A 1,153,433-nucleotide genomic window follows, 5' to 3' on the forward strand; every position below is an offset into this window, starting at 1 on the left:
CTGCCCTCCGAATTCTGGGGGGGGGGGGCAATTTTGCGCTCGCCACTGTTCGGGGCAAGCGGAGCAGGCATCATAAGGCAACCGCTACCACCCACACTGTACACTTCTGCAACATAAGGGGACTCAACTCCAACTTCAACACCGTTCACTTTCACCTTGAGACGGCGAAGCCGGCCTTGCTCTTTCTTACCGAGACCCAGATATCCGCTCCTGCCGATACGACTTTTCTTTCTTACCCCGGGTACAGATTGGAACATTCCTTTGTACCACGAGCTGGGGTGTGCGTTTACGTCAGAGATGATATCTGCTCTCGACGCCTCGGCAGCCTTGAAGGGCAGGACCTATCGATTATCTGGCTGCGTGTAGACTGCGACGACCATCCACGAATCTACGCGTGCCTTTATAGGTCCCATAGCGGTAATGCCGAAACCGACCGACTGGTTGAGCACGTCCAAATGGCTACAGATTCCGTGCTGCAGGAGATCCCATCCGCAGAGATAATAACCCGCAGAGATAATTTTTGGCGATTTTAATGCCCAACATGCCGAATGGCTTGGATTACGCACTACCGATCATGCCGGTAGTTCTCGATTTCGCTTTAACATATGATTTGACACAACTGGTCACCTCGCCAACGCGAATACTGGACGTGGAGGATCATATACCTTCCCTGTTGGACCTTCTGCTGACTTCCCATCCGGATGGCTACCAGGTTATCGTCGATCCTCCTCTGGGCTCGTCGGACCACTATCTCGTCCGGAGTACAGTGCCGGTTGCGCGGTACTCACCACCTCGTTTCGTGGGCTGCCGCCGAGTGTGGCACTACAAGTCAGCAGACTGGGATGGGATGCGGTCCTTCTTTGCATCCTACTTAATAAATGTTAGAACTTGTAGTGCAATGAGTTTTCTGGATAATTTTCATAGATTTTTTTTACTATGCTTTAAGTTGAAAACACTTGTCCAAACAATTCGAAAAACAAAAAGTGAATTATGCACTTTTAACAGTTGCCTTAGAAAGCAACTGTTGTGGGTTGCGTAAGTCAACTTTAAAATGTGTGATTAAACATGTAAACTGCCTGATCTTAGTAATTATGAATTGTCTTATTTTTTAATTCTTACGAACGTTTTATAACCGTTTCGTTTTTTTTAAACACGTTAATTGTTACGCGTCACAACTATATTTATATTCTGTGGCACTTAGTGACGTGTTCGAATATTTTCGCTGAAAATTAATTAATCAAAAATAATACTCGTTCTATACAAAGGTGAATCAAACGCAAATATTTATAAAATACGTAAAGTAGCCAGTCCTAAATATATTTTAAAAGAAGAACTGATTGTTTTAAATTGTGGGTTTTATGTACCGAAAATTTAACTACATAATAAATATTTACAATAGTAGTATTATTAATTTAATTAAAAATATTTTAGTAAAATAAACTTAATTGATTATTTTTAGTCTTCCAAAATATTATATACTATATAATACTGATATGACAAACAAGTTGATAATAAATTTTACGATATTATTTGCCATAAAAACTGCAAGTTAAATTTAAAGTTAACTAGAGCTATTTTTTAAAATTTAATAATAATAAATAGCATATATCGATACTACATACCAATAATCGAATCGATAATCAACATATTACGTTGCCGCAATCACTAGTTGCAACTGTCAAAAAGTGAATAAGTGCTTGGACTGCGTAGGTATATTGAAAATTTCTAAATTCAAATACTTATCAGGTAGCCACTTTATACCTTTGGAAAGTATTACGAAATAATTAATCTATGATTTTTATAAACCGTCATGCTCTATATTTAAAAAGTATCAAAAAGGTTCCTTACCTAGAATACTAGGCCCTTCTTATAAAGTTGTAATTAGAACTGAAGTTTCTTTTTTTGTTTTGTAAACAGATAATCTTAACATAGCACATTATACGGTTAAAATCTTTCAGTAATAATAACGTACTTAAATATCTAGGTTTACTTCCCCTGTAATTCTGTATAAGTGTTACGTTAGAATTTGAATGCGTATTTAGGCGAATAACATATCTTTTATGTATGTGATGTTTAAAAAAATATTATAAATTGAAATTATAATTACAAAATGATTTGCTTATAAAGTAATTTTAATTAACAAAGTATTAAATCGCTTACTAAGTAAAAATCCTGTTTGTTCTATCTAAATATTTATAAGTATTAAATGAAAGTCGTTATTGCGTAAGTTAAAACATTCCAAGGAGAGTTTAAATGAATTCTAAATACCTAATGTATGTTTTTTTTTATGCAAAGGCAACTTTTACTATGAATAACATCACCGAAAATTACAGTTCAAATTTACGATTTCACGTTAAGGGATAAATATCTTTATTTCGATCAAATAAGATACAATATCGATAACTTGATAATATTATAGTGTTAACTAAAATAGAACAAATGTCGTTCATAAGAACTATACCATTTTTTCGCTTCCTCACATACTAGCCCGGATAGCTCAGTCGGTAGAGCATTGGACTTTTAATCCAAGGGTCCAGGGTTCAAGTCCCTGTTCGGGCGGCCATATAATTTTTGATTATATTTTTTATATTTATATATATGATACAAAGAAATAAATAAATATATTTTTTCTTAAATTTTAAATTATTTTTAAAAAACAAAATTATTCATCATGTAGAAAAATACAAGAAAATTCTCGTTATACAAAGTAAATATACAAATTGATAAATTCAGAGTAAAGTAACAATCCTTTTTCAAATAATAATACCGTATTATTTCACACCATTTCCCGTAACAGCCTGCCTTCTGCTACATTACAACTACACTCGCTCCACAACTCGACTCATTCGATCGCGACCACCCGCTGAAGCTACACAGCGAGCGCGACCGCGCTGACATTCTCCGTCTGTGATAGTAAAATGCCCACCAAACAATAAAAATTAAAACACAAACAGTGCCGTGTCTCTTTAAAATCGTTTACGTAAAATGTCTCGCGCGTCCGTATTCAAAACATACTTCTAAACATGACCAAATATAAGCTGAACAACACGGGCCGGTCCTCTTCGGAAGTCACTCTCACGTCCTACATGGGTAGCACGGACAGCGAGAGGAAGGACGACAGATATTACCAGATGCAGCTGGATTCCAATGAGAACGATAATATATCAGAAACGAATCGTAATATAGACGGGAAGTGCCATGACTGTCCCGATTCGTGCGAATTTCTCCAAGAACCGGGCAAGATAGCTGCGTCGTTGGAGAAACGGTACGATAAGTACAGTTTGAACGAGTTAAAAGTTGAGAACCTGGGTAGGGATGCGTGTCTATGCGAGAAGTACAATGGGGGTTGTAAACTGTGCCCTCGTCCTAGTCTCGCTCCAACGCTGACGCTCAGCTTGGACGGCAACCATGGAAAAGATTCCTGTCTCGCATGCCAAGGAGCATCTTGCGGATCTCCCAATCCTAGTGAGTATTCTAATCTACAATATTATTGCGATTAGTTTAAATGCTGATAGATCTGTCACCATTTACTCACACACTCACTCAAATAAATAATCAAAGGCATTTATAGCATACAACAAACGTATTAAATAATCAATTCGAAGTCTACTAAATTATGATTAATAGCTTCATTTAATGTTAACTGATTTATAAATGCTTTGAGAAAAAAAAATGAGGCATTTTATAAATACATAATATTTATGATAATGTTTTAAAAAAAAATACAATAACAATACGGAGCTAACTCGACTGTGTCTAATTAGTCATTTTGCACGTATGGCGATCATCAATTTAAAAACATCGCGTTCATTTATATACAATAAGTGAATTCCGATCTCGTCGAAATGTTATTATTGAAATATTTTTATAGACAAAAGTTAATCAATCGTATATTTCTTTTGATCTGATTGTAGCTTGCTAATCGTATATTAATCAAAAGAACAATGTCCGTTTAATATTGCAAAGATACTTCTAACTAGGTTTATTTATATAATTATTAATTTAATTTTGCTTTAGTATATGTATTAGTACCTAATATTAAAACCATTTTTTAAGCCTTTTATGTTAATTTAAAAATTTAAGTAAAATAGTTTTGAAGGAACCATTCTCAAATCAACATCAACATGTTATATTAATTTGTTTTTGTTAAATATATGTTAATGTTATGTTGTTTTAAAAATATTATTAATTTAACTTTGGTAATTGAAATTAACGTATCAATTTAATAATTTATTTATTCTTTTCACTTTTACGGAATTAAAAATTAATAACATTATTTTAATATGAGATACATATTAAATATTATTGTAAAATTTCATATAATGTTACTTCTTTCCGAATGAAATTAGATTGTTGATAATATGAACATTTTACACTTAAATACTGAATTTCAATACAATTAATTCAATCATTGTTCCCAGGTTTTTTGGTATTTTAATGACAGTTCCTGTGTTAAGAAACCGATACTATCAGAATCTTCTTTACCTTTTGGTACATTTATTAACTTCCTCTTGCAATGAATTGCGAACCGAAAAACTAAAATTACAATGCGTTTTTTGTAAGACCATTTGTCTAACATCTAAAATTATAATGGGCACAGAACAATACACTCACCAAGGATTTTGTTAGTTTTCGTTATCTATTATTTTTTAAAAATTTTACAACATCGGTCGTCGTAAAATGGAATTGTGATAAAATTTCGTTTCGTTTATTTTCTCAATCATTATTCGTATTTATAAATTGACTGGATGCAGTGGCGTAGCTATCGTAGGGCCAGGTGGTGCAGTGCACCCGGGCCCCGGAGCTCATGGGGCCCTCTAACCTAACCTAAACCTTTGAATAGAGATAATGTATGGATTTAGCCTACTAATGATAAGTTCAACTCGCTGTATCCTATTCTTATTCCTAGTTATAATTTTCAAGGGCAATATAAAGTTAAAGAGGGAGTGGAAAGGGGGGGTGAGGGTTATCACTTTTTTTTTAACTGGAAACGGAAGTAATAATATGGAAATTATAATAAAAGTAATGTCTGTGTGTATAGACGTCATTGTGTTATTAGGCTTTGATAGTATATCTTATGATGTCCTCCAATCCAATTGCGATGGCCAGGGTGACAGTTCCCAACGAAGACTAGCGAACTGTACTGCACTGTATATGCTCTGTCTAATCTTATTCACTTTCTTAATCCGATGGGCCACTAGACCGGCGGAGTACTTTGATGTCTATATAACTCTAACTAGTTGCCGCCCGCGGCTTCACTTGCGTTTTAGGGATTGGTCGTCAGGTGTTATGCATAAAAACATAGCCTATGGTCCTTTCTTAGAGTTCTAACTTCATAACAATTCTTCATTCTTCAGTTCAGTGGTTTGGCCGTGGGAGAGCAACAGACAGACATACAGAGTATTGGTATAGATAATCTAATGTTTGAAGAGAATGTAATATTTATCAATCTACGATCTTTCAATTTTATTTTTCATTCATCTAAGATAGTCATTTTTTTAATTTATATTTTCCATATCTTAAATAATGGTAGATAAATATACACTTAATATATTCGTAAGTTTATTTTTTATTTTTATTAAAATTTAAATAAAGTAAGTTTCTAATATTCTTAACCTTTAATTATGCAATTATTTTCAAACAAATTCAGATTCGGCCTCGCTGAGCTTCCGTGATGACAACTTGCCTTAGTATACAGTCATTCTACAATTACGTTTTATAATCAGTACTCAACCGTATATGAATAATAATTTAGACAAACGTCAAAAAGCTTAAAAAGTGGATTGTTGTGAAATTCTATAAAATGTACCCTATCTTTTATATAATTTCATATGACATTCAGAAAATCAAAAATGGATAAAGTATCGCATTCAAAGTCAAAGCCTATAAACTATAGTCAAGCAAAGTTGGTTTGGAAAGCGAACGTTTGTGTAAATGTGGTTTGGAACGCGTTATATATCTTTTCGTAGTAAACATATAACTATCTCTAATGTATATATTAATTTGTCCTATAATAAAAAAAAAAAAAAACTAACGAATTATGAAAAATCTACATCGATCGACTTTTTTTACGTGTACCCAAAGAAAACATAACAAAGAATAAAAAATAAATTTTTATAAAATTAGTAAAAATCTTATACCTGCTAAATATTTTCATCGAGTTACTTGAAAAGGTTGAGATAAGGCTTCAACTTAAATTATTTATATATCTATAGAGTGTCGCACTACAAAAGAATTAAAACAAACGAATCAACTTTGATATCTTGGTGTGCGTGACAGCTACGCTTGACACTCACACCAAACGTCATAATACTGTACTAGTGTGCGTGTACTATATTTTACGACGCGTATTCAGCTCTAAGAACAAGACATACAAATAAACAATCAGATATAAAGCTTGGTGATTATTGATTATATTATTGAAAAGACAATATGAAATAATTGTAATTTGTAAACAATATTGCACGAACAAATTTAAAATAAACATTGGTAAGTACGCTTAAAGAATAAATAATAGCCTCTTAAATTTCGTTAGTTTAAATTGACATTCAAATTTAAGCACCAATACAAATCCATTAACGTCGTGAAAAAATAAATAAAAGGTTAACTAGTATGATACGACAGTCTATCTATAGATCTAATCGAAGCCGAAGGTTGAGAACAAACTTCACAACAGGTAGTTTTTAAGTAGGTAATCGATGTCAAAGGTCAACAGTTACGTTCAGTCAGATAGTAATTATCATTAACATCCTAATTCATGGTCGCACTGAACCTGAAAATCCCAGTTTGTTCAAGAAAAACACAGAGCTGATTGTTTACATGTGCCTCGAAACAGTTGGGCAGGATTTCATAAAAGTATATCAATGAAGTTTAGTAACCCCTTCCTACGTGTTGTCCTTGTAAATGAAAATTTATAGAAAAATAAATAAATTATTTGTATTTAATAAATATATTTATAATTAATAATAGCGTGATTATAAAGTCTTGGTCATTGTATGTATTATATTGTATATTAAATAAAAGTTAAAACTCGTTATTAAAAAGAGATACCTACATAATTCGATAAAATTATAAATACTTTATTGATATTCCCTTGCCTTTATTTTGTTTTGTATTGATTCATTTCGGTATTCGAGTACTTGAATCGGCGATTTTTATTACCTACTGCCTGCCCAACCATCCTCGAAAATATTTTGTCGGGGTTGGTTAAAAGGGTTGTTCTATTTTAATGGAAAAAAATCAAACATTTTACGTAATCATTGTCTTAAAGGCTCAATAAATTAGATCTTGAATTGCTAGTCACCCCATACAAGCACTTTTTTTCGCAATACAACAATATTAAGACTCCGCTTGTGTTATTTTAGGTGGTACTTAGAATATAATTGCTAATAAAAGAAAAGTGCCTGACACGGAATGACGAAGATATGAAACATCTAAAATGTTTACAAATAAATTCACAATTAAATAAATGCCCATGGAACAACATAAATTAAAACAAAAAGATATATATTTTGTTATTATTATTATTATATAAAGCAACGAAGTGAAACGTGTCACAGATACACAAAGAAGTATGCTTTGGAGAAGAGCAAAGAGATGCCGGTATAAAAGACTGTCATTCCGTATGCAGTCACGGCATACTACGGTCTTACCGAGAATTGCGCGTCAATAAAGTTTCACTTTAAAACATAAAAAAAAAACGCAAAGCATGATTACTATAAACAAGACATTAACTTATAAATGTACAATGTACATGTATGTATGTAAAAATATACAGTTCAGACAAAGGTAGTAAATATCAGATTAATTCGCGGATAAAAAAGGGTATTGGTTTCAAGTTCATTAAAACTTGACAAGTACCTTCATAAAAATGTCGAAATATTTCGATTTAGATAACAAAACATTAAACAATTTTTATAATATTGTGACTATCTATCTACTATTTAGCTATCTATATTAGATATCTGGCAACTTCATATCACACGTAGGATTGAGATGCTTCAACGTTGGCAACGATACCTCATGTTAAAATCAATAGACACGTTTCAAAACGCAGGAACAAGCCGTATCAAAGTAAATGAAGTTTCGGATATGACAATTAATCTTAAAGACTTTTATTGTGCAGATCCTGGAGGATCCCGTTTGAGTGGAATTATCAAAAATTATATTCCTTTAAATTGGTAATATTGTTGTGTTGTAAATTGATATACTGTGCAAGTGTGTGCATAAGTTACACTTCTTTATCTTAACACTCTCATAGCCCAATCTACACACCAACTCGATCGTATTGGTGGATCAGGATCAATCCTTAAGTGCTTCGTAGCATGACAGGTTACATTACCAACTTCTTAACCAAAGTCATAAACAATTTAAGAAAATCTTTTGTATTCTCTTCCCGAGACTCGAAATTTTCAGCGTTATAAACTAGCTATAGACTAACGTGGGACTCTAAATGTTATAACATATAATATAACTACTAAGAGCATTATTGTAAATAAGCTCGACTTAACATAAGTAAACAAATTTTTTAATACATAGGACAATATAAGAAAACACATTTTAAATGTATGTAATGTAAACAAATTTCACATTAGCAGCCTGTAAATTTCCCACTGCTGGGCTAAGGCCTCCTCTCCCTTTGAGGAGAAGGTTTGGAGCATATTCCACCACGTTGCTCCAAAGCGGCTTGGTGGAACACACGTGGTAGAATTTCGTTGAAATAAGACACATGATTTCCTTACGATTTTCCTCACGATGTTTTCCTTCACCGTCGAGCACGAGATGAATTATAAACACAAGTTAAGCACATGAAAATTCAGTGGTGCCTGCCTGGGTTTGAACCCGAAATGATCGGTTAAAATGCACGCATTCTAACCACTGGGTCATCTCGGCTCTCTTAACAAATTTCACATACTCGTACATACATTGTCTCGTTGGTCTAGTGGATAGGCTTACAAGGTCGCAGATCTCATTCTCCTATGGTGAAGCCACAAAAAACCAATGGTTTTACATTTAGAAGTTGAAGCTAGTCTTGACATTGGTACTACATGTGCCTCGGAAAGTATCTAAGCGAGATAATCGCTTAAACACTAGTGTCGTGATGGACTTCTATCTCATCAAATGATAAGAATGAAGAAATAAGGAACTCACATGTGTTTACGCACACACTTCATCTATAAAACATGCCTATACGGTCGACTCTCCTTTAAGAAATCGCCAGAGTGGCCGAAATCGCTTAGAGGAACATCACAGTCAATTTATTGGACTTAAGTCTTTTCAATAGCAGGAAGCCTTTGGTCTATTCCAACCACAAGAAAAATAAAGAAAAATGTGCAACTTTAATATCGAATTGACGTGATATCACTGGTCGTGATCGAGAATTATCTATGATATTAATTACTGATTCGCGAAAAAAACGCGTTTTAAATTTCGTCGAAGATTTAATTTAATTTTAAATATACTTTAAGGTCATAATGACTTGAACGTTTCGCGAATAGGAAGTACATGTAGTTTATGGATAAAAGTCATTTCGTTCAATAATACGAAATTTATTTAAACGGAAATATTATTTTATATTCGTCACGTTTCACGCGCTTAACTTATATTTTGAGTTACATTAAAAAGTGCAGGTGATAGTTGTTCTATCTCTGTCTCTCTCTGATCTATGAATAACATTATGAGTTGCTATGTCGCCTTGGCGTTAGATATGGCGATTGATTATTTTATACCGGTAAAAATATTCTCCGGGATACAAAACCTATATGTCTAACCAAGGCTAAGGATATCCTTGTACCGAGTGTCAATTAAGCCTATCTAATGCTTTCTGATGTATGCACAGACGTCATTTCTAGCGAGGATCTCTGTACGTTTGGATCTTTTAAACTACACAACGGATTTTAATGCGGTTTTCGTCAATATACAGAGTGATTCGAGCGGAAGTGCATGCGTTTAATACATGTGTATTGTAGTAGAGAAAATCCGAGGAATTCAACTTTCTTGGCTGCAAAAAATAACATTTTTTTGTAGTGTTTATCCTTCAGTCTAAAAGTTGTATAGACCCCTTATAACTCTTATTGTACCCGTGTTAAGACGGATAGGTAGTAAGATAAATAAGTAAATGAAATCTTAATTTTAGTTTTTTTTCCTCACAAAATATTTATTCATATTAAATACTCAAATAAGTTTATATAAGTAAAAGTAAAAAAATATATCGGCAGTATAAACCATGACCGTGTGGAACGGAGGCTAGGTTAGCAACATTTCCCTGTTGCATCACAATTCCAATTCTCCGGGTGAAAAATGTACCTCCTGTCACCAGCGTAGACAATTAGAGTTAGGTTGTATGTTTTATAAAAGTTTTTGCACATTAATCCGAGAGATAATCTCTAATAAACAGTGTTGCAACTGTAAGCAGTATAAATATACAATTTAAACTTAATAATAGTAAATTGTTAAGTCATTCTTGAAATGTCAAAAAATGATATTTGACATTGACTGCGATAATATTAAAAATAATCTTTTATAAATACGCATACATACAAACACGATACTTATCCAATCGTTGAAACAGGTTAATTGTTAAGTTGCAACATATTACCAACACAAAGTAACAGATGTTATTAAATAAATAAAAATGAAATAGCCCGATACGAGGAGTAATTTAACGATATACGGGCAATTGCATTCGATTGTGTGAAGTGACTTTATCGTCCTTCAGTCTGAACCTTTCATCACGTCACAAATAAAATACCCAAGTACTTTCTATTCCAACCACAAGAGGACAAATGCCAAATAAACGACATTCGACATCGAATCGATTGATCTGTGATATTATCGATTTACGAAAAAATGGCGTTTTGCACGTCGACGAAACTGGAAATTTGGATGTAAACTTATAAATAGTTAACATAATGTAGCTGAGCTATTTGCAAATGAAATAAGTAAATCTCAGGTTTGTCGGAACGAAGTTCTTTTTCGCGGCTTACAGTGGAGTGAACTGGCAGAAATTGTCGCGTGAGGAAAAAGGCATGTACCCCCCCAGGCGACCTTTCCCACTCTTTCACTCTCCTTCTATTGTTGTAATTATTATTATCTAAATGTATATTTTGTTATTGCTTTAATTCACACGGAATTTTTAAAAATACTTTTATTTCTTGTCATTGAATTATTCTAATTTATTAAATTGTAAGATCCGAGATGCCACAGTGGTTAGAACGCGTGCATCTTAACCGGTGATTTCGGGTTCACACCCAGGCAGGCACCTTCATGTGTAATTTGTGTTTATAATTCATCTTGGTCTCGACTGTGAAGGAAAACATCGCGAAGAATCCTGCATGTCTCAATTTCAACGAAATTCTGCCACATGTGTATTCCACCAACCCGCATTGGAGCAGTGTGGTGGAATATGCTCCTAAGCTTATCCTTAGAGGAAGAGGAGCCCTTAGCCCAGCAGTGGGAACTTTACAGGCTGCTTATGATTATATATATTAAGTTGTATCAATCAATTAATACATACCTAATACCTAGCGAAAGCAGCTTTGTTTCTCTTCCTGGGTCTTTATTCCTTTTTTGATTGGAATAGGCTATAGTATAGCAAGAAGTATTCGTTAGGTCTTGATCAAAGATCAGGTAGAAAGGTAAAAGAAATTGCTTCGACTTAAATCACTAGTTTACGTTTGCCGACGAGCATCGTCTGTCAACTTTGTTGTGTAAGATAGTTTTGCTGAATTATATTTAATACAAACCGTTTATCTAAATAATTAAATAACGAAAATCGTAGAAATTAAGAAATGTTTTATCAAAAACCTACATACACAAAATTGAAACGGAAATTTTATCGTTTGTATGCTTCACTTACTTATGCGACCAATTTAATTTAAGCAATAAAAATGGATTTTAATTACGTAATATTATGGAAAACGTAATATATTTGGTATTGGTATTGTTCTTACCCACTAATACCACTGCGTGCACCCAATCTTCTGACGAGGCGGCAAACTTCGTATCTTAGTGCAGAAATATAAGTAATCTAACTTAATAACTGCTCCAAGATTCGGCTATTAGTATAAGATCCAGCTGTTATTAGTATAAATATAGTTAAATTAAAAACAGTCCAGTGGTACTCCGAGAATGCAAAAACGCAACGTATTTGTTCATGTCTTATCTCTCTAATTCAAGGAATGCTCGCAAGTATTCGAAATCTGTAAAATTATTCAACCACCAAGCGGACAGTGTTATAATAATAAAAATGTTATTTAATAATCATTATATATTAACATTTCTCTTAAAGAATAATATAAATCTCATAGGACTTGTTTTTGCGACGCTCAATTTCCTGAGCCTGATTAGAGAGGCTAATTAAGTTTTTACGAGCTAATTGCGACTTCAAGGCAGTCGTTCGAGTGAACCTTCCTTTTACACTTAAGACTTTTTTTATTTCTTATATTTATTATTTTATTTAATTCATTGAAAATTTAACAATAAAGTAATGTGTGTATTCATTTTTAATTAATGTTCGCGTTACGTTAAGTAGTAAATTAATAATCTTATTTTTTTTATTAATGACGTATAAAAAGTATTGTTTACAATAAAATCGAACCAAGAGATTTATCTACTTATAGTCACGTCTTTTTTAATTCAAATATCTAGTAATGTCTCTAAAACTACAGCACTACATACCAGGTCTTTATTGCAAAGCATAAACCGCATTTTTTTATAGCAAGTATTTATCCCGCTGGTGACGCTGTACAGGCCACTATAGTCAACAGCAACTGTCCATTCGAAAAAAAAAAAAAAGTATTTTTTTGCAGATAGCATTAAAATTTAATAATGATAAGTACTATGAGAGAAATAATTTTACCTAAGCGTTTCGTTTTTTTTTTGTTCCATATTTGAAATATAAAAATATTGTGACTTATCTTTTACAGATAAGTTACAGTAACTATTATGAGGCTCGTTAACTGCCATGGTTTTTGTAAACATGTTGAATATCTATACAACCAAATAAGGATTCGTGTTATAGTTTTTTTTTTATTATCATATTATGGTATTTTCTTATGATTAAAGTCTAACAACAATATTTTACCCGTTTACATAACGTGCTGTTATACAATCATCATCATTTATCACTTGGTGGTAGGGCTTTGTGCAAGCCCGTCTGGGTAGGTACCACCCACTCATCAGATATTCTACCGCCAAATAACAGTACTCTGTATTGTTGTGTTCCGGTTAGAAGGGTGAGTGAGCCAGTGTAATCACAGGCACAAGGGACATAACATCTTAGTTCCCATGGTTGGTTGCGAATAGGTGATGTAAGTAATGGTTAATATTTCTTATAACGCCTTTGTCTATAGGCGGTGTTGACCACTTACCATCGGGTGGCCCATACGCTCGTCCGCCAACCCATGACATAAAAAAAAATCTCCAAAAATAGTAACTGATATACAAATCCCGAAAAGCCTTTTCCATCCTTAATATAAGGTATCATTATAAAAAAAATCCATATTAATCGAATTAGAAAGTATTGCGTGACTTCGGATGAAAACAAACATACATAGTATACTCAATACTCACTGAACTTATTGTAATGTATTTTAATATAATTGCAAAAGTTATTTTTTACATAATCTGCCGTAATTCAGTGTCGTCCTCGTAGGACAGAGAAACGGTAAAATTTTAAACATAATTAAAAGGAAATGTTACTTACAACCTACATTTAATTTTAATTAAAAAAAATATATACATATTTATCGTTTTTTTTTTTAAACAATGACATTGAAAGCGTCTTTAAAAAAAATGGACTTTATATTGCTTTTTTTTATCTGTTAGTTATATCGAGTAACATGACTAGTACCCGTAGTGTATAGCTAGAGTGATTTCTATCAGTTAAAACCGGTAGCGCTCAGCTCCTATCAACGTCCCCTTAATCGCGTGTCGTGTTCTGACGAATACAAAGTGCGGTCAAAAGGAAGTCGTTAGTCTTAGAAGAATCACATTCTATTTTTGAAAAATAATATATATTAAGGATAACGTTTTCCTGTTAAAATAAAATGATATAAATACTTTTTGGAATGAACTTCTTTTACGCAGCTTACAGTAGAGTTAACTGGCGAACATCCTCATGAAAGGAAAAAGCGTTATCCAGGCGACTTTTGCCTCTCTTTCCTTCCTTTCTGTCCCTTTCTATTTTGTACCATCTTATAAAATATTATTTAAATTTAATTTTCGTTATTGTTTTAATTCACAGTTTTAGTTTAGTGAGTTTTAAATAAAAAAATAGTCATTGTCATTTATTATTGTCAGACGTTGTTAATTTATTTTATTGCGTATGTTATTTAATATATAATATTATATATAGCGAAAGGAACTGGGTGTCCCACGACTGCTCTTGATTATTTTTTTGTTAATGTACCTAATTTTAAAACCAGTCTTAATATTATGTATAGTTTTGAAATTTTTTTCTTTAAATATTTTTTTAATAAAAATATAAAATATTTAAATTTAAGATAAACCAAAATAATTTGATTAAATAGTACACTCGAGCGCCCTCAGAGCAAGAGTAAGTGGTATTCATTATAAATATTTTAAAGTGAGGTAAACTCAAATGTTACGAACGCGATCACAAACGTGATTACGCGAAGCGTTACGTTCCGGTCGACTGACGTCGTGTCATCACGGAGTATTGTACTTTTATGGTTGCTATTTGAGTATTGAGGATTTAAAATTTTGGTAACTAAAAACATAATATCTCAATATAATATAATATGCAAAATAGCGTAAGGAACAACATATTAAGTTGCATAGAGGTAAAAAATATATATTAATAAAAGTGTCAATTACTACTAAGACAGGTATTTATAGGTTTATTGGAGTCGCTTCTTAAATTAGCCCAGCGGGAGCCAACTTGTCTGGAAATAAAGGAAAATTAATATAAATGATCCCTTCAAAGCGATATTCTTTATCAACTGCTTTTCTATATACTGATATCATAAATGCAGTATCAATTACGCTTAGCGAATTCTAATATAATTAAAAAAAATAATTCGATAGGTTTCAAAATGTTATATAATAAAAATACTTTACTCTGCAGCCGTATAATATAATAGGTACTATTGTTCGCCTAGTGGTTACAATTCAATCATAATAATTAATTATTTATGAAATCATATATGAATTTCATTAGACCAAATTTTTTTTAGACTAATTATATCGCCAATATTGTCTCTTATTAGTAAAATTGCGCGACAAATAACCAAACATTTTTCTGTTTGCCTTTTTTTATATAGATAATAAGCGCAATCAATTGAATCCTCAAGGCCCAAGTGTTATATAAAATAAAAACTTACCACATTCGTCGGTATGACTACTAGTAAAAGCGGTCACGTACAGTGAGTCATGATCATACGACGCTTTATATAGAATTTCTTTATTTGTATAACAAACAACCCTCGACTTCTAAGCAAATGGTATAATTATACGGTGAGGTATACCGTTACTTCACCTGAGTGGCAATTTAGAACAGGTGTCAAATTCGTAAATTGTTTAATTTATAAACGCGTCTGTTTCGAAAATTTAACAATAAATGTATTATATTTGAATCGAAATAGCATTGAATGATTCATCACAAGATGTCCGAAATATAGGTAGGTCCGATCGACATATAGAAGAAATTGGGATGGAAATTGTACCCGTTCTATGTCGGACGGGCAGTTAATATAGACAATTAATATATTGCAAATTAATAAGATACCTAAAAAAAAATGTTATTTTGTAATTTTTTTATTTAATAATTATTCCACAAAACAAAACGGCGTGATAGTGCTTTGTTATTGTTATAAACGGTATTTATTAATTGTATGGTGTGTTTGTGTGTGTGGGGTCACATATGTATATGCCTATTAGGTGTCTCCCCATTGCAATGTTAGCCTTTTGACTTAACAAATTACGTACTTTCATTCAAATTTTTCTTCCCAATCACTACTTACTTATTCTTGTATGATGAATTTTCAAAAGTGCCGTAATACATATCTATCTATTACTCAATTTTGGTGACCTTATAGATATATACATAGCGATCTCTTCCAGGGTGGTGCTGTAATAATGAAATAACATGAATCTATTGTTACTAGCTTAACTGGCTTAACTATGTATTATGAATAGAATTAGTATGTTTTTCCGCATACACTTCTCAGAATTCGATTGCAACACACTTATTAATATGAAATATATATATTATCTTATTAAAATAAATGCGATCTACAAATATTTCCAATGCAATGTCAGATATATCCCTTATGGCGTAGGAACTATTTTTTAAATGTATTTGATGACTTGATACAGGTTGCATATTTCTAAACGAAATGGTATTTTTTTTAACATTGGGTTCACAAAAGAAATTAGCTGAAAACTTATTTTGACAGCATAATATCTTTTTCTCGGCCGTAAATCCACCAGCGAACTAAATCAAATATTATTATTGTTTGAATCGCAGAATTATGCAATTGGTATGGTTGGTATTGGTAAATATATATTAATTGTTTTATATATAATTATATTGACCAGCCTTAAAATTTATTACATGATAATATGTGATATTTGATCAAGTAAGTTATTTTTGCCATTTACCAAAAGCAGCTCGATTTGCTTTGAAAAATAAATTTTGGAGGTGACCAAAACCGCTTAAATTAGCTGACCGTTTAACACCATTAGCTGACCAATAACAGCCTTTCTAAATTATTAGCTTCCGTGCGCGAAATACAGGTCTTCTCACAACATTTTCTTTTACCGTCGATGACATTATCATTAACGGAAATAAGCTCAGATAAAGCAATTCAAAACTCAGTGTAACTTTTCTGGTTTTGAACCAGAAACTGCGTCACTACAAATATTATTTGTGTAATGGGGTTTTCTTTTATACAAAGTATTAGAATTAAAATAAAAACTATTTGTGATTTATTCAGACAGACAAATGAACTTGAATTCTTGAAAGGCAATATTCTACCGTCTACTACTCTGACATATTTACTGTAACTCGATACCGAGTCTTGCATTGATTTCAAGCCACGATTTTCTAGATTTAGCATGTTAATGAAAAGGCTAGTCTGACGAGACAAGTATGTCTGACGTAACATAGTTGGTATGTGGCTTTCACCGGATGACATGAAAACCTATCTCCTTATTCTTTACTAGAACACGCACTCGATTTTGTTCACGTTTCTCTGACGCAAATACATGTACTGTAATAATATATTTTTAAGGCAAATAATTATTGCGTTTTGGAGGGATTTTTTTGACATTTAACAGATTAAATATGCAACGCTAGCCCAAGAAAAAAACTTCGTTCAGGTTTAGTTAAATAATAATAATATTGTCCGGTTGCCGCGTTGCTTTTACGGTTGTTATGGCTGTTCATCCTCAGATCCCGAGTTCGAAAAGTTGCGAATAATCTTACCTTTATAGCCTGTCTTTTGTTTGAACACGAATCAACAATTCTTCTCATTGAAAAAAGTCCAAGAAACTAGTAATTATATCATTAAATTATTATAATTTTTATTTACAATTGTTTTCTAATGGCGTGCACAAAAAGTAAGTTAATTGGTTATTTATTTACAAAGCACAAAAACCAACGGACTTTGCTTTGAAGGCTTTATACAGTACTAGTTTGCACCTGCGGATTTTCTCGCATTTTAGGAGATAGTCCTCTGATATTAGATATAATATGAAAGTACCTTATGACCTTTCTTGGAATTCAAGCTTACTTCGTAACAAATTTCATCAAATTCGGATCAGTGTTTTGGCCGTGATAGAGCGACAAACAGACAAAGTTACATTACATATATATATATACAAAAAAATATATATTACGTATGTTTCTTGGGTCCGTAATTTATGAGTTCAATTTGAATATTTATATTGTAAATTATAAATAACTAGCTGAACCTGCGGCTTTACCCGCGCTAGCACACCAATCGTCAAATCACATTTTACCTCTCGGGGTAAACTAAAAAAGTAGTCTATATTATTTGGTTCAACGGCCTAGGCGTGACAAAATAACAGCAGAGTTACTATCGCATTCATAATATTGGGATAGATTTAGTACCTATACTAAACTTTAATAATGCAAGTTATATAATTACGCTTGTTAAAAATATGCACGTGATCTACATTACGGAGTACCTATTATATTTTCTTAATAGCTGTGCCCGCGACTTCGTGCGCGTTTGAATTGAACAAAAAAGTTATTGTTGTAGCCTTAGTTACTCCTTATTACATCAGCTATCTGTCAGTGGAAGTCCCATCAAAATCGGCCCAGCCGTTCCAGTGATTAGCCGGAACAAACAGACAGACAGACAAACAAAAATTGAAAAAAAATATATATTTATTTTAAATTACATTATAGATAATAAATTTGAATTAATAAATCATTTAAATCCATAAATTTATATCATACGAGACTCAATCTTTAACTTTTTTATGACAAAATACGCGACACATTGATTGGACGTTGATGTTATTGTGGTAGAAACCTTCACGCATATGGCCACAACAACTATACAATGTTTAACCTCAATCATTTAATTCCTCTACACAAATACATAGAATACTAACAATAAAACTTTACGCCAACTAATATATTATTTTATTATATCTATCTCAAAAAACTTTCCAAAACTGTTTATACACTAACATTTCGAACATAAGAAGTGAATTATTATTCCTTATTTTTTTGACATATTTTAAGTAATTCAAACAAAATAACCCAAATTAATCCAAAAATATTAATGAGCAATGAAAAATATAAACATTTATGTGGTCCTCACTAACACCCGAAGTCCGAATCTCTAATAAACCATCGAGACCTTCTCTGTCACTGGGGGAATCACGGGATGCAAATGCTACCATACTGATAGCCCCACAAATCGTACCTACTCGTTCCTTAACTTTTTTTATTTTTACTGGGCATATGACTCCACTCACCTGATGGTAAGTGGTAGTGGAGTCCAAAGCGAAGACGGCTAGTAGTCAGGGAGAATGAACTGCACTAGTCGCCCTCGCCATGCCGGTTATAAGAGGAGGGGAACACGTGTGCTGGTAGAGAATTCTATTTTTAACGGTGCGACAAAGAAGTCTTGCCAGATTTCTTAACTTAACTTGCGGCACCCAAAAAACTAGCGACAAAAATTAACCAAGTACAGTTAAACAATCATCCATAATTAATCTATAAAATATTAATAAATTTGTATAGAATTTAATCAATAACGAGAAGCCGTGGTGTAATATTTGCGTATTAAATCATTACAAAGACCAGTCCTTCGACTGAAGTATCGTGTCTCACGTCACTTAGACACGAAAACGTTATTTTAGAGTGAGGCTTTTATATTTTTGACATCGCTCGCATTTTAGGGATTGTTCGTCAGGTGTTAAGTATGAAAAAAATTGGCTTATGGTCCTTCCACTAGGTCATTAAGACCCTGACCCACTGGGTCAAAATTCACTGGTAACTATTGCTGCCGTTGAGGACAAGCCAAGGAGGAATTCCTCGAGGCCCGTACAAGACTTGACCTAGGCCAAGCAGGAGGAACCCACACTCTCCTAGGCTTCAAGCTTGCTTTAATGCCACATTCGGTTCAATTGTTTAGACTTGAAAGCGCAGCAGCTCAAATCTTTTTATCTACAATTATTAACAGCTTGCTGTTCTTAAAAAAATCTAAACCGAAAAACCTTTAATGTCTTGATCCGAGATTCAAACTCAGGGTCTCACGAACTGCACCCGACCAAGTTAACTACTAGACTATCGAAGTTATTAACAACATAAATAATAATTAAGCCGACCCTAAAATTTACTGTTTATAATATATTATTTGCTTTTTACTGAAGGTTAACAATATACACGTTAAATACACAACTCGTATACACAGGCACCTATATCGTATACACAGACACACACACACATATGCATACACATACACACTTATATACACACTTCAACTAACCGTGAACAATTGACAAGTTGGCTTAATAATTACATGTAATCATGACTCGAGTAATGATAGATTGATACAATCTAATAAAGATTTTTTTAACACTTTACAGTCTAACGCATTTCGTATTCCTACTAATCACATGCCTCGTTGGCTTAGCTAGCGTCTGGCTTATTTATACGGCTACATATTGCACAGGCATCAGGTTCGAAACGGTCAAGACAATTTAAATAATTTATAATTATATCCCGGTGCTATTTTCGTTAACCTAATTATTTTCAAAATAATATAAGCCCTTTTATTCAGTCTGATAACTTGAATAACTTATTGCAGAACAATTTTTTTTCTTATAATAAAATTAACTATGTTAAAGTTGTTCATTCATCAATATTGTGAGTTCTTTTTAATTATCAAACTCCATAGTCATCACATTATCTCTTAGACTAGGTTATAGCCCCGGATGAACTCGCCCCAGATCACTACGTATCGGATAAGGAGCACTGGCAATATAGCTATTGAACTGTATAGAATATTGCACGTAATAAAGTTTTATTTGGTTTTAACGCCCCACGCGTTACTTTACTTGGTGGTAAAACTTTGTGCAAGCCCGTCTGGGTAGGTACCACCCACTCATCAGATATTCTACCGCCAAACAACAGTACTCAGTATAGTTCCGGTTTGAAGGGTGAATGAGCCAATGTAACTACAGGCACAAGGAACATAACATCTTGGTTCCCAAGGTTCGTGGCGCATTGGCGATGAATGGTTAATATTTCTTAGAGTGCCATTGCCTATGAGCGGTGGTGACCACTTACCATCAGATGGCCTATATGCGCATTGTGCCAGCTTGTCTGAGTAGGTACCACCCACCCATCAAATATTGTACCGACAAGCAGCAATATCTAGTATTCTTATATTCCTGTTTGAAAAGTGAGTGAGCCAATGTAACTTCAGGCAAAAGGGATATAATCAACTTAGTTCCCAAGGTTGGTGGCGCATGGGAGATGTAAGGCATCATTAAAAATTCTTATGACGCCATTGTATATGGGTAGTGAACACATACCACCAGGTGATCCATTTGCCCGTCGAGCTACCTACTTCATAAAAATAAAAAATAAAACGTAAAGTTCATAAATAACACAATTATAAATAAATAGTCTCGTTTTGTCAAACTTCCTTCAAAGGTTTATGAATTATTAAAACAGTATGCCAAGTTTAGACTCTAGGTAAAATAGTTTTGTGCTTACGTAGGTTTCAAGTAATGTGGCCTACATATGTACGTTTACGGATGTAGTGCTCGCCGGCGCATGCGCAGGTTTCAGGTTATTCTAGCCAGCTGGTTCACGGGGTTCAAGGGCACGCGACAAGTTACACTCATACCATAGCTGCGATGTCGGACCTTGACTTTACTTTGACCTACATCTGGAATTCATATAATACGTATCACTAGGTTGTTTACTTACAAGTGTAGATTCAATTTTTAATTTTTTTCATTATTATAACTAGGTACTCGTGTATACATTCTTAGTTTTTTTATATACAATAAATAATAACCGGTAAAACTGTAATTAATATATAAATATCATTTCTGCTTTTATTATTTTGCAAAAATATTACAATTATTAACGGTAATTATTCAACAGAACCGATTAATTTCGCAGCTGTTTCGTTTGACGTCAAATATTGTCACATATTCGTTAGTTTGATAATGTTTGAACTGGGAAAACTTATTCAGGAAACAAGGCCTTTGTTAATACAACTGTCAAATAATTTAAGAGAGTTCAATAACAAAGACCATTATCGTCACCCTAATGAGTTCACTCACTCTACTTCATCTTATCTCGTATCGTTTAGAATACACATATATAATGTACGTGTATATATAATTAATAACATATCCTTTGGAATTGTATTATTATTAAGTATCTAAATTCCATATATCCCTATCCTTGTCCTGAAAATAAAATGTGATTCATGGTCACCGTTTAACTGTAAGCATTACAAAAGTATCTTATTTACAGTTGGAAATGGACCGTATCAACATTATTCACCCACACCGAAGAAGAGCACGTGGAAAAGCGATGCTGTCCGGCGCCTCCGAGCCTGTTGTTCCAAGAAAACTCTTCTTCGCAGGATACCCATTCTTGCCTGGTTACCACACTATTCCTTCAGAAGTGGTTTAGCGGATATTATTGCAGGTATGTCTCATAAGTAAGTTTATACATGTTGTATCTTCAAGTAACCAGTAGAGGAGTCCCGTTTTATCTCCCGCTGGAAAAATAATTTAGGGGCATGTGGGATAAAGCGGGGCCGATTGCACCGGAACTTTTTTTATTACTTTATTTGAGCAATACGACAAATTTGACATGAAATAAATTATATTTTACCTTTTCGGTATATATGTTTTGTTCGTAGTGTCTTTATGACCCAACAACGGTTTAAAATAAATACAATTCAGTACTTTCGATAAGGAAACACGTAACAAATTTCCGGTTTATGATTTGTCTGAAATATTTAAGTCGATAAAACCAGAAGCCGCTGCCTTTTTCTGGAGGACAGATGGGCGAGCGCATGCGCGACACGCTCCGGCGCACGCCTTTATCTGTTCACTCCGATCGGTTTCACTAAAGATTTGACATAGTTAAAATTTTATGTGTTTTTGCTGTAGATTGCTATATTTAAACTAACGTCATACGTGAAACTGATTTAATATCTATTTTTTAAATAATGTTTGTATTGTAATAATTATATTCCATTATATTTTTCGTATGTACGTATTTAATTATGAAAGAAGTGGGTTTTAATAAATATATTAAATACGATTATATGGTTTATTAAATTTTAATTCGTTTACTTTATCTAGGGCAACGGATTTTAAGGAAAAGATTTTCAGTCCAATCCGAATCTGTACTTCTGTACTTCCGTATCCGTATTCTTATACTCTAAATATATCTACAGTTTTTTCATTATTGCATTAATTTATTTAAATCGCATATCAAAATAGAAATAAAAAACATTGTCGTAGGCGGTAGACTAATTTCCGACGCAAATTGACAATTAACAGCATTGCAATGAATAAATTGAATGACTGCTCAAACATACATTGGTAAAAATGCTTCTAAATTGTGTTGAATTGAGGTTGAGCTAGCGATAAGGTTCGAATCCCGGGACGTCCCGTGATGTTTCCACATTGATAACGACGAAATTACGAAATCAATGAATATGATGCCGAAAAAAACAAAAGTGACTTATTTACAAAAAAAAACAAAATACTTTTTTACAGTGTATACGAGTAAAACATTTCTTAGCGGACTCTTACAAGTCTAACTTCATATAAAATTATATAGATTATGATGATATAAAATTATAATTATAATGAAAAAATATGAGTGATTAATTAATTTATTAATTAATTTTAATGTTTTAAAAGTTAAGATTTAATTGTTTAATAAATGTCGGTTGAAGGCTTTATTAAAATGATTATTTGTAAATTATTTGTAATTATTTAGAAAAGGATTTAAGAGACGTCCTGGGAGTTTGCCTCTAGGTTGTCTTGGGTCCTGAGATTTGATAATGAGAGAGAGGCTCTGCAAACTCTAGACGGTAGCGACCACCAGTCGAACATAATTATCCCATTTGTGAATTCGAACAATTTAACTTCAACAGGTCACCCGTTCAAATTTACCTCTGGGCACTTAACACAGAATTTTCATTTTCTTAATTTTTGTTTTTAACAATACAACTCGCACTCAGCGATAAAGGAAAACATACTGAGGAAATCTGTATGAATCGCGTGAAAATCTGTCATTTACCGACTGGCATTAAAGAATAGGAATGACAACGAAGCCTTAGCCTAGGTTTACGATTTTTTCAGACTTTTTTTCGTAAACGACCGTTGAAATTTTAGTTACTACTCCACACGTACGTGACCCGTGGAGCAACAACTAAAATATTTAATTAAGTACTATAAAGTATTTATATAGACTCTATGTAATTGTTAGAGCATTATATTTTATACCTAACGTCTGAGTTAGTGAAGCGTTAAATTAGTGAGATTTCTTGTGTGAATGGAGGCATTGTGGTGTTATTTTGCAAGCTTCGGCCTAGATCTAGGTTCAAGATTTCACTAGTAAAATTATTTTTAAGTCTGAATATAATAAATTTTGTAATGTATTTCTATTATGCTAATAATTTAATTATTTTATCAGTAATTAAATTTGAAAGGTATCAAAATTTTATATTAAGCTATTGCTTTTTAAATGTTAATATACCTAAAATTATATAGTTACGTATAGGTATTGAGTTAAGTCCTCTAAGGCCTGGAAGGTGTATTTCAACAACACCTTCTAGGCATTTAATTTAACATGTGATAAAATGAGAGTTATTATAGGGGGATATGTCAATATTATTTTATTAAAAAAGTAACTGATGTTTACAATGTCCCGGTGACAAAAAAAATACAAACTTCACAAGAATAGCTTTAAAAAACCGTTAATATTTAATCTAACCTAACTCATTGTTTTGTGACATAAAATCGATACGGGGCTCATTTATATTAGTCAGTTGGCTTTTCTTAAGTAAATAACAACGTTGTAGTGAGCCCCCTCTTGAATAAAGTATTTAAATAAAATCAATATGTACCAACTTTTTATATTTTGCAAACTCACTTATTACAACCATATACATTTCAATATATTTTTTTATGACATAGTTTGGCAGACGAGCATAAGGGCCACCTGATGCTAAATGGTCACCACCGCCCATAGACAATGGCGCTGTAAGAAATATCTCTTCAAACCGGAACACTACAATACTGAGTACTGTTATTTGGCAATAGAATATTTGAGGAGTGGGTGATACCTACCCACACGGGCTTACACAAAGCCCTACCACCAAGTAATCTTTAATAAAAAATATTATTTTTTCACAGGATTGACAGTAGGGCTGACAGTGATCCCACAAGCAATAGCCTATGCAGGAGTGGCCGGTCTTCCTCCCCAATACGGGCTATACTCCTCATTCATGGCTTGCTTCGTGTACACTGTGTTCGGTTCCGTAAAGGATTCAGCCATTGGTCCTACTGCCATAGCCGCCATACTGACGAGAGAAAACCTGCACGGACTTGGTCCAGAATTCGCGGTGCTGCTGGCATTTTTATCTGGTTGCGTTGAACTTATCATGGGTATACTTCAGCTAGGTAAGTTATAAACATTTAGTTTAATTTAAAAATAAAAATTAAACCATGACATAATTATTATAATAAAGTCATCAAAAACGGTTAATTGATGATCTTAAGACGCTATAGAAATAAACGACAGTCATTATATTCCAATTAATTGAAATACATTTTCGTCTAGCAGTTTTTTTTTATACAAAAGGTAGGTGGACATGCAAACAGGGGGCCTGATGGTAAGTGGTCACCACCGCCTATAGACATTGACGCTGTAAAAAATAATAACCATTCCTTACATCACACCAATGCGCCACCTTAGGAGCTAAGATGTTATATCCCTTGTCATGTAGTTACACTGGCTCACTCACCCTTCAAACCGGAATACATCAAAACTGAATATTGCTGCTCAGTGGTAGAATGTATGATGTTTGGCTGGTATCTACCCAAACGGGTTTGCAAAAAACCCTACCACAAAGAAAAGTTTATTATAAGTATGAAAGTATCTTTACATCGACTTGATGATCGCTCAATCTCATATCCTTAACCAAAAGTAAAGTACCATTAAAGTACCATTAATTTTACTTTACTTTTCCTTTTACTTGTTTAGTTTACTCTTACTCTCTGATGTACAATAAAGCATATTCTATTCTATTCCATCGACGCTCGTGATATAAGCACAAAACACAATCAATAGTTACTGTAAAGTCTGTATAATTATTGTGTAACGAAGACATGTACATACAAGTCTCAGTGTCATGTGGAGTGTATCAAAACAGGCGTTTATGAGAACAAACACATTGTTTATCGACAATGGTCTATTGGTGTCGAGCGTCGACGAGTGCTTCCAGCGTTCGATTTGTTTTGTTTCATTTAAATACTCTGAGGTCACGGTCGGCGCTTCCTCTTCATTCCAATCAAGTTTAAGGTCTAATGACTAATAATAATTAGCGTATTATATCGTCTTATGTTACTTTACTTATATTATAATTTATTTAATATATTAATTTATGAATCTCCAACAAAAGATACACACCAAATACATATTCTTAAAATTAAATAATATAAGGGTTACAAGTTGTGTGCTCCTTCCAATTAGAGAATACCACAATCATGCACTATAAAGCAAAAAATATTTAAATTATATTAAGATAAAAAGTGAAAAAATAATACATAGCAGTGAAAATCAAATAAAATTAGACACTTAAAATTAAGAATAAACTTATTAATTTAAAAAAAACATGTATTAGGTTAAAAGTTTAGTGAGACACTGAATTTGGACAGGCTAACGATGAATATCGAGGTCATTATTATTTCTAGAAAATGTGTTATATTGTCTACAGAGCAATGGAACAGCAATGTCTGGATAGATTTTTGTTATTCTATAACGCCAGAACGGCTGAAAGGATAGCAATTAAATTTGGTACAGAGACACCTTTTATCCCGGTTAGAAAGTAGCGACATAAATATGTAATTAAATTTTTTGAATTGTAATTCCAAACATATCGCTTTAACAGTACGATTTTCATAATATACGCGTCATTTCACGATAAAATGTTCGCTTGACGTAATAAATAATATTATGGTTTCTTCACGTTTTTCTAAAGAAAATTCTTGCGCGCGAACCGATCGTTGCAAAATATTTTTATAACGTCATTTTGCAATCAACGCAATGTTTGAAATATTGAATAATATTTCACGTACGTTGATTAATCACACACGGGTGACGCTGACTCGATCTAAAATTCTTTGATCGAGTCTTAAAATATTGTATTTTAAATGTTGCATTCACAATTGTTATTATAATTGATGCCTTTTATTTTCTTTAAAAAAATAAACGCTTGGATTTGGGTTCGGATTCCATCACAAAATTGGTTGAACAATAATATCATCATTGTAAGCCTGTTTATTTGAAATGAGCAACAATGCGAGTTTCTTGCTGTTTCTTTTCGCTAGAGGCTTTCCGAAATCGTGGTAGAGTTTAAATATTGACGATTCAAAAATGCTTTGTTGTAAAGTTTACTTAAATAAAATACATATTGATTTAATTTTATTCGAAGTTTATACAAATGGTTTAACTATGGTGCTGCTCTTTAGGATTTCTGATAGACTTCATCAGTGGACCGGTGTCAGTGGGTTTCACCTCGGCCGCCGCAATCATCATTGCCACAACTCAAGTCAAAGATATCTTGGGGCTCAGCTTTCCTGGTGGAAAATTCTTACAGGTATATATGTTATATAATATCAAAAAACCTGTACACAAACACGATTCATTTTATGAAGCCTTTAAAAAAATTATTAATGAAACTGTTAATTAAAAAAAAAGAAGTCTTTTTTAATTAACAGCGTACTGGAAATATATGATTGGCCATTATTAATAAAAAAAATGAGCTAATAATTAATTTAAAAGTTAATTATATTATTTTCTATTTTAAATAAGCCTTAAAAGAATTCAATATCTTCGCAATTATAGCACTAATAAGGTTTTTTAATAGACAATCTATTGATCCAGTTTGTGTACTATTACTTTTTGCTAAATGTAATCATCATTTTTTTGCAAGCGTCAGCCAATTTAATACTTTTTGTTGCTTTAAACGCTTTCTATCGACCTTCGTCAAATAATTTACTGCGAAACTTATCTTTAGGCTCTGAAACGCTGATCAAAAACAGATTATTTTATTTGACTTCAATCTGAGTAGTCATTGGTCATTGACGACTGATGACGCAATAGGCGACCAATGAGCGTACAGATATGAGCCAGATTAGTAAAACTGACTTTGATCAGCGTTTTAAAACAGAGCATTAACCCAAATTTAATATATACTGATATTATAAATGCGAAAGTAACTCTGTCCGTCTGTTCTTTGACGGCCGAACCAATGAACCGAATTTAATGAAATATGGTATGAAGCAAACTTGAACCCCAAGGAGGCACAGGCTTTTTTATGCCTCACACTTGACGTGGAGCCGCGAGCGACAACTAGTCTACTGTATGTTTACCGTTTTGGCATTCACCGGATGAAAAAGTTTTGAGAAAGTCTATATTATTTTCATTTGTAATATCAATGTTTTTCTAATTGTGTTATGCGTCAATGTACGTTGTAATAATATATTAATCTTTAACCGTTGGAAATACCCACACATTGACAGTTCGAATATTGAACTGGAATAACATAGGCTAATAAAACATACGGTTAGTGGAAGTTAATCGAAAAAAACTTTGACTTATTTTAATATTATTTTAAGATTAGTATGATGTATTATAACATTTTGCATGTTTAGGTATGGACCGGTATGTACGAGCATATAGGCGAAACCAGACTGTGGGACACCGTGCTGGGCGTTTCTTGCATCGTCGTGTTATTGCTTCTAAGAGTAAGCATATACTACTCATTAATAAGCCTGACTGACTTAAAGATTTTAGTTTAATGTGTGTGTGTTAGTTGTGATGGTCCGAAAATAAAAACAATCAGGCCCAAAAAAAATTACTTAATCAAATAATATACCAAAGGTCCGAACACAAAGTCTGAGGAGTTTTTTAATTAGAAAAACAAACTCATTACGTAGGTGATTGTTTTATAGAGGTGGTAATTTAAAACAAAACTAAACTATATATAATATAAGGTACTTTTTTATCTTTGCTATTGACGCATAATGTTTATCAAAATATAGTTATATTTCCTACGCAAATCATTCACATTATAAATCTTATTTTGTATCGCGATCTAAACAATATATCATCAAGACATCAGAATTCAAAAATAACAGGTGTCACTAGGAATTTACCTAAACTGTATTGTATCGCTGTATCACACGTAACGATCATCACCATTACTGTGCCCTCTGGGCTGTAACAGACGTCTATCAAGAGATAAACACTAACATTAACCTGAATACATCCTGTTACCGGTAAATTACCGCTATTTACTGATGTTACGCCTAAATGCATTAACAATTATTTTTTAATTGTCACTCGGCAATAAATCGAGTATTATTTTTTAATTACTTACTTGCTATGAATAAAAAGGTCGTCTCATCAAATTAGTCTGATTCGATGGTTATTACGTCCACTATACATACGTATATCACAAAGTTTTTATTGAAGTGATGTTATAATCAATTATAAATTGATTACCATAACAATTGATAACATTAAGTGCTATACAAATATGAATTAAAAATAGTTACTGTATAAATCTTGACCGCGTGGAATGGTGGCAAGAATGCTAGCAGCATTTCCCCGTTGAATCGCAGTTCCGATCCTCAGGGCTAAAAACGAACCAGCCCTCCTGTCACCAGTGGAGGCAATAAGGCGAGGTGTTATACTTTTGATTTTACTTTTGAAGTGATTAAATAGTAATTATATAAGTGTGTATTGCTCATAGTACTGCACTTACCCACTGTTTAAATTGGCCTCTGGATAGTTAGGGTAGGTGCGTTAGTGTAACTACAGGCGCACCGGAAATAACACCTTAACTCTCAAGGTTGGTGTCGCATTGGTGCGCCGTAAGAAATTTCTAATATATCTTACAATGCCGATCACTAACATGGTGGATTATTAACAATAAAAAATATTATTCAGCATTGTAATTTTCTAACAATTGGAAAAACGGAAAATGTATATTATTATAGATGTATGTAAATAATACGAGCGCTATGAATGCAATATGAATTCAACGAAAATGAATGCCGAGACAAAATCGTCACCGTGTCCAAAAGCTGGACTGATTGCTATCGACCTCTAATTAACTTTTTTAAACATATGTAATGAAAAAGTAATTTTATTTGAACCGGCGTACGCTCCGCGTTGGATTGTTAATTGGATTTTTATACACATATTGTTCCATGATATTTATAACGTTATATCGGTCTATCGTAGTTTTAATTAAATACCTTTTCTGGAATAAAATAAAAGAAATATTTTTACACTATGATGGTTCTACACTACGTTAGAACTACGCCGAACTTTTAACGATTGTCGATACCAATTATAGAAGAAAACAGCAATAGTCTATACTTGTCTCATTTCGGGGCAAAGATCTCCTCTCCTCTTAAGAAGACAATAATTATAACAATTACTTACTAGCCAATAATACGAACACCATATGGCTCTGCTACAGATTGAATAAACAAGCCATTTTTCATGCGACGCTGGTACTTTTTTACGATGTTCTTTTTCAATTCCTACAACACAAATTGAACACTCGAAACTCTTTGTGCTAAGACTTTCGGACGGTTAAAATTGAGGTTTTCTGAACGATCGATATTCGATATTCTCTATCATCGTCCAATTTTAAAACCAAATTTAAATTTCACAGAAAGTGAAAGATATAAAGATCGGCACAAAAGATATGTCAGAGAGTGAAGGCAAGGTATCGCGACTGAAGACAGCGCTCGCGCAGGCGCTGTGGTTCCTCTCCACAACTCGCAACATCCTCGTGGTGCTGGTGTGCGCCGCCCTCGCCTACTACTTCGACACGCAGAACAAGCAGCCTTTCGTTCTGACCGGTTAGTAGAAATATCTCAAACCCAATCGATAAGATCAGATCAGATGGATCGATCTACCAATTGAAATCCGTTTCTTCGATACACAAAATATAAACTGGGATTTGCGATTAAGCATATTTATTTATTTGTAAGAAAAGAGTGAGCTGATATGTAAGGTGACTTTTATATGATCTCTTTGTTTATTATCCTAAAGAAAATATTATTTGTGAATCTTTCAGGCGAAGTAAAGGCTGGCCTACCCCAGATATCTCCTCCGCCATTCTCTGCCACGGTGGGGAACCATACTTACTCTTTCACTGAAATGGCGTCCACACTCGGTTCCGCCATTTTTGTAGTGCCCTTGCTCTCTATACTAGAGAACATCGCACTTGCAAAAGTGTTCTGTGAGTATATTTATGAATATTTTTAGGAGACACCTTATTTATAGATATTTAAATTGTAAATTTGAAATAATTTGAAAATTTTTGAAATACTTTGATTGGTTATCACATCGTTCTGGTTCAAAGTTAGGTTTGGTTCTATAGTCTATTCCAATCGAAGAAGGAATGAAGACAAACATTCCTTAGATTTACGTAATCCTTGAGATTTGTTAATAGCTCGGCTATGTTGTGCACTACTATCAGTTCTTGATTAATGTATTTTTATTTATAATACAACACTATTTTACTTAATTACTTATATTATCTTTAATCTTATTTCCAAAGATACCATAACAGTTTAGTTAACGTTCAAAACGCCATTTTTTCGCAAATCCATAATGTACATCTTAGATAATTCAAGCTCTCGACCAATGATGTCGCTTCATTTTTTATGTCAAATGTTGTTTATTTGGATTTTGTCCTCTTATAGTTGGAATTGACTATATATGGATGTGTATAATTTGACGAGCGCGTGTGTAGCGGAGGGCAAGTACGTGGACGCGACGCAGGAGATGGTGGCGCTGGGCGTGTGCAACATCGCGTCGTCGCTGGTGGAGTCCATGCCGGTGTCGGGCGCGCTGTCGCGCGGCGCCGTCAACCACGCGTCCGGCGTCGCCTCGCCCGCCGGCGGCCTCTACACCGGCGCCCTTGTGCTGTTGGCACTTCAGGTAATGCAATTGAATTTTGGTCTACCAACTCGTATTTCTAATAATACATATATGTAATCGGATAAAAAGTGCTTGTCTGTAATGATGAAAATTCATGATTTGAAATGTCTCTCGGATGCTTTACAATTTTAATATTTGGTACATAGAGCATTTTTTAATTGTGTAATCATGTCACTGAGACGTCGTTTTAGGGCACCTTTTAGATCCCAAGTTATCTCTATATCAAATTTTAAAGAGGATCGGTCAGATTATATTTTGACGTCGTATTAAGTTAATAAGCAAATAGGCAGTTTATCTTGAATTTATTATTGAACTGACTATGTTTAGCTCATTATTTATCAATTATTTATGTATACAGCATAGATTTTTTGCATATTCACAGTATTTCACACCCTATTTCTACTACATTCCGAAGGCGTCGCTGGCGGCGGTGATAATAGCAGCCGTCGTCTTCATGATGGAATTACACGTCTTTAAGCCGATATGGCGAACTAAGAGTGAGTAAATACAAATATATTTTTTCTCTAACTAATAATGACTTATTTCAATGAAATGAGAATGTCGGCTTCTTTTCTAAATTCAATCTATTATAATTATAATAATATTTCAGAGGTAGACATAATACCTGCGGTAGTCACATTCGGGGCGTGTCTTGTGACGCGACTGGAGCTGGGCATCGTGCTGGGCATTGCCGTTAATCTTTTGTTCCTACTCTACGCGTCCGCACGACCCGCCGTGCGCGTCACCACCGCCGTTGTAATTAAACTCTATTTTATTCGTATACTTTAAACGTAGTCGCTGTATTCACTGTAGGTAGCCTAGATGAGCATATTTAATGATTGTAGTTAACATCGTGAGAAACACGATTATCTTTTAATAATAGTTGATCAAGCGTACCCGGTATGTAAACTGTAGTAAGCCTCACTCGTATCTCGTTTTGTTGTTATTTTATGTAAAACATCCTTGGAATCAATTTCTGTCTTTTTACTCCAGGAATAAATTAAAGTATTCCCTTTTACTTGTACATTTTTGTGTTTTCGTTAATTCTTTTAAAGGTGAAAATCACATCAACACAAGTTCTGAAAAATTGTTTAATTTTTTTTTTTATTTCAATAGAGGCTTCCATCGGCTATTGTCTTTAAACGTATTTCACAACTTCCAGTCGGAGGGCGGCGTGCGCTACGCGGTGGCGACCATCGACCGCGCGCTGGCGTTCCCCGCGGCGGAGTACGTGCGGCGCGCGCTGCGCAAGGCGGCCGGCGACGCGCCGCTCGTGCTGGACGCGCACCACGTGCAGGCCGCCGATTTCACCGCCGCCAAGGTACATAAGGCACTACATTATTTCCCAAATTTTCAAAAAATATGAAATCTTTACAATTATTTCAAAGTCATTTTTAAGTTAGACCATAATATGTGTCTTGCGATTTAGCTTTACTCGGTGATACATCATCAGTCACTCACTTAAACTTAACGACACATTTTTTTTTAAGGTAGCGTCACTGAGTTACCTTTTTTTTTAATCTAATTTTCATAACCTACTTACGACATATCATAATATTTCAGGGAATAAAATCTCTAATCGAGGACTTCCACGCTCGCGGTCAGACGATCATATTCTATAACGTGAAGCCGTCCATCGCGGAGGTGTTCCGGGGCGTGAAGCCGCGCGAGTTCGTGCATTGCTCGTGTCGCGCTGAGCTCGAGCGACTGCTCCTAGAGGCGCAGCGACGCGCGAGGCGAGCCACGTGGTACGACAACGATATATTACTCGGCCCACTCACATCATCATAATTTGTTTATCCTTATTCTGTACAAGCAGCATGATTTAAAAAACCGCACTAGAAGAAAATAATAGACATTTACGAAAATTTATTTTTTAAAACGAATAATGTTTTTGATGGAACATAAGTGAACTAAGACCGTTGAATATTTTTTATAAAAATAAAGTAACACCCCGTAAATGTCCCACAACTGGGCTAAGGTATTCTCTCCCTTTTAAGGAGAAAGTTAGAACTATACTGAACCACGTTTCTCCAAATATTTTTAAGGTTAACTTGATATAATTTTAATACGGTGAGTCAGTAAAACTAGATTATGATTATTAAACTTTAATTATGATATTCTTTATAATATTTATACTTTAAATAGGAGCCGGTGATAAATTTACAAAGCCAAACATTTCTAGATATTTAAAACACAAACTAATATTAATAAATTTCCTACCTATTAAGAATTGGAAGAAAATAAACCGACAAAAATGATGGAATCAACATCTTATTAAACATATGATCTTTATAACTATAAACTACTCCTCTTATTAGGAATTCGATGTATTGTTTTTATAATTCTATAAGTATCCGTAATTGTTTCTGTTTCAGAATGTTCGTGACGTGTTATCTCACCAGATCTCTAAACAGCACAAAGAGTAGAAGTGTAAAAATATAGTCAAAACAAAATTTTTATAAAGAGATAAGTATAAACTAATTAGATGTCATTGGTATTTTAAACTACCACTGCTAAGCCCGTGTGTCCAAGCGAGGCGATACTTTAGTAGTAACTTATATACATACAGTGTATTTATGTTAACTTAAGCTAGGTAAGATATTATATAGAGTATGATCGCGGGCGTGTTTTTAACAGTATTAGAATTTAATAAATTGTTGAAAATAAATAAATGTTCTCAGAATATTAATAGCAATTACTTTCATTTACCCATGAGTTTGTATATCATGAATCTATACAGCCAGAATATATACCTAAAGCCTATACCAATCGGAGTAGGAATATAGTTAAACAAACCTTAAATTTACGTATTTCATACGAATTGCTAGTAACTCGGCTATATTGTTCTCTACTAAGGGTTTTTGATTAATATATCTTTATTTATAATATAAAACTATTACACTTAAATAATTATATCCACTTTATTTTTACTTTCAAATTTCCGATACTAATTTCATTGACGTTCAAAACGCCATTTTTTCTCAAATCCATGGTGAATATCATAGATTAATCAAGCTCTCGACCTATGATGTTGCGTCAATTTGATGTCAAATTTTGTTTATTTGGTTTCTCCTCTTATGGTTGGAATAGATACTGTAATACATGCAATAATTTCCGGTATTAACTTTTTCTTAAAGAGGTCATAGTAATAAATTAATGAAAAGTATTTGATAGTTCATTATAGCGCTATAAGACATATCACAAGGTAAACACACTCAAAGTAGGTTAACTTGTGACTACCATGGTTTTTTTTAATCTAAGACATAATACATCCAAGGGCGTGCTGTCCGAGCCGTTATTATATCCCACTATTTATAATTTTAATGATGTTATTTAATGTACCTGCATTATATTGCCGGGCGTCATCCCAAACTTAAATTTAAGATTTCAAAATATCTATACATTTATAAAGCTAAAGAAATTCTAAGGATAAACGGACTTAGCTATGGAACTGTCAGTTCGTTTTAATTTTACGAAACCGGGTTACTGAGAATGGGTTACAGACCTAAAAGGCGAAACAGTAACTATAATTGTCAACTAATTTTGTAATCTGTATCAAAAGGAATAAGGATGTACATATTAAATAAGAGTCATATTGGAGATAATCAAATATTTATTTTATAATCCTTCATAAAGTCCAGATCTGCGGATTGCACAGCCACAGGTGACCATGAGACGTTAGTACAAAATTTCACCTCGTTACAAATCATTCGCTTCAAACTTGGAATTACATATACGTACATATGCTTGTACGTAAACGTATACGTACGCACACATCGAGCGATACTTATCGTGATGAATTAAATTCGTTTATGAATATCGCAAAAAACATTCGCTCCATGTGTGCCACTTTACAAGATCACCCTCATATAAACATTACATTGTACGATAAACATATAATTTCGCTATACACGAGAAATAATAAAAACGGCTCCTAAAAAATTCCAACTAATAATCCTATGTGGATGCCTCGCTAGCACCAAGTTTCATCTAAAAGAACGAATAATTATTGAGCACTGTGAGTCGATAAATTCGAAATTTGCCAACGATAAAGAGTGTTTTACAAAAAATGAGCCGAAGTTTCCCGTGAGACATAAGGAAGACAGAATTCACCGAGGGTACCTCAGAACAGAGAATTTGTAAACTAGAAATGCTATAAGACTGGTCTAGAATACACTTTTTTTTTTCAATTACAATTTCCAAAATGTTTTGCTACGTTTTCGTTTATCAATAATTGCCATTTCTATTTTGAGATCATCCCTGTACTGAGACCAAGTAAGGTGGCAAGTTAAAGCTTTCGCTATTGGAAAATAAATTCGTACGGATTTCTGTTCCTCTGTTATTTACCACACCTTGCTACATATCAGCGGACATTTCATTAGAAAGTCGCTAATTAACGATCGATCACCTCGCAGGCGATCGGATAAAATCGGTTATTTGGCATTTCGTAGACGAACCGTACAACCGCTATAAATAATACGATATGACACATCACTTGAACAAAGTCGCCAGTCAACGATTAAAAACCTAACATTAACTAGACGAATAATCACAATTAAACTAAAAACGTACCGTTAGTGTCACAGAGACTAGCACTAACTGGACGCACCGACGGTCGCGCGACGGTCGTGCGACGGTCGGTCTGTGAGTGGGGCCGCGTGCAGGCGACGGCCGCAGGAACTTACGCTAAATACATTTACTAATCTATAAGTTGGTATATCATTGTTAGCTATCGCATTAAACGTCGGAGTATCTCAAGTTTGGCGCGGCGTTTTCATCTTTCCTATACTTACTTACTTACAACTACAGACTACATAGTAAAGAGTAAATTTCATAATACTAGGTTCACAATAAATGCATTCAAATATCGCTTTAACAACGAGCGAGTTTTCCCCTTCCCACTCTCCTGAAATAATTCAGACTTTCTTATAAAGTCCAATCGGAGTGTCACATCAACATTTAACTAACAACGATTCCGCTCCTTCGCTGACGTACTCGCTCAGTGTACCACTACATCAGTTGCTACACTCCCTCCCATGAGGGTGCCCTCTCCTCATCCCTATATCACACTTGTGTATAAACGCTAAACGAATTTAATTACATAAATATGTGATCGAAGCTAACGTAATCTCTCGTAATCAGACATTGGTTTGTGCGGAGACTCCGCGACTTACGACGAAAATAAAGCATTCAGAAATCATTTAAAGCCAACGATATTCTGCTCGCAAAACACTTTAATAATAATCATTGAGCCAGAAATGTGCGTATCCTATCGAGACATAAAACAAACGACTATCGTTCGGATAAATCTTTGTCATTCTCATCTAATAAAATGCGGGTTATAATACAACCACTTCGACTTATTGAAACTAAATATATAAATTATATTGATAGTCGCGTTCGATAGGATACACCATGTATATAAAATAGCTAACGGAGTAAAACGTGAGACAGTCCAAATATGGCAGTTACTGTGATCGAGAACCGAACTCCAACATCTATAATATATTCTTACGATCAATATTACATTACAAGTTACAATAAACTTTAGAGAATACGAGGGCCGATGCTAGTGACATTAGTGTTTAGATTTAAGTTTAATTAGTCTAGAAAAATAGTTTTTTTTTTTCATTTTGTTTTTTTTGTTTTATTTATTTTGTGAATATCAAGACTCTTCATTGAAACGGCCCTCTTTGTATGGGAAATATAGTGTCGGTGTACATCGATGTCACTCTTCGATGCGAATCGGTTGTATCGCACGGTTTAATACTTCAGCAGGTCATCGTCGAGATCCGTGAGCGCGAGTTTACTGTCTATCACTGGAACATAGTAACGTATTATTATTACAAGTGAACAAAGAATGCCAATCTCAAGACTAGTCAATTGCGCAAACAAAGGTGCAGTCCCATATTCCGATAGGACGGCAATCTAACATAAAAAGAGATCAAGCGCAGGTTCAAAGTGGGATGTTCCTCCACCGCATTCAACGAGCATTACTTTAAACGGAATAAAAACATACAAAGCCCCTGGTCGCTTAATATTTGATTTTATGTATCTTGTGCGTGGTAGGTAACTATCACAGACCTACCAGTATCTGTTATCATTTAAATATTTTTTCTACATATTCCGGTAATCGCTTGTAATTATAATGATTAGCTACAAAAATGAACAAATTGATCATCCATGCAAAAGCTATGAGATTCAGCTCACTTTGGTCCGGGATAGTAGTATGGCGGAGGGCGCTCGTACTCAGTGGGTCCGTGGTAGCGAGGTGGGCCTTCTTCCCAGTGCCTGCACACAGCGAATGTAGGAATGAAAGTGTCGCGTTTAAACAAAACAATATTAAGCTACACATTAGCTTACACACATTTAGCACTTTTATATAGTGTTTTTATCTAAACATGTTTAAACAGGAACCCCCGACACCAATGATAGTTGCACTAAATATTTCATGTAAATAAAAATCATACAACCCCTTTGATGTAACCTTTGCCGTAATAGATATTTATTTAACTATTCAACCCATCAAAATGAATAATGATTGTGTTCTGAGTTTACTGGTGGTGTGCAGTGTGCAGTGTGCATACTAACTTTGGCGCCATATCATTATATCTGCGCGCGTGGTGTGCGTCGAGAGGCGGCGCCAGGGCGGCGTGCGACGCGCCGGCCGCCTCGCTCTCGCGCGCGCGCGTGCGCCCGCTTCGCTTCTCTGCGGCGTACGCGCTGCAACACAACACGCGCGTCGGCGCTACAGCACGACGTAGGACACGCCGCGTCACAACCGAAACCGACGTTACGATGCTTACATCACATGATGTTATACCAGCGTATTTGAATCCTTACAATTTCATTCAAACTTATCTTTTTGACTGTATCTTTCATGAAAAATGATCGAACCATCTGAAGGCTGAATGCTTTTATTTTGATCGATATACTTACTATAATTTATCATATTATATAAATAATAGAAAATTATTTACCGAAAGGATCGTTCCTTGACGTCGGCTCGGGTTGTGAACTTAAAGGAAAAAGAAATTACAAACAGAATTCAGATGAAATTATATATAAGTAATCGTGAAATAAGTTTACAACATCGAATAATATAAAAGAAATAACGAAGCGATTAATTAAATAAATCATCTGCATACTGCTTTCATTCAGAACAGCGAAGGAAACGTCAGCAAACCATGCAACATCCACAAAGTACCGAAGATTATTTATAAGAAAACACGACAAGCCAGCTGAGAGCTAAAATTCAAAACTTTTAACACACATAGGCCTGAAAGTCAGACGTTATTTTACACGAGACAAGCGAAACTAACTAACTAAAAGTTTTATTTAGACTAGTAAGAGAAGGACAACAAATTGAGGCCGAATTAAATAATATCACTCGTGATATCAATTGACGTTAATAGTGGGCCCCAAAGTGTGTGAAAATGCATGCATATTAATACACAAATAGAGCGTTTCATTAAGATTAAATTCAACGTAATTATTAATAAATATATTTATTTCGAATTACTTGCAAAGAAATCGCGACGCCATTTTGTCTTGCTATTTCGTTCAACAGATTAAAACAATAAAACGCTCGATTTTTGTAATGTTAGTAAAACCTTAGTTTGTAATACAAATGTTTGTAAATGAAATGATTAATGATTGTTAGTTACCGCACATGACAAGATGTGTAATCCTCCTCACGCTACATTCCGCTTCTAGTCGTGTACAATATACCTTATTCTATTACAACAACAGACAACTAAACGAAACTTATACAAAATCTCTTATAAATATGAATAAGTATAGACATTGAATTCATTATTACTATTATACGTTATGTTTGGATGAGAAATATTGAACTAAGAGATATTTTACAATAAAAGTACATTTGAATTCCATCAAATCCCTGCGTTAATTCTAAGTCAATTCGCTGCAGTGCACACATCTATACTATGATTATGATTGTGAGATATATGATTATAACGTATATTAAGATAAAATACCAAAGAATTATTTAGCCAACCCAATAATAGTGAAAGATTTTATGAAATGCTACAATAGTCGAACACGAATAATATTAGATCAAAGTCGTTAGTCGAAGGCGTTTGACATTCACGAGCAGGGTTACCAGGTATTACAGGTAAATTTTTATCGTTGCCAGATTGAAAAAATAAATAAGGGCTATATTTTTCTTATAAAAATTAAGATTCATATTATAATATCTTTAGACTAAGACACTAATGTTATTTAAAATTTACTTACTTAATAATATTACATTTGATTAATATTTTCATTGTTTAATTGTAATACTTTAATTTTACCTTGTATTATTTGCAACACAAGGGTGTCCCAACGTCTCTATTGTTTGTGACATCTTCAATCTTGTCCTGGTTTTTATTACATATCTATATGGTAATCCTACACAAAGCTGTACTATATATATCGAAGTTATGAATAACATGTGTCACCTTACGCACGATATTGGGTCAGCGGCTTTAATTGTAGTAAGTGAATATTATAATTGTGTATACATTGTTTTGAATTCATCATATTAGTTTGCAAATAAGAATTTATGATTACATTTCTAAACAGTCAAGATATTTATGTACTAAAGAGTAGTTGTATCGTAAACTTAATACAATTTAAATATCTTAATTATTTCGCAAACGTGATTACAATAATATTGATATTCACGTGTTTTTTTTACTTATTCTACATTTTGTGCTAATTCAGCTTTTTCGAGACCTCGTCAATAAACTAACAACAATATGCATACAAACCGCGTATCAAAACTATGCAAAAATCTCTCTAAAATTGCTATAATTTTGGTACCAACTACGATATGGATACAGTCAATAATTTGATCGAATATTGTACAAGCGTTTTTTTTTACACATTTTAAAAGCTTTAACGAGTTTGACTTGTTTAAAAAGTACTATTCGATCTACAATGTTTGTATATTTTGGTGAAGAACTGGAATGATTATAATAAATTCATATTTTATAATTCATAGGCGCAAGCGGTCGCTGAGGTTAGTATTGGACGAATATTTTAGTATACGAAGCATTATTACTAGCTTAACATCTCGTTCTTTTCTATTTACATTCAAAATTATCAATAGCGACTACTATGTACCGATGTACCTTTACTAGAATAATATTGTATTCAAGCAAATGCGAAGTGGAAGACGATCGAAGTGAAACTATGCCTCGATTAGTCGACTACAATAAATTGGTCACTCAATCAGTCGCAATAATTTCCAGGCAATATTTACGCTTAAATTTATGTTTTAAACACGTTTCATTATAAAAATTGCAAGATCAATACGAACTGTCACAATATATTACAAAATGTCAAAAATCTTACAAGAATATTTATTACCTTGTTAGGTCTTAAATATTTAATGATAAAAATACGAAAACGGACCACTCAAAATGGCACACTTCATTCACGAGATTAAAAAGGACATAATTAGAATCTAGATATCGAAAACATTCAAAAAATTTTACATGATTATATCATTAACCTACTAGAGAAAACAATATCGTAGCTGAATTAAAAAAAAATAACAAGTCACCATACGCGAGGTTAGACGCGAATTATGAGTATTTTTATAACTTTACGTAAACCGAACGGGTTCAACTTTAATTACTACGAGTAGAATGTCAAAAAGAAACTTAACAAAACTACGATTGGTAGTAAAAGTCGAAGTTCGATTCAGGAGTCTACTCGGACTCGTGTATGCCGGACTCGTTGTCCTCGTCCTTGGCGTCGAGGCGCGTCTTGAGGTCGTCGATGAGCGCGGCGGAGGGCGCGGGGGGCGCGGCGGGCAGCAGGCGGCACACGACGTCGCGGCCCTCGAGCACGACGCGCGTGCCGCCCGCGCCCGCGCCCTCGTCCGCCGCGTGGTTGCGGCCGCGCCACTCCGCGATCTTGCCCTCGATGTCGAGCGTGCTGCGCTTGGACCCTCTGCGCACGCACGTGTTACGATCGCGCATGCCCGCTACGACTGACTACGTCTCTAAAACTATGCTATGATCGACGGCTATCGTCTAGCGATGGGATGACACGAATGCGAAAACTGGCATGCGCGATTCGGACCACGTCGGCTAATCGATGGACTCGACAATATGGTCGAAATATTTTGTTTCAATATTGATAGTGTGTACGATTCCGTATTACTCGAGTCCCATAAACACTAAATTAATCCTAGAATGCGGTCCTATCACCTACCGAGAAAACGAAAGGAAAAAACTAAAAGTAAGAACTAAACATAATTTAAAAGTCTGTCGTTGGGTATCCTCGTGCGGGACTTGCATGCACATCACAGTACCATGCCAGTTCCTTAACGCATGCTTCTTATAACTAATATGGCACTGTTACAATTTATTTCATAGCTTATTATTACGGAATGTTAATAAATTATATTTTTATTACAATACTATTGAGAAAGATTACCAATTTCGATAGTAGCCCTAACCTTAACCCATGCATAGAAAGAACTCGTATGTGCACCCGGCTTTACGTCGTATTCTACTCGGAGTAGGAAGTTCTATGTCAATAGAAGTGAACGTTGCGCGTAAGGCCGCGTGCACGCGAGAAGCGAGTAGCGAATGCGTGAGAGCGCATGCGTGAGGGCACTTACTTGGCGAGGGGTACGTTATCGCGGTCCGCGTACGCGTCATACAAATACTCGCTGCAACAGACAACAGAGCCGGTTAGCGCCACGGACCGCGCCCGACCTCTAACACGCTACGAACTCTCGTGTGATCGACAACATCGACAACTGTACCGAGTTACCGATCTGATAGACGATCGAATGATTGACACATAAAATGCTCATTTCTCAATCAGTTCGTTGGCGAGTTTATGAGGTGTTGTAAATACACACACATAAGAGATTCGGACGTGGAATTATCGGGGATAACCAAAACAACATGAAGAATATAGTTTGTAAAATGCCTATATTTAAACTACTTTAACATAACTATGCTAATTAAAAATAAATATAAATTCAATTTATTATTGTTTTATTTTAACTCAAGTGAGAATAACCTTAAACGTTAAATGTAATATAGATAAACTATTTAAGATCGACTTCTACACACCTAAAGAGTCCTGTCCTAAACGACACCTTAATTAATTTATGACAACTAATGGCACTGAAGACGAATATATGCGTCATGGTGTTAATGTTTTATGAATAAAAGAAAAAAATATAAAAACTGTCAAACAAAAATGACCTCTATTACTGAACGCTTAGTATACGCTATTTATGTCTATTTACTATGTACATACATCATCTACATGTTCGTAATACATTGCGGGCTACGTTGGGTTTGTATATAACCGCGGGTAATGAAAGCAATACATGGTTATGGACTAGCGAGCAACAGCAAGCCCGTACTACAGGTTAGGGACCTACATACAACAACGACACGACGTCGAAACACTCAAAACTTGGCTCATTGAAATGCATGCATTTAAATATATTTCACTAACGTCATTCGCTCTAAAACAGAATGACGTCATAATAATTTATGTAATTGTCATCGAAAATAATTATTTTATTCGAAAACAAAAATATGAAGGAAATGTCTACCAAATGTATTTTTCCTATCAAACACAACGGAAAAAATAAGTATTTTTTTGAAAAAAATAATACTATATTATTACACTAGCAAAACTAAAAAAAAAAAAAATTATTGATGCTGTCCCAGTAAGTTTTGCTGTTTAAATACGTGAGTAATGATAAATTTTATAAAAAAAATTCGACTTTATATAATAACGCTATTAAGAATAAAATCCTACCTACTATACACAATATGCACTACCGTCCTGGGACATCATACAATGTCAAAAGTTTAAATGGCAAACGAAAACGACTAACAAACGTCTACTACTAGGGTTAGATTCCAACGAGCCAGGGACGGTAACGTTGCGGGATCGGTGCAAGCCGCTATGGGGTCGAAGAGCACACGTCTCGAGCTATAAACAGTGAGTGAACTATACCATACCGACGATATTTTTTTAAATTAGCTAATTTGAATACGCAAAATCAAACATACGGTCGAGTGCGAGTTCGCGTCAAATACCACGAGCATAATAACTAACGTCTGAACGCAAGCGCGCCCGCCGCCTGCGAGTTACCGCGCGCGCCGCGTCACCGCGCGCCGCGCCGCCGCCGCGCCCCGCCCGCGCTGTGACACAACACGCAGTGCCGGACTTAGGGCAATCCAAGAGAGGGGGCCCCACAAATGAAATTCCAACGAATTGATATATGTTTAGATATATATTAATAAATTAATGTAAACCCTTACTGGCAGAAATGAAATTGTTCAAACTAATTTGTAAAATAATAATTAGGGGCCTCCACTCCTCTGTTGCTTCAGGGCCTCCACTTCTTTATTAACCCCCCACCTTTAAATCCGGCCCTGACAACACGACATGCGACTCGGCACCGACCCGACCCGCCTGGCCGCACACGCTAGCTTTGCGACTCTAGAGTTCAGACCATCGTGTACGCGGCTATGTATGCATAAATTTATCGAGTGCGCGCCTTTAACAGGTCGTTTCGATAGTTTAAGATTAAATTCTAATCGAACATCAAGGTTTTCGACTACCTAACGTGTGCAGCCAGGCTAAGCAGGTTTACTGGGATATTGCGGTAATCCAACGAGATTGATTGCGACTCTTCGCCATAGATTATCTTAGGATGGTGGTGAGTGAAACCAAAGTAAAAATAATTTGAAGAAGTAAATAAAAACTATACTCTTTGAAGACAACTATCTAGATAAATATTTACCCACAAAAATGGTATTACATCACGTAGAAGACCGATAGGTTTCATATTATTGAATAGATGTCATCATTGAACCGAAGCCGATCTATCTGAACGGTCGAATAATAACGCGTTACTCGGCTCTTCAACCACACAGTGCTCGTCATTTTATCGAAACATAACATCGACTCTGCATAGACTTGTGCGTGTAATACGAGAGAGCGGGATCACCTTTTATTCCTTCTAACAACAAGTTCAATGTGAATAAAACGCAATTTATGTTTTATTTATTTTTTTCCCACTTCCTCGAATACAATCAGAGCCCGAACATAACACTAGGGCTAGACTGGTGCTTTCGGAAATTAATGGATTAAGGGGCGATTCCATTCACTACATTACAGGGATGAGGGTGCACAACAAACCCAAATCAGGTAACATCGACAAACTTAGTAACCAAGGGAACAGTAGAACAGACCTCAAATTATATAAAAAAAGAAAAAAAAACAAACTTAAAAACATAATAAATTAAAAGAACACAGAGACGGATCGTATGCAGCGTCACGATATAATTTTGTTTATTAACAAAATAGACACAATAGTTTCAAGTTTTAGAAAACTGCACACGATTCCAACAAAAACAATAAAAAATGGTAGATGAATGACTTACATCTAGGTAGCAAAAGATGGAGTTCGCATTACATCGTATAAGAAGTTGAACACACTGCGCGACCGAGCCAAGCCGAAGGTACTTCAGCAACGAGGGAATATTTGTAAAGCTACGGTTACATCTGCACGTAATAGCGTCAACAAAATAATGTTACAGTCACTCTCTACTATCTCAAACAAGTGTGGTTGTAGCTTTACATATGATTCAATAACGCGTTTAGTTCCGCCTTGACTTGATCGCTAAGTGTGTTAAATTCCTTAATGATTATGATAACGGGCTGCAAACACCATGTCATACAGAAACTATAGCATAGAATCAATAAAGACAAAGAATGTATTTCATTCAAGGATTTTATTAAATCGTATTAGTCACGTAAAGATTACTATTTCAATACGTTCAATATTAGCAGTAGGTTTTTTAAAGATTCTGTGCGAATTCCTTGTTATCGTTACAATGAAATAGAAATAACTTTACGCATAAATGTATTGAATCTGGAACACTTTAGTGTGATATCTGATCAACATTATTTCAGTAATTCAATATATTCATTGCGTCTCTCATATAAATTATATAATTATAAGTTTATTTGTTATTGTGTAATTTGTACTGAACTATTCGGAAAGCATAATTTTCTTCTATTTAAACATGAAATAATAATATTGACAATATTAAGACGTCATGTCAGATTTTAATTATCTGGTTAATAGAAAGTAATTATGTCATAATATTGTAATGTAGTATGTGGAGTGTATGATGAACCGATTTCATTATATCGACAACTTGTAATAGATCTTAAATTGGAATCTTTCAAATTTGGATTTTAATTAACATTATATTACGCGTAACGTCTTCGGTCCACCACAGTATCGTGTGATAGTAGCGAGGTGTTCGCTATGTTCGCTATGTAGTGTGTCACGAGAGTTACATAGGTACGTACGCCTCGACGAGCGGTCCGGGGTACGGGTCGGGATGGCGGTAGAGACGCGCCAACTTCTGCGCCACCACCAGCAGAGGCGCGAACAGCACCACGCACCACGCCAGCGAGATCCAGTAGCCGTTCTGTGGGAAGAGAGGAACACGGTTAGAGAGAGACGGAAGGCTCGGCGGGCCGAGCGCGGCGCGGGTACCGACCGCGGGCATGAGCACGGCGCGACACGCCGCGTCGCGCGTCGAGTTGAAGGCGTGCGACAGCGGCCCGCAGCGCCCCACGTCCGTCTGCACCGCGTCCATCACCATCGACAGGTACTCCTGCAGCCGCGCGCCCATGGTCTCCGCGAAGTCGCGCGTCAGCTGCGGAGACCGAACGTCGGTATACATTTATATACCTGCATGTAGTGACAGATTCCATCACGCGACGAGATGGGTGTCGCATACTCACGTTCTGTACGAGATCGGGTCCCTGTGTATTAAGGAAGAGTTCGACCTCAGTCGTGTCGCGAATCCGGTAGTGAATGGCCTCCTTCAGCGACGACTGGTTAAAGCGCAGCACGTCGCGCAGCTCCGACGCCGTAGCCTGGACAGAGATCGTCGGTCACGGAAGGAGTGGTGGGGTACGGGGCAGGGAAGCCACCCGAGGTCGACGGCGGTCTCACGTTGAGCTCCGCGGTGCGCTGCAGCATAGGCCGCACGACGTCGCGGTGCAGTCTCGCGAGATGCTCCGCAGCACTACGCAGGTCGCGCGCCACCTCGGCGAAACCGCCGCGCGGGGCCAACGCTCGCGCCGTACTCTCCAGCTGCGCCGAAAGTCCGTCCAGCGAGAGAGATGTCATGTTCGTTTCCAGCTGTAACGGTGATCATATCGAAATCATGAAGACGAAAGGAAAGACGGCGTCGCCCGTGGGACATAACTCGACAGGGTCTCACCGCGTAGAGGATGCGGTCGAAGTCGAAGTCGGAGAGGCCGGTGTCGGCGAGCAGGTCCAGCTTGCGGCGCGCGGCGGGCGACAGGATGCGCAGCGGGCGGCCGCGCGGCGGGTAGTCCGTGCGCAGCGCCGCCACGCTGGCCGCCACCTGCGCCGCCGTCTGCTCGCGCACGGCCTGCAGGTCGTAGCGCCGGTGCAGCTGCAGCGTGCGGTAGATGGTGCGGTTGCGGTGGCAGTCCACCAGCACCGACGTCAGGTTGAAGTCCGGGTCGAGGCGCTCGTCGTACAGCACGCGCTCGAACTGCACGAAGCGCTCCACGTCCGCAAATACGCGGTTATCGCGGGGCTCCCTGCGGGCGTAGTGACATTGTACAGATAAGCTCATTAGTCTAGATCTGACCATGGACTACCACCATATGATTAAATTTTATCTAGAGGTAAGATCTAAAATTGTAAAATATTTTAATGAAAAAAGGACACTACTAATAGGCTGACTTACGTTAGAGGATCGCAGACGAGTCGTTGAGCAGCTAGTCCGGCCGCAAAGTAGACCAGCAGCATGAGCGCTATGCCACCGCCGACGCCGAATGTCACGCACATACCGCTGTGGACACACAATCGTTAACTTGTAAATGACGATGAATAAAGGTAGTTGTAAGCACCGCATGGTAGAAAAAGCTCTTAACATTTTTATGAGTAGAGGAGTAGAGGAGGCCTTTACTATATTATTACAATAAATGACATAGAACTAAATGTGTATTTATTATTGTATATGTCTATTAATACGAAAGTATTGATGTTTATGGAAGGTAAAATTCCAAAGAAAATCATTCATATTTTTATACAATAAGTATCCACTGTACAGCATATCCGTCCGAATCTATAACGGTGACAATATCTATAAGCGTTTTTAGAAAATTATTAAAAACCATTTAAAGAAAAACAAACGACCGTGATATCTTATTTAGCATACTAATCTTCTCTTATAAACGAAACTTCCCCATACCAGAGCAGACAGGAGGAGCCGGCGCCCTTGTTGCAGCAGTCGCTAGCGCCGTACGCGTCGGGCCGCTTGCCGCACACGCCGCACACCAGCCCCCAAGACATGATGCACACCACCACCAGCAGAGCGGCTGCGCCGGCACGCGTCACGTGCTTGCGGTACGGCCCGTAGCGCCGCAACACGTCCTGCACCGCCTCGGGCGCGCCCGACCGTCCCAGCCGCTCACTGGCGTTGCCGGCCGCCCACGTGAGTTCATCAGCCACGCGCGCCAGGCGCTGACCCGTGGCCGTGATGGAGTCTCGCACCCGCGGGATGTGTTGGTCCACGGTGCGCTTGATCCCCGTGAACACCTCCAGCCCGGCCGCTATCTCGGTTCGCATGTCACCGTCCACCAGCTGCGTCACGTTGTGCAGCAGCTCCGATACATCCGGAATCTGTGGACGCGCACGCGAACGCATAGGTGTAACTACCGTCCCGTATATGTATGTCGATATGATGCAAGATATTTTGAAAAATATTACTACGTACCGTTGGGAAATATTTGTCCAGCATCTATCCATGTATGCGATGAATAATAACATAATATAGATTATATTAGCTTATCAATTTGGCACAGACATATAGGTATCGAGCCAAAACTTCACTACTCACCTTATTGTACTGTATGTCTGTATCGAGCTGTCCTATTTTGTACTTCTCTTGCAGTTGCACACATTGCCGCTCCTGACAGCGCGCCAAAGTACGTAGCAGCGAGGACTTCACTTGACGCAGACCTTTAACGAACACGCACGTTAAGCCAGATACGTAAAGAAAACACATATTATGCATGTAAAAGTGACGTTTAGTTCTTTCAAATGTTATCATCAAGTTGGACCTTCAGATTTTGATATCTTATTATTAGATAAATACAACTTTTTTCAAATGTACACTATTCGAAAGCGATAAAGCTTACCAGCGTTGAGCTCCTCAGCACGTGCGCGCAGGTCCGCAGTGGCGCGCTGCACGGCACGTAATTCAGCCGGCACGCGTTCCAGCTGAGCCGCCATATGGCTCAGCTTACGCACGGATGTGGCGCTCGTAAAGTCATCCAGCTTGCGTAGTACAGCGCGACCGCTGCCCGTCAACGTGGCCGCCAGTTGCTCCTCCAGCTCACGGTAATTGTCAACAAGCAAGTGACGCGCATGTGCTTGCGTCGCGTCTAAGAACGACCGCGCGTCGCGCAGACCACCACGCAAAACGTCAGGCGTGCCACTTGCGCCGCTCTCAATCTGAGAGTCCGTCGCGAACGCACACACGACACCAAACCTGGGTACATAAAAGTTATCGACGTTGTTCATTTACGGGTTCAGCGTTTCAATCTACACAATTTAGAGCATAGACAAATAACACTTACAGGAACAATGTAAGAAGTCCTATAAACACGATCGCTAAGATACCCTTAAAACAGGCGTCATATTTTCGATCAAAAGGTCTGCGACGTCGTCCCACTCTGCACCATTGACAGCAGCACCAGAACAGCCTAATAATACCAGATAAATGGTGAATCATAACAAAATGTAAATATGCGTTTATTAGGTATACAGTTATTGTCCAGTGAAAAACCGCTATACACATTAATATAACAAATAGTAATGCTCACCCAGTGAGTGGAAGCAGCACAACCAGTAGTAACACAACGACCGCCACCGCCACCGGGCCCGCGTAGTGCGCGAGCAGGGTGCGCCATTCTTCACGTGGTGATGCAAATTCCACGTTCCCGTCGGATACCGACACAATCCCTGCGAAAGAACAAATGTTGTTTGATTATATTTAGTAACAAAATTCAATTTACCTAAACCATGACTCCTGCCGTATATGTATATCTGTTAAAATTATTTTGTTTTAATTCAGTTTAAATTCGGAACGCTCCTGTTCAACCCCATAGCACAGCCTTCTTTCAGAAAATAGGCAGGGAGGGTCTAGTCTTCGACTGATAAAACTGTGTCTGTGCTCTGGAAGGTGCGAGTTCCCACCTGGGAATAACAGTTTTGTTAGACGCACTCGGCTCAGACATTCTTCTGATTCTTGGCCCATGAGTTGAAAGCCTTACATTTCTTTTAAATCATAGTGTTAGAGGAGGCATAGTACTGTTGTTTGCACCGCTCTAATGCGAGGAACACTGACAAACAGGTCGTAATTAAAACGAGTTTCTATCAGACTCTTTTCTCACCTGAGGAAGTTCTCTGAATGAATCTGAATGTGTGCAAAGCACGGACTTCGAGTTATAAACTTATGACTTATTAAAAACCGATCTTAAAAACTCTCCGATGCGAGCAGAGGATGGCTATCGCATCAAGAAAAGATTTTCAATTAAACACAGCCCCAATTAAGTTCTTAAGTCAAAGATTAAGTACTGATGTAATATCTTATAAATAAAATCATAACGAACGATAAAAAAAAGCTACTCAACATCATCATCTTTATAATACTTGAAGAACACCATTGATATTATGTAGCACACGAGCCGGTGACATTCAAGCGGCCCCCGGTCTCGCGACCAGACCGGTTCTTATTCTAGAGCGGAACATCGTCGTTAAGAAGCTAACCGAGTAACTTGTTCTACCTACATCTCGTCCACATGACGGACATCCTTTTATTGTTCTAACAAGATAAGATAACGATCGGTTTATATTAATAAATTCACCCTTAGGAGAAATCATCGCAAGACCCGTAATATTACAATAAAAAAAATATTTTTGAAGATAAAAAATCATTGTTATCAATGCAATAATTTTAGAATTAAGTGTAGAAAAAAAATCAATTCATGCAAATTAAAATATGTTTTCCTTAAATTAATTATCAGTTACGATTTTAGTCGATTTTTAACCACAGAGCGGACACTAGTATATGATTTTTTTAACGACTTTTATTTGTGTTAGGGCACAGATAAGTAATTTATGAAACTTGTTGACACAATCTTTGCAATAAAACTTTATTTTTAAATGTCAATATACAAATACTAAATGAGTACGTAAAAGGAAGTAGTAAAGCTGAAAGGAAGACCAAAATAAGATGACGGTCTGTGTGAGGGACGACATCTTGGGAGATTGAGGAAGCTGATTGACTAGAGACAGCTTGATGACTAGAGATGATCGGAAGAGAAAAACACACTTTTCCGATCTGAATTAAATGAGAGAAAAAGAATAATCAATCATAATCAACTGTATTTATTATTTAAAAAAAAAGGATTTTTAAGATTTTTTTTATTTTAATAAATTTCAAAGTAAATAAAATAATTATTGTAAGGCAAAAGTAAAGCGGTCACAGTTATTTTAATAAAGTATCGTAAATAAATTTTCGCGGATTTGCATTAAAACGAAATTCGAATAAAATACTCGAACATTTTTCAATATTCACTTATTAAACTACATACATAGATGAATAATCAAAGGCAGATCGGTCTAGTCTCGAGTGTCAGTTTTATTATACGAGTAGCATGTATGGTCTACAAACCGTAAAGCAACAAGTGTCGCTTGTTGATTAATTGATCGCAGCAGGCTCGGAGGCATTGCATCACGCTAATGAGCAGTTATTTAATAGCTAAGAGTTATCGCTCTATTCGACTCGACTCTTCAATTGCTCTCATCGTGTTTGCTCTAATAAAACAATACTATAGACTAACGAATTGAAAATACACTTTATATATCGGATGGTAGAGTTGATAATCGTACGTATTCAGATGTAGGACAGTGCGATAGCCTGTTAGGTCAATAAAATTTACTGTCTCTGCCGGACGCGGCCAACAGTTAATTTTAATTTGAACATGATTAGTGCTTTCAACGACGGAACGTAAAAACTTTGGAACTTCTATGAACCCATCGTACATTGCTTGTATTAAAATAAAAAAAAATTACGTGTTATGTTATTATAATAAATGAAATATAATCACGATATAAATATTATATAGTTCTTTATTATTGCATTCAAAGATAGTAAACAAGTATTTAGTAATACTATATTATAATAGTATACATAATATAAATAAAGAATACCACTACCAATATATCTCGGTAAAGCTAGAGGTGTATAATTTAAGACATATGTACAAGCGGCTCGTTGGTCTAGGGGTATGATTTTCGCTTAGGGTGCGAGAGGTCCCGGGTTCAAATCCCGGACGAGCCCAAATCTTTTTTTTTTTTTATTAATACGTTATTAGTTTTTCATTCTTAAATAAGTAATGATTAATTAAAAAATTCGTTATTACGATTATCTTCAAATACTATTATTAACTTGATAAAGTAGACACGTAAATGTATATATCTGTATATTGCCGAAACTTTAATGAATTCGTCTTATGCCTATTATTGAAAAAAAAAAATTAAATTTTTTTAATTTAATTTTTATTTATCGATTTTTTTTTAGTAGATTGACTTTTACATTGTATTTTATCTCTTAAGTTATATCGCCTGTATAAATTTAACGAATAAGATGCTTATTACTTATAAGATATTACAGTTACTAAATGTTAGGTGTGACTTTTACTTGGTGACAGGATTTTGAACCAGCTACCTACTCATCATACATTCTACCCTCAAAACAAAAACACTCAACACAAAGTCACGAGTGACATAACATCTTAGTTCCCAAAGTTGGTGGCACATTATTGATATGGGGAATTATTAATAATTCTTATACTACCAATGTCTATAGGCAGTGATCACCACTTACCATCAGGTGGCCCAGTAACCAGTCAACCTACATCATAATTTCCAAGCAGAGGTAATAAGTGACAACCAAAACTACGGATGCTGTTTCTTTGGATCATGGGTGTACAAGTTCCTTATATAACGTAGGTAAGAATTAAGAAAGTATTTAAAATAACCCCCTTAGACGGTTAGATATAAAATAAAAGTAAGTACGAATTACACATTTTTGAATATTCAAATGTGGTAATTGTTGAATAGGATTTATAAACAGTTCGTTGTAACTGTGTGTTTGGATTTTTATTCCCCGAGACATTTAATTATAATGTAAATTTGTATGAAAGTTCTCTGGTTAAAAAGATTCTCTGTCGAATTTTGTTGTTCCCACGCACAAATATTATAAGCTATGAACTCGGGAACGTTTAGAAAACAAGATAGTAGATAGAAGCGTGTGAATTTTTCTTTAGCCTACGATAGGTAAAATATGAATTTATAAAATATTTTAATATTGTAAGACAACAGACCAAAATTTGTGTACTAGTTTTTAGGAGAGATCTAAAATAAAACTGTCTTATGTGTAAAGTGACCAAACAATCGGACTTGAAAGCTGTTCACGTTACGTGTCTTAGTGCTTCCAAATGTCCCTGGTATTACATTTAACCATCACCGGATTTTCAGATTCACAAATAATGAAATAATGTTCACATTTCAAAATAAAAGATTACTGAAATTATCATAAAAATTTAGTCTCTTGAATAATTCTAACTTTAAAAAAATACACCATCATATATTGGGTGACATACATTTTATTTCAAAACGATATCGTTAAAAATTGTCCTGTTCCTGTGCCAAAAAATGTACGGCCAGCCTACTTACCTATACAGTGTTTACATCTAGTACTGTATTTAATTTAAATGACCCATCAAACTTTTAGAAAACAGGTTAGACATACGAATGTTAATTAATTGTAAGTAATGACGATTTCCAACGAAGTATAACTGCTATTCTAATAGGAATCTGATTATAATATTTTCATAATCTCACACGTAAACAATAAGTATGATCATCGCGGGAACCTTGGCCGTCGCGCTCTGCTTGCCGTCCTCTACCGTGTTACCTGGCTTATACGTTGTTACACAACACAGTACATAACGTATCTATCTACACACGTGATCTCAGTACAATACACCACTCGAGTCCAGGGACGTTTGATAATAATCGTATCTATAACGGAGGAGTAACTGAATCGTTTTGTATATTTTGTCATATTTATTTTTGTGTCAAGCTCAGCTAGAATCTAGAATTGTCCAGAATATAGCACATTCGATTTTTGAAAATATTTATTTCGGAAAAGTTTCCTAAGATAATATCGAACTTTATTTGTATTTACTACTGGATTATAAGTAACACAAGATTTTTTTTATTTTACTGAATTACAACTTAATATTTACTGCTCGATAGCATTAAATGAATATATGTAAACTATTACTACTACATGATTTCACCGCACATATATTTAGAAACAAAATTTTTATTAGCTCATTTTTACCGTTGACGTGTACATACATACATTATCATAATAATATTAGATAAAGATTTCCCGTACTGAAAGTCGTGCTCATTGTTAGCAAATTATTGTAAACTGCATGATTTAAAAGCATGCTACTTACAGCGCGGGTGAAGGGATTATGCTCTGAGTGCGACTTACCAGATGTCATTCATTTTTGTTTGATTATATTTAAGATGATGTTTAAAACAATCCTTTTATTAGAACTCTTCCATTTGGAGAAAAAAAAAACATACATATTTTAAACATGCAATAACCTACATACCTAGTCCTCACAAAATCACGTTTAAGTAAATTGTAGAATGTTTAAGCACAGATCAGTCCACTATCATATAAATGTATGTATCTTGGTCTCAATAATATTTATGGATGTATAATTTGAAAATCAGATTGAAACAACATCAACGTTCAGTTTACAACAAGCTGTAACGCATTTCCGATCGATTTTGTTCACGAATTGAGAACAAGGTGAGCCATAAGACCAGTTATTGAATAAATATATCGGTACATTATATTTTTCTGTTGAAAAATATTTTCAGTTAGTATTCGGTTGGAAATAATATTCGTCAAAACTCATATTGTGACGCCGTTTGTTCATAAAGTTGAATAATCTATACAAATACCATAAAATTTGTCTGTATGTAGTATGCGGAACTAAAGATCCAATTCTAAAAATGTTTCATCCATCTGTATTAAGTATATAATTTACTTTATTAATAGTACTAGCAAATTAATTTAGACAGTTTAACGGTAACCTACATACATATCTATGATAGTCTTTTTTTTTTCTTTAAACCAACGAAACTCCAGACTCATTTATTCATGGCTTTCGACCTTTTGATGTTGCCAGGCAGCATCGAAATCGATATTTCAGTGTTACGATTTTAATTGCCTTCCGTGGTTATTTTTTACTTCTTTATCGACGCTTGTTATTGGTCTTCGTGGGTCGGGATATCATTTAACGGTATCACAGTAATTCCAAATGCAAAAAAAATCATCTCAATCAAAATCAATTTTATGTAAACGAAAATATAAACAGGTAAACATCGAAATTAAAATTGTTTTAAAATTAAATTACAATTTTTCAATGAAATTATCTCTTGTAGGCAAGACTTGTTAGAATGTTTCACGAGTCGTGTTGCTGTTTCATTTTTTTTTGTTTTTTCTTAGTTGGAACGTTATTAACTTAAACATAAGGTATAATACGTCTTTCAGCAATGTGAGACGTACTTGAATACCTCACTGAGAACCCTTAACGACCTGTGAGGATTTCCATCGTCATTACGTTTGCCGCCCTAGGCCGTTGCCTCGTCTTGAAAACTTTGGTCTCGGGAGTACATACTCTTTAACAACACTCTCACAGCGACAAACTTAAGAAATATATATTTCAGAGTACTTACTCATTCATATGTTTGGAACGAAAGATAAAAAACATTCGTATTTATTTCGGGCGAGTATCGGTCGGTTTTGATTATTTAATATATTAAAAGCACGAATGCTTTTCATGCATCAAAAATTGGAAACAAAAAATTGTGAATTAAATTAATAAAAAAAAATTATATTAAAAAAATATTTGAAAAAGTAGATTTCCCGTACCGGGAATCGAACCCGAGCCTCCTGGGTGAAAGCCAGGTATCCTAGCCACTAGACCATACGGGAGATGTAATAATAAGTAAAATTTAGCAACAGTTTTAAAATAATTGAATGATATAATTTATTATTATTTGATTATGATACATAATCATAGTATTCTCTACCAAATAACAATGAGGCCTTGAAAACTTAATTTTGCAAAGAAAATAGACGGAGTCAAATTTATCCGTTCTATTATTTTAATCGCAATTATTCCAATAAGTACTAAAGACCTTGTAGTTACAGTTGCCGAGGTTGAAGGTCATTGAATTTTCTTGGTAATGCGAATGCTTTCATCTTACCGATTATATAACGTATTTTTGGCTCAGCATAAAAACACCGTAGATACAGCAGCCGACTTACAAGTACGGAAAAAACAAACAGCCTCTATTTGTTAAATGTTTTAAGACAAAAAATATAATAGATATAGCGGGTACAGAATTGTGGTCACACTTAGATTTGGACTAAATGAGAACAGGAATCATTACTTAAAAAAAAAATTCACATACTCTTCATGGAATATGGTACAAAGAGAAGCGTAAAGATTTCGATGTGGGCAAAGGCTCATTATATTTTTCTATTAGAAGCGAACCTTATACTTTAAATGACAGGAAACATTACGAAAAGTACAACTTAATCCTTGAAAATGAACATTACATAAGAGTATTTTTTGTATTTTTTTAACATCACTGCGTTGTTCGTCGTAATTGATAGGCATCGGCCGAGACTAATAATATCTTCGGATCATGATATAAAAATAAGTTGTTAAGATGTTGACATGCACCGCCATTAGATGCGCGGTGCTCGCGGGGCGGGGATTAGTCTATCGCCAGGAAGGATGAGAGGGGCGGGTGACGGGGGTGAGGTGGCGTGCGGATAGGAGGGGGTGAGCAGCAGCCCTTTGTGAGAGTGCAGCGGATCGATAGCCGCTCGCCGCCCGCCGCCGATCCTGTCTGCTGCCAGGACTCCCGGCTACCTAACTAGCGTTATTACCTCTACAGTTCAACACATGTGGGTAACGTGCGTGGGGAGCTGGTACTTCATTATAATGCCCACTCGTTTCGGGTCACTTCGTTGACGGACATCCTGATATACTATACGAAAGATTTACACTTTACGCATATATGTTACAAATTTAAAATTTAATTTTAAATGTGATTTGCTTAATTATAAATAGATTATCATAGATTTTATCGCATGTTATCACTATTTAAATAAAATATGATAATAAAATACACCCACAATCATATAAAAGCACTTCAACTTTATTTACTTTACTAAAATAATGAAAACTTTCTCCCGACCGTACTAAAAAATAAGTAATCGAAGTCTAATTATGAATGAATTAATTTAATAAATAGGCAAATGAAAAAAGATTACCTTTGTATAAATTAAAAGAACTCGCATTTACTGTCCGCAATTCTAGTAAATACATGGTAGAATGAACAAGCTCATATCGCTTCAGTTTTGGAAACCGCAGAGTGCAGTTGACCTCAGACTTTTCGTGGTTTTACCCTCACTCTATTTTGTACGAAATGTTCAATTTCCGTTTATTGCTGAAAAATTTTTTACTCAAACCAAGAATAAGGTTTTAATGACAATAATTTACATTCATTATTACGAGGTTACATAGTTTGACAAAAGGTTAGAATTTGAATATGAAATTATGCGAAATAAACTAATTATCCGTAGTTAAAGCTCCCACTCCAGCGAAACAAACAATATAAACTTAGTCGTTTATAAAATACAGTAACAAAGGCATACATTTTCATTTCTTAAATACTGAATTATTTAATCATTCTAGATGAACAAAGACTTTATTTCACTGTGCCAAGAGAGTAGTCTGAATTTGGATGATGTTCGAATGTCAGATTCATACGGTGAATTGAAAAAAAACTCAAAGACAAGTCCAAGCACAGTACATACGTATTTGAAAATTAAATTGCGATTCAAATGTATAATTATAGCATTTTTTCATTAGTGGTTTCGTCATGGACGTTGCCGGTATTATGGACCTTGCAGGCGTGACGCAAATATTTAAAAAACATAATAACTGATTACAATTTATTTCACTTTAACTTGTTAGTCTCAACGCTTACTTTTACTTGTATATCTCAAATGTCACAAAAAAACAACAAAATTCGACTACACGCAATACCTATATATTATACAATATGCCTAAATAACTTTGCAACTATATAGAATATTAATCTCTTTAACGCAAGGTCAATATAATGAAATGGGTTATGTGTAAAGCGAGTATATTATTGATATTAGATATGGGTGTTGAGGTGTTTTGTAGTTTTATTAACCACTAAAATATACATTTTAATACAATGGGTAGAATTATTAGACTATTTTCAGAAATAAGAGCAACTGCCCTATGTGCCGTTGTCCGCTGTCCACCTGGGAAGAACTTTGCTCCCCCTACATATTTTATAAGCTAGGCCGGCTACGGAACGTACCTAGCTCCGCGTGCCCTGTACTGTTATATAAATAACAGATATTTGATCAATTTGATATGTAAAAACAACAGATTGAAGTACTTTTTTCGAATAGTCGACAATAAATCAATGTTAGATTTAATGTCGACCGAATAGAATATACGCCTGTATTGTGATAAAAGCTTGGCCGTGATTTACAGGCGCTTCAAGGCTCTCGGATATTATACTGACCTCCACCTCCTTTGCACACTCTCTCCTCTTCTCCCCATCCCTCCACAGATACGTATTATAAGACTTAAAAAAAATTTGTCTAACAACTATAAAGTAAAAACTCATATATCATTTTTTTTATACTTGTATACTTAACCAATACTACTTAAAACTAACTCATATTATAATATAAAATATAAAATTTGACAAACCACACGTATTAACAATTAATTTTTTTTTCAATATTATCTACATTTTTTCAACTTTGCCTATTTTCAAGTTATAACGCGAATTCCAGGGGAAATGTTTTAATGAAACGAACTACGATAGTAACTTATATTTCATATAATTTATACATGAAATATAAAAGGGGATGGTCAAAACTAATGTCCAAAGTAACGCAAACAAAGTCGCGCTCGACCCTTCCCCGGTCGTAAAACATGAAAGTCTTTTAAAGCGAATGTGTACGCATGAGTGAGATGAATTTCCACTGAACTGATTATAACCTTATTTAGTTATATTTAAAATAACCTTTCGCTGCAAATATCAATAGACTTGTTCTAAATTTAAAAAAAAAAACATGTCACTTTTAGCAAACACGGCTTTTTCTTTAAATAACTTTAAACTACAGTAAAACGACCAGTCGCCCGCGTTATAAGGGTTACTCGTCAGGTGTTATGTATAAAAAGTAGACTATATACCTTCGTTGGAGTTCAAATTTCTTTCATACCAATTTCATCACATTACGTGATAATTGACGTGTAAAAGCAACAGATACAGACAGACAGACAGACAGACAGACATACACTTACTTTCGTATTTATATTATTAGTATAAATGAGACACAAAATAAAATTAAATATCGGGAAGCCCATATGCAAGGAAATTCGTATAAAATTTATATATAAAGAGGAAGGATACGTGTTAAATCAATTACTGTAAACATTAACACACAGACATGGAAAATCTGTGGTCAAATAGAGATAAGAGTTTATATGAACAACAAATTGCCTTTAAAAAAAAATCCGCTCATTAAAATCCAATAAAACATTGTAATATATTATGTTTACTGTAGTATCTTATTCTAACGCTGAAGACGAATGGAGGCAAGCAAAATTAAGAAGGTTAAGCTTTTGAACATCTCTTTATTTTTTAGTGTAATAATCATAATAAACATGTTTCTCCATTTTGTAAAATATATCATCATCAAAAATAACCTACTATCACACTTGAATGAATTCATATATCTGGCCAAACATTTAATAGTAGGTTAGTTTCCGAAATGACCCCAGCTACCCATATTATTTATACGATATGTGTAATTGATGGTAGTCTGCGTCGAGAGAAAATTACTCGTTCGAGAGCTTATGTGCCGAGCACTGACACACTACCATAGAAAAATTAATTTAAATAAAAACTGGTTAATGTCGGCATTCGTTGACTTAAAGTAAAATAAAGTTACAGACTCTGAACACAGATTGCTGGGCTAAGACCTCTTTGCGGAGAAGTTTTGGAGCTTACTCGCCCGCGGATACAAATGTGGCAGAATTTAATTGAAATTAAACACATGCAGGTTTTCTTACAATGTTTTCCTTTTCAAACACGAGATTAATTATAAACACAAATTAAGCATATGGAAATTCGATGGTGCTTGCCAGGGTTTGAACCCGCAATCATCGGTTAAGATGCATCGAAACATCTCGTTGACTAAAATTCTTTAAATTCGTTAGCGAACGATTATCCGTTACCACTCAAGGACCTAGTTTTTGTTAATAATAGCGTACCAGAAAAATTCGCACAAGTGCCAATAACGTCTTACAAATATTCATTTCATTATATTCAATCAGCTGAACAATGCATTGAATACGAATTCATTTTTATACTAAGATAGACAACAAAAATTTCTAGTGAAATGTCTGTTCGCCGATATTTTTTCTGAGTTACTTCAGTGGTCTGAGAGGTATTTATTTCTTATTAAACTGATGGTAATTTTTTCAAACGATCACTTGTACTCAAAATCAAAATTTTCCTTATTCAACTAGGCTCATAAAAGCACGTTTGAATCGTCAAGTGTTGAATTAAATGTAGTTTCCACCGGTTCGCAAAATAGATGAAACTCAGTAGAGTTACAGAGTATGTCAGTAAAGAACAATTTTTTTTTTATATATTTTAAATCAATAAATACTAAGTCCACTTACAGTAGTACTTATTTACAGATCACAATTTTCTTATCTCATTTTCCACCTGGTTTGTAATATTAGCCAGAAATTGTGTCAATTTCTAAATACATTCGGAATTTTCAAATGTATAACTTGAATCGTAAAATTTTACTAATGGCTATAATATATTCGTATATCAACTTGGTTATCAAATGTTTTAGTTTAATTTTTATTAGTAGCAACAAGCTACGTTAATAAACTACTACGGAATGCGAGTTACAATTATTTTATGTATAAATTTTAAATAACGATAAATTATTGAATACCATTGGAAAAAGTAAATTAAATAACACCTTGCCATCGAACAAAAGTTCTAATCTTCTATGACAAGTTTATACGAGGAAGATTATTTTATACTACCAAACTAAAAAAACTACTAAATCAATAAACATTAAACTTATACCACAACATGCAGCACATTACGAAGAAGGTTTTAGTATACTTATTTTATTATATAAATTTCTACGCTATGAAATATGCACAGTATAAAATTTAGGCTATATATAGACAAGCGTGAATTTCTTATTCTCATAGTACGTATACGGAACAGTTAGCTTTCTAGCGAGTAAATTGTAGCGGTCAATCAGGTGGCATGTGTTGACACATGTCGAAGGTTCTCTAAGTTTTACTTTCCCGTTACCTTCTGCGGCAACATCGTATCGTATTTAATAAACACAGCTCAGCTCAGTTGTCTATACTGGCTAGTCGACATGATATTTTTGATTTAATTAATAGATGATAATCGTTGAACGTATACCTTTTTTAATATGTGTTCGTTTATACCCATCGGTACTGTAATAAATATTTATCATCCCATAATTTGAATGGGTTGTTTTGAGACCAAAGCGGTCTTTTAAACAGCCGCGCTATAAAAACTACCCATAGTTGTATTTATTATTATAAATTGTTATGTCCTATAAAGCGCAACAATCATCACCAACATATTATATATTCCCGTAGTGAAATCAACAAATGTTTGACTTTAATCCGAACATTCGGAAAGTTTTAGGAAACGAATCGGCTACATAATTTTTAAAACACACCGATCAGTGGGGGGTCGTTATCGTCAATTACCGTTCACAAGATAATAATATCGTTTCACTTTCACATTGTCGACCGCTGACGAGTGAAGAGTGGGCAGCGAGTTCAAGGTCGTCACTCGTTTAGTTAATATTATTCAAAGTATCCTCGCTCTTTATTTTCCGTTATTGAATCATAATTAATTTATTTCTATACCTCAGTGCACTGAATCGAACGCGACATCTTGAGAATATTCTTAGTCGATATGATTTTATTCAAGTACTTTCTAAAGAGTAGATACTATTTGATTCAATGTAGTAAACAAACAGTGGTTTCAATAACAATGATTTTGAAATTATTGGTAAGATAATAAACAATTTACAAGACCAGGTCTTGAAAAGAAGAATACGTTTAAATAAATATTGACATATTTGTGAAACAAGTGATGATATAGAGAGTTCCTTAGGCTTTAATAGTAGGGATTAGGAGTTTAATAGTAGGGAAGTCCTTTGCCCAAAAATAGAATCAAAATCAAAATATACTTTATTCAAGTAGGCTTTTACAAGCATTTTTAATCGTCATTTAACAAACTATATTAAGTGAATATAAATTAATTTATATATCCAGTTTTTACTTTAAATAGTTCAAAGAGAAATACAGCAGCCGCTATTCATAAGAATCGTTAAGCTCAAGAAAAAGTTCAAAGTCATTGATCGCAGTGTAACAGTAAAGCGCGGCACATACGGCGCGAGCGCGATAGGACCAGATTGGAGACGGCAGACTGCTACTAACGGGATTCGCTCAATAAAACAACTTGCGGATGGAAATAATCGAGTCGCGAACACGGCCGGAAAATGCGACGTAGGGGACATCAGGAGACACCTACTGAGCACTTCACACGTTAGATAGCAGAAAACGTGCCATCGTAATATTTTAAATGCGAAAAATAGTTTGATCATTAATTATTTGTCTTTTGGTTAAGCACTCGTGAACAACACAACCGATCATACACGTTGCCAGGAGTAAAGACATAGGGTACCTGAGACAGTCACCTAACACAAACAAGTATCAAAATACCGACTTTACACTACGCCATTAAAATATTATAAGCTTTTAATTTAAAAAAAAATCATTGTATTGCTGTTGGAGTAAATGGAAACTATTTTTTTTCTTTTTTTGTCATGGGTATTAAGACTCTTCAAACCAGAACACAGCAATACTGAGTATTGCTGTTTGGCGGTAGAATATATGTATGAGTTGATGGTACCTACCTACCCCGGGCTTGCAGAAAACCCTAACACCACCGAATACCACACCACCAGAAAAACACCGAAGGTATAGTAAACTGAAAAATAAAAACTTCGAATCTTTTTGTTGACAATTTGTCCTGAAATAATGATTTATTTTAGACAAAATTTTGACTTAGTCCGTCTTTATCATAAGAGCACTTGGCACGTGCCCTCTTTATTAAATTGTTTTTTTTTTAATGTTACCGACTGTGCGTCGCACATTGGGGGCCCTGGGAAGTAAGGGTAGGCCCCAGACATAGCGACGTTGTTTCTATTGTCCACTTACGACAAAAAACAATAAAATAATTTTGAAAATGTAAGTAAAAGGCGACGAGAAAAATTGTTCATCTGCCAGGCCAAGGATAAATAGTTTGCTCAAAAATCCCCGGACTATGTACCTATAAAACGTGCGGTCTCCAGTTAATGTAATTTGTTCATCAACTCGTGTCACGAGGCAGGAAACGCATTAACATAAATGAATTATGCCGGAGAAACAACGCTCATCTACAGATAACATGATGTAGTAAAAAATAAGGCTTCTTTTAAATGAAAACATAAAAAAAAAATATTCCCGTACCGGGAATCGAACCCGAGCCTCCTGGGTGAAAGCCAGGTATCCTAGCCACTAGACCATACGGGAGATGAATGGTAATCAGAAATAACTGCCTACTTTCTAAACGTCTATATGTTATAGATGTTGCATGACATCATTAAAAATATTTATAGTTTTATGAATGAATAACAAACAAGTCAAACAACTATTACAAGGTGAACAGCAACGTACCAATTTAAATTTCCAACACCGATTCCAAATAATTGAAACGTGTCATAAAGTAAGTATATTCGAAGTAAGATATATTTCGAAAGGGAATTCAGCGCATTCACTTACTAGCAAATTGTACATATATGTTTAATTCATTTATTGTGTTACGAACTGAACAGGTACATATAAATCCGTAAGACACGCGTAGGGGACCGTTATTTGTGAGTTGTATGACTAATGTTAACGAGAATTCTATATGATGCGGACACAAAAGAGGAAAAGTCAACCGGTGGCCACTTCAACGTGACAATATTGTGCAAGCAAATATTAACTCTATCGTCAACAGCACAAGTTTTAAAGTCTTACACGAAGTGATTCGGTGTGTGAGTCATTATTGACATTAGGAGAGTGATAGTTGTGTCGTAATGTTCGCTTTGCTGTAACCCCGTGAACTAGATGCCTGCGGGAACAGATGGACGAACACTTTGATCAAACAGTTAGAGAAATTAAATGTTGTATTCTTCGTAACGCGACGTCATTTATTTATTTACATGTAACATTTCAGTACAGATAAAGATAGATACACGTATCTCAAAGTATCGATAAGACACCTACATGGCTTATTTGATATCTAAGAATATTGAATCATCTCTAGAAGTATTTATAAACATTATACGAAAAATACATAAATATATTCGGAATCGTTAATTGTAAATATCGGATGATAAGTAAGTTTAAGATTATCTAAAATAAATATGAGTAACATACAATGTAGAATATTATGTGTATTGTGTGCACCAATAATCAAACAACCAAGAAAACTTGGGACACTTTGATGTGAAAGTTTAGCTATATAATTACCCCCAAAGCAGAGCAGTGACAAAACACGTCACCCAATCCTACAAGCATCAGAATAACAGACAATTTGTGTAAAACAGTTTATAGCTCATAGCATTAGTTACACAAATAATTTCAACCAGTAAAGTTATATTCATAATAAAATTTTGTATTATAATAAGCTAAACTCCATCTCAAAAAATCAACGTTTCACACAAAATAAGACCAAAAATTCATATTAAAAATAGCATAGTTTAATTAAAAACAGTATGAAGTTGAGTAAAGCTAGCCGCCCGTTGAATATCCATTCAGATCTCCGAATGGAGGCTAGAGGCTTCAAGAGAACCACTGATCCACATTATAATGAGCCTCTTTATATAAAATCACAATGTTCGAGGAAAGCTTATTCGACCAAGTAGAAATCTTTCAATTTGAGGTAAGTAAAAATCTTATTATTATTTTTGCTTGACATGAAATATCTTCGTACCTTTCACTAACATTTTGTCGTTTGGTAAAGAACCGATTCGTGTCCCGATATCGTTGTATACGTGTAGTTAGAAATCTACTGGAATAATGTAATATTTCAAGCTGTTATGTATGAAAATAAAAATTACACATCAGATTCCTTTTTACAAGTTTTTATTTAACTAACAATGTAAGGGTAAAATCTTACAACTCAATTTAGAAGCATATCTTTAACCGATTGAGCTCAAATTTTGTATCGTTCAGTTCAGTTGTTTTCACGTTCAGTTTGCATGACAATGCATGGTTTAATTTACTTGTTTATATCATATAATACTGTGAAATGTAAAATAACGTTAAAAAGTTAACAGTAAAAGTTGATATTTTTCTTTTAGCGCATTTAAACAAAGCTAGTTTTAAATATAAATAAATAAGCTATACTGCTTTTTCCTTCTGCTGTCTCCATGGCTTACCAATAGGTAAATATACTAGCGAAACCCGCGGTTCGCTTACAACCCTTTATTACCAACATTATACCCTTATTCAAAGGGTGAAACAGTAGTCTATGTCCGTCCTGTGATAAAAGCTTGCTTCGTATCAAGTTTTTCTATAGAATTGATAGGCGAACCTAACTTCAAACATAGCTTGACTGGCTGGTGAAAAGCCCTACCACCGAGTGAACTCAATTAATTAAGATGTTTTAAACGAATTTCATCAACATACTCGTTATATGTACTATTAGTACAAATATTATATTGTAGTGACAGACTTGTTGACACGCATAACTATTCACTCGGATAGCGTTATTTTATATCACCAACGAAAAATTAAAATTTTAATGCACTAGAAACAAACATTAACAAATACTACTTAGTAAAAGTATTATATACATGCCATTTATGTACAGTGCAGATAGGATTATTATTCCGGAAAAAAAAATATTTCCGGAAGAATCTACAAAACAAATTAGCATTAAATTAAATCTTGTAAGATGACGATTCAAAAGCGCTTATAATATTTGAAGACAGGATATTGTGATTTTAATAAAACAATATAGTGACGGTTTACGAGTATATTGGAGAAATTAGAGTTGGTCATAGTACTTTTTGTAACTCCGTACCATATTCGGTATATTCATAATTTTTTCACTTCAAACTCGGCCGATTAACTTTGTTCCAGACGGCTGAGTATCCGAGTAATGATATTTTTAGTATCGTCATTCCCAAGTTTTTGTTTAATGTTTATTGAGCAGATGAATATTTTAAAATATAATTATTATGTGATGGATCTGTTAATAAATGCCGTTATCAAGTTCGATCGATTATCAACTACTCGGTACATCAAAAGTTAACAATTATTATCATTAAATTTGCACAGTATTTTACAAAACCGAACATAAAAGAGTATTAAATCAGTTAAGCCATTTAATAAATACTTATGATTAAGCAAAGATAACATTTTAATGATATCATTTCGTTGTAAGTTTTATTATGCGTTATCTTATTGTTTTGAAGCTTATCTTGTTCTCAGAATGTTTATACGATATAATAAAAAAAACCCTCAAACACGTATTTACTTTCTCATAAAATTATCTATACCTAAGACATAATAGGTATACTTTTTAGAACCATGAAACGCCATGATTTGTACAGTGGATAGTAGTAATATTAAGAAAAGTTTACATAAAATTATTATATAATAACTAGATGAAAAAACGGCTTCGGTCGGGTGAAATAAATAATACTAAACAAATACGTTTCATCATTTACTTTTCATATATATTTTTATAAACGTTGTGATTATCAAACATCTGTATTTTTTTTATTTAGGGTATTTATGTAAATTATTCTTTACACAACTTTCTGAACGCGCCCGTAAACGTCAAACATGGCCGCGCGTTGTTCTCGGTTTAATATCGAAATATCTCGATTATACGGATTTTGCGGATACATGTTGTCGACTAATAATAATTATTTTTGAACGATCTATAATTATTAATAGGTTTCGATCGGGTCTATCGTAGACCTGCACGAAATTATTAATATAGATGTATATAGTGCGTAAATACATATTATAGGCTGACTAACGGACACGTGTAATGGATAACATATTATATACCTAGACGGCATTGGCTCCCCTTCTAATGCAATTCGCACGCCCGATGTAGCGACAGCATCACTAATATGTAATATCAGAAATTTGATTTTTATTTAAAAAAAAAAAAATTGTAGGTTCTCGACTCGTTCATGTTATGAAGACGGAAAATGTATTATAACATCTATTATATTAAACGTGGCTTTCATATTGATTATTTTATACTTTACATCATTTTAGTTATGTTCTGATTACTTACTACTCAATTTATTTCAATTAAGTTAATTAAACAAAGAGTTTGTATATAAAATCCCAAAAAATGTGTGACCGATTTAAGACATTATAATGACATTTTTCTTATATTATTATTATTGAAAACTTTTCATATTCAACATCTTTGAGAGATATATTTTAAGAATGCTGTAACATTTTTTTAAGCAACACAATATGTCATATTTTGTTTCGTGTTTGTAATAAAAAATTTAAAGGACATAACTTAAAAAAACACCTGACATATCCATCACTAAAATGTAGGTAAACATCCCTAATGACGTTTATTTGATGAGTTAAACATTTCAATCCATGAATATCTATTTGGGCTAGGAAAATGAAATTTTAAACTAAAAATTACACCTTACCGTGCTTAGGGAATCTTTCCGGCTGTAGTAGTTTCGGTTCGTCGATGATATACGATAACATATAAAATTTTACATTTTTTATTATGGTCATCATAGTACTGCAGACGGTACTCTCGATAACCATAGATGCAATTGATTCGACCTCCGCGCTCCCCCCACAGAGCGAGTCGCCCGCGTCGGCAACGCAGCACTGTACGCAAATAAACGGCCATGACGATTTCATACTAACAATTCCATATTTTTTCTATTTACTCTTATTCATCTGTGCTTCTTCGGTTATTACAATACAAGATCGGTTCATTCTCAGTTTTCAATAAAATATAAAACGGGTTAATTCAAATAATTGGTTATATTCAATAAATTAAAATAAGTAGAAAACCCCAAGTAAAATAAATATCAAAGGAACCAATGACGTTGGATTATATAGATAGATTTCTACAAACGACTTCAGACAAGCAGCTCTGGCATGTTTACACATTTGGGTCGGGAATTTAAAACCGAGTCAAGTGCATACAAAGCGGCTGTCGCAGAAGCCTAACCACGACGCCGACGCACTGCAGATCCGACCTACATCTTTGGCCTACTTGATTTTTCGTTTTTTAATTGAAATTCTAGAAAGGTCCAAGTCATCGATGATATTTATCAAGTCGACTTGTAGGGTCGACGCAATGCAGGTGCGACCCAAATCCAAACGTGCCGGCCTCGCCTATGCTGGGTCATACTTTAGTTTTGGCAACCTCGTCTGCGCTTCTGCAGATATCATGAGAATGATACTCGGTATATAGATGAGGTTTTTCGAATAAGAATAATTTACAATGTTGTCTATCCCTCCTAAACAAAATATATTTTAATAGTAATCCACCACGACATTATGAAGCAGCTTAAAAACTATCAAACAACTGATGTTTTTGTGGTTTTAACGGGTATTGTTATCAGATGGAACGAATGACTAGCAATGTTAATTTGTGACGAAGGCAAACATTGAAACATTATATTTAACGTCATGACCTAGCTATATGTACGTTGAAAGTGAAAAACGAAACTAAAAATAGTTACACGATAAGTAAAGACGTATAAATTATGCATACAATAAATATAAAGTTTATTGTGACGTCGCTCTGGAAAATGCTTTTCACAACGCAACTCCTGAAAACGTACCAGGCGAACATAAGCAGTCAGTAGTCATTATTATCAGCAGACGAGAGGCGGGAGTCGGTGCGAGGGGCGAGGTGCTGTATGGGGCGTTAAACGCAGTCACACATAGGTATTACACATTGATAAGTTATCAGCGACACACTACACTAGAGATTGAAATAATATGGGCTGCAGACATTCATGTTTTCCTAATAAGTCTATCTTTGTAACTAATATTTTTGTCCTGCTCGGCTTGTTTATAAGAAATTAGTTATTAATTTAATTATTTAATTACATTAATATTTTCTTACAAACAATTTATTTTCTAATAGTTGGTACTTAAATATGCCTGCGTTACGAATACGATGTAACAGACGATGTGTAATTAACTCAACTACCACAACCGTTCGTATTGTTCGCTCTTCCCAGAATAGAACAACAACGCTCCCACTGCAATTATCTGCCTGATATCGAGTGCCATCTGACCTTTTAACTACTTGTAGACTTGATACAATTTAATATTTTTTTACTCTTAAATTTTACTGAGTATGAATGAAACAGAAAATTGTACAGATGTATGTAGCTTAATTTTTTTAGCGTGTTTAGTATTTGAAAAGACAATTATAGAATGAGTATATTTGACATAACTATTTTAAATAGTTCGCTTGATAACGGAGTGAATATGAAACAAAGAGTTAACGAATAAAAACGGCCACTGTTGCTGGTCATCGACCTCGATTCTTCAATACAACATCATTCGCTGTAACTAAGAATAATATGACTAACTACTGAATAACATGCACGCACCTAAAGGACTACGAAACGCAAAAGGATACCACATTTGCGTTCGAGACATCGCGTGCATAAAAAAATATGAGCGACAGATGACGCTCGTCGTATTATGACGTTTCACCGCGTGAAGCGCTTACGTTTACTCCGTGTACAAACAGTTAGCGCTCGTTTAGCACCTTTGCATCTAGCGTCTAGCGTCTGCGAGACCGACCGCCAGCTGTCCAAACAAACCGTTAATTGTTAATGACTTGCGCGTCTCTACACTACAAAATATGTTTAGATAACGATTGGTGTTCTCGACTGTTTGTTATCCTCTTTTTAAACATACATTCCTTAACAGCTAAGAAAGAGAATTATTTTTATGGTATTGGTAGAAACCTGGTATGGTAAGTGGTCACCACTACCCATACACATTGACATACTAAGAAATATTCAACTAGAGAATTAAAATGTAATCTGCCTTGTCTGCAGTTACGCTAATTCACTCACCCTTCAAAACGGAACACAATAATACTAAGTATTTATGTTAGGCAGTAGAATATCTGTGAGTTACTGGTACCTACCCGGACGGGCTTGCATAAAGCCTTACCACGAAGTAAAAGACACACATTTATTAAGCACATGAAAATTTAGTGGTGATTTCTCCGTGTTTGAATCCGTAATCTCCGTTTAAGATTCACCTATTATAACCACTAATGGCTTAGTTAGTCAGCTTGTGTTCATTGAAATCATTCGGTTCGAAATGACAAGAAATCAAAATTGTTCTAGCGAGTTCTAACAAGTCAGCTGTAGAGAGACGAACTAAATACTATAAAAACTGTATTCAAATCTAAATAAAAGTACAAAGCACAACAAACTTATAACGAAAACAAATCAAAATTGACTGCATCAACCACAATGTCTAGGTGAAACATGAACGCTATTGTTGTCCAAACATATTGAAGCCGCAGTGAGTGTTTACTGATCTGTGCAGAGCAATCAACTAAGAGACATGTGAATAACATCTAAACAATTTACAGTAAGTATCAAATAGTTTACACTTATATAAATAGCTGTGATAAACAAACATTCCCTATTTTAACCCCAAAAGGGGGTTAATTTCTGAAGATACGTTATTAGTTTAGCTCCATATCATCTTTCATTTCAATTTAAATTCTCTTACTTCAAAAACATGGGAATTTCATATAAAATTCCAATCGTTTTACATCCTTAGGGGTGAAGTTTCATAAAATTTCTAATTTGAAGGTGTTATAAATTCTGAGATTTCGTGATTAATCAGCGAGTGGCATTTCGCTTTTATACATATAGATATAGATAAGAAATCGGTCTAATAAGCTCCACTGTAATACCCATAAGCCAAGCTTTTATATGACGTCAGCTACGTAATATGGATATACAGTTATGAACGCAGATTTCATAAGCACTGCAGATGAAAAGAGCGCACTTCGACCATGACATCGTTTGCAAACGAAAGAGATTTCACGGTGGATTTATTTATCCATGATATTTTATTATTCATGAACGGATATTCGAAAAATATAAATGAAAGTAACTGTACAATCTATATAAATATATACAAAACATTAGGAGACGATTTTCTATAAGGCTTTACTAAAGAAACTACATCTAATATACAAGAGAATGTATACCAAAAGATTCAGCACATACATATAATAAATATAATAATATTATATAAGTTCCACTGCTTTATATTTAGACTATTGACGTCAAGTTTCATGATCTTGTTCATCATAAAAATGATAACAATTTAATTAATTAATTTAACACATTAAATATTATACTAACATTTAAGTTTAAAATGCTTAACAATAGAGCAAGACTCGCAGAAAAGTCTCACACGACCTAATCAAGCCTTTCACCTTTAATAGCTGTTATTCGCTCAGACTTGCCAAACTGTTCCACATACCCAATGACCTATTTTAAGAACTAGAATCAAGCTTTTAGCTTTTAGGTTAATAGCTTGTTTTGTATTTCGCCAGTTACGACCTTGTAAGAAATTATGTACTTCAATAAAAGATAGCACCAAGTCCCTCAGTCTTGCTGACCATTACAACCATACATGATCGACTGATTATAAATTAAACAATTTATTAAAAAGGTTTGATAACAGTAAACAAAATTCTATTTTTATTGTAAATAAATGTAATAGTAACAAACATTAAAAGTCCTACTAATCACTCCTCATCTCCTTTTCAGGAGTTGGGGCTTATTCCGATAAAAAATCAAAATATTTTATTCTGTAAGCACATAAAAGGATTTTCCAATCGACATATTACGGTGTATTAGTACGGTAAATTAAATGTAAACCGCAATTTCGGAAAGTAGATTCTACCGTGAATCTTCCTTCATTTAACCTCTTTTCCACCATTGTAATTACAGAGTGTGTCAGTGAAGTGCAATTAGATTTGTATATATCCTGTCGAGAAATCAACAAATGCTAATTCCACACTTAATTTTTTTAATAGGTCAAGTTAAAAATAAGTTATTGTAGAAGCGAATACTGTGCCCCAGGAAGGATGTAGTAACTTTGCGAAGTCAGCATATTCGGGATGACGGCGGATGTACATATATCATGCGACAAATGTTCCTAGAGATGTTTTCTTCGTCGCGGAAAACGGGACGAAATTATAAATACAAAATATTCACATGAAAATTCAGATGTTGCGGATTTGACTTCGAGCTTGGCAGTTAAATTCCAGTTTGTCTATCCACTGAGCGCTCTTAATATGTATTACACATGCATTATTTAATAAAAACCGGAAAAAGAAGATTGACCTTATGCAAACAGATAGTTTCAAGAGAAGGAAGCGCTTCTCGGTACTACATCTTCTTATTAGGTTTAACATCATAGAACGAACGCTAAACTATATTTTTTATTAAAGATAACAAGACTCAATACAGCGATCATATTCATATGTGTATTATACGTTATCATTATCATTATCTCCTCTACTATCAAAAACCCTACGTCATCAACAAAATAATAATTTGGGTTGTCGACACAAAAGCTCGCAAAAAACACTGAACTATATGAGACTGTTCCGCACCCGTCAGTCGTAGCTTGATGTTAAGCTGTAGTCTTTAACTAAGGCCAAAATACTCTTTAAAATTGGACTCTTAAGATTATCACGCTCAAACTATAAAAAAAACAAGCTCGTCAGATCTATATATTACTTCAGATTGATAAGAGACATGATTGGTAGAGTGATTTTGTTGTAAACCAGGGTTATAATTTAAAGAATGAAATGCCTCAAGTCTTTAGAAAGCTCATCTCGTGGCCAGCTAAAACTGGTCGAGACCAATGAGGCAGCGAATGAGTCAAACGGTGACGCAAGCCTGGCTGTATCGACACCAACGTCTTATGAAAACAGCGGTTTCGTATAATACTCCGAATCTACAAGTCATTCGAATGCTCTATACGAATGGAATAGAATGGAAATTTAATTATTATGTTCCTAGTTTTATTAAAACGTTTAAAATTAATTATTAGTTAAGGTTCAATGTAAAGCTGTGTTAAATAATGTTATAAATAACAGTGGATGCTAGTACCTATATTGTTTGAGATTTTTAGACTTCGGCACCGTTAGACCGATAACCCTAAAAGTTGACCCTTAATGTGTTTTATTTTTATGGAGAAGACTTGTTCTATTGACTTCATAGTAACTCGCCACAAATATCAATTTACAGTATTGAAATGCAATTATATTCTGTAATAATTCACTCCGTATCAAACGTGATATATTGACAACCGACTTACGATGATATTCCATTTTGATTCGTGTATCCTATACATTTTATAATTATTATAATCAATCTCGCTTATCACATTCTAACATTTCACGCTCGTGTTCTGCGGTGAGTTTCGAATTTATTCTTATAGTCCAGTCATTACGTCGGGAAAAACGGGTGAGAAATGCAAATGAACCGAGAAAGCTCAATTTTGGATATTGTGTGGGCTAGAATAGCTTAACTTCAAATTATCGCACAAAAAAACCTTGTGCATTTACGCCATCTTGAAAAATAACGGACTTTTCATAATAACTCGGTTCTCTGTTGAGAAACGTAAATTTTTTTTTAATACTTTTTTTGTTTCTTTTTTTACGATCTACAATTATGGTTCTTTGCATTTTCCACGTATCGTTCACCATTACTAAGATAACAGTAAAAAGCCAAAAATTTGGGGAGTGAAATTCCCAGACATATCTACTATAGGTACAAACTTAGCTCGGATTTTGAAAGATCCTCTGGAATAGGGTTGACGTCATACTAACTACGGACTTGAACTAATTTGCACTACAGTCGTACCCGCTCCACCAGAACTTTTAAAACTCATGTCGTACAAATTTAAAGGAAAGTGTGGGTCTGTTTGTGGGTGCAGAAAAGCAGGAATTAATTGTTTCGTTATTTGCCAGCACTGTAGTGGCCAAACAGGCAACAACGTCGCCGGAGCCGACATTATATTCAACAACAACCACGATGATGATGACGATTATGATATTTCGACCATCAAAGCATCATTTCCTGAGTCTCAAGAGTCTTCACGACTCGAAGAGTCTACCTAGGAGGAACTTCTCCAGGACAGGACCATCAAAACGACAAAGAATAGTTGAAAAAAATGACCGCCTTTAATTATTATTTATCACAACAACAAAAAATATGTGTTTTATTAATAATACCCTCTTTTTAAGCGCTTACAAGAGGGGATTTTTAGGTCAGTAAGGTCTATCTATAAATATCTATTCGTCTCTCTATAAAAGGAATTGACTACGGTGGTACAATTTGCGTGATGCCAATTTTGACGACAGGTTAAATTGAATAGGTACTGGAATTATACTAAAAAATAAGATTAAAATTAATAAATTCAAAGAGACTATTTCAAGCACTTTTGTATCGTCAATTTACAAGATTAATTTAAACTTAAAACTTATCAATAAGAAAATCATCATTTAGTATTGATCTTGATAATTTAACGTGACAATACTTAAACTCGAATATAAGAATTTCTGTAGATGTCCAGAACGCAATATTATTTAAAATCAGTCTAGTGCTCTTTTAATTTTTTTTTCACCAATAAAATAATCTAAACCAAATTTAGTACGTACGTGTCCATAAATCGTCCATTTTAAACAAACGAGGCAATCAATTAATAACCATAACCAATAATCATCTTAAATCTGAAAATCATTTTCCTTCCATCCTTGAGTTAATTATTATTTTTAACAATTTTACGTATTTCGAGAGATCAAGAGATTCACATTGTAAGTGCGACACAAAGTGCGAAAACACTAGAGTAGCTACTATTGTTTTCGAATAAATAGAGCAAAGCTTTGTTGCTTTTTCCGTTTACGCCTTTGCATTTGACTAAAAGATAAAAGGGCTCATTTGTTTGCGTATGAAATGTTAATATCAAAACGGGAGACGCTGCTGGGCGAGCAGCCTGTAGGTAGCATTACAATAAAGACGGAAATAATAAGCAAACGTGTCTCGGGAGCGAGGCGGGCGCAGCCAATAAGAAACTACCACTTACAGGGCTCGCGACCACTCAAGCGGAAATAATGTTTCAAATCAAGCACTCCCATCAAGAGAATCTCATTATTTTTTTACTTTTACAAACAATTTATTTGTTATGAATTGTATACCGGCTGTTTGAAATATTGTATCTATAGGAATGTATGGAAAAATATACATTCAACAACAACATCTGTGAATATATGCTAATACCTCAGTTTTACTACATTATCTGATGGTGATGATCCAGATATAATAAGTCTTTAATAAATATTTACTTATGGTGAATTTGTGACTTCTACCGTCTAGGTCGAAGTTTGACGATCAAGGACCAAATGTCATACATATTTTTATTGTCATTTTGATAATTTATTGGGTGTAAGTCGGAAAGTGAGTCGTAGCTCGTCAACCCTAGCTAGTAGCAGTTAGCATGCGCAACACGACAAGCAAGGTCGACGGCCGCGCCTGCGCTCGCACACAGCGCGACTCACACGCCGCAGTATTAGGCTTAGGCTTTTAAAAATCAAAACAAACTGAATTGTTAATTTCATGTTTTTGAAAGAGAGATTTGTCTTAATTAATATTTAATTGTACTCTTTGGAGTCTATAAATTAGAAGATACAACTAATGAATGTGTCTAATACTTAACTAATAAGAAATAATATAATGAAATTGGCAATTAAATTGTGAAAATTAAAACAATGGCACTCCATTACTTAATTTTTCTTGAAGTTGAGGCAGACTATTTTACAAATAATTAATTATTATCAGAGTTTCACACAGCAACAAATTCATTTTCCAATTTCTAATTTAAATTATTTTTCCAATTAAATAAATATGAATAATTATTATTAATATTTTTCGATATAGGAAAAAAAATTCTATTTCTTTGATATATTTGTTGTATAGAGGAAATAAAATGTAACTAGTAAACAATTCAACAGACAAAAATGTCTATTATGGTCATTTGTTGGGTCAGATCAAATTATCTGAGATTTGTTCTACAAAAATGTCATCATATCAAATCAAACATATTTTATTGAAGTAAACTTCACATTGAAGCATTTTATCACTCTATCCCTCATTCAACAATAGTTGCTAATTGTAAATAAAAAAACAATTTTAAAAATGTTTATGTTTTTGAGTCTGGTTCAATACTTTTGTACTGTTGTCTTAAACATAAAAGTAATTACTTAATATATTTACAACATCACTTTGAAAATAATGTTAATTTATTCTTACTTTGTAAACATTTATCATGAAGACTAATTAATATCTTAATGACTTCTCTGTAAAAAATAGATAAAAACACTCTTGTTGATTTTTATATTGAAATTTGGTCAATATAATTTTTGTTCTTATGCTTTCCAGTCTCTCAGGGTAAGATATGTCTATTTAGTTATGTTAACATCAAAATATACCATTAAATAAATGTATCGAGCATAATTAGCGATAAGGACAATTTAAATATAAATATTCTCAGTTCCTCCCCTTCAAAGTTTCTTAATTATATACATGTTGCATAAACATACATGGCTTAGGCACTATAATATAAAACATCAGCCGAATGTATGAGTATCTTATATTGTTAACAGATCTTGAAGTAGTAATGATAAGCTCAGGCAAGTACAAGCAATTGTGCTCTACTTGCTATGTGGACGAAAACACAAACTTTTCCAAATGTGACATTACTTTATGCACTTTTTTTCAAAATGTTTCTTTCATAACTATATGTTCTGTTGAAATGTAAAATAATGGTTTAACTTAAGGCTCATCGATATAAAATCTCATAATGTTGCCGTGGGAGCTGTGTTGTTTAATGAAACATCTATTGATCAAATTGCACTGCCATTGTGTGATCATTCTGAGTATGTGTGTATGTTTGTATTATCATTTGAAAAGATTAAATATATTTGACAGTTTAAAATGCATGCAATAATTGCTACAAGTGATTTAATATTCAAATTCGGTGAACCTTATCAATATTTCACATAGCTTGCAAGTTATTGCTCTGGCCTACTCGTTTACCTTGTAACTTACTTTCTAGCTGCTACACAGAAATTGTTTCACCTAATCGAGTACCATTGTAATATTATTGTTTTATTGTATACGTATTATTATTTAATATTGTTACATATGTAACAGGAGTTATCATATAAATTATTTTAATATTTGTATTTCTAATTAAAATTAAACCAAAAATAGCTCACCTTCAGGGTACGCCTGTTTGTTAGCAATAAAGTCGATGATCATATGAGTGGAGTTGTAGAGGTGTCCCATAGCTCGCATGTCGAATTCGAAATCAGCCATGTACGTTACATTGATCACCGGCTTCGAGTAGTTCACGACCGATGACTGCATCTCCTTTAACGTGCCTTCCAGCAGGTTGTCGGTTATGTTATCCAGCCATGACTGTCCCGTAGTCACGCCTCCACCCACCAGCACACAGAACACTACCACCTTCCACATCATGTCGCTGCCCTAGCGATCCTCACAGCAGCAACCACATTACTATCATTGCATTATGTACATTTTAATGCACAACCTTTTAAATTGTAGGGTATACTAACTGTTTGCAAAACAAACACACAAAGATACCCACTCACAAAACATAAATAAACACGATTGAGGTCGGACGCGATTTAAAATAGAATGGACGTATTTTAAAAACGTTTAAAAAAATCTTGTCACTTTATTTTAACATATTATATTCTCGTTTTCTGTTAGAATTTACATGTTTTTTTTAGTCTTTGTCATTTCACGAAGTAGAGTTCCGTCGAACAAATCGACTCGGTCGATGCACAACGTTGAATGAAGAGTGCGAGACTGGAAATAATAATTGAATGTTTCTCTCTTCATAACTCATTCATTAAAATGTCAAGAACTCGATGAAGTAACACTAGCTCCATCTATGTTTCATTCGTTCATTTTGTGTTGTATTGCTAGTGGTGAAAATACTAAATCATAATAAATAAGACAACAATTGGGCAGTCTGGAACTAAAGTGCTTTTTATTACAAATAAAATTTTAAAAATGTAACTTAACTACATATCTACATTTATTTCAATTAATAATTACATAATTAAGAAAAAAATGTGAATTTGTACATAGAACACAATACAAATAGATTAGAAAAAACGCAGTAAGTGAAATATTCAAATATATGCACATTGGAGTAAAATTTATAATTATTCAGCAAATCTAGAAATCATCTAAGTTTACGGTAGAGTTCGGGTTAGGGTTAGGTCGACTGAATTATATATATATATATATTTTTATTTTTTTTTCACCTTTTTGCAGTCTACTGCTGCAATCTCCATCGGCAATCAAGGCGCCTGGAGACCTGACCAGCCAACTTCCACTCCAGCGAGAAAATTCTACGCGCGTTGTTTGTGACTTAAGTTCTCTGGCGAATGTCCTCATTTCGGATTATATCTGCCAGAGAAACCTCAACACACGATGCGTCCCATTGCTTGCTGAACGACCTTAAATTTCTCAACGTATCGGCATCGTATTCGTACAGGTAGGACGAACTAATTAAAGACCTGTATTACCGATTATGGGATCGTCGATTCAAAAATATGACAGTTGTATAACTTGGCCCAGGCAGATATTCCTGCAGAACTTCGAGTGGAAAGCCATTAACGACTACTGGTCTCGGGATACATGTTGGTTGATCATAATTTTGGTCTTTTCAATGTTTATTCCGAATCCCACTTGTCTTAAAGAATCACTCAGGTTATTTAACCAAATCCTACCGAGTCTGCGCCATGATGATAATGTCGTCGGCAAATCGCAGATGTGTAATCATTACCGTCTTTACCATAGGCATATTAAGAAAAGGGTAAAATAAGATATTCTTAGGATAAGATTTTTTATTTTATTAGTTACTTAGCAAAGTAAAATCTTAAATCGAAGTAAATTGGGTGCCTATTTAAAACAATATTTTAACAATAAAAATAATAATTATAAACATTGAGAGTATTTTACAACTAGTGTGCAGAACATAATTACACATCATCAAAGGATTACAAAGATTAAATCTTTATTTTATCGTAGTAGCCAGATAAAAGTAAATAATTATTCTTTGGCTTGGTCATTTATAAGAAGGGAAAACGAGCAACATCGAAAGGGAGATTCGTCTACATTTATGTACACAGGAGTAAGGTAGATCATATATCGCACTGGTTGAATACTATCCCACATCTAAAGTACATTAATAACGAGTTTGTCAGTAGATCTTGATCGATATCCTCATAGACTGAGGCCGCATCAGACGTCTTCGTGCGATGGTTCATCTTTGAGCAGAAGCGCGGCGGCGTCCCCATCGGCCGTGGCGGGCTCGGCGCCGTGCCGCAGCGCGTCCCGCAGCGTGCGCTCGCGCAGCGTGTCTGCACGCAGGCCCGGCACGCGTCGCAACCAGCGCGCCGCCTCTTCGTTCGCACGGAAAAACACAACCTGCCGACCCTCACCCTCTAACTCCTTTATCAGCCGCCCGAGCACCTGGAAATGAGGTTATCGGCTTATCGGTTATCGCTTCTATCACCGAAAAGCGAGAGTTCGTTCGAGAGAAGTCAAGAACATCTTCCCTTGAACGCGTGAACATCGTGAGTTCTATGGAAATATCGCAGGTGGTCGTAGGGTACCTGCACAGCGGTGTAGTCGAGCAGTGTGAGTGCGGAGCAGTCGACGAACAGCTCGCGTTGCGAGTCTGTTTCATCGATAGCCCTGTGCACACGCGCCGCGAATCTCTCTGCGTTGATGTAGACGAGCGCACGCCGCGGCCGCACCAGCAGTACACTTCCACCGACAGTCTGTGAAATGTAATTTAAATGGGTAGGACTCATTATTTCGTGGTTACCGTTGCTAATTTTTTTATTTTAGTAGCTTTAAATATTTTTAGTCTTAGAGTGCATGTTACACTAATATAGTGTATACACGAACCGGTCGGTCCGGTCCGGACGATATTTCATTTCATTTATTATATTCGAATTACAAATATGATATATTATATTACACTAGCATAACCGAGTGTTGGAATTATTTTACGAATTGTCGAACCAAATGCCACCCATATATTTTCTGCCTTGTAACGAGTAAGTAACAAATCTATTCTACTATCCATATTTAATTCTTCTTTATTTTCTTCAGACAGTTCTCGATTAATCTTTAAAGTATTAACTTTTTCCGTTGTCACTAAGAACTTATCCTTAATCTATCACTCTATTCACCTTGTCGATGGCCATCAGAAGCGTGGGTCGACGCAATAGGTCAGCCAGTAGTGCTGCCAGCGAGGCAAGCGCGCCACACAGCACAGCGGCCTCCACGCCGGCGCACACTCCGACGCTGCACGTGAGCGCCGCTACCAACGCTTCGCGGCGCCGCTCGCGCCACAATCGCCGCGCTGTACCCACGTCCACCTGAGGATTTCCACGTTACCCTCACAATAATTATAGACAGCGGACCTATTGCATTACTGTTACGTACAGTGTAGGTAGTTATGTAGATACACATATCAAGTTATTATTCGCCTGACCGTCGAAAATTCTTCGTGAGACGTGGCAATCTATAATGAACAGTTTTTAAATAGGTTTATTTATTAAAACTTACGCCTGTTCACCATGTTTAGAATATTTTTGTGTATGTATTTACTCCAACTTTTAAGTAGGTTCGTAAAATAAACCTGAATGAAATATTATTTTATTCCTTATGTAAATAACAGAACTTACCATGAATATAACGGCGCAGATGAGAACGGACGATAAACAAGCCTTCGGTATGAAGAAGAAGTATTTAGTAAGGTAGTTGAGAGCCAGTAATGTTATTATACCTGAAACAAGATGGTGGTTTCTTAATGTTATGATTGTGATCGTTCGATATAACCGTTATGCAAAGGGATGTGGCAACAAACATCGTATATGTTTAAATCGATTTGCGAAAATGATCTGATGCTTATCGGCTCAGTATTTATTATTTTATTTATTTATTTATTTAACTCTTTATTGCACACCAAATATACAAAAAGATACAAAATATGTTTTCTTTAAAAGAAAATTGGCCAAGCAAAAGGCGGTCTTATGGCTTATAAGCCATTTCTTCCAGACAACCTTTGGGTTAGAAGGATAATGTGTATGGAAGACGGCAATATGGTGGTGCAGTAAAAACTTACATTATGAAATAATAACGAATACAACTCAATAAATATAGCAAATACATAAATACAAAAAATACTAATAAATAGAATATAAAGCAGATTATAGATATTTATAAATAAATCATATATACATACATATATCTATATAGTATATGTAATAAAAAAAAAAATAAGTATAATATTATTAATAAATATAATAGAAAGTATAATAGGATATTAAATAACTGTATCTCAAATGTCATCATTATTAGTGTCCAAATAGAATTTCTTCAGAGATTTTTTAAATATTTGTAACGATTTAGATTGTCTTATGCTTAGCGGTAAGTTGTTCCAAAGTGTTATTGCCTGCACAGTGAAGGACTGCTTATAATATTTACTGCTATAGGTAGGCAGTTTTAGGATGAGGCTTCGTGATGATCTAATACTTGACTGATCTCCAAGAAATTCGAATTTCTCCTTCAAATAACAAGGAGCGGTCGGATTAAACAACACACAGTACAGAAGAGAGAGAGTATGCAAGTTTCGGCGACGGCGTATAGGGAGCCACTTGAGCTTTGAACGAAACTCTGAAACATGGTCATACTTTCGGAGACCGAAAATAAACCGAATAGCTAGATTTAGTAATCGCTCAAGTTTATTAAGCTGGTCTTCGGTTAGATTAAGATAGCTTGCGTCCGCGTAATCGAGAATAGATAGTAGAAGGGAGTTTGCTAACATAGTTTTGGTAGGAATTGGTAATACTTTTTGTAGACGTCGCAAGGAGTTCAATGACGCGTATGTTTATTCATTTATGTGTTCATTTAATTCATTTACATCCCCGTACCCGAGTAGAGTCCGGCCGCCGGTGTGCGCACGCCAGACGAGTGCGACACGGCGGAGCGTGTGAAGGCACCGCACGTGGGCATCGCACGCACCAGCGCACCCACACAGTTGCACACGCCCAGCGTCAACATCTCCTGCGCCGCATCCACGCGACCGCCCGTGTCTGTGCCAAGCGATACGACTTTTCACGGTATTTTTTTTTATTATATAACTAGGCGCACTGGCAATTGGGCCAGCTGACTTTCTTACATCACCAACGCGCCACCTACCTTGGGAACTAATATGTTATGTCCCATGTACCTGTATCTAGGCTGGCTCACACACCTTTTTTTAAACACCAATAAGTAAGTATAAAGTAGGATTTGTGATGAGTGGACGGTACCTACCCAGATGAGCTTGCAGAAAGTCCTACTACCAAGTATGACTGTCTACTATTCGAGCGTAATGAACGTTATGAGCGTTATCAGTATGCTTTGCTCTATGTGAATCCACTCACTGAAGGCCTTGGCGATGGCGATGTTTGCGAGCACCATGACGAAAGGTAACAGCAATAAACTCGAGCCGAGCTGCGTCGTCATTTCCAGGAATCCGAGAGTGCGGTTGCCGACTACTGCGCTAAAAGGCGGCAAACCAAACTTTGGCAGACCGGGCTCCACTTTACCTGCCAAAGATCCACATACATTTATAGGACACTTGATAAAGTATTTTTTTAAATACTATACGAAAAATCGTTTTTAAATTGCCATAATTAAAAAAAGGATTTTCAAGGTATTATAATATATAAAATATAATCATTATCATACAGGAACGTGCTATTTTTGGCCATCGTATTAGACTTTTATTAGATCAATGGACGTATTATATTCAAGACGAAAACTTGAGAACAATAAAAATACTAAATGTGCGTCTTAGAACTCCCGGCAGAAGTGAGAACTTAAACTACTCTAAGTTGAACTATTTAATATTGAACTTTTTTAACTTGAGAAAAGGCTTAGGTTAATAATTAAATTTTATGTACATATACCTATGTATTAATAACATATTTTATTGATTATATTTTTATTTTATGTTACAATTCTTGAATATGTACATTATTAGTATCATTATTGCCTGTATAACGCTGTCGTATGCGTAAGAGAAAGGGAAGCCAGACAGGCTGACGCCGTAACGCGTTACGTAACAAAGCGGTTTGCCCTCCCATAAGAAATTATCACTTCAATAAGACCTAAAACTAGGACGTGCCAGCCGATCGATTATCCATACAATATACAGCCAATCCATAATATTATTTGTTTATATACTCATAGGTTTCCGAAAGTAATTGTTGCATTTTTAAAGATTTAAAGATAAATAATCAGTAAAGACACCGATCTAACTATTTTATCTCCACCGCTAAAAGACACATTGAGCCGTATCTTAAAAAACATAAATCAGATAAGCTTCATATAAAACTATGTCTGTTTAGAAACTTATTATAACAAAATTTGATTTAATCCGAACTTACCGGTTTTATGATAATTCGAAAGACAAACAGAAATATAGTGACATCTTTATCAATTTAATATGATAGTGAAAATTGTATAGGTATTAAGTTTTACCTGATAGTTTAAATAGTGGCATCTTGGCGTCGTAAGTGTAAAAAGCGAAGGCGGAAGCAGTGAAAACAACCAGCGCATTGCGACCGATAGAAATAAACCACAGTGTTTTTTTCAATTTGAACCGTTTTGGACTTAATGGAACATCCTTTAATTTCTGAAATTACAAAAAAACAATATCAAAAAATTCTCTTTTGAAGAAGTTGTTAGGTATTTTATATACCTTTTATTCATTTACAAGCTAAGGGAATTAGTTGTCAAAATCTAAACTTCAAAATAAATTTAAACGCCAACCCTAAGCAGCAGCAGCGTGGTGCAGCACACAAAAGCGAGTGCGCAGTCGGCCGCACGCACGTCGCGCCAGCGCATAGCGATTTGCCACAGGTTCTCCGCCGGAGATTCTGCCACGAAACTTAGGCCCAGTAGCCCCTTGAGTTGTGCAACCACGATGATTATGGCCGTAGCAGACGTAAAACCGCTCGTCACCGACGGTGAGATCAGATCAACCAGAAAATCTGCGCATCAAGTGTCAGCCAGTTCAGTAACGTGTGGATCAATGATAACGACTTCACACGAAAGCGAAGTCACAAGGTGGATATTATATACATATTATTATGTATATAGTATATATGTATAACAATATTGCAATAAAAATAAATGTAAATATGTCATGTCATGTTTATTGCAGCGAGGTCGCTGTCATTTTTAATTAAGAAGTCAAATATTAAGTTTCGCAAATATTTAGGAAATATTTTGTCATACGAAGATAGCTTATCATTTATTTGGTAACTGTCTGCTATAAAAGATAATATATTCGCGGTTGTAGTTATACCTCGCAGCTTTAAATAAGATGAAACAACAAAATATTTTTTTTTTGGAAATCACGAAGAAATGGGTTCTGAAATTCTGAATATAAACTACCTTTTATACCATAAATACGCTGTCAAGTATGCGAGGTCTAGGCCATATGATCCTTGTGTCTGCAATTACTCAGACTAGCCAGCTGCATACTGCACGTGACTGCACAGTTAAAGGCAAGCTTTTGCTCCATACGCGCTTCATTTTATAAGTTACTAAAGTAATTACAATGCTAACTATGGTAACACCACAATCCTCAAGAGAACCGACATTACAAAATTGAGTGTTCACTTTTCCTTTTGTAAATAATAAGATACAGTATAGATGAAACTAATTGCTACTTAAGACCTCGTGGTAGTTCATTGGAAGCCAAAAGTCAAGTGGGTTACAGTTTCATTTTTATTTGTAAAATATATATATCTAAGAATGTATGTATCATTTACCTAATCGCAGAAGGCCCATAAGAAGTACGATGCAGCCGGAGAGGAAGGTAAGAAGCACGACAAAATCGATAGGGAGGTCACGGCATGCCTGCAACGTGAGCAATGCCATGAGGCTCGTGGGCCCTATTGACACTTCCTTCACAGTACCCAGCAACACATATAGCATCGTACCTGCAATGATCATAATCCTTTTTACACGACTGGAAAAAAAAGCACTTATAATATCGTTATTTTTTTTATATAACTTCCATATATTTGAAATAACTATTTACTTTTACTATTTATTTTAAATACGAGCTTTGTATTAATGCCACTGGCAATAAATACATACTTATAGCAACAATTTTCACCTCCAACTAAATGAACCCAAAGCTTTGTATAATTATTTTGTAATGTACCTAAAACCTACCTACCTTGTAGTTGTAGTAGGTACCCTACTTGTAGTTGTTCCGAATACACAGATTTGAATGCGGAAACGACTACGAAACTATTGACAATTACTTTAACTATTGGCATGCAGTGGAATGAAATGAATGCATGTTTGAATTGTTCTACTAATATTATTTTTTAATTATCCGAAATTGAATGGCATCTATAAAAATATACACATCAGCGTATTCATACACACAAACATGCATTCAACTGAGTACTCTTGGGAATGGTATGTTTCTAATCCCTGTCACCATCGCGCCGGTGTATCGCATACATTTTGCATATTATTGGCACAAAATCTACGCTACGCTACTTCGGTGATCGTAAAATAAAACTTAATATATATAGACTAAGTAGTAAGTAAATACGACTGATTTTACTGTCGAACAGTAGAATCCATTGAATTTAATTCAAACAGAAAAAGTTAACATTTGCTATTTATGATTTTAACCATATTGCATTTTGAGAACCTAATATTTACCTTATTATACCTTAGTTCTTTACATTTTTAAACTCACAAACATCAAAGGCCTAGCCTTTGGTGTTTGTGTTTGTACTTTACTGATATAGGTACATAAGTATTTTATAGATTTAGGTAGTCATTTATATTACAACTATTCTTTCTTAAAATTATTAATATTTATTTTAAGACTTATGAACATTTCATACTATATACATAGATATATACATTGCTAGTAATATTTCAATCAATTAGGTATTATCCTAGATCTATAAATAGATATATATAAAATGCTACCGTACTTTACAACGAATAAAAGTAAATTTAATAAATCAAAACAAAAGGATACTTATAATAGGTAGTATTTGTGCAAAAACGGCCGTTTTAAATGCTATGCCTATGAGAAAATTTCTATATGATTTGCTCATTTGCTCATCTGACACTCGTGTTCATAATCCATCTAAAATGACTTAAGTCGAACAGGCAGAGATCCAGTGCCCAGACTTTTGTAGAAAACTATTTTTTAAGTTTATTTTGAGCCTTACAACCTTCTTACAATGTGTGCGATTATTGACATCGTGAAAGACATAGACAAAAGGGTCAGAAAAATCATTACTTAAGTTTGTAGTGAGCTCCCAGAGAGACCGCACGTATCTGACTTTGATTCATGCATGTATGTATGTACAATTGTACTTATATATCCTTACGTAGTAGCGGTATACTGAGAATAAATAAATCACAGCAGCCGTACCTCCATTGATAAATAATTAATATTAATATCTATATATTGGGTTGAACCGCAGCAAATTGAACCTTCCATTGGAATCTACCATCACCTGCCATCAAAAAATCTTGTTTAATATCTTTGCCGTAACATTGGCGAAGATATTATCGAACCTGAAGTGCCGGCTGGAGACGGATATAGACAAATAATTTAGTAACCCTTTTTTATTTTTACTAATCTTACCTGCTTACTTTAAACTATAACTCACAGCGATGTGGGACTTTAATTAACTGAATGTAATGTAAAATATGATCATCACACTGATGTATAGAATCTAGATTTGTGTCATTTTTTTTTTTGAATAAATCCCATCCCTATCGTATCCCATCTGTAAAAACTGCAATACGGATAATTCCTTGAATACAGTAAACATACTTCTGAAAGTCTTCTTAAACAGTATTTCGCTCAATTTGCAAAAAAAATATATACAACAGTTCTATCTAGAAATACTTGTTACGCTAAAAATACTAAGCAGGCTTGTAAGCCAATTGCTGTATAATATTGTGCCATTTCAACAGCTTTACGCTCATCTAGTCGGAAAAAAATACTATAATACGACTTGGGTAAGCTAACCAGCGAAACCCGTAAATTTGGTGATACCTAATTATGTGTTAATTAAACGAACATCGATATAATAAATACTTTTTACATGATGGAACTGTGTTTTCTTGGTCAAGACGTTTTTTAATCAGTAAATCAATATTTTAAACTAAGTACTTATTATACTCTAAAGTTTAGTTCCGGCGTACTGTCAAATATACTAATCAAAGTTAATTAATTTTTAGATTTATATATATATATATATATATTATTATTTAGACATAGACAATTTTACTATTTTTTACTATGATATATTCCTAACATAAATGTCATGCGAAACATTGAATTCATTAACATTAATATGATTTTATTTAGCATCTTAATTTTCCATGTTTCATGTGAGTATAAGTCCAATAGTATGTTACATAGATTGGGACTTTTCGTAATTTTGTTATAAAAAACTTTTCAAACGTCTTATTATTTATTTATCTATCTATATATATATATATAAAATATATCTATTGACATTATTACACCAATCATTACGATAACATTATAACATTTAAAGGTGGTTTCATGATATGCCATCTTTAATCAAGTAGTATGTCTCTTGATCAAATAATGCTTGATTACTGATAACAAATAAACTTATTTCATAAATATCAATAAACGCTTAAGTTATGTTCAGACAATATTGCAATATGTAAAAAAAGAGATATCAGACTCAAAAATTAAAATCATAATATCCTTTATTCAAATTAAATTGTCGTTAGAATCGTCATGTTAAAATGTTTTATACAGACAGCTATATTTTTCATGTCTAATTATATAAGGGCTGTTAAAGCAACAGCGTATCATTTACACGTATGCTTAAATCTTGCATTTCAATATAATCCTTAGCATTTTTCATGACATTCTATCACGCAGCTACTCACCTACAAATGCAGAATACAGGCCGTATTGCACGGGCAAATTTGCCAGCGAGGCGTAGGCGATGCTCTGCGGCACGAGCGTGAGGCCCAGCGTGACGCCGGCCACCGCGTCCGCCGCCGCGCTCGTGCGGTCGTACGCGCGCGCCCAGCGCAGCGCGGGCAGGCGGCGCTGCAGCCACGACGAGAAACCGCCGCCGCCAGCCGACACGCTCAGAGGAACAGTCTCGATCTCCTCCATTCTGCACTCTCACGCGAACGACTTTACACTACCCTGATGTTCGAAATAACGCGAAATATTTCTTGAATGAGTGACCCCTTGTAACTGGTACGCCGCGAGAGCGTACGCGCGCCGAGCGAATTGTAACAGGACTACCGATACTCTGCTAATTCATTATCTCTATGGCGTCAGAAACCTGTCCGAAGTAGTCGGGTAAACATCTTATAACAAATACTGTGTGATAGTGATAAAATTGTTACACTCTGTGCTGCGGCCGTCCTACCGGCGCGAGCTCGCGACCTTTAATCCTCATGTATAAATACGTGACGACTTCTTGTGTTTGTGGGATGATAAGCTCCATTCGGATCTTTCCTATCAGTGTTGCAAGTCGACGCAGCCACTACGCGAGCAGCTCATTTACATGGATGTCGACGTTCCAAGCACATCACATAATACACTAATGGGTTGGACTATTTTGTCATTTTATTAAAATTAATAAATATTGATGACTAGCGAAATATTAATTGAGCAATATTGATAACTAGGTTTAGTTCTAATTCGTTACCTTGATCGGACGAATACTCTAAAGTTTAAAGTATTACCAAGAATATATATTTTTTGCGTTAGCCTCGGTAACGATTCGAAAATAACCACACTGACGGAAAAAAATCTAAATTTCTTAAGACTGAATTACGAAAAATATTTAACAATATACCGATCATCGCTCTACCATCCAAAGTCAAAGAAGAATCCGCACTAATATATAAATAATGTATAATACCTATTCATGCAAATTAAACGATTTCTACATCTATAATGAAAAGCATACACGCGGCATTTGTCTACAAAGTTAATTTTATTCATCAATAAATATATACATAATAATAAAATTTATATTAATCGTATCGTGTGTATCGAAACATGATATGCAAACTAATGAAATTGGACTGTATTTGCACATCTATGGAACTTAAATTACATGTATGTTACCATTGCTGTACCTTACGAATGCCATTAGATATGACTCTACCTTTAAAAATAAACCTGGGAATCCAGGTTGAAATTAAATTGCTTCAGTTTTATTATTTTATGAATTTACAATGTTTGATAATAATTAAATGAAAAAAAAAATTGTTGTAAAAATCGCACGTGAATTTAAATAACAAGAAAGTATTTAAAATAGTGATATATAAAACCGTTTATAATAGAAATAAAAAAAGTAAAAGACAGGGAGAGGTCGCGTGGACCAGAGTGACGATTTCTGTCGGTTCAGTCTACTGTAGCCGCGTAAAAGACCTTCGTTCCAATAAAACAAAAATATACAATGTCTAAGGTTACGTATAAATTAAATACATAGACATTTATCTCGTGAGAACAAGCGCTGTATTGTGGAGAGAATTTTGTAGATCTTTAATAATAATATAAGTCGTATATATTTTGTAAGCATTATGTGCATTAGATTTGTATTTAAGCATTTTAAAATTTTCTTCGAAAAATTTAAAAATTGGTATTTATAAATAAACAAAACTTTTATAAATTGCGAATATAAAAGGAAAGTCGTGAAAAATAAAAAGACAAACTATGCTTTTTAAAACCGTAAATTTATTAAATTACAACCAATAAATTATATAATATGTTGTAAAACCATATCACGTGTAAATGCACAGTCGCGATGTAACAACAACCCCCCACCCCCACTCCATTAAATTAATAACGAATACATCGTTTATTCGAAATACGAATATTTTAAACCATTTTTTATAATTTATAAGCTCAGGTACTTACTATTAGACTTCGATATAACATAAACGATAACAATTGAAATAAATGAATGAAACCAGTGTTTCGAATTACATTTACAAAACAGTGCTCTCTGTACAAAGCTACGTACGATGTGCGTGCGAGCGTAGCTTTATGCTGACTACTAGACAAACTAGAAGCGCCATTAGAATCGGAGTTCGATTACCTAAAATAAATTTATTGACAATAATTAATAATAAAATTATACAAACAAAACGAAACCGATCAATGTAGTAACGTAATCGAAACGACACAGGTCAGTCGGCATGGGAAACAAGAAAATGAATTTATATACTCGACTTATAACTTTACACACGCAAAATGCGGAACATACGACGAGCGACAAACGGATCCGTAACGCGGGCCCGCGAGCGCCGCTAGCCGCTCACGCCCGACACCTTCTTCATGATGAGGTCGATCTGCTCGTCGATGCGCGGGCTCGTCCCTCTGCGGATAAATCGAGCATACAGTTCGCGTCATGTAACTTTGCCGCTTTGAAACCAGGGGCCAGGGAAAAGGCTGCGCGTGTGTCATAGTCTTGTACGTAGAAAAATAAATAATTGTACAAGTAGTTAACCGTATCGTAACTATTCGAAGTGATGAATCGAGGTTAATTTTCAACACTTTTTTTATTATGTAGTCAACAATCTCGGTAATACATATGACGGTATGTAGTGGAGCGTTACCGGAAGGCGGCGGGGTCGGGCCCCACGAGCGCCACGAGCTGCGGCACGTCGTGCGAGTGCGCGGCGAGGCGGGCGAGCGCCGCCAGCGCGCGCCACAGCGCCTCCTCGGGCGGCGCCCACGCGGCCAGCTGCAGCGCCGCCATGCACAGCTCCACGCACACCTCGTCGAACACCTGCGACGAAAACCGGACCCGCACACTATTACCGACGCGACTTTCCCGGGTGACATCAGATCGTATCCCAATCACGTTAATCAATTTATACATTTCAATCGGACTACAGCCGCGATCGTACCCCTTTTATATTCTTCGGCGTATCGCCGCCGACGATTCAGTCGGCTCGCAGTCACGACGATGAGTCTCTTGAAACATCGGGCAGAGCAAAAAAAAGTATGGTCGCGGTTCAAACCCATACAAATATATATACATATACTTTAGAGTAAAAATATCACGTAATAAATTACACTGAGAAATATTACCGATCGATCGAATTATAACTACGGATTAATTTGAAGCACCGAGGTGTAGCGGTGCCTTCTACGCAACTCTTCACCGAGCCCTCCTTTCCATCACATTTATTTTTAACTAGCAAATCGTCACAGCTTTGCACAGGTAGAATAAGGTTCAATATATAAGGTTTATATTGTAATATATGTAACCATATAGGTTTACTGGCATCTTTATATTTCAAACAATTTACACAAAACGTATTGAATCAGGTATAACTTCAGTCAACCGTCGTTGTGAATCACTGCGTATATTGTTGAAACCTGTATAAAAATCCGCTCGGTTCCAACGTAAAGGAGCGACTTTGCTTTATAAGATGTAGTGAAGCTAATTTTAGCGCATACGTTGCCATCGTATACACAAGGTTCTAAACGAGTTTTTTGGATCGACGACCTCTTTAAGAAATAACTGGACTAATTAAATATTACAAACGCTTTCTGTTTCCGATCTTATCGTGTATATTAAGAGACAATTTTTTTAAAGTGATCACAATAAAGCAACCGAAATGTACTTATATTCATATTTTCAAAGATTTATAAAAACGCTAACTTGTTAAGAATATACTTAACTAATTATCAACCCCGACTTCGTTCGCGTTATAGTGGTTGATGGTCAGATGTTGGCACCAAAAGCCTATGTGTGTCCTTTCTTGGAGTTCAAGCTTGCTTGTTTGCTTGCTTGCTTGCTTGGAGTTCATACTAAATATCATTAAATTCAGTTCAGTAGTTACTTTTGCATTTATAATAATTAATTAACAATAGATAATAATGAATTAACTTAATCGTATCAAATCGTTTGGGGTGGAGTTTCGTAAAATCCGTATATTCTTAGCGCATATCTACACCCTTTAAGGAACCTACCTTTTTTATGATATCGGTAGGCGGACGAGCAAATGGGCCACCTGATGGTAAGTGGTCACCACCGCCCATAGACAATGGCGTTGTAAAAAATATTAACCATTCCTTACGTCACCAATACGCCAACAACCTTGGGAACCAAGATGTTACGTCCCTTGTGCCTGTAGTTGCACTGGCTCACTCACCCTTCAAACCGGAACACGACAATACTGAGTACTGTTGTTTGGCGGTAGAATATCTGATGAGTGGGTGGTACCTGCCCAGACGGGCTTGCACAAAGCCCTACCACCAGGTTTCAAGTTTGTAGGTGTTATAGTTTCTGAGATTTCGTGATTAATCAGTGAGTGGTATTTCGCTTTTATACATATAGATTAGTTCAACATATAAGATTTTAAATTAACATGGTTATTTTACGAGACTCTCTCTCTTACGAATGTCTTGTTCTCGTGAACAAGACATTCGTAGATAATGTCGAAATATCGAGCTCCACCAAATAAAAATAAAAAACATGGTAAATATCCCGTTTTAAATACTGTTAGTTCAACATAGTTCAACGACTGCTATGATTTTATCAAAGCATTGACATTATAATTATTCGTTGATATAAATTTTGAATCCAATAATAATACAAAGCCACGAACTGCACTGTGTCCTATGGTGACGTTGATAGACGATGGGTCTCAGTTTCAAATATACCAGAAGAAAAAAAGATGAATATATTACATTGAATAGTATAAACAATACCGAAAACAATAATAATTTTATATTCCTTTTAAAATCAAATCGTCCATTTTTCGTACGGTGAGGTTCTAAAACAAATGGGCAACCTTCCGTCAAATCGGCCATTTGCTAGTATGGTTAAACTTTAAATCCATTGTAAATTGAGCTCGTTCAAGTTAATTAAATATCTCCAATATATATCATCGACCATTCTACAAATCTCGGTCTACAATATTGACAGCAAGATAGGACGGATGTAACAATAATTCATATTTGCACACGAATGTAATGAAGCGATAAAACTAATTCAATTAAATGGCGCCTTGAAGCACGAGAGTTACTTTGTGTTCTGATAACAAATCAAGGTCACGGAAAACCCCTGCAGTTATTGTGTTTATTGTAGCCTAGTGCTGTTAGCCATGACTTTGTAGTTTTAAGGATATCGAACACATTTGTTTACAGTACAATATGTTTTGATTACGAAATTATTATTAGTTTGGTAGTAGGGCTCTGTGCAAAGGAGTCTAGGTTAGTAGTAGGGTAGCCAAATATCACATATTCTACCGCCAAACAGTAATACTTATTATCGTTGTGTTCCAGTTTAAATGAGCCAGCGTAACTAGAGACACAAAGGACGTAACCCAAACTAGGTGGCGCATTGGCGATGTAAGGGATGGTTAATATTTCTTACGGCCCCTATGTCTATGGGCGGTGGTACTAATTTCCTTTAAGTGGCCCTCTTACCATGGTACCATGCAGACGGACCTACATACATTTAAAAAACAAAATATTTGACTTGAATTACTCTCTGCTATTGTATTTTTAAGTCTCTATGGATCGTTTGAACGCAATGAAACCGTAAAACTTTTCGAACCTTGGGAACTGAGCTGTTATGGCCCTTGTGCCCGTAGTTACACAAGGCAATCTACGACGCAGTCGTAAACTGCGCGTCAGAGCCTAGTAAATATTTACGGCGTATAACTAGCTGATGAGATTAATTCAAAAGGTATCGCGTTATAATACTATTATTATTTTTTCCTCAAAGCGATATCATATAACGGCATATCCTTCGGCTTTCAAGAAGAATCTTGTGTGTAGGACGAGATGACATACAATCAAGAGCAATTACTATATACTCCTTTACTACCAGATGGATCAATCAAATCAATGCAGAAATCAGGAAAACGCTCTGTTAATTTTAAGCTGACATCGAGAGTAAATGTAATTTGGCTATCTTCCAATAACAAAACTTTTAGGCCCTCGGGCATTGGAATTTAGCTAACAACGAGGCAGAGGTCCCGGTAGTCGTGGCCGTTAAGGTTGGGTGATAGGTGTTGGTGGTGAGTTGAGGGTGGTGGGTGGTGTAGGTACCTTGGAGCGCGCTCGTTTAGGCAGCTGAACGCGCAGCGCAGCCCCGAGCCCGAGTCGCTGCAACAACACATTTCTGCAGCGCGACCGAGTCGCATCTCAAAACTGATTGAAATCAAACTGAAGAAGACTTTTTGTATGTATAGATTTTAGAGGACTTGAACTTGTTAAAATTAAAAAGTAATTATACCAAAAAGATTTAGAGGATTTAAACAAATATATTTACAAATAAATGACAAAGTACTTACTTTACATTAATGAGTAGAAAAACTAATTAGCAAAGAACGAAGTTTTGAAGAAAGTAAAACATTATCATACAACCATGCCAAAATAAAAGAAAAGCTATATAGCTCGAATGACTGGCCGACTTAATTCGGGACATCCTAATAGAATTCAAATGTAGCAAGCGAGAACAACCTCATGAAGGACACATACTAAACACAGCAGTAATTGTTTGCAGCCATTCTTGTTAGTTCTTTTTTTTAAATATTTTTATTATAAATTTTATTAATGTTTCTACAAAATATCATCAGCGTGAAAGAGATCACTGCAACGTTAACCATTGTTGCACGCTTGTATATATGTTACAATGTATCGTGTTTGTGTGCCACAAATATTGTAAGTAATAAGTGGCGTTCAAATGTCAACAATTTTTTTAATAAAATTTTTGTTGAAACGATAACTCTTCAAAAGAATTAAAAGCATCTTGATTATAATAAATACAATTTTAGTTTAAGTTTAGGTTAGTGATTAAATATTATTTTCAAACAATAATTTTATTATTCACATAGAAGCGTAGGTAACGAGATGTTAAAATGATTGATAATATTCATTTTAAATTATTTGAAACATTTAAATAGTGCAAAATATCATATGTAAAGTTGCGGGTTTCACTAAAGATGCAAGAATTATTATTTCCTACTTAAATAAAAATTGCATACTCTTGGTTAGGGGAGGACAGGGCACCTAACAACTGCCGACACTCCCTCCACACCACCCAACGATCCCAACTAAGTCGAAAACTAGTATTCATGTAATCTACAATTTCATTACTATATGGCATTTTCAAATCATTAAAATGGAACTTAAATTTTTCACACGACCTTTAGATCTTAAAGCTGCAATATACCCTTCGACTTTTTGAAAACGATCGCTCGGTTTTTAAAGTCTTAAATTTGCTAAGAACTTTTGAACGAGTTAATATTGGAGCTATTTATTAAATGTAATAATGTTGTTGAACTAGCTTAATACGTTACGTCAAATATATCGATTACGAAGACGGTTTAAGGGTTTCTTCTGTCAATTGACATCCACAAAAATGTTATGAGTATGATTTGATTGAACCCAGATTCGTTTAAAGTCTACGTGTTTTTACATTTTGTTTGGTTAGCTAACATAACTAACCAATATAATAATATTATTTTAAGCCTAAGTATTCAAAATATATTTAAAAAATTATATCGTTTAAATATTTTACATTTTTTGCTTCCTTGTTTGTATAAAAAGGCGACCTGTCTTAAAAAAAATATGTCACGATAGAATTAAACTATCAAATGTGCAAATTAGCTCAAATGTTTATCGTGTCAAAGAAATCGTGTGATTCAGGAAGACGACAGCGTGTTCGTGAAACGTCAAATATGAGATAGTGCTGCATGGTAATCTCGTATGTTAAATTGCGATATCCGACAGTGCGAATTTTCGCGTTTAAGGCCTGAGATTATTTTTTATAAAATAATCAAAACCCGTTTATATCCCGATTGTTGAACGATTCCTCCGAGGAGACCATTTGGAGCCTAATACACTACGTATTAGGAAGTAGTAGAAGGCACCGTCATCGTCGTATAATTAATAATATCAATTGAAGTTCTCCTCCGTTGCACATAAAAGTAAAATCATGATACACGGAGAGTGCGAGCGTGAGTGAAAGTGAAAGAGCGGAGAGAGCGATACTGACCACAGTCTTTACCTCCTTGGTGGCCACGTTGTAGAGCAGCGCCGTGCCCGCGTCGCGCAGCGCCGGCGCCTCGCTCAGCACGCAGTGCACGCACACCTGCACACACACACACGGTCAGCTCCCCGCGCACACCCGCCCGCCGCACCTCGGTGGTGACGGCCGTGCTCACCTTAGTGGTGACGCGGATGTTCGACAGCGTGTGACCGTCGCTCTCCCACTCGCTGATGTACAGCAGCCACTCCGACGAGGACGTGTTCTCGAACAGGTTGCACATCTGTTTGCAAATGATCAAACATTAGCGGCAATTGTGGCTCGTCGCTCCATTATTATAGATATTTATGATACGATTATTTTAGGGCATAGTTAAATAACCAATTGAGAGAGAGGTGAAATTTGAAAAGTCATCACGTGAAATAATTCTAGTTGTAGAACTTACATACATTCTTCGGCAGTCTACCTTAGATACCTACATAGATTTAATCTACATGAACGCATGTTGGCTTTGTTAAATCGGTTGAAGTAAGTTATAGTTCAGAAATTCTTCGCTAGCACATTCTTGTCAACTGCAATTATCGTAAAACTTTGACAAACTCCAATCCCATTCTCATAATATGCGAATATGAATATATAGTCGAAACGCTATAACTCACGAAGACAGCGAGCGCAAGCTGCTCCGTCGGCGGCAGCTTGTCCACGGTGTGCGCGAAGGCGAGCAGCGCGTGCTGGCGCCGGTCCTGGTGCAGCAGCAGCGACACGTCGTCCCGCAGCGCCGCCGCCGCCAGGCAGCGCAGCGCACACACGCGCGCCTCGCTCGACACGCCGCCGTCCCGCAGCACGCGACCTGCGACACACCGGCGATGCACTGCCGCCCTCCACTCGCCCCGCCCGCCCTCGACCCCGCGCACTCACCGATGAAGGTGAGGAACTCGTCGCCGAGCACCCAGCTGCCCTCGCCCTGCACCAGGTACTGTTGCAGCTCGTCGAGGCTCTGTTTCTCGTCGGCCGACAACTCGACGCCCTCCAGCGCTTTGGTGAACGCTTCGAACTCCTGTGCGCCCTGTGATATTTTGTGCAGGGAATATTAATAACGAGTGGGAACATATTCTAAATAACTTGATTACGATATGGACATATAGCGATATCCGCTCATCTATAAAATCTAAACGTATATTAGTCTCAAAACAATAATTTAAATGTAAGCAATAATTATATCATATTTGGCTTTCAACGAAGTTAGCATCATTTCCGCCTACAGCTGGCGAGACATCAAGTCCAAAACATCTTATTACTCATACTCAAAGATGTGCTCACGTGGACTCTTCTGGAAAAAGTCCCAATCCAGCGATACATAGCTTCAACGCTCACGCGCTTTTTATGAAGCCATTAAATTATCTTACTCACGAGTACCGGTACACTGTACAACAAACTTGAATCATCATTTTGTAAATACCATAGGGAAGAGGTTAATGTAAGAAGACAATTGGCATAATTTAATTTAAATCTTTAACAGACATATAATATTATATATTATTAAAATTTGAATCCTTATTTATCTTAGTGCTCTACGAGTATGAGTTGTTTTTTTTTAAATATTTATTTAAGGTAACTCGAAAAAGCAGACGAGCAAATTGGTAACATAAAGGTAAATTTGTCCCTAAACATCAGAAGGATAAAATGCACTTTTTACATACACCACCCAGCACGGGATCAAAGGTGTTAAGTCCCTTGAGTCTATAATTACACTAGGTTACTCACGCTTCAATCCGGAACATAACAAAACAACACGTTAGTGTTTGACTGTAGAACAAAGTCACAATGGGTGATACCCAACTAGACAAGGCTACATAAAGTCCTAAACACCGATAAAAAAATTAGTGTTGTTTTATAATATATCAGTTTAGCGTTCCCTAGGCGCTCGCTATACAAGAATAAGTTTAAATTAAAACAATCGGCCTGGAATTTAAGTTTGGTCGGTTAAGGTCGGTACTCACGTCGATGTCCCTAAACACGATAGGCGGGTCGCGCTCGCGGCGTCGCTGCTCCTCCAGGCGACGCTCGTCGGCCTCCGCCTCGAGGTCACGCGAGCTGGGTCCGGCGCGAGCTATGCCTGCCTCCAGCGCCTCCACCGCCTCCACTGCCTCCGCCATGTCTACGGATGACACACTGTTTACTGCACTTAGGTGGATATAAAAACACCGCCAGACATTTTCGGAGATATTTTTTGTCAGTGTCATTGCACCTCTGTGAGTATTGTATCTAAATAATATGTTGTCTGCGCAGCTACATCACGTACCACTAGCAATATCAATGATAATAAATTAATTGAATAAGATGAGATTATAAATTTAATACCATATTATGCTGTCATGAGCATAAAACAGATGTACAGATACTCATGTATAAAGCACCATCCACAACCACAGTACGCGCTGAACACGCTACGTTCTGACAGATATTAATCGAAGGAGTAATGTCCATTCGAATGACATTAACCTAGAATTTGTGTTAATTATTGTCATTTAAAACTTTATATATTTCTATTCAGACACCATTTTCTAACTATATAAAGAAAATAAAACTAAGAAACTAATTATAGAGTATAAAAATTAACTATGTTATCTTTCTATGTATGTTAACTTTTAATTTAAACAACAAAAAATACTTGTGCCCTATCCTTCACTATCTTACGAGTAGCTATCTAAGTGAGAATATTTAGGTGTTGCAATGTAATGCATTTTGCAAAAAATCTTAAAGAGCACCTATATTTTTTATCCAAATGAGCTGTGATATTGATCTAACCGAGTCTAAGAAGTTTATATATAACGAGTTATGCAAAATTACTCATTTGTAAATGGAAGCAGTGTACCGAGCCGATAAAAAAAAATCGTTAAGTGCATCCATCAATCGTGGAAGAACATACCGACCACTTTTCCGAATTGTGTTTTTTCTTTTGCCCTACTGGATTTGGTAATGAGTTATGTAAAATAAAGCGGGTTAAGGGTGCATCTTCTTGGAATGTGTTAATGCACCTCCACCTAAATCAAATTATTTTTTATATGTAATAGGTAGGCGGACGTGCAAATGGGTAATCTGATGAAAAGTGGTCCCTAATACCCAAGCGGTGGCGCTGTAAGAAATATTAACCATTCCATACATCACACAAATACGCCTTCAACCTTGGGACCTAAGATGTGAGGTCCCTTATGCCTGTAACACTGACGCACTCTACTTTCATACCAGAACACACCAATACTAAGTACTTCAGTTTGGCGGCAGAACATCTAATGGTTTCCACAAAGCCAAACTATTAAGTAATATTTTACCATTTCAAAACATTTATTCAATGTGTATTATACTTATTAGAGGGTCAAAATTAAAATCCAATCAAGGTGAATCTGAGATGAAAAAAATTAAAAAAACCTCAGTGGTTTTTTTTGTTGGAAAATTTTGCAATTGTTTAAAATTTTCAATATAATAAATAAATAGCTATGAGGCGATGTTCCCTTCTAAAGAACGGCCGGTTCGGTGCGGTCCAAAAAAAAATTCCATCGATCCCAAATAAATAGGATATGAATTAGCGAATGTTTAAGATGAAGCTAATAAAATATTTACATTCCATAAATTGGCCACAGATATTATCTAAACTAAATCGATAGGCTCTAAAATATTTACCTGTCCTGTTATGTTCGTAAACAAAATTTTAATATGAACAATTATTTGTTTTAAATATTTATAAAAGTCCAAATATTTTAATGAACGATAAAATTATTACAAAAAAAACAAAAGCATAATATCAGACCCGGACCTAGAACAGAATTTTGCTTAAATTAATTTTCGAAATCATGCTCTTATCCATATAAAAAAAATCTCTATATCTCTTTTCCTCCGATAATGTTTATTTTATTATATAAAAAAAGCCCGAATACCATGCAACCAATATGTAAAATAACTAATCATGACAATAGAAGATTTTCTAAATTAGGTATAGCCCTTAGCATCACATATAAGGTTTATGTAAAATTTGTCAGTTATTGTTAGAGATTCTTTCTGATACCAAATTACTAAAGAGTTTAGTTCAAGGTCTATAAAACAGATTGCACTCCACTCGTCAACGGATATTACACAGATTTAGTTCACGCGCACGCTCAAAACACAATTATTGCTCGCCGGCACCGGCCGCTTTTACGGAGAGATATTTTAAGCGAAGCACATTTCGAAATGAATTTTTGTTTAAGCATTGTTTTCATGATTGTTTTAATTTTTGTTTTAGGTTAAAACCTTCGTATACATTTATGAGTTAATAGAAGAAAATTAAAGGTGTAGGAAAAATGAGGCATGAGGTTGACATATATACATACCGAACGAAACAAAAGGTTAACTATAACACTTGATCTATTTCCAGGCGATCAGAAATAGAACGCGAAACAGTAGACACAACTGGAGCCGCGACACGTAGTCACAGTATACCGGTGATTCCCGGCTTTTCTTCCAAAGCGCACGTGGCGTGTTCTCTATAAATACTGCTCGATCCTGCGCGCGAGTAGAGGAGCGCGTCGTTGGGTCCGGCCTGCACTACTGATCGCGGCCGGCGCTGGCGCCGCGCCAGGCCAGAACCGCCCGCCCCCCACGAGTCCCTCGACACCATATTTATAATACGTATTCATTCGTATACGACGCTCCATAAGCACGTTTGAATCAAAAGAAAACGAATCCGGGAGAGGAAATTTACGTTAACTTCATCATAGATCCGGGGAAATTGCAAGGGTGGCGCGGCGGCGCGTGAGTGATTTTGCCCGACCTATTTGAGGATCGTTCAACCGAAGTGGAAATAAATAGACGAGGTCGATCACACTGTCTAGTGTTACGAGAGCTCTAGGGGCTATTCACATTACCAAGATCGCATGATGTATGTAGTACGCGTATATATACGACCGTCCGAGCCAGCTAACACCTGCCTATCATGCAGCTTTACTTCTTTTCCTAACAAAGATTTATTCATTGACATATCGTTGCTATTGACGATAACGAACATCTAGTCAACATTAAATTTTAAGACGAGTATTTAGAACGGCAATTTTTTATCATTTAAAAATAATAAAGAATTTCGTGTAAACTTCGAAAACGTACAACCCTTCAAAGTGTGGATCGTATACATAGTATTAACGTGACGTAATTGAAGCCCAATAAAGTATATCCTTGCTCGGATTGTTCATTGCCATTAAATAAATTCATTACATTTACTTACTTTACATTATACGTTACAACTACTAAACTCAATAACTAACATTGTATGTACTTTATCATTGATGTAGTTAAAGTCAAATTTGGTGACCATAAGAATATAATATTAAGTCATTGATTTCACTTCTACCTACTATTAACTGGCTATTATATGGTAACACATGGAGTCCGAGTCCACTTCATGGAACCTACACTATGCCACATATACACCATAATAAAAATGCAATGGTGATTGGTTGATTCTGCTCCGGCCTACATACATTTTTTAAATGAAATATGTGGGCCGAAGAAAATGTTGGTAAGTGGTCACTACCGCCCAGACATTGGGGATATTAATATCGCCAATGTGTTCCTTGTGCCTGTAGTTATACCGTCTTACTTCGTACCGGAACACAACAATACTAGCTATGCTGTTTGGCGGAAGAATATCTTATCAGTTGGTGGTACCTACCCAGCCAGTTTGCATAAAACCTGTCCATTAATATTAGTAATTGTTACATTAACTGGTTATCTAGTTGACGTTTATATTTCCGAGCGCATGCGTTGTAATTAAAGCTACTTAACCTTGCCACTGACTCATACATTGTGCACATTGAAGTTCTATATCTTTAAAATTCCAATAGACGATTGTCTTAAACTCGCTGATGAGATATAACTCCAGTCTGATTTTTGAATTTCAATGTAGTCGTGTAGATGATGTGATTACCACGGACCGAGACATCATATCTTATGGGCAATACGATATTCTAGCCCATGGGAAATGAACTCAGTTATCACCCTTACAGTTATGGCTGTGAGCCAGAAACTTTTCGATACTATAATTCATTAATTCGATTCAGAAGTAATGGCAACATCAAACATGTTCTCTTTCGAAGTAGATTAATTACTGCATTGATTGTATTTGAATTGAATATATTACTATTTAATGTTCCGGTATTTATCGAAGAATTCTCGACATGATGATAGATGGATCATGGAACGGATGTGTGGAATGCTTGGCGACGTGATTAACAGTGAGTCTACCTGAGACATATCATGCATTCCTAACTGCGGTATAAATCTATCTCACTGTCATGACTTCTACGTCTAACGTTCCAATTGTCACATTTATTGTAAATCTAAACAATTTTTGTCACTAATACAATTTAGATATAAAACTAACAGTGTTTCTTATAACATATATTGTTATATTCAACATGCACAAGATGACCAACGTATGGTAGTTCATAACTGATAAAGGAAAATACCGTTAGCAAAACTACATTGTCTAACTCCTCGACTCAAGAGGAAAGAAGTAAGTACCAGCCTGCTTAAACATTCTATATTTACAGGCTACCATACAGAAAGTGTACACGCTTTGTGTTTTTATAACATAAAATAAAAAAATGAATATGTCACAGATGTCACCAGATCTATGTAACTAGAATGGGTCGATATTAATCGAAAAAATTGAAGTTCTTCATAAAATATCATCCCCAATGCAAATCCTTTAGATGATGTATTTTTAACACGTTGTAATAATTGTTTCGAAAATTGAAAAAACGTGAACATTTCTATAGAATACAAATTTTTAAACCGATCTTCACCCTCTTGGAAAATGAATTTAACAAATGCATTTTAGTTATCTTTTACTCATTAACAGAAGAAGAATAAAAGTTTGAATAGAAATAACAAATTTATATTCAAACTTTTATTCTCTATTTAAACACCTTAGGAGATTTTTTTGAAAAATCTTTCTATCAAGGAACCTACGCTACATAAGGAATTTATGTGCAAAATTTGATCTACAGCCGTTATGTTAATATCAAATATTAACTTACTTTAAAACCTTACTAAGTTAAAAGGACGGTAGTACAAGTTTTCTAATAACAGACATTTTGAATGTGTGGGAATCATATATATTACGGATCGGCATACGTTTTGTTACCTAGTTAAATTAATTTGGAAATAATTATCTGTCACAGCTTATGTGCCAGGAATCTCCACGCAAATGCCAACAACGACTTTAATAAATGTTTCTCAAACGAATTAACAATAAAAATGTATAACATAAGATAGAAGAAAACTTAAAATTGACGACCGATCTTGCGCCACCTTACGCACACGAATGGTACGGTTTCACGTACATTTTTTTGTTTTGCTAACTCTGCGCGATAGCTTCGGTGCGATGCGTCTCTACATTTAAAGATCCTTTGCCGAATAGATGTGGACGGTTAGAGTTGTCAAATTTATACTGTAACTTAAGCAATTAAAGTACACACTTATACCAACGATAGTGAATTAATGTTTTACTTGGTGGCAGGGCTTTGTGCAACCTCATCTGGGTGGTTACCACCCACTCTTCAGATATTCTACCGCCAAAGTGCAATACTCAGTATTGTTGTGTTTCGGTTTGAGTGAGCCAATGTAACTTGTCACAAGGGATATAACATCTTAAAAGTTGGTGTAATTGAAGGAATGTTGAAAATTATTTCCTACAGCGTCAATGTCTATGGGCGGTGGTCACCACCTACTGCCTACCTAATACATTAAAAAAAAAACAATTCTTTGCTGTGACAAAACAAGTTTGCGAATATAAACTAGTTATTGTCTTCGTTACTTATGTACGTGTAGACTTTTAATTTGTTTTTGTTTTAGCAATTATCATTTGTTTTTAAACGTAATGGTTATTGTTAAAATTACTCATAAGAATGGCAAAGTAATGCATAAAAAACTAAGATTAAAAATACTTTGAACAGAAGAAAAAGTTGCAGCATCACCATTTCTAAGAATGAATTAAACCATAATTTACCTATTTTATTTACTTAAATAAACTAAATTTAACAACGCCAAATAAGGACAAACGACTTTACTTTTTAAAACTAAGGCGAGATATATTTTTTTACATTGTCTCCTACTACAGAACAAAACAACGACGACATTCATCTTACATAAAACGTTGCATGGCAAACGAAACCGAAACACATTACTAGTTTTACTAAATTATTTTAAAAAATTGCTGTCTCTACTAACATAAGGTACTATCCGCCATTTATAAGTCTTTAATTTATGGGCAGATTATACAGACTACTCACTCTCATCTTCCTCTTCCAAGAGGTCCCCTCCGTTCTGCTCGCGTTGCTTCTTGCGTTTCTTCTCTTTGCGTCTCTCCTTCCGCGCAAGTTTCTCCGCTAATGTATTTCGCCGCGCCTCTAATTCTTGGGACACCACTCTTTACAAACGAAATTAGTTTATTCATATTAATATGTCTATTTATTTAGATGAAATTAATTTCTAGAGTAACCACTGTCTACTTGCCGACTCTTTGCTCTAGAACTCACATTCAATGTCCGACTCGCAAATCGCTCGCTTAACCGATCCTTTTCACTTCGTAACCGATTCATTTAATATATGAAATAAATAAATATGGATTTAATATATTATTTATTAACGTAACCTATGAATTACTTCAAACTAAAAAATGATAAAACTGTTTACACGTTTTCGTATTAGCAAAATTATAACCAGAAAGAAATAAAAAATAACTACTGTACAAATCCTAACCACGCCGAATGGTGGCTACAATTCTAGCAGCATTTCCGCGTTGAAATGCAATTCCGATTACCTGGACAAACATCAATCAAGTCCTCTGTCATCGGTACTCAAAATAACAAACGCATAAACTTTTCTTTTACTATATATAATAATGATATAATTTTCGTTGTTTCTAAAAGACAAACTACGCTATGCCAATCTACAAAAAAAGAGCACGCGATCAGTTTCACAACATTTATTGTGTCGGTCAGCGGGCGAGCGGCCGCCGTCAGAACGGCTTGTGCGGCGCGCGCAGCCACGCGCTCAGCCACGCGCACACGCCGCGCCGCGCGCCGCCCGCGCGCCCTCTGCGCGTTCCAATTACGGACGCATTACTGTGCTGAGTATCGACATTTAGACGTTCTACACCACTGCTGTCACGACTCGTCGAGTTCGACAAAAAAATCTGTATAATATGACCAGTCGCAAACGGGGGTGCAAATGTCGTCGTTCGCAGAGCAGAGTTCATTAGTTCCGTAAATCAATATCAACTGTACATTATAAGACTCAAAATTGTCATGACGTATCAGGAGGATCGACGTATCCTAGATGGGACATATCAGTCTTACGGTGAGACTTGCAATTAAGTTAAAACGAATTATTTGTATTATTACTATAAATTCAACCTGGATCGATATTAAAGTAACGTCTTTTTATACATTTTTATCGTTAACTAACTAAATAACCTATTTGTAATATTTGAATAATTTATAGTCATACACGTCTAAGGTAAATAAAAATGTAAATAGTGTGTGGAGCACTAACCGTGCTTCCTCGATTTGGTTATTGAGCGTGAGGTAGTCGGGGCTGTCCCGTCGGCTGTGTCGTACGCCGTTCGCGTACACCTTGGTATGGACAGAAAGACGAACGTAAATTATCACAATCTGTGTATTGTATCGCAAAATAGAATACAACCACCAAAACTCAACATGTGTGTGTTAAAATAGCTGACGAAGGATTTTTTGTTATAAGCGTCCCCTTCACCACCATTTTTAAAGCGGGTTAACGTTGTGCAAACATTTTAAAACAAAAAGCAATCGGACAAAGACAAAAAGAGCGGCACCTGGTCGCCGTCGGGCACGAGCGCGGCGAGCGCGGAGCCGAGCGCGGTGCGCAGCGGCGCGGGCAGGTCGCGCTGCGGCTGCGCCACGATGTGCTCGGGCACGCGCGCGCCGCACGCGAACTGGCTCACCTCGTCGCTGAAGTGGTTGCAGTTGTGCTCCAGCAGCCGGTACGCGCCCGCGCTGTCCTTGTGTATACTTGTACGTTACTATTACGGTTCATGTCGCCACGATATGTACGATGTACGTAGCGAGAGATCACACTTATCGACACAAAAAAAGCAGTAATTGAAATACCATACAAGTTAAAATTCTAGCAGATATATTAGACTATTTTTGGAACGAAGTTCTTTTACGCGGCTCACAGTAGTGTATACAAATCAAACGCCACTACTACAAAATAACACCCCCCCACACACACGCACACACACACAAACACAATTACCTCTCTTTCTCTTTTTAAATTTTTAATTTAATTTTTTTTTTTAATTCATAAAGAATTTTTTGTAACAATTCCATTTCTTGTCATTTAATTATTCTTTAACGTTATTAATTTATTTAATAATGTCTGTTATGTAAAACATACATAAAATGTAACGAAATGGACTTTGTTTCAAAAGGGGACACCACTTTTTAGAACAAAGTACCTCGACACCTCTTTTTTAAATAAAAATATAACTGATAGAATAAGGGCTCTCGTTTCTGGTGGCAATATTTGACGCCACTATCGTCTAACATTGTCGTTGAAAAAAATAATCGTTAGTGGACAGGACCAATGTTTTAGATAATTACAAGATACGTAAAATATTAATTATGAAACCTTTTTGTTTCGGAAAAGGAAGTAATTCGTTTTCGATAAAAAAACAAAAGAATCTCGCCTAAAACAGTGGTACCTGACCTAACCTCAAATCTTTACAACAATCGTGAATAGTGAAAAGACGGATAAATTTCCCATTTTCGGAGATCTCACTCTGCACTAGCGCCACTCGTGGCGAACACAAGCGCGATATCCTTCATTACGTATGTATTACGTTATTTCAACCTTTTATAATATACAATATAAATAATTTTAGCAATTAATACTTGAGATTGGTTAATATTTCTTTCAATATGTTTTTGTATGTTTGACTCGTAAGTAAATCGAAACTAAATTTTATCAATGATCATTGCGCTACCATCTAAACTAAAATGTTATGTCCCTTATGCTTGCCTACTCACTGATAAAACTGTTACACACAGCTGTTTGAAGCCAAGTGAGAGAGCCATCTTCCCTTCAAACTAAAACACAGCAATACAAAGTATTGATGCCGGTACAATAACTGACAACAGGTCACCCTTGCCTAATAAATGCATAAAATTAATGTGTAGTTAATTTTGCTGCATATTAACTTTAATCCAGCTGTGTAAATCAATATAAACTAAATTAACCTTATTTTTGTAATTTTGATTACAGAATTGAGTATATTACATTTTACATTACATTAGCAGCCTGTAAATTTCCCACTGCTGGGCTAAGGCCTCCTCTTCCTTTGAGGAGAAGGTTTGGAGCATATTCCACCACGCTGCTCCAATGCGGGTTGGTGGAATACACATGTGGCAGAATTTCGTTGAAATTAGACACATGCAGATTTCCTCATGATGTTTTTCTTCACCGCCGAGCACGAGATGAATTATAAAAACAAATTAAGCACATGAAAATTCAGTGATGCCTGCCTGGGTTTGAACCCGAAATCATCGGTTAAGATACACGCGTTCTAACAACTGGGCCATCTCGGCTCTTTTTGAGTATATATCTTGTTTTTATTTCATAAGATTTCGTTGATCATATTTCCAAGAAATCTAATGAAATAGGCATTAGTGTTTTATTTGAGTTATTATATATATATAATTCATTCCATAATTGTCATTTAAAAGTAAAATATCGATAACCAATTCCATTCGACTCAATGTTGTCAAGAATCGTAAAGATTTGGTTCCTATTAATGTCATACAGTGTATATGTAAGTACAAAAGCAAAACTTTGTATTCCTGAGTATCACATGAAAGTTGAATGAACCAATATAACAGACACAGTGGATAATATCTTAGTTCTCCAAAGTTGGCGTCATTTGGACTGTAAGGAATGTTTAATATTTTTTACAGTGCCAATTGTGTAAGGTGACTTACTATTTGATGGTCTATTTGGCTTTTACACTGTAAGAAAAATATACTAACGTGTAGGTTGTGGTGGCAAGCCCCTGTATGTACTCGTTGAAGACAGGGAAGGGCACGAACGTGGTCCCGAGACGCATCACCTGGTGCGGCGCGCCCAGCTGCGTGCTGCCCTGCAGTGAGGAGACATCGGAAATTTAAATTAACCGCACTTTTAGATCTTTAAATACAATACTGATTTTCTGTTTCGATAAACATTATTTTAAATTCAATGATTTCATCCTCTCCCATCGTGGATAATATTTAAAAAATGTCGTTTTAAAGTTCATTGGAATAGTTTCGTTTATAAAAATACGAATCTCGCCCACGGCCGGTTTTCTATGACATTTACAAGAAATTGAACATGAAGTCACCTTTACTATTTTAGTGCATTCTTGTTGAAAACGATCGTTCATGCGGCCACTAACTGTGAGCGAGCAAGAAACTATAGTCTAATGAAGTTTACACGAGTCGGAAAGGGACGGAGTATTTACACGAAGACAGAGGTTATTCCGGGTGAAGAATAAAGATCATATGTCTTAGAAAGGAACCCGAAAGTTTCACGTCGTTTGCCATTATCAAAATATAGATACAAGATACTTAGTTATTTCGGAGTGAGGTCCAAACAGACTTTCATATGTCGTTTTGTATATTTGATAGCACTATAAATCATGTTTACGATTTTATTACGATTGTTAAATACAAAATTCTCATCTCGGCTATAACTATAATATATTCATCGTTCATAAATCGTATTAACGAACCCACAGTTATTAATAAAATTGTAATGAAACCCACAAACCATTTAATCATCAAAGAATTTAATAACATTTAATTAGATTTTATTTCAAGAACTTGTCTTAAATCCATTATTTAATTGTTATGGAATGCGGTGTTTACAGCAATTATTACCTCATTGTCAGTTTGGCGAGACGCCCAATCTCGAATAGAATGTTTACGATTAGCGGATATAAAGATTTACCAATGTAATGTGAACTACATTACAACGCTGATCTTTCGAAGAACGGCTCATTCACTAGTGGCCGATTTGCAGAGGCGGTGTCCACGAGTCAGATATACAAAAATAGCTTAAGCGCGTGAAACTTGCGACGTTTGATGTGATTTTTTAATTATACGACTAATTTTAAACATAAATACATAATATGATGTCTGTATTCATAAAATCTATTTCTTTTAAAAAATACATCAATAAAATAGCATATTATTCAATACGTAAGGGTGAAGCTAATACTTGTTGACTTCCAGGCGGGATATATTATATACATATATAATAATATTTAACTAACATAACTTTATATTTTAAATGTTGGCATAGAGTAACTACTGAGTTTTTTGCCGTTTCTTCTCGGTACAATCTACATTCTGAACCGGTGGCTTCAATTAATATGGTTTTGAAAATGACGATTCAAAAGTGCTCGGAAAAGCCTACTTGAATAAAATATATTTTAATTTTGTAGTACTATACTTTTAAGATATAACTACATATCTGTCTTTAGAAGAAATCTGTATATAGAAATGAATATTGAAACCGCAATGTTTGTTTCAAAGTTCACGTTTAGCAATGCAGTATTGCTAAGCATTTGTGCATTTGTCCGTTTAAAAATAGAGTAGACGCGTATTTGTGCATCGGCTCCGGCCGCCTACTGCTGCTTACGGAAAAACTGCCTGACTGGCACATTAACCTCTGCTGGCGACTGCGAAACATTGCATTGCCAATTGCGTGGTCAGAAATACATAAAACATATCCTTTACAGTCGACGATAATTTCATCAGTTCGTTATGTCGAGGGAATTAAATGTTTTAATATAGTTTAAATTGTCCACGACAAACTTGCTTTATAAATTTATAACGGTTTATCAGCTGACAAACAATTATTGATATAATAAAACAAAATTTTGAAAATTTAAAAATTGATTGAATTTGAACATTCTTAGTTATAATATGTTGACATTATTTTTAAAGTATTCATGATGTTATCGGTCCAGTCTATTTATAGTTTTCACTACCAATAAAAACAGAATATTTCAATAAAATGATGCTTGCTCGCTCGGCCTAACGACTTTGATAAACAATACATTTCGTCTTGAACGTGTATTCAATCGATTTTTGCTGCATGCAAATTTATTGAAAGACTATCGTAACCGTTCAAGTCATATTCGATCGATTCAAAGGCAATTGTGTTCGACTATTTGATTCGCTAGACATCAATGAGCGGAGTCTTATCTTACGTCTGATTTAGATATGCAGTAAAATAATTGTGACGGATATAAAAACTGACGGGTAACATTTTATTAATAAATTTTATTTTATTAATTGTTTTTCATTTTTTAATGTGAATATAAATTGGGTTTCTTAAAATGATAACATTCCTACAATATTGGACCAATAAAATAAATAAAATAAAGTGTTTTGTTTATCATACCGGTGCACAGCTGGTAACACCCGCACCACCGTAGAAGTACTCCCGCTCGAACACCACCACAGACGTGTGCCAAACCCCCTCGATCTGACGCCCTGGAATAATAAAAAAAAAACGATTACAATCAACATATCCCTTCCTACCTTCTTACATATTTGACATTACTTTGATTGCATTTTAAAGATATGTAGAAACTTTAATACAAGTTTATAATCTGTGGCTTGCAACATCAACATCACGGTGATACAATACCGATGACGTAAGAGAAGCCGTAGTGCCGATTAAATGTAAGCCGTACGAATTACATTGGTATAATTAATTACTACAAAATGATTTATTCGCTACAATTATCAAAAAAAAAACTAAATAAAATTGAATTATGTTAAATATTTAAATAAAAAATTTATTATGCTCTGTGTGACACAAATGTTTAAAAGAATAAATAATAAATAATGACGTCAATAGCTTAGAAAACAACATTTAATTCATCCATGTACTAAACGTAGACCACAGAAAGTGCATTAAATTTTAGTTGAAACGGTTGGAACAGATTTGAATTTCAGTTGCAAAATTTAACCCAAACAAGCTGACTAGTGATGTGAAACTAAATCTGGCAATAAATAAATAAATAGTTAAGTAGATCACTAAAACCGTCCTTGGAATATGTAACAAATAGCAATGAGTGGGTCGCGACCCAGTAGTGATGAGAAAGTAGGTCACCTCAGACAACAATATAGTCTATTGAGAGTACTGTAATTGTTGTATGAGATAATCGTATCTAATATTATTAGATCTTCTGTTGTCTCGCTACGTACCCACCCAATCAATTTAAAAATTCAGCTCAAGTCATATCAACATGGTTATATCAAAATTACTAATTATTTCAGATGTATCAAAGCCTATAAATATATTTTTCAAATCGTCTCGTTTAAGCAAAATTAATTGAATATATATTTAATATAGTTTATTTATGCTGACCACACCAATTTCGTACAGGTAAACGTTTCCAAACTATGTGTATGCTAGCAAATTAATTTCGTTATAAAACAATTTAATTCACGGTGCGAATACGGGTGGGTTTTGTTCACGCTTCATTCACAGCCTATTAGCCTATAGACGAACATTTGCGCTGTTTTACGGATATGCTACGACAGTTAACTCTCAACTAATTCTCATGTGATCTTTAGTGAGGTCGCATCCAATTGTCAATGAAGAAAATCACATATATAGACACTGCGCCCAAGACACGGGCTTTCTCAGTTGGGGGGCCAGGATTCCAATGAATTTTGTAATATTTAATTTTACAAATAATGATTTCTTATTATTATTACTTCTTTACATATCTGAACCGCTCATTTTGAAAAGCTAATGTCACAAATGTTTGGTGTGCCTTAGCTAAGACGAACTTCGGTCCGAATGTATAAAAATATATACGTATGTAAATAAAAAAGTATGATTATTCGGACAGTGTACTCGTCTTTATTGCCCCTCCTTGTTATGATTCTTTACTAAATTATAATTCGCCAATCAAGTAACACTGGTATGCAGTTAGTTTGTTTATGTTGCCTAATACACACTGGTTCTAAAACTGTTGCAATAGCACAAATTAAGCGTATTAAATAAAGCAATACAGATTAAAATAACACAATATTAGATTGAGGAAGAAATTACATGCGTTTTTCTTGGATGTGCCATTAAATTAAAAATAATTTGATTGTTCTACCATTTCTGCGATTTTTAAGAAATTGATGGATAAGGTGTTTATTGTACATTTAATGCAACTATTAAACGATTAGCCCTCGTAATGAAACTATGCAAATAACGAGAACATCGCCCCCAAAAATATGCATCGTTTATAGAGCACATGAAAAACGGTTTCCAGTTCGGACAGCTGTTCAAAAATTTAAAAGACGAAAAACGTTTGAATTTATTGATGTGAGAGAGATAATTTATTGGCGCTTCCAGTCGAAAGTTGGCAAAAATATAACAGGTATTCCTAGCTGTAGGGGAAATTTAAAATGTCTTCAAGACAGTCCAAGACGGCGCTAATAGCATTCATCTATTTTTATAGACATGTCACAGTAACCACTATAATATCATAAAATATTTCGGTTTCTCTGACGATGACTTCGGCGATGTGATTACGACGCATCCACTCCAAGCGAAACATGTCGAGCATTCCTTGATAAATAACCCAAGTTAAACCGGTGTAAATAATATTACTTTAATGAACACAGTTTATCTAATAGTGACATAACTAAAAAAAATACAAAATCATTGATATTTTGAAATCATTTTCGTAATTACTAATATACATTTACAGTAACAATTTTAATCAAATAATTTACAGTTTTTTAAAAGTTATAATTTTAAAATTTTTTATAAAATCACATTCTATTTACTTATTTAATTCAATGGATACTTTTAACAATTTGTTATCCAGAAATACAGAGCATACAACACACTAACCATGTATAAAGTGAATATTACAACTGTTCCTAATGTACGCTTAGCGACCTAGTAGTTACTCTATGAGGATACAATTCCCGTATTCCAATAAGAGTAGACATGTTACATTTTGGATTATTATTTCATAAATTCTAAGTAGCTGCCTGGAGCTACAAAATTTAGCTGCAGCAGACTCACTTGCCTCAGACAGCACATAAAGTCATTTATTCTGTGCATATTTTTTCAGTTGAATTGATTGCGTTTCCATCAATTTTATGTTAGGATAGAATTTAATTATATATGGAATGAAGGATGTATAGATAAATTAAGGTTCATGTACAATACCTCCGGCACACTTGACTGGAACTTGGTCGTAATTCAGTGTGGGTAACATTATTAATAAGATATCAATACAGTATGTGATTAATAATAAAATTACCTAGTATAGCTGGAGACAACACTGAGGCAAGACCATTGGTGAGGTCATAGATGTAAAGGTCAACAGGCACTCCTTCTTCACCGGCCATAGTTCTGGATGTGATGATCCTCAGATTCAGATATTATCTATAAAACACATCACTGACTAAGTCACTTCTAGTCAAACAAATAAATTAACATAAAATTAATACTTTAACAACTTACACTTATATAAATCAACTACATCCACATATTACAATTCAAATACAGATTGTACAATATTTTTTTAATATACACAGTTGTTTTATTATTATATTATACTTTAATTATTTTCTAAATGGATATTGAACTTTTTGAAACCAATACAAGATAAACACAAGTATCTTTGTACAAAATGCAATTCGCGAGTTATTACGGTATTCGATGCGCACAGCGATGGCACGCGTCGGTGCAGCGCGACCGACACCTGTGCCTCGGCCCTATCCTACAGAACTATTCGCCGCCCACTTACTACACATTAACTATTTTTAAGTCACATGCCACGTGAAAGTTATCTCAGAACGCTCGTGTCTAGCGACAGAAGTTATCATTATAATCAATAGAAATTAAAAAAGAGACATTATTGAGGATATTTTTTTATAGTAATTATTATTGTATGAAATAAATTGTTACCTTATTATCAATTGTTGTTGCTCATTTGTAATGTATTAATCTGTCTTTTTTGCAAATAGCATTAGGTACGGATTTTTCAACTTTATTTATTTATATTATCCATTTTTCAATGTTATTTTTCGTTTTTATTTCAGAAAACATTATTTAAATAATGACAAAACAATTATGACTTTGACAATTTAAAAATTTGACATTCGATATAAGCGTTCTGAACCTATTTTCAAACATCTTGTGATGAAATTAGCAAAAAAAATACCTATAGCCTATTCCAATGAAAATAGGAAAAAAGATTAACAAACCTTAAATTAACATATTTCATGCAATTTGTTAATAAATCAGCTATCATGTGAACTACTACGAGTTTATGATTAATATATCTTTATTTATAATACAACACGATCACACTTAACCACTTATTTCCATGTTAATTTTATTTTCAAAACTCGATAACAGTTTCGTCAACGTCCAAAACGCCATTTTCTCTCAACCAGTATTGCTAATGCCATCAATTTGCTGTCAAATATTGTTTATTTGGCTTTTTTCCTATTATGGTTGGAATAAATTAAGATTTATTATATACTCTTAGCGTAAGTACTGTACTAGACGTACTTATTTTGATCATTACGGAATCAAAATTTATACTTTCTATTGACTATGACGGTATGTTTTAAATTTAAATAATACTATAGTAATACATGTAAGATTAAGAAAAAAATTGTTAATCTCTATTGTCTTCTTTTTAAGGCATCTCTGTGGAAAAATCTCAAAAAATTTTGAAATAATGTCGCTTTCCAGGTCGCTGTTTTAAATTTGGACCGATACTTGTTGTTTTAATATGAAGAAATAATCAGTGTTTAATCTTTTTTTATAAATCAGAAGAAAAATGACATTTAATTTCATCTTTTTTTTTAAATAAATGTGTTAAGTTGCATTTTGGCTTATAATGTTTTTTTTTCTACATCGCGTTAACTCAATAGTGGTTAACTTTTGCATGTTTGCACCCCTATCATCTCTTAACAGGAATACGTCGAAATAATAATGATAAAATATTGTTAATTAGATTTAAAGTTTTATTTTTTAAATAGGCCAGTAACCAACTTAATTGGTGTCTTATTTTTTTATAGATTATTTTTTTGTTACTTTAAAGGCTTTTAGTTTTGACAACCAACCATAAATTATTTTGCCAATGTCAGGTAGGAAGATTATTTTTTGCTCAAGCTACGAATATAATGTCATTAGCTCCGGTGTTGATTCACAACGTTTTAGAACGAAAGTTGTTATTATGTCATGTCATTGTCAGTCATTAAAATTGTCATGTCAGTGTAGTGCTGTGTAGTTATTTTATTATTTTATTAAAAAAATGTCTGGATCTAAGAAGATGGTAAATATTAACTATCCTTAAAGATCTATTGACTTAAAACTCATTAAACATATAAAACTATAATTCGATTAGGACCTATATAGATCTTTGAAACCTTCAAATAATTTGGTGTTACATGTCAACTTTTTAATTTTTCTCTACGTACCTACAACAACTCAATGTTTTTTTTGTTTCTGGTAAAAATATAAACATACGGTGAAGCCTGCATTGTTTGAATGTTCAATGTCTTACAAATACGATGACTTTGCATTTTTGTAAGTAAGGTTTATTGACACTTAGACACATCTGTGTTCGTTGTCTTGTTTAGACGCTGCGGGTGCAGTCGTCCGAGGGTACGACGCGTGTAGAGGCTCTGGACACTGATGTTACGTCGCGACTGTTTGAACGTGTTTATGAAACCTTGCGCCTCAATACTTTCGGATTCGCGTTGTATAAAGATCGCGCGAAGAAAGAAGAAATTACTTCGAGCAAGTCACGTCAGTTACGAGACTATGGTTTACAACACGGAGACATGCTTTACTTGAGTTCTGTTAATGGCACAGTGCTCTTTGATCAACCTTCTACAAGCAGTGCAGAAGTAAGTTTCTATGACCTGGCAAGTAACCAAACTACTTGCTTTACCTATGTATAGTTAAAGTCAATATTACTAATTGACAATCAAACTTTTATTTTTTTTTATTAGGTAAAAATTAAGCCACAAGAACAATCAGAAGCTGGTCCATCATCAGTAGAACCTTCAAGTTCAGCTACAAAGACTAATCTCCCTGTGGAGGATGAAGTGGACTTGGAGCTATATCGCCTTCCAGGAACTATTCAGCGACAAAGAGATGAAAAATTGTAAGAAATAATGATAATTAATATTTGCTTATTGTGTTTTTTTGCAATGATTATATTTAATTATATCAAGTTAAACAGTAATGTTAACAATGATTTTTTCTCATTTTCAGATGCCGTCACAATTCAAAGGGTTGCTGTGTTCACTGTTCTCCTCTGGAACCATGGGATGAGGGTTACCTCAAAGAACATAACATAAAGCACATGTCATTCCATTCGTACCTTCGTAAGATGACATCTGGCAAGTTCATCACATTAGATGAACTCTCATGCAAAATAAAACCAGGTAAATAATGTAACATTTTAGGCCTTACTTATTTGACTATGTTTTAAATGATTACTAACTGTCACACGCAACTTCGAATGCGCTTTATGGGTTTGTCTTCAGCTGCTAGGTATAAAAAGTAGCCTATAGCATATTTATATTCAAACTTCTTTCATACCAAATTTCATCAAATTCAGTTCAGTAGTATGGCCATAAAAGAGCAATAGACAGGCAGAGTATAAGGCTAGCCAAGCTAGCCAACAGGAAGAAAAAATAATGGTTAACCAACTTTTATATATGTTTTTTTTTTAATTAAAGTTATATAAACTGTACCTATTATTGAATGTATATTATTAAATATGCATGCCTGTACATGTAATATGTATGCTGCAGGCTGCAAGGAGCATCCTCCGTGGCCGCGCGGCATCTGCTCGTCGTGTCAGCCCGGCGCCGTGACGCTTAACCGCCAGCCCTACCGACACGTCGACAATGTGCTGCTGGAGCATGCTGCACCCGTAGACCGTTTTCTGGCCTACTGGCGTGCCACGGGCCACCAGCGCATCGGCCTGCTCTACGGACAGTATGAGCAACATCCGGACGTGCCACTGGGTGAGATATTCTGATTTAATAAATAAATTTTGTCCAACTAAACAAGTAATCAATATCCATTTGTTACCACAATTACTTTCGATCAATGCTTCACAAAGGTGTAACTTTTCTTTAATTTTTTAATTATTTCTCTGTCCTACATCATTTTATTGTTTAAATTTATTTCTAAATATTTTTCCTGATCAACTTTAGTGACAGCTTGTTGTTGATATTAACTTCATCAGATTGTTTATTTATATACAATATTTTTGCTGCAAAAAATGTTTATTATAAGTAGGTTAGATTAAAACTAAAGGTCTAAATCTATTTTAGCATCCATTGTGTTTGTAACAGTCTTATACATATAACAAAAGTACCAACTCATAAATTTATATATAGTATGAATATTGTTAATATGAATTAGGAAGAGTAATGAGCCTAATATGGATCCCTGAGGAACGCTGTATATACATTTTTATAGATCACTTTACATCTCTCAATATTTACTATCTAAAATTGATTAGTAAGGATTTTAACATTTTAGGTGCAGTAAAATTCCAATATCTTTCAGCCTTTTTAAAAGAATATTGTGGCTTACAGTATTACCAATATTAAATGTAATCATAGTAAAAGTCAACAATGTCTGTTCACTGACAGTGTTTGACTTTGGATGAAATCTATATTGTTAATCATAGAAGTTTTTCGCAAATTTATGTATAACTAAGTGGGTATACATAATTTTTTTTTTTTTTTGGTGTAATGTGGAGCATTATTGTGTAATAGTTTCCTAGACAGATTTTTTACCGGATTTATGAATGAGAATTACTTTAGCTATTTTCAAGGTATCAGGGAATGTTCCTTCATCCAAACATTTGTTGATGTAGTTAGTAAATTCATCTTATATTAGAAACTTTACAAACTTTATAAATTTTTCTTGCACACAATCAAAACTTATGCAACATTGCAAGTGCAAATTTATTTAGCATCTGTGTATTAGATCCCACTTTATTTTCATATTAAATTTCATATTTCTTTACATTCTGATAAAATGTATTCAAATTATTTTGTAAAATAATAATTAATCCCATCCAACACACCTCCACTACATCCACTCCTTTGTTGTCCCAGAGCCTCCAGATATCTAAATGTGGCTAAAAATTTTGTGTGTTCATTTTTATATATTTCTGTATAAAAAAATGAACGATCTAAAGTAGTTATGTTGTGGCGTACTATCTAGTGGCGAACCGCAACATAGTAGTAGTAGCCAGTAAAAAAATATCTATATTTTTATTTTTTTTTAGGAATTCCAAATTAGTATGAATAAGAATTAAAAATGTTTTTTCTTTCAATGACAGGAAATCACAGCTTGTATAAATAAGTTAGACTAAAATATGTATTATAAAAATAAAGACATAGTATACAAATCAATGTGAGGTAAAATAGAATACATATAAAAGAAATGTAAGTGTCATTTTTATGGTAATTGGTCAAGCAGTGTCGAAGTTTATAAATTTAAAACATATTATATACCAATACCCATTTTTATATAGACTTCTAAAGCCTGACTGACATATAGAAGTCGACTTCACTATAGCGCCATCTGGTGGCGTGTTACAACAAAGTGAAAAAATGCATACATATGTATTTGCCGACCTTCATGGTAATTGGTCAAACGGCTTCGACTATTAATTCCATTCGACTCTATGGGATTAGTGATATTTAAAATGAAAATAAATCAATAACATATGAATTAAAGAAAGTTATTATTTATTTATTAGTATTTAACCATGGTCTATCTCATGGTGATCACAAGCTAAAATAGTTTGTTTTTACTCTTATAAATTTGTGACAAAACTGTACGTTGCTAGGCAAGACATTGTCTTGCATGGATGACAAAAATATGATTATTTATACCAAATGTTTTTATAAACTTTCCTAATTTGTAAAGCATTAATAACCTCGCAGGGCCATATTACTAACATCATAAGTATTAGTCGTTATATTACATCGCATTACTTTGCATAATCCATGGTGATACTAACACGAGTCGAGTTCCGCAGGTGTCCGCGCCCGCGTGGCGGCCGTGTACGAGCCGGCGCAGGAGTGCTCGCGCGACGCCGTGCGGCTGTGTGCGGACGAGCGCGGCGCGCTGGCTGCGGCGCTGGCGGCGCGGCTGCGCCTGCGCCCGGTGGGCTGGCTCTTCACCGACCTGCTGCCGCTCGACCTGGCCGCGGCCACCGTCAAATCTCTGCGGTGAGTTTTTCATCCGTAGCCTCACTCTCGCCTGAACGGACGTCGTAAGATTTTACACCACGATTGATTTTGATGTACCTTTATTTTTGCAGCGGCGTGGATACACACTTTCTATCGGCGCAGGAGTGCATCATGGCGGGTCACTTTCAGAACGAACACCCTAACGCGTGCCGTCACGCCTCATCGGGCTACTTCGGTTCCAAGTTCGTCACCGTCTGCGTTACCGGTGAGCTTTTAATTTTACCTTCGTACAGTTTAATAAAAATCGAATAGTCTAAATATTTTTTGCCTGCGGCTTTTCGATATAAAATCGTCTCCCCCCTTTCCAGGCGATAGCAACAACCAGATCCATCTGGAAGGCTACCAGGTGTCCGGGCAGTGCCAGGCGCTGGTGCGCGACGGCATCCTACTGCCCACGCGTGACGCGCCCGACCTCGGCTACATTCGGGACTGCTCGCCACAGCAATACGTGCCCGACGTGTACTACAAGGTGAGTACGGAATGTTTGCCACACGTGTGACGAGGCGAGAGCTGGACAGGCGAGGCGCTGTTGAGACACGAGGTGTATGCGGAACAGGTGCAAGGTGCTTGTGGTACGGGCTGAATGCGGCGCAGGTGCGACGCGCTTATGTAACGCAAGGCTAATACGGAACCGATGCTGGCTGGGCCAGGCTGCGAGGCGACACAACATATGTGCTGTGCGGTCAATAGTGACACTTGAAATACTTTTTGATTTAATCTAAATTAATAATACAAAATCGCGCGACAAATATATTTATACAGTTCATATTTTACTCCATGCTTTTCTATGCGATCTTTAGAAGGATAATTTTAGAGTAAAAAAAAATATTAAAAGAACTGTAAAGATTAATAGTTTAATTTCAAAATCAATCAATGCAATGAAATTTGCTCAAATTTAAAGTAAATCGAAACTATTGGACTACAGAATAAAAATCTAAATTCCAAAATATCCAGCAAAGGGAAAATATCTTTGTCCAGGTACGCAGAACTCCTGTAAGATCAGCTCTACTTGACTTACTGAAACAAAATAAACATCATCCTATTTAAATACATGATTCTAAATTATTCAGTTGAATGTGCTATTTAATGTAGAAGTATAAGATACAAAATGTTACTGTAACTTACAGAAAAATCATAAAAAAATCATAAGTTTTTTTTTGTCTGATTTGACTTTAGCAGTGTTCCCTTGAAAAACTCTATATATTATATTAAAGGGGATTCCCGCAAACACGAACGATTTATTGTTGTTGGAGGAAGGCAGTCGAGCGATGATAAGTGATCACCGTTACACATAGACATTGTCGCATTTAGCCTATTCGAACAACAGGAGTAAGATGGACCTTTCCATAATAGCTTGCACAACTACTACGGAAAATATATTTGTTTAAAAAGCCACAAAAGTGCAAGACCGTACCGTGAACTATATGACGGTATACAATATATTACCTAATTAGTAAACTTCTTCTGCATGTGGTCTAGTTTAAGTGTGACCTCATCTGCCTTAGAGCCGAAGGTTTACATATATTTTTTCTTACTTTTTCTGGCAAAGTTAACGGGGTACTTGGAAGTATATCACAAACCTTGCGTTAAATAAAACGATTGAAGACGATTTAAAAATGATAGAACTATTTTAAAGAAATAGTCTTTTACTGCTAATCTTATTTCTTATCAGAAAAAAGGAGTGTTCCAAGAATTGGATTGTTTTGTAATATATTGTTTGAAATAACTTGACAGTACTTCACGTAAGCCTGGGTAGGTACCACCCACTCATCACATATACCGTCAAACAGCAATAAAGGCAAATAGGACATAACATCTTAGTTCCCGAGATTGGTGGTGCATTGGTCAACACCGATGGATATAATAAGGAATAGTTAATATTTGTCACGATGCCAATATCTATAAGGGCTAGTGACCACTTCTCCCATCAAGTGGCCTATTTGCTCGTTCGCCTACCTATTTTATTAAAAAATGGAGATATGTCAATGATTCCTCCCTTGTGTAATCAGTGACGGTGTTAATATTCCATGCGTTTACATGACTAATGTGTTAAAATCTGATTCTTTATATAAAATTAGCTATTTACTAGCAACTTCAGATTAGGTCCTAGTATGCTAGTTTTGATTTAGGTATATTTAAATTTCAATTACACAATATTAAATAAGTTTATAAAGAAAACAATTTTGAAAATCTAGCTTTGAGTTGAAGACAAATTTGAATGATATAAATTATTGAGTATTATTTATTGGTGGCTTTGTGCAAGCCTGTCTTGGTAGGTTTGCGATACAAGGTTGGTTACTGGTTGATACCTCAATAATAAAGTTGGTGGGCATGGTCCGTGGTCGTATTTAATATCTTATTACTGTTTTATGAACGTTCAAAAAAAATTATCAGTATCTTGTTATACATACCTATGTAAAGCACAGTATCTCACAAATTATTTAAATTCGTCCTTTTATATATATATCTATTATTTTCGTCTATGAATTCGGGATTTTCATGGAATAATACAAAGACTATATCAATATCAGTTCATAGAACACAACAATATTATGTCAAATATTGACAGAATTATATTTACATTAATCACGATATTCTGCTATTATTTGTGAAATAAAATATTCATCTTTGATTCAGTAATTATAAGACAAGATCATAGTAACAGTCCAGAGCTTGGAAGCTGGCTTTATTTATATTTCGATACTGTTCATAATACGTATATACTATATAACCATCGTTGATCGGTCTTGTGCCTGAAAGTTTTCCGATTGCCTCGATTTGCCATATTACATACTCTGATGGCAGAGTCAGATTATAAGAGTGAGATGGAGACTGCACTAGTGAGTGTAAAAATTGCGTGTAGCGCACTAACGTATGCCCTTGCGTTGTTGAAAAGTCTATGGGAGAAGACATTATCAGTTCTAGGAAAAAATTACGGTATTGTGTATTAAAAAATATGTTAGCTTAGAGTTCATTGATGTCAACCAGTTATTATAAAACCCGTGGTGTTATAACTTCATGTAGTTACTTTTTGTATATTGTTTTATTATAGAGAAACTGAGCGTTGAATATGTTGATGTATGACTTTAAGTAATAAGAACAGGCTAACAGACATACTACATATATTCGTGTTTAAATTGCTGTAATAAAAAAATCACATTGTTGTGGCAATGCATTTTAAGAAAGTCGGTGCTTGAGGAATCATTGTTAAAAATAACACTTTAGTCGAAATATATAAAGTTAAAGTTATTATTATTATTATTGTTAAGTATGTTATATGTAAAATAAAAATTTACAAGCCCGTCTGGCTAGGTGTCATCAGTTCGTTAGATATTTTACCGCCAAACGGCAATACGTAGTATTGTTTCGATATGTGAAGGGTCAGTGAGCCAGTGTAACAAAAAGCACAATGGACATAACATATTAATTCCTAAGATTGATAGCGCATTGGCAATTTAGAGAATGTTTAGAATTTCTTACAGCATCTTATCGGATAATATTTCATCAGGTGGCCCATTCCCCAGTCCAACTACAAATTTTTTTTTAATGGTCTGAACGCTATAATTTTTTATATCTCTTGCCGCCTAGAGAGCAACTCCACCAGGTTGGGAAGTCCTGCTTTTATCGATATATTCGGCAATAATCGTATGAGTGAATATGTTCGAGAAAACATTGCCCATTTGATGTTATTTATCTCTTATTGGCCAGTTCCAAATAATTTTCAAAATATGATTAAAATTAAATGTTATCTGTAACATATATAATTATGTCTTTATTTAAGTAATGTAAGTACAATATTCAATGATTTAATATATATTTTTTAATGTTTGTTATACATGAAAGTTATCAAAGTAGTGATGTGAAAATGTTGAAGGGATTTAAAAGGTGGAATGGTTAGTAAAACACTCTCAATGCTGCTCCATATATTTATTTATATATATATGTATATATTATATATCACGACTTCGCAATGGACAGTTCACATGCCAATCTGAATTATTAACAAAATAGACGACATTACCGTCACCTTCATTCACATTATAAACTATATCGAGAAATAAAACGTTTTCTACTATTTATTTAAACATATAATCTTAATATAGTCAACACGAATTACAATTTACAACACGTCAATAGAATACCAAGAGATGTCCAACGACCTACGTCTGTCATCGGTTCTCATATAAACATTGATAATATAGAAAAATAAACTTAACAAATAGGCGAGTCTTTACGACAAACAGGCTATGGATCACAAAGATCAATCAGTAATTCTCCCCCCCCCCCCCTATCTCCCCGCAATTTCCCGACCTGCTGCCGCTTCGCGAAAGAACGACACGACGACGATAAACAGTAAATACGATTTACCCAATAATAAGCAGGCACTCACCGGCAGGAGGCTTCGCGCCTCCTCATTCTGCCTTACCTACGGTATCATCACAGTCTTTATGCTTCCGGAGATTTAATTCGTGCTAGATCTATCATTAAATAGTAACGCTCCGAAGAATATCGCTTTTCGAGAGGTAACGATAGCTTGTAAATATATTTATCTATATGCTTATACTAACGTCGATACAAGAACGAACAATCTGCGCTCAATATACGTTACGCACAGACGACCGCGAGCGATAGCGCGACTCGCTCAAAATAATTATCTATCAATAATATTCATCTATAACATTTAACATTTATATTGACACACATATATGATCGAAAATTTATATTTAAACTCTTAAAGATTACAACGTGATGAGGTGCGACCAGAGGTAATTGAACTCTGATTGACGCTAAACAAACGCGTCTTGCGCCCCACATGCACCCTTATACTTATAACAAAAATATATTCATTTAAATCGGATATATATCTAGACTAGGCCAACTAGTCGCTAACGAGACGAGTCGTTGAAGCCCTGGCGCTCGGTGCGCTACGCTTTGAAACTCTAGGACGAAACGAAACGAACGGCCGACGTCGTACGCCGACCGCCGGACCCCTGTTGCCGGCATTACTTGCCTTCGCGATACGAGACACGAAAGCTACAATATAGCTCGACGCGATCACGACAACGTCACTCATTACCCCAACACTGACTTCACGCACGCAAAATACGCAAATAAAACTAGTATAGAAGCTCAAGCCGACGAACTTCACGTAAATACTTCAAAACGTTCTATACTTACAAAAATAGCTCACAGATTGAGTAAAATTTAAAGACAAAACTATAAGGGTTGGTCCAACGATTAGAAAATGTAAATAAGGTACAAGGTGGTGAGAGATCGGAGTTTTAAAAAGACGCGACTGATATGCTCGAAAACAAACGCGCTATTTAATTGAGCTTGCCGCAACTAGCGATGATGATAGAGCTGTGCGGCTTGCCGGCACTGTCGCCTGTGCGGCTCAAGCGGTCGACCACATCTAAGCCCTCCACTACGAAAGCAAAAATGGCGGTGAAGCCTCGTATCTCACGCAGCATGATGCGGAACTGTGACCCGACCATTCCTAAATTATCATGGCGTTTCTGTGAACGGCGCATGCCCACAGCGCCCCGCACCGCTACCATCTTAGTATCATCCGGCATGAAGAAACTTTCCTCGAATACCGAACGACCGCCGCGGCCGTTGTTCAACTCGAAATCACCCGTTATTATGCTTTCGTTTTCCCAGCACTGAAAAACGGAGCAACCGCGGTATCCTAAGCCCAGCTCACCCGTTGTGAGAATGGAGAAATTACGAGACATCCGCGGCGCAACGTCTTCGCGCACTTCTACCACCACGCGACCGAAAGGCGAGCCGTTTACTTCTATATTGAAATAAAATAGGGGGAATACGATAGGATTGCGCAGTATAGGAGATCCCACGGCGGCATTTGACACTGTCGTCCCACTCGTCGCCCCCGGAGAGGCGTCCACTGCATCCGATAAGATGTCCGGAGCCGCGTCTAGTTCGAGCGTTGCCGCCACGCTGTCTGTCGCGCCGTCCAAGAGCCGAGCACGTCGCGCTAGACAGTGTCGCGTGTACAACTGCGCTGTGCAATAGTTGGCCAGAAATAGAATGGGATCACGACACTCCACCACTGTTGAAGCAGTAAATTCGCCTGCTCCGAGTCCGGCGAGCGCCCGACGCATCAGCTCGAAGTCGAGCGGAACACTCGCGTTGCGGATGAGATCGTCAAGCCGGCATTGCAGAAGCGCCTCAGCGTGGCGGGCGCGTAGGCGATCTCGTTCTGAAGATGCTGTAGCGAGCGAACCGAAAGCGTAGTCTATCTCGATGAGAGCACGTTCGGTTGCTGACAGAAGACCGCCCGGCGCGGCAAGCTCTGCTTCAAGGCGCACTTTGAGCGCCGTGGCAGCATCAAGAGCGCGCAACAGGAACTCACGTTGGCGTACAGCCAGACGCTGCAGATCGGCTAACAGAAGTCGAGCGTCGCGTTGCAACTGAATGCGTGCTTCCCGCGGAGGACGCAACGAATGCGCGTGGTGTGAATGGTCACAGGCTCGGCAAGCGCGCACGCCGCACGCTGCGCACCAGAGAGCAGGCAGCGCGTGAGTAGCGCAAGGCGGCTCCGGTGCCAGTTTCCGTGCCAGAGCGAGCACCGCCGCGTATGTTGGTAGAGCTTCTGCGCGTCCTTCAGGGAGCTCGGTACGCTTCCAGCAGTGCACGCAGCGCACCTCACGGCTGCCGCCCAGCACGCCGCGTGTGCACGCCAAACAGAAGTGATGTTTGCACGCGAGGATCTTTGGTGCTCTCTCTGCGTCGTCAAAGACGCACTTGCAGCAGGAGCACAGCGCCAGCTCTTCGATGTCTTCGAGCGCGAAGCACGCCATCGTCCAGGTCGATGCGGCGTTGTTTTAAATATTTGGATCACATTTTATGATATTCGGTTGCCAAAACCCCGGGTTCGTTTTAAAACTATGAATAATTATTACTAAAATAATACTATTGATGTGGAGTGCCACATCATTTTACGTTTTGTGTACATACGCCATGTTGTTTTTCGCTTCTGCGCCGAGCTTCACGTCGCTCGATCAACAGATTACGGTGAGTCGCAATGACGTTGTACGGACGTTATTTGTTGTCAGTATTTTGTTTCATTTTCCAAAAGATTAACATGCATATGGCTAATAAAACATTCTTCAATTGTAAAAAAGTGTATAACTTTATTTTAGTATTCGATTTGTTATTTTATCGTATTAATTAAAATTTTAAATAATTGTAGCTAAATTAAACAACTGTTTATGTTCGTTTATAGATTGAGACAAATTTAAAATTCGATATAATACTCGGAAGTATATCAATATTGTTCAATTGTTTTTCCCTAATTTGAAATCATATTAAGTTTTTATAAAACGTACTTAAACGAACGTCGCTACAATGTTGTAGCGTACGACGACGTCAATTCGCGAATACTTCACACAGCTGAGCGTGACATTCTTTGATAAAGGCGGGCGGGTCACAGAGCGCCGCCGCGCGCTGGCCGCCCGCGTTATCACAGCCGGCTTATCGGTAACGCGCAACGCACAGGCACAATACGACACGGTAAGACACAGTGTCGTACACGGTGTCCGGCCCCGGGTATCGATCGCGCAGGTCGAGCGAGCCCTCTGCCCACCAATGCACAGCTACGTAACGCCACTTACGTAACGTCGCCTGGGATAGGTACCGGCCGACATATGATTACTACGCTTGCGTGCAATTGAATGTAGATCAATTTATAATACATATTGTTCGGCACGACCTTGTCACTTGCGACTGTAACGCAGGATTGAATTTTCTACATATCCTTCGTAATTAATAAAGGTGATTGAGGCATATTATGCGATTTTATATATTTCTGATGAATATTATTTTAAGTAAAAGCGATGCTAAATATAGCTACATAGTTAAATGATTTTTTGAAATATTAAACAAATGACTGATACATACTTATATATAAGTTAGATCAATGGTTATCGCATGAAATGTAAATGTTTTAAAACTGAAATCTAGCTGTTATCACAGATGTCCGATGTATATCATTACGATATCAGAAAACGAACATTCTAAATTATATTATACTTACATACTAACTACTTGACCCGACTTCCTACTTTAATTTAATTTAATATAACTAAAAATAGACATGGTGGTAGAGCTTTGCAAGCCCGTCTGGGTAGGTACCACCCACTCAGATATTCTACCGCCAAACAGTAGTATTTTTATATTGTTCTGTTCCGGTTTGAAGGTTGAGTGAACCAGTATAACTACAGGCACAGGAATATAACATCTTAGTTCCCAAGGTTGATGGCGCATTGGCAATGAAAAGAATGGTTAATATTGCATACAGTATCATTTTCTATGGGCGGTGGTCACCACTTACCATCAGGTGACCCACTTACCTGTACCATATATTTTTAAATAAACTTAGTAATACAATAAGTGGTTGTCCACTAGCCAAGCGATGCCTGCTACCGTGTTGAAGGTACTAATATTACATGTTATCGCTTGGCTTTATGCGTTTATTAAAATATCTGGTAATACCGGTGAAGCTAGCGATTTAAATTGCAGTGTTAACGACGATTTTTAATGTCAAAAAACTTGAAATTAATGTAAGTATTTATTTTGATGAAGATTGATACTATATGCCTCGTTGGTCTAATGGCTAGTTTATAAGGCTGCAGATCCGGAGATCGTGAGTTCAAACGTCACCTCGGGCTAATAATGAATTAGTAGAGTTTTTTGTGGTGACAATGTTAATAGCTACCTGTAAGCAGGAAGTTGCCAGTGTTTACTCGCCGGTGTTTTTACTCTTGGTAAGCAAGTTGATCCCGCGCCTGAACTCTTTCCAGTCGTATCAGATTCGAGATTATGAGAGTGAGGTAATAGTGACTTGTGTTTGAGAAGAAATTATGCACTACAATATGTCGAGCGCACCGCACAGCTGTAGGTGAAATCGGTCTGAAGGACTTCAATCTTCAATTCAAACAGGATTATAACATGGGCTATATTTACCCATTATTTAAATATATCGACGATAGCTTATCTATTAAAATATAATAATATGTAAATACCTTTTAAGCCTATACCCGTCCTTAAACAAGTCGTTTAAAAGACGGACAGTCGTTTGGTCTGATAAAAGAAGAAGGACGTCAAATAATCTCGGCGCTGAATTATTATTTAGCATCTTCAACACTAATCAAAGAAGAATTAATACAAAATTATATTTTAATTATTTATTATTTTTTTATTAGTAACTTATTTTACACGTCCCATTTGTTTTATTTATGATATTATAATTTATTTATTTTCTGTTGCAAAATATATTTGAAAATTATTATATATATTTTATTCGGTGTCATCAGGAGCGAGACGCGTACGGGAACGAGGTGGGCGTGTCGGCGAAGCGGCTACCGGTGGCGTACCTACTGGTGGACGTGCCGTGCGGCGTCGCACCCACAACGCAGCAGCCCACCTTTAGTCCGCGCGCCACTTTCCCGCCAGCAAATCGCCCGCTACAGCGGCACGTGCAGTCGCTGCGCGCGCTGCACCGCCAGCTGCAGGAGGCGCCCTCCTTCCTCGACGCCGTATCTGATTACCACGTCCTGCTGTATATGGCGAGCAACGAGGCGCTTCCGCTGACACTCGAGCAGCTGCAGCCGCTGCTTGACGCCGTGCTGGCGCGCGACGCGGCGGCGGCCGAGGCGTGGCGCGCCGCGCCGCACGCCGCCACGTTGCTGCGACTCGCGCGCGCCGCCGACGAGTCGGAGTCGGCGGGGGAGGCGCGCGCGGGAGCGGAGGCGGGCGGCGCGGAGGCGGGCGTGTGGACGTGTCCGCTGTGCACGTTCCACAACGCGGCGCCCATGGACGCCTGCGAGATGTGCGCGATGCCGAGGCGAGTGTGAAGCGAGGCAGCCAGCTTTATTGATTTGGATTTATTTTTACTACCTACGAAACCCTTTTTAATTTTTTTAAATTGTTATCTAACTTACAATGCGCCGTACTTCAGATTAGATACATAATCATCAACAATAAACTAGACATTCAAGGTTTGCAAATTTATAAATACATAAGCACTTTCGGTTTGTATATGACTCGAACTAAATAACTTTTAAAAAGATCGAAGGAGCCAGCTACTCCTGTACTTCGATGATATTGCTGATCCAAACAGTCAGAATTCCCTACGATTAATTTTATATATATAATTTATTTTTGTAATATGTTTTCAGAAACGCGATGTAAATAGAAGAATATCAGCGAGCGAGGGGAGTTCACTTTTATACTAAAGACAGCGCGCGGCGCCGGGAACTAGAAGTTGTTAGTCGCTAGTGTCGATTTGTTCTATTATTTACTTTAAGACATTGGAAATAAATGCTATTTTATTGTACCCTATTCTATTTGTATTCACTGAAGAACGTACTGCGTAGTTATTATATTTCAATATTTACAATTATGAGCTGTGTGTACATTGTGTTTGTTAATTTTGCTCTTATTATTATCTAAATTATTTATTCGTCATTTTTTTTTTTTAATATTCTTGTAATAAAAGTCTGTGATAGCGCTCTGGAGTTCCGTTATATCAACGAAGTTTAAAAAGACGTGAATGAACAATTATATAATTCTTAGTGTGTTCTTCCATTAAGTCCTAAACTCTGATTGATCTAAGTTTTGGTACAAGGCCTACAACATTTTTAGGAAACATTTTCCTCTAAAATTTTCTCATTTTTATTATTATAAATTTGAATAATATTTACATATTTTCTAGTTTTGACCTTGAAAATAAAGTTTGCGCGAGTTTTAATACATTATCAGCGCGTCGATATCCATGTTTATACCATAACTCAGATCAATCGGAGATGTGAGCCAAGCGGAAGTTTATCCAATTCCTACACGTAACGTAACTTAGTTTTATACAATTTCTACTTAAAAAGGTTGAAGCGATCTCAATCATTGGAGTTGCTAATCTCGAAACGCGCCCTGTGACATTTTTACTGACACACGACTAAGCCGTGCGTCAAATGAATATAAAAATGACTCAATTCAAGCAAATTCTAAGGAATGAACTCTATCTGTATTGCAATGCAATGCTTAAAAAATACAATTAAAATCAACACGCATAGAAGTAAATTGTATTTTAACGTCATGTTATTTTGCCGCTCTAAAATAGTAAGGCGTTCGAATATGGCTCGCGCGTAAATATGTAGAAAAAATATCTACTTTTACCATTAATGACCTTTTCGAATATAATAAAGTTGTATATCAGAAATGTATTTACTGTATTGAGCGATTGAGATTATTTTAATATTAAATACTACGCAGTGAACTGCTGCTAACGTCAAAAATGCAGATGTCGAATTGGACGTGTTTCAACGGAAAGGATCCCAACTCCAAAGATCCATAACCTATTTTCAAATAATTACTTCTTAACTTTAAACTGAAAGTATGTCTGTAGTTATTGGTTATAATTTAATTACACTCTTTATTTCTGATTTTATTGTTTTACTTTTTTCATATTTGATCTTCTTAATATAAAATATCGAGTTCATACAATTAAACACAATTCATATTTTAATGTTGATAAATATCAATGTCTTTGTATTTCGTTGGATTATTTTCAAAGGAGTATCACCACTGTTACTTATTATTAGTACCGGTACCTAAATTTGTACGAGCCTAACCTTTTCGTTCAATTGCTTCCAATTATACAATTATATATTAAAGTAAAGAACATCGTAATAACCTATTCACTGATTTTCAGAAATATTTAAACCTTTAATACTTGTACATTTATTTGGTAAAGCTTTGTACAAAATATTTGATAAAAAATTAAGGCTTTTCGTGTGATCAATGAATGTTCATTAAACGCTTTTGTCAAACATCACTGTAAATAACGTATTTTTTTCGATATTGCATATGTATTTGATTTATATTATAATGTAATCGGCACTCGATCCTTTCCATATATAATATATCCAGGAGTTGCATGTGTGAGTTTTAGTTATATTTTTTGCGACACTATCGAGAAAATATTGTTCTAATTTCCGATAAGATATTTGTGTAAATTACGTTTATTTATTATATTAATATGATTGTCTTCATAGTGGGTGTCGGTCGCAGTAAGTTTTATACAAAGAGCAGATAAATACAGTGTGCGCTGTACACAAAGCTGTTTCTTTCTCCAACAATAACCCCCCCCCCCCCATACATTAATGCAAATTTGTATAATAATTATGACGTCGATCTGACCGATGGCATGGCTACCATTTTCAACATAAAATAGCCCACTGGACAGGAAATATGTAATAGTGTCTGTGCAAAAATGGGCACTACCATCTCGTAATCCGATTAGATGACAATCCGACACAGCCATACAGATTTCAGGCGCTGCAGGACTAACGGCTTGATGTGCTTTGCGAGACACGATACAGAAAACATTGCCAACTTTAAGACTAAAAACGACCAGAGTAAGATCATATTTTGATTTACATTCAGCAGAAGTAAAGATGTACCTCAGCTATTGTACCATATTATTAAAGGTATGCGTAGGTGGTTGTTTATAACGACAAAAATATACAAGTTTAATTGGTTTCCTATCTTCTTCTAAAAATACTCACTATATATAACATGTACAGATAAGAACAAAAAACAATGGATTGGGTTTTGTAAAAATATTTATTACTATTCAATATTTACAATTTTGTTTTAAAACATCAGATGAGACAATAAGTAGCGGCACGGTTCGAAGACAGCGACAATAAAAATATAATTATCAATATACATATATTATAAATCATAGTGTAGTCTTGTACTTCACTGTGGTCACATACTACCGCGACGCACTCGCGCCGCTCCAACCGCCGTCCACGTCACGTGGGCGACCAAGGAGTTTCAGGTTAACAGTTAAACGTCAATTATTTCATATTCTGATATGTAAAGCAGCGTGAGCAATGTTTTTTTTAACTAAAATTATACGTGTCTTGTAGTCGCCGCAATATTTTTATCAACAAACTTTATTATATTTTTTTTATGCAGCGGACTTCATACAGTTTTAAATCGATAAAATCAGACATACATTCGAAACAATCACAGCATAAACAGCCATCGGAGGCTATCACATCGCAAAGTCTAAATTTAAAATAATATACGTTTATATTACAGGTGCCTCGTATAGTATACACGTAGAATGCTATGTACAGTTGACTGCACGCACTTGCACAGTGCGACGCAGAATACCTCGGTATGGCTCGTTGTCTTCGTCCACATCGAGTAAGTCAAATCAGGTGGTAAGACCACCTCTCGTCGAAATACGAAATTCTCGTCATCCCGCCATATATTAAAATTTTCTTATACAACCTTAAAATGTAAATATATTTTTTTACTCATACGTTATGGAGTCTACATCATCTCGTGCGGATAAAAACAACGATCCAATGGAGAACTCCGAAGTTTTTACAAACTCGGAGCGGATAGGGGAGAGAGGTCATCGATGCGTATCTATACGATTAAATTTTTCTAAAATTTTAAATACAATGTACACATTCTGAGATTGCAATATATCGTCCGCGCTACTGGTCGGCGGCGGGCGCGGGGGCGGCGGGGGTGGCGGGCGACGCGCGCATGGGCGGGAAGTGTCTGTGGTCGCGCAGGTCGAAGGCGCCGCGCGGCGGCGAGCCGGCCAGCGCCGCGCCCAGCTCCTGCGCGCGCTCCGACTCTGCACACGCGCGCACACTTAGCGGCGACCGAGCCGACGTCGGCCGAGGCGTCCGTGTGATCCCAGCGAGCTCTTCGCTGGCGTTACCACGAAATCAAGAGAAAAGAAGTGCGGGCGTAACGTAATTGAAACGTTACGTCAGAAATTCCACTTGGAGTTGAATATTTTATCAAACTAATATCATCAACTCTGATGATCATACTCATGCCTTCCTGTCTCTTCATTTCGTGGAAACGGTTTCCACAACCCCTATAATAATCAGCGTCAGCGAGATGGACTTAAGCTGACAAGGATCACACGAAGCCGGCGACGTCGAGCTGGATGTATGTATGTACAGAGTGCGTTGACAAATACCAACGATCACACCAACACCATTAACACGACATCGTTGCTAATCAACGATATTCAAATCATAGTTTATAAACATGCAAATAACAATATACATATTTTCTTTTGGTTATAAAATAAAATGTACACCAAAAATTTCAATTGAAAACAACGAAAAAAGCTTTTGATAATGTTAACTATGTGCACGAGGGAACCTTAAGGATTGAACACAGTAGAGCCAACAAACGAAGCAGAAACGATATCGATCGGTATAATAATGTTACAGTACTGTAAATTTTTTTTTCATCTTCAGTTATTCTGACCAATTCAATAGACGTCGTGTAACGAGGGCCAAAAGGTCAATCACCTGACTAGTTTACGAGCTAGCCCATAGAGAATTTAATTTGCAAATGAAATTAAACCTTAATACAATTGTATAAAGTTTTTATAGAGTTAAAAAAGTTGTATGAGTCTGAATTTTATTATATTTCTTTTATATTATTGCACTTTAAATGTTATCGAATAAAATATTTACCAGAAAGCATTTACTTATAATCCTTTAAAATTTTGTGAGAATATTTTACCATTGTACACAGACCAAAAATCTGGTTTGAGGCACCTGTTGTTATTATAAAACAAAAATACCTAAGAGTGATAAATTGATAGAAATAGATCTTATTCCAGTCATATGTTGAATATCAACCAGACGTGTATCGTAAATTATATGTTCTGAAGTAATATTACACAAAATTGCATATTTTAAATGAATAGTTTTTGGATTATGTAAAATTCTCGTAAATGCTCTTAACAAGACAGAAAGCACAATTGTAAACGTAGTTGTTCATGGTGCTATAACAGTTTTGGTGTTATTTGTTGAGCGTCAATATCATAAATAAGACACACTCAGGTCGACTTCTAAATTTAGACCTGTGCGAAGTCTATATTTAATGTGTTCGATTCTTAAGTCTCCTAAAACTATTCTTGTATTCGGCTAATAATTAAATTTAAAAAGCTCACTAGAGATAATCTTAGTTTCAGTAGTTCCGCAGTCAAACTCAAATACATGTAATTGCATCATGATTTGACCTTCTAGTTTGTCACATTGGATCAAGTGCCAAGAATATATATTTCTTAAAAAATAGTCAAAGCAAAACACATTTCATGACAAAAAAAATTATACGTGTATCGAAATTGTTCGACCATATTTGTTTTTAGATTCTTCATTCAAAAAGATGATCTAAGGTCAAAACAGATTTCATTTAAAATAGGCTTGATACCAAGCCATACCATCAGCATCAGTTTACGTTCCATTGAACAGTATTCGAGTAAAACTACAAATACATTTTAATATTTAAAATGATGTTATCAAATAAAGTCTCGCGTGATGTTATCGTAAATATGACACGCTCGTTTTTCATACTATTTATAAAAAATGTAGCAGCTGGGCAACACTCCAGTGACAATGATGATAATGAGATTTTCGAGGAGTTTACGAGAAACTCTTTGAAAAAAGTTAATATTATTTTCATATAATCATTTCTTTGCAGACATGTTTCGTGCATTTGACTCTTATCTGTTTTGATTTAAGTTATTTTTAAGTTCTTGCGTGTTTTTATATCTAGACAGCATCACAATCTAAATTTTAGGAAAAAAAAATTAAATATATTTCGTAGAATAAGTTTATCTTATGTTTGAGAATTAAGGTCAAACAATAATACGTTTAAGAATATATAGAAGAAATATATTTCGCGATATCTATGTGACTACGGAACCTACGAAACTTTAGTACACAAACAATAATTGTGGCGGCACTTCACTTTGTGTAGCGTGTTGGCTTTAATTATCTGTTAACGCCAATATGTCGAATACTAATAGCCTTTTTTTGTTGTTTACTTCATTGGGTCGGTTAGTTACATATAAAGTACGGTAAATAATCGCGCTGACCGAACACTTGATAAATAAATAGCTTTTTGCGTCCATTATTTTGTGAACATGCAAATACTTTGACATAATTGTTATTCTGTGCATACGCTAAACTAAGTGCGGTGGCGTTTCACATATAAGGCAAATAATTCAGAAAGCAAAAGCTATTTAAAATAACGAGTACATATGGGAAAGCTATGGCTGTTCCAATTCAAATTGCACCAATTTTTTTAAATCATAATTTGACACATGAAAATCGATCACGAATACTTTTCAATTCGCTCGATTCGATTGTTAGCAATTTGTATAAATTAACGTCACGTACAAACGAATTGGAAGAAGGTAACATATATGTAGGGACGGAACACGTTAGCGGTTAGCGAGCGACAGCGCGGAGGATCGGTCGACGCAGCACTTACCTGTGGCGGCCGGGCGTCAGTCTCGGTGTCGGCCGACGTGTCTATTGTGAATGAACTTTACTCATCGGAAATATTCGTACCTTGTAGAAATACATAATCTTGTTTAAAATTATCAATAGCAGAAATCAAATAGTGACGTCATTGCGGAAGATCGCGTCATCATTGTTTCGTATTCATTCAAAAAATATATAAACAAAATTGAATAAGTCATATAAAAATTTCAAATACTACGAAAACCCCCATTTATTAAATAATATTAACGCATTTGGGGCTTACAAAGGCGCAAAGCTTACAGCTTGTCGCGGTAATTATACGAAGATTAGGAAACTTTAAACGTGGAAATAGTTACTCTGAATGCGTTGAGGCTATAGTATTACAAATCAGCTTCCTTTGTTAATCGATAAGCTTTAATTATATACACAACCCCAAAACGACGTTCAACAATAACAATAAGGCTCTACGATTAAATAATTTTCTTTATATCGATATTTGTATAATAATAATTGATCGATACATTCGGTATCAATCGTAAGCACGAGCATTTCCGACAGGTAGTTTATTCACTTATTGTTAGAATATTTTGGTCGCAACGTATCGATTCGTTTGCGACGCGGTATAGATGGACCGACCGGTGAGAGACCGGCGGACCGATCCTCCTCGTGACGTACTTCGTCGGAAACGAGGCGCTCGGTCTTCGTATTAAAACGTATACTCACACATCTATGTATGGTCGTCTACTACTCTACAGTTAACGAAATATAGTTCGGCAAGCGGTGAGACGTCGTGGCCCTCGCCGGCGCAGGACCGGCGAGCGCGGACGTCGGCAGTGGTCGAGCAAGCGGAGGAAGGGCCGGCGAGCCCGATCGAAACGGAATAGTTTCGGAGGGGAGAGGAGAAGCGCAAGCGCGGATCCAGGGAACGAGGGTCGAAGGAAGCGAGCGAAGTAGACTTAAACGGGAGGCAAACGGAGCGCAAGAGAGAGGGCGGCGGCGGCGGCTAGCTACCTGTCATGGAGTCCGGCAGCCGGCCGCGCAGCGCGCCCGCGTAACTGCAGCCCGCCGCGGCTGCGGGAGTGGGGGAGTACATCACAATGTCAAATATACTTATATAATATAAAGGTGAGTCTACTACTGTATGTACATACGTTCAGATATATCGACAGGAGATGAAGGCAGGAAAGATGTTCATAATTTCATATATATGTATATATATTATTGATGGTACGAATTTAATGAATAAAGTTTAGAAGATGACTGTGAATGAGAAAATATGAGGTGTGTGTTAGAATATATTTAATGAAAATAAAGAGATCGTCCACCGAAGCCGTGAAAGGGCGGCGGCACGAGCCGGAGTGTGTCGTCGAGGTGAGGTAATTATTCGCAGAAGTTCGAGAGCGTAAAGGGAGTCGGCGAAGGCCCACTTGGTACTCAACACATACAGGTAGTAGGTCCCTTGCGCGTTTTGGTGAGCGGAGGAAGTGAAGCGTGCGGGTGAGCGGAACTAGGAAGAGGGCCGGAGACGAGAGAGAGGCTGAATGTAGGGCGGTGGCGGTTGGTCGCGGCCACGAGACCGCGCCGCGCGCCGCGCCCTGTACTGGCACTGCTAGATACTAATACAGGTAGCTCTCGCGTACTGACTAAACCGGTCATAAATGCTAGCGATCAACGCTTCGGTACTTTTAAATCGAGTAAACGAATCGATCGACGTCACTGCAAACGCTCAATGCATACCTTCTTGCGAGTGTATAGGCGCGGGCGTACCGGCATCCAGCAGGCGGTGAGTGCGCAGCAGGGCGCACTCGCCGCCCTCCTGCGCGTCCAGCGAGTACACGTACACGACGCCGTCCGACGTGGCCACGACCAGCCGCGCCGTCCGCGCCACGCTGCAACAAGCCGACCGTCTGACTGACCGCTCGCGCACACGAGCTCGCGCGCTCGCCAACTTACATGGTGACGGCGGCGACGGCGCGGCGCGCGGGGCGCGGCAGGCGGGCGGCGGCGAAGGCGCGACCCTGCGTGAGCACGTCGGCCACCTGCGCGGGCAGGTAGCCCGCGCCGGCCGACACCGCCTGCGACAGCCAGTCGATCCAGCCGGCCTCGGCGGCGCCCGCGGGCCCGGCGCCGGTGCTGCCCTCCTCCCCGGCGCCCACTACCGCACCCGCCCCGACGGCGCCCGTTGCGCCCTCCTGCAACCGGAACACGTGGACCGTCTCCGTGTTGGACGTGGCCGCGAGGTAAGCCCCACACGCACTGAAGGCGAGGCACGCTATGGATACGCAGCGCTTCACTCCGCGCCGGAATTCGTAGAGTCGCGTGCGCTCGGGCACGGCGAACACGCGGATGACGGTGCCCCGCTCGGAGGCGGTGGCCAGGCGTCGCCCGCACATGGACCACGCGAGCGCCGCCAATGGGCTGTCGTGCGCGCTGATTACGCACTTAGCGTTCTGAAAGGGTGATGGGAAGATTATACGTCTATTGCTTGTTTTTTGCTTGAGTAGCAGGTCACCGGTGGGAACTTTAGTGATGGGACGTACCAGATGCACGGCATCGAAAATCTGCACCTCCCCAACGGCGCTAGAGCCGGGGTAGGCCACGTAGCAGTGGTCGACGCAGGGAGAGAGCGCGCACAGTCCGCGCGGGTTCGGCGGCGTGTCGCGGATCGTGTGGAGAATTTTCATATCACGAATGTTATGAATGTGAAGCGACTCTTCTAAACATACAATCAGCCTCTGACAAAATAAAATAAGCTTTTCATTTCCTCTATTCATACCACATTTTATGAAAAAAGTTAATATATTAAAAATTGTCTCACGGATCGGTTCAGCTTAACGGCGAGAATCGTATTACTGTAACTGTAATTGCATATTTCAGTTCCTTTTTTATAGTGGCACACGATTAGCTTCCTGAAACAACAACGAAACCAATGTATAATTATGAGAACAAATTCTCTCGCGTTTTATGGGTTGGTCGTCAGGTGTTAAGCTGGCATAGAAATGCATATGTCCTACCAAGGCAGAGGAAAGCTCAAGCTTTCTTCACACCAAATTAATCAACAAATTCGGCGGAGTGCAACAGAAAGACAGAATAAGTTTAACCGAATTAGAAAATCCAAAACAATATTAGAAAAAGGAAGTGAAATAGATTATATACACTATATTAAGTAGTATATACACACGTGTATCGTATTATCGGTTTGTAAGGCTTTTAAAATCACAATAAATCATTTTATGTAATAATAAAATTTATTGCAACGAATGTAGGTAGCGATGTTTAGTAGAAATATTTAAATAAGAATTCAGAGCGAATTAAAAATCATTTCGTTATGTTTTTTGCTATTGATCAATACTATCCTATCTTTTAGATTATACTTATTATATTTTTAAATTAAATAAGTATAATATTTTTTAACTATTGTACATATCTGTGAATTAACTCTATATTTTGCGAAATGTCCTCCAATCAATTCCTTCTATATTATTATTATCAAATGTTTGCTATAAAAGTGTGGAGACGATTTAAAGCTAATGAAAAAGCCAGAAACCATAAAATTCTGTAAAGCACATCCAGGGTTTTCGTGATAAAGTTGTGGAAACATTTAAAGCAATTCACTAAGGGCCAAAACATTATTGCGTCGTGGTGATTTGATTTTTTATTTAAGCCTATTTAATTTTAATCGGCATATGAGCCATCTGTTGGTAAATGGACATGGACATATACTGCAAGAAATTTATCTTGGGAACTAAGATGCTATATCCATTGTGCTTGGAATTATACTAACTCACTTACTACACAAATCGTAACAATACAATACAAAGTGTTGCTGTTTGGTAGCAGAATATGTGATGTGGTTATACCAAACAAAACAAACCACCAAGTGAGTTCATTCACCCATATTACTCTTAACTTAACATTAAAAATAAATTGCATATAATTTTTCATATAAGCAACAAAAAAAATGCGTTAATTAAAATGTGGACACAGTTGAAAATAATGAATAAATTGAATATAACAATTGAGAGTCGTCGCGTTATACGCGTCAGCACGCTGTCGCGTGACACGCGCGTCACATACCGACGCGATGCGGCAACAACGGGTAAGGATAGCGCAAAAACATACGCAAATACAAGCGATTATCATATTTTTTATTGCGATTTCGTAACGAAATGTGTGCCACGCGCAATGACATCAAAACATCTTCTTGTATGATTAGAATAGCGCGTGTATACACACGCGTCCGTGTACATCTACAATTTTGAGAGCTGGTTAGCCGTTGGGTTCGGTTATCATAAACATCCAATAATAATAATTGTTAACTCCATGATAAACGGAATTTGGGTAGCAATTGCTCGAGTGATAAAGTAACATGTTATCTAGTATTCACCGAGATGTTCCAGTTTAGATGACGAAAACCTTAAACAATAATTGCGGATTAAAGCCCGAAAAAACACCACTAAATTTTCTCGTGTTTTCGTGTTTATAAATTGTCTCGTGCTCCTGGAAAGGAAACTTGCGTGCTTCGTAAGAAAATCTACCATACGTGTATCCTCCAACCCGCATTAGAGCAACATGTATACTCTAAACCTCGTAAAGAATGCATGTTTCTGTCCAGCAATGGGACACCGTTTTTTTTACTTCATCTGGTACGACTAAATTAAAGCGAAGAACGGAAAAAACGACAAAAAGAGAATGTGATATTGAAAACTATCAAACGTTCATTTCGCTCGTATACTTATCGCTTCCACGCAATAACAACATTTACGTCAATTTATCGAGTAAGTATTTACTCGACTCCGATACGTCACGTTTTCCTTGTTCAATTAATTCGATTGGATTACGATAAAGATATCTACGAATGTAGAAAAGTAACTTTATACTCTAAAAAAAATTTTATAAAATACATTTTACTTCAATTCAAACTCACGACATATGTCGAAATATACGTTGTTGGAGCAAGTATTTAACTATAGCGCGTGCCAACACCTAAGGCCACGCGTATCACTTATAGTTAGCATTTCGTATTATTATGAAATAGTTTCTACGTAATACCAACAATATTTAAACATAGACTGTGGGCGTTGCTAATAGAAATATATTGCTATACACAAGATGATCTTCTTTTAATATATCTGTACTCCTATATCGTCGATGGGTTCCTATTGATTTCCAAATATTATTTATGTTTGTGATAATTATAGGTTTTTAATGAGAACTATATAAACGAATATATTTTACATTCGTTTATATTTAGTTTATGGACGTTATTATAATTTAAAACTATATTAATTAATTTAAATTAGTTAAACCTTGATGTTCTTTTTTATGTCTAAAGAGGTTTTTATTTACCATAGAATTGAAGTAAACTTGAAGTAGCAAAAAAATAATATTTTTTTTCGAAATATACATAAGTTTACTCGAACGAGAACGTTTTTGGGAGATGTTTATCAAGAAGATATATGATATACCAATAAAAGTTTTCGGGGAAGACGGCACGGGTCGCGCAGGTGTGTCCGCGCTCCACAATAAGACGGCCAAGTTCACGACGAGCCCACGCGCCCTTCCACTTCACTTACAGCGTAACCCCAATTCGACAGATAAAAGGTAAAAGATAAAGGTCTACTAGTACTTGTAATCAAGTTTAAAACGTCATAAGGAGGCGTTGACATCAATTTGTCAGTAAATATATAAAACCGAACGCTGTTATTTTTTTTTAAGTCGGATTAATGTTTCTTTTTGGGTATTAAGGGTTTTAGGTATGACATTGAAACTGAATTCACTTAAAACGAAAACATTAGACGGCATTGCTATTCGCGATTTAGTACTAATACATAAGGAGCCACTATGACGTCATAACGAGATTTGAAATTATTAGGACAATAATAGTAAATACTATATTATGAGCTGGCTGAATTTGTTTTTTCTGTATGCCACATAATATTTTTCTTTACAATAAGACATACAGACAAAGGACATAATACGATCAGTATCAAGTCAGGCAATCTGTTGATATGTATACGGTCTTTTATTTTCTAATGTACCTAACTATTAATTCGAATGCCTGTAATATGGCTAAAATTACTAGTTTGCGTACCTGATCGCAAACGTATATACGTACTATCAATGTGACATATACGTATGTATTTTAAAATGACCAATGTCAACTAAACATGTGGATGTCTTCCGAGGTGTTCTTTTCGTCGTAATAGAATATATGAATAACATTCTACGGGTTTCAGATACGTTTACGAATAAAAAAATACTTTGCGAATTATCCAATTGTTTCGGATAGTTTCATTTACGAATAATAGATTATTTCGATATTGTAAAATAGTTGTTTTATTGTGCGTGTGACAACTGTGAGGGAAGACAACAAAAAATACAAATTATATTATATTTGTTAAGTTTAATTTATTATTAAACAATTAATTAACGTGTTACGCCTTCACGGGTTGGTAGTGAACAGATTTATACTCAATAAATCTAACTAATTTTGATATATATATTCGAAAAACCGATTCGAATGCCGTGACGACAAACGGCACTTTGTGTGTGCGTGACGCGTATACTATATACTTTGTTGCTTTAAATTAACTAATAATATATAATAATGAGAAAACTATATTAATTCTAGGCATTTTTGCAATCTGGAAAAAATTGTGTCAAATTATTCTTCTTTAATTGTAGATTAAGTTGATATCCCTATAATATAGGTAACGTTTAAATAACTATCCTATATAAATTTTACTCCTACAATTAAAATTATATACACATACTATAATCACTTTTTTTTGTGAAGATATGTAAAGTTAACATTAATTTTATTATGTATACAAAAACCATTGTTATTTCAACAGGTGCAAAGTTATGACTGTATTATTCGCAACTAACTACTATAAGGAAGTTAAAATGAAGATATGTTAACAATTATTTTAAGTAAAATTATTTTTTTTTGAAAAAGGTACATCCCAACACCTATTATACAGGTGTCCTGGATGATTCATATTTATAACATCGAAAGTGCCTGGAAAAATTACCCCTAATTGCCCCTAAAACACCAGACATTGTGTAGGGTCACCTATCAAAAACTGCTAAACTGCCTACATAAAAAACAAAAAAATATGAACAAATCTTTCATCTATATAAATGTAGTAAGCTGTTACAAACCTGGGAGCTGAAACTGTAACAATGGCGACCAAGGAACTGCTGAAGAGTCGATCCACCAGACAGGTGTCCTGGCCTGACCGGCTTGCATATATTTCTTCAATTCCATCATCAGGAGTCAGTGCAAACAAATGATAGCCACTACTACTGCCTGCTACTAGGGACCTACAAAATATACATTTCATGTAATCGCCTATAATTTCATCAGAATAAAACAAATATACTTATCTATAGCCCATTCCAATCAAAGCAGTAGATAAACAAATATTAAATTTACATATTCTATGTGATTTGTTAAAATCTCTACTAGATTATATACTACAAAGAGTGTTTGATTAAAACATTGTTATCATACAACACTGTTCCACTTAACTACTTATATCTGCTATAATTTTACTGCCAAAGTTCTGATAATAACTTTGCTGGCATTCAAATTTTTACAAATCCATATTGAATAGCATTGATTATTTAAGAACTCAATCAATTATATTATGTGAATCATTGAAGTTGTTTATTATTTACTACTCCTGTAGTTGGAATGGACTATACTGACCTTCAGGCATAGTAATTTAAAGGTACTATATAATTTTCAATGAAACTGTCCATAGCTTGATGAAACTGATATTAGTTCCTTTAATTAGATCATGTTGTGCAAAATGTTCCAACCCAAGAAAACATTAGTTATGTCTTTATTCAAGTTTTCTTGGGTTGATTAAATAAAAAAAAAAAATCACAAAAATAGTATGAGCAACATTGTGTAAGAGGGTTACAGTCACTATACAATGTTTAATTTTTTAAACTCAATAATGTATATTTGTATTATTGTGGCTTGGAACATTTCTGCACAAGATAAATTAAAAAGAATATTGTGATTGTTTTTCATGAAATTGGTTCTGTTTAACTCTGATTTACAGAAAAGATTCCTAGAAAGGAACTAAAACTTATAATATTAATAAATCTTAATAAAAATATGAATACAATCATTATATTATTCTTTAGATTTAAAGGACTGAATAATTTCATTCTTAATACACTGTCATTCCAATAATTTAGTGTTATTAATAAAATCAAAATTTAGGGTGTAAATTTTATTGAAAATTCATTAATATTGCCTAATAATAGAAAAAAAAGATTACATGATTTGACTAAACAAGATAAATGCTTTGTTATTTAGTCTGAAGATATTATAATTATTGTTAAGTTATTTTAACATCAAGTTAAATAAAGAAACTTTAAAATTATAAGATCTATTTAATGTGTTAGTTGTTAATTAACACACAAAATATTTTAGCTTGATAGCTCTAACTGAGAGCTGTTGGTCGTGAGTTTTTTGTTTGTATACAACATCTGATTTTTGCTCATTGTTACGAAAATATTGGCATTGACATATTGCATCATCGCACAATAACGCAAGCTGTGTTTGTTACCCAAGGCGCAATTGTACGCCCATGTATTAGTAATAGGCATCGGAGAGACTCTAGGATAGTAGCCTTGACGTTCGATGTCACAGCTGGACTTGATCGACTTTTAAAAGGGCGATAAATTCCCTTACGTCTTTGGTCAGCTTTCTCTTTCATTTTTAAAACACCAACACAAAATAAAGTACTTACGTGCAATCTTGATTAAACTGGACAAATATTCCTCCTGCATTTGTTCCCTCTGTACTGTGACCTCCTCCCAAACTCATTGGAACGTTCGAAATTACGAGTTTCTTTAAATATTGATTACTATTAACGACATACGCGCTCTACGACCTTTGTTACTGAGCACAAACAGTCACTCACTCCTTGTAAATAACAAAAACTAAGTATTCGTCACAAGTAGAATTTTTTGACACAAAGAACGACCTTGCTTGCTGCTAAAAACAAGCCCCCTCCTGCACAACTCAAATCATCCATTCGCTAATCGTAATCACTATCGTACGATGCACCCTTGACGTTTTGAAGTACCAAAGACAATACAATTTTTCAAGGTATATTTATATTATTTTATTATTTAAGTTTAGTGGGTACATTTACAATACATTATTTATTACATTAATAATTATATTACGTTTTTAAAAATAATAACATTGCCTATGTTTATTTATATTGTTACCAATTTGATTTATCTGTCAAATATGAAAAGTGTAAAATTATTTTAAGGAGAGGCAAGATTTCATATGAATTTCACTCAAAAAATAGTCTATTGCAAATGTATGAAATTAAGGTTCCATAAATTACCAACACTGCTTACCATAGCTAGAGAGTAATTAACGTGTATGCGTTAATTAATTGGTATTAATAAATATGATAAACCACCTAATGTATATACTTTGCCTTAACTTATACATCAAATAATTTTCATAGATTAAATAATCAAGAAAGACTTTTTTAAATCAATCAAATAAGTATTCATTTTTATTTATAGTTGATTTATAATCTATAAGCACCAAATTCTTTATAATTAAAATAAAATACCTAAGAATATGATAAGCTGCAACGGTTCTTTTTAAGTTTATAATATCTCTTAATTTTATAACCTGTGATTTAACCTAAAATAAAAATGATAAATGTCACAATGACATTGGCATATAACTAAGTGTACTGTGTACTTAACCAAAAAATCACACATTGTAAATAACAAAGTCTGTGTACATAATATTATAAATTAAAATCAAAATATCGAATGATCAGTTAAAATGGGTCGTAAAATACCCGCTAAAAAACATCGTGGTGTCAAAGATCCTTTAGTACAACAAGCAAAGCGCTTACAAAGGTAATTTCATTTTCTTGCATTTATATATACACAATCACATATTCCTGTGTTTAAATAAATTTACTGAATAAAGAATTTAATCTCTACTTAAATCTAAAGGATATTATTGTTTTTTTATTGTTTTAGTCTTAAGGGTAAAATAAATGCGCCACCTAAGGATCCAGACGAACAACCTATCCCAAAATCTGTAACGCAGCTCTTTGCCTTTCAAAATAAAGAACAGAATAAAAAGAAGAAAAATAAGAAAATATCATTAAAAGGTCTGTTTGAAAATTAATAGCAAATCGTTTAGGAATTGTGTTGGTCAACATTTATTTTAAAACAAACTTGTAATAATAGAAAAACATATATCTACTTAATAGCAGATTAATTAGTCATAATAAGCTCATGTATTTGTTTTCGTCATATGAAAACAAACTCACCTTTATTTTGGAATGACTTTTGCTTATGGCCCAAACAACCTAGACAACAAAACACTTTCAGAATTGCAGATAAATATGCACACTGCAGATAAATATTGAAGCTATAATTATTAAAATCTAATTTATGATCTAGTTTAGAAAATAAATGTGGGCATATACTGTTTATAAATATATAAATTAAAAATGTATAATTGTGTGTTTATCTTTCTTAGATGATGGGAGAGTTTCCAAAGCTGGTAAAAACCCCATAGCCCGTTTGAAGAAGTTACCAGGAGAGTCTGGTCGTGACTTCTCGCTACGTATCAATAGCACTATGAGAGCCCTGCATGATCCCATGGAACAACTTGATTATCCAGTACGTACATTCATTAGGAACAAAGTAACTAAGGAGGAATTAATAATGTTTACTATTATCTAAACAATTATTAAAATTGTATTAGTAACTCTTGTCTGTCTGTTTGTTACTTCATAGTGGCTAATTTACACTAAACCAATTGTAATATATTTGGACATTCAATCTATTCTTTCATAGGTTTACATTAATTCAGAATAAATATTGTGCAAGGCCTTTGTCATCATCTTCATGAATGAAGACATTGTATTCTTCTGCTGAGAAAAATACTAGATGCTTTAAATTACATTAAATATAAATAGTATTATCTCTACACTTGACACACTGGAAGTAGAGTCAACAGTCAAAAAGATTTAACATACTCTCTTATTGTCGTATAAATAATTTGTTTTAGGCATACACATCCAGGGGGAATGTTACAGATATGTAATTTTGGATCTCTATGTATGAATAATATTTTACCAGTGTGGTACACATATTTTTAGTTATTATTTGATATGAAGTGTATTCAGAAAAAAAATAGCCTCAAAAACAATTACCTACTTTAAGTATTTAAGAATGACACTGCTAAAATAAATATGCATGCATGGATATGGATAGATTTTTATTTTAGACATCCAAAAGTTATGGTTATGGATTTCCATAACATCCCAATCTGAGTTATAGTTTGTACAGAACTCTTTTTTTAAGTTTGAGGAGTATATACATTAAGATTAAAGTAAATAACATTTATGAATTTCTTTCAGCAAGATGTAGAAGCAGATGATATGAAGGGAGAACGTATGGCGGCACTACGTGAGCGGCGCCAACGTAAACACAAAGCTGCCATGAAAAAGGATCCTTCTCTTAAAGATGAACCAAAGATGACCCGGACACAGAAACAAAATTTAAAGAAGCAAGCCAAGAATATAAAAATTGCTGAGGTTATATCCATATCACTAATATTATAAATTAGCAAACTGTGCTTTGATAGCAACCATATTATAAGTTAAAAAAATATAATGAATAGGTTTACTTTTCATACTAATTTCGATTATGGGTTCGATCCTGGTATGGGATTGTGATAACAATATTACGATGTGGTCGGCGATGGGTCGGGCAAACCTATTAAATACTTATTCACTCGATTCTATTCTGATCCAAATTCGACTATCCCTAACAAAACTACACTTTAGCGTTAATGGCAGTAATTACGTTTAGATTCGATTGCGATAAAATGTCAATCTGTTAGTAGAATTTAACAAAAAAATATAGATGCCGTTAAAGACTTCCACAACCAAGCATTGCGCATATTTATTAGCAAAATTGTACTTCCTATGTCACAATTAAAAACGATAAGGTTATACTATGGGTAACAATACTTCAATACCGACTGTAGCTGTAAGAAATGTTAGCAAATAATAAAACAGCTACCGTTTGCGATTCCAGGAGACGGCGCGGCCGGACGTGCAGTACGAGCGCGTGCAGTTCGGCGACCTGGCGCACGCGCCGCCCGCGCTCAGCGCGCCGCGCCGCGCGCCGCCGCCCGACCGGGTCAATATTATTATTTTTAATATATAGGCTGTAAGATATATCAGCCATTCCTTACATTGCCCTTGTGGCTGTAGATACACCGGAACACAATAACTAATATATAATTTATATTATTGCTGATTACCTGGTATAATATCTGATGCGTGGGTGGTACCTACCCAGATGGGCGTATTAAAATCCCTATCACCAAATAATATAGATCGCTGCATATCTCGTAGGCCGATGGTATGGTAATTAGATATTACCGGTGCTCACTTGCTTTCGTAGACGTGGGAGTGTAATATCATCCCCTTCTATCTCTAAGTTGCAACTTAACTTAACTTTATTGGCCCAAGCCTGGCCTTGTACCAGAGTTGTCGGGATCTGCTACCATTAAGGCTGACGATTGGAACAATGAGTCAGCTCAGACATATAACACCACTGCGAGCTCATTTTAAATTTTCATTGGATTAGTATATATTATCCCATCCCTATAATACCGTTGAATCCTGTTTCTGTTTGATGCCTATCCGATTAACACGATCGAAGTCGTGGGCACTGGAGATATATAGGACAGGAATATAAATGAACATGTGTCCGTCAGGCGGGACGGCGCGACCTGCTGCTGACGTCGATGCTGGCGGGCGGCGCGGGCGGCGCGGCGGGCGCGGCCGAGCTGGCGCGCCGCGAGCGCGTGCGCGTGGACGTGGTGGCGGCGTACCGCGCGCTCAAGAAGCAGCGCCGCCTGGAGGAGGCCGCCGGCCGGAAGACGAGTCGACCCGACCGAGCGAGACGGACGTGACACTCGTATAAATAATACTTCACAGGGCTACTCGGAAGCTCTGTAGCTTCCGAGTAGTGCACAAAACTTATGTATGTCTGTTCAGGGTTATCAAAATACAGGGGATTACAATTTTTTTTTAATATCTGTGTTTCTTCCGAAACCTCAACGTGAGTCGTGATCCCTACATCTTCGAAAACTGACCGTACTCTGTCAGTTTTCTACTGAAAAACCGGTTTTTGTCAACGGCCAACGTGTATATCTCTCCTGAAAACATTTATACACAGTTGTATAAAGATTTTTTTAATAGTATGATTATTTTTTTAATTTGCAAAGATTTAACAACTGTGCCTTATCAACTTAATTGCTAGATTTATATGTTTTTTATTTTACTCATTATACTGTATTTTTTTTCTGTAAAGCTTTGTCTCTATGAAGTAACTCGGGTGCAGTACTGTCTAAGTGAAAAGTTGTGATGTTATCGAATGTTATTGTTGACAATGTACATAATATTGTAAGTTTTTTGAATAAATGATTAAAACATTAGTACCGTCTTTATAATTACAATATAATACTGACTCACTGGTTTATGTGTAACTAAAAAATAATAGTTATACATACTTTTAATTTATCTAGCGACGCGGTGATTCTGTAATTACAAAATGTCTTTATATACAAGCCACTGTTCAGGATATTTTAAATGTGTAATATTTTCGAAAGTTTTTATTTAAATGACATCCTGTAAAGGGCCATTTTGTTTTATATTATAGGATAAGGATTAGTTCTGTATTGCTTAAAATTGCTTCGTAAATAAGCCATTATTTCTCGTAAAAAGGTTATCCCTAAGAGATAGACATATAACATCGCAGACTTTTTTTAGATCTTTTTAATGAGTACAATACTGTAGTAAATTATCTTGATCTATTTCGTTGAGTGCAGCCAGCGTTTGCAATGTAAGCGCAAAAAAATGTGTTTATTTACGTCATCAGATAAAAAACCTCTAAAATTATCAGTATTTCTCTACTATATAATACATATGAAACTTCCTGTGGTGATCAATATCATTCTATCTATTAAAAAAACCGCATCAAAATCCGTTACTTAGTTTTAAAGATCTAAGCATACATACGGACAGATAGACGACGGGAAGCGATTTTATTTTATACTATGCAGTGTTATCAAAGAGAATGAGATTAAGGCATAGAGAATTTTAGTATTTTTTATTTGTTTGACATATACCGAACATAATTCGATATCCACGTGTTTTATATATTTAAAATACCGTTACTAAAAGCGTGAAGAATAATTTTTCTTGTATGTCAATGGATGGTGAATGTATGAGGTTATTGTACACAATTACGTTGTTTTTAGTTTCCCTTCACTATATTAATAACAAAGAAAGTATGTACCTAGGAAGTCGGTTTTAACCTACTTCATATTGTATTGATTTAAAACGAATGAATGTCTCTGTGAATATACCAATTGTCATGGCATGCGTCGGTTGAGTCGTTTATCCTGCATAACATATAATCTAAACAAGATTTATCTTACTATGTGAAGAGGAATCTATAGATAGTATAAGGAAAATTAGCTTTCTGCCTCTATTTCCGCTATCTCATAAACCATTCAGATTTTGATACTGTTTTCACAAATAGCTGAACTATGACAGGTTTTTAACTAGAAAAACTATTTTTGTACTTAAAAACAGTATATGAGAAAATTTATAGCCTGAAAAAGGCCCGAGAAGATATCACCGAATCAAAATACAAAACTACAAAAATCGTACGCTACCAAAGGGCTGTAACAACATTAACATTAAAGATCATCGGTGTTTGTGGAATTCAGTGTACCTACTTGTTTATTTTTTTCTTGCCAAGAACATTTCTCATTTTCTTTATTAATAAATCGCGCCCATCTGAAGCCGGGGCGGGTCACGAGTATAACTATAAAATATTGTTAGATGACCAAAAAAAGTTCAACATTTCTTTTAAATGAAACCTAACTAAATAAAAAAAATTGACGGTAGTGAAAGTTCGGATGTGCGAATTCATTTGAAATATAGTTTTTTATTTATCTTTTACTTGTTATGTTGTGGAATTTATAAAATGCATAGGTATCAATATTATAACTTAAATTGGTGGCCGGCAGTAGCCTACGCAAAATTACTATTGATTTAACATATATTATTTTTATGTTGTTTTTTTTTTAATAACTAAAAAAGTAAATGCAAATAAATATATGAGAATATACAGTTCGCAAAATGAAGACACTTCAATTATTGGTGATCGCTACATGAAAATGAAGACAACAAAAAGTTAAAGCACTAAAAGAACAAGAGAAAATACTTTTAAAATGAAAAGAGAAAGCAAACAAATAACACTATTTAAATAGGAAAAAAAAACTGCTCTGGCATTATAGTCATTCTAAGTTTGCATATAGCTTTGGTAAAAATGGCAATTCTTGTTTCTGTCAATAGAATTATGTTTTTTTATGATTCCATTGTCCGGTTAATTATGACCGAGATTCCATTTGGATGCATTTCATTTCAAAATATAACGCCTGTTTAAGCATTAATATTTGGTGAGTAGATAAATGCAAATAAGTAAATGCAAAACGCCAGTAATTAGCTTGTCCTTAAAATTTTAATTATAATAGCAGCGTCTGCCATCGTTGTAGCGTGGCAGACTCTGCTGCTGCAATTGTAGCGTAGTATAGTTAGAATTTGTTAAATAGGGGGCTATATTATGTTATGACTAATATTCTGAATTGTTAATTATATGTACCTATGAATATGAAAATTATAAAGTACTTTATTTTTCTCCTATAGAGAGCATGTTGATACAATTTTAATTGATGCAGCGTATAGCAATAGCTTATCCTTGAACTTACATTTCAATCGATTTACAACAATTTATAACGTCCACATAGGTTAAAATTAATAAAATAAAACGGTGTGGATTAGTTTATTTTAAATAAAATGATATGACACTTTATACCTACTTGAAATATTTAATATATGTATATATTCATCGTTTTTGTTGTTAATTGGCACAAAAAATGTAATTATACTTTATCTGTTACTTTATTTGCGATGCATTTTTTGTTGTTTAATTATTCTTTTTTATTTAATAACGGTGTGACTAACACAAATACATTAGTATTTGAAATAACATAATGTATTCATATTTAAAAAATATAGACCCAATCGCTTTTTTTATTATTCATAAAACAACTGAAATTATTTCCTTTTTATGATATGACTTATTGTGTATGCAATTGTGCATAGTATTATACTACTTTAGTACTTAGTATGATAATAGATGGCGCTGAACGTTATCAAATCGAACTTTAAGATCATTTTCCACCGGTAATAGCAAAGCACTAATTTATTTAGTCGTCTTTGCTATTGAGAAATGTGAACGTGTAATAACTTTCAAAACTGCCTACACTCAACAATTACTTGGTAGTATTGCTTTGTCAAGACTGTTGTTGGCGCGTTGGTGACCTAAAGAATGGATATCATTTCTTACAGCGCCAGTGTCTATTATTGTTGGTGACCAGTTACCATCATGTGGCGCATTTGTCCGCTTTTCTACCGATATCATAAAAATAAAACAAAAGAAAATAATTTAGCATTTAATAGTTATAGCTTTCTGAAGATTATGAAGCAGTTCTTTTCATTAGTATTTAGAATCAGAATTATGAACATGCATATCGATCAAGTTATCTTAAAATTAATACGTTTATAAAATAAAACGTAACGTATATGAGTAGGTACTTGAATCTAAGTGGATTTAAAAATAGGCTTAGGTTATTATTAGCACCCTGGTGACTGGAACTTAAGATTTAAACATATTAGGGAGTACTAAATATATAACACTATGCTTACTGTAAGCTGTTAAATTATTCACATTAGAATACATTATGTCACTTGAATAGTTTTTCTAGAAATCGTATGGAATTGAAATTTCATAAATAACTTGATGGTAGGACTTTGTGTAAGCTCGTCTGGGTAGGTACCACTTATCAGATATTCTACCGCCAAACAGAAACACTTACTTTGTTCTGATTTTAATCCTTAAAACAGTAAACAGAGTGAGCCAGTGTAACTGCAGGCACAAGGGCGTAATACTTGCGGATTGAAGGTGTGTAATATTGTAAATTCACTAGTTTTTAGAAAATTATCATATGTTCATTATTTAGCGCAGCACTGAACTAAGTAATTACTCAATTGAAACGTTGAATACCTACAATTAAATTGTTATTTAAAAATACCACGTATAAAAAAACAAGAATAAATTGAGTGTGTTTTTTGAAATTCTATGAAATCTTCTCTAATTCTTACAATTACATCTAGACTCGGTATGCCTATTTAACCTTAGGAGACTAAACTTTAATTATTTGTTTTTTTACACCATTATGTTCTTCAATTTTATACTAATTAAGCACATTAAGGATAATAATAAGCGTAAAAAAGTGTATTATGCATGCTTTAATAACATAATTGGAAGATTGTTAATTTCTCAAGTAATGATTTAAAATAATATTAAAACCAACGTGTAATCGATAAAGAATTATAAAAACCAAAACATTTATCGAAATCATTAACTTTCTACATGTTTAATAATTTAATGTAAAAATAATAACTGAACGTAACCATAATAGTATTTAATTTTTTATAGCGATAGTCACGGCTTATTTTTTCTATGGTACATTAGCAGCAACTTCGTATATATTTTTATTTGTTTATAAAAACAATTTCATGTGTATGAAAGAGTGTGTCGCAATTATCAAATTTCGCCGACTTTTACGACCTTATATAGGTACTTATATGTATGTCTCGCAAGCTGTCGGCCAAATCTTGGAGATGGTAGCGAAGCCTGGTCACCTACGTTGTGCATATCTTAAGTGGCGACAACGGCACATGCCGATACCGAAAACGAACAAGACCTTTCAAGCATCGTATAGCTTTTTAGATAATCGGAAGAAGATTAGGTACTATTTTGAGAGTATGATATTCAGCAGAAATTGGCGAAGCGAGAAAGCGTAATATCGATTAATAGAATTGACGTCTCACCGTATGATTAGTTCGAAGGAATAGGGAACACCTGTGTTGATGCATGTAATTGCACTTTAATGCCTTATTCGTAGTTGGCTAGTTTTTCAGATTAGTCACAACAGTCACCATTCGGTCAATTTTAATTGTTTTTTCTCGTACCTTGAATGGTAGATTGGGTGGGTTTATTTTATTTCTTTTTCTGTAGAAAAAGGAGCAAAAAATTTGACGTAGCCGATTAATTTACTCAATAAAAAGTTAAATCTCTTTGTTACAATTTGACATCTACAAAAACCCACCTACGACTTAATTCTAAAGCATTTTTATCTTCGCTTCTATTCTAACCTGTTTATATTTATCTCAATTTTTAATCTTAACTTTTTATTTCGTCGATTGTCTTCTAATTCGCGATGAAGATTTTATTTATATTTGAGAAGAGGTATCAAATTATAAGTTCCTAGATTTATTCGACTAGGTCTTCAGTATATTTTTTAATCAGCGAGTTTACAGTTAAAATTAAATGTACATATAAACTGATTGGCATCAAGTCTAAGCCGAATATAAATGTTTTATTGAGAAATAGATTTTTTCTTTGTAAAAGGGCTTTGTGCTATGGTTAGCATATGATACCTGCCCAGACTGGTGGTGGGCAGGTATCATCCACTCATCAGATATTTTACCACCGAACAGCAGTACGTAGTATTGTTGTGTTCCGATTTGAAGAGTGAGGGAGCCAGTGCAATTACAGGCACAAGAGACATAGTTCCCAAGATAGGTGGCGCATTGGCGATGTAAGGAATGGTTATATTTCTTATAACGCCATTGTCTATGGTGGTGACCACTTACCATAAGTTAAGCCATTTGCTCGCCCTCCTACCTAAACCATAAAAAAATATTATAATAATACTGATTGTTTTAAAAAATCTGATAAATTAATAGCAATGCTTATTTATTCGTCTTGATTTCTTTAGTGATGATTTCGTAAAGATTAATGAAAATTTATGTGTGCGATCCATGGCCATAATGTATATTTGAATATAGAGTCCATTGATTGTACAAACAATGAATAAAGAAATTACGCGCTAGCGTGACAGAAACGGTGTAATATAAAAAAATGCATTTACATTATTTTTTATTTAATTCACTCAAATCATAATTATACATTTTTTTTATTGTTTTCCATTCCAACCGAGTCTAATTTACTTTAAGAATTCAAATCGGTCTTATTGTTGCTGAATCATTTTATGAAAATAAATGTTAACTGTAGGTATCTATTGATATAAAAAAAAACGTTATAAGGGTTTTTCCACTCGAGAAAAGCATGACAAGTATTGAACGTCTCATTGCACATATTGCTATGCGATGAATTCTGGAATACCTATTAGTACTTGTATTTTACTTGTGCGTAGTTTGGTAAAACACGTCTATATAAAATTAAATAATTCATCATTTAAAAATAAATAGCACAAAACAATTTTATATACATAGATGAATCACGGATCTCTCAGTAAAAGTACTGTTTGGTATTGTTATCACCATTAAGTTATTGTATTGTTTTACTACTAATTGCATCAAAGTTCAGTTCAGTTCTGTCGAATTAATATTTTTGATAAGTTTGCAAAATTTTTAGATTAAACTAAATCTAAATATCGGTAATGTCCATAAATCTTTTTAATTTTTTTTAAGTTAGAAATTAATTTCTTTCTGTTGTTTTGTTTTTCATTTGCTTTTTAAAATATTGATACCAATAGTTTTGAAATGAGTTTTAAACTCAACAAAAGTTTCGTAACCATAAATATGGATATTTTGGCCGAATTAGCCGCTCAAATTGTCGCATTGCTGCGGATAAGCTTGGATCAAGAACAATTGCTAGAAATTTAAATCAAAACCAGTCTATGGTTTCTAGATTATATCGAAGGTTCGCAGAGACAGGTTCTTACAAAATGAGACTCGGTACCGGTACAACTCGAGCAACCACCCGTCGTGGCATCTGATCTATTGTTTCAACTTGCCAACGAAATCGTTTCCTCACGTCAATAAGCATCAAAAACATATTTGAATGAAGTATGTGGAGTAAACGTAAGTGCACGAACACTTAATACGAAAAACACGGCACTCACACATTTTAGACCAGTAAATGGTCGCGCCGCCTGAAAATGTTGAAGTGGCTATATATATTTTTAAAGAAGGTATTTATTTGCACCGTTCTAAACACTTGGATCTTTAAGTAACAGTGTTCTAAAATTTAGCAAGACGAGGTCTACTTATTTCCACAGTTGACAGTAGTTTTATGTTCAATTCATATCATGAAGTTATCACTCTACTGTATCAAATAAATGTATAACTCGTCTAATGTTGCGTACATATTCTGTGTTGTATTTGTCAATGTCGCAGATCACTTCCGAATGTTGCATGTTCGTATTTAATTGGTACTTCCAAGTGCGAATGCGAATGACCCTGATGGTAAATCACCTCTGCCCATAGAAATTGGCGCCGTAATTTTAACCATTCCTTATACCGCCATGAGTCACAATTCACAAACCATAATATGAAATAAGATGTTATACTCTATATTACTTGTGCATGTAGTAGTGCACACCAACAGATGGCACGCTTTATTAGAAGCTGTAAGGCTTAACAATTATTAATTTTAATCAGTTTATTACATCTAACTGGGTCTTTTGTCGCGTGTTAAAGTAATAAACAAACAAAATTAGTTCACTTCCTCAATATTTAAATATGTTTAAAAAAATTATAAGCATATCGTAAATGTTAATATAAGTTTTATGAGAATAGCTGTAAAATAACTCTAAGAATAGATATTGTAATTTTTATTCTAATATACAATACAAAAGATGTAAACATAAATAAATACTGAAAGGTAATGTTTGCTATTGTTACGGATATAATGCGTTCGTAAACAGTGACAGCCGTAACGAGATAACAGAGGGAACTGATAAGCGTACAGCTTGTCGAGTGTCGACTCACGGACTTACTATGCACGCTGCACTTCGTATAACGTAAGGTTCCGATATAAAATTATGTCGTGGTAACAAAGAATTAGCTGATTTATTTAGCATTTGGCTCTTTTTTTGTCTGCTTTATTTATTTCTGGGTAGGTACCACCCAAGCATCAGATATTCTAACGCCAAACAGCAATACTTAGTATTGTTGTTTTCCGGTTTGAAAGGAGAGTGAGCCAGTGTTACTACAGACACATGGGACATAACGTTAACATTAGCTCCCAAGGTTGGTGGCGCATTTACGATGTAAGGAATTTTTAATAGTTCTTACTGAACTAATGTCTATGGGCGACCACTTACCATAAAGTGGTCCATTTATTTGCGATGCTATCTGACCATAATACATTTTATTTTAGTTTGTGTCCATAAATATTCCCACGATCCTATATATACCTGTAATCCTTCAAGCATAACATTACTGTGTGCAAAAAAGACATTACTCACTTTTGGAAGTTGAAGTTTATTATCATTGTTGAATTTACGCTTGTATATTAAATTAGAGTAGAATTATAAACCTGGATAAGCATTTGTCATAATTTTATCCGACATAGTCAGGCTTTCTTACGATGTTTTCCTCTACCATTGATAATGAGAATCGTAAACACAAATTTCAGCTCAAGCCAGGCCTAGCCGCCGAGAAACCGAGCAGCCGAGCCGAGACAGGCCGAGATCGGCTCTTGGTTGTTATACATATACAAATCATCGACTAATATTAAATATTTTTATTTATTTATATAACTCTAGGAATTATTTGTAGTAAAACAATGTTTTAATTAATTTACTTAGCGCAATTTGTAATATTTTAACATGACATTTGAAATTAACCAGATCGACATTACCTGAAAGCGTACCTATATTTTAATGTAACCGCAAGAAACTAAACGCCACTATATAATAATCGACGGTCTATTAGGAAATCTTACGAAACGTAAATTTAAGGTTTGTTTATCCTTATTCCTTCTTCTATCGGAATAGACTATACACTAATTTCGTTTGACGCCATACTCTTGCGTATTGGTGTGTAATTTGCAATTTTAATTTTTTGAGAGATATTTATTAAGCTTAAATATGTCTTTATATAGCAGCGTTGAAGCCTATCTGGGTCAAATTAACTTTTAAGCTATTGTTAGCGATTAACCCTAGCAAACAAGTACACGTGTTTTTCAGTTCTTATAACATTCACAGTCGTTGTGCTAGAACATTAGACGAATATCAGATATATTTGTCGAGTATTTTGACTTTGTCACTTTCGTTACGTAAAACTTGGCTGAGAATATGCTTTGGATGTTTTGATTTGGAATTATAACTAGCTGAACCTACGGGTTTATCCGCACGAAATGTCCTTTCCAGAGACTGAAACAAACTGCAAATATCATCTAAATCTATCTATCGCTTCAGCGATTTGAACGTAAAGAAGTAATACAGAGAGTTATTTCACATTTATTATTTTAGTAAAGATATAGACATCGGGCTATAAAGATGTTGAGTTTAAGCCAAAGGCAGTATAAAATAACTATTCATTATTCTTCCCAAGCATATCTGAAACAGTCCTGATAAGTATGTATTTTATCTCTTATTATGAGATATGAATGACCTTTACGTAACGAATGGAAATGGAACTTGGACACCGATCCAGTATTGTACTCTTCGACCTACGCTTCATAAAAGAATCAGTGACCTGCGTCTCATTTATGATTTGGCTTCGTATTTATATACATTTTGGTTTATGAGTTTAGAGCTGACGAAAATTAATTTAGAAAAGAACGCAATCTCTTTAAGCTCATTTTTTAAACATATTCACTAATAAATAATTAATTCTGATATAATTTACTTGGTGGTAGGATTTTGTGCAAGTCCGTGTGGGGAGCCATGCTTTGTATTGTTGTGTTCGAATTTTAAGGGTGAGTGAGCCAGTGTCGCTACAGGCACAAGGGTCGTAACATCTTAGTTCCCATAGTTGTTGGTGTATTGGCTAGGTATGGAATGGTAAATATTCTTATATCGCTAATAGTTTTGAGCACTTGCCGTCAGGTGGCCCATTTGCCCGTCCGCCTACCAATACTATAAAAAATGATAATAATAATAATGATATTTGCTAAGATTGCAAAGTTCACGAATATTGTTATTACTTAACGCGTTTAGTATTCTGTTATCGAACTTTTCCTGGTAATATTCAATCATGTTGTGTTCATAATAAAATATTTTTGCTGGGTCAACTTAGCAATAATTAATCGTAGCCTGATATATCATAACTCCTAAGTTTCTTGACGACTGTTCTCTGTAGAATCTACATTCAGAGTCGGTGGCAGTTTTACTTTTAATTTTATCCACTCGACCATCCAAGAGTACTTATAACAGCCAGGAGGACTACTTGAAAAAAGAATATTTTTATTTTGATTATTATTTTCTAAAATTATGCTAAGTGTAGTCGAGTTTTACGAAATGTCTAAGCGAGGTCATAGCACGCTTTATGTTTATAGGCAATTTGCAATTTAAATATTACCCCAAGAATTTATAGATTTTACTCCACTCATACAATATTATTAGAATATTTAATAGGCAAGATTTTTATGTTATTTCATTTTGTAGAATATTGATGTAATTCTGTCCGATTTCAGACACGGTGTCATTCTCAAAAGAGAATAGTTAAATACGACATAATAGTGCACAAACAAAGATGGATTCTCCATTCAGATACTTTCGTAAACCGACTGGACTGCATATCTGATACAACTGGTAAGAGTTCCTTACGTCCTATTCGAAGCACGGAAGTATAAAACACAGTCAGAAAAACCCAGTAACTTTTCATAAAGCCCGATCCGTTACTAGACCCGGACCTAATTTTATAAAAACTATACGTAAAAATATTAAAGTAAGTCCATTATAAAATAAATTAATAGGCTAGACTAATAGAATAAGTTTTATAGGTTTTCCGAATTCCTACAAAAACTACTAATTCGTTTAACCTTCACGTTGTGTTACCTAACGTTAATTTATTGTTCATTATATTATAATGTTAAGTCATCTAAAACGAGAAATATCGAATAACGCTTCGAATATCGACAGATATAAAAACTACATAGAAGTTTATTTTATTGTTAAATTAGTTATTAGAAGGTAAATTTTGAAAGACAAATTATAAAATATAAAGGAAGTTAATATAATTGACTCTATTTTAACTTAATTTAATCGCGGCTCTAGCATAGATAATACATAACTGATAACACATGCCTTATACTGTAGTTGTACCGAAGATATTTTAGCTTAGTATGGCCGGGTGAGAGAATGTTTGTTGCGATATCAAGTTCAATCATTTATTTATAAAACTCAAATGTTCTATTTATTTATTAGCCGAAAACAGTCATAATTTTTTTTATTAAAACATTTATAATGAGCCGTGCAGTAAGCCTTCTATATTTATTTTTAGCAAAGGAAACAGAAGCGTTAGTTGTTTTAAATTCAAAATGTTAATAATTCGATAAACTCGAATTTCGGGTAATTTAATAACAGTAAACTATATTTTTGCTTCCGTCATTGCCCCTATTAGCATTTGATAAATGATCAGACAGAACTGTCGCGTTTTGCATTTTTCAATGTAAACACAACATTTAGCCTATTCAAATAGAAGTAGAAAAAAAGATAAAAAAAACCTTAGATTTACGTATTTCATGCGATTTTTTAATAACTCAACTATATTGTATACTCACTACTAAGAGTTTATGTTTAATATATATTTAATTATAACTTACAATTACTTATATTTACATTTTAATTTTACTTCCAAACTTCGTCGACGTTCAAAACGGCATTTTTTCGCAAATCCATAGTGAATATTATAGATTAATCAAGCTCTCGACTAAAGATATCGCGTCAATTTGCTGTCAAATGTTGTTTATTTGGTTTTTTCCTGTTATGGTTGGAATAGAGTATAGGTATAAACCGGCGCGTGCTACCAGTGAGAGCACGTGAGCACGTGGGTGTCAGTTTACGAATCGAGCTGCAATCTGCGGGGCAGGCGAGGTCGGTAATTCGTCACGGGAGTCCATTAAGGAAATCGACCTAGGATTTACGAACCTGTGATAACATTGGGGGTGATTAATGCATACACTTGCAAAGGAGCGAGGTCGGCTGGTCCCGTGACTCGATCGTAACACTTACTTAACTTTTATGTTATTTACATTGCAAAAGTTTTCCGTAAACGGAATCGGTCTCTTTATAACTTCAAGTTTACGGATTGACCAAAGATTGTATGTGAGAATTTAAATTGTGTCTTCCGTAGAGAACAGTCTTATCGAATCTGTAATCACTGAATGAAGATTAAAAAAAATCTTTCTTTGAACTGGATCTTTTAAACTGAAAATATTTCTATAAGCGTATCTACACGTTTGTTAGTAATAAAATTTACTTATATTTTTATTGCTGCCGTATATAATATTGTATCATGACGTAGTCGATATTAAAATGATAGGTAAATATTTCGTTTTATTCCATAAGATATTGAATAGCCAAGTGAATAAATAATGACAGTTTTGAACGTTTATCCTGAGTTCAAAACCGGTAAAGCACAAGTATCAATAAATTTTCATGTGTTTCGTTTGAGTTTATAATCCTCATTCTCAACAGTGAACAAATCTTTAATTATCGCATAACTTTCTGTCACATGTGTGTTCTTTACTTTATAGTATTATTGTCGCAACTAGTCTTTAGTCTTGTATAGCTCCTAATACCTACTCTATGTATACTTATTATTCACTAAGTAATAAAGTTAATAATCTATTAATACATTACCATCTAATCAAATACATTAAGATAGTCCTATAGACAATTATTACTTATTAATAATCAGACTTTTACCTATTATACTTAGGTATTAGAAATATTTGCAACATTTATAAGTATCCAACAATGATAAATACTTCTGAACGGGTCTGGGTTTTCTGAATGTATATCTTGAACGAGCGTTATCTTCCGTATCATATAAGTTGTATGAGCGCAGCATTGCAATGCGGTTTGCTATGACCTTTTCGAAAGTTTCAATATCACTTCCGAAATACCCAATGCTACGTAACATATTTATAAAAAGGAAGTCGTATCCGAATTATCATTAGTTTATTTATTAAATGTGTCGACTGCGATAGATAAGGACCGGAAGGTAAATAAACTTACCCGACGAGTTATACTGTATGGACCGTGAACTTGCACATTTGGAGCACATTAATTTTATTCTAAGTATGTTAATATCGATGTTTGAACTGCTTCCGTAGAAATGTTGTTGTAGTATATTGTATTTTATATCGTATTTACATGTGTGTGTAGCATGTGTTAATATTAAACATATGGTTTTATATTTTTTATACCTAATTTATCAATATTTACAGTTCAATTATGTGTTAAATTTATATGACGCACGAGCTCGGTATAAAATATTTATATGTAGTTTATACAAGAAAAATAATACCATACAAATTCGAGTATCAAGAGGTTATAGCATAAGTTTAGTAATTAAGTGAGATAGAGAGAAATAGAAAGAGAGCAGAGATGGCCTACTGAATACAAGGAATAAGTGAAGAACCTGGCTTCAAATACAAACAAATACTGTTTTTCTACCTCGTACTATTGTTAAGAAATGTGTACTCACTAACCTTTCTTAACAAGTTTTCTTTATTATTAACTTAGTTTTCTGTTCTTTGATAAACAATAGTTTACTCATCTTTTAGAGCCGAGATGGCCCAGTGGTTAGAACGCGTCCATCTTAACGGGTGATTGCGCGTTCAAGCCCAGGCAAGCACCACTGAATTTTCACGTGCGTAATTTGTGTTTATAATTAATCTTGCTCGGTGGTGAAGGAAAACATCTTGAATCCTGTGTGTGTCTAATATCAACGAAATTCTGTCACATGTAAAACCACCAACCCGCATTGAAGCAGCGTGGTGGAGTATTCTTGCCATCATACCGCTCATGATTTATACAGTAACTATTATTAATTTTTATTTGAATATAAGTAGTTAAGGTCTTAATGTTAATAACTTATATATAAATATAAAAGCGTGTTTGAAAGGCGTTTTTAATATTATTCTATCAATTTCAATTTGTTAGTTGTAATGTATGTAAATATTTTGCGCCTGCAATAGGTAATTAATTTATTTTAACTGTATTTCCCGTAATGCGAAATGCAGTGATATTCTGTAAGAACTTATTATTCGTTTCTCACTCGTGAACTTTGAATGCCGGCTCACACTGATACGGTATTATAATGCGTATATCTTTTAAATATTATAATTACTAGCCTCGTATATACAAAATTTCAAGATAATCGGTTGAGTAGAGTCAAGAGGTATAAAAATGAAACATCATTTTACACAACTGTAGCTTTCAACACTTTAGGATTGTATTAGTCAGTGTAGGCTGTGGAATATTCGTCAGGGCGTCACGGTAGCATGTAAAAGCAAGGCCGCGCCGTGGCGCCCGCCTAAAAGACGCAGACTGCTGGTTTTGAGTGGGTATTCCGATGTACAAGGGCTCACTTAGCCTCCTGGCCACCGACGAATCCATGTCGGACATGTGGGCCCCCGTGTGTCGTGTAGGGCTACTCCAGCATGAAAAAAAAAAACTGGAATATTACTTTTTGACATTTCACGATCGTATTCTGTATATCGAGTATGTTCTAGATTACAGAATAGCTCTAGCGGATTATGATTTATTAGCATAATCTTATAATTACCGATCTTATGTCAGTTTGATATAATAAAAAAGTCTGTCGGATTAATATAATCTTTTTTTAGATGTAATCGATGTCTACGAATGGTTCAAATGATTTCTCGTCGATGTCGAACAAAACAGGAAAATATACTTTTAGTACGAATGCAAATTAATATTATCATGTGATGGCGGTCGTTTGAATAAAAAACAGACACTTCGTTGTTAAAACTGGACACTAAATTTTTTTCAAGTTGTGTTTGTGAGTTATAAAAGATAATGTAACATTCAGTAAATGTTCCACCGCCGGGCGAAGGCGTAAAGAGTCAAGTTTTGGAGCTAAATCCACGACGCTACTTCAACATATTATATGTTTCCCTTAAAATGTTTTTCTATATCACCAAGCACGATATGAATTTAAAACACAAATTAGGTACATGAAGATTTTGATTTACCTTTCCTATGCACTAGGCTATTACGGCTCGGTAAAAAATAAATATCTAAGTATTGAATCATTTGCATTCCAGCATGTGTAGGTAATAATGAGATCATTATGAACCGTTTCGGGCACAAAAAAAGTGGGGTGATACTACAATTAATAAGTCTTATTATGTTACTTTATAGAATTAAATATAAATTTCGGTATGTAATCAATTGCAGTTTACTTTAATTTAAAAACAGTAATATAATAATAGTATACAATAGGCCAAATTTGGATTATTAAAAAAAAAAATGTTCTTTATTTAAAATGTTTGGTAACGAGTTTTTTATTGACGTACAGGGTTTTGTATCCAGATTTTTGTCTTAGAGTTTAATGTTATTATATAGGTATACTAGTTATCAGTGCCGTCTTCGCGCGGGTTCAATAAGGGTCTACATAAACGTCGCCATATTTATTTCTGATAAATTTAACAAATTTCAATCAATTTACATAAAACCTTATTGAATTATACACTTAAACCTTCGTCATGTATCACTTCGTCCATTAGTGAAAAGTTGAAAACCGTATAATATTAATTTTGACAGTTTTTGAATCAATCGTCAGCGCAGGGAGGTCTTTATTTTATATTAGCTGTTGCAACAGTATTGAGGTTCTGCCTAACTGATTTTACCTTACCTGACTAGTCCGGATTCGGACATCACGGCTTCTATTACACGGGCAATTCCTCACCGGCTTCTTTGATCGCCGCATCATTTGTGACCTGAATGACGTGTCTCAATCTTTACCCAGCGCTACAAATTTCGGCAATGTGTCTAATCGCAGTGGTGTGTCAACTCTTTGTAATCTAATCGTAGTTTTGCAGTTACGGGAAGGTTTTTAGTGTCCGACTTCATTAAGATTGGGGTCAAAATTGATCCAGGGATTAAGAAAGAGTTCAGTGACATACACACAGAAGAATTAAATAGACACAGATAATCAGCTGTATATAGCTGGACCAGAAACCGTCTCTCCACTTAAAAGGATGGCTTGGAAATTGTTTTATAGCATTTGTCAATAATGTTAATCCAAATATATGTGCTTCAGAATTTTATCATGCGGTTAACTATTTTTACCATTTTTCCTTGAGCAAGCGCTGTTTACAACAAATTAGGCAAACGGGAACTCAACAGTGCTTTAACCCCTTATCTTCGGTTGAGGTCCACGTGTTCCATACGCCGAGTCATCCCGATATTTTGTATATACATGAATACACTATACTTTATGTACTGAAAATATATACTTGTATTAAAGTACACCGTAAGGGAGATGTGCAACTTAGCCATACAAAATCCACTACAAATCGACACAATTAAAAACAATTCGTAGATAACATCAAAGTATAAAAGTCCATTTGTACTATAGGTATTTTTTATTTCTCGCTAAAAGTTTGATATTAGGAATTGAAAAACACTGAAAGCGAATATGTGAGTTATTAAAGTATAGCATACAAGTAAAGTTTATTATAAATCTATTTTAACTTTTTAATTCATTATGTACCTACATCAAGCGTCAATAGCGCAATGATTTAAGGGCCGCCTAACGATGTAAAAAGTCGCTGGATCGACGCTGACCCCTTGGGCTATTGTCGTCCTCACTCCTAACGCAAGTTTTAAGCCTAAATGCATTGCTACTGTTATTTTAAAAAAAATGTGACATCGGGGCCGAATTGGTGGAAAAATGTGTAGGCGGAATTAGTTGGAAAAATTAATTGAATTAGTCAATCGAATACATAAAGGACAGATATTATCAAACAGATAATACACGACCACACGAGTTAATGACAACCTGATGACATGACGGACGTAAAATTCCCGCCATTTAATTATTATTTATTATTATATGCATAACTAGTGTAATGGATATTATAATAAATTAATTTAGCTAATAGTTTAAATACTTTATATGCTAAATATTATTAATAATATGTACCAGTCAAATTATGTACATCGCTTTTAAGAATTACCAGAGTTACCGATTAGCGCACCAAACTATTACATAAACTAAGTAATATTTACGTTTTAAAAAATATAATAACATGTTTACAAATATACTTGTACATAGGTTTTTTTAAATACTACCGATTATTTTTTAATATTTAATTATTAAGGATCCCTCGTCAGCTATGCTGACGTCATGAATGTCAGGGTTTGGATTTCTATCCATCCTCGGTGGTATGAAATTAAACGCAGGAAATATTCTTCTTTGATTTATTCCAAGCTGAGGAGGTCCGATCACTTCGACGGTTCAAAAAGCCTCCCGATAAAGACGCGGCGTGCGCTCGGCCTTTTTTTAAAAAAAAATGAGTGGGGGAAATATTCACTCAATATAACACCTATTTATGGACAGTAAAATATTTCAGACTAATTTAACATCGCAGAATTCATTAAATATTATGTATTTAATAATCAAACAGTTTTCAATAATTAAAATAATAATTTCAGAGACATATAATATATAAACTTTCTAACAATAAAAGTAATCAATTTATTTTAATAGTAAAGAATGTATTGTATATGTATGTAAAAATATACGTGACGGATATTAGATGTTCACGTGTTTTGAAGTTTGATAAAAACATAATTTGCAAGATAGGTAGCCTACCTTGAAACGTGTCATAGTAATATCAATTCGTAACAGTAGTGCTATCTTGTAATACTGCGGCCACATTTTCGGACGAATATTCACGTCAGGTATTCTCAGGTAAAACTTCGTGTCGATCATCAACACGGTTCCTTGTTTGGAATGTAACAGTTAATGAAAAGTAATAAAATTGTCTATGTCTAAATCTTTTTGTCTTTGATTAGTATAAATATTATCTTTTTGTTGACTGTCTCGTTGGTCTAGTGCTAGACATGATGATGATGAAAAAATATTGTGGTCGTCTATATAATTTTTCGGTAACAGCTCGGAGTCTGGAAGTTAGAAGTGTGTATGTACACATCGTGCGCCTGAACTGTTTCTACTCGTGTCGATTTCGAGAGAGCACACATTTGTGCACTATAATACTCCTTCGTAATCTTCCTTTGGATTGATCTCTATTGATATAATCTTTGACAGTACACCAGAATACTATGTAAGAGTACTTATACGCCAGATTATACTCTGTAGTAATAATAATTAGTTTATAGTGAATAAACTGTTAAATAAAAAATTTATTAACATATGAATTGATAACATTAAGTGCTTAAATATGTACAAATATTAATTAATAATAGTTACTGTATCAATGTAATATAATGTAATATAAATCTTGACCGCGTGGAATGGTGGCAAGAATGCTAGCAGCATTTCCCCGTTGAATCGCAATTCCGATCCTCTGATCTAAAAACGAACCAGCCCTCCTGTCACCAATGGAGGCAATAAGGCGAGGTGTTATACTTTTGATGAAGCTATTTGCACCATTACTCCAAGGGCCAAGTGTTTAGACAGCAAATAGGACTAAAAAGTAATTTGACATAAGACACAAATATTTAGATCTTTTTTTTGCTTCAGCTTTTTCCGCAGCGGCACCGGCTCTTAACATCAAATAACTGTTAAATAAGACTAGTGATAATTATACTTTCCTGTCCACTTTTAGCCTCCAACCTTCGCATATGGTTCTCGATTGTTAAGTACGTAGCGTAAGCCCTTTCATATTCGCCTATTTACCGACACCCAGACAGATATTATATTGAATATATCAAACCTTCGTCGAATCCCGTTTGTGTAGCCGCAGGTTTAAAATTCATTTCGTATCTCCCCCGTGTAATGAAGGAAACCGACTTACGGTGATACGATATTCTGTTGCGTGTATACTTTGAACGTTATAACTATCATAGTCAATGTCACATACCACTTTCTGACATTTCACGACCGCGTTCTGTTGTGATTTCGAGTTCTGACATAGCACCACAAATGATTAAGGAAAACCGAGAGGTTTATGAACATATACAATGTTACAATTTATATAGCCTTGATGTGGTATATTTTCGCAATATGCACCATGTTTATATTACAGTGGAAAACTATTCATTACGTAGTCTGCGGTCGTCAGTTATGCTTTTAAATTACTAGTAAATCGTTTGATGTTAATAGGGGCGTCTCTATATTAATATTTTATATATAAATAAATGCTAGTTTTAGTTTTTTATGTGTCTTCATGCCTCGTTCATCCGAGTGCGTTGAAACTGTACTGTAGGTTGTCTCTCAGTAAGGTTTCTGATATAGAAACCTTCACCAAGTATATCAACGTATAGGCAATGCAACATATTATTAAATTGTGAAAAAAATATATATTGACATCACCATCACGAATATTTTCCAATGGAAAAAAATCTTCTCTTGAGGAAAAGGTTTGGAGTTGTTCACTATGTTAGCCCTGCGTGGGTTGTTGGAGGCACAGGTGATATAAATATATCCGTAACATGCAGGTTCCCTCACAATATTTTCCTTCACAACACGAAATGAATTATTAAACTCAAATTAAGCACATGAAAACTCAGTGGTGCTTGCCCGGGTTTTAACTCGAATTCTGTGGTTAAGACGCACGTGCTCTGCGTGCTGAGTCATTTCGGATGTAATAACAATTAACAAATATTCGTTTGACAAATTTCAATCTATATTTTGTACCACGTAGGTATGTTGCATATAAATACCTAATGGGATTGCTTATATCATTATTTAAGACTGCAAATAAAACGTGTATAGATAAGAAAACTCCGTTTTTCTTTTTTACTACAATGAAAGGAAGTGATGTCACAAAGTGTCAGAATCTGTAAGAGGCCGGATTAGGAATACAAAAACGGATAGTCGATATTATCAACAAGACTGACGTCTTGGAGCTAAGCCCTGATAGGTGTACCAAAATAGACAGTTTTTTTTAGTGATTATTTTATTATTGACAAAAGTAAAATTATCTTTTTCCGAAACTGTTCTCCATCAATCATCAATTGAAATCTCTGAATATAAACCATACTTAGGTATGTAAATAATTTAATTGCAAACAAATATTGTGCAAAACTCTTTAATCCACCTGAGAATCTTTCGCCGAATATTCTTCTTATAATGTTATTTTTTGTCAACGAACAAGTAACTAGTAATGCTTCTTATTATCAAATCATCTTACCCCTTGACGTGACATTAGCTACAAAAACAGCAAGACCAATATTACAGGTTTTTTTACGCTATTTTAGATGGATCAGAATAAATATTTTTTGTGGGCTTAAATTGTAATTTTTTAAATTCAGGAACTGGTTTCGGTTGTGTTGTTTATTAATATGACGTCACAGAAATAATGAGACTTATTATTTTATTATTTAATAAAAAAACATTAATTTATACCACTTATATAACTACAGATTAGTTTCATCATTAATGTTATATACATATTTTTATTTTGTTTGTTTAATCATACATTCTACTTAAACAAACCCGTCATTCGTGTTTAGCTTTTCGTGAACAATTTTGCAAAAAGGTTAACGTTATTACTGGACATGCAATGACTTTGACTTAATCATAATAATTATAATACAATAATTAATTAATTACGGTTTATGTCATAAATTAAAAATATAATATATTTTTAAATTGAACAGCTCTATATCATTATATAGATACGAGTTTGATTAGTTAATAGAACGCGTGAATTTTAACCGATGGTCATGGTTTTGAATCCGAGCAACCGGGGTAGGGAGACAACTCTACTTATATTGATAAGGTCATAACATAACTCCACTGAAAGTAAACTTTAGCTGAATCGTAAATGAACCGGAGGAATTTTTACCAATTTGTGACAGTTACGTTTGCCTGAATCTCATCTGATAAAATCTCAACATTCTCAACCAATTTGCAAAAATAGCTAAATGGTTACGATTACATTACGAATCTATTGCGATATCGTTTGATTAAAAGACATTAATAAATAAAGTATATCATTAAACACAAGATTATATAGATGTTAAAAAAGCGCGGAAGTAATACTTGTTGACTTACAGGCTGGATATATTATGTAAATTTAATTCTACATAATATAACTCAAATGTTGGAAAGAAATGTTGAAGAGGATATTGAGTCTCTTGCCAGTTCTTCTCGGTTGAGCCTACATCCGAACCGGTTGTTATACGTTTGTTACAATTCAGTAAAATAGACGATTCAAAAGTGCTTGTTAGACCCTACTTCGTTAAAGTATATTTATTATTTTAATTTTGCAAATTCATCCACCAACTCGTGACAACGTGGATTAAACCCCAATAATATCCTCAATAGACGAGGATACGTTACACGTCAATGGGACATTACCGGCTTTTATTTTATGACACTTATCGTTTCGGTAATTATAAATCTTTTACGCGGTTTACAGTAGAGTGGACTGACATCGAACTTTAGAAATCGTCAAGTAAGGTAAAAGCGTTTTGCTAGGGGAAAGAAAGGCGACCTCTCTCTTTCTTTCTCCTACTCTCTGTCTCTTTCTGTTTTAAGCGGTTTTTTATAATATTATATAAAAAAAATTGTTATTTTTTTATTTAAAAAAATATGTAAATATAATAAATATAAAAATGTAAGCTTTAAAATCCTATTTAGTTTATACTCCATGAACAATTATAGCTTTAAGACTAGCATTAAAATCAACATTTGTTTTGATACCGAAACGTAATATTAAACATCACAACAACATCATCATAACCACTGATTATTATACAGTCATTACAACGAACCGTTATAAAATACTTACTGACTTTTAAATAATGACAAGTTACAAGTGGGTTAATAAACTTATATGTAAATAAAGTAATATGCTTAAAAACATATTATTTCAAACACAATGGGACTAATTTAAAAAAAAAAAAAACATTATTGGCCCGTATTTTATTCGTGCCAAAAAGCAATTTAAATTCCAACGTTTTACATTTCAATTTATATTTAAGATTAACTTTTTTTTCCTGTGGAAAATTCCAAAAAGGGACTTCCCATATAATACTGTTGTGGAGGAGGTTGATTTATAGATTACTAACAACGCGGTTTTTTGTTGATTTGGATTTAATTTAGAAATAATTTAAAATATAAATAAATGATAATTAAATCTTAAGGTGCACTGCGGTTTTACCCGAGTTTTCGGCTTAAGCTAGTTGCCTAAATGGTATTGCGGAAATTAATAATGTCAGCTAACTTTAAATTGTTATAACTTTTGTTAGAGTCAACCAGTTTTTATTGTTCGGGCAACAATAAAAATGTTATATTTTATGGTTTTGGTAATTTACAACTAGTATACTTGTATAAGCGAATAAATAGGTTTTGGAGTCCTTGTATAAAATAAAATAATGGATAAAGAAGGCTATTGTGTGAACGAGTATATTATTTTATATATCTCGGAACGGAAGTTTCTAGAATACCACTTACCAAAATTACATTCGAGTAAGGTTCTAGATTAATTGAAATCTGCCGATAATTTGTTACAACCGAAGCACCTTCATGTAAATAAATAAGACATGCTGAGAATTTCATCACCGCACTTGAAGATACAGCCGACATGTGTCTCGATAACAAATCGATATCACGACATCTGTCTTTCGTAGACTTTAGTCAAAACAATGCGTGAGATAAAATAATCCTTCTGACACCTTCATCTTACGATCTGTGACGATTACTTTGCATTGGAAAGATTTCGAATTAAACGTTATACGCACTTTTAAATAATAAAAATAAATTTATAATTTATTTCCGTGTCATATGCAAGTACCTACGTGTACAAAAAATCGGCGTTTGATATTGACTTACTCTGATTGCCTTTGGTTTAGCTTGAAACCTGTATAGATTTAATAACAACAAATTGGTTTTCTTTTGTCGATAAATTCAATGGGCTATACTCGTTTAAGAATGGTCGCTGAGATCAAAATCGCTGTGAGGAACATAATTGACTTATTCTACATGTAATTAGTGAAAGTGTGTCGTTAATTTTATACAACTTCTCACCATTAAGCCGATCGATCGTCGAAACTATGTAAGGAATCACGTTATGTGATTACGAGGATCGTATGTTCCATTGTTAGCGCTTATTGTCTTTTGTTTCAAAGTCAAGCAATCGTTGAACATGAGTCTGAAATTTCAATTAAACAGTTGGTTTTTTATGGATCGTTTATAAATACCTAATATTTGTTTTTTGTCATTTAATATGATCATGTTCGGAGACAGTGATTTCTTAACTTAAATCCAAGTAACAACATTGTAGCCGCGTTCAGAATCTTAAGATGGGTCTACAAAGTTACAAACCAACATCAGTTATTTTACTGATAAATACCAACGCTTTATTTTGATATGAATGGTTTATCGAGCAAATTGCATAAACAAGTTATTCAGCAATTTCGGTTTCCACGACGACAATATAACATACAAAGCTTATTACAGTTCCAATGAACGTTCATGTAAAATTATATACACATAGATATGGCATCAACAAGCGATATAATTCACAAAAGATTGTTTAAAATAGTGTATTATAGTGTAGTAGCAAAGTGAAAGAGTTTAAATTAATGATTCCGTTTTTCTCGGTTATTGTTGTGCGAAAATTGCATTGAAAGTGAATAAGTAGTTTTATACGTACCTATAATGCTATCATCGGTCACGCAAAAAAACGTGATGTCAAGAAATGTGGTTATCTTCGTCATCGTCAAAGGTACGGTATAATACATACCTACCTATATTTCTGTATTTGTAATTTACATAGCATGGTTAAAAAAATAGATCATAAAATGAGTGCTAAATACCTTGAAACACTTTTCTTCTATCATCAAGATTATCAACGTGGCCAGCTCTCAGTTAGCGATACTGATTTTTTGCCACCATGAAATACGATAGAGCTGCATTTCTTAACGGCGACTGCCTAACTGTAGGCTATTCCAACCACATGACGACAAAAGCCAAATAAACAACATTTGACAATAAATTGACGCGATATGATTGGTCGAGAATTTGAATAGTTCCTTAGTAATTCCTCGATGGTAGGGCTTTGTGCAGACCTATCTGGGTAGGTACCCCCCACTCATCAGATATTCTACCGCGAAACAGTAGTAGTCAGTATTGATGTGTTCCGGTTTGAAGGATGAGTGAGTCAGTGTAACTACAGGCACAAGGGACGTAACACCTTAGTTCCCAAGGTTGGTGGCGCATTAGTGATGTAAAGAATGGTTAATATTTCTTACAACGCCATTGTCTATGGGCGGTGGTGACCACTTACCATCAGGTGGCCCATTTGCTCGTCCGCCTACAGATATCATAAAAAAAAATTGTCATGGTTTTTTGAAGCGCGAATTTTGAAAATTATTATTATTACGATATTACAAGATCGCGTTTGAGTTTAGAATTTGTTCTTACAGAATATCTCTAATACACAATAGCCGAATTAAAAAAAATAAAATAACGGATTCACAGTTGTTTACAGTTTAAATAAAAAAATCGACCTTTCAATGTTTGTTATCGTTGATGCTAGTCAAATTTATTTAACGTTATAAATATGCAAAAATAATAGCGGATGTCATTAGCACGAGGGATCGCTCACGTGCTATAATAGCGTTAATTGCGACTTGACAGTAATTATATTATCGCGGTGTTTACATGAGCGTGCCATGAATTAGCACGTTTTAAGTAAATTATTATGCTTGAGTAATAATGACCCTTGTACGTGGCTCCTCCCGCTCTTGCACACGACCTTGATGATAACATATCAAAACTTCACCACCTGTAACTTGGATTTTCCAAACACGACTTCTCATATTTTTTTCCCCTTATTCATTATTTTTATTAATATAAATTAGTTGCCTATTAAATATGATTTACCTTAACGGTTTCATTTCGATGATTTAAGTGTGGTCAATTTGATTACCCATTAGGGTATTCATCGGGAAAAAACGTCACGATACCAATCATGCTGTTATGACATACATAATCTATTAATATGACAAGTAAGGGATTCCCAGAGATTACCTCGAGTGGTCAAATGTTAACGGTGTCAACTTTTAATTTTGGTAACAAAATATAAAAATTAAGTGTATACTTGTTCTATAAAATAATCACAATTGTTTCCGCAGATCACATAGTAATAAAGGCTGTAAAAAATTGAGTATTTTTATCCGTGGAAGCGTGGAACCGGTCGTAAGCCCTAGCTCGGTCTGCAGCCATCGGGCGCCTGCCAGCTGACAGTTCACACGATAATAATAGGAAACCTTGAAAAAAGAAAGATTTTTAGAAAGTTACTCTTTCATTTAATTCTTATGCCTTTTTATAGCAAATTATACTGAAGAATTATTAACATTATGTTAAACTTAAATATAATTATGTATACAAATAAGAATTAAAAATAGTTACTGTATAAATCATGACCGCGTTAAATGGTGGCAAGAATGCTAGCAGCATTTCCCCGTTGAATCGCAATTCCGATCCTCTGGACAAACGCACCAGCCCTCCTGTCACCAGTGGATGCAATAAGGCGAGATGTCATACTTTTAATGAAGCTTTTTGCACTACTACTCCAAGGTCCAGGTGTTTCAACAGTAAATGGGACAAAAATATAATTAAGAATAAGACACGAATATTTTAATATTTCTTATGCTTATATTGTATAACAAGAAATATATTGCGATTTTCTCAACTGCTTCGAGGCTTTATCAGCGTAACGTCAAATCGACTGCGAGTGGCGTCGCCCCGGGTGTGAACCACGTCGATGCGGCTCTTTCAAGGTCAGCAGGCAGCAGAAGTAGGCCGATGTAGTTGCATATTATATAAAAAATATTGCGTTTCATAAAATGTCATTGTGATGTTCATTGAAACATATAAATGTAGAAATAAAGTTTAAATGGTACTCGTCGTTGACTCAAATCCATTTACAAGAATTTTCGCAAAACATAAAATTCATGAATTTACTTAAAATATTATTTTATAATTATCGAAATTGGACAAAAGTGTAATACAAAAACTCACAAGGAGAAATAATTGTTATTTACCTGGCATTCACATCTAAAACTATAACTTATATTTATAAATAATAACAAGAAAATCACTAAGACGGAAACTTAGTCCAGATCCAATACGGTACCTTCCGTAAGCCTTCTTCCTACTTCAGTTCCATCGATATATTTATATCGTGTTTCTATTTGATAAGCGATTCCGTAACGATACAATGAAACAAACAACAACAGTCACATCAGTATGTACAACTCTAAAATTTTACTATTATGAGTACTATCTCTTATCGGTCTCGGTAAAGTTGATTGATACTTAATCAATCAATCTAGAATTTCCAATAGTAGCAATTGCTTTGTTATTCATGTCAATATAATCGAGCATCATATCTAGAAATCGTTCGTTTACATTTTTTTTAAACAATACAATTCAAACAGTATGTTTTGTAAATACGCATCAGAAAAATGAGTAACTAGGTGGCATGTTTAAAAGTTGAGCTTGCTTGTATATAACACACTCAGGAGTCAGGATACATTGACAAGTAATGTTGCATGCAACTGGCATCCCGGTAAAATATATCCCGAAGCAAAGTATACAAGACTAAATATTACGAAAACAAACGAAACAAAATTGTCATTTCTGGTATGCAAAAAAACCTTATTGAATACGGTTAGCTGGTTCCATTTCTCCAATTTAAAAAAGTATTGTGGTTCAATTCTATGTAATTTATATTAAGATTAACAACAATTATTATTAAAAAAAAGTCATTGATATTTACTTATTCAAATATTTTATATTATTTTACCTACTTAATTTGATAAAAAGTAGGAAAGTGCTATATGATAAATCATGATAATCATTGATAGTAACGTCACACAATAGATATATCTGACATATATATTCGGTTGATGACCAGTTTAGGATATACAATAAAGTTTAGATATGTCAGAGACGTTAGAGGGTGAATAAAGTCAATACGATGACCGATGATTAATATTCAAAGAAATATCAATATAGTGTAATAACATATCTTGAAGTCTTTAGTTCCAAAATTAATGTTATTTCAACACGTAATACAGCCAACTTAGAAATTATTGGTAATATCAATCACATTTTGACATTATCAATAAAATCGTTGTCACTGGAAAATAACCTTAAAAAAAAATTCAATTTATCTCTCGACTAAATAGCCACGTAATATTTTTTGCTGTGGGCACTTTTATATAAAGGCAGTATACGCTATACGTCTATGGCTGGCAGCGACGCTGTGCTCTGCGTACTGATGCCCGTGTGTTAAGATTCTTTAAAATGACATAATAGTTTTAGTCTTATTTTAAGAGTTTCTTTAAATGTTGAGCTCCATCGCATTACTTATTAAGTGTTCTGAAATTAGTCATAATGTGTTATGAACAGGCGCTGAGATATTTAATCTAAGATCATTTGTAAGAAGCCACTACTGCTTCATACAGACCTCTATATAATTAAACTGTATATATGAAGTTAAGTGGAACAGTAGTGTATTATAGCGAATATATATTGATAATGAACTGTTGTAGTGAATAACATTATAATATTGTAACAGCAATGAGCAAATCGCACGGTTATGTATGCAAATCTAAGGTTTGTTTATTTTAACTCCTGCCATTGGCAGGGCCGGATTTAGAGGTTTAGAAACCGTAATAATTTACCGAATCAATTAAACATCATTTTTTACTCGGGTCTTTGAATAATTTTAAATCTTTTATCAAATAGACTAAACTTTGAGGTGTTTACTCGTCGTAATTGGATTTATTTAAATGTAGAAGTCTTTATTGTGGAGGCCCGAAATGTAGCTCCACATGCCTTCTCCTAAATTCGGCCATGGCCATTGGAATATACTTAGTATAGATATTTTTGTGTATACCCCCTTTAAGCTAAAGAAATAGCTAAAATAATGTTTTAAATATTATTGACATTTAGCTACATAAATCTATAAAATAAGTTCATAGGTACTGGCCTAATATTTAAAAATCAATTGCTTATTTTAATTCAGCGCAATTATATGAAAATTGATTTTATAATAATAATAATTTTTGCTATTATAATAAATACATATTTTATCTGTCACGTCACATATAAATCAATTATTATAATTTACACGTCTGAATAATTCCTTGATTAACTTCATTGTTAATTACAGCCGCTCCGCGTGATTTAAAACCATTGATTTTTTAAACAGTAGAAAAACTGCAATATCTTTAATTCAATGACTAGACCATTACAACTGTCAGAAATTATTATTGAAACTTGATGAGCCTGTGTTTATATTGTACTAGCAAATCTCTAAAGACGATATATAGAAACGAGTGAGTAATAAATAAAATTTCAACAAAAAAAAAACATTTCTTTAAATTTAAAAGCGACCAATATAGGGTGTATACCTACCCAAAAAAAGAATTCGGGTGTTCTGAGGTAACACAAATATTTAAAAAAAAAAGTACAATCGGATTGATAACCTACTTTTTCTGAAGTTGATATGTGGGTCAACTTTTATGGTAATCAGTCAAACGGTGTATTAATCGAAAACATATACATATGCCAACATCAATCTATACTTCTATGCTAATATAATAAATACGAAAGTAAATCTGCCAGTCTGTCTGTCTGTTGCTCTTTCAAGGCCAAACCAGTGGCACCGAATTTGCTAAATTTTGGTATATAGCAAGCTTGAATTCCAAGGAAGCCTACTTTTAACGTCTAATCCCTGATAACCAATCCCTAAAACGCGAGCGAGCTGGCGGACGACAACTATTATTTATATACAGATATATTACCAATATTTATAAACACAACTAATTTTTCTTCGAATTCAAGCTTAGTTCATACCAAAATTCATCTAATTCAGTGCAGTGTTTTGACAGTGAAAGAGCAACGGACGAACAAACAGAGTTACTTTCGCATTCATGATATTAATATAGATTAATCTTAGCTTGAAATGAAAGACTAAATATATTTTGAGAAGAAGAAAGACGTTTGTTGCAGTTGATTAAAACGAAACTATGAGAATATTGTTGATGAAAATACATAGGTATGTGCGAGTTTGTTAAGATGTTAGAAATGACTACTTAATGTATGTACAATGTACAGTCAGAGTAAGAAAACCTTCGTCAGTTTTCAAATTAATTCCTTTATCAAGTCGTAAACTCTTAGTACCTTTTGAATCTAAAGCACTAAACGGACAACTGCATATAAAATTAAACTAACATTGGACTACGTCTAGTGTCATATTAACATAAAAACTTTTTTATGGCCTAATTAGTCATTACAAGATTTAAATTAGATATGATATCCTCTACTGAATTGTCAAAGTCTATCAGTGTCATATATTTTCTTTTAATATCTTAAAATAAAAACGCTTGTAATATTATTTTTATATTCGGCCGTTATTTTAAGTGACGGTTAATGCAATGACCTGACGTGTGATGAATGGTTCCATCGGCACTGGGAAGTGGTGATGATTCCTCGACTTGCAAAAGCGGCGGATATACCCGATCGAAAATCTACGGGGTTTGATGGCGCAGCGGTGGATAAATAATAACGATAGAACCAAAACACCTGTCGTAGAACATTGCCGAAGTGTCTGGAAGGGCTTCAGAGGAACCGACATATGCTCTCGGCTTGTTGGATCAATGCGACAGCGACTACAAGCTGTGATTGATACGAATGGCGGATATACTCGTTTTTAATAAAATAAATAAGATTTGTTTAAATGAATAAATTTTACCATAATTACTATTTATTTTTACTATTTTATTTACTACTTCGTCCTGCGGTTTCACCCGCGTTCCCGAAGATTTTATTTTTTCCCGGCATAAAAAGTATCCAATATGTTATTCCAGTACATATTCTATCTGTGTGCAAAATTTTATCCAAATCCGTTTAGTAAATTTTACGTGAAAGAGTAACAAACATCCATCCATACCTTTCGTGTTTATAATATTAGTAGGAAGTAGGATTACTACTCTGCACTCTCTTTTATAAGAGACAAGACAATATCCTAATCTCCGATGTTACACGAGCATTCACGAGGGACTATGAGGTTTCGTGAAAAGTTGGTAATTATCATACCGATTGATGGCTTATTATTATTATTATTTTTAAACGCTATTATACTCTTTGCTAGATGTGACTTAAAATGACATTGCGACGCAATATGTCATACTCCATCGGTAAAGCAGGTTATCTCTCATACTGAGCACACGAAAATAGATCTTAAGGTGACGAACCTTTTCTTACCCTGACTGTACATATGTATTGCAGGAGTAACTCGTAATTAATTCATGTATAATTGACGGTATCAATATGTCGCAAACTATCGATAGTCAACAAGCCGTCGAATGTGGTGTAGTTCCAACTGTCCACTGCCTCGTGCTCACACACCTTCAAGGACACGACCGGATTGCTCAAGAAATAAATTAATCGCATGCTGATGTAATAACTAAATTAAGTCGCAAATCAGTTTATATAAATTTATTTATTAAGATCACTGTGAGATGATGTGGGGCGAGGTCGGTGATGGCACGCGACTCTCAACGGAAAGCATCTCGAACTGTTTTGTAAAAATACAATCGTAATAAACAAAGTCTTTAAATACTTTAACTAGTCTGAAAGCCGAGAGGAGCCGAGATGGCCAGTGGTTCGAACACGGGAATCTCAAACGAAGATTGCGAGTTCAAACGCGGGCCAGCACACTAATTTTGAAATTCGAATGTGTTTAATTTATGTTTATAAGTCATCTCGTACGCGGTGAAAGAAAACAAAATTCCGAGACAAATGCTTGTGTCGGAAGAAATTCCTCGCTTCCCGTTGGAGAAGCCTTGTGGAATTATCTTCAGTTTTTCTCAAAAGGCAAGTATGCCTTACTACTATAGCCAGTCCAGATTGACGTATGTTTTGAAAATATTTGTATAGATTATAATTAATTAATTTAAAGCCATATAAAAAAATCTTGTATAACAATCATAACAAAAATGAACGGTATTAAATCTCAAGTAAAAAAATCATTGATAAATAAGGCGTATTATTCGATAAAAGATTGTATAGATGATAAAAATGCGCGAAATTAGCATTCGTTGATTTTCATGCAGAATAAATAATAATGTTATTGTATTTTATTTACATATCAATGTAATTAATCGACGGAAAAGATTACCTACTGAGTTGCCGTTTCTTCTCGGTTGAATCTACATTCCAGACCGGTGGTAGTTTTGATTTTTTTAAAACGACTCAAAGAGTAAGAGCCTACTTGAATAAAGTATATTTTGATTTTTAATTTTTTAGAAGTCTCGCGCAGCCATATGACGTCACATGAGACTTCGTCGGGAACACGTGCATCGGGTGCGGGTCGCATTGTCCCGACCGCAGTCTACAGTGCGTTACCTTATCCTTTATTTTTTATTCCTGCGTCAGTCCTTTGTTCGAAAAGACTCATCGTTCTCTTCGTAAATTTCTTAGAAATTGTTGTCTTTGAAAGGGGTCTGACGTTTACCTGACGTCATTTATTATCTATTTTACCTGAGGGAATTATCCACGTACACAAAGCGGTACACAAAAAATATATAATAGAGCAGTTGAAAGTATAATTTCGTACAATACTTGTGTAAATAAAATAAAATAATCTAGTGTTTTAAATGTTTTGTATGCGCTTCACATACAATCGAATGGAGATGAATTATGTATCTTGGAAAGCATTTTATATCTATATAGTATTTTATTGCATTGAAAGGTTGGATTAAACTTTATAGCATTGCTGTTTAGCATTGTTTGTTTGCTGACATAGTTCGTATGACACAATTGTATTATGTAACTAAGTAATGCAAAATTAGTTGAGGTAAGCTTTGCCGGTTGATGCGCGGTACACCACACGCCAGCTGCCGCGGTGACTTGCACGATGTGCGCAGTTTGACACGTGATACATGAAATATGATATCGTGAGTGATAAACGAAGGTACATGCGTGCACCCCTCTTCTGTCTTCACAGCTTAAAAATCTCAACACGCATCAGCTATACAACTTTATACATGTATTTTGTAATAAAGTATTCTACGAGGATTTTTAAATTCTACTTTATGTTTCAGAATATAAGTAGAAAATTACATTTCATTGTGTTTCATTTGAACAAATCAATCGATATCCATCAGCAAAATAAGTCTCAATTACGAAGATGTTTCATTCGTACGATAAAGTATTATGTAATCGTAATCAATAAACCGTGGAAGCGAACAGCGAGCGATTCTTTATTATATTTAACAAAACACATTTGATGGAAAATTTCTCTGTCATTTTCTGTCATTTTCTGATATCATGATTAAAGTCAGATTTAGATTTCGATCATCGTTTCAGAAACTTCGGCAATGAAAACGTAGTCAAACTTTATAGCAAATTTAATAAAAATATAAAAATATTATTGAATTTCCAGCATAATATAACCGATATACTTACATAAAAAGTTTTATTAAATATTGTTCAACAGAATTAATGTTATTGAGCAACACATCAATAAAAACTTTCGCATTTATACTAATAGTGAGGCAAAACGATTTTTGTATTTCAGTATTGTGTACAACATGCCAAGATACGTTACGTGACCGGAGTTTTTTTTATAATGAGATATAAACACAATTTGCTACCGGAAAATAAAGCATAGATTGTACAATTTATTTTTTATTACAATCCAATAGTACTTTTTAAAATTAAACCTCTAATGACTCACTAATGACTAAGTTAATTTTGCGATTGCGTTATCTTACTTGTAATCTTATTACTTAAAAGTTTTGTTTTTTTTTAATTATAAAAATAAATGATAAATACCTTTGAAATATGTTGCAGTGTTATTGTGAATTCCGTAGTTTCATAATCTGACGAGTGCGTTTAATTTTTTTCTTGATTTTATTTATATACCAACGAGAGGGATTGGGCTTTACATAATCATACATACATAAACAGCCTGTAAATTTCCCACTGCTGGGCTAAGGCCTCCTCTCCCTTTGAGGAGAAGGTATGGAGCATATTCCACCACGCTGCTCCAATGCGGGTTGGCGGAATACACATGTGGCAGAATTTCGTTGAAATTAGACACATGCAGGTTTCCTCACGATGTTTTCCTTCACCGCCGAGCACGAGATGAATTATAAACACAAATTAAGCACATGAAAATTCAGTGGTGCCTGCCTGGGTTTGAACACGAAATCATCGGTTAAGATGCACGCGTTCTAACCACTGGGCCATCTCGGCTCTTTATTGGGCTTTATGCTTATTTTATTCAGATGGGTGATACACTTTATAATGTTACTGTATAACGAGGACAAAGACACGGAGTAGTTATTTTGATTATAAACTTGATATTTTATTTTATACGGAAATTCAATGCGTCCGTTGACAATTTTCGACAGTTTACAATTTCACTTTTATTTAAAGTCAAACGTCACATGAAAAACTCCATAACCAAAAAGTTACTAGTGGTTCGCCCGCGAAACTTCAAGCTAACGCTTTAAGCAATCGATTTAACATTCAAAAAAAAAAATTGGACACCTGTGACAGGTTTTGTTTTGATTTCATTTCATTGTAAATTGCAAGAGCTGAACGGTCCTATAATCACTGAGACAAAAATCGGCTTACGCTATTAATATATAAGATTAAAACTCAGATCAATTATTCGTTGACAAATGTTAAAATTATCAATTATATATTTGCATTCTGTACTCCTAGTAAATCTGTTAGTAATAGGATTATTCTATCTCAATAAATTATTACATGTTAATTTTGGGCAAAACGATCGCACATGTATATCAAATATTTTTAAAGTTTCTTCGTTTTCGTCCGTAGCAAGAGTTCACCCAAATCTGGTTATAGAAAACCTTGTAACGTTTGCACATTTCTATTATTATTAGATAATCATTTTTATTTTATTTTTTAATTTAATTTTCATAATGTCTTGCTTAAAAATATTCTATGATTTAGTCAGTTCATTAGATGTATAGGGAAAATCGTGATTCAAAAAATTTTAAACTATCCATTATTGTTCAGACTAACCTCGCCAGTAAAAAGTAATTGCTTTAATTTTATAACACCAATTAAATTAGTTACAAGTTATGCAAGTATTATTATATTTCAGATTTCCTTATGATTTAGCAATCGTTCTATGAAAAGGAAAACTAGTGTTAAAACTATGTTTCGCTCAGCACATTGTGGCGAACAACAAATCATGATCATGACGCAGAGAACATAAAATATCAAAACAAAAAAAATTAACATCAAGTCCTTATATATATATTAAATGATTATTATGTTAATAAATATTAAAAATATAATTTAAATATAGTTTAGTCTTCAAGTAGATTCTGGCACTTTTAAATTTCCTTGTAAATATACCATCGAAACGGAATGACGCTTTTAGCGAGAAAAACCATTAAAAAAATTAAGAGTTACTTTTTTAATCAATTCAGCGACTTATAACTTTTTATTTTAATACAATAATTTATATTCTTATACTTCTGTAATATATTTTTGAGTAATAAGTATGCCTTTTAAATATTCCTAAAAGAAAGCAATATGCTTTACTAACAAGATTATTTTTAAAAACGAACTAAAGCCTGCTTAGTCATAGGTTAATCTTTTATTGTTTATGACATTAATCTTTGCGGGATTTAAGTAAAGCAACAAAAACTTTGCTATAAGAATAAAGTACCAAATTTGCGGATTACGAGTCATCAAATGAGTCAAGTTTAAAATTAATCTATCAAAGTGTTTTATCTGAAATACTCCAAATGCACTGAAGGGTAAGAATAATAATATTGAAATGATGTAATAGACGGTAGTTATTATCTGAAATTGGCTGTTTTATTGTGAAGCAATAAGTTTGAATGCGTCAGATGAATTAAGCTTTGCCGTTGGACGTGTTCAACGAACAATGTAATCATTTCTTTCAGCTCGATGTAATTAATTGCGTTTTGTGCAGACCGTACATAACGCAATAAACGCTAATCGTTATACCGATGTCATAAATACATTGTTCTCGCATCTTTGACGTTTATTGTATTAGTGTGGTTCAACATTGTTACCGTTAAGTAGCTTTATCATCTATGACAGTAATGTCATTTAATTTCATAATTTGTAGCGAATGATATAATTAAGAGGTGGACAGACTCCGTTGCTTACCGTACAGCACAAATTCTCGATCCGTGATATATTAGTCGACAGAAATGCGCGATACATATCGAATCTGTAAAAAAAAAACCATGATAGATTGCTTAGGAATAAAAAGGGAGTAATAAGGAAAACATTTATTTAAATGTCAATTTTTAATTTAAATATGTTTATTTTTAAAGTGAAGAGGAAGTTATTTTATTTATGTTGATTTATACGATTTTTTTACATATGGATAACAATAAAATTTAAAAGAGGTTTTAATGTCACTTAAATAAGTCTATACATAATATACCCAAGCTAAAATAGCTCTGTGACTATAATACTTATAACATTTTTAATATATCATTGTAAATATTGTAGCATAAAAATAAAAAATAAAACTCGCTATTCCGCCAGTCTAATAACAAAACGATGTTTGCTTAGCAGTCCGTCGACTAGAGGCTGTGTATGTATAGGATCGGATTTAGGGCAGACAGCGGGAGGCTCGATCCTGGGTCTCAAATCACTTTTAAAAATATTATCAATATAATTGCAGTTCCCTCTAGGACTTAGACTAGTCATACCCCAAAAATTTTTCGTCTCATACTAGTAAACAACTAGAATACAAAACGGCGAACGGACGAAACGTGATTGAACTCGAATCTAAATCCAGACGTCTATCGTCGTCTTTTTAAAAAAGTATTCACTTAATTAATTATTTGATTTATTGATTAATTTTCATAAATTTGTTAAATATAACAATATCCTGAAATTGTTTCCTCGCATTGATATCTTTTGATATTATCCCTCAATCTTTACAAATAAGTCATTTAACTATTACAAATATACCAGATATTTCTATATTTAATTTTAAATTTGTGTCGAAAAAAATAGTGGCCAACGGTTGGTCACTAAGTACACGCACTCTAGTAAAGAAGTACTTCGTCAAGTATCAAACGAGGCTGTCACGCATTTGCATATAGAAATTTATTGCAAATTATTTATACAAGTGTTGCACTACAAAAGAACTTAAACAGACGGGTCAACCATGTTATCTTGATATGCGTGACAGCCTCGCTTGACATATACCCATATATGTCAATAATATTAAAAATAAATACAGTTTTACAAAAGTGAATCAATAAGGTTTTTGTTCAGTCCATTGTTATATATGTATAACTTAACTTTATATGAGCTTTTTTCAAACAGCCAAGATATGTGTATCAAAATATTTATTTCAAAAAGGATATTTTCTTGCACTAGTAACAGAACTCTAGAATACGACTTGGAGTGCATAATTTCTAGAAACTGTATAATACTAGATGTAAAACCAATTCATCGTACTCTCCGTAAATTGATAAAGACGATTTGTTTTTTACTTGTTATTACCGCCAAGCAGCAATACTTCGTATTGTTGTGTTCCAGTTTGAAGGGTGAGTGAGCCAGCTTAACTACAGGCACAGGGGACGTAACTCTTAATTCCCAAGGATGGTGGCGTTGTAGGAAATATTAACTATTCCTTACAGCGCCAATGTCTAGGAGCGGTGGTGACTTCTTACCATCAAATGGTCTGTTTGTCCGTTCCGTTGTATGTTTCCTATTACGCGTATATAGCATCTTATAGGCTAGTACAAGATGCTACTTTTAACAAATAGAGCCCGTACGTTTATCTAAACCGATCTGTATGTTATTTATACTATGAATTACTTTATTAGAAAAAATAATAAATTAAATTCCGCATAATCTTACTTAATACGAATGTTAAGTCTTCGTTATTATGTTTAATTAAAAATAAAACTGTTGGATTATTTGATAGCGAAATCATGTGTATATGGGATGTGAACTTATTCAGGTGAATCATAATATGTCGGATTTAGTTTATTATGACACTAAGTTCTAAGCCTTTCTTGTAACCCTCGCCGGGAGCTGACTATACGTCCTGAGTGACGCACGTAAAAGTCTGTACTGTTGCTTAGTTGGATCCCTTTATGTTCATGACGTCTGTAAGCGTTTATTATTAATTTTACCACAGCTAGTTATGATCATTCTTATGTGATCGGCTTACTTAATTACAATAGATTTTCATCAGCTCAAGACAATGACGCAATTTTATAGCATTGCATTAGTTTTGCTGAGTGACATAATATTACAAGCGTTGAATCCTCTATGACGAACTAGACATTAGTTTACTTTTAAAAATGGATGTATTTTCCGATTACTTTTTTCGATTTAATTATTTGTGACTTAGTATTATTTTTTTATTTGTTGTTCATTTATTTGAAACGTCAAGGTGATGTCCTTTTATAAATCTCGTGACTGCGTGAGATCATCCGCTGGACTAAGAGTATATATCTTTTCTGCTTCCTATTGGACGCTAATCTTACGATGACGCTCCTGATAAGACTGCAAATCATTTTTTAATTTGTTCTTAATAAATACCTGTTTGCATTGTTTTTCATTTTCCTCAAATCAAATTTTTAATTTGAGTAATAATTTGATTTAAGGATAACAATTAAAAAGTATAAGTAATTAAAGTAATTACAGTTTTTGTAACAACCATTTTATTTTAAGGATTTCTGAAAGAAATAAAATAAAATAGTTGTTGCATACATTTCAAAGCCGAGCTTATTTCTATTCAGTATAATAATTTGCTATGAAATAATTTTATTAATATTTTGATATGTCTTGTTCTTAAAATTGATGCAAACCTCGAACGCAGGCCCGCCTTCTTTGCATTCGCTCGTCGACATAGATCTATCACGTGCCTCGCAAGTCGCAAGACTTGTTTTACACTTTACGGGAGCACTTAGATTGCAGTACAAAACGAGTACTGTACTATTCTATCCATCCATCTGTCATCTTTATTCCGAAACATTTGAATGTATCGAGGTGTGAGAGAGGAGAGATTTGTCTTCTTTTGCCCTCACTGCTGACAATGATTACCGGAGGGGGGGGGGGTCTGTTCGTTTCTATAGTGTCTACCCTGCACCTTCTATTGTTAATTACATGACGCATATGTACACGCCCGGTCTGAATGAACGTGAAATCACGCACTTTTACTTTTATTTGTGAGTTAAGCCGTGATAAGCGTCGAGTATCTGAGATGATGAGACAGTGTTACCAGAAGTAATTGATATAAAACGGACAAGGGAAGGGATTCACATTGACAGAAATGATAGAAAAGTTCCAAAGAGGTTTGTTTAAATGAAATATTCAGTTTATTTATTTAATATACTAAATATAATTCACCATCAAGTTTCTTGGCTTAACACAAGACTAGTGGGAAACGTGCCATTAACTCTCGTTGTACAAGGAAATACTGCTCGGAGGCGTAAAAAAACATTAAAATCTAAGAAAATATTGAACTTAAGAAGATAGCCTTACAACTAAATGTCCCGGCGAATACCGAGTAAATGGTCACCCTCTGATATGTAACTTTCCTAATCGTTGTACAAACGCTCTGATCTTGTTAAATATGTGCGTTTTAATTAATGTATGAATTACAAAACTTCAATCCTTGAGATGAAGCGTTTTATTCTAAATTTTTGTTTTTTTCCTGTTTGAATAAAATTTATGGTAGTGTAACAACTGCAATAATAAAAATAGACTTAATAGATAAAAATATACATATACTTGTTTTTTTTTTATATAAAAATTAAAAATAGAACAATGCTAACATTTTTTTAGGATACTACGTAATTACAAATAGCATGTCAAATACATTTTACAGTTGTGGTTGTAAAAACGGAATTTATAGGCATAATTATTTACGGCTATTATTATTACACTGAAGTAGAATTTAAGGAAAAATAAATATAAAAATCGGTTAATCTTATTCAATGATATTTTAAGTGCCTACGTAATCTTAATACAAAATAAAGTATTTTTTTAATAGAATATATATTAAGATTTTGAATTGCGATTGTTACACGTACAGCTTTAGTTAAATATGCTAAGAGGAATAATAACCGAAGATTATATAAATCCATTATTATGTGTTTATCAAACTGCTCAGCCGCTGCGGCGCTGGGCTCACGCACATTTACACAATACACACTCACACTTCGACATGAAGCCCGTTGAAATCGTAAAGCGTCTGCGCTGCGAATTTAATCTACTAATCCTATGCAGCTAACAATACTAACTATAGCGAACGTATTGGATTAACTAAGTAAATAAAATATTACGTTAATTTAATTGTACGTATATACACAATATGTATAGAGCTGTTAGCGCTCGTCCACGTTTAATTATTTATTATCTGCGTGAATTGTAAAACGCGCATTGGTCCCAGATCTCGAGTTCGAATTTCGAATCAAGCGTATAAAAGTAATTGGATATTTTTGGCTATTATTTGTATCAGAGAGAATTAGATACTTCAAGTTCCTGCAACTGCTATCTCTAAAGTTGTTTAGGTTTACCAGCACAGAGAACTATGACTGTAAGACGAGAATAACCAGTCCACCCGTTTGCTTTGTGCATTTGTACGTTCATGAACATTTCTTTCGCTTCGGAAAACTAGAGAACAAATTTTGACAACGATACCGAGCTTATATTCAATTTCATACTAAAAAAACTACACAGAGGTACATGTATAAATATTATGACAATACGCACAAGATCTTTAAATTTTATTGTTAATAGTGCATGTAATCATTTTTGACAATAATAGAATACGAATATTCAACATTTGTATATGTAAATAAATTTAAAAAACATAATAAAAATAAATCTGTTACGTTTATGTTCATTAGTTTTTTATTTAAATATTAATATTTTTTACGGAAATAATACTGCGCAATTAGAAGTTCTAGTCAAACGTGACTAAAAATGGGAGGTACGTTAACTGTTTTTATGACGAATACTGTTACGGTTTCCAACTATGACGGCCCTACTCAAAGGATTCAAGGGATCTTTTGAGAATGGCAACACTGCACGAGATGTAGTAAGCTCACAGTCGTGAGCAATAGTTCACTCCCAATTTTTTCATACTCATTACCCGGTGAGGCGGCACGATCGGAAAAAGGTCATGCGTCGGAGCAACTGTTTTACTTGCTTCCATTAACACTGTCAACTTCTAAATTGTTTTAATGGAATAACTTTTTAATGAAATTTGAACCTAAGACCTTAGGATCTGCTGCCTCACAAGCAAGCAACTAGACCAACGAGGCATTTTTTTTTTGTCAATAAATATAAAGTTACGTGGTTTGGTTTTATGAGAGTCAATATAATTTACGATCTTATTGTTTCCTCAGTGTGCTGTTGGGCTTTAAACGATTAGCAGTTGTTATTCAGCGGTCACATGATATGAGAACAATGTCTACGTTATTGTAGAATCGCTCGAGTCTCCAAGTTTTACTTTACATTTAATTAACATATTATATGTATATCTACATACATAAATTACTTTAATGGTTTACAATATGTTGAGGTCATCGCTACAATCCTAACACAATAATCTTATAGTTGGAGTTTACGATTTTAGCCAATTTTAAAGTCGACATTTCTTTTCAAGTTCTTTCAAAGTTTTTTTGATAGTAAACCGATTTTAATTATCTTATTTGAACAAATAAAAATGTATTGTGTTACACTCGTAGAGCTATAGGTATAGACATACCAGTTATAGGAACCAAAACCTAGTGAGTTACTAGAGAGGATTAACTTGTGATTACTTGTGTCTTGTGATATTCGTTCGCACTAATACCTATCGAATGATAAATTCCACCAGAATGCAAAAATAGTAAAAATTAAGGGTTCGTCTGTTTTTGTACGTAACAAAACTCGATATCTCTGCACATTGTATATTGATTTTGATGAAACATTTTTTTATTAATAGTTTTCACTTTGAGCGTACAATTTAAATCACAACGAAAATGATATATAAAATCTTTAAGTGTTCCCTTGTTCGGCGTGCACTTAGTTGATGTCTTCTGTATATAAACCATCGTTAACTTATTAAGTGGTGTATTTACTTCAATTTTATTATTATGTTTTTGGTTTAAGTGTCTCTGCAATATTTTTTTATGTCGTCTTTGTTTATTTAAATTCTAATTTTCTACCGCAGTGCTGTTTGATGTTAATTGTTACTTGAAGATAAAGGACGTTTGTTTACATAACATTAATATAGAATTACGTTGGGACTCATTTAATACTACAATTCTATATATTTTTCCTTGTAACTCTTACATAAACATTACTAGTGGTGATAAATAATTAATTAATTCCTGTAAATGATATATACTAGGTGCACAGCTACTTAGTTAGTGATAGAGATGGCGTTGTACGCCTACCGCAAGGCATTAATGTTAATCAATTATATGAACTTCCATACGATGTACATATGTATGTGTTTAAGTAACGTCCACGGCGGCTACGTCTCAGTCACATGACTGGGGCGAGTCAGCAACCGGTTTTCGTCCTAGCTGTTCTCTGCCTTACCTACATACACAGCTGCGGAGCACCTCGCGCCTCTATCTCGCTCTTCGAACGCTTTATCTAGGGAAATCCTACGAGAGAAACGACCGAGTTACTTTCTAAAAGAGAACTGGTCCGCGAGGCGAGTTTGCGCCGGCGACGTAGCGGGGAGCCGGTGCACGTGCTCTGACGTCACGCAGCTGGTTTCTGACCATCAATGAACACGTCCCTCCTCCCTCGTGTAGTCACATGACGTCCCGCCTCCGGCAGCACTCGCCCCACTCGCCTGGCCGGTCCCGCCACTATCGCGGAACCGCCGACCGTTGGCGGCTTGCATGACTGCAGCTGGTGCACCAACAAAATTATATACTATAGCTACTATTTCTTTTGATGCGATAATCATTGTCGTTTTCGTAAAATTAGGTCAAGTTTGATTTGTAACCTTTATGGACACAAATATATGAAAGAAAAAGTCTTCGTATTAAAATTAATAATCATTCGAACTTCGATTTATATTTTAAATTTGATACTTTTATTTTATTTCTTTTGTTTTTGTTACCGTAGCAGTTCACTTAATCTGAGAAGTTAATTTAGCACTAAGGTTGGTAAAGCTTTTTTAGTTCCGTCTAGTAAAGCGCCTGAAAAACAATTTCGTAATATAATTAAAAACAAACTAAATTGGGCAATTTTAACGTAGTCATCGATTTTTTCTTACAGATATTTCATTATTCCTCTATCCAAATGTACTATATAAATATTGTCAATATGTAACTACGGTGTTTCGTAAACGGATAAAGCTTTACTGCAGGTGGCGTGTTCAATTAATATATTGCGTTTTAAGTTCTAGTTATAAATTACCGGGTTCAGTGAACGTAATTAAAAAATAATTTACCATTACACAATATAGCAAATCATGGACTGTAGCCACTGGCCTTGTACTTGGGTCTCGCGTCGCGGCGCCCGCGCGCTTGTCCCGCAGATCATTATAATATGCTACGAGTTACGCCACTCTATATGCCATGTTGATAAATTAAAATGTATCAGTTCATCGACGGTCCCAACATGTGTCCTGAAATAGAATGAATCAATCAATCAGTGATTGTTTCGCATCATGTGACGAGCGCAGATAGTTGCCGTCCCTCCCCGCGCTCCTCGCTCCCGCCGACCTCTGACTGTTCGTTGTCGCCCTCTGTTCCTATTACCTTACCGGATTAATCTCACATTTGAATCGTTACGTACTCTTATAACACTGGCAATATGAGAAACGATCCTTTAAAGTGATCTCATAAACAAATCTTTTACAATTTTTGTTAACAAGGTAACATTACAAATGAATAGAAATTGAACTTAAAACTTAAACTTAGAAGATACAAAAAGCTTGGTTTCTTTGAATTTCAGTAAGAAAAACTTAAATTGAATATTGTATTGAGTTTTTTAGTATTTAAACGAACTCTTATCAATTATATTGTTATAAAAATAGTATTATTATCATTATTATAGCCAATAACTAATCGTGTATCTCATATATAGATTTAATAGACAGACAATTATAATCATTCTCCGTCGATTGGTCTGGTGCATCAATACAGATACGTTGTAAACACTGAATCGAATTCTGCGCTGTATGTACGCCAATGTGAACATTATTATATGTACATATATTCTGGGTCGGATTTAAAGTTTTGAGGTCACCATTAACAACAATGACCAAGTATTTTTTACCTTTTTTTTTAATGTTTGATAATGTAGTTGTATTTTCAAGTCAAAAAAGTTCTTTATTCAATCATAGAAGCAGTTTTTAATCGTGTTACAGTATTAAATTAATTGTTAGAATACCACCGGATTTTACCGATTTCAAACGGCAAGAAACTCTTTACGTAACAAATCTTTGCTACCAATAAACATATTTAGAACCTTATTATAAGGTAAGTACATTAATTCATTATCCTGCATCAACGAACGACTGATAACGCTTGGCTTTTTTAAAATATCTCTTATATTGAGTAATAAGACCAAGTTTTAGCAAACGATCGATCTTACGAGTTGAACACGTCACGGGTATATTATTTTTTTTTACAAAACGTACCTCGTAAATGTGAGCTTATTTTATTGATAGGCTTTTATTTACCTTCACCTGTAACTATTAATAACAGGTGTAGATCAAAATCTAGCAACTGAACTTTAAACCAGTTTCCATCGACCGAATGAGCTGCACTTTGCAAACAATTAATACGGGTGACATTACAATAGATTATAGGAAATTTAAGTGTATAAACTTGTTCTACAAAAGTTTTTTTTATTCAATTAATTTCTCGAATTATTTTTTATGCAATGAATATAACGACTTATAATTGTAGTATTTTTCCTATGGAGGAGCAAGATCTTTTAAAGATCTTGTTATATATTTATATGTTCGCCGTATATATTGAGTTTGAGATAAATATATAACTACTTAAAATAACAATACTCCTGCCAACGAAAAGCATAATGACTTTAAATATAAATATAAATAATCATTGGCAATATAAATTATTATAATTATAATAAATAAAGCGTTAGTCTTAAAGAGTAAGTATTTCGTTATGAACGCGCTAATCTCTGAATCTACTAGTCCGATTTCTACGTGCTATGTATGCTACAACCCACGGAAGCATTAACGAATCGTCAATAGCGCACTGGTGTATGGGCCGCCTAGCGATGTAAACAGTCGCAGGATCAATCCTTACCCCTTGGACTATAGTCGTCACCATAACTAACCTAACCTAACACAAGTGATAAGCTTAAAAGGAGGGGTAAATAGGAATATATGTAATTCCTTAATATGGGGCATTGCTACAATTAATATATATATATTTCTTCATGACGTATTACAAAAACACAGAATAAGTAGAGAATAAAAATATCATAAGCAAAAGACGGTCTTATCACTTAATAAATAGATACTTTAGACGAATCCATAGAAAATGCGTTTAAAACACTTTGTTAAAGATAAATGTTTATAGATACAATAGTAATAATACAATACCTTTTATGTACACAATATAGACGATGTATACAAATTCGCAGTAGTACCATTTGTTGTCGTTTTCAAATTAGTAACGGTTTTGTGTTTGGCGACCTACCGTCCGTCGATTCACCCTTCGCGGTCGTATTTTGATCGAAGCATAACGCCGATCGCATATCGCGCGTTGAATTTCTGTGGTTAATATCCTTAATTTAAAAAAATCGGTGTTATTTTTACCTTAAAATCGAAATTATCTCGTGTAGTCAACAACATTTTTGACGTACCTATCTGATTTTCCAATGAACTTTATGGTATTACTATAATGACATATATATGTACCTAATATAGGTACAATAGAATTGTTCAATTACAATTAGGTTAAGTCAGAGACAAATTTCCTTACGGGGCCGTTAAGTAATTGTTTATTATAAATTGCGATACGAAGTACTCAATAATGTCGATTATTTATAGCCAGCGAATCGATATTACCTATCGTAGAGAGTTTCGTGAGATAGTTTTAATAAACTGAATATCGACAAATATTCAACATAGTAAATAATTAATGTATATAAGAAACGTTCACATTTCAATGTCTCCAGTGTATGTTAGGATATGTATATATATTACTAATATAAACCGAAGAAACCTCTTTAGATTTATTCTTAGAAATCCAGCACTTATAATACCGCTTCATCCAATGATATTAAAATTATTATGATGAATAATCAAAATTCAAAATTATTAATCGGTTAAAGTATATGGTCGAAGGAAAGAGTTCAACGCATTGTCCGGCGCGTACGCATATTGTGTTATTCGTCATATTGCGGTTGTTCTGGTGACTCATAAGATAAATCTCTTAAAATTTTTACAACTGACACACTAACTTTAAACTGTTAACGACTACGCAACACAAAAACGATATTATATGACATAGCGTCACTGGTTCGTTAAACTAAAAGGTCGTTAGTCTAAATAACTGTATTACATTTATGTTATACAATTTAAAAGTTTAAATACTTTTTTTATAAATTGAATATTTTAATTGCTAATCAAAGAGAAATATAAAATAAAAACTGTTTTTTTTCCTATTGACATTTTAATTTATATTTTTTATATATATAACTTTTTATGCATCGCTGTAAAATACGTAAACTTAATTTGAGATACGTCCTTTTGCGATGCGATATTTCAGGATTTAATAATGTACATATAAGATTGATATTTGCGATCAGACGTAACAAAATCAAACAGAGGCCTTATGCAAAGGAATGAGACGAGGTGACGAGGTGACGAGGACAGTGCGAGGAAGCGCAGTAGATAGTGAACGATAAGTTTTTGCAGCGGCGCGGTCAGCGACCCGGCGCCACCGCGTGCTGCGCGCGGCCTCAAAGTCATCGCTAAAACAATAATAGACTTACCCTCGTGCTATCATTTCATGCATAATTACCTTTTAAATGATATAAAGTCCTTACTTCATAAACCTGTGACTATATATATAGACTTTAAAAGGATTTGATGACTTATTATAAATAAAAATATGTTTTTCTAATAAATGTAAAAACCAACTTCATAAATCGGTTCTTATTAACGCTCCCAAATAAATAGAACAATTATTATTATGATTGCAATATTGAATCCAACGCAAAAAGAATAATCAAGATCAGTTCGTAATCAAACGGTAACAAAAATAAAAAAATGAGTAATAGAGACTATTTGAGAACTTCTTCCTTTCCTGAAGGTGGTTAAAAATTAATAGACATTATCTGTAATTCATATTTGACGTCATTAGATATTGTACATCAGCTTATTTATTATTCAGACGCAATCGATAGTGAGGTTTCCAGTAAGCGCCAATACTTCAAGGTCAGATTCAGATATTAAACATCAGCTCATTAATATGTTATTTTAAAGCTATTAAATTTATTTTTTATGTTGGAATTCCTAATAATTTGTGATGTTAGAAGGAAAATATATTAAACGCGATAACGGAACAATATAAAAAATTAACATATATGAAATTTTATGCCCACAAAATTATTATTGAATAGAGTTATCCTATCTAATATCGTAAATAGCAAACTGAGTGTGTTTGTTTGTTACGCTGAAATTTTGCATACACTTTAATAACAGAAACGGTCATCATATTAGGAACCCTAATATATACCCTCCCCCCAAACACGGGCGAACCCACCAGTGGAAACTAGTTTATAATAATTATATTAGTTAGAGTTTCAATATGTTTACTTCTCGGAGAAAGTAAAACAAAATTTTCCTCTAACTTCTGTTTACTGTTTTAGTTATGCAATAAGGTCGCCACTCGCCATGTGTAAGTTTACACACGACAACACAAAATCACCATCCGTGTGCTCATTAACGGTACCACGATTGAATGTTAAATCAATATATGTGCAACGCAGGGTTTGCCTATCTCGTCGTATTTAAATAAAAGAAAGTCATCAATTGTGAGTGGAGGTAGATTATTATTAGGTCTGGTTACAGTGATGTTTTGTATGTTGATTAATTCGGTCGACAATGTAATGTAATTATTGTTAAAGGTAAATCAATGATATGTTGATGTCGTCCTGATCGTTTTCGGTCACGGTATTATTATCTCAAGGGTCCAGCAAGCTATCCAGGATAGTACACAAATGTGTGGTGCATTACAGGTGATCCTCATTCATCATTATAATCCGATGGGACATCAAATCCGATACAAATGAAAAGAATTCAGGCGGAATTTTTGGTCAGGTAAACCCAATAAGTTTTCACTTGGGATCCGATGAGACCACACCATTTATATCGGGGCACTAAACCAGCGAGGCAGTCTAAAATGTAATACGCGTTACGTAATTCTAAATGAAGTCCTCCTAACCAGCTGCCTGCTATTCTCAAGAGAGATAAGACATCTGCGAGAAACATTATGGGGTAAGAGTATTTGCGTAAACATAAGACCACACTTAGTGCCCCTCCATGGGATCATTATCATAATGATGGGACGCGAAATCCGATAAGACCGAAAGAATTCAGATGTAGAATCAACTACATTGTTTTCTCTCGGAGGAGCAGGAGTTTAAACACAGCCAACTTCCAGACACCGGGCTACTGAGAATTTCTCAACGAAAAATCCCAACAACTTTTTTTATTTGCCTGATCCAGATCCATTCGATTTCAGCACCTCGGGTATTGCGACTTTATAAGCAAGCCAAAAAGACAATCCATTCTGAATCACTGTAGTCGCAAGATAATATAATAGCAAAGTGAAAAATGTGCTCCCGAAATTCCTTACATTGATAATTTCGCCTAACTTAACCTACTGATGTCGCCATCACAATCACTCAAGCTACGTTTCTCTCAATTTCGAACAGTAATTGTTTTTAGCATTATTGGAATAAATTCGTCTACATACTTTATTTATATATATACTATACTATCTGGCATAATTGTTGGTTTGATGATTGGTTTGTAAATTAAAAATGCTTGGCCATTCTAATACAATATAGGAATATATTACACTTCTTAAGCGGGTACTGTAATATTTGGAGTGATTGTGAAAAAAATAATCTGAAATATTTAACCTTGAATTACTATTTTCATTTGATCCAAATTCTTGTCGCTAATAATTAGTTATAGTAGGGCTGGTAGTTATCATCCAGGTAAACGAAATAACTAAACAACGGGGAAATGTTGCGAGCAATTCTGCCGCCATTTCAAATAATTTTTACAGTTTGTATTTTTTATTTTTCATTCGTATCTATATATTAATAAAATAACGCTGTATAGTATATTTGTTTTATTGGTCGAACTAATATCTAGAACTACCAGTCAGACTAGAAAATCCATTTGAATTTCATAGCCCGATTATTGAAGAAAGTCATAGGATTGATATGCCGCTACTCCTCATCCGGGTGGTGCATAATATTTAGCGCGGGGAAAATCGTGCGGAGCAGCTAGTGTATTATATATTAAAACAATCGCTGTAAGCAACTATTATCTAAGTAAAAAATTAAATTAAACATGCGATACTCATTAAAAATGTAATATTGTATGGAAATAATTAAATATTTGCGTTATAATGCTATACATTTAAGCATAACTGTTAACGCTTCTAAAATCTATAAAGTCGATGTTTGAAAATTCTAATCAAAAAATATATCTCTAAATACACTTTTCCAAGTAGGTTCTGATAGTCCTTTGATTAGTTATATTTATCATCATAATCAAACTTCATCCTGCTGGATATAAGCCTTTCGTCATGTCATGTTATTTAGAAGATTAAATTAAAAGTAAAGTTTGCTGACGTTTTAGAATCTAAAGAAGAATCTAGGATATAACCCTAAAAAAAATCAGTATTTATCTTTTCTTTTTATAAAAATTATGTAATAATCAGTAACACTTTACTTTTTCATTTTCTAAAACGAAAAAATTCCGCCAGGATTAGACAAATCTCGAAATACTTATGTCGCAGACAAAGGAACTTCGAGTTTTAATAGTCTTATTATATGTTTTACGACTGCTATTAAAATTAACGCAAATATTTCGGACATCACCGACATCGTTTTTGCAATTCACAACTACAAAGACGCGAACATATATTAGTTACTAATATAATTGTGAAATAGTAATGTAAAATAAAATACGATCAAATGATCTTCTTAAAGTAAAGTTCAATCATTATCATTATTAGAGTCGTTTCGTTTGAAGATACAATTAAATAAGTAGAAAATAATAAGAATGTGATCCTAAAAATTCACGGATGCATAATTTCGAAGAGACAGAAATAAATATTTAAAGAAAAAACATTGAACACAGCTGGGCTCTAATGCGATGAGAACTACAACCCGTAAATGTATGAAAGCACAAGTAACAAACCCCTTGAATAGATTCGCTTTGTATTATTATTATAACGGCTTTGGTTATACATCATTGCTTAAAAAAGTGACACGGGGTTAAACCCTTATCTTACCTGTGCTAAGTCGGAACGGATGGCTAAGGAGTACTCCCTTTCGCGTGAATAAAATGTAGAATTCTTAACAATTCAATCCTTGCGGAGATTATGTCATGAATTATTTTTAGTTTAATAGAATAGATACCCAGTCGGGATTTAACAAGGTTATCTTGACTTGAGATTCCCACAATTGTCATATATTTATTATTAAAGTGCTTGTTAAGAAAAACACTTTAAAACACTTATGGAACGGTTATTTATAACCGTTTTTTTGTCATTTATAACAAAAAAATATTAATCACATTGACATATATTGAAAATATAAATAATTATGTTGATTTAATATTTTTATTACCGGTATCAACAAATTAAAAAAGGGTATAAATAATTAAAAAATAAATAAAAGAACTAATATAAATTATGTTAGATATGATCATGAATTAACTCTTGCCTTTATTGCATTTTTAACCTAATAATTTTAATTGTCACGTTTCTTTTAATGGTTATAAAAGAGCACTGTCTTCTATTCCACATTGAAAGTAAGTATAAAACGAATGATTTATTTATTAAAAAAATAATATTAACAAATTTTTAAATGTAGTAATCGAGAGATTAAAAAAATCTATAAATATTTTTTTGAATTTCGTTGTATAACATTCAAACTAATATATACACTCTCAGTCATTTTTATTTTACACACATTTCGTATAAATTACTAAATGCCTTAATGTCTTTTCGTATTCGGCTGTCATTTACTATGTACAGTAATATATACTTGTCATTGCTAAATTGAAACTTAGTATGAATATTATCAAATATATTATCAAATATATTTTTTAAATGACAGATATATCTGACAGATATGTCTGTAAGTACATTTAGATAAACAACAAACAAATTATAATACATTTTGTTGAATTTTTTTTACAACTTTGAATATTAGTGTGGTAATGATTTTTATTAAAAGCTTTCGATTCATGTGTCAGGTACATTAAAAGTACAAAATAATCAAATCACACATTGAATTTCGATAGTTAATTCATGTTCAGGAGAAATTACACAAGCAGTAATTGGCTGATTTCACGTGCATTAAAATTTTCATAACCCCCGTATGTTATGTCATATAGTCAATAAATTTACTCAATAAATGGGCTATCTAACTCAAAAAGATTTATTCAAATCGGACTATTAGTGCATTCTTACAACTAGCTGAACTTTATATACATAATGGTAGGTACAGATATTATCGACTGCTACGTACGATTAATTCTAGTGGCTAGCTCAAATGGCTTGTTTCTTTTGACCTTTCTCAATCAATATGCGTTTAGCTCTGTCATTAAATTTTCAGTTCGTAGCTACGATATTAGCAGAGTTAAAACCTTCTCTCGAGTCTTAAATACGTTAAATATTTTGTCCTGACTGAAATAGTTTTCAAAACGTTGTCATTCTCTCTGAGTGAAGGAATAAAGAGTGAATATGTGCAGGACTCGTACACTATTTTATCCCATTATTACTCTTAAGGATAGCGGCCGACCCCGAATATCGGCCAATTAAAAAATTTATAATATCTATTTAATTGTATATCATTTATTGCACTCAATGTCCACACGATAAAAATATAAAAGTACAGTTGCATTAGATGCAACAGGCGGCGTTGTTATCAAAGCAGTGATCTCTTACAGGCGACCTTTGAGCGGGGAATTGTAACATTGCTAAAAATAAATGAATCACAGTGTACTCATGTATTTAGTTTGATTGTAAATATAATATTTAACGTATAAGTCGTCAGTGAAAAGGAAAAGATTTTTACTTTAAATCTCATTATCGAAAAGTAAAATTTAGGCTTAATTTTAAATTTTCAATCTACTTATATACCCAATAACAATATATATATATAAAGTAAAACTGTAAATATTCCACTTCTAGGTAGAGGTCTCCTCCCCATCTCAGAAAGTCTGCAGCTATTTCAGTACCGAGCCTTAATACGGGTTGGTGGATACATTTGTGGCGGTATTTCAAACCATGCAGACTACCTCACAATATTTTCCTTCACCGCCAAAAACGAGATTAATTAATAACACAAATTAAGCCACGAAATCTATGTCGTGCTTGCCCGAGTTTGAACCTGCACTTCGGTTAATATTCACGTTTCGCCATCCGTAACAATGGAATATCTCAGTAAACAATAATAGTTTTGATATTGTGTTTGTAAATGTATACAACATAGATACACGGAAATATATGAAATAGGTACTAACATTAGTTCTTATCTCAATAATTGTGATAAAGATATGTTCACTACTGATTTCTATCTAGGACACTACACGAGCTCTTTAAACCTCGTACTTTGCGGAAAACAGAAAAAGAATGGTACATTATTTATTAAGCTGCTGTTGGACAATACGGTTTGGACCTTTTTTACTTATGATACATATTTGAATAATTTAATGGTTTCAGAAAAAAAAATATATTTTAAATTATAAAAAAATGTCTGCAATTTCTTTACTGCATAGGTAGGGCGGTCTATTCGGCCAAGTAAGTAAGTAAGGTAAGTGATCACCAATTAGAAAAAAGCTCCGTAAAGAAGAACGTAGGTTCACCGAGTAAATTTTTAACAAAAAAAAATTGTAATATTTTTTAAAAAAAAATCTATATTTATGAACACATTCATTATCCTGTATGTTACGACTTACAACCGATTTTCAATAAAGCTCCGCTTTTGCACCCATTTTTTGTGTAGCTACTTACCTTTTCGTCTCCACACTTTGAAATTTGTTATATAATAAAATAACAAACAAAATATGAACGACATCGAACCAAGCGATCTATCCGATCGGACTGCAATAAAAATACAATACAAATATAATATGTATCCTACTGCACAGCTTGCCCCAGGTTTTTCATTCATGCGTAAACGCATCAAATAAATTTGATGAAAAGATCTTTTTATATCTCGAAAACTACCAGTTTTTTTTGCTTACTGCTTGATGTTTTGGAGATCCACAAATCTTACTTAAGCTTTTCTTATTGTGTGTGTTTCTCTCTTACTACGACTACTTTTATATTTATCAAAAACTATATTTGAAAAATTACATAATTCATAAATGTAGGTACTATGCGGCCTTCGCCGATCCTGAAACCTGTGATTATGTTAAAGTCAACAGTCATATTATATTTTATGTATCTGAAGTAAATAACATAAAAGTACATATTAAACACACTAACCCTATGTAAAAATAACTTGTCCAATAAAATTGTTATTAAACTGAATAGCTGAGCCGGCAGCCTCACCTGTGTGGAATTTGGTCTGTGTCAAACTTAACCATATCTCAACCTTAAAAATTGCGTTGTGTTATTTTTACTTAGATAGACGCTTTTAAAAAGTAAATCAACGTATTTCTGAGTACGTAAATAATGAATACCTAACATAATGAGTTTCATACAGTAACGTCGGGATACGTGTCACTAGAGCCGAATACTAAAGCCAATCATAGTTTGTTGTTTGTACCGAAAAGCCTACAAAACTACGTCACCTATACGGTATGAAGTTCTACTATTTTTATCCCTTAGAAGAAAAAACATTATAAATGGAAATTCAAAACAGCCGTTGTGATTATATTCTGTAACTTTTTCAAAATCCTCTATACTTTAATTTATTCGTATATTTGCATCTTCAAAAACTTGTTGTTGGAAAACTTTCACTCACACCGTCATCACTATTTTCGAATTATTAAAAATTATTATTATTATTGGGCGTTCGGTGAGTTAGCTTTGAAAGAGTAATAGATATACAGAGTAACTTTACCTTTAACATTTATGATAATATTAGTAATTAGTATGGATGATCTCGTAAAGGAAAAGTCTAAACTCTCAACTTAACGCTCAAGTCACAACCGATGTGACCTTTACCGCGACAGATGCCATTCTAAGAAAAATTATATATTAAATTGCAATAAATAATCAGTCTTAGCCGTTTGCAAAATTTCCACAGTCTTGGTACCTATGGCAATGTGTGTAACAAACACATAATATTATTACATGATACACATGAATAGAATGTTATTTTTTACATCGTCATCTGGGGTAAATATGTTTGACTGTATATACTATATATATAATTTTGTTGAATATAAGAAAAGAAAAAAATAACCAATTATAATATATAGTATTTAAAAATATAGACTTTAAATTCCTGCTTCAATTTAATTTTGCATACTAAATTGGTATAATAATTTGCCGCTAGAATTGGATTTGTGAAGTGCGATGCAACTGGGACTACAAAACACTATCTATACAGTGACGAGCTCAGTGCGGTAGCCGGTGCGATGTCACGATATGGCCTGTGGGTGCTGGACGAAGAGGGAAGGGGGCGGCGCGCAGCCTCCGCGGCGTGCGGCGCGCGGCGCATCTCCCAGCGCGGCCGACCGCCTCGTCCCTCCATCAGTCGCGCTCGGCTCGCGGTTGTGTTAGCACGTTTCCAACGTGCTTTTTGCCACCCGGTTCGCACACGCAGCCCCAACACGCCGCCACCGACGCAGTGTCCACAGTCACCCCGCGGCATGTGCACCTGACACCGGTCTCAATATCGTCTACATCACGATCCTCGCATCAAGCACAAGTGAGTGCCTCCCTGACTGCTGTAAACTCTTCTGGAGTCAAAAATTGGTTCCCCGATTTTTTGTGTGGTCAATTTATGTGGTTACTTCTGTGTGAGGATATTAACTGTCAATAGTGTTTGTATACTTTTTGTGCATTTATCTACGATTTCTCTTTGCAATAAACAAGTAAATTGAATATTAAATGAAGAATTAAATTAAATGAATAATATCTTGTTAATGTAAACAATAAATTAAGTCAATGAAACTAACTCTTCTAGACGTCTAGTCTTCGAGTGACTCATGATTTCCTAATATATTTCCTATTCATTATTGTTGAACTGACTGCGAAATAGAAATTGCTAAGAAATAGCGGACGATGAGCATAGTGTACGTTTGAAAGGTCCAAATAATTTATTAAATCGATATATCAGTAAATCAACAAAGTACAAAAATATCAATTCACTTGATTTAATAGGTAATTTGATTTTCGCACAGAACTACTCCCTTCATAATTTACGACGGAGGCAAAGGAAAAAATCATAATCATAATTTTTTTAATTATTTATTTTTGCAATACTTGTTTAGTTTTCTCTTAATTACTTTAAATCCTTTATAAGTAGATCACATTCATTTCATAGGATACTAAAATGTTAATCATAGATGTTGTAGTCGTTTTTTTTTTTTAATTTTACGCAGTCATGGTATTGATTGAAAAACGGTTAAATAACCAAAACTATATTTAACTTACATATGTCGCTATTTAAATAAAAAAAAACTGATTAATTTATTTACAAGGTAACACATGTATATAAAACATTATCGAAAGTTATCTATTTTACTTGTAAATTTACTCACATAATTATTCTTTCTATAAATAAAATAAGTTAATTGCTGTTTCGTTCTAGTAAGAGAAACTTATTGAGTAGATCGCTTCTAAGTTAATCCTATTTTTCGTAACCATGGACTGGTTTACAATTATAATTTTTCAAATAACTATCACTCGTTTCTTGATGCTAAATAAGAACATAGGAACGAGACAGAATTGTCGTTTTCAATCGGAGACTGAATTGAACACAAATAAAAATAATAACCATTAAAAATTGTGACCGCTCTAAAAGTTGATAAGAATACTAACGGACTGTACCGTAGAATCGCAATACCGATTAACTGACAAAAAAAATGAACCGGTATCCTGTTACCACTGACAAGAAGATGGGGTGATTCATTTTATAATATTACAAGGTCACACTGTTCAACTGCAAACGACAAATATAAATTATTGCTATAGAACAAGAATCGTCCCTTACACCTTTCCGCTGACGTGAGATGAGACCGTGTATGTGTCAACATTTGTGCTCCCACAATAGAACCAGTTACCATTCATTGAGAACTAGCGGCAGCCTATCAGCTCTTTGTCTTTAAAACATAATAGTACAATTACCATTCGTAATTATACCATCATACTTATTTCGTTTCGGTCGCCTCGTTTTACGTCTCAACTGAAGTGATAACAGCACCCGCATATCGACCTGTGGACTGTTCAATAAATATATTTTATTCAATGGTTTAAAACGAAACTTGAAGGTATTTACAACTATCAACCAGTGATATTGTAAAGTACGATAAAAAAATTATAATTGTGTGTTTTATTGTTCTAGGAGAAAAACTAGTCTCGCTAGTATTGTTTGTAAAACTTGTTACAACATTTTAAGGGTTCTAATGTATCGGAGAAAGTGGTTTGCGTTTTTTCTGCGAATGTTAGGCGATTTGAGATGTTTTCGCGACTGGTTGATCGTTTCCAAGTTTTTTCTTTTACTCAATATAATTATATTTACGATACTTGTTTTCGTTCATTTAATTAATAGTTTCACTTCAAGAAAAACGCTAGTTTCATGTGTAATGTATCGGGATAGTATATATTTGTTAACCCAAAGACAAAATTTTATTTTTAATTTATTACTTTTAGAATGATTCCACGGCGAAAGCACAATGCATCCTCCGGATCCTTGCCACCCCCTGACGACAAGCACGCCAGCAACGATTACATCCGTGAGTATACTGATATCGTGTATTACATCGCTTTGAAGCTGTCAATCAACACCGACGGATCGCTATTACGGCTACCGACACGCAAGTTGATATTTATGCATAACCTGTGTACGAACCTTTAGGTAATATGGACAGGCTGTACCTAAAAATATGCTTCAATGCAAAGTAAACTTACAATACAACTAAATAGGTTTTATTGTTAAAAAAAAAAAACACAACTGTCATTAAAATTCCTTTTGATAATGAACCAATATATAAACATTTAGACTATCGATATATGCAATGAAGTTGACACGAAAACGACTGCGCAATCGTAATATAAAGTATTTTAATCAAGCGACATACAATAATGCGAATGATTGGACAATTACGTTAAATGAAGTATGAAATTGATTTAAGATCGTTAAACAAACTAGAGTTGCGGAATAAATAGCTTGAGAGATAGAGGAGAGACGACGGCACTGCACGGCCCTGATCTTGACCGCCGCCACTTCAGCTCGTGACTAGAATCTACACGGACATATTGCACTACATATACGACCTGAGCTTCGCAATCTTTTACCTTTGTAACAATTAATTTAATGTTATATTTATTTCGATATGTCGAAATAAGCATTAAATAATTATAGCTTTTGTTAACGTAGTTCGATGTATTTTTAGTACGTCGTTCATATTCAGACATCCAAAGATATTGGGTATATTAAATTTAAAGAAAAAGATACTAAACGATTTACATAAACAGCCTGTAAATTTCCCACTGCTGTGCTAAGGCCTCCTCTCCCTTTGAGGAGAAGGTATGGAGCATATTCCACCACGCTGCTCCAATGCGGGTTGATGGAATACACATGTGGCAGAATTTCGTTGAAATTAGACACATGCAGGTTTCCTCACGATGTTTTCCTTCACCGCCGAGCACGAGATGAATTATAAACACAAATTAAGCACATGAAAATTCAGTTGTGTCTGCCTGGGTTTGAACCCGAAATCATCGGTTAAGGTGCACGCGTTCTAACCACTGGGCCATCTCGGCTTGTAAACTAGCCTAGCTAGCTAAACGACTTGCCTTTATTTATTTCACTCTTATTTACTTACGTACTTCTTTCACTTTAATTTTAGTTTCGGATGGCGGCGCACGAGACGGATGGCGCGCAGCGCTAAGGCGGCGTTTTAATCGCAAAACTCTTCATAAACGAATCCCCATCACCTCTTGGCTGCCACAGTAAGTTAATTAAATTAAACTTTAAAAATATAAATAGTAAAAACGGTAAAAGCTCATCGGGCATGACAACAATCGAAATCGTTAGATATATAATCTATGTCCGAAGAAAAAAGTTAAGAATTGTTAACGTTGACAGGTATAACGCGGAAAAAGCGATCGGAGACGTGATCGCCGGTATCACGGTGGGACTGACGGTGATACCCCAATCGCTCGCGTATTCAAACATCGCAGGCTTACCGCCGCAGTATGGGCTGTACGGCTCCTTCTTCGGTTGCTTCATCTACATTCTCCTGGGCGGCTGCCGCGCCGTGCCCGCCGGCCCGACCGCCATCGCGTCACTGCTCACATGGCAGGTGGCAGGCGGCGTGATCGAGAAGGCGATCTTACTCAACTTCCTCACCGGACTCGTTGAGCTGCTGATGGGCGTTCTGGGACTTGGATTTCTTATCAATTTCGTGTCGGGACCCGTCTCATCCGGATTCACCTCGGCCGTGGCCCTGATGATTGCCACTTCCCAAGTGAAGGACATGTTCGCAATATCAGTAACTGGCACGACTTTCCTGCAGCAATGGATTTCTATATTCCGAAACATTCACAATGCTTCTCTGTGGGATCCTGTGCTTGGTTTTGTGTGTATAGCGCTCTTGCTGTCTATGAGGGTAAGAATAATATTATAATTATATAAATATAAAAGTTACATCACAAAATAAATATACAAATGAATATATTTACTCCATATTTATTTTATCGAAAATGTGTTTATAACTTAACGCTTATTTAATATTTGGGCGTATAACACATATGTTCATCACCGAATCAGCCAGATGTTAAATTTTATAACTCAATACGTCACGAAATCCATATGGTTACTAATGTGAAATCAATTTTAGATTGCAAAAGCAAAACAATTATACTTTCTTTAGATTTCGAAAATTCATCAATTTGTTGTATTTTAGAAAATTGGAATGATTAAACTTGGTGAAAAATCGGCGGAAGGTCCGAGCACTCGACAGAAAGTTTTAACGAAATGTATGTGGCTCCTGGGAACTTGTCGTAATGCCATCGTCGTGGTCGTCACCGGCGTGCTCGGCTTCTGGTTCGTCGCCACACACGGGACATCGCCCGTGCGGCTCATGGGTGAGTAATAATTACGATTCTTCATGTATTAACATAATTCTATGGTCGACCTAATCTAGTAAACATATTTTTTTTTGTTTTGTGCTCTCTCTAGCCGATAATGCACCAGACGGTTAGTATACGTAATAGAATCGTTCTCCTACGTAGAACTTGGCACAAAACTCATTTCTTAGTAGTCGCCATGTCACACGAGTATCGTCCATTACTAGTTATGTAAATACATTAAACCAATGCATTCATAGCATTACAGTAAATATATAATTCATCTCAGAATTCCGATATATTCTCGACGTTAATCATTCGATATGATTACAGGAGCTATTCCTTCGGGAGTGCCGATACCGCAGCTGCCGCCATTCGGATACGTCCGTGCTGACAACTCCACCGCAGATTTCCTAGACATGGTGTCAGAGCTGGGCTCGGGTCTTCTCGTGATTCCACTCATCGTACTTCTCGAGGACATCGCCATCTGCAAAGCGTTCTCTGACGGCCGTACCATCGACGCTACGCAGGAGATGATCGCGTTGGGCGTCGCCAACGTCGGCAACTCCTTCATGCAGGCCTACCCCGGCGGCGGCTCGCTGGCGCGGTCTGTGGTGTCCAATGGCTCTGGTGTCAAAACCACTTTCAGTGGACTCTATACAGGTTTGTTTCTGATCGTTTATTATGTTCAATGTTGACATATACTTCTTTTTTGTCTTAAATATAAAACTATAAAACAATTAATCGTTTTTAGGAGTCATGGTCATCTTAGCGCTCCAGTTTTTCACACAGTATTTCGAGTTCATCCCGAAAGCTGCACTCGCGGCTGTAATTATTTCGGCTATATTATTTATGGTTGAATATGACGTAATTAAACCGATGTGGCGGGCGAAGAGTGAGTATTATTGAAATTTGTAAATAAAATTAATTTTATTAAATGTGGCACCCCATATATATTAATTTACATTGTTTTTCCGTAGAACTGGACTTGATCCCAGGAGTTGGAACCTTCGTGTTGTGTCTTACCCTACCTATTGAGTTAGGCATTCTCACTGGTGTAGTCGTCAATATAATATTCATTCTGTACCATGCAGCACGACCGAAGTTTTCCGTGGAAATGCTTAAGGTGAGTATTATTTTCACGAGTTATTACGCTCGGTCTCGTACAGGTTTTTCTAATAGACTGATGTGATTTCTCAGACGGAACAGGGCGTGGAATACCTGATGATCACCCCCGACCGCTGTCTGATGTTCCCGTCCGTAGACTACGTGCGGCGGCTAGTCACTAAGTGCGCGACCAGCAGTTCCGTGCCCGTAGTCATCGAGTGCACGCACATCTACAGCGCGGACTACACGGCCGCCAAGAGCATCGAGCAGCTGACTGCCGACTTCCACGCGCGTCAGCAACCGCTGTACTTCTACAACGTGAAGCCGTCCGTGTGCTCCATCTTCGAGGCGGTGGCCAAGCCAGAGCACTTCGTAGTCTTCTACGAGGATGACGAGCTGGATCGGCTTCTGGCCGCCGACGAGCGCCTGGCACCTCGCAAGCAACCGCCGCCGCTACAAGCATGACCACCACCATAGACGATTTGACGGAAAGTGTGATATTTTCGTATGGAGATAGTTTGTTAATCCTCACCCGACGACCCCCTGCGGTGATCATTCAGTCTCGATTTAATCGTTCCTCTGGGCGTCGACGTAGAATCCTTCTTTCGCAGTAAAGATATCCTTGCGTATATATTTTAGTAAAGATTTAGCGTTTCGGGGAGGCCTTTGCCTGTGCTGTGATCGAGGGCGAGTGCCCGCACTCTTCAGTATTAGGGCGTGATCGAGGAAGCTTTAGTCGACTATTGTCTACTTATGTTTCACATAGAGTTATTTTTGTATAAACTATATTAGTTTCAGAGCGGACCCTATGAGTCCCTATGTATCGTTGTGATTTAGAAATAAAGGTTAGATTTTATGGTGAATAATGCACGCAGACAGATTATAAAATATTTTATCATTAAAATTTGTTGTTGATGTTAAAAATATCTAATATGACTACTGTAAAAGTTGCAAAAGTGATAGTAGTAGGTTCTTAAAGGTCATTTTATTTATTTTTAGGTAAATGAGTACAAGTTAGATTGTAAAACCATACTATAAGCTTATAAGTGTATAAATACGCGTTGCGAGTCGTGCGCCCCTTGTGTACGGGCTTGTTCGTGCTCGTGCGTGCTTGTGCGTGCTCGAGCGCGCACGCGTGCGCATTGCGGATGAGAACGGGTGGTGTACGGCTCTAAATCCCTTTTCTTGTGATCTACGAATACAGTACCTATTCAAAATATTTTTATGTATTAATAAATAAATAGAGACTATTTTAAATAAAAATACTAAAGTGATTAACTATAAAATATAAAAATAAGAATACGGTGCGTTTAAATGAATTACAAATATGTCCCAGTTCCAAGAACGAAATAATTACACTCTTAAAGAGTTTAAAAGAAATACTTTTGTTTTATTTACCCTGCACTTAAATTATTATATACATAGAGAATATTACGATATACGTGTAGTTACAGACGTAGGGGACATGACATGTAAGTTCCCAAGATTGGTAACGCATATGCGACGTAAGTGATCATCCTTTAAATTGACGCAGACAGTGGTGATCATATACCATAACGTGGTCCAAACCTACTTCCATGAATGAAAATGGTGTTACCGTTTTCTTAGATCACAATTTGTTATTTAAATCATTTCTCTTGTTTAAAGTTGAGAGTCATGATATAAAATATCCTTCACATTATCTTAATACTACACTTATGAAATATAATTCGAAGAATTTCTACATCTTAAAAATAATTTTAAGTGAAGGCTTAAACAAAGTGAGATTTGGATGTGGTAAAAATTACAGAACCAGATATTTCATTAGACAATATGCAACTTGGCTTACAACAGAATAAAATATCAAAATTATACTGATTATTAGAATGACGTTATTATTCCTAGAAATAATTATGGGTTTATACAAATTATATCAGAATTTGCAAGTATTGCTGCCAAATTTATTGATGCCATGGATTTTATCCGGGTAGATTTTAAAATACTAACCTCGTAGTTTCAATGGCATCAATCAACAAGTGACAAATATACGCTTATACACTCGTTATAAAGAACCGTTTGACAATTGACATATATGTCACTTCACTGTTGGTGTTCTTCGTAAAAAGTTAAGAATATATCGATTTTTGGGTTTATTGTTAAGAGTTTATTCTCATATTTGAGAGAGATACTAAAGGATTTCCATGTAATGCTCGGTTCGTAAAACGATGATACATCAGAGCGGTTTGTTGTTCTGTTACAAGTATACTCACCTTTAGTGTCATTATTAATAGATTTTGTTCAGCTACGTACATATATGAACGCTAGGGGTTCCTCGAGGCTCGCATCTTGGTCCAATCTTATTTGATATTTAAAATTATGGTTTTAGTAGCTATATTAAAATTTTATACAGGTATTTTGAGTTACTTGTAGTAGAAGTAATCTTTGTATTAATCAATAATCCCATACTACTTACATACATTCAATACTAATTTTATATTTCACTAGGTCTCTTATTACAAAATCGGCTAATTTTGTTAATTAGTAGGAATCGAATGTATTCTATTTTTTAATTTATAATATATACATATAACCGATCGAAATCTGTACATAGAAGATATTTGAGAAAAAATAGTATTGGGGGTATTTATTAAGGTAAGATCACATTAATATGTTTTTAGAATTTTTCTTTGTTTGTTACCGCTAATCTCGGAATCAGCTTAACCGATTTGGATGCGGTTTTCACTGATTTATACTGTAGTAATCTTGGAGTAACATATAGCGTTTGTTTTATTAAAATCAAGATGTTACGGAACCAGGGCTGATGAGGTTAAAACCTTTTTAAAGAGTTCCACTGGTGTAACATCATCCCTTTGCATGTGAAAATAAATATACTACAAATATAAATGGGGACGGAGCAGATGATTTTATGTTTACATATTTCCCGGTTCGTTATCATTCCAAAAAAAGTTTAATTTACTTTTAAACGATTCCAGTGCACACGGTTAGCTTTAAGAGGATCTGTCGCGTCTTCGCAACTGCAAAAAAATCTATGCTTTAATCCCCGACGTTCGGTTGTTTATAGTTTGATTTTTATCGATGGCAAAGCACTCAAATAAGATATCTCTAAAGATAATCATAATTCATTTGGAAACCACACTGCCACGACAAACTCAAATATACACAGATATGTCAACCGTATAATTTTGAGTACCCCTACTTTTGAGGTTTAAAATCACACGAACGGAGTCGCGGGCACCAGCTAGTAGATAATAAAGAAAAATATTGGCTTAAGAAAGCTCAAATTCAACCAGAACAATTCAAGAAAACATTACTAACGAATTATTATTGTACACCAACGCTTAAGTAACCTCGGTTTTTTAGAATCGATTTTTGGATTTTCTATTATCGGATTGAAGTACAAGTCGATAAAATGCTACTAGCGTCTGTTCCGATTTATTACAAACAAATCAACCTAAAATTAGAGATTTCTAAAAATATTATGTAGGAGTTTGTTTTAAATTCGTATGAAACGAATTTAAATAGTATGAACGGGTATACGATCTTTAATACAGTAACAACATTCCATTTTATTGTTACCCCAAATCGAAGTTACTTGTGACGCCATGACGGTAGAAACGTAAACAAACATTTTGCCTCAGTTCATAAGCTCAGTCTCTGGAGGCATGTTAAAGAATAATTTCCCAATATAGCTATGTCTAGCTCACCCACCGTGGAGGTCCCACTGTGGACGTCCAAATGTAATCTATCAAATATCTATCCATCTTGTAATATTATTACAGATGACGTCAATGATTAATGTGAAAGTTATACTTCTCAACGGATTTTAGCCGAATAAACACGATACAAATTAGTGCCTAGTGCACTACTAAGTATACGAGCAAATATATTTTTCCATTTCCCTATAAATCATACAGGTGAGGTCATTATTATTGATTAGATATTTTTGAGGGCAGTGTTGGTATCTAAATAGATTTGTCATGTACATTAAAATCTAATGATATTCGAATCAAAGGAGTAAAGATAAACGAATCTGAGATGCGATTTGATAATAGCCCTGCTATATTATGCGCTACAAGCAATCCTTGGTTAACATATATTTATTAATAATACAATATTCCATTTAACGACTTAGATATATCTAATTTCACTATCAAAGTTCTGATAACAACTTCACGGACATTCAAAACTATATTTTTTCGCGGTTATGATATGAAAATCATAGTTTGTTCAAGATCTTAACAATGATATCCATCATTGGTTGACCAATGATGGATTGGTTAAGTCAATATCGAAGTTGTTTATTTAGTTTTATCCTGTAATTCGAATTGACAATGGTTGATAATATTATAATTCATTCCGTTTTATGAAAACGATATATTTTCAGATCTAAAAGGTTATTTAAAGCTAACGAAGAAGACTTCCAGGCAATCAGGCCAGGAAAAATATCAACTAAATATCTTTTTAAGATCACTTTTTTGTCCGTCTGTCTATCCTTCAAGACCCTTTCTCTTAGGAACGCGTAAATGTATAAAGTTGAAAAAGATCCCTTAGAGTTAAAAAAACAAACTTCTACATCGACGCAATCAAAAGATATGGCTGTTTATGTCGCATTTCCCATACATACGAACAGGGAATTAAAAGGGTACTTCCCGTTGACCGAATCATACAATTTGGCAAGAAGGAGTACCAGACAGACAAACAGACATTGTTGTACAATATGGTGGTACGGAACCCTAAGTGTGCGTGTCCCACTCGCACTAAAGTGGTTTGTTTGTGATGGGTTTTTTTCTAGCTACTTGCACCGGTTATTTTTCATGGATTGCTGGCATTACCATATAGATAATCATTATAATTTTTTTTAATTATTATTTTTATTGGTTATTTTTATTACCGAATATCCTTATTCGATAGCGCATACTTGGGAAACACTATTAAAAAGCAATACTAACTTTATCCTTTTCATTCGGATGACACAATTATGGAGCGCAGAGGTTTAAGGAGTAACTTTGTGTATTTTTTTAAAATGTCCACAAATTTGCCGCCTGATAGTAAGTCATCATCGCCCATAGTCATTGGCGTCGTAAGAAATTATAAATATTCCTTACATCACCAAGACGTCACCAACCTTAAAAACTAAGATATTATGATATCCCATGTGCCTGTATACTGGCTCACTCACCTGGTTGGGTGTAGAGGGTGCAGTCCCTACGGTGACGGTCTGGCACAGAGCCTTACCACCAAGTAAAATCTTTGTGTATAGGAATCGTCTAAAATTAATTTAGAGAGAGTAAGTTTGTCAGCCTTCAAAAGGTTCTATTTTTAAAATAGTACTAAAATTATAAATTTTAATTAATAAACGCACAAATGTTAATTTCAGATAATAAACCCTCCAGCTACAGTAGCGACTTTCTGGAATTTTTTTAACAAATTTTCGGGTAAAGATATAAATAAAATAATTATCCTTACATAGATAGACGATTTACATTCAATTTATATGTATTACAGAATGTAAATTTATATATTATTAGGATGACCCAATGAAAAAAAAAAATGTTTTTCTAAAAAAAAAAAACAAATAATACTATATTTTACTACTTGGGTTTTATATAATTTATTAATAATACAAATATAATTCCTACCTTTAGGCAGGCAAAAGTTTTCATAATTATGCTATAAATGTTTTTTATTACAAATCAGAAAATTCCTTGGAAATGTTTGATTAAAAAAACATGTTAACATGAGAACAAACAATGAATTTTTACCATATTCTCGCATTTAATAACTGCATATAAATTTAAAGGAACTTTATCGTAAATTTATGATTACTCGGAAATTTCACTTATGAAAGTTATAATTTAAAGTCTTATACTGATGAGGATTTGTTTTAATAAAAAAGTTTATTCTAATTGATAAAACTAAAACGGTCGTTCCGTTAACAGTGGTTTAGCTTTATGGTAGAACTGACAGTGAAATGTCTCAAAATGTACATTTTAGATTATAGATCTGTTCATTCCCGCTGGTGCGCCCCGCCCACGATAAATTATGTGTGTTAGTGCATCAGTATGGGTGACGATCGCGCTTACAGAATGTCTTAGTGTGCGTAAGACGATTCATATATGAGTAAAACCAGCACGTAAAATAATACAAATTAGATTATATAATTACTTTTGTTTTTAAGTGTTAATACTTTAACAAGAGTCGCGCATTCGTTTTTAAATAGATCGATATAACCCTACAACTTTAGCTTAGCTAATTGTGTTAGAGATTAGTAACCTAATCAACCAGATTTTAATTTAATTAGGTAATATTTCGAAAATTAATAAGGTTGACATTTTTTCTTCAGAAAGTTACAACTTTAAAAGCAGATTAAATAGATTTCTAATTATACATAATGATATTTTATTCTTTGTGCGTCAAAGACATGAAAACACTGAGAATATCGGAATAGTCCGATATGTTCAGATGCCACAACAAAGTCGGCTGTTAACAACTAATTTAAAGTATATGACTCTCACTTTCACGAAATTTAAGAAACTATGATACATGTTCAATTTAAAATATGCAGCGGCACATAATGATGGATTCCATTACCTAAGGCTGCTGCATAGCATAGAATTATTTAAGATTACTTCACTTAGTCCCAATGAGCCAAAACAATAATTTCTAACACATACCAATCTATTAATATGCTATTCATGAAAGAGTAAAAATAATGCTATGATATTGATAGTAATTATTTAAATGCCAAGATTTCCATGAAAATATAAACCACTGTTCCAGAACGTACATCTAAAATTCAGTTCATATGGCAGTAAAAGCAATAGGAAGATACAAGATTGTAGAGATAATTTGATAACCTAACTAAAATGATCACTCACGTTGCATCGTGACCACTACTGGAGCTAATATTTCTAGTCCGTTTACCACTTCCGGTAGCCGATTTGTTTTTATGTCGTTTCCGATCACTGTCTTCTTCACTAACACTATTATTACGCGGTTTAGGACTCATCATCGTGTCCGAACTCACTGAATCCCTCTGAGACTTCTTCCTCTGACGTTTGGGCACATTTTCACCAATCAGCATTTCGTTGAACTGACGTTGACGTGCTTCCCAATATAAGTTCTGCCGTTGAACAACGTCCGGATATTTCGCTTCGAAAGCTGTGTCCGGGGGCAGGAGAAGTTCCCACCCAGTCCTCGGGTTATATTTGGCGACAGAACGTAATATTTCTAAAACTTCTTGTGGAGGCAAACGAACAGCTGCTGTTATTTTACGTCGATCCACATATGCGTGCTGGGTGAAGAGGTAAAGCTGAAACAAAAAATAATTATTATCTATACGATTAAACATCAGAAAAAAAACAAGTGCTTATTTTATTTCACTACTGCTATTGGTACAATAAATATACATAATCTATTCATAGTACAATATTACTTTAATTTAATCTATACTAATATTATAAATGGGACAGTAACTCTGTCTGTCTGTTGCTCTTTCACGGCCAAACCACCGAAAGAATTTGATGAAAATTAGTATGAAGCAAGCTTGAACTACGAAGGACATAGGCTACTTTTTTATGCCTAACACGGAAGCCACGGTCGACAACTAGTAAACCAGTAATGACTCAGCGAGACTCACGACGTGGTCGCGCGCGGCGCACATGAGGCGCGGCGGCGCGGGCGCGGCGCGCACGTAGAGCTCCTGCGAGCGCGGCGCCCACACGCCGCGCACGCAGCACGCCGCGCCGCCCAGCGCCGTCAGCAGCGCCGCCTCGCTCACTTGCCCGTCCTCCGAGCGGGCGAGTTTCAGCAGCTCGTTGAAAGTCATCAGTTTTGCTGGAAAACGGCGTATTATTACTATTCTCCTTCTACTTGGTTCTTCTACATCTACTCGGTTGCAGGACTTTGTGCGAGCCCGTCTGGGTAGGTACCACCCACTCATCAGGTATGCTACCGCCAAACCACTGGTGACCACTTGACATCCGATTGCCAGGCTCCAGTCATGCCAGTCTGCCTATTTATTACATCGAAAAAAAATCTTGTTTTTCTTGCGACACTACTGAAAACAATCGATAATTAGGTATTACATATTTTGACTCACCATCGATCAGTATTTCTTTTATTTGATCCTGCAATGTCAATTTTTTCGGTGGAGCCATTTCTGCTTCGTCATTAAGCTGAGGAACCAATGTGCTTATGTACTCCGCTGGACCAAGAGTTAGAGAGGACCCATCTTGCACTGTTGCACTGAATAGCTTCATACGCTCTAGCTGAAAGAGGAGGATTCTGAACTAAATTTTTATTTCAAATTCATGCATGCTTACTTATAAGTTACATAGAAATAGTTTTCTGTACCAAAGTAGTGTACTACTGTGAAATAAAATACATACATCAGCATGGTCTGTATCTGAATGCTTCCACATGGCGTCATACCAGGGCTCATCTGCTATGCGCTGAGAGATGGACTCATAAGACTTTTCTCGTGCTTTTTTGGCCACATCTGTTTCTACTCTCGCAAATTTCACTGTCACCTGTACAGAATATCAGTTTTAATTTAAAAAAACATAAACGGTAAATTGTTTAACATTTAGTATTTAAATATTATATTCGGGTTTTCACCACGCTCATATAATTTTGCTTTTGTAGACTGTACATGTTTACTTTGTCAACTGCTATTAGACTTCTATAGCCTATAAAAATAGCAACTACCAATAATTATTGCTTATCTGCAGCTGAATGTATTTTGTAATAATTTAATGTTTAGGCAAATAAAGATTAGTTTATTTTATATTTATTATTTATGGATTTATAGTATTTTTATCCCCTGTATATATTTACCAATAATATGAATGTGAAAGTTACTCTATCATTTGCTCTTTCACTGCCTAACCACTGAAAGAATTTGATGACATTTGGGATAGCAAGCACTTGGGGTCACCCAAGGAAGGGCTATACTACTTTTTTACACTTAAACCTATGACTGAATCAGACCCCTATCAACCCCTAAAATGCAGGCGAAACCGCTATGTACCGATATGTTTAAGATTAACATAATTTAATAAACATGAACATAGTAATGCACATTATAATATATATATACACTCCACCCATGTTTGAAGGGGAGGGAAGGATAATGATACCCTATGTTTTCCTCTGTCAATGTATATGCAAAATGTCAGGATGATTGTTTGAGCTGTTAAAATGTAAAAATTTAACTCAAGAAATGAGTTTCTCATATTGATTTGTGTAATATAATTTTATATAAGTTTTAAGATCTCTTAATAAAATATAAAAAAATACCTACAATATAATGTATAATACAATATATGAAGTATATGTCATAAATACCTGTTGTGGTTCAGGTTCCTTCTCCTCATCATCAGAGTTTTCATCCTTACTCTTGTCAACTTTTCTCTTATCTTGTTTATCGTAATAAGAATAGGATGGCCTTAGTTGTAATATACCTAAAAAAATTTAACAACAAAATTATAAGCAATATGTATACTATTTTAAATGAAGACACTTTTTTTATTATACCTAAATGCAACAACTACTAAATAGATATTAATAATATCTATATTAAGAGAGGTGGCATTTTTCAGAGCAGGTTTAATATATTATGTTATTGTACAAGTAGCAATGATTCCGAACTTTACCAGCTCTATATTTAGACTTTTTAATGACAAGCATTAATTTTCTTATTAAAGAAATAAAGAAAAAATATAAAAAATATAAATACCTTTAATAGGTGTACAGTGTAATTCCTTGTCTTGTAATAACGCCACAGCATAGTGCTGAGTTTCAGTACAAGGTTTACTGCTCTCATAGACTATCTTATCCATAATACCATTCCTAAAGTATTGTGACCTTTCCCGTTCTTTGTCTTTAATGTATCTTGATTCCTAAAATGTATATATATAAACCACAGCAAAACAAACAATCCTAGTACTACTATACTAGAAAAATGATGCAATAAGTACATACCTGAGATCCATCGGTATTGAGAGCAATTTGTTCACCTTTAGAAGCACAATATTTATCACTATATGTGTTCAGCCCGATCTCCATTCGAACAAGTTGGTTTTTAGGTTTAACTGAAGCATTAGTAACTTTGACATCTCTCCAGTCCCTATTGGCTGGTCTCACGGGGTACTGGTATATATACAGGTGCTCCGATAAAGCTTGTGATAGAAAGACTGGTATCTATGCAAAAAATAAGTCAAAATTAACTCGGAATCGCTTGATTTTTCATGGTAAACATAACCTTATTTTAAAAACACGTTGTCAAGAGAAATTAGCGACATAATTACCTCTTGTACAACAGGATCGTCTTCTTCCATCTTGTGTGTATTTAAATTATACTAACTAACTTAATCATACCAGTATAAAACTTACAATAATAAGTTACTAGACTTCACACCACACAACTTATACCTTTGAAGTTTGACTGTCATAATTCAATTGACCATTTGACATTTGACGGCTAGGATAGTATTGTAATTTATAAAATCAAAAAACGACAATCATTACCAAACAAATCACACTAAGTCGACTATGGTAGCTTAAAAACCATGTGTTTCATCATAGATGAATATTTTTTATAACATACATTTTACCTTCAAAATTTTAAGAAAATTCCAACTTACGTTAAAAAAATTGCATTCAATTTCAATTAACTATATAGACCTCATTGTGCATAAAATATAGCAAAGAAGAATAAAATATGACATTTTGAAAGGCAAACTTCTTTACTTTCGTTTCACGTTCGTTCGCATATAGTATATTATTACATTGAATATCGGAGCATAATAACCTAAATAGTGTTTACTATTGCAATATTAAATAAGAAAAATAATTACCAAATGATAACAGTTATTCATAATGAATATAATGATTTAAATAAAATAATATTTATAAAATATTATTAAAACTTGATCAAAATGTCTGATATGATAATAAATGGTAAAGTTTGTTTCATAACAGTCAATAATATAATTCTTGTTATTAAGTTTTAACATTCACAATATTTGACTTAAAAAAGACATAAATTTACTGTAACGAAAATTATAATTGGTTTATCCCTTGAATAATAATTATATTATTCAAGTATTTGTACTTTATCTTACAGATTCCGTCCCTGTTGACAAAAAATGGAGTGAGTTAATCAGATACAATATATTTTTGATGAAACTTGTTGAGTTTGTAAGTATTTATCACACTGCAGATATTGAATGTATATGATTAAATGTCATATGAAAAATATTTAGATCAGGAATTATTTTTATAGGTTATTTCGCTAGTAATTACCTTATTACCTATGGTGATTCCTAAGCCTCAAGGTCACATGTACTGCATATCAACAGGCCCTACTTTAGTGATTTCATTTTTATTCATAATATTGTATTTGCGCAGGAAGGTGCCATTATTCATGGAGAAAATGTATTTATTCTTCCAAATTTTATTCACTTTTGGAGCGTTTATTCAATGTTTCCTCTTAAACCTTGTAAGAGTTTGGTTATGGTTAATATATGGTGTTTTTTATTTTGCATTATTAACAGCTCTATCCCTTGATCTATTTTTGATTGCAAATGAAAGAGGTTGCACATTTAGTTGTGCTTAATGGTTTATGTAAGATATTTTTTATAAATAGATATCTAAAATAATACAACACGTATTATTTTAGATATAATATCTGTTGTATTATTTTAGATATCTATTAGTCAAATAGATAATCTTTTTTATTCATTATTGTTTTATTTTCGTTCACTACGTTTATATTATTACAAAAAAATTACCACAATAAGGAAAAAAAACATCTCGTACGCCAAACATGACGAATAATCAATTAAAAAATCAAGTACTATTATTAATTTCAATAATTACTAAACGAACTATATGAAATAACTTTATTATCTATATTACTTATATTTGCTATATACTTATACAATATACCTCTTAACTTTTATTGACATTGACAGTTACAACTTACAAGTACACTACAAAAGTTATAAGAATATTAATAAGTTATGATTTAATTATGAATATATATATCGTTAAATCTGAATAGGTACTCATTCATTTTTTGTTAAGATGAACTGAGTATCTAAAAGATACTCAGTACATTGGAATAGTAAAACTATACCAATGTACAATTTTTTAAATTTGTTAAACAATTCGAGAACCGATCCCACTGTATATAGTTATTTCCATTACAAAATTATAGAATCTCGTTTACTTTTAGGTAATGTCATTGCTTCTCATGATAATTCCGTTTGTATTGAACGATGCTGGAATCATGCACTGTCTGGCTGTTGCCCCAACACTCATCATGTCTGTTATGTTTATAGTACTCTATTTAGTGGACCAAGTGCATAACTTGGCTGAGCAACTTTACTTAGTAACACAGATATTTTTAACTACTGCTGCTTTTCTCCTAGTATTTTTGCAAACCGAACCCGCAGGGAAATTGTATGGACTATTTTATTGCCACCTCTTAATAGCACTCTGTATAGACAATTATTTTGTTATTAGAGAAAGAGGATGCATATTGTTTGGTGATAATGATGACTGATTATGTTTAATAAATTAATTATGAACATTCTATTATTTTATTGTTCTAATTTAGTTGTTATTAAAAGGTGTAGGTTTTTAGGCAACAGATTTGTTAAAAAAACATAACTGGCAAAATTTATTCTTATACTACTTTTTAACTACAAGAGCCTCTTACTTTTAGGTAGTCGCACTTCTTCTGAATATAATTCCCCATATTGTGGAGCCGGTGGATATTTGGCAATGTGTGGTCGCTGCTCCGACCCTAATGCTGTCCATGTTTTTAATGGTGCTATATGTTGTTGATCAGGTTCAATATGAAGCTGAATTTTATTACATAATAATAGAACTTACTTTGACAATATTGGCATTAATAAACCTTTTAATTTCTGGCAAAATTGTTGGAGCAATTTATGGATTGTTTTATTTAGATTTGATAATAGCATTTTGTATGGATGGTTATTATATGTACAAAGAGAGAGGAATAACTCTATGATAGTTATTAAAATAATAATTCTGAGTGGTTTATCTTTTATTTTAATTTTTAATATTTATTTGTAACATGTTATTTAAACAGTAACAATGCTCTATCATAACTTCCTGTGATAAATGGTTATGTGATGTGTTCAATAATGTGGACTTATTCCTAATGAACAAAATAAACAAATGATAGAAAAGCAGTTTTTATATAAATATTATTACCTAAAAATGTGCCGTGTTTTTAAAATATGGACGAAAATATCTAAAAGGATATTTAAAGTGACATTGAACGAAGTTGCATGGATTAGTGCGATATCTTTGACAATCTTACTTATCTGGACTTGGATCAATGGAGAAACTAAAGTTATTAAATATGGTGATAACCCAGTGATAATGTGGTGGACTTCAGGATTTCCTGGAACCTCAGAAACAATACATTGTCCAAACAATATAAAGTGTGATTTTATAAAAGACAAAAATTATAATGAAATTTTCAATGTCAATGCGTATTTATTTTACGCGAGTAACATCAAGTTTGATGATCTACCATTACCAAGGAATCCAAATAAAATTTTATGGGGCCTGTATCATGAGGAATCACCAAGAAATGTTGAAGAGTTGTTGCACGAAAAAATACTAAGTCTATTCAATTATTCTGCAACATTTAGTCGGTACAGCGACATTCCATTTCCTTTGCAGTATTTAGAATCATTACAAGATATAACGAGTACAAAATATTTTAAGCCAACTAGAGTTAAAACAAAATTGTTGAACGAACTATCGCCCATTTTATATCTTCAATCTGACTGTGAAACGGCTACAGAAAGAGACACTTACGTAAAGGAACTAATGAAGTTTATCGAGATTGACTCTTATGGAGCTTGCCTGAATAATAAAGAAATGCCGATGAAATTCCAAGAAGATTATTTAAATAATTTAAATGATGATGATTTTCTTAATTATATTTCAAGATACAAATTTGTACTGGCTATAGAAAACGGTGTTTGCGAGGATTATGTAACAGAAAAGTTTTGGCGGGCTATCAAAATTGGTACCGTGCCGATTTATTTTGGATCAACAACAATAAGAGACTGGTTACCAAACAACAAATCAGCAATTTTATTAGAGGATTTTCCAACACCAAAAAGGATGAGTGATCACCTAAAAAAGCTTTTAAATAATGACAATTTGTACGAAGAATACTTAACACATAAGACCAAAGAAGAAATAACGAATAAAAGACTGATAGATGAATTTAAAACGAGACAATATCAAAGAGATGCTCTAGAAGTAGCTTCAAAGTTTGAATGTTTTATTTGTGAGAAACTTCACGACAATAATGTAGGGATGCAAGTTAAACGCGTAGTGAGTAAAAAACATTATAACTGCCCTAAGCCAATCTCGGCACTGACATTGCAAGTAAATCCTTCTAATGACTGGGTTTATTCATGGGAAATGGCTAAGAAAAGGGCAGATGATATTTACGACAAAGTTACGAATTTAAAATGAAAAAATATATATTTGTTACTTCATAGAAATATATTTTTATATTTGAATACATTTTTACCATATATATTGTTTTATTGACACACGGAACCCAATGGCGAAACCGGGTGAACTTGATAATGCAAGCCTCGTTTGATGATGTGAGGTATTTGTTTCGGCACCATCCTAAAACCGAAAAATAGTAACGATTAAAATATATTTGCCAAAAACTTGAAACCATTAATTATTTATAAATTAAATATCTATAATAACTTACGATATGCAATCAATGATAGGACAAACTGATAGGCACAAGGTACACCCCGTGCAGTCGTCCGTTACGTGTGGTATGTGCGTTTCTGGATCGAATCTAGAAAAACGATAATATTTCGTAAACGTAAAATTACCATACTTAATTGAAATTAATTATTTATACAGACATTTAGATATTACATTTTTAAATCATACTTTATTTTAAATGAAATTATTTCCATAAATGTTAATAAACCACTATAGTACTTTACTAAGATTCGAAACATTTATAATAATACTTACTCGATAGCTTGGTACCCTGAGTCTGCACAGGCCATATAGCATTTACCGCAATTTATACACATATCCTGAAAATACAAATATATAAAGAAATTCGAAATTACTCAATGAAAACAAAACATCACAAAAGTTTGTAAGAACTTGAGTTATATCGTAAAAAGATATGTTCTACATTTTTTTAAATGATTTAAATAGGCGGATGGGCCATCTGATGGTAAGTGGTCACCACCACTCATAAACGCGCAGTAAGAAATATTAAACATTCCTTACATCAACAATGCGCCGCCAACCTTGGGAGGTAAAGTGTTATGTCTCTTGTGCTTGTAGTTGCACTGACTCACTCACCCTTCAAACCGGAACACAACAATACTAATTGCTGCTTGACGGTAGTATTCTGTTCTATTTGACTATTGGCAATTCCGATGCACTTTTTACGGTTACAAAGCAATTTGTTTAAACTGTTTTCACGTAAAAACAAAACAATTTAGCTTAGTGACGCAAGATCAATTATTTAATGTTATAAAATATTTTTCAAAAGACAAAAAGTAGTTTAAGCCGTACAAATATATTATGAACGTAATTCTATTACATATTTATAAGTCATAAGACAAGTATTATCCGCCATTTTTAAATATTTTGTTTATGGACAAGCCTTATAAAAGAATTTGACTTACATCATCAATTAGAGCCACAACTTGCTTGGTGTTGTCCAAATGTTTATACGTGCCAATCCTTGGCAATGCTTCACCCACAACGTCCTGAATTCGAGGCACATTGACATTTCCATTGACAATAATATCCTTCTTAGCTAAAGGACAATCGATCTTATTTTCACTCAATATATCAGAACTGAGCCTAATATTATGAAGTAATTCTTCACGTTTTCTATTATATGGACCAAAATGTGCCAGCACCTAAAATGAAAATAGCATTATTTAATGTACCTGGCGTTTATTTTTGAATTGGAATCGAATGTAAAAAGTCCTTAATTACCTTGCCATTATCATCATACAGAGTCTGAACCGGTTTGCCTTTCTGATGTTTAGGGGTTGGAGGAGACTGACCGGTCCAACCGGTTAGGCCTTGAGAACGTAGATATAAAAGAGCTTTGAGACCTGTTATATAATCCTCTACCAATGTAAAGTCTTGATTTTGAACCGCGCTACAGATCTACAAAAATATATAACAATACAAATTAAATGTGCCTCTTTTTATTCGATTTATTAAAAACGAATATGCCCAAATAAATTAAATATACTAACAATATAAGAACTGTAAAAATCAAGTACGGCAATTCTTTTAAAATAAAATTATATTAAACTATAGTTAGGTTATATAATTAAAGGGAATTAAAATATTGTAATTTTTAAGATAAAATGAAATAAAGAAAAACATTATGTTTGATGTAACTGTAAACAAGTCTTTTAACGATTTGATTGTGGTTACATTTCACAATGTAACTGCCGAATATTTTAGATTTTTTTATTCTTTTATATATATATTTATATTTGTCGATAAAAACGACACCGACCTGAACAACAGGCGCTCCGCACATAATAAACTGCAAGGCGGAGTCTGCGGAGTCGATGCCACCGATGCCCAGTATGGGGAAGGCGGGCAGCTTGTTGGCGATGGCGGATACGGCGCGCAGGCCCATGGGGCGGGTGGCGTTACCGGACACGCCACCATAAGTCGTGTTCTTTTCGCGACCTATTAATAAAAACATATCGGTAACGTGTACCCTATACATATTTATAGACTATTTTTAGTATTACATTCTAAGACCTTTTCAAATTGCAGAATTAAAATACATATATCCTAACTATTGAAGCCAGCCTTAGTAATGATAATTTTTCTGTTATATTAGCGGTAAAAAAACTTTTTAATAACACATGAATTAATGTAATAACAGCGATTTATATATGAGCGTAGATTAATTATTTAGCACATCATTATATTTAATAAAAAGTATAAGCATTAGGTATATAATATACACTCCGTTTAAATAAAAAATGGCTTAGTTTGTAAAACATTGATTGATACAATAATCCATGTAGTTTTTTAATATTAATTATCTTACCAACTTTCGGCCATGGCGTCGCATCCGCTCTTATAGACATCAAACCCGAAACAGTGTTAATAGCTGACACGCCGCTCGCTCCACCTTTTTAATGAAATTTATACAGCTTATAATTACAATTTAAGTCTATTTGCACAAATATTCCGCAATATTTATATATATATTGAAATAAGAATTTTATTTCTTAATTAATCTAAGCCATCCTGAGACCCACTCGAATACACATGAAAAATTTAATCAAAATCGGGCCAGCCGTTTATGAGTTCAGTCAGTTCAGATGTGTGTGTACACGATATATTATCTTATCTTTGCTTTAATAATTCAACAAACCGTCTCGTTATACGAAAGTGAAAGATTTCACCCTGTGTTAAATTTAAACTCGTGAATTAAAAAAAGTAATATTCGTGAATATTTTCGAGGTATTTTGAAATATATAAATGAGTTTTTATTTCTATTATCTATGACTATTTAGTGTTCAATAATCATACCTTCATAAGCTGCCTTTGCAATTCCTACGATATCGGTGATATTTGGCGTTAGCTTTACGAAGAAGGGAATCTTTATTGCCTTCCGCACCCATTGAGATATTCCTTTGACTAACACTGGGTCCTATTAAAAATTAAAAATGAATCTTAAACTTAATACTAGTGAGACACTTATTTCAAGCAATTTTATAAACAATACTCAATAATGTAGTCTCATAAAAAATAATTATTACAAAAGTCTTATCATTGATATTTATATACGCAAATATTTTTCTTAATACCTATCTTTGAAATTTGTTAGAGAACTCTTTATTAATCTTAAGACGAAACTACAGACTATTTTATAGATAATAATTTATTATTTTAATATAAATTTCTAACAAATTCGCATTAGTTATAGAAACTATTTAATGATAACAAAGTCTCAATATCTTAAACACAACATATATTTCATTGAGTTTTCACGTGCTTGATTATAAAATTAATCTTGTGCTCAACGATGAATTTAAACGTTGCAAGTAACCTGTCTATACCCAGATGAAGTTCTGTACCACTTAGTCACTTTCTGTCCAAGGATTGGAGAGCTTAGTAGGGTATTTACAGACTATTACAATTAAACACGTTATTTATAGCTGTTCCGCTACATAAAATATATCTCCAATGTGAAATTATCTTAATAATACCTGCCCACAAGCGAGCCCCATCCCGGACTCTCCCATTCCGTGTGGACACGACAGATTGAGCTCCAACGCGTCTGCGCCCGACGCCTCCGCACTCTGAGACAGCTCCGTCCAGTCAGCTTCGTTATACGAGCACATTATTGATGCTATAACCACCTACAACAAGAGCAACATAAGTATATTCCATTAAGTTTGATGCATCAACATGCATTGCCCAACCTAAATGAGGTTCGTTGCATCCCTGCTATTGATTGTGTTCAATGTGCGCCGTAATTCCACATCCCAAAACTTATATAAACGTAAAGTATTTAGGTAAAAATTATAAATTTTTCGTAAAATAATATCTCAAAACTATTTAAGATAATCAAGTATTTACAGGAAATCAACTACTATTATGCATTTTTGATTATGCCAAGAGTAATAGAAAGTTACATATTTCGTACAAGTAACAATCGCCTACACACTAAGCGGCTCACCTTCGTCGGGAAATCTCGTTTCAGCTCCGTTATACTCTGGCACCAGTAGGCGGCGCACTTCTCCGAGATGAGCTCGATGTTGAGGAACGACCCCTGTCCCGGCCCGAAGCTCTCGCCCGACGTCACGCCGCGCACGATGCGCGGGGACACGTTGGTCACCAGATCCTGGAGATACATTTAAGAGATATATTTTAATTGATACGGGAATTCAGACCAAGTCAAGATGTTATTGCCTATTATCCGAGGCATTGATTTGGTAGGAGGATGAATAACTGTAGTTGTATGTATATATTTATATGGAAAAACATATTGCAATCTCGTTTTTAACTTCTGAATTTAAAAATATGTTCCTGTAACTACCCTACGTACCAGCCCACTCACTTTTACGTGTGTTTATGCGTATTTGACATTAGAAATACAATAAATTTTAATATACGATTCTTTATGTTTTTAACGTTAATAAACTTTCAAAATAAATATAAACCTTATCAAGTCCAAATGTCTTCGTAACAACGAAGCCCCAGCCCTGTTCGAAAGCTCGTCGGATCATGGCGGAGCTGGTGGTGGGAGGAGCACTCGCTAAACCGAACGGGTTCTCGAAGCGAATGCCGCACACCTCCACTGACAGATCTACCTCGTCTATGGGGCAGTGAAACTTTGGCAGTTCGACTGGAGAATCATATGGAATACCCTGAAATAGTTTAAAAATATAAAGTGAGTAAATAGTAATCTTCTTATATATTAATAGCGTAAGCCGATTTTTGTGCCAGTGATTATGTAACGATAGCTGCACGTAGAAGATCGGTTATGGTTTTATTTTGAAGAGCTCCAACCGTAGATGTGCAGAAAATTAAAGAGGATTCTTGATAGCAATTAACTATATAGTTAAGATTTAACAAATAATTAATGTAATTCATTTAATTTATTAGAATCGGAAAAAGTTACTGGCCGGGTAGAGAGCGGCGCTATGGCTGTGTAAAAACATGTGCGAACAGACGTCGTCAGTTTACAGTGAAATTAAATCAAAACAAAATTTGTCATAGGTTTCGAAATCTGTTGAATAAACGCGAAGTTTCGCGGGCTACCCACAAGTATCCTATTGATGTCTATCTTCTGGCTCAATAATACCTACTGATCTTCTATTGCGAGTTAGGTATATATTTCTCACGATCTCGTGAAGAGATACATTTTTATTCACTGATTTCCTTTCCAAGGAACGTTATATGAATTCCAAAGACATATCCAGCATTTGATTTAAAACGAGGTCCGTGAACCGTTTTACCTCCTACTAACCTTCGTACGGTACCATCCACTGACTAGTTATATTATCGACCTAAATACGTTGTATTTTTGTAGATCTGTATTTTGGTATGATGCAAATGTTATATATGACGTAAACGATGACTGAAACTGTTGCCGTTTTATCGTATCTGATCATAATAAATCCTCTTAATACTGACCTGTAAATAACAATGCATAAACCAAGCGGCAGTTTTTCCATCGTTAACAGATTCGACCGTGGTCTCCGCGACACCAGCGAGATCTCCGCCGACGAACACTTGAGGAATGCTAACACTCTGCATAGTTGTTTCGTGCGCTTCTGGTAGCCCCCAACGGTTTAGCTTCACACTCGCCATAGCTTCTTTTACTACAATATATAATATCTTAGTAAAAAAACGGTTCGAAGGATATATTTCGTTTGAAGAAAATATTGATCGGTGTGTAATATTTGTAGGAATATACATCATAGACGCAACACAACATATATGATTCATTATCACGCTGAAGTTATCATATTATAGAAGTTTTCGTTTTTTTTATGGTATCGGTAGGCGGACGAGCAAATGGGCCACCTGATGGTAAGTGGTCGCCACCGCCCATAGACAATGGCGTTGTAAGAAATATTAACCATTCCTTACATCATCAATGCGCCGCCAACCTTGGGAACTAAGATGTTATATCTCTTGTGCCTGTAGTTACACTGACTCACTCACCCTTCAAACCGGAACACAACAATATTGAGTACTGCTGCTTGGCGGTAGAATATCTGATGAGTGGGTAGTACCTACCCAGACGGACTTGCACAAAGCCCTACCACCAACTGAAGTAAGTTTTCTAGTGTTATATTTATGAAACGTAAATAGAAAAAATAATTTATATTTCCATCTCGAATTAATTTAGTGACATAATAATATACCTATAGTTACCTTCATTATCATAAAGGCCGGATCCGAAGGCTGATATTATGAAATTGGCTTTTAACTGCATAACTTGGTCCGGGTCCTCGATCCATTCACCGTCTTCTAATTGCTCCGTGCGACACATTTTAAGAGCAACAATCTGTAATAGATATGAAAATAATATATCAGAATTTAAAATACAAATATGAGATGACCCAGTGGTTAGAACGCGTCCATCTTGACCGATTATTTTGGGTTCAAACCCAGGCAAGCACCACTGAATTTTCATGTGCTTAATTTGTGTTTATAATTCATCTCGTGCTCGGCGGTGAAGGAAAACATCGTGAGGAAACCTGCATGTGTCTAATTTCAACGAAATTCTGCCACATGTGTATTCTACCAACCCGCATTGGAGCAGCGTGGTGGAATATGCTCAAACCTTCTCCTCAGAGGGAGAGGAGGCCTTAGCCCAGCAGTGGGAAATTTACAGGCTGCTTATGTTATGTATGTAAAATACAAATCCTATTATTACACCTATGTCATTTAACATCTATAAGTTTGGTATTTGTGTTAAACTGTTTCGTTTTACATCCCTGGAATTGAAAAATTGTTTTATTGTCAATTCAATGTTCTCAATAGCTGCCTTAAGTTTGGAGTTTTGCAGCTACTGTGCGGAACGGTACTTATGTACCGTCAGTATGTAGCTTTACATATGGAAAGCTCATGAAGCCGTTGTTAGATGGAACGCTAGTAACCATGGTTAGGAATCTGCCCATTTTGTAGTAAAATAGGTGGAAAAACATAATTCGCAACATGCTGCATGTTACTAGCCTACAACGTATAAAAATATAAAGCGTATAACACAATATTTAACTCTTAACAATTAAAATATTGGAAGACGTTCCACAAAATATTACAATTTGCCTCTCTACAATATGTTATATTACATATATATCTATAATAATTTAAAAAAAAAATTTTCTTCTGTCTGTACCTTTCCGTCCCGCACAATAACTTCCTGTGGAGACATGAACGGCACGAATTCACATTTTTCATCTTTAGCGAGGTCAACCTGTAATAATAATTATAATTATAATAGTTTAGATATTTAAGTGTAAAATTAATTTGTACGTTGAGAATAATTTAACTTCGTACCCAAAAAAATAAATAACATAAAAAAGTAAAAGAAAAAAGAAGCAAACTATCAAAAAGTATCAGTATAGTGAGGGTTCGTTACTTTATTATTATTGTTATTCCAATTATCTAATAACTGTTTCGGTTTCATTCACTCAACCGAAATCACGATGCCGACTGTTATGATAACGAGAATGGCAATCTTCTCGAATCGTGTCGACCACTCCTCGATTCATAGTAAGTGAAAACGGATTGGTAATATATTATTTTTCCTTTATTTAATTTAATAATTTATTTAAAGAAGGTATACCTCTTCCGGGACAGCCCTGATGTTAGTGAAGCCCTTCCGGAACACGACGAACACTCGCCTAGCGCCGCAGCGCAGGGCGGACGTCGCGCAGTCGAAGGCGGTGTCCCCCGCTCCCAGGACTATCACGTTGCCGTACAGCTCTGGCAGGGCGGACTTACAGACACACATTCCTACACACACGTTGGTATTTCAATATCAATAAAAAATGGGAAACCGCTTATATTAATAATGACCAATTGGATACAAACAGAAAAAAATGGCCGTCGATCGATTCATGGATTATTTATTTATGTAAAAATAAAATTGCAATTTTATTTTAAGTTTGAGCTATTATTGTGTATATGCACACATATATATTTAATATATGTATGCATAGACATATTACACATAAAATAAATTATATTAAAATACTGCAGTTCATATTATATTGTAGAAAAGAAATCGTACTAACATGAGTTCGTTTTAACAAACCTCTTTTGCTTCCTTTTGAAACGAGCGGTAAGAAATCTTTACTGGTATAAAATCCCATATCCGTTGTGAGATCTTTGAAAATTGGAATGCTTTTAGGTTCTGGTAGACCGATACCGAGAAAAACAGCGGAGTGACCATCTTTTAGTAGACCCTAAAAATTAAAACTATTTATAAATATTTCTATTTCAACTTAATAATAGTTTTTCGCTGTTAACATTAAGTTAAAGGTCTTTGAACATGTTTTCGAAATTATATTTATGAAGTTATAGTTATAAAGTTGCTAATTTTCTTTTTGTGAAGATATAACATACGAATGACGGAATACGTCGTCCGGTTTTAATATTATTAACATTTTTGAAACAATAGTCGATTATTTGTTTTTTTTTTTACTATAAGGTAGGCAAATGCGCAAATGGACTACCAAAATAAGAAAATAAGTGGTCAAATATACGGTGCCATCAGGGGAAGGCTCTATTTATGTTTCTTTAGCTTATAATTATATTGACATAACAAAGCAACGTTTGGGCTTATATTCATTAACTAATGAATGTTATTGACCTTTCACTGGTCACTAGTATTAACTAGATTTACTTTTTTTTTAAATTAATTTAGTAAAAGGTATGATGGACGTACATCAACCGTTATATCATTAGAAGAAAGGCTTCTACCAGTCACAAAATTAACCCCCAAGTTTTTTATAAGGTCAATCTCGAATTGTACCACATCGTATGGCAGGCGGTATTGAGGTATCTCGGACGAACTGAAAAAAATATATAAATTAGTTTTAGTCAAATCGGAGTGAAATTATAAATATGAAATATATCACGTTGCTAAGATCATTGTAATTTTATTCATTAGGTAGTAAGTATAGCTTATGCCTTTTTGTTTTTTTTTTTAAATTACCTTTTTAGTAAATTACCATATGACTCGCGGGTCATCTGTTTTCTACATTGTTCGTAGTACGCCGATTATGACCGATTATGTGTTTGCCAATAAACGCTTATTACCGTGCGGCAGCTATAAAGATTTATTTTTAAATATTATAGGTGGGCAGTTTCATACATTATAATTGAATAAGTAAGACAAAAATTCTTCTAACTTATAGTAATTAAAATTTAATAATTTACCTAAGTCCCCCTAAAAATTTCTCCTTTTCGTAGACTGTTATATTCTTATACCCAAGACGTGCCAAGAAGCACGCACAACTCAGACTGGCAGGTCCTCCGCCAATCAGCGCGATCTTTTGATCCCCACCCTTAGGTAACGGCTTCGTTTTAGGGTCGAGGGTTTGATGGATGCCCATCCTCATAAATATCTATAAATTCATAAAAAAATATCTCAGTATGTGTTTATACTATATCCTTACATACTTTTATAGGTAAATCAAAAGACACAAAAAAGATCGATTGTATCTAAGTATATACATATTTTTTAAATTCAAATATAATTATTTCGTAAGATTGTGATAATTTCTATAGTTAACTAATAATTATATTCTCTATAGAAAACTAGGTATTTCATAATTTTAAACTCATTAATTATATTCATAGGTTGACACTTGACTTCGAAGCCAAGATGGCTCCGTTTTTAAACACGGGGATCTTATTCTGAGTTCACATAATCAAAGAACCGAGTAAGCACCACCAAGTTTTCTTAAAACGTGGCTGTTTATTGCAATACAACTGTATTTTCCAATCGAACAATAACTTTCCAAAAAAAAAACTTACGTCAATAGCAAAATGTTGCAAACCGCCAATATTAATAGCTCCTTCCTCGCTAGCATGTAGGTTGCAACCACCTACGCAAAGGTCGCTCGTCGGACATACCATACCGCAGGTGAGGCCTAGAGGGTTGTCGGACAGGATTGCTTTGGCAGCTCCATAATAATTCTGTAAATAATGTAATGTGTCTTTGACTAAAAAATGGGACATTAATAATATAGCTTACGTTGTTATTATTTATCATAAATCAATTTTCGTGCTAAATATTTACGTATTGTATCTAAAATTTAATTACCACAAAAATTAGCTTTTAATGCGAAGCCGAGCGCCGCGCTTTGAAAAACGCCTCGTCGATGATTGAAAATCGGTGATGCGCCCCAAACTCTCTTAATTTTGTGTCTATGATTTTTATATTTTTCTAACCGTTAACCTTATACAAAGAATCTTTCGGGGGAGGGGAGATCACCAGAACACTTATTGCCCCTTGCCGCTTGCATTGCTTAAGACTGCTTTTAATACTGCTTACATAAACTCGTAGTATAATCAACGGATTAAAAAATTTAATAAAAAGGTACAACTATTATTTGTTTCTATTTTTTAACATGCTCTATAAATCTCTTAATTAAATTACTTCTACTTTGTGACTTACTTTATTTGCAATGCTAGTGATGAAGCTTTTGACGTCGATCTGAGTTGGGCAGGACTTCTGACACGGTGCGTCTGCGCATTTTAGGCATCTCGCCGCCTCCTTCAGCGCACCGCGTTCAGACAGTGTGGTATGCTTGATGTCGTCAAAGTTCTTTTCCAGTGTTGGGCAGCTCTAGTAATATAATTTACGTAAAAATTTAATGAATTTCTTAAATGATTTGTATTTTTTAGAGTTATAATCTCTAAACGAGTTATATACTCTCACGAGTAGTAATAAATATTTCATTCGAATTTTGTTAACAAAATGTGTAAAATTCGACCTTTCGCGATACTTGTTAGAAAAAAAGAACTAAAATAATACAATGTTACGATTACTAATACTTACGTTACACTTGCGGTCTTCATTCCTTTTCCAATGTTGTTTATTTTTCTTGGTTTGAACCGACGGCACCAAATTGCTGTATGGTTTGACCGTTGGGTTTAGTTTTAAAAGATTCTGAAATTCGAAATTTAAATTCATTTATTTAGGAAATATTGTGTTGCAGTTGTTAACGTCCCTATCGCATGAAATACCTTACGTAAGTCTAAGGTTTGTTTATCTTTTTTCTACTTCATTGGAATAGGCTATATGTGTTTGTGTTTCTGTTTTTTGCAAATGGAACTGAAGAACAGCATGGGTAAAATCGAAAGTGAAGGATTAACCAGAAAAATCACTTTTCCAATTTACAAAGCAGAACCATCCTTTCCGTCATCATCATTTTTTTGCGTACATTGATTGTGATCGCCTTGTATGTATACTTGTAAGTTTATAGTATTTCTTATCATATTCTTACACGCTTTCCAATCAAAGTTTTTATGGAAGGTCTATTAAGATTTATTTAGTAGGTATTAATTGATATTATATTCTACAACATAAGTGTTATCAAGCAGTTAGCACTTGACAGATAAAGGAGGTATAATTAAACAGTTAGGGAATGAAAAGGCTTAGGTATAACACAAACTCAATATGATAATAAGTCTTGATAGAATCAAACCGTAAACAGTTTAAAAGTACGGCAAGATAGATTGGGCTTACACATAATAAACAGTCTTCAAACATTTGAACAAATTCACATTTCGTAATAAAATTTCAAGTTACGTTGGATTCGTCTTTATTTTGGAAGTCATTACTTATTCAAAATAAGCATACAGTGAAATGTAATAATATACTTTAAAATCTTCACGGAAAGGATAAAAAAGCAATAATTTACATTAGCGTACATAAGCTATTATTTCATCATGTAATAAATAATAATGATATCCTTTTTTGTCTATGATATTGTGATCTGTGTCATATGCACGCTCGCGTAATATTATAGTCGCTCTTAAAAAACTAAATGTATTGTTTTAATTTTATATTTTTTTTCATGTTGGATCTTACAAGTGTCAAAGTTTTGAAAAATACAATATTTTTTTTATTTATAATCTATATGAAAAACAAAAAAAAAACAATACATTATGTGTTTTGAACGTCAAAAAGTGATGTGTCTTTTGTTCAGTATCTATTGTTTGAATCTTACAATAACAAAACAAAGAAAATACAATTACATAATATACATAATAATAAACGAATAATATTGTTTATATTTCATAAGAAATTAACTAAAATATTATTATACAATTCGCACTATCTAAACAGTGAATCTCTTAAATGTCAAAGGTCTTAGATAAGAGATATTAAATGTATCATTGTTAATGAAACAACAATAATGTATATCTCTATGAACATACTTTATTGTTGTCTTATTAAGTCGCATAAACATATGCGTTCTACTTATTTCATAAATCATATGAAAAATACCCTCTCAATTAGGAATATTCTTAAATAGTTAAAAAATAGTAATTGTCTATGGGCTCATATCGAGTTTGATCAGATCAGTACAACAAAATGGTATGTATGAGTAGAGTAGAGTCTGTGACAAATACCCTAAAAGTAATTAATACGTTCAAGGATTATTAGTCTTATAGACTCTTGTGTCCATCAAATAAGAGTTGGGTAAGGGTTTTTAATGGAGTCATCATAATATTAAGACTGTTGACTCGTTTTGTAAAGTTTATGGTTACCTTATTTTTTTCTGTAGCTTGTATCAACGCAAATTTATAATTTAGCGCAAAATATTCTGCTAATGTCCCGCGTATATAGGTACTTAATACAGAAGACAAATAGGAAATATCTAATAAATTTGATTCACAAATTTTGAATTTTTTAGTGATAACATTTGTAAACATAATGCAGCCCTATAATAAATATTTAAATTAACATGATAATGATAAATAACATATCATGAAATGATTTAATTATATTTTACGTCTTGTAAATAATACAATATTTTATTTTTTGAAATACATATAATATACAACTTATCAACTTAAATATCTAATCTTAATTTGAAGTGATGGGTAAATTTTAATACCGAAATGTTTTTATTTATAGGCTTATTCCAAGGTCTATTGCAACACACGCACTAAATGAATTATCTTTGAGATTCTATTTCATTTGTATCGTAAATATTCGCTTTTGACATATAAAATATACATACTGACCTCGATGTCCGGTAGTTCTCGACTTAAAAGTTTCGCCATATCGAAAATAAACTTTATAACTATTACAAAAAGTTCGAATAACGTTTGTCAATTTTTGCACGAAATACGTAGGCGCAGTGGACTGCTCACTGGCAGCGCTACACTCACGACTGACTCGAATTTCAACGTGTTCATATCTTTGTTCTAGCTCGACCATTCTCAATTGAGTGATTTATTTTACGTATTTATTACAACGTTACTATAGTTTTGTCTTATCGTAAGAAGGAATATTAATTTACTCAGCGTTTGAGAAATGTAAAAAAATACTTATATAGTACTACAAAGGTTCATATGACGATAAGTCATCATTTCTTCGACTTTGTTTATATATAATTGATAATCTATACCTAAAATTAAAAGTAAATTTGATTTGGGATTTATAACAAAAACATCATTTATAATTTGCCTTGGCTGCCAACTTGTCCAGAGTCATAGGGTAGGTATATCATATTTTCATACATGTTTTTACGTGATTAAGTAAAAGTGATATGTAAAAAAAATTTGAATCATCAGTCTAATTTTGAAAATTTTGTAACAAAATGTTGTTTTGACAAATATAAAAGAAAACTTTGTTAACGGTAATCCACTAAACTCCTCATTATCGGCTGTGTTTATTATATTCCAGGATATCAATTATATTTTATCAACAATGATGTTCGTAGTTAATTTTCATTAGTTGCCAGTTGGAACGAAAAATGAGAGGAGAGGAATATGTTGGAGGTTGTCGGTATGGCTAGACGAGACTTTCTGTTAAAGTGGTTAACACATCGTTTACACTGTCAATATGAGGACAAACATGTTACAGATGTATTACCTAAATGTATTACATATTTTTAAATGTGAAACCTGGTATATAATATATAAATATTACATAGAAATGTCAAGGGTTATATTTGAAATTACGATAAGCGATATTTTTATTTCGGTACGGAATATGTAATATTAAATAATTATGTAGTCAAAAAATAACTTCAATAAGAAAGAATATTTTATATAGGTATTATGCTTTGTCAACAACATTTTTTTTGCAACAGCGTAAAAGATAGATACATTCTGAAAAAAGGAACTCAATTTGATGAAATATTTTGCCGACCGATTTACGGCGATCATACCCACAACACACACACAACAACCGTGCTTGCACACAAGCACGGTTGCAATCTCAAATCTCGGTCTTTATTCGTATAATCCCATCAGTTTATAATTTGTCAGAGTCTGACGTATCTGTTTGATGCAATACTTACAAATACAGTGTTGTAGCTAAGCGGATAACGACCTCGGTGCAGCTATAAATTTATAAAAAAATCAGTCTCAGGCTCTGTATGTATTAACGTACTATTTATAAATAAATACCTTTACCATAAATGCTTTTTATAAGTTTTTCAATTTTATGTATTAAATGGTAATAAGTCTTAATAAAACAAACCGATAACTTATGTTTAGTTTTCTATACAAAAAACAAACTACTTACATATTATATAGTTTACACTTATTCAGACCACAAGGAAACAAAAGAAATTGTAGGAATTTATTAAACAATAGCATAACTTTCCTTTTTTTACGATAAAATTGTTGAATTATTATTGTCAAAGATAATAAAGACCTTGCTATTTATTTTATTCCGAATAAATTACTTTCAATTCAAAGATACTGCTGTTCAAGTAAGGTCATAGCATTGATAATGTGATTATTTATTACCATCTGATGATAACTGTAAATAAAAAACTACTAACAAAATGTCCCTATCAAGATGTTTTTAATTGATTTGTAAGTAAAATAAACTTGCTTTAGTTGGGTGTACTCTTTGGACTTAGTATATTTTATTTAATTCCTTATAATTCATATTTTACATACAGAATTGACGATGCGCTCCTGGTCAATTTCGGTCTCGACAACCAATTTTGCCGGAGAATATCGAACTGCACAGAAACAACACACGAACTCACAAGTGCGTACTCCATTATTGCTTCTCACTCTCATAATTCGTGAGGACTGTAATCGGGCAGAACCGGCGTGAGTGCAGGCGCAGGACCACCGGTCTTAAAGATGTATAAATACTGCCAACTCTCTAATTTTAAGCTACCAAAAAGAATATCTTGGCACCGTAACCCCTTGATTTTTTCCAAACCAGGTTTTGAACTCAGGTACTCTAAATCTGCAGTCTTCTAATCTAGCCACCAAACTAACGATCTTAATTACTATTCCTATGGCAACAGTAACTCATATCAATCATAAAATGTAAGATTAATTTGATTAGTAGATAAACGGGTTATAAGCTACTTGTTATCGGAAGATATCTTTCGATTTCTATCAGATATAATCTATTCAGAGCTTAAAGTGTGACCCACGTAATAACAACGTCGCACAATTCAGCTTCACGTGGACTATACTGCAAAATTATTTTTTTAATTGTGTAAAAAAAAAAAATGGCTTTATCTGGATGTACACTTGTCGATTTTGCTTGACATATAAAAGACTACGCATTCGTGAATATTTTAAAAATCCAATTGCAATCAGCAATTATATTGCGTATATAAATTAACAATGTAAAACAGCCAAATTAATAGCCACCCTATTTAAGTCAGCTGAACTGATAAACACGTGCGTTTTTAAATCAGACGGATAACCAGATATACAAACTAGACCTGTTTTCCAGTGAAATCAAACTCAAGAAAAAGTCATCTGACAAGACCTGTAGAGATATTCTGTAAGAATAAACTCGAAACTCACTCAGTAAACGATCACCAAATATCCGAAAATGATATGCGTTGTTAGGACTTTGTACAAACCTGTCTGGGTAGTTACCACCCATTCATAATAGATTTTACATGTATACTTAGTATCGTTGAGCTCCAGTATGAAGGGTAAGTGAGCCAGTGTGACTATAGGCACAAGGGATATGACATCTTAGTTCCCAAGTGGGGCTATTACTGTTAGAGCATTGCAACTGTTGTTATCCAATATTCGTGCGGATTGATATCAAATCAAATCAAATAAATATAAATCTATATTATGGACCTATGTACTTATGCACTCCATAATACTGATTTATCGACTGCAACATTTATCAATACGCAAAAAATATTTGTTGCTGTTGCTATGCTATGCCACTGGTCGATGGCGAATTCGTGTTATTGGAAATATTCCTTACGATACCAATGTATATAGGCAGTGGTACAACTTACAATCAGGTAATCAATTTGACAGTCGGCCTAGCTATTTGAAAAATGCAATTAATTGTAACAATTATTGGCCTTAATTAAATATTGCTTAGCGGATTTTTAGTTAAACACAGATTTCTTTATATATAAGCTTTGTTTAACAAATCATTCCGAAAGAACATTTTAACGCCGTTATTTAATTAACACATGATTATAGCGCATCACCAGTAAAGGTATTCTGTCAGATGAAACTCGAATCTCACCGCAGAATACGAGAATGAAATGCCATATTAAATATAATAATTGCCTATAATATATCAAAATATAAATATTTTATGAGATACGAAATTCTAAAAGAAATCAGTTATTACAGAACTCTTAGGCTCAAGGTTTGACCTAGGCAATTACTGTTAAGGAAACAAGGGAACACCAATTGATTTATTTTTAACTGTAATTGCAATCACGAAGTGACATCTTAATTATTCACAGTTATTCTTATGGACGTAGACAACACGCGGTGGAAATTTAAGCTATTACTTGATTTGTTTATAGAACAGTGATTTATTTTCTTTATCACTCAGCGACTATCGCGAATTGTAGGCGTAGAATTAAATAAAACCAGCATTTGAACAGTTAATATAAATATATTTCGAATTATTCAGAGGCTTCACAATATTTGGAAGAATTACTCGACAGCGTTCTCGTTTGGATGTATGACGGACATCGCATTCGTTTTTAGTTTGTATAAAATTAGTCATACAAGCTGTTACGAAAGAAAGCACACTTAATAAATTTGTGGTTACAATTTTATTAGTAACAATGACATAACAATAAAAGCTAACACCAATAATTATGTCCCATACAATAGACACTAGAGCAAAATTTCGACTAAAATCTTTATGCGCTAACATACCAAGCGTTTTCAATACTAAAAGTGACGTTCACAGGTAACGAAAGAAAAAAAATTGATCCATTAAAAAATTTACAAAATATTTTGTATATTTTTTTTTAAATAATTGAAACTATATTGGTCAATATTTTTATATGATGATCTACGATACAGTTTTACCATTTGTATAGATACAATTACATTACGAATAACATAAGAAGTTCATTGCATTTTGTCACTATTGACAGATTAAAGAAAGAAAAAAAAAAAAAAACAATATATGGAAAATTTTACATAATATTTTATGTTCGAATTATTATTATTGAATTGAAAACTGTTCACATATATCTTTATTTTAAATTCATAGAAAAATATGTTATCATTAATATCATATTGACAAACACTTAATCGAATACAGGTTACGATGTACAAGTTAGCGCACAGGTAGTGAAGAAAGTATTAACCAATTTAAAAGTAATAATCCCTTTATTTATGATAGCAAATACATTTTGTCTGATATAAAATGCGATCGAAGCGCCCTATTTAAATGTTTCTAGTTATATAAAAATGCAACGCCATAGTAAATGGCGCGTTAACTTACATTTTTAATTAATACTAATATTACCGTTATTTACATGCTGTTTCTTCTAAATATCTGCATCTGAACAATACATTAAAACCTTATAGCTATGTACCTATTTTGTGCAATTGTTGATGCTTTAAAAATAAAAAAAAAAAAGAACAACCTAAAATTATATTTTCAAATGGTTAAGTAAAAATTGTCTATGGCATCCATATATTTGATATTGAATTTCAAGCAATAACAATTGCACACACCTTAGATGCAACTTTTCATGTACTAACTTTTACATCTTACAATTTTAGGTGTGGATTTAGACGGTAATTAACTTAATATCTACTATTTAAAAGCAATAAAAAATCTTCAGTATATTTTGAGTGTCTACAGAAAAAAAAAAAAAACATTAGGCATAAAAAAGTTACAAGGCCGTGTCGTCAGTCAATTAAAGCCTAAATGGGTTTAGGCTTTAATTATCACATTTCTAGCGAAAAATGTCCTCTGAAGGTCTAAGTTTAAGCGACCAAATAGAAAAGTGCAAGATTTGCGAGATAAATCTAGAAAATATTGCCCGTTTCAACTTGATCGGTTAACAATCAATGCTTAATGTTATAATTGTGCGGCGTTTTAAAGTATACTCGAAACTTATCAAGATACGAGTTTATGACGACAATTTATTATATATAGGAAATAAAGGAAAATAATAAAATACTTAATAATTCATGTTTTTTGAACCTTTTATAAAGATGACATTTACAGACATTTTACAGACAAATTTAATAGTTTATTAATTGAATTAATAATAATAAAAAAATTATGTAACTTTCATTCATTAAAATGATAGTATTTTATTGCAAATTTTATCATTCTAACTAGCTTCGATATGTATTTAATAATAAACTCGCGCTCGTATTCCAAATGACGCAATTTTCTTTAAAATAACACTAAAAGGACAATGTTGACAACATTTACTCGATGGCTGGTTTGTGCCTACTCGTAAAGTGTAATTAAAACAAATCGAAACTAACTTTGGAATAACTGTTACATACATCTATATCGAAAACAACGAAGAAAGTAATCTTAACTTTTATGAATACACATTATCATTATGAATACAAATTATTTATATATACGTAAAGTTTTTTTAGGAATCTATACGAAAGTTAAATATTAATAACATTTTAGCGAATACTGCGTATGTACTTATAGACACCTATAATGAAATACAACAATCGGGAACAAAAATAAGTAATAATAAATCGAAAAATATAATCTCTGTTTAAACAAAAATTTCAACAATTCCACGTTTAAAATCACCGACGCGCGAAATAGAAAACATTTTTTTTTTAATTATATAGTCGATTATGAAATCAATGTGGCGTACGGTGTTCAAGCAAAAATGTAGGAATGTACTCATTAACATTAAGATCGCGTTTAAGAAAAGCACCCAAATATGAATACCCAATAAATGTACAAAACTGACATGTTCCCTTATCGTACAAATGATGTCACTTAGCCATAGACAACTGTCAACTGTCAGTGTCATTCCACATATAATACAAAAGCGTTTACATATACGGAACTCACTCACACCAACCCACGTTACATATAAATGATGCGTATTATCAGTAAAATTTAACATCTATTGTATGCATTTGTTTGCAGTCCATGTATAGTTTTATACAGCACTCTGGTAGTACGACTTGGAGACGGATCGTTTGGTGTGCTCTATGTTAGATAGCTATGCTGTTTACACTGGCTACGACACGCGTCTGCACTATCTGAAATATTAAAATTGTTGCTTTATCTCGACGACTTGGTTATTTCTTTATCTGCTTCCTCGTGTAACGCGATTTCAATGTACTGTCAATTGGTATACTTAAATGTCTTGTGTTATCTGTATTTATTTAATAGTCAACAGTTGTTTAACATATGTGAGATTAAACATTGGCAATTAACGATGATCCATGCAGATTTCAAAACGGTTTGGAATCATTTCCAATTAGAAGGATTTTAATCTGCTTTCTTTGCCTAATATTAAGATGATCTAATGATGTTAAGGAAATAATTTATTTATCATACACTAATACGCCACCGTCTCCAGTATACGGACGATGTTGAAATTATATATAACTGCTATGTTTTTACATTGAATTAACCTCTGACCTCACTTTCCAAAATTGTCCCAAAACCTTTTAGAAAGATCGTTTATATTTTGATATACGCCGAGATATATCTTACACTAATAGAGAAGTATTTTTAAATAAAACTATTAGTTTATTCGATTCTATAACATCAATAGACAAAATTTAGCCGAAGACTCAATGAGATGAAGAAGATTCTGTTAATAATATTATATTAATATCAAATAGTTTATGGTCTTATGGTCCATAAAAGCTTACTACAATTCCTCATACTAGGTTGTTTCTTATTAACAATATTATATTGTTGCGCAGATTTGAATTGTGTTTAGACATTAATGTACTAACCTCAGCGTCGCAATCCTTACAGTAGCACGCACTTCCGCTTCACCTTGATCGGCTGGACGGGGCAGAGGACAGCGCGGATCGCTTCGTCAAACACCGTCTTGAGACCTTTCTGCGTCAGCGCGGAACACTCCAGGTACTTCACGGCGCCGATCTCCTTCGACATGCTGAGACCCTGGTACATAACATGGCAGTCAGATTATAAAGAGTAACAGTCTATTCATTAAATTGGATTACCGTTCTATAGAACTGCTACTATAGAACAGTAATCCAATACAAACTAATTGTAAAAAATATATATTTTTCTGAATCGCATGAGCAAGTTACACTAGCGACAACGACTAGTGCAAGCACTACTAGTTGTCGCCCGCCTATGTCCTTCCTAGGAGTTCAAGTTTGCTTCATACTAAATTACGTCAAAAAGCGACAGAGAGACAAACAGGCAGACAGAAAGATTTACTTTCACATTTATAATATTATTAATATAGATTTGATTCTCTAATTACTGGTTACTGGTTTAGACTGTAAATATTGAGTAACAGTAGAATGACAAACTTCTGGGATAAGGCCATATTTTCTTTTGATGTTTATTCCAGCGTGTCGGTGGATACACTTGTGACTCAATTACATTCGACAAATGAGCGTTTACGAGGTTTCTTTTACTTCCCGAAATCCTGGCTTAAAACACCAGGTCCGGCCGATAAAAGTTATTAGGTTTTTTCAGTCAAAAAATCTCATTAAGGTTAAGATTAGCTTCTTCTTATGCATGTACATGTAAAGAAAAACTCATCGCGTGGATTCCGTTTTAAGGTATATTAATATATTTGTTTTATACTCTAAATTCTTCAAGAATACTGGAAACCGTTTCAATGTAAAATATCACATAAAATAATCGACTAGGAATTGACAATACAAGAATAACTGATACAATAATAACATTTTTATCGATGGCTAAGTGGAGTTCCACCAAAAATAATATGGAAACTTCAAAGTATAGTTTATTAAAGTAGACAAAACATTGTTGTGATCTATTCCGGTTGGAACCGGACAACATGATATTTTATATATATTAATTTCCAACTATCTGCGCCAGGCAAGTGGGCCACCTGGTGATAAGTGGGTATGAAATTTTAACCAACGCGCCACCAACCTAGGGATCTGAGAAGTTATGTCCCTTGTGCCTGTCATTTCTGTGGCTCACTGACCCATCAAATCGGATATCAATTTTCTCTTTACTCAATCTTCGTTTTTATTTTGCCTTTTCTCTTTTGTTTTTGTAGGAGTCAATAGTAATTAATGGTTTAATTAGCATGTAGTGTTTGCTTTTAAATGATTTTACATAATCTGTGGATATGTGTATTATAACTGTATGTTTGTAAGAACGAACAATGTAAAAATCGCTAACAAATAAATGAAATAAAAAGTAATATCTGACGGACTTGCACGAAGCCCTACCATCAAGTCATAAAATACATTATGAGTACATTTTGAGTGATATTACGTTGAAGTCCACACTGGCCATACTTGGTGGTAGGGTTTTGTGCGAGCCCGTCTGGGTAGGTACCACCCACTCATCAGATATTCTACAGCCGAATAACAGTACTCTGTGTTGTTGTGTTCCGGTTAGAAGGGTGAGTGAGCCAATGTAATCACAGGCACAAGGGACGTAACATCCTAGTTCCCAAGGCTGGTGGCGCATAGGTGATGTAAGGAATGGTTAATACCTTTTAACAGCACCTTTGTCTATGGGCGGTGGTGACCACTTACCATCAGGTGGCCCAAATGCTCGTCCGCCAACCAATGCCATAAACAAAAAAAAACTAGTGCTAATTGTGTCATTCAACTATTACACGCACATATTTATAGTTGGCGGATCTTTGACTGAACATATTGAGACATTAAAACATCTTCCAGGATCAGTTCTATCTTAATTCAATATGAATGAATGAATTTACCTGTGGATAAGTGATGGGTGCGAGTTTTTTGTCCTTAAGCTTCTCAATGGTGTCCTTGTCTTCGCGGAGATCGAGCTTCGTTCCCACGAGGATGATGGGCGTCGATGGGCAGTGATGCCGTACTTCTGGGTACCACTGGAGACGAAAACATAGGAATCGTATTTATACGTAGTAATCAATCGCAACAATCTTTATCAATTTAACCCATTCAAGTTCAATTCCTTGCATTTGTTAATTTTCGGTCTACCTATTCAAAATTTCTTCACTGTTTATTCTAATAAACAAGTTGCAGTTGTTAGCTTTGCACGCTGTTTCAACAGTTAAATGTCCGGTGCTAGATATAAAAATGTAGCTTAGGGTTCAAGAGTGCTTCATACCGAGCGGTTTGGCCGTGAAAAAAAAAAAAAAATAAATTATGATCTTCGAATGACGTTCACACTTAACTAACAACCTCTTAAAGTCCCAGAATTAAATAAAGGCTTTATATCCTCTTGAGGAGAATATTCGAAGCTTATTCGTTCACGAGAATTTATAAGAGTTATATTTTTAATAAGAAAATTGGCTATACATTAGCCTCAGTTCTTGTCAGTCAGTGATACTCGATCACTGATTGACAAGAACTGAGGACGTGATCGTATAAAAGGATCTGCAGTATACTGAGAGTGATATTAAATTAAAATATGATTCAAACGATCGAACATACATATTTATAGCTTGGAATATAATATATAATTACGTAATATCTCATAGTGAAAAGGCGGCTTAACATGCGAACGCTATCGTTAAGACATTAAAAATATAATTCTGACGTATCAATCTTAATGTAATCAACGGACAACGAGAAAGACTGGTTCGAGGTCTAGATACGCATGCAAATCGATGTTTCGCAATAGTAATGTACCTACACGTTAAACCAGCCAACCTTAGCTTAGCTTTGCTGCATTCAAAGGTCTCTTATTAAACGGCCAACATTATCTATTATGATGTAATAGAATTTCGTGCCTGTAACTTGTCCAATTTTGAAATGTATGACATTAAAGTTTGAACAATCGACGTAAAATTTAAATCTGTATATATAAATAATTATTGCACACACGTGTATCTAACTGAAGTCTCCTAGACTATTGGAAACATTTCGATGATTTTTTTAATGTGTAGTTGAATAGGAAAGGTTGAATCCGGTAGTGTTAGTAGTAGACTGCGGTATATAAGGAGCAGACGATCGAATTCTTATTGCCCAAGTTCATTATCAAGCAACAATCAAAATCGTCACATATTTATCTCCTACCTAAAAAGTCGAGTGAGCCTTTATAGTAGTCGCATATGATATGTTACATCTGACATTTAACATTTTTCATAAGCAATTATATCCTCTCGAAAAATAGGTAGTTGGTACCAACTTACAGGCAAATATCGCATCACGTTTGTTTATTGGCCAAATCAAATAGCGCGAAATTCCACGGCTTTCTGTTACACACTACCGTCTCTTTTCTCGAAATAATTTCCAAAAATTACAGCAGAACAAGAGGAAAGATGCTACACATCAATGAAGTTCGATTATTATTATTGTTCAAGCTGCAGCTTCTTCTTTGCAATTTGGTGAATTTACATGTCAAACAATACGAAACGTATAGTTTTCCCAACAATTTTCAAAATTTCTCCAACCAAACAAATGTTACATCTAACTATAATGTGTCTAAACAAAAATAAAAACAATTGTTACCTTTGCGCGAACGTTCTCGAAGGATGCCGGATTAACGAGGGAGAAGCATATGAGGAACACGTCAGTCTGTGGGTAAGAGAGAGGTCGCAGCCTGTCGTAGTCCTCCTGACCCGCCGTGTCCCAAAGGCCCAGGTTAATCGGCTTGCCGTCAACCATTACATTCGCCGAGTAATTGTCGAATCTGAAATATATGAGGATAAAAGTTATTTACGATTTATCTAAACAGTTGTTATAAATAAGTATTATTCCAAATGTTAACGTAATGATTATACATTTAATAACATTGATTTTAACATCAGATATTTTTTTTTGTGCCCGAACACATAACTTATACATTTAATAATTAATTTTATAGGTATCAAAGCTATTCCTTCAATATATGTATATAAACAAATTGTAGGTATTAATATACAGATATAATAAAGTTTTTTTTCCAAGTATTTTTACCCCTTTTTCCTGTGTACATCAAATGTTTTTTTTTGTGTTATTAATAAAAATGTTTAAAAATAAGATTAGCGAAAAAATTAGAAACATGCTATTCAAAATAAAATAATATATGTTACTTTAATTTTCAAACTATAGAGCGAACGGTAGTTATTATTAGAGAACAATTGTGTATATGAATACAAAATAACAATAAAAAAAAAGCACAATATGTCATAAGCGACAATGCCGTTAATTGATAATTGAACACGAATGCCTCGATCAAATTAATACTTCCGTCATGATTAAGGTTTCTCAGAGCAACAGGTGTTGCAGTTCACAGAAAAAATCGTCACACGTGATCGTCATTTTAAGGCAATTATGACTAAGATATTATATAAACATTCTCTATCATAAACCAGTATTGAGAATGTAAGTTATATTTTGTATAATACGATACAATGGAACTTATTGTTCCACTATATGTATATACAGGTAGGTATACAGATAAGTTTATATAAAGTTAAAGATTTTCATCCGATACACGCACTTGCCATGACACGCTATTTCGTTGCTATGTTTTTCACGAATTATAATAACGTATACTGTATTTATAAACGCGTGATAAAAGTAAATTCCAATTTTAGTAGTCTCTTGTGATATTATCAAATGTTAAACTTGCAGAAACGTTTTCAAATTAAATTATTTAACATAATTAGTTTTATTTGTACTAATTATTAAAATATAACGTGTTTTCTAATATTTAATTTAAAATACATAATACTTATATTTAATTCTTGTTTATTATATCGCTGTTACATAAGGCACACAATTATATAACAGCGATATAATAAACAAGAATTAAATATAAGTAATCAACAATAACTGCTTTATTTCAGGCTATTGCCTAGTCACTACACCCACATCTACAAACGGGGACTTTTAAGTAAAATTATAATTTTATATGAAAACATTTGAAACTTAGGAGGCAATTCAATTTGAAATTTAGAAAAAAATAATTGACTTTATGTTAATTAATAATATGCAGGTGATATTAATTTTATTATAATAAATATCAACTTAGAGACAGACATCAAATAAGGCTATATTTAGATGGTGATCATGCTCAGGCTCAGTTCAGATAGAAACTGCATCCACTTAAGATGATTCAACTTATACATAAATAGCTTCGTGTTCATTACAAAGTTTATGAGAACCACAATATAATTTCAATAAATTTTTATTCTTATTGATAATATGATTGATATTGATTATTTTTATTGTTTTCTGGAAATAAGAAAAATATTGCATATATGAGCCTGATCAATATAATAATACATTATTTCTTATTTATTTAATAACCACGTAACTGTTATATAACAAGTACGATCCTATCTATTTAAATTGTATTTCTGTTTAAGTTGGAACAAACAAGTTTTGGTTAATTTTAATAGCATACGTTGACCATTCTTATTCTAGTAAAAAAGCAGACGACCAGCTGGATTTACCGTATGGTAGGCGAGTGGTCGTCTCATTATTAACATTCCACCAGAATTGGGACAAAATGATTTTTTCGTCAGATTTTTTGGTGATTTTTTTATCATATTTAAAAAAAGGATGTCACTTCATATTATACATAGGTCACACTAACGACGTGGCCTTATAAGACATATAACATATTTAAAGCCTTAAAACGAGTGCCTTCTTTTTAATTGAACCTTTTTTTTAATCTTTAGCCTGACATACTTTCGAAGAAAAAGTGTAATGCAATTTGCAATGTAAACTTCTAACCTTAAATTACGTAAAAAAAATACTTACACTGTTGGTATGTACTCCCCGGGGAAGGCATTTGTCGTGTAACTGATGAGAAGACATGTTTTACCGACGGCACTGCGGACAAAAAAAAAATACATTGTAAATATTTCTAACACAAACAGATCAGAGCGAACAAGACAAAGCTCATACTCATTATATTTGTTTAATTAAAAACTCTTATTAAATTCATTTTAATTTTTCTACAATTATTGTTTAAATCTTTTAACCGTAACACCTTATAACGTAATTTACATATTCATGTAATTATATTTCACACCACCTAAATACAACAAATTAATATCAGAATGTGACTTCGCAAAATTGTGCTTAATTAAAGCGAAGAAGCTTGCTTATACGATTAACAAACATCGCTTATGCAATATCTGCTTCGGAGATTCTTAAAAGCTTAGTAAATCGATATTTGTTACTGAAAAATACTAAAATTGAATAGAAGTTATATGTAAAACAAATATTATCGATATCCAAATAGAAAAAATATAAGATATAATAATAAATGCTGCAAAAACGAATAACTGAAAAAATAATACAAAATAATTCTACTGTATTGAAATATTACAAGTATGAAAAAGTAAAAGCGTTTATTGCATATTAAAACATACTCATTAGTTAAAAATGAGGACTTTTCAATTATATCAACTTAAATTCAAACTCTGTATATACTCATAGCTCGATCATAGCTAAATCTCTACACGTCAACAGTAAATGCAGTATCGTAACACAATAATTGGATAAAACAGCCAGTATCACGAGACAGTCACGATACACATTCTAGTTAGTAACTAGGGCGACCTAAAAAAAATAAAACTTGAGCACGCTCGGGCATCCTTACGATGAAGGATGTTATCAACATAACCATAGTTAAATGAGTACCTACGCTTAAGTTTATGGGCCGCTACAAATTTTATAAATACTTCGTACTTAACTTTAGCTATTATGTTGGAAACTTAATCTTGTTAACTCTTTTATTAATTTTAAGTTTCTAAAGCTGTCGAGCCAGATTTTAGATTTAGAAAATAGTTTTCATCGTTATAATTAATCTTCATCTCGCCATGTTTTAGTTTGGCGAGCCGAGATGGCCCAGTGGTTAGAACGCGTGCATTTTAACCGATGATTTCGGGTTCAAACCCAGGCAGGCACCACTGAATTTACATGTGCTTAATTTGTTTATAATTCATCTCGTGCTCGGCGGTGAAGGAAAACATCGTGAGGAAACCTGCATGTGTCTAATTTCAACGAAATTCTGCCACATGTGTATTCCACCAACCCGCATTGGAGCAGCGTGGTGGAATATGCTCCATACCTTCTCCTCAACGGGAGAGGAGGCCTTAGCCCAGCAGTGGGAAATTTACAGGCTGATTATGTTATGTTATTATTATGTTTTAGTTTAATGAGACCGGTGTAGTACTCTTAAAACTTCAACTAAAATTTAAAGGATTCTATGTTATTTTTATTAGAATTTATTTATATATATATATATGGGCAATTCTCTGTAAGCTCGTACAGACCCCATACAAATGCTGTCCTTGCAATTATTTTCAATATTTGCCAAAAAACTATTTTCAATTTCGAAGAAAATAAACAATTATTTTAGTTAGATAAGGAGGCCCACTGAATTTATTCATATTTTCCGAGTTATTAGCGATTTTCCAAGAAATTATGACAGTGGACTGTTTGAAACATCAAGGGACTGTTTTGAACGTGTCAGGGTACTATTTAGTGAGACAGAGTACTGTTATACTTTAATCAAAGTCATTTTACAATAATCAATATATTTATTATTTTTATAACATGTTTTCTTATCAATAGTAACCATATTTGTTCATAAAAAAAAACAAAAGTAACAACTTTCTTTAAACATTCATATAAAAAAATAATACTGCTAGAACACTTGTCTGTTTTCACTGAGATCAACATAGTCATATTATTATACTTGCAACAATTAAATGCTTTATTTAGTCTTTCTCTTAAATATATGATATTTCAACTGAGATCTCCAATCTAAGGTTTTTTCTAATTCTAATAAGACACATAATAAAGTTTAATCACTTAAAAAAAATGAACTTAACATTTCAACAAATTAGCGCTCAAAAACGTCAACTTGACTAGAAAACTGATAAAATATTCTTTTTCCCTTTACAATCAAGTCAGGATTATCCAACTTTTGGATAACTTGATCAAATGACACGTCTGAAATGTCCTTATCATCTATTCTAAAAGTCTGCACTTTATGATCACAAATCTTGAGGAATGTAACACGTAAGTCGTTTTCATCATCATCAATCTCATTAATGACGGCAACATAACGATATTCTACACTTTTAGTTGGAAATTTCAGAAGAACATAATCTCCAGTATTGTAAACTGAATTCCGAGTGCCACTCGTTCCTGCTATATCGTCATCCAATCTGTGAGGGTTTATTGTAGGTGTCAATTCAGGTTTAGCAGATTCAAGATCTTCCGGTTCGGATTCTGTAAACACTTCTTCTACTGTCCAACTAGGTTTTAGAGCACAGTTGATATTTCCAATCTTATAATGCTCACAAGAGCCGCTGTTGCAAAAGCAACTGAGACTTTTCATTGTTAGTGTTTTACATTTCTTTAGAAAGCCGAGGATGGTGCTGGAGTAAACACCTGCAACCTGATGTACATTTAAAGTCCCCTTAAAACCCCTCTGATTGGCCGATTTCTCTTCAATTTCATCGACCATAGCCTGAAGGCTAGGGTCGATGAAATTGAAGAGACTCGGTATACGGTACAATATTCTTTCCACTTCTTTAAGGCAGCTCTGTGCTCACGGGGTGTCATATCCTTTACTAACTTCCGTGAACCTTTTTCTTTTTTCTTAAGATACTTCAACTTCTCCTTTTCTCTCATTTCTTCTCTCTTTTGAGGGTCATTTTTTCTACTTTGGTAACGTAATCGCTCTGCTTCTCTCTTATTGTGTAATAATTCTTCTCGGGATAATTTTTTTCTTTCTAGGAGCCATATCACGTACGTTCGATTAGCCTGTGTCAAATAATTTAAGTTAATTTATAAAGGAAAATAATAAAATAATGCGAAGCTATCAATTATACTTTGATGATCCTTACATTATTTTCATCATCATCCTCCTGCCCTTATCCCAATTTTACTTGGGGTCGGCGCAGCATGTCTTCTTCTTCCATACTTCTCTGTCGGACGTCATCTCAACCTTACATTATTTTATAAAACAGATTAATGGATAAATTTACACAAACAATACATAAAAGTAATAGCGTATACGCAGAATACACAGGCCCCTGTTATGTAAAACAGTCCCCTGTTGCTATTTCAGTCAGAGGACTGTTGCCAGGGTACTGTGTTTTTCGGTTAGATTTCACAATATTTACAAAAATTATGTAAAATAGTTTTTTAAGAATCTACCGATCAATTGACACATACATGATATAGCAATAAACTTTGTATAGAGATTATTAAAGGAATTAACATACATATTATGACTTACCAGAGGACTGTATGTTGTAACGATCCAAGCGCGTGTTCAGCTCACAAATGACGCTCTAGCACTACAAAAAATGGCGTCTCAACGCCGCATTCGGCAAGGCTGCCAACTTCACGGCAATTGCGTTTCGTTTTACTCAAAAAAGTGTTCGTAAATATTATAGTTTTTGTTTATTGTGGATTTAAATTTTTGGCAGGGTACTGTATGAAAATTCTGGGGACAAACTTTACAGGACTTTACTAAATAAATAAAATTCCTAATGAATCCATGTTTTACGAAAATAATATAATTCAATTATTTTTCTTTATGATATTAACTGCCCAATGTATGTAGTTTCAATAACTTCTTCGTAAATCTCATTTCTTGGTGGAAATGTAGTGATGGGGACAGCCAGGGAACTGTATTTTTAGAGCTTCTATCATGTCTAGAAAAAAACATAAAATCGCAATGGTTCTAAAAACAAAGGGCACGTAAAGTTTCAGGGTTAAAGTTTCATAAGGAGTGATCTTTATTATAACAATTTAATTACTTTTTGAGAAGATCGGTTAGGACAGCCAATTACGAGCTTACGGAGAATCACCCATATATATATATATATATATATTTATCGATATATCGTTTAGGTTATAATTTTTTAAGAGTAAAATTATAAAACAATAGAACATACACCCTTGGGCTTCACACGGGTTCATTTCATAAATAAAGAAAATTATATGATTTATTTCCATATATTTTTTTTTTAGAATTGGATCATTTTTCAAACAAACAAATTTTACCTCTTTATAATGTCAATTAATTCTGCCCGGTTGAAGCCGTTAAAGGCTTTGTTTTTTAGCGTTATATAGTTTATTCATTCAAACTTAGCTAAATAAAGACAACTTCACACTACTGTTATGAGTATCGGTGCTGTAACCACCAATGTGAACTGTATAATATGGTAAAAACTGAATGATAAAGGCGTTTATAAATGTATAATCATGTATCCATATCACGTTTATACAATAATGACAGCTGTGCCTTTCTGTTCCAAGATTTCACTTCGTATCTCACTCGTAAATTTGTTTATAGCTGACTTAGTGATACGTCATTTGATACGTGTATCCTATAAATTTTATAATTATTGTAGTCAATATCACTATCACATTCTGACATTTCACACTCGTGTTCTGCGGTGAGATTCGAGTTTCTTGTTACAGAATAGTCCTACTGTTCAATAAAAAGTAAAGAGAACTTCATTAATGGTTGTACTACACTGATTTATTAATGCTTGTTGATACTTTTACAGCAACATTTCCAATTAGTAAACGTCCCATTTTATAAGTCGAATTAATATAAAATTCCAAATCAATTAATTCGAAAATGTTGGAATTTATTAAAAGAAAAATAAAAATATATATTCGCTTCGTTTGCTGAAGTACGCAGTGGAAAATTATTATGTACGGAAAAAAATCAGGTTAACTGCATATGTTACGTGCGCTCAATGTTTCAAAAATGTGTTAAGCCTTCGGTTTGTTAAATAAAAGCGTTATGATATAAATAATATTTTAACGAATTGATAAAATACGATTGAGTGGTTAATTGTATAGGTAAAGAAAAGCATTGCATTTGAAACAAAAAGTCACGAATTTGATACCCTTTCGAAGATTCTTAAGCTATATAGATATTATTATCGGATCCAATTTTCCTCATCACGTAAATAATAAACCTTGTTGCAATAGCGAAAATATTTATTATATCTCTGATCTTATCTCATTTATTTGGAATGAACGCTGTGTATAGCTCGAAGAAGGTTTTGATAGACTTTTGTAGCAGTTAGACTTGGTTACGTTGATGAATTAATTTACCAAAGGGCTGTTCGAAGCTTTTTCGTCCGAATGATGAATGCGCTTACCAAGAAATCCCTTAGTTTAAATATATGTATTCTATATATATAAACATATACTTATATATAATAATAAAAGCTGTAACATATCAATTATATATTAGTATAGCGATATGCATCATGCATATCGCTATACTAATATATAATTGATCGTATGTAAGGTGTAATCTCTGGCACGAATAATCCAATTAGTTAATTAAATAAAAAAAAAATCTCAGGTAGAAAGCTACATTGTTCCTGAGTGTTATAGGTCAATGGGCATAAATTACATTAATTTCATATCATTTTCATTATTGATAAACTGCCGTGCGAATCTGGGACGGTTTGCTTGTTACTCAATAAAATACTACAACGATTAAAAAAGTGACGGGTTAGAGTTCGTTAATTTTTCATTCAGGATAAACAATATATTTATATTAATGGGAGAAATCAGCCAGTTTCTCGACGGCTCCGTAGAATCTACATTTCGTTAGTTTTACACCTAATTCCATGTCTGGTGGAGAAATTGGTTGTTTAAGCTTAAATACAAAAGTATTATAAAAATTCAAAATTTTAAGAGAGGAAAATTGCCGTGTTGAGTATTTTGTACAATTATTTTCGATAATAAACCATATACCTTTTAATTTACTTATTTAATAACTGTAACCTTATAAATATTCTCATTTCTATATTTAAATCTCTTAAAAATAAACAGCTTAAATTAATATAAAACTTTGGCTCAATGTCAAGAATAATAAAACAATTGCAAGCAGAACAATGAAAATAAATTCGTTGAAGCGAACGAAAAAATACTGCATTATGAGTACCTATGCATTTGAATAGTCGATTAACTTCTACGGTACTACTATAATCCTAATCAAATTATTATTAACTTTATCCATATGTAAGCACTGTAAAAGTAAATTTTAGATGAATACGTAAGATTGATAAATTAATTCATTTATTTATTTGTAATGATTAAAAAAAATTTTTTTTTATGGAACCGATATGAATCTGTAGACGGAAGACATGTATGTAGATACATTTCGTAGATATTAAAATGCTAACTCCTTTTATTCAATCTTTCGTGTAATAAAGACAAAGAAAACAGTAAGGTTTTAAAAGTTACCCTCATTATATACTCGTAAAACATTACTATTAATTTAGTTCCGTTCTTAATAATAATTAACATTCGTGAAACAAATCGCAACAATTACTTCTATTATATACATTATGTTCTGAAATAGCACTAACTTAAAATATATATAAATCTTTATCTCGAATATTTCAATAATCTTTTCAATGTCCGTAATCAGAACAAACGAATAAACGCACCGGTCATCGCATATCCAAACGTCTGGAGGTCATAGTGCAGTTTCAATCAGCCGCTTGATATTACCACTTACGGTGGGCAAAACGGTACACGTACTGCAATGCATTATAGCCCTTATACATTTAATAATAAAAGTGATGCGATTATTGGGTCTAGTGTACAATATTCAACCCTCGTATCGCGGCGAGTACGACATCCTGTCAGATATTCCAATTAGAGCTGGCTGGAGAGTGTTAAGCGCTTTCATATAGTAGTGTTTTAATAGACACGGTCGTGGTAAGAGTTAATGAGTTCCTCGTAGTATTATTAATAGTAATAAAATAATTTAAAAAAAAAGCATTATAAAAAAAGCCGAATCGAATACCTATAATTTTATTTGTATTAGAAAATTTAGTGAAATATGTGGAACTCGTTAAACGATACAAATGAGCCCAAATTCGAACCATTGAAGAGTTTTTCACAATCCGGTTTACGTAATTAAATCAGCTCTCCAATTGTATCGCCTTATTTTATTGTAACCAGAATTCAATATCCATACAAAGTAAATATTTCAGTTCAGCCAACAATAAAAATAATGCCACCCAAAATAAGTATGTAATAAACTTATTGAGTTTTGCTGATATGAAATACTCAGAAGCAATGAAGAAATAGTAAGGTGTCCACCCCTTTGGAAAATACGAAAAGTGAGTTATTATTTTGTTTGGTTTCTTATGATACAGCGTTTGATATTGTCGTGTCGAAATGACGTCCCGTCATATCATGGAAGTAAGGGATCACAGTGCACTTATCTAAGGGCCCATACTACACATTTGGAACTGCTCTATGACTTTAGTAAGTCCCAGTAAATAAAATTCAAATAATAAATTCGTGCGATACAGTTGGTGATAGAAGGACAGACGGGCGGACGGACGGACGGACGGACGGTTAGCGGAGTCTTAGTAATAGGGTCCGTTTTACCCTTTGGGTACGAATCCCTAAAAATACGTCACCACGTCACATTTAAGAATAAACTGGTGTATAAATTCAAAGTTTTGACAGGCAAAGTTGAATTCAATACCATTAATCATGCAACATTTGTGAGTTATGATGTTTTAATTTAAACTTTCCTTACAATAAATATATTTTTTTCTTGAAAAAGTATATTACCTTCAAAACTTTACACATCAGTTCTGAATTTAAAAAAAAAATCTTCTAATGCTACCACCAAATCATATAAAACTTATTTTCTATCACCGGTACTCACGAACGGAATGGACTTTTATATTTTATCGATAATACCATTTAATGATTATTTTCCATCGTATATTTTTATTGGCAACCCTAATAAACGTGTCGTAATAAAAGATAACCATTGACTCTTACCATACCATATCACAAATACTATTATTATTATTCTATGACTTTACGCAAATTATATTGATATAAAATTTATACTGTTTGAAAAAGTTAAACAAATAACTTAAATATTATATAATTGTCAATTTTAAAACTGTACAACAATAACAGTAATATAAACATACATATGACAAGAGTAATATAAGTAACTATAAATTGTTAGTACAGCAAAAAAAACGTTTATTTGAGTTTACGTAAGTGTCAAGCTATATGAGGCATATTTTTTTTTTTTTCGCGACCGGTTTCGTCACTTTTGGCGCAATTAGCATATTATACTAGATAATTTCAAAGGATCTTCAAATACAGGTTGACTAATAAAGAAACTACTTAGAATAACGAGTATTTGACGTTACTTTAAATCTTAGGTAAGACAAAGAAATACAGTAAGTCTAACCAACTTACTTAATACAATTAAACTTTACTATCTCATTATAACTACACACGAACTATTAACAAAAAAATATTTATGTTAACGCTCATTTGGACAGATAACGTAAAGTAACATTGTTATCAGTGACGCATAACACGTCCGTCGACAAGCCGCTTCAAATGACTAATAAACAATAATCGATCTGTAAAACTAAATAATACTTTGTGTCCACACATAACGATTACCGAACAGTAATGTCTAGAATTTCAAGCCGAGCGGAAAAAAAACATATTTTTTTAAACGAAAACGGCGTGTACCTTGTCAAGCTCTACTAAATTCATCATCATGATTCGCTCTTAACGAAAACATAGTGACAAAACGGCACGGGCTGGATGAAAATCACCAGTCATCAATCATATGTGTAGCACCTGCATTGGAATAAGCTCCAAAAGAAGCCTTAGCCTAGTGAAACATGAATACTGTTACTTAACTTTAAAAAATTGGAATGAAACGTACAGTCTAAATATATATTAAACTATTAATTTGTTATTCCAAACACACTTAGGTACACTTGATACGACTCAAATAATCCATAAATAATAATCAGTATAAGAGTCCTTTGTCAAAGTTTTTATTTTTCGAACATATGATTTTTAGAATGAGCAAGTAAGCAAGGATTTTGCAACTCTATATCATCTAGTCATAGATCACATTTTACCTCGACACTATCCTTCATTTCACACCGGAAATATCCAATGTGTCTAAAATTTCAATATGACCGGGGTTCTAAATTCGCAGTATTCGGAAATTGTAAAACAAACCAACTATTAATTTGGTAGTCTATTCGTTTGGTATGTTAATAACTTCCGACGTTTAAACCTTTTTTTAAAGTGATTTTGGCTTTATTATTGAATAACATTTTCGAAAGACTGGAATAATTCGGCTCCGCTCCGATACCTTGTCATAATAACAATTTAAAAAAAAAACAAATGTCAAAATAGCGGACTTGATCTTTAACTTTGACATTATATGTATTTTCATTGGTATAATTGACGTAAGTATGAATATTTATATTGTGTATGTATACAAACATATTAGTGTGCGTGTACGTATGGTTGAGAGTGTAATTTTATTTATTAATTTAATGTTATTATAATGCATGTCATATATAAATAATATTAGCCTTTGCTCTTCTTTTCCATGAGGCTTTAACTATGGACAATTTTATATGCTGTCTGCGGAATTTTCGTTATAAGGGATACAAATTTTTTGCTTATTATTATAGAGTTTATTGATAAAAAATTATTCCTCGCCTTATGGGTTGTGTACTCATACAGCTCATACAGCAGCAGATCAGATCTGAGGTGTTCGGTTTAACCACCAGATCAAAAAAATTACCAATAGCAGTTTGAAGTTTGGAGTTGCCTCTGTGGCCTGCACAGTTGGTTATAATCTGTTGAATAAGCCCGCCGTTATTGGTCAAAACATCTTTATCCAAATCACTCTATTCATTCCCTAACAGACAATACTTATCTAAACTATTATGGATTCATAGATATTTGAACTCTGGAAAAAAAACTTCTTTATAATGAGAACTCTGACCGCATTTATGAAATTTTATTTCGTGTGAGTTACTGCCGAGTATCTATAAGAGCAGTGTCATATTATGGAAAAATTTATTATTGGATTTACGTACACTGTTGATATGATTTTTTTCTAAAGCTATATATCTAGCATTCACACCATTACATAAGCATTACAAATATTCCTTCCAGCTAAAAGATTACATCGTGCTATGAGTGGTAACGAAAATAGCTCAAGCGGTCATTATTTTAGAACTCTGACACAGGTATCTCTGAGACAGATACACTGTTGAGCAATTAAGTCGTATAATAGTTGTCTTCAGTGCTTATAATTAAATAGGTACAATTAATCTTTATAACAGACTTCGTTACGAAGAAAAGGGAGTTGAGGTATTTTAATATTCAATCAAATTATTTTTTTAAAAAAAGCAATGTGGTTACGACCTTGCTGTAGGCAAATATAGCGTGGGGTACAGGTCAGTCACCTCCTCGTGGTGTACCCTGGGCAACGGGACCGGCTTGAGCTTGCTCGTCGGCCACGGCTAAGACTGGCGGGAGGGATGCCGCGGCGCTGCTCCTGGTACGTCCCTCATCGGCGTCAGGGCGGACCATGTGAGTTGCCTCGTTGGCTAGAAGGGAGTGGGAGGGCTCGCTACTCGAGCCTCCCAGGTGTTTTACACCGGTGGTCAGCTGCGGAGCCTACCATCTTATCCGCCGCAGCCGCCAGTGTCGGACTCGGGGGAGTTCGCCACATTCCCACGTGGAGGATGAGAGGGAAGGCGCGCACTAGGCGCGCTTCCCATTAATATTCAGCCGCCTTACGGCGGCTGCCGCTGGTGGGGTCGTGGTTACATGCCCTTGGCGATCCCGTGGCTTCACCACTCGGCGGCATGGTGGAAACCCGAGGATGGTTTTAGTGGGTAGGACAGGGCATTAGCATTAGCGTGCCCTGGCACGGGGCATTAGATCCCGGTTGAGTCCCACATACACGTCCCGGTCCCCCGACCGGGCGGCATGCGTAAATGCATTTCCTCCTCGTTAAACAAAAAAAAAAGGCAAATATTATAAGCATACTTATATTAAAAGCATAAAAAATTATGATAACTGTAAATAACTGTGTTATTTTTTACTGATATCATGATACAACTAATTAGTAAGAGAGTTCACACGATTCTATTTAAATTGAGCAATAAAATAATTTAAAAGAATGAAAATTATAAGTCGAAATTTGATCAACAAAAGCATAAAGCTAAGAGTCGATCAACTAAAACCGACACGCGTGGAACCGCTATGTTATAGTATATGTACATAGTATTTCAAGTATCAAATTCACCTACATTTACATATCACCTTTTTCTTCTGTAATAGCAGTAGCGAACAGATAGCATAACAATGTTACTGTTTATGAACCATGTGGATTATACGTTGTGTGAAGAGTTTATTTATAACGTTACATGGATCCATCATGGAACGAATGTAAAGTGATCCTTAATGGTTTCAAGGTGGTTCCGTGTCATAGTTCATGATCACATAAACTTCACACATATTAGTACCACTCAGTACTCCCCACACCAACATCCGCTGTTGAATTATTTAGTTAATATTATAAATTGCAAAAATATTACAATTGATATTTAAATTTAAAATAGGATTACTAATAATCTCTAACAATGTCCTAGTAGTTTAAATGTACTTTTATTTCCAGGTATTATATTATAGATATATATTCATTAAATGTTTGGACTTTCTTAAATTATACCATAATATTGACCCATAAAACATCAGAAATGTTGGAAAAAAAAAAAATTTAATCTCGTCACGAAATCGGTTTCCGTGAAATGAAACACTTAACCAATGTACGAAACATTGAGATATTGTGATAAGTAATTATTACAAGCTTACAAGAATAGGATCGTGCGAGTGAGATAAACAATATTGTTTAGAGCAAGACAAAAGGTTATTACAAAAGCCGTCGCGAAATCACCGCGGGAGAGTTACACGTTCGTTTAAAATAACCGAGGAGCGTAAAACTATTTCTGGCGAATGTGGTCATTCATCGTAACGTAACGGTGACACAAATACATCGAGCTTTGTTCAGGGTTCTTGTTTATTAACAAACATATCATATAATGATATTTGGGAATCTTTGAAATTTCCATATTAGTCTAAAATGTTATGGAATTAAGCGAATTGTAGAAAGTACCTAGGAAGCGCTTGTAAATACCCGCTTGTGAACCCCCACTGTCTGTTAAATACCTCCTCTCGCCTCGAGAAGAATTTGTTCCGATTCGAATTAATTAAAAATGTAACTTTAGTTACTAAAATTAAAATTATTGATTAAAGTTTTATTTAAACAAAATACATCTGCTTTAAAATCAATATACACCAGAAAATCAGGATAATATAGAATGAAAGAAAACTCAATAACACGCGAATTTAACGTCTTTAAAAATATTACCCGCGTCAAAAAGTTAAATATAAAATACCAAAGTTAAGCTAAGACTTTATTAGTTTTAGTGGTTTCAAGTTTTTGTATAGTGGACCGTTTTTACTCACAGATAAACGTAATCTTAGCTAGGAATCAGAATATTTCGTCTCTCTAACAATGTTTGTTTGATAACATCTCGTAACGGTTGGCTGACAATTTACTTCTTCAGCTGGATATACAGTTAGAAGTTTCGTTAGATTTTAGATTAGTTACGTATGAAATATTGAGTGGCGCATAAACTAGAACGATTTGCGAATAACAAGAAATAAAAAAAAACTATAAAATAATTGTACGTATATTATTATAGATATATGATCTATACTAATATTATAAATGCAAAAGTATCTCTACCTGTTACCTCTTCGCGCCTAAGCCGAAATAGGTTCAGCTATTTCGATGAAATTTGGTATGTTTGAGTAGGCTTTTTTTTAATCCACCTCTCGGTAGGATAAAATTGCGGATGACGGCTTGTGTGCAATCGGTAAAAGGTAGGTTTTGTAAATTACATATAGGTGCAACTTATACTGAATTATATTGTTAACTATAGTCTTACTAACCGAAATTTGGTCACGGGAACAAATCTCAAAGGTTAACTAAGACCGGAATCAAATGGCAAAGTATATACATAAGAATTCGTCTGTTCTTTCTAAGGTTTGAAGTTATTTTACCACGCTCCTATATGAGTAAGTGTATAAAGATGTCAGATTTTCATTCGACACATGTTAATCTCCACACGACATTTTCATACACCGCCGAGCACGAGATGATTTATAAACACATTCAGAAAATTCAGTGGTACTTCCAAGTGTTTCACTGTAGGCGCTCATGTGTTTCAACCTCTGGACCACCTCTGGCTTTTAATTGTTAATTAACTAAATAAAAAAGTCGACGAAAAAAACCTTTAATCATCTTACGATTAAGTTAACTACAGACATAACGAACGAAATACCTACTTTATAATATATAATATACAATTTCACAGATTATATAAAAACCGAAAAAGTGTCAATAAGGAATTATTAATTCTTCTAGAAATTCCAAATCGATGAGAAACCTTACTAATATAAATACAAATATTTTTATTATGAACAGGGAAAAAAGACAACTCAAGTGACGTCATAGCATACATATGTGAAATAACAATCTGTTTTGTTTGTTTCGAACAGTTAACTCTAAAAGGAAACATTAATATTATACATGTTAGAAACTATTACACTTGTTGAATAATAATAGCTGATAGTGTAAAAAAATTGTGACATTAAGTATCACACCATTTGAATGTCCAATAAACTCTTGACATTTCCGCTATTACATATGTCACTGCAAGATGTTTTCGTTTGTTTTTATAAAACTATATCTTAGTCTTCTTGTAGAGATAAAAATAAAAAAAAATACATAAATGAGAATCGCGTTCTAAATTTAAATACATGTTTCGCAATAATATATTGTTATTTTAAAAAGAAAACCGTTTTGATTAAAATAAAATTAGTTTATTGTCAGCAATAAATACTTTTCGTAATATACAAATAGGAATTTAGAAACTTTGAAGAAGTTAGATTGAATTTTTTAATTGCATTTCAATAAAATATTGCTTTTGCATACATTTACGTGGATTAAAAAAATATTGTTAAGCTGAAATAGTTAATAGTTAGTATAGTTCTCTTTTTAATTATACATATTCAAATTGTTTGTTTGCTGGATAGCATTTACAAGGCTTCACAAATTCATAGATCTTTATTGTTAGTTTAGTCGTCGACTAGGTAGTTAGGGTCATATCAATTAAATGTTTGTTTAGAATATTTTTTTCAATGAAAACTAAATTATTAATATACACCTGCTAAGTGGCTGTGAATCGCGCCGATCTCATTCCGATTCTATTTTTAAAGACTGTAAATTCAAGGTTAAAAAATTTTGCATTCATCCAATTATTGAACCGAAGTTAAAGTTTAGTTTCAAATTATTATAATATAAGTTATGTTCCCTTTATATATTTATATATATAATAAAGATATTTATTAATAAAGAATAATAAAGAATGCCATTATAGCGATACAAACTCTGCGGGTCACCCGAAAGCATTAATTAATCGGATAAAAATCGCTTAAGCATAAATAGCCGATTTTTCGTTGCGTCTTTTATAGTCTTAAAACGTTTATATGAATGAAATTTCAATAATAATGGACTAATTATGTTAATATATATAATATCCTTAAATATAATTTTTCAAAGTATATCATATCACAACTATTAAACAAAGTTTTTTAAATGAATCGTGAAATGTGGCACAGATATTTTTTTTTAACTGGACTGGTAATGGGATGGTCAGTAGTTACCATCGCCCATCGCATAGACGTTGGCATAAGAAATACTAACCATTCCTTATACCAGCAATGCATCACCAACCTTGGGAGTTCAGATGTGATGTGCCTTGTGCCTATAGTTACGCTGGCTCACTCAACCGGAACAAAACAATGACTGTTGATGTTTGGTGATGAGTGGCTGGTACCTACCAGAACAGGCAACCAGGCCCTACAACCATAACACCGCTAGCAAAATTGTATGTAAATATAAATTAAAATATGTAAATTTTAAAAGAAAACTAATTTCACACGAAATCTTTATAATATAATTCATAGATCATTTTTAAAACTGCAGCAATAATGACCAATAGTTATATACCAATGCTACTATTTGTAAAAATAAACTTCGATTTACATATTTCATGCGATTTGCTAACAGCTATGCTTTTCTATGCACCAAAAACAGTTATTAATTAATATATCTTTATTTATAATACAATTAATGTTGTTTACACTTTTAAAGAAGCACTTCGAGTGTTACCTGTATCAGATGTAATATGTTGATAGTGAAACTATTTCAATAAAAAAAAAAAAAACACAACATGCGAAATGTTGTCAACGACTTTATCTACTTTAATTGACTTTCAAATTTTCGTCCGACTTTCGAAGCGGCAAGTTTTCACGAATCTATAATGAATACTATAGAATATACAAGATCTCGATCCATTGGTCTAGGATGAGAGGTCCGAAATTATTTATTCTGTCAATTCAATGTCAAAGTTGTTTATTTATCTTTATGCCTCCTGCCATTGCAATATGTGCGTGAGCTCTAAATTTTGTTGTCGCCGACATAACCACAACTATTACGTAAACTGAAACAAAATTGACAGTTACCTACAAATATGTTTTACGCAAACAAGGAAAACTCTAGAAGCGCGTAACGTGTTTATTTAAAAGTCGTCATTAATGACAAATATTGTTTTTGAAAATATTTTAATTAATTATATTTAATTTAATAGCGGAATAAATTTAAGTATACGTATATATGTATATAACATTTACAAATGATTGTATGTATGTTATGTTACATCCAGAAAAGTGCATTTGAAATAATGGTATTTTATGTAGAATCTGTTTTTTTTTATATCTACAAACGTGCTTTCCTGCACGTCCCATTGTTAGCGTCTGGTAGACAATAATTTTAGCATTAAGATGCCTTTGTGTGTCTGAAGGAAACTGAAGGCAGAGGCAGACCAGTGAAATAATGGGAGGATGACGCAGAGGAGCCAACAAATGAAGAAGATTACATGCTTTAAATAGAAGAAAAAAAGGAAATGAAGCCAATTTCTAAGGAACACCTTGTCCTTATTCTGAAGTTGATTATACTAACTTATTATAACAATAGTAGTTGAATAATAAGTTAACTTTAAACACTATTTTGTAAACCACACAATTTCTGGTCAGTGAAAAATCTTCGTCGATTTTGAACCGTTTTTTGATGAGGGTTCATTAAATTGATAGATTAGGCCTTGAAATTTATTCTTGTCTAAATCAAATGTAATTATTTAAATAAGATTACATTATTTTAAGTATCACAATGTGCATAGTAATTTGCGAGGTAGACTTGCGAAACGAACTAACTTTAATCCTGTGGTTGAAAGCAAATTGGAAGCGATTGGTCATACTGTTTAGCTTATAACATATATATATATAATGTTTATAGATAATATGTATAATAACTTACGATGAAGATCACTTAATTATACTTACTGTTACAAAAATGGTAAATAATTAAAAATCCTATGTAAGATCTATCGAAACCTAATACAAAATATGATTTCAAATCGTAGAGCATAAGACGTTAAAGTAATAAAAAACGACTTTATAAAAATCTAAAAGATCATTTGACTCAGACCATATTTCACAGAGCGACACCCGTGTCTTTTGTCTTTTTTCCATGAAGTCTTTGTCGTACCACACGTTCCTATCGAAACGGATCGATTCACAAGAATCGAACTCGTGTTGTTTATTTTGTTGGTCGTTCGTTATTTTTATGTCAGCAAAACATGAACATTTCAACGTTCAAGTTACAAAAACGAACATTATATTTAATAATTATTTCTTACTTATATGCAATACTGACTGAATTATACGAAATAACCCTTAAGTGGCGATGAGAGTAAATTTTCCTAATCGGATTTTAATTCAACGTTTAAGTGTGGCGTTTCTAACGATAAGTAGCTGCTCTTTTGTCACGAGAACAGAAGTGCATGTACTTTATTTAATATAACAAAACGCAATTTAAAAATGTTTATTATAAATCTAAAGTGTAAAATAAATGCATATAAACGTACGTGTAATGTGATATCCTCTTATTATACCAAACAAATTACCGAACATATTTAATTCTTGTAAAACAATAAACCAGAAATTAATCATTTATTTTATTCCTTCATATAAAAGGTACGTAATCCGATCCAGAAGGAATGTCTTCCTATAGCAACCGCGTGTAATTGTAATGCCACTCAACTGTACTCGCATGAGTAATGAACGCATGCGTCATATGCGTTCCCATGAACATTGCTTAGTGATGGGATGACTCGATTGGTAACTATCGATTTTATTTGTTTTCTGATAACTCGATAAAACTAATCCAAATATTTATCAGTAGCTCTTTACTATGTACTATTTACGTGTATGTTAGTTCTTAAATGTAAAGTTAAATATAAGTATACAAAAAAGTCTTGATTAGAAAACAAAAACTTCAGGGATTTTAATATTTCTCTAAGCCTCTATTGAACTTCACCCGTCAGTGTGTTATTCTGTTGCTAGATTTATAGTAACAGAATAACTAAATTTAAAAATAACGCCACCAGTTGAGGTAAAATTATGGTTATGTTAGTGTTACTACGGTTACAGTGTCAATACTACTGACAAATGAAGAATGAAATTGTGTTTTCTTCGAGAAGTCTAATTAATACTAGTCCCATCACTATATATAGCCGACTCCAGACTTAATATATGTATCACAAGTCTTTCTTTTAACATGACTCAATAGGCAGTTTGATTTCATGTTTCAACTTTCGATAAGAAATATTGAATGTTATTTCTTAAACTTATATATGATATGAGATACATAAATTTGCTGGTGTATTCTATTTGCAATATAATGATCTTATGTTTCAACTTAAACATTTCTTAATCATATTGGAAGTATGAATAAATAATATGAAATGTATGTACGTTTCAAATGTTTAGAAAGGAGATACATTTGACGTGTGTTACGAAACAAACGAACAGTTATACTATTGCGATTACAATAAAATTTTGGGTCCGATTGCTGTTTTACGAGAACCTTCTCATTGTAGTTATTTCACGCCTTTGTTTCTAATCGAATAAAGAAAGAACAATAGAATCAATAGCGCTGATCGATTGTACTGAATTTTTAGGTGATAGTATTATTTAAAGTACGATAACGTTACAATGCGACTGTTACGTATTTGATAATTAAACGGAATATTAATTAATATTTCGAAATAGTCGATTTTCATTCTCATTCATTCTCTAAAAAAAAGTTTTTGAATTTATTTATGATATGCAAATTTTCTCAAAATAAATCATATAAAATATACATAACGGTTATAACATCACTCGATTTTAAAAATCCATAAAAGCATAAATAGTAGGAAATAGCCACTTTTATAATTTGATGTAATTTAATTTACTTAAACGTAGGTACAAGGGTTAAATGAAAAAATAACGACAGCATTTCTCATTAGCCAAATGGCACATAAAAGCTGCAATAAAATTAAAGTTTGTCGAGAACCTTTTCAGGGTTGTAATAAAATACATCTCTTAAGCGCAGCTGAGTGGACGCAAAAAGGGATAATACAACCATTGCCGTTCCTTCCTTACAATCTTGCAATGTAGTCTATTTTATAGAAACCGGATATCGGACTGCCTCGTTGATCTTGTTTGATTGCAAATGTTGAGGTTCTGGGTTTAATCCCTGGGTCATGAAAAAATAAAAAATCACAGCCCGAAGTTCAGAAGTTGGCAGCGAAGATACTGCATAGGTTTAGATAACACTTTAAGTCGTCGGTCGTGTGCCTGAACTCGTTTTGAAATTATTCGTGTGATTGCCGTTCCATCAGATTATGAAAGTTAAGGAATATTAAGTATACCTGCGTACAATTGAGCACTATGTAACATCACCAGCGCAGTTCTTCGTTCAGAAAGTTCGCCGTGATCGAAATCGGCCCGAAGAACGTCATCACCTATATTCCAAGTATTACGTTACATCTAAAGCAAGGACCACAAGTTTAATTATTAATATGTATTTGATTGTGATTCATATTTCATACTAGTGACGGTTTCTACGGTTATGGCATATTAAATCTGGGCGAATGACTCGTCATTACATCAAAACGCTGTTGTTTGAATTTCCTGCTAATGTGTATAGGAATTTTTGTATGAAAAGTATATTTCTATATGAATACTGCGGTATTAAATATACTCTTTTATTTTAGGAGGTTGCTATGAAGCACTATGTACTGAACTATGTAATACAAATTGGGAAAATGTCCTCTTTCAAATGGTCACCTCTTTCCAGACACAGCGATACCTTCAATGCATCGCTACGAGACCTAAACATTTCATATAGGCTGTAATTACACCGAGTCACTCATCCCTCAAACCAGAACACAGAATTTGTTAATGTGTGGTACGTTTGTTGATCATGGTTACATAGTTTGGCAATATAATAACTGTTAAGCACATTAACTGTTAATTTATTGCTTTATAATGAATGAAGCAATCATTTAAGATTTTAAAATTTTGTATTGGACTAAAATACTATGTTGTTATTATAAAGCACATTAAAAACCATCGTAATTTTTAGTATCCTTGACTAATACAGACAAACTACTGCTTCATATATATTACAATAACTCTGATTAAAAATGTTTAAAAGGAAGCTTAAATTTACGTAGATATAATTAAATACCTCGCCAAATGAAACAAAAACTTAAGATATAGAAGATATATGGACTTCGTACCTGTTTAATAGCAAACGACTAGCACGGTAGACTCATTCGCGAGTACCTGACATTGACAGTGCTCTTCCAAGCATGAACTTTTTGTATGTGTGTGTTAGGAGTATAATACATTAATTCATTAGTAATCTAATCCATAATCACAGTAGCTTGTCGATAATCGTTTGAATGAAAGGATTACTTGTCAATCTGTTCATGAATACTCGCGTGAGGCACACGGACAGTTGGCACTGTAGATTTACAAAACGCATAAATCTCAGAACGGTGATACATTATTGATCATTTAAATCCTAAAAATAAAATAAAAAAAATTAATCAATACGAGTTATAACTAACACCAGTGCTAACTAGTAAAAGAAGTTGAGTTGAAGTGTGGAGATACTATAATAACGCAAAAACATTATCATTTTACTTACTCGTATATTTACTAATAATATGCTAAAAAAACACCATTTAACCTCTAGAAGATAATCTATCCAATATAATAAACATATATATTAAATCACAATGTAGCTGTGTTTGTAATATTTACACGTGAGTTTATTAAACCAATATTTATTTATGAAATACTAATCCAAAAAAAACTCTTATTAAACAGTCGATATAACAGTCTCTCGACACAGGATTACAGGATATATCAATGGAGGAACATCGATTGGTCGAACGTAAGGTTTATTGTCAAAGCACGCATAAGAATTAAGAAAATATTTTTTTAACTCTATTCAAAGGTAATTTATACGTCACCAATTTGAAGAGGCACCTTTCAGTTTTATTATGTAACTAGTATCCGCCCGCGCCGCGGCTTCACCCACACAGTGGGTGTGTCAGGTGTTAGGTACATTTTTCAGGTATAAAAAAACCTATATGCGATTCCAGACTAAAATCTGTCTCCGTGCCAAATTTTATTCTGATCCGTTCAGCCGTGATTCGAGTAACAACCCATACTTTGTCATTTATAACATTAGTGAGACACAATGTAAGTACTCTCATAATTTGTAGTAAAGCTCGTGAAGTCGGCTCTTCTTAATTAATTTCCATTTTGAATAGCGGCCCTCCTTAGACTAATATTAGTTTTTTATCCCTATAAAAACATTATCAAAAATATTTTTATTTAAATCCTTTCCTTACCTTATTTTCAAAAAATACTTGCGCAGTGGACTAGTTTTGATGACCCTCGTTGCAAACATTTTAAAGCTCACTTATAATTCGCTGCAACGTGATAGCTGAGTCATTATTTACCCTCATTATGAGCCCCTCGTAAGATAACGCGGGAGGAAACACTTTATAGCATAATTATGGGGTAACTTTACCCTTTCATAGTCTACTATGAATCTCTAGAGTCAGCATAGTTTTAAATTTATATAATTCCAATTATACCAAAACCAACTAGGTATTTTGAATTCTAACAAAAACTTTTTTTAAAAACTTCATTATTATTTCATTTGATTTTCGTTGGTAATGAAACGAATAGTAGTGACTGAAAATGAACATCTTCGTTATCTCTATATAGCACAACTTTGGATTTTTCATCATAACGTCAATTTATTAGAACGTCCAATGGGCAAATAGTCTTATTCTCAATTTGATTTGATTACAATTGATTTTACTACCTTTGGGAAGCAAAGCTTGAGTTTAAATTCAGTTACGGTTCGTAATTGACCTACTATTCAATTATTTTAACATTGTATAGGATAGACGACTAAATGGGCGCCCTCTGATGGTCACCACACCCTTTTGCCACAATTTTAAACCTCAGGTTGGATGTTTATGGCACTAGTATGCAAGTGTCCTCAAGAGATAATCGAAGCGAAGATCTACGCAGTTACCTAAAGTCTATTACGACTCACCATGTTATAAAAGTAAGTATAATATTTTTTAACGTCACTACTATTTTAGAAATAATATACGTTTTTAATGTTAAGGAATATGTTGCAAAGGAAACGGATGTACTCAATTATCACCGTTTCTAAATGGAATGCAATACCAACCTTGCGAGGATTAACAGTTTCTTTAACTAGATATTTGCAAACCATACGTATGCTGTGAGCTATTGAACGGAATATTATTTTGTTTTTTAAATAAAATGACAAATAAAATTTGAGTTACCAATGGACTTGATACTGTTTAAGTTTAGCTCGAGACGATTTATTACTAGAATTAATAAAGTTTACTCGAAGCTGACGATTGTTACTTGAATTTCTACAAATATAACAATTAACAAGATAATATCGATAAATAATATTATTTGCTGATAAAGTTCAGATCGATTCATTATCCTGAAAATTGATCAATACAATATAACATTTTTTAAGGCTGCCTCGTTGATATAGAGGATGCTTAATAATATCGAATTGTAGATTCAAAATAAGAATATGACGTTTAGAGAAGAACGTTAAAGAAATTTATTAAAAATTCATGACGAATTAAAAATGACATAATAGAACAAAAATTGAAACAGCATACTTGGCATTAAGGATTTTTAGCGAGACGATTATCCAATTACCCAATAAGTCAGTTCCGCCACTAACTCAATTACCTCGGCAAAGAATTTTTCATACCAGCATTTTCGGTAGCGTGATTAATTTTCTTGTAAATTTTTCCCCGTTTCCACAAAAGCAAAGACAAAAATAGATCAATGCTATGAACATTTTTATAATTAAAGCGAAATCCGGTGGAAAGCAATCTTCGGAGCGGAAAAACTAATCTATACGGATTGACTCGCCCACGTAATTGTTATATCTTTTCTTATTTTCCAATAACCTGTAATACTAAATACGAAATATTTTTAAACCAAATCAACATAACAATGTCCTAGAAAATGGCTTGTTGATCAAGCAATTTTATGCAACTGTGCAGATATAATTAAATAATGTCGACGTAATTGATATTCTAAAAAATCTGATCAGATTTCAGATAAATTTACTGATAAGATAAAAACTGATAATATTACGTGTATCGATAAAATAAGCGTCTCAATGATCAATACTTTTGATTTAAATCGCAAAATCGAGTGTTACATAAAAGTGCAATAACGAAACTAGGTCTGATAAATTAAAAAGGGCAAATGCATGGAATATAGACTTTAAACCACAATTGCGCACAGTATTTTATGTATTGTAGAAACTTCGCACGGTATTGTAAGTCGAGAACGTAACCAGGTCAGTCGACTGACTAGACAGGATCACAGTACGGGAATTAGGCTAGTGGGGATGGTAGTGATTACTGGAGCTAGGGGTGCTCGTGTTAAAAGGGCTTTGTGCGGATAATGTACACGGTACGTTAAACAATGTTCCAGTTTCTTTTGTCGTCGTACCTTTCCGAGTACCGAGAGAAAAGTTGTGAATTATGAAACAAAGTTTATATGTGCGATAGAGAATAGGCTTTCATTTAGTTAACATATAAACATATTTAAATTTATAATTAAAACAACGTAATAACCATTTAAACAAGATCACGTCATAAATTGAATATAATCATGATATTTTCTCCAAATTAAAGAAACTCACAAATTTCTATAGAAAGTTTTTATTGGAATGTGGTTCCTCGCGTCTAATTATCATATCTTATGAACGTATTATGAATGTTTGTCCACAGTGATAGATGCAATCGAGCACAAACGGAAATACATGTCCATTCATTTCATTTGCCACACAGCATATGTAATTTTCTGGTTACAGCACATACATATCTTGAAGAACAATGGTTTATTTTATTTTCTTTATAAAAAATAGAAATTGTTCGCATCCTTTATTAAAGTATTTAATTTTGTAAAGCCATCAACATCATCATCCAGGATTACTAGAATAGATTTGCAATACTCGTTGCCGAATTGTAAACGATTTGATTCATTTGCAGGCTGAACAGAATCCGACGTTCAACTGTCGAAGTAAATACTACAGTGATATCAAGTGTGTTTGACGTTTGGTTTGCCGGTTTAATATTCGGACGGGTCGGAATTTCAGTGTCAGTAAGGTCAATCCCAACGACCGCAGAAACGGAAATTTAATTGCCAAAACTAGGTCAGATCCAGTTATTTTATTTTAAAATCGTATCAATTTTTTCTTGTCAGGGGGTAATAAATGCAATATTTTTTTCTTTTACGTCGCATTGGAATCTCTTTGAGATGACGAAAGTAGTATTCTAATTTTATCTTGCATAGAATTTTGTAGAGGGATTTTTTTTGGAAACTGCCGTTGACTTTCGTTTACCTATGTTAGAGGTGGCAAACGAGCAGGAGGCTCACCTGATGGAAAGTGACTACCACCGCCTATGGACATCTGCAACACCGGGGGGCTTGCAGGTGCGTTGCCGGCCTTTCAGGAAAGAGTACGCTCTTTTCCCAAGGTTCCCAAGTCGTATTTTTTCGGAAAAACCGCCGGCGAAAGCTGGTTCCACAGAGTGGTTGTGCGAGGCAGAAAATGTCTTAAAAATCGCGCTGTTGTGGATTTATAAGATTTATAATTTATTTTTTTACCTAGTACCAGCATAACTTCACGTCTCATACCTTTGTGCATTAAATGTCACGGAACATTGTCTAATTTATTATACTATCTGAGAAATATAGAATACCTTAGAGGGATTACGTTTATGCTGTCTTTTAAATACGATATTTAAAAAAATATAATATTTTATAAAATATCAAATATATTTTTATCTGTATTGACTAAGCATAAATTAGGCTTAATCGGTTTTACACTTGAGGAATCAATTTGACTTAGAAGTTGAAAAAGAATTCACAAAATTAATGAACTTATTAAATGGTATTATCTAGTTTATGCATAAACCAACCGACGTACAAATTCACGCTTACAAAATTGTATGAAATGAGTATTCAGCAGAAAATACTACAAATTTCAAACGTGTAACTGTTTATTCTCCGGTTAAATTCTCTCGATCCGCACTAAACGAAGTTTCCGTAGGAGGGGAGTGCAAGGTTATGAAATCGGCACATGTGACAGGACTACAGGAATGTTCGACTAATTTTGTCATATTTTGTACCCATTACATTCCTGAAGTTATTTGACTAACAATTTATACGATATATTCTATTCTATGAGTACGATATATGTATTTTATATTGTAATCTCTTTGGACAAATTTTGTAAGTCTTCAATTCAGTTTCAGCTCGAATGTTATAGATTTCAAAGAAAATTAGCGTACATCTTAAATAAGACAGATACATCATAAAAGTATACAATGTAAAAATGTTATTAAATAATGCCATAGAAACATAAATAAGTTACTCTACTAGGTATCTAACGCGGTGGATAATTTTTCGGTATTGGTAAGGCTCGATTCGAGATACCAACAGCAACACAAATATGCTAATACATAATTCGATGTAACGTCACGATAAAATGATTAAATTAATTTGAAATCGCCAACAATTTATATTTGACTAATTGTCGCTCGCGGCTACACTGCGTTTTTGGGCATAAAAAAACCTACGTATTTCCTTGGAGTTCAAGCTTGCTTTATACCAAATTACATCAAATTCGTATCAGTAGTTTGGCCATGAAAGAGAATGCTCTACAGGCAGACAGAATTACTTTCGCATTTATAATATTAGTACATATTATTATCGATCATTGTGATATGAGCACCTACATGAAACTTCACAATAAAGACTTCAATTATAAAATATTGTCATTTTTTATTCTATACTGACTAATTTACACTAAGTCCATTTTTTTCAATCGGTAGAAAAATTATTTATTTAAATTATTTATCATAAATTCGACTTGTAAATTTAAAAATTACTTATTCTCTAACTCATCTTGTAAACTTAACAATATGCCCACCATAGGCCATAGTAGATTACTGAACACATAGTCTGTTTAAGTGATAGAATTTAAATGAGACCCCGGATACGAGACAATGTGAAATGGATAAGTTATTGAACCTAATTCTGCTTTGCGCCGGCGTAATTGGTTAAAAAAAACTTTAAATAATCATCAATTAATCATCCATCACTGTTATACGAGTACATCAAACTTTAAACATAATAAAGACCCCATCTAAACCGTTCGTTACCCTCCTGGAATGACGACAAGTGCAATTGTTGCTCACTTAACTTACATAAGTACCGTCCAGTCTGCCTATTGAAAATATTATACAAACGCATTCATATCCATTTCAATAGAATTTGTATAAAGATTCATAAGTATAACCGCACACTGCACACTTGTGCATAACTGTAAAAGCCTCAAACGACATTAATAATCGAAATAGAGTTTGATAAACAAATAAAACAATACTTTTTTTCTTTTAGATGTATGTACCTAACTTTATTAGATGATTGAGGCTCATGATCCAATCACTGAAAATTGAGTCAATGAATATTCAAGAATTCCGTGTGAAATTTTTTTCGCACATAGTTATGTACGTTTTTATACATATTTTTGTGTTCAAACAACTGTATAAAACCATTTATTTACTTGTGAACGACATGATTAATTCAAATGACAATCTTAAAGAAAATTATCAATCTACCTTCAAAATATTATATAGACCGTGTATATCCATTTCTAGGAACTTTTTGATTTAACCTCGTATTTCATGTAAAGTAATTACGAGAGTATAAAAAAGTACCAACTCCACGTGACCCAATTAGCGACGAGAGTGTTGGTTATTAAGAAGGGGACGTAAGATGCAAGTGCCTACGCGATGGATAAATTGTTTAATCAGATCAAAGCACGAACAGATATTATAAGGAGATATGTAACTTTGAACTGAACGTTTGGAATGCAATAAAAATAAAATATATTATCTATTTGAACATCCGTTATATTGTATAATTCAGAGACCGATTAAAGTCTGCGATTCCAGTTTTGTTTAAACGAATTAATTATTTCTTTTAATGCACACAAAATGCATAATTGAAAAGTTTATTTTTATGTTTTACTTATTTTTCTCAAGGACTATATTAATCCATTGGAGCAGAAACGGCAACGGCATTAATAAAAAACGGCTCTTTCAGCCTGCATTTTTGAGACTATTTTATAGTTAAACTTAAAAATATACTTCAAAACTAAGCAATAACAATTCACGAGAATATATAATTAAACGAGTAAAAAAACAGACTTTAATTAATTATAAATTAAATCTGTATGTCGACAAAGCTATAAGGTTTCGATTCGACATAAAATTACTAGTAAGATGAAGTCAGCGACGATAATACACCAGCGAAGAGTAAAACGCATCACGACTAAGACCCGAGAGTACAGTTCGACGATGGGTTACTATACTCTAGTAAAACTAAACTATACAATTATAATAATAAGTCAGATTATACACCTAGATACGGATAGAAATACGTTTAAATTAACAACGGATTGCTTAGATATGTACCTATACATATTTATATAGGACATTCAGTATATCCGGATTAATCCAGTTTCGGACATCTAAACAATAACCAAATAGTACACAAAAAACTTTCTGGTACATACTCTGTACATATTTACGTTCATACATCACTCTTATTGATTACAAGGTATGTCTTAGGATCTACATAAAAAATATCAAATTTAATTCTGTGGAAATGAGGGTACTAAGCCAGCGATTTCTGGCTAATATATACGTAAAATAAAACAATAACTCTTCAAAGTATCAAACCCACATAATTTTCATTTTTGAGTATTTTGATAGTAATAATTCTTGATAAGGTAATCCTCAAAATCAGATTAAATGATAATAAGGACCACAAGCCAATTTTTTAAAATCTCTCACTACCCTAGTTGGAATACAAAATGCCACTTAATGCAGTGGGAAATGGAAATATACCATAAGCACTTAAAATGTCTGCGTTTCTATCTAAGGGCCTTGATGTGAATCGAGCTCGTTTAATAGGACTCTGTCGTTCCATGTCGAACGGTGAAAGGGTTCCATTCGTTGAGACCGCTAAAATGAACCTTTCCCTCGTTAGGTTCAATATCTACTACCTAGTACAGTGTAATGGAAATCATATATCGATCTTTGAACTTTGAGCATTATAGGGCTGATCAAATGTCTAACTTTGTAGTTCTTACTTACTTACTTCAAGAATATATTAACTGCAATATACATAATTTCTTTAAATAATTTATTTTAAGTATATAGTTTCTTCATTCCGAGCGGCGGTAGAGTAAGAATATATTTTGACGATTCAAAAACGTTTATTTGTAAAGTTTACTTGAATAAAATAGATTTGATTTAACAAGACAAGTCATCGTTACAAATTCAATTCAGACGAAGAAATCTGTTATTACCAGACAAGCTTATTAATAAGCCGGGTAAATGCAAAATGGTAGACATACCATTTCTATTGCGTTAAGGATGGTTACATAAATAATGAACGACGGATCCTCTCGGAATATTGGAGTACAAACCGAAAAGATAACATAAACCAGTAACCTAATTACAATTCGCTTAACTTGAATTGAAGATCAAAGATAAAGAAACCGCAACAAACAACTATCTTTGATCGTATCGAATTAAATAAACTATTTTGAATTGTCGGAAATACCGAATCTATCGTGACTTTATGGCAGTCGTAATTACTTTTGAACGAGAGAATAACTTTTAATACCTAGTTTACGAATGACGAAACCAAGATCCTAATATAATTTTCTTCCTTGCGTAAAACTAGAGCCTTCCCAAACGGAAACAACATCATCAGACGGTTAATCATTTAAAAATCCATAACCTCCATTGATTCTGCAATACGTATCGACACATCAATTAATAGATACAGATTATATAATAATGTACTTAATATCAACATATCTCTCTTAAATAACCAAATAAATAATTTCAACAATTGTTGCCGTTTAATCAATCACACTGGACGTGGGAAATCGGCTACGTCATGATACATGACATACGAGATTATGCGGGTACGTGATAATATCAATGAATACAGCCCCGCAAGATTCAATCAGTTGTATTCAAATTTCTTTCACTAGCATTTTTGAATCGGCATAATAATATATAGTCATGGTAGTTCTACGTGAAGCTACTTAATAAAGGAAACGAGGTTTTAAGATTTTACCAAGAAAGGACAAGAAAACCGGCGAGTTTCTAGTAGTTACTATTTTAGTGCAATTTTGTAATCCAAAGGGAGAACCCGAAACGACCAGAGATCAGGGCTAGGACGAACCACAGCGTCTTTTCCGTAACTTATATTTCGAGATTTTTAGGCAGGTAAAATATTACTTTTTTAAATCCTATATTAAATTACATTGCATATTAGTAAAAGTTGCAAATATTCTGTGACAAAATCAAGCTCCACTAATCTTCGACATACTAATAAATAAAAATTATAATAAAGGAGTCGCTTCGTCAGTATAATCCCATTTCCCAATCCCAACTTAAACTAGAAGCAATAAGTGAAATCCTCCGGAAACATAATGCTTTGAAAAATACGGAATATTACTAAAAACGATTGCGGATAAATAAACATGTGATTGAATATAGTCCTGACACAATTCTGTTAGAAGTTAGAACTTACTTCGTATCGCATACATGAAATGTTGAAAACCGACTCACGTCGGTACTCTGTTTCGATGCGTGTATTCTCTAAACGTTATAATTATAATAATAATCAATGACGCACATTACTTTCTGACATTTTACGATCGTGCTCGGAAGTGAGTTTTGAGTTTATACTCACAGAATAGCTCTACTGTTGTGAACAGAAGGCAACGTGGAATACTTGAATTTTAATTTAAAAAACGCTTAGTCATATTGAAAGTCTATTTTACAATGCAAAAACGTACCGAGAACAATATTTACATCATTGGAGCAAAAAGAGTCGCATATTTTTATAACGTAACAAAATAAATTAAATTATTTTGGTTGGTGTAATAAATTATATAATATTGATACGTTGAATTATTCCTAATATTCGTGTTTTAAGCAAAGTGGTACACTACTTAGTAACTAATTCGTTTCCTTATTTATTTTTAACCTAACGTTATGACGAATCGAAATTTAAGATTACTCATTGTATTATGGTTGATTTGAGATAGTTTACTATAATATCTATGCTTTTTATTTTATTTTTTCTTGTGCGCGCGGAAAGACAATTCAGCCGTGTTTTTAATATACTAGGAATTTGTTGTAGTATTCTAGTCGGCGAATATCCTCAAAAGGAGGATACTTGTTAATACTAGTAATAGTCGCAGCAAAACAAAATAATACTAACACGTTGAACGATGACGTCATGTCTTAAAACCATAATGGCCGAAAACGTGAGTTGATTTGATGATTATGAGTTTCGATCTTTTATTTTTATAGATAAAAATCTTTCATTTTAATGAAATTAATTACTACTTGTATAACTGCGATTCTAACTAAACTATTTACAAAATTTAGATGTCGCATTTTTTTAAACCAACATGGAAAAGCAAAGGAAAATAACAATCCAAAATAAATTGGAAGATATCAAATAAATCACATAATTATTCAGTTAAAAATTGGGGAAAAGACATTTCGTGTATATTTAAAATGCTTATGAAGATTATTTAAAAACTCTTATTTATCCAGATAAAATCTTAATTAAGATTTTCAAGTAGTTTTTTATTCATGATATTTTTTTGTTTGCCCTGACAAGCGCCTTTGACCACAAACCGGTTTAAAAATAAAGGTGTTGCGGTTATTGTTCACGGTACAATTACTTTTACATCCATTGAATATACATTTTTGTAGACATCTTAGATTATGAATGATAAATGTGTAAAATACTTAAACTTTCTGTGTGTTTATTTTGAACTTCCTACTCATCCTCATACCGAACAAATTCTGATAATTGTAGCATATGAAAAGTTAGCATTGACTTTAAATTAGTCTCTATTAATGCATTCAAATTGGAATCAAAAAAATAATTTGGCCATGGTATTACCATACTCAAAAGTGAAATGATTCAAACAGCTTTATTGATATGTCAATTGTCCGATTGCCAAACGCACAACCTTATTAGTGAGTTCACGGAATTTCGCAAGATGCATTGTTGGGCGTGTTGAAAATAATCGATGTGTTAATATTTAATTTTACACATGGCAACTCAGCCGCTACTAAACTCGCAGTACCAGGACACTTTCTTTCACGTACTTACCTACATCGACTTTCCAAGCACATGTCGTAGGTTTCTATATTTGGCCAACATTAACTTGAATGTTAGAAAGGTTGGATTTCTAAAGACGCTCGTTGTCAACGCGGAATACAACCATAGTTTGTAAGTATTAAAAAAAACAAAACCTATTAAACGAAAACACATAAAATAATATACGATTGTGTATAATTGCAATTTAGAAGTAACTTTGGTGTCTCATTGTGGTACGTGCACAAAGTTTTTTGGCATAGTACCATTAAACGCACAAGGTGGCATGCGAGTTGTGTCGAATAATTTTGCTTTGCTTTGCATGCCGAGCATTACCTAGTTGTTTACACATTGCAGAAGTTTTCAATTTGACATACGAGGCATTCATTGCGTAATCACGTTTTATATTTTAAATTTAATTGAAGAAAGCTATTAATAGTAATGCTAAATTATATCGTATCAGAGTACGTTACGTTAGTCTTCTCTTACATTGGAACTATCGTTCATATATATATTTTTTAGTACAGCCGACATTTAGACGTCATACAATCATAAATAATGAAGACTTTTATCAACGAGACACTTACATTATATGAATACATGTTATACTTTTTTTTCTCAAATTCCGTATATAATATAAACGTTCTTATCGGGTTACCAGATTACCTCTCATTGAATGAATCGAATTCCATTACAATAGGTTAGAGTTACGTCGTAATGAGGTAACAAACAGAAGAGCAAGAGTCACTTTCGCATTTATAATATTGCATCTATGCAAAACGATATGCAATATTTTATAAAAACAAGGATTCATATGGCAACATTTATTTAAAATGAACAAACTTAATATATATGTTAGAACAAATGTATTGGGATAGTAAAAAAAGTATAATATATTTGTTGATTAGACTCATTTGCGAGAAGTCACTGCTTATAAATGTTTTTTTTTTTTTACTGAACACCAGATTGAATAAACACAAGTCACTATACTAAATTACAAATGTCATAGAACGACCTTGCTGAAGCAAGGAGGATATATGCTACAAAAATAACATTTATTTGTGTATTCAATGCCGGTAACCTATTCATAAAGTTGAGGCCACCATTAAATCAATTATATAAATTTACCGTTCTATGATAGCTGTTTATTTTAAAACTCAGCAACCGCGAAATATTTGCAAAATAATAGTTTCCACATATCTCTTGCAAATTATTACACTAAGACCTTGGTCTATAAGTTTATAACTATTGAGGCATGAAGTAATTTTTATATCTTAGATTCTGAATATAAAAAACCTTAATGAATGTATTTTCTGAAACCTAAGTTCACAAACATAATTATTTTTCTAACTGGGTATTCATACTTCATTTTCATCCTATACCTTCTACCAATAAATTAGATGATGAGGATAGGGAGTCTTCATTTTTTATTTTATCTATCACTAGAATTGATTTTTAGTGATGTTTTGTGTTAGTCTAAGACTGAATCTGGATTTAAAAATATATTAATTTGTCAAAATCTGTTATATAATTTTTATAACAATGGATGCAACAGAACAGTGGCTGTTTTAAGATATGCCTTCATATTATCAAAATCAATATATTTTTATTAATAATTTGTTTAAATAAATTTACTACCAGAGAAGAGAATATCTTTTATAATGTAAAATTTTAGGTATAAAGTATTATAAAATAAAATAAGAGGAAAGAATTAAATTATAAGAAAAAATTAACATTGCAATTTTATTTAAATATTATAATTAATAGCCTTGGTTTAAACTTCAGTTCTACATAAGTACTTTAATTAATAATAGCACTTTAAATGTTATTGTTTACATGCATCCTTTGTTATAAGTAGTAAAAGTAATTGAAAAAAAAAGAGAATATTATTATTAAAGATACATCATGTTATTTGTATTCATAGACTTCATACAGATATGTTTTATTTTTCTAAAGATGACTCAAGGTGAGCTTAAAAGGCCAGTGACATGAAGACACCGGGGTGCATGCAAATTGTTCTATTTCCTCTCTTACACTACGGCAAAACATATGTAGATTTTTACTTATGATGAATAGCCCTTATAATATTATAGCCATTATTAATGTATATATAAAGGCTAATTTGTGTTTACAAGTTTGTCTAGTTTTTTTTTTTTAATATTCATCTAATTTGTAGTTTGTGAGAAAAGTAAAAAAAAATGTTAGTGTATCTGTTTATTACTGTTGATGTTAAGTTTATATACAGTATTGAAATAAATAATAATAAGATTTATACTCATTATTTTGAAACAAAATTTCATATTAACAGAAAAAAACCTTTGATGTGACTTATCAAAAAAGTTATAATTTTTGCATTATGGTTATTAGTTTTTACAACTTTATCAAAAGTGATAACATCAATTTGCAGTTTTAATAAATATAAAAGAGCTTATGTAAGATTGCGAGTACTGATAAGACAAGTTGTTTAATAAAAAACTATGGATTACCTAAAATATTTTCTAGATTTTTGTCATTTAACTGAGACATCATAAAAATATTTCATATTTCCATTTTTTAACGATAATGCTCAAGAGTTAGATAAACACATGTGTTATCGCGACCGTTCGGTTACAGCACTGGATGCGGCACAAATGACTGTTTCATAAAATGACGTCAGATAGTTTACGATAATAAGTGTATTACAAAGGTACATGAACTATATCTATTACAAATGAAATAAAATCAAACTCACCCGTCACCTACAACGACACACTTGATCGCTTGCATTTCTGTGGTTCAGTATTCCGTTCTCACTAAAACAACGGACGATTATCACAGCGAAGGCCTCCGATCCAATCTCGAATGGTTACCACTACACTTAAACCACCTCTAATTGCAATCAATACACTTCGGCATTACAATCAACACTCGCGTAAATGAACAGCACAGTTTTTAGATAACGAAATTAATTTCATATCTCACTTTCAGCGATTGAGAAACGATTTACAAATCAGAACACTGAACAGACGTTCTGCCGATAGCGATTACGTTACGTTCAGCGCTCAGCACTCAGCAGGCAGCAACTTACGTCTCATTTGGTAGTGGTAGAAATTAGTGTTGCCAGATTCAAAAATATATATTCCTTTCTAAAATCTACTACCGTACTAATATATTGTATTAAATTTTTTTTATTTTTCCTATTTGAGATATAAATTTGTGTCGGCAAAGCTTCAAGTTACAGTTAATATAAATATTAAAGAGTAAAGAAAAATGTCATATCTTATTTAAAATTACGATAATTATGTTATATTTAATTAAATGTTTAATTTCGTTTAATTAAGATGTAATGTGCTGTGTAAACGACGTTACGTAATTTTATTTTTCCTATAATAAACTTTACATGTCGAAATTTAAAAAAGTGTCATTAGTTCAAATAGAATTGAGTTCCCTAAAAATATTTGAATGATATACATGTAACACTAAAATTGAAATTTTTATGTGAATTTTTCATTTGATGATATATTTTAGTTTTTTCAATGTATTTTGTATTTTATATTAAATATTTTATAGATTTAAAATAAAACGAATACTAAAAAAACCGGTATCTAACGATTCTTCACTAAGGCACGTTTTTGCGCGTTATATTTTCTTTTATCTATGGATTAAATGGCATGGCTACTGCGATAGATTGTGTTGCGCGGTATTGCGTGATCCAATTAATGATTTTTTGTTTAATATGGCTAAAGGTGATAAAGAGTTAGAAAAACCAATTGTGAACAATGAGTTACCTAATCCTGAGTGTCGTAGTACCGATAATGAAGACTCGGAGTCTACACAGGATCAACCTTTGGATATCGGAGAGCATTATTTAGTGCGGCGTTCCGATGAGTCATGGCACCCGGCTGAGATTATACAGACGCGGTACAACGCTTCAGAATCTTGTTATGAATATTATGTTCATTATGTGGGCTACGATCGGCGACTCGATGAGTGGGTATCCCGCCATCGGGTTATGTCTGATAGATTTGACGTGTGTGAAAATTCTAATAACAACATAAACTCCGATCATTTACTCACCGACAAGTCCGGTCGAAAAATAACACGCAATCAGAAACGTAAACATGATGAGATTAATCATGTCCAAAAGTCCTACGCCGAAATGGATCCAACAACAGCGGCATTGGAAAAGGAACACGAAGCGATTACAAAAGTCAAATACATCGATAGGATACAGATCGGTAAATACGAAATAGACACTTGGTACTTCAGTCCTTACCCCGACGAGTATGGTAAACAATCCAAGTTATGGATATGCGAGTATTGTCTCAAATATATGCGAATGGAAAAAACATACAGATATCACTTAAGTGAATGTACTGCGAGGCAACCGCAAGGAGGCGAAATATATAGAAAAGGCACGATTGCTATATTTGAGGCCGACGGCAAGGAACACAAAACCTACTGTCAGAATCTGTGTTTATTGGCGAAACTGTTTCTTGACCATAAAACCCTTTATTTCGATATAGAACAGTTTTTGTTCTATATTCTATGTGAAGTTGACAAACATGGAGCACATCTTGTGGGCTATTTTTCTAAGGAAAAAGATTCACCAGAGGGCAACAATGTTGCTTGTATTTTAACACTTCCTCCCTACCAGAGGCAAGGGTATGGAAAATTGCTGATTGCATTTAGTTATGAACTTTCAAGGTTGGAGCAAGTTGTTGGTAGTCCAGAAAAACCTCTGTCAGACTTGGGTAAGCTCAGTTACAGATCATACTGGTCTTATGTACTTTTAGAGGTCCTAAGTGCGAGTCGTGGCACATTGAGCATCAAAGATCTAAGTCAGATGACTGGTATATCTCAGACGGATATTATATCAACCTTACAGTCAATGAATATGGTGAAATATTGGAAAGGGCAGCATGTTATCTGTGTGACACCTAAGATAGTTGCTGAACAATTGGCTAGTTCACATTTTAAGAAACCTCGTTTATCAGTTGACCCTTCAGCATTAAGATGGACACCTCCTAATAAGCAAGGGCACTCTGCAAAAGCTAAGAAATAGTATAGGCTCACGGGCAGGGCTTAGAGAGTGCTTACAACACCATTCACCAAAGGATTTTCTCTAAGTGTAGGCCTGTTCGGAACAGAATGGATTAGTTTGAATATTTTGTCTTTATGTGATCAGACCCTATGTATTTTATGAGTATACATTAAGTGTAACAGTAGGTTAAACAATGGCATTTGTTGTTAATATTATAATTAATCTTACCATATTAGATGCCCCAGCAAACAAAATGGTTTTCCAGTTGAATAGTATTACTTATAAATTAAATTTTATGTAAAGTTATAATTAAATACTTAATTCATATACTCATAACTCATAATTATAAAAAAAAATTGCTAAAGGAATAACATTATATAATAATACAAATGTTTTTTACAACTTCTGTCATAAAATAATGTTGAAGAATTAATTATTGTATCCTTTGTTATGAGTAATTGCTTGCTAGTAAAGAATAATCTTCATACAAAATGCTTAAAACAATACAAGGTTAAAATATGTTTATATTAAACGATCTAGTGTATTTTTAATGTTTGCTACCCTTCTAATTTATTCCCTATGGAATATAATTTGAAATTTTCAAAATAATTAACATTTTTGTCATTGTTATATATTCGACTTTAAGAAAATCTGTGTACATTTTGAGATCTGTTCTGTAGTCATTCAGTTCCTTTGTCTAATGTTGAAAGTGATATTATTTATAAGTTTGAAATTAGGTTTCTTATTTAAGGTTCTTAATTTTGTATGTTTTATGTAAAATAAATTTAGATCCTAAGTTTCAATTGTATATACTTATTTTGTAAGTTTATTTGATAAAAAATGTGTATGATCTTTGTTTTAAGCACAATACTGAAGTATTAACATGCTGACATTTTTGTATTGTTTGTGAACAAATATAAATTTGATTTCACAAATAAAATAGATATTTTAAAAGTAGCATTAAAAAAATAAGATGATCATACAATGTAATTTATATTTGTAGCTCAAGAAAATTTTATACATTATTCTGGCCACAGTCATTTAAAAAAATGCTATATCTATTTAGTTTATTTGCAGAATTGGTTTCATCGTTTTAAATAGTCATGTGTATAATTATTAAAATTATAAATAGCAGTTTTATGATTATTTTGTAAATGATCATCTTATTAACAATTTGACCCCTGTCAGATTGAGAAACGAAAGATCTTCCCATTGTAATATAAGATTCTGTGAATCATCCTGTTTTCACTATTTATTTGTGATTATCCATTAGGTTTAAGAGAAAAATGTCATTCGAAAATAAATCTGGAACAGAAAAAGAATCTTTATTTTTAATTAAGACCCCGGCCAATTTTCGTACTGATAAGATTATGTATTCCCCTTATTTTTTATGCACCTTTTATTTGTTGACGTTTTGGAAATTTGAGACAGGTTAGCAAGGCCGGCCACAATTTAGGCCTTGAATGAGTTAAATATTACAGTTACAGGAAAACGAACTTAAACGACCACGTATTTTGAAGATATTCGAGATAAATCCACTTTGTATCTAAGGACCTAATCTCAACGGGTCATCTGATGGTATAGAGGTCTCTAGAAATGTCAGAAATAAAAAAAACAGTTTCCATAAATTTTGAACTGATTCTACTGGAAAACAGCAATACTTAGTATTGTTGCGTTACGGTTTGATGCGTTAGTGAGCCAGTGTAACTCCAGGCACAAGGTACAGCTCAAGGGCATCTTAGCTCCCAAGGTTGGTGACTCATTGGTGTAATGTGAGGAATGGTTGATATTTCCTATAGTTCCTATATCTATGGGTGGTGGTGAATAATTACCATCAGGTGGCCCAATTGTCCGTCTGCCTATCTATTACATAAAAAAGTCCATCCTCTCACCACATATCTCTTATTCTAAAGAAACCGAAGTAAAGGTGCAAGCATAAAGTTGATTCTAAAGTGACGTCTTGTCTACGAACATGTGTACAAAGCTGGTTATATTTAGCTGTGTGCTTTTGGCTAACTCGGATAGAGAATTTACATAATAAGGGCTAGAGGGCGATAAGATCTACCCGATAGCGTAAAGAGCAACACGATAAAGCATCTTCGTATGATAAGCGCGAGTCAGTATGTCCCATTAGAATATTTAGTATTATTTTTGTACTATCCTCACTATAATAGAACATATTGTTCTATTTTTCAAGCAACAGAGCAAAATGAATATGTTTTCTTTAGTTGTTCATATAGCTGACCTATTGGAGCATAATAAAAATGATAGTGTAAATGAAGATTTTACATCAGAACAGTAATCACTATTCTAAATCCAAAATTGAGCTTGAAATAAATACCGATGATGATGTACCACAATTCTACACAGCTTTCATGTTATTTGGATAAGAATGTATTTAAGTGGTCAAACGCTTCCCCATCAGCATTCTAGAACATAAGCTTATATGTCATTGGTCAAGAACAGATGGATGGATTCATCATTATGTCAAGACATTGAAATAATTGAAAGGACAATCGAAATTATTTTAAAAGATGTAGGTATATCAATAGAGTTTTTTTAAGAAGCGTTCTGTCGATAAATCAAATTTTTTAGGAAATTTATACCTAAAAGATATCATATTATAAAACTAAATAATGTAGGGTAAATTGTTTGACAGTCTTTATTTTTAAAAAATAATTTCGAATAATGCGAATTTAGAATTAGGTACAAATTGTATAATTTTATAATACAATTCACTCACTTTGTAAAACCATACCATAACGTGCTAGCACGTTAGTTAGTTTGATCGAATTTCATACAATGAGCCAGTCTAACCGAAAGACTAAAAAAGTAATTATCCTAAACTCAGAGCATTTCTTAAATAAAACAAGTTATACACATATCTATCATTCAATTTATTTCATTATTTCCTCATTTACATGATAATACAATGCTATAAACAAATATTTATCATCTTATTGAATATAATTATAAAATACTCTCTACTTTTTAGTTGTGCGTGTGATATTTTTTGTATTTTTTTTTGTAAAACAAAAATATAATTCAAAAAATGACAACTGGCATCAGACGACCTTTAATTCCTTTACGGAACCAAAACAACATTCCAATAAAATTGCTTCAACTGAAATGAGAGAGTATAAATTATATTCAATCGATGTTACATTTAAAAATCTTTGGTAACTTTAAAAAATTGTCTATGTCAGTTACTACCACAAGGTAAACAAGTGATTGTATTTTAATGATTTAAATAATCAAATCAAGTCGGTTGTTCGAAAGATAAAATCATATCAAATATAATTTCCACGTTCGATTTACGAATCCCGAACTATAGGAAATGTGTGTATATTTTTTTACACTAATTCGTTTAATATAAACTATACAATATAATGATATGGTCTGTAATCAATTCCAACTGACATATGACAATTTAACATACCTAATATTTGGCGGTTAAAATAAAAAATAAATCTTAAATGTATTGCTGTTCTAAATTATGTTCTTAAAACTTATATAAAAAATTAATAATTATTTAAAATTTACTTTTTTTAAAACAATTAATCAATCGTCTAGTGACTTCAAAAGTTGCGATGGAACAAATACGATTAAACAAACAGTTCTCTTTACTTGAATAAATAAAAAACCTATTCTTCTATTATTCCGTTATCTACTGTAAGTAGCCTATATGTGGAAGATTACTAGGCTCACAACTTCACGACCAAGTTAAAAAAAAAAAACAAATGATATATGGCTTCAGTATTAGTCGTAAAGAACACAATTTATATCAGCCGTACAATGTTAACAAGATGAAATTGTTTTATATATACTACTATGCACAATAACATTTGATCACCAAACACTGAACTTTAGCATAATATTTAACACTTATTACAATTTTCTTTTTGTGTAATGATTAGTAAATATTCGTTATTATCAGAACAGATATCTAATACAGGTGTTATATCTACATCTAGATAGTACACATCTACGTTTAAGTGTCAAGAAAGAACATTTACACGACTCAGCGAGTTACAATCGATACAGTACTACCAAAATTTATATTCAAACAGGCATAATTATAATTATAAAAAAATAGAAGCTATTCCATCCATACAATTCTACTGATAATAAAGACATTATTATATTAAATAAATTTAGGCTTGAAAATATCTTTCATTTGTCACCCCATGTTGAAGTTTTCATCATAAAATTAAAACCGTACTATATACTTAATAATATGATATTGTTTACTATAAATTTTTCTATAATATTTAAATTAGGGTGATTCTAAAGAATTTCATAAGCTATATGATCCACGCGACTAATATGCTCATAATATTATACAAAGTTTCATTTATAATTATACATTTATTTAAATTATAAAATGTACACTGATTATATAACATTATAATATATTATTTGGATGAAACAGCATTATAAATTCAATGTTATTGCTAATACTTTATACAAATAACAGTGCAAGCTATGGAATAATATTGTATAATCATGGTTGTTATCAATACTGTTGAATTTATTTATTTAAAGTAAAATGTCTAGGACTAATATCTATGTCACTGAAATATATAGGGATACAAAGCGACCCCGTGGCGCCCGCCTAAGAAACGGCGAGGGTACCCCTGGTTTTTTAGTGGGTTTTTCGGTGCTCTAGGCGTCCTTGGCACCGGTGTGTCCCACATACCCCCCCCCCCCTCTTCACGTGAGTGAAATGCATAATACGTTTGTATAGCGAGAATAAAACGGGGATAAATTGAAAGTTAAATGACAATATGACAAAACAACAATAAAATGTATTGTTATATCTATGCGTCTTGCTTATTTAATATTGTATAATCATATAAGTTAGAGTAGGAAGGGAGGAATTCAGGGACTTTCTTATATCATTTGTATAAGAGAAAACATTGTGGGTTGGTTAGATTTGATCATCTTACGCGATACACAGTTTGTCCCTATCGTAAAAATCCCAAAAAAATATAAGCACTTTAAATATTCATTTACAATATTGATAACACTACGCTTTATAATACCTTATTCCGAAAATGTTTAATAATATATTTAAGGAAGTCGTCAAAATAGGAGGTTCGATAAAATTAAGTAATTATTAAATAAATAACACATAATACTTTCAGTAAACACATCAAATTAACAATAAAATAAAACGTCCTTCAGCTATCTTCATGGAATGAGGTACAGATAAAAAATACTACATATAATTATTCGATTTGTACTAAATTTTAGACCTTGGGTTATTTAAAATATTAGATTAGTTCGAAATACCGTTAGCAACAAAAAGTACGGTTATAATTTTAATTGTTATTTTTTTCTAAGAAACAAATTACGCTATCGGAATATAGATAGTTAATATTATATCTTTTATAATATAAAAAATACTATGTCTGAAATCAGCATTACAATGACTATTTATTTTATTATATTAACGTATAATAATACTGAAATGTCTTAATTGTTTATATCGCAAATACAAAGAAAACATTTGACTATTCTTGATATACACTTTTAATTTAATGTGGTTTTATTTGCATTATTTCGAACGGACAAAGGACTGCCAAAATACAGCCTTATTTTAAAAAATAAATGGTCTGTTTGTTTGATAAACATTGGCCACACAGTAGCAATTTATTAATAAAGTATCTTTATTTCAGGAATAGTCAAACGACACAGATCATTAACACGAATAACAGTTTATAATACACGATAACAGCGAAGCTATTTTAACAGTCGACATAAAATAAAAAAAAAATAAAAAAAACAATTGCACATTGACCTTATCTAATTTAAATATTTGATTTTCGAACGATACCTTTTTCGTCTTATATATTAAGGAAAAATTACATCGATATGCAAGTTAAAGATTACCTACATTCTATGCTTAAAAATAGCAAGCAACATAATACTTTTTTGTAAACACTCAGTTATAATGAAGTCGACTTTTAATAAATATTATTTTAAGTAAAAAAAATAAATTTACGAAGAATAGTATATCTTCTTTAAATACTCAAAATCTTTGTCGACTTCTTGCTAAAATACAACTGAGTTAAATATACAGTACGATCACTACTACTCACAGAATCAAATATATTGAAATATATAAATTTAAGAATAATTTCCATATTATTATTTTTTTCTTTAAAATAGATATATAAAGTTTTTTAATTTTTATATATTAAGTTGTAATATCTGTAACAGTTTGGGGCCTTTGCTATAATATTATTAAAAAAAGTTAAATATGGTGCTTCTTCTGTTATAACCAACATCTCAGCCAATTTGACAGGCATCTCCTAGCCATTCAACATTTTATCCCCACCCCATTGACCTTGACCCCTACAATCATGCATGTCTCTTCATTACTTTAGCTAGAAAAAATCAGAGCCATGCTGTTTTGTGTATTTCATAAGATCTCATCCTCATTTTAGATTGCGTACTCTATCACAGAGCCGGTGCTACCCACGCGTTAGAAAGAGATGGCATTATTCTTAGTCCTGTCATAATTGCGCAGCCTTTCGAATAAATAGTGACTTTTTATCTTCTGTGACTGTTCGAGTGATCATACCGTGATATATTGCTATCATATTTAAATATTGCATTCTTAAATACAATTTGATATTATTTCTAATCAATGTTATAACATCTACGCACATGGCACTATATGTATGTCAATGAATTAAAAAAAAAACAACATAAATAATGGAAAATATCACAATAACGACAAATCACATAAAGAATATAATATGTATTCATATATATTTGCTTTTATATTATTTACATAATATAGAGGTTATTATTATACAGTAATGGGGGTATATTGTCAACAACAAATATACATATACCTAAAAGCAGGTACTGTGAAGCGATATATATATATCTATATATATTGTAACAATCAAAATAAATAATTAAAATAAAGATTAATATAAAAACAAACACATCTTTGACAGATACAAATGTTTACATTTGTTAATATAATCTGTATCATCACCTAAAAAAAATGTTAAAAAAAAAAATCTCCAAAGTATATTTTAAGTTGAAACATGATTTAAAATTAATTAAAAATAACATATTTAACTTAACATGATCATATCACGAGACAAAGTAATAAGTCTTAACGTTTAAGATAAAATCATAAGTAACGAAACGGACAACAATATTTAAAGCTATAATTAACACATGTTTATTTTTCTAATCATTCGAACATGTACATCAAATATATAGTTAAAGAGTTCAGAGATAAAAGTAATATAGTGAATTTTTGGCAAAAACTTTTAATTATTTGAGATTATATAACATATCTTATTATAAGGGAGCTGGTGAGGAAAATTCCTCTATGATTCTATCATGGTGATGTTGCAGACATTATTATAATAATAATAAATATTGGACAACATCACATACATACAGCTAAAGCACTTGTGTTATTGAGAATCATAAGTAACGACGGTACCACAAATACCCAGACCCAAGACAACATAGAAAATTAATGAACTTTTTCTACATCGACTCGGCCGGGAATCGAACCCGGGACCTCAGCGTACCCACGAAAACCGGTGTACACACTACTCGACCACGGAGGTCGTCAATATTATTAGTGATATTTAGATGTCACGATAGAGTTGTATTGTTAATTGAAAGCGATTCGAATTAGTATTGTATTATTTTATTATTCCAATCACTAGAGGACAAAACCCAAATAAACGAGTACTAGCAAATTTCATGTACTACGTAAATCTAAGGTTTGTTTATCTTCATACGTAGGACGAAAGCGATTTGCATTGATCTGAATCGCAATCGATACGAAAAATGAGGTAATCACATACCGAAATGCTCGCCAGCTCCCCAACCATCGTCTTATTAAAGATAATATTGACTAGATATTAAAAAAAATTTATTTCGTTATTCTTTCGAATACTATTTTATAATAATTGAAGTTCCTAGTTGGTAGATCTATGGTATAACTTTATTTGTGGTGGTTATCATTGACAAATGAGTATTCCACAAGTATGTTACGTTGACATAAAAATGTATTAATTATAACTTACTTGCTTCGATAACATAATCATAGAAGCCGAATGCGTCTCACCAGAGAGCCAGCTTAATAAGTGGGAGCGGTGTAGTCCACATTGCCTGGAATAAAGAGAGATAATGCTGTTATTCTAAACATTAAACTTAACAACTTTAGATGTTTAATTTTTTTTTTCCTATAAATAAATAAATATTGGACAACATCACATACATTACTCTGATCCCAATGTAAGTAGCTAAAGCACTTGTGTTATGGAAAATCAGAAGTAACGACGGTACCACAAACACCCAGACCCGAAACAACATAGAAAACTAATGAACTTTTTCTACATCGACTCGGCCGTGAATCGAACCCGGAACGAACGAACCCTATAGAAATTCTTGTAGTTCCCTAAAGTGTGAAAAGAGTAGAAATAGCACAATATCGCTTTCGCAATAAAAATATATGTTAAACTACAACGCCTAGCAACATAGACACAATGCAATCTTAAATAAATAGACGAAGCTCAGGTCGGGGCATGAAGACGGAACTATGTGTGCATGTATAGTGGTACTGTACCGGTGTGGGGCTGCGAGAAGGGCGGGTCGCTGTAGGCGGGCTGCGGGTCGGGCGCGCCGGGGTAGGCGGGGAAGGCGCCGGGGCTGCCCGCGCCCTCCACCTCGTAGGCCGGCGCGAAAGCCGCGTCCGCGCCCATGCGGAACCGCTGGAATGCGAAGAACGCGCACGCAACCTGCAAAGTACGAGAATTGAAACATATTATTTATTCATCATTCTCTCAGGCTCCTATCCTATTTTATAGCAATTGAAACAAAAAGGATCAGGCAGACTTGGCAGGATTCGTCAATAGCCATCCTCTTTGTGAATGCTTTTGACTATAAGTTGGTTTTGTGCAATTATAGAGTTACGCAAACGCTATCTAGTAACTAAAAAGAACCTGTTATGTTTTTTGTAATACTAATTTATAAAACTTATCATAATAGTCTATAGAAAAAGACACAACATTTATGGCAATATTCCAATGAAGACGCAGTAAAGATAAAACAACTTAGAATTACATATTCAATTTGCTAATAGGTCTGCTATATATTATGCACTACAAACAGCTCTTGATTGAATTTAATTTTAATTCCAAGTAATTTACGTCATTATTCACGAATCTATTATGAACATCATGGATATAATTCTCGACAAAGATCTCGACCAATAACATGACGCCAATTGAATGGCAAAGTTGTTTATGTGTCTTTACCCCTACTTTAATATACACCAAGTAAGTTGGATTGTTTTAGGCTCCACATAGCCTTTACCAAATTTACTTATACATTTCACATGCCGAGTGGATGGAGCAGGTTTAAATAAAGCTGGTGTATATCCAATCAATCGCAAAAGAGATGATGTATATTAAATTGCGTTTACTTTTACGACCTTATTTAATTATGTATGCCCAGCTGTAAGTAAAAGGATCTTGTTAATAGAAACATTTTAAATTCACATCCACTTACCCAAGCAAATATAGAGAAGAAACAAAAGGCGATGGCGCCTTGCATGTTGTTAGCGGTGCCCACCGGTGGGGTCTCGGTCTTGCCCCAAGCGTTAGACAGATAGCAGAAGCCGACGAAGTACAGGAACGCCCAGAATGCTGTAATTAATAACAAGGGAATATATATAATTCATGTAAATATTTTCCCGATTCAGTTGAATTTTTTTATTTGTGGTCGAATTGATCTCCTCAGTATCGACCAAACATTAACGTAACGTAATATCTTTCGAATTTTAATACCCTAGGAAATATAATTTTAAGCAATATATTTTAGTAAAAGTTACTACTTATGTAGTATCTCAAACTATAAAAAAATATGAGATAGTATTCTACCGATAAAAAATATATTTCTCGTAATTAAATTTGTCCATTTTATTATAGTTCGAGTTTTTCTTATTATAACATATGTAGGCAAATGGGCTACCTGATGATAAGAAGACATATACACAGACATAGGCATTGACGCCATCACTTATGTACATCGCCTACGTCCTACCAACCTTGGAATCTAAGATGTTACGACCCATGTGGCTGTAGTTACACTGGCATTTAATCCCTTAATCCCGAACACAGCATTAAGTATTTTTGTGGTAGAATGTTTAACAAGTATCTAGCAAAAATGAGTTGCACTAAGACCGACCACCGAGTATTTTATATATAGAATAAAATAAAGTCGCTCCCCGTTATCTGTACGCTTAGAACTTTTAAACTACGAAACGGATTTTATTGCGGTTTTCATCAATAAACAGAGTGATTCAAGAGGAAGTTTTATATAAATATAATACAAGCATACTCTAATAGAGAAAAGCTGAAGATTTCAACAATTCTAGCCGGAAAAAAACAAGGATTTTTCTTTTTATGTTTGTTCTTCTATTTAAAAATGTATAGCATTTTCAGACCCTTATTGTACCGATGTTAAGCCGAGACGGGTAGCTAGTTCCTACATATTTTGATGTAAACTACAAACGAACTCATCAATCGATGTGTGGATGCTTCTAAACACTGGTTTTTGGAACACCCGATTGGAACGAAGTTGCTTTCGATATACATTATGTATTAAATAACAGACACAATGAAATAAACTAAGAACGTTAGAGAATAATTAAAAAAATAAAAATAATGAATTAAAACCATAACAAAAATGAATTTTAAATGAAACCGTATATAAAATTTTATTACAATAAAATATACCTTAAAAACCTTTTCTGGGATCCTGTTTGAAAACAGAAAAACATAAACATTGTCTCACGAAGGAGTTGCTAATCCTGTGTAATCGGGTTATATAAGTTTATGGTCGTTCAACGTGTACATACGTCTAATCTGTATCAGAAAATTCTTTTCAAGTCAAAAATATATTGAGAATCGACATTCAATCATTTGTTTCTGTATGTTTACATCTTACCGAATCTTCAGGAACCATTTTATAAATATGAGGAATAACCATCTTATGCAGAGAAAAAATCGTATGAGATAATAATCTAGAGTACATCTGTGGTTGCAGATACACTTGGGATAGAATGAGGGACCTGAGTGCGTTGTGTTTGCACTAGTGTCGATTACCAGTAGCCGCCGCCGTCGAAATGGGTCAGGCGGACATCATCATATTATTGGTGTACAATTTTAATTTTGTAGCGTAAATACAATTTTAGTCGGTTCGTAGGGCTTTGTAAAAGTCACTCTGGATAAGTACCATCCGCTATTTGGCGGTCGAATAGTCCGGTTCCGGTTTGAAGCACGAGTGATCCAGTGTAACTACAGGCACAAGATCCCAAGGTTAGTAGTTCATTGACTATATAAAGGATTATCAACGCCTGGTGGATTCTTTGTCAGAGTGTCTACCTCTTTAAAATACAAAGAACTACCACTAAAAACCTTTTTTGTAAGAAGTCTTAAAAAATCAGCCTAAAATATTAATAACATAATGTACAGACTCATACATGATCGCATACACTTGTTACTCGTCTCTATGTGTATAATAAAGCTTTGTATTTAATCGTAAAATAAACGCTGTAGGCAACCCAGATTTTCTAGTGGATAAAACGTTTTAAGTGGGTCACGGCCATGACACGGTATTAGTTTTCAATGATTTCAAAGGACTTATCAGCGCTGTTGTTGAGTATATAATCAGAAAAAAAACGGTAGATGTTAATAAAGGTACTTTGTGTTAAAATAGGCAATGGATAACATAGCATTCAAGTCAATTGTAAAAAATACATTGGTAAAGAAGGCATATTATTCGATACAAGATTATATTGATGATAAAAAAGCGTGGAATTAATGCTTGTAGACTTCCGGGCAGGAGACATAACATACATATATAATTGTATTTAACTAACATGACTGTATTTTTAGATATTGAAAAAGAGTAACGACTGAGTTTCTTGCCGGTTCTTCTCGGTAGAATCTACATTCCGAACCGGTGGTAGCTTTACTTTAAATAGTTTGTTAAATGACGATTCAAAAGTGCACTTGAATAAAGTATATTTTAATTTTGATAATATTGAAAGGTCAGTTCATTTTGGTTGATTTTGGTAACCGTAATATATTAGAACAATACTATTGTACCCATCGAAGTATTGACTCATTTATTATCTCATCTACACAATAACAATACAATACATTATATTATTATCATTTTGTCTGTATTCATGTGTGATTAGCGATTTCATTTTATTATTTTCTACGAGGAATCTTAATTTATTTTAACTTATTTATTAATTTTTTCTCGCATTTTTCCACCATATATATAAAAGGCGCGGGTCATGCCTTCACGTGCTTTTTGGGGTACGGCATCTTGCAAGGAACTTTTCTTAGTTGGATCATAGTAAATATCAAAATATATTAATTTTTATTGTTTGAAAGAAACAAAGCACCGGAATTTTATTTCGTCATAAATTTAATGTATTATTAATAGCTATATAGAAGGTTTAGAAAAATTACGAAATACACATTTATGTGGTGAGCACCGTGATAAAAACGTCGAACAAATTATTTGAAAAGCTTTATCGGTTTTTTTATGTTTTTTTTTCAGCCTCGTAATGGAAGCGTTCGTAATTATCGACACAAAGGCCGCTTTCAACGATCGCGTAATTTAAATAAACGATAGGAATTAAAATTATTTTGTTTCATTTTTAAAATAATGAGTTATGCTTATTTGCAGAGAATTAACCAACCTAACCTTCCCCTCCAGTTAAGTATAAAGCTTGTATTCATTTGTCAAGCGTCATTAATTTATCACTTAACACTTAATGTTTATAATATTTTTTGATTTAATAAAAGGTCTAGTCAGAAATATGAATAGTTTCCAATGATCGAGATGTCGTTTTAATAAAATCATTAGAAAATGCGTCGACTCATAGTTTAGGTAAGTTTCGGTCTAAACTAGGTTAAGTTAGTTATACTAACAACCCGACTTTATTAGGAGAATATTAAGGTAAAAAATCTTATTTCGAGAATACCAAGATATTTTTAGATCAGTACTTCAGTACCGTGTGAAAATTTAGGAAGCCGGTGAGCAATTTCGATCATTTTAGTCCAAATTGTAACAAAATGTGTTAAATATTACCGTCATATATAATGAAAAATCTTAGAAGATCTTGATAAATATATCCTATTATTTCTCTGTTTGAAATTAATATCTATTAAATATTACTAGTAGATAATCATCATTCGTCATCTTAATCGTATCAGCAGAATAGTCGTAAAAACGTAATTAAACGTATTTATACCGTTAAGATTAAACAACGGTGTAATATTTTTGTAACAATATAACAAAATAGGCAATTAAAGCCACGGAAAGCGGAGTACGTACGGACGTTAAAGATCCGTGACCCCCATAAAATCAATCGCTGTAGAACGAACGATCCAAGCTAATGTCAAATAATATGACCTGATACTTAATGGTTTTATTACATCGTAGCATTTTATACCAGCGTTTATCAATTCCTTGAACTCGAGAGAATGGAATACATACACGTATAATAAAATTGCAACGAGCCAATTTATATTTTAGATTAAATCTTTCAAAGATTAACGTTGGGAGATCTTTTGAGTACGAGAAAGAGGACTTCATTAATTGGACGCTAATGAGATTCGGAGCGTTTATTTCTTCCATTACCTTACGCACACGTTCGGCATAAGGCCCCGAGGCCTTATAGGGACCTCGTAATGGCAAAACCCAGTGTCGTTTGTAATTTCTTTGAGATTTATAAAAGGTTCATAAAAACCTGCATAGATTAATAGCTTTAAGGTCTGAAGCGCGGAATGTTATTTTTGGTAAAGCAAAATTCTTAATTAACTTCATTCGAATCTATACTAAAATTATAAATGCGAAAGTAACTGTCTGTCTGTCAGTGAATTTGACGGAATTTTGGATGAACTCCAAGGGAGGACATAGGTCTGTATGTTATGCGTGTAGACAGTCATACACACGTAACCCTATGTGTTACGTGTGTATGACTGTGGGCTATATGCCACTTTGGGCTATAGGCCTCATGGGCTGGTTCATGAGACAATTAGTATGTTATATATTTTGTTGACACGTAGCTTAGTATGTCTACGTAGTCGGAAATGAATTAATAAACATTTTTTTATGTGTACAGTCAGTGTAGTTCAAGTTTTAGTTTAAAATTACACTGGGTTTCGAATTACAAAGTCGGGATCTAATTAAATTTTCTTTTGAATTCGACTTCTCTTTGGAGTCTCATTGTCTAGTGTATAAACCATGTCTTTACGTCGCGCTTCCATTGAAACTTAAATCGAGCAAACGTTGTTTGTAGAAAATGTTATGTACTTTATTTGATTTACTATTTTGTACTTTATTCTTTTTTCAAACGTCAGAATAAAATCAAATTCCTTATTCGAGAAATTAGTAAACAAAGGTTTTCAATGGTTGTTACACTTCCAATGTATGGGCGAAAGTAAACATCTACCATAAGGCGATCTATTCTTACGATAAAAACAACTGAAACCTATATTTCAATTTAAAGTTTAAATATCTGCGAAAAATATGTATTGTTGTTTTTACGATAAAAGTGAATAAATGAATGCACGTAGTATCAAGAAATTCTTTTATTGCAGTCCGTTAAAAATATACAAAAAAATATCTACTATAAAGTCTGCTTTCATGAATTTCGTGAATATTTCCGAACTATTGATTATAATGACCGAGACGGGCCGGAAATAGGCCTACATCGCTAAAGATTAAAAGAATTAGTTCGGAGTTTAAATGTAAAGCAAAAATGAAAACTACAATGTTTTCTCATTTAATTGGTTTTACAGTTTCAAAATATTACAAAACGTTAAAATGGCGCCCATTCTGTTTTAGGGAATTGGAAATTAACTGCTTCGTTATCTTGTACATACCTAAAGCGCAAGTATCGGCGTCATTTTAAAGCTCGGATTTGACAAATTTTTTTTTTTTGCTTACCTAGCCGAACGTCCAGAAGAGCCACATAATTATAAGTGGTCACCACTGCCATTATTTTGTTTGCATAAGGTAACTACGCTTATTTTATTTCATCACATACTAAAAACAAACATTCCACTACACAATACGTCTTCAAATACCCATTATTGTTTAGGAATTAGCATCTACTAGAAATAAACGTATTTACGTAATATTATTCCGTATAATGTTACAACTAAGCGCGTGAAAACGAAATGAAATGAATAAATGAATAAAAACTACAACTATGTATCCTTATTCATTTCTATGGACAGTAAATACAATTTTATTTTATTAAAATCTATTTACCTAGGTACGAAAAAAAAATAGTCACAATTATATTAAAAAAAACTATCTTGGATTACTAGCAAGTATTTTCTGGAAATTAACGATGTCGCCTGAGATGTTATATAAATCATAGCATACAACAAACTAAAAGCGCGTTCATTTAACTACCTCAAGAATTCACTAAATCCACTAATACATTAGGAATACAAACAAATTTTGATCTCGGTGGTGACGGCTAGGTATTAAAGCCATAAATTTCAAAGTCCCAGTTTGAGTACCAGGTTGAGAAATTGTAATCTCGCTCAAGAGGAACCTAGAATTTGGAATTCAGCAGTGTTTACATTCCCGTACCTCCAAGAGGACGTAAAGCAGTTGCTCTGACGCCTGAAATCATCGCGGTCGTGTCAGATTGGCAGTCCTCTCGCATTATGAAAGTAAGCTATATAAAGAGTGCACAAGCTCTACAATATGTCCTGCGCAGTTGGCTAGTCTCTCTTGAGTACCACGGTGATCGAAATAGGTCAAGAGGAGATCAACATAATAGAAAAGAATTCCTGACCTTGAAATATTAATCTTATCGTGTCTAAAGATATCATAAACTCACCTGAGAATCCCATATCGGCTAAAACGTAATGCTTCCTAGTCTTCACAGACGACATCTGCTCGAAGAGATACTCCCCGGCGATGAAGGCGATTGACGCTACGAAAGCTATAACCGATATACCGACGCCGTAGTTACAGGCGTTCGTATCGTCATTGTACACGCAGTACTCGTAGCCGTCAGCCTTGCTCACATACCAGCCCTTTGCCGATATGCAACCCATTACAATGACGCTGAAGAGCTGCGAAAGAAATTCAAATATATGTACATTGTATACAAAGTTTCTCTCATAATTTGAATAAGACAAGAACTTTGAATAATCTTTTTAAGAAAATTATCAAGAACGAGAAAGGTTGTCGACAAATAATTTTTAATTCATTTTTGTTTTCATGTCATACTGAATCATAAATTTCACTCTTGAATATTGTTTCAATGAGATAAATTGTACCTTGTTTTGTTTTGTTTCTGGATTCTAACAAGAGTATTCTAAATTAAAATTGAGACTTTAATTATTACTAAAATTAGATGTTGATGAGTCCTATTCCGAAATATATCTATGAACACTCCTAAGAGATAAGCAATTTAAATGTGCAATTTCTGATCTACGTCTTTCTTTAAACATGCTGCTGCTATATAGTTCATTATTAAAGTTTTATTTAACACGTGGTTGTTTTTTTACTTAATAAGCACAAATTATGCATTTGAACATTCAGTAGTGCTTGTAATGTTTATTAATAGACATTGTCAGTAATTATATCATCGACATCATCATTTATTTTCATGTTCTTTTGGAAATATTTCAATCAAATACATGGGCAGTGCAGATAAGAATTACACAAAGCTATGTAAGTGTATATACTAGTATGATATAATGAATTAAAGTATCCAAAAATATAATACAAAGAGATTAAATAATTTTTTGTACTACAATGTGAGTATTTCAACTGAAATGGAATTTTGAAAATGTTAAAATAAAATCTTTAATATCAAAATTAATAAGCTGAATTCTATATATATTATAAGGTTTTTAAGTTTTGTTACATAATTTGGTAATATTATAAATTAAGTTGTACACATAAATTTATGCTTTTTTTTTAATTGGTGTAATTTTTTTTAACTGCAATATATCCCATTAAAGTTTTTATCAAAACTGCTCTCTTTTATCTATGAAAAATTTATGATAGTTAATCTATATATATATATATAACAAGGGAGTGGTACAAGTGAATCTGCTATAATAACTATATGTTAAGAAGTGATCCCCTGTTGACCTATTGATGGAATTGTATTGATTCTGTAATATATGTGGTTGGTATATCTAAATTGTTAGGAAAAACGTTATATGTACGTTTACAAGGTCAATCACATGATTGTTGTCAAAGGGTAATGTTAACATATCTGTTCATTTTTATGTACATCAACACGCAAAAAGAATATTTTTAATTTAAATTAGTAGGTTTTTTTTCGAAATAAATAAAGATGAGTCCGTTTAAGATAGCTCAAATTTAATTAAGATATATCTTTAAAGAACTATTCCTATGTCTTGTTACATGACATAATATCAAATGTTACATATATTACTTACCCAACAAACTGCTCGGACTATCACAGGAGGCCGCTGGATAAAAGCTTGAGGATCAAACGCTCCTCCAGCCTTTCCACCACCATAAGCTCCAGCCGTATCCATTTTATCACTTTTCAAAGATACTGTAAGTATTTTAGTGCTGAACCTTACAGCCCATCAATGTCTCTGACCTCACAAACTCCGAATATCTTCCAATATAAGTTATCGATCGCGCAGCTTACCCAGCTCAAATTTGCAAACAGTGACATATACCACAGATAAAATATTTTTTCTACTTATCAAAGAGCCAACATTACAGAGTAAATATAGTATGAAATTATTATTTTAAATAAAATGTAGTCAGTTGTTACCATTATTTTGTATATTATCCTGTTGAACGTATATCTATAAATAGCTGAATATGTATTTTCAGTATAACCAAGGTCGCATAGATTAATATTATCATAGGTGTCAAAGTATAGAACAATAAATAATAGTATCGTATAAATATATGTATGTTTATACATATAAAATAAGATCTAATTAATTCGTTTGAATATCAGTTTTATCAACCATGAGACAGGTTTTTGTAGCCGAAAGAAAAATCTGGCAAGTTTTTCTAGTATATATCTTAAACTGCGCCAGATTTGTACCATATATTTTATATTTTATATACCCTCTAAAAATATAGGCTGTCACACAGAAAGGCTTTGTCAAAACCCGTTAGAGTAAGGTAAATTACAGTATTTTAAAATACATATGAAATAATAAAAAAGGATTAAGGGGTTTTATTTTTAATTAGACATCGTCTATATTAAAAAATATAATATTTTTAGGAAATATACACATAATTGGTTTGAGACCAGATTTATCAGACATCACAGATTTATGTATTTACGCCAATAGGTACTGGGTAACTTGAAGATATGAAATATATTATAAAAGTTATTTTGTCCGGCGACGGCTATTATCATATTGTGCTTGTATTTATCCTCATTACCTTAAATATTTTCGTATTTAAAAAAAAGCGATATTCCACAAGAAACAATACTACTGTTTATTTCTTTTTATTGAATAATAAGTCTTGTCTATTTCATGTTTTAATAAAAGCTATAAACACATTAAGTGGTAAATGTTGCGAGACCAACCTACCAATGATTTAATGAATAATCTTTATTAATTAAATAATCATTATATTATTGCCAATATTTTTTTTATTTGCATTTGATTTTCTTTACCAAGCACTAGGGTGGAAATATTTTTATTTCGCCTTTAAACAATTGAAATCAAAATATATAATTACAGTCTAAAGACATATTTTATTTATTATATTCTGCAGAAACTTTTGCAGTTTTTAGGTTTTTTGAACTAGAAAAAATTAAAACACGGTGTGTAGTCAGCAGCGCAACGAGGTATATTTTAGAAGACAAAATAAAAACACAGAGTATTGGATATTACAAATATTTATTCAAATAAGAACTGAATTATAAAATAAGAGATTTATAAGCTGCTTCCAGTAATAGTTGATTACCATTTAACATTAATCATAAATAACCGTCACTCAACAAAATAATTTTGACTAGTTCATAGACCAAGGATAATGTTAATTTTAAATTAACGATAATAATGACGCAAAATATATGGCTTGATTCAGATTTCATATCTAGCACCGATCTATTCTAGCGACCCTAGCTCATAAAAAATTAAAAAAAAAACAAAAACATACGAGTGACGGTTTCAATAACAGGTAGGTATACAAAAGTTCTAAATATGACGTGTTAGGTATCAAAGGAGACTGTATAGAAACACTGATCTCTATAGATATTTACAATACAAAGCTAAAAATATTTTATAACTTGCTACCTTTAGTTACTAAAATTATTTATTGTTTACTTCATGTTAGCTTGAAAAATCTAGTCATGTGTATAAAAAGGAGTGTTTGCTATATGTTACACGGCTCTAGCAGCCACTTTTATTCTTTATTTAAACAAAATTGTTCACCAGTATTATAATATGGCCACTTCATATCACATTGTTAGTGGACAGTATTAAAATTACGTGTTAGAGATACAGTTATGATTTTTATTAAAATACAAAAGTTTGAGGATTGGTACATCAGTTTTCATATTTATATCTATTGTGGTTTAAGCCACATTTAAACTTTTGTAACAGGCATCAGTGTAAGCAGTTATAACTTTAATGATTCGCATTAAGCGCCAGCGTGGGCACAACAGTCGTTTAATCAACCGACTGTGCCTTAGAGATGTCAAGAAATGTTTGCATATCGCTAGTGACGACACCTTTGGCAAATTGTTGGTCCATTGCCATGCCAAATGCCCTTGGCAATTGCAATTAATGTGGATGAAAAAGAATCAAAGGTTATAAACATGTATGAAATCTATAACTACTTTATACGAAGGGCTATCATACATTCATCGTAATCCCTAAATTTTCACACTATCGCTAGAGCTATCATTTTGTATAAATTCTAACTATTCTATTCTACACAATATTATTAAAGTACTCTACAATTTTATTGTACATGGAAAACTAACTACTGGATATATTTATTCTATGACATAATTTAAGTAAAATGTTATTTACAAAAATAGCCATTCTCATCTGTTTTTGGATCCGACTAAATCTAATTTAAACTATCCCGAGGGAAACGAAAGCACAAGTATTGTAAATTTAAATAAGGAACTATTTATAAAAAGATCAACAGAAATGGAATTAATCGAAATACAAATATTTAAAAAAGTACTAGATAGTACAAATATTTGGAGGTATTTAAGATACTATGAATATTACTTTTTATTGCAATAAAAGAGCATTCTGGCTTGAGTTAAAGTACAATGTCGGCTAAAGTTATTTTGATACTTGGTAGGAATAAGAGAGCAAGGCGGCGGATCAAGGCAGTGTAAGCGCGCTAGTTGAAGACAAACAGCAAAAGGTCATATGTCATATGTCAAATGTCAAAATAACATTCGTTTTTTAAATACCTTATTGGATATTAACATAACCCCTATGTTAGACACATTGTATTACAGTGAGATAAAAGAAGCGAATTTTAAAAGATTTAATATTTAAATCTTCATTATCTCCATCTAAATAGCGATTCGGATATGACACACGAGGTCTTGTAGACTTTGTAAGAAGCATGCTTGGGCGGTTTAAGCTAATCATTAATTTATTTTATGACTGTCAAACCAGAATTATTGCTATTCAGAATTGTCTTACACATGAACAACGATAAAACAACTGTTACAATCGTTTAGTTTTCATAAATAATGTCCATTAATACCCAAAATACACTAGAAAAATTAACATTCACTTCCAATAGTTCGCATCAATGTTGTAGATAGATATCAAGATATTAATCTTTGGAATTTATTCAATCTATTTAAATTAATTTTGTATTCGAGTAGAATGTTTGTGTAGGGGGGATTTTAGGAATCGGCCAAGCCTTGACGTTTCTCTTCTTCTAACATAGCGTCCAACTCGTCCGTGAGGTTAGCGAGCATGTTGCCGATGTCGTTGAGGACGTCTACGGGTTCCGAACTTTTGTTCTCTTCCTTGTGCTCGGGAAGGGGGTTGGGCTTGTCCGGATTCCTCGGCAGGTTGGCGAGGGGGATCCCCGCCCGGCCGTAGTCGACGGTGTGAGGACGTCCCGCTATCTGGCCCCGATTCTGTTTTATAGTTCCTGCATTTTCATTTGCGAATGGAATGCTATCCGATTCTGTACTCGAACTTGACTGCGGAGGAAAATATTTTGTGAGATTTCTATGTTATGAACAATAGAGTATTGGCATATTGCCGTATTATAATTATTCATAAAATGAAAACTAATATATAATGTTTTTCAAAATATATAATGTTATATGATAAATAGGAAGAAGTCTATTGCCAGCAATATGCTGCTAGCGTCGCCTCACCTTGAAGCTGGCGTCGGAGCCCGTGCGCAGCTTGTCGTCGTCGTAGCGGCGCGGCGGCGAGGAGGGCGCGGGCGGCGGCGGCAGCAGCCCCGTGCTGTCCAGCGACACGCTCAGCGAGTCCGAGCTCGGGTACGCCGGCAGGCTGAGGGGCAGACTCTTTTCCGGATGTATCTCGACTGTGGTCTGCCCGAATCGAGTAAACGGAGCGTACTGTGAGCTCTGTCTCTTCGGGGGCTCCGGCGGTGGTTTCCTGGCGACGTGGGGGCTCGCTCCGTACGCGACGCGTTGCAGTCTCGCCGAGTACGCGATCTCGTCGTACGTGTAGTCTGGAGATTTATCCCTGTACGCCGGTGTCGCTTGGATTTTCGCTACCGGTCGTGGTCTTACTAACCCTCTAGGACGAGGTAGCGTACCACCGCCTTCGTAGGAGCTGTCATTTGTTGGAGTTATATCTCCGTCGTCGTAGGAACGCCGCCATTGACCTCCGTAGTAAAATCCAGCTTCTGGCGAAAATGTGGTATGCGATGCTCTCTCTGAAGGGTCCTCCAGACTCTCAAGTGATTTACCACGCGGATGACGTATCTGAGAAGTTGAGATCTATTAGTCTTTCTCTTGTATTTAAATCAATTTGACGGTTTTTATGTACAGCTTTCAACTTTTCACAATACAAATCACAATCATTAAAATATTATCGTTACATTATCAAACATGCATTAGCATGTACAAATACTATATATAAATACTTATATTTTAATAATAAATTATTATTATTATATTAATTTTATTATAATATCTGCGCTTGTTATTATTCATTATTGAAATATCATGCTCTATAATATTCTTGTTATAATATAAATATACTAATATCTACCGTGCAATCTAAGTAATTCAGCTCCTAAAAGATCAACCTAGGCATAGTAAACACGAAATAAGGGTAACACACATAGAACACGTTCAAAAAGTCAGGTGCACATAAAAGCCGGGTGCCGAGGTGCAATGTCAAACTGACAGCCGTCAGTGTCATACCTGGATGGGGACCAAGTCTGTGCCACATAGGGGCGTTGGTAGGGCGTCAAACTTTAGATCGGGAGGTTTATGGTAACTCCTCGCGTGTCTCTCCCAGGGCTGGTAATGCTCCCTCGGATATAAATCCTTCTAGGTCCAAGTGCGGTTTGTGTTTGGAAAAAGAAAAGAAAACAAAACATTCACATGCTGCTTCGGGCTAGTGGTATGAGGTGGATGCAGCGTTGACGGGTGAAGTGGACAGCTCTGCGACTCATTGTTATAAAATTCTTTGATATAAACAAATGTTAAGACAAAACTTAATGTCTTTGACATTTGTTTTTTTTTTTATACAAAGTCGCAAAGATGTTTGACAGCGACAGTGATGGCGATGGAAAAGAAACTTCTAAACGTCTAAGCGTAAATGAAAATCGAATTTCAGAACGTGTCGGGAAAATTGGAATTTCGATATGTGTCTGATGATCTGAAGCCAATTCGGTCCATATGGACTTTATTTTCCCATAAATAGTCCACGTCTGGCTTTGCAAAGAAAAAAAATTTAGTGCTGGGCTGTTTACACATGGAACTAACATCTAAAGCCCTATACGGCCTGAAGAACGCCTGGTTAACATAACTTTTACTAAAACGCCATATATGTTATTTTAAGCGTCGTTAGTAAAATATATAATTGTTAGATTTATTAATATTTGGTTCTGTTTATTAAAATATAACAAAAGACAATAAAAATTATTAGTGGAAACTTAATCATTGAAAAAGAAAACAGTTTAAAAGATATAAATTATGAATGAAATGAAATTATGAATGATAAAAATTAATATATATGAAAAGTAAATATTTAAATCATAATTTAAAACAGTTTTGTTTTGAAGTGATGCTTCATAGATAACATATTATAAAAAATCAACAAAAAAAAAACTAAACATTGCTCTATGGTCAGATATTTATAGATTAATAATTGTTATGGAAGTGGATGCGAAAACGCCATCGGTTTGAAAATTTATAAAATCCACTTCCATATTAAGAATCGTCTATGGGATTCTATCTAAAACATCACTACAAACAATTAGAAATAAATTGCTACTTGTCTATGCCGTACCTGTCCCGATATTCGAGTGAAGTCGATCGATCCCTGGCTACTTATACTCCTTTTTCCAGCTCTTATATCCTTCACTCTTTTTATAGCCAGCAGGATCTTTTTCTGGTGACCGAGGCGAACTATACCCATATCCTCTAAATCCTTGAAGACAAAATATGAATTTCTATGTTAATATCATATTTTATATATATAAAAAAGGCTTCATCAGTTCATTATGGCAAATTAAATACAAAGTAACTCGTTGTTCGTATAAAGTGAATTAAATTTTAAACTAATTACCTCCCAAGCTAATTGCGTAACGTCGTGGACTGTTCGGTAACCTTGAGCCACGAGGGCGGGACCGTATTCTTCCAACCTGAGCAGACGAAGCCATTCTTCTAGCGAACCCTGGAAATATAATATTATTAAATTACCAAAGTTATTTGAATCATCATTTTTTTTATCTAAATTTAATTTAATTTATAATCTTTTGAGATATATTAATTAAAGTGGTGTGATATGCGTATTATAATTATTGTTATTAATGTAACTCAATCTTTCTGAGAGACCCATTTTGCGATATTACGCAAAGGGAAATGAAATTTAATTGTCAATTATTATTAACAACTTGTGTTTCTTGTTTCTTACGAGGCTCAGAAAATATAGTTCTGTTTTATTTTTGCCAATCAGTACTTTTATATTAAAAAAGGGCTATCAAGAAAAAATATTTTATTACCTCATAAAAATATGTGCTGATACACCAAACTTACAGTTCAAAAGGAGTTATTTACGTGTCCATAAAATATGAATAATTGCATATCATGGTATAATGCATTTCGTTCCAACTTCTAAGAAAAACTTAAACATTGATTGATTTTAATGCCCTTATTATCTGTTTTATATATAACATGCCTCGTCAATAGTCGTTTATGTATTACGGTTTAGAAGTTATTCAGTCCGGCATTAAAAAAAAATGTTGTACATTATCTTTTGCTTTGGTGTTCATAATTTAATTTTTGGTTTATACTATTTGAATAATAATTAAAAAAAAGAACTAAAACTACATATTCTTTAAAAAAATCATGAAAACAAAATCGTAGACTTCAATACTAACCGGAATGTAGTCTGGTAAATTGTCCGGTACATTTAAATTAGCGAGTTCAGCCTTTAATCTCTTGCGATGATTTGGTTTCTTGATGCCAACTGCCGTTAGATCTTCAGGTGTCATTCTTGTAACAGTTGGAAGATCGTAGCCTGCTTCTATGAAGAGTCTAGCGTATTCCTCCATTTGTAAGTCGGCTAGCCAAGCGTGTATTATATCTTGGTCCTGTAAAAGTTAAAACAATAAATTAAAATATTATGAAAGTACAGTCTGGAAACGTCCCACTGCTAAGACCTGCTCTCTTTTGGACGAGGTTTAGAGGTTATTCTGGCACGTTCCATAAATGCGATATCATAAACACACATGTGGCACAAAGATGTGCACACAAATGACAGAGGATATTTCCGAGTAGTCTTCATTCTTCATTTTACATTGACTCTAGCAGAGGCACTGCTGAGGATTACACAAAGTGCATTTGACTAATGTATTATGGAAGTAATTAAGAACTTTGCTTCCGTCTAAACTATTAAAGTCAGCAGGTGAATTGTTGATCACGTGATCATTAAAATACATATGTCATTGTCATACGTTATGGCCTTTAGTTGATATTAACAATTGCTATATCTATCTTGCTAAGGCCCATTGGACCCTTATAATAAAGTAATCAAAACGAGTTACTCTAGCACCTAGAAGTCCTATTGATACACTTACAGGTAGTCCCTGTGCGATCATAGCACGAACTCTGTCTACGGTGTCTCCACAGTGACAAGCGGCGTGGTGATGATGTGGCATGCGACCCGATGCTCTCCCGCTGTCTAATGACGCTGAAGAGTGCCTAGATCCTGATCCCGCTGATCCTGACGATGAGCCTGGACTGTCCCGGCCGGGACTCTGAAGATTGAAAAATGAATTATGAGACATCTGTAAACGTCATTGTGTTTTTATTAAAAAAAAAATCTTAATTTAAAACATGCAATCAATCTTGTGCAATTTAAACCGCTTTGATTAAAAACAAAAGTAAACAACAGATTGACAGATGATTTATTTCTTGTCAGTAATTTACGGTATTCAGGTAGAACGTTCTTCGAATAATTTAGGCGACATTATTTAAAGTACTATTGGAGAGTTTCTCTATAGACTTTCTCTCATTATTTTAAATTACAAAAAAAACATTGATTCTCTCACCTGTGTCATATCTATTCCCTGATCATCGCTTAGCGCTAGCTGGTGGTGATAGTAAACAGCTGCTTTGTGTGTGAGAGGTTGTGTGGGTGGTGGGAAGGTAAAGGTTCCTCCACCTGCTGGACTCTTGCCCAAGCTTCCACTTGCTCCCGACACTCCTGACACGCCTGACACTGTGCTGCCATAGTCTGAATGATCATCTGGAAACGGAGGTAAAACGTATAAGCGTCCAATAATATGAATAGTCCAATAATATATAATGAGTAATAATATTAAATTTTATATCACAATATGTAACGCTGTGTTATTTAAAGAATTAAAAAAATGTGCATTTATCGCCTTCTAATACTCACCTCTGGTGTGTGAAGGTGTATCAGGCGGCTGTGGATACGCCTGTTCCTCGCAGGAAGCGTAACCTTGCGAACCAAAACTAGATCCAGAGTGTCTGTGCTGTGGTGTGCCGAACGCGTCTCCTGGCACAGCCGGCGGCGGCACGCGTTTCGCAGTCGCCGTCTTACCGGCGCCGCTACCACCGCGGGACATGCCGCCCACTGAAAAAGTAAACGACTTATTAAATTGGAATAATAAGAAAACAAAGATATAACAGCAATCTCCAATCGTTATTTTACATACTAGTCTCTAATAAGTATGATTTAGAATTGAGTCATATAAATTGATAAAGCCATTTTAAGGAGTTTGAACAGATATCGTTAAAATCCTTTTAAGTTATCTTCATCATAGCATCCCTTCAATAAACCGTTTAAACTTCATATCTATTTTCGTTCCCTTAATGCCGATGGAAAAATCATTCACGCCTACTTATTTTTATAATTCCATTATTATCCTTAATGGAACCCTTAAGTGAAGCCAAGAAAATCTCATTTACGTCAAAGTAGCTTCAAACACCGTTATCTGCTTTGTGCGAGACGTCAACCGCATTAACAAAATGAGTAACATTCATCCCCGTTCCACCCATAGCGATAAGCGAAAGGGGAGGTGCGGGAGTTTCGTAATAACCCAAAAACATCATCAATCATGATCGGCCACTTGCTGAGATCGGACGATCGGACGATCGGATCGGACACCTAATTGCTCGTGCCGAATCGATAAAGCTAACTAATGGCCGAAAAAAAGTCATTAAAATAATCGCGATGCAAACATAAATCGACAAAAAAAATCCCTGACTTTGTAGAGAGCCGTCTGGGAGTGTGAAACTTTCATGGTAACCGACGGAATTGCAAATGTTTTTGCAAGAGCCGAGGCAGTTTGTGACAAAAAATATTTTTCGTGAGATTGTTTTGCGTGGTAACAAGCTTGGAACAAGCGAAAAAATGTAATTTTTATGGAGATTATATTTTTTATACAACCTGACAAGATGAAATATCTTTAATAAAGTAATGATTAACATTATTTATGCCTTCGTGGTATTCGTATTTAATTGAATTTAGTCTTTATAATTTTAATATTTCAATGTTACTTTTGTACGTACACACGCGGAACGATTATTACTTAATGTGAATTTAAAATTAAATATCGCAAACATTTCGCCACATCCGAAAACATGGCACGGCACTCTTTTAAGAAAGAGAAATTATTTCTTCAATTACCCGCACGCAAGCTGTCTGAGTATTAAGGCGGTCATTACATTACAATATAATATTTGGTAATTATGAAGGCACGCGATACGCGAATTTATTGCTTGTATTAATTTAAGATTCATTATTAATAAAACCTAATTACAAAAAAAGAAAATAATATTTGATAATATGTATATGTAACGACTAATTTATTTTAAGTGTTTATAATCAAGTATATTTAATTAAATTAAACTAGTCTTATTTATCGATCTCGCTTAATCATTAAAAATATTCTAATTGATAATATTTGAGTTTTATGACTTGTTTTATTTCTAAATATGGTAAGAGAATTTATACAATTTTATATTTTCAGTTTGCTTTAATAGAAGTACGAAAAAATAAAAAATAGCAACGTTATCAGTGAGGTCGTTAAGTCTGTAATCAGTGCAGGTGTCACAGGCATTGGGTTTGCGCTTAGAGCTCATAATCTGGCAAACATTACCACCTACTTTCTTTTATCGCCATAAAGCTGACTCCACACGAAGCATAATATATATATCGAACAAGGAAAAATCTTTATTTATGATGCGTTGTGACATAATCCTTAAGCAACGTCGTTATAACAAGCGTTCTATATCTATAACATACATTCTATAGCAAAAACTTTGTAATGCGTTACAAAATACTAATGCTCATACATAGTGCATTCGTATTTTTATCTTTTATTGTTTGTTAAAACATCTTAAATTTACATCATAATAGATAAGCGGTACGTTAAATATTAGCCTAGAGGTTTGAGTATTGATAGTGTGAATCTAGCTTAAAATCTTCATTTCTTTAGCAGATCATTGGACTTTAGATTTGATGTATTTCTTCTGACGTTAGCTCCGCACGCTTTACGAGGGTGAAAGGTGTAATAAAGGCGGTATTTCACGGGGATTACGCTCAAATAACATCATTAATTTTTTACGTCCGAAAAGTTTCGAGTAGCCGTGAGTATCTTATTTATTTTCCGGATTCAAGAAGGCAGTAGTCTACATTTACAGCTGTTATAGAAGAAAGTAGGTACCCTAAAATGTATTTAATAACGCGTATTAAATTTGCCTTTCTTCTATTAATTGAAAAAAATCTATTGCTATTAAACGCATTGGAATTCAGCGATGAGATATATCCAATTAACTTCTTGGTTTTCCTTAACCAATAATAGTTGAAGTAGATTTTAGTGCTGTAACGAACTGTAAAACTGAATGTATTTATCAATATACTTTCCTTAAATAAATGTTTTGATTTTGTTTTCTGCATCTAATGACTTAATAATAGCATTTAACGAATAGTAGCAATTGTTGTTTAAATATTTGCCATATGAAATGGTGTTGCCAATGAAACTCCAATTAAAATAAAAAAAAACTTGGTGTCAATGATTAAAACATATTGTTAAACATAGCCGAGCCGAGATGGCCCAGTGGTTAGAACGCGTGCATCTTAACCGATGATTTCGGGTTCAAACCCAGGCAAGCACCACTGAATTTTCATGTGCTTAATTTGTGTTTATAATTCATCTCGTACTCGGCGGTGAAGGAAAACATCGTCAGGAAACCTGCATGTGTCTAATTTCAACGAAATTCTGCCACGTGTGTATTCCACCAACCCGCATTGGAGCAGCGTGGTGGAATATGCTCCATACCTTCTCCTCAACGGGAGAGGAGGCCTTAGCCCAGCAGTGGGAAATTTACAGGCTGATTATGTTATGTTATGTTTATGTTAAACATACATTGCTACGTGTAAATATCGATATATTTATTACTGTATTGTACTTTACTTAATTACTTTAACGAAGGTAAAAAAAACTTACTATGTTATCATAAATGGGCGTTATCTATATTATTTAAATTGCAAATCTGTCGTCTTATTGATTTAAGCGCCATCTAGACGCGACGTATTGAATCAATTAGGTACAAATCGGTGTGATACGGAGCTGATTCGATTCTAACAACATTCTTAACGTCGGCAGACTTTATTAAAATACAATTATGCGGCGCCAACGTTATTACGTGTTTATTTTTAGAAACGTCCTGTAATTTGCAGCTGTGGTTAAATATTACACGTATATGGTTATAACCGTTATAAGCTTGTAATAATCGTTAAATCCACCGATGATAAATTAATCATAAATTTACTCAGAGCTCAGGTAAGTAATGTTTAATAATAATAGATAGACTATTGTATATACATACGATGTTTGGGGAATGCATGTCCCACTGGGTCGACGCTACCCCCTAACTAGTTATAACCAGATATTCTACAGAATAGAAATGAATTGTATTATCGTATTCCATTCTTGGAAGCGCAAATACAATATAATCGGTAATTATTCTTATATTGGCACGTTATGGTAATAGAAGTGGCCAGTTTACGTTGGTCCTTTACTTAGCCAATAAATTTCCTACCTCCTATCAATTACATATAAGTCACCACTATCACACAGCTGGGCAAAGCCATCATCTCTTAAGGAAAAGGTTTATTTGAGCACGCTAACCCCAATGCGGATTGTTGGATAAACATGTGGCAGAATTTCATCCAAAATATGCAAGTTACTTGCTATTATACTTCACGTCGTTTCCTTTCACCGACAAACACGAATTGAATTATAAACTCAAGGCACTGAGTTATTGGTGATCTTTAGTGAAATCGTTTGTATCCACTGAGCCATCTCGGCTTAGTTTTTATTTCAAGCAATTAGGCATCTGGATTGTCAACGGTACTCAATACGTGGCAAATGCAGCGTAGGACGCTCTACATCCAGATGGACCGATACTTTGAAGTAGGCGGGATCCGACCGGATGCGGAAGGCAGAGAAACGGGTGCTTTGGCGCACTTTGGTAGAGTCCTATGTCCAGTATTGAATTACGATAGCCTGATGATGAAGATGATGACTCAATACGTGTTTATGCGGAAATTGAACATTTAATTGTAAGATTTATTTTATTCAAGTTACATTTAACAGGTATACTTATATAAGCAATAAAATAACCATTTAAAACTGCCATTTTACCTTATTCAAAGTAAATTTGTTAAGTCTATATCTTTTGAGGACAATGAAATTGAAAACACAATCAACTGAGCATTGATATATAGCTAGTGAAAGTAGACCGGCTAACGAGAGAGAATCAAATATGATTGATCGAAACAATCAAGTAATAGATACGCTTATCACGATATGACATGACAGACATTACCGTATAACCGTACTAAGCGCACTCGTTTTATATTCAACGATTACATTAACAAATATTAATTTGTATAATATAACAGGTGGAGTCTTTTAGAATCAATGAATTACATTTAAATATAATTAGATTAAAAATATAAAGTTAATTTAATAATAAATTATGGTCGCGGATTTAAGCCCAGCACTCAATTTCTATGTGCTTAATTTGTGTTTATAATTTATCTCTTGGTTGGCAGTGAAGATAAACATTGTGAGTGAACCTACATACATGTGTCTAATTTCAATGAAATTCGGTCACATATGTATTCAGTAAACCGCATTGGAGCAGCGTGGTAAAATAAGCTGCAAATCTTCTCCACAGAGGGAGAGAAGGCCTTAGCAGTGGGACATTAATAAAGTGTTACTTTAATAATAAAAAAGTGTATGTTTACTTATTACTGTATTGTCGTATTGGGGTAATGTAAATATTTTAGTAAAAGAAAATTAATATATATATATTTTAAATATATCCATTACTAACATTAAAATAACATACTCAATATTTTCCAATGTAACTTAAATTATAATGGCTGTTTAAAAAATATCTTCGTCTTTAATGAAAAAAAAAAAACCTAGTCAAATGTCTTTTTCTTTGTGAAATATAGTCGTCAAATCAATCGCGTTGAACATTGGATTAGTAAGTTCGCGCTAATCGTATTGGATGAACCTCAGGATTAGCGTGAAGCCGCAAAGTGCTTCAAACTGATTGATTGATCTGACCGGATTTCACTAATTGAGAACGACTTGTAGAACTCCAATATCAGCGCTGATAAATGAGATTCCATCGCAGCTGCGTAGTTTTTTTTTTTTAATAATAGTTGTGATTTCGTTTTTTAAAAGCATTTTTTATTACTTTTGATATAATTTTATAGTTTACCTACCATTCACACCTTATAGGTATACTTGTTTTAATACTGTTTTTTGTTTTTCTGTTGCTATACGAATCGTACGGCGAATTATGTTTTAAGTAATGTAATTTAGGGGTGAAGGTTAACTCAAGATACGTTTACATACATTAACAGCCTGTAAATGTCTAACTGCTGGGCTAAGGCCTCCTCTCCTTTTGAGGAGAAGGTCTTGGACCATATTCCGCCACGCTGCTCCAATGCGGATTGTTGGAATACACATGTGGCAGAATTTCGATGAAATTAGACACATGCAGGTTTCCTCACGAATATGACATATTACTTCATTTAATACTCAAATACAACTCCGCTTCGTGACCAAATATTAAAGTAAAAGAACCACAATACAATCCTCGTATTATTTTATTTTTGATTGTTACAAAACATGTTGTGTTATGTCTTCCACGTGGCGTGACACGTTTTTTTTTCCGTAATAACCTCAGAAGCCACAGCGATTTTCGGGTGATTTTTTACTCTGTTAATGTGGTTCTGTTTTTCGAACTTAACCACAATTAAGGTGCGTTTCCACTGAAATAGCTTGTAATATCTTTGCAATTCTTCAATCTGCTAAAGTAATCAATAAACACATCGTTGTGAAATGTATAATAAATTTATCATGTGAACATAAGTTATCGAATAAAATATATTGTTATCTTTGACCGAATCCGAAGCAGCATATCCTGGGTTACTTGGTATTGTAAATTTGTTTTTGAAAACAATTGAAAACTGTACTATATACCTAATATTTTACAACGGCTATTCTCAACTCCTATATCTGAATTTAGAACACGAAAGGCAAAGCAATTGATTGAATATAAAAACACGGACACATTACATAGTAGCCTATCAAAAACTATGTAACTAACTATTATGTTTGTAAACATATTATTAATTTTGTGTATTCATTGTATTTAAGATAAGATATAACTCGTTGAATTCGTGATCGTCGATTTTATGAAAGGTTCTAGAGGGAAACTGTTAGCGACTTGAGTTATTTATTGATTTAATTTCTATATTACTGTTAATATTTTACATATATATAGATACGATCACCCGGTTTTTATTGATTGGGAATCCAGAGAAGTGAAGGACCGTTGTATGACAATAAACATGATCAATTGAAGCAGATTTGAACAGAAATAAATGTCTAATAAAATCAATTAAAATAATAAATTAAACATCGTAATTAATAAGAATCGCCAAAGTTTCGTCAATATACACCGGCTTTCTTCAGAACGTCAACTTGGAGCTAACAACTAATACTAAAATTATTGATAAAAATCTAGATGACAAACTTTCTAATTAAAAATAAAATGAATTGTGATTCGAATATCGAGTGCTTAATTAATGTTATATTAGTAGTTACAGCTGAGTACAATAATTAGTTACAAGGGTAATTAAAAATAAAATTAATTTTACCGATAACAGATTAAACACGCGTGTTACGAAAACCAGATCAGACATTTCGAATTCATTTCTTCATTGTCTTGTTATTAGAATGCAACGCAATCGGCTTTTGTTCTGACCGAAATTTCCAGAAACACGAAAACGACGGTTTGTATTGCATACAAAAAAATATATTAGAAAGTTGTTTTTCTGCGCATTCATCTTATTGTACATGGAAGAATGGGTACTTATTTTTATTTTTTTTATTTTTAGAACACGTTCATCTTAACCAAAGATTACGGGCTTAAACACTGGCGAATACCGCTAAATTTTGTGTTTATAATTTCAGTGAAGGAAATTGTGACGAAACCCACATGTGTCGGATGAAAATCTACCACAAGTGTTTATGGAATAAAATCCAAACTTTCGCCTCAAAAGGAAAAAAATAGTAATATTTTTTTTTTACTATTATTACCTAACATTCGCTTTAATACAACATGATAATTTAAAATATTGCCTATGTGCTTTAATTGTTATCGTAATGAAGTTGTTATAGAAATATTTATTTATGCAGCTACATTAATATTAATAATATACATATATTTAATAAAAAACATATTTTGTTATTGCATACGATTTAACAAAAATAAGTGTAATCCATTTCAGAACGTTATTCGCTTAAAGGCAAAAAAAAATCCCGCGTAAAATTAAAAGAGAATTATGACTGTCACCGAATGAATACTTTAGAATTCGTTTTATTCCGACCTCAATCAATACGTTAATCACAATTGTAAGGTTACTAAAATGAAAAAAACGAATTAAAAAATATATATTTCATGTACTGTTCCCGTGTATTTATTACTATAATGATAAAATATTAAACTTTAATATAACAATGAACTAATAAATACCCTTACGTCATCAGGTGATGTCACAGTCGTTCAAAAGCTGAAGCGGTCTTACAGTGAAAGTTATCAATATATATTTCACAACAAATGCAAATCTGTTACAGTACTGGAGAGACATGTAGACTTGTATTCAATATATGCTAAGTACTACATAAATAAATAAATATTGGACAACATCACATACATTACTCTGATCTGAATGTAAGTAGTTAAAGCACTTGTGTTATGGAAAATCAGAAGTTACGACGGTACCACAAACACCCAGACCCAAGATAACATAAAATACGAATGAACTTTTTCTACATCGATTCGGCCGGGAATCGAACCCGGGACCTCGGAATGGCGTACCCATGAAAACCGGTGTACACACTACTCGACCACGCAGCTCGTCTTACTCTTGTCTTTTATAATTATGTATCAAATTGACTATCGAATTTCGCTCTTATATTAATTAATCTTTTATATTAGTTACCTATTTCAAAATAAAAATCGTCCATAACTATAAACATATAGATTAAATAAAGTCTTCAAAGTTATTAGTAGGGTGACCAAATTTAATATTCAATTTAAATTTGATTGTTTCGCTATTGGTAGCGTCTATTGTATCAAATCTTACTTTGACAGAACTACTAAGAAATGTGCGAATGAGATAGCTATACTTTAAGTCCTGTAATAGTAAGTATTTAGCTTCGTATAGAGATTGTTTACTAAACAATCCGAACCTTATTAATCCAAGAAAAACAACATTGTCGTTATCTATTATATCGTCAATTAAGGGCTTAGTTACAATACTAACAGATATATTTCCCAATAACAAAAAACAAGCGAACGCTAGAAGGTATTGGATTAGAAACTGATATGAAACGACAAATATATACAAAACACGAGTAATATAAAAATATCAAAGCCAAAATATATCTTATTCAAATAGTCCCCAAGAAGCATTTTAGAATAAACATTTTATTTAATGGGATTAAATAAAAGATTAGTTACCTACTACGATTGTTTTTAAAATCATCAATATGTTCGTCTTGTGTTTTATAAAATTGACTGGACTTTGCTGTTAGAAAATATCAACAAACTTAATTTCGGAGATAAAATATTTTTATCAATATTACCCGTGCAAACGGAATTGATATTTTATTTTATAAATATCATAAAGACCAATCGATTCATCACGATGATTTACATTACTGTAAACTACCCTTTTATTAAGCTAAATATGAGAGATGCAGAACCCATTCCATGTTCCTGAGTATTCGCATGACACAACTACTTAACCGATACATAAATTATTTTAATAATTTGATGTACATATACGAGCACTGTTACATAATAACATAATAATGTATTACAAACATATAATTATTCAAAAGTTAATTATATAAAATATGTTCAATTATTTCATACAATTTAATTACCGTACAAACAAACATACATCGGGGCTTATTATTTATTAAGCAACGTAATAGCTGTCTCGTTAAGACAAGATATACTCGTTAAAGACAAGTCAATCATCGAAGTTAACTAACCAAAGTCAACTGTTATTAAGCCTCTTAATTTTACTTTGGGAGTAGATCCGCCTTATGTCCAAGCTTTCCCGGAAATGAGCTATTTATATGAATTAATGTTATATAAAAGCTATTGTTTATTAAGCCGGTGATACTATGGAGTATATAATTCTATATATATATATTTATCTGACTAATATTATTGATGCCAATGTAACTCTCTGACTGTTACCAAATATCGCCTAAGAGTGTACCGATCTTAATGAAATTTGACACGAAAGTTATCTAAAATCTTTATAATGACATATCGCTATTAGATTAAAGGGAGTAAATATTAAATAAAATTTTGTAATGTTTTTTTATGGATATAGACGGCAGAGTACTTTTTTTTTAAACATACTTGAGGATTGTACTTTCGCCTACTGTTCTTTGATAGATTAAAAAAACTCTTTTGAAAATTAATTAATATGCTTAGGCTCTAAGTCGATTCACAAAAGGATACTTATTTATCATAAGAATACGAACAAAAAAAAAAACAATAATTGTAATGTTAATTAAAATGAAAATTCAGCATGTGTGTACTCATAAAGCCCAACCATTTTCCTGAACTATGGACACTTTCGCCGAACAGTAGGAAATTTACCAGATAATCTAGATCATAATGGGGTTGAGATTTATTACAATTTGCGTAAACAATTAAACACATAATGTAGAATGTTTTGTCTTATAACACATAACGTATTAATATAGTAATTATACATATGAACTCGTTGAGTGATTTATAACTGGGACACTAATGGAAAGCGCTTATAGTCGTTAGTTAGTTATTAAATTCTCTACGTCAGTACTTATTCAATTTAGGTGAAAAGATAGGGGACGTAATTGAGCTTCAGTGACCGTTTTATGAGTATTTTGGATGAAACAAGTTTATTGTATTCAGTTACAATAATACACATTTTATTACGAAATTTATCATTATAATGGAGTATTTGTCATATACATACGTCATCGAGGCATGTTTTGTGAAGCTTTTCGTCGATTGCTTGCGGTTCTCCCTTTGCGTGTGATTTTGACGTATCCACTGTCATCGATGTCGATACGATGGCCACAGCAGTCTCCCGAAACGTGTCCAACATTCCTCGATACGTAACGTGAGTCGATAAAATTCGAATTGATTATATAATCAAAACAAATAAAAAGAAAAAAGTACTATAGCTAGTTTTGAAACAATAAGCACGATATTTTATGGATTTTTTTTCGGAAATAACATGTTTATAAATTACATTTAAAAGTACAAATTAATATTTTACATCACGAATAAGTTATACACATTTAAATTTCATACAAACCGTACATTTGTATTATTATGGCAATAATTTAGTTTCCTATCATATAATTTTGTAACAAAGCTAAGCCATTTTTTCCAGCAATATATACGTATGCTATATTCATAACGTTAGATAAATAATTATAGCATAGCATTCTCATCGATCATTCCAGAACGTTCTGTAATATGTCGGTCAAACTAATTTAGTTGCGCAACTAATTATCGCCGGTTAAATCATTAGCGGGCGCAATTGTTATCATAATGACCGGTATGACAGAAGGCCTGATAACAATACCTCTTTGTTTTCACTCAACACCTCTAACTCTTTTAAAATTCTGAAATAGTATCGTTAAGAATTTATAACATTGGAGATTGTCTTTGAATTATGTGTATTTCGTCGTTTGTACAAAATATAGTACATTTTTAATCTGTAACGATTTTAATATTTGTTTCAAATTATCTCGTTTCGTAAAATGTATTATGTAGTATTTATTTGTCTTATATTAATAAGTACTTATATTTTGTGTTCATAAAGCACATGAAAACTCCGTGGTCACGAGCCCAGATTTCAATCTCCAATCTGCTGTTATGATTCACCAAAAGGTTATATATTTTGATTCTTATAAAAAAATGTTACCAAAATCAGATGTTACATTGCGTATCGCAACCATTATAAATTAATGATATAACACTGTAGGACAATTAAAGTTGTGACAAACATGTCATTTATCTTAAATAGATTGACATTATTATCACGAGTGTTTTCGTAGCCCTCGATCTTAAGATAAAATTTTATTACTTTACCATGTACGATGATATATTTACATTAAAAATGTATGCGACTATATACCTTTATTTGTTGTAATATAAAGCATATTTTTCGTTTTCGATACATATGTACAATAAAAGTGAAAGCATTTTACAATCATATTAATAATCTTAACATCTTAATATGCATTTTAATAAGTTCTCGATTGCCAGTTTAAAAAACGTTTTTATAATTATTATACGTTTTTAATCAAATTTGAATTACGTAAATTTTGATATTATTCTACTTGCAAAAAATTAGATTATTTTTTAACTTTTCTTACTTTCGAGAAATTCTATTTTTCTCCAGCTTTTGATGGAAATTGTCTCTTTTACGACAAGAAATTAACTTTTTCAACATTTTTGTGTAATTTACATAAAATATATTCCGACAATGAATACTATCACAAATTGTATATTGATTCAAATCTCAAGTTCAAAGTTACAAATAATGAAAATGCATCATGTAAATTAAATGAATTATTTAAAACTACATTCATTACAGTTATAATAATTTTATATTTAATTAAAACGTAAAATGTACGAGGGCTTAACAGAAGTGAACGTCGCGATGGACTATGGTCACTTGTTGCAGCACCGATTTGATATATCCCACGCATGCAAGGCATCGGAACAATGAAGTTTCCGGCACCTGAATATTATGGGAAGAATATTAACAGTACATCAGTAAAATTGTACCAGTGTACAATTATATTATAACAATATTTTGAAGTGAGAATCGAACTCGGAACGCAGGCGTTTGGAGTCAAATATGACACCACAAGACTAAATTGTTGTTAAAGAATGAAGTTAAAATAGGATACACTTTCAGAGGGTGCTATGAACGCCATCTGTTGGCAGCTTTATTGGTGGATTCGTAGTCACAAGTATTGGGTTTATAATACAAGATATTCATATAGGTGATTGTGTTATAAAAAAATTTAAAACATATTTTTTAATTTATATTATCACTTTGTTACACTCTGTGGGATTTTATAATAATAATATTTAATTAGTATTTTTTATATTTCATAAAACAAGAAAAATATAAAGTGTTTTAAATTTAAATAAAACATAGCGAATGGGTAATATTTCATTATTGAATGTCATTTCGCATTCCTTAGCCGTGAATGAGTAGCGACTTCTATGTACTATTATACCGTTGCTATCACACCGATCAGCTGATTACCGTGAGAGCTTGGAGGTTCAACGAATCTCCATCCGCCGGATTGCCGGACGCCGATGTCCGCCAAACAACACCCACTTTCCCTTGTTAAATTGACATTTAGAAAAGGCCACAATAATGCGCTTAAATCTAAGATCCTTAAGATAAAATTCGATAGACATCTTCATGCACAATTACACTAACCAAATAATATTTAATGCCGTTACGAAATCGATTTTATTCCGATAAAACGTTTAAGGTTTCATAATTTCAATGTGTTGTTACACCTCGAAGTAATGAGCTTCAAATGCATGGGAAACAGACAATTATGATTTCAATGTAGGCAGATTTCACTGGTACCAAGAGATAACCAACGTTATAGTCAAGAAAACAGTGAGAAATTTCTCTTTAATTTGCAAGGATGAACTAAGAAAGTATATGTTTCTCCTTTTAACAATTATGCTTTCATATTTTCTATCTCTTTTAGTATAATAAAAATTAAAACTAGATCAATAAAGAAAAAAAATCTTATTCTTATTTAATTTTATAATTTAAACAACATATAAGTACATATTATTTTAAATATTTAAAATTTGATTTTAAAAATAGGTCTATCCAATGAGATTTTATCCTTTGCGCTTAAAGCAAATGCTTCCTATTGATCACATATTTTATCTTGCTGACCTCAAAATGAGTAATTTGAGCGGCCATAGTAGCTATTCCATAAGCTACTACACATATTGGGAGCTGATAGATATCAGGTTATATCTTGCAATATTTAATGCTTGTAGTGGATAGCACTCGCTAGACTTTTTCAAAAAATAGTGCCAATAAAATGTAATACCTAACGTGTAATACCAAAAAAATTCGTGGGAAAAAGCCAAAGTTTCAGATAGTGCGATTATTATCAATTACTTCTGATAATTTTAAAATATGTTTGAGATCCCTCAAAGAATTCTATATTATATCATCGTAGCAGTACCGTCTCAATGCTTGTCTGCGTATTATTATTACTCATATAAACATGCTGTAGAGTCGTTTGGTTTTGTCGCGTAACACATTCCTTTGACGACGATATGACAAAAGGAGCCAATTACATACCCGAGCCACATCAGTCTAAGCATGGCAGAGACAAAGCGTAACGCAAAGGATTCAAAGCCAACTTCACTGCGTTGCTATCTTCCGTACTATATCCTTAGTATTATGTCAAAGATGACATTAATACGACGTATTTGTTTCTGTTATTTCAAACAATAATTATTTTAACTAGTACTTCGTTATTTATTTAAATCATTTATAATTTATTGTACACCACAAGAAGATAGTACATATGTAGTACATATTAATTAGTTCTAATGACTAATTAACAACTTCTTCCGGTCAACACAATCGTAAGAGACTTTAAAATGAAAACTATATATTCATCAAACTTATGAATTGAATTGTTAACTCGGTCTGTTAAATATTGTTTTTTTTTTCAAGTAGTGATAACCTATATCAATAAATAGGTAAATAATTACTTTAAAAAAATTAAACCTATATTATCTGTATTCCCACTGCTATGGGACAGACACATAAACACATTACGAACTCGTGACGTGTCACGTTGCGATGTCGTATAACATCGCGTCGTGTTTATGTGTGGTAGCCCTTAGTCTTATTATAAAGGTTTAAGTGTCACGACAGTGGCTAGTTTGCGTCAATCTCTAACATCTAATGGAGCGTAATTAATTAGTCTGTGTAACGGTAGAATGCTTTGTCACAGCAATTGATGGTTTACGCGATCATAAGCACATAATATTTATAACAATAATTGTGGCGCAGTTGCATTATAATTCAGTTTTCTAACAATTTTTTTTCTTTCAAATAGGTACCTAATTTACTTATTATCATTTTGGTTTCTTAATAAATTTCAAATAAGTTGTTTATTTGATGTTGTGTAATTATGATACCTTTTATTTAATTATATTTGTTTAAATTGAAGCGCTTGTAAAAATATTTTAATAAATATATATATTTTTTTATATTTCATATGATTTAATTATTTGTCAGTCGAAAAAAGAAAATAATATTTATATACCAAATTAATTCAATAGTTCAATTTCCTCGTGAAACAGTAGGTACTTATTCAGATAACCCGGATAGTTTAAAGTTTAAACGGGAGCGTCTCATTGTATCGTAGGAATGTCTTTTCATTCTTTAGCCGAATGCGAATTACATTTACAATAACATTACCTGGCTTTTATTACCTACATATAAGATCCATATTACTCTGGCTTTGATTTCGTGAGTAGTGCTTCGTATGATTGCGTAAGTAACAAGTTAATTTCGAAGCGGCAATGGAAGCCCCGCGTTTCATCTCTAATTGCCTCCGGGAAACGAACAATCGTACATAAAAATTTAATACCGAATATTTCCTTTATATCATTCGACGAGACGATATAGATGAGAATTTATTGAAGTTTGTTGTGAATAAATTAAGATATTAATTTTAATAAATACACGTTGGAGTTTTATTGGACAGGATGCAAAAACGGAATGTTCTCGCCACAGGCACCTCGTCCAATACGGTTTATGGTTTGTTATATTTTAACCAATAGTATTGTTTTAATTTTATGCATTTTCAACTATTAATATTAACAAGGCTTCGTTAGTGGAGTCAGTGCTTATGTAGATAATTTAGTAATATATCCTTCGAGAAATTGTATTGTCAAAGAATTACATAAAACTCATATATTGAATACAGAATTTATCAATAAATATTATTATAATTAGTAAGAGATATAAATATTATTTATGACTTAATAACATCGCCGCGCCAAAATTGTTGAATTTATAGAGCTTTATAGAGCGCCTAAGTATTTACTTTTTGGAAATTCTAAGAGTAGAATACGAGATTAAATCTTATATGAGATATCCGTTATATAACGGTAACGTTTGATAACAAAGAAATAATTTAATTTAATTTATTATTTTGTTAAAAATATAGAACAAGCAACCTTTATATTTTTAATTATATTTAAAGTGTACGTACCAATGTAACGTTTAAGTGTAAGTACAATTTGTAAACAAAAAAAGGTTAATTAATTTAATATATTTTTTTGTGATCTTGTTTATACATATAATATTTATTACATAACACAACATGTGTTTATAAAACAAACTAGATATAATACACCAATCAAATCTTGTTATCTTTATAAACAGTCAAGACGAGACTTGCTACGCGCGAAAATATTAAAAACGTCTATCAAAGCATGTAGAAATTAAAATAATCCATAGACACGAAACTACTTTTTAATGTATATTATTATGGATATATTAATACTTAATACAATATGTACGTGCGGCGATGATTAATTATTCATGATTATTACCTTACTTATAACTTAATTAAAGCTTCAAGATTTCCATTTCATAAGTAATTAACGTAAATTTAATGATAGCAAACCGATAAACACATAAAATCTAAATATAATGTACCAAATACTTAATGTAGAGCTTCAATCTTTTGAAAATCTTGATTCTACCGAGAAAAATCATCATAACATGACATTAATTAATTATTTAGAAAGTTTTGAACAAATAATCATATTGCTTCGACATTAAAGGATATTTATTCCAAATTATTATATCGTCATACATATGAGCCGAGATGGCCCAGTGGTTAGAACGCGTGCATCTTAACCGATGATTTCGGGTTCAAATCCAGGCAAGCACCACTGAATTTTCATGTGCTTAATTTGTGTTTATAATTCATCTCGTACTCGGCGGTGAAGGAAAACATCGTCAGGAAACCTGCATGTGTCTAATTTCAACGAAATTCTGCCACGTGTGTATTCCACCAACCCGCATTGGAGCAGCGTGGTGGAATATGCTCCAAACCTTCTCCTCAGAGGGAGAGGAGGCCTTAGCCCAGCAGGGAAATTTACAGGCTGCTTATGTATGTTATGTATGTATATATTATGTATGTATGTATTATATCATCTATATACGTTTTTTATCGAATAATACCAGTGTTAAATTTAATATATTTAATAAATGGCTAATCTGTTATTCCAGCGATCCACCCCGGCTTTGCACGGATGTAGTTTATTAATAAAGAAATGATATGATATTAATATAATTTATACCTTATAGTGTTCAGGAATAATGTAGTTTCAACAAATTAATTTTCTTTCGAATTATATACGAATTTTACATCTTTATACATAGATTAGTTTTGTTTTCATGATGTCATCTATAATGGTCCTCGTATTCACCTACGATTTTAAGAAGTTTAAGCATTGCTAAAAATATTTAACATGAGTTATGTTCACTAATGAGTTCATATAATTAGAATTTTGGCGAGGAAAAAAACTTCAAGCATAATTAAAACGAGTGTCAAATGTCACGAAATATTGTAATTAGTTGGACGAAACCCATGTTCAAAGGTTTCGTGTCAAAAATAGTCAAAACTAATTAAGGTTGTTCGGCGAGTAGTGTAATGTCAAAAGTAATTCTCAACGGCATCTATCATTACTCGAACGACAACGTAATCCTGTCAACTGAAAAAAGGTACATTTGTTTTTTTTGTCATTATTTATTTAAGAACGAGATCTTAATTTAAATCAGACAATATTAAAACCAAAACCAGTCATTCTGATAAAACGAAAGCTGAACACTTAATTGTACAAGCGGGCTTAAATCTGGGCAAGCATCATTGCGTTGATCAAGTATTAATAATTTAATTTAAAGAAAATCTTTGAGAGACATGCTTAATACGTCATATGTAATTCTAACAAATCAGTGTGGGCCAAAAGTGGCAGATATATATTATTAAATTTTATTTTACTACTCCTACATAAATATAAATTATTTCAAATTAAATTTATTAAAGAAATAACATCAACTTTTCTCACCAAAGCTCATTAATGTAATTTAGATAAAAAATAACGAGCGCAAGTAATACTTAATAAAAAAATATATTCGATAATGGCTTGTAATACCTTTTTAAGCAATAACTTCCTTAAGTAATAGACATTTGACCACTTTCACGCGAGTTTAGTTATGATTGCTAATAGAGAAAAAAAAAATCGACGCTGTTTGTGGCATTGCTTAATTCGTATTTCCTTTTTTACATCGTAAGTGGATCGATCTTCGATACAGACGCAATCTCATGGTAATAAAAAAAAACTAATCACGTCAAAATTGACATGTGAACTTTTATGCTTATTCGAATTTACATTATAAAAATATAATGTCTTGTTTTGACTTTTTTGACAAGTTAAATCGTTCACACATAAATAATATAATGGACAATTTAGTGAATAATTACTCTTTTGTTGTATTAATTATCCCTTTTCCACCCTCCCCGTCTAGACTTTACTGTAGTGTCTACTTTACGCACTCGGTAGTACTTTACAAATTAGCGTTAAAAATTACTCGACTTATTATAAAACTCGCCTTATACTCGACACTGTTTAATTTGCTTCGTAAATTAATGAAAGAGGCCGTTTATAAAATTGCTAATTATCTGACCGTTTAATGAGGTCACGCCGCCCTAGAGGCACGGGGCACTTTTAATTACAATTCTAATTTAGCCGCGTAATACCAGGTGAGTTATTTCCACACGAGTATCAAACGCTTCAATTGTAACGTTTTTTGTTAAAGATATACATTCATAATGCAAATTCATGATTCCTTTTAAGTAATCAAAAACTGGAGCTTGCAAATTGAGCACCTTATTTGCTTTATTTAAATTTATTCATACACATGATTGCAAATAGGCGACACCTGTGATTATCAGTTAATATATAATTTATCACGCACTTTGCGGTGAAGGAAAACTTCGTGAGGAAAGTAAACTGTACACATAAATTGCTAATTGAAAACACGCGTTAATTAGTTTGGTATAAATTTTCAATATGGTCAAAGCGAAATTGCCGAAATTTTTGACATTTATTTGTACCAATTAATAGTCCTGTGAACGCAGCGTTTGATTATTAATGAAATAATCGTGAGTTCGAATTTAAGCTTTTCATATAATTAATTGTTCCTCCCGTTTGTCTATAGGGCAAAGATCTCGAGAGCCCTGAGCAAGTAGATAAAGGCTAGTGAATTTATCTTTTAAAAAATATCAATAGCAACCGTGACGGAGGTTGTTAGTAGTGTTTCGTTCCATTAGTTTGGAGAACACGATTCTAGATCTTGTGCCTGATCGTCTTCGGAGTGCTGTCCCATTAGACTGTTATAGCGAAGACAGAGGTAACCTGCAACTGTCTGCGGATAAGCTTGCAGTATTATATCATATCATGTTCAGAATTTCGATCAGGAGGACTTAACAATGTTCATGTCGTGCATGCTTAAAATAGATGCTATTGGTATTCCAAATACTCCTCATCTAACCAACGAGTTCCTTGATGGATGACGCTGTGCGTGTCTTTCTGTTTAATTTGCCCAAATTCGCTCAGTTGTTGCACATGTACGCTGTCGCAAAGTAGCTTAATTTGTATTTAATGAGAATAAATTCGAAGAATACCGGCCTATATTTGCCGCCCCTTGTTAAAATCGCGCACTCGTGCGTTTCACGATGCAAACCCTGCACGTTGATTTAGTGTCGCTTAAGTTACAGCCGTTTGCAGTGAAACATTATAAACTTATGTTTATACTTGCTTCGTATAACTTAACATCAGATAGTAAATGGAGTTTCTAAGCTGATAAGACACGCGTTAAATATCAATACATTTGTAACAAGCAAATACTATTTAATGTACCAATGGATATAATACAAGCTGCTCGACCCGACTTCGCTCGGCTATATTATATATTAGAGAGTATACAATCTTCCTTCTAAAACTGAAATAATTTTGCAAATCGGACCAGTAGTTCCTGAGATTAACGCATTCAACCAAACCAACAAAGTAACTCTTCAGCTTTATAATGTTAGTATAGATATGTAATCAATTAAATATTCGTTTGTAATTACGTGTATAATATAAGAATAGACAATAACTTCTAACCACTAACTCATCCCATATTCTATCGACAAATACTTAGTGAGCCATTGTGACAACAGGCTCAAAAGATATCACATCTTAGTTCCCAAGGTTGGTGGTGCATTGGTAATTTTTTTTATTTGTACTACATGTACTACTTATCCGTTCAACGTAAATCCGATACCGAGTAGGAATGTCAACTGTATTAGAAAAAAGGTCAAAAACTTTACGTTGTTTTTAATTTAAATTTGGAATATTTACAAAAAAAAACGATACAATATTTTTTATAAATTTATAAATTATATAATTTTTTCTTCTGGTAACTTTTTAAGATTTAAAGCCTGACGTCACTGACATTGACATCACTTGTCACTTAAAAGTAGAAGATAACGAAGATGCGTTTTACAGATACCGTATTTATTAAGCGGCCAATGTAAATTGATCACTAACAACAATATATAAACACAACAGTAATTGCTGCCTATAAAATGTCGTTTCGAAATTATACCGCGACCAATTTAATCGAGCAAATAATTGCTAACGACTTATTATCAAACATTTATTAAATGGTAGAGTTATCATTAAAGCAATTAGTAATTGCAATAAAACAATTTTGATTTAAATAACGAATATTAATTTAAATAGTATAAGTTATTCGAATGAATTTCTCTTTTAACCAACAATACTATTAGGTGAGTGTTATAGCATATCTAGATGAGCCACAAACAACTTTGACTAATGAGGTTTTATTAGTTAGAAGCGCTTCCAGGCTCCAGCTTTAAAGACTATTTAACGTTAACAAAAGATGAAATTGCAAGTGTGCCTTGTAAACTTATTGAATTTGTTTGTTGAAATGTAGTTGTTTTTTGTTACTTTTGTCCAATACATTAGTTTATATTGTGTTTAAAAACGAATTTAGTTACTTTATATTCTGTTCCATTTAACAAATAACACAAGTAAATATAGTTAATTTTAATAGAAGTTGTACGACGTAAAATAATGAAATACAATACATTAGCGCAGTTTTTGTTTTAATAAAATTAATAACGTCATTTAACAGATCCAAAACAATAAATAAATATTGGACAACATCACTTACATTACTCTGACCCCAATGTAAGTAGCTAAAGTACTTGTGTTATGGAAAATCAGAAGTAACGACGGTACCACAAACACCCAGACTCAAGACAACATGGAAAACTAATGAACTTTTTCTACATCGACTCGGCCGGGAATCGAACTCGGGACCTAGGAGTAGCGTACCCATGAAATCCAGTGTACACACTACTCGACCACGGAGGTCGTCACACAAATAAAACTTTACTACATACTCATCTTTCTTTTCTTTCAGAATTTCAATAAGTATTTATAAAATGAATATATACTTTTTTTAAGGTTGGGCTTAAACGAACGTATACCGAACGTATTTACGAATGTCGATACATTCGTAAATACGTAGTATGTATAAAGCGTATATATAATGTAAAAAGCGGAGTTCCTTTTGCCGGTCCTTCTTTCCGAATCACTTGTAGAAAATCAATAAGTAAGTGTAATGCTAATATATTGAATACAAAGGTTATGACTAAGAGAACTAGCAATGTTATATACAATTATACAGCATATACTGAAATTAATTTCTGCCTTTTTTATTTTAGACCTTTTTTATTCGATACACTATGGAAAAAATAGATTTCACTTTACTTTATTTGACAACAATTTATGTATAATACATTAACTGTTGAGTCATCTATTTTTGGTATAAAGATGAAATACAAGGGTTATAGTAAATCAGGATGATGTTGGCAACGCAATGAGGCAACGCTATGAGCAAATATACCAATTTACAATAGACTTTGCTTGTCTCCTTTCCAGTTTTAAAAAATAACAAAAGTCGCCATACCATTAAACCATGAAAAAATATTTTAAATCCGATTATTGAAATTATTTAGTATAAGATATATTTTAAATTTCTACTATGGTTTACATACTCAATCCGACGACGTTGGCACGCATTCGAAATGACTTACCTGAAAGAAAATAAAAATACAATAAATATGTGTGTTTAAAATCATAAAAGTTCTCTATAAATTATACATAAGTCGATTATATTATCGTAAAAATGTATTAGTTTAGGAATTTTATAACTAACAAAAATATACTTGTATAAATTATTTGCATAAACGTGGCGCCGCAACGGTGATTCAAATGGAAAGTATCACTAAATGTCAAGATTATTATAATTTTTACGTTTATTTTAATAAATTATTTCACGGTTCAAATTTTAAAATACAGACCTCGTAATACAAATTTATCATTTAGGCTTCGTTTTATCGCGGCAATAAAAGTAAATCGATTTACAATACAGATTATTATCAAAGACTATTTCGGATAGTGATGTGTAAAACCGGTACAGAATAGTAAGAAAAAATCGAGTATATTTTATAATGTGTATGCTTGTGTGCCGCAAGTCGTGACTCGTCAGTGGGTCAAGATGTTAATAACTGATAATGATTTGCTCACTAAGCACGAACGTAAAATCGCCTAAGAACCAGAAGATCGAGAGATTAAACAAGTACTCGAAGCTTTGATGAATACAAATACAAAACATTTCAAGTAGGTACTATTAGTTCATTTAAAGTGTTTTAACATTAGTATTACTCTGCCAATCAGCACTTAGTCGTGAAAGGAGTGCTATCTAAAAAAAGGTATGTTTTGTTATCTGAGGCCATTGTCAAATCATAGGCTAGGAATTTTGGCGCCAAACATTGTCTAATGTTTGGAGAAAGCGAAACTTGTCGCCCGAGGCATTGACAGATCTATGTCGATGTTTATAATGAATAAAAAAAATATATGCTCTGGTAATAGCGTTTAGTTCCGCGAAGAAAATAAGATGTATCTAATTTTTGATTTTGTGGCCTTTTATTCTTATTATTATTTTTGATATTACCTTTCATTCACGTTTTTTTTTAAATATTCATTAAACGTTAATGTTTTTAATAATATTGGCTAAAATCCATAGCTAAAATTAAGATATTTTATTTTTACAAGTACCTATATTCTTAGAGGATATTCATTACAAGATTAAAATAGTGCCATACTATTGCGATTTTTATACAGCACATCCACAATAACATGAATATTGAATTTTAACAGTCGTGAACAAAGCGAGGTCATTCTTATTGTATCTGAAGTAATAAATCGTTCTGCTTATTCGTGAGTATTATTGTAAGCTAGATTTATTTCAATAAAGGGAGCCATTATTCTGAGATATAACGTTTCGAAGGCCTACATTATACTACTGGCTAAACTCGGTTTGCGTTCAATATTTTTTTATATATACGTCTCGCCTACAAAATATATTGCGTGGTGGCAGGAAGTTTCACGGGCGCACTAACAGCAACTATACAAAGTTTCAATTCAATCGATAAAATGACGCTTGAACTCGTGATTATAACGAAAACAAGCTTTAAACTTCGTTTATAAAATATGCACACAAATACCATTATAATAAGAACTGTCTTTATAACAAGACCTTTGTTGATTTAAAATAGGGCTATACATCAATTTTCCAAATATTCCTTATTAACGTTGTCCATAAAGTCACAAATGTCGAAGGATTACAGAGCTATATATTTATGTACATCAATCAGCCTTTATCTTCAAATAAGAATAGATCTTTGCTGAGCAGTGAGTGGTTCCATTGCTGCTTAATAATTTAAATGAATGATATAACTATTCATCAGAACTCTTAAGTTTAATATATGTGTTTTATTAGTTGAATAATAGCAAACGAAACGAATAAAAAATAGATCGATTCAATTATCGATATCCGTAAATCGCACCTCTTAAATACAGTGTTACAATATAATAAAGAGGCCTAATCACGACGATATTTCATGGAACTTGATAATAAATAAATCTTACATTAAATAAAGAGTAAGACGTGGCGATTTGTTTCTGGCAGATTTTGATCTGAGATAAATGTATCATTGTATGCACGACCTAACTTAGAAACTACAGGGAGCTTCCCCATTACGTATATATGATCCTTATTTGCAGGTCTATAAGAACTAAAATGCATAAGCACGAATATAAGCGAATCTCACCTAAGAATATAGACGGATTGTATACGTTCCTTAAGCTACCGAATACAATTTGTATAGAACTAGAAAGTGCTAAGTTACTGAGCTTGTATAGTTATAAATTATTACATTCACAATGGATACGACAAAATGATTTTGATTAAATTGTTTTACTTAATTGCATTGAGTATTAATTTTCTTTACGAAAAGTAATTGATGGATTATTTTTCATGGAAACATGATGGTTTCTTGTTTGGAATAATTGGTAACTTAAGGCTTTGTCAATTAATACATTAAAGTCTTTGCCTTGTTAAAAATACGTGATTAAAAAAGTATTACTAGAAGATTTATATTGAAAAAAAAAAGTATAGTAGTATTCGTTGATTTGAAAATAATAACTGAGTTACTTGCCGGTTCATCAAAATTCTGAGCCGGTGGTAACTTTAAATCGAATTTAATCTTGAACAAATTAAGTATATTTTGAATGATTTGATTCGAGAATTTATTAAATTTACTTACACAATTTTGACCTGTCCTGAATTTAACCATTTCATTTGAAATTCAAATACTTTATTTGACTAAAATAATTTTGGCCATTAAAATATTATTTTCATTTATTGTCAATTGGTTTGTGTGACAAACCTTAGAGTCGAAACCTTCGTGGTCTTGCAAGATATCTATGACAACAATCAGATATATACAATTCCCATCAATCTACACCGATGTATGTTGATTTACAACCAATACAAAGTAATCATTTATATATTCCTTCCAATAAATGCTGCATGCTCCGCGTCAACCATTAAGTGGACTTGAATGATACTGATGAATAATCGTTCCCAGTTGATGTGGTGAGTCAAGGGATTTTGTACCTTAATTTAATTGAATAGAGATTATTTGTGCATATCAATGTGGTTCGAGATTAGGAAAACTGGCACGGATTATAATTTTGCAGAGACAGCATCCACAGTGTGCTATTTAAATTTATTATAATAAGGATATTGTCCTTTTTCATTAATTCAAGGTTTTTTACACTTTGTTAGAGTGTGAAACAATATACATTCTTAAAAAAAGAAATAGGTATACTTTTTTATTCTGAAAGAATATTGAAAAAATAACAAATTAAATTTGGAATATTAACAAAATAAAAAAGATAGATTTTTTTTCGGTCACAAAGGTTTTAATAAAAGGTAACGTTTTACTCTCTTATCGTACCCTAAGTAGATAAAATCACTTCAAAATTTATCAAATTTATTGGAATTCGAGTCACGCTCCATGCTTAAATAATACTCGTTTTCTAACGGAATAATAAATACAATTGCTCCGACAAATACTAGAATACATATACTTTTATCTAGATAATTGATAATGCTAACAAAATGGTTTATTTTTCTCGCAAAATGGCAAAAGCTTAAAGGCTATCGGACTGAGCTTTGTTTTAATTGAGTATTACGTAATTAAACTTAAGACTTGAGACATTTATTGGTGCTTGTTAGCACGAATGTTTATGTATGGGTTTCTTATGGTATTTAAATTATGTTCCATGTACAAGTAACTAATTATCATTTAAATCAATCGAGAATGAAAAATGAACTGTCAAAATTCTGTGATAAGTAGAACTGTTCAGTAAGAATAAACTCGAAACTGAAAGCAGAAAACGATCGTCAAATGTCAGAATTCGATATGCGACATTCAATGCACTTATAATATTTAAATCATACGCGTATCAAAATCATATCACCGTGATTCGATTTTCAACATTTTACGATCAGGTATCGAATTTATGAATGAATATATGAAATATACTTTATTGTACACCACAAACAACACGAAACACACAGAAAAAAAAGTAAAATAAAATTAGTAAAATAAAAAACCGAAAATTTATGCAGTAAATTTAAATCAATCTAGTATTGTTATGACACTGTTTGATTTATTTTTGTTATTAATTCGTTACTCTATATGTTATGACTCATGTTATTAAAAGTTTATTAACTTATTCGATGATAGACATGTTAATAGACTTTGTTACTGACATCAATTAAAATTAAAAATTGATACCGAATACTGCAACTTAAAAGATTTAAAAATGGAAAACGATACGTTGTCAAACATATTTAAATTATTATTAATATTTTTTAGTAAATAATACGAATTAAAATTATTTTTTATTGCATGAAATTATAATATAGATTAAAAAAAATTAATAGTAAAAATATTTTTAACTTTAAATACAAGATTTTATATACAAAATTTCGTGTCTATGATTCTTACGGTGATAATATCATAAAAAATTATAACTTCATAGTATAAGGGGAAAGGATTGTAATTCAGCTTGCAAGATTCGACCATAACAAAGTAACAAACAAACATTGCAATTTAAGTAAACGCTTGTAAAAATAGCATTATCGTTTCTTATTATGATTACGTTTTAAGTTGACAGATATAAAATGTCATTGATGATTACCTGTCACGCGATTGGTCGCTTTTATTCAGTTAAAATGTATATTGAATGTAAATACACTATGTTGTTGGCAAATAATTATTCATAATTTCACATCTATTTACGGAATTTCATGACATACAAACAAGTTAAATTTCTACGAGCAGGTCTTAAACACGTGGGAGTCCCGGTCCGAAGGCTGGATTTATGTTATCTGTGGAACGTTATTTTATCTATGCAAGCGTCCGGAATGGCCCGTATTGAAATACAGCTATGTTAATATAAAATAAAAAAAACGGCATAAACAAAACAAAAAACTCGCTACATTGATATAGAAAAAAAAACCTCATGAAAGTAAAATCTTTAAATATAATGTTTAATTACCGTAAAAAGCTGAGTTGCTTAAAAACAATTAATGTTTTTATCGCTAGTTATTCGAAAAGTACAGTTACGTAAATAGAAAGATTTATTCGGGAGTCCGGAAGTGGGCGAAAACATAGCTGGAAAGAGTTAACATTCGACTTTTTTAATAAATAAATGTTGCAATTTAAACATAGAACTTACGCAAATTACGAAAGTAAAATCTTACAGGGTAATAATCTTGTCTACGAGTAAAATATACAGGGCGTAGCTTAATAAGCATTGATTGACCTTTCCATAATGTTAAATATTTAAGTGTGGCGGATTAAGTCGTCGAAATGTCGATTTCGTCATAATACCATGTAAGTTCCTTATTTCCGTGTCATTTAACCAATTACTGGTGTTAAAGTTTTTGAATTAGCATTTCAAAGCGTTTATTCATATAACGGTTACATATCTATCAAACAAGTCTTGTCGATTTAAAGCATAGATATTATATGAAAATGAAATTTGATGATGAAATTAATATTTTTGAAAGAAAATTATTTTTTTACTTTATACATTAAAAATAACAGTCATAATGGGTGATGTTAGAATTTTAACGATACCCCATACATCCAAATCTGTTAAGGCATTTAAAAGTTATCGTGGATTAGAGATGAAATCTGAAAATATTACTCTCCTTTTTTGAGCAATAGTGTAATGTCCTATTACCAAATTTATTTGCAGATTAATGAGAGATGTTTTCAATTACTGGTTAGTAGTATGCCAATATTGGCAATGTTATAGAACTACAAAACTTTTTCTATATTGTAAATAAGTTGCCAACTTATACTGCAATTAAATTGACCCCTTAAAACCGGACACAGCTATCCAAATTGACGTTCGGTGGGTTAAGGCGCTTATGTGTTTCATTGGAGGCGCTTAACAAAAAATCCTTTACTAGGCTTTTCTCTTTTAACAGGACGGCTGGTTGGAATTCATAAGATAAAGCTACAAATTGCATATACGTATATTCGACGTATTTTGATATTACAATAAATAGTATATTGAATATAAATAAATAAACGTTTCAATCGCGCTGTGCAATTTTGAGGCTAGTTAAACGAATTCGTGCATATTTTTCAAACATGGCGGACAAGTTACCTCTTGGCGCCGGCCCACTCAATATCCGATATAGAACCGATTTACGATTTGCCCTCAATTATGGTACACGGACTGGGCTTAACCGAAACACATATATTGGGATATGTTATATTTACACAGTGAAAGTATGTATAGTTTATTAAAATAATATCTTAGTATTCATATTTCCCAGTTGATTCATTTTGAATTCTACTAGTAAACTCCGAACTCATTTGTTGAAAATATTGTATATAAGATTTCATTGATCGGAACTTATAGATATAAAACAGTATCCACTTAGATTCTTGACGGTATTTAACGATAGAATGTAACTGACGTAAATGAAATTTCATCCTGAAAATGAATTCTATTTGAAGCGAGGCTACTTTCACAGAAGTATTTTATAATAATTTGTAATGTAACTATAACTTAATAAAGCATAAAAAAATCAACCATAATTGCAACTTTAAGTTGTTTGTATAAAGCAAAATGGGCGATAGAAGTAGTTTTGTTTGTCTCTCATTAATTTCGTACTTCTAGATACTGATTGGATGTTCAAGTTTTCAATATTCGTACTAAAAGATACTAATATACTACTACTATACTAAAAACTATACTAAAAGATACGAATATCATAGAAATAAACTTTAAATATTTTAATATTACATATGTTTTTTATTCCATAGCACATTTTTTCCTGTATTTTTATTTGAACTTTTTTAATTATGTTTCCCTAGTGATACTTTAGTTACTACAGCTAGAACAACAAAATTTTGTGTAGGTATACATAGTATTTTATTCTACAAAATTATTCTAAGGCATTTTTGACTGAAGACTGATCCAGAGTTATATTTTTATTTAAAGGCGTGTCACACTCTACGAATGATCAGAATATATAAAGACCACATTTAAAAAAACATGCCCGAAATAAACCGAAACTCACCTAAAAATACCATCAGTCAAACGTACTTTTAACCGTAAGAAGTAAATTTGACTAAAACAGATCTTGTAGCGTGTTATGTATATGCGAAGAAAGTTTAAACTGAATTGCTCGTTTGCTCGTTTTGCAAGTTTGCGTGGGTGTGTACAGATGTAGATAAGGCGGGTCTTTAAAAGCACAAATTGCATTTAACGTTAAGTAAACCTAAATATCCCACACCTTTAAATAAGTGCATTATGTTTAATGGGATCGATTTATGTATATACTTATACATTTAACTATGTACGATAAGTAAAATCGTTTGGCGATACCGAAATGCTTTTTAAGGAGAATAGTAAGGATATGTCAGTGTAACCTTTTTATAAGGTTACAGAATTAAACTTTTAACGTTTCATACCGAAGTATGTGTTAAAATATCGTTGTTTTTTATAAAACAAAAATCTATACTAAAATTATAAATGTGAATTTAACTACGTCTATCTGTCTGTTGCTCTTTCACGGCCAAACCGCTGAACCCTATTTGATGAAATTTGATACGAAGCAAGCTTGAAACACAAGGACGGAAAAACTAAAACGCGAAACCGCGAACGACAGCTAATAGTTAGATTAATTCTTTATTTAAAAAAACCACTTTTTACGATAAATTATTACTGATATATCTATCTGATATTTTTTGTATATATATTTTTATTATTTTCGTTTATTTTAACCAACAGCTGTACTATGTAGTTGGGAGAACAGGTAATAATTATATAATTAAACCAAGCTTTCTATCCGTTCCATTTTATCTAAATTAGATATTTCGACATATTCCACCACATCACGAAAGACTCAGACCTTTATTTCTCTGTCCCAATGACATTTTCTCCTATCAAGTTGACCTCTTTAATTTACAAATTGAATGGCGCTACGCCTCGCCCCGCCTCTACGATATTGCGGGCTCCTAATTAGCTTTCATTATGATCAGTTGTGTCTGGAACTTTGACACTTTTAATTCATTTGTACAGTTGTTTATAATTTAGTTCATATAGTTTAAATGGTCGGTCGTTATTATACGTTTAATAACATTGAAAGGATCATAATGTCTATTAGAATTATGTTATGTTCCTTACTAATATTATAAAGGCGAAAGTTTGTATGTATGGATGTTTGTTAATCTTTCAAAATGCAGTGATGAATGAATTTTAATGAAACATTACAATAATATAGCTTATACATACATAGGCTATAATTTATAAAGATATTGTGTGGCGAAAACTAGATTCTTCATATTTTACTAGTAAATATTTTATTTTATTTATATGGACAAAAATTTTTTTATATAGTCTGTTTATCTGGGAATGTTTGATGAGGAAGCAGCTAAATAGATTTCAATGAAATAGTAGTTTACATAATATATAGACTGCCTTATTGATCTAGTAGCCTCTAGTAGTCTCATGTGTGTTCGATCGCATGATGAGGCCAATAAAACTCATTATTCCAAAAAGTTTTTAGTTGCTCCCATGTAACGTAAAACCGTTGGCTCTGCGTCTGATCTCGCCGGTCGGGTCGGGACTATTAGAAATAATAGAGTAAATTTGTGTTTGCTAACACACTTGCACACTATGTTTATCCTCCTGCGCAGTCTTTTATCTTTTTTTTTTTTTGGACTATTCTCTAGAATAAGGCGCCGTGACTGTTTCGGTTTCTAACTCCGAGGTAATTATTATTAATATTCATATATTTTTTTTTATATAAATATATACAGTATAAATAATTAAAATTATTTAAGATCTTTGTGTATCGTAACTATAAATAGCCCCAATAAGTAAGAATAAGGATATAAATAAAGAATTATTTGTCTCTACTATCACGACAACCTTAACGCGTTACTGTGATAAATAAACGTCGCGTAACTTAAAGTCACATTGCAAATCATCAATAAACGAATGTGAGAGAATATGTTTTGCAGTTGATCAATCAATAGTGATTATCGCATTTTTTTGCTTTATTTAAATAAATGCATAAACATGTTGGACTACTTTTAAAGTAAAGGTGCGCCTTGGACCTTCGGATTGCGCAAGCCACGTAAGGCACAGCTAATTACAATCCTTGTAAAATCTAGATTTCGTTGTTGACCAATAAACATCACCCGTTACGGATATTCGAGAAATGCGCCTGAAACGTTCTATTTATAAAAAAATATGACACTTCGAACATTTATTAAAAAAAAACTGTCATTATCATTATTGTTCCCTAATTAATAACTATGTAGGTAAGGACGTACCCAGAGCACTTTGAAGAAGTACGGGCAACCTAGTTTTTCTATTAAATTCTTCCAGATCGATGATTCTAAAGTCCTCTTAAAATAATAATTAAACAACTTAAATAAAAAACTATAAATATTGATATTGACTCACTGGAAAATAAAAGTAAAATATGTAAAAAGAGCAAAAGTTAATATCTAGTTTACTTCAGATGTATTAACGTTTGCGCATTTAAAGAGCAAACAAAAATGACGTACACAAAAGTAAGTGCGATAATCGCTCAACGAGTGCATCGCATTCTCAGTCACGATGACGTGATACGACGCAATACAAGAGCGCCATTACCACAGACAGACGGAGCAATTTACAATCAACAGATGTTGAAAAAACATCGCATGACGGAGCTGAATTAACATTTAATAAATCTATTATTGATACGGCTGGAATGGTTCAATGGATATGACATAAAATCGTGGGTTCAAATACAGGTAAATGACATTGAGTTAACTGCATGTGTTTGATAAAATTTTGCTACATGTTCAAACAACAGTCAGCTCAAAAATGTTGTGATGAAGTAAGCTCACTTAACCAAATAAGTCACTTTAATTACTATTTTTTCTATTATTTATGCGGACGGCCCGATTGCCATTGTTGGAGAGTTGTCACAACTGTCCAAAGAATTTGGCAACGTATGAATCATCCTTATATATCGCCAATGTGCCACCAATCTGGGGAGAAATTAAATCAAATCTTATGTCTCTTAGCCTTTAGGTAGTTACACAAACCTTTCAAACCACACGATAGTACTAAGTATCGCTGCTTGGCGGTAGAATATATTATGATGAACGGGCTCAGACGATCTCGAATTAGACGGGCTGGCACATAACCCTAGTAAATAAGAGAATTGTGACCCAGCTATATAATAGCAATAAATATTATTGTCTTAATGTCTCGAAATATAAAATTAATAAAACATTATCTTCGGGTAAAGTAAAAGTAAAGTAATTGTCCACTGCTGGGCTGAGAACTTTTTTCCGTTGGAGAAAATGTGTCTGATATTCAGGTAATACAAAAAATGACATCTACGTTTCACGTTATTAGTTTTAAAAAATATATGTTTCAAAAACAAACACGACCCTCTAACAGTTTATTATAACTTCAGACGAATAGGTCGATTATTATAACAAACGCGATCATTATTGCAGGCTTTCTATCATTTCAAATGTCAATAATTCATTTTTATTGCGTTTGCAGTGAAAAAAATTTGATCGGAACAGCAGTCGAAAGGCAGTAAAACTGTTGCATGACAAGCTAATATTATCGTTTGAAAAATCTATTATATTATTGATTTCATTTATATTCGGTGCTGTACTGAAATAGTTTATTTGAATCGCTTAATCTTTCATCATTCTCGTTAACAAATAAAAAAGGATTTTTGAAATACATTCAAACGTAGGTATGTCTTCATTAAAATAAACTTCTCCTTTATTGGTATTCATTAAAACCGATGTAAATATGTTCTGTGGTATCGTAAAAGGTCACTACGTGCTCATTCACATGCCATTTATTTTACTTTTTTTTAAAAACATTGACATCGTGCGTAGAAATATATTTTTGTTGCCGTAATCTTTTAACCCATATTTAATTCGGTACAATCATATATATACATATAAAGTTTATTATTTAAACTGTGGATAGTTTAAAAATAAATTAAAATAAGACAGATTAAAAATATATACACCGTTTTTTATTTTTAATCTGTATCTATGGATTTATATTTCTTTTCAATCAGGGTATTTTTTGCAGCCAAATTTTATTTAACGTCTGGCCATCAAAAGCTCTTTCTTGCTATAGATCCTAAAATCATTCAAGTTTAAAGATGCCTCTCGAATTACACGTAATTTCGACTGACGAACGACCTCAAATAACCTCTTTTCATAGCCTGTTAAAAGTTTAAAGAAGTCGAAACCCGCAGCCCGCGGCATCGGTCGACAGCTTGATTTGCTCACTCGTGATTTGTAGTTCAAAACATGATGATTTAACTCATAAATATTTTTAACAATGGATAATACTTCGACAATTTATGTTACACAGTTTAATATACTAAAATAATTGACTACTAAAAGAATTGTTCTTTTTTTTTAATATGTATAGTATAAGTCACAACCAGAAACGCTCGACTTAAAAACAAAAACAACAGACTCTTATCTCTATTCAGGTTTAATTGAATTAACTAACAATAATAAAGAAGTAAATATTAAAAATAGTTACTGTACATAGCATGACCGCGTGGAATCGTGGCAAGAATGCTAGGAGTATTTCCCCGTTGAATCGAAATTCCGATCCCCTGGGCAAAAAATTAACCAGCCCTGTCACGAGTAGAGGCAATAAGACGAGGCGTTATACTTTTATTAAAGGATTTTACACTATTACTCCAAGGTTCAAGTGTTTCAACTGCAAAAGGAGCAAATAATAATGGAATGAATACATCATTTCGAATAAGAGGCGAGTATTTGCATCGTTTGCTTCATTCAGCATTTTCCGCTGCGGTTCTTAACACTGTATAATTATTTTTTAATAATTGTTACTTACGTGTAATAAAATAATTGTTAGTTACGTGTTACTTATAATTCATATGGTGTTAACGTTAATACACATATTTCAAAATTAAATAATTTTAACTCAACACTATTTTCAAAGTAGCTTCACTTTAATTTATAGATTTTTTTTTTATTTTATGAAATAATGATAATTATATATGTAGAATATACACTGAAAATATTGATAAGTAACATAAATTCTAAGTTGTCACTTTTAATTATACAAAATATAAAAATTATAAACACTTGTTATAAAAAAATATACTCGTAGTTATATTGACAAGTGTGTGCGCTATAAAAATTACAGCACTTTCTAATTTTAAAAACAAAACGTAACCTTCACGGTCGTTAACCTTCATGTAATGTTGCTAGGTCAACGATCGTGATAAAATAAAATAAGCAAAAACAAAAGCGTCATATTACTTATAACAAAACAACTTTAGCGAGATCTGCAAAACGGCGACAAATCGGCACATCACAAAAGGCTCACGTATCAAATGCATTGTGCAACAGGGATGCCTCGGCCCACGCTGAATTATAATGAACCAGCTAACGGCCCGTGACAGCTCACAAAATTATGTCTCTGATGTCGCGTCATATTTTTACAAGTTTATGTACGAACGTGTTTAAATTAATAGAAGCTCTTCCGAGTATTTTCGTCGTACTTTATATACAAAGCTGAAGAGACAGTTTGCGCTAATCTCTGGATGTACCAACTCGATTTGAAATACTTTTTGCATTAGGGAGCACATTTATGAAGAAAGGACATGTATGTATAAAATTAAGCTACGAATAGCGGAGCTTGCTCAACCAGTGTGGTGCAGGGCGGTCATTACCTCTGGATGCATTCTAGTCAAGGTCAGTGGGTACCCAGTAGGTACCCTTCTCAGTGTTTGCCGGTGGCCACATAATCCGGATTCCTCCTTAGAAGCTATCTTTAGAAGGTTTTCTTTACGCTATATTTATTTAAAAAGTTCATAGCACAAGTCAATGTTAGACAGCCATCACGGTTTTGAAATAGGCTTTGGGCGTGATTAGTGTGAAGTTAAAATTCCAGTACGACTAATATTGCTTTTGGCTGTTTTCCTAAACGCTGTCTAGACTGCATTGTTTTTCTGTAAATTGAAATAGGAAAGACCGATGAGTTCCGTCTATTCGTACTATGTTTAGAAAATATATTACCCAGAAATAACGACAGCGCTGCTGGCGACATGGGCGTACCAAATTTATGTCCCGGATCGAAATTTCGCCACGACTTTCAGGGGCATATTGCATGCATGCATATCCGGACATGCTAATTCGCACCGCATACTGCATTAGGTATGTTCAATTCTGTTCCAAAATTGTTTAGTAATGCTTAACGAAAAGTTTAAATTGTTTCTGCATTTACATGTACAGACACGATAGCAAGTCATTTTAAATTTCTCTACGATGGAGCTTTTAAAATAATAATTTAACTAATACTTTTTATTAGTCAGTATTCATTTTAAATTGCGATGCGTTGGAATGTAGATTATACATTTAATTTACGCAAATAACATGGTGTCGAATTTAAAAGTAAAATGAAAGCGCGAAATGTGCTAGTATAATGTTACTATTCACATTTGAACGGCATCGTATAATCAATCGGCCATTATTCTGTTCCCCTTAAATAGTCCACATCGAAATAATTGACTAAGTTCATGATGTGTAAATTTTTCGATTCGAATTTTAAAAATGTTGAACTATAATAAACGAATGAATGATTATACTTTAACAACACACACACTCGTACACACAACTAATGTATAACGGTATAAAGAATAACGAAATGTGAAACGTTCGTTGGTTCTTCTCGTTAATAATAGAAGTAGAGATGAGTTTACATATATAAATATACATAGCGATATAAAAAAGTATAAGTAAAGCAACAGCCTGCAAATGTCCCAAAGATGGGCTATGGCTTCCCCTCCCTTTTGTGGAGGAGGTTTGTAACTTATTGCTCCAATGCGAGTTGTTGGATACATGTGAGATGTTATGTATGTGACAGAACTTCATTGAAATTAGACACATGCAGATTTCCATAAGCACAAATTTCTTCCTTTCTTCGTTGTTTAGCTCGTTTGTATGTTGTGTTCCACTTTTGAAATGGGAGTGATCCAGTGTAAGAACAGGCACAAGGGACAGAGCATCGATGTAAGGAATCGTTAAAATTTCTTACGGTACCAATGTCCATGTTTTATTTTTGCTACGCATCGTTGTCACCGGTATGCAAATTGATATTTGCTTAACAAAACTGGGACATCACAAAACGATATTTTGATGTCTTAATAAAAAGCACAACTTGACATTTACGACGGAACATCTCGGTCGAAAATAATTCTGTGGGGTCTGTGAAGAATATTTCATTCATGGTAAAGTATAAAAATACGTGTCGTTTATTTGGCAAGACTCAAACATTTACAATGGCATAATATAATATATATTTATTATTATTACTTCCTTAATCGATATCTGTATATATAAACTCAACTTTTTTTAAGGTTATTTTTAAGTCTTGTACGTTTAACCTTTATTTTACCTTACTTATATCGATATGTACAAATTTTAAAGACTAAATATGTATACATGAATTTCTTAGCCGTTTTCGCTTAGCTACTGGAAGATGGTTTTAAAAGACTACAATTTTTTTACAATTTCTCGAAAGTTAAAAATTCTGATTGAAATATCTTAAGAAGTTTTCAGGGAGCGTTTTCACTATAGCAAATTATCCCATTCTGCTTCATATTTTTTTAATGATTTCGGTAGACGGACAAGCAAATGGGCCACCTGATGGTAAGTGGTCACCACCGCCCATAGACAGCGGCGCTGTAAGAAATATTAACCATTCCTTACATCAGTAATTAGCCACCAAGTAATGCGCCGCTTGGGAACTAAGATATTACATCTCTTGTGCCTGTAGTACACTGGCTCACTCACCCTTCAAACCGGAACACAACAATACTGAGTACTGCTGTTTGGCAGTAGAATATCTGATGACTGGGTGGTACCCAGACGGGCTTACATAAAGCCCTACCACCAATATATGTCCATAATATAATTTATTTACATTTTATCATCTATATATTAATATAAGAAATCCAATTGGCATAGCCACAAAATATATAAGAAAAGATGTATATTGGCATTTACAACAATACATTTATATTATACTAGTACACAATGTTTGGGGGATAATTACGTGAAAAAGGATTTAAAAAAATTATAGAACAGGTAGACGAACTGGCATGTGGGTACCCTGAGGATAAGTGGTCTCCACTGGCAATTGACATTGGTATAGTAAGAAACATTTTCTTCATATCACCAATGCGCCATAAACCGTGTGTCTGTAGTTACACTGACTCACTCAATCATTCCACCAGAACACAACAATTTTAAATATTGCTGTTTGGCATTGGTAGATATATGATTAGTGTTGGTACCCAGACAGGCTTATTCAAAGACCGAAAAGCAAGTAAAACCTTCTCTTCAAGAGACATTCACAGGTTGTTTATGTTTTTGAGAAATCAGATAACAATCAAATAAATGTTCGGCTTCATTTGAAAAAATTGTATACAGATTAGATTATTAGATATTTTTACGATATAAAAGCTCATGCAACGGCCTTTGAAGACCATAAAAAATACAATATCAATAAAAACGCCATCATATTAACAAACAAAGGATTCGAACATCTTCCATTTAGTCGTGAATTTTATTTTAAACCGAGACACGAGTGTTCAAGCCACGTGGAATATTAAAGAGCTGCCAAATTATCATAATGTCATATTTATTTTTAAATATGTGGAAAGTTATTATCTTTAGATATTTTTTGGTACTCGACGGATCATGTTCTTAGAAGTCATAATTTTACACGATTCTTACATATAATTCGAATTCATAATATAACGACTTACTCGAGTTTTTTTTTAAATTGCAATACAAAGAAATCTATATAAAATTGCTTAACACACCAAGCTTCTATTAATTTTTATTAATTAACGTCCATCACATAAATAAAGATATTTATGTGATGGACGTTTGTTAATTAATCTTAAAAGACTTAATAAATTTTAATGAAATTAAAGATAACATTCAATTCAATTCTTTAAATAGTTATTAAAATTACGTCAAGAGAAATGGACGTTGAGACTAATGACATAAATAAAATTATTTATTTTTTATTCTGGCAGTGAATATAAAATGTTTTTCTTATAACTCTTGGGAGTAGATGGTTTCTGTTTAATAATAATTATCTCGTTATAGTGGAATAAAATATTCAGACTAAATTAAATTAGCATATGTTTGAAACGAAACTTTTTATTAAACAAACGTTTACTAAGTAAGTCTTTGTATTAAGCGGATTTAATTTAAATATTAATTTATTGCTTCAGACTTCTGTGTACATACATTTTTGAGTTTATTTTTAATTTTATAAACGATATTGATATTAAATGACTCGGTTATATTGCTATTTTAGTTAATTTTTCATTAAAATCATCCATTTATGTCAATGTAAGTACACGACTGCAATCATTTTGAATAATAATCTTAATAACTATTATTTACTAGACTAAGTACTGTTATCAATTTCAAAATTTCAATTTATGTTACAAAAAAAAATACAACATGAGGTCAATTAAACGAACAAATTTAATTATTTGACATTTCTACAATTGAAATCTTTATTAATAAAGACAAAAATTTATTGTTCTGTTTTTGTTTATTATTCAATGACGTATTGTGTGGCAAGCTTGTATGATAGACATATATATACCTATATATATGTATGTTTGATTGATATAAATTCTTAAACTTTAATAACTGACACAATGTTTCTTTGATGTTACAGTCTTGTTTATGAAATTATTTCGTGATTAAGTTACTCAGTGAGAGCGAAGTCAGATCGCTTTGTCCACAGCCTATTTTAATACAATGGATAAAAATAGTGTTTGCAAGTATAGATTTCCATCGTTAGATAACAAACATATTGCAAATGATTATTATTACTAAGTGTTATATTACAGATATATATATATATATATTAGATAATGATAAAAACATGCATTTGACTGCGTATATACTTCAATAAAAAAAAACACGCTTTTGGTTAAGAATATCTTTGAGACATACAAAATTTTAAAGATAAAAAATGGTTGAAATTTAAACGTTACAGTGCAAAGGTCCCTTACAAAACGCCACAAACGAAGAATATTGATGAGGACGTACAATAGGACAAAATATCGTGAGGAGACACTTCCTTTTCGGCATTTGTTATGGATATTTAAATTTTCCTTCAGTCCTTTTGTACTTGAGCTCGGTTCAAATGACACCTATTTTGTCAATGTTAGTTACGAAGCTAAAAACGCTGGATTCGATATATCTTTATGGTTTAAAGACTTTTCGATATATATTGCCTTGACAAAAAGTGAAGTTGTCCTTTGGTAAAATTAAATAACATCAGGTCATTAAATAGTAATAACCTTTTCAAATTAAGTCTTTTTAAATAAGCGAAATCTAGTACATATTTCTGACTCACTAGACCAAATAATTAGAAATGTGATTTATTGCGAAAACGTTGCTAGCAATCTTGAGAGCATTCTCTTAAGTCATCACTTAGTAAAATCAAATTTATTTCTTGTAATCAAAGCCAGAGTCACTAGCATGTTAACAAAATAGTAATAACATGATCCATATTACTAAGCCCTTGTGAAGTGCGTTGTTGACCTAAAAAGCTAATACTATAAACACATTGAAGTATCAGCATTATTACATTTTAAAATATTGATTTTATTAAGGCCTCAATCAAATTTAAAAATTGCATTCTTTTTTCAAATATAAAGAACAATACTTTTTTTATTTAGTTTAAATAAAATCGCTTGAAAATGACGTATTTTTTAATACTAATAATATCGAAAAAGTATTCTATTCGCATTAAAGGCTATTAACCTCAAGCATTTGACGAATAAAATTACAAACTTGATATAAGAGTTGTCACGCCAATAAAACTACTTCCTTTTACCGTAAACAGTTGTGACCGTGCCATTAAATTTTTTAATGGCACAACACTAGTTAGGATTACAGCGACTAATTATTTAACCAATTATCTAAAAATAAGCAAGCGTTAAGATTTTTATTACGGTGTTTTATGGCGTTTCTTATAAAACACTAGTGTGGACAAGTTCGAAATTTAATGTTCGATAGTTTTCTTAAAATAACAACTCATTATTCACCACGGCTGTTAGCTAACATTTTTAGATAACTAAGGCGTTGTTTAGTATTTTTAGATACAGGGATTTAATAAATAAGATTCAACATATTTTGATCGGACATGGTATCCGTCAGTCAAGAAAATCACATTATAATAATAAATAGTATTTTTTATGGTTACACGGTTTTGGCAACACCCACGCTCGAATTAGCACTTCACGTCATGTCACGTTGTAGAGACAATGGGGTATAAATTACAATGTTACAACGGAGGTCCCATGGCAATTTCACCATAAGGTCGCGGCGTGTTTGTGCTATGTGCCATTCGATTTTATGAGAGAAAACAGGGACTAAATTAGACGACGGGCGTTATTACGCATGGATACCGAGAATACAGCTGTTTACAATATTAAATAATATACCTATATACTCGTTTTACATAATATGTGATTGTAATAATCATATATATCCCCGATCTAATGACGATTATTAATCCGATTAATATAAAATCCGTCAAGTAAATACTGAAAAAAAAAAAAAACTATATATACATATTTGTGTATGTAGTTGGCATAATTTATGCATATGGTATACATAAATTATGCATTTTATTTCTATATATTGTTATTATTACTCGTTTTGTGTATATATTATAAAATTTATTTTAAAAAATCACTAAGTATTGAACTAACTTGGTAATTTGTAGTCTTATAGTTGCCATAAAATAAATATACATAAATTATCTCTTAGGTGGTATTTATCCTACATAGTTATATAGTGTTTTAAGATAAAAAATGTAAAATAAGTAAAAAATATACCGCGTATGCAGAAAGCTTTGAAAAATGCGAGGCGTTGATTTATTTTCGTTTCCTTTTAAGTTTTTACGTTCGCCATTTTTGCGTTTTAAAACCGCAAGTGAGTTTTACACTGTGGATATGTTTATTAGATTCTTAATTCATTTTAAACATGTTGCGTTGAATTTGTTCAAGTCTTAATCTATGTAAGTGAAGACTAAACTTACCCTGTACCCCTTTTTAAGTATATTATGCGCAAGGAAGAGTGTAATATTCGCCATACTTAGTTTATCTGGCAAGAAGTGCAGATAGCTAAAATGTATATACATACATGTATGTATGTGTGTGTATGTATATAGTTTCCGTTAGTGTTAACAATATTCACATATGTTAAACTTACCAATACCAATAATTCTTTTTTTTATGACATTGGCAGAATATTTTGCATTCAGCTAGCTTATATACACGTCAGAAGAAGTATAACTTGACATTTATAGTTTTTTTTTATTGCAATAATACAAGGTTTTGTTGACATATTTGTTTTCTATTTGACAGATGTTTCGTCGAATTTTATACCCAAATATTCCAATATAAAACAATAAATTTTACACTTTTATGAATGATTTGATAAATTACGGTGGATTTTCGAGTAGTAGGGGACAGCTAGTATAATTTTAAATCACGACTGACTGAGATGCAAAACTTTGTTCAGAAATGGTCTAGCATCATACGAAACTCAGGTCTTCCTTTTATTGCGTAGGTGAGCTAAGTAACCGCTTATGAATTACATTTCCTAAGAACGCTAAATGGATGAAAGCTTGTTACTACATAAAATATTTAATCATAAATTATTTGTACTAGAGAAGTTTTTAATGGTGTGTCAATTTTAACGAATTATTTTAAGCGAGTTTACTTATTAGCTTTCAGTGTTCTATCCCTTTGTATTTCTTCTCGTATTATTCTAAATAATCATAAGAATGTCCTCCCCAGATTACATAAAAAATGTAAATGTTTGTTAAATTTATATTCTAAAAGTCGCTGAAAATCTTACGAATTTTGAATCATATTTTCAATTTTTCCGTCTGGTACAAGACGACTCCTCCACCCTTTATTCTACGCCATTTCTTAAGATGTTACGGCTCTTGGGACAGTAATTACTGAGTCACAGACGCACTCACACTGAAACACAACAACGCAACGTATTGTGGAAGATTGTAGAATGTCTAGTGAGCGGATTGTTGCTAAGCTAACGCACTTTTCAAGGGGACTGTAACTCCATAAAACCATACAGATTTTAGGAATATAAACCTACGACGAATAAATAAGAATATAATTAACAATTTGATAACCATAATATAAGATTTTTCTAGTATTTTTAGACATTTAATTTCGCGCTAAATTAAACAGATAAAAAATAGTACATTCAGAATTTTAAATTTACGCAACTACATGAATTAGACCTGAAGCTATAAATTATACATGTCCCGTTCAGAATATTGCCTTAATTATGTCTGAATTTCAAGACAGAGTTTGATTTCCCGGGGGAGCCCGTGAGCTCTATTCGATAACATGTGCGCCTCGGGTTCGGAGCTATCAAAGTTATAGCTATTAGTAATTTAACTAGCATGTTCAATAATAAATTGATGTTTACTTTCATTATCTGTTGTTTGTTGTTTAATCGAATTTTAGTTTGTAAATACAAATATGAACTACGAATAACCAAACATTTGCCTTGGACATTTGAATGGAAAATAATTTTTATTTTGATTATTATGTGTAATTTGAATATAAAAATAGCTTCATTAAGTGTCTGGTTTCTGAGATACCATCTAGCTATGAATTGAAACTAATCATTCACAAATTTCGGTCATAAGAGACAAGGACAGTGTACAAATGTTATGTATTTGTAAGTCATATTAATGATTGGCAGTTGATTCGATCGTATTCATTCGTTCGTATTTGACGACCTCCGTGGTCGAGTAGTGTGTACACCGGTTTTCATGGGTACGCTACTCTGAGGTCCCGGGCTTGATTCCTGGCCGAGAGGACGTAGAAAAAGTTCATTAGTTTTCTATGTTGGCTTGGGTCTGGGTGTTTGTAGTACCGTCGTTACTTCTGATTTTCCATAACACAAGTGCTTTAGTTACTTACATTGGGATCAGAGTAATGTATGTGATGTTGTCCAAAATTTATTAATTTATTTTGTATTGGCACCAAATTGATGTGCCTTTGACACAAATAATATGACTAATGAAGGAACGCAGGCTATTCTAACCTTTATTGCATGAACCATAAATACTAATTATTTTAGTGTTACTCATACACATAAACATTAAAAAGTATTCAAGGTTATATATAAAAATCGAAATAACATTTTTATAATCTGTTTTATATACATTAAATAGGTCAGAGAATGTATCAGGCGGCAACCGCTAAATAAAATGACCGCCAAAATCTGTGGCATCTGGTAGTGACAATCATAAAATAGTTAAACTTTGCACAACCCTGAACATTAATTTGATAAATTTTGCATATGTAATATTTCTTTATTACATAATAATCACAAAAGTTACTTTTGAAAATAACCATTTTAATATAAGTAACTTGATAAATAAAGTATTTTGATATTCAGAAATATTTTTAATTTAAATTTTAATACGAACTTCATAGTGAAACCTTTTTGAATATTTTTTTAAATCTTAATCTAAAAAGTGCTCTCGCGGTAATTATCATACATGATTATGACAGATGCGTTGACTAATTGCTACATAACGGGAAATTATGTTAATATCTGTATGTCGTCAAAAGAACAGTCCAATTTATCATCAGTCGTTAACATGTTAATAATTATTTCTTTAGTAGGTTATTTTTGTCACTACTGGTTATTTTTATAAATAATCTTTAAAGATAATTTTATCATTAAAGAATATGAAATATCCTATCAGTATTTATTATCAATTTACTATGATATACAATATATATGAAAATTTAGGTACATATGTATACATAATCAGAATAAAATAAGTATTAAAAATATACATCTGTGATGTTAGTTCGTGCATGCAATGACGTTGTGAAATCTTATAAGTATTTCCATTACCAATTTATTGTATATTTATATAAGTTCACTGACCTGACACGTATCTTAAAATCCATGATTCATAAAACTTGATAATATTAAAAAAAAAAGAATATCCAGCAAAAGCTCATTCCGAAGTAGATGTTACACGAGTTTTGTCGTTTGTCTAAGGAATGGAAGGGAATTCTTAAAGCTATTCGTCGAATTTTTCGCCTGATGAAGAACCGGGTTCGTCGTAGTCGGGCATTTTGGACTAAATTAACTTTCGGGCGCCTGAACCGGAGTATTATGGATTCCAATAAAGACGAGGAGTGATTGCGACAGACATTTTGAATTCTTATGGCCTTAACCCTCTCGCGCTTGTGAACTTTAGGCAGAAATTTAATTAAGGGACGCGGTAGCACCTGCCTAGAATCAGGTCAATTTTATCAAAGGGAATCTTGGTATAGTAACACTTAAATTAATACAATACGACATTAAAATATCTAATAAAGTTAACTCGAGGCTCTTCTCTTGGCTATTTATTAGTGAAAAGTTATTCCGAATAAGGCTTCCATTTTTTGAATTCCTAATATGTTTTTACCTTACACACTCTTCCGATAGATATTTTTCTACATTCTATATCTTTTAATCGCACGTTATAACTATAAAACCGACATTACAAAGCAATCAGGGAAACGAATTGCCTAAAACAATTCTCTCCTGAAAGGTTTCTACAATACGACTTCATCCCCCCTGAGTAATTTAAGCGATATCGCTTAGAAACGGCCTGGTGAATTCTCTTTGCTCCTATAACATTTTGTATGTGACACATATCTTTAAACTCGGGTGATGACAGAGAAATTGTATGGTGAAATGGTGTTTTTAAAACAACATTTATATCGTGTCGCGGTTATAATTTAGTGGTGAAAGATAATTTGCAAATTATATTATGTATTTCTGACTTAATTTGCTCGCCATGAGTATACACTTATTTAATATATTACACTAATATTATTAGTCGATCAAGCTTGGATGTGTATCCATTGGATGACTTAATGTAATTTAGAGCAGAACATACCAAAACACAGTTAACCTTATTGATGGGCTAACTCCGATAGAAGATAGCAAGAGAAGATCTTACGTAGACATTGTATTCAAAACGATTGTTTCAAATTTAGAAGACAACAAATGAAAGTACTTGTAGCAATTTTTTTTTTTTTTATACACCCATTATTCTCATTGTACCAGAGAGGTGCCAACCTTAGAATCCAAACTAATATGATACACACTAGCTGTATATGTGTGTATCTGCCAAATTCTTTACCGGAACAAATATATAACATATGCATATCATTGTTCGTTGGTAGATAGGTATGATCATCAAAAATATGAGCTCAAACAATTAAATTATTTCGTAACACATCGTGTCATACAGTCACGCTCTTGCTGTATTGTATCTTCGAACTTCGTTGGGATTTTCGATTTCGAAACCGTATCTTCAATTTGGATTTTCGGCATATAACATTCTGATTAATGTGGATTGAATAAATATTTTCGTTCAGTTTGTTCCACCAGTCTTGGAAGTTCAATGAAAGTATGTGTAATAAATTTGTTTTGACCGTTGTCATAAAGACAATACTGATATTACTGCTGTACTCTGTTGATTAATTACTCATTAAATAATAATATTAATAAACTTAAAAAAAAAAAACAAAAATAAAAATCAGCAACAGGTATTCCATTTTGGTATTGTTTTATATATCGCTGGTATAAATGAATATGTATGTACTGTTATTTTCCGCACCAAAATACGATAGATCGTAAAATTTTTAAACACCTCATTGAGAGATATCCGAAATACTTTAGATTAGACGTAAACAAGTGAAAATAAATCAAACGTTATCGGACGATCACATTTATATTCAAGTGAGTTCAGATAAAATAACGGGAAGAATTCGTGTTATGTCAGAAAACATTTAGCTTGTGCTAAAAAGAACAGAAGTTTTGGGGTTTTTGCATTTATATGTTTAAGTTATTTTAACGGAGATTATATTTGGAGACATGCCACAGAATAAATTATAGAGCAAATGTGTGCGCAAACACTCAATTTACCTGATAGGACGTCACAACTGGACCTTCTAGCGTAGGACAGGTTTACATACTCTCCGAAGCAAAGGAGTATAAATATTACCTTCCAAACGGCAGGCTGCCGTTTCAAATTTCTAAACAGTAAATCTTCATAACTTTTTATGGATCTGACCTGGGGGGAGACCGAGACCTCAGGATCTATCTATATTTAAAGCTATCTACGAAAAGAAGAGACAGAAACAATCTATCTAAAGTAAATACATCGCATGTATGTATCATTAACGAAAACATGAAATTTTTGTTTTCGATAGTCCAGATTTTTGAGATCATTTTCCACATTGATATTATGACAAATATTGAATTGAATCTATTGTATATTAAAGACTAAATAAGTAATAACGATTATATAACCAGTCTATTGTGTGCAATAAGTTTCAAATAAATAAATAAACTCGAACCTAACTCTGTTTGACAGAAATACGACAGAAGTTTATTCGTATAAAGCAACAAATTGCCTTTGAAAAGCTAATTTATTTTTAAGTGAATATGCTGCTATACTAAAACGAAATCTACGTCTAAACAAGTGGCTACGGCTCTGAATAATTTATTCTATAAAGAATTGCCTCCGTATACAGCTTTGTTGATTTTCCAGAGCACCGTTTTTATTACCGTTGAAAGGATAACCTCTCCTTTCAATGCATACAATTTGAAAGGGACAAAAATAATTTGATATCACCGGAATTAAAATTTTAATATTCAATGAATATAAAACTGTTTAAAATTGGAATGGATTGAATAATTCAAAACGTATTTTATGATTATTCATCATTTTTTTAAATATATGATATAAAATATTTGCGTTACATATAGTATTTTAATTGAAACATGTTTGCATCAGAAACTTGCCACTCCCCGTTTACATGCACTAAAGATCGATTTCGAACTTTCTTCAAAAAGTTATGCTTTAAAAATATTCTTAACAATTATTTATAAAATCGAAATTCGTGTAAATAAAAAAAAGACATGAGGATTTAGACTTAAGTTGTTATATTGCGTCGAAGTTGCAGTGAATGGGTTATACGTCTATCGAAGCGAAACGTGAAGTGCATGAAATTTTAAAATAGGAATATAGCTAAGCCCACGCGAGGCCGCGCTGGCGCTTCTCAGAATGCCGAGATGAAATATGGTCTTGTAAAAGGAAAAAGCGAAATAATAAAAAGGCAATATAGCGCGGTTGGAAATCTTGAACCTCTACGGGCTTATTAGTTCACACCTACACTCCAGTCGAGGGTTTAAGGATAACAGGTTGCAAATTATATATGACTTATACTAAACATCTGCTTTTTATTTACGTTCAATTGTTTTATTTATATTCAGATAGAAAACTATTTCTGATACAAAATTCAAGCTAAAGTGAGTCTACTATTTAAATAGTAAAATTGATAATGTTATAATTCGTTTTATGGTTACTAACACGTTACGTATTTAGGGAAGGTTCTCGCAAGGGTCCATTTTAAATCCGTTCATTTCCCTGCACCATTGTATCCAGGTTCCAATTTCCGCTCCGAAAATCGGGAAGACTTCTCCGAATGGCTTGTAAACATTTTTTCCCCGTTCCCTGCCGATTTTACGAGTCAACGGCTACTTTAGGAATTGCTTTTATGGGTTCAAGCATCGCCCTCGCATATTTGAATTATTAAACTTGATCCGAAGTCCCGACATCGCGAAAATGACACTGGCTTAATTTATTCAGACCTGTTTTATGATTTATCTTAAATCTTACCCATCTTAAGCAGCCTTAAATGAACCTTGGACTTACCTGTAAAAGAGCAAAACAAACATTAATATCATAAACGCCAATGGCAGAAAGGTACACAGATAAATTCAACACCCATCTCTAGCAAAGTTTTTTTTTTTTTTAAAGTAGTTTTTAGTATAGGGCAATGTAAAACTGTATAAGTATTTTTTATATTTGAATTAACATGTTACCTGAAATTTTAATTAGAAATAATTATATATATTTGCCTATGTTGTAAATAAACATAGCGAATAATTTTAATAGATACGCAAATTACAGACTTAATTATACGTTTTTGTCGTAAGAAACTCTAAAATACGGTGTCAAAATAAATTAAGAAACATGGAGGCAATAGGGCCTTAAGCGTAAGATTAATATAATTCAGATTTCGCCTAAGAGAAAAATGCAGTTCGATTTTATAAGCTCCGATTTAAATAGCTAAAAAAATATATCTAACTTCACACTATAAATTATACTTCTTTTTTATAATTGTGTGTATTTATTGCACCGCAACTACTATACAAAACTGTGAACCCACTTATCGCAAAAATATTTAAAAAATATAGATTTATTTGCTTAATTACGAAAATTGATATTTAAAATTAACTGGAAAGAATATTAATTTTAATGTTAATCGTAGTAAGCTGTATTAATTAATGTAAAAACAAAAATTACGCTGCGCTATCCAAACACCGTACCATTCATTTGATTACATAAACCGTCATGGATTAAAGCTTGATGTATAATTATCTGCCCACGCGCATTTAAAAAGGGTACCGATTTTCACAATCGGTGGGTACACCCACTCTTCTGTCTAGGCAAGAACAAGTGAAGTATTTGCTCGAAAACAGACTTTTCTAAGATTAAAATGCCGTCGGATTTGCATTGACGCGATAAGGTGGTTTATAATGAGAGGCGAATGCCGGCGCCTATAGATCACGATAGATGGCGCCAGTGTGACGCTCTTGCGCAACCTCCGCACGCAACTGCTTTGCGTTTGATCATAGATCGGTCAAATTATGCATTGTAGCAAAAGAAAAATACGACTAAATTACCATAATTTGCTAACTGCACATATAAATATTAGCAGTCGTGTTGTCATTGGCAATAAAATTTCGATAACTTAAATGAAAGTTATTTTTAAAATTGTTTATTTTTCTTCCGGTACTATAATAATAGTAAAACTTAATAATAATAAAACGTCTTTCACATATAAATACTATGTCCTGAGTTAAGAAAATTTAAGGAAAGAAAGTTACGTCATAGTGTGGTAGCCAGATAATTGAGCGCAGACCACTTTCTTGCACATTGATTATGCGATGTCAGAAGCACTTTAACGGTAGAACGATCGTAGCGAAATTACCACAAACCTTTCTTAAGCATGTTATTGATATATTACGTAAATATTTTACTTAAATAATATAACATTCTGTATAATAAATAACTTTAGTTTTAACTTCCTGTTCGGATTCTTTACAAACTGGGTCGATATTGTTTAGAAAGATCCTGTGTATCTGTGTATATAGCATGTCCGAAATTTTTTCAAGGGGCCTTTATTCAGGAGAAATTTTATTCATTCCGAATCTATTACGTTCGATGAATAATAATTAAAAACATGTACCATAAACTTGATTGTGTTTTATAAAATCTAGATTCAGAGACGTAGTTTTTAAATTGAACAAAATATAAATAATATTACTCTAATGAAGATTAAGAGAGCGTCAAATGCCTACATTTTCCTACCTACGTGTAGGTGACACATATTCAGTATACATAATATGTCTTTCTCCAAGCAAGGTTTAGTATTAGTAACTTTTGCAAGTAGTCTCATAGTAATTATTGATTGATGTTTCTTATAAATCAAAAAAAAATAGATTTTGATTCAGAATCACAAAAATACAATGACTATTGTAATATCAAACCTTGTCAAATTAACAAAGACAACTATGTGAATATTTAGATGAATATGTTCGATCGTGTGTAAACGAATTGCAATCATAAAATCAATAAGTTATACACATTGTTAAATCAATTTGAATTTTAAAGTAATGGAATAAGGTTTAAAATTTGTTATATATTTTACTTTTGAGATCCATTTGCTTTGGAAAAGGTTGTGTCGGAATATAACGAGCAAATATGAGACAGGTGTACTGATGTGAGGTAAAGTTTAAGCTCCTCGTTACATTGCAATACGTAAGCTACAATCTTACTACTAAAGAACCGTGAGGGTTCATAAGTGTTTATAAAGTGTTGTTAGCTATTCCGATTTCACTTATAGATTATTATTTGTCGAAGGATGTTCGATGTCTTAGACATCAATTGACGAATTCGTTTGTACTTTACATAAAAATATATAGAAACTAGCTACTCGCCTTGGCTTTACTCGGGTACAATAATGATACAATTTCTAGATTAAAGACCAAACATAAAAAGAAAAATTCCTGCTTTTTCTGGCTAGGAAAGTTGGAATTCTCGGTTAATCTCTAATATGTGTGTGTATTTATTGATGAAAATCGCATTAAAATCCGTTTCGTCGTTTAAGAGTTCTAAGTGTATAGATGGCGAGAAGCGACTGTATTTTATACTATGTAGATTACTTGGTAGTCGGTCTTAGTGCAACTTGTTTTTGTTAGGTAGGCTCCAATTATAAAACAATCTACCGCAAAACAGAAATACATAATATCCTCGTGTTACGCTTTGAGGGATTCATTGGCAGTGTAGCTGCAGCCACAAGGGTCGAAACGCCTTCGTTCCCAATGGTGGCAAGACGTGACTATGTAAGCGATGGCGTCAATGTCTATGGGCGGTGGTGACCACTTACCATCATACAGCCCATTTACCACCCTGCCTACTTATTTTTTATAAAATTAATTTAATTAAATCGTTTCAACTCTTCGCTTGTTTCTCAAAGCTATAAGGAAAATCATTGTCCACTTAACATAAAAAAATATTGACTTAGCCGAGTCTCGTCAAATATTAATTAAACGATGTATCTGTTACAACCAGTTTTTTTTTGCTTTTGACTGGAAAGAATGATACATTTACAAATATATTTTACTATAGACTTCCGTTGGGTTAAATTGCTTTATTATAAAAAATAGCATAAACAGCCTGTACATTTCCCACTGCTGGGCTAAGGCCTCCTCTCCCTTTGAGGAGAAGGTATGGAGCATATAAGCTGCTCTAATGCAGGTTTGTGGAATATACATGTGGCAGAATTTCGTTGAAATTTGACACAGGCTTCCTCACGATGTTTTCCTTCACCGCCGAGCACGAGATGAATTATAAACACAAATGAAGCACATCAAAATTCAGTGGTGCCTGCCTGGGTTTGAACCCGAAATCATCGGTTAAGATGCACGCGTTCTAACCACTAGGCCATTATTATAGTTTTATTTTAATACATTTTTTATAAGACAGTGTAACACCTGTGGTTGGAACCGTCACGACATTGATTCACTAAATGATTTTACACAAAAAAGTAAACCTAACCTAACTCAAGTCCTAAAATATTTCAAAGGTCTGTTTGTTTTTGCCCGTCAAACCATACGACATTATTTTTTCATAATACATTTGGATAATTTCCAAAAAAATAAAACAAGTATTGACCGGAAATTAGTTTGACTGTAATATGTCGATATAAGAATTCTGTCAGCGTTTGAATAGACGTTTTTCTTTTTAACTTCGTTGACGAAACAGACAGAATATCATAATACTAAATTTTCATGCTGTATAACGCATGTCTCTTATAACTAAGATAAGTCAAACGGATATACTTTTAGCGACTCTACGGTTCCCTTTTCCAATGACTAAATAAATCATCAACGATAATTTTGCTATTTGCAAAACGCTATTTGAATATTATGTAATATATCTTTAATTATAAGGTAAAAAAATATATTGTTTTCAATTTATTACGACTAATTACGGCTACGGGTATGATATACCTATACAATATTACAAAAAGACTAAAATTTTAACAAGACAGAATATAAACTACCTAAAGTTATGATACTTAATTGAATAAGCTGTTCACACAATTGTCTCTTCGATGACAAAAAACATAAATTAACATGAAAATTTTTCACCGTACAAGTCGAGGAATTGCCGACGTACAATAGCATACACCTCGATTCCATATAAAGAAATGCAATTGAAAATAAAATAGCTGGCAACTAAGGGGTCCATAAAACTCAGCCTCTCGATGCGCTGAAATAAAGTTAATTGCTCGTAAACTGCAGAATGTGTCCCAGCCGCCATCTTTAAACTTACGCCTGACGTTCTAAAACCTGAACTCGTTATTTTATCGGCCCCAGTTCAATTTCATTGTAGGCATCTGGCGTGGACATCGGAATGAAATTTCAAATAAAACTAGGAAAATGCAAAGTTTAAATTAACCTCTAGTGTGTTTACAACTTTAAATGTTGTTAAAACTTTGCTTTTAATATTAATTCTTCTGAAGAGCGGAGTCGGTTAGGACACGTGGATCTCAACTGAGCGTGTCGAAATTAAATCAGGGCAGAGAATATTTAGTTTTTCAAATGCTATGTTTTGGTTTCGAAGTCATCTCGTTAGAATAACAAAAGAGCTCCGATTTTTTTTTTTTCTTAACAGGAGAAAGAGCTCCTAAGCCGCGGGCTATGTGGGTCAACTTAACTATTACTTGTATGCTTCTGACGATATTTATATTTATATGTTATACGGGTTTTTGACTGAGATGCATCAGCAAAAATACCTTCATAAGTAAAGACTTAAAAGAAAGCATTTAAAGAAAATATTCACAAATATTTTTACATTACAAAACTGTATAGTTTTACTTAAAAGAATTAAGATCCAACACATTGTAGTGTAATTTAAAATATTCTCGTTGACGTCACAGATCTCTTGCTAATTTTTTTTCAAATAGAGCCAATGTGCTAAAACGCTTAGGTGATAATAGGCGGTATCCTTGACTTGCTCACTTGACTGTACCAAACACAATTATGTAAATTATGCGAGCGTTACAAAATTATGTATAATATAATCGAGGTTATTGAAAATTTATTGTTTTTAGACACAGATATCAGTCACAATAATATTTCGTTTGATACAATTTCTCTGATAATAAATTCTATATTAGTCTGTATATTGGCGTGTCTGTTTACAATTGACACTTCGACGCAGTTCCACCGATCACAACGAAAGTTGGTACATATTTATATTTTTTCGTGGAGAATGTTTAAATAATATCCTTTGTTGTAACTAGAGTTCAACCACGTTGTTGTAAAGATACGACGTTTTAATTTAACGCAAGTTAAAATTAAACTGAATAGCATACGAAGAAGTATACGAATTTGACGACAGAAAGGTGTATAACTTTTGGTATTGGTATTTTGGACTATTGAGTCGTAGATTATTGTTCATACTGCCTCATTAATGATGGTCAGCTTTTAGTAACGTGGATCATGAGATCATAGTCATGTTAATCGGGTTTTTGATCGAGATAGTCAGCTCGTAAACACGATCGATACATCATTTATTTATTATTTATTATTATTTATTATTATTTATTATTATTTATTATTTATATTAGTTATACTTGTATAGCTCAGCATAATGAAACGCACAAAACCCACTGTCTTGAAGTTTATGCGTGATCGCGGTTAGAACTAAAACATGAGTTAAGGATTACGTTGAGGATTGAGATTTCGTATTTCCAATGTGAAGTGCGAGATTGAGAGAGTAGTGTTTCGAAAGATTTCCTTCGAAATTGATCGCCGTTTTGGTAAACGGCTATTCGTTAAGGCATATTTGTTTATATTGTACAAGTCATTCCAAATCCCGACATTGGAGACCAAATATGGTTGTAAAACTGATTCAGTGGATAGGTGAACGTTATAAATAGTATTGACCAACAACAATATCATTCATTCGTTAGCGAGAAATAACTCTTTGTTCGTTCAATCCAAAACTCGGTACCAGTTCTCAGCGTGGACATTCTATTTCAATCAAGTCATTTGATGGAATAATGCATTCCGCGGCTTCGATTAATTTCGGCCATAGCGTTTAGACTGGACAGGTAGTCTATCTTCGTGACAAGCTACACTGGGTGGGTACGGAATGCAGCACCCACGGCAGCAGGCGCCGGTTCGTCGGTTCAATCCCGTGGGTGGCGGTGAAGGGTAAAAAGCATTCACCTGCTTTGGAAACTGTTTGTTTGTATATAATTGCATGTGCTGTTTATTAGCGGCGATCTGTGATTCATCTTTCATATTTGTATTATGTAACAATTTATATATAAGCCGTTATATATATTCACGACGAAGTTTCCAACACATTTAGCTATATGACGTTGATCCGGCATGGCCTACTGGCTAGAACACTAGGATCTTAAACGATAATCGTGGATTCAAATCAGAGGCAAGTATCGTCATATTTATGTTGCAGTTTTAAGTTCTGTCTCTGTCTAATTCAACTTAACAACAGGTTTAAATCCATCTTTTTTAACAATGCGAGAGGTCTTTGCCCAGCAGTGGGCAACAATAACAGAGTACGATAAGAAGTTACTTTTGATAATGTTGTATAATTTACGTAGCTCACTCAATATTAAGAAATAAATATAATTTAGTATGAAAAGTTTTATATTGTCTCGTGTCTGTTATGAATATTTGATAATAACGTTATTTGTATCGGAAATTATATGACATAATTAAACACCAATAGTTAATGTAACGCAAACTTGTTTACAATATAACAAATAAGATTACTGTATAATATATAGCGACGAGGCACTTTTATTGGGCTTATCTACTTTATTGGTTCAAATAAAGAAATAAAAGTCGTTAAACGTCATGTGTGTGACATTATGATTACTTGTAATGGAACAAATTGAATGTCACCTTTGCATACTTTACATATATAAAAAAAAAAAACAATTTGAAAAGGTATTCTTTAAGAAGAAACTCGAAACTTGCCCCAAGAAACGAGCGTGAAACACTAGTTTAATTATAAGATTTATAGAATACGCGTATCAAAATGGCATATTAGCGTAAGTCGGTTGTCAACATTTTGAGAGTGAGATACGAAGTGAGTTCCTATAGAATCGCACTACTTTTTTTCACTGTTAAGGCTATAATATGATGAACTAAAATTTCACTGACGACGTCATTATTCCAGCAATAGAAAGATGCTCTGATGTCCAATACGGAGGTTGGTAAAATATTTGTTGGATTTAAAGTTGAGATATAATAAAAACATCAGGAAGTCATTCATTTTTATTTTTTTATTTTTATTGACACAAAAAGAATAGTCGATTCAGAAAACACATATTCTGAATTGACTGTTTTATAATTAACCAGTGGTCGCTTGCGGTTCCGCTGCCGTTTTAAGGGTTGGTCTGGAGTTAGGCGTACAAAAATAGCCTATGTCCTTACTTGGAGTTCAAGCTTCCTTCATACTAAATTTCATCAAATTCGGCACAGTGGTTTGGCCGTAAAAGAGCAACAGACATACGTACAGAGTTACTTTCAAATTTATCATATCAGTATAGAGAAAACTATTTATTTATATCGTTACTTTTTTGGACTTATACTAGCTGCATTTTATTCATCAGATAAGTTGAAGAATCTTTCTCAAATAATCATAAAGTATCATATATCATTTAAGTCGGATAAGTATCTTTCATATCATATTTGTTCTAAATACATTTAAGGACGAAATCACATAAACATTAAATGGAGATATAACATTTAGATAACGTATGGATAACTGAAGATTTTATTTACGTAATAAACGATAAAATTTTACTTTTAATTAAACTAAAATGATTCTTATTGCTATTTTATTAAGCACTATTACGTTATATTACGTTTAGTCTAGAACATGGCGCCTCAAATTCGCTCTCACGAGACCTGCGCCCACACACTGGACGAGTCTAGAATTATGACCACGCTTATTAACTTGCTATTCTGATGATCAATAATTTAGACATATTGCATAATGAGCCTCGTAACCGTAAATGTATCTTCATTTTCCTATACGAAATATTTAAAATAGGAAACGGTCTCGGCCAAAAACGTAAAACGAAAGATAAGTTTTATTTAAACAAAAGTAATAAAATACAAAATTTTGATATGAGAAATCGTGAGAATATGTCTGAAAGATTATTACTCTACTCTTATTTCTCTTTCTATTTCTTTAATAATTGCTCCGGACAAACAACCGTTATTTAATGGCTAAAAGCTCTTAAGATTTAGTTTAATAGAGCTGCTCCCGAATATAGTGTTACTATTATAATTCAAATTATGTAAATATCGCCTAACATTAATTTTATAAGTCTGCTTTATTATACAAGACCATTTTTAAAATCGACAAAAGATTTAAATTTAAATATATATACAATAAACTAATATAAAAAGAAACACACGATCATTCGATCACCGTTTTTTCGTCGTTGAGTTGTATGCGTGTAAGTTTATTTTGTCAATGTCACATTAAAAAGTTTAATAATAATAGCAGACAGTGGCTTCACATGCGTCAATGAACGTCTGACATATTTGACGTCATACCTTCAGTGACAGTTGAAAGACTTCTACAAAATAATGTTTTACAAATCCAATAGGCCCGATTTTATTGTACGCAATATCGAACCTAATTTGACAAGACTATGTGATTAGGTTTACAAGGCTACTAATCTTGGGTTGAAATCACAAGGTAAGTCATTAATATACCATCAATATTTGTTTCATAAAATATTGTCAAGAAAATCTTATAACTATCCCGAAGGTAGGAATTTTTCAATACTATATCTTTGAGATCACTTAAAATATATTGGTCTGTCATCTGACCGCTGTCCGAAATGTCGCCTCATCGTATAAAGAGCATATTTGTTTGCATATACATATATTTAAGCTCTATAATAGCTTCTACTTAAAAAAAGCGCAATGTCGAAATTTAGTTAGGAGCACCAAAAAATACAAGTTATTTGTTAAACGATATAAAAAGAGAATTTCTTTCAATGTATGAAGTCTTGTAGCAAAAACTAGTCAGAAATACATACATGTAAATAAAAAATAAAACATTCATCTCACCTTGATCAAGATACTTTTTTCATAGTGTATCCGATGTATAAGTAGAGGAAACACATAATTGACTTTTAAGTGTATTTTAATTCATTGCTTTTATTTCAATTGTTATTTAAATTACGTTTGAAAAACGGCGTTTTAAAGTGGTTAATAAAAATTGAATTACATATTTTTATGTACTCGACTCACGTTTCATTGATTTTAAAGTAATATTTGCCAAAACTTGTTAAAATGTAGGTGTATTTAAGCAAAACGAATTCATTCGCAAATTAAAATAAAAAAAAGATTATTCCGACTAGTAAAAGCATTGGCAGGATGTAAATTTATAGATAAAGATTGGAAAAAGTTTTTTAATTTTTAAGCTGACAACCCTATCATAATGTCAAGGAGACGCTCAGCTGTGTAAGGATGGATTAAAAATAAACTAAAGGAACAAACAGAACACTTTAGTTGTTAAAGCTAAGATGTATGATTTAAAGTTTTACGCCTCATTACTTCAAGATATGTGACTAGTGAGTGCATTTTAAATTATATAAAAGTTTATTTACATTTGATTTTATCTTTTATTGTTATGAAAGAATTATTGTATATTAAAAATTACTTAAAAGACAATGAATAACCTATTTAGTATATTAAGCTGAAAATCCCGGATCAATAATAGATATTTATATATGTATATGCACATATGTATATTAAGGCATTCAGTAGCAGGTTTTGTACATAGGAAAGAACTCACTATTAAGAATGGTTCTTAGTACATAATTATTATGAAACAATTTTGGAAATTAAGACAAAACATTCGTCATAAATACTGCTATGCAGTAATTTAAAAATTGTATTTAAACCCACTGATACACAAGGATAGTTTTAAGTTTTGTTAATCTTTTAAAATAAAGTTTCCAGTGTTATTAAAATAAATTGTGTTATTTCGTGCAAATCATCACTCGAACGAGACCACGCGCTAAAGTCAGACGTACAAAATGATGTCAAAATCTTATATAGTACTAATATATATCGTTAACTTTCTACTCAGTCCGTATAAATGATGTGAAGTGTCTGAAACGATTGTCTCACAATTATGTGCCCTAGCATATTTATGACGAGTAATTTATAAAAGGCGAGGTTTGAAGTGCTGTAATATATTCAAAGTTGTAATTATGCGCTTACGAGTTGGTCGCGTCCTTTGAATAATGTATGCGTTCTTAGGGACTTTGATACAGGATTTTTATTTTCATCACAAATGACAATTTCTGTTTGATAACGGAAGACCTTTATTATGCATATTTAAATTAATTAAACATTAAATACGTTTTATAACAACATCCTAAGAATTTAAAGAGCTTACAAATGTATATAATAAACGCTAAACCATTATAGTTTTCCTACGCAGACCTATAAATAGAACACAAATACTCCAATAACAGGAGACCTAAAGAAAAACTAACAACTTTGACATTGAATTGCTGCGATATAATTGGTCGAGTTTTAAAAAAAAAAATGTATTCATTATGATTCGTGAAAAAATGCGTTTTAAATGCGAAGTTGTTATGAGAACTTGGGAGTTAATTTAAGTGGTGTATTGTAAGTAAACATTTGTTGTGCAATATAAAGTACGACCCTTTGAAAATTACACGGAATATGTAAATTCTAAGGTCTGTTTGTCTTTGCTCATTCTTCGATTGCAATGTATTATGTATTTTATTTTACGTGCAGTTTGAACCTTCATATTACAAAACTTCAAAAGTTTAACAGATATAATTGCACTTCTCTATAAACAGTAATCCAGTAAATAGGATAAAGTCATTATCTCGAATGGAAAATAATTATAATAAATGACAAAATGGTGGAGTTTTTGGTGTTATGTCGGTAGGTGGACAAGCAAATGGGCCACCTGATGGTAAGTGGTCACCACCGCACTTAGACATTGGCGCTGTAAGAAATATTAACCAATACTTACATCGCCAATGCACCATGCCAATGTGCCTACAGGCACTTACACTGACTCACTCACCCTCAAACCTCAAACATCAAACCGGAACACAACAATATTAAGTATTGCTGTTTGGCGGTAGAATATCTAAGGAGTTGGTGGTACCCACTCAGACGAGCTCGTCTGAGTGGGTACAATGTTTCACTGCACTGTTTACCTTGTGATAGCACAAGGTAAACAGTGCAGTGAAACATTGTCTGAATCTGACTTTTGTTAATTACGAAATTATATAAAAATATAATGATATCATAATAATCTTTGAATAATTTTATAAAAAAACATCATCACAAACGTATTTTGAAAGCTTGGTTAATATCGAATTATAAATTCAAGATGATTTCATCCATATTACTTCTTATATAATATTAATATGTTGACTTAACTGGGAAAAAATGTTAGATCCGTAAATGACTTCATACATAATAGTATCACGACCGATGAAAAGAAACAATATTTTGAATCATTGTATAGTTCGGCTTCAATAGACTTGAATCGAGTTAATATTGATTAGAGGAAAAAACTTGTGTCCTTTTATCGAATATATTTTTTCGTTTTGTCTCGCTTCATTGCAAATTTAAATGCTAATACAATTACACATAGAAAATATGTATAGATCTCGCAACGTGAAGTAAGTATATTCTTTTAATTCAACGCAATTGTCCTTTCGAATAAGGTTTTCGTATAAAAAAAATATGTCACTTTAATATGTAGTCATTTTGATGATTATATTGCATCAATGCATTATTGTTGATACTTAACATTTCAAATATAATTTAAAAAAAAGATCTCATACAAAATTAAATCCAATAAAACCATAGAAAGATACTGATAAAATGCTGGAATTTTCTTTCGAGTATTCCCCAAACTTTACAGAGGGATTGTAAAGTAATCTTAGCAAATTCCGTAATCTCATCGCTGAAGACATTAATCAAAAACTATTTAAACGAATCAGTAAAGCTGCGGAAAATATGCGGAACATTCAAAATATAATCTCTTTAGGACATCGGAAATTCGATACTTATAAATTTGTGGGATATAACCAAAATTCTAATCCGTAACATCATTCGATATCCACAAGTTGTACACATGACAATGGTATCAGAGTCATCCTTGTTAGAGTATAATCCTTGAAGATTAGTGATCCACGAAGCTTATGGTTACGTAACGTGAGTGTGGGAAACAAGGCTTAGAAGAACCTACTATACTTCATCCTTATGATATTTAAAGTATTAAACAAATTAGTATATTGCGAGCATATGGTCTTATAATTAAAAATGACAGATCATTAAATGCTTGTATTAGCGGTGGACGTTCAATTTCATTAAATATAATGTATATAATTCCAGCTTTACTTATGATCGATGTTGAACAATGTTTAGTTAAACACTAATTCCTCTCTTACTATCTTCATTGATTTCACATTCGAAAGAAGAGGACACTATATTGCTTACTAATCATCTTCTAAATATAAACCAGTAAAACCGTAGTTATCATTTTTTTAAATATACATCTATATTGCTACAGCATTTATCGCTGAAAAAAGCATCAATCAATTCTAATGGGAAGGTTTGGAGTATATCATAAACCATGTTTTCTCTGACCACCGATATAGAGATCATATGCTTGCATTTGCCATCTTCCATCTGCAATTAAGATCCACGTTTTCCACCCAGTCATCTTGTCTCTGTTTACATCTATTGGGAAATATTTCTGACATTCGTTTGGGACATCTGAAAAAACGTCGTCACAATACAAATCATTTGGGACAATATTCATTAGTGTCCTCACGCAATTGTGTAAACTATGCGTACTTTATAGGATTGGCTTAATTCAAATGAGACATTATGAGGTCATTATAGAATAATTATATGTGAAAGTTTTGTGTACATCGGATGACATACTCGTATCGTCGTTTAAATAGAAAGCGAGTTTAAATTCACGACCTTTACAGACACGCTATCCTTAAAGATTTTAAGTATATTGGAGCTGATTATTTTCTTAAAGCAAAATATTCGCTTAAAACAGAATTTTAATCAAATGATTTTCTTATAAACGTAGAAGACAAATACGAAGAAGTCAAGTATGTAACAGGTCATTTGGAAGTCACTACTTATTATCATGAAAATATTGCGTCGTTATTTGTAGTAAGTACATACATATCTAAGCCTGCAAGTAGACATACAAGTTTCAATTAAGATTCTTTACCTTCAATGGAAGTTAAAACGCTTATTGTAGTATTGTCTACCTTCCACGACATTGAATGCCTTGCAACCAACATTTTGCTTAGGATGTTCCATGTCAACTCGCAGACATGTTTACGTCAGATATCTGAGTAATGACCTAACGTTAAAAATAATACAATTGATAACACGATGAACCTTCAGGAGATAATTATTAATTAGAGGAAAAAGCTAGATTTCCATATAGGTAACCTTTGCTGCGTAGGAGAAAATAAATTTTCGCATTGCATTGTCAATAGTTAATCAATGAGAACTAAGTATTGATTGTTGACAATAAGTGTTTTGAACAGATTCAAATCTAAGATATCGTTGCGGTGCATTTTCAATTAGTAAAGATAATATTAATACAATCATGATTTTGTTTTAGAATCAATGTTAATAATGCCATTTTTGTAAAGTTGTAAAACACCAACTTAAATGGCAATAATAAGATTAAATTTGTTATTGCTTGACCACATTGGTCTATTGTAACGGAACATATATGGAAGGTAGACATGCCATTTGAAAGGCTAAACAGTTTCTAGAAGCCTTAAAACCTAGGTTTATGAGAGACAGACCACCCACGTGGACAGAAACAACTGATCCAATTTATGTGTGGAAATAATATTGGCTTATCTTATACGTGTATGTTTTAAATGTCAAATAGACCGAGAAACCGGCAGACACCGACTTTGTATCTTTATACACACGGAGTCATCGTTTATTGAGAATTTCTATTTATTTCATAGGTATGGTCATACCTTTATAAAAATAATGAGCATTTATTATACGATTAATTTCCTTTATCGTACGATTCCAAAGTATCGCTTACGTTTGACAGCTCACCGTATTCATTATTAAGAAAATTTTAATGTCTTAGTGAGCAAAGTATTTTCCAAGCCATTGAAATTCAAAGCGAGAGACTGTTTAAAGGCAAAAGTGGTAAAACAACTTGAAGCAAAGTCAACAGGGCAGGCTGTGTAAGCATACCCTTCTGACGGGGGACATTATTATCATCTATATCGGAATAGTTTCTCTAAAACTCGGCGTCAGTATCGACATCCTCGGTCTTTCATTTGCATAATCCAGCCGTGTGTATGCGTTGCAGCCACCGTGTTACGTTGTGTCGTTGATTATCCAATAATTTCAGCAAGCCGCATATTGCATTTAGGTGATGGCGAATGGTCGATTGGATTATATGAACTCACATCATTTCTTACGGTAACGTGAACATAACGTTAAAGATTCTCGTTCTAGACTATGGAAAAATTCTGCTGCTGAATGAGAAACACGTACGAGAAAACATAATTGAGGAATATAACAGTACTGGTATTGTTTCTTTCATTATATCAAAGGAGTTTTGTTAAGCAATTCTCTGTTGCGGCGGAAAATAACATTTAGAAATTATTTTCAATTAGATAAACCAGACGAAACTGGATATCTAAACTTTTTAATTTCAATATTAGTGGTAAGGAATCCTAGTTTTTTAGGTATAAAAAGTGCTTCTGATAACATAAAAAAACCCGTTCAATATCTAAATGCTGATTATGTAAGGACATTATAACAAGGGAAAACAAAACTTGTCACACTTGTGAAATGGCGTCATAACACTATTTCCCTATCTAAACATATCATAAACAACAGCGGTGCTTACCGCAACTAGGAGCACTTGTGGAGTACCACACACTTTAGTTTACTGCGCAGGGAAATATTACATAATATCTCACATATAAGAAAAAAATTGTATTGTCTTTTATTATAAAATAGAAGTATGACTGTGGTTGTTTGTGAATTATAATTTTACTGTTGGTAATCTAAATATACTCGTTTAATAAAACCGTTAAGAATATTAGAACAGTATCTTTTTTTTGTCTCCAATTTCTTACAATTCAGATCGAAATCATAAATAATATAATATCGTAGACCGTGGCGTAATTAAGTAGGGTGTAAATAATTAAAAAAATCATGAGTGACATTTGACATGTTACACCAAATAGAGCATAAAAGTACTTAATTGTAATTATATAGAGATTTATTAAGACAGAATTTCTCGTGGTGATAATTTATATTATTGATCTATTTACTTTTTACTACCTACAATACAACCGCACCACACCACATGTTTATGAGCGCTACATTTTGTATACAGCCAAACTTCATAATTTCGTAATTGCATTTATTAATAGCATAAAGGATAATGGTAACTTAGAACTGAGTCTATACCGTCTGTAAGAACTTATCAACTTATATTAGCTAATAAAGATACTACATAAAGCTGTTCCCCACATCTCCGTTGCGATTTGATGTGTCTAGAATTCCGTTAGCGCAGTCGATATTATCAGTGTCATTTGCATAATCGCAGAGTCGGCCAGACAGGCAAATTATACATTGAATTACGGGTTTCAGTGCAGCCACTTACGCGTAGTTTGTGACTATTATTCTTTTCGCAATAAGGGTTATATTCCTTTGACGAGTGAAGGTTTGACTGTGCTACGTATCTGCGTTATATGAACATCTGTTTCCACTTTTACTGACTGATTGATAAGTATGTTTAGATTTTGAAATAGCAGCATTAGTCTCAATCCTCTTATGTAGGTCTTAATTTAAAGGGTTTTTATTATAAATATATTTTATTTACTTTAACTGATATATAAACCTGTCGTAAGTGAATGATACTCATGTCAATTAGATATTTATAATGTACTACGTAGAATAAATCAACTTTACTAGAAAATAGCTTCAAGATATTCTATGGCGTCAGGTTTAGTTGCTACATTATAAGTTTTTTATTTGAATGATTTTTACAAGTAGCAACATGATCTCGGTATCTTAAACTTTTGCCCTGGGCATATCGTAGACCGTGGTGTAATTAAGTAGGGCGTAAATAAAAAAAAAAAAACATGAGTGACATTTGACATGTTACACCAAATAGAGCATAAAATAACTTAAATGTAATTTTATCACTAAATGTATACAGTTTATTTTTTCTATGATTTTCATTTGTTTTTCTCACAACATTTCTTACCTTTACTAGTATAGTAGCTTTTCACTTGATGTTGTGTTTTCAGAATTTTATATTTTCAATTACACAAGATGATGAATGTTACAAATAAGGAACTACAGAAAACGACTTATGTTTTCGTTAGATTAAAATATTATTTAAATGTATGCTAACGGTTTTATTGTTTAATATAATACGAAATATATGCATGTTTCGAGTGTAATTATTTAAATGATATACAAATTGATACCATAATAAGGGAAACAAGTAAATTACGTATTTAATAAGATATTTTGCAATTTATAATTGGTTTTAAGTACAATTTACATGCGAGCTGACTTTAGCGAAGGAGGAAGTGTACCTATTTAATGATATTCTTACTTAACTTGACAATTTAATTTGAAATTTGAAATAAATTATGTATAATATGAATGTTTGTAAAATCAGTCTTGTACCAATAAGATATATTGTAATATTTTATTTGTTTGTAAGATTTTTGATAAAAACTAGTCGACCGGTTTATACGAGCATTTAAACGAAACGTTCATTGTTAATCTGTGGTGAACAAGATTCTATGCAGGTGTCGCCATCGTACAAAAAGCATTAAGACACAATTGCCAACGATAAAAAAATACATTTTAATCAACTGCATTAAATGTTTTATACCTATTTTAATTCGAAATAATTTAACAAAATATTAACTTGGATTTTTATATCGCCACTACTGACTAAACTTAACTCTTGCCAATTTCAACATGAACTTAAATTAATAAATATAAGGTACAATATATTTTTAAGTTTTATAACAATGTTACCAGATTCATAAAATAATTCATGTTCCGTCCTTTCATCACCAAAGGCCCGCAAAGCCTTACATACCCAGCAGGTGACCTCTATAAGCTTCGTACCGCGATTTTGCGCGACGGGACGTCGGTTAACAAAACAACATAATATTTAAGATATATTATTAGGTTAATAATATTATCTTTTACAAAATTTTAAGGCATATGAAACTACGGTCCAAGATTGGTGAGTTGAAAATATATCTAATAAATGAAAGAAAATATTTTTATTTCAATATGTAGTAGGTACTTTATAGTGATATTTAAGCCCTAAGTCTTGGTTGATAAATATAAAAAAAAAATTAAAATAATGCCTTTGATAGTATTAATACGTGAATTTAAACTAATAGGAATGGGTAGTTTTTATTTGATTAAGGGGAAAGCAAATATTTTTTTTGTTTGTTTTCCCCTTACCAGTGATAATTTTTTTTTAGGATCGGATCATGATCATCAGTTCCATAGATTCCTTTACATATAAATAAATAAATTTTACCCCTTTATAATACCTATTATAATAAAGTTTATTAAAAAGAATATTTAAATTCTGTTTGATTTATGCATTACCTGTTAAATGATTTTGATACACATTCGAATGTTACTTTTAAAATAAACTCATATCGTAAAAATATATTCATATTTAAGCTTGATTTAAATAAACTAAATAGGAATTCAAATAGGACAATAATGCCGCAGGTCGTGGGCGTGGGACGAGTTTCATATTTTTATTTGTTAAGCGTTTCGCTAATAATACGGTGCGCGTGCACATCCGACGTGCTCAGGTACTTCACTGCATCATGAATATTGTTTGTTTATTTTCAATGTTATGTGGATAATGTCCAGTGTTCTTCGACTGAGGAAATAATATAAAGTTGTTATATCAAATAATACATAAAATTCACGCACGTCACTGTGTTCTCACTTCACTACTACTAATAAATAAGAACATGTCTTTTTTAAATACCTTTAAATGAACTAAAAAAACAGTCATAAAACTTATACCAGAAGATACAGGTCATATCGGAGAAGGTTTTGGCGTATAATATTAAAAGGATATGAAGTTCACGTCTGTCACGTCAATAGTCTAAGTTTAGTTCTGATACAAACTTATGTATATAATTGTAAATAGTTATTGTTGTATAAATATAGAAACTATGAAAATAAATGGCACGTCTGTTGGTTTATAGAATACTAGCTTTCGCCCGCGGATTCTCCCGCAATATTATTTGGGATTCAAGCTTGTTTCATACCAAATTTCGTGAAATTCGGACCAGAGTTACTTTCGGAATATAGGATAATCTTAGCATATAATTTTCTATAAAAAATATAATAAAGTTGTTTTTATTTACATTATCGTACCTCTTATTAATTACATTGCAATCGTTTACATTAATAATATTATTAAGATAAGGCAACACTTATTAAAATCGAAAGAAGCGTTCCACACGCGACAGATGTGCAGCTTAAGTTCAATATTCAAATTGTATCTCGAAATTAAAAGTACAGCCTATTAAAAGGGACTTGTATAAAAATGTGAATCTTTTAATAAAGCGTGTTAAATCGCGTCTATTTTATATAATTGAAAGTCAATGAATTACTGTAAGTCATAACTGTCAATTAAAAGTTGATTTTTTGAATAGCAATTCGCCGCGGGGTTTAAATTTGAAGTGTCAGCTCAGTGCCACAGTTGTTAGCTTTAATTGAAAATATATTGCCATAACGGTATACAATACTATAGAAATTGGTACATATAATGGAATTAATTTGATCATTTATATTTATGCGTCGTTAAAATTATCTACTAACAAAAGTTTCATGTGACATTTATTAGTTTAAATAAAACAGAAAGGCGTATTTTTTAAAAATCTCTGAACCTATAATTTGATTATATTTATATGTCTAGATAAAAAGAAAAATCTGAGAACGCGTCAAAAAAAAAACGTTGCCAAGTGTTAGAAGAAATGAATTACACGCACACTAGTAAAGTAGTACGGCGAGTGTCAAGCGTACGCACGCGTACGCTGCCACGCACACGAAGATATAAATCATAAAGTTGGGTTTATTCTAGTTATTTTGTGGTGCAAAACACTAACTAGATATATGTATAAATAAGGGGACATATATTTTGTATAAAATAATGATGTTCTAAATAGTTATGAAATTATGTATAAAAGTGCGGTGCAGATTTAAAACTTCCTTCCTCGAATGAGAAGACGAGACCGACGGAGAGATTTGAAATAATATTATTAATTTATTCGTCATTTCATACATATATACAATTAATACATATATAATATTCTCCTGAACGGATCCTGAGAATTTCTCGCTAATAAGCATTAAACCTCAATATGCACAAGGAATTCAACCGTATAGATACACAATTTGTATGTGATCAACGATCTCATGGTAAGTTGAATTCAGACTCACTCAATAAATACGTACATTATGTCATTGCCTTATATAGGGAAGACGTAATGGACAGAAAAATCAACATAATTTCGACCTTCAATGAAATTGAAGTCTTATTGTTATCCCACTAAAGTGTACATTCAAATCTACCTTAAATATATTGTAGCGTTTTATAAAGTCAGTAAGGTAATATAAAACGCATTTACAATTACATAAGATAATATTACATGATACAAAAAAAAAATTGTCATAACCGAAAGATAAGGCAATGATCTTAATTTACTTTGAGAAGTTCAATTTAAGGTGTTTTTATTGTTAACATACGCAATTTCAAAAATTGTGTCAACGTATAAATGTAATTTTGTCACGGGGCTAAATATTTTTAAGAAATATTTATAGGAATGTAATGTTCTTAATAATAAGAACATTATCATTATCAAAATGAATAAAATTAATATTTTACTAGTTTAAATTAAATTTAAAGCTACTTTACGGTTCGTAATGTATATTCAATTGAGAAGACGTGCCATCGAATTCATTAATTACCTTTAACATCAATCATTACGATGTTTATATACCGTGTATAAAGATGAATGGTAATTCCAAGTTCTTTTGTCGTCTATATAATATTATACATAATAATATGTATCACCCAAAATCACAATACACATTGTGTATATATTACAAGTTGGGTCACTAAAAGTCAAAAAATTCTAAAGGAGATGGAAAAAAACATGTTGAGAATGGTGATGATTGTTTTGCCTTCGTCGGTCAAATCAGGAACAAATGTGTGACTTACTATTTAAGAAGTTAGTCTGTATTTTTTTTTTTTTTTGGCATTAGCAGCCTGTAAATTTCCCACTGCTGGGCTAAAGGCCTCCTCTCCCTTTGAGGAGAAGGTTTGGAGCATATTCCACCACGCTGCTCCAATGCGGGTTGGCGGAATACACATGTGGCTGAATTTCGTTGAAATTAGACACATGCAGGTTTCCTCACGATGTTTTCCTTCACCGCCGAGCACGAGATGAATTATAAACACAAATTAAGCACATGAAAATTCAGTGGTGCCTGCCTGGGTTTGAACCCGAAATCATCGGTTAAGATGCACGCGTTCTAACCACTGGGCCATCTCGGCTCTGTCTAGTCGGCTAGTCTGTATACTAGTGCTTTAATATACATAATATATTAATTGTATAAACTATCTCTTACACTACAGTAACACCCCAGGAACCAATATAATGTTTCTGTTTGTATTTAATCAGTAATTATTTTTTTATATATATCATAGGTGGCAAACGAGCAGGTGGCTCACCTGATGGAAAGTGACTACCACCGCCCATGGACATCTGCAACGCCGGGGGCTTGCAGATGCGTTGGTGGCCTTTAAGGAAGGAGTACGATCTTTTCTTGAAGGTTCCCAAGTCGTATCGGTTCGGAAAAACCACCGGCGAAAGCTGGTTCCACAGAGTGGTTGTGCGAGGCAGAAAATTTCTCAAAAATCGCGCTGTTGTGTATTTTGTGTATAAATGTTAAATAATATTTAAAATAAAATCATTTAACCGAATTTCGGCGACAAGGATTAGCTAACTGGGCTATGGATGTTAAGGGGAGGGCTAACACTACAACTACTAATTTTTTTTTGATTTTACAAACAAAAACCTCCTTGATTATGACTAGCTAGTTTTGAACCTTAAGATCAAACCTCTAGACTTCAAAATCTGCAGTCGTATGAGGTAAGTAATAAAACAAATGGGGACTTAGACGTACTGTATGCGTTGAAGTGTCTTCTATAAAAATAAATATATGTCGTTACTTGTACAATAACCGAGATAATTGATGATGATGAAGCAAGCAACTTTCACCGTTCCAAGATAAAAGTATTACTTTATAAAAGAGGCACCGCTTAATAGTTTCTTATGAAATTAACACTTCTTATCTTAACGATGCAGTTTATGAGTTTTATCTACGAGGAAATTGTGGATGTTTGCTCGTTCTTTAGTCGCTGCCGCCCGCAGGATGGAGTTTTGGTGTATTTTTTATATTTCCTTGAGAAAGTTGAGAAATTTTATACAATTTATCGAAATCGTGTTATTTAAAGTCCTTTTCGCTTTTATTGCAGATCTTATAAGCGACTTATGCTGTAATATATTGATATTACTAAAACTGATATAATTTATATTTTTTTGTATAAAACAGCGATGCCTATAGAACTGTTACCAGATAAAACCGTTTCCGTTAAAAACGTATTAAATTATATCAACGTTTAAGCTTCGAACGATCAAGAGATACTTTCTTTATCATCTTTCATTTAAAATTCGGTATTACAGAGCGACGGGAGATGACCACGGGACGTCCCATTAACGTAGGTGTTAAAATGTGTTGCTTCAAATAAACTCTCAACGAAAACCTCGCCGGATATTACCAAAGCTATACAATTTATTATACTTTATCATCAAGTATGTCTGGTGTATTACGAACGGAATTGGTAACATCGTTGTTATTTTAATGGCTCAAAATATTTATTAGTATTTTCTATAAAATTGATGTATCCTCTTTGTGGAAACTGGTCACTAGATGGCGTTTCAGTGTATCAACTTTTATTCCTTTCCATCTTTCACCATTACAATTGGTACACAGGCAAATCAATGTCTGTTGAGTTTTGGAGGTCAAATATAAAACACAATTCTAAAAAATCAACTGTACCGTCATGATTACCTATTATTTCAATATAATTATTGCCACTATTAATGTTTTGCAATTTGCATCAAATTATAAAAAAAAAAACATCAGATAATGAATTTACAGCAAGCCGATTTTATAAATTGACATATAACAAAATGGAGCAAATTCTAAAGAATTGCCTGCCAAATATGATTATATTTCAATACACGGGGCGTGCTAGCACTAAAATTTCGATAACCGGAATGACTGTATACAGCTTACCTAACAATGGCTAATAAATGTCTTAATTGTCTAAATAAATTAGCTTAAACGAGTCGCTGAAATGCAGCCAGCAGATAGCGATTCAAATTTATATCGTCTAATTGTTCGTTTCACATTCAAAGTTTCAGCGTTCTTTGTAACTTGTTTGGGACAATGGAACTTAGTCGATTACAAGTTAAACTTCAATACATAAATTATAATACACTAATTTCAAATTGTTTATAATTTATTATCTTTAAATTTTGGTATCTTATTGTTTAAAATAGGTAGACACGGCAAATGGGCCAACTGAAGGAAGTGACCATTATCGCCCAAAGACATTGGCGCCGTAAGGAAATATTAACCATTCCTTATATCGCCAATGCATCACCAACATTGATGAACGATGTTACCTATCTCGTGCCTGTAGTTACAGTGGCATAAAGGGGGAGTCCCTTTAAACCGGATTTATTGTTGTGTAAAAATACTAAGTGTTGCTGTTTAGCGGTAGAATAAACTATGGTACAATAATATTTTCTTGCATAAAGCCCTATCTCCAAAGTAAGCGTAGTAACGTAAACGTATTCTAAATTTTAAAATTGTTGTTTTTTATATTTCCTGTTTCAAAATAAACTATGTTTGTGTATGAAAACTATGTGTGTGTACAAAATAAAAAATGTGTTTCAAATTAAAAAATACATAGACGACCTCCGTGGTCGAGTAGTGTGTACACCGGTTTTCATGGGTACGCCACTCCGAGGTCTCGGGTTCGATTCCCGACCGAGTCGATGTAGAAAAAGTTCAATAATTTTCTATGTTGTCTTGGGTCTGGGTGTTTGTGGTACCGTCGTTACTTCTGATTTGCCATAACACAAGTCCTTTAGCTACTTACATTGGGATCAGAGTAATGTATGTGATGTTGTCCAATATTTATATTTATTTATACATGCGTGCAGTTTCTTTGAAACCAATACTCAATTTAACTTTATTAATATGCAATAACTTTTCACCGTTTACGAGTTTATTTGAGTCATTCGAGTTTAGGAAGGTGCCGTCGTGTTTTTCTTTTTTCTCATTTCGCTGAGAACCGGACATGTTTTTAAAATGACTCATATGCATTTTTGTCTTCTTTTACCTGTTCGAAATAATCGGTAACAAATATTTACTTGAATATTGGATTTGTGTTATTCGGTAATACCATAAACCGTTTCATTATAAGAATATTTTCCGTAATCGTGAGTTAAACATCACGGTAATATTAGCAAGTAATATTAAATCTATTTATTTTCTAATAATATTTAGTATTTATTCCAACATTTATGACAGCTAATTCGTTCCCAACAGATAGACTGAATATCACGACTATTTTATCTTTGTTTAGGTAATAAAGATTTCGTTAATAATGAAAAGTTAAATGTACAATTTGGTTTAATTAGTTTGTAGCAAATAGTCTCAATAAAAATACATTGTAGTTTGTATGGCCTGGATAGGAAACAAATTAACAACATAAACTGCTACTTGTTTAATAAAAATAAAATAGATTGTCAAAATAATATAATATTTTATGTAAAACGAAAGTACGTTGACACTGAAAATTCAATTGAAGATGAGTTAGACGCATACGTCGAAAACAATGCCGAAGAAGCAAAAACAAAGGCTCTGATTTGAGAGCTGGTTCCGAGAAATGCGAATACCGGGTTTCGTGTCGGCAAGAAACTACGACGTGATTCGCAATCCAGTTGGAAGGCTTTTCAATTTCTAGTTGCAAAATACGACCAAGCACCTTTTACATGGATAATATTTTAATATTTATTTTTGTAAATTGTAAATAGAAATTCTAAGCTCAAAGTGAAATTAATTAAACGGCAAGACCTTACATCGCGTTGGATTACTAACTTAATTTAAAATAAGTTCAGCTCCGGTAACCTTCAAAGTATTAAAAATTTAAAGGCATAAAAAGAAACCAGAGTTTACAAGATAAAATAAAACTAGCTTTCTTTAATTCATAAGTAAATTATAAATTTTTCATTTGCAGATATTTCAAACATATAAATACCACATGTCAAGAATCTTCAAACATTTACATATTATAAATATATGTTATTTACCATATGTACTTGCTGATAATACGCTGACTGAATTTAAAAAACAGTATGAGTTCCATTTTACAATCTTCCAAATTACAACTTTGATAATATAAAAGATTTTAAAACAACAATAAAAGCAAATCAAGATAAACTGAAACAAATCGCACGTCATGTGCGCTCCATACACGGTTCAGAGTCGGACGTTTATAAGCACCGTTATGGATCTGCATAATCTTCGACGCAGTCGCAAAACAATTTCTCATGCAAATATCAACCTAGTTCCTATTTACATAAAGGTATAAATTGCTCGTGAATATACAGGAAATGTACGCGACGACAAATTAGCAATGCAACCCTATCCATATTTGTAAACCAACTGCGCCAATTTTTTGTCGCTGAATTTTTAAGGTAATTCCTATAATAATAACATCATTATACATGTTAATCTTATAAGGTACGACGATTTCTTTCATGCTACCGCTTTTATAAAAGACTATTAACCGTTGTAATTTTACCAATACGGTTTTCCGCTTAGCTCCGTCATTATCATTATGTCAGTTTCTGTTATAAATTAAAGGTTTAAGAAGTTCAAATTTGAAATACTAATTTTGGTATGTTTATTATTTGTATGTATTTGTTAAATAATTGATTGTTTCAATCTGCTTTTGGAGGTAACGATTAAATGGATCGCATTGAAATGGTCGTTCAAACTTGTCTAGACAGGATCGACGCCTCACGTACGCTTCTTGAAATACACTGACAGCAACGCTGGTATATATTATAATATTAAGCTCAACAGACACCAACATGATTGTTAAATGTAGCGTTATCATCAACAAATCCTACATTGCATGGTTTATTAATATCAGAATCAACTTCCTCGTATACATATTAATCAGTTTTATCATGTTTATGTTTGTATGAAATAGTAACAATATTTGATTATTTATAAATAAATTCCTTGTCACATGTCGACATTTTTTACTTAGCATTAGCAAAAACCGTTTATTGCCATATCCTGTCAAATCTAACCATATATTACGAGTACCACCTTGTGCTTGTATTTTCTGGTTACGTATTGATTTATGAGAAAACAGAGAGGCAGGAGAGGTCAGGTTAAATTGGTGATTGTAACAGATGGCATGGCGTCACGGGCCAGCACGGTCAGCGATAATATGTTAGAACAATCTACTGCAATTAGGTATGACGTGAGCGCAAACCGAAATGCCATAAGTGAAAAGCGACGCGGTGATTAATAATAATTATATTTGGTGCAAGAATACAGATGCAAACAAACTTTTGCACCACCAATAGGTTGAAAACCAAAACATAGATAGAAAATCCCGTCCAGTTCCCTTTGTTCTTTTCAGGCCATTTGATTTTTTAAATAGAAAGTATAATGTTTCTATGACATCTTTATTCGTATTCAAATATCGACTGTATCTTTTTTAAGTTAGTATCAACTAACCAGACGTTCTACTTCTATATATTTAAAAATGTTAGTGACATTTTTGAATGTTGTAGATTTTTGATAATATTTCCTTACACTATAGACAGAGGGGACTGTTATACGATGCAGTTGCTCATCAAAATTATAATTAAAATAAAGGAATATCAGAAATATATTTTGCCGTCAAAATTGGGATAGATTGAGGTTTTCATTAAAAAGGGAAAGACAGTACACACAAACAGTGTCAGTATGAAGTGATAAAGAGACATTCCGGTCGCCACTTGTTACCTTCCTCATAGGAACAACTGTAACGTAATTGCTATTTGTTTCGAAATTGAATAAAAAAGGATACCGTAACCGGATCTTGTCATTGTAAATAAAACTTCGTTAAGTATTAGTCTGTTAATCGCTTACGTAATTACTGGTGCATAAAAATACGGCGAGAACTTACCTGAAACAAAATAATATTATATGATTAATTAAAATTCATTATGCATAATATTCATTAGTCACCATCGACACGCAAGATATATGAAGCAGTGAATGCGACGTGAGCGGTATAATTAAAAAGGTTTTTTACAAAAGGCAACACTAAGTTTCAAATTTATAAGACAACACATTTTAAAATTAGCTTTTGGTTATGGTGTCTGTTGATAAATTTTAATATAGTTAGCAATACGGAAAGTAATGCAAACAATGAAGGCGGAGAACCGAAAGATTTGGTACACATTGAAGGAGGTCTAAGGCCAGCAGTGGATTGGGTTTGGCTGATGATCATGACGGAAAGTAATAGGTGTATTACTTTCTGTCATGACCATCAGCCTTGCCAATCCTTACCAAACAACCTTCCGTTTGCTATTTTTACTTTTAGCCTAATTTTTTACCTTTTTTTGTATGTGTGGACTTCTTAAGATTTCCAAAGAAGCTACATTCATAGGATATTTAAACAAATTGGGTCACCCACCTTACCTATAAAAACGCAACGTACAAATGTTGATTTTTGTTTTAAAGAGTAATGCGGATTTTCTTAACTAAGGCACTATAATGAGATTTATACGATTATATTAATATTATTCTTGAAAGTAGACAAAGCTAAATGTGCTATCGTGACTGCACTCAATGGAGCCGATTGCGTGGTAAACGGTAACTAGAGTCTAATCTAACAATTTGAGTTGCTGAAAGAATAAATTCGACAGCCAAGGTCGAGCTGCATCTATAAAAACTTTTGTTAATTGAATGGTAATTGTTATTCTCATTGGAATTTAAATTTATAGGCTTTAATTTTTTTTCGTATTCTGATAGTGTAAGCGTGTGTGTGTATTTAGTACATACATATTTGTGATGTGTATTACGTTCACAAAGAACTCCTGATTAAGTTTTGATAACGAAAACTTAATCAGGATTTTCGATTAAAAGTTTAATATATAGATCAATTTCATCTGTACGCCAATCCAATTCACTCGCAGACATATTAATTATATGCTTGACTTTACTTATGTACAAAGTGAGTTCGTAAATAAATGTAAATGTGTGTGGAGACGATTTTAATATACTTTTTAATCAATTTGAAACTTTGCATATATGTGTACTTAGGATAACAGTACCTACAATATATATACATATATAAATTTAATAACTACTAAATAATCTTCTTGACTTTAGATTTATAGATTTAACGAGTCGAGTACTCATAATCTCCACTAACGAAATTGGTTACATTAAAACCTCGATTGAAAATTAAATTCCCTTTGCATTGTTAGCATAAAAAACTTCACTGTGCATGCCCTTATCTTCTCTAAAATAAAACCGTGCAACAGCTTAGTGTGGGTAATTAGACGGAAATATTTGCGTGGTCCGGGCTTGAACCGGCTATCTGCCGACATCGCGGCGTCGGCCCTATCCAAGATCATTGTGTTCCAAACGAAACGTTGAACTCCCTGTTCTTTTTGTGGCTGGAATATTTTACTACATAAATAAAAATTAAGCACATGGATGCATTCAAAAGTTTCGACGTTATTATTGATGTGTGAATCTCAACATAAACAGTTTTGTATTTACTTTCATCTCCTTTTCAATTTATGACTAGCAAATCAAGTTTAAAATAATAAAAGCCAAATTTATTTACGAAGCAATCAAAATAAGTGAGTTACGTTTCACTTACACGAAATGTTATAATCATAAAACACTTTCGAAATCAGTTTAAGGAAGTATCGTCCAGGGCCAATAAATATCTTTCGACACGAAGAATTTACACAGATGTTATTTGGCCCACACAGAATGGAATGCACTACCTACGCCAGCCCATTCGACATAGGACATCAATCTTTGGGCTATTGTCATTGTGAGACAAGTACGACACAGCCAGTAAAACAAGTTGGTGTATTTATAACTCCAGTAACCGATATTTTATCAATCGAGTCGAGTCAACCCAATCGTGTCAAGGTGTTGATGGCAGGTAAACATTTGGAATTTAATAATTTTTAAATTTGATTTATTGTTTAAAAAGGTTTTTACTTTATTATAAATATATTAAGTATTGGCAGCGCATTGCATAAAAGAGTCACAAAATCATTTTATTTTTATTTTTTAAATGATTTATTATTGTATAAATATGGTACAATTTTAGCCTTGATTGATTATTTACAAATCATGAAATTAAGCTGTCGAATGCGATAATATGAACATTCTGATAATCCAGCTGTATTTCACATTAAAACATAGGTACCTTTTTTAATTATATTTTTAGCATTATGATATTTTTAGTTAATGAATGTGGTGTACCTGTAAGGTGGACACGAGGTATCCGGAAATAATTGCTTTCCGTTGGAGATGTTTATTAGCTGATATGATATTGTATCGTTAGTTCTATAATCAACTCCATTGCTCTCTTTATTTCATTACAAAAATGCTTTTTTCTTCGTTCACGCATCTTTCATCCGGTTGCGTTGAAACTTTAATCAGTTGCCACCGGTACTTTTGTGAAGGTAGTCGTTTAGTAGCATCACCGAACCGCGTTGCACGTTTTGGAAAATTCACAAATTGTACTCTAATTCTTTTAGCAAACGAAATTGTATTGATTTTATCAACATCTCGTGTAAACGACCTAATACAATCGAAATTTATATTAAAGTTAATCAAATATGTCGGTTGTTGTTTATTTATTGTAATATTTATAATATATTCCGCCTATTGTAATAACAGAATTACAATATGACTTTCTTGGAATATTATGTAAATCTGAAAATGACTAATATAACCGCGAACCTTGTACTTTTGTGTATTGCCAAACAAAATATATTCAGATTAACGACACTGTTCAAAATTTAATGCATATATTAAAAATTGAACTTGGCTTATTTATTTCCACAGTTATTGCGAACGCCTTATTTATGATGGAATGCGTGAGATATGCTGATAAAAAACAGGAAACATTAGTTGATATTAATAATGGTGGTCAAGATGGCGTTACCAGTATTTTAACATTTCCTATGCCCGCTAGTGCTAAAGTATCCAATAATATTAATGTAGACCTAAAAAGGAGATAGATTTTTGACTTAATCTAATTTATGTAAATATAACATAAAAATATATATTATATGGCTTCAAAAAGTTGATTGCACTGCCAAAATACCTTCCCGATCTGAATTTCCTCACGTGCAATCTATGTTGGCCGTTGACGGTTCTTTAAGACATTCGCGTATGTAATACCGTAAAAAAATATCTAAAGTCTTGCTTAAAAATTTATAGCTGCGTCATATGCAAATTCGCCTTTAAAGCTTAAACAAATGCCCGCACTTTGGTTCCTGAAAACTAGATCGGTGCAGCCATTCGTAACTAATTACTGACGCCAACTCATATACTGTAATTATTATTCAGTTTAATATTACCGTTAAATTAACACTAACTATAAGTCTTTGAACTTTTGTAAAAAGATTATAAATTGGCAAATAAAATAATCATATACCTACATACACAGTTCGTTATATGTTATCAAGTAGTAACTAAATAAGGCAAAGTTTTCCCTGTAATGTCCCCGTAACTATGACGACAGAAAAGATTGGCCACATTCGATTTTAGAACAACATTTTTTTCTTAATTAACAAAGGAAAAGGCATTACAACATGTCTATTGATAGCTTAACTTAAATGTTACGCCTTAAATTATTAAGTAAATCACTCCAGATTAGGTCAAAACAGATAAGAGTAAACAATGGTCAAAGAGAACAACGTTAAATTACAACAACTTTCATAAATGCAGAGCGTCATAATAAACTTTCAGAAGATTCGCCGATTTGGAAATTTTTCGCTAAATTCACTTTTAAAATATGCATTTTATGCTCAGGTGCCGTAAAAAACGCCAGACTATTTTATTGTAGGGACAGAAACGTTTTAGTGGTCCTCGTAAAATAAAAATGCTGTAAAATTCACGCATTGTACTGTCCTTCATGTTATATTTATGACTCCCGTGTCCGCTTGCGTGATGTTATCTATTTAGACTGTCGAAGCCTATTCAATGCACAAACGACACATAGGTATTGTGTGAACGAATCCTACCTGACGCACGTTTTATAAAACCGTGTTGGTACTTGTTGATTTTCATTCAGGAAGTATAAATTTTATTGTACATATATATATTTTGAATTCGAAAGTTGTTAACTATAGAACTTGCGATGTTGGGTTCAAGTCTTGAGATTTTCTGTCACGAATTTTTCAATATCAATCCGGAGTTACAAAGTGGGCATTGGCTTCAATCTGATAGCAGAAAGCAGGTAAAGCATGTGGCCCTGAATTTCCACTATGCGATCTTGTAGGATTATGAGCGTGACATTAGTAGACAATCCACCTTTGTGCACAATAGTACTTATCGCTATCGGATATCGCACAAATTGCTGTCGAGATCGATTAAATTTGATCATGGTTGACCTTGACCATAATTTGGTTTATCAGTTAATTATATCTAAAAACGTGCAAATAAAAAGATATCGAATAGCCTTAACGCCTCTAGACGTGAGATGCATTAAGCAAATACTGTGTAATTTCTTAAAGCGTCATTAAACCTACGTCGGTATCTTTTATAAAATCCGAATATGGTCTAACTAAGAATTTACATTTTTAATTACAAGAATCGGAGAGCTCGTTAAGGTGGTAATATTTATTATCGCGAACATCTGGTGGGAATCGTTAAAGCTGCTAATGTATTACCAGCTTGACCTTGATGTATCAGATTGTAGATCAGCAGTTAACGCTGCAGGTCTAGTTTTTACTCGTTACTGTCACAAGAACTATGCTCGAAATGAAAATGTCCAAGGACATCTGATTTAATATCGATAAAAAATCACTAAACTCTTCATTAGAGATATTTTTGTAGATCAAATTATATAAGCGTTTTGACTCAATTTTTTTTTGTATTAAAAACTTATTAGATATTATTAATCGATACCGGGAGATATATCGACAGTTTTTTGTGGCGCAACACTACAAAATGTGTAAAGTGGAATTTTATATCTTTTAAATTATTTCATAAAAAGGTAGAATGTAGGTTTTTCTATACTTAAGATTATTTAAATAAAACAGTAACAAGTCCGGTCAAGTACCACCGCTGGGAAAATGCCCCTTGTGAACCTAAATTAAGTACATCGTTATTGTACATAAGTAAACGATCGTTTTTAAATTATGAGATTTAGACGTTGTAAAGTTTTTCGTCACGTATAGGAACCCCTTTGAATTACGAAAATTGTATTATTCGTGAACAAAACGAATCGATTCTTGTCAACTCGGTTTTATACAACATCGACTCATGAGATGGATGGATAAGCAATGAAAGAATTAAAAAAATAATTAGAGAATCTTTGCACTTTTGAAACGAGAACGTGTTAAATGAAATGTTTTTATTGTAGAATAGTAATTTATGAACTTATTATATCTCGTATACGATCTCTGTATCTATTAAATGTTTGTCCATTAACACGATGTTATAGCTCTGGATGATATACGAGAGAGATTAGTAACACAATTGATAAATATATCAGAGCGTTAGTGTCATTCGAGTATAATTTACGATTCGCTATGTATATTATGACGTTAAATATACATATATTTATTTTATGTATGTATTTTATTTATTTATATACTTTATTGCATAACAATACAATTGCACAAAAGTAGCGCTTAACGATACTGCATTTTACACCAGCCAAGTTAAATATATATATCTCCGAAAGGTTTGTCAGTATAGGTACGTTAAATGTAAAAAAAAAAAATAAGAGAGAAATTATTAATAACACATTCAAAATACGTTGAAGAAATAGATTGAAACAATTTTGCTAAAGATATTTTTTTGCACCTGACGCTTAAAGAAATTCTCAGTTAGGTTTTTCTAAAAGCGTCAGACAGACATATCGTTCCACAGTCGAACGTCGTTCACGGCAAATTAATCAGTCATGAGAACGATGGAAAGGAAATGTTAGCAACAAGAGATTTGTTTTATATTTGAATATAAATCTGCAGTTTACAAGTGTCCTGTCTTGGGAACTCAAGATGTTATTTATCAAAATTAAGACAGCTAAACAAGCGGAAGAACTTTTCAATGTAATTATATAATACTTTAAACTTTGAAGGTTTTGATCGAGTGCGTATTATAATATAATTAAAAATATAAATTAAAAAAAATATTTCAGTGTTTACCAAAGATATATATAGTTAAATAAAGTCATACTGTTAATTTAATAAGCCTACGTATTATATGTAAGTAAATACTTTATTAAAAATTCTCTAACGTTAATAGTCTAGGTCGTATCGCGAATGCCAGGGTTATTAAATAAAAAGGAGCCAATTAAATGGCTCCGGTGCTCGATTAGGGACAACGTAGGCGACGCTTTATGATCGATGTCGTATTTATGCGGTGCGACAAAAACTTGGTATTAAAGGGATGGCGATTTTATGAATTTTATTTTTTTCGAACTGATTGTTTATTTTTATACATTTACTATAATGATTAAAACATATTATAGCTAATATAATTAATGTGACATCATATTATATCACATTACCGATAGAATGCTATGGCCAATAGACTACTACGAAGTGTGATTAGTTTTAACACACCGAGACAAATTAGCCTTTTTGGGATTACGCGTATAAAAGAACATTTTTTATTTATTATACGAAGCCTTGACGTGAGGAGTGTTGGTGATATTTTTTTATGCTTAACTTAAAAAAAAAAATAAACTATTAAACCTATATTCATAAATATTATACCAGAAGATGCAGCGCAGTCGTTTCGGGGAAGGTTTTGGTAATATTATAAGTAGCTGCACTCCGTAGTTACAACCGGTTCAAATTTATATTAGACTATTGACGTGACAAGCGTGAATTTCATATTCCCCTTCTATAATATAAATGTAAGTACCTATTCGATAAAATACAACAGAAATGTAATATTAAGTATGTTAGTATGACTCTACACTATGCCGTGAATTATCTTCGATCGCGTCACATGTTAACACGGAAATTATTATAACGACAAGTGCCCTTCGACTTTTATGGAAACTTGCTCTTGTTGAACATAAGGTCCTAATGGTATTTTTATCAATAATGTAAGAAAAATATAACGAATTGTGTGTTCATGTTTTGTGTACTTAGCTGTTTGAATTAACTTCATGGCACAATCTTTAAGATATATTGAGATTTATTTTATTATTATTTAAAACAGGAAAACATATGAAAATTACAGTTGATTGTTAAGGGTCACCAACCTACATAGACACTGCAGGAAGAATAAGTCAGTTTTAACAACATCGGTGTGCAGTCAACTAAGGATACTATCAGGCGTCACTGTACTGAGCGATTAATATCAACGCAAATAATTGCTATTTTACGTTATTGTTACTGATGCAAGGGCATTAGTGATACGTAACATTTTTTATATATTTTTGTAGAGCCAAGTGACTTTATGGTATCCAGACAGCCAGCCTTGTCTCCATGAGTTCATAAATTAATTAAAGTAAAAACCGTTTATATTACCATGTGCTACTCAGATATGATTCTTATGCTAACTGACACCTACTAATAAAACCTAACTAACTGGCTTTTGAACAGGTGCGGCTAAACACGGAAACACAAAAAAGGTGTCAACAATTTCAATGGCCAGTTCATCAACCAGCCTTGACCTTGAATGACCACTATCGGATGATTTCGTACACATTCCGATGTGATTTCGCCAATTACATTTCAATCATGAAATTAGTTCCAATAATTCGCGGATCACGTGTGACGAATTGATCGATTACAGCACGAATGTTACATCCGCTTAGGATTACCAAACTCCTTTTCTTGAGCTGTAAGCTCTATTCACAGCAATTACAAATTAAATTGACTAGGCGAATAGTTTTATTGAATTATCAAAATATTCAAATATTTAAGTCAAACTATCCATCCATGTGAATCATCTCATAGTACACACTCTGTATCCCTTCTTTTCAGTTCCTTCCCGTCCTTTCCTTCCCTAAAGGAATACGACACGACCAACGAGAGATCAGGTGCAAAATTAACGGCTTTACGTCCTTTTCCAAACACAAGAGAGAGTATCAGTTAGTTTTTTAACTTGTGGCAAGTTACTGTATAGTCATTGACAGTAAAACCCTATGTTTTTTATTTTCTTAATCTCGGATCTCTTCAATTGTATCCTTACAAGCTAACCACTAGATCGATACAACCATAACAATAATTAACAGACGCTGTAAAATATCAGACTGTAATTTAAAGAAAGATCACAACCAAATAGCTTTAAACACGCTATAAACATTTGTGAAACCAAGTAAAGTGTCAATAACGAAATGCATGAATCTTACAATATTGTATCATAAAATACATAAAGTACAAGTGTCACACAAATCCACTACCTCATTTTGACCAAAACAAATGTTGCCCGGTAACCTGTTACGCCTGCGCCATATAATAACATTATTAACTATAAAATCTGATTTATAGTTGCCAACTAGAAAGATTTATGTAAAGGCGATAATATTCTGAGTTATTAAGTTATCAATGTTCTTAAAATATTTCAGGCTATGTTCAAATCTATATCTAATGTCTAATTATCCGTTTAATCAATTAGAAAAATCGGACTAAAACTTTAGTCATTTTAAAAGGTGAAAAGTAACAGCGGGTAAATTTCATCGCTGGACTTAGGCCTTTACTTGAAGAGAGGTTCATTTAAACCGAGGGTTAGGGTATTTTCTTAATTTAATCTTACTCTGCAGCGCGGTTTATACGCTGCTTATACAAAAATGCGAAGAAGACGAAAATAATAATAATAACTGTTTAATATATATTAGATTGCGGCTTCATCCGGGAGGAATAAGAATTTTATTTACGTCCTGATCGAAGCGCCATCTACTGGGTCCAATTTTAACCAGGGACCCCACTCAAATACACATAATCAATTTCATCGAAATCAGTCCAAACCTTTAGGAGAAGTGCAGTGTGTGTAACATTCGTACGGAAGATGCAATTATTTGAATTTAAATTCGAAATGAACGTAGCGTACACTAGAAAAAACTAGATATTAGAAAGATACTTGGCTAATTCAATTACTTGATTTCACCAGTCTCTTCTTTATTTCGAGACTTTATCCCTATGCAATACAAATATCACTCAGAAAAGGTGGATGTTAATAAAAATATTATAATAATAATAAATATAACGCTAAATATTTTGTAACGTTAAAATGGGTAACGGAGTACTGGCGTATATTGAAGTTCGGCTATTGTCAAAAATCAGTATAAAAGGTGCCTTTAGAAAATATTTTCACATATATAATGGAGTTAAATATCTTGATATCACAAATCTTTTTGCAGTGAATAAAATATTCATTTCATTTGAAATTGTGTGGGAGTGAAATTCAATACACTTATGGCAGGAAATAAAAAAAAACTTCGGAATATCTTTGTGCGTCGTTTCGTTAAGGCTTGCAGTCTATTCATCTTAAATTTTATTTGTAATGAATAGATTTAAGCATCAAGATGTTTCTTAGTCTTCGTTCAAATTTCAAAGACAAATTCTTGATTAAGTTTAACAGAAAAACTGATTTCATCTTAAGATATTTCTTTTGGAAAACTTCATCTTAAGTTGGTAACTTTTAATTAAATTTCTTTATATTCCAAAAATGCGACAGCTTTAATATTTCAATTGAAAGCAGTCGCTCTCATTTACAGTTGCTTGAATGATGAAACAAAATGAAAAACCCCTGACCGCGTTTTGTTATTACCAGTCGAAATAATACAGTGATATTGAGGCGCTCAAAATTTTGGGCACGTCCCTCGTTTACACCAAGCTGTTTATTTTGAATAAGGTTTCGTTAAGTAAAAGTAAACTCGAGGGATTTGAAGACCCAAATGATCTGAATGAAAAATTAAGGTTCGTTTGATTATTTCTTGCCGAATATGATATAGAAAACTTGCCGATTGAATTCTGATATAAATAAAATATTTCAAATTCCTTTCACTTATAAAAAAAAATACGAATTTACGATAAACAATTTCATTAGAAGCCTCTGAAAGCTTAATTGAAATAAAATACCCCTAAACGAGGCAGGGATTTAATTAAAAGCAAGATGTTCATTTCGACCATGAAATAGATTTTCGTCAACAATTCGGAAACATTAGGAGATTACCCTAAAACCATTAATTATAAACGTCAATTCGGAAATCAGAGTCGGGTCGCCGTTGAAATAGAATTATGATACAAAAAGATATGGTAGCAGGAAACGTGATGAATCCAATGGAAACCATTAATCTTCAAACGAATTGTATAGCCAGGGTTACGAAAATATTTATTCATACATCATCTTACTTATTGCTTTGTTCATTTAGTAATTATTAATTCGTGAAATCATTTCTATAGATCATTGACCTTCTTATTATACTTAGTATAGTCGCGGAATAGATTTCTGATCTTCAACCGTCGGATCTCAATTAGTTTCATTGTCTCTTCCGAGAGTATCAACAAGTACCAAGTATCGATTGACGATTGATCTCATCCAGATTCACCTTGAATGTTCTTCACATTGAACTCTGTTTTGCGGTAATCGCGCAAGAAGCGTGATGAAGAGGCGATTTCCCAGGGGCACAAAAGAATCGATAGCTTTTGTGTTTCCCCCTACATTAAATTATATACGAGGGTGCGTTCTACGACATCTGCCAAGTTGATCGGCTTTGCCTTTTATCAATATTTACCGATTTGATTTTAGAAAAATGTGTATGTGAAAGTCAAATTGTGTTTGTTGTCGCGGATGAGTTGCATACTTGTTTTTTAAACGTTATTTATTTTCATAAGAAAACATAGCTCGGCTTTATTTGCTTGAATAATCATACATTTATACATTACCAGCTTTACTCATAAAGGCGTTGACTAGTTAAACATTGCTGTCTTCTCCTTTCCAATGTCAAATCATCGATGTCAGAAAGAGAAAACGGTGTTTAACTAAACATCGCTAAACAACATTAAAAGTGAGGCCGTTCATGTTTTTAAGTAAAATTCGTTGTACGTTAAATTTTTGTTTAAATTATATGGACCTGTCATTGTATGCTGTGTATATGTACAAAATTAAAAATTCCAGCGTAATTACTTCGACAAGGAAACGAAAATATTTTTTTTGGTATTTAAAAATATAATGCTGATGCTAAATATTAGATTAAATCGCACCAGAAAACAAATAAGAAACTTACCGGTACGGTTAGCTTATCGGTTAAATTTCTATTTTAAATCATTTTTATGTTCACGAGTGGTGGAATATGTACCGATATGGAAAATTTATGTCCCATAAAAATGAATGACTTTAAAATGATAATAAATAGTTCAATTGTAAAAGGATGATATCTGATAGACAATTTATTATATATCCGCAGTAATAATATTAAGATCTCTGAATGATATAAATTTTTACAAATAATTATGAACACCTAGAAAATATTTGACAAAAGTCTTTGATAAAAAAATAAAAAAGAAACAAACAACATCGTGTTGTTTTATTTCTTATACATCAGTTCTTTTTTCTTTTAAACGAATACTTTTTTTAAATCCTGTTTCGTTATTTTGATTTGATTTTTTATAAATATTGCTGCATTTTATGTTTTTTTGACATCATAATACGGACACACCAATAAAATGCACTCGAAATTTATGACGCTTGATAAAAACAATCCAAAGATAAGCGCCTTAAAGTTACGTACGTCTACTTAAATCTTAAAAGGAATTCAGTTTACAGACTACGTTATTTATAACAGCATCATCATATATCGTGGAAATAAAATGCGAATGAAATATAAAATTATGGAGGAGCTGTTTCCCGCTGCTCCATACACGTCAAATTTATTTATTCCGTAAATCCTGTAATTTATAGCTCTCTGTCCTTATCCAGGTCCTTCCTACCTTCAAGTCAAATTTAATTACGATCGTTTCAGTGGTTCAGTCGTGATGAACTTACGAACAAACAGTCACAGCTATTATCGCATATATTCATAATATTAGGTCATACTGGGTCATCGTTTTGTTGCTTTGAGCGGGAATTTTAAGTGCCAGGATCGTGACGTATGTTTTATTTCACACATTGCATTTCATCTCGATAGTTCAAGCCGTGTTTTATAATGAGGACAAACAGTGATATAAAAATCGTTTTTACTTATGTAAATAAGAATTCTTAAAAAAATTATGTTTAGAATAAAATATTTATAGCTTAATAATAAGTATCTTTTTATTGAAGATGTTGATATAATTACATAAATCTTATTAGAAATATCATAAATAATGGTCGTACTTCGAAGGTTTGCGAATACAGACTTCGAGTCAACAATAGCCCTAAAAAAGTAGGGTAAATCTAATATCACAGTTAACTTTAGTATATATTGCAACGATAAATTATCAGCAGACTTCTGTATTTATAAATGATATACTGGTAATTGAACGAATGAATTAATGAATGATGAATATTTGTCGAAAAAGTATATATAACAATAGCAACATAGCAATAACAATTCCTTACCTGCAATAATTAATAATTTATTGAAGATGTAATTCAAAGCACAATAACATATTTGGGGAATCCTCTTACGATATTTTTATATTTATTATTAATTGGTTACCGAATGGAGCAGTGTTTTTTTTATTAAGAGATTTGTAGGGATTACCGAGCATTAGTAGTATTCGTAAGTTGATACGGGGGTTCTTACGAGAAGTTTTTCGATGAGCATTATTCGAACAAGTTTCATCCACAATGCGAACAAATTATATTTTACTAAAAGCGAAATTAGAGTAAATCTGAAAAGTTAATTATTTCAATAAACCAAAGCTGATTAACAAACTATAGTTAAAATTATGATTGCGAAAGTGTCTATTGTTCTCTAATGGCCAAACCACTGAATCCAAAAAGATGAAATTTGTTGTTAGGCAATTTTTTTTTTTTTGCCTAACACCTGCCGACAACTACAGCGAGCGAAGGCACCAATTAGTATAATATATATGTACATATAAGAATCTTTAATAATGATCTCAAAATTAATTTATTATTTGGTACTAACATATTCTTACTTGCTTTATCTCATTGTTCAAAATTATAAATAGTAACACCTACCCAATCTTTGTTTACAAATATACAAAGTTTAGGTCTGGAAAAAATCTAGCTAGTAAGAGATAATGCCTCTTGCAGTTCATTTCTCTTTACTTTGTTTAAAATTATATTAAAATAAATCTAAATGTAACATAAAATACCCTAAATATTTTTTTCGAGACATTGTCAATAACAGTTTCCTCAGACACGTTTAAGATACACAGGTCGTTAGACTCAACGATTCAGCTATGAACCAGATATGTTAGAATGACGTATCTAATCTCGTCAAAGCAAACAGTTGGTGATGGCGTCGCTATCGAGAACATTATCTTCAGGCTTGAAGGGAAACGCTGTAAATACTTTCCATAAATATAATATAGAGAAAGGCGAAAGAGATCATATTTTCTATATTCTGATGCTATACCTACTTATGTATTTTTTATTTTTTTTATTATTATTATCTTTGATAATTAAGGAAATTCTAACATAATTTAATTACTAATAAAGATTTTTATAAAAGCGATATGATGATATAATAGAAAACTCTAAGAGGGAATTCTGATTAATTTACTGAATTATATTTTTTACATAATTTTTTAACTGAAGAATTTTGCTTAAATCCGATGTTTGAAAGTCATTCAACAAAAGATTTTAAATTAGCATGGTTATTTTTATTACTAACAGTATTTAAAACGGGATATTTACCATGTTTTTTATTTTTATTTGGTGGAGCTCGATATTTTTTATTTTTTATTATCTACGAATGTCTCGTGAACAAGACATTCGTAGATAATGTCGAAATATCGAGCTCCACCAAATAAAAATAAAAAACATGGTAAATATCCCGTTTTGAATACTGTTAGTAATTCAACAAAAACCGGTAAAACATTAAATAAAGGATTTAATAAAGGAACTAATTATGGTAAGGGGGTTGATGATTATTATCAGACTGATATTTGTAAAGATAAGAAGACCGGAGCCTTTACGTACCTTCCGAAGGACGTGAGGGAGGTCGAGACATTTAATAAGTTAGTAACGAAGTAGTTTGAGATTGAGATTACGAGATATGTATCTAAGAAATATTAAAATTAATGAACGACTGACTGCATTTATCTTTGCTTCTATTCATAAACAGTTTATATTTAAATATGGCAAACTAAATAAATCATATTGTGAAAATGTTGATGATCTTCATCATATTTTTAAAATGGGCTCTGTTTCTATAATCTTAAAAAATATTAATGATTCGTAAATTTAATTAAATAAAAATAATAAATTTATAAATTTTACACTACTTGAACATCTGAATACTATTGTAAAAGGTACACAACCAATAGAACTAGTTAACATTTATGGGCTTCCTGTATTACTACATAATCTTAAAAAAGTTAAGTGTCAACTAATATCCTGTAGAAATGTCTATAATATAATTGATTTCAATATAATTACAAAATATAAGAGGATACTTAGTAACTTAGATCTTATATCTGTCGTCATTGAAGCTATTCCACTTACCTGAAACAAAATAATGAATACTCATTAGATAGAAACAGAAACGGTCTTAATGACGAAGCGTAGAAATAATGATACGAGCTTAGCAACTTATAATGACACTTGTTTGGGTTAGTCGTGACCGCTGGATCAACATTACAGAAGAACTATGTTTAGTTACATGGTTATAAAAGAAAATAATACATTTTTGAATTGTTCATCTTTTAGTTTTGAAATAAAAAACTAGTATTAAAATCTTTCTACGAAAATAAAATTAAAACTATGCTTTTCTAATACACATATTAAAATAATCTTAACTAACTACAGTCTACAGCAATAGAATATCTAAATTCAATTAAAATAAAAAATGTAAGATAAGATTTATCATAATCACGACGTCTTGCAGAAGATTTTCTTGAATACTTCTGAACTTACTCTTAGGATTGCATAAGCTACACATTTCAATCGCGAGTTTTTTGTCCTCGACCTAGGTCATTTGCCAAAAAATGTCTCCCTAAATAACTGAGGCACATCAGGTCGAATTCTTCTGGCCATTATTTAAAGGTACCATGTGCCCTTTACAGAACTTTCAATACCCGTCATTGTTCCACCCTGCGTCCTGAGCCTTTGTGTCTACCCTCGGTCTGCAAATGTGCCCTTGGATAAACGATCTATAAACTTGCTTCGGAAATTTGTTTTGTAATTCGAAGTCATAAGGTTTATTTTATGAAAATGGTATAACATTAGTACACTACGGAGATTTCACGTTATTAAATAAGTTTTCGGTATAACTGAGATGTTTTAGTAAGACAACAATTAATTATTGGTTTGAAGTGATTTGTTTGCGAAATTATTCGAAATTATAAATATATTTTATTTGTTTAATAAAGCCGTAAGCTATATAGTATTTTTTCTTATTTAATTGAATACATATAGGTTATTATATTTTATACATTATACTTTCGCTACAGTTCTTGCGATCTTAATAAAAAAAGTCTTCATTTTTATATCCATTTATCACACAGAACATTTAACACTGCAAAAATACTTTAATTCCAAACAGACTCTCCGCAATTCGTGATAAAGTTTAAAATGGTTTAACGCCAACGTTCAACAGTTGCAGGGAATTAGTCGAAGTTTTGCGACACACGTGTGCGATTACAATGGATTCAGGCGACTATAGAAAATTTGATCTATTGATGTAGGATCATTACCCGCAGAACATTTTTTCAAGCAAATTCTTCAACAGCTATATCGTTTACTAGGATATTTTATTAAACAAAAAAAATCAGTTACAAGATTTGAACAAGGAAAATGACATTTTGTCATTTCATGTTTTTTATTTATGTTCACGAGATCCAGTTGACAGAAGTTGATCAGTAAAAAACTTTATACTTTTGACAAGTTATCTCAAGCGATTTCGTAATGACATAAAATAAATTAAATTAAAAACAAACAAAAACAAAATCAGTAATCACGGAAACGAAACAGCGGCGCAGTCGTTGGTATTCATAAGAGTAAAATCAATTTAACTATTACTACTGCATTCAAAGGCATACGAATAAATTCGGCTTAAACAATAGCTTAAATCAAATCAAAGTCACAACAAATATTACTAACGTTAAAGCGTAATTGCGTATCCTTTCCTTATGCAGCAAAACAATTCGCTATTAAAATCTTATACGCTTTATAATTTCTGCATATTACTACAACAGCTATTTGATGCAAATCAGTGGGTACATCCATCCCTAAATGGAAAGGGAATCTAAGAGAAAAAAGCGGAATGCTTAACTTTTTATAAATGTTTATGCGGATGCTTTGTCCCGAAGTCTAAATCACAAAAGGATTTTTTTAGGGCGACAAAAGCTGTTTGACTTTTATTAAATCATTGTCAACTTTTTGCCGAAATTCGTGGTCAGTTTAATTTTTGGGTGACGAATAACGAATTTGTTACGCCGGCTTTGTGATATTTATAAATAATTTAAATGGCTTATTACTAAAAATTTAATAGCACTTGCCTAGTCGATTAAAAAAGTTATATTTTTTTAATAATCTAAAAATACTGTGCAAAGACGAGATGCTTTAAAAAAAAATATACTTTTGAAACCCACGACATTCCTCAACCATCAACTAAATCCAGGTGTATTACACTAACGAGCTCTTGATTTACAGCTATTACATACGTTAAGGCAAATTACGCGTAATTGAAGTTTTCCGAGTCTAGTAATCGCTCGTATTATATTATAAAATTGATGTTATTAGGATAATCATGTAGGTGTCATATTTGTTACAGCTTCATCTAGAAAAGCGATCTTTTTAAAAGATTAGTACTATTTTCTATCATTGCCATCATATTATTATGCCGTCTTAGCTGTATCCAATGACATAATGACGTCTCGTACCATGATTGCTTGCTACCAAAGGAAACTTCTATTTCTCATTTATTTTAGTGATATCTTGGGTAGAGTTCATTTTTAACATTCACGTGAGCCTTTCAAGTCCAATAATAACAGTAACTTAATAATAGAAATAAGCAATATACATATTTGTACATATACGATCCAAGTCTAAGCAAACATTAGATCGACTTCCCTTACTGATCAATTCCTTTGTTTTCAAGTCTTATTTCATAGGGACGTGTACTCCGATGTCTTGACAAAGCAAACAAAACATCTACCACAGATTAAAATCATCCTGGCCTTAATATGGCATTAAGGATAAAGATATTTCTGAGATTCACGAAGATGGGACAAGCGCTATTGTGTCACGTTAATTGTTATTGTGCTGAATTAATTTGGTAGCAGATTTGACGGCTTTTGTCGTGAACGATCTCTATGAGATTATGTAAATATTTCATTCATATAATATTTGCATTCCCACCGAGAACAACACCAGCCGTTTGGAGCTACTGATTTAGAATTAAAATAATTAAAACAAAAGTAATCACGTTCTTGGGATTCGGTTCTGTTCGACGAGAAAAAGTAATGTTCTCAAACGTCTCAAAATCTACGTTTGACGAAAAGTTGAACCGTTAAGATTTACACCATTTCCATGGAGCACTAAGAAATTCACTTAGATCTTTTTAAGTACTACGAAGAATTTACGATAGAGAATACATAAAGTTTTTACAAACACGAATACAAAAACATTTCAGAGTACACTTTATCAAATACTATACTATATTACTAATAGGAACTGGAAAGATATTTGCAGTGAAAACGTTGATAAAGGACTTAATCTACTCTAACCATTTCCTTTACAATTTCAAACGTACGAACTGTAATAGCTAGATCAAGCTAGAAACCCTATTCTGCGAGATGGGATGGAGTGTAGTGCTTATGTCGAGTATTACGAGCCTATTTGTGGCGAGTGAAACCTAACAGCGCCACTCTAGGCGACCGAACTGACCTAATAATCTTTATGTTACATTTAGGTTGAAGATGAAAAATCGGTAATTTAGCTCCGGTACATTTTATTTGACTGCATTATTTAATAATGTATGTTCATTTGGATATGATGAATGATTTATGTAACATGTATAACTAGTTTTTGTATTGATAATGAAAATATATATTGAGGACAATTTTATATTAAAACTAGCTGTGCCTGCGACTTCGTGCGCGTTTTAATTCAACAAAAAAATTATTGTTGTAGCCTAAGTTACTCCTCATTACATCAGGTATATGCCAGTGAAAGTCCCGTCAAAATCGGTCCAGCCGTTCCGGGCATTAGCCGGAACAAGCACACAGAAACAAAAACTGAAAAATATGTTATTTTGGTATACGTATCATGTATACATATGCATTTAGTAAAAAGCGGTGATTTTAATATTACAACCAGACACTCCAATTTTATATGTATAGAAGATGATTTTAATGATAAAATTATCTGAAGATATTTTTCACCAAGTACATAATCTAAAGCCAAAAAAGAAAAACGAACCAATATTACGTTAAAAAATCTTGAAATTATTGCTAACTAAAAAAAAATTAACATGAATTCTGCGAAAAAAATGCGAAACGATTACTTGCGGTTAGTTTAATGACGTTTAATTTAGCGTTAAACAAAGGTTCGCTTGTCTTGTAACCAACGGCCAACCATTCTACAATTTCATTTCTATTGTTTGTAGTTTTACAATAAGTTTAATAATAAATGTTTTATAGAATGGGAGTGTCCAGAAGCTATTCGGATAATGAGTTAAACAGTCATTTTTTCTTCGAGATTTACGTATTAAAAACAAGTTTTTGCAGTATTACGGAATTTAGGTAATTTTAGCAAGTTATCATATTTTATCTATTTGCCTAACGACTTGTCCCGCAGCCTTGCTGGCGATACCGAGTCCGACATGGGTTGTACGTGACCCCAGCCAGATAACCCGTTCCTACGTGAGTCGGACGGAACGACCCCCGATAAACATAGCACACGAATTTAGAGATCTTAGAAAAAGGGTTACGTCGAAAAAGGGAATGACGCGTTGCGAATAATTGTTTTAAAAATATTTCTTTTCCTGAGCGAAAGGTAGATACATTTCCATATACGCTGTTTGAAATTCCTGTAGCTTAAAAATCACTAAGGAAAGAAACACCATTCCTTATACTTGTCTAACTTAAAAGACTTAAAGATCAAATTATATTATTAACCTAAACCAATTGAATCAAAATAATACAGACACATCGAAAATAAACTTATTCAAAATTAAAAACCTATCTGTGGAGATATGATAGACTAAAAAAAAAGTGGCTTAAGTTTGTTACGAAGAAGTTTCTAAAGAAGAAATACCAGCCGATAACTCGACAGCTGTCTCACTCTTCTTCTGGTAGAAGGAGCAAAATAATGTCTGTGTGAAATCTGACAAATAAATAAAACTTCTCCAACCAAATGTTTAATCAAATAGTATGATAAATTAATGTATGTGATCACTTAGCGAAAGCAATTTCTCTAAGAGAATCAACTGTCATCACGCTGTCGGCGATGAGAGCTGAATAAATGCTGACAACGGCTCGTCCCCTCTTATATTAGAGGTATCGTTTCCACTACACAAAGCGATTTACTAGAAATGACATTGTGGGTCGGATATTCAATTAGGCTTAATTTAATATAACTTGAAAGTAAGTAAAATTGCTTTGAATTTTTTATAGGAATATTATTAGGTTTATTCTTTGTCTGTGGTCTCTTAGCGAAATTCGGGGCATTTTCTTTCAATAAAAATGACGATTTATTTATAAATATTTTTTTTATCGGAATAGACTTAATTGTTTTAGCATGTCTATCCCAGACATAATCAATTATTTATATAATAATAATAAATATAAGCAATTATTTTATTAATGTTAATCAAAAATATAAAAAAAAACTTTATCTGTAAAAAAAATCAACAACGACAAACTTTTGACTCCAAATTAAGTAACCCAGGACAGTATTTAGAACAATTTTAAGCCTAGTACTACCAAGTAATACCTAGTAGGTGCTCTATCTATGTCCCACTGTTTGTTCAATATTACAAAAATGCTCCTTTCATCCCGATACATCACTCCTTCCCTCCACGTTCCTGACTGCTGCCTTTGTATACACGCTTTAACTACTATCAACGGAACTAGAACAGGCGACGACTTCCATTTGAACCCCGCCATTGTTCTGAAGGCTGTGAGCCCAGTGTGACGGAAAATTAAAAAGGCAATTTCCTAAATGAGACCACTCGCAATACAGGGTTAAACACGACGCAGATAAACCTCACATGTCGCCCGTCACCCTGCCGAATATGTAAACGTTTAATGAATTTTTGTGCTTGGACTGCGTAATGGACGGCGCTGCGTTTGTCAACAAGGTTTATTGGGAATATATTTCACAAAACAATGTCATAAGTATGAATGTCACGTAAAACATGTCGCGTCATTGGAGATATTACGATATAAATATAGATCTGAATTTGATGGAGAATAATTCTTTGAATTATGTTTTGGTATCTTTTTTTTTTAATAATTATTTTCGTTTCATTATCTTGTTCCATAGCACAATATATAACAAAACAGATATACATATGTAGTACATTTCGCTAGGATGAGTTTGAATAATGTACAAATAATCAGTCAAAACTGGTGACACGGCTTTGTGCAATGTTTGTACTGTGCTTTGTGAATTTCAAACCACTCATCGGTTATTTAACTGCAAAATTTGTTGTTTCGTTTGCAAAGGTAAGCCAGTGTAATGCGAATTTTTTACAGAACCATGATTTAACGGCGATAGCAATAACACTTAGGTACTATCAAGCAGCACATAGCTGCATGTAGAAGTATGTAAAAATGTTTCTTATTAAGTTCTATTTAGTTATTAGTATTAAATACCTGGACTCGAAAAGTAATCTTTTGAAATTTTATTAAATTAAACAAAAGTAATATTAGTTTCATTAGACAAACTAAAACATAATTACGCATACAAGAAAATTTTACCAACTCTGCGTTAGTTATTGTAAATATTATGTGTAAATGTGTATAAATGAATACCTTCGTGTATTCTTTACTTAAGAACATAAATACAACGAAATAGAAGCAAATAATTGTCAATAACACTATGAAGATATGATACCATATCGAATATATACGATGACTAAACCTTTATCATAATAAATTAGAAACACGAACGCACTACAAATAATTTACAGAAATCTACAATATCACTAAATTGATCATTTAATCATCGAACTGAAAAAACGAAACAAAAGATTTATTATTGTAAACATTTATATTTAAAAACGAGCTATGCCCGCGACTTCGTTCGCGTTTGAGTTTAACAAAAAAGTTATTGTTGTAGCCTAAGCTACTCCTTATTACATCAGCTATCTGCCAGTGAAAGTCCCATTAAAATCGGTTTAGCCGTTCCAGAGATTAGCCGGAACAAACAGACAGACAGACAAAAATTGAAAAAGATGTTATTTTGGTATATGTACCGTATATACATAAAAATGCATTTATTAAAAAGCGGTTATTTTAATATTACAAACAGACACTTCAATTTTATTATATGTATTAGAATAAGAATTATAATAAGAATTTAACTATTTGACGAGAAAAATGACACAACTTAAAATGAAAACTGACTTTATTGGAGCGCTAGTTTAATATAATTGCTATATTATCGCAACATTTATGAAATTATTAATATAATTAAGTAATTACATGGTACGCGGCTTAATTTACCAATTCACAGTTACCATTAAAGTTAAAACATTATATTTACATAAAATAAAACCGTTTAATCCGATTCGGCTTTGCGTTTAATCACAGAATTAAACTATCTAAGCTACGCCGTATCATTTGGACCCGTCTCACTATTAATTATCTCAGCCGCGCCGCGGTCAACGGTTAACTGCCTTTTAAATAAAAGAAAAGCGAGACGTGTAACCGGATTTAAAGGTTAACAGTGATGTTTACACATACGTTACGTTTTTAGACACGGTTAATTGAGGGGTTAATTTAAGCCCTACAATCGTAAAAATTTTAGCTCAATGTTTAGTTAATGAAAAAAGCTGAAGCTACATGTCTCGAGGACTCACGTAATAGAAGGTTCTTCCAACTCCCTCCGAGGGCCCGCAGACAGCGATGTAGTCTAGGAGTATGGTTGGCGGGCGGTGCGCGTGGGAGGGGTATCCTTACGTCACCTTCCGAAGAACTTCTACCCAGCAACGACGACCCTCTATCCCTCGATAATGACCTACGTCGACCAAAGGGGGCACCCCTAACAGTCGCGAAATTTTCTTCGCAGGTGACACTGTACGTATCTAACGGAATACCTTCCGGTTCCCTTCTGCTTCTTACAGAGAATGTTCTCCTAAATCCATTCGCCAAACCTTCGATAGTTTTCCTTTTCGGTTTAGGTATTTCCTCTGAGCTAATAACTGTTATATCATCTAAGTCGTGTGGATTATAGGATCTGGGGATTCGGGTTTGTTCAATTCCTGATAAATCTTCGACACCACCATGCCTGTATCTAAGAGGTCTTCCTCTATCTATAATACCGAGTTCATCATAGCTTCTGTATGTTGAGGTCCGACGTGGCGCAGGCGGACGGCCGGCTCTGTCGATCGTCATTTTAGTTTCTTTTGTCCTTACTGGTAACCTGATAAAGAAATGCTAATATTTAGCATTTAAATCCACAGACCAGCAGACTTCTGAAAATCTTGGCTTGCATCGACGATTCATGGCTTTGTCTTTATGCTTAAACTTCAAGTAATGTTTGTATTTAAATTGGTACATCACTATAATCATATGCGGTTGATTTGAATATACCCATATATAATTTATTCGTTACAAAATTAGACCACCTTGAACAGGTAGCTGACATTGAGCAGTATCTTTGGGGGGTCGCAACCATTACGTTTACTTAGTGTTAAATTTGCGTGTGGGTCGGTCGTTCAACATTATAATATCGTGACTTGTCCAACTTCTGTGGAAACAACATAATAAAATTTGATTCTCATAACCTAAACGACGATTAGGTTTAAGTCTTCGGTATGGTTTACGATGGAATCAATGAGAAATCCATTTATATTTCTAAAAATAGATCTACTATTATAGCTGACTCTTTGAGCAATATTAAGAATAATGCACAAATTAAATTAGTTCAGCGGTAAAGTTTATCTAACTTGCTGAAATATCATAAATTCGTTCGAATAATTTATCTTCTATTATATTTTCATTTTAAATATTAGGTTACATTAATAAATCGTGATTGCTGTCAATTATAAGAACTAATTGCTTTTATATCTATTCTTAGTACTATTGAAAATAATATCGTGAAATTGCGTTCATTGAATGCTTGTCTATCTCACTGTTGGAATCTTAATGTCAAGAATAGTATGCTAAATTAGAAACGATAACAAACCGCACCCATAAACCTCTTACCGACTAAACTATGTTTTCCAAACAATTATAGAATTAGGGCTTCCTGCCTGGGTCGTTAAAAACGGATTTGACCTGTTCTAGATCGTGGCGTACATCCTTATTCAGAGAAGCACCAATTCATATTTCATAAAGAGGTCGAGTAATTAGTGTTTTACGTACTTATAATTCCTTAATAACTTTCGTAAAGAAAAAGAAGTGGACGAATCCTGTTTAAATCTTATAGTAATATGATTGATTTCGTTTTAGATTACAATAATTTTAACCTTAAAAAACAACAAGAAATTTTTTTACAATTATATCAATAATACAATTTACTTTATCACAAAATATTTGTAATAATAATCAATCTACAGTGAAATGTAGCTAATTTCCTTTCAAGTGTTATATAAAGCGATCGGCGTGTCATCATTTCTATGAAATGGAAAGAACAAAGATATCACAATAATTCGTTCAATTGTTTTACCTACTTCTGTCAACCCTCCGTTTATCAGATAAAGTCGAGTTTACACAAGACGATATGTCACCTACAATTCAGTGAAAAGGGTAAACGATTGAACTAACCTGAGTGGTAAATTGTCGAGTGGATAAAGGCTTTTCTGTTTTATTCTCATAGATTATAGAATATATTTTCCTTCTCAAAATATATATGTTTTGTATTAGAAGATATGAATATCATCACAATAAAAAATAAACTACACGCCACTTTGGTCATGCGAAAAAAGTGTATGCGTCATTACATTCCAAATTTGAAATTTTTGAAATTTTATTTTGTCTACTTTAATACGTAATGGAAATTATGAACTCATTAGTCTCAATTATCACTATTCATAAATAAATTTAATTAAGTTACAAAATTTAACCCATATATTTTATTTTATAACATGGAATGGAATTAACATTAGCAAAAATACCCATATATTTACCAACATTGGGTATGTAATCTAGTTTACATTACACCGTAGATATATTTGGTAAGTAGAGTATTATCGATATTTACCCGTAAATTTAGCAAGGTGTTCTAAATTTAAACTGCACCAAATAGAGAACTAATGAAGATCGTGGGATCGACCGACTTTACTCGCGATTAGTCAACGTGGTGTATTCTGTTTCAAAATCTTCTCCTATAGAGACCAAAAACCTAGAAGTGGGATATTTAAAATCTGTACTTTAGAATTCATTATTCTAAATTGAACAAACAAAAAAGTCTTTAAGTAATGTAAAAAGTTCATATACAAACAAAGAACATTATGATGAGGTCAATTAACCCTAGTTTCAATTCAACATTGCGTGGTGGTATGTAACTGGCGTGTCTCGATAGTATTATACAGATGGTTTACGAGCCAGGAAGACCCTCGTGCAATATGAGCCGAACTGTGTCAACTTATGACATCGTAAAATGACTGAACTACGCAACGTGACGCCAACATGACTATTTTAGGCAATCTATTTCCCGTATAATTTTATTATTTCTAATTCAAATAAATTTGCCACTTAGTAATGAGTTTAAAGTTTAATACATTAAACATTATAACCTTATCACATCTATTAGATATGAACGTAAAATTTGAATATACGTAATAATCGATAAAAAATATATAGATTATAAAAAGGTAACGAATTATTACTCAATGATTTGCACGCTGGTCGTAGGTGCAACATTTAATGATTAATAATATATAGTACAAAGTTGAAGAGCTTGTTTATTTGAACGCTCTAACCTCAGGGTCTACCCATTTGATTCTAACGTAATAATATTTAATTTATAACATATTATTACCTTATTTTTAAATATTATTAGCCATAATACATACCAGAGAAAAGAGCTAATCTAGAGCTGATTTGTTTTTTTTTTTTTTTGGTGGCCTAGCGTGTTGATACTATTTGTGTATACATCAAAATTCATCAAGTATTTATCAGTTCGGAAGTTAGAGTTGATATTTAATTAAAATTGATATAATATCAATTTTTAATATACTTATGTTTCCATTTAATGGTTATAAAATTGTTCCAAGTTTAACAATAACAATAAAATAATACATGGAAACAGCTGGTTCGAGTGACTCAGACTGTATTGGGGCTTGGCTTTAATTAAACATAAAATCAGAACAAATAATGAATCTCAAATTGTGCAGAAAAATTATCAAATGCTATTAATATTGGAGTGTGCAGGTTACCTAATTATGATTAGTAAATTAACTAAAAATCGCCTCTAAAAACCGAATCGAATCGTTTTTGAGGAACTAAAACATTTAAATATTCCTAATTTAAAATTAAAGAATAAATAACTCAACTACGAACACAATTCGAAAGAAGCTAATATTAGTTACGTAAGAGCATTCGAATCAAGACTAAACAAATGTCTTGAAGGACGTGTTTGGAGTCGTTTAAGTAAGAAACAGGAAGCGTTATGTTCAGAACTCATTGAGCTAATTTGGTAACGCTTTTAACTTTGATTGAAATGACGGCTTGAGCCCTTTTGAAACTGATAAATAAAGTGTCATTTCGATGTTGAGGAAAAGAGGTTGGATTTCTATGTTTTCTGTTTTTTATAAATTATATAATTACATTAAGAAAACTAAATTTACAACTTTGTTATTATTCTTTTATAGTACGGACATTTCCAAATTTAAATGTTAGTTTATAGGGCGTATAATTAAACTAATAACAGAGGAGTGTACGTGAGAAATGATCACAATAATATTTATTTAATTTAATTTCTCGCCATTGATATAAAATTTGTCATTTGTCTTACTCTTCACATCAACTCGTAAATTAATATTTTATATAAAAATATATAACAAATGATAAATTATTTCCCGAAGAGACCTAACCTTCATATATTTTATAAATCAAAATTAACGAGAACGGAAGCCGATCTAAATAATCAGCAAAAATATAAGATATATTCTGCAAGACGGTCACGGCAAGGGAACGGTAAGTATTGCCACACGAAGCGAGAGATCAAAGAACGAAGCTAGAAACAAATCGTTACTTGAGAAACGTCGAGGTGCACATTAAATGTTATGAAACATGCCATGATGCCACATTCAAACTGGACTTTAGGAATCATGATGATATTCAAAGAAAACATGCAGGTCATCGGATTCGGATCAGATCAACAACTATGATATTTAAAATAACAAATATTTAATTAATCTTTATTAAAATAAGGAGGAGCCAAGTCAATTTTAACTTTGAAGATCGATTTTTGAAGCCGTAATCGCTGAAGTGTCATGTGTTTAATTTTTGTTTATAATTCTTTTAGACATTCTATGACATTCATTTTCGAAGTGAAGGTAACCTACATATGTCGCCAAGCAATGGAACAACTTTAAATCTTCTGTTTAAGAGGGAAAAAGGTCTTTGTCCATAAGTAGAGTATTCACGGGCTGTCATTTTATGACAAAATTGATATTGTTTTGTTTTTGTTATCAAATTAAAAATATGTTTAAGTTTTATACAATTCCAAACTATCCAATGATTTTCATGCAATGAGTGAACATCAACAAATGATTTTTAATTATACTAATCTTTGCATCTGAGGGTTAACTGATCTATATCAGATATATTTATTTCATGGACTTGCCACATAAGTATTTACTGTGCTACTGTGCGTTTTAATAATATGTTTCAACCTTAACATCGTGATGCAGGCGAGCGTGTGTGGTCCGTATATGGTAGGTTTATCGCCTCCATCGCGCTACTCCATACGAGTAAACTTTAACCATTGACAATGCGATTTCCATGAACATTTGGTTTGAACTGCGACTTTTGTTATGTTAAGTTTGCTTTATGTTAAGATAAAATATTTAATGTAATATTATATCAAAAATTATATATTAATAAATAACCATTGTACTATATGTAAAACAAATAAAGAAAACAAATTATGAAAAATAGTCATTGGCAACATATAAAATAGTATGTGTATGCGCTGTGATGCATTTTTCCGGGATAAAAAGTCTATGCCACTCTCCAGGCCATAAAACTATCTGTACGCATGAATCGATAAAACGCTCCGTTGTTAAGTGAAAGAAAAACAAAGCGACAACACTATGGCATTCAATAAAATATTTGTATTATTCCTTAAAATATAATTGAACTATTAATCAAACAAATGACATACACATGAATAATAACAGTATTTCTCGTCTGTTAACACAACCAGCCCGCCGTATATATCTCAAGACCTAGGGTCAAACGCCGTGCTGGAATCAATGTGTCCGTTAGTACGACTAAGGAACAAAGACATTTATTTACCGACATTTATCTATAACAATACACAATTATAAACAAGAAAGATTATGTCGCAACGTATTGGTCATATTTAAATTGTTAATTTATATGTTTTACGTAAATATAAATAATAGTATTGGCGGCAAACGTTTAATAGTTTTTATTATCAGGCAAAATGTAAGACAACATCAAATGAGAACATAAATCCATAATCTTAACTAATTTAATAGACAGCACCAATAAAAACTATCTCTTCCAACCACAGTGGGAGTCGTTAATCTCGATCCGCGATCGCTGTTTTCGATTAACAGATTGCGACGCGAGCAGCGAGCGCCAATAATGTTAAACGCAAGCTGTAATCAAATAACGACAAAAACCAAGAATCGATTACAAACGCTAACGAGACAGGGGGACTGGCGCAGGCTATCCATCAGTAGAGAAATCCGCACAGTGATGACGCTGAATTACGGGCACTCCATTAGCGTGACCATACGCCTAACAATGTCTGACCCCAGAGAAAGCGCCTACTCAATTCATTAATAAATCCAATTCAACCTCGGGCAATGTAATAACAAAGGAGCCGTAATAACATATATCGATACGTAATTGCTAAATTGATAATTCACAAATTCATCTGTCGACAGAAATGCCGACCGGAATGAAGTATCGAATTTGCCGAGAGACGACACAGGCAGTAAATTCTCGAGCATCGTGATCGCCATTACACTGACACTTTAACGAGAGGGTTTTAAAATGAAATTTCATGTAAACAACGCGGAGAGAGCGATGAAAGAGAAAAGCTTTGTAAGGTCGATAGCAAGTCACAAGGATGGGGGCTCGAGTTATTCATCAGAGGTGAAAGTGAGGTCTGATAATCCTAAATACCCTCAGGGTTCGGAGGGAGTGCGCTTGTCTTGTTCTCGACAAAGGCCACATCAACAAAATCGTAAATCATTCAGCAATAATATATGAAGTCATCAAGCGATTCATTTAAACAAAAGAGCTCAGTCTAAGTTGATACAGTCGAAGTGAGAAAATGGTGACTCCAAATAATAGATTTTATGATACTGTAGTTTGTTACGTTAATGTAATATTTAGTTCACATTTCTTCGATGATCCAAGTAGAAATTATTACCCATTTCAGTTTCTACCCTAGATAGCTGCTAGTTTATTGATAGTACCTACTCTCAAATATGCAAGCTTAAAACGATTTCAATTAGTAATGATCTTTTTTGCGCTTCTGAGATATCGATACATGTCTGATGCCACAATATTTTCAATTCCATTTGGAGAAAAGGAAAAATTTTACCGTATCGTCCGTGCGGCGTCGTTTGCCAGAATTTTGCCAATTTCACTCAACTCGTTTGCATTTCGAGTGCGCAATTTCAATGGGGCCTTTATTTATCTCCATCGGACATCTGTTTTAATGAAATACCAATTCGTTCTTTTTTATTTTATTTTTTTTAATTTCAACGGGAATCCGTCGCGACTAAAGCATGATGGCTTTGATAGAAAGTTAAGTATTCCCTTATTCTCAAGGAACTTTTTTTAAGTTTAAAGGAGTTGAACAATACGTGTCAGACAAGATCTTTTAAAATTCCACAAAGTTTTAGTGTTCACGAACCGTATTTTTTTCGCCAACAAAACCGTAAATCTCCCACTGTCCATGTTGCCGTCGTGCGCGGCTCGTTAGCGAGCGACGAACCGAGGTGGTAACAAGAATATTACACCATCGATTCTCTAAAGACCCTTCAGTATAGTATTTAAGCATATCGATTTGCATTTCCGAGAACACAGCGGGCCGATCGAAGATGATTTGCGATTATTTAAACGTCGGACGCGTCATAGCATGACCATAATTATTGTCCCGATAATCAGATGTCGATAATGTAACGAGAGTACCATGTACGAAGGAAATCCCACGACGAATCGAATTAGAAAGTTATTATATTTCACTATCGAAACGCGCCCGACAATGATCAATATAGAAATTTTAAATATTTAGAACATGTATTAGAATCGTTATCCATAATTGCGTATCATGCAAAAACGATTCATGCAAAAAAAATTCGCTCGAGGGTTCGATTGTGCAACAGCGAGGATTAATATGTTTTTTATTAGCTTCGATTGTATATGTCTACGAAGTGATTCTATTCACTCGTCTAGTTATTGAGCGGGCGTTGACATCGAGCAAAAAGTCTGATTGGATTGGAGGCAGGTTAACTGTACACATAGTACTAAGATGTTTGATGGATTGGCCGTCAACTACTGCTGGCTCCGCTTTATTGTGCTCCTATCAAATTTCCAATAGTTAAAATTTATTATAGCTTGTAAATTATTAATAACATATTTGATGAAACCATCGATCGGTTTTTATTTATGAATTTTATTTGTTATATGTAGCAATTACGGATTTTTTTATTTTGAATAAATTATATGTCTCTCAAGTCCACTTTAACTCATTACGGTAATAGAGCTGGCCTCTGTGAACGAGTTAAGGTAAAATTAAATTCCGTATTAATCTAAGAACATTACGTGATACAATTTTCGAATTCCTTCGAGAATACGTATGTTTGTTAAATACCAATAGTGAGTTTTACATTGTTAAATGTCCGAACGGAGATATCAAATAAGGAATCCTTAAATTATAATAATGAATGAAGCCGTTTTTTGCTTTCGAATATTCAAATTGAAAACAGCGGAAATAATCGTTCAACACGTGTAATTATTGCTATTATATTTCAACTCGTATGAAATTTACCCAGGCAATTGGCAAACTAATTTAGATAATATAACTTTCACTAATCAAACAAACCACATGGGAAGTTTATCAATATTATTCTTAGGTGTGGCGAGAATACGTTCCCGTTGTATGCTTTCCAATCGCTTAATATTCAAGACTTTAAAACAGATTAATGTCGATTCATATTAAAATTAATTGATTAAGTATATCCAAAAGTAATTCATGGCCCGTTAATCTCTTTAGAGTTAAAAAAGTTTAAATTATATCTCGCTAAGAACTAGATCTACTACTAGTTGAGACCTCCCAGTAAGCAATGAGCATTTTAAACATTCTTGATAGGTTTAACTGTTCCATAATAATCATTATTAAAAAAAATATGAAAAAAAAATGAATCAGTTTTAGGAAAAAATTCTATAGTCTAATATCAGCTGGGACTAATATACTTTACATGCCTGTAGGTTACAAAAGTCGAGCAGGTGGGGCAACTGATAGTTAGTGGTTACTTTTGATTATGAATATTTGCAAAATAGGAGCACTAGGCGTGTTGACGAGCGGCGAACCGTAAGGCCGTATTATGTCCATGATGCCTGTAATTACGTTGGCACCCACATCATTAATACTAACACGCAACAAAACAAAGCATGCGTGATAATCAGCGATAGAATGTAGAGTCAATGGACCTAGAACCTTACCTCACTTAAATAATAACTAAAGCCACATTGAACTGGAAGAGTGTTTTTTTTTAATCTTCGTTAACCAGATTCAAATGATAAATCTTGTCACAGTATTAAATTACAAGGTCCAACACAAACGTTTAATTGTGATGTAAATGATTTACTAGATGATACTATCTGCAGCATAAATTAGTTCGAACTGTTTTGAATCTGAATCGATTGGTTCTACATCGTGTTCATGCACCGAAGCTGCTATAGTTGGTTATAATTTGATGAGCTGAGGTTGAAGAGTTTCATTTAGAGACAATAATTAATTATATTATGCAACGTCTATTATACTTATAACTGTACTATATTGAACTCAGACATCAGCTTAGACTCAGGCATACTTAAGAACTTCATAAAAATATAAGTAATTGAGTGGGGGCTTGGAATACTGGAATCAGTTCACTTTACAGAGAATATAATATAATTGGATAATTTCAATAATTTATAACCAACCGAGGTAGATTTAAACACTTCAAGCAAATATAGTTTATGATGCACGCACTTGTAACTCTTCAGCGCTCGTAAGTGCTTTTTGACCGCGAAATGCATTTTATATTTTATCTCTCCGAGAGATATATTACGACTCAAGACTACCGGTGACTTTGTTTAAATGTTTTTCTCATTTAAATGAAGCAGTACTCGCTTGATTTATAGCTACTGCGCTGACAAATGGTTAAAGATTTTGTATCTGATGTTCTTTAAAATGAGGCTCACGTTTTCTTAATTGTGATATAAATATTACTATCTTGACAATAGTCGACAACAAGACAAAGGCATGGCACTAATTATAAAAATATTTTAATGAATTAGCTAAACAATATTGTGTAAGAACTTCTAAATATTTGTAATTAGTCATCCATTCTCTGTCCGCATATTCCCAGGTCCCCAATCAGTCAAAAGAAACAATACAAAGAACTGAACACATGTTATAGCGTCAGTTATCGAATGAAACAAAAACAAAGCCAGACGTACAATTAAACAGTCAGGACGTGCACAAAGAAAATGGGTATGACAGCTAATTGTAGACTTATATGGCGTCGAGATTACACCGACTGTCAGTTGGACCAGATATGGCGGCTAACGAAAATCGGAACCTTGACTAATGCCGCACGGAATGAAGTGGGTCAAACTTTTGCGAATTACTTCCATAAATACGTGATGTTGAACGTTATGTTTGTTGTATTAAGTCAAGATAAAAATATAATCTTGAATAATTAATTTAATTACATTCCTTTTTTAAACACTATGCATATTTTTTAAACACATATCTCATAGCATTTAAAGACTCGATTTAAGTTATTTAGTAAAAGAACGACTAATTTATAGAGCTGTTTCACATTAGATTGGGCACATTAAGCGACAAATGTGTCGGAGGCTTATTGACGTAGGTATTTCAATAGCGCTTTAATGGGATCCGATAAAACTATCGACCGAGACACATTTACTGGAGGTTCTGGCACGATTTAATTGTCTGGTATCGGATATAATTAGCATCACGATCTATTTTGTGACGAACTACTGATACATGTGTAGGAACGAGACGACATTATATAGTGAGGAGCGAGATCCGAAAGGCAGCCAGCGACAAAAGTGTCGACGCGAACTAATGTGAAGCAACTCTTAGGTCCAAAAATTTAAACGAATGAAATATTACATTTCGTAAAAGATTGATGTTGCAGCGTGTCAATTTCGTCATATGTTTCGCCGAAATATCCCCGAACGCTTGAGGGCGACGAGATGGAGAGCAAAATTTTAGACAGCCTCGTATTCTGTTACAAACTTGTACTCGTTTGAAATTCATGTTTACATTTTTGGTAAGAGATAAAGAACTGCATTCACGTCAACTTAATATGTAACTCGAAAATAAATTAATTGTGAAGATTTTAGCGATTACGGAAGAACATTCTCAGAAATGAATGGATACAATTTGTTTTTAATTTTTTTTAATTGCGTTTAAATTATGCAAATGTGTGTGTTCCGCGATTACATTAAGTACTTTCATAAATTAAATTATGCTAATTGAATGAATAACATTTATGTTTGTACATTGTTTTGCATGATCGATGGTTTTGAAGCGTTTGGAGACAATAATGAATTTTAATTGTTTAAATTATAATTGCTGCTACAATTATTGTGCACAAAATTTCAATAAGATGTCACTTTTTTAAAAAATGTGGGCTGCTTTATAGAACTATAAATTAATTATTTAATACAATAAATGTCACAAGAATATTTTAAATTTTTAAGTACTTTTTTTCTGAGTAGCGTAGTGATATACTCTAACTTTGCCATTAAAAGGAAAGGGTTTATTGTCCAACAGTGGGACATTTCTGGACTGTTACTACTTTATCTAAAAATTAAAAAACAAGAATACAGACTAACATTCATTGTCATTACCACTAACCCATTAAACTATTATTTAGTACTTAGTTTTATCTTATCCGCGTTTTTTACTTTAAACTCGTCATTAACAAGTTTTTAAATATATATTTTTAATTACAGTTTTAAAAGTTTTGCTTTCATTTTAACTTCACTTTTACGTGGTATGCGAATGTGATGTACGAATGAGTTATTATTAACTTAAAAACCCGTGAAACCATAAACACGAATGAGAAAATATAGCGTTGGTGTTGGCGTTGACTTATCTTACTTTGTGGTAAGGTATTGTTGAAGTCTATATAGGTACCATAGACTCATCAGATATTCTACTACCAAACAGCAATATTCAGTATTACTGTGTTCGGGGAAGGGTGTGTATGCCAGTGTAACTATAGGCACAATTGACATAACGTCTTAGTCATTGGCGTTGTAAGGAATGGTTAATATTTCGTACAGCACATTGTCTATGGGCGGTGGTGAGCACTTACCATTAGGTGGTCCATTTACCCGTCCGTTTACTTATATAATAAAAAAATAATAATGTCACAAACAAATATGTAAGCGTATGTTTAAAAGATATTCCTAATTTTAGAACTTTTTAAATTACTGTATTACCTATTTATTTATATCTATTCACGCACGAAGGCGCGCCCCTCCACTTTAAATATTCGGCGTGCATTAGGATGAGAGGCGTTCATGCTTATAAGATGTCTTAGTGTGCGTGAGACGACTAATTGTAAAAATAAAGACAGAAAATTAAGATTATATTTGTTAATGCACGCGGATGATAATTAACTTAAACGGATCTATTTATGTATAAGTAAGTATAATTGTATTTCCGTCCCGATCGTGTAGTCAATAAAAAAACAATTACCGTCGGAATTCTATTTTAATCCCGGTATTCTTCAAGTAAACATATTGTAATCAATCTCAAATGTTACGATTGAATTGACAGATATTAATTTTGTAACATAAAAACTATTTTTAATTTCGATTCGTATATCACTTAAGTCTTCGGTTAAAGTAATTCACTTATATAATAAAACCCTATGAGTCTTAGGTCCTAATCTCGTAGGCATAAGTTAGTCATGTGGCAGTCACTTGAGATTGGCGAAAACGGAGATAGAAAGTGACCTGGATAAGCAACAGAGCAAGCTGTAACGAGTAATAATAACAGTATGTCGTAAATATGTCGAGCAAATCCAAGAGATACGCGAGTGTTTACTTTAAACGCGATAAAGGTATGCTTATCGAAGTGATAGTCTGAAGTTATATTGGAGATTTATTTTTAAACGAAATCGTAGGTGATCGTGGCCAGTTCTTGCTTGTCAGGTAATATCCGTACTCATTTGTTTTACGAAGGAGAAATTTTAATAGTATGCTGTGAAATAAATTTTGAAAAGAATCAGGTTTATTTTTTTATAAAATGTTATTATTACTAAGTTAGATCTGCAACGGAAATGGTAAAAGGAAGATAGTTTAAACATATACACCTTTCAAACATCGATAAAAAAGAACAAACTCAAAAAGGGATGAAAGAGGAAATTAAAAAACGCAACATCTGCTATGACTACTCAATATACTCATCAAAAATTAACTCCAAACAAAATGGCTTCACGAAAATAAAAACTCAAAGCATGACGTGAAAGTTCGGAAATTTCAAAAAAATTCTACACATCCGGAGCATCGGATATTAAAGGCATATATCACAGGTACGCCCCCGACTTCATCCATTATCGAATACGACACGTCACGTCAAATCGCGGATCACGTGCAAGGCATTAATTAACCCTTTACCATTTATCAAGGGTATTGGATATAGTAATCACTGCGCCTATTCAAATTGAAAATCAAAAATTTATTTAGGAAGAATGGAGTGATTAACGATGTAATGTCGCCCCTCGTCAAACCACAATAATACGAGTCATGCGACATAATAGGAATATTGTATCGCTTTGGCGTGAACTAAATTACCTTCCGTAGCGTAATTAACTGTTACTGCACCACCGTACCTAAGCAATGTCGTCATTAGATATTAAGATAAAAACCTTGTCGCAGCCATTAAACTGATAAGAATCGACTCGCGAAGTTCTAATTTAAAAATGTTTGCACTGCTGTCGAAAATTAAACAATTTTTCTCTTTCATGATCTTGTTGAACACGTCGATATAAATTTAGATTACAAATTACTTTCAACAAGAATTACTGTTTGAGACTTTCAATATGAAACTACATATTATTAATGTCTCGCGTGCATTAAGTAAGTTCCGTTTAAGTATAACGGATACATTCAATCCAACTAACATATTGTAGCGCAGGATATGGTAATGGTCCTAGAGAAATGGAAGGCGTAGCAATCGACTATTTTAGTATAGCCCCGGAGTAAGAGCGATTTATTTTCAGCCCTATTTCCTTCCAGACGGAGGGACATTACGTCTAAACAGAGGATTAATTATGTTTGGATGTTAACGTACGTTTTCATGTTTTTGCTACTAAGTTATATCGTGATATTAGTTTGTACAAATTCGATTCGAATAAGACTCGTTATAACATATCTTTATCAAGATATTTTCAGTTTCTAAATAACAGTAGACATTTAGTTAATTACATATTACCCAGAATAAAACAAAATCACATGACAGAAGTGAAACAATTTTGCGTCAGAAACGTTGCACTTAAAATCGACCTTGAAGTTTTACTCTCATTGTACCACAAGATGTTTCATTAGAAAAATATAATATTTAAAATAATGCATCAACATTAACATTGAATCTGGATTGTGTTACGGTGACCAAGCAAGCAAGTTAGCAAACGAGTGAAGTTCGTAATAATGTAAAACGGAAAAATAAACATGACCATAACAGTGGATGACACCAACGTATACTTAAAAACATTCCTGAATTTGCGTCATTCTCGATAAACAATCAAACCGATATGATTATTGCGGTCAATGTTAAAAATAATCGCAAACTCACCAAATTAGAAAATTTAATCAATGATATGATATCGATCGATACATTTTAGCAATAAATATATAAATGTAGCAAATTTAAATAAATTTACTGAATTTAAAGTTACATTTATTTCCAAAAACTTTTTTTTTTATTTTTTTAGTATGGGATTGGATTTCTCGTTACGTTTAAAGACTCAAAATACGGAAGAGGATAAAATAATCAACAATCGATACCGTTTTATTCGGTCGAATATTACGAGTTATTGAATTGATCAGACACGTAGAACCAATTAACACCATTCAAACGAGGATTTTATTTTTGTAACGACATTGTCATAATATTTTATTATACCATCGGCTTGAGTGTGTTGTCATTTTCAAGTAAACATCTTATTATATCCTTTTTAAAATAATAAATAATTATTACCATAGTTATAATGTTATATATTCTGTAATCGGTTAAAATTATTTTTTCCGTTCATCTCCTCCTTATTGTAAACTTGAGCATTAAGCATCAGCTGGTCATTTACCGACTCGCTTTCAGGGGAATATTTTATAACTGACAGTTATAAATCCGGGCAGCTGTATGGCAGGTGGTAGGAACGTGCCATTGTTTGTGATTGGGTTATTTTTTAACTCAATCCACCGCGCGCCATAATAATGGGGAGCTGTTTTGTAATTCTACTTTAGGAATAATAAATAACTATTTTTAAACATCGGATTGAATGCATGCGCTTATTATGCTTAATATATGCAAAAATACATTTTATAATACACATAAAATCATGTGCGATTGTGAATTCACTGAAATCCACTAATAAATTGAATACACATTAATATTCATAGGTAAATAGCTCGACAATTATTCAAACACGATTTAACAATATGCAGTTTGTTACTACTTCGGTTTGTTTAAGTTTTGTTAAAGCTTGCAAATACAACGTGCTTACACCAAGTTGCCGCCAATCCCGTTTTGAAATAAGCGTACTCGTATTGTGTTACACGTTCTTACTCAGAACTTAGACAAAGTGGTTGAATACAATGTTAGAAACTTTAACGTCGTAGTTTGTTTTACCTGTATTCAAGAATAATAAAAAAATAATTTGATCAAATTAAACTATTATGGCACGTCCGTATATTAAAAATATAAAATTCTGAAAAGTTGATAGCTATCAGAGAGAGCTTCATATTGATGTCGAGTATCCCACAGTTGTCAATACTTAACCGTGGCGGGCGCAGGTTGCCATAAATGGCGACAACTGCACGATCGTAATCAGTGGAAAAACTCGGTCCTTCGAGCCGGACTTGACCTCATTTGAACTTAGAGAATATAATACACTAAATCAAGGTTGTAATTTATTTCAGATTCACTACAGCAAAAGTAGAATACATCTTTACAATAAGATTGTATCGACTGCAAAAAAAGGTTTTAACGGCATAATAATGAACAGAAAATCTCCGCTGCATACGAGGTTATCGAGATTCTGAGATAAAAGGAAGTGTTTAAGTCGAAGATGGTGGGTACGGATGCGCGAACGCATCTGTCGGCCCACGTGCTGCCTCAATCTGTGCAGGTTTCTCTTTAAAATATTTTTTTATTATTTGCCCGACGAACACATTTATCATTTACACCAGATGCGTTAGTAATAACAGGGTTACCTTTTGGTAATACATTATTTAATTAAATTTCCTCTCCCTTTTCAATTTACGTTTTTTGTGATGTTTGTTGAACATAAAAAAATATAATTATGTCGATAGATTTATATATACATATATACCTATGAATGTAGACAACTCTTTTTAAATAGTTCGGTCCGAATTTGAACCACAACATGTGCGAGCCAGGAGTGTTCTGTTTTTTGTCAATCGACATCTGAGGTCTGCTGGGCGACATATACAAAATAGATTCGGTACCAAACAGGACGAGGTACATCGTATGGATTCCTTGCCACCTATACATCAATTATAAATATTTATAATCAAAAGCCAATTTTCTAATATTCGACTTGATAATTGGTAATGTTCAAAGTAAGCTAATATATAGATTAATGATTAGTGCCTACTGTTTCTATAAGCCAATATTTTCTACCTAAAAGCTTTTTGTTAGTTTCTATTCGTAAATGTTATTTCAAAGGATTCTCTTCTACATATCGAGCTACAAACATGCTTGTAGCTTTTGTTGTGTAACCTTTATGGCGGTGATTAAATCTCACCATTATTATTAACTGGCTCCATTCAAACACCCACTGTCGTTCTCTAGGCGGTTCGGAAACTATGCCGTCCACCCACAGCGGCTGGTCCCGTAGGCGCAACAGGGTCACACACACAGCCTCTATTCATATATCTATATCGACTTATAAATGCACCATGATCAATTGTTCAAACTAACTCTTATTTAAATTGAGAGAGTCTGTTATGAGAATCGTACGATCTACTATTGTCTTGGCCATTTCGGTGGTCCGGACGGTATAAAATTGCTTTTAATTATAATAAATTATACGAAACGTTTACTTTTACGCACAATTTTTGCGTATTTTATTATAAGTTCAAGTTACTTATTCGTGCGTCGTGCAAGCCAAGATGATCAGATCATCCAGATATAAAAATAAAGTATCAAAAAACAAACACAGAATTTCGACATGCAAATATTAAGAGGACTTTACCATTAATTTTCATGTTACTATTCAAAAGGACCATCGGCTCGTGTTTTTAGAACTGTATGGTTAAATATTGATGTAAGCACTCAAAATCCACATCCGATGTCATTGAACGTCACATACACTGCAAATAATCCGATCCTCACTATCAGGTTCGCACTAAGTTCCGTTCGAACACAACACACAAGTCCGATAGCGATAGATATCGAAAACGCGCGAACGCGTACCGTTCAAACGACAGACTGAACCGCCGACCGACCGCGACCGGGCTGACCGGCGTCGTTGCCGAGTGACGCGGTAGCTCCCCTCCCTCATCCGAACACTGCACCCGACAGATCGGGCGACGGCTCTATGGAATTGTCGTGACTTGCCGATAGACTAAACCCACCTTTGTATAATTTCTTCTCGTTTTTATGCATTTTTTTGAGAAATCAGGATCGAATTGGCTTGCTTGTAAAAACGGCCGAGTAGGCGTGTAGCTCTGCGAACGCTCGATAATGTAATAAAGATATTGTTAAATTATTAACGCTACGATCTGGAATCATTTTCTAGTAACGCTTGTCGACCCTACACGAAATATGAGTTTGAAATAACACAGGCATTCTTAAAAATGAATGCCATATACATTTTCGTAATTCAATAAATTCTTAAGATGCACAATATAAAAATATATAAAAGTCTCGTGAAACCCAAATTGGGACAAGTGATAACTAATTTCAAATAGTAACAATAAATCACGATACGCGGCCATCAATCAAATGTAATGATAGGAATATGGAGAATTTGTAATTAGGCAATTTTGAAGGTGTCCAGCACTCCTGCCCACTTAATGTTAGTTTTGACTAATGATTTGATCTTAATACCGATTTAGAGTATAGGCTTGAAATATTTAACATGTTACATAAATATTATTACCTTATTTAAAACCTTGAAGGAACTGACATAACATACCCATTAAAAATCATGCTTCTGTGCATTTAAAAAACTAGCATGCTTGCAAGGTGTAATCACGTGCTAGCTACATATTTTAAACATCCTAATTTGACACATATTAAAAAATTAAACATTGAAAAACTGTTCATACACGGTCGAGGTTAATTTCCAATACTGGAGATATGAATGCTTATTACTAGTAACGTACAACTACAAGTATTTACACGAATGCTGATTAGAAGCAATTATTTAAAAAAACAGGCTCTTTTAGTACAAAAAATTATACACACACACCACACACCTCAAGGAATTTATTGCTATGGCGCGAATCAGCATTTTTTAAGTTCTTCGTCTGACCATAAAGAATTATTATTTTGCTCATTCAATCAACTTTCCGTTCTGTTGTTTTATTTTTTGTGTAGGTTCTTAGAAGGCCGGCATCCAAGGTCATTCATTCCGGTCGAAGAGATTTTGGTTTTATTATCATTCAAAACATTTCCAATATTTTTATGTAGGATTAAGATAACCTTTAAGCTTCGTGTAGGAGTTGAGAGTCACGGATTTGTTATTATACTCTCTCCTACTTATCAGAAACTAAATAAACTCCTGTTGTTTATATATGGTCTTTTAAAGCAATATGACCTAAAAAAGAAACTTGATATTATTTTCGTAGAGCAATATAAAATTTGCGAGAATTTCGAGCTATCGTATCTATTGCGACAGATTAAGACCATATTTGGTTTTAATTACTGATTCAAATGTCAATTATTGGAAATTATCTAAAGTAGCCAAACACGCTTCCCTAATTAAACGGCGTACGAATATATATGTCAAGTTAAGAACATGATACAAAGGGACGAGTTTAAGTATTTTATCAGTCTCTTCATGGTCGAGTGCATTTAAGGCACCTACGCGTTCATCGCACACATGTCACGGTGACTGCACGTTTTATCTTTGAACATTTCCGAAAACATCTGTCATTTCATAACGTGTTAGGCGTTTTGCGCGTTCATTAAATAAATAACTCTATGTAGGCAACTAAACAAAACAGAATAATTAGAGACAATTAGACATGTCTTAAAAATATGCATACTATTTGTTTTAATGATAGTGGTCAAATATTACAAATAAGCGTTCTTCTGGCGTATTTTATGGAATAATTTTATTTACCTAAACCCAACACCAAAAATCAAGATAGGAAAATGTAATCTTGGAAATGTTTCTAGTAACAAGCAAGTTTTACTTGTTGGAATCGCTGCATTTCTCCCAAACGCTTTTCTGCTTAAACGACTCGCAATGCGGCTCCTGCCAATCTGATCTTAGCAGTTGAGTTCAAGCGGCATCAGGATTCTCATCTTTATTCAAAAAGCATATACGCAGGTGACTGGCTGTTATCCAAAAGACGAAATAGGAAATCGCAGCTTGAACATGTATGAAAATTAATAGATCAATCTATTTATATGATTTATCAATTTAAAAAAATAAATTAATTAATAGACTTTTGTATACTTTTACAAAAATCAAATTATTCATCATTTAAAAATTCACCTCGTTAATGTTCCATTGCAGAGCTAAGACCTTCCTTCTCCCGTTTTAGGAGAAAGTTTTGAATTTCATCTACCGACATACGGTGGCTAGAATTCATTCGACAGTGCGGGCTTCCACACGAAATAAATTAATAATATAATTAATTTAATTTGTTAATTTACTATAGTTAACACCATTTGATCACTCAGTTGTAATTTTTAAATTTTATCGCCGTTTCGATAAATATTCATGTGTTCTATTGTAAAAGACTTCCCTGCTGTTGTATACTAATCCATACTTCCATACTAATATTATAAATGCGAAAGTAACTTTGTCTGTCTGTCTCGCTTTCACGCCAAAACTACTGGGCCGATTTAAATGAAATTTGGTACACAAATAGTCTAGAGCCTGAGAAAGGACATAGGCTACTTTTTATTTTGAAAAAAGTGCTGTAAAGGGTTGAAAAAGCGGGATGAAAGGTTGTAACTTGTTGAAAGTATTGTCATTTTTGAAACTAGAAGCAAAAAAATTATATTTTAGGCTGTAAACTAATATATCATGACACCCACTAAGGAGCGATTTTGGAAAATCTACCCCTAAAGGGGTGAAAAAGGGGTTGAACGTTTGTATGGCAGTCCGTAATTTTTTAAGTAAGAAACATGAAACTTTAATTTTGGGATACTGATTAAAAAGGAGTAGATACTTATTTAAGTGTTTCTGCATACTCTACCCCTAAGGGGGTGAAATAAGGGATGAAAGTTTTTATAAAAGTTCCTCATTTTTTAAGTTAAAAATATGAAACTTTATTTTTGAGATACTGATTAAAAATGATTAAATACGTATTTAAGTGTTTCTAGATATTCTATCTCTAAGGGGTTTAATAGGGGTTGATATTTCTTATATAGGTTAGTCTGGAAGTCCGTCATTTTGAAGTTAAAAGCTCGAAATTTTATTTTTGGGCTACTGATTAAAAATGAGTCGATTCGCATTTAAGCGTTTCTGAATATTCTACCCTAAGGGCTGTAAACACACCAATGTGATATACAAAGAGATATTACAGTAACGTAATATTTTAAGTTAATTTGTAAATATATTCATATTCTACGCGGGAAAAGCCGCGGGTAACAGCTAGTATTATATATGCGATAATAGCTGTTTCTGTCTGTCTGTCTGTTGCTCTTTCACGGACAAACCACTGATAAAATTAGATGAAATTTGTAAGTATGAAGCAAGTTTGAACCTAAAACCTTTTTGCGCCTAACACCTGTCGACCGACCCCTAACACGCCAGCGAAGTCGCGGACGACAACCAGTTATACATAAATGAAAATTACTAAAATATATCCAAATTATTACAATCTACTAATATTAATTATTATAACGCAGCGAATGGTTGGATGAATCCTAGCGATAGAGGAATTAGTTAACGCTATTTTATAACGCCTATTTATACGAGATTAACATAACATGGATACGAGATAGCAATTTTAGAAGAAATAATATACTTTGATATTCTTAAAGTTTTGGTACTGCTTTAAATATTCTTCGAAATCCTCGTACTAATTAGCAAATATTTTTTTCTCATCATGTATCGATAATTTATTTAGAACGTTATATAATTTATATAACCATTACCATATACAACCAACCTTTTGGTCGCAGACATCTTAATTTTTTAGCGATATAAATTAAGTGAGGATTAAAATGTCAAGACATTTTTCTGTTTCGTACGGCGTGGCGGCGTCATTAGCAATCCTTACACATATATTTCGAAAAATTATCCTTGGAATGAAATTTTGGATTTCAAGATTTAATTACTAAAAGCAAACCATTTTTGTTTGTTGAACCATTTCCTCTTACGCTATATATTCTTCATAGAAGTAACTTCTCAACGGTCAACAGCATAGAGATGAAATTATACAGACGTGTAAGATTATTTTTTTTTATTAATTTATTGTAAAATATCGTTTGATTATCAAAGCTATCAGTATAATATAAAATTGACATAATATTTAACAGATATATTAGTATTGTGTATATTATGGAAACAAAGCGTTGATAGCTAAGTCGCCGACGTGTCTACAAATATATTTACAATGGCCGCGTACAATGAGCAACAAATGCACATTTTATATTGAGTTAAAAATCCAAGTTAATTTAAACTGTATCAAATACGCATAAAGTCGAAAATCCAATTTTAACATTTTTAAATATTTTTCGTTTGGTTTACTGTATCTTCGATTACAATGAATAAGGTATATGATATCACCTATGATTGATCATGTCCTCTTTTATCGTTATCAATGACGTTTTCAAGTGGACTTTTAACCCGTTTTATCTGAATTTCGTAAAAATAAGCCGTTATTAAAATATTTTGATATTTAAAAGTATTCTATCCGTTAACCCATTTATAAATTGATACATGTTGAAATGTATAAGTATTAGCTCCATAATCACATTAGAAGCGAAATGACGTATGCGAGTAAAACTTCAAAGAGTAAAAATGAGAAGTAGTACATTTTAATAACCAATGGTTTTTTTTATTGAAAAAATCCTTTCAGTTCAGTTTATCTACAATTCTAATAGTTTCCATTTTCACGCGTGTAATGGAACAGGAAACAGGAGTGGCACAATTGTTACATAAAAAGATAAATTCAGCGGAAAGTCATTGTGTCGGATACGTTTGTTGCATCGTTAGAGTTTCGTCGGTATGGCGATACAAAAACTCCGAAACTCGATAGCGAGTTTCCCGCGACGCTAATTGGCCATCCCTCAACGATTAAGTTACCACTGTAGGATGACAACGACATAAAAAAAATTAGTAAATTTATTATTTTTTATTTTGTCCACTTATATACATATAATAAAAATGGAGTGTTTGTTTGTACTATTAAAATAACCGCTTTTTACTAAATGCATATGCACGGTACATATATCAAAATAACATTTTTTCAATTTTTGTCTGTCTCTCTGTTTGTTCCGACTAAACTCTCTCTCGTTTATATCAAGAATACAAAACAACGAACAATAATTCTCGTTTTATGGTAATGGTGTGTGTGTTTTTATATATATATTTGTCTTTTGAGATCAGTGTAATGTTGATTACTTATAAGTTTATATTTATAAAACAAAAGTCGATTGTTATACAATCACGACGTGAGATTCAAAATAATTAATATATATAACTACAGGTTGTCATCCGCAGATTCGCTTGCGTTTAAGGGGTCGTTCTTCCTTGGAGTTTCTACTTTATACATACGAAATTTAAAAAAAATCGGTTCAGTAGTTTGGTCGTGAAAGAGCAACAAACAGACAGACATATAAACAGAAAGCGTTACTTTCGTATATATGACAGTAGGATAGATCATATCGTATGGGTGGTAGCTTTACATTTAATGTAATCTTATCAATTGATAATTCTTAAGTGCTCGTAAAAGCCTTCTTGAATATAAAGACTATTTAATTTGAAATAAACTATGACACATTTTGTAACACGTGTGTTTTCTTATGCAGTACATCACATGAACGGTACACCTGCTTCTATTTTGTATTAAAAACTTGTTTTCGTCTTATAAAATATCATACGATACAGTATAATTGTAAAAGAAGTCTTCGTAATATTTACACGTTCTAAAAACATGGCTACCCTATCTTGCGTCAGATCGCGAACGCACTCAATTTAGTGAGCTTTATTAACATATTTTATCGGTTAATTAATATGGGTTCATTTAATGTGGTTACATTTTCCCATCCGTCTTAGATACTGGAGGAAATAATATATCTATATGGATGATAAAATTAAGTTGAACTCGTTTTTCTTTAACATTATTTCAGTAATAGTCAAGACTATCTTTTTTAGTATTATATAGTGTGTTCCTTTCGTCGTTTCTTCTCAAATCAGAGTATTTTCTTTCGAACTACTGGTTGTTTAACAATTACTATCAATAAGTGTAAAATTTCTATTCTAGCTAATATTATAAATGTTAAAGTAAGTTTGTTTGTTCGTTACGCTTTTACGTACTCATTAACAACGCAATCGATCATCAAGAAATTTTGCATACATCTTATCAGGGATACAAAGAATGATATCTAACACCTGCGTTCTCCCTTCTGCGAAAACTGCTACGAAAACTCTAAATTATATAAAGGAAGTAAAATTTCTATTTCATACATATTCTGAGTTGAACAAAATTTTTGATATATAAATACGAACTTTTAGGTATTCAAAATTGTGGTCTACCTTTAATATTTCTTCATATCATCTTAATGACTAAAAATATAGAGTAATTAGTCACAAGTCTGAAAGCGTTTCGCTGTCGATGGTCGATTTTTTTTGTACCCCACACTGGCGATGGCGGCGCGTGTTCCTTTGAAACATTTTAATTACTATTTGCCGAAATAAATGCCAAAGTTTTCGTCGCGGCATTGCGACGTGGGTGCAGAAATTCCAGAAAATAAAACGTTAAAACACTCATGATAAAAAATAATTGATGGCATAAGGTTTTCGCCGATAATATTATTAACGTAACTTATTCTAAGCTTTTAATAAATCGATATTCCTCAAATACATATAATGTATTAAACAGAATAAGCGACAATTATTTTAATACTGTGTCAAAAATTAAGATATAATTGATGATAAACGAACATTGAAAATACTGTATGATTACCTAGTCTGAAATAGGTAGTAAACATTCATACAACAGATCAATTCAGTTCAGTCCATCAATTACATATAAAAAATTAAGTTTAAATTCATTTTCAAATTTTAAAACACAAGCGGAAACAATTTTGCTTAATTGAAAAAAACAAATGCAATTTCGAAAAAATGGTTTAAAATGTACTGCAGTCCATTATTGACCGTAAATTAACAAACGACTCTTCCTTGAAATAATATCATCCTGAACTTATATAATCATCTACAGCATTCCGTATTTAGTTTCATTATTAAATGCTTAAAATGAAATAAAGGAATACCAAAATGTCAAATTGTCCATTTTTTTCCTTGTTAGCGCTGCACTCGACTCCGGAATCCAGTAGGACATAAAACTATTTCAAAGGAAGCAGCACGTGTGGCCAGACCAATTATAATAATGGATATTATTTTTAAGGCGACGACATATCCAGACGTTTCTTAAACAGAAATAAAACTCTCAGAATATAAAGTATATGAGTTGGTGTGAAGCAAAGCAAAGTTTGGACGTGTTTTGGACTTATTACTGTTATGTTTGGAAAATGTCGATTGTAACTCCTTCATTCATAATCTGAGTTCGTAATAGGATAATTCCTTTAATCTGTTTGGTAATAAAATTATACGAAGATATCTCGTCAAGTGTCTTCTGAAACTGGGTATTATCCAAATAAGCTTTAAAGTTATTATTTATTATACAAAATGTCGTTATACGACAAATCAAACAACTAGACATCAAGGGATGATGCCTTGCCAGCTCCTTACAGTTTCGTAACAATGGCCTGACCGAATTTCGGCTAATCTCAAAGACTTGATATTAACACAGGAGACAAGTATTGGCGTAAGCACAGGTGTACTCTCTGAGAATCATTTCACTCTCATAGTCCAATGGGGCGGCAACACAGAACAGAAGAGGGAGAGTACAGAAACAGGAGCAATACGTTTCTCGTGGCACAGGTATGTAAACACTGCCGTACTCCACACGGCTATTGAGAATTCCTTGACCGAAATCCCTGATATATTTTATTAAATACTGTGTTTCTTGCCGGTTTTTCTCGGTAGAATCTAAATGCCAAACCGATAGCAAATACAGTTCTGTAAAATTACGATTCAAACGTGTTTGTAAAAAGCCTACTTGATTAAAGTATATTTTGATTGTGATTAGTCCGACTCGGGATTCAAATTCGCAAGCTGTTTGGGTTGCATTGTAAGACAGGCAACCGATGAACAGTTGAATTATTTGAATACTCTATATTATTTTTATAACTTCGATTTTTGTGGGACCCCAAGAGTGATAGCGCAAAAAGTAAATTTAATTAGGAATATCAATACAGTCTCGCTCGGGAAACTTTTTAACTATGTGACGCTGTTAGACGGTATGACGGTCTGATTTTTCCTTTACACCACGCAGGTTATCACCCCATTTGAATTAGCGAGTACATTCATGTCTTACCTTCCAGACATCGTCTCGACGAGAACCTCATTTTCATCCTCTTGGTATAAATTACAAAACTATGAAAAATACCTTTGGAATTTTTATTTTAACTTTTTTTACACCTGTTATGAAGATATATATTTTGCTTCATATACATATATATTTGCGCAGTGGGTAACCGCAAATAAAGGAGGAAGGAAATTAATGAGCTGCATTAGTTGTTAGCGACGAATATTTAATATTCATTAGCATTCAAGTAACGCAGAAGGTCATATGCTAATATAGAGACATACGATAGTCAAATTATAATTTAAATACCACTTGTTTAACACGAGCGCTCATTTTCCAAGCTATATTATTTAATATTGTTAGTGTATATACCATATATATAGAAAAAAGTTATAAAACGGCTTAAATAGTGGTTAGAACTTGCCGTAGATTGCACCCCGTACGAGTACTATTGAGTTTTTAATCGCTCAATTTATATTTATAATTCATCTCGTGACGGTTGGTGAGCATAAGGTCTTTAAGCTTCTATGTGCTGGTTGTTGTTTTTACTTTTTAATCTTTTCTTAAACATATCGAAACTCATTAAACTGATACCGTATCTTTACATAATATATACCTACATAATGTATTAAGACTGGGTTTAAAATTAATTTAATTGTGGTTTCAAATTAAAATTTATATTAGTTTCCAATGTCGTAACACAGAATTATTTTTTTAATTGGATGTTGTTTTCATTGAATAGACGCAAAATAATATAACTTTTATTTCAATATGTCTTGAGCTTGTGTTGAGCTTGAGCATTTTGTTTTTACAAACTTGGTATACGTGCCTATGGGATATAACGTGTATTGGCGTTGTTGATTCTAGTATCGTAAACTAGCGCATGTGGCCAGAAGGTCAGTGAGCATCTGTTAACAACTGCGATATTGATTATGTTCTCACGTTTAAAATCTTATCGAACAACGTCTAGGCAAGCGGAAGCGGTTAACGTAAAAGCAAAATTATAATAAGAAAATTCTGAATAGTTACAAATGAATATAAAATATGTATAGGTTACAACTGTGTGCCTAAACACAGATACACTCTGTTTTCTCACTTAAAAGTGTAATAAAACAGCAATCCTACGTTACTGTAGAAAGATCAAACTCAGAATCAACGGCTTTATGTGCTATTCATGGTAGGGGTGTGTAACCACGCACTCATTACATATTCAACTACCAAACAGCATTAATCATTATTGTTGCTTTCCAGTTTGAGGGTGCGTGAGCGTTCCTGTGATGCCCCCGAAGACCTTAAGATACCCCGAAGTTTTTCAGTGGGTATTCCGGTGAACCAGAGCGTATAGGCATCTTGAGCACCAGCCAGTACCATATACCCGCTTCATGTTTGAGTTTGAGTTGTTCCAGGGAGATCCAAAGAAAAAAAAGTGCTACCAGCAAAACTCATATTGATCGAACCGGATATGAGGCAATCAAATATTGGAATCTCCAATACTTCAAGCTGGGATCTATACTAATAAGTTACAAAATATGTCATGAATTGCATCTATACTTTAAATTGATTTTTAAAAAGATTTATATGTTAACGCCAGTGTCAGTATAATTATCTAAACGTAGCTGACATTTATTACGATAAAATTGTTCGCTTATTTTTAAATCGCCAAACCCGCTCGCTTATACAATATAGTGCCTTATTTTCTGTTTGACGTTCCAATTTAATAGTGACAATTGTTACACGCACAAAAGCTTTACGATTACTCGTAGACTTTAAGTTCATATATGGGATGAATATAACCCAAATAGAAGAGTTATTTCACAATACGTCCTTGTGGTTTGTTGCTTACTGTAAGGATATATTTCAAAATAATATGATGAGTTATTAATATTCCAATTTGGGTACGACAATATCCTTAGGGCCAGGATCAAACCTGCGACTATTAAATGCACTAGGCGACCCATAAATCCTTGCGCTAGGGACGATTTCCTTCTAATAACAATGACAGTAATGTATAAATTAAAATTTATAAAAGTAGAGGAGCCCTAAAATGTTACAATTGAGCAAAGATTTCATTAGAAAAAAAAATTACATTATCATAGACATCATAGACTTCCAGTACTCGATGTATATAAATACTCAAAATTATGTAGACTCAAGGAGGTTTCATGTGTTATATCTACTGAGCAATCGGTAAATATCAAATTGACACTGAACTTGTAGTTCTATTTCAATATGAATCAACGTACAATGACTGAATTAGTTGCTGTTTCAGTAACGAGTATTAATGTGCGATGAACGTGACCGAGCCCTTGCTATATATAGAACAATGCAATGAGATATATTTCCTTACTCCTTGTTTTGAGACTCGAGGCATATTAACAACAGTCCCCTTTTTTACCAATACGAGAATTCCGGTTAAAATGCGGTTGGTCTAGCCACCAAAGCTTCAATTCAAAAATGTTTTTTTTTTTTAAATTAAGGCCATCAAAATTATATATCTTAATAGTTGTTGCTGGTAAAACTTCTTGCCGGGTATTCTCGATAGAATTACCCATTTCTGGAATTACGTTCAGTTTAATATTCTATACAATTTTAATGTTCTATAAAAAACCTACTTGAATGAAGTATTAATTGTAATTTCGTCTTTTATTATGATATAACAAAAAACCAACCCGTAACTAAAAAGAAAAAAAAAAACCTTAATCATAAAATGTAAACACGATCACGAAACACATAAAAAAGTTCCGTTCACACATTCACATGTTCATTACGTTCAATAATGAATACGTTTAAGCAAATGCCACAAGAAAGACAACTTACTTAAATGTGCTAGGAATGGATTGCAGTGGAGACTCCACTTTATGTTAATTTGTGCCTATTAAGGAATGGTAACACCGCGCCTCCAATATAAAGATACGTTTTACCGCTTTCGGGACATTCTGACACGATGTCGCTGTGTTATGTGATTATTAGGTTACAAAAATATAGTTTTAATTTAATCATTTAATTTGTTTTAATTGGATCGGTTTATGTAGTAGTATTAATTGTCAGAGGATCATGTCATGAAAGATACAATTATATTTAAATGTATTTTTTTAGTTTAGGTCAATAAAATATATAACTAAGAATTTAATTATACTAAAAGTGTTATTACTAAGTATCATTATTAAAAGTATTTATTTACACTTTTTTATTTTAAACTTTACACTTACAACTTCACCTTTGCTTATGATCAAATAGAACAACGTCATTACCTGCAAAATAAAAATAAAATAGATTAGCATAGTGATATGGGACAAAATTTCATGCAACATTTAACTCTGAATAAAAATTCTTTGACAGCGGTGGGATTCGAACCCACGCCCTTTCGGACTGGTGCCTAAAACCAGCGCCTTAGACCACTCGGCCACGCTGCCTGCATCGATATCATTGAAATTTGTACCAACAATCGAAAGGCGAGCTAGCGTCCTTACATCTAACTCCAGGGAGTTGGTCCAGCCAATACTATATACTAGTTGGGTCTTTGAGTTTGATTTATGGAGCTGATCGGATAAGACCCGTCGGTAACGTATAAAGTTCCTTTATAGTTGTCTTTTTTCTGTATGCTTAAAAGGGGTTTTTTATGATATCGGTGGGCGAACTGGCAAATGAAGCACCTGGTAAGTAGTCATCACTGTCCATAGTTCGCTGTATGAAATTTTAACAATTCCTTACATAGCCAATGCCCACCAACATTGGGAACTGAGATGTTACGTTTCTTGTGTCTTTTACACTGGCTCACTCAGCTTTCAAACCGGAGCACGAAAACACTAAATGTCGCTAATATATAAGTTTGGGTAGTACCTTCCCAGAGATGATTGCACAAAGCCTTACTACAAAGTAAGGATCTTTTTTTTAATATATTAAATGCATAAAATTTTCCATCGCATTTACAAGGCAACCTTCGATGCTTATCCCAGATCAGAAACAAGACCTAATTTATACCGACGCACCTCATTTACACCGATCGTCTGTAATAGGCGTTTATCCACAGCGAAACGTGCTATCATTATGAATTTATGTACGATAATAACTCGGTAAAGGTATATCATCCCATGATCCGTTCATGGGATTATATAAGTTATATTTATAAAAATATCAACAAGTTTTAACGAAAAAGATCTTGTTTTCAATGTAGGGTTAGTTGTAATATCACCGGTGATATCCTCCGAACATCACTATTTTGCCAGGTCAGGTTGATAAATGCCGTGTCGCCATGTATATTATGTTCTTGACAGAATTCCTAACTATTGAAATGGGTGCCTTATTTCATCAGCTATTTGATGCACTACAAACAGTTCATACTTTAAAACATTTATATTTATAATACATCACTATTCGACTTCAGAGCTTATATCAACTTAAGTTTTACTTCCAAAGTTTCGGTAACAATTTCGCCATTTTTTCATGACTTCATAATGAATAAATTATTCAATATCTCGCCAATGATATCGCGTCACTTCGATGTCGAACTTCGGGCCGGCAGTATGCTCGAGCAATCTCGTGGCGTTCCCTGAAAAGACGGAGTAGGTCCCGCTGGTATTTTAGCGGATCATACCTAACTTTATGATGGTAACGAGTAGATACGTTTTTCCAATAAAAAAAAGGTAATACTGGTTTCATTCACAAACATTTATTTTGTTGGTTGGTTCGTTGGTGGAACCACGATTATTGTCCGATCCGAAGTATTAAAGCCAAATTACGAAATTACACATTAGAAGTTAAAACTAAGCAATTGTTTTTGCAAACAATTTGTTTTCAACGTCTTATAAGAGGCGAGATGGGACGCGAGGACGCTTGGTCGATTTTAATCAACCGATTTACGTTGTTGCGATTAACCACGCGGTCTGAATTTTGATACAGGAAGGGCAGAAAATATGCGTATCAATTTTAATTTGGTTTCTACACCTCTCTTATGATTTAGCTACATATTTAAGTAAAACGTCGTACCTATTTTAATCATGATTAGGGATCATGCAACACTAATGTGTTGATGAATCTTCACGTGCTATAATATTATTGCTAACTTAGCAGTAGTTTTGAATAATTTGATGAAACGAATAGAATCGCATCCTACGTGTATTAGAAATTAATTGAAGACGTTGACAAATCATCAGTGGGATGTATCAAATATTTCATGGCCAATATCTACTGTTTAGAATCGCTGGCTTATGACTAATGAGAATCATTAATTAGCATTGAATATAATCATTGTCTTATTATGTGAGATTAAAATAATTTTAATATTATTATGCATACTTTCTATGAATCCATCATTTGATGGTATTCTTTATAAGCAAACAAGTTAAAGTACAAAATTATCATTTTTATATATATAATTAAAATATTTAGCGGACTTGTTAATAATTGTACAACTTCTGAACTATTTTAACAACTATGATCATATTGAATAAAATAATAGTATTACATTTTCACGTTCCAAACGAGAAAATCTCAAAATGTACCCAAAAAGTGTGGTGAGTTAGTAGTCAATTTTATTTTCTTTTGTGAACGTTGCCTGTTTGCTAGTTGATAAGTAAGTACCTATTGCAAATATCATTTAAAGCTCAGCGCTAAAAGCGCTTTTAGTTCAAAGCATCAGTATTCACAAAATGGATTGTTCGGACCAAACTCAAATCCTATTGGACGTAATTTGTGAGCCAGCCCTGAGGCTATATATTTACCGGGGAAGTAAATTTATGACTCGATAAACACGCAATAATCATCAAATTTTTAATGGTTTTATTTTATAGCTAAAAAAAGAAATATAATATAAATAATTTTATAGTTACAAAACAAGTAAAAAATCACTTTTTAAATATTAATTTCAAAGTTTAAGTTTTTTTTTAGTTTTTTACTTAGAATGTTTAAAGGCAAAATTTAACACTCTGGGAACAAATTTTTTATTTCCAGATTTCGATTATGTGTGTTATGTTTGTTCGTTACGAGTGCAATTTTTTTTAATTCTATCGAAATACTTTTATGCATATTTGCATGTCTCCTCCACACCTCATTGAAGCAGGTTAGTGGAATAACTTTAAATTCTCTTTAGAGGAGTCCTATGTCCTGTCCTGTCATATGAGACTGCTTTACAATAAAGTACCTAGTTAGGTAGAGTACTTAGTTACTGAGATTCTTGTCGATTCCTCTTAATTTTTTTGTTGTCTATAAATAAATAAAGGATTCACATATCGATGCTAATTCATTACTAAAATATATCTATTTTAATGATGTACCTACTGTAAAATTATTATAGTTTTCACAAAAAATATACTGTTCATTGAAGCGCCTTAATATCTCTACAATTTTATATAAAAACATATTTTCAAAACATTATTTGTTTTTTTTTTTTGAAATGTTACTTAAAATATCTACTAACTATGAGAAGTTTTAGGTATATATATTATTTTATATCAGGAAATTCATTCACCTAAATATTATAATATAAACCGTCTCACAAGCCATTACCCGCGTCTTCGCACAGCTCCTGCAAACGATCCGAAGGGTCGTCCAAGACTTATCATAACATTAAAATAAAACAACGATAAAAAATATTCAGAAATGCTTCTCATTTCAACTTGTGTTTGTCGCAAACTGCTCTTAACCGCTTTTAGTCGCTTCGGTGCGGTTATATGTATTTGTAATAATTTGTTTTTCTACATATTAAATCATTTTGACCAAGTATTCAATAAAGAAAATCCACCTATCGTAATCACAGTACATAAGAGTGAAGTGATTTGAACTTAAATATTCTGACAAATTTAACGAAGTTCTAAAACGGTGTCAACTCTCTCCACTATTAAGATTAGTAATTTGACCTTGACCCATAATACGTCGACAAAGATTTCTAATTAAAGAACACACATTCATTATTACAAGAGATGCAAATATAAATGACAATCAGTAATAAAATAAATTACGTACTACATGCGATTTGATCTTTGACAATTTTAAAAGCCCGTGTGAACACATAAGTGACATTCCTAATTAAGAAACCTAATATAAATACAATAAAAACCATATATTTTTTTATCAGACTCGAATGTACATAGCCCAAGTCATTTCATCGAATCGATGAACACACCAAAAACCCCCGTACGCGGTACTCGTGAACGGTAAATAGGAGAAACATCATTAACAGTGGCCGGGGATCGGAGATCGGTAAAAAATATTTAGAGTAGCATATAAGGGTCGGAATTAGCTGTGAGCGGCGAGGGTGGATTTCTGTGGCTTGTTCGTTTGCCTCGTAAAAAACACGACGGCCGCCCGCTGTGAGCATTAGACAAACCACGCTTCGAATTTGCAATGATAATGCGTATTTGTGCTAGCATTGCCTTTCCTAATAGTTTATTTGTTTGCTTAGTGTATTTTTTACAGACTGTGAAGAATTCCGTTCAAAAAAAATATTGAAAATACATGGCGCCAATATTGATTTAAGCGTTATTATTGTTCGAAAATCTTCCGAAATTCAAAATATTTAATCTTTCATTGAAGTAATTTCCTTATATTTATCAATACATTTCAAAAATATAATTTATTACTTATTATTTCGCAATAAAAATAATAAATAATTACTTTAAACAGAAACTCATTTAATAAAGAACGACAAAATAATTATTTTTGTTAATACCCACATCCCTAATTGCATTTGGTGACATTAAAACACAAAAGTCACTTTAAACTCATTAGAATAAGGCATAATTTACATTGGCACTAGATGTACGTGATAGAGGACAGTAGTGTGATTAAAATAATGTGCCAAATTGGGAGTGCCCTGTGAGGGGAGCTATACGCCTCGCCCGAGTATCCCTTTGAGGTAATTATGCTTCTTTTTAAAAGCTACACCATAAATAAACTTTTCGGTACGTGAACTGTTTCATTTGTTTGTCGGAATTTTTAATGTCTCCTTTACACTCGAAACCTATGTCACAGAATTTGGACAATTCACATTGCAAACATGCAATGCTGAACTTGGTCCCGCGTACAGAATTGGAATCCATTCTTTTCGTATTCATCAAGAGATTAAATATAGAAGCGTATTTTTAAATAATATTATGATGCAATTGAAATAAATCCCGTTATTTTTGCGTTTAACTCAAGTTTTCCTTTAACATCGTCAAATATGTTATGGACACACCTGTTAACACGATGTAGTTTACGAGCATACCTGTAGTTCACCGTTCATGATATCCACAAACAAAGCCATGTGGACGCTGACGTGCTAACCGTTCAAAATGTTTCACAAACAAAGCTTAACGAGCGATCAGTTATGATTTGCATCTGCCGTGAACAGTTGCCGTATCTCATAGATCGGTGCACCGCTGTAAGCTGATCTACAGTTAGTCTGTTCAATTTATTACAGCGCTATGGAGCGCTTAAAGATTGGTAGCCATCTTTAATCGTGATCGATGGCCGTCGCCTGCGGTCGTGACCCTGAATAATGTCAATGGGCTATGCACTACCGTCCTAACCAAATCTTTATGGATGTGCAAATATGTACGAGTAGCTTTACAGAATTATTTCACTGTTCTTTTTTCAAACTATGACAAGCGGTTCGGTTAAGTTAGACCATAGATAAGACATGTCCAATGAAACTTTTTGGCTTTTTGCCTTCGCTTCATTCAAATCTTAGTCGAGTAGTAATAACATTTATGGTGAAGAAAATAACATGTAGGTTTCATGGCTAACAGGAAACGATTTTGTCCTAAGTTAAACGGTCACGTTCTGTCAGTAAATAGTTAATACCTCACTAAGGTATGTTTCGTAGTATTTCCTTCGAGCTGAAGAATTTAATAAGAAGTTCATTAGAGAGTATACGTTGATCTCGCACGTTTCAAATATAGTGCTAGTAAAAACAACTCGTTCGAGCAAGTTACGAGTTTAATACTGACGTTGCAATAGTTGGTTGGTTTGGTTGGATCTTACACTTGGAATTCGTTTTCGTAATTATGCCGTTGACGATATATTATTATTATTACAACTAACTGTCATCGTTTCAAACGGTGTTTTAATAGCGAACTTCCATAAAGTATATGCATGTCTCACTAAATTGTAATTATTAAATAACGCAACAGGGTAATCGCTAATAAAAAATATAAGATGTGTTTATATATTATATTATATTATAATCCAATAAAAATGTAGCTAAATCTAGCTTTAGTTGATGCTTTACTTATCTAATTAGTTAATTACAGTCTAATATAATATAAAATTGTATTGTAAGAAATATAGTTTGTTTTTAATTGTTAAAAGTATTTATTTTATAATATTTTTTTAAATCGATGTTAATCTAGCTGTATCAGTATAAATTATCTTTATAGAGATCCATAGATAAGAGTGGAATATTAAACTCAAACCTTATTTGTTGCAGAATTTTGCTCTATGTTTTGTTAAAAATAAAAAGAAACGAAACAAATGAAAATCGTTAAGATTAGGCTCATCTCAACATTTAACCGACACGCTAACAGGTATACTAAACAATGATATATATTTACCAAGAATAGACTTGTCACGTTAATGGTCAAAATTTTCAAGTGTATGAAACTGTGAAGCGCAGCTTCTTATATAATATTATATAGTAAAATCATGTAATGTTCATTTTCCAGTTGTTGTACTAATATTATAATTCCGTAAATAATCGATGTGTCTGTCTGTTACGCTTTTACGGCTAATGTTTATACCTAAAACCTCCTTAATCCCTACCCCAAATACAAATACAAAACCGCGAGCGAAAACTAGTAAATTATAAATAAATAAAAAGTGACTCTTTGGCATCCAAGAGACGGAACTAGAAAACAGGGGCGTCCTATCCTTTGTAGCTCTAATCCTAGGGTTGTATCGGGCGTGTTATACGCCAAAAGGCTCCGACTTCTTCTAGTTTTCTTTTCGTGCAAACAACTCTCGATATCGAACAAAGTTTTATATATTGTATTGTATAGTATAGTTTAGTATAGTACGGAACTAATTTATTATTTTAAAAAAATGTAACTCGTTCAAGCTAATGATTTTTCAATCACACGATTAAAGTTTTTTAAATAAATCATTACATTAAAATGAAGCAATATGCATTTGTTTTAATTAATCATAGTTTTCTTAATAGCTCTATCGGTAAGCGCTTCTATACGTACAGTCAACTTTAACTCAGCGGGTATACATCTTATCGTCCTACACAATTTTTCTTGTGTGTTCTTGACCTATCTTTAAAACATTTGATCTAACTTATAAATAAAGCAGCCCTTTTTATTTCATTTTTAGATTTATCTTTAAAATTTCTGTGTTTTTGATAAGTCAGGACTAACTAAATTATAGTTCTTTATAACTTCGATCTGGTGATCATATCCTAAAACATTTATAAAAAGAAAAACTGCATTGAATGAATTTAAAGGTTTATTTTGCTTGTAATATTATTGCACATTAGTCAGTTCGTCTCTTAAATGATACTTCTTAAACCTAATAACAAGAAAATACAACATATTGCAGACAAGATTGGAAACATAAAGTTGAATGCGGAGTGTGCTGTAGGCGTTTCCACGGCATATGGTTCAGCAAAAAACAATATGGGCCAATGAAGATGAATCGCAGCGTAGGTAGATACGACTGCCGATACTGCAGGTCAACCTCATTAATCACCAGTAGGTTCGACCGCCCTGCGCGTAAAACTACACATGGTCTTGGAAAGTAGCGAACGCTGTCCATTATTTTGTTTAAGTGCGATTACGTGAATGTTAATGATTCTTTGTATTTAATATCTCTCGATATTTCGCATATTCTCTCGTTTTAGGTAAGATGGTGGATAAACAAAATTAAGGTCTGTCGTTTTTACAAGCGTTATAGTTCATTTTTCCTTTTGGATGATGGTAACCAATAAATCTAGCTAGGAAATGTCATCAAAGTTTCATAAACATACGACTACCATCTAGTATTTATTCGTCGTCTTTATTTTTTATTTTTTTAATAAAGGTAATTTATTTATAATACAAATAGCAAAATTTCATTATTTCTAATCTCTCAGCCGATACCAATAAAGTCGGCCCAGAGCTAACACAATGCCTTGGTCAACATTTTTTTCATTTCTTTTAAACATATGGTAATAAGTTCAATGATTTCTGAGAGTTTTTTTTAAAAAAAACAAACATTAACTAATTTATATTTATTTAAAAGTAGGGATAGTAACATAATTACCTACATTACTGAAAAGATTGCAATGAAACTTGTCAGCAATATATTTAAAACGTAAAAATATCTCATAAAAAGTTGTATAACTTTTAGTTTTTCTGCTTTAAATTTTAAAAATAAAGCCTAAAAGTAAATCAACGAACACAAACATTCAAAAACAAATTTATAAAAAAAAACCGAACGAACGAAGGATTTATCGTTTCACATTATAACAATACATACATCTGACAACTGATCAAGAACGTACTTAACGCTAAATTACTTTTCTTTCAGAATGGCAGGTCATCTCAGTCAATGAGTTCCCGATAAATCTTACCGATGTCATAATACGACCCTTAATGGTAATATATACAAAATTAAATAATGATCTTTAAATATTTATCGTATCAGTGATCTCGTCAGTTTGTTATTTGCCAGTATGTCCCCTTAATATCTGCGTCCGACATTCTCATGTGATTACTTTAACAAATCTTCCAAAGATAAGGAAGTTGGGGTGTGATGGTTCCTGATGTCTGTAATAGCGGTAATCTATCACGTTGCCTTTGTTACGCTAATAGATAAAGATTTGCGTCACATAAGTATTAAACATTTTGATCATTGGATATCTTATTTTCTGATGATGATGTCATCGAATCGGATTGCAGAAAAAGGGACACAAGCCACTTACGCCAGGAAATATTAGTTATTAGTTTAGTTAAAATATCACTCGCTCACAATTATAGTCTTATGGAACGGCAAATCCGATATGATCGGAAAGAGTTTTGCAGCCGAATCAACGGTTTTACATGCTCTCCGAAGCACTCAAAATTAACGGTTGGTTTTCTTGACGGAAAAATCCTCAGAACAACCGGAATTGTAAATCGGTTTCACTTGAAAGTGGAACTCAAAACCATGGAAGCCTCAGCCACACAATGCATCAAATTCGGTTCAGTGGTTTGGCTGTAAAAGACTAACAGACAGACAGATGGACAGGGTTACTTTCACATTTATAATATTAGTATGTATATTAATGTACGATGACGTAGCATAAAGTAATAAGCACTCCGCGCTGTAACCATAATTAAGTGCTCGGTTATAACATTGTCTGCAACATTTATCTAAAGTAGAAAAAACCAACCCAGATAAAGTATAAGCTTTATATCTGCAGGATATTCTTTTCATATTGCAGTAACGAATATATAAATATACTTATTGTATTAAATATTTTTTAATATAAATAAGTATCCACAGAAATTAAATCACAATACTAATTTGACCTTGATATATAGCTCTTATAACGCCCAAATAAGTTTCTCTTCTAAAAAATGGTAATACCGAGATGCTCATTGAATAACATCATACAATCGAATAGACGAACTAACGAACGTAATCTAAATCCATATTTAGAACACGTCTAGAAAAGTCGAATTGAGATTGAGATGGGTCGTTGAGAGGCGAAACACGTATCTTTTGTTATTTGAGAAGCCGAGCTGCAACTACTGTATATTTATCTGTTTTGCATGTGGGTAAATAGTGTTATATAAACTGAGCTAACAGATCAGATGCGTCGTGGAAACGTACGGAGTACAGCTGCGCTCGAAATTGATTATTTACTCTGATCTTTACAATAACGTCTCTCTCTTGAAACCAAAATACATAAGATATAAGCAACATCTCCTTGGAAGAAATTATCATAAACTTCTTTGATAATATGTTTTGCACCTTGCTGTATTTTACATGGTCTTTGTCTTAGTGATATACATTATAATCAACATTTTCCACCGACAAAAGCGCAATGGTTTATAGTTTGCCTATCGATGTAAAAAGTTGCAGTCGTCGTCTCCACTCGTAGTTGTCCACACACGCTTAATGCTTAGTAAATAAAGGAATACTAGTAATTCCTTATAATAGGCATTGCTACTACACTTAAAAAAAACAATGATCAAGAGGACATCACGTCATATAGAGAACACACGTATTTCTAGTGTTTCATAACAAAAGAGCATTATTTTCTTGACAGTAAGTACAGCAAATGTAGAAATGTACAAAATAACAAATGTCACATCAGCCATAGAATTAAATTAAATCAAGTAAGAGACGATATCGAGACCTTTCCCTTTGAATATGGTAGCGATCATTCATTGAACAAAGTTATTTTTAATCCCACCCCCGGTGAATACCTCGGTCACCTTTAATTCCAGAACGTAAAATAAACATTTGATCGAAACTGTGAATGCTACTAATCAGAAAAACTGTACAGGACTACGCAACAAATAAAGCGAGTTATTGGTTGTTGGATCATATATAAATTATTAATTTGACCGTAAATTCAAAATGGAAATCAATATTTTTAAAAAAAAAACCCAACGACCAAACTTGTGGGACAAATTAATAAAGGTATCGAAAAACATTTGTAAGATTGATGTTATCATTGATAAATCATCAACGAAAACGTGTCGACAGTATTATTTTCTCTCAAACAGCATAATTTATTGGAACCTATGCACAAACACAAACGTATATCAAAATCCCGGATCGATGTTCTCAAGTTTATCGGAACACAATCTACCTCTTCTCGAAGTTCGACAACACTCGATAAGCCATCTTGCCCGTATAAATCATTTTTACAGCGAACCGTACCTTTCTTGTCTATGCGACAACCTTTCACGGCCCATGAATGGAGGCCTTTATGCTTTACCGGCAATAGAATGATTAATGCGAAACAAAATCAACCTTAATAATGTCGTGTAGAGTTGTTTTTACATTGCCTGAGTAACGGGATAAAATTTCAGATCAAGCTCTCGCTTCGAAATGCCTAAGCATAACTTATAAATATTGTATGGGCACACACTTATTTCTTATCAGTAAGTACTGTTGGGTACGTTTTACGTCGATACTAATAATTAAACATGATAATTAGGATGTTATTTATTTTATATGCACGGTGACATAGTTGCCTAATTATAATACTTCTTTCTTAACTGTATTTGATTATTAGTGTAATTAATTATCTGTGGCATGATTAGTTGCTACTGAATTTCACTTAAAGCAATAATATTGTATTCACTATGACGTCGTACTTTCTCACTTTATTTTACTTTACCAGCAAGAACAAGATAAATTGTAAACATAGATTTATCACTTTAAAAACTTAGACTTGCTTCTTCTTTCATCGTACGTCCTCGTTCGTCGTTTTCGTCGCAAACTTAAGAACCACATGTTTTCACGGCTTATCCCCTCCATTTACCGACTCGACTAACGTCTATAGCATTAATATATCTGATTTTCCGAAACTTCCTAAAATATCTGCATCGGATTTGATGCGAGATAACTTTGTTAGCGTCGGTTACAAATAAGTAAATAAAAACATTTTATACCATTCGTTTATTAAAAGACTTCAAATTACAAGGGATTTGAGCATTAATCTCTGTATACACAAAGGCGATCAGCTTAAACACTGGTTTAGTTTCATGCAGGAGCTTCCGAATGACACGCTGTATATTTGCTTAGGATACATCCTTAATATTTACATAAAGTCCATCACACGAAATTAAATTTTAATTGTATCGCAACTGGTTTCACATTCAATTGCTTTTTGTTAGTGAGGTGCTCGTAGGCGCTGTGCACGGAAGGGTTTATTGACCTTGGCTTTAAGCCAGTTTCGGGAACAAGCGAATTAGGCGGTTTCGAAATAATCCTGCTTACGTGTAATTCCGGTAACACGCCTGATAAATAGTCCTTTCCAACCGTGAATCTTCTTTGAGCCAAATTCATTCATTTGTGACCGTTTCACAAATACCTTTTGCTTTAGGATGTATGTTTTTGATACAATATATACAACATGTGTCTAGACTTCATATGGGTAAAATTGTATTAAATGATATTATTCAACAGGGAAATGTTGCTAGCATTCTTGCCACCATTCCACGCGGTCAAGATTTATACAGTAAACATTTTTAATTCATATTTGTATATATTTAAGCACTTAATGTTATTAGTTCTTATGTTAATAAATGTATATACCGCTTTTAGCATAACAATGAAATATAAAAAAAAGTCCAATCCATACTTCCATACTAATATTATAAATGCGAAAGTAACACTGTCTGTCTGTCTGTCTGTCTGTCTCGCTTTCACGCCAAAACTACTGAACCGATTTGAATGGAATTTGGTACACAAATAGTCTAGAGCCTGAGAAAGGACATAGGCTACTTTTTATTTGAAAAAAGTGCTGTAAAGGGTTGAAAAGGGGGATGAAAGGTTGTAAGTTGTTGAAAGTATTGTCATGTTTAGAATTTTTAGAACTAAAACTTATATTTTAGGCTGTACACTTATAAACTAACATATAATGACACCCACTAAGCAGGGAATTTTGGATATTCTACCCCTAAAGGGGTGAAATAGAGGTTGAACGTTCGTATGGAAGTCCGTAATTTTTTAAGTTAGAAACATGAAACTTTATTTTTGGGATACTGATTAAAAAGGATTAGATACTTATTTAAGTGTTTCTGCATATTCTACCCCTACGGGAGTGATAAAAGGGTTGAAAGTTTTTATGGGAGTCAGTCATTTTTTAAATTATAAACATGAAACTTTATTTTTGGGATAAGTACTGGTTAAAAATGAGTAAATACGTATTTAAGTGTTTTTTGATATTCTACCACTAAGGGTTGAAATTTTTTATGGAAGTCGACATTTTTTTAGCTAAAAATATGTAACTTTATTTTTGGGGTACTGATTAAAAATGATTAAATACGTATTTAAGTTTCTAGATATTCTACCTCTAAGGGGTTTAATAGGGGTTGCCATTTCTTATATAGGTTAGTCTGGAAGTCCGTCATTTTTGAAGTTAGAAGCATGAAACTTTATTGATGGGCTACTGATTAAAAATGAGTAGATACGTATTTAAGCTTTTCTAGATATTCTACCTCTGAAGGGGTGAAATAAGGGATGAAAGTTTTTATGTAATTACTTTAATTTTTTAAATTAAAAACAAAAAACTGTTTTTTGGGATACAGATTAAAATTGAATACATACCTATTTAAGCATTTCTGGATATTTTACGCCTAAGGAGAGAAATTGGATTGACATTTCGTATATAGGATAGCCTGGAAGGCCGTCATTTTTGAAGTTAAAAGCAGGAAACTTTATTTTTGAGCTACTGGTTAAAAATGAGTAGATACCTATTTAAGCGTTGCGTGATATTTTAGGCCTAAAGGGAAAAATAGGTGTTAATATTTCGTATTCAGGTTACTCTGGAAGTCTGTCATTTTTAAGTTAGAAGCTCGAAATTTACTTTTGGGCTACCGATTCCAAACGAGTTGATTCGCATATAAGCGTTTCTGGATATTCTACCCTAAGGGCTGAAATACACACCAATGTGGTATATAAAGAGATATTACATTAACGTAATATTTTAAGTTAATTTGTAAATATATTCATATTCTACGCGGGTAAAGCCGCGGGTAACAGCTAGTATTATTAATAATAATAAGGAGCAGCTTTACACGCTCTGGTTATACCAACAAAGAAGGTTATATATTAATAATGTTTAAATTAAATAAAATCAAATCAAAATATACTTTATTCAAGTAGGCTTTTACAAGGACTTTTGAATCGTCATTTAACAAACTATTTTAAGTAAAGTTACCATCGGTTCGAAATGTAGATTCTACCGAGAAGAACCGGCAAGAAACTCAGTAAGCAACTCCGGCAACTTAATATTTATGTATTATTTATTTCAATTATTTCTTAAGCATGTACAACAACTATTAAATGTATTTAAATACATGTATGTATTCAAATATTTTGGTACAGAGTTTACTCTGCATGCAAAGAAAACGGGACGAACAATATTTTAAAAACATTGCAACAAAAAGATCATACCTCACTCGACCAAGAAATTGTGAGGGAAGTCGACACTAGATATTTAATTAGTTTCTGGTGTGTTAGGAATGTATAGCCGAGGTGGCCTAGCGGTCAGAACGCGTGCATCTTAACCGATAATTACGGGTTCGAACCCGGGCAAGCACCACTAAATTTTCATGTGCCTTATTTGTGTTTGTAATTCATCTCGTGCTCGGCGGTGAAGGAAAACATCGTGAGGAAACCTGCAGCTATCTAATTTCAAAGAAATTCTACCATATGTGTATCCATCAACCCGCATTGGAGCAGCGTGGTGGAATAAGCTCCAAACCTTCTCCTCAAAGGAAAAGGAGGCCTTAGCTCAGCAGTGGGAAATTTACAGGCAGTTATTGTTGTTATTGTAGGAATGGTATGTGTTTTTTTAAGGGAGTGTACAGATCATGCTCGCACGGGTTTCACACGCGGTGTACACCAGGCGCTTATATGATCGAGTCCACGCGGCCGCTCTAGAAAGCGCGCGATTGTTCGAAATAGCGCATTGATTTATCTGTGCCGCCGCCGCGTGAAGTACCGCCTCTGTCGGCTTTGATACTGATGAGGAGTCGTACAGCTTATTTATTTCAGATTGTAATTCAATGTAATATTGTTAAGTGATTGGCGTAAAATCTTATACACTGCGCTTCGCTAAGCGTATGTTGTTAGTTTGAAAACCTAAAGATAAAATAACTATCATACATGAAATTTTCGTATGGCATTCGTTTTTTTACATTGCTATTAATATAAGTTGAAATAAGAACAGCCCTAATAAAAGTTTAGATACATAATTACCGCCTGTTAACGAGGATCATATTCCATCACGGTGGTCCAACGCTAGTTTGCAAAAAACGTTGCAGAAATTCATTCAACACTGCATTCAAAGCTGATGAATTATAACTACAAACACATCTAATTTGAAAATTTTATTATTCCCTGAATTTGAACCTGCATTCTTTTGTTAAGATCCACTTGTTTACTTTTACTTGTTAGAATACATGTAGCGAATATTGAGACTTTACATTTTAATAAGATTTCAAAATGAATTCCTAAATAGAATAAAATTCATACATATATAAAAAATTGCGTCAAGGTAACTTTTAAATATATTCTCATCAAAGAAAAAGTTTTTGATAAGACCAAAACATCGTATCGTTGTCGAGGCGCCGCCTCACGTAAATGCAATTTAAAATTGATGCCTGTAAAAACAGCTTTCATCTCCTTAATATAATCTGTCGGCCGTCTCCGAGATAACTCAGTAACCACCCTCGAGTGCATAACAAACAAGTTACAACATCACTCGTTTAATAATAAATTGACAATCTAGTCTTACTCAATTAGTGCGCGGGAAATTAATAAATCACAGTGAAAGCTTTGGAAAATTTAATGATCTCAGAACGAGACGTGATACTCTCGTAACCATTATAAAGACAATATTCCGCGGACTTATAGGGATTGGAAATTACCTGAAACGCTTACATCGAGAGGCGAGGTGACCCAGAGGATAAAACCAGTGTATCGTAAGCTGTTATCATGTGTTAAAGTCTGGGCTGTGACTGTTGAGTTGTCACGTGTTTTTTGTGTTATAATTCATCGTACCTCACTTATATTATTTAAAATAAAAATATATACAGGATTATTGGTAATTCGACGTATTCCCATTAGGAGGTGATAGAAGTGACTATTTGCGATACTTTTAACACCCATATGCAAAAGTGAACCATTTTTGAGTTATCACGTTTTTTAGATTTTTTCAAAATAAGTCAAGATTGCCACTTCAAAAATTTATTTAAAAAAAAGTATCGATTAAAATCTATTTTTTTCTTCTGATTTATAAAAACAATTAAACACTGGTAACTTATCAATATTAAAATAATAATTATCGGTCCAAATTTAAAAATGCGAGACGGAAAACGATATAATTTAAATATTTTTTGATTTTGTTTTCCACGAAAATGCATTAAAAACACAAAAAAATCATTATCAAACTTGTCCTGCAGATTATTTTAAAAACATAACCGTTTTTTAGCTCTCCAAAAATGTATAACAACTAGGATCTTATTTCAAAGTAATTGAAAAAACGTAAATTTACTTTGAATGTCTCGCAAATAGGCCTAATATGCCGATGCAGGAAGCAAACTGAAAAAAAAAAAGAACAATATTTTCAAATAGTTCTTTTTTCAAAAAATTTTCACATAAGAATTGCATTTGATTTACAAATGGGCGCCGTGTTGTTTTAAGTAAATACATTCACGATTGTTTTTTAATTTGAATTAACTACTGTAATTTATTGGAAACATGGAAGAAGAGCTTGATCGAAATGAAAAGCGTAGGCATTTCATTCAAATTTATACAAATGAAGAATACGCTGATATTTTGGTTTGTTACGGCTTTTGCGACGGAAACAGTAAAGCTGCTCGTCAAGATTATTCGCGTCGGTTTCCTAATCGCCGATTACCGCATGTATCAGTTTTTAATGGAGTGTATAGGCGAATCCGGGAAACTGATGATGTTCAGAGACGACAAATTAATGCCGACAGACCCCCACTCCACGTTGTCAGTTACGAAGAGGATATTCTGCAAGAATTTATCGATGAACCAACAATTTCGACGAACACCGTCGCCGCACCACTCTCTATAACACAATGGAAAGCGTGTTCTACAGTGCATATATGCAGGATTCCATCCTTATCATTTTAATCCTGTGCACGTTATTTACGAAGAGGATGCTGAAAGAAGAGTTGCTTTCTGTAGATTCATGCTTAATGAGGATTTAGAAGATGCATCTCTTTTGAAAAAATCCTCTGGACCGACAAATCCAAATTTGATCAAGATGGTATTACTAACTACCACAACAAACATTATTGGAGTGAAAAAGTGGACAAAAATCCTAATAAAAAGTGGCCAAAAGGGTCAATGTCTGGATGGCAATAATTGACCACAATTTAATCGGACCATATTTTTTACCAAGCCATCTAAATACTGCAGCTTACGAAGATTTTTTGGCAAACAAAATGTTTGGCCTCCTCGAAGACGTACCTTTGGCTACTAGGCAAAATATTATATACCAGCAAGACGGATGTACTGCACAATTTGGTATCAATGCTAGGCGATGGCTTGGTAGCCATTTTCCTAATCGTTAGATAGGCCGAAGGGGACCCATTCTGTGGCCCGCGAGGAGACCGGACTTAACGCCGGTTGATTTCAATATTTGGGGTCACATGAAATCCCTAGTTTATGACGTCTCGTCTGTGTCATCCGCGGAAGAAATCAAAATAAGAATTATAAACGCTTCAAATACAATGCGGAATAATTTGACTAGTTCGGTAGTTAAGTCAAAACTTAGAAAAAGAATGCGACTTTACGTTCGCAATAGCGGAAATCAGTTTGAGCAAGAACTAGGCTAAATTACAAAATATCTTAATTGTAACTTAGCTACTGAACTGTTTATGTATCTAAATTTTATTTTAAATTTGTATTAAGTAAGTTTTTTTACATTGGATATTATTTTATTTCAATTTTAAGTGGGAATTTTAAAGAGCGACCTTTAGTACGAATTCGGTCATGTCCGAATACGAATTTCCACCAGCGTCCTTTCTAATCATTTTATTTCGGTGGCTTTGAAATAAATTTCTAGTTTTTATACATTTTCGGAAAGCTAAGTAAACGATTATGTTTTTAAAATAATCTGCAGAACAAGTTTCATAATGTTTTTTTGAAAAAAATAAAAAAAATATTGAAATAATATCGTTTTCCGTCTTGCATTTTTAAATTTGGATCGATAATTATTGTTTAAATATTGAAAAATATCTAGTGTTTAATCGTTTTTATAAATCAGAAGAAAAAAATAGATTTTAATCGATACTTTTTTTTAAATAAATTTTTGAAGTTGCATTTTTGACTTATTTTGAAAAAATCTAAAAAACGCGATAAATCAAAAATGGTTCACTTTTGCATTATGCATATGGGGGTTAAAATTATCGAAAATAGTCACCCCTATCACCTCATAAAGGGTATACGTCGATTTACCAATAACCCTGTATATACATTTTATAAATGCGAAAGTAACTCTGTCTGTTAACTCATACGCAACGTAAGGAAGGACATACGCTACTATTTTTTTTACATATTTACATTTTATATTTTTTACATATTTATTTTAACTCACCCCTGGGGTTAAAATTGGGGGTGACGGTTCGTCAGCTGTTGGTAAAGTTTTATAAACGCGCGGGTAAAAACGTAAGTTGAACTCTCTTAGTATATTAACAGGGTAAACCAGAATGGATTGGATAAAATATTAAAATATTGCAACTTGCAACCGCTAACTTGCAATAAAGTATTACGGTGGATTTTTTTTGCGACCTAATAAAAGATAACTATTTCCTTAAAGGGAGTCTAGTAGTAGGACTGTTTAAGTGCTGTTATTGTTACTTTTAAAAAGGTTACAATGAATTAAAACTATCTAAAGTCTGAGAAATAACACGATTAAACCCGCCGATGGGAACTAGTCAGGTATTAAAATCACTCAAGAACTCGCCCGGATTGGTTTGGCACATATTGCTTTCATCAATACGCTATCAAAGACAAGCGAGCCCATAAGAAATCGACTCTCACGACGGCAAAAGTTGTTTTGCTCTGAAAGCGAATCGAGTTGAGATAAGAGGCATCATTAGTGCTTGCGACAGTACTTCAAGGGTCGAATGCGTGTAATTTCAGTAGTCTTTGACATGCAAATACCGACTTGACGTTTTTTTATGCTAACCAGCGCTTGAATACGAAGATAATCGATGAAAAGAGATAGCGTTATGAATAATCCACGTCAGATCAGATTTTTTCTAATATTAAAGTATTCACACACTCGTACGTAAATATAGACTTATTAAGTCTATACGAATAACCTCACATTCTGTAAGGTGACCGCAGTAAAGTTACTGTCCAATCCGCGTAGAATATTGTAACTTACATTTAATAAATAATAATTCCAGCGTTGTTACTGAGTCTAACTCTGTAACTGATCATTTGTGGATATTTTGGTAAAACAAACAATATTTATTTAATTTAAATTTGCAGTTAAAACGTAATTAATACTTAAAGAGAGCATGCTCTTTTAACGTTATTAGTGCTAGTTGAATTCTTGCAAGATTTATTTTATGATCGGTAAACCAGATGATCAGGCTAACTTATGGTAATTTGTAACTTTTGCCAATGTTTCGTGAACTACGAGGCATAAGATAAAATTTTCCTGGTTCCTGTAATTACACTAGTTCAGACACCCAAGCTATTACACAGTATTACAACTTTTTGTTATTTGCTTGTAGAATAACAGGTTAGTGGGTGATAATTAACCAGTCAGGCCATCACAAAGCCATGTAATTTTTGCAATTCAGTGTTGCTAACAAAATCAGCCGCAAACAAAATAAACAGGATAACCTTTTATTGCTACTGTATAAAGGCAAATATATCAACAGAATGTTACCACGGGTATTGTGTCTAGCCTTTTAAAACTAAAAATTATCAGTAAAATTACCTATAAAAGAAATACATACCTATATATAAATATATATACCTAATATTATAAATGTTATGCACTAAGTGTAACCAGATTACTGTACATTCTGTATAGACTGAGCAGCGGCCACCGGCGTCTGGGGCTTCCGGCGCGTCCTGTACTGTAACCACGCGTTATGGCATGGCGTTGTAGGGTTGACACACATTCGTAGTAATTTTTGTGAACAAACAAGGATTACCTTAAATAAATTTTAAGTTCCACATATTCCATAGTAAATAGAATAAATATTATTGAATTCATATACAATATGGAATACTTATCATAACTACTTTTTTTTTGTTAAGTTACCATTTTTCCTTATAAAAAGCATTACCATTCTCAGAGTTTTTAAACATTCCATATAATAAAGATAAGTTTAGCTCCATCATAATTTAAAAGAGCAGCTTCATCTGCGCGAGAAGTCAGTTTTTAAGTGTATCTATCAATCACGCAAGTGGTAAGCACCACAACCATCATGAGATGGAAACAACTCATCATCAAAATAATTATTTTTGGGAATAGTAACACGTACGAAGTGTAATGAACGAAGGCGAATAGGCCGTTAAACTTTACCAAATGTGTGCTAAGAAAATCTAATTAAATAACACTACTATATAAGTTTTTCTATATAAGTTTAAAAGCTAGACTATACATAAGAATCAAGTACTCGCGCGAAAAGTAACACAAAAGAGCAAACAAAACTCAATACAATATCCTCAGTTCGTTATAAAATTTATCCATCTCCCTGTTGCAATTTCCCACGAGGAAGCCCTATTTTCATTGAAAGCACAGAACTTCCACAGTTCGATATAGGTGGCCTGAATTATTCTTATTGTGTACAAATCGCCATTGAATCGAATGCTATTACAACTCTTTGTTAAACGTAGTTCAATCACAGCTGCATCAATCTGACCGAGCTCCATATTTCCACAGACTATAAATTATTTTTAATCCGTGCCTAGTAATTCTATCTATTTTGTTATATTTTAAATTTGGAAAAGCAATAAAAAAGCACACATTCGTTTTTAACGACACATAAAAAAGTTTAATCCTGTTAAGAAAATTGATGGATTTAATATGTAAATTGCTCAACAAAATACTTTTAAAGTGTAGCCAATACGAATACCAATCAACCGTTAACTATTAAAATGTTACAAACTAATTTTATTTTAATCCAATCAACACTACATTACATGGACGTTTCATTTAGGCATTTGTTCGAAAGTGCTTCAATCAACGGCTGTTGCACGGAGAAATTTATCAAATGTCCGTCAATAATAATCGTAAGCGTCCGTCGTCAGCCCACATTTCAAAACGGCGGCACCGTCGGTACAATTACAATAATTGAATCAGGAAACTGTTCCCCTCGGGAGTAAATATAAATAAATCAAAAGGCCACTCATCGTTCCGGGTGAGCCTGTAGCATATTTATTTAGTCCGCTCTCGATAAAAAAAAACTAAATCGAATTGAACATTTCGATGTGTTGACAAGAAAAGACCTAACGCACACATACACAAACGTACACCTGGGTCCGCGGGAGCGACGAAATCATTATTCAATCCCGCGCGACGATGCATAACAAAATTGTATACAAAAAAAAAATCGGAAACATGTACCAGCAAGGACAAATTAAAAATAAAGCAAAATTACAACTAGCAAGGAAACGGCGGGAAAGTTAACCGGGTGTGGGTGTCGTGTCCAGTTCTCCCTGCGAATAAATGGAAAGCAAATAATAACTTGATTCAAGTCCAACATAGGTGTGCAGCACGCTGAATAATTACAAAGACTTCGTTTAAGCTTTTACTACTGAACCTTACTTTTAATTTTGTCGATGCAGACCGTAATTTAAGATTCTATTCCATAGGTCCTACCTTTAGAGTATTTTGTTTGATACAATATTCTCATCCATCGGTCTACCACCTTACTGCTATGTTCCGGTTTGAATGGTACAAGAGACATAACTTAGATTTCGTTGTAGATGGCGGAATGATGAATGAATTATGACGGTGTAAAAAGTGGTTTACGTTTCTTACGGTGCCAGTTTCTATAAACAGGGACCACTTACTATCATGTGGTTTAGCTCGTCTCCTTTTCTAAAAGAATGACAAATCTATCATTTATTTCTTCGAATTACGCCATTCACGTGCAAAAAATTAACGCAAAAACATTTAAGGCATAATATTGATCGTTGTTTGTATGGACGATATTTTACGCACCTGTTACTAAAGAGGATGTTAATAAGAAAACATGAAGACATAATAATATATTTAGCGTTATTATTTGATAGGAATCTGAGATACGAGTGAGAGGCCTTTAAAATCACCGTAGTAATTACAATAACGTAAAGATCTCCATAAAACGAGTAGCGGATAATTTTTAAGGCTATCTCGTGGACAATCGTGAGTTATTCAAAATAAATACCACCGGCTCATGGACGCAGTTTAAATGTAGGGGGTTCAAATGAACAAATAAGCGCGAAATCGCGTGGAGTTATGCGAGATTTTATCTCGTTCATAATTTCTTGGAGGCTTATCAGTGAATCGTTCGAGCTAACGTCCCCGTCGATGTAATGTTTATGACACACTGACTTCCAATACAAGTTTTTTATTTATCACCGTTTCGAGATTGCCTCTCGGACAATTGCAAGAGGCAAAACCTTTGAGCCACATTTTTGTTGAGAGGGCAATGTTCTTACATAGCTTACTAAAACAAAAAACCAAATACCAGTGGCCCGTTTAAGAAATGCTGTTGTTACGCATTTCGTTGGGCGATCATGAAATTGTACATGACTAATTAGTAAAAAATGAAATACTTTTCAAGGACAAGTGCATCGAATGCTATGTATACAACTCGATCCAATGATAGCGAAAATTCACGTTGGAAAGTCAACTTTCGCTAACAAATATGGCAGGGCGGGTTTCGACACAATCCGAACAGCTCCGGCATATCTTCATTGCTCAACTTCTTAATTGAATCTGGCTAATTACGAATTATAGGGTCGGAATTTAAGCGAATTGTAAATTCGATATCAATATTGGGCGGGTTGTAAATACATCTGAACATAAATTAACGACGTACCTCCGGCGATGATTTTTAATTTTAACATATGAATGCGATCATTTTTATTTACGATTCTCGTATTTAAATAATCATCATTGTTCATTATTTTATCATTAAAAATATTTCGCTTTATTCAAAACAAAACGCATACAATTTTAACATCCTTTAGAAAAAACAACCAACGTCATTTGCGGTAGAGACTTACATAAACATCACGAAAATAAAATATTACGTATTATATATTATCAAATAAAAATTATATCCACTAAAAACGATATTAAATTGGCATAAAACAGAGCGAGCAATTAACACGAAATTACTAAGTAATGAAAGGTATTTTTTTGGATTCCATGAAGTAATAAAATTGTTTTCATTAAATCCAATTAAGTTGCTTTTTTGTGCCTTTGAGAATTATTGCTTTTTAATAACCCGTATTTCGTGTTGCTGTGTTTGAACTCTCGGAAAGGAGAACAATTTATCGACTTATCGATGCAAAAATGTAAATAAAAGAAAAAAAAAGTTTAATTCTTTCAGGAGAAGCTCGATTGAAATCTTTTTGAGAATAATTTTGAAAACTGTCGGAAGTCGGCTAGATAAGTCAAAATAACAAAAATAAAGCCGTTGGAAAAATAAAGTTCAATATAAAAAAAAACTATTTATGACACACGCGAAAACATTTTATGCTATAAATATTCAATTAAGTCATATAATCATATATATCATGACTCCTACACGTAATGATGAACCCACATATGCTATATGCAGCCTACGCCTTTTCATTACGTTCATAAAGATATCTTCATTCGGATTCAGAATTGCACCGCCTCTAACGACTCTATTATTTTATACTAGCTGTTACCCGCGGCTTTGCCCGCGTAGAATATGAATATATTTACAAATTAACTTAAAATATTACGTTAATGTAATATATCTTTGTATTCCACATAGATGTGTTTTTCAGCCCTTAGGGTAGAATAATCAAAAAAGTAAAATATCCAAAAAAGCAAAAAAATATCCAAAAATGCAAATCAACTCATTTTTAATCGGTAGACAAAAATAAAAATCACGCTTCTAACTTTGAAAATGACTGACTTCCAGACTAACCTGTATACGAAATGTCAACCCCTACTTTTTCCCTTTAGGCGTACAATATCAAGAAACGCTTAAATACGTATTTAATCATTTTTAATCAGTTTCACAAAAATAAACTTTCATGATTTTACTTAAAAATTTCTGACTTCCATAAAAAGTTTCAACTCTTATTTCACCCCCTTAGGGGTAGAATATGCAGAAACACTTAAATAAGTATCTACTCCTTTTTAATCAGTATCCCAAAATTAAAGTTTCATGTTTCTAACTCAAAAATTTACGGACTGTCATACAAACGTTCAACCCCTTTTTCACCCTTTTAGGGGTAGAATTTCCAAAATCGCTCCTTAGTGGGTGTCATGATATGTTAGTTTATGCTTCTAGTTCTAAAAATGAGAATACTTTCAACAACTTACAACCTTTCATCCCCATTTTCAACCCTTTACAGCACTTTTTCAAAATAAAAAGTAGCCTATGTCCTTTCTCAGGCTCTAGACTATTTGTGTACCAAATTTCATTTAAATCGGTCCAGTAGTTTTGGCGTTAAAGCGAGACAGACAGACAGAGTTACTTTCGCATTTATAATATTAGTATGGATAGTATGGATATATATCACGCAGTACCCAATGTGATAAAAATAAGTGTTTATTTTTATAACACTAGCTTATTTTCGACGCGCATAGTATCAATTGACTACTCATTGGTCTAATTGTAGTGGAATATAAGGTTTCAAGGTCCTGGGTTAAAGTCCAGGTACGACCAATTAAAAAGGTTTGCGTTTTTCTGTGAAAAATATCTCCGTAACAGTCAAGAGTTTGGAAGTAGGAAGTGTACGTACATACCTCGGTATGCACGTAAAGCGATTGGAAAGAGTTCAAAGCTAGGACTGCCTTTGAACTCTTTCCGGTCGTATCGGATTTGTGGTCCCATCGAATTATTATAGTGCATCTGTGTTTGTACACAGCCCTATAATATGTCCGGCGTGGTATACTAGTCTCCCAAGAAAATTGAGAATGGCAGCTATAGTTGAAATTGGTCAGGAGGATCACCATCATCATCAGTAATCACAAACAACAGATTTATTTAATGTAATAATACATTTACCTTTGTAATACAAATTAAAAACGTATTTTTTAAATTAAAATTTTTAATTAGTACATAAAAAATAAAGAAAAACATTTTTTCATTTATAAAACATTTTTATATTCAATTAAATTATAATTGATTTACCAATTTGCTTAATCATACATAAGCCAGTAGTCGTGAAAAATTCACAGTGAATGCTTAAAGAACTTTCCTAATCCATTGAACAAACAAGAGTAGGTGGTGCCTCCCACATATTTTAATATGAGCACCATTATATTCTAATACATATATATACTAGATATCTTGCTTTGCACGGATAGAATAAGAGTTTATATAAAACGTTTATATCCAAATAGATATACACAACTCGTTAAGAATGGCACGCGCGAGAAAAGTTCTCATTCGTAATTTCCGTAATCTTCAAGTCTTAATCTTTAGTTATACTTCAGCCGATTTACACAAGACATTCATAATTTATACATTTTAATCTTCCTCTAAAATCACTTAGTCAATTGATGAAAACCGCATGGAAATATGTTTGGTAGTTTTCGAATTTATCAATTTCATAAGACAGACCCGATAGGAATTTCTTGTATAACATGTAATACCCGAGTAACTTTAGGTACAATAATAAAACCATCAGCTCTTTACAGTCTCAACTATGTTACAAAAAGACGAGTCATTTTATTACGGGAATAAAATGTTTCTTTTAATTAAATACTTTAATTAGTTTTCTAGTTTGTAAATAACAAAGTTTTACTTCGATATCCTTCCGCTGATTCCGCTCCTGATGTGAGGTCATGGAACAATCAATTGTTTATTGAAGAAAATTAGAAAAGTTAACGTAATAAAATGTACGTTCCGCCGTAGCCGGTCACCACTGTCCGTTGACACTGGCGCTGTAAGAAATTGTAGCCACCCATCTTGGGAGCTAAGATGTAACGTCCCTTGTGCCTGTAGTTACACTGGCTCACTCAATGTTGCTTGGATGCCCAATAAAGTGAATATAGGTCAACGTATATATATATATATATATATTATTAAAAAATTGACTGCATGTTTCTAACATTTTTTTAAATGTTATTTCCATTTATTAAGAATTCAAACAAAAAAAATGCAAAAAGTTTGGTACTGAACTCTTGTATCTTTATCTATTTACACATAGGTGATATTATTAATAAGAATGCATGAGCAAATGAATTAGGTTACGTTAACAACATTATCCACATCGGTCTTGTAAAAGCTTCGTTTAATAATATCGAACTCTACAGTGTGCAGCGCTGTGTGTACTGATGGAAATTAAATTGCTAAGTCTATGTAATTACACTGCGTCACTCACTTTTTATGTCGGATAATAGCAAAACAAAGCATTGCTGTTTAGCAATAGAGCCACGATGGCATTAAAAAATCCAACCTTTGGAATAGATAAATGTGCAATTATTTTAACTAAATACAATATAATCAAAATATAATTTTATGACAACAACATAGCATTCCTTTTAAAAGATCATGGAAAGGCACCTCTACTGTGCATTCACTCTGCAAGCGAAATCACAGACAAAACATGTTTTAATATTCATATACGTAAATAAACAATGTATAAACTCTAGAATGTTCTAGAATATTCTACGTTTAAAATTCCGTCTACTTCCGATCTCGTCATGTTTAAAAGTTTCTTTTAACTATCCGAATCGTTACTTTAAATGGGGACAGCGTAAATGCATTTACGATTCGAAATAGTTAACGATTTGTGAAAATCCGTTTTCGAGAAGAAAATTGCCTTAACGTAATTCAAGTTCTTGATGCACGACCTTTCCTAGGCAGCAAAGCAAATCGTCTAGATTTTTCTAGCGAAACACACGCCAAATTGGCAAATAAGGCGACATACATGTTACTATATCGCATTACAGATACGATCAACTTAAATATACACCATAAAAACTGAATTTTTTCGTTAATTTATATTATTTATGTTATTTATAAATTCTCGATGCTATTTAGCAAATAATAATGCGATTGTATATATTAACTTAAGGTTAATCTTTAAGATATGCTAAAATTCATTGAAAAGTTTTCCGTTACTTTAAGAAACATTATATATATTTGTATTTCTATTTATTAATATTACAGATATAATTATCTTATTAAAGTAACATTTTTTCTATACAAGTCTAATAAATATTTTCTTAAGTTATATAATTAAATAAAACTTAGTCGTAAAAACACTCGATCGTAAAACATTAAGAGCGATAGACAATTTTCAGTGTTCATTAAGTGTTATAACAAAAAGCTATTTCAACGTAAATATAATTGTAATTTAATTGCAATTAATTAAGCATAATAAATTATTTTAATTACTTATCTATTTTAAAACATTTTTTTAAATTAAAAGTAAATCGTTTATGATTTTTTTGTATTCAACATAAAACAAAAACGTGAATATTACAAAGTTTAATAATAGTTATTAATTGGAATTAATGTTAGTGTACACTTAGCGGCCGACGGTGTACAAATTTCCAAACCAAACAGAAGCCAGTGTTGCCATGTGAAAATGTTTTACGTAGTGGAAGAACGAAACCCATGCGAATTGGCCGGTACATAAATTTAGGTGATTCGACCTAAAAGAGTTATTACCGAATCACATTTTTCCATTTGCCTCTACAGAGTACGCCGTATCGTATGTTTTAACAATTATCGTCCCTATTTCTAGATGAATAAATAACATAGTTGCTTGCTACTTTATACGAAATGATTTGTTTACATATATGAAGATTAAGAGGCCCGGTATAGGCAAATACGAAATTCTGTTTACGTAATATTTTTTTATTAATTTATTAGACGAACAAATATTATTTTCTCAATATAAACAATTGCACGCAAATAAATGTTCACAGTAGATTAAATTAAAGTAACTTACAATTTCCAGACTCTGGGCTGCTACTTAGAAAATTTTCGACAGAAAATCCCAATTTTTTTTTTATCGGATCGACTTTTGTAATGCACTAAGGACATAGTGATTTGCAGCCAATCAAAGTTAAATAAACAAACATGACAGAATAAATCTGCTAATCTCTAAATTTATTTTCTGTAGCCGTATAGAATTGATTTAGTAAAATAACATAACGTGCCTGGCAGATGTAATATGTTTTACTATCCCATGCGAGTGGTCCAGGATTACGTATTTATTGGGATTACTGAAAAAGGTTCGGTTAGAAAAGTACAGACATTTGTAATGATTCGTATTTTACTACAATATATGGTAAGAGATTAGTTTTCTACCAAATAATCTTAATACAAATCTTTGACATTTTTAACGTAAATTTCGAATGATTTTCTTTTGCAAATTGTATATTTTGAAAGGATTTAAGAGAATGTAACAAAATTATTCAACGTCTTGTAATGTAACTATACTTACATTAATCGTGGTAAGCTTAAACTGTATGTACCACCATATTACTGACTGGTTAGGTCAAAGGTCTTCCGAGGTTCTTTAGCAACACATAGGTATATATTTTATTTTTTATTACTATTATTTTTGTCAGTTAAGTAAAATGTTAAAAAAAACACACTCACATAGACAAATAAACTTTGTTATCGTTGCACTTAGGTATGTACCATTTATAAGTCAACGATTCTATCGCCAAACAGAAGTTATCAATGATAATATCTATGGGTGGTATATGTCAGATCTATCAACTCATTATGCACATATCACCCTCATAGCATTAAAAAATGATCACAACACCCATGTTAAAGGAAAATAGGCCTTCTTGACTATACTAGTTAAAGCTAAACTTACCGTACTGTCTAGGTTCAAAGTACTCCGAGAAACAATAAACAATATCGCGTGATAGCTAATTACACAACAACACAACCTAAATATGGCTTCCTAGACTTTAATCCAATTCAACTGTCACTTCTTGCTTTTATTTTGCAATATTTTTATTAAATAGAATTTTATATGAAACTAGTTGTCGCCTGCGGCTTTACTCGCGTGTTAGAGATTGGTAGTCAGGTGTTGGTATAAAAATATCTTCTTTCCTTTCTTGTTGTTCGAACTTGCCTTATGTCAATTTCATCAAATTCAGCTTTAGAGGTTCGGCCGTGAAAGAGCACCAGACAGACAGACAGAGTAAATTTCGCATTTATGATATAGTAGTATTAGTACACAAGTACGACTACACCACACTACTACAGAAACAAATGGAGACAATTAGGGATGACCTATGTCACAAGGCAACCTGACCTGGTTGCTTATATGTAACTTTAAAGTAAAACATATACATACCAAACGTATACGTATATTTAATCAATAAATAAGAACATAAAAAAAATATTCACATTAAGTTACCGGACGACTAATAAAGGCTATTTAAAAAAATATATTTATAGTAGTACTCGTGATCATCAGATTGCACGGAATAATTTCATATTTGATTATGATAACGAAAAGCCGAAGGAAAGTGAAGAGGGCATTTAAATATATTGTTGTATCTAAAGAACTAGGCCTGACTATCACACATATAATGCAGAATTGTTAGTTTTTGTTTTATATTAATTTCATGTGTCAACAAATAACAATTCATCAAGTAGGTACCAAATGTGACATTCGAATATCACAACGAACGTTATCGATAAAAAATTCCTTACTCTATTCACTAAAAAATTAAATCCGAGTAGCAATATCGTTAATCCGCCTCCATCACAACGATATATTCGTAACGAGTACAACGGGAACTGTAACACAATATCGTTAAAACGTAATTAAAACAAGTTAAAAAACTTCTAAATAATTCTGTGCGAACGTTAAACAAAACTTTTCGATGATAAAACCTAGCCCAGAACAAACGTTTCAACGGGAAAGTGCCAATAAAAGTGCCATAGAATCTAAACAACAGTCCTTTGTAGCTTGTGGAAATTACGATACAGCTGTTAGAAAACCAATCGAGGTCGTTCTGAAATGCAAACTTGTGCAACGCCTAATAACCGTTAAGACAACGACTCACCTTATTCAAAAATCCCCGTTTTTAAGTCAATTTTCAGATTTGAAATGACTTCATTAATGTTTACGTTATGAACAAGAAGGTTCTTTATACAGTAATAAGGTTGAGGCGAATAATTCCAGAGACATCGGATAAAATTACTCTCGACTTATTAGAAGTGCAATTGTCGATCTAATACTTTTTTCGACGTCTATGAGTAATGTCAATAATTAATGTCTAACGTTAAATGGTATCCCATCTAATATTTAATGGGTGACCGACAGCTTTCATGAATTGGAAGTAGACTGTAACTGTTAACACTTCAAATTTCGACGTTAGTACTTTAAGGACCATATATAATATCGCGTCCGTGTTTTTATTTATTTACGACGTTTACAAAATTAAATATATTCTATTAATGCATAATAAAATATATAACAACTACCGAACCGCTCCGGTTTCGCACAAATGCAATTAATTAATAAAGAATATTATAGAATATTAATACAATAGCACGCAAGAATAATGTAGCTTTCCACCGATGAAAAATAATTTAGAATTGGATTGGATTAGTTCAGGAGATTACCACTACATACATACACATACAAGCAAATAAATTATACCTTTTTATAATATTAGTATAGATTAACACGATAAATTAAGAATAAATTATTTATCATCTTTAGCTATCCTATTTCTAGTAAGCCTCAAGCTTCCTTGAGGTAAAAATATATGAAATTAATCTTTTTTTTTCTCCTCAGAAAGCAATACCTCGTGATAAAATATAAAATTAAATTAATATAATCATCATATCCAGAGTGGTTAACACATATACACTTTGAGTGTGAATTTTAATTTAATATAAAGAGTTTTCTATGGAAAGTTAGAACTCTTATCTACATTGTACTTTTTACAACAAATATGGATCGATGTGATTGTTATGGCGGATGAATTGAAATGATCTCTGTGCAATTATTTTTTTCAGTAACCAACAAATTTGAGTGAATGAATAATATTTAATTTACTAAAACTATTGCTTATTTTATTTGAATCTCGAGGTACACGTTCCAATTGAATATTCGGAATTTCATTAAGCGATATTATATATTTTGAATAAAACTGCAATCTGTTATTCATTCTATATCTCATTTAATCAAAGAGTAAGATCAAAGACCCCGTTCAGAAATTTCGCAAACATTCTTCGATCTCATATCTCAAACGCGTTCTTCCATACATTCTACACAGATCAGACATAAAGAATATTTTTTTATATATGATATAAGCGTATACAATTGTTATCCACAAAAACGTTTTCGGTTCAAGACACTCGCGTTTTATTAAATGTTATAAGGGCTCCTATATGAAGTATTAAAAAATAAGAATATAAATAAATGGGATTTGTCTGTCGTGACGTGACACGATAAGACGAGATAATTTAACGTGTATTAAAATATTAATTTTATCAACCTATTTGATTGTCCTATTTGACTATTAAAGTGGCTTATAAGTCTAGACTAGACAACCCAAGAACTTAGGATCTGTACTCATAAGGTCATAAGTCATAAACTAGACTGAAGAAGCAGTTACTTTAGTAATTATTGTATAAATAATGCTCCTTCACACTGTGATTCCGTTTGGTTAAATCAGAAATTATAGATTTATTTTAATAAAGACATAAGCTTGTACTAATACGAGACTTTAAATAATTTCAGTAACTTTTTTGTGATATCAGTTAAGATGTTATACAAATTTTGTTTTTCATATATGTATCATAATGGATCGCGTAAGTACGTAAGTAAATATCACTGTAGTTTTATTACATGTATATAACCCGCCAGATTAAAATGAGTGTAGTTTAAAAACATTACAGTAATAGAGGAGTATAATTTAAAATGTCGGTATATTAATTTAATCATATCAAGTTGCGGCGGCTGAGTCGGTAACTTTCATTCGAAATTTCAATCGTATTTAAAACGTCCTATAAAAAGCAGTAATCTATGTTACTTATGGTTTTATGTTAATCTATCAACTACATTTAAAATTATAGCAATTGCTTCAAAACGCTATTCAATTAATTTTCTAATAATTACAGCTTTTCATCGATATAAAATAATAGTTTATTAAGGATCAATTAATCTGTTTCCAGTATACTTACATGGAGTTTATGTTTGAGGCTTAAATATTATATTAATTCACTAACATAAATAGTCAAAAATTCAAATCGAAATTAAAGAACCGGACGAACGAAAAATATATATTTATATAAAACCTTTTTAATTTATAATTTGAACAGAAATACAAAATAGTATTCCAAAAATATGCATACTTACATGAAATTATATAAATATGCTCTACTAACATTTTTACTTTCAAAGGTAAATACTCAAAAATTATAATAATAATGTGAATACTAGACCATCTTAAAAAAACTTAATACAAAGATGTATAAACAATTTAACGCATGTTAAACTAGCCGAAAAGTTAAAACTTTACTTAGAAGTAATTAAAGAATTTTATTAAATATTATATATTGAAGAGGTTTAAGAGTAAAAATGTTACAACTATATAAAAAATACACTATATGAATTTAATATTACTGGATGAAATTCGTTTGAATGTGACGATTGTTGTGTTCCCCTAACCCCTTGAAATACCGCCCAACCACAGCACACACAGAGAGTTGGTTAAGCTCAAGTCTCACGTCTGGCTACACATTGGCAATTTGTGACATATCCATTATCCGTGACGATTATCAATGTCCAAGGCCAGATGGCCACTTAGCATTGGGTGGTCCATTCGCGTTCATTTGATATTGTGCCAATGTAAATAAAAAGATAAAAAACGATAATATAACGAACTCATACATATTAAAATTACTGATAACATTTTGAAGTACGTAAACAAGTATGTCCTGATAAATATTTTAATTAATATATTTTTATAAATTAACTTACATACCATGTAATTACAGTCGGTGAAACAGTACTTACAAAATAATACCGTGATATTTTAAGGTTCATTTAATATCTACAATTTTAAGTGTTACTTAACTGACAAAATTATTATTCCAATATACATAAAACTTATAGCGGAAAATGCAGCGTTTGGAGAAAATTTAAGGCTTAGATTATTTATGTATCTAGACAAAGTTTCGTACTACAAAAGAACGAAAATAAACGAGCCAATTTACTGTGCGTGATAGCTACGCTTGAGACTCGCCAAACGTCATATTAATTTACAAACAATAAGTAAAGGTAAGTAATTCAGAAAAATGAAATTGATTCCATGTCTTTTTTAGAACTATGAAAATGTCTCGAAAGAGATAATCAGCAGCCGTACCGTAGTACTGTCATAGTTTCCATTATGGAGATTGGATTGTAGTATATGTAAGTATTATATTTATGAACCCAAAATAATTAAGAAGTTTGTTTGCGACATGTATATGCATTATACAGAACAGAATATAACAGAGTAGAAACAAAATGAGAATGTATAATTTTGTAAAGTACTGATGTCAGCCACCTATTAAATCATAATCATAATTAAATTTGCCAAATATATTTGCATTATTTTCGAAATTACTACAAGAGCGAGATATATGTATAAAATTAATTCAGTAATTAAAAAGTGAAGTACCATAAGCGAAAAACTGAATAAATAAAAAACTAACAAATTGAATATTATCTTAATAATATGAAATCATTAAAAAGATTGTGGACGCAAGTTAACTTAATTTACGAAGCTTCCCTCCAAGTATTCCGATCTTTAGTCTCCAGTAATTGATATAAAATCAGAGGGAAAGCGGTCGTTGGAGTGCATAATGAGAAATTTTTAATAATAGCCGAAGCCTCTACTTTAGGGTTATTACGAGCTAACTGCTGCGCAAACTTGTAAATGAGCTTAAACAAGCGTAGCGTTGTCTTCTATTGAATTAAATTAGTATAGATGTGGACTTAAATTCAGTTTCTAGTCTGTTGGACAAACTTTTAGACTCTTTATTATGCTATATGTGTGTGTCGTACTGTATCTTCGTGTGCGTTTATGAATGACATAACACGATTTAATACTTGGTGTTAGGGCTTTGTACAAACTCGTCACGGTAGGTACGTCATATTCTACCACCAGACAGTAATATTGTTATGTTCTGTTTTGGTTGGTGATTTAGCTAGTATAATTATAGGCACAAGGGACATTTTAGCTCCCAAGGTTGGCGGGCGCATTAGTGATGAAAGAAGTGATTAATATTTCGTACAACGCTAATGTTCATAGGTAGTGATGACCGCTTAGTATTATGTGACAGATTTGCCAGTCCAACTATTTAAAATATGTATATATATTGAAACGTCTTAAGGTTAGTTGCATACTGTATTTGAATTTGAAGTAATAATGGATATAGTTTGTTACTAATAAAGTCGTATCACGCTAATTGAACGAATGTAAAAATTAAAAGAAAATATATCGAAAAAAACATTAAGTATATTATTATAAAATATACTCAAGTTCGATCATAAACATTAATTTTCAAAATTCTACCAATTACTTAAACAACTGAATTCTCCACAAAAACGCAGACGAAATAGACAATAAAACGTCGAAGCGAAGTTAAAGAGCAAATAAAAATTTATTGCAAATATCAACTCCAAAATGGATTCCGACTCGGCTCCGGAAAATCTAATAACCGAAACGAAATGGTCGCAATTATTCCTTTTAAGGAGATTATTGCGAGCAAACCCACTGTAATGTTAACTGCTTGTACATTACGGGATCGGAAAATATTGTTATCGAGTTTGCATATAAACTTGCAAAGAAAACATTATAATCGATACCCCACTCAGTATTTTTGTAAATAACCATTTAAACAAAACATCCACAAAAAAGAAGCATTTTATATATTTGATGAAGACAAATGAGTAACAAAATAACAAAAAAATAGACGAAAAATCGTGCAACGATGGCAACATTAAAGCGAAGGAAATAAATGACAATAACAATCAACTACTTAGGACTGAAAGCCCCCTCAAGTGCACCCTAGCAATACATCACATCATGTGCAGTCACAAACCCATCCCTTTCCAGGGAAAAACATAAAAACGACTATTCACAAGTGAAACCGTGTAAACGATGAAACAGACCATTACATAGCTTTCAGTGTAAACTGAATCATCGCATTTTGCACACATTTCTTGTCAGCATTTATGCGTCGCAATTTACGTGCGAGTACCAAAATAATCAGCAATGGCAAATAAAATTACACTCAACTTATTAAATAAACTACGATAACATTTTTTATCAATATTATATTTGTTAATACTGATACTTATAAATATTCTCAAATTAAAAAACCATCACATATACCAAAAGTTGGTTATCGTATAAAGCTTATGTTAAAATATGCGCAATCACAATATCAAAACACAGAGAAAAATTCTCACCATTTTTTTTAAAGCAGTGCTAACAAATCTTTAGGTATGCACATTATAAATACGCATTGAATACCTTCGCGTAGTTCGAGAGTCTTTACAAAGGGCTTCAGTTTGCAATATTTATTCTTGCATAAAAGGAACCCGACGTGGCTGCTTTGAATACCTTTTTAATTTTACAAGATTTGCAGCCTGCAAGATTTTGTAGACGCGCTTTTAATATCACCACGTGCATATAAAACTACTACTTACTTTGTGATGAAAAATAATGTACATTTTGTCTGAAATCATAAATATAAGACTTGTGATCTATAGAGTGTTTTAGTCTGTATATGTCAAAGTAAGAGAAATGTCAACAAAGATCAAAACATTGCCAAAACCTTTAATATGAGTCCACCGAAAAATTCGCGTCCTCGACACATGTGCGTAATGATACATGTCAGCTCTCAGACGCGTATAAAATGAGCGCACTTCAAACGACTCCGCGCCCTGTTAGGAACCCACGCCCTCATTGCATTTAGTTGCAGGTGCCTACTATTTTTCTTCGCCGACAAATTCGAATGGAGTGGCTACATCTTACATCTTTGTACAGCGCGGGGTGGAGGCGCGGCGTTCGCTCGGAACGTTTTAATGCAGGTAGTTTCGAGTCCTTTGAAGAATAAAAGTGTCATTTCCTTGAATGTCTCAATTTCTCCCCCGCAGAGACAGACGTTTCCCAATTTGAAAAGTAATTTCTTGATGTGTACAAACTTATTGCAATTAAATACTATAGCATAGTTCGTTTACTAAACTATGTACATTGTACGCAAAATGCTATCAACATTCAACATGGTATGTTAGTGTAAATGCCGAAGTAATCTTAAAACAATGGGAAGGATAGGTGATTCTGTAACTTAATAGAACAGTGCCATGAAGTTGGAGCATTAGTTTGTAGTTTCATATAAGCCTTCTAACTTATGTGACGACTTATTCACAACAAAATCCATGATTTCGATGGGAACATTGAGAAAGATTGTAGGAACACAGGCAGTGAAGATAAACTTGTGTCACCAAGTTTTCAACTTCGCAAAGTCAATACATCCTTCCTGTGGAAAGGTAATCAATTAGATGTAAAAACTATTAAGAAACAAAGTCCTCCGTGGTGTCAACAAAATTAGTGATATTAGTGAACGAAATTATTCCATAGTAATTGAGTAGTTTAAAATAACTTTAAAAAAAAAAATCTAACTTTTACAATTTAAATTACACTTTTATAAACGTCCAGGTTCTACAGCAACTAACAATCTAACAAAAAAATATCATTATAAAGTAATAAACGGAAAGCTAATTAACTACAAAGCATTTCAATCGCCATATAAACCACGGAAACAACCAATGACCGAGTCTGTAATAGACATAATACACGCTAATTAAAAAAAAAACTAATCAGATATATATGTATCTCTTTTTAACTAATTATTTTTATATTTCTAGAAAGAGATAGTAAAAATTACTTCATTGCTTATTTCCACAAAATTAGAAAGAACGAAAGTTTGTTTAGCTATAGAACATATGTTTCGATAGCTTATTTAATTACAAACGCTCATTGGTAACGATAGTCTCTAAATCAATCATCACCTAAATTATTATTCTTAAAGAAAAGGGAAATTATTTGACATATTTAAGAATAAAATATATTAATCATAACTAATTTAAAACTATCAATATCAGAGTATAATATAAATAAATAAATAAATATGAGACAACATCACATACATTACTCTGATCCCAATGTAAGTAGCTATATCACTTGTGTTATGGAAAATCAGAAGTAACGACGGTACCACAAACACCCAGACCCAAGACAACATAGAAAACTAATGAACTTTTTCTACATTGACTCGGTCGGGAATCAATCCGGGACTTCGGAGTGTCGTACCCATGAAAACTGGTGTACACACTACTCGACTACGGAGGTCGTCGATAATATAAATGGTAGTGTATTCATTAAAAATTAATGCTAATTATGAGAGGGAAAATACCAAATTCGTTAAACAATTGACTAAATTCGGCAAGTAGTGAAGCTCAGACGCTCATTAACATAATAAATACTCCTGTACTTGGTACAACATCGTCTCGACTATTCAACAACTATTCACCTCAAGTTGTGTTCCAGTCTTATTCATAAAATATGCTAATTTACATTCAACGAATCTCATGCACTTAGCTGTTGGATGTGCTTCTTCAAACTAAATTGAGTCTGAAGTTCCAAGTTCATGGAATTGTTTCTACAGGTTTATGTTTGAGGAAAGAGGTCTTTTGTTCACTATGACTTAAATTATTAACGTAATTATACCGGGTTAGTTGTGAAGTTTTTAACAGAAGGATTTTATCTAATAGAGGAGTTCACTTAATTGTCTTTTATATATCAAAAACAAAGTTTTGTCGAAGTGAATGTTACTACAAGATAGTAGACTATATTGTGAAGCGACGTGTTGAGTCAAACAACGACAGGGGTAGCTTTCCTCCCTTGTGGTGAAGAGCGTCTGTCATCATTACGTTTTGTCATAAAAATGTTTCGAGGAAAACATTGAAGAAAGGCATTGTTCGTCAAATTGTTGACATCAAGTGTTTGTTATTTTGAAGATAATTAAAAATGTTTATTTCGTAGCTTTATTCATTTTATTTTCCTTCCTTTTTAATAATCTCTCTCGCTCTTTCTTTTTATATATCTCCCTCAGGGGATTAAAGTTGCTCTAAACATAACTTCCATCCTCCTCCCCAAAACACTCAGGCTAATTTGACTTAAATATTCGTTTATTTTTAAAATATATATGTTATAAATAAACGAATTATAATATATAGTATAATAAAGATTTAACCCTAGACTTACAATTTATTGATTTATTTGAAACACCATCGAATTGAATTACAATAAAAAGTAATACACTCTTAAATTAATAATAATAATAATACTAAACAAGCATAAACTTAGGCAAAAGACACGGCTTGAGGCTTAATAAAAACATAACATAACATTTATAAACCTCTAAAAATAAAAATAATGTTACAATACAACCAATGGTAATGTTACCCACTTATAGCGTGTAATACTGATTTCTTAAAGCTAAAGAGATTTTGATAGTGGATATCTATTTCAAGACTGTTTATAGAGGAATAAATAAAAAAATCTACTTTCGTGTAACTCAAGTTTAAAACGTAGACTTTACAGAGATCGTTGAACCTTTATCATAATGCTCGGTACTCTAGCAAATACGGTTATTTAGGTACTCCATCTTATCGGATTTCTGACGAGCGTGCGACATTTAACGAACAGCAATATACAGATAAAGGTATCATAATAGGTACAATAATACTTGTTCAATTTCATCTTCATTATTATAGCATAGCAAAATTATTAGTAATAGTCTTAGTTAATATAATAACAATAAATAACTTATACTTAAAGATCTTAAGGTTAACATAATTTAAAAAAATACTGCTAATTTATTCACTTTTTACAAGTAGAAGAAGACTTTACTTGCAATGTTTGTTTGTTTAGTTCAAATCTCGTAAGCTGAATTAGATCAACATCTTTTTATCTTACGGAGTAAGGATTACTTGATTCTACTGCATTGGCTCCAGACGGGGGAACTTCTCAACAGTCACTTATTATATACTCATTATATATATTATTATTATATAATACTCGTTTAGGTATCTAGATAGAGAGTCGCATTACAAAAGAACTAAAACAAACACGCTACGCTTGACACTCGCCAAACGTCATATTTCGTATAGTATCAATATAATGTGGTAATGTTGGCAAATAGTGAACTGCTTGCCACTAAGTGCGTGTACTTAGTAACCAACATTTAGTCACTATTTTATTATATGTTCTTAGCTTTGACACTCTGATTAGTTTTTATTTTCAATCTATATATACACACACATATATATATTTTCATATATATATATATAAAAGAAATTGACATAAAACGTAATTACTTGAATGTAATTGCCCGCTAAATATAATAATACAAGATATATCGTATATTAGTAATGAAGCATTGAATTTGATGACTGTAAATTAAATTAATTATTCACTAAACGATCTTTGAAATATATCCTATTACAACAACGCCAGGATATCTTTACCAGGTACGTATGGGAATTGTTTTTAATGTTATATAAATGTAAACAGAAATTCACAGTAATACTTATATTAAAATTATGCTGGTTGAATAGACATCAATGAGGCCATGTTAGTGCGTTTGACAAGTGACAGCTGTCAGATTTCCCGCGCTTTATACACGTGATTAAGTACGCCTTTTTCATATATTTTTTATAGGAATAAATAATATTGTCATAATTTATCTGTGATTGAACATTTGTCAAAATAATACGATCAGTTTACGATTATATTTAAAAAATATATATATTTTATATAAAATAAATTAATTAGAACGTAATAGTATTAAATATATATTTTAACAAAATTAATTGATCTAATAAATACTCTGTAACTACAAACCGTGAGCAACAAATAGCATTCCTAATGGAAATATACGAGTAGGATAAATTGTAGATATAATTACTTCGAACTTAGGAAATTAGTTAACACAATAACGGTAAGGCAAACTGACGGTTGTTATATCATATAGATCAAAATAAACAAAACCAGGTCGGTATAGGGTGGGAATTGTCTTAAACAAATACATATTTGATTATAAACATTTGATCGATTTTAACATTAAATTATAATTTGAGACACGTTGGTTTCTTCAATTTGACTTCGAAATAATAGTATTATTAATCAATACTATATTTCGCTAAGATTATAAAGCAAAAGGCAGATGGAGCGCGCGCAGCATTATAGTGAAGCAACAAAGCGAATACAAATTCCGGGTAGTGGGAGACGTCGAGTCTTTTTTTGAAAATACATCAATAATTAGAATGACAATTTTTTTTTTCTGTAAATTAAATAAATTGTAAATTATTATATATATTTGTTTGTTAAACATTCACTTCTAAGTGATACATTACGATTTTAGACGTGACTTTAGAACTATAAACTTAACCGAAGTGTTAAATAATTCACAGTTAACAGTAAACCTAGTTTAAACTCAAAAGCATGTAAATGGTGTCGTTCATTGAAATAGGTGTCACGTATTAGATGCAGCTGTAATAATACTAATAGGGTGTTAAATTGGATAGGCCTTAACTATTTAAGAATTAGCGAAAATATGTACATCATTTTTATTTGGGACTCTTATTATAGCTATTGCTCCTATAACATAGTCTCGCAGTGTTACCAGCGTTAATTTTTTATTATACATGATATAATAAAAAAAATAATCCTAAATTCAAACAATACTTTCTTGTAATCAAATTAAAAACTTTTTTATCCTATTCTGAGAAATTTTTACTACAAAACCTTAAAAACAGTAAAGTTCAAATGTTATAGTGTTATTATATATTTTTTTATATAATGAAAATATTTACATTGTAATTTACACGATAACCCCGGACAATCAGACAGATAGAAAAAAAGTTTTGTACAATAGCTACACAAATTAAAAAAAATAATCATATCACAGACAGACATTTATATTATATTTATTTATGATAATATAATACAAATCAAAATTTTGTTACGAGAAATTATATATAAGTGGCCGTTTTGCAAATATTAGTTATGACTGCTGCGTAATATAAATCAACTTTCAATAACATTATCTTACTTATGTTATAAACGTAATTGTTATTCTGTTTAATGTAACCTCTTTATTAATAATAAATTACAGTACTATCATAACACACAAATATTACTATCTATATAAGCTAAATACCACCGACTGACTCATCACGAGATCTCCGTAACTATAGGTCTTATTTGAAATTCGGCATAGTTACGTTTTTCGTGACGTAGACGCTCACTTTATAAGGTTTTCTGGAAATTTAAACTTCAAATTGGGATGGGGAAAGGTACTTTTGTATGAATTTTACATGTACAAAATCGGGATGGACTATATATATAAATAAAAAAATGCAGCCGTGTTAAAGTATACTAAAAAATGAGAAAACGCTTTGTAATGCCTAATTGAAAACTTACTTTACCTTACAACATACACAAAACCTATACTCGAAGATGCAACGCGTTTCTGAGGCTATAGCATATAATCTTATAACATATGTAGCTACGCCTCGGAGTTTCATCCGCTTTAAAATTACACTACTTAATATGATATTATATTAACATATTAATCAATTATATAGTAATTAATATAATTTAGTATAGAAGACATTATGCCAAGAAGGCTATTTTCTTGTATAAATAAAATTAAAAATTAACACCCCGAGGTAAATTGATTATCAACAACTAGTTAGCTAACTAACAGATTAAATTCTACCTATTTTCTATCAGAACATTCCTCCAACATTTTACAAAATTGGAACTTTAAAAAAAAAACATATTATAATTGGATACCAATACTCAGAAAAAAAATTGGACCCGCATTTGCTTTACATAGCAATAGAATGAGAATAGGGATTGTGAGCTCCAAGTTAAAAACCGGTCCCATTTAAATTTTCTCACAGTTAACACAGCCTTGGCTTTTATTTAATGCGGATTGTGTCCTTCTCAAGATACTATATCTATGCGGACAGGTATCATAGCGACAATGGTTACCTACTAGGTGTGGGACTAGTCTCGGTTCAATTAAAGTCCGATTGATTTGTGCATGGGTGCAACACTTTATCGAGCAACTCCTGCACTAGAATGTTATTAACTGTATACAAAATAGCTTTCTGCTTTCTATTGATGTTAAGTGTTAATTGAGTCTACATTACAATTTACAATTTCATTTTGCAGTATGGTTGCATTGCACTATATTTGCATTAATTAAAAGTAAAATTATGATGCACAATTTTAATGGTACCATTGCTAGGATTTATGCGCAACATCTTACTTCGCTGAAAATACACACGAAGGTAAATGTTCATTATCATATCAGTGATTAATATGTTAAAACATTATAATCGTGTCATACCGTCTAATTATATACATCTAGTTGCTGACCGCGGCTTCGCTCGTGTTTTAGGGGTTTGCCGTCAGGTGTTTGCGTCACGCCAAATTTTATCAAATTTGATATCGTGATTTGGCCGTGAAAACGCTGTAACGTTTTACACAGAGTTATTTGGCGTTTATGATATTAGTATTGATTAATATATGTTAGAGTATATTAAGTCCTTTTCATTTTAAAGTAAAAGTGACTTTTATATTCCCTATTTAAAAATATAATCACTATACACTATTGAAGAAAATGATTAAATAAGTCTTATTGGTACGTTATTCTAAGTGTGTGGATTTAGCTAAATATAATATACGGGTTTCGTTTAATATGATATAAAAAGGGAAAAGGAAAGGTGACACGGTTAAGTGAAATAAAAATAAATTGGGAGTTCGAGAGAGCTTTTAGATTTTTTCCACTTTCTGATAAGGTTGTGTGACGATAATAAAATAATCAGGGTTAGCGAAAAAGGGTCTTCGAATAACTTGATTTGAAAATCAACCTACTTTCGTTAAATGTAGTTTCATATGTGTAGTATTATCTATATTGACTCTTGTGACTAATTTGTAGAAGTTATTCCACTACGCTGTCCACGTTTGATAGACATTAATGAAATACAGGTTTCCTCACGATGTTATCCTTCTCCACCGAGCACGAGATGAGTTATGAGCACATGGAGATTTAGTGGTGCTTGCCCGGGTTTGAAATGGTAACTGATATTGATTCACGTGTTCTCGCTACTAGGTCACCTCTGTTTACCAAACATAATATAATATAATCGTTTAAAAAATATTACGAAATAAGACAATTATTTATAATATAGCAGAGCGAAGCCATATTCGATTTCTCGTGACGCCTTGTCACAAGTCAATTCCGCTGACCATTTATATTAATCAGCGGCGCCACAAATGTCAAAATCAGTTGAAGAGAGAGTTTTGAACTTTAGGTATCCTCAATATTTAATTATTTTTATATTTATATGTCTTGTGTAAACAAGTTGGTCCTAACCAACGATCGCGAGTATATACTGATACATTTGCTCGGTAGAAAAAGAAATCTCACGAGTAGACCTGCCTGTGTTGACTTCATGTGTACCAACTCACTAGGCCATCCTGATACAATGAGATCCATTGCCGATTCTTCAGATTTCGTTAAAAAACATGTGTCTACATGGCGTTTTACGTGATACTCAATGTAGGGTACATTTTGATAGATTTTTGCTAAATTCACTAAGGAATACCAGTTCAACGACACATATTGCAACAAAAATCCATTGATTTCTCCAGATAAATGTAATATTACAAGATAATTAATTTATTAGAATAATAAATTGAATTACATTAATTTTAAACAAGACGTGATTAACATACAACTTAAATTACTTTTACAATGTTTATTACATTGAATTTTATTATTAATGAATAATAAAAAAACAGACATAAATATTCAGCAGCGTTTCTACTTGACATCAAATTAAATTCTTAATATTCTTATAATTGGATTTTATATTTAACAATTTGTCCGTACAAACTTCAATAACGTTCGTTGTACGTGTGCAACCATAATAGAACATGACTATTTTATAGGCACTACTTAAGCAGTAAATAATAAAATTAAAGCGTTTACTCTGATAGAAAATGTTCGTACTTGATCTTTCCTCGTAAACATAGTACACGTCTTCATAGTCTGTGGGGTCATGAACCTGATGACGCGACAAAGATCGCTGTCATTTTTTTCAAGTTAGGCTACTCACACACACATTCATATTGCCAATGTTCCAAATATATATTAACATTAATTCTGACATTAAATATACAGACATAGTAATCAGTAATGTGTGTTGTTGTAATTACAGGCACAGGGCCCTTAACAACGTAGAGTTCCATAGTTGGCAGCGCGTTAGCAATGTACGGAATGGCTAATGACTTACAAAGCCAATGTCTATGGACAGAGCACTTACTAACAGTTAGCCCATTGTTAGGAATACAGACTTCCAACTGCCAATAAAATAAAGTAACTACTACAATAACATTGGCTATATTTTTAAACAAAAGCAAGCGCTGTAAAATAAGTACTAGAAGAGCTACACGCATTATTTATTTCATGAATAGCCGGTACTAATAAAAATATACTTGATAGAGGAGTCACTAATTAATTTAATGTTCGGCAACATATCATTCTGTATCTTTCATGCACTGACTTTGATGCTTCTGAGATTAATAACTTAATGTTGCATGATTTAACTATTTATACAACATGTACAGCCTTTAAATTTCCCACAGCTAAGGCCTCCTCTCCTTTTGAGGAGAAGGTTAGGAGCATATTCCACAACACTGCGCCAATGCGGATTGGTGGATTTACATGTGGCAGAATTTCGTTGAAATTAGACATATGCAGGTTTCCTCAAGATGTTTTCCTTTACCGCCGAGCACGAGATGAATTATAAACACAAATTAAGCACAACAAAATTCAGTGGTGCTTGCCTGGGTTTTAACCCGCAATCATCGGTTAAGATAAGATTAAGATGTACGCTTTCTATCCCCTGGGCGATCTCGGCTCATTTATACAAATCCCACAAATTCACGCAAATAACGAATTAGTAACATATTGTAATTTTTTTCACAATACAATAGTCTGTAGTTAGCCTTATGTCATTCCAATAACGCCGCCGTTTTAAGTATTCACATAACATAACGTGTTCATATTTATAAGATATTTCAATACTTTACAAGCAACCAATTATGTTGTATTTGGTAATTTAATTGTATGAACTGTTGTAGTTCCAACAATATCGACATTTCATTCGCCATTATGTAAGTCTTGTCATTTTTAAAGTAAACATTCTGTGTAAATAGTTTTGATGCAGGAAAAACTTGTTCTCATAAATATATATTATCTGTATTCCAGTTAGTGGTAAGAATTGTAAAAAGATCGACATTATCCTCCGATATAATGATGTACCGCATAATGCGTCTTCTTATTATCTCGGACGATTGTATAAAGCATGGAAGAGATGGTTCGTTCCTTAAACGGTAGAACGCTTCCGCATTCGTTCAGTCACATCTCCGGGAAAAGGCTGCGTACACGTGTATTAAATTTGGAACATAATTATAACCAATATCGCCATTAATGAACAGAAATTGATAAATGATGAATTTTAGAAAATTTTAGAAACTTTTAAATTTGAACAAACCAACCCACACCCCGAACAAGTGTCAACATTGACCCTCAACATTGAACTGCTCCATACAAATAAAGGAAAGAAATGTTCACATATAAATTTAATCAGATCAACCATTTTGTTCTTTAAAAAGTAACTAATTATGAATAAGGAACGTATTCTTTCAAAGGTACAATAATTGGTATTCAAAAATGGTTTTAGCAATTTCATAAATACACTAGACAAGTTATCGCGGCGAAAGTTTACTGCAAGTATGTTCTTTTCTTTATAATTTTGTATCCGATAGATTATCTTGACTTGGGTGTGCACGGAGACTAATAAAACTTGTGCCAAGTTCAGAAACTTGCAACTGTGACCGCAAAATGTGAATACGCCGCTTTTAGTTGAACCGCATAGTAGAAATTGCTTCCGAACATGGTCTTCGAGATATTTTTATTACTTTATACGTTACACAAGTTTTTAGTTTAGGTAAAGGTAGCCAATAAACGAAATTACTTGACAAAAGCAATTTTGAGAATTGAGAATCATATTTCCTTCATACAACGATGAATGTAAAATCGTTTTACATACACAGAATAACTGAGATTGTGGAGTATCTACAATTTTATTTATATGGACTTTGACAGATGAGTCTCTTTCGTGTATTTGCATATCAATGGTGAAATTAATTACGATATATTGAGAGAATCGATGTGTTAGTACATTTAGACTTATTTACGTTCCATCGGGATATTACGTGCAACGGGATGTTAATAAAGTGTTCACAGATAACATATTTTAAAAACATTTGAGAATATATCATGATTTTAATAGTAACTGGAAATTACATTTTATAAATACTTGTTAAGTTTCCTTCTTGATTAAATACTCAAAGAACATTAATACAACGCAAATGTAAAAAATAAATTCAACATAGAAGTTAACGAGTTAATAACTTTCGATACTGCAGAATCTGATAAAATTAACGCTTATCCTGCACTAACCAACCAGTTCTGCTAGATATCGTAAATTGCAGAATACAGAACTGTTATTAAATAAAGTCATCTCGTTAGTTTTCTTGTTTGCATACAATAAAGTAATAGACTTTGTATTGACTTATAACTAAACGACTTAACAATTAATCATGGTATTTAAGAATGCACCTTATTGTGTTGCAATTAGAATAAATTTGCATTGAATGCATTTCGTATTATAGTACGAGGCGAATAATTTACAACCCGGGGTGTAATTGTGTAGGAAACATCTATTACCTATGAGATGCTTGCTAATTATTATGTTCATTTGTGAGATGCAATTCAATTCAAATATCAACGTGTATTTAACTTTTTAAAACAGAGATATTTTGTACAAATATATTTTAAAAAGACTAAATTTACAGGAATTAATTCATTTGTGTCAGTAGAATCATAAAATATAAAATGTCTAATGACGCAAACTCAGGCAAGCACCACTGAATTTCTATATTCTTAATTTGTTTTTATAATTCATTACAGTACAGGATTCGGTGGCGAAGAAAAATATCGTGTGGGAACCGGCATAACCGTGTCTAATTTCAGTGAAATTTTGCCACATTTGTATCAACTAACTCGCATTTGAGCAGCGTGATGGAATTTGGCTAAAACTTCTTCACAAAAGAAGCAAAGGCCTTAGCCCACCGGTGGGACATTTACAGTTATAGTTATAATAAAGTAATATATTAATATTTATAATTTCTTTAAAAAAGATAACCAAGTTTCTTTGTCTACTTTTGTTTTAAAAGGATAAAAATTATATTCCGCTGCAGCGTCAGTCAACACATCTTGATATATGATACTTGGATACCGGTACCACAGAAAAGTATATCAACAATCAATCAAAAATAGCTCTTAGCACTTTGGTAATATAATTCAAATTTCTTTCCAAGTCCATAACTAGATTCTTTATAATACTCATTGCTATCTCTACTTAAACTTATATTATTTGTTTTTAATGTACAAAGCGCTGATGGTGGTCTGAGTGCAATGGAAGCAACTCAAGTCACATAATGTGATATGTGAAATACATTTAAGAAGACTTGGAAGGCAAGAAGTACATACATATACATAAATAAATAACATGAACACAAAACATAAATACATACATAAAAATTGAATACTCAGTACGTATGTATGTATGCAATAAGTTTCTAGAAAGGTTGAGGAAAATAATATAAAAAACATCTTCACGTTTATGATATTTCAAGATTTACAGAGTTTCTTGGAGGTTCTCCTCGGTAGAATCTACTTACCGAACCGGTAAATACTGTAACACGACGATCCAAAAGTGCTTTTACTCGACTTGAATAAAGAACATATTGGTTTTGATTTTGAATTTTGTCCCTAAATATTCTTAATGATTCTAAATTTAAAAATACTATATTCATTGATTCAAATGAGCTTTCGTCGCGTTATGTATTATTATATAGAATCCATTGCGGGATTTATGCGTCATAAATTGTTATTTCCGACGCTATTCCGTTATGTACATAGAGGATAAAATAGTCCATAATGATATTGTTTTCAGACATACAGATCCGCGTTGAGATAACGCATGTAGTCCGTTCTTCTAACCTCTTTACCTACTTACTGTCCTCAATGAAGTCGAAATGCATGCGTTGTTTACCTGCGAATAAGAAGAAAAAGTTTAATTTTTATCTCTCTGCAACAATAACCCAATTTAAAATTATATTTAAACTTAACTTTCACGACAATTATAAATATAATTCCATAAAGCGACGAATATTCCAAATATTAAGTTATAGTTGATGTTGTACGTTTGCTAAGATAAAATGTATTTAGTTTATGTATACAATTATATATAGTCAGTTCGTTGTATATAAGTGATATATAATAATTAGTTATTACAGCTCCTAACAGTAGGTATTGTATAAGAGATTGACTTACATTTAAACTCCTATACTAGAATCATATCTGCTTGAGATTACGGTTTAAAAAGAAGAAGTAAGTAAAAAGTAATAAATAAGTACTGTTTAAATATATTATATATTAATATTTTAATTAAAAAATAATTTATAATAGTAAGCCAGTGTAATAACAAGCAACAACAAATATAAAAACTGGTAAAGTTTTAAGCAATTTGCTATAACACATTAATATGTTGTATCCATTTTAATAGAAGCTTTATATTATTTTATTATGTCAATATTATAAATAAATTTAAAGTCACGGCCAAATTAAAGGATTAAAAAATGATTCAAGAGAAATTTTTATTCAGGTTTCGAATGAACATTTCCGAATCTTACTAGTATTATAAACTAGTTGAACCTGCGTCTTTACCCCCGGTTAATTTATAAAACTTTACCTATAACACACAATTCAATCAACAAAAATACTCTATGTCCTTCCCGGGGACTCAAACCATCTACGTACCAAATTTCATCAAAATCGGTTCAGCGGTATGAGCATGAAGTAGTAACAGCCAGAGTTACTTTTCGCGTTTGTAGTGTAAGAATAGTTTGTATGGATGGATAATTGTTACTCAGTCCCGTCGGAACTGCTGAACGGATCTGTATTAAATCTAGCACGGAGATAGATTGTAGTCTGGAATAGCTAGGTACTTTATACCGGAAAAATGTACGTAAGACGAAAATGGACGATGTAAATGGACGATGCCGCTGGCGGAGGGTAGTGTAACTTAAATGGCTCATCAATTTATTTAACTACAAGTCATCGTTTGAATAATGTTTTCAATCGTAAAATCTTTTAAAAGATAAATCTAAATAAAATACCCTATTTTTTATTGCCACTCTACGCATTGCTCCGATTCTGTCAGTGGATATTGCGAAAAATCAACATAATTAAATCAGTATCATAATTAAGGCCGATACCTTCTCTGATATTTAAGTAAAAATATACACGTATTTTCTAATTAACGTAAACAATAATATTGTATATATAAAAGAATGAAATTGATATAGACTATTTTAATATATAAGCTTATACAGTATCGTCGTATAATGTAATCAGATATGTTAAAGAGCCGTACTTAATTCGACGTCCCAATATTTATACGTCGCTCGATTGCAATGGTACGGTAGACAAAAGACAAATGTTTAATACCTGAAGCCTTTATTCCTTTGTATAATAGAGGTCATAATACAATGTCAAAATGTGATAGGTTGTAAGGCTTTCAGTCTCATTAATCTCGTGGTAACACACTGTGAAATGGATGGAAAAGCGAATGCAACAGTATTGCTTGTTACCGATTTAATACTAATTACTATTTTAGTGCGAAATTACGACTTAAAAGTAATTTGATAATTAAATAAAAGAACCAAAAGATTTCTTTACGAAATAAAAGGCACAGTTTCGTTTGTTCGTACTTTCAACATTATTTAATACGTTTAAAATAGATCTGTTCTTTTTATTTTATTTTGGTTTCATAAGTAAATATATAAAAAGCCTGTTATTTCATTTAGTTTGCGTTATATACATATTATATTTCAAAGCTTTCGTAACTATATACAACATAGAAAAAAACTTTTAAATATCAAAAAGGAAAAAAAACTTATAAGGAATATATTTTAACAAGAATATTATTCAAAGGAACTTTTAGGAACTTATCAGACGTTCACAGTTCAATTACTCCGAATAGAAAATCGGAGCGCGTCCACAGCTAAATAATGTTCAATTTTATTTTTATTACTGTATACGAAATAGTATATAGAAAACTGTTCTATAAATACAATTTAATGTAATATCTTACGACTTTAATAATTCTAAGTATGTTTGAGATCCGAGATGGCCCAGAGGTTATAACACGTCCATCTTAACCGATGATTACGGGTTCAAACCTAGACAAGAACCATTGAGTTTTCACGTGCTTAATATGTTTATAATTTATTTAGTGCTTAGCGGTGACGGAAAACATCGTGACGAAACCTGCATGTGTCTAATTTCAACGAAATTGTGCCACATGTGTCCAATCCGTGTTGGAGCAAAGAGGTGGAATAAGCTCCAATCCTTCTCCCCAAAGCCTTACCCCAGCAATGGGGCATTTACAGGCAGTTACTTATATTTTTACTTTTATGTTTGAGATCATTCCTCAACCGTATAATCAGACATCTAGAAATTGATGTTATAAAAGATATACTTGTCTACTATCCGCTATGTATAACAAACTATGAGAAGTTCCTGTAACAGACGGACTTCACCTCATTCCGGAACGTATAGGAAAACTTTGCTAAACTATCGTCCCGTGGGAGCTATGACTTGACCGTACCTTCCACAGTGTGCATTTCTTTTATTACTTCAACTTCTAAAGCAAATAGAAGATTGTTACATTCTTTCAGGGAAGTGTTTAATTACTATCAATTCATTATTCTCTTGATGGAAGAGCTATGTAGAGCCGGTCTGGGTACATTGTATACATTTGACTTGTCATTTAATTCAATCGTAAATTATATAGTTCATAAAAAAGCATTGATAAGGTAATCGTTGGTTTGTATGCTGTATTATGATAATTCATATAGCATACAAATATCTTATATATTAATAGCGTAAGCCGATTTTTGTTCCAGTGATTATAAAACAATAGCTGCGCATAAAAAATCGCTTATGGTCTCACTTTGAAGTGCTCCAGCTGTAGATGTGCAGAAAATTAAAGAGGATTCTTGATTGCAATATACTCAATTGTTAAGGTTTAACAAATCATCAATTTAAGAGCGCGGAAGAAAGTTACTAACGTATACTATATGATATTGAAAGTTTCATTTAATCTTTTAAATTTCATGTAAAAAATCATTTGATTAAACACGGTAAAAGTATCGCGGGAGATTCACTAGTATATATTTATTTCACAACTGTAGGCGAACTAGCAAATGGGCCACTTGATGGTGAGTGGACGCCACTGTCTATACACATTGGTACTGTAAAATTATTAATCATTCCTTATATACCCAACGCGCTACCAACCTTGAGAACCAAGATGTTATGTTCCTTGTGCCTGTAGTTACACTGGCGAGGAATAAAGGAATCCTTATGTAATTCTCAGGTGAATGCATGTAACTATTGTAATTAATATAGATGAGTAACTATAGACTTTGTTGCCGTTTCTTCTCGATAGAATCATCGAATCGAGGGTCGCTTCCCCTTTAAATTATTTTCGTGCGTTATTCAAAAGGCCATGAGGCTTGGAACAAGGTTATCTTGATTTGTTTGTAAAACTGATTCATAACAAATTAAACCATATAAAATCAAATTGAATTAACGCTTCAATTAAATTAAGGTACTATTTGTAAAATTCAATTTACCTACTACGATTGATAATATATATCTTATTGTTATAAGTATAAGTTAATATTTAATTTGTCATTATATACATTTAATTCGTTAATTCTTTTAAATAATATTTACTCACCAAAAGCATTTGCGAGTAATGTTACACAGTAATTCTATTGGAGCTTGCATTACAATGACTGACTGCACCGTTTCAGTTTCGAACATTGCATTACCTTGCACGTGTTAAAAGCGGTTGATATGCTGGCAATGTCGGACCAAGCAACTAAGACTGTTATGTTACATTACAAGCACTGCGCTCTGTTACATTACAACTTGGCGTACTGCACTATTCCTCCTTACGCATCCACTGATATAAAGTTTACGAGCCGTTACATTACAAGCGAATACTCTTAGTGAGTACTCTCTGATGAAAACAATAAAATCTAAATGTGAACATACTTATACAACTACGGTTAAACTAATTTAGAATCGTCACTCTACAAGATTTCATTTAATTTTAAGCTACCATAGTTCCATAATGTCGATTTTAACAAGATGTACCAGCAAGAAACTCAGTAATTACGATTTCATCTAACAAATACATCGTGTACAGGAGAGGAGCTGAGATGACACAGTGGTAAGAACACGTGAATATTAATCGGATGCCGATTGAAACCTGACGAAATGTTTAATTTCATTGTTCTCAACGATAAAGGAAAACATCATGAGGAAACTTACAGGTCGAATGTTACTCGTCTGCAGATGCATTAAAGCAGCTTGGTTGAATGTGCTCCAAATCATCTCGTAAAATGGAGAGGAGGCCTTAGCCTATCAGTATGTGATGTATGTAAGGCTGTTATGGCATGTACAATTAAGTATATGTATGTAATGTAATTTGAAGCTTTTTTATCATATATATAAACTTTTTTTTATGTTAGTCGGACATGCAAATGGGCCACCTAGTGGTAAGCAGTCACTACTGCCAAAGAAATTGGCGCCGTAAGAAATTTTATTTCATTCCTTATATCGCCATAAAATATTTTGATATTTTATCTATGGTTTACATAAAATATTCAATCTTTATAAATTAATCATATCTAACCTTTGTTATCACATCATACAATATTTTTCTTTTGACGTGAATCTGACGTAAATACTTATTTTTCTTGTTACGAAATAACGCTATATTTTTATTCACTAATAAATTAAACAAAGAAATATTGGAATAGAGCCAGAAGAGAAAAATCGATGGCTGTTCAACGCAGGACTTGGCATTCGTTTTCTTATACGTATAAACTTTTTTTCTTATGTAAGATTAACCTCAATATTTCAGGATCTTTCAAAACATTTCAACTTAAAAACTACCGCAATAGTTAGTATCAAACTAATAATTTAATTAAAAACTATGAATTATATTATAGAAAATGACTTATTTAAAATATTTTTAGAAAGTATTTTTTTTTAATTTAATTAATTATAATTCCCTTGATCGTAAATTCGCATCCGCCTCGATACGCACCTTAAGAATTCTACATACAAAAATATATATCCAATAGTAATACAGCTTTCTATATAAAATCAATAAAAACAATTCATTTTATATTTCTTAAAAAATAAGACAAAATTATAAATAGTTTTCACTGTTCTATTACAGTTCACGAAGATAAATTATATAATATAGTAAAAATAGCCATATTTTGAGTAGCTAGTTGGAAAAGTGTTAAGAACGGGCGGCCGTAGTTGGTACTTGGCAGTTACCCGAGGAGCCACTTCGGCGTCGCCAGCCGCAATGCGATAGTAACATTTCAAACTCTTGAACGCGAGGCTAGTGTTGCCTGTTTTAAATTTAGCTACGTCTTTTTATAATGGTCATAAAAATGTTGCTGCATTTGAAAGTTAAAAAGATACAAAAATAGTCAAATTACGCGATTAAAACGTTAAAATTTTATGATACATAAAACTATACATACTTATCGTTAGATACCAAATAAATAAATCATTCGAATTTTATGTGATTCCTAAAATCCCACGGAAATGTGTAAAATAAATGATATTAAGACACATTTCCTAGGAAATCTATACATTTCCTAAATAGCAATCGCGAAATGTAAAACATTACTTAAATATTTTCACATTTATAATTACTTAAATAACAGACTGATGACTTACCAAAGAAAAGTTTGACTTTACAAGAATTATATAAGTTGATTTTGTGATAAATACATTTTAAAAGTTACTAGATAGTTGATTTTCGAAGCTTTAATTAGTAAGATAATATGAAGATTATTATATTTTACGATATGATTGTTACCTGAACGTTGTTTTCATGTCACATTTATGTATTAAATAGTTTTTGAAACAATATTTTATACATTTCCTAAATAGATACGGAATTGTATAAATATCCTCGGATTTGTATACAATTTCTAGATTTCATACATTTCCGATAACATATCTATATATTGGCTGCAGTTTTCTTCACCCTAATACCAGTTCAGTGAACTTTAATTGCCCCATTCCTCGTTCACTTGCAGGACTTCATTCGACTTATAGTTTCAGTGTAGTAACTAAATTTTACGGATCTGTTTATATATATATTCGTGACTAGTTCCGCCCGCGCCTTCGACCGCATGAGAAGGGGTGTTATTAAATCAAATCAAAATATACTTTATTCAAGTAGGCTTTTACAAGTACTTTTGAATCGTCATTTAACAAACTATTTAAAGTAAAGTTACCACCGGTTCGGAATGTAGATTCTACCGAGAAGAACCGGCAAAAAACGCAGTAGTTACTATTTTTCAACATCTAAAAATACAGTCATGTTAGTTACATACAAATATATATGTATGTTATGTCTCCTGCCTGGAAGTCAACAAGCATTGACTCCATGCTTTTTTATCCTTCTTAACCAATGTACTTTTTACAAATGACTTGAATCTATGAAACGGCAAAGTTAAAAATCTGCGGAATTTTATTATAGAAACGGAGTTAGATACCCTATATTATTTTCTATACCTCAGACGACATATATGTAAAATTTCGTGATGATCAGCTGAGTGGTTAAGACATGCAAGCGTAACAAGCGAACAAATAGTCAAACTCCCTTTCACATGTTTAATAGGATATACCAGTTTGTATAAACAATTACAAATCAATTCCCATTGGATAATTACTTCGTGCAGCGGTGGCGATTCCAAATTTGGAAAAGTAATATTATTTATATATATATATATATTAATAATAATATATATATTAATAATAAAGACATATCCAGAGAAAATCCATATTTACGTTTAATATGTATTGTGTAGCCGCGTTTGTAAACTCCGATAGACATGAAAGTTGAATTAACGATTCCTACCTATATTATATTATATAGCAAGGACGTTAAATATTATGACGGTAATCAAGTTTAATTAATCATTAATTGCTAAATCAATTTTACATGTTTGAATTTCTCTTCGGAGCTGTTAATTGATCTCAATATTATGTTCGATTTAAAATCACATAGTCTGATTCGAATATTTTCCGTTTTTTATTACGTATTTTATAATCATTTCAAGATTGTATTGTATGAAAGTAAAATGTTCGAATGATTTTCTAATATAGCCTTAAATACGACCCTTTCAACTCACTCCACATTTTCAATATGTGAATAAATATCGAGATGGAGTTCATCGTCCTCACATCACATATTGGGGATGACGAATCGTCCCCTGTACCAAGGCGAATCCATATAATAAGAACAGATTATATATGTATGTGTTTATGTTACATATTTTTGTCTTTACTTACATTATGTTAGTTGTCAAAACGCATAGACAATTATTCATATTTAATAAATGACCTTAATGTGTAGTCGGTGCTTTGATCGAAAACAAGCAAAGTTCATTCGTTATATATTCTAGCAAATTATTTTAAGACGAAATATAACGACAATGAAAATGAACTGTAATGTAAATTTAACATTTCTTATTCTGAAGATGAAATAAAAATAGTAAACAAAGAAGCTAAAACATAATAGTAAAAAGATTTATTACAATTAATAGACATCATAGCGAGTCACAGAAAGAATAATACAAGAGAACGCCAGCGGCATGCAAAGAATTGTTCGAAGAAAGACTCGGATCCGCACACGCTATGCAAAAGAAATGCAAATATTTAAAAGCCCGGGGATGTCCGAGACTCCGGCTTGCATACAAAAACTTTCTCTCTGAAAGAAAAATGCTGACGCTCCTTTTAAGGTAGCCTGCCGTTGGATGAGACCGACGGAGCGACCTGCGAACAGCTCCACGTTTTACCGAATATACCTATAATTTAATGAAAGTAATTTATTTCATATGCTTACGTTAAATTTAATTATGAAATGCGCCTTAAGGATTATTGCCAGATTAAAATTTTAATAATTATTAAATTAATTATTAATCTTTCATAACTTTATATATGTAATGTTATTTTAACAATTTCATTTCATAATGCGAGTGCAAGGGCGTTTATATTTGCCAATAAATACTTTATTTTATATTTTGATTCCTCGGAATACTCCCAAAGCACTATAAAAGTAGTATCAGCTTTAAAACTTAAATTGTAAATTTGTCATAGCCATACCCGGTGAAGTTTTCTTCTCAAAGGTATTCCTAGTACTCTTGTCGCAAAGCCGTCGGAACTTTAGCCGAGCGCCGTCGGAAACAAAATATTTCACGTTTCTTACCGAGCATTTGTCTCGACTTCCCCCAAGTGCAAAAGAGGTGTTCCGTATTACGTCTTCTGACAAGTGTTGAAATATTTCCCTGTCTTCGCTGAAGTATTGCATCCAATTTGTCAAAAATATCGAAAGCAACTTTCGACTCGAGACAAATGAGAAGGATTTTCAATTTTAAAATCGTATTCCGAACATGCTATCGTTCGTACGAACGAAAATAAAAATTGGAATTTATAGTTGGAAGTAACTCTTCGATAATTTGGAAGATGTCTGATCGTCGCTAGCGGGTTCAATAACTCGCTGGCGCCGACAAATCCAATAAGGAACCTTGCCTCGAAAAAATTTATGTTATTGACCGGATTATATTTACCGACGTGTGAGAAGGTTGGAACTTATGCTAGACCAGGATAAGCAGAACTGTAACATTCAAAAGGAACCGCATATATTGGCCTTTGCAATGTTCATGAAGAGGGGAGAGAAAGGTCAAGGAAAGTGGGACGGTTATTGATTGTTCCAAACACCTTTTTCGATGTGTCAGCGATCAGTGCCCTTATAGGGGTTGTGTTCTACATATTATGTGTTAAACGGTTTCAGATGCCTTTCATCACGCTTATGATTTATGTATAGCCTGAGAATTTATGTATTTGACGATGTTTTCTCTGACCGAAATAGGTAATTCGTAAGTAGAAAATTAGTTTTAGTTTTAATATATAATTCTAGCTATCTGGGTTTGCTCGTTCGTTTTAAGCCTATGTCTTTCCTTGGGGTTCAAATTTGTTTCATAGCAAATTTCATCAAATTCGGTCCTGTGGTTTAGTCGTGAAAGTAACAGACAGAGTTACTTTCGCATTTATAATATTAGTATAGATCTACGACACAGAATAAGACAACTTATATTTTTGTTCTTAATATGTATGTTTTATTTTACGGCAATTTTGAATAAAATTACAACTATAATCTTTTAAGAACACAATGTAATTTGAAAATCAATACAATATTAATTAGGTAAGATTATATAATAACATTTTGTTTTCATCATTGCATATAATACGAAAAATAAACCGATAAATATAACATACGAATGAAACAAGTGATAAATTGCAGCTGTCTGTCTGTCTGCCAATCGAGTTCTCGTGACCTTTATACTTCGGACGACAATGAAATCCATTTTTAATTAAAAGTCTGTCGCTTTCGTTGTAGAAAATTTCAAATAATTTTAATATGATATAAGAGTTTGGTTTCGTTTCGATATTGGCGAATTTCTTTGATCTGTCTTACCGTCTATACAATATTCACCTATAAATATTGTTTACCGGATGAATAATTCGACGATGCTCCGTCTTCTTCTTTCGATTGCCAAATTAATGTTTTAATATTTCTGAAGAGTAGAATACAAGATTTTCGTTTTGTCATTGTTATTCTACTTTACTAATTTTATCAACATCATATCAAACTGAACAAAATCCGGACGACGCCCTTTTTTCAAAATTCCTTTCGATGACCATCAAAGAGAAGACAGCTTCTGTTTCTCATCGTAAATTCTTTTCATTTTATTCTAAACGTTGTCTAAAATAACATTTCCCCTAACGTTAGCTATGAGAATAAAACTCACCGGATCCTAATGAGGACGCGTTCGAAATTGATTCTTTTATAATTTTATCACCACTAAAAAACAGATCTAAATGTCACGAACAATTTGCGTTTCCTTTCATCAAAGCGAGCGGTTTCTGGCGCGGTTTATCCGCGAACATCGCTGTAAATCACATCGGCCCTTTGATCAGACTTCCCTAAAGCTCCAATCCCCTGAGGACCAGCCTTTTCCACTTTCACGCATTTGAAGTTTCGGCGAGGTATGCCCGAAACATTTCGGTAAAAATCTTCTGTAAAATATTTTTGGGTAAAATACGAACGAGATACAATTGTATGATTTCGACTCAAGAACACTTAGTATAAACAGAAACTATTTGAAGAATATATTTGGGAATAGTATCTTTTAAAATAATGTTTTGTATTTGGTATTCGTTGGTGAACAACATTTGGATAACAATATTTTATTTAAAAAAAATAAATAAATAAAATGCTTAAAGTTAAAAACCAAACATTTTCGACTGGCGAGCCGCCCCGGCTTCACACAGGTGCAATTTATTAATAAAGAAAATTATATTATGTACCATAACTATAATTTATACCGTGAAGCAATCAGAAATAATGTAACTTTCTAGCAGTGAAAAAAATTAAAATTGGATCATTAGTTCCGGAGATTACCCTCCACATACAAACAAACAAATGTTACCTCTTCATAATATTCGTATATATATACGATACTACAGTTCCCTGAACCACAGCGATACACGGACGAGATAAATATCTAACATTTAATATTAAATACGAAACAACCATCAGTTACTGCGTTACGACATTAACGCCATTGGTATTCCGTTCGACGGACACACTGACGATGATTATTCCAATGAGTCGATAAATTGGCCACATTATGATCCAGCTGACGCAACACTGCACTATCACGACCGACATTAGTGTGCTGCCTGAAATGGTATACATTGTTATCAATATTAAAATAATCGCCCAGCTCGTTTTCAATGTATATTTTAACAGATCTATTGATCAACTGCCGTTTAAGTTGACGAAACAATTGTTATTGCATTATCATAATAGATATTCAACTTGGTTCTTCAACTCGTGTTATAAATCGAACACGCAGCAACTGACTTGTGAAGTTTTGTATGACTGACTGTGAAATGGTTGTTGAGATTTTTTTTTGTCAAATGCATTTTGCCTCTATGAAAGTATGATTGTTTTTTTTTTTTTTTAATAATATAATTGTTACCATAAAGCTAATGTCCAGGGTAATGCCTTCTTTTCTCTTACGGAGTTTTTGAAGTACCTTTAGTTTAGTTTAGTTTAGCTCAGCGTACGCAAAAGTTTTAATGACCCACTGGCGTTATTGCAGGTCTCAACATAAACATACTTCTTATCCTGGTCAATGTTATATTAGGTATTTAGGATTACCAGAATAGAGGTGTACCAAGGAAGATCAACAAGAAATAATTATAAAAATATTAATTTAAGGTAAGTAAAATAACAGCCAATTTTTCCATTAAGTTTCTCTAATGCGGATTGTTGTACACAAAACGTGATACATTTTGGAATACGAAATGAATTATAAACACAAATAAAACATATGAGAATTCAGTGATGCTTACTCCAGTTTCAACCTGTAATTTTCCGTTTATTTGTATACACGTGTTCAAACCACTGGGTCATCAGGACTTTTTAATAAGAATTGAAAATTTAACTCGACATTAAGTGACTGATTTAGAAGTTGATTATAATGTCAAAATTTAGCTTAAAAAACATCGACCATAATTTGGCGTTAAATTTCAAAAATAGAATACTCAATTCCAAGACATCAAATATCGGTGAACCCTACATCGGCGCCTGCAAATCATTCGCCGCGGGGTACGGAGCATCGTGGACATCATACAATCAAACAAGTAACGATATTGCGGTTCAGTTGCCAAACACCGTTGTCGATGGAACCACGCTGAGCCTCGTTTTATCGCTTATTGTAATTTGTTTAAGGGATTTCAAATGCCTTAAAGATTATAAGGTCAAACTTGCTACTGCGACTTCGTTAAATATATTGTATTAACGTTGACTAATATAACTTCTTTAAGAACATTTAACTTGTATTATTTAGTGGTCATAGTATTAAGGTAGAGGTGCTTATGCTAGACAGTGATCTAAATTAATTGCCAAAATTTTTATTCAATTAGAAGTGTTTCACTAGTATTATATTATTGTAAAACATTTAACTACTTTTGAAAGATATACTACTGACCAGAAAAGACCAGTGAAAGAGACTTACTAATTCCTATGACAAAGTTTAAATATTAACAAACTATTTATCGCCCGTAGTTTCACTCGCGACTTATGGGTTGTTCGTCAGGTATTAAGCAACAAAAAGAAGTCTAAGTCTTTCCCTGGATTTTAAGCTTGCTACATACCAAATTCAGTTCAGTGGTTTGACCGTGATTTAGCAACAGACAGACAGACATCGTTTTATAATTTGTATGATAAGTACTAATTATAAATAAAAATGTTAATTTAAGTTTTTACCGTGAATAGTATTCTTGATGTTACTGTACTTGTAACAAACAAATAAAACTAAAAGTTAATTTTATTATGGAACATCAAGTTGTATTTTAAGTGTCAGACATAAGTGACTTTACCTTAAAGGTTTTTTAAAGTAAAAGCTATTTGCACAGAAGATGGGATCTCACTAGTGTTAGCGTTAAGCCTCTCGGTCCTTAATAAGATTAAAGAAAGGTTAATCTTCAGATTAGTAGCTATTAACGAGGATTTTAACACACTTTTATTTAATATTTTAGTACAAATGTGCTCTTTATTTTAGAGTTTAACCACTTTTAATTTTAAAGGAACGTAATTAAAGAGAAATATAACCACTTCAAACACGAGTTCTGATCATAAGATAATAAAGAAAAACTTGTAATACGCAAGTTTTTGTGTCCGCAAAGTACCCCGTTTATGGGCAAGTTATTCGATTGTATCCAAAAAATCTTGCAAATAGAGTACAAAAATTAGAAAATCTATAAAAGTCTTGTGAATTTCAATATTAACTTGTGTACGTGAGCTGTAACATGTAAACATGATCTGTGCATTCAATCGCGATGACGGATTCAGATCAACATTTCATAAGCCACTCCCTTTATGTCATATCGATAAGAGTATTGTTTAGTATCGATTTTGATAATATTCGTATTATCTGATTAACTATCCTCTCGACACGTGCGGTTAAGCGTAAAGCTACGTCAGTTACGAATCGATTATTAAATTTATCTTTAATATTGATTATCGCCTAATTTATCGCACGATAAAACCGAATAATAAATTGTATCGATTAACTATATTTCATTCATTTCATTTTGCACGACTAGTGATGTAACTCTCTCGAAAGCGAATAAGCGCTCGTGTCTTTCGATAATTATACAATGTTTTTTTATGTAAACTTATATTATCTGAAATCACTTATAGTAGATAATTGTCGAAGATAATAGAAGTTTATTTAGGTATGTGCCAACCAGTTGCTGATTCTACAGATGAGTTAGCCAATGTAGTCACAGAAGAACGAGACATAACTTCGTAGTTCCTATAATTGACATGGACGGTGTAAGAAATTGTTTCTTATAGTGCCAGTGTCTTCGGGCAGTGGTAACCATACCCTCTGGTGGTCTAACTGCTAGACTACCTGCCTATCAGAAATATCAAACATATAATAAAACACCACCTGTTTAATTTCATTTCTAAAAAAAATAATTTGCTATTTTCTTTATGGTAACATTTTATTTAATATAATTCGTTTTTCAAATATCGAATATTATTTCAAACGGGTAGCTAGTTAGCCGTTTACAGAATACATTAACACCGTTTAAGATTTACACCGAATCGGTGGGCGAGATTTTAATTATCGCTATAAATCCAACATGACCCGGGGTCACAGATAAATATTTGTGCACATTGATTGTAGATACCATTAGTTATTTAACATTGGTATTTAGATCGCATGTTCCATTTATCTTGTTGAAATATGACGAATCGACAAGTTTATAATTGCTTAGGTGTTTTTTATTTTTGTTGATAATATTCGATAACTTTTTATCGGCCCTATTGGGATTTGAATCAATAATCAAAATCACAAACCAATTAGGGTTAAAATTACCTGAAAATTATTTTAACCTGATTAGTATGAATTTAAAAATCATTATCATAGCGCTTATTTTTTATTGTTTCCGCGGTTTCGCCCGGTTGTTAAGTGGAAGGGTCAGATGTTAGGTACCTGTCATTTACGGTACTCCTCACAACGTCTATGCAAAATGTCATGACGGTTGAATAGTTAAGACGTGAAAGCGTAACAAACGAACTCACTTTCGCATTTATAATGTAGATATTTATAGCTTAGTTTAATAAAATTATATACCTGGATAAATTATTGCACTACAAAATAACTACAAAAAACTAGTCAAATTTATTATCTTCGTGTGCGTGACATCTACGCTTAACAATCGCCAAACGTCATACTGCTTCACTAGTGTGCGTGTAACAGTCTATCTATTAAGTCTGTCTATCACACATATAAATAATCAAAGATTAATAGTTAGATTTAAATGTCCAGCAACAAGTTTACAAACAAAAACACATGCACAAGTATATTATAAATTTGAATCAAAAACATTCACTATATCTTTATAATACATCTAACGCTACCAGAGGTAATCCGATACTTACAGGACAAGATAAATTCTACCGACAGAGGGGCGAAAGTTAACAGTAGCCGCTCCGCATAGCAAATAACGCCCGATTTAGTTTCTGACCGGTTATTAATTTAAACTTACGAGTTTTCTCTTACACTGTAGGCCTCTAGCGGTCATAGTTCTTCGACTTAACGCTTGTTTCGATATTTATTGCTTTGGAATAACTTGCAGGTTTAAAACGTTTATCATTTTTAAATGATTTTAGTGATTCTCTAGAAGATTGAATAGGTTTGCTGGTTCAAAAATGTGAACCTACGAGACTAATGATTGTTTTTTTTATTCTTTTAAAGTTAATTTAGGAAGATATTCAAAGGGTCATATTAGAAATATTAAAATATTAACCGCTTACTACATCGATAATATTCCAATAATCATGGGATCGAAGATGTTACGTTCGCCGTGCCTGTAATTATACTAGCTCGCTTATCATTTACAACGAAACGCAACAATATGAATATAAAATGGATGTTTGCCACCCAGACGAACTTACACAAACCTAAACAACACTTAACCATCTCTTGCTCTAAAATTAAGACAAACGTGACCAGTATTCTATTTTCAAATGGAAAATGATATCTAAAATCAGGAAAATCGCTTTACGTCGATGCGTCGATAGAATGCTGTGAATAGCACAATAATGAAAATATAAAATACAAATCTCCTATAACAGCAGACCTTGTAATATTTTGTCCCCTGTTAAAATTTGGCTCTTTTTAAAAATAAAATTGTTTTTTTATAAACTATTTAAAGCGAGCTCTAGACAATTGCGTGAAGGCAGCGTGCGTTGCTGAGAAGGCAGCGTGACAAACAAGTTCCCCTACATTCGCAATCAAGTTTAGTTCACACCTAACAAACATGGTCACTAAAATATTTGCTCTAGCTTAATAAAATGTAAACCAAAAAAATACCACTAATGTTTTCACGTTAAAAGTGTGGATACGTTTGCGTTCGCTAGTTTCGTGGCCCACTAACATTAACTACCAATAAATATCAAATCGGAGCGGGGAACAAGGTGCGAATATGCGACAACTGCGTGAACAGGCGCGAAAACTATATACAATCTCGTTCGCGCTGTTTGGAACTCACATTACATTACAGCTATAATATTAGATTTATAAGTGAATAATACCGATAGTCCACAAGCAACAGCTGCCTATTTTTTACGAGTAAGTTTCAAGGTCAAATTTTTATGCAATGTATTTCGCTATGAAACATTTTAGAGTTTCACTTCTAACATTAGAACACCGCACACGCGTTATCACTTCAAAGCACATACGTTTTGTCATGTTAGTATTAAGCAAGAAAAATCAAGAATTTGATGCATTGACAAGTAAATATTGAAAAATGTATATGGTCTTTATATGCATATGCAATACAAGTAACTTGATACAATACAATATAAAGCTAAATTAAAATTATTGCGTTGTACCTCAAAAATGATTTTACGTAATTTTAATTAGCCTTACTTAAAATTACCGAAATTGAATATCTCAAAGTGTACCGACGCCATAATAATTGGTTATTAAAATATTACGTCGCTAACGGACAGGAGCCCTTATATAGTAAAAGTTGTAAGTGAGTTTAATACCATAATAGCTATCGTTACTTTCTAAAGAAACCCTTTGTACTTATTAATCGTGAATTAAACGAATAGTGTTTGAAAGTTTTTTTTCTATATCGTTTCAATATAAAGTCACTTTTAAATGTTAAATCTATTTTGCTTTCACCAAACATTGAACACTTATAAAGGTTTCGCTAGTGATTAGTGAAACATTGATTTCTCTAATCAAACAAGCACATGAAATTTATGCTTGCCACGTGACACGACAATAGATTAAAATAAGAGCAAGTGTAACTCCGCAACGTTACTATTTAAATAATTATAATATTATAGACCATAAAAAATGTTATGGTATAGGTTGGTCTACGAGCGTATGGGCCACCTGATGGTAAGTGGTCACCACCGCTCATAGACAATGGCGCTGTAAGAAATATTAACCATTCCTTACATCGCCAATGCGCCACCAACCTTGGGAACTAAGATGATATGCCCCTTGTGCCTGTAGTTACACTGGCTCACTCACCCTTCAAACCGGAACACAACAATACTGAGTACTGTTGTTTGGCGGTAGAATATCTGATGAGTGGGTGGTACCTACCCAAACGGGCTTTAAATAATTTAATAGAAAAAATTAGATCTTACAACAAATCAGAAATGTTTATTGCAAACGTTCAAGAAGTATCACTTTCTTAAATCAAGTACAAATTTCATGTTAATGTAATTTCTTTTTTTAGATATTTTATCGAATAATCAATAAGCAGTTTTTTTTTAATTAATATTCACTTACATAAATTAATGAACCGTAACAATTTAACAGCATTAAAATCTTACGCAAAAATACATTTAAATTATATTTAGCTTTAATAAATATAACGTATTTTGTTTAATATCGATTTAATTTCGTTACCCAATAAAATTGCAAAAACACTATATCTCCGAGACACCTTTTTGTAGATGTTTAAGGAAATTTCTATGTGAATTATGAAAGTTGCATCGAACGATGTGTGCCATCCCGGTGAAAGCGTGGCGCGGCGCAAATCGCAAATTATCCTTGCTTCCCCCGATACGACGTGTGGCGCAAGGTTTAACCTTAAGCGATTTAAAAGTTTTATAAATAAAAACAATAAAATATTTTAAGAATATATTTAAACTAATATATTTTATTTTGCCAGTATATTAATTATTAAATTATTCCCTGACTCGACATTGAAGGAAAACATCGTAAGGAAGCCTACATGTGTCTGATGAAATTCTAATGTCAACCCATATACCATGGTAAGACATTTACCGGCTATCTTAGTATAAATATGCGTATCCATATATATAGTTATGTAATATCTAATAATAAATATTGGACAACATCACATACATTACTCTGATCTCAATGTAAGTAGCTAAAGCACTTGTGTTATGGAAATCAGAAGTAACGACGGTACCACTAACACCCAGACCTCGATCCTTAAACTTTAATGCTTATAACTTAAACCAACGTAAAGAGTGTAGTAAAAATATATCGCCACTCGGAATCGTCGAGATGTGTAAGTGACAGCTCGTGACTCCGCGTGTGATCGACTAACTACTCGGAGTGTCATAATTTGTTACAATTACGCGCTGTTCTATGCAAATATATGGTATTGAGATAAGAAAGCGGGTTTTGATTGACGTATTTAGAATTGTACCATGAGAGAATGTTTTATATTTCACTAATGGTGTAAATCTGAATAGGTAGTCTCAATAGGCACTTACGGTATCTTTATACGTAGCCAATATGAAGATAAAATATTTCTATAAAATTATTTTTATAGAATTTAGTATTCTGTTTACTATACAACTATTTTATTATTCGTTTGTATATATTTTTTTTCATTGACTCAAATGAAGGCTTTTTATATGATGTAGGTGGCAAACAAACAGGAAGTTCACCTGATGTAAAGCGACCCCACCCATGGACATCTGCAACACTGGGGGGCTTGCAGATGCGTGGTCGAATATATATAGAGCCTAGCTAATGATACTGCAGATTCTTAGGTCTTAGATTTAAGCCTCTGATCGCGATAGTAAATAGTTATTATAATTTTTTAACAATAAACTACTGAGATTTGGCAAAGTATGCGCCTCGTAACGCACGTATAGCTGTTGGTCGTATCGGAACGCCGCCATGTTCCGTATTCCGTCCGTTCCGCGTATTGAACAGGCGATAGTTGGAATAGACAGTTTAACGGTCGATGGCAATATAACAATATGTCAAATTTTACGATTTATTAGTAATATTTTACCTCATTTACGATATTTTTGTAAGCAGATTGAGTTTTATTGTTAGAGTTGGTATCATTTACTCTACCGCTAAACTTCAATACTAGTAATAGGCGTTCCGGTTTGAAGAATGAGTGAGCCAGTGTAATTACAGGGGACTCAACATATCATGCCTGGCGTCGCAGTGACTATGTAAGAAGTAATTTTTACTTTTTGTACTTTTCCAGCGTGAAGGTGATAATTTACTATGAGTTGAGATATTTCGTTGTCAACTGGTGTCCAAAAATTAATTTAAAAATAGAATGTCTAGATTTTGTTTGAAATGCCAACGAGGAGATAACTGTTATACTATAGCCAAACTAACTTACCTTTGAAAAGAACAACAGACTATAAAAAATAAGTTGTAAAATTTCCATTACACTCTCAATTCGTTTGTCTGTGAATACCAAATCCACACAGCAGGCGTATTATCTGAGAAATAAACACGAAAGCATGTTTTTATTGTTTCTTGTCATGTCTACCATTTTCTAACATCTGCAAGGAGTAAGCTGTTATACACATCCGTTGTTTAAACTACATTTTATAAGTTAATACATAGTTTAAGATTATATATAAGTGGTCCAGGTAAGTTAGATTTTAAGTACAACTATGTATGTTGTGTTTACGAGTACAACATTGTAAGTTTGGTATGTAATTATCGAGCAGTTAAAAAAAACTGGTAAAACTTAATTGCGATATACAGGCAAATATAATCTTGAATGGAATGGCCGTTATGAAGTAAAAGTTGTTAATTTATAGTCTCAATTAAGAATCTAGACTGATCTATTAATATTTTGCTGCTTCGTTAGTCAAGTGATTAGCTAACATAGCATAGAAAAGGATGTGGAGTCTTTATGATCTTCTTGATATGCTCTATTCTCTTCGGTCGTACACATTGCCGTATCATCAGACCATTTGAGAGAGTATAAACATTGCATCTGTATTTACGAAGACACTCATATAGGTACTATACTAGCTGCATCTATAGAACTTTACCTAGCTAGTAACAGACATATGCATTTATTGCAATATTAGTATAGACGTATTTTGCGCAGCTTGTTTTTTTTTTAGAGATTGACTGACGTCAATTAAAGCGCACAGTAAAACGGAAAATAGTTTTCACATAGCGGAATAAGACAAGGCGATATCGACGATTAACAAAATATGGTCTCTGAACATATGGTGATCCTACATCATAAAAAATATGACATAGTAAAAATATGATTTTGCACTTATGAATCATTATTTAATAATAATAAATAAATATTGGACAACATCACATACATTACTCTGATCCCAATGTGAGTAGCTAAAGCACTTGTGTTATGGAAAGTCAGAAGTAACGACGGTACCACATACACCCAGACCCAAGACAATATAGAAAACTAATGAACTTTTTCTACATCGACTCGGCCGGGAATCGAACCCGGGACCTCGGAGTGACGTACCCATGAAAACCGATGTACACACTATTCGACCACGGAGGTCGTCAGTATTATACTATTAATGTATATTAAGTGGAGCTAGCACCGGTTAGAGATTTGGCGTTAATGTCTAAGGGCGTTGTCGAACGCACTAAACATCAGGTTGACCATTTTACAGTCCGCCTACCTATTACATAAAAACGAAATTTTGATAGCCATTCCTATATAATCATTAGATTGAGTACACGGGCAATTAATTTAGCAATAGACAATTCATAAAACTTGGTAACATTAATCGCAGCAAAGTCTGTATCTTCTTGTTTAATTTAAAACCAACTAGAAACCAGGTAATATTTTAGTTGATACTAAATTATAATAACATGTCGTGTTGTAACAGCCCTCATAAATAGTTTGCGAACGACTTGAATACGTAATGGAGTCGGAAGTGTGACGACTTCCATTTCTGGATGTTACCCTGCATTGTTATAATAATCACGTCGGTACAGAGTGCAGCAAAATAATGCATATTATAATTTAAATAATAAGGTAAAACTATGGTTTTCTTATTGATTTTTATAAAAAAAAATCGTTGAAACTTTACTGATGATTTAAAATGACGTGTATTGACTTAGTTTTTCTATCGTTTTATAAAGATATAGAATACACTTTAGAAAAAAAAATACTTTATGAAAAATGTATGCTTTTATATAAATTGATATTGGATACATATTATAAATAAAATACATTTTTTGACAGTATTATTGATATACATTCTACGACTGACCTTGTCAAATAAAAAAGTTCTTACGCTATACAAAAGATGAGACGCGAGTTCGACGAACCATTTATAATATTTCATATTGGTTTTAGATAAAACGCCGAAAAAAAAAACGGTTGCTTAGATAAATATAAACGTATTTTTTGTACATATATACTTGGAAAAAAGAGATTAGTCGTGGAAAAACCCGTATTTGTTTTGGTATATATTATGTATTAAATAACACATTCAATAAATTAAAAATGTTTGAGAATAAATAAATTACACGAAATAAAATTCTTATTGCATTAAAACAACTACAAGAAATAACTTTAATAATTATATATGAAAGAAAGAGTAGAAGAAGGAAACGTCGTCTGGAGAAGGCATAGTGGTTTTTCCTTACGTCACGATTTCTGGCAGTTCAAAATTTACAGAGAATTTCGTTAAAATTATAAAAACAGAACATTCTGGCCTTTAGTTTCCTTATATATGATTACAAATCTATATAATAGTAAAACGATTTCATTTAATTCAAATTCAATAAAGGACGAAGAAATTGATCAATTCCGATCATCTTGAACGAATAAGTTACTAGAAAAATAACAAGAGAAGAAATCATACTTTCACTCGAAACTATTTATATAAAATAAAATCACCAGCACAGTTTCGAAATACGAAATTTTATGTTCATTTTGTTATTCGAAACATTTAACCATAAACATAAAACATAGAAGCCATTTGCGAGCGGCAACGGTATATCGAATAATAGCTGCATTAACACATAATTGTGAATAAGATAAGCTTACATGATAGATTTATTTCTTCACACCCTCTCTATTCAAATACGAATATTTCGAATGAAATCATATAACGATACATACTTTATAACTGTACCCTAGTTAACACCTTACTATGTAACAATACGACTGTATCGAGTGTTATATGTAAAGATACTCTTAAGTAAGATACTATTCAAACGTACAGTAAGTTATCTAGAATATTCTTCTCAAATGAAATATCAAAGTCATATATACATTGAATAAACTTTAACGTGAATATGACTTCAAGTTAATAATACGCCTTATCAATAAATGTTCTTGTTACTTATTTTATGATGATGTTGTGTTCACACAGCCACAGCTGTTAATCTTAAAGAAACTAGCCAACTACGCAAAACATGCAGAATGCACTATATGTGCACAATTGCACAAACACAGGTGCAATCTCTATTTCCTAAAGCACAGGAGTGTACACACTTCCAACTTGTCCGGGTTGTTTCAGACAATTTTTCGAAAATAAAACTCAACAAATCTTTCTGTTTTTTTTTTATTTATATATCTACTGCCACTAGACCAACGAGGATATTAATTTATTTTGTAACTTGGTGCCAAACAAATTAAAATATAATAATTAAAAATGTTTTGTGAAAAATGATTACAACTATTATTAGTTAAGTTTTAATAAAGTTTCTTATTTTATTCAATAATTTACAATTTAATAATAGTAATTCTATTTTTTTCCAAAATTAATAAAATCGTCTTTATGACCTAATGTCTGAAACAACTGTCAAATCTTCAAATTTTTACATTTATATAGTAATTTTATAATTTCACACGGGGTTGCTTTGGCATTTATGATAATGAGCTGAAGTCTGATCGAAGAGCAGACGATCTTGATTTATATTTTAAGATTCCGATGCCATCTGGACAGTTCAATTTCCTGGTACAAATAGACAATGATGTGATCAGTGATATGTATCAAGTTTTATTACTTTAAATATATATTTCAAAGTACATAAGTACGTCGTAATTATTTCACGGAAAAGTCTTCTAAAACCTTTTACAATTTGGAGTTTTCCCAGGGAATAAAGGTTTCAGGATACTGTATTTAATATTGAATAACAGGGTAAGAGGAATCTTAAGATCGATCAGAGAAGCTCGCGGTTATTGCGGTATTTGACAGTTATTTTAAAACCAACCCTATTATCTAGTGAATTTGACATACATTTCATTAAAAACTTCCGTGTCGTTTAAGTCTATTTGTTTTCGAGTAAATTTAGAGTGGAATAAAGGGATCAATTACGCACTAGTCGCCTGTTGAGTGATACGGGTTTATTTATGTGGACTCAATAGAGCGAAATGCATTACATGGCGAGTACAACGTTGGAACACTTTAGTCATAATACAATAGACGTACAGACCTCATACCAAAAATTTACTAATAAAGTAAAATCGTAACTGGCAGTGTATCTTAAAATTAGAAAAGCAAATGGTATTATATTTTTAACAAATAAAGATTTTAATTTTTATCCAAATTATAAATTAATTAATATTATTATTTTTGGCATGTCCTTTCTTTGCCAACAATGAGTTATTTATTGTCATTGCAGGCATTTTACAGCATTTATTTAATTTGCAATGTTTGTTTGTTTACGTCAAATCTTGCAAGTCGAATTAGAATCACTTCTAACCTGACCGAGTTGATATTTAACATATTGGTACAGTTCCATCGATAATAGTCTCTGAAGAAAATTTATTAAATAATGTTTAATAACAGCACAGACAAAATATTTTTATATATACAAGCTTATTATTTGGTTGCACTAGTATACAGACGCCTTATAATTATCTAGTCGGATTGTTTACATGAAATATTTGCAAATAAAGATAATATATAACGTTGCAACTCAATTGGACATCGTTATATCGGTTAATATTCTATCAGACATGTCACAGCCAATACTAACCCAATAGCCAGGCTCGACATCATTCGTAATTGTGTGAACGTCGCCCCCTCATCCGTCACATCCTGGACAAGATGTGAATTACTCAACCCCATACAGGCGATAATGAAAATATGACATTTCTATCTATACATTCGATAAGCAACGATATCGCCATAGAACTTCTTTTATCTTTTTTCTTCATAGAATCTTCATTTGTATAAAAATATGTATATAATTTATATTCGATTTTTTATAAAACCTTAACAGCAATTGCGAATCGAAAATTAATTGGTACAATTTAAATAAAACATTTATAAACATTATTCATTTAAAGAGTTTTTAGTGAAAATAAATTAATAACATTCACGTTCGTATCTCATGAGTTGGTATGAGTCAAACTGAGTTACAGCACAGTTAAAATAAAGATATTTGTATCGATAAGAGGGACACTCCGAGCGTCGCATTAAGGGGGAGAGTGTTATGCGTGAGAACACAAAGAAACCAGCTTAATGTAACTTCACGACCCTTATTGAGGTTAACAAGTGCTTCGACACACAAACGTGTAAGGCGTTTCGCACTTCCTACAACCTACTTACAATTATTATTAACTCATTGTTTGTAATGTATTTTTTATGCTACATGTCTATGGTAGATAGTTTAATTAATTATGAATTTATTTCTAATTTTAGGAACAATATTTCATTGGATTTGAACCAAATAGACCAAAAGTATAATATCATAAACATAAAGTATTTAAAAATACATCTAATATTTTTATGTTGATGATCCAGTTTAGTTTTTTTTAATGTGACTGGATTTCTATCATTTACTTGTAATAAATAAAATAACTATTAATATTCCTGAGTGACCGAGCTTCTCTCGAGATTAATAATTATTAGTTACAAAAATGTAATTTAAATTTGTAATTTGTCAACAATTGCGTTTATTCAGAAGATGCTTCTATATAAAAATAAAAATTAAAAATCAATTATTATTTAAATAAAAAAAAATTGAGACAAATAGTTTGAACCGTTTCTGACATACATGAAATAAATAAATATACCTAAAAAAATTACTCATTTCATTTTACAGGATATATATATTGAAGATATAAATACTTATGTATAGAAACACGAGTTAATGGGCAGTTTTGAATAACAAGATTTCTGTCTTCGATAACACGATAAACATAGATCCGAGTAAACATCATGCTAGTGACCCGCGACCACGATTTGTCTAACACGCTTGACCCGACATCCGGCAGACAATTGACGCATTTGTCATCGTGACATTCGCTACTTGGTCACTTTTAACTTGTCTCACTTGATTTTAATTTATTCGTATGATCATGAGATGATATGACAAAATAGTAAAGAACTACGAACGCGGCTCTTATTTTTTATATAGTTATTTTTATGTAGAATCGTTTGTTCCGAGGTTGGTAAAGCTCTGTTCAAAACCGTTTCATTATCCACTCGCGTTTAATTTCACGGGTTTGTCAAAATCTTAGATCCATTGGTGGAGCATTGACGATGGCTTAAGTTTCACACTTTTTACTCTCCCAGTTAGTATTGACGAAGTAAACCACTTAACAGGTGGTCCATTTGCTCGCCTACCATGTTCTCTGTTGCCTGACACCAACTACTACTGCTTTTGAATATGGGTTATAGGCATATTATAAAGAGGTAAATTTTCTTATTTGTATGGTGGGGGCTCACCTTACTTGATATATTTCTCTGAAAGCTACATTATTTCTGAATGCAATATGGTATAAATTATATCAATATCAAATAAATTCCTTTATTAATAAACTATACTCGTGCGAAGCCAGGGCGAGTCGCTAGTCACTTATATAAAGAAAGAAACTCGGTCTATATTTATACCTTTTATCTTAATTAGTGGTCTCATTACCAAATATTTAAACATATACTTATGAAATTATTCACCTGTTAAAAATAAGCTACAATATAATAAATAGAAATTATTTAATCTCAATAAATTATACACACACAGCTCTAATATTTTAGATATTTGTCCCCGATTTAACTCATAGATTCGGGGCCTGATCCTCAATTTGTCTCACAATTCACGGCCGCGCATCCGGACGACGACACACATTTATCGACTTGACGACTACCGACCCTTCGTCGCGTAACAAGAACATTTTTTCAACGAATTGGAAAAATTTATATAAGATTGATGATCTGATGTTTGACTTGATTGCTTACAAACTTTGCAACAAAATTAAATTGACACAAAAATTCTTTTTTTAATCAATCTCGGTAATAAAACGAATAAAAATTAATTTTACTTGTTGGTTTTGTCATCGGTACAAAAAATATTTGCAAAATTTGATCACAACCGGTTATGTGTAACCTTCTAATACCTTCTAACACACACACAAATTACAATAATGAAATCAAATACTCAAATCTTATATTCTACATTGTACCTACATCATATTTAAAAACAACTATCAACCAAAAACAAAAACAAGGGAATATAGCGATACAAAAGCAGTCTCATCGCTAAGAATCTCTTCCATGAATGAATATCTATTCGACTACTAGTTGGTAATAGTTTTTACAATAACACGCGGTGGTCTGACTCCTGCGCTAACTTAGGTCGCCGCTCATGCAACATGTCAAATATTTGCAAAGGCTATAACGATGTGTTTGTATGGTCCGTGTTAACTGAGTGTGCAAAGCCGTGTGAATTATTTTTATTTATTCATTCCAATAACATTAAATATTATAACGAGATGTATTGAGATACGACCATGTCAATATTAAACTTATATTTAATTTAAAAGGATAATTTAAATGTGTAGTGCTATTAAAACTTGGATGTTCTATCGTTTACCCAATTTTAGATCATCACGAATCAATTTATAAGGACTATTTTGACGTTATCTAGTGGTCCATACCGCATGAATAGAAATTTTATTATTTTATATCAAAATCAAATGAAAATATACTTTATACATTTGGGTTACAAGCACTTTTGAATCATAATTTTAGAGAGTTGTATTAAACTTTAACTACCGTTTCGGAATGTAGATTCTACCGAGATGAACCGGCAAGAAACTCAGTAGTTGGAAGTTACTTGTAGTTATAAATTACAAAATAAATAAAATATGTATTCTGTATCCGATTACAGGTCAATGAAACGTAATACGTAGAGAGTACTCCCTGCGTGTTGTGTTTCATTCGAATGCGACTTGAAGTTTTAGCGATTGTGTCCAACAGATTTAAACATCCAAACTTTATCATATTTATAATAAGTAAGCTAAGTTATAATTTAAAAATAATTGTATATTGCAAACCGTTTGCAATTTCACTTAGAACTTAGTTGATTCATTTTAAACAAACTTCTGTCAAAATTGTCTTTTAACCGGCGAACAGATTTCATTAGGCGAGTACATTCCCTTCCTGCGTAAGTAACATAATAGTTTATATTAAAATAGCTTTCGCTCGCGACTTCGCTCGCTTTTCGTTGTCAGGAGTTAAGCATAAAAATTAGACTATGTCTTTTCTTGGGGTTCAAAACTCGCTTCATACCATTTGTTTCAGTAGTTTGGCCGTGAAAGAGCAAAAAGATAGACAGACAGATATAGTTACTTTCGCATTTATAATATTAGTATTAGTAGATTAATAAAAAAATAATTGTCGGTAATATTTTCATTACACTGTATTAGAACCAGAGGTTCTAGAGTTTCACATTTAACTTTACAACTTTGTTTTCTTAGTGTTATTTCTAAATAAAAATGATTAATGATTATCATTATAGCTAGACGCATTCGCGGCGCCTCATCTAACGACTCTGTTTGTCAAAACCGCTTAAGGCGTGTCAAACTCTTGATTACAATATATGAAAATACTTATATATTATTATTAGAATTAGTAAGTATATAGTGCTCTTTTTTAAATTTATTTTCCATAAATTAAAATTTAAATTATATTCCATACATTACCAATGCCCCACCAACATTGAGAATCTTGGAAAACCTTACTTAGTATTTCTGCTTAGCGGTAGAATTTATGAGCCGAGATGGCCCAGTGCTCAGTTAGAACGCGTGCATCTTAACCGATGATTATGGGTTCAAACTCAGGCAAGCACCACTGAATTTTCATGTGCTTAATTTGTGTTTATAATTCATCTCGTGGTCGGCGGTGAAGGAAAACATCATGAGGAAACCTGCATATGTCTAATTTCAAAGAAATTCTAAGACATGTGTATCCACCAACCCACCTTGGAGCAGCGTGGTGGAATAAACTCCTAACCTTCTCGTGAAAAGGAGAGAAGGCCTTAGCCTAGCAATGGGAAATTTACAGGCTGTTTTAAAGGTAGAATGTATGGAGTAAAAAATTACGTCGCACTTTTATGTTTAAGTAATTTCCTTAAACAGTACTACTATACTTTCGTCACATTTCCAAATGTAACATTTGTGCATGCAAATGGGTAATTTTCATGCAAAAAGAACGAGAAGTAGAATTCATTTCTGCCACGTGTGTCGGGTTACACGCGCTCTTTTGGAATACTTTTATTTCAGGAAGGCAGACAAACAATTGTACAACCCGACATTTCGTGTTTACCTTCACCCATATAGACTTGCACTAAAACAAATCACCTCTTATAACGTCAAGGCTTCGTTTACCATAAGATCTAATATGATAGTCTCATTTATATGTTCAACTAGGCTTACTCACTTCAAGCCGGAACTTAGGAATACTTTCTTTGTTAATAGGGTTTAGTGTTGCTATGAAGGTACAGGTAGAAAGAATACCACTTAAACTGACTTGAACGAATCCATATCATCGATAGTAGATATAAGAATTATAAAAAAAAAATGAAGAAAATTCTAAAGATATTCAATAGTGTAGCAATACAAAAAATCTTCTAAGTAAAGGTCGCTGAAATGAAACTCTTCAGACCGAAACGTAGATAAAAAGAAACAAGTCGTTTGTCCTAAGCAATGTGGAAACAGATTTCATTCGACCCCGTTTTTACTGGTCTGGACCAATCAATTGTCTGTGGAAATACTATATCTTTTGTACTACCTATAGTGTGTTTTTATTGAAGTTTAGTTCTTTAGCTAAACGATTTTACGCCCCAGTTGACTATTGAAATATCTTTGATGAAAACTTTAAGAATATAATACCAATGTGGAACCCTTAATTTAAAATACGTAAATAATCCTTTTTTTTTATTTTAAAATAGAACCCTTCTTCGCCTGCACAATTACCTGTAACAATAAAAAATATATTAAGCAATTTAATATGTAAAGTTACAGAAGGCAATAATAATATGAATACTGAAATTTCGATTGTGACGCTGTCGAGACTATTTTAGTAAAGTTACTACCTTTCTGAATAAAAGATTTTACGCACATCAAAAACTATTTTAATGACAATAGTATAGGTACGCCGAAGGTACCTACATCTGATACATGGAAAATTTTAATAAAAATACATATTTCAGTAAAATTTTATAAATCCATACTAATATTATAAATGCGAAAGTAACTCTGTCTGTCTGTCTGTCACGCTTTCACGCCAAAACTACTGGACCGATGTTAATGAAATTTGGTACACAAATAGTCTAGAGCCTGAAAAAGGACATAGGCTTTTTATTTGGAAAAAGTGCTGTAAAGGGTTGAAAAGGGGTTGTAAGTTGTTGAAAGTATTGTCGTTTTTAGAACTAGAAGCATAAAACTTATATTATAGGCTGTACAATTATAAACTAACATATCATGACACCTACTAAGAAGGGAATTTTGGAAATTCTACCCCTAAAGGGGTGAAATAGGGGTTGAACGTTTGTATGGAAGTCCGTCATTTTTTAAGATAGAAACATCAAACTTTATTTTTGGGATACTGATTAAAAATGACTAGATACATATTTAAGCGTTTCTAGATATTCTACCACTAAGGGGGTGAAATAAGGGTTGAAAGTTTTTTCAGGTTAGTCTGGAAGTCCGCCATTTTGACGTTAAAAGCATGAAATTTTATTTTTAGGCTACCGATTAAAAATGAGTTGATTCGCATTTAAGCGTTTTTAGATATATTACGCCTAAGGAGAGATATTGGATAGATATTTCGTATATAGGATAGTCTGGAAGTCAGTCATTTTTGAAGTTAGAAGCATGAAATTTTATTTTTCTGCCACTGATTAAATATGAGTCGATAAGTATTTAAGCGTTTCTGGATATTCTACCCTAAGGGCTGAAATACACACCAATGTGGTATACAAAGAGGTATTACATTAACGTAACATTTTAAGTTAATTTGTAAATATATTCTTATTCTACGCGGGCAAAGCCGCGGGTAGCAGCTAGTATAAACATAATACGCACATACACCACAAAGTAATTATTCATTTGATTGAGGGTGCATTAATTTTGGTTTTAAATACATTTTAGCTTCACAGTTCCGGATTAAACCCAAATGACATATCGAAAGGATTAAGTTGAAACCGCAAATAATTGAATTTTCAATTTAAACGTAATATGTATTTAAATTAATACTAACTACTCAAAGCTGTTTTGTCTACTAAATTATAATTATACATTTTAAGGACTTGTTTATTTATTAAAAACAATATTTAAATATGTTTCGTGTTCATACGTAATTTAAGTAATTTTAAGGAGATAATTGTCTTTTATTAAAAATTTTGTACGATAAAAATAATATTATAAGCAATTTATTAAGAGAAAGACAAGATTTTAATTTTCAGAGTTCTTAAAACAGATTAAATTAACAGATAAACAGCCATTAGACAAATAAAAGAAACACGCTATCAATTTTCATACGTATTTTAATTACCTGATCAAAGGTGACTATCATGTTTAAAAAAACACACTTTAAGTAATTTGAGGAACTCATTTAATATTTCAATAGATAATAAAGTTTGACAGTTTATTTCATGTATAATGATTGCATACATAATGTGAGGTTCATTATATTTTTTTGTATCATTGGAAGCTGCAAGTCAACCGTTTGAATGATTTAAAAAAAAGAGTTTCATTGAAAATTATTACCATTTTTATGGACGAAATCATTTCTGAATGTAATCGATAAAATATCTTAGTTAATGAGAAGATGAAATAAATGTGTGGAATAGGAAATAATGAGTTTTCTAGAGAAATACGACGAATAAATAAATATTATAAATTTTTATGTTCATGTGACTCTCTTTCTTTGTCATTATTCTGTATTTTAATTTATATGTTAAACATTCCTATGACATTATTTTTAATTTTATAGTTAACAACTATGCTTATATGCCTAGTATTACAAAAATTTAAAACTAACTGTTAAAAATGAAAAACTCACACGTTTTTTTTTTTTTTTATGTCATAGGTGGCAAACGAGCAGGAGGCTCATCTGATGGAAAGTGACTACCACCGCCCATGGACATCTGCAACATCGGGGGCTTGCAGGTGCGTTGCCGACCTTTCAGAAAAGAGTACGCTCTTTTCTTGAAGGTTCCCAAGTCGTATCGGTTCGGAAAAACCGTCGGCGAAAGCTGGTTCCACAGAGTGGTTGTGCGAGGCAGAAAATGTCTTAAAAATCGCGCTGTTGTGGATTTTCGGACATCTAGGACGTTTACTTAACTCGTATATTTAAACTTGAAACAATAATACACTAAGAAATTTCTTAAGCACATCCGTGATTATCTTGACAGCGCGATTTGAAATGAACAGAAGGCACAACGCCATCTATTGGTAGATAGAATAACTACATTGGTATTTGACTCGATCGCACAACATCCATTATTATTTAAATACAATCAATGTTATCTTAAATCTTTTACTCACTAAGGTTAGTAGTAATATGAACTGAAAATTCGTACAATATTTTTTAATACGTTAAGATTGTGTGTTGCCATGTCCTTAGTTCAGTTTCTTACATTCATTTCAATAATCATACAAAAAATGTATGTAAATTCGATCGATGTAATTTCAAGCATTTCATCCTAATGCAAAAATAACAAATAATAAAAAATTGTTAAAGTTAATTACTCTGTTCCACTACGTAAATAAAGGCTATTTTCCAGTACACTGCTTACTAAGTACCTACCTAAATAGCTACTTGTTTAAGTCTATTACTCGGAAAAATGTTTTGCCCTTTTATGTATAAATAGCCCGTAATAAATTGTAATCCCTTAAATTGGTTTCCTCTGTTGGACCTCACACTGGTATAAGATAAAATGTACCGGCCCTTGCAAATGTCAATGTTACGCTTGTCAGTCGGTCATGTAAAACTAAAGAGTGGTAACCAGAACATCTGGACTTTACAAAGGTCAAGCTATCCGTTTTTTAGTCTCGTGATATCGAGAAAGTGAAAATCTTTTCAGAGCGTGTTTGTACTTTGACCTTTCCTTCTGATACAATTATATTACATTGCAACCATGTGTTTTTTTAAATTACTCGAACCCGTGGTAGTATTTTTACGAGTGAATTGAAATAAGGAATTGCTCTATCGAAATTGCAAGACGTGGCAGAGATTGGACCGCGATGGAAGCGCTTGTTGGAGCCAAGGGAGCAAACATTGAACAGTGAAACTCCCCCACTAATGGTTCCACGTACTCATAGACAATCTTCAAACTATTTTATGTTTAAACTTATCGTTCATGCTTGTTAGTTGTACAACGAAGTTCTTTTACGCAGCTTACAGTGGAGTGAACTATCATCATCACGTAAGCAAAAGCCGTTAAGCCCCACCAGGTGACCTTGCCGTCTCTTTCTATCTTTTTTTAATTTCTAATAAATTTTCAACTAATTTTTCTTGCTGTTTTAATTCTCTAATGAGATTTTGATAATATTTGTGTCATTGTCATTTAATTTTTCTCAAACGATGTTAATTTATTGTATTGTTTCTGTTATTTAATGCAAAAAAACTGCATATTAACAGTTTTTTTTTTTACAGTCGATAGCAATCAACAAAAATATAAATTTATTTTGCAATTAAGTTAAGTAAGAGCACGGTCGCTTGTAAACGTATTGTATAGAGATTCAATAAAACTACATAAAAATAACTATAATTCAAGTTAAAAATAAAAATCACAAAGAAAAGGAAGGAATACGACACAATATCATACCGTAAAGGTCGGTCAGCGTGTACGTGAACACCGAGTTGGAGTAACTCTCCGAGTTCGACTTGAACTAACTTTTAGTGAATTCAATTGAATAGAACCTGACGGAATGTAAAATGTGTTTTTTTATGTTGAAATTGTAAAATTGAATGCGGTAGTAAAATCGCGTCCGTTTACTGTCGCCTCGGTAAATGCAACGGGTCGTGTTGATTGTACTTTTTAGACGCGCTTTCGGTGTTCGCTATTGTAATATTTTCAGATGAAAAAAAGGACTACAGTTCCGAATAGGAACTGCGTAATTAAGTTTCCTTTTGTTAGAAAAATTGTAATTTTCATACTTTTTCAATTTTCTGTGTATAAAATGAGTGATTCTTTTTGTTTTAAAGTGAAAAGGTTTAAGGAAAACAACGGTTAGGATATGCATTCAACATATTTTTTAAAATATTTGTAGATATGTAGGTGTTAATATTATATTCGTATATCTCATCGAGATAACGTTTGTATTTAATAATTGCGAGTGAATCGAAGTTGCCCCTTAAAAAACTGATCCAACTATGGCGCTATACCTTTATCGACTTATGAATAATTCATAACATAACCCTACGAAGAGTAAAAGCCAACTAACGATCAAAACTAAAGTTAATAACGCTGGTACAGTCGGACCGCAAGAAACTTCGGGCTGTCTGACCGTAGCCACGACTCAGTAAATAGTTTTAACAACTACCCTCATTTAACTAAATAAAGGGAGCATTGAAATAAATCGAATTGCCTTAAATCGGCGTCAACAAACATAAATTCAATTTCCAATTGGTTTTTAATGCAATTTTACTAACTTTAAAATCAAGGCGTTTCATTTTTTTGTACAAATTTGACAAATGTCAATAAATAACTGAATTTTAAGAATCTTCGTAACTTGGGATATCCTAAGGGACAAACATATATGTATACTCTAAACTTGGTGGTAGGGCTATATACTACTTACCGGCTACTTTATGGTAGGACTGCATGCAAGCCCGCCTGGGTAGGTACTACTTGCTCATCATCAAATAGCAATACTACCTATTTTTGTGTACGGTTTAAAGGTTAAGTGAGCCAGTGTAACTACAGACACAAGAGATATAACATCATAGTTCCCAAGGTTGGTGCTGTTTACATATTTAAGGAATGTTTCATATTTCTTACAGTGCCAATATCTAGGGAAAACCACTTATCACCAGGTACGCTATCTGCCAGTGTATCTATATACTTTAAATAAAAAAAAATAATAGACTCATTATTTGTGGCGCCAATAAATACTATATAGTCAGCACCTATTAATTTCAACGTCGCGGTGAGTTAGCGGTTCATAAAATTACCATATCATTTGATTTTATGACAATCAAATCTTAACAAGAGTTAGAAAGCAGAGACTTGTGAAAAGCTCACGTCCTATGAATGGGTCACACATAATTATTCTTTCAATATTGTTCACGAATAGTGAATTGTATAATTGCGTAGGCGCATCTCCTAGCCGTAAAAGTAGGTTATCTGTTTCATTCCTACTGTTACCAATAATGTTAGAGATACGTAACAGTTATCGATGTTTTATTGGGCGTTAATTGACGAATGCGGGCATCGAAATGTGTCATGGCTGCCAACAGACGTCTTTAAAAGATTATGTAACAAATCAATTTAGGATAGTTTATCATATATTTATATACGGAAAGATTCCAAATTACTCCATTAAATATATGTTTCTCGATCTATAACGTAATTGTGAAATACAACTCCACTTCCAGATTCTTCGTTATTGAATTAGAGAATACATAGTGATGGAGAATACATACGTAGTGGCTAGCTTGTAAAGTTGCAGAACACGACCCTTTAAGCCCATTTCCAGGCCAAATTTAAAGGTTTTCTTTCAAGAAATCCAAGTACAATCAGCAGCAGTCTAAGCAGTCTCCTTTTTAGGAAAACATAAAGCAACAGTCCGGGGCTAAAGTTTCTAATGTCGTGTCGGGTCTCTCTCGATTTGATAATGAAAGTGTAAGAACAAAAATGCAACTGTGTTTGCGAACTTGTGCACTTATATAGCTTCCGTTGGGTAGTAATCGTTGGCAATAACCGAAATGGCCGAAATCAGTTTCAGATTTCGATACAATAGGATCCCACGTGACTTAATTTAATATGTGTGTGGTCGGTACATTACTACAATTTTATTGCAATTATTTTTTTATTTTTTCCTACGATCAATAGTGATGTCAATATACAGGATGTTATTCAACATTTAATAAAGTATAATTTAAAATTTATACCATTAAAATCCTAGTGAGCTAACAACTAAAAGTAATAATAATCAGATAAATAATCTACTAGTTGACGTTAACTTATCGCTGTATAACGCAAATCAAATGATCAAGCATCGTTAATGAGGATCAGACGCAACTATTTCCTTGGCCATGCAATGAATTGAGCCATTCATCGCATTGAATTGATCGTGATTGGAAGCAGAACTGCGATTATTAGTGACGAATGATTTGTGTGATACGTATGTTATTGATGTCTTTTTATGTTCTATATTTAGTTTCACTTCAATTACATTTCGATTAACGTCATAGAAACTAACTCGTATGTAATGTTTGACAACTTTTTTTGACATGTTAGTTGAATGATTAAATTTTTTTTCGTACCATGTACAAATTTAAATACTATGAATGGCATTTGGGTCTAGCTTTTGATTTCCACCAAATAGATCGCATAGGAATGTTTATATTATTGGTTTTATAAATAATATACATATACATCTTTACCCTATTCCAATCGAAGAAAGATTAACAATCAACAATAAACAATAAATGAAGTATGATAAAAAAAAATCTGATATTTTGCACGCTACATACAGTTCTTGATAATATTTCTTTAGATATATTTGTATTACAAAACTCCCACGTTCCTACTTAAATCAACTTTAATTTTATTACCACAATTCCGAAAAACGCAAACATTAAAAACGCAATTTTTTTGCGAATCCATAATCACTATCATAGCTTATTCAAGATCTCGATCAATGATATCGCGTCAGTTCAATGTCGAAGTCTTATTTTTTGCTTTGCTTTGCTTCACTCCTCCTTGGAGTTGGAATAGGCTATACAAGTGCACGGCGGTGACAAATACAATGATTTTGTAACAATATGAAACTGCATCTAAATGTCAAATATTTTTTTTAAACAAATATTTTTGAGTGACAATTCTTAATTTAACCTTCGATTTTTTTTTAAATAATTACAATCAATTAAGAACGAGTAAAAACGGCGAAGAAGAGTTTATTTATATGGTTTTAGAATTGTATTTTATGTTAGTTTTTCATTTTCATCGGTACATAAATGTTCCTTAACATTTTTTTTTACTATTTCGTCAAAATAAAAATTGTAACGAGGCTGTAAATAAGTTGTGACATACTTACATACACTTAACTTAACTCAATACAAACACAGAAAGTACATTATCTTGTAAAATTAATTCGAAGCGATCAAATAAATTAAGAAAAGTTATATTATTATTATGGAGCATCATTCGTATTCTCTTCACCGATCGTCCCTTCATATTATCAAGAGAGCTTTACCAAAACGGTGTTAGCATTCCAGTCAGACGTGGCGCTCTCTCGCGGCTAGATGTGTGATTTGAATTAAACATATCACCAAGGAAATACGTGTGAACTGGCCTTTATAAAAATTGCATCATAGTTTAAGGCTCTGTGACGTGACAATCAAACATGTTTGTACTTTTTTATCGTCCTGTACACTGAAAAGGAAGTCAAGTCGTTTGTTTAAAAAAAAATCAAGGAATTAGTAAAAGCTAGTACAGAATCCAGTAGGCGGATGCACCCTTTGTTCGAAATTACTTTAGCTCATTCAAAATGAACATCGTAAATTCACTTCAAATCATTTCGTTGTTTGCCGATGTTTACTAACTGATGACCCAAAGCATTACCACAATGATTATTTTATAAAACGTATTTAACTATATAATAAATATATCACAGAACAATCTTTACAACTTATTTTGCCACGTTAAGGTGTCCAAAATAGTATTCTACGTAATCATAACACGACTAAATTGTGTGTAAATAATGTGGATCGTGTAACCTCATTTCATTCGTTCTCACAATTTAGTTGTGTTACAATGAGTCTATTAGCGCCGTACTACACGTTAACTTCTATGGCGTACGTATGTTAAGGAAACATGCCTAATTTTACAATTAACTCGATTACATTTTAATTACAAATTGCTTATCTTTTTTTATTCAAAATGTATTCATTTAACAAATTGATTGCAATAACGTTTATAAAATGTATTGAATCTGCATAAATTTCATCACTCTTATTAAATTATAAATATCAAAGGTGAACATTAATTTTAATACTTTTGTTTCTAAGTGACAACACTTTTACATAAAAAGAGATTGCAATATAACGTGTCCGCTGTTTTCATAATAAATAAAATATAACTAGAATTCTTACTCAATCTACTCGTATTTTTAAATGCCCTATAAAAACCAATACTTCTGTTGTCTATTTTAAATTGAAGATATACAAAGCGGCGTATTTGGGCGTTATTAATGATGATGTCCCGACCAATGACCAATCTTAAGGGAGACTTGCGAACTACGCAGGAGATTACCTCACTCTTATAATCCAATTAGAAGAAAATTATCTCCTGCGTAGAGGAAAATCCGCCACAACCGCAAGAGTAAGGCACAGGCCCAACCGCTTGACGTGCTTTTCGAGGCACGGGAGTGTACATAAATCTAAATTCCAGACTCCGGGCTGTTTCTGAAAAATTCTCGATAGAATTTTTTATCGGCTTGACTTCGGGTTTGATCTGCAAGGATTCCAGTCGCTAGATATATGGCAATATATCTAAATTATTAATGGGTTTAATTAAATTTTGGTAAGGTAACTTGACCTCCACCAATAAAAAGTAATTGTAATTTTAAATAAATACAATACATAAAATCGTATAATTAAAAAATAAAATGAGGGGACTAACCATCAGTACTAAGCGCTAAAATTTCTTAATATTTTAGACGAATATATTTGTATCCACATGTGTTCGAAAAATAAACTAGAAAAAAAAACAAACAATTCAAACTAATTGTCGTGTCAAGAGGACAGCTTTGTGCAAGGTTTCGGAACCATGTCAAGACCCAACTTTTGTCTATGTTACCTTCATCACAAAAGCGTTTCTTTGAAAAAGGTTAATTTCAGTTTTACTAGCGTTTTTTATACAACCGGTAACGCAATGCCTTCAAAGACATCACTAATATGTTGAGGTAGAATGGCTAGAACTTTAGCGTCCCTCTTTTGAACCAAAACACTCAATTAGAGAAATTACTCTAACCATTATTAATTATAGACGTATCTAACACTCAAAGCCATCAAACACTAAATGGGACGAGTAACTCACTCCGTTTCATTGTAAAATGTGTTTTCACTAACAGATAATATAAAAATAGCAAATCAGGATCGTAAACATAAAACTTAATATCTATGTTAAATGGACTTATAATAAGATACGGTCCTTTATAGCATGACCTGTAAATCTAAATAACCACAGAATCCATTTGGGTATGAATATTAAATTGAACAGAATATTATATATAATAATTTATGTTTAAATATTTTAATTATATATAATTAATTTATTTCAATACTCTTTATCTCAAACACAACTCTTTCAAATCACAAAAATAACACGCGTCAGTAATTCTTAATAGAAATTAAACAGATTTTAAGCTAATTTACTAATGAAACAGATATTTCTCGTTTCTACAGTCTTTAAAATTATAATTACTATTCCCAGAACGAATAGTGTTCAACACTATTCGTTTTATAAACAAATTGGTACCTTTTAAAATCCGGACCACATCGTGTTTAAATACGACAATCACTAATATCCCGGTCTACGTAACACAGACTTGTGTTTATTTTTCTTAAACAATGTTTTTTTCTAAACATTGTTTTAATTTTTCAAAAAGAAGAACATTTTATTGTTTTCGTTAGCGTGTAACTTTCGTAACAAGCGTGTAATTTAGTTAAATATACTTCATATACAAATACAAATGTACGAGAACCAGTTACCAGTTACAAGAAATTAGTTAAACAACGACTGCAACAAAGCTGATCAGTGATCACCCTGTCTGACAGACAAACGGTTAACCCGCATCAAATGCATACATCATAACCTCAACTCATTCGTTCACTCCGGTATTGATATGATTTTATGTAATCAATTAAAAGTATACACAACAAATAACAGAGACCTACTATAGAGAGTATAATAATATTGTAGTAGCAACAGTATCCTTATTACATGCTTAGTGAGGTATTTCTGGAGACCTCAAGGAATCTAGCGACATGACTTTTATTCTGATTAATTGACCCTTTACATTGACACAATAGAATGAGGTGGAACAGGCAACATACAAACATGTTTATGCGATGTGATCTGATAAAAAGTTCACCAACAATTTCGCCCTAGAAACTCTGAAGAAGAAAACATAGAAAAATATAGAGATTATTATTTTTTTATTTCGACTAAATTTTATTTTAAGAAACTAATTCCTACCAAGATATTAAAAGACATAAATAAATCTCCTGCGTTTTTTCATGTTACATCTGACACACTGTCTTCGATAAATCGATCGTAAACTTTTCGATGGGACCATTCCGGTGTCGAATTCAAGGAAATATATTCTTCTGGTGACATAACTTTGCGTGACAACACTTCCAATGACATCACGGGAATATTATGGCGTTTGCAAAACATCACGCACGATTTGAATTATTTGTTTCGCATACGATATTGTGACTGGGTATATGTGCACATATAACAGATTTTGTTTCGTGAAAAGGTAATTTGTGAGAATGTGTTACGTGCATGTAACTACTACATTGTAGTTTTATTAACAAATATTTGATGTTATATTCGGGTTTTAATCACGATAAACCATTTTTATTATTTTGCCCGACGTTCGAGTGCCCGAGTTGCACCTGTCGTGGTCGCGGGCTGACTGAAACCCGATAATGCGTGTATAACAATACATAAAAAGCATAACATACATCGCAAAAGTTCGAAGAGCTAGCTTACAAATATTTTAGGAGTATATATATGTATATAAGTGAGTTTATTATAATTTATTCTAAATTTCGTGAGGGATAACTTTCGTAAAACTATAAAAACTATGTACATAACATGTACTTCATGTATATAACTGTCCTGTATAATAGCGTCGAACATTTCTAATTTATAACAACATATATTAAACATTTATAATAACGCCACTCATACGTTTACAAAAGATTAAGAACGAATCTACTATCTTTTATTTATTATCTGTGCTAAATATATATAACCTTAAAATAGATATTCAAGTTTTTCTGCGAAACGCGATCCACTTCGCTATATGTTCGTCGTTTGCATATAACTGTTTATCGGAACCTGCAACTCGTTATGAATGAACTATTGCCTATATTTTAGCTTGAATCGTAGACTTGTATTTACATTTAATAGCATTTTTATAAAAAATATGATGTGGAGATTCATTAAAATAATATACCTACAAAGAGTATTATAGGTCTCGGAACTGACGCCATAAAGAAAATATCGAGAAACCGCTGCTTTCAATGGGTACAGGACCGGTTGGTACGGCGCCATTTACCCCTAATTAAGACCCACATGTGTCCAGCAGTAGATTTAAAGGCTGAGGGATGGATGAATAAATAATCATTTATACCAGTTGAATAAATTATAGAAATTACAATGTTTTATCGTTGGTACGTGTATAAAATTTTGTACATCACTCACTCCGAATAAAATTTTATTAGCGAATCGATAATTGTGCAAATTTTTCATTTAGATGGAGATAAAAATGACAATATTAGGAACTAGAACAACATTACTAAAATCCTTGTCTAGGAATTCAAATAATAATAGTTAATTAACCTCGTTTCTTTTCACTGAATGAGTTTATTTTCTAAAATAAATCGTTAGAATCGAAAAATGTTGATAAACCGCATTGCTTTTCCTGCTAATTATGGTGTCACTGTGACACGTGTTGTATTTCTCTTATTATGTTCAGTAGTTTACAACAGAATTAGTATAAGATATAAATTAAAAAAAGTCTTAAAAAAAACTGCCTGATAGACCTATATTTAATGTAGACAATAGATAATTTTTTTATCGATCCTAGCTAAAGCATTGCAAAGAAATTTAGATATTTATACATCACATAACATAATGTAACATATCATCTTATTTGTTTATCTTCCTTTTTCATCTTACCTTGTTTTAAAATCGATTAAAATTTAGTTATTGAAACACTGGTAATTTAAAAGCTTTAATTACCATTGTTTTCGAATTGTACCGAAATGTCCTCTAGTTACGCTAAAAGAACATTTAACTGAACTGTTAACTAAGTAGAATTAAATGTATTTAAAAGCGACGTTAACCAGTGGGAGAACATTTTAATATCGAATAAGAATTACCTTTAATATTAATATCAATAATTATTATCGTCATTACAATATCGATATTTAATAATCGATTGTAAACATCATTATGCAGTGAGAGTACTGTTTACTGTTCGACGTTCAGACATAACAATGAAGCCGCCATTACCGTCCATTCCCTCATATTGTAATGTCAGCTGATGACATTGTCCGCGATCATCGACAATCGTACTGAATCTTTAACAAGCTATCAGAGACAATATTCAACTTAAATCTGCATTTAAAACATTTAATACAAAAGTAAAATCAATAATCAGAATCATTGATTTCGTATTTGGATATTCGGGAGGTGAAGAAGTCACACCAAATAGTCAGATTTAAAATGAGGCATTCAAAATTTTTTATATTAATATAATACGACTACACAACAATGTTAGTCCTAGTTATTTAAAAAAAATCTAAAGTATTTGGTACTTAAGTAATTCTATTATAGACAAATATTTAGAAGTCGTTTTCAAAGTTTTAGTATCTTCCACGTACAATTCAAATCCAAATAATGCTAGAAAAAGTAATTTAACATCAGAGCTAAGGAGTAGCTGATTCCGGACCAGTAAAACTAAGGCGAAACCGGCGACTTTGTGCCCAACATGGAACGGGTCTCGGACCGTGACCACTAACATATTAGATGTGGTGTACTCCATTTTTGGAAACAACCGACCCTCTTCGCAGAATAGCAACGCGACGTTGCGGAAAACGGGAACGCATACTTGGTTTTTATGAGTTCTGTCATTTATGGCTAGGAATTTGAAGGGTTCGTCTATCGCTTAGAATTTTAATCGGTTTCTTAGGGCACTTTGATTGACACGATTAAACGATTTCTCGCCCACCGATTATATTGTTTTTTATTTCTTATACATAATTTTCATTCAATAATATTTTTAGAAAATTATTTCCTTGATTTTGAATATTCTGGACTAGTTGCTCAGCCAAACTTTTTACGTGAAGATTTCTATAAAATCACCCATTTCCATTTCCCTAATTAAAATTAAGATTTCCAAAAATCATTTCATAGCGGACTCACTTAATAAAATAAACCTATTCCAAATATCTGCTTTCTATTCTAGTTTAGGTGTTCGTTGATAGTCGGTTAGTACAGGATTTTAAAAGTGTAGATGTTGATTTGATATGGATATTCTATCATAATTTACGGTGAAGGTTGCCCAATCAATCTATTCTGTCAGTATCTGAGAAGTGTAACCAAGAACGAAGGCGCAAGACACTCATCTCGCCTCATCTTATCAAGTGTCGGTATCGTATCGCCATCTGCAACTGACGGCTGCTTGGAAGAACTTCAAAGATAGTGGTTCGAACCATTAATTACTTAAACAAGTACGATCAGACTAGACTCGCAGCTGCGGTAATACCGCTATGGATAAAAATATATTACACTTATTCTGCGGAAAATAATAATAATACACACTGAATTATTCGTTTAAATAGATTTCATCTGCCGGTTCCGACTTCGTACGAATAAAATTGAAATTTTATCCCGAGATATTTTTAAACAATGATTAATAAGACATGGAAAAAACATCTTCAAAAGTGCTATATTATCTATACATATATATATTATAGGAAGGCTAAATATAATGGGTTATATTTATTTTAATGCGTGAAAATCCAAATAAAAGGCTAAAAAATTCTAAGTATCAGCAACAGCGACAAAAAATATTGAATATAAGAAATGTAAAATTTTAAATTATACTTAATCAGACAATGAATTGTGATTACGGTGACGTTTCGTTTACCAATTTACCGACCGATACGTAACATAAACATAAATAACCGTCTATTTTCCTAAGCTTTTCGCCAACGCAAATAGTACGCCGAATCGCATGAGAAACACAAATATGCTAATTCTTAAACAAACATTGAGCGGCGGGCGGTCATTGTTTAAAAGAGAACGTGCAATTTTTTTTACAGTTTGCGTTATAACGAGGTTTTTTAATTAACTGTATGGAGTATTTTGCGCGTAGCGAATGTTTTTGTAACATTTTTAATAACTATATAGAGTTTGTTTAACTTATGATTGAAGTACAATATGACAATGTTATTTATTATTCGTTGAATGTTATACACATGTAACCTTTTAGATACACACTGTATAGTTTAAATGTTTGAATTAATGATATGAATAGATCTGTGATGAGATTTATTTGCTGAACGTATATCAGTAAAAATAAAACTTGAAGATCATTACATTAAATGATGAAAAGGCGTAAGTAATCTAACTAAAACATGTTTTATATGTAATACCTTGTGTTTGTCGGAGTCCTGGGCCAACGTCAGCTCTCCTTTGTAGGAGAACGAAGGAAGGTAGAAGTGTAGAAGGAAGGAGCTGTTCCAATGCGGGTTTGTACACCTGCATATTTTCCTTCAGCGGTAAGGATCAAAGGAATTATAAACGTAAAATAAAAAATTTACACATATATTTGAAAAATATTTACGTGTTCAAACTGCATCAAATTTAATTATTTTTTATTATTCCAGTTGTATAAATTCACTAATAATAATAATAATATTTTATATTTAATAATATAAAACATGATATTAAACTTTGCTACTTTGTATATATTGATCGGAAATACTGACTGACATTTGAATATTTATAGCAATAATAATGTTATCTATGAATTACGAAACGAAATGCAATTCTTAACACGTCATGTGATCTTAACGTAATAAAACGAGAATATACACTATGCTAACATAATTTGTACCCTAATCCAGAACATGATCACGCCTGAACCCCTTATATATAATTCAGAGGATAACTCGGCTTCTGTGAGGGCCTATATTTCACAAAAAACACCTGTCATACTAGGCGTTTACAGCCACTGTTATACAAATTGAAGAATACGACACACCTGAGCTGTCTCTTGCTTATTGGTGAAAGAATATTCTTTGAAATAAATAACGGTTATCATTGTATTAGTTAGGCTAATTATATTATATTAGGATTTGTCGGAACAGCACGTCACAACTGGACGGATTCGCTAGTTTTTATCGCAGCGATAAAACATAAAGATTAAATATAAAAATAATAACGCTTAAATTCATTAAGTTCACGTAAACTTAAAAGGCAAGGGAATCAAGTATTTGGTCCAAAAATCATTTAAAAACAATTTTAAAAATGGAACACAAATTCCTTGTGATTTGTAAATTATTTCAATAATTTGTTATTTTGCGATTTTTTTAAATTGTATTCTAACGAAAAGGAAAGTATTTTATTGACGATGTTAAATTATAATCATTTGTGAAAATAGATTGGACAGCCTGTGATTGTTTCCCTGTTTGACAACTCATTTTGTGGCGGCTAAAAGCTAAAAGGGAAAAAAATAATTGTGTATGCAAGTTTATAATCAACTATGCGACTTATTATTACGATTCAAAAATGTTAGATCGTTTTATTAGTAGCGCAAACACACAAACAAAATATACCCAATATGTACCTAGCATATACAAACATTCTTATATAAACACAGATTCCAAAATTTCAAAAATAGAACACCTCGTAACATCAACAAATCTGGAATTAAAAAATATCACAAAAACTCTACTACATAATTCGTTTATATAAAAACTAACCCAAAATAAACTATGTCGCCACAACCGCAGGTAGGAGGGTGAACCGAAATACATCATAAACAAAAGGAAAAGCTTTGTAGAGTGGATTGCGAGAGGAAATGGTCTGCGACAGGTCCGCCATCGCCCGGAGCTATATAACTCAGACCGGGAGGACGCTGAAGTAGTGATGATCAAATTTATCGACAAAATATCCAATACTGTTATATGTACTGATTCATAAATTGAGAGTATGAATTAAATCAAAATAAATAGACACTTTTTTTAGGTCAATTAATCTGATCATTAATTGACAGAAAAAATGACAATCGTTTCTGTTTAATAACAAATAGATACATTAATTCAATGCGGTTTTTTTTAAATGATACCATATAAATATAATTTTTGCTTAATTTAAAAGAAATAATATGTATATCGTTCATAAAATATTCCGTAAAAATGTTTTGTCCCAAGAACAGACATAGGTACTGATACCAGTTATATTTTATGAAACATTATCATCACGAATACCGAACAAGACAATTTAGATAATAATAGTAATTAAGATAAGATACGACATCCGAAAATCGATAGGCGGGTGCGGTCAGCCCTAGACGGTATGGCGGCAGTAATTTAATCCGGTCAAGAAGGGAGGCGCTTATTGCCTCGCCCTTACACACATTACACCTCTCACTCGCCTCGGTCGAGTTATACTATGACTTCTGCCTGGCGCCCCTGGCATAAACTTCATAAAAAGTACCAGACCTAATTTATATTTTCAATTAAGTCGGAATCAAAGTTCAAACGATATTTACGTACAATAGATTAAAACATAACTTAATAGAGATGGCTAAGTGTTTAGAAAACGTGAAACGTAACCAAAGACTTCAGGTTCAAATATGGATAAGCAACATGAAGGTGTTCATATGAGTAATTCGTATGAGGCAGACGATCAACTTAGCCTTTAAACGGTACACGGTGAACAACCATATAAGTCGTCAATATAAGATTATAAATAAGAAAAAAAAAACAGTGATTGTATTCTAGTAACAGTTTATTTTTTTATTTAAGATAAAATGTCCCACTCCGTAGACATAGAGACAGTGTATTTTGTAAGAAATATTAACGATTCTTAACACTGTCTATGCGCCGCTAACCATGGGATCTAGATGGTCCCTTGTGCCTGCAACGCCTCACAGCATTACAGACTACTGTTGTTTGTAGGTAGAATAATTGATAAGTGGACAGTACCCACTCAGACGGGTATGCACAAAGCTCTATCTCCAAGTAAATATTTATACTTCATTGCATGTTCTGAGTAGAAGGTAAACGTTGCTAGAAACTTGCATGTATTAGAAGTAATTATCTCAATAATTTACATATACACTGTGGAACAGAGTAACGGAATATATACGAAATCTTGAAAAACCTTTGTTCAGCTAAATACTAATTTTAATATATACATATAATATTATATTTACAGAACCTGACGTACTGTACCTGAAGTATACCTTAGGGGACCAATCGTACTATTGGTCATTAACATTGTTACTTTACCAAAAACTTACTTTTTGATGTGTTAACATTTTAGCGCTCAGTGTACGATAGATACCTGAGACTTCGAGCGTCAAACGAGTAAGCATAAGACTTCGAGCATCAGATGACGTCAACGTTAGACTCGTTTACATGAATATCAATTCTCGGGAGTACCTTTGCACTCATAACTTTTTATCTGATTTCAAAAAAGGATGTTTTCCGTTCGATCGGTGTGTATGCATGTATGTTCGCTCTTTTCTCACAAACTACTGAAGCGATTTGGATTGCGTTTGATTTTATTAAATTATACGTCTGCGTACCACGTAATAGGCAACAAAAACTGATTCTCAGTTAAGAAATGGGAAATTTTTGTAAAATTCCTAGATTTTCTATACCCTATGAAGTTACTTGGTACTTACACTTAATATAAAATATAATATGTCCTATAGAACAGAATACCCCATTACCGATTACTCCAGGAAAGATTTTATACTTTGATGTTATGTTTATCTTTACGCCTCAATTTTATTATTCAGAACGATTATGACTATTCCTATAAAAAAATATCAAGTTTATTGTGAATTCAGTTTTAGTTAAACTAAACCTTATCATCCAGTGAATCCACCGGAGACAAAATACCTGGATCATTTTCGCCCAGAGAATTAGTAAAGCGATTCAAAGGAGAAATGTTGGTAGCATTCTCGCAACCATTCCAACTATTTGTAGAGTAGCTTTTAATAATTTTGATTTGTATCGTTATTGAAATCCTCAATGTAAATAGTTCTCCTAATATTATTGTCAGTATATTGTCTCATAGATATGTATATCAAACAAGCATTAAAAAGTATAAGAAAGATAAGATAAGAACAGAAAATTATTGTTTTTTTGTATCTAATGATAGTCGCTATGACTTGCAAACCTTTAATGTAATGTAATGTTTTCTAAAACCTGTAATGTTTTCGCAATATAAAAAAGCTGATGTAACTTTGACAGTTTAGAAATTGCTACTTACGTTGAGTTTTTTATCATTCAAAGTTTTGCAATTTAAAACAGCCGTGTAAATTACATCAAACTGGTGACTCGATGTATTCCCACGGTTAAGAGTTGATGCCAGCATACAAATCTTTAGGGAAAATAATTGTAACATAAATTTCAGACTTTATTGACTTAAGATTATTTCGACTACATCGCAACCCGCATTGTAATACCGCGTTGGAATTAGCTACAATCCCTTTTATTAAAAGTTATGTTTAAGTAACTGTGAAAGTAAAACTATAACAGTTTTACTTTTTAACATGAATTAAATACTAATTGGACCGAATATAATGTCCTTCATATTATACGAAACCAAATCTTGGAAACCGGATAAAAGCGGCCCAGACTTGAAGACTTTAAATTATAGTTTAAAAATGTATTGACTTCATATCGAAGTTTTATAATAAAATTTACTTTTACTATTACGTACGCAAGTGTATAACACAAATCTGTTTTATAAGTTAACAAGGTCTCATAAATATTTCTGGTGTGATTTTTATCGTTGATGATTTTATAGTTATACTGTATAAACCTACGTTACTGGATAATTTAAAGTACCGTTTTAATAAATGTAACAATATTATAGTCGATTTTTATAAACAGACTAACCAACCTAAACGATTATAAGCAATTAAAATCGTATGCACTTTATTGTAAATCGAATAATCCGTACACATTTTTTCATAGTTTACAATCTCGCCAGAGTCGATAAAATTGTTCGGTAAAAATCGGTAAATACATCGATGCGTTACATTTGAATCTATACAAGTATCCGGCGACGATATATTTGTTATAGACATTTTGATTATAATCTAAAATACATTTAAGTAGAAAATAGAATGTTCCGTATTAAAATTTAATGAGTTGAAAGATATGCAGAAACACAAAAGACTCATTAATGTTGAGGCAGTTTACATAAATGTGCGATTTAAATTCCAATATCGACGCAAAGTCACTGCTTTACAAGTCTATTAAAATACCTATAGATAATGAACTTGAAGACTTAAAATAATTTGAACGAAGAAGCGAATTCTAATGTTTACTTTACAATTAAAACTTATCAGTTTATAGTACACTCTGGTGTTGATAAGACCCAGTAATGTATTACGCTATCCATTTAAAGGTACTAAAATCAACAATCAACAATAATAAATGTTTAAAATTTACTGTATTCAATTTTAATGCCACAATGTGAGTTACTTGTATTACCTGAACAAGAGCTTGGAAAATGAGAATTTACGGTTGATAGCGCGTATAAAAGCACATTTTCCTAAACGTAATTCCTAAATATCATCAAAAACTAACTGATATTTTTGGTACAATACATTTTAAAGTATATTGAATATACTCGTACATTTCAACAAACGCAAATACTCGATAAAACCGAGATATTTATCACAAAATAAATCTAAAGTAACGGCTGTCATGTCGGCGATTATGTCTAGTACATTTTAGTGGAACCCTCCTACACATTACACCCCGTGACGTGTGAGCGACTCCGAATAAGTGAAAGATGGTAAAAGGATCCTAACATCTGCTCCCTCGCTCAATATTAAAAGATATGCGAAGAGTTTATAAAAAATGGTGGAGTACTCCGCTTAGCGCGGCGTATTGAAAGGAAAATATCACACATCCTGCGATTTCGATCAACGTTGAAGTTTGATATGGAAACATATTGCGTTACCTTCAATGAGAATTCCTTTAACTGGTATTGTACGATGTTTTTAAACAAATACAGAGGCGAAGTCTCATATAAATGTATATACAATATTATACTTCCTAATCAATAAACATAATTATTATATACATTATACGATACGATTACCTCAAATATTACTCGTGAATTCATAGCCAACGTTTATTCACAAAATATCTAACGAAGCTATCAGAAATGATAAATGAATTGTAACTTTAATTCTTCAATAACTCGAGCATTTTTTAATCAACCGGCTAACCGCGAAAAGTAAACAGAAGGGGTTCAAGTGGTATTGATTAAAAGTGATACGATTCGCAAAGCCTCGTGGTAAGTCCGCGAAAAACTCACCCCGCATCGGACAACTTTCTACAATCCAATTACAGGCGTGGAACTCTGGAAATTCTAAACCGATTACAGAGAATTGAAAACATTAAGTACTTTACGGATTTTCGCGACCGTTCACACAAAATTTAGTCTTAATGATATAGATATTGAACCTATTTTACCGACGGACGTGATTATGATTACGCTGTCAAATATAAAATTTCAAATGGAATTTATTTTCGTTAAGTATTATTTAGGACGCCTCGCAAATAACGCGATAAGCAAAGTTTGATAAGTCATATTTCTATGGTAAATATCACTTGGACGATGTTAGATAATTATAAGTCAAATTGGTTTATTAACTCTGCGAAATTTGGTTCGATGTTTGATTGGCAAATTATCAAAATTATGTGATGGTAAATCAAAATAAACTCTTTTTACATTACATTAGAATATATATTACAATAGGACAATTACCATTTCTAAAAATGCTTAACAAAAATAAGTGCTAATAGGCGAAGTGATTTACATATTACGAAACAACTATGCCCAGAGTATTAATTCAGCACTTTTTTTTTAAACTTACACAACTTTGAAATACTTGCGAAGCGATTTTTATAATATCGCCAGAGTAGTTATATTTACAAATTTTTATTAATAGCTAATTACTACAATCAATAAACGAAATAAATTTAAAAGGTACGAATGACTTGCTTTTTTACGACTGACATGTCAGAAAGTTACGTATAACGGATAGTAATATAAATAGTAATACTAAAGTAAAGTACAATTTAATTTTAATTATTCTGGAATAGCGAACTTAGATAACCTCTCTCTGGATAAATTAAATGTATAAAAAATTAAGATTTGATACGAACATAAGACATTCCTTAAATACAACGAATAGTTTTTGAAACGTCACAAAACCAGTGGTGAACTGACTTTATTCGTCTTCAAGAGAATATGACATTGCACAGCGTTCAAAATTCATTTTTAATTTGATACTGTCACTTAAAAAATGTTGCATCTTTTAGAAGTTTTTCATTTTATGTTATTTGATATGCACGTGGAGGGTCTTTAGGGAAAGAATTCACAATGTACTTCTCAGAATCCCACCACCATAATTACTGTTGAATAATATTTGCATTATAAAATAAAAAGAGATTAACTTTATTATGCAACATTTGTTAAGATCGTTAAGAGAACATATCTAATAATAACTACACTTATAATATATGTAGATTTTTTTTACTTTGCCTCTGAATTTCTTCAAATCTTATGATGAAAATCATGAATGGATAAAGTCTTATTACAAAATACTAGATTACATAGATGATAAAATACATAGAGATAGTGTTCGTTGATTTTAAATTTCCACTGTAACTACAGGCATAACACGTAATAACTTAGTTACCAAGGTTCAATGTAAGGAAAGATAGAAATAAAAAAAAAATAAAAAAAAATAATGACGACCTCCGTGGTCGAGTAGTGTGTACACCGGTTTTCATGTGTACGCCACACCGAGGTCCCGGGTTCGATTCCCGGCCCAGTCGATGTAGAAAAAGTTCATTAGTTTTCTATGTTGTCTTGGGTCTGGGTGATTGTGGTACCGTCGTTACTTCTGATTGTCCATAAAAAGAAAAAAATATATATATATCTCATGCCGCCAATGTCTATAGGTGGTGGTGACTACTTACCATCAGATGGATCATTTGCACGTCCGTCTACCTAATTAATAAAAACTATTATTACATTTATTTTTTGATTCTTGGTTAAAATGTTTTCAACCGTTCCATGATCGATGGTGATTTAAGGACCGTACAATACGAATGAGAATATCCGTAACATCCGTACGACAATATCCAGTAGTTAGAACGCATGAATGAAGTAGCACTGAATTTTCATGGTATCTTGCGCGAGATCTCCGGTGATCCTTGGTGTATCTTGAGAAAAGCCTACGTCCATCAGTGAATGGTGATTAGAAGTTGATTAATTGGTTTAATCTTCGTTGAAGGAAAACCTCGGTTGCCCATGTGTTGTATGAAAAGCTGCGATGTATACCAAACTGTATTGAAGCAAAGTGGTAAAAAAGCCCGAAAACCTTATCATACAGAGAGGAAGCTCAAGCCTAGCAAAAATTTACGTTTTACAATACGATGTATATTATATGTAATATTTTTAAATTGTAAATATAATATACAACATTATTGTTTATCCACTTTGTAACGAATATCATAAACTTCGAAAAGTGGGTGCGAAAATACAAAAATCTAAAACAATTCTTATGATAATTGAATGGTATTCTTTGAATATCAATACATCACAGAACTATATAACGACGGGACTAACTAGAAGCGTCAAAATTGACACCAATTACTCTTGTCGGATACGAGGCTGTATTGAAATGGACAATCGAGTACAAAAGTTTATAATAGGTCAAAGATTTTTTTTAAATGATCAAATCTCTAATCTTGTTGTCCGTAACTTTACTATTGTTTTCATTTTGTTTTCGACTTTTCCGCGTGTGAATGGAGGGACACGTGCTAGGTACTCTAAAGTGTCAGGCTACTTTTCTGTAAACCTGAAAACGTGTACGCAAATCAAGGTCGATTGGTAGTTAAGACGCAAACATCAAACTCATACACAATCTCACTTTTACGTATGGTATATAGTAAAGATATGTTTTCTTTTTTTTATTTCCAGGTATTATTATCCTCGAAGTATCTAAGGTCGAAGTTTAAGCTATTCATATCAAATTGAGCTTTATTAAAATGAATATAAAAATATGACGTGGGTAATACCTAACGAATACATATGTAGGTATTGATAAGAATTCTTAGAACTCATTAATGAAGTTAAATTAAAACACGAGGTTAGTGATAAGGATACCAAAACTAATAAAGCTGATTAAAGCACATTTATTATATTTAGTTTAAAATTAAAATAAAGAAGACAGCCAAACCAATTTAATAATATTAAACATTAATATTGGTGGTGGAGCTGTGTACCCGACTCTTGGTACCACCCACTCGTCACATATTCTACCGACAAACAGCAATACTAAATATTACGTTGTTCCGGTTTGAAGGGTTAGTAACCTGGTATAACTGCAGGAATAAAGGACATAATATTGATGATGTAAACGATAGTTAATATTTCTTACAATACTAAGTCTACGGATGATGGGGACCACTTACCACCAGATGCTTCAGGTGAATCATCTGCCTACCTTTTTTAAATAAAATAAATAAATAAATTATACAGATCAGAAGTCTATTATTAATTTAGGAAGTTAAGATCGTATCTATAGTCTATACTCTATAATAAGGCTATCGATTTTATACTCTAATATATTTTTCTTAGAACAATGTAGCTAGACCATAATATATTTAATAAGAACAGGATTCATTCTGACATTCGCATGAATATTGGTGTATCGAACACCTCAATAGCAACCACAATGGAACTATTATATTTTTTAACAATAAACAGGATACGAATAACACTTTTATCTTCGACTATCCTTGAAAGTTGTCACTTTCGAGTCGTGACTCACGAGCGACAATACGCGAGCCTTTGTCGATCTGCCAGGGTCATTTTGCTGTCATAAATAGCAAATCATTTGCATTTAATGTCCTTAAGATCGTGTCATTAAGAGCTATTATTCATTAAATAGATGTATAACAGCTAAATATTAATAGACACGCGCAATATTATCTCATAATTTACGATGACATTTTGATAAACGTCGTGGGAAGAGATAACTTTTATTCAACGATCCCTTGAATAAAGATTGTATAATCAGCAACGTTAAGTTAAGAAATCCTTTAATTAATGAACATCTTAAGTGACTTATTGCAGTGTAAGGATATTAAGAAATTAGCATTATTCAAGAAAGTATTTAAAAGAAAATTTTGTTATTTTCATTATTTAATTTTCGTATTTACATTTAAATGAAGGTTGAATTCATAAATAAAGGAGTAAAGTGTTTTTATCAGATGAAGATAAAACGTCGGGTTGTAACAGAAATGGAAATAATATTCAATTAATATGCAAGTTCGTCGACGAAATTAAATGAATTGTGATGCATATTGCTACACATGTCGTTCCTCCATTTAATATCTCATAAATGTAAAAAGCTTGATAAAATATAGATACATTTATATTGAATCTTTATAAGGTAAATTTCGTAACGGATTTTATGAATATTACAAAAGTTCGTGATAATTTTATTTACGGCATTTCGAAAAGTAATATACTCGTACGTTTTCAATGAAGTCACGATTATTTTATCACAAATATTACTTGTGTTACTCTATAGTTTAATATTTGTTCGTTTTTATTACAATTTTACTTATTTGCTTATTCTTGTTCATTATTTTATTTTTTTTATATTAATTATGTTTATATTGTAGGTTACTAAATAACATGTATAAAAAAAACTTGGAGAACATGACGAAGATTTTAACAAAACATATACAGTCGAGAACGTAGAAGCTTTATAATACATTAAATTCATAATTACTAAGTAAGTATCTATACTACTTTCGTTGTTCATTTGTTTACCATTAAACGAAACAGTTGTTTACACAGAGAATGGTATGTTGTCATGTTATGGTAACTTCACTCGACGCAGTTATTTAATTAATTTATACGAATATCGCCAATAACGTGAATTAAAAAAACGTTTTATTTGTACACGACAAAGAATTCAAGTAAGTTAAATATTCACATGGACTATCCAAACATGGACCATCCAAACGAGGAATTAGTGTTATTCGCGAGTTCAGTCAAGATTGTATATTTTGTGAATATAATAATTTAATATATTATGATATTACTTGCAAAATATATACAACAACAACTTAATATGACTATGAAGCAAACGCATCAAAATATATGATAAATTCACAAAATATTCATATTATTATCAAAATTCCAAATGACACTTCTTATATAGGGATAAGTGGAAGTACTTCTGTTAGTCCCGAGTAAATCTTGACCCGATTTTTAAATACGAGAGCTCTTGAAGATTGTGGATGACGAAAAAAATGCGTATCCCTTCAAAGCACTTCGGATGTATTCAAACATTATTTAAAATTCATCTGTTTTATATTTATCTATATATAGATACTTTTATTCATTCATAACTTTGTGTCCAATTTTTTTTTATATTTTAAAAAATATACTAGTAACACAATTTTAACTACACTTTTGAACCATGACATACATATAGTATTAGTGGGTATTCCGGTGTACTAAGGTACACTAGGCGTTCTAGGTACCGGTGAGTCTCACATACCTCCTCCAAACGACGAGTTTTTTCAGCGAAATAAAAATAAGGGTTTCACTTGGTCCACATCAGATATTGTTCTGCCAAACAGTAATACTTTGTGTTGTTTTCGCTTTGATTAAACTAATGTAACTACAGGCACAAGGGACATAACATCCAATAGTCAACATGGCTGTATTGGGGCATTGGTGATATAAGGTATGTTTAATATTTCTAACAGCTTCAATGTCTATTGGTGGTAACCATCAGGTGGCACATTCGCCCGCCCGACTTTAAAATTCATATATAATGTTTTTTTTTATTTATATTAGTTGGGAACTTTAAGTATGAAATATTGTCTATGTTTTTATTGTTTCGTTTATTAATAACTTTTGGCCACCCTCTCCCTAAAATCGACTACACGAAGCTATTCCCGTTACATAAATAGAATACACTGTGTTAATACAACTCTAATATTAAATATCAATATGACAATATATTCTATGTAAATTACCTATCATATTCAATAAAATTTGCAATAAAAAAATGTTTTAAATTTATTTTCACCTGTCTTAGTAACTGACATATTTTATGTTATAACTTCAATGCACTTTAAATGCATATGTGGGCAAAAGCATTAAGACATTAACAATCAAAATTAAAAATAATAATAGCTAGCGACCCACCTTTATTATAGAGCAATCGTTCCACAAATTCGGGCGCCCAAGCTGGGTCGCCTAATTCGACAAGCCAGACCTGTCCGTACCGATAACATAAAATAAATAAATAATGAAGCGTTTAATAATCTACCAATTACTCGTCCCGTCTTCGCAAGTATAGAATAAGGGTTTACATTAAACGTAAATTAAGATTTTTTTTTAGCTGTCGCCATATTTTCATCACAATCGAATTGGCCTGGAATCTTATATACTAAAATACATTGGTTAGAAAATATGTCTCATACTTTAACATAGTTTATTCAGATAATAATATAGACCATTGAATGTGATAAAGGGCTGTTACGAGACCACTCGGCGTCCTTGGTAGCGTTACGGTGGAAGGATTATAATAGAGGCTAATTACAGTTTCATATAACCAACCTCTCGTGCCATAAAGTTAAACGTTTTGTACGATATATATACACTTATTGTAAATTAATGATGCTAAATTGTTTTAAAATATGAAACGGATACAACTCGTGTTTGAAACAACGTTCGTTTTTCAAATTTTAAATAAAAGTTATATGAGATTATGAATTACAAAGAAGGTTTTAGTATATATAATATTACTAGCGGAATTTGCCGCTTGACCCGCGCGTCTTACTGTCAACCCACATTTTACCCTCTCGAGAGGTAAATTAAAAAAGTAGCCTATGTCCTTCGTCAGGACTCGAACTATCTTCACGCTAAATTTAATCTAAAACGGCTTAGGCATAACAAAGTTATGCTTTAACAAAGTTACGGTTTAAGTGTAACAAAATTACTTTCGCGTTTATAATATTACTACAGATTATACAAATACATGCGCTTCACAGTTTCACCACGACGTGACAAGCGTGGATTTAATGTATATTCGAAATGCCGACAAACTGTAAACTTTTATTATTAATATCAATTCAGGTTTATAGATACGCTCTTTATGTATTACGTCTTACTAATAATATAAACGAGCAAGTTTGAATGGATCGATGTTTGTTACTCAATCACTACAGAACGGCTGAACGGATCCGAATGAAATTTGGCACAAAGATAGATTACAGTCTGGAATTATAGTACTTGTATCGTTAAACAATCACGCGGGCGTAACCACATGCGTGAACTAGTAATACATACTTACAAATTTTAACTATACTTTTGAAGCATGACGTTATATATATTTGAAATATTGAATTCACTAGATCACAACACAAAATAATAAAATAAAAGATTCTTTCGTACAAATTGACCACTGATATTAAACTTTAAAGCACCTTAGATAAATAACTCAATTAAGATTTTGCCTTACTCTAAGAGAATAGATACTTGCCCAGCAGTGGGGCATTTACGAGCTGTAATCGTGAACATTTTATGACCTGAGAAATATATTAATCTACTCTTCACACGTCGATAAGCGACTTAATATTACTTATTATGTATGTCAAGAGAAGGTTGGTCTCGAGACCGTAACAGTTGAGTAATTTGTATAACCATAACGGCTATCAGTTGTCAAAGCTATTACCTCCCTAGGGCATAACACTATAATATTAATGATAAAAAAATTATAATAATAAAATAGTTCAGACATATGTTAGACCAGTTACTAAGCGCGGTTTCATATGCGTTAAACTATCTTGCTCCCTTGCTCCGACCCCGTGGACCGCAGTGTTAGGAACCTATACTAATTTAACTTTTCTTAGTAATTTTCAAATCTGAACTGATAGATCCAAAAATTTGTACGCTCTGAAAAAAACACATGCAAATTTTATTATATAACAGTATATATATATATGAAATCTCACATGTATAACTGACCTATGTCAATTTGGTAGGTACGAAGCAAGCTTGAACTCCAAGCAAGGACATAGACCTCATTTTATACATAAAACCTACGAACGAACTTCTCCCACCTCCAAAACGCTGGCAAAGCCGCGGGCGTAAACTAGTCGTTTATAATTTAAAAAAAAAATTATAAAGTTTTAGTTCTATTTCATTCTTCAACACTGATACCTAATAAACCTCATCAACGTCACCAAATTTTTTTGGTGTCAATGTCATAGGTGGCAAACGAGCAGGAGGCTCATCTGATGGAAAGTGACTACCACCGCCCATGGACATCTGCAACACCGGGGGGCTTGCAGGTTAAGGTTGCAATTTAAGATAACACAAGAATACTCTACCTAGTCACTAAAAAAGTAGATTTGTAGTATAAATATATGCAAAGTAGAAGTAAATACATTGTATCTTTATAACCTTGGTATTGAGATAAAAAGGGACATTATTGATATTTTATAAATATGCCTTTTTATAATTTCATTCATTTTATAAATAATAGCATAAAAGGAGATACTGTATTACTTTATCGTTTACATATCTTTAAAACATACTTATTAAGTTATTATATTAATAAAATTCATGTGACTTTATTAAGAATTAAAATCAAGAGAACTCTGCAAGTAAGGTTCGCATTAAGTTTTACGTAATTCACAAACACATTGTTCTTAAATATATAATAAGTGAAAATATTTCGCATATGAAAGGTTAAGACTTTTGACTTTCAACGAGATTTTTTTTCCTATAATGTAGCCAGCCATATAAAAAAAAAAAAAACAAGTTTAATTTTTAAAATAATGATATTTTTCTTATTATTTTTATAATATAAATATCGACGAAGCATAAAGTATACACGCATCACACATGAGGTAACTTTGAGCGGCATAGCTAGCATGACGGAATAAGAGTTTCATGACGTTTGACGTCACTTACTGACCGTTCTTACCGCCAAGTCGCGCCAATAGATTGTTCCCATCAAAAATATCTCACGAAACATGTAACGACCATTCGTAATCTTGAACGAATCTATGTGTAAAACGTTACATAGAGTCCAAGAAGATTTTCTTTCTTAATACAAAATAAAAAATGTTCAAATGTCGTTGGAAACATGTACTGTGTACATATAACCGTTCGTGATCTTGAACCGATCGATAGCACGCTGTGTGGGCTCGTATGAACAATGCCTTACACAACATTATCGTACACTCACGAATGTCCTCAGCTACAGTCAATGGTCGTTACGTCACTATTACATGCACCGTTATGATGATGTTACGTTACATTCAATTACCGTAACGCGATTTAAAGAATCGGTAAATTTGGCTTTTTAAAGATTAAACTAGTTTGTGGTCTTTATAAGGGTAAACATTGAACTTTTTCTGCTTATATAACACTGTTATTCTCAACGTACATACGCACTAAGATAATCTGTAAACACTTAACCATTTTCAACTTTATTCTCCTTTGTAATATGTCTTCAAGTGCTTCAACTTTGAACTATTTGTTAGTGACAGAAACTCTTCACAAAAATTGTTATAATTTGGTAAACTTATTAAGTTACAATAGTTGTTCAGAAATTTTAAAGAAAACCGAATGGGCACATTAGGGAGGAGAGTAGCCTGGTGGAATAAGCTAACCAATTCCAACATTGTCCAGCTGTAAGTTTATCACTTAAAGAATTTAACGACTTCTTTTCCATATTACATTAGTAATGTTGATGAATTACAATCACATTAACACCCTTCCCTCTAGACCACAGCTTCCCCTCTCGTTTTTGCATTGCATTATGAATGGTCCCTAAACACTCACTCTAAGAAATATATAACCACCATTTAACGAACCATTAGTTGATGTCTTGTAAACAATGTACTATTTTTGTTCTATCATTAATATCTATGCAATTGAATAGAGCTGCAAAACTAATCATAAGCCTACGCTTCAACATTCAACATATAAACAAGTTAGTGTATGAACATATTAAAGGTACAGTCTCGTTCAAAACGAAAACAAATTTATACATATTGTTATACAATATTATAATACTGCATTTGTAAATTAATTTGTTTGTCTACGTTTATTTTTGAGCTTGACTGTACATACCAAAGATACCTTACAATAACATTCGATTCGGCAAATGTCAAATGTATATTAATGAATTAATATGCTATGATTAATTCTTTTCAATTCTTGAGGATTCTTATCAAATCCCAATATTAATAAATTGCACAAAATCGATGTATACAATAACCTATACCAGTTAATACGAATACCAACCATAGGAATCCTGAACTCCGGCCAGTTTGCTTTATTCGATCTACAATACGAGGAAGCTAAACAATGTATGTACATAAAAGGTAATATCATTGTCTATGGTTCGTTATAATCGACGATGCATGTATTTATTTTAACTACGCGTATGTTGTTTACAATAATTTTGTTAAGGATCTTCTAAAAACTCTGTTTTTATACATCAATAGCTTTTCAATAAGTTTATTGTTTGTTAAGTATTTTAATGTATTCTAACTTTCTTTTCTTGTATATATATGTTAATTTCTTAATACATTTACTGATAATGGTCCATTCTGATGTTATTCATTTGTAAAAAATATTTTTCATGTATCTGTTAAATTCTCTCATTTTAATTTACATTCTTTCCATATTTAGATAGATTTTTAAGAAATAGAGCATAGTATTCGCATAGAAAACCAGATGTAAACATCAAACAAACTTAGCTGTTACGTCATGTTACGTACAATACGAGGGTTTATTTATTATTGCCATTTTGACAATATTATGACAGTGACAACGGGTCAAGTACGTTTCGTTTAAACGTAGAAGCAAATTATAAAATGGCTGATTGTATGTGTAAAGAAATACTTCATTGCGTGCAAGTAACGCATTTACGTTCTTCCTTTTTTCAGGGACTTTTTTATCTTTCGCTTGTTACCGAATAACAATTAATTACTTAAAGGTAATCATAATATGATTTTACTAATTGATAAACAAAATAAATTAATGAATGATGTGGGACAACATTGTCAATTATCAGTACAGTAAATATATGATATGCAATTATGTTCTAAATAGTAAATAAACAAGTATGTATGAAGCCTTGATGCATAGGTATCTAACAAGTATGTACGTATAAACTATAAATTGCAAACGCTGTATACATTACTGCGAACTTTGATTCATTGAAAGGCCAACCTGATCCGGACAGGATTTCCTTCACATTGTCGATAGCGGACAAAACACAGTATTGTTACACGGTAGCAAGATGGCTTTTCACTATTTCGACAGCCTCGTGACTCACGACCCAGGTTTAATCAGGCAAGAAAGTCTCAAATACTTATTTATTTGTCGAACATGAACGCTCAAGAAAGTGCTGAATTGGAACCATAATTGAAAATTGTTATACGACAACAATTACATGAATAGGTTCATTTTTAAACAAGCTATTTTTTTAATAAACGTCCAAAAAGTTTTAATATGTTAAGAACTTTTTGTTTCATTCAAGACAAATAGAAAAATAATTGACGATTGTAGGAAAAATTAACCGTTTGAATATATATTTTAAAATTACAAAGGATATTATATATGGTGTCACGTGTAAGCTTTAGGTGAAGGTCGAGAAGACAGGAAGTTTGTGCCATGACGTCATTTCCCGGGCCGATGAACGAGTTGCATTGTTAGACATTCAACTTAATCGTGTTTAATTCCTTACTTCGACTAAAATATTAATTATCATAATTATTTAATCACGATATTACAACATTGAACCAGCGTTAACTGGGAATTTCGTTTTAATTATTGTAATGTGTAGAAAATATTTATGAATCCTTACTCTAGTGAATAGTTTTAGTAGTATATTAACACTCTATTTAGTTTTTTTTTTTGTACTAAATCATTGCGCATAGTAAGTATAAATTTATTCAAGTTCTTATAAAATCCTATAATAGAAAACGTTGAATAAATACTATGTTATATATGTATAGATAGATAAATGAAAACTTCGATTTAATTCCCGAGAACTTCACGAAGGTCACATCCCAATGCTCTTATCCTTTTGTTGAATTCTAAATTTGCAACACAAAATTCACGCCCACTTTTATCTTTTATTTGTAACTTCTTCAAAATACCTTCTTAAATTCATTTACAATCCAGATATCATCAATTCGCAGAATTAACTTTAAGTACAATTTAGTTAATTTACTTCATATCACGTCTTTTATTTCTTTATGTTACGTAAAGTTTACAAAATATTTTTAAAACTATTCTTGTATTAAACGAAACTAATGGATAACTTCAAATGGTTTAGGTTGAAGAGATTATGCTCGAAGTCGTACATACTAAAAGGCGTTATTACCCAGAAACGATTTTCTGTCTAAAACTCTATATGTACTGGTACGTATAAAAATAAAACTTATATATATTGCGTAAATTAATTTATTCAATTCATCCTTTTTTATATTAATCATAAACTTAAAATACAGCCAAATCAAATGAACGTCGAAAAAAATCACAAGTTTATTTTAGATTTAATTTCAAGATTAAAAGAATAATATTAAAATTGAAAATAACAAAAACATGCTTACATTGTATCCACAAGATTCAACGAACAAAAATCTAGTTATCTCAAACATTTCTTCTCAACGTTCCTCTTTAAGATGCAACACAACGAAAAACCAATTGAAATGCATAATACAACATCTTTGGAAACATTGGTCGGCGCGAAGCAGTTCAACGTGCTTAAGCTTTATCGGCATTCATAAACACGTAAATAGATCGAATGCAGTAAAACGTGGAAATGCTGCACCCGAGCGACTCTGTTTCCAATTTCACTGCATCGCGATCGATCTAATTCCATTGATATTGCTATCAAGAATTCGAGTTTGAATATTCATTGCCAATAGGGCATCTATATTTTCTAGGCTATCTCGTATTTCACTCTTGTCTCCTAGACACCTTTATGGCTAACAGAAGTAGGTGCAATTTTCATAGTAAATAAAGATTTACAAAGCTGATTTAAACATGCAACTATAAGTAATATAAGCGTTATTATTTAAAATCAAATGCTTTTAGTAAGTACACTATAGTCCATAAATTTTGTCCAAAGACTTAAACCCAGTTTGCCCTGTAATTCATCGTTATCTAATCTACCATCAAATCCTATAGTTTAATATTAATAAACAAGAAATAATTTACTTAATCTTAGAATCCAATCTCAACCCCAAACGAACCTCCAATTCTCTAAAGCTCAAAGACACCGTATCAAGAGTGCTCCAGATAAATGGATCACGTTACTTGATTAACCGGTTCGCATCCCTTCCCCTTATCACCCTTGGGAATATTTAAATGGGCTCTGAATATATCACACCACCCTTGAAGCAAACGAGCGAACAACGTGCACTCTCTTACCTGTTTAAAATTATAGATGGAAATTACTGTATCTTTAAGTAAAGTCCGGTTGTATTAAAAGGCAATTGCAAACATTAAATAAAAATAAATATGCTAATGTCTGATATATTGTATAAGTTTTTATTTTAATTTTCAACATTTATAAATATATTTGTTACTGTCGCTGAAAAAGTATTAAACTTATCAATATTGTCCACCCTTCTGCATTCGCTTATGCATAAAATATAAATTCAATATGAGATTCCTTTTGTAGATGAACTCAACTTTGGGGACGTAATATATTTGAGCTTTGTGAATTTTCAATTGTTACTTTTATCGTTGCATAGTAACGAGTAAACATATTACTGTCACGTGCGATTTAGAGCGACAATTTGTAACAGACGTGTGATCTCAATCAAAATGGCAATCACGCGCGGCGCCACCATATTCAGTGCTAATGTTCTATTGAAAATCAGCATTCACAGCACCGTCACACGAAGTGTCACCCATTGATTTCACCGAAAAAAACTTAATACCGAAAATGATATCATGTTGAACAATATTTCTGGTATAATCTTATGTTATTAGACTTATATAAACTGTTCATAATAAAACTATATAATTTTCCAACATTTTTTATTGACATTTGCGTTGTGTACTGAATAGAATAATTAAGTGCATATTTTTCGTTTTTGTGCAAATACAAATCCTGTTTCTAAAGAACTATGACCGCGCCAAGGTCCACAGACTCATTCACGAGATCAAGTGGTAAAAAACTAGAGCAATGAACTGGGAGTCACGTAGTCCTCTCATCGAGTCCCTGGGCACGTAGGAGCATCTAAACTACCGCTTATTGTCAATATTGGAGTAATTCGAACCACTGGTAAAATCAATAGAAGCATTATCTATATACTACATTAGTCCTATTAAATGTTTCAAATTATTATTAATCTCCTGCAAATGGACTATTGGTTCAGCGAACTGGGAACAATATTGGAGCTGCGAATGGATATTCGAGTAACTCGCTTCGATTGATCTATTATGAAGTTTATGATAATTAATTACAAATCACTGATTACTGTCAATCAAATTTTAATAACCATACAACCATTAACATTAAAGACGAATAAATAGTTTAATTACATATATGCAAGTTAATTCAAGTACACGGTTCAGTTGATTGTTTTAAAAAATGTTGTATACAAGAGCTTATGCATAACAATTTTTATCGGAATGCAAGATCGATAATGAATTAAGTCGACAACCTCGACGGCCTGAGTAATGGTCGCTGGAATGAACAGTTGTGTTGAACACACGGTAAAGTGCAAGGCTACGAAGTGCATCGCCGATAAACCGGAGATGAAAGCGACTGTTTATTTGATTTTCTGCCGCTACGTGCAGGCATATTAACTAAGCTGCGGCCTGCGACCATTGAACTTCGAAGAATGCCATAAACTTTTCAACACGTGAAATTCTTGCATATTTAAACATTAACAAATAAAATCTAAAATAATAGTATAAATATCTTTTTAATTACAATCACAAGTTAATAATTATTTATATTTCTATATCAAGCTTATCAACAGCAATTTCCTGTGCTTATTTTATAAATGCATGTAGCATCAAACATGAGACATGTTGAAATCAAATGGCGGCGCAATGTATGGCTCTTCATTCCAGCATGTTATTAAAACAAATAGGTGTTCTGCGCTGTGCGCTCTGTCACTCGCAATCACTAAACAATAAATCTTGTTCTGTCGCCTCTAATATCCGACCTCCCAGTGCGTTTACCGATACACTGGAAATCATTGGAACCTAATCTCGGGTGTTATCTTCACATGCAGTCAAATGCAATATATAATCATATTGCATTTCCATCACTTCTCATATTTCTGCGGCGAGCACAAGTTAACCTTGACTAGATGATAATGAAGCTGAATATAATTTACATACAAATATATATCTCTTATCGTTTATTCACAATTCTGACGCAATTTACAATGGCCTTTATTGACCTCCGGTTAAGAAACATTTTTTAAAATAAAACTATAATTTTAAAGTTTTTTGTTCGTGACCCAACCGACAATTTCATAAAACTTCTCGGCTCAGCCCATCGAACATAGTAGGATTACGTTTATAGACCATTTGTATGGGATCTGCTACGGTTAATGATTTCGGTCGCTCCTCACTTAGGCAACTCTATTTCGAGATGTGTGCGAGTAATAACTTTTTATTGAAGCTCGACTATTGTCAGAATAATAGAAGTTTCTTCATCACAGCTTTCTTTCATTGCCACTGTACAGTACGTGTACCCATTAGTAGTTACGCACCATGAACACCCAATTATAAATGATCGATATATAACGCGTTCAAATATAAAAACGATTCTCATACAATGATGTTTTAAATAAATACCGTATTGAATAGTTACTTCATCTATAAACATACTTATCTATATCTACGTCGGTATATAGATAACGTAGCAATAGGTTGTCATAATATTACATGTTAATTCAAATGCTATCAATTTTATTCGCTGCGTCTTAAGAGTGATCTTCGTTTGCAACGGTTCTGATGTCCTTATCTTGACCAGACCCGAACGCTTTTTCACACGGTAGTCTTATCTGCATGTTTTTAATAACTCAAATAATCTGCAATGAATTCAAAAGCAATAACTTAACCTACCGTTTATTTTCCTCATGCCGGACCTAGACCTTTAATGCACCGCCAAAATCCTGCCCGTGTCGGCCGCTGCAATAACAAAACACTCACACAGACCCAACACTTTCATGTAAGTATACCACTACACACTCAGTTGTAACATTCCGCAATTTGATCCAAGGTGTTGATAAACGATAGATAAAGTAAAAACACTGGTAGTAAAGTTGATAAGAAAGAAAACAAGTATAGTTTATCACCGAACGATCTACACCCACGCAACCATGTTGCGACGCGCGTCAACGCCGCGTGACTGCAGGCGTGCCGCCGGCTGACACTTTAGCGCTGGAAACAGCGACAACTTCGGGAACTAATGTAAGCCTATACATATTGTTGATAGATGGCGCTTCGACTAAAACCGGCCTTTCATGTTTACACTTCGGTAAACATTAATAATATTGCTACAAAAAAGCTTTGTATGATTTTTAATAATAATTTTAAACGTATCTGATAACATTAGACAAAAAATATTTTGATAAACATAAGATTTTAATTTATGAATTCAAATACAAAACAAGTTTTTTAAATGTCAAAAAATATTTAACTTACCTTTTATTTTACTGCAATGCACACTTTACTGATAATTTCATTTAATACTTAAAAAAAAAATATTAATATAACACCACTTTTAACCATTTAACTAGTACATATTTGCCATATTTAAACACAAACATACGAAGTTCAGCTACATTCACCAAAATAACGTCCAATGGAACGCCGGTTATGCCATGTAAAAATTATGAAAACACATAGCGCAAATCGGTAGAGCTTACGGGATTTCCGTAAAACACTGCAATAATAAGAGCACGGTGCGAGTACAGTTCGCGGTGAATAGCGACCGATAACACTATCCATCACCCCATTATCTAGGCAACATGAAGTTAGCAGCGAAAGCGCACGTCAAAATATACCATAAATAAAACCGTATGGCGGGGTGCGCCACCCCATCCCCCGGCATTCGATCGACGGCGGCGTTAACAGAAACAGAATGGTGAATCGTAATTTTGAATTTTCAAACATAGAACGATTGAATCGATGCCGGCTGGCTTTAGCCTGCGTTAACGGACGACTATCGTGATCTTTAAGCTAAAGTCGCCAGCAAGACGCCGTGCGAGGGGGCGGCGCCTCGTATAAACTCGTATTACAATACGTTAAATCGCCTTCAGCACTCGACGGCTGCAGTCGTAACGCGGAACATTTTACATCTGAAGTAGGCCCTCGACGTACATACAACCAATTAACCTTAACGTTAATGATGCTCTCACTTTTAAAAGAGCTTTTCCAGTACTCTCAGATGTGAAGCACCTTCAAAAGATCTCTGCATTCCTAGAAGTGCAATAAAATTCTAACATACGACACTGCCAATGTAACTCTACGATAACTACTAATAAAAGTTATTATCAGAGATCTTAATAAATGAGAATTATATAATTTAGAGTAGGTAATAGCCGGTGTTATTACAAAAGCATTAGCCTTTAGTAGGACGAAAGGAAATACTAACAGGGAAGTCCCTTTGACGGGTATAAGATGCGTGGAAAAAGGAGAGCGACAATTTTTCCGGTTCATATCCTTTGTACATTTCATTACTTCCGCTATGTATGGACGTGGTTCGTATACCGCCGGGCGCGTTCGGGTGTGTTCGTCAAAGCTCGGTTTGGACCGTGCGACTAATCGATAGCCGTCAGAGAAGCTACCAACATGCTACGCTCAACGTAGATACTACGCGACACGAAACTACAATCGTAGCTTACGCTACCGTTATTACGCGACTAAATTGAAAAGTCGCCGAACTTGACTCTAGCAGTGCGATATTTGTTCAGTCTACGACGGTACAACAGGGTTAATTGTTTCACTGCTCAAGCGAAGTCGAGGACTATAGTTAGATACAAAGATAGCAAACAGAACTGGAAATTGAATTCACGTCTTGTTGGAATGAACACTGCAATTAGATTGTTCTAACATTGTTTAAGTTAGAAAACGTATCCAGCACAACAAACTTTAATAATGCTATTCAGATGTTCACTTGTGTCTCACTAATAGACTGAAAATTATATGTAAAGCTACGAATACATTACTATCATTAAATACATTTACATCATCAATTGTTTTAGTCTCTATAAACAGACTTTAACATGTTATATACACACATCAACAGTGTCTAGGGATATTTTGAATTTACTCAATTATTTCAAAATTTATTAAAAATAACATGCAACATGTTTATATTTTTATAAAGCCCATTTATCTGACTATACTCCAGAATTTAAAAAAAAACCCTTATTATTTTGCGTAAACAATTTTATACTTAAATAAAGAAAAAAAGTAAAATATGGAAAAATAACAATTAATGTTTGTCTCAAGAAAATGTGAAAAATATAGAAAAGTTATTGTTTTTAACAGTTATATGAAAAAGCAGTAGTCTGTAAAACCACCCATGACATTTATAACGGTCCTGCAACGATTTTTCATACTTTGGATTATGTTATCCAAGTCTTGCTGCGGTATATTGTCCCAGGTCCGACTAAGATGCAAAAAAAGTTACTCTTCCGTCGCAATATTTGCAGGGAAATTTCTCAAAGCCCTTCTTTGGAGCACGTCCCACGCGTGCTCTATGGGGTTTAGGTCAGGTGATTGAGCGGGCCAGCCTAAGACCGATACGTCTTGTTCCTGCAACCATCTCGTCACCACTCTCGCTGCGTGCGGACGGGCGTTATCGTGCATAAGCGTGAATTCTTGGCCCATTTGTAGTCTATGGGGGTAAATTATCGGCACTTGCACCTCGTTACGGTATTTTTCAGTCGTCATGGTGTTTCTGATTCAAACGAGGTCTGTTCTTCCACCAAGACGAATTCCCGCTCAAATCATAATTCTCCCACCGTGGTATGAATGGACTTCCTGAAGATGTTGCAGACGGCTATCACGACCAGGGACTCGCCAAACACGTACTCTACGTGTATCGGGATGGAAACCGAACCGGGACTCATTAGTAAACAGCACTACAGACCACTGGTTATCTTCCCAGAGCAAATGTACACGAGCCCACTCTAGTCGTCACCCACGATTTCCTCGGCGTAGTGCTGGAGTACGAAGCGGTCTGCGAGCATGAAAGTTAGCTTCATGCCGCCTTTTCCTTACAGTTTGGTCACTCACAAGCAACAGGTCCTCTGACTGGAGCCTAACATTTGGTTTTTGTTACCTAAAAGGTAAGACAAGTCATTTGTATAAATTAGGAAGAGAAAATGGACTTAAAATAGATTCTTGAGGGACTCCTACGCGATCTCTTTCAATTTACATCAATGATCTAAAACCGATTTCTCAGGTACAGTCAGTCTGAAGATTGACTGCAGTATATCTAATAACATAGTGATGTAACAAAAATGTTGTTGCTAGCTAACAAAGGCCTTAGATAAATCACAAATTATCTCTAAAGAAATATGTAATTCATTCCAAATAAAAAAATAAAATAAACAACGAGCTTAACTCTTTATGGAAAAGAGAAGTGAACAGAATAGAACAGTGAGCATAGCAAGAAAATATTACGTAGGTATATATATTTAATAATGTTGATTTACTTATTATTTGTATTTATTAAGAGGACAGTCCTTGCGGAACGTCAAAATAGCGCTTACTATTTTTAAAATATCTTAAAACTGGAGCATTGATTATGGATAAAAAAATACATTCAGTATCTCAATAGATATATCTCAAGTTTCACCGCATGATATTTATAAAATTTGTATCAATAACCTGGTAAATTAATCGTCAACATCACTCCAAACACTGAAATCGACCTTTTCTATTAACATTTTTTAAGCTATTTATCGGTTAGTTTATACATGTATTTTTGGTTAAATGGGGACACGAAAGTGTAAATAATAAGTTCACCGTGTTCAATTTCTATTATATCTCACAATATTATAGTAATTTTTATTTAAATATTGCTTACTTTTTGGCATTCGTCGTCCATACATTTTAGTATGGAGAAAATCATTTGACGGTTTTGACTTATTATTCGACATCGCTGTCAATAAATTTTCAGTCCCTCCCCAGAGCCCAACGTGAGAGCACGTCAATTTTTATTTCGAGCCGACTCTTATAATTTCGCAAAACGTCTACGCACACATAGACAAGTTAGCATAAGGGTGGGGCGCGAGTGTCGTGGGACACAATTGTTAATTTTTATGCTGCGGAGCTGAGTCTTCCTGTCAGGGACGATAAATGAGGACTCCACTGAAGTTTGGAATCCAATTCTATTCCCAAAAAAAACCGTAATATTGGCTACATCAAGACGGCAACCATTTAAAGATATATTATAATTTTGCTTTCTAAAATTTGGTAGGGTAAAAACTACACATTTCGTTTTTTGAGTATTCAAAACTAAATTATTTAGTGTAAACCAATCGTGTATCTGTGATAATGCACCGTTCACATCGTCATAGTCAGTTTTTTCCTGTCTACCTTAAAATCAGTGAAGTATCGTCAGCAAACAACATTATAACACAAATACCTTTAACATAGAAAGGAAGATCATTTATATATACTAGAAATAGAAAGGGACCCAAAATTGATCCTTGTGGAACACTCATTTATAACGTAGATCCAGAAAACTTTATGCCATTAATGAAAACTTGCTGGACTCTTTGACTTAAATATGAAGCAATGAGATCAAGAGCTTTACCTTTAATACCGTAGTATTTGAACTTATAAAGAAGCGTCTCGTGTTCTACACAATCAAATGCTTTAGACAAATCACAGAATACTCTAATAGCATTCTGTGATTTTTGTCAAGCATCGTAAATATGTTTAAGAAGTGCTATTCTCGCATCAGTTGTCGAGCGACCTCTTGTAAAACCGAATTGCTCACTATGAAAAATAGTATTTGTACCGAAATGGACGAGAAGTTGATTTAAAATATTTTTTTCGAATATTTTACTTAAAAATAGAGTATTGAAAAAAATTATATATAACTTCGTTATTTATATTTATAAAATTTAAGAAGTGATTATTTAATGTGTCTTTACTTTCATTTAATTCGGTATATCGGCGACGTCGGGTGGGGTGGGGTTCTATTGGCAGCTAAAAATTGTTATAATATAAAAAGAATTACAAATGTAGATAACTTAATTGACGATAAAGAATTATTGTTTGCTATTATTACCTGGAAAAATATTAAGATAATGATATGTGTAGTATATTTACCACCCAGTTACAGCAGTAAACAATATCTTGATGTTTTAACATGTATAGAAAATGCAATTAATATGTATACTGAATATCCATTTCTGATAGTTGGTGATTTCAACTTAAATTCGTGCAATAATAGTGTTAGATCTCAATTTAATAATTTTATGGAATATAGTAAGTTACAACAATGTAATAATATTAGCAATAAATATGGATGTATCTTAGATTTAGTACTAACTACTCTGGATCACAATAATATTAAAATATCGTCCGATACGGAGCATCTAGTTCCCATGGATGCATACCACCCTCCCTTAGAGATACTGCTCACACTTCCTAGAACAGCAAAACATCCAGCATCTCTGGCACCAGGAGAATATTTAATCACGGAGTGGAACTTTCGGCAAGCAGATCTGCACAGCTTGTACGTTGACATTGCGAATATTGACTGGACCGACTTACTTGAAAAACGTCATTTAAATTTAGACTTAGCCTTAGATATACTGTATAATAAACTTAATGGTGTTATTAGTACACACGTTCCTACAAGAACAATAGTCCTGAATAATAAATATACATATCCAAAATGGTATACCAAAGAAATAATATATTATATAAAATTAAAATATTTTAATCTAAAAAAGTTTAAGTGTTATGATTTAGAGTTTAATAAAGAACTTTTTAAATACTATAGAACTAAAGTCAAGGGACTCATAAATATAGAATTTAAAAATTATATATCTAGGGTTGAAAACAATATAAATATAGAACCATCAAGTTTTTGGCAATTTGTAAAGGAAAAACGTAAAACTAGACAGCAGATAAAAACATATACCTATAACAATGAAACCATACAGGGGCAGAAAGCCATTGATTCATTTGCTAAATATTTCAGTTCTGTGTTTCATGATACTTCTCCTCTGTTAGACGTGAAGATAGCTGAGGAAGAGGCTAATCGCTTTGGTTGCCAATCTACGGTAACCATTGAACAAGTGACAGTTGCTGAACTCAGAATTGCAGTACGGCGACTAAAAGCTTCAACTGCTTGTGGTCCTGACAACATACCTCCCTTTCTAGTAAAAGATTGCTTGTCGGCTTTGGAAGTGCCCTTACTTCATGTATATAATCTTTCAATTAAACAATGTTTATACCCTAGCAAGTGGAAAGTGTCGCGAGTAACACCTATTCCAAAATCGACTTCGTCCACGGATATAACAAATTATAGACCTATAGCTGTACTATGTGTATTTGGAAAGATATTTGAATCGATCCTTAATAATATTATTTATAAACAAATAAAGGGACAATTGAGTGATTGCCAACATGGGTTTCGTCCTGGACGCTCCACATTGACAAATCATATAGAATTTATAGATTATATAAGTACTCAAGTTAAGTCTGGCTGTCAAGTAGATGCCGCCTATTTTGATTTTACGAAAGCATTCGATCTCGTAGATAATGATGTACTTTTAACCAAATTTTCTGTATTAGGATTTTCAACTTCTCTCTTAAAATTGATGGCTCACTACTTAAAAAATCGAAGACAGTTTGTTAAGCTAGACGGTTATAAATCGAAAGAGTATTATACTCGATCAGGGGTTAGTCAGGGTAGTACCTTGGGTCCTATGCAATTTTTGATAATGATAAATGATTTACCAAGTGTTATCTCTAATGCCAAATGCCTTATGTTTGCTGATGATTTGAAACTGTACCTATCTGTAACTGAGACTAAAGACTGTGTAGCGTTACAACGTGATATCGATGCTGTAGTTGACTGGACTATAAGAAACAAATTATCATTTAATAATTCAAAATGTAAAACTATCACTTTTTCTCGATCTCGTAAGCTTATTAAAAATGTATATAATCTGTCTGACACACCAATGGAACATGTAATCAAAATCAAGGATTTAGGAGTTATAATGGATAGCAAAATAAATTTTCATGACCATATAGTTAAAATTTGCAAAGATGCTAATAAATGTCTTGGTTTCATTATTAGAATATTATCACAATTTAAGAATACCCAAGTAATAGAACAATTATATAATGCATATGTCCGTAGTAAATTAGAATATAATTCAATAGTTTGGAGTCCGCGCGAGGCAATGTACACTATAATGCTAGAAAAAATTCAACGTAAATTCTGTAGATACTTATTTAAACGTAAATATGGATACTACCCTTTTCTCTATCCTTCTATGTTTGTGTCAGGTATGGTTGGTTTAGATACACTTCAGCTTAGGCGGGAATCCGCACATATAAAATTTTACTACTTAATTCTAATGAATAGAGTGGATAGCATTGCTGTACGTGAATCCATATATTTGTATGTTCCCGACCAATATATGCGTGGTGTTGGAAGACGGCAACATAGATTATTTTGTTACCCACCTATGTGGCATTCTCCCCACGCTAGCAACAGCCCCACTGCTAGGGCTGTTAAACTTTTAAATAACTTCCTACTTTGTTGTCGAGATGTAGACATATTTTGTGATCCCTTTTATACGATATTCAAACAATTCTATATATTCCAGAATTTTAAAGATGTTTTGTAGTTCCTAAATAGATTTAAGCTTATTTTTGTTTACTTTTTTTTTTATAAATTTTATTTTTACTAAATTTTATCTCTTTTGTTAAGTAATTAGTGTAGATAAAAGCGACTTGGTGTAATTACTGTAATGCTTTTATTTTTCAAATAAAGATTTATTATTTATTTATTATTATCTACCAACCTTAAAATATCAAGAAAATAATTATTATTATTTAGTTAGACGAAAGCAGTTGAAACAATAAAAATCATAATGAATATTTGGCATCTTAATGCACTCTGACCGCACCCTATGCTAACAAATAATTTATAATTGCGTTTGCGAGTGACAACCTTATAGCTAATACATTACTCGTAATTAAATGTATTTTTATAAATCCTACGTTATGAACGCGCAATGAAAATTTAATTTATTCGTTGCACCAAAAACAAGCAACTAATTATCTCCGGGGATGCGTACGATACACTGCACAATGCAACTGTATTATTGAAAAGTACCTATGTGTGTGTTCTAAAATAAATTCCCACGCTGACAAACTACGCTCTTAAGAAAAATGAATGTTCGAAAAATTTTGATTTTGAGCTGTAAATTTATTGTGAAACATAGATCAAAATTTATCCAAGATTTATAGATTCAAACTAATACATATGTATGATTTTAACTGCCAAGGTCAAAACTTTAAGGTTGCGACAGCCACTTATCACATGATTTGGAAACGGTGATCTCTTCTAAAGTATTTTTTCGAATGTTATAGCGTAAAGGACTATTTTAAACTATATTAAACACCCAAAATAAATGATATATTTATCTGAATAAGGATTAATAATGAATTAATGTTTTGTAATTAATTCATGAAAAAAAAAAAAAAGTTTATTTGTTATTTGTAATAGTTAAATATGTTATTATGAGTTTACCTTGAAGGTAGACAAATAATAACATTTATTGTTATTATTTATTATCCCTGAATTTTCTGTAGGAATTATTAAGATCTGGAATTTTCTAGTACATTGTTATGTGTACATTTGATATATGTCCTTAGTTTTAGCCAACGTTAGCCATTTAAACGTACGAAATAGATTTTTGAACAAAACACCGGTGTATGTCAACCATTTTGTACCAGATATTTACGAATAAATACACATTACTTTTATCGCGCTTTCTATTAGTGCAAACTCTATCAAAATCGTTTAAGTGGTTTAAAAAAAGAAAGCGGATATACAGACAGAAAACTATTTTGTTTATATATGCTGAGACAGCGTGGTGATCGATGGATATATGATTATTTACAGATAATTACTAAATAAATTGCAATTACATTAATTACTGAATTGACTACTTTTACAGAGATCCTCTTTTTCCTAATGGTATATATTTATTATACCCTTTCAGTTATAAATTCAATGCGAACATAACATTCATTAAATTTGATTTTACAAAAAGATTCGTCGGTGGTGGGAGTGAAAATAAATAACTTATGGAATTAAGATTACATTGCTGGCCTAGTGTATTTTAGTTATTTCTACAGTATAATATCTTATCCTAGTAATGGCATCCTACTCTGGGATCTTGAAACTGTTATTAATAATATTTTTGTATTGCAGAAGAGGCCTATTCGTCCAATCTATAACCTGGGCCCAAAACATTCGTTAAGATGTAAATTTAAAGAAATTAAAATAATGACTGTCACTTCTCAATTTGTTTTTGATAATGTTATGTATGTACGCAAAAACATAAAGATTCTTTCCAGAAATTGTGACATACATTATATTAATACTAGGAACAAGAATAAACTTGTTACTCCAAGGACCCGATTACACAGGGTTAGTATCTCTTTTTTGAGGCAATGTATACGTTTTTACATCAGGATCCCAGAAAACGTTTAAAAAAAATTTGTAAAATTTAAAAGAATCGTTAAAGAGCATTTGTTTGCTGAAGGATATTATAACACTAATGACCTTGAGAATGAGATGATCGCCTCCAGGCAGTTTCAAATAACGAAAATATGTTTATTATTATTGTACATGAAAATATGAAATTTATATGTATATACTACTACACTTGTGAAAATGAATTTTATAAATAAAAAATATATCCCGCTGAGTTCCTTACGCTGGTTCTTCTCAGGTCCGAGGTGTTAATTTCCAAATCGGTGGTAGATTTTTGACTATTTTAAACTATAACTAATATAAGCAAGTGTAATCACTTCCATATTGAATAAATATTTTTGACTTTGATACAAGCCGTCATCACAAACATATTATTTTTTTCTAAAATTCACACGAAAAAGTTTGAATTCATTATAAAAAAAAAAAACATATTATTAACTTGGATAAATGGCAACTACTTGATATATTGTCAATAATGAATTTGTCATTTGTCATTGTCAATTGTCAGAAAAAGTTACTTTGACAATTGTAACGTAAAAAAGTATTCGATCGAAATTTACGTCGATTTTATTTTAATGTGTTACTTATTATTATTAAGTATAACCTAATTGTTTTTATTTCTTTATTCATTCAGCGAAAATGAATCAGGACAAGCTATTATCGTAAGTAACTTAAAAATGATGTATCTTCAACACGCTTGAATAATATGTCAGCACATTTTAATGTTGGTTTTTAAAATATTCAGGGGTCATGAACTTGTTTCAAAAAGTACAACGAAAATAGAAGTATCTTTGCCAGAAATTGGCCTTAAGGATATACTTCCAAGTGGATCTTGGTTGGAGCAAAAACAAATACAAGCAGCTGTAGAAGCTAGAAAACATTTAATTGAAGTGGAACGTATTGAGAAAAGGTATGTTTATCAAAGCTACATCTTTACACATTCTGTCAAAAGATTACAATAATTATTTCCTTAAATTATAGTGAAACATAAGCAAGTCATAAGACCTTAAATTTACTTAAAAATAAAATGAACTTTTCTTTTATATCCGCAGTGGTACATTAAGTCATGCAGTGTGGAGAGAAGAGTTGATGTTGGCAGAAGTAACACAGAAAGTTGGAAGCTACTGGCAATATTTAGGTCACAATAAAGGCAAACAGTTATTTCTTAAACCAGAAGAAGCTTTATTTCTTATGGAAATTGTAAGTTCATATAATAATTGTATAGAGATTGTAATAGTATCTGTTTAAATGCTGACTTATAACTTCTTAAAAATGATCACATGTAAGACTTACACATTGACATGGATATAATAATGTATCTAAGATAACATTTACAAATATGCAATTTTAAAATAAAGGATTATGAGTTTTAAAGAATATTGTGTGCAATTACAAAGCCAGTGACTTCTTAAATGATTGTACACCTTGGAAATGAAAGAATAACCTCTGAGTCATTACCAATAAAAATATAAATAATTATTTTGTATAATTGTTGTGAAATCTATATTTGTAAGTGCAATCCTTCCAAATTGATTAAAAACGACTTTAAAAAAGACAATAAATTATTTAATCAATATATTAGGCACTATAGCTTTTTTTAAAATTATACATTCATAGAACCTCCATATAGACTAAGCTCAATACTCTTTTTGAAAATAAAGCATTTGATATGCAAAAAACGAAATGAAAATTTATGTGAATGTGAAAAAAAAAAAAAAAAAATATCCCGCTGAGTTTCTTTCGCCGGTTCTTCTCAGGTCCGAGGTGCTAAATTCCGAACCGGTGGTAGATTTTTGACAATCAATAAGCAAGTGTAAACACTTCTATATTGAATAAAGATTTTTGATTTTGATTTTGATTTTGTGAATCATTAATATTAAAAAACAGAATTATACTATACAAAACCTAATAGATAGTTTTCAATTTGTTATTTTAACTTTACTATTTTGTTTTAGAACTGCCTGCATCTTAAATATAATGATGTGAAAGTGTCTCTCCAGCAAGCTTATTCTTTATTATTGACCGAGAAAATTACACTCCTGCAATACAAAGTCTATGCATCGCTCAGTCGCTTAGGATACCGAATTTACAGACACGAGCATGTCGAACCCATAATATGTGAAAAGAAAATGGATTTACCTTCTAATAGCGAAAATGTAAATTATGATAACATAGAAGTAAAAAATGAAAAACCAGAAGATTCTAAAAATGAAGTTAAAAAAGAAAAATGTGACCAAGCAACTGAAGCAACAGAAGTTAAAAATAAAATTATTGGTAAGTTTCAACACTATGTCAATATAATTAATTCTGGTAATAGGAGACATAATTATTTCCAAAGTTGTTGGTGCATTGGGAATGTAACGAGTGGGATTTTATGGATATGTACTTTCGGATATGATTACGGATACGAAATAATTTTGGATCGTCCTATTGTTTCGCATAGTTTCAGTTATGGATATTAGATTATTAAGCTCCTGGCTGTTTCTATTCATATACAATTATGTATGTAATTAATTTGACAAAAAAAAAAAAAAGACCCGCTGAATTTCTTTAGCCGGTTCTTCTCAGGTCAGGGTGTTCCTTTTTCCGAACCGGTGGTAGTGTTTAATTTGACCATCAATAAGAAAGTGTAATGCTTCTATGTTGAATAAAGGAATTTGAGTTTGAGTTTAAGAAATGGTAAAAGAAAAAAAATATGTGTGCGTCTCGGAATGTGATAACTTAAATGGTCCAAAATACGGCACGTTGTGGGTTAGAGTAAGAGAGGAAGAGCTTGTCTACCATTGCTATATATATTTTACTTTATTTGTGGGCTACTATTTAGTATTAGGCATAATCTAAGAAAACAAATCAAATAACTTTAAAATACAAATTATCTACTGCCCTTAACTATACAAAAAAAATTTACAATAAATGATTTTGTTTATGGGTATAGATTTTTCTTTTGGATATCCGAAGGTTTAGGTTGCGATTATGGAGCCCCCTAATATTGCTGGTGGTTAATATTTCTTTCAGTGCATATGCCTATGGACATATAAAAATTCACCTAGTATAAATAAATATAATTGGCTTGCTAACTTGGTAACTGTATATAGATGATATAAATAAAAACAATGATTCTATTAAAAATTAAGTCAATTAGACAATTCTACTAAATAAATGTAATCAAAATAGTTAATTTTTTAATACGACCTGATAAGTTTTTTTATCTTTTTCATTCAAATTACAGATGAAGGTGATATTGATAGTAAGAAAATAATAACAGAGAAAACTAAAAGCTTATGTGGGCTGAGTAGATTACAAAAATTGAAAAACAGAAAACTGAAACCATGTAATACAAATAATATTCATGGGTTCTTTGAAAATTTACCAGAACTAACGCAGAAACAAATTGTTTCTATACAAACTCCACAGAAACAATTCATACCAAATACTATATGTTTAAATAAACCAGTTTTTAGTATCAATTTAGAAAAAATACACAGTAAAAATGATAGATATGTTTCAACAGATACAAATATTTATACCATAAATGATGAAGTTAATGGCAGTCATATAAAGAGAATAAAAAATACGTGCGGCAGATCAGAACCGGCTCAAATTCCTACATACACTAATTTTGCATTTGCTAATGGAAGTTTTCAATATAGACAATTCAATTTTTATAGACCAAGACATACTTATAGTTCTATAAATTTTAGTATGTTATTCCAAAGACATTATCTGCCTAACTGGTTTTTTACATCTCGGCTACAATTACCTCGAATTCAAACACAATTTTGGCAAACTAATTGTAATAGCACCAACACAATCACTTACAACAATAATAAGAAAAGAACCAGAGTAACAGCACAAAAACAAAATTTAGAGGAAATTAAAAAGCTTGCTTCCAGGCTAAAACAACTTATCTTAGGAGGACATACTCATGAAGATTACGTCCAATCACTCCATAGACTTATTCAGACTTATAACACTAGATATAAAACAAGAGTAAGGCTTAGTCAAGATTTTGATGTTGTAATTGAAGAAACTATTGTAGACACTATAGAACTAGATGATGATGATGAGCCTAGAAAAAAAAGACGTCGTAGCCTAAGTCCTAACTATCAAATTGAAGAAAATCTTAACATGTTCAAAAAACTAGCATGTCAGCTGAAAGAATTGGAAAAAAATAATAAATCATCGGCAAGGCATCGAAGAGCTTTCTCTAAACTGCTGAGAACATTTAACGAATCTTATAATGAAGAATATTATTTAAATGAAAGTAACGAACTAGAAAACAAACATAAAATTGCTCTTGATACATCAGATTCATCAAATTCAGAGACCATAAAAGAAGAACAAAAATTTCGTAAAGGAAAGAAATTAAGGAATCCTTTTAATATCCTAAAGAGACTTTCTGAAAGACAAAAAGAGGTATATACAGAAGCGTCTACTAGTAAAAAGGAAATTTCGGAAGTAGAATGCAAGGAGTACAGTCCGCTTTTATCGAAAACGTTTAATAAAAATTGGTTACCACCGGAAAATGATTTCGGAAGAGCGGAAATAATTTCTAAAGACGCTGTTTATAATGAAATAACAGACATGAAACGAGAGGACATAATGTTTGATTTTCTCAAAATACAAACATGTAAATGTGATAATTGGTTGGAACTGAAAAAATCTTTTTACACTAGTATTAAAGAGGCAATAGCCGAATTTCAAAGTGTGCATAATAATATGAACAATAGAATAAACTCCATCGTAAAACCAGGCGATTGTACTGATATGGCATCGATTTTAAAAAAGTTGAGAATAATTCAAACCGAAAAATGTACTGAAGAATGCAATCTCGCTATTGATTTCGACATGTATAGAAGACATGTTCAAAATTTTAGAAAAACGAAAAGGCCAACTCCACACTGTTACATAATCTGTCTAGAGTAAGTAAAGTTTTGCTTAAAAAAAAATCGCTAAGTTATTAATAAGTACTGTTTAAACAGTGGCAGATTTACACATCTTTGTAACCAACTATAGGTTATTTAATTTTTGTCGATCTTCAATTAAATTAATCCTTGAGTTCGGAATTATTTTTGTATTGAATACCCCATGTATTCTTCTATGTTTGAAAAAGTACGTCATAATGTTGATTTTCTTAATAAAAAACCATAAAAAAAAATATTTTGGCAAAATAAACACCCATTCTTGCTATAAAATTTAATTAAATTTTAAACTTTTTTATCCCGCAAAAACGCTGTCAGACACTTTGTTGACGTCATATTGGTAAAAACAACAGTCGTGATTGTACGACCCGCACTAATTCAACGTAAACAGCTGTAAATATTTGTATTTAAATGTAATTTTAATTTTTATCAAATTTCATAATTTATTTTTCACTACTGAAAGTATCCTATACAGCAATTTAGTTGATATTGCACAAATATATTTTATATATCACGAATGTGCAATGAATGGAGAAAATTATCATCAGAATTTGCTGCCAATGAGAGGCGGCCGTAAGTTCAAACTTCCTTAGCCTGCTGATAAATCCGCCACTTTTAGTAAAATAGTAAAGTATTTTAAATAACTTCTATTTAAGTTAGATTTTCTATTAAATTTTGCTAATTTCTGTGTATGTTTTGTTATTGATCACTTTGATAGATTGATTAATTTCATTTCAAGACCACATGTCATTTCATTTGTCAACTGAAGACACAAAACTTATTAATCTTAAAATGAAATAACAAATTAACTGTCATTTCACTTTATATGACTAGTTGCTCTATTAGTCCAGAAATTATCAGTAGAAGCCGAAATACTCGAAGTTGGCAGTGCTTACACTTCCGGTCTTGTAAAATTAATAATTTATGTTTGGACACACACTTGTGCAATGTAATTTAAGATAACACCTTAGTCACATGACAATTTTTTTTTAATATACTTTAGTTTTCAATCATTGTAAAAAATAATTAACCTAAAAATTGTAACTGTTAATAATGAATCAATAGAATAATTAGACATTAAACATCAATGATAGTAAATGATATACTAAATAAAAATATTTTCTATTTCAGTGAAACAAATCATATGCCATCAGGAAGTCAAATAGCAAGCCTGTACTCGAAGTACGACGATGATGCGATAATTGTGTTCGCTGTTGTTGGAGTTAGTTCAATATCTTACTTGCAAGTCAATCCAATCGACTTACCAGTATATATCTCGAATGACACTTGAATATGTTAATACTCCTATTTTTACATTTTCTTTGAAAATATATTTGCTTGCCATGACTAATATTATCTAGTAATGGTTGTCCTAAATTATGGAGAAACAAAAATATGCTTCATTTGCAGATATAATAATAATAAATAGGCAAAAACAAAACGGTTTAGTACCTTTGCTCCTCTAATTGTTTTACAAAACGATTTTCTTTTTTCATTGTTGAGTAGCTATTTACGAGCTTAGTTGTTATCAATAAAAAAAATGGAAATTAAATAAGCATTATGGTCGAATTTCGACCATTGAGCAAGCAAATAATAATAATTGTCACTAGTATCAATGGATGTTTGGTGTTAGTACTTAAAGCAGTTGTTAACTAAAGCATATAAGGTCACTTAATAAATTTATGGAAAAATATCAATTTATAAAATATTTTCTTCCTTATACAAATATTTAAAACTGTAATTTATAGATAAATATTGATGTTGTTAATGATTAGTTAATGTGAAATGAATTCTTATATATTGTGTAAATTTTATAACAATTTCAATCTAGATCACTTAGTGTCCAATACCGAAATTTTGATTCTGCTCTGAAATACAACACGTACCTGCAAATTAAACATATGTCAGTCAAGATAAAAGGAAGTCAGACATGCGAAATTTTAAATATGTATATAAGATTTGGACTCAGAGTATAAGTACTGGTTACTTAAGCACAAACAGACCCATCTATATTCATTTACTAAAAGTATAGAAATTTAAGATACTCCAAAATGATTTATATATATAATATTAAGCTTTACTAAAATAAATGTATTTCATAGGTCAATCCTATAAATGTTAACTATAACTAAAATTGTGAAGGCTAAGCATTTACGGCTTTATCTAATGTGGCTTAGGTTAAGTAGGTTGATTATCAAAACAAAGCCTTCTCGTTCTTTCGAATGTCAAATCGAAGATGATAGAGAGAGACCATCAGTGTTTTACTAAACACCCGGAACTCTGCTGAACTATGGGTAAAAAGATAGATAAGTGTCCTAGTTATTATGGTATGTTAAGTAAGACGAATCAAAACAATGTATTTAGTTATTTGTTATATTTATTGTAAATAATACTTGTACATAAAATGATGTAATCAATACTTAAAGATATCATTGTATTTATGATGAATATATTCTAAACTAAGCCTTATATGCCAAATAAAAGATTAAACAGATTATTATTTTTTATTTATAGTTATTGCTATATATTAACGCTGTGCAATAAGCTATCTCATTACAATAATTATTATTTAAAGCTTTTCTTAAGTGACAAGTATATGACGGATTGTTTCGTGCATCCACAACTACAAATAATTTAAACTAAATTTATACAAATAATAAACAACTCTAAATAACTAATTCAAATATGATTCATATTTTAAGTTTATATTATCCAAATAAACACTACTATACAAGTAATGATATTATGTTGCCATGTATTATTTTATCTATCTGCATAGTACGGGGAAAGTTTTAAGTATTGATTAAATGTTTATTAAAACTAAATAACTTTTTTATCTCAGATATTTTGAAAACTATCATCGTAAAATCACAACCTAATATCTCATTTTCATGACTTACTTGTGTCACACGACATCACATAACTGCATTTGTTTTAATTAAGCAATCAATTATTTATCTTATTTATATTAAACAAGCAGAGCTTCGCGTCGATATTTATTTGACCGAAAATAATATCAATATTAAAAAAAAAACTATATTGTTATTTTATGAAAGATTAGTCATAATATACATACCTAATTCATCCTTTATTATGTATATATCGAATGCAAAATATAGACCGCGTTTATGCACTTTACCATTTTAAGATTTCCTTTTCCCAGTTTTTATTGTCCTGTAACCGGTGATATAATACTTATTGTAATTTGTTTCGAACAACGTCACAAACAACATCTCAACAAATTAAATGGTCTCTTTTGCTCATGTATATATAGAACATAACCTTAATATATGAGAATACCATGTGCATAAGTTAAACTAGTTTTACAGTCTATAGATTAATTATAATGTATTATTTATTTGGTAATATTTACATACACAAACAATTTCATTGAAGATTAATTAATACTTAAAACTATATATTTGTTGTAATAACATACGTAATATTATATCTCAGAACAATAGAAAAACATAGACGGCGGCGCACACAAAATCTTGCCTAGGTACTATATAAAATAATATAATATAAAATAAAATAATTACGGACGTACTGATCATATTTTCTAGAATAATGAACAATTATATTTTTATTATTAATCTTACTAATGCAGTTGGATCACAATTACTAGTAAGGAATGGTTAATAATTCGCCCATTATTTAAACAAGATTTGCATTTTAACACAAAATTGCATTTTGATCTTTTTAAAGTGTGTATAGCGTCTGGTTTCCAATAATGCCCTGGAATACGATCAGCATCAGCTTTTTATTCTAAGTAAGTATTTCAAATTCAGCTTTAGAGTACGTCGCTCATTTATCCATTTCTATTAGTCTGAGATACTTTATTATGTAATAAAGTAAGAGTATTTGAAACATCGACATCGTTAAAATTATTTGAAGGTTACTGTATACGTTATAATCAAAATGTATGTAAGTAGGTAGGTAGGTACGTACAATATATCGGCAAATTTGACTTTATTAAATCTTAGCGAATTTTTATTTATTTCAAAATTTTATGTTCGATTTTGACATTTCAAACGGTCAGAACACAAAATACCAAAAAGATACATGTTCAAATATAATTATTCGTTTTTATTAAGTAGATTCTACAATAATATAATTCGACGGATTGATAAAAGCAAGCGTAATGTATAAAATATATTTCGATCATTTACTTTTTTATTTAATATCATATAATTGTTTAATTAATAATTATGTATTAAAATGTATACATATAATTACATAATACATATTGTAGAGAAATATATTAGGTACTTACTTGAGGCCAATAGAAAAAGATTTTTTTTGTTCTTTTGTCTATTGGTCGGAGTATATTAACTTTGTAAGTCACATTATGTCGTTGTTAATTCAAATACACTTATGACATCAATTGATGATAATATTTTATAAAAGTCCTTTTTTTAGTTTATCATAATTTAATTTGACTTTTTTTTAATCTGACATTCGATTTTCATAAAGGCTTAAAATAGAAAATAAAGCAATTGGCGTACCTTTTTTCGATTATTGTATAAATTGTTAGCAAATAATATTAATACAGGAAATTATGAAGGATCTTTACAATAATTATTTTTTAAATTAGAAAATTAAAAATTTTGTGAATATAGTACAATAACATTTTTTTTAAATATCCATCGATTGCGTTTTTCATTAGTCCTTTTTTTCACAGCATCAACATATGGTAAAAATACTTGTTTAAAAAAATGGATAATTTAATATTTTTTTTACAATTTTTTAACATATTATTAAGTAGATTTTATTAAACTGAAATATTTCTTTTTTTATTTCATATGAAATTGACGTACTACATTTAAAAAAAATAAAAAAAGCAATGCTACCAACATTACATAACTGTCTTTTCTAATATTTATATTTTGTAAAATTAACCTTTTCTAACAATTTAACATTAGGAACTATATAGTAATACGAATAAATAGACATTACAATAATATTATCTTTAATAATTGTTTTAATGGCATTTGGAATAGATATGTTTAGTGATTTTTTTATTTAAACACTACTGTATAATCTTATACTAAATTTTGAATTTTAAAATTAAACTACTAAAAGCGTAAGCGCTTTCAAATATATTTTCGTATAAGAATTAAACAAACTGCGCAGAATAAAGTGAATTACAAAATAACTGAAAACGAACAGAAACAGACACATCGTTGTATATTCTTTTATAATTTCTAAAAATGGCATGCTTCAGTCTAAATTTCTATTAATATTGGCATAAAACTATCACATACAATTCGCTCTTCTGCAGCTATGACCATATGAATATTCATGGTCTTTATATAGTTTAATTTTCGTCGGGCTTTAATATCTGTCCAAAATTTGCCTAATTATTATGGCCAACCAAAATTTATACCAGATAATTCGTAAAACTTCTCATTATATGGCCTGTAAAATTCTCTCAGTCTTTCTATAGCCACAGGGTCAATATACGGGTGACTCCGTCCCTTATTTTTTCCAAGGCAATGAGGCGTGGATTGACTCTCTGATTTAAGGAGACACGGGAACCCTTTCGTTGAATTAAAGTAGAAATGTTTATTGGTTATCAATACCTTAAGACCGAGGAACTTCTGAAAAAAATACCATTACATAATAGGCTTTCTTTAAAGGTCAATCATTACTTTCAAAATATAAAAATAGTTTGGAAAGTAAACATACTCCAAGATGTGTTTCAAAACTATAACATTTTTTTAATTTTTAGCGTGAATTCGCATAACGCTTTTATATAGAAAAATACATTAAAATAAGTTAATAATTTATTGATTTGATAACTCTACCAGAAAATAATTATCATATTCGATGGGAACTCATGATGAAATAATAAATGACATATAATTTCTAACGAAATCTGATATGCTATGCACGTTGCTACGTGCTTGGTGATTTAATTCATGGTTTAATTCTTGGTGTCAAAAAGAGCATAAAAACAAAAATAAGCTCATTTACCTGAACTCTTGCCATTTCAGCCGCTGGATCTACAACCAATCTCTCTCCGCTGATGAAAAGGATCCTAGATCGTGGAAACCTTCTTAACCAGCGCCTTAAGGGTCTAGCATAAATGCCTAATCTCACTGGAGGCCAAGAGGAGTCAACCACTGACCAAGGTCCACCCCAAGTTACCGTGCTGTTCACCAGAGCGAGATCTTCGAAACGTGGAAGACTTGATCTTTTGCTTTGAAATAGCAACCAGTTTCAAATTATTATGGTCCCTATATGATTTTGTAGAAGCAAGGTCTGTTATTTTTAATTTTAGACATATTTTAAATTAATGAATAATTCAACAAAATACTTTAAAGTTCAAATATATGAATAATTATGGTATTATATTTAATTGTTTTAATTGAGTATTTAAATCAGAACAACCAAACAATTACTATTGAATCTTAATTCCAAAACGGTAACAATGTCACGGAAAATTAATATAGTATCTTGACTAGTATTTTCAGTACACCTGTATTTTTATCACTCTCAGTGATTTTGATTGATCCTACTAGTAGTATTTGTATTGTTACGATTTAAATATTTACCTGGCAGATTGTGTATAATCGCTTACAGCTCTTGTTACAGGATCACGAACAACTGCTATCAATTTAACTGAAGGGTTCATGGAATAAACACGTCTGGGTGCTGACCTGGTTACCCAATACGAAGGTGTCTTTTCCATTGTGATCTGACCTTCCGATGTGGGTGGCATTTTCTCTCTAAAACGAATCAGTATTATTAGAAAAATTGGATTTTATACCCATGTCGGATATTATTCTTCTTCTTCAATTTAAGAAAGATTTTAATTTCGAAAATAAATAATTGGTGTGATCTTTATAATTTTCATCGCCTTTTATGTTAGGGCAAATTTAAAATTCGAATGTGTTCACTAATATTTTTCAGAGTTAATGATATAGATCTATCCGTCTGAATAGATACATCTGGGCTAATCATCAAATATCATCATAATCCAATAGGGATTAATCAAATTTAATTGATTATACTAACAGTATAAAGTAATAAAAATTAAAAGAATTCAGCACCTGTACCATTCGAAGCCTTTATGATAATATTTATCAAAGAAATGTACTTCAGATCCAGCTGCTCTCACATCTGGATGTAATCTGAAAAAAAAAATTCAATTATTTTCTAACCAGTCAAAACCTCATGAAAGAAGGAAACGTCTTATTTAAATGTATACCTTAAAAACTCTAAAAGCGCACGCGTTCCACATTTTTTAACCCCTATAATCAAGGCATCTGGCAGTCTCTTTGTTGGTACCTGGTTCGATTTTTCGATCCTCATGTATTTGTTGCCATCAAAGCTGTAACCTAAGAGTGCGGCGAAACGCCTCGTCACACTTTTGTATTTAGAAACTTGACTTTTTAGCGAGAAATACTTGAATGAAAACTGAAACAATGTACACATTAAAATAGGTTCGATTTTTAAAAAAAATACACATTACATTGCTTAATAAATAAAATATGAGAAATAATATTGAATTTATATGCCGGCATTAGTAACATATTTAATAAGAATACGTGCTCGTCTGTTTCTCTTTCAGATTATTAAAGAAAATAATAAGTACTAATATATGAATTTTACTTACCTTTCTTTCGTCAACTAAACAAGTATTCAAAACATAAAATAAATATAATAGAAACAATAATATGAAATACGTAAACATAGTTCGCTTCGAAAGAGCCGGAATGCATTTCATTGCTATTTTTCGAATTCATTTGGATTAAAAATCACTTTCTTTTTAAAAATATTTCTTCAAAGTATGATAGTTATTCACCATATCCAAACAAAGTATTTTTTATTGATACGTGGTGAATGATGATATTTTTCTGAATGAAATCATTTTATTTGAACTTCTTTTTGCATAAATAAAATCGATCATTATTAAAATAAACAGCGTATTTACGTAGCACCACGCGGTTTTTATTAACGAAAATATACCGCACACCTGATCTGCATAAGAAAACGCACTGCGCAATCGCGCTCAGTTATGGAACAGGACGTGTGTCGATAGGTAACACGAATAAGTACTGAAATTTTAAGCAATGGGATACCTTCAGTTTCGCGCCAAATATAAATCAGCATTTGCGCGCGCATTCTATTGTCATGTTCCGGAAATAATATTTTTTTCATAACTCCAAAGAGTATGTATTTTTATATATTATATTTAGGAAAGGCTTAGTAAACAATACTATTATTTCATATTGACTGTACAAACATGTAAATTATAATTTCTATAATAGGTTACTCGGGTTGTTGTTGTATTTATGCTTATTGTCGCAACATGTGATAATGAATTGAATTAATGATACGAGTATCCAAATGTAATACCAACATAACAACTTTGATCAAAAGCAACCAAATGACAGCCGACAACTAAATAAAAAGAAATTTGGTTGTGTTGAACTTTGAAGCCAGCCGTGAAATAAATTAAAATGACAGTCCAACAGCTCAGTTCGAATATTTCTGACGACTCGGATGATATGGTTAGTTTACCATCAGAGGAAGAGATTTATAGGAGAAAATATCAATTGTTATTAGAACGATGTGAAGTGTTGCAACAGGACAATGAAAGAATCGTGAATAGGTTCGTTTTATATTTACTAACTTCGTTTACATGGTGTTAGTTGTGATTTGAAATCTATTTTAAATACATTTCAGAATACATGAAGTAAAAAAAATAACGAGGCGATACAAAAAAGATATAAAGTTGTTGATTGAACGGTTAGACAAACATGGAGATCCCTTCCGAACGGCTTCTGTTGAAGTAGAGACGAAACCTGAGGTAGCCCCTCGGGCACCTCGTGCCGGGGCAAAAACACAAACAACACCAAAACAAGTAGAAAAACAAAATACGACAGGTGCTAAAAAGCCAGCAACCAAACGAAAAAGCAAAGCAGATAAAGTATGACCTAAACATAAATCTTGTACTTATTTATTCATCAAAAAATAATGTTTGATGAATATTTATTGATACTTTTAATTACAGCCTGAAAGAGATCCAAATGCACCTAAAAAGCCTTGCAATGCATTTTTCCAATTTTGCCAAGAGCAAAGACCAGTGGTCGTAGCTGAAACTACAACTGAAATGGGATCTGAACCTTCAAAACAAGAAGTAACCCGACAATTAGCATCACGCTGGAGAGCATTAACAAATGAGGAAAAAAGGGTAATAGTAAAAATAAACAAAATTCAATTCTTAATTTTGACTATTTAATAAGTTTAAAAAAATTCAAGTTGTAAAAAGACACATTTTTCATCACATTAATTTTAAAAACAGCATTATATTTGTATTTAATTTACATACTAAATTTCCTTTTCATTCATTTTAGATTTATGTTGCAATGTTTGAAAGATCAAAGGAAAAATATGCAGAAGAAATGTCAGCATACATCAAGAAAGAACAATGACGTTTACAATCTTTAGATACTAGCACTTAATTCCTTTGTGATCATCAGCTTTAATTTAAGTTATAATATAAATATAGATTTTTATATATTAAACAGTTTTTTTTATTAAATAACCATACAATTTTAATAACAATGCTAACAGTAAGCTACATATATTAAATACAGTCTTATGTATATTTGAACTTCAACCTTTGAAATGATCTTTCTCTAAGCGAATAGCCCGCATAGTTTCTACGGCATCATTCTTTTTTGCATGTTTCATCACTGACTCTTCTGTAACTCTCATGAATGGATTATAAAGTTTCTCTTCAGATATGGTTGAAGGTACCTGTAACAAATGTACAAATTAATCTTTATTCCTCACTGTTTTCAGCCAAAAAAAGTATCTTGGATAAGGTTAGCACATACTGTAGGCTTGTTATTTTCTCTCCTGCTCAAAGACCATGCAATTTTCTTTTTGATTTCCCCATTATCTGGTTCCACATGAGCTGCAAACTGTAAATTCTGAAGGCTGTATTCATGGCCACAAAAAACTTTAGTGTTATCTGGAAGACTTCCAAGTACTTCAATCAGAGCTTTGTGCATTTGTTCAGCTGTGCCTTCAAAAAATCTTCCACACCCACCCAAGAATAATGTATCACCTGTAATAAAATGTAGAAAAATTAAGTACAGAATATGTTATAACTTTAGTTCAACAGTATTACAATACAATGAAAGTGCAATCTAATGTTCAAAATGTTATAATTATAAAATTTAATAATTTTTTTATTGAAATCAAATAATATTAAATCTTTAAAATTAAATACATTGCTTAAAAAATTTATATTGTTTACAATTACTGCATGCTATCACAAATTAGGTGACTATTAATAAATTATAAAATGTAGTAAGCTTTTAGAATCCAGGATAAAATAAAGGATAAATATATGGACATTTTTTAAAAGTCTACATTATATGTTAATGCACTACCAAGTAAAATAAATAAAATTTAATATATTATCTAATGCATTTGTTTATAAACTGATATCACTTATTTAATCACTTTGTACAACTTTTATCTCATGTTTATTCTCACCAGTAAACACAGCAGAGTCACTATTGTCATCAGGTGCTGTGACATAATAACAGATGTGTCCAGAGGTATGACATGGTGTGAATAGACACTGTATGTTTAGTTTACCAATACTGAATCTAGTGTTATGTTCAGCTTTCTTAGTCAGGGCTCCAATGCGATCATCTCCACCATATACTTCTAGCCCTGGATGTTGTTTCACTAGATCTTCATTACCTCCTGCATGGTCCCTATTAAAAAAAATGTTGTCTATCTGATTATTTAACCCCATAATCCTTCCTTAAGACTCCACCTAGGGTCATGTCATTAGTAAAACTATTCTTCCACATCATCGCCCACAAACTACATCTATATTTGTCAATCAACCAACTCTGCTTGATAGCTGTTACTCAATCTTATTCCTATCTCTATGCTTTATCAGTAAACAACAAATATAGAAATATATGTATTCAATATTTCTAATAAAGAACAAGCTTGATTAAAATTTCATTGATTTACAAACACAAACTATAATATAATTTGTTAACTAAGACTGTCAATAGATACTTAGAAAGTAACAGCTCAGATATTATTGAACATGTTTATAATAAGCATTAAGTATAAAAAATACTTACCAGTGGTGATGTGTTGTTAGAATAGTTGTTAATTTGACTCCATGTTCATTAACAGCCTTCAAAACTGTCTTTGGTTCAACAGGATCTACTATAGCTGCTTCTTTAGTTGCCTTATCAACAATCAAATACATGTAGTTATCTTGCAAAGCAGGCAGTATTTTTACATCCATTGCTTTCAAATCTTCGTTTCCTTGTTCACTATGGGCGCCTCGTTGATTCCAAACTAGAGCTGTAAAAAATACCAAAATAAATATTTAAATAATCATGACATGCTTCTATATATGTATATTTAAATAAGAAAAAAATTTTGAAGACTTCTAAATTTGCTTTAATTCCATTGGTTATGTAGATGCAGTTACTTACCTTGGAAATAAAGTTTTGTTATTCTTTGCGAAAGCCCAAATGGCAATGCATGTACTAATCTAGGAAGCATTGAATAAAACAAAAAAGTAAATTATGAAACACGCGTTTGAGAGTACCTTACAGGCAAATGAAGATTAGTATCGCGAATATTTCCTCGCGAATATTGTTATCCTAGAAGCAATTATAATTCAATTCAATTCAATTCTTAGTTTAATGATTATAATATTTAAAGAATGTTATTTGACTTTGACAACATTATCTTTAATTAGTGTTGCATATCGATAGTCCACTATCGATAGACTATCGTTAGTTAAGGTGTAAGCGATACTATCGATAGTCTATCGATAGTATTGTCACGTGTCAATACTATCGAGAGTATCGATACTATCGATAGCTCCCCATGAACAATACTATTGATACTGTCGATAGTTTTGCAAAATCCATTACTTTTAACCTAAACTATCGATAGTATCGATAGTTTTGTTGTATCGATAGCCAGTAATTTCCGATAGTATTACTTTCTCAAGATAAGTAATATAGTAAATCAAGTGTAGTGTATATTTAAATAAATGAAATTAAATTTACAACAATATATGTTTTTAGAATTAAGACATTTTGTACGGAATAAGTAATAATGAAAAATTTAAATCTGAAAAATGTTGCACTTGACAATAATTTTTGTTTGATTTATGAATAAACATTATAAATATTCATAACATTAAAAAAAACTTTTAGGAGGAGGGTGGCATTGCAATGAAACTTCTTTGTAGTAATCTTGAGTGTAGCGATTAGAATATATTAATTGCGAAAATTAACAAGTATTTAGAAGGAGAATTCCAATATAATAAATTGTAACGAGTAGAATTGTGGTATATTATATTAATAGAGTCTTCATGTAATAGGTGTGAAAAATTCTCATTTCGCAGATCATTTTCTAAACAATTTGTAAATATCAGCACAGTCTGAACATTTCGAACTGTTTCTGTTTCAGTTACTCAATTTTCTACTTCTTTATTTTTTTTAATGTCTTTTACGTATTTCGTGTTCTATGGTAACTTATAGTTGATTTTCCTACTTTCAGAGTTAAAAGGTCAGGAGAGTTGCTTCGCTTTGCTAAAAAAAATAACAATATTCAACAACAAATCAGGGCCTTTGATTCAAAGAATGTATACCTTTTGCTCAAAATTATTTTAACCGAAATTTGAACTTCACACAGTTATAATTAATTAAAATATTCAACAAATAAATATACCCATTTTGAGTCAAGTGAGTACGTTACTGCTTGAAAAGTAACCACAAACTTCGATACTATCGATAGTAGCAATAGTATCGCTACTAACAATAGTATCGCTTACAGAGAGCTAGCGATACTATCGATAGTATTGCCGCTATCGATAGTATTGCTCACGGAGAGCTATCGATACTATCGATAGTATTGATCAATACGATACTATCGATTGTACTATCAATATCCTGAATAGTTTTCGAGGTCAACTATCGATAGTCAAACTATCGATAGTTCTGCAACGCTGTCTTTAATCAAGATCGTTTTGACTTTTGACCTTATATTATGTCACGTTTTTATTTCAAATAAAATGGAAAACTTAGGAAAATTCATTTTCACCTTAAGTACTAAAGGTACAAACATACCCTAGAAACTAACAATTTAGTTACTATATATTTCATGTTAGTTATTTAAAACTGTTTTACTTTTCCTATGGGTAAAAATTCTTATGTCTATTGTTGAACGTCATAATTGTGTCAATGTCATTAGTCATATTCGACATTAAATGTCAAACACACGTGCTGCCGTCTGTAGTCGGACTTGTCGGTACAATAATTACAATATAGTGCAAACTGCAAGTAGAATATTGTGAATTGTTTTTAAATAAAGTACTACATTATTATGATATAAATTAAACCAGCTAAATTATTAAGCAAACATGAAAAATAAACCTGTAAAGCATAAAACCACAAATACATTCCGTGTAAGTATTTTTATAAACAATTAAATTTAAAGGTTATTGTATTATTTATTATTAAAATGTGTATGTGTTACCGTACTCAATGATAAATGTATATTCCTTACAAAACATACATAAGTTAATAATGGTATTTTTTTGCAGTTTGTGCCCTTTGCTGAGCGAATAAATTCAATAGATATTCGCCATGCTGCTCTATATCATATTGAACATGCTTATTCAAGTCAGCCAGGCGAAAATGATACTCACTTCCATTTGGCGTTACAAAAATGGCATGGTCTAAACTTGACTGTAAATTTTAAGAAATTTAAGAAGGATGTCTTTGGCATAGTAACTGTGCCACAACTAATTCACAAAAAGGATGAAGTATTAAATACTTTAGAAGAATATTTAAAATTAGAAGATCAGTTGTGTTTACAACCTTTACTGGAGTGAGTTGAACAAATATGATCATCTTATAAACTTATAATTACATATTAACAAATTAAAATAACAAGAATGAAATTGAATTTATAACTTTAATTTTAAAAAATCTGATTTTTTTGTTTACTTATGTCATAAAAGTTAATTTTTTATTTCAGAATCTTAGTTTCATTAGCAAAAGACTTACGCAGTGACTTTTATCCTTATTTTCCGAAATTTCTGGACATACTTATAACATTATTAAACACAAAGGATGTAGAAAGGTTGGAGTGGACATTAGTATGTCTAGCCTTCTTATTTAAAATACTGAAACCTTACTTGAAGAAAGACATTGGGGTGATACTTAAACGAATCATACCTCTGTTAAGTGAATCCCAACCACAGTATATAAACAATTTTGCAGCTGAAAGCTTTGCATTTGTAGCAAGAGATATAAAAGATAAAAAGAAATTCATTGAGCTCATTCTTGAATATCTGGAGACAAATGATGATGTAAGGTCATTTTACTGTTAGTGTTAACGCATGTGCTCTAGTTCTATAGAGAACAACACTTTTTTTTAAGGTTGACTATATTGGCAAATGTGTTATATTAGAATTTATAAAGCTATACTATATAACTATACCTAGTTATAATTTCCACAATATTGAGTTGATATGCTTAATTAATTAACTATTAAAAAGGAAAACCTTATTATAATACATTTATTAATTCCAATACTTTTTTCAGGCTATTACTGGCTGTGGACATCTCTTGTTTGAAATTATGAGAGGCGTTAGTAATAAATTTCATAGTTGTATTGAAAATTTTCTTCCCATTCTGTTTGGGCATCTTAAAGATAAAAAAGAACACCAAGCTATCTTATTCAAAGTACTGACACAGACTATTGAAGATTGTCTTCATGGTATATCACCGACAGAATTTAATGTTTTCTGGACGCATATGCAGAAGTTTACTGAACATTTTTTGAAGGAAGATGATGACAATCCAGGTTTAGAATACATTTTAAGATTGGCAGGGCAAGTGATTGAACATATGAATGGCAAATGCCTGACAAATCCACAACAATTCACCCTTCTTTTAGTCAAAGTTATCTGCGAGCAGTCATCAGAAAAAGTATTGGAAGTGTGCTCGCAGATTGGGGCCTTGATGCTCCTTTCATCACATATTTCTTTATCTCAAGAACATGCTGGCATTTTAGTTAAAGTATTACTTCCATTGCCATATCCTAATATACTGATTAATTTTGTGCAAAGTGTCGTTAATTATTCACAATTCGATATACATATTCTGCCTGCTTTTATAAAATTCATTATTCAGTCAAATTTTGAAAGTAATGCAATGTTAACTCTTGCTAAAATATGCCTTTCAAAGTCACCCTTATCCAAAAATGGTTTAAAGCTTTTTGAGTGGGTTAAATATCCTGTTGACTTTGGAAAAGGATTACCACAATTAATGGAATATGCCAAAAACATATTGAGTGACGATATTGATAATATAATTGCACATCCAACTAAATTGTTAAATTTGCTGTTTTCATTACCACACATTGAAAAAGTGGATGTAGAATTTTGTATTAAAATGTTAAGTGATCTAATATCACAGTTATTCAAAGTATTGGATGGCTATAATCTTGAAGACCAAGCAAATCAAAATAAACTGCATTGTGAGAAAACTAATTTATCAAAATGTGCTAGAAAAGTAATATTTCTCATAGCGACTGCAATGGAATGTGCTATACATATATCAAATTGTCAAAAATTGAAGAAAATATGTGACATTGATACTTTATTGCCTAAGTTATTACCATGTGCAGCAGACCCAAATTACTTGGTGGCTTTACACCTGGTTGATTTGTATTTGACAGCCTATGAACAGGAAAATGGTTTAACATATAACTTTCTGTTATTAGTAGATTCATATTTGAGAAAAAACGTATCTTCTCCATTTCATATTGTAAGTATTTGTATTATCTAACGAAACGTGAATTTTATGTAAGGATTTTTTTTAATATTAATACTATCAACTTTCAGGTTCGTCTATTAACAACTCATATTTATAAATTATTTGAAAATGTAGAAGAATTGAATAAAACTGTACAAGTAGGAGGTGATGTTGAGAGATTTTCAGTTTTCAGTAATTGTTTTACAGTGGAGTCCATATCATCTTCTATACAAGAATATAGAATGCAGTTAAATCTTCTACAAAAAATGACTTTTAATACAACCCAATATGAACTTGCAAAGCAAACTGATTTCCATCTATTTGGCCTAAATTATATGTTAGGAGTTTTGTATATCAACTTTAAACTTTTATGGGAACCTGTGACGGAATTTGTTGCGGGTTTCGGTAACGCACTAAATGCGGAAGACTTTTGGCCTACATTTTATGAGACATTAGAAACAGCTTTTGCTAATGCTAAAATAAAGTTAAATGAGTTTAATTTTGAAGATGACCTTGATAGCAATGACAAGATGTTAATAGAAATAAGCACAGATTATAGCAATATATCAGAAAGGCCAGACCTGTACAATTACAGAAATCTAATGTTGAGGATTATGACAAATTGTATTCAAGTTTGTGAGGCTAAAAATAGAGATGTAGTCAATCTCTTCTTAAAGTTTATCGAGGAAGAGTACAGGCAAAATGCGTCAGTGAATACACTTCGAATTAATGTAGAAACATACAATAAATCAAAAATAGATACAGAAGATGATGAACATAATGTAGAGGTTGAAGAAGAAAATAATGTAGAAATTCCTGAAGAAGAAATAAAAGATTCAGTGTCGGGCAAAAATGTGTTCAAAACTCTTATAAATATTATGCAAGTATTGGCACAATTTAAAAATCCAAGAGCTCTACATAAAGAACCTGTATTTTGGGAATTATACCTTGAGTTTTTAAAACATAAAAATCCAGGTCTCCAGAAATTTGCTTTAGATTGCATCCTTAACTATAAGAACAAAAGTCTTGTACTATATAAATCAAATCTACAGAACTTAGTTGATGAAAAGAAGTTTAAAGATGAATTGACACAATTTAAAATAACAGAAGATTCTCAAGCAATTCAACCTGAGCATAGAGAACATGTAATACCAATTGTGCTAAGAATACTTTATGGTAAAATGACTTCTAAGTTAGGTGCAGACAAAAAGGGAGGAGGTCAAATAAGACGATCTTTAGTCATGAGGTATTTGAGTGGATGTAATGAAGACGAGTTAAAATTATTTATAGAAATGGCATTCACTCATTTTAAGCAATACATGGTTATGGAACCGAAAGAAATATATGCAGATATTGCAAACAATATAGACCTTAAATCTGTCATTAGCCCTGGAAAGTTGCACAGTGTTTTAAATCTTTTTGATGTTGTTCGAGAATATTTTGGAGGCTATATGAAAGATAAATTACTATCAGATTTTTTGAAAATATTTTTCGCGGTTTGCACAAACTTATCTAGTGTCCTGCAAAATTTTGAAAAAGTTCACGTAAGTTATGTCAAAGTTATGAAACACCTTCGGACCTTATCATTAGGTATCCTAGGAAAATTATTTGATCAATTCGATAAATATGTTTGGACTAAAGATGAGCTGTTTGTCATTTTTCAAACCTTATTATGGCCTCTTGTGCCTCGTTTGCATATAGAGGGCATTCATAGTCCCACAGTATTGTTAAAACTACTTAACATTTGGTGTCAAAACCCCCGATATTATATTTTGCTTATAACATGTTCAGAAGAAGATACTTCGCTTAGTCCTTTACCTGCGATATTTAAACTACTGTTGGCACCGAAAACTCATCCCGGAGTTGTCAATTTAATTTTGGATATGATTGAGAAACTTGTTACCTTGACAGAAGATGAAGAAGAAAAAGACATTCCTAGAATAGAGTCTTTTAATACTTTGAAACTTGGTGCAGATATCAAACCTGACATGAATTTCGGCAGTAAAATTTTAATTCCTCATCTACCAAGTATTTTGGAGGTTATGAAGAGGAGAATTGCTAATTCGGCGAAATCTAATACTGTTAATAAAAGAGATCTTTTAATTTTATCAAGGGTTACAGAAATGGTTACAACCCCTGAGTTGTGTGATGAATTATTAAGTCTATTATTACCGATATTAGTAAAGAAAGTATGCATGAATATGGCTGAAGAAAATATGGAACATGCTGTTAATACCATTATAAATTTACTTGGTCATAGCTCAAATCCTCAACATTACATAAAAAACATTGCCGTCTTATTTAATAAAGTTGGGCCAGTAGAGGTTAGGAAACTCCTCATTAAGTTACTGTCTTCGATAGCAGAAAACACAGCCATTGACAAAGATAAATTATTAAAAATGGCTCATGTAATAACAGAAATGAATGCTTTTAATAAAAGATGGATTGAACAACCAGATTTCGACCGACGACTTGATGCTTACAAACTGATATATCAAATGTTGGAAGCGAATGAAATTGATGTCGACCTTACAATTTTAATCGTTAACAATTGTTTTTACTTTATCCGAACCGAGAAAGACATAGGATTACGAGATAGTGCGGGATTATGCTTAAAGAAAATTCTTCCTAAATTATTAACTAAATATCGTTCAGCGACCGATGGTCAGTTTTTAGTTCGGGATACAGTACTTGCACTTATATCAACTGGTATAAGAGATAGCAAGAATGATTTTTTGCGCAATGAGAGTCTAACATTGCTGGGAGAGTTAGTGCGAGAATGTCCAGATGCTGATGTAGTATTATCTGATTTAGCTCCTTTAACTAATAAAGAAGATATAGAAGTTGATTTCTTTGAAAATTCTTGTCACTTGCAATTACATAGACGAGTAAGAGCGCTACTAAAATTCAGTAAAGTAGCTAAAAAAATGATTAAATGCCCTACACCTAGAACACTTACTAACTTTATTTTGCCTTTAGCTTCAATTTATATTTGTGACGATAAATATAGTGATAAGAATTCTCTCATAGATGCCTGCATTGAAGTAATTTCAACTTGCTGCAGATTATTACCATGGTATCACTATGAAGTTATACTGAAACTATATTTAAATAAAATGAGGCATACATCAGAACACCAAAAACAGCTGACACGAATATTGATCGGTATACTGGACGCATTCCATTTTGATTTCTCTAAAGTTAAAAATATTGAATTGCCGAAAGCATTGACTGCTAGCATAAGGGGCAATAACATGAACACAGGGAAATCAGGTTCACGTGATCAAGTAACATCCGAGGAAAGTAAAAATAAGGAAGGTAGTGATTCAGAAAGTGAAGCTGATGAAAATCAAGCAATTAGTAAAGCAGGTGAACAAATAGAAGAATTGGAATCTGATTTACTTTTAGCAGAAGAAAAAGAAGAAGAAAGTCATATCAGCAAGGAAATAGACAACGAACCGGCATTTGAAAAAATCACAAATGTATCTCCTTCAGTCGGTAATAGAATAATAAAGTCTCTGTCTAGTGGATTACTACCGCAATTAAATAGGTAAGATACTTTCAATCAAATAATAAAATATATCACAGTCTCCCAAATAGTTCAATAAATTTGTTTTTTTTTAGGGCGATTGGAAAATTAACTGAACATGAAGGGTCTCACAAGTTAAACAGACGTCGTACAGGAATGGCGCGCTTAGAAGAAGACATGCTACGAGTCCCAATAGCATTGGCTTTAGTTAAACTTCTTCAAAGATTACCGGGAGATATTTTAAGGCATCAACTTCCTGGGTAAGTGTTATAATATTTTTTGTAAACTTCAATTGTAAAAATAATTCTAACTTAGATTCTTTTTGTATAATTTTATGTGTGAAAGAAAAGCGTTTATTAAAGATGTCTCTTTATTTTTCAGCATTATTATAAAACTATGCTCCTTCTTGAAATCACCATTAAAACAAGTCAGAATTACAGCACGAGATATTGTTAAGAAAATAATGTTAACAGTCGGTACATCATACTTAGGTGTACTGTTGGAACATTTAACGCTTTTGCTCACACGAGGATTTCAAGTTCACGTTTTGGTTGCAACTATTCATAACGTCTTAGATGCTTTGAAATCAGATTTTAAATCTGGTGATATCGACCAAAATCTCGATTACATACTCGATGTTTGTACTAATGACTTATTTGGCGCTTTGTCAGAAGAGAAAGAAGTTGACAAACTACATTATAAAACACCTGAAGCGAAACCAAGCAAAAAAAGTTATGTCACCCTTTTGATTGTAGCTCAGAACATCACGGAAAAGTGTTTAATAAATCTTCTCTTACCTTTTAAAGAAGTATTACAAAAACATCATTCGAAAAAAATCGTCGTTAAAGTTCAAGAAGCGTTAATGCATATAACAAGTGGATTAGTTACAAACAAGCTTATTGAAATTGAATCTCTATTTGTTTTTCTTCACGGCCTTGCTTCGGAAAGTATACCGGAATTTGTATTAAGTGCACCCAAACGTGAACTGACAGAGGCACAAAGAGAAAAAATGCTTAGAGCTAAACCTGATTGTTTTATCGTTCCTGAAATACCGAAACGTAATAAGGAATCTCAAGCCAGAAATGTTAAGACATCTTCTAAAACAAACGCTCACGTCATCATCGAATTTAGTTTGAACATATTATACGTAATTCTTAAAAGAGAAAAGGTTCCTAGAATAGATTGTAAAGCGTTTGTGGATCCTTTAATACCACTTTTAGTTGATGCCTTGAATAGTGACCATGTCAAAGTAACTACGGTTGCTATGAAATGTATAGCAACTTTATGGACGATTAGAGTCAGTACATCGACTCTCGAAGAAATGACAAAAGACATAGTAAAGACAATATTTTCCATATTACACAAGTTTGCAACGTTTGGGATTAGTAAACAGAACGACAATTACCATTTAGTTAGAAATGCATTTAAGGTAATTCAAACCATTGACTCATTCTAGAAGTTCTACTGATTATTGACAGATAATAAATGAGTAATTACTTGTTTTTTTTCTAAATAAGCCAATGCCATATTATATATTAATTAAATTGTTTATATTAACTGGATATTGATTTTTCTGCATTGAGTTATTACTGTTATTATGTAAATATATATTTATGATCATTTTAAGAACAATATTTTTTTTTCTACAAGATCTTGAGGTAACATTCAATTGGAATATGTTTATGTTTATATTTGTCTCTATGTTTCAGGCAGTAACAGTTCTTATAAGAAATGTAAAATATTTCACATTAGAAGCTGAGCAATTGAAAACTCTTTTACTCTACGCGGAAGAAGATTGTCAGAACGATGAACGCCAAGCCAACTCGTTTTCATTATTAAAAGCTATATTGGAAGCGAAATTAGTGTCAAGTGAATTGCATGAGGTCATGCAGAAGGTGTCTCAAATTTGCATTCTAAGTGAATCGGCTCGGTCGAGGTAAGTTAATTTTTTATTTATTGTTCCCAAATTTTTTAGAATAAATAGCCATTAAAGTTCATCATCATTGTACTTTATTTAATTATTTTTATGTTTTCTATTTAAAAATAAAATGTTTTTAAATAAGCCAATGCCAAATATTAATTAACATCTTTTAACTGGATCTTGATTTTTCTGCATTAAGTTATTACTTATATATAGATAATACTTATATATATATATACATTATTTTAAGAACAATATTTTGTTATCTACAAGATCTTGAGGTTACTAGTCATCACACTTACTTACTAGTTCGTTCAATTGAAATATGTTTATAATTTATTTTATTAAAAAAAAAAATGATTTCAAATAATAACAATTCCAATTTTTTAAATAGTAATATTAACAGGTGAAACAAGTATACTTTTTTAAAATAATAGGCACAGTAAGATCTGCTTTAGCGCGTGATTAAAAAAAATCAAACAAACGAAGCTGATTATAAAATACTATGATAATTATAAAAGTTTTAATTATTAATTTACAGGGAAGAAGCTCGCGTAATTTTCGTGAATTACTTAACTCACTATACGCCCGGTAAAAGATTGGAGAAATATATACAATTTTTCATTACACAGTTAAATTATGAACTGCAACATGGAAGGGAGTCTTCTTTAAAGTTTCTAGATATGATCATCAATAAACTTAATGTCGTAAGTATTCATGCATGCAGTATTGATTGTTACAAATATTTATGGGGACTTAAAATTGCCTAAAAATATTTATTTCATCGTAACTACTCGGTGGTACGGATTTGTGCATACCCACTTGCCCTGCCACTCGTCACGTATTCTACCGCCAAACAACAATAATAATAATATAAAAAATCTTAGTTAACGATGTATGGGATGATGGATAATTCTTACAGTGCCAATGTATATAGCGAGTGGCGACCACCTACCATAAGGTGAAAAATTTGCCCGCTTTCCTAAAAAAACAAAACTATTGACAAACATTGGTATCGTTTTAATCTTAATAAAATATTATTAATTTATAGCTTGCCTCGTTTATCATCATTACTAAATGTATGTTGTTTTCAGGATCAATTGAAGAATCACGGCGATTACATGTTTCTGTCTTTAGGCGCTTGTATGGTAAATGATAGCGCTCCAGAGTGTCGGGCTTCAGCAGCCGCTTGTATTGAATCCATGTTGAAGAAGTTCCCAGCTATCGAGAGGAATAAACTCTTTGAACTAGTCCTTGCTTTCTTTAAGGATACTCAGGTAAACCTAATAATAATGCTTTTGACGTTCACAATTACTTACAAAAATGTCTAATACTTTATGTTTGTTATGAATGTTATTTATTTAATTATATCCATTTTACAGCCAATACATTTCGAATTAGGTGCGCAACTTTGTATACGTTTCGTAAACGTCGAAGAAGATAAGTTTCAAAGTCGCCTCGATAGTATACTGTCATCAGTTAATGGCAAAATACATTTACTAAGTAACGCCGTTACAGAAGGTAGATTTGTCAAAGTCAAATTAGACGAAGGACATGATAAGACGGACGAAGAAAAGCAAAATGAAAGGGACCATAGCTTAATACAAATGTTGAATTTGATTGACAAGATAACGATAAATTGCTCGACCAGTTTGAAGAACAAGAAGTATATGAGTGATTTCGACGATGTAGCTCAGCAGTGTCAAGTGCTGTTAGCTTATCCACACTCGTGGGTCAGATTGAAAGCTGTTAAGATATTGGGTACAATTTTATCAGCGATAGATGTTGAAGAATTGAATGGGTTGTCCAAGGAGGTTGAGTGTGAAAGAGGTTTCATCTTTGATGATACTGAAAACTGTTTGCGAAGTCTAGTGTTGGACTTGTGTGCCCAGTACACGCCAAATGTGTCGCAAGATATGGCTGATCAGGTTCGTTAATATTATTTAATATTCAAATAAATAATAGCTTAAGAATACACATAGCGACGTAGACTTGGTAGGTTCGTTCCTAATTTATTGTCTTCTACACACATGGTTTATGCTTCGTTAGAGTTAAATACGAAAATACTACCAAAATCATCAAAAATTCGTATTGGCATATGTTTTCGTTATTGTATATTTTTAATTTGTGCTGATGAAAAACTTTGTTAAATTTAAATAACTGCGGGTAAGAATAATCACGGATACTTCTGCGGAAGTAAAAATAAAGACGTTATAACAAAGACAACATAACGTAATATAATAATTTTTTTTTTTTTTTAATCATATTATTTTTAGGTAACAGATGTCTTATTCCAAATATTGAAGCTTGTGAATGAAATGCCGCGTTTCAAAATTTCAAACAAGACAAAGACAGAGGAAACAATCGAAGATTCGAATTCGAAAGTGAATATAAGATGGATACTGTTCAAGTTAAGGAAGGCTGTTAACGTCGAAGTAGTTAAAGCGCCTATCTGCATGAATATTGTAAGTATGCCTCTGTTAATTTTCATTTTCTTCATAAAAAAACTAAATGTATCGTCTACGTTACACGTTTAACAACTCAATCGCACTTTTTATTATTGCTTCTCCACATCGTATAAATAAAGTCGTTTCCCGCCGTCTGTACGCTTAAACCTCTTAAACTACGCATTGAGGATACATGATTCAAGAGGAATTTCAACTTTCCTAGACGGAAAATAAACAAGAACTTTTATTTTTAAGTTTGCTCTTCAATCTAAAAGTTGTATATATCCCTAATTGTACCTGTGTGAAGCAGGGTCGGGTAGCTAGCATATTATAAATGAAAAGTTGTGGTTGGCTATATTATTTATTAGAAGTATAAATTTATTATAACATAAAATTTATTACTACAAAAATTTTCATACAATTTGTTTAGATCTTTTAGAATTCTGAAACGTGAAATTATAAAGGTTCTCATAAGAGCCTACTTGTTTTGTGCTCTTTGGTTAGTTTACAATGTTGATTTAAGATTCATGATAGATTGTCTAACGTATAAAATATATACTTACGATATTTGAATATACTTCCAATCCTACTACATACTGTGATGTAAATTATTAGCAATATTTAAAGCCAACCATTGTTTCTCAACGGAATGTTGAGAAACAATGGTTGGCACCCAATGTTTTTTTTATTTTTTTTTATCTATTAAAGTACTTTTTTTAAACGACATTAATATATATTCAGATAAATAACTATACAAAATTTACGTTACAGAGAAACGCCGTATTCACGATGTGGCTACACGTCATCAGTTCACTATCACCTGAAGAGATTCTCACTATAATCGACGTGTTCCTGCCGCCGATTGTTCGAGAACTTTCCACTGGCGAAGGAATGGCGGCGACACCCGCTAAACAATTGGCAGGAAGATTGGGCAAGAAATTGAGAAGGAAAATCGGGGATATCGAATACAGCAAGATGGCGGCTGAGGCTCAAACGAGGTTGAATATTAAAAGAGCTGAACGAAAGAAGGTTAGTGTAAATGTAGACTATAGGTATCCGAATGAAAAAAAAATGTATTTTGGAACGGACTCATATTGCCTACAGTTATTATTGTAACTCGATACTGCTAATACTATCTATTACTCTTTGTAATCAAAATTCAATAAAAACTGGAACTGCCACTTACGGGCAACTATAGCCTATTTAAATTAGGAATAAACGAAACTTAGATTTACGTATTTTATGTGATTTGCTAATAGCTCAGCTATATTGCGAACTATCTTATGAGCTAAGATGTTATGTCCCTTGTGCCAGTTGTGACAATGTCTCACTCGCTCTAGATACCGGAACACAATAATGCTGTGTTGCCGTAGGGCGGTACAATATTAGAAGAGTATTGAAGGTACTTACCTAGACGGGCTTGTGCAAAGCCTTTAGAGTATATTGATAGTTTCTCATGGAAATCATCTTTCACTTGTTTCGGTTTTGTTCAGTATTTATTTTTATTTGTGACATAATTTACTTCATATGAAGTAAATAACATACTTCACAGATATGAATTGTCTATACTAAGCAACTCTATATTATATTGTTTTAGTTATTGCTACAAGAAAAGGTCAACAACCCAGAGAAAGCGGCTAAAAGAAAACTTCAATTGCGTGAGAAAAAGAAAAAGGCGAAAAAAATTAAACTCGAAATGTTGCACGGCAAGAGACCAAGAGCTAAGAAGCGGAAGGCGGAAGATGTTGACATCGAGGACGAATTATTAAAAGATACAGAAGATTAATCTATATAAATTATCTAAAACCGAAATTATTTTCATCTGTATAAATAATTTTCGGTGGAACCACAGATTTAGAGAGAGCTAGATACGGCAAGTCGTCCGACAAACTTGTCGAGCTACTACTTTATTATCTAGTCGATCTAGACAGCGTTGAGTTGTGTCGTCGAGTATATAAAAATACCAATTGTGCTGTGTTTATAACAATACTGTAAAAACTCTTCTAGCAGTAAATCCAATTAATGGAGGTACTACCTACCATTGATAAGTAATTTTGTTGCTCAAACAGCTGTAATTAATTTTAAAATCATTTATTATGATGTTTATGATGATTGGGAAGATTTCATCATAGGTGTAAAAAAGATGACACACTCGGTTTTAATACTATTTAAAGAACATGCGTTATCTAGACTACTCTATATCTCTGATACATATTTTTTAATCTGTACATATAATTTTAAGTACCTATATTTTGTATTAAGCAAATAAATTATATCATATATGTTGAGTTTTCTTTGTTATAACCAAATATTTAAACATTTAATTTCGGGAAAATAAAACACATATTAAACAAAATAATATTGCTTTATGCATTAGAAAATTATTTAACATAATTAATAACATTTATTCAAATAAACTATACATTTCAATACAAACAATGCCATTAATTAGCTGCATAGAAGCTATTCGTTAATTTATCTAGACTAAATATCACTAAAATATTTCATACAGAACGGTTCGTGTAACATCTTAACAAAGTTTAAAATATCACAAATCACTAAACAATCATAATCATCTTTGCGCATTATAACCGCAAAGACAACGATTAATTTTGTTAAGGTGATTAAAGAAGAGAAGAATTATTACATTACTTCTTAGCATTTTTTTTTTGTATTAAAAAACTGAAGTCAATATTTTCTTTTCCGTTACTGAAATAAAAATAGACATACTCGTATAACTTGCTTATTTTTTTTAATGCCTTTCAGTAGTGCGGTTTTAGCCCTCAAGAATGCCGCCCTTTTTCTGTATAATTAAAAAAAATGCATATCTTCTGTCATTTTGTTATAATATTCTCTAATTTATAAACTACATTATTATATTTGTCTTTTGTAACTTTATATCGACAATTGTGCAAACTGCTAGTATATTCCTGTGCATATATGTATAATGTTTCAGAATTTTTATGTGACAGCACTTAAGCGATTTCCTTATAAACAAAATGACTAGGTATTTGAGCTTTGGTTTTTTTATTATTAAATATCATGTGCTAGCAGTGTTTAAATTGTTGGATGTATTATTTTTATTATTATTTAAATTAATACCTTAATACACTCAGGCCTGTCAATATTTTTCATCTACATATATCGTATAGGATAATGTTGTTAACTTCGATTCCTTAAATTGACTTAAAGTTATTATATCTTAGAACAAACTTTGACTACACTACGTATTTTTTTAGATATTCTTGAGAGATTAGTATTCGTATCTACTTTTCTAATTAAATGTTATCTAAATGTTATCTATGGTCGCTCATTGTAACAATTTTTCATCAAACTTTTTTACTAACATCACTCTACTTCATCTTGCTAACAAATTTACTATGAATAAAACTAATATTAACTCACAGCACCAACTTTCAAACAACGCTCAACTTTGCTTTTAAATATTTATACAGTATCGCTTACCTTACACCTAACTTGTGAGATGGGCGGGCAAACTTTAGGTATATTACTCGAAAACAATTAAATTTTAGTACAATACAGATTTTATATAAATAAATCAGTTTTTATAGAACCAGATAACCTCTAATATAAAAGTTAAGTAACCTAAGGTTGACTAACATTTATGATTTTTTCTGGACTTTTTTACTATAATGAGTTATGTAATATTTTGACATTGAATCGTTTATGAAACTGAACATTTTTTTGTAATATTTTATGTTTATCTATAAAAGCTATTTCAAGTATGTTTGGGGCATAATCGTGTAGTTACCTACTTATTCATAAGAAATAGTTAAAAAAAAATATTTATCACTATTTGAAATCAAATTTCCCTGAGCCTTAACGTGTACCTAGGTCTTAATTTCATAACTAGTAAATGCATTTTGATTTATGTACAAAGATAAGTGTATTATGTATGGTAAATAGTAGAATTGCCAAGTACAAAAAATATCATGCAATTTAATAATTTAAGAGTATAAGTTTTAAGCTCAAGATCGGCGGAAACAGTGATTTTGGACAAAATAGACCTTGCAAAATAATATTTAAGCCGCCTTTCAATGTATAAGTATATGAATACACAAAGAGCAAGGTTGCAAATGGCATAGAGTAATTTGTGTGATATTTGTACCCTGAAATGCGTTCACTCTCCGTTATGAACGTTTTAGTTGCCCCAGCATTTAATAGAAAAAAATAAAATCCAAAAGCAATAAGTTGTAAAGAAATATACTGACCTGTGTATATATAAAAGGTCTAAATAAATAAATGCTTATTAGCATTTTTTACTTAAATACGCGTTTAAGTTCTTAATTGTATATATATACCTTTTATTATTTCAAAATATTTTATATAACATTTAAATTTTCAATATAAATTCCAAAATGATTTTGAAAATAAAAATCATTTAGATTTAGATTTTTTTTTAATTAGCAATAACATTTTAACTTAATTTTACCTTGTTTTTTTGAAAGCGCCACATATTCTCAAAGTTTTATTACTTGCGATGTTTTAAATTCATTGTAAATATTCTTACGTAGTCACGTCAGCCAAATACAAACAAAATAGAAATGAGTTATATATAATGTTTAAGTAAGTAAATATATAATTTTGTATGGACGGCAACAAGCTCGGCGACTGCCTAAGCTATTACTTTTGTACAATGATAAGCCTAATGTAAAGTGCTATAAATTATAAATTTGGTTGCGGCATTTTGGGTTCACAATTATTTGGGTAGGAGGCTGTTTTTTCAAGCTTTCTTAATGACGGTTTATGTCAATTATACTTAAATTTAATGTTTAATTATGACGCAATATAAAAGCGCCTGGGTAGAAATTTCCTACTTAAAATATTGGGATTAACGTAATTGACTTTATCCAGCATTTACACGGACTAGGCTCATTACGATTTACGCGTATATTGTTTAGGTAATATTATGTATAAATTTAATTTATTGCATTAAACATTCTAAAATCTTTTTTTTTTTAGTTTTACCCTCGCGTCCGTGTAAACGCATAATAATCATGCGAATTCACAACAACATAGATGATATAGGATTGTATCTCATGATCTTCGATAACAATATCCACAGAAGTGACGTAGTGGTCGCTAAAGCCACGCCTCCCCACCCCAGCTCTAGCGACCACGATGTCGTAAACTCTCTCGCGGATAGTAAGGGGAATGCGGGGTAACGCGGACCTATGACGCCGTCTGCGGTGTCATCGCCGTGAGAACTGCCTCGGGTAGACACTCGTTGGACTCGCTTGAAATGTATTATCATTAATGTGAACATTGCGAATAACCCTGAAAAAGAAAGAAATGGCCGAATTTACAATTTAAACACGCGTTTGGATCAAACTCGAAATAATATATGATTGTAAAGTCAATATAAAGTTCAATAAAAAGAGATTAATTGTTGCAACGACTTGTTTTTACTATAAATATACATGTATGTAGTTTTTTTTAAAACATATCATATAGCACTCGTATCAACTCTTTATAGTAGGATTAATATATACTTTTTTTATTTTAATAGGTATATTATAGACTTTTACATGAATAGAAACAGTAACTGTAGATTTCTGGTCGGTTCTTCTCGAAACCTTTTTCCGGGATAAAAACTTTGATTTTATCTTTTGAAAATGATGATTCAAAAGTGTTTGCAAGATCTTACTAGTAGTATCTTGTTTTAATTTTTTAAAGTTACAATAACTTACCAGCTAAAAGATACATGACACCAGTAACAAGCACAGCGCTGATTTGATGTTTGCAGACGCCAAAAGCGCCGACCAGCGCTGCGCTGCCTAACACGATGAGACACACCAGCGCACACGATATGGACAGGTTCTGCATACCTATAAATATACTATCTTTATTAAATTGATCTCAATAAAATCAAGGTACATTCGAAATATGTAACGTTTAACATGTGCGTTATATCCTTATGGTATCTATTAATTTGCATTCCAATTTACGCATGTTCTTCTATTATGACACTAGCAAACCAGAACCGGTCACGCGATGCTGTGCTACGTTACACGTTGAAATATATTGTATTGTATATATAATGTTTTGTCAAAAAGCTTCTGTGAGGCATGTTGGGAAAATGGTACAAATTTCATGTCAATATATTCAGCGGTTATTGAATAATGTGCGTTCAATTAACACAGCAATGTTTTTATAGATATAGTTAAATTTAAAAGCATATTCCATCATAACAGCAAAAATAAAATAAAAAGTGCGATATGTTTTATACGCTTCTTGCTAAAAAATATGCGTTGTTTTTTACCATCCAATTTATTAGTCGTCATTCCGTTAACAATTTACGATTAGCTAAATGAATATCAAATTCGTATTCCTTACTACATACATACAGTAACTAATACATGAACTGATACAAAATAAATTAATATTTACGTTTTGATCTATCCGTTGAGGCTTAGCGGAAATTAAGTTAAAAATCAATTAATGTATTGTTTAACATACGTAATTACAAGCTTCAAATTACATATCTATTCCTGTTTAATCTGTGCGTTTTTATTGAGGCATTCAGGAAGACGTAGATTTCATAAAAATCCTAGGCCAGTTCAACGTTATAAATGAAGATTAGCAATTATTTGATCTTTTTAAAAGCATCAACACAATTTATACATTATAATCAAGTATTTTTATCACATTTTTTTCAACTCGAAGCCGTTTCGGCTGTGTATCGTTTATTTAAAAATATTTTTGTTTACTTTGTAATTTAAACATCTTGATAAAATGGCTTTTTACTATTATTAAACCACAATCTAATTAGTCTGTAAAATTTCTTTTACTTACGATGTTGCCAATCTCCTCTCTGTTCATCTTCGTCATCTGCCAAGTAGTTTGTGCACAGCGGCTCTGTCGGAAATCCGGCTCTCGCCAATATTGACACTTCTTCCTCTATAAATTATATTATATTGAAAATCTTTTTTATTTGAATATTCATATTATATTACAAATATATTTAAGAATTTACCTTCTAAAGACACGCACATGGTCCAAATACCTCCATTCATGGGAACTAAAAATGTGCCACCGCCTTTCCGAGAGTGTGAATCTCCTATCTAAAATAAAAAAGAAAAAAGTATTATTGATTCTTCACGAGTGGTTCAATCAAAATATATATAATATAATGTAATACTACATATGTATGCATTAATTGACTTGTAATGTCTGTTCGGAAATAACCGCCCTAACGCCGCCATCTCAGAAATCAGTTTATATAAGAATCATAACAATTTCGAAATATTCATTGTTATTATTCGGAGAGAGTGAATAGGACCCCGAAATACGATACTATGAATACAAACATTCGTAACATAAAAACCCAACAACAAAAAAAAATGTTTTAACTTTACAAGGGCGCATTTAAATAAATAAATTTATTGACATGAAAAGTTAAGATAGTCACAAAACATCCAGTGGTCCCGCACTAGGCAAGCCTGTCTTGCGGGTTCCGACTATATATGAAATTAAACTAGTCATATTATATGAGTTAATTTTTTTAATGTTATAGATAAATATAACAGATGTCTTATTCCAAATATTGAAGCTTGTGAATGAAATGCCGCGTTTCAAAATTTCAAACAAGACAAAGACAGAGGAAACAATCGAAGATTCGAATTCGAAAGTGAATATAAGATGGATACTGTTCAAGTTAAGGAAGGCTGTTAACGTCGAAGTAGTTAAAGCGCCTATCTGCATGAATATTGTAAGTTTGCCTCTGTCAATTTTCATTTTCTTCATAAAAAAACTAAATGTATCGTCTACGTTACACGTTTAACAACTCAATCGCCTTTTTTATTATTGCTTCTCCACATCGTATAAAATAAAGTCGTTTCCCGCCGTCTGTACGCTTAAACCTCTTAAACTACGCATTGAGGATACATGATTCAAGAGGAATTTCAACTTTCCTAGACGGAAAATAAACAAGAACTTTTATTTTTAAGTTTGCTCTTCAACCTAAAAGTTGTATATATCCCTAATTGTACCTGTGTGAAGCAGGGTCGGATAGCTAGCATATTATAAATGAAAAGTTGTGGTTGGCTATATTATTTATTAGAAGTATAAATTTATTATAACATAAAATTTATTACTACAAAAATTTTCATACAATTTTTTTAGATCTTTTAGAATTCTGAAACGTGAAATTATAAAAGTTCTCATAAGCTCTACTTGTTTTGTGCTCTTTAGTCAGTTTACAATGTTGATTTAAGATTCATGATAGATTGTCTAACGTATAAAACATATAGTTACTATATTTGAATATACTTCCAATCCTACTACATACTGTGATGTAAATTATTAGCATTATTAAAAGCCAACCATGGTTGGCACCCAATGTTTTTTTATTTATTTTTTATCTATTAAAGTACTTTTTTTAAAAGACATTAATATATATGCAGATAAATAACTATACAAAATTTACGTTACAGAGAAACGCCGTATTCACGATGTGGCTACACGTCATCAGTTCACTATCACCTGAAGAGATTCTCACTATAATCGACGTGTTCCTGCCGCCGATTGTTCGAGAACTTTCCACTGGCGAAGGAATGGCGGCGACACCCGCTAAACAATTGGCAGGAAGATTGGGCAAGAAATTGAGAAGGAAAATCGGGGATATCGAATACAGCAAGATGGCGGCTGAGGCTCAAACGAGGTTGAATATTAAAAGAGCTGAACGAAAGAAGGTTAGTGTAAATGTAGACTATAGGTATCCGAATGAAAAAAAAATGTATTTTGGAACGGACTCATATTGCCTACAGTTATTATTGTAACTCGATACTGCTAATACTATCTATTACTCTTTGTAATCAAAATTCAATAAAAACTGGAACTGCCACTTACGGGCAACTATAGCCTATTTAAATTAGGAATAAACGAACCTTAGATTTACGTAATTTATGTGATTTGCTAATAGCTCAGCGATATTGCGCACTATCTTATGAGCTAAGACGTTATGTCCCTTGTGCCTGTTGTGACAATGTCTCACTCGCTCTACATACCGGAACACAATAATGCTGTGTTGCTGTAGGGCGGTACAATATTAGAAGAGTATTGAAGGTACTTACCTAGACGGGCTTGTGCAAAGCCTTTAGAGTATATTGATAGTTTCTCATGGAAATCATCTTTCACTTGTTTCGGTTTTGTTCAGTATTTATTTTTATTTGTGACATAATTTACTTCATATGAAGTAAATAACATACTTCACAGATATGAATTGTCTATACTAAGCAACTCTATATTATATTGTTTTAGTTATTGCTACAAGAAAAGGTCAACAACCCAGAGAAAGCGGCTAAAAGAAAACTTCAATTGCGTGAGAAAAAGAAAAAGGCGAAAAAAATTAAACTCGAAATGTTGCACGGCAAGAGACCAAGAGCTAAGAAGCGGAAGGCGGAAGATGTTGACATCGAGGACGAATTATTAAAAGATACAGAAGATTAATCTATATAAATTATCTAAAACCGAAATTATTTTCATCTGTATAAATAATTTTCGGTGGAACCACAGATTTAGAGAGAGCTAGATACGGCAAGTCGTCCGACAAACTTATCGAGCTACTACTTTATTGTCTAGTCGATCTAGACAGCGTTGAGTTGTGTCGTCGAGTATATAAAAATGCCAATTGTGCTGTGTTTATAACAACTGTAAAAACTCTTCTAGGGCAGTAAATCCAATTAATGGAGGTACTACCTACCATTGATAAGTAATTTTGTTGCTCAAACAGCTGTAATTAATTTTAAAATCATTTATTATGATGTCTATGATGGTTGGGGAGACGTCATCATAGGTGTAAAAAAGATGACACTCGGTTTTAATACTATTTAAAGAACATGCGTTATCTAGACTACTCTATATCTCTGATACATATTTTTTAATCTGTACATATAATTTTAAGTACCTATATTTTGTAATAAGAAAATAAATTATATCATATATGTTGGCTTTTCTTTGTTATAACCAAATATTTAAACATTTAATTTCGGGAAAATAAAACACATATTAAACAAAATAATATTGCTTTATGCATTAGAAAATTATTTAACATAATTAATAACATTTATTCAAATAAACTATACATTTCAATACAAACAATGCCATTAATTAGGTGCATAGAAGCTATTCGTTAATTTATCTAGACTAAATATCACTAAAATATTTCATACAGAACGGTTCGTGTAACATCTTAACAAAGTTTAAAATATCACAAATCACTAAACAATCATAATCATCTTTGCGCATTATAACCGCAAAGACAACGATTAATTTTGTTAAGGTGATTAAAGAAGAGAAGAATTATTACATTACTTCTTAGCATTTTTTTTTGTACTAAAAAACTGAAGTCAATATTTTCTTTTTCGTTACTGAAATAAAAATAGACATACTCGTATAACTTGCTTATTTTTTTTTAATGCCTTTCAGTAGTGCGGTTTTAGCCCTCAAGAATGCCGCCCTTTTTCTGTATAATTAAAAAAAATGCATATCTTCTGTCATTTTGTTATAATATTCTCTAATTTATAAGCTACATTATTATATTTGTCTTTTGTAACTTTATATCGACTATTGTGCAAACTGCTAGTATATTCCTGTGCATATATGTATAATGTATCAGAATTTTTATGTGACAGCACTTAAGCGATTTCCTTATAAACAAAATGACTAGGTATTTGAGCTTTGGTTTTTTTATTATTAAATATCATGTGCTAGCACTGTTTAAATTGTTGGATGTATTATTTTTATTATTATTAAATCAATAACTTAATACACTCAGGCCTGTCAATATTTTTCATCTATATCGTATAGGATAATGTTGTTAACTTCGATTCCTTAAATTGACTTAAAGTTATTATATCTTAGAACAAACTTTGACTACACTACGTATTTTTTTAGATATTCTTGAGAGATTAGTATTCGTATCTACTTTTCTAATTAAATGTTATCTAAATGTTATCTATGGTCGCTCATTGTAACAATTTTTCATGAAACTTTTTTACTAACATCACTCTACTTCATCTTGCTAACAAATTTACTATGAATAAAACTAATATTAACTCACAGCACCAACTTTCAAACAACGCTCAACTTTGCTTTTAAATATTTATACAGTATCGCTTACCTTACACCTAACTTGTGAGATGGGCGGGCAAACTTTAGGTATATTACTCGAAAACAATTAAATTTTAGTACAATACAGATTTTATATAAATAAATCAGTTTTTATAGAACCAGATAACCTCTAATATAAAAGTTAAGTAACCTAAGGTTGACTAACATTTATGATTTTTTCTGGACTTTTTTACTATAATGAGTTATGTAATATTTTGACATTGAATCGTTTATGAAACTGAACATTTTTTTGTAATATTTTATGTTTATCTATAAAAGCTATTTCAAGTATGTTTGGGGCATAATCGTGTAGTTACCTACTTATTCATAAGAAACAGTTAAAAAAAAATATTTATCACTATTTGAAATCAAATTTCCCTGAGCCTTAACGTGTACCTAGGTCTTAATTTCATAACTAGCAAATGCATTTTGATTTATGTACAAAGATAAGTGTATTATGTATGGTAAATAGTAGAATTGCCAAGTACAAAAAATATCATGCAATTTAATAATTTAAGAGTATAAGTTTTAAGCTCAAGATCGGCGGAAACAGTGATTTTGGACAAAATAGACCTTGCAAATTAATATTTAAGCCGCCTTTCAATGTATAAGTATATGAATACACAAAGAGCAAGGTTGCAAATGGCATAGAGTAATTTGTGTGATATTTGTACCCTGAAATGCGTTCACTCTCAGTTATGAACGTTTTAGTTGCCCCAGCATTTAATAGAAAAAAATAAAATCCAAAAGCAATAAGTTGTAAAGAAATATACTGACCTGTGTATATATAAAAGGTCTAAATAAATAAATGCTTATTAGCATTTTTTACTTAAATACGCGTTTAAGTTCTTAATTGTATATATATACCTTTTATTATTTCAAAATATTTTATATAACATTTAAATTTTCAATATAAATTCCAAAATGATTTTGAAAATAAAAATCATTTAGATTTAGATTTTTTTTTAATTAGCAATAACATTTTAACTTAATTTTACCTTGTTTTTTTGAAAGCGCCACATATTCTCAAAGTTTTATTACTTGCGATGTTTTAAATTCATTGTAAATATTCTTACGTAGTCATGTCAGCCAAATACAAACAAAATAGAAATGAGTTATATATAATGTTTAAGTAAGTAAATATATAATTTTGTATGGACGGCAACAAGCTCGGCGACTGCCTAAGCTATTACTTTTGTACAATGATAAGCCTAATGTAAAGTGCTATAAATTATAAATTTGGTTGCGGCATTTTGGGTTCACAATTATTTGGGTAGGAGGCTGTTTTTTCAAGCTTTCTTAATGACGGTTTATGTCAATTATACTTAAATTTAATGTTTAATTATGACGCAATATAAAAGCGCCTGGGTAGAAATTTCCTACTAAAAATATTGGGATTAACGTAATTGACTTTATCCAGCATTTACACGGACTAGGTTCATTACGATTTACGCGCATATTGTTTAGGTAATATTATGTATAAATTTAATTTATTGCATTAAACATTCTAAAATCTTTTTTTTTTAGTTTTACCCTCGCGTCCGTGTAAACGCATAATAATCATGCGAATTCACAACAACATAGATGATATAGGATTGTATCTCATGATCTTCGATAACAATATCCACAGAAGTGACGTAGTGGTCGCTAAAGCCACGCCTCCCCACCCCAGCTCTAGCGACCACGATGTCGTAAACTCTCTCGCGGATAGTAAGGGGAATGCGGGGTAACGCGGACCTATGACGCCGTCTGCGGTGTCATCGCCGTGAGAACTGCCTCGGGTAGACACTCGTTGGACTCGCTTGAAATGTATTATCATTAATGTGAACATTGCGAATAACCCTGAAAAAGAAAGAAATGGCCGAATTTACAATTTAAACACGCGTTTGGATCAAACTCGAAATAATATATGATTGTAAAGTCAATATAAAGTTCAATAAAAAGAGATTAATTGTTGCAACGACTTGTTTTTACTATAAATATACATGTATGTAGTTTTTTTTAAAACATATCATATAGCACTCGTATCAACTCTTTATAGTAGGATTAATATATACTTTTTTTATTTTAATAGGTATATTATAGACTTTTACATGAATAGAAACAGTAACTGTAGATTTCTGGTCGGTTCTTCTCGAAACCTTTTTCCGGGATAAAAACTTTGATTTTATCTTTTGAAAATGATGATTCAAAAGTGTTTGCAAGATCTTACTAGTAGTATCTTGTTTTAATTTTTTAAAGTTACAATAACTTACCAGCTAAAAGATACATGACACCAGTAACAAGCACAGCGCTGATTTGATGTTTGCAGACGCCAAAAGCGCCGACCAGCGCTGCGCTGCCTAACACGATGAGACACACCAGCGCACACGATATGGACAGGTTCTGCATACCTATAAATATACTATCTTTATTAAATTGATCTCAATAAAATCAAGGTACATTCGAAATATGTAACGTTTAACATGTGCGTTATATCCTTATGGTATCTATTAATTTGCATTCCAATTTACGCATGTTCTTCTATTATGACACTAGCAAACCAGAACCGGTCACGCGATGCTGTGCTACGTTACACGTTGAAATATATTGTATTGTATATATAATGTTTTGTCAAAAAGCTTCTGTGAGGCATGTTGGGAAAATGGTACAAATTTCATGTCAATATATTCAGCGGTTATTGAATAATGTGCGTTCAATTAACACAGCAATGTTTTTATAGATATAGTTAAATTTAAAAGCATATTCCATCATAACAGCAAAAATTAAATAAAAAGTGCGATATGTTTTATACGCTTCTTGCTAAAAAATATGCGTTGTTTTTTACCATCCAATTTATTAGTCGTCATTCCGCTAACAATTTACGATTAGCTAAATGAATATCAAATTCGTATTCCTTACTACATACATACAGTAACTAATACATGAACTGATACAAAATAAATTAATATTTACGTTTTGATCTATCCGTTGAGGCTTAGCGGAAATTAAGTTAAAAATCAATTAATGTATTGTTTAACATACGTAATTTCAAGCTTCAAATTACATATCTATTCCTGTTTAATCTGTGCGTTTTTATTGAGGCATTCAGGAAGACGTAGATTTCATAAAAATCCTAGGCCAGTTCAACGTTATAAATGAAGATTAGCAATTATTTGATCTTTTTAAAAGCATCAACACAATTTATACATTATAATCAAGTATTTTTATCACATTTTTTTCAACTCGAAGCCGTTTCGGCTGTGTATCGTTTATTTAAAAATATTTTTGTTTACTTTGTAATTTAAACATCTTGATAAAATGGCTTTTTACTATTATTAAACCACAATCTAATTAGTCTGTAAAATTTCTTTTACTTACGATGTTGCCAATCTCCTCTCTGTTCATCTTCGTCATCTGCCAAGTAGTTTGTGCACAGCGGCTCTGTCGGAAATCCGGCTCTCGCCAATATTGACACTTCTTCCTCTATAAATTATATTATATTGAAAATCTTTTTTATTTGAATATTCATATTATATTACAAATATATTTAAGAATTTACCTTCTAAAGACACGCACATGGTCCAAATACCTCCATTCATGGGAACTAAAAATGTGCCACCGCCTTTCCGAGAGTGTGAATCTCCAATCTAAAATAAAAAAGAAAAAAGTATTATTGATTCTTCACGAGTGGTTCAATCAAAATATATATAATATAATGTAATACTACATATGTATGCATTAATTGACTTGTAATGTCTGTTCGGAAATAACCGCCCTAACGCCGCCATCTCAGAAATCAGTTTATATAAGAATCATAACAATTTCGAAATATTCATTGTTATTATTCGGAGAGAGTGAATAGGACCCCGAAATACGATACTATGAATACAAACATTCGTAACATAAAAACCCAACAACAAAAAAAATGTTTTAACTTTACAAGGGCGCATTTAAATAAATAAATTTATTGACATGAAAAGTTAAGATAGTCACAAAACATCCAGTGGTCCCGCACTAGGCAAGCCTGTCTTGCGGGTTCCGACTATATATGAAATTAAACTAGTCATATTATATGAGTTAATTTTTTTAATGTTATAGATAAATATAGCAGCAATCGTTAAGAAATATTATATTTCCTTTCGCTTCCTACTTTAGAACAATGGGTTTCTTTGTAATCCGCGTACGAATGGGGCTTCTTACAGCTTGGAACTATTATTTTGTGAACATGATTACAATTATGTATGTTAGGTTACGAATATCTATTATATTAAAATTAAATCAACATTATTGTTAGTTAAAATCAATGGGATTTTATTCAAAAATGTATTGTACTTATTTTATTTCTAGTGTAGAACTAGTATTATAGAAATATTTTTTTTTGAAAATGAATAATGTAAGAAATATACATGATTTTTATTTTATATACAAGCCCGTAATTATTTGTATTATTTAAAGTATATTTAAATAACATTACACGACCGTGTGTCTTTCGATCTATAAGTCATTTTGTAAAACTAATATTATATTTATATATTTTGAAATAAACCTCTTTGGGACGTCAGTAAATATTTAATAGTTTTATTATATTTAAGTTCGCTTTAAATATTGAAGTGAAGACAGCTGGCTGCCACGGCCGGATTACTATAAGTAGAGGCCCCGAGGCATCGTCAGTCTCGGGCATCTATTTATATAAAACCAAGTATGTAATTTTATTTAGGTAATATCTAGATTAGCATTATAACCTTATACTAACATTATATTTAATACTGGCAATAAATTGCTCAAAAACCTTTTAACAAGTAGGAAATTTCCAAAGACTGTATTGCTTGCTTTATAGAAAATGTCGGAATTATTTTATGTTATAAATTAATTGTATCGTCACAGACATGCATCCATTTTCTTTTTTTTGTAGTGTTATTTCACGCTGTTGATTGCGAATTTAAAACATAATACATCATATATCTTGGTATGGATGTTATCTGTATTAAGTTATTAAAAATATGGAATATTTCCTTAGTTTCTATAATTCAGTGCATAATAAGTACAGTAATACGTACGGCTAGAGTAAAGTATGCCAATTATTACTTATGCGAATTTGTTCGTGTTTTAATTGTAATTACGGACCGCCATAGGGAATTGCAGGTTGAAGTCATGAATAATACCGTAATATGTATATAATATTTTCATTCTTCATATTACAGAGACCAGATCATTCATTATTCTTTTTTGTAATTAATTTCATGATTATTGGTTAATGAAAACATAGCTAGGAAACTTGCTTATTACCTATGTCGGGTAAATTACTGACATACATATGTATAATGACCCATATTGAAGGACAATCATAAAGATACTTTTTACCCAACAATGGAACATTTACAAACCAGTATAGTAGTTTATTATAGTACTTCAAGATAATATTGATATCTTTTGAGCCGAGATGGCCCAGTGGTTAGAACGAAATTCTGACACATGTGTATCCACCAACCCGCATTGGAGCAGCGTGGTGGATTAAACTCCAAACCTTCTCCTTAAAGCGAGAGACCTTAGCCCGGCAGTGGGAAATTTACAGGCTGTTTCTGTGTTACTGTATGATGTCTTTTTGATGAACTAGACAAATATAAAAGGTGAAGATTTTCTTCAATAGAAATTCTAGTTCATTGTTATGAAGCAATTGAAAATAGAAATGAACCGACAGCCATACAATAATACGGAAGTCGCACTATTGGTTGCCAGGTTTCAAGGCCAAAGCAAAAATTTCTTCGCATCGCTTCTAGATATTACTCTATCGACCTTCATACCAATCGTTTTACGATCTCTATTTCAAATGTAGCTTGATAAGAATATAATTGTGTAAAATTGTTAAGTGTGTAATAGATTTGGTTTGATTTATGTTAATTAAAATATAAAATAAGAGCCTTGAACCCAATAAAATCTAGGCAAGCATCACGCTTGTATCCAGTTTCATGCCGATAAATACTGAATACCGGATAAAATTCTACTAGATTCCCAAGGTGGCGCATCAAAGCAATGGTTAATATTTCTTATAGTGCCATTGTCTATGGGTGCTGGTGACCACTAACCATCAGGTGGCCTATTTGCTCGTCAACCTACCTATATCACAAAAAAAAAATGTAATTACTACCAACCAGAAGTAGAACAGTATCGTGAAATAAAGTTTCTCGTTCTCATTATGGAAACTTTTTGCCCAGTAGTAGGATGTTTATGGCATACTTCAATCACTTTGCATACTGATTGAATGTTTTCCGAATTAAGTTAAAACTATTAATAGAATTGGCACAGATTATTGTTACATTGCCGCTTACAATTGTAACACATGGACATATTATTTATATATGTTATGACATTTGTTAATTATGGAAACTTTAGATCAAATCAAATCAAATCAAAATATACTTTATTGAAGTACGCACTTTTGAATCGTCACTTAACAAAATATATTAAGTGAAGCTACCACTGGTTCGGAATGTAGATTCTACCGAGAAGAACCGGCAAGAAACTCAGTAGTTACTCTTTTTGAACATCTAAAAATACAGTCATGTTAGTTAAATACAATTATATATGTATGTAATATATCCTGCCTGGAAGTCAACAAGCATTAACTCCACACTTTTTTATCATCCATACAATCTTGTATCGAATAATATGCCTTCTTTACCAATGTATTTTTTACAAATATTTTGAATTTATGAAACGGCAAAGTTAAAAATGTCTGCGGAGGTAATGTTAAGAGAAAAACTTTGGCAGTAAGCTGCTCATCGGGATACACATAGATTGCAGCCTGCACAAAAGTATGAAAAATTGCGTCACCTATGCGAGCTAACCAACACCAATTTAACTGAGTTATCAGTCTGCAACCCGCTTTTTAGTAGCAAACTTGTATATAGTGAGTAGTTTAGCAATAAAGTTTATACATAACCTGAAATCATCAGTTAAAAGCCCAGGTCGGACCTCTATAGGGAGTTATTAAGTTACTGTCAAGAAGTTACCAGTAGCGGACCAAGTTTGAAACTTAGGAGGTTAACTCTACCATTCCTCGAAAAGCGCTCAAAGACGTTGGTCCGGCTTATGAACTTTGAAAATGGCCACGTGGCAGAAATCGGTCAAGCAGTGAGTACACCTGCACTCCGCTCTCTCTAGCATAGTATATTAAATCAATTCGCTCTCTATTAAATAGTCGTAGATAGATCATAAGACACTTTATATCTGATATAATTTATTGCGAACTATAACTTAACAATAATCATTAGAAGTATTTTTAATTAAATTTTATTAGATAGCCCTGGATTAAAATGGCCATATTATGTAAGCAAAATGCAAAAAATATTCTACTTAAGTTAAAGACGCAATTTGTTCAGTTCAAATTTCGCGAGCTTTAAGAGACGTCTAGAAAATATAGACTTTGATTAATGACCCAGTTACCTAACACGACTTCAATAAAAACTTTTCTTTGAAAGAGAAAATTTTAGAAGTAACAAAAACGTTTTATAACTCATAATTCATTAAATATATCTTTTCATGTGAGTAAATGTCAAGTAATTTCAATTTCATAAAAAGTTTCTTTATGAATATTATGTACATTTTTTTAATGAGTAGGTTTTTTATTATTAAAATGCTTTATTTTGAATATTTAAGTACCATTTAAGTGTTAACTGAAGGGAATTAAATCTAAACGTACACTTATAAGAATTGTTCATAATGTTTCTTTAAGTGATGCTGTGTCAACCTTGTAATTAAAACCTTAACTTACTTAATTAAATTAATGTTTATTATTGATCATGATAATAATTATCGAAGATCATTAAATATTTTACATTTATGTTTAATTTTTGTTTTTTTATGTGATAGGTGGCAAACGAGCAGGAGGCTCACCTGATGGAAAGTGACTGCCACCGCCCATGGACATCTGCAACATCGGGGGGCTTGCAGGTGCGTTGCCGGCCTTTCAGGAAGGAGTACGCTCTTTTCTTGAAGGTTCCCAAGTCGTAAGTATCGGTTTTTCCGAACCGATACGACTTGGGAAAATTGTAATTACTTTAGATTTATTTATAGCAGTGTATGCGTCTTACATTATGTCGTTAATAAAATGTCATAGTATTATGTTTTCTATACCCGGTTTAAATTTCCGTCCTTGAAATAAAAGCAAAATACCATTACCATAGTTATAAGGCCAAGGACTAACTACGTTTTCCTTCCTATCAACTCAACTTGTTAAACTTACTTCTAAATAATAACATTTAATATAAAAGCTGACCTCGATGAAAAATAATACGAATAATGAAAACCATTACGTCTATCGTAGTCGTCAAAATGTTACGTGTGAAATATTCTTTATGACTTTTCCTGTAAAGTTCATAGCAGCTAAGTTCCTGCTCGGTTCACGTGATCCGAATCTCGTGGGAGAAACAACTGAAATGTCAACCTTTATAGCGCTTTTTTCTATTCTTATGCAACGATCACAGTTTTATATTGAAGTTTGTTACTTTCATTTTGAACAATATGATTTTTTAGCTTGTTCTTGTTAAAAATCATATTTTTTAGCTTGTTCGTTTGATCTGAATGAAACAATAATTTCGCAAAGTGAGTTGTTACAATGTCGTGAGTATCGTTTCGCTCTTGTATATATTTTGGTAATTACAACAAAAGTAGCTTTGTTCTCTCAGACTATAATTATAGTGATTTTCTTTATTTCAACCTTCATATTAAACACGCTAGGAATGTATATTATAACGGGTAAGGTTTTACTTCAAATTCGCGAACTTTTATTATTTTAGTTTATAATTTCAAGATAAAAGGTATGTTAGTTGATTATTTTGTCACATATAATACATCTAGTTTAGGTAATAAGAAAAAATATTTGATAACATTTTTTAGGAAACATTTCATGTTAACCTTACATCGCGTGCACACAAGTCAAGGTTATTCGTCAACTACAGTTAATAAGTTTCATATCGTTAATATGTAAAAATTCAACTTTCGTATTGGTATTTTTATTTATGGTGGATGGACTTAATATAAAGGTTAATTATAATTATAGTTTTAGTTCTTTTCGTTGCGTAGTGATATTTTTTAAAATAATTTATCTATAAATTAACATTTAGACTTTGTCCAATTCTGATTGCGTAGGTACCACCCCTTCATGATTGGATTTTTGTGCAGGGACTTAAAATCTTAGATAACAAGGTTGATGGCGCATTGGCGACGTAAGGGAAGTATATTGGTAGTGGTGGCACTTACCATCAGGTGGATCATTTAAATAATAATCCGTTAATTTCAGAGATATTCATATTATTAAAATATTTAGATTAAGTGTATAAATGTATATAAACTCGAATTTGTACGCAATTTTTTTTTAATAAATCATTCGTATAACAAAGAACGTCAAACAAAAAAAGAACGTCAAACGTCGAAAATGAAAATATAAATAGAAGCGTGAAAATGAGACGCTTCGTTCGGTTTCGGAATTTCTCTTACATTTTAAAATAATAATTTTCAACAAGAACGCACTTGAGGGAAGATGAAAACGAATGAGCGATAAAGGCGCGCTACAGAGATCGGGACAAAGCAGTATTAACGACTTCTTTCTAGAAAAAAAAAATGTAATATTGAGTTTATATTTTATTATTATATCTTTAAAGGTTTAAGGTATGCTTTATTTAAATGTCACGATGCTATCTATATCTTTACATTTCTTTACTTAAATACGCTTGTCGCTACTTAGAAGCGAGTAGTTTAAATAGGATCGCATAATTGAAATGTCAGTCTTTGTGCAGCCTTTTCTATTTAATCGAAATGTAGATGAAAAAAGTAGTTAACTAAAAACAAAATATTAAACTTTACTTTAATGTATTAAGAAGCCGATAGTCTAAATCGCGGATGGTCTATTTCGCATATGCTGCAATTAATTTAAAATTAAAATGTATCTATTATATTAAATATAAATATATATACGACAATGTTAAAGTATAATATATACCTTAAATACTGTGGCAAAAAAATCCAAATATGAAAAATCGGCACCAAAATTAATTGTGTAGCTAGGAAGAAGTAATTGAACTTAAAAATTAATTTAAAAATGAAAGCAAATGAAAATGCAACGAAACATGAAAAAAAAAGTCTGTTTGCATTACGCATATTTTATACGTCAATTATTATGAGAATAAATCTTAATATCATTTGTGATAAGAAAACCATTTTCACCCTTATAAAAGTTACGAATAATCATATTATTCTTTTGAAGCATGTTTAAAAAACCTTCGTCGCGAATTAAGCTGCGTAATATTTTCATGAGTGGTTAAAATTTCAAACAGTTTTTGTTTGTCCAATTAGCAAATTAATTATTTTGTTACGTTGGATTAAGACCTGCGGGTATGGAGCTGGATTAATTAACAAAAAATATTTTTCTGTTAATATTTAATAGACTTATGGTATTATTCATTATCCTACTTAAATATTATAGTTTAAAAAAAATGTATTTATTTTTCTTTTGTCCAATAAAATGCATAATTAATTCATTACAAAATTTAAATGGGATAATTCAGAATAAAATTTTGGTAATATGACAGAGTTATACCCAAACATACATAAAAGTATATATATATATCCGTGTATTATTGGGATAGAGAATACCTACTACAGTTTATGCAATAGTTATTTTTTCCCTTGACTATACTACTTGGAACGGGTTGTTTTAACAAACTCCTAAGAGATAAGCCAATACATACATACATATATTATTAATTATCAAACGTTTAATTTGAAACAATATTTATTCGTTCTAAAACGAGCTGCTCCGCGCTGATTCAGACACATAAGCGTAACGTTACTTCTACGCCCTCGTGGGTCGTAGTGTGATATTTTATTAAGTCTAAAACCTTTCTTCGTATAAAAAGCGTTATTGTATTATATTTTAGTTGACATTCTCTTGAAATCGAATAAAAATATATTTTAAGAAAATTCTAGGCTCTTAGGCACAAGAACTTATATTTTATGCCGTCCTTCCTCCATTACCTCGCGGGACGTTACACCGCCAATAACATTACCAAAAAGAGCATTGGTAGCTATTCGGGGGCCCCTTGACAACGGGGGCCCTGGGCACATGCCCAGTATAAAATTATTTTTATGTATTCCACATAAGTTTACCCAATTAAGTAATTCATATTTAATGTGTTATGAAGATAAGCATTCCTTTTAACACCAAGTTACATTTTATAGTAGATAAACATGGATAATAAAAAGTAGATATTGATAAAATATCAATTACATTTATTGGTTTCTTCGGTAAGATCAAAAGTCATGGATCAATGTAAAGTAATAATTAAAACGTAGATATTGCGACGAAAGTGTGTTTATGTTCCGTAGCAAATATTTACCGTAAAGAGAAGAGAATAATATTTTATGTTGTTACATTAAAGTTTAATTGTTTTGAAAGATTTCTTTATCATACTTTACATAATGCCTAAACGTTTTAAATTACTTGGAAATACAATGGAACAAATTTCTCAAGCGTAAATTTCACAAGTGATGGAACTATCGCGTTGTAATTTTTAACTGTGTAGTTGATCTTGTCGCTAGCATGTAAGGTAGTCGAGGTCTGGCAATTAAACATTTATTGGATTTTTCGGTAAAGATATTATTAGTAGCATCCTGAAGCTTGGAGGCTAAATATATGGTTTAATGCTTTGGTTCTGCGCCTGAATTTATTAAATTGCCGTCTCATCGGATTATGTTAGGTACGGTAATAGAGTTCAGCTGCGTTTGGGCACGTAATTGTGCACTAAAATATCATATCCTGCATAGTGTGGTATTCTCCGTTGAGAATCGCCAACGTGACCAAAATCTGCCAGGAAGATATAATGGCAGTGCAATGGGCTACCTGTAATAAGAGATCATCATCGCCCATAGACATTGGCGTCCAAAGTAATGTTTACCATTCCTTACATCGTCAATGCCTCACCAACAATGGGAGATAAGATGTTAATATTTTCCTTGTGCCTGTAGTTACCCTGACTCACTTACCCTTCAAACCGGAACACAACAATACTAAGTATTGCTGGTAGGTTATCTGATGAATGGGTGGTATATACTTACTCAGGCGGACTTGCACATACACATCCTACCAGAAAAAGGTATTTATATACGTATAGCTTGTTCTTAACAGTTCTTTTTTTTTTAAGTAAGCTTTTATTATTTACGTATATAGTATGATTATTTCTTTTAAGAAGTACCTCAAGGGCAGTTTAATTAATAGAATGGCACACTGGCTCCCCAGAGCCTCTCGACGTACACCGAGGGAGACCAGCTAAGGATGTTTTAGTGTTTACAAAATTAATTTAGCTTCGCTTTAATAATTTTCCCCACAGACACGTTTACGAAAAAGACAGTAAGTAGGTGTGTAAGTTACGCAATTAGTGCTCATTCTAAAATACTAATATAAACATATATCAATAACCAGATTTTGTTTTTATTGTTTTTTTTTTTGTGTCTTCATGTTTTATTTACAGGCAGTATCACAATCGACATTAATAGATTACTAATTATTATTATACACAATAATTTTAATTGGACTCCAAACATTATTACATAGTTTGTCTTAAGACAAGAAACATTAAAAAAAAGTAGTTATAGGGTATTTTCGGTAGTATAAAATAAATTATGAAATTTGATAAAAATTAAAGTATATGTAGAAATACACTTAAATATTTTGAATTTGAGTCATAAAAGCGCATTATTAATTTATTATATTGAAATGAAAAGTCGTAATTTTTAGTTTTTACATCACGTGACCTAAAATACGAGCCGCCATGGTGTGGCGAGAGATCAAAAATTGTCATTTCAATATCATCTGGTAATTTGGTAAACAACTTTTCTGGAGTTTTAATGCTAGTGTTTCTAAAATTAGACACTACATATCAACGACAGGGATTGTAGTTTATTGTTTTCCCAAAAACACCAAATATTTATATCTGTTAACGTTGAATGAATGCCGGTCGTATATACATGACTCTTGTTTTCATCAATGTGACGTCACCAAAATGAATGATAGCGTTTCTGCGATAAAAAAGGTTTAAAGTTTAATTTTATTTTATTGCAAGAAAACGTGTTTATTTTGCCGAAATATATTTTTTGTGGCTTTTAAGTTTTTATTAGGAAAGTCAACATTTTAAAGTATTTTTTCAAACGTACATCTATTATAAATATATAGTTATAAAAACTTTTTGAATTTCGTGTCATAGTTACAGAGGAGCGGATACAAAAGCGATAATTCGTACGTCCCAGCTGTGGGATATCTTTACAAATATCCTTTTCAGTTAAAGTAAACTATTTTATAGAAACGATATCTTGAAGAAGCTTTGAACATGGAATATAAAAGATGTTCTTTTAAATACAGCTTACCTTAACAACTTTCTCATCCAAGAGCCACTGCAGTGCAGTATTGGAAGCATTTGCGAGTGCCGCGAGAGCCGCCTTCTCCCAGGACACGTGTTCCCAATGCTCTGTCATGATGGCAGCGCAGAGCATAGCAGTGGAGCAACTATAACAACAAATTAGTATTGTAATAGTCAATATTAGCTATACTTTGTTTATGATTTCTTGTTTGTTTTTAACACAGTTTAAAAATATTTCTAAAATATATTTATATTTTTTTTTTATAAAATCTTTTATTGTTTATAAAATTTATGTTATTTTTAGCTACAATTATTTAATATGTACATGAACATTTTGTGAATGTACATTATTAGTATAATTATTGCCTTTGCCGTTTTTGCAAGAGAAAGGGAAGTCCGACAGACTAGCGCCGTAGCCCGTAACGCGTTACGTAACGAAGCAGTTTATTTTCCCTTAAGAAGTTATTAACTTGAGTCTCGTATCGGTACTCGTGCGAGGTTGACGTCTATTGTATTGAATGCATTCTTTCTTGTTTACAACTCATTAGTTAATTACTGTGAAACCGGTTTGGCGTGCGGGCCGACCGGTGCCGCTTATCTATCGAACAATTTACTATTGAATGATTGTAGCTGTATTAATTCTACGTATTTTTTCATTTATTATACATGGATGAAAATGATGCTCCGATTGATGAGTACAGTGTGAATAATGAGTTGAGGACACCAAGCCCGACTATCTACTTAAGTGAGATGTTACGGAAAGAAAAAAAAGAGCATTGTGAGAAAGAGACAGAATATATACCCATGGAAGATGATGTAGAACAGTGGTCAGCACGAGTTAATAAAAGAGAAAGAGATGATAAAGACGAAGACGAAGGTTGGCAGACAGTTATGAAAGAAAAAAAAATTAAAACTCAAGACACAGAGATGGAAATGTACATTTCATGTAAAGAAAAGTTTCCCAAACAATTTGCCCTTGCAAAATTATTAAAAGAGTTGAAAATTACTGATATAAATAAAATAAAATACTTGAGCCCCTACAAAATTAGGGTTGAATTTGATAATGTCAACTGTATGAATAGAATGATGACTTGTGAAGATTTGTTAAATAAGGGGTGGAAATTTCAAAAAGCATTTCAAGTCAATTTTACATATGGTACAATCAAGGACGTGGACCTCGATTTAACGGAAGGAGAAATTAAAATGCGCATTAAATGTGATAGTCGCGCGGAATTAAGTTCAGTGTGTAGATTGAAACGACGCGATGCGGATGGTAACTGGATTGACTGCGAGAGAGTCCGTCTCTGTTTTAAAGGTTCGTATTTGCCTACACATGTCTTCGTGGACAGTCTCCGCATTAAAGTTGACTCTTACACATTCCCGGTGTCTCAGTGCTCCAGGTGCTGGAAATTAGGACATACACTATCTAGATGCCCATCAGATAAGATAATTTGCCCTAAATGTGGTGGCAATCATGCAAATTGCGAGACAAAGACGTTTGTTTGTGTTAACTGTCAAGGTCCACATATGGCACTCAATAAAGGATGTCCTGTTTTCTTGAATGAAAAAAAGATCCGCGAGATCATGTCTCAATTTAATTGTACATACAGGAAAGCTCGTACAATGTTACCAGAGTCTCCGAACCATAAATACAAAATCCAAACGGTGAATACTACCGTTGATCAAACATACATTCATCCAAATCGCACGTACGCAAATATTGTATCACACGTGTTTCCTCCTACTCAAGTGGATTCAGAAGAGGAACAAAACGTAAAACACATCTCTTCGGCACAAGTTTCAAGTGAACAGACTAAAATTCCACGAATAAATCGTAAATCCGAAAATGTACTAAAAAAACATAAAGCGACTAGAACCGAAACTACAAACCTATCTATAAACTATAACCTGCCTGATTCTAAAATCGAATCTGAAGAATTACATCATGCAAACCTCAAAAAACCATTAGATAGAGACATCAATTTCTCAGAACTATTAAATAGATTGAAAGAAATTTTGTTTCTCAAAGGCGGATCTTTTCAACAGAAATTAAAGAATTCAATTAAGTGTTGTGTTGAGTGGTTGATTTTAATTGTTGTTGAAAATATTTCTGATTGGCCTATCTTAAAGTTAATTTTAGACTATTTAAGCACATAAATTCACAAAGCTAAACATAATTCAGTGGAACGCACAAAGCCTTAGACCTAAATTGACTAGTTTTGAAAATTTATTGTGGCAGGAGAAGACCCATATTGCTGCCGTATGTGAGACTTGGTTAGAGCCAAATAGTTACTTAAATATTAAAAATTACAATATACACCGATGTGATCGTGTTGACTCGTATGGAGGGATAGCCTTAATTGTACATAAATCCATCAAATCTCAGATATGTAAAGTGCGCCAAACCAATTCATTAATCCAGATCATCCACGTTAAGCTTTTGAATTGCGGAGACTTTGATAATGTAATTTCTGTTTACTGCCCATCTTCAGCCCGAACCAGCACTCATGATTGGGATGCCATTTTCTCGATAGCTAATTCTAAAACAATTATAATTGGAGACTTTAATGGGCATCACACTAACTGGTCACAAAAAATTGACCAAAGAGGCCTTCAAATATTCGATGCGCTTTCTGATAATCAGCTTGTGACCTTAAATGACCGCACACCCACTAGAGTAAAATTAGTTAACGGTGCTCTTCAAGAGTACTCTCCTGATATTTCTTTAGTAACCTCTGATATTGCGCTAAAATTCACTTATTCAGTTCTTAATGAAACTTTGGGCAGTGACCACAGGGTTATTAAAATGTCAACCAATTTCAGCCATTCATATCCATCGAAATATAAAAGAAATTTTAAATTGGCTGATTGGAATTTATACACGCAAATACTTGAAGACTTGTTCAATAATTTTTCGTGGCTTAATGACCCCCAAAAAGACTATGACTCTTTCGTAGATTATATAAATATAGCTGCAGAAATATCTATCCCTCTAATAAAATTTAATGAAAGCCCCACTTCGAACTTCTCCCCCAAGCCGTACTGGAATCAGCATTTATCTAAAGCAGTGTCTGAGAGACGTTTGGCTTTATCACAACTCCGTCGTAATCCAATCCCACGTAATTTGGATATATTGAAAGATAAAATTAACTCTGCACAAAACCTTATGCGTAACTCTCAAAGCGAATGTTTTCAAAATTTTTGCTCGTCTGTAAATCAAAAAACTACATCAACAGAATTATGGCTTAAAATGAAGTGGATCAAGGGCTATAAAACTCCTAAACAACAAATAAATGGAAATCTAGTAAACAAACTTTTGCGTAACTTAACTCCCGATTATGTTTCTCCTATGTGCCCTGTGTTACGTTCTCATAATAATAAAATAGGTTCCATAATTTGTATGACTGAGATAGAAAGCTGTGTTCCATCTAAAAACACAGCACCTGGTGATGATGGAATTACATACTTAATGATAAAACACCTTCCAAAAAATAGTAAACATGTATTAACAATCCTTTACAATTTATTTTATGAGAAAGGCTTTCTTCCTAGCCAGTGGAAAAATATCATCGTCGTCCCAATTTTGAAAGCAGGAAGAGATTCAGAATCTACTTCGTCACTACGCCCAATTGCTTTAATGTCTTGCTTATCTAAAATTTTCCATAGTATTCTTAATAAGCGATTGGAATGGTTCTGCGAAAAGAATAACATTTTTTCGATAAATACTACAGGATTTAGAAAATCATATCAGTGTGCAGACAATCTTTCTTACTTTATAACTAAAGCTTCAGTTGGATTTTCGGAAAATAAACCAACCATCGCGTGCTTTATTGACATCCATAACGCATACAACAATGTCAATATAGCTTCACTCATTTCAATTCTGGATAGTTTGGGGGTAGGGTCAAAATTTTGCCGTTATCTGTGGAATTTTTTAAACCATAGAATTCTTAAAATTCTTATTAACGGAAACACAATAGCAAGAAGTACCAGCCTAGGATTGGCTCAAGGAGATCCATTAGCGCCTTTGTTGTTTAATATCGCGACCCATAAAATATGCAAAAGTACCAGCCCTGTTTCTATATTGCAATATGCGGACGATTTTCTTTTATTTACTTCATGTAATAATTTGACAGAAAGCTCTGAGAAACTACAATCGTCATTGAACATGATGGCTGTCCACTTATTAGATATAGGGTTAGAGATTTCGACTACTAAAACTAAAGTTTGCATATTTAAAAGGGGGCGTAAAAAATATGCAGTAAAGATAGTATTGAATGACAAAACAATAGAAGAGGTTAACGCTTTTAAGTATTTAGGAGTTTGGCTTGACAATTCATTGAGATGGTCAAAACACATTAATTACTTAAGAGGCAAAATTTTGAATTTATTAAATATTATTAAAATTCTAAGAGGACCGGGCTGGGGCGTACATCCAATTCATTTGAGGCGGCTGTATTTTGGTTTGATTCGTAGCAGAATAGATTATGCCAGCTTCTTATATGATAATAGTTGTAACACAAATTTGAAAAAAGTAGACGTATTACAGAATCAATGTCTCAGATTTATTGGTGGCTTTGTTAAAACTACACCGATCCATATAATGGAAAATGAGCTTTGCGTACCGCCATTGTCGATCAGAAGGTATTATTTGGGAGTTAAATTTTGGCTAAAATGTAAATCTATGGCTAACAATGAAATTATCAAGTTGTTAAATATATTCCAAAATATGTGTACCAACTCTTACTGGCGAAATAAAAGACTACCATTGCTTATTATGATTCACAATGATTACAATGCTCTCAAAATCCACCAAAGTAATAAACTAGAAATGTTTAGTCTAGACACGTGGGTTAGCAGTGTGGATTTATCCTCTCTCATTAAATGTTCTTTAGCCTCAATTGACAAAAGTAAAAGTAAATATAGTAATGCAGCTTTAAAATTATTATCGGAACGGGAAATTTCAGAAATATATTCATCATTTTATAAAGTGTTTACAGATGGCTCAAAAGATAGCTCTGATATTGGTGTTGCTTTTTATGACCCTCAAACTAATACTAGTTGTCAACTTAGAGTAGATTCTAAGATATCTGTGATGCGTGCAGAGTTATTAGGCATTTTCGAGGCTTTATCATATATCAGTACAATAGATTGTGATAGATTTGTAATTTTTTCGGATTCCAAAAGTGCTCTCCAACATGTGGCTCGGTCTACCTCGACCTTTCGAGGAGCTCCGATAGCCTATACTATCTTAAAATCTATTCTAAGTTTCTCTCGTCAAAATAAAAAAGTGATGTTGCAGTGGATTCCTGCTCATATTGGTCTAGAGGATAATGAAAAAGTAGATGTATTGGCAAAAAATGCAGCACGAAATGGTATTTACTACCATTGCTTACCATATCATACGGAATTATTATATCTAGCTAAACAAAAATATTACAAATTTTGGAGAGAGTATTTTGATGAGCGATCGCTGACTAAGGGGATCTGGTACAGAACTATGCAGCCCGGACTACGGAAAAGTCTTTGGTTTGATGGAGCCAATATGAGCAGGTCTTCAATTGTCACAGCTTTTCGGCTTCGTTCCGGCCACATTCCATTAAATAACTTTGGCTTTCTTATGGGTAAAACACCTTCACCTAACTGTAGTGTATGTAACATCATAGAAGACACGTACCATGTAATAATGGAGTGTGCTCGGAATGAGGCTGATAGAATTTCTTTTTTACGCTTAATCAATTATTGCGGGGAGGTTGGGGCATGTAATAGTGTCCTCGCTGACCCTACATCAGAACCAGCGCATGTTTTGTACAAATTAGTGGATGGTGTTTTTAAGAATCGATGTAATTAATCAATTTGTTAAATTTAATGTTTTGTAAGCACTATGAGGGTGGCATTTTCTTACAGAAAAAACCCTCTTTAAAATAAATGATAAAAAAAAAAAAAAAAAAAAGTTATTAACTTTAAAAAAATCGTTTGGCACGATTTCATAATAGATTTATTCAATATAACTAGCAAATGCTTACGATTTTATTGTAATTTTACTTTATCAAACTTTACAAATAAAGCCCATGAATATTCAGTGTTGACCGGAACAAATTTCCACCAGCGATAGCAATATTAATATTATACAACGAAATAAATGCAAAGAGATCCGCAAATTGATAAATAGGAGTAGGTACATTGCTATTTTATATATAAATCGAAATTTCGTATGGAAAATTGCAATGTAGTCATCAACGAGAGTGGTTGCTGCAGAGAATATTATGCAACATTGGAATATTGGTTAAATTTGTGAAATTTATTCGAGTATATTTTACAGAGAGACGATAAAGATTCGCGGAATATAATGCAACACCTTGGAAATTGTATTGTAAGGAACTTGAATGCAATTTCAAAGAAGCGAAGCGTAAATGGAAACTACACAAATGTGATGTGATGGCACAAAAAGTCAGCTCCCAAAATCGGTTGTTTTACGTCTGCGATAATGAAATCCCAACGAAAGGGTCTACGCAATTTAAAATTTAAAACTAATGATTTAACTCCGAAAGTTTTAATTTGTGTCCCGTTTGCAGCAAATAATGTGTAGTAACTAAACTCACGATTTTGACACACAGATATGACTGGTTAAACTGGAACGTTAGCACCTGTGTCTATTAAAAAATATTAACCTGAGTCCTTGATGCGTAAGCGGCGACCTGGTGAAATGGCACAGATGTCCGCCTCTGTCTGCGCCTCTGCTAACTAGCAACGGAAAACTTTCCGTTGTCGTTTTCCATGCACAAGGTTGCACACATTTTATCGTCTTCGCACGATGATGGTAAAAACATAACCATTCTGGTTTATCCTGGTTTCGACTCTGACGATGCGATGACGGGTTTCGACTGCGATTACGAGATGTTGATCGTGACCGTTGACTTTTGTTCCAATGTCTTTGAAATTGTGGTCTTGATTTCTTCAGTTCGGCTACTTCGCAAGTAAGTTTTGATAATTCTGCCAAAACTCGCTCCATGTCCAAACTAGAGTGGGGTTGCGGCTGTGAAATCTCTGATACCTGGACTGGCCTCGAGGTTTCCGTGATCTTGTCAGCTACGACAGAAAGATTTTCAAGGTCGGTGATGTCTGTCACGGCGAGTACAGCTCGTACTGCAGAAGGTAGGTGTCCTGCCACAGGATACGCAGGGTGTCATCCGGGATTTTGTCCCTGGCCAAATCTTTCATGCGCCCTAGAAGCTGAGACGGCTTCTGTTCTCCCAGCTCCATCTCACTTAGAAGTTTTTGAAACTGTCCTATTTCAGACTCTTCGTAGACGGTCAGCAAACGCGCTTTCAATGCTTCATATTTCTTAGCATCAGGAGGCTTTAACCTTTTAAAGCTTTAACATCCTGATGTCACTGACTTGTTGTATTGCGTCCTTGCCGAGTTTTGTGACGATCATATTAAATTTTGCTTCGTCGTTAAGTTTTTGTGGACTCAAAACTGCCTCGCACTGTACAAACCATAGGCGCGGTTGGTCGCTCCAAAATTCAGGAATCCTAGACGATACCGTAACCGTAGCTAATTCTACAATTTCCGGTTGTGTTTTTGCTATGGAAGCTGTGGATGGATGCGCCATTTTCCGATGCACTGAATTTAAATTTAAAAAATTGTTCGAAATTGTTCGAAAAATTAATAGAAAACCTTATTAGGTTCATGGAATTACTGTTCATTTATAAGCATAATTTCGATTTAATTTTTTTGTAAGCCATATACTTTTAACACAAGTCTAAATGCTATTTTTTAGAGGATTACAATAATTGTATTTCTTTTAAGGCATTTAGTCGTTATCTTGTAATATAATTATTCTAGTTTAAGATTTTATTATTTAATTTACTTCTTTATTTTAATTCAATAGTGTTGCAAATACCTGTAGTGCTGTATCACATTGCGTAAGTCCGTGTATTTTTGATTATTTTGTTTTTGTGAATATGCCGACGTTGTTTCAAATACATAAATAAACGCTAGTCGCATTGACGAAAATAAAAAAGGCAAGAAGAAAAAAGAGTACAGCATGGAGTTGTTTCTTACAGACTACATTTGCCCTTTTTATATCTTGATTGAAGCCTTCTGTTCCTTAAAGATCGTAAAACCCGTCGAATAGACACTTTCGGTAAAATTACTCGGTGTCTGTTTCCCAACATCGTTTTGATGTCACCTAAATACAAATCAGACGCTTTACACAACTCTATTCCTTTGTTTTATATTGTCATTTTGGCAGAAATGTTATATTATTGGCTCTTTAGGTATTAAAAAAAAAATTTAACTTTACAAATATCGAGTAATAAATAGTTTTAGAAAAAGAAACAGAGTTTTCACGTGTTTAAATCTTTTAGTTGCTTAAATGTATATTTCCTATTCGGCTGTGAAAGAAAACGCATTGAAAAAACATACACGTGTCTGATGAAATACTTGCCAAATGTATACCAAAAACCTGCAGTTGTCTATCCCCTGCAGCTTTGCAGGAATTTTGTTACATTTTTCTTTAAATCTATTTAAGGATCAAGGGATAGGGTTACGATTTTGTGGTGTTAAAAGGGACGCTTCTGAACTTTTAATAAGGATATAATAAAAAAAATGGAATTAAATAAAGGGACACATCCACTGCCCTTTAAAAAGAAATTTTCCCATTTTTTGAGACAAAGACAAAACTTAATTCATACGTATGTAGTAAAAACTCTGTTTTCAATTTCATCAAAGCGATATGTCGTAATTACCTGCAAATAAATTGTCTTTTTCAAACTTTTCCCTCTCCATCCTTCCAACATAAACACAATAACAGTATAAGATACCTTTGAATATATTTTTTCTTTTCTATATTTTTCTCTTTATACGATTGTACATAATTTTTAAGCATTGTTTCTTGTTCGTCATCGTTTTCTGAATAATACGTAGTTTATTACCCACGCATAGACCATCGATTATGAAGCGGCGCCGGCACGTCTCGTCGGAAGAGGCCAGTCTCACAATTTTATTATTCCTCTCATAATAGCATTTTATTTCAATGGAAAATCTCATTTGCAAAGTGGATTCCGTCTCGACATATTTTCTTCCCTTGAGGCGTCTCTTGAATACCAAGTTTTGTAAAACTAGGAAGTTTTGCCGATAGGAGAAATAGAACACGTTTTTTAGTACAGTAGGTACTTTTAATTTTTTTTAATCTTATATTTGTAATTTTTTTTGTATGATTTAGTGCATGAAGGTCTAAAAGTATCGAATGATGGTTTTCTTTTTTTGAAATCTATAACCATATGATTTCTGTCATTGATATTTCATACTATGCATTGATTTCCTAATAAATCTGACAGCTACTTTTTTCATTCTAGAATTTCGCAGTAGGGAATTTCTCTGAGATAGGAAATTGTGTTATTGTTCAAGTTATGAATCCGTAAAGCCGTAGTTGGTTGGATTTTCCCATCGCACTATGAGTGTATTACTTTCGTATACGTTTGTAATACGAGTATCCCCTGCGCGACTTTAACTAACTAACTTTTAAGATTGGCCGTCTCGTGGCCGAAATTCGGTCAGTAGACATGATTGTATTTCAAGGATGTTTTGCGGTATACAAACATTATACAATGTGTGTAGTTTTAAATAGAGTAAGGTAATTTTTTTTAACATTTATAAAATACTAATATTGAAAAGAAAAATATTAATTTCAAACATTCATTTAAATTAAAGTAATTTATTAACGTAATTTAAAAATTTTTGTTCGCAATGTAAAGTCAAATATTTTCAGCAGATGTCACCAAAAGGGATTAATTTACTAAAAATTTAAAATAAAAAAAAAATTGCGCTTAGTTTAACGAAGTTAGCGAGTATCGTTCACTATGTAAATGAGACATTATTGAGGTCAAACGTGATCTCATTTTATATGACAAAGTGCTCGGTAGACTCGCTAGAATCCAGATATAATCAACAACTGGGATTCTAGGTCGAGTCTGAGATAGATTAGATTCTTATATTCCACCATTTGATTAGGGTAATAGAAGTCATAGGGGCCTGAAGAAGTAAGGCAATAGTTTGATTGTACATTTGTATTGACATGACATGATATGATATGACATTTTTGATTCTTAACAAGGATTTTGGTTTCAGTAGTAGTAGTAGAACAATCAAATGAAAAGTGCTTTCATCTGATTGTTCTACTTGAAGCTAAGTTACTGATCTAACATATTCTCATTTGTTGATTGGAGATCAAATTTATTCGATGTTCAAGTTAAAATAATGTAATGTTTCAAAGGTGTTTTACTGTGTATTTATACTTTGCTATTAAACGTTTAAACATAAATGATTAACTTATGACTTGGACGATTTGTTAACCTCACTTATGACGTGCACCGGCTTCAATCGGGTGTAATTTATTAATAAAGATTTTTTTATGTTAAAAATATTATTTATACCCTATAGCATTCAGGAATAATGTAAAACATTTTTTAGAATTGAACCATGAGTTCTTGAGAGATGTTACCTCTTTATATTAGTATAGATTGTATAAATATTATTACTAATATACTTACCAATTAATCTTGTGGTCATCGTAAAAAAATCTAAATTTGATAGATAGTCTAAGATCGTGCAAATATATACATACTAGCCGAACCTGAGGCTTTACCATAGGGTGTATAGTCACAAACCGTCAACCCCATTTTACACTCTCGTGGTAAATTAAAAAAATAGCTTTTTCGGAACTCAAACTATCTCAATATCAAATTTCATCTACACGGGTTCAGCGGTGTAGATATAACAAAGAGTTACTTCGCATTAATAATATTAATCTAGATAATGTTCATCCGCTATATACTGGAATAAGCTATAAAAAATTAAGAAAAGATCAGCGGACTACTATGTATTTTACAGTGATACGTGCAATAGAAACATTTTTGTTAATTTAATATAAAGAAAATATTTTTTGGAACTTTATCAGAATATAATAATACCTAAGAAATATTGAAGTACCTACTCTTTTGTCAAGATAGAGAAAAATTAAACGAGCCAGACTTGTGTATGTGCTGTTGTTTACATTACACATTTAAAAAGCCTTTGAATCACAAAGCAAGTCGCTTGAAATACTAAAGCATTTTCGGGAATTGAAATACAGACGTTTTTGTTGTTTGTTATCCATTCCTGTTTATGTGTCGAGGTTTTTATAACTTTGGTCTTTATTGTGAAACATCATAAGCTTTGTCTGTCTTTGTATGTATAAGTTTTTATCTGTTCTGAAATGAGTTCCATAAAGTGGAAATATTGTGAAAAATGTTTTCCGAATTATTGATCCATGACATAAAACGAATAACTTTGAATTATTATCTAAGAGTAGTACAAATAAAATTAACGTAAAATCAAACTAGTTACCGCGCGCGGCTTTTATTCGCGTTTTAAGGGTCAATCGTCAGAGGTTTTACATAAAAAAGTAGTATATGTCCTTGGAATTCAAGATTGCTTTATACCAAATTTTATCTAATTCGGTTCAGTAATTTGTCAGCCTTAAAAGAGCAACTACCAGAAAGAATTACTTTTGCATTTATAATAATATTATAGATAGTGTTCTTAGTCGATCACTTATAAAAATTTTCCTGTGAGAATTCTTATGAGGTTCAAATATAAATTGTACAAATAAATCTAAATTAATTATAATTATAAATAAATATAAATTTTATTTAATATTAATTTATAAAATTATAATTAATTTTGTATTATTATATACATTTTTTGCAATAATATTGTCATTTCTGTTGGTCATTCCAATAATATATTAATAATTAAACATTTCGATTAAAATCAGTAACAGCTAAATAGGTAACAAAACTTATTTACATTACTTAAAAATATCATAGTAATAATAAATATAAATTTCATATACCAATTAATATTTATTAATAAAAATGCTTTTGTTTGTGATATCGTTTATGTGAAATTCGAACTATATGATCGCAGTCTGCTGTATTCGTGTCAAGCTATCCGTCGGCGGTTCACGACAACTGACGGAAAGGTTGGCGTGAAAGCAGGATAAACAAACGGCATTTTACGTGAACATTGTTGGATTTATGTTTTTTTTTTATATCAGTAGCAAAGACTTAGTTATAAAGTTATTATTTAAATAGTCTAGACCATAAAAAATCGATATAAAATTAGGGTCGCGCAATAAAGAGAAGGTTTATGGACGGTAAATAGAATAGTTGATAGTTAATGAAAAAAAAAAGAAAATACCCGTTTCCTATATTTAACGAATCAATTAGTAACCGTTTTTGAGTTACGAGTAATACGTTACATTATCTACATACATACTATAAATTTTGTAGCCTTTATATAAATGATTGCTTTATATAAATGATTCCCTATTTAGAATATCTTCGTTTACGACACGTTTTTTATAGGAACACTACACATTGAATTGTTTCGTACTTGTTTGTATTAATCATGGACACAGTGAGTCGTTACTAAAATATTACAGTAACCGCGAATTAGTGAATGTATATAATAAAAAGTAGGATAAATACATTTCTGATTTCGGATTTTGTCTCAAAACATATAAAATTCCATCCATATACAGTACTATATGGACGATGTAATTGCTGCTGGGCCGAAACCTCCTCTCCGCTTGAGGAGAATGTTACACAAAACATGCAGGTTACCTCACGATTTTATCCTTTGACGTCGGGCACGAGATGAAATTTAAACACAAATTAAGCACATGAGTACTGTGTAGGTTTGAAGCCACAAGCTTCGGCTAAAATTCAAATCTTGTAACACTGTTTTACATCGGCAATCAACATTTAGGTCGTATATACTGGTTAGCTAGTATTTATGTATTATTCGGTATAATGGTTTATTGGAAGCAATTAGACAAGCTCGCGTGACCGCCAGACTGATTGTTTTTCAGAAATGTCGACTTGTTGTTGTTTTATCGATATTATTCTTTACAAGACCGCTGAGTCATCAGTATAGAAATTCTATGAAAGCTATTTATTCATTTGGAATTAAAATTCTAATCCAAGTAAACAATTTAATTCTGATCTTCGCTTAATGTCAACGTTGAAACCATGTCTGTGTATGTTTAGTATTATTAACACCTTCTCAATTTAAATTAGGTAGGCAGGCATTAAAAGGCTTAATGGTATGGTCACTACCGCGCATAGACATTGGTTGAGAAGAAATATTAATTATTCCTTATAAAACCAATGCACCATCAACCTTGAAAGCTAAGATGTTCTGCCCATTGTGCCTGTAGTTACACTGACTCATTTAATCTTCAAACCGAAACACACACTATACATAACTGTAAATGTAACTTTGTGTTTATGAACCGATTTTTCGTTTGTCCAAGGTGATCCTCTCATCTCATGATCTTATTTGGAATTAGACATTGTTAAGCTTATATTTGAAGCGAATATTCAACAAAATATAATCATTTTATGGCACTGGTGTAACACAGGCAGTGTTGGACAAAATTACCAAAATTAAATAAGAAAAAAATTAATCATTTTGCTTTATATTTACCCTTTAAGCGTAACAATTACTTATGGAATGTCAAATGTCGGCAGGTTTTCTGTTACCTCAAAGATCATAATTATGTTGCCAACAAGAGCTTAGTCAGATTTTAATACAGACCGAACCTTTCTTGGTATACGTTAGGGACCAGACAGACCTTTAACCTTCACCGTTTCATTAAATAAGTAATTATGGTCCATTTCATTTTTCATTATGCAGGTTTGTTTCATTACTTTCGACCGCCTTTGTTCTATTCAATTACACCTTTTATGCCGACTTTACTTAGTGAACTGATTATTAAATTTTTTCTTTTATTTTCAATCGTAATAGTATACTGGGTGACTGTTTTACTTATAACGGTAACGATACGTTCTCGATTCTATTGCGATCCGATTATATATAGATGATAAAAAAGCGTGAGTTAATGCTTGTTGATTTCAATGCTGGAGACATAACGTACATTTATAATTGTATTTAACTAACATGACTGTATTTTTAGATGTTGAAAAAGAGTAATTACTGAATTTCTTACCGGTTCTTCTCGGTAGAATCTACTTTCCGAACCGGTGGTAGCTTTACTTAAAATAGTTCGTTAAATGACGATTCAAAAGTGCTTGTAAAAGCCAACTTGAATAAAGTATATTTTGATTTTGCTCCAATTTCGATTATTCCTCACAAAAATTAACCTCAGCTTAACTGAGGACCAATTTTAGTTTTTTAAATCGGTTGCGTTACAATATTGATTATATTCCGATACAACTTTGACCGAACTAAATTTTCTAGAATAGGGAAACAGTAACGATTACGTTTCAATTTAATTGCGATAAGCTGTCAATTTGCTAGTGGAATTGGGGCCAAGAACTAAAAGGACAACACTATTATTTAACAGGAAAGTCATTTTGCTCATAGGTATTGGTATGAGAAGATATATAAATAATTTATTTAAATTAGGGGACTAATATATTTTAATTTATATTACAACTAAAACTCAAACAAAAAGAAAAGTTTTTTTGGTATTGGTTGAAATATTAACCATTCCTTACATCGCAAATGCGCCACCAACCGTGATAATGATAATGGGTTTATTTATTCGAGTGACAGCTTCAACTAAACTCAAAAAATGATTTTCAATTTTTGTTTATTTCCTCCGATGCAAAGTCAAGCATTTTTCATACCCGGACCATCATTCATATCCATTGAAATTAATTGACCCCGTCCAAGTCTAAACGTTAATGATATAAAATATCCTGAATGTTAGGTTTTATCAAGAGTTTCTTTATCCTAATTAGGGTTCCGTAGCCAAATGGCAAAAAACTGAACCCTTATAGATTCGTCATGTCTGTCTGTCTGTCTGTCCGTATGTCACAGCCACTTTTTTCCGAAACTATAACAACTATACTGTTGAAACTTGGTAAGTAGATGTATTCAGAGAACCGCATTAAGATTTTCACACAAAAATAGACAAAAAAAACAAAAAATTTTGGGGGTTCCTCATACTTAGAACTAAAACACAAAAATAAGCTTTTTCGTCAAACCCATACGTGGGGTATATGGGTCATATGGATAGGTCTTCAAAAATAGTATAGAGGTTTCTAATATCATTTTTTTTTACACTAGACTGTTAGCCGGACAATACATTAACAGTATCGATAGAATACTGTCGAAATACCATTAGTTTGGTTACTTAACGCTCGAAAGGGTTGGGTTGTACTTGCTAAGTCATAACCCTTACTGATTGTGGAATAGCTTTTGCATTTATTGTATTGTATAGAAACTAAAATTGTAATTAATTTCTAGTTCTTGTGTTAATTCATAGATGTTTTTGAATTACGTTTTGATTTAAATTTATGTAAATTTTACTCATATAAATAGCTTATTTATTTGACCACCACCACTAGAAGAAATAAACATGAGTAAGTTTATTCTTGACATGCTTAGTCAAGAATAAACTAACTCAGATGTAATGTTTAATTGTTATTGATATTGGTTAATTTTATAAGTAAGTCCAATTAGTTACCACAAATGTAATTGAAAGAAAAAACTTAGAAATCGGAAAAATGCACTAACTATGACATGCTTATTATTTTTAAATATTTTATTTTACGCTTTTTTTTTAACAGCAAGATATGATTATTACAGTTAACACCTAAAAATATATATTATATTACGAAAGGCGGCTTTATCGCTAAAGAGCCTGTCTCTTTCAACCTAAGGACAGAGGAGATAGTCTATTGACGAAATAGGAGTAAAATGTTTATATAAATTAATCTACATTAAATATTACATAAAATGTACATACTATTTATAATGTCTTATATATCGTTACGAAAAAATCCAAATTGGGTTTAGGTATAAATGGTACTATAATATTATGATTAGGTTTATACGCTTAAGGAACAAACAACAGTTCTTTAGCACACATACTTGTGATTCCAAGTAACAGCTGATCTCTCTACATTATTAATTACCAACGTTTATTTTCATAGGTTTCCATAAAACTAAAAGTTAGGCGCGCTTATTGAAATTTACGAGCGTAACAGCGACGCGGTACAAAGATATAATTACGATATATTTGATTTTATCGAATAAAATCTGTCAATACACCTATAATCGTTAACGGCAATGACGGTAGACCGTTAATAATTTACAATGGTATTTTTCATCATAAAAATATTGCTTATTTATTTCATGTATATTACGGACTGGTATATGGACAACCTGATTATGTGTTTACATTAGACATTGGCACAGTAATAAATATTAACAATCCTTTCAATCAATGCGCATCCGTCCTTTGAAACTAAGATGTTTTGTCTCTTGTAACCCTTTAAAATGGACCACAACAATACAAAAATTGTTTGGCCGTAGAATATGCGATGAGAGGTATCCACCCAGACAGGCTTTCACAAAGCCCTACGACCAATTAACCTGATACTACTGCTATAAACTGAATATTGTAAACATACTATACAAACTCTTTTATTAAGTTAATAAGTGCTCTGGCTTCAGCCGTTAAACGTAGCTGTCCCAGCCCCCTCCAATATGATGGAGCGTGATGTTATTTATTCCACGTTTCTCAATAAAAGAGCAACGCAAAGGTTTTTTCAAATCGGACTAGAAGGTACTGATATTAGCGCGGAAGATCAAAGAAACAAATATTTCACCTGTATAATGTTAGATTAAATATATTGACTGAGAATTCTTCGATAAATAAGGAATAGTTGGAAAGAAAAAATAAAATATATACGTTTAAAAAAAGATTAAGAGTTTTAAGTTTTTTTTTTTATGAGAGTTTATAAGTACATCCCTATTTTTAAAGCTTAACGTATTAAGGTAAATTAACTAGGCGTGCAGCTTTGTTTTGGCCTAGTTTATGTATAATCTACTGCAACGTTGGTGCATTATAACCTAACTAAATGGGACAGTGATACTAGTTCATTAATGTTAATTTCACCGGTTAATATTTTTTCAAAAAGTTTTAAGTAAGTATTCATATTACTTTAAAAAACAAAGCAACTACCAGTAGTTATTGTACAAATATGCCATTAAATAATTCTTAACTTCAGATAGTCTATTATACCTACTAATTAACAAAGCTAAAGGCAAGATAGCCTGTAGCAGATGGCGGGACTTGAACAGATGCCCAATTCATTCGAAGAAAAAAAGATAAATAAACCATAGATTCTCGACCAATGATATCACGGCAATTCAATGTTAGAGTTGATTATTTGTCATTACTCTTCCTGTGATTGGTATAGACTATACATCAATGGGACTGCGATTGCCATCTAGATATAGACTAAAAGTGTATGACAAATGACATATACGACATAATTTATGAATAAATAATCTGCAATTTCAAATGGATGAAATTCTGAAATTTTGGATTTTTTTTTTGGGTTTTTGTATTTGTTTGGGTCGTCTGCATTCCTAAAACCGATTAAGTTTTTATTGCCATAAGGCATGTTATCATCAACGAACAATGAATTGTGTTCCAATAATTGTTTACAAAAAAGTAGCATTTCATGGCGGTCTTTACCGTTATTATAATACTTTATAACTTATTAGTCTCAATATAAACTTACGACACTACTTAAAAGTTGAATGTCTCTCTGTCATCAATGATTTGAAATTCGAAAGAAAAAAAAAACATCATTGTCAAGGAGTATAACATCTCTGAGTTGTTTACCTAACCACCTACTAAACTTTTAGAAATATATCATATTATTAAAAATAAGTAAAATTTTCTACGCCTAAATCTCATTTTCTCTGATAATTAGTTATATATGTACAATATTTGACAGTTCGATATTAACCAGTAAACAACGTAAATGGCGACTACACAGGACTCAAGAGCTTAATAATGATAATTAATAATTGAAATAGCCGTTAGTGTTTCTTGTAGTGGTCTATCTTCGACTGATTACAAATTCATATCTTTCATTGTGATAATATTTGGTTTTCCTCTTGAGAACGAATATTTGCCATTAGCTGTTTTTAAATTATTATAACAAATACGTATATTTACTTTGTCTGAATTATATTTAGGCTTGTTTGTCGTTTTTAGGTATTTGATTTGTATTATTAGCAACATATATTCCCGTTCAACTTCGTTTCGTTTGTATTTGTTCTTCTATAGTCCGATACTCTATCTTGATATATAAATAATCCAAGATCGTACCACAAAATTCACACTTTGAAGGGTGTGTGAGCCAGTGTAACTACAGGCACAAGGGACATAACATCTTCGTTCCCAAGGTTGGTGGCGCATTGGCGATGTAAGGTATGGTTACCATTTCTTACAGCGCCATTCTCTATGGGCGGTGGTGACCACTAACCATCAGGTGGAACATATGTTTGGCAACCTATTCCATAAAAAATATTGTACTTTTATATACGTACATACAAAGAATTCATGGATAAACATCGTAATAAATAGTAAGAGTATTATTTAAGTATATGCCCATGTAATATTTGTGAAAATTGTAGGACTCTCAAATAATATGTGTTAATATTTATATAACAAACAATTCAATATTACTTAACTGTTGGCTTTTTCTAAGATATCCAATTTTATGATATAAAAAAGTATGCATAAGCCGTAAAATTTCCGTTACAACGATATGATTATACAAAGATTCTCGAATAGATTTATTAGCATTCGCCACTAAAGCGGCCGACAATTTAACTCATTGTGAAATTGCTATAATTGTTGTATTTGAACGTCAATGGGATTAGTAGATACAATGAGAAACCTTAAAAAATAACAAAACTATTCCTCTATTCATAACACTAGAACGCGATTTGTTTTGCTACAGCCCTAGGTTTTATTTATATGAAACTTAGATCTTATCGGTACATGAAAAAAAATATATCGAAAATATCGAAAAAAATCTATCTTCTTATTATCAAAAAACACGTTTGACGTTAGTTAAAATAGTTAAGACTAAATAAATAATATCGATAGTTTTATTTAGTTTTTTTTTTCTTATTCGTAGAGTAAATTGACAGTTCACCAATCCAACGTTTCCAAATATAAAATCATTGTATAAAATGTATACTGCCTTTTTGTCAATTATCTCCTATTATTAATGTCAAAATTGCTACTAAATTTTGGTAGAGAACATGTCAATTGAAGGCGCGTTGATATTCAGCTTTGATCTGCGCTTCATGATAGGTCAAAGGATCATTTATAGGGACGAACGGTCAAAGAATGATAAGAATAATATGTCTAACTAGTTAATAAAACGACAGAAATCTATATGTGAGTAGCTTTTAAGCCCAACACACACAAAACATAATAACATAACATAATAATAATATACGTAGGTTGTGTAGAGTCCCGCTTTCGAACGGGTAAAATTCTTAAACAATTACCTCTCTAATTACGCTGTCTTAAATGTTATAAAATAGATTAATGTTCTAAATTTCAGCTTTTTAGACTCAGTAGTTGATAGTCGGTCAGGAAAAACGATCTTACAAGACAGTATAGATTGAGAATGTACGAAACTGGAGACTTAACATGTTAACAATAAAAAAAGGTTCGCAACTAAGGAAGGCGCAAAAAATACTAGATGTCTTGTACAACAACACAGTCTGCTTACACGTGACTCATGTTGCGGCCGACTTAATAATGTTAGACGATGAACGTAAATTGCTAAAGCCGAGGCCGAACTGTCTTGTTGAGTAATTGTTGAACCATTGGATTAATTGTAAAAATGTGGATTACAGGTAGAACAAGATGATAAATAGCTATCTATCTTACTAACATTATAATTGCGCATGTTTATTTGTTTATACGTGTGTTACATTTTAACGTAAAAATATTTTCACGTAACATTTTGGGTACATTAAGAATGTAGAGGTATAGGATATGTTAAAATAGGACATACAGTACTGTTATTTTTAAATTCCTAACAAATAATTCATATTCTTTATCATTACGATGAAACGCAGTTAACAATAATGTTATGAATGTTCACAATAACATTGATCACTTTGATGGAATCAGTCCTAATCATCGCAAGACGCGAGAAGTTAGGAAAAGCTTATGACACCAATCTGCTGACTGCTGCGGCTGCCGTCTGTCTGTCTGTCACTCTTTCACTACCAAACCAATGAAATGAATTCGACGAAATTTGGTATGCAGCAAACTTGAACTCCAAGGAAGGACATAGACTACTTTTTTGCCTACATGACAACCAACCCCCTAAACGCGAGCTGAACCGCGGGCGACAACTAGCAATAAATAAGGCATATTATTCAACACAAGATTATATAGATGATAAAGAAGCGTGGAGCTAATGCTAAATTTATTAATATAAAAGTTTATAATTGTTTATGTTGACTTTCAAGTTTGTTTTTTTATAAATTTAATTGTATTAAACTGACATATCTAACATAACGTACCTCAAATGTTTCAAACAGTAATAACTGATTTTCATGACGGTTCTAATCGATCTAATCTATATTCTGAGCCCGTGATACCTTTACGTTTGCTACAATTCTGTAAAATGGCGATTCAAAAGCACTTGTAAAAGCCTACTTGTGCATGCTCGTCTGGGTGGGTACAACTCACTCATTATATATTTGTAGAGTGAGTGAGCCGGTCTAATTACGGGCACGAGGGCTATAACATATTTCGTTGGTGGCGCATTGGCGGTCGTGAGCTCCTACCATCAGTAGCCCATTGCCTGTATACCTAACAATTCTATAAAAAAATTAATAAGTAATGAGGTTCTACTGAAAGTGAATTTGCTAAGAATCTACATTAAATAAAAAATAGTAAATCAATTACCTCGTGAGTAAAAGTGTGGCCAGAAGGTAAAACATGGAGGGGTGCACGCCACACTCGCACTCAGACTGCGGTGTCGCAGTCTGGGTCTCCATGCCTGCGCCCAGTTTGTGGTAGGCGATGTACGCTCGCGCTGGACTGCCGTGTGGAGCAATTTTCGTGGCCGTAACTTGCTTCTATACCAATTAAATCTTCTCATCTGGTCGCTGAGACCCCACCCTTCACCTGGGAAGAATTGACAAACATAGTATGTCAACAAATGTATACTTAGTTACTATTCAATTATATCATTTACATATCTCTATTTACGTAAGGCAATGAAGGAGGAAACGCAAGGAAGATAATTTAAGCCGCATTAGTTGAAGGAAATATTCCAGAGCTAGATAAATGAAGACTTCATTGGGAATTAATCAAATCGTCAGATGGCGAAAGAAGTATACGAGCACATAACTGTTTCCTTATTGTTAAATAGTATTGAAGAAAATCCGTCTAAAATATGTATATGTTATGTAAAATAATATTCGTGCAGTAATTTTATGGAAAGTTTTAGTTAACTTACATAAAGTTTAAAAATATATTTTTTTTCGATCAATTTCGAAAATATGAACAATAAATATTTCAACAATCCGTGTCACCACATCGGTAACCAACTGTCCAATAAAGATCTCACGTCAACTCTCTTTTGGAATATCTAAGAATCGTTAAGCAAGTATAGCTTTAAAAGTCTGACGATATCTTGCAGTATAACTCTAGATAACGGCCAGCGAATCGTAATATATAAACAGAGTATTGATAAATTATATGTATGTACAAATTATATACATTATTTTATATATTATGTAGCGCCTGAATACGAATATACAAACATACAATACCAAACAGAATTTCATAGTGTTCTTTGAAATGAATCCGCAATTTTTAATTACGCGGCTAGGTATCCTTAATTTAAGATTTAAATTATAATAATTATGTTTTATCTTGTAAAGAATAATTTACGTATTACAGACGACAAAAGTTCGAACAGAAACCTTACTAAACTACTTTAATGAAATGCGTTGAAACCAAAATATTTCTTTGTATCCCTATGAATAGCTTTAGTTTTCTATTGGCGGACAATGAACCCATAATCTTGCGTAAAAAAAACTAGAAAAATGTTGCTTTGTCCAATGGAAACAAACATTAAAATAGCATATAACAATATGTATTACCTAACTTTTATAAATGAAGCACAACAAGATATGCTTTATTCTATAAGTATTATATAAAATTTCCTATATTTTTCGTGGTTTATAAAAACTATCAGCTATATTTATATTACAATTATTAATACAATAAATATAAATAGTAATAAGGTTAATAAGCTTACAATGTCATTTGATTTCACGTCGTATTCTCACGTTATCAAAATTTTTACTTCACATTTTTCCCTTAATGTTTTGTTATACACAAACTCTTAATAATATCGCGTGATTATTATGGAGGGTTGAAGGTAATTTACTCTCGGCACGGCGAACAAAACCGTGGTACACGACCGCTTCAGACGACGGCTTTGCATTAACTGGTCGGGAAAACGAGAAAATAAAGCAATCCCTAGTGCTGACGACTGGTAAGGATATGATAAAAGAATCGATAAAACATTTAAGCAATATATCATTTAGATTCATTTTTAATTAAGTAAAATTATTATTATGAATAAAGATCCAGATATGGTATAAATATTGATGTAATTAATTTTAATTGTATTAATTGGACATCAATTTCAAATATGCAATAGTATTTTTATTCAAGTAATGTTCAACCTCTGATTTTCTTTGTGGGAAAATCGAGTATGTACCTTCGTTATATGGCAATTTAAGGAGCCAAAAACATTTTGTTTCACTGAAACGCTATGCGTGGCGGACGGATGTCTCGCACGGATGCTGTAGAATTATCCTAACGATTTCATTTTTCAGTCCTATAATTTATCAATAACTACATGACAATCGGCTTAAACTATATACGATGAAATCCTGTATTGGACTGGAATGGATCCATTTGGAGAAGAAGAATCCAAGGAGATCCGGAGCTGAACATCTTATAATATATGTTATACTTTTTTATACGTAACCTAAAGGTTAAATTTTTTTTTTTTCGATCAATTTCGAAAATATGAACAATAATCATAAGGTTTTTAAAATATTTTAATTTTAATAATTAATAATGTAAATAAAAATATTTTCTATCGTATCGATATCGTGAACAAATCACATCACTTCAGAAATATTGGGCGGGCAATCGGCTGGCTGCTCTAGCTGGGGCGGGGGAAAAGTCGATACCCACTCGTGTCATTACACGATGCAAACTGCAGGACAATTAATATTAATAGATATAAACTTTATCCTTCGAAGCAATAAATGGAATATAATTTTAAAACTTTATTGTATATTTATTTATTTAACATTAAAAAAAATAAAATGAAGCAAATTACTTTATATTAAAAATTGAAAGATAACTTTATCCGTACAGTAGCGGAATTACGGACGTTATATTTAAATGATATTTAATTTTTTTATTCTTTTCTTTGCGATGGTATGATTAATTGATGGTTATAACGAAAGATGAGTCAATTCTACCTCAACGAGTTGAAGTCACGAACTAAAACTAGTTTGCTATAATGTTTATTGCATTACTTAGTTGATTTTTTATATTAAATTGATACGAAATGGATAAATTCAACTATTAAATTATTTAATACCGAAGTTTATTTTATGGTTCATTATGATTAGTTCTTTTTATGGGATTTAGAATCAAATTTAGAATATTTCACAAGCCTTATTCAAAAAAAAAAATCCTCCACCGCGTCTGTTTGTCTGAACGCCAACCAATGAATCCCTTGAACTAAAACAATAGTCGGAGTGATTCATGAGGAAGGTTTAGATGTATAACGAATGTACGTTATTTGTAAATTGACTGAATTATGACGATAATAGTTAAATTTATCGGAAAAAATATAACGACAAAAAATCTAGTTATATTTTTTACGATATTAATCGTTTTATCCAGTCGTTCATCCACTAATAATAATAATAAATATGTTTTAATTTCTAATGCTGATTCGTAATGTGCCTCTACATATGCTGGAAATTATTTTCAATAAAGTTATGTCACTGTATTTGCATTTCTTTGTAAAAAATTGTATGTGGTCAACTTACGTATGTATATATCTAGTATATTTGCACGTAACGTAGTCTCCAATCGAATTAATACCTACCTTAATTATTAAAACCGCTGTGAATGCGACAAAAAGCAAAGTAATTATGCGAGCGTGGTTAGAAAACAAACGGTTACTGTAAAATGAGTTCTATTTACCAAGATATAAATTTGGAATTCGTTTGTTCACTAATAAGGAAGGCAGCGAAATAATGAGTAAGCTGAATCTGGAGGACCCAACTGCGATATATTGAAGATAACGACTGTGGAAAAATCTTTTGTTTACTTTGAATATTCGCTATGAATACTAAACTTTATCTTATGTTTTGGCGTATTTTTTTTATTAGTGAAATATCTACACAGTTAATTTAATACCATGTTACACCGTTAAAACGCACGTGTCTTCTGTTTGTGACTTCGTAGCCAAATGTCGTCATCGTTCCCAAACGGGTGGCGATCTGTATTTAGTGATGTATTTTTTTTAAAACTTCCTTCTAGTATTATTGAAATCTACACTCCGATTGAACTGAATTCCTCGAGATACTGCTATTGCAAAGCCATAAAGCCTTGTAAGCCATAAATGTCTTTTTTTACGAGATCTTAATTTGTCACAATTTAAATCCTCACTACCATTTCTCTGAGATATCTCTGCTGACAGAGAGTTATGACTATTCTGTAATAAAGCTTTTAGCGTTTTATAACAATGAAGTGATTGAGATTAATGCTAAGTGACTGATTTTATGTTATAAAACATTGTCTAATTCAGTGGCACAATTCACAAATAATCGAATTGTATTTTAATAATTGACATTATTAACATAATGATAATATTGTTAATATTAATATGTCAATTATAGCTTTTAAATTCTGCGAAGAATCACTGACGAGAAGCACAGTAGTTATTTTTATGTTAATTTCAGTGCATACACAAGGAGTTACGTCGAGAGACCAAGTCTTTGGTTCCTTTGACGAATACTTGGTATTTTTTAGTCTGACAAAAGTAAGAGTAGAGAATATACATATAAAGACCAGCTCCGACGAAATATCTATCAAGGCACAGATAAGACAGTCGCGGTCCGAGAGGGCTGTCTTAGGAGAAAGAACCTTCCCTTCCCAAATCGTAAGCAATCAAAATCAATAAGGAAGAAGAATTTACACAATTTTCGCAAATTCGACACCATATTTCGTATATGTTTTAAGCTTTCAAAATAGTTATCTGAAAGCATGCGTGTTATCCAGAGATAAACCCAGATGTCTCAAATATAATCAACTGGTTTTCCAATAGGATGAGAAGACTTCCATTATTATTTTTTATATTATATATTCAAACCATATATTATAAGATGTCGCGAATTAAGTAGGATAGGACACATCTGCCCAATAGACAGGGCATGTTTATCAGTATGTTTTCAAATTTTTCGCCTTTCTATGGCCTTAGGCAGTTGCCTATATTGCCCAAAGGACAATCCAGCCTTAAGCGTCCTAAAAAATCCTGGTGTCGTAAAGTTGCAGCGTGAAGACAAGCGCGAAGCTCATGACTGTGTACTGGGTTAGAAAAACATAGTGAGCGCCCCAACTAGGGGAAATAGGGTCTTAAGTTAGGGTCTGGAGTTTATACTGCTTCGGAATTGACTTACTTGACTTCATGGGTGCATATAACTGCACAGTACATACCTAGACCGTTTACTATTCCGTTTTATGTCTGTACCTTCTCCATAAAACCCCGAGAAAAATTCTACATTCAGAAACGGCGGTAATTTTCCATTTAATTTAATACTTTAACATGTCAATTGAAAACTGCTAAAAAAGGCCTACTTGAATAAATATATTACGATTTTAGTAACTCTTTTTGCGTAACCCTTCTACTTTCAGCTGCTACTACCTTTATCTTTTATGCAGCGAGACTTTAGAACTTGCTACCGCACTTTTCAAGGATTCGAAATTCGAAAAAGACAAAACAGAAACAGTCCAGTTTCATAATTATGAATTTTTTTTTTTTTCAAGAGCTCTATTATATCACCGATATCACTTTGAATCCAATGTCTTTAAATGAAAAGTTTAAACATTTTATCTAGCAAAGTGTTCGCAATACTAGTCGGTATTATTGTTCGATTCGTTCAGCTAAGAAATGTATGGCGCACGCTACCAAGAGTGCTTTCCTATGTACTTGTCGAAGTAGCTTGTGGTTTCATCGTATAGTATCATATAAAATGTAGGTATAGTTATACACGTTATAAGCATGAAAAAAGAAAGTAAATTTTTTATTTCATTTTATTTCTATTTATTTATACTATTTATTTCAATTTACTGTGATTTTAACTATAGTAGACGATTACTATTACTATCCTAATATAAATCCTCATCATCCTAATATAGATCTTAAATAGAAATAGGAAATAATAAACTACCTACGAAGAAAAAATGTGTTAAGAACTTTTAAAACTGATTTAAACGATTTGATTAAAACTTTCCACTTCGAAATGGAATTTCGTACGGAGTATACTTTTGGCGTCGTTTTTTTTTAAGTTCAACCCTCTAGGGGGTAATATTGAAATTGATAGTTTGAGTAAAATATCTTCAATTTTGAAGTTGAAAATATACAAATGACATGGGGTTTTTAGAAATATTTTTCATATACCCAAATGGGGTTTTGTGATTCTACAATTTTTGAAAGATAAATACAATGCTGATTAACAATTTAGTTATGTAAGTATCTAGGTAGAAATAACAACGCTGTTTACAAGATATGTAATATAATAATATAAGAGTAACGTTTATAAATTGCCCCAAGACAAAACACAGAGAGTCTAATGTGGATGTGTCCCCATCTACATTAGACTAGTGTTGCTATAATTTGAATATTTTTTATTAATAGTCTCAAGGCTGATGGCTTATTATTAGCAAATTAATAATAACTAAGACTTAAACGTATTATTATATTTTTATATTATTTTTTTCTAGGATATTTATCACTAACTAAATTCCGCGCGGACAGAAGTTAGTCGCGGACTAGGTTTCATCTAGCGTTTTATAAATCATTCGCTTGACCGATACGCAATCTAAACTTTTTGTCACATCCTTATTATTTGAGCATACAAGTAGACATCGCCTGTACATACGTATACGTAATCACAAGTTCAAATAAAATTGCAAGTAATCATGATTTGTGCAATATCTATAAAAAATATATACTTATATATGTATGTATAATAAATAATAATAATACGAATACCGATGTACGGATAAATCCAATAGGGTTTTTGTTGCATCGTTCTTAATAAAGTAGAATATAAAATAAAAATGTATATTTAATTAAAATAAAAAAATTAAATATCAATAGAATGTGGATTTGTGTTTAATTATGTAAGTTTTTTATTAATTTAGCTTACTAGAATAAAATGATTTGAAATAAAATTCTTTTACACAACCATAACATTGTAATCTGGGTGGACCATGGAAGGCCACCTTAACGAGTAAACACTTTTTATTCATTAATTAACTGGATAAATGAAGGAATCAAATTTTTAAGTAATACTTTGTTTTATTGTGTACCATATAAATCACTTTTTTTAAGCTAGCTTTAATCACTTTTTATTAAAATTAAGCTCTTCCAAATGGCCTTGCAAGGAACACGCCTCCAAACAAGGCCAATATTATACATCAGTCTTTTGACTTAAGAATAGAATTGTAACAATTGATATATCTGCTTTTAAGGCCAAAATATTCCTAAGAAGGCCAAACTAACAATTATTATCATTTACTTTTTTTAAGAAGTGAGATTCTTCAAAATGGTTTTTTACAATGGGCTTATTCATTTTTTGAGCTCTAGCTGGATTCATTAGCTGGGGTTTTCTTTTTGAAATAGATGGGTTTCGAGCCAAAAACACATTGAACCATTTGTGTCCGGCCATTCTTGTGCATAAATATTGAAAGTGTTCTTGATTTTAAAACTATTACAAAATAAAAAGCTTTGTTTCCTGATAAATTTAGGCGTAAGCGGTAAGGCTGGTAAAACAGCCAGTTTTGCAAAACGTTTGATTCGCTGTGATAAATCCTCTTCTAATTGTTTTGTCAAAATAATTTTGAAAAAGAGTATTTAATATGACTTAAAAAATTTAATAAACCTTATAAATAAAAATATTATAAATATAAAACATTGTTTTAACTGTAACGGTACGTATTTATAAATAAAAAGTAATTGTTCATATGTTATATAGTTTGTAGAAGTTCCTTGTAAGGCCCATGTACCCTAGCAAAGCCAACCATCGAACTTTTGATTGGCCTTATAAGGAACCGACGGCTTTCCTAAAAACACTACCAATATTTTAACTTATATCGAGGAAAATAGTTTTATTTTATTTTTCTGAAATACCATAAACATATCTTAATACGATAATTTACAGTAACAAATATGAGTTAATAATACGTTATTAAACTAAAAACCATTGTTTTTCTGTGCGCGCGATTAACAATTGTAAAGTCAACGACAAAGTCTACGAAGCATGAGATCGCCTTGATTTTGATGCATCTTAGTGTATAGCAGAAGGAATATGTCTTTACATGTCAATAACTACAAATTTTCAAGTTGGCCTTCAAAGGAGCGTGGCCTTCCATGGTCCACCCACCTTATGTGGATCCGGCAGAGAGAATAATGTAGCCATCATGAATTGAGTATGTGAGCGCATCAATTACCTGTTTGGTGGGAGGAAACCAATTGTGCGTGTGTTGTATGTATATATGTATGTAGTTTGGAATATTCGAGAATATTTTTTAAGCCTTTTGATCTTATATAAACGCCGCGTAATTGCATAATAACCATTTTAAGATTTTATTCAAGTCGGCTAAGTAGATTATTTTTTTATTGAAAAACTACTCTCGCCAAATGAATTAAGCAGTGTTTGTGGTAAAACCATGGTTAAATTTGTAAATATGTTCCGTATGCTCAAATTGAAAAACTAGAAGTCATTCAAGCTTCTTTAATTCATTAACCTATGTATATGCCATATGCCAAGAACTTTATTTTGCACAATTAAAATATTTGTTACCTATTATATTGTAATTATTATTACCCAAATTGTATAGGTATGTCTGGAATTGTTATTCTTAAGTTTTTGTTCTACAAGTGGAAATGACAAAGTATTTTTAGTTTAAATAATATTTTATCTACTTTGAATAAAATATGGGATGCCTAAAAAGGAGTCATGAGTATGACGAAATATGAATGATATGCGGTTTTTTTTTCGTTTAGGAATCATCATTTTATGTCAAATTTTTAGTGATTTTCGATTTTCGAATCTCGAATATTTGCCTATAACTTCGTAAATTAACTATGAAATGGAATCAGGTTTTTAAACTGATTTATTTTTTATTATTTAGCGTAACTATAGGCTAACCCAAAACATAAATTCATCCAGAAATCATAAGCATAGAAATTTTAGCCGTTAAAATGAGATTATGTTGTTTTAAAGGTTCTTCTTCTACTTCATGCAGTTTTCTTTTTATTTTTCAAAATTTATTGATTCCTTAAAATAGTAAACGATCTCTTTGTATTAGCCCCTGTGTATTATATACTACTTGGCCGACGACTTATTTGTAAAATATATTAATGATTGTTCAGTATCGGTAAGTTCCCACCCATTCTTTACATTTTGATTGATTACAAAAAGTTGATTCTGTAATATTAATATAATTGCATATATTTTGTAGAAGTAAAATTATCTACATAGTGAGGTACGTATTTATATTATAATATGGTTAACTTTTTTTTTAATTTTTCGAAGACGAAATCACTGTTAATATATGTTATAATTAAATATTATATTAATATATATTAATTAAATTTTTATGCGTACTATTGCGCCACCATTCATTTTCTTTCGAATATTGGAGTATCAGGTATTTACATGATTCATTCAAAGTTCAGTATTTATTGCCGAAAACGAAAAGTCACGATGAGGTGTGGAACATAGAACTTACTATAATAACTTATATCCACAGAGCATAATATAATATGCTACAAAACTGTGACCGCATCGGACAAATCGTCAGTCTGTGATAGCTCGCGGAATCATTGACTCGTGTGGTAGTTGGACTTCTGATAAAAAGGTAAATTAATAATATTTATTAAACAATGCCGTATCATTTGAAAATAAAATTGTTAGAAAACAAAATATATAGGTATTATATCATCAATTTGTGTACAATATAAATATATAAGTATCTATAATCTATGTTTGTAAATTGTAATACCCGGCTTATTTATTGATATATCACACACTCACAGAGTATGAAAATATTTGCTTTTAACTTTGACCTTGACGAGTCTTGTTTATTTTTTCCCTATGTGATGCTAAAGTTTTAGATCTATACAACTTATTATTTACATAACTAATAATAATAATAATTAGATGTCTTAGAAGTCAATATAATTTAAACTAATAACAATTGTTTTTATTTGATTTGATTTTATATTTTTTTATAAATATCCATTATCCTCTTGTTGTAAGGTACTTTACTAACCTTACCACAAGTGTGTATCGCATTGTAATGTAATAACGAAGCAGCGTATCTCTTAAGTGGTCTCTTTAAAATGTTTTTAAAACTTAGTACTAGTTTACTGTGTGTTTTGTATTTTTGTTACAACAACTTAAGGAGCGTTCAAGTATTACGTAATGCAATTTTTGACTTCCCCTCCTCCCCTTGTAACGCACCGTAACGTTTTTCTGTACACCCCCCCTCCCCCTCTCTAAACGTTACGTAACACTCAAGTGACCATTTTTACCTTAAGTCGCAAAGTTATATTTTAGTTATTATCTTTGGTATATTTTTAATTGACTTTGCGGTAATAATACTAAATAAAACAAGAGATTTTTAGTCCATAAAACCTGCGTATTTTGTTTATTTTTATACATTTTTGGCTTTACACATAATTCTCCTATTTTAGCATTTCTTACTAATACTCTTAAAATAAAATAACATTTTTATTTTAACCTTTACGAACTTTTACTTTTAAGAAACCCGACTGAAATTAAACATTTTACTCGAAATAAAATCGTATTCTTAACAAAATTAAAAAATAATCAACTATTAACCAAGTATCTAAGTAGGTATATAAAAACAATCCGATTGAAATTACTGCTCCTCTGTCCACGGGTTTGCTAGCAACTCAGATTCTTTCCTCACTGCCACCTGGCGTGCAGACGAAGACGGTTCTGGAATTGTTAAGCCATTTGCATCAAATTCGTCGTCGTCGAGCTAGTCAGTATTTTCAGATGATGTTTCATAACGATGCACAATGTTGAGAAGCTCATTCGCCCCTCTGGTAGCAAGGCGCTGCGGCCGTACTCTAGTTTCACAATGGTCATGGCACAGTCTTGCCATGCACGTAACGACAGTGCATTTTAATGCTCTTGTGAGATCTCACAGGTGGGACAAAAATGACGACCAGACTAATACAATCGATGGATTCCCCGTAAAACGTAAATGAAAATTCCAGAATTCTCCCCGGGATTCATGTAGAAATGCAGAAAAACACTTTTTGCATTAATAAATTTAATGGTCTGAATAGTGAATAGTTCTACAATTGTCCGAGGAGTGCCCGCCGGCCGCCTGAACTTACTTTTCTACTAACTAAACTACGACATCCTTTTTTATATCAACAACAAGACTATATTTATTTTGTTACAAACATAATAACTATTAATGGCTTATAATAATAAAAAAAATATATAAAATTATTTTTGATCTTAATTAAAAATCGAATGATCTTTATTAAAAATATACCGGACAAATCAAATTTACACATTTCTTGACAAAAAGAAATCATATTTATATTTCTAAATTATTTAAACAGTATTAGTTAATAATTGCCAAAACCAAAACTTCTATTAAATCTTAACTTATTTAATTCCTTACTTATTATAATAAATCTGTCCGGAAATCCTATGATTTCTTACCTTTATGGATTACCTATGGCGTTAAGCCTATGCTTAACGTCATAGGTACAAAACAAATGTTAATGACTTGCTTGATACATTCTACATTCCAAAATAAGAAATATAACTTAGTATTATCTAAGATTGATTCTAAAATATGAATTACAATTTATTATTCTACATTTTACTTACTTTATTGCTAAAAGTAGATAATAATATTTCCTGTATTATTAAGTCCCAAATTAGCTGATAGATGTCGCTTTACAGATTATAAGTTTTATTCGATTTGTTACATATATTGACAACAGTTGGCAGCACGGCGAACGCACATGAATATAGTTTTGTTTTGTTACGCCAACGTCTAAACAGCGGCTTTATTGTAATTATGACCAATGACGATGGACCAATTTACAGGATGTAAATTGTTCCACCGACGGGCGAACACATTGGTCCAATATATACTGGCTTTGCTAATGTTGGCCAATGTTGAATTTAAAATGAATCAAACATGATATATATACATATACGTACTATTATTGTAATTTATTTTTTCGGTCTATCTCATTAAATATACCCTACATTTACATAAAAACTAATCACTAATTTACATCAATTCAATGATTAATTCTTCACAGTTAAGTGAGTAATAACATTTTTATATTTTTTTTCAGTTTAATTAAATCAACAATCATACCATCATGGTGAAGGCCAAAAAATATGTCGTTAAGAAATACTTCGAAGGCGTACCAAAAAGGTCAGATTTCGAATTAGTAGAATACGAACTACCACCTCTGAAAGACGGCGAAGTTTTAGTCAAAACCGAATGGGTCAGCGTGGACCCCTATTTGCGTGCCTACAATCGGAATGTCCCGGTGCCGTACGACCAATATGGTTTTCAAGTTGGTATTGTTGAACAATCCAATGACACTAATTATCCCGTAGGAGCCAGAATTGTAACCCATAAAGGGTGGTGTGACTATACAGTGGTAAATACCTCAAAAGTTTCAACGGGTAATTCTACAGAAGTCACTTATAAATTACCAGATTTAAAAGGCATGTCCCCGTCGATAGGTATTGGTGCAGTTGGAATGCCTGGAATTACTGCTTATTTTGGATTTTTGGAACTTTGCCAACCCAAAATTGGAGAAACTGTAGTTGTAACTGGTGCAGCAGGAGCAGTAGGTTCTATAGTAGGACAAATTGCTAAAATAAAAGGCTGTAAAGTCATTGGTTTCGCTGGATCGGATGATAAAGTAAAATGGTTGGAGAAGGAACTCGGATTCGACAAAGCCATTAATTATAAGACCGCCGATGTACAGAAGGCTCTCCAAGCTGCTGCACCTAATGGAGTGGATTGTTACTTTGATAATGTGGGCGGTGAAATAAGCAGTATAATTATGGGTCAGATGAATAAAAGAGGAAGAGTATCTGTTTGCGGCAGTATTAGCGCATACAATGCAGATCCAACGCAAATTCCAAAAGCAACGATTTTACAACCATCTATCGTTTTTAAGGAGCTTAGAATAGAAGGATTCGTTGTACAAAGATGGCTCGACCGTTGGCCAGAGGCCATCACACAGCTAATTACCTGGATAAAGATGGGTCAATTAAAACCAGCGGAGCATGTGACAGTCGGTTTTGACAAGATTTTCGACGCATTCGTTGGAATGCTAGCTGGAGAAAACACTGGAAAGGCTGTTGTTAAAATTTAAGGTATTTTACAATAGTATTAAAAATGGAATATATAAAAACATTTTAATATCGCTTACGCAACATGCGTATTTAAAATAAATAAATTTTTAATTGATATATTCGCATTTATTCCACCAATTTAACATTATGTCCCTTGTATACCTACTGCTGTTACCCACAATTACATAGAAAAATACTTTCTATAATGTGTTATCTGTATTGTTACCACAATTAAGTTTATGTCTTGCATAACTATTATTCAAAATACTATAGTATGTGTACGTAATTATTATGACAAATTTACATAGATATTATTAGATAGCCTTCACTACTAATTTTAATATAACTAAGCAAAAACAATAAGATTGAGTTAAAGACAATTTAAAAAGATATATAAAATAGATCATTATAATATCATTATGCTATATTTTATTACTAATATATAAGGTTTTGATTATATAATCTTGATCTTCGCTTGTATTATCAAAGTTGTTTGTTTTATTAGCGTAAAATTAGCAGATACATTGAATTAAAATTACTGGATGTACGATTTATCATTATCGTATAAAGAACAGAATCTTTATAAAGGCGGACTTTATAGGGCGAAGGGATACAGGTGAAGGGTGGAAGTACCAATGAATGGGTAAATAAATTACATATAAATAACATCTTGGGTACCTTTATTTTTTATATCTCAATTTGGCAACTGATTTGTATGATTTAAACTGCGTTATATTTTATCTAAACCGGTTCAGTAGTTTCTTAGTTATATAGTAATACATCTTAGTGACTTAACTTTAACTTAAAATCGAATTGATTAGTTTTTGTTATGAATAATGATTCTCATATTATAAACATGATTATAATATTAAGACAGTGAGTTGATGTGATCTAGACGGGACGAATTAAATAAAATTATTATTTACTATTATAACTTTCAAGAATATTTTTTCGATGTATAACTACAATTATTAGAATAAATAAAGAAGGTTGTGTAAAAAAGATTAAAAGTAGCAATTAAAAATATAAATCCTGTTTTAAACGTTTGGTATTCTCTATTACATATATTCTATTCTAACCATAAGAGAATTGATACGAAATTATTGGTCGAGAGCTTGATTATCTATGATATTCATTATGATTTGCGAAAAATTGGCGTTTTGAACGTCGACGAAACTGTTATCGGAACTTTGGTAGTATTAAAGTGGATATAAGTAGATTAGTGCAATGGTGTTGTATTAAAATATAGATATTTTAATCGCATGAAATACGTAAATCTAAGGTTTTATTATCTTTATTCCTACTTCGATTGGAATAGGCTATATTTAAACCATTTTTTCACCCATACGGTGCCGAAAAATCGTACATTGCGTAATATTGATTCAACTTATCACCTCATGTTAGGCTAATAAAACAAATGAATAATATTTAATAAAACCTTAAGTCTTAGTCCATATAAGTATGTTCCTAGAAACTACCGAACTATCACCAGCTTTATCAAGTTTTTGTAAAAATTATAACACCCAAAACAAAATTGAATTACCTGACTTCAACCAAAGATTGTATTTTAAAGTATACAGTTAGATAAAGTTCAGCTATTGTGCATGAACAGTTATTTAATGATAATTCCTCCATAATAAAAATAAAATATTGTATCTTTGATTAATTACCAAGCTAATCTAAGTTTATAAGTCACTACAACATAAATACTATTCTAACTATATTTCATTTTTCTCATCTCATTGTTCTCATTAAGTGAACTTTATTCTTTTGAGAAGTAAACTCTGTAAAATCTTATTGTGATATAACCACCTAACTACGTGAGACATACATGCAACTGGGACATACATTAACCCCATATTTCATTTTGATTTTTTTTTTCACACTGGACGCCGGTGGTCTTTGTGGCAAAATTTTGTATATAAATAAAACAAACAATTAATTACCAAATAAATGGTGGATTTAATTAAACAAAATATTTATTGATTTCTTAATTAAAACTTAACCTATGATTACATAAAATGAAACACTAGTTACTAGATCACTAACTTATTTTATATGATTTTATTTCCACATTAAGACAATGTTTTATTCAACTGACGAAAGACAACAATATTGCTCAGTGGTTGTAAGTTTAATAATGCTGTCTACTTCTATTTCATTAAAATTATCTATGTTAGAAATAGATAGAAATAAATGTGTAACTAAACATCAATTGAACAATATTTATAAGGACACATATTACGGGAAACAACTATTTCTTGTAATCACAATAAAATTAATGTCTCATGCTCTCAGAACACTAGGATCTCTTGATAATAAAAAATTAAACCAGAAGAAACTCTTATGTTCCATTGTGATAAAAATATTATGAGAAACATTTTACAGGAAACAATTGATAAGGCATCGTATGGGAGCTAAAAATCATACCAGTCTATAAATACAACATTCTAACAATAAAATTTAAATTAAAGTCTTTAAGCTATACTCAGATATTTGTCTCGAGTAAAAATCGATGCAGGAGCTAATTGTGCATGTATCTGTCTAACTTGAGTTTTAGTCAACGCAAATTTAATTTTAATTAATTATATTATCTTTTACGTTAATAACTTATGAAGAATAAGATCAAGAAGATTTAAGAAAAGTTCAATGACCCCTGTTTGAAGCTAAGTATTTTGAGTGTTTCGAGAAACAAAATGTTGAATATGAATTGTCGCCGACTTTTATACTCTATAAGCAGGAATAAGGAAGCATAAACTGATTCAAACAAATTGTCGATATCGAACATAACGTTGACATTAACGAAGTATGTCATTAGTCATTATTATTATTTTGTAATAAAAATAATAAATATAGACAAGATAAAAAAACATGGCCAATTAATCAGTATAGAAATCATGAAACGAACAAGTAATTACGTTCAAACAGGAAAAATATCTCAAATGATGAATAATGTAATTTTTTTATAAAATTTTAATTCTTTAACCTGTTATATAAGGTCAAGACCGCTCTGCGACATTACAGTGAGCATTTTTTTTCCGGTTTAAATTATAACAATATAACGACAAAATCCCATCCCATTTTTTCGCTATACTTATCAACAGATTAATAGCCATTTTCAGTTTTTCTTTTAAATAAATAACACTGGACAGAGGTCGCGATTGATTAGCGGTATTTGCTTGTATTGTTACATTATAAATAGAGATACGACAAAATAGGAATTCCTCTACCAAAACCAGCAACGCTTTATATTTGACCCGAATTTATTCGTTGCATTTTTGTACATCGATAGAATGACTTTTTGACGAATGCGATTTCTTGAATTTTATTGTTATAAGTACTGGCTTTTATCGAGTTAAATTTATAGAACGGTTAAATAAATGAAGAAGAATGTCAGAAGTCAGAACTCTAAATCAAGTTATTTTAAGTCTCGCGCTCTTAGTAAAGTTCTTCGAAATTTCTTCAATAGTGTTTACATAGGTGCGTGTCATTCTACTTTACCAAAAGAAATAATGTTACAATACAAGTAATTATTACAGCTCAATCCCTAACTTAACACAACAAGTTCAAACATTATATTCACGTGTTAATCCTCTTGGACGCCGATGAGTCCTCGTCGCTGTTCTTCCGTTTCCTCTTGATGAGGTGTGAGATGTCGGAGGGCGCCGCTTTGGGCGCGGCGGGCTTGCTGGAGGCGGCGCCGGCGCTGGCGCTCGAAGAACCTTCGCCGTTTGACGGACAGAGCGTTTCACGAACCCTTTTTATCATCTGAAATATTAGTTGATTGTACTTCAGTATGATATATTTCACAAATTTAAAGTGTTAAAATTTATACTTATAATTTTAGTGATTTAGATTATGAATTAAAGCAATTAAAAATATATTAATATAACTACAAATAGAAACCGGGAGGCATGTCTACCAAAATAACGAAACCAGCATTTTACACTTTTAAATTAATTATTGTACAGCTCTGTTAATTCTCAATCGATAAATTATGCGTTAGAATTATACTGAGGTCCTGCCCGTTGCTACTTAATAGGTCGCAATATATATTCCAAATATCCAACTGCACATAAAATTCACTCTCTTAAATTGTTTCTTTTCTTAATAACAAATGAAACACCTGGTGCCAAGAAGTCACCACATAGACATTGGCACTATAAAAAATATTAACCATTTCTTACGTCACCGTCATACGGTGGCGCCACAATCTTTGGGAGCAAATGTGTTATGTTCCCTGTGTCTCTAGTTACACTATTGGAAAGAGCTTGTGTGAGACTGCTTCAAAATAGACATTTTAATTTCGTTACTCATTTGGGGGACATTATGGTAACAAAGTTATTCTAGTCATGTTATAAGCCCGCCGAATAAATCACATCAAAATCTTTTATTGAATATAGAAGACTAACATATTAAAAGAAGATATTCTGACCCGAGAAGAACCGGCGAAAAAAATGAACAGATTTTTTTGGCAGTTTGAAATTGTTTACAAATATTCAATAGACAAGAAGGCTATTCGCAAGATTCGTATTTATTATTCAATATTTTTTATCATTTGCAATGTGTGTTATCTTTGAAATCACCAATTGAATTCCTTAACAAAAAAAGATTTAATTGGTCGACAGCGGCATTTCGAACGCTATCTGGGACCTTGTTGTAAAACCATAGACATTGCCCTACTTATGAGTAAATACCCCTTCTCTGTCGTGCCAATTTTGTATGGATAGCGACTGGCCTACCCCAAAATATTATACTGCGGAAGTAACTGCAAATATACTAAGCGAGCCGTATCACCATTGGTATTGCAACCTGGCATCAACAATAAGGCTAAGAAGTTCAGCTGACTCAACTGGATCTATATGCATATATTTGATATTGTGTTTATACAGTTTTTAATAAACCATGAATAATTTATCAGTTTTTAAAGTGAAAGAAAACATCATAAGGAAAACTGAATAGTTTTCCTTATGATGTTCTATGTTTGTATCCACAACTAACACTGGCCTAAAAGAGACTGGTCTAACCTGGATTGCGGGAAAAAGGGAGTCCTACTGTTGGGCTAAGGCCCCCTGCCTTAGTCCAACAGTGGGACATTTACACGCTGTTACTTAAACAACACTAGAAATAATACAAAATATTATTATTATGTTTTAAATGACACCGAAAACTACAACGTAAATAGAAGTATAGATGTGGATAATTATTAGACAAGACAGCAAAGAAAACTGAATGGATAAGAAAGATAGAGGGTGAATGGAAGATTTTCTCTTCGACACACTGACACAAATTTGATATCAAGCAAATGATGATGATAAACCAAACATCAATGGCCATTATACAAAGCAATTTCACCACATGGCCATTAATGCGCTGAGGACATGCGAAATAACACACACTATTTCATTTCAATTAATCTTTATTTTAAAAAAAAATCGTGTAAAGCGATACAAAAATGGCCTTGTGGTAGAAACGCTTATCAAAACTAAAACGTAATACAATATAAACTTAAATGCTACGAGTATCATAAATGCAACATGAGATTCTAAGGCACTAATTACTAACTATTCAATACTGATAATGGACAGTCGAAATACATTAATATCACCATAATTAAGGTTCAATTTGGCTTTTTGAATTTAGGAACTAGGATTACTTATCCTAAGAGTTGTTCTTAAATCCGGTTACTATATTGTGGTGGAATTGAAGGAAGAATTGTTTTCTAACTTAATTTCAAAGGCTACATAAAACCTTTAGTTCAAAGTCACACATAGTTCACAAGAACAATTGGATTCTGATATAAAATAATGTTCATTAAATATAGGAACCGGACATTACTAAATAATTCTAATGGAATGGCTCACTTCTACAACTATTATGGTATACATTGAATTGTTTATTCATTCATTAATAACAATAAGTTCAATTGCTTTATTCGATAATAACTGTGCAAAAAATAGAGATCATATTAAATCTGTTTTGCTTATTATTTAAAAATGGAATTTGTGACATTTTGTCTTGGATATAGATACAGTGGAAACTACTAGATGGATTTCATTTTAACTACATAACTATCTGAAGAAATCTTGAGAATAATTAGAATAGTTAACGAAAAGGAGCATGCTTATTGGCAAAATTAATAGACATAATTATTGACTATCTGTGGTTTGTTTACAACAAACGACAACAAGTCACTGACAATGTTGTATTGTGTATGGACAACATTTTTATATAAAATAATACTAGGCAAGGTATGCTACACTAGTCGCAAGTTATATTTCGTTAAATGTGTCGTTACTAAGCCACGACATTAACAATACACTGATTCTTCTCTTTTAAAATCATGTTCCTAAGCATATTTCTAGTAGCTTCAACGCAATCACACGGTCTTACCTCTGCTTTATAGTCCATCATGTCTTGTATTTTCTCTTGTATTTCTGGAAGAAGTCCTTTCAATTCCTTAAGTTCCTCTTCAACAGAATAGAACGGGTCAGCTATTGAATATTTCTTAACAGTAGCATCTTCGGCCACTGCACTTGGGTTTTCTAACGTTTTGATGCGCGATTCTAGAATGTTCGCTGCATTTTTGAAGTGCGTTATGGCATCCTCGAAATTTGATGCGAGGGAATTGGCGAGGCCTGAAAATTAGTTCATTCATTTATTTAAAAAATACAAAACGATGACAATATTTTGTAATCGTTTTGTATTACTAGGCATAAAATTAATTTGACGATAATAAAATTTATACCCAAAATAATGTCAAGAAAAAAGTGCAAAAGGCAGCAACATCACTGAGGTGATCTCTTTCACACAACTTGGTAGAAAACTAGAAGTAGGAGATGAGATTTAAATAAGCAGTAATAATAAAGATTGCATTATATTGTATCTATAAGAATGTGCATATGTATTTATCTATGCTAATATTATAAATGCGAAACTAACTCTGTCTGTCTGACTAGTCTGTCTGTTGCTCTTTCACATCCAAACTACTGAACCCAATTTTGATAAAATATAGAACAAGATGAAAAAAAGAAAGCTCAATAACTAGTTATATATATTAGAGTCATAATAATAAAAAGATAAAAATATGTACGGAGAAATATGTTCCGATATTGAATGGCCTCAAAGCCAGCATTCCAGCATACTTACCAATCTGATAATGAGTTTCTGCTATACGGCGGTCGTCACTTCGATATAATTCCTTTTGAATTTCAAGACAGCTGACTGAAATACATGCATTGGAAACATTAAATGCTATGCGTAATATATGGTGCAAGATTATGTTATTAATTATTAATATTAATAAATTAATAATTAATATTAATAAGCTGTTTATCTTCAATGCAACATCCAGTTATTTTATTTGAAACGTCAATTCTTCGAATTGTAGTGTTTTCATTTCATGAGGCAGTCAATGATATTATATTATATTTTACACAGCCTAGCTTTCTGCTACAGACGATGGGTAGTGGTGGTAACTACTTACATCTATAGTGCAATGGTTTAGGGGTCGCCTAGCGATGTAAAAAGTCGTAGGATCTGTCTTGGCTCCTCGGACTATCCTCCTCCCTGCTCTGAGCTTAATTGGAGGGGGTAAATAGGAATATTAGTAATTCCTATGGGTTACTGTTAATATTCTCAAAAAAAAACTCACCCATGTCCAACACGGCCTTGTCGTAGGTCTCGCTCTCGAGCGCCACCTCCCCCAGCGCGAGGTGCGCGTCGGCCAGCTGCGCGCGCGACGCCGAGCCGCGCTTCTGCAGGATGCTGCGCGACAGCTCTGCAACGACACATACTTCTCAGTGGGGGAAAGGTTAGCTAGGAAACTGCCGTTTTGAATGAAATACTGCAACATATATGTATATGCCCAAACACTATATGGATGGTTTTACATTTAAAATCAATTGTATAGTTTTCAAACAATAATAACATTTTTGTCTTTACATACAAGTTATTTTCATTAAAACCGTACTCAGGACATTTTTTATAGTACAATAATGACTTACCAAGCATTTCCCAGGCCAATTGCAAATTATCAACATCTTCATCATTATCCAAATTAGCGACTGATTCATCATTTTGATCACCATTGGATGTTCCCTGGTAACATAAATAGGTTTTTTTTACTGTTATAAATGAACAGATATAAACTATATACATAGAAATTACGAAGATTGATTTTAGCCACATTCAATTATTGCAATTTCTCTTATATAGTCCTTTACAAGCAAAGTTTTCACATTCATTTATTTATTTGTAAAAACGACTGTGTTGCTCATAGTTGTTATCTTCTAACACAAAGACAGTGAAAAGGAAAAATGCTAAAGCCACTTGGTCTTTTCACTAAGAAGCATGAGATTAAAACAAAATATCTTTCTGTTAATATTGACATGTTTTCGATCATTATTATGTAGTCAGATTGTATGTATGTGTTTTTTCCTTGATGTTCTGTTAAAAATATTTGCAATTATAGTAAAATAATAATGTACAAAATAAAACAAACAATATATTTACTTAATATTATATACAAGAATATTTGATGGTTGCAATTAAGTTATTAACGGGCTTCATTTTTATAATATTTCTTCCTCCAAAATGTACACATAGTATATACCTATATATACATACATACATAGTATATACAATAGAATAGTGTTTATTGTTAGTTGTATAATGCATATATCTAAAATAGTTAACACTTCTGTTGGGATCAGTAACAGTGACAGTGCATTTAACCCTGATGGCACCCATTAGAACTGTAATTACTAGTGGCAATGTCAAGGAAAATGGTGTTTTGTTGATGTATATATATTTTACTACTGGCAATAGCTACATAGATTGTTAGTGTTGGTAGATAATTATATTATGTTAATAACATACCGGTTTTTCCTCGGCTATTTCAGCCGTACTGCTTGCAACTTCTTCATCCTTTGTAGTTGATTCGGCTTCAATCTTTTCAACTTTTTCATTTGGCATTTCTACATCTTGCTCATTTTCTTTTGGTGCCTCGTGTCCATTTTCACCATTTTCATCTATAATTGAATATAATACTTGATCAAAATTATAAATTAAATATAATATGAAGGCATTGACATAATTAGACTGTCATTCAAAACTTTTAGATCAGTTAAAATAGATCAGAATTACCTTCATTTTCTTCTTCTTCTTCATTATTGGCTCCTGGAACACCCCCTCCGAGAACGCCACTTTCTTCCCTTGACAGACCAAGCAAGGCTTTGCCATACCTTAAATATACAAAAGGTATAAACATATATTTTTAAACATAACTGAGTCATTGTTGTTTTTTGTTAAAAGTGCTCGATTGAAGCTCAGGTTTGAGAATGAACTGTTACGATTGATCGAGAGAACAATGGAAGATTATGTACAGTCATCATAAAGTTAAAAAAAAATATTTTATTCACTTTTAGCCAAGATTTAACTGAATTTATTAATTTCATATTTAATCTTTGGCTTTGGACAGAAATCAACAATCAATGTTTAGTATGGTAATGTATGGGAATAAGAACTACATAATATGTATCAAATTTGTTTAACTAATAATATGAAAGCAAATAAATTTTTGGTCCATTTTAAAAAGTTTTATATTTTTATTTTATTGTATCCTTATGAAATTAAAAGGCTTTATATAATATTCATTAAAATAGTGACATTTCTAAACTCTTCTATAAATCTATTGTTCTTTATGTAGAGGTACAGATTTTGTAACAATTAAATATAATTGTATATTTATTAACAATACACAATGTACTTGTATTATAAAATTTAGTTTAAATTAATATTATTTATTTACTTTAGTCTATATTATATTGTATACTATACAGTTTATTTGTAAAATTTCTTTAATATGGCCAATTATTCGTAGAATATATTTATAAATGCAATCTTTTGTTGTTTAATCCTAGAAATAAAAAATCAGAAACCTCACCATAAATAAGCTTCAGCACATTCATCAGCTACATCCCCATGGGTTTTAGCTAATAGTTCACAGGCCTTTGCTAGAGATTCTGTTGCCGCATTGTAGTCTCTCACAGCAAGGTGTCGCCTTCCTGCAGCCAATAATTCTTCAGCAGATGATGTGGTCACTTCTGGTACCTCGGCCATCTTAAAATAAAATATTTAGTTTATAATTGACAATTTAATATTTTAGATTAGCCTAGCTAGTCTAGGATAGCATGAAACCTGATCTTTACTTCATTTGATAACTATGTTATTATAAACTATAGATCATGCTAAACAAACAATTTGGTTATCGTATTGAATATAATCATTGATCAAGATCTTTGATCTATATCAAAGATATCATGGTCATAAATGTATTTTGAAAAATAAATAAAGTTATTATTATAATTGTTGTGCCAGAATTATATCCCATATAACAGTGCACTATTTATTTTCATAACTTAAGAAATGTGGTAAGTAATAAGAAAGAAAAGGGGAAAGCTTTCTTGTAAGTATAATGAAATAATAGAACTGGGGATTAAGAAATACATTTTAACAAAAGCATTTATACCGGCAATTTATATTAACGGTCATTTTGACATTTATACAAATAAATCATACGAAGCCACGTGCACATTTACAGTTTTATTCTGTATGTTTCATTAATGACAAACGAAAGAAAAACACCTTTTAATGCGATACAATTGTAAGAAATATACACGAAATACTCAAAATGTTACTTTCTTGTGTCATACGTTGTAAGTGTGGCACGAATTCAACAGATGTTTTACAAGTTTTCTGTTGTACTTACTGTATATTTTGATGATTATTAGGAAAGCTTCAAATATTTAATCTTAATTACAAGTATACGACTAAGAAAATGTAAAAATAATGTAATTCTTAGTACAAAATTAGTACCGTCACCGTGTGAATATAAAATTATAGAATGTATATAACTGTTCTGTATCGGATTGAGAATGAAGTATCTAATACCAGTGTTGACACTTCGTAGTGCTTCCAGTTTTATTAAGTACAGAATTGCCAACAAAAAAAGTAGTTTTGAAGATCGATTTATTTGTCAAACAGAGATAATGTCGATTCTATAATATAATATATTTTTTAAATACAATATAAGTATATCGTCTATTATACTGTTTTATAGACTGTATATTTTATCGAATAAGTAGGGCCTCGTTAGTATCTCACCTATTTTAGTCTCCAAATTACAAACAATTAAAATATTTAATACTAAATCCAGCGCTAAAACGTAATACTAAGTTATGTAATAGTAAGTACCTTATACATTCAAGAGCTGAGGTGATACAACTGTAATTTCAAAATTAAAATATTCAAACTTTTACATTGTAACATTTAAATTAACTTTCTACCCATATAAAACTTTTTGTAGGTGAAATTTATAAAATCAATTGTAATTGTTGTGTCCCAAGCTCAATTTCAATCAAAAACAATTTTTTCACGATTTTAAAAGACAATGTTCTGCACCGATACATTTTTTCTCTACCGATATTTTTTGTCACATTACATACTTAGTCGAAATACTATCTTAATGTCGCTATAGTACATCTAAATGTACCATAATGGTAGTATTATTAGTCTTATACTTAGTACCATACCACCATATGTCATACTTATTTACGTACTTAGTATTACTACCATAAAATATAAGTCAATGATATACCTACGTTGACTATGTTTAGGTGCGATTTTAAGGTATTTATTATAAATGAGCATTTCTACTTTAAGAGATGCTAGATATTTTCCGTATAATTCTATATACACATATAAAATCGATTATACGAAACTGAACCCCTAAGTGGGTAAAACGGGTGTTTGTATGAAAGTTTTATTTTTTGAAGCAAGAGACTTGAAATTTAAGATGTGTGCTTTGTGGGTGAGGTGCAAGTGTACTAATAATGTATCTTTAGAAATCAGCCCCCTTTTGGGGTTAAAACGGCGGTTTGTATGAAAGTTTAATGTTATTGAAGTTAAAAAAAAGTTGTGGCAGAAGGATTTTAAATGGTATTTAAGAATATATAAGGAGAGCTGTTTTATTATAGCAATAAAAAGTATTTTAGCGTGGACTGTGCGGGCTAAATCGTACATAATAATATTATGAATAAAGATTTGTTTGTTTGTAATAGATAAAATTTGTATCTGTTGAACCGATTATCCAGCAATACGATTTTATTTTATTTCAGTAACATCAAGACTCTTACAGTTACACTTACTGAAATAATTGCGGATAAATCCGCGGACACAGTTAGTATTAATATACCTAATATTAGCTTATTGATCCTTTTTGTTTTTTAAATAAGTGGTTCTACATTATATGATGTACTATAATTAAAGGATTATTATTCATTATTTTATTTTCAATGTGCTCGTATCTAATAAAAGTAAAGTTAATCCGCCTGTAAGTAAGTTTGATAATACTGGATTAACAAATTTTAAATACCGAGATACTTGAGTCATTTTTGTGAATTCTAGTAATATAATGATCATTAAGTATAACCAATTAATATTTAACGTAATATGGTGTTTTTGATATACACATATTTTTATGAAACACGTATTTAATAAAACTTCATAAAAATATTTTGTTTATTCTATATTTAAACCTTCACCACGGCTTTACCAAAGTTATCTCCAGACATCATTCCTGTAAATGCTTCGAACAGATTATCGAAACCATCTGTTACATGTTCTGGAGTTTTCAACTGTCCGTTTCTTATCCATGCAGTTAATTGGTCAAATGCTTCAAACCAACGATCAAACCATTCCCAAATAATAAATCCTTCAATTTTAAGCTCATTTAAAATTACAGGTAGTTGTATAATCGTTGCTTTAGGCATTTGTGACGGATCTGCGTTATATGCGCTGATGCTGCCACAAACGGCAACTCTTCCCTTTTTATTCATTTGAGCCATAATTATGCTGCTTATTTCACCACCTACGTTATCGAAATAACAGTCTATACCGTTAGGAGCAGCTGATTTAAGTGCAGTTTGTACATCGACAGTTTTATAATTTAAAGCTTTATCGAATCCAAGTTCCTTCTCCAACCAATTCACTTTATTATCAGAGCCAGCAAAGCCTATTACTTTGCAGCCTTTGATTTTAGCGATCTGTCCTACTATCGAGCCTACAGCACCTGCAGCACCAGTCACTACTACGGTTTCACCTTTTTTAGGCTTGCAAATTTCAAGGAACGCCAAAGATGCCGTCGCTCCAGGCATTCCAAGAGCACCAATACCCAATGAAGGAGAGAGTCCTTTTAAATCTTGTAATTTATAAAGAATATCATTGGGTATGTCTTTTACTGGCGCTTTCTTATCACTCACAATAGTATAATCACACCAGCCTTTATGCGTGACAACTCTAGTCCCTATCGGATAGTTTGGGTCCAACGATTCTTGAACTATGCCGATTTGGAAACTAAATTGATCGTAAGGTACCTTATTCATCCGATTGTATGCTCGTATATATGGGTCGATGCTGATCCATTCGGTTTTGAGCAAAATCTCACCATTCCTTAGCGAAGGCAGTTCGTATTCCACTATCTTGTAGTCAGAAATTTTAGGGATTCCATCGAAGTACTTTTCCACGATGTATTTTCGTGCTTTGACCATATTGATTATATAATGTGAACACTGTAAACATATTTCAAATAAAATTAAAATCGAAAAAAGAAAAAGAATTTATCATAAAAAATAAATAGTTTTGTACTTTGTTTTATTCTTTAAGTACATATATAACAAACATATGAGATTCAATTTTGTATTATAATAATTGTATTATCAATCTTTATTACTACAACTGTGGCCAATGAAAAAAATATATTATGTAAAAACGAAATAAACTTTATCTACTATATTGAACTGGACAGTAGTCACTAGTCAGTAAAAAACCGACAGAGATAGTATCAAAAGGATTATTTAAATTTCATCACAATTCTTCTTCTAATAATACCGAATGGTTATAGAATGTTAACAATAATTTAAGCTTATAATATAATAAAAATATAACGTTTTATTGTATGCTCGTACCTACCTTTTAACGTTAAAAGTCACAACACATGTAGCCTCTCGCCGGTCTGATAGCGGAATACATATGCAATTAAGTTCGTAAAGGAAATATTTATACAAGCGAGTGTCGATTACAAACTAAAAATATCAATCTATATACATAAAAGCGAAATACCACTCACTGATTAATCACGAAATTTCAGAAAACAACAAACCTACAAACTTGAAATTTGACAATTTTTTTATAGGGTGTAGATATCCGTTAAGAGACTCCACCCCTACGGATTTTACGAAACTCCACCCCTAAGGGGGTAAAACGGGGGTTAGAAGTTTGTGTCTTATAAATTTCGCGCGTGTAAAGTCGCAGGTTCAGCTAGTATGATATATTTGAACAGCCGCTAATTAAAACCATTTGTCGAGTGTAGTTTAATGAAAATAAGTAAAAGCTAAAAATATAGATATATAAAATATGTATTTATAAGTATATATATATAACTACTTAGATAACAATAAGTTGTGAGGGAATGTAATTCGAATAATACATTAAAGACTACTGATACGAATGACTATATAATTATGAGTTGTATAGTAGCAATCTTTTAACAATGACTTGTTATTTTTTATTGATTGTATAAAAATTACTTTGAATCAAATATACTTAATACCGTAACACGTAAGGCTACTGTTAGACAATATATTTTTTTATAATTCAATATTTGTGTCTAAAAGTAATTCTGGATTCATCTGTTGTATTAATACCACGTGTTGAACGCCTGAGATTTTAAGTTAATTACCATTCATTAGTTGTTTATTAAAAAAATAATATTATGCTATCGCAAAACGTCTCATTTTGGTATTATGGCATATATATAGTATGATCGAAGATGTTACTGTTTTCATATAATGCATCCCGTGATTTACTCGCGCATTCGGCAGAATTGAGGCGAACCCGTATCAACATTTCTCCTAAACTGTTCTTCAACTACACTTAAACTAAACTTAAAAATAATAATTTTGTTGACGTATGAAAAGAAATGTACAATGGTAGAATTTTATTTAATACTTATCCGATCGATCCTGATCCCTTGGGCTATTTTCGTCTACACTCCTAACACAAGCCTTAAGTTTAAATTGAGTGGTAAAGAGGAATATTAGTAATTCCTTATAAAGGGGCAATGGAACGATTCTTTAAAAAAAATGTATTACGTTGACATACTCTTTTCAGAAGACGATATTTTTAGTCTGTAGCAATGACATAATAACTTTCAAATATATCAATATTCAAAATATCTGAGTGAAAATAATTATTTTATTAAATTATTTGTGAAGTAGTAACTATTTGAAATAAGCAACATAATAGCATAGTTAATATGGCTACTGGAGATTCTCCCATCGAACCAAAGCGAATTACTGATTCTAGATTTAGGGTACCTGTTATAGGCGCTCTGATAGATTACATAAATACAAGTATACAATACATGAGGTGTAAATCGTTTGATAGAGTCGCGACACTTAATGTCAAAAACTCTGGATCAAAACTTTCGGCTACATTTCTGGCACTAGTATGTCTCTTATTGGGTTTGGTTTGCAACGTGAAATTCGAAGTAGTGACTTTCGATGAAGAACCTTTGACAAATGACTTGCATTTTGTCTTGATGAGTAAAGACGATAAACTTTATATAGATGATATAGATGTTTCTAGTAAGTTCTGTTTTATATATAATTGCAAATGTATATTAATATTATATAAATGGAGTACTCATATTTCGATATATTTAAAATAGTTTGTCGGGCTCAATAACGATCGCAAATAAATTAATCAATGCGATTGCTTTGCATTGCCTCGCTGTAAAAATACTGCATGTAATTCAGTAAACGTAAAACGAGCAAAACGTTGTCGCGTCAGCACATACAGGACATATTGTAGTGCACAAGTGTGTAATTAAGCACAGCTACACTCTCTATTCCAAGCGGAAAGAGTTCAGGTTCCTGCGGTTTTGCGTGCTTTTCAAGGGACAGGAGTGTACACACTACCAACTTTCTGACTTCGGGATGTTACTGAGTATCTTTCTATAGAAAACTCAATAACTTTTAATCGACCTGACCTGGTATTTGAGCCAGGACCTTGAGATCTGCGGCCATCTAGCCACAAGACCAACGAGGCAGTCAAAGAGAAACTCACACTTAGAAATGTACTCAAACTCGACCTTAAAATTTTACTTTTATATATATTTTATCCTAACTATTTATAAAAACCTATTATTCATCTAAATATTTAAATTATGGACTATATATCATTTTATCTCATCTTTAAGGAGTGATGCTGTGTATTGAAGCATCCGATACTCTTGTCTTACTAATCAGTTCGCTCCTCATATGGAATTCATCTAACGTGGTAATTTTCTCTATGTTTATTTTTTACTTTCATTGTAATTAATTAGTTATCTAACATACAAATTGTAACCACTGTATGGGTCATCTAGTAGATAATTAGTAATATATAAATAAATCATCTCGAAACTTCATTTACACTGTTAGAAGAACGCTGTGCAATCTCATCTGGATGGGAACCAGCTACTCATTTATGCCTCTACAACAAACTTTTGTACTCGTTATTCGTGGTTGAATGTAAATCAAGATTTACAGGTAAAGTGGATAAATATCTTAAATCCCATAGTTGCAGTGAATGGGGGTTTACAAACCCGGCAATGCTAGTCTCTATAGTTGAAGATGACCACTTACTATCAGTCGGTAGCAGTAGCACCTAACTAATAAACGATTATCGCAAATTTTGCAATAGAGAAATAAAACTAAAACTCATTAGTTTTCGTCTGGATATGAAACTGAAAACGAATGTAGGATATGGATCCCAAATAGACCGAACAGATCAATATTCTACCCTATGTAGTGCTGCCTCAGCCTTTATTATACATATATAATGTATCTATATACATATGTGTATAAATACTAGTGTTATGAATGTGAAAGTGACTCTGTTACTTCTTCACACTCAAACCGCTGAAGTGATTTAGATAAAATTTAGTATGGAAATTGTCCCGTTGAATGGCATAGGGTTCTTGTTTTAATTCACTCGAGTGGGTATAATGGGGGTGACAGCTTGTGTGCTATTGGTAAAGTTTTATAAATGATACTCGGGTAAAGCTGCAGGTTCAGGTATTTAATAACATATTTTTAATCTTCAGCGTTCTCCACTTAGTGAGTATCTATTTTTGCCATGGTTGGGAGCGACTCTACGTGGTTTCTTTCTGCGTCAAGCGCCAACTGTCGGAGCATTATTATATGTTGTGGCGGTTATCGATGGCAGCGTTAATTCTTTGTTCCTGACAGCGTTTTCTTTTCTTTTTTGTAAGTTTAGTATAATTTTGTCCTGATTTATATTAAGTCTGTCTGTAATAAACATTGTCACTCAGACAATGTTTATTAAAATATACCTACTGTGTGAAGAACTTTGAGAAATTAATTCAATTTTGAAATACTATAAAACTATAGAAGGAAAATATAAGTCTTAAACTAAATATCCAAGTTATTTTAAACGACTATAATGTATAGTTCAAAGTTGTTTCACTTACCTGAATTTAAACCTATAGGGCGTTAGTTATTCTAGCGTCACTACTTTGTTTTGGTAAATTCTGGTTTGGATAGTTAGTAAGTGTAATTACATTATTATAAACACAAGGTACTTAACATCTTACATCCCACGGATGGTAGGGCATTGAAAATGTAGTGAATGACCTATATTTCTTCACTGTCTTTAGATAGAGATACAGCAAGGAAAAACCATCTACCATTAAGTTGCCCATTTACTCATGTGTTTCATAGAAGAAGAGTTTAATTTAAAATGGTGAATTCATGATATTAACATTCAATAGTGTTAGAAGCACGTCTCTGGCTTGAAATTGCTCGGATTGTCTGCATACGATGGGAGAGGCGTGATAACCTTGACTTGTCCCGGAACATACAGTACGAAGTGGAGACACTTTGGAGCAACGAAGATGTACAGAGTGTCGAAGTTGGGAATTATGTTTATTGACGAAGTAGATTTGTAGCACAAATGACTGTTTTGAAAATACCTACAAGCAAATTTATTCGTTTGTTACTATCAATGTTTCGGGAGAAAATATGTTAAACTTTTTTGATGAAATAATGCTTTTTAATTTTGCGATATGTACCTACTTGATTAAATTTATAATATATCGTATGGTCAGTTGATTATTTTATTTACACACCATGTTTAACGAATATTTTAAGAGTTTAATTCAAAAGTTCATTCATTCAAGAGTATATTTTATATTTACTTCATATTTTATAGAAATTGGCTTGTTCCCGGATAGAATAGCACTTTAGGCTTAGGTCTAGTAAGACCTAACTAAGTTTGTTTTTAAACACATTCATTGAACACGTAGTCGACCCAACCACGATATCGTGGTGAGGAATTAATTCCCCAGAAAATAATTTTGAAGGTTCGATTATGATGACGATGATATATGACGATATTAATAATCAATATTCTGTGATTCATAAAATCGCGTTTAACCCAGCTAATTCTTATAACAAACTAATCTCTTTTCTAAACTCTTCATATAAAAAAAATATATTTTGCTAATTTAGAAATAATTAAGTCATCAAAATATTCATTCCGTCCAATTCACAAATTGTGCTATCTCCAAATTTAGGTAGTGTTTCAATTGAATAATTATCATGTAAATACATTTGTTATTTTCATTTTTATTATTTCAGTAGTAATTTACTCCACGACAGCAGTATTTCCCTTTTTATTACGGAACTTATCTGATCATCCAAACATCTGGTTATCGAGGCTCGAATAAATTTCCAAAAAAAACCGGTGTGGGTAGACTCAGAATATTTAGTACATTGGAAAGTGTATTAATATTGAAAGTTATGGGTATAGGAGAATACTCGCTTTGAGATTAAGAGTTAACAGTGTCTACTCAGTAATCAAGTCAATAAGTTAAGAGTCATTAGTTACATAAAGTATGGTTGTAAAGTGTATGTATATGTTAGCGGGAAGAAGAAGGAATGCTAGGTAAAGAATGCCTTTCTGTGACATTTTGTTGTTAACGGTTTTTGGTTTACGTGCTCTCGGCCAGTTAAGGGCTAAGGCCAGCGATTTAGAGGGAATCTTTACTGCATTCGTATTATCATAAGCGTCTCGATGTCGAACATCTTCATTATTTTCATTGTCTTTTTCCAGACCCTTCACTGCTTGAAGGGTGTGACAGTCGGGGGCTAGACATAACCGTATCATCAGTATCGTTTCAATCTGAAAATAAATAGTACGTATATTAAATCACGGAAAGCGTGCAGGCTAGTCAAGGTTTTTAAGTGGAACTCATTGGTATATTTTTAACAATTGACTGTCGACGAAGAACGGAGAAGAATACTTCATCATGAGTCTTTTCGTCTATTCACCTTTCCAGTGATCTTTAAAATCAGAACTTTTGATATCCCATACACGACAAGGACACGCGTTGCCGCGCTGGCACCGCTGCACTTCCCGTCCCCTCGACTCTCCCCGCGAAAGCGAGACGTAGTTAAGCCGCAGAATAAATAAGTATAAAGGAGATAAAATAAAATTGTCTTTAATTTCTATGATCTGGATTTTTGGCAATTCATTTTGGGGCGATTGAGTAATATGAGATATAGGGAGCAATATTAAAAACAATATTGCCGAAACAAAAGTTGTCATTTTATTGACATTGTTGTAGATTGCTCCACTGATTGCTCCAGATTGATCCATACGTATTTCCGAGCAAAAATTGCTCAAAATATTGCGTGTAGCGCACATTAAATAGGCTGGTGAAAGTCTGTTTTGTACGCTACTATCTGTTTTTTAATTTATACACGACTCCGAAAATGAAGCGTATCATTGTTGTTAAAATTACAAAATAAATCCACCTATTATTATCAGTTGTTTGTAATAATTATTTTGGCAAACCTAAGTATCTTGTAGAGGTTATCTTGATTTTTTGTTATTTCTTCGAGCTATCGTTTCAATAAAAAAAATGGTATTATTAAAGTAACGTGAATTTATGTGGCATTTTAAAAATTGTGTGTTTCTGTAAAATATTTATATATAAATAAAAAACTAAATAATCTATAAGTATTTTAATTATATTACAATTTATTTACAAAATTAAAAACAATTAAAAATATAAAGCGATAAGTAAATTTAAGGATAAATCAATTATATGAAAAACTTATGTATATCCGATAAATAAATTATACAGGCCCGCGTCTTCGCTTATTACTAATTGTAACAATCAATTATTTTGATGGCAAGAAGACTAATAGTCCTTAAATAATTACTATTCGATGAACACTTTAATTGCGTTATGAGGCAAAATAAATCTCGTACGACACCTATTAACTGTATCTATTTAAACTAAAAAAAGCGTTTTGTTTAAAATTTGCTAACTTAAAGTGATGCCACCATACGAAGTACTTTAGGCCTGGCTTTGCCATGGAAATCGAGTATGATACGCTTATTGCTTCGTATTATTAACAGCCGTAATAACTGTCGCAACGTACGTGTAAATTAGTAGTCGAAATATCGATGTATAGGGTACTCTAAAACTAACATACTATTTTAAACAGTTCATTCAAATGTAATTCTTGAAAACTGGCTATCGTGACGATCTTTTTGTTAACTTCTTAATAACGTTAATGGTAGGCGAGTATTGGCACGACATTTGTGGTAATTCCCGCCGCGCCAAATAATACTTAATAAGCGAATCTTGAATAAACAACTAAGATAAATCCACGAAGAGTGAACACGATATTTTGGCCTGTTACCTAATATTGTAGCTTATCAGTCGAGCAACATTCTTTAGAGATTTTCTAAAAACTTTTTGGTAGATGTTTTATTTCATGTCATGACCATCGAATTTAATTTGAATGATCCGTATTAAAGCGCCTTAGTTATAGCACTACTTCTTTCACTGAGTCTAATTTGTTCATCAATAATTGGCAGGGATTAATATTAATAGTTTCAATTGATCACCAAACACTACACTTGTTTACAGGATTCATTGGGGAACCTGGTGGACAATGGAACTCTCTTGCGAAATCAAGGGAATTCGATAGAGTTCCTATCACTCTGAATCTGCCTGGTGAATGAACAGCTGTTTTTAATTTATTACGCATTGCTTCTGGGCGCATTGCTCCACACCACACCTAGAAATATAAAGTAGATAGTGAAGCCAGAATTTAGCATTCCACTGAAATAAATAAATTAGCATACCAAAAATTGAGTATATGGATTATTAGGTATATCTATACATATGTATAGCATGTCAATTTAGTTTTAAATAGAAAATTATGGTAATTTTGAATAATTTAAGTTTCCCGCCGAATTCTTTGAGAATACAAATACCTTAATATATTTAAAATGTTATGTCGAATTAGTTTATTGACGTAAAATTATTTTATTAATCAATGTTGTGTCCTTCCTACATTTAAGTACCTCGTCTAGTGATTTTTATACAATCGTATATCGTGAGCTTCGAATTGCAGATCGGGTTTTTACATCAAGAGTTTGGCAGTAGCAGCCTGGAGATAGTGTTAAACTGACATGGCCCGTAAATCACTTTAAACGGGTCGGATGTATGTCTGATGGATCAGCCATTAGACTATGGGAGTGCAGTAAAGGAGATTGCACCCGTACGCATTTATGCTTTGGTATTTATCTTCCGTTGATGAAATTGGGGACAAGAATCAGGAAGGAATATATAACAGTATTATTCATAATATAAATATATGATAGACCTGCGCAAAGTTTAGAAAGAAGAGCTGTGTATGTGTGTAGTTTAGTCCTGGCAGCGTCTCATCAGCAGAGTCATGGTGACGTAGCCAGTGCTGATAAGCGTGGAACGCTTGTTTTACACCGCCATTATCAGCTATATTCTCGCCCTGCAATAAATTCATTGTTTTTTATGAAATTTGTGTGAATGATTACCGAATTATTACGTACATTACATCTGTTAAAGAGCAACATTTATTACTTGAGCGGAAATACTATAATTTATTATAATACTTAAGTACCATTTTCGACTATACGATATTTGTTCGACTATCACCTGACAACTTCCCATTAATTTTTGTAACTCAGCTATTTTTTTATTTACTGTATTCAGATTCAAATATTTATGTTATCATATATAAGACTTATTTGTTAAAGATTTATTTTTTAATTAAGTAAAGATTATTGCCAAATATTATTATTTACAATTCAAAGACAATAATATTCAGACATAGACATTTTTATTACTTTTTATTAATTGTTATATTCCTACACCCACTTGTGTGTTAATACCGTCCAACTTCATATTGACTTCAGGGACAATGTAATGACCGTATTGATCAATGAGACATTGTGCGCGATGATGGAAGGCTTCTATCGCTGTGTCCGACCACCAACGATGAAGATTCCCTTCACAGTCAAACAAACGGCCTTTGTCGTCAAAACCATGGGTTATTTCATGTCCTGCAGATAAGACCGTAATCATTTTACTAATACAGAAATTATTTTAACGATCCACAGTAAATATAACATTAAGAATTTGTAAAATAGTTAATTATTTGGTGTAAACAATTATTGGTGAAGCAAAATGAATAAATAAAATACATATCAATAGCTGGAAACGTATAATTAATATACTAATTATTGTTCAAATAATATTTTTTTAAATATTTAAATACGATTAATACTCTAAACTAAACAGCAAATAAAAAATGGCAACATTGTTCCAGCAATCCAACTAACTAATAATAGTTTCAAAATATGTTCGAAAGCGTAAATTTAAAGTTACTTAGTATAAATTTATTAAAGGAAAAAAAAAAATAACGTAAAAAAACATACCGATAACTACACCTATACCACCGAAATTTAGAGATCTTGGAAAGTGCCTGTGATAAAATGGTGGTTGCAAAATACCCGCTGGGAACATAATCTGATTCTTGTTACGACTGTAGTATGCGTTCACGACAGCTGGTGCTGTATTCCATAGCGTCTTGTTAACTGGCTGACCGATACTGTAATTAGTAATGAATCACTGCATGAATAGCCGAGATGGAACAGTTAGAATGCTTTACTCTAAATAGAAGATTGCCGGTACAAATTCGGAAAACAGCACTAAGTTTTGATGTGCTTGATTTGTATTTATTATTTCTCCCGTGCTTTGAGGCGCGGTGGAAGGAAACATCGTAAGGAAAATTCTGAATGTGTCTAATGAGATACCGCCACATGTTTTGTTATTATTCACCACATCAATAATTGAATAAAATCCAAACTATACCTTTAAAAATAGAGAAGACCTTCGTCCAGCATGCACCATTTCTGGACCGCTATACTTTTATTGTATTTCTATAATTTATAATAAATTCTAGATACAGTTGAAATAAAATAGTTGTTTACCGCGATTGTTCCATTTTAGTCAGATGCCGCAATATATTTAATATGTTTTCGAAGTATTTATCTGGGTGTATTTTTACTTCCTTGTAACGATCGTCTAAGTCAATCTTTTTCAATATAAAATCTGGATAGCCTATTCTAAGCATCATTGTGTCAACTTTATGCGCTGCCAGTTTCTTTGTCTCATCATCGATCCAATTTGTCATATGTAACAGTTCTCTGAACGCCTGTTGTATTTCCCTTGTCATCGTGAGAGTGTCATTTTTGCTCATTTCATCGAAGTGTTTTCTCACAAACATTGATCCTAATGCCATTCCCATGTTGGAGTTGACTTGGGATATACAGTTCTTCCATCGTGGCGGGGCTTGCTCTCGGCCAAATAGAATGTAGTAAAACCTGGACGTATTAAAATTACCTACATAATATTTTATATTATGATGATGATTAATTGTAAAATAATTTCTTCGAAGATTATGTTGAAATTAGTGCATTTAATCTGTACGTGATCTCAATATAGACAAATTACTTCACGTGGACGTTAGATTTCACGTTCATGTTACGCGTTCATGACTTTACTGAAATTCGAACATTTTCAACACTAGGTACAGAAGATCAAGATTACGAGTAAAATTCTTTGGATGTTTTCCGATCGATGAATTGCGTTCGATTTATTCATTTAAAAAAATAAAGCACGGGCTCCTTATATCTTAATAAGTGTATTTTACACCTTATTATATTATTTTTGAAGTAATTAATGTCACAGTTCTGTAAATGCAAGATTATACGAATTGATTTAATTTTGATATAATAAATTTTGTACCCACTGTTGTTTCGCAGATTGGAAGCGATCGTCCAGGTTATTCACACGATGTCTCACGAAACGCCACAGCAGGTAATTTGATAAAGTGTCCGGATCCGTCTTCTCTATCAATTGAACTAAGTGCTGATGACGATGAACGAAATATGATTGGCTACAGTTATTTATCATACTAATAAAAATGAATGGCCATTTTTTTAAGAAAACCTATTATCCTATTGAAGTACCTACTCACACTATCACAATTACATACTTACAATATAATTGTTCCTATAATAGGATATACTGTATAATATATGGAATAGGTCCTAATTTAAAGGCCACGTGAATAACATGACACGTATATAATTGAAAAAGATTTATTAGAGTCCGATAACTATACATAAATGATACATATTTTTATTATTTAATATTAATTAAGGTAAAACCTAAATACTGTATCATACTACTAAAAGTAATACTTACTCGTACATAGGTTAATGCAAACAGGACGACGGTTTCCTGAGACTCTACAGTTCTATTCATTACAATGCATAGGTATCTCCTCCAATCAACCTGAGGAACTAACCCTTCGAGCTTTGCAAGTGTCATACGACGGTATAGCTCTGAAACGTTGCGCCTATCTTCTGGCGCGGAGGTTATTTTAGCTAATCTGTAATTACAAAAATAATATATAGACACTTTACAATGGTTATTAAGAGGCTTTTAACGACTCGTTTCTTCTTGAAGGGACTATTTAAAACTTCTTCAGTTGGTGGATATGCATTAGTCATACATACGTATGACTAATGTTTACATTCATAAAAACAAAAAAGAAAACTTAATGATGCTTATAAAGGTTCGAACTGGCTAAGGTTTGTGATCTTATCGTAGTTTTTGATAATTCTCATAATCCATACTAATATTATAAATGCGAAAGTAACTCTGCCTGTCTCGCTTTAACTACTGGACCGATTTAAATGAAATTTGGTACACAAATAGTCTAGAGCCTGAGAAAGGACATAGGCTTTTTATTTGGAAAAAAACTACTGTAAAGGGTTGAAAAGGGGGATGAAAGGTTGTAAGTTGTTGAAAGTATTGTCATGTTTAGAATTTTTAGAACTAGAAGCATAAAACTTAAATTTTAGGTTGTACACTTATAAAATAACATATCATGACACCCACTCGGGAGGGAATTTTGGTTATTCTACCCCTAAATGGGTGTAATAGGGGTTGAACGTTCGTATGGAATTTTTTAAGTTAGAAACATGAAACTTTATTTTTGGGATACTTATTAAAAAGGAGTAGATACTTATATAAGTGTTTCTGCATATTCTACCCCTACGGGGGTGATATAAGGGTTGAGAGTTTGTATAAAAGTCCGTCATTTTTTAAGTTAAATACATGAAACTTTATTTTTGGAATACTGATTAAAAATGAGTAAAAAAGTATTTAAGTATTTTTTGATATTCTACCACTAAGGGGGTGAAATAAGGGATGAAAGTTTTTATGGAAGTCGTCATTTCTTAAGCTAAAATTATGAAACTTTATTTTTGAGCTACTGATTAAAAATGAGTAATACGTATTTAAGCGTTTCTTGATATTTTACGCCTAAAGAGAAAAAGTAGGGGTTGACATTTCGTATACAGGATAGTCTGGAAGCCCGTCATTGTTGAAGTTAGAAGCATGAGATTTTATTTTTGTGCCACTGATTAAAAATGAGTTGATACGTATTTAAGCGTTTCTTGATATTTTAGGCCTAAAGGGAAAAATAAGTGTTAACATTTCGTATTCAGGTTAGTATGGATGTCTGTCATTTTGGTGTTAGAAGCTCGAAATTTTATTTTTGGGCTACCGATTAAAAATGAGTTGATTCGCATTTAAGCGTTTCTGGATATTCTACCCTAAGGGCTGAAATACACACCGATGTGGTATACAAAGAGGTATTATATTAACGCAATATTTTAAGTTAATTTGTAAATATATTCTTATTCTACGCGGGCAAAGCCGCGGGTAACAGCTAGTATGCTACTATTTTAAGAAGCATAATAATGTTGTTGAATATAATAGCTATGGGATATATGAAGATTGATCACTTCCATTCATAATAATTTTATTTATTATTAATTTTTTTTAAGAATCACTTACTTGATTTCAAAATTAATTAGTTTGTCAGCGTCAGCCTTTACATGTTCAAGTTGCCCTCCAAGTAATAATGCAACTTTTATTAAGTATGTCTTGTAAGCGTCTAAATAAACCTTATTACTTTCTTGCAGAAAATAATCCCTTGTGGGTAAGCCTGCAATAACAAACAATGTGTTTTGGTGATATTTGTACACTATAATATAATTCAAATGCTCTTAATGAGATGTACCTAAGCTTGTTTGGTCAAATTGTATCACAAACTCATCAGAGTTTTTAATATCTGGTCCAACCCATTCCGATATTAATATGTCATTATTGAACAATCTCAATTTTGCCATGAGCTCTAACCAATCAAATTTTTCCGCATCCCAATTAGCTTTTAAAATCGGCCACCCACCCAAAATATCCAATAGATCTAAAAGAGGTAGGTGTCCTCTTGCATGTAATATATCATGATTCATACAAGATTTAAATAGAAATCTAGCTTTCAAAGCGGCATCACCATTAGCCGGATCAAGAATTTTTTTGTTTGTCGAGGCGTATATCGAAACAAATTCGTCAATAGTTTCTTTTCTTTTCACTCTTTTAAGTGGTTTAGCAATAATTTTGATATCATTATCAAGAGGTCTGCGATGAGTACGTTTCTCATATCTTTCAGTGTTATAGTATCTTCTATGTCTACGTAAGTATTTGTTCGTATTATGTTTATTTTTAATAAGATGATCGTGTAATTTATGTTTTACTTTAGATAAGGGTTTATTTATTTGTTTCGATTTTCTATCTAAATATCTACGGATGCGGTTTATTATTTCAGATTTGCTATTATTTAAATTATTTATTTCAGCTGATTTCGAAATTTCTTTAGAATTCGTTAGGAAATCATCGACTTGTTTTTTATCAAGATTGCTTGAACAAATTGAAGGTTGTGTCATTGTCAGAAAATTATCCTTTAAATCCAAATGTGGACCTGGAAAATTAGTTGGTACGTATTCATTTTTCCGGAATTCCAGAAGTTCTTTGAGAACGTGATCTAAATTTTCTCTTAACATCTCAAACGTATCGTAACTGCAAGAAGATAATGATACACACTTTATAAGACGTGATTAAATTAAATTGTTTATCAAAGTTCACTCACCCAGCTTTATCGGCTGGAATAGGGTTGAGTGCTGGCCAGTTTCCACACGCATATTGATAAAAATCATGACAAGGATCTGCTTCTTTGTCCATATACTGTTTCATTATGCTTGCCTGCGTATGCCGAATAGTCTCCCTATCACCTTGTATTTTCCAAAAGGAATGGATACCTGGATGATCGTAACAAACTAAGAGTTTTTGTTCATTTCAAATAAATGTATGTGTATGTAAGTTTTAATTTGCCTGCATTTTATGTACGGTTTTATTTAAATAGTTTAAGTTCCTATGCAAGAGTTTTTCAAAATAAGACATGACTAGCATATTTTGAAAACTACGTATATATCTATACTTAAAAAACTTAATAGCAAATGTATTTTCTCGTAAATGTTCCATATATCAGCCATATTATATATCTGAAAAAAACTGCATTTTTCCATTTCTTATGAAACCTCAATATAAAGATGAACATCACTCGTATTTACTTGCTAATGGTGTGCGATTCTAATCGCACATAGTACAATTGATAAATCAATATTGTATGTTTATAAAATCGAATCTAGGTATATACGTCAATAGTCTGAGTTGGTAGTGATATAGTAGACTAGTAATATTTATAGACCTATTTTAACTCACGGAGGCGTGCTCCTCCATGTTAAATTATTATCGAGGTGCATTAGTACGAATGAGTAACGCTCGAACTTACAAAATGTTTGCGCGTAAAGTACGTACAAAAAAATACAAAACTTAAATGTCTTAGTCCATACTTTTTTTAGTTTATTTTATTAAAACTCGCTAAAACTGTGCGCCTTCGTGAATGGATAGATGTATAATTATGTATGTGTCACAAAATTAATTTAATTTATAACTAGAGTAACTAGAGTAATTTGTTATTTACCTGAGTGAGGTTTGACTGGCTTATACATATGTGCAGCAGAGCCCATCTCTGCTTCTTCTAGCTCTGGTTGACGACGGACTTGTTCTACGTCATCAAGTGGACCACGATCCACATATATTTCCGGATGAACAACACTTTCATGTAAATTAAACAAATAAACATGCAAACGAACGTTCTTAGACAAAATATAAAGTTATAAGAAATAAATAGAGAAAAAATATGTATTCCATATACAATTACGCCTATAGATTTTACATATTATATATTGTTTCGTCGCTATAACATAATTTATTAGTAAGATAAGCAGTAATTAAGGTAGATATCCTACCTTTGTAAATTCCCTTCTTCATCATATTGTTCATTAGACTTACTTTCATAATCAATTTCAGACTCTCCCACATTTTCTTCTGCGTCTTCTTCTTCATTTTCTTCGTTTTGTGTTTTTTTGTAAATTGGATTTTCTAAACTAGAATTCATTTATACTGTTTTTGTGTTTTTAGGATTTTTATAAGGAAATAATATTTTTTTTAACCGAAGTTTTTTTTAAAGTATGTGTATGTTTGCATATAATAGAAAATAAAATTACAAACAAAATGAAGGAATTATATTTTTGATATATTATCGGAAAATAATTACTAACTACTTACCCGTAATCTGAAGACGTAAATGTAAATTGACTTTTCCGTTTAAACCTTGTCGGTACGTGATGATGTCTTTCTTCATCATCCCATATAATTATATCACTTGTGATATTACCCTTATAAAGTTCACTGTAATTTGTATCTCGTTGAGAGAATATTATTTCCTCATGAGGAAGGAAAGATGTCTGAAATCCGTGAAATACCTCTCTTTCTTCAGGATCTATGCCTTCCAATTTCGTATACCTCTTGGGAATATTTTTAACTACAAATTGATCTGACGGGTCGCCCAATGTATCTAAAGGTTTTCTCAAAACAAAATATGCAATAGAAAAGAAAGATGTTGCAGCTATAAGAAGTAAAAAATTACAGTAATTAGCACTTTTTGGCTTTAACGAAATTGCATGGAGGTAATGCGTGTCAACACGCGCCATGACAATTCCTGACTGCCGGTGTCAGAAAATCCTTAGAGATTCGTAACTGGAACATCGTATATAAACTATGTATACAACGGCCATTGTAATGTTGACCCTGGGGATCGGAGTACGCGTCGGGAAAATTGTGAGCAATCATGTACGCCACTTTGTCAATTATATTTGAATTTGTTAAGGTATTTTTTTCTAGTTTAATACTGACTGCTTTTAACAAATTAAGAAAATAAATCTGACAAAACAATATGTCATCTTCGATAACATAATTAAATCTTTTGGATTGTATACTCTTTCTACACAATCAAGTAAAATAATAAATCAAAATGATATCTTTTGACGATTTATTCAAGAAAGTGCAATCAGTGCATGACTTAATTTTGACAAAAATGGGTTGCGGTAAACATAATAATTGTTTTATCAAATCAGTAATATTAACATATGAGCCAGTATTCAAGTGGCTCAATTTAGAAAATCTTAAAACATGAATGCGAAACGTAATAAATCAACACTCATTAGTTCTAAAAAGCCCTCGAACGGACCGAGTCCGTGACCCTGGGGCAGAAGTACCCCGACATTGCTCTGCTAACCGTGAGATACGCGACGTTATGTTTCCTGTACCCGGAATTACTCTGGTTCACTCACCTTCACGCTAAACACTAGTATCTTACTATAATATGTTATTATAAATTGATATTTTGTTACTATAAATTGACTATAATATATTTTTAAAGCTAATCAAGAACATTCAAAAGACGAATTGGAATTTAGCAAACATTTATATGAAACCAAGTGCTGGTTTATACGTATTTCTTGGAAGAATAAAAAGATATTTGTGCTAGATTTATTAGACGACATTTCAAGTATTTTTACGCTCTCTTTATTGTTAAAATCAATATGGAACTCCCGTTCTAAAGACGCCATATTGTCTATAAGCGAGTAAGTCGAAATTTCAATCACATTCCTTTCTTAACATTGATTACTAAAGTGAAATGCGATAGTTAGTAAATAACACCTAATGAAGCAATTTACAATATTCATGTTTAGGTATAAGACATGGAGTAGCTATGACCAAGTACCCTTGGATCACGATCGAACTGTACTCATGTCCTCGATCCAAGATATTATAATGTTTAATCGCAAATGGTTTCGCTCTCTTGATTCAGTTAGTATTACAAAATATTGAAATTTACAAAGTTAAGTTTTGTATTAATAATAATAAATTTTCCTTACTGGAAATTAATTAACAAAGGCTAGACTTCTTTTTGACCAAATATTTAGGTTTTCGAAGATGACAGTTTGATACTGCAAATAATGATCTAAATTACTTATAATCTGCAAATCAAAATATACTTTATTCAAGTAGGTTTTTACAAGCACTGTTGAATCGTCTTTAACAAACTATATTAAGTGTAGTTACCACCAGTTCGGAATGTAGATTATACCGAGAAGAACCGGCAAGAAACTCAGTAGTTACTCTTTTTCAACATTTAAAATACAATTATATATGTATGTAATATATCCTGCCTGTAAATCAACAAGTATTCAACATTTTATATTCAGTTGTCTTTTATTGGCGGAAAAGAATGTCCATACCATAAAGATTATTAAATCACAAAGTGCTTAGGAAACAATTTTCCAAGAACAAAATACAGAGAGTCCTAACTTTTTGAACAGGGTCAACAATTCCTAGTTTTAGCGGAATTGCTATCGGTTGCCGGAGGTCCCATTATGTGGGAAGTATTTAAGTCAGCTGAGAAAATTTACGAACAAAACCTAGAACAGATGAAGAATTTGATAGAATGTGTCGTGGTTAATGAATCACCACCTGAAAAAAAGCCCATTAATGTTGAAGCAGTAAGAAATGAGGTTTCTATTATATGGTATTTTTGCTTACAGTTGTAATATTTATATTTTATTTATGCAGACTAAAAAAGAACAAACGCCGCGTCGAAAAAGTTCTGTAACACAAATTTTGGAATCATCCACATATCCCTTAATGAATGGACAAAAAGAGGTAAGTACAATACATTTATATCACTCTGTAAATATTTAAACGTAAACAAGTTGCATATTTTATAATTATAAAAAAACCTTTATATTAGGAAACTCTAATTCAATGAAATTGATTTTAGTTGGATACGAATTTAGTTTTGTGGGCCACTACAATTAAGACTATAAAAGATCATTTGAAATTGGAAGAATTAGAGATGACCTTTACTGATGGGACAAAAAAGAGAATTTGGAAAGTAAATCGATCAAAGCCGGAAAATTTTGAAACTGTAGATTTCGTACGTATTTAAATGATTTTTGGTTGAAAATTATATTAGATTTTTATTTTACTTATATTAAACATATTATATGCTTTACGCTTGCAATATGACATTCCCGCGACTTTGGTCGCGTAGAAGTTAAAAATATATGTAAAATCTAAGTACATTAAGGAACTGTTCTAGGTACTTCATGCTATTATCAGTAAGAGTGTAACTAAGGACGTTAGGTAAAAGTACTGGGTCTTATAATTTAATTATGTAGATGACTATAATTTAGTCGTACTTATTAATTATTTTGTAGCAAATTTATTTTACAACTATAAATATCTTTTTAATAATAAAAATATCTTAAAAATATAAAATACCTTCTCAAATAAAACATTATTTTAGAACGAATTTACGACGAAAGAGCGAACAAACCAACTCTTCAGGTTATTAATATTAATACAGATTGTATGTTGTATTTCATTTATATATGAAATTTCGATTGAATCAGCGATTCGTAGTAAATGAATGGTGATGGTTGTGATGCAATGATCAATAGCTTGTAATGCCTCAAACAGATAATTGACGTTGAATACATACATAGATAAATTTGCTTTTTTGTGTAAGGTAAAACCTCGGTTCCATATTCTTCTACATATAAGTAGGACTTTCGAATAATTCCTCCCATTGCTCTCAAGAACTAGTAGAATTTCAAATATTAGTGTACCTCTCCACAACGGTGCAGTGTTGTCATCTGCATATCGAAGACTATCGAGCATAAGCAGGTTATTAATATATAATAAAAAAAGTTCCGTTGAAAGAACAGAATTCTCAGGGATACCAGGATTAATGTTCATCAGATCAAAAGAGCAGCCATGGATGGATACTAAACTGGTATCTATACCTATGAGTATGGAACAATAATTAAAAATAATAACATCTAACTTTATAGATTCAATTATTGCCATCGGCAATAAGTAAGCGTATTTTGCTGTATCTACCTTTGACTCAACTGAGTGACTGTGCTCGAGTGAACAAGTACTGGGCATACTTGGTTGATGAATTTCGTGCAGAATTCATTGCTAGACAGAAAATTGATATCGAACTGGAAAAGCTTCGAGTGAGACTTTTTTTTAAATTATGTCTTAAGCAATTTTGTATATTCTGTAATACTCAGTATTCAATATAAAAAGTTATTTGTATTAAATGTGACTGCTGTCGGAAGTCTAGTTTTAAAAAGTTGGTTTTCTTCGGTGTTGATACACAAAGATGGTTTGTTTTATTTAAATAAATTATAATTAATGTTAATATTTATTATAATTAATGTTATGTTCTTCTTAAATTAGAATTGGAATAAGGCCGGTCTTCAATTGAAAATATTTTGAGATTATAAAATACGATTTGGAATTTTGTTCCTAATTTATGAAATATTAAGAATTATTTATTACTTAATATAAAAAATATGTTATATTTATTTATTAATTAATATTAATTATTTTATTTTAGGAAAATATGCTACGTCACGAAGATAGTGTATATTTACTAAATAATTTAACTGAATTAAAAATAAAATCAGGTTCTGCCAGCCACGCCAAAATAAAAGACACAAGTGCATATTTTAAAAAGTCTTATCCTTACTCTTTGGTTTTAGAAATGAACAAAGCAAAGCAACGGCGAATTGCTAAAGTAAATAGGAATTGAATATTTACTATAATTATCTCTCTCAGAATACTTAACTTAATTAACCCAATTGAATACGTTATCTTCACAAAATACAATAATAAAAACGACATTATGTCGAAAACAGTTTAACCATATAGTCAAAGTCAAAAATCTTTATTCAATATAGAAGTGTTTACACTTGCTTATTAATAGTCAAAAATCTACCACTGGTTCGGAATTTAACACCTCGGACCTGAGAAGAACCGGCGAAAGAAACTCAGCGGGATATTTTTTTTTTTTCCATTTTGCATGTACAATAATAATTATATTTTAGTTATTTGAAACAGCCTGGAGGCGATCATTTCATTCCCAAGGTGTGCAGTATACTAAAAAGTCATTAGTGTTGTAATATCCTTTAGCACACAAACACTCTTTAACGATTCTTTTGAATTTTATAATTGAATAATTTTGAACGTTTTCTGGGATCCTGTTGTAAAAACGTATACATTGCCCCAAAAAAGAGTTATCGTGTGTAATCCTGTGTAATCGGGTACTTGGAGTAACAAGTTTATTCTTGTTCCTAGTGTTAATAGAATGTACGTCACAATTTCTGGGAAAATCATTTATGTTTTTGCGTACATACATAACATTATCAAAAACAAATTGAGAAGCGACAGTCATTATTTTAATTTCTTTAAATTTACCTCTTAACGAATCTTTTGGGCCCAGGTAATAAATTGCACGAATAGCCCTCTTCTGCAGTACAAAAATGGTATTAATGTCAGCTGCATTACCCCAGAGTAGGAGGCCATACGACATTATACTGTGGAAATAACTGAAATACACAAGGCGAGCCATATCCACATCAGTCAAAAGTCTATTTTTTTTTACCGCATAGGCTGCAGAGCTGAGTCTATTCGCCAATTTATTTATATGGGGGCCCCATTGGAGCTTAGAGTCTATTGTCATACTAAATAACTCTATTGATTCTAAAACATCTAATGCTTCCCCATTTAAAAGTTCACTCGTTTTGACACATCTTACATTGGGAGTAGTGAATTTAATACATTTTGTCTTTTTTACTATTTAACATTAAATTATTAACACTATATTTTTCCTAAATTGAAAATAACATTAAAATTTTAGCTATCGTTCAGAAATTTGACAGATTTAAATAATCGTTTGGACATACGTGGAGCCGCCGATAAGAATATAAGAAAATGGTGTAATAATATTTGCAAGATTAATGAAAATAATAAAGGACCAGAGGTACGTTTAAATGGTGGTTATTTTTAAAGATATCCTGTCCAACCAATTATTCACTTCACGATTCAATTCATGTATTATTGAATTTGGTGTCTACATACTATGAAAATTTTAATTATAAATTGATGAAAGCTTACACAAATATTTCCCAATAAATTTTCTGCTTCAGAAGTTGTAAATCTGTGAATACGACTTTTTTTCTATGTTACTTCCTAGTTCCAAATTAATTATTCTTTAACTCAAAAAACATTATCTCTGTTAAGGTTAGTTAGATTTCTTTGAGGTATATTTTTCATTTTACTGACATACAATTGATAATTAGTATTATTTTAGCGTTTACCACTATAGAAAATTTTTATATATAGCGATCCTTTGAAAGTTAAGGCGAACAATCAAAAATCAAAATCAAAATCTACAAAATGGTACCGAAGAGGCATATTTATCGAAATAAAAAGTTAACCTGTAAAATGTTATATTAAATATTATTTATTAAAAAGGAAACGATTGTATAGTATCTCCTTGGGGAGCTTGGCAGCTATTACTGACTAAATTATATTATATTCATTTAAATAGTAGTGTATTGAAATGAAAAATTATAATTATACGTATGTACCGAATACAACAAAATGTTTTATTTCGCTGATATTCATATGGATAACTCTAGAATACATTTTAACATGTAGAATAAATAGTATGATTAAAACATATTAATTCATTTTCAATTTCATATTTGCCAAAACAGGTTTACACTATCTACATCTATCGTATAACATTATCCTTCCACTTATTTACAAAAAAATATTATATTACATAAAATGTGAAGGTATTAATTGCGTTTTAAATGTCACATCTCAATGTTCAATATATTAATATATATATATATATATTATGCAATAATAATGTTTAAAGAATAGTAAATTTGATAAATTTAATACATTCTTAAGCTAATTTATTTTAACTGTTTAATCGGCTGCGTGTTGTTATATTTTTCTAGTGCTAAGAAAAATAATTTTATAGTCTATGTATATTATTTTAGTGTAATAATGACGTAGACATTTATGAATTTGTCATTGTCAGTTTTTGATGCATTCTATTTTATCTGTTGGTTTGCGCGAACGTTTTGGATTCGAGAAAAACATTTTCTTATTTTTTCTCTCGCGTAATAGTTGGGATTAAAGAAATCCGTTCAAATTGTGTTATGATGAGATCTGTGTTTTAATTTATGTAAAGAAGTGTATCAAATAAACTGTAACAATGAGTAAGCATATGTATTCCACTGCAAACTTAACCGATAAGGAGCTGAAAGAACAAGGAAACAGATTGTTTAGCTTACGTAGATTTGAAGATGCTATGAACTGCTACACTAAGGCCATCGTAAGTTTTGAACACATTATCATACTAATATTTTTTTCTCATAAACTAGAATCTTATTTGAATTTTAATAAACCTTTGTTTATTGAGCTTAACGCTATTCATGTCCTTTGACTGAGCAATATATCAGTGACGTATATTTATATTATTTATTATTTAAAATAATTCTCATACCTTCCAAATTGGCTACAAATATTTCCCTTTGATTTAATTGTAGATAAAAAATCCTTCAGTATCAACATACTATACAAATAGGGCGCTATGCCATTTAAAAATGAAGAGATGGGAGGCTACATGCCAAGATTGTCGACGGGCTCTCGATATAGATAATAATCAAGTGAAGGCACATTTCTTCCTCGGACAGGCTTTGGTTGAACAGGAATGCTATGATGAGGCTATTAAACATTTACACAGAGGTAATTTACATAACTACTATGTATAGGTTTTATTTATTTATATTTCAACATTTATTCTTTAATCAATAATAATATACACTTTATTACACAACAAGATAAAACAGTTACAAAACAAACAAATGTAACATAATATTAGAATATATTAAAGTAGGTAATCTATAAGAACAGAACATAGAATACACATAAAGAAAAGTTTGCAATAACATAAAGAAAGAACCTATATGACAATAAATTTAAATTAATAGATGATGAAGAGAAACTGCAAACTAATGATGTATGTATATATTTTTATTGATGACCTGTATCTTACATTGTACACCCTACATTTTTTTATTTCTTTTCTCTGAATTAATTTTGCTTAAAAGAGATTGCTTAGTTATAAGGTTGGTTCTTGTATATCTTATTTGATTGTAATAAATTTTTAGTTTTATTCAAATTATACAGAGTGTTTGTATTGTATGATTGAATTTACTATAATGACTGATTTAATTTATTGAATTATTTTTTTATTAATGTCTTTTGTTACATTATTTTATTTGAGTATTATATTTTATTTATTGTTTAGTAATATAAAGTGTTTCTATGATATTAATTTCAGCAAATGATCTTGCTCGAGAACAAAAACTTAATTTCGGAGATGACATCGCAGCACAGATACGCATTGCCAGAAAGAAAAGATGGAATGTTCAGGAGGAAAAGAGAATATCTCAAGAAATTGAATTGCAGACATATTTAAATAGGTAATAGCAAAATATTATGATTATATAACATTGTTTTGATGATGAGAAAACAAAATGAAAAGTAGACAAATATAACTGTGTAGGATCTAATCTTTTAGTGCTTATAAATAATTTATAAGTTATTTTAAATCTGTCGGGTTATAATTTTACAATCTTATTTAAATTGGAAATCAAAGCAACCTTGAATTGAACGCTTAAAACTGTCAACTATTATTTAATCTTCATTGTATTAAGATCATATTTCACTATTTTTTTATTAGATTTCAAACGGTATGTTAAAGTCAAGTCTGAAGTTTTAATTGAGGTGAAATTGCATAATCAGTTTATAAATAATTACCATAAATTGTAAACTGTTTAAAAAAAAAACAAATAGCTAACAACTTAAAATATTATAAGGAATAAAAGGAATACTACACTACGAGTCATGAATGAAGCCTCTAGTTGAGATCTTAGTTAATAATACATGACCTACGATGTTGTAAGGCTTATTAAAATAAGCCTTTGTTATTGTTATATGCTTGATATATCTTATGAGTTTAGAGACACCTGGTCACTTTATAAGTAATAAATTGAATTGTTTTGCCATTAGGTTGAGTTAGATTGCTGCTAATTAAATTGGCTCCTAACAAAGCTATTCAAAGTATTTGATGTTATATTTCAATTGAAAAAGGAATAGAGTTAAACCAATTTAACATATATCAATATATCTTTATTTATATTTTGATACTATTTCATTTCACTAGTTGGCTTTTTGCAGCTATGTGACTGAATACCAGGCTGTTACTCTCATAAATTTGCCCTATTAATTTAGAAGTTATACAATCTATACTAATATTATAAATGTGGACTTGCTTTCATGATTAAACCAATATTACAATTAAATTTTTAAAAATGATTTTTATTAAAACTTTTTTAAACCTACAACCTCCCCTAACACAAGGACTAAAACCAGTACAATATATGTTGACATTTATTCGGAGTTATTATTATTTTGATTGCAGATTAATAAATGAAGACATGCAGAGAAGAATAGAATCAATAAAGTTAGAGAATATAAATGAAGAGGACACCGGTAGCAAGGTAGCGAAGGTTGAAGAGGAATGTGTAAGTATTAGTGTTGTACATTTAGATTATAATATAAATTTAAGTTCATCTAGAAGTCATAGCTGTAACAATTTTAACTAAAGTATTTTATTATTTTAACAAGAGTTATGAGAATGTGAATACCCATAATAAGATTGTTTTGTGCAGGAATTCCAACCTTCAAAAACAGTAATAGAATTTATTGAGATTTTTTAAGATAAAACCATTTTTATAGTGACATTATGTAACACTTCACGAAATTGACTTAACTATTATCTGTGTTTCCACGGAAATTGGAATATTTTGGCCTAATCTTATTGATTAATATTAATTAAAGGCTAATTTTTAAATATCAGATTACCAACACGATATTTGTATAAATGTTGCCATATTTTAATTTTTTATTCAACAGAATAACTATGGTAGTGAGCTCAATAATCTATTTTCAAAAATGGACGAACGAAGGAGGGTGAGTACTAATTTAAATCCACTGATTAAATTATTAATTAAATTATTTCAAATCAGACATTGAAAACTCTTCAGTTTTATAATATTACTGTACTAGTTGTCGCCCCAAACTTCGCTCTCGTTTTAGTGGTTGGTCGTCAGGTAATAGGCGTTAAAATTAGCTTATGCCGCTCCTTGGAGTTCGAGCAATCATACTAAATTTCATCAAATTCGGTTCAGTCGTCTGGCTGTGAAAGAGCAACAGACATATAGAGTTACTTTCGCATGTATAATGTTAGTATAGATTATAGAAAATATTGCTACTAATGTCATCATCCTCCTGCCCTCATCCCAATTTTACTCGGGGTCGGGGCAGCATGTCTTCTTCTTCCATACTTCTCTGTCGCACGTCATCTCACAAGTAACATTCTTTCTAACCATATCGTCTTTCACACAATCCATCCATCGTTTCTTGGGTCGTCCCCTACCTCTATATCCATCCTCATCCATTCTCTATTGCTACTAATGTATGTGTACGTTTAGGGCGAAAGATTAAAATACTAATTATAATACAAATTTAAAAAATATCGGCTTCATATAATAGAGAAAAAAAATTAAAAATAATATTTACCCTAAAAAAATGTATTTCCTTATTTTCTACTGAACTTTTTTTTTTGTACTTTTTAAACTTTAATTACAATAAATTTTCGTAAGTGCCTTAATCTAAGAACGATTTTAATTTACACACTTCGAAGTATTACATATTATATTGAATATTATGAAGATTTGGAATACCTTACATACTCATTTCAGAGCTCTTTATCAGAGATCTTTACAACCTTAAAAATGACAAAATTTACAGCCTCTATGGAAAATTGTACAATTTTGTCAAACTAGTATTGTGTTGGTTATTATTATGTATACTGAGTGAGATACGAAGTGAATTCTTAAAGGATCGCACTGCAATTTTAAATGCCAATTATAAATTATTTTTTTGGATAGTAATTAAAATACAAAATTTAATATGTATTCATGTGTAAATTCATTTAGAAATAATTTAAAATATTTTTGTAATAAAAAAAATAATAAGATAAAAAAAACATTAATGTAGATATTCCTTGGAATTGGCTTATAGCTATGCACTACACAGACAGACGGTTCTTGATAAAAATAAAATAAAATAAAATACAACAATTTTCCCTTTCACTACTTATATCCAGTCTAATTTTTCTTCCAAAGTTAGTTTCGATAACAACTTCAACATTTTTTTTTCTCGAAACGGTAATGAATATCATTGATTATTCAAAATCGATCAATCGCGTCAAATAAATGTCAAACATGTTTATTTTGCTTTATCCCCCTTGTGGTTGTGGGTATATTAACTTTATTAATTTACTATACCTACTGTTACTTTTTATATGTATAAAAAAGTAAAAGTAACAGCCGTAAATTTTCCACTGCATGGAAGCAACCTCTACTCTTGAGAAGGTTTAGAGATTACTCAACCACGATGTTCTAATTTTTATTTCATATAACTGACAAAAACTATCGTATTTTCTAGGTTAAGAGCTTAATTCCCCAAAATCAATCTAAAGTTTTGGAGTAATTTAAGAATTAGCGTAAAGCGCTTTACAAGCATAATATTATTTAAAAAATTATTAAATTCATAAAACACTTCATTAATAGAACAATAAAAAGAAGCGTTTAAATTGCTTAATATTATTTATTTTTTTGTAAAGGATAAAAGTATTAACGTGTTGACGTCATAACGTTACGATATAAGGCTCTATTTTAGTTTTGTTGCATGATGTTTCCAAATAGGATCATTTCGTTGGTCCCACGCATTCACACCCCGTGTAGGAGTAAACGGATTATGTATTGTATATTCCCACTATGAAGTTGTAAAATACATTCATAAATCTCTTGGCGCGTGTTCACGTGACGTATACAGGAAACCGTACATTTTAAATGTTTTCTAAAAATAAGCCTAAGTAAGACTACAAAGTAATCTATTATTTAGTTATTAAATTAAAAAAATAATTTCATTACATTATTACCTAAATTACAATACTATTTATGTATAAAAGCAAGTATTGCTATTAAACACGTAACGTCATATCTACATATTTTAAATTAAAATCGTTTCCTGACGTTTGGACGCACAGATTTTTTAAAATATGCAACGGATTTTAATGCAGTTTTCATTTATAAACAGAGTAATCAAGACTTGCATGTATGCGTGTTTTTGGGTAACTATGACCATTTTATAAATAAATAAACAGTATTTTCGATAATACAAAGAAAATGAAGATCAAGCTTCCACCCGCTCTCTTTTCTTTTTAATCTGCTTCAATTCACAATATAGATTATACTAAATACAATCAACAAGTTACAACGTTAATATAAACCGTTTGTATTCTACATTACAACAATGCACAAATAAACACGTATGTATTAATTACTGAAGAACTTAAATTTTAAAACAGCGGGTTGGAGTTTTGTGAAATTTGGGATGGAACCCCTCACGTACGGTTGAAGTCGGACGGATGCCAGTCGATTATATAGAGAAATGACTTGAATGGTATTTAGACAAAATCGCTCATATACATTGGTACTGTAAGAAATATTAAACAATCCTTGAACTGAAATGTAAATGAATATGTCCATTGTGCCTGGAATAACACTTTGAACTGGAACACAGCAATACTAAACAATGTTGTTTGGCGGAAGAATATGTGATGAGAGGATGGTATCTACCCACACGGGCGTCCATAAAGCCCACCACCAAGTAAAACATAAATTTATTTTAACGTATTCCGAATTAGTTTTAAGCATTACGTTATTATAACCTAGTAAAACGACAATTCGAATGTATTTGTAAGAGTCCATTTTAATCTGTACTAATATTATAAGAGCGTTAGTAACCCTGTCTGTTGGCCTTTTGTTACTTTTGGGGTTTTATATGTATTCAATTTCTTGAAGCATTTTCGTCACAAACGCAACTATGTGTAAGAGAAGCCGCGGTTTCAGCTAGTAAAGTATATTTTGATGTTGATGAGATATTTCTCTTTAGAAACGTGACGTGCCAGACTATCTATGCGGTAAGATTAGCTTCGAAATTCTCAACGAGCCGGTCATAACTCCAAGCGGCATAACATATGAGAAAAAAGACATCGAAGAACATCTAGAGGTACGTTATATTTTAGTAATTTTTACGATATCTGTACATATTTTACAACTATTATATTATATATCACTAATATTATAGTATAGTAGTCATTAGTAAATATTCCACTGCTGGGCAAGTTTCTTTATCATTCTTACACGTGGGAAAATTTCATCCGAAACTTGCTGCTGTCTGGGAAACCCGCGATCTTTGGTTTTCTATTCAATTAGCCATCTCGATTACTTTATACTTAGTTATACTGTACGTTATAATAATCAATATTAATATTCCTTTAAAAACATTTATAACTATGTTCAGAATTAAAAGTTTTACTGCCTTATAAATATTTATGAGTTTATATTGATGAGAGTCAACTGCAAATGTTATTCTTTTTTTTAAATTAATAATATTAATATTGGGTTAAACATAAGGATTTGTATATATATTTTTTTTTTTATTCACAGCGGGTTGGACATTTTGATCCAGTTACTCGTGTGAAGTTGACAGCAGATCAGCTCATACCAAACTTCACCATGAAGGAGGTAGTTGACGCGTTTCTACAGGAGAACGAATGGGCTCTCGATTATTAGTAATTTTAATATATCGATATAGCTAACATTACTCATGCGATTACGTCACTAGTGCAAAGATAATAGACACGAATTGTCGAAGGGTGTCTGATAAGTGAATTCAAAAATAGTGAAGAATTAGAACCAAGTTCCTAAACTATTACAAATTATTTTTTGATTAAGTCATAGAGAACCAAAAGTTGTAACAAAACCCTTTTTATTCTGCTAGTAAGTTGTACATTTTTAAGCTGATTTTAAAACTTCCACATATAATATACAATTGTAGTAATTACTCAACAAAAACATTCTTAATAGTTTATGTGACATAACTGGACATTTTGGTTTATTCAACACTTTTTTTTATATGTATGCGGACGTGCTGATGTGGTGCCTGAAGGAAAGTGGTCACCATCGCCCATAGACATTGGCGCTGTAGGAAATATTAACCATTCCTTATATCCCTAATGAACCACCAACCCAGGAAGTTAAGATGGTATGGCCTTTTTGCCTATGGTGACACTGATTTGCTTATCCTTCACACTGGACAAAAACAATACAAAGTGTTGCTGTTTGGCGGTAGAATATCTGATGGGAGAATAGTACTTACTAAGACGGGCTGCCCTATCATCAAGAACTTTTTGTTAAATTTTGACTAATTTAAAAAAAGGCTTAATTTCGCCATGCGTATATAATTTTATTGGTCTTTACAAAATTTGTCCTTGAACTTGAGAACAGTCTAAAGTATTCGTTAGTGAATTTGATCATTTTTTTTTATTTCAAGAAGGTAGAAAATCTTAACAGCACTGTAGGCCACGATTTTGTCTATCCATAGGAATATAATATACGAGTATCATATACAATTTCTTACTTGAGCTCAAGTAATAAAATTAACCTCATTGACCAAAACCCGTTGAATTATTTTTCTTTCAAATCATTTTTCTATTTACAAATGAGTATTGTCAACAAAATGGCGCTTTTATCGTTAGCTGGTGACGTAATTTCGGTAGCTTATCATAAAGAGTTCTATTAATATAATAAAACATTGAACATTGAAATGTTTGATTTGTAAAAATGAAGCTAATTATTATTTGGTTATATTTATTTAAATACTTACCGTAGATTTATTTGTTTAGTAGTTATGTTAGTTAATTATTTTTTATATGACAAACTACATATTCCACCCGCTAAATGAATGATATGTCTATACAAACAGTATAAAAATATGTTGCCATAGATAAAAAATAGAAGCTTCTGCAATTCAGTCGGTACAATTCGCGCAGTCTTAGTTAGTAGTCCGGCTTGTAATGGCTGCACGTAAAAGTAGTGATAACCTATTTAAAGTTACTGATCTCGTTATAAATTCTGATCGGCGACCTAAGATTGCACGAAATGGAAGCGATTAATTTTTAAAACTACAATTAGAAATGCTGCAATTAAATTATTTATTATCTTTATTGTAAATTCAAGGTTATTTTCAAGGCCGAGTTATCGAAAAAAAAAGTATTAGCTCTTAAGATTCAATCTCTTTGCTGTTTTATTTAATTTTTTTCCATATCCCATACTGTTTTCTGTTATATATATATGCGGGTGGATCATTAACTAAATGAACATTAACAGAGCGTTCATAGAGTTCTCTACATGGATGTTATATTTATGAAACATTTGTACATAACCCTCATTGGATGACCTATTGAGTACAATTTCTATTGTCCTTGAAATGTTAAGTTAAGTATATGTTATCGTTGTAATAAATGTCGTTTTCTAGTTATGTAATGTCGTCCTAATTTATATAGATCTAAACAAAGTCTTATTTATCTGTAAAAAAATCTTAGTTACTGGGTATTTATATATTAATTAGCTATGTTTATATCGCTATATTTACATTCATAGTAAATTATATCGATTCAAAGATAGTTTTGGTGTGTTTCAAATTTGAATTTTTGTTTTATTTATGGGCGACACGAATCGCGGTGGTATTCTGCAACTTTCAACTTTTGGTATATGAAGTGGGCACATTGCCTTGTCGTGGTAACGCAAAGTTGCGAGGATGTGTGCTCTAAAATAATCATTGTGTTTGTTACCCCGAATATTCGCGTTATCGCGATTTATGCAATCTATCTATTAGAAATAACAAATGTTGAGTGTCTCAAATCGTGTCAAAATTTCAGGATAAATTTGATACAGACTTTTTGCAAAGAACCAATCAATAACAATGCGATGCGATACATTTTTATTTCCATATTAAATATTAAAGAATAATAAAAAAGTTTTTATATGTGATTCTTAATCACCGGAACTTTATTTTTAATTTTCAAAAGTAATTTATTTTCATCACTGGTCAATCATTTGTTAATAATAATTTTTACATTGAAGATAAATTTATGTTTTTATTCTAATTTAATTGGTTTGTATGAAAATGTCGTATACTTATTACTAAAAAGCATTCAAATGCTTATGATACTGGCTCTTAGCTTAGCCTCCAGCCCTACCCTTCAATCCATATTTAAGAAATATGTAAGACTCCCAATAAATATATTTTTCAACAGTTTTATCTTTCATTTTTGTTTTATCATCTAGATAAAATATAGGGATTATAAAAAAAACATCGATTGTAAGCAATTTTCTTCATAAGTCGTTTATTGCGTAGTTAGAGATTTCATGTATGTACATAGAAGTTAGTACAGCAATATAGACCTTTTTATTTACGAAGGCACGTCCCCCCACGCGAAATTATTTGCTTGCATTTGTATGAGCGAGGCCCGTCCTTATGAGAAGTCTTAGTGTGCGTAAGATGACTGATACAATAGTACGGACAGAAAAAAAAATAGATTATATTTGTTATGCTGGCCAATAATATCAAGTGTAGGCGCGCGCGCCTTTAGTGAACAGATCTATAATGTTCTAAAGTTATAATGATTTGTAGTGATTTCCTATTTTTATAAGTTCTATGTAATTATATAGGTAAATATATATTAACATTGCAAGTTGTCAATGTAGTTTAGTTAGTTTTTCGACTACAATTTTCATTCCTGCTTGTATTGTTTGTGTTTAAATTGTTAATTCGTTCTTAAGAAGCAGATATATATATGTAGTAATAAAATTAATCTATTATAAATATTACAATGTCGAACTATTTGTTAATTTACTCCACGAATTTCTTCCATAATATTTTCAAGTAGGATGATTTTATGACTTTGAAATAGTTCTGAAAAAAAAAACAATATAAAATGTATGTTTGTTCCCATGTCATTTTGAATGGAAGCACGACCACGATTTATATATAATATTGTATTTTTCTTCTTTGCAACATTCAATGGATGTCTAAAAATACAAAAAAATCACAAAAATGGAGTCATTTATTGTTGAGAAGTTTTAAGCGTTTTATTAAAGATATAAAAAATGCGATTGTTTTGTTAATAATTGCGAACATTCATTGTTGCCATGAGATATTGTCGATTTATCTCAATAACGATAAAGGCCATTTAATTTTTTTTTTTTTAATTTAAATAACATATTCAAGCTGTCTCATAGATCAACGACAATATCAAAGGTTCATTATGACTTCAGTTAAATCGGAATCAATTTAATCATACGGACAGACTCAGTATAAAGTTACAACCATGTTATTTTTAAAAATTATTGGTCAAATACTATATTTTTATATTTCATAATAATAATTAATATGTTTTAATTTCGTTATTATTGTATGTATCTATATTAAGAACTATACAAGTTATATGCTATTTATTATATTGTAAATATGTTATGTTTTATTAGATATCTGCTTTCATGAATTAATATGTAACAGTCTGGCTGTATAATAATGTTCACGAACAAAAAAATTGATAAAATTGCTAAAAAAAGTTAAATACAAAATGTAGTATATACAAGCACTTTTGAATTGTCATTTTGCAAGATACATGAAATTTTAAGCCTCCATTAATTTGGATTGCAGATTCTAATAAGAATAATCGATTTTGTTTTTTTTTTAATGCGTTTGTTACCAAAACAATTACATACAACAAAAATAATATATTTTTTTTTTTTATAATTAATTTAAAATTATAATAAGCAATTCCTAAGTAGGTACCAACATTTGCAAATAGTCAAGCTTGTTGCTAGTTTTCGTGTTGAAGACACAACTGTAATTTGTTGTATGGATCAACAATGTTGTCATTCAATTTAATTGGTTGTTATCTCAATCGTTTAAATACTAATGGGTGTAAATGTGGTCGTGACTATAAATAAATATGTATAACATTAAGTAAATTTTATTTTATAACAATATGACTTTTATTTATTCCTTCTTAGAATTAATGCATGTGCATAAGTTTACTTATATAGATATTAATTTACGACATAGAAATTGAATATAGCAATAGTAATCTCGCAGCAATAATAAAATTTACAATGTAGATCTCGCTCACCAAGTTTTATGGGTCCGGTGGAAGTAATTAAAGAACTTGAGGTAAATATGTCTGTATTAGGCTGTTAATCTTTAGGTCTCTTTCAAAATCAAAAGCAACATATACTCCATTAATTCTGAAAAACACTTTTTAAATTGTCATTTTAAAGATTGAATTTAATGTAACTAATGCCGCGTTGGCTTGGAATATAGAATGCTGAGAAGAATCGGTAAGAAACTCGGTATTTAGTCTTAAATTGATCACGTAAACAATAAAAACTTATAGAAGTATGATAAAGGTTAAAGAAGTATTTTTAGCACTTATTATAATATATATATGCAATTCATGTTTGTTATGAAACTGAGAAATAGTTGATTGGATTGTACTAGCCTATTGCTTAATATATGTGATGATACGTGGGAGTTAATTACGTACAGCATGGGAGGTTCCTTTTGCTTTTTATGAGATCACCCCTCTTCATCTGTTTTATTATCACAGCAAGCAGATACTTGGGTCTAAACAGTAGTGTATTAAAACTCTATACGTTATTAATTTTATAAGCGTAACTGGCGTACAGAAAAACATAGGTACTATAGTTTCAAAAATAATTCCATAGACAATTACTACATTTATAAATTAATTGGGCTTATTCCTGACAGTGTCTGTGTTTAAAGTCATCTAGATAAAAAATATTACTTAAAAACGGATTATCTATCGTTTGAAGAGGTTTTCAAATCGAAGTACTAGTCCCTGTGATTCAAGCATTGAAACATTCAAACTATTCAACATTTTAAATGTTTTTAATCACATAATACACGACGTGGCCTATGTTGCCACGCCTTACGCCGCCTCTGCATGTGAGTATAAACCATAGCCACTTCCGAAACCCTAAAAACTATTTATAAAATCTTGACGGAAAAACTTAGAATTATTATATTGTCCTGACTCAGGATTTTAACCCAGAGCCTTGTGTCCTGCAGCTATAAGGTAAGCTAAATATTATATTCCCTGGCTTCGGAACGTGAACTGACACAGCAGCCGCTCTCTTACATAAGCAGTGTGGTTGTTTTCCGACGCTTACTGTTATTTACGACTTTGTGGCATTTCGAATCGGACGCAATTTTTAGTCTTTTTTTTCCATCGAGACGAGAGCTAATTGGCTTAGAACTCTCGTTAGCTTAAGTGGTTCGTTGTTGAGAGGCTGCTAAACCCACTTCATCACCGCAGGCCCTCAAGGTTTCGCCTTGGCCTTTTTGATTTTAAACAAATTTAAATGATATGGGACAGTTGGTATAACATTAAGAAAACAAAAGTGAACCTTCAAATATAAAAATGTTTTGATTGTATTCGTTTATATTGACATAATCATCTCAAGATTAACTTAATAATTTTTAACTTAACTATGTATTGTAATTATTTAGTAGGTACCTTCGTATATCCGATACTGAAATCTCCACTTAATATGAGATTCTAGTGATTTTTAAAAAATCTGTAGTTTTATGGAGTTAGTAGGCGGCCCATATTTATGGTTGCCCATTATCATTGGCGAGATATGACATTTTCTTAAATGTTACATTTCTTACATAACCAACCTGCCATCAAGCTTGGGAATGAAATTAGACTTTTAACTCGTCCTTTTAACTTACCCTCATCCAACACTCACCCTAACTGGAACACAGTAATATTAAACGTTGCCGTTTGGCGTTAGAGTATGTGATGAGTGGATAGTGTCTACGCAGACCACCCTATCATCAAGTGAAGTTTGATTTGTAAGGATACAATGGTACGTTATATTTGAAAATATGTTCTTTTACATTTAATATTACATAGTATTTTTTTTGATTACAAATAAAAATAATGACTATTTTAATGATATAATTAATCCTCATAGGATACTTAACGACACACATTATGTGGTATGTATCGACATACATTTTTGTATTTAAGTAGGTAAGTAGTAGATGCTAAGAAACATGCTTTTTTTACGTTTTTTTTTTTAATGTTAGAGGTGGCAAACGAGCAGGAGGCTCATCTGATGGAAAGTGTCTACCACCGCCCATGGACATCTGCAACACCGGGGGGCTTGCAGGTGCGTTGCCGGCCTTTCAGGAAGGAGTACGGTCTTTTCTTGAAGGTTCCCAAGTCGTATCGGTTCGGAAAAACCGCCGGCGAAAGATGGTTCCACAGAGTGATTGCGCGAGACAAAAATGTCTTAAATATGGCGCTGTTGTGGATTTTCGGACATCTAGGTGACACATCACCCACAGGTGATATTTTGAATTTTGACGAGATGTCCGAAGGTGAAATTCAGCAGCCGGGATTAATCCGAACAATTCCTCGGAACATTCCCCGTGATAAATTCTGTAGAAGATGCAGAGCGATCCAACATCTCTACGCAAAGCCAAAGGATCAAGCAGATCGGAAAGGGCTTGATCGTCGATAATTCGAGCCGCTCTAAGTTGGATACGGTCAAATGGAAGGAGCTGGTACTGGGGAGCACCCGCCCAGAGGTGAGAGGAGTATTCCATGTGAGGCCGAATTTGTGCCTTGTATAGTCTTAGACGATGGGCCGACGTGAAATACTGTCTTGCCTTGCTGAGCACACCGACCTTCCAAAAAACTGGTAATCCAATTGCATAATTTCCCGGGAAGTCCATAGGAAGGAAGCTTCGAAAGAAGTGCTTTGTGCCACACGCGATCGAAGGCCTTCGCTATGTCCAGACGGGCTACTAATGCCTCCCCCTTGCTCTCAACTGTTTCCACCCATCTATGGGTAAGGTAAACTAGAAGATCACCGGCTGAGCGATCCCGACGGAAACCGTACTGGCGGTCGCTAATCAGCTGGTACTCCTCTAGGTACCGCAGGAGTTGGCAGTTTATAATGGACTCCATTACCTTGGAGAACAATGAGGTGATGGCTATAAGCCTATAATTGGACGGGTCTGAGCGGTTGCCCTTTTTAGGGATCGGATGCACCAAAGCAGTCTTCCAGGAGTTCGGGACGACGCTAAGTTAAGATATGCCAAAAATAGATTATATATCCTATTATATTAAAAAATAATTATATTACGTTTATAATAGTAAACGAATAAAATATATTTGAAAACCACCTTTTCTTAAAAATATTTATTGATGAAATAAGAAGAATTAAGAGCAAATACTGCAAGATTTTCATTTACATACGGTACATTGACAAATTGTACATCTAGAAGCATTTGTATGTAAAGTTATATGTAAAGTTTTTATTATTTATTCAATTCAGGATGACAAGCAAACCCATTGCTCGCCATATAAATATAAATACTATAAATAAATGTATTTGATATGCTATAAAATACCACACTCATTGCTAGTCCGATAAACAGTATAAAAAGTATATTTCAGTACGTTAAATTATTCAATTTAATTGTGTTAACAATATATGCAAAGGAATCCAATAGGAAAGTCGTTACTGTAATGATTTTCGCAATGTCATGGTTATGATTGGCTATTTAATATCATTTGTTGATGCAGATGTAAATGATCTCTTATCCTTTCAGAACCAAGAAGTCTAAAGGCTTTTTTCTGTTTCGGTTGTAATGGTCAACGGTAAGGTTTTTTTTCGATTGAAGTATTAAAGTTGTAAATGTTTATAAAAGTAATAATCGATCAATTTTATCAATTTTATTCTATGTATAAAATAGCGATTTTTGAATATTTTATTTCTTTATTTAAAAAAAACCTAAAGAATCTTCTAAATAATATAAAAAATACGATTTTTGACAAAGTTCTATTTCTATTCGTACTTATGAAAAAGTTTGTAGGGATAAGGGCTGTAAAATTCAACATCATATACTTTAAAAATTAGATTGAATTCGCCACTGTTTGTCACAGATTATTTATCATAAACAACTTTTCATATACTTACAATAAATAAAATTATTATTGTGACATAGGTATATTTTAGTTTCCTATCAAATATAATCATTTTTAAAAATTAAGATTCGTTTGGTGGTGTGGTGGTAAATATTTGTATGCTTAGATAAAGAGATAAAGAATATTATATGATTGTATAATTAATATTTTTGACAAGGCTATACAAATAAATATTTAAAAATTACAAATTCGTATTATTGTTATTTTAATTAAATTTTACAAGAAACAACATACGGTAAACGAATGTTAATGGTTGAATTTAAACTGAAATCAAAGTAAGAATTTAACTTTAAAGCCATACCGAACAAATTAACAAAACCTCATTCCGTATAAAGTCCTGGTTGTTATTAAGCTATAAAACGCCGAGCTAACAATAAAGCGGTTTTAAAGCCAGGCTCTTGCCAAAGAATGTTAACACATGGAGTATTGTGCTCCCAGTGCAGCGATATCTGTAGCAACTGTTGCGTTTGGCTTGGATCCAGCCCAAGAGGTATCTTTATTCAATTATATATGTAATAAAAATAAAACAGTTGTTTTCATTCGCTGAGTGAGTTGGCTTGTCCCCAGTGGGCACTGTATGGAACATCGAATGAAAATGATACGTGGTCCCGTGCATCAGTTTCACGGCGTGGATAGTATACCGGTTAACAAATTTGGAAGGATAAGATGAAAGACTATTCTCTCCCATCCTTTGTAAGGAATTGTGATGAGTTTCTTACAGTGCTTCTTACAATGTCTGGGTGAAAGTAACTATTTATCAAATGTCAATTTGTCTATCTTATATTATATATATTGCTTTCCATTGAGCAAATTAACTTTGACCGCGGACTCATTCGTCACGTACGAAAATACTTTCCAAACTAAAACTAGGAATTATCACGACACCGGTATAAGTTTTTTTGTTATGTACCTACTATGTGAAAATTCGGTTGCAAAAACTAAATTAAATTACGGGTTAGTAAAAAATTAAGGTGCGTCCAATTAGTGACGTGTCAAATGTATCATTTTTTTGCGACAGACACGTTACATTGCATTTATCGAGCTCATAAAAAATTTAAAAACGCTGTGTTTATCGAACTCATATTTTTTTTTTTTTTTTTAGGTATAGATGAAAATGGAACACTGTTTAAATATTATTACTAGTATTACATGTCAATTTGAAATGCAAATATTTACAAGTTTTTAGGTCTTTAAATATATAAAAATATTATTTAAAAATAAATGCTGTATAAATCTTTACCGTGTGGAATGGTGGCAAGAATACTAGCAGAATTTCCCCGTTGAATCGCAAATCCCCTGGGCAATAACGAACCAGCCCTCCTGTCACCAATGGAGGCAGTAAGGCGAGTTTTTATACTTTTAATGAAGCTTTTTGCACTACTACTCCAAGGTCCAAGTGTTTCAACAGCAAATGGTGCACAAACAAAAAAGTTATTTGACATAAACACGAATATTTGGATCGTTAAGGACTCAATGTTAATAAATCTTATATAAATAAAGTTTCTAGGTTAAAAATCAATTGAAAATTTATTACCAGTGAATTGACATTAGGGTTATATAACTAAAGTAAAGAATCCGATACAATTTGCGATTTTCTTCATGATAGTAGAACAGAGTGGAGTATCTTTAAGAATGTTACAAACAAGAGCCCACTTGTCCTTTCTGATTTCAAAGAGAAAATTCTTTCGTTCTCACTTAATAGCTCAATCTCACTAATAAAAGACATCTCGTAAGGCCGACTTTTAGTTCTTATATCACACACTGTGATATGAGAGTATAATCAAGAATTACCAGTCCTTCTGGAAGAGGGTTTTTAATGTCTTTTGTACGAGTATATTATAGAAAAGTCGGTTCCGGTTATATAAAATAATATACTTGCTCGTTGAAAGTGGTTGAAACAATATTCATCATTTATTATTTAGATAAATATAACGTAATCTTTATTCGTTTTTTTTTTAAATATTACTATTAAATTAAAATTTAAATAGCCAATAAAAAATCACATCAATAGGGTTTGAACGACTTTCGACTTATAAGTCGACCTCCTTACGTTACAGTATGATGCAACTTGCAGTTTTTAAATGTTTAAAACATCATCGCGCTATAAACGCTGTAAAAAAAAACACAACAAGGTAAATATACAGCACTATTAAGAATACGATACGTCAGAATACCTAGTTTTACCTTTTTGCCTTCATATAATACAATTTTTTAATATATTTTTTAATCATAGCGAAAAAATAAGATGTTAATAATGATTATTCGCTAAGGATTCTATGTCTTAATCTTAGTTTTAAAGACAAGGTAATTCGGGTCACATGCAACTATCGACCTAAGGAGGGAATGCAGATGCTAGGAAATGGGTCAAGGCAAGGCAATAAATTATAGCGGGAAAAACAATCCTTGATCGCATTGCTAGGATATAGGATGTGTATCACAGCTAACAACTTATACGTAATATGATCAAACGGTACATTGTATAAAGAAAATATGTCTTTATTACATACTTTATAATTATGTTTTATAAATATATTTATGTGAGGAAGTTCTTGAGCATGGATGTGGATGGATATATAGGTAGGGAACGACCAAAGAAACGATGGGTGGATTGTGTGAAAGACGATATGGTTAGAAAAAATGTTACTTGTAAGTCCGACGGAGAAGTATGGAAGAAGAAGACATGCTGCGCCGACCCCACGTAAAAATTGGGATAAGGGCAGGAGGATGATGACGATGAGTTTTTATAAATCGAAAACATTAAAATCTTTTAACTGTTTGTAAAACTATTTCAAGCTAAACAATAAAATATTCATAATCGAACTCGGTTCGTTATTTTTTTATGCACGAGAAAAAAAAACCATTCACTAACACTAGAACGTACTCGTAATTTGCTTCCTGGTAGTTTATTGAAATCAACATATTCTATTCAGGACGTTTTAATCAAACAAAGTGCACGCAGTGTCTGATGTATTGTTATCAGTACTAATGACAGCGAACCGTAAAATTATTATTGTTAAGCGAACTTTGTAATATACGTTTTTAACGTTCATTTTATACAAACATGCGAGTAGGCTACAACTATAATACTCAGTATTGTTGTTTTTGATTTACAGGATGAGTGAGTCAGTGTACAAGGGACATCGGTGGTACACTGGCGTTGGAAGGAATGCTTAATATATCTTATGGCGCCAATTTCTATGGGCGATAGTAAACAATTAACCAATTCGCTCTTCTGCCTACCTAATTTATGAAAAAGCGTAATATTGTAATCATATTCACTGTGAAAGTGGTGTATTTTTTGTTTATTTTTCTATTCTAATTTTACACAAAGAAACTTTTGCATTATGTGTATAAAAAATATAGTTGCGTGTTATAAAAAAAAAACATAAATAACATAGATAAGATGTAGAAAAATCATTTTAAATATGTATTTTATTTAGGGATTATTTTAAAGATATTACGATATTAAGTATACTAGTATTTGTATTTTCATCAGAACCAAAAATGACTACAAAATTTAGTTAAATCGGTGATTCGAATATTTGTTTAAAAAATATTTACAAGATTTCATCCAAATATTCTATGAAAAAAAAGTTTAGTATTGTTAAAGTTACATAAATATAATAATGAGGTCACTTCTGACTGACTCTCGGCCACGGTAGCGAATCTCAAAGACCTATCCACTGTGCAGGATAATATAGTGCATTCTGTATTCCTATAGTTTCATAGTAATTAGTCATTAAATAAGTTCGTATTCTGTATTTCCATATTTTCATAGTAATTTGTCATTACTCGTTGAAAATTAAATCTAACTCAAAATAAAATTATAAGACTAGCTACTCAACGATAGTAATATTATGTTTAAAAAGGTAGGTGTGTATTTTTATTTGTAAGCCATTCGTCTGTATAATTATAGACAATGGATAAGTAATCATGATTTCGAAAAAATAATAATTTAAGAGGCTTAATGAACCACTTAAGCCTAAGGCCTTTCTTAAGGGACACTAGCGCGCCGAGCAGGACTTATTATAGCGTGTACTTAAACGCGCGAATACAGCTAGGTACACTCTCTTGCCTCACTCTATTATTCGATATCGCGACAAATCCGACACGGCCGGAAAGAGTTCAGAATTCCCGAGGCAGAAAGAGTAACTTTCATTATCCTCCCGAGGATATTCGGGGAGCCTTGGGGTCTGGTGAGTTAACTAGAGCTCATACAGACACAATGTAAAAAAACAAGAAGTACACGTATATTTCGTACAGTACTAATTCCATTAGCGTAAGGCTTTTTCCCTTAAGGGCAGTGGTATTAAATTATTTTTTTTAAATAGCAATATCAGCTAACATTTTAAACCATGTGTATCTAATATATGTTATAATAATATTTTCTTACGTATAAGTTAATTATAATTTAAATAAATAGATTTTCTAAAAAGTAAAATATGACTTAACTTCGTACATCTAAAATAAATAAATTCAAAACTGTATGTATCATACTTACAATCATTCGAACATTAAAAAAAAAAAACAAAATAACTACAAATTTTCAATTTAAAAAAAGAATTTCATGGCCTTACATGTTTAGTCAATATTAAATTTGTTTCAATTTCTCCTAAATGCTGATGCGACCCGTTTCACATTAAATATTTACTTCTTCTCATTCTAATGATGTTGCCAGGATTTGGCACCTGTGTACAGTATCCGTGTTGCGTGAAGTCAGAGGATCGTCACGCACGCGCTCCACGCAGCTACGCCCACCATTTATATATACTCAACATTCGCTACAATACGATGCGATCTTTTAATGTTGTCAAATACTGATGTTCTTGTCGGTTTATTTGCGTAGAATCCAATTTCTAACCAGAGCTTACTTGAGCAAAGTATAGTTTAACATTGACTTTGTTGTTAAATTATACTTGATTGTTTTATTATTATTATTAATAAAAACTGTTATTGAGCTCCTGATTGTATATTTTTAAGAGTTTTGATGTTTATAAAATATCCCATTATGGGAATTTAAATAGTAATTCATGTCTATTTTCTTTGAAAAAGTAAAAGTATACTTATTTATTAATTATACTATTACACGTTAGGGTACAGTCGTGTAAACATTACATATTTACCTTTTGAACATTACATATTTTTCAATTAAATGCTCCCAGACTAAGTAGGTATACGGATCCGAATCGAACCTGCAAATTCCATTTCTCTAGGGCTCCTATAGCAATAAGCTATTGACGCTCATTAAATTAATTAACAATCTATACGTGATAAGTAATCTGACAGGTGGTTCTACCAAGGTGATAGTCGCCGCACCATGTGGTACCGTATGGCTCAGTCCCGAGAGGAGCGCTGCGCAGAGTGTGTGAAGACGGGCGGCGCAGCTGAGCGGGGTGGGCGGCGGCCGATTCATGTTTACGGGCTCGCCCGTCAGCTGTTCGCCGCATGAATGTGCCGCGCTCGCGCTGGCGCATCGATTGATTGATACCAGCCACGTGCCTCAGTCCTGCCGCGATCGCCGGCTAGTCCGCGCGCCACCCGCCCCTAACGCGAGTACACCGTCGCTCATCAATGGATTGCCCGAGGTGACCGGTGTCTGACTCAACAACGCCTCACCTCGTAAGTAACGCACTTATCCTTACACCCGTAGACAGTAAGGCTGCTTATCGAACGTCACTTGTGTCAGGACCCCGAAAATTTTCTGAAAGACATTTTTTTTAGCTATCGATCGTCTTTCTCACGTTAGACTGAATATTTATAAAATTCTCGTCTGGTTTACGTAATCGAAGGACAGTAGATTGTTATTGGAAGGTGGTGTAGGTGTGTTCGCCCAAACGCACGTCGAAACAAACATTATATAAAACGTCCGAAAGGATTGTCCCATCTGTGTGTTAGACAGAAAGCCTGCTTTATTGCATAGATATTAGTTTGCTCCTGAAAACAATTTGTGTTTAATGTTCTCGATTGGGAGATAAATAATGAAATACTTAAGGTATGAATGAGTACTTGGTGTGAAATATAAATAGGATTTATCAACAATTTGAAATAATAAAATCAGTCATTAGCGATGTTTCATTCAACGAAACTTTAAAAAATTTAGAATGTACAAATGAAAGGATAATTATAGACGTTAATGTTTATGCTAATATGAAATAGTATTGGATTAGTATTTTAAATATACTACAATAAATTAACTAACAAAACCTCTAAGATTTATTGTATAGTAAACGATGATTATCCTGACATATTAGGTTATTTTATAAATCATTGTATAATATTATAAATTATATAAACTTTATGCTTATAGAATATTATGAGAATACAACTTTCTTTATCTCAATCTGTTTTAAATAATATTAATTCATTTATTGCGTTATGTTTTATGTTTAAAACAGTTTTGATGTAAACGTTAATTGAGTTTGTGAGTTTTAAAAGCGGCGTCGTTTCCAATTTTATCCGAGAATTAAATAGGTTTTAGACATAAACGAACACAAATCCATTTATCCGGAGCTCGAGTTTAAGAACCAAACAAAATAATAAATATGGCTCGATTTATTGCAATAAGTTGACACGCTTTGTAATGCGTTACTGTTAAGTTTTCGGTGTGAAATATTATTACGACTAGAGTATTTATGTTTATTGTTGCACACGGCTTAGCGTGGTTACATGTTTTAACATACTTTAGACAAAAAAATCTCTATCTGGTATTTTAAAATGCTCGTAGATATTAATTATTGTTTTGCCTAGAGGAATACTATGCCATATTTTCATGTAAAGTATTTATAAAGGGCTTGTTAACTTTGTCTTGTGTTACACTAACTAGCTCATACTTCATAGTGAAATACAACTATTCTTCCGAGATTTCCGAATACTAAATGAAAACAACCATTTGATTGTTAAACGACTAAAGTGTAATTACTTATTTTCTTTATATATTATTGGCGTTGTGATTACTTTTTTATTGATAGCATTCTAATTAGTTTACACTAGTGTTCGGTCTCGTGGTCTAAGAGTTCCGTATAATTTTACCAATATATAACGTTGATACAGATTTTTATGGTAATAAATAAAAATTGCCTGAATTATGATTGCGGGTTCAAACCCAAGTAATTACCACTTCATTTTCTTGCGCTTAATTTTTGTTTATAATTCAGCAAGATAACATCGCAAGTAAACCTGCGCGAGTCGGATGTTAATCTGCCACATATGTATCTTACATTGGAGCAGCGTGGTGGAATAAGCCCCAAACCTTCCCAAGCGTAGAGCAGGCCTTAGTCTTCGAGTGGGACTTTTATAGGCTGTTATTATAAATAAAAAATATTTACATATAACACATTCTAACGAGACAGCTGTGTGACAATATGATATTCAAATTTCACATTTCGGTAAATATGATTAAGGTTTTAAAAAATAAATAAAACAATGATACCTTTTTTTAATTGATTTCTAATAAATTTGCTATTAATTTTAATAAATTTACTATTTGATATAAGACACTATATGATATGGACAGGAATAATTAATATAAAGAAAATAATTAATAACGAATCCTGGTGTAATGAGAGACTGATAGATGAGTGTATAATGAAGACACTAAAATGCATTTTACATCGAGCAACGAAACCCTAAAAACCTTAATGAGAAAACTCTAGCGTTTCCTGAGAGAGATTTCTGAACGGTCGCTTAATGCTTTTAAAATTTCGTAATTAGTTGGCACTTGACAGTGAATTATACAGAATAGTAAATTGTGTGCTCATTTTTATTTATTTAGTAAATATTCGGTAATTAGTATTTCTTAACAGTAATTTCACATTGTAACCTTCAAGGGAATTTTTGCCGCGCATAACTCACAATAGAAAATGTTCTTTTGACCTTTTAAACGAAATATGTCAAATTTATGTTCCTATTCTTAAATACACGATTAAGAAATATATTTTCGTACATAAATAAAACTCATTTTAAAATATTTTTCTTTTATATAGATTCATTTACATTTTACTTATTTTAAATTTATCTACGTTTTTGTATGTTTACTAGCGACTCGCCCCGGGTCGATCGATTTTATTAAGAAACAAAATTATATGATATACATACTAATGAGTAATGTACTTTCTATCAGTAAAAATAATAATAGAATTTGATAATTAGTTCCGGAGACATTCACTTGCAAATGAAGAAACAAATTTTACCTCCTTGTAACATTAGCATAGGTTACATATTTAAATTTGCGCTTGGAGTTCATATGAACTATATATTTTTTGGCAAAGCCTTAATGCTTTATCATCAATGAACGTCCCATTAGTCTTTATACAGTCATATTTATGCTATATTTGACATTCTATTTATCATTGCAACAACTTGTAGATTGCTTCTTTTTCTTTTTTTCCCATCCACTTTGGGTCGGCGCAGCATGACTTTTCTTCACCATCATCATCATTATCATCATCATCATCATCGTCTGTCGTTCACATCCATCTCTCTCATATCCCTCCTCACTCATCTGCTTCTTCTTAGGTCGTCCTCTTCCTAAGACTTCCTAACTCTTCCCTCCCTCAACGCAACTTATAGATTGCGACTTTATTAATTTCAAATTATTATTATTATGTAATTTTATGTAAATAAGAGAATTTCTATAGCACTTAAACCGAAACAAAGAATTAAATTAACAAACTACAAAGTAAAAACATACAATTTGTAATTTATACACGCCGTCTACAAGATCCAGTATCTACAATCCTGTGGCATTGTATCCAGGACGCTTGCACTATTAGCTCTCTGAATTGCTAAACTCAGTATTTGAGCCTAGCAAGCGTCAGTTTTGGTCACCATAAGAGTGGACCAGTTTTTGGAAATGTGTTTTATTACTAAATAATATCACACATTTCAGTTTCAGATGTTTTTAGTAATGTATAAGTTCAATGAGACTTCATTAATTAGTAGAATGCATACAATATTGAAAAAAACACGGATTAGTTTTACTTGTATATTTAGAATTAATAATAGTCTTTGTTCGGATTTTATCGTTCATTTGATTGAATAACCATCGGCCATCACGTGAATCGTAAACGAAGATTGCGAGTTTAAGCTCGGGCAAGCATCACTGTGCTTGGTAAAGAAGAAAAATATTTAGGTATGCGGACGGGCAACGGGACCACTTGATGGTCAGTTTTCACCATTGCTCTATATATATGCAATAATATAGATATATAATATGTAATGTATATTCGCACTGATGTATATTAGTACTGTAAGAAATATTAAACAAACCTTACAACGCCAATGCACCACCAACCCTGTGAGTTAAGACGTTATGTCTCTTGTGCCTGTAGTTACACTGGCTCATTTACCCTTCAATCCGGAACACAACAATACTGAGTACTGTTGTTTGGCGATAGAATATCTGACGAGTGGGTGGTACATACCTAAACGGACTTGCACAAAGCTATACCAACAAGTAAATAATATCTTATAGAATTCTGAATGTTTCGGATGAAATTCTGCCACATGTGTAACCAACCCGCGGTGGATCAGTCAGACCTTCTTTTCGAGAGGTTTTTTTTGCGACTACTGACACTAGCGTAAATTTTTTTGGCACAGTACCACGATTGGCGTGCGCCTAACATCGGATAATTGTTTACAAACAAAAGAGGCAGTGCAATGCCGGGTATATGGTATTTTATATTATAGTAAAAACAGTAAATTAATATTTTTTTATATTTATAATTCAAACAGATAATAAATTAAATACTATTTATTGTTGCGTTAATTTTGTCATGTGATTTAAATGTTATAGACATACTAGTTGTATATAACATTTAAAAATAAATGAAATGTTTCAAGATGAAGAATAAAACAATTATGTCGGCATGTAAGTTAAGCCCTATTACTATTAAAAAATGTTACTATTAACCGATGTTATTAAAAACCGAATCGTATAGCTTATCAATAGTAGAAGTGTCTAATTGATTATTACATTTGTTTTTATTCTAACCTTATAATCTGTCAATTTCATACATTTAACCTACTATCCGTTATTAGTAACCTTCTGGATTCCTACGTGTCATTGGCGAAATAATCGGCACAACTAAAAGCCATTAAACTAAGAATATATATATCTATATGTATAACCTTCTGGATCGTAAGAAGCATGATATGTGTAGCTTCTAAATTACGCATCGTAATATGCAACATACTACAAAACAATAAATTTATAAATATTGATTACCTTGAATTATAGTAATTACAAATATGCTAGGTACAGTAGTCTAAATAAAAATAATATGTGTGCGGTGTGCGTCTCACGACACCCGAAAGAAGTGATAACTTAAACTGTCCGAAATACGGCTAGCGCTGTGGGTAGGTGGTGTGTGAGTGGGAGAGGAGGAGCCTGCCTATCGCTGCCGTATGCGTAAAAGAAAGGGAAGCCAGACAGACTGACGCCGTAACGCGTTACGTAACGAAGCAGCTTATCCTCCCATAAGAAGTTATCACTATTAAATTAAGGCAATAATAGTAATTGTCTTTGTCTAACCGTTAAAAAGCACGGCTGTTTTCGTTTGATTAGTGAGCACACCCGATACGAATCCAGAACACTTAGTTTTATCAGGCCGACTCGACTTTTACCAATAACTTTTATAGGTCCGACTTGGGTTTTGAACCTCGGTTTATACATTTATCGAAGCAGTCAAACAGTACTATATGAGTAGGTGTTTCATACAACTGCAAGTTTTCGGGGGTAAAAAAATTTTGCACAAAAGGTCGGGATTGAATCTACACTGATTATAGCATCACTGGTATTAATAAAAGTTAGAAGGTCGACAAAATTGAAGGCCAGCAGGTGATTCATTTGTATAATGAATGTGACTCCCACTAAAACTATACAAGACATAAATTATGACTATTCGTTAAATTTATATCATGGCAATATTATGGTTTAAAACTTTACCGTAGTTAATTACACTGTAAGCCTTTTCTTCGATTTAGTAACATGTATAAATATTCTTAAAGTCAAAAATACTAAAATAAATATATAATGTAATATGATTAATATATTAAAATGGTATCATAAATAATATATCATGAAAAAAAGCAAAATAGACGACTCACGAGATATTTTATTTCCTTATCACAAACTGGCTAATAACTTGGTCCTTTTTGGTTAATATTGAAAATTATAAACAATCCGCTGATGATAAGATGGTTTCGTCGTTATAGCCCATATTCGTTATTTTAATTTCTTTGATTAATAATAAGTGTAAGGCTTTAATGAATAAAGAAATCGAACTGGAATCGAATCTTATATTCAGTACATAGAAATTAGAATTTAATTCGAAGATCTTACCATAAATGGTCACGATTTGTCATTTATATTGACACTAAGGAATATCAACTGTAAATAATTTATTGACTGCATAATTATGGAGACGTCATGTTTCTTTTGCCTATAATAAAGCTGGCATTAATGAAATCTAAATATGATTTTACAAGAACTTCATCTGAATTGGAAGTAAAACGTTTCGAGGCGACGTGAACGTATGAGATTAAATTCTGCGACATGTGGATCCGCATCCTGCATTGGAACGGTCAAACCTTATCTTCAAAAGCGACTGAAAAGTGAATTCTGTAGAAAACAACCGTCGAAATTCTCATTTTATTTATTTATTAGTTGGGCGGGCGGAAAATTTGCCACCTGACGGTGATTGGTCTGATAATCAATAATGCTGGTAATGTTAACCAATGTTGGAAACTAATATGTTAAGCCCCTTGCGTCTGTAGTTACACTGGCTCACTCATTCTTCAAACCGAAACACGCTTCACAAAGCCCAAGTAATAAGTAATTATTTTTGATGATGTATACGAATTTGTATAATATACATACAATGAGTTATTATCAACACCGATCTAGCATTAATTCATTATATTTTGTTAGATATGTATTCTATTGCAGAGTAATATGCATTAATGAATAATGAGACTCACTATTCAAACTGGAATCCCAAAAAACTGCAGATAATTATTAACAAGATGTAAGAACGGAACGAAACGAAGGCACGGACATATCGTCTGTGGAGATACAATAACAACATTAAAAAATATAAATAAAGTAACCGTTTAGCCATGCCTAGCGAGTGACTTAGTTCTCCCAGGGGGTTTTTTGCACAGAGCTCTATCACCGGTGTTTTTTCAAGTCCTATGGAGTCCACTACAGTTAAGAAAATTTGCAGCTAAATACAGGAGCCTGTACTATTGCGCGGCATAAAGCGCCATTTGAGTCTATTCACATATTCTATGAAAATATACACTTAGGTTCCATTGTAATGAATCAACGCTGCCTCATAACTGGCAACACTTTGACAAAGTAAGGAGCGGTTACTAGAAAACATCGCTCGTCTTCTTTTCAGTTTTAAAAAATACAGCCGCTTAATGATAATCTTAAGTTTTTTTATTACACAGAAAATTATAGTTTCGATGTTAAAAAGCTTTCTCACGTTATTATCGATTGTTGTTTTAAATTTAACACATAAATGGTTAGGGGCTTGAACTCTGCGTCACTAAATGCGGTTAACCTTACTCGATAACGGCGTATGGTAACCATCAAATTTAATTGTTTAATTAATTATTTACACGTCCGGCAATTGAGGTGAATGCAGAGTGCTTATTTGATTATATCTAACGATTGATTTCTTTCAATATTTTGAAGAAGTTGTTTATAATTGTGACTTTTGACTGAATTTGTCCAATTTGGCGAACTGGAGGTATATTATATGCATAAGTATGTGCACAAATAAGGTAGGAAGGTTTATTATAGAGATGGAATTGGATGGATGATTAATCTGGCAGAACCAGAGGGAGTTTAAGCACGAAACCATCACCGTCTCCTTTTTAGCGAGGCACGAGTGTAAATACGGCCAAATTTCAAATTCCCGGTACCAAACTCCAGGCAGTTTGAAATTTGTGTACAAAAAAAGTCAATGCCTTTTTATTGGACTGACCTGAGATATTAATCTACTCGTACCTTATAAACTAGCCCGAGAACCCTCACATAAACGAGGTTGTTGGAGACTTATATAAATATATTTTATTGTGATTTATTTTTAGCTCCAATAAATTTATTGTTTTATTAATTATGTTGGAATGTGAGTTAGGATTGCAACCTTTGGCAAATGTGTGACATTCTTAAGCATTTACCCTCTGAATATAAGACTGCATTTTTATATATATATTTGAAGTGACTAACTGACATAGATAAGTCGTTTGTCGTCACATTAAAAATATATATAATAAAACTTATTATCAGTTATAGTGATACTTATTAGACATTTATTATAATGTGCGCATGAAAGGGTACGTAAAACATATTATATTTAATAAGACGTTTAAAATTGTTTAAGTGAACGACGACAGTTGGCAAGTGTAGTAAAAGCTTGATGGTAAGGCATTATGTAAAACAATCTCTGTAGGTACCACACTCGTTATATATTCTACATCCAAGCAGTAATACTTAGTTTTGTTTTGTATTAGTTTAAAGGGTGAGTGAACCAGTGTACCTGGGCACAAGGACCAAACATCTCAGTTCCCAAACATGGAGGCATTAACCAAACCATGCCGTAAAAAAAAATATATAATTCAATCGTATGTTTCTTGTATAATATATAAATCCTGTCGATAATTGAAGATAACATTGTATATTTTAAAATTAGTAAGTTTGTATGGCTGTGTTTTTTTTTTAATTTGATCCATCCTTTACTGAGAAAGGAAAAAGTAAATACAAAGTAAATATGGTTAGTTATTAAGATTACATGTTCATTAGTAGCGAATACAATATAAATTGTGGGCTCATAGCCCAGTCGGGTTAGAATTTCAAATTGCATTAATTACCATTTAATATGTGTTTTCATTAACACAAAGTGGAGGCATTCTGTCGTCTAACCCGACTGGGCTATCAAAACAAAATATAATTAAGAAATTGTATACCGCTCTTAATCTCGTAGTGTAAAGTTTCACCACGTTTCACACGTGTGTGAGGAACAATAGAGCGACTATAAATGCTAACCAATCTCGCAAGCTAACCAAGTACTCATAATGTGTAACAGACGTGTTTAATGGTTGTTAATAACGTTCAACTTTATCACAGATTGTTTAATAATGTTTTGTTTTTAATTAATGCTTACGACTTTTTTTTTTGCTTGTGATAATTGTCGTCTATGAACATGATGAAAAATTATGAATGTAATTGATTATCAGAGGTAAGCTAGAACACGTGGACCGAAGGTTGAGAGTTAAGATTCTTCTGTAAAAGTTTTTATCATGCAAATAAAAATAAAATGTTATAATATGTTTTACCATTTTTTATTCTAAATTAAAACCTCTTTTTGCATTTAATTTTCCAATTAAAAAATTAAACAAATACTAAGTTTTACCAGTCTTTGATTTACATTTCATTTTTATCCCCATTTATTCATAGAACTCGCTACAAAGAAAAAAAAATCAAAACGATCTCTTTCTAGCAGAATTATAACGTTTCCTTTGAAGGAGGTTGGAAGCCTCCGGATGTCTTTGTGAAGATATAAAGTACGGCTAAACAATGGACACGACTGTCGTATCTCAGTCAAGTCCTAACAAAGCGTCTATGTAAATCACTAGTACCTAAATGTAGAGAATAGTATTCCTTATTCAACACTGAGATGTAAATATATATTTTTATATTATTTTGTTCGGTTTTAAGTATATGATAATATAAATAAAATTATTTTTAGAAAACAGACGAGTGGATGGTGTCCAAACACACGAGTAGCGTAAAAATATAATCTATTTTTTACACCGTGAATGCACCCTTATATTCCTTGTGTTTGAAATTAAGTTGACTTTAAGTAGAGTACAGCATAATTAAAATATTTGTTTGGCGGTAAAATAAACTGTATGTTCGTAGCCTAACAATGGCAGGATGAAACAAGACAAGTCTTCGTCTACATAGGATGTGCATATATATGTATATATATGTTGATTTATAAAGTAAAAATTATCTGTTAGGTATTTTCCGCTAAGCTGATAAACGTTTTTGATCAAATTTATTTATATTACGTTATAGATTGTATCCTTAAGAAGGAAATATATCAAACATATGTAAATTTTCAGAGTAACATGATGTATTTTAATTACCCTAATTACATATACTCACGAGAAACGTCGCTGGTAATAACTAGTATATATTAGTCAAAGTCTTTATTGAGTGACTCATCATCGCCCAACCTAAATAACTAAACCAGCGAAACTTCAAGGGCATGTTAATTTTATTAATTTCGCACTCATTTTAGATTTTTCTAAATTCAGCCCAAGGGAAGAAATTGGTTGGCGAAGTTTGTGGAAATTTTATATCCATCAATTGTTTTCTTGAAATTTTAGTATGGGTGTAATTTCAAAATATTCTTTATTCAATTAGGCTCTTAAAAGCATTTTTGAACTGTCATGTTACAGTGTTGAATTAAATGTAAAGCTACAACCGGTTCGTAAATAAAGATTCTACGGAGAAGAACCGGCAAGAAACTCAGTAGGTACTTTTTTCAATCACTCTAATTACAGAGTCTGTCAATACATTACAAGTAAATGTATATATATCCTGCATGAAAAAAAAATACTAAGTCCACGCTTTTAAATCATTAATATAATTTTGTGTTATAACATACGATTATGATAACGAAAACCCTGGTCTTCCAGAAACATGTCGAGCATTTCTCGATAAACAACGTGAGACCGTATTATAGTATTATAAAAAATAATTAACTCCTTAATTCTAAAAATGAAACTGATTATCTTTATAAATAAAAAATATTTTTATATGTTTCTCCTCTTAGCCTTCATTTGATTGTGATGAATCTTTAGTGACTTGTTCTGGTACTTCCTTGCCCTTTGCATGTTTTTTTTTAAATATAAATCTTCTATATGAACGCTTTATTTTATCTCTGCGAAGTTGGGACGGATAAAAAATATCAATGATAATATCTATCAATAAATAATAACATTTAAACTGAGGGTTGGGATGCGTTCAGAAATTATTGTTTATATTTTTTTATAAGTTATAAATATACAGGCAAATGGTAAGTAAGCAAATTTTAGGGTTAAATATATATTATATAGCTAAGATCCAAAGTATATATAGCTAGTGTTTAATCAAGTAATAATTTTAAATAAAGAAGAACAAGTAAAGTAACAAACAATCGGATCCATAGTGGTCGTTCATCCTAACACATTAAAAGACCATTCCAAATTTAATTCACGTTCCCCCCTTTTGTTAGGAGGAAGTTATCCCACACTCCGAACTTTCAATCCGGAGTAAGGAGTAACTCAACGTACAATCAAAGTGCTTTAATTAGTCAGTCTTCTGACTCAAATTTGACCTATTTACTATTTAAATTACATCAAGCTAAACTAGATGAAGCTGATTGGACTATACCTATATTTTTCTCATCAATTATTACGAGGATTTGCTAAAAGTTGCTTAAATTAAAATATGCTTTTGGATTTTTTATCTCTTGTACCTTTAAAGGATTTATTACATAATAATAATATATGTATAAGAAGTTAAGTTTCATAATTATGAAGTTTTTTTTTATAGTTTTTGTATGTAATTATATTCCAATGTATAGTTGGTTATTTTAGCGGTTTTTATTGTATTTTTTTTTATATTCTGATTGTCTCTACATTATCGTTTTTACAGTTACAGATCGAGTATCTGTTATGTAAATATGGGTTTTGATATTTTAAAATTAAAAAACGGCCTTAAATTTAAAGTTATTCAGCGGGTGTTAAAAACAGATTTATCTCTTTCTGTCATTTATGTTTCACATTCGAGTGAAGACAACAGAGTATTGTTTAACTAATCACCCCCAGACAATTTATATTTTTTGAATTAATAATAAATATACATGTTACAATTTGTGAATATTGAGTACATTTTTAATTGATACATGTCAGTGAGTGTTACGAAGTCTATATTTTTGTGTATAATATTTATATTTTAAATATTATTTTTAAATAAATATAATAAAACAACATTTAACGATGAAACCGCAAATATGTAATTCAATAATAAATTATTTTATACATAAGTGCATTCATTGAATCCTATTCATATTTTGCTGATAAATTTATTTTTAAGATAGTTTTTTTTATTTAACTGAAAAATAATGTATCAATACTCATATGAGAATTCAGTAAAACCTTTTTTTTTTTTACAAATAAAGACTGGTTTAAAAATGTAGATAAACACGATAAAATCCGTCCCTTGACATGTATCTATTTATCATTTCACAACCGTGGCGGTCACCGTGGTCCGGAACCCTTTAATTAAAACGAGCACCATTTGTCAGTTGAACAACATTGATGAAACGTTTTTTCATTGTTTAATTGTATTTATTTACAAAAAAAGAAACAATTTAAAAATTTTATTCAATCATGTATTTCCCAGCTCGTTACAAGGCTGACGATGATTACATGTTCAGAACTAGAAGAACCGACAGGAAACTAAGGTAGTCATCAAAGACATTTAATTACCATTTATAAATTATTTACTTATGTACTTTGTATGAGCCGCGATGGCCTAGTGGTTAGAACACGTACATCATAACCGATGATTGCGGGTTTAAACCCGTCAAGCACCAATTTTCATGTGCTTAATTTGTGTTTATAATTCATCTCGTGCTCGGCGGTGAAGGAAAACATCGCGAGGAAACCTGCATGTGTCTAATTTCAACGAAATTGTATCACATGTGAATCCACCAACCCGCATTGGAGCAGCATGGGATAATATGCACCGAACCTTCTCCTCAAATGGAGAGGAGGCCTTAGCCCAGCAGTGGGAAATTTACAGGGTTTATATGTTGTACTTTGTACGAAAATCAATGAATATTAACTCCAAACTTTCTATATCATCTTTTTAACATGATTTTTAAATGTATTTTTTGATAGTAATAGTTATTATGAAGTCTTTAGACCAATCAATAACTTCATGATTTGTTAAATTAAGAGGAATTCCGTAATTTTAATATATAAAACTTAATATAATCTAATATTCATATAATTAATAAAAATAAATAATTTAGCCCTATGTATAAAAGAAGCAAATTCGATTCCCAGAATTCCGCTATGATAATAATCAATAGACGTACATATTAAAACATAACAAAAGGAGGCTATTTATGTTTTAAAAAACTAAAACTAAACTTATACCAAATTTGCGGAATCTGTGGACAACCGCTAGAGACTTAAAGTTTGATTACGGTTTGGAATGTTGTTATTTATTACAGATTAGGTTAACGAGTATTCCTATTGTGGCTTTGACTTAAATATTTTTATAAAATTATAAGAACGTGATACTCACTCTCATCATTCCAAAAGCATAATGCGGAAACTACGATGCACATCTACTCATGTATAATATATAGTTCGATTATTATTAATACTATTGTTTTACATAGAACTGGAAGGTAAAGTGTTTTAATGACGATACCCCTAAGGAAGTTACTAAACAAAAACTTTGGGATTAGCCATTGGTCCACGTCACACTACACAGTTGGACACAAAATTTAACAAGTGCCAAAAACCGTGCCATGCTTCTAGCGTTATCACCTAAAGAGTCCGATGTTGTGTTGGAGTCACTGGTTGCATAAACTCTCTAAAAAATTAGTTATACTTTTAGATAATAAATATTTTCATTAAAGGAGATGGACTCCTTCAGATTACATGGTATCTCTTGACCAAGGTGTTCAGGCTTTTCAGCCACGATTCTCTTAATGATATAATAAAAAGGGCTCTTGCCACTATCGACGTTCCTGCTCTTATTGAGCCCCGTGGAAATAGTTGTGATGATGGTAAGAGACCTGATAAACTGAAATTAGTTCTCTGTGGCCCTAGTGTGGAACGCTATATGCGTTAAGCTGGCCTCGTCTCATATAAGAGAAACAATTTTAAGAGCCGGAGCCGCCGTGGAAAATTCTGAAGCGGACAAACGATTCAAATATTCGTGTCTATTCCAAATTATGTTTTTGTCTCATTTGCTGCTGAAACACTTGAAGTTTGAAGTAGTAGTGTAAAATGTTTCATTAAAAGTATAAAATTGCACCTTATTGCTTCCACTGGTGACAGAAGGGCTGGTTCATCTTAAGTCCAGATATTCGGAATTACGATTCAACGGGGAAATGCTGCTAGGATTCTTGCTACCATTCATGGTCGTGATTAGTACAGTAACTATTTTTAATTCATTTGTTATAAAAAATAATAATAAATAATAAAAAAGGCCCCACATTTATTAGAGTACAATAAACCTATGAATTCTGATTCTGATTAGAAATAACTAACCTAAAATATTATTCGTAGATACTAAAGTTCGGCTGTTGTGAGAATGCTTTCAGAATCTTGTCAGCTATAGCACTACACAAATAGACAGTTGATATAACCTTGTAACTTATTTAAAATTAAATGTATTGAAAAATAATACCACTTATTGTAAATTAAAATAATGATACACTGCTTACTTAGAAATGTTGTTTAACGGTTGTTAATGTCAAAAACCTATTTATCTCACCTGTTTCCATTGTTTTGACATCTGTAAGAAGAAGACAGCATTCTTTAAGCACTCTCTAAATAATATTATTTTATAGAGCTTATAACTTTTAATGATATTACTCGTTTGTAGGGCTAAGGTTAACGGCACTTCATGGTATTGTCGTCCATTCGATCACGGAAGGCGGTAAGGATCGAATTCTCAAAGCGGCTGGACATTACTTACATATTAGCAATTGCTGTTTTTATAACGCGTCTCTAGTACGTAGAGTGTCCGCCAGCCTCGCCTTGACTTTTTTATGGTATAGGTCGCAAACGAGCAGGAGGCTCATCTGATGGTAAGTGACTACCACCGCCCATGGACATCTTCAACACCGGTTCTTTTGCAGGTGCCTAGCTGGCCAGTTCAGAAAACCACTGGCGAAAAATTAAGACTAGAGAGGTCATATATTTAGCGCAGTTGCGATTGACGTGCAATTTAGGAATATTATTGTAATATAAATTGTGTATTTTAATCCTTATACTTTAATTTATTCAATTGTGTATATTTAATTTGATCGGATTTGCTTTGTGATGACGATATATTTTTCCTATATAAAGCCTGTGATATTTTATACAAATTATACTTGATACAAATTACGACATAAAACGATATTATATTTGCCTATATATTTGCTACGATTATGCTGTTATATAGTTTTTATTTTATTTAAATAGAATTTACATCATCTATACATATATTATAAATGCGAAAGTAACTCTGTCTGCCTGTCTGTTTATTGCTCTTTCACGATCAAAACACTGAATTGAATTTGGTATGAGCTAAGCTTGAGTTCCAAGGAAGACCAACCACTAAAATGCGAGCGAAACCACGCATGACAACTAGTTCCTAACAACTCGAAGACAAAAAATCAGTTTAGTTTACTAGTAATAGTAGTTTATCTATCTACACATTTTCGGTTTGAAGAAATAAATAATATTAAAAGCTAATCTTCTAGACTGTCATTCCTAAATTACATTGTTCCTTTAAAAACGTTTATTTATGATTACATTTACAAATGCATCTGATGTATTTTAGTTTTAGTCACATGTTAACCAGCGTTCAATTTGCATTTTTGTAAACCATACAAACGAGCAAAGGGAACGCGGAACAAAGAGCCGACGATAAATGAACCTAAATACCGTCATATCTCTAAAATTCTACATTGTTTAAAAAAATATATATATCACTGGACAAAAGTTTTTCTGGTCATTTTCACTGATATGGAATACGCTTGAAAAGTCGGAGCATAACTTTTAATTAAGTGTTATATTAGAATGATATATCATATAAAGAATTTTGAATTTATGTATTATTTCAATCAGTGTATCAGTTTGTATGGGCTTTTGTTGTCTGAAATACATGTATATAATGATAAAGTTAAATTATAAGGTTTTTATGGAAGAGATTGATTTCGATTGCCTATGCTAAATTCATAAGCCGGGATGGCCCAGTGGTTAGAACGCGTGCATCTTAACCGATGATTTCGGGTTCAAACTCAGGCCAGCACCACTGAATGTGCTTAATTTGTGTTTATAGTTCATCTCGTGCTCGGCGGTGAAGGAAAACATCGTGAGGAAACCTGTATGTGTCTAATTTCAACGAAATTCTGCCACATGTGTATTCCACCAACCCGCATTGGAGCTGCGTGGCGGAATATGCTCCAAAACTTCTCCTCGAAGGGAGTGGAGGCCTTAGCTCAGCAGTGGGAAATTTACAGGCTGCTAATGATGAATGATTCTAAATTTTAGCTATACGTTTTAGTGATTTTAGAACGCAAAAAGGTTTTAAGCGGACATGATGATGACAATTAATATTATTGATTGCATATTATTTCCAGATAATGAACACCAGAGAGAATAATCGTTCACAGATGACTAAAGATGAAAGTTTATTATAAATAATAAATAAATAAATATTGGACAACATCACATACATTACTCTGATCACAATGTAAGTAGCTAAAGCACTTGTGTTATGGAAAATCAGAAGTAACGACGGTACCACGAAAATTAAGAGGTGTTTTGAGAACATTGGTAATTGTGTTTAGCAAATGGTAAATGAGGCTCCTCTGCACGAAATAGTCTTCGATTTTTGAATTTATTAATCGTGATGTTAATTAGTATGCATATACCATATGCCGTATGCCAATCAACAGTATTCAGTATTGTTTTGTTCCGGTTTGAGGGGTGAGTGAGCCAGTGTTACTACAGGCACTAGGGACATAACCACTTACCATCAGGCGGTCCATTTTCTCGTCCACCTACCCAAAAAAATAAATATGTAGATAGAAATATAATCTTTCAAAAATATTCACCGTCTGTCATTACATTACATTACAAATAATTGTCGTTTATATTACAAAAAAACTACAGAACATAATTGAAAGAATCCGAGATATATCTTGGAACGTTAATGCTATGTATGATTGCTATTGGTTTGCTCAAAACGTTGCTTAGTTTCATCTATTAATTCTGATGCCGGCTACTAAAGGGATTTAAAGTATCGCCATCAAATATATAACGCAACAAACTTTAATTGTACTACTGCTGGGAAAACTTAACTGCTTAGGAGAGGATTTGCAGTTTATTCCACGACGCTGTTCGATTGTGGGTCAGCTGATATACACGTAGCAGAAGTTCATCCAGTTTCTTCACAATTTTTCCTTTAATTCTTGATATTCAGATGAATAAGTACTATATCAAATTATACCGAATTTCACACTGAACATCAGGTCGTTTACAGTATAAAATGGTTTAATATGCGGTCTTTTAATACTTACAGCTCTTTCTTGACGACTTAGCACTTTCGTGACATTGTACATACATACCTATACATTTGTTTTAGTAATTTTTTAAAGCACTTTTTTCCCGGATTATACACATCGGTCAAAATTTCAACGGAAGTGTTGAAAAAATATTTAAAATATAGGACGTACCGAGCGGCCAAAGATTCATTACCTAAATAAATGACTAAAGCTGTCCTCCGTACCTCCACGTTATTCAAAGGTCATGTGAATAGAACGTCATGCACGACAACGCGTGAGAATTGTTGCAAACCTCTCTTCAGTCTCGTTAAACTTATTCTACATAGTTCTAATGTAGTTTAAGTTTAATGTAAAGAACATCAAAGATGCCAGTAACGGGACGAAAATATATGAAAATCTTACGTCGTAACTTTCTCCTGTTTATTTTATTCGTATCACTATCACCATCCTTGTTGGTGGTAGTGCTTTGTCTTTGTTTTGTAGGGTAAGTCCGCCTGGGTAGATACCACCTACTCATCAGATATTCCACCGCCAAACAGCAGTACTCAGTATTATTGTGTTCCGGTTTCAAGGGTGAGTAAGTCAGTGTAACCACAGACACAAGGGACATGGAGTGTTAGTTTCCAAGGGTAGTGGCGTATTGGCGATGTAAGGTTCTATTGATGATTCTATTAATATATGATGATTGGTTGATATTTTTTACAGCACCATTGTCTATGGTCGGTGGTGACCACTTACCATCAGATAACCGATTTTCAGGTACGTCTACCTATATGTATTATTCCAACATATAACTTTCCAACAAATATATATATATATATATATATTAGTTGGCAGTTTTGTAGCACTACAAGAAAAAGGATTTAGTAAACTTCTACGTTCAGCTACGATTGTATTAAAGTCGTTTGTCGTTTACGCAACTACGTTGATGGATGCTTCTATAGTACATAGAAGCACCCATATACCAAAGTATTTAGCTGATCTACATGTAAGTGATCCATAGGATCTGTAAAATGTTTAGTAAAATCTTTTGCGGAAAAGTACCAACAATCCTGGTAATTTTCCAGAGCTTGTAAATATGATATCGTAAGAAGAAAAAATTACACGTACGAAACTATGACATGTAAGGAATTATTTTTCTTACAGTACTTTGATCAGAGGTGTTCACTTTAATTTGATATAATTATAAGAACAAATCATTCTGCTATGTATTTAATTTTTGTTTTGTTTATCTGTAATACAGTTTCTTTCACACAGTTTGTGTTATTTTGGTAATCACTTATTCATTACTAGAATTCCTTAAGTGTTTCACATAACTGTACGTTTAGCAGAGCAATTATTTTCTTAAGTGACTCTTAAATATTAAGTATCACCTCAGATTACAGAGTAAACTAGCAGTGTCACCAATTACTTTCAACACGGTAGACGACGTACATAGGTAAAATCATAAAGTACTACTAAAATATAATACTTTAGTCCTTAGCTGTCCTTCCGGACCTCGTACGTGTAAAGTTCATACGATTTTAAATTACTTATTAATAATTTTATTACGATTTTATTCCACAAAAGTGTGATTTTTAAGATATTTTCTGCCTCGCATATCCACCCTGTGGCACCAGCTTTCGCCGGTGGTTTTTCCGAACCGATACGACTTGGAAAACAAAAAAAAAATAAAAATTATGTTTTGAAGTTCCGTCTTGAAGTTGAAATTTCCAAAAATGCTGGAGTAACTGTGGTAAATTTAAAGTCAATTGGACCTATAGTTATGGAGATTTCGTGTTGAGTTATTTCGCTTATATGTATGTAGATACGAAAATGTATATTTACATATTTTTTTATAAATTAAGATTAGTTTACTTTAAAATGTATTTTTAAGGCTTTTTTTTTTATTTAGGTAAAATGTGTTTCTTTGCGTTTCTACTTAAGTAATAGACTTATAAAGTATTTCTGTATTGTCAGCATTGAAAAAGTGGCTAGACTAAAGATTTTCTTTATAAATTAGAAATGAAATCTCTGAGATATGTCTACATATATAAAACATACAAAGTACAAACAATAGCTGCCGCCCATATACAATGAAATTGTAAGAACCATAATAATATTAACTATCCTTTCCATCTACAACCTTGGAAACTAAGATGTTACCTTCCTTGTGCCTATCGTTACACTGGTTAACCCACCCTCCGAAACGGAACGCAACACTAGACGGAACGGAAGGAACACATTTTACTGTTTGGTATTGGATAAGTGGTTGGTAGTCGGGCTTGAACAAAACCCTCTACAACCAAGTAATTATAACTATTGTAATTTCAGTAGTTCGGGATGGCAATAAAATAATGTTTTTTACAATGATCCTCCAATCTCTCTATATATCTATATATGACAGCTCAATCATTTTTAAAATAAGAAATAGTGCTACATGCCAGTATTAAATGTTATCCCATAAAATAATATTAACTAAAGTTGTACAAATTATTGATCAATTAATTACAATAATAATTGTATATATTTATAATATATGATATTATTAATGATATAATTAATTATAATATCCTATGACGTAGCACCGTATGGAGGCTAGGGCTAGTCTCGTAACACTATGTATTATATTGGTAGTGGAGTTATGTAGAGCCCCGTTTCTGTGCGGACCATATTCGCACTCACCGCTTAATAAATTGGTTTTAAAAGTGAGCCAGTCTAAAATGAGCCAACTACAGACACATTGCGCCGACTGTTGAAGCTCTTGCTTACATAGAGGTATGTAGATTATGGATAAAACTGACCATTATTTGAATATGTCTTGTCTCACATTTAAAATATATTATATAAAAAATATAGCTCTCATGTTGTAAAAATACAATGTCAAAACGAATTCGTAGTTTTGTATGCCGTTTGAGTTATAAATATTGTTTTATCTTCTGATTATGTCTCTTCCAGTTTATTCCCTGTTCTTACAATATACACAATGTGATTACTACACGTATCGGGTGTAATATTGGCCTCAGTGACCTAGTTATTGCGTCGACCCATGTTTTATCACCTTAACACATCTCTGTTTAGTCAAATCGGTAGTATTGTTTTTGGCATTATGCGTTGTATACGTTATAAGAGAATACGACAAAAGCATATACATCCTTATTAAGTCCTTTTTTAAAACACATAAACAGACATACATTTGCATTTGCATTGGCTGCAACATTTCTTAAATTTATGTAAATTTTATACGATTAATAATATTTTTTGTTGAAAACATTCTCTGTGATCTGCACCCTTATAAGTTTAAATTATAAGAGAAAAATAAAAAAATATATATTTCTCGATCAAACACTTTCTAAGTATAACAGACGGAAGCATCAAAACAATAATAGGAATAGATGTTTTGGCTAATCGATATATTGGTTCAAACGTTTCGGTACACAAACGGTTCAAGGTAAATGAAATTAGTTTTCGAAGTAGCGAATACAAAATTGAGATTCCAACTCTTAATGACTTATCGGTCTTAGTTCAATTATCCACGTCACTGGATACGATTGGCAAACATCTTGACATTAATTTAGCAACCGTTCGACCGTACAATGAATCGCTGTGTTTTCGTGAACGTGTGCGTGTGTGTGTATAGTTGATTTTACATGCGCTTGTACACTCAATCTTAATGCTTCACGCTAGAATGTACACCAATAAAACTGCATCCTTACATTATGCTTCTTTGTTGTTTACTTTGACAGCGATTACATTCGTGGATTATAACTTTGTTTGGATATCATTATTTTCTGAAAAAACATATGAACATTTTCCTCAATTATATAAACTGCTATTTAAAATACGTTTATTTAGAAATCTGGTAGAACTGAAGTAATACATTCAAAAATTGTCCATGCTATTAATGAGGAAACGGTTTCATATAACTGAAAAAACTACAAGAAATACAATAAGATGCAGCGCGATTCGGAGGAGATTTGGTAAATAATAATGTTTTTTTATATAAATATGCTTCGCAATGTCACTCATTTTAAATTATAACTTGACATGACAATCTCATGTTATTTTATTAAAAAAAAGAATTATTATTTATTTATTCTATTTTTTTTCATTCTTAAATTATTATTTAAGAAAGAAAAAATAGATTTTGTTTGTTAATAAAATAACGAAATACGTTATTTTTATGAAACTACTCAATATATTTTAAAATAGGAAATATTTATATACATATTTATATACTATTTTCATAAATGAAAATTATAATATATATACTTATTGGCAGTGAACTGTTCAAAGTGAACAAATCGCTTGTTATATAATTAAGTTAAGAACGAATGCAATAGACAGGTTTAATGGAGTTTAACATAAAATAAATAGCTTGTTCGTTATAACGACTGCAATCCGTTTGACTTGGCAGCTTGCATTTAAGCTAAGCACGTTTGGCAGTCGCTGACAAGAGCCAGCATTAAGTTGATACCCTCCTTTGTGCTCTAGGCCTTATGATACTCCACTACGCCTAATGAAATGAGGAGATTTCCAAGAGATGAGATTGCCTTAATATCGCGAGTTTCATAGAGTTTTGGAGATAACGAGCCAACAGTATCGCCATGATGGATGACCGGCTCTGTATAGTGGACCACAATAAAAATATTTTCCATCTTAATGTCACGGAATACGTTTTATATTTCCGTTGATTTTATTAATATATATTTATTCGTGCGGTTAGTTTTTGTAACGTTTTCGCTGATTTGAGATCTTTGATAGTCATGGTCGTTGTAGATACACGATGAGATGAGACGGCAATTTTTTCAGAGTTGTTTTCAATAAATAGAATATCATTTTTCCAAATAAAACAAGATAAAACTTGTTAGATTAAATACTTTTTGTAGTGGCATTATAAATATTAATAACTATTTAAAATTATATAAATGTATAACTTTAAGCTTCAAATATATTGTCATATACACATCGTCTAAAAGTATTTCTTTTCCGTTATACACCAAACTGTTCGAATACACATTGATGGGATACATATGCTTTTTTTTTTGTAAGTAATTGGTAGGCGGACCAGCAAATTATGGCGACCTGCTTGGCGGCAGAATATCTGAGAAAGGGGTGGTACCTACCCAGACGGGCTTACACAAAGCCCTGCCACCAAGTGGACAATTCATTCATAAAGTTGCCTGATGATTCTCCTTTGTAATTTGTATTTCAAATTATTTATCTATTATAAGTACTTGCTTGGGTTGGAACCTGCATTTTTCTGTTAAGAATTACGACTTTTATTCAAAAAATCATCGTTACAATTTTATTAATTTATTTTCAATAAGCAACCGATTACAAAAACAATTTCCATATTAACTTTGCGTTACACAAAATATGTTAATGTGTAAATTATTCAAGTAATAACTTCGGAAGGATCATCATTATGTAGGCAAAATGTAAATTTCAATCCTGAACTTCGACATTGGGTATTAACAGCATATGGTATCTGATGCGATGATTTAAGCATTTACAAATCTAGCAAAAAAGGTTCAGCATTTCTATTCATTCATCTCTGGTCAGGTTGTTTGCTATTTTAAACCAATTGTACTCTTTACTATGTATATTAATAAGTAAGTGTAATACATCTATATTAAAAAAAAAAATTAGATCGTTCTTAAATTTAATTGAATGAAATATAAATTTAAATGATTTAAAGAACGCTAACACTTTATTATTGCAATAACTAGCGCCGTAGGGAATAAAATATTTGGCATATTATATATTCGTCATTTAAATCGCGATTGATTCGTTCAAATGATTAATTCACTCAATAAATGGTAGTTACGAAGCTGAATGGCAACACTATACTAACATAGTTCCTTGCTCCTGTAATTTCACTGGCACACTCACCTTTATTCTGTAACACAGCGATATAGAATTTCACTGTATAGTTGAATAACTAATGAGTGCATTAAATTTACCCGCCTGTTTACACAAAATCCGTCAATGTATTACATTGATCAGTTGTATAAGTTTGTATTAAACGAAACGATTCATTAATAAAATCAGGCATTCATAGTTTGGGCTGAACTTATTTGAATAGTTATTTTGAGGTTTTTATAAACGTGCAGTATTCACAGATCTCATGGAACTTATTAAAACGACTGATTATAAGCTGTTGTTTAATATAATTATTTTCGATAAGTGTAGAATCAAATTCAAATTTAGAATGTTGTAGAATAAAATGTTACATATAGTATTTTTTTATAATATTAACAGGGGAATGCCCTCTAATGAAAATTAGTGTTCACTTAGTGGTCGAAATACGGAGGTAATAATTTTTGAAAAGAGCAAAACATTTCACATTACGAACATTTTTTTCAACAAATTTTCCAAATACTATTATTATAAATAACACAAAATAGCTACGAAAAATAAATCGTGTTTGAAACAGAGGAAAAAGTACTGAGCTGTTTTACTTTCCCTAGTAGGTATTTATATATGTAAGTATAGTTACTGAAGTAAAAAAAATAAGTAAGTTATATATAAATAAGATATTTATAAGTTGATTTATGTACTTTAGTAGGTAACGTTTATTATTTCCTTTACAAGTATAGTATGGAAATATCGGTCGACAAAGGTTTACGACAAAACAGGAAACAAAGAAATTCTTATAGCTGAAATATGGCGCTCAGCAACGCGAGACGAACGATAGCATTGACCTATAAACCACACAAATAGTGGAGGATGAATAAAAAATAAATAGGCATTTTAATCTGAGCGTATTATGCAAACAGAGCGGCATAAAACATGAATTGTGCCCGATCATCACGCCGTGCCACCGATGATTTTAGTGTCAGTGCACGTTCATAGCCGTAAGCGATTTGGACTTTTTTTTTTATAATTTTATACTTTTATATATTTTAATGAAAAATGAAAGCAATCTGTCACCAAATAGTAATCTGTATTGTTTTTTTTTATAGTTTTCTTAACAATGTTTTTTGTTCAAGAATAATGAAGATGAAACTTTAATAAACAGAAGTCTATATTTTATCTAGAGATAAAGGCTTTTGTGAGATTTTTAATTATTTCGATTTTGTTATACTTGGCCTGTAGCTCTTTGGCGACGTTCTTTAGAATTCTGATGAGGATCTATTAACAAAAGCGAGAACTGTAAATAATTAAAGATCCATGATTAGGGTGATTATGTTTTTGATTTATGACTTTGGGAGTAAAACTATGCGTGTAAATACGCATATATATATTTTTATATAGTTCAATAATGGAATGTGATCATAGGTTTAATGGAATTAAAAAAAATATTTAGATGTTGTTTAATTAAATCCTGTTTTATCTCTTTCTGCTATAATTCGTTTAACATGCGAAAGAAAAAGATGCATAATTGTTTGATTAATCACACTCTAAACAAAATTTATAGGTAGCAATAATTATAAAAAAATATAAAAATAAATATTATAAATCCTTAGCAGATGTTTCATTTATCACTGATTAATTCATTCTGAAAATAAAAAGATCCACTAAACAATATATCTAGACGAAACCGAAAATGTTTAAATATTTAAAGCAAACCGTAGATGCGATAGAGATGAGTTCTGGTGTGGTATTTTACATAAATCAATAACCGTTTGATAGCATCGCGATATTGCGGAAGTACCGATTGTTCCCGACTCGCAGCTGGCAAGCGACGCTTAAATGTTTTTGATCGCTCTTGTATTGAAATGTTCATGCTATTTCAATGGATTTTACATTTCTTGATATCGTTTTATTCCTTTTTATAATGTACATATCAAAATTCATATCGTTTCGTCCATATTTGTAACCTTTAATACGTCAAATAGAATTTCGTATAGATTTGTATTTAAATTGTTAATAACAATTATCATTAGTATTAATTACATAATTATGCGTTTATTATTATCGTGTCTTTAAAATCACATATTTAATTTGACTAACCAGATATTCATCGTCATTTTTCATATATTTAATTAATTAATCGGTGGTGGCACTTTGTGAGAATCTGTCTGAGTATCTCACACTCATCAGGTAACCGCCAAACAGAAAAACTTAGTATTGTTGTGTTCCGGTTTGAAGGGTGAGTAAGATACAGGCACAAGGGAGATAATATCTTAGTTCCCAAATTTATGGCGCAATGGCCGCATTTTGCAAGGATGTATTTGCGGTGGTGATCACTCACTGAGGTGGCCCATTTATCTGTCCGCCTAACCGAATCAGAGTGAAAGTCGTAGGTTTTAATCCAGCACACAGCACGACACACTGAGTTTTTTGCCTAATTTGTAGATTTAATCACGCGCTCATTTACGCACGTAAAGGAAAACCTGTATGTTTTTGATAAAATACTTCCACACGTGTATTACTATTTATTATACTATATTAGTATTGCATCATATTATATATTTTATATGAATCAATGGATACACGTGTCTTATATACAAATGCCTTCTTCTTAAGAGGAGAGACAGGTTAATGCCAACAGTGAGATATTTAAGGATTTCTTAAAGCTTAATACTCTTTTTTAAAGTTAACTTTGATAATATCAAATATTATTAAAAAGTCAAACATAATTGTTATGGCATTGGTTCATCGCTCCGTTTTTATTTTATTACTTTGTTAGATAACTGGTAATAATAATATTAAAAAAAAGGAACACAGGCAAAATAGAGTCAACTTCATAATCCATGATGATGGTATCTAGTGGACACAGCCCAAATAAAATAAAATTTATTACATTCAGTTTACATACAACTTATACAAATAAAATGTTCCCGCTATTCTTCCATCACTGTGCACGCACCTCAACCCATCAATTATTCAGTTTCACGGCTCTGCCTATTAGTTTAGCGTATATTCGCTATTTCGCCACTGGCATTAAGATAATGACACCTCTGTTCATGATAGTGAGATATAGAACGAGTCTCTAACTGAATTAAATATCATATTAGCGTTTCGTCTTGCTTTAATATTGTCATCTATGCTATTGTTTTAGTTTAAACGCGGTTCGCAAACCTAAATCAAATTATACCTTATCTATTCTAACTATTATTTTATGTTTATCTATTTAACGATATCTATTACGTTTATTTATCTTAGGTCGTAATACAGACATCGTCATAGTCTGTCGCAGCAAGAAAGGGTACCATTGAAAATCAGCATTGGGTTTTGGAAACCAACTCGTAAGCCGAATAGTACCTGTTTGGGACAAGATTGTAGTAATTGTTTCTTAAATCTTTTTATTTCTCTTTATTGCTATTTTTTGGTTAGATTTAGAATATAAGGTGTGAATTTTATTTTCAATTGTAAAAAAATATTTTCTCAAATATACTATTTCTTATTTTAGTAAAAACTAACTGTTTCCGCCCGGGATCGAACCGGGGGCCTTCTGCGTGTTAGGCAGATGTGATAACCGCTACACCACGGAAACGTTGACTGTGTATTTCAATTTAGTTAACAGATTCAGATTAGATTTTTTTTCTTTATGACTTATAATAATATTATATAATTTTATCTAGATAATATGAATAATAAATTTTTTATTTTTATTTATATTAAGCTGTTTCAACAGATAATATTATCATAAAATAAATAGGCAGAGACAAATCCGTGTAGTATTTTCTCTATTTGTCAACTGTGTTTTTTTTTCGTGGTAGCAATTAAAAAATATTACCAATAAAAAAATATGTTGGTATGTTTGTTTTCATAATTTTTTTAACAATGATTTTATTTAACAATTAAATACTAATTATTACTATTGGGAGAACAGTGAACACTAGTTAATTCATACGCTCATATTTGACTTCCGATTTCTGTTTTTAGGATGCTGTATCTCTTTGTGTGTATGTGAGACCATGATATTTCCACTAAACATACATAAATTTGTACATACAAACGTATCTACATTTATTCTCATGATATGCATAGCTGACGAACGCTGGCTTAACTATGATCGATATTCCGAAACTTTGGAGATCTCAAAATGTCTAAAGTTTATATTTTAGGAACAAATCCATTACGTGTTTTTTAATATTACATCGAAATATTTTTTATTTCTTTTAATGGGAGGTCAAAGAGTAAGAAGGTTTATACTAAGAATGAACGCGATTACAGATTTTTTAAAATATTTATTCTTTATTGTATTTCTATATCTAACCGACTATAAAATCATCAATGTAGATTGAAATTATGCGCCATTTTTTTTCGTTTCAAGTTCTGGTGCATTACAGAAGTAATTTTCGTCAATCCTTCAAGAAAAAAAGACATCATTTTCTTCAAGTCTTTATGCAGATAAGCAGAACTTTTAATGTTTATAAATAATTATATAAGAATTATTTACATTAAGGCATTAATTATATATAAATAAATATATAAAATAGTTATTGTATAAATTCTGATCCTCTGGACAAAAAATGAACCAGCCTGTCACTAGTGGAGGCAATGAGACGTGGTGTTATACTTTTAATAAAGGTATTTAACTTTTAAAATAATTGTATATTTAGTAATATTTTCAATCTGAATACATTTCAAGCTAATGAATTCGTTTTAAAATCAATAAAGGGGCGAACGTCATACTGTTTTCGATTCGATTCAGTTTTATTTATGTAATCCAACCAAATAAAACGATAACACTGTATACGCGAAGCAGTTTAAAGTAGCAACTTCCATTGTTCGACTATAAATGCGACCGCGTAACCTTTACATTAAAACTGCATTCGAATTTCAAAACCGACTCGAAGAATATACAACTAAATCCAGCCGTCATGGTATTGTAACTGTACAAAATGTCACGAATGCTTGCCTTCAATAAGAAATGGCACATTTTCGTCGTTTACGCGTTCCAATGAGTGCAAACAGAAAATTTCCCCGCCGTGTGACAATATGTTGAATAAATGATGTCCAAGCATGGCCCCGCATATATTACGTAGCTGATGTTAACGATGAATACGTTTATAACTTTGATCTACAACAAGGTCGAGTGACATAAAAATGTTACGCCCTTATCGTGTTGTTTTAGTTATTGGATTTTAATACTGGTTCCATTTTCAAATATAATATTACATTATTTTGAAGAACCGATATGGCCCAGTGGTTGGAGCGCGTGGATTTTAACCGATGATTGCGGGTTCAAACCCAGACAAACACCACTGAATTTTCATGTTTATGATTTGTGTTGAGGGTAAACATCATGAGGAAAACTGAATGTGTCTAATATCAGCGAAATTCTGCCACATGTGTATCCACCAACCCGCATTGGAGAAGCGTAGTGCAATAACCTCCAAACTTTCTAACGAGAGGAAGCCTTAGCCAAGCGGTGGGAGATTTACATTTCAGATTTATTTTTTACTTAATATTTAATATTTATACTTTAATAAAACAAAATTAACAAATATTGATATTTTTAGGATTTAACGAAAGTTGCTATGGATAAATCTTGCTTAAAAATAAAATATATCATTAAAAAATAATGTTCACATACTTCTTACCATAATTAAAACTTTAAAGTTCCACGAGTTCGGTGTTGTAATCCTTTTAAACACACACTTGCAAAAAACCCCGAGAGATTCCTTCGTTTGTAAACTCACATACATTTCACTGGAAACACATTAGCACTTATTAAGGAAAAAGCATTTAATAAAGTAGTTTCAAAAACAGGCTTGAATGAATAAAACTGTCGTTTCACTCGGTTTAGCGCCCTTTCAGCGCTAACGACGCTTTCATGCGCTTCTTCGCATCGTGTATGCACTTGTAAACTACAGCGTCGAAGTGTTTAACACTTTTGTTTATACATATGATGTAAGTCAAGTAACATTTGTGTGGTAAGTGGATTAATGATCATTTGGAAGACTGTTTAAATTGTATGAGTAAATGTACTTTTGGTATACGTATGTCAGTCAATCAATTAATTACATGAAGTAAAATCAATAAAATATATAAAAGTAAATTTATAAATTTGCAAGTATCTTAGTAGAGCCTCGATGGCCCAGTAAGAAGACGTAAATCTTAAGCGATGATTCTAAGTTCAATCCTGGGTAAGCACAACCGATTGCACATTTCGATCAATTTTATTATTGTCACGACAAAAAAAGAAAATCAATCAAGAAAAAATACTCGAAAAAAGTAGGTACTGAATTGTTAAGTCATTGCCTATTTATGAATTTTAAAATTTGAATGTTTGTTAAAAAATAACTTTGTATTGATATATTTTTTTACATCACATTATACCAAGTTAATATGTGCATTATAATCTAAATAATTGCGAACAATGGCTAGTGCTTTAAACTAGTTTTTAATTTGACTTTACTTTTCGCGGTGAATTGCAAATGTGAATTTATTAGAGTTGTTAAGGAGTTTATTTTGCACTCGTGCGAGGAAGTTGTATTTATACATGGCTCAGTGTATGTTGTGGAACAATGATGAATGTAATTGACAGGCATTTGTTTTTAATTCTATTCTCTTATAAAAGCGTCAGTGGCGCTGGAAGCTTCAAATAGTCAGAGGGCTGGTTGCCATATTTATTTAAATAAAATCTTTATTGCACAAAACAACTTATCAGAAATTAATAATTGTAATAGTAAGAATAAAGTCCTTTCTTAAGGGGAAATTGGTTGATTTTATTTGAGCCCGGTATAGCTATCCAAGTATACCGCATGTTTGGATAACATATCTCAAGCAAGTTTTAAGACATTCTGATGTAGAAAAGTCAAAGCTTCTGTTTTGATTTCAATGTTTAGACGAATTAAGCGAAAAATGAATAATTCATTAAAATTTCGGATCATGTTGAAACAGGTAGGATAAACTGAGGGTGACCTATATGTTACTTAGTGTAAGCTATAATTAAGGATTTCGGTAGCTTTCAATTACTGTAAATTACACTTGATGGCGAAATAATACACGCTAAAGAACTATTCGGAACGGACCGAAGCCTAGAAAACATAGGTACATCAAGGTAAAAGAAATGTATTCAAAGGTTGACGTTCGACGACGTTCTATTTTCAATTTTCTAGCCTCAACAAAATTATAAAAACGATATTGCGAAGAAAATGCCATCCGATTACAGGAGACGAGTACTTTTCGATTGAAATCGATTTTGTAATGCGATTACTTCGCCTTGTACCTTGAACTGAAGCCTGAACGTATGTCCCGATCTTGTTAACATCTTGTAATCAGCTGCGATAATAATTTGTAATTAATTGTTTATTTGTCTAGGCTTAGTAGGTATTAACAAAACTGAATCCATAACAAAATCGATTAAGTTCGAAACGATAGTACGCGTTGATATTAATGCTGGATTTTGTATAAAATTGAATTGTAAATATTTTATTGTAATATTCGTAAAAATAAGCCCTTGCTTGTAACCAGTTTATCTCCGTAGGAACTGATTATTTCGAATCGGCGTCATTTTACTATAGCTAATAGTTAAATGACGGACCAAATCAATAAAAAGAACAAAGTTTATTTATTTTTCATCAAAATAATAACGTTTTGCTTGCATATGGGGATCAGGCGGAGGGGGGGGGGGTGTTTGTTGTCAGGTGTTAGGTGCCCTGTAGGTGCCCTAGACAAGTCTTGATAACTTTTTTGATTATGATGATCGGTTGACTTTTTACGAGATGGAAGCGGAATAAATAAAATCCCTTTTGCATTTAATATATTAGTTAGGATAGAATACGCAAAATTGATTGATACATGATTTATATTTATTTGAATACAAGTGATGACGTAATTTATTTGGCGAAAAACACTTACTACGCTCGTACTTAATTCTACTTATCTGTAGAATTTACATTTTGTCGTAGCTTTACATTTGAATCCTGAAAGGTGGAATCAGGAGGAATTTAATTACATTCGAATAAAAAATACTGAAAATTAATTATTCAAATTTAAATCGCGTATATCAATTCAGATGTCAGTCACAGCGTTAAAAGTAAAGCATTTTTTTAAAATGATTTGCTGAGGTACATCTTAGAAAATGCAACTACTGATCTTTTTGCCAGTACTTCTCGGTAGAATCTACTTTCCGAATGGCTTTACATCTGATTCGTCACTGTAACACGACGATCCGAAAGTTTTTTTTATGAATGGATAAATTATATTTAGATAATGATCTTAATTTTGCAGCACAATTTGAAGAAGGTTTTAGTATATAATATTATTTTATAAATTGGCAGCACATCGCAGCTTCACTCGCTTGTCTCGTAAATAGTATACATTTGTATACTATTTACGAGACAAGCATGATTATCATCATCTAGTTTTTCATAGACAAAAAATCATATAAAATTAAAATACAAAAAATTTTCATCTTCAGAATTAACGATATTCAAAACAACGATGATTATACGATACGACATTGAACAAGCAATCGAATTTCATTTCAATTGACCTCTAAAAACTTTAAAGGGTCGAACTAAGCACGTTATGTATTTAACAGTACGATTACCGTTCCTGGTTACCAACAGCCATTGCCATGATAAACAAAAGCGCTTGCCAAACATTTTAAATAATCTAGAGCTAACATAACTGTACAAACTACTTACATACATAAGCTTGTACATATATAAGAACAAATATTGTAACTTATGCCTACAAATGTTTTTTTTTTAATATGTTAAACATTTTTTTATCTGATACATCTTTGCGGTCTTGCGGCGGTCCCTTTTCATGTATGTATTTTTTTATGGTTCCATTATTTTCGAATTCAATATAGTTAAATTAATAATAGTGAATGGAGGATTTATTTTTAGCACACATTACCGAAGTTGCGATTCAATGCTAGGGAAATAAATAGTTAAACATATCATACGTCTTTTTACTTTTAGGGCGGGGCGCATTTTAAAACAGACTTCTGTTTAGTTGCTTGTGTAATGAATGATAAAAATGTCTGTATGTGCATGCTGTTCGCTATTAAAACGATTGGTATTTTACTAGGGGAATGTTTAGTGCAGTTGTCACTGTTACTGTTTAAACTAAACGTGTATATATGTGTGTTTGAAACTCACATACGATGTTTAACCTAATTTACTGTTGAGAGTGAGTTGTATATTGCCCGTTCTAAATTTCTATCTATCGAAAAAATAACATTTATTAACTTCCTGTAGAGCATTAGATGCTGAGTATACAAAGCGTAGGTACTTATATAAAGCCTCAACGTAAATAATTAAGTCAATGTGAATATAAGAATTAAACAAGAATTTTTATTGGGTGACCTGATGTGATCACGCCCTTAGCCATTGGCGCTGTAAGAAATATTACCCATCCCTTAAATCAACGATGCGCCACCAATCTTGAGAGCTAATTATAAAGATTCACTCATCCTGCAAACCGGAATACGACAATAAGTATTACTGTTTGTGGGTAGAATATCTGATGAGTGGGTGGTACCTACCCAGATGGTTTTACTTGGTGATAGGCCTTTGTGCAAGCCCACCTGGGTAGGTACCATCCACTCATCAGATATTCTACCCACAAACAGCAGTACTCAGTATTGTTGTGGTCCGGTTTGAAAGGTAAGTGAGCCAGTGTAATTACTGGCACAAGGGACATAACATCTTAGTTCCCAAGATTGGTGGCGCATTGGCGATGAAAGGAATGTTTAATATTTCTTACAGTCCCATTGTCTATGGGCGATGGTAGCCACTTACATCATCAGGTGGTCCATTTGCTCGTCCGCCAATATGTATCATAAAAAAAGATATGCTTATGTTTATTACCGTCTGTTTTAAAGTCTCAAGCATCTTAGTCTAAAACATTGTTTTATAAAGGTGCAGTGTATATTTTTATAATCAATAATAATTAAATTAATATTAAAACTTCTTTTTCTCCCAAAAACAATTCCAATATATTTCTTTGTAGCAGGAAATCTGACAAGCAATAAATTTATATATAGTAAGTAGTCTTCGTTCTGAGACATAAGTTCAGCATTATACTTGTAGTATTCCTTCCGTAACAGAAGATATCAATGCAATGAGAGTGAAAGGGACAGAAATAGCAAGTGCATTCGAATTGGCGTACAAACAGTGCAAGATAATAATTACGAAATAATATTTTACTCGGAATTCTACAAACTATTATCTATTACACAAAGATGAAATGTCACAATTAAAAAAAAAAAACATGAATTTTAACTCGATGTAATTTTTATATGCTTAATAATCTGTGTTTGTTTGGCACAAGTAGAATAATTAATTATATTATATTATTTTTTTTTTCTTATAATAATATGTACCCGAATGTTTGACCTTTTTGGTAACGGCCAACTAAAACTGTATTAAAAAAATTTTTTTTTCAATTTAAACACATTGAAAAAATACGACAAAATTGATTTTTGAATATAAGGAAAGCAATACCGTATCTCTCTTTATTCATAAGCGCGTACAACTATGTTAACGACCAATTTGCTAAGTGCCTTTCTTAAAAGACTCATAGTTCATACAATATTAGCAAAATGTTCAGCTCCGTACGTGGAGATTCTAAAGATAAAATTGCTATTAAGATAATAAAGAAATAATACGCTTATTAAGTACCAACATTTAAATATTCCCTTGTGTATGTGTGTTCAAAATTCTTCTTCTCCTCGAGAAGGCTTGACCCATTTTGATCAAATATAGTTTGACCACCGTCCACCAACCAACCAATCACGTCTTGAAATTCATAATATTATATTGAAATCATGTTAATTAACGATAAAAATAAATAATATTCTGCGTTTGAAAACATATAATTTAAAATATCAAAATTCGTTGGAAACTGTAATGTAGTAACACAACTGAAAAGATACAAAACAATAGTTTATAGATACAAAAGACGATCAGAGATACGTAAAATAATAAATTGAGGAAACAATTGCTCGTCGAATAAATCATTTCAAATATAGACTTTTTAGTTGTTAGGTATTCTATACATATTCAGCAACAGATGGCGTCACGATTGCTACGGAAGAAATATATTAAACGAAATGTATCGAAATTTCAATACAAAAATCGCTTGAATACATCCTCTATTTGGGGCAAATTCGGTGCAATATGAATACTATAACAAATAATTATACGAAGTCCACTTTATTAACATACATATGTCTGTTTCAAGTAAAATATTATGTCAATCATCCTTGAAGCCGTTCAATTTCTTCAATTATTTGTTTCGAATGTCGGTTCGGTGAGAGTCAGTGTCAAATTGTCATTTTGCCAAGCAATATAAATGTTACCAGAGTTAAAAATATAATGCCATTTAAATGTTCAAAAGAAAATTTTAATTATATTTTTCTTTATGGTGATTATTATATATAAACAATGCTTTAGCATTTACGAGTAAATTGTAAATAAAACATATTTACGGTTTTAAAGTGAAACTTTTAAACTCAAGTTCATTCAACTTTATTTGTAATACTTATAAATTAGATACTATTGCATTGTAACTATATTAACTATATATAAATAATATGTTCACCCTCATAAATGGAGTAAGATTTTATAAAATAAATGTCCTATAAACACATATATCGAAATTGGATGTGCACAAAATTTTACACATTGTTTTAAATAGTTATGTAACACAGGAACGTGTTGCCAGTTATATTTAAAAATTCCAAATTTAAACAAAATTCCTGAACATTCGACAGCCCTGTCGGAGAACAATACAGTAGTTTCCGGTGCCAACCGCGGTGTAACGTTTGCATTTGCAACTTTAAAACCACTTTATATGAAATTCTTTTTAAAATAATGAACTATTCTAGGCACTCTAAAGAGGACCGAGTTCCGTTTTGTGGAATATAGAGTGAAAATTCGGGGTTTTGGTTTCACTTAGCCTCCATTTAAAGAAAAAACATTTATTTAGTGAACATAGACACAACAGAGCAGTCATAAGTGAATGACTATTCCACTGTTTTATACATTACGACTGTTTAGAAATATAGATAAAAAAACTTAAACTGGGGTTACATAACGTCACAATATAAAAAAAAAAATTATTTAAATTTTAATATATAAAAGAGTTCTGTTAAGATTTAATCTTGATGATCCCCAATCCCAAAGTAAGTTAGATACTAAACAATATTTATAACGAATTTATGCATGAAAAAAAAATTGTTTTTTTTTTTAAATATATATAACAGATATTATTATTTACAACAATTTTTATAATTTTGATTGTTGTTAGATAAATGTAAATCAGGTGGCGCTTTTAGTCATCTGTCATATTATTAATATATAATATATACATAAAAAATGGTAGCAAATAATATTTAAAGAATGGGAACAAATTTAATATAAATTATTGTAATCTCATTTGTTGGTTAGTCAAGAAATTCAACCGTTATTCATTTTGATTTAAAAGATCATATTAAAAATGACATATTGGTTGCAGTAATGCCACAAATTCAGATTCGATCCTGATGGTGGATAACTAGGCGGACGGGCAAATGGGCTATCTGGTGGTAAGTGGCCACCACCAAAGACCATTTGCGCTGCAAGATATATTAACCATCCCTTAAATCGCCAATGTAGTTTCACTGGCATAATCACTTTTCAACCCAGAACACAATAATACTAAGAACTGCCGTTTAGCGATAGAATATCTGATGAGTAGGTGGTACAAAGCCATGCCACTAAGTAATAGGTAATTTATTATACTTAAATAATATATGTTATACATTGACCTCACAAAATGTTTTTGTCATAAAGATAGTCTGATTGGAAGAAATTCCGATACCATGAGAGATTGGTTTGAAGACCAAAACGATTTTAAATGCTTTTAAAAGTATGAGAATGTTAATGCTTATATACTTTTTAATTTCGGACTGCCACTAAGAATTTCATGACCGAGAACCCAAGACTGTTTCAATGCCTTTATTTTTAATGCCTAACTCCTACCGAGCAACCTAAAATGCGAGCGGAGCCGAGGGCGACAACTAGTTGTATATAAATTAAGTAGGTTAAGTACTAAATATCAATATTAAGAATGCCATAAAAACTCATTATTTTAAATCTTTCATTTAATTTGTATTTCCATATTCAAAATTAAAGCGAATAAAAACACGGACACATCAATTAGTTTGTTAATATATTGTAAAAAATGCTATTCGAAATTTTGAAGTGCGAAGATTCAGTGCTCATAGAGCGCTCGTTAGCTTCCCTTGGATAAATCACCAATTAAACGCGCGATAGGGTTGCAATACAAGAAAAAAAAATAGTTTTTTTTTTAAATATATATAACAGATATTATTATTTGAATTGTAGGGTAGGTTTTTTATTAGCGTTGTGGAGTGTTTCGAGCTAGCTAACAAGTATCGAAATTAAATTATTCCTTGCCAACATTTTCAAGAAAGAACAGCTCTTTAAGCGGTTTATTAAACGGGAAAAGTCGAGATGGCACGCTGTATTACCATAAAACAACTCATTAAAAGTTTGAAAATATCTAATCGACATTTGTATCAACGGTTTTTAATCTGTGTACTTAATTTTGAATCTTAAGATGAAGTTATTAGAAATCATTTCAGCTATAAATTTCTGGTCAAAGGTTCCAAGCGGTGTATATCATTATGATAAAATACGGTTTTCGTAATTTAATACTTCAATTCAGCTGACCTCGAATATATTATGCGGTAAATGTTGTTTTCTTAATTTAATCCGGAGTTACAACGTGCAAAAAATATATCAAATTGCTGTATTGCGTTTGCGTGAAATAAGTAATATCATTTGATTGTTGATATTAAAATATTTTTATATATATTCATTGTTTATAGATCTACAAAGTCAGAAGAAATAAAACATTTAATGTTTACCCCGATCGTATAGCGAAATTTTTAACATTTACGATGACCATAGAAATAACGATAGCGTGATTTAATCAACTACTAACGCCATCTATTTTAAAATTACTGAAACTTATATAATAATAATATTAATTTTATTAAATACACATTATAAAAAGGGTTTTATTCAATAATAATCAGTTTTTTTTTCGGGATTTTCGCAAATTTACAAAGCTAATCTCAAATGAATTTTGTTTTATGTGTCGAAAGATTGGATGGATAATGGATGAATGAAAAGATTGGATATATAATTTGCAAATATGTGAGCAGAATCACGTAATTTGCTTTATTGAAAATAAGCCAATTCTATTGTTTAGTTATATAGTAATTTAATATATAATTTAATTTAATAAATAATCCTCTGCCTTTATATGTATATATGTTTATTCGCTTGTGCCTATAAATACTATATACGAGTAATATACCAGTAATATGTACTCATGTATGTAGATACATAATATGTTCAAAGCAGTGGGAATATCTAGGTAATATATTTTAATCCCATCAAAACATAAATGTGAAATAATAGCCAAGTTCAATATTATGATATAGGCCTTGGTTGTTGACTTCAACGACAAAAGAAGTGAGATCTAAATGTGTGCCAAGTTCAATGTTCAGTCCTGAAATTTATTTATAACTACATAAAATATAATTTGTGTTTATAACTTAGGAGAATATATTGTAGCCTAAGGTCTGGACAATCGCAGCTCTTAATGTACGTTAATTCTAACTAAGCAATACTGAGCTCTCCTCGATTCTTCTTAGATGTTCTGACTTATAATTTCTCATTATATACACACATTATAATTTGTGTTTATGAACATGGATCTACCCATAGATATTGGCGCCATTCAAAAAAATGACAATTTCTTACCAACTTTGGGAAGTGAGATGTTATGTCTCTTGTGCTTGTAGATACACTGGCTCTCTCACCATTTAAGCCGGAAAATGTCAATACTAAGTGTCGCTGTTTGGCGGTAATGGGCGGTAGTGGTACCCACCCAGACGGGCTTGCACAAATTTCTATCACCAAGTTTTCTAACTAATTTACCTTGTTCTATATTATAAATTGCAAAACAGTTCGAACAGTTAGTATCTTCCAAAAAGTTATATTTTTTAAATTATATTAGTAAAATCGTGAATTTATAAATATTTTAAAATTATCTCTTGCCCTATTATATTAAATTAATAAAATAAATAATAATTAATTTAATAAAATAAAAAAATGCAATCCTAAAAACTAAAGACACAGTTATTATATTAATACGTTGCTATGAATAAACATTTGCAAAAAGTTTATGATGTTAATTAGAAACAGGCAGAATTTTAGATGCTTACTAAGTTGCCTCGAATTTATAATTCACTTAATAAACAAACGTAAGAACTTCATGTGAACTACCAATGTATTTACTACTAGCTGAATCCGTGGCTTCGTCCGCTTGGCATACAGTTTATGATAAAAATGCTTCAAAAACTTCTATGCAACCCGTAATGTTACTAATATTACCCTTTCAAAGGGTAACAGAATGTAACTCACGTCCTTGGGTTTCAAGATTGCTCCCACGAAATTTCATCAAAATCCATCTAGAGTTTTAGCGTGAAAGCGTAATACACAGACATACATGCATAGTTACTTTCATATTTATAATATAATAATTATACAGATAACAAATACATCATATTAAATGTGGCAGAAAGAGTTATGTATTTCATACTTGCAATGGTTTCGTATAAAGCACGGAGTATGTTGCTCTGTAATTCAATTCATTTTCTACATGTTTTTAAGGGAATTAAGATATTGCTTTTTAGAGCAGCACTAATATACTTACAAATGGGTACAAGTTAATTTATGCCAGGATAAAACTTCCAGCCTTCACTTTATTATAATTACTTCATATTATTAATAATATAATGTTTATTACACTAGCGCTAAACATATTTCATATTACAAACAATTCAAAAGAATAAAATTCTTTTGTGCGATCAATAAAGTCATAAAAAATATCCCACAACTGCGCAAAAACTGATTTCGAGTTTGTTAAATTATACAGCTCTTTATGGCTTAGTTGAAACTGTTATAATAAAATTTAAAAAAAATGTATCGATAATTACAATTTTTCTGAATCATTCAATATAGAAATCTTCATCATTGAATGTTTATTTCGTTTATATATAGCATCATGCCGCTTTTATTTTTTGATACTTACCAAAACCTTTACGTAGTGCAGAGAATTGTGAATGAACTGCAAGAGGAAGGCGCCTGTGTCTGTAACACAGTTTATACTAGCACGGACACAGACGTTCACTCTGACTCAATAATGTATATCATTGTACCATCTACATATTATATTATATTATTATTATTAAAGGAATAGAACTATGTATTGAACCATGTAATGTCAGAGTATAAGGTGTCAAAAGATTATGAATAATAAATACTTTATTTAAATACGTATGTTCACATGAAAAGTCTAACCAACGTATCAAGGCTTTCTTAATAATACAAGTACACAAGCTGCGATGCTCCTTTCCTCATAGAGCTTTATGGAATTAGTCGTAATGATTCAGAGCTACTGATGGATTAAATAGGGACGGGCCCTTTTGTGGGAAGCCACATGCGGTGACCCATTGGCCCCGTATCATAGAAATTACGTAAAGGACGAGAGTCGATGCGGAAAATATGGAATCCTACCTAGTGCCAATATTTGTATGGTATTCAAATTAAGACGTGGCATTTGTCAAGTAAAAAATTTAGACATAGAAGTAATAGTAAAAAAACATTAAATATTTATTTTTTTGTTAATTCAGCCATAGATATGATTTTTTATTTATATAATTCTGTTATACGTATTTCACTGTGATCCTGTAAACATAAAAAACTGGACTGATATCGGTTAAATTCGTTATGTATTTTTGAGAGAGTCTCCCAGATACTTTAAATATAATAGAGGATCCACTCTAGGTAGCGCTGCTATTGGATTTATGATTTTATTTTTTAACAAAACTATGTAAAAATCTTATTTCATTCCTACGAAGTCTTAACGGGCAGCTGGTTATTCCATCATCCAATTATTATTGAGCGCATTCGATGCTAATGACGACGATAAGGACTGTCGTCTTCCCGAAACATATCGAGCACTCCTCGATAAAAAACACAACTTAAATCGGATCATTTATTATATATAATAGTAAAACTTAATCCCTGATAGTATTACATTCATCAGTCACAGGAAAGATTGCGCATTTTTCGACCAAACGGAATGGCAATTCAACCCAGACATGCGGTTAGTATTCTTGCAAACATTTCACGCCGTCACGATTTGTATTTAATTATTTTTAAAGTTTTGCTTATGCGATTGAATCAACATTAAAAAAGTTCTTGAAATATAAAATGATAAAGATATTTATTCAGATTTGAACCTTTTTTTTCGGTTTTGGGGTTTAAAAATCTAGGTTCCGATCTATTTCCTTTTAGAACCATAAAATTGAATACAACTACAAAATATCTGTAGTATTGAAATAGAGGTACCATTTTAAAAATCGTCAACAATGGTATATATGTCAATGGAACTTAATAAGACTTATCAATGCGACCGATTGTCTACCAACGTTAGATCTAATTATAACGTACCTAGCCTTCAGTATTTTATCTCGGTTTTATCAGTTTTCATCAGATACAGCTCTTGATGTGAAATAAAAAACTGAATAGGTACACACGTACACATTTAGATTCATTAAAAGAGGATTTACTATATAAAAGCGATCGTCAAATGTTTGTGGTCTTATCATCTGTACTATTGAGCGTGTGAAGAGCGCTCAAACGAATATTGAATTTAGCAAAATCAATAATAGTTTTAAGTTTCTAGATGCAGGTATATATTATTTAGAGTAAAAAATCTTTGAATTTATATAATAAGGTTGTAATTAATTGTAACTCGTTGAAACGTACATTTGAATTTGGCACAAACAAGTTGTTACAGATATTGTGCGTTGTTCTTATTAAATATAATTCGTTTAATTCAGACTTATATGAATGTCCCCAAGAATTATCCAATAAATGTCGCTATGAATTATAATTGCAATGAAATAGTAAAGTAGTTTATTTGTAGTTAAAAATAAATTGTTTTACGGTGATTATTATTTTAAATGATATTCATACGAACAATATATTTATTAAATTTGAAAGTTTGATACAAGCCGAGATGCAATTCAAATTATTGGAATATTTAAGTAAAGACATAAAACAGATTTTGCTTATCAAAGCTCAGTGAATATTTTTGTTTGTGCACGTAGGTGATTTTTTCGGATATATTATATACAAATATTCCAATTCGGATAGTTCAGATATACAACTATACTAATTGTTTAGTTTTAAGATAGGATATTTTATAACCCTGGAATATTCTAAAACTGTGTCGCGAAAAAGGTAATAAAAAGTGTCATCACGGGTATTACCCGTGTAAGATACTACGTTTTACAATTTGAATGTAAAGACATATAAAATAAAACCGACTTAAATTTAATCACTTAGTTCATACGACTTGCTGAACATAGAGTTTTACAAGGTCAGTCCTGTTCAATTATAAATTTCGGCTTTGTATGTAACATATGGCTCTCTCTTTTGTAATACTTTTGTACAAAGACACGTCATGTGTTTTCTAGTATTATTTCGTAATGTATATTGTTGTATTATTTATATGCTACGAATTTTTTTTTGTATAAAAGCAAAATAGAGTACCATTTTTTCAATAATATTTGTTAGAACCGTTATTATTAAGGAGATTAAAAATTATAATTAAAATGATCAATGTATAAAAGATTGTGCAATAAAATGATATGAAATTTTATTATAAATACAAATAACATAATTATGGGTACATAAATTAAAAAATATAATAATAAGTAGAACGATACAGCTCAAGTCACAAATTATTTGTGAAGAAAGTAGCGAGTGACTGAACACTACAGCTCTCTGCGTAGCACTGGCTGCTACAACGTGAACGTAGCTCGACCTCGGGCGTAGACCTTAATTGTGCCCACAATATATTCATGCGCTTAGCGAGAAGCGTAGCGATTTTATATAAAATACTCGTATAGGATGTTGACGATAAATTGTAAATTTATATTATAAGAACGAATAGGGAATTAAGTATTCATATTAAGTATTATATTTATTTACATAGGAATTATTAACATTCAGTCAATTAATTAAAACGATTTACTGTATAAATCTTGACTGCGTAGAATGTTGGCAAGAATGCTAGCAGAATTTCCCCCCTTTCATTTTTATTAAGTATTTATTTCATATTATTTTTATTAAATATTTAATTCATCGCAAAAAATCATTCAAAATAATCAATAGTTTTATAAATATAACAAATCTTATTAATATCAAAAGTCATATCGTAAAGTATTTAAAATTTTAGTAATACTTTTAAATAAATCAGATTTTATTGTATGTCTGTTGTTTTATAAAAATAATATATAGCAACAAAGTTTCAGACAAAACAACATTTGAGTTTTTTTACGTAGAACTTAAAAAAGAGTGAAAATATTAAAAAGTACATAACCTCTTGAAATATTAATTCAGTTAATGATATCTAGAATAACTTTGTTCCGAAATAAACATGCCAAGAACAAACAAGTTGCTTAGATAAGGTTATAAATATAATGTCTAACGAATAGGAAAACCAGGCACTGCCCATCATTATTACATATTATGTAATAAACTCCTACCGCGTCTGTAAGCAACAAACCCAAAAACTAACTAACGGATTTTTATACGGTTTTAACTAATGACGAGAGTTTAGGCGTATAATTAATTAATTTAGGATTTGTGTAAATTGGCTGTTTATGTTTAAATGTGGAAGTTTAATGACGATTGTTGAAATTGTCAGAGACAATATGCTGACTGATAGAAATATATATGTATTATGACATAGACGTTTTATGTAGACACCCATACACTACACTTGCGAAGCCTGGACTATTAACTACTATTTGTATACACATACGAAATATATGATTCCATTATTTATATAGTTTTATTTAATATGTAAAAATTGGTTGATTAATTAGTTGGTAATCCGTTTATACTAATAAATAAATCATATTTAGGTCACAGTTTTGTGTATTTTATGGAACATAATTATATAAATTCTAAATAAAATAGGTTTTAATGTTACAAAAATAAGTATAAAGTATTCTTTATTTTATTAATGTACTGTTATTTGAATATAATTAATTTAGTGAAATTCTTATTTCTTTGGTACTTTATTCCATTTTGTATATGAACAAACTTGAAAAGCATTTTTTTAACGAAAGCCGATTTGTCTCATTAAAAAAATTATCAAAATAATTAATTCTAGTTTAATATATGAGTAATTAATAAAAATTTAAATCGCTACGCTTATCGCGCTGCTAGTTTCCTATGTGTAAGGGCGTTAAAATGCAGGGCTGCCAACTGTAGGTAGACGCGGGGTAATTGGCAGAAATGGGCGGACGGAAGGGGCCGGATTTTATTAGGCCTTGCGACAATACAGCTTTCTTGTTATTGTGACTTTACTTTACTTGAAAAATTAACTGTCATCTAATTTTGTTTGAAAGAGAAATTAATTGATTATTTTAAAATCTAATTGATTTTTTTTTTTGGTTTGCAATCATAGAGTGTTTATATTTTGCTATAATTATATATAAAGTTAACTTTTTTTAATCGATTTAGGACGTCAAAGAAATGAATCATCTCATGATAATCGATAACATTGCCCACAGAAATTGGCATTATTAGAAGTATAAACAGATTTTCACAGCGACAATGATGCATTGATAATCCATGGGAACTAACATGTTTTTTCCCATCATTGTGTAATAACACTGGTTTATTCACTGCTGTTTGGTGGTAGAATAAATGATGAGTGGGTGGTACCGTCACAGCAGACGCACACTGACGTCACGTCACGCAGACTGACCGTGAATGCTTAATTATAAGGAAATTTTGTAGTGAAACAGTTACCTAATCTTAGGTCCTTAGTATAATTGTTTGTCTCATTAATTTAGAGTAGTTTTAGTTAAATGCCAATAATATATGGTATTATATATATTTAACAAATATTAAAAACGAGAAATTTTATTTGTTATTATTATTATATCATTCCTACTCACTTTGACAGCTCACGAAATAATTATAACTTAAATATTCTTATATTTTTGAGTAAATTACTCACAAAGCTTATTATTTAATGTTTGAATTTAATACAATTTTCGCAGTCATTTACTTATAAAGATAGCTTACATAGTATCAGTTTTTTTTTAATCTAAGTTTCTTTTCTCAGTCAACATTTTCTTAGCATAGTTTAAAATGCTCGTTTAATTTACTTAATAATTCAAGCCGTGACGTCACAATTAGCAAGCCCACAGCCGTATCGCAAGACCGTTTACATCGCGAGCTAATTATGCAATTAATTACAAGGCGGTCACGCGCTTGTTTACACCACGGTAAAGTGTGTACAGGTGCCTTAACGATGAAGCAATGGTTTATTGAGTGCAAAGAAAGGGTTATGTATCCGTTAATTTGGTTTCAATTGTTTTGAAGTAATGTTCGATTGTTATTGGAACTTCGATTTTATAATTATTAATAATACTAAATATTTCTATTTGTATACAGAAATCAATATATAACTACTTAAGTTATATAACGATGACGTTGTAGGTATAATTATTATAAAATGAATTCCTACGGTCATTATTATAGCATCGTAACGTAAATGGTCATTTGATGTTAAGTCACCGCCGTCTGTATTCATTGGCATTATGTGAAACATTCGTCATTACTTACATCGGCAACGCTCCACCAACCTTTGGAAATGAGATGTTATATCCTTATGTCTGGCTCATTCAGCCTTCAAACTGGAACACAGCAATAATTAGTATCGCTGTTTGGCGGAAGAATATCTAATAACCTATCCAGACTGCCCCATGCCAGTACAGGCTATATATAGAGCCCTACCAAATATTAAACCTTATATAAAATGGCTTGTTATTAATATTCTTTTATATAAGTTTTAAATGATAAATATAGAACTAATTATTTATTATTATTATATAAGTAGTATAGAGTATAGTGATTTTTTAAATGACACGGGTAGGCGGACGCTCGAATGAGACACTTGATGGTATGTGGTCATAGACAATGGCGCTGTAAGAAATATTAGTCATTCCTTACATCGTCATGCGCCCCAAACCTTGGAAACGAAAAAAAAACATATTTATAAAGAGAAGTATTTTTATAAATTAAATTATTCAACGTACTAAGATTATGAATGAACCCAGGAATAGTAAAAAAAAAACTTAACTCGAACGAAAAATAGTTTTCTTGCAGTTTCTTTAAAGGAATATAGTTGGAAGCTTGCTTTCATACTTATAAAGAAAGTTGTTGAGTATTCATATATATCCTAATAATATATTCAGTATTCACGGCTACGATTACATTTAACTGAAAATAGAAACAATATTATTAGTTTAGAAAATAAGAAAATATTAAAAGCATAAAGGTAATATTCAGATATAAAAATGAAATATACTTACTCTAACAGTTATATACTTATATACATATATAATTGTAAGATTTACATCGTATCAACTCATACATAGAATATTTTTGTATCAGTGTAAAATATATTATTTTGCACAAGAAAGATTGTGCGCGCAAACACAGGTGCACTTCCTAATCAAGTTAAATCAAATTCCTTTATTCAATGTAGAAGCATTAAGCTCACTTATTGATTGTCAAATTAAACACTACCACCGGTTCGGAAAAGAAAATATCCTGGCCTGAGAAGAACCGGCGAAATTCAGCAGCTTATATTTCTACGAAGAGAGATCTAGCATAGAAACAACGGTTATGGGATCGTATCAGTGAAAACTGATTAACTCCAGGCCTTACGAATTATAGCTGAACGGTATTAAAGTACGTGATTTCGGGATCCGCGAGTTCCGATTTTGAGCTATGTACGACGAACGAGTCAGTTGTAGTATTAAATAACAATCATATGCTGTAATTTATTTACACACACAAAACTCCTTGTTATATAGACGAACATACATCCAAATTTAGTATAATTAATGCATAAATCATGACCGCGTGAAATAGTGGCCAGAATCCTGGCAGTATTTTCACGTTAGATAGTAATTCCGATTCTCGGGACGAAAAATGTATCAGCCTCCTGCTACTGACGTAGCCAATAAGACTGCAAGTGTATTTTTTTTAATCGCTTAGCATACTAACTCAAAGATTCTTCTGAAAACAGCACAATAATAAATTTATATAAGTGATTAATTTTATTTATTTATTTCTTTTATATTAAAGCCTATACTAAACATATCAATTTTTATAATTGATAGTCTCCTCTCAAGGTTAAATATAATGTAATAATTATACATAGAAAAATAAATGATAAGGGTTTTTTCTCTACTATGAATTGAATATAATTTTGAAAATAGAATTAAATCAAATATAATTTTGATTCTATATAAATTGAAATGTTTCAAAATTTTCAACTATATCTTGAAGTTTCAATCACTTTTATATTTTAAACGTGATAAAAATTGGGTTCATATTATTATCATTATTATTTTATATTTGTCAATTTTTACCATATAAACCTGTTAAACCTTTACCATTTTTAACGCTGTGAAAATACATATCATAATATTTAAAATATTTATACATATACATATGTAACTTGGATAATAATATGCGGGATAAAGAATATTATTTAAAAAAATATTGTTCATAAATAAATGCTTTTAATTTATCAAATTACGATTACGTTTTGCAGAGATGGCCCAATTAGTCCTGTATCCTAATGAAGACAGTCGGTTCAAATCCGGGCAGGCTACACTTAAATTTAATGTGCTTTTTATATTGATATTAATCTTGTGCTTGGCGGTGGGAGGAATCGTGAGGAAACCGGTATGTGTTGGATGAAAATCTGCACATCTGTCATGTATGTTCAATCAAGCCGCCTTAGAGCAGCGTGGTGATATACAAAGTACCTCAAATGACTGGAGGCTTTAACCTAGCAGTGTGACATTTTCAGCCATCATTTAAACAATGACATAAAATCGTTTTACAATATAAAATGTTCGTTGTAACATAAAATTTCGATTTAAAAACAGAATGTAACCGTAATTGAAATCACAGCAGTCAACATGTCGGAACCTTTCACCCCGTACCCGATCATCCGCTTAGATAAAAACACTGCCCGTGATTCTATAGTGATGTGGAAACGATCAGTAAATCGACTGGCGTGGATACAGTGAAACCAGTGATTGATGGACTTTTGTCAGAATAACTCACTCAACTGTTGATTCGATTATCCCACTATTTTAGCCTTTTGATTATTAGAATATAAATTTTATTTCAATTTATCAACTTACGTTTGATTTTTATAGACAAATATATTTTTTTTTTTTTTACAAACAAAGTAAGAAAATAATCTACCTTAAACGTTCCTCATTTTGGGAGGAGGATTTGGAGTTTATTTCATCACGCTGCTCCAATACACATCTAGAACACTTACGTATGTCCGACACATGAAGGTATTCTTGCGATATTTCTTCACCGCCAAGCACGACATTAATATCATAAACATTAATTAAGCACATGGATATTCAGAGCTTGGTCGGGTTTGATCCACAATCTTCGGTCCCTTCACGTGTTAATTTTACTAAGTTATCTCGACTCTGTAATTGCGCTGTTAATCTTTTTAATTTTAATTTTTTGAATTCCCCTATAATAATAAGGAATCACTCATATTCCTATTTACTTCTCCATTTAAGCTTAAGTCTTGTGCTAGAAGTGGTGACGGCAAAAGCCCATGGAGTCAGGATCGATCCTGCATTTTTTATATAGCTTGGCGTCCCTTAACCCATTGCGTCATATTTGTTCTTAACTCATTAAAGAATTGTGAAACGTTTACACGATGCTCGCTACAAGTTAAAATCTGCGAGTTTTGCTACGTCGATAGAATATTTTCTACGGAAAATTAAAAAAATAATTTATTGTCATGTTGTGAAAAATTGAAACGGTCAAGTCAACTGTGTAATATAATAAACACGCGTACAGTTTTCAGTGACAAGGGTCCTGATCGATACGGATGAGTAGACGCTTAGTTTCGTTCGATGTTTTTGATATAGATTTTTAATAAACTTAAAATATTAAAGCAATTTTTATCTTTATTTATTAACTTTGTTTGTTATTTAAAGTTTATTTTTTTTACTAAAAATATATTTTCATAAATCAGTCGTTAAAGGATGAGCGCTGGAGTAAACCTGGGACGTTCCGTGTTCCGGAATTTACCTTTGTCTTCTTCGGGTTAGTCCACTTAGTCTGTGGGCGTATTTTCTTTTCTGAGTCATGGTCTCGATTTGAAAATCGAAGTATACTTCGTTCACTTATAAGTGACCAGTATAAGACGTTTTTCATTGTTAAGAATTATCAATAGTTTATAAATGTACTTACTATTGAATAGTGTTTTGAATTGGGAAGGCCAATGAGCTATCTAATGACAAATTAAGCATTGTACTGTTGTTAACTTTTTTAATGCTGTGCCCTGTGCTTTAAATTAAAATAGGATCTGAAATAAATGTAAAGATGAGCCGCCAACTAGACAGGACAAAAATGCGAAACATAAAGCTGTTCTCTATTCCATTACTTTCATATTCCGCTGGGCTCGGGACAATTAATATTACATGCTGTCTAGACAGTCAATTTACTTTCAAACGCCGGGCTGGACTATTGAGAATTTCCGGACAGAATAAACCGATATCAAACGATAATATAACCGAACTTGACGACTGAACTCAGGACCACGGGGTCTGCCTTTATAACCTGCCCACTACACCAATAAGGCGAGGAGTAATAATAATAATATAATCAACAATCCCAGTTTTCAATATAGAAAAATAAGCTTTTCATTTTATATTGATCAATCCAGTTTTAAATAAAATAAATAAAATATAAAACGAATAGTTCACGCCATAATCGATTCTATAACAGAAGTATAAGACGTATTTTTGCTTATACATTGTTTGTGATTGTTAAACTGTTAACACAGCGGCCCTGATAGATGATTCATGGTGTTTACAAACCTCGTCGGTTTGGCGATCAGTGAATTAGTGGTATGAAATTTTCATGAACCTATCAATATCGGTGACTTGTGACCATAAAGGTTACATAATAAATACTTTTTCAGCTTGAAATCATTGATTGTTCTTTATATATATATTTTTTAAAGTTTTTTAACGCATTAATTTCTGCATGTACGATACCCAGTTATTAAAAATGACTACTAGGTGTTATACTTGTTTAGATTAAATTAATTTAAAATTCAATTAGATAGTACTATCTGTAATCAAATCGTTTTCTTTTTTTAATATAGGGTCCGGAATTTATATTGTCGTATATCGATGGAAATGCATGTACACATATTATATACATAGTATATACGTATCTTTCCTCATGTTATTTTCACGTTGTTAGAATTTAAAAAATACAGAGGTGTTTAGGTCTATACATTCAGCCTGCCTGCTGTAAAATTGACGGCATTTTAAAAAAAGTTAACCTAACATAACACACAATAAAATCTAATTTGTATTTTTTTGTTGTCTTTACAATTATGACGTACATCTCTCACTCAAACTAATGCACGTCTATAATATTTTAACGGGGAGGAGTAGGCTTTTGTAAGCGAGTAGGTCCACAATAGTATAATGGAAATCTTGTAAAACGTACTATACCCGTTTGTTTATATCCCACTGCAAGGGAAATACCTCATCCTTTCCTTCAGAGGAGAACTTGTGGAGCTCATTCCATCACGCTAGTCAAATGCGAGTTAATAAAAAGGTACGTACCTAGACATTCAGAAGAGATTTAACCGACACATAAATGGCACGTGTTTCCTTATAATGTTTCGTTTACCGTTAAATCAAATTACAAACTCAGTGGAGTTGTGAGTTGGAATCTGCTATAATCGGTTAGACTTTACGTATTATATCAACGATACAATGTATATAGTTCCGGTAAATACTAAATATAACTATTCAAAGGACTCCGTAGTGAATGCCTTGATATTTACATTTGAACTCCAAATTCTGAGTAACATTATTAGCTGTTTAAATTATTTACACATGCTTAAGTTACTACAAAACGTATCCAAGAACTTGGAGGTCTGTTCTTCAATATATAATTAGATTGCACAGTTCGTGTATTCAACTGAACTAAACGAATGAAATGCTTAAAGATTTTCGAAAAATATAAACAAAACGATTTTAATGAATATTTATTCTTATGTTTATAATTTCTGATTTAACATAAAAATGTTGTTGCATATGATTTTGAACTCCCCAGGAATAGAACAGCAGATTAAGATGGGTTATTAACATATGAAAAAGAATTTTTAACTAAATTTATTCTTATGCGACGATATGTTCGTTCTATCGCGTTAAAATGCTATAATATTAGTTGCGTGAAGTGAATCTCACCTACGAAATACGCCAAGTTATTTATTGAACTGATTACATATTTTAAATAAAGACATTTGTAAACATTAAAAACTGACCAATGTACCGACCTACTAACTGATACCGACTAACTGCCCAATGTAATTGACCGAATGTCAGATAACAACACCCCAGTAACCGTACGCAAAAAGGTGTCCGTGTATGCTATTAGGCCACAGAAAATTTGCAAAGAATAAAAACTTTTGATTTTTATCAAATAAACATAACATCATCAGCAACAGAACTAGAAGAAGAGACCGAAGACTGGGCTAAGTGGGGTGCCTTGGGGGAGGCCTATGTCCAGCAGTGGTAGTCCACTAGTAAACAGGCTTAGTATTAGTATACGGGCTGATCATGATCTGAGTATACAGGATGATGATGATCATCATCATCATCAATGTGCAAATACAATCGTAATTATTTATGTGAAAGAAAAATATAAATCGTTTATTTATTTCCATCTAAATATCAACAAATACATAAACGATTACTTGGAAAAATGCAACGAACGTATATTGTTAGTAAAAAAGGTTACAAGCATTCCTGTCCATCACCGATTTAAGAAAAAAAAAAAAAAGTTGTCAACTAATAAACAAATAAGGTTGCGTTCTTATATGCCAACAGAATACAATGAAATTAATTGTAAAAATCTTATTAAAAAACAGTTTATTCGTAATATCTTTATAGAATAATAAAATTCATGCTAAGTGAAATCAAATATCGTTGTAAACGAGCACACGATACGTTTCAGTCTACGTAATATAGAATAAGTCGCATTTACATTTAGCGACATTTTATATTTCATGCCACTATTTATTCGAAGTAAAATTCGATTCAATTCCTTTATTTATAATAGAAGAAATACACTTATTGATAGTCAAAATAAAATATAATAAAAATTGAAGTTGAAATTGGTTTCTTTTTTTTTAATAATTCTTTACAATTTTCAACAGAATAAGGAGATACTTAAAATCTTCGTTTCATACCTGATATGTACAGAATTTACTAAAATTGTAATGGAAAATTTGAATAAACCGATACATTTTTCTAGATTAGAAAAATGTATGAATGAATGTCAGATGTAAATCCGTAATACCGTAAGGCTATGTTTTTGAAAATAAAATCTTTCCATTTATTAATCAGTAAATCTGTCGCCGCTTATGATATTTTATTATAGAATAAATATATCTGTTTAGGCTACAGGAAGAACGAATTAACTTTGTGGAGTCGGAAACTTTGTATTAGAAGTTTATCTTTACTTCTCGTGTTTCTATTTAAACAAATGTTTGTCGCTGTTTCTATTAAAATAGCCGACGTTATTGTGGATATACATACAGTTCTTGTAAATGTGATTTTACATAAGTATTTTTGCTTTGTTTAAAATATCTCGAAATTAATCTCGATCTTCAAGATTAAAAGAAGCCCAATGTACTCTTGAATAATGATCACATTTTTTATGCGATATTCTAAGTACCCAATAAGTGTCTTGAGGGACGGCGCATCACGCATGCGGTTTGTGGAGCGTAGTGAAAAGCAGACGGCCGTTCTTAGGGGATGCTTAAAGGCGCCTGCGTTTCCACCTGTAAGTGTTGTGCTTAATAATTTTGTATTAATAAAGTCGCTATAAAAATTTAATCTGTACAGTATCTAGATAGAAAAATAGCACATGTGCACCGGAATAATGCGTCCAGTCTATAGAATAGACACATACGTAACATATTTTTACGTTATTTTTCAAAATAAACGTCTAATATTAAAATAAACTTACCATTAAACTAAAGTTTGAAAGTTATATTTCCAATTCTTTTTTATGCGGATACCTAAGTCTTTCATTTTTAAGTTCAAGGTGTATGAATGTTTACATAAAATATTTTTCTACCACCGCCGTGAGAAATTACCGCTGGTAACTCTTCAATGATTTTCTAATTTGAATTAATGAATTATGAAACTAAGCTTTTTGTGTGAATCACTCTGTCCATTAGTGTTAAATGTATGAAAATCCGTTCGATAATAATTTATGATTTTAGTTTTAATGCGTTGTGTAAATTATATTAAAAAAAATATATCCTGTCAGAAATCAACTAGCACGAACTACAGATTTTTTATCTATGTATATTAATATTATAAAGAGATATATTGTTTTCTATGTACGGGGTAATCTCCGGAACTAATAAATTAAAAAAAAAAACACTAGTTGAAACCTTTATTATTCCTGCGTGCCATATTTTTTAAATCGTATCATTTTTATTTATTAATAAATTTCACTTGTCCGAAGTCGGGGTCCGGCTAGTCATCTATATATTCTGGTATTATGTAATAAGGCTTGTGTATATACGCCCTTTGTTAACACGATACATGGCATACGATTGTAAACATATATAAGTATATATAAATAAACAAATGTATATACGTATGTGTGCAAACAAAGGCTTTTTAGCAGTGATGTCTGTTTACATCCAGTAATAAAAAAAAAAGGTTTTAATCGACTTCAAATTAGACCGTACAATTTGTATAACTATAAAATATATGTATTTATGTAAAAATATATGTATAACTATATTGATATTTGTTAATTATATACAAAGGTTTAAGGATCTCGGTCGTATCGTATCAGTGGGTTGGTGGGGGTATATTCTGAATGCAATTAAGTTACATTCTGAACGTATCTGAATTTACATACATAAAGGCAATATCGATTTTAATTTACAATTAATAATTCTCGTAACTTGGAAGCGTGGAGTTTAAATTAGAAAATAGAAGTGTGTGAAAATTGTAATTGCATATATTTTAATAGCTGTCATAATTTTTTCACTAGTCTCGCCACGCGGTGTCACTTGTGTTAAAAATTTTTTTCAATGCCAGTTTCACAAAGCTTACCGGATCGGTTATTGCTCCCCTTCATCAAATATACAGGAACAATTAGTATTGTTGTTTTCCGGTTTGAAATGCGAGTGGACCAGCGTAACAACAGGCACAAGGGACGTAACATCTTACTTCCCATGGCGTACTGGTGTTGTAAGGAATGGTTAAATTTCTTACAGCGCAATTGTCTATGGGCGGTGGTAACCACTTACCATCAGGTGGCACATTTGCTCGTCCGATTGCTTATACTATAAAAATATATCGAGTATGATGCTTTTTCCCAGTTAACATTCTCAAAGAATGCAATATCTAGCGCAAAAAAAAATTTAAAATAGAGGACTTTTAGTTCCTTAGAATAGTATATTCATAAATACCTATTTGTTTCTTATCGCTTAGTATTTTATTTTCCTTCTTATCTTTTACTATGAAATAGATCCCGACTCCGTCCGAGTAAAATAAAGATTTTATCTTAAGATATTTTAACCTCTGAAATATGACAAAGTCACGAATTTAAACATATTTTGAACAACAAAAAAAAAATTATAAATATATGGTAGAAAAATAAATTATTGACGTAAGAGGTGACTTCATAATTACGAACAATATTTTATTGATATTTTTAAAAGAAACTCGAATTATTTGTTTAAAACAGCCCTGGTTATACGTTAATAATACACGTATACGTTGTAACAAGCCTTTCATGATAGCTCATTCACCCGCCGGTATTTGTAATCGTATGACGTACCGAACGTCAATAACATTGTAATGAATGCCTCAATGCATCAACTGCAGAGAACTTAAATTGACTAAACGCTCTGATTATGAAAGAGTCGCTTTTAAGCATGAAATATATTGTGTGGCTTTAGCTTTTGATCACTGTAGAAGTTAGTTTTAGTTCAAATTTAATCATTAGACGAGTAAATGTTTTATAAAGGTCAGACACCACCCTAGGATAGATTTGAAACTAAGAAATATTAACTAATTATGACATCATCATGACAACGCTTAAATTGAAGATATTTATGTCCTAAAAATACATTTGTGCATCGACCTCCAAGGTCAGAAACATATACAGAACAGAGCATTTGGATAATCATAATAAAATTAAAAATATAAACTATTCTCTTTTCAAAATCAAAATATTTATAAAATAACTATTAAATCATCACGTTACAGTGTTAAATTTAATGTAAAGCTACCATCGGTTCGGAAAGTAGATTCTACCGCGAGGAACCGACAAGAAACTCAGTAGGAACTCAGTTTTTATAGTTCTAATAGTAATCGACAGTCGGTTTATTAAGAAATATGCACAACATTTAAACATTTACAAGTACAAAGTTTGTGAGGTCCATACGGCCTTTAAATATAGTTTTCGAATTGAATAAACATGAATCCGCTATTAACAGCATCATATAATGTGTTTTGTAAAACATTTTTACGCTTAGAACAAAGTTTTATGCTTTAGGAGTTCAGGATTCTTCCGTCTATTCTTCGCTCGCTAACAAATATGAAATTTATTAATTAGGAAGTAGCAAGAGCAACCCAACGAGCAGAAAGTAACCAGTAATAATCAGATTAATCTGGAAATATTTTCCCTGAAAGAATTAAACGGGTAACGCGTAACGAGCACTTTTAATATCAGCCATAATGAAGGTATGACTGTATAATTAAGTTGACACGTACAAGATATATAAGTTTACTTTAGGCGTCCTATCATTACACGAATTACTTGTATTGATTTTTTTACTCTATAGCGTTACCGGGAGTTAAATATTCTCAATAGATTTTGGGAGCCCACTCAAGAGCTCATAGAACGAGTGCGTTCTAAGTAAGCCTTCTGTAAGGCCGTACCTCGGCGTAGGACGCCATCGATGTCGGGAATAAGGTGTAAATTGTACGTCGACACACGCCGACAAATCGTAAAGAATTAGGGGCATGTGTGTCATCTGTGTTGCCTAAAGTTGTTGTTGATTAGTCTGTACGGAATCGTACCGTCGACAATATGTCGACTTTACGGTATTTTCACCCACGGTCGGATGGTACGGATCGATTATTAATCGATAAAATTTTTGTAAACTGCATACATTCGGTATAAAAAAATCTTGTCTACGCAATTCAGAATTTCAACTTCTTACTTGTTTGGTTGAAATACACTTCACAATTACTGATTGAAATGCCTAATTTTATGGTAAAATTTTGTTGTGTATTTTAGATAATGCATACACATATTGAAAAGTTGATAATTGTCTATGGTATGATTTTGACGTATGACGTACTTCCCTTCTCGTGTGGGCCGCGGCAACGTGTGTATTCTTAGTGCGCTGCGTTTAAAAGTTAGCTAGTGTAACTAACTATTATCCTTCTCCTAACTCACAAATAACATCACGCATCTCTTGGCTAGTGTTCTTCAAGTATCTGAAGACCAAGGAAGCGCTCCCAAGAAAGCAAAGCAAAGTGCCTTCGAATGTAAGAGCCCGAATTTTGAGGTAACAACTCCCCTTTTCTACTCGTCTTAATACAGTCCACTTATCTCTCGCGCGTACGAATTTCAATTTGGATAGAAGAGATGACTGCATGAAATCTGTATTTGATCCTCCGCTAACAGTATTGAATAACAACAATATTGAAATGAAAATACAGGACTCCCATGTAACGTTTAGTATCTGCAATTCGTAAATGTCCTACAGCTAGGAAAGAGCTTCTACTCTCGTTAAGGAATAAGTTTGGAGGATGGTATTAAACGACGCTGTTCCGTTGCGCGTTCGAAGATATACAAACAAGTATTATACATATAACAATTTAATTTTACTAAACTATTCATTTTCGATTACGAGATGAATAATTGCTTATATGAATTAACGTAAAAATAAGTGATTTTTGCCCGAATACGAACCTAAAATTTACAGTTAAAACTTGCGTATTTGTCGTTCCTCTATCCGTTGGCTCAACTCACTCATGTATATTTATATGGCGTGTTAACTTTTAATCATAAATATGGTAATGAAATTCTTTGTAATACGTTCGTTTTTATTTAAACGGTCGTCTATCTCTCCAAAGCCCCAGTGACCGCAGGGTATGTTCTCTTTCAAAGTATTAGTTTGACCGTTCAAAGAGGCAAGGCCAGTAATTTGAATGCTATATATGCTAACTTTAAACTTGAACATTAAAAATACAATAGTTTGTAAAAACTTATTAGATATATGATTTTTTATATTTATAATTTTCATGTACGTATTAGTTCATCTAAGACAAATCTGGCAAATATTTGGACCACTTGAAAGTATTAATATTGTATAATATGATTGGATTTATCGATGCTCTTATTATAATCTTCATAATATCATTATAAATAAACTTTGACATAGCTTGACTGAACGCCAGGAAAATTAGCACAGATATATATTTTTTTAGGGTGAAGGTTTTAATTTATTCACTTTAATAGCTCATCGCTAGACGCCCTAGTACACCGATATCCATATCGTTTAACTGATTGATATTAAAATAGGTATATATACATATATATGGGTAGAACAATAACAACCGGGTTTTATTAGTAGACTATATTGACAGTGATGCGTCGTCAAGTGTCATAATTAAGCTGTCTCGTCCCTCGGGCAGCTTGTAATTATGTTTAACAGCTACGTTATTCTTTTTACAGCCGCACAGTATTACCCGTTATTTGGCGGAGTTTTACTTTAAAAGAATTCGTATTTGACTTTCAAATCCGACTACGGGACGTTGTTTAAAAAATTCATCAAGTTAAATGAAATTTCATTACGGACCGGTTCAAATTACAGTGTTGTGTTTAAATCGAATAAAATAAATTAAAAAGACTGAAGAAGGGCTTAATTTGTTTGTTGTAATATTAATTGCGTAAGACCCATTTAAAAGTAAAGTAACTAGCTCGCTACTTAACTGCGAATTTATGGATAAACATTATAAAAAAGGCAATCTGTTATCTGACAAATGCAGGTTTCCTAACGATGCTTATCATCACTATATAATCAAAAATCTATAACTCAATCCTTGAGCTTCCCCGGGAAAAGTTTGTAAAACCATACTAAATAAACTAAAGCTATGTACGTAAGTAAACTTTAAATTAGGATTCTGAGGACCTGCACGATTCAGGATCAATTCAGCGCTTTCATGTATACTAATATTATAAATGCGAAAATAACTCTGTTTGTCTGTTGCTCTTTCATAGCCAAACCACTGAACGAGTTTGATAAATTTTGGTACGAAGCAAGTTTGAACTCCAAGAAGGAGTAGTTTATTATACCTAATACCTGACGACTAACCCCTAAAACGCGAATCCACGCGACAACCAGTATTAGATATAATATATTTGTTGATTTGACATTGATATATTTATAATTTATGGAAATAAACCGAAAAATTAAAATACTATGATAAAATAATATGAAATAAATTGAAGATATGTGCAATAAATAAATCGTTTGAAATTATTCCTACGAGAAAGACTTAAAGGAACGGCAAGACGTATTAGCTACGGTCGGTAGGCTGGCTTGATGCAGACGAGAACATCGATTGCTGCGATGCTGATTGTAATCTATTTATACATACTACATATGTATGAACCGGTAATGTAAAGGAATGAACTGTATATTACACGAGGAGTAATCTAAAAGTCAGTGAACTAAAGTCGGATAGGCGTATACTTTTTTGGTAGAGCTTTGTGCAAGTACGGGTAGATACCACCCATCGAATTCTACCGTCAAGCAGCAATCTAGGACTTTAGTCTTCCGGCTTGAAGCGCGAGTTAGTCAGTGTAACTACACGCACGTAACCCTTGTTACAAAAACATTACTGTTGCTTTGTCAAATTAAGAAGAGTTATGGGTCGGCAAAAGAAAATGCCCGAACTTGATTAGAATAGCCGTCAACCGGCGCGTTTTTATTTTCAGATTTTATAATTGCCAGCAAGCGATCGTTTCGAGTAGGTTTGTTGATTTTTATCACTCGTTTTATAATTTATATAATTTATCTCCAAATAAGTAGTTCTAAATGTGATATATTATTTTATTGTTACTCTTGTAAACATAAATAGTTGTAAATTTTTATGGGTAATTGAGTATGGTTTAGCTTGACGACTTTTTTGTTCACTATAATAAATATTTTATGCAATAAAAACTAAAGTGAAATTATATAAAAGAATTATAATAAAATTCAGACTCATACAATTTTTTTTTAACTCAATAAAGAGTTATAAACTTTATACTCATGTATTAAGGTTTAATTTTATTTGGCAATTAAATTCTCAATGGGCCAGCCTGTAAACTTGACAGGAGATTGACTTGTACGCCTCTAACTACCTTAGTTTACTGTGGGGAGTATACAAACAAATTAGTAAAATTACTTATCAAGTATAATTCTACCTCACCGGTCATACGTGATTGGGTTTCAGCTATGGTTTAAGGTTTGTATTTAAAATAACCAGTCTATACTTTTTAAAACCTATTTTCCTGACTAATAAAAGAAACATCTCTCTCTATATAGATACGAGTAGTGTTTGTAAGTTTTTGCCGAAATATATCGAGCGCAGGATTTAAATCCTAATGTGTTATCTGAGGCGCATGTAATACTGACCTCCCAACTCTTTATCGGATTTGTGCAAGTCTACCTGTCACTCATCACTTATTCTACAACTAAGCAGTAATAGTTTATATTGTTATTATCCAGTTTGAAGATTGAGTGAGTCAGTGTATCTTGTGGTATAAAGGATATACCACCTTAGTTTCCGAGGTTTGTAGTGCATTGGCGAAATAATGAATCAATCTTTTGTAAGCGCCATGACTATGGTCTGTGGTTGCTGCTTACAATCAAGTGGCCTATTTGTCAGTCCGCCTGCCTAATGTACATATAAATAAATTGAAAACTATTATTTCTAATGACAAGATTCCACCCACACAAGAAACCACAAAGAACAGCAGCCTTATCAGCAAACCAAGTGGTTAGCAATACGGATTAACGAGGAAATAAAAATGCAGATAATGTAAATGTATATAAATTATAGAGTTTATGAAAAACTTAAAATAAACACCATTACTGAACTAAAAATCAAGTAAAAAAAAACATTGAAATAGTATTACACTTTTTATTTCTGCTGTAAAATGAAGCGTTGTATAATATGAACTCTTTCGTTGAAAAGTTTAACTATTTTTTCCTTTGATAAACGGAAAAAAATCTTCATCAAATAGCTCGGAACTGTTTAGAATTGGTTTTTCACAAAAATCAAGTATCTATCAAATTTGATCTAGTGCACTCGGCTTTCAGTCTGTTTGTGACCCAAACTTTTTGAGATTCGAGTACACTTGACTCGCTCACCTTTACTTCACAAACATATGGATGCAAAAATTAGTGTACGCGTTTTAGTTACAAATTTACTTGGAAAACGGGCTTTAAAATAAAAAGCACGGTACGTTTGAAGCGAAATCTGTGAAGTCAGTTATTTATAATTGATTTTATTCACTCTAAAGCCTTGATGTGATGTCCCACTACCGGTCTAAGTCTTTTTCATATTATAAGGAGAAGATTTGAATTTTATTCTACCACGCTATTCTAATGGCGGTTGAAAGATACATAGTATGCGGATTTTCATATGACATATACAGGTCTCATACCGATGCGGTTCTCCACCGAGCACGATATACATTATAAATATAAATGAAGAGGGGCGGATTATCTATTAGGCAGTGTCGGCAGCTGCATAAAGGGCCTGGCTGAGGGGCCCTGATTAAAGAGAAGCTACAAAAGCGAACACAAAATCAAAAGCGAAAGCATATTACCGGCAGTGCATGTGCAGGAATTAACGTTTTTTTTTTAATACGTCAGATGAGTCTGGATATTTATTAATATATCTTATTAAAAGACAAGACACTTAGAAGTCGTGGTATTACATAAAAAAACACCACATATATAAACGAATAAATTATTCACAGTGTCAGATAAATATTTAATTAAAAATATAGAACAGATACTTAAAGAATAATCTTCTTTATGAATTTGTGAATATTTATTTAAAATTTACGTTTTAATATTTTCAAATGCTCTTTTTATATATAAATTTAGTCATGTAAAACGTAACCTAAGGTTCGTCGGACATGTTTGGCGATCTGCCAGTGATGGCTTTTAGTGGTTCCGAGATATGCACATAAGACATTTAATGTAGATTATGTATGTTTATTATTTTTCACAACTTTAAACAAAGCGATTGACGGTAAAAATCTTAATACTTATAAACATTTAATGTATCTAGATTAAATCTTAATATTAGGAGACAATGTTGCCCGTTCAAAGGAATTTAATACAAAATTGCAATTATTAATTTGATCAAGCACCAGTCTAGTCGTAAGCCATGTTCTTAATTTAAACTTATAATTTTAAAGATTTTCTACAATAATATAATCAATAAATAACGACGGGCTGGAAGGACTGACAGGGACTGCCTGCCGCCATGTGATAGAGTTTTGTGCAAGCAAGTTTGGGTAGGTACCACCTACTAATCAGATATCTTACCGTAAAAACAGCAATACTTACTATTGTTGTTGTTCGGTTTTAAGGGTGAGTGAGCCAGTGTAACAGGCACAAGGGACATTACATTTTAGTTCCCTTTAGTCGGTGGCGTATTGGCGATGTAAGGAATGATTAATATTTCTTACAGCGCTAATGTCTATGGGCGGTGTTGACCATTTACCATCAGGTGGCTCATTTGCCCGTCTACCTACCTATATCATAAAAAAGATGGACTTGTAGAAAATAGAGAAACCCCACTGAATGCAGAAAGTACTCTTCTAAGGTGGACCACAGCTCACCGAGCTCCTTTTAGCCTGCAGTGGAATGCAATAAGCTTAATAGCTCGATTGATATATAAATTGAAATCGAAATCCTAATGATAAAAAAATCTGTACCGAATACAGGAAAATCGATATTAAAAAGTATAAATTAAAAAAGTTTAAGTAATTAAAAAAATATTTTTATATATAATAGAGATCAGTATACTTCTTATTGATAACGTAATTATTCACGATTAATCATTAATCCATTCGTAATTGTATTCCGTAATAATATTTGTGTTCTGATAAGAAGGTCGAGTGAATCTGTATAATAATTATAATAATAACAACATTGTATCTCAAGATTAACTGTTGCTTCGATACGGTCCAGTTGACAGAACCACTAGCGAGATCGCAAGTTCAAATACATTCAATATTTTGATTCATTTTCCAATTTCGTCTCGCGTAAAGAAACCTTTACATGAAATATGTAAGTGCTGTATTAATAATTAACATTCGTTATATATTGGCTCATGAAAACTGCGTAGATTTAATAATTCCTATACTTTTCCTAATTAGGATACGGTTTTACCGCTGCGAGGATATTTCCGGAATGGTATGTGGAAGGGATATTTATTACCTTATTATTTTAATGGTTCTAGTAAACAATAACAGTATCGTAATGGGCAATGACCCACATCTAACCGTTACTTTATACAAGAAACAGTTCGTTTTTATTACAGATGGTAAATTTGTCTATGAAGCGTAATTCAAAAGTCTTCCGAAAAATAATATTTCATACGTTCCGAAATGGCATATATGTTACAAAAGTGATTGGTTATTGATAACTTGGTAGCGTAACACAGCCAATCAGTAATACTTTTTATTGTCGTGTTCCGGTTTAGTGAGCCAATGTAACTAGATGGACAAGGGATATAACGTCTTCGTACATAAGGTTGACGGTGGATTGAAATGTGGATCGGTAATATTTCTTACAGCGCCAATGTTTGTGTAGTGGTAACTTACGTATGGTTGATGCATTTACAATTTTCCCTATCTTTAAATAAAAAAATATTGTATTCTAATATTATAAACAAAAATACACAATATATAGTTTAAAATCAGTTTGTTTGTTTATTAAATTTATTGAACACATAACATACTAAATAAACATTAAAAGAGAGCGGACTTATCCCAAAAAAGGATATAGTTTCGTTTAAAAACAAATCATAAAACTAGAGTGCTGTTTCCAAAGTATTAGAGCAAATAATTTTTAATAAACTTATTGTATATAATGATGATATCAAAACTTGTGTGTGGTATCGAGCTCATGGAGTTCAAAACTCCGTAACCGAACCGTGCCAAGAACTATTCCAACTGGCTGTTAACACAGATTTTATTAGAGATTTAAGATGTTTTATGAAGTAATATTTGAAACGTTCATTGCAACTGTTAGGACTATATACTTAGAGCTTTCGTTAAATGTTAGAAGTGTTTTTATTCTTTATTAATCTCATAAGTATTTTAATTAAATATACTTAATTTATTTTGATTGACATAAACTGAATATAAACCTTTGAATAAATAAAATATACGAAAACTTTATTGTTAAGTATTTAAAATTATGTTTGACAGACAGATAGTGTGTGTATTTTAATTATTTTGAACTTGAAGAATAAGAAATTCTACTCGTCATTTTTTGGTTTTAAAGTAAACTAATGGTGTATTTATTTATTCAACTTTAATGTTCACAGGCTATACTAATATTATAAATGAGTAAAATAAATCTGTCTGTGGGTCTATTATGCTTTCATGGCTCTACCACTGAACCGAATTTGACGAAATCTGTTATGAAGCAAACTTGCACTTCACGGAAGGAATAGACTACTTTATTATACGTAATAACTGATGACTTTTTTGTACCTAAAATTTACAACCGCTCGAGCGAAGCCGCATGTGAAAACTAGTACATAATATAAACATATATTAATAGTGATATAAGTGTTAATAATGTACAGAGTATATAAACTTTATGACGAGGCTTGATGGCCGCACTTAAGCATTGAAACTTTGTCATTTTCGGAATTCTAATTCAATTTTAATATTTAATTAAATCATGAACCCTATACGCTGAATTGTATCGAAATGCATTCAATAATTTCCACGAGACGTATTATAAACTTATTATAATAAATATGTGTGTTTTTATCGGAAGTATTATTTTAATCATTAAATACCAATACAAATAAAAAAATAAATTAACCCATACTACAGCAGCTTGTGGAATTATTTCCTAACCTATGTAAATAAACTTTGCCCAACGATGGGATACAACGGACTATCCTGATACAAAAATTCGTATAACTACATCACAATATAATAGTTATATATATACGTATATAGGTAAATGTTTCATTTTCTAGTTTTCTGAAGCATTTATCGGAGGTTTTTGTTACCAGGTGGATATGTATAATAAAAGCACCGCTATTATAACACTACAATAGTATGGGTCAAACTAGCTGAGCAGCATTTGACCTATATAATTTTTGTAGGCAGACATTTTCTTAGTAAATAAGATATTTCTTATGAAAACTATGATCGTGTTATATTTTTAATGACGTCATTTTGTTTTATGACATTTATTTATTTACTTGCTATAAGTTAACCGGATTCATATGAGTAGATGAAGGATAAAGGTAGAACGTTTATATTTATGGTCTTTATATAGACAAATTCTTGTTTTAAAATGTCTAAGACCCTCAAGGGCGTACGCAGAACAACTAACCAAAGTTCCATCATAATCGGCTGAATAATATAAACTTAGGAACGCATAGAGAGCGAACGTTCATTTTTATTTATATAGATATCTCTTTCATTATGACAAAATATTTAGGTAACTTTTTACAAATTAAAATCTGTTTAATATGTTGTGACAGCTTAACCTACTTTGGTTAATATGAACTAAGTCTGATCTAGCTATCTAGAAATGAACATCGTCCATTAAAAATAAGTTATCGAACTCATCACAAACAGATATCGGATATCAAAATTGCGATCCGAAAAGCAATCGTATTGAACTAAAACTTATTCTTATTTTTCTGTACAAGATGAAATATGATGACGATCTTGCTTTAAATAGGTTTATATATAATATTGTATATATATAATATTGTATATATATATATAATATTGTAGATTTTTAATGCCCGACTTTCGTTGCAATGTCGCTTAAAAAAGTTTTTGTAAAAATTGATTAGTATTTGTTAATGGTTTCATATCAACTGCAACCAAATGTCTACGCAACTGTATGTAGTTTTATTTCGAGATTTATATTTACTTAAGCGGTGAACTCGTAGAATACGAAAAAAAACATATGTTTTTATTTAGGTACCTAAATTTAATAAGTATGTTTTGTTTCGCTTAATAAAGTTACAAAGTATCGTGATTGAAAAGTTCTTCAAGAACACGAAAAGCATTAAATAGAAGTTATTTTGAATCAAATATTTAATATTCAACGAAAGAAATATAGAAATTTTGATTTTGTTTTCATGTTCAGTAATGTTAAGGTGTTCGTGATGTGAGCTATACCGATTTCCTTAATATGCTCTAATGATCGCCGCGAGTATTTTATTGCCCCCAAAACCTTTAAGTTGGAATATTGTAAATTTTTCGTGACAGTAAAGCATGAAAAACGGCATTCAATTACCATATTTAACGCTCGCTCGTTGCAATTTCATTCACATTTAATTATGATTCCAATAATGCATTAACACCATTAAAACGGATATAAATAGTGTTGCTATATTGTTCAACGTTGATATATTGAATTTTGATACCCATTTCCCTAAGACAACGCATGTAGCTTAGCTTAACAAGGTCAAACGATACGACCTGTTAAGCGAAACAATCGAAATTGCGTGCTCTAGTTCCACACGAAATACCTTGTGTCTGTTGTCTTCAAAAGTGGCATAAATATTCAGAATTATTACGGTAAACGAACGTGCAAAATCAGTGAGGGCACCTATTCATGTGGCGTGCAGTTCGATCGTGGTGAAGCAAGGCGCGGAGGAAACGTCAGAAAAATCGAATTTCCATGCCGGCAGTCGAGGCTGAGGCGGCGCGGCGCGAGCACCGCGCACACAGCGCCCGCGCGCGCCCGACTGCCCAACAGTGCACCACGTCGTGTTCGCTCGGCACAACCTTCCAAATTTCAAAATATTGAAATATCGCGCGTCGTCGAAAAAAATAGTTTCGAAGTTTAACCGGCCAGTGATCAGTGATTTTAATTGTTTTTTTATGTTATCGGTGGGCTAATTAACGGATTATGGGTTTGGTAACGGCCGACCCGATCACGGGCCAGCTTGTCGCCCTACCACATAAATTCGTACTTTTTTCTATTAAAAGGTGACGTCATTGACGCGGCAAACTTTCGATCGCTTATGAAATTGTTTAATCATAACTTTATAACTTCGAACGTACTTTGAACAAAGAATCAACTTGCACTGTCTCACTTCATTGGTTTTAAACCGCAAGAGTTTAAAACAATACCTTTGTGAAATGTATATTTAAAAAAACATATAAACAAATATTTTTAATTATATTAGTAAAATATTGTGTAAAAATCTAAGGTAGGAAAATAATAAATCGTTGTATCTCAAATAAAAATAAAATACAATTATAAGAGAATTATAGAGAAGGCAATATATTTTTGTTAACGATAAAGTATATCGATAAGATGTATCATTTCCTCTCGTCCTAAATTATTGTCCGATGTCCATTTTATTAATAACATACTTTATATAAATGAATTTATTGAAACGAAGTAAAACAGACCGTGTCATAATTTATAATTAAGTTAATCACATTAAAGTTAATTAAACTTTGACCTTCACCGGTCATGTGCTACAAGTTTACGCAAAAACATGTTCGAATAAAGGGCGTCTAAAAAACGTAAAAACGTGTCAATTTTTTTTTTAATAACGAAATGATACCAAATTCACATTTCGAAATTTATTGTTTCAATATTAAGAACTTTTTCGCCGTGTTGATAAATAATTGTGAGTATAAAATTTTGCGACATGTGCCATGTATCAGTAATTCATTAATCAACATCAGTCGGATCTCGTTAGCTAAAGTAAATTAATCAATGACCAGTCAGTATTATATTAGTTATAATTGAAATGACTGATTTATACGAACAGTTTCATTGATAATAATTTAAAAAATATATCTTTATTTATTTTACATATTATTAAGCGAGAAATTGAAGGATGCAAATTTAATTTATACAACTAATAACATTGTAAAAAAAATAATAATAGAAATGTTTAATATAATATATAGGACTTATTTTGGTCTATAATAACAAATACCTTTGTCGCATATTTGCTGTGTATTCGTTGACTTTTACAAGGTCGAAAGTATTAGGTATAATTTTGTACTTAAGTCGTTCCTCTTCCAATTCATGCTAAGGGCCAACGCCAAGCTATTGAGATTGGATTAGGATCGATTAGCAATTCCAGCAGTCAAATGCGAAGGTGAAATGTATAGGAACCTACATTTTCTTATTTGTGAATATAAGGGGTTGACGTCGGTCCGCAAGAAAATAGTCATAGAGTCATAGTGCTATGTCATTAACAAAGGCTATCCTTTGTTATAATATGTGCTGTGATTCCCTTGTGATAATATGTCGAGGAACGAACGATAAGTGACATGTAAGTTTGTTTTTTATTTATTAATAAAATAAAATATTTCCTTTTTTTTTTAAATTATTTGTTGACTAAAGTAACAATATTATAAATTATTAAAACTGTTTTCTTTTTTTACTGAGGTATTACTAGAGGTATCGTTCAATGTGAGCAATTCAAAAATTCACAGACTGAATAGGATGAGGTTCTTTTGTAATATAGATTTTATAAATAAGTTTATACGATTAGTAAAATATTAATAGCAACTAAAAATCACCAAGGTTTAAGCTATTAATAAGTATATATCATATAGAAATAATTTTTACAAATAATCTCCAACTCAATATATAAATGAAAACATAATCTATCATTTTGAACATTTGTACCGTACATTTATTATATAGTTCCGGTCCGTTTTAGCATTTTATCATAGACGTTGCTATTTCTATGAAGTAAAACGTTTCAAAACACGTCTATTTCTCAAGACTTTCAATAAAGACAATACACGATTTATTGTTCAAAACAGTTTAAATCTTTTAAACATTTTTCTATGGCTACAAACTTCGAACTCTGATTCGAACTGATTAAAAATCACACAGGCATAAAATTTTAATGGGTATTGTTAAAAACATTTTGGCGGGGCTATAAGACATAGGAACCAAAAGAACATTATTATTATAAATTATTCTTTACTGATTTTTTATTTGAATACGTTGCAATAAACCATTAGTTGAATATTTAGAGGCCGATACTAACGATATAGAGACTATTGTTTGAATAGAAAAGTAAAACACCAAATTCAAAAGGATTATTTACAATGTGAGTAAATACGACTACAAAATGACTAGAACAAACGGTCCACAGATTGAAAACGTGTTTTAAGGCATAAAAAAAATCGCTTTTATTTTATTTGCCGCGCTGAAGCCTAACCGTTAACCGTTCCAGCGTCGTTTGTCGGTGACAGAGCTGCATCACATTCTACAACCTGATTTAGTCGTGTTCCCACTATTATTTTCACATTTTCAAAACTCAACTCCATTGTTCTGAAGTTGATGTCTGTCGTGTTTGTATGACATAAGGAAGTTGAAAAATGATGGACAACTTTGATTTATTATATTGTTTCTCTTTATGAAAACATTTTTATGCTTTTAATAAATGTAAGCATGTGTTTTTTATTCTCTAAACTAGCATTACACGTATCGAAAATAGAATATTACAAATATTAAAACGACACTTTTGCACATGGTTGAACGAAACTGAGAATTGAGGGGTTGCAGTTTATTTGAAATCAATATTTCTTAAAACTGTGCTTAATCCAAAAAGATTTACTATTAATTTCTAATGTCTGCGTAATTTAATTTAGGTGGTACATCGATAGGCAATCAGACAATATTGCCTTTTATATATATGTATATCTAGGAAATATTTAATATTTAAATTTAGAACGATTAGTAAATACGTTAACTAAATACGCAGTTTATATAACAAAAAAGAATTGAATACTGATTTTGCAATATAAAACACAAAACTGTAACCAGCGTTCAGCTAAAAATAACCTTTGAATGAAGTAGGCAAGATTAAATTGTTCAGCTATTACTATAAGTGGCTATTCTTCTAACATTATTATAATTCTGATTATTTACTGGATATTATAATATATATTAATATCGACATGGTTCAAGTGACTTTGTCAAAGTGATTTTTGTAGTGGGCTTTGCATAAAAAGGATGTTTAAAAAAAATTAGCATGCTGTTTAAACGTTAAAATTACAAAGTCCCTTTCGCACTTATATATTAGTATGGATACCAAAAATCATACAATCATAGACTAGATACTCCATCAGCAATCGGTCCTAGTGGCCCTTTATTAGACATCCGAAAACAATCAATACGGATTACGAACACAATATTTGTATACAGTCAAATCAGTGCAAACAAAGTAAATATCACATTATTCGTCATCACTGATTTATGATTGGTTATTGAGTTACCTGTAACATTAATGCCAACAGCTTTCAAATGTATTTATATCTATGTAGCTGTATTAAATCTAGAGAGTTTTGTATGTTTGTCAATGATGATCTCCAAAACTACCAAACTGATTTCACAAAATCTTTTCGCTAAGATAGCCCGTTTATTGCGAAGACTAAGACTTGTAATATTTTTTTTATTATTATTACGCCAGGGAAATGGTTATAAAAAAAAAACAGTGGGTAAACCGGGGTATGTGCGACTCTTACCTACTAAAGTCGTTTTGAAAGCTCCTGTAACACCTTGCCCACCTGACCAAAACCGACTTCCTCGACAGTGTTCCGTACATATTTAGTGGAGCCGAGTGGGTTCTTCCACAACCAATACCAATGTGTTGCTAACTTTCAGACTGTGACATACTTATTCCTGAAAACAATATAGAATCTCTCACCACCAATTTCCCACAGTGAAGCAGTGCGTCGCACGCACAGTCATCACTACTAATGCTATGGGGATGGACTCAGAGTGCACAATAAGCAGGACTGACACTCCAATAGCTGATAACTATACCATAATGAACAAAGTAGTAAAAAAAAAATCGTTAAAGAATCCGGAAATCCATAAGAAAATAGTCAAAAATTTACGCAGGTAAAACTGCTGATCGCAACTAGTTATAGCATAAACATACTAAGTAGAAAATATTCGATCGAACCCTCCTTTGATTCAAAGTAAAAATAGCATTATATGTCTCAATTGCGTTGACTTTTTTAATGACTGTTATTAAAATGTCATTAAGCATGCTTCGATTAAAATCATTAAAACTTTTGTTATGTCTGTTTATTAAAAAGCGACACTGTACACTTACACTTGGTTCGATAATACGTGAACTCAATATAAATCGATCTCTCGAATAACATTGTAAATTGCGTAATATAAGTTGCCCCACTAATATTACAAATACAAAAGTAAATTTGTAGGTTTACATACAACGGCCGAATAATGGGATTTTTTGCAAAGGAAGTTTATGGATCCATTTTACTTTATATACAAAAAGGGGAACAGGATTGCTACTCCTTAATATGGATTATTTTATAACCCAGCTAGAAGCTGCACTTACAAACTACCAGTTTGGAATTGGATTGTACAAATATATTTTGTATTAATTACTATTTTCAATAATTATCAATAGAGATTGTTATTATAATTTGGAGGAGGAGGAGTGACACAAGTCGACATTAATTTCGAAATAAAGAAGTGTGACTGTAATACCTGTGTTAGTAGAGTGGGTAAGTACAACTACTTATCAGTTTGTTTAAAATTTGATTGAGATCTTGTTAAAACAAAGGGCATAAAATCCTAAATCCCTTCGTTGGCGGTGCATTATTTTTTATGGAGATTACTTCTCTTCACAGACTTCACCCCGATTCTTATTTTCTACTATTAATAATAAACTTATACTTGTACTTGGAAGCGAATCGAAGCTTAACATATATTTGTCTAACTATTTTAACTTGACATATATTTGTCATTCAATACAATTTGAGACAAAAACATGAGAAGCAAGTCTTTAATGTCGGTAAATCTAAATTTAAAGCGCTTACATATGACTGTATTATTTATTAAAACATTGTAATAAGCACGGCTTCTTCTGGTATATGTTTTATGTATGTTGATCAGGGGCGGATTTCCCTATAGGCCGAGTAGGCCCGTGCTTAGGGAGCGGCAAAACTTTGGTGAACTTTTTTTTGCATATTATTCGAACAGTAAACCCTTGTTCCAAAAACCTTATTTAAGTTTTTATATTACTCAATATTTCGTAATTAACGAGCAGTAGCGCTCCGTCATATATGCTTCTTATATGGATTTAGTAGTTTTCACAGTTAGGTATAACAAACAAACAAAAATATTTACTCTTATTTATTACTATATATACTAATTGAAACAAAAATTTTATAAAGTAAAAATGGCTAAATGCAACATCAACAAAATTATTGATGGAATAAACGAACTCATAACCATCCAACTAGAATTAACATTAATTTATAATTCAATACGATTCCAATATATATCCGATATATTCACAATAAGTATTGGGCGATCCGATTAAACTATAAAGCGATTATTAATCTGTAATCTGCGATTTAGTTACAAAACATTGCCTTTTTAATAAATAAATTACTTTATAAAAGTACAAGTAATTTTATTGTAACTGAAGTTTGTTTGATTCCTTTTATGTTTCATAATAGATTGATTCGAACTTATTACCTCCTAAACAATATTTGAAGATAACATAACTACATTAATTAAGCAAAAATACCTTCGATTTCAAATATTTGTCTCGATAGCAAAGAATGAGCCTGTAACGTAGAACTATGCAAAATGCAATAGATTATCATATTTCTAATTACAGACCAATTTCGCTTTTACCAACACTTTCTAAAATAATTGAAAAAATAATTAATGCCAGATTAAAACAATATTTGGAAAAAATCAATATTTTAGCATCAAATCAATATGGGTTAGGAATATGAGATCAACTTCGGATGCTTTGAAAAGCTTAACATCACAGGTTATAAATAATCTGGATACTCAGAATAAATGTCTTGGTATCTTTCTTGATTTAAAAAAAGCATTCGATACAGTGTCTCTTCTGATTTTGACTGAAAAACTCGAAAGTATAGGAATACGAGGATTACCGCTAAAATTATTTATGAGTTACTTGTCCGATCGATCTCAAAGTCTTAAAATTGGGAACTCGATTAGCACTAAGATTATTATAGAATACGGCGTCCCTCAGGGAAGTATTTTGGGTCCGACGCTATTTTTGATTTATATTAATGATTTGTGTAAACTAACTCTTAAACATTCTAAATTAATATCTTTTGCTGACGACACTGTTATAATCTCTAATGGAAAATCATGGGATCAATTATGTAAATATGCTAATGATGATCTTAGGGCCGTAACTCTATGGCTTGACCACAACCACCTGACGCTTAATATAGTAAAAACGAAATTTATTAACTACATTAAATCACCAACCAAAATTAGACTCCATGGTTATAAAAGCCCATTATTGTAGTAATTATACAACGGATAAACCGTGTCACTGTGAAAAACTGGATCAAACGGAATCTATAAAATACCTTGGAATAACAATAGACCAACATTTACGGTGGAAAGAACACATATCAGGGTTAAGTGGACGTATAAGAAAATTAATATTCATTTTTGAAAATCTCAGGTATGTTTGTGATATAAATCTTCTGACCTCAATTACGCTTTTTGTCATTCCCTATTAAGTTATGGAATTTCTGTATGGGGTGGAGCAAGTAAAAATTTAATGCTTACACTAGAACGAGCTCAAAGGGCTATATTAAAGGTCATGACCTTTAAAGAGTACATGCATCCTACCAACGCACTATATAAAAACTTGCCATTTTTAACCGTTCGCCAAATATATATAAAAGATATATTGATGATGCAACATAGAATACATAAATGCTTACACACACAACATTGCACTATCAATATAATATTATATTCAAATTAATATAAAATGAAAATAATTGTCCTGTATTATTAAAACAATTATGGAAGCAGCATGTAACTTTAGCATATACTATGCAGCTATTGACTCGCGATCGACAAATGTGCTCCTACCGTCATACAGTTCACCTAGTACGGAGGGTAATATTCATCGAACTTGAGTTGCTTAGCATTGCTTTATTTAAATTACATTATATTATATTTTTAATAGCTTAGAGTTACATTTTCTATGTAAAATAATTGTTATATGTATTTATTGTAAATATTAGCACTAAGCTAAGTTGTTAATGGGTTAAATAAATAAATAAATATTCGCTTTTTTTCTAAGGTAGCAAATTTTTTTCGAATAGCGGATAGTATAAAATAATTATTGCACTCAATGAATTCTCAACAGCCATCATGAGGTAAGTATAGGAATAATTAAAATAACGTACTTTGGAAATATTTAAAGCTCTTAGATCTGTGCTTGATCTTCCGTTAGAGTCGAGTGCGCTCTCTGATGAGAAGAGAGTGAAGAACCAGATATTGCATATCAGAGTTACCGGATATTATAGTTTAAAAGTAGATACAATAGAATATAAATTTAAATAATCACAACTCAAAGTCCACTATTATACGAAAATGTTTAAACAGTCATTATGTTTGAACATTTTATTATACATTAATAGATTCTAGTGGCTCTATAAAAAGTTCACTTTGTATACAAAACTCCACTTGCTTTTTGCGTCGGTGGAAGGAATCCGGCAATTAAACCGTGGAACGTTTTTAACCCTGGAATGTTCATAAATAAACATTTTTCATTTGCATATTATGTGTAACGGTATTTTTAATGCTATAAGTTCTATTTTTATTGGCTATATTTATACATAAAATATTATTATAAATACATATTACAAATTTAAATAAAAACGATGTTATTTACATACTAAAATTGTAAATGTAAATTAATTATAGTATAACAAGCTTATGTATATCATAAAATAAATATATAATAGTATATATTTTTTTATGTTTAAAGTTATTTATACACACACGTGATATGGTAAATTTTAATTGATTAATATTTGAATATTATACTTGACGCAACGAATCAAATTAGCTGAGTAATAACATTATTATAACATTTAATGTGAAACTTGTTTCTCATAAAAATCAAATAAATAAATAGTAGAACCAAATAAATAAATATTTACTAATAATAGTTAACTCTTAATTATTTTAATTACATTATAATAACGAATTGTCTAAAAATAAACAAATATATAGCAGCTTTAAAGAATCACCGTTTTGTTAGTAAATTATTTGACGAAAACTCACCTGTGCTTGTCATTTTAAGAGCATAAAGTTACTTAACAATTTCCAATAAATTATGCTACATATATTTAAATAATATTAAATGTTTAATTTTACGTATAATTAATATGTTTAATACGTTGATATCAGATTGAGTTGTTTCTAAAATTCATTTGCCAGTAGTGAAAATGTTAACCAATCTGTACACACATAACAAAGATAAAAGAAAAGAAAGAAAAAATTGTACTAAATAAGTCAATCATGATTCTTACATTAAATTAAAATAGTGCATAGATACATGAAATTATGCTGGCCAACAACAACGTATACATTTTTATTTAATATTAAAATATAACATTAATAATTAACTTTTCAAGTTATTAAACACGACAGTCTCTATAATTATAAAATGAGCATTCTTCAAATTCAAATATATAATATTGTTAGAAATCATAACACAGATAATAAAACATAAATGCACCCAACTGTATATATTATACCGAATATCATAGCAAAGATAAAATTCAGGACTATTTCGTAATATATAGTTTTAAGGGCTTCGAATGCAAAGAGAAAGTTTGTATTCGAGTATATATGCGGGGCTTGGATGGAATAGTGATTATAAAAGAATTGTTACATTTTTATTAAACGTACGAACTATTGAAAACCGACCCAGCTAGCTCGGTTTATTTCACAACTTTAATACAAATCCTATTGAATAGGTCGCGGGTTAGCCGAGCGGCGATCTGCCATTAATATTTCTATAGCTCTGTAAGCTTGCTTTGCTTCTCTTTTTCAATTTTAATATTAAATCAGAGTAAAAGTAGCGGCTATCCAAAGACCAGCTCAGTTTTGCTCCCTTAAAGTTGAATAAATTAATAAATGTGATACGCTTCTACATTTCAAACATTTTCTGTGACTCATAAAACGTTGATCCCGTTCAAAAACAATATGCTTTTTTTTTATTGTCAATTTGTTCCGTCTACCTCTATCCATCGTGTAATACAGTGTGGTGTTATAAGCTCTAAGCCTTTAAGGGAATTAAAGAGTGAAAGGCGTGAAGAAAGGCATACCTTTTTCTAATATAAGATAATTTACAGGCATTTTACTCTGTCTCAATTTGCTTCCTAATAGACATACAACTATGCGCTTTCTTTGTGTTTCGTGCCCTGATCACATAAAGCCGTTGGTAACGCGCCTGATCTTCCATCGTTCTATAAACGTGAAACAATAGAAAGAGCACTTTACTTCACACTTGTGCTCTGTGACATCTCCTTCGCCACTAGTGTCGGTCGAGAATGACCGGCGCTTACGAAATTTGATTAGACTTACTGTTCTGTGTTCTTTGGAATAAAGATATAGATTTTTTCATTTTACGTTTAATTAAAGTAACAGTCCCTACCTGTTAGTGAATAAAATATTTAGCGCAAATCATCAAGTTTCTCTTTCCGAGCTAAATAAATGAATAGTCCCAAAGTTACTAAACAAATTGATAAACAAGTTATTTTTTTATTTTGTTAATGATGGAAACGAATTCTTTAATTTCAAGTGATCAAACAAAAAATACTAGTTTAGTAAAATTGTCTATAGAAATATTATATTACTCTCAAACTCAATAGTTTTTATTATATGGTGTTATGTAGTAACTACACCGTATAATAAAAACTTGAAATAAACAGACAGGAAAAAGTAGATAAACAAACACTGAAATGATATTTTCAACATGTTTATGTCTCTATACCGATAATAATGTCCACAATGATTTGTAGTTCATAACAAAACGAATAAAGTTTGTATATTTGCAAGCACGTTAAGTTTTTATCACGTGTATTAATAAAATACTCGTCAAAAACATAAAATGTAGAGACTCGAGGTTCCTCTGAGTATCTATATTTATACAAAACAAAAAAGGATTTTTGTTATTCATTTCTTAAAATGTAATAATTGTTATATAATAATTATTACAATAAATAAACAGCTGCACAGCGCATATTTTAAGCAAGTAAACCCATAAAAACAAGCACGTATTTTTTTAAAGGTGTAAAAATTATACTCGATGCTTAAAATTTCTTTTGTCCAACGATATCTAAGATAATATAACACTGTTATCCATGAACTTTTCAACGTTCTAAATTTGGCTCTCAAGAACGGTCTCAGACTAGGCTTAGAGGTTTCTTCACGTGAAAACCCTTCAGGTTTGTAAGACAGGCCTTTATAAGTACGTTTCGGCCCTCAAAATGCCTCGCTCAGCACCTTTGGTTGGAGCCTTCTCCAATGCTTGTTCGATCGTCACTTGAAATCATTTAACCCAGTTTCGAGGGCACACCCTTAGCCTTCAACGCGCTTATTGTTCGTATTAATTAAAAAGTTTCATGTAATATAAAAATGGTAGACAAGGGAAATGATTCAGAATTATTTATTTTTATAAATATAATAAAGAAAAATAAAACAAGTACATATATTTTATTTTAATTCGTATTTTTTTTTGTCATCGATGTATTTCTAACATACAAAGCAGTCATATAACAAAAAAAGACTTTTATTAACTCACCTGCACTCATTACAATTTATTAATCTTTGTTAAAGCATTATATTTTATTAATTTATTACTTCAGGTTTAGGAAAATCGCATTAATATTTTTAATAATCAGGTCCATAAATTAATCGTGATTTCGTAGGTCCTATACTACGTCGTAGGTTCATCGTAGCAAAGCTACGGCAGTGGCGCGTCACGCAATTTCTTTATTATAAATGACTTATCTATGCAAATTAATGTTTTTTTATGTCTTACTAAAATACACACAGCTCTTATACAAATTCATATTTATATCAAAATAAGTTCACTCGCAAAATAACGGTGCCTCGTCTGTACATAAATGTATGTGTATTTATATGTTTATTTTGCATGAATTTTAAAACCTGCGTATGGTGATAGCGTATATCCTAAAAACCTTTCCAATGCACTTTATTATAAAATGTTCTCAGACTAAACCGTAATATGTAGTTCAATATATTTTCTTCTTATAGTTCACGTCGTATAAATGTAACAAAGAGTTGAATTTTTAATATTAATATTTCACTGTCATAGATTTGTCTTTTAAAAATATTTGTGACAAAAAGGAACATCGCAAACACCGTTAGATTACAACAAACCATACAAATAAAAGTAAGCGTTTTAAATTATTCATATTTCTAATCATAGTTACGACCTTTAAACACAGTATTAATAAAATAATAATTACATTCAGAAGTTTCCATCAACTTGAACGCTATATAATATTCTTTTATCGGTCAATCTAAGTTCTTAACCTTTCGCTAGGTTTAAGGCTTTCAACTAAATTCTTAGGAATTTCAGAATCAATGGAAATAAATTGAATGGAACACTTTAATTTATCATGGTTATTAAAATGTATTGCTTGTGTCGATTTAATTACTGCGGTTAATGAAAATCTTATTGATTTATCATCAAGAAATTATTATTTAATATATTATTATTAATAAATTAATATTAATAAATATTTATATTATTTGCGTGATTTTTAAAACATTCTAATGCTATCCCATTCTATCCCGTAGGTATCCTAAGTACTGTGGGAAATATTTGAGTTAAGCGCATCTTTCGATACCATCACCTAAGGCTTCAATAACCATTTTGAAAGCGGAAAACGACCTTTCACGTTTGAAAGTTGAAGTTCAATATATTTCGAAAGTATTGAAAAAAACTATTTAAATCTTACATTGTCATTGAGTTGACAGGCGACTTGTTTTGTATTCAAACAATGGCCGGTATGTTTTATTAGTCTGAAAATAAAATGATAGTGGTTATTGAAACGTATGTTTATACGGATCTTGCGAAATCCACGACTTGAATTACAATTAAATTGTTATGTAATAATCTTATATATTAAGAATATTTTTTAACTTTGAAAATGATAATTATATATGATTTTATTAATTCAAAACAAATATTATATTAAATTTAAAATTTTATATAAACGTATCACAATACGTAAATTCGATTCTGTTTTCTTAAACAATTGTGCTTTTAATATCACATTCGGGTTGTTATAATATTGTTACAAAATTCACAAATACATGTACTTACTTCGTAAGCTGTGACATGGTTCCAATGAATTCCCAACTAGCTATACACGAGACGTTTGAAAACTTTGTCAAATTATCTCTTTCACAATCCTCACAGGTCTTGTAGTTGGCAAACACGGAGATGGCTGTAATAGTATTAATTCAGAGCGGCGTAGGCCCTCGGGTTTTGATCATTTATTCCATTAAACTTAACGCGATTCACGTTAAGAGGCATTTTATAATGGCTTCTATGTTACCATTCAATGTTAAAGTAATTGCTTTCGAAAATTATATGAATATTTTAATCTATACTTTCTTTTGAAGTGAAACGTCTTTGAGTATTTTGGATAATATTTCAAGATCGAATTTAAAAGCAACATTTTTATATGCAATATTTGATTGAACAATTCAGACGTCAAATTACGTTTACTGTGTTGCACGCACTTTTTATTGGTTGCGCAATTTTGTATAATTTTAACTGTTTTAGGGTCATCATCATGAAGTTATTGTTAATTTTTTCTAACATACACATACAACATATTATAATAATATCCTTTTGACTGAATTTCAATTACGGCAACTGATTTCAAGGACTAACCATCCAAATAGGACACACTGTACTTTGCTCGTGAGTGCACTAATGTAAAAGTATATTACTATACACTATTTCCTCATATAGTTCGAAAAGTTATCGATCAGCGAAAGATCAGATAGGCACAGGTTCAATGAACTAAAGTAAGCACTTTTTACAAAGCACGGTAGTAAGCATGTTGATTCCAGGACTTTGAGACAAACCTTTTAATAAACCACAAGATTAAGCCTGTCATATTGGACACATTTTGTGTTATATTAGAACTGTACTATACTATTTTGAATCATGTCTGTAAAATATCATACTTACAGAAGTTTAGTAGACTTCTCTTTATTATAATCGAGTTATATAATTGAATTGATATATTATATGCTTAACTTTCAGTGGCAGATGGATATATTTGGATACGTTGCACACAAGTCAACGAACAAAAATGACATTTATATATTGCGCTTTCATGGGTGGCAGCGGGAATGTTTCACATATTTTAATAAAGCTAAACAACACTAGAGTAATATGAGCGAGGGTTATCTCTACCAGGAACACTCCAGACATGATAGTCACTAATCTAATTAAAGACTTAATATTTATGTACATTTTTTTTGTTAATATATATTGCAAGATGGTTACAAGCCTTGATCTGCATTGTAGTTTCGAATACGCTTCCAATACTTTGGATTCTCGATTTCATAAAATATTCATAAACAAGTAACAATTCTATCTGTTCCAGCTTCGATCTAAGCTGATTCTCTTTTTAAATATTCATTTAAGCCGTGATGGGAACGAGAACAACGAATATAATATAAAAAAGTAAAAATTAAAGTTACTCTGTAAATGATCCACTGCGGAGCTTAGTGCTTAGTCCTTTTGTGGTTCTTCTCACCTTTCAGAAAAAGTTTCTACCAACCAGAAGGTTTGAAGTTTATTGTACTACGCTGCTTTAGGGTGGTAGTAGATTTTCGATGCTTTCCTTCAATGACAAGCACATTAGATGAATTATATATACTAATTAAACGCCTTAAAAATCCAGTGATGTTTGTCCACATCTAATCCACTGGACTATCTTGGCTGTTATAAATGAAATTGATTATTATCAAAAACATATTCTTTATTTATCGGAATCCATACAAAACAAAACATTTATAAAAACAATGAAAAATCCTGGCCGACTCCAAAATCACTATGACTATTTATGAAATATAATTACATCTTAATCTTATAATTGGCATTGCTATTTATATCAAAACCCATCAATACTATATACAAGTTTTCTACTTGCTCACCTATATTTAATATTGAAAGCAATGATGTTTGTGAGTGTCATTAGTTTATTGTTTTTGAAATTATTTTGTATATCAGTCTTAATTTTTATGTAGTTTAAAAAATAGAAAGGTACCCTATAAAGACAAATATTTATATAAATAATTGAATTAAGCAAAAGTGGAACAAGTGTCAAATAGAATTGCTGGGAAAAATGCATGAAATTAATAATCTAATTAAAAAAATATTATTTATAACGATGTAATACACTCGTAGCGTTGCTTCGCTAGATAAGCTTTTGCAAGCTCTTATGACTTGTCGAAAACTCGCAAACTCGAAACGTCGACTCCGTTAAGAACCGGCAAATATATGAGTAGGTTTTATTTTATAACTATCAAGAGACCGCGGTTGTGATTTATTTCATTCTCAAAACTATTGCATTGAGTTTGGAATCTTTTAATAATATTAATTGCCTAAAATACAATTCGTAATAATAAACCTATAATTAATAAATCAATAGCTCAAACTAATTATATTCGAGTATCTTTTTTTTAAATAAAGTAATTTTAAATTAAATTTTAAACAGAGTTCATATATTTTTAGATAAACGATTATACTTATTGTATATTACTTCGTTTTTATGAAGGTTTTTTTAGAGTAATCATTTCGATTGTAGAAACAAAAACAATATTTCGTTTGGGACGTTAGATGTTAACTTAGATATGTCACGTGATCACGAAATGAGCTTTCTTACTTAAAAATATTGTTTTATACAATCGAGTACATACACTTTGTAACAATAAAAATTTTAATTTTCCATTAATTATTTTCTAGGTTTACTAATATATATTTTTATTTTTTATTTTATTTGAGGGAAACAAACAATGAGATGACACTTATGGAATAATAATATGCAATATTACATACATTAGCACCCACTGATGTTATTTACACAATTATTACAATTAAACAAAGACTTAACATACATAAAATCAAATAGGTAACATTATAAAATCAATGAGATCAATAAACGTATACTAACAGAAAGCTTATACAATTTTGAATAAAATTAAATGAAAAGAAACAACAATATGTACTTCATATATACACATGTAGCATTAAAGGCTACATTGATAATTATAATACAAAACACTATATAAGAGGAAATTCATTGTAACTGAAACCAATTCATATTTTTTTACAAAATACATAGATATATTGTTGTATCCATTTTTCACAATTTTTTAACCGTTTACTACAAAATATTGATCGAATGTACATAACTACTCATTTATTATTCAACTGCATGATAACTAATGGATCAGACGATGTCACGGAATGCTATTGATATTGCAATTTAAAATGTCCTATATGGACTAACAATGTTAAGCCTAAAAAAAATGAGCATCACCAATGAGTAATTAAAGATAAACTAAATATAAATTCCTGAAAAATAAGTTTGCGTCTCGAGACGCTCGAAGTGATAGACAAACTGCCCGAAATACGGCTAACACTGTGGGTTAGAGGGAGAGAGGAGGAGCCTACCTACCGCTACCGTATGCGTAAGAGAAAGGAAAGCCAGACAGACTGGAGTCGTAACGCGCTACGTAACGAAGCGGTTTACCCTCCCGTAAGAAGTTATCGCTTCAAAAGTGTCGTTTTTCTTTGTGTACAATACACTCACATAGAGAAACGGTCAAGTATATATTATAAGTGCCACGCACACACAAGGAGCAGCGGGCAGGAGGCATATAACATCATAGCGAGCCGGTCTTAATCCCAAGGCACGCCCATAGATGATTCACATCATAAATACATTCGTTGCAAGATTATTCAGAATTTAAGTAACTTCTGGAAGATAAATTTTAGTCGTGTCACATGGTTTTCCAAACTACTATCTCATATTAAAATTATTGCTTGTTTTCGTTCGTTCTATGCGTTAATATCGTTTATCTGATCGAGGTGAAACTTTATACATTTGTTGTTGAAACTTGCTCGAAGTTTTCCTGCATTATACCATCAAAATACAATAGGTGACGCGTGAGTCGTATCGGAAAATTGTACGAAAAAATTAAGCGATTGCAACTCGTACCTGGTATAAGCTATAATAGCTTGTAACGAATTAATAAAATTAAAAGTCGATACAATATCATTGTTCTAGTGATGTCATTTTTAGTAATATTGCTGCGTGAGTCATATTTCGCTGTCAACATATATTTTGTCACCTTCTAATAGGTAACTAAGGTATACGTTTCACAAAAGATTGTTAACTTATTTTACGGTTTTGTTCACTAAACTTTTAATATTTTTACTTCCAATTTGTGAATATTATTTTTTTTATTTATTATGACACAGATGAATTCTTATCATCTTTAGTATATTTTTATCATTCTTATATTAAGACGTAAGTAGGTATAAAATAATGTTTATAGAGGTTTAGACAACAAGAAAATAATATTTTAAAGGTCCTTTAATTCAAACATACGATTATATGTCCGTGGATATTTCACTGCTAGATATTTTTACAAAATGTTTTATAAATACAAATTAGCCACATTAAAGTAAGAGATGCTTACCATGCCAGTTATGAACCCGAGATCTTATATTATTATATTCCACATTTTCAATCCACTGGATCATCTCCACTCGTAAGAAAATAAATCATAACATTATATAAAAACAACTAAAGCTGTATTATAATATATAATATGAACCGTACTTTCGAAGAAATTTAAAACCATTTTGTTAAAAAAAAAAATTGAATGTGAAAAATCATTTTCTTTTAAGCTATTGCCGGTGGTTTTAAAACTCATGAGTGTAAAACGTTTTAAGCTTTAGTTTTCGTATAAGAGAAGTGCGCTAGTTCTCATTAGGATAGTCCGGCTGAAGAATGGTCTAGCTCGTTAACGTAAGTCATTAAAATATACTTTTACTTAGACATTGCAAGGAGGCTATTAATAATGAAAATAAAAAAAAATTGTATTTCAACCTTACGGGAATAGAGATGTATCATTTATATGCATTTAAAATTTGGAACAAAATGCCGAGTAACTTTGTTATAATTTAATTACTACAGCATTCACGCTCACTAATAAACAGATATGACTTTAAAAACTATTAATTTATTACTTATTTTTACTTATAAAGTGTTAGTTTATATAATAATTGTGTTACTTCATAAAAAGACAATAAATTTCGTCAAATATTCATTGCAATAGATTTATCGATAATAAAGCTACTACCGGATCGGATTGTAGATTATATCGTTAAAATTATTATTTCAGTTAAATAAATTTTAAGCACAATGTTCGCAGTTAATTATGTAATGTTGATTAAACGCAATGAAATATCCAAACGATTTGTAATCTGATATTGATTTGTAATACTTAACTATGAAAAAGTATATTTTTTCTTAAGATATATATATATACATATGTACATATATCGTGAATAAATCCGAAGGGTTCGACGATTAAATCAATCGATACTTTAAAACATTGTATTGTTTGTCTATGAATTATGTGTAATATTTTGTCTATTTATTATTTCAATGTATTACTTTGATCGATTATTATCTTTAAAACGAAATAAATACTGAACGCAATTACTTGTTTTTATATTACTGAGATTTACTTGCATCGGAGATTTGTATATACCAGTATGTATGTAACTATTATTTAATACTACTGAACAGATCATTCGGTTTTACCCGCGTTTAATTTATAAAACTTTACCTGTAGCACACAAACCGGAACCCTCGTAGGGTAAAATAAAAAAAAGTAGCTTATGTCTTTTCTCGGGACTCAAACTATCTTTATAATAAATTGCATTTAAATCGTTGTAAGCGTTAAGAGGTAACAGACAGAATTACCTTCGCAATTATAATATTAGCATAGATACGAAATTATAATGGTTTTAAATTAATAATCTTGCTAAAAACATTCTTTATATTGAAGAATAAATATTCATAAGAAAAGATTCTATTATTTTACTTGAATGTCTTTTATAACAGAAAATATAAAAGTTCATTTTAGAACAACATTTACAAAATAAAATCAAAGCTAAGTTCGTATATTAAACTTTTTCCTTAAGCCTTTAAGACGATGTAACGGTACTGTGATATACGTAGCGGTCAATGTTTAGGAATTTAATCAAGGCATTGTTACGGGCAGATAAAATCAATTATGTCTTCAATGTATTCCTAGCATCAGGCAAATAGAATCAAGACCTGTTTCCTCGCTGGGTCCATATTAGAACAACTTCAATATTCATGTCAAAATTGAAATTAATATCGTCAGAAGAATTTAATATTTTGTAGCATTTTTTTTTAAATAAATGGAACGTATTAGAATTTAAGTGTTGCGATCAACAATAAAAGTGTTCGACATTAAAATTATTCTCAATCGGTTGTGTGTAAGTAGCTGGTATAAAATAAAGTTGCAAGATTTTATTTACTCCAATAAGAACTCGTAACAAAGTGAAATATATGGCATTATACATATGGTAATAAGTAAAATGAAAATAATTACTAGTTCCAATGAATATTTTTTTCTTACTTTGTTAAAACTTTAAGAGTACGCCATCTGCTAATAATACACGTAAATTTATACATAAATACATATATAAATATGAATTTATGTAATTGTGTATATGGAATAGATTAAAATGTCACAGGTAGTATTATTGACTTTCAAAACTAACACTTACAAGGAAAAACATAATTATTATTTTATTATTTAAGGTTCTACGGATTTTGTTCAATAATAAATAAATTATAACAAGTTTATATCTATGTTATTTTGTAAAACACTTAAAAGAAGTTGGTTTTATAGGTGTAGGTGGGTAGTGGCTCTGATGCGGATCGGGGCGGCGGAGCGGTCCGCTCTCCGCTAGATGATGCGCGCAGGGTGACTCTCCTCGCCCGCGGTGCATGTACGCAGCGGCGGGCGGCGCGTCGCTCGCGGGCCGAAAGGTATCATCGCTGTGCTGTTGTTTGTTATCAATGTCTTATTCCATTTGATATATTATGTAAATCATTTATTTTTATTAACAATAATATCAAAGCAAGCACATTTAAGCTTAAACTGAATCAATACTTACCCCCAAGTATGATTGTGGTCTTTTTTAAGCCTACATAGATTTTTTTTATATATATTCTTACAAAATAAGTCATAATGGAATAAGGTTGCAAATGTATGTTAAAATATTATTAAGCATTTATTTATTTAATATGTTTGTAAGATGTGCGTATATCGTAAGTTGAAAGAGAGGAACGCTTATGTGCCGAAATTGTTCTTTTGGAAAATGAGGTTTACTAACTAAAATTAAAACACATTTGCCAAAAGCATAATTTTGGCGCTTTAGCTTTTCTTCCTTTCTACTGATGACATGTTTGTAAGCGATTGCGAGCAGGACTCCACAAACCGACTCGCTAAAGCAAGTTTTGTATAATGCATATTGAAAAAAATATTATAGACTGTATTATTATATTATAGAGGTATATTTCAGGGTTGTTTATTAGTTTGGTAAGTGAAACATTTTTCTGAAACAAAAAGTACCCAAACCGAAGGAAAATTAGGACACAGCTTGTTACCCGAGCTTTTTATATATGTAAGTTTATCAAAAGCATCATATTTACACTGTTTTCATTAATAGGTTGAAACATTTAATGAATTGTCAAAACAGATGCATTGGGTTGAAAAAAGAGACTGAATATTTTAATTGCAATTTAACAAAAGATCAGAGCACTGCATAGGAAATAAACAATGTAATTAATTATTTATCCATTAAAGGATTTTCTATCGTCTATGTTTTGCAAGAGGGAAATGCAATTGTAATGCTCGATGATACTTTGGACTGGAAATATAATAAAAAATATATTTATAATTGAAAGCGCGACGATAAAATAACCAATGTTCTACATTGTTGATGATCGATTTTAAATCTTATTTAAAAGTTATAAAGTGTGTATTGTGATATTACGTATTCGAGGTAAATTTCATTTTATTATTTTTAATAATTAATTTGACTACTTACGACTTACCTTACTTACCCTTTCCAAAGTAGATGAAAGAATGCCATATATCACAATTCCTACGTAAAAGCTTTACCACTTAATCTATTTGCTGATGTAGTACCATTGTACCATGAAAAACTGGAGTACATACTAATCATCAGTCATCGCACTGTAACGTTCAAGATAACAAGCGAACGTAATTGACCACCATTGAAGCACTCGAATTGTTAAAGTTTTCTGTAGCATTGTCAATAAATCACTAGAGAGAGATGAATGTAGTCGTTAGTGCAAGGAAAAAAGGAACAGATATATTGTTGTTGTGCAGGCGCGCCAACACGGCCGCCAGCCCGCGCCGCCGAGCCCGCACCCGCACAGCCCGGTCCATCCCGCGCCCACCGGCGTCCGCGCCTACTCCTGCCAGCACTGGGAGTCGCGGCTGCTCGCGCCCCCGCCCCGTACCCTCTCCGCTCTCGAGCCGCAGTCGCCATGCGACGTCGTCGAGGTACTGCCTGTATGTTGTGCCTGTGCCTACGTGTCGATGTTATCTAGTTTAAGCATGTCATGTAAAAGAGCCACACACGACACTAATCCAGCGGCTTAACTTATGTTCAAACTGTTTGCATTTGCACTAGATTAAGCCGCTCGAGTGCGTATGTAGCTTCAACGGTTTATGTGCTGTTACTATTAAGTATTGAGCTTCTTGTAATAAGTTTGGTAAATATAGCATTCAATGTACCCGTTTATTTTAATTTGTGTAAGCATGAGCAAGTGAGACAATGCAATGTTTGGGGTCACCTTTAATTCGATTACGCGTAATCCTATCGATACTACGAGTACAGTAGTTTCAGCTTGTTTGTAAAGACGTCACTGACATGTGTTGCGGGCCAGTGTTGATACGCAAAGTGATAAAAGTAGGCCGGCCATGAAACAGAGGCATCGGTCGGAGAGCGTCCGGTGGCAGGCGTCGAAGAATCAGAGACTGCGACTCGACGTACGGAACGAGACATGAGTGATTATTAAAAGAAGACATTCTATTATAACATTAACGCCAAATGCGCTTGCTTCCAGTCGATTTCTCACTATAAAACATATCGTATTTAAGGATATAAAAAGTTCAATTAGAGTAAAAATTAAATATAGTTTCGCGCCTTTTCTTGTGCCTATCTCGACCCAATTCTAAAACGTCTCTAGTGTAAATCATTCTTAATAATACTGTGACGAGATTAATACAAAAGTGATATAATTGTTTCAATCGTAAAATCGAATGAAACTTTCCGCTATTCGATATATACTAATGTTTAGAATAGTCACGCTAGACATAGATTTTTAAATTGCTCGAATTAAAATAAAGTTAAAAAATCGTCGAACGAAAACTGTGCGTGAAAATTGTACGATAGTGAGTTGTGTATTACGTGATCAAATCTTAGCCTAGGAGCTAAGAGTTTTTCACCCGCGTTCATACACCGCCACAAAACTGGCAAGTATGCAGGCAGCTCTTATGCTAAGAGCAAAATCGCGGGAGAGAAGAAAACAACGACTGAAGCGTGGGATCAAGCACGAACTGCCGAGCAATGTGGCGACGAAGCCGATCGCACCGTTCCCGAGATACCCGCCAGCCTCTTGGGTACGTAGTAGATTTGCATTTGCTAATTTCCTTGCATGTGTACTGATCCGTGCTCGTTGATGTCAGCGTGCTTTGATAGATGAATGCGACTATCTTGTATTCATGGCGCAATGTGAATGTATTCGTTTTGTTTAAACAACTGTTGAATAATGTGTTAGCTGGTAAATAAGCCGTCACCTATTTTCTGGAGCTCATCTGTAACACCCCTATTTCGGTAAGCAATTCTTTCGTTAAAATTCACAGTATTCAAATTGCACGACGAAGTGCTTCCACTGTTTAATCTATTGTGTCACTATTGTCCTGTCTGACCGCTATTTTTTTTAACAAAAAACACCCAACTTCAGCCTAGTTTCTACATTAAATGTTCGGCGAATGCTCTCTCTCTCATGTAATTCATCAGTTAGTCTCGCTGTCCGCTGCATTCAACGCGCCATTGTTTTCATTTCCCTCCATATAACAATACTATACAATATTCTATAGAGCCATTGTGCCAGAATATTTATGACAACTTGTACATGGCAGCTTCTTGCATATTCGTCAGACTAAATGCGATTTATGAATTTCAACAGATGATTCCGGCTTTTGACAAGGTCATAAATTTGCATTTGTTCCATATGGATTAATTTGAGAGTTGTCGCTTTTGACACGTATTTGATGGTAATTCATTTTGCAATGTAGTTTGGAATATATCTTCGAAATCAACAATAAAAACGCGTATACAAAAAATAATTGATCTGCTGTATTTTGATGCAATTTTGCATGTATCAAAAAATATAAATATAAAAATAATAATGCAGTCTCTGAAGCGGCGGGTTCGAACCTCAACTCGGAATAAAATAAAAAGTAATTGGATTTTTCTGTTAATAAATTTTCAGTAGCGGCATAAAGTTGGGAAGTTGAAACTTTAGTTCCTCGAAAAGTATGCAAAACGTTGGTACTACGCCTGAATTCGAACCGTTCGCGTAGGAGTGCCGTACAACTACATTTTGAAACTGAGGAAACATGGACTTGTGCCTACGCTATAACATCTATGTCATCGGTTTTACTTCGTGAGAATAACCACTGTGCCGTAAGTCGGTCACGAGAACAAAGTCATACATCAAAAATGATTATAACCTGTACTATCAAAATAAAACACAGCTCCTAAAATTTTAGTCAGTTTTATTTAAATCAGATTCGATTGTAAGGATCTTGTCTCCAAAATATTGTTTCATGTAAAACGTATAAAAAAAACTTTCTTGATATTGTAACACGAATTTTACGAAGTTTTTACTAACGAATATTAAATTACAGGAAAGACGTAACTTACCAAGCGAGAATGTTTCTGTTCACTTTTATTAGCTCACTTTAATTTTTTCTTAACACGCGAGAAATACTTTTCCCAATATTACGATCTGCCCAAACGATTTGCTAATACCCAACAAGTTTGTAGACCTTAGTCCTCCTCCTCTACATTTTACATCTAGGTATATATTATGTAATGTTTACTTACATTTTTATTCATCTAATTATTTAAATGTGCTATATTTAATTAATGCAAATAAATATTATTGCATTAAACTTGTAAAATCTAATCAGAAGATTAACTATCCTTGTTAGGTTTCATTGCAGTAAACTGATTTACTTATGAGATAATACTAGTTCTATGACCTGGTTTCACTCCGAATAGTTTATATTACAAGATTACTTATTAAGTCAAATTACCGTAGTTACCTGTATTTATTATACCTGTGTTTGTTACTGAGCGGAGGCCTCCTCTGCTGAACTTGGTGGTAGGGCTTTGTGCAAGCCCGTTTGGGTAGGCTCCCACTCACTACTTATTCAATTTCCCCCTAGCATTGTATGTATTGTCGAGTTCCTGTTTAAAGGTTGAATGACCCAGTGATAGGCATGATGGACGTAATTTCTTAGCTCCCAAGATTGGTGGCGCAACCGCTATATCAGGAATAAATAATATCTTTACTATTAATGTCTATGGGTGGTGGTGACCACTGTAAGTTGTGGCTCATTAGCCAATGATCCTAGCTCATTAGCTAACTAGCCAGTCCACATATATAATGTAAATAAAAAAGAATGAAGGAGAATTTGCAGTTAACTTGACCATGCTTTACGTATTCAACTACGTATGCCATAATATTATCCGATACATACCGTTACTTTCCTTATCAACATAATAGTCACTTGGCTGAATTTGAGCTCGCCATTTATTCGGTATTTCGGTAAACCACCTTGAACCCACATTGAACATGTTTTTACAAATGGTTTCCTGCCACCAAAGAGAGGTTGAGGCGTTTACGTGCTCGATTGCATGCACTTAACAAAAAAGGCACTGGTTTAATATAAAATTGCTCTATTATTCTATATAAATATCAATAATATAAAATAAAATACAAAGATATTTAATTAAAACAACTTATATAAAATCTTATTCTTATCTCAGATTTATTAAAAATGGTTTCAACATTTATTTAAACTAGGATTTTTAAATACAATTAAAATTTTAGATACAAAAAGTTGCCCCGTGAAATTTTGGACAAATGTTTTTTCCTCATTTCTATAGTAAACCTTTGTCGATTGACTATCGATTGAACCAATAGTCCACTTTAAAAAGATCATTAGTACTTAATTAGAGAACTATAAATTACTTTTTCGTTGTCGAGTCGGGTCAATAAAAACTTTTCCTATAGAGAAATTCTCAGTAGCTGAAATTCGTACGATGATATTATTATGATCGCTGCCTTGGAAATAATTGTGACAGCTTAGGGTTTTATTTTCGGTCTGTGTATTGCGAGCGAGTTATAATACTCAAGCTGGGTACAGTTTAGTTAAAAAGTGTACTTCTTGTGCGGATACACTTGTCCTTTATTAGGTTCCTCGCAGTTGGCTTGGAGACTGGCGAACTACGAGCGACGATGGTCGCCGTCAAGATCGGTCTAGAGGTCTTCCTACCTGTAATACAACTTGGTTAGATCCGAATGGGCTTCCATTCGGGTCCCTAACATCATTAGACCGTTCGAAACCGTTATTAAACATTTTCCAATATTCTTTCTGCCTTATAATAATCAATCGTAATGACTTTGTCATGACGTAGGGTTAAAGTTGAGCTTGTGGTATAAATTATTACTTTGGGTTTCTGCTTTGTTATTAAATCTACAATCATTCTATTAGGGCTATTAGTAAGTAGTTAGTATTTGTAGACTTTATGTTGAAAGACATATAACAAGATATACTTATATCTTGTTACATTCTACTAATAGGTTTCGTGCCGCTGCCGGTAACTTGTCAGTAACTGTTGTGTTTCTTGTCGGTTCTTCTTGGTAGAATCTACATTTCGAACCGGTGGTAGCTTTACGTTCTATATAGTTCTGTAAAATGCCAATTCAAATGTTTTTTTAAAAGCCTACGAGAAGAAATTATACTTTGATTTTTATTTTTATTTTCATTTCATTTCAGTTATCTCATTGTAAGAGATTAAACGCCGCGTTAGCGTTCGTAAAAACTTGTGAATCTTCTAACGTAAGAAATGTGGTAACCCTCTGCCCAAAAGTAAACTAAATTACAAGGCTTATTACTTATACATGTAATGTTGTTTACACCTTTAAAGACGTATCACTTTGTATCTTACTCAAGTCAGATATTAATTTTAAGTGCTTAGTGATATGTTGATGGTGTAACTTTTCCAATAAATAAAAAAAAAATAAATAAATATTGCTATATCACCACTAAATAATGTATATTTTTATTAAATTTTATATTTGTTACTTTATTTTATAAAATTCAATACATGAATAATGTAAACAAAACGGCTATATTTTCAAATTATATTTCCTTTATTTTTTCCATACCCGATTCGAATGATATTTAATACTTATATTATACTTGTTTTTATATTGTGCACGTGTACTTATTAATAATATTATTGAAACGTATACTATCTGATTTCATAAAGATTATTGTATTTAATATAAAAAATAGTTTCAATTTAAATTAAAAATATTTTTAGTAAAAATAATTATTTAAAAGTTTTGAATTAAAATTCTAAAATTAATATAACTTAAGTTATAACTAAGAAATATTTTATTGTCCAGTATAATTGTAGTCATAGTTTTATTACGTGTTCCCAAAATATTTTCTTCTAATAATCGAATGTAATAAAATATTCTATGTCATATAATATTTTGTATCAGACACAATAGTCACATTAAAACTTTACAAACTAAAAGGTATTCAAAATTATTTCTATTTATTTATATAATTTATTAAGTACAAAAGCCTAGATTTATGAGTGAAGTAAACTTTGACAATCTTAAGAACACGAAAACGGAACGTTTGTAGGGTTTTTAATTAAACAAATAACACAAAATCAGCATAATTACAAAACAACCATGGCATACATATAACCAATGCTAAGCCTATTTGGAAATGCTATTAAATATTACTCAAAAACAGATGAGCTGTTGTTTCAAATCGTCCAAATGTTCGTAATTTAAATGTAACATTTATACAAAATATTTTCATTCAATACAAAAAAAATCTCGTACGCTAATGATATCGACGACAAACATGTCGGTTTCATTTCCAACGATTGCATATACTTTAATCAATTACTAAGCGAATATTCAGCGCGAAAGAGCGCTGACAGACCCCATTCAGCTATCAGGCGGAAACCATTACCGCCCCTGTCGCCGCAAAACGTACCCATACAACACACCATATCCACGCTTAATATCTTATGTAAAATTTCAAAATAAATTTTAACTCTATATACATGCAATTACGGTAGCAAATTGAATGAACATTGCACATCTTTAATGACAGATATCTTCATTTAACGTAGTAAAACAATTTGCAACCGTATAATAAGGCGTCGAGGTGAAAAATTCAATGTTTTACGCTTTAATAGTTATAGGTTTTTCTATAAGAGCAAACAAAATAGAACCTTAAAACTTCACTAATAGAGTTGAAATTCTATATCATATGAAATTATATTTTTATACGCATCGGATGATTTTTAATTACAGGATATCGATAAGTACTTGAAGTAGCTTTCGACGTGACTTGATTAATATAATGTACTTACTTAGCAATCAATCTGATATCGTATGAGCAGTTTAATAATTTATCTTTGAAGTGTAAACTTCTATAGCCGCATTAGGCACTTTTTGTTAGAGGAAAATATTATAGGTTCGCGTCACCGACATGCTCATGACAGGCGCATGCGCGGCGGTCGTCTGCTATGCGCGTTAGACGCTTTTTGTATTGGTGGAATATCGTGTGTTCGCGTCACCGACATGCTTAATAACAGTATTTCTGTAGCTATAGACACATCTGACGTATTGTAAAACAATAGGTATTTTATGTTTTGGTTTGATTATTATTTCAATTGTTTAATTGTAGAATCACTGTGTAGCACAATAGTGAGTACACAATAAATATACCAATATTTTTGAGATCAAAATGAATAACAGAAAATTATTTTAAGCCTTCGTATTTAGATTGACATTAGAAATATTTTATGGAATGCATCACGAAATTAGTATTACACAGTGACTGGGGCGTTTTCTTACTACCGTATTAAAACATATTTCTAGTTGTATTTATATCGTGGATTTTGACGTTAAAAAGTTATAACATCTAACAATAATTTAAGACTAATGTGATGAAGCTTAAAATATGTTTATTAGGGCAAAATATAGTTAATTATCAAAATCAAAAAATCTAAATCAAAATACTCTTTATTGTACACCAGTAAACATAAAATTAGCTGTGGCGGCTATCGGAATGTTCTCAAATCGTGGAGATACGACGAATGGTGTTTTTTTGGCGGTTAACGGGCAAACTTGCGTCTTTTTGGGGTTGAAATGGACTAGGTTTAGCCGGCCCCAGTTGGAGACTTCGTTTAACGAAAACTCGATTTCAAACACAAGTTTGTTCCGGTTTTCTTCGACGTTTTCTCGAGAAATATTAGCACGGCCGGTGTATGAGGTGTCAACGGTACTGTCGTCTGCATAGCAGTGAATGTTACTGATTTGCAACAAGTCATTGATATGCAGAAGAAACAGACCCACTCTGATGGAACGCAGCCTTGTGGAACACCAGCATTGACGAATTTTAAGTCGGAGTATGTACCGTCGACAACGACCTTGATGCTCCGATCTGCCAAAAAACTGGTAATCCAATTGCATAATTTCCCGGGAAGCCCATAGGAAGGAAGCTTCGAAAGAAGCGCTTTTTGCCACACGCGATCGAAGGCCTTCGCTATGTCCAGACTGGCTGCTAATGCCTCCCCCTTGCTCTCAACTGCTTCCGTCCATTTATGAGTAAGGTAAACTAGAAGATCACCGGCTGAGCGACCCCGACGGAAACCGTACTGGCGGTCACTAATCAGATGGCACTCCTCTAGATACCGCAGGAGCGGGCAGTTTACAATGGACTCCATTACCTTGGAGAACAAGGCGGTGATGGCTATAGGCCTATAATTGGACGGGACTGAGCGGTTACCCTTTTTAGGAATCGGATGCACCAAAGTAGTCTTCCAGGAGATCGGGACGACGCCTAATGCGTAGGATTGCCGGAGAAGACGCGTTAAGATCGGTGCCAACTCGAGAGCACAAGTCCGTAGCACGATTGGAGGGATGCCATCGGGTCCACTCGACTTATGAATGTCCAAGGAAAGAAGTGCTTTACGAACTGCACTTTGCCGGAATTTAACCTCCGGCATCGTGGTATTGTTGGTGGTGAATTTCCTTGGTCATCCAGAGTCGAATTCGACGCGAAGAGAGAGCCTAAAAGATCAGCTTTCTCCTTCGCAGTATGGGCTAATGATTCACCGTCCTTGTGCAGACATGGAAAGGAAGGCTGATAGAAATTCCCTAAAACAGCCTTAGCGAGAGACCAAAACGCACGTGTTGCTGAAGGGAGGCGCACCAGTCTCTCGCCAATTCTACCAATGTAGTATGTCTTCGCCTTAGCAATCGCGTTTTTGAAGGACCTAGAGGCAGAGTTATACTCCTTTCTGAATGCGCTGGTCTTTACATCACGAGACGCCGATGCGTTAGCCCAGTCATGGTAACGTTCCCATTTTCGGCGTGAGGCCGTTTTGCAGAAACGACCAAATCAGGGCTGGGTCTTGCCACCAGCCTACGTTTGCAATTTGATACTTCGAGCTACTTTTATATAATAATGTGGAATATGTTGATTATAGAAGAACGTTACGTTCAAATTCATTAAAATTATTTTAATAAACACGTAATTTACTTTTGAACTGGTCATCCTAACTACACGCGAAAGTTAAGTTTAAACATTTGTTTGTCGTGAGGGATATGGACGTGTATAGAAAAGGACGAATGGTATCTCAAACCTACCCCCGTACACGCGAGCAGAACTCACGCACACTCGATTCTTACATTTTTTATTATAACATCTTTGAAATGCATAATTCGCAACACTTAAGATGTCATATACATCGCACTAACATATGTATATAAAAAGGTTTACATAGCCACATAATAAGTGAAAAGATGATAAAATCTTCGCGCTGTAATAGTTTAAATTTCAGGACACATTTGCATGTCTTGATCACAATAATTAAAGCGATTGAACGATCGCTTATAAGCCAGTTGAAAGTGTTTGGTCCAGGCCTGGGATGGGTAAAACTCACTCATTACTTTATATACAACTAAACATCAATACTATGTATTTATGTTCCGGTTTTAAAGGGGACAGGTTCAATAACTTTAATTATTGCATAAATTATTTATTATTTAAACTGAGTAAATGTATAAACCCTTATGTGAAATACACAATACACATACTCAAATCAATTAAAACCAAAAGTTGTATCATTAAATTGTTACAGAATAATTTTTGTTGTTACTTCAGGGTGAGTACCAAGTATTTGTCTATTCGCATATTACAAATATGACAGATTCTACATTGGGAAAACTAAAACATCTATCTTTTCCATTATTGTATACTTAACTAAGCTCCTGTAATATGAATACCAGATCATCTGTTTAAAATACATTCCATAGCCAACCATTACATATATATAAGCAACATTTAAAGAAAAAAATGATACCTTTTGGTATTTTTAAAAATATGATGTTGTACAAAATGGTTGTTACAATATTTTGACCATAAGTAAAATGCTAAAATGTAATGGAAATACATCATAATTCAACCTCCAACTTCGGAGAAATTGCAAGTCACGATTCATGATTCAAAAGGCATTAAGGATAAAACATTTTCGCGTTTTTAAATAAGCCATTAAATACTTAAAGAGCACTATAAGGCAGCAAATAGCTAGTCCATATTCAAATTCCATATTGAGTCATTAAAAAAATCTCTTTGCGTTCTAATGTCAAGAAATTTCTAGACAACAACTATGCCTCGAAGAAGACGTAACGTACGTCGTTAGTGGTGCGTCTGATCACTCTCTAGCTCTGTCAAGCCATCAGAGAATCGGATGCGCTTGGGTTTGTGCTAATTTGTGAATTTTAAAACCTCAAAGTTTAGTAAATCTGTGGCCAAAAGTATTGAGAGACTCTCAAGATAAATTAATTTCCTTTACACTTTTATATAAATTCAGCAACAAGTTGGAGTTTGTCGGGTGAAATAGATTAACAGAGCATGAATGGACGTTTTTAAAAGAGTAAAACATCAGTTTTTTGTACATTTGTTTTATTTTATTCCTTTGCATACAGATTCTATAAAAAAATATGTATAAAAAGAACTACGATAAATTTTATTCCCGCGCTTGTATTTATTCATATTCACAAATGTATGTATAATTTTAATATACGTCAATAAAAAATGTCGTTATATTTTTTTGAACTTAATACTTTTTATTTTTCAAATCTAAGGATATTTTGACGAGCAGTAGTAGTTTTATATAAATAACGTTGCAGTATGTTCAACGAGTTAATAAAATTTAAATAAAAATATTATTAATAGATGCAAAATAAATATCTTTATTTTCTCTTCATTGCACTTCAATTGACAAGATACATATACATGACAAAAGTAGATAATAAATCAGAATTTACAAAGTTGAATTGAGTGCAACAGGCGGGCTTATCGCTCCAGCAGCGATCTCTTCCAGGCGAACTTTGGGCACAGGACCAATTGTATAATATGTTGGAAGAGGCACTATTAATCAATCTAATGTATACTGATTTATAACTTATAAAAATTAACCTGTATACATACATATGTGCATAAATATACTTAACCAATATGAATACTATAAATTAAGATCAGGAGCTATATTTAATAATATTTAAAAAAAAGTCGATTATAGATATTTTTTTCTATAAAGAAAGATGACAAGGCCCCGCAGCAAACGCGGTTTGAAAAGTTAGACAGCTAAATTATATTGAAATGGTTTCTATTACATCAATAAGAGCTATTTATAATCTCGGAGCGCGGCTGTCTTCCAGATTTGTTCAAAGTAGAAATACTTAAATAAATACTAAAAATAAATAAAAGATAAAAATAATGGTAAATTTACATTATTTTTTTATTCAAAAGTGGTTGTCGACAGGAATAAGTATATAGTATTAATAAAGAATTTTATTCAAAATTTAATTACATTAATGAAATGTACGATTATTATGATTATGTAGTTAAGTTTATTATTATTGCGATATTATTAAAAATGATTCAAACTGTGTATGTGTGTCTATTATAAAAAATGATTTAATATGCTTGAGAAAGTAGACGATAGTAGCGGTTAAATTTCATGTAGATCTTTGACTTGGTGGTAGGCCTTTGTGTAAGCTCGTCGGGGTAGATACCACTACCACTACCACTACCACTTACTCATCAGGTACTCTACCGTCAGACCGCAATATTTAGTATTGTTGTGTTCGGATTTAAAGGGTGAGTGAGTCACCCTTCTGAGTACTGCTGTTTGGAGGTAGAATATCTGATGAGTGGGTGGTACCTACCCAGACGGGCTTGCACAAAGACCTACCACCAAGTAAACTGTTTCTGTTTCATACTAACATCCAACAACGTTTAATCTTCGAGTGCTATAAGTCGAACTGTGATACTTGAGCCGATGGCGTGTCAAGGCTCTACGCTATGCAGATATCAATGTGCTCGATCGATTACCGACTTGTGACGTATACGTACGTCCTTTGTAAAAGGTCTAATCACTTTGAAATAATCCTTGAAAAATAATATTGTAACATTATTCTTTGTCTAATCGAGTATTATATATTTGAATGAAATTTTCTCCAAAATTTATTTATAGTGTTTTTTTTTAAAATGCCAATATTTTCATCCATTATCGTAATTAATCGTCTCGTGTTAAAATTTTTAGCCTTTCCTTTGTTTCAATGCATTCATGGATGTAAATTATAACATAATTTCTGCTATTTATTTTATTGACAGTCATAAAAAATAATACTTTTCTATATTAAAAATGAAATCAAAAAACAAATTTCCATTATATAATGATGACGAATAGAAAAGTCAAATAAAAGTCGTTGCGGCACAAAATAAGACCATAGCTAATTGAGTGCACTCAATCCGAGGATATAAGAAAATTTAGCTGAATCTTTTTAAATTTGCTTGTGAGATTTAATAATGCTCGGCTGTAAACCGTTATAGATCTATTCACGAAGACGCGATCATCGACGTTAAATTGTCGTTTAATTTATACAAATATAAGTAATCCTATTTGTATATTTTTTTACAGTATTTCCGCTTTTAACTGTATATTTTAACTGTAGTAAACTACAGTTCTGTAAAACGTCAATTTTTAAGTGCTTGTAAAAGTCTATATAAATAAATTATATTTTTTTTATTATAACCGAATATTTTACAAAAAAATCAACGAAAATCATGTAAAGTAATTGTATCAAAACTTATTATTGATTTTCTTTTTTGTTAATAAATATTTAAGTTTCATGCTTGTGTTTCTAGCCTGAGTTTGAAGGCGCCCGATATTGGTACAGCTCGTATTTCATGACTAATAATAATTATAATTTATTATTATAATCTAATTAAGATGACCAGATTGTACTCTAAAATGTAATAATTTATAAACTTTCATGTAACTAAATGATTACTATAATAATTATATAATTTTATATAAAATAAGTAGTAATATAATCTTATTTATAATATATCCAGCTTAGATATTATCTTTGCAGTTTAACCGCTGTGGTCGTAACACTACAAAACAAATAACGAAATGCTTTTAAGTTTTTCGTCATGATAAGAATTAAATAAATAGAAACCATTAGGTATTGTTAGAATATAATAATAGCCTAGTTTCTTATAAAAGTTTAGGCTCAGTATAAAGCAAGTGTAAAAATTATTCTTTGGTTAATTTTCATGTTAAAATTTATATCATAGACGAAATACAAAGGCGCGAAAATAGAGGGATCTTAGTTCAATAAGTAACTTTTCTGATGTCTCTCTTCTTTGACATTTGTATATTGAGTAGAAATCACTTATCCTTCCATAAAAATGTGATTGAATATTTTCGTCTGAACATTCATAATAAAAATGCGTACAATTTCGGTATATCGTAACCTTTTAGGTTAGTTTTGGAAATTGTAATGAACGATCCGTTCGTACCTTACATTTGTTTTTCATTTAAAATAGACACGAACAATACATTCCTTATTAAATCAATATACAAGTATGATCTAAGTTATATATTGTATATGTAATTACACTGACTCACCAACTCTTCCAAGCGGAACATAGCATTATAGAGCTGTAACGATATCGCTGTATGAATTAGTATTACAAGCTAAAAGTTCATACAATTATGTTAGGAATACAAATATGATATATTTTACAACAAAGAAAAATAAAACATATATAATAAACATTGTATATAAAATATGTATATAGATAAAATAAATGTTACAGTACAAATTGTTTGGTAGCATATTATGTACATTACAAGGATTTTCCTCTAAAACTATATCACAATAAAAGTACAGTTTCGCTTAATACACTTAAGATTTGTTTTCAATGTAGTCAAATTCAATTTGCGTCCCTATTTAAGCTCAGGAACTGTTTTTAGTGTGACGTCATTGCCTCAGTATAGAAAACTCTTAGAAGTAGTATAAAATATAATACATAAAATTTTCATACATTTCTACATTGAACTACAGTTTTAATTTTTTTTTTAATTAAAATAATAAGAAACACCTGTTATCTAAGAATTTACAACATAAAAAACCACACCACGCTTAAAATGATTCCCTACAAAAACTTATATCTTATTATATAAGTATAATTCGTATTTAATGCGATATTTTATTTCGTTAAAGTAAGTTAAGCTTCTTTAAAAACAGTATAGTAAGGACCTTATTAACACATTTACAATTTTCCTTTATCTGTTCTACTAAGTTTTTTTATCTGTGGCAATTTCATTCGATGTAAACAAACTAGTATACAACGGTTACGTTTGTTAAATTCTATTTATGTATTACACTAAACGGAACTGACAGAAACTTTAAATCTATTCTGTTACTTGGAGTAAGACTGGTGCACCTATCTGTACGACTAATACAGTATGTAGATTTCTTGTCAGTTCAACTCTAGATGTGGCGCTTACGATGATCTTCTATTTATTGTGTAGCACAAATGAAATGAAAATTAAATGTATTATATTAATAAATCATAGTAAGTTATACCTTCTTTGATGTTAATAACGTAGAATAAAACTGGACATTAGGAGGTTGTTATATTGTATATCTGATTTTCGTCACGGCGGTTATACGAAGTTTTTGCCGTATGAGTAGTTAGTTTTTTTAAGTTGGATCATTAAAAAGGTTTTCGTTTTTTCTGTTAAATTGGAAATTAGCATAGTCTATACGCTCGAGTCTTGAAAATAATGAAAGTCTGCGCCTGAACTGTCTTACGTCGTGTTGTCCTATCGGATCATTTGACTGAAACAAGAAGTGTAGCTGTGTTTGCACACACACTTGAGTATTATAATATTTGCGCAGATAGCTCTTCTCCATTGAGAATAGTCGCCGTGACTAAAATCGGTTGATAGACATGCTTAGGTGTATATGTAGTCATAGTCGTTTCATTACTCCTAGTTGTAAATTATATTGTATGTCAGAAGTCTTTTTTTAAGTAACTCACTATAAAATATAAGTATATTTAAGATAAAAGAAATTAACAAATATATTTTGTGCTCTATACATCCGTTTTGAAATGTAGATCCAACTTTCCATCGAGTCAACGCTTAATGAAAGACAATTAGTATCGAAAAAACTTCCTAAAGGTGAAATAAAAACATCACTCCATTGATAAATGTAATTTCATTTTATTTTTGATCAGAGCAATAATAACTTTGATTTGTTAGCATTAAGTTCAATCACCAACTTCCCGGTACGCATACATACAAACGTCTACTCAACATACGATTACTCAAACACGTGTGTTCTATAAGCGGAAGCGTTTTTTAATAATGAGGTTTGATTTCGTACCAACATTATTATACATAGAGGTTTTAAGGAATTACCCTAACGAGCAGGCTGTCAGAAATCGAATCAATGTTGCATAAAATACAAAAAAAAGTTGAATGTATTGACTTAAACATCTTTTCATATTATCTTTTTATATATTCATTATTTATTATAAAGAATAACATTAGGATTTATTGTAAATAATTAATTAAACAAAAGTATTTCAAAATGTAAAAAAATATATATTTCGAAAACTGGGTTATTTGCAGTAAAATATCCATATGAAACATTTTACCATTGTTAAATGTCATTTTCAATTTAAAATAGTAATTTATTATAAAAAAAAACTACGATGGAATATAACACTAATTATTTGAATGCTTTTCGTACAGGTGTTTATTTACGAATTTAAAAAAATAACAATGAAAAATGCAGTCTTATTAAAAACGAAGGAAATAAATTATTGTCGGGGTCGTGCCCGGGTTACTCGGTCAGTCGCTATGTCTAACGACCTGTCGCCTGACTTATTACTAAATATTTTCTCTTAAATACCTTATATATCGTAAACAAGGACATTCTTGTTTGGAATTGAATACATACGTATTAAAAACACAATTCTAATAGTTGGTAAGACTCGTTTTTATTCGCTTTCCACTATTGTAATTGACGATTAATACAGAGATATAATATTAATTACATAAATTTGAGGAGAAGGTTTGGAGCATATTCCACCACGCTGCTCCAATACGGGTTGGTGGAATACACATGTGCAAGAATTTCTTCGAAATTAGACCCATGCAGGTTTCCTCACGATGTTTTCCTTCACCGCCGAGCACAAGATGAATTATAAACACAAATTAAGCACATGAAAATTCAATGGTGCTTGCCTGGGTTTGAACGCGAAATCATCGGTTAAGATGCACGCGTTCTAACTACTGACACATCTCGGCTCACTGGGCCATCTCGGCTCTAATATTAATTATTAAATAAGTATTACAATACTTAGTTTAAACTAATACTATGATACTATTAGGATAATTCATTATGGCGTACATTTGCTTCCTATTAAATCCATCTGGTCAAGTAATAAAAATTCATCAACTATTATTCTACAGATAATAAAAATCCTAACCTTTAAACTATTTTCATAAATAAATTACCTAACCTAAGCTGTTAATAAAAACATAAAGGTGAGGACAATACGATTGAGTATTTATAAGAACAGTGATAACATCTACAGAATAGGATTAGTAATAATTATCTTGAAATATCTATTAAGCAGTCACATCTCGTTGTAGTTTCTTTTTATGTCAAATATGTAGGCTGACTGGCAAATGGGCCACCTGATGGTAAGTGGTCACCACTGCCCATAGACGTAGGTACCGTAAGAAATATTAATCATTCCTCATATGCAACCACCAATGCTGCACCTACATTGGAAATTGAGATTTTATGTCCCCTTGAGCCTATAGTTATAGTCACCCTATAAACCGGAACACAATAATACTAAGTTTTGCCGTTTCGCGATACAATATTTGATAAGTGGATGGTACCTACCCAGATGAGCTTGCACAAAGCCCTACCACCAAGTAAGCTCAGAGTAACTTATTTGCATAAAGTATTGGTGAGTGAAAGCCAATCGGTATTATTTAATTTAAATATCAAACATTACTTTAATTTACATTCCAAATTTCATAAAAGAAAAATCCAAAAATATTTTATTTATCCTGGATTTGAACCGAGGACTAGACTATTTGCAGCCACTTGACCGAACAGAGAAGTAATATAATTGTAATTAAATTATTATTTGTGAATCTCAACATCATTCTCATGAGACGAAATAGTACGTGTTTTATTGCTTAAAATGACTAATTAAATAAGGATTGAACCTCAACGTCGCGAGACACGTCACTCCATACAAGTATTGTTATAACTCAGATATGAACATTAATCAAAGTTAATTTAGGTAACAGGGCCGGCCGTATTTATAATGTTTAAATATTTTCGATGTTAAACAGATTTTTGAGCGTCTTTGGAGTATCTTAGAGATTGGTTTGATTGGCTTTGAATTATGAAATGAATAAGTCCAAATATTGTTATCTTACTAACATTATGAATGTGAAAGTTTTTGGAAATGTTTGTGAAAGTTGGATTGATAGCTGTTTTTTACATAATTCTGTTCGTCTGATCGGAACTGAAAGAAATTGACTGGTACATAGATTGTTTTTACCAAACACGACCACGTGTACGACCAGAGATATATTGCATTCTGGAATAGCAGATACATACTTTCATCCCCTCCCACACGGGCAAAGCTGTGAGCGGAAATTATTTATTATATGCACGTTAATACAAGTATATAGAAAAATTGTCTTAGAGCGAGGTAGCAAGTTATATTAATTAGGAAGGTATAAGTATATTATGAATATAAGCATCATAAATAAGTTAGAACTAAAATAAAAAAACTATTAATGACGTAACCTAGACTATAAGCGACACATCTGAATGTGAAGATCACAATATGTATATAACTAGCTGTTACCCGCGGCTTTGCCCGCGTAGAATATGAATATATTTACAAATTAACTTAAAATATTACGTTAGTATAATATCTCTTTGTATACCACATTGGTGTGTTTTTTAGCCCTTAGGGTAGAATGACAGAAATGACAGACTTCCAGACTAATCTGAATACGAAATGTTAACACCTATTTTTCCTTTAGGCCTAAAATATCAAGAAACGCTTGAATACGTATCTACTCATTTTTAATCAGTAGCTCTAAACTTACGCTAACTTTAAAAATGACGGTCTTCCAAACTATCCTATATACGAAATGTCAAACTCTATTTCTCCCCTTAGGCGTAAAATATCAAGAAACGCTTAAATGCAAATCAACTCATTTTTAATCGGTAGCCCAAAAATAAAATTTCATGCTTCTACCTTAAAAATGACGTCTTCCAGACTAACCTGTATACGAAATGTCAACACCTACTTTTCCCTTTAGGCGTACAATATCAAGAAACGCTTAAATACATATTTACTAATTTTTAATAAGTAACACAAAAATATAATTTCATGGTAAGAACTTTCAACCCTTATTTCACCCCCTTAATGGTAGATTATCTAGAAACGCTTAAATACGTATGTACTCATTTTTGATCAGTATCCCAAAAATAAAGTTTCATGTTTCTATCTTAAAAATGACGGACTTCTATACAGACTTTCAACCCTTATTTCATCCTCGGGGTAGAATGTAAAAACACTTCAATAAGTATCTACTCCTTTTAAATCAGTATCCCAAAAATAAAGTTTCTTGTTTCTAACTTAAAAAATTACGGACTTCCATACAAACGTTCAACCCCTATTTCACCTCTTTAGGGGTAGAATTTCCAAAATTCCCTCTTAAGTTGGTGTCATGATATGTTAGTTTATAAGTGTACAACCTAAAATATAAGTTGTATGCTTCTAGTTCTAAAAATTCTAAACATGACAATACTTTCAACAACAACACCTTTCATCCCCCTTTTCAATCCTTTACAGCACTTTTGTCCTTTCTGAGGCTCTATACTGTTTGTGTACCAAATTTCATTTAAATCGGTCCAGTAGTTTTGGCGTGAAAGCGAGACAGACAGACAGAGTTACTTTCGCATTTATAATATTAGTATGGAAGTATGGATTTAATATATTATTATAAAAGTATAAATATTAGGAGTAGTCTACATTGGTAAAACCGACTCGTAATCCGGTGACAGCTAACAAAGTGACGCTCTGTCTGACGACGTGTACACTTCGTTGCGCTATTATATTAAATATTATTATAATAATAAGAAAAATAAATTTATTTTAGTGACGAAACTCTGTTTGTTTGTTTATTTTAATTAATATGTCTTTATTGAATTTCCTTGATTACAAATGATTTCTACAAATAATTGTAACTAAGTCATCTTTAATATATTTAAAGCTCCACCTTTATTTGCTTGTTTTACTTAGATTCAAAATTAAATAATTCATTATATATTTAAACCTAGTAAAACTATAGATAGTGGTTTGTGCATGGAAATGGAAAAATATGTTCGTTTTTAGCTTGACACGTCTAATCCTAAAAACATGACCAGCAATATCAATATGTCTTGAAAAAAAATTGAGAGGTCAGTGTCCCCTAGAAGCAAAATTAAGGAAACTAGTTCTATTGATAGTCAGTCAGTTTACGCCCGAGGTTCCACCCGCGTGTGGACGTAGGAAATCATGTGGTACCCGAAGTCCTTTTCTGTATAACTAATATGCTATTTCGTGTTGATCGATAATAACAAACAGAATTAAAGTCACTTTCGAATTAAAAATATTACAGTTAGAATATATCCCGTCATAAATGATGAATTTCGTAATGTAAATTTCAGAATATATTTTAATTAATCATTAAACACAGGTTACCTCACCTAAATCCTAATTACAAACCGTAACAGAATACATGACAACTGAGGCAGAGTAATTAACTATGGGATTATTAACAGAGATGATTGATTGGGAACAAATATTACACGCTTGACAACGATGACGCGACGTTTAGTAAACAAAACTTTATATATATTGACGTGACCTTTAGTAACCTACACTAAACTAAACCTAAACTTAGGCTTCATATAGATACAATAAGGGTCCAATAAAATTTTAGATTGAAAACATATTTAAAAGAAAAAAGACTTGTTTTATCTGGCCATGAACTTTATAATTTTCGGCTTTTTATGCTATAACATGCATGTATTATATACATATATATGTATGTTATATACATATATATACTTTCGTTATGAATCACTCTGTTTATTGATGGTATTGCAAATTTGTTTTATACTATGTAGAGACCATTATGGTGACTAAATTTTAGTCATAGATATGGTCCGACAAATAGACTAATTAAGCATGCATATTAAATGTTAATTGCTTACTCTAAAATTAATATTGGTATAAAACGAAGTTCCCTTTTTTTAAATTGAACGAAAATTAAAAGAAAACTTTACCTTACCTAACCTTATATATACTAGAGGCTGGAATGTGACTGTAATATAAAAATACCCGCTGCTTAACTGACTACGGTGGAGCAAAATGGTTAATATTTTAACAGTCTTTGAATGTGTGATAGTACATTTTCCTGTAGCTACACAGGTAGCTCCTAATTTGCTTATCATATTTTGATAATTTAGATGTCCTTCGTGTTCGACACTCCCGCGAGTCAATGTTATATTCAATCAATTAAATATTAATAAGCCGAATATATAAAACTGCTAAATTTTCAACACAAACTAATATTGTGTTAAGTATAAAATTAATAGTTTTGATTCAGGTTCCAAAAACGTATGGTTTATACGTAAAACGAATAATTAATTAATCTTTCGTGTTTTCGTGCATTGAAAGTCCTAATGTTATAATAATATAATATATAAATAAGGCATATTATGAGAAGAGATGGCCCAGTGGTTAGAACGCGTGCATCTTAACCGATGATTTCTGGTTCAAATCCAGGGAAGCACCACTGAATTTTCATGTGCTTAATTTGTGTATAAACACAACTATAAAATTCAACTCGTGCTCAGCGGTGAAGGAAAACATCGTGAGGAAACCTGCATGTGTCTAATTTCTGCCACGTGTGTTTTCCACCAACCCGCATTGGAGCAGCGTGGTGGAATATGCTCCAAACCTTCTCCTTAAAGGTAGTGGAGGCCTTAGCACAGCAGTGGGAATTTTACAGGCTGTTAATGTAATGTATGTATGTAAAAGGCATATTATAGCATGATAAAAAATTGTAGCGTATTTACTGTATATGTATAATTAACACATCAAATTAATTTAATTGGTGAATTGTATATATTTGGAACGGATTACGTTAAATTCATTTTTGTAAATTTACGATTTAAATTATGAAGATTAAAATATAATAATTTGATTTAATTTTTTATAGAACAAAAACATATCTACGTACATAGGTATTTGTATTGACGTCTGCTGTTTCAGCAAATAGGTCAATAGTCCTATCCTCTAACTAATAATAAGACAGGCAAACAACAATTATATGTATTGATACTGGTGTGTGGCACATGGGACGTACTCGTATTTTGTGATAATTCGTTTATAGCAAATTGTTGACTATTTCACGCTGTATAGGCAGAACAGAAAAGCAAAAATTCAACCATAAATTCTATACCCTTACTAAGATACTCTTTTCTTTGTCGCACCGCTAAACAATGTAATTCTCTACCAGCACACGTGTTTCTCTTCCCTTATAAACTGAGTTCCTTGACGAGGGCGACAAGTGCGTTTTATTCTTCCTGGCTCTAGTGGCCGCGTTTGGACTCCACTAACACTTACCATCAGTTAGAGTGGACTCATATGCCTACCCAGATAATAGAAAATAAAAATAAAGTATATACATTTCTTATCTACATACGTGTATTTACATAAACCATCATTGATATATAATTTATTCTTTTAAAATAATTTTTAAATTAAGTATAATCAGACATACGTATATTTTATATATGTTATTCCTTCGATACTTGAGAAGTTTATGCTTAAAAACCTTCCGATATTATCAGGCGTAATAATTGACGTATGTATATATTAACAAAATATAATTGTTGTTCTACTGTTTTAGGATTCCGTACCCAAAGGACGTCTGTCCGTCTCTCTGTCCGTCTGTAACCAGGCTGTATCTCATGAGCCGTGATAGTTAGACAGTTGAAATTTTCACAAATGATGTATATCTGTTGCCGCTATAATAACAAAAAACAAACAGAATAAAATAAATATTTAAGGGGGTTCCCATTCAATACGTGATTTTTTATTCCGTTTTTATCCGAGTCCGACTCGCACTTGGCCAGTTTTTTTTTCGCTTTCTTTATTGTTACATTAATCAATCAAATCACGAGTATAATATTAAATTCATTTATATCATACGGTTGCAATTTTTACTTTAGTCGGATAAAATAATAATCGATACGAGTTGTAAGTTTCACATAATTACTTCAGCTTTCAGACATCAAAGCGGCCGCCCCTCGTGCAATAATACCAGTGACCCGGAGACTTCAGACGGTCGAGATTGTAACTAATGATAAAGATGATTCTATTTATAAATAGCTACTTTACATAATTAAATAATAATTATTATTATTAACAAAACTATTTTACTTTTAATAAATCTATTACATGAATATAAAATAATAATAATTAATAACAAAGTACTTTAATAAATTACTGGTTTGCTAATATTATTACAAAAGAAGTTTAACAATGATACGCCTGACCGTATTTCGCGCTGCCTTCCACCGAAAAGTGAATGCATTTAAAAGACATCTGTCAGCTTGACGTATGACGTTCGGAAAGTCGCACTAATTCTCCTTATATTATGTACTTTGTTGAAATTTATATGACGTCATCCTGACCGATTTTGTCACAACATTCAATCTCAAGGGAGAACAGCCAACTACGCAGGATATTATAGTGCACCAGTGTGCAAACACAGGTGCGCTCTCTCTTCCCTCACTGTCATAATCCGACGGAAAGGCCAATCCGATGCGATCGGAAAGTGTTCAAGTGCAGGACCAACAGTTTTATGTGCAAGGCACGGGAGTGAACACTTCCAACCGAGGAAGAATACCCCAATAATTTTATCGGCCCAATCTGGAGTTTAAACCCATAATCTCAGAACTGTGGCCTTATATCTATCCTCTAGAACAACAGGGCAATTAAAATGATATACATAGCACATAATTTTTTTTATCATATAACATTTTATTTTAATTATTAAACAAAACGTAGAAATTGAATGCGATACCAACAACTAACTCAGCCAGTTATAGTGACTTACGTCATTATAGTAAAACTATACAATAATGTAAAACAGTTGTGACGTCACGACGATCACAGCACCATTGCTATTCAGTTAGAACTGCCATCATCTCGTACTTATTGACATTTCATGATCGTTTTCAATGGTGAGTTTCGAGTTTATTCGTACAGAATGGTTCTGCAGATCATAGAAAATAATATTTCACTTTTTATTTTTGTTTTCTATAGTAATGTTATGAATATAGCGCGAATTTTGTGAGATTTTGTTTATGCGGAAAGTAAACTCAGGAACCACAACCTCTATTTGAAGCTCATAGGGTATCTTATATATTAATAGCGTAAGCCGATTTTTATCCCATTGATTATAGGACAATAGCTGCACATAAAAAATCGGTTATGGTCTCATTTTGAAGAGCTCCAGCATAGATGTGCAGAAATTTAAAAATAATTCTTAATTGCAATTTACTAAATTATTACCATTTAACAAAGATTAATTTTAGAGAGCGGAAAAAATTTACTGGTCGGTTAGAGAGCGGAACTACGGCTGTATAAGAAAAAAAATGAAAACGTAAACATTCTAACTGAACTAAACATAAAAAAATTAATTTAAAAGAGGTTTCATCATTTTGACGACAAATTTGAAACAAAACCTGTCATAGGTTTCGAACTTCCTAAAAAATCTTTTGGACAAATGCGAAGTTTCGCGGGAGACACACTAGAATTATATTATTAGCTAATCAGGATATTATTCGTTCACTAAGTCGTGCATTTTAACAGCTTCCATGACTGCGTAAATAGTTAGATAGATAAAATCCTTATTTAAGCCGTAAAAGTCGGGACAAATAGCTAAATTAAATAACGAACTTACATACACTTTTATCCTACGTTTCACCTTCTAAGTGATTAATTTTCAAAAAAACTTCAAAATTAGTCTTTAGCTCGTGCCCTAAATAGTCTGACCATTGAGACCGAACCTACGAATTTTAAATTATTAAGCTATTGAGGTTTATGTTATATATGGTATTGTCTAGGAAAACGTGTTGAATATTAATAAATGTTATATAAAACGTTTCATTAACTTTAACCATTCTGATTCAAACCCCGAACTATAAGCTAGGCATAGATTTGAAATTACGCGAAACAAAACCAAACGCGAACGAGATATGAATTTATTATTGAACGTAGATCGATAGAATGTACGACAAATTTTACACAGACCATATCAAAATTTTAATTTTTTAAATAATCAAAAATTAAAGATATCGCGTTGTTCAAAGAACTGACTATTTACTAATTAATGGTAAAAATTAAATTAAAAATAAGCATTTTTAACAAACATATAATATTTAATTACTGTCCTTTTGACTGTTGAGGAGTTTCTACGGCTAGAGCCAATCCTCGGGAACCACCACGAAAATGTATTGTCATTGGAGCTGAACCAAAATGTAAAACTTCAACTATATAAAGTAAAAGAAGTGCTTTAATTTCGGCTTGTAAAATTTGACGTAATCAAACGAATATAAAATAATTGCTAGTTATATAAAACCACGTAATGTGGTCAAAATATTAACCATTCCTTACATAGCTGATGCACCACAAGCCTTGGGAACTAAGATGTTATGTCCCTTGTGCCTCTAATTACACTAGCAACCCTTCTAAGTAATAAGTAAGTGGTACCTACGCAGACCAACTATAAATAGACTTACTAGAGAGATTAAGCAAATATTTTTGTGATTGTGACTCCATGCATTTGTTTCCGTTGAATATCTAAAGCTGTCGATTTCACGGTGACTATTTGTTACGTATGTTTTGAGACAGCACACGAATACCTCTTTAATCTGCAGATGAAATCGTACGTATGTTCTGAAGCTCTGTGGAGCAAGATCAAAGCCATGCCTAGTGCATTGATATCACGTACTGAGAAATTACATGAAGCACTACTAGATAAATGCTTTAGAAAAGTTAGTTTTGTATAACTTCCTGAAATTATTAGATTTTTATATGAAGAATTAGATATTTGCCCGTTTTTATATTTAAAAATTGTCAAACAAACAATTGTGTTCGTCCGATGAAAGCTATTAAAAATCGGCTCTAAATCTGTCTAAATGAATAATTTGTAGTAAATATGTTAACATGTTTATGTGCTTATATTTTATCAAATAGATATGTTTCAAATAAATAGATATGTACAAATCTTAGTTTAATTTCAATTACTTTACTATTAAATACCGTTAAAATATTCAATATATGTAATATATGAATTACTATACAAGTAATTTTGCTTTAAAGATTAAGTTTAGATCAAAATAATACATTCGTTCTTCTTAATTAGGATAAAATATATTTTTAGTTTACTATGTAAATGTAAAAAATATAATTTGCTATTTAAAATTCAATGTTTTCTAATCTATCGGAGTTTTTACAACGACGGTTAAAATATTTTGTCTGTAGTCTATGAGATATAAGTGTGGTAACGAATAAATAATCAAATTTAAAATATTAACATAATGTTTTTAATGGCATTAAAATTCACACTTTCCAAGGATACTAAAACCTCATCCCGTTGAAACTCGGTAAAACGGATTAGGAATAAAACTGGCTTTCGAGCCTTCAATTAGACGCTGACAAAAAGCACCCTCAAAGGGTAAAGCTCGTCACCCTTCGAGCGAGCCATTTGAGGCGACTGCGGTTTTTAGACAAATACAAAATATAAAGTACATAAAATAATCTATTTACGATAACATACTTAGATTTCGTATAGTTGCCATTATTTGTAATCAATTTTAAAAATAAAAGATTTTTTTTATGAAATCTTCCTTGAAATATCTAAATTATTAATGTAAGATTTACAAAACTAATTTAAATATGTTCTAAAAATTTTTACGAATCGTACTATCGAGAGTACAGAAATAGAGTTTAGGCACATTCACTATAATAATTATCACCGCCAAAACCAACCAAGGCGATATATTTATTAGTTAGTTATAGATAAAACATTTTCCATATGAAAAATACCACAAATAAAAAATAAAAACAAGAAAAGGGTGGATTGCCTGAGCTCATGTGCATTTGCCAAATGAATGTTTCGTACATTAGTATTTCGCATTTCAATATATAGTAATTTGGCAATCCACAAAATAATAGTTTATTTTGATATTTACTAACAGCTGATAATAACTACATTAGTCAGAAGCTATTGAACATTTGTTTCGTAATGTAATCGATAAAAGGATTGTCATATAAATGCAAGTCATTCATTTTTTGTACGTGAAAAGAAAATATCATTTAGTCAACTTTTGTTTGCTTTGCGTACCTTTTTGCTTTGCACACTCGCTAAAGGTTAAATAGTACTGGCGTTGACATTTGGTGAATGACGTAGCCATCACTTTATACCGTTCCCCCAACTATACGCCATACTATAAACTGGAAACGTTGTAAGATTCTCTATAAAAGATTTAGAATACAGAGACGCAGTTATGACTAGGTGTAGCTACAACGATATTAAGATCGATATTGAAATACTTTAAATAATCCGATTTCACCTAGTAGATCTTCAAAGTCAAAGTATTTTTTTTTTTGATAATATTTTCTTATTTCCTTAACCTTCTTTATATGAACACTCATTTCACAAAATCTAAATAACATTTTTACTTAAAAGAAATTTAAGTTCCTATCTTTTACTTCATAAATGAACCGAGGACAAGCCCAAATCGCTTCCCTATGACTACGCCCATGCTAACGTAAACGCAACGCAAACGTAATAGTTTGCGTATAAAACTCGCACTAGAAGCAGTCATCGAAACGTTGTAGATTTACGAAATCTCGCTATTTGATTTCAGCAATGTAAGTGAATTAAAAACGTTCGGAATATTTTCATTGTTAAATGAAACTGTATTTGTTAGTTCGAGCGAGTATTGTTGAATTTTCATAATTGTATACGGGCACAAGATATATGATAACGTAGACCCAGTTTGACATTATATTATTACAATTATTAAACTGTTTGTAATATTATTATTCCTATGATCTTAACAACCGATACAGACTGTATTATATATAGTTACATTTAGAACAAACATTTTACATTATTAAGAAACAAATAGATTTTGTAACGCTCACTGATTGTATATCAATTAAAAATGTACGTAATATTCATAAATTTTAACATGTTGACTAATTTTAAAATATATTATAATAATATAATATACGAAAAACAAAAGAGAGCTAGCAAAAAACTGTGTAGATAGATTTTAATATAAATGCTTTCCAACAAACAGATTTATATAACAGCATTGTATATTACTATAGTATAGATGTTATTTTTAATCAATTTATATTTTTATTTAAGAATATTAAGCCAATATTTTTTGAAAACCTTGTAAAACATTTTCAAATTAATCCTTTGAAATTGGAGATTAGTTGGAAATAGTTAGAGAAATGCTTTTTCTCAAAGTAAAAATATCTGGTTCCAAAAGTATTTATTTTCAATGAGGGTTCGTTCTTTGTAATTAGAAATGTAAATGGAATCAAATTTCCTCTCTTATTCCCTTTGTTGCTTTTAATTTTTTGGTAAATTTGTTAAGTTCAATTTAGAACTTCTCCTAAATATCATTTTATAAGAGCTTAGAGAGTTGATGTTTCTTCGAAATATGCGAAACTAAAGAAACATTTTTAAGTACACATAATTAGAATTAAGAAAAAAATTAAATCTTCAAAAATACACTTGGGTGCAATTTGGAGCAGTTGGAATTTAAATCGATCCAAAAGTAAATTATAGACGTCTAATTGAGGCCCTGTTTTAAGTCGAAAACACTCACAATCTCTATTCAAAACTTCATAAAAATTTAAATCTTATACAAAAATGTGACCACACTAAACAATGAAAAAAAACTGGAGATAATCCCATATCCAAATTAATTGAGAACCCAAAAACGAAAAGAAATATATACATTAAGTGGTCCACATACAAGTGACCTGTTAAAACTAGGTTAAAGCAGTAAAAGAAATGAAACTCGTATTAGTTTTTTATCTCGACATTAGATTTAACCGCAGACCAAAATCGGTCTTTAATTATATACTTCCAAATACTAATGACGTAAGTGCCATTTATAATAACGGAAGGTATTAAAATATCAAACTGAGTAATTTGCATGATTATCCAAAAATTAGTTACGTAATATTTTTTACACTTAACTATGAAATTAATTAGGTATTCATGTAAATACTTCTTATGTAATATAAAAAAAAAAAAAAAACTATATAAAATGTGCACTACAATACCACTAGTGTCAATAACACTAAGACTTCTTAATTTTTTTTTTTTATAAAATTGACAATTGTATAATATTTTTTTTTAAATGTATCAAATATCAGTTAAGAACTTTGTATGTACGCCTAGAATACGAAATAGCAACGTATGAGTCTTTGATATCTTAAATAATTTTATATTTTGACAAAACAACTATAAAAATATACTTTTTTTTTTAAAAAATTGTTCTAAATATTTTTTTACACAAATATAAAATTGATATTTTCATTATATAATATAAAACAATTATTGATATTAACATTGCACATAATTTTTACCTAATCTGCCAGAGGAACAAAAAATACATCAAATATTAAACATAAACACTACTGGCAGAATTAAACTGACCCTCAGTATAATCCTCGGTCCAGATTAAAATCGCTGCCCTACTGTCACAATAGAAAGGGTTTTAACCACACAATATATATCACACTATAGGTATTATTTGTACGTAACTATATTCGCGGTTAAGTGACTTACAATCGTTTCATACCGCAATACCCAAATGTTCAGTTTTATCTCGTATTTAAATTTGATCTGCACTGTAATCAAATATTGTACGATTAAAGTAACAGCCTGTAAATTTCCCACTGCTGGGCTAATACCTCCCTTTGAGGAGAAGGTTATGGACTTATTTCACCACTTTGCTCCAATACGGCTTGCTGCATATCGCATGCAGGTTTCCTTACAATGATTTCCTTCCAAAAGTCGGTGCCAAGCCGAAATGATGTACACCTATATTTCAAACGTACTTAAAAGTTATATTATAAAAAATAACGATAGTTTTGCGGGTGGTGAGCTAACCTGGTATGTAAGTCTACAAAAAATGAAAAGTTAAATTATAACTATTTTACACTTTCAATTAAGCATTTCAGGGACAATACATTGGATACAATAACAGAGTTGTTATGTCAGACGTATACTGTCCATGAACGTGTTTAACTTAATTTTTGGCAACTGGCAAAACAATAAACGAAATTGCAAGTATCATTGAGAACCGAGTATATAGCTTAGACTTAAAACGTTACGTCATAAACCTGGTTATTTTGTTAACTTCAACATAATTTTATAAACATTATAAATTTGTGCAAGGCAAAGGCAGAGCATTATAATGTATCATAAAAAAAAAAACATTATTTAAAAGCAGGTCAAACTTTTTGCATGATTGATAGCAATATTTTCCGATGTTATCTGTATATTCATGTTGTTTAATCGTTAAAATATAGAGTGCGGATAGCATTTCATATAATTTCAAGTGAATTTAAATAAAAGATCCAAAGACATTTGCATAAATACCACTAGTGTTCGATTTCAACCCTGACTGTTCACGCCCTCTGACCTAAATTACTCACCACATTAAATATATATTTTGTATAATTATAAAAATGCAGTTTATATAAAAAGTTTGAATATCAATTTCTCGTGTACAGTGTTAATTTTCTTTTTATAATGTAATAAATCCTTTTTGAACATACTTTTTGCTAGTAATTACTTAGCGTGAGTTTAATTTAATATAAATTAAAATATTTAATTAATTAATTTATTTTAGAACATTAGCGAAACTGACACGTATCGCAGTAACATTCTTAATTTAAATTATTTAACTTTCAATAATATAATAATTTTATAAATATTGAAATTAAGCTCGTAGATCTTTTAGTGAGTGTCGACCAGCGCGGAACAACTCTGCAAACTCTATCATGACCGCGCTTATTTTTGACAATTGCATTAAGGATTAAAAAAAACATTTCTTGTTTTCTCTAAAAATTTAAACAGAGAATAAACAGAATTATTTAATCTTGTTTAATAAGTGTAACTGCAAATCGAGCTCGTATAACTTAACCAAATGAATCTTTATGTCAGAAACGTTTAATCCAAACGTTACAAATATAAACGTTGCACTAAAAAAACTTGATTGATGTGATTTGAAAGACAATGATATTTAGACAACGACAATTTAAATAATTTTTACTAATTATTATATTTCTATCACACTCAAAAAATGTAAACGACTTTATCAAAATACAATACACAAGGCAGAACGCTATTGCTGTTAAGGTAGTCATAAAAATCGCATTCAGAAACAATAAGAAAAAAACAAGAAAAAAAAAATACGTTACATGCAATTTAACAATTAATGTATATTTAAAGTTCCCATTGTACACACGAAAAAGAAAACGTAGTTTGATTTTTAGTTAAGTTAAATTACTTTTTATGAATTCGAGAATTCTCAACTGTAATGTAATAATGCTTTTTTGCGGAATTTATATTTGAAATCACTATATATAAAGCCGGGATTATCGAGGAATAGGAAAACCAACGTCAGAAACGTAGCATATGGAATCGTTGCGTAGAACGAAGATTTACTTCAATAAACATTTTGCTAACCTGCATCGACACCCACGGAACCAATTGATCCAGAAACATATAGAACACGTAACCCCTGCTGGTTGTACCAATATTTATTATGAACGGGAAACCAATATTTGACCGAACGACAGCGAGCTTAGCACAACCCAGTTGCGATGAACGTAACGCCAATCAGTCGAGAATCAATTTATTTTGATAGAATCATGCGACAAAATAATAAAGAGCAGATTTGATTTGGATTTCTAAATAATAATAAATATTCACTTGGTTGAGCTATTAGCAAGCAAGATTAGATACCACCCACTAAATAGCTATTCTACCGCCAAACACCAATACTTGTTGTTTTTCGTTTTATAGGGTAAGTACGCCAGTATTAATACATGTACAAATATCTTAGCTGCCAAATTATTATCTTTTCTTACAACGTCAATATCTATGGGCGGCGGTAACCTCTTAACATCAGATAGCCCTTTTACCTACCTCTGTCAGCCTATCAACATCATCAAAAAATATTACTACTGACTAATCAACGTCGCCGATGTGATTTCGACGCATACGTCGATGACAATCTTAATCCAAAAATATATCCAGTATTCGTCGTATGATTAGAGTATAAAAGGGATTATAAGGCCGTAGATCCCGAGTCAGTCAACGGTAAAATTCAGTCGGGCTTTTAAAAATTTATTGGGTTTTCCGTCGAGAAATTTTTAGTATAAGCCGAGTCCGGAAATTGGAAGTGCTTCCACTCCCGTGCCTCAGAAAGCACGCGAAAAGCCATTGGTCTTACGTCTGAATTCTTCCTAGTCGAATCGTTGCCATCCAAGAAATAGGGAGTTCATTTAAGTACACGCACGCGCTCGTGAACTGTTATATGTCACGCGCAGTTCGACAGTCTGTCTTGAAAATTGGGCAAGACGACATCATAATCATAGATGTTATAAATAATGATATTAATCTACATATATAGAGTCAATCTAAAAATGAATACTATACTAATACTCGGTAATATTCAGCCGTAATATTAATGAAATCTAAACAAATATTCCATTCCATTTTCGAAATATCGATAAGACGAATAAATTGTTAAACAAATTTGAAATAAATTTAAATTTGAAATTCTTCTTCGATATGCAGTTTGCTCAGGTGTTGACATTGATAAATCGATAGGATGCGCATCACTGTAATATGCAAGCAAAATATCTGATTCCGTGCATACGTAGAGGAAAATATCATCAAGAATTCTGAGTTCGGAACGAATACGGCAAATAGAAACAGTAAATACGCCACGGCTCTCGGTTAATTGGAGGCCTTACAAATATGTACCGAAAAAGATTTTTCACTAAAAATAGTGGTGTTTTACTATACTTTAATCCTCTGATCGAATATTTTAATTATTGTTATCTTTGATTATTTATATTAAGTCTAAAAAGACTATCAAAGCTAAGAACGCGTCAATAAGTACACGCACACTTATAAAGTAGTATGACGTTTGGCGAGTGTCAAACGTAGTCATCACGCACACCAAGATAACAGTGCGACACTCCATCGGAATATGTATAAATAATCAAATAATAGTATGGAAAAATCCAGCAAAAAATAACGTTATATGTGACAAGACTGACTATCACGATTTTTAAAGAATTACATTTTGTCTTATTTATCCTTATTTAAAATTTAACGGTTTACAAAAAAGTATGTAATCAAAAATTAAAATCTTCTAATTCCAAAATTAAGTTTCTAAACGGTTGAATTTGAATTTAAATTCCATTCGAAAATCAAACTTCTCATCTGCATAATACGGACTGAACTGCGCATTTTACGAAATAAATTCACCTTCTAGTTTACTGATTACGTGTATTGATATTTCCCGGGAGGGAAAATTCATTTTTCAAAAGCACAAATTGAAAAGTAATCCTCTGCACTACTTAGCAAAAGACGCAGGCTAAATGACGCCGAGCCGCGACTGAATCAAACATATTTGTTTACTTCATACATAATACACGACATTTCTGTGAATTTTTTACGTCATTCAAGATATATTTCAATGAAATTGTACGTGTTAAAAATTCTAAGAGTAATTATATATTCTAATAGTAATGATCGTACATATATGTTTCTTTGCATTTTATCTTTGAGATTAAAAATCTTTGACACCGTTTGACCGACTACTTTAAAAATTGACGCATGAAATTATTTCTCGTAGAAGGTTTTATGCTTTTTACTTTGTTGTTAAGGCAAGCAAATAAGGCGGACTAAGATTTAGGAGTAGCGCCAAATCGGCTTACTCGAAATTCGAAGAGGAAGTCAACAATACAAAATTATCGTTATTTCGCGGTAGAATAATCGTGAGTATCCATCTAGATAGTCCTTCAAACAGTTTGTTTCAAGTAACTGAAATATATATTGTTAAATATTTATATTGTATTATGTTTTAACATAACTGTGGATGTAAAAAAATAACAAACGGGGTAAAAAAAAATAACTCAAATATCTAAACTTCGTATGGTACCTACAGAATCATATGGTACGGCAAAATAAATTAATTGTAATATAGTATAAATTTCGTGTAAAATTAATAAGTTTCGTGTGAAATTGATTTATAGCGTGTTAAGGAATAAATTTAAAACGAAATAAATGTCATTAAACTTTCAACGTTGATAATTTAGCTAAAAATCAATATTATAAGCATAAAAATTACACAGTAAAATAAATATTAAGTTTTCAATTACGTATTGGTGAAAAAAATATGTGTTTTAATATGAAAATGATTTGTATGTCCTTATCATATTTATTTTGAGTCTTAAAATAATGTAATAATAATTTTTAGTCTGCAACACCAGGAATTTTTTTATTTACCACTCTTGAGAACCATCTTGAAAAAAGGATGCTCTGTACTAATTTACCGGAACCCACAAGACTGCTTATTTTTATTCAACCAGCCATCAACTATTAGCGTTTAAAATTGAACTGATCCAATAGTCACTAAATTGACGCTCGCCTCGCTTTATTAGCGCTACACCAAACAATCCTTGCAAATAATCCTCTCTAAATACAGCGGTTTCTCGTTGTCTTCAAAATATTATTAGTGGAGCGCTTTAAGCTTTATACCTCGGAATCCATGGCCAGTCAATGAATCTTTATAAAAACTTTGGAAGTGTGTTTTTAATAGCATATAGAAAAATGTTAAAAAAAAAATTTGGCCGACCTCAATTTTTTTTTAATTATAAATAACTATAAATTTTCCATAGTTTTCCCTTAATTATATTAGTTTAAAGTTATATTTTAAGAAGGAAAACTTTCACCAACTTGATCTTGGGTCTCAAGGGATTGCTGGTATAAAGATGAGAGAGAGAGGAGAGGACTAGGGCAGCTGTTGGGTGTTAACATGAGCCCTAACCGAATAGTACACGTGGCAATTTGCTAGGCTCAATACGGAGCTTTTTGGGGGCTCCTATATAAAATAATTTCTGCAAGCAATCAAGCAAAATTCAATAATATAAACCATTAATGATGATATAAGTTAGTTAGTTAGTAAAATTTGTTGTTATAGCCTCGTATCAAAATGGGTGAACCATCGAATCGTGATAATATAAGTAATGATTGCATCTTATTTTATGACAAAATCGGATGTAGTTCTGAATGAACTCTGGACTAGGAGACATTGTCAAAGTCACTAGAGAAATATCAACGCTCAATGCTGCTTCTGCAGAAAGAGCGGATGTGGAGCGTGCATTCAGTATTCAGACAAAAATATATCAATAAACTATATACTAATTATTATTGAAAAAAGAACACCACATCGGCATGATGTACACCTAAAACAAAACTTCGAACGGCTAATGCAAATGATTTATTTTGAGTGGTAAAGTAGGTGCTTTTTATGTGAAAAAGAAGCGGATAAAATGAAAGAAAGAAGAAAGTCCAAATCATCAAGACAACAAATCAGCTACGTAACTTCCTCTGATTTCAAGAAAACTATTTTAATTCTGATAAGTGAAGAGAAAAGTGAATATGTATCGCAATATCCATAAAATAATTGGAGGCGTTTTAGATTTAGTAACTCAGGAAGCTAATTATCACACGGATTGTTTACGAACTACACTAAAACAGACAGGCAGAGGGAGAAAAACAATCATCCAGTCACAATACAAGTAGATGCAGCACCAGCTACAGAATTTTTACTAAAAATATTTTGTATATGGAATGCATAACTGGATGCGGAGCATCTTGTGGGTGCAAGAAACTGCACTGCTGCTTGCTTAGAATGCATTGGTGATAGCTGTACGACGACGACGACAATATTTTTTTTTTTTTTTTATTTCGTTATTTTTGCGAAAATCTTAGAAATTAACATTAAAGTTACTATGTAAACATAATTTATTAAATATAAAATTGAAATCTTTCCTATAAACATTTTATTCCGCCTTCCACCTCTTACTTTCTAGTAAATTGTTGTTAAAAATTGTTGTAATCGAGATCGGTCAATTTTTTTTTTTAACTTTTTAATTTAAGCTATTAATAATGCAAAAAAAACACTCGTTACACAGATTCATTGACTGGCCCTGGATTCCGAGATTTTATAATTTTTATGTCTTACGGCACTCCACTATATAAGTGATTAATATAAATTAATTCCAAAGAATAAAGCATAATCTTGAGAATATAAAATTTAATTAAAATGCTAAAATGTTTTGATAAAAATGCTAAAATGTTTTGATAAAAATGCTATGCTATTTGAGGAAAATATGCTTGAAGCTTAAGTTACTCCGACACGGATTGGTGTATTATAATATTAACACGAAATTAATTGACTTAACTATGTAAATATAGAAAAATATATCTTTAATATGTTTTTTTTATGAAAAACGAATCAAACATTAGTTATACTTTAGTCTCGAAATACCCAGAATAAATAAACTCATTGTGTATTTATCCACTTTGTAGCGCAAGTCAATACCAGGTTATCTTCAATCAGTAACCGCACATAGCTGGTACGGCGGAAAATCTATAGGTACATAAATATATTCACGTGCAGCTTGTACTTGTTACATTTACAAAACAAAGCTTTGCATTTTGGGTTATTTTAACACTCTAAAATAATTATACGGGCTTATTATATATATGTTTAACGTTTATTTTTTTAAATGTTTCGTCGTTATTTGAATATCTTTATGCTAATAGTCTAGAGGTCGAAAGCCGGTAAATCTGGATGTCCTTGATTCTAGGTAGGGATGTTGGAATTTTGGTCATACAGTACACAGTAACAGCCTGTATATTGCTTTTAGAAGAAGGTTTCTAGCATATTCCACCACGCTGCTCCAATGCGTGTTGGTGGATACACATGATTAATTAGGTATAAACCCAAATTAAGCATATGAAAATTTAGTGGCGCTTGCCTGGGCTTGAACCCGCACCCATCGGTTAAGATGCTCGCGTTCTACCCACTAGGCCATCTCAGCTCACTAAGTCATCTCGGCTCATAAAATTTTGGTCAGCCAGGTCAGTATAGAATTTGGCAGTAATTGTCTTGGAAAGCACGTACAGACGTCTGTCCTGAGTCTAGTCATTCCACTGTCGTCAGGTATGCCGTCCGACTGGATAAAAAAAGTGAGAGAATAGACAGTGCACTTGTCATTGCGAATAGTCTTGTGCATTATACTTACTTGTCTTCTATGAGAATGGCCGCAAGGGTCGGTATGAGTTTGGGCAGCGTCAGCGTCATCACCGTTATATTTTGATTTGAAAACTGTCTATTACTTATACGAATACATTTAATATTCATCATTCCGTCTCAAATCCAAAAACTACAATTTGTGAGGCACAATACAAAAATTAAAGTAGTAAAGAAAGCACGTCATTTCTGTTTGCACGTTGAATCGGGATGCCCTAACATCGGGATATAAATGTGTGGAAGCGATGGGCACCTGTGTTTGTGTAAATACTATACAATAAATAATACACAAGTGTGTATATTATGGTTCTCTAATCTCGCGCATTTGACTCAATTGGCATCATCACGGTTTTTATTTTGACTTCAATAATACATTTAGAATTAAAAAGCGCGATTTTTCACTTATCGTTCATTTATAAGCGCTCTTTGATATTAGACCATTTTAATTTACGAATATTTGTTGTGTAATTCGAAGTCGTTAATCAACATAGCAGCGCTGAATTGCTTTGAAAGCGATTAAATCTTTTTGAAATATTGAAAAAACAAGAATTTTCTAGTGTGGCCTTTTCACTTTGATTGTCGCTAATGTCTTTAGCTCAAAACGAGTTCACAAAATTCTGTTCGAAAAAGCAACAACATCGAATCATACAACGTCATTTATGAAGCTATTATTTTTTCTAAAAAAAGTAAAATTTTAACGAACGTGTTTATAAAGATATTTTTTTTTAATAAATAGCAATTTAGAAAATGAACATAACAAATATTTAAATTAAAGCATTAAAATATTACAATGAAACCTTTTTTAATTGAATAAATATTATCGTCTTAGAGATATCAAAGTATGTTTTTTTATCACTTTTGTTTTTATTTCACGATCTAAAATGAAAATGACATTAGTAAGAATAATAAGCGTGACTGAACAAAACAGCAACTTTTAATACGAAGACTAGAGTACAACGCACGAGAACGAATATAGGTCATTACCGAGGAAATTAGACCACACAATTACAAACCTCTTAATTCGAAATAACATAATTTCATCGCATGTCTAAAACACATTTTTCAAATAAGACAGTAAATAATATGGACAACGGACTCGTAATTGACTCGACTGTGTAATTTAGGTTTGTATAATGTAAATAATTATGTAAGTAGAACAGGAACTATAAAAACAACATATAAAATAATCCAAATTAATAAATATATTTTTAAATATTAGGATGTCCGCTCAGATTCGAAGCAAAGGTACATCTTAGTTCAGCTTCAATTAAAAGTAAATTCATATAAAAATCAAAATAAATACTCTTTCATACAACAAAGCAATAAGATTAACGTATTACATTTGATTATTTAACACTAATAAGTAAATTTTTAATAAATTATTTTACTTAGACATAATATGCTCAGTACCTATTGATTGAATTCATAGGATACAGAATGGTTATTTAATTAACACCACACTTGGTGGTGACTAATGTATCCTATTCCAGCCTATGTATCCAAAATTAACCTTACTTGGAACTTAACCTTACTAGTAGTGTGGCGGTAGAATATCTGCTTAGTGAGTACCCCAAGGCCAAAAGCAAAGTAAGCTTACATTAATTACATTACATTAACAGCCTGTAAATTTCCCACTCCTGGGCTAAGGCCTCTCCTTTTGAGGAGATAGTTTGGAGCATATTCCACCATGCTGCTCCATTGCGGGTTGGTGGAATACACATGTGGCAGAATTTCATTGAAATTAGACACATGCAGGTTTCCTCACGATGTTTTCCTTCACCGCCGAGCACGAGATGAATTATAAATACAAATTAAGCACATGAAAATTCAGTGGTGTTTGCCTGGGTTTGAACCCGAAATCATCGGTTAAGATGCACGCGTTCTAATCATGTGCCATCTCGGCTCTTGTAAGCTTACATAAAGTCACGTAAATATATATTTTTAAGAACTATCATTTTGTTCCTACAATCCATCAATTAATGTTAAGTCAAATAACCTTAAAGGGTTTTATAATGCACTAAGGTAAAAACAATTAATTATGGTTTTCAGAACCTACGACTGCAGTCTTTATTTATTTTTTAATATCGAATTATAGAATCACATTTAAAAATGGAACTGAGAGACTGGCTAAGATCAACAGCATAGTTTTGCAGTGTCCTTGTAGATCAATTTTATTTTATTTTCATTAGGACAACCAACAATAGATACAATATCACATCCAAAATAAAAAATAAAAAATTACATTTCAAAATTATCAAGTTCTACTACTTACAGGTAGTCTCACCACGCATTATCATATTACACAATGTAATTATTGAAAATATGAATAATAATTAAAAATAAGAAATGCAATACATTTTTTAAACTATTATATAATAAATAATAATTAATAAGTTAAACCATATGATTAGAATTGAGCACAAATAAAATTCTTTATTTTTCGATTGAATTGAGGTCGACTATCGACGTAAATTTTATTATGATTTTTTTATTTAACTATTTTTTCTCATTCGCATTTAAAATATTGTAAGATATATGAATGCCTGTTTTTACAAGAATGTTAAGCGTGGCGTTTATTACATAACGAACGATTTGAAAGAATATACGATAATTTTAGCATAATTTCATAACACTAGAAAACTAATTTGTCTTATTTTCACCACTTCAGAAATTGTTGAATAATCACGACACATGCAGTGTGAACACATACTAATAACATGTATTTAAAAAAAGGTGGAATTTAAAGGAGCTACTTGGTTCGTGCGGTGGCGTGAGGCGCGCCCAACGCGTCATTTTCATGGATTTTTAGAGCTATAAATCGGGCTATGATAATCACGAAGGAGCTGAAATTAACGCAACGTCACAGAGTTAATAGTACGAACACGACATCCTTTACTAATAATCTTTATGTATTTATAACCATAGTTTCGTTGGCTACCGATCCTGTAACTTTAAAGCAACTTTCGATTTTGATTTAGTTCGTTTCGACGGTGATTCGATCCGACGGTTAAGCTATTAACAAATTATATATTTACGGACTTGAGTTATTCTAGTCTACATTATATACCTGCAGGTCTCTGCCAAACCACAGGTTGGACCAAGAAACGACTTGGTAGCAATGAATCCGGAATTCGAAGTGTACCGAAAACAACACAAGATTTGTAGTTTGTAGGTGACGTTGTGATCGAGTTTTTAAGAATAAATAACATTCTTAAAACTATAGGCACAAGGCACATATTAATACGTAAGATATGCGACCATGACGGGGCGAGGAAAGATGCACTCCTCTTGAAGTGCTCATGAGTTTCAATGCAATGGGCGAGAACGGTAAAACAACCAATCACCGCGATAAACGGATTTGACTGTTTTTGACGATTCAATCGCGACTATGTATGTTGACTTATTTTGTTACCTAAGTACGGTCTAGCAAACTAATCGGTATTCCTAATTAGCCTAACTTAATCTTATTATAATTATGCATTGGGTACATTAGCGATAGTTTTTCTATCCACACGTAATTCATGTATATATGTATTTATGTAGATATATATGTATGTGTGTATATATGTATATATATATGTATGTATGTACAGGTATTTGCATGTATGTTTATTTTATGTTTTCTCTATATGTAATTTTATTAGATTATTAAATCAAGTATCAATTGTATATGTATGCATCATAATATAATATGCACTACCCTCTTTACAGAATATGTTGTCCTCATCTGTTGGGTTGCCTGTAAGAGATCGCTTTTAGTGATAAGGCCGCCCTTGCCTTCAACTCTCTGTAATTAACCATTTTTATGTACTGTTATTTTATATGATACTGAGTGCAATAAAGTTTTTATTATTATTATTATTATTATTATTCATATATTAAACATTTTCATAACTGTAACACTATAAGGTTTACGACTGTGTCCTTAATCTAACGAGTAGCTTGTACGGCTGCAGGTCATTTGTCAAGGTACAGGTAATTTCCCAGGTTCGAATCCAGGCCAAATCGTATCATCGGACTATAGTAAGCACCTGAGCTATCTTCGTTGAGATTAAACGTCGTGGTTGAAGATTGTCTCCATACAGAAGAACTGCATTTCCGAACTTCTTGGCAACTACACTATTTTCCATAGTCTTCTTTAATTGTATACAACTTTAGCACTATTTTTATACGCATATCGATCGTTTCCTCACTCAGTTAGCCCCTTAGAAGCAATAAATTATTTATGTAATTATCCTACGTTTACATACAAATTAGAATAGTAAATTTACCGTAATTGCTTTTGACAACTGCTATTAATCTAGTACGTATTCTTTAAAAAATGTGAACTTATTTTACTGTACTTATATTTATAAGATCTTTATTACACTTGAGACCCTAGACTTACCTTTTTTTCATTATTTGCTTTGTAATTTCTGAATATCTTCGATTAGAAAACAATCTGTAAACGTCCCACTGTTGGTGTTGGGTTGGGAGCCTCTCCTTTTGTCCATCTCCTGGTAGTATTGGAGCTAGTCCGATAGGGTAGATACAATTATGTAGCAGATTTACATCCGGTAGATGCAGGTTTCCTCACGACATTTTCCTTTATTTCTGAGCGCGCGCTGCTTTATAAACACTATAAGGTTTGGCGTACAGGTAATATTAAAAATTAAAGTTATGCAACTATTCACGGACAATATTGAATATTATAATATATAAACAGTGTTTGAGTATATGCGTCATCTGGCACATGATGGCACACCGTTGAAGTCGCCTGTTGCATCTGCTCTGTTTTATGAGCTGGCAACCGTAGGATTTCAGTTCTGATATCAGTGGCATGCATCTAATAGGCTGTTGATCATATATGCTCGGCATAACTTGTTACATTAACTGTAAATTCAATTTGTTAAAAAACTATTTGAATTGGTTTTCAGTCTTCTATTTCCAAAAATATTTATCATACTTCTGATATCGAATACCAATAATTAAATAAATATGGACCACATCACTAGCTTCACCATATTTTATGAGAATTTGTCCAGACATTTTCCTCAATCCTACTTTTTATTATAAATTCTAAGGTGCAATTGATGACTAGTTTTTTCTTTGTTTTAAGTAATAATCAACCAATCGACCGAGGACATTTATTGCATAAAGATAATTTATAAGCCGGAGAGAGCAATTTTCTCTTTGAAAATTTGGATGGAAACACAGCCGATACCAAAACTAGTCAGATATCCAACGTTTAGGGTTTGAAAATTCCAGGCAGATAATATTGCTTAGGTTTTTCGGCTAGAAAATTGTTATCAGAGCTGGAATTAAGAGGTTGGTAGCTTTACAACGGGTTGGAAAGCTACCAACCTCTTTAGACGGTTATGTCTATAGTCAATGGGATTATTGAACAATAAGAGTATTATATTGATCTGCAAGCATATTAAAATGACATAACAATTGTAAATAACATGATATGATAAAATATAATACACATAGATTTATACATATATAAATAATAGATATACATAAATAGTAGAACATTTGCCAAGATAATTTTGAAATGTATTTTTTTATTTTTATATGATATTGTATCTACTGTTGGTTGTTCTACTGAAAATAAAATAAAATATAACTACTGACTGTCTTATCGGTGTTCCCCGATATAATCACATTCTGAATTTGTGGTAATTTTAAATAATCTTGTTGTTATTACGACGACTAAAAAGTGCTGGCAGGAGCCTACTTAAGCAAGGTTTATTGGAATTTGATTGTAATATGACATTTTTGGTGTTACGATTGTCAAATATTTTGGTACCTAAGGTAAACTATTTAATGTACAGTGCAATTGAAATTCTAAGCTAAGATAATCTAATCAAGTTATCTATATTAGACCTGACCTGATTGCTACAATATTATAAATAATATTGTAAAATATCAATCATAATTACAAACAGTTCCTTATTAATTAAATTAACTATATAACAAAGTTAGCAATCGAATGGAAGCCTTTGTAAATATTAATTATTTTCGGTCACTTACTCGCACTCGCAAACTAACCACAGATAATTAATTAATTACAATTTAATAATGTAATAGGCACTAGTTAGTTGCTTGCATTATAACATTTCAATAAAGTTATTAATATTTAATGAGATAAATATATATTACACTGCGGAATGGGTCTTTAAATAAATTCTAGTTTTACCATCCATCTATCAAGAAACTCGAAAGTGATTTTCGAACTCCAGCTTGAAATGTCAGATTGTGTTATATGAAATCGACTTAAATACAATTTATTGGATACACGTATTACAATGCCGTATCAATGTAAGTTGGTTGTCATATTTGACAGATGAAATAAGAAGTGATTTCTTACAGAATCGCGCTGCTGATCAATTTCGGTTGCCAGTCTCAAGGCAGACATACCAATTACGCAAGTCACATTATAGTGCACAAGTGTGTGTGTGCACAGATGCACCATTGGCGTAATATCATAATCCGATGGAACGGCAAATCCGACACGAATGGAAAGAGTATGGGGACAGCACCGATGGCTTTATATGCTTTCCGCAAAAACGCGTGTGTTCATACTTCCAATTTCCAGACTCCAGGCTGCTATTTAGAATTTTTCGACAGAAGACCCCAATTTTTGGTTTAACCAAGACCTTAGGATATGTGTCGTAAGTAACAATCAGAACAATCGTAAAACGTAATTTAATCGTAAAATCGTAGACATCCAAGATATACACAAACCTGCGATAGACGTGATGGCCTAAGCTTGTAAATACCACCCACTGATCAGATATTCTACCGCCACACAGCAGTGTTCTAGTTTAAGTAAGCGAGTGTAAGGAACATTGTATCTTAGTTCCCAAGGTCGGTGACGCTTTGGCGATGTAAGGAATGGTTAATATTTCTTACAGCGCCAATGTCTACGTGCAGTGGTGACCACTTAACATCGGGTAGTCCATTTGCAAGCCCGCCTACCGATATCTTAAAAAAATTAACTGTCACAGTGTTCAGTGTTATAATCCACTGCAGAACAAAAGGTACTTAAAAAAAAAGGTTTCTTAAAAAGATTTTATATAGTATCGGATTTTGAGTTCATTATTTCTCTGTAGCATAATATCTTATTAGTAGATGATTGATTGCTATGCAGTACAAACCACTGATCATTTTATGGCGTGAATTCAAAGTGTTTTTTCTACATCAAAGAAAAGCCATTTGGTATACAAATTGAAACCTAGATATATACAAAGGGTTTTAGAGAAACAGATACAAATTATCATAAAAACTAAATAAATCACCATAGATTCGGAAAGACTTCCAAATAATGACAATGGTCGTTTTCGTTAGCAAGACGATATTGTTTATACGAGTTCCGAAATAAATATACTTGGGGCATATGCAACTCGAGACTTGTTTTCGTATTTACCAATAAATACCATAGCATGACCTGGAACTGCAGGTTTCGCGTGGTAGTCACAATGAAATATCTCATTGAAGTTGTGAATAAAACCTAAAATAATGGTAAGTGATGATAACGATGTTGATGAAGACAGTGGATAAATGTGGGAACGAGATAACACATACAAAAATCAGCGGTGCCAAGATTAGATCCCACAATATTCAGTGAAGACTCAGGTATTCCAACCACCAGGTCATCTCCGCTCTTCTTAAGCAGATGTTAAAACCATAAATTTCTACTTAGCTGCAAATACGACGTTGAAGTATCGACCTTCGTATTATAATACGACTATATAATAAAATAAGAAATATCGTCATGAGCCAATAGGCGAGTAATGTTTCAAATCCACTGGTTATTGGCCAATATTTTCTCGTTGGCTGTTTATCGAAATCGTGACTTGTTTTTACAACGACGAGCGATAATGTCGTACTGTGACAATAATTTATTTATTCGATAATGATATCAAATCTCTTTCGTGCAAGTTCACGGAAAAGAAGGAAGAATTTTAGTTACGATCTTGAGTCTCTTCGTACTTGTGTCCTCTATTTAGGCTTATGATGTTATGCATGTAATATAGGGAGTTTGATGAAAAATTCAATTATATACAATGAGTCACCACACAAGCTTAATTTTTAATATCTCTTTCAGCTCTGACAGTGCCCATGCCTTTATGCAGACATGGCATTTGTTGATCTGCCTGCCTGCGCTAAATAAGACTCTTCCTTCTAAGAATAGTGACTTCTACCTTCTAATTATTAGTTATTGATTTTTGAATGAATTACTAGTATATTGCACATAACAAAACTCTGTTTGAAGCTTAATTTCCATTGTTTATATTTCAGTGCGCAGCTGGGCGGGCCGCCTGGCAGGAGGCGGCGGCGCTGTCGGTGGGCGGTGGCGGAGCCGGCGCGGGCGGCGCGGCCCGCCGCTGCTCCGTGCTCGGCGACCACCCGGGCGCGAGACGAGACCAGCGCGGCAAGTGGCATCGTACCAATCGAGTAAGATCTTGTTTAATATTATTTATTTATGTTAAAAACAGTAAAAAACATCTGTGTTTGTAAACAAGAACCAGAAATTCACAGTTTAATAAAAGTATAACATTAAAAATTTAAGCAGAACTACATATTATTTTTACCTGGATTTTGTGAAAATTTTAAAGTAATAATTAAATTTCTATACATTTTGTTGATACTTAGTCCAAGGTTAAGTTATAAACTGGAAAGCGTCAAAAATTTAACATAAAAGAACATACTAAAAAAAAGGAACGTCATCATCAAGACTATATTAATTAGAACTAAGTTGTAATAATATAGTAACTTGATTTATCAATATGGGAGTAATAATATTATCTCAATCGAAATGCAAACAAGTCGATAGATTAGGTACTTATTTTTGTATAAAGTATATTGCATCAAAATATTTAGGAACAATTTCGAATAGATTAATTGGTTAAAATTAAATAGTAATTATCGAGGCCATTTTCCATTTTTTAATTCACTACGCATTCTATCGTCATCGAATATCTATCCTTCCCGTACATTTTGTTCTCTTCTCTGATCTGTATATTGTCTCTACTGTTATTTAAACCAACAGTGATGTTCATAATTTTGTTTCAATTATTACCAGTAAATAACATTAATAAACTATTTATAACAGGTCCGCGATGCATCGTACGGTTCATCGTCAGACTCCGACGGGGAGGCGGAAGGTGCGAGCGGGGAGCCCTGGGGAGTCGCAAGACTCCTGTATGCAGGTCTCGCAATACTCGCTCTTGGCCTTGTTGTGTATTTCGTCGGCACCGGAGACAAGGTTAGTATAATATAAAACAAACAAAAATGTCATATGACCATTTCATTTATATTTGGTATAAATCCTGAGACAGAGTTTTATTTGTGTTGAAAATATCAAGATTGTTTTGATAAATTATTAGTATTTGTCTAATTATTACTGGTCCAAAATTTAGACAAGAGAATCTTCTTGTTTAAAAGAAACATTTTTGATAGAGATAATTAATTTAACCTTGTTTCGTTCCAGGGTTTCAAAACGCCAGCACTGCGACTCGTGGGCCCATCACTTATCGTGGCGGGGCTCGCGTGTTGCTTGCTACGTATTATGTTCTGTATATTTGCCAAGCCTTGCTGCAGACGGAGGACCAACCACAAGGAGAGCAGAAGGTAAAACTATTATTAAATTTTTTTACACTCGTACTTACATTATTAACTTCGTTGTTGGTCTAGTACACTGATTCCCATCGGGGGAACTTTAACTTAATATTTGTATTTCTTCTGTGTTCTTTTAAACTATTCTATTATAGTTTTGGTTGTATGATTACGCTTTATGAATTTTAATAGATAAATATATCGAATAGAATGCCTTTTATTTCTCGCATAATTAAAATTAATTATGATTTACATTAAAATTATAATAGTAAATGATAATATGCATAAAAAATCTAGTTATGGGTATAAAATGTTAATTGGATTGATTAATTAATCAATCCAATTTAAATATATATAATTATATTATATAAGATTTACAGATGTGAGTTTAAAAGGTTCCAATAATTTATCACGCAGGCATGCAAGAACCCCTCTTATGTGAGGGTGAAGGCCTCCTAATAAATATTTATATAAGAATATATATATATAGAAGACTTTCAATTAATAATAATAGAAGAATATTTTAACATTTAAATTCATGTTCTTGTTTGAAAATGGTGATAGTCCAAAAAAGATTATAAATCTGTCGTGAAAATATCAACGTCTAGGCGAATTTATTGAAAATGAGAATAATCATTTCAAGATCTGTAGGCGCATAACACACTTATGCAGAATGATCATCTAAGTCAAAATATTATAGGTCAAAAGACGTCATCACTCGTGACAAAACACGAAATCATAGTTATTTTATAAATGTATACTAACCGGAATCGACTGAACATTAATTAATTGAAGCATTAATTAAATCTTATGGAAGCGAAAAAACATTTAATATAATGAAAAGGTTTATAATTTTCATCAGAGTGCAATACCTCAAAATGTTCAGCTACAATCATGTGCTAATTATAAAGTCGGTGGTGTAGTGGTGGTGGTACTTTTCTCTTTAATTAAATATATAAAACCTTTATGACAATATGTTATAGACTGTCCGGTTGCGTGGAAGGCGAAGAGATGCCACTGGCGAGGTGCGCAAGCGCGCGAGCTGGACCAGCACAATGCTCACCCGCGAGACGCCTCGACGCGTCCTCTTGCGACGTGTCCAGCCTCTCCAGCGGCGAGGAGGACGAGCGACTGCGCCGATACCGCACCGCCAACGCGACCACGACGCATCTACAACCGCAAACGGTGCTTGTGCAGCCGGTAAGCTGATTTTCAATTGAATTACCGTGGCCCAAGTTCACTTTATATATCGCCCCCACTGGCAAGAATAGTGAATTTGCAGATTATTTAAATATAATCTAAGTGCTATATTTCTCTCTCCGGTCCTGAGGTATCGTCGCGCCATCAGACCGTGCGAATAAGCGATTGATAATTTAATGACGATTCAAAGTGCTTGTAAAAGCCTACTTGAACAAATTATATTTTCATTTTATATTATTTTTTATGTATTAATCAAGGGGGTATTGTTATTATCTATGATTACAGGCGGGATCACAGCCGAAGCCGTCACCGTCGCTGCAGTCGACGGCGGCGGGTCCGTCCGCGGGAGGGTCAGGTCCAGCGGGAGGGAGCAAGCTTCCGCCCCCGCGGAACGTGTCCTTCGCAGGCGCGCCCGACGGCGAACTCGTCCTCAGCCCCGCGCAGTTACGCTCCTAACCAAGCAATAAACACTCGCAATACTTTTTATACGAACTATCACTAACTCGACCCTTAGCGCTGACGTCTCGTGGCGTAAAGTGACACAGAGTTCGATTTGCACGTTTGATATTCTTATTTATAAGTTTCGGTTATTACGACTGCGTTTTGCAACGAGTGTTTGATTTTTAGTTGGTAGTGCAACGGATAATATAATTCATAATAATTATTAATAGAAAATCGTGTTGTATTTTAAGCGTTGTTTGTAAATCCGTAGAGTTTTAATACTGAATGTGCTAGTTCCATCCATCGCAACGCAAACGTCGGTTAGACGGTACGAGGTGCGGTTTTATTTGGTTTAATATTAAATATATTCAAAATTAATAAAACATTGGGAATATTATGTTACAAAGATAATTTCGAACCGAAAATTCAATTATAAAACAAATTGAACTAAAATAAATAGTTTCTTTAAAAACCGCACCTTTTCGTAATTCGATATTAAATAGTAAATATATAATATAAACATAATTGTGTTAAAACTGCCTATTACTAGCGCGAATTTATATTTAAATATAAAAAAAAAATACATAACTAGTTATATAACTGACAATAATGATTGTTAACTGATGTATAAAGTGTTATGACGTATGTGCGTTGATTTTATTTAATTATGTCAAACAAACGACTGTAGTTCATTCGCCGAGTGTTTTGTATATAATATTAAATATATTTAATATACATATATTTATTTTATAGATAAATTAGAATTTTTATATTATTATGTCCTTAAGGCAGAAAATTAAAATCCCTAAGTATATTTCTACTTTACACGTACCTTACTTATTCAATTATGATTGATGATGAACTATTTTACGATACAAATAAGCGAATTAAAAACAAAGATATTATAATTTGACACTATCATTTTTTCTTTATAAATTAATGTCCTAGGCCTGCGCTAAAGATCCTATAATTTACGTGGAATGATTAGAAGAGTAGACTCTACGTGACTTCTACGTGATGCAATATGCAGTTGGTACGCGTCAAGAAGAAAATCTGCCTTGTCAACTTTCCCGCCAAAGACTTATCATATATCTAGTCCAACTTCCCATCGAGGTCATAAATTAATTGTACACTTGAAGAAACAAGTGGTTAAAGTAATATGACCCGTGACCATAGCATGGGCGGTTGTCTCAACTGAGTAAGCTTAAGCTTTGGCATCAAATTTTAGGACCGTATATTTTTAATTTGCGTTTATAAGGTAGCATAAATATATGAAATATCTCTGGCGATTTTGTCTATGTCTTGCAGAAAGGAGATTGTAATTAAGACCTTGTTAATTTTCAAACTATTTAAGAAAAAAACACAAGATGATATATACAATAAATATATCCGGAATTGTTTTCGTTCTGTACAAGATTTATGACATAGTGACAAATCATCTTAACTTTCTTATTTAAATCGCGTAACTATAAAAAGGAATTGATAGATATTTTTTCGGATTTGACATATTTACTAATGACAGAAATTATAACGAAAGATATATTTATTTTTACTTGGCGCCTGAACTACGTAAAGACACCAAAATATATATAAAATTATTTATAAGTAGCTGATAAAATATTTGGTGTATAGTGATTGATACTGTTTAACAGTAATGTTATTGTTTGTAAGAAACGACTATGTACCTTCTAGTACATTAATACGTGTTTAGATGTATTGCTAATCGAAAAATAATCGCGATTTTTCATTTGATAACTAAGCACTTCTATTGTTATTATTTTATACTTCATAAGTACTTATAATATCGAAATTAGTTCAAAAATCTAATGACTAAAACGAATCTTCTATAATGTGAACATTTCAAATTTGATTTCGTTTAATCGTGTATTGTAATGTTAAGTAAATACCAATTGTATAATTTTCAAAAACATTATTAATTCAGTATTCGGTTTTTTTTAATAATTAGTTCATATTTCTATGACACGTAATTGTATTTAGCAAAATAACTGGACTTTAAACGTGCAATATATACGGCACGTTATAGTCAAATACTGTTTATATAATATATTATATATTTTAGAAATATTTGCACCCTTCGTAGTGAATATTTAAATGTATATCGGCAGATTTAGCTAGTATATATTTATGACGGGACACTTCAAACGAGTGTTTATTAAATATTTATTATCTGTGGAGCTATCACGGAACTCTATATCTAAGTCATTGTTTATGGCGTGACTTTTAATAATTATATTTTTTAGTTAAAATCTAATTCTGAATAAAGATCGTTGCGTGCGTTTTCACTGAATTTATGTGTTTGAAACTGTTTGAGATTCTTAAGAAATAAAATAACTAATAGCCAAATTAATCAATGAACTTGTTTAAATGTTATTTATTATACACGCCGAATATAAATAAGTCGTCAACAATTTTAGGAACATATCAGTTGAAAATTAGCTGATTTACTTTAGACTGTCATTTCTAATCGAGCAAACAGACAGTATGAGCAAAAATGGAAACAAAATTATCGATGATATGATTATCGTTGACAACACAAAAGTTATAAATTTTCCTAAAGTGGAGGCTCAGCTTTAAAATTATAGTCCCGTGATAACTCAATGGTTTAAAAAACTTCTATGATCAATGAAATATTCGTGTGGTAAAAAATTTTGATTAGTTTTGTCAATTATAACTTCGTAATCAGATGTGTAGTTGTTTTGGATTATTTAAATCTAAGAATTGTCAATTACTTATTGATTATTTTTTGGCATAAGATTTGATAATTGGCTTCTTTCGTTGAACGGCTTTTTGTATTTGTGTAAATTATTTGAATACCTGCAACATACTGACCCGTGTTTTTTAGAGATATTTTGCATTATTTTTGCCCTATAACAACAAAATGTTTTTTTTTCCTTACGAAACTAGGTACTGTAATTACATATGCGTATGGAACATTCAAATATTACAATATAATATAAAAAAGTACCCTGCTAAGAATCTAACTATCAAAGATATTTATGCATAAGCGATATTCCGATTTAGAGTTACTTATTCATACTTTCATACTGATTTCCTTTCCATATAAGTTTGAAATCATTTTTAATTGTATGTACTTGTATACAACGTTTTTTTGGTACTGCAGTTGTGGGCGTATTATAAATATAACTATAACCTACCCTTACCAGTGACGGCAATTAAGCATCATAATATGATACATATGCCATTTTATTTACTTAAAAAAAAAAAAAACAATTAAATAAATTTATAGTTATATTATAAAGATTGCCACCATATTATTATAATTTAATATATGCTAGTCAGTACCTACTAATTGAAATTGTTTGTAAAAAAATATTATTAAATTTGGAACAACACGTTATAAAATTTTAGTTCCGAAGCACAATTACGTTCTATTCATAATATTCATTTTTTGAGTGGCAAAGGAAATCGGTATTAATAAGTATGACGATTAAATATATTTTTTAATATCCTCTTTTCGCAATCTACGTCTCTTAAATAATTAAAAAAAAAAACCTGAAATAAAGCCGGTACATTGATTATATTCAAGTGTGTGTCACTCATGAACGTTTTTGATTGTAAAACACTACGTATAAATCAAATCAACAATATAAATAGATGTTAAGGAAAATTATGAGCTTTATTTAGACTTACTGGCTTGTGTAACAGTGTTGTGTACATAGAAATGTCATCTTACGTCATTATTTCATTACCATAACACCGTTACGTTCCATTTATCAATATCTTGCTTTAAGCTTATCTCACGACAAAGAACTTTCAATATATATTTTATTATTAATATCAAGCGCACATAACTGGTGACAGGGTTGAAATTTTATATTTGTCTACCAGCAGACGCCAAATAGTATTCAGGGTCAAATAAACGTATTTTGGATCTAGAAATCTTTTATCTGAGTCATCACCGAACAATTATTAAATTTTATAGAGTCGTAACATAAAATCGTAAAATAACCCTAAAATCGACTCTGAAAATTTTGAATATCACACATTTATCAAATGTATTTTTACAAAAATTGCTTATTTATAGAACGATATAACCTTTTATAGGAAACATATTTATCTACACCTCCGCTTTGAGTGTCTTAAACACAGATCACACTGGATTTACAACTTTACCAGTCTACGATCTTCTAAAACGAATATATTCCCCTTAAACTTTTTTATTTATCTTCCAAACTAATGCACCAATCTTCGAATTATTTTGAACCATACAAAATGGAACATGTCTTTGATTTGTTTGTAAAAATTATGTGCTTCCACGTAATGCTCACGAAGTGGCTTTTCCTAATCTTACTCGCTTGTATAGCTTACAATAATTTACGCTAGATATTTCATGGCCTAAAAAATTGCCTCGTTTTGATTGAAGTATGAAGTAATAGTCCGTTTAAATTGATTTATTTAAATGTTTTTTTCAGTCTCCAGTTTCGTACAGATCAAAACGGGGCTACGTAATCGCTTGATTACTGACATTTCATTTATTCCAAATGATAAGCTAGATCTAATAGCAATTAAATAATAATTTTATCGATTAGTCGAATGTTTAAATAGCTATGTTCTTTACACAATTTTAACTAAGGCTGCTTGTAGCCTGAAGATGAACTACTATTATAAGTTGCAGACCAAAGAAATGTTCAATATACAATAAATTACAATTCGTTAAGACTAAGATTATCTCTATTATTGTACAAACGTTCCTTTACGTGTATTTTATGAGTTGTAGTTTTGTAAGATTAGTGTATAGTTTACGCATAAATTAAATAATATTTTAAATTCTAATCGAGTTTATTTGCTGACGTTCTGAAAATCCAAATATATGTGTAATAAGATATAATCAGCAACGATGTTTCTGTAATGTATAAATTTATGCTAATAATATGCCTTTGAGTGTTATTGTTTTGAATGTAGACTACGTTATAGGATTTATTTGAGTCTTAATATTCGTTAGTACTAATAATATGGACTAAAATATCTATGAAGAGGTATACAAAACAACCTCACACTACGTAAAATATATTTTTCTTTTTTAATTTTATTGTTCTACATATAATTATGTCCTAATGATAAACATTTTAAATTTCATGTATTTTCTTGCATCTTAAGCAGTCGTTGCCTTTGAACACGTCCCGTGTAGTTATGTACCTTCCAGCAAAAGTGCCTTAGGACACTAATGGTTTCCTTCTGATCGTTGTCGCAACAAAACCGTAGTGTCTTAAAACATTTTTGTCGGTCTGCGGTAGTCCTTACGGTGCAAGTGAAATCGATTTGATAGAATGATCTCTGTGATTTAATGTTGATTATGAAAAGTTTACCGTTGAGCGATGACGTGTTGATATGTAAATTATATTAAACCTTTTTTGTAATAATTGAAAATAATGTATGTCATTGCGCTCAATAAGTTACACAAGTTAATATAAAAGTTTTTATATGACGAGAAATTGAATGCAATTGTTTCGTTTTAGTGTGTATATAATTGTTTTGTCATACCATTATTGGTCATACATCGTTTATATTATTTATAGGCATTGGTGCATATCATGTGTATAGAGCAGATGATTAATCAAATAAATTAGAACAGAAATATAGTTCAAGTCTGTTTTTCTTTAACACCTTCCGCCGAAAAAAACGTCTTTAATCTATAGTTCTGGGTACTGTAGATGTATTCTGTAAGAAACTCGAAACTCACCGCAAACACAAGCGTAAGTATAACGCCATACGTCAGTTGTCAATAAGGACAATATCTATAACCCTTATTTTGTTAATCAACATATGCAATGAACAAAACATGTTGGTTGTTGGATATGCCCTTTTGCGTAATAGTATTAAAATTTAATATAAACGTATGACGTTTCATTAAAATTTAAAACGAGAAAATATTTTAAATTTTACTCATATAAGCACCAGGCCACACACAAAAAAATTAAATTAAAAAATTAAAACAACGATTTAACACTTGATATATTTAATTCCAACGCTAAAATATTTAAAGACTATGTGAACAATTATATTTTATTTACACCGTTATTATTTATTGCAAACCTTAAAAAAAAAATCACAACATAAATTTATGGCTAAACATTTATACTTTTAAAAAGATCAATTTTAAACTACAATTAGATGTTCGTGTTAACATTAAAATAATATACTTAATATTAATTTTATTGTTTAAATATATTATTTAAGGCATTTAGTATAATGGAGAAATGGAGTGATCGAAGTTGAACTACAAACTCACAGCAGTGCAAGGTAAGCTACGCCACGTGCCGGACTAGCGATACGTTGTTACCTGCCGATGGTGTTACATTGCATTATAAAAAAACACACACATTTGAACACGTGTGAGTGGCCGTTCCTGACCGCACACTGCTGTAGGCAATATGGATAAAACTCTAGTTTTGATAGAAAATGAAACTAATACGAGATAATATTCTATAATAATTTATATTTTTTTTATATGGCTTTAAGGAGGCACAGGTTTCATTGTTTCCTTTTAACGTCTTGGCCAGAAACCTTAACAATATATATTATGAAATAGTTTTCACTACACATTAGCTAGGTGTAATTTTTATATTTACAGATACATCTAATGGGAGACTGAAAATCACGCTTTTATATGAAATACTTTTAAACTTCAGTTTCAATATTATTCTTATTTTCAATTTGAACTCTAATAGATGATATTTTTGAATTTTACCCACCATTTTAAACGTGGTACGTAATTATTTTAAATAATATGCCAAATCGGGAGATCAAAAAACATTATACAAAAATAGTTTTTGTGTAATAAAATAAATCAAATCAATTTTAATATTGATGCGTTATCAAAAATAAAAAAATATATCTTAGAAATGGTGAATAATCTACGTACTTAAATAAATTCAATTCAAACTAATAATAAATTAAAACTATAATTAAGATAAGATACAAGATTTTTCTATAACAATCATATAATAGATAGGTTCACGCACGACAGCGCGCGCCGTTAAATAATCTAATTCTATTTTTTTTTTGTTGGGTTCATTCTTATAATTATCGGCACGAGTCGTGAGCACAGCTGGGCAGTAGTGGGATCAAGTTCAGGCATATACACTTTCAGTCCAATTACAGTTGCCAAATAACAAATTAATCCAATAGACGACAAGCATCGACTGATGCGCCAATCGCGTGCAGCCTCAGCGTTCCGACTCCTTTCCTCCAAAGAGACCAAAAAAAGTACTACTGCGCAAGCTAAGGTTGTGCCCACGACTGATGTCGCTTACGTACATTAGCCATCTCACGCACGACCGTCACACAAGTAATGCTCTCCGATAATTAAACGTGAACGCGCGTCTTCAGAAGTAATCAAATCAATAACTCTAGCGGTCATATACGTTGTTTAGCGGATGTTTAGTTGCTAAGATTTATCTCTCTCTGTCAACATTGATTTGAAATTCGAAGGAAGACACAACATAGTTTAACTAGTCAATCCCCAAAACAACATTTATAGGTATAGCCGTAAATGGATACACACTTTTAAAGTGAACCCTCGGACGACATGAAATTTAAATAATGTCAGATTTGGCAACTTTTCTATAGTGTAGGCCGCACTCATCGCGATAATATTCATAGGAGAAAACTTCGCTTCGGTCAAAGATAATTACACAGAACTACAACAATTTATCACGAGTCACGAGGAGAATTTACTAATAATCGAAGTTGTAATACATCGTATTTATTGAGCTCGGTATTTGATCGAAGTGCGGCCGCCCAAGCGGCCAAAATACTTTACGTTCTAACTGCCAATATTCGCGTTTAATATCGTGACAAATACACCCCAGGCATATGTAACGATTGAGTGAAACGTTTTTGACGGAAATACGTTTCAATTTTTTCACTGCTCAACGGGTTTTTTAACATTTAGAATTTTGTTTTGTATCAAATATAATACTGTCAAAGTCATATAGACCTCAAACACATACATTTTGAGCGGGCGAGAGGCTAGTACTAGCTTTAAAGACCACAAAAGCATATAAGCACAGATACCATGAATACTATAACTTATATATAATTGATATATCTATCTTTTAATATAACCAAAAATTATAGACTGACACCATAGGACGGTTCACTAAACAATAGGCTACGTGACTATTGAAATAAAAATATATTTATTATAATTTGTTGGAATTTCATTACAAAATACATACAGAACGAGCAGTGCCCACACTTTCTGTATGTATATTTAAGTAAGCGCGGGGCCAGAGCAAATTCTCTCAAAAAGCGCTTGATCTGCCATGGGTGTCTTAAGTATAAAGTGGTTAAAAAACAATTACATTTAGGTTACATTTTTTTGGGTAATTAACAGTATAGTAGATTACTATAGGTCCAGCTAGGCTCTGACAAGTACAAAAAGTCAGAGATGAGTTTGCCCGGCAATTTATAATTTTGATAAAAACTGAATTTGATAAGAAAACTGATGATAGGGATGAGATGAGTGGGTTTAAGTATGCGAGGCCCCCTTTTGCGCAGGGCCCGTAGCAATTGCTACTCTTGCTACGTGGTTAATCCGGCACAGAACGGGATGAACGTTATAAAAAAATTAAGATTATTCTTTCTTTTAATTTAAATACTTTATTTTGCCTCTAGTTATGTGACTTTAAACACACTAGAACGTATGACGTCGTTCTGATTCATTGACGAGCTAAACGTCCCAATGCTCAATAATATTATATAGTTTTTTTTTGTTGAAACTTAGGTATCCTTTTTTATTTATTATATACAATAATAAACGTGTTTCATTATGTGTTATCGGCAAAATAAATGTTTATTAAGTCAACGCGAACTTTGTAAATATTACCAAAGATGGATTTATTATTTAAAATACATTTGTAGTTATATCTAATTGTGTGACGTCATCATAAAAGAGGGTATCCTTATACAATGCAAATTTAAATCATAAACAATTAGTTGTTATCAATTGAATAGCGAGCGGAATAACAATCCCCTCCCGAACCCCTCGCCGTTACCGCTCTCGCCATTTACGACTTAACTTACACATTCCAACAGCATATAACACAAAGCATATTTAATATACTGTCTATATAATAAATGTATGTATATTAAAGAACTTATATCAACTTCTATCAATAATTGTTAGGTATAAAAAGTAGCCTATCCGTTATTGAGGTTCAAGTTGCTTACCAAATTTATTAAAATTCGGTTCAGTTGGTGTATTTAGTTGGTGGTGCCGTGAAAGCACAACAGACAGACAAATTACTTTTGCATTTATAATATTAGTATATAGTATAGATATCGACTTTTAGCTACTTTTGGACAAATGTCTACTTTTAAAGAGTAGGATTCACGTAGGTTCATAAACAATTATCCATCAGCACTTAGCATGATGTGAAAAAAACATATATTTAGAATTTGAAAGACATTGCGGTGCTTTGGAGTTAAAGTTGGAGCCATATTGGCAGTATAAAAATATATTACGATCATACTATATTACAACATATTTTAGTAAATACATATATATTGTTATTAAAGCACATTAATATATATTGAAGAGACATATTGAAATTAGGACAAGGACAGAGAACACCATAATACTTTCATATGGACGCTATAAATTTAACCTTATTACCAACTTAACGATAATCTTTCGAGACAAAAGTATATACGACAAATGCCCAAGCGATTCCCAACAGAACTTACGTATTGACGACCTCCGTGGTCGAGTAGTGTGTACACCGGTTTTCATGGGTACGCCACTCCGAGGTCCCGGGTTCGATTCAAGGCCAAGTCGATGTAGAAAAAGTTCATTAGCTTTCTATGTTGTCTTGGGTCTGGGTGTTTGTGGTACCGTCGTTACTTCTGATTTTCCATAACACAAGTGCTTTAGCTACTTACATTGGGATCAGAGTAATGTATGTGATGTTGTCCGAATTTTTTTATGTTTATTATCAAGTTAAATGTTTAAATTAATCAATGCAATGTATAATTCTAGAAATTTATCTACAAGCGCAATCTACGCTATGTGAATAGGCCGAATGTTATGAGAACGACCAAGAAATTAAAAAAAAAAAAAGTCGTTACTCGATGTTTTCAACTCGATTGCTTAATTTATATTTGGTGGTTGGACTTGCCATAGCAATAAATATTATAAAAGGCTCCGTATCGAGTTATTCATCCGTACTATGCAATCACCTTACCGCACATCTCACGAAGTCTTAATAAACATACTTATGTTCGGAAAACGTTTAAAAAAAAAATTTTAGATGTTGAAAAAGAGTAACTACCGACTTTCTTGCCGGTTCTTCTCGGTAGAATATACATTCCGAACCGGTGTTAGCTTTATTTAATATAGTTTGTTAAATGACGATTCAAAAGTGCTTGTAAATGCCTAATTGAATAAAGTATATTTTGATTTTGATAATGTATTATTTATTTTGATCAAGATAAACGCTATTTTACAAATCAATTGAACTAGAATAAGTGTTTAATTATGACCATGTTTTAAATATAAAAATGATTACTCGCATTTATCTATAAGAGACAGGTTTTTCTGTAAGAATTATCAATGATAATATACTAGCCGCTCCGCGCGGATTCACGCAAGTTACTACTTCGCCCTTGCCGTTTTAAGTTTGCGCAGTTAAGCGCTTGCTTGCGGACGATAAAACGTTCACCTGTGCAAATCAAACACGACCTACAATGTTTCTTTAGATAGCATTTTATATCTTATTATCATTTCGTTCCCACACAAATAAATACCAAGAATTAAAACTGTACCTTTAAGCGGTAGTCTTTTATCGATCAACCCGACTGTTCAAGAGAAACGTAAAGTGTAGTCGGACCATTATATTGCTCTATAACTGTTCCTCTATATCCCACTAAAGAATATTAAATATTATTAAAAATCAATAAATTATCACTTCTCACATCTGGATACCTGTTAAAACAAATCTACTTTAAATATAAATAGAAAAATCACAAGAGAAATATGTATTAAAGAATGTAATTACATCACTAGCCTCGGAAACCAATTTAAAACGGGGTTTTAACCAAATCAAGTTTCACTTGTCAAGGATTGGACTAATATCAAATGGTTTCGACGATTCCTTTCCGTTTAAAGCGCGGTTCGCTTGATATAAACGACGTTTCCTCTGAAGACGTACTCGTTAGCTTCGGGTGCTGTGACGTGCTGGGTGTACTCTGGAAATGATAATTACTTGTTAAAACTTATCAAATGAGTATATATGTTACTGTAAAAGCTCGAACTAAGGTAAATCTTTAGATTTTCCAGTAAAACCTAAGATTTAGCGACATGAGTTGGTAAATGTAAGTATTTATTATAAAGGGACGACTTTTTCGGACTTCTACCATTCCAACCTAACCTAACGTAATATGTAAATCCTAAGATTTACCAAGTGAATGGTGGTAAAAGTTCGAATCCCAAAGTTTTATGGACATTTACCATTCATAATCGGTAAATCTTAAGATTTACCGTAGTTCGAGCTTTTACAGTAACATATAGAAATCAAAATTTAAAATAACATTCATAGAGTGGAAGAGTACGTATTCGTTTTGCGAGACACCACATATTCCAAGTTATATCATTTTGTCCCCTATGTATGTTAAAAGACTTTGTATTTTAATAAATAAGTAAAAAACAAGAATTAAAAATTATGCATTAACTATTATTTTACGCGTATCTTTAAGCTATTGCTATAAAAAAAAAAAACACTAGTTGAATCTACACAATTCTATTATATACCGGAATACATAAGTTCTGATATATATTGTTAAATTAATACATATATGTACATGAATAAAAAAGCACTGATAAACAATGCATACTAAATGCAATGCTATGATACATATATATATATTTAAAATAGTCTTTTTAAAGCGTACTAAAATTACTATATTATATTATTCGCGCATGCGCTGCTTAATGGATATACTGGCAAGTGAGGTATTATTTAACATTTTTTTTTAAATAGTAATGATAACATGAAAATTATTAAAATCAATGTCATAATGAAATATCTATATAAATATTAATTTTGTTATTAAGATGCGATGATGATTAAGCATGAATTTTACTCAATAAATGAATTACCTCACTCTCCAGTATCGCCCTCTAGCGGCTGTAAAATGAGAGTTTCCTTTGACACAGACAATTAAAACACACGTTACATAGCATGCTCTAAGACAAGCTTAAGAGTATATACGAGTAACGTTAGGTCCATGTCACATTGGGTGATTAAGAAGTTAGTTGGAATTGCTTTTTTTTTTTTTTTAATAAGCTAAGCTAGCGATGAAGTTTCAGTTTCAATCCTAAATCCTTGTATTAATCCAACTCGTACTCCCCATGATTATTTGTTTCATATATATAACGGGGCTTTTAGTAACAGCTTACTTAATGGGAAGGGAAACTCGTCATACTAGATACCTTGCATGACTGAAATTTTTCATTATTTTTCATTCATAAGTAGACGTTAAATTAGACATTTTTCAAATCTAGTCACTTAAATCTGATCTGAGTTTGTAGAATCTTTTACATTATATTAACAAACAGACAACAATAAAGACGGTTGGATAACCTGTAGTTTAAAAAAAATCGTCAAAAGTTTAATAGTAAATACGTCGTAAATAAGATAACTACCAGCAATAAAATATCCGAAATAAAATATTAACTTCAATTTCGATATAGGAACAAAATTAATAAAATTAAAGAAACACAATTTCACACACGCAAACATACATTTATTTAGTAAGTTTATATAAACTTTTATTACGAAACACTTAACACAACCAATCAATACAATAAATTAAAATTACGCATTTATTTTTATTGTACGTCTCCCTTGCCACTAATATTAATTTAAAAAATATCTCTTAATACTAGGAAACGTTACCTGTTGTGAGCTAGTGGAAGGTATAGCGGCCGCCAACCCAGAAGATTTCCTGATATCTTCCAGCGGAATTTCCTCCGAGCGCGCCCGAGGCGAGCCCTCCCTAGAGGCGTGAGTGCTACTGGTTCGCGATACGCTACTGAACGAAATTAAACATATTGGACATTCTAGAAAGGAAAAAATAATCTTGATATAATGACGAAATGAAATTTGTTTGAAAAAAAAAAAAAACAAAATGAATACGATTGCAATATCACACATTTTTTTTTCTCTAGTCTTGTCAAAGACTTGACAAGTCGCTCATGTGAATTATTATATGTGAATATAACCTACAACACAGCAGAATTTGTCAGTCATGGAGATTATATAATAATAATAACCTTTGTGATGTTATTGTACTGTGTTGGTTATTGATGAAAATAAACATTTATTTATTATTAATAATAATATAAAAAAAATTGGTGGTCTGTAAAGTTAGTTTACGGACGATAATTTTATGTGATACGAGTAGTAACTCGTACCCGTCGGCTAATGGAGTAGAAGAGAGATAGATGCGTCACAAGCCGATCGCTTAGATCGTGCCTCTCTATCGCTTGTTCCGCGCTCTCGCTCGCACGCTCGACTCAGCCGAAACGTAACAATGAGTCATGCTTTTTCGTGCGTGCAGTCGGCGTTCATCGATTCATAAAACGTTATTACGTCAAAAAAAGTCACAAACAAGATTGCGAGCTTATAGACAGACCAACTTTAAACTGGAATGTAAGAGGAAGACTGATATCTAAATGAATTATTACAATTGACAAGCTATCGATGTGACATATGAATTAAGTACAATTATATACAGTCGAAGGTACATTTGGACGCTAGATTTAAAGACGTACCTCTCTCTGCTAGTGGTCCGCTCGCGATACACCACGATCCCGTCCTTGAGCACGTGTCCGCTCGGGCGGCGCAAGCGACGCTCTGTGTCATCCCCGTCTAGACCTGTTATAGAATTTTCATATAACTAATAATGCAAAACAAAGCACAAAAACAAGATGAAGTATCCCAATAAATAATTAACGTGTATTGAGTGTATGTTAATTTATAGTTATTTAAATAGGGCTTTGTGCAAGCCCACCTGTATAGGTACTCAGCGTATATTCTACTTTCAAGCATCAATACTAAGTATTGTTGTGTACCGGTTTGAAAGGTGAGTTAGCCAGTATAACCACAGGCACGAGGAACATAACATCAAGGTCCAAATGTAGCTGGCGCATTGGCGATGTCCATGAGCCGTTGTGACAATCGCCCAAATATGTGGCGGACTCAGGTGCTTGTTTATTTTGCTGTGTATCGGGTTAAACTCAGTGTTTATTTCAGAGTTATTGTATACTCGGCACAGTAATTAACGAGAATGTATCAAGTGTCACTGAGAAAATCAGAGTATGTTGCGGTCAGACTAGCTGACGAGTCCCCCCCGCCCCCGCCGCTCACCCGAGTGCCGGCGGGCGGCGAGCGCGGGCCGCGCGAACAGCGGGCGGTGCCGCGGCGCGGGCGCGGGCGCCGACACGCCGCTCACCTCCAGCAGGCGCCCGATCTGCTGCATTTTCTTCTGCCGGGACTTCGTCCGGCCCTGTTCGCAATGCATTCAATATCATGAACGATCGTACTATTGATTCATTTGATTGTACGTAATGTTATACGTACTACGCGTGGACGTATCATCTATTCTATATATTTAGCATATTTTGAGTCATTACAGATGTCAATCTTCCTATTTTATTAGGAATTAGTTATCAGAGCAAACATATACAAATTACAAATCTAAAACGTGTAAAATGAATACCTGACAGTTCATATTTTTAAATTTTTAAGAATTCTTAGAACTAGAGTTATTTTATTTATTTATTTTTATGAAGTTATTTATATAGTTCTGCGACGTAATTTTTTTGCGAGTAATCCTCTGTATTTATTTTAACTGTTTCGAAAGTCACAACATACAATAACCAACCGTTCATATCTCTATATAAAAAATTAAATAAATAGTACCTTAGTCAGTCTTTGTTTTGCTGCCATACTTCGAATGTGGTCATCGAATTTGAACTTGGCTCTCAGAAGCACCGTCCGGGGCAGAGCCCCGTGCGCCCCGATGCGCGGCTTGTGTATTGTTAAGTGTAAGCATCGTGGATCTTCTTTATCTCCTTGTATCTGTGATAAAAATTACTAACTAACGACTTATCATAAGTACCTTTATATAATAAAGTAGCAACTCACTTCGGCTCTCATGCGTGAAAATTACTAGTATATAAAATGAAGAAATATAACTTAAGCCCTATAGCACTCAGGAATTAAGTAGCTTTCTACCAGACTTATTTTTTGAATTAGGTCATAAGTTCCGAAGTTTTGGCTAATTTAAATACAAACAAACAAATTAGTGTTTATAATAATATTATAATCATTTATTATTAATAGGTATTAAAACTATCATTAGGTGGTAGTATTTTAATATCGACGATTCAAAAACGCTTCATTGTGAAGTTTACTTATTTGATTTGATTGTATATCACCTTTTTTTTAATTAACTTTATTATGTTTGTCTAATTTGATCTTTTAAGTTTTCGAGGCTTGAATTACCTCTAAATCCTGCAAGCTACCGACAAGCTTTGCAACGCCCCACCCCAGCCTCTGCTTATCCGGCTCAACGAGGATCACTTGGATATTATCAACGGCGAGGAACCTGTGATGCCATGTTCCGTCTTTCTGCGTTATATCGCAAGAGATAAGATCCGAATCATCTGTAAAAAAATAAGAAAACACTTTTATAAATATGGTCTAAGTCATAAACATTTGCAAACCCGAATAGTGTCAAATTCGTAGGATGTCTTAATCTTATATTAGTTATTTAAGAATTATTCAATGAAATACAAATTCATATAAATAAATAAACTGTATGTTCATTTTGAACCAAAGTTTATATAAACACTTCTAGACTCAATTTTAGTCTATGGCGTATGTCTAACGCCATTATTGTATCAACAACAGTCCAGCGACAATACGTTTAGTTGAGATCACATGATATCATTATTTATTATCAATTTTAAATACAATATTTTTGTAGCAAAATAAAATATTATACAAAAAACAATATAAATGAGTAAGCTATTACGCAAAATATTTACTTACAAAATAATGAAAATCTAAATATACCGGTAAACTTAACTCAAGCTTCTTAAAATGGCCTATCAGTTATAATATATTTACTGTCATCATAATAAAATTGAAATGACGTATCAACTCACTGAGATCCAAAGTATCTCCAACCGGCACGAAAGGGGCGGGGTTCGCTAGAGGCAGTTGAGTTTCTGTCTTCCCGGTCAGTTTCAAGTATAGATCTCTTATGAGGAAGAACGTCCTTATAGCACGACGGGCTCTTTCCATCTATAAATAATAATAATATCTCATCTAATAAATCAATCTTTAAAGCTGTGTTACCCAACTTCATCATTAATATATTATTTAAAAATATAAACATACTTCTAGGTTAATCTTTTATTAAATAACCGATAATAGGCAATGTTCGATATTAAATGCATGTTTTAATTAAATACAAATTTATGGCATTTTTTTTATATGCTAGCGCAATGAAGTCTGATTGTACAAACCATCAGATACATAAGCGATTCAAAATAAGCAATTTTAATATAGCATATCATAAAATCATAAAATAATCTTCGAAATGATTTACTAAATTTAATAATTAATATTCTACCCCTAATACCTTAAGTATTGTTCTGTTCCATTTTGAATGGTGATACAGTGTAGGTGAGGCACAAGGGTTAGAACACATTGGTTCCAACGGTAGATAGTGTATTGGTGTTGTAAGGAATGGTTAATTTTTGGCCACTAATCGTAAGATGTTATGTTATGTAGGTCCTCCACCTGCCTACTCTAAAATTGTTCTAATATATCTCAAAAATGTACCTCTCCACTGGGTAATCGCTTTTCGAATGCAATGCCAGACATTGGCGTGCGCGTGGGCGGTAAGAGTATAGCTGCGTCCATACACAGCCATTCCACGTTCAGAGGACGTTTACTCATCTCGCAATATCTATTGAAATAACCCCACACTTAGATAAACTTTTAATGGATCTGAAGATACTCTTATCAAACATAAATAATTATCATATCATCTTATATAATATATTTAACGATTTTTGACTAAAGCGGAATTTGTCGAAAACTCACTCATCTTCAAACATATCCAGGAATATGTCGTCACACTTGTAAAAGTTACGCGCTAACGCTGCGGCTCTTCCTCGTAAATTATCTGCAGTGGAAATATGTCTCGAGCTGGCAACACCAGTACTGCCCTGCATAGCGGTACGCAGCAGACGAACAGTTAACTCGCACGTTACGAGCCGTACTTTAGATGCTGAAATAGTTTATTATTAATTATAAATAATATTATGAATTGAAATAAATATCATAAAAGTCCACGGAATAGAGGAAAAGGGTGGGGGTAGAAAAAATAACTTACATCTTTGTAATTGGGAACACACTAATGTTGCAACGTATTTATATACATAAGACTAAGCAAAATCAACACCAGTGATTTTTAAAATTTTGATTTAGCCCATAGTATGTATATGACAGTACACAACATCTTAACTAAATGAGCATAGATAGATATAACTATCTCTTTCTAACGTTAGAGTATAATAATAGTGAATACTTGTTGAACAGGACTACCAGTTCATATAATATATTTATGAGATTGTGAACACTAAAACGGTACTTATAGTATATTATGAAAGCATTTCATACAAACTTACCAGGCTTGCAACTCAAGTTCGCTATAACCATTAGTTTCGAAATGAAAAGCGCGTTGAAACTGTCAATCATCCTCTGCTCAGACTGATTACACTCTTCCGGATTGTCACTTGACGTAGATTCTTGTTTTGTATTGGAATTTGTGGGTACATTTGATTTACTAACATCATGTATATCGGGATACAGCAATGTATCCAGTAGTTCTGGATTAACACCTATAATTATTGAATAATGTATGAGAATCATATCAAAACATCAATGTAGATAGATTTCAACCTGATCACTTGGTCTCGTGTGTGCTATTAAATAACACTAACGACAATGAAAAAATACATCTAAAAAAACAACTTGGTTTAAAGTCACCGGTTTTTATATAATACTAAAGAGCCCCAGCTTCGCATGGATGCAACTTATTTATAAAGCAAGTTACAACCAGTTATCTGACCCATTGCGCAGTGAATGATTTTTTGGTTACATATAATTAGAAATTGGTGAGATCTTCTGGTAGAGATATTTTGTTTTTCAGACGTATTTCTATTGGATTAAAATTATGATCAGCTCGGCTAAAATACGTGATATAAATATAATGTATATTCTATAGCAAAAATAATGTAGTTTTCTATGAGTGAAAATTTTAGAATTGGTTCATTAGTTCCGGACAAATACAGATAGAAAAACACAAATTTAACATCTTTATAATATTATTACAGTATTGATTGTTTCATTGACCCCATTCGAGATACATATACACTTTGTTTATTCATTAATAAAATATTTAGTCAAAACACATATTGCAGGATTTCTTAATTTAATAATTTCAACTGTAATATCTGTAATTCAGATTTAAATAGCCTAACTAAGTTAACTACCGTTTTGTCCCTGTAAAATATACTCAATTTAAATGAGTTAAAAGTGCCTTTATGAGTCTTTAAATTATCTGAATGAACATTAGTCACGATAATACATTATTGTAACTGTAAATGAATTGTTTATTTAAATAAAATCTGTTATAAATTAAATTATTAATTAAAATGTCTAAGGAATAAAGTAAACAACATATCTTACCCACTGATAACCAGGTCAGCAATAAAGAAAAAAAAGTTATTTTAAAATGCGTTTGTGGAACAAGATTATATAGCGTATAAATGTTTTAACATTGACTTCACATTTATCTTAGGATAAAATTATCACTCAAATTTTACAGACAAAAAATAATTCTATATTTAAAATAATATATATATAATTACCTTTATTATTTATTAAAGCATAAAGCAAACACAGCGCAAAAAGCGCTTTATAATCGTTTTCACTACAGTCCAAGGAATCCAATATTGTTTTTAAAAACGGTCTTTTGTCTATGTTCTTCGCCTCTCTTTCTAAAACATTTTCTACAGTTGTAACGCGCTCAGTAGCACTAGTAGTTTTTACGCCTAATAACTTTTGTTTTTCTTCATCAGTTATATTATTAAAATCCGACACGGCCTTTGAGGAAGTCGATTCAATACCAGAATCAGGGAGAGGAGAATCCGGCATATTTTCTTTAACAAGGGTTACTGAACTACCCGATTTGACCGTTTGAATTTGGGTCACCAAATCTTCCGTGGAATCGTGAGCGATGCTCGATGTTTCGCTTATATGAGAAGTGGACGGGAGTGAATTCGATACCAACTCAGGATCGAGATCACAACTCGAATGGTCAGTATCATATCCAAACGATTTAGCACCAGCAAATTCTGGAGTCGTATAATCTCTTTCAGAGCACGATGTGTTTTCCAAAGCCTTTTCCAAACTCAATTGCGGTTTCGAGAACTCTAATTTGACACTCGACTTTGCATGACTTACATACACGTCCAATATCTTAGTGGCGCCCTCTTCGAACACTGATAAATTGGATTGTAATATTATCCAAGCGAGAGCGTGGACTATTGGTCCGTGGGTTATTATTAAAAACACTTGCGACAGTAGAAAAAGAGCGACTACGGATGACACGGATGGCTTTGTTTCCTCTTCGGATTCGTGTCTTTGCATTGGATAGTTCAGTCTCGGGGGCGTATCTGAACTTTTCCCTGTTAATATCGCTTCCAAATTCCTCGTAATGACTTCGATGCTTTGTAAATGATCTCTGTTGTAAGGAGAAGATGTAACGGGACGCTTCGTAGATTCGGATGTTAGGGAATAAATATATAAAGGTATCAGGAGTTTGTGCAAGAGATGCTCAGTTAATACGTCATTCAGGTCTGGAATGTTTAGACATAGGATATCGTTGATGTAGTGTAGGTGGTCCAAATGTTCGGCCACTAAATCGGCAAGTTTCTGTTGTGACTGATGGCTGAAAAGAAATTTAAAATAATTTGTTTAATACCTACAAATCTATAGGCCACTCTTAAATAGTGGCTCTGAAGATCTACGATTTATATTTCTGCAGGCACTACCGCATCACGTATTCTATCGCCAAAAAGAAATAATTGTTATGTTCCGATATGAAGGTCATAACTGGTTCTGACCGAGCCCGTGTCATTACAGGAGAGAGATTCATAACATCTTAGTACCTTTAGTATGTTACGTGGAGCGTTAGTGATATTAGTTGTTAATGTTTTTCAGTGTCGATCAGAAGTGGAGATCACTTATCAGTGGCCACATCTATCAGTCTACTTGCATATTTCATTAAAAAATTCAGAAATAGCTTTTAATTCCAATATAAAATAGCCTAAATTTATACTAAATAATAGTGAAAAGATTTCAAATATTCAGTCTACAACAAAAATAAAGTCATTTCAGTGTTCTAACAACTCCATCCTATATTTATAAATTACTACAGACATAATTGTGACATTATTTTAATTAATTGATTGATAAACATGATTTACTACTGTATAAAGAGACCAAAGTATTCAATTAAGATAAATTAAATTACTCACTCAGCGTCGTTTCTGACACACGCGTCTAGTTCCAGTATGTGTTTGCCGATAAACCATACAAGGTTACTGAAGTATGGAGCTGCAGTTCTATGTTGAAATAAAAACAGTAATTTAAATTAAATTTATAAAAACATTACAATTATGCATAAAAATGATATCTGTACTAATATTACGAACGCGAAATTAATTCTATCTGTCACCACTTCACACTTAAACCGCTGAAACGATTTAGACGACATTTGGAGATAGTTTGAGTCCCGGGGAAAGACCAATCTACACCGGAAACGTGAGCGAAGCCGTGAGCGACTATTACAAGACAAATATTTTGTTAGTAGTAGAAACAAAAACTACTATTGACCATATCTTCCTCTTAAATATCTCTTGAGTTAAGATACGCTAAGAGTTATTTCAATCAATCTAAAATATTTTTTTAGAAATATCTATACATATAAAATTAATTTTGCCCATACAAATTATTTTTTGTAAACGTCAACAATTTTTTTTTAACTGGCAATACTATACACACTCAGACTCTAACAAAAACTATCTAGTATTAAAAATATATTAGCTAAACAATGTATAATAGTACAATTTACAAAATTTTATATCAGTAATAATAATTAATTTTACCTATCCCTGATGAAACGCAGCATACTGGCATCTTGTACTCTGTAGACATTAAGAGTCAATGTACGTACTGCGATTCTAACCATCGATTCTGGATGATTGAAAAATTTTATAGCCTCTGTGTAAAGAGGAAAGTCCTTTGTATGCTGTAATAAAAAACACGTATTTTAATGCTATTGTTAAATCCCACAATGTTTTTTATTGGATGGATATAAGGTACTTTGATTATACTTTGATTGATTAAGCCTTACTTTGTATACATTGCTCTGTTTGAAGTAAAAAAATATTACAAAGAAATTCATATAATATGGATAAATATATTCAATTTTTATTTTAAGTCTCTAGAAGATAAAAATGTAATTTATTTCATTTTTTAAAGGTTGTCCACAGTGGCTTGTTTATAAAATATATTTGCACATCCTGGAGTCCCCATAAAACAAAAGAAAATAGAAAAGCGAAGATCATAATTAAAACAGTGTTATTGCTAATTGTACGAAGAGAAAGTTTTAGTATGTACAACAAAATATGTATGTAATCATATTTACATTTTCATATATAATGTATGTTATATAAATTCAATAAATAATTTCATTTCCTAGAAATTATTTCAACACAATTTATATTATGGGTGTATTATTAAATAAATTGCTTTGCATATAGTTAAACTAATTGAATAATTTGAAAAGCATTAAGTACTACTTTGTCTAAGAAATAAATACATTATTAATCATATGTTTTTTGGCTTAGCATATTTTAACCCTCACTTGTACAAACCTATCAAATTGTAAAACCAATTGTAACACTTTATACAGAGGAAAATAAAGAAATACTATTACTACATTAATATAAAACTAAGACTAATTTATCCTTGTGGTAAATAAGTTTTCATCAGATAACATCACACAACAACACACACACATAAAGTTGCTTGTGTTAATAAGCTGTATCAAATATTCAATTTTTTATTGTCATACCTCATTATAGAAGAAGTGAATAGTGTGATTATTCAATTTAAGGCTCAGAGTCTTGAGGAACGATATATAATATGCCATCACTTCTTCATCGGAGATATCAAACTTATGAACTATTATTGAGTTAACATGATTGTTACTTAATAAATAATCTGAAACATAAATTATAATTATGTAATATGTAACTGACTTTCTGATTTATGTAAGATTTATATGCTAATGTTAAGCACAGATTGTGATCATTGCTAGACCTATCAAGCAATCTTATGATTAATTTCTGAAATTGTTTTATACTTTTTAAGTAAGGAGGAAAATTGCTGATATTTTTAAATCAATTATATGTGTACATTTCATGAAATTTAAAGAAACTTTGATTTGAAATGAAATGATATAATAATCATGTATTTATTCGAATTCAAAGTACATTTAATAAATATGATTTTAATAATCATCTGAAGTAATTTCGGAAATGCTTACTACTTACATAGTGATGTTTCATTTCTTATATTTTCAAAGAGTATGTTGAGAGTTTGTAACAACTGCACACAAACATATGATGAGCCACCACATTTTTGTCTCATAATCTTCAAAAAATATGATAACATATTTTTTTCTAAGAAAAAACTGTAATAATAGATATCATAACATTATGTTGAAAATCTGTATTGACACTATTGATATTTGACTCCCATAAAAATAATACAAAACAGAGTTTATTTATGTATAAAGTTACTAATGTTTAAAGCCCTAATAACTAAACTTGAAATTATTTTTTTTGTTAGTAGCCTTAATATTTGATTACTGTTCACTTATCATTGTCTAGAGAATAAATTAACCTTGAAAATACGAAATATAGATTTGAGCTGAATACACAAAAACTTGTTACTTTAGGTTTTTGTGTGAAAACTTTATGTTATTTGTTTAAATACTTACTCAAAAACGGAACTGTCATTTTGATCACCCCATATCAAGATTTCTGCTATGCACCGTAAAGATTCCACTAAGATACCTCGATTATTTTCAGACACAGTTGTGTTTTTGCAAAGTATGTTGTGCAAATATTTTAATCTTTCTAATGAATGAGGATTTTTGGGTCGACCCCAGCCACCTCCGAACCAACTACGACTTCGAAACATTACGGCACTAATTTCTCACACTGTTTAGGGATAAATCAGAAACATTTTTCTCATAAAGTTTGGACAAAATATACGTCACAAATGAGCGCACCTTTACATATTTTGAAGGACAGTCTAAAATGTCATCTTAAGATACGAAAACATATATCAAACCCAATTAACTACATCTGCCTATTGGTTTATTGTTTTATTTTCATGTTTTTTATTATTTTAACACTTCCTGTTCATACGTGCTTTGCTAATCTAATTTTGACAGCTGTTTGACAACACTTTATGAACTTGCGTTTTGATATTACAAATGGTAATTTAGAGATCGTATCCGTAAATATTGTTAATTATTTAAAAAAAATAGACTATAATTAATTAAATATGTTTTCCATCTGAATTTTGAAGTATAAGAATATAAAAATTATGAATAAAAGTTTTAATCAATTATTTTTTTCCATTTTCATTATTCAGGTTATGCATATTTAGATTGTTACATAATCTTATCATATAAAATGTATAACTTTATATATTAAAGTAGACTCACAATCCAGTTTATTAAATAAAAGTTAGATGGAGCGCACAGAACACTAAAGTGCGGCCAACAAAGCAAATACAAACAATGTATTATCTATGGGTAGTACGAAACGAAGCGTCTTGTTGATAATACGTCACGAGTACTGTCAGTTTAATTATTAATTATGCCGTCTTGTGTGTTTAAATATTGTAAAAACTGTTCCCAAAAATTGAAAAAGGATGATGGAGTATCATTTCATAAGTAAGTTTAAGTTTAAGAATAATTTAAAATGAATTTAAAATTATTATTTGTTACTATTGACTGGGAACACAAAACCTCGATGAAAATCGGTTGGTGCTGCCAGGTTACAGTAACATATTATGCTCTGAATTGGGAAAATTTAAATTTGAATTTAAAAATGATGAAATAATAAAATTATACATATGAACATTTATTACATATATACATGTTAATGTTTGTATTATGTGAAATTCTTTTATTAAAAATAATGGATAAATAGAATATTTTCATTGCCTATTGTGTTCATTCGTTATCTTGAATAGTATGGAAATTTCCTGCTTACTTAGCCTATCTTTTTTCATACTGCCATTTTAGTTAGTTAGTTAGTTAGTGTTAGTGACTGATAGTAATGTTCACTTATAATATTTCTTATGTTTTTTCTTGCAGATTTCCAACAGATTTCGTTATACGTGATGAATGGATAAAAATTATACGTGAAAGCAGAGAGGATAGAAATTGGCTTCCATCAAAATTTTGTGTTGTGTGTTCATTACACTTTAAAGAGGAAGACATGTATTTCACAGAAAAAGGACGTCGGTTAATCAAAAAAAAATCGAAACCAACAATTTATAAGAAACCAATTTCAGCACCACCAACAGAAACAAAAGATGTTACTGTTACTACTGATGGTTTTAAGTGCAAAATTGAGAATGTGTCTTTTGAAGATGAAAGTGCTGTTTCAAATTCATGCGTAATGAATGAACAATCAAGGCAAGATACACCTATAGACTCCAAAGTTAAAGATTCGGACCTGGATTCTATGTTAGAAACTCCTCGGGAAAGTAATTTAAAAAAAGAATTAAGAAAACATAAGTTTTTACGAGTTCGTACTCAGAGAAAGTTGAAAACATTGCAGGGAACAGTGCGGCGCTTAAAGGAAAGAAATTGTTCATTAAAGAATATTTTAAAAAACGATTCCTTTAAACTAGTAAAAAAATTTATGACTTTTGATGCTCATAATCGTTTAAGTCACAATGTAATAGCAACTGAACTATTTCGTATCTTTTATATACATAGTGCCGGCAAGAAGGAAGTCAAATATTCGCCTGCGATACGAAATTTTTGCTTAACATTAAACTTTTATTCTTCAAAAGCCTATGAATACGTCAGAAAATCTTTCAATGGATGTTTACCTCATCCCAAAACCTTGGCAAAATGGTGCGCCCCCGTTAAATGTGAACCTGAATTTACTTAAGAGCTTTATTAGCGTTACTAATAATTTGCTGAATTTTCTCCACATACATTTTGTGTGCACTAATGTTTCACAAATGTCGATGCGCGAGCAATAGTTATGGGAAACGCTATATAGGCGTTGTCCGAATGGGTGATAATACACATAGAATCTATTGATTATTTATATTTCTGATACATATAGATTTTGTTTTGATTTTAATTAGACTCAACAAGTCTTTTAAATTTCTTCACCGAAAAAAATTTTAGTCACAGTTATTATTATAAAATATTACGAAGCTGGAGAAAAAGTTGTCACATTGAAGTTCGGGCGAATGGGATTGCAACGAAGTTCACAGCTATGGATTTACTTGGTTGCAATATAAATTATCTAAAATAACATTTCTACGCCCATAAGATGGTAGCGAAGTTACAATTTTTTTAGACATAACTGTTAATTGATTATGGCTATAGTTATTTTGTAATCTTAGATAATAACTATATAAACTTCTTTTTATAACATTTGTTTTCTTTTTATCCCAATAAGTCAATCAAAAATATTTTGTTTAGATATCAAATAATGAACATGAAATTTGCCACGTGCCAGATGGCGGCCCGTCTAAGCAAAAATTGTTTGAAAGCTACAATTACTTTAAAAAACTTATTTCAGTCTCAGACTATTGAAGTAAGTTTAAGAATATTAACGAACAACGGGAAAGTTTATGAACATGCCAAATTTAATAAATAATAGTTATATTCCTTTATTTGTTTTCATATGCACTTTTTGTGCTAATAAACAGATTACTTAATAAATAAAAATTAAATAATGTGTTAGTTTTCAATATACTCACAGATGTTCAGTTAATAAGATATACAAAATTATTATATTTTTAAACAAAATACTATGCAAATAATAAAATTTAGGGGAGTTTCGCGGTTGTTCTGGCAGCCCTATATGCACACTGGCGCAAGTATTTTAACAGCGTTGTTACGCACACATGGTAAAAGCGGACTGCACATTGTTCGTTCCGTGTGCTCCTTTGCCTTTTGTTTTAAAATAACTGGATCATCATACGAACCTTCAACTGAATCGTCATTTTTCAAGATTAAATTAAAAGTTAAACAACGAATAAAAATATAGATTCAACCGAGAAGAATCGACAAGAAAATGAGTAGCTACTCTTTTCCGAAATTTAAATTTAAATCATACTTAATACGCATGTATATAACTTAATACAATTGAATTATTATTTACTCTGCATGAAAATTAAGCCCAAACTTTATTAAATAGCCACGTTATCTGATATCAAGTAATACGCTAAATCATTAGTTCCCAAACTTATTTTTCTCGTGGACCACCTATTGGCATGTGTCCGTAACCACAGTTTGAGAGAAACACTAAAATATGAACTAAATTTAAATTTGTTTCATATTGGTGCTTTTAATTCTACCCTTAGTAACCCTACGAGTATTTCAAGCAATTAAAATCTATGAATTTGTTAGTGATTCTCTCAAACTGATGAAGAAAAAAAAAAGAAAGGTAGGCAGGCATCAAGTATTTATAGTGGTGATCAAGTTCATGTCTCAACAAGCATTAAGCATTGTCGGGCGGATAGTGCTTTGCAAGTCTGTACACGAAATTGTACGTAATATCGAATACGCAAGTTTGGACAAGTAACAGTCGCTTGCTTTATTAAAATATTATCTGCTTAGTTAGGTACTTAAAACAATGTAGGTAGGCCCTTATAAAAACTATGCTTACATTTTTGCTCTTTACTATCAAAAGCAGATAAATTTTCGTGGGCCCCCATTAACATCTTATGGACCCCCATTTTTTATTCACGCCTACGTAGACCCCCAGCAAGTCTCCCGTGGACCCCTAGGGGTCCACCTGGACCACTTTGGGAATCACTGCGCTAAATTAACCATTACATTTTTACTATTAATAAGAATAAGATTTAAATTTATTAATTGGTAAAATTAGAATATAATTTGTTACCTCGACCTTGTTTTCTTCTTTGTAGGAGCTTTCTGCAAGCCTGAACCTACGCTCAATATACAATTCTACCGCCAAACAGTAATTTATATTGTTTTTGTTCCGATTGGTGGCAACAACAAAGATTGGTGGTTGAGCCAGTAGATGGTGAGTGAGCTAGTGTACTAAGATGTTATGATCATCGATCATAACATCTTAGTACTCAAGGTTAGTGCCGCACTGATGATGTAAGAGATGTAATAGTTCTTACAATGCCAATATTTTATTGTGCTATATTTTTATAGCGACGACTTAGAAAAGCTTGTAATTTTTTATGGAAAATCATATCATATATAGTCTGTGGTTTTTAACTTGAACAATATGGGAAATAATTAAACAACCATTATACAAGGCAGAAAGGTACAGGTTAACCATCTTACACCTATAGCAGTGTACATACATGCAGTAATTATAATATTATACTATAGTATATTCTAATTGTAGGGATTAAAATAAAACAATGATTAATATTCGTTTTATTTTTATTTAAATAAGAATTTTAATAATTAAGCATAAAAATATTTGTTACTATCTTAATTCTACTTGATACTAGAAACATACAAGACTTATCAAAATATACTGAGCCTTTATTTAAAAAAATATAATTTTATTATTTAGATACTAATATTAGACGAGTATTTTATTATGCGTTTTAACTTAACATAAAAATTAAATATCTGTTACAATTGCAAATTCCAACCATGCTATGTTATTTTTTTAAATTTTTATGTATAAAACAATTTGGAATTTGGGCATAGATTAAGAACAGCTGTTTTTTTTTTTATTTATCGTTCAAGAAGTTCTTATTCTTATTGGACGGAATAAGTATAATATTAATAATATAACTTAAAAATATAATATAATAACGTTACAAAACTCGATTGCAATTTAATTTGAGACTTTTCATGCAAAAATATTTAAATACTTAATTTTTTTTACATTTTGTTCTTATAATTAAGGCTTCCTTTCGACAATTTAATCACTATGATCACACTGAAATTATACTTAATCGTAATAATTATATACCTCGTTAATAATTATCGGACGGATCGTTTCCCATTTAAAAATTGTACTTAAATTCTAAGAAATAAATTAAATTAAAAAATAAATACATCTTAAGTTCTTTTAAAAATTGCTATTTTAAAACACTAGCTTGACTAAATTGTAGGCTACAAAGTCTTGTGATTAATTTTAAAAAACCTAATCATAAGCCACTAAATAAATAAAAATATATTATTCTAAAATTATATTAATCATAAACGTTATGATTTATGATTTAGATTTTGTAATAAATACTTTTTTAAAAGACACGAAATTTTATTGAATATTTAAAACCAATATTATAAAGAAATTTATTAATACAGATACTTTTTGTAAGCTTACAATTTCAACTATTCAATCTTGATATTAAATTTATGTATATTATAGGTTTTATTGGCTTAATAAGTACTACTTATTTATTTTTAAATATTATATGGATATCAAAACGATTGTTTTGTCTGTTCGAATGGTATTTTATTTTTAGAGCAATAATTTTAAATAGATGACGGAAACTATTTTTATAATCCAGTAATGCTGACATAATTGAGTTAAGGAATCGAATAATATTAGTATTTTTATTAACATTTAATTAATAATTTCATATTACTATTACTTTATATCTATAATTTACGTATTATTTGTGTACTAAGTAAGATTTGATAAGACAAAATGTATTCGATTAAAATATGTATTTAATTTTATTAATAAACAGGTGCTTAGAATGAAATGAAAAACAATAAACCAAAGCGAGTGAAACTTACAGTAGTCATACATAACGTGTAACATATGATATATCATGTTGGTAATAGCAACATTAGTAGTATCCTCTCGGTAAGTTAGTGGATACCATGTGACAACGAACTATAGAACCACACACGCTCGTTGGTCAAATCAAATACCACGATTCCCGGGCTTCCTGATACACAATTTCGTTCGTTTCGTTCCGTTTCACGAAATCATTCCCACAGATTGCAAACGAGAGGAAAAATGTTAGACATCAAATATACCAAAAAGAAAAAAAACCTAAAAAACCTTGTTCTAAAAAAAATAATGCTAATGAGCAGTTTTAAATATCAATTATTAAGCTGTATATTAATGATCACATGTTATTATAACTGTATAGTATTACAAAGAAATGGGTGGATATTGTTTAATGACGTTTAGAAAATGTCTAAGCATATTACGACTCGATACGAGTCATTATTATTTCCTATTGATACGATAAATGATTAAGGATAGAAGTTTTGTAGAGCATCTGAATATATTGAGTTGTAGGTGTTCCTAAGAACGTAAACACTATCGTTGGGTTTTCCGTTAAAAACGTATGGTCCTTTAAGATTGGTGACCTTTGAATTGTTTGAAACTGATTGTGGTTTTGGTTTCGAGTATGATGGCGCATTGTAACTCGGACGAGATACTGGCGGCATGACAGGTTGGGATGGTCCGTATCCGAAAGGATCGACAGGCCCTCCTGGATAACCTGAAGCGCCGCTCCATTGATAAACGCCCGTTGGTTTGCCGTTAGATACAAAGTCTAATGGCAAGTTGATAAACGGATCGGCAACTTGTTGAGGAACTCCCTGAGGCATCATTGGTGGCATAGCTGGTCCGAGGGAAGGAGGCTGAGAAACATAACCTAAGCCTGGTACAAACATATATGGGGTTGGGGGTAATCTGATGTAAAAGATAGGTGAATTATCGTATTGAAGTGAATTTAGGTTATCATTCGGGAAGGTGCTACCACTACCATTTTTTTTCTTGTTCTGTTGACGACGCTTCGAAGGAATGGTCCGAGATAAATCGTCGTCGTCGAAATGATCATCATTTACTGAGAAAGTGACGTCATCATCATCATCTTCCGCATAATCGAGACCTGACGATAAGTAGGATGGGAAATAGCCTCCAAATAGTTTAAGAGCCTTGTTTCTTCTGTTTGTCGGTTCTGGCACTGGTGTTGTTCCATCCTTAAATTTATCTTCAAGTTTGCTCTCTCGTTCTGAAGTCGTCTCGTCTGCGGGTATTAAAGCGGCTCTTGATCTTCTCGAGGGTGCACTTTCAACTTGGTATAATGCGACGATAAGTATGAGCACTGACAACAGCATTGAGTATTCCATCTTGATTTATCTGAAAAGAGAAACAAAATATTTGAGTCTATATCTTTGATAATGGAATCGCAAAACAAATAACATAATTAAAAACGTTTGACGAGTGTTTATTATACGCATTTCTCAATATGAAAGCAAAAATAACATAAAACGTTAACAGCTTCAGGGCTAATGCGTTAGAAGCCATAATATTTTATACCTACATAAGAAATCTTACCGAGCACTATTTTTCAAAGCTTAACAAGACCAAGATTAATTACAAGGCGGTCGTATGGAGTGTTAATCGATTCATAGGGAACGTCAGTTACAAAACAAACCTAAAGATAAACGCATTATTACTGCTAGACATTTTTTATATCTTGACTCCCGTAGACTATTTGAAAGGTGATTTGTATCTATTTGTTTTAACTTAATGGATTGGTTTCTACTTTGCGGAATCTTAAGGTAATTTTACATGAAGCTTTTGAATATGATTTATTTTTAAAAGAGTTAATTGTTGAAGTCACTGGGAGTAATGAGACTCAAGCCAGAAGCATATTGGGTCTTGCATATGTTTGTGAAATTTGAGCAAGTTTCGAGAGCTGCGCTGATCTTTTATGACATTTAGTTATTAATTACGATACCAAAAACAAAATAGAAGGATAAAAAAACGTACTTGCATCTGGGACAAAAAAACTTGCTCCTCTCGTAGGAGTTTAGAGTAGGAGTTATTCTGAATTGAGCGATCTGATGTTATGACGTTGGCCGTACCTCAGAAATCTCCTATAGAATTTCTAATCCCTATTGGACTATGAGATCGGAGGAAGGTGTTCAAGATAGAATAGACAAATTTGTGCTTTATACTTATCATCTCCTCGCAGATATATTTAATAGATAAAAAACAAAACACCGGTTTACATACTTATATAAAAATATTAAACCGAACCAAAAATTTTGTATAACAACTTAGACTAATTTGTATTAGTGTGTAAGAACCAATCGAACGATAATAATTGTCAGTTTAATATCGATCTTACTATCAACATTGAAAACAAATCAAGTCAAAGTCAAAAATCTTTATTCAATATACAAGTGTTTACTTATTGATAGTCAAAAATCTACCACCGGTACGGAATTTAACACCTCTGACCTGAGAAGAACCGACGAAAGAAACTCAGCGGGATATTTTTGAATGAAACAGAAACTAGGGAATAAATTAGTTTTAAGAAAAATGTACACCGTTATATTTCGTGATCGTTTAATCATCGTTATTTATATAAAAGGATAATGTTTATCGCGTAACTTATTATCATATATCTCATTACTGACTTAACATCATCTTAACACCGATTACAGATCGAACCATTTATACGAATACCATCGTAATTATATTCACTATGAGCATTTGAGATATATTATATTAAACTTTAAAATTATACCATTAAAGTATAATTTCGTTCTGCCCGAGTTGTCCAATGAAAACAAGGAATTTAAGGCAAAGGTTTTATGAGTACAGCATTATAAGGAATTGACGTTTAAGGTCGTGGGTTGTGTTCTGACAGGACTAATCTTAGTTAGAGCACATAGTAAGGAAGTTGGCCGTGTTACTAAGTACTCTCCGACGCCAAAACAGTCGCATTTAAAGTTCTCCGTTGAGAACGCATTTTACCAAACACCTCCCTCTCTCGCCCCTCACACGTGGACTAAGCCGCGGTCGGAAGCTAGTAATAAAATAATTTCAATATAAGACTTTCAATCATTACAGAATGGTACGTTCATTGAAATCATTCCCGATACTCACAATTAACAGTGTATTACTATCATTAATATATTAAAGCACCGATTTTTACATCCCATTAATTTCTTAACCAATTTCATACTACTTAAGCGTCTTATAGTTAGACACTACGGAACGGAGAGACCGTTCATTACTTACGAATGCGCTAGACGAATTTACTCCATGACGGTTATCATTATACAGTAATATAGTTAATATTACATTATTATGATTAACGGTTGAATAATTTATGTAGCGATTGAAGTTTAATTAAATAATGGTTTACGCTCTTTGAGGTATAATTTGAATATTTCAATTTAATTAATGCAATTAAATATTTAAATTGTTTCAAGATATTTCAACTTTAATACAATAGTTACAATTAGTATCTACAAAATATTATATTTATATGTTTTTGAGATATTTTTTTTTTATATAGTATTATGAATACTCTAAAAACGTTCTATAAAAATCCCCTATATCATATAGTTTGAATTTTGAACATAAAACGCAACAGGAAAATATCATTTGTTGAAACGTATTTTTTAAACGTCATAGGTTTTCTCTTGGTTTATTTTTTTCTTCTTAGCTCGATAATAACTTACTATATTTACCCTCTTATATTAAAAAAATATTTAAAGCGGCAAAATATTCCGCATTGTGTTTTACACAAATAAAACGCGTTATAAAAGCATTTATTTTATATACTTTAAATAGATTTTATTTTTAGTAGAAGCGAAATGTTGCAATTCTATTGAAAGAAACCATCACAATTATGAACAAAAAACGAAATAGCTCTCGTTAATCTTATAGTCGAATTAAAATTTTAAAACATGTTTTTGTCAGTAATTGGACCAGTTAAATACATGATTGCACAAATTAGAGGGTAATGTGCTCGAAATACATGAGCATATTATACGATGTTTTTAATTTATTAGGAATGTAAAAAAAATCACGTCTTACAACAGATAATTTTAACACATCTAGTTTTTTTTTTTTTAAAGTAAGGCAAACGGCTGAATGAATTTTTACGCCGCCAAACATTTGAATTACGATTTTTAGACCTAAGTATAGATAAATTGTCGATATTTGGTAAAATAATAACTGGTATCCCTAGCGTTCAAAATTTAAACTATCTCACTCTGCAGCAATGTCAGTGATGATTTCTGTTCTCGATAATTCAACGTGGCACTTTACGTTCGTTAAAATTAGATTGGACCATAATATTTATGAACGGTCTTATCCTGGATACCAAAATGTCTTATGTCCTATGGCTCGCAGTGTATTAATAAACACTAATTGAAGTTGGTCCGTTTAATCGTGTGTCTATATAGACACTTAATATTAAATAATTAAATTTAAATTAAAAACAAAATAAACACTTCACTTGATTTAGTTCTAAGCATTTGTAAAGAGCAATGACAGAAACCACAGACCGACGGGTGGTGGTTTTATTTTAATAAAATGTCACTGAAACCACACATATCAATAGATTAAACATTGCACTCATCCATTAGTTATTATATTATTTAATGTAACCATTCCATCATATGCAATATCATATTCTTGATAAATGAAACACACACCGTTGACTGACAAGTAACTATCGCTTACTTAAAAAGTCGCAAGCAAAAACACATCGCGATAAACTAGGAGTTGATGTCCCTGTAATATGACCGGACGATAGTATCTTTTTATAGATAAGTACATTTAAATTATATGCATCTGTCTAAGGGAAATATGTAGGAGCCTAAGCGAGTTTTAAATTGTATTAATCGATATAAATAAGAAACCATTTTCTGTTAGATCATTATAAGTACGGAATACTTTTACGGAATTTTCATTGGAATGACCTATAACAAAAAAAAAACAAATAATTTTAATATTTTGCGACTATCAATACGATGAAAATAAATTCAGTATTCATTTTTATTTGTTAGGTTACGAGGTACTGCTATGATTGATTTCGTAACAAGTGAACGTTAAACTGGGGGTCACAATCCGCAGTTTAAAATTGAATATTTAATATGAATGATACATTTTCAAATACGACATATATATTACTTGAAGAATTAATTTAAGATGAAGGTACATTATTACTAAGTGAACCGTTTCGTGGATTTCAGTTTGTGACAAAAATGTTTCAAGAACTTGTACACAACCCCTTATCTCCAACATTAACCCGTCAAAGAGTGAAAAAAAGTAAAAAGTCCCCCTCCTTGGGATTCAAGCTTTATCGTTTGTATAGATGTATTGTATCAAAGTCAATTTAGTTTGAAAAAATCAATAAAAAAAAGATAATTATGTGATAATGATAGCATAACACACACACACAGTTAATTTTTCATTCATAAAATTATTAGTAAAGATGAAAAAAAATATACATATAAAAGTAACATAACAATTATAATATAATGCAAAGGGCATGATAAACGCTTAATTAAACTAAATATAATAAACCAAAAAAGTTGTCTATAAAGAAAAGCTAGTTTGAATCGTATAAAAAACACACATTACAAAATACCCATCGTTAATTGGTTTAAAAGGACCTGCAAGAACATTCACAACGATTGACTTTTTTTGCTTCATTAATACAATCGATATAACTTAATTTATTCAAAAGAATTTTGATGATCATTTATTAGCAATGATAATATGTTTAAAAAAAAAAATTAATGCATGAAAATTATAAATGACACCCAAATGTACTGTTTACAGCAAATATTATTGCTGTTTTAACTTGATGGTGTTATGCGTAATTTCTATACATTGTGCACGTTTTATTGACAGCTCATACAAAGTTGACAAAATAGCTTTGCTTAGCGTCTAGTAAATTATATATTACTATACAAATAATACGTTCTGTTTAGCATTACGTCTTAACATGGTTACGTTAATTTGTAAACAATTTATGCAATGTGGTTGCTCGAGAGATGTAAAATCGGTCTATTATTAACCTTTATGTGTGCAATGATTGCTGGTTGATTTATACACACGTGGCAGAATATCATACGTTTTTTTTGTGTACATAAATTTATCTATATAGATTAATATATCGTTTTTTTTTTAAACGCGTTTCACGGAAATCGCTGAATATTTTGACGTGAAGTTTATATCGTTATATTCAGCGTGTTTCAGAAAAGAGTTTTGGATAAACGTTGAATCATATTAAGTACAATATAATTCAACGTACCGCGTAGCAACGCGTGGTCGGGTCTGTTTGTATAAAAAATAAAACAATATTCGAATTAGTTCTGAAAAGGGTTCGGTAGCATTCAATTAATTCGACTTATTTCTGACTAAATGAAATTAATATTTGAAGGATACTTTTTTTCTATCTCGGCCGATTACATATATTTCAGTCAATTGTTTACTTTCAAGTCTTAAGTCAAATCTCGGGTAGTTTTTTTTTTATAAATATGTCTGCGGTAGTGGCTGCCTATGGTATCTAGTAATGACGCACGCTAGCGTTGTATACGACCATTAAATTACTGTTAAAATAAAAATAAAATGTGTTTATAATGAAGAAAATTTTATAATGCTTATAAAAATGAATGTATGCAGACTTCATAACGAGCTTAGTGGAAATTGAGTGGAGAGAGAAACCACATAGGTCTGCGGTCTACATGCCTAATGATCCCACTAAAATTACCACAAAACGTACATATTATGGAAAAATGTAGGCTGTATTCTTTTATTAGATTTAAAAGCTATCAAATACTCTAAACTCGTGATTAGAATTTTTTACGAGAAATCGTAATGATGATGAGTCCAACACATAATAATTTGAATATATAGAACTTTATTACACTTAACTGTTAAAGCAACCAATTTTACAAACAAATAAAGAAAGAAAACTACTTATTTTTTAACAAACAATTGTATACTATAAAAGGAGAAACGCCGTCTATAATTTTTTGCCAAATCAACGTAAAGCTATGCCAAGATATTCACGGTTGCGGCCAATGATTTAATAACATATTAACAAATACAAAATACAAAAATTTATTTATTTCGAGTAGTGAAAAAAAATCTACTTAGTATATTTTTTTGATAATTTGTATAAAAAAATTAAGCCAAATAAATCATATCATAGTTATACAAGTTGATTTTATTTTTCCGATATTATTAGATTATAACATCGGTGCGCGGAGCTCCCAGACAACTCGTGAGGTCGGGGAACTAAAGGGTACGATCGCGGTTAAAATCCAAGTATTATATTTATGGTTAGCTCAACTTCAGCGTTAGTCAGTATATAATATAAGTTTTCAATCACTTTTACAAGAACGCAAAACATATGAGATACGTTACAATAGTAATTAATATTAAGTCAATCTAAGTTTTGAATCTCGTTTATGGCTCTTTTGTATAAATTACATGTGTGTTTGTCACAGTCTAGGTACTTTATTTGGTGATCGTTGAGTTGAGGAGTTATCTTAATCGAAGAATCGACTTAAACCCCATCAAGGACACTTTGTTTGAGCTAATTTGTATTTTTCTTTTCATCTCGGGCACAGCGAGGAAAGGAAACTGTCGTAAGAAACCTAAATGCATCAGAAGAAATTTCCATTGCAGATCTGGCCGCTAAGTATGTAACCACCATACCTTCATAATAAGAGAGATCTTTGCCCAGGAGTGAGATATTTTCGGAAGCTTACTCAACAAATTCTTACAAACAAAACTTGACAGTTGCTAACTATACAGTCGTATATTGATTTTTGTAATAAAAAAAAAGCTAAACAGTTATTTATTAATAAAACGACTACCACATTATATAAACACTAATAACAAAACCATTAATAAATAAGGCTCAAAAAACTATATAGACGCATAACAAGTATTCAAATGACCAATGATTAAATTATTTAACATCTAAATACACGAATATAAGTCTTTACGTCTAATCACTGTCATCATATAGTTTTTTTTGACCTTCAGATGGGATTACTGGTAATATAATTGAATAACGTTCTGTATAATAAGGGATCGTTGACTCTTTATTGGCATTCGATACAAATATAATGAGATAAGCGCAATTTAATGAACTACGGTTATGTTAATCAAGCAATACAAAAAAAAAAACAATTTATAACTGCTATGATGGATGATACCTAGAAAACAGCGTTGAAACTCTTAAACATTTATTTCAAAGCATTTTTTATCTGTATCATATTAAAAAGAGGTGTTAATATGATAGAAGTTTCCGTTCGAAAATTGTAACTATTGTTAATGCGTGAAAGAGATTGTTTGTTTACCCTCTCAACCGATCATCGTGAAATTTTGTATAGACGTTGTCAGGGTTACAGAAAACGACATATGATACCTAACATCTCCTCCCTCACATGCGGGTGAAGCCACCGTTTAAAATAGTTAATAACACAACATAAATTTTAATATAGAATAATTGTTACGATACATGTAGTTAACATTTGGTTCGTATACCTTATTGTATACTTATTAAGATGCCTTAGTAGTTAAAAAGCGGGAATATTAAGCGAAGATTACGGTTTCAAACCCGAGCAAGTGGTCAAGCGGTGAAACATCGTGCTTAAGCCTGCATTTGTCGGATGAAAATTTGGCACCAGATACAAATACGTACTAAATTAAAATTTTGGTTTTACCGTCGTACATCAGCATTGTAATCAGCATCATCGTTGAATTGAATTAGTTTGTATGAAAACACAGATATCTAAACAGATATTTAGTAGAAATGTAAACTTATGATTGTTCAAGTCCTATAAGCGAAAAATTAAATTGGTAAATTCGTATTTGATTAATAAAAGTATCATGCTTGCACGAATGATTGGTGTTTAATGAACCACCAATTAAGGAAATCGTGAATTAATAACTTCCTCTTTTGAATAATTAAAATTTATATTTAAATTTTCTACGAACGATACCAACCATACTAAAATCGAATAATATAAAAAATATATATGATTTTTATCAACAGTTCTAGTAGTAGTATGTAGAGTTTTGATCAACATTTATTTAATATAATTTAATATTATATGATTAAAATAATAGTTTCGATTTTAAAGTCGACAGTGTTGTTTTAAAGTGTAAACCGGATCGAATACCAATAATTTTATTAATTTTGAACCGTATGTGAAGCTATTGAAAATGAAAGTGTTTGTTATACTCAACTTAAATAAAATAAAGTTATAAATGCCAGTGGTTAATATTGGCTACACAACATTCGGGAGTGGACGGGAATCGCGAGAACCGCCAAGCTCTTTGGCTACTGATTCTGATACTGATTTTGATACTGACTGCCAACCAAACTGATAGAAGTAGTTAGCCATTATACAAAATTAAACTTTCCAGGAAACATGAAACGTTTTTACAATTAATGTTTGTTTTTTGTTGAAAAGTAACGTATTGAATATAGAAATTTGATTTACATCCTTTTATAGCAATGATATGATGTACCGATTTCGTCTACGCGGGTTTTTCTTAAGGGATACGGTATTATCGAGGACAGTTGATGGGATAGTTAATCTTTGGGCTACTACTGAGAAGAAAGAAAAATAAAATAATATTTTGTGTCCAAATCCGGTGATTAAGATCAGGCACTCGGGATCTTCAGCTTTAATGAAAATACAAGGCAAGTTTATAGTGAATACGTATGTCTGTGAGAAAAAGTACCAAAGATATTTGGATAAAATCTATTTGTCTCACAATTTAATCTGAAGCATGTTAATATATATCAACGACATATTTCAGTGGACCGAGCAACATTAAATAAATCAGTGATTTATCTCTCTGGTTTAAGGAAGTCGTCCATTTAACTAAAAGCAAATATAGTCAGAATATATCTACTTCCTGCAGTTTAAACCGAACCATATCTAAACGATACAAAGTTAATTATAAAAGACATATTTATAGCTGCATTGAGGGAATTAAATTTGAACTAGAGGTTATCACTAATTCGAAGTAGAGAGCGTTTGAATTGCGTTGTTGTGTTTAAAACACCATATTCTATTAATTTTAAGATTTAGATTTAATACAGAACTATTCTAAAAGATGAGGAGATGATTTTTTTTTGTAACTGAAAAAAACTCCTAGCAATAAGTAAAACTTACACCAGATTTTCGAAGGAGGTTTTTTGTATAAAATATAATACAAATAGTTCCCCTTAACCAGTGACCATTCCACCCACTTTAAATTTAGACTGTTGGCGTGTCGAGAATTTCAATATAATTATTTTGGATTAACATAACAATTGTAATGAATATGCAACAAAATCACATCCTTCACTACACTGTATTAAATTAAATTAATTTCAGGAATTCTTATCTAAATGTTTAAATTATAGTACATTGGTGAAATATTATATTTATAGATAGTTGTATCTTAATATAAAATCGGTTAATATCTGCAAAATATCATTACTTTATTTTTGGGTATCGTTCGTAGCCTTAAAGTCTTGAGATATAATTAAATGTGCTAAGAGTTTTATCATATTTGTTTATATATGAAGAATAATTGGAACAGTTTGCCTGATTGCTTGACGTTTACCGTTGCCACACCTTCGGATGTTGCCTATATTTATCAATAAACGGAATATGTAAAGCAAAATAATTATTCAGCTCGAACCGGTAGGTCCTATAAAGCTTTCAGCTTTATCAAATGAAAGTGGGTATAGATTTTTTGACGTTTTACGTTAAAGATACTATTATTATGTTTGTCTTTGAATGATGTATTTTACAATCGAATCGAATCGAATGATGATATATTTTGCGCCCATTTGTTTTTATAAATGAGATTATTAGGTCATTAAGTTACAGTCATACATACTGACTTCCACGTACTAATTTAAGAAAACAAAAATTTAATCTAACTCATACATAAATTTTCTTTCCTTTACTTTATCCTTTAAGTAATTCTTTATGGGATATCACTAAAGTTTATCTTCAAAAGAACTAAAAAACTTCTTCAAAATTAAGTTTAGTTAAGCAATGTTAATGTTGTTTACATCTTTAAAGACGTAACACTTTGAATGTTACCCACAGATATTAATTTTAAGTGCTTAGTGATAAGTTTATGGTGTAACTTTTTCAATAAATAAAAATAAATAAATAAAAATAAATGTTAGAGTTTTATTAAGTAAATCATATGTAATTAAATACAAACATGCATCGATATGCCATCGGCCTTAATTTAATGTCCTTCTGGACTACTTGTTACGTTACATGTAACTTAACAAGTTAAATATGTTTTTAGCCTTTTATTGCATTGCATGTTGTGTGTTGGAAAGGCTACCTGACGCATTTTATTACTGAAATAAGTGAACTAAGTTCAAGCACCAACGCTAGATTCATTGGTAATCGATTAGTAGATTGGAAACTTTATTTATTTCGATATTAAATTATTAACTTGCGAAAATATATCAGTTCAATTCTATTAAACATACATTTCGCATAAAAAACTTGCATCTCTATCTTACAAGTGTAATTTGATATAGTCTTTTCCTCTCTGATACTAAATTAATTAGTTCCTAATATAAAAAAAACAATTATCAAATATATATTCCTTTTTTAAATATTTCATCTCATTCTAATCGTTGTGAATAGAATAGTCATAGACGTCTATATGTGTTTACATATGCAACATTTGATTGCAAATTTGCCTGTACAAGTAGCGCTCCGTCGCTAAAAGTCGGTCTGTCTTTAACGACTTAGTCTGCTGGTTAAACATAACCGCACATTAACTCACGGCATAAATCTTTTCCCTTACGCTGAGACGAATTGGACTATTAACCTTGCGAGCTATTAGCTGACTGCGGCTTAGAGGCATTCCAGAGATAAAAATGCGCGTAAAAATAACGTAACGGAATATCATTTTCGGAATGATGTATATGTATGTAGTGTAAATATGATGGCATTTTATGACATAATTATGTCTATATTAGGAACGAAGACTATTGATTGAGTATAGATAGTACCAGTATTACTGGTTCTTTATTGTGGCTGTTAAGATAAGTTGAGATACTTCTTTTTTACGCACGAAGATTTATGTCATTTTGTTAATTACTGGTGTTGCGTGAGCTCGATACAAAATATTGCTAGTTAGTTGCGTAATTATTATAATAATCTAGAAATACTTCCAGTTTGTTAAGTACACGGACTGAGCCGAGATGGTTCAGTATATGGGACACGTCAGTCTTCGACGTCGTCTTAACAGAACTGGGTTCAATTCCGGAAAAGCATCACGCGTTTTCATGTGCTTTAAATTTATTATAAGCACATTAATCTCATGTTTAGAGGTAAATGTGGACATAGTGATACAGTCTACCTGTACTGGACCAAGAAATGGAATACGTTCTTAACCTTCCCCTTAAAAGGAGGGAAGGGTTTGCTAAGAAATAGAATATTTTCAAATTATTATATACATTTGTTAATTATCTTCAATCATAATCAAACAAATGGAGAGAAATTATTACTATATACTACAACTACAACGGATGTTTTATTGTAAATATCTTCGTAATAAACTGTTAAAATCATTTAATATGTTGTTTTAAAAAATTACTACACTTTAACTTCAACTAAAAAATATCAAGCAAACAAACGACAGTTGATATAACCAAATAATATATAAGATTTCTGTTCAGAAACATCCATTTAAATTAAAAATCACCGCTGTTTATACGATTAAACTAATTCGCTATATTTTAAAACCGATCATGCATATCAATGCAAATGCATTAAAGAAATTATGTTAAATAAACACATTGAAAGTTATTAATTGGTTATTTCAAGCCCACGCCTGAATCACTTATATTCTCATTAATATGAATTATAACTCAGCTCAAGTATAATTTGTTAAAGGTAACGTTTATAAGTACCTCTCATCGAAGCCAGCCGTATATTATGATATTACAAAGCATGTCCCTTACCATCCATTCTCATAATTCAAAAATAAGAACTGCGAGGTTGAAATACATGAAGGCTCAAACGAGTTTGAACAACTACAATGTGGAATGTAAATAAGGTTATGATATTAAACATAAATATAGAACCCAATTGAATAATAGCATTGTGTTGTTATAATGAAGAATGTATTCGTAAGTAGAAAGAGTAGTAGAATTATAGTAAACCAATAAAAGGAGCGGTGAGATCTATTATTGAATATGTTCGCTCTGAAGTTAGCAGCGATTGAAGTTGGGAGGCTCTGCAAGAAGTATGTACATTGGACTATTAAGGTATAACCGCGCAATATACGTATTCTCATCTCTTGCCTTAGTTATCAATCACACTTTTATTCCTAAAAAGCATATAGGCGCTGCCTTCGTTGGTCTTGATTTATGGGCGTTTTTCAAAGAAATATGTTCCATTTTTAAATTGTATGTAATAAAAACAATCCACGTTTTTATTTTTCAATTATAGAATAAGCCACTTTCAATTACTTGAGTGTCGTAAAATCGAGTTAAAGAAACATACACATATCAAAATTATCCTGTAAGAAGAAACTCGAAACTCGTTGCAGGACACGAGAGTGAAATGTGATATACAACACTGACTACAATAATAATCAAATTTATAGAATACACGTATCTAAATGGCTTATCGCCGTAAGTCGAGTGAGATACGAAGTGAATTTCTACAGAATTGCACTGCAGCACATAAAATATCTCAAGTATTCGTTTGAAAACTAACCCATCACAGCAAATTATTTCTGAACATAATCGACGCCAGATCAGTCAAGTAAGTGGCCGGCATTGAATCTCCTAAAACCTTTGCTTTATATACATAAATAAACATACCGTGTTGACATCAAATAAATAGGATGACGTAAAAATAATAATTATTATGAAAAAGCAATTATAAAAATGTTACCGAATCGTCAACTTTTAAGTATAAATATTTTACCATATTTTATAGATGGGTTATTTTTTTCTTTTAGAACTATTGTATACTTAAACTTACCTGTGGCCCATTAAATATAAATACCAGACAATAAAATTATCATACGAATTGATATTAATCTACAAAATATGATATTTTTATAAACAAAAACAACCGTGAATCGTGTTTTTGTAACAAGATAGCTCAGCAGATATTGTTGCAAAGTATTTTACCGTTATACGTTATGATAGTGATGAATATTTCGTTTCGAAAATTGAAACCGTAGTAGAGGTTGAGTGGCAAAAACAGTTGCAGGCCTGATGCACTGCGGTGTAGGTGGAATGCAGCCACTAGCACATTTCAATAGCCTTGACTTAAGATAGCATATAGTGATGAGCACCAGCGTTTTGAAATATCATATTTATTTACAATTTTTTAACTTCTGGAATAATACTCTTCTTCTTTACTTCGAGGAGAAATAACAAGTTAAATATAAACATATTTTGGTGCTCGTATCACATAGAGTGATCCTTTTTAGGTGCATCTGTTTAAAAGTACACGGAAACGATAATCGGAAATTTATTTAGTGGGACGGCTTTATGCAAGTCCGTTTGGGTAGCTATCGTCCACCTCCCTTTTATTTTATTGACAAGCAATACTAAACATTTGCCATTGTGCCCATTGGAAATAAAGAATATATACTTATACATAAGAAGTAAGTAAATCGCTCCGCTTTTATCTATCCTAGTCCTTAAACCGTATAACCTGGGCCACCTAGCAGCAATATCACGGATATAAATTCAAGCAGTCAGCGCTTGAATCAACATATTAATGCACAAACTCCAGCAGCTGCTGAGTGCGATAAAATACTTTAACTTGTTTATTTGTTATTAGCGATACAGGCTTGAGGCGCCGTCGACATTTCTAGTCAAGTCTTTCTATAGAATTTATATGACAAACATTGAACTTTTAATTCATTGAAATTAATTCAGAGCATTTTGATGAGGCACTTGGTTAAGTGTAAGATTTTTATTATGTTGGAAAAAAGTTAAAGCTACATAAATTATTTATAACATACATAAATACCAGTGTTTTTGTTAAATTGGGTACATCAGAAGATTCAAGAGCATTGTACATTTTAATTCTTATAAATTTACATTTTAGTTCATTGTATATGAAACTCAGATTGTAAAATAAAAGACAGCCGGATCGCGCGGAACATTATAGACAAGCAACAAAAGCGTTCTGGAAAGTGCTGTCAATTTAATTATTGACGTATTAACAAAATACGCGTCATTCACCACTATCGGGAATTTGTATTTGCTTTTGTTGCTTCACTTTGATGTTCTGCGCGCTCCAACTGCCTTTTTTTCATAAACTGAGATATGAAGCAACGTATTCTTAAATAATAATATAAAAGGTACAATCAATTATGAACGCTCGACTATTATTGAATTAACATATAAATATAATTCTATTCATTAATAGTCTTTTACTTTGAAATCTACGGTATTTTTACTTACGTTTTCTCGTTTATAATACAATCTAAAAAGACCATCTAACGGCTCGGGGGAATAGGAGTAAATAAGGTGAAAGGAACTTAGTAGGTTTTATTTTTAATTAAAGTTAACAACTACTATAAATTAATTTTCACCTTAAATTTGTTTTTCTTAATAAGGATAACACATAACAATAGTTTTTTTTTTTTAATAAGTTGCGTTTTTCTATCTATGTACTGTGCTATTTTATTAGTTATGTACTCGTACATCTTTTTCCTCTAAGAATTTTTTTTAAATAGCTCATTTTTTCTTTAGCATGTTACTGCGAAAATATAAAATAATTAATTCCATTATATACCTACAATATTAGTAGAGACTATGAATTATTTTAAAGTTGTATTTGTATTTATAGTCAACTTTGTTCAATAATTTGATGTAAATAGCGTGTTAAGTTAGACTCTGAGTTTGAATTTACAAAATCAAACAATCCTACATTAACATACACGAAGCGAATTACACGCGGACGCTCGAGCGACCTAGAAACTTGAAATGTCAAGATTGTCACAGAACCTTTTATAATCTGTGAAATTGAATAATGCGCTTTCATTGGCATGTTCAGATGTACCTCGTGATAGGATGCTGCAACAGGGTCAGCGGATTCGTTGTCATGTTTGTCTTTTTGATGAGATTAACATTGACGTTGCATCTTGATATTTAATAACGCTCCATGCAATATTGAATTGTATTAATGATAATCTGATATATCAACGACTTCAGTCCGACGTCGGAATTGGAGATACTAGTTTGGTCGCTATCATCATTGCGACAAATTCTCTCTCAAGCTGTGATACAAAATCTATCATTCCAGCTTAAGATTAGTATTACGACTTCATCGGGTGTAATATTAAATTGTAACACAGTAACAGCCTGTAAATTTCCCACTGGGCCTCCTCTCCTTTTGAGGAGAAGGTTTGAGCATATTCCAACACGCTACGCCAATGCGGGTTGGTGGATACATATGTGGCAGAATTTCGTTGAAAATAGACATGCAGGTTTCCTCACGATGTTTTGAGACATGAAAATTCAGTGGTGCTTCCCTGGGTTTGAACCCGCAATCATCGGTTAAGATGCACGCGTTCTTACCACTGGGCCATCTCGACTCTCTCGGCATTAGATTGTAAAGATAAACAATTAAAAGTCGAAATCAAATTATATGTATTCGACTAGGCCCTTTACAAGTACTATTGAATCGTCATTAGTTTGTAATGTAAATTCTACGGAAAAGGACCGACGAGAAAATCAGTAGTTATTCTTTTCCACCAATTAATTAACACGATAAAACAGTTAACACTCAACTGTTTAGAGAAGAGCGTGTTGTTCTGATACCATCGTGTTAACACTTTTGAACTTTGTGGAAGGAATAAATAAAAAATAAATTATATAAAGTGCAATTAAATTTTTTTCTACGCTTTTTTATCATCTTCAAGTGAAAAATATCAATTATAGTAAAATTGAATTAGGAAGGATTTATTGACTACGCAGAGTCGGAGAACATTTATCTTTTATGTAGAGACACAGCTTCTGATATAATTGAATTATTATAGAATACCGAACTAGTAAAGGAAATACAGGAACATAAAATTCACGCTTATCACGACGGTAGTCTAATTTTAAAGTGAGAATTTAAACTGCGGGACGCAGCTAATTCTATAGTTATGTTAATGGAATATTGAATTTTGCGTGGTTGTGGTAAATTAAACGTAATTTAATTATAAAATTAGTTTGATGTATTTAAAACAACGGTTTTAAAATACATATTCAGTTTTGGCAGACAGAGCGACGAAGGCTCCAATGATGCTAAAAAAAAAATGTGTTGCGTACCATTACACTAACAAATGTATGTATATTAAAACCGCCTCTGATTTTTATTTACATTGGTTTAGTAGTTTTTTCAGTAAGCCATAACGAAAAAATAACAAAATTAGTAGGATATATTGTTTGACTAAATTAAATGCAATGATTTATTATTTTTTTATGGTACCTATGTTTTTGTTTCTTTTATAATAATAATAAGTTTTATACCACTAAATTATACCCTTCGTTACAAATAGACAGACTTAAATACAAGTACAAAAATATTTCAAAAATCAGGTCAAGAATAGGATTGTTTTCGCACCGATTCTAGTACAAATTTCTCAAATTTAGCAGTCTAAAACAGAATTAATACTGTGTTACAGTCTAGATTAGAACGAAGCTGTCTTCTTCTGACAAAAAAAAATCATGCGATAGGATTTCTAATACCCGCTTAACTACATTTCGCACAATCTTTCCGTAGCTATTTGCATATTAAAGAAAACCATTAATAGTAAAATTATTTAAAAAGCAACGTTGGTTTGTGTGGCGTTGTAAAAAAAACAAACTTTGAAGTAAATAAAATCGATCATCTTTTCGCGAGAAAACATAATATGTCCTGGCCCAAGTTGACTATCGGAACTTTTGTATTTAATATAAAAAATAAATTTTACAGTAAATCTCGAGAGCAGTTCCCTCGTTAAACAGACAAAAGAGTGCAGCAGGTACATGAAGAACTAAGTCATACTAAGAACGGATAATCACAATTGAATTTGAATGCAAAATTTCCTGTCTGTGTTGTTAACTCATTAAGAATTCGCTCGTTTGAATCCTGAGTGCAGCAGTCGTGTCATATTAAAACATAGAACGGGCTATCATAATTAAATATTCATAGAAACAATTGTGTATATCTATGCTGTTAACTGTTCAGTCCCTTCGCCTGGAGCCAACCCTGGGTTATCGGGTCATGCTTACTATAAAATATGTTAACATCAGACCCGAACCAATGTTTCAAATTACAGTGAAAAGATTTGACCTGCACAAACCTAACTTAACTGATAAACAAACATTACAAGTTAAATAAAAGCTCATAAAAAGTCTATACAATGTGTGGTCCCTTTTCATTCTCATAGTTCAATGGAACGGCAATCCGATACAATCGTCGAGATATCAACCGCAGAACGCGTTTATATGCTTTGCGATATAATGGCAATTTCCTTAATCCGCGCTGCCCCGAAGGATTTCATGACAGAAATACCTATAAACCTTAATTGACCTGTCCTGGGATAAGAACGTTGGGATTTACAGCTATACTAGCTAGACCGACGACTCAGAATGAATTACACCATTAACCCTATTATAACTATAAAAATAATAGTTGTGTTAGGTTCAAGATCATTAAAATAACCTAAAGGTGTTAAGCAACGAGGCAATTAGGATTTTAACTGTACACTGCTTCAAACGCAGCCTCTAATAAATAATGTTCTTCTCGCTCCCATAATCACGTATGTTGTAAACTATAACTCTTGTTTGAAATTCTATTGCTACCGTTTAAAGTGAACGTTTATTTTGTACATGTTGAGTTTTGAATGACGATCAAACGATACGTTCGTCTGTTCTAACAAATGTCACTTAAAAATAATTTCATAAATAATTGGCAATTTATTTGTGTGAACGTTTGTCGATTCTTATATCCTTTGGCTTTGTTTTTATGATAACTCATTATTATAAGTAAGAAATCTTTGGTTATTTTTTTTTTCTCGAATTGAAAAATAATATTAAAAAGGCTTATACTTTTAAATAATATGAATGAGAAAATATTATTATTATCAGTAGAGTCCATGGTTTTTATTTTCTCTTATGTAGCGGTGAGTGCAGGTGTCGAAAACAGAAAAAAAATCTTATGTTGAAAGTCCCTCCGATATACAGTAGGTATATTAGAAATAATCTGTTTTTATATAAATTTTAATTTTGCATCTATATGTGACTTATGTTTCGTATATATGCGTTAGTTTTCAGGCGCAAAGGACATAACATTTTAGTTCCCAAGGTTGGTAGGGCATTAGCGATGTAGAGATGGTCAAAATTGTTTACAGTGCGTTGTCCTGGGCGCTGGTAATCACTTACCAAATAGGGGGCAATTTGATTGACTTTTTTCGTAGATCGCTACGAAAAAAGTCAATCCAATTAATTGTATACAATAGAAAATATAAATATAATGTTGTTCGTAAATGCGTTTATCGATACGGTACATGCGTATTCGAATCAATAAAGTAAAGTAATGATATATTTCAATCCACCTAAATACAAAATAAATCATTTACTAAAACATTTGAAATAAATATTGATAGACACTTATTAACCAAGTTTTAGTTATACACCAAAAAAATAGTATGAAATTCATCAAGAACGCAACTGCTAGTTCGCCACCGCGACAACCCAATATGGATGCCCATTCCTTTTACTACGCCTGAAAGGAAAAAGAAGTGTCCTTGACCACGTCACTCAGTTTTCGTTCAACTATAATATAATAATTGTCCTAACTTAATTTTATTCGTAGGTCTTTAATTCCGTACAATTATAATAACACAGATAAACTTTACGATGTTCTCGTTTACACAAACTAACGAGATAAAACACGTAATTTAAATTTACAAACAGTTACAAAAACAACCGACACACAACATAAGCCTTTCTTTAAATTCTCATTAACAAATAACAATAATTAAAGCAGGCATCGGCGTGATATCTTTACGTTTCTCATATGGGGGAAGAAAGCGTGAACTAAACGGTGAATATATTTTTTATAACACCATAAAGCCTTGAGTAGCCTTATATATTATATTATACTAGCTGTTTCTCGTGACTCCACCTGCGTCAATTATACTATTCATATACTATAATTTATATCCATTATCTCTATGTCGAATTTCAATACAATCAGTTTAGTCGTCCAATAAAAAGCCAGACATAGTTGGTTTCTTAATAGGCTAATTCAAATTCTAAAACATTTTAATAGTAAAGTAATTTAGAGGTTTAGTTCCAATGATTAGTATCAGCATTAATAGAAAAGTATAAAACAGTAACTTCGTAAGAAATGATTCATTTTGTAAGGAATATTAGCCATGCCTACGACTAATTTTTATTTTTCTTAGAATTCAATTACTTGTGTTGGGAATTAAAATATAGCAGGGCCAGGATCGGAACATATCTTCCATCATATCTAGGCAGCGATTTTTTATCGAATCAAGCATAAATAGACAATACGTTGAAATAATATATGTTCGTACATATTATGCAATTAAATCATCCTCTCTTTTACGTATATTTTAAAGTCATACAAAAAACTTTTGCTAACTTTATTGTACGAGTAAGTAACGGGTAGGACAAAGATCTCATTATAATATGCAAAATATTTTAACTAATTATAATATGCGAAATAATTATAAAAAAAACACCCGACTTTATTTCCGTTAAATAAAGAACTGATTAAATACAACTTGGATGTCGAGTTGTTTGCAAGCCCGTTTGGGTAGTCTGGGTAGGTACCATTCACTCATCATATATTCAACCAGTTAACAACAATACTCAGTAGTGTTGGTTTGAAGGGTGACTGAGCTAGTGAGTCATTAGTAACTTCAAGCACAAGGGACATTTCATCTTAGTTATAAGGAACAATTAAAATTTCTAACGGTTCTAAATATTACTTGAAACGAACATTTAAAGTGAAATTTTGCCATCTAATAATTCATCTATGATAAGCATTGAACTGATCCCTAATCATAGTTGACAAACGTCAAAATTATATTATTAATATTATGATAGCTATGCCCACAAAACATTAGCCTTTACTGCATCTAATAAGGTTTAACGATAATATTAAGTGCTCTGGTAATATTCCAGCTTTCATTTCTATGAAATACATTCCTGTTTTTATTTACTTACCGTTTATATCGGTAATGGATGCTTTCTCAGAATTGGTGCTCTTCGATATACCTGAAAAAAAAATACTTTCATTAGATAACTCAGATTAATCGTATAATTATTCTGTTTATTGTTAATTTTATTATAATTTTATAATTGTTTCTCGTAATCAATTCATTAGCATTATTAATGTAAATGCTATATATAAGCTATATATATACAAGAGGCTTTAGTCTACTAGTGACATACATACTGTTACTTGACGTTGTTTAATAAGTTGGATAACGAAAGAGCATTGTTAAATATTATTTAAGATATTAGTTTTGTATTAATGATAACAAGACGCATAGTAATTGTCAATGATAGACGTAGAAATCGAATAACTTTTTCTTGGGAATCCCTTAGAACACGAAGACATTCTTCTGAGAATAGTGGCGTTATGTGTCATCAGGAGGAAAAAAATAATTGCGACAATCGCGTTATGTTGTGACGTCATGTTCTTCAATGCGAGATGTATATATTCATATGTTACGACAGATTAAACTCTACCTATATGAATGTTGTTAAAAGAAATAATGAAATCAAAACTACCCTTGAAACTGAAAACAAAAATTATGGATGGCTGTCTGCTTCCCTGCATGACATACAGACATACAGATCACAAACTTGGATATACAATAACTATGCAAGGGACAGAATACAGAAGACCCAGCGTGCGATGGAAAGGAGTATTCTGAATGTAAGATTGAAGGATAAACAGCAATCAGAAGAGATACGCAAAAAAACCAAAGTGATAGTTGCTCTCCAACATATGAAACGACTGAAATGGAAATGGGCTGCTCACCTAGCAAGATCTACTGATGGCAGGTGGACAAAATTGGTCACAAGCTGATCCAGTCCTAGTGGCATGAGAGCCAGAGAGCGCCCTAAAGAAAGATGGGTAGATGAAATTAAAAAAATTGCTGGAATAGACTGGATGAAGAAAGCACCGGTAAGGAAAACCTGGAAACTGTTCGAGGAGGCCTATACCCGCTAGGGGCCTTAACAGAAGAAATGTATGTATTCTTATGTATTTTTTTTTACTTTTCTATGTATGTTAAGGAAATAAAATCGGCTTTATTATTATTATTATATATTAATGTTGTTATATCTCTGATATCAATACACTTTGACACCGTTGGCGTGAATACAATATTTTCAGCTATAATGTATGTTTTCATGGAGAAGGTTTTATATATATATATACGGCCCTACAATAAAAGTAGCGCAGATGAAAAATACTTATACACCGGTATCTCACTGTCCCTGATCAATAATTTGAAATTCGAATCAAGAAGATACAGCATTGTGAATCAACTTCCATATAAAGTTAATTAGTAAGGGTCAGTTTTCTTATTACAATTCTTAAAAAACAAAACTATTCTTCTAATCAATAATATGTCCATTATTAGCTCCTGTGAAGGTAGCCTTTATTGTTATCTACCATTCAATCTATCGAGGCGAGGCATTCCTGTTATGAAATTACGAAACAGATTGCTTTGTTGATCAAACAAATGATCGAGACACGGCCCCAGCTTCCGTATGACGGTGAATCTTGTACATTAACGAGATAATAATGAATGACCATAAGATTAGATTATTGAATATATTGAAAATTATTTATTGACTTACAATACGTAAGGATTGTCACACCTTTAGAATTAAATAGGCGCTTTTTTAAATCCATTCTTATTTATTCCTGTTGGCAAAGGTAAAGGCAAAAAAAATGGATAAATATGAAAATAAAAATGGATAAATACTTCATTTTGTAAATTATTATGAAAAGACCGCTTTGCGTAGTTCGATTCGCATAAAAATTTAATGTTTCCATAGGTCATGGTGTAATGTATTCAATGTTTCTCAATAAATAGGTAATCCGGAGCTCTTTTTAAATCTTAAGATAATTGGCAAGATTCATCGATAACAAACATCTTAAATTAATTGTAATGGTTTCATTCTATAAGAGATCATTTTGCAGACATTTTTTGTGTTAAATATATTAATTACATTACGTACATATCAGGCTAGCGTGTACATCGATTAATCATTTTATATTTTATGCAAATGTTTTTTTTTTTTTTGTTAAATCCCGTTGGCGTTAATAACTAGATACAACATTATTATAACTAATTACTTAAATAATGACTGGTGTGAGTTGGAACAGTACAAAAAACTTTTCGTGCAAAATCAGATCATTAGCTTCTTGATTGAGTTTTCAATAAGTAATAATTTTTCATTTATATATTTTCTTAATATTTTTTATTTAATTTGGAAATAAAAATGATTATTCAGTGAGGTCTCAGCGATTAATGTCGGTCTATGTCAAATAGCCCTGTATATAATAATGATAAGTCTTGTTCTAACTTTCCTTTATAGATCAGTCTCTTGACATTATTTCTCTTAGGATCAGCGATTCGTCACTTGCAATTAATTTCCGGCTTAAGTGGGTTCAATGAACTTATTATTACAGATCTTATGACTGAAACAGTTACCTACCATATTTATTGTTAGTTATTGATTACGTACATTTATTTTATTTAAAAGTAATACAAAACTGTATTCATTTTTTATTACTTTTTGTGTTCTTAATACGGCATTTAAATTCGTTAAAAATTGCCACTTACAATCACCACATAAATAAATACTATAATAAAAATAAATAAAATTGAAGTCTTTGTCTGTGATTTAAAAAGAAATCCTGTTTAATCTCATATGAAACTATTTGCGTCTTACCAAAATCAAAATCATATATTAGGCGACCATTTTCAAAATGGGTACAAACTACAAATGTAATGTAAAGGTTGAGACTGACTTCTTATATTTACGTGCGTTATATTTTGCTATTTTAGGCATATATAAGCGTACCAAATATTTTCAGAATTTCCAAATTTTCAGTAAAAGCGTTTATTGCTCCCGTTATCAGTAGTTACTAGTTTGAGTAGGATCATGCAATATTACGCTTAAAATAGAAATTTAACGCACATAAAACCATGCGGTACGGCTAGTATATAATACAATATTTTTGGAAATATCCTATTTTTGGTTCATTTTTTAAACGAGCTGGTTGAAATTGAGATACACATACAAATAAGATTTTAAGATAATAGTTAAGGGTTCTTCATTTTCGCGATATTTGTCCATAAACATCAAATATTACCTGTATTGAATTTATTATAAAGTTGCACTCATACTTGTTACAAATACCGATACACATTTGAACAGTCAATTATGGATAAACTAAATAATACGAATTACGCTTAATTTGTATTTTTATTCGATTCGTTTTATTTTTTATTAATAGTAACAGAATAAAAAAAAACATCAAAAGTTTAAGATATTAATTTTCCGGATGTATGAAAATTCGTAAATAAATTCGATTCATAATGAACTGAAAATGTTTCATCGTAATATCATCAATCGAAACTACGACTCAATTGTCAATAAGTAAGAACACAATTAAAAACTAACAACTAGCAAATAAAAATGTCGTATGAAGATGCCTTTATACTCATAGTTTGTATATCCTTACGGCTCATAAACACCGTTAATTCCATCTCGCCCACATGACGTATTTATCTGGCTTATCTCTCTTTTAAAGCATTAATTATATAATTACAAAAAAAGTACATCAATCATGTATTATTAATTATGTTATTTTCAAGAGTACGTTGCCCTATTGTAATTTGTAATAGTATTTAGGTTAAAAGATGAATAACAAACAAACAGTCTTAAAAAAAAGAGTAATGACAGGTCATTTATCGTCTTCGTATTTGAATTGTGTAGAAGTTTTTGTTTATTATAAACTAAGTTTCTTTTAAATAAAATAAAAAAAATTAGGAAAAAAGTCTCCCTAAGTGTTTTCACTTGTTTTTTTTTTTTTAAAGTTATGTAGTTAACGGGCCGCATGATGGCAAGTTAAACATACAGCTTACCATTGCCCATCGATATTAGTACTGGACGAAATTTTGATAGTTTCTCATATTACCAATGTTCCACCAACCTTGTGGACTAAGACGTTGTTTGTAACGCTGACTCACTCACCCTTCAAATTGAAACACAACAATACTCAGCAGTACTCGTTGACGGTAGAATATATAATGTGTGGTACCCAGAAGGGTAAAAATCCTACCACCAAGTATGATCAAATTAATAAGCAATTGCTGTAACTGATGATTCTATTAATGTCGATTTATTTAGGTCTTGGCTATTTATATAAATATATTTTTTGTTATATTTGAGTTAAGAGGATTTAGAACTGCTTTACTTTGTTAAATACAAGTTTATATATATATACGTATATATATATACGTATAAGAATATTATTTCATTAGAAAAAAAAAAGCAAAATATTTTGATAAATATAATTTAACATAAATCGTTTAAAAACAGAGCTTAAATGATTGCCCTTAAAACATAAATTATATTCTTATTTTTTAGCGTTGTATATAGGTACTCATACCATAAGCTTATATATAACACGGGTTAAACAATATTATATAAAACGAATAATATACATACAATGAGTAATAAAATCTTTATTCAAACGTATGTTTTTAATTCTATTAATGTTTCAGTTCCTAGTAGGAACTATAATTATATTTTATGATTGATTATTTTTATTTCACGCAAATATGATGTTCAAACCGAGTATACCGTACGGTTGAATGAGTTGTTAACAATGCCATTACATTTTAATTATTAATGAATTTCCTTTGTAAATAAAAAAAAAAAAAATGTATTTATAATTCATCTCGTGCTCGGCCGTGAAAGAAAACATCGAGAGGTAACCTGCAAGTGGTGGATGAGAATCTGTCATTCCATGTAAGCTGCAAACCTTCTCAAAAGTGATAAGAGGTCTTTGCCCAACAGTGGGCCATTAACAGGCCATTATTTTACTTTTAAGTGCAACTATAATACTATATTGTACATATATCAATTTATAAGTATGTATATAATTAAGTATATGTATCTATTTTGGTCATTTTTTTAAACCTATAAATCGATCCGTCTCTAGACCGATTTGTTTTTGCCTAAATAGGATGTCCTTAGTACCTTCTCCTCAGAGGGCGAGGAGGCCTTAGCCCAGCAGTGGGAAATTTATAGGCTGTTAATGACAATGACAAAATAGGATGTCTGGAAGAGATATAACTCTTTATCGATTTGACCATTTGAAACATCCGTTATTTGGTTCTATTTTATCTGCTAAATATTTTTGTCTTTTTGTGCAATTAAATATATAATAATTAAATTGATGATGATTATGAAATCCTGTTGATTTATATCGGCCACAAACGCCATTCTCAAAAGAGACGAGATACATGTGCACTCCTAACCGCAAATCCAACGCGATCGGAAAGAGTTCAGACGAAGGGTAAACACTGTTAATTTTCGGATACCAGACTTCTGCTAAGAATATCCTAATAACATTAATGTCCCGACCTGACGTTTGAATTTTTTTCTGAATATGCAGAAGTTACTAACCGAAGTAGTCAAATCTTATAACAGGAGATTTCCTATGATATATGACTTATCAATGAAAGGCAGTAAACTTCCATACTAATTGCTTAAATAATATCTTTGACTATCTCCACGTCTATAAAACTAAGAAACGAATAAGCATTTAATCAACTAAGCATGCAATTATTACTTTAATTACCATGTTATCGGTGTGTACACTAACAGAACCTCCTATGGTGAATAATTATCGTCTTACCGATTTTCTTAGCACGAGCTAACGTGTCGGATCAGTAATCATTCCGGTACTCTTGTCAATAATTGATTAGGGTACGGTAGTTAGGCGGAACAAATATTTTGTGAAGGAAGCAGGCTTTATATTCGTGTTTGTTTTATTCGTAGAAACTATTAGGTTTTTATATTTTTTTTTATGTAGAAAGAGGAAAATAATTGAGTAATTTATATATATTTTTCTTATTGCGGTTCCTCGTGGCCTTTTTTACGCTTTGGTAAAACTATTTAGTATTTTACTTAATAACGAAATTTCAGTATGAATCTTTTAAATATCGATAAATTATATGATATATAAAGTTATTTTAATAAAATCTACATATTATAATAGCTATATATAAAAAAAAAAAACAAAAAATATATTTTTTTGAGCTAGCAACTTTTGTATTTTCACTTTCCTCAATTTCAATTTAAATATGAAAAAAAAAACTATTATCCAATTACTATAAACAGGACCTGTTAAATGTACAGATAATTGTTTGTGAATCGGTTACGCTTTTACAATATTCGGAAACGATTCCGTGGTTCCGCATTCAATTTTAAATTACAATGTTATATCACAGTAACGTCTGACTGTTACGAAACTATTCACGCGGGAGTTACTACTGCGTACAATTATATACAAAGTTACATGAGACAATTATATTAACAACTAGCTGTGCCCGCGAAAAAGTTATTGTTGCAGCCTAATTTACTCCTTATTATATCAGCTATCTGCCAGTGAAAGTTGTGTCAAAATCGATCCAGCCGTTCTAGAGATTATCCGGAACAAACAGATTAGGTTGAAGAAGTTTTATTTTCAGACATTGGTAGATTATTTACAGTTTAAAATATTGGAATATATAATCTACTTTAATATTATTGACTCTATGACATTTATAAAATTATTAAGGTATATGCAACTATTTTTGACACTGATATTTAAATTATTTTTCTGTCTAGTTTTTGAATTAACTGCAGTAAAAAGTCCTTGGTAATGGAGGTGTTAGACACAAACATTAAATATATTTTATTATACTAAAGACTGTTAGTATATTTTTAGAATAGTACTACTGATACCAACATATTTTACATTTTTAAAGATATGAAATATACCGTCGAGTCCAAATTCGATCAAGAGATCGATAGGGCTTTACATATAATATAATTTTCTTCGTATATCATACATAAAGCTACATTATCTAAAACCGATACAACGTAACCAGGGCTTAGTAGTTTGTAAGAAACAAATGTATGAATTTATCCTTAAATATTTTGGCGATGACATTTTACATTAGTAAGTCCGAATAATTCGAAAACGTTCGCACGCACCGAAGTTATACAGATCCGGATAAATCCGGTTAGATAGCAGTGCTGTCAAGAGGCAATAGTATCAATATCAGCGATACGATTTATGTTCTTCCAGAGTATTGCTCCATTTCTGCTATCGACAGCGCTATCGGTATTGTGACTATTTTCCGAAGTCACGATAGTATCACTAAACTGTCGGTAGTTTCTATTATCATGCAACACTATTATATTTGAATGACTATGTTAGATAAATCTGTTTTGTCTAAATCTAAACAGTGTGGGTTAATTTATTATATTATATTAAAATTAATAAGATAATTTTGTAAAATACCACAGTAACTAATCTTTAATATGATTTTATTTTCTATCCTCTTGTATTTTCAGTTCTCTTGTATTATCTGTATTTAGCTAATATTTTGGTCTAAAGATTACCGTCTTTTAAAAGACTTGAATTTTTTAGTACCTTTAATGCAGACTATTACTTTATTTGCGCAGAGTATTGGCGTCCTATCAGATTATATGTGTGTGTGTGCTGTATATCTCTATAATATCTCCTATAGCTGCTACAATATCTCCTAAGCAAATCCCCAACCTCTGATATTGGCCATAGTAAGACATTTGGTTAGAGGATATCCTCGTGATTAAATTGAATAAGTGAATACAATACCCTGTCAATTTTGTAGTCTAATGAGATGAGATAAAAAATTAGGATCCTAAATTTTTAAGATTCTACATAATACAAACAAAACATCGACTTAAACCGCTAAATTAAAAACCGCATAACACGACACGACCAAATCAAGCCAAAGCATACTATCGAGAGAAGCTACTAGGAAAGTACTTAATACTTAATTAAATTTACCTTAACTTAACTTTTCCCAAATTAAATCCTTTATAGAGCAAAACCACCGATCAGATTTACTTTTACGACCACCATAACAGAGGTGATACTCGGACTACCTTGCAAAAAATAAAGAGTCAATAATAAAAAACACTCCTACGTATATTTACCAGGCAATTAAAGTAAATGAAGGATCGCCAATATATTGTTGTTTCATTTATATTTAGTTTATTTATCAATCTAAGTTCTTAAGGCATCGCAAGATCTATAACAACCTAAACGTATTTTTGGTAATGAGTAATTTTTTTTTTTTATGTTAGAGGTGGCAAACGAGTACGCTCTTTTCTTGAAGGTGCCCAAGTCGTATCGGTTCGGAAAAACCGCCGGCGAAAGCTGGTTCCACAGAGTGGTTGTGCGAGGCAGAAAATGTCTTAAAAATCGCGCTGTTGTGGATTTTTGGACATCTAGGTGGTGTGGGTGATATTTTGAATTTTAAAACATAATTGTATTTGAATATTATAGACTTTAATTTAAGTAGTATTTTACTTTCAAATTCTGCAGCTACCATTTCGACCGAAGTGTCTGTTCTTTGCTCTGCTAATATATTTACAGTTACAAAGTATTGTTGTTAATAATGACAATTTGAAATACATTAATAATAATTATTCAGATTACTCTTACGATTAATGCTCCACGTATATATAATTACACTAATTATCAGATTAAATAGTTATGTTTTAATTGCAATAATAGGCTTATCGTGCAATGATTCTAATTGTGTTTTATAAATACTTATTCAATTATACGCTATCTTTAAGCAATATGAAACTTTATAATTAAAATTGTCATACTTACATTAACTAGCAACCGTGATCATAAATGCTTTATTTTCAGAAATATTTCCTATAACCTTCCCAAACAATTGAAGATTAAAATCTGATTGATAAATTTTTGTCGTTAGTAGTAGAAAATTATTGAGTATTTTCTATCAAGAACTTTGGGAAGCACTTAAAGCCTTTGGCCTTGTACCTGAACTCTTTTCAGAACATTTAGATTGCAATCTCACCAGATTATAAGACGGAGGAAATTGTAAGTGCCTTTATTTCGTACTCACTTGAGCACAATAATGTATCCTGATTAGTTGGCAAATATCCGGTAAGAATGACCACAGTGATTATTAAGTAAACATATTTGTTCAAACCTAATTTATAATGATCAGTTTATATTCGAAAAAATATATTTTTACATCTAATTATGTACTAGTGTTAGATAAATGTAAAATTAATTACAACAGTTTTGTTGTATATATAGGAGCGTTGCACTTTCTTATGACTGTAGAAAATCTACCACCGCTGTTCAGAGAAGTACCCCCGAGTCAAGAAGGACCGGCGTGAGAATATTTATTTTTCAATGCAATAATGCAAATCCAATTTTTGGTGAGAAATTATTTTATAATAACATTGTATGTTTACTCCAAATTGCTTGAAGGCACAAAAAAATACTCGGAAGCAATTCGAAAGTACAGTTAACACAGAAAAAAAAACATTAACTTTTTTTAGGAAGAATTCTTGAAATTAAATAAATTAGTGAAATACGTTGGATTAATTAAAAAATATTTTTACTATATCGTTAAATACTAATGTAAGGCTCATCAAGGAGATTTATAGCCATGTAAAGCACGTGATTAGAGTGCCTTCTCACGATGTCTGCATTAATTGATTTAAGGTTTCAGTTAAGCCACTTTACCGTAATGCCCTAAGAACAGAAAAAATGGAAATGACAACAGATGACAGGCGTGTTAGAAATATACTACTTTTATTGCTATGACAAAGAAATTAAAATTCTTATCAAACACTTCAGTTCAACTACTATATGGTCAATGTATTTATCGTATCTATATAAAAAACCAAACAAATACCTACTAGAAAACATGCAACCTTTAGACTAAATCTTTTTTAAAAGATAATATCTACAACAACCTCTGAATCAGTAAAACTTTTTTTAGAGCACGAAATTGATATGGCGTCCCGCACTAGTGCGTGCCGTCCGGCAGCGCAAGCCCGACCCTTCTGCCGTTCTTCTGAAGGCCCTCTGAAAATCATTAGACTCCAGGCATGAAGGTGCAATTAAAAACAACTAATAACATGTCACACGTGTATCTCGATGACATTTCCAATATATCTCTTCTATGGTATCCCTCTACTTAATTGTAGCTGGGGTTATTATATGCAGAAATCCAAGCATTCCTTGCAAGATATGTTTGTTCATTAGGAAGTTCAGTGTACTGTTTTATGCTGATAATTCCGGTAGACATTATTTGTATTTGGTTTATTTCTTAATTAGAATGTGCCTGGGAAATTGGCAATCCCTCACAGATATCTTCTAACGGAAGTACCTGAGAGATTACTAGTGTAATTTATTTATGATCTTCGCTTCTTGGGTATATTGAAATAATATTTATTACTAGCTTGCCGTCGTCAGGGAATACGTAAAAAACATGTTCTCGTGCAATCTTGAAGTCTCTATTTAATGCCTTCTGTAAATGCTTAATCAAAAATTGTTATATTATTCATTTAAGGATTTTTTTTAAATATCTCAGATTTTATTTATTTTTAATCAAAATCGTAAATATTAATTTTCTAATTTCGAGTACCAAGTCTTCAGAAAAAAGTTTCCGCCATTTCGTATAAACTCAAAAAAAAAAGTGTGTCAGATTCTTATGTTATAAAACAAACCTTATTTGTTAAATTCATAGGTCATGACATCAGCAATTTCGAGTCGGATTATGTGTGAGTCAGTTACTCCTTTTATATTTATTATTTTTGTTTGCAAGTATCAAATTACTTTCACAGTTCTTTTGAAATTATTTGTAATTTTTTTTATTTATATCATGACGAATATGCTATCATTTTATGTCTTGAATCGTTACGAAATAAAAGTGATTTATTTCGATAGCAATTATTATACATTACTCAATAAATAATTTTAAAAACGTCATAAATATATTTTACCGTATATTTTTATTTCGACATAAACGTCAATTAACACCCAAAACTGCCTTTAATGGCGATGCGTTTCTGTGATATGAATCGTTGTTAATATGCAACTATAATTCAATTTAAGTGAAATTAAATAATATATTTAATGCAATTGCATCTCTTTTCGTATCGAACCGGTCACGACAAAATAGCCGCTTTCAGAAAAAATATGCCATTACGACACGGAAGCTTATGATAGGACGTTATGGTTTTGTACATGATGAGATCATTCGTACCTAAAGTTACACAATAAATAATATAGATTTTTAGCAAAAAGACAAGTTTGATAAATATGATTATTTAGCGCCCACATAATTTCATTTGTTATTTTTGATGAATGTATGCAAAATATTTTATAAAGTAAGGTAAGAAATTAAAGATTTTAAATACTATTCAATTTAAATGTCAATGTTGTTTACACCTTTTATGACGTATCACAATTGAAAGTTACACACATAATTTATTTTTAAGTGATTAGTGATAAGTTGATGGTGTAACTTTTTCAATAAATAAATAAAATAAATAAATTTAATTTTCGTTTTAAATTGATTGTATGAGGTCTTCGAATAGAAACCATTAATTACACAGTGTGACAACGCCCTTACCGCCACCAACTACGAGACTAAAGGCAGTACGTCACTTGGCAAAGCGTATTTGCATTAATTGTGACAACACGACATGTGCAGACGACTATTTCGAATATATTTGCTTCGTGTAACTGACATGACAAATAACGAACATATGAAACACGATTTCCGTCTGTTATGAGTTTTTAGTTATAATTAAAGTTGGATAAAAGGCAAATATGTTTATATTTGAAGACATCAGTCGATGAAGGTGATATGTATTTTGCACATTTTGTGAAAAAATAATTTTATTTCATAAATGAAGGTGTGAAGACATTTAATTAAATAATTGCGTTGCTTTTGTTATTAACTGTGAATACACAAATGTTTTTACGTAATGATTTTCTGGTTAATTTGTGGATGTTGTGTGTAATATTAGCAAATACAAAAAAAATATTTAGTCATGCAGTCGTTATGCGAAAACGGTAAACAAAATAAAATGGCACCTTAAGATACTGTCCTTTGTATATGTATAACATGGTCTTACTCATCTTCGGAACCGGAATCGTATCAAAGAGAAGTATTGTTATTTGGCGGTAGACAATCCTCAATTGAGTTGTACGACCCCAGACAGGTTCGCTTGTACCAGCACCTGTTCTTGTAAATAAAATAAATAAATAAAAGATAATTTGTTCCTTTTAATAAGACGTTTTTAATCACGGATAAACGTTTAAAATGTGAATACTTTTTATATTATATATTAATGCTCTTCTATATACTATGATCTCACTTCGTATGTCACACATTTCAATGTTGAAATCGCCTTACTGTGAGACGCTGTTTTCATGCCTGTATCCCTTAAATATATGTATCATTATATTCAATGCCGAATATCACCTGACATTTAACAATTGTATTCTGTGGGGAGTTTCGAATTTGTTCTTACAGAATTTATCTATAGTTTTTCAATATTTATATTAAATGTCAGGTAATTAACGTGAATCTCCAATTTCGCTAATTTCATTTTTAGACTATTATTTCTTTAGAAGATAAGATAATTAACATGGTTATTTTTATTATTATCTCGTGAACAAAACATTCGTAGATAATTTCAAAATATCGAACTCAACCAAATAAAAATAAAAAACACGGTAAATATCCCGTTTCAAATACTTATTAATTCTACATATAAGTATCCAGTAACTACGTAACATTCTGTTAATATCGTGCCGGGCAAATTATTTCTTGAAGGAGCAGATTTAGCTCTTTTTCATACCCAAAGTGTCGCTAAGAGATATTTACAGCAATTAAAATCTTATAAAGATAATTACAAAATAAAGACAAATCATTCCCATTCATTTACATTGCAATATCTATGACAAAATGTTAAACGCACTATAACCAAAGAGGTTTTATCACAGAACGAATACTAATTAAGTATGACATACAGTGTAGCATTATTAATCAGAGAGGAAAGGGCAGAAATATTGAATTTCTATGTCCAAACCCAATACCCAGCCCAATATGGCACTAATGTATTCCCTGCATAACGAAATGCAATCTATTCAGATAAAGGTATAAATCCTGCACGTGGAACCCGATATCATTAGTGGTTACCCGAACGGGACACAATGGATATCGATACCAGTACCAATTGAAATTGTATTGGAATATGCTAATATTTGGTATTTTTAGACATTACTGTTATGATTTGTAAGATTCCTGCTCTATTTCCGACGTTAAGCCAGTTCATCAATTTTAAAAAAGAACAGCGATTGTTTCCATGTCGAGTGTTGGTTGATTTTACACAATGAGTATTAATTGAAACTTATGCATTATTTTTTTGCTAATAATAAGGTCAGAGTACATTACTGTCAAACTTAATTTAAAAAAAAATCTAAAATATAGTTCCTTAATTCTTCAGTAATAACTCTTCTCTAGAATAGTTATAGTACTGCGAATTAAATATTAAAAATTAAAAATTATAGTAGAACAAGAGACAATTTTGATATTAAACGATACAGAAATTCATGAGTAATTCATATGTTCTTTTTATTTTCTTATAAAATTAATTCTTAATTATTATCGTTTGTAATCATAGTAATATATAAGTATGTAATGTTGTATATGTACATTATAAACACAGTATTAAAGAGTTTACTTGAACACATAACCCTTAATTATGACGCTCCTACGTAACGGTTCTGATTGGAAGTCAGACACGGGAAATGTCGTGTAGCTGCCGTATTTACATTTAAATTGAGTAGGCTTCATTGTCAGCTGAACTGATGTTAACAGGGCACTGGGCACTCGAGCTAATCTGAACTAAACCACCGTAAACCACTTCACTATCGCAGCAAAAGCAAAACGATGTGTTGTGACAGCTGAACGACGACAGAACAAGTATCAAAATTATATTAATAGTATTAAAGTATGTCGTTATGTATTACGATTGAAATTCATAACAAGTATTACATCGATAAAATTCTAGAAGTATGTATATTTATTAAAGAAACTTTTTGGTTAATGACATTATATAAAAATTATTTACTATTTTCTGAATTATTTAATTGGCTATTATACATGGACTATTAAAAAAATATATATTTGTTTTCGTTTTCGCTTTAGTGTAATTCGAAATATCTCTTGGCATCTGATTGGGTGATTTTAAATTAGACACTAAATTTATTGTCTTAAGTTAAGACAATAGTTTATTGTCTTAACTAGACTGACGTTAATTGGTCACCTGTGCTGTCAATGCGCCGTAAACCAGGGAACTTAAGACGTTATAACCCTTGTGCCTGTAATTATACTGGCTCACTCACAATTCGAAGCGGAACACACCAATTTAAAGTATTACTGCTTAGAGGATGAATAACGATGATTTGATTATAATGAGTGGACCCACCTAGACAGGTCGCATAAATTGGCAGTACTAACATTATGACATTGACAGACGTTGAGTCATGAGAATGAGGAATTGTATTGCTGTGTTTGTTCCGTTCCTTTTCCTAATTCTTTATTTATTTAAAACGTTAAGGTAGCCAAGTGGTTATGACGCAAAGACCATTTAATTTCACGTGTTTTTATATTGGACCTCGAAATCTAAGATTAAGATCGATATCGTGAGGAAACATGCATGTGTCCGACAAACATCTGCCACGAAGTAGAATAAATTCATAACCCAGCTCGAAAGCAACGCTTGCTTTAGTCCATCTTCATCTTCTCCCCTCGCCGTAAGTGTTGTTAATAAGGGGTTCTCTGTACCCCAGAAACCCCTTATAGCATGGAGGCCCGTCAAAAGACGGGCAAACCGTCGGGACATCGCGGTAGCATATACAAGCGATCCTATGATGCTCTTTGAAGACATGGAGTGGGTATCGCTGAATTTAATTCGGTATTATGTGACCAAAAAAGTGACTAATTTACTACAACTTTTACGTCATTGTTGTAAATCTTAGAAAGAGAAAATTAATATTTATAAAGGCAACCTTGTGCTCGTATGACAATGTGCCAAATATGTTCCCATTTATTTTATTTATAATGTCGCCATGTCTCGCCTGTTTAGTGGAAAGTCACCTTAAACAAGATTTATTACGAGTGGACTTGATGTGGACAAAATAGGAATAATGACGCAAAGCTGTCGGACTAACTTTACTGTGAACGGTCTTGCCTTATCGTGTCCAACAATAGGTTACATGGAAACATAGAATTAAATAGATTTACGAGTTGAAGTTATCTGCAACGGTTTATTTACTAACATAACGTTTTAAGTAAAAAGTATATCTGTACGTATCATAAAAGTGTAACTTTAAATGTAGTAATAACTTTAGGAGTGACAAAGAAGACAAAATTACAATATTATTTATTAATATTATAACACTGATAAAAATAATAATTTTTGTTCCCCTAAATTTGTTATATCATTATCAATATTATAAATTTGACCAAATTTTGCCAGTAAGCATGACTGCAACCATCCGTGATAGCTGTAAAACTACAAAACATATTGGCACCTCGTGACCCGAAGATCGAAAGACAATAATATATATTTTAATTCAATACGCGAAGCGACTGAACTTGAAGATTAAAAATATATTAATTACGAATATGAATTTAATTTGTTAACAACGTAGAGCTACTACATCAATTAATTAAAATTAAATTGCCTCGAACAACGTGCGTGCAGTGTTATTGTTTTATTGTAACGCATTTCCAGCATTATTCTCGTAGCAAGTATAAATATAATACAGACAATTCATACATTCCATAGCCTTTGAGTCCCATTGTTTTGTTTTTTGTGCCTTATAATTACAACTCATTATTTCATAGCCTAATTTTAAACGTAAAGCCTGAAGGCACGTCAAATATCCTATCCAAAATGTTCAACGTTGATAAAAATTCCTAGAAATTTAGTTATTCCATAATAATTTAAACGCGTATTTTCCTTTTCGCGCCAAAGTTGTTATACCATTGATGCATTAACTATTATGATAATTGTTAACTAACTTGCGTGAATTAACGTTAAAATCTATTAATTTATAACTCAATTCAGTTAACGTCATTGACTAACAGTAAATGCCTAGTAGTTAAACTATAAATACCAACTATTAACCGCGGGCGCATCATATCATATATCGCGAACACGATCCCTTTTTAAAACCATTTATTACAAATGGTCATTATTTATTATGTAAGTTTATTCTTTAAATTTTAAATGAATTGGATCTGAACTAATAGCTGTTATAATGTAACACTATCATGAATATTAGCCATTCAAATTTTGTGTTATTTTTTCATTATAAATAAATTACCAAAAAAAACTTGATTCTTATAGAGTTTACATACTAGAAAAACGTAACATAAAGATCAATTATATTCCCAAGTTTCCATCTGCTTAAAAAAATATAAATAAAAATATTTTTTCAAATTCGGAATCAAAAATCGGATCTTAGTCGATTATAACAATGATTTTGTCTTCCTCACTAGCTTTACCCACCATACATTAGACAAATAAATTGTTTAAGAAATTAACTTGAAACTCAGTAGGTTCATAGTAATACATCAATATCTGGACCCCTGTCGACATAATGCAATCATTCCAAGATTGATAAGAATCAAAGTATAGGCTCGTTATTTCTAACCTCAATCGTATTAATCTAAGTCAGGAAGCACACCCGAGACAAGTGATTTGAGCTTACTTATTTATTTCTACGATAGATGTGTACGTGAGTTTGAGTATAAATAGCCCAGAAGTACAAGTGGATATTAAGGAAATAATCGGTTTAGATCTAGACCAGGAGACTTTTTATTTATGTTACTATATTTATGATAACCCAACTATATAGGAGATAGCATATATAGTCCCTAATTTCATCATGACATGACACGACAAAAAAAAGATCACAGGGTGTGTTACATCCTTTAAGAAGTGTGGGAGTGTAAACACAGCCAATTCTCTAATACGGGTTGCTGCTTAGAAATTATTGGCTGATGCTGAGTGCATAACTTGGACTTTTTTTATAATAGCGTTAGGTAGACGGGTAAACGTGCCACCTAACGGTAAGTGATCACCACAGCCCATAGATACTAGCGTTATAATAAATATTAACCATTCCTTCCATTGCCAAAACCAACCTTTGGAACTAAGATTTATTATGTCCATTTTGCCTATAGTCACACTGTTTCAAAATTTCAAAAATTAAGTATTTCTAATGGCGGTAGAATATCTGATGAGCGGGTAGTACCCAGTAGGGTTGAGAATTTGAATCCAATATCTCGGTATCTATAACATTATAAACTTCAAGACCAACGAGTCAGTGACACACGTATATCGAGCTATCGACATCAAGACGGCCAAGTGTCGTTATCAACAGGAAACAAGCCTGTTACCATTACATATACCTAGAATATTTATAGGCTGTTGTTTACTTATAACTTTTAATTAATAAAATATAATTCTATCATTCTTCTTAATAGGAGGTCAACTTTTTACCAACAGTGTGTATTTTTTGTCCCATAAATTTTGGTATTATTTATTTTTATGCTAACCGTACCACGAATAAATAAGCCGATGTGAACTAAAAGTAACGTGTGTTTAGAAGCGGTTTGTTGATAGTACGTTAATTTCTGAACGCCCGTCAACATAATGTGATCATCCCGCGATAGAGATTGATAAGCGTCAACAAAAGTATTGGTTACCCGTTATTTTCACTCTGAATAGAATTGATCTAAGTCAGGAAGCGTATTAGGGTTTTACATGTAGTATTTTATTTGAAATTATTATTTAACCTGGAATATTTTAACAAATATTTCTTAACCCACCATTTTTGTAAATTAAGAACAAACGCAAAATATAATAATTATATAAAATTTATTGGTATTTGATTGACATAACGTTGTAATTGAAATTGTGGAAAAGAATAACTACTAAATATCTTACCGGTTCTTCTCAGTAGAATCTATATTTCGAACCGGTTGTAGTTTTAACTACATTTAATAATATAACCCTATGCGACGATTCAAAAGTCCTATTAAAACTACTTTATTTTTTATAAAAATACTTTTCGTTTACTTAGAAATACTAGTAAAACTTATTACTAACAACATATATAATTTAAAATTAATAGATATATTTTATAGCGTAATTTCATATTAAGCTTTAGTAACGATTTAATTAAAACAATAAAATAAACCATAAAATGTATTCATTTTATATTGCGATAATTTAATTTAAAAGGGTTTAATTTGCCAATGAAACAAATTCTTAATTAAACGACGTTCATAAAGATGTTATTGGCTATTTTATAAGCATCTTAATAATTAATTATAAGTAAGTATTGCTATCATTAATAGAGTTAATACAAGGGTTTTCTTGTATCTTGTAGGTAGTCTGATAGTGGACCGGCAAAATTATTTAATACAAATAATTATATTTTTGGAAATATATTATATAGCTTTGTTAAAAATAGTTTATTAATTCCGATTTTTTTTATGCTAATTACGGTATTTATTATTATAATGTTAGATCACCCAATAATATGACAGTTAATAATATAAACGTTATAATTTGTACAAATAAATATAGTAGTTTTTTGACAACCCTAACACGACATGTTTAAGCTTAGAGCTAACGCTTATTAACCTTTTTTTTTAATTTTTATTATTAACAGCAACGGTAATTTTTTACTGTCAATGATTGTAGTGAATTTATCTATAAATATAAAAAGAAAATAATTTTGTTGTTGTAATTTACAATTGATAAATTTAAGATAAAAGAGAGATTATCAAAAAAATATTTTCTGTTTCTGGGCCACCCGGTTGGAATTAAATAACAGACACAATGAAATAATTTAACAACGTTTGAGAATAATGAAATGGCAAGAAATAAAATTGTTTTTAAAAATTCCGTGTGAATTAAAACAATTACAAAAAATAAATTTAAATATTGCTGTATAAAACCGTAAATAAAAGAAAGAGAGATCGATACAGAAAAGTCGCCTGGATAAGGCTTTTTCCTCACGTGACGATTTCTACCAGATCGCTCTACTGGAAGCCGCGTACAAGAACTTGGTACCAAAAAACATGCGGATTTTCTTTCGCCGATTCTTCTCACATCCGATGCTTATTTCCGAACTGGTGGTAGATATTTGACAATCAATAAGCAAGCTTAATCCTTTTATATTGACTATCCAATGTTAATGTAATATTTATAATTCATGTCCCTTACCCCTGAAATCCCATGCAATAGATAATAATAATACTTTATCTCGTAAGTATGCACGAACCTTATTTATTATGCAAACACGTAATACTAAAGCTTTCTGTACACGATGCCAAAACCGCACCGCATCGCTGCTGTGTCATTGCCGTCTTTTTATAACATGGAAATAGTGGTAACATCTTTTATCTTTATAGATTTCAATAGTATTATCATATTCTTATATCTCTCTATTTCTATCTTAACCATAATAATATGTATAGAAATGCTTCTGCAAAAATACGGCCGGTGGCGAAACGGCACCAACGCGGTAGCGGTGTGGCTCATATGCGATTTTATTTGTCTCTACTAACTTGCGGTTTAGAGTCGAAACGGTTCCGGTTTCATGTGCATGAAGCCTAAGACTTGCAATTTATTGGCAGATCGTAAATTTGTCTAAGATATGTCTAGTTGCATTTTGCCAAATAAATATTATTTTTGGTTTATTACACACAGTTCTAATAAGTATAAACACAATATTTTCTTGCTTACGAAAGGAAGTATTTTACTTTAACTTACGCCATGTTTAATACGTAAATTATTCAAATATTATTATTACTACGCAACTTTATTTACATAAGTAAGTAGGTATTAAGAATATTCAACATAAAATCTGGTGAGAATAAAAGTGACTACATTTATCATTTTTAGTCTTTATACCCTGTTCAAGTTAGCTTGATCTTTTTGACAGACGGGCTAGTGATGAGAAACAGAAAATATAACACAATTATATTACAGTCGATGGAACGATGGAATGCGTAATTCAAATTAGAATTCAATTATTTTTTTAACTTATTTTTCTAAAAAGAGTTATACCAGCTAAAGAGACCCCAACCACTAGCCAAAGAGATCCCAACCAATAGGACCCCCGATCGTAATAATAACTTAACAATGATCTTTAATAAGGATTTTTTGTAATCGATATTTGTAACAGTTACTGCCTGTTATTCGCGTCCCTACCGTCCGACCGATGTAACATTGTACAAGCGTCTATTACTTTCAGTGTTTCTATTAAAATTTTACTATAAAGCAATAATATATAATAGAAAAAGTCTTAAAATTTTCGGATAACGCTTGAATCTTTAGGAACTTTTGTACTATATGTATTTTTTAAAATATTTTACAATTTTTAAAATCATTAAATTAAGAAAATAATATGTTCGTAATTGCAAAGTTATGTCGATCAGAAAAAATTACATCTGTCAAAGAGTTCAAAATATCTTGTACAGGGTATACTATCCAAGTTTTAATCAGCCGACAAATCAATAAAGGGAGTTTACAGATAATGCAGAGCTAACAAAATAGTATTTGTCAAGTGAGAGTTATACCTTCGAGCGAATAGAAATTAAATTGGAAATAATGAGGTGAGGAACGTGACGATCTCGAAGAATGCGTCTAGAGAAACAGTCTGCCTTTGATGGATAAGTTTTACTCTCGATATGCACTCGAGAGGCTTGTTCGCGCGAAACATTTTATTTAAACTAGATCATAAATTAAACTGTCAATATTGGAACGACGAATTTAAATGTTTGGTATTAATTTTTTTTTTTTCTAGACATCTACTCATTTGTAATAGCCATTGTTTCAATAATTATATTAACAACGGATAATATTATCGAGTTGTGTAATCGATTTCGATAGCTGAATCGAGTGGTTAAATCGATTTTCTTTACTAAATCATTTTTATACCCGACCATTTCTTGAAATTACAATGAAGAGTAACCACACGTCTGCAATATCCATTCTAATAATTTCACTTGAATGAAAATTGTTGCCTTTCCACCAGATTCAATTTAAAAATGTATAATTATTTTTATTACTATAAACAATGGACTATGAGACACAAAACAATGATATTGTATTACTAACTCTACTACTCAGTACTAACTTTATTTCAATTGGATTAAATTAATGTATTCTTAGAAATATATCGCGAGAAAGTTGGAATTATATATTCGGTTTATATTATTGAAAGTCAAACTTCTATAACATAAAAGTAGAATGTAAACCGATTCTGAAATATTTAAGCTACCCATATAATCATTGCCAGATTTAATGGATACAATTTTAATACACAATTTTTAAATAAATGAAACCACTTATTCATTGAAGAAAATGTAATAGACATAATTTTCTATTATTCATATTTTGGTAGTTAAGCCTTTTCAATACTGCGATATTTAAAGTAAAGCCAGCCCCGTATAATATATTACTATATTATTATTATCAGAGATATACAGTTATCATTCCTATTATCTTTTTTTGTTTAAAATTCTAGTTCAACTCGTCACAAGTAAAATATTTTAACTTTCCGGGATCACAAGTTGAATGAAGCAAATTTATGAAATATTCTTCAATACCATGTACAAAACTTACTTATCCCGCTAACATGACAGCGAAACTAATTTTATTCAAATCAATAAAACTTTAACGATTCTATATCATAAATATTTTCTAATTACTTGTGTCATTCAATGATATAACATTTTGATGAAACAGTTTCATCCAATTAATATGAATCATTTTAATTAATATGGATTGTTTCATTACATATTCATCTCCAATTTGTATTAAGATATAAAAAAAAACAATTTTAACCGTTGATGATGATGATGATGAATATAAACTATTTTTAAATCTGCTCTATTGTAATAGTTAACTTTTAATTCGTATAATAAAATACGCAATTAAGATTAAAATAAACATACACGCTATATACACAATGCTTCCAATGTTGGCGCCAATGCTTACAATGTGACATTCCAACCATCCAAGACTAGAATTATTCAATTTACCTACACATGTTAAGGCTTAAATGCCATTAACAATATAAATACATAATAATATCAATACGAAATAAAAAAAAACATATTTAATAATAGCTAGCTAAATGATTACTAAATAATTTCACTGTATAACATCGTATTATACAATTTTAAACTCGACGCGTTAACTGTACAACTTTATAAAAATGTAATTATACTATTTCAGATAAGTTTTAAACAGCTTAATTATTAAAATTACATTTTCCCAGGCTTTTGTAGACACATGACAGCGAAATGTAAAGGTAATCAATTACGCCAATCATTTTATCCGATCCTTATATAATTAAGATAATATCGTCTTTATTGATTTATTAACAAGTACCAATTTAAATAAACACATAATCGGCTGTCAATGAGTTTTATATTTAGCTGTTCTAAAATTATATGTATAGGTAGAAAACATTGTAGTATTCTTTTCGATAACACATTTTATAAACAACAAAAAAATGTCTGTTTATAAATAGTTCGTTTGCGTATTTTATCCAAACGGGTTTATTTATTTAAATTTTATTGTAAACCTATATTTAGAACGTCAACATAATACAAAAGCTTATACAGTTTTTTTTTTTAAATAAAAAAGTCGTGTACGCTTTTTTTCGTATTATGCGCTCGCGCATCGTCAGTCCGATTGAGTTGAAACTTTGCACAGTTGTCGTCCGCACCTGCGAGGTGTCTGACATAGTACCAGTTACATTTAATAAATGGCGCGGGAATTGTATCGAATATTTTTTTTTTACAAAAAACGTGGCGAGACGCTCGGCTTGTGCGAAACATCGAAACTGAAGATGATTGAATGGATATATAATAAAAACCAATAAAATATAGGCAGAATTAAATATGAACATAGAGCTCACTTAATAAAATAAACATATGTTTCTTATTATTATATTAATTGAAAGCAAGTATATATGTGTTAAATTTAATTACATTTAGCAAGGAAGGTCAAAGAGAATACGCTTCCCATTACATCAAAACCCGTATAAATATTGTAAAAAACCAACAAACGACTACCGCGATAGTGAAATTAACCATCGAAGATGTAAAAAATAGATCAATGCCTACTTGCGGTGCTATTGTTAATTCAGCTGCGTGTGCGCAAGTTGCTACGGAGACACAAAAAAAATCTGGTACCTTAATACTCAACGGTGTTATTTTCTTTAAGAAATAATTGAGTATAATAGCTAAACATATAATTTTAGTGAGAAAATAAATTGGTTTTAACATTTATTTAAAAATAAAATAAAATTAACTAACAGCATACCAATTAATATATTATTTAGTCTATGTATTTACACATATTTCATTACATTGACTTGAAATTTGTAATATTAAGCTTCCGTAAAGTTTTTATCTTAACATAGTACCTACCATAGGTTGACTTATCCTTATAACCAAAACTTTTACAAATAATTAAATTAAACTTTGTTTAATTTAAATATAAAGTAGTAGGAACATTATAGTCGAGTCTAGTAATGTAGTAATTACTGGTAAGTAGAGTTTCAATAGCACGAGTCGGGTCTACATAAATAAATAAAATTAAAAGGTTAGCCTACTGGCGATCCTTTAAATACGATCAGATTCAAGAGCAAATTATGATAATTAAAAAAATGTAGACGGCAAAAGCGGCTTTTCTATAATTTCTTGGAGCGTTTTATGTTCGAAATTCAAACTGGACGACAAGAAAAAGATTTTTATATCACTTTGTTGGGTGATTCTATTTTTGATTCGCATTTGTTCTTGCTTAGACGAGCTCGTAAGCGTATTTGAGTATTCTTTTTTTGAAATTAACTTAAATTATTCCGCGTATTGAGAAAAATATATAAAGATTTTAAAAGACCATCACAGAGGGGAAAATGAGCCGTCCTAGAATTAGTACCATTATAATTGATATCTATTAAAAATGTTTAAATAATAATATAGTAATCGTTGCATATTAAATATAATTGATGAATAAAAGAACACCATTAGTGGAGCATATTTATTTTTTATATCCCTGAAACACAGGTTCTACGGTACCATTAAAGTGGAATGGAAAAATGGTGCGCGAGTTGTATCTGTAAATTGCTTACAAAAAAATTATAGAGGCATTGCAACGCATGCTGTATTAGTTAGTAATTTATAAATAACTAGCTACCCGCCCCTGCTTTGCGCGGGTAGAATAAATGCCTACGTAAAACGTTTATATCGTAATAAATATAACTCTATTGCTTTACGCAGCGCACGCTGGTACAGCTCTCGGGAATAATTAATTAACCTCGACTTTTCTCATAAACCAATTCGACTATTGGCGAAAACCGTATGAAAATCCGTTCGGCATAACTTGAGTATATCACATTCAGACAGACAGACACGGCGAGAGTGTGTTTTATATTGTATAATGATACTGAACTACTGATACTGTCTACTTGGTAGGGCTTTGTGCAAGCCAGTCTGGGTAGGTACCACCCACTCATCAGATATTCTTTCGCCAAACAGCAGTAATCAGTGTGTTCCGGTTTGTAGGATGAGTAAGCCAGTGTAACTACAGACACAAGGGACATATATACATAATAATTCCCAAGGTTGGTAAAGCCTTGGCGATGTAAGGAATGGCTAATATTTCTTACAGCGACATTGTCTATGGATGGTGGTGACGACTTACCATCAGGAGGTCCATTGGCTCGTCCTCCAACCATCATAAAAAAGAACTAAATCTAAAAGTGTAACACACTCTTCACTTCGTCCTTGCTATATTTTCACATTCCGAATCAGCGTCAACGTTGAATTGGCATGAGATAGTTTAAACTTGTCTAGAAATTCTTTTTAAAACAAGCTTGAATTAAAAAAAATCTGATTATTTTTTTCATATTATTTAGCAAGACAATGCTAATGGAAGTTTCAAGATTCTGAACTGGTTTTCACGCTTAATTGAGTTGAATTGGTTCAAAACTATTCCCATTTAATAATAATAATTATCAATTGAATTCCAGTCAGGGTTGGCAATATCACGGATATGTCAATAAGCCAAGGACATATTTACACAAGTGTATACGTCAGCAGATGCACGTGCTTGATATATTTATTTTTAGTTTAAAAGAATGGCAATCCAACACCACCGAAAAAAGTGACTCGACAGATGTAGAACTAAAGGCTATATGCTCTCCGATGTTTAGGAGTGTAACACTTCCTACTTCGTAGTTCCAAGCCTATAGTACTTTTAACTTTTATGGGACCCAACCTGGAATTCAAGGCATTCAGAGGCAATTTACTGCCAATATCAATATAATATTAACAATAAGAGATATTTTATATAATGATAAACTATCGAGAACATAGTGTTCTTAAACCTTAATATTACATAACTGTAATCATTTATTGGAACTCTAAATGGCGATTTACAACACTGATAAATGTCCACAATTGTACCTTAACGTGATCGTATATTTATCACTTAATACTGTGTATATTTTTTTATGAAATATATGCATATAAATAATCATGGTCAATTTTATCTTTAATAAGAAACACGAAAAGCCTATTACGATAGTAAACGGTCGCCAATGTAATAATTAATCTTTACATTTTTCAAAGACCACGGGCCAGTGGTTAGGATACATGAATTGTAACCGAAGATGTTAGGTTCAAACCCGGGCATGAAAAACTGATTTTTGATTTGCTTGAGTTTACAATTCATCTCGTAGCTCAGCAGTCAAGGAATAAATCGTGAGGAAACAAATACTTGTCAGATGAAAATTTGTTATTTAAAAATTGAAAATCAATTCGCATGGTACTAGTATTACATAGTTTCTGACTTTCTTAAATGGACAGGAGTTCTTAACAATGAGGTATTTATAGAATGATACGGTAATTGCCAATACGCTAGTTTTTTTTAAATATGTTTTTTTTTATCCTAAATTAATTATTCCAGATCTACTACAAAAACATTGAGTAATATAAAACCAACAAAAACGTTTTTAGTATATTTTTGTGATGATTTCAGACTAATTGAACCACAGTCTCATGGTAAGCTAGCAGCGAGGAGTGCAGAATATATTATACCTATTACACAGTTATATGCCCAAACACAAGTCGACTCTATTCCCTCATAAGACCAGAAAGAGGCTTTACGTGCAAACCAAGACATAACAAACACTGCCAACCTGGGATTGGCACAAGGTTACAATCCAGGATCCAGGAGGTCTCTTTTAGCTAGCCACTAGACCAAAGAGGCGGTATAATTTTATTATAGTTTTACGTTACACATATGTACTAACTTGAATCTTTTCTACTTTAATCGAAATAACTTGTATGAAAAAGTAACAGATTACAAATTGTATCATTATAAAATCGAATGACTTTTTCAAGATAATTTATTATTCGCAGTGGGTGACATTATTAACATTAAAAAATAAAGTTAACATATTTTTTAAATCGTTCTTTATTCTGATCAGAATAATGAAGTACTTTCGCCGATCAACGTCTTTATTTACGACAATTTAATTTTTATTTTTCGATTGAAGATAAAATTCATATAAAGAATGTTTTTTGTTTTTTTTACAACGTATTAAATGTTATAATTAGAAAAAGTTATATCATGTCAGAAATAATAATAAATATTTTGAAGCATCGTAATATTTTAAATTTAAGTAAAAATGTTTGCTTGTCACCGATATATTTTTTAATTAATTTTATTCATTACATCAAGTTAAGATAAGAATCATTAGGGAGACCTACCACGAATAGTACTGCTTCTGTATGTAAAGCTAGGCTACCTACTCACTTTATTACTGTAACGAAGGTATTTTTAAAATGAATTAATAAATCGATTAAACTATCATCTGATAACGAAGCACGGTGGGTCTCGATATATTTATTGTTTTTACGTAAATATACACATATAAAGTAATAGTTGTCGCCCGCGGCTTCGCTCGCATTTTATGGATTGGTCCTCAGGTATTAAGTATGTAAAATTAGACTAAGTCCTTTCTAGTGATTCAAGCTTACTTCATATCCAATTTCATAAAATTTAAGTAAGGAGTTGGTGAAAACCGAAAAAAAAATTCAATGGTTTAGCCATGAAAGCATAACAGACAGATAGACTTACTTTCGCAGAAAGTTAGTTTCGCATTCCTATGAGTTGCGTTTGATTTTCCAATATTAGAAAATGAAAACTTACCAAGTATATCCACATTAATTTTAAGATAAAATTAAATTTAAGAAAAAAATATTAAATGCACATCAAGGCTACATACTGTACCTACTAGAAACTTCTTCTAGTCAACATTCATAGTCATTCACTTCCTCTTTACTATTTATATATAGTCGACGCAGAGTACAAGAGAACAAACTGCTTTGGAAGAAGAGTCGACAACTCCCTGTCGCCAACACCAATTGGAATTATTTTTACCAGTAACCATTTAATGTACGACGGATAGCCGTGCCCAGCAAAATATGTTCTTTATGTAACGAATCTTTGTTGAGTGTTGTACACGCCCATATATTGATATATGTAAAACTTACGTTATAAATCCGTTTAAATAGGTACCAAGTAGCAATATGTATATATATATATCCTTCAAATCGGAATACAATTCCTAAATTGTATTCCGATTTGAAGGATGAGTTAGCCAGCGTAACTACATCTTCCTAAGGTTGGTTGCGGATTAGCGACGTAAAAAATGGTTAACATTTCTACAGTACCAATTTCTATGGGTGATGGTGACCACTTACCATCGGATGTCCAATTTGCCAGTCCCCCAAATTAATAACCAAAAAGCTACATATATTCCTCTTCAGAAACTTACAAAACATATGCCTTATATACAATTGTACAATCGTAAACGAATCATTTCTTGAATATAGTAACCGGTCATTATTTGGCTCTTGCAACACGAACATCTAAACTTGTATTAATCTATTCAATGTTACGGGCGGTTAAATAAGACAGATCACATATAAATCTCAATCCAAATCTCATTATGTAATACGATAAGTGAAGTCGTATAACAAAATATGATTAAACAACAAATATAGACCCGTTAACGGCGCCTATCTGATGTATATCTATTCATTGACGCGTCATTAGATCCATTACAGACTAATTTTAGATAAGAGATATTCGGTATTAACTAACCGATTCAAACCGGTTCACTTTATAAATTACTAAACGATTTCAAACTGACAGTGTTGAAGTATAGGCTCTAATGACGTCGTAATAATAAAATGTTTTTATATAAAAAATACGCACTAATGAATTTAAAAATTATATTTAATGATGTTTTTAGTTTTAAGATCGCAAAAAAAGATTTTATTAAGTTTTTTTTTTTTTACTATTCAATAGTAGTCATAGACTCGTATAAGTATCACATTCTTTATAAAAAATATACTTAAATTATCGAATCGTAGATTCTCTATACGTGTGCAAAATTACAAATTAATCGAAATCTCGAAGGTGTGAGAAAATTTAAGCGCAAAAACATCGCTTGACACTGTATTGCATTTTTCAATTATTTTATATTTGAAAGGACAACCAATCACTTCATCTCATTCCATTCCATTTATTCCATATAAAAATAAATTATATCCATTGTACATAAATGATGAATATTAAATAATTTCCAATTAATTTTATATTAATTGTTATTTAATAAAATATATTCATTTACCAGAAAAGAAATAAGTAATAATTTTATAAATGTAAAAATAAAATAAATAATTTTGCCACCATTCCACACGGTTATGGTTTGTACAGTAACTATATTTAATTTTTATTTGTATATAGTAAGTTAAGGGTTTAATGTTAATAATTCGTGCATATTGTATAAAATAAATTATATTAATTAAGAAACGATTACGCTTTTGTATATCAAATAGATTCTATTAATGGACATACAAAATGACCGGACACGCCTCCACAGCCTCTACGGTGCAGTTGCTCTGTGTTGAGTTGAGCGACGTACAATATAAATAGCGGGGTCAGCGACCGGCCTCTATCCGACCTTCACTTGCCGTAACCCGCGATTAGGGCTGTCCCAAGAATTTTGATTGCTTTTTAATTTCTATTAACTATCCATATAGTTTTAACATATGACATAATCAATACCAATTTATTTCAATAATTGTTTTTAAAATTGGCCTAAAGACGAAGACATTTGCTATTGTGCTGAGAAAGAGATAGAAATGTATAAAGTTCGTATTAGCTCAGACATTGGGTATAAGAGATTCCGCGTGGCTGTTTTGAAGAAAGATATCCAATAATGAAAGAGTGTATGCAAAGTCACGAAAATACACGAGATCTATGTATTTGTGTGTGTGAATGAAATGAAGGTAGAAAGATACGGTTGAAGGTTTCATATGAGATGTTATGACGTTTAAACAAGCACAACTAGAGTGACGGGTTATTAAACAAAATAGCGTGCGAGATTTTAGTTATAAATAAAATGCAACATGACAAGGCTTTTCATTATAATAATCGTCGAGGCGTGGAATCTTCTAAAACATATAATTCAATATTTTTACCGACAACTGTTTAGAGTGATTGCGATAGCCTGAAGTGTCTACGAGTGGCCAGTTATGCCAATTGACTCTGGAGAGTACTTTGTATTTGTTTTTTTTTTTTTTTAACCACTTCATAAACTTAAACGCTTTCTATTTATAATGTTTCAAACTGCCACATTAGTCTAGTGGTTCACTTATAAGACTGTAGTTCTCGTGGTATCAGGTTGAAACCCTGGGCATTCTTGTATAATTTTATTGGATTTATTTGTCAGTAAAATTTTCAGTATGAGATCAGGGCTTAGAAGTTATACTTCATATGTCGGAACGCACAGATCGAAAAGACAGAAAGAGATGCAAGTTGTGCAAGGACACCGGACTTTTTAAGGATCCGCTCTTTTCAAAGCTAAGGTTAGAGGGCCCCCTGAGCTCCGGGGCCCTGGTGCACTGCATCACCTGGCCCTACGATAGCTACGCCACTGCCTAAGGGCATACCCCTGATGTCTTTTCGATTATCTCAGTTTTGCTGTTTCATCGAATTATGAGAGTGGGAGCATGTTTATATGGCCTATTTAGTTGGTTAGTCTCCTTAGAGAATAGCCGCTTTGTTTGAAAATGCAAGTAGGACATCATCAAAATTAATCTTTCGAGTATATTCCACACTAAATATTTTTTTTATGGTGACAATTCAATTTAATACACTAAATTTCCACTAAATAAATCTCTAATAAAATTCATTATAATATGAATTATTTATCCATCAATAAGGTTACCGTTATTACCGGTTTTTCTTTAAAGTTATGATTTTAAATAAAGACTTTCTAAACTTAGACTTAAATTGGCTCATTTAAAGTTCAAGCCGGATCAAATGAACGGAAAATTACCGCTAAGGTTTTACAATTTAAAGAATATTACCAATCCAGAAACCTAGCAATTTTAATTGAAATCATTAAAATATTGATAGTCAAACGCTTGGTAATAAGCGTCTAGTAATGACGGAACGTAACCAGAAAATAAAGATTAACTCGCTCAATGCTCTTTCAACACGCGAATGAAATAAACTGACGGTCAAATCTCTAAAACTACTAACTTGATATTTATAATGACAGCTGTCACTTCGGAATAGGAAACGAAATACAGGGTTATTGTTAATTCAACGTATTCCCGTTAGGAGGTGATAGGGGTGATTATTTGCGATAATTTTAACCTTAGCATATGGGTATCCATGATGCAAAAGTGAACCATTTTTGAGTTATTACGTTTTTTAGATTTTTTCAAAATAAGTCAAAAATGCAACTTGAAAATTTTATTTAAAAAAAGTATCAATCAAAATCTATTTTTTTCTTCTGATTTATAAAAACGAATAAACACTGGTTATGTGTCAATACTAAAACAATAATTATCGGTCCAAATTTAAAAATGCGAGACGGAGAAAGATGTTATTTCAATTATTTTTTTTCCATAAAAATGCCTTAAAACAAAAAAAATCGTTATGAAACTTGTCCTGCAGATTATTTTAAAAATCATAATTTTATCAACTCTCCAAAAATGAATAACAACTAGGATCTCATTTCAAAACAACCGAAATAAAATGACCACAAAGGACGGTGGTGGAAATTCGTATTACTTACCAATAACCTACCAATACAATAACATTAATTACCAATAACCCTGTATACCCAGTAGGCCTATTGAATAATTTTGAACATATTTTCTTACAATAGATAATAGATTTAAAATAGTTTTTATAACATCACTTTGTCTTCTTTTAATGTATTACTGTGAATTAATTATTATAATTCATATTTATAATTCTATTTCGGATGTAAATCTTTCTCAATGCTTAAGCTTGATTATGACTAATAAAAAAAAAAATTAATAAAAAATAGATTCGTTTAATTGCACCGTTCCAATGTAATCAATATATTTATGTAAATAAATTGAACTGAACCATTTTTTTAATTGAATTGAACCATTTTTTGGCTTGCTCGTGTATTTTTACAAAAAATGGTTCAATTTTATTGTTAACTAGCTGTGCCCGCGACTTCGTTCGCGTAGTTGTCGGAAACACTATCATGATTATCGTTTGATTGCTCACGTTGGTTTTTGTTATTATAATCGTCAATAAGATTTAATAATATGTTTTACAGTACTTTAGCGTAGATTATATTTTTAGTTTTATTTTCTTGTGGTAGAAGAACATACTGATTTTGCCCGCAACCCGATCTTGACAACGCGACATATAGTTGGCCGTGTGAAAAGCAGTCTTGACGTAAATCGATTCCTACGTGTTTAAATGTTTGGCCCTGTGATTTATTAATGGTTACGGCAAAAGATAACTTAATGGGAAATTGAATTCTTTTAAAATTAAAAGGTAAATCATTTGGAATCATTGGGATGCGAGGTATAAGCACTGTTTGACCAACTGCCGGACCAGTCAAAACTGTTGCAACGATCACGTTATTACGAAGGAATTTTACTTGAAGGCGGGTCCCGTTACATAAATTTGGTGGTTTAAGATTTCTGAGTAAAATTATCGCAGCACCTATTTTTAACTTCAGGGAAATTGGTGGAAGGCCGCTCGGGTTTAAAGAATTGAGAAACTCTTGTGGGTAATGGACAGCATCTTCTTGATCCATTACATTATCAATAGATGTGTAGGTAGTTATATCGCCTGGAAGTTTGGTTAAAATTAGGTCGTTAATTTCGTCAACGCTACTATTTCTCGCCGCCAATATTGCCCTTTGACACATCCATTGGTAATCTTTATTTTCTATTTCGACGATATTAGGGTAAACTTTTGATATTAAATCCTCTATGCTAGTCACTTTTTCTCCTAAATCGCGATCAATTTCAATTTTATTTTCAGAATGAGGTACTTTTCCATCTCCTATTAAAAGTAACTTTGAAGGAAAATTTGTACTTCCTCCCCCCAAATGTGCTCTCATATTCGTAGATAGTTTTAAGGTATGGACAAATTTCCATAACGGTGAACTTTTAAGGCAAGACCTTACAATGTCTGCTCTAGTTCCTCTTAAAATTACCGGTAAAGTTTGTCTAAATAAATTACCAACATCTGTGTTTTTATTGCTTATTGTTATACGGTCAATTATGACAACCCTTTTCTTAAACATAAAAGAAATATTGTACAATAGTGTACGATTGCGAATATTTTTTTTGTTAACAATTCGATGCAGGTGTATCGACATCTGGATGTAAGACAAAAGAAAAAGTCAATTGTAAATAAATAAATCACAAACAAAATTCATACTCTGCCAAAACAAACAAAACGTTCAACAGGAAATGTAATAGTAAATCTGAATGACTTTTCTTTGTCTTGGATTAGGAGAAAAGTTCATGAATTGTAATACCTGACGGTAGACACGTTTGCTTAAACACTCAATTTTGATTCCAATTTTCTGTCATTATATAGGACCACTATGTACGTATAGGGTTTAAAAAAACATCAAGAAGAAGTGTATTTATCGATAGACCAGATTTACAAATTTGGAGTATATCATATATTTACAAACCTACCTTGGCTGACACCGCCTCCAAAAATAACAATAATTTTAACTATAATATATTATCGTAATAACTTTGCTGACATTTAAATAGTCTAAATATATTTTTTAATAAATTAAATATTTAAATTTCATTTTACATAGTATAAATCTAAAAAATATTGTGATCATTGTTTGTTATTCATAGGTTTGTGTTAAGTTAGATTTAAAGTGGGTAGGTACATACTTATCTCCTTGCGTGGAAACACAGAACGTACCTACATATTGGTAAGTAGAATAAGTTACTTGATTATTAAGTTGTAGAATAATAAGCAATTATTTTTTACTTTTTAGAGCATATTATTTTTTTTCTCTTTTGAAGTCGGTTTTTTTTTGTCAAAATTTTTGTTTCTAAAAGATTCGGCCGAGTATCGCTAACGTGCTCCTTAGAATTGTTCCGTTCCCTTCCGTACCGTTACTTTGTCATGGATCCTATGCTCAGAACCTTACCAAACTTTCACCATAGTAACCTTGAAGTATATCTTTTATAATAAAAAAAGAATCATTAAAATAGGTTGGCACAATTCTGAGTTATTCACCTATTTATCGCGCACATACATAATGCACATTTAAGACTTATATCGTTTTCATAAGGATACCATCATCGTAACAGGATAAAATTAAAATGGGGCCCCACGGGAAGCACTACCTTTCAAACAAAAAAAAATTATCAAAATCCAGTGAAAAGTTATGAGGTAACAGACATATAAAAAAAAAAAAATACAGACGAATTGATAACCTCCTCCTTTTTGAAGTCGGTTGAAAACAAACAATATTAACTTAAACGTAATAAGATAAACAAACCGAACAATAAGAAGTTTAGATTGTTTCTCCTTTGGTGTTATTATTTCATAAGGTGATTATAGTACAACCGTGTTGAATATGCTTGAACGTAATAGAAATTACTTGAAATATTGAACTACTAATTTATTTGTGTAGTCATTTTAAACGATATTCACCTATTTGCTTATTTGCATAATTTATTTTCTCAGTGATGATTAATCTGCATCGGTGAAAGTATCGCTCGCCATTTTGAACTTTTTTACGTGTGTAATGTAATTTTTATACCTTATTTATACCGTGAAACGTTTGAATTGTTTACTTGCAAAGTACGAAGGAATGTTCATTGAAATTTTATCTTATATCGTAAGTTAAAACTACAGCATATTATGATTTAAATGTAACCGATTTTAAACGATAAAAAATAATGAGCAAATAAGCTGATCACAAAACCTAATTTTGATAAATAATTTAACTATTAAGAATGTTAATTTTTTTAAGTCGTTATGTGCATTGCTACTTCGCAGAACTACACCCGCGGGTGAGAGTGGCGAGCGCGGCGGCGGGGCTGACCCGCCTCCCCCTCAGCCGCCGCCGCGCCCCGCCTGCTAGCACACTCTTAACAAATAGACGTATAGTGTCACGGACTTTTTTTTTATTATTAAAAGAGGAATATATCTGTCATACACATTTTTTGAGTAACTTAAAACGTTTATGCTGCGCACGCATCGAAAGTCCATAAATGTGAATAATTTTCCCCGTTTTTGCAACATTTCTCACTGTCGCTGCGCTCCTATTGGTCGCAGCGTAATGTTATATAGCCTAAAGCCTTCCTCTATAATTGGACTATTCAACAAAAAAAGAATTTTTCAAATCGGACCAGTAGTTCCTGAGATTAGCGCGTTTAAACAAACAAACAAACAAACTCTTCCGCTTTATATATTAGTATAGAAAGTATAGATAAATATATTTTTAACAATAAATCGAATGAATCGAATCTAACACATGTCAAATTGTTGACGATGAATGTCAAATGTGACACTTAAAAGACAGATACAAATTAAACTGAACATGACATTTAAATAGTATTTAGTCTTGAGTGATTAATTTTGTTTGGACACATTATAATTCTAACCGGCCTAAGCGGTACCCGTTCTGCATTTTAATAGACAAAATAACTTCATTAGTAATGTATGTATTCGCTTCACTTTATAGTTTGTTAAAGTGGTATATAATATATATGTATATATATATATTCAATAAACAATTATAAATAAAATATTATTAAGGAGCCAATAGCCTTGAAATGTTTTAATTTTTATCAATAATATTAACTGTTTAATACATTCAAATTTCGAAAATAGAACAGATTTATCTTTTGCTTTTTTTTACATTAAAAGACACTGTGAAACTTGTAAATAGGTTGCAACGTCGTAAGACATGAGTTTACATTACGAAAAACATATTATAACTCCCAGGAAATAAAATGACTCTCATTAAACAGTTAGAATACATTACTTCTGTAATCACAGTAAAATAAACTCGTGGAAAAAAAAACATCGTATAATACAGCCCGATTAAAAAGTAAAAGCTATTAAATAGCCTCTAACCTATCCATTATTAACTTTTAGCAATCAATAATTCCCAATACATTAACTCCAATTAGAACAAATTAAACTTTTCTATTGCATCACTTTCGTCAATTAGCACACGTCGGTGAAAGCGAAATTCGTAACAAATATAACAAAAACGTACAACCAGACGTAAAATAAGAAAAAACATCACCAACTGGGCGGTCCGACCGCGAGCGACGACAACCGTGAAAATTAAGTTAGCTTTTTTAATCAGTAATCAATATATCGTTTTTATAAGCGAAGAAAGTGACTATTATATTATGCCGGGTTTTTTTTCATGCTAGACCGCATTTGATTATTGTACAGCGTCTATAAATTAAAATTGAAGTAGATGAAATGAATTTAAATAATAGCTGTGCGGTTTTGTCGACTTTCGTCTATTTTCTATTGCTTTGTATTTGTGTAAAATTAGTCTATTTTCGACTACATTTAGTCTATTACTAAATAATCTAGACGTTGCCGTCGCTTTTTTTGATACCTTTGTGTACTTATTATAATACAAAGAATAATAGATTTCTAAATTTAAAAAACTAATATTTAATATAATATCATTTGAAAGTAAAAGCGAAAATAAAAATGCGGTACGTGTATTGAATACGATGGTCGTTCAATTTTCTATTTTCTCAAAAGCGTGCCGTCGCGCGTCGGTCGAGTCTCCTCGACTCTAAAGGCGGTCCGCGACTATAAACGTCAAACGTAGATTTAATACAAAACCATTCGGTTAGAATTGTCCAGCTGATTTATACAACTCCGCCCGCTAATTCAGAGAATACTGTTGCTTGTTCACACCGTTGTGTCAAAGGTGTAGAGATTCGAATACAAATGCAGTTTGTCATTGGTGTACAGTTCTATCATTTGAGTCATTGATGTTTATTCGAATATTTGAATTATGTTTTATAAAACTGACTTATCAATGTTTTTGTAGTAAACGAGAACTTTAAATCTACGCTTTTCATGTTAATATTCAAAATTTAAAGAGGATGAAACTACGAAGCACGGCTACTTTTATAATAATGTCATATACTATAAACTTATCTGAAAGGCGCTGCATACTCTGGATGATTTTTAGTATTTTATGTAGGCATATTGATTTAGTGTTTCATCTACAAATTTGAGTATTTCTCATTTCGAAATATATAGATGATGTTAATATATATATATATATAATGTTAATAAAATATTAAGAGTTTATGAATCGATTTATTAATACATCCTTTGGCACGTTATCAATGGCGCACTGTTACGTCCCTGACATCGTCTTTACTTGCATGTAGTGTTTCCTCATTGACTAAATATGAACTGCTAATATTTTTAACACTGTTCCCTGGCCTTCATTGTTAGCCATTATAAAACGAGTATAAATGAAGCAATGAAGGCATATTATGTGTTCACGTATTGCTTGACATCACTACTTCCAAAAGATATGGTTGAAAGTCAAGCGCATGTCTAGTAATCACTGTCACAAAAGTAAAGTTTCATGTTTTTAACTTAAAACATGATTGACTCCCATAAAAACTTTCAACCCTTACTTCACCCCTTTAGTGGTAGATTATCTTGAAACGCTTAAATACGTATCTACTCATTTTAATAAGTAACACAAAAATAAAATTTCATGCTTCTAACTTCAAAAATACAGACTAACCTATATAAGAAATATCAACCCCTATTAAACCCCTTAGAGATAGAATATCAAGAAACGCTTAAATACGTATTTAATCATTTTTAATCAGTATCTCAAAAATAAGGTTTCATATTTTTAACTTAAAAAATGAGGAAAGATCATTAAAACTTTCATCCCTTATTTCACCCCCTTAGTGGTAGAATATCAGAAAAAACACTAAAAAACTGAAATATGCAGAATCACTTAAATAAGTATCTACTCATTTTTAATCAGTATCCCAAAATTAAAGTTTCATGTTTCTAACTTAAAAAATTACGGACTGTCATACAAACGTTCAAACCCTTTTTCACCCCCTTAGGGGTAGGATTTCCAAAATCGCTCCTTAGTGGGTATCATGATATGTTAGTTTACAGCCTAAAATATAAGTTTTATGCTTCTAGTTCTAAAAATGACAATACATTCAACAACTTACAACCTTTCATCCCCCTTTTCAACCCTTTACAGCACTTTTTTCAAAATAAAAAGTACCCTATGTCCTTTCTCAGGCTCTAGACTATTTGTGTACCAAATTTAATTTAAATCGGTCCAGTAGTTTTGGCGTGAAAGCGAGACAGACAGACAGACAGAGTTACTTTCGCATTTATAATATTAGTATGGATTAAGATAATAATTACAGGGTACCAGACAAAATAAATTTTAATTTACGTTGGCAACTTTCCCACAAAATTCGCTATGATTAATTAATTTAAACATAACATTTAAAATCTTAGGTCCAGATCATCGAGTTCCTAGAAAACTGAATACAATAAAAATAGCGCATTTATGCATAACTGTGAACATTAGTGTTGCAATAAATTAAAACTGTGCCAGTTTTATCAAAATAAAAGCATCAGTGTCGTACACCGGAATACGCTAATGCATGTCCACTTTTATACTTTCCCCGGCTTTAAGATATGCCGCGTTGACTTGCAATTTATAGGAAAGACTCGGAGAAAAAATTATATTTAACTATTTTCAGACTTGTATATTAATTATGTACATTGCAGCCACCAACGATGTGTACAATCCAAACATACATAAACATACTCGTTTGCTCTCAATTGGAAGAAATTAATAAGTACACGAAAACAAATGTATCTTTGTTTAACGTTAGATAAATATGAGTTTAAATCGTATCGTATCGTACTAAGTCTAATAACTATACGCCATCGGTAAACTAATCTAAATTGTTACAACTCAATACTGCTATCTTTTTAACTCCTCGCTTTAGAAAGAGATGATAATTTTATTTAGTATTAATAATAAAGAATATAATAAGAAATATCTGGAATTGGCTGCTATTAAAACAAAGAACCATTACCGTTTGTGTAGTCCTTGTCATAAAATCTATAAAAAATATTTAAAGTATTTCATGAAACTGGAATACATTAATTTGATACTGCGTATTTTATTTATTACGTATATGACGTTTGTGGTTCAAATTCTTGTAATAGTTATAAATAGAAAAGTAATTTAATTATTTATTTAATGTGTAACTTTTTTAAGGTTTTATACACATTATGAGTATACCTACATAGAATGACTCTCGTATCTGTCTGTTTGTCTGATACAATATATTTTCTTCGCTTCTAGATAAAAACAAATGAAACGTTCATACGTACGTGTGTATTAAACATTGGTGCAAATTTTTTGCTCATATTTCTAGGAATGGAAACATTGTGACCGTTTTTTTTTTATTTAATTGGTAGGCGAATGAGCAAACGGCATGTGGTCGACATTGCCAATAATGGTACTGTAAACAACATTAACTATTCCTTCCATCACCAATTCGCCACCCACCTTTCGAACTGAGATATTATGTCCCTAGTGCCTGTAGTTACACTGGTTCAGTCACCCTTCAAACGATAGTAAATATTGCTGTTTGGCGGCAGAATATCTAAAGTGCGTGATACCTACCCAGACGGGCTGCACAATTCTACCAATACGTATATTGGCTTTGGTACATGGAATTAATTAAAGATTGCTAAAAAAATTCGTAGACTTATTTTCATTTTGAAATATAGATAATTCAGATCAGCATGATTATTAAACTGTTCTATGACTTTTAATTTGTTTAAATCCAATAATTTTATATAAAATGATTACGACAAATTTTAAATGTTTTTTTTTTTAGTATGGGTTTTAATGTTTACTTTATACAATCAACGCGAAGAGAAATCAAAGCTATATATAAGCCGCATACCGAGTATATCATAGAAAGCCAGTAGTTGAATAAGATTTTCCACCAGATATTACTTATAGTTTATTTTATGACAGTCATAGACGTTTTTGCCATTAATAATTATGATCACTTGTTCACGTGTTAAAAAAACTTGTACTAAAACAGAGAATTATGTGAAAACATATTATTATATAATCAAACATATGTCTATACGAATGACGATTTCACAAATAACGAACTAGTAGTAAACATTATTATGAACTGTAACTTACATTATATAATTTCTTCATAATCGTTTTATTTTTAATTGCGATCGCGACGTTATTAAAACATCAATTATTATTACTGTTTTAATTTTTTTTTAATTTTATTTTAGAGTATGTATAATTAATTCGTTAATGATATTAAGTGTACGTTCAATTGTTAATTATTAAGTATTTAATCTAAACTCACTGTTGATGACCTTCTGACCAAATTTGGCCATACTGACCACTCTTAAGATTCTAGTCAACTACTGGGAGATATTGTGGTGCTAGAATATTTGTACAAACATAGGTGCACTCTCATTATTCCACGGCAATGCGACAATGTCAGTTGGTACACATGTGTTAGAATTGTATTTCACGGCACACTTGTTATACTTTATATAATAAAAATATAAAATTAACTTGCCGAAAAATATAGAAAAAAAATATTAACCCAAATCAGGAATTTGAACCCAGAACCTCATTATCTGCAACCTCATAACGCAAATAATTAGACCAATGAGGCAATATAAGAATCTTAAATGGCGCCGATCTGTGTAACTACGCTTTGTTTATATGCTGTATTGTCAGTCTGCTTGAACGTGAGAACTTATAAAATAATTATTTTATAATATAAAGTATTCCAGATTATCGCCAACATTCTAATTACATTTAATGATGGTATCGATACATTTAATGAAACAAATACATGTTATCGACAGTTTCAGTCACAACACTATCTTATTTTGTACTCGTTAAGTCAGTACTTTGTCGCTTGTAGATAAAACTGATACTTTAGAAATAATATAAAATAACTCGTTTGCTCTCAATTGGAAGAAGATAGTAAGTACACGAAAACAAATGTATCTTTGTTTAACGTTAGATAAATATGAGTTTAAATCGTATCCATTAGTACTAAGTCTAATAACTATACGCCATCGGTAAACTAATCTAAATTTTTACAACTGAATATTGCTATCCTTTTTTAACTCCACGCTTTAGAAAGAGATAGCAATTTTATATAGAATTAATAATAAAGAATATTAAGAAATATCTGGATTTGAATGCTATTAAAACAAAGAACCTACCCCGTTTTTATAGTCGTTGTCTTAAAATCTATTAAAAATATTTGAAGTGATGAATAGTTGATGTACTAGAATACATTAATTTAACACTGCTTATTTTATTTAAATGTTTACAATACTATATTATTGCTGTATGCAAGCCAATCTAAGTAAGTACCATCTTCGCTTCACATTCTGCTGCTAAACAAAAATAGTTAGGTTTGTTGTGCTCCGATCTGAAGGATGAGTTCAGTTTAACTACAGGCACAGGATATAAAATCTTAACTCCCAAGGATGGCGGCGTAAACTATGGCATAGTCAATATTTCTTACAGTCCCAATGTGTAGGCTGGGGTTACCAGTTCCCATCAGGTAGCACATTTGCCGTCTGCCTATATTAAATCAATTAAAACATACAATAATGGAATATCATTTAACTATATTTGAAATAAGCTGAGTTTTTAAAGCTAAATTTATAAATAAAAAATGTATGTATTTAGCAATTATTATAACGCAGCCATCGTAATTTCCACTTAAAGTCAATAATTATAATAATATGTATGTACGTGGTTGTGATCATGACCGTGAAGAACAGATTCATGTTCGTGTAAATTGAAAATGTATTTAACTGAAGGTAACGAGATAAGTCGTTATGAATAACGATCGGATACTCGTAACTGCTATTATTATTGCTTAAGCTAGTTTTTTTTTTTTTTTAATTTGACACTGAATGTCAAGTGGGTGGGTATCATTTTATAAAACGTCTTCTATGTATGTTGCACCAGATTTTTCGTCGGAATACATTGCCAATATCAAAAATATAAACCCTTTCTCGAAACTTCGATGCGCTAATAATGTTAGAGATTTAGAAGTTTAGATGCTACATCCTGTTTAACAACACTGCGATTAAATTACGTAATACAATTTTAAAATGACTGATTGAAATACAACAAACAGCCTAAAACAATGGGTCATACGTGATAAAATTCTTCACGAGTATTCGTTCTGAAACGTAGGTGTGAACTAAGAGAGGTTTCTCATAATTAATCTCTAAATGGGGTTAAATAGAGGATGGAAGTTTGTCTGAAATTCTTCATATCTGATGTTGGATATATTAAAATCGGTAATTAGGTTTCTGTTAATGAGTGAGAGACTTTGTAAAAGCTTTTTTTTAAAATCCTGTGCTTACACAGACCTATATTTATATTTTAAATTCTTAAATTTAAAATATAGAATGAAATGACAATAAAAAGGATTGTCATATTGCAGTACGTCATTTTTGAAAAATGTTTAAATAAATAAATACATAAATATATAATTAGTTATTTCGTTTACAGTCCAAATTATGAATCTTGTATTATAGGGTCAATGTATCTTTTGTTTTGGAATTTACTGACAGATATAACATTAAAACTAAAATTGTTCTTGTGTTATGTTTTCTCGAAAATCAGCATAATAGTTACGATGAAAACTGATGAGCGTAACACTTGAATATATATATTCTAAACGAACTAAATGTATTATTAAAAATATTGTATATATTTAAAAAAATATTTTATCAAATTTATTTATAAAATTAACAAAAACAAGTTCTTGCTCAAAAATTACTTACATACGTTAGTCATCGGCTTAAATTAAATTATTTAACTAACACATACAGACATACATATCTAATAAATAATAGTAAATGATTCGCAATAATAATGTAAACGTCAGCGTAATGTTAAAGTACTATAATTATAAAAATTAAACATAAAAGCATGAAATCTCGCCAATTACCATTAAAATCTTAACAAAAGAACATTTTTTACATTCAATTAAAATTTTTAACAACAAACGCGTTTAAACGTATCCCTACTTAATTCGGTTAATTTTGACACCGCTATAGTCATGAGAAGATCAGATAACTGACGCTTGAGAGTCGGCAACAGTTAGAAATGTATCATTTAATTTGCATACCTTACACAACTACAATTAATACAAACAACTGTTTACGGTCGTTTACGAAATAATAATAAAAATGATTAAATCATATTTAAAGTAGATTATGTCGTTTTTTATTTACATGGAATAAGTTACATAGAAGTATTAGACATAGATTTTAAGTAGCGATGAATTCAAGCTTATTCACGGAATTTTGAGTTCGATTATTTTTGAAATCACCATTATAGAATTTTGCAAAAATACTTTTAAATTTGCTTGGAGTAGTTGTTACGTAAATATGAAAGGATTATATTTGCACAAACCAGACCTGTATGTCTTCAGATAACTACTTAGCATAGTAGAATAATCATCCATGATGTGTTTTACAAATCTTTGCAATGCATGAGGATATTACCGGGATTTGCTAATTAAAAATCAGGTGTAACTCATGACTGTTAAAATTTAGAAATCTATTTTGAATACCACGAAGGTAAAACGAAGTAATGAATACCATAGTTAAATACTCCTCTTAGTAATACTGCATGCGCCATAAGTGGTAATTATTACACACTAAAAATTCCCTACATCATTGCAACAATGCTTATTCAACTGTAAACTCACATTAAGCAACACGAAATATGATATACGATAGATAATAACCGAGTTTAATTTATTCAGACTCTAGCGAAGTGTTATTGATTGCTGGCTTTTAAGTACCTTAAAATATATTCAACTAAACGATCACGCAATCAGTTATTGTTTCATGAAAATAACTATTTCACTGTTCATCAATCATAATTATAATGTTTAAATTGTTATTAAGCACATGTTAGCGCCGGACGGTGTAAAAAAATATAAAAACTTTTTTTTTATTTCTGTTATAAATATGAGAAAAAAATGAGACTGAACTGTTAATGTTCAGTTAAAGAATAGATTGTTTTAGTATCGAGATAAAATAAAGCCTTTTTAACCGACTTAAGAAAAGAAGTTATCGATTCGGTTGTATTTTTTTTATGTTTGTGTATTTAATGAACTGATTTCCTTTTTTTTCGTTTGGCAGGGTAAAGTTCTCGATTGGTTCCATTTAAATTGTGAAACAAAATACCACCCCTTAGGGTGAAAAAAATACGGAATGATTATTTATTCGCTCGCGCTATTTATTAAAATTTATATTATGATTTTCAATGAGTTCATACCCACTTTCCGAGCATTTTTTTCCCATTGAGGAGAAGGTTTAGAGCTTGTTCCACTACGCTGTTACAATGCGGGTGGGTGTATATCAAGTGTTTACTATGTGACAGAATTTCTTATACATACTTGATTTTTCACAACGTTTTCCTTGAAGACGAAATAAATGCGCTTAATTTGTAAGTATATGTATATTGAAATGAAAAGTGAAGAAAAAAGAATCGCATGGATTCCAAATCAACCCGTATTCTGTACATATGAACTTGTATTGTATCCACTAAACTATATTTATACATTGTTAATTTAAATATCTTAAAAATAACTTAGCTTGATTTATCTTTTTCACCTTTAAAAAATAAAGCCATTCATAATATAAAAAACAGAAGCCATCATACAGGGACGTTACAAAACGTATAAAATATTATCTTAGTGAAATATCTTAATTTAAGTAACTGCATAGCTAATTAGTTCATTATAAAATAACTTGTTTTCATGTTAACAACTTAGCATGTTTCTGATATGCGGTACATCTAAGTATGAGATAATTATTAATATATTCCTGTTTCGTAGAGTATTAAAAAACAACCTGGCTCTACCTTCACTTGTGTAGAATACATTTGTTGTTATAACCAGTGCTACTAAGATACAACATAATCTAATTGCGTTTTAATAAACGCAAGAGAGCCGAGATGGCCTAGTGGTGAGAACACGTACATCATAACCGATGATTGTGGGTTCAAACCCAATTAATTTGTGTTTATAATTCATTTCGTGCTCGGTGGTGAAGGAAATCATCGTGAGGAAACTTACATGTGTCTAATTTCAACGAAATTGTGCCACACCAACCCGCATTGGAGCAGCGCGGTGGAATATACTCCTTCTCTTCAAATAAAGAGGAGGCCTTAGCCCTGCAGTGTGAAATTCACAGGCTGTACATGTTGCATATTGTTGAATGTTGTTTTAATAAAACGTATTTTTAAAAATACATTAACATATGCAATTTATATAACTTCATTGATTGTCTCGTTGGTCTAGTGGTTATTTTATAAGACTGCAGAACCCGAGAGCCTAAGATCAATCCCCATGTAAGGTCATTAAAAATGTATTGGATTTGAAGTCCTACTGAATTTTAAGAGACAGAGAGGGAATAGCGCACGCACTTTTGCGATATAAAATGTGCCACACAGTTGGCTAGCCTTTGCGAATAACATTTGCTGTGGTCGAAATCGATGATCGGTTGAATGATTAATGAATCAATAAATTAAAATCAATAAATCAAGAGTTTAGACGCATTCAGATATGAACAACGTCCAACTTGACAATTCTACTGTAAATTGCAATTTTTAAACAATTCTTCTACAAAGACTATTAACCACCATACTTGGGTATGTCGTGGTATGACATTTTATCGTCAATATTAATAAACTAACGTTACAAATTCAGATATTATCTTGATCATGTAGATAAAACATCATCGACGTTACTCAATGTCGTTATGACAATTTCAGCAATGCATTTACAAATGGAATTGAGTCTTTTACTAAAACTTTTTGTATAAGCTAAATAAATAGTTATTGTCACGTAAAATAAAAAATAAAAATTATTATTAAATATTCATCAAAAAAAAATTAATCAGATTCCAAAAAATAATATATCGCCATAATTGTTTATCTTCATGAGCTAAAAGGCACATTGACTGTACACTTAAAAAAATTTGAAGACTATTGGCAATTCAATACTTGGTACCTAAAAATATAAGCTTTATTTATTCCATGCCTTCAGGATTTCGTCGTAATTTACATTATGAACCTATCGACCTTTACAATCAAAACCTAATAGCTCAATCATCTCCATCTATCAAAGTAAAGGCACTTACAAAATCGTTCATATAAAATGTCCATAATAGCATCATAATTAACTTATTATATAAATTCGATAGTTATTTCACACACTTCATAAACATCAGTCGAATGATTGATGCACGAATTACGTATAAAACTGTTATTACCACTTCATATGTATATACGTTTACTTTCTATTGTGGTTTTCCTATTTTATCTCAACTGTGAATGATTTGACACGCAACCTGTCAAATTAATGCAATTAGATATGTTCCGTGGCACGGAACGCGGAGATGTGGAAGAGAGGTACAGCCGGAGAAACAAGCACGTCTTATATGTCTGCCGTTTCTAAGACTTTTTGGTACCAAGCAGTTATTATTTGTAATGTTCTTGTTTGAAGGTTAATGAATCAGTATCATCAAAGGATATAAAATACTAAAACTAGTTAAAATAAATTCTCTAATATTTGTAGTCACCTGTTCTTTTACAAAACTTTTTTGTGTGAGAGATCGCTATAAGGGATATAACCGTTTGCGCACCATTTGATAATTGTTTTTTTTTTGGTTAATCTTATGGTATCAGTTACTTATTTTGTTGTGCAATAAAATGTAAGATATTGATTGACACCATATTGAAAGTTTTGTTTGTTCTTTGTAAAGTACCAGAGCCAATGAGCAAAAGGAAGACAATTAGAATACCCATTAGTTTGGTCTTTCCAAAATACATGTTATTTCTGGAACTGTTGTTTGTTTCAAATTAACTATGATTTATAGTTTAAATATAGAGCTAAGCTTCTATTTTACTGGCTATTTAATTGAAAAAAGCTTTGTTAAAGTTAGTATATTTAGCGTTTTAGCTTATATTGTCATTGTATTTAAAAGTATTTCCAAAATTTTAGCTTAATGGATATTATGCTTATGGTCGAATGGTTGGTTTCAATCAAGACCCAAATATGATAACAGATGAACTCACATAAATGCTTATAAAAAATATTTTACATTCAGATGTGACAGTTTGATAAACAAAATTCTATATCTACGGAAGTGATCAATACTTTTCTTTAATTAAATTGAAATAATTAAAAAATTAATTGATATTAAACTTTCACATAATTACAACTCGCGTTAGATACATCCGGAATAATAACTTTGATTTCGCATCTTCGAACTACTTAATCAATTTCTAATGTTAATTACAATACGTACATATGACAACATAACGCTGAAATAAAGAAAAAAGAAAGGAATAATTAATTTATTAGATATAAGCAATTTTTCACAATATTAGAGTCCAATTAAGATATGTATAACTATCAGCATTGAATTTTTAATTCTTGTTTAGTTACTATTGACACTTTGTACTGATTATTATGTCATTTGGTATAGATTAAGATCTTACGTAGAGTTCTGACGTACTGTCAAATACTAGGCCAAAAGTCTACCTAATACCTAATCAGGACATTCAGATTTAGACATAATCAATTTTACTACTTTTAATAATTCTTGTATTCCTTACATGCGTTTTTAATTGAGGCTATATCGCTCGATAAAATAAATAAAGTTTAAATACACACACATAGAAAAACTCAGGCACGATAAAAATAACCGATATCAAAACTATCGAAAATATGTAAAACCCGTCCACGGAGATTGGATTATTATTTTGTTATAATATGCCTTATTAATATAATAAATAAATATGTATAGCAATGCAATACTTATTTTAATTTTATTCAATCACTATTGTCAGTAATTATATTATTTATTACTATTAAGAATCTTGAAAACTGTAAACATCAGTCATAAAAGTGACATAGGTTAATTGATATTTTATCGTTTACTAAGCAATAAATATCACATTCGGTTAGTTAAATATGACATACAAAGAATCACTAACAGGTCAGTTCAAAATTATAAACGTATTCTTATTCTAATTATTTAAACTGTTATAAAAAGTCTAAGTGAAAAATGTTCTCTAAAAAACAAAAATTTTACTTACAATTTCTCATATAAATAATGTTTCAGTATAGAATAAGGAAAATATAGAACAAAAATGTATGGTAAAATGTTGTTATGAAAATAGAACAGAAAAAGTTTTGAATTAAAGTAGAAAAAACTTACTGAAAGTATCCAATTCAGTTATATCGGTCGCCACTGTGAGGAAAATTAACTTATTCATAGTATCGCGTCAATCAATGCATTAACTAATTAATAAATTAAAGCGCTTCGAATGAGATGTTTTTTATTACTTAAAACAGGATAATGTCTTTAAAATAAATATTTAATTGCAAACTTCTTAGTGAATAATGTAATAGATTGGTTTATTTGATATAATTTTCAAATAAATTTATTTACGTACATTATACATAGATATTTTTTCATCTGAATTTAAAGTCCTTTCAATAATTGAATATAATGTAAATTTTATTTAATTTATAAAACCGATTGAACGATCAATTTGACATAACTAAGCCAACTAAAGACAATTCACACGAAATTTACATTCCATGAATCGCTATAACTTTTCACAAACTTACAGCATCTGATCTTGTCTGTAATTTTGTTTCGCCGTATGTAGGTAAAGTGCATCACGATACATGGGAAAGGAGCTGCCTTAGACATTAGTAACAGACTTATCTACTTTAAGTCTACACAGACTCTAGACAGAACAAGCGTAGTAAAAACGATCGTGTCGTGGGAATTTAAGAGATGTAATCTTGTTCATTCCAACATTTAATGTTTTTTTTTTTTTATGTTAGAGGTGGCAAACGAGCAGGCGGCTCACCTGATGGAAAGTGACTACCACCGGCCATGGACATCTGCAACACCGGGGGCCTTGCAGGTGCGTTGCCGGCCTTTCAGGAAGGAGTACGCTCTTTTCTTGAAGGTTCCCAAGTCGTATCGGTTCGGAAAAACCGCCGGCGAAAGCCGGTTCCACAGAGTAGTTGTGCGAGGCAGAAAATGTCTTAAAAATCGCGCTGTTGTGGATTTACAAAGGAATGTTCCAATTTGTACCCGGGGTAAGAAAATAAAGTTGTATCGGCAGGAGAGGATATCTGGGTCTCGGTAAGAAAGAACAAGGCCGGCTTCGCCGTCTCAAGGTGACAGTGAACGGTGTTTAAGTTGGAGTTGAGCTCCCTTATGTTGCATAAGTCCACAGTGTGGGTGGTAGAGGTTGCCTTATGACGCCTGCTCCGCTTGCCCCGAACAGTGGCGAGCGCAAAATCCCCCCCCCCCAGAATTCGGAGGGCAGCCTGGGCATTCCTGCTCAGGTGGTGTACATCCTGAGCATGGATGCCCAGAGAGGGATTCTCCACCGCAGTCGCTGATGGTACCCTCCTGGGGTAATGTAACCAAATTCTGCACAACCATCATGTTTGGGGGGGATAGGGCCTCCGGGACTCTCACATACCAGACGAAACGCGGTAGCATAGCTACCACTTTACGCCGATTTTAAGTGAGAGAGTGGTACTTCCCCGGGCGTGCCGGCCTATTCGTATGCGACCCGAAGGTATGCAGTGTGGCACTACCACATAAAGGTAATATAATTAGTTACTTATAAAATTATTATTATTAAAAGTAGAACGTAATAAAAATAGTAAAAAACAGTCATTCTATATATGTTAAACTAATTTAGATTACGTGTTCAAAGGAAATAGAGATTCCATAAAAAAAGCAAAAGTCGTAGTTCTAAATTTTTTTTTCTTTAATTTCATGGTATGTATTTTATTTATCTTTTATTTGCTAACTTTTTTATCACTAAGCTACACTTTCTATGGTTGTCTCCATTGGTTGTACAGCCATTGTTGACAGGTAATTCTCATTGGGCCTTTGACATCGATTAAAGAAAATTAAAAAAATATATCTTAAATATTCTTATCGATAATTAATTTTTTATTAAATTGTTTTTATGCATCATACGTCATTTCACAATTTAAGGTAATTTCATTTTAAGTCACTAGTCTGCGCTTCCTCTAAGTATTTTGTATGTAGGTAAAGTACTCACGCTTCTATCCTTCACCACTTCCAAGTTTATCGCCCAATCTGAAACAGATAACAACACTTAACTACAGCCGTTAAAACACGAACCAATTCATTTTGAGATGGAGGAGGATGAAAGCTTACAATCGTGTTATTTCTACAATATGTCGTTAGATAGCAGAACTTACATACGTAATGATAGAATGATTAAGACGGGAAGAGGCTTGAATATACTTTTATTAAAAAAGAAGTTTAAAGAAAATATTTTGACATATCATTCGGATTTTAATCTCATACTACTTAATAACTAAGACTAATTACTATGCTTTCAGTATTAAAAGGAAAAAAATAAAGAGACGATACTTTTCAAACATTGTTGCAGAAGGATGTTGAATAAAAATATACTCAATATTCTTGAAGCTTTTTATTCTTAATTAACAAATACTTTGAGACACGTATTGTTCCGCCATGACAGTTTCTTTTTTTCAGAAAGATAGAATAATAAATACGTCATCATATTTTTGTCTCATCTATTGCATTGTCTACGATATGTTTCATTTCGTTTCCGACAGTCACCAAATTGATGTCGCGGTCACTTAGCTATTTTCTTAGTAGTAAAACTAAAACGATAAATAATCTAAAATAATGCAATTCGTCACTTCAACTTTCGTTTAGTTTATCGTTTTTTAGCATTCATTTATGTTATTTGTATCGTCGGTAATCGAATTAGATTAAATTTCACGTCTATTGCCTGTCAAAGTGTTTTTTTTTTTTTTTAAGTAATTGTAGATTATTTTCTCCAACGAAAATACACAATCTAGGTATCCGAGAAAGCCTTAGAATCGAAAGTTAATTATATAAAAAGTCCTAATATCAGTAAATTGGCAGCGAACCGCAATTACTGACAACACTTGATGCGTATCCGATGCTGTAAGGTAGCATTAAAATGAGGCTAGTAGTCTAGAATTATTACACTCTGTGCGGTCTACATCCGAGTGTAGGAATAGAGATTCGTGTGTGTTTTTTTTTCTATTGTTTTCATACAAAGATCTGAGTTTTACATCCTAAATTTTAACTACAGTAGTACAGATCTTTTTTCAATTGTTGCTTGTTGTTTCAATGTTAAATATGTTATTTTAGTATAATCTTTATATGATGTATCAAATTACACTAATTAAATATATATAGAATATGCAGTGCAATTAAATGCAACTAAATTATTTAATTTAAAAAGTTATTTCTCCGATTTAACTACTGATTTAAAAAAAATATGTGAAAAAAATATTTATTTTCAATCACAAAATACATGCTTTGTATTAGCTTCATTGCGTATCGAACAATTCAATATGTAAACAAAATATCTAAATAAAAACAATTTTAACCGACGATTCAGATAACAAGAACATATACCATTGAGCTGACTTGGTGATCGACCAGGTGACCTCTCTAGTTTCAATACATTTACTTTGGTTTAACGAGTTCATACATTACAAATTTATATTTAAAGAATGGTATAGGATATAGCAAATTCATGAAAATGATATTATGTTTCTGTGTGTAATTTATTTGTATATTGTCTATAGTTATAGTGCCACCGTCATGTATTTCTGATTTGCCTAAGGTTCACGAGAGCCTTCAGGCATTACGTAAAATTGTGTAGTCGGAGCCAATGCCGTCTCTCACTGGACATAATTTTACGAGCTATATTTTTTTTAAACAAATAAATAAAAGAGCAATGAATACACATCATAATGATTACGTAGAAAGAGTATTTATTACATAAAACTTTTATTTCGACTAATATTATGGCTGAGTAATTTACTCAACTTCGAATTTGACTGAGAAAAAAGGGAGGTTCTCATTCAAATAAGAAATTTGTGAAAAGAAAGAAAGAAAAGAAACATGTGGTAGGGATTTGTGCAAGTCTATCTATCAGGGTAGGTATCAGCTAATAATCACTTATGTAATTTAATTACAGGCTCATGGGATTATTATAATGTCTCTGACGGAACATGAACTCATGGCTGGCGGTACATTTATAGTGTGCGAAATGGTTTCAAACTGCCTGTCTATTGGTGGAAGTGATCACTTATGATAAACATTTACCCAACTGCCTTTAAAAAAAAGTACGTTCTTGATTACAAGATCTAATTTTAAATGAATTCTGTGGATACGTAATTGACGGTTACGTGGTAAGACCTAGATTAAGATTAGCATAATGAGATATTTAATGTCAGAAAAATGTGGGAATACCCTTCCATGAGAACGTATCATGTCAAATAACCCACGACCTATCATGATGATGAGATACAAGATAAATATATAATATCGATAAAAATCTTTTTAAGAACCATAGAAATGTGATGAAATTATAAAAAAAAATGAAATAAAAATACAGATTAATAAAACAGTGAGCCAAAAATATTTTGTTTAAATAATTTCAATGGATTTATTATATTCGAAACAATTGGATAGGTTTGAATTAAACTTAGAATCAATGTTACTTATATCTTGACACGATATGAAATTATATAATTTACGTAGTTATGGAAAAACCACAGAGTATGTATAGTCAAGAATCACACTGCTGTGAAATTACTAAAAAAAAACGCACCCCTCATATTATTATTAGCTATACCGGTTTCACTTAGACTATTTGTCTAGGAATGCTCGACAGGTTTCGTAACACGTCGCCGACGTAATTTCGACGCATCCGTTCGATGGTGATGGGCACGATACTCTTCGCTAAACATATCAACCATTCCTCGACAAATAATATTAGCGAAGACGGAATTACAAAAACAATAATATGGGTACTCATGTACAGCTCGTTTAGTAGTATGTGTGAGATAAGATCGGATATTGAGCACTGAGCATTCGGTGGAGAGTGAGCTTTCTTTGATCGACTGAACATCGAGTGTATAATCAATTTGTAAAGTTAAAGGAAGTTATTAAAATTAAATAAGATTCATTAATCATACTCTTAAACAGCTATAATTTGTAGTGTTAAAAATAGTAACCGGTCCATGAAAAATGGTTCTCAGCATCTGACTGATGTATCCGGTGGATAGGGTGGGCGAAAGTACTTCTCACGATACAGTTTGGTTGTTTTTATTAACACTCCGTTTCACTCGCGGGGCGAAGGCATGCCCCAGTCATACGTTTTTGCTTACTATTGCTTAATTAATAAACTCAGAATGTGTCTTTTAAAATTCGTTATTATCGTGGCAGCAGCGCTGGTACAGTGAAATTTTCTGTTTGGATTATTTTACAGGTCAAGACAGGGTGAATCTTAACCGAAAGTGACGAAACTTCTCAGTGTTATACGGATTCACCATGCTGGTGCCGGGTCCATCGTATGATAGAGAGGAAAACTCCGAGCAGTGCCCAGGACTTACGACCTAGGTGTGGGATCAAGGAGGTCCCCTTTGCAATGCACATCAACGCTCGCTTTTACTGCTCGTGTAGCCCTCCCCACTTGATAAATTTGGTGGGAACCTGTTAGCGCAGCTTTGGATATTCGTTCCAAGATAGAACTTACTGCAGATCTCCACAAGACAAGGTCTATTAGGAGGTTGTACTTTCATTGTATATTAATGAACCACATAGTCATTTTTGGCTAGCTTATATTTTGATCGTTCGTAATATTTATACATTTAATAGTATATACTTTTTCGTGTATTTTAATATAAATTTTGTCTTATTTTGTTTAAGATTTTCACAAATGAGTAAATCATACTAGCGACAAAGATACATAAAGTACACATACATACATATAGTACATATAGTGTATATAAGATACTTTAGCCGTTTATAAACATAATTATAATTTCAATGTCAGAAATTTGTACTGGCCATTGTATTTTCTTAACATCTACCTTAAAAACCACATCTCCTTCCTGCGTTCAAGGAAAAACTTAAACGTATAATTTAAAGATAATCTTAAACAGAAATTAAAAACATAAAACTAAGATTTTGAGATATGTAACGAGTAGTAACCAATAGGTTTATCTTATATTATTATTACTTTAGCAATCTTTAATGTAACTACAGGAGCAAGGGACATAGCATCTGAGTTCCCAAGGCTGGTAGCGCTTGGTAAGGAAGGATTAAAATATTTTTAGGCGAAAATGTGTAGTGACGACCACTTATCATCATTGGCCAAAATATGTTACAAAAAAGACGTTGTAATTCAACATTGCACATGTTCCCCTTTACTTCTATGAGCTTTCAATTTTAATAATCTAAGTAAACTAAATTGTACATATAAAGTAACATGTCTAAGCCTATTATCGACGAGATCTTAACGTCCCTTAATAATGGTTTAAAATATATTGCATTAAAGATAAACATTAAATTGATGACACAAAATGTATGGATATTGAATTCCTGGTCCATTAAAGAATTATAAATTCTAATTTCATATATCGATCCACGCGCGACGCGTCAAGAAGTAATTGGTAGGAATCAAACAAGAAATATAACTATATTATAAAGTAAATTGTGGAATGTGACACTGACGTATTACGATTAAGGCTGGTTTAATAAATCTCCTGACTATAAAGGCATACTAGAACTATGAAATATATTAAAAATCCACGACAGACAAATGTTAAAATTAGACGTTTCTTTTAAAAAAAATTAAATATTTTAAGTATACGAAAACTGTTCGATGCACAGTGAATTTGACGCTGTTTAAGCCAGGACAATTCTGCTCTTATCTAGATATATGGTTACCGTAATCATAAGTCAACGTAGCACTCGTTTGTAAAATATGTGTATAGATCTATTCACTAACGAAGCCGCGCCCCTCCACTCCCCTCTACGTTTAATAATCGGCATTCATTAATATTGTGTGACTCTCGTGCATACAAGATTAGTTTATATAACGTAAGAAAAAAGACAGCAAAAAATAAAACTAATTAGATTATATTTCTTTGGATAGTAATTTAAAGTGGGGGGCGAATATAATACTGTACTGATGATGATTATCATTGCATTGGGTTCAGTGTAACTCGAAAGCGATCACATCATAATTTCACACGTATTGAAAAAAAAAGAATGCAAGAAAGTTTTTAATTATTTTTAGGAAAGTTCGAAGTAAAAGATTTACTTATATGTAATTCTAATAAATCTTAGCATAACTTTTGTATTCCTCGGTTTATAATACTTTATAAGAATTACAAAGCAGCCTATTGGCTATGCAATTGAAAATCTACCTCTTGATAGATATATCAACCAATATATTGCAGCTCCATGATAAAGAAAACCGTAGTCTGAAGACAAGTCAAGTATTCAGAAAAGCATAACCGGGAAATTTTATAATTTGTGACTCTACTATCAACATGTGCAACCTGATCGATTTCGGTCACACCACCAATCTCAAGGAAAACCAGCCACTACACAGGACATACTACAGTGCACAAATGTGTGCACAAAATCAGGTACACTGTCTATTTCCTCTCTCTTATAATCTGATGGAAAGGAAATCCGACACGACAGTCGCAAGACCATCGGCTTTACGTGCTATCCGGGGTATGGAAGTTCACACTTCCAACTTTCAGACTCCAGGCTATTACTGAGAATTTTTCGACAAAAAACGCCCAATATTTTTTTATTGGCCTAATTTGGGATTCGAAACCAGAACCTCGAAATCTGTGGCCCTATCACGAAACCAACGAGTCAGCATAACAAGATGTAAATAAATTGGAAATACAATGAAAAGAATATTATTATCTCCTGTTCAAACAGATATTTGTAGAATGCTATTTCTTTTAGTTTTGTATCCAAAACCAACATTGTAACGAGGGTTATTTTAATAATAAAAGAGTACCAAAGTTGGAGACGCCGCCTTTAAAAATGTTCGGAAAATACCCGGGGCTATTATCTTCACAATTACAAAGTCACATCGCGTTCATAATTTTCACAGACGCATATAAATATCTAAGGATATGAATACATTACTAAAATGTCAATTAATAATTTGGTCGTTAATCGGAATAGGTTTATATTTATATTCAATTTTTACGTTACCAAATGGTAAAATACCAAATTCAATAACTCATAACATATATATTATAATATAATAACTTTTGCAGATTCATGTAACAAGCTTAATTCGTTGTAAATAAATCTACCACCGGTTAGGAATGTAGATTTTCTATCAAGAAAAACCGGAAAAAATCTCTAAAGTTATTCTTATTCTCAAATGAAATACATAATCAAATAACTAAAACAATATTAAGAATTTCATTAATTGAATAGTGGTTTCTGATGATACCTCTAATCTCTGTCTTTCTTTCTCGGCCTTCATGTTATCTTTTAAAAACAGCTTTTATGAAATCAGTTGAATATTCATTTTAAAGGTGCTAATGAGAAAAAATCCACTTAAATATATACACGTTAAGTCTATGACTTTTTAATACTTTCTGAACAGCTAAAAATTAAAGTAAAATCACCTTTTATCACATCTATAATATATCAATAATACTTTGGTAACATCATTTAACAAGATTCTGCCGCGAAGAACGGTAAACTTACTCGTAATGTAATAACTCACTTCGTATCTCACTCTTGAAACTGATTTAAGGTGATAGGATATTCGATCCTTTTATCTTTAACTGTCATGTATATTAGAGTGAATGTCGCATATCTCCATCTGACATACCACGATCTTTTTCTGCGGTAAACTTAGAATTTATACTTACAGAATAGCTCTACAGACAAGAATCTCAGTAGTTCGTCTTTTACATCTAACAATCATTATTTGAACATCGGGAATTGTCGTATACGGTGAATCAAAAATGTAAGCTAATTTCAAGGCACAATATCAAGAAAATAAAATTATTTTATTTGATAAATAAGATATAGAAAGATCCTTATTTTATTTTTCAAAATGTATTTTTTTTATGATATAGGTAGGCGGATGAGCAAATAGGCCACTTGATGTTAAGTGGTCACCACCGCCCATAGACAATCGCGCTATCAGAAATATTAACCATTTCTCACACCGCCAATGCGCCACCAACCTTGGGAACTAAGATGTTATGTCCCTTGTGCCTGTAGTTACACTGGCTCACTCACCCCTCAAACCGGAACACAATAGGTACTGCTGTTTAGCGGTAGAAGATCTGATGAGTGGGTGGTACCTACCCAGACGGGCTAGCACAAAGCCCTACCACCAAGAAATAATGTAATCGATTTTGCTATATTTGGTAGCTCTCAGTAACTTTTCATTCTTATCACTCCGTAAAATTGATAAATTCACACATCACAGTTACATTGGCAAAATAATCCTTTCAAGAAATCTGAGAAACACTCAGAAGCCATTAAGAAAATAATTTCCTTAGTGGCAAATGTTCTTTTGATCTTACCGATACACGTGAGAAACTCGTCATGTAAAATAGCATGCTACTTCTAGCTTATAGTTTCATCGTTAATTGGCTTACTTGACTCTCTGTTACGAAATTCAACACTTTATTTAAATACTCAATTATTTAAAAAAAGATAAACTATTTGAGTAACATCCTTGCACTTGTGTGTACAACACTTTATCTTATTATAGCCTATGACAGCGTAAAGGCGTGGTCATATGGTATATTTTTTACCTTATTAGATATAAACTAGTCAGACATACGAGTTACAATTACTAGCTTAAAGTGGAAGAAATTGTGTGATGTGGAACGACAAGGTATGCGTGAAAACATTTTAAAAATAATAATTAATTCATTTAACCACTTTGGTTTTTGTAAACAATATTTATTTATTGTTTTGTTTCATTGCAAAATATAAGTGATCAGGAATATTGACAGTAGAACTCACTCTTAAGAACTTACGGTTCGAAGCTAATTGGCATAGTTGAATTCTTTTAACAGAACCGAAATGGCCTGGTGATTATATTATAATGCTTGTATTTTAATCTTTCACGGGTATGATATTGTCAAATATTGGCATACTGGTATATAATTAATTAAACCTGGACTTGCTGTATTAAATTCTACCAAGTCGTACTGGACAGATACCCTGAGAAATAGAACCACTTGTATTCCAAACTCTTTAATGTCGTTTAAAAACGAAGCATAAAATGTGATAAATCAATTTAAAGTGCTATTTAATTTCGATAAGGTACACTTGAAATACACTTGCATAAAATTTTTGATTGTCATGTATTACAGATAAATACTCGTATGAGAGACAATCTGAGTTGTCGACTTTTCTGGAAAAAAAATGTCAAGTCTGGTTTATGAAGTGTCATGCAAATATTAGCACGGATATTATTTGCATGTATACTAACAATTGTATATAAAATAAAGACTAAGAAGTAAACTTGAGTTTTGCTTTGAAGATTCTCAAATGCAAATGAGGTATTACCGTTAATGTGTTGCCAGACGCAAAAAACATATGCAATGTAGAATTAACGAGCACATACAAGACTTGAATGCCGGTTTTTGCTAAGTAATTTCAAATTGGCTTTGACATCACATGCTCTGTAAATATTAAAAACAGGAATTAACAATTTAAATGATAATCCAATTATCATAATCGTGTTTGCTTTAACTCGTAATAAAATTCTCAAATATGACAGCCTTTTTGTCGGTGTAAACACCGTTCAACACGCAAAACGCTTAAACTGGAACATCCTATACTGTTATATACATATGCATATCTGTTTTATTTATGTTTGTTAAAAGAAATTAGAATTGTTATTTATATGACAGCTGTATATGAATTTTGTGCGAAATAAAGATAAAACGGACTAAATTATCATATGTTTTTTTAAAAACGATTCATATGTAATAGATAACATATTGTTGAAGTTCATCGTCTTATAATTCAAGTTGGTTATTGGAAAAGTTAAAAATCCAAAGGAACAACTACTTTTTTATTAAAAATGACAATTGTTTCTTTTTTCTAAACATATATTCTTTTTATATTTGCAATGTGCAATGCCTAAATATATCACAATGTTGGAAAATATTAAAATAAAAGCAAACTGTTGTGTATAACAAATATTAAAATAAATTACTTTTTGTAAACTTTTTTATACCAAAACACCATTTCTTATTCGACTGATCTAAGTATATTTCTTTTAAAATGACATATTTATCGATTTGACTTGTCCATTTAAAATGTTTGAATCGATAAGATCACATCACCACTGGTATTATAAGTAAGATAAAAGCAGAGCCAGTGGAAAAACTAGTTCCAACGATCTTTGTTTGCAGTTATATATAAAAAAAGTTTTGTTATTTATAGAACGCGATTGTCTTTATAAAAATAGCAACATCGCTTTGATACTGAAGATAAATTATTTACATCTTTATACGGAATTAAATTTAATAAAATATCTGATATATTTACATTATTTGAATATTTTAATTTGATGGTTTATTATTTTCCCGGTTATTAACATGCTATATACTCTATTAAAAAAGGTTCTAAGTCAATAGCGTGATGCGTTCATATGTACATATTCATAATTCTAGGTAATCGGATAATTAATTGCAAGTGACTTTTTTCATCGTTAACAAATATCGATTACATTTATTATTAGATACTAACAGATATAAAAACTTAGTTAAATTGGAACCTTTTTTTGAACTTATTAGGAAATATTTTTAATTAACAAACCAGTTGTAGACATTACTATATTTTATATTCAAAATTATATATACATACATTTTTAATCAACAAGATCGCATTGAGTTATCAATCGAATAATTATCTCTTCTAATATTATAAAGAGATAAAATTTAGTTATTTGTATGTAATTGTCTACTAGGGTATGTAAATCTCGTTACGTAATGCATTTTTATGAGTGGCAATAATTTGAACAAACTAAAAAGAAGTTCCATTTTCGAACGTTATAATTCTAAATAAAAAAAAAATACTAAATATTATATTTTATAAAAAAAAAATCAATTGTCTATGATCTTACGGCAATGTAAAGTATTAAAAATACTATATAAATGTTACGTCAAAGATTTAGTCAACTTTGCAATCGTTATAATATTATGATATGATAATTTTTAATCTATTTACGTAACGTTTACGCATATCTCGGTTTAATCAAACAGATACAGAACTAGCCAATCGATATGTGAACCAGTTGTCTTCCCGTTTGCATAACCGCTTATAACTAACGTGTTGGAATCCGTTCTTCGATCGTAAAATAAACGCATTCGCTATTCTAAAGCCTTGTGATATCACGTGATAATATTATTATAAGAAAATGCAAATTGTCGTCACGTTTATAACAATAACATTGTTGGGAAAGCTTGATAAATATACTTATCATTCGGCTTTTTGTTTATTACCGGTGGTAGTGTTTAATTTGACTATCAATGAGTAAGTGTAATGCTTCTATGTTGAATAAAGGAATTTGAGTTTGAGTTTTTTTGAGTTTATTAATTTAATACAAAAATTTTGAATATTTAAAATTATCTTTAGCAACAGAACTGGCTATTTAACAGGAATTTAAATATGTATTATAAAAAAAATCACGTAAATCTTTTCCTAAAGCGGTACTTTACTCTAATCTGTTTAGGAGTAGGGATAATAGGGATTTAATTTTAGTAGGTTATATTATTGCAAAGAATAAATTATCTTCATTATATCTTGTGTCCAGTAATGAAGCAAGGCATCCTACAACACGCAGTGGAAGAATGTATATCATAACTAATAAACTCTCTAAACCTTCTCCTTGAGAGAGTGTGGTCTTTGCCCTTCACGATGACACATGACTAGGTCTAGAACAAGTTACGTTATATTTGGAAGAAAGCATAATACAACGTTAATATATTCAAAATTCTCATCCAGCATTCTATCCGTATCACTTGACAATATTTGTCATTTAAATGCAATGAAGTGTGAAATGGGTTGATTAGCATCGCTCCATTGTTAACTCGGCAAACGCAAATGTTATTACTTACACGGACCATAGCGCCAACTATTGAATAATTTATTATCTACGTAAAGATTCCTAAGAAATATTAATTTATTATTCATTGAAAACTATTATACGCATATTTTTTAAGATTCTTTAAACTATTCATCGAGTCGGCACTTTCTTTTTATTGATCGTCTACCGTTGATTAATTGAGCAATGTTATTAAGTAAAATATATTCTATTTTTCAAATTGATTAGATTAGTTCAATCATACGGTGATTAATCTTAAATAATAAATAAGTTCAGGAACAAATATCGAGACTTTTCTACCGTGCCGCTCCAGTGGTGTCAGAGTTAGAAGACTACTTAAAATATTATATTTATGACTAGTAACACTGAACTTAAAACTATAATATATCTTAAAATATTAAATGCAATTCTTGTATTTATTTATATTATTCTTTTCGTGTATCTTAGAAACGTCATTAACGATTTGGCTCAAATTATTATTTAAATATAGTATTTAGGTAAGGTTTTTCTATATTATTTTATATTATCTACAGATAATATAAATGAGAAATCATTTTAATAACATACTCGTATTTTATTAAAACGAAGCTCGGTCACCCAGGCTTATAAAAGCGTAATAGAAAAAATAATTTAAACAATATTAAGTTACCTATAATAAAAAAATCTAATTAAAAAAACAACGAAACTGTTAACAGAATTACTAAGAAAAAAAAAGATGATTTACAAACCGTAGAGATTCTCTGATTAGACTCGTGCATAAAACGACTGGCCTGTCATCATTATACGCTGAACTTTTTTCGTATTTTATAGCCTCCATTATGAAATGGATACTAGAAGTTCTATTAAATTATTGTATGAAGTTATTTTTATTTAATCTTATATAAATATAATTCTTCTGTATGTTTGTATGTCAATAAACTTCTCTCAAGCGACTGGACCGATTTTAATGTTTTTTTTTTCTTTTTATGCGTGTTTGATTAGACAGGCGCTGTGGTTCAGATCACAGGTTTTTTTTAGAAACATAATTTTTATTTTTTATCCTACCAAGATGTTTAGCTACCATAACACTTTTGATGTTCTTATAAATATTACAAAATTGAATCTATTTGAACAGTGAGACATACGTATAGATAGTTCAGGGGCTGAAAATTAATATAACGTTACGTTGATGCGAAAAGGTCGTATGTAACAATATGCGTAATTGACAGAACGGCTTAAGAGCTAAATATTGCTTCAAGTTTATTAAAAGTAAGTCTGAATATGTATTATATTTGTTACTTACTATCTTCTTGTTTGTAAAACAAAACCATTAGATTTCCAATTAAATATAATAACCCCGAAGAAGAGGAATAACGACCGAATGTATACAAGTCACATTATTAGATGCATCGTGATTGTCATTTTAATTGAGATATTTTTTTTATATACACGCTTTATGTGTGGTTAGGATTAGCCGTTGCGTAGATACTAGAAACTATTAAGGGATTTTTATAAAAGCAGTTTTTCAATGAAAGTAATTACATATTTTATGTAGAAATATTAAAACAAATTATATTCGTTAAAATACATTTTCAATTTATATTTCAATTAGAGTGTAATTTGATACTTTTTACGGTACTGTGCAGATAATAATTTAATTTTGAGTACTAAATAATACTCCATTCGAATAAGGAGTAATTATAAATAATATACTTATTAATAAAATAATATAGGTATATATATAATTATTTATTTAGAGATTCAAGTGCTTGCCCGGAATCGAACATATGTATTACGGCTAACATTAATTTATATCTACAGGAGCAGCAATGCTGATTAAAAAAAGAGTAACACGTTAACCGTTTGGGACTAATCGCTAGGCATTCATAATAATTAATATTTATCATGAAATGGATGTATTTCACGCCACTATTTAGTTTGCATTGATATAAAAGACTCCGCTTTCTTGTAAAAAAAAAAAAAAGAAAGTCACTGCTTATAAATATCCTACCCTTATATACTAGCTCATATATATATAGTATTTAATGATTAATATGCCTTTACAACCGTAAGAGTATTGTTGTGATTTCGCTCATAAAGAATCCCATACATTTTAACGATTTATAAACTTTACATAATCGATATCAAGAAATTTCACAAAAAAACGTATATCATTGTTATGATAACGTGCAGTTTACGAGCTTAAACACCTTCAAGCTAATTTATATGAATAGTTATGCTAGTCTTCAGTAAATTTGCAATATTATTGAAGATTTTGGCGACGGACGAGGAAAGGTAGGTATATAGCGCTAACGCCCTTATAATTTTTGTATAAATAATTTCTAAAATAAACAAATTTTTCGATGTCTATTTTGATATTTACTAAAATTTATAAAATAGGATCATTGCCCTGTTTTAAATACATTTAAAAATTGAATAGGCGCAGTAAGTATATATGTACGTTTTCAAATACGCTTGAAATTTTCATGTAGGTATAATATTTTAATCATTTAAATAAATATAATAATTAATTATTTATTATGAATAACATCATGATATATGTTACAATAGTATCAGTGAACATTAAAAGAATGAATAAATAATTACGATCATCACAGAACGTAAGCGAAACATTATTATTTTTTTCAATAATATTTTATTAATGTAAGTAAAATGTCAATTAAAACTTTCTATAAACATGAAAGCATTCGAGATATAAAACATTTTGTATAATTCACTTTATCATTGTATTTAATTAACGACCTACGCCCATTAAACTCACTTTCGATATATAATGCGAATACTTTCGTCCAATCAGTGGTAATGAAGATAATATCGTTGTCGTAAATTGTTTTAAACATAATTTTGACAATATTATTAGGCCTTCTTATGCTTGTGTCGAGATTTATTCCGATAAGTTTCACTTTTGTTATATACGACCCTTTTAAAAGCCGTTATGAGGTAGCATAACATCAATTAAAACGATCTTTGTATGTATTTTTTTAATATTAAATAACTACAATTATATACCATAACGCTAGGAATAAGCTTACCTTCGACTTAATGAAAAACTCAAACACGATAGGGACAGATGAACTTGGTACAGGAAAAGGATTGTTAGCGAGTATGAGGCTTATGTAGAGCCTGTTTAAAGAAAAAATATATGGAATGCAGTAAAAGACCAGATTCAATCTGCATCTGCTTCAAAGGAATAGATTAGCGATTATCACAGTTTATTGGTATAGAGTGGAAATTGTGTTATCTGTGCTTGTAGACGAAGTACTTAATATAAATCAAAATATGTTTTATTCAAGCACTTTTAAACTATCATTTCAAGCGATGAAATTACTTCCAGACGTTCGGAATTTAAATTGTACCGAGAAAAACAGTCAATTAACACACACACTAGCCCTTTCGAGACCATTAAATTGGGTAAATATTGAGTAGGTCAATTAAATACAATTAAATTATTATATTTACTAAATTAAGATTGATCGATAGAACATGCTTTAGACAAAGAATGAAATTTAACTTAAGATTTGATAATTGAAAGTATTTTATATTTACTAGAAAATAGAAATACTTTTCAATTGATTCTCTAGATGCCTTCATGACTGTAGACTTCATGCTGACGTATGAGTTGTAAACTCATGATACATATTATAAAACTTTACTTTGTATTATAATATACGTAATCATGTAAAACTCATGACCATCGCTTAAACAAAACGAGACTGTACAGGAAGTTGGTACTATACATTTATATCGACCACAACCATAAAAAACCAAGTGCTAAATTATCTACCATAGAAAAATAAACCTATTTATAGATTAAACTACGGGATAAGTAGATTAATTATAACTTAAAGGTTTATTTAACAATACAAAAGCCGACGTAGTTTAATTTTATAATTATAATGTGGATTTTAATCGAATGACGCTTACTTAGATCCAGTAAGATTTAATGCGGTCGATTAGTGTGTATTCATATCTTGGAAGTCGGTAAACTATAAGTTAATAAAACAGTGATATATCACTTCTCACTATAATACTATTAAGGAAATAAATACGATTTTACATCATACTTAGTGAAGAATATATAATAAATACCTCGGCTATGAAGGAAAACATCGTGAAGAAACCTGTATGTGTCTAATTTCAACGAAATTCTGTCTGTGTGTCCGCGAGCAGCGTGGTGGAATAAGCTCCAAACCTTCTCCTCAAAGGGAGAGCCCGCCTTAGCCAACCAGTGGGAAATTTACAGGCTGTTAATGTTCTGTACATCATAACAACATACAAAAGTGTTTATTAGAATCGTATATGTCTAGTAAAATTTAGGTTCGAAGTAAATTTATTGTATTCTAGTAGGAATTTATGGCAGGTACTTTACGATGACGTCACTTTTGACAATAACCTAAAGGTAACTAGTTTTTTTGATAAATTAATAACGATAACTCATGTAAATAAAGTATATAACACCAAGGATGATAACATAGCGTCACAACTTTGCACGGGTTTACACAGAAGGTTTATATTGGAGAAGTATAAAAAGGAAAACTCCTGGTTTTTTGGTCACGGATCTTCGCATGCGTTTGCAGATCATATCGCCGAAGTTTCATCACAATCGAATGAATGTAACAGACGCGCATAAAGGAAAAGCATACTAACACTTATTATTATTGATTAAGAATATTTTCAATTGTTTTTTTTTTTATAAACATATACCTATAGCTATAAAGCATAAAGATTAATTTGTTAATCCCGTATATCGTTAAGCTACTAACAATTAATAATAATAATTTCACCCACTTCTATTGCATATCAATCAACCATTTGTAGAACTAATAAATTTTAGGTAACGTATTATTAGTGATTGTTACTGTATTATCAGGGTTGCACACTAACTAAAGAAGATAAGATATTAAAAATATTTTACTAATAAGTAAAGTAAGTTTTTAACTAAAAAATCAACAAACAAAATACAACGATGTGAGCCGTCTAAAGATATTTCAATGAATAAACTTTTGTACATTACAAAGGATAGGGGACTTCTTTTTTCAAAATTTAATGAACGAGATGTATATATGAATCTCTTGGTTATGGACATTGGTGTAGCAAAGAAAGTGGAAAGCCTAATAAACAAACTTACTTTCGCATTTATGATATTAGGGCATTTACTTGTTGTGCAAGCCCGTCTGGATACGTACCACCAACTCATCAAATTTTCTATCGCAAAACAGCAATACTCAGTACTGTTGAAGGGCGAGTGAGCCGGTAACTACAAGCACAAGGGACGTAACATCTCAGGTCCCGAGACTGGTGACGCATAGGTGTTTTAAGAAATTATAAATATTTCAGTCCGCATACCAGTATCATAAAAAATATAAAAATATTTTTCCTTCAACATCCATCATTAATAATCATAGCACTGAAAATGTATAGCACATAAAGACACACATTTTAATAGAACGATATCAATAAAAGAAAAGTCTACAAAAACCATTGATTATATTTAACAGGATCAATAACCCTCTGCTAAATAGATTCGAAAATGTACCCAATAAAACCGCGTTTGTAAATCGCTTCGAAACTACCAGACGGTGTAAAACGCACCTGATTAAACTTTTACTGCACGCTCCGATCTGGATACTAATGAGATCATTATTTATTACTTCCTCCCTACAGTAACACTAAAGAACATCGAACAGCGCACATGTTAGTGTAATTTAATGGTTTTACTTACACAGGTTGAAATGGAAAGTGTTCACGACATTGTCATTTTTATCCGACTCCAATAATGCAGGCAGTTCTCAATTGATCTGTATATCTTTTTTCTTTGTTGACATTTATTTTTGCGTTGGTTTTTGTATAATAGATCCAAGGTGATCCAATGTGTTTTATTTATTTTCCAATACAAATTTCCACATTTTTAAGTTTTTAATTGAAGCGTGTATTCAGGGAAATTTTTGGTCTTTTTTAGAAAAATATTTGTATTAATTTATACTGTTATTTCGTATTAAGCTGTAAGACAGTTGACACATATTTTTCGTTTGAATATTACTACGATTTCTTAATACATAAGTATCAAGTTATAAAAAAACAAAATCTTATTTTACGCAAACGAATAACAATTTTAGTATATTAGATTGTATTTCAATGTTGCTACGTTTGTTATTGTAAACTTGTTGAAATTAAAAGGTCTGTCACGTTTCGGGACTTTTCCTCTTCGTTATTCGGGTGACATAATGGAGCATGAAATCGTAATCTTTTCATATTTCGCTCGCTCAGTCAGCTCGTGACGATGGCAAAAAAATCTCATAAGATACACAGAATACAAAAAATAACAAATTACTAGCAAAAAGTTTTTATATTTCTTAAAGCTATAGTACTATTATTAAAAGTAGTCTATTTCATTGACGTATAATGAAAGGGAATTGCTTTCGCCATATTATATCTTAAATAACAAACACAATGGAATAAATTAACAACATTTACATTACATTACATTTTTCACTTCACGCTTCTACAAGTCGCGTATAAGAACTCCGTACCAAAAATTTATTTAATAATCATGAACCCGTTCCATACATCAAGGTGATTCCATAAGTAAATTATTTTGTTTTCTCGCTAATGGTACCACCATTAACGACTTCCTCCTTATTCAGTAAGTAACGTGACTAACATGAGGTCTTTGATTCACGATGGCGTGATGTAACAACGTATGTTTATTTCAAAGCAATTAGTTCTAGAGTGAAAGTTGAATTTGCGTAAATAGCTCTTAGGATTATCTTTAAGTGCTTTATTGATGAACTGTTTAAGTAAAATGTTTAATTGTAACGACTACATTAGAGATTTCCATTCATAAATACATATATCATAACACTCGAGCTATTAAATAATGTCGATATGATTCTAAAACATCGAATCCTGAAAGTTTTCTTATTATGAACTTCTGTTTTTTAATTTATTTATGGTCTTTACAAAAAGTAGTCTTTAACGCCTAATATTGGCAACAATTATAGCGTTGTCGCCCATTGGGCCTAAACTTTTAAATTCCTTTATAATTATAATTCCACTGACCCACTCGCCCTTCAAGCAGAAACATGAAAGTACATATTGATTTATGACAATAGAAAAAAAACCGAGGGGATAGTTACGTACTACAACGGCACGCTAAGCTACCACAAAGCCACCACCAATTATTAAAATAATTGTTAAAATAATAATGTCATCTTTTAAATTATTTTATTCTGTCTCTCGTCTAGTTTAACCTCAACGGTTTTTACAATGAGATAGCTCCTCGGTTTCTTTTTCGAATTTTGAATTGAAATATTTAGTTAAAATCATCGTGGCACTGAAACGTTTTACCGTAAAACACTCAAAATCACAATATTACTTAAATCGTTAAGCGTTATTACTGTAACTAACAAGCCGTTACTATAAATACTTGAAGATATCAAAAACATTGATAACGTTTAAATATACTTCGCAAAATAAAGAAAAATGTTGCTTGTCAATTAAATTACAAATTATTACCAAATTATACTAATTATCATTACACGAGACATCGTTATTTGACGGCAGATTTTCTGAAAAGATTATGGCGTTTATTCAAACAAGTCTAGACAGGGTGTTATAATAATTAAAACCATTTAACTAAAACCAACCCGCTAATCTAGTTCTCGAATACGTGCGTGTGTTCGGAGCGTGGAAATTGAACGACATCACGTATAATACTTTTTGATGTATGCAAACGAACTGTTATGTATCGAAGCGTAAACTAATAATTTAGTTATAATGCTGAAACGAAGAAAGGTTGTTCCAATAATTACTAGTTAGACCGATTTTCCTATAATTAATGATAAGATAAACATCAACAGTTTTTTTTATTTCGTTCGTCGAGAACATTCTTCGATTGTTCTAAATTTGAATAATTATTTATTTTATAAATCGGTATGTGCCTGATACAATATGATTACAAAATTACAAGTAAACTTTGAGTACTGATTATAATAACTCCAAAAAGTCTTAAAGTAAGTAAATGGATCAGCAAAGATTGATTTTTATAAAACGAATACAGTCAAATAGATTGATAATTCAATGAAAACTAAAATTAAGCGTTCCACATGTGACCTAGACACCTACTTCGAGAATTCGGTTCAAACGTTCGAGAATGCCGTTGTTTCGTTGTAATCGACATATTTTCTGTGGCTGCTTACTGAACGAATCATCGCCCGCCATTTAATGTCACACGACATCACGACAGATTAATTGCATTTAAAGATCATGAAAGGAAGCGATGTGTAAAGCACTTATTGTATAAATTACCTTTGTAAATAGACAAATTGCTTGGAAAAATAAGCCCATATTATATGAGCATTGAACTCGTTTATCTTTATAATACAGTTACTGTTTTGTATTTTCGGGAAGATCTTAAGTTATACCGATTTATTAGAGTATGTATAAATACAATTTGTACTATGAAATAAATTCTCTTGCAGCAAACATTGTATTATGGAAACATATGTCATTTGTTAAAATAATTATAGCTTATCCAAACAAGGTAATTTGGACGCAAAAGTATCACATTCTGGGAGGTAATGTTTCAAAGTAAAACAAAGAATAGTTCAGAGGTTTTAAAAAGAAAAACATACGTGCTTCATAAGGCACCAATAAAAATTATAAAATAATATTTGAATGCTTCCCTTTTCTTCAAACCATTGGGTTATATTGATTGTAAACAGGCTGTTTTGCGTTCGAAATTCAAATAAATCGATATATTGCTAAATATATATTTTTCTGAAATCTGATGATAACATTTCAGTTTTCATAAATATTGGAGACGTGAAGTCTTAGAAATAAATAAATTGCTTTCACTTTCAATCATATGACACTATTTTATTATTATCTGATTATGGATTCAAATAAAAAAATCCACTACATAAATTGGGACGAAGCTGAATCAATTTGTGACCATTTTCAAATCTCCGTTACGAACTAATCTTAACTGGTACAAATTCGAATCAATCACTTGACGTGCATAGTATATTAATTGGTTTTTGGGTGAAGTGGAATGAATGAAAACTATTTGGTTAAGGGTACAGTGTCAACTTTCTATTGTTTTTTTTTTATACTTCGTTGATTTCCTTTGATAGGCCAAGGTATTACAATGTTAGGTATTGATTTTTCGCTTAAAAATAAAACAATAATTACCATGTTAAATTCCCTAAAAACCGTTAAAAATATCGAAACAGTATAAATTATAACTTTTGCTATGATATTTAAAATGTTCATAATTTAAAAAAAATAATTAATGTGCTTGTAATTATTAACCGTCAATATTAAGATGTGATCAGCTACTGTTAGTTGAACTCTATGCTATGTGACCTCTAAACATTGATAGTTACATAACTGTCCGGAGCTGACAAGTTGATAATAAGTAACACAATGAGGCTTACAACTTTCATAATGGGTCGTTAATATTTTAAGAGCTTGTTTATTTTGACTGCTTTCAAAATATACATTTGTACTTTCATGTAAGTATTATTTTTGTTTTGTTTTTTTTATTTATTATATAAGAGAGACGAGCAAATAGGCCACATTTTCGCAAAAAATGTATATAATATGTATATAACACCTCGCCTTATTCACGCATTCATCTCCACTGGTAACAGAAGGGTTGGTTCATATTTTGCCTCGGGAACGGAATTGTGATTCAACAGGGAAATGCTGCTAGCATTCTTGCCACAATACCACGTGAATGATTTATACAATAACTATTTTAATTCCTATTTGTATAAAGTTAAGGACTTAATGTTAATTCTTATGAAAATGCATATTTGTTTATCGTTATAACTATTTCGAACCTCAATGTTCCGATTACAAAGGAAACTGAAATATTATAATGAGTCAATGTTAGAATTAACTCGATCACTTATTCATGAGAAAACATATATGTATGTGTGTACCTACAATTTAACATATGTGTATAATATTCACGTTAAAAATAAACTTCCTGATCTACATATGTGTAGTAAAACACTACGATCAAAATATACTTTAGTTGAGTCTGTTCTTACGTCTATCTATAAATTGACATCCTATAAGTAAGTACATTATGAATATGTTAATTTAATGAAAAATAATATTTTTTAGATACATTTCACTTTATCATAGTTAAAGCCTGTATATATCCCACAGCTGGACAATGATCTCATTTGCTGCCGAGGAGACGTTCAGAAGTTTCTCCAATTCGGGCTATGTAACTAATAACTACTGTTTGTAGTTTCATTCGACCTGTGTATAATTCCTCACGATGTTTTCCTTCACTGACAATCAAAAAACAGTGCTTGACATTTTGGTTTAGGCGAACCAAAAAAAATTCTTTAAGATTCCCGTGTTATATTCACTGGGCCCGTTCGTCTTAACAAATCAAAATAGTTAACTCAATATTTTATTACAATTAAACTTCGCGCAATGATTTAATAGATTAAAAAGAGTTATACGTTTAAGCGACATTATACATTACATCAATTTAAAATAATCATCTATATAAAGCTGTCAAAACTATAACAAATTATATTAAAAGTAATGATATCATTAAGAAATAAAATAACACGAATTTAATCAATAATAACTAATTTATTTAAATCCATAACATATTTCAGAGTTAACGTCATTATAATATCAGTTTAATAAATTGAATTAATAGTATAGTTGTCAAAATTATGCAAATTTATGAATAGTTTTGCATAAACAAGTGATGAAACACGCCCCGTTTTCGCTCCTCTGGTTACAGGTAAACAACTTGTGCCAACACTAATTAAGTTACGCTCAGATAAAAAGCGGAAACAGCTTATCAAATGTTTATTGAGCTGTCAAAATAATCTTTTTATTTGAGCTGTAAAAGAAATTGTACCAACTTATTTATTCATTGACAAATGTAATTCAATACATAATATTCAATGTGAATGTTGCTCTGTCTGTATCTCTTCATGCTACTAGATTTAGATGAAATTTAGTATGGAGATCGTTTCAGTTTATGTTAGTTAGTTAGTGAGTTTTAGTATATACTTTTTTAATTCATCACTTTGGGGTGTATAATGGTGAAGGCTTGAGGACTATAGGTAAAGTTTTATAAATTTTGCGCGAGTAAATCCGTGAGCTTAGCTTGTTTATAATAATTCACTTGATTTAATGTTTAAATATAGAAATTATTAATTTAACAATATATATACTTAGATGAAACCAAACTGCTCTAGTAATATTTTTTTTTTGTCAAAAACATACCAAACTTATAATATGACATAGGTCTAATAGCCAGCGGACAATGATGCAAAACTTAAGATCCTAGTTTGAAATCTCTGGATCAATAGAATATATTGTATCTATATACTAAAATTTGGGGAATTTGAAGGTGTACCTAAAACTATTGCTCTATAATAATGTCGTTCCTGACATTGACCACGTTGTTTAGTCTAAATAAAATATATACTAAAGTGTACGATAAAATAGACCGATTTATCGAACGCGCATACTACGGCCGCATCTTTAGGTACTAGGCGTAGACAGTTAGACATTTAACAAGGCCCGTCACGTGCGCGTTACGGATATTTTAATTTTCAGTTCACACGGTCAGCTTCTTTAGACGATGCATTAATATTTATAGGATTCGCGAATAAACTCTGTTATAGGAATTCCTATAATATTACCGTCATCTAGATTAGTAGCGTGTGATTGAAGTTGCAATTTAATTCCGATTAAATAAACCGGTTTTCGTAAACGCGTACACATCATCTTTATAATATTAATGTCGTAATGATACAGTCGCTGAATAGAATTAATTGAAAACTCAGTAAGTACATTATGCAATAACACGTTGGATGAAGCTGTTTTTGAGCCGATATCATCTTTTGTTCTCAAGATTCTCGCAAAGGGAATTTTAAGTCGTTTGTATAATTATTGTCAATGGGTGTGTATAATATATTATGTTTGTATGCATTTATATTTCTATGTATGCGTATGTATGTAGGTATGTGTATTGTTTGTGTGTTACATCTTCTTTTCAAGTTTTGTTACCTAAGTTAGTTGTAAGTGCACACAATGCCTAATTTTCCCTGCCACAGAGCTTGCTTGGAAGAGGTTACTCTAAGTGCTTACTTTAGTTGTCTTTCTTTTACATTTATTTTAAATTAGTTGTCGCCCGCGGCTTCGCTCGTATTTTAGGGGATTGGTTGTCATGTGTTTAGCAATAAAAGTAAGCTATGTCCTTTCTTGGAATTTTTAAGTATATTTTAGTATTAGAGTTCTATAGATTGTGTGCAAAAAAGACTTATACTAATAAATAAATGAATGAGTTTTATTACACAGCATAACCTTTTTCACTGTCATGAAGAGTAATGATCATCACATTGATAAACAAATGTTTATTAACAACTTCGACCTTGACTTAACAAATCATTGATCGAGTTAATGTCATTTTGCATGGAACTTTGTAAATTAAATTGAAGGGGAAAGGTAAATAAAATGACACATATGGACAAATAATTGTTAAATGCATTCTCTTGTACTCGATCTCTATCCAGTCTGTCAGAACCCAAAATATTTCTAATAATTTGTAAACACTCACAATAAAATTTGGATTTTGATGGAAATCTGATCTAATATAATTCAAATTATCCAATAAATGCTACCCGGCCTCGCCCGGGTGCAATTTATTAATAAAGAAAATCATGGGATATTAATGTAATTTATATTCTATAGCACTCAATGAAGTAGCTTTCTATTTCTACCTACCTACATACAAACAAACTAATTTTACTTCTTTACAATATTAGTACAGAGAACTTCCAGTTGCAATTAATCGATACCCGTTTACATTATTTCATCTCAATATATTTTGTTAAATTTGCAAACAAAAAAGCATATTATAAAAATATAAAACCCTCATCGGGATCTTTAACAAGATCTAGCGTGAGATTTAAAAAAAAAAACAGATGTTTAAAAAAATACTGACCGGTAACTAAGCCTATGAATAGGTAATAGTGCAGAAATCAACTTATATATCGTTATGGTATGTTACCGATTCGATAACCATGGAAATTGGTAATAAACTCCTTATACTTCACCATGTCATTACATAATTATGTGATTACCGATTACTAGCTCTAGAACGCTGCTTCGGTTAACTTGTAGAAACTATTTTAGTGTAATAAGAGGAACATACACACATGTAAGTGTATAAATAATCTAGAACACGTTAATCTTAACCTAAGATCTTGGGTTTAACCCTGGACATTCAGAGACCATATACAGTACAACACACAGTAGCTAAGTAATTGTTATGGCGTCTTCAGGCATGTGCTGTCCCAGAAACTGTTAATTAACTTGCTTATTATTTTTATAAGACCTCATTTTTGTGTCGTAAAGCGAAGTATCTTGACATATGTAATAAGTTTAGCTAGTTTGTCTGTTTAAACGCGCTAATAATAGGCTGATTTGAAGACATATTTTTGCTTGAGATGTGAGTGATTTTTTCCTCTGCGAGGTAGTGCTGTTGGCCCTACTGGGCTTTACAGCGACACTGGGCGTTCGAACAATTATTGAAAAAGGTTGGTCTTTATCATTACGCTACGACCCATGGGGGCGGAGCTGTAAAGTTTGACGCGGGTGAATCCACTGCTTTATTATTAAGCAGGAAAAAAATAATACGTATACTTTTATATATGTCAGAAAGTGATAAAACTGTTTGGTTCTAAACTTTTTAGGAACAGGACAGGAAAATTGGTCACCTAGGAAATATGAACCATTCCTTCCAACCCAAACACGCCACCAATTTTGAAAGCTAAGATGTTATGTCCCTTGTGCCTGTAGCTGTATTAGCTCACTCAAAAACCGGAATGGTGTATTTAACGGTAAAATATCTAATTAGTACAGTGGTTTCGATCCAGATGGGCTTGGATAGATACTCATCAGATATTTTTGAAAGGATAAAGGTTTGTGTAAATTTTGTTTTTGTTGATATTTCTAAGAAACTTAAGCAAATAAACTTTTAAACCGTATTTATATAAATTTCGAGCAGTATCTACTATCCCAAAACATACAACACTTTTTCGAATACGGCTGATCGTCATTACCGTTTCTCAGAAATTAACCGTTCTTTCCAGACATCTATGCCTTATTTCTGATTATTAAAAAATTTAAATAACTAAATTTTCAAGAAAAAACATATATATCAATCAATTTACTTTTATGTATAAACTGAAAATAGACTAAGAAACCAAAAATACTTAGTTCGTTAAAAAATAAATTTGAAATACAATTACTTATCGCAATTCTTATCGGATGTCACAGATAAACTATAATTGTGTAATTAGACGCGCAATTCGCTTAACACTCTAGCCCGTTACTTACGCTGTATCAAGTAACACCATCTAGATTTATCGTAAATTTATACCATTTCAACTTTTTTCTCTCTTCAAATTAATTGTACACTGAATTGTATCAAACATTAAAGCTCGTATCATTTTAACGGCAAATCTTTATCTTTATAATCTACGGCAAATATTCAAAGTATTTTCTTAATAAATAAGCATTTGATCATTGCTATTAAAAAACCTTTTCATATATGTCTATAAATATATATATATATTATACAAATGCCAAAAACTTGATATTTGAATAGTATGGCATGTTTGAAAAAAAATGGTAAATCCCAGATTGTAGCTTGATACATAAAAAACGGAACGTAATTACATTAAAAAGGTCAAATGGATTTTAATTTAATTTGAAAGTAGCTCAGACGTCTTGGTCAATTTATTTCACAATTGTCAGTAGAAAACACAAAAGATAGTGCTCCGGGTGGGGAGAGTCACTTTAAGGAGATTAATTTTTCGCCAATGTAATTAGATAATTATACAAACTAATTCGCAATGCAGAATTCGATAGTACTTTCTCCATCATTGCTCGAATTGGGCCTAATAGTAATATAATATTTTTAAGTACAATTTTTTTTTAATAGTTTGCCTGTCATAACAAAATTGATGATTCAGATACATACAAAAACTACTCATTCGATTAAAATGGTACTTTCGTTTTATCATAGTTTATTTTCAGGTCAAAGATTAAGTATACAATTAGGGTTCAATTTGGAGATATCAATGAAGTAAACACGTCTGCAATGAAGGAGATATTTTATAAAATGCCTGCTAGAACTTGGCTGATAACATTGTTAATCTATAGTTTTCACCAAAATATAAAAAAGAGATGAATGTCAAGAATTGTTAGAAAGTGTTTAAAGAGAAGTTCATATTTAAATTTTTGTAGATATAATAAGACAAATAGTATTACCAAAAAAAATTGTATTGTAAAGCAGTTTTCCCAGGTTGCGTTTGTCATGCACGTAGTTTATAAATTCATCAGCCAATTATTTCAAAAGTCATTTTAAAGCAAGACATCAAAATAATACGACGTAAATAGACATGCTTATATCATTATGATTATACGTTCTGTAATTTCGAACATCCGCATGTCCGAATAACAACAAAAAAAAAACGAAATTTCTCGACAGAATGAAAAAGTGAATTAACGCGTAAGATTGTCGGTCAAATGTCATAACAGCGACATAAAATTGACGATCATTATAAGATAATGCTTTTCAGCGAAAGTGACGAGTCCGGAAGCCTACAATGTGATACACAGAATGTGTAACTATTATCGATTTCGTTCAATCGATTTGAGGATATCGATTGTAACGAATAATTCACAGATGTTATGTTACGTAATGTGAAAATTCCGACGTAAAATTTCGGCGAATCATTATTTATTTTTATAAATTATTTTTAGTCGCTTACACTAAGACTTTCATACGATTAGTTAAACTTACATAGTTATTACTTCAGAAATGATTATGTTAGTGAAATGTGATTTGCGAAATAGTTGCCAGTCATTTTACAAATCACTATGTATATGACTTCTAATTCGTTTTTTGGCATAATACGGCGAACATACATTAACATTTGCTATGCAAAATCTATAGAAATCATCAAAATATTTTTTTAGCTTAGATTAATGGCATAAGTTATTACATTTTTGGCCTGACTTTCTACGGATTTGTTTTTATAATATCATTTGAACTTGTAACTATAATAATATGAACGTTACGTTACTGATAATATTATTATTAAATAATTACTTACCAATAATGTATTTTCACCAATTGCATTTTGTCGGAACAATTTTATATCGTTTGGGAATATTGTTATTTATAATATGGGTATAGCTTAATCATAGTAAGAAACGTTCTAGGATATTTCAATTCTTGATTTTTATAAGTTTACGTACTCCTGAAATATATTTTTGTCTATAAAAAATAAAATGGTACCGTGATTTTAATTATACCTGAAAAGCAACAAATAAACACATTATATTAAAGACAATATTAATTTCTTTGCCTTATTGGGATCAAAAATTAAAAAAAAAAAACATGAAATTATAAGTGAAGTATATCAATCGGAAGGAGTAGCCAACTCTGCAGGAGATATGTGTACGCGAACGCAGGTGATCATGCTCTCTATTTTGCGCTCTCACATCAATAATCTAAAACTAAGCTCTGAGTTCTGGCAGTATAAAAAATGCTAACTTCTAAATTAGGGTCTAATACTCAGATTGATATGACGAACAATTATGATGAAAAAATCAATAATTAATTTTATGATGACAAATTGGTAAATTTGCATCGATCCAATCTGCATTTGAACTCCTGCCACGGACATCAGCTGCCTCGAAAGCCACTTGACCAGCAAAGCCTGCTCAGTAATAAATAGTTCTTAGAAGTCATCAAAAATTTTGGTTTCTAACTAAATTAGACCTTTATGCACTTGTACAGTTTAAACTGGATTGGATATATCAAAGATTCAGTCACGTCGCCGTCGCGATGGAACAACAGACAACTTTCAAACAGTAAGCACATATTTTAAGCTACCACTGTCTTATTACGATGGCTTAAAGGTCAATATGCTCCAACATCGTCGTTCGTACAATCGTTCCGCACTAAATATTACCCGAGAGCTCAAGAATGCTAATTAGATTAGAATATACTGACTCCGAGATAAAACATTGGAGACAAAACGGTGCATTTAGTAATTTATGAAGATATACATACGAGCTTCTTTGTTGACATGGATCTTTGAAATAAATCTCCTAAGTTATGTCGACATTAAAAGAATATCATTATGTTCTGACCGTTTTCAGTCATGATGGCAATTATTAACCGAAGATATATGTGTCTTTGTTCGTTTGTAAATACATGGGCACTCTTAATGCATTGACTCTCGTAATATTTTCATTTTCTGCGTCTCACAGCCAGTCTGTGGAACCAGCTTTCGCCGGCGGTTTTTTCAAACCGATACGAATAGGGAACCTTCAAGAAAAGAGCGTACTTATTCCTCAAAAGCCGGCAACGCACCTGCAACCCCCCTGGTGTTGTAGATGTCCATGGGCGGTGGTAATCACTTTCCATCCGGTGAGCCTCCTGCCCGTTTGTCCCCAATAACATAAAAAAAAAATACGGGACTGGTGATTTCAGTCGCAAAATAATGCCAATCAATTAGAGTTTCTTGTCAAAAATCCATTATTATTGTTTTTATAATAAAGGTAGGGGCACAAATAAACCACCGGACCACCTGATGGTAAGTAGTCATTAACATAACCTACCTTGGGAACTGAGATTTTATGTCCCTTGAGCCTGTTACACTGGGTCACTAACCAACTTCACAGTTGCTGCTTGCTGGTGGTAGAATATATGACAAGTGAGTGATATTTACCCAGATGGGTTTTCACAAACCCCATCTGTCACCCTACCAAATCTTTTTATTTGAAAATTTGAACTACTCACGAGATTGGTATCGTGATAATAACTATAGTAGTAAATTGGTCTCAAGTATGAACACGACATGAACTAAAAAAGAACAGTTTTTATTTCTTTATGGCTTATATTTATGCAACAGGATATTCGGCAAATGACACGAAGGTTGGGGTAAACTTGAATTAAAAAAATATATAATATCTAGCAACTATTTATGAGTTACACGTCGAATAATTATTTTGTCCATAATTCTGAGTGAAACAAAATATAAAATGAAGTCAAACGTAAAAAATATTACGTACATGATAACGTTGATACTTCTGAAGAGTAACTAATTCATCTACCATTTAGCACTCAGTATAAAAATGTAAATTATACAAAATACTGTTTTGTGAGACTTCTAATTAATGTAATGTATCTTAGATAATTATCTTATTTATAAGCAATTTAGGTTAATTATGTCTGTATTATGCTAATCCATACGAAGGTGAACTCAATAAAATGTAAAATTTAGATAAAACATTACCACATCCAAATAAATAAAAAGCTTATTTATGGAATGTTTTATTTATATTTGTTGTTTTTTTTATTTTTATAATAAAAAGTTATTGAATGAAATTTTTTGACACATTTGTATGTTTTTTTTTAATTATAATTATAACTAAATTAAATCTGTCATTAAAAAGACTAAAATTTTATTTTTGAAAATAAATCTCATTGAAACAGTATATCGCATCATATAAACGAATTAACTTGAACCATACAGTCGTTGCCAATTTATATCTGATCTGCCCCATTCAAAAGTATCCCTAAATAGAGAATATATTTTAGATTTAACTAAAGATACTGGCAATCATTCGCACGTTAGGAATCAGTTAAAGACCAAATACACGATCCTATTGCAGACTTATAATTTTTGAGATTCTTACGATACAATATTTTTACATTATTTTTTTTACATATTTCTCTATACTTTCAAGATAGACAACGGTTAAAGCCTGTATCTGTACCATAGATAGAGGCCTTGATTTATTTAAGTTAGAAAAAAACGACTCTTACTTATTAGAATTTTAATCCCTGTCAATATAAAACGCGAGTAAAACTACCTATATCAACAGCTTCCTAATAACAAACTGATGTTTCTATTTAATGAAAAAAAAATATATATTAAAACTACAAATTTTATTTAAAGAAGAAGGCACAGCCTTTGCTCAAGCATCTATTTAAAAAAAAAAAAGTTTATAAAACGAATGCTATGCTACGCTTTGACAGGCGATTCTGATCGCGATGGAAAACCATCCCGTGTATGTGGTATCTAAGAGTACTGGTCTAAATGTAATGGACGCTGTTTAAGGCTACTCAGGGTCCATTAGACGCTTCGTGCTGTAAGTCGAGCCTTATATGTGAGACAGATATTAGTACCACTTCGTATTGAAATGATGTGTCGCAGCTACATGCAATTAATATAATTGAAAATACTGTACAATTTAAATGTACGTGTCGATTGTTTGAACTATTATTATTATTATTTGTTTATGCAATTGTTTTCTTGGTGGTAGGGCGTTGTGCAAGCCAGTATTGTTGTGTTCCGGTTTGAAGGGTGAGTGAGCCAGCTAGTAACTACAGGCACAAGGGACATAACATCTTAGTTCCCAAGGTTGGTGGCGCATTGGTGATGTATGGAATGGTTAATATTTCTTACAGCGCCATTGTCTATGGGCGGTGCGACCACTTACCGTCAGGTGGCCCATATGCTCGTCCGCCTACCGACACCATAAAAAAAGTTTCAATTATTCTTGGAAGATATTCAATTCGATCGGTTTTCATGTCAATGTGTATTTGTTACGTATTTTCATCACTAAAATATATTTACAGTCTATATACATTTATATCCGATTTGAAAAAAAAGTATGAAGTATTTGTATAAATCATTCATTTATCATTAAACAAGAGAGTGTAAAAAAATTATTACGTTAATAAAAATTCATTCGAACTTTCAAACCGTTACTTAATAACATACAATATTTTTCTGAAAAACGAATATAAAATATTAATTGGACTCGGACTTCGGCTAATAAGAACTTTGAGCAATCTTTTGAGCCTGAGGGCGTAAATATAACGGAAATCTTAATTTTATATCTTACATTACGTAATCTTTAGAAAGATTGTACTAAAAGCACAATTTTTAAAAGGCTAGAAAATACAATAACGTCAATCTAAAAATATATATTTCTCTTATACGTAACTGTTTTCTCAATCAACATAACATAATAAATTATTAATTAAAAATAAAATAATTTTATCTAAATTGTATTCAGTACCTTTATAATATATTTATGTAAAAGGAAACCTAAGGAAAGTGCTTCCGCAGTGATTTGAATGAATCCACGCACTTAATTTATAGCATTTTGATCAATGTAAGTACAATCAGCTCTACATTATACATTATATAAATTAGTAATTATAAAATTTAAGAACGTTATAATAAAAAAACTGAAATTCTGAAATTAGAAAATATAATTATTAATCATCAAAATAATGTTTTTAATTCAATATACATTTTATAAAATATACGGAAACGTATAAAATTTATTTAATGTCTATGTTATATGTACTATGCAATACAATTTTCAAATTATGAATAAAAATAATTCTCTGCGAAAGGCATCATAGATTTAATAGAAATAAATAAAATCCACCACAATACGTTAATCGTATATGCTACCAACTGTACTTCTTACATATTAATCAATCGCTTGAATCCCACGTATGTAATTACGAGGAAGGTAAATACAGATTTAGAATTAGCTCCCTTCATTTGTTCAAAGCAAATGACGTCGCCCGTCAGTCCACATCCCTAATGAAATAGATCAATATCTAATGAAATAGTACCTAATTGCGAATGTAGTGTAATATTTAACCTCCTAACAGCACATTGGTTACAACTTAAACCTTATCTTTGCTGTTAATTTATGACACCACGGTCAATTATAATGTCGTGTGGGTGGGTTGATGTAATTGCACACATCTAGGATTCGCTTATTAAACGCGCATTAGGTGTGGAAGCAGCATTATGTTTTTATTTAATAACTCATCATTTCTTCGCACTAAATTCAACATCAAAGAATTATGTAGTTGAATAATTTATATTTTCATTTTGACTTTAATAATGAAGTCATGTTAAATAATTTTCTTTACTAAAATCAAATCAAACCAAAATATAGATAACATAAAATATACAAGCACTAATGAATCGTCATTTTACAGATCTGTATTAAAAGAAAAGCTTTTCGGAATGTTGAAAAGATTCTACCGAGATGAACCGACAAGAAACGCAGTAGTTAATATTTTTCAATATTTGAAATACAAAGTTATGTCAGTAAGATACAATTATTTTTTATATATTCAGCCTGAAATTTAGCAAGTAATAGCTCCACGCAAAATTTAATATGAACAACGAAAATTTTTAATTTTTTTAAATATACCCAACGTTTGGTTTTTGGTGATAAAGTAAATTACAATATTTATGAATCACTGCATTAGCAACAGATCACCACTAATCTATTCCACCATCTCATTATACATACTCACCCACTGATTGATACTAACCCCAGTGAGTTCTAGCAATTCATCTTCCTAGATCGATAAGCATGCAAATTCCGTAATTATTATCCGACAGCAATGGCGGTCGCAATCACATTGCTATTCCAGCTACAGAATTGTGTGACAAAATCGATTAAATTACATTTCGACTGACAATACGAAGAAATTACATACAAACAAATAAATAATCGGCAAGACCGAATTATCACTTTCTATACGCGCACCCAACGACTGACACTTTCACGGAAACGTGCGTAAAGCGATTTCTTAATCGATTATCATCAAAACGGTAACGTGAATGTAGAATAATCGATTTCAAACCATATTTTCATTAAGAAAGCAAAGATAATCGATTGTAATATTTTTGGGATAATAGGAACTGATGTTGACGGGATTTTGATTAGCCTAGACGAGGCTTTTAAGTATCGACACCGTTATGTATAGCTTCTGGCGTAGCGATTTTGTAACTCCGTAATGAGAGACGGAACGAGCTTCAGATATATTATCACACATTATTGTTACGATAATTGCTTGAACATTCAACAAAACCGATGATTAGTTTTGAGTGAATTATTATCTAATTTTCCAAACAGTTGTAGAGTTTAAGGTTTTATGTATAGTTATGTACAAAACTGTTTCGTTTTTGTAATGATGTTTTAACTATAAAATGTATTTATAATCATCATATTTTCGTAGGTTAATGCATTTCTCGAAATCCGAATATGATTCGAGTGATTTGCTTGGCTAACAAATATCAAATTATAATTTTATGTGTTTTAAAAAATATTAGGCTTCGGAAAAATAAATTTTGTAGTCTACATTACCCGATTTCAATTAATTAATAAAAATTTAGATTTATTTAATTTCCTTCAGCCAATTGAGACTACAGCCCATCTAAGTAGTGATGTAAGTTGCAAATGGCAAGAGTGAGTTTTTTTATTGACGTAGAACAACTTCTGGGACTTACTCGTTTTTGATAAAAATAGACTTCAACGTTAGATGTGTTCTTTATAAATAATATTATAATACTAAGAATAGTATCGGATATTTTTTGCGATAACCTTTTTATAAATCGAATTATATTTATAACGTGTATTTTTTTTTATTATCATTTAGTCAAATATTAATTAATTACATTTATCTGAAATAAAATTCGCTTAACTACATCGCAGGTACCAAATTTTAAATAAAAATAAATTTAGAAAAATAAAAAAAATATATAAAAAAAAATTAAATTTAAAGACTCACCTCGATATTGAAATCGCACGAAATGAAATATTAAAAATATAATTTCACAAATGGCAACACTGCACTGCGACACAATAGCGCGCGCGCACCTCGACGTGCGATTCGCGAGTGGCGCACGAGTGCCTTTGCGCTCGTTTATACGGGGGTGCGAGCACTTTCGCTGTTGAACGCAAGGGTTTGAAGGGTTTAATTATATGTTCGAGAGAAACATTTTCTTATTTCATTTATTTTTACAATCAGAATATATTTATATTAACTGCGCATTATCGAAAGAACTAAGAATGAATATAAAAGCAAAAGTATAGAGAAATTTAAGTTTATAATGTTACTGGTATTTCTTTTATATGTAAATAATTGTAATTAAAACAAATGGTATAGCAAATAAGCACAACTGCTTTACATAAAACAAATGTAAATTATACTTCAATTTGGACTATGTACCTATATATGTGATTATGATACCAGTTGAGAAAACTAAGGCGGTTGCTTCATCAATATGTTCTGTATCTGTTATGGCTTAGGAATTGCATTATACAGTTTTAAAATAACAGTGAGGACACGCAAATAATTTTTACATGAAACGTTATCAACATATCAAATCATCATTTGTTGTCGAGAAAATTTGAATCCAGAATTACAGACAAGTTTTGAAGCTAAGATAAAAAATCAAACAGATAAAAAATAATAAAGTATAATTTCTACAACAAATAAGGTATTACGTTAACTGAGGTATTAGAAGCCAACTTAGGCCATAGTAATATTTAAAGTGATGCTTGAAAGCTTAGGTGATTATTAGGCGCCCGCTAGAAAAGCAGATCTGTTGAAATGGTTAATGGAAGCGAGTTTTACATCTTAATGTTAATCCTATCCTAAGACTACTTTTTAAATATGGAATACATTTTTAAAATTAATAGATTATAAAAATTAAGTAACATAACTTTTTCTCGTATTTTTTTATAATCTGTAACAACGATACACCAAGAAACTCTAGTGATGCTGTTATATTTTTTGTCATTTCAGTTTTTATCCAAGCTACTAGAGTACCAGAGTCATTTTAATCGTGCAACATCCTACGGGTCGTTAGCTTATTAAGCACCGAACTAATTACAACAACCGTTCAATTCCTGCTCGACAGGACACATAAAAATGTTATTCTTTTCTAAAGACGTTATAATCTGACCTATTGTTAAGACTCATCACTACTGCCTATAAGATTATATTGTGACTCATAAACTAATTGACAGCGTAAACAGTCACAGCTTAACGTCCCACTGGTTCCGCTGGACAAAGGCGGAGGTGAACTTTTAGAGCTTACTCCAGCACGCTGCTCCGATGCGGGTTGGTTGAATTCACGTGGCAGATTGTCATCCACCACGTGCAGGTTTCCTCACGATGTTAACCTTCACCACGGAGCACAAGATGAGGGTTGGATGAAAGAGGTTTGAATTGAGAATCATCGATGAAGATTTACGTCTAATAAACACTGGGCCAACACTGCACATAGCAGACTGGCAATGAAAACGAAAGCTAATACTAAAATAATTTATGCATAGACAATTGTTCATCATGCATAGCTAACGACGCATAACCATAACTACTGAATCTAGAAATCTGAAATTTGGAACATAGGGTTTTTTATAACGTAAGTATCCGCTAAGACACAATTTTTGGAAATTTCAAGGCGCTCTAACTTTGTATGAATTTTACCCGTACGAAGTCGGGTTGGAAAAGTAGTTACCATATTCAACTCAATGTTATTATTTAAATTGAATTGACTTTATATATAGTAATTTTACTTGAGCCGTAATATTATAATTGAAATTATTACACATAAAAAACATTGTAATTTACAAAGTGTTATTGTATTTATTTTACAATAAAAATCGTCATATTTTTTTTCATTTCCAGAGTGAATATCTTATATTTTGACTGGATCTATTACTATTACAAATGTTTTATAGAAATACAGTTAAATTCAAACATAACATAAACCTCCTACAGAAAAAAAGACTTCGTACAAATTAAACGAATAAAAAATATGTAGGTGGACTGCTGCGGATTTATAGCATGCGTAGTACATAGTTTGACATTGGACGTCATGCATTTCAGTTCTAATAAAATGTTAACGAGAAAATCAATAAAGTACTATAGCATATTCCAACCGCAGGAGGAGACAACTTTGACAATGAATTGACGCAATATTTGGTCGAATTCTTGAGCGGTCATTATTGATTCACAAAAAAAAATACATTTCGAATGTCGGCAAAGTCGTTATTGGAATTTAAATTGAAATTAATATAAGTAGTCATGGGAAACAGTGTTGTATTTTTATCAAGAGTGTAGTGCATACTATAACACGATTATTAGCAAATCGAATGGAAGATATCAATAGTTTTGTAGTGTAAAGTTTGTGCACCTTTACTCCTTATTCCATTGGTACAGGCTATTATATAATTTACATATATAATATATAGTATTTAATTTGCTTTGATAGACATTCAATTTTGCTATTTTGTTTTTTTTTTTACAAATGAGGCAAAAGTTGCTTGGTTGTAGTTGGTTTAATGTTACGAAATATTAGTTTTAGTATTAGGAGCTGGCAGGCCGGATCTGGTTTCATACGAATTGTTTCTTGTATGGAAGTTGATAGCCTCTGCTTAAACCATTCAATGTCGAGAACGCCCAGAGGCGTTTCGATTATCAACCTTATTATCTACGCCAAAAGAAAAAAAACTTACTTAGTACTTACTTATAACATAGGAAACGTTTAATGTAATTATAATTTTTCTATAACCAAAACGCACTGTGTATTTCTAACACTTTGACGTCTAAAAAAAAACAAAGTTTAGCAATCGATTTATAATATCATATTGATATAACAATGATACCTTTACAATTACTAACCACTTTTTAAGATTAAAATTTTCAATACTATCCATGAAAGCAACAATTTGCCACGTTTTTACTACGCTATGTTAGGGTTTGGGTTTATATTCGCTTTTAATTCATAAAAGTCGCGACAACGGTACTAACACGTCCTTAATCTTGAAATTAACGAGATGGCCCAACGGCAAGAACACCGGAATCGAACCTATGCAAGCACCACTGTAATTTCATGTGCGTAATTGTGTTTATAATATCTGCCACACGTGTACCCACCAACCCATTGAAGCAGCAGTGTAATATGTTCCAAACCTTTTCCTCGGAAAGAAGAGGAGGCCTTAGCCGAACAGTGGAACATTTACAATTAATTTTTAACATTCATGAAACAGGCATATAAACCAAAAAGGCGAGTAAAATCGCTCGGCAATGGCAAATTCAATAAATTTGTTAATAAAACGCGGAAGAGAGATATCCACTTGGCCTGTATTGATGCTCAACTAGGTAATAAACTAAGATATCTTTATTACCTTGGTAATCTCTCGCCTCTTTAGCATTTCGTGTTAGTTTTATACGCAATAAAGTGTAACGAACGCTATCATTACGAGATCGATCGATCTGCGATTCTCTGATCTTTGACTAGTTCTTTAGTTACAATACTGTGCGTGATTGTAATATAAAAACAATAAAATTATATTATAATACACGTTTGACTGGAGCGAATTCCAGTGAATTCGAATAAAAAGTATGGGAAGTCATCCGTACATTTGGATGATTATATATACTAGTTGCCTGTGCTGACTTTGTAGTTCGCACCACCAACTATTGGATCCAATCTTAACTACGCAGGAACCAACTCAAACTCTTTTTTTTAACAGTATTGGTTCAGCTATTTAGATGCAGTTCAGTAACATGCACATGCAGAGAAGAATTAAATACATAAAGATGTGCTTTGTACTATTTCAGATATTAATATTACTATTTAGTCGAATATATATATATTTAACTATTAAATAGGAAATCTAAGGCAATAAGAATGATTTCAGACTAATAGTTCCTTAGATTAACATATAAAACTCTCCAGCTTTAAAAAATGAACATGACACAGCTTATCACGTGGACTTCAATTATAAAAATAGTACTACCTACATGTCACAAAAATAAACTATTGAAAAATAAATAGTGCCTGTTAATAAATAAGTAGTTTATTCTAAATTCAAAATATTTAACACAAGAAATATGTCAATAACAAAAGCCGTTGATTTTAAAAATGACATTTTGGAACTTTTTTTTCTCGCTGAAAAAATGCGTTATGCTTTCACCCCACATTAATTGGGGTTATGTGGGACGCAGACCAGGACACCAAACTATCCACTAACAAGCGGTACGCTCTCCCTGTCTTCGGCGGGCGTCACAGAATCACTTTCGCAAACTACCGTGACGGCACATTTTTGAACCAATGTTAATGCTGAATTCAGCCAACTGCTCAACTCATTCATAACAATGTTATCTTTCGACAAATAAAACTGTCCTGTTTATTTCTCATCATTGAATATTTATATGGTCTTAAAAATTAAAACGTTAAAACACGCACTTAAGCTTGCAACATATTTCGCGAAGTATTTATAAATTATTGTAAGTATAAAACGCTTTTAATATTTAACTACTGTATTAAATTATGTTGGATTATGTTATTACAAGTCCTTACATAGGATTTTGTGCTATAAAACCTTTTTTTTTACGACTACTGGTTGAAATAAATCTTAGTTTTGTTATCTTTATTTGATCGTATTGTACGAATACAATACGATTTTAAAAAGACAAGACTTTGGCAAGAAATCCTTATAATTGAATTGAATATAATATTTTTTGAATTTACCTTTAAATACAGAAACGCTTCAAGAGCATCTGCATTCTCTCCTACTGTCACAGTTCAATGTAAAAGCAATACAACACGAAATCGAAGGTTAGGCTTAAGGACAGTAGGCTAACTTCTCGGTATTTACGGTTTTTATTTGTTAGATTGACCCAGTAACTTTTACTAACCCGATTTGCGACGAATTCGGAACCCCGAAATCTGCAATCTTATAAACCATCCACTAAACCACTGTCATCATAGTAGCATACGAACAGAAACAGTTCATTCCGTTATAATAATATATTTAATTCATTTAATATGATAAGTTTTCATATAAAAGCTGGTTTATTATCTGTTATTTATTACGTAGAACATTAAAACGTTCAGTAAATATAATAATAGCCTTATCCCATTTAGTTGGGAGTCTAAAAAAAGCCGAAACGCCTGCAACTTTAGAGATGTAGCGAAAATTATCAGGTATTTATTCGCGATATGAGTATCAAACACCTCATTGCAACGCTAAAAGTACCGTGAAAAAATGCATAACCGTTTATTATGCCTTTATTTAAAAGATTACAAGTTACTCCGCACCTACAAAACATGTTAAAAACATATTGTACCTCGTATCTTAATTTTTTTTCGACATTACAGTATTTTTAAACTAAAAATAAAATGATATAATGTAATCGACCGTACCTAGGTCAATAATAGCAAGTAAATTAAAAAAAAACAGTAAGGGCTAGTTCACACAAAAGTTTTAACAGTATGGCATATATAATTATTTAGATATTCAATATTACTTAATCAAAAGAGCCGGTGCCGCTGCGGAAAAAGCTGAAGCAAAAAAAGATCTAAATATTCGTGTCTTATGTCAAATTACCTTTTTGTCCCATTTGCTGTCGAAACACTTGGCCCTTAGAGTAATGGTGCAAAAAACATAATCATGAGTATAACACCTCGCCTTATTGCCTCCATTGGTGACAGAAGGGCTGGTTCGTTTTTAGCCCAGGGGATCGGAATTGCAATTCAACGGGGAACTAATGAATTTGTATATAATAAAGCTTATTATCTTTTCAATACTACAATAGTTTGTCTTACTTAATTTTGTAAATGCAAAAGTAACTCAGTAACCTCTTCAAGCGTAAACTGTACAACCGATTAAGAAAAAAAATATAATGGAGATAGTATGAGTCCCGGGGTACATAGGCTATATATAAAATTGATTTGAATAACTCTTTAAAAACTTATAAACATTACAATTATTTTATGTGTGAATAAAATTAAAAATTTTGGTATGTATGGCACATGTCGGTTAAATTAATTTTATGCACGTAAATTTCTTTTTTATTGTTACTTAAATTTATGTTCCATATAATTATTTTCTCATAAATGTATATCATTAGAAGATCAATTAATTTTAGTATTATTTTTTGACTGTGTAAACAATACTAGACACAGTTCTCATATCTCTAGCCTTTGTAAGCAAAGCCGCAATAAGCCTTAACGTGTATATTAATATCGTACCTTCATTTGATTAATGGCGAACCGATATAACTTTGTAAAAACGTCTTTTATTCTTGTATAAAAATATCAAGAACGCTTATTAAAAACAAACATCAAGAATAGCCATTATATAACGTCGATAGTAAGTCTTATCACATTTACACTGGTTATAAAATCATATAATTAATTAAACACCTTGTTCTCCTTAAAGTTACAATGCAACAGGGGAGATATTAAATCAATACTAGTTTAGAAACAGCTTGTAAATATCCCCCTTTATTTTTCTTTCGAGTGGAATGCGTAAATGCATTTCCTCCTCGTAAAACAAAAAAGGGTTAGAGGTGCCCTGGATAGAGCCTGCAATATTTGATAAAGATTCATGTGTTCTACCTACTGAACCACCTCGAGGTCAATATTTTAATCCATATGTTACGGCTAATATAGATATTTAACTAGCTGTGTCTAGTATTCTATTGTGAATAATTAAATGTGAGTGCCCGTTGTTCTTCAACACAGCCTACTACTCGACGATCTCTTATTTCATTATCTAATAAGAGCTATGTGAAGAGAGCCTTTGTTTGTTTTGTCTAATTCATGCAAAAAATACTATAAATTTGTATTCGCTTTTGTTTCTTCAGTTTAGTGTTCGTGCGCTCTATCTGCCTTCTGTTATATTTATGAAACTTTCGTATCTTTATAGTTTACAGTGTCTGTAATGTATTTTTATACGTTGCATTTTTCCTCCGTAAAATATAAACAACCATGCCCTTTCCATGCGAAAACAGCATTTATTTAAAAACTAAAAGATATAACAAATTTTACTTGTGATGTTTGTATGTACCTTATATTTAAATTTATCTTTTAAAAACAAGTCACAGAACGACTAACGAAAAATAAAATTAAGAAAAATAAAGTATAACTTTTGTCCAATTCGATTGGATCACTGTATTAACTATTAATCATTTAAAAATAAAAAAAAGGATTGATTTTATGCGTTTTGTCTATGAAAAAAAATCGTTTTATACTTTTTACTGAACGGTTAAACGGGCCACCTGATGACGACGTCGATAATGGTCAACACTGCTTTAGACATCGGCATTGTAAAAAAATTAACCACTTACATCGAAGCGCCACGAACCTCGGGAACTGATATGTTATTTCTCTTGTGTCTGTAGTACAACTGGTATATACCTCTACCTGGTTGTATATTCATACTACTTATATAATACATTGTTTAAGGTAGGACATGCAAGCAATTAATACAGAAAGAAGGACCGCTGGGCTTAACACTAATCGTATCATAGTATTTGTTTAAATTTATATTAAAATCATGCAATAAAACCTTATTTTTACCTGTCGACGGACGGAATACAGTAAAATAAAAAAGACCCCAACAGATAAAAAATAACAAAATGTGTGTATAATAATGGTTGTTACTGAACCCTTTGCGCTATGTATAGCATTGTACGGCCAAGTGCTATTTTTATAAAAAAAAATTAAAACAATTGCATATTAACAGTTGTGAGAAATTCAAAGTAAAATAAAATTACCTCCTATAATAGTCTACTATTTAATATGAAGAACGTTTTAATTTTATTTCTTTGTAATTAAGACGTTACGATACTTTCTGATTTACAAAATATTTAGAAGAATAAAGATCCTTACAATGATTAGTAGTAATCTAAAAATAAATAAATTAAGTATTATTTTACGTTTCACATATATAAATATATAAAATAAATAGGCAGGATGGCAAAAAGCCACTTGATAGCACATGCTCACCACCACCCATAGACATTTGCACGGTAAGAAGTTCTAATCATCCCTAACATCGTCAATGTGCCCCCGACCTTGGGGACACAGATGTTATGTCCTTTGTGTCTGTAGTTACACTGGCTGACTCACCCTTCGAACAGGACACAACAACAATACTTAGTATAAGTAGTGTTGGTAGTATGTATGGTGAGTGGGTGGTATTTACATTTTATAAAATTAGGTTGTTATGTTATGTAGGCACTTATCGTTTACGTTATTTATGATCATTGTACAAACTGTTAGACAATCAAATAAATTAATGAACGACCAGACAACTGTTACACAGCTTACCATGAAGAAGCATAATATTATTCCTAGGGGTGGGCAATCAAAGGTTTTATGTCATATAATTATTAATTTCTAGACAATTAATTTATTACAATATTCTCCTCGCTTAAAGATTCATAAATTTATATATTTTTATTGTTTCTGAACCATTCCAATAACATTACATATAACGGTAAATCCAACTAATAAAACTTGTAGCGTGCTATACAAATACAATATTTAGGCATAGAACCCTGTACTATATCTTTAGTGACGTAGAGCTATAGATTTAGAACCCTGTACTAGATCTACGTACGAGTGACGTAGCTCATACCATTTGGCATTCCATAATGCCAAACCAAAAAATTCAACGCTTATAACTGCTTTAATTACATAGCTAACAATACAAAGCATCCAAGTTTACATTATTTAGCTTCCGTTTACACTTTGGGAATTGACTAGTACTTTCAGATAATTTTGTTTCAGTTGAGACATTTAAAATCAATACGAAGGTATTATCCCTATATTAGATTTATAACGACATAGCTTATGCCAATTGAACATAATAATATATCTCTACCGATTCAAATAAACTTCAATACTCAGTTATGACGATTTACGACAACCCTGTATTGTATACAATAGTATGCAGTAGTTACCCGTGTCGGACAATCTGAAAATGAAAAATATAGAAACACTAGATGACAACCCTGCTTCGCTCGGGCAAAATAAAAGAAACGAAACGTATACGGCTTATCATTTATTAATAATTTATTGTGGTTAAATTTCCATTGAGTTTACTATATCCTTGTACGAAATTATTACATAATTGGAACACATTTACTGAACGAACCCGTAAACGTCAAACATGGCCGCCCGTTGAACTTCATGTCATTGAATTTTATAGTTTTAACATCGAAATATCTCGATTATACGAATTTTGCGGATATATGTTGTCGCGTAGAAAAATATTATTTTTTAATGACCTATAATTTTGGATAGGTTGCGATCGGATCTATCGTAGACCTGCACGAAATTATTTATATAAATAAAATAATGCATATGTATACCTAAAGATTTGCACCACTGGCCATGACGGATTATTAAGTTATTATCTTTATTGTTCATGATTCTGTAAGATATCTTATTATAGATCTCCGTTAATTTGTTTTTTTTAATGGAAATTGTGCACAATTCATATACAAATCGTAATGAGAACGAATGATTTTTATATTGTTAAAGAACGAACGTATTAAGATTGTGAAATTTTGATTATCATGTTCAGCGTTCCGTTGTGCAAATATAAAAGTATTGAATGCTATTATTATTAAATTGCTTGCTAATATAATTTTTGTCGGGATTTTGACTAAATGTTAACATTTGATATATCATATATAAGATAACCAAAGCCTATAAAATTACGAAAATTAAAGAAAAAATTTAAACAATGTTTGATAAAACCAATCGTCTCATAGTATGGGTTACTTTATAAGAGCTCTGTGAATCTCTACATCCGCCCCATTTCATTTATCACCCCCCGAATGCAAACATCGCTTTTGTGAGGGAACAAACAAGTTAAAACAAAGATGAACTTGTTTACATGTTGACATGCTGACCGCTTAGACTGAACATCACTCTGTTATAGGACTCGTTCGCATTACATTGAACGTTATTTGTATCGGACTAATTTACGACGAATATATAAAACATATGAATTGAAAATAAATGTGAAACCTTATAGTGCAAGTTAGACAATATAGTAATATGTCAGATATCCATTTTAAAATCGGTACAAACAAATTATTTAAAATACAGTATGTTATATAAGCTCTGTTAAAAAAAGAGCCCAGATGGGCTTGTGATTCGATCACGTTTGTCAAACGAAGGCTGCGAGTTTAAGCAATGGCAAGCACCACTAAGTGGGTTCTTGATATATATTGTGAAGAAAGCACTATGTGTGTCCCATATTTTGATATATGTGTTGTTTTAGGCTCAGGATTAACAAGGCAATTCCTACTTATATGTTAGTCTTCAATATGTATTTGATTTTGTATTCTCGGCTGTACCGATCAATCTTTTTCCTGTTATCTCCATCCTTCGTGACATTGGCGAAATAATCTGTCTTATTACACATATAAAAGGCAATGAACTAAGAAGTGAAATTGAAGAACTTGAATTTGAATTCAAGCTGTAAAAAATAATCAAATTTACTTTTACTAGAACTTTTGAATTATTATTTTCATTTTCCATTTAAAAGTAACTTACACTATTCAACCGTCATAAAAGACGTCACCAAATGTCGTGACCGTGTAACGGTAACGGTATCATCGGCGAAATGTTTATTTTTGTCTTGTTGAAAACGCGTGCCTTGAATACACAGCCCGTTCCGAAATTTACGCACCCATGGCTGAGTTAACAGGCGGAAGCTATTGTAGTTCGGTGCTGTGTTACGAGGACATTCGGTCGAATAATTATCTTATATTCGTACTTCGTATACAATACGAATGATGTTCATTTGTGCTAATTTTCATTAACCACGTCGCACCTGAACAACAAAGCACGTTGGCTGGACGACGAATTAAATAAAGAAGCACATATTATAACGTATTATACCTACAAGTAATAATTATTTGTATATAAAAGTTTGCGGACCGCTCGACATCGGTGATTTTGGGCAAAAATACTTACGAAATATTAAAAAAAAAAGCGTCTACGATTATACCGTAGTTAGGAATATAACAAAAAAAATTGTTATAAGCTCCAAAAAGAATTACTACATACAAGCTGACGGTTTGAATGGGACTAGATGAGTAATAAAAATTTCAAATGTGATATATCTTGCTGTTAATTTATTACAAAGCAAAGGCTACACAGGATATTTGTATTAATACATTGTATTGTATTTCAGTTTCATTGAAATATTTTGACGAGTTAAAAAATTACGAAAATCGAACATAATTACGCTTATAAGTTTTTTAGCATAACTAAGTACTTTACATATTCATAGATCTATTACAATGATTTAGAAATCACAGTAAGTAAAAAGATGCGTTTTGCCAATGAAATCATGTAATTTAGTTAAAGTCGTAAAATACGCATCGCAGAATTCACTTCCTTGTAGCATCTTGCGTGCACCAAGATTTGATCCACTATATTACGTAAACTTATTTTTCCGGCATGTCGGCTACAAAAGAACTTCAAGAACACTTGAACTTAAAAATAATTTTATACTAACTGAAGATTTAGAATACCACGATATCATTGAATATACTTGTGTTTATTTTAATACATTTGAATATCGAATGAAATTTAAAAAGTTATAAGATTTTATGGTTAAAATCGACCAAATTAATTCTAAATATCACCTTATTTTAAAACGATTACTACTATAATACAATATTGAAATTATTACACTAAAATAAACATCATCGCAAAATTTCCAAATAATATGCAAAGACAGAAGCCACGAAATTCTATCTTATTGTCCGTTTTGCTCAATCGAAATTTTGAATAATATTAAAGCATACTTGTATAAATAGTCATACTTTAATAAGTAGTCTCGTACTTTTGATCTTTGATCTTCATTTTACCAGATTATATTAAATGTAGAGCTACCATCGATTCAGCATATTTATCATTATGAGAAGAGCCGGCAAGAATCTCCTTAGTAATTCTTTCCCGCCAAAGTTTTTTCTTAAAATCGAAATTATTTCCATTTATTTGTCCTGAATGAAAATCGATGAAGAATTTGTGAGTAAAAATCGATGTAACTCTACAACAATTTAGATAGGTCATAATATCGTACAATAATTGTAATACTTTTATTTATCAAAGAAATAATAATTTCTGAAATCAGAGCATATAATGCAAACAAATTCGGTACATTTGAAATAATTTTAAACATAAAGTTGAATTAAGTTAATTTCAAGATAAAAATAGAAAGTATGTTAAGTCCGTTACTTTGTAGACATTTTCGTGCGCAACATCCATTGTCCATCTTTGCGCAAAAAACCTTATAAAACATTCAGCTTCTCAAACAAAGGATCTGCTAATCAAATTTGTCAGGCGTGAGTAGAACGAACAATCACGACTCAATCTATATATATAACAAAACAGAAGGTAAGTTATGTCTGTACGTAAGCACCTTAAATATATATATATTAAAAACAGTAAATAACTTACGGAATGAGCAAAAAATGCATATACTTTAAGCGTTTGCACTATCCCAAATGCTTTCCGCAAATTCCAGGTTGTCTGTTACATTGTTTAAAATAATGCCATAGTTATACACTCTTACTCGAAAAAGTTTAATTGTATTTTATATATTTTAATTCATTCATCATTTCTATGTAAAATTCTAATATAATTCTCTCCAGCCCAAACCAGCTTTCCGCGTCAATAAATAACAACCACCTGATAAGACATTTATAATCATAATACATTTAGTAATTTTAACACTTAATATCAGAGAAGTGCAGACGTAGGTAACTATCAGTAAAATAATCTAATAAACTTAATTAGCATTGAAAAGTTATGAACACAACGCGTCTAAAAACTGACACATTTGCAAAAAAAATCAATACCGACATTATTTTATTTCTAATTCGTTTGATCTTTACTTTCATTTTGATAGCATTAGTCGCAATTATTATATTAACACATCAGTCTCCTTTGTAATCTTTTCGAAAGTACGATCATGTTTTGCTTTAATAACTAAAAGCTGAACAAAAAACATTTCTCTGTGATGGTCTAGTAATCAAAGATATAATCTCAATTACTTTAATTGAACAATGTATTGCAAATATTTATAATATAAATGCGTATTGCTTTGTGATTTTTTATAAGTTTAATAATTATGGTAATGTTCTAGAACATTATGAATTTAAAAAGTTTATAGTTTGAATCAAGTTTTATACAATTTTATTTGAGTAATGTTTTTTGATTTTTTTTTTACGACGTGACATACGAGGGTAACACTTAAATCTTAAAAGAATCTTTTAAGATAGCGAGTTCAAACTCGAGGAAGTAAGAAACAATAAGTTTTCTGGTGCTTAAATTGTGTTTATAAATCATTTCTAGCTTAGTCAGGTCAACAAATGTTGTGAGGAAACCCATATCGGACACACCAAATAAACTTGATTGAATAAACTCCGAGTCTTCTCGAGTAAAGAGATATTTTCTTAACAGAGATGCATCTTCAAGCTGTCGGAATTATAAAGATTATGTATCTAGTTACATTATTTATATACAAACGATATATTATAAGTCTTTCTGTAGTTCATTAAAATTACAAGGGCACAGTACAACGAAAACAGTACCATCAAATTACGTCTAAATTAAATTAATCATCGATTTCTCTGATAACAATGTGCTGCATAATAACATTTGTCTTAATTATACTTGAATACGATGTACACAATATGGAAAATATATCCAAATTATTACCTATCATATTAATTCATCGACAAAAACAAGCACTAATTACTTTTGTACTAAATGCTCCCTACGGTTTTTCGTAGAATACTGCTCCGCCCCTGTGGTCTTCGATAGTCAATATGTTATAATATTATATCCTTTATTCTGTAAATTTTCTGCTTAAATATCTAACGCAAAGATTTCTGTAAAACAGACAAACACAAGGATGCACGAGATAAGTATTTCTCAACCAGGGCGACATGTTCACTTATGAGAAAAAGCCCTTTTTTTAGAAAAAAAAATGAGATAAGTATATTCATATACACAATGTATTAGACGATAGTGGAATAGGTATTCCAAAAAATAATAATATTGTAAATAGAAAAACAAAAACATACATTATGTTTTGGCTGTATTGTTGATAAGGTAAATAAATGAAAAACAAATACAATTTTATAATAAATATATTTATTATTCTATACACATTTGGAATTCAAGGCACAAACAATCCAAATTTCAATTTCGTATCTGATATAAATGCGTAGGCTCCGAAATAACACAAAGCAATTGTCATGATACTCCCTATAAGTCTACAGAACCAAACACATCCCAAATCACAGCACACGGGTCTCTGATTCGGTTTCTTCAACTTTCGTTTTCGTATAGGCTTCGTACATATTACTTGTTCTAAGCTAAAAAAATAATTATTTAAGTAAGTAAGTTTTTGTTTTATGATATAGGTAGGCGAATGAACCACCTAACGACATACATAAGTGATCACTACCGCCCATATTCATGCTCACTGCACAACCAACCTTGAGAACTAAGATGCTATGTTCCAAGTGCTTGTGGTTACACTGGCTCACTCGGCCTTCAACTTCTATTAAGTTCACTTGGAGATTTGCAAGGGAAGATCACAGATGATTTTGGCTCGAGCCTCTCTCGACATAACCTGACACACACCCACCCCCTCCCCACTGAACCTGACACTGGGACACGTGGAAAACAACCGAAGAAGTTCCAATTCACGCAATCACCACGTACATAAAGTCTTTAGACTTATTTCTACACTCGTTATATAGGTAAAGTGTTCCATATTCCCCCATAGAAATAGCTATATTTGTTGTAGGTAACACGCCACCGATAGGCAGTTTTTTATTAATGAAGTTTTTATATGTAAATATATTTGAAAAAGTGTAAAAAGTTTGAGAACAGTTTTGATAGAAACTATGAATTGTGATATAAAATAAATATCAAAATTTAATGTAAACATACACAATTATAAATACAATCTCGCATCTACTTGTGTGTGTGTGTGTACTGTAGCTTACACACAACAACTATATAATATAGAGTCAAGCTTGGTGCGGCAACAATTTATTTACTTTTTATCGATACACAATTTAAAAAATAAAAAACGCACGCTGCTCGCTTGCCACTGCATACTCGTACATAATAAGAGTATAATTAATTTATATTGTCAGTGTTCAGAATCGAGACGATATGAAATAAAACGGTAATAAAGGTTTATTTGCAAAAGAGATTAAAGTTAAACTGGAAATGGTCGTGTCTGTACGCAATGTTTGTATGTATCTTTTACTGATATATGCTATTTTTCTCATATTCAAGAGGAGATTATTATGTGAAAACTTAGTAGTGAGTATCTGTCCTCGTATTAGAAACCGCAACCTTCAGTTAAAATCTATTTATTCTATCCACTGGACCATCTCGAAACTTATTTATTAATATTTTATAATTAAATATGATCTTTTATTCATGGCTTTACCATCGTTTCTCAAACATTTTAATGTCACCACCATCAATAATAAAAAGAAATGGTGACCCCCTAAGAATTTTATTAAATAACTATTTTAATGTTATAGGTGGGCGGACGGACAAATGGGCCACCTGGTGGTAAACGGTCACCACTGCCCATAGACATTAGTGCTGTAAGAAACATTGACCATAACTTACATCATCAATACGCAACAAACCTTGGGACCTAAGATGTTATGTCCCTTGTGCCTGTAATTACACTGGCTGCTGCTTGGCGGTAAAATATATGATGAGTGGATGGTACCTACCCAGATGGGTCTTGCACAAAACCCTATTACCAAGTAAACACTTTACTTAACATTAATTTTATATTATTCTTGATGAGATAATATTGATTTATTTTCTTACGTGATAAAATAATGCTTTTTATGTACGGATCCAGGGGTTGTGGAAGTGTGGAACGAGTTCTGATTTAGACGGTACGGACTACATAATGACATATATGTAATCCGACCTCATTGAAAGGTTGGAACTCATTGTGTTTTTTTGACATAGAATAAAACTTACAGTATAGCTTTATGCTTGTTATTCGCTTCCATATACTTAGCCTTGTATAAACCACGTGCCGTCAGCCATGTATCTGAAAAAAAATATATTAATAAAAATGCAAATGAGAGTTTGTTTGTAATACTTCCACGTCTACAGCTATTGAAACGATCACGAATCATGCTTTCCCCATCCCTTACAATAACATAATATACTACACAATCTCTATTCCCATACTCAAAATCCATTAGGATGCAATTGGATTTAGTCGGTAACTCAGGACTTCTGTCTTTAATCTTATATAGCCACTATGTTAAAAAAAATTAAACCTACCATTTTCGGTATACTCCTAAGCAAGTTTTATCGAAAACATCCGGGGACAAACTTAGTTATTATTTTGACGGGGTTTTACATTGATTACTTATATTATTATATTATTTGTTTTTATTATATTTAGAGTCTAACTCCGGAACTATTGAACCAATTGTAAAAATGTTTATACTGGTAAAAAGTTACATTAATCCTGAGTACTATAAGGTATTAATTACATTTATATTATATTAAATCATAAGCCGGCGAGTTTAGATATAAAATTTGTATATCATTAATATAATTCGGGGTATAATACATTTAAAAAGTTTCTATTTTTTAAATTTATTTTTAATATAATATTTTTTTAATACCTCTTTGGTTGCCGAGATGACATTATATTATTTATAAAAAATATCTTGGAATTTAGTCGTAACTTTTCTTACATGCCCTTTATATGCTAAAAATAACTTGCTTCGTGCTCGTAAAATATATTATTTTGTTAAATAATATAAAAAACATACATACTTCTGCCGCATGTCGTACCGCATATTATATGACACGTAATTTACTTTAGTTATATACAAAATGAAACAGAAAAATAAAATCAACGTTACGGCAAAGGCTACGAATTCCAAATACCACAAAACATTTGTAAATATTCCATTCATTATGCTTTTTTATCTGTTTCGTTTATTTACAATAATATTGACAGATATGTTTTTTTTTTTCTTTTATATATCAAACACCAGCCTGTACTTTTCTTTTTAGCACGTTACATATAAGTTAAACTATTTTTGTCATTAACATACCTTCATTTGTTGTAATGTTTCGCTCATACACTTACGTTGTAAAATTAAAAAATATACATAGACATCAACTTTTTATTGAAATTTTTATTTCGTCAAAAACATGTAATAGCAATTTACCAGTTATTTTTATTAAAAAAATACTCAACTTTAATATCAATTGTTGTCTAGACAAACGAATTTCGAAACTTTTATTTTGTTATAAAGTTATTATATTATAACAATATAAAAACATAATTATATCACTGTCTTACTTTCCATTTCTTTCAGGTGTAATAATATTATCTCAATTGAATGTACTTGTACAAATTACAGTCAATTTGTTGCCATATGCTTTTGTGCTTTAAAAAAGAGTATTAATTTTACTGAACAATAAAGGCAAATAATAAGTTTTAAGTTTTTAGTTTATTTCGGCAGTTCTTCTCAGGTCAGAGTATTTTCTTTTCCGAACGGCTGGCAGTGTTATTAATAAGTGGATTTATTATTCTATAATAATGTAATTTCATTTGATTTTTATAAAGTTTAATTGTGTTTTGAATAAATTATGCTTATTCATAATTACACAGTACATTTTTTTATTTATTTATCAATTTGTCTGTGTAGCATGTATTTTTTTTATTTCACACTTTTTGTAAGGCAATTTAGGTACAGGTAAATATTGTTTTTTCTTTGCAGTCGCGGTTTTTGGCAACCTTGTGACGTTAATTACATTAATTTATTATAAAACAAAATAAAAAAACAATAGCAATAACCAGAATACATCTTACTGAATATAAGAGAAAATTCGATGAGACATATTTTGGTTAGTCTCAGAAGATGATAAATGATTAAGAAATATAGAAAGCGCGCTATAACAATTTGAATAGTTATGAATTAAAAAGAGATACAAACTAATTACTGTACTGTGTAAGCTAATTTTATTTCAATTAAGTTTTTTACAGGATGTACGAGGAACGCAAGTAATTAGTTTTAAGTTTCTTTTCAGTGAAAGTGAAGTGATATCTTAAGCGCCAATAAAATGTATTCATTGCTTTAATAAATTCGTAACATAAAAGCAAAGCAAAAATTTTTTATTAAGTATTTTTTTTTTTATGTTAGAGGTGGCAAACGAGCAGGAGGCTCACCTGATGGAAAGTGACTACCACCGCCCATGGACATCTGCAACCCCGGGGGGCTTGCAGGTGCGTTGCCGGCCTTTAGCAGCCAAGATTAATCCGAACAATTCTTCGGAACATTCCCCGTGATAAATTCTGTAGAAGATGCAGAGCGATCCAACGCAAAGCCAAAGGATCAAGCAGATCGGAAAGGGCTTGATCGACAATAATTCGAGCCGCTCTACGTTGGATACGGTCAAATGGAGCTGGTACTGGGGAGCACCCGCCCAGAGGTGAGGGCAGTACTCCATGTGTGGCCGAATTTGGGCCTTATAGAGTCTTAGACGATGGACCGACATGAAGTACTATCTTGCCTTGCTGAGCACACCAAGCTTTTTTGATGCCAATTTGGCTTTGCCTTGCAATTGACCGCGGAACTGAACGAGGCTTGAAATATCGACTCCAAGTATTCCGATACTAGCTGTGGCGGCTAGCGGAATGTTCTCAAACCGAGGAGATACGACAAATGGTGCTTTTTTGGAAGTTAACGCGCAAACTTGCGTCTTTTTGGTGTTGAAATGGACTAGGTTTAGTCGGCCTCAGTTCGAGACTTTGTTTAACGCAGACTTAATTTCAGACACAAGTTTGTTCCAGTTTTCTTCGACGTTTTCCCGAGAAATATTAGCACGGCCGGTGTATGAGGTGTCTACGGTGCTATCGTCTACATAGCAGTGAATGTTACTGATTTGCAACAAGTCATTAATATGCAGAAGAAACAGAGTGGGTGATAGAACGCAGCCTTGTGAAACACCAGCATTGACGAATTTTAAGACAACGACTTTGATGCTCCGATCTGCCAAATACTGGTAATCCAATTGCATAATTTCCCGGGAAGCCCATAGGAAGGAAGCTTCGAAAGAAGCGCTTTGTGCCACACGCGATCGAAGGCCTTCGCTATGTCCAGACTGGCTGCTAATGCCTCCCCCTTGCTCTCAACTGCTTCCGCTCATTTATGAGTTAGGTAAACTAGAAGATCACCGGCTGAGCGAACCATACTGGCGGTCGCTAATCAGCTGGTACTCCTTTAGGTACCGCAGGAGCTGGCAGTTTATAATGGACTCTATTACCTTGGAGAACAAGGAGGTGATGGCTATAGGCCTATAATTGGACGGAGACCCGTCTTTTTACAGACGTAAAAAGATCGATTACGATTCGTTAAAGTCTGAACTGAGATCGAAAACCGTCATTTATTTTTGTTACTTTTCATTGTTCAGTTCTTTATTCATTCAATTCAATCATTAATATTAATTTTAATAACAGTTATATTTTTTTTCCTACTAAGGAATAAGTTTGTCACTTCAATTAAAACTATAGTTATATTATGCCACAGTTTGTTTGACCAGTTGTTTTTTTTATATATATGTATAATATGATATGTTTTTTTAATTATTCACTCACTGACAAAGACAAAACATTAAGAAGTGCTGGAATACTGAAAAATAAGAGTAACGAAAAATTTTCAAAATTAAGAGCAAGAAAATTGTGAGAAATTAAAAAAAAATTGTTAAAATTATTAGTTTGAAAAATCTGTGTATCGACAACAATGCCACCAATCTGGTCCAACAACAGCTAACCACAAATAAAAAATAAATACAAAGTCGGTTCAGGAGGAAAATAATTACAAATACATTGAAGTAAAGATCCTAAATTACAATTACACTTCAGCATCAAACGTCGTGAGCCTGCATGATGGATGACTTTTATTTCTAATGTAATATCTAGGCGGACGGGCAAATGGGCCACATGGTGGCAAGTGTTTGTCTTCCTTATTTTTACTAAGTTTTCAGTATGATTAAATTACTATAAATCTGACCCAAACCATGATTACTTCAGTTATATGAAAGACCTTTCCCTACGAGACCGAATCAAAAATGACGAAATCCCTAGGCGAAACAAATTTACCGACATAGCCGAAAGAATAGTGAAGTGGCAGTGGATGGGCAGATAGCTAGTAGAACTGATGTTCATTGGAGCAGAAAAGTTCTTCTGAAAACGCAACTTTGGCAACTCTCTGCAATGTAGACTGACGATCTGGTGGGGGTTGCGGAAAGCCACTGAATGCAAATAACGCAAGACCGGTTTTTGTGGAGATCTTTGGGAAGCCTTTTTTTCAATGGAAGATTTTATCGAGTTGGAGAAAAACGACATCAAAATTTGTATTTATTCTATTTATTATAGTTCCATAAGTGTAATATAACTTTTTACTCAAGGACTTTGTCAGATTAGGATATAAATTATAATTTTTATTGCCAACAAAAATGAAGTGTTGTCGTAATCTATTTTTAGCAAGATACAGATTTTTAATTTGATCTTTCCATTCACCGTTTTATAAAAAATAGTAGTCTCTGGATTATGATGTAAATAATTTATCTGTCTAATGCTGTATATAGTCATCATGTGTTGTCAACTTGCCAATGATGATAACGTCTTACGTCAGCTGTCATACGTCAAGTACATGAAATGTTCAGCTGTTATTGCTGATAAGATCAAATTTTAAGGTTTCTTTCGAAAATGAGCAACACATATTTAATTTTTAATCGAAGTCATCTATTACCTCTATTAAAATTAAGCAAACGTAAATGATTATGAAATCTTGTCTTATTATTTTAGTATAGTTGAAGTTAACGAATCAGTGCAATAAAATATGAACTAAGTAACTATCAATACGTTATGTATGACTATTACGAATTTGAAGATCGTAAAATGAAAGGTCTTCGCGATTGGCGTAAAGCGCTTAGGACTCCAGCCACATATAGAGTTGGCAATGCAGTGAGACTCCAACCACATTTTGTGTTTCTAATCATACTTATAGGTGTTTTTCTTTTAATATTATTCTATTATAACTGGTGTACGAGTGAATCAATTTCTTCGGTACACCAATGGACTAGAAATTCGTGGCCATATAACACTACATATCCTTTAACCGCGCCATTTCAATCAGGGAATGTGATAACCTATAAAATTGGTATTGTAGCAGATTTAGACACTAATTCTAAAAGCCATACAAAACCTCATACATTTAATAGCTATCTAAAAAGAGGATTTCTAAGTTATGATGCTGCAAAGCAATATGTTACCGTCACTTGGGACAAACAGCCCACAGCCATGCTGTCTTCAACTTATGCACAGAAAGGACGAGGCATGGAACTGTCTGAGCTAATAGTCTATAACGGCAGATTACTTACTTTTGATGATCGCTCTGGCATGGTAAATAATATTTTTTGTATTAATTTATAATTTGATTCTTAGAAAAAGTTTCATATTAAAATATTCTTAATTTAATTATCATTTGTTTTTTTTTTTGGTACACAAACTGAAAGATAAAAAATTATTAAACATTTTTTATATTATAATTTACTAGGTTTTTGAAATAATAAACAATAAAATGGTGCCATGGGTTGTATTGTCAGATGGTAATGGCCATAATGAGAAAGGATTCAAGTCTGAGTGGGCAACGATAAAAGACCAGATATTATATGTCGGGTCAATGGGAAAAGAATGGACAACTGCAAGTGGAGAGTTTGAGAGCTTTGACCCCATGTGGGTAAAGGCTATAAATATGCATGGAGAGGTAAACTATTTTAATATATTTGGTATGCTGTATGCTGCCTACTGAAAACAAGCTCTAATGATATAGACAGACAAATATTTATTGATTGAAACAACATATAAAAGTTTTTAGAGCAAATACTTTAATTCCCAATACAGTAAGGCTTTGTTTTTGTAGGCTTATCAAAGTTTTACCAGCTACACTTTTTATTACTGTATTTAAGTATAAAGAATGAATTCCAGTGTGAGCAAATGTCACATGAGATACATACAACATCTTAAATATCATATTGGAGAAACATTACCAACAAAAAAAGCAGGTTAAACTTATAACAGAGTCTAGTCCGAATAAGTCCTAGAATAACTGTACAGTCTACGGTTTATTGTACAATTAACTTTACTTTATGCCTGTATTGTTCTTACACAAGCACCCTAATTCTTTTGTTGTAACTTAAAGTAACAGATATTCCTCACTTGATTAAAATTTTCTGAAATAAAGAAAAATGTCAAATGAAAGAATATATATATATATATTGTATAATTTCTATTTTTAGGTGCAACACCAAAACTGGGTACACCAATTTAAGGCCGTCCGACTCTCAATAGGGATTCAATGGCCGGGCTACATGATACATGAGTCCGGAGTATGGTCAAGTATAAACGAAAAATGGTATTTCTTGCCGAGAAGATGCAGTCATGAATCTTATAATGAAACAAGGGATGAAGTCATGGGCTGCAATTATTTGATTTCAGCTGACAGTCTTTTTAATAATGTTATAGCTAAAGAGGTTTGTTAATTGATTATATTTAATACAAAACATTATTATTTTTAATATTAGATATGTGACTGTGACTATATTTTATCTGGGACTGAAATATAGTTACCTAAGTGTCACAAATATTTTTATTAAATATAATCTATAGGTTATTGTAGGTAAATAAAATTACACTGTGACTATCTGTCAGGAGAATATTATATTCTTACGGCTGACAGTCTCACACCACGGTGGCCATTTTCAAAGCCAACTGCGTAAGACAAATGACACTGCACAAGTATGGGTGCATACTAGGGTGTCCCTTAAATTTCAACTTCGATATATTTTTACGCATACCTTCTTAAAACTTTAGTAGTAACCCAATATTGCCTAGAAAAAAATACAAGCCCGTTTTATTAACGATAACCCGTGCCGACTTCCGATTTAAAGTTCTCCATTCTAGTTCCGCGGGTATTGCGCTTCGACCACTAAAACGAAACGAGTTTAATAGGCGTCCAATCAAAGGATTTTCATATTTTTCGAGGTGTGTGATCACTGGTAACATCCAGACTTCGAGCTGCTTTAACAAAATAGTAATCGGGCAAAAGAAAAAAAAGCATCTTGTTTTGTCTAGTAAAAATATTAAGCTATATTAACTAAAACAACAGTTGTACTAAATACAGTAATAAAGCCATTTCTGAACAAACCATAAACAAAATCAATAATGACCGGGCTACACGGAAGTTAAAAACATACCTTATATTTTTATCACACGTCAATTTTGAATATCAATGAAATTTGTTATCACAAAAGTTTACATCCCGGTTCAATATAATTATTATACAATATTGATTATGAAATGCTTTATATCTTATTACCTAATATCCACATAACTACAAACTCGATATTTTATTATTTTTTTATGCTAATTAAGGTAGTCAGTAAATATTTTGCCTCGTAAATCTATTGACTAGTTTGAATTGATTTTTTTCGTATTCAATTCTCAAACACAGCATCTGGAGTTGGATAGTTTTCAGTGTGTGTGTCAGTCATTTTTTGTATTTGATGTTACATTGCCGTCCCATTAGACTATGAAAGACTGTGTTTGCACACACACTTAGTTGAACAACGGTCTGTATTATTATTTCGAATGTGAAATCAACGATGACTAATAATGAGCTGTTGTTAATTTAATATAGTTATAAAAATGTATATTTATTTAAATTCTATATTTACGTTGCAGGTAGTAAAACATCAACCAAAGCTTGGCTTCTCTACGTTCAAGTTCATTCCTGGTTCGGAAGACAAAGCGATTGTTGCTTTAAAAACAACGGAATACGAAGGTAAAACTGCCACATACATCACCGCATTCACAACGGACGGTACTGTTCTACTTCAAGATACATTTGTAGAAAATCAGAAATACGAAGGCCTTGAATTTATATGAAACCGACATTCCATTGAAAACGCTGAAAAGTATTTCAAATTTTGAATGACATACGAACAATTGCCATATAAAAAAAATAATATACCTGTAGAGCTATTCTGTAACCTAAAACTCGAAACTCAACACAGAACAGCTTAAAACGTCAAAATGTTATATACGACATTGACTATAATCATTTTAAAATTTATAGTATACACGTACAAAAATGGCGTATCACAAGTCGGTTGTCAATATTTCAAGAGTGAGATACGAAGTGATTACTTACAGAATCGCACTGCAGTTATTTAAAAGTGAAATCAATGAAGATTGTCATCGTTATTTTTTTATACATAATAAGCAATAATGGCATTTAAGCACAAGCGTTAGTAAAATTTTATATAGCAAATATGTAAATAAATAAATTATAATTTTATTTAACACATAAAAATAAAACGATTTTTTTAAAAATTCAAAATTATATTTCGTTATCAACAATATCACATTGTCTTTATACTAAATAAAACATTTGAACATTACACCTAACTCGACCTATTCGCTTACAACTATGTAGTATTTAATTCAATACATAATATCTTATACTATAGAAAACTATAAATTATTTCTACAAAACGTAGATAACAGATACCATAAACAAGGAACAAGAAACACAAAGAGAGTAGTTTAAAAACGAAATAACTTATTTCAAGCCAATAGATCGAGTTATTTCTTCGAACACTGTCCAAGCCATCGCCGCCATTAAAGTTCTTCGTAACATTCTCGGAACTGCACCTTTGAAGTAACCTCGGACTCCGTAAGTCTGTAACAAATAATAAAATAAATATTTAATATCATTGGTACCTATAACTTTTTGATTGGATATAAAAATAGCGTCTAGAAAATTCAATTAAATCAAAAATCAACCTAAATAATGAATATACCGACTTATATTTGGGTCACATTTATATAGATTACCCAGGGAAAAAAATTAAGGCAACAGAGTTATAAAAACATAGGTCACACAGATTAAAATATATAAAATAAGTAGATCCTCCCTTTTTTAAGACGGTCATAAATGGTTGTACAGTCGGGGTAAGAAAAGGTTCATCACCTTAAGGTCTATTTTCGTGTGCTCGGTATGCGCGATAATCTGCTTTACCGATTGAGTATGACATACTGCGAAGCAATGTACACTATTCTGAACCTAGTTATCATACTATGTTAGTTTAATTTTATGTGCAGTTTTCTGTTTAATGCTTTAATTTCAAAATGTACTAAGAGTTTGCGACTTGATAAAGGAATGAATTTGAAAACTGACGAAGGTTTTCTTACTCTGACTGTACATGACTGTCAATCAGTTTATACTCGCACTGACACGTTTATTTATAAGAGGACGTCGATATCATTACAAAATATCAACAGGAAACAAATCGTATCATAAAACATCTACACAAATAATCGTCTTATATTATATATTGTGTAATAGCAAGTAATTATAATATTATATATTTTTGTTTATTTTTTGTTTTAGATAAGATTTTGCAATTACATAAACAAAGTTAATGATATTATAGATTCTATATGTACAGTATCATAAAGTTGTGTAACGAAAAAGTCTAGAATGTTAGTCCAATGTATTGAAGTATCGTTATGTTATATTTACAGCATATATTATAAACATTTGTCACGTTACGATAAATGTTTCGCTTGGCGTAATGCCTAACTAATATTAAAAATGCCAAAGTTTGCCATTTCTCAACCCATAATCATGCAATTTTGCATACACGTCACGTCAGGTGTACGGAAAAGAACATGCGGTGGAGCCACAGATGGAAACTTAGTTAGTTCTTCTATTGCACATTAATTTTATGAGAATATTATTATATTTTTTCTTATAATTGGAAAAATATAACTATTCCTAATACTGTTGGTTTGTCAGCCAGCATTTGAGTGGAAGTAATCTAGGCAGGTTTGCGCAGCACCTTACCAGTTAGAACCAGAAATTAAAAACAAAACTTCCGCATTTATAATAATGGATACCTGTATATTTATAGTCACTATATCGCCTCTATTATCTATAGTCAATTACATAAAACAATCCTTACAGTAGTCGCATATTACGATGTGTAACAATTGACATCTCAACTTTGTAATAAGCAACATTAACATTATAGCCTCTAGGAAAATGAGTTGGTAACCTCTGACGAACAACTCTAGAATCGCGCGAGCTCATTGGTCAATTCAAATTGTGCGCGCGGATCGGCTTTCTGCTTAATATATCCGTCCCTTTTTTTAAAACGAGAGAAAAGATGCTTGACACATCAACATATTTCTCCCTTACAAACACAAATTATTTCCTTTTCATTTTAGTTTTGTAATGCATTAAAATTAATAATATACAATATAAACACAAACAAAACGTTATTATTAATAATAATTATATTTATTTAACGCGTGCGACGAAAGATAACCCTAATTCTCAGAAAGATAAATCATTAGTAAACTTAAATATGACCCGTCGATGCACTTCGTTACGACACGAAATAATTATGGAGGATCACACTCCCGTCGAGATATTATCAATAAACCGTCATGGTAGCTGTAATTAGATTTACGTGATGTTTTAAGCTTTAATCTCGCGACACGCACGAGAATGTCCTCGTAACATAAATAATATTATCACGATGTTTTAGAAATCTCATTTAAAATGGGAAACCTCAAAGTAATGGTCTTATATAATTTTCCCTTTACATTTTCTCGCAGATATAAAAAAATGGCGAATTGATTCTCAGCGGTAAAATAATTGAATCTCTATAATTACTATTGTAAAAACAAAGGACTAAGGGTTTTACGTGCTTTCTGAAACACGGGTGTGTTAACTCGTGTTCACGTGTTCACTATTGAAAAAACATTGACATAAAAACCCATTAATTTTAATTGACCTGTGATCCAAGGAGCCTTGGGATATGCATCGTTATCTGACAGCCATTCAAGAAAAACTATGCCATCAATTTACGGATAAAAATGGGCTAAGTTCGACATTACTTTTCTATTATTATTACTATATTAATCTACTGGATCTTATCTTTTCAGATAAGCTCTACACAACTGTTAAAGAAGGTGTTCGTTTCTTAATATTGGTCTCAAATTTTCAATAAAAGTAATTTTAGTTATACTAATACGATTGAACCAAAGTACTAGCTTACATGTTATATTTTTAGTATTCAGCGAGCGTTCATATAGTAATTTATGCTTTGATTTTTTGATGTTTCTGTGTGACTGCTCTGTGTTGATGATAATTGTAGTCTTAGTGAAACTTGTGATGATTTATTTTCCAATACATAAAAGATCTTCTAACACATACCTGATGAACATACATCGCCGCGCTGAATGCGTTCGGAAATTTGTCCGGATACAGTTGCATTTTAGTTTTCAAGACGTCCGCCGGATTAGTAGCGAGCGAAGCAGCTATACCCGCAATTATACCGCAAGAGAAATGTACCACACTAGCTGAAGCTGGAGATTGTAGGTATTCTGTAAAATAATTATTTATTTATTTCATTTTATAATTCCTTTTTCGTTAAATTGGCAGAATATAACAAACATTCGTCAAGTAAAAGAAAATTAAAAAAAAACGATGCTCCATCATCTATTTACTCAAATAATATATATCTGATGCTTTACCTTTAGGTATAGCTTGTTTCGTCTGTGTATAGAACATGAGATATAGTCCCGAGAACGGCGCGTCCCTCGCCAGAGTCGGACCCAATCCGCAAGACAAACCACGGAAACCTTCAGCTTTATATATAGCTTTTAAGGCACCAGTCAAACTATTGTATTTGTAAACTCCGGACTCGTATCTGCAAAATAAAAATGCCAATAATGAATTCTCATTTTATTATATTTATTAGGAAAGCAATAAGTAAAGTATTACATTAAATAAATCAATTAACTCTAAGAAATAAGCCAACTAAGTTTTAACATTTTATCATACAACAGACAGAACAATGCAAGGAAAAAAACACACAAATAGCATAAAAATTACACTTCAATTTCATCGAGTAATTTCAATTAAACATTAATTTCAAGCAAATAGAATAGTACACGAATAAGACCAAGAATTAATTACAATTTTTAGAATAAAATGAGGAAATAAACCATATCCACAAAATATTCACGTAACTCAAGCTGAGTTACATGAACATAACTTACCTAGTTTTAATAACAGTTATAGGTATCAAAGCAATTCCACTCATTGACCGTGCAACAACTCCTAAAGTGATCGCCTCCAACGCTCCCAAGTCCTGTCTACTCTTGCCCATTTTAGACTTGAGCCAGTGTAACGATGAGAAATACAAGCCAACGCCGGGCACGCAACGAGCTATGGACGGCACCATGCCTCTCCATAGACCGGCTATGTGTTCCTGGCGTATGATGTTAACGAATATCGTAATCATGCCGGGTTGGATTCGGCCGCTGAAAATAATCCATTGTTAATTTATTTTTTGATTTTTTTTGACCAAGCCTTAAAAACCTACAATAATATCTCTAAACGATTTCTTTGGTGCAACTGCTTTAAAATCTAATTGCAAAATTTTACCCTTATGACGAGCGGATTAGGTTAAAATACTTTTAAAATGTACGACCGTCATTACACCTTCGTAACCCTCTCACCAGCAACTTATCCATTACAACTGTATGACAATTACATTTTTCTTAACTATTAATATGCAAAATGTTTAATTTTATTAAAATTTATATTATCTGTGCGCTAAATACTTTCACTATAAAATTTTAAGGTTAATTGAACCTCAAAATTTATACTTTTAGGTCAATAATTTTTATAATTACACCAAAATAGGGGATAATTAAACAATCCAATTAAGAAAGTTCTCAAATCGTTTGAATATCGTGTTGCCATGTTACTATCTTGTATTCATGTTAATAATGTCCCAATTAAAAATAACTGTTTGATTAAAAGTAGTTGAGTTCAAAGTTTGTAATATGCGCTAAGTGATATGAATACGACGGCTTTATCTAGTTCGAAACATTTTTATTTGATCGTTTATAAATATTTAATGTTGTCAATTGAGAAAATACACCACTAGAAACCCTCAAAAGCTATCGTAAATGTATTACTCACTTGACTGTCGCCGCAACAACATGCTGACTCGGGTTTTGAAGTCTCGTCTTTACCAGGTCCAGTGGTTGAAAGAGAATCGTGCTGAAAGTTCCCGAAAACGAACCAGCAAGGAACGCTTTGAAGACAGGGTGGTACTGTAGAAAAAGAAACAACGGATTATTCAAATGCCATATGATTGTTTGCACAAGTTTGTACAAGAAATCGAACTATTTTACATAATAAGTAATCCATAAAATTCTTTATAGATATTGCATACATTTAACAATACAGTGATTGACTTTTGATCTTCATAATTTACGAAATAATATATACTTAAATGATATGGTTTTCTTTGTAGTTATTTAGAGATACCCTCTGACCTATGTCTCACACGAGCGTGGTGTGGTATGATTTGATTTTACACATAACAACTTTTAACAAAACAAACAAAACAAATAACTTTTGCAACATTTACATAAATTAAGACTAGACTAGACTAAAACCATTTAACGAAATGGTTTAAAGATCTTAAAAACTTACATTAGCCACGATATCCATTTTCTTAAAATTAATGCCTTTTAGTCAATCAGGAACCAAATATCAGGTGATGTCCTTCGGATACACACCGTATTTATAGTATTCGAAATTGTATAGCCAATGGCACAGCGTATGTTTTAGATGAAATAATTTCAGGTGCAAGCCTAAATCGTATCCGAGTAATCTGAATAGTAAATAGGGTTGACTCGGTACATCAAAGTAATTGTCATTTTTTGTGGGAGCTCGTTCAAATAGTGATGCATGTATGCTGTCGCCAAGTTGAATTTTAAACGAATATATCTTCAAATATGTGAAGTTAATGTCCAATGTCTTTCGCAACACAACAAAAACTAATTAGGAGATAGAAAATCACTGTAATTCACGTATTTAGCCATTAGGATTAATAAAAAATAAGGATATATTGCAAGCAACTTCACAAAAACGCGAGGAACAGAGCAGCGTGGTATAGAATACACGTCTGGACAACGAGTGACTGAGAATTAACAGTACAACGCAATCAACTTTAGTAATTTATAGGCGCTGTTATCGGCTGTAGACAACTGTCGTGGGTGAGCGGGTCTAAGGTCAAGCTGACACTATGATAGCGGCTATCAGTGTCGTGCTTACCAGGGGGTAAATGAAGTAGGTACACTTGCCTATCAGAGACATATTAATCGTTCGATGTTTTCGGAATAATTATATGAAGATAATACAATAAAAAACACACACAAACATTGATTTCTTTAACACTAAAACTTACTTACACAGATGCAAAAAATAAACCATGACAACAGCCAAACTGATGACCAAATGTGACAATGACTTAAATAAATTAATTGAAAGTATTTTAAAAATTGTGATGCTACCTGGCAATAAAATGTAGGCAAATTAAAATAATATAATTTAAATTATAAATATGATAAAACAAAGAGCACCGACAGCATGTCATAAGATGATGAGATGAGAAATAATAATAAAATATTTAAAAAAACATACTATAATTTGAATTGCTTCTTATAACTAAATGAATTCAAAAACTATTTATTTATTAAGTCAGTGTGACTTAATAAATAATAATTGCTTATAGTTTGAGGAAAGAATGTTGTGTTTTATTGTATTAGTTAACTATCAATGTCAAGTGAAATACGACTGACAAACCTATAACCATAATAAAATGTTCTAAGTAGTGTTTGCACTTTGGCAGCTTATGAGACATGAGAATGTGAAGAGTTTACTGACAATTTTTATAAACCAGATAAAAGACTAAAGGCACAATTTAACATTATGCAATTTATTTAACGATAAAATTATTACTCAGTAATAATAAATTACAAACTGCACAGATAATCCTAAAGATATTTTTTTCTAATTGTTCATTTAGCCTGTTCATAAATAGTGTAAGACTGAAATAATTAAATTGTCAAAGCATTATTATTCTATAAATAAATAAATGGTATAGTATTCATATTTGATTTATATTAAGTAGTTTGTTATTTATCAATGATGTGTATATGCAGTGTTAATCTAAGAAAATTCAACAAACAAGACATTATCAATATGTATTATATCGATTTACTAATAATAATAGTTATAAAATGACACACAACATATTTAGATGGCATATAATTATTTTATACTTTGTCAAGAACTTTGTTTTTCAACTCATATTTGCATTATTTTTTAATTAATAACACTAAAGCTCATCAATAGTAACCAATAATAAAAACAGTGAAGACAAATGATTGACAAGACAGCAGAGAAAAGAGGTACTGAACTATTTTGTATGTAAGGCACATATTAGATATTTATTATACAAAGTACTCTATAATTGATAAATCATATTTTAGTTTTTGCCTCTGAAGTATTTGACTGGTACATATGTTTTATTTTTTATCTTTAATGAAGGTTGCAGACAGGCAAATATATGTTAAGATAGCCTTGCTGGAACCAGAGAGGAATTAATTTTGTATTTTTATAAAAGTCAATAAAAAGTTAATATCTCAATAAGATAATATAGAAAAATGTCAAAAGATAATTAAATAATGTAGACACAAAATACAGATTTATCTCTTGAAGACAATTACATTTTATGGTTTCTTTTTTTGTTCCAAAATTGTACTACATTCATATAATGTAATGAATGCTCATTAGACAACATTTTAGTAACCTTAACTGTTCTTACTTTAATTCACTAAGTTTTATCCAAAATTATTCAATTACATATCTAGTTAATATAATATATTATGCATTTATTATCTGTGCGCCTGTTTCTTGTTTTCATTATTAATGTTATATTTAAACTGCAATATATATTATCTACATACGAAACAATTGTATAAAAGTGACTTCAAATTTGTTTTCTTCACACATAAATTACTATTTACATAACTCAATTAAATTGTAGCAACTGAAAAAGTATTTATTTATAAAAGGTTCATATGTGTGACTTCTTTATAATAATACACCTCATTACTTTTTAGTTAATTATATTAATAAATCAATGTGGGATATTAAATTTAAAATAAAACATTCTTACCTGACACTGAAGACATGTTTCCATTTGACGCGCAAATTAACATTCAATTACAAAAATATATTACCTACGTATTACGTACATGGCTATGTTTACTTACCAGCTAGAGACTGCATTTATATGACGCCATTTAACTAACCATTGCAGGAACTCCGATAAAGGAATAATTATAAGTCCGTTGGAGGCAAACAACACGAAAGGTCACTCGGGAAGCTCTTATCGAAACAAACAAGTTCGCAGGGGGCCTCACTTACGTCTTTATCAGAGTTGCTGAGGTCAACAGGCGCTGCAGTGTCTATCGCCCATCCATTTGAAAACGCCCCCAACGGTTGCGACATCACAAGCAATTATTTCATTTCGTATTTAAACAATATTATTGACGCATTTTCACGCGATTTCAATATTTTTGTTATGTCGGATGTTGCCGTATAGTTACGTCAAACACAACATGACAATGACATAACACATAATTTATCGAAATACGAGAAAACATCAGTTTAAAAAGCGTACCAAAAGCCATATTTTATGAACAAATTGAAAGTTCTCAATTACAAATAAAATAAAATAATATAAAACCAAGTCGATTACTTACTCTGTCTGTTCTTAGACAGTTCTCTTTCTTAACTTAGAAAAAGAGTGATAAACGAGGAGGTTTTTAATAACATACATTTTATAAGTTTTGTACAAAGTATTAATATTTTATAACTATATATATATGAAATATATATATTCAGTTTGTCTTAATTAAAAACTAAACTTTAGTTAGGAGACACATCAAAACAATGTATATAGTAGAAAATTGTAAATTTGAAAAAAGCCTTCAGAATAGCCCGCAATATCATAAATTATATCTACATTCTAAAATCCACCCATAAAAATTTTTTAAATGATCAATTTTTGTTCAAAATATATTATTCATATGCAATGTAAAATGTCTTTCAATATTTATTATCTATCTGAATTAGAAGTTGTAGATTCCAGACGAAAGTTCCAAACTGTGTTCACGGAATGGTATTTGTCTACGTGGGATTTTTATCATATCATAAAAATCAATAGTAATGCCCTTTATGTAAAAGAAAATATTATTAGAAACAATAGCGTATATGACAATTAATTACTCTGATTTCTAGTAAATAAATTTAGAACATTAGAACATAATAAAATAAAGTTAATGTTAACATCTATAGAAATATAAGAAAACCGTTTAAAAAAATACACATAATATAAATGATAAAAAGAAAGGACTGAAATTATTTAAGTACAATAAACAATTAAATAATCCTTGAATTACTCGTCAGACGAAAATATTTAAAAAAATATATAAGCTCGCTTTTCTCACTACACTTCTAAAAAGACAGCTTAGTTGATATAGAAAATAATAAACGTTTCATAAAAAAAAAACAAAAGAATGCATTATGACTCAAAATATATTATATTGAATTATAAACTTAATAATAACTGATTATCATTATCAAATTCAATTATAAATTACACATAATTTTTAACATATTTCTTAGATCAGACTTAAATTTTTAATTAATTTTCAGTTGTTGCCAATTTCCTTTGAATTAATTTCCATCATATTATTTTGAAATCGTTTAAGGAATGATACTTTAGACCTGATATGACATGACGTTAATAGTATTTGCAGAATTTAGCCAGGAACTCCTAACTATTAGGTAAATGTAGACAATCTCACCAATTTTACCCTGATGATTACTTCCTAACAGACTGTTATCCCCCTTACCAACTATTCACTCAAAACCAGATGCATGATATCCGGAAAATTAAGATAAAAGTTTGATAGTCTACTGTAAGTACTTACTTTCTCCTAGCATTAAATTTGTATCAGGTCTCTCAGAGCTCTCTTCAATTTACGTCTCGTCTCGTCGATCTGTACAATTTACGGTTCCATCAATAAATTATTAGTCATATTTATAGCGCGAATCTCCTTGCTTCTAAAATATTAGAGTAATCAAAGCAACTTGTTCTATTTATAGAACTGAGGTTATCTCATTTTGTATACCTACCTATCTCCGACTTTAATGACGACGCCGGACTTTACGCTTGATTGTTCGGTTTTATTACTCAAACTATAAGAGTAATAAACTATTCCAATCGAAGAATTTCATATACTGTGAGTAATTTGACTCATAAAATTTATGTATTTTAAGAAAGATGTATTTCATTCCTTGGTACCTAGAAGAAAATGGAGGTACCTACAAGAAAACGAAAATCAATCTAATACTTAGGTACTTGAGAGAATCTATGCCCATAGAAGACTTAATTGTTCTGTGAAAGAATATTTTTTACAGTAATTAAGAATGAAATTCGTCAGTGTCTGTTAAAATTAATTAATTTTTTATCTTTATCGCTATTGGTATATCTGTTTTAAGTATTTTCGTTAATCTATGTCGGCATATCGGTTGTACTGCTCCCTTTTATGTAAATCTAGTAAAGAGTAAACGAAATAAATCTAAAGATGTCTGTCATGAAAGTAATTTTCGTGAAATTTTTTGCTTACATAAAATTACTTACTAACCGTAAATAATTCATGTAAACAAAGTGCGCATATAAAGAGTAATGCCTTTTTATGGCCTATTAAACAAAAAATGTCCGAATTTATTAAGAATACAATTAAATTTCCATTAACTGTCGGCTCCTCTCGGTCACTCGCATTCGACTAAATGAGTTGTAATCAATTGATCGTAACTTAGAGCGCCAAATCCTAATTCTGAACAGCGCCTCTAGTAGTATACATATAAGTCAATGTATTTTTATTTCGATATGGTTAAAAATAACTGAATATATTATTAAGTATATATATTTTGATTTCATTGTAAAGTCCACAATTTTTCATAACCACATTAATTTATAGAAAAGTACGGGATGCAATTAAAATATGTTTACCTATAAATAATATTAAGAAATCTTTAAATTCAATATTGCTAAAATATTTAAATAATATTTGCATTTCACTGCAAATAAATGTTGCTTTAAAAAAGTTATTTGGAGGGTGTGATTTGTTATTGATAAAACTAAGCACATACCTACGCATTAGTATTCAATTTTCATTAGACGCTTATAATTTTATTCATTACCCTGAATAAGATTTAAATCCATTATAACTCAAATAATCCAATATAAGTAGTCAATGTTTTTCTTAATTTAATAATAAATCAAACTACAAGGTTAATTAATATTAAATACCAACCAACAACTACAATACTTACCTTACCTTCAATTAGTAAATTAGATTAATTCACTCCCTTGTATAAATTTATTGTACTGCATTCATTGTATAGTCCGATTACGGATTACACTTACCTAGAATCACTTACATCGGTTAAAAGGCTTAGATGGAAATAGGTGAATGTGTATGGATTCTTACACATGCTGTAATTTTTGATTTCAAAACATTGTTTTTTTTTAAGGTATAGATTGACGGACGAGCATATGGGCTACCTGATGGTAAGTGGTCACCACTGCTCATAGACAATGGCGCTGTAAGATATATTAACCATACCTTACATCGCCAATGCTCCACCAACCTCGGGAACTAAGATGTTATGACCCTTGTGCCTGTAGTTACACTGGCTCACTCACCCTTCTAACCAGAAAACAACAATACTGACTACTGTTGTTTGGCGTTAGAATATCTGATGAATGGGTGGTACATACCCAGACGGGCTCTCACAATGCCCTACCAAGTTAAATTTACTAATCTAATCTTACTTTAGCTGTGCCGAAGTGAAAGAACTCTTAGAATTAGTTAAGAATGGTATATAAAAGTAAAAATTAACAAAGTGCACATGTTTTTGGTATCGATGCCAAAAATGTATAATTCTAATATCGTAATTAGGCAAATTATCTTAATTTACCTAGACTTTAAAAGAAATAATATGTGGTAACTATGAAATGAAAGATAATATTTATGTAAAGCGCTCTAGGTTATTCGTAAAAACGAATATCGAAAGTTCCTACTTTGACATGACTAGCATTTATAATAATTTAGCTTAGTAAAAAAAAAAGGTAAGCAACAACCCTTTTGCAATTCAATTTTTTTTAAAGACTTTCTCTGCTATGGTTTGAAGTTCATTGCCCCATGCAGCCTGATATGAATTTATCCATTGGAGAATATTATCCGCATTATTGAGCAGAATTTTATCCGGCTAATGCAGGCTTTCTCACGATGTTTACCTTTACCATCGAGCACGAGATAAATTAAAAACATAAATATAGAGTATATAGACACAAATCTTATTTGAATTTAAGCCGTTATTTATTTATGGTCCACGATATGGTATTTCTTATATCTTACATATAATATTTATTTCCTATCAACATTTTTTTAATAATTAAGAAAATTATCAAAATGATACCAGTAAGAAATATAATGGATATAAAATAAAACAACAATAATTTTTAAGATTACTTATGTATTCTACGTACTTCCACAAAGTAACGAATTCCTTCATGAAACTTACACAATTTTACGTAAATTACGCATCATCAAATACAATAACTATAAGAATAGATGTTTTATATAAAATCGTTAATCACAACGTACTAATGTAATAAATATAATATGGAATGAATAGTTAATTTTTAATAAATTAAACAATCAAGGATCCCTCGATTTTAAAGTTAAAAGTTCATACTTTGTTAGTCACCTTCGAAGAAAAATATACCCCATGGGCTTGGAAGGCACAATATTTATCGAAATTTTATATATAACAATGACATTTTTTTATTATACTGCGTTAAGATCCGTATTTAAGTCTCCATGTATTATTGGCATATAAATTAAATATACATAGCAATAACGAATTTATTATATAAAAGATAAGTAAATTAAATTATAACTAAGCTAAGTAAGAACAAAACGAACTTACATTTGTCAATATTTTAAAGAGTAAAAAAAATAAATTCCAAAAATATGGAATCAAATGGGAATGACGTCACACTAAATGCTAAACAATTTGAACGTATTTTTAAGATTCATTTTATATTATGGAGATTCAATAACTAACCTTGAACACCTAGAAAATATGACTTTTCAGTATAATGAAGTATTTAAAAAGTATTTTTGTTTTTCTCATATATTGTCTTGTAAGTACATAGCTTATTTCTATTAAATTTTCAAATACAATTTTAAAACTACCGGAATGCTTTATAAAATTTCATTGCCAATATTTGGCATAAATATCTTATTGGGAGTGTACAATAAACATCAATTTTTTTTTAATTCTTAGATAAGGTGATCAAATATTTTTGTCTCTTTCTTACAGAAAGTTTAACTTATTTGAAAGAATGGGATGACCTCACAAGATTTTTACATATGTCTTGTGTTGCCGAAGTTGATTCCGCTTTGATTAGCACCTTTGTTGGAGCCGTACTGAAGGGAAATGACTCCTTGTCCAGCCCTAAGTTGTTCTTCTGTGAAGTTTCGTACGTTCTTTTCAGCTTCTTTCGGTCCTATTGAAGGCTTGCCGTAATTGCCCGCCTGGAAAATAAAATGGACCATTTTTAATAAAAATAAATAAGCATTATAATCGTCGCATTTTTATTGATAATAATTTGAGTAAAATACATTGATTTTCACTTATATCAAATTACTAACTCTCCTGTAAAGACAAAAAAACAACATTTAAAGCCTTTATCTCAATATGAAACACGACCTTTACATGCAAATTCCCAATTACAGTGACAGTGGCATCTCCCACATGGATAAAGCGGCAAACTCAGAAACAGATAATTAAGACAAATTACACTATAACGTAGTGATTTTCTTTACATATGATTAAAAAATATTTCACAGAAAGTTTTAGATTTTGAAGATGGTCCATAGTTTTTTTGTGTATTTCTTGTTTGTAGAAAGTTAACCCGGGAAGTACAAAGTTGTTCATTAAAAAAAAAACTCTCATCTAGATTCATATTTCTATTTTAAAGGAATTAGTCCGAGCATTTCGTGATAGTTTAATTTTAATATATTATATATTTGGAGATACTTTAGTGAGTGATCGAAATTTTAGGTAGAAAGAATTGTCTTTAAGTACCTAGTTATTAACACATTTGTTATGTATAAAAACGATCAGTTGAGCATGGCAAACCACTTTTACATGGTTAGGTATCTCAAATATTTTTGACCTATCTTATAATTTCAAAGTATACCTTTCTTCCCAGAGACTGCAGACATATGACTACAGAGTTCAGGTTCTGCCTCTCCCATAAGTCAACGGTTTGGAATGTTTCCTGAGCAGGTACTCCGAAATGCTTTGCCGCCTCAAGGAAAGCGTTAATATTCTCCATACATTTGAAAGCCATTTTGGATTCGTTAACTTTCTTTATCATGCCGGGTTGTAAATTGTTTGCGAGCCTGAAACAAATATTAATTTTTATTTTATTATCAAGAACATAAATCCAATCCTTCCAACTAAAGGTGTATCATGTCTATTTCGTATTTAATTTGTGTCGATTTGTCTCGTGTTTGGCGGCTAGAACAAACATCGTAAGTTAAAAGCTACATATAGATCCGTTCGATACAAGCAGTGGTGCATGTAATGCTATAAACGTTCTGAAGAGGGGTTGTTTCCCACTCAATAATTCTTGGTATCAATTGCCAATATATTTGACATAGTAATTGACATTGTATGCGCACAGATGAAGGTGATTCAGGATAACCTTCATATTTTTCCCCAAGAAATTGTCGAAATTATTTATATCCATTTGGTACAACAGCTAATAACGCAGGAATTATAATGTACATATACGTACAAACAAGAAATAACTTTGTCATTACACAAAATGTTTTAGATTATATTATAGTAAAAATTTAAGATGGATCTAAAATGGACTGATGGTTAGATGTGTTACTCATCACATCTAAACAATAGAATTCACTTATGATTTATTTTTAATTTACATTCCTTTTTTTATTTGTAATGGTTAAAATTTACCAATACTGCCAATTAAAATGCGCAAATGAATACGTGATATTGGATTTAACCTTATTCCTTTTTTTAATTTGTTTTGATTTAACGTGTCACATCGCATCACATCATCACAAATTATTAAAACGATATTCATGTTGATTGTAACAGAAATATATCTGAGCCTTTTAAATTATAAACTCAGTCATTTAGCAAGCAATTTGTTACAAAATGGATTCCGTTACATTAGGTAATCATTGAATACCTTAGTAACAAATTAATGTGCATATGTCACGTATTAGTCATACTATTGATTCTCTACATCTGTTTTGATTGATGACAGTATCTACATGATTCGGACAATAGACGAGCGGCAGTAACTAGCGAATCTTAACCGAAAATTGTTTTGTGAACTCGGGAAACATGTCGTGAAGGAAACATATTAAGGTGAAATTCTGATCACGTACTTCAACCGACTTTATAAAGTCTTATCTTATATACCCTTGGATGCTATTATGTTATGTTACTTGTGCCTGCAAATACACTGACTTACCCTTCAAAACGGAATACAAAACCACTAAGCATTAATACGTATTATGTTGTATAATGGTAAAATATCTGATGAGTGGGTGGTATCTACCCAGACGGGCTTGCACAAATATTAACCACCAAGTGAAAGGTGACAACGAAATAAATTCCACCTTAAGAGGAGAGAAGATTCTACTCTACTTGTATTATATATTCTAATGACAGAGTTAGATAAACGAACATTACATTTGCAAATTCCATCCGAATGCAAATAGTTCTGCAAATATTCTGCACTAGAAACCGTTCTCGATTAATTATTTATATTTATTTATAATATAACACTCTTCCACTTAACTACTTATATATATCCACTTTAATTTGACCCTCACACAACAACTTCACGGAAATTCAAAACTCTTTTTTACCAATGCATAATTGGTAACGTAGAATATTTTAGATCTCAACTGGATGTATATGACCAAAATTGTATTTATCCGACAAATATGGGTTCCTTATGAAGTCAATTATAAAAAGTAGCGTACATAGGTAACGGGGAGAAGTGCAATCTTATTACTAATTGATAATATTTATGACAGTATAATTCGCAGAAGATTTTATTGAGAAATATCGTTGTTTCGACGAGATGTACTGTAATGGTTCCTGAATTAATCGATTCGAGTCACGACCTTAAATGGGAAACTCATTGATATAAAGCAGCCAACGTATTTGCTATGTAAATAGCACAGCTACATTATCCTTTCCTTATCTTGGACGTTGCTAAATAAACACATCAAATGTCGTTCAACAAAGCTATTCTGCATAAATATATTTTCCACTCGATTTTACGACTCGATCATTATCGATTTAGGATGATACGGTATTTTGAAGACATCTTTCGAATATTTTAATTATTCTAATATAATATATATAAACAAGATAACCTGTAATACTGCCACTGATTATCTTCTTTCTTTAATTTGAAGGTTATTCTTGTAATTAATGTCAAATATCAATTTCTGATATTTCGTTAGCTAGTCAACGTCGAATTATGAGTTTGTTTGTAAATGAAAACTCTACAGAGCATAAAACCGTAAATGGAATCTAGTTGTCAAGTCAATAAAAGTTAGAGGGAGAAAGCTACCTTACGGCCAGTTGTCCCTTTGTGACAAGAACAGTCTTGTTGTCTCTCCCTCGAGAGGTCAATTTTGTAGGGCGAATGCTCTGTCCATTTTATATCTATTAAGATTGAGTGATGCTAATACGGTCAGGATTTACGACAGATCACGATCTTGCAAATTGTACGAGATAACAAATTACCTACCGGTTGAGATATTCGAATAGTATCGTAAACGGAATGCCGTTCTTGCGTTTAAATCTTACAACATTCATGTTACTCGTACTGGTAAAGTTATCTGTGAAAATTTACATACATCTCATAGTATATTTGTTTATACAAATAGTAGCCGTCCGTAAATATATCCTAAGTCTAAGCCCCATATGAAAACACCTCATCTCCTATTAAAGAGGTTTTAAGCATATCTTATATCATTGGATAGGTGATGCTCAATATGAATAGATATTAAACACAAATTGTGCACGAAAAACTTAGCCATTGAATCTTGATCGGTTTTGAACAGTAAACGTTCGTTAAGTCTCTTCTGGACTATCACGGTTCCGTTCTTGTTAATAAATAATTGATAACGTTAATTTAAAACTATTTGGTTGATTGTTAACCTTGATTAATCTTGGATCTTGTTTGACATGTAATGTGTCACATGGCAATCACACTTCTCAAACATGATACCGAAGTGCCGTTTGTGTAAATAAATTTGAACTTCATGTGTTTTTAACTTACTAACATGTAAACTAAAGCCAGGACTCGCATCCGCTTTGGTTGTTTGTTCGTCGTAAAATAAACAAAATGAACGGCGAGGTGACTTTTCATTTTCTTTTTATATTTCTTTACGCCGTTTACTTACTTGCAGAGTACTGTGCCGTCTTTGAGCACTTCGTAGAAGTTGTCCATGTCTCCAGAGGTGTTGTCAGGCTCACCAATGATCTGTCGGATCCATTCTAAACATTCCTCTGCCAGCTCTTCACTGTATTTGCTATTTATCTGTAATATAAATTAAATAATTAATTATTATATCATAATTAATAATTATATATAAACTCTATAACATCTTTATGTATATTTACATGCTTATCTATATACTAATATTATAAAGCGAAAATTTAAATAAAAATATCTATACTTTATTTATGTAGGCTTTTAGCACCTTTGAATCGTCATTTTACAGAACTGTATTAAACGTAAAGATTCAAAATGTCGATTCTACCGAGAAGAACTGGCAAGAAATTCAGTAGTTAGTAAGTGCGTTAGGAACTCTGTCTGTCTATTCGTGCTTTCACGGCCAAACTACTGAACCGAATTTGGTAAAACTTGATATGAAGCAAGCTTGAAGCCCAAGGAAGAACATACTACTTTTTTTTCCTACATCACGCAAAAGCCGGTGCTTATTTTGAAATTAAAGTACGAACTTTTTTACACCTAACACCGCACGATCAACACGTAAAATGCGAGCGAAGCCGTAGACGACAGCAAGTATAATATGTATACACAGAAGTTTTCATAAAAACGCATATTGACGAATTATTATTTCAAGTGAACTTATTATTTTTTGTAATGAATACTATGTGCAACATGACGACGACCTGTAGATATATATTTATAATACACATTCTACTATAAGAGCATAATATATAGCAAATCAAACAAAACCAACCCTTAAGTTCTACCTAGTAATGTATGTTATGGCATGGCGGTTGAATGAACGTCATTAAGAGTATCAACTATCAATATAGATCACAAAATTAACTTATACGTTTTTCAAAAGCAAGATGATCTGATCAGACCACTGAGCTATCAATCCAAAAAGTGTACATTTTATTTTATTAATAAGAAACGTACTTAGAGTCAATAATGCCATTTCTCATCAAGTCTCAACAAGAACAGAACAGAAAGAACAGACTATGAAGGTACAGAACTATGAAGGTATTATAATGAATTGATTACGTTAATCGCAAGAATCATTGTATGAGTTACGATTAATGTACCTATATATTATTACAATGACAATGCTTTGACGGTATCAGGTTTCTATGTTAATGATACCCATGTACTTCGAGTTTCAGGTTTATTGAGCCTTCAACGAGCTATAGACTGAGCCCGTGCCTCTTGAAACACCTCATTAAAATAGACGAGTGTACTAAAATATTCATGCATGCTTATTCAGGCTTTGAGTAATAATTTGCTTTGCAAAAATGAACTCTTTGCGTTCGGTTTAAGAAAAAATACTAATGGTATTATGGTTAACCATGTTCATCATGTTCAAACTAAAAAAACTACCAAACAAATTTTCATAAGGTTTAGGTGTATAATTCATAAAGGTATTGTTAATAAGCTGAAATATGGTGATGATGGTTGAAGATGTCACAAAAACGCCGGCTGGGAGCTTTACTGGCGTGCGACGCGTTAACTAAGTCATATGTATGACGGTAAAAACGTTTTATATAGAACCCTATTCTAGAAGCCCGTGCAAAAGGACTGGTCTGGGACGGAACTACGACGGCTAGCTAGTATATATGTTACTGTGAAAACTCGAACTAAGGTAAATCTTAAGATTTTCCAGTAAAACCTAAGATTTACCGACATGAGTTGGTAATTGTAAGTATTCATTATAAAGGGACGACTTTTTCGGACTTCTACCATTCCAACCTAAGATTTACCAAGTGAATGGTGGTAAAAGTTCGAATCCCAAAGTTTTATGGACATTTACCATTCATAATCAGTAAATCTTAGGTTTTACTGGAAAATCTTAAGATTTACCGTAGTTCGAGCTTTTACAGTAACATATATATATACCTATATAGTATTATATACCTATATATAAATATGAGTAAAATGTTTTCATTTGATTTTATTAAAATTATTACGTCATTAGAATCTAAGAAACCGCCACAAATTTAACGACCCGATATCATTATAACTTGAACAATTATAATACTGTAAGTATTGAATAATGGTTTAGCCATGCTTAACATTAAGAGACATTTGATTGTAATTTGAGCCTTATGTTTGATATATAAACAAAATGGTATACGATAAACTACTGTAGGAAATTATGCAAGTTTTGCCAATGCTAAGCGCAGACTGAAGGTCACGCTGATAAGGCAGGCCAATGAATACACGACTTATAATAACAAAACTAATTTATATTTGAAAATAAATAGTCACGTTATTTCCGCGAGTAACTTTGTAGGTTTTCTGGAATTGTGATATATATATTTTTTCAAAATTCAAACCAATGACTTCGTTTAAAACACTTAATCAATTTTGACTGAAATTTGACAGCATTTTTTTTTTTTAAATACTTCGTAGCTATTAATCTAATTTTTATTAAGGCAAAAAAACTAATACTAATAATTTGATGTTGTTAAAAATGATTATCATTTTATATGTCGACATTTATTCAGTGTATTTGTATCTTACGAATATACGGAATACGAGTTTAATATGTATATGTACGGGATGGAGTTCAGTAAAGATGGCTGTAATTCTGGTCTTTTGGGCGCAAATATTGATTGTTGCATATTGATAAATAATTTCTAAGTGATAACAATCGACTGTACCTAAACTAGATTAACTAAGATTGATACTTAATTACAGTTATAAATGTCTGTCTGTCTGTAACTCGGTCATATGTTTAGACAAAGGATACAGAATTTACGAGTCACGGGATATATTTGAGAATGTTAACCGAGATTCAAATGCTTATCTTTAATTTAATAAACGAAGTTATTTTTTTAAATATGTAATAAATAACAAAATACATGTTATATAAAGAACTTATCGAAGTATAACACGTGCTTGTTTTGAAAACTCAAAAAAACTCGTCACATTTTCATCTTTCATTTTAAATTTTATACGTGTAAACATTTAATTATTACAACGCGCTAATGCTTGCATTATCTGTGTATGTATGTTTATGTTTGTTTATAAGCAATTATCCGACACGATCCACGGTAGGTGGTAACGCTAATCTATTGTATGTTGATGGTATTGTGCCAGAAACTTTCACTGTAAATATTAATAACTATAAATGAAAACTCGGCTTCGCTCGGGTGAAATAAATAAAAATAAACAAATACGTTTTATCATTTACTTTACATATAACGTATATAAACGTTATGATTACCAAGCATCTATATTTTCTATTTAAGGCGGTGAAAACTAACAATAATCAATCTTTACGCATATTTCTGAACGCACCCGTAAACGTCAAACATGGCCGCCCGTTGAACATGATCATGTCATTGATTTCGTGTATTTAATATCGAAATATCTGGATTACACGAATTTTGCGAATATATGTTGTCGACTAAATAGTTAATTATTTTTTAACGATCTATAATTGTAGGTAGGTTTCGATCGGGTCTATCGTAGACATGTACGAAATTATTAATATAGAGAAGATATCTGTCAAATATTTACATTCCATTGGGAAATATTATAAAGGAACTTGCGACAGAATCAAAGATTTATTTTATATAGATGTGTCGCAAGCACTACAGAAATAAACATATTAAAGCGATGTACGTCACCCAAACATCCATATTTCATACTTAACCCAGGACCTAGGATTTCTCGTATAAATGAATCGTCTCGTGACATCTGGTGAAAATGTAGGTCAATGTTATCCGAGAATTTAAATTACGCTTCGGTAAAATAACATTACTGACATACTTACTGGTAAGGACTGAGTGTTTTTTGCCAAATATGTATTAAAAAAAAAAACTGTTTTTTATATGATGAAACATTTTAACATTATAAATGGGTGGTTTAATCCAACTACGTTACAGAGACAAAATGCGGTATTTTTATTTACTACTGTATGGGATATTTATATTAATATTCAACCTTCATAATTTTATAACCCGACTATGTTACAGAGTAACCTATCTAATGCAAAATCAATGTTGACAAATGAGATGTTGCTAGATTTCTAGAAGTGTAGCGAATGTCACAGATGTATAATGACGTCAGATATCTGATAAAACATGTGAACGATAGCGTTTATTACAGTCTCTTAATTGTATGGACGTGTATTTTTTGGGTATAAATAAAAGTAAAAAATACAGTTCCACCTTTTGGGGAAAAGGTTTAAAAATAATTCCACCAAGCTACTCCAATGCCGGTTAGTACATATGTGGCAGAATTTCATTGAAATTGGACACATGCAGGTTTCCTCACGATGTTTTCCTTCATCTTCATCACCGCCGAGCACAAGATCAAGAAAAACATGGAAATTAAGCACATAAAAATTCAGTGGCGCGTGCCTGGATTTAAGCCAGCAATCTCAGTTCTGAATAAAATAAATTATCATTTTGATTTATTCCAGAGGTTTCATTTAGCTCTGGAACGTCGATTAATGTAGCTTAGGTCTAGGTATATTTAATAAGTGATATTTGTATTTTCTCTATAAATATTTTGTGAGGCAACGATTTTACCGATGAAGCCACGACATTTCAAAATTCCCCGTAAAATATTTAAAAGTTAAGTGAAGTGATAGCTGTAGGAAAATTAAAAATACTCAATTTGTGAAAACTCAAGAAATATTATTACTTAATTATTTTTTAAATCTAAATAACTTAACGACATGAAAGAAGCGCAGGTTAAACTCTAGCTTTTCTTTGGTTAAACGTACATAAGTACATATGTAAAAACAAGTATTATAAAAATTGTAAAATCGATTAATGCTGATAAATAATCAAATAAATACTACATAAACATCGAGATAACATATTTGTATGTAACGAATATAGGTCAAAACTCCAATAAACACTTCCTTTTTCGGAAAACCGGCTGAATCACGTTTGTTCCGTAACTCTCAGATGCTTAAGGTGAAAACAGGCTAACGCATTCCGAGTACTTTATATTACAATATAAATAAAATAACCACTATTTATTTCAGTTTATTTTAGTTAGCAATTGCTGAATTTCTTTGCTTTGTTTTATAGATTTTTATTAAAAGTTTGCGAATATATATCGTTCTAGCTGCCCAACATTGTACAGATAATATAAGGATTCCACGTCGTGTTTGATCAGTGAGAAAAGCAAGACATAAATACTTATTTTCTTTCAATAATATACAAATTTATTATGAATGGTAGATAAAACATATCGCCTTAAAACAAAGTGGAAAATTAATAATTTTATTTTAAATTAAAAATTACTTTGAGGGTTTTACCTAACTGACCTAACAACCATTTTTAATTATGATATATTTGTTACACAAGCATTACGAACACAAATATTATTAATTAAGATAAAAAACATTTATCGCTAAAACAGGTTAGTGTCCTTGACGACTTTTTAATGCAGTTTTTATGTTATAATGAAGTCATTATAAAAAAATAATAAGAGCTTTACCAATAAAGATGGGACGTATTATTTAAGCAATGTTCTATTCTTCTTTCTAATGTCAAATCAGTTATGAATAAAAAAAGAGATAAATCTTTGTTTAACTAAACGTCCGTTGATCGACGTTTATAATGTAAGGCCGACAGTTATAATTATAGAGGATAGTTTGTTCCCTTAAATTAATAAAACGACAAAAATAATCAAAGAAAAATACTTATAATCAATTTCTTTCGTAAAATTAACTTAACAAAAACCGTTACGTTTAAAATGTGTACAAATATTGTGTACCCATAATAATTATTTAGCACGGTTCATTAAAATTTTTCCAATGCGCGTCATCGTTTGCGTTATGAATTATGATTTTAAATTCCCCGGTTACTGGTAAGAGGGGACGGTACCTTTTTTTAAGGCTATTGTATTTGACGAGTTAACACATGACACAATTTAAACTTTAGAACTAGAAATGTCCCTTTTTATTTAAAAATGTTTTGGGACCACTGGTTGAAATAAAGTTACTTTAGCTATATATTATGTATTACGGACAATGAAATAAATCAACGTGATTAATTAATTAAATATCAAGAAATAAAATTTTATTAAAATCTCACGTGAAAACAATGTAAAAAATAAAGTTTACAGAGGTAAAAAGAAAGAGAGGGATTGGTCAGCTCTTCTGAGAGTTTACTCCGAGTAAAAGAACTTCCTTGCAAAAATGATTCCAAAATATTATAAAACACCATCAGAATATTCACAAAACAAAATAGGGCAATAGTAGGTAGATTGATACAGAATGAGTTTGAGCTTATTAAGAAATCCTAATTATCAATAATTTAGAATATTTTACCCTTTCGTAATTATTCCGGAACGTGCGTTTTACATTAAAACAATACACGGAATTTAATTACTCATTGATTAGTAAAAATATTTACAAGTAAGTCATTGTGTAATTGCTCAACCGTCAACCATGATATCAAAAATCAACTCACGCGTACGATGACGCAATTGGTGAAGGATTCAAACGTGACTCAGAATTTTTCAGACAAATCGCTGACAAAAAATATCAAGCGGTTTTAACGTAAATCCTCATTCGTGTCGTATGTTCGTTGGTCGTCTGATAACAATATTAAACAGGTTCCTTCTATGGAATAATGTTGTAGGTCAATGTTATTATTGACTTTAATGAAATCAGTATAGTTAGAATTTGTAGCTATTTTTAGTTAATCTGTTATATTAGGTCATATTATTCATTCCAATTTTCCCGCTTGATGCGACATTAAAAACTACATGGTTAGTTATTTAGAGGCGTTTTTGTTTATTTACAAAAAAAAAAACAGAAATTTGTCAAACTTAACTTTCATTCAATTTGAATACAAATATTCATATACGTATGCCGAATACCTCTTTGACAACGACGGTATATTTAAACGCAACACGTTGATAGGACTGACCGATAAGAAGATGGTTAAATAGCCCCTTTCATTAATATTCCGAAGCCTTATCTAATTTGTGTTAGGAGACAGAGGAAGTCGTTTCTTGTTAGCTATGTCCTCTTTGAACATTTTTGTAACACTGGCCTAGCAAATTTATTCATTTATTTTATAAAACATATACATATTTATAATCATACGTAAATTTTAATCTAATTATTAATTCATATGAATATAATGATTATAAAGTACTATAAATAGGTATCGAAGTAGAAATGAATACCAAAAAGTTTCCAAAAAAACGAGGTCTTATTATAAATACTAATTTAATCTAACTATTGATACTTATAAGTATGTATTAAATCATATTATTGGCGCCGCAGCTGTTAACGAAGGTCACAGATGTAGGGATTTCTAAAGCCATTGAGAGCGGTCTTTCATACCCAATCTCTATATGGTTAAGATGCAAGCGTTACTCGTTCAGTGACATAACGACTGAAGACGCAAATAGCTATGACTCAACATTAACGGATTTCATCAGAACGTTGGCTTTATACGATTTCAAACAGATTTGATGAGAATGAGCTAGAATCCTTAATGATTTTATAGATGCGAAAAGAAATTTGTCTTTAAGGCGTTCTCGTCGAAACTACTCTACAGATAATCATGATTTTTTTCGTATTCGTATTAAATTTAGATGACATGAGAAGTGTGTGAAACATGGACGTTGCAGTGGTCTTCGCCTACAAGGGTTTAACATTGATCGAAAAGGAAGCAGGAATGGGGTCAATACGAGCGAGCATGAGGCCGCTTCTCGCCCGACACGTTCAATGCTAGGTTACTTAGATTCTTAATATGTAATAAAATATATAGTAAAATAAATACAACTATTTTAAACATAAAATAAAATAGTAGTAGTTAATGGACAGGGATATGTTATATTCCAATCATGGATAACTTATTTTATTGTTCGATAAATATGTTCATGGGTATATCATTATTCATATGATAAGCCTAATGAAACATATATTACACTAGCAGACCCGCCTACGCGTCGCTGTAGCTACGTTATTTGTTTAGTTTTATTAAATGACAAAGTTTTAGACAAAAACCTCGAAACACGCCGAATGTCAAAATATTAATAGCCTATGCGTGATGCATGTTAAAAATATGTTTTTATAGACATAAATTTTAATGAAAAGAGGTTACAGATTGTTAACTGTCATCAAATATTTTTAGGTACACCCTCGATGACCAGTTTGACAACCAACCAAACACACTTTCGAATGCTTTTGCTGATTTACGAATAAAAATCCTTTAATCACACTTAATTTTATGAAGTCTAGTAATAACTATTCTGGTCGGAACATCGCGACAACATTATCCTGTTTGTGATAAATAATGTGATAATATATTAATTTTTGATACTGTCTATAATGTTATCCTGTACTATGAAAGATACTATTTCTAAAATTCGATACTACTTGTTGGTAGAGCTTTGTGCAAGCCCGTCTAGGAGTATTACCGCCCACTCGTCATATAGTCTACTGCCAATAAACAATACATAGTGAGCTTAGTGAGCCAGTGACAACAGGAACAAGGGAAATAATATCTCAATTCCCTCGGTTGGTGGTGCATTGGTGTTTTGAGAAATGATTAATATTTCTTATGGTATCTATAAGCAGTGGTGATCACTTATCACGTCGTTCGTTTGCCCGCCCTCATACCGATATTGTATAACACATATTTATTAAAAGGTATACGAGAACCGAAATAAACGAGTATAAATAATAAGGTAATCTAGTAAAGAGCAACAGCTTTCTTTATCGCGTCGTATAATATCACAAACGCTTAGTCTGAACAGTTTCGTCGTCTCACTCCTATATGACAATAGTTTAATCAATGTTGCGAAAGAGAAATTTGGCAGTGTCAATCTCGAACATATGGTGGAGTTTTGAAAGTAACCTATATTTAAACCTTATAAATACGTCCAGCGTAAAGGCCATACCTTATAAGGTGCGGTTTGGTGTTGTAACTGAACCGTGCCTTTTATGAATCATCGTCTTGTTGAATTAGTATAGAATAAATTCTTTGACACTAATTGAACATCTGTTTCTGTATTATATATATGTCTAAACGATTGAAATGTAAACATCACTTAATGTCGACTAAGACATTTTTTTTTCTCATGTGAATTCGGCCTCGAATTAGCATTGAATTGCCTTCGTGTAATAAAATCTATACTAATATTATAAATGGGAAAGTGGCTCTTTCTGTCTGTCTGTTGCTCTTCAACGATCCAACCATTTAACCTAATTTGATAAAATTTCGTATGAAGCAAGCTTGAACTCAAAGGAAGAATAGCTTTTGACACTCCTGAATCGCGAGCGAAGTCGCGGGCGATAACTAGTCATGTTTTTAAATTAAACAAGATTTTTTTCATGTTAAATGTTCACGCGTCGGTTAATCAAATTAGTATTCGTTTTAATAAAAACACATTGTGATAATCTTATGAGTAATTCTTATGATGTAATAACTTCCTTTTTATACAGAAATAAAAAAATATGTTCGCCCTCTATTCGTTCCTAAGCCTAAATGGCTTAGGAACGTCTGATTGTGTTAAATCTTTAGTAAGGTGTTCTGCCTGTGTAGGCCTTGGCCCAAAAAAAAAACTAGATTTTATCTTTGTATGTTTGTCCTTCAATACAAACGTTTCAAGTAAACCCTTATTCTACCCTTGAGAACTACCCGGATGGGCAGCTAGTACACAATTTAATTGTACCAAAATGATAAACTAATTACGATGCCAAAACTTGCTATGTATGAATTAAATTAAAACTCATATGTTTAATTTAAGTGAACGTTTCATATTAAATTTTCAAATTTAGAATAAATTTACCGTCTAAATATAACGTAATATATTAATTATGGTGTACATTTTTTTTTATATTGTAGACAGCAATGGACTGATTTTTTCTGCAAGTTTAAATAGAAAGAATTACATATTATACGTACTAAGAAGTTTGCATATTATGTAAAACTGATAATTCAATTACATGTAATCTTTTTATTTTATTATTACAACTGAGATATCGTTTCTTTTTAATAACTTGACTAAGTTAGCTTCGTTCCTGCTGCACAGTTGCCATCATCGATGCATAACAAGTATTATTTGGTAAATAAAAACCGGTCGGAATTGTTGACCGATTCTCCTTGACCCAGAACGGCAGTAACAGGAAGAGATGCGTTGCCGTTAAAAACACCTTTTACCAATTACAATTCTCATATTTCTATACGAAGTCTTACGTACAAAAAAAAATTAAATACGAGCACTAATAAACGGTTATTAACACTCAGGTTGCTTAAATATAAATTTAATATTCCTGTTAAGACAAAAGTCTGAGGCCAATAACCGTATTCGGTAATGCTTAATTCTGCGCAATTTACATGTAACGCAAAATATTACTGAACGCTAAATTAATACAACATTCATATTCAAATGGATATTTTAACTGGATAATTGTAAGGACCGTTATTTTATAATAAATCTTGTCCGAATGCAAATTGTTGAAAAATTATGGACGGTACATATTATTTTACAAGTATATTATTTTGATAATATTAAGACGAAACTGACAAATTTTGGTTAAATTTAAACAAACTAGCTTAAACGAAATTTAATGCTTTATATTGTAAAATTAATAACACGTTCATAATTTTTGACAGTCAATATGTCTAAATTCCTTAGGTCCTTACAAATTTTACAGCGGTAGATATACTTCCTCAGATCATAAAACATATGACAGTTGGAGTTTGCGGTACATTGTAGTGAAGCAACCAAAACGAATACAAATTCCCGGTATTGCTAGTGTATATTCGAGTTAAATGCGTTATTATTATTTAGTTCATCTATAGTCTTTCTGTTACTGGATATATTAATTCCGGTAAGCTATTTAGAATTCATGGACCCGCTGATAGCGAGTTACGACCTGCGTTATCAACTTACAAATTAAAAATATAACGATATTAACCTAATAATATATATTGCGTCAGTGTTAGGAGACGTTTTGCCGATTGATAACACGAGTATTTCTCAGTTAATTCCTGCAAATACAATATTCAATATTTGGATATGTTACATATTTGGAAAAGTCAAAAGTAAGACAGCTTCGACTTGCTTCTAGATGCTTCCAGAAATCGATTGTGAGGGTTTATTTAAAATATGTTTGTTCAGTGGTCGAAAATTAAAGGAAAACATATTTGTATTAGCATTTCCAGACAATATTTTTTTGTACTCTTATTTTTCAATTTATTTATTGATAAGTCCAAAGCTCGTCAAAGCTACCACACAAATAAAATATTGGTATTGGTGGTAGGTCTTTTGTGCAAGCCCGTCTGAATAGGTACTTCCACACTTATCAGATATTTTACTTAAATATAGTTGTGTTCCGGGTTCGAGGGTGAGTAAGACAGTAACTGCAGGCACACGGGATATAACATCTTAGATCCCAAGGTTGGTGGCGCATTGGCAATGTAAGGAATGCTTATTATTTCTTACAGGGCCAATGTCTATGAGCCGTGGTTATCAGATGGCCAATTTACCCTTCCGCCTATCTCAATCATTAAAGAAAGTTTGACAATTAGAGGAAGAAAAGGTACTGAACCTATTTATACACATATAGATAATGCTTGATTAGTAGTTACGATTTCAAACAATTTCATAATACCACCTTGCCTCAGGCGAGGCATGCTTGAACGTGAATGTAAATAGTCCAGCTTCTTTAAAATGCAAAACCTCAGCTTCGCAGTGACGATACAATGGAATTTTCTTGGCAAGAACAAAAACATTTTTACGCATGCATCAACATTAAATACAAAAAAACCTTTTTAAGTAAGTACAGATGAAGCTAGTAAGATCTCAAAATACTCTATGTATGTGAAGAGAGAAAACGTTCTAAATAATTGTTATGTAAATGTAAATATTATAATGCTTTATATATTTAAGTGTATGAAATGGCATCCTTTAAATATCCTACTGTTGGGCTAAGATTACTCTCGAGATTTCGAGTTTGTTCCACGACGCTATAGCAGGTTGGTTGGTTGTTTGGCAGAAATTCATCTGACACATTACGCAGTTTCCTCACGATGTTTTCCTTCAACTCCAATCACGAAGCGCATTACAAACACAAATTACTTTTTGTTCATGGATAAAATTTTAGAGCTATGCAATATAACCCTATGTTACACTTGTCCGAAATGAATTATTCCAATTACACATTGAATTGTTAGTCACGTTCGAGTCTTACGTCATTACTTATTATAGTTTGTTTGTTGTAAAAACAAATTAACTATACTCAACGACATACAGGTATACAGTATATATTTATTATAATTTCACATTATCAGATACAATAATAATTATTCGACGAGCGTTTTTTATTCAATTTCTATTAACGTTAATATAAAAAGTCGTTAAAGAACACACCCATTTAGATTAAAACCGGTAATTTTTACAATTAATTACAAATATTTGACAGTTTTAGTAAGTGATTAGGTAAGTAAGTATAGTAATCAGTTTTATAATACTTAATGTAATTTTTTAAACGAGAAAGCGTTGTAACGCTTTTATTAAAATAACGGTGACATAGTTCTATGTCGTGCTTATAAACGTTAGGATTTAATTCATGTAAAATTCCATGATAATATGTCATCAAGCCAAAGCCACGTTTATACCAGGTACCTGTGTGCTACCTGTAGAGGTTATACCTAGGTACTCGAATTTTTTATATTGAGCAAACCTCAAACCAGTTTTTCGGACATTTAGGATACCTCGTGTTCTATGTGCGTGTAACGAACTCATGTTCGTGTGGGTAGGAAGATTGATTCGGATCTTAAATTATATGGCTATATTTTATTTTAGATATATACATTTAGGTTTTTAGAGTTGAGCATTACATATTGATATTTTAAAAGATTCCAATTAGAACTTAATAGTCATGATGGGATAATAATATTAAAATCTTTCTACAATAATATCGCTCCGAATATAGGTCACGGCCGGGTCCTTGTAACTGATCTGGACCACCCAGCATCCCAATCAATATGTATGACACAATTCGCAAAACTATGCCGCGTTAGGCAAACTAGATATATATTTCCACTAAGAGTAAAACTCGACTTAAACCTACAAAATTTTAACTTACCTTTCTCTGAGCTTCAGCGGCAAATCCAGACTTCGCGGCCCTGTTGTTGGCCATTTTATAACTTAACTATTTTGTACAATAAATTATTAAATATAAATCACAGACACGGGTTGTCGCCGTGAAGTCACCGCGTACAGAAGGAATATAGTCGTAATGTAAACAGGCGCGCGGTCGAGTGACCTGTTCGATGTGTGAGTGTGTGCTGATGAATGACATCATGCAGCGCGGCCGGCCGGTGCACGACTCGGGGAAGTGATGCGCGTTCTTATTATCGATATTAAACATTCTAATTATTTATCAACATAATGCTATGTGCAATATTCTAATATAAATAAATAAGAAAATTAAACAACATATCGAAGATTATGTCTTTTATAGTTATGCTTGAGAAAGTATTTTACATTATCCATTAATTTTTAAAATTATCCATGAGTGGTAAAACTAAGTTTTAGTTTAATGCTGTCCAAAAATGCTTGTTATAATTATGGAAAAGGTAACGAAAATATAGAATTTGAGCACAAGTAAAACTTAAAAAAATTGACATGCTAATGTAACGATAATTGAATAAATCATTTTATTTAATATGTATTATAAATAACTATATTACTGAGATAATGATTATCAAAGACACATTGTTTTAATTCACTGCTTCAATGTCGCTAGCTGTTGATTCTAAAACTACTTACGTTCGGGATATTATAATGTCGTTAGATAATTTTTTCGAGAAATTCAGCCTAGTGGTACATTTAAAGCTCATTTTTTACGTTTGATTTATCTACAGTCGTGTCGGATTATTATACAATTGTAAGTGAAAGAAATGAGCGCACTTGCGCTTATGTTTTGTATGCTAAATTATCTCCTAAGCAGTTGGACAGTTATCGTTAAGAATCTCCATCGAGATTAAAATCGAACCGGAGAAATTCATTATCATTAGAAAAATATGAACATATATTTCAAAATAATAAAAAAAACTTTTGTCGATTAATAAACATGTTAACTCCATCACTATAAGTTCAAAATGTAAAATGAAAACCAAGTATGGAATACAATGGGAGCGAAAGAGATACGTTTAGTCGTTACCTCTCTCCCTCTGACGTCTCGACGAAATGGCGGCGAGTCTAAAACCATGAGATTGTTGATTGAAGTTAAATGTAGAAACTTTTAATTCTAATAAATGATTGGATGCATTTCATTTATTTTTTCAATTATCATGTCTTTATTTCGTCCTATTTTTCTGAAATATTTACTAGTAATTTATTATCTTATGTTTATATCTATCAAAAAATTAAGAAAATAGTCTCGAAAGTAAAAATTACTTTAAAAAGTTTTAATAACTTACGAAATATATAGGTACACATGCAGAGACTAACATTCCCTAACGAATAATTTAAATACATTATCATAAACAAATTTTATTTTGTTACAAGCGCCATCTATTGAAGTGATTATAAATTACCTTGTAATGTAGAGGTTCTACTAAAAGGTTTTACTCATAGTGTTCTAGTAAGTAAGGTTTGAAGGTTCCAAGATCGTTCAAGAGATGGCAATTAATAAAATAAATAAGAACTATAATAACTATATAGAATAATATATTTTAAGCCAAAGAGGTTTTATATTTTTTTTAATGGATCGCTTCAAAATTGGTCTCAATATCAGTTAAATTTGATAATAACCTTTGAGAGTGGAATAAGGCTAGGAAACTGTTTGTTTTTTCACTTTTAGTTTGTATATCTGTTACTTCATACAGATTATGTACCTTTTTACTTTTTTTTTATTAGGTACGTTTACCCCTCAGTCAGGCCACTGAAAGTATGTGAATTCATGTCAAGTTATAATAATAAATTTGAAATTTGTGTATAATAAGTTCAATTTGACACATAAGTTTTTTCGGTACCAACTCCATAAGTTTAAAAAAAATCCTAATATTCTCTCTAACCTCTAAAACCATGACCCTTGTTTACTTGTGGTTAAGTAAAGTTCGAGATTGAGTCACAAAATTTTATATGTACATACTTAGTTCAATACAAAACTCTAAAAATATCAAAAGTATTTCTATCTGGCGAAAATTAATTTTCTCAATCCGCATGAGATGATCTCTCTGTAACTGTCTACCTTCTCGAAATATAATATTAGGTACATATATACATATTATACAGCTGTCCGTTCAGACTTCGAACATACAAATAAAATTCATATTTATATAAAAACTTTTTAAGAAATGACCTTGACAGGAGTAGATTTTTTATATAATTGTAGAATATATTACATCCCAACAGTCATGGGACGATAAATGTAATTTTTAAATATCTACAATTCTTTTATAAAATTAAAGCGTTTGACATCAAATCTACTATGTAAAAAAAAAAACAAAACCAATATACCTTAGGAAATATAAAAAAACGGTGAAAGTAAATCATGGAATACCACAACCGTAGAAGTCGTAGAGGAAGAGGGCGAACGCGGGTACCTATGCCATTCCCTATGTCGCGTCGCCCAAAACAATCATTTTTTACCAATTTGTACAACTTCTTTATAATGTCAAGTCTAGTAATGATCGTGTATTTGATGCTTGACTATCATTGCAACATATGCAGCAAAAAATGTGACATCTATAATATAACCAGAGAAATCCATGATATTACGGTAATAAATATAATTTTAATTGTTTGAATAATTTTTTGGAAACTTCTATTTTATATAAAGAAAGTGACTTGAAAGTGACCTGGTTAGATAAATTGTATCACAAATAATCCAGAGATTTCAGTGTTATGCTTCTATATAACCAAAAAAAAAAACGGATTGGATTATCTTGATCACAGTATAAAACAGAATCAAAGAAACTCTGTGAATCTGTTTTATGAGTAATCTATGAATTTATTTAAGCTATTTAGGTATCAAAATCATTTTAGATAAAAATAAGATTATTCAATTTCATTTTCAGGATAACATTACCCACATCAAAAGTTCTTATTCTGATTTGGAAAAAACATTACAAAAAATTTCATTTGAACTGCCGAAAATTGAAGGGCAAATTGAAGTTTTAGAAGTTTTGGCAAACACAATGGAAAGAGGTGATTACGCTTGGAATCCTAAAACACACTTATCGTTGCCTAATGTAGATGTATTTCTTAAAACACCTGAAAAAACATCTGTAAAAGGTTCAGATTTTCGTAACTCAACGAAAAAAGGTCCAAAAAAAAAATAAACGGGGATTGACTAGAAATTGATTATAATTATATGGATGAATTACGAATTGCATGTTTTGGGATATTTTAATTATTTGTGCAAATAAATATTATTTATGACCTAAATGAGTTTCAATCTAAATATGAATAAATTATATAATAAGCGTTACGCTTGCTTTCAACGAAACATCAAAATATATTTCTTGTATCTAATTTACGGAAAATAATTGCGCAATACTTGAACTAATATAATTAATACGTGAACACTGACAATAGCCGCTCATTATGTAGTAGCTATCTATACTAATACTTATATGTTTAATTTGTAATTCATAATGGCAAAAACGAAAAAAATAATTTACATAAAAGTTATACTAGAATAGGCAGCGCGTTTCGGAGAAGGTTCTGTATACTATACTAATATTAAACACAAACAATGCGACTGTAACTGTATGTCTGTCCGTCCATCCGTCTGTCTGTTTGTCAGTTACTCTTTCACGGCCAACCACCATCCACTTTAAATTTTGACTTTTCTATGTTATTGGGAGGTGGAGCAAATGGGCCACCTGATGATAAGTGGTCACTACCGCCCATTTATAATAGAGCTTTAAGAAATATCAACAATTTCTTACATCGCCAATGCGCCACCAACCTTGGGAGTTACGATGTTATGTCCCTTGTGCCTGTAGTTACACTAACTCACTTACCCTTTAAATAAAAAAACAACAATACTGTTTGTTGGTGGAATATCTGATGACTAGGTAGTACCTACTCAGACGGGCTTGCACAAAGCCCTATCACCACGTCGACAACTGACGTGACAAACTTGAATTAAATTGTGTATGTTAGTATTATTATTACAAATATTTTTGATATAACATGAGCAAAACGAAATGCATATAATTCGACTGCGCCTTAAAGTGACATTAATCAAATTTCGTGCTAAAAGTTTGGGGCAATTTGAATATGATAATAGTATTATCACGAAGAGTAAAACTAGATAATTAAGTAAGTTATTTATTAATAGATAGATAGACTTTTTGATTGTTAAAATAATAATCAATACGCTTTAAATCACATTTCATTCGTCAGTATTATGACTATTTCTTTTTTTTTTATTCTAAAACTTTTGCTTATTTTTTAGTAGACTTTTATTTAAGCTTGATTTTCTTTTGCAAATATGTTTGTCGTTGTTTTTATTGACGAATTGTTTCGTATTATTCATTAATGCTAAATCAAATAGTTCATTTTGTAAATTGTCGTAAGCAGTTCCTATTTTGTTGATTGTTTCCTGAAAAGTACAAGAAGTTGAAAGTGTTTAATAAAAAGTAATTTATTGAAAACATTTTAATATGTATTATGAAACGAACGAGCATATTATAAGTATAATCATAGCTCTACATTCCTCTAACAATGGAATAAATAGTCAATTAGCGGATCTTATTGATTTGATCTTAATTGAATTGATCTTATCGCAATGTTGTTTAAAATAATTTATATTATTTTCTCTTTATCCCTTATAGTTTAAAGCTTACCTTGAGACGATGTAAATTATTTTTCATGCTAGATATTTCGTTGCGAATTGCATATCGCTTCCAAAACTGCGCGGTTAGAACCCCCGTTAAAGTGATAATTGTAAAAAATAAAGCCGTCGCTATTGGTGAATTTTCAAGATACTTTTGACGAACTGCAGGCATTATCGTTTTTTAGATTCTATTTCATTGCTTCTGCCTTTACTCTATCGTTAATGTTACATATATATTTCAAATTATCTGAGTTATTGTTAAATTTAATGCATTTCTGCCGTTTTAATAAAAAATGTCAATGTGACATTCGAATAAGAATACCCGAAAGAGAAAGATGAAGTTGAATTGAAGTTGAACCATTAAGGATCTAATAGACGACGTGGATAACAACGATACTTTTAGATAAAGTACGTTAAAAATCTTAGAAATAGACTTGTTGTATTTAATTTACCTATAACCAATATGTTTTATTTTGCGTTAAAAAAGAGCAATATGATATAAATAAAACGAACTAATCTCTTTTACCATATTTATTTTTAGTCTTGAGCGTTTTTCGTATTTGAGTTTTTCCACTACGCAACATTTTCAAGAGTCGAATGAGTCGGTATACATAATCGACATTATAGCGATTTCCTGAAAAAATATTTCACAACATTTTTCTATTTATAAATTCAATTGCAAAAGGCATATATTTTGGCTTTGACTTGAATAAAGAATATTTTGATGTTTTTTTATTTAGCATTTAAGTACGAGTATATTTTATCTATAATCAATTCCAATCAAAAGAAGAGAAAACATAAAAATTTAACCATTGAAATCGACATTGGCATTAAATTGACGTTATACTATAGGTCGAATTCGTGAATAATATAGGGTATACATTATGAATTCATGAACAAATGGCGGTTTGAATGTAGGCAAAGTAGTCATCGGAAATAATTCATAAGGAAAGTAGTCATTTGGAAAAGTCAAATTAAAGTAGATATAAGTAGTTAAGTTGAATAGTGTTGCATTATAAATAAACGTATATTAATCAATAACTATTTGTAGTGCAAGATATGGGAGTGTAGCAAATCTCATGCAATATTAAAATCTAAGATTTGTTTGGATAGGGCATAGAATCCTTGCTACATCATTATCAACCAATCACAATCACTAGTGGGCATAGGCCACTCCCATAGAGTCACAAAGTTCCCGGTTCTTTCCCTTCCGCATCCAGTCGTGTGTCTTACCACCTTCTTTACGTCATCTGTCGACTTGACTGGTTTGCCAAATGCGCGGTCTCCATTATAGGATTTTTCTGCTATAACGGCCACCAATCCTTATGATACATGACCAATCCTCCATCACGCTGAGCGTGACCTTGAATTTTAGACTAGTTCAGTCTAGTCCGCAACTGGTGTCCCCGTTGCGGAACCGTATGTAATAGCAAGCAAGACGTATTGGTTAAAAACTTTCTACTTCTACATCTAATTTCCTTACGGTTCAGTGCCTTGATTATAATTTGGTAACATACAGACGGATATAGTTTTTAACCTTTAGAACGTCTGATAACTACAGTGAAAGTTAATTAAACCCCATAAAATATGAATTTATCTCGCAACAACAACTTTTCTGTTTCAATTTTGACCACTCGTCAGCCAAAAATTATGTATTTATTTATTTGCTACCCATTCCCATACTCCTTAACATTTATATTGAGGGTGACGTAAATGCTTAGAAGCGATGAAAATGCCAAAGACTTTTCAAAGTCACAAGAAATATATTCCCAGTCTGTTTGGTATTAATATTTATAGGTATAAAATTCACAAAAGAACTTCCATTAGCCTACATTATCGTGTACGCGTGCACCATGTGTCAATCTAAGCGCCTTTTGTTATACATGTGCCTAACCTTTCTCGAGATGTCTCTATGGAGGGAGAGGATACGGCGAAAGAAACTGATTTTCTTTTCAACTTGAACGGGCTCCGATCGCTTCGAGAGTAATCCGGGGCTTGTAGAAATTGACAGGTCTCGCACCTCCTTTGTCTGGGAAATGACTATGATTATGATTCAGTAAATGTTTTGAAATATGTAAATTATTTGGTAATCGTGCCTTGACTATACATAGCGATTTACAAATAACAGAGGTAATTTAGCTTTTAAATGAAAAATTAGGGCAAGATCGCATCGTTTTAAGCCTTTTATTTTTTAGTAATGATCGCCTGATTTGTTACGTTTTTGACGTATATATTCATACCGGTGATGGCGACTGGACAACATAAAGGACTATAAAATTAACATAAAACAAACGAAAAAAAAAAAAATCTTGCTAAGTTTATTTGGGACAGTAGTTCCATATCGACATAGCAGTTACAAGAGGTTATTTTGTTAAATATTATGTATATTCTAGAACATGTATGTTCACGGCACGATATTAAAATATAGAATACTGACTGTTTCCGTTTCTTTGTCACGAATCGAGCAACGTAAGCTACAAATGTCTTCGGCAGCAACCAGACATGCTACTTCAGCACGCGTTACTTCCTCCTATTAATATTAGTGTATTTTAAAAAGGGTAAGTCGTCTATAATCATGATGCCCAAAGAAAATGTAATGATATTACCCTCAACTTGGCAAAAGCATTTTTTTAACGGATTTGAAGTTTGGAATTTTTCCATAACGCTGCCTCAATATGTTCTCGATATACGTGAGTGCATGTGTCAGAAAATCTTCCTACATACCCGATCTAACTATAAACCTTATGTTAAAACAAGTAAAACTCTGTGGATTACCTAGATTTGAACATTTGATCTACGTTGAAGATCCACGAGTTCTTTCCACAGAGGTACCTCGGCTCGTTTATCGCAGATATGACATTGACACTTTTACATGCGTAACAAAAAAAAATGGTTTTATAATTGTATATTTCACTGGCACTTATCCACAGTCGAACGTTTTCACAAAGTAAATATTGAAATTTAATACGGATTAAAAACCCAGCTTAAATTCAAAATACAATACGGGCTCGTAATATAAAGACCTACATTGTATAAATAGTGTACGTAATAAGTTTGATGTACATATACATATATTTTACACGTATATTAAATTCAAAACGTATTTCATTAGTATTTAGTTCGAGCTCGTCAAACAATTTATAAGTTTTTTTTTTTAAGTCTGTCTTACAACTCGAACGAAATCATCGATTCAAGTCTGGTACTTTATAACGGTTCGTTTTTCTCACGCTTACGGATTGTAGGATTGTTTAAATGACGTTAATATACTATCCGTTATTTGCAGCCTTCTGTAGTAGTTAAGTAGCAAGAAAAAGTATCTTATGCGTAGACAAATCTGCTATCTATAAGCAAAACGAATCGTTTCTAGCGTAACCGGGTATTAAAATGTAGCTCCCAAGGTTAGTGGCGCTATGACGAAGGATTGGTCATTAAAGTTCTAATTTCTATGGGTAGTTTTGACCACATACAATCAGGCAGACCATTTGCTCGTCCACCTACCTATGCTGTAAAAAAGAAATCCATTTGCCAAGCTAGACAATATATATTAATAATAATAAATAAACAAGTATGTATGTTATCCTCATAAAATGAACAAAAATTACCGTCATTAAATCCAGAACTTTCTTCATTTCATTCAATTCATTGGTTTTGTGTGTGTTAGTAACGGGAAGGAGGAAAATCAAGACGATAACGACGGCAAAAGTTACAACAGAAACACAATTGTCAATCACGGTGGAATAGAACACCCATAGATATTTTAGGCAATTTCGAATGAATATCGCTTCGTCGTGATCTTGATTGCTTGTATTGACTCTTCGATGAGGCGAGTAAGAGGTTTTGTAGACACCTAAAAAGTTTGAAGATGAATTTTTCTCCATAGCTTACATTAATTGTTAAATTTAAATTACTTTTTAGCTAATTTAAGACACTATTATAGGAATAATGTGTTCTCTTATAGTTGGTAGTACCTAGATATTTAGTTTTGGTATATTTAAGGCATGTGTTGGATGTATGTTACGTTACGTACAACTGTTGGATCCAAATAAATATAATAATAATAGAACTATTTTAATATAAATAGTTTTACATTAACTTAGCTGAATATAAATCATATGGTATCAATAGTCTTTAGGATAATATAAAAAATGTTTTATACATACAGAATATACAAATATTCTCGTAGGAATGGATTATTTTGGTTACGATTACGATTCAATGAACGTTACAAAAACTTACCGTTGTAAATAAGCCGTTTCGCCATTTTTACATTTACATTTTTTATTTTTTATTATAATGTGTACCTTGTATAATATTTATCATTATCATTCTATTGCATTTTTTTCATAATTTAAACATCCTTTTAGTTTTCTTGTGAGTAATTCTATGCCACTATTAATATTTATTTGTCGTTAGTTGTCGACAGTTAAAATATTTTTGAAATTTTAATATTTATGACGTATTTTATTTTTTTAGGCAGAATATTTTGTGCAAGTAATGCAGAGAATTATTACATAAAAGTGACCATGTAAGTGTGAATTTTTTATTTATAATAAAAAAAAATAGATTTTTTTAAGGTCAGAATCATTGCTGAATTGTTGTCGCCTTCCGAGTCCACATTGATGCATCTGAGGGCGCCTTACTCTGCGTCTGACATGAACGCTTATACGGCCATCGATGTTCGAAAATAACACATTTGCTTGCGACATTTACCACAACCACATATCGCTTCAAATATGCATTGTTTGGTATTATCTACTGGTACGTATCACTCTTGATGGTACTCATTTGTAAGGCTTTGTTCAAGCGCGTCGGGGTAGGTGTTAAAAGCATTTTTAATTTAATTTATTAAGGTAGCTAATTGACCACCAGGGCATAATGGGAGTTATAAGCACGATATCGCCAGAGGAATGTAAAGAAATGTATTAATTCCAACAAAAATACTTAATTTCAACCTCATTTTCAGTAAAGGCTTCGGATAAAATAATATAATAGAAAAATGTTTTTACAAAGCGGAGTACATTTCTACATATTTATGGACATCCATTTTGTCGGCTATTGTGTGGGAAACTGCATTGAAATGATGTGGAAAGCTGAAAAATGTTTACTTTGGACCGGCGAGCGGCCATTGACTAGATTGCAGAACTATTATGAGAAATAGCCCTGAAAACTACACCAGAAAATGACGTTTACAGAATTTTCTCAGGGACCTTTACTTTGGTGACTAAGTATCCACTTTTCTAAATGCTTCGGTTTGTTTCGAATTTCCATTTTGTTTTTATTAAGAAATAAGATAGTGTAATAAAAAAAAATATTTTATAAAAGTTTTATATGAACTACTAAGCTGTGTGACGTTGACGGTATACATCAACATAAAATATATGACATCTTCATTAATAAAATAATTTGTTTATTTCAGATATGTAGACCGGTGAATGGTCACTACTGTAAGATTTGTGGTTAGCACTCCTTTACATCGTTGATGCGCTGCGAACTTGGGAACAAAGTTATGCCTGTAGTCACACTGGCTCACTCACACATCAAATCGGAACACAACAGTATAAAGTATTGCAGTAGAATATGTAAATCATACAATCGCTCTATAAAAAGAAAAGTATGATTCGATCATATAACTCTTTTTATGAAGTCAGTTGAAAATTAAGTACATGAGTAAATATTATAAAATAAAATAAAAAATTCATATCCTTTTTTACACTTAGTATAATATGCATACAATAATTTTAAAGTATCGAATATACAACACGTCACAATTTGAAGTCGAAACATATCATAGTTTTTTTATCATAATAGTTTTTTTATCAAAGATTTTATCAACGAGGCTGTGCATCGCCATCGTTGTTGCTACAAATCGAACAGCTGGAACCTCGTTTAGTTTTTGAACATAATTGGGAGGATGATATATTATCTGTGAACAAGACATTTAATGACTAGTCTACGAGAAACTAGGAAACTAATTAGACCGAGCAGTGCTATTCTGAACGTAGTGAACGTATCTTGCTAGTGAATTGTTAACAACCGACGTTCGGTGATACGCTATATTGATGCATGTAACTTTTATATTTACGTTTTAATTTTTAAAGTCAATCATATTTTACAGTCTGACTTTTCGCGATCGTGTTCTGCACTGAGTTTTGAATTTCTTCTTACAGAATACTACTTATATAATTTACCAAAGACATAAAAAAAATATTACTTTTCTAAAATATATCTTCTGAATAATGAGTATGTACTTTACGGACTGTAAGAATTTGTTGTTGAAATAATGAAAAATCAGGTTAATCTGTTATTATGTTAAATGTTTTTTTCTCATGAATTTAAAATGAAGTTATTGTTTTTCACCATTGATTTTGGATCTTGTAAAAGTTAAATTAGTTTTTAAACTCGAAAATTCTATGATTACGTCATTTACATAAATTAAAAACCTTATTACTAATCTCAAAGTGTGTATGTATGTACTTACGTTTACTCAAAAGTATTGAGTGTATTGACTTGTACTTCGGAGGTGATGACGTTAAATTTGGTATCGGTACTCTGAAATATTTTGATATGAATATATCTTAATGATAATCACAAGAAACATACAAAAAATAAACATTACATACCGTGAAGGGACATCGTTGTTATTACCAAACCGTCTCTTACAGCCAGACTGAAAAAAACAATTAGATTTCATTCCTCTTTCCATTTCATATCATTGGATGCGTATAGATCTTTTATCATCGTTTTTGAATATTGTTCATCCTGGTATTCAAATAAAATGTTTATTAATTATACAAAGACTAAAAAAAAAATAAAGACATTCTTTATTTTTTTTAATGTCTATGCCTAGGATGCCTAGGACGAGCAAATGGGCCACCTGATGTTAAGTGGACCACGACCAATTTATAAATAAATATTAATAATTCCTTACATCGCCAATGCGCCACCAACCTTGGGAACTAAGATGTTATGTCCCTTGTGCCTGTAGTTACACTGGCTCACTCACCCTTCAAACCGAAATACAACAATACTGACTACAGTTTGGCGGTAGAATATCTGAGAAGTGGATGGTACCTACGCAGACAGGCTTGCACAAAGCCGTTCCAACAAATATGTATATATGTATATAGCAGTAAAATTTACACATGAATGCTTCATTTACGATGCTATTCCACGATCGGTTGGTACATGTCTTAGAATATCTTCTAATACATGCATTATTCGTTACATTAGTATCACTGAGCGAGAAAAGCGTAAGCATTATGATATTGCTGTTGATAATTTTAATTAGCCAACTTTAGTTAAGTCTACGGGTTCTATTAATTTAAAATTACAGCATTATATACAGCAGGCAACAAAAAACTAACTTTAAAATTTCACACATGAAAATGGTCAATCGTGTATTTTACTAAATAAAATAACGGTAACAAAAATAAACTTACTTTGGAGCATGAAGAGAAACCAATTTCCCTTAAAACTCGTTCATCATAACTTGGCATAGTTTGAAGTCTTGGAATAGTATTGACAGCTGTTGTTGTCTGAACATAGCTTTCACTAGGAAATAAAATGTCGTCTTTTGGTTTATTCTTCTGAGAAAATTTACTAAAAATATCGTTTTTTAAACTATGATCATCTTTTTGTTCCATATTCCTTATCTCATATTGAGCACTGGCTGCATCTTCTGTAACAACATGATCTTTTTCTTAAATACATTAAGGTAGTGTTAATGATTTTACATGGTTTACATGCACTAAACATTTTTAAGCAAATGTCTAAAAAGGAGTGTAATGTTTCCAGGTAGCCCGAACGGGCAAAAGGGCCACCTGATGGTAAGTGGTCACCATCACTCAAATACATTAGCGTTGTAAGAAATATTAAGCCAATTCACCCCCCCGCTCGGGTGCTAAGATGTTCAATTCTTTTTGACTGTAGTAACACTGACTTGCTTATCATTCTGACCAAAACTCAACAATACTAAGTTTTGCTGTTTGACGGTAGAATATCTCATGGTCGTACAAACCCAGACACAGACTTGCACAAGCCATCAAATATTGTGCTTCAGCAGGTTTGGATATTTGGGGTATCGTTATAATCCTTAAATTATCCCGAGTGCCACTGGCTTTTATAAAGTAATTCATTTATTAGTACATGACAGTCGTAAATTTAATTATATTTCGCTACGTTTTTAAGCTGTTAAGAATATTGCTATAAATTAAAATGTAATTTAACCTGCGATAATATTTTGTATAGGTGGACGTTCTTTGACAACTTTTAGTATGTAAGCAAGCATGGCGATTATTAAACAAACTCCAAAGGATATTACGAAAAGAGATTTTTTTACAAAGTCTTCGAAACATTCGACCAAATCGTCCATACAGCATTCTAAACTGTCAGCAATGGCCCTGTTTGAACACATTTGAGAAAAGTTCGGTTCCACTAAAACATGTAATACATATACCTGAAAACACAAGGAAATATTTGAGGTATTTTAAGCGCTCATTCAAGCGATAAAATAAAATACTCAGTCTAGACAAAACCATTAAGATTCAAAGAGAGATTGTAAAGCGCTTCGTAATCTTGCAAAATGTTATCCATACGTTAGTATACTCTGTGACATTTTATTTTTACAGTTAAATAACGTGATCGTTTTTAAATATTCAAAAGGAAAAATGTGCTACGAACCAAGCAATTATTTTTACATTTTTGAAATATTGCGAATATTTCCTATACGCAAAAACAGGGCGCATAGTACGTTGAAATTTTTACTTTCACACTTCAATTTCGAAACATAGGTGCTAATGTTTTTTCCTTTGACATATTGTGCTCAATTTTGACACATAACTTTTTAAAATCTTCTTACATATTTATAGATCTAATTTAGTAGAAAAGTCTAATAAACTGAAATATTTGTTTGAATGTCTAACATCAGTGAATATAAAGTAAAGCTGAAATTGTATATAAATATTTATCTTTGGGATTCGAGAGTTGAATTTGTTATCTGAAAAAACGTTAATCTTAAGCTATATAACAATACATAACTTTTATGTTCTACTAAATGCTAATTACTTGAAAATATCAAAACCAATACACAAAAGGGATATTGTAGATATGTTTAGTTTTTAAATTTGTCTTAACTGATGGTACGTGGACATCACCGCCCAAAGACATAGGCGCCATAAGATATTTTAATCATTCCTTACATTTCCAATGTGCTACCAATCTTGAGAACTAAGTTATTATGTCCCTTGTGCCTGTATTCACTGGCTGATTACTTTGTTGACTGATCACCATTAAGCCGGAACGCAACAATAAAAGTATTGTTGCATGGCGGTGGAATATATGATGAAAAAGCCGTACCTGCCCAGACGGTCTTGTACAAAGCTCTACCACCAAGTAAAATTTATTTATAGGTGTTATTCTTGTACGATAAAATATTTATATTAAACCATACAATGAAAGAAAAAACGATACAAAGGATAACTTATCTCTTACAAAATATCTTTTACCGAAAATTTAGAAAAATTGAAGATATAAAAAGAAATATTAACGTTATATAAACTATATAAAATGAAACATTATGTGATGTGAAAGCATATGGTTTTTCCATATGACCTATCTACGCTAGTTTAGTTTCAAAATATTCCGCTAACGTCACGTATGATAAAGGTCTTCTTTACATGGACGATTAATCGGTTCTAAAGTTTGAAGTTTATTTGATGATAAAGCACCGATCTTCTATTAAGATATCTAAAACAAAACGATAATGAGAACACTAAGTAAAACAAAAATCAAAAATCAAATCAAAATCGTTACGTTACTAATTGTAATAAAATATTAAATAAATGGAGAGTAAATTAATGTTACGACGAATTTAACGTTGATTGGACGTTGAACGTTGAACCAATGGAAATGTCCATTTAATACTGATTATTAAAGGACAGAAATGAAACTTATTTTGAGACAATATGGCATAATATGGAAGTTCTATCGGGCGTATTTCGATTACATGAGACACTTATGAAACTAATTTATACGTCATGTATATAGCAAGACGCAATGTATGCTCACCGTCTATTTTCCGTAATCCATAATAAACTCGCAATATTTGCGGTTCGCGTCAGCAGGCATCCTTCGTGATGGATCGACGATCCTTCGCTTTGATTTATTTCACTATTATGAACGAGACCGACCCTATCTATTATGTTTTTGGCTTCGCCCGTTTCTTTATGATTTTTATTTATGGGTCAAGTTTTATTTCAGTTTCCGAACTTTCATTATTATATTTTATAAAGGACTTAAAAATGGACTGTTGATTTAGATGATTTAGTATGGTTTTAGTGCAATACACAATGAATACACTTAAATAAGAGAATAATATGTTCGCACTACATTGCATGTAGGTATCACCAATATTTCATAAAAATATAAATCTATCAGATTAATAAATTCTTAAGGAGAGGTTAAGGCTTTTTTTTCTAGAAAAGTCAATAGGACTTGCTCATTGTTAAATGTCTCGTGATATTTGCATTTCAGTATTTCTTCTGCCTATAAAGTCAAATACGAATCTATCACAAAATAACTTTTCGTTTGCAATTGTGAAAAGCTGTGAATTTATTTAGCTGATTAGTTGCACATTGAAGTTACGACAGCAGCTGACAGCGCCTGATTGATTGCACCAGTTGAGCGTGGTTTTGCAGAAACCGAGGGATGGATGCTCAATTTTTTACATATGTTGAGGGTTATTTGAAAAACTGGAGCAACTAATTACTTTGTTTCGCTCCTGTAACAAAGATTTATTGTTTTTAACTAATTATTCATTTTTATAGTTTTTTTTTTTAATAAAGCATCAAGAAGAATGACCTAAAATATGAATACAGAATATGTTAATATAAAGCAAAAAGAATTGAAGAGATAGATAGATAGTGACTTCGATTGGAATAATAATATTCGACTCCACAATATTCGACTTAAATAACCCATTTTTGGAAGTGTCACTTTTAACACACTTGTCAAATGAATATGTTCGTTAACTTGTTTATGAGATGAGACAAGCGTGTCGCAAAAGCCAAGACGCGTTATCTTTTATAATCAGACATGCTTATAAATTAAAATGATCATAACTATTTAGCATATAAATATGTTAATATTTTTTTATGGAATGTTTGAGTTAAACCAAATTATAAACGCCATTTTACTTCGCCAACAATCTTCGTCATAGCATTTACCTTTAATGAATTGATCCAGGATTTAAAACATTTTGGAAGTTTGTTGAATTCGAATTTGAAAACCATAAAGCATCAGAACTAACAAAGAGGTCTCGTAACACGTTGAAACAATACTTCAAAGTACTAATCCCTAGAAAGGCACCAGTACTCAACCATTATATTATATATTCGTTATTCAGATTAATGTTTTAGATATTTATCGGTCATGACAACCACACAACAGGAAAATGTTTAAGAAAATTCTTGACTTATTTTCATGCGAAGTCGTGACGGGTAATGTGTCATACGTAATATAATAACAGTAGATCCAAGGTAAAGTGATATTATTTCTATGGTTTCTATGTTAAATAAATAATATATTTTTACTTAGTATTCTATTTTGGTAGTTAAAATTTGTTTAAACTAAATACACGATATAATATGTTAGGTTAGTTTTATTTCTGATTGCGTGCCGACTGAGTGTATGTAGTGAATTATTGTACGTGGAACACAATATAAATGTAAGCTTATCTTTTTTGAATATTACGTATGGGGAGTGGTTTGGTCAAGTGCTTGTACTTGGTCTGACGTTTGAGTAACCATCGCAGTCGTTGTGGGTGGTTCTGAACCAACCACCAACACACGGCATTTAGTGGAAACGTAAATTTGATTTCAGCTTATAAATACTAAGATAAAATTAAAGCTTGCGTATAAAAACGGATTTACTTGCAACTTCAATTATATATATATTAGTTCCAAAAAAACTTCTCTGAAGAATGTGTTATTTAGATACATTACATAGTTTTATAATAGTTAAAAAAAATCGCTGTACCAACATACAGCAAATTATTTTACATTTATATTTTCCAACACGAAAATGAAAACCAAATAAGACCGCTTGCCAATAAACAAATACGTTAAACAACGTCTATTTTCTATAAATATTTCCCGAAACAGATATTTTGTTTGAATCTAATCAAGATCGGCTTTTCTCGTATCGTAAGGGAAAATATCACTGGATGCGATCTTTTATCCGTGACAACGAAAAATTTAATATTTATTTATATTATGTTTATTACTTATTTAACTATTAATTTATTTCAAGAACAAATTTTTTTGTGTTATTTTGGTATAAATTTTATGAATTTAATAGCAATTATATTTTCTATCCAATTGCTATCAAATTTGATATAATATACTAATTACTAACATAATATGTAAATTACTATAAACAGGTAATTTTGTTTCTTTTATAAGTGTATTTTTTTTTTCATAATTGTATAAGTTTTCGTTTTACGTTATTCATCTCATTTGATATGTATAATGTTATCTATTTGATTTTACGTTAGTCTTTATTTGTTTGTATTTATTAATAATTGTGTAATTAGTACAAGTGGCAACTTAGCTGATGTATGTACTGTTTTATATTATATGCCATAAGTGATATACCATTGTTTGTTTCACAAAAATAAAAATAAAATATATATTTTTTATTAATGTATTTTAATTTTACAAACTAAGTAAACGGAGTGGTGATTTTTATAATATAACTTATCAATTTCTTCTGAGACAATAATAATATACTTAAAGGCTATATTTTAGTATGTTTTTGTTGATTTTCTCAATAATACGTTTTATTTAATTTCCCGTAACAATATTTAGTACTTTATGATTATTATTATTATAATTATTTTATTATCAATGAGCAAACCTTATATTTATTCTCAAAAAACGTGTTCTTAAATTTTCCTAGGCGACGAACATTGCACTAACAGAACAAAAATCATGTACCTAAAAGTAGCCTTCGGTGAATCTTGCTCTTTATATAGTCAGGTTTTTCGATAAGTTTAGCTGCATTAATATTATGTTTAAATACATCATGTAGTATGGTATTTTATGATTTCCGGAGATTACCTACAAAAAAAACAAATGTTACCTATTTCTTCTTTATAATATTAATACAGATAATGCGTTAGTTCAAAATGTTGTCGGGCATCCTTTTTGTTTTAGGAAAAAATCCTGTATCCCAAATTACCTACTTTTTTATTCTTTGTACAAATTGATTGATTGATATCAATAGAATAGAAAGAGAATGAAAAAAATATTGAAAATATCATGCAAAGTTTAGTTTATAAGTGTGTGCAGTGTTGGTAAGTTTTGTGTGCGTGATGTGTGCGTGTATTTTTTTTACTGTATTTTTGTATAATGTTAAATATTTAATTCAATAATAATTTTAATGATCAATTTGACCGATTATATTAAATTTTATAATATTAATACGTTTTCGGTAGCATCAAAATTAAGGTTGTGTATTTTAAAAGTTACGGCTCGCTTAGTTTTAGTTTCACGTCATATATGTTTTTTTTTCTTCAACGCAACTTGTAACTGTTATTTGTTGTATGATTTCGGACGCTGCGATAATTGCCCATAAACAGCATTATGATTATTTTAAATGAAATATTTTAGATAATTATAATATGATACACTACTGATATTATACCATTAAAGATAAAGTTTTAAACAAAGTCCCAGAATATTAAGTGCTATCAAAGTATTTGCATGATTTATGAGCACTTAATAACGTCTTAGTACTTGCTTTACCTTGTATTTATTCAAAACACCGGGACAGCGGTCTTAACTGTTAATCCTCTTGTGAGATCCTCTTTGTGGTCATTGAAAATTCTACTTAAGTCAAACTCTTTCGACTTTTTTTAATCTGTATACATTGTATTATGTAACTTATTAATTTATATCATTTTGCGTTACCTTGGACTTGGTATAGGGAATACATTTTTTTACAATTATTGGAAAATATTCTTCGCTACCTAAATCGATATTGGACCCAAATTAATATAACCATCTTGTCAAACTGTCATTTGATGCAATTCGGAACAATATGAACTTAACAACTCTAAAAATCTAAATCATAAAAGTTCAAGCGGAAGATCATAACCATAAGTTCACTAACAACTTTAGTGACCATGACTTATATTTCTGATTGAGAAATCATTATATATTTTTCGAAATGTTTTTTGAAATGTTAAAGCATCTACTGTTGGGAAATAAAACCATGCAAACAAAGCAAACAACTAAACTGAAGGCACCGATAACCGGGATGTGTGGAGATTTAAAACTTTACATTGTACCTACTAAAATAGCTTTTATTTTTTTTAGAAATAATTAATTTTTAAACACAATTTTTCGATTTACCTAGTCAAATATTAGTCTGGAATATATATATATATTGTGTACAATTTCTTATACCATTTTGAAACGGAGTGACTAAAAAATATACTGTTAAATAGAAATAAACGTAAACTAAATAAAGCTGTAAATATTGTAAATACTCCAGAAGTTCTCTTTTTTTGACGCGGTTTTAATTTTAGTGGTACGATATTGGTGGTTTGAGTAGCATTTAGAAACTTTTCATTTCATGATATACACTCATTTAATGAAATGGTCGGCCACCTCATAACGCGACCAATTATGACCTGGCCACGGCATATATGTACAATATACTAGTGTATTGTTATGTCTCAACAGTGGCTGATATTTCCAGGCTTGGCTCGATTTCAGTGATCTAGCGATTAAATTCGCCGACGGTCTTTTGTTACGTTTTTTCCAACGAAAACATATTTTTAGCTCAGAACTCTCACTATATTACTTGATCAAGTCCTCACGTCATATATCTCGCAATGTTTCCAGAAGAAAGTTTGCCACCAAACCAATGCCAATTATCTGTAATGACACACGTTGCCGAAACATGGACACTGACTGCAAACTCGACGATATAATAAAAAATGCAAAAGTAAAAGAACCGCAGACGATTAGCAGACTGAAGTGGCCTTGAGATATTCACGTAACAACGGACCGATTAATGAAGATGGGTCCTAAAGTAGATAGGCAAGCGCACCGAGAGGAACAAGGTAGACCCATGAAATGAAAAAGGTAGTGAGATACGAATGGATGTAGAAGGCAAAAAACCAGGAATTTTGTCGCACTTTATGAGAGGGTTATGTATAGCAATGAATTGCGAGTGACTGATGATGATGACGTTTTTCATTTCCTTTATATTTTATTAAGCTTCTAGCTTCATAATATAAATCATCTTGTGTTGTTTTGTTTTAATTATTGTTTATAAATATTAGATTCGTTATTTCCATCGATATATATGTGTTATTACTAATTTTGATAAAATATTTGTGTTACAGAATTTCTCAAAGTGCTCAACAAAATGTAATAATATTTGAATACAATTTTGCATTTGTGTGTGTGTGTGAGATTGCGTATGCGTGTGTTTTTCGGTACTGATATTACAAAATAATAGTGATATAACATTATAGTATCGCTACTTATCTATGGTGCGTAACCTGATATTGCTGTCATTTAAAAAATCAATAACTGTGTCTGTACTACAATAACAAGATGCTAATATAATGATAAGTAAATATATATTATATTGGTCTATAAGTGCATTTTTACAAAGAAGAATGCTGTTATAGTCCAGATACGAGTAGTTGAACCGCGAAACTTGTAATATTTTGCTCTGTGTAAGATTTTTCGAAATCAATATGACTACTGCAATGTCTCATCAGATTAAGAAAATATCACCTGGCATGGATATTTTGCACGTTATGATAAAGATCAAGTATCTGAACGCATCTAAATTTGTCTCAAGGTAAGTTCTCTGTAAAATCTCCGCTGTGGGGAACGAACGTTCTGATGATTGGATTGCGAATTGGCTTATGATAATCAAAGAACTTTATCTTCATTTACTGCGGAGTTTACTCCCAATCTAGTAGGTCTGAATCTGAAAGCGTGGCTACTTAGGGGTATTTCTGCTAACTACCTGAAATAAGACAAAACAACTCTACTAAAATTTGTTGTTGTGTAATGTTTTGTTTAGTATATGATGCTTTTATTGATGTAAGTTTAATTAAATATTGTAGTGTACAATACAAGCATCTAACTTTTGATTTAGTTTTGATCTTATTTAGGTTTTTTGATATACATTTTCTGTTATATGTTATTCCTGTTAAAATATACTGTTGTATAAAACAAATCCCTCAATAAGCTGCAAATTATATGGAGATAATACTTTTCTTGGAGTCTAGTGTACCTCCCAAAAAACGTATAAGATCTACTCCGACGCGTAAATGTCCTTCGATGAAATAAGATCATATAGTGGTTTGATTGGTTAAAGCAAATGAAAATGTATTTTTAGTATTAAGACACATTTATTTTTATTTGTGAAACCTTGAGACCAAATTATTTCAACAATTTTGTGGACAGATAAACATAAAAAAAATTATAAAAGTTGGGTGTTCGTAGCAGGCGCTGATGTTATTTATAAAAGTTTTTGATATATATCGTCACAGTAAAATCTTCTAAAAAAAGCACCTATTTTTGGTTTGTACTGGTAGAACAGACACAGACTTTCAAGAATACTTGCTGTATAGAGTAACACACATCTTCCTTAAATTGTGACAGAGTTTATCAATACATTTTCTTAAACATAGGAATATTCTAAAAAAAAGACGAAATAATAATCACGAAAAAGTATCCACGAAATATACTATTTTTAAATTATATATTTGATTATTTAATTCTCTGCTTGCTTGATATCATATTTTTAAGTTGTTCTTGGAGCCATCCAAGATAAAAAAATATTCATACAACTGTTTTTTTTAAATATTAACATCTTTGATTTACTAAGTTTTTCTGTGTCTTCTTAACTTTAATTTAGCTGAACTGAATATTCCTAAATAAAATAATAAAAAAAATTTATCGACTTACAAAAATGTTATCATTGATTAATAAATATTTTACAATCAGAACGGTTGTTTTTTTTTTTTAATTAATCTTATATACTATTTCCATCTTAGAACACTAACCTAATTTTCCAAGGTTTTCAAGGTTTTATGGTTTTAAACTTTTATTTTTTGCATTGATATAGTTGAAACCAAAATTACTTCAATGTATAATTACTTTATTTACAAATACCACTTTTGACTTATTCGGCCTTATAATTGAGACCATTATTTTGATTAAATTTTTATAGTGCTACTTACTATAAAGAATTATGAAACAAAATTAATTTAAATTAATAAAACTTAATAAAAAAGCAAAACTTTATATAAAAATTTATGTATGTATTAGTATATTTTTGACAATTACCAAATTTGTGTTCACCATATAAGGAATTGTTTTATTTGTCTTTTTGTTCATACTTTGTGAAACTACGAAGATTTTCCATCATCGCTTTTTTAATTTTAATAACTAATAAATAGTTTCTTTAGTAGAACACAATAAATTTTATTATAACTTTTATAATATCTTACCAAAAAAAAAAAATGATAAAAAATATATAAAAATCATTAAATAGAATGAATTGCATAAAATTTTAAAAAAAAAACGTCACAAATACAAACCTTCGTCGATTAGACGATTCATTGAGTCATTGGCGCTCACAGTCTCGTAAAAAAATTTGATCGCGCTTGATCTACTGAGATTACCCGGGAGTTCAAGCAAGTATGTGCACCTAGTGCACCTGTTATAGTTAATACTTTTGTGCCTGTATAAATCTCCTGCGCAGATGACATCTCGGGCTGATATTTGATTAATATAACCTCATCGAGCAATCCTGCAAAAACATTCACAAGGAATTCCTATCCTCGCAATTCTCGTGAGTTGATTCCCGTAATTGTTTAATAATTATACCATCGAAATAAATTATGGCAAAGACTTATTTAAATCCAGTTACGACATACGATTATAAATTCTTAATAAACATGATTTTGTATGATTATCTTATCTATACTCTACTTTCGGTTTACAAGTCTGAGATTGTAAAAATACGACAAGATAAGTTTGAAATTTAGGCAGTGTATTAACCTCTATATGATATGCATATGTCATACTTATTAAGACTTTTTTCGAGAGATAACAAGACGGTATCTAGCGTAATACAAAAAAAATGTCTTTATCAAGTTATTACAAATGAAATATTCAGTCAGTTCAGAACAGTTCAGTTGCAATCGTCAATGTATTTTATAATATACATTATAACATGCAATTTATCATTTTGTACTTGAAATTTTTTTTAAATCGCACGTTTGATTAAATGTGTCGATACTTGAGCTAGTAATTTGTTATATCAATAGTGATAATACAGTCCGTGTAGCGAAGTGCACGTGTGTTTTGATTGTGACTTGAAGAGAAAATGAGGTGTAATTTGACAATAAAAACTTTTTTTTATATATCAACATTAACGATGTTGATATTTTTATATTTATCATTAAAAGAGATTAAAAGTACTAATCTCAGTTTATTCAACAGCAAGATACAGAATGAAGTAGATTCAGTGGAAAAATTGGTAGCTAAATTAGAAGAATCAAAAGTAATAGAGAATTTTACAGAAAATGATTTACATAAAATGAAATATATATTGCAATGGACATCCTCTCATAATGTTCCTTTTGTGTATATGGGAAAGGGACAGCAAGGGTTCATAGACAGGAATTGTAGTTACATTAATTGTTTTGTTACAAGTGATCGAAATTATCTTGGCGATTATACAAAATTTGATGTAATTGCATTCGCAGGACCTGAAATAGTACGCGCACCTAAAATTACATTACCAAACAAGAGATCCCCCCATCAGAAATTTGCATTTGCAAGTATAGAATCACCAGATTATTATCCAGTTTGTTCAGACAATCTAAATAATTTCTTTAACTGGACTTGGACTTTCAAAGTTAATTCAGATGCTAGATGGGGCTATATGGTGATTCGAGATTCAAATAATACTATTATAGGACCAAATGCTGAAATGCATTGGTTAAGGCTGGAACAAATGGATCCCGTTAGCAACGAATTCAAAAAAAAGTTAAAAACTAAAACAAAAGCAGCGGCTTGGTTTGTCTCCAACTGTTATTCAAGGAGTGGTAGAGAAAAATATGTACGCCAATTAAATGAACAATTAAAAAAGTATAAACTGAATGTCGATATTTATGGTCGTTGTGGACCACTTAAGTGTTCTACTGAAAAGCACGATGAATGTGTCAAAATGATTCAAACTGATTATTATTTTTATTTATCATTTGAGAATTCGTTAGCTGAGGATTACGTGACTGAAAAATTATTGACGAGCTTAGAAAACGATGCTGTGCCAATTGTTTTCGGTGCTGCTAATTATACGAGGTAATATTATTAAATTTATTATATTAGCCTTAGTGAAAGATTATTTTACATATTCAATTAATAAAATTTTCCGTACAATTGTTATTATTATCATTTGTACTTATCGATAATAATGATTCAATCAGACTAATACAAATAAGCTAAAAGTTAGCTTATGTAAAAGTAATTAATGTTCATATTTAATCCTAAACTGTTAAAATAATGTGCGATAATGGCTCATTTTCATAATTCAATATGATTTGAAATTAAACAAATTTCTTTTTATAAAGCCACAAGGAACTAAATATTATTTACTTTTCTCGTAAATTAAGTAGTTTTCCTTAAATTCTCAGTATCTACTAGAATAATGTTCTTATAAAGCGTGTTAATTTAGAAAAAAGGTAATTAAATTGTATTTTTAATAAAAAAATCTTAGTCGCCATATAAAAATACTTTAATCGCAATATCTAGATGTATTATGGATGTAATTCTATTTAAAAAAACCTATTTCAACACACCATCACGTTACGTAGAACTTGAGCATGTCAAATTGTAAGTGCCCATATGATAGCAGTTTGTTGACGTCCTAACCTTTCTCTAAAAACAGGAATTGCTATTTTACGCTATGAATTAATACATGATTTGATACAATTGTAAGCATGGCAACTTTTTTGCTCTCATTCTCTTTATTTAACATGTAATTCTTGATATTATATATAGCAATAAATTATTATAAATTATAGCTTATCTTCAGCTCTAGATATTCGTTTCTTGTTTATATTAATTTATGGTATCGGTAAGTCTGCTCATTTCCATCCATTCATTAGTAATTCTTTCATGAATAAATACAAAATACAATTTTGTATTTGTAATTGCAAGCACATGGGTCATTATCTTATCTTAGATTCATAGCTTAGATATAAAGCATACGGTTTGGGCACAGGAAGGGATAGAGATCGACTAAATAAATATCAAATTATTATTTTTTGGGGCGATAAGATCAGTATAAGTCTTTGTTCAAAGTCCAAAATAAAAAGGGAAACCTAGTTTGTGGATGCATAATGTTACATAGATTATTATTTTGTCTGTTATAGGTTCATGCCTGATGGTATATATCTGAATGCAAGAGAATTAAGCGCTGAAAAGTTGGCTGAGAAAATGAACGACCTTATACTTAATCCTGATCTTTACGTAGAATACTTTAGATGGAAGAATCACTACTCGTATCATCGTAGATCAGAAAGCATAGAAACTGATGACTACTGTCGATTTTGTTCTATGCTGAACGAACAAGACTTGGTCAACAAAATTACAACGTATCCTAATTTTAGGAAGTGGTGGGATCCTCCAAATCGTTGTTGATTTATGTATATTTTTATGTACATTTATGATATTTTTGTCTGAAGCTATTCGTTTTTAATTGTTGTATCAGCAAGATAAATGAACTCACTTTTATATTAATAATATTTAAATAAAATGTGACACAAAAAAAAAAGAAAAAGTAACGATTGTTAAATATGAGTTTAAGCGTTAATGAAAAAAGTGTAACCAGATATTTTTTTAATTAAAGGTTATTTTTTTATATAACATATTTTGTTAAAATCCGTGAATCTATAAAGTAAAAATTACTGCGTACATTTGAGGCCTATTGCCCAATCGTAGTCGAATTGCGATGGAGCAATAAACCTCCGCATTAAAAATCACTTGCATTATAATCTCAATAAAATTTGATTATCGTTTAACTTTATTTACACAAAAAATAAAGTGTTTTCTGTTGTATTGTATTAAAAGGTGTTACAATAAGAAATATATATATATATTTATATGTTTCGTTATACCTCTTTTAATCCTTGCATTATATAAATAATGTTACATATAACATTATAAATATTTTACGAAAGATTAGTAATAGCATAATATATACTTTTTAAAAATTCGATATGTTATCGATCTTTAAATTATTAGTAGATTTGTAAATATGCCGGTCGTGACAGAAACAATTTTACAGTTGGTTTGTTTACCTGTTTAGCATAGTTCCTACGAGATGCTTCAAATATACTTGACAAACATACGTTTGGAAACGTAGTCGCGTTTAGTGGTTACCGAGGAATCGAAGAGAAATGAGAAACAATATTTTTACAAAAGTCTTTACCTACTGTTTCGTAACTGCAATTATCTGGTTTTTATATAAATTGTTTATTGATCTCAAATATACAAACGACATACCAAGAGTGGAAATTGTAATAGAAAATAGAGAAAATGTTGAAATTGTTACCGAAAGTGATACTAAATTGGAGCTAAAGTATATTTTGCAATGGACATCACCAACTAATGTTCCATTCGTGTACTTAGGTAAAGGACGACAAGGATTTATAGACAGGAACTGTTCTTTCACCAACTGTTTCGTAACAGATAATGAATCATATCTAGGTGATTATACAAAATTTGATGTAATTGCATTTGCTGGGCCGGAAGTTCGGTTTATGACGAAACAAGCTTTTTTTGATCGTTTACCCAAAAGAAGATCACCACATCAGAAATATGTTTTCGCTAGTATCGAATCGGCGGAAAATTATCCAGTATGTTCTGATTCATTTGATGGCTTTTTTAATTGGACGTGGACTTATAGATTGGATTCCGATGCGCAATGGGGATATATAGTAATACGTGATTCTACGAATAAAATTGTGGGACCTAAAAAAAATATGCATTGGATGAAATTAGAAGATATGGATCCTGTTAGTGAAAATTTAAGTATAATATTGAGAAATAAAACAAAAGCCGCTGCTTGGTTTATATCTAATTGTTATTCAAGAAGTGGACGAGAGATATTTGTTCAGAGATTACAAAAGCGACTCGCGAAATACGACCTAGGAATTGATATTTATGGTGAATGCGGCTCTATGAAGTGTCCTCGTGATAGAAATGATGAATGCAATAAACTAATTGAGAAAGATTATTATTTTTATCTCTCATTCGAAAATTCGTTTGCTGAAGATTATGTGACAGAAAAATTATTGCATCCATTAAAGAATAACGCCGTGCCAATTGTATATGGCGGAGCGAATTATACGAGGTATATTTATTTACAACACTTCAAATTATAATTTTATTTATTTGTAACTGTGTTATATGATTTTTTAGTTTATTACTTGAATATAAACTTTATTTTCATTCATATTAAGTTCTTTCTTAGAAGGTTCGAAATCATTTAATATAATTACTCTATTTTAGAACAATCTTAACTTATTTCTCTCGATTTATTTGAATAGTAATTTTTAGTTTTATTTTAAATAACCACGAATAGGTCTAAATTACTTAAACATAATTGCAGGTTTATGCCTAATGGAATATATCTAAATGCAAGAGAGTTGGGTCCAGAAAAACTAGCTCTTAAAATGTACGAATTAATAAAAGATCCGGAAATGTATGCTGGTTTTTTTAAATGGAAAAATCACTATTCTTATTACGGCAGACACGAGAGCATCGAAACGAATGACTATTGTAGATTCTGCTCTATGCTCAATGAAGAAGACTTGGTTAATAGAACATCGGTGTACGAGAAATTTCGAAGCTGGTGGGACCCACCGAGTCGTTGCTGAAGAAAAGTGCTGTCATAGACTGCTTTAATTTAATATGTTATAAATATATGGAAATATGTTTGGTGACGATAATTAAGTGAATATAATAAGTGTGTTTAATCGAGATTATTGGTGAATTATGAATTCACCTCAGGATATTAACAATATATAATCATAATAACTACCACAGCCGGTTATCATTTCCCATTACAGTAATAATACTAATGAACAATAATTTTATTCACAGTTACACAATAACCGCCTTCATTTTCATTATAAAGTTTGTTAACAATGTTACTTGATTCATCTCATCTCATCTCTCAGTCGACTCATCTCACCTGACTCCCGTTTTTTACATATGTAGTAAGATATTTTTTCACTTTGCAATGAGAACTGACACAATAAGAACTAAAGAATCAACTTCTGAACCGACTTGAATTTGCTTCATGTATCTGTTAGGTTAGTAATGACTTCACCGATTTTATCCCTCCTTAGAAATTATGCTTGTATGATAATATATTTTGGTTTTGGTTTTTGAGATGTATAAATTTAATATTTTTTATTTAGGCCTAGGAGGTTATACGTTCATATATAGTTTTATTATTCAATAATACTGTTGACGTAATTTCATTCTTATGTTACCGGATGAGAAAACGTTATATCGCACAACGGTTTGTGTTTTCGATGTATTGTCAAAGATTTATTACTGTAGAGTTATTCTGTAAGAACAAACTCGTAACTCACGATCGTGAAATGTCAGAATTTTATATGCAATATTGACTATAATTTACGAGATCACACATATCAAAATGGCGTAACACCGTAAGCCGACTGTCAATATCACGGATGAGATGCGAAGTGAATGTGATACATAATCTATTTAACCTAAACAGACTTTTTTGAAGTTTTTAATACATTTTTATTGTACTCTTTTTATATATTTTAAGTTTAATGAAAACAATTTTAGTTATGGGTTTTATTTCACGTATTTAAATTAGCAGAACGTTATTAATACGATAAGAAAATACTCTCTATGCGTTGTTCTGTGTTTACTTTTTTTTATAGTAAATATTTGTGATCTTTGGAAGTAAGAAACTTCAAACATCACGAATAATAATAATGACGTAAATTATTTCAGGATTTTGAAGGTTGTACATGTCGATAAATGTCGCATAAATATACCTAACTGATCTGTAGAATTTTAGCCTTGAAATATTTTTGTTTCAAGTACAGATTATAACTTAAAACGTAAGTAACGTTACCTACTATTTCAATTACTTCATGTATTAATATAGTTCAAAGACGAAAAGATTTAAATAAACACAAATAATTTTAAAATAAATACGATTTTTAAATCAAATCAAAAACTGTTTTATTTCCTACTTTAATTTATCTTGCAGTAGTTTATTATTAACCAGCCGCTTTCGATTGGATTCGTAGTTAATAGGAATTTAATTGAATTTATATCATATATGACGCTATATATACGCCTAGTGCTATTTATACTAATATTATAAGAGATAACGCGAATTATGTGAGTTTGTTTAGCTATATGGAAAGTAAGATCCAAAATACAGCATATTTAAAAAAAAAGTCTTTTACTCTTTGAAGGGTACATTAATCTAGATGGTCATACTTAATATTAAAAATAAAGAGCGCAAATCTAAACCTGTGGATAGCCACAGACGCAGAAAGTGAAGTGTGAAATCGCAGTACCTCGTTTTATCATATAGGTAGGCGGACGAGCGAATGGGTCACCTGATGTTTAGCGATCTCCACCGCACATGGACAATGGCGCTGTAAGAAATGTTGGTGGTACATTGCCATACACCAACCTTGGGAACTAAGATGTTATATGCCTTCAAGTTATTAATAGCTGAGACATCCTCATTTGTCTATAAGAATAAAAACTTTGACTTGGAAAATGATAAAGAAATTAATGTTACCGTATGATGGTAATAGCAGAGACAGATCTTTCGCATACAAAGAATAGCCAATAAAGACGACTGTAGAAAATATCATGAAATACTCTATAATAGCATATAATATCGTTGTTCATTTAGTATAAGATACGCAACAAGAAATATCTTTCGGATTTTCCTGGAACACTTTAGAATAATAATTTAAAATATTATGCAGCGCTCGTCACCAGAGTTTTTGTGCTTTTGCAGCTGCAAACTCAATTATACACACCATAAATAATACAAATGGTTTACTTTTGTTAAGAGTAAAGTATTAAAACAAATTGATTTCTTGTTTTCGTGTTTGTTTGATTATTTTACAATTTAACCAAATCGTGATGAGCTACATAAAATGTATAAAAATAAAATAACTTAAACCCTAAATCATCTTGATTAAAAAGTTTTAATTATATTAACTAAAACGTAAGTTAAACAGTTTGGTTTGAGTTTGGAAGAAATTATTATCTCGAAGATTAGACGTTCCAATGAATCTTGCCAGTGCTTATTGCGTGCTATGCAATTAGCTTATTGGATTATATGTCTGATCCATTAGATATGCGATAGAGGGCGCATTTTTATTAATATGCATTTTACTAATCTCTGTTGATAATGGTCACCTTGACTGAAATCAGTAGCAGAACCTCATTATCTCATAAATACTGAAAAAAAAAATTTTGCTCTTGTTATAGATTATATACATATATTCATATTTTTGTCAATCTAATTTCGGCAACACAGTGGTACGTGAAAATGGAAAATACAAATTTTTATTTTAAATTAACAAATTTTAACCCTATATTATTATTATTATTACAGACGATAACTTTCAAACCGTATTTTATATACATATTTGAAAAGTGTTTTCTTGCATTGCCATTCAAAATATAGTACATTGATGGATATGTTATGTTATAGTATGTATATTTCTGCATTTGCATATATTGTTCTTTTGCACTTACATGGCATACGTAATTAGCTATATTGTGTATTAAATACAATTGCTTCTGTTAAACCATAGTCATGTGCTACGTTGACGATGACTTGATGTGAAAATGAGGTGTAATTTGTTGGTAAAACCTTTTTTTTATTTAACAACGTCACTTATGTTAATCTTTCTATATATTACATATAATAACATACAGTAGAAGCAAAAAAGAAAAACGTGGATTTTTTTCTGTAGATGGCATATCTGAAATGAAATACATATTACAATGGACTTCACCTAATAATATTCCTTTCATATATATGGGGAAAGGTCAAAAAGTGTTCTTAGATAGGCACTGCATTTATAAGAATTGTTCTGTGACGATTGACAAGAATTACCTTGGCGATTATACAAAATTTGATGTAATTGCATTTGTAGGACCAGAAACAGTGCACCTTTCTAAAGAATCGTTACCAGATAAGAAATCACTGCATCAGAAATTTGTATTGGCAAGTTTAGAATAGCCAGATTATTACCCAGTTTCATGCAATGCAATTATAGGGCCAAATTCGGAAATGCATACCAATGCATTTCCGCATTTGGCCATTTTAACAATAAAATGTTCAGAAATAGATTATTTTTGCGACGATTTCAAAGAAAAGTTAAAGACTAAAACGAAAGCAGCGGCTTGGTCTGTGTCCAACTGTAATTCCAGAAGTGGGGGAGAACATTTTGTGAATAAATTAAATAAATATTTAAAAAATATGACCTAAACGTATATATTTATGGTCGCTTTGGGCCACTAAAGTGTCCTCGAAATAAAAACAGAGAATGTGTCAAAATGCTTGAAAAAGATTATTATTTTTATTTATCAGTTGAGAATTCGTTTGCCGAGGATTACGTGACTGAAAAATTATTAACCACCTTTAATAATAATGTTGTACCGATTGTATTCGGTGCTGCTAACTATACGAGGTAATTTAGTACCTTTATTATTCAATGATAAACTATCAAATATTTCTATACCGGTACTAAAAATTTGGTGATATACCAACTTTTAATAAAAATAATTCAGAAATTGATTGAGTTGGGTAGCAATCGGAAGATAACCTGAACAGGTTACAGGATTACAGAATTGGTACCAGGTTACCTTCCCACTCCAACATGCGTCCGAAGCCGGCAAAAATACGTGCGAAAACTATTTGACAATAATTCTATCATATTTTTACAGATTCATGCCAGATGGTATGTACCTCAATGCAAGAGAATTAGGCCCAGTAAAGTTGTCTGAGAAAATGTACGAGCTTATATTAAATCCAGACCTCTATGCGGATTACTTCAAATGGGGGGAACACTACTCGTATCATCATAAATCTGAAAGTATAGAAACTGACGAATATTGCAGATTTTGTTCAATGCTTAATGACAAATAATTGGTCCAGGAAATTACAACTTATCCTAACTTTAGGCAAAAGTGGGACCCTCCAGATCGTTGTTGATTAAATTCGTTGTACATCTTGTTTAGCTGTATAGAATATATAATATTATAGTCTATACAGCTAAGCAAGTGTCCGATATGTTTGTGTCCGTGTCTCAAGGCATCCGTGTGTTAATTGTCAACACGATCTGCTAAGGCATTGATGACGTATATTAAAGAAATGAATGATTTCACTTTCACATGTATGTCAGCTAAATAAATATAATTATTGACTTAATTTATAGATTTTTTAATAAAAAATATAAGTGTGTCATGTTCTATTTTATTAAGAAGTTTTTATATACGGTTATTATATAATTATATTATTACAAATTGAGCCGAGATGGCCCCGTGGTTAGAACGCGTGCATCTTAACCGATGATTTCGGGTTCAAACCCAGGCAGGCACCACTGAATTTACATGTGCTTAATTTGTTTATAATTCATCTCGTGCTCGGCGGTGAAGGAAAACATCGTGAGGAAACCTGCATGTGTCTAATTTCAACGAAATTCTGCCACATGTGTATTCCACCAACCCGCATTGGAGCAGCGTGGTGGAATATGCTCCATACCTTCTCCTCAACGGGAGAGGAGGCCTTAGCCCAGCAGTGGGAAATTTACAGGCTGATTATGTTATTATTACAAAAACAATGTTTAAATTAAAATTTTGAGAAACAATACACTGGAATAAAACAGAATAATTGTTATGAAGTCTTTTGACGTTTACTGTCCAAGTAAATGATTTATTGTAAATTTGTTATGTCGTGCATTAAACCTGTATTTTTGGATTAGTCGTGACTGTTTGAAATAGTTTCCCAGTTTGTTTGTTGTTGATTTCTAAGCATGGAATAGCGCGGAGCTATGAAATCCGTTACTTTCCATGAACTTCATGACCCAAAACATTTTTTCAAATAGGACTGATTGTACTTCAGACAAGCGTAAGCGTTCAAAATTCAATATCTTTAGCTTAAAATTATATCAAGTAAAGCTATTAAATAAATCTTAAAAAAATAAAATATATTAGAGGCCAGTCGTGATGGGTAGAATTGGACGTTTTATATGTTTGTCAGCTAGTTAGTATGTATCGTATGTATAAGGAAAACCACAAATGAATGTAGTCGCGTGGATTTGTTACAGTGTCATCACTCATTGATACAAGAATGAAAGAAAAAATCGAATAGCCTCTGGAATACCTTTACGTATATTCATTTAAAAAAAACAAATTGTTGGTAAAAGCCGAGATGGCCTAGTTAGGAGTTTCAGTGGGTAAGAATTCCACTTAATCTTAATGCCCTCTGGGTGCCGTGTATCTTACGAAGTTACGCTGTGAAATAAAGTGGTTATAAATCACTTTAATCTTTACCAAAGACTGCAAATTCAAACCCGGTCAATTACTACTGGTTTTTTCATTTGTTTGATTTGAGTTTATAATTCCAAAACATGACGAGTGTGCATGTGTCGTAAAGTTCTGTTACATGTATATGCTGATTATTTATACGTCGAAATAGTCTGGTAAAGTTGAGAATGCATCGAAATAAATAGTGACTAACAGTTGACCTTACCTTAGATATATAAATTATCTAAGATTTAACATTTGAACAGCGTGGTGGAATAATCTTCAAAACTTAATAGGAGACGCGATATGTGCAGTATCTATAACAATAGTATTAGAAGTATTTACGAGAACATTGAAACATGAAAAAAAACTTTTCCTTAAAATAATAATATGATTCTCGCTTCTTTAAATAAAAAAAAGTTTATATTATAATAGTTGCTTTGTACTGCTGTTTTTTTGTTGACTTCTTCTAAGCTTTAAATTTGAATTTTATGATGAACTGATTACTTTTGTTGTTTAGATTTTTGTTTATGAAAATAAATTAATCATAATTTTTTTATATAAAAAATTGATAAGATCAGAAAAACTTTGTTTTGTCGTTAGGAAGTCATTTTAGGATATTAACATGGTTTACACTGGCTATAAGGAATAAATCAAATTATCTATTTAACTTTCGAATGTTTACTAAAATAAATCAAAGACGAAATTAAATTATCTGTAATAGATAAGAAAGTGGGTAATTTCTAGGTAATAAACTGAAAAACATAAACGATAACTTCAGTTTGTCACGCAATATTAATCTTTATTTACACATAATTTCATACCCATTATCTGTAAATAAAAATAATGTTACATTTTGTAAATTTTAATCTGATCAGATTAAAAGACATTACCTAATGGGTATTTGAATAAAGGCGGATAGATTTAATATTGATTAGATAATAATATTTATATGTTAACTAAAAGTTATTTTATAATAAACTACTAATCATATACCTTTAGAAAATTAATGAACGGAAGATTGATTTTACAATGGAATGCATAAAATATCGATAGGTTATTGTATTTATTATTTAACTTAAATTCGCCTGTTATATTAAAACTATATGCGCCGTTCATTTTTTTAATAGTTTATAATTTCTAGCTGGCGATGAGCATACTACTATTTTACTGTACATTATGCTTTATACCTTGCAATTATCTTGTAAAATATACAATATTAGAAATGATGAAAACGTGACGTAATTCTAATCCATATTATTATTCATTTCATATTATAAATGCGAAAGTAACTCTGTCTGTCTGTCTCGCTTTCACACCAAAACCACTGGACCGATTTAAATGAAATTTGGTACACAAATAGTCTAGAGCCTGAGAACGGACATAGGCTACTTTTTATTTGGAAAAAAAGTGCTGTAAAGGGTTGAAACGGAGGATGAAAGGGTGTAAGTTGTTGAAAGTATTTTCATTTTTAGAATTTTTAGAACTAGAGGCTTAAAACTTACATTTTTGGCTGTACACTTATAAACTAACATATCATGACACCCACTAAGGAGGGAATTTCCATACTCTACCCCTAAAGGGGTGCAATAGGGGTTGAACGTTCGTATGGAAGTCCGTAATTTTTTAAGTTAGAAACATGTAACTTTATTTTTGGGATACTGATTAAAAAGGAGTATATACTTATTTAAGTGTTTCTGCATATTCTACCCCTACGGGGGTGAAATAAGGGTGAAAGAAGTCCGTTATTTTTAAGATAGAAACATGAAACTTTATTTTTGGGATACTGATCAAAAATGAGTAGATACGTATGTAAGCGTTTCTAGATAATCTACCACTAAGGGGTGAAATAAGGGTTGAAAGTTTTTATGGGAGTCAGTCATTTTTTAAGTTGCAAACATGAAACTTTATTTTTGGGATACTGATTAAAAATGAGTAAATGCGTATTTAAGTGTTTTTTGATATTCTACCACTAAGGGGGTGAAATAAGGGTTGAAAGTTTTTATGGAAGTCGTAATTTTTTAAGCTAAAAATATAAAACTTTATTTTAATATATAATATATAATAAAAATAATTAAATACATATTTAAGTGTTTCTAGATATTCTACCTCTAAGGGGTTTAATAGAGGTTGACATTTCTTATATAGGTTTGTCTGGAAGTCCGTCATTTTTGAAGTTAGAAGCATGAAACTTTATTTATGGGCTACTGATTAAAAATGAGTAGATACGTATTTAAGCTTTTCTTGATATTCTACCTCTGAGAGGGTGAAATAAGGGATAAAAGTTTTTATGGAAGTCTGTCATTTTTTAAATTAAAAACATGAAATCTTTTTTTGGGATACTGATTAAAAATGAGTTGATTCGCATTTAAGCGTTTTTGGATATTTTACGCCTAAGGAGAGAAATTGGGTTGACATTTCGTATATAGGATAGTCTGGAAATCCGTCAATTTTGAAGTTAGAAGCATGATATTTTATCTTTGGCTACTGATTAAAACTGAGTAGATACGTATTTAAGCGTTTCTTGATATTTTAGCCCTAAAGGGAAAAATAGGTGTTGACATTTCGTATTCAGGTTAGTCTGGAAGTCTGTCATTTTGGTATACAAGGAGGTCTTATATTATAACGTAATATTTGTAAATGTATTCATATTCTACGCGGGCCAAGCCGCGGGTAATAAATACGGAATATATTTATATAGATATATAGAATAAATATAAATACGGAAGTGTGGTTGTTGGTTTATCGTTCTAGAATGACTGATTTTATTCCGAAAAAAAATGCACGACATTCTGAAAAAAAATATTTAATAAATGAAATACCTTTAAAGATAAGAATATTACGTTATCTAAATATAATATTTAATTATATTAAATGAAGATATCGATTGATGTGTTATCAGGTGTTTCAAAAGATAAGGAAAGCCCTCGATTTCTATGATAAACATTTTACCTTGAATGTGTTTAAATTACAACAAACTTCCCGCCGCATAGGATAAGTTAAATTTTACTGTAAAATATTTTTTAAATACTATTATTTAAAAAATATTTTTATTGATGATATTATGAATGAAAACTTGATTACCCTAGAATTGACAAGTTTTTCAAGATTCTTTCTTAATATTGGCAGTAGTGACACCGGTTTGTAGTTTGACAAAGTTCTTTTATCTGCACTCTAAAATCCGCCATTTACTACACTAGTTGCGCCTCGCACCTCGCGATCGCTGACTTGTCCGTGAGCTACGAGTATAAAGCCGAGGTACAATTACTCGCGGATTTGTCCGCAGGTTTGTCGCCAGCGATAAATCCAGCGTATGGACACGAGTGTGTGGTTTTATATATTGGGATAACAATCACTTCCTAAAAAACATGACGGAAGAATGCCGATCGATAGTCTAAGGTTACATAAATGGTCTAAAGAATAACATAAAAGATCGCGACACGTTTTTAATATATTTGTAGAAATGTTGTCCTCTGCAGGAGTTCATTAATTTAGGCTGAATTGGCGATTGCTTGAACCATGTACCAGTTGATGTGCTATCGGGTCACCTACTAGATTAGTGTAGGGTAGGGTCTATTGTTAGTATAAAGTGGACAGCATACCAAACTTTTCCATGAAATGCTGAGTTGCTAAAGAACAATCTTTTGAGCCACAGTGCTATATTATTTATATTATTGCGAAGCCTGGCAGACTTTATCCTACCAATTTTTATTTAATAAGTTGCAAACGGGTAGGAATCTCGACTGCTGGAAAGTGACTGCCAGCGCCCAAGACCATCTGCAACACCGGGGGACTTATGTGTGCGCTTTTTTCTTGAAGGTTACCAAGTCGGATCGGTTAGGAAAAACTGCCGTCGAAAGCTGGTTCCACGAATGGCTTGCGAACCACGAAGAGTGGTTATGCGAGGCAGAAAATTACTTAGAAATCGCGCTGTTGTGGTTTATCGGACATCTAAGTGGGTACCAATTGTTCTGCCGAACAGTCCAACGGTATTGAGCTTGATAAACCGCAGCGCCATCAAGCGGCGAGTTACAACAAATTTAATAACACCTTCTCCATACAATAATTATTTAAGTGTATGTGCCTACATTGTAAATGCTCAAACGATGTCGAAGACTTATTATCCTTATAAATACATACCAACTTCTATCAGTACAGTACAGTTTTATATTAGTACTTAAAACAGTATTTCACTTGAATTGTGCTTCTTATCAGTTACACCATCAACCTTACAACCGTTTGGAGAGGTAGGTACTGTAAGTAGTATAATATATTCGTAAGTAAAATACAAGACAAATGTATAAATATAATACAAACATTTTATATTGAATTAAACTACTTATGTTATTTAGTTTATCAGGGAAAAGTGACTAATGAATTTTTCACCATTTATTTTCGGTAGAATCTCAAAATTCCGAACCAGTGGTTACTTTTAACTTAAATGAAACTTAATTCGAAAGTAAGTAATCATTATAGCCTCCTTGAAAAAAGTAGGTATATTTCGATTAAAAGCCATCGACTGTTTTGTGACTTATATCGTATCTCACTCAAGAAATGCTACAGTAAGACATCCATGAAAGATTATAGTATCAATAATTTATTATAACAGTCAATGTCACATATAACTCGATACTATTCTACAGTAAGTTTCGAGTTTGTTGTTACAAAATTTACAGATCAATATATTATGTGGCGCTTGAGTTACAAGGGTTCTAAAACTGTTAATTATTTAACACTGGCTCAAAAACTCGGATTCGGCGGCTGTTTATTACTGGCAAAAAGTTTTTGCTATATTTTGATCAAGTAGGAGGCCATAATTAAACGTAAAACACTAATTTTAGGAAATTTCGTTTGTATACAAATACTTAAGTTATTTTGATAAAAACTATCGCTGTTTATGTTTAGTTGAACAAGTTAGAACGCTCCATTTATATATCCATAATATTTATATTATAGTTTTAGTTTCAAGGAGATGTGCAACTGGCTATTCAAACTCGGCATGAAATGGACAAACAAAATATAACGTGTATATTATTATGGTATTAGTGTTCCCTTGTGCTGTTTTTTTACGCTACAATTTCTGGATTCAGTTATATAAAACGTTTAAAGTGAATTAGATTCTTTCATTGAAGTATAGTGTTTAGGTAAATTGTTGTTTTTTGTACAAACTAAATTGAAAATGAAAGTGTTGAAATTCTATTTGAATCTGATTTAATTTTACTTTAATTATTTTCATGATTTCCACCATTGCTTGAATTAATGCGCTTAACAAAAATTTCGAAGTCAACGTTTGCTATTCGAGCAAGGGCAAAATAAAGTGGTACTACACTCATTTGGCGGCAACTAAACAGCTGTATAATTGCGTTTTACAATTTTATCATCGAATAATGTACTTAAAATATATGTATATTAAGATATATGTATGTTTTACAAAAAGAATACAAGACCTAGTTATTTTTATCAACAACGATTTGGATGATTCCACCGTTTCATAAGAAGGTTTAAGTAGAATTTCTGAACGAATATCTGAAATTTTTTTTTAATATTTTCTATATGCGGCCATGTTTGACGTTTACGGGTGCGTTCAGAAAGTGTGTTCCAAATAATAATTTCGCGCAAGGGTACGGTAAACTCGGTAGAAACTTATCTACGGTAAATTATGAATCTTTAAAAATAATAATTCCGACTCAATAACAAACAAAGGCAAAATTCAGATTGTTTGATATTTCGTGAAACAAAATCAAGTTATGAACGTCACCTGGCAACTATGAGACGTTTTTCTATGCTACGTTACCAAATTTCATAAAATAACTCCTTAAAAAAACCGCGACGCAGTAGTCTGTGATGGAAAACTTGTAACTGCGCAACTACTGTGTATGACGTTAAAGAATTATTATTGTTAGTTTTATACCACTTAAATAGAAGATATTGATATATGATAATCACAACATTTATGAAAAGCTAAAAGTTATAATATGTTATATGAAAAGTGAATGATACCGTATGTTTTTGGTTTTATTTATTTTACTTAATTTGTGTTTATAATTCATCTCGTGCTCGGCGGTGAAGGAAAACATCGTGAGGAAACCTGCATGTGTCTAATTTCAAAGAAACTCTGCCACATGTGTATTCCACCAACCCGCATTGGAGCAGCGTGGTGGAATATGCTCCAAAACCTTCTCCTCAAAGGGAGAGGAGGCCTTTAGCCCAGCAGTGGGAGATTTACAGGCTGCTAATGTAAAAATGTAATGTATGTTATTTTACTCGAGTAAAGCCATTTTCATCTAGTATTGTTATAATTCTGGGTATCTACGTAGTAGTATTTACTTTAAAATTGTTAAATAATAGCCCCGACGCTTTTGCCATAGTTCCAGTATTGAATACGTTAATGCTCTAGGGTAAGCGTGCAACGTAGCATATTTAGTGGTGAGCGCTCCAAGCGATGGTGGTTTTTGTGCGAGCATAAAGCTGACTTTAAGTGTGTTCGTGGACGCGAACAAAGCGATACGTGTAGTGTATATATTTTCTGCAAAGCGCTCAGTACTGGGTCGATCAACACACCTGAGCGAATATTAAAAGGAATATAAGGTTTCCGGTTATAGATCTTCAAAGACCTTGAGAAATATAATGTGAAGTACCTTGTGCCTGTTGTTATACTGCTTATGAGAAAAATATGGGAAGAAAAACTGGCCATGACATGGCAAGTTCATGTGAAGTATGCGGTTCTTTTCTTCTAATGATGCGATTAACGAATGAAGACACATAGTATTCTAAGTTTAAAATATTTGTAGTGTTCGTTTTTAAATACGCTTTTTAAATATGGTGTTTGTAAAAAAAAAACATTCTCAAGTAATTTTTTCTTGTATACATAAAGATATAACGTTCTTTTTTACACTGATCGAATAAATGGTGACCACTAATCATTTGCCAGTCGGACAGCCTATTGTAAAACAAAAAAAAAAAAATAGTCGCATCATCCCACAATTATAGGTAATAAATAAGTTACGTTCCTCCCCACTCTTCTTCTTACTATTCTAAATCCTTTACTGTTGAAGCTTCTCGACTTTGGAATACATTACCTTTAGCTATAAGGCGCGCTCAATCTTTATCTATTTTTAAAAGAATGATTAAAGACTTATTTGTCCCTTTAATATCCATAAGCAATTGTTGTCGTTATTTCTTTGTCTTTTTATTTATTTTAGCTTATTACATTTTTGTATTATATTATATATATGTATTTATTTATTTATTTATATTTATAGTTATATGTGTATTATTATATTTTATATATAGTATATAATTTATCAAAATTATTGTACCCCTTCCCAAATTTGTTTTAAAATCACTCCTCTGCCCAAAGGTTGTCTGGAAGAGATCGTTGTTTTAGCGATGAGGCAACTTTTAAATGTTAATCCTTAGGTATAATGTAGTATTAAGTGTTGGTGCAATAAAGCATAAATAAATAAATAAGTTACCTGTATCTAATACGTACCTTAGTATGTATATGTATACAGTGTTAAATAATTCACTATTTTAGGATCATTGGAAACCAAATGTGTCGTAATTTATTAATCTTGTACTAACTAAACTAAAACTATTGTAGTTTGTTAGTTGTGACAATTGACTTGACTTGTATCTTAGTTAAATATTTGTAAAGAAGATACAACAGATAGTTTTAATAACTATGATTGTTTTGTTATACAAGGGTTTAAAACAAAATTGTTTTTTGTTAACCAACATTTTATTATGAAGACTAAATAAATTTTATTTCTGCTTATATAAAAAACAACGAAGTAACACTGGTATATAATGTAATACTATCCCAAATACATTTAGGTTAAATAGGTAAGTCATTTATGTATACGAAAAATAAATAAAACCTAAGTAAATAAATGAACCTAAATAAATTATCCCTGTAGAACGCTCCTTTTTGAAAAGCGACCAAGTACTACATTTCATTAAACTAAAAATTCAAAATTCAAAAAAAATGCAAAATTCACCAATCAATAACAATCTGTTTTTTTCCAAGCATCAAGCATCCACGTCGTGGAGCAATAATTATTGAAAAAATATGTATTTTACTCGAAAACCGATATGGAAATAGGCCTACTAGGAATAAATACTACGCTCGATATAGTTTCCGATTTTACAAAGTAGTTTAACTTTACTACATTTTATTAGCTATAAATGAGCCTCGTGAATACCACCCGTATTTATTTTGGACGTATTATTATGGACATTTTATAAAATAAATTTTAATATGGATATATTGTATATCAATTAAAATTGGATGGGATAGAAGACGTTTAATACCGAATCGGATTGATTTCGATAATTAACTCTGATTGTTATTTGTCTACGCTCAAAAAATTACAAACGTATATTATATCCACACATTTTAAATAATTTAAAGAAAACAAAAGTAAGTAGGTAATTATAGTTACAGATATTAATATAACTTAATTATATTAAACGCCTAAATATAGCCTTCTAGTTTCATCCACATTAGATAATATATTTACTAACATTTACCACAGATACCACAATAAAAAGGATAAAATAAACTTTCCAATTTTTTAAGCATCACAGATAAACCATAGACGATGTTTATTCACAAAGGATGAATAGAGAAATTTATATGAGATTAAATTCAATTTAAGACATAATGTGGAAAAGGAATGAACTTCGATTTTAGCTTAAATTCGGTAACATACATAACATATTTTTTTTACTATAATGTTCATTATCAAGTTGTTCATTATTATAGAGATAAAAATAGTTAGTGCATTAATTTTTTCGAAAAACCATGCTCTTTTTTATACCAAAAAGTAAGCACGATGGGTTTTTTTTATTGGAAAGTACTCGCAGGTATACATCGATTATCTTTTGTTCTAGCTAAGCTGGCTTAAACATAATGTATTAAAAAATCAGTTTTCGCTAGCAATCAAAATAACAATTGTTAGGCAGAATTTATATGCCTATATCTTATCTATACATATAATAAAATTGGAGTGTCTGTTTGTAATATTAAAATAGCCACTTTTTACTAAATGCATATGTATGTATACAAGGAACATAATATACCAAAATATTATTTTTTTACAATTTTTGTCTGTATGTTTCCGGCTAATTCCTGAAACGATTGGACCGATTTCGATGGAACTTTCATTGGAAGAAGCTGATGTAATAAGGCTACAACAGTTGTGTAGTTTTTCAATTTGTTGAATTCAAACGCACACAAAGTCGCGGGCGCAGCTAATTATATATAAGAATTATAAGCATTAAGGCTTGAACTATATACAAAAAAAAAGTTACTGTACGGTGGCAAGAATGCTAGCAGAATTTTCCTGTTGAATCGTAATTCCGATTCTCTGTGAAAAAAATTACCAGTTGATGCAGCGATGAGTAATAGGAGATAAGCAGTAATAGGAGATAAGGAGTAATAGGAGATAAGGAGTAATAGGAGATAAGGAGTAATAAGAGATAAGGAGTAATAGGAGATAAGGAGTAATAGGAGATGAATAACATGACGATTCAAAAGTGCTTTTATTGGTCTACTTGAATAATGATAAGTTTGATTTTAATTTATTTTATGTATGTACAGATTATTTAAAACAAATTTGAAGAATATTATACTGAAGATAATACGAGGGTTTAGTTTAATTTTAATTTTTTTGGACTCTTACTAATTTTTAGTTTTCGTAAATAGTTTTCGTAGGTCATTACCCACCGAAAGTAAAAGCGAGAACGTTTACTTTATAAACAAATAAAACACAAGAGAACTGTGAAAAAAACATTACGTTTTATTTATGTTTGTTTCAGTTTGAAATAAGCCCACGAATTCAAGATGGGACATAAAGAAAAGTTATTTAAAACTTTTTCATTACAACCCTACGTCTAAGAAGTTCAAATAAAGGATAAGTCGCGTCTTCAGAGACCGGACTGAAGATTACTATCGCAAAGGACGAATTTGCCGAATGATGTTCTTTGAAGTATTAACTTTTCTATTGAAAATTCAGGGCGAGCACATTTGTAGTGCTTCATTTCACGAAATCTTTTTGAAAGGAGTACTAAAGTTGTTTTTTTTTCAGTACATGTTTCGTTTTTAGAATATGATTCACTTATCGCTTATATCTTCTGCAATGTATTGCACAGGGTTCGTACCTAGGACCACAATTGTTTACAATTTTTATTAACGATATTGCGAATGCTTAAAACTCACAAATATATCTATTCGCAGATGATTTAAAAGCTACGACTAGGATTAAGGATACCTCTGACTCTATTTTGTTTCAAACTGATTTAGATAGTCTAGCAGAGTGGTGCAAAATAAAAATCAAAATGGTTTTTAAATGTAACAAAACGTAATCATATTAAATTCACAAAAAAATAAACGGGGAAGTACTTAAGGAGGAAATAGAAAATAATACAGCTGCTTTTAGATGTACTATTTTATGTGCAAATCACAACGAGATTTATCCATGTCGGGAACAGTAATCCACTGTATCTATGCCATTGATACCGTGATAGGCAGTGGTTATGTTTCATTATTAATTAATTAGTAATATTATCTGTGGTTCAATTATAATTACATTGAGTGTGTCGAAAATCACTTAATCGGAATTAATCCTTAACCTCTATATTTCTATATTAGCTAGTACCATATGTACATAAGCTTGACCGAAAAAACCCAATAAAAAAAACAAGATTGATATTAGAAATATTAAAATTATAACGAAGCCCTTTCACACAGCTTACAGTAGAGTGAACTGGTAGAAATCGTCACGTAAGAAAAAGCATTATACAACCTTCTTTCCCTCTCTTTCTTTCTTACTCTTTGTCTCTGTTTCTTATTATACGTTTTTATTAAATTAAATTACTTGAATTTATCTCAAACGTTGTTAATTTTTTTCACAGTGCTTGTCATTTAATACATCATATTTTACATTACATTACATTAACAGCCTGTAAATTTCCCACTGCTGGGGTAAGGCCTACTCTCCCTTTAAGGAGAATGTTTGGAGCATATTCCACCACGCTGCTCCAATGCGGGTTGGTGGAGTACACATGTGGCAGAATTTCGTTGAAATTAGACACATGCAGGTTTCCTCACGATGTTTTCCTTCACCGCCGAGCACGAGATGAATCATAAATACAAATAAAGCACTTGAAAATTCAGGGGTACTTGCCTGTCTTTGAACCCGAAGTCATCGGTTAAGATGCACGCGTTCTAAGCACTGGGCCATCTCGGCTCTTATACATAATATATAACGAGATTATTTAATTGACTTTTATTTAGTACCTAATATAATATAGCGAAACCAACTTCGTTTCTACTTCCAGTTGAAACGAAGTTGGTTTCGGTATATTAATTATCTATATATATATAAAATAACAAATCCTGACCGACTGATTCATCATCGCCGAGCGTAAACTATAACACTTAGGGCCTTGAAATTTGGTGAGTAAGATCGTTTTATTGACCCACTAAGAAAGGAATTTTGGAAATTCAACCCTAAGGGTGTGAAATAGAGGTTGAACATTTGTATGAAAGTCCGTCATTTTTTAAGTTAGAAACATGAACCTTCATTTTTGAGATGCTGATTAAGAATGAGTAGATACGTATTTAAGCGTTTCTGGATATTCTAGCCCTAAGGGGTGGATTAGGGGTAGCCATTTCGTATATAGGTGAGTCTGGAAGTCCGCCATTTTTGAAGTTATAAATATGAAACATTATTTTTGGGATACTGATTAGAAAATCATAGATATGTATTTAAGCGTTTCTGGATATTCTACCTCTAAGGGTTGAAACAGGGGTTGAAATTTCGTATATAGGTTAGTCTTGAAGCCCGTCATTTTTTATGTTAGGAGATTGGCGCGCCAATAATGTTACTGAGGAATTTAAGACCTCAAAAATTATGCCACGGCTCCAGTCTAATATTAAGGGTTCTCTATCGTAATGTCACAGGTTACAGTTATCACTCTACTAAAGGAGAAATAGTGTATATTCCACGAATATCTTTGATACCATCAGAACACCCCTTTAATTTCAAGTGAGTACACTTCGCGCTTAAAGTATGCTTCACCATGACAATTAATAAATTACAAGGTCAAATTTCTAAAATGGCCGGAATAGATATAAGAGAAGACTGTTTTTCGTATAGACATCTCTAAATAGCCTGTTCGAGAGTGAGCTCTATAAGCAGTCTGGTGTATCTAGCCCACGAAAGTCAAACCATAAATGAGGTCTTAAATTAATGTCATATTTTAAATTATTCTGTAATATAATCAATTTCCACGCGAGCAAAGCCGCGGGCAACGGCTAGTATAGTTATATAGTTTCGTCCTATTTTATTTCTACGACTAAAACAAAGTACAACTTTACAGCATTATGAACTCACCCTTGGTAAATATATATTGCGTTTATAATTAACACTCCTCCTTGTTGGGGTGAGATATTCCAGGGCAAGCCTACATTGACCTTCGAAGTGAACGTTCACAGATAAAAAAAAAAGTCTATCAAAAAAAGTTTATTACGCAGCCGATATCAATGTTTAAAGCTTTATCTTAATTAAGAATATACACATTCTAAAATAGTTAATTTTGTAAAGAAAATATGAAAACTTTTTAAAAAGTAACTATAAGATTTTAATAAAACGCAAAAACAAACAATTACAGGGAGCAAACCGTCTTAGCTTTTAAAGGCAAACAGGTCAAGAGCGAAACAAGAAACTTCAAGACTTTTCATTTTACTTCTGGTAAAGTTTAGCAAGAAATTTCCTTTAAATCTGTAATGCCTACACTATTTTGAGGTTGTTTATTTAATAAAATACTGTATTATTGTCATAGCAATAATGTTTTTAGAAAATTAAAAGGAATAATAAGTCTATATTATATTTTATGCAGTGCGTATTCTACTATATTTAAAGTCGGTGTATTTAGTTTGCCAAATTTTAGTCCCACCGCAAATAGTTATAAGTTATAAGGAGTAACGAGTGTGTACATGTCTGTTTGTGTAACGTAGTTCTTAAATGGATGAATCGATTTTGATTTAGTTCGTTTTTTGTTTCGAAGGTGACTCGATTGAGAATGTTCTCAGCTATTCAGCTGTTTGAAGATCGTTAGATCTTTTCTAAGTGTTGATAACAATTCTACTAATCTCATCGATTAAAAATTGTATTATATTATGATTTCAATTATATTTTATCAAATCCAAGCTAATGCTGCGGTATCGTCGTGGATTGAGGACACAACTGCTCCCCAACCTACAGCTGATGTTTTGTTTTTGTATTCATTGGACTGGTCTCAAAAAATGGGCGATTGATATACTTTCTAGAGGTTTTATTCAGTCGGGTATTATATGGCTTTTATTTGTGCAAAAGGAATTCCTTAGTACAACCAAGTGAGTTGTTGTGCTTGTAATATATATATATCAAACGAATTATTACTGTAACCATAAGTCAAGTGTATTTTGTGTACAGTGTGAAAGCGAGACAGACAGACAGACAGACAGAGTTACTTTCGCATTTATAATATTAGTATGGAAGTATGGATTATAATAGCTGTAGTTATCGTAATATTGTATCAATTAAGAGCATAGTTTGTCAGCGTGGGAATTTATTTTAGAACACACACATAGGTACTTTCCAATAATACACTTGCATTGTGCAGTGTATCGTACGCACCCCCTAGACAATTAGTTGCTTGTTTTCGTTGTAACGAATAAATTAAATTTTCATTGCGCGTTCATAACGTAGGATTTATAAAAATACATTTATTTATGAGTAATGTATTAGCTATAAGGATGTCACTCGCAAACACAATTATAAATTATTTGTTAGCATAGGGTGCGGTCAGAGTGCATTAAGATGCCTCATATACATTATGATTTTTATTGATTCTACTGCTCTCCTCTAACTAAATAATTATTTTCTGGATATTTTAAGGTTGGTAGGTATAACGAATTAGGGCGTTAAGACACATTAAATAATCACTTACTTAAATTTTATAAATAAAAATAATGGAGGTAAATATTAATCAGTTTTTTTTTAATTAACTAAAGACATAAATCTTCTTGGTTAAACAAGTCAATTAAAATTATTTTATATTACACAAAAATCAGGGGGGCGGCCCGCTGACGGTATCTGGTCATGAAAGGTACTAACTAAGTATAGCATCAGTACAAAATGGAATGTATATCAACCGTTTTTGCTTAGCACTATGCACTATTTTAATTAAGCATTTAAATAATTAGGAATTAAGCAGACGAACTAAACGACATGAGTTTGGGTATGAGTTGGCGTTTGTTTTAAATTTCGTATTAAGAGAAAAAAATAAGCAGGATAGTGCAAAAATTACATTACATTCAGGTTCATTCGGGTATTCACTATGTTCATCCTTATAATTTTGTACTTTTAATTCGACATTAGGGGAAAATAGTTACCCTTCGTACACTTTTCAGATTTTATTTTTTTAAGATGTGATTAATTGTCGTATTTACCTAGTTTATGTGCTTAAGTGTAACAAATATATTATAGTTTGTTACAAAAAAGTCCAAAATTCTTATGACAAAAGGTTAAAGGGTTATAGGCTTTTTTCTACAGAAAATAATTGTACGAATGTACCCCACGTATTGGTATGGTAGGGGTACGTTCGTACAGTAAATGCGGTAAATTCGTACGCCATGGGGTAGATTCATATAGGGTAATTAAAAAGCCAATTAAAATCGTTCAATTTTTATTAATTATTACAAAAATATTTATTTATCAAAGAACTAACTTAATAATATGTGACTTGACTAATAGTCGATAAATCTTGAAAAGTAAAAATTAACAATTGCATCCCACGACACTCGCGCCCCACCCTTATGCTAACTTGTCTATGTGTGCGTAGACGATTCGCGAAATTATAAGACTCGGCTCGAAATAAAAACTGACGTGCTCCCACCTTGAGATCTGGGGAGGGACTGAAAATTTATTGACAGCGATGTCGAATAATAAGTCAAAACCGTCAAATGATTTTCTCCATACTAAAAAGTATGGACGACGAATGCCAAAAAGTAAGCAATATTTAAATAAAAATTACTATAATATTATGTGATATAATAGAAATTTAACACGGTGAACTTATTATTTACACTTTTGTGTCCCCATTTAACCAAAAATACATGTATAAACTAGCAGCTAAATAGCTTAAAAAACGTTAATAGAAAAGGTCGATTTCAGTGTTTGGAGTGATGTTGACGATGAATTTACTGAGTTATTTATACAAATTTTATAAATATCATGCGGTGAAACTTGAGATCTATCTATTAAGATACTGAATGTTTTTTTTCATCCATAATCAATGCTCCAGTTTTAAGATATTTCGAAAACAGTAAGCGCTATTTAGGCGTTCCGCAAGGACTGTCCTCTTAATGTTTACGTTAAAACCAATTACCTTAATATTAACTTTGTATATTGATAATTGCAAAAACACAATTCATATATTCATCAATAATTTAACAAGCAATAACAATTATATCATATCACAAAATTATATCGTACCTTATAATGTTAGCACTTTGCTGGTCCAGGATCAAAGTGAAAAGTAAAAATGTTCTGTACCGAGCTTCCATCACTTATATAGGCCTCACTACAAATCACGTGACTCACAATACTGAACAGAAAATTCAAAGTACCCTCTTAATTAATATCAATGTTATCAACATAATTCAAAAATAACTTAAATTTAATTTATTAAAACATTCAATAAATAATGTAAGCGTTTTTTTAATCATTTAATTATTTAATAATTTCTTACTTAATCTGACACGTGCATCTTAAGCGATAATTGCGGGTTCAAATCCAGGTAAGTGTCTCTGAATTTTTATGTGCTTAATTTGTGTTTATAATTCATCTCGTGATCGGTGGGGATGGAGGATTAAGGAATCTTGATGTATCTAATTTCAATGAAATTTAGCCACATGTGTTCTTCCTTCTCCTCTTAAGCCTGAGCCCAGCTGTGGAACATATACAGGCTGTTACTTTACTTTACTTTTATATAATTATTGATACATGGTACTCATGTCGTGTAAAGGCCATTTTTTCTTACATAGATGTATTAAAATATTATGTAAAGAAAAATACTGATCTCTATATAATTATATTAACATGTTGTTGTATTCAATGAGATTAATGTAAGGAAGATTAACTAATAGACATAAACGATATAATTGAATTGCTCAAATCCTAAAAATGTCACGTTATTTAAAAATGGAATTAAGTCAAATGACAGTCTAATTACACTTTTTTTTAGATTTAGCTGTACTGTGAAGTAGCTGGAAGCTGTGATAAGCTGTTTCTCATACACATAAAAATATATACTATGATTAAAAAGTATTGTATTTATTGCTTAGAGAAACAAACATAGTAAATTATTTGGTCTTACATTTGACTTCAGACAGTTTCGTAGTACCTACATATTTAAGTTGAATAATATTATTGTCAATATTTAAACATGTCTTTTAAAAGTTGAATTGAACCTAAAAAATACAGGTGATCTTTTATTTTCATAACCCGAATTAAAGCCTACTAAATAAAAAAAATTAAATCTAAGTTATTTAATGTCGCCTAATATAAAACTGGAGCAATATTAAAAATATTGCTTTAGTTCCCCTAATATAAAAGGCGATACCGCATTTAAAAGAAAGTTGAATTTAAAATAAGTCGAAGTAAAGAAACTAAATAAAAAGTATTTTCAACACGCTTTTAGTGTTCCGTGGTAATATTTCTTATTCGGTTGTCTGCTGGTAATACATTATTTTTTTAAGATGAATTGGTTTTAAGTATTGATATAACTCGTCGCGATCGGTTGCTTTGCAATGCTACATTAAGATTTATGATCATTCTAGAAGTCAATTTCAAGGATGGAGTTAATGGATGACAATATTTTTTTTTGAGGGTTTACTATTAAGTTTTGGGCGAGTAAGTTTCGAGTTAGTTTTATTAATACCGATGATCAGAAAAATCTTTCTTTTATATACTAAATGACATTGGCATCTCGAGAAATGCTTAAAGTTCTATTTATAATATCTATAGCTATGCCACGGACGAATGTACAATTTCTTACAAAACTGTACAAAGCGCAAATTCGGCCTCATATAGAAACTGCTGTCACCTCTGAGCGGGAGCTCTCAGTTCCAGCTTCTTCAATTTGACCGTATTAAATGCAAAGCGGTTCGAATTATCAACGATCAAGCCATTTCCAACCTGCTTGATCCTCTGACTTTGCGTAGATATGTTCGATCACTCTGCTTCTTCTACCCATACGATTTGGGAATCCTCAATAAAAGAGCCTACAGATACGTTCAAGGCTGGCAACGCATCTACAAACCCCCTAGTGTTGGAGACGCCATGGGCGATGGTAGCCGCTTTCAATCAGGCTCCTGCTCCTCCTGTTCCTCCTGCTCCTTCTACTGGTATGTTAATTATGACATAAAAAAATAATTGGCTAGGTAGTGAGGATAGCACGCGTAGACACAACATCAATTTTTAAATTCAACTTTTATTAACTCTTATAAAATAAAAAAAAAGTGTTTGCTTATTTTCATATTCCAAATGTTCGCTTAGAGTTCATCTGGTTTAATTTAGTCGGTACATCTTGGTACGCATACTTGGTACACAAGGGATTTCTTATTTCTAATTTTATCGTGCCATATTCGTACCAATAGGCACTACTCGAGTTGTATATATGTTATTTATTAACAAACAAATTAAAATTGCAGGGCAGGCATTGCATTTGTAACGACAGACGACCATAAGCTTGTTTGTATTAAAAAAAAAATGACACGATGATTACGGATGGTTGGAAAAATGTTACGAGTTATTTTGCACTTTATATGAACGTACATAAAATAAATGGTTACAGATATCCTTTTTGTCATTATTTGTCTAATCAATTTTCTATTGATTTTTCGTAATTTCCGATTTAAAAACGTGTTTCGACTCAGCTCCACTGAGCTCGTTCGTTTTGCCACACAAAATTGAACGTGAAATTTAAACTGACACAAATTGGTTCAATAATGATTAATAAAAAAAAAAATTCAAACAGCGGGACTCGGAGCCTAGATATTATTAAAATTAGTCCAATTACAATAATATATAATAAATGATAAAGTTTGGATAAGCCTATACAAGTGATTTTTGTGAATAAAGTAGAAATCTTTAGGTTTCGAGATGTTTAAAAATCAATGTGAAATATTGTAGCGCGGTGGAAGGTCGGCGAAAGATTGAGAGGCTGAAGTGTAGCTCGAATACCCGTTATGAATTCAACAAGTTTCATTCAGAATACTGAATGTATTGAAAAGATGACTGAGTAGGTTACGGACTTTGGTAAGCCGTGTACTTTACTATTGTTATATCGTACTTAAACGTCTAAAAAGCTGACGGTCCAGTGGTTAGAAGATATGATTATTTGCGGAAGATTTTAAGTTCAAACCCGGGCAAAGTGAAAACACAACTAAATTTACGTTACACTGACATTTAATCCATGCTTATGTTTGCTTGCGTAAGACATGAATCCGCCACGTGTGTATCTAACCTGTTTTGGGGACAGTTTAGTGGAGTAACTTCAACCTTCCTCTTTAAAGAGAGAACATAGAAGAGAGAACATAGTGTGATATTTATATGATGTTTAACATATCTGTTATAAAGGTAGATTCAAACGATAAAAGTATTTATTTCATAACTACCTATATTATTATCAAACGAGTTCCTCAGGTTATTTTCAGATGTGTTTAAATTAATCTTTACATAGTATAAAACAAAGTCATTTCCCACCGTCTGTGCGTTTCTTAAACCACGCAACGCGATTTTCATAAATAAACAGAGTGATCCAAAAGGTTTACATGTATAAAAAATGCATATTGTAGTAAAGAAATGTGAAGAATTTAACTCTTCTTGCCGGAAAAAATAAAGAATTTTACTTTTATGTTTGTTCTTCAATATAAAAGTTATATATAGAACCTTTTTGTATCCTTGCGACGTCGGAATTGGAAGCTAGAAGGAGTACAATTGTATATCATCACTGAGTAACATAGACGTTTAATGATTTGTTTTCTTTTTTAAGTTTAAAAATCACAAAGAGAAGTATAAAAAAAAATTTCTTCATCATCCGTGTTGGTCTTAACAAACGCCAGCGATCATTAAGCAAGTAGAACTCTTGACACAGATTCTGTGGACAATGGCTTTTTTTTAACTGAAGAATTATGTATGTTACGTTACTTATACCAGTATTTTGGTTCAGTTTTTTTTTTTATTTAAATTCTGCAGTTTAACGTAATTGTCAAAAAAATTTCATATCTAAATGTATTTATTATTTAATTGATTTAACAAATCGTTACCTTTTTGTCTTCCAACATAGTGATTATATCTGTCAGTCTGATTTACATGGATAGACTTATTAACAAGAACACACACTACTTGGTGGTAGGGCTTTGTGCAAGTCCGTCTGGGTAGGTACCACATCTCATCAGATATTCTGCCACCAAGCAGCTTTACTTGGTATTGTTGTGTTATAGTTTGAACAGTGAGTGAGCCAGTGTAACTACAGGCACAAGGGGCATAACATCTTAGTTCCCAAGGTTGGTGGCGCATTGGCGAAATGAGTAATGATTAATATTTCTAACAGCGTCAATGTAACCGTGGGCAATGTAAATGTAGGCGGGGGTAATCAATTAGGTTCAGGTGTGCCATTTGACGGCCCGCTTATCTATTACAATAAAAAAAAACAATTTTATTGATGATGATTTCCGGACCGAATTGCAGTTAGTTTTAATCACAGTGCAATTTTACGGAGTAATTTTATTTAAGCTGTCATGGATTACTAGAGATATTATGGAGATAAGAAACTCAAATCTGCCGAAAAACACGAGTGTGAAATATTACAAATAGTTAATCGACTTGAGTATAATCATTACAAAGTGTATGCAATCACGTATAAAAATGTTGTATACCATACCCGTAGATCGGTTCAGTATCTGGTTGACCCTACTGAGTTTTTGATGTGCTATGTTCATAATATATCTCGTGCTCGGCGATGAAGAAAGACATGTAATAACCTGCATATGTTGCGGATAACCCATCCGCGTAACAAACCAGCTACGTGAGAAAATAGACGCTACTAAAGTGGTGCGTGTCCGATTGTTTGTGTACGTAAATCGTTAATCTTATTGAAATTAATTAACAATACCTTACGCTTTAAGTTTCTGTAAATAATTCTACTTATAAATCAAAACAGTAAGGTACATATTACGTATTAATACCAATAAATTACATAATAAATACCAAATAGATTGTTTAGCCATACCTTGAGTCAAATACAATACATTTTCTTAAACTCGTCTAAAACATGCATGGGGTTGGGAATGTCTTACATAAAGATAAATATAATTCTAAATTAATACAAAACAGTAAGGTACAAAATCTAGAAACCGAAGAGACTGAAGCTAGTGACGACTTAACTTCAATAAAATTAAGACGTGTAAATTTAGAAGGACGACGAGACAATACGATGTCGTGCAACGACGTGTTCTTTTCAAAGCAACAAGCCTGAAGACAAGAACAATTAATCTAATTTCATTCTCTCACAATATCTTTCCTTCAAAAATCGTCAACTAATTTGAATTTTGCTTACTTGAAGATCGACATGGATGAGTTCGTGTATGCTAACCAAATGTGGGTATATACCGTTGCGGGTGTTAAGGATTTCTGCAAGCGTGATTGGCTAAGGCGTATAACAGTGCCTGTGTTCCAGATGTTTGACTTCGACACCTCGCATTCCTGAAAGGCAAGTTTATTGCCATAAGCTTTCACATACCCTGGTTGGTAGTAGATCGATAGTGTAAGAATTGGCTTATATTTGTTAGCGCCAATGTATTGGCGAAGCTAAACGACTGTACGACGAAGTATCCCATTAATCTGTCTGTCTTTTTATCAAAGAAAAATATATAACAACTTACACAAAGATGTGATGTTATTCTTAAGACGTGTTGTAAAACTGAAATAAATTTCTAGAATTTGTTAAAATTCACACTGTCCTTCCATTGAGCCATCGAAGTTAAAAGTTTTCACATATGTATATAGTTGTATAACCTCATAACCAATAGAAAAATGTTATAGATGGTCGATATCTTCTGGAAAGGGTATTTTTACAATGAAATAGTCGTTCCAACCATTACTATTCTTTACTGGTAGCGTCAATTTTACATTTTATCTTTTTATATCATCGGTAGACGGATGTCCAAATGGGAGACCCGATGGTATGTGGTGAAATTGCCGCCATAAGAAATTAACCATTCCTTATATATCCAATGCGCCACCAACTAAGATGTTACCTTACAAACCGAGACACAACGATACTGAGTATTTTTACTTGGTAGTATATGATGAGTGGGTGGTACTTACCTAGATGGCCTTGTACAAAACCCCACCACCAAGTATCACTTTTCTGTCACTGCTACGGACTTTCAAAGTTATTTTTTATAGAATGAGTTAACATTGTATTTATTCTCATCAATGTAACATCTCAATATTTTTGATTACATTTCATTATATTCGCAAAAGATTAACTCGCAAACGAACCAGCAACCCTCGGTAAAGATTAACGTATTATATCAACTCGAAATATATATCTCCCTATGTATGTATTACTTATTAATTTAATTTTCAGAAGGGTTCGCTACGCCACAAACGTGCGATGAACGCAGGTTCATCGCACGTTTTAATCAACTTGTTACAATATGTTCAGCCTTCAAGTGCAAATTATTATGAGCAATACTTTTGTAATAACCAATCAAGTGCCTGTACGTCATAAGTCAGTCGCACTTTGAAAACACAAAGTTAAATGAAGCACCTTTCAATATAATTTCGGTAGATTAATTTAAATTTTAAGTAACTGGTTTGGTATTCAGATTCTACCGAAAATAAACTCATGATCAGATTACAATTATATTCATTATTATTCAACCAGAATAAAAATATTATGAATACCAAATTCACGCCTTTTTATCTAGCAAACGGAACTGAATATTTGCCTATGTTAATAAAATATAATATAAAATAATTTATATTAATACGAAAGAAATTTGAGACAAAACGAACCGATACGACTTGGGTACCTTCAAGAAACGATCGTACTCCTTCCTGAAAGGCATCGCACCTGCAAGCCCCCAGGTGTTGCAGATGTCCATGCGGTGGTAGTCACTTTCCATCAGATGAGTCTCCTGCTCATTGCCACATATGACTTAAAAACAAACGTACATACTAACATGCATACACAAATATGGAGAGTATATGTCGATAAACAATAAACATAATTGTACTATTGGGTTCTTAAAACTTGGAGACCTACAAAAATATAATACTAATATACTAGTCAGTACGGGTTAATCTTTGTATAAAAGTTCCCTTTGGTTAGAGTTGAACGAGTCTAATTAAGCATAAGGCTATACAGACACGTGACAAGTCGGATTAACTTAATAGGTGCATAGGGATTAGAGTTAGCTTGACAACTCCGAGGGAAATTAGGAAAGTTGGTTAATGAAGCGCGGGTTCCTTTAGATTGGTATTGATTTTATGCAGGCTTGACTGTATTTGATTTACGTATACATTTTTATACGTACGTAGGCTTAAAATCAAAAATACCATTTCTGCAGTCACGGTACTATCAATAGTTTCAATTTTAATACAAACAGACAGTAATTTTTCCTTTTTTTTTTTTCATTGAAGTATAGAACTGAAGTGGCAGCAGGCGGGGCAAACGCAGAACGAGAAAACGCAGCGTGGCCTACGTTACAAGCTGGATTGATCTGGTGACGTTCGCGAGAGGCCACTGAATGCGAGTAACGCAATACCGTTTTTGTGAAGATCTTTGAGGGTAGCCTATGTCCAAGGGTAGACGTCTTCCGGCTGAGATGATGATATTTTCCAATTTCGCATCTGAGGCCATTCAATATGTAAGCGTGAATGTTAAAGGATGGTCAAAATTTTAGTAATTTTTAACCATACTCCTCTCCTTATCAGCAAAAGTGGACAAAACTCTAATGCTACAATTATGCTTACGTTAACGATAGATATTTCAATCAGTACATATATTTTTTAATCAATTTAGATTTCTTTATTATTATTTATGAGCTGGTGTCTAGTAGGAATTTATAGACTATAGAGGAATCTAATCAACACTTATTATTTATTCAAGCCAATTATTGATATAGTACATATAAACTATATAATTATTTGTTCCATTGTTTTTTTTTTAATATATAGTCGAATAAATTGGTCTTTTGATTATGTCATCAAAAATAAGAAAAGCAATTAAAACCCCATCGACTTTTGATGGCCCTTTCCTTTTAAATTCTCGTATTGAATTCTGAAACTTCTTGAAACTTTTTAATTTTTAAAATTTTCCAGATAATAATCATATTTTTTTAGAATTAACGAGAATATTAAGTGCTTATTTACGAACAGGTCTTTTTTCACGATGTTTTTATTCACGAGAACACGATCTGAATTATGTATTATAAACATAAAATAATAAAATAAAAATTCAGTATAATTTGCTGAGTGACTAATCTACTCAGATTGAAATGTTCGCAGTCATAGGTCGCAATTTCATTGTTGTCAATATTTTCTTCCACTGCTTATTAAAATTTGTGAAATTGTACGTCACACCCTTCATTACCAGCTGCGAATATCACGTGATACGCAATGAACAAATGGTGAGTTACGCATATTTTAAAAATCATTGATATACTTCGATTTAAATTTAAGATTAATTAATATTTTATATATTGTATGTATTTATATATATTTTAACAAGAACAGTTTATAGGACGGTGCGTCTTTTTACTGCCATTATAGCAGAGCATCGCGTCTATGGTAACGAGGCAGCCATTTTGATTTTGTTCAGAGAAAGGATTACTTTGACATTTTAATTAATTGGTCACAAACAAATATATCGCAATAATAACTATCTTAATATTATCGAGGAGAATTTCAGTAAGCTTGAGCACTTTCAGAATACAGTACAAAATTTGCATACAGTTCATATTTGGTCTGCGCAAATATGACCAAGTCTCCGGCAAGTGGCAATAAACTCGAATGGTTCCCGATCCGATTTTATAGGAATACTCATATACAATATATTCTCTACTGCGTTCTGGCACATGTTTCAACTGCCATCTTGCAACAAACTTTTTCTTGTTGAATGTTTCATAGTCATTTATTTAGTAAGTATAGCTTGCACTTTTTAAATAGTTAGTATACACTTGTATAATTAGATTTTTCTTGGAATATACCTAATTACAATACTGGTTTAATGTAAAATCTTCCATACCGCTACGAAGCTATGATTATTATATACGATATTTATATCGATTTATATACATGATGTAAATTGATTGATCGTACTAGTTTTAGTTAGTAAATATTTTGTATTTGATGTTTAAATGCGAGTTATTAAAAAAAATGATACTTTCAATGAATTAAATGCGACTCATACATATCAATAACTTTTCACACGTAAGTTACCCAGCTGAACGCCCTTGACCTACTCGTAGCCTCGTACCTGTTGCTCCGTCCGGGAGACATAATTTAGCCTGAAATAATTCGGAAAATCAGTTCATTTTCAATTATAGAGTGATAAATGTTCATTTGATCGTTAGTAATTTTTTTATGAATACTAAATTAAAAGTTTGTATATTCCTCAGTTTGTTTTTGCTAAAATTTGAATTATAACGGTATTATTTAAAACCAGTCCTTGTCTCAAGAATGTGTGTATTATTTCAATAGTCTATTTTGTAATGAATTGTATCTAAAATATTTTTAGTAAATGCTTCTAAATTATTTTTTAATGTTGAAAAATTTGATCGAATAATAATTTTGATTAACAGCATAAATCTTTTTATTTGAAAAGAGCAACTGTACGAGTCTCTTACCGTTTCTTCTCGCTAGAGGCGTTTCGGAGAGTACCGAAACGGTGGTAGTGTTTAAATATTGACGATTCAAAACCGCTTTATTATAAAATTTATTCGAATATAATACACTTGATTTGATTTGATTTGACTATAGCCAATGGCTATAGGCGGAAATAACTTAAACTTTAAGCGATTAAACTTCGTAACTAAACATATAAATGTCCATACATCCATTTAGAAACGGAACATTTTTTTTTGTAACATATCGATTTAATTTATTTAGCTACTTACCCCAACAACAGCTGTTGTGACCTTGGATTTGGAAGGTATTTAGGTCAACATTTCGCGACTGTGTCTCTCTCCTATTCTCCTCTTCAGTATCCAATAAACCTCACATCAGTCTTACAACATCGAATCAGAAACTTTTATTCAATATTGAGGCGTTACATTTGTTTATTGATCGTCGAAAAGTCTGTCGGAAAAAAAAAACACCGCAGTCCTGAAAATAGCTGACAAAACAATCACAGTAGGATTTTTTCAATTATCGACAGGTTACAATAAATATAATATAATATTATGTTTATACCTGTAGTAGTGTGAAGGCGATAGTTTGAATTTCCATTACTGAAGCAAGCTAGCGTGTACAATGTTGCTAGTTTTTTATTTCAGTCGTTCCATATTATTATTAATTTAAATAATAATAATTATTATTATAAATATCATTAGTTAATAATTACTTTCTTTTGTAATTGTGAAATAAAATAAGCGATTAGAAATAGGAAATATATTTTTATTATTTATGTTTATAAATCATAAATTTTTAACTTTTGGTTTCCATTCTAAAATGTTGACCTTGAAATTTGAGGTCAGAGAGGGATCTCTAGAGGTCCTTTCAGTTTACAAGCGTTGTTTAGAATAGAATTTTAAATTCATTTAACTCATTGTTATACAAAACTATGTATAAATAACTGTGGTTTTGTTTGTAGCAGATTCCAACTTAATTCTAATTCATGTTATTTATTTCATTTAAAAATAGTTTTAATATATACATTCATAATTATAAAAAGTTTAATTAATAAATATTCAAATAGTTTCATTTAATATACTACCCATATATTTGTTTGTTGTATACGTAATTTGTCTATTCATATCTTAGCATTAGTAATGAAATAGAAAAAAAACTTTTATTCATTTAACTTAAATCCATAAACGAAACCTAAATAATAAATATAGTAGAGGTGATGTTGTTTTAGAAGGGATCGCTTGTGGACTTGTGAGGTTAGTCTAAAATTAATTTAAATATGAAATACGTACCAACTTGTTCAATCCCTTATTGTTACTTGGGGGTAGGGCTTTGTGCGAAGCCATCAGATATTGTGTTCCGGTTTGATGTGAGTGAGTCAGTGGAACTACAGACACATAGCATCTTAGCTCCCAAGGTTTTTGGCGCATTGGTGTGATGTAAGGAATGGTTAATATTTCTGACAACGGCAATGTGTGTGTGTGTGTAACCGTCAGGTACCAAAAAAAAAGTACCAAGCAATAATTCTGTTGACTTTATTTGAAACTAATTATAGTTCATTATTTTAGGGTGCAGGTAGCTACGGACTTGGGATCACAAATATTTTCGAAATTGCCTTTAAGCCTGATAATATTTTTGATCACTAACTATCGCCATTTTGATGTAGTCGTTTCAAGACCTAAACATAATCAAAATATCGTTATTAAATATGCAAGAGATTCAATAAATGGTTTGTCTATAAAATGATCATATTCGAACCTCAGGATTACGATTATTACAGGTATTTAGATTGAATACTTTCTTCCGGTATAATTGCAAACTTTTCTGTATAGTAGTTATAGATTGGATCAATCCCAAACGGAAAATAGAAAATTATCTATAAATAACAGCTTTTTCGATGAATGAATATGGTTTCTATATCTACAGCACTATCACATTTAATTAAAGATAGATAGATGCAAACATGGAAAGTAAAATTATGAACCAAGTAGGTTTATCTAAAACAATAACAGAAAATAAATTATTAATTTCTTTACTGCTTAAAGAAAAAAAAAACTTTGCAAAGGCATCTACTAAAATTGAATTAATGTTTTATTACATTTTTTTTTCAAAATCCAAATGACATTCACGAATAACACTGAACTCTTTTCGAAAACATCAAACACATTAAAATACATAGAAACATGAATTGCACCGCCAATAAACTAGTCCTATATATAAATCCTTTGCGATTAAATATAATGCCTGCCTCAAATAATACAGCAACGAACGTCGGGCTCGTAAAAACATAATTGCCCGTATGAAAACGTTTAAGTACCTATTCAATTAATTGGTATTGCATGAGTTGATTTCGAGCTCTACTCGTGATTTGATTACCATTCGAAACATTTGTAGCTATTTACATTTATACGTATACCTCGCAGTAATAAATACTATCTACTGTTGATTTAATTGGGTCGTCTAACCTCTTGGAGATTTCAGCGGCTTAAGGACTGGTAAGGACTTCCTTATTCCACTCATTCAATTTGAATTTTCTCAAGATTCTTTCTTAGAGGACTACTTTATAAAAAAAAAAAGAGATTCAAATTTCAACTTTCTGGGCTGATTGGTGTTGTTGTGTGTTGAAGAAGTCAGTAAGTTAGGTCAAAGAATTTTATATAAAAACAGGCTGTAAATGTCCAATGATGGACTAAGGTCTCCAGGCTACAGGCTGGCCTTCCTAGTTCCTTCATTTTATTATTTACCGTTTGATCTCCCCTAAACTCGATTAACTGGAATGTAAACATTGAGGCATATGTGCGATAAATATCAATCAGAAAACCTCCAAAACAAATATCAGTATTGTTAACATAAATATTTGTAATGTTCAGATAACCAGTACAGTACACTTTGCCGTGTTTTCACCCGTAAGCGAAATTTGGAAAGGACGCATCGATTTGCATATAAATATTAAATTGTCTAATTTACCAGTAATTCTTCTGCGCATTCTACTATTATTTATTTATGTCTATCTAAAAGAATAAAATAAGGAGATGTGATACGTCCATGATTACAATCATGGACTTATCACAGCTGTTATATATTAGTAGATTGGCCTCCAGTTGATTGTAATCATTTCTTCACGATTGGCTGTAAAAAAATACTTATATAAGTACTTTATCACAATGTATTGTTTTCGGATTGAAATACATAACTGGCAGTTGAGCGTATTACTCAGTCAAAATAATACAAATATACACGAAAAGCACGACCGTTACACCTCGTGAGAAGACGAAAAGGAAAAGAGGGCTACGAAAATTATAAGTGGGTCATGGAAATTTTGAAATAGGTAATACTCAGCCAATCACGGGGTAACTCAATCTCGATCATAATCCCAGCGGCAGTGTTTAATTTCAATCTGCGACAGATGGGCACTGCGTATGGAAATGGACATGATTGCTATCGTTGAGTCAATATCGTTCTCGTCAGAGGACGGATATTGACAAATGGAACGAAGATTGTTCAACCTTTAGACTTAGGTAGTCTTATTTTTGGTGAAAGTATTTTAATTAAGACAATTTGTTGACGTTACCTAGTGACCGGATCCTAATGGTCTCTTTTAAGTGATAACTTCTTTTGGGAGGGTAAACCGCTTCGTTACGTAACGCGTTACGGCGCCAGTCTGTGGGGCTTCCCTTTCTCTTATACATTCTTAGTTATAATTTTTGAATATGTACATAAGAATTTTGTTATTGATAAATAACCTTTATTTATATTGTCATATTAAAATACATAAAATTAAAGCAATAATCTAAGCTTTTCTCGAATTAAACAATTTTTAAATAGTTCAACTTAGACAGAAAAATATCCCGCTGAGTTTCTTTCGCCTTTTCTTCTCAGGTCCGAGGTGTTAAATTCCGAACCGGTGATAGATTTTTGACTAAATAAGCAAGTGTAAACACTTCTATATTGAATAAAGATTTTTGACTTTGACTTTGACTAGATTAGTTTAAGTTACCACTTCTGTCGGGTGTCCCGAGATGCACACCTGTTTTTTAATGATATAGTTAGGTGGACGAGCAAATGGACCACATGATGGTAAGTGGTCACCACTGCCTATACACAATGCTGTAAGAAATATTAATAAAATTTCTTACATTGCCAATGTGCCACCAACCTTGGGAGCTAGCACCGGGTTTTTGCTAGACAAAGCCCTACCGCCAAGTAAACTAAGAAATACAATTTAAATAGGTATAAAGTAGTATTAAAATTACTAAGTGAATATAAGTACATTTAATATGAGAATGCTTTTGCTTCTTATGTTATCAATACATATTAATACGGAATTTAATATTTACGTTGCAGATTTATTACGAAATTAATTTGCTCACTTCAAATTCCTTCAAAAGAATGTCTGCGTCTATATGTAGTCGGAATGAGATCCGAGTACAATAATTGCATTGTGTTTCTGACTAATCATATCGACATATAATTGTAAATATTGAGCTCAACTCTTATAGCACCGTAGCTTGAAGATGTAAATCTTAACCGATGGTTAATTATTAAAGGCAAGCACCACTGAATTTTAGTATAGTAGATATATAATAATAGACAATGGTGCTGCAAAAAATATTAATAATTTCTTACATCGCCAATGTGCCACCAACCTTGGGAACTAAGATGTTATGTTCCGTGTGCCTGTAGTTACACAAGTTCGTCGAAACAGAGATGACTCAATGATTAGAATAATTATAAACTAAGCGGAGTCAAATCTGTACAAGTACCAGTGACTGTTCATATTCTTATCTTATGATAAAATTATGCATCATTAGCTCGGAGATGAAATCTACTTTTGTTGGACGGAAAACATATAAGTAATCAATTAAAAGAAAAGATTAAAATTCTTCTTAGGTTTAAATGGTTTGTTTGTATCGATTTCAATTCATCGTTTTATTCTGATGTTACAAGTTCTAAATTCAAATAATAATCACGAATCTATATAATTTACTCTACATATGTATAAACTATCAAAAATAAAATTCTATTATGCTTTTACAAATGTCATTATTGGGTAACAGCGAAGCGACGTATATTTAAAAGTTTAAAGAACAACACTATACATCTTTTCAACTGAAATAAATAATATAATACAAGAAGAAAAAATGGTTTACGAGTCTAAGAATATTTACAAATCAATGAACGTATAACTATTATATTGTTAAATATTTTTTTGCAACGCCAATCAAAGGTTACATAACAAATAAATTGCGTCTTATTCGACGGAAGATACGAGCATTTCAGTAGTCTAAATATAACATAGTTGTAATCTCGTTTCGTTTATTTATTTATTTTTAATTTATTTATGGCAAAATGCGAGTTGTTAGACTAAATTCAATATATTGCATATATTTCAAACCATTATTTTATTATTTCACAAGTAAGCTGCTGAAAGGATCAAAGGGCTTAAACCACATTAAAGATTTCAAAAGCCCGTACTGTAATTACACATCGAAGATAAAGCAAAGGTTTTGAAACGTGTCAATAGTCCCTAAAACCATGTTTTGATTAAATATTTAGTGGCTTAATTTATAAAGAAGTCTAATTATTTTCTTGAATAAAATTGTGTGAGTTATTACAGTAAGTCCGTATTTTGGTTTCAGATTTTAGGTCAAATTGAAAAAATCACCATGTTTTGAGGTTCTATCGAATTTTAAGTTTTTGATTATAATCGTCGTCTTATATCGTAATACACAAATTATTAGGTTTTTGATAAAATCAATCATGTACTGTAATATACTTGTTTATAGCAAAATGTCTAAAGGAAGTAACCTACCGCGAAATGGTGTCCTTTTTTTAACGTATTACACTAAAAGTGAATCAGCCAGTGTTATCTGATTACGTGTTGAGCGGTGCATTGGCGACGTATGGAGTATTTTATGTATTATAAAAAATAGCAAATCCCACCCAAACAATTTTTAATAATAATAATACCTATATTTCAGAACAAATCGAAATAGTGTTAATAACAACTGTCTTTAAGACATATCATTTTATTATTTTCATTAATTTAAGTAAACACAAAATAGTAACTCAACACAAAAGGATAAAGCGCACCACAAGCGCCAGGTAACATATCACCATTAACTTGTTTTTATAAAAATACATATCTCACTGGAAGAAATTCTATTTTCATACTGTCATTGGCATCAACCCAAATCATGTTTTTTTCAAAGCTCTACATTAAAACAAACATGTATATAGTTTATGAAATACAAGGTCATTAAATTCCCGCTTGTCACCTCAATAGTTTCAACCGCTTTAAATTTATAAAGCAGTACGATATACAAAAACCTTATTGGAAACACGTTGCACTTTGGTATAGTTTTATGCATATTACTGTTTTTTTTTTTAAGTTGGGCATTGCATAAGTATTTACTCTCCGTATTTATTAGTACAGATTAAAAAAAAATGTTTAGCTGTGAAACTTGAATATGAATATAGTTTTTTATAATAAAAATCTCTGTAATTAGTAATAAGTTTTACCTTACCTCGATTCGCTTCTTTTCATTGAAATCGCAGAAAATGGTTGCTCGTTTAAATATTATATTAACCATTGTGAACATTTTCACTGTAAAAACGTAATTAGGAATTCTATAGTGACAAATTGAGGTCGACTCCGTGTCAGTTAGAACTAAGCGTGACCGAGAGGTGGGCTTCATTTACATAAAAGGATTACTCTGTACACTGTAGCATTGTTAGGACACTAGACTTTACGATGTTAGTATACTGTGGGATTATCCACAATGACACGTGCATCTGGAAAAGTAAATTAAATTAAGATGAATCTTATTTCAAATGATGAAGAACATTATAAGTAATAAGTTTGGACTTCCAAAGGTAACTTACATAAAAGTAAATTCAACTGAATACATGTTATAACTTTTTTATTTAATTTTTATACTGATAAAGATATTTTAATAATAATAATACTTTATAACTTTGTAATTGAGTTTGGTTTTATCGGGAATTGATATTATTATCTGATATATATTAAAATCACGTATTTTATTCATTATACTTAACTTAAACTTAACATACAACTTTTGCAACACTTTTCAGTAACTCGTCGAGTAAATATAGTTATAAGTTCTGATAGAAACTCTGACATAATACATTTTACATATATAATATGTATATTTTTAATATTGTTTTTGAATGAAATATATCGATGAACAACTTCAGCACCTACGGACTAATGAAGATTAGCCCAATGCGTAGGAGAGAATATAGTACTCATTTGATCATATTAAATTTTTATTTGTATACTCCACTAGCCCTGGGGTTAAGATGTAATGTCTCTTGTTCCTATTACACTGTACTCGCCCACGTTTCTATATTTATATTCTATTTTTACCTTTATATATTAGTCGTGATTATAGATTAATGTTTTTTTATTTATTATTACATCACCACCCATCTCATATTCTGTGAGCTATCACCTACACCGTTGGTTGTCTGGAAGAGTTCGCTATGTAGCCATAAGGTTGCCATAATTGTACTGTATCCATATTTTATTTATTTCCTTCCTCTTTGTAGTGTACAATAAAAGTAAAAAGTATAAAATAAAATATAAAAGAACAGCCGGAACACAGCAATACTAAGTATTGGTGAGTGGGTGGTACCTACCCGGGCTTAAAAAGCCCTACCAACTAGTAGCATGTGCAAACACAAGAGCACTCTAGTTTCCTTACTGTCATAATCCGATGGAATGTGCGTGACCAAGGGCTTAACGTGATTTCCTAAACAACTTCAAATTTCAAACTTTAAAAAAACTAAATGCTTTTTAATTATTGTGTTATTTTATTTTTTATAGATTTTGCTTTGCTTTCATTTTTTTTATTATCACGTTCGTGTGTTGTTACTTATGGTTACTATCACTTCGTATAAATCAATGGAATAAAAATAATAGACTCAATTTTCTAGATACTGAATTTTCATGTCAACACAATATCTTATACACTGCTGTTTTTTACCTTAAATAAATAACTTTTTATTGGCTCGAATCGGGGCTTGAATACAGGACATCGGGATCTTTTAATTCAGTCACTAGACTAACGAGGTCGTCAATTTTAATTCTGTACCGTCTTTAATAATGTTAAGTGCCTTCAGAGTAAGGTTTAATAAAGGAATAGCAACATCAATTTTGATTGAAGTAAACATTTCGAGAGACAGATAGGTTTGGATCCGTTTGTTAAGACACTTGTACAATTTAATTACAATAGTTTCCCATTTGTAACGCTAATTAATTTATGTAGTTTAATTACAATATGTGATAAGTACATACATACATATAAGTTGGATTTGCTGTTAATTATATTAGTTATTTTTTATACATATGTCTAATTGCTTCTTGCTGGTTTCGATAGGAATAACTATTTTAGTTAACAACGATAGTTTTTAACAAAGTTTTTAACACAAAAAATATTTTATGATTTTGAATATGTTTTTACCATTCAATAAATGTTTGGTATTGTTAACCATTCAGTAAATGTCCTTTATTCGGTAAAAACATCTCCTCGGTTAAGTAGAAAGATTTGAAGCTTATTCCACTACGTTGCCGCTGCGTGGATTGGTGAATATTCATGTGTAGGAATTTTGTCCGACATGTGCAGCTTTTCTCACGCTATTCTTCACCACTGAACACGAGACAAATTAGAAACAAAGAACAAAACCTAGGAAACGTAGTGTTGCTTCTATGTCTTTGAAAATCGTATTGAATTTCGCTTTTAAAAATCTAAGTACGCCACCTTGACTAACAAGTTGAATCAATAAATATTTTTTATTTACACAAATAACGATTCTAAATTAGGATTTAGTTATTTGCAAAATAAGTTTAATAAATTTTATACATTTTTAATTATATAATTACTTGATGTTTTTAGAAGTGTTATATATTTTTTTTACGTTATAGGTAATATAATTGTTATCGAAGCCCACGGACAAACCATAGAACAGAATTTGATGAAATTTGGTATAGGCTTTTTTATGTCTAACACCTGACGACTAAGTGACCCCAAAATGCGAGCGAAGCCACGGGCGGCAACTAGTAATAAATAAATAAATAAATTAAACAAAATGTATAAGGCGGTTGCTAATTGGGACCAAATTATTGGATAAACGTTAAAAAAGGTCGGCTTTTTTTGATCAGTCGCGATACTGTTTACTTATAAGCTTAGGAAAAATTTGTGATTTATTTATTCAACGTTTTACAATTAAATATTGCAAATATGTACCTTTGCTGTTTACATTAGCCAAGTTATTTAGTTTACGAAGCGTGTTTCTTGAAAACATATTTTTAAAGTATAACAAAGTTTAATAACAAGTTCGGAGGCAAATTTAATCAGTTATTTTAACATTTTCACCTTATAAATTTGTCTTTAAGTTTGAACACTAAGATTTTTCACCAAAAAGTTAATATTTTCTTTTTATAACAGAATAACTATTTTTTGGTTACATTACTGGCTGCCTGCCTAATTTTACAAAGGTACTTTAGACGATTTTTGTAAATTGGTTTGGCACTTTCGAATGCTTCAGTCAAAACTATTTTTTATATGTAAGCCTAAATGTGCGTTGTTTAATGTAAACTAAATTATGCAATCACTGTCGTTGTTAAAATTTATCAAGTTATGATTATAACGATTACACGTGAAAGTAATCTTTTTATGAATGTATAAAACTAATTATTTAATCGTATGTATAAATTACTACTTGAATCTGCTTTACGCGCAAAATTTCAGCCGCTGTCAACAACCGTCGCACAAACCGTCACGTTGTGGGTGTCGGTTTACACCTCTCGAGGAGAGAATTAATAAAAGACTCAAACCAATCTCCATACCAAATGTCATCGAAATCGATGTACTACCTGTGCGGTAAGTGAGCAGAGGTAACAGACAGAGTTACTTCCGCATTTATAATATTAGTATATATTATATGATAGAACAGGGATTTGTTTATTTCAGGAAAACAACAGCATATTATAAAAAAATATAAACATATAATACAGTATACAGAGAATAGAGCCAATTACTGTTTTCCATTGAATTATGCAAATTTAATATTAGTTAATAGAAGTAACAACACAGAGTATTGATAGATAACATGTAAAAGTAATAACAAAACAATGAATTAAAAATAACAAAAACTAAATAATAAAAGAAGGAATGAATACAAATTAGGCGACACAGACCATGTTGTGAGTGTGGGTGTTGGGTGTGGTAGTGCAGTTACACTGTTATTTTGTGCGTGAGTAAGTGATTGTATGTGTGTATGTGTTTAGATGTATGCAAGTTTTGTGTGAGTTTGAATGGTTAAATTGAATTCTGAGCCGTAAGAATGTCTGTAATGTCCGTAAGAATGTCGTGAATGAAATGAATGAAATTAATCGATCTGTGAATATTTTTTATTATATAGTGAGAAAACGCGTGGAAATGGAGAGTTTGCAGCGTAACGTGTATTGGATAAAGGTACGCGAAACAGATTAGAATGTGTATTACGGGTTCGCTTGTTAGGTACATTAAGAAGTACCCGCGAGCGCAACTCAGGCGAGTCAAGCTTACCAGAGACTAAATCATATAAAAATATCATAAAATATCAAATGTTTCACGTCGATCTCTCAAGCTATGGATATGCGATAAAGATGACAAGCATCTCTGTAGTTTGTGTTACTGTTAGTTTTAAAGTTAAGATGTTTAATAAACTTCTTTTGTATAACCTCAATTCTTTCAATATATTTATCGTATTGTGGGTTCCAAACACAACTAGCAAACTCTGATATGCTTCTAACATAAAATAAATAGGCAGTTTTTACACAATTAATATCGCGAAAAGACCTTATTAGTTATATAATCAATGTGATGATTTAGTAATAGTTTCGAGTCTAATATAACACCTAGATCACGAATCAGGTTAGTTTTCTTTAAAGGAACACCACCCATTGTGTAATTAAAAGTACATGTCTTAATTTTTCGGGTAAAAGAAATTTGCGAGCATTTATTTACATTAACGGAAATCCTGTTCATTGTATAATAATTATATAATCTATCCAAGTCACTCTGAAGTAATATACAATCTTCTATATTGTTAATTTTTCTATATACTTTTTTATCATCGGAGAACATTAAGAAGTTTGAGTATTTAAAGCAAGCACCAATATCAAACATCTGTTTCGACATCCATCTCTATAATACCTATCTAGGTATTATAGAGCAGAGGTCCTAAATGTGACCCCTGAGGTACACCAGAAGTAATATCAGCATAGTCAGAACAAGAGCCACCAATTCTTACAGCCTGCCTGAAAATTTGAATTTTGAATCAAAATTGATTTAAAATAATAACCAATGTAAAAAACTTACTTATTTACTTAACTTACTTACTTAATACAAATTTAAAATAAAATTTAGATACATAAACAGTTCAGTAGCTAAGTTACAATTAAGATATTTTGTAATTTAGCCTAGTTCTTGCTCTAAGTGACTTCCCTTATTGCGAACGCAAAGTTGCATTCTTTTTCTAAGTTGTGACCTAACTACCGAACTAGTCCAATTATTCCGCAATGTATTTGAAACGTTTATAATTCTTATTTTGATTTCTTCCGCGGATGACACAGGCGAGACGTCATAAACTAGGGATTTAATGTGACCCCAAATATAGAAATCAACCGGCGTTAAGTCCGGACTCCTCGCGGGCTACGGGATGGGTCTCCTTCGGCCTATCCAACGATTAGGAAAATGGCTATCAAGCCATCGCCTAGCATTGATACCAAAATGTGCAGGACATCCGTTTTGCTGGTATATCATATTTTGCCTAGTAGCCGTAGTACGTCTTCGAGGAGGCCAAACATTTTTTTTTGCCAAAAAATCTTCGTAAGCTGCAGTATTTAGATTGCTTTTTTCACTCCAATAATGTTTATTGTGGTAGTTAGTAATACCATCTTGATCAAATTTGTGAAATAATATCGTTTTCTGTCTCGCATTTTTAAATTTGGACCGATAATTATTGTTTTAATATTGAAATATATCCAGTGTTTATTCGTTTTTATAAATCAGAAGAAAAAAGTAGATTTTAATCGAAACTTTTTTTTAAAATAAATTTTTGAAGTTGCAATTTTGATTTATTTTGAAAAAATCTAAAAAACGCGATAACTCAAAAACGGTTCACTTTTGCATCATACATATAGGGTTAAAATTATCGCAAATAGTCACCCCTATCACCTCCTAACGGGAATACGTCGAATTACCAATAACCCTGTATATATATATATGTATATTCTTATTGTGAATAATACAAATATTGATATTTATAAAAAAATAATAATTAATAATTTGGAGGGTAAGTCTAATTTGTTATTGACAGCGTCTTTGTTTAAAGTATTACAATGAGAATAAAGCCAACTTCTCGATAAAAAGTTTGCAGTTACACTGTCGCCACACGGAAGGTCTTAAGCGCCGTGCGAATCGTGGCGCCTACGCGTTTTACGGCTAAGTATAACTGATGGAAGTCTTATTCTGTGATGTTAAATTTATTTCGCACTAGTTTCCAGCCGCGGTTTACCCGCACGCGTGTGTGGTTTCAGGTGCTTGATTCTGATATTGTACTATCGATGTACAATAGACGATGTAATATCGGTAACCGTTTATAAAAAAATACAATGCAAATGTCGGATATTATCTTAAATATATCAAGATCATTGCCAGGAATATTGTAAATTTCTAAATGTACGAGAGATTGTAAAAAGGTAAATAATTTATCTATCTTCAACAGATAAGCGACGAAGTGAATAAGCCAGTTGCCGCTGTGACAGTGTTTGTAAGCACCGCTGAGATTTCCTGTCTTCTTATATTTAATTCATCTTGTAATCGGCGCTGAAGGAAAAAAGTTGTGAGGAAGCCTGCATGTGTCTGAAAAAACTCTGTCGAGTTTGAATAAGGCCAAACCATATTATTATATAATACGGTGACTTACGTCATTTATCGATAACCGCTCGACACGTAAGGGAAGAGTTAGGCCCTCGAAATCAACATTTTGACGCGACAGCTTACTAATGATGGAAACCGTATAGCTTTACTTAACAAAAAACATAAATTAATAGAATAACTTAAATTCATTTCTTTATTAGTAGCACAGTAAAGTAAGTTAGTATTATATAAAAGTTTAAGAATTTCTCTTTAACAGTAGTACTTTGTCGAGGGGTAGCATAACAACGAACTGTTAATGTAGAAGATTAATAAATGAATTTAACGTATGGATCGTTAACAGAGATCGCTAGGTCAAATTCGTACATTGTTTATATTTCATCTCGTGAATAGCGGCCAAGGAAAACATTGTCAGTAAAACTCCATTGTCCATTCCTATGCAAATAAAAATATATATATTGGCCATATAAACCTCTGTCTTTGTATTCAATGACCCGTACTATTGAAATTCGAAGGAGGACGCTACAGAAAACCTTAACGGAAGACGGTCTTAGCTTAGCATTGTGATAATTTCAGGCTGAAAGTTATTTTACTGTTACAAGTTAATAGTAATCACTTCTAATATTACGAAAAGAAACCATTCATACTAATAGATATAGTTATAAAAGTATTTATTTCAATTAGTACTAGTACCTTTAGTTTGAAACAAAAGAAAGGTTCGTTCCTAAACAAACTCATTAAAGGTTGAAACGGTCGCAGGGCTCAGGTCGAAGTAAGTGATTAATGGGTACACTTATATAGGCAATTTTCCTTCAAACTAGTTAGATTTGGCTCGTAATTAATGTTTTCAGAAATTTTGAAATATATTCGTACTTCTTATGTTTCAAAATTGTAATGAAAAAGTTTGATGGTGCAGGTTGAGAGGTATCTTTCGGGTAGACGTTACTGACTTTTTCAGGTACGTTTTATTTTTATCATATATTAAATAAGTTTTAGTTAATTTACTAATTAGGTAATTTCACTATTCTCTCGTTGTTCAATCGTATTAATTTGTTACGATTTTAAAGATGGATACTATATTTTAATTCCAAGCACAATTAACACATCTAAAATCTATTTTATAATTAGTTATAAAAGAGCATACACTGCATTCACTAAAGAAGGTACAATCATAATGTAAGCACGTACACTAAACATAAAATATAATATGATTTATTACATTTACATTACATTACATTAATAGCCTGTAAATTTCCCACTGCTGGGCTAAGGCATCTTCTCCGTTTGAGGAGAACATATGGAGCAAAAAGAGCACATAGAAGGTATGGAGGATTTATTATAGCGAGTGTATTTCGTAGAAATTAAATTTATATTCATCCTATAAATATATATCGTTTTATAAAGTTATTATAATAATAGAGTACCCTTGTAGTTTATATATTAACTTTCAAACTTTCAAACCCCATAACTAGATATCTAATAAATAAATAAAACATCCTTACCATGTTTTAAACATGATGAAAACTATACACTATATACAATATCCTCTTTTAACATTTGAAAAACCATTATATGCATGTTGTTTTTGAAAAAAAAATTTAGCTGGAACACAAAAAGCTTACGAAACATATTCAATAAAAAATATACAGGATAGTTACATACGTAACAAATAACAGGAGTTTAAAAATATTCAACTTCTCATCTTTGGAATTTTAAGTTATTTTAATAAACTCCGATATACTATCTAAATAAAAATTGTTAAAATAAATCACGAAATATTAAAATAGACAATTATTCGTATTTTGTGTTGTTTGAACTATAGAAATTTTGTATATTTGAGTACTTGCTTTCTCATATAAGTGACTTACGTCTTATTTGAGGATTAAATATAAGAAATACATGTAACCGTGTATTTTAATTGCATTAATAAGTTCACTATGACTTCCTCTTTGAATTTAATATATATATACTCAATATACATTAATCTTATAAAGAGATAAATGCACGTATGATTGAAATGATTTGCAGTCAAATCAAATCAAAATATACTTCATTAAAGTAGGCTTTTACAAGCACTTTTGGATCGTCATTTAACAAACTATATTAAGTGAAGCTACGACCGGTAAAAAAGTAAAAATAAACAATAATAAAAGCAAATTAGAATACAGAAAAATATAAAATAACATCTACGTATTCTGTGCATATTTCTAAGCGATAAGTACGCGTTTTCCAGAAGGATGAACTATAAAAAGTGCAGTTATAAAGTCTTAGTGACTTCAGCGTCTCGTTAGCTGAGGCGTCGATGCGTTGTAATATCTGCTAGACGTCACTGGAGGGTTTATTCTGCTTCCGGATTTTAAATTGGAATTTATACATTGCAGATAATATATTTAACAATATTTTCCTTTTGATGTGTTGGTAAAATATGCAATGTTAATCAAGCACCCATCTTTCACTAAGAAGTTGTATTAAATATTTGATGAGTAATATTTTCCCTTTCCTGCAGTCTATGGGAGTGATTTCGTGAAAAGGGACGGAAGTTTGTAACGACGAGTGTCTGAAGATTTGACCAATGAGCGTGCGCGGTGCCAGCGTTGGACTAACCAATATGCGATGTGCCCTTTAAACATTATTTGTTTAGTCACAGTCCAATTTTGTAAGATGATGAAAGCTCTTTACTAAAATCACTTCAAACATATTCGGTCGGAATTATATAATCACAGTGTAACAGTCCATAAAAATAAATATTTGATTAATTTTATTTTGTTTTCAATACGCCATGGTCTTATAAATTTTCACCTTTTATATACGTCGAAGTGAAACTTCTTTGTGAGCTGAACTTCTTGAGACAGTAATATTTTAAAATCCAGTTTGAAGTTGTAGTTGTATTTGTAACACTAAAATAGAACGTTTCCTATTCAGAAATACCCAATCACCATATTTTATTTACGTGTGCTGTTTTAATATAGTAAAGTTTCATTGTGATATAAGTCATTAGTACGTAAGAATTTTTAACCATTCTTTACATTGCCAATACCTTGAAGCCTCCAACCTTGGGAACTAAGATGTTCTGCCCTTTTGGACCTGTAGTTACACTGGCTCACTCACTCTTCAAACTAGAACGCAACAATACAACTTCCGCTTGGCGGTAGAAAGTATGAAGAATGGTACCTACCCAGACGTGATCATACACAAATATACCATTTTATGTATTGATATAATTTTCAATTATGTTAATGTAAAACGTTTCAGAATATCCCGCAAAAGAGAAAAAAAAACTTAACTTGTATTATGTAAATCGAAGATTTTACGCTCTCCTGACTTTGCACAATATCGTTAGCTCTGACGTATTCTAGACTATTTCGTAAGTAGATAATTACTAAACTATGTTTAACTGTTCAATTGTACAATTACATCTTGTAAATTAAGCAAAAGACCGTATAATTAATAATTTTATGTTTGACTGTGTTTTTGTTTTACACGGTAATAAAATAATGTTAAAACGATGAATTATGTACCAATTTTTTTTTAATGATATCGGTAAGCGGTTGAGCATATGGGCCACCTGATGGTAAGTGATCACCACAGCCCATAAACAATGGCGTTGTGAGAAATATTAACCATTCCTTACATCACCAATGCTCCACCAATCATGGGAACGAAGATGTTACGTCCCTTATGCCTTATGCTTATGATGACCTCCGTGGTCGAGTAGTGTGTACACCGGTTTTCATGGGTACGCCACTCCGAGGTCCCGGGTTCGATTCCTGGCCGAGTCGATGTAGAAAAAGTTCATTAGTCTTCTACGTTGTCTTGGGTCTGGGTGTTTGTGGTACCGTCGTTACTTCTGATTTTCCATAACACAAGTGCTTTAGCTACTTACATTGGGATCAGAGTAATGTATGTGATGTTGTCCAATATTTATTTATTTATTATATTTATTTATTTATTTATGCCTGTAGTTAAAGATAGTTATTTAAATATAGTTTATTTAAATAACTATATTTAGAAATTTACATTTATTTTAAAATGTGTCTGTTATTTGAATAAATATTTAACTATTTTGTCATGTATGTAGGTTCTGAATAAATAAATGATATACTTTTTTAAATTCTAAAACTGTATTAAACGTATTTGTTACTGGTGACTACTTAGTATCAGATGGAACAAGAGATTAAGTCTTTATTTATTATTATTTTTTTAAATATATTAACAAGGCATAAAAAGTATAACTTTACCTTTTGATAAATTGTAATATTATATTGACTTTAAATTTTCTAGTATGGCTCCTTGTATAGACGGAGCAGGTAGCTAGTATGAAATATAATTAATCGAGCTCCAACCGTTATTCTATCCCCATTACGTCGATTCATTAACAAAAGATCAACAATTCACTTGAACATTCAAATAACGTTTCGTTTATTATTTTATTTAATTACGAACTAGTTTTATACTATACGAAATATTCCAGTTCATATGCTATGTAGATCTTAACCAAATCATACATACAATGTGCTTGTGTTCAGCGGCGAATATATCGAAATCTACCAACGACTCATGTAAATACATGAATTCAATTTATTAAAATATGAACCTTATGCTATGCCTTGGGGGTAAGACTAACTTATGATTAACTTTAGACGTTTGTTTTGATGACATGACATGACGCTCTGTCATGACATCATGCTCCGTCTTCCGCCGCCGCTACGTCGTTGTCTGTGCATATATTATTATAATAATAATAAAATTATATTTATATTGTTAACGTAAGTCATATAGTTTTATTTACTCTACTTTACTTATTTATTGGTTTTCTTTAAAATGTTTTTTATTGTTTCGATAATCATCGATTTCAACGTTTTAAATCTGGCGGAAGTTCAGACATTTTTTTATCTTAACGTAAAACGTCTTCATCCGAGTTACATTAAAAAAAATCTTAGTAATGATTGACGGAAAATTAAAAAAATATATATCTTAACTAATATACATCATATCCTCTTCTCCAAAAAAAAATTGAGTAAATAAAAAGTATTGGAAAGAAATATGTAACCTTTGAAGTTATTATTAACTTTTTTTCTAAGCCATCTGTCAAAGTATTATTTTTTTATTTACATTAAAATATTATGTAATAATACTAAGAGAATCTTCGGCTTATGTATGCATATTTTTTAATACTTTCTAAATTAACGGACCTGTGACACTACTTTCCGCAATTACAGTAAGGTATGCTGAAAGACGAAACTCGAAACTCACGGTTGAACACGAGCGTGATATGTCAGAATTTGATATGTTACATTGATTTTAATAATTATAATGACACACATATTAAAATGGCGTATCACCTTAAGTCGGCTGTCATAATTGCAGGAGTGAGATAGGAAGTGCTTACAGAATTGTACAACAGGTCACAGGGGGCATGATCGTGCTTCATATTTATCAGTAAGATACAATCAAGCATGTTCAACGACCTATATTCACTATCCACCTTTTAAATATTAACTGAACTTCTCCGTTCTTTTGCCATACCTCCACCAAAAAAGGTTTTTTGATAGACGCAAGAGAGTGATTGATTTAAATATAATTATATTTGCAACAAATTAACATTTCTATTAGTGATCATTATGTAATATACTCATATTTCACAGAACTAGAATTTCCAGTGAAACTATTTCAATTTCGACAGTTTTATAGCCTCAATAACTCGACTGTAATGGTATTGAAATGTGAATAGCCCAAGTTTCATCGTGACCCAATGGAATTTCGTAGTGCATATCAAAATTACACGAGAACGTTTAGTTGGTACCGAAATTAGTAGTATTAGTAATATCTTGAAAAAAAAATATTGCAAGAAAAGCAAAAGATTTATAAATATCAGTAGGCTTTCTTAATATACTTTTGACCTGGTCAATCTTTTCATTCCGATCAATTTTATGTATACCCATTAAAACCATTACTTCAAGGAATCCTATTAAGATCATCTTTGTTTTTTTTTAAGCCTGAATGCGTACTGTATAGATGATTACATATATACTGGTCTTAATATTTTTATTGTTATGGAGTATATCTTTAGGACGTTTAAAAATAATAGAATGTCTTTTTTAGCGTGTTCAGCAGCTGTTATGAATGACTTCCGCGATATAAAACAAAGTTTTATTATTAGGAAAACTTTTTTTTACAATACTTTAAAGATATATAAATTTAACGACTTATATATAACGATATTGCTCAAGATATTTTATTTGTTTTAAACCAATATATTACAAGGAAGTCAATACAATTTCGAAATAAAATTGTGTCACAATTATAAATAAATCTATATTTACTTATAGAATCGTTTTTCCCGAATGCCTGTCAACGCACTGTCATAAGTACGTTTATTTTATAACTTTAGCATTGGCTAATACAGAATTTTTGTCATTTTTAACTTTCACTACTACTAGTTAGTACAGTTGCTGCTAAAACAGATATTGAGAGGACGTTGACAAATAAAAGAAAATCTATTGTGTTTCTTAATCTATTCAACTCAGGTCTGTGTTCTCTCGAAACTTAGACAACTCTCAATAATAAAGTGGTATGATTGAAACTTATTTATTAAATTTATGTTCATAAAACAGTATATGACTAAAAATGAAACCACAAAAAAAATCTGCAAAGTTTTAACTGAACACAAACCCGGTAATTTCAAAGGAAATATCGTTCGTTTTTTCCACTGTTAATAAGTAATATTGGTGTTGTCATACTTCAAATTTTATCTTTTAATCAATACACGAGTGTTGACATAGATTTTAACACCAACTGGCTTCGCGCACCAGCATATAGAAATGAATGACACTCAGAGCACTGTTGACGTGTGTGCTACTACTGGTTCTCACTGGTTACTCGTTTAAGGTATCTATACTAATATTATAAATTTAAAAGTTACTCGGTATGTTTGTTGCTCTTTCATAGCCAAATCACCGAACGGTTCGATAAAATTGGTATGAAGAAATCTCGAACTCCAGGGAAGGATATAGACTATTTTTATACCTAATAGCGGAAAATAAAGCGTTAAAAAGCGAGCGAAGTCGCGAGCGACAACTAGCTATTAAATATGTTTCAAAACAATCAATAAGAAAATAAAGAAGAAGTTTTTATCAATTTCAGACTAGAATTGAATCCGCTGTAATAAAAACTTACATATTATTGAAACTCTTTATTTAATAACCCTTAAGCAATACAGTACAGAGAAATGCTCAGCATTTTGGTTCGTTATATATCGATGAGACCTTCGGTTTTCTAAAATGTAGTATGTTTTTGGTATTGAGGATACAAAATATCAGAAAACACAATACAATTTTATATAACTCAAATATTAGTTAGACACGAATTAATTAGCACCTTAATATTTATTAAAGTCACCCATTCAAATACCTACTAATATGTAGTATTTGCTAAATCAGCATTCGATGCCCTTATTAGTCTATCCAAATTATTATACTTTATAATTATACTTATTTAAAAAAATCATCGTCGTATACGTTTATTTAAAAAAAATTATACTATTCAAAACTTCGTTGAGATTTTTCTTTGCAGTAATTATGCGTAGAATAAAATGTGTTTGGAATGCCTGTATAAATCTATATGTTTATATTTTTGTAACAGGCACATAAATACCTTTAAAATCACAGAATTAAACTCTAAGATCTTATAACATGACTACTCAAAAGTACTTTCAATTACCGATTACCGATTGTTACTCGAATTGTTCTAATATCAAGTGTGTTTCGTTCGAGTGTCTATGGTATCGTGACACATCAGTTAGTATGTAGTTAGAGTAGTCATGGAGACATATTCAGGCAAATTGCTGGCTCGAAGCCAATTGCCAGTCAGCCTGACTCGATTTAACTAACAATTGTCTAGGTATCGGACGAGTTGCTATTGTCATTATTCAGGTGATCAAAACTCTTTAAGCTATAATTTGAGTTACTACGTCACTGTAACTATGATAGAAATAAAATGAGTATGATTCGATATTTGCTTAAACTATTTTTTTTTATTGTATGATTTTACTCGTTACTCAAATGTTCAGTCAGCGATCGCTTCGTGGCTGTTTCTTTAATTTATTGAAAATTCTAAAAAATGCTAAATTAAGCAAGTAATATCCCGCTTAGATTTTCGGGTAAGGTTAAGTGAGTTTTTACTTTAACAATAAATAAGTGTAAAGGAATTGGATTCAAGCTTATTGCGAAGCTCGTTTGAACACGAGTAGGAAATGGTGCTTAGAAATGCGAATACCGTTTATTCTTTGCGATATACCAATGGAGTGGAAACTCAATTATTGCATTTTATAGTATATTAGCGACCCGCCCCGACTTCTCAGGGGCTGTCACAATGCTGATACTAAATGAATGTCTTTATATACATGTTCAAAGCTTTTTTCATTGTTATTAGACAATACAAATCGCTATGTCCCTGCGTTTTAAATCTGTAATATCTTCGAAAATGTTCACGTTAATTACATGCTGTAAAGAGCCATATTGATCTATATTAAATGCACAATGTATTTAAGGTACTTCATTGGATAAGGATTAATGCTGTAATGCTTAAAATCGTTTCGAAAATAAGCCATTATTTCTCGTAAAAAGTAAAGGATATAAAATGGTTTTAGCAATTTTCAAATGCTGTCTTGCAACTTATATGTATTGCAAGACTGTATTTGAAAGTTATTACTGTGTTGCTCCGTCAATGTATAATAAAAGGTATTGAAATAGTGAGCAAATAAAATGTTCGAAAATCAAACCATAAACCCAGATGAGCTAGCTTCTCGGACGTATGAACTTAGAAAGGCGAATAATGTCTTCCTGGTCGACATTCGGCAAATCTCAAGGATTAGTCATCTGCACAGGAATTATACTGCAAGAGTGTTAGTACAATTTATATTTACTCGTATAGTCCAACATGACCTGAGAGACTTTACACGTAGATTTCCTATATTGCTTTGCATGTTTTTCGAGGCACAAAAATATATCACAGCCAATTACCTAATTGCGATTCAGAGAAAAGCAATTAATAAACGAATTCGGTATTCATTTTCGTGCAGGCACTCAAATCCTGTACCAACTTTTGTAATGGTATTACTACAGTCGCTTAATTTATATTTTAATGACGTCATAATTATGACAGTTACCAAACTTTGGCAAGTCACGGATTGAAGTAGATTGACTGGCTAATGGAGCACAAGTGCGTAAAGCGCTGTAACTTTAATTATTAAATATTGACGTATGAACAAGGAAACACGTTATTTCCCACTTCCAGAAATATGTATTCGCTTTTTTTGCTTCGCTTTAATGTTCCGTGCGCTCCATATGCCTTTTGTTATACAAGGTGAGGTGGAAAGAATAAACTGTACAAAAAGTAGTAAATTATAATACTTATTATTTGCGTCAAATAAAAAAAAAATCGCATGGAAATACTCGAGCTCGAGATATTGATGATTTAAGTGCCAAACGTGCTCCTGATAATAATTGTATGCTAATCTGCCACTTTGGATGGTGATGAGCTTTACTGAAGGGTAGAAACGGGAAAAAAATATTTTTAAGGGTAGAAAAACCCTTTGCACATCAATTACAACCAGTCGAACATAATAATCGTTAATAATACCTACGAATTCACTGATCTTGAAAAATACCAGATGTTTCTGTAAAAAATTGGTGATAAATTTTCGACAAAGATAATAAATAACGGGCTGACTAAAAGCGATAATATTTTGAAAGACGACGCTATTAAGTAAAATGCGTCGAGTTTTGCAGTTAATAATAACATCGTTAGATGTAGACTCTTAGTAGAATTCATCCTTTTGTTGATCCTTCTTAATGTAATCGACTTTTCGAATCGAATCTGGTTTCGATATATCAAATCTTTATGCTTAGAAAACGTAGGATTGCAAGTCTAGTTTAAAACTTGCTTCGCCTGTTAGTTTTACTCTTAATTAAGAATTAAAATCTTTACAATATTTACGTACACATACTCTAGGAAGGATATCTGACGTAGATTTGCCTCGAAACAAAAAATAATAATGTGCATTTACCGGGAATGTTTAATTGCAATTTAGAAATAAGCTTCTTTATTATAACTTTTCTCACCATTATTATATTGTACAAGCTTACATTGAGTAGGTTTTACATTAAGTTGAATTATAAAATGAATTTTCATTAAAATAGTTTTTGTTTCTTTTAGGCCTTTCGACTATAGCTAACATAACTCAACAGTAACGAAAGCAAAATATAGCTCGTATCCTATTTCAAGAGCATTTCGAATAATCCTGTAAATACTCAATTAGCGATAAACAGATATGTTCGTAAACTTTAAGTTGTTATAAGTTTTAATAGACTCGACATATTTGGATGAAATATAATCCCAACAGTGCCGTGCAATCCAAGCAATTCTCCCTATAATAATCCCATTTATCTGTTTTGTAAATACTACAATAGCGGTGAATTTTTAGTTGTTATGAACTTTGGTAGATTCGATAGATTTATGAGAAATAGTCCAAACGATACATTTCAAATATCTGCATAATAATTCAATTTACCCGTTCTAGAAATTAAGGCGGACTAACAGACAAAAATAATCATATAAATTTTGGTATTTTAGTTTTACAAAAGGTTAAGTACTTGAACCACAGAGGACGGATTTTTATACGATTTTCACTAATGGACGGAGTGATTCATGACGAAGGCTTAGGCGTATATATAATCGAGATTGTGTTTATTGGGAAAATATAATGATGATTGTTGAAGTTGTCGGAAAATATTATGCTGAGCAATAGAAATGTATATATTGTAATATAAATATTTTATGTAGATCCTTATTCTCCCAGTGCGAAGACGGTTCTGATATCTGGTAAATGTATAAAAATATATATTTCCAAATCTAAACGCAAATTATGTAACACAAAGTTGTTACCTGCTATATATTCATAGAGAGTTCATCTCGTTTCATAAACAAACATCCTATTTTGCTTTCTGGCGCCGTGAACTGTGTTTTAGATAAATATATATAAAAATGGGATTTTAGTTTCTTCCGTATTTATGTATTGTTTTGTTATTCTAATAATACTATTAGCTTCTGAAATAAGGAAAACCAACGTTATTCAAGTAAGTCCTTTAATTTTATTAAAGGTACTTTATGATTGTCATTTTAGAATATTTTATTATACTAATTATAAAAGATACATATATAAATAATATACAATCACGTTACATGAAGTTTCGAGATAAACAAGTAGTTACAATACGTGAATTTAACTAACGATTGTGGGTTCTGTGAGCTCGAATACAGGCAAGTACATCTCAATCTACATAATATGTTCATATTATATTAAATTCGTATTTATAATTCATTTTATGCTTGGCAATGAAACTTAAATTACATTTTGTTTATTATGGGAGAACAATGACCAAATGCCATGCATTTATATCATGGGTTATATTTGTTATAAAAGAAATTAAAAAATATCCAGAATAAGTCCCGTAAAGCCAGCCGCTGAATCTGCTCATATACTCAAGTAGCGCAAACACTCACTCTTATCTAACGAGTATGAATTTGCGGGGTTGGGTTTTGTAACGTTAGGTCCGTGGTCATCAGATACTGAACGAGTATTAAAAGACTTCTACACAACTGGTATATTATACTTGGTAGTGCTAACTTTGTGAAGCGTATGATTGAAACTAGAAATAGTAGAATAATAAAGATGGTAAAATAACGTCAGCGACTTGAAGAATAAAGAGTAATATTAAACCTACGAAATTTAAAAAACTTTAGCTGAACAAACCATCAACCAGTATTCTAGACATTAGGACTCAAATTTCGAGCCTATCTCCTTAGCAAATTTCATCTATATCTGTTCAGCGCTTTAAGCGTCAAGAGGTAATAGAAATAGTTACTTTCGCACTTCTAACATTAGTTTAGATAGGGAACATACTAAATAAATATGAAGCTTAGTGACAAGGCTAAAAAGTTTTTATTATAAGCATCTCATGTAAAATACAATTGGAATTATTAAAACAATCCAACAAAACAAAACAGGATCTTTTATAATATGATCTGTATGGAGAAGTGAAATACAGTTGAATATAAATCATTTGAAAGTTTTAATTGAAACTGAACTGTTGAGAAGTTACGCTGGGGTCTGCGCGGTATTACTTTTATAACAATGCAATGGATGAATTAGCTTTTATTTAGATTGTACTCGTAACATGATGACGTTTCAATTCATACTTCCATACATTCGTATTTATAATTCAATATTATAAATGCGAAAGTAACTGTCTGTCTGTCTCGCTTTCACGCCAAAACTACTGGACCGATTTAAATGAAATTTGGTACACAAATAGTCTAGAGCATGAGAAAGGACATAGGCTACTTTTTATTTTGAAAAAAGTGCTGTAAAGGGTTGAAAAAGGGGGATGAAAGGTTGTAAGTTGTTGAAAGTATTGTCATTTTTAAAACTAGAAGCATAAAACTTATATTAAAGGCTGTAAACTAACATATCATGACACCCACTAAGGAGCGATTTTCGAAATTCTACCCCTAAAGGGGTGAAAAAGGGGTTGAACGTTTGTATGGCAGTCCGTAATTTTTTAAGTTAGAAACATGAAACCTTAATTTTGGGATACTGATTAAAAAGGAGTAGATACTTATTTAAGTGATTCTGCATATTCTACCCCTAAGGGGGTGAAATAAGGGTTGAAAGTTTTTATGGGAGTATATATATATTTTTAAGTTAAAATCATGAAATTTTATTTTTGAGCTACTGATTAAAAATGAATAGATACGTATTTAAGTTTCTTGATATTTTAGGCCTAAAGGAAAAAATAGGCATTAACATTTCGTATTCAGGTTAGTCTGGAAGTCTGTCATTTTGAAGTTAAAAGCTCAAAATTTTATTTTTGGGCTACCGATTAAAAATGAGTTTATTCGCATTTAAGCCTTTCTGAATATTCTACCGTAAGGGCTGAAAAACACACCAATGAGATATTACATTAACGTAATATTTTAAGTTAATTTGTAAATATATTCATATTCTACGCGAGCAAAGCCGTGGGTTACAGCTAGTAATACATACTTTGTTTTGGGATTCTATTAAAAGTACTAATGTCTAAAAATATTACGCAGAATTTACTTTGTTATCAGTTTTGGCACTCCAGTTTACTTCGAGACTGCAATATATATATTTTTTAACATAGTTTTTCTAATGTACAAATATCAGTTATTTGAATGTATTGAAAATTGACTTCGATGTTCTGTTTTTAAATTTTTGTTAAATTCAAGTCGATAACATTTAAGAGCATTCGAACATACACATATCCATAAATAAAAAAGTATACTTAAAAAACGCGCTCCTAAAAACATACGGGAGAAGTTAAGAATCTTCCTTCTTTAAGCCGGTTCTAAAAACAGCGAACCATATAAGTAGATAAGTTAAAATGACGAAGTGTATCTGTTTAGTGCAGCTCGTCCAATGTTGCCACTTGAGCGGACCAGCACTGTTAGATATTGAGAGTGAAAACACCTCCTTATGTGACGTCAATCTTCTGATGTCAGTTCTTTGTGAGCTAAGCAATAGTCACAGAAAACTTTGATTATGACAAATTGGCGATTTTCGGTGAAAACTCATCAAAATATATCAACGAGTTTAATTGATACGAACCAAAGCTTGTCTTTGTTAAATTCTGAGATTTTAAAATATTACTCATTTTCACAATCCAATATAAACACGTTTGTTTTTATTACAACATAAATTATTTTAAATAAACGTGTGTTTTGTAATACTTTGATTGCTTTTATTTATGAGTTGAATTTATTTATTTGTTTGTTCGTGTCTGACGTTGGTTATTGAAGTTTGTGTTTTACATTTATCAATGATTAAATTTGAAGCTCTACCTATACGATATATTATTATAATGATGTTTAAAGTTGTAATGATATAAAGTGAAATATCTAATAAATCATAAATTCCATATGATTTTTGAAAGAATTAATAATTGTAGGCAAAAAATTAAATCATGTGTAGTAAAATTAAGTATAGTTTAAAATGATGCTTTTGAGTTTCGTTTAAACTTGGCAACTATATTTAATGATTTTAATAGAAGATATATTATATTCATTTTCACTGTTTATTTTAATTAAATGTATATGATGCTATCATATACATTTATGATATATCAGAGATATAGGGCAGAGATAATCCTGATTATATTACTGGTTCTAAGTAGAATACAATTTCAAACGGGAAGCTTAACATTTATAACGGATTATAGTCTTTTCAAATAGAGTGTCATATTTTTTATTTATATTTTGTAGATGCGAATTATATTTAGGTTTTTAATATTTATTAAAAGTCCGTATAAAGTGTCCCAGATGTTCACATTCTGTATATTTAACATATCTGATAACGATAATGCCCTTCTAATCTATTTCAGCTAGGGCACCGTACTGTTGTCCGTACATTGTGGCAATATCATAGTGCAGACTATAATTGGCCCGATGGAATACACTAATATAATAAAGTTGAAGATTTTCTAGACTATATATATTTATTCATAAATATACACTTAATATAATTAAAATATATATACTTAATATATATATTCACGGTAGCATGCGCAAGAGATCCCGTAATGCCCTCCTGACGAGTGGGAGTGGGTACCGCTGGTTTTTAGTGGGTATTCCGGTAAGCTGGGATGCACAAGCCACGCTCAACACCGGCCAGCTCACACATATCCCTCCACTTCATGTGGAGGAAACCTAAGAACAAGTAAGAACGTTTTTCCAGCAAAAAAAAATCTAGACATAAAAATAATTAAAGAAATAAGCATAGACACAAATAGTAACAAAACACAATATGTTAATTAATTCGTTTTTTATTTAAACCTCTCATAAGTTTAGATGATGGTGATCTTGATAAGAATCCATTACATATATTTCAAAAATGAGTGTCAGATCGTCCGCATAATATACAATGACTGGAAATTATTGTAATAAAAGTGATTACTTACGCGTGGCAACAAATTTTCACAATGTCCCAAGTGACTCATATACTCGACTGATTTACTCGCTAGAACTTCCTATCTAATTTTTTATTCCATTCACGCCACCGAGAAAGGGAAAACAATGTGGTTTATAGACAAGACCAACAAATAAAAGGACATTTTAAACTGCAAAACGATTCGACAATTCCGTGACCCAGAGCTCTGTAAAAATTTATACGCCGAATAATAATTATAATTTACTGAATATTCTATTGTTAATGTTGCCAACTGAAAAAAAATCTTAAATATATACATAGCAGTATTTTTTATACCATTTACTAGTTCATTTTTAACATATTAAAAAAAAGATTAGAATAATTTTCGACATCGACATTTTATTTAAAAAAATCGGTTTATAAATGTTTTCAGGAACCTGATTAAAGGATGTTAAAATATTTTATAGCAGGTCGACGGACCGACAAATGGGCATTGGCGCTCAAAGTTATATTATCTATTTTGCCTGAAATTACATCGACTCGCCCCTGTACGGAGACTATTCACTGGTGAGATGAATATTATTCTGCTATAATCGTTATACTTTATGTTTTCTATTTACTTTTAAAATGAAGATTTATATCGAAGTATATTATTTTTTTGTATGATATTAAAATTTCAATGGCTTTGAACCAATTGTAAAATGTTTTAACTGGCAGAAAGCTATATTATTCCTGAGTGCAGGGTATAAATTATATTTATATCATATAACTTCCTTCATTAATAAATTGTACCCGTGCGAAGCCGGAGCAAGTCGTTAGTAATCAATAAAAATATCTCTCTAACAGCCATATACATACTTAACTTTTGCGTTTATTATCATCCAGCCAGCCATTAATTGTATCAGTCAATTAACCAAGTAATTAACTTTTACATATAAAGCTGTAGGTATTGTTATTGAGGAAATGTCATTAGTTGAAATCAACACATAAATTAAAATGATTCACATTTGCATTTAGGGAGAGTCGTTTCATGGAATAGTCGTTTTCGAATAGTCAAAATAACGTAAACAAAGCTATTATCCAAAGGACGTGTGTATCCAATATCGATCACAACCCACTATTCCGTGATGACAGATTAAGGCTTTAACTCACAAAGCGATTGTGACAATTGTGACGGAATTGTTAAACAACTGTTCAAAACCGATGCCCATTCGGAACAGTTGGTTCGAATATGGATTTAGGACGATCATCTGTCTGCGGGTTATGCACAGCTTGTGCAAGCGTAACATACGTTGTTGTTGGAGACTTATTTGAAATGCTCCGGTTTCACATTTCATTGTAATTTTTATTCATTTAAAATAGTTGGACTGGAAAATGGACATCAATGGTTAATGATCATCACTGGCATACATTGGTGCTGTGAGAAATATTAATCATTCCTTACATTTCCAAGGCGCCACCAACTTTTGGAAATGTTACGTCCCTTGTGCCTGTAGTAGTGTACCCTTCAAACTAGTTCAGTTACCTTTTAAACTGGAACACGACATTACTAAGTACAAATTACCACGACCGTTTGACGACAGAATATGGCGTTTAGACTGGGTGGACCTTCACATCAAGTTATCATCAGTATCGAGAAATCATCGATATATTTTAGAAAGACAATGGTACAGAACCCATCACCAATAAATAAGAGACTAATCTAAGACTCTTGTTTTACTTAAATATATTATATACTAGCTGTTACCCGCGGCTTTGCCCGCGTAGAATAAGAATATATTAACTTAAAATATTACGTTAATGTAATACCTCTTTGTATACCACATTGGTGTGTATTTCAGCCCTTAGGGTAGAATATCCAGAAACTCTTAAATGCACATCAACTCATTTTTAATCGGTAGCCCAAAATAAAATTTCGAGCTTCTAACTTCAAAATGACAGACTTCCAGACTAACCTGAATACGAAATGTTAACACCTATTTTTCCCTTCAGGCCTAAAATATCAAGAAACGCTTAAATACGTATCTACTCATTTTTAATCAGTAACTCAAAAATAAAGTTTTATTCTTCTAACTTCAAAAATGTCGGTCTTCCAAACTATCCTATATACGAAATGTCAAACTCTATTTCTTCCCTTAGGCGTAAAATATCAAGAAACGTTTAAATGCCAATCAACTCATTTTTAATCGGTAGCCTAAAAATAAAATGTCATGCTTCTAACTTCAAAATGACGGACTTCCAGACTAAAGACTGTATAAAATGTCAACCCCTACTAAACTCCTTAAAGGTAGAATATCTAGAAACACTTAAATACGTATTTAATCATTTTTAATCAGTATCCCAAAAATAAAGTTTCATATGTTTAGCTGAAAACATGACGACTACCATAATAACTTTCAACCCTTATTTCACCCCCTTAGTGGTAGAATATCAAAAAACACTTAAACATGTATTTATTCATTTTTAATCAGTATCCCAAAAATAAAGTTTCATGTTTCTAACTTAAAAAATTACGGACTTTCATATGAACGTTCATCACCCTTTTTAACCCTTTACAGCACTTTTTCTAAATAAATTTAATAAATATTAATTAAAAATTAAAAAATAATAAATTAAATTTCATTTAAATCGGTCCAGTAGTTTTCGCGTGAAAACGAAACAGACAGACAGACAGAGTTACTTTCGCAATTATAATATTAAGTATGGAAGTATGGATTAACGTTATACTAAATATGTGTGTATTTTATGGGTATGTAATATGGCTTTTTATAAAAAAAAATAGGAACGCATTTTAAAGCTTCAATAGACTGCGAACTAAAGTTACAGGATATTTTGTACTAATTGGGCCGCGTTGAGCAGAAATCTACCCACAGAAGCATTAATATATGTTATTAAGATTTAAATGAGAAAATCAATTTTAATAAATTAAAAAAAATATGTTGAACGAATTATCTTTAAAAATCATAATCTTAGATTATAATTTATATTTATATAATTTCACAGTGATTCGAATACTATAAAAGTTGTAATCTCAATTGAATCTTAACAAATTTTGGCAGTTGAGGTATTACATTTCCGCACAACGCGGCTAAATGTGCCTTCAATTATCGACTTACTCAACTTTCAAAGCGAAATATGACACAGTATTAATCTTGGGCGGTAATCATTATAATGATTAGCGAGCAATATCCACCTGAGCGAACGTAGAAGATAATTTTTATAATGTATAGACTAGAGATACATTTTTGTTTTATATTGAACAGAACTTGTACAGCTCTATCTTTACAAGGCTATTTCCTCTGTCCCAAGATTGCCTGGAATAGATTGGTTTTTCTCAATAATCGCCCTTTGTGCCATACATGATTTCAATTTTGTTATTTTCACTATTTTGTTTTGATATAAAATAAAGTTTATCATTATTATTTATTATTCAAATAGTTATTTTACAAAGAATACCAGTAAGCATGTATTTTGTTCAACGTCGCGTCTATAAAATATTATACATTAATAAATTTCGAATCATAAATATATACATTGATTATATAATGATTAAATTTATTTTATAAAAATCGAGAAGCACATACTTTATATTAAGTGATACATTTCGCTCAGAGACATTGAAACGTAAGAAGCATAACCAACTACACGGTCACTACGCCATCTTACCTGCGACGTAATCCCTTCAGGTGTAATGACATTGTCTCACTCACCCTTAGAACCAATACAGAAATACAGAGTATTGATGTTCGGTGATAGAATAATTTATGATTGGGTGGTGTCCATCCAGACGTGCCTGTATAAAACGTTTGGTCCAATCCAAGTAATGCTACAATGTGAGAATATATTTGAAAATAGAATGACATTGAGATGAACTTTAATAAAATTTCAAATAACATATTTTTTTCTTTTATTAGTGTCTGTATAAATTTGTATCACAATAAAAAAATACAAGCTGCTACGTTATCGTTGTTCGTAACTAAATAAAATGGCTATTAAAAATTTGTAATAAACAAAATGGCGTTACAATTTTGATACAGTAATTACTATTACATTATTATATACAATTCTATTACAGGGAAATTTTTGCTTGTTTCATCCGAGCTTAAATTTAAAATCTATAATAATATTATAAATGCGAAAGTAATTCTGTCTGTTTGTTACGCTTTATCGGCTAAGGGGGCGTTCGAGTATTACGTAACGCAATTTGGGGGGAGGGGGTGTCTCGTATAACGTTACGATGCGTTACAGAGGAGAGAGGGGGTCTTTCTTACAACACGTTACGTAACATTGTTTTTTTTTAAATAAAAAATTAGGAAATCAAAACTCCCAAATTGGCATCCCGAAGATAGCATGCAGGATCCAGCAGAACCAAATTTGGCGTGGTATAGCGTTCACGTCCGGGAATCGCAATATTTCTTACACGTTATAAAATGCGCGGATGAATCCTGCTGTTCACCACCGCGAAGTGCATTGAAATCTGTGTTTGCGGATACTTTCATGGCGCCACCTTGGCCAATACTTCAAACGCCAAGCATGCTCGTAGTACCCAGTTTGCTAGACAAAGGAACATCCAAGTCTTCGACACTTCTTGTGAAGTTTTTTGCTGATCTATCACCTCCTTTAGAAGGGTTTGTCCATCTGTACAAACCGACCTAAAGATAAAAGTATGTCCAACCTGTGGGATATGTTTCACATCTCACAAGAGTGTTCAAATGCACTGTCGTTACGTGCATGGCAAGACTGTCTCAGACCTCAGATCTCAGACGATAACGATTATGTGTAAAGCCAAAAATTTATAAAAAATAAACAAAATCTCTTGTTTTATTTAGTATTGTTACCGCAAAGTTAATTAAAACTATACCAAGATAATAATTATAACATAACTTTTAGCGGCTTTAGGGTAAAAATGGTCACTTGAGTGTTACGTAACGTTTAGAGAGGGGGAGGGGTTACGGTGCGTTACAAGGGGCGGACGGGGGGTCAAAAATCTTCAAAAATTGCGTTACGTAATACTTGAACGATCTCTAAACCACTGAACCGATTTCGATGAAATTTCGTTTGAAACAAGTTTGAACCCTAAGGAAGGATGTTGGCTATTTTATACATATTTAAATCATATTATAAAATCTCTAATCTTCTACTTCAAATAATCAATAAATTGTAAGTGACATTATTTTAAGCTTGCGAGACAAATGAAAGTACAATACATTTTCGCAAATAGTGTCGTGATGAAAACTCACTAATTTATGTAATAGAGCGTTAACATTACGTTAAGAGCCTGTAAATTTCCTACTGCTGGCCTCCTCTCCCTTTGAGGAGAAGGTTTGGAGCATATTCGACCACACTGCTCCAATCCAGATTGCTGGATACACGTGTGGTAGAATTTCGTTGAAATTAGACACATGCATGTTTCCTCACGATGTGTTCCTTCACCGCCGAGCACAAGGTGAATTATAAACACAAATTAAGCACATGAAAATTCAGTGGTGCACGCGTTCTAGCCACTGGGCCATCTCGGCTCTTGTAATAGACTTGACTTTTAACAAGAGTATATTATATAATTATAAAACAAACTAACAAATACAATCACCGCATGTAGCGTCCCGCACAATGGGCCCTCCTCGTTCCCGGGGAACCAATGTCAGTCCATCAGGTCTCTTATCATCATCACGACTAATTCCACGAGGACCAGTTAGAGCAAGAACGTCAATGGTAGCAAGAGCCCTTTTTATTGTGTCAGACTTAAATATGTATAAAGAAGTATCAAAATTACTAAGTGAATTTATTATCAGAATGCTTTTGTTTGTAATACCTATCTATACATATTAAAACGTAATAATATATTCACGTGACAGATTTATTGCGAAATGAATTTGCTCACTTCAAATGGATATTCCTTCATTGGAATACCGGCGTCTATATGTCGTTGAAATGAGATCCGAGTTTAATAATAACATTGTGTTTCTAGCTTATCATATCAATATATAATTATGAATATCTTTAGTCCAATGAGCTGAGCCGTAACTAGATTCACATCTTTACCGTTTGCGAAGTGACTAAAGACACCACGGAATTTAACTATGCTATATTTAAATTTATAAATTCATCTAGTGTTAATTGGTAAAGCAAAATATATTAAATCTGCCTGTAAATATTGGACAACATCACATACACTACTTTGATCCCAATGTAGTAGCTAAAGCACTTGTGTTATGGAAAGTCAGAAGTAACGACGGTACCACATACACAGACCCAAGACAACATAGAAAACTAATTAACTTTTTATACATCGACTCGGCCGGGAATCGAACCCGGGATATCGGAGTACCCATGAAAACCGGTATACACACTACTCGACCACGGAGGTCGTCAAAGGAGGTGCCTGGGTCGAATAAAAATCTGTGTAATTTGTATGTACAACACGAATTGAAACAGTGTGGTCAAATTAACTTCAATCCTTCCTTGTCTGCCTTGGCCTAGCAGTATGCCATTTATAGACAATTTTTCACTAACTTACCACAATATAATTATTAGTTTTTCATAGCAATAATATATAACTCAAGTGATTGTTGTCACTAAATTGTATTGCTACGTATTATTATATCGCTCGAGTAATAATGAAATAAATATGATATTACTTCTATTTTAATACTGATAATTGTGGTGGCGAAGCCGAGATGGCTCAGTGGTTAGACCACGTGCATATCTACCGATGATTGCCAAATTCAATTCCAGCCATCAACCCATTTTATGGAGAGGTGACTATAAGCCCACAATAAGAAAATTAACAGGATCTTATTTTACTTTCTTTTTTATTAGTGGTAGGCGGTCTCATTCCTTTCTCATCATCAAATCATCTAAATAATAATACTTTGTAATAATGTTTTCCAATTTCAAGGTTGAATGTTCCAGAGATATTACAGTCACAAATAATATAATATCATTTTCGTGATTGATGGCATATTGACATCAGCCTGTGTGAGGAATGGCTTATATTTATTTAAGTGCCCAGTGGAATTGCGATCACAACATATCCAACCTTTTTATGTCCTCTGTCTTTCCACATTAAAATGAAACAAAAAAATATTTCAGATTTACTAAAGAGGGTGTACATAGTGACTTGCAAGTATAGAAAGTAAATATTGATCCACGAATATCTTCATCCTGATGTTAAATCCTTCAAATATCTTACATATCAATACAATCTTTTAACACGATGTTTTCTTGCAAAAAACAAAACTACCTATTTAATGTATATATTTTAACAAAAAATTTCTACTGTTGGCCCGCATTGGAATCCACGAATAGTAAATATATAAATGATCTAAAATATTCTTTATCAACTAACCTTGACGTAAGAAAGAACATGCATACATACATGATCATGTCATAGAAAATAATTTAAACATAAATTATCAAGGATATATAAGGTAAATTAAAACCACCTGTTGACTTATAACGAATGACACACACTATGAAATTTGATAAACAAATAAAAAAACCTTCTTCAGTCGTCGTTTAAAGGCGTAACGTGAAGGGCTTTATTTTAAAGGCGAAAGGCGAGTTAAGATTGTTTAAAATTCGATTTAATTTAATTAAACATGGTTATTAGAGGTAGGGGACGACCAAAGAAACGATGGATGGATTGTTTGAAATACGATATAGTTAGAAAGAATGTTACTAGTGAGATGACGTCCGACAGAGAAGTATGGAAGAAGAAGACATGCTGCGCCGACCCCAAGTAAAAATTGGAATAAGGGCAGAAGGATGAAACATGCCATCTGTCATTTATCGAGAAAAACATGTAATATTATGGAAAGGCTTCGAATCTCATTATAGTGGAGTGGAACAGCTACTTAAGGCAGAGTTTCATAATACAAAAAGCAAAACGCTGTTAGTATTTAGGGTAATTCATTTCCATTTTTCGATGTCACTACATATAGCTAAACAGTCGTTCGAAGTATTTGTCAGCTCTTCGTTCAACTCCACGAATAATTTTGACCTGAAATAAGAACCTTCGCCCCCGCCTCTAGCCTCCAAGGTTCAAGCGTTTTCCCTTTCTCTCGTTTTATTTTTGTAATGTTTGCAGCTAAAAATAGTGGCGCAACGATTATATCGAATACCTTAGCTGGTAGATAGGATCAGAATGTAAACGTAAAAAAATCGATTAGTCTTTGTTCCCTTTTGAATTTAGACGTACTTCTAATGAAGTAGTGTATCGAGATAACCTTTGCCTTGTCAAAGGACTTCTCGAATTCGGCGACAGAAGCATTTTGTGACAAAGCTATGTCATTGTGTAAGAACAATACCTGAGATAGCATCACTTTGTTTGTGAAGTGTTCATGTTCAATAAAGACTTGGTTATTGAGTTTACAAATTTATTGCTGATTATTTGTTATTTATTCATAATATATATTATTTTTTTTCTTAAATGAAATTTATTTTTTATTATTATTGTATTACTCTGTTTATTTTTGTTGTCAGCGAAATCGAAACGAAATAAATAATAATTAGTAGTAAATAGAGATTCAGAAGGGCTTTTAAGAATATAACTAAAGAAAACACATTTAAAGTAAATTCATTTGAATAATATGTTGTTATTTATCATTCGTTGATTATCATTTATTTTTGTAGAGCATAATAATACATTTCATATAATTAATATTTATTAGAATTTAATTAATGTAAGACAAGAGTTATCTGTGGTAGCTCTTTATTTATTTAAATATTGTGAATAACTTTTCAAAAGAACATAAAAAGCTTCTTGAATATATATGTGTTGAATTATGTGTGTGGTTGCCTGGAAGAGAACGCTATGTAGCGATAAGGTCGCCAAAATTGTACGCCTGTTCTATTAAGGCCAAATCTATGTTATATTTATTTTTATTTCTCTGTGTGGTGTACAATAAAAGAATAAATCTAAATCTATACATAATTATATACATATTGTACTCTGTACATTTGTAGCCTTAACTGATTCGTGGAACATTTATATCAGGCTTCATCTTAACATACTTTTAAGGATCATTTATGAATATAATTGATGTAATTTTCTACATGAACCTATCTGCTTAGTGGTGAAAACGTGATAAAAATCGACACGACAAAATAATAATTACTTCGAAATATATGATATTGATATTAAAATAAACCGGTTATATTATAAGTATGCCACTTATCTTCGATGTCAAACGGTGAAGACGAAATTTCCTTCATGATTAAAATGTTCTTTACCAGCGAGTTTTAATTTAGTATTCTCAAGTTTGAAGTTCAAAGTTTAAAATTTTCCAACTACTTAAGGGGAAGTCTTTATTGATATAGAAACTGCTTTGGACAACATAATGCCTTGAAATCTTTTAAAGGAAATTTCAAACGTTAAAGCTTTTTAAAATTAATTTAACTTATATTGGCAACGACAGCAGCTCTAACACTTTCTAGCACTACATTGTATATCCACTATTTGCTGTTCCACGTTGTTTCACCTGGTTTAAAATTTCCCGCTGCGATACATGAGCCAAAGTTAAATAGCCTATACTTCCCTAAGAAATTAGACTATCTAATGGAATATTTTTTTCATATCAGACTTGAAGTTCCCAGGCTTAGCGCAAAAATAAAATCAAAAAATATTCCTATTGATGATATGTTACATATATAACACTTAATTTTATATTTTACAATTTCAAGGTAGGTTTATAGTCGTTTTATTTCCTTGTTCTGTCAAATATCATAAGTCTTTCCTACGGGCCTTTGAAGTTATTGACTTTTGATCTGCTCATCGGGCCTTTATTGACGTGGTGCCACCCGAGAAGTCTTTGTATGGTTATGTTTGATATTTGTAAACCGAAAAAAGAGCAAAAAGGCTTTAAATGTATCAATTATAATATATATAGCTATATTGTATTTATTGAGTAGTTTACTTTTATATAATGCTTTTTATTTATTCTATATTATAAAAAAATCTAGTAAATTAATCTAGTAACGGCCCCCCGCAATGGATCTTTGTAGTGGTATCTCCACAATCTTCTTCATAAGCAAGAAAGAAAAACCAGCCCAGTATTTGGATAATATGTAATTGGTTATTAAATTTTTAAAAAAATCATACAAAAATTAGAGCAAACAAAGTCACCAGTCACTCGTAAATTCAGTTCAAACTTATATTTATGATAAACAAGATATGATCAATTATTTATCAATATAACTCTTTCAAGCTTGGAACTTAATAAAACAATTATCAAAATGATCTTAGCATCGTTAAAACAGTTTTCTAATGTGTTTCGTGAGCGGAAAATTATATTTGCGATCTCAAAGGAATCGCTAAGCTTTTTACGTCTATTAAGAATTACGATAAATAAATACATCTGGAAAAACGATAAACCAATTATTACTGCGTTAAATTGATTTTCAGGCTTAATTATATGAGATTTTATTCTACCTAATTTGTTTTAATCTAGTTTTTACCCCCGGCTCAACACATTTCGTGGCGGGGATAGATCTTGATGATGGTACTATTTGATCTTTTCTGTAATCCTGAATACGAGTATGTAAAGTTTCATGATTGGTTGAATAATTAATAAATAAGAAACGAAACCACTCACGCATTTAATTGACTTAATTAATAAGAAAAAAAGCAATATCTTTACTATTATTACGAATGCGGTAAGAGACCTGATGGACTGACATTGGTTCCCCGGGAACGAGGAGGGCCCATTGTGCGGGACGCTACATGCGGTGATTGTATTTGTTAGTTTGTTTTATAATTATATAATATACTCTTATTAAAAGTCAAGGATATTACAAGAGCCGAGATGGCCCAGTGGCTAGAACGCGTGCATCTTAACCGATGATTACGGGTTCAAACCCAATCAAGGACCACTGAATTTTCACGTGATTAATTTGTGTTTGTAATTCATGTCGTGCTCTTGCGGGGAAGGTAAGCATCGTGAGGAAATCTGCATATGTCTAATTCTCAACCCGCGTTGGAGCAGCCTGGTGGAATATTCTCCAAACTTTCTCCTCAAAAATAGAGCTGGCCTTAGCCCTGGAGTGGAAAATTTACAGGCTGTTACTGAATGTCTATCTGTCTGTCACTAAACCGAATGATTTTTTTTATGACTAAGCTTGAACTCCAAGGAAGAACATAAAAGCTTTTTATGTCTAAAACCTGACAACAAATACCTATATAGCTGTATACTATATAAATATAGCTTACAAATATTGATGTTCAACTTTGTTTAAGAAAACAAAATAGAAAAAATATTCTTAATACAAGAATATTTTTGTGATGGATTGGCGTTATTATTGGCATTGGATTGAGATGTATATTTATATATAGTACGAGATATATTCACAAACTCCCAAAACATATAAAGTATTACAACGTAATAACAGATTACCATCTATCATTTTTAATCTGTTTTTTTTTTTTACATAAGAATTATTTACATTAAAGGCTTAGCAGTCAAAATTAAAAATAACTTTGTTTGTTTTATTATAAAGTTTACAGTTACATTAAATTATTAGTACTTACTTCATGTTAACTCACTTTTTCATTTGTGTTAAATCAGTAATTTTCTAATAAATTAATAGGATATTAATTTTACCTATCACTTCTAGATAAGAAAATTATAATTATAATAAATTTACTTGTTTTGTTAAGTTTGCTCCTAATTTAAACTAGTCGTAACATAAGACTATAAAAAATTACAATGACGATATAAATGAATCAAAATCGAGAAGTAGCAGAATGAGAAGAAGAATATGGCACAACGGTTTTATGAACTTACAGAGGCATTAGAGGGTAAGTAAATATCGTATTGTAACTGGTTACTATGCGATACTGGTCTGCTGAGAATTTCTGATAGTAGGCTACGCCATAAATTTACATGCACGGATCACATTATTAATCGGAAGAGTACCACAAGAAACCTGTCTAGCACCACCGTTGCGTCAATAATTCACCAAGTACATAACAATCGTGTCCATGTTGCCAGACAAGGAGTGACTGACCTGATCTCCATAAGATAGAGAATAGAACAAAGAAGTTTTTAGCAGTCTGACTTCCATAAAAATACATGAACATATACAATTTATTATAAGAATCTAAACAAAGAATCTAAGAATATTATATAGACGTAAGTTTTCTTTGTTTTCATTAAATTTATTGTAACATGCATACGTAAAGATAATGTACCCAAAATGCTACATGTTGTTCGACTAAGTTGACCGAATTTTTCAACTCTTGTCATCGTTTAATCGATTTGATTTTATTAGTGATTCTTGGGTGGGTACCACCAACTATTACTGTATCAAGCTCGATGGATACCACCCTCGTAATCGTACATTTAATCACCGAACAGTAATACACAGTATTGTTGTGTTTTGGTTTGAAGGATGTGTGAGCCAGTGTAACTAGAGACATGACATCTCAGTTCCCAAAGTTTGGCGAATAAGAGATGATTTTTTTTTCTGAAAGTGCCAATAGTTATGCGCGACGCGTATTTAGGCGATCGTGACCACTTACCACCACATGTTGCCCATTTGTCAGTTTGCCTACCTATTTTAAATAAAAAATAGAAAACTATATCTGTGAGTGACCCTCTATATATTACACCTCAAGTTTTTCTATTACGATGTGTATTTTTATGAAATAAAGAAATATATATTTTAAAGATAAAAGTTAAATGCACAATTATTAGGAAAACGGAAAGTTAATACCACAATACTTCGGGCTTACAATTTATTTCATTCCGCACGACTGTATCAATTCGAGACAGATCATACCCTCATCACTTTCGTGGTTTTCTGAACAATACAATAAGGTACATATTTCTGTGTGGATAATTCCAACATATTCAGAGCTGGTGGACCGTAAATGCGATATTAAAGGTATGGCTAATAATATTCTTAACAAAATTTTGTGGTATTTTAATACAGAATTACTATTTCATTTAGGGATTTATTATATATTACTTAGGAAATATATTTTTATAAAATTATGATACCGGGTATTATATAACATGATCTTATAACTATGCTTGTACAATTCAGTTTGAGCCGTCTGCTTCGATATTCGTTAATTGATATAATAAAATTTTATAAATTTAATTTACAATTGTTAAAAATATATTATGATTTTTCATTACATAGTTTGCCCAGTAAAAATTTAATTCCAATAATTATTTTTATACCTTATTGTCAGTTTGCATTAGTACCCCAATGCATGAAGCTGATCCTGATGTTTCATCAGACCTCAATAGTCTTTCCAGTGAATAGAAACCATGCTCTCTACTACTCACCTACTCACAAAGAGATCTTACGTTTATTCTCACTAGTTGACTCTTTTAACAAAACAAAACATAGGTGGCAAGAACTTTGGAAAGGAATTATTGATCCTATAAAACTATAGCTGGCCCACATTGTCGAAGGAAGTGCCTAACCTGTATTTCAGAATCGAATACCAAAATAGGACGCACTTAGTTTGCAAAGTCACAAACCAGTAAACAAGTTTTTCAATATTTTGTCGTACTTATCACACATAAAATTATATTTTCATACCAAATTATCTGAATTCGTGCATTCAAATAATTCGGTTAAAGTGCTTATGCTACGTAGTCCAGTAAATCATGTTGTGTGTATGTGAATATGTAGTATATTATACAAATTTAAATTTGTTTTTCATCATATAATACATTTTTCAGGAATAAAACGTCGATTATAAAAAGTTCAAATAGCAGTTACATGAATTCATTTTTACGTTGTACCCATGTTTCCACCAAAAATGCGATTACGATCTATCCAGGCGAAAGAGTGATTAAGTACGGCCGTTTCAAACAGAATATCCAACGATGTCACTTTATTGCCTAGCGAATGTTATACGGAGTTAGGGCGAAATTTTATAAATTAAATATTCATAAGCTGTTCAGTGGCATTTGTTTGTTTTCAAATATTACGTTTTTGTTTACAGCACTTCTATATTATGGTCGTCATTTTTGACGAGAATCCGTTTAGAACTTTATAGAACGTTTTTTTTTTTTTTAAAATGTCGATTTAACCTTTAAGGATTGTTTGATCTACTCTGAATTTCACTAACGCGTTATGAGTTCACTATTCATACTAGATTTGATTAAGAACTATGTATTTCAAATCTTCTTGACTACAACTCATTTCATTAGAACCGCGTTTAATTTTGTTTATTTTATCAATGACGACGAAAGATGGGTTGCGAAAGTATAAGACTGTTTAGTGTCAACTACTGCCTGGACTAAACTAGTCGCTGAATTTGGTCCACACCCAGTTAAAACATGTTAATACGACAATCACTGAGCCTATAGTCCTGGCGTTGTATGTAAAATAACAGGTAACCGATGGTAGGTTTACAAAAAATAGGTCTTGATGCCTGTATCCATATTGGCTTCGACTAATCTGAAGAAACCTTTAAGAAAAGAGCGTACACATTTCTGAAAGGTCGTAAGGCAGCTGCAATGAATCCGGTATTGCACATGTCCATGGGAGGTGGTAGTCACTTTCCATCAGGTGAACTTACTGTTCGTTTGCCACCTGTAACAGAAAAAAAAGAAAACATTCCTTATTCTATTTGAATAATTTAATTAAAATTTAACAAAGACGCGCTTCTATGTAATTAATATACAAATTAAATTTAGCATACTTTTGTATTGTTACCAGCACCAAACGTTTCAGCCCAATTATTTGCTTTACAACAAAATATATTGATATTTCAGACGGCTCTGAGGAGCAGCAGCAGAGCAGAGCAGTGAAAACTGTTTCACAGTATTTCCGATCCTTGGTTCTCGTCCATTCTATTTCCTTAAGGTACACCTGCTCGGCCTCCTTGTGTAAATATCTTATGTATTATGATTATTGTGTAACACAATCGATTTCACCTTTATGTAAATCAGAGAGTAGTTCTTAATAAAATCCCTTTAATGTTCAATGTTATACGTGTAGAAATTTAAATTGAAATATGCGGTTTAAATAACGGTCGCGGGGTCAATTAATGTTATTTGTAACAAACATTCATTTGTCAGTTTCAAGCGTGCTAATAAAGGCGGTTTATCGAACCGCCGTCGGCATAATTGAAACACGCCCCAACTCATATTTAATTTTAAAGCTCGTCGATTTATTTCTTGTAACGTTGTTATTTTTTCGATAAACGTGAATTAATTTTAACTAATTAACCTATTTGAAAGTAAAGAGCAAACTTGATCGCTATTGCCTTTGAAGACGAAGGCTTGGAATTTCTTTCACCACGCATCTCGTATATTAGGTTGATCATAAACATGTGGTAAAACATCTTCCGACACAGGCAGGCCCTAATTTTACTAACAAATTTATTGCAATCGAATCGAAACCTTGCAGCCGAGCACCTATTCTACAAGCGCAATGATCCAAACGGTTCGATTAAACTTGGATCAGAATATATCGGGATCGTATCGTAACCGATATAAATAAGTACAATAGGTCCTCAATTATACAATTAAACTGAGGTTAATTTTCGTGAGGAATAGTCGAAGTTGGATCGGATCAGTATCGGGACGGCATAATTATCGTTATATGTTTCCTCACAAGGTTTTCCTTCAATACGAGATTAATATTATAAAATATAATAAACGAAGTATTTATTAATATTAAAAAAAGACATTTTTGCCTTTGTTTTTATTTTAAGGCACATATTATACCAATCGTGTCATGTTCCCATAATCAGTCTTCTTCATTGAATTATACACAGCACCAATGGTTCTCAAACTATATAACGAAAACGGATTATTATTAAAAAGTTTCAGAAGCACTGTATTTACTTCTTTAGACATCGTTCATTAAATAACTGTTTGGGCGTTTGCTCGTTAAAAATTGTGTATAATGTAAATTTCACGTCAGAATAAACTTATTTACCTTGACTTTATCGGAAAAAGTTTTAATGAATCATTGGATTTTAAGGTTTTAATAATGATAGTAATAAAAAATATATTTTACAATTTGAAGCGTATGTGGTTTTGTTATGTTACCACTCACCTGACCAGAAGATAAGTCACTATGGAACTTAGTATGACTATTATTATGTTAGTACCACAACTTTTTCAATGGAACAATGAAATATTTTCTATTCTCTAAGTTAAGTTATTATATACTTTAAAAATACACCCGTCATTTTAACCTCCGGCTTTCTCCGAAATAAAGTAATGCAATTTAAATAGTAATCAACATAATTTTTACAACAACGTATTTGAAAAATAATTTCATATCATATTTATCTTTTATGTGGGACGCTGCATGCTTTGACACGCTAGTCCCGTCTCATATAAATATAAATGAAACAATGTTAAGAGCCGGACCGCCTCGGAAAAAGCTGAAGCGAACATACGATCCAAGTGTTCGTCTTTTAATCGAAATGATGTCTTTGTCCCATTTGCAGTTGGAACACTTGGACCTTGGAGTGGTAATGTAAAAACTTTCATCAGTATAACACCTTGCCTAACCACCTCCACTGGTGACAGGAGCGCTGGTTCATTTTTGCCCAGACGGTCGGAATGGTTTTGCCCAGTTGCGATTACATTATATGAAAACTATCTAAGTATTGCGAAAAAACGCATCGATATTTTTTCTATATTTTTTAGTACTGATTTTTTGATCATTGGACGTATTTAAATTAAGTGTTTCATTTAGAAATTCAATTATTTCTTATATCACTGTCTGATCGTCTGATGTCAAATGACGATTCAAAAGTACGTAACTTACCTACATGAGTAAAGTATATTTTGATTTTAAAATAACCCTAATTCCATGACAATATTTTTCGGAAGAATCTACTAATAAAATTGAATGATATAAAATTAGAGCCATAATCGTTTTCCAAAAAATAACAAAGTACATATTTTATTTTTCACAATTTAAATGAATAGCTAATGATTTCGAAATATAACATTTTTAAATTTTTTTTTTTTAATGGAATGGTCCTTCATCATCTTTTTAAACTAAAGATTTTAATAATATAAGGTAATGAACTATATTTTGCACTAATAAACATATTTTAAGCTTCAAAACATTAATCTTAAATTATTGTTAGATGTTATAACTTTTTAATTTCAAAATCCACGATATAAATACAACTAGAAATCTGTTTTACAACGGTAGTAAGAAAACGCCCCAGTCACTGTGTAATACTAATTTCGTGATGCATTCCATAAAATATTTCTAATGTCAATCTAAATACGAAGGCTTACAATAATTTTCTGTTATTCATTTTTCATCTTAAAAATATTGGTATATTTATTGTGTGCTCACTATTGTGCTACACAGTGATTCTACAATTAAACAATTCAAATAATAATCAAACGAAAACATAAAGTTCCTATTGTTTTACAATACGTCAGATGTGTCTATAGCTACAGAAATACTGTTATTAAGCATGTCGGTGACGCGAACACACGATATTCCACCCATACAAAAAGCGTCAAACGCGCATAGCAGACGACCGCCGCGCATGCGCCTGTCATGAGCATGTCGGTGACGCGAACCTATAAGATTTTCCTCTAACAAAAATTGCCTAACGCGGCTATAGAAGTTTACACTTCAAAAATAAAGGACAAGGATCAATCTATAATAATCGTAATATCATATAAATATTATTGAAAAATAAAAATTAATTGATAAACTAAGATTAAAAATAATAAAGTTCTACTATGATTATGTGACATGTCGTCATCTAAAATTTGTGCTGGAGTATGCAAGTCATTATGTGTAGATCCCAGGATACCAGACACATGCAGGTTTCCTCACGATGTTTTCCTTCACCGCCGAGCACGAAATGAATTAAAAACACAAATTAAGCACATGATAATTCAGTGGTGCCTGGGTTTCAACCCGAAATCATCGGTTAAGATGCATGCGTTCTAGCCACTGGGCCAACTCGGCTCTTGTAATAGACTTGACTTTTAATAAGAGTATATTATATAATTATAAAACAAACTAACAAATACAATCACCGCTTGTAGCGTCCCACACAATGGGCCCTCCTCGTTCCCAGGGAACCAATGTCAGTCCATCAGGTCTCTTATCATCACGACTAATTCCACGAGGACCAGTAAGAGCAAGAACGTCAATGGTAGCAAGAGCCCTTTTTATTGTGTCAGAATTAAATGTCTGGGTTTGAACCCGAAATCATCGGTTAAGATGCATGCGTTATGCCAATGGGTTATCTCGGCTCTCAAATACGACAGCTTCAGTATAATACCTCTGTTGTCAAATTTGAAACGCTTGTGTGCAAAAGGTTATTAATAATCAGTGAGTTCATGGTCGAGTCATCCTTTGGATTTAAACAATCGAGTGATATCGAATATATGTAATAATCACAAATTTACAGAAAAAAAATCCGCTGAGTTTCTTACGTCGGTTCTTCTCGGGTTTGGTACTCAATCGTAGGTAAATGTTATGCTTCTTTATTTAATAACGGAATTTGATTAATCCCCAATTCATAAATGAAACTTTTTGATCAAAGCCAAGCCCATCCTAAAGTCTGTTAGCGCCCTAATAAACATAGATTGTAACTTAAATATATTGTCTTTGCATTTTCGATTATTATTAATAATAATAAGATAAAAAAAAAGAAAAAAACTAAAATTTACTATCAAGAGGACATATTGTTAATATAATAATAATACATTAACAGTATCATCATAATAAAATGAATATAGAAACAAATAAAAATCTATACATGCGAAATGAGGATCGGATCCACCTGAATGTTAATTTCCGGATAATTTGGTTGACATTACAACAAATATTTGTTTACCGAGACCAGCTACACGCAGGATATAGTGCGCAAATCCCAGAAAAATAGCCGCTAGACCAACATGGCAGCCTTTCAAATTTAATTACAAAGATATTCGCTTCCATGAAAAAAAAAAATATAATATTTTTAATCCAATATTTGATTTCGTACAAAGAGGTTGCGACAAAGAAGTTTTAACAATAAGTATAAAAATATGCTACTGGATGGTATTTAATATTAAATGCTTTTTTAAAACATTTTTAATACTCAAAAAGTTTAAAATAATAACATGTTTGTTTACTCCAGTTTCGTGAACTGTTCAAACTTTATACGACATTTGGCTGACTCATATGCTATTGTTATTTCGGTCACTGGGTTGCTTCCCTAATAAAACGAAGCATTTTTGTAAGCAATTAAATAATAAAAAGTTTACCTTTAATTAATATTTAAAAAAAAAAAATTAATAGTCCCTAATATTGCTTGAAATTGAATTTATTTATGAAATAAACAACTGATGGTTTGTGGTCACCTCCGTCCACCACATAGACATAAGAGGTGTAAGAAATATTAACCATTTTATCTATAATGTTACACAAATTTGTGAAAATATTAAAATCATCGAAATTTTCCCGCGCTGTAAATTGAAATAATTACAAGTAATCGAAATCTTAAAATATACTAAAATATATATACACATAGCAAAGAAAGTTATGTAAAATTTTGAAAGAATATCAATAATTATGGTAAATATATTATGCAAACATTTAAATAAACAGAAAAGCGTAAAGCTGTTGGTTTAACAGGAAAAATAATTACTTGGATACGTTACATTTAAGGTTTTACAAAATCCATGAAAAAAGGTGAGTCATAATTTTGTTTTAGCAAGATACGGATTAAGCATTTTAATTTAACTCCTGTGGTTAATGCATCTCCGGTGCAGATGTTACGGATCGTTATTCAGCGTTTTGTGATCTCAGACGCCATAATTGCTGCTTAAAATAAATTACTTCTAACTTGTTGTACAACAACAATAAAACCGGGTCAAATTGTTCTTTACGACAGAATTTTTTCATACCTTTTGATCTCATACGAAGGATATTTATGAATTTTAATTATATATGTTTTAATTTTATATTGATCTGGCTACTCGTGGATTTAGGATTAATGTTTGTGTTTATTACTTTAAATGTATTAATGTTCAACTAAGCGATCTAATTGAGCATACTGTTCTAATAATCACGTATCTAAGATGTCTATTGAAATATCTTGTAATACTTATGTTATTTATATCAAATTTTATTAAAAAAAAATGAAATATTGTTATTGATTTTGGATTACGAAATAAAGATGTCGTATGTTTTTATAGTTATTTCTAATTTATGAAGCTGAAAAAAAGGCTACGTACGTAATGCAGTATTGCAAATTTTTCTGTCAACACGAAAGTAATCAAAAATATATACAAAAAAATCTTATCTGTTTATAGTTCGTGTAGTCGTGGTTTTATTGAAAGATGTCAGAATCGACGATGTTTCCTATGACTAGTGCACAAATATTATTCAATTTATAAAAAATATCAACATATTCACTTCCTAGCCTTTTTTATAAAAATCCGATAAATAGATTTTAAGTGAATCCATAACAAAATTGACAATCAAATCCAAAACAATTTCTAATAAAAATTTCAAAATAACTAGAGAACTTTATTTAGGGGTCGAGCTTTGCGCAAGCTTTGTGCGTATTACATAATCTATCAGCAGGCAACAATACTTAGTACTGTTGTGTTCCAGTATAAAGAGGGAGCTAGTGTCACTACAGGCACAAGGGACGTAATATCTTAATTCTCAAGGTGGGAGTGCATTGACGATATAAGGAATGGCTACAATTTCACATGGGATACATGACTGTAGGCAGCGGTGACCACTTACCATCAGGCGGCCCATGTGCTCGTCCACCAACGCATGTTATAAAAATAAAATTTAATATAATATGGCTGAAAGGCCAAAATAATATTTGAATATAAAAATGAGCAATATAAATGATGTATGTTACCTCTCTTCAACCCGTATTCATACGTTCCTTGCTTTTTGGAAAGGTTAGGTATATTGTTTGTTTATTCGGCAAATATGCACAGATGTATATCAAGGAGTCAGTAATCTGTTAAATTGAATAGCAAACACGTATGTTGCCAATGTTACGTGTCAATTTAATCCCGTCTATTGGCTTCATCTTACATTATAGATCAATTCACTCACGAAGGCGCGCCCCTCCACGTTAAATGTTTAGCGATGTGCATTAGCATGAGTGAGTGGCACTCCTGTGTACATTATGTCTTAGTGTGCGTGAGGTGACCCAGCGTAAATAAATAAATAATATAAATAAATATTGGACAACATTACTCTGATCCCTACGTAAGTAACTAAAGCACTTGTGTTATAGAAAATCAAACGTAACGACGGTACCACAAACACCCAGACCCAAGACAACATAGAAAACTAATAAACTCTTTCTATCGGGAATCGAACCCGGGACCTCGGAGTGGCGTACCCATGAAAATCGGTGTACACATTACTCGACCACGGAGGTCGTCATATGTAAAAAAAAATACTTTTTCAATTATATTTCTTAAGTTTATTTTATTAAAAAGTAATAAATTTAATGTGAAACGAAGCGATTTATGCTTTGGTTAAAATCAAGACACATAACACACTAAACTAAGCCGTCCCAACTCATTGACAAACATGTACAAACGAAATATACATAATGCTAATATATGTTTCAAATCAAATACTTGATACTTACCGCAGAGAATGAGAGCAAATTGTCAGATTGCGGCATTCAATATAATAATTATTAAATTCATGTCCCAATAGAGTGAGACGTAAGTCGGTTTTCAAAATTTCAAGGGCGATTTATTTGCACTTCTATATATACTTAACAGATGATATATATAATACATAGCCGGACGGTGCCACCTGATGGTTAGTGGTCAGCACCGCCCATAGACATTAGCGCTGTAAAAAATAGTAACCATTCCTTACATCACCAATGAGCCACCAACCTTGGGGCATTAGCATTATTAGCATTAGCAGCCTGTAAATTTCCCACTGCTGGGCTAAAGGCCTCCTCTCCTTTTGAGGAGAAGGTTTGGAGCATATTCCACCACGCTGCTCCAATGCGGGTTGGTGGAATACACATGTGGCAGAATTTCGTTGAAATTCGACACATGCAGGTTTCCTCACGATGTTTTCCTTCACCGCCAAGCACGAGATGAGTTATAAACACAAATTAAGCACATGAAAATTCAGTGGTGCCTGCCTGGGTTTGAACCCGAAATCATCAAGATGCACGCGTTCTAACCACTGGGCCATCTCGGCTCTCATCTTAACCTTGGGGGCTAAAATGTTATGTACCTTGTGCCTGTAACTGCGCCGACTCACTTACCCTTTAAACCGTAACACAATTATACCAATTATTGCTGTTTGGCGGTAGAATATAGGATGAGTTGAAGGTACCTACCCAGACGGGCTTGCACAAAAATTGCACCAAGTTATTATGAACCATTTTTAAAAATGTCAATGCGCCACCAACTGGGATCTAAGATGTTACGTCCCTTGTGTCTGTAGTTAGCTGGCAATTACTCGAGAATCTATATAATAAATTGCAAATTCAAAATTCATACTTTTTGGCTACAAATTCTCCTCAAGTCTCGAAACCACGAAAGTAGGTATTTAATGATATAACAATAAATATTATAATAGATGTTAACAGTGGCTTGGAATTAGTAACGCGTAGTTCGTCGATCATATCTACATTAACGTAATTAGATTTGAATTAATTGCGTACGTTTCAAGCTCGGGAGTAAATATTTCACAAATTGAACGTTGAATTAGATATTAATATAACGACGGCGCAGTTTAATGCTATCCAATTTTAGAAATGGTGATTTCGATAATTAATTTCCTAAATGCAATGCAGTAATATTAGACCGTCTTTTTAAATACTTTTATTATATTTATCTATAGTTTAAAGAAGATTTTTTTTTACACATTAACAGCCTGTAAATTTCCCACTGCTGGGCTAAGGCCTCCTCTCCCTTTGAGGAGAAGGTTTGGAGCATATTCCACCACGCTGCTCCAATGCGGTTTAGTGGAATACACATATGGCAGAATTTCTTTGAAATTAGACACATGCAGGTTTCCTCACGATGTTATCCTTCACCGAGATGAATTATAAACTAAAAGCACATGAAAATTCAGTGGCACTTGCCTGGGTTTGAACCCGCAATCATCGGTTAAGATGCACGCGTTCTAACCACTAGGCCATCTCGGCTCTATAACTAACTAACAATTAATTATAACAATCAATCAATATACCTATATAGAGGAGAACACTGTTTCCTACAGACCCATATTCAGTGATATAAAAACTTACTTAGGTCCATCCCATCAATCTCCAATTTCATCCAATCAACCTCTTCGAAGCGTTTTTCTCGTAAGAACTCTAAGACCCATCATAAGTAGAAGCAGCTAGAGAAGGTTTTATGGAGCTAATTCTATCACGTTGCTCCATTGCGAATTGATTATACAAGTAGGTTTCGTAACGATGTTTTCCTTCACCGCCGAGCATGGGACGAATTGTAAACACGAATCAAGCACATGACAATTCAGCGGTCCATCGATCGATCGCCTTCTAAAACGCCCTGCTCCGTCCTATTTTAACGTCTTTCCTTTCATTAATCCTTTTTTTAAATTCCATGTATACATTTCCCATGCAATATAATTATTATGTACTTATGTATCTGAACTCTCCAAAACGACTCGACAGATGTTGATTGAATTATAATATGTTCTTAATCGGGTCCCTGTACAGTCTTGAACCTTGTGGCGCTGCGAATGAGTTACAAAAAAATATCACCGTAGTAATAAGGATAGTATTAAATCGTCACAGTTATTAAAGAAATAACCAACACACTTATTATAATATCAGTAATTTATACTTTGAGTTATAATTTACATGTGGCAAACTTTCATCCGTCACAAGCAGGTTTCATTGTAAGTTTTTCCTGCACTGGTTGAGCACTATTAAGCAACTTATAATTCAATGATGCTTTCTCCAAACCCACGGGTTAAAATTGTGATTAGTTATAACCGTAATGTTCTTTCTATCTTGATCAAGTTGATGGTAAATTTATATCATTTTTTAACTGAAGATTTAATTAAATATGAGTTATAAACGAAACAAGCATCAATCACCATACTAAACGCAGCTATTTATTTTGGTAATTATCATTTACTAGCGACCCCGGCTTGGAAAGGGGTGCAATTTATTTAAAAAAAATGTTATGACATTAATATAATTTATAGGTATACAAATAATAATAACCGTAGCTTTTTACCAGTGTTTTTTTTTTTTTTTTGATTTGGATTACTGTCAAAACAACAAACAATGAAATTTAATATTGATCTCGTTATAATATTAATATAAGTTTTGAATCAGATTAAAATTACTCAACCATAATGATGAGACTGATATCGCTTACGTTTTTACGTATGACTTGATGTCATAATCAAGAAGACTTTTAAAATAAAAAAAAACATTTTTCAATACAAGCAATAGTAATGTGTTCTCGTTTCGTAAAAAACATTTGATTTTATCGAACAATTCGAATAAGCATCTGATCTTTTATTTAACTTGATGTGTCTGAAGTAAACTTTGTTCAAAGGCAAACAAGAAATTGTGACATGCTTCGAATAAGCGTAGAACTGGCTAGGCTAGGAGGCGGTTGTCGAAACTCGCAAGTTTAATTATTTATTCTACTGGCACAACTTACTTGTTACGCTTTATTCGAAATAGTTGTTCGAGTAGAACAAACATTTAAACTTCATTCGTAACTCAATATAGTTGATTGTGATAGCGCAATTAAGTTCTCGTTCTCGTATAACTTTGTAGTACATTAGCTTAATACACATGCTATATATCAAATGTAACTGTTTAAAGCCGCTGATTAATACAATAGTATGATATCACGATAAACTTATTATGATATCAGTATATAATTTTTAGTTAAAACTTTCTTTTCGCATTGATAATTTTAATATCAGTAGCTAAACTTAATTTATATATTTCTCAAAATGTTTAAATTTGTTTTCGATATAGATATATGAACTTGTTGTACAGATTATAATAACAATTTTTTTTTATAATTATGATGACAACTGAAAATTAATTAAAAATTATGAAACTTTTTCAAAGTATTAGTAAACCCCTCAGTACGGTTATGTAATAAATATAACAATATGCTTAAATCAATTCCTGGAATTAACATGTTTTATGACTTTCCATCAATCTTCAATTATAAAATGAAACTAATCGTGATTAGTTTATTTTTTTTATTATTTTAATAATCATCATGATGGTTTTATCTTTTTTTAAGATAATAATTTTATTAATTTAAAATGTATCTAAACATTTTAACTAAGTAGGTATATATGCTTGTAATTAATATTCATATTAGATATTTTATTATTGTTATATTAATTATTATTACATCACCGTCCACCTCTCATTCTATGAACCAACACCGTTGGTTGCCCGGAAGAGATCGCTATGTAGCGATAAGATCGCCAAAATTGTACGCCTCTTTTATTTAGGCTGGTTCTATGTTGTATTTATTTATTTCCTCTGTGTGGTGTAAAATAAAGTATAAAGTAAAGTAAAGTGAATGCGTTGTTTGTTTGTTTAAAGTGTGTTTTTACAAATAAAATATAAATTAATATATATTATACGATTAAATTCTACTTTCCGAAGTTGCCTCCCGAAGTACATGCCTGAATCATTAGGCGTTACACTGCCACCGTATATCGACGTAAGCATACGGAGTAAACATTATTAGGAGATTGTGAGAATATGAGCTAGATAATTATTTGTTAAACAAAGGAACTGTTTTCATTTCGTTTTTCACTCTTTTCGACGATATAATATGACCGGTGAGTCGAGCAAATTAAATAAGAATTGCAATGCTTATATTATAAATAAAACCAAGTTGAAAATTTGCGTTCTAGATTCAGTAGTATTTGCTGAGCATTAATATTCAGTCAGACAAAAGACAGACGATTTTATAAGTATAGATTTAGACTCACTAGTATCACTACTTGTTTTCAAAAAAGCAATTAGTGGAAATGTAGATTCGTAAAGATCAGGCTTTAAGTATAGCGACAAACGAACCCTTCGAATCCTTCGAACTTCTATGTTATTAGTAAATTTATTATTAGTAATTAATTTTACATTTTTTACATTAAAGAAATAAGTTACCCACCAACAGTTATTTTAAAAGAAATTCTCTAAAGAAGAAGTTCTCTAAGATAAAAGCTTCTTCCCTCGTGAAAAATATAATCTTTTCAGCGGCTCTAACCTGAATGTAACAGATATTTTCGTATCAATAATATTAAAATCATTTTCGTCCGTCTACAGTGGAAACACAGCCTAGTATCAACAAAAATGGTTGAATTCATTTGTAAATTTCTGTTTACACGATATTATTCTGTTAAAATTAGCTGCTTATAAGCTATCTTCCTAAACATGTGTGCTAAGATTTGAAAGCGAATGATTAAATACAATATTCATTGTCCTGTTATATTATAATACAAGTCTATATAACATTTATGTTCTTTTAGTAAATGATTACATCGATTCAGATTGTCTATTACTATGTTTTTGAAATAGGATTCTATTACTATGTTGTCAAGTTACACATACACAATTAAAGACATACACATTGTAATTGTCGTCATGTTACTTGATAAAACTTTTGAGTGTCATTAACATCATATATTCACCAACCCACATTAGAACAGCGTGGTGGAATTATCTCCAAAACTACTAAGATCGCCTTTGCTAAGCAATGTAACATTTAGAAGTATTTAAATTATTTTTTTCTATATATCAATGGGAAAATTTTGAAAGGGGAACATTTTTTTATTAGTTACAGATAGCCTCCAATGTTAATTAGTTTTTGAACATTGAACAAATTTTAATAATTCTTACACCGTTATAACCTACAAAATCTAGTAGCAACATAGGCTATACTTAAAATCATTTAAATATACGAGTATACGTATAAGTATTCAGTCACGAACTGATTTCCACGCCGATAATGCAGCGGGCACAGTCATCAATAATCACATTAATTAATTAATATACCCATCGTTAAATACTTATTAAACGTTTAAATAATAAAGCTTAAACCTCTGAGCTATAATGCACAATGAATAAAATAGCGTGCTATTGTCTAACCAGCTAGTAACTACCGTAAGACAATGGACTTCCTAGCAACAATGGTTTTAATCCTCTAGAGACGGTACCGTGAATGTTCACATATGATATATTGCATAACATTTGAATAGAGGACATGGAAAAACAAGGGAACATGTTAATTTAATTAACGTTTTCGGTCATGTCAATTATATATAACAAGCAAGCATATATAAATATAATTATGTATGTATATAATTCATCTCGTGCTCGGCGGTAAAGGAAAACATCGTGAGGAGACCTTCATGTGTCTAATTTCAATGAAATTCTGCCACATGTGTATCCACCAACCCGCATTGGAGCAGCCTGGTTGAAATATGGAATATGCCAAACCTTCTCCTGAAAGAGGGAGGATACCTTAGCCCAGCAGTGGGAAATTTACAGGCTGTTAATGTATGTATGTATGTATATAATACATGACCGGCAACGTCTGCAATCTTCTCCGAAATGCGTTGCATTTTCTGGTATCTGGTATTATTATGTGACTTGGTCTAGTCGTTTTTTTAGTTAGATAATACAAAAAAAACTTCGCCTCGGTTATTAATATAAATTACTAGCGACCCACCCCGGCTTCAAACTCGTGCAATTTATACGTTACCGGTGTATAATGGATAGCACTCAGGAATAATCTAGCTTTCTACCAGAGATTTTTTTTTAATTGGATCATTAATTCTAGAGATACCACCACCTAAACACAAAAAAATTTACCTCTTTATACTGTTAGTATATGTATTATATATATAGAGTACATAAGTGAAACTGAAAAATCTCCTAATTATATATAATATAAATAGGAGATAGGATTAGGAGATTTTAGATTAGGATATTTAGGAGATAATAGGGAAATTTATCTGTCCATATACAGAAATATGTTATAATGGTATCACAATCGTAAATTCTTGGTAATTAAAAAACATATACGACCAAAGCGAATAAAGCGAACGTACTAATATTTAAATTGCATTGCAATCAATATACTCGTACATACTAAATTTAGCAGGAATAGGAATTATATTAAATGTCGACACACGTCCTTTTAGTTAGCGAGATTTCTCATTTAAGCATTTCGGCTAAATTTAGAACTTGTTGAGCTTCTATAAGCACCCTCATACGTTTAAATTTGAATTTAGATATGAAAATAAGTTTGAAAATAACGCTTAATATGAACTTTGTTATGAAGTGGTTTTATATAATATATGTTTTTAATCAGTTTAAATATTAAGATAATGTCATTGGCGGTTAGTTTTTGGCCACCAATGTCAAAAACACATAAATATATTCTCGACCAACGCATTGGGCCAACTTGCTGGTTTTTTGTGTGCTACGATTAGCCAGCATGTTGAGATTACTCAAAACCTTTGCATGTGTAATACTGTGCTAATCCCACTGGTGGGAAATGATACTATCTTAGTGTGAAGTAAAAATCTAAATGCAATTTGCTGTAGGTCAACGGGTCTTAAATTTTATTAGCATACTAGATTTTGAGCTCAACTATTGCAAAACATTCAGCACATTCAAGAATTCGGACCTCAGATGTCAGACAAATCAATTCTCATCCCACCAATCATAAATGTTTGGGAAATTAATTGAAGTTGATCAAAATATAGCTTTGACAAATCGGCGCCATTTTTGATGTATCGAGTGTGTACCAAATATGGAAGTGAATAATATTTATTGCTTTATTTTTGAAATATAATGGAGTCAATTTCTAGTGTTTATTTTAATATAAAATTATTTTAGCAAAAAAATATATTTGTATATTGTAACTTAAAATGTAAATTGTGGCCGTCTCGCACTTTATATCTAAATATGTTTTTATTATTACATATGTAACTGTTGATTGTACTCAATAAATAACTAAATACATAACACACATACGTAAATAATAATTAATCTTTACGAACATTACAATTTTTAATCACTTAAAGCCTCAACCTACTTGATAGATAGGCTTCAGTTTGATGGCAATATACTGAGAAACATGAAACCGCCCCCGTCCCGCCGCCCTGTAGCCTGCTGACGATCACGCCTTGTGACTAAAGTTTTCCGGGTTAGTTGACGCGTATGGTTACTCAACCGCTTCTTAAACTTGTAGTATGGAGTTTTATTATTAGAATATTGAATAAAAAAATCCAATCCGGGTTGTAATTCTTGAGATAGCATACGCTAGCTAAATTAAAACTAATAAATATTATGGGTCAAGATAAAAATAATGTAACCTATCCTCGGCCTTACGTGTTCCCACTTTTAAGCTTTACTTTACTTGATGGTGGGGCATTGGTGATGTAATTAATGGTTAATATTTCTTACAGCGCAAGTAGGTGGTGGTGACCACTTACCATCAGGCACATTTGCCCGTCCACTTACTTGTACCATAAAAAAAGATTTAGCTTGCTTTCATTTTGAGGAGATATTTTGGAAGGATTACGAGCTAATTACAACGCAATGTTGCAATAAATGCCGATATACAAATGGCAGATTTTAAGAATTACATACAAATATCTCTGTTTTTTCATCTGTAATCACATCTTAACACGTAAGAAAATTACACTTAACATCTTGACGCATGTAAATAACAAGTGGCTATGAGACTAGCATGTGTAAAAGGCAATGAGCGCTATGAACCTTTAGTTTGTGTACGAAAAACCGACACTATTCACCTGCACAAACACGTTCACGCATTGGATCACCGCGCTGATATAATAAGCTGAGTTCACGTAAGGCTTAATTTATAAAAAAAACCCTGCAGTCGTTTTTAAGAATATCGCAAAAATATATACGTACAGACGCGGCAGGTGAATTTTATATATAATATCTATTGATGCGTATGTAAGTGAAAAAAATACTTCTCGGTAAGTATTTTACATTGTCATTTTGTACAAAAACAAGTTTACGGTACATAAAAACTCCAAGAAAGAAAGACAAGAAAATAAAACTTGCAGCAATAGCGGTCTTACCGGTATTAAAATAGCAATATTTTCCAGAAAAACCTTCGGATAACGGACATTGAATAATAAAGTACGCTAAGCAATGAATACATAAAAACTGGAAAAAAAATAAAAAGTGTTATTCTTATTAGGTACATCAAAATAAAATACTCCAATCATATCCAACAGCGGAACAAAATAACATAATATGCAGGTTATCTTTAGGCAGATTAGCAAAGATGTCGTCATTTCTTACAGAGGCAATGTGGCCCATTTGTCTGTCCGCATAACTATACTATAAAAAAAAATTATTGAGTGGTCACCTTCGACTACTTAAAAAAAAGTCGTTATAAGTTGTTTCGTTGAGTGTGTGATGCGGGCAACACTGGCAGGGCTTGCACAAAATAGAGTGTGTGATGTGTACAGAAAATACGAGTAAACACTATATTTGTTAACAAACATTTGCGAGATAAATTATCAACAAAATGGAGCATTTTTTATTATTTATATAAAACTTACCGGTACTTATATATCCATAATGGCGAGAAGGGCCAATTGAGATAGTGATTAAAACATCTTGTTTTGGGTGGAATTAAAGTAACACATACATATATAGACCATTGTTGGCCGTAAAAGGGAGACCCGAGTTTGAACTTTTGATCCCCATCTTCTATCTAGTAACCCATTTCGGCTCTCACATATTCACTCAAAGTAACTTAATTCAAATTCAACAGCATACATCTGTTTCAAAGCAACCATGTTCTTGTTCCTAGTAACTGTACTTATATACTTACGTCAGTTTACGTGAAGTAAACTTCGTAGAGGTCCTGTTATTGCTAACATTGTTGAATTGGGTTAATATTTAATATTATATTTAATCTGTAATTATATTTTAAAAAATACAGTTATTTTTTTTACGTATTAATAATTATTGTCATTAATTATTTGAATATAAATCTCATTTATCTATATATATTTTAATAGTATAATATATTGAAGTAAATTAAACTTTTATAAATTATTTTTAAATATTTAAAGACCACAGTATCCATCTCATAATACGTTAAAAAAAATTGTTAATTTTGAAGAAAATTGATTTAATAAAATAACTGTAACAGAAACAATATTAAATATTAATATTTGAGTATTAAATTTGAAAAATAATAAAATGTAAAAATAAATGAATAAAAGTTAATGGTAATGTTTTTGTATGTTATCGGTTGACGCAAAACATGTTTTTATCGCGACATTGTGTGTTCAGAAGTAGCAAAATACATACAAGCGTTAGCAAAAAAATACACAATAAAAAATTATGATTATCTTATTCAGTAGGAAAGTATTGATGTTTGTTTGAAAATATGAACACAAAGGCACAAAGGCGAAGGCGAAGGCAATAATATGCAAATAAATAATGAAGTAGATAGAACCCGAATATTGCGGATTATATTTTTTTAAAGGTCATCTTTTCCTTCGCAGAAAACACGGCTTTTGCCCAGCAATGCAACGCGTCAGACTAACAGCGTGTGTATACAAGTTGTGTGTTTGTATTTGTCGAAGTCATAGTGCAATTTAAATATAAACAACCTCTTGATTTAAAAATATGCTTTGTAACCAACAGTAATTACTCAACGTTTATAACAGCATTTTACAATTAAATAAGTGCATTCATATATACGAGCGAGAAAGGAGATAATAGTTATCTCCTTAGTACCGAAGTGAATGAGACAGCCATAATCGGTAGTGGCGATGTATTATGCATAAACAGAACTGCTCGTAACCCTGAATAGCATAGTTGTGAATATGGCTCGAGTTTGTTGTGTCCTAGTTAAGCTAGCTACCAGCTTTAAATGAGCATTTGCAATTAAAATGCATTTCTGCGTGACAAAGAAGATGTAATTATATATGTGTATATACATATAAATAACCATGTATTTTTTTTAAAATGTAAATTGGTCTGATGAACGGGTCACCTAATGGTGGTCAACACTGCTCTGCCACTTTGACGCTGTAAGAAATATAACAACGCCGATGTATACCAACCTTAAGAACGAAGATGTCATCACTGACTCACACTGACTCACTCACTCTTCAAATCTCAATACAACAATACTGGATCGTTCTCTTTAGCGACAGACTAAAATATAATGATTGATGAGTTTGTGGAACTTATCCAGAAATGCTTGTTTTAAGGCTTTCCACGAAGTAAGTTGATTTTGACATAATCTGTGTGTTATAATCTCTTTCACCGTTGCCTTAATGTTTTTAATATTTAAATATAAATGAATACCTACGTCATAAAATACCTACTGGCAAGGGTAATTAAATGTAAGTAACATAATCCTTATAATTATATATGGAATAGGCTAGCGGTTTGACTTAGAATACAATAGAAACCATTGATGTAAAAATACGAAAAGGTACGTCTCGATTTTTACATTAATATATTTTATAAATAAATTAATTAAAACCAATATTTAATATCGAACAATATCGTTTATTATTCTCAATATTATAAATGCAAAAGTGAGTTTGTTTGTTAAATCAACCAATTATTATGAAACTTTGCATATACGTTTTCAAGAATAAAAAACATTACATACTAATCAGCATTGTATCTAACAAAACAAGGGGATTATTCTCCTTGAACACGCGGACAAAACAAAGAGTTTATACTAGTTTATTTTGTTTATAAAAGCAAGTCATAAAAAATAATTATCATTCGAAGTATGTCTTGTAAAAGTGCAACAAAATAGCCTTCAAAATAATTTAGATCAATTTCTATCACATAAAACTTTGATTTTTTTAGCAAATTAGCGATAATCAGTTTGAGTTTTATGAATAATACAGTTATTGTTATAGAAGTAAACCTGTAAAATCTAGTTGGTACGTTCATTTTACATCCGTGAATATTCGGTCAGGCTAAATCTGTAAATAAATAATTAAACTGCACTCGGCAATTGTTCTCTCCTAGGATTTTCTGTCGGATTCTCTAAAACGGACGGGGGTTTGACTTGGGTATATAGAACAAAGCAGGTTTTAAGTAATGTTTTTTTTTTTTATTATAAAAGATTAATGTACCTTAGGGGTTTCGAAATAATTCATCAGTGAAGGCACTGCTCGTAAATATCCAACTTCTGGGATAAGGTCTATTTACCTCGTGAGGTGATATTTTACATCTTGTTAAGAAAAGTGGCATTGCATTTTCATGTATTTCATGTAAGTTCAAAAACAATCTCATGCTCGAAAAAAATGTCGTGAGAAATCTCGAATGTGTCAGAACAAATTCTGTGCTTTATGTATTTGTATAATCAATACGATATCATGTTGTATTTTTCGTATACAAATTCATAATGTAAAGCAAGATTTTCAGTATCAGTTGACATTTAACGTGAAATTGGTATTCTATTATCGGAAAATGTCATAGCAAAATCTCAAAATTTGGCTTCAGTTCGTAATATTACGAAATTTATTTAAATTACAACGATAACTTTTCCAAATTATTAAAGAATTGAGGTTGATAATATATTAATACATACAAATGACAGGTACTCCTTGATAAAAACATTTTAAATAATATTTGATATAAGAATTACGACAAAATATTATGTACTTGCTTATTTCAAATAATTCTTAAATGCCTTGCCTTGCCTGTTTGGTTGGATACCATGTAAAAACCAGTTCTATCACCAAACGGCCACAGGGTATTGCTGTGTTTCAATTTGAATGGTCAGTGAGCCAGTGTAACGTCAGGCTCTAGGGACATAATTTCAAAGTTCTTAAGTTTCTTCAGAGACAATCTCTTTAAGATAACATGCATGCATTTAAACTTCTTGTCCATCTTTTCGCAAGTATTGCTGTGCATACACAAATACTCAATGATTGTTTCGTACCTTAGTGAAATCTACGAAGTTATATAGTTACGGGCCGCAATGGGCATCGGCAAAGATCCAACACTATCATGTAACGTGAGGTACAGGGATTACAGGCCACTCATTCTCATCAAAAATGCGAGGTAAAATTGCACGTATCCCATGCAATGGTAACATTATCGCGTCACATGAATAGCTTCGTATTTTATACTGACGATAGCTAATACGCGTTGGGAAGACTGGAGAAGAGGGCACAAATGGGAAATAACTGAAATATTTTTGATTAGAACCATATAAGAATGGCGATCCATGATAGTAGAGATGATCCGATTATTAACAGACTCGCCGAATACCATCCAAACAGGCTAAGGAATCCTGAATTTTACAACAAATAACACACCTTCAAGGACATATGTCATCCGAAATCTATTAATATTGCACTTGAATACAATGTTTAGATAAAAAAATACACCGAAAGAATGGGTAACAATTCTGAGGAGATATAAATATAAAAATAAAAAAAGGAATGGTGCTGCTTTTCACGATGTAAGAAATGGTTAATATTTATTTCAGCGCCATTGTCTATGGGTTGTTTGCGACCACTTACCATCGTGCCCATTTGCCAATTCACCTACTATTAGAAAAAAAACAATGTAAATTTACTTCATTCACTATCATAGCAGGACAATCTAATTTCAATTTTACAGCATAATCATTATTCTATCATTCTAAAGCCGCTGACCACATTAAATTAAAAATGCTTTTAAAAGAATAACTACATTGTCTAAGTTAAATTATTTCAGGTAAAACAATGTATCCATTATTTAAAATTTGAAACGCGAATATTTCATTCAAATGTATTTACCACTTAAACTGTTATATCTTAACTTTGATTAAAGAAACCGTCGACTTTAGTGAAACTCGGACGTTTTTATGTTCCTGTTTTTAATAACGCTGATTACAAGTGCCCTATTAAAACTCAGAGGATGATAGAAATGCTAAGAAGTTGAACTAGTTTAGTTGGAGCTTTAATTGCTTAATACCTTTTAAGTCTTGTACATTTCGCTAATGAAAACATTAATCGTATGATTGATCTTTTGTACATTTTATAAATGTTTTGGTTTTGTTTATAGTTAGAGTTCTAGAAAGAATCAGAATTTATAGAATATCCAAATTGAAATTTAACAGCAAAACTATTGTATTCAGTAATAAGGTAAGTTTAAGAAGTTTATTTTAGGAAATTTAACTTCATTTAATTTAAGCTAAAAGCGATATGTATGCATTTTATACCTCCAGAAATTGATTTTTTGACTTTGACGGTATCACAGAAGGCGGCTCCGTCTTTCCACGTCGATTAACTGCGGAGTATTGTCAACACAATTGCTTGCAGGAAAAGGTATCGTCAACTTCAAGGACCAGAATATGTTTCTTTGCGTTCGATGAAGAGCATGGCTCCGTATGCTGGGCAATGGCTCGGTCCACGACACAGTTATTGCACATCGTTCTTCAAAACATCATATAATTTATATCGGTTATGGTTGCATAACCGTTCCTGCTAAAGACGGATGATAACTCGCTGCATTCATCTCGTCCAGGCTTTGAAGACTGCTAGGATAGGTCCGACGAACGTATTTTATGCATTGGGCAATCTTTGCTCTTTTTTTTAACTAATTCATATCAATTTCACGAAAGCATACGCAAGGGATCCTCTGAAGGAATTAAGTGGGTATCGCTGGTTTTTAATGGATATTCCGCAGTGTTCGTTCAAAATAAAAATAAAAGCCAATTTATTATTACTATTTTTGGCATATTAATTTATTTATTCAGAATTATAGATATTCATTTGAATATTATTAACGTGACTCACCATTTGACCGCAGTCATGACACAAATGATGACTGCGGTCAGGTGTTATCATGGCACATAAATGAAATACGCCTCTATAACAAATAACATCTGCATCATTAAAACCTAATAATCCAAAAAGGTGCCTTAGCACAATTTAGTGATTTTCGTGATATTATAATTGGAAAAACCTTAATAATAAAAATGGTCTTTGATTTGCTTAACTTGCTCATGTATAAACTATGCTTTCAAACCTTAAAAAAGTAATTAACTTTAATAGAAGAACTTCTTAGCGTCCCATGGATTAAACGTGCAGGTGCCAGGTCTATCGTTTGGCAGCAGGTCCCGGAAAATGCGATCAGGATTCAATTCAATTCACTTATCTTCACTGCTCGTGATGCGCTCCCTACATAGCGCAGCTTTAGATATGTGTTCTAACATAGAACTTTCTACAGTTCCCAACAGGCCTTGTGGAAGGTTAAAATGAGATTTCACTGGTATTTCGCTCCAACTTCCACCCCATATAAATTAATCACATATCATGATTTCACAAGTTATTATCATCTCAAAAGTAAGATAATGAAGACGCAAAACATCCAGTGCATTGACCCCAACGTTATATTCATATGCGTAGTCTCGTCTTGAGTCTCTTGATATTTGAAGTAAATCGGCTTACATTTTTATTTTAATGTATTTGTCATACAAGTATTGCATTTTCTTTTCCACTTTAGACGCTGCAGTAACTCTAGCCTCTAGTTGCATTATTCCGTGATTCTTTCAAACTTATCCTGAAAATGTATGTCTCTATCCATACTAATATTATAAATGCGAAAGTAACTCTGTCTGTCTGTCTCGCTTTCACGCCAAAACTACTGGAACCGATTTAAATGAAATTTGGTACACAAATAGTCTAGAGCCTGAGAAATGAAATAGGATACACATTTTTATTTGGAAAAAAGTGCGATAAAGTGTTGAAAAGGGGGATGAAAGGTTGTAAGTTGTTGTATTGTCATGTTTAGAATTTTTAGAACTAGAAGCATAAAACTTATATTTTAGACTGTACACTTATAAACTAACAAATCATGACATCCATTAAGGAAATAATTTTGGAAATTCTACCCCTAAAGGGGTGAAATAGGGGTTGAACGTTCGTATGAAAGTCCGTAATTTTTTAAGTTAGAAACATGAAACTTTATTTTTGGGATACTGATTAAAAAGGAGTAGATACTTATTTAAGTGTTTCTGCATATTCTACCCTTACGGGGTTGAAATAAGGGTTGAAAGTTTGTATAGAATTCCGTCATTTTTAACATAGAAACTTGAAACTTTATTTTTGGAATACAGATCAAAAATGAGTAGATACGTATTTAAGCGTTTCTAGATAATCTACCATTAAGGGGTTGAAATAAGGGTTGAAAGTTTTTATGGAAGTCAGTCATTTTTAAAGTTACAAACATGAAATTTTATTTTTGGGATACTGATTAAAAATGAGTAAATACGTATTTAAGTGTTTTTTGATATTCTACCACTAAGGGGTGAAATAAGGGTTGAAGGTTTTTATGGATATAGTCATTTTTTAAGCTAAAAATATGAAACTTTATTTTTGGGATACGGATTAAAAATGAGTAGATACGTATTTAAGTTTTTCTTGACATTCTACCTCTGAGGGGGTAAAAGTTGAAAGTTTTTATGTGATTACTTCATTTTTTAAATAAAAAACACAAAACCGTTTTTTGGGATACTGATTAAAAATGATATATACGTATGAGTAGATACATATTTAAGCGTTTCTTGATATTGTACGCCTAAAGGGAAAAGTAGGGGTTGACATTTCGTATACAGGTTAGTCTGGAAGACCGTCATTATTGAAGTCAGAAGCATGAAACTTTATTTTCGAGCTACTGATTAAAAATGAGGAGCTATTACTATAATTAACTATAGTATTCTACCCTAAGGGCTGAAATACACACCAATGTGGTATACAAAGAGGTATTACATTAACGTAATATTTTAAGTTAATTTGTAAATATATTCATATTCTACGCGGGCAAAGCCGCGGGTAACAGTTAGTTATATATAATGGAAACGAGTACATAAGACTGCACGGATACGGCTTAATCTTATATAACTGTACTGGCATCTCATAGGGTAATGTGAACTTGTTAAAAAGTCAATAGTAAAACGTTAAAATGTACATGCAAGCACACATATGTGTAATAACGCACACATACACATTATTGGGTACTCTGTTAGATTCTACTGTTGTATTGCAAATGTAATTCTTTTTGTACCTTTTGCATCTAAAATTATAACTTGTTATATAAAAAGTAACATTTTTTTTAGATAAATAACCCGTATATATATGACAAATGATAAATTTATATGTAAATTTAGAATACTGCATTGAAATATATTTCACAAGTTGAGCTGACGAGTAATGAATGTCATGATGAGGTTATACTAACATAAGTGGTCACTCGGTCGGGGAAACGAAGCTCGTGTCTTGCGGTTTTGCTAGTTAATCCCGTGACGTATTGCATTTTTCACTAACTATGAACACAATTTAAAAAATATATATAAATTTATGTACACGATCACTCATAAAACAAAATGAAACTTTAACTTTTAAATGTGAAAATGTTCTAGTTAAAAAAAAGAAAACATTATAATGACATTATATGTATTTAGCATAAGTGATTCGCATGTGGTAGTCGTTTATTTTTATTGTTCATACAGAATGTTTGTTTCTAAATATATATTATAATAACATAAACATATATGGTGTATGAAAATAGTAAATAATAAATCTTATACCATTAAAAAGTATAAACCATGCCTAAGATCATTCAGATCAAGAGATAAGCTTCGGTATCTAAGTACTGATGCCCCTTGTGAGTGTAATTACATTAGCTCACTCATCTTTTAGACTGAACAACAATAACTTATACTATTTGACGGTAGAATATATGGTGAGTGGACGCTACTCGCCTAGATGTCAATATACGTAACGTTCATCGACATTGTTTGAACAGTTATATTTGCCTTTATATTAAACTAATTACAATACCTACTTACTATACGTTTCATTGCTATTTACTGATAATAGCAATTGAATTCAGAAATATAATATATATACCTATTGATCTACAAACGATTAATTTGCATACTTTTTGAACATTGCTGTTTTAGTCGATACTATTCTGTAATTACTCACTTAGTAACTCACTCGTGAAATATTGAAAATACTCTTTTATTGTTTTGCTATTTTATGTGTATTTTTTAAATATTATATTTATCAATCACGGTCGTGTTCAACGGTGACTTTCGTGTTTGTAATTACAGAATACTCGTAGCTCCACGGAACTCTCTTGACATTGTAAGACGATATTCAGTGTGACGCTACTAAGTAAAGAATTTAATGCTACAATTTTACATTTTGAATACTCTCTTTTAATATAGCTTAAAATAAGAAATTACATAACTGTTTTAAGGTTGTTAAGGAGAATGTCTTATTACAGACCAATTTTGATACATCAAATGGAATCTAATTAAGTTTACATTACACTTTTATCATACTAAATTATTATTATTATTGTTTATTATTCTATTTATTATTGGACGGAAACAGAAAATTATTAAGGGTCGGAAAACTAAATATGTATTAGGCAAGTAGGCTCTTCCAGGCACTTTTAAATCGTCGTTTTACAAAATGATATTTATCATACTTAGCGCTAGGGTTTGTGCGGGCCCGTCAGTGAATCAGAAAAAATCTCAGTACGAATTCTTTTCAAACAATTAAAATACATAGATAAAATATTTTAAATCGCTTGCTTAAAAAATAAATAAATACTAAATTCTCTGTTTTTAGTTACTCGTCGGTGTGAGCTAAGATATTTAATCATTATATTTTTTTCTTCTTCCATTCATAAAAGATCGGCGGAGTGCTCTTTTCTCCCATTAACTTCTAACATTAATTATACTTTGAATAACTTCTTTCCGATATCTAACATACATTCTTTAGCTTGGTTACTTTCTAACTTGATTCTTTATGTCGCCTTCGTTTAATTTCATGTCGTGGAAAAATATCTATACTAATATTACAAATTCAAAAGTAGTAGTTCTAGCTTAAACCGCTAAGCCGATTTAAACGAAATTTAGTATGAAAATAGTTTGAGTCCCGGATCTAGGCTACTTTTTTAATTCACTCCTTGAGGTGGTAAAAGGAGGATGACAGTTATAAATTATGCGCGGGCAAAACCACAAGCTAGTACATAAAAATATCTATGTTTTATCAATGAAGGAATATTTTTTTTACATTAATTTAAACTTCATTCACTATTTATATGCTTATTATTTATCATGATCAACAAACTATTAATTACCTTTTATAACCTTAATATTATACTACATATTTTTAATTAAACTATAAAAAAATATTGCCATTAAATATTTTATAATAAATATTTATTCAATCCATTCGTAACATTTACATATTAACGATGAAACTATAGAGCTGGTAAGCCCTTGTTATAGCCCCGTTGGGAAGACACTAAGCAGTGTTCTGTTAACATTAAATACGAATAGTTAAATACTTAAAGCATAATTCCCGGCATGCAATGTATCTTTAATTTTTCTTGTAAGAAATTTCGATACAATATACATACCTACGTATAGTATCTTAATGGCATTATTCCGGAAATCTTGACCAAAGAGCAACTACTGTTCAAAGTTAGAGCACAATCGTATTTGGTGGTAGGGCTTTGTGCAAACCTGTCTGACAAGGTACCCCCGACTCATCAGATATTCTGCCGCCAAGCAGCAATACTTCGTATTGTTGTGTCCGGTTTGAAGGCATACAATGGACATAAAATCTTAGTTCCTAAGGTTTCTGGCGCATTGGCAAAGTAAGGGATGGTTAATATTTCTAACAGCGAGAATGTCTATGTGCGTTGGTGACCACTTAACACCAGGCGGCCCATTTACCGGTCCGCGTACCAATTACATAAAAAAAAAAATTATAAGATAGAAATGACGTCTTGTTTAATGACACCACGGTTGCCACACTCGAGAAACACTACCGATCTACACTGGAAATATAGAACACATGTGTATACACAGACATACGTGAATAGTTATCCTATTATACAAGTAATTATACCATCCAGACCGATTTCAGCCACGGTGGTTAATCTCAAGGGAGACCAGCCCAGTACGCAAGGTCATATTATACTGCACACTCGTGAACGCAAACACAGTCTCTACTATCTTACTCTATTTATCCGATGGGACGGCAAATCCAGCACGACCGGAAAGAGTTCAGGGACAGGACCACCGGTTTTACATGCTTTTCAAACCACGGGAGTATACAGACTTCCAACATCCAGAGAAATGGCTGTTACTGAGAATCTTTCGACAGAAAAACCCAATAACTTTTATCGACCCGAATTGGGATTACACTCTAAGATCTCGAGATCTGCGGCCTTATTTTTAGCCACTGGATCAACGAGGCAGTCGCTAAGTAGTAAGTAATGTATTAGCCTTGAATAAGAATAATTAATCACCTCAACCTTAGTGATGCGCTATGGGTTTCTTTAATTGCACGTTACTTTTACAGTTTCTATATTATTCTGAGGTCTACTTAACGATTAGTGGAGCTAATTAGATACACGTAGTAACTGCCTACATTTTTAACTGAATTCAAAAAAGATACATTTTTATATTTGTAGTGTATTTTTTTTTTCAAAAATGTTAACTGATTACCCTGTGCCTAGTGGTTAGAACGCGTGCATCTCAATGATGATTGCAGTTTCAAACCCAGGTAAGCTCCGCTGAATATTCATGTGATTAACATATGATATAATTCATCTCGTGCTCGGCGCTGAAGAAAAATAACATGAGGAAATCTCCATGTGACCGACCCGTATTGGAGCAACGTGGTGGAATAAGCCCCAAAACTTTCTCCTTTAAAGGGAGAGGGGACCTTAGCCGAGTAGTAGGATATTTAAAGGTTGTTACTTTACCGATAACTATGGAATTATATTATATCTAATGGTATGATAAATTTCGCTGGTTTATTTTTTTTTTTTATTTATTGGAAAAGTTACACCATCAACTTATCACTAAGCACTTAAAATTAATATCTGACTTGGGTAACATACAAAGTGATACGTCTTTACTTACGTACTTTTGAGGTAGGTGGTTTCTTGTTCAAATTCTTTTTACGTACAATGTACCATTTATAAAATCGGCAAAAATTCTTTACACGGTTATAAATGTAAGTTTTTTATTGATTTTGTTATTTATTTAATCTTATAACAAAAGAAAAATGAAAGCCGATAACATCTAAAAAAGCAGACACGATATAAAACACCTTTTTTACAGTTTTGACGCGCTATCAATTAAAAACGTAGACCCACCGTGCTGAGCCAATATTATTCTATACTTGTTTTTTTAATTATTCAATTTTTTAATTGAAATATTCAGTACTGAACTTATTTATTATCCAAATTAAAAAAAATATTGGCTGACTTCAAAAATCCTAGTTCTCGATGCATGTAATTTTGATTTAGATTTTTATTTTTAGATACTTTTTTTGTATGAAATAAGTAGGCGGATTGATAATTGGGTCACCTAAGTTTGGTAAGTGGTCAACACTGCCCATAGCTATTGGCACTTTAAGAGCTATTAATCAGCTTTTATCGATATGAGAAATAGTACTCTTCATAACTAAGATGTCTCTCGTGGTTGTCATTGGAGCCGAGATGGCCAGTGGTTTGATTGTTGGTTTTGTTTGGTTCAAACCCAGGCAAGCACCACTGAATTTTCATGTGCTTAATTTGTGTTTATTATTGATCTTGTGCTCGGCGGTGAAGGAAAACATCGTGAGGAAACCTGCATTGTCTAATTTCAACAAAATTCTACCACACGTGTATCCACCAACCCGCATTGGAGCAGCGTGGTGGAATATGCTCCAATCCTTCTCCTCAAAGGGAGAGGAAAATTTACAGGCTTTTAATGTGGTTGTAATTACAATGACTTAGTCACTTTCAAACACTTTGGACTAAACAATGCATTCTACCGCCAAACAGCAATACTTAGGTATTGCTGTTTGGCGGTAGCATGCATGTGTGGATGTTACCTACCCAGGCGGACTTGCACAAAGCCACACTCATCATCTATTAGTACTCGTAAAACGGGTAATACGCCCCTTTTCAGCAAATTCGAAGCTCTATCAACTGATAATGCAGCGCTTTTATGGCTTTAACGCGGTCCTTAATGTTGTTTTTATTATAAGTAGCACTATTAATAAATATGCCATGCCGTATATATAAATCATAAGAAAATTACATAATACAGTAATTTTTAACATGAGAACAATCTATGAAGTTATGAAGAAAAATAACGTAATAAAAAATATAAACAATTTTACACGCTCGTCTAATCCAGCGTTATA

At 32.0% G+C, this 1,153,433-nt stretch overlaps 42 protein-coding genes, 2 long non-coding RNA genes, 6 other non-coding genes and 1 pseudogene across 80 annotated transcripts; 22 read left to right on the forward strand and 29 right to left on the reverse strand.

The window, feature by feature from the left end:
* Nucleotides 1-2,486: 2,486 nt before the first annotated feature.
* On the forward strand, nucleotides 2,487-2,559 carry Trnak-uuu (transfer RNA lysine (anticodon UUU)). The gene has a single exon. It is a non-coding gene; the product is annotated as a tRNA-Lys (tRNA).
* Nucleotides 2,560-2,825: 266 nt separating this feature from the next.
* LOC113394871 (sodium-independent sulfate anion transporter-like) lies at nucleotides 2,826-34,438 on the forward strand. The gene is made up of 13 exons (XM_026632322.2): nucleotides 2,826-3,465; nucleotides 22,001-22,177; nucleotides 24,910-25,176; nucleotides 27,247-27,374; nucleotides 28,432-28,524; nucleotides 30,468-30,657; nucleotides 30,876-31,040; nucleotides 31,557-31,744; nucleotides 32,127-32,241; nucleotides 32,355-32,500; nucleotides 32,907-33,065; nucleotides 33,308-33,492; nucleotides 34,123-34,438. Coding segments are annotated over exons 1-13 (2,256 nt in total). The 5' UTR covers nucleotides 2,826-3,023; the 3' UTR covers nucleotides 34,124-34,438.
* A 1,526-nt stretch (nucleotides 34,439-35,964) lies between these two features.
* Nucleotides 35,965-78,215, reverse strand: LOC113394876 (prominin-like protein). Of its 11 annotated transcripts, XM_064215800.1 has the most exons (18): nucleotides 77,580-78,215; nucleotides 49,697-49,835; nucleotides 49,451-49,576; nucleotides 49,010-49,362; nucleotides 48,709-48,830; nucleotides 48,586-48,609; nucleotides 48,061-48,491; nucleotides 47,554-47,658; nucleotides 47,056-47,404; nucleotides 46,785-46,973; nucleotides 46,571-46,705; nucleotides 46,324-46,482; nucleotides 46,130-46,251; nucleotides 42,390-42,440; nucleotides 38,728-38,765; nucleotides 38,339-38,470; nucleotides 37,958-38,038; nucleotides 35,965-37,566 (listed from the first exon to the last, which is right to left on the reverse strand). In XM_064215800.1, the coding sequence occupies exons 1-18, from the start codon at nucleotides 77,839-77,841 to the stop codon at nucleotides 37,511-37,513; spliced, it is 2,874 nt and encodes a 957-aa protein (XP_064071870.1). In that variant the 5' UTR covers nucleotides 77,842-78,215; the 3' UTR covers nucleotides 35,965-37,510. The 11 variants fall into 11 exon arrangements, with proteins under 11 accessions (XP_064071870.1, XP_026488112.1, XP_064071871.1 ...); XM_026632327.2 differs by lacking the exon at nucleotides 48,586-48,609; XM_064215801.1 differs by lacking the exon at nucleotides 42,390-42,440.
* Nucleotides 52,147-52,218, forward strand: Trnap-agg (transfer RNA proline (anticodon AGG)). The gene has a single exon. It is a non-coding gene; the product is annotated as a tRNA-Pro (tRNA).
* On the reverse strand, nucleotides 55,894-55,965 carry Trnae-uuc (transfer RNA glutamic acid (anticodon UUC)). The gene has a single exon. It is a non-coding gene; the product is annotated as a tRNA-Glu (tRNA).
* On the reverse strand, nucleotides 63,689-63,760 carry Trnae-uuc (transfer RNA glutamic acid (anticodon UUC)). Its single transcript has one exon. It is a non-coding gene; the product is annotated as a tRNA-Glu (tRNA).
* Nucleotides 78,216-79,303: 1,088 nt separating the features above from the next.
* Nucleotides 79,304-88,656, reverse strand: LOC113394874 (sodium-independent sulfate anion transporter-like). The gene is made up of 10 exons (XM_026632324.2): nucleotides 88,393-88,656; nucleotides 85,242-85,412; nucleotides 84,235-84,455; nucleotides 83,944-84,097; nucleotides 82,842-83,006; nucleotides 82,347-82,508; nucleotides 81,099-81,199; nucleotides 80,601-80,789; nucleotides 80,016-80,183; nucleotides 79,304-79,872 (listed from the first exon to the last, which is right to left on the reverse strand). The coding sequence occupies exons 1-10, from the start codon at nucleotides 88,625-88,627 to the stop codon at nucleotides 79,642-79,644; spliced, it is 1,797 nt and encodes a 598-aa protein (XP_026488109.2). The 5' UTR covers nucleotides 88,628-88,656; the 3' UTR covers nucleotides 79,304-79,641.
* A 1,532-nt stretch (nucleotides 88,657-90,188) lies between these two features.
* LOC113394867 (uncharacterized) lies at nucleotides 90,189-114,707 on the reverse strand. Of its 4 annotated transcripts, none has more exons than XM_026632312.2 (15): nucleotides 114,540-114,707; nucleotides 113,890-114,014; nucleotides 111,006-111,097; nucleotides 108,587-108,696; nucleotides 106,375-106,555; nucleotides 106,077-106,156; nucleotides 104,813-104,949; nucleotides 98,489-98,646; nucleotides 97,407-97,554; nucleotides 97,148-97,338; nucleotides 96,667-96,771; nucleotides 96,510-96,593; nucleotides 94,547-94,603; nucleotides 91,093-91,265; nucleotides 90,189-90,853 (listed from the first exon to the last, which is right to left on the reverse strand). In XM_026632312.2, exons 2-15 carry the CDS (start codon nucleotides 113,975-113,977, stop codon nucleotides 90,784-90,786), a joined length of 1,674 nt encoding a protein of 557 aa, XP_026488097.1. In that variant the 5' UTR covers nucleotides 113,978-114,014; nucleotides 114,540-114,707; the 3' UTR covers nucleotides 90,189-90,783. The 4 variants fall into 4 exon arrangements, with proteins under 4 accessions (XP_026488097.1, XP_026488095.1, XP_026488100.1 ...); XM_026632310.2 differs by lacking the exon at nucleotides 114,540-114,707 and adding an exon at nucleotides 114,093-114,358; XM_026632315.2 differs by lacking the exons at nucleotides 94,547-94,603; nucleotides 114,540-114,707 and adding an exon at nucleotides 114,093-114,358.
* A 1,077-nt stretch (nucleotides 114,708-115,784) lies between these two features.
* Nucleotides 115,785-131,340, forward strand: LOC113394865 (nuclear protein localization protein 4 homolog). Its single transcript, XM_026632309.2, has 10 exons — nucleotides 115,785-115,920; nucleotides 116,228-116,497; nucleotides 116,603-116,757; nucleotides 116,868-117,040; nucleotides 117,413-117,628; nucleotides 119,668-119,860; nucleotides 119,953-120,086; nucleotides 120,190-120,350; nucleotides 129,217-129,746; nucleotides 130,081-131,340. Exons 1-10 carry the CDS (start codon nucleotides 115,900-115,902, stop codon nucleotides 130,091-130,093), a joined length of 1,866 nt encoding a protein of 621 aa, XP_026488094.1. The 5' UTR covers nucleotides 115,785-115,899; the 3' UTR covers nucleotides 130,094-131,340.
* On the reverse strand, nucleotides 123,794-126,973 carry LOC113394868 (peptidyl-prolyl cis-trans isomerase E). Its single transcript, XM_026632317.2, has one exon. The coding sequence runs from the start codon at nucleotides 126,700-126,702 to the stop codon at nucleotides 125,206-125,208; it is 1,497 nt and encodes a 498-aa protein (XP_026488102.2). The 5' UTR covers nucleotides 126,703-126,973; the 3' UTR covers nucleotides 123,794-125,205.
* A 1,164-nt stretch (nucleotides 131,341-132,504) lies between the features above and the next one.
* On the reverse strand, nucleotides 132,505-145,318 carry LOC113394869 (WD repeat domain phosphoinositide-interacting protein 2). Of its 3 annotated transcripts, XM_026632318.2 has the most exons (8): nucleotides 144,999-145,318; nucleotides 143,392-143,553; nucleotides 139,043-139,133; nucleotides 138,765-138,959; nucleotides 138,178-138,674; nucleotides 137,962-138,113; nucleotides 137,236-137,295; nucleotides 132,505-133,562 (listed from the first exon to the last, which is right to left on the reverse strand). In XM_026632318.2, the coding sequence occupies exons 1-8, from the start codon at nucleotides 145,073-145,075 to the stop codon at nucleotides 133,417-133,419; spliced, it is 1,380 nt and encodes a 459-aa protein (XP_026488103.1). In that variant the 5' UTR covers nucleotides 145,076-145,318; the 3' UTR covers nucleotides 132,505-133,416. The 3 variants fall into 3 exon arrangements, with proteins under 3 accessions (XP_026488103.1, XP_026488104.1, XP_026488105.1); XM_026632319.2 differs by lacking the exon at nucleotides 137,236-137,295; XM_026632320.2 differs by lacking the exons at nucleotides 132,505-133,562; nucleotides 137,236-137,295 and adding an exon at nucleotides 134,098-136,311 and having other exon boundaries at nucleotides 144,999-145,317.
* Nucleotides 145,319-145,958: 640 nt separating this feature from the next.
* On the forward strand, nucleotides 145,959-149,758 carry LOC113394870 (uncharacterized). Its single transcript, XM_026632321.2, has 6 exons — nucleotides 145,959-146,145; nucleotides 146,272-146,405; nucleotides 146,780-146,922; nucleotides 147,666-147,842; nucleotides 148,348-148,452; nucleotides 149,036-149,758. The coding sequence occupies exons 1-6, from the start codon at nucleotides 146,069-146,071 to the stop codon at nucleotides 149,231-149,233; spliced, it is 834 nt and encodes a 277-aa protein (XP_026488106.2). The 5' UTR covers nucleotides 145,959-146,068; the 3' UTR covers nucleotides 149,234-149,758.
* Nucleotides 149,759-203,352: 53,594 nt separating this feature from the next.
* Nucleotides 203,353-210,397, forward strand: LOC113394168 (sodium-independent sulfate anion transporter). 2 transcript variants are annotated; one of them, XM_064215770.1, is made up of 10 exons: nucleotides 203,353-203,543; nucleotides 205,490-205,572; nucleotides 206,689-206,791; nucleotides 206,928-207,450; nucleotides 207,748-207,928; nucleotides 208,023-208,040; nucleotides 208,244-208,573; nucleotides 208,665-208,805; nucleotides 208,891-209,036; nucleotides 209,111-210,397. In XM_064215770.1, exons 2-10 carry the CDS (start codon nucleotides 205,491-205,493, stop codon nucleotides 209,480-209,482), a joined length of 1,896 nt encoding a protein of 631 aa, XP_064071840.1. In that variant the 5' UTR covers nucleotides 203,353-203,543; nucleotide 205,490; the 3' UTR covers nucleotides 209,483-210,397. The 2 variants fall into 2 exon arrangements, with proteins under 2 accessions (XP_064071840.1, XP_026487164.1); XM_026631379.2 differs by lacking the exon at nucleotides 208,023-208,040.
* A 5,357-nt stretch (nucleotides 210,398-215,754) lies between these two features.
* LOC113394176 (DNA-directed RNA polymerase III subunit RPC5) lies at nucleotides 215,755-219,474 on the reverse strand. The gene is made up of 8 exons (XM_026631389.2): nucleotides 219,328-219,474; nucleotides 219,002-219,220; nucleotides 218,757-218,919; nucleotides 218,366-218,481; nucleotides 217,408-217,548; nucleotides 217,119-217,287; nucleotides 216,657-216,853; nucleotides 215,755-216,329 (listed from the first exon to the last, which is right to left on the reverse strand). The coding sequence occupies exons 1-8, from the start codon at nucleotides 219,355-219,357 to the stop codon at nucleotides 215,892-215,894; spliced, it is 1,473 nt and encodes a 490-aa protein (XP_026487174.1). The 5' UTR covers nucleotides 219,358-219,474; the 3' UTR covers nucleotides 215,755-215,891.
* A 1,684-nt stretch (nucleotides 219,475-221,158) lies between these two features.
* On the forward strand, nucleotides 221,159-223,617 carry LOC113394162 (alpha-(1,3)-fucosyltransferase 10). Its single transcript, XM_064215923.1, has one exon. The coding sequence runs from the start codon at nucleotides 222,233-222,235 to the stop codon at nucleotides 223,553-223,555; it is 1,323 nt and encodes a 440-aa protein (XP_064071993.1). The 5' UTR covers nucleotides 221,159-222,232; the 3' UTR covers nucleotides 223,556-223,617.
* Su(r) (suppressor of rudimentary) lies at nucleotides 223,565-237,025 on the reverse strand. Its single transcript, XM_026631371.2, has 22 exons — nucleotides 236,852-237,025; nucleotides 234,654-234,764; nucleotides 234,270-234,440; nucleotides 233,627-233,788; nucleotides 233,027-233,214; nucleotides 232,533-232,659; nucleotides 231,900-232,050; nucleotides 231,429-231,598; nucleotides 230,979-231,056; nucleotides 230,012-230,144; nucleotides 229,265-229,452; nucleotides 228,289-228,495; nucleotides 227,805-227,969; nucleotides 227,332-227,484; nucleotides 226,652-226,772; nucleotides 226,164-226,247; nucleotides 225,615-225,793; nucleotides 225,077-225,253; nucleotides 224,758-224,997; nucleotides 224,087-224,151; nucleotides 223,809-223,901; nucleotides 223,565-223,717 (listed from the first exon to the last, which is right to left on the reverse strand). The coding sequence occupies exons 1-22, from the start codon at nucleotides 236,888-236,890 to the stop codon at nucleotides 223,627-223,629; spliced, it is 3,093 nt and encodes a 1,030-aa protein (XP_026487156.2). The 5' UTR covers nucleotides 236,891-237,025; the 3' UTR covers nucleotides 223,565-223,626.
* A 3,650-nt stretch (nucleotides 237,026-240,675) lies between these two features.
* On the reverse strand, nucleotides 240,676-283,952 carry LOC113394184 (ras-related protein Rac1). The gene is made up of 6 exons (XM_026631396.2): nucleotides 283,617-283,952; nucleotides 249,923-249,994; nucleotides 247,682-247,862; nucleotides 245,959-246,093; nucleotides 244,007-244,178; nucleotides 240,676-243,298 (listed from the first exon to the last, which is right to left on the reverse strand). The coding sequence occupies exons 1-5, from the start codon at nucleotides 283,649-283,651 to the stop codon at nucleotides 244,023-244,025; spliced, it is 579 nt and encodes a 192-aa protein (XP_026487181.1). The 5' UTR covers nucleotides 283,652-283,952; the 3' UTR covers nucleotides 240,676-243,298; nucleotides 244,007-244,022.
* A 557-nt stretch (nucleotides 283,953-284,509) lies between these two features.
* LOC113394182 (histone acetyltransferase KAT8) lies at nucleotides 284,510-286,214 on the forward strand. Its single transcript, XM_026631394.2, has one exon. The coding sequence runs from the start codon at nucleotides 284,601-284,603 to the stop codon at nucleotides 285,927-285,929; it is 1,329 nt and encodes a 442-aa protein (XP_026487179.1). The 5' UTR covers nucleotides 284,510-284,600; the 3' UTR covers nucleotides 285,930-286,214.
* Nucleotides 286,215-293,739: 7,525 nt separating this feature from the next.
* On the reverse strand, nucleotides 293,740-303,677 carry LOC113394183 (synaptogyrin). Its single transcript, XM_026631395.2, has 5 exons — nucleotides 303,425-303,677; nucleotides 301,843-302,080; nucleotides 295,467-295,603; nucleotides 294,523-294,694; nucleotides 293,740-294,065 (listed from the first exon to the last, which is right to left on the reverse strand). Exons 1-5 carry the CDS (start codon nucleotides 303,524-303,526, stop codon nucleotides 294,034-294,036), a joined length of 681 nt encoding a protein of 226 aa, XP_026487180.1. The 5' UTR covers nucleotides 303,527-303,677; the 3' UTR covers nucleotides 293,740-294,033.
* A 1,173-nt stretch (nucleotides 303,678-304,850) lies between these two features.
* On the reverse strand, nucleotides 304,851-550,125 carry LOC113394185 (caskin-1). Of its 6 annotated transcripts, none has more exons than XM_026631398.2 (11): nucleotides 424,981-425,237; nucleotides 407,938-408,500; nucleotides 312,074-312,271; nucleotides 311,724-311,920; nucleotides 311,250-311,429; nucleotides 310,551-310,763; nucleotides 309,737-309,844; nucleotides 309,458-309,598; nucleotides 308,365-308,490; nucleotides 307,339-307,920; nucleotides 304,851-307,158 (listed from the first exon to the last, which is right to left on the reverse strand). In XM_026631398.2, exons 2-11 carry the CDS (start codon nucleotides 408,470-408,472, stop codon nucleotides 306,853-306,855), a joined length of 2,586 nt encoding a protein of 861 aa, XP_026487183.1. In that variant the 5' UTR covers nucleotides 408,473-408,500; nucleotides 424,981-425,237; the 3' UTR covers nucleotides 304,851-306,852. The 6 variants fall into 6 exon arrangements, with proteins under 6 accessions (XP_026487183.1, XP_026487182.1, XP_026487187.1 ...); XM_026631397.2 differs by having other exon boundaries at nucleotides 308,365-308,493; XM_026631402.2 differs by lacking the exons at nucleotides 407,938-408,500; nucleotides 424,981-425,237 and adding an exon at nucleotides 549,831-550,125 and having other exon boundaries at nucleotides 308,365-308,493.
* Nucleotides 436,901-436,980, reverse strand: Trnal-uag (transfer RNA leucine (anticodon UAG)). Its single transcript has one exon. It is a non-coding gene; the product is annotated as a tRNA-Leu (tRNA).
* Nucleotides 473,571-504,716, reverse strand: LOC135193411 (uncharacterized). Its single transcript, XR_010309220.1, has 2 exons — nucleotides 504,558-504,716; nucleotides 473,571-473,629 (listed from the first exon to the last, which is right to left on the reverse strand). It is a non-coding gene; the product is annotated as an uncharacterized LOC135193411 (long non-coding RNA).
* Nucleotides 550,126-560,011: 9,886 nt separating the features above from the next.
* LOC113394187 (uncharacterized) lies at nucleotides 560,012-566,902 on the forward strand. The gene is made up of 6 exons (XM_026631403.2): nucleotides 560,012-560,147; nucleotides 560,231-560,395; nucleotides 560,538-560,685; nucleotides 561,441-561,759; nucleotides 562,715-564,407; nucleotides 565,539-566,902. Exons 1-6 carry the CDS (start codon nucleotides 560,125-560,127, stop codon nucleotides 565,696-565,698), a joined length of 2,508 nt encoding a protein of 835 aa, XP_026487188.1. The 5' UTR covers nucleotides 560,012-560,124; the 3' UTR covers nucleotides 565,699-566,902.
* A 2,693-nt stretch (nucleotides 566,903-569,595) lies between these two features.
* On the reverse strand, nucleotides 569,596-572,466 carry LOC113394175 (heparan sulfate glucosamine 3-O-sulfotransferase 3B1). Its single transcript, XM_026631388.2, has 6 exons — nucleotides 572,032-572,466; nucleotides 571,624-571,832; nucleotides 571,466-571,546; nucleotides 570,968-571,141; nucleotides 570,387-570,612; nucleotides 569,596-570,010 (listed from the first exon to the last, which is right to left on the reverse strand). The coding sequence occupies exons 1-6, from the start codon at nucleotides 572,140-572,142 to the stop codon at nucleotides 569,774-569,776; spliced, it is 1,038 nt and encodes a 345-aa protein (XP_026487173.1). The 5' UTR covers nucleotides 572,143-572,466; the 3' UTR covers nucleotides 569,596-569,773.
* Nucleotides 572,467-572,793: 327 nt separating this feature from the next.
* LOC113394171 (uncharacterized) lies at nucleotides 572,794-573,946 on the forward strand. The gene is made up of 4 exons (XM_026631384.2): nucleotides 572,794-573,030; nucleotides 573,105-573,348; nucleotides 573,433-573,612; nucleotides 573,776-573,946. Exons 1-4 carry the CDS (start codon nucleotides 572,879-572,881, stop codon nucleotides 573,851-573,853), a joined length of 654 nt encoding a protein of 217 aa, XP_026487169.1. The 5' UTR covers nucleotides 572,794-572,878; the 3' UTR covers nucleotides 573,854-573,946.
* LOC113394170 (hydroxyacylglutathione hydrolase, mitochondrial) lies at nucleotides 573,640-576,063 on the reverse strand. Of its 2 annotated transcripts, none has more exons than XM_026631382.2 (5): nucleotides 575,903-576,063; nucleotides 575,540-575,768; nucleotides 574,929-575,155; nucleotides 574,262-574,494; nucleotides 573,640-574,181 (listed from the first exon to the last, which is right to left on the reverse strand). In XM_026631382.2, exons 1-5 carry the CDS (start codon nucleotides 575,970-575,972, stop codon nucleotides 574,038-574,040), a joined length of 903 nt encoding a protein of 300 aa, XP_026487167.2. In that variant the 5' UTR covers nucleotides 575,973-576,063; the 3' UTR covers nucleotides 573,640-574,037. The 2 variants fall into 2 exon arrangements, with proteins under 2 accessions (XP_026487167.2, XP_026487168.2); XM_026631383.2 differs by having other exon boundaries at nucleotides 576,019-576,043.
* Nucleotides 576,064-577,743: 1,680 nt separating this feature from the next.
* On the forward strand, nucleotides 577,744-590,085 carry LOC113394163 (small subunit processome component 20 homolog). The gene is made up of 14 exons (XM_026631375.2): nucleotides 577,744-577,890; nucleotides 578,029-578,315; nucleotides 578,466-578,799; nucleotides 579,035-580,261; nucleotides 580,339-583,799; nucleotides 583,874-584,038; nucleotides 584,160-585,207; nucleotides 585,488-585,714; nucleotides 586,241-586,406; nucleotides 586,794-586,976; nucleotides 587,082-587,627; nucleotides 587,976-588,164; nucleotides 588,918-589,175; nucleotides 589,744-590,085. Exons 1-14 carry the CDS (start codon nucleotides 577,846-577,848, stop codon nucleotides 589,930-589,932), a joined length of 8,325 nt encoding a protein of 2,774 aa, XP_026487160.2. The 5' UTR covers nucleotides 577,744-577,845; the 3' UTR covers nucleotides 589,933-590,085.
* A 2,798-nt stretch (nucleotides 590,086-592,883) lies between these two features.
* Nucleotides 592,884-595,230, reverse strand: LOC135193444 (uncharacterized). The gene is made up of 4 exons (XM_064215915.1): nucleotides 595,144-595,230; nucleotides 594,963-595,067; nucleotides 593,858-593,995; nucleotides 592,884-593,444 (listed from the first exon to the last, which is right to left on the reverse strand). Exons 1-4 carry the CDS (start codon nucleotides 595,181-595,183, stop codon nucleotides 593,173-593,175), a joined length of 555 nt encoding a protein of 184 aa, XP_064071985.1. The 5' UTR covers nucleotides 595,184-595,230; the 3' UTR covers nucleotides 592,884-593,172.
* A 466-nt stretch (nucleotides 595,231-595,696) lies between these two features.
* On the forward strand, nucleotides 595,697-597,698 carry LOC135193443 (uncharacterized). Its single transcript, XM_064215914.1, has 3 exons — nucleotides 595,697-595,878; nucleotides 596,603-596,860; nucleotides 597,429-597,698. Exons 1-3 carry the CDS (start codon nucleotides 595,732-595,734, stop codon nucleotides 597,615-597,617), a joined length of 594 nt encoding a protein of 197 aa, XP_064071984.1. The 5' UTR covers nucleotides 595,697-595,731; the 3' UTR covers nucleotides 597,618-597,698.
* Nucleotides 597,699-600,283: 2,585 nt separating this feature from the next.
* On the reverse strand, nucleotides 600,284-635,038 carry LOC113394167 (uncharacterized). The gene is made up of 7 exons (XM_026631378.2): nucleotides 634,858-635,038; nucleotides 633,495-633,716; nucleotides 612,678-612,816; nucleotides 602,821-602,908; nucleotides 602,640-602,744; nucleotides 601,535-601,672; nucleotides 600,284-601,121 (listed from the first exon to the last, which is right to left on the reverse strand). Exons 2-7 carry the CDS (start codon nucleotides 633,584-633,586, stop codon nucleotides 600,850-600,852), a joined length of 834 nt encoding a protein of 277 aa, XP_026487163.2. The 5' UTR covers nucleotides 633,587-633,716; nucleotides 634,858-635,038; the 3' UTR covers nucleotides 600,284-600,849.
* On the forward strand, nucleotides 633,978-646,385 carry LOC113394165 (prostaglandin reductase 1-like). Of its 2 annotated transcripts, none has more exons than XM_064215778.1 (2): nucleotides 633,978-633,989; nucleotides 645,286-646,385. In XM_064215778.1, exon 2 carries the CDS (start codon nucleotides 645,313-645,315, stop codon nucleotides 646,324-646,326), a length of 1,014 nt encoding a protein of 337 aa, XP_064071848.1. In that variant the 5' UTR covers nucleotides 633,978-633,989; nucleotides 645,286-645,312; the 3' UTR covers nucleotides 646,327-646,385. The 2 variants fall into 2 exon arrangements, with proteins under 2 accessions (XP_064071848.1, XP_026487162.1); XM_026631377.2 differs by lacking the exon at nucleotides 633,978-633,989 and adding an exon at nucleotides 642,679-642,785.
* A 1,859-nt stretch (nucleotides 646,386-648,244) lies between these two features.
* On the reverse strand, nucleotides 648,245-657,258 carry LOC113394164 (protein HGV2). The gene is made up of 9 exons (XM_026631376.2): nucleotides 657,078-657,258; nucleotides 656,253-656,428; nucleotides 655,454-655,551; nucleotides 655,187-655,338; nucleotides 654,313-654,406; nucleotides 653,961-654,086; nucleotides 653,456-653,530; nucleotides 652,700-652,944; nucleotides 648,245-650,074 (listed from the first exon to the last, which is right to left on the reverse strand). The coding sequence occupies exons 2-9, from the start codon at nucleotides 656,426-656,428 to the stop codon at nucleotides 649,886-649,888; spliced, it is 1,155 nt and encodes a 384-aa protein (XP_026487161.2). The 5' UTR covers nucleotides 657,078-657,258; the 3' UTR covers nucleotides 648,245-649,885.
* Nucleotides 657,259-658,877: 1,619 nt separating this feature from the next.
* Nucleotides 658,878-660,434, reverse strand: LOC113394198 (prostaglandin reductase 1-like). Its single transcript, XM_064215894.1, has 2 exons — nucleotides 660,338-660,434; nucleotides 658,878-659,937 (listed from the first exon to the last, which is right to left on the reverse strand). Exon 2 carries the CDS (start codon nucleotides 659,914-659,916, stop codon nucleotides 658,900-658,902), a length of 1,017 nt encoding a protein of 338 aa, XP_064071964.1. The 5' UTR covers nucleotides 659,917-659,937; nucleotides 660,338-660,434; the 3' UTR covers nucleotides 658,878-658,899.
* A 1,167-nt stretch (nucleotides 660,435-661,601) lies between these two features.
* On the forward strand, nucleotides 661,602-664,468 carry LOC113394197 (uncharacterized). Its single transcript, XM_026631423.2, has 4 exons — nucleotides 661,602-662,013; nucleotides 662,628-662,707; nucleotides 663,516-663,678; nucleotides 664,203-664,468. The coding sequence occupies exons 1-4, from the start codon at nucleotides 661,683-661,685 to the stop codon at nucleotides 664,361-664,363; spliced, it is 735 nt and encodes a 244-aa protein (XP_026487208.2). The 5' UTR covers nucleotides 661,602-661,682; the 3' UTR covers nucleotides 664,364-664,468.
* A 1,976-nt stretch (nucleotides 664,469-666,444) lies between these two features.
* Nucleotides 666,445-675,844, reverse strand: LOC113394191 (neprilysin-4-like). Its single transcript, XM_026631410.2, has 13 exons — nucleotides 675,381-675,844; nucleotides 675,062-675,199; nucleotides 674,734-674,867; nucleotides 673,840-674,008; nucleotides 672,934-673,769; nucleotides 672,708-672,858; nucleotides 671,046-671,232; nucleotides 670,588-670,706; nucleotides 669,767-670,159; nucleotides 669,212-669,384; nucleotides 668,652-668,836; nucleotides 668,119-668,262; nucleotides 666,445-667,527 (listed from the first exon to the last, which is right to left on the reverse strand). The coding sequence occupies exons 1-13, from the start codon at nucleotides 675,803-675,805 to the stop codon at nucleotides 667,351-667,353; spliced, it is 3,231 nt and encodes a 1,076-aa protein (XP_026487195.2). The 5' UTR covers nucleotides 675,806-675,844; the 3' UTR covers nucleotides 666,445-667,350.
* A 344-nt stretch (nucleotides 675,845-676,188) lies between these two features.
* On the forward strand, nucleotides 676,189-681,225 carry LOC113394181 (uncharacterized). Its single transcript, XM_026631393.2, has 9 exons — nucleotides 676,189-676,198; nucleotides 676,534-676,738; nucleotides 676,847-676,964; nucleotides 677,477-677,656; nucleotides 677,727-677,816; nucleotides 677,935-678,090; nucleotides 679,010-679,177; nucleotides 679,564-679,743; nucleotides 680,866-681,225. The coding sequence occupies exons 1-9, from the start codon at nucleotides 676,189-676,191 to the stop codon at nucleotides 681,013-681,015; spliced, it is 1,257 nt and encodes a 418-aa protein (XP_026487178.2). The 3' UTR covers nucleotides 681,016-681,225.
* Nucleotides 681,226-682,059: 834 nt separating this feature from the next.
* Nucleotides 682,060-690,546, forward strand: LOC113394196 (E3 ubiquitin-protein ligase CHIP). The gene is made up of 7 exons (XM_026631422.2): nucleotides 682,060-682,359; nucleotides 682,574-682,772; nucleotides 683,371-683,512; nucleotides 684,514-684,616; nucleotides 685,008-685,064; nucleotides 688,116-688,232; nucleotides 688,673-690,546. The coding sequence occupies exons 1-7, from the start codon at nucleotides 682,240-682,242 to the stop codon at nucleotides 688,796-688,798; spliced, it is 864 nt and encodes a 287-aa protein (XP_026487207.1). The 5' UTR covers nucleotides 682,060-682,239; the 3' UTR covers nucleotides 688,799-690,546.
* A 12,072-nt stretch (nucleotides 690,547-702,618) lies between these two features.
* Nucleotides 702,619-788,665, forward strand: LOC135193410 (uncharacterized). Its single transcript, XM_064215791.1, has 3 exons — nucleotides 702,619-702,717; nucleotides 786,747-786,886; nucleotides 788,256-788,665. The coding sequence occupies exons 2-3, from the start codon at nucleotides 786,845-786,847 to the stop codon at nucleotides 788,529-788,531; spliced, it is 318 nt and encodes a 105-aa protein (XP_064071861.1). The 5' UTR covers nucleotides 702,619-702,717; nucleotides 786,747-786,844; the 3' UTR covers nucleotides 788,532-788,665.
* On the reverse strand, nucleotides 728,814-728,886 carry Trnav-aac (transfer RNA valine (anticodon AAC)). Its single transcript has one exon. It is a non-coding gene; the product is annotated as a tRNA-Val (tRNA).
* Nucleotides 788,666-788,947: 282 nt separating the features above from the next.
* On the forward strand, nucleotides 788,948-836,435 carry LOC113394194 (uncharacterized protein). The gene is made up of 6 exons (XM_026631415.2): nucleotides 788,948-789,554; nucleotides 832,481-832,636; nucleotides 833,295-833,447; nucleotides 833,673-833,812; nucleotides 834,781-834,997; nucleotides 835,283-836,435. Exons 1-6 carry the CDS (start codon nucleotides 789,414-789,416, stop codon nucleotides 835,451-835,453), a joined length of 978 nt encoding a protein of 325 aa, XP_026487200.1. The 5' UTR covers nucleotides 788,948-789,413; the 3' UTR covers nucleotides 835,454-836,435.
* A 9,402-nt stretch (nucleotides 836,436-845,837) lies between these two features.
* LOC113394192 (protein CLEC16A homolog) lies at nucleotides 845,838-859,108 on the reverse strand. Of its 4 annotated transcripts, none has more exons than XM_064215788.1 (17): nucleotides 858,638-859,108; nucleotides 858,189-858,328; nucleotides 857,708-857,856; nucleotides 856,737-856,879; nucleotides 856,107-856,193; nucleotides 854,436-855,517; nucleotides 853,191-853,403; nucleotides 852,604-852,790; nucleotides 852,340-852,466; nucleotides 851,658-851,796; nucleotides 850,993-851,153; nucleotides 850,408-850,566; nucleotides 849,853-849,991; nucleotides 849,258-849,360; nucleotides 848,380-848,515; nucleotides 847,581-847,608; nucleotides 845,838-846,670 (listed from the first exon to the last, which is right to left on the reverse strand). In XM_064215788.1, the coding sequence occupies exons 1-16, from the start codon at nucleotides 858,838-858,840 to the stop codon at nucleotides 847,582-847,584; spliced, it is 3,195 nt and encodes a 1,064-aa protein (XP_064071858.1). In that variant the 5' UTR covers nucleotides 858,841-859,108; the 3' UTR covers nucleotides 845,838-846,670; nucleotide 847,581. The 4 variants fall into 4 exon arrangements, with proteins under 4 accessions (XP_064071858.1, XP_064071856.1, XP_064071857.1 ...); XM_064215786.1 differs by lacking the exon at nucleotides 847,581-847,608 and having other exon boundaries at nucleotides 845,839-846,670; nucleotides 858,638-858,860; nucleotides 858,932-859,108; XM_064215787.1 differs by lacking the exon at nucleotides 847,581-847,608 and having other exon boundaries at nucleotides 845,840-846,670; nucleotides 848,380-848,512.
* A 5,393-nt stretch (nucleotides 859,109-864,501) lies between these two features.
* On the reverse strand, nucleotides 864,502-969,257 carry LOC113394195 (uncharacterized). Of its 2 annotated transcripts, XM_026631421.2 has the most exons (4): nucleotides 969,120-969,257; nucleotides 935,534-935,571; nucleotides 885,895-885,945; nucleotides 864,503-866,012 (listed from the first exon to the last, which is right to left on the reverse strand). In XM_026631421.2, exon 4 carries the CDS (start codon nucleotides 866,000-866,002, stop codon nucleotides 865,118-865,120), a length of 885 nt encoding a protein of 294 aa, XP_026487206.2. In that variant the 5' UTR covers nucleotides 866,003-866,012; nucleotides 885,895-885,945; nucleotides 935,534-935,571; nucleotides 969,120-969,257; the 3' UTR covers nucleotides 864,503-865,117. The 2 variants fall into 2 exon arrangements, with proteins under 2 accessions (XP_064071860.1, XP_026487206.2); XM_064215790.1 differs by lacking the exon at nucleotides 935,534-935,571 and having other exon boundaries at nucleotides 864,502-866,012; nucleotides 969,120-969,211.
* LOC113394189 (mitochondrial glycine transporter-like) lies at nucleotides 869,097-1,001,823 on the reverse strand. 4 transcript variants are annotated; one of them, XM_064215789.1, is made up of 7 exons: nucleotides 1,001,625-1,001,823; nucleotides 998,322-998,455; nucleotides 997,391-997,654; nucleotides 996,863-997,038; nucleotides 996,543-996,712; nucleotides 993,872-993,998; nucleotides 869,097-869,121 (listed from the first exon to the last, which is right to left on the reverse strand). In XM_064215789.1, the coding sequence occupies exons 1-6, from the start codon at nucleotides 1,001,706-1,001,708 to the stop codon at nucleotides 993,879-993,881; spliced, it is 948 nt and encodes a 315-aa protein (XP_064071859.1). In that variant the 5' UTR covers nucleotides 1,001,709-1,001,823; the 3' UTR covers nucleotides 869,097-869,121; nucleotides 993,872-993,878. The 4 variants fall into 4 exon arrangements, with proteins under 4 accessions (XP_064071859.1, XP_026487191.1, XP_026487192.1 ...); XM_026631406.2 differs by lacking the exon at nucleotides 869,097-869,121 and having other exon boundaries at nucleotides 993,682-993,998; XM_026631407.2 differs by lacking the exons at nucleotides 869,097-869,121; nucleotides 1,001,625-1,001,823 and adding an exon at nucleotides 1,001,374-1,001,453 and having other exon boundaries at nucleotides 993,683-993,998.
* LOC135193447 (uncharacterized) lies at nucleotides 983,357-986,159 on the reverse strand. The gene is made up of 3 exons (XR_010309238.1): nucleotides 986,017-986,159; nucleotides 985,201-985,273; nucleotides 983,357-983,549 (listed from the first exon to the last, which is right to left on the reverse strand). It is a non-coding gene; the product is annotated as an uncharacterized LOC135193447 (long non-coding RNA).
* LOC113394188 (apyrase) lies at nucleotides 989,888-993,297 on the forward strand. The gene is made up of 4 exons (XM_026631405.2): nucleotides 989,888-990,658; nucleotides 990,813-991,022; nucleotides 991,555-991,788; nucleotides 992,999-993,297. Exons 1-4 carry the CDS (start codon nucleotides 990,122-990,124, stop codon nucleotides 993,200-993,202), a joined length of 1,185 nt encoding a protein of 394 aa, XP_026487190.2. The 5' UTR covers nucleotides 989,888-990,121; the 3' UTR covers nucleotides 993,203-993,297.
* Nucleotides 1,001,824-1,005,792: 3,969 nt separating the features above from the next.
* On the reverse strand, nucleotides 1,005,793-1,024,189 carry LOC113394190 (myophilin). The gene is made up of 4 exons (XM_026631409.2): nucleotides 1,023,944-1,024,189; nucleotides 1,010,810-1,010,946; nucleotides 1,007,545-1,007,749; nucleotides 1,005,793-1,006,876 (listed from the first exon to the last, which is right to left on the reverse strand). The coding sequence occupies exons 1-4, from the start codon at nucleotides 1,023,995-1,023,997 to the stop codon at nucleotides 1,006,706-1,006,708; spliced, it is 567 nt and encodes a 188-aa protein (XP_026487194.1). The 5' UTR covers nucleotides 1,023,998-1,024,189; the 3' UTR covers nucleotides 1,005,793-1,006,705.
* Nucleotides 1,024,190-1,029,169: 4,980 nt separating this feature from the next.
* LOC135193445 (uncharacterized) lies at nucleotides 1,029,170-1,032,487 on the reverse strand. The gene is made up of 4 exons (XM_064215918.1): nucleotides 1,032,256-1,032,487; nucleotides 1,031,091-1,031,183; nucleotides 1,030,548-1,030,682; nucleotides 1,029,170-1,029,287 (listed from the first exon to the last, which is right to left on the reverse strand). The coding sequence occupies exons 1-4, from the start codon at nucleotides 1,032,280-1,032,282 to the stop codon at nucleotides 1,029,240-1,029,242; spliced, it is 303 nt and encodes a 100-aa protein (XP_064071988.1). The 5' UTR covers nucleotides 1,032,283-1,032,487; the 3' UTR covers nucleotides 1,029,170-1,029,239.
* Nucleotides 1,032,488-1,034,384: 1,897 nt separating this feature from the next.
* On the reverse strand, nucleotides 1,034,385-1,037,466 carry LOC113394174 (uncharacterized). The gene is made up of 6 exons (XM_026631387.2): nucleotides 1,037,333-1,037,466; nucleotides 1,036,880-1,037,108; nucleotides 1,036,093-1,036,331; nucleotides 1,035,274-1,035,320; nucleotides 1,035,132-1,035,202; nucleotides 1,034,385-1,034,576 (listed from the first exon to the last, which is right to left on the reverse strand). The coding sequence occupies exons 2-6, from the start codon at nucleotides 1,037,064-1,037,066 to the stop codon at nucleotides 1,034,482-1,034,484; spliced, it is 639 nt and encodes a 212-aa protein (XP_026487172.2). The 5' UTR covers nucleotides 1,037,067-1,037,108; nucleotides 1,037,333-1,037,466; the 3' UTR covers nucleotides 1,034,385-1,034,481.
* Nucleotides 1,037,467-1,046,955: 9,489 nt separating this feature from the next.
* On the forward strand, nucleotides 1,046,956-1,049,501 carry LOC113394172 (alpha-(1,3)-fucosyltransferase C-like). Its single transcript, XM_026631385.2, has 2 exons — nucleotides 1,046,956-1,048,056; nucleotides 1,049,130-1,049,501. Exons 1-2 carry the CDS (start codon nucleotides 1,047,077-1,047,079, stop codon nucleotides 1,049,395-1,049,397), a joined length of 1,248 nt encoding a protein of 415 aa, XP_026487170.2. The 5' UTR covers nucleotides 1,046,956-1,047,076; the 3' UTR covers nucleotides 1,049,398-1,049,501.
* Nucleotides 1,049,502-1,049,926: 425 nt separating this feature from the next.
* Nucleotides 1,049,927-1,052,474, forward strand: LOC113394173 (alpha-(1,3)-fucosyltransferase C-like). The gene is made up of 2 exons (XM_026631386.2): nucleotides 1,049,927-1,051,111; nucleotides 1,051,370-1,052,474. The coding sequence occupies exons 1-2, from the start codon at nucleotides 1,050,156-1,050,158 to the stop codon at nucleotides 1,051,635-1,051,637; spliced, it is 1,224 nt and encodes a 407-aa protein (XP_026487171.2). The 5' UTR covers nucleotides 1,049,927-1,050,155; the 3' UTR covers nucleotides 1,051,638-1,052,474.
* Nucleotides 1,052,475-1,053,407: 933 nt separating this feature from the next.
* LOC113394179 (alpha-(1,3)-fucosyltransferase C-like) lies at nucleotides 1,053,408-1,056,217 on the forward strand (annotated as a pseudogene).
* Nucleotides 1,056,218-1,153,433: the final 97,216 nt, after the last annotated feature.

The sequence above is a fragment of the Vanessa tameamea genome, chromosome 9, assembly GCF_037043105.1.
Source record: "Vanessa tameamea isolate UH-Manoa-2023 chromosome 9, ilVanTame1 primary haplotype, whole genome shotgun sequence".
In the NCBI taxonomy this organism is placed as follows: Eukaryota; Metazoa; Arthropoda; class Insecta; order Lepidoptera; family Nymphalidae; genus Vanessa; species Vanessa tameamea.

What these genes read in the sequence shown, in the direction of transcription:
- LOC113394168 (XM_064215770.1), top strand. Translation starts at nt 205,491, where the DNA reads ATGATTCCACGGCGAAAGCACAATGCATCCTCCGGATCCTTGCCACCC. An exon ending in ATCACCTCTTGGCTGCCACA is followed by an intron (nt 206,792 to 206,927) that starts GTAAGTTAATTA and finishes TAACGTTGACAG; the next exon opens with GTATAACGCGGAAAAAGCGA. An exon ending in CGCTCTTGCTGTCTATGAGG is followed by an intron (nt 207,451 to 207,747) that starts GTAAGAATAATA and finishes GTTGTATTTTAG; the next exon opens with AAAATTGGAATGATTAAACT.
- LOC135193410 (XM_064215791.1), top strand. Translation starts at nt 786,845, where the DNA reads ATGTACGCAGCGGCGGGCGGCGCGTCGCTCGCGGGCCGAAAG. An exon ending in CGTCGCTCGCGGGCCGAAAG is followed by an intron (nt 786,887 to 788,255) that starts GTATCATCGCTG and finishes GTTGTTGTGCAG; the next exon opens with GCGCGCCAACACGGCCGCCA.
- LOC113394174 (XM_026631387.2), bottom strand. Translation starts at nt 1,037,066, where the DNA reads ATGTGTTCAAACAGGGCCATTGCTGACAGTTTAGAATGCTGTATGGAC. An exon ending in TATACAAAATATTATCGCAG is followed by an intron (nt 1,036,332 to 1,036,879) that starts GTTAAATTACAT and finishes ATGTTGTTACAG; the next exon opens with AAGATGCAGCCAGTGCTCAA. An exon ending in GTTTCTCTTCATGCTCCAAA is followed by an intron (nt 1,035,321 to 1,036,092) that starts GTAAGTTTATTT and finishes TGTTTTTTTCAG; the next exon opens with TCTGGCTGTAAGAGACGGTT.
- LOC113394184 (XM_026631396.2), bottom strand. Translation starts at nt 283,651, where the DNA reads ATGCAAGCGATCAAGTGTGTCGTTGTAGGTGACGG. An exon ending in TGTGTCGTTGTAGGTGACGG is followed by an intron (nt 249,995 to 283,616) that starts GTGAGTTTGATT and finishes TTTTGTCCGCAG; the next exon opens with TGCCGTCGGTAAAACATGTC. An exon ending in GGGGAGTACATACCAACAGT is followed by an intron (nt 247,863 to 249,922) that starts GTAAGTATTTTT and finishes CATATATTTCAG; the next exon opens with ATTCGACAATTACTCGGCGA.
- LOC113394181 (XM_026631393.2), top strand. An exon ending in AGCCCATTAATGTTGAAGCA is followed by an intron (nt 677,657 to 677,726) that starts GTAAGAAATGAG and finishes TTATTTATGCAG; the next exon opens with ACTAAAAAAGAACAAACGCC. An exon ending in TCGAACTGGAAAAGCTTCGA is followed by an intron (nt 679,178 to 679,563) that starts GTGAGACTTTTT and finishes ATTTTATTTTAG; the next exon opens with GAAAATATGCTACGTCACGA.
- LOC113394194 (XM_026631415.2), top strand. Translation starts at nt 789,414, where the DNA reads ATGCAGGCAGCTCTTATGCTAAGAGCAAAATCGCGGGAGAGAAGAAAA. An exon ending in GATACCCGCCAGCCTCTTGG is followed by an intron (nt 789,555 to 832,480) that starts GTACGTAGTAGA and finishes TTTATATTTCAG; the next exon opens with TGCGCAGCTGGGCGGGCCGC. An exon ending in AGTGGCATCGTACCAATCGA is followed by an intron (nt 832,637 to 833,294) that starts GTAAGATCTTGT and finishes TATTTATAACAG; the next exon opens with GTCCGCGATGCATCGTACGG.
- LOC113394869 (XM_026632318.2), bottom strand. Translation starts at nt 145,075, where the DNA reads ATGAGTTTGGGAGGAGGTCACAGTACAGAGGGAACAAATGCAGGAGGA. An exon ending in CAGTTTAATCAAGATTGCAC is followed by an intron (nt 143,554 to 144,998) that starts GTAAGTACTTTA and finishes TATATTTTGTAG; the next exon opens with GTCCCTAGTAGCAGGCAGTA. An exon ending in TTTTCGATGCCGTGCATCTG is followed by an intron (nt 138,675 to 138,764) that starts GTACGTCCCATC and finishes TCACCCTTTCAG; the next exon opens with AACGCTAAGTGCGTAATCAG.
- LOC113394867 (XM_026632312.2), bottom strand. Translation starts at nt 113,977, where the DNA reads ATGGCCGGTGAAGAAGGAGTGCCTGTTGACCTTTACATCTATGACCTC. An exon ending in AACCAAATCGAGGAAGCACG is followed by an intron (nt 104,950 to 106,076) that starts GTTAGTGCTCCA and finishes TCGTTTGTAAAG; the next exon opens with AGTGGTGTCCCAAGAATTAG. An exon ending in ACAACGTGGCCACCAAGGAG is followed by an intron (nt 94,604 to 96,509) that starts GTAAAGACTGTG and finishes GTGTTGTTGCAG; the next exon opens with CGACTCGGGCTCGGGGCTGC.
- LOC113394183 (XM_026631395.2), bottom strand. Translation starts at nt 303,526, where the DNA reads ATGGATACGGCTGGAGCTTATGGTGGTGGAAAGGCTGGAGGAGCGTTT. An exon ending in TAGTCCGAGCAGTTTGTTGG is followed by an intron (nt 302,081 to 303,424) that starts GTAAGTAATATA and finishes TTTCTTTCGCAG; the next exon opens with CTCTTCAGCGTCATTGTAAT. An exon ending in AGCCGATATGGGATTCTCAG is followed by an intron (nt 295,604 to 301,842) that starts GTGAGTTTATGA and finishes TATTAATTACAG; the next exon opens with CATTCTGGGCGTTCCTGTAC.
- LOC113394162 (XM_064215923.1), top strand. Translation starts at nt 222,233, where the DNA reads ATGATAGAAAAGCAGTTTTTATATAAATATTATTACCTAAAAATGTGC.
- LOC113394171 (XM_026631384.2), top strand. Translation starts at nt 572,879, where the DNA reads ATGACAGTCCAACAGCTCAGTTCGAATATTTCTGACGACTCGGATGAT. An exon ending in GAAAAAGCAAAGCAGATAAA is followed by an intron (nt 573,349 to 573,432) that starts GTATGACCTAAA and finishes TTTTAATTACAG; the next exon opens with CCTGAAAGAGATCCAAATGC. An exon ending in TAACAAATGAGGAAAAAAGG is followed by an intron (nt 573,613 to 573,775) that starts GTAATAGTAAAA and finishes CATTCATTTTAG; the next exon opens with ATTTATGTTGCAATGTTTGA.
- LOC113394185 (XM_026631397.2), bottom strand. Translation starts at nt 408,472, where the DNA reads ATGACGATCGACAGAGCCGGCCGTCCGCCTGCGCCACGTCGGACCTCA. An exon ending in TACACCTTCACACACCAGAG is followed by an intron (nt 311,921 to 312,073) that starts GTGAGTATTAGA and finishes CTCCGTTTCCAG; the next exon opens with ATGATCATTCAGACTATGGC. An exon ending in CAGACTTGGTCCCCATCCAG is followed by an intron (nt 307,921 to 308,364) that starts GTATGACACTGA and finishes TCAACTTCTCAG; the next exon opens with ATACGTCATCCGCGTGGTAA.
- LOC113394868 (XM_026632317.2), bottom strand. Translation starts at nt 126,702, where the DNA reads ATGGCGTGCTTCGCGCTCGAAGACATCGAAGAGCTGGCGCTGTGCTCC.
- LOC113394172 (XM_026631385.2), top strand. Translation starts at nt 1,047,077, where the DNA reads ATGAGGTGTAATTTGACAATAAAAACTTTTTTTTATATATCAACATTA. An exon ending in GGTGCTGCTAATTATACGAG is followed by an intron (nt 1,048,057 to 1,049,129) that starts GTAATATTATTA and finishes TGTCTGTTATAG; the next exon opens with GTTCATGCCTGATGGTATAT.
- LOC113394865 (XM_026632309.2), top strand. Translation starts at nt 115,900, where the DNA reads ATGTCTGGATCTAAGAAGATG. An exon ending in CGACAAAGAGATGAAAAATT is followed by an intron (nt 116,758 to 116,867) that starts GTAAGAAATAAT and finishes TCTCATTTTCAG; the next exon opens with ATGCCGTCACAATTCAAAGG. An exon ending in CGTCACCGTCTGCGTTACCG is followed by an intron (nt 120,087 to 120,189) that starts GTGAGCTTTTAA and finishes CCCCCTTTCCAG; the next exon opens with GCGATAGCAACAACCAGATC.
- LOC113394874 (XM_026632324.2), bottom strand. Translation starts at nt 88,627, where the DNA reads ATGGAGGAGATCGAGACTGTTCCTCTGAGCGTGTCGGCTGGCGGCGGC. An exon ending in GCCACTATTTAAACTATCAG is followed by an intron (nt 83,007 to 83,943) that starts GTAAAACTTAAT and finishes GATCTTTGGCAG; the next exon opens with GTAAAGTGGAGCCCGGTCTG. An exon ending in TCTGCGCCGTTATATTCATG is followed by an intron (nt 80,790 to 81,098) that starts GTAAGTTCTGTT and finishes GGAAATCCTCAG; the next exon opens with GTGGACGTGGGTACAGCGCG.
- LOC113394190 (XM_026631409.2), bottom strand. Translation starts at nt 1,023,997, where the DNA reads ATGGCCAACAACAGGGCCGCGAAGTCTGGATTTGCCGCTGAAGCTCAG. An exon ending in CCGCTGAAGCTCAGAGAAAG is followed by an intron (nt 1,010,947 to 1,023,943) that starts GTAAGTTAAAAT and finishes TTTATATTACAG; the next exon opens with ATAAATAGCAAATACAGTGA. An exon ending in TGCAGTCTCTGGGAAGAAAG is followed by an intron (nt 1,006,877 to 1,007,544) that starts GTATACTTTGAA and finishes TTTATTTTCCAG; the next exon opens with GCGGGCAATTACGGCAAGCC.
- LOC113394197 (XM_026631423.2), top strand. Translation starts at nt 661,683, where the DNA reads ATGGCTACTGGAGATTCTCCCATCGAACCAAAGCGAATTACTGATTCT. An exon ending in TATGGAATTCATCTAACGTG is followed by an intron (nt 662,708 to 663,515) that starts GTAATTTTCTCT and finishes TTTAATCTTCAG; the next exon opens with CGTTCTCCACTTAGTGAGTA. An exon ending in AGCGTTTTCTTTTCTTTTTT is followed by an intron (nt 663,679 to 664,202) that starts GTAAGTTTAGTA and finishes AACATTCAATAG; the next exon opens with TGTTAGAAGCACGTCTCTGG.
- LOC113394871 (XM_026632322.2), top strand. Translation starts at nt 3,024, where the DNA reads ATGACCAAATATAAGCTGAACAACACGGGCCGGTCCTCTTCGGAAGTC. An exon ending in TTGCGGATCTCCCAATCCTA is followed by an intron (nt 3,466 to 22,000) that starts GTGAGTATTCTA and finishes TCTTATTTACAG; the next exon opens with TTGGAAATGGACCGTATCAA. An exon ending in CCGATTTCACCGCCGCCAAG is followed by an intron (nt 33,066 to 33,307) that starts GTACATAAGGCA and finishes ATAATATTTCAG; the next exon opens with GGAATAAAATCTCTAATCGA.
- LOC135193445 (XM_064215918.1), bottom strand. Translation starts at nt 1,032,282, where the DNA reads ATGAAGAAAGTTCTGGATTTAATGACG. An exon ending in AAGTTCTGGATTTAATGACG is followed by an intron (nt 1,031,184 to 1,032,255) that starts GTAATTTTTGTT and finishes TAATATTAATAG; the next exon opens with GAGGAAGTAACGCGTGCTGA. An exon ending in GTGACAAAGAAACGGAAACA is followed by an intron (nt 1,030,683 to 1,031,090) that starts GTCAGTATTCTA and finishes GTCATTTCCCAG; the next exon opens with ACAAAGGAGGTGCGAGACCT.
- LOC113394198 (XM_064215894.1), bottom strand. Translation starts at nt 659,916, where the DNA reads ATGGTCAAAGCACGAAAATACATCGTGGAAAAGTACTTCGATGGAATC.
- LOC113394195 (XM_064215790.1), bottom strand. Translation starts at nt 866,002, where the DNA reads ATGGAATACTCAATGCTGTTGTCAGTGCTCATACTTATCGTCGCATTA.
- LOC113394192 (XM_064215786.1), bottom strand. Translation starts at nt 858,840, where the DNA reads ATGTTTCGAAGTCGTAGTTGGTTCGGAGGTGGCTGGGGTCGACCCAAA. An exon ending in AATGACAGTTCCGTTTTTGA is followed by an intron (nt 858,329 to 858,637) that starts GTAAGTATTTAA and finishes CTATTATTACAG; the next exon opens with TTTTTTCTTAGAAAAAAATA. An exon ending in GAACTTGAGTTGCAAGCCTG is followed by an intron (nt 852,791 to 853,190) that starts GTAAGTTTGTAT and finishes AAACTATTTCAG; the next exon opens with CATCTAAAGTACGGCTCGTA.
- LOC135193444 (XM_064215915.1), bottom strand. Translation starts at nt 595,183, where the DNA reads ATGAATGGAGGTATTTGGACCATGTGCGTGTCTTTAGAAG. An exon ending in CATGTGCGTGTCTTTAGAAG is followed by an intron (nt 595,068 to 595,143) that starts GTAAATTCTTAA and finishes TATAATTTATAG; the next exon opens with AGGAAGAAGTGTCAATATTG. An exon ending in GAGAGGAGATTGGCAACATC is followed by an intron (nt 593,996 to 594,962) that starts GTAAGTAAAAGA and finishes GTATATTTATAG; the next exon opens with GTATGCAGAACCTGTCCATA.
- LOC113394167 (XM_026631378.2), bottom strand. Translation starts at nt 633,586, where the DNA reads ATGGAGACCCAGACTGCGACACCGCAGTCTGAGTGCGAGTGTGGCGTG. An exon ending in TGGATGAGAAAGTTGTTAAG is followed by an intron (nt 602,909 to 612,677) that starts GTAAGCTGTATT and finishes TTTTTATTTTAG; the next exon opens with ATTGGAGATTCACACTCTCG. An exon ending in GAGAGGAGATTGGCAACATC is followed by an intron (nt 601,673 to 602,639) that starts GTAAGTAAAAGA and finishes GTATATTTATAG; the next exon opens with GTATGCAGAACCTGTCCATA.
- LOC113394170 (XM_026631382.2), bottom strand. Translation starts at nt 575,972, where the DNA reads ATGCTTCCTAGATTAGTACATGCATTGCCATTTGGGCTTTCGCAAAGA. An exon ending in AACAAAACTTTATTTCCAAG is followed by an intron (nt 575,769 to 575,902) that starts GTAAGTAACTGC and finishes TATTTTTTACAG; the next exon opens with CTCTAGTTTGGAATCAACGA. An exon ending in CTAACAACACATCACCACTG is followed by an intron (nt 575,156 to 575,539) that starts GTAAGTATTTTT and finishes TTTTTTTAATAG; the next exon opens with GGACCATGCAGGAGGTAATG.
- LOC113394876 (XM_064215800.1), bottom strand. Translation starts at nt 77,841, where the DNA reads ATGATGTGGAAGGTGGTAGTGTTCTGTGTGCTGGTGGGTGGAGGCGTG. An exon ending in GGCTCCTCCTGTCTGCTCTG is followed by an intron (nt 47,659 to 48,060) that starts GTATGGGGAAGT and finishes GTGTGTCCACAG; the next exon opens with CGGTATGTGCGTGACATTCG. An exon ending in AGCGCACCGCGGAGCTCAAC is followed by an intron (nt 46,706 to 46,784) that starts GTGAGACCGCCG and finishes ATCTCTGTCCAG; the next exon opens with GCTACGGCGTCGGAGCTGCG.
- LOC113394176 (XM_026631389.2), bottom strand. Translation starts at nt 219,357, where the DNA reads ATGGAAGAAGACGATCCTGTTGTACAAGAG. An exon ending in TCAATACCGATGGATCTCAG is followed by an intron (nt 218,920 to 219,001) that starts GTATGTACTTAT and finishes TATACATTTTAG; the next exon opens with GAATCAAGATACATTAAAGA. An exon ending in GCGCCGCGCGCGACCACGTC is followed by an intron (nt 216,330 to 216,656) that starts GTGAGTCTCGCT and finishes TTTTTGTTTCAG; the next exon opens with CTTTACCTCTTCACCCAGCA.
- LOC113394191 (XM_026631410.2), bottom strand. Translation starts at nt 675,805, where the DNA reads ATGGCGCGTGTTGACACGCATTACCTCCATGCAATTTCGTTAAAGCCA. An exon ending in GAAGAAGGGAATTTACAAAG is followed by an intron (nt 674,868 to 675,061) that starts GTAGGATATCTA and finishes TTTACATGAAAG; the next exon opens with TGTTGTTCATCCGGAAATAT. An exon ending in TGGACGGTATTAACACACAA is followed by an intron (nt 668,263 to 668,651) that starts GTGGGTGTAGGA and finishes AATTTATTGCAG; the next exon opens with GGCGAGAATATAGCTGATAA.
- LOC113394870 (XM_026632321.2), top strand. Translation starts at nt 146,069, where the DNA reads ATGGGTCGTAAAATACCCGCTAAAAAACATCGTGGTGTCAAAGATCCT. An exon ending in TGGAACAACTTGATTATCCA is followed by an intron (nt 146,923 to 147,665) that starts GTACGTACATTC and finishes AATTTCTTTCAG; the next exon opens with CAAGATGTAGAAGCAGATGA. An exon ending in AGAATATAAAAATTGCTGAG is followed by an intron (nt 147,843 to 148,347) that starts GTTATATCCATA and finishes TTGCGATTCCAG; the next exon opens with GAGACGGCGCGGCCGGACGT.
- LOC113394196 (XM_026631422.2), top strand. Translation starts at nt 682,240, where the DNA reads ATGAGTAAGCATATGTATTCCACTGCAAACTTAACCGATAAGGAGCTG. An exon ending in TATTAAACATTTACACAGAG is followed by an intron (nt 682,773 to 683,370) that starts GTAATTTACATA and finishes TATTAATTTCAG; the next exon opens with CAAATGATCTTGCTCGAGAA. An exon ending in ACATCGAAGAACATCTAGAG is followed by an intron (nt 688,233 to 688,672) that starts GTACGTTATATT and finishes TTTTATTCACAG; the next exon opens with CGGGTTGGACATTTTGATCC.
- LOC113394163 (XM_026631375.2), top strand. Translation starts at nt 577,846, where the DNA reads ATGAAAAATAAACCTGTAAAGCATAAAACCACAAATACATTCCGT. An exon ending in TATCTTCTCCATTTCATATT is followed by an intron (nt 580,262 to 580,338) that starts GTAAGTATTTGT and finishes ATCAACTTTCAG; the next exon opens with GTTCGTCTATTAACAACTCA. An exon ending in CGCAAGATATGGCTGATCAG is followed by an intron (nt 587,628 to 587,975) that starts GTTCGTTAATAT and finishes TATTATTTTTAG; the next exon opens with GTAACAGATGTCTTATTCCA.
- LOC113394188 (XM_026631405.2), top strand. Translation starts at nt 990,122, where the DNA reads ATGTATGACTATTACGAATTTGAAGATCGTAAAATGAAAGGTCTTCGC. An exon ending in TTGATGATCGCTCTGGCATG is followed by an intron (nt 990,659 to 990,812) that starts GTAAATAATATT and finishes ATAATTTACTAG; the next exon opens with GTTTTTGAAATAATAAACAA. An exon ending in CTATAAATATGCATGGAGAG is followed by an intron (nt 991,023 to 991,554) that starts GTAAACTATTTT and finishes TTCTATTTTTAG; the next exon opens with GTGCAACACCAAAACTGGGT.
- LOC113394182 (XM_026631394.2), top strand. Translation starts at nt 284,601, where the DNA reads ATGGCTAAAGGTGATAAAGAGTTAGAAAAACCAATTGTGAACAATGAG.
- LOC113394187 (XM_026631403.2), top strand. Translation starts at nt 560,125, where the DNA reads ATGAATCAGGACAAGCTATTATC. An exon ending in AATCAGGACAAGCTATTATC is followed by an intron (nt 560,148 to 560,230) that starts GTAAGTAACTTA and finishes TAAAATATTCAG; the next exon opens with GGGTCATGAACTTGTTTCAA. An exon ending in AGTTAAAAATAAAATTATTG is followed by an intron (nt 561,760 to 562,714) that starts GTAAGTTTCAAC and finishes TTCAAATTACAG; the next exon opens with ATGAAGGTGATATTGATAGT.
- LOC113394173 (XM_026631386.2), top strand. Translation starts at nt 1,050,156, where the DNA reads ATGAGAAACAATATTTTTACAAAAGTCTTTACCTACTGTTTCGTAACT. An exon ending in GGCGGAGCGAATTATACGAG is followed by an intron (nt 1,051,112 to 1,051,369) that starts GTATATTTATTT and finishes ACATAATTGCAG; the next exon opens with GTTTATGCCTAATGGAATAT.
- LOC135193443 (XM_064215914.1), top strand. Translation starts at nt 595,732, where the DNA reads ATGCCGCGTTTCAAAATTTCAAACAAGACAAAGACAGAGGAAACAATC. An exon ending in CGCCTATCTGCATGAATATT is followed by an intron (nt 595,879 to 596,602) that starts GTAAGTTTGCCT and finishes TTTACGTTACAG; the next exon opens with AGAAACGCCGTATTCACGAT. An exon ending in AAAGAGCTGAACGAAAGAAG is followed by an intron (nt 596,861 to 597,428) that starts GTTAGTGTAAAT and finishes ATATTGTTTTAG; the next exon opens with TTATTGCTACAAGAAAAGGT.
- LOC113394175 (XM_026631388.2), bottom strand. Translation starts at nt 572,142, where the DNA reads ATGAAATGCATTCCGGCTCTTTCGAAGCGAACTATGTTTACGTATTTC. An exon ending in GTTTAGTTGACGAAAGAAAG is followed by an intron (nt 571,833 to 572,031) that starts GTAAGTAAAATT and finishes ACATTGTTTCAG; the next exon opens with TTTTCATTCAAGTATTTCTC. An exon ending in AAAGGCTTCGAATGGTACAG is followed by an intron (nt 571,142 to 571,465) that starts GTGCTGAATTCT and finishes GATTCGTTTTAG; the next exon opens with AGAGAAAATGCCACCCACAT.
- LOC113394164 (XM_026631376.2), bottom strand. Translation starts at nt 656,428, where the DNA reads ATGGCCGAGGTACCAGAAGTGACCACATCATCTGCTGAAGAATTATTG. An exon ending in ATTGGCCTGGGAAATGCTTG is followed by an intron (nt 654,087 to 654,312) that starts GTAAGTCATTAT and finishes GTGTCGTTGCAG; the next exon opens with AGCTGTCGCGCAGCATCCTG. An exon ending in AGAAACTCATTATCAGATTG is followed by an intron (nt 652,945 to 653,455) that starts GTAAGTATGCTG and finishes ACTAATTTTCAG; the next exon opens with GCCTCGCCAATTCCCTCGCA.
- LOC113394165 (XM_064215778.1), top strand. Translation starts at nt 645,313, where the DNA reads ATGGTGAAGGCCAAAAAATATGTCGTTAAGAAATACTTCGAAGGCGTA.
- LOC113394189 (XM_064215789.1), bottom strand. Translation starts at nt 1,001,708, where the DNA reads ATGTCGCAACCGTTGGGGGCGTTTTCAAATGGATGGGCGATAGACACT. An exon ending in ATAACTGTTATTAAAACTAG is followed by an intron (nt 997,039 to 997,390) that starts GTAAGTTATGTT and finishes TTTATTTTGCAG; the next exon opens with ATACGAGTCCGGAGTTTACA. An exon ending in CGGCGATGTATGTTCATCAG is followed by an intron (nt 993,999 to 996,542) that starts GTATGTGTTAGA and finishes TATTTGTTACAG; the next exon opens with ACTTACGGAGTCCGAGGTTA.